Source organism: Lissotriton helveticus, chromosome 11 (assembly GCF_964261635.1).
Source record: "Lissotriton helveticus chromosome 11, aLisHel1.1, whole genome shotgun sequence".
Taxonomy (NCBI): domain Eukaryota; kingdom Metazoa; phylum Chordata; class Amphibia; order Caudata; family Salamandridae; genus Lissotriton; species Lissotriton helveticus.
In genome coordinates this window covers 1,009,634,956-1,010,788,388 of record NC_136072.1, presented here as the reverse complement: position 1 = coordinate 1,010,788,388, position 1,153,433 = coordinate 1,009,634,956, and the positions used below count along the sequence as shown (strand labels likewise).

The following is a 1,153,433-nucleotide window of genomic DNA, read 5'->3' as shown; positions in this document are numbered from 1 at the left end:
TATACAGGAAAGCAAGGGGTTTGCTTTCCCGTGTATTTCTGTATTTGTGGTGGGGGGGTCATAAGAAAGATGCACCTGGTTAAAGAAGAGCTCCTTCTATTGCCCCCAGCACTTGCCTTTGTCATGGGGGTTGTGAACGCTGCTGTTCAGAGGCAGAGGCCTCCCTGCTGGGCCCTTAGCCTAGGATTGGAGGAGACTCCCTGCATGCTGTGCCCTCTCAGCCGATCATTGTCGTTCTACATAGAATGACAATGGCCGGCAAAGAGTTTGTGCTAAGTGGGGAGCCTGGCCCTTCCCTGAAAAACAACATCCTACATCTGGCCTCAGGAATCTATCGTCTGGCACGAGCGAATAACTCACCTTCTAAATCCGACCCTGACTGAAGGCAGGTTAGCAGGTCAAAAGCAGGGCCGGCATATGTACTCAGACTGTTTTCTTTACATGATCTTGTCAGCTTCAGTTTCCCACATTGTGTCCGCGGCGCCCCTGGCTTCTCATGGCGGCACACCGGGGTGCCGCGGCGCACAGTTTGGGAACCACAGCCTTACATGATCAGTAGAACGTGGGTGGATGGCCTGGGCCTGTTCTCTGCAGCCACTAGTATATGGAAAGGGGGACCTTTAACCGTACTATCAGTATATGTTTACCCAGCAATACAACACACTACACTGCAGGACCTAAACAAGTTTATCCTAGACCTACTAGTGGGTACCTTGGTGATTGGGGGCGACTTTAATCTGGCTTTAAATAGACTATATGACCGGCAACCCCCACGCAGAGACCCAATCACTGGGTCTAAATTGGCAGATTTCCTCTCAGCTCTTGGCCTTGTCGACGTATGGCGACAACTTAACCTGGCGTCCACCAATTCACCTTCCACTCGGGAGCCCACAAAAGTCAATCTCGCATTGACTATATACTCACTCATGCGGCCGATATTCTTGACTTTACCGAAGCCCGGTGCTTGGCAAGGGGCATCTCCGATCACTCCCCTGTACTGACTAGAATGACAGTGGGTCTTCAGCCCAGAGGCACTACACTCACCATCACTTCATGGTCGCTACAAATTTTCCACATTAACACAGATATGTTACAAAACGTAGACTTATACTTCCAGGTAAACGTAGGCTCCGTTGCTTCATCCCAGACATTGTGGGGAGCATTTAGTGCTGTCATCAAAGGACGAGCACTGGCACTAATGGTGGGGCTAAAAGAGAACTAGTAAAACGCATTGGACAATTGGAGGAAGAGATTTTACTGGGTGAGAATAACCTGGCCCAAGCTACTGACTATATAGCCCAACAGGTGCCAGTGGCCAAGAGGCTAGATTGCAGGCAACTGCCCACGGAGTCAGCTAGAGCCAGACAAAATAATATATACCAGAGGATATACAAATATGGGAGAGAACAGGCAGGCTGTTGGCATGGCTTGAGAGGAGGGAGCAGACGTACAGGTAGGTTCACATGCTCTGGTGTTTGACAGGGGAGGACATAATCCATCCACAAGAGATTGCTTAGACATTTGCGACCCACTTCGAAACAATCTACACTTCTGCAGTGGGAGCAACATTCGTTGACAATCAAAACCTCCTAGCTACGATCCAGATCACAGACCTTTCCTTTGAGGAGCAAGCTTCCCTTGAGGGAGACCCCACAGTAGAAGAAATATAACTACCGATCTGAGACATCAACTCGGGCAAAGCAATGGGGCCCAATGGGCTCCTGATTGAATTTTTCAAGTTGGCAGCAACCAAGTTGACACTCCATCTTCACCAAATGTACCTAGAGAACTACAAAACAGGTCTCCTGCCAGCGGAGATCGGATTAGCCACGACAGTGGTAATACACAAACAGGGCAAACCAGCAAATGATTGTGGGGCATTTAGACCCATTTCCCCCCTCACGGCAGAGGCCAAAAGACTCGCAAAAGTATTAGCGAACAGACTCATTCCATTGATCACTAAATTGGTACACCCGGATCAATCGGGCTTCATGCCCAGCTGAAACACTGCTTTAAACCTATGTCGCCTGCACGGAGTCCTGGGTAGGAAAAACACATTAAGAGAGGATGTAGCCCTACTGTCCTTTGATACCATCGAATTAGCCATACCTCTTTGCTGTGGTGGAGCGAATGGGTTCTGGACCCAAATTTATAAAATGTATCGAGCTCTTATATACGAACCCAATAGCACACATCGTGGTAATCGATCACACATCATGGCAATTCTGGTTGGGCAGAGGAACCATACAGAGGTGCCCATTCTCGCTGTTGATTTTTGCACTAGTGTTGGAACCCCTGGCAATATGGGTCCGGCGTGACCCTTAGATACGGGGATTGAAATGGACTGAACAGCACGAAGACAGGATATACCTTTATGCCGATGACATTTTATTACACATGGAGTCCCCCCATCCTCAATCCACCATATCCTTCATATCTTCAGCATATTCTGTAACCTCTCGGGATATACAAAAAATTGGTCTAAGTCTCAATTATTTCTAGTGCATGGACCTAGGCCCAAATTACTGAAAGGCTATGACATACCCATTGCAACATACAGATTTCAATATTTGGGGATATTTATAACTATGGACCCGACAAAATTCTATGAAACCAACTTACTTGGCCCCTTGACACGCCTGCGAACCGACGTCAGACACTGGCGAGGCCTACCGCTGACTCTGCTGCGTAGGGCAGCTCTTTTTAAAATGTTAGCACTGCCCCGCTTCCTGTACGCACTGCAAAATACCCCTTATAGAGTCCCAGACTCCTATTCCTCAAACATCGATAGCGAAGTGCGTACTTTTCTATGGGACGGACGGGCACCGCTTATTAAAATGCAGAAGTTAACGGCAGGATGGTACGATGGCGGGATCGCACTGCCAGATCTTAAACTTTATTACTGGGCATAGCAATTAACAGTGATTAATCATTGGGTGTATGGCTCCCTTGACGAGCCGAGCCTCCGCACAGATAGGTGGCTGATAGGGCTGGGAGGATACCAAAGAGCACTATACACAAACCCCAGAAGACTAGGTCTAACGGGATCCACGGCCTGAATAGTAGAAATCTGGCATACAGTCAATAATAAAACTTGGCTGTGATAAAAAAAAATCACATTAGCAACCCCGCCTCTGGGAACCCGAGTGGCTGGGCCGATTGAGTATCTGCCCCGGGTTTGGTAAATGGAACCTAGTAGGCATTTCATTAATAGGAAATACGTGGAGTAAAAAAGGATTGGCTACATTTGCAGACCTCCAGAAGGAATATTAGGTTGCACAGTCCAAAACGTTCAGATACCTGCAGATTAGCCATGCCCTCAAAGCAACAATACGCAGGGGAGGCCCACTGCCCGAAGCATCCCCTCTCGAGGACAGGTTGATAGTAGATCCCATGACCAAGAAAGCCTTTTCCCTAACATATAAAAAACTGATTAATAATCGGCCGGATCAATTGACACAACTCAGGCAGGTATGGGAGGTAGATGTGGGCAAATTAGAGGATGATAATTGGCGCTTTGGCTTCCCCAGGGACATTGCCATCCCCATGAGACTGACGCTGATCCAGCTCAAGACCCTACACCGAGTCTATCTGGCCAAGAGTGTTCTGGTGAAGATGGGAAGGAGGGCAGATGCTTACTGTTTCAGACGATGTGCGCTGGAGGGTACCTTCTTCCACACAATATGGGAATGCCCAATCATCCAAACATACTGGGATACGGTCACAACACAAATGGAGAACGTAGGGGGGAAAAGGTAAACATCACTTACAACGAAACTTTTACAACACACTACCATTACAACGCAACCATTACAACGCAAATTATTACAACGCATTGCTCTGGGGGGCGCTATAGGATAGGGAATAGGTTAATTTACTATCCAATAACCTTCCCTAGTGTCCACGGGGACTGGAGTTGGAATAGTAAATTAAACTATTCACTATCCAGCACCTAAAAGCACTATGCGTTGTAATGGTATGGGTGAACAACCTTTACAACGCAACTTTTACCACGCAGTGCCTTTACGACGCAACTTTTACAACGCAAACCATTACAACGCATTGCGCTGGGGGGCGCTCTAGGATAGGGAATAGATTTAATTTACTATCCAACACCTTCCCTAGTGTCCACGGGGACTGGAGTTGGAATAGTAAATTAAATAATTCACTATCCAACACCCAAAAGCACTATGCGTTGTAATGGTATGCGATGTAAAAACCGCGTTGTAAAGGCATGCGTGGTAAAAGCATGCGTTGTAATGTCATACATCCAATGGTATGCGATGTAAAACCGCGTTGTAAAGGCAGGCGTTGTAATAGCCTGCGTTGTAACGTCATACATCCGGGGGAAAAGGCTGAACCCCACCTCGTAACTCTGCCTATTAAATATATGGGAGGCCACGGACTTAACCCAAACTGAACAATCATGGGCTTTGCTGGGGTGGGCACTAGCGAAACGCAATATAGCTAAAAAAATGGGGAATTGGGGAACCACTGCTCCCCCATGGATGGGTAAGTGATATGGATACAGCTATGATAGCAGAGAAGGATGTTTTCAAGAATAGATGGTGCCCCAAAAAATGGAATCGAAAGTGGGGGGCATGGAATAAACACAGAGGCGAGATATGCCTGTCCCCCACTGTCGAACTTCTCAGGAGAGGGGAGAGGCTGCAAAACCTGCTACACGAAGAGAGTTAGGTAAAAGATAGTAGATTATGGTCAAAATGGCTGTTCTGCAGAAAAAAAATTACTTACATTGTTGACACGTTTTCAAATGGCTAACTGTACTGCTGTGATTTTGTTACTTTGTTCAATAAAAAGAGTTTAAAAAAAAGATAACTGATGATTAATGTTACTGCTGGGGGGGACAGATCGGAATTTTGTCTTTGGCAACTGTGACTCATCATAAAGTAGTACAGAGTGATAATGTGCCTGTTGCAAAGAACATGTGCCCTGCAGATCACAAAACTGAATGTGAGTTTACTATGAGTGGGCTTTAAAAAAATCCATGTCAGAGAGGAGCTATGGAGAGAAGAGGGACACTGTTGGAGGATGGTAGTGAGGGAATTCGTAGAGGCGGAGGTCATGGGTGAAAAAGACTGTCACACTGGGCCCCACCGCTGCTAAAGTCGGCCGTGTTGCTAAGCATGCTTGACGCATTCTACAGATGGATTGGAACTCCATGAGTTGTAATCAGCAAGATTCTTCCAAGCTTGGTTGTGACATGCTTAAACCTGACATACTCCTGAAATGAAAGGAGTAAAACTCGCTTACTCTCAGATAAAGCCTTCTTGAAATGACTGCACTGTTTAGCTCCTGGTAAACAATGTAGAGCCCTGCGAATTTGGCAGAAATGTAGGCGTAGGGCATGTGCAATGGAACTTTGAACTATATACAGCCACTGTAGATGGCATCCTGGAAGGCCTGGGTAAATGCTATTGGAATTGCCTAAATAGTTAGGACTAATAACATAGTTGCTTGGACTCAATGGGTAAGTAAAAAAAGGAAAATAAATGTACGCATTTCCATATCAGCCAAGTTTTGGAAGATTTGGCCTTGGCAGTGGCACTAACAGATAAAAATTAATTTTTAGTGCACATCAAATCATAGATAGTTTGAAAGGCCCTCAAAACTATGACTGGGAGAGCAACTTGAATAACAAGACAAAAGTAAAAAGAAAAGAAGAGACCAAAGTCATCTTACAGTTACCTAAGATGCCCCAAGATCTACATATCTGTGGCTAGCTATAGCGGTACCAGCTCACATAATGGTAACATTGCAAACTGATCAGAATAAGTTGATGAATCTTTTCTAGGGGGCCCAGATCTATAAAGCCTTAAACCTTAAGCCAATGCATGACTATTGTGAATCTGTCACTAGAACAATTGCCCTCATATTTGTACTCTACTCTGAGAAAACGAGGATTGTTTTGATGTCTTTAAACATTGCGTCGCCAATACACCTACAATATTTGTCTTGAATTACTTTATTTTGCAATTAGTAATGGCTTCTGTGCCCGAGCAATATGAAGCTCAAAGTAGATACAAGCTTATGCTCCCATTGCCCAACAGATTTTATCTATAGTAAGTAACAGGTGCTTACAATTGGGTAAACCTTGTAATGACATGCGGTGGTACAATGAAAGCAACTCCTGTCATTACAGGGCATACTACCAAGGCCGGACTGGCCTATAGGGTAATCTGGCAGTGCCAGAAAGGTTGGCCTCACAGATCTGTGTATGGGCTGTTATTTTGAATGCTTTTGGGCATGTAGGGTCTTTTTGGATGGTTTGTACTGCTGATTTCTTTGATATTACCACTAAAATTCTTTGCAGCTTATTGCATGCATTCTCCCATACCTTGCAAAACACATGTACAGTTTGTCTTTACATGTTTAAAACATACCTAATTTGCAAATGTGGGCCACTTTTGTGGCAAATCGATCCACTAACTGGAGCCACTTTTAATTTGATGCCCAGGCTAATTTGTTGTCCCATTCGGACCCTGAATTCAGCGAAGTCCAGTGGAAAGCAGATTGCCCTCTGCAGCTTTGTTAAGGAACAATATTCTACATCTGATATTTCTAGTCAGCTGTCTTCTCTCTGTTGGGTAGGAAACACTGCATGGCCCAGAAGAACCTTGAATAATAATACGTTTATGGACTTTAGTACTTAATCATCTGAATGCTGGGATTTTTACCAAATAATCAATACCCTTGTCAACCTTTATAGGAATAAAGAATACGATCAAGCAACTACAGAGTTGTCAAATAACACCCCCAAATGGAATCCCAAATTCCCTTTGCAAGAGTTCGAAGGTTTTATGTTGATCATGTGTAAATAATAGACATACAGTGTTGCATATTTCCAAGTTCTGCATCAATTTACAAAGTAACCAGTAGTAGGGCTGGACTGGGAACCCAAGGCAGCCCTGGCAAATTTTATCAGCCCCCATACAGTACATAGAGAGTGCAGCGAGCAAGCTAGCCCACTACAAAGGGAGGTTTGGGGGGTTTCCCCTCATGAAAATGTGGGGACAAATGGTGCATTCTACAATACATTTGTTATTAGATATTCAATTGCATTTGCTTTTAAAGCATAGTAAATTATATCGTTACTGTGCACCAGGATACGACAATCTTTGTTGGGGTTCTTCAATGATTCCCTCACTATCACCCTCCAACAGTGCCTCTCACCTCTCCATAGCCCCTCTATCACATGTATTTAATTTGTTTTATAACACCTCTCATATCATTGTTGGTTGTTGGAACACTTTAAATCACACCAATTTAAACATACATGTGTTAATCAGTGTATAGAAAATGTTACATGTGGCAAAGGGGACTGCAAGGTGTATAATTCACGTCAGCCATACTGGTAGGCATTAGTGCTTGGTCTGGAGAAGCAAAAATTCAGGATTAAGAACATAACACTGTGGTTAGGGTGGACTTTAATTATAAGAATTTATTTCTACCCAAACGACCCTTTTTAAGCAACATCAGGACAATGAAAGACTGGGAATAACATGTATCATGCAGTTTGCGTGCAGCTCTTTGATGGCAGTTCATAGCTCACTGTGCTAGATTATGACTGTAGCTTATGAACTGCAGAGCAACAAAAGAATCTCTGTGACAAAAGCAGTAACGCACTGAGCTATGCACTTAAAATACTGTTCTTTAATATGCATGGTATACTTTTTTGCATTTTAATCCTCTGCACTACCTTAGAGGTGTCCAAACTGCCACTAGACAAAACTCCATCTCTCGCCAGCAGGTACATTACTCACCAGCCTTATCTTGACACGTTTATTGTTGTCCGAAACTTGCTGGATATACAAGGAACTTTGCAGTGCTTTAAAAACTGCTGCACTCCTACAAAACCAGCCCCTACTAACAAAACCGGACCCCACCTTTCCAGCCTCTCAGGGAAACGCCCGATTCCCTGTGCGGCCAGTCTGGCCTTGACTGGTGGAGTATCCCAAATAACAGACCTGAGATGCCTTAAAGGAATTTTATCAAGGCGTAAAAACCCTGCGTAAATTCAATAGGCACCTTGTCATTACTTGAATCATATTTTTTATATATTTCTGATGGTGAAACTTAAATAACAACCCTTTCAACTTGTGAGGTCCCATCATTTGAAGCAACACAATTTCATAGGCGTTGCAACCCTAGATTAATATTTGGAGATAGGGGGTTGCAGTGGCATAACAATATCCCTTGAAGTAAGGAAAAGATCATCCACCATCTTCTCTCCTTCTACATAGTTTCCTTGTAGAAGTATGCCTTTGCAAGTTACATTTCTTAAAACAGCCCTTGAAATAGAAAACATGGAATGGACTGATACAGAAACAAAAAATATGGTATGACATTATTAACCATCAGAGCACAGGAGCCTGATTTACAAACTACATTCTGTAGTACATAATTTAGTGCTACATTAGTCATTCTTACTTACTACAAAATGCAATTCCCAAACCCACGAGTGAAAATCTCTACCTCCAGCTCTCCTATATTTTCAATGGGAGGATCTCTGCACATGGGAGTTTACTACTTAGGCTGTGATTTTTAGTTTTACAGTACTGGGACTGTGATAACAATCCTATTCAATTTTACTATTTCTGCTGACAAACTTGCCCAGTAGCATGAAATTACAAGCATGATTCTATGGAATGGAGAATTACTGTATTGAATCAATAGTTATGGTCAGAGAATTATATGGAATCCCCTATTCCATGCAGTTTTACTGCAAACCTCTACCACCTGCTCTGAGCAAAGCTACCATAAATCCATAAAGTTTACAAAAGTGAAATTTACTAAGAAGCATATTTTGGGGTCTATAAAAATATAGCTTGTCCTGAGGTGCAAAGTTACATACGCAAACCGTCTCATGACCTTTGTGATAAGCTGTCTGAATTTTTCTGTAATAAAATTGTTGATTTAGTAAAAAAATGCCAATGACAAACACTCCTCATGTTAATGTGCCACCCGCGTAGTCTACATGGACTACATTTGCTTCCATGACAGAAATTCAGGCCTCAAAGATATTTGCAGCGATCACCTCCTCCTTTCCATCAGACACTTGCTCGGAGCAGCGATTAAAAAAATGCCAGTTCTGCTTTTTACCCTATTGTACCGGCTGGTGTAATTCATCAGGTCTCATGCTGAAGGAACTGAAGGAGGCACCCATTTCTCCTTTGCTGATAAAACCTATAGTCATGGTGAATGTCTGTCCTTTTTCCCTTTTTTTGCCAAGATGACCGAGACAGTAGTTTATAATTAGTACACACATCTAGAGTCACATTTGGTATTACACAAGGCTCAACCATGCTTTTTCAGTGGTCTCCCTATGGAAACTGTGTTAGCTAATGCCACGGAAGACAGTACAGGAATCATGGATGTAGGTTGAGTGGTGCCTTTGAAATTTTTAGATCTGTAAGCAGCATCTGTCAACATCTCCCACTCCAACTTGTTTCTTAGGCTGGAAATAGCTGGGTTATCCTAACAGACCTTTCATGGTTTTCCTTTTTTGTTCAGGACCGATTACAGATGGTAGCCTCATACAATTTTACATCTGTCTCTAAGCTCATCTAGTCAGTAGTTCCTCAGGGCTAGGTTTCGAGTCTTACTCTCTTTGATCTTTACATGGTTTCCCTGGCTTGTCTTATTTAGTCTTGCAGCATTTTATTTCGTACATATGCCGACGACACACAGCTGATTGTTAGAATGGATGATAACCCCAGGGAGGCTGCCCTGAATCTCAGGGTATTTCTGCGGGAGGTGTTGAATTAGATGAGTGTCAATTCAGTACTGCTCTCCTCCTCAACAGTAGTTGTAAGAAATGGGGTTTCTGGTTGGCTAGGGTATGCACCTAAGCCAGGCAGAACCCACCACTCTAGTCAGGGTAAGGGAGTAACACACCAAAGATAACCCCTGCTCACCCCCTTGGTAGCTTGGCAGAGCAGTTAGGCTTATCCCAGAGGCAATGTCTAACGCGTTTGTGCAAAACACTCACACAACAGTGACACACAAGCCACACCACAAAAGAAACTCCACACAAGGTTATATAAAAATGTCCTTTGTATTATCCATAAAACACATTAGATTACAATCACATATATTACACTGTGCCACCAGACACTTGTCAGGACTTAACAGGACATAAATCACTTGGCCAATTGTTCCGCGGTCACATACATCACAGTTAGGGAAACAAGTAACTACTGGAAGGATTGCACTCAGCATAAAACATTATGCCTGACCATCATCAGCAGTGCACTAGAGTAAACACTTGCAGCGTGAACATATTATAACCACATCATTAAGACAGTAAACATGTCTGCATATTCCACATATAGGCCATTGGAAAGATGCAGGCCTTATAATGCTGATTGTAGTGTGTAGAGCTAAACAACATCACTCTATTGACCTTGCTCAGGGAGGCCTGCATGCCTATTACCGTGAAACGTAAACAAATGATGGATGGAATGCTGAATACATCATACATTCACCCCAGTCAAGAGATCTGGCTTAAATCCATCATTCTTTTGCTCACCAAGCCACCCCAGTTTAGACCCAGCCATATGCAAATCAGTCTTGATCCTTTGCCTCATGGGAACAGTCCAGACCGAACTGCCAAGCCAGGTCCTCCCTGGACCGGAAACACGCATCCTGGGACCGGTTTCTAGGTATTACCCTTCATCAGCCAGGCTAGCTTGAAACCAGTGGCACAGTGAGCAAGGGACCCACATCTGGGCATACCCATCCCACTTAGGGTGAAAAGTGCTATGCACACAAATGATGGATGGAATGCTGACTAAATCATACATTCACCCCAGTCAAGAGATCTGGGTTAAATCCATCGTTCTTTTGCTCACCATGCCATCCCAGTTTAGACCCAGCCATGTGCAAATCAGGCTTGACCCTATGCCTCATGGGAACAGTCCAGTCCAAACTGCTAAGTCAGGTCCTCCCTGGACCGGAAACAAGCATCCTGGGACCAGATTCTGGGTATTACCCTTCATCAGCCAGGCTAGCTTGAAACCAGTGGCACAGTGAGCAAGGGACCCACGTCTGGGCATACCCATCCCACTTAGGGTGAAAAGTGCTACGCAAACAAATGATGGACGGAATGCTGAATAAATCATACATTCAGCCCCAGTCAAGAGATATGGGATAATCCATTGTTCTTTTGCTCACCATGCCACCCCAGTATAGACCCAGCCATATGCAAATCAGTCTTGACCCTGTGTCTCATGGGAACAGTCCAGACCAAAATGCTAAGTCAGGTCCTCCCTGGACTGGAAACAAGCACACTGGGACCAGTTTCTGGGTATTACCCTTCATCAGCCAGGCAAGCTTGAAACCAGTGGCACAGTGAGCAAGGGACCCACGTCTGGGCATACCCATCCCACTTAGGGTGAAAAGTGCAAAGCAAACAAATGATGGACGGAATGCTGAATAGATCATACATTCACCCCCAGTCAAGAGATCTGGGATAATCCATTGTTCTTTTGCTCACCATGCCACCCCAGTATAGACCCAGCCATATGCAAATCAGTCTTGACCCTGTGCCTCATGGGAGCAGTCCAGACCAAACTGCCAAGCCAGGTCCTCCCTGGATCAGAAACAAGCATCCTTGGACCTGTTTCTGGGTATTACCCTTCATCAGCCAGGCTAGCTTGAAACCAGTGGCACAGTGAGCAAGGGAACAATGGATTTAACTCAGATCTCTTGACTGGGGGAGAATGTTTGAATCATTCAGCATTCCGTCCATCATTTGTTGCAGTTACACTGCATGCCTATTACCAGCACTACCGTATGACTGAGCTGAGCGGTATCTCCGTGAGGATTCCCCTTCCACTCCAACTCAGCCCCGATGCCCCGAAGGCACATAATCAGGCAGCTGCCTGCATTCGCATGGAACAGCTGCGAGTGGCACTACCAAACACATTGGAGACCTCTCTCGGCCTCTGGCGGTTGACTGGGGATGGGGACGGTACCTCAACCTCACTCGGTGCAGAGCCACTGCGGTGTATGCCCATCTGGGAGACAAGTGGGGAGGGGGGACCTTACCCGGTCCTCCCCCCATGTTCCCGGAATTCAGGACTAAGGATGGGCGGAAAATCCGTTCCGCTCGCGGATTTTGCGAATTTTCGGTAAATTCGCGATCCGCGAACTCCCGCGAATTTGCAGAGAATTCGCAAATCAGCGAGCGGCGGATCCTGGCCCGGGGCAAAAATTGAAGCCTGGCCTGTTGTAACTATTTTACGATGGCGCCGGCAAGCTGCCGGCGCCATCCTAAAATAGTTACTAAGTTAGCTTCAACAGGAAGCTCTAATAGATAAATTAAAGCAGGTGCTCGATTTTATCTATTAGAGCTTCCTGTTGAAGCTAATTTAGTAACTATTTTAGGATGGCGCTGGCAGCTTGCCGGCGCCATCGTAAAATAGTTACAACAGGCCAGGCAGGTGTGCCTTCTTCCCAAATCTAGCGTCGAAAATCAGCTGTGATGCTGGACAGAGACCTTTGCATCCTTGACTTTCAGGAGCGCAATCCCTTTGCTGTTCCTGTGACCAGGAGGGTCTGTCTCTTCATCTACTGCTCTGATCGGTCTCAGACCTTTTACCCACACAAGAGGCATGTGCACTCGCATGGAAGCCCCGCCCACACACTCGCGGTGTGCACCGTCTTCCCGCCATTGACCCACTATGATGGACAGCTCACCTAAGGGACCCCTGCGCCCTTCGGGGCGATTGCATATTAACACACACATGGTCGCTGGAACTAGTTGAAGCTCAAATGCAGTGACTCATTCATCAGCCCAAAAAACAATCGTGCTCGTCATCGAGGCTGGGCAGGTGTGCCTTCTTCCCAAATCTACCGTCGAAAATCAGCTGTGATGCTGGACAGAGGCCATTGCATCCTTGACTTTCAGGAGCGCAATCCCTTTGCTGTTCCTGTGACCAGGAGGGTCTGTCTCTTCATCATGTGTACTTTTTAAACACACAAGAGGCATGTGCACTCGCATGGAAGCCCCGCCCCCAATCCGCGGATCCGCAAATACGCAAAATCCGCCGATTTTGCGGATCCACGATCCGCAAATCCGCAAATACGCGGATCGTGGATCCGCAAAATCCGCCCATGCTTATTCAGGACGTTGCCCCCGTTCGGACTCTACGCTGAACCTTCAGACCCCAGCTAAGGACAAAACAAGGAGGGGACCTCTCCTAGTGAGTTGGCAGAAGCATGCGACCACCTCAGTATCTCCTTTCCTCCACACTCTGGGGTTTCTCTTCCTGTGGCCTGGCACCCAGGCTCTCCCAGCCGGCTGATGGGGCTCCTCAAGGTGGGTTTGTACAGGTCGAAGGGCTTTCTCCTCTTGAACGCGTCTTAGCGCTTATATGCCACGGCGGTGAAAGGACGGGGAGAGCACTTTTTTCTCAGCCTGCTCTCCCCTCCCACGGCCCACACACAATGAGCCCAGCAGCGCTCAGCACGCGATAGAAGAAGGCCCATATAGTGCTCCTAGGTCAGAATGCTCCTTGCACCAGGAGCTTTCTCTCCACCTTGGTGCCTCTAATAGCACGCTTCACGGGCACTGGTCAGAGAGCAGAGCAAACACACTCTCCTCCCGTCTGGAAAAGTGAAAGCACCCAAAAGGTTTTGCTCCTAAGTAAAGGAAGATAACCGGTGCAGCGCTCAGTCTGCGCTATACTTTACCAATTACTCAGGGCCAGTCACATATCCCTGGTAAATCCCTGGGCCAGAGAACAGAGCACAAGCAGGCCAACACATAGGGTCCCTTTAGCAGAGTGGCAGTCCCTTTAGCTGCCCAGTAGGCAGCAGTTTCAGTCCAACCAGTAGTTAGTCCCAGATGGCAGTTCCTCCTGGCACACAGAAGTCCTCTGGTCTCATGCAGTATCTTCTTTTTCAAAATACATGCGGTCACAGACCAAGTACAGTAGTAGCACTTTGTAGAACTGCTGATTTCCAGGAGGGAGCCGAGTACCCTTCCAAAATAAATCCCACGTAATCAAATAGTAAAGTTTGTGACTCAGGGCAGACGTGCTTCCATTACACTACAATTGTCTTCATTGGTCTTCACTGAATGATCTTCATTTCAAGGTAGCACACAAAGCACAGGCTAACGCTCCAGATGTGTGAAATAAAATTAAATTAAAGATTGTAGTCTGATAAATTCTGAGTTTATTGGAATGTTCAAATTCAGCAAGTGAGGTACCAGGGAGTTCTTTAAGACCTTCAAAGAAACAGGTACCACGAAACCCCTTAATTTCCACAGCACCTCCCTTTATAGCGTCTCACCTGAATGCCTGTTAACTGGCCTCTGGATCGGGTCGCTGGGGGCATGGAGGCAGGGTGTGGAGATCAGTGTCAATGGATAGGCTGAAGCTGAAGCTTGTGGTAGACCAGACCGCAACCGTTGATTGACCGAGCACGGGGGAAGTAATCATCGGGAGGCTCGCCTGTAGGCAGTGATTACAGAGCAGATCGGATCACCAGATCACGATGTGCAGGCAGCAGCTCGAACAGTGGTAGTTCAAGGACATTGGCGATGTTAATATAGATGATCCGGTCTTCCCCATTCAGCTGTGAATACAGAGGGGGAAGGCAGGGGAACACCAGCCGATGCAGTGAGGAGATCCAGAGGATGGATCGGTCAGCCACTCGCCAAGCCGGAGTTGAAGGGGTCAGGTGTCGGCATTTTGAGGTGGAAGGACAAAATGTCGGCAATGTCGGAGCGGCAGGCCCAAGAAATGTAGCTGGTCGTGTCGAGATCGTAGGCGCAGACCCCCCGACCCCCTTCCCCCCTCCCCAAACCATGATCCGGCAGCAAACACCAAAACGGGGGGGGGGGCGAAACCCAGAGAGGAATAAGAAGTTGCCTAGTGCGCTAACTCCAATTAAACACGGACTTGCAGGGGAGGGTCTTGGATCAGAGGCATACACTTCATCCGGTTCTTCAAGTGGGGGGCCTCGAGCACCAGCAACTGCGGGAGCGCAATCAAGGAGGCTCGGTGTTATAATCTATTGCTGCACTTCCCTTCTCTATGGTTCCTCTATCTACTGCTCAGCCAGTGTGTGTATGGATGTGCCTGAAGATGACTGGAATGTTGGAGGTATGATGTGGTCATCATGGAGTGTTGGGTGCTTGGGGAGCTGAGGAGTGTCAGTTGGTGGCAGGCTGAGCAGAACAGAGGCTGCTCCTGGTGGGGCGTCATATGGACTTACCATCTTCCTGTGAATTGCTGATCTGATTATCTTGACAATAAATCTAATGAATATATCTACACTACATCTGGCTACAAGGACTATCTTATTTATAATACTGGCGACGAGGTCAAAGGAACTACCTACGTATTGGTGAAGGATTACCCTACTTTACCCTGGATTACCCTGCAACAAAGGTCTTGAGAAACTACAAGAATTTTAAAGGAAAAGAATAAGGAAACGTGAAACAAGTGCTCTGGTAAGCCCCACCAGTGTCCTTAGTTAACAGGACAGCCTGCAGCCAGAGCGTTTAAAGTTTGTTGGCTTTCCTATGAACACCAGACTTGGATTTATCAGCCTTGCTTGTCACCTGTATTTTTCTTCAATGTTGATCACATGCTGACTGTCCTATTACTACTTTTATTTGGTCTACTGTCCTGCTGCCCGTTAAATCTGACTTGGAACCTGAGGCAGCAGGCGGTGAGTTTTCACTTCGTGGTGCTCACGAGTGGAGCGGACTGACTACAAGCATGGAGATTTAACTTGGGACAAGAGGTGACACCTGGTGAGTTTACTCTTCCTGTTGTAAAATTGTGTTGTGAACTGACTGCGATTGTGAAAGCAAGGCTGGGGGCTGAGCGTCGTTTCACACAATTTTTATTTGCCGGTGGAGAGATTAGGGTCTGCGCGCGCAGCGTGTTCTGGCTGTGGAAGTGACATTACATTAAAAATCGGGCCAGCGCGCAGCGTGTTCTGGCTGTGGAAGTTACATTACATTTCAGAATCGAGTCAGCGCACCTTTCAATCAACTCACTGTTTGTCGAGTAGGTGACGGTTGGTCAGCGGAGCTCCTCTCGGTTCCCCTGCTGGAGTTCAATTGATGACGTCTTGGGAGTTCATCAGCGTGTTGGTAATGGGGATTCCTGGGAAAAAATGAGATCCATTTCCTTTGGAAAACGACGCTTAACGACGTTGTGGCGGCCATCTTAATACTTTGGGAAGGACTTCGTTGTTTTGCTGAAGTTCACGACGTTTTTTTTATTGAGAAAAAAGACGCTTTGCACTACTGTTCTTTGGACTTGCACTACTGTTCTTTGGTCTTTGAGTCTAGTATAATTCACGACGTCCATCCGACTTCTCATCATTTGTATTTGTCTTAGGATGCAGCGCTTGACTTTGCCAATGGATGGTGGGATTTTCGTGTCCTTGTCGGTACCGCTACTCGACAATGGATTTCTTGGACTTCTACCTTGTGGGCTAATAGGAGTCATTTTTATGAACTTTATGCTGGAAGATCTCGAGTTCATCCAAAGAAGGTTATTGGAAGTCAATCAAACGATGGGTGTTTATTGGAATGTTGCTGTCAAGACTTGGTCTGTGGTACTGGTGGCGCGATTGCGTGGAAACACTGGTTCAAACCTGTACCACATGGACTTTGAGTGAGAGGTTACAAGAATTTCGGGTGAGAAATCGCTCATCGTTCATAGACAACGGTGACTATGTTTTTTATTTTAATTTATTGTGTTACTAATGTTTTACCTATGTACAACGATATGTTTGCAGTATTGTTTGGAGGCATGTTTCACTGTCATGAGATCTTTCTGTTTGTCTTTTGTGAATTTGTATGGAATGAGAGGAGGTTGTGTGTGTGGTCTTAGCTGTAATTGCCTTCTACTTCACTTTTAGTTTAGGTGGATGATTGTCTTTTAGTTTAGGTGGATGATTGTCTTTCTGTTTTGGTCTGCGTGGAGTAAACACCTTCACATGAAGTTCTCTACGTTTACACTCACTGTTTGGTTGGTGAGTGAATTCTTTCTATTTGGTCTGCGTGGAGTAAACACCTTCACATGAAGTTCTCTACGTTTACACTCACTGTTTGGTTGGTGAGTGAATTCTTTCTATTTGGTCTACGTGGAGTAAACACCTTAACATGAAGTTCTCTACGTTTACACTCACTGTTTGGTTGGTGAGTGAATGGTTTTCCTGCACTTTCTTTAAGTGTTATCCTAGTTAGGATTGTGGTGTTATTGTGGTTTGGTCTGCATAGAGTAAGCACTTCCACGTGAAGTTCTATGCGTGTACACTCACTGTTTGGTTGATGAGTGATGGTTTTCCTAATAGGTTATTGTGGTTTGGTCTGCATAGAGTAAACACTTCCACGTGAAGTTCTATGTGTGTACACTCACTGTTTGGTTGGTGGGTGAATGGTTTTCCTGCACTTTCTTTAAGTGTTATCCTAGTTAGGATTGTGTTACTCATGACACTTTCTTGTGAATTTTTACTGCTTCTTACCTGTTGAATGTTTGAGTTGAAGCAATCTTGGGTTTTACCTGGTTATGAATCTTTTTGTGGTTTTCTTGTATTTAATGCTTTCCGGAAACCCTTTTTGTTGTGATTTAAGGTGTGTGATTTCGTTGACATTTGAATTGGCTTACATTCTCATTTTGTTTTATGTACTTGATTCATTTGTTCAGTGTATTTTCATGCATTTTTATTTATCCTTCATTGTGTTTGGTTTCCTTAGGGAGGGGGATGTGTTATAATCTGTTGCTGCACTTCCCTTCTCTATGGTTCCTCTATCTACTGCTCAGCCAGTGTGTGTATGGATGTGCCTGAAGATGACTGGAATGTTGGAGGTATGATGTGGTCATCATGGAGTGTTGGGTGCTTGGGGAGCTGAGGAGTGTCAGTTGGTGGCAGGCTGAGCAGAACAGAGGCTGCTCCTGGTGGGGCGTCATATGGACTTACCATCTTCCTGTGAATTGCTGATCTGATTATCTTGACAATAAATCTAATGAATATATCTACACTACATCTGGCTACAAGGACTATCTTATTTATAATACTCGGACCTGCAGGAGAGCAGCAGAGATCAGAGGTACCCAGGTGATTCAAGTGAGGTGCTACATGCATCAGTTGCTCTGGGAGGACACCCTTTCCGGCAATCATCGTGAGCGATGGCGGGAGGCACATCGGATTCAAGTAGGTTGTTTCCGCAGGGGAACCCCAGCACCTTGTCGTCAGAGGCACCGGGACACTGTACATCCCGCAGGACCTCGAGGAGCTAGGTTCAGGCAGTCGGCAATCGGGCACAAAAGATTGCAAAACGGCTGTGTGGGCTCCAGGAGACAGTCCAAGCAGGCACAAACACAGCACCGGATTATCTGAGGCGGAGGGAATGCTGCACGACCTGAGAAGACCCCGGAGAGTTCAATCCAGGTGTGTCTAGTGAAGATCTCGGAGAGATCGTCCCGGCAGGGGATGCGAAGGTGCGTCGGGAGTCAAGGAGATCTTTTTCGCAGGTGAGCCAAACTTGGGCCCAGACGATCTAGTAAGTTGCAGTTGGAGAGGTCGGAGTAAGAAGTAGGGGGATGGTGGGGTTAACGGGGATATAAACCGAAGAGGTAAATAATATATATATATATATATATATATATATATTTGGGCTTCACAACAACCCGGCAGGTTCCACCAAGACTTCCACAGCACAGAGAGAATCCACAGCACGGCAGTTTCCTCAAGGTATTTTTATTTTCATTTTTTTTCTACACCAAGTGCAAAACAAAAGGACCGTCAATGCGTTTTGGCTGATTCCTTCAACTGGAGCATAGAGTCCCACCGTCTAGACAGTCTATTTAACATAACATAACATGTGTATTTGTAAAGCGCACGTTCACCCAGAGGTCTCTTGGCGCTGAATAACAGATTTTCATTGTTACCCAACTCAATGGTACTCATTTTATCGACCTCAGATGGATGAAATGCTGAGTGGACCCGCAGGGATTTGAACCTGTGACCATGTATCGAACACAGGCCCCTGCAATGGATGCATTAGTCCATTGAGCCACGAGACCCGGCAGTGATTAGTGCAATTGATCCCTTGTTCGTTTCCCTTAAAAAATAGACTAGACCATTAACCAACTTGCATGTGTCTACAGCTTGTCTAAAATTAACTTCCATTTTCTAAAAACATTCATCAGCACATTTTCGCAATTTATGACAATGTTGGCGGTATTCTCTGTAAAGTAATTTTTCTATTTCTGAAGGTCTTGGGAGGGTAGCTAAGCAAGCCTGTGACTTTTAATGGTTAAAAATGGTTTTAAAGGAGGTTTTATTAGCGAGGGGCTGGATAAGAATTGGTAAAAAGTTGATAAAATGTAATAAAGAATGGTAAAGGGTGATACAAAATAATAAAACATACTGGGTTCACTGTGAATTTTTATATGACATGACATTCATCTGGTTGCCCCAAGATGAGTTTCAGGGTATGTGTCTGAAAGATACATATTTACAACTGGTGGAGGGAGTCATTCTTGTCTATGTAAAGTACTTTCTATATATGACCCAATCCCCAGTTCTTACGTTTACTCTAAGACTGAGATATGATATAGTAAGATTCCAGGACTTGTATTGGATAGAGTTCGCACCCATTAACTACCATTTTCAATATTTGTTGGGAAAGAGAAAAAGTGCCAAGTGCTAGTGCAAAATGCGCATCGAAAGGTCTTAAGGACATCCATCAGTAAAGTACTTGAAGTAATGTGGAGGGTCAGGCAGCGAGAGTATCATCATTCCTAATTCTCAATTACAGTTGTAAAGTACATTGTGCATATTTACATTTCAAATGACTATACTCCAAGAGTTAGTAACTATCGTTGGATATCTTTCAAGACCAAACACATAAAGTGACTAGTGCATTGTTTATCCAAAGCAAACCAAATAAACGCGCACTCAGCAACGTAGTCATACCAGAAAGATTTATTACTCTATAAATCTACCGTCATGTGTTTCGTCAGTCCTGCTGACTTGATCACACAAATTCCACCAACAAACTGTGCGATATTTAACAAGATGCAAAATGAAAAGAGGACTACACACGTAGATTCTCCGTGTAACTGATTTTGGTGCCATCTTTGAGCGTGCAAGATGCCATATTAAGTGCTGAGAAACGAATGTAGAGCCTCTCAACATTTGGCATCAGGGAGATGCAACTTAAAAGGTAAATATCCCAAGACAAAATCATAGACACAGTGTCAAATTCAGTTAAATAACAATGTGAAACTACTGTGTTATAAATTATCTACAAATTGTAACATAGATACAAGTCATGGATCGTAATCTCACTGATTATAAAATGCACTGTCTCCGTGGGCAATATGTATAGCAGTAAAGTGCCATATTTAAGCCAAGTTCAGATATGCATTGATGGTTACATAATTTCATCTGAATTTCAACATAATTACATCATGATTTCTTTAACTTTCATTCCCCAAGTGGGAGAGAAGCGCTCTGTTTGCACATTATACAAAAGAAAAATCAAAAGAAAGAGAGTAAATAAAAAAATAAGAAATTCTAATAAATTCTTAGCTGGGGTCAAGAAGGCCAGATGAAAGAAAAAGCCTGTATGAAGAAAAGGTAGAAAAGGTTAGGGAACACCAAGGGCGGGACAGTCCTGTTCCACATGCCCCTTCCTTTCCTCTTGGAGAGACAAAAAAGAAAAGAGAGAAACAGAGAGAAGATACAATGAAATGTAATATTAGAACAGTGAGGACAACATGGCAATGTGTGATATAGTCATATATATACAATTACCATATTTTCCTATTTTCCTGCATTGGTTTCTATAAATATGCCTACCGTATACACATGACAACCACCCATGTTACGGATCATAGGCAAATTTAATTGGTATGCAGATGTACTGTCATCTCCTCATCAATGTTGTGACCCCCCCGGGTGACGAGTACCAAGATCGTTAATGTGCCTTGATTCACATTTCCGCAATTGGAGTAATCTGTTGCCTCCTCTGATTCCCACATTCACTTGTTCTACAGCAAAATATTTCAATTTCGAGCTATCCGAAAAATGATGGCCTTCAAAGTGGTGGGCTATGCTGTAGTGAGGATCTCTGTTGACAATGGCCCTCATGTGTTCATGTTAGTATATCCCAGTTTCTAGCAAGAATTTTATGGACATCGTTCGAATCATTATTGAAAATAAGAATGATTCTTACAGTATTGGTCTCTTCTCTGGAGGTGGTAATCTACCCTGCAATGTTTCATTTCTGATCACAAGTTTGACCTTCTCCATAGCCTTACGTAAAACCCACATGGGATAACCTCTTTCAGTAAACTGACCCAACATGACCTTCTGTTCTTCAAAAAAGTACTCCTCTGAGCTACAGTTACGTTTAGCCCTGAGGAGTTCCCCATATGGGATACTCCACTTTAGGTTATTAGGATGGCTACTCATGGCGTGCAACAAACTGTTGCCAGCAGTGCTCTTTCTATACAGTCTGGTATGTATTTTGTTATTAACCCGTTTCATGCGTCGAACGTTCAGCGCCAGTGCTGAACGTTCTAAGAAATGGGTGGGGCCACGTCGGCCGTTGGACGCGCGCAGCACTACGGAGGTAGTGCTCGCAACGTCCAACAGCCGACGGCAGCACTAAAGAGGTTAAGTATCTCCACTTTGGTGTCAAGAAATTCCACGCAAGTTTCGCTAATATGACTGGTAAGCATAAGGTTAAGGTTGTTGCAATTGAGCTTGTCAATAAAGGATTTGACTTCCACTCTGGTACCTCGCCACACAATGAATAAGTCGTCAATGAAACGTAACCATGTGACAACAGTCAAGTCTAAGGGTAGGGTCCTCTCTGATATCAGCCTCCCATGCCCCCAGAAATAAGTTAGCAAAACTAGGGGCAAAACACGTGCCCATGGCAGTGCCAAGGGTTTGCCTCTAGATGTTGCCGTCAAATAAAAAGTAGTTGTTAGTAAGGCAATGCCTAATCATGGTTAGGAGCATATTAGTGTGTTCTAGAAGATGTATGGGGCGTTGCGATAAATACTTTTTGCAGGCCCTTATGCCACCATCATGATCAATAATCGTGTACAAGGAGATCACATTCGAGGTTAACAACAGATAATCTGGTTGCCATTGGATGTTTTCAATCTTTGTAAGAAAATCCTTGGTATCCCTGACATGTGAAGGGAGGGAAGTCATTTTATTCCTCAGAAAATGATCAACATATCTAGAGACATTCTCCAAGACACTATCCCTAGATGACACTATAGGTCTGCCCGGAGGATTAAGGGCATCTTTATGGTCATTAGGGAGAAGATATAGGAGCAGGAGTTTCAGAAAATCACATTTAATGAAATAGTATTACTCCCACTCAAGTAACCCCTGGTCCCTACAATCCACAAGTAATTTCCAGATGATAGTGTTATATTCTACTTTATAAGGTATTGTTATTATTAATATGTACATTATCTTGTTTCTTTAAGAGCATGCAACATGTTATGTTTCTGTATGGGTTCTATGTTCCAAACAGAGCTTTGCTCATGTTTCATTCTACATTGCCTGTCAGTTGCATCCTGCTGTCGTTATGCCAGGACTCTATGCTGTGCTGTCTAATAAACCTTCATGAAAGTACTTTGGATTGGATTATTACAGTTAGTTACACAGTTAGCATAATCGTCCCTGGTGGTTTTACTGTAAAATCTAAAATCATTTAACTGGTGCATGGCCTCAGTAACATATATGGTGCGACTAAGAAGAACCACATTTCCACCTTTGTCCGCAGGCTGGATTACAATAAATTCATCACTTGCTAGATACGTAATAATCTCTTTCTGTGCTACTGTAAGATTAAATTTCGGAGGTCCTGATTTTTTAAACCACCTATATTGACGAAATCTGAGCAGTTGGCTAGATACCATATCCTGAAAAGTATCTATGTTATCATGTGGCTTTGTGGGGATTAAGGTGGATTTAGGTTTAAACGTAGATGTTGCTGCTTTATCATATATTATCATATATGATGTGTAGAACATCTAACGCGGCATGAACATTTTGATTTTCACAGTCACCCCCTCCCTCTAAGTCATACATAGTGATAAGAGTATCAATATCACTGATGTTAAGATCGTCCATCTCTTCAGGTCTTTAAGATCTGTTGGAATTGTCTCTATTGCAGAGTTTAAGTTTGTGCCATATCTGTAGTTTTCATTTTCAGTAGAATTTAAAAAGGTCAATGCGTGTATGCACATAATCCATGGGAAGGGTGGGGCAAAATGATAGACCCAGGCATAAAGTTCTTTTCTCCAGGTCATTTAAAGGTCTATCAGTCAGGTTTAAAAGAGTCTGATTTACCGGTTTTATATCCATTGTAGAGCCTCTCTGGAGCGGGCTAGCGAATCTCCCATGCGCTCCTCATTGTTGCCACTTCATTCTCCTCTTCTTGTTGCGTTTCCTCCTCTTGTGTTGATGCCCCATCCTCTTCCCCTTCCTCTTCCTCGTAGATTCGGATACTTTGCTTTCTGTTTCGGTTTGGGGGCTATTCTCGTTGTTTGTCGGCTCCGACGTAGCAGCCGATATTCGTCAAAAAAGTCTTCTGGTGGGATTCAGTTTCACTTTCTGATGTCAAACTTCCTGATGCCTGAGAGGGACAGGGGTCTCAATTTCTACTTTACTTGAGGTATCCTTGTTTGTTTGTAGGGAGTGATCAGTGCCCCTTGCCTTGCTGTACTGTTGGACCGTACATGTGATCGTATTTTTTGCTGTAGGTCAGTATTCTCCCAGTCTCATAGTCAATACAGTCAAGGTGTAATTTGTGTTGTTTTCTTCGTTGTATGTCCTCTTCATAATTCGTTAGCCTAGTTTTCATTTCTGCCATGAATTTACTAATGGTGTCATGTTCATTACTCTTACATCATTAAGGCGTTGTTTTCATTGATGGCTATTTCTCTATCCAATTTGGCATACTTGACCAATATTTCCATCATCGTTTTTGAACTGTGGGCTGAGTTTGCTGCCCATTCTGCCAGCATGCCTGGATTAGGGGATTCGTAGGATGGGGTGATATAAATTCATAACCCTCTTGGGACCATATCTTTTGCGATGTAATCTTGGAGGGAGGTAGCCTCTCACCATTTGGAGATTTCATTTCTGTGGAGTTTTTAAAATTTTCTTAATAGTTCCAGTGTGGTCCTTTGGTTTTTCCTGATGCCCTAGCGAATATAATCTGTGCCACTGCATGCCTATCTGCATTGTCCTCCATATTGTGGCTTGTTCTTTATCTCAACTCAGCCCCATATGTAAAAATACTGCCCGGCGTTCCCCTTAGTTCAATACTAAGTTCCTACTGCCACCAAATTTCTGTGTCCCATGAAAAGCCAAAGTTATAAATCGCCGCTGCCTTGTGCGTATTATTGCATGTAGAAACTTCGGCCGTTCTCCGTGATCACAAAGCGTGCTGTTACACGGAAAATCTATGTGTGTAGTCTTCTTTTCTTTTTGCATCTTGTTAAATATCGCACTATTTGTTGATGGAATTTGTGTAAACAAGTCAGCAGGACTGACGAAACGCGTCACAGTAGATTTATGGAGTAATAAATCTTTCTGGTACAAATTTCTGCCTGGTCTACATTCCTGAGTGTGTGTTTATTTGGTTTGCTTTGGATTCATATGACGGGCACTCTGCCGGCTCAACGCGCCACTCCCCACGGGTCCTAGCCTCCTGGAAGGAGTTCTTGTTTCGGATGTACATAGGACAGTACAGGTGCAAGCAATGAGGAAAATTCCACAAACCATTTTTTAGCAGTTACCCATGAAGAAGAGGCTGCGGCTTCAAAACGCGTAGGCGAATGAAATAAAAGTTTCCTGACATGCCGAGCTTTGTTTCCGAGATTAATGCCGGAAGGTGACATGTGCTGGGAGTGCGAGTTCAAAGCTCTTGGGCATTTGGACAACAAAATGATTTACGCGGCGCCCTGCCGTGGAACTCACACCATCTTGTGAATTAAAGTGGCTGCGCAACACTGAACTGTGCCCCGTTGGGATCAGCGCAACAGATGTGGATTCAACTAACTTACCTGACATTGTGGAGCCCATTGAAGGTGTTTTAATTCAATTTAATGCTGCATGAATTAAAAACTTGCACGGAACCCACTGTGGGTGTCTCAATGTATTTCCAAGAACCACAAGTCCTTGCATGCACCAGACAAAGTCAGTGTGATGAACGTGGCCCACTGAGGGCAGTACAGGTGCAAACAATGGGGAAAATTCCACAAACCAGTGTTTAGCAGTAGCCCATGAAGAAGAGGCTGCTGCCTCAAAACGCGTAGGCGGAATAAAAGTTTCCTGACATGCCGAGTATGTATGTATGTATATATGTACATATATATATATATATATATATATATATTACCTACTGGCGGTCGCCAGTAGGTATATATAGTTAGGATCGATTTCCATAGGGAAATCGCAACATTCTATTTGGAATAACTTTGGCGCCGGTTGAGCAATCAGGCTGAATTTTTCAGCAACTTTGCCTCGCGGCTCTCCGCTCCTTCCCTGAAAGTTTGGGGGGGATTCGTCAAGCGGGGGCTGAGATAAAAGGGGGGTCCCAAAACGTGTTTTCCCCATGTTAATTTCCATAGGGCGGTCTGTCGCAGTTTTAGCTCGAACGGCTGAAAGGATTTGCACCAAACTTGGCAAAATTGTAGGGACTGGTAGCCTGATGTGCCTTTGCTATGTCTCAAGATATGTGCTCCAGTGGATTTTGAGTAATTTAGGTTTAAAAAAATGTATATATCTGTAAGCGCGCCCCGGTACGCGTACCGGGGAGCGCTCCGGGCGCGCCACGCGACTTGCGCACGGCAAGCTGATTGGTTCTCGGGTGTCTGTAAACATTCGAAACAGTCAGCAGCGGCCGCCATCTTGTGTCTTGGTAGGATTGAGATACAAGAGGTGGCAAAAATCAAAGGGGGAAATGAGCGGTGGCAAAAATCAAAGCGGGGGGAGCGCCCGGTACACGCACCGGGGAGCGTACCAGGGAGCGTACTTAGGTGAAAAATAGTGAAAAAAGTTAAAAAAAATAATCATTTGGAGTGATCAGAGATAGGGTAGCCCTGAAAAGGGCTTTTGGGTTCTGTGGCTGATTTAGGTACCTACAAGTAGGTACCAATGCACAGTCTTAAATTCAGGAGGAATATTCTATTCCCCTCATCAGAAAAGTGCACACCATCTTCTCTGTAAATATCTTGCATGTTGTAACGCAAGTTGTTGTTGTATATTGAACCCATTCCATAGTCTCTCATGTAAGCAGAAACAGATTTATTCACATGTTTCCGTGCTTTCTCAAATTGTGGACAAAATTGATTGGACCACTTCCATTTCTGTCTTTGGCATATATTGGAATATACCAAGGCAGTTTGTGGAAAAAGTGCCATCAAATGATCAAAGGTGTCCTTTAAAAGCATTTCCAGACCTACCCCAGTCAAAGTGCCCAAGTCATTTCCTCCACAGTGCACAATTAACAGGTCAGGGTGTGGCAAATGCAAAAAGGTTTTCACCAATGGAATCAATTGGTGACATTTTAATCCTCTGTGACCAATCCATTTTATGTTCACATTTGATAAATCAAGGTTTTGTAAATTTGTGGTAGCTGCATGCCTTTGAGCCCAGTGGATATAGCTATGTCCAATAATCCAGACAGAATACATGGTCAGAGGAGATTCTGGTGCAGTTAGATGAAGTGTGGAAAAGAAATGGCAGTTGGAACAATAGAAGTTTGCAAAAAAAAACCTGTGGAGTTTCAGTGCTTTTGAATTACAAGCAATGATTGTTAGAATGAGATAGGTGAAAACTGAAAGTTAGGGTGCATGGTTGTGTTCTGTGTAAGAAGTAATTTGAATGGTTAAAAAAAGTTATTTAAAGAAACCTTACACCAGATAGGCTGGTGTATTTGCAGGTCAAACATCCTTGCAGAGGTAATTTGCAACATTGTAGAATAAACTTTTGACCCTGGGAGCTCAGTGAGGAGGGAGTTGCTATGGTAACAGGTAGAAAGGGCTGAGGGGGGGAAGGGTGTTGGTTTGAAAATAGAGAGGGAAGAGTTTTAATTGTTTAACAAAAAGGGATATCTGTGTAGAATTAGAGGTTTTCTGTGCCTTTATGGTTTGCAGTGCCTGGAGAACATACCTTTTGCTCTGCTAAAGAAATATTGGTGTGTGTATCTGACACTGTTGTGAATCTCCTAAAGTATTTGTAAAGGTGAGTTATGATTCATTTAATATACATAGAGACTTGTATACTCTATGGAGAAGATTTGGAAGGAAATTGTGGTCTTTACATGTTGCTTTGTGTCATGCTTTTTGATAATCCTTGGTAAAAAGTTTTTACTGCATAGAGTAATTGTATTTTGTAAAATTGTGAATTTTTAGTCGTGACATGGAATGCTTCTACGTAGGACCTGTGCTGTGTTTTGTAAGTGTGATGTAAAAAAACGATTTTGGAGGGAAAAAATAGTTTTTCCATTTTTTAAAAGGAATAAAGAATGTGTGCATGTTTAATAGAAATACATTTGACTGTTTACAATGATGTTAGCTGTGTTAACTCAGTGTAGGAAGCATATTGAGTTTGTTTGCATAGAGGAATTGTATTTTGTAAAATTGTGAAGCTTAATGTGCAAGATTTTGCCTCAGTATTATCCCTGCTGTGAGGCAGATGGTTGTTAATATGAACTGTGCTGTGTTTCCTAAATGTGATGTCAAAAACGATTTTGGGGAAAATAAATGGACTCTACATAATTGAGTATAATGTGGTGCAAAGGTTTAAAAAATGACGCATACTTGGTCACTTTTTTAATATGGGGAAAAAAGGTACATGTTTGGCCTTTCCTGGGGAACCTAGGTGGTGAGGATTGTATCTAAGTGTGCACTGGACTAGGCTTCATGAAGCATAAAAATAGTTTTTACATTTTTTAAAAGGAATAAAGAATGTGTGCATGTTTAATAGAAATACATTTGACTGTTTACAATGATGTTAGCTGTGTTAACTCAGTGTAGGAAGCATATTGAGTTTGTTTGCATAGAGGAATTGTATTTTGTAAAATTGTGAAGCTTAATGTGCAAGATTTTGCCTCAGTACTATCCCTGCTGTGAGGCAGATGGTTGTAAATATGATCTGTGCTGTCTTTCCTAAATGTGATGTCAAAAATGATTTTGGGGAAAATAAATGGACTCTACATATTTGAGTATAATGTGGTGCAAAGGTTTAAAAAATGACGCATACTTGGTCACTTTTTTAATATGGGGAAAAAAGGTACATGTTTGGCCTTTCCTGGGGAGCCTAGGTGGTGAGGATTGTATCTAAGTGTGCAGTGGACTAGGCTTCATGAAGCATAAAAATAGTTTTTACATTTTTTAAAAGGAATAAAGAATGTGTGCATGTTTAATAGAAATACATTTGACTCTTTATAATGATGTTAGCTGTGTTAACTCAGTGTAGTAAGCATATTGAGTTTGTTTGCATAGAGGAATTGTATTTTGTAAAATTGTGAAGCTTAATGTGCAAGATTTTGCCTCAGTCTTATCCCTGCTGTGAGGCAGATGGTTGTAAATATGATTTGTGCTGTGTTTCCTAAATGTGATGTGAAAAACGATTTTGGGGAAAATAAATGGATTTTTCATTTTTGAGTATAATGTGGCGCAAAGGTTTAAAAAATAACGCATACATGCGTCACTTTTTAAATATGGGGAAAAAAGGTACATGTTTGGGCTTTCCTGGGGAGCGTAGTTGGTGAAGCTTGTGTCTAAGAGTGCAGTGGACTAGGCTTCATGAAGCATATACCTATCTGCATTCTTAGACGTAGGTGTCAATTTGATTCTTTACAGTGATGTTAGCTGTGTTTTAAATCAGTGTAGGAAGCATATTGAGTTTGTTTGCATAGAAGATTTGGTGAAACAACTAAACCTTGAGCAGAAACAGATATATGACGAAGTAACAGAACAGATTGAACATGGATTCAGTCATGAGAAAAAAGAGTGCTCATGTACATCATTTAAGCCTGTCCAACTGTACGTGAGTGGAGAAGCGGGAACTGGAAAAAGTATTCTGATTAAAGCCATTGCAACTTATCTGCAGAAAAGGACTGAATCACCGCTGTCTTGTGTTGTTACCGCTCCAACTGGGCTGGCAGCACATAACATTAAAGGGATTACTTTACATCGTTTATTGATGCTGCCAGTGGAGCATGATAACAAATTGGAGTATCACAAGCTATCTGGAGATGCGTGTTCCGAAGTTTCCAGAGTCCTGAAGAAAATGAAACTTCTTATCATTGATGAAGTAAGCATAGTGTCAAATATAATGCTTGCTTTTGTGCATTTGAGGATGCAAGAAATTCTTAGAACAGAGTATGTTCTTCTCTTTATTTTCATCATCAAATTATTTTCTCTCAGTAGCACTGTTTTAGTCGTGTTTTCCTCTCTTTCCTTTTTTTTGCTCACTTACTTTTTTTCTTTTCTCACTCATTGTACTCCACCTCACTCCGTTTTTCTCTTAGTGTGTCTACCTTATAACTTCCTCAGTCTATTTCCTTCAATTGTTGTATATTATTCTGTCTCCCTTCATCCTTTTACTCTATGACTGTTCTTCACTTACTCTCATTTATCTTCTATTCCTCATTCTTCTAAATGCATCCTTAATTAGACTGTTTTCTGTCTCAGTCATTATCTTTTTACTTACTTCTGTTTCCTGATTTAGTTTTGCTAACTCACATTGTTTTAATATCTTTCTTACCTTCAGTTCATTTCTCTCTTCGTCTCTCTCTTTTTCTTAGTGAATCTATATGCTTTACTCTTTGTAATTTGCTCTCCTTCTGTTTCTTTTTCCCTCTTTTTGTCCTTTTACCTTACTTTATTTCCCTTTCTGTGTTCTTCACTCTAACTTTATTTCTAAACTAGCAGCCCGTCCTGACCTTGTCCGGGAGCAATCAGGCTTCCCCGACTCCCGCCCGCCCCGACATTGTGCAGCAGCCCGGCCCCCCGCCCGCCGCGACATTGTCAAGCAGCCCGGGCCCCCGCCCGCCCCGTCCCCCACCTGCCCCGACCCCCACTTGTCCGAAGCCTTACCTCAGCCGCCGCTCCTCCCACGTGCTCCTCATTTCACCGCACATTGTGCAGCAGCCTGGCCCCCCGCCCGCCCCGACATTGTCAAGCAGCCCGGGCCCCCGCCCGCCCCTTTCCCCGCCTGCCCCGACCCCCACCTGCCCCGACCTCCGTCTGCCCGGAGCCTTACCTCAGCCGCCGCTCCTCCCCCGCGCTCATCATTTCACCACTCCGCCGCTCCTCGCCGCTTACCGCTCCTCCCGCCTGTCTGCCGGTCCTCACCGCCATTCCGCCGTTCATCACCACTCCTCCCCTGCGCCATGTCCGCCACTCCTCCTCGCGTTCCTGGATGCCGCTCCTCCCCGCGCTCCTGACTTCAGCACGCAGGTCGCGGTCGGCGCTACTTCGAAGGGACTACTTTTTTTTAATGTTAATTTTTTAAATAACGCATATTTTTATACTTTATATAGCCTATGTCCATCTGCACACCCTGACGATTACAATGATGTATCAGGTGTGTGGATTGGCGCTGTGGTTCCCGAGTTTACCCGCCTCAAAGGTGCAAAGTTCTTCCTTTGTAATAGTAGTATAGATAGAGTGTTATGATGTTTTTAGCTCTTCATTTGTATCTTTTAATTTAAAATACATATTTTACTAATTATAACTTATTTTTTCTTCTCTCTTTCACAGATACCAACTGTAGTAAAAAAAATTATAGTTACATTTATTATATGGTAAGTATGACTAAAAAAATAAAAATGTAGTTTGTTATCACCCTATGCTTTAAGGTCACTAACATTTTCTCAATCTACCTCACTCCTGTGTTTTTACTCTGCTTCTCTCACTTATACTTATTCTCCATGTTTACTCCCCTTTCCCATTTACCGTCTCATATTCAACTTCTTTTGATCCCTATTCTTTAATTCACTTACCCTCTGTTCCTTTGCTTCTTTACTAATTCTCTTTTTCTTCCACTGCCTTATTTCCTTAACCCTCAGTTTCCTTCCTTTGCTTTTTCCCTCATTCCTTTTCAATTACTTACTTACTCCACTCCTTCCACTCCTTTTGTCAGTCCCTCTGTTCTCACAGTTCCTCACTCCTTTTCACTCAGTCCGTCTTTCTAACACAAACTGTCACTGTCTCTTCACTCTTTTACTAGTTGTTCTTTATGCTTTCTCTCTGTAGTTCAAGCACACTATCTTATTTTCATTTTTTTGCTGCTTCAATTATTCTTTTTCTATCACTTCTTCTTTTCTTCTTTCTCTTTTTTCTCTCTGTCATTCCACATGTTTTAATCCTATTTACTTTCACTCAATGTTTTTTTAACACCTTCTCTCAGGGTTGTTGTTTTAGTCCGGTTCTATCCCTACCTCTTACTCCACATCTTTTATTCTCTTTCTTTTTAATTTGAAGATTCATTCACATTCTCCAAATAACTCTTGTTTATTATTCTTCTACACTCTTTTTTCTTTCACTTCCTTTTCTATTTTTTTTTCCAATTTTTCCTTCTTATAACTTTTCTTTGTATAATTATCTATTATACAGTATCTCTGTGTTACTCCCTCTAGCTGTCTTTCTTTTAACATTATTCTCTCTGTCTCCTTCCCTTATATTCACTCTTGATTTTTTTTCTCCATTTTTTTTTGGTTCGCTTCCGGTTCGCTTACCGGGGCCCGAACCAGGAAGCGAATCCAAAAAAAAGAAATTGCAAGAGTGCTAAACATTTTAGCAATTTTTTATAAATGGGAGGTAGTTCTGAAAAGAACTTTTTTTATTTTTTTTGTTGTTTTATATTTTTTTTATTATTTTTCTGAACATTTTTTTTTGTATTTTTGGAACAATTTTAAAAAAAAATTGTTTTTTTTGAGGGGGAACAACGAAAAACAGGCATGAGAAACGGCTCAACAGGAGCAAAAAAAAAATCACTTTCTGGGGCGTTTTGAGCACTTGTGATTTTCAAATGCTCTGTTCATTAAAATGACACTCATCTCCCCGTGGCAAAGTAGTCCCCCACAATAAATACACACCAGCTTGATGTGGTGAAAATTGCTCTGAATATTGAGGACCGTCTCCCTCGCCTCTGGTCCCGAAAAACTTTCCTGTGTTGAGGTGGTGGCCACAGGAGTTCGTGGGTTTTCACGCAAGTCACGCACCTCAGCCACGCTGTAATTTATTGGATGCCACCTTTGCATGTGGCGATGCATGGTATGGTTCCCAAAGCTATATTTTTTATTTGTGCCTCGGGACAGTACTTCTTTACAGATCAGGCATGTGACATGACGGGCATTGACTTTCTTTTGGCCTTCTGGAAATGAAAAAAATTGCCAAATAAAATGATTCTTATGGTGGGATTTCCGGGGCTGTTCAGGCAAGAATACTCTTTCCTATATCTCCTCTCCCTCTTCTTCCTCCTCTTCTTCAGGGTTGGGAAGGAACTGGGTAGGTGGTCCTTCCTTCCTAGGAGGTGGTGGTGGTGGTGGGGGTGCACCAGCTTCAGCTACTAATGAAGCCATCTCTTATTAATCAAAATAGGTCTTCCTCTCACAAAGTTGAAAGTCAGAGTGAGAAAAAAGGTGGGGGCTTTCATCATTTGGGAAAAAAAATGTTCTAAACCAATGAAAAGTGTTATTTTTAGGTCACATGACCTAGCCTTACATCATTAGGAAACCAAAAGTGATATGAACCAATGAAAAGTTTTATTAACAAGTCACATGACCTGTTACGCTTACGTTACGCGCTCCGCGCCCCGGATCGCTTCCGGGGCGCTGCGCTTCGCGCTCCGGAGCACTTCCGGGTGCGCTAACGCGGCGCGTCATAAGACGCATTACGCGAGAACGCGATACGTCGCACTTACGTGCCGCGTCACGATGTTGTTTTCTAACGCGGCAGTTGCGCTAACGGAACGTTTACCGGTTCGCGGACCGGGTCGCGGCACCAAATTGAGCTAACGGGAAGCTACCCGGTGCGCGGACCGGTAGCGAAACAAAAAAAAATTTTTTAAAAATATATACATAAAAAAATTATATTAAAAACATATAAAATATATTTTTTGATTTAAAGAAGAATACATTTTAAAGCTTTTGATATTTGCTATTAAAAAACCATTGAAATTCACTGAAAAAAACATAAGTTATAGACCATATATAGTTAGGAATTAGCATTTACAAAACCTTGAAAATTCACTGAAAAAACCATAGGTTATACACCATATATAGTTAGGAATTAGCATTTACAAAACTTTATTTTACTCACACAAAACCATTGAAATTCGCATATATAGTTAGTTGCACTAACTATATATCGCGCACTCGCAATCCACTGCTGATCATGTCACATATTACATCATTCATGACATGGTCAGTGACATCACTGATGACATCTCAAATGACATCACTGATGACATCACTGATGACATCTCAAATGACATCACTGATGACATCACTGATGACATCTCATTTGACATTACTGATCACATCACTGATGACATCATTCATGTGATAATACGATGAACCTCTTCAGACTCTAATATAACCTTAGATACACTCAGTGTAAACAGACACTCACAGACTGTCACTCATCCATGAAGTTACACACACACCTAGTCAGTCATGCAAAGAATCAATCACACCTCCATTTTCTCAACAATACAGTTATACACACCTTACTTATTCAAACATATACTAACACATATTTACTCTCTTATACAATCCTAGATACAAGTTCACAATGATCCATACAGCCACTCACACATTCACTGGCTCTTATGCACAGTTATTTATATATGTCAACTCTCACATGTACTGTTTTTTACATATGTACTTACTTTGACATGTAGCACTGAGATATCCATTCACTCACCAATACACTCATGCTCACACCGCCCATACAGCTGTTTCCACATGCACTTTTGAACCCATACGTCTAGAAAATCAACTGCTCACACATCTATGCATAGAGTCATATACCTCCCAGCCACCCACACACACACTCAGACTCCCATACAAATACTTGGGCAACCAATCGATAACCCATATAGTTAATCATATAGCTAATGATCAACACATGCAGCAGTTTACAGAACAACAGACATAATGATGCACAAATTAAGACAGTTTAGTCACTAACCCATGCATTCAGTGAGACACATTTAATCACTCACTCATACAGTCAGTCATGCACCTACTAAATCCTTCATCCAGACACTTATAAATCCACTCATTCTTCAATATGTAAGACATATTTTAACTTTACAGAAACATACAGTCACTGGATGTAGTCATCAGTGATGTCATCAGTGATGTCATTTGAGATGTCATCAGTGATGTCATCAGTGATGTCATTTGAGATGTCATCAGTGATGTCACTGACCATGTCATGAATGATGTAATATGTGACATGATCAGCAGTGGATTGCGGGTGCGCGATATATAGTTAGTGCAACTAACTATATATGCGAATTTCAATGGTTTTGTGTGAGTAAAATAAGGTTTTGTAAATGCTAAATGCTAATTCCTAACTATATATGGTGTATAACCTATGGTTTTTTCAGTGAATATATATATATATATATATATATATATTCCCAAAGTTGCCTCTGAGCTCAAAAACGCTACTCCACATGAGGACAGCTCGACAGAACTTTATTTCAAAAACCGGTTCACCTTCCCACAAGTTCAACAGTCCCTGACGCGTTTCGATGCGCATGCATCTTATTCATAGGGCGGGGCAAGCAGCAAAAACACGGAATCAAATTCCAGCTTACTCCCATATATAGCATCCACCTTTCAGTAAGCAGCATGCTGGGTGCTGTAGTCTTTAATATCTCCCCTCCAGTGGGGTCCGTGTCCGTGCCAATGTTAAAACACCCCCAATATTTTCCACAGTGTAAAGCCCTCCAGTGGGCCTCAGAAAATGCTCCGGTTTCACAATGAAGGTTCCTCATGTGCTGAAAGGCGGCTGCCGTTCATCAACAGCCACACAGACCTGTTTTCAGTAGCCAGGCGGTGCAATTTTCCACGGCCGAGGCCGCCGCGTCGAAACATTCCCAAAGTTGCCTCTGAGCTCAAAAACGCTACTCCACATGAGGACAGCTCGACAGAACTTTATTTCAAAAACCGGTTCACCTTCCCACAAGTTCAACAGTCCCTGACGCGTTTCGATGCGCATGCATCTTATTCATAGGGCGGGGCAAGCAGCAAAAACACGGAATCAAATTCCAGCTTACTCCCATATATAGCATCCACCTTTCAGTAAGCAGCATGCTGGGTGCTGTAGTCTTTAATATCTCCCCTCCAGTGGGGTCCGTGTCCGTGCCAATGTTAAAACACCCCCAATATTTTCCACAGTGTAAAGCCCTCCAGTGGGCCTCAGAAAATGCTCCGGTTTCACAATGAAGGTTCCTCATGTGCTGAAAGGCGGCTGCCGTTCATCAACAGCCACACAGACCTGTTTTCAGTAGCCAGGCGGTGCAATTTTCCACGGCCGAGGCCGCCGCGTCGAAACATTCCCAAAGTTGCCTCTGAGCTCAAAAACGCTACTCCACATGAGGACAGCTCGACAGAACTTTATTTCAAAAACCGGTTCACCTTCCCACAAGTTCAACAGTCCCTGACGCGTTTCGATGCGCATGCATCTTATTCATAGGGCGGGGCAAGCAGCAAAAACACGGAATCAAATTCCAGCTTACTCCCATATATAGCATCCACCTTTCAGTAAGCAGCATGCTGGGTGCTGTAGTCTTTAATATCTCCCCTCCAGTGGGGTCCGTGTCCGTGCCAATGTTAAAACACCCCCAATATTTTCCACAGTGTAAAGCCCTCCAGTGGGCCTCAGAAAATGCTCCGGTTTCACAATGAAGGTTCCTCATGTGCTGAAAGGCGGCTGCCGTTCATCAACAGCCACACAGACCTGTTTTCAGTAGCCAGGCGGTGCAATTTTCCACGGCCGAGGCCGCCGCGTCGAAACATTCCCAAAGTTGCCTCTGAGCTCAAAAACGCTACTCCACATGAGGACAGCTCGACAGAACTTTATTTCAAAAACCGGTTCACCTTCCCACAAGTTCAACAGTCCCTGACGCGTTTCGATGCGCATGCATCTTATTCATAGGGCGGGGCAAGCAGCAAAAACACGGAATCAAATTCCAGCTTACTCCCATATATAGCATCCACCTTTCAGTAAGCAGCATGCTGGGTGCTGTAGTCTTTAATATCTCCCCTCCAGTGGGGTCCGTGTCCGTGCCAATGTTAAAACACCCCCAATATTTTCCACAGTGTAAAGCCCTCCAGTGGGCCTCAGAAAATGCTCCGGTTTCACAATGAAGGTTCCTCATGTGCTGAAAGGCGGCTGCCGTTCATCAACAGCCACACAGACCTGTTTTCAGTAGCCAGGCGGTGCAATTTTCCACGGCCGAGGCCGCCGCGTCGAAACATTCCCAAAGTTGCCTCTGAGCTCAAAAACGCTACTCCACATGAGGACAGCTCGACAGAACTTTATTTCAAAAACCGGTTCACCTTCCCACAAGTTCAACAGTCCCTGACGCGTTTCGATGCGCATGCATCTTATTCATAGGGCGGGGCAAGCAGCAAAAACACGGAATCAAATTCCAGCTTACTCCCATATATAGCATCCACCTTTCAGTAAGCAGCATGCTGGGTGCTGTAGTCTTTAATATCTCCCCTCCAGTGGGGTCCGTGTCCGTGCCAATGTTAAAACACCCCCAATATTTTCCACAGTGTAAAGCCCTCCAGTGGGCCTCAGAAAATGCTCCGGTTTCACAATGAAGGTTCCTCATGTGCTGAAAGGCGGCTGCCGTTCATCAACAGCCACACAGACCTGTTTTCAGTAGCCAGGCGGTGCAATTTTCCACGGCCGAGGCCGCCGCGTCGAAACATTCCCAAAGTTGCCTCTGAGCTCAAAAACGCTACTCCACATGAGGACAGCTCGACAGAACTTTATTTCAAAAACCGGTTCACCTTCCCACAAGTTCAACAGTCCCTGACGCGTTTCGATGCGCATGCATCTTATTCATAGGGCGGGGCAAGCAGCAAAAACACGGAATCAAATTCCAGCTTACTCCCATATATAGCATCCACCTTTCAGTAAGCAGCATGCTGGGTGCTGTAGTCTTTAATATCTCCCCTCCAGTGGGGTCCGTGTCCGTGCCAATGTTAAAACACCCCCAATATTTTCCACAGTGTAAAGCCCTCCAGTGGGCCTCAGAAAATGCTCCGGTTTCACAATGAAGGTTCCTCATGTGCTGAAAGGCGGCTGCCGTTCATCAACAGCCACACAGACCTGTTTTCAGTAGCCAGGCGGTGCAATTTTCCACGGCCGAGGCCGCCGCGTCGAAACATTCCCAAAGTTGCCTCTGAGCTCAAAAACGCTACTCCACATGAGGACAGCTCGACAGAACTTTATTTCAAAAACCGGTTCACCTTCCCACAAGTTCAACAGTCCCTGACGCGTTTCGATGCGCATGCATCTTATTCATAGGGCGGGGCAAGCAGCAAAAACACGGAATCAAATTCCAGCTTACTCCCATATATAGCATCCACCTTTCAGTAAGCAGCATGCTGGGTGCTGTAGTCTTTAATATCTCCCCTCCAGTGGGGTCCGTGTCCGTGCCAATGTTAAAACACCCCCAATATTTTCCACAGTGTAAAGCCCTCCAGTGGGCCTCAGAAAATGCTCCGGTTTCACAATGAAGGTTCCTCATGTGCTGAAAGGCGGCTGCCGTTCATCAACAGCCACACAGACCTGTTTTCAGTAGCCAGGCGGTGCAATTTTCCACGGCCGAGGCCGCCGCGTCGAAACATTCCCAAAGTTGCCTCTGAGCTCAAAAACGCTACTCCACATGAGGACAGCTCGACAGAACTTTATTTCAAAAACCGGTTCACCTTCCCACAAGTTCAACAGTCCCTGACGCGTTTCGATGCGCATGCATCTTATTCATAGGGCGGGGCAAGCAGCAAAAACACGGAATCAAATTCCAGCTTACTCCCATATATAGCATCCACCTTTCAGTAAGCAGCATGCTGGGTGCTGTAGTCTTTAATATCTCCCCTCCAGTGGGGTCCGTGTCCGTGCCAATGTTAAAACACCCCCAATATTTTCCACAGTGTAAAGCCCTCCAGTGGGCCTCAGAAAATGCTCCGGTTTCACAATGAAGGTTCCTCATGTGCTGAAAGGCGGCTGCCGTTCATCAACAGCCACACAGACCTGTTTTCAGTAGCCAGGCGGTGCAATTTTCCACGGCCGAGGCCGCCGCGTCGAAACATTCCCAAAGTTGCCTCTGAGCTCAAAAACGCTACTCCACATGAGGACAGCTCGACAGAACTTTATTTCAAAAACCGGTTCACCTTCCCACAAGTTCAACAGTCCCTGACGCGTTTCGATGCGCATGCATCTTATTCATAGGGCGGGGCAAGCAGCAAAAACACGGAATCAAATTCCAGCTTACTCCCATATATAGCATCCACCTTTCAGTAAGCAGCATGCTGGGTGCTGTAGTCTTTAATATCTCCCCTCCAGTGGGGTCCGTGTCCGTGCCAATGTTAAAACACCCCCAATATTTTCCACAGTGTAAAGCCCTCCAGTGGGCCTCAGAAAATGCTCCGGTTTCACAATGAAGGTTCCTCATGTGCTGAAAGGCGGCTGCCGTTCATCAACAGCCACACAGACCTGTTTTCAGTAGCCAGGCGGTGCAATTTTCCACGGCCGAGGCCGCCGCGTCGAAACATTCCCAAAGTTGCCTCTGAGCTCAAAAACGCTACTCCACATGAGGACAGCTCGACAGAACTTTATTTCAAAAACCGGTTCACCTTCCCACAAGTTCAACAGTCCCTGACGCGTTTCGATGCGCATGCATCTTATTCATAGGGCGGGGCAAGCAGCAAAAACACGGAATCAAATTCCAGCTTACTCCCATATATAGCATCCACCTTTCAGTAAGCAGCATGCTGGGTGCTGTAGTCTTTAATATCTCCCCTCCAGTGGGGTCCGTGTCCGTGCCAATGTTAAAACACCCCCAATATTTTCCACAGTGTAAAGCCCTCCAGTGGGCCTCAGAAAATGCTCCGGTTTCACAATGAAGGTTCCTCATGTGCTGAAAGGCGGCTGCCGTTCATCAACAGCCACACAGACCTGTTTTCAGTAGCCAGGCGGTGCAATTTTCCACGGCCGAGGCCGCCGCGTCGAAACATTCCCAAAGTTGCCTCTGAGCTCAAAAACGCTACTCCACATGAGGACAGCTCGACAGAACTTTATTTCAAAAACCGGTTCACCTTCCCACAAGTTCAACAGTCCCTGACGCGTTTCGATGCGCATGCATCTTATTCATAGGGCGGGGCAAGCAGCAAAAACACGGAATCAAATTCCAGCTTACTCCCATATATAGCATCCACCTTTCAGTAAGCAGCATGCTGGGTGCTGTAGTCTTTAATATCTCCCCTCCAGTGGGGTCCGTGTCCGTGCCAATGTTAAAACACCCCCAATATTTTCCACAGTGTAAAGCCCTCCAGTGGGCCTCAGAAAATGCTCCGGTTTCACAATGAAGGTTCCTCATGTGCTGAAAGGCGGCTGCCGTTCATCAACAGCCACACAGACCTGTTTTCAGTAGCCAGGCGGTGCAATTTTCCACGGCCGAGGCCGCCGCGTCGAAACATTCCCAAAGTTGCCTCTGAGCTCAAAAACGCTACTCCACATGAGGACAGCTCGACAGAACTTTATTTCAAAAACCGGTTCACCTTCCCACAAGTTCAACAGTCCCTGACGCGTTTCGATGCGCATGCATCTTATTCATAGGGCGGGGCAAGCAGCAAAAACACGGAATCAAATTCCAGCTTACTCCCATATATAGCATCCACCTTTCAGTAAGCAGCATGCTGGGTGCTGTAGTCTTTAATATCTCCCCTCCAGTGGGGTCCGTGTCCGTGCCAATGTTAAAACACCCCCAATATTTTCCACAGTGTAAAGCCCTCCAGTGGGCCTCAGAAAATGCTCCGGTTTCACAATGAAGGTTCCTCATGTGCTGAAAGGCGGCTGCCGTTCATCAACAGCCACACAGACCTGTTTTCAGTAGCCAGGCGGTGCAATTTTCCACGGCCGAGGCCGCCGCGTCAAAACATTCCCATGCTGCTTACTGAAAGGTGGATGCTATATATGGGAGTAAGCTGGAATTTGATTCCGTGTTTTTGCTGCTTGCCCCGCCCTATGAATAAGATGCATGCGCATCGAAACGCGTCAGGGACTGTTGAACTTGTGGGAAGGTGAACCGGTTTTTGAAATAAAGTTCTGTCGAGCTGTCCTCATGTGGAGTAGCGTTTTTGAGCTCAGAGGCAACTTTGGGAATGTTTCGACGCGGCGGCCTCGGCCGTGGAAAATTGCACCGCCTGGCTACTGAAAACAGGTCTGTGTGGCTGTTGATGAACGGCAGCCGCCTTTCAGCACATGAGGAACCTTCATTGTGAAACCGGAGCATTTTCTGAGGCCCACTGGAGGGCTTTACACTGTGGAAAATATTGGGGGTGTTTTAACATTGGCACGGACACGGACCCCACTGGAGGGGAGATATTAAAGACTACAGCACCCAGCATGCTGCTTACTGAAAGGTGGATGCTATATATGGGAGTAAGCTGGAATTTGATTCCGTGTTTTTGCTGCTTGCCCCGCCCTATGAATAAGATGCATGCGCATCGAAACGCGTCAGGGACTGTTGAACTTGTGGGAAGGTGAACCGGTTTTTGAAATAAAGTTCTGTCGAGCTGTCCTCATGTGGAGTAGCGTTTTTGAGCTCAGAGGCAACTTTGGGAATGTTTCGACGCGGCGGCCTCGGCCGTGGAAAATTGCACCGCCTGGCTACTGAAAACAGGTCTGTGTGGCTGTTGATGAACGGCAGCCGCCTTTCAGCACATGAGGAACCTTCATTGTGAAACCGGAGCATTTTCTGAGGCCCACTGGAGGGCTTTACACTGTGGAAAATATTGGGGGTGTTTTAACATTGGCACGGACACGGACCCCACTGGAGGGGAGATATTAAAGACTACAGCACCCAGCATGCTGCTTACTGAAAGGTGGATGCTATATATGGGAGTAAGCTGGAATTTGATTCCGTGTTTTTGCTGCTTGCCCCGCCCTATGAATAAGATGCATGCGCATCGAAACGCGTCAGGGACTGTTGAACTTGTGGGAAGGTGAACCGGTTTTTGAAATAAAGTTCTGTCGAGCTGTCCTCATGTGGAGTAGCGTTTTTGAGCTCAGAGGCAACTTTGGGAATGTTTCGACGCGGCGGCCTCGGCCGTGGAAAATTGCACCGCCTGGCTACTGAAAACAGGTCTGTGTGGCTGTTGATGAACGGCAGCCGCCTTTCAGCACATGAGGAACCTTCATTGTGAAACCGGAGCATTTTCTGAGGCCCACTGGAGGGCTTTACACTGTGGAAAATATTGGGGGTGTTTTAACATTGGCACGGACACGGACCCCACTGGAGGGGAGATATTAAAGACTACAGCACCCAGCATGCTGCTTACTGAAAGGTGGATGCTATATATGGGAGTAAGCTGGAATTTGATTCCGTGTTTTTGCTGCTTGCCCCGCCCTATGAATAAGATGCATGCGCATCGAAACGCGTCAGGGACTGTTGAACTTGTGGGAAGGTGAACCGGTTTTTGAAATAAAGTTCTGTCGAGCTGTCCTCATGTGGAGTAGCGTTTTTGAGCTCAGAGGCAACTTTGGGAATGTTTCGACGCGGCGGCCTCGGCCGTGGAAAATTGCACCGCCTGGCTACTGAAAACAGGTCTGTGTGGCTGTTGATGAACGGCAGCCGCCTTTCAGCACATGAGGAACCTTCATTGTGAAACCGGAGCATTTTCTGAGGCCCACTGGAGGGCTTTACACTGTGGAAAATATTGGGGGTGTTTTAACATTGGCACGGACACGGACCCCACTGGAGGGGAGATATTAAAGACTACAGCACCCAGCATGCTGCTTACTGAAAGGTGGATGCTATATATGGGAGTAAGCTGGAATTTGATTCCGTGTTTTTGCTGCTTGCCCCGCCCTATGAATAAGATGCATGCGCATCGAAACGCGTCAGGGACTGTTGAACTTGTGGGAAGGTGAACCGGTTTTTGAAATAAAGTTCTGTCGAGCTGTCCTCATGTGGAGTAGCGTTTTTGAGCTCAGAGGCAACTTTGGGAATGTTTCGACGCGGCGGCCTCGGCCGTGGAAAATTGCACCGCCTGGCTACTGAAAACAGGTCTGTGTGGCTGTTGATGAACGGCAGCCGCCTTTCAGCACATGAGGAACCTTCATTGTGAAACCGGAGCATTTTCTGAGGCCCACTGGAGGGCTTTACACTGTGGAAAATATTGGGGGTGTTTTAACATTGGCACGGACACGGACCCCACTGGAGGGGAGATATTAAAGACTACAGCACCCAGCATGCTGCTTACTGAAAGGTGGATGCTATATATGGGAGTAAGCTGGAATTTGATTCCGTGTTTTTGCTGCTTGCCCCGCCCTATGAATAAGATGCATGCGCATCGAAACGCGTCAGGGACTGTTGAACTTGTGGGAAGGTGAACCGGTTTTTGAAATAAAGTTCTGTCGAGCTGTCCTCATGTGGAGTAGCGTTTTTGAGCTCAGAGGCAACTTTGGGAATGTTTCGACGCGGCGGCCTCGGCCGTGGAAAATTGCACCGCCTGGCTACTGAAAACAGGTCTGTGTGGCTGTTGATGAACGGCAGCCGCCTTTCAGCACATGAGGAACCTTCATTGTGAAACCGGAGCATTTTCTGAGGCCCACTGGAGGGCTTTACACTGTGGAAAATATTGGGGGTGTTTTAACATTGGCACGGACACGGACCCCACTGGAGGGGAGATATTAAAGACTACAGCACCCAGCATGCTGCTTACTGAAAGGTGGATGCTATATATGGGAGTAAGCTGGAATTTGATTCCGTGTTTTTGCTGCTTGCCCCGCCCTATGAATAAGATGCATGCGCATCGAAACGCGTCAGGGACTGTTGAACTTGTGGGAAGGTGAACCGGTTTTTGAAATAAAGTTCTGTCGAGCTGTCCTCATGTGGAGTAGCGTTTTTGAGCTCAGAGGCAACTTTGGGAATGTTTCGACGCGGCGGCCTCGGCCGTGGAAAATTGCACCGCCTGGCTACTGAAAACAGGTCTGTGTGGCTGTTGATGAACGGCAGCCGCCTTTCAGCACATGAGGAACCTTCATTGTGAAACCGGAGCATTTTCTGAGGCCCACTGGAGGGCTTTACACTGTGGAAAATATTGGGGGTGTTTTAACATTGGCACGGACACGGACCCCACTGGAGGGGAGATATTAAAGACTACAGCACCCAGCATGCTGCTTACTGAAAGGTGGATGCTATATATGGGAGTAAGCTGGAATTTGATTCCGTGTTTTTGCTGCTTGCCCCGCCCTATGAATAAGATGCATGCGCATCGAAACGCGTCAGGGACTGTTGAACTTGTGGGAAGGTGAACCGGTTTTTGAAATAAAGTTCTGTCGAGCTGTCCTCATGTGGAGTAGCGTTTTTGAGCTCAGAGGCAACTTTGGGAATATATATATATATATATATATATATATATATATATATATATATATATATATATAGTTTTATTTTTTTTGCACCTGTTTTTGTCTGCCAGCTCATTTGTCAATATATTGCACAACCAATAATGACCCACTTGGGAAAAAAGCTGTGAGCTTGGTGTGGCTCCTATAGAGCTGTCGTCAGACAGTCTTTGGATCCGTTCACTCTAAGTAAACATCCCATTTTGCAATGGGACTGACCTTAAAATGTGTGACCCATACTAAGCTAACACTGAAGGTGTCAAATATTATTGAATAGAGAATTGTTCATTGACTGGTGTCAGGTAAAGTGCCTGAAAAGCCGTGTTCTGAAGAGGGAGTTCTAGCATCTCTGATTTTTGGGCGATAGGGAAGATAAATTACCTTACATCTGCTTTCCGCCAAGAATTAATGACACAGCAGCACCTTCTGGGCTAGAGAGAAATGCAATTACCTCAAGCAATTGAACTAATCTAATTTAATTCTTCCCTAATCTTCAAGGGATTCTGGCACAAAGGTAGGCGATTAGTGGAAGGAGTCGGTCTGAAAAGACCTTCAATGGTGGGCTGTTCCAGTGCTATGCCCAAAGCTGTGCTGAGAAGCACACGGCCGGTGCAATTACATGCCGGTGTGCCGAATACCAAGGCTGCTAATCTGGAATCCACCTCCTGCCTCTTTAATCCACTACCAGACACTCCCTGCCCTTTATATCACTCTTGCAGGTTCCTGATTTCTTACTTAGTGACAGGTTTCCGTCTTTCTCTTCCTCCGTCTTTTCACTTTGTGTGCTTTTCACTCTCTTGCTCTCCGTAAATGTCAGATGCAGTAAAATAAGTGCTGGTGACTAAAAATGTGCTATAGACCCCACCGGGTAGGCAACCACCATCTCAAATTAAGCACTAGCCCTTTCACACTTACTGGTTCGCTTCTCTGTGGAATATCCTGCAGATAGTGCTGCTTTAAGGCGTTCGAATTAGTCAGAAAAGGTGGGGTTTGATGACAGTTCCGACCCGTTTTGTGGTTTGCCTGTAGAGGTCTCTGTCATATGTCCTCTTTTCCTAAAGTTCCCTAGCAGAACAAAGACTACATCATATTTCTGGGAATGTGGGCGTGGAAAAACGTTAGGGATTTCTAGGGTTGAGTTAGAGATACCTAAGAAGGACAAACTAGGACAACCCCTACAGAAACCTATACAAAATTGACTTGTCTTCTGAGGTCAGAGTAAACTCAGACCCTTCAGAACCCACTTCTTACTCATTTTGCAGTTTCCCCAATTTATGTCAACCATATAGTACTTGTGTGAAAGGAGAAGCACATGCTGCTGTAATAGGGACTTTGCTACAGTTCATTTTACGCACATTTCTGTGCCAGGGTAAACGTGAAAAAACAGCGGGTTGTGAAAAAAAAGGGAAAAATAAACTAAAATATATTTTGTGCATGGACCATATTGCACGTGCAACCGAGCGTTTGACGCAGAAACTAACCTGACCCATGAATAACCTTTGTTGAAAATATGGAGCAACTATATTTTGCACAGTGTGTTTGTAAAAGGAAGTGGTTTTATCTCAAACTTTGTTTTATTTGTCATTTTTTGAAAATTGAGGTAATGTATTTGTTTCATTTCTTGGCATGTAAACCTGGAAAAACCAAATTCGCGTTGCTTCTTTGTTTGTCCAGGTTAAGCTATATTTACATAATATGAACTTTAAACTATGACTATGCAGGCAACAAAAATGTGATAAACAATATTTGCTCGATGTTTGCGTAAGCGAATTCTATATGTAATCCGGCTCGTGGGATTTTATTAGGAACACTACAAATATACAGTACAGACAATTTCTCAAATGAAAGAAGCTATGTTTTTTCTTAACTGAGTAGAAAATGAATGATGCCTGCCATCTAGTGTCAAAAATGAAAAACATATTTTTGGGCGTAAAGCAAGCCTTTTGAAATTCCAACCCATTGAACTAGCATCGTCACAGACAATAGGTATGGCCTTGGCAAGCTAATTAACTATTTCATTAATATTTTGTATTGCAAGAATACGCCACAAAATTAAAAAAGAAGAAGTAAGATAAAGAAACAAAGCCACTGTATAAATGAGTCACCAATTTCCTGTAATAAAAAAGATGAACCATTGACTTTAATAGAATTGTACGGGAGACACATAGAAGGCAGGTGAGCTTTGACCAGGTACAGGAAACGCTTTTTATTGGGAAACATCCTTTACAACGCAACTTTTTCCACGCAGTTCCTTTACGACGCAACTTTTACAACGCAAACCATTACAACGCATTGCGCTGGGGGGCGCTCTAGAATAGGGAATAGATTTAATTTACTATCCAACACCTTCCCTACTATCCACAGGGACTGGAGTTGGAATAGTAAATTGAACTATTCACTATCCAGCGCCCCAAAGCACTATGCGTTGTAAAGGTATTCGTTGTAAATACCGCGTTGTAAAGGCATGTGTGGTAAAAGCATGCGTTGTAATGTCATACATCCCTTATTATTATATTTTATTGTACATCACAAGAAAATATGGTTCTTGTTTCAGTGAAAACATATATGGGCCTTGATATAGTATAATCTGAAAATCCCATTTAAAAACTCAAACATTACTTCAAATATTTAAAACATGTTTAAAAATAGAAAGAAAAGCAAAGTATTCGGCCCACCATTCCGGCACTGAAATGTAATTCTAATTCAGTAGATGTAGAAGAGATCAGGCAAATGTTTTCACTGGCGGTTCAACAGAGCCAATGGATGAAGAGTGTTGGCCCAATATGATATCCCATGCTGCATGCTGTGATGGGAAGAAGCAAAATGTGAATGACATTTAGGCCGACTAATGGTAAAAGAGAGCAAACCAAAAGCCCAATTATGCATGTGTATAGTGTGCAAGTTTGTTTTGAAGAATGATTTAGGTTCAAGGAAGTTGGCTAAAGTTGTCTTTAGTCTAGACAAGACTTAAAACCACCTGTGAGCGTTACTTCCAAATGCATTAGTAATATCTCCTGAATGCTAGGCACATGATTTTGTAAGACAATCTAATGAGGCACCGAGCCGTTTCTAAATTGGTCAACATGATGTTGCTTGCACCATGTAGATGAGGTCATTCCTTGGCAGGTTCTTGGTCTAGGTGGCTCTGATTACATTTGTAGTGCAGGGGGAGAGGTACTGGGTCCTTGTAGCCCCACTATAGTTTGCTATGCAACCTCTAGAATCAATGGTGACATGTGGTAGGTTCCAATGGTGGTTTGTCAGCAGAATCAACCATAGCTCCATGTCCCTCCTACCATACTTGACAAAGGTCTTAGAGAAACTAATCAACAGACGGCTCACTAACCACCTCAGCGACCACCAACTCCTCAGCCCCATGAGAGCCGGATTCAGGCCCAGCCACAGTATAGAAACAACGCTCATCACCGCCACAGATGACATCAGCAAGGTCCTTGACAGAGGAGATATGGCAGCCCTCATTCTCCTGGACTTCTCTGCAGCATTTGACATGGTCTCATGCCCGATCCTCATCGGGTGCCTGCACAAGTGGCATCCTAGGCCCAGCTCTCTGCTGGATCTACTCCTTCTTAATGAATGGTACACAAGCTGTCAGCCTGGCACCTTACTCCTCAGAAGCCCGCAAACTCATCTGCGGAGTGCATCGAGGCTCATCGCTCAGCCCCACCCACTTCAACGCATACATTGTTTAAAATTGGGTTTTCAGGTTGGCTATGGTATGCAACTAAGTCAGGCAGAACCCACCACTCTAGTCAGGGTAAGTCAGTTACACACTAAAGATAACTTGTGCTCACCCTCTGGTGCAGAGCATACAGGCTTATCATCAGAGGCAATTGGTAAAGTGTTTGTTGAACTCCCTCACACAGCAACAGCATGAATACACTACAAAAGAGATTACGCACAAGATTATATCAAATAAATATATATATATGTATATCTACAGCCCGGTCAATACGCATCATGCTGTGGAACTTTTGCACAGTAAAGCACTGAATTTTGAATTAAGCTACAAGTGGTCCGTACCTGATTTTTCGACCGAGGACTGAGGAATTTGGATTAGGAATTTAGGTGTATATATATATATTACCTACTGGCGGTCGCCAGTAGGTATATATAGTTAGGATTTTTTCTCTATGGGATTTTTGGAAATTCTATGTCTAATAACTTTGGCGTTTGTGGACGGAATTGGCTGAAATTTTCAGGAAAATGGCACATTTTGTTTCTGAGCAGCCCTTGAAAATTTGGGGGGGGTTCGTCAAGGGGGGGTCGAGAAAAAAGGGGGGTCCCAAAACGTGTTTTTAACATTGAGTTTTCCATAGGGCGGTTGGCCTCACTTTTAGCCCGAACGGCTGAATGGATTTGCACGAAACTTGGCAAAATTGTAGGGACTGGTAGCCCGATGTGCCTTTTGTAGGTCTCAATATATGTGCTTCAGTGGATTTTGAGAAATTAACGTTCAAAAAAAGATATATATCTGTAACAGCGGACCGGGAAGCGCTCCGGTTCGCGGACTTTTCGCGCAACGGAGCTTTGTGAAGCGAAGCTGATTGGTTCTCCGGCGTCTGTAAACATTCCAAACAGTCCGTAGCGGCCGCCATCTTGTCTCTCGGTAGGATCGAGAGACAAGAGGAGGCCAAAGCGAAGGGGCAAATGACCATAAGGGGGCATAGTAGATCCTCGCTGACCCCCTAGGTTTGATGTGGAGGTTTTAAAAGGGCCCCGCGGGGCAAAAAAAAAAAATAATAATAATAATCGAACGGCTGAATGGATTTGCACGAAACTTGGTAAAATATTAGGGACTGGTAGCCCGATGTGCCTTTGCTAGGTCTCAATATATGTGCTCCAGTGGATTTTGAGAAATTAACGTTCAAAAAAAGATATATATCTGTAACAGCGCTCCGCTTCGCGTAACGGAGGTTTGCGAAGCTGATTGGTCATTCTGTCACTGGGCTATAGTTGGGCTACATCTGGCTGATATTTGGGCTACATTTGTTTTTTTTGTCTCTGGCGGCCATCTTTGGGCTACATTGGGCTACATTGGGCTTCATTGGGCTTCATTGGGCTACATTGGGCTACATTTGGGCTCCAACATATATATAGGCCAATGTAGCCCAATATATATTTTTCAAAGTTAATTTTCGTAAAAACCACTGGAGCATATATCTTGAGACATAGCAAAGGCACATCGGGCTACCAGTCCCTACAATTTTGCCAAGTTTCGTGGAAATCCATTCAGCCGTTCGAGCTAAAAGTGAGTCCAACCGCCCTATGGAAATGAAGGAAATGAATGGGTAATTTGTAATTAGCAAATAGCTCATCGCAAACTAGGAATGGTAAAGAATCGCTATTTATTCCTTAAAGTTCGCTATTTAGGAAATGCAAAAAACTTTGATGATACATATGGCGGTTCATCTCGAACAAGATAAGAAGTATAGGGATAGATTTATGATGACTGGCGCATCACCAGGGATGTGTTAGTCATTCTGTGCCGCTGTTCCGTCACCTATGGTGTGCTGCATTTACAATGCGGCGCATCATGGGGCAAAAACAGCACAGATGCGTGATGTATCTGTGCCGTAAAGGTGGCGTATTGCTGGAGTTGTATCGCAAGTGTGATGAAGCTCCAGCAAGGGTCGGGGGTGCCCCTGTCGCAGGGTTTCTGTTCTCACACAGAACTGTGGACAGAGGATTGGAACCTCGGCGAATTAGGGTGCCCCAAAACTCACCTTAGTAATCAAAAACCCCTTAGCAAGCTAGGTACAGTGTCACATTGGATATAACAAACTCTCAATGTTTAGACAATCCAGAATATGAACTTATAGTACCTCAGGATACGTGGAACTCATGAACAGTCGGTCGTTATATATTTCTTAGAAACCAGAACATGGAGTTAAGAAGAACACATGTGTATTTGAAATGTTTATTTACTAATGCCGTCTTCTCAGGCGTAGTATCTTAGATAATACAAGTACACATATTATCAGTAGCAAAATTACCAGCATAGTTACCAGTACATAAAAAGCGAATGGTGACAGTATGTTAACATGCTGTAAATGAATAAGAGTTATCAACACTTATAAGCAGCCACGGGCCGTGGAGGGAGTTACGGTGGGGCAGGGAGGCGGGGAGGGGGAGGGGCAGGGTGGAGAGGGCTCCACCCTGCCCCTCCCCCTCCCCGCCTCCCTGCCCCACCGTAACTCCCTCCACGGCCCGCGGCTGCTTATATCTCACCCTCCCTAATACACATATTATATTATTTGCTAAGAAGGTCTGTTTGTGTTGGTTTAGGGCGTGCCCATACTTTAGTGTCTTAGATTTGAGGGAATCACATCAGCATACACCAGCTCTCTCTTCATGTGAACCGCATCAACTGTTGTGTATGTGTGTTCGGCAAAGCAATATAAAACCCGCCTCATGCCCAGAATTGGCAGAAGCTGCACTTATGTTATGAGTATGAAGTCGTGCAGATCAGATCTCATAACAATTCTGTATCGTGTTGTTCTTGAAACTTCAGCACTCGCTGTACAGATATAGTTTAACAAGCAAAGCAGATAGTAGAGCAATAACATATTATTCTCATGTAAACCACGATGAACTACTAGGTTGAAAGCTAAAGCAACAACTAAGTGTCGTGTGCAGAAGTTGCAAAAAAGGAAAAATGGCGTTTAAACCGGTAATGAGCCCATGCTAACTTAACACGGTGTAAAGATATCCAGGACCTAGATGACACCTCCCCATGATCCGGAAACGAACTGAATAAGATAATAGAAGTGCCATCTCATGAGAGCAGATTGCAAGTTTATATGTGGACGGTCCGCAAGGTAAAACATTAAAAACTAGGAAAATTTAATGCTAAAGAAAAATAAAACAGCCATGTACTTTATCGAGTCTTAAGCCAATAGGCAAGCTAAATAATAAAAACTTGACAAATAAGTCAATGAATTGTCAATGAAATGCTAGTACTCAGCATATCAAACATGAAAAAGGTCTATGACATAACTGTGTATGCAAAATAAGCTGCAACAGCCTCCAATAGGAAGTCACCGTCTTCATCCGAAAAGAGTTCAGCCATCCAATTTAAAAGCGGAAAAGAACATACGTGCTCTCCCAGCACCGGATCCTCTATCACCATCAGAGGACAGCTCGGTGGGTTTTCAAGAAAGCTCTGTTCCAAGAAAGACTGTGTTGCCGCCAGTAAATTCCAGGGACCAATTAGTCCATGCATCAATGCCACAGCCATAATCCTTTCGCCAGGACAAACCAACTCGTGAGTAATGATAGGAGTCATCAGCTGATTAAAGTCGACGTCAGGAGAAACCGGTCCGCAGAGACACAAATCAATGGCCCAATCGAAATCACAGGTCAGGCAGTGAAATACAGGCTGGACACAGGTGAAGTAGGAGAATCGAAAAGATAATCCATATGCCGTGCTTAATATCGCCAACGGCATTGTGCCATAATATTCTAGCATGCGATTGCGGAACAGTGTCAGCAGCTGCAGGGCGGGAGCTTGCACAGGAGGTACATCCATATTTAAAAATGTAAAAAAGCACAAGAGCGTCCGCTGGTAATGCAAGTAAAAATGGCAATCCACGAAGCACAGTGGAGAAAATAGAATGAAAGAAAGCAGGGATGACTCCAAAGATTTTCTCAAATGAAGTCACGAGACCACTGGTAACAACTTTAAAAAAGTGCGCCAGGGCCTTTGTGGAGGACGCGTTAAAGATAGTCCGAACCATCTTGCTGAAATGCAAAGGCGAATCAGTATTGAAAAGGGTCTGCACCTCTGTACCGGTGTTCGCTATGTGAAGCACGAAAGTTTCACGGGCCGAACTCAAGGCCACCTCTCTCTGAGACAAAAGAGCTCTTATTCTTGCCATGCCGTTGAAATCTGCTCCCAAGGTTGGTATTTGTGGCCAGATTGAAAACTCCCTATGTTCATGTGTGGGAGGAAATAGAACATTTTTGCAGCAAATAACCCGTTCACTTACTGTTACGATAAAAGGAATACTTTTAATTAACCCAGAACAATCTTCATTATTGAGCATCAAATAACTACCATTTTCCAACAACTTGAACGTGGGGATGATAGCAGGAACTGGCGTGCCTTGCAACACGCAAGCCATATTTGGTCGGTGTTTGTTGCATGAACCGTGTAACTGTATGTGCCTACACATTAGTGAATGATCTGGCGTCTCAGTGCATTCCTCTCCATTCAGATAAACTTCTTGATCATCTTTGAAACATCTGTATGTGTATGGAAGCGACCAGACCTCATGAAGAAAAGCACTACCTAAAGGTTCATAACGACCTATTGGTATATATTTTATACAATTTGAAAACTTATATAAAGCAAAAGGCAGCGTTATTAAACCGTGGATAAGGCACGTTGCCAAAAAACCCGCAATCCTCTGCTGATGATGTCACTGAGCATGTCATGAATGATGTAATATGTGACATCATCAGCAGTGGATTACGGGTAATAGTATCTCTAGTTTACTCCCCTATAGCTGTCTTTCTTTTAACATAAGTGTCTGTTTCCTTCCCTTATACTTACTGTTTTTGGTTCGCTTCCGGTTCGCGTACCGGCGAGCGAACTGGGAAGCGTACTACGAGAAATAGAGGTTGGCACAGTTCCAAATATTGTACCAATTTTTTAATAACGGGGAGGTAGTTCTGAAAAGAACTTTTTTTTTTATTGTTTTTGTTGTTTTATATTTTTTTTATTATTTTTCTGAATTTTTTTTTACTTTTTTTGAATTTTTCTGAGCAGGGGGCAATGAAAACGATTCATTGTAAAGGGCTCAACAGGAGCAACAAAACAAAAAAAAAGTATTTATTATTTGGGGCGTTTCGTACAAACTTGCATATGATAGTCAATAGCTCTGTTGATCAGAGTGATGCTTCTTTCTCCGTAGCAAATGAATCCACTGCAATGTACGCAGACGTGTTTTACTTCATGAAATCTCGTTTGAATATTTGGCACCATCTCCCTGCCCTCTGGTCCCGTTACTTCCGGTACAACAGATCTTCTGGCCATAATAGGGAGATTATCTAGGTCGTTCCGAAACTGTGCAGCACTGTAGTTGTTAGGATGCCACCTAGTCATATGGCGATGCATTGTGTAGTTTCCGAAGCTGTATTTTTTGTCGGTCCCTCTGGACAGTCTATCTTGACATATAAGGCAAGTTACGTATCTTGCATTTACTTTTTTCTGACCTTTGGGAATTTAAAAAAATTGCCAAATGAAGTTTTCTTTCCGGTGAGACGTCCTGGGCTCCTCAGGCAAAAACTGCCTCTCTTCGTGCTCGTCGTCCTGTTCCTCTTCTTCTTCTTCTTGTTGAATTATAACTTGAGCAGGTGGTCCACTCTTCCTTGGATGTGGTGGAGGTGGTGGGGAAGCACCAGCTGAAGCTACTAAAGAAGCCATTGCTCACTGGTAACAAAGGGTCTTTCTCTCACAATGATGAAAGTCAGAGTGAGGAAAGAAGGAGGGATTTTCACCATTTGGGAAAAACAAGAGTTCTCAACCAATGAAAAGTGTTCATTTTAGATTATATGACCTAGTCTTACATCATTAGGAAACCAAAAGTGAAATGAACCAATGAAAAGTGTTATTACCAAGTCACGTGACCTGCTGTGTTTACGTTAAGCGCTTTGCAGGGCCTCCCGGTTTGCTTCCAGAAACCTGCGCTTTGCAACTCGCTTCGCGTACCAGTTCGCTAACGTAGCACGTCATATGACGTATCACGCGACAACGTGAAACGTCATGCGGACGGGAGGCGTCACGATGTTGTTTTCTAACGCGGCAGTTGCGGTAAAGAAACGTTTACCGGCTCGCGGTCTATTTCGCGGCATCAAGGTCAGCTAACGGGAAGCTTCCCGATTCGCGAAGCGGGAACGAAGAAAAAAAAATATTAAAAAAAAAATTATTCATAAACATATAAAATATATTTTTGGATTTAAAGAAGAATACATTTTACAGCTACAGATATTAGCTGTTAAAAAACCAATGAAATTCACTGAAAAAACCATAGGTTATAGACCATATATAGTTAGGAATTAGCATTTACAAAACCTTGAAAATTCACTGAAAAAACCATAGGTTATAGACCATATATAGTTAGGAATTACCATTTACAAAACCTTATTTTACTCACACAAAACCATTGAAATTCCATATATAGTTAGTTGCACTAACTATATATCGCGCACCCGCAATCCACTGCTGATGATGTCACATATTACATCATTCATGACATGGTCAGTGACATCACTGATGACATCACTGATGACATCTCAAATGACATCACTGATGACATCACTGATGACATCTCATTTGACATCAATGACCACATCACTGATGATATCATTCATGTGACAATACAATGCATCTCCTAACATTTTAATATAACCTCTGTTTCACCCAGTGTTAAATACAGAGTATAATTTTTGAAACCATTGACACACCAATACTAGTTACTACATACGCACTCACTGATTCCTATGTCTACACACACATTCACTCATTCACCCATACAATCATTCATACATACAATCACTCATCTTTACAACACTATCATATGCACTCATACACCTATACAGACACTCACAGTCTGCCACTCATCCATGGATTTACTCACACACCTAGTCAGTCCTGTAAAGAATCAATGACACTTCCATTTTCTTGTGTATACAGTTAAACATAGAGCACCTTACATTTTCAAACATATACTAACACATACTTACCTTCTTATACAATCATTGATACAAGTACACATTGATCTGCACAGAGTCACACACCTCCCAGCCAGCTACACACACACTCAGTCTCCCATACAAATACTTGGACAATCAATCAGTAACCCATATAGTTAATCATATAGCTACTGATCAACACATGCAGCAGTTTACAGAACAACAGACATAATGATGCACAAATTAAGACAGTTTAGTCACTAACACATGCACTCAGTGAGACACATTTAATCACTCACTCATACATTCAGTCATGCACCTACTAAATCCTTTGTCCAGACACTTATACTTCCACTCATTCTTCAATATGTAAGACACATTTTAACTTTACAGAAACATACAGTCACTGGATGTTGTCATCAGTGATGTCATCAGTGATGTCATCAGTGATGTCATTTGAGATGTCATCAGTGATGTCATCAGTGATGTCACTGACCATGTCATGAATGATGTAATATGTGACATCATCAGCAGTGGATTGCGGGTGCGCGATATATAGTTAGTGCAACTAACTATATATGGAATTTCAATGGTTTTGTGTGAGTAAAATAAGGTTTTGTAAATGGTAATTCCTAACTATATGTGGTCTATAACCTATGGTTTTTTCAGTGAATTTTCAAGGTTTTGTAAATGGTAATTCCTAACTATATATGGTCTATAACCTATGGTTTTTTCAGTGAATATATATATATATATATATATATATATATATATATATATATATATATATATATATTACCTACTGGCGATAGCCAGTAGGTATATATAGTTAGGATTGTTTTCCATAGGGAAATCGCAACATTCTATTGGGAATAACTTTGGCGCCGGTTGAGGAATCTGCCTTTTCCTCAACTTTGTCTCGCGGCGCTCTGGTCCTTCCCTGAAAGTTTGAGGGGGATCCGTCAAGCGGGGGCCGAGATAAAAGGGGGGTCCCAAAACGTGTTTTCCCCATGTTAATTTCCATAGGGCGGTCGGACTCACTTTTAGCTCGAACGGCTGAATGGATTTTCACCAAACTTGGCAAAATTGTAGGGACTGGTAGCCCGATGTGCCTTTGCTATGTCTCAAGATATGCACTCCAGAGGATTTTGAGTAATTTAGGTTAAAAAAAAATTCTATATCTATGGCAGCTTACCCGTGCGCTTACCCGTGCGCTTACGGTATGCGCACGTACGCGTACCGTACGCGTACCTCGTGAGCACGAGCTGCATTCTGATTGGCTGCCAATGTCTTTCAACACTCCAAAACAGAAACTGTTGGCAGCCATCTTGTGCCTAGGTAGACTGAGGCACAGGAAAGCAGAAAAACAAACGTGTAGAACTCAAAAAGGGGGCAGGGTAGAAGCACCCTGACCCCCTAGACCTGCTCAGGGGGTCCCACAAGGACCCCCAAGGCAAAAAAAAAAAGTTTAAAAAAAAAAAATCGCAGAGTATGCGTACCTGACGCGCACGGTACGCGTACCCCGACATTTACAAAAAAAAAAATTTTTTTTTTTGCCTTTGGGGTCTTTGTGGGACCCCCTGAGCAGGCCTAGGGGGTCAGGGTGATTCCACTCTGGCCCCTTTGCGAGTTTCACACCTTTGTTTCACTGCTTTCTTGTGCCTTGGTTCTAACAAGGCACAAGATGGCTGCCAACACTTCCTGGTTTTGAGTGTTAACAGACAGTGGCAGCCAATCAGCATGCCTTCCCGAGAAAGCTGCATGGTCATTGGCTGTCAACACTTCTAACCAGGAGGTGTTGGCATCTATCTTGTGCTAGTGTTGACAGACAGTGACAGCCAATCAGCATGCCTTCCCGAGAAAGTTGCATGCTCATTGACTGTCAACACTTCTAACCAGGAAGTGTTGGCATCCATCTTGGGTCTTAGTAGACTGAGGCACAAGAAAGCAGAAAAACAAACGTGTAGAACACAAAAAGGGGGCAGGGTAGAAACACCCTGACCCCTTAGGGTGCTCAGGTGGTCCCACTAGGATATTATTATATTTAAACGTTATCCGCTAATAGAATTAGCATTTAAAAAAAACTTCGAAATTCACTGAAAAAAACATAGGTTTCAGGCCTTATGTAGTTAGGAATTAGCATTTAAAAAACCTTGAAAATTCACTGAAAAAAACATAGGTTTCAGGCCATATATAGTTAGGAATTAGGAACAAGAAAGCAGAAAAACAAACGTGTAGAACACAAAAAGGGGGCAGGGTAGAAACACCTTGACCCCTTAGGGCTGCTCAGGTGGTCCCACTAGGATATTAATATATTTAAACGTTATCCGCTAATAGAATTAGCATTTAAAAAACCTTTGAAATTCACTGAAAAAACCATAGGTTTCAGGCCTTATATAGTTAGGAATTAGCATTTAAAAAACCTTTGAAATTCACTGAAAAAAACATAGGTTTCAGGCCTTATATATTTAGGAATTAGCATTTAAAAAACCTTGCAAATTCACTGGAAAAAAACCATAGGTTTCAGGCCTTATATAGTTAGGAATTAGCATTTAAAAAACCTTTGAAATTCACTGGAAAAACCATAGGTTTCAGGCCTTATATAATTAGGAATTAGCATTAAAAAAAGTCTGAATATATAAAAACGTTATCCGCTAATAGAATTAGCATTTAAAACACCTTGCAAATTCACTGAAAAACACCATAGGTTTCAGGCCTTATATAGTTAGGAATTAGGCACAAGAAAGCAGAAAAACAAACGTGTAGAACACAAAAAGAGGGCAGGGTAGAAACACCCTGACCCCTTAGGGCTGCTCAGGTGGTCCCACTAGGATATTAATATATTTAAACGTTATCCGCTAATAGAATTAGCATTTAAAAAACCTTTGAAATTCACTGAAAAAACCATAGGTTTCAGGCCATATATAGTTAGGAATTAGCATTTAAAAAACCTTGCAAATTCACTGAAAAAACCCTAGGTTTCAGGTCATATATAGTTAGGTATTAGCATTTAAAAAACCTTGGAAATTCACTGAAGAAACCATAGGTTTCAGGTCATATATAGTTAGGTATTAGCATTTAAAAAAACATTGAAATTCACTCAAAAAACTATAAGTTTTAGTGGTGTTATAGTTAGCTGGACATTTTACTCATACAAAACCATTGAAATTGCTCCTATAAAGTTAGTTGGACTAACTATATTTCGCGCACCCGCAATCCACTGCTGATTATGTCACATATTACATCATTCATGACATGGTCAGTGACATCACTGATGACATCACTGATGACATCTCAAATGACATCACTGATGACATCACTGATGACATCTCATTTGACATCACTGATCATATCACTGATGATATCATTCATGTGATAATACGATGCACCTCCTCACACTCTAATATAACCTTAATATAACCTAGGTCTACACACACATCCACTCATTCACCCATACAATCACTCATACATACAGTCACTCATCAATACAATACTATCATATGCACTTATACACCTATAGAAACACTCACACACTTTCACTCATCCATGGAGTTTCTCACACACCTAGTCAGTCATGCAAAGAATCAATCACACTCCCATTTCCTCATCTATACAGTTATACACACAACACCTTACTTATTCGAACATATACTAACACATACTTACTCTCTTAAACAATCACTGATACAAGTACACATTGATCCATACAGCCACTTGCATAATCACTGGCTCTCATGTATAGGCATTTATATATACCAACTCTCACATGCACTGTGTTTTACATATGTACTTACTTGGACATGTAGCACTGAGATATACATTCACTCACCAACACACCAATGCACACAGTAAACCGCCCATACAGCTGTTTCCACACCTCCCAGTCACCCACACACAGACACAGTCTCATTTACAAATACTTGGGCAACCAATCAATGACCCATATAGCCACTCATATAGCTACTGATCAACACATACAGCATCTTACACAACAGCAGACATACTGATGCACACATTCAGACAGTTTAGTCACTAACCCATGCATTCAGTAAGACACATTTAATCACTCACTCATACAGTCAGTCACGCACCTACTAAATCCTTCATCCAGACACTTATACATCTACTCATTCTTCAATATGTAAAACTTATTTAAACTTTACAGAAACACACAGTCACTGGATGATGTCATCAGTGATGTCATCAGTGATGTCATTTGAGATGTCATCAGTGATGTCATCAGTGATGTCACTGACCATGTTATGAATGATGTAATATGTGACATCATCAGCAGTGAATTGCGGGTGTGCGAAATATAGTTAGTCCAACTAACTATATAGGAGCAATTTCAATGGTTTTGTGTGAGTAAAATGTCAAGCTAACTATAACACCACTAAAACTTATAGTTTTTTGAGTGAATTTCAATGGTTTTTTAAATGCTAATACCTAACTATATATGACCTGAAACCTATGGTTTTTTCAGTGAATTTCCAAGGTTTTTTAAATGCTAATACCTAACTATATATGACCTGAAACCTAGGGTTTTTTCAGTGAATTTGCAAAGTTTTTTAAATGCTAATTCCTAACTATATATGGCCTGAAACCTATGGTTTTTTCAGTAAATATATATATATATATATAATATCATACATGAAGCCAGACAAAAACAAAATTAATCATAAGTACTGTGCACAATATGCAGTTACTCAGATAGTACTTGTTATCCTGTAAAAAGTGAAAAAGACATACACCAGAAAATTCTTTGCAAAAAAAGTCACATTAGATGCAGAGAGTAAACATTACATAAATAGCACTTTATACGCAATGTCAGCAGAGTTTCTCCGTGCCTACTATGCCACTCCTTGAGGTTTCCCTCGCTGCTGCAACATAAGGGCTGTGCTGGGGGAAAAAAGGGTACGCTGGAGGCCCTCGCAGCTCCCCGGAGAGAGGGGGGCATGCGCTGGTAAATTCTTCTTGAAAGTGCCCTTACACTGGGCACTCTCTGCGAACTCGTAATGATTAGAGAACCAGGTGGACGCACAAACTCCCTCCAGGACACACAAGCTCTCGATGCGCACTTTTGTAGGCAGCGAGCAGCACTCACAAAGCACTGATTTGCAGGTTCTAAAGCGAGAAGCGCTCGACCACCTCCCTTCGAGTAGCCCACTTCCGCCGGATTCCCAAGAGGTACAGTCCCACAGCAGAGGGGCTTGCAGGCAATCTTTTCTGGCCCTGAGATTGCAAGAACAGGGGTGAAGCCATCTAACTCTTGGAGAACACTTGGGGCACACAGAGAGTAGCAGGTAGGTCAACACAAAAAACCAATTGCAGAGTGGCAGTCCTTTCAACAGGCATCAGGCCAGTACAACAAAGCGAGTAGTCCCAATGGTGGCTCCTTCTGGCAGCACAGCAGTCCTATGGCAACGTGCAGTTTGTAGAGCCAGCAGCATCTGGTTGCAAGTCCCACACAGTGTCTAAAAACATAGGGTGAGAGCCCCAGTACTTATACTCAAAAATGTCCTTGATGAAGGGGTGACTTCAAAGGAACTCTTAGAAGTGTGCAACAATCACTTTCAGCCCAGACCTTGCTCCATACAATCAGTAAGGGGTAAATTGGCCCTTTGTGTGATGGCAGGACACAACCTATAAAAATGTTAAGTGTGAACCACCCTCTCCCAGCCCAGTAAGACTATCAGTATGCAGATGAATGCAGATGTATCCCTGTCACGCCCAGACTTTCCTGTGTTGTGGCTGTCTCGAAAGTATGCACAAAGTGTAGCTCTCTCCCAGCCCAGATGTGTATTGGAGTCAGGCTGCAAAGTACAAAGAGTCATAAGCACAGAGAAATACCTACTTTCTAAAAGTGGCATTTCTAAAAGAGTATTGTAAAATTCAATTACACCAGTGAGCAGGATGTATCACCAGTATTTTAAAGATACCAGACATGGCAACACCACTCCTTTATGATCAGGAATTACCCCTTAAAAGTATATAAGGGAATTCCAAATGCGAGCCTATGCGAGAAGTAGGCCTCACAGCAGTGAAAAACGAAATAGGCTGTTTGTGACCACCAGGACAAACCACACATTAAGGGACATGTCCTACCATTTACTTATACAGCACTAAGGCTACGGGGCTACCTAGGGCCTACCTTAGGGGCGACCTATGTGTAATAAAAGTGGAGTTTAAGGCTTCACAAGCCGTTTTAAATGGCAAGTCAAAGTGGTAGTAAACTGCGCACACAGGCCCTGCGGTGGCAGGCCTGCGACAGGTTTAAAAGGTTACGTCCGTGGGTGGCACAAGCACTGATGCAGGCCCACTAGTAGCATTTAATTTACAGGCCTTTGGTATTTAGGATACCACTTTACAAGGAACTTACAAGTAAATCAAATATGCCAAGCAGGTGTAAACCAATCAAACCTTGTTTAGAGGAGAGAGCACATGCACTTTAGCACCAATTAGCAGTGGGAAAGTGTGCAGAGTCCTAAAGCCAACAAAAGGAGGTCAGAAAAGCAGGCGGAGGAAGGCAAAAGATTTAGGGATAACCCTGCACCAAGGAGCCATGTCCAACACACATGATCCCTCTGGCCAATGTCATTCGTGGACACATCAACATCCTCTCCTACGCAAACAACAAAGAAGTCTTACACTCCCTCTCGTACAATACCCCAACACAAAAAACTATTTCACTGCCTGCACGACTGAGGTCACTAACTAGATGAAAGCCAACTGTCACAAGACAGAAGTCAAATTCTCAATCTTTATTTCGGCCCATATGACCATCAAAGATATACAAAAGACATATATAAAACAATGTAAAAACCATCAGAGTAGGGCATCAGCAGATAATATACAATGTACAAGAAAAAGAAAACCATAGATTTAAAATTTTTAGTGTTAAAATTAAATGGGGGACTGCAGCTTTAAAATACGGGTGCGAGTATGCCAAACATTTGTAAGAAATTTAGCCAATGCGAAGACCGTTGGTCCCGAGACATCGGTTTTTAAGATTCTGTACATCGGGAGATACTCCCTACAACCCAAGTTTCTGATGAGTGGTAAAAGCCAATATTTCCTAGCGGTCTTGTATGTTGGACAAAACAAGACCACATGTAGATCAGTTTCCTCATCACAAATGCAAGCCGGGCATTGCTTGGTAGAGGGCGGTGTAGACCAGGAGCTAGTGTAAGACCGCAGAGGCAGTGTGCCATATCTCCATTGGAGAAATAGCTTCCTGGCCAGCACGGGAGTCATGCCATCCAGAACCCTCTCCAGCCTGTATGAGTCCTTGCTTTGCGTGAATACAGATGTTAATGATCTGTAAAGCTTTGGGGTGGGTTAAGAACTCCCTCAGTTCCGCCCTGTAAGTACAAAGTTCTTCACTACTCCATAGCCTTCTCCAGAAGGCTATGGGTCTGAGACCCAGTTCATCTGTTATTGGTCTCAGTCCCAGGTCCATCCTCAAAGGGAGGAGTGGTGTACTAGACGGGAGTGCAACTATCTGTCTAATGAAGTTGTTCTCAGTTATAGACAGACTCTGGGAAGATGTATGGCCCCACAATTCCGCCCCATACATGACAGCGCCCCTGGCCTGTGCCTTGTAGATCTGGATGACTGGCCCCAATGGTCGATATGTGGAGCTTTTCATCATCCGAGCGATGCCGCCAGTGGTCTGCACTAATTTGAGGTTAGCCCTAGTCTGGTGTGTTCCCCAAGACATGGTTTCATTCAACGTTACACCTAGGTATTCAAAGGTGGAGACTCTCTCTAGACGTGCTGATCCCAGTAAGGGGTTCGGGCGTGATCTTTGGGTTGGGTTCAAGACCATAAACTTAGTTTTTGTGGCATTGATCTCCAATCCCCTTTCTATGCAGAAAGCCACAAAAGAATCAAGGATCCTCTGTATCCCCATAGGGGTTTTGGACAGCAGCAGGGTGTCATCTGCAAACATGATTGCAGGCACCCTGCTGCCGTTCAACTTTGGAGCATCAGTGTGTTCAATGCCATTGAGATGGGCGATTACCCCGTTGACAAAGAGGCAAAACAGGGTCGGGGCCAATACGCAACCCTGCCTAACCCCCCTGTCAACGGGGAATCTGTCCGTCAATTCCCCAAACTTCCCGCACCTGACCCTGGCATAGTTGTTAAAATGCAGTCTCTGTAGAATTATCAGTATATCCGGAGGCACCCCCATCTCGGCCAGGACACTCCAAAGTTTCCCTCTGGGGACCAGGTCAAAGGCGGCCCTCAGATCCACAAATATAGTGTACAGGCTGCCGCCTTCGAATACCGCTGTCCTCCAATATATAATATTTAAATGAAAGACCTGGTCCACTGTCGAAACTCCCTTCCTAAAGCCCGCCTGGTATGGACTGAGGGCACCCGTCTCCTCCGCCCAGTCCTGAAGGCGATTCAACAGTATCCTACCAAACAGCTTCTGGGGCACGTCAATTAAGCTGATTGGCCTGTAATTGGCTGGGAGCAGGGGCGAGCCCTTCTTAAATATGGGGACCACCTCTGCCCCCAGCCAAGTACTCGGGATTTCCATACCATGCAGGACTGCATTGAACACAGTGGCCAGGTAGGGGGCCCATACATCGGACTCCTGCTTAAACAGGTCCCCAGGGAGACCGTCCAATCCTGGCGCCTTTCCAGAGGTCAATCCTGCAATTGCTGCCTTAACCTCTCCCACTGTTATCAATTCCCCTTCATACTTTGCCAAACCATTACCGATGGCAATCGCAGTTTCTCCTAGCTCAGAACTATAGAGAAACTGGAAGTGTGCCTTCCACACCCCTGCTGCAATATTTGGCTCTATTGCCGAATGGAGGCTCCTAGACCCGCCATTGACTACTCGCCAAAACATTCGGTAGTCTCTTGTTTCAAGAGAGCTGGTAAGCTCCTCCCATTGGTTCTCCTCCCATTCCATTTTAGCGTGGGCAACTAATTTTTTGTATAGAAGTAGTATTCTTCGGCAAGAACACTTCACCCCTGGACTCCAACTGGTGGCGGGCTGAGCTCGGACCCAAACTCAGAACCCACGCCAGGAACTTTGAAATAATCAATGACAGAAAACTGTGCATGAATGAACATTAAAGCCATCACTGAAACTTGCTTCCACAGCATGAAGATGCTGAGGGCAATTTTCAAATGGCTCCCAAGCAACACTAGAACAACTGTCACTCTCACCCTAGTTACAAGCAAGCTGGACTAAAGGAACATATTCTCTGCTGGGATTACCAAGCAACTCACCAGAAGACTACAAACCATCCAGAACTCTGCAGCCACATTCATCCTCAACCATCCACACAGAAGACCCATCAAATCACACCTCAGGGAACTACACTTGTGCCCAATACATAAATGTGCTCAGATAAAACTCCTTGCACACACATTAAAGGCACTACACAACTCAGGCCCACCTACCTGAACAGTCACATTTCCTTCCACTAACCACCCTTGAATGACCTACAACTCAATGTCAAAGCCTCCACCTCTCTTCTTGAATTCTGCTAGAAGCTGAAGACCTGGATTTTGAATGAACCAACCTACTATAGGTATGGCAAGGCACACGCACACCTGCTCAGTGCCTGGATACCCTACTTGTGATAGTGCGCTTCACAAAGACACATAACATAACATGAGAGCAAAATCATGCCACCTGAGGGGTGCCAAATAATGCCCCTTGCTCCTGCCCACAATGCGTTTTACTGTATTTAACAAAATACTTAAAAGCATAATTTTCATATTTTCTTGGAGAATGCCAGAGCCAGGTTAGCTTTTTTGGCCCCTTCAGTCTCTAAATGATAATCGGAGAAGAGTCTGTGGGGGTTGAGGTATCTGTTTAAAAAATGGTACTCTGTAGATGGATGGCTGGACTGCTGGGAATGTCTGTGAGGTGAAATTTAACAACAGTCCACTCACAGAGGCACAATCCATTTTTTTAGCCAATATACTGTGCATGCCTCAAGCAGCACAGTGAATCTGCTATAATGGGGTTCTAAGGGGACACATCAATGAGAATCTATAAATAGCAGCATTGGTTTTGATTGAACTTTGCTTCCAGTCCTTAAAGAAGCTGGTAGAGAGCTTGAGGTGGGACTTCCAGTGGTTAATCCTTGCCCTGCTATTCTGTATGGCTCCTCGCTTCCAGCACAAGAATCACACCTTGCTGGCTACTTTGTCATGGGTTAATTTTATGTCCTGTTGCTGCCTTAAAGGAGAAGAGAAAGCAAGGAAAGTTAAAAAAAACCAAACAAAGAGTTACTGCTCTGTTTTTGTGTGCGCGAGAGTGCGGGTGCGTATTGAGTTGTGTCTGTGAGCTAATTTAAGTGTGAATCAGCGAGGATATCTGTGAGTGACTGAGTTTATTTTGAGTGTGTGTCTATGAATGGTTGATAGTGACTAAGAATCGGTGAGAGTGAGTGTGAGAGAGTTAGTGGGAGTGAGTATGAGAAGGTGAGACAGCGTAAGTGAGTGAAGAAATGGGAAAGCGAGTAACAGTGAGGGAGGTGTGTACTGTGTACGTGAGTGGGAGGAATATTCAAAGAGTGAGAGTGATGGAGACAGATCTCACATGTAGTTACAAATTATTGAATGTGGAATGTTATGCTTGGCTACCAAAGTAAAACTTAACTAATCCTGTTGTTTTATATATTCTCTTATGCCCAGCTAAAGGGCAATCACAACACTCAGATAAAGCCTTTCCTTGGAAGAACTTTATTGGCAAATAGATCATCCCCTTGTAGTAGGGTAATTGGCCTAAGACTTTTCTTTCTGGTTCTTGTGTTAACCAAATTAACATTTCTTCCTGAGACATAGCTCTTTTAATCTCATCCTTCAGATCAATAAGAGGGACAGTAGAGATATATTTTGCTTTTAAAGTTATTGGTTGATTTTTAAATGGATGTTCCTGTTGTTCAGCCTGGTTCGGGGACAATGCATCAGCTCTCCCATGTTTGTCTTCAAGGAGATAGGTTATTACAAAATGAAAACCTGCAAAGTAGAGGGACCAACAATGTTATCATGGGGTCAAAGTGTTAGCAGATTTGAGGAACTGCAGATTTTTGTGGTCTGTCAGAATTATAACTAAATGCTTGCATCCCAAATGTTAGTGACTCCAATCCTGAAAGGCATCTTTCACAGCCAATAACTCTTTTTCTGTAATAGTATGGTTGATCTCAGTGGGTGCCAGTTTACTTGATCTATAAGTTATAAAATGAAATTGACAGGTAACCTTCTTTTGCACAGATAATACTTCCCCAATGATTTGATCTGAAGCATCAGCTTCTAAATAGAATGGTTCTGCTGGGTCCGCATGTAGCAATACTGGCACAATTGTGAAGGCTTCTTTTAAATTAGAGAAAACGGATTTGAAAGCAGCCGGGTCATAGAAGACTGCACCACCAGACCTAGTCACTAGTAGTATGCGATATTGCCCACCTCAAATGATCTGCTGCTTGTAGATCACAAATATAATCATGTAAAATGGTTTGGATAAGAGGCAATATATAAACATCTTTTAAAATGCTGAAGGCTTTTTCCGCTTCTTTTGACCACTTGAAGACTACTCCCATCTTTAGTAATCTCGTGATGGGAACTAATTTCTGAGCGAATCCTGGAATAAATTGGAGATGAAAATTAGCAAACCCAATGAAACTTTGAACCTCCTTGATGTTCGTAGGAGATGGCCATTCTACCACTGCCTTAACCTTTTGAGCATCCATTGTAAAAACTTCAGGGGATAAGATGAACCCTAGAAACGCTACTGTCCTCACACTGAAAAAAAAATTTCCACCTCAACATAGGGCTGAATATTTTCTAAATCTAAGACTGTTTTTACATGTTCAGTATGATACACTGTGTTTTTGACGAAAATGAAGATGTAATTCAAATATATCACTGCTATTTTATCAGTTAAATGTTTCATGATATTGTTGATGAAAAGTTGGAAGGTGGCTGGAGTGTTCCAGAGACCATAAGGCATTACCTGATATTCAAGCAAGCCATATTTTGTTCGGAAGGCTGTTTTCCACTCATCTTCTTTTTTTACCCTGATGAGATGGTATGCACCTCTCAAGTTCAAATTTGTGTATTTTTCTGCATACTTTACTTGATCCAGTAGGACAGAGATTAAGGGTAATGGGTATTGGTTTTCAATTGTTACGCATTAAGGGGTCTATAATCAATACAAGGCCTTAACTCGCCTTCTCATTTGGGCCCCAAAAAAAGTGGGGATTATGCTAGAGAGAGGGATGGTCTAATAAGCCTGTTCGGCAAATACTTGTCTGTACATTTTCTTACACAGTAACACAGCTCCTGGCTCCAAGTAAATTTTACAGTCATAAGGATGGTGTGGGGGCAATCCATCAGCTTCTAACTCACTGAAAACGTCTTGGAAAACTTCACATTAAGATGGTAATTTTCTGGCACTAATAACACAAATCAGGGGTCCTTGAGATAGTGGAGTAGCTTGAGTGATTTTTGTTTCTGATTCTAGCTTCTTTTAGCAATGTTCCAAACAATATCTTGAGGTCATGAAGACAGTTCGCTCTTACCATGTAAACCCCTCCTACTGATGGTGCTGCTCTTTAACTTGGGGTATGTTTTGGGTTTCTTTTGGGAATCTTTGGCAAAATCTTTTGTACCTCCACAATATAGACACAAGTTTCTATGCTGTCTTTTCTCTTTTTTTTTCCTTGGAGGTGGGACCCAGGACAGCTCAGATTTTTATTGGCTCTAACACTACAGTATTCTCCAGACTGTTATTAGATTCTTTACTATTGTTTTTCTCTGGGGACTTAGCTGCTGTGTTCTCACTGATTAATCTTCAGACCATGGCAGAGAGAAACAGACATGTTTTTTGAGTCAAATAACCATGAATAATCTTGCGCTCTTGAAATATTTCACCTAAATAGAAGATTTACTCTTCTCATGTGATATGCCAACTAAACAAATGAGAGGGAGACCTCTCCCAAAATGTTCTACCGTGCCCAGGAGTCACTCGAGTATCACCTACAAGGGGAAAAGGTGGTGGAAACAAATAATGAGGAATCCCGGCGAGACTGGGAATAACTGGTCGACACGCAATGCAATTCTGAGGTGGTGTTCTCTCAGAACACTACTGTCTCTGAAGAGTTCAGTTGAAGTGCACATTGATACACGTGTGCGTTTTTCTTAAAAAGAATCATATTGCGACTGGTCGTATAGAAAATCAAGGCTTCTCAGTGGGAAAATTGGCAACCATCTTGAAAGAGTTCCTAATTCCTCTTCTTCGTTTGTCAGGTTTGCTGAATTCCATTTTGTGTCTTAATTTGTGTCCTAAACCTTTATGCCTAACCAATGTTGCCACCATCATGTCTCTTTTCCTTACAGAGCGTTTTGCAGTACGGCATAAAGTTGGCCTCCGTGCCCTAGGAACCCCATCACTTGGGGCCAAACAATATATATTAAGGGGAGAAGGGGTGCAACCTTCCTGAGTGGAGGGGGCAGTTGGGTCCCACTCCCTGAAAATTCATAGGCCCTAGGGACCCCATCCCCGAAGTCAAATCTTATTAAAAAGGGACGGGCTGTTTTTTGTTTGCAGTAGGGGTGTGTGGAGCTCGCAGAGTTCTTTAAAAACTCAGCAAAATTCTACGAAGTTCCGCATGTGGTGAAGTATTTCTGAGCAACGTGTCTACAACATCTGTGCCTTCCTTCACCTTGTGAATCGAATGGTTTCCTGCTTGTAAAATGATACCTCTGTAACACTACACCCATCCGTGTGTGTTACCCTAGCTGTTGCTATAAGGCACATCACATGTACGGGACAGCGCCCCTCTTGTTCCCCTTTCATGTCCCTGAACACAAAGCACTTCACAAATCAGACAGCCATGTTACACAACGCAGTTGGAAGCAGGAAGCGTAGCACTTACCAGCATTTGCGGCTGCCCCACATCAGCAAGAGGTATGTCCAGCCCAGCTCCTGATTCCTGGAAGAGTTGCTGCTCTGCGGGAGGGTCCTCCTCCTCTCCTCTCTCTCCTGTCTGCACGGTGTGCAAGAACCACAGCACAAAGTATCTCTCAGTCTCAGCATGACCAGTGCTGGAGAGGGGAATACCATTCCTTCCAGCCTCTGATCTTCTCTGATCTTCTCTCTTCCCACTGCTGGGAAAACAATGTCAGGCAGCCCTACTTCCTGAAGTGGGGAGAGCAGGCCTGTCATCGACCAAACTCAGTCACGGCATTATAGTCTTTGAGGTCATGTGAACTGCTCAACCAAGGGTGTGACTGAGGGCCTGGGGCCCTGGCACACAGAGGGAGGGGCTGCACCCACTGTGTGTGCTGTGCCTCTCTGAAGATGCATGCAGCCCACACTGGCCGGTCAGCAGGCCTCGAGTGTGGCTGGTGCTCCACACATACACACTGCACTGCTGCAGGGCAACAATTACATCTTTGCCTCACAAACATGAGATCACATACATTCAGCTCGCATTTATTTGCAGCCCCAGGTAGCATTGCATGAGCAATCTCATACATGTGCTGGCTGTTTTTGTTCTAAAATCCTATTGATTTAAAGTTTCACTTTCAATGTCTGTGCTCGTTTATGGGTGGGACGTCATTGGGATTACTATTGTAGGGGCAATTGCACGTGGCCTCAGAGTACGCTCTGCTTGGAATATCCAGAAGAGGCTGTCCTGGTCTAATCAGGACTCCCACTCTCACAGAGACCTGCAGGGCAGATGGGGGCACTTCTCAAGAGTGCCTGGCTGCAGGTCGGTAGTGTGCCGCAAATGGGAGGTGGTCCCAAAGGGACAGCCACACTCCAGGATTCAGGCTTCCGTTTCAGCTCTGCAGTGACTGGTAGCCTGTGACCATCCATGTGATCTGCTGTGATCGTGGTCTTGCAGGTCGCATCTCTGCTCATCAGTAGCAACAAGGATATGTGTCAGCCTCAGGGGGCCTTTAGCTGCTCTGACACCGCTCTCGACTGCCTCATAACGTACTGGTCTCGCCCCAAACTATGGATTGAGCAGCTGTCAAACTTTGCTACGCCCTCATTGTGAAGTTTTTGCTGAATTTTGCACTCCAATAAGTATGCAGAGTCACACAAACTCTGTGGACTCCACCGGCGGAACGGAGTTTGTCACCCACCCTTAGTTTGCTGCAGCTAGGCCGGAGTTTGTTTCCCTGCCCGCAGGAGGACGAGCAGAGAAATAGAAGTCTGCTCCCACCCAGGGTGAGCCTTCCCTGTTAGTGCTCCTACATACAGGGAAGGCATGTCTGTGACCACCCGACAGGAGTTTTAAAAATGTTTCATCTGGGTGATCGCTCAATAAAACCGAAGTTGGAGCCATGGCGGAACTCCGGCAGTGAAACTGCATCGCTTATCAGTTGGGCGAACGAGGAGATTGAGCCTCACGCGGCCAGAATTCAAAGAGCGCCGGGCGGTGCACGAGCCTGGAACACCATAAGGAACCAGTGTCAGTTGGAGGGAACAGGTCATCAGTGCCAGTTGTTTTTCACGATCCTGCGACGACCGAAGTTGCACTAAAAAAAGTCCAGCCCTTATTGTAATCTTGACCTTCGGGCTATAACAGAATAGTGTGGTTCGGTCCTGATGAGAACCTCAGGAACAAGGGGGTTTGAAACGCGTAGACCTTGTTTTTGTTGTCTTTGCAAAACAATTGTTTGCTAAACTTGTTTTTGTATAGTGTGCATACTTATGAAATGATTCCATAAGATTGTGAACTTCCTAGGAGGGTTTAGTGTGCTCATAAACGTGGGGTCAACCATTTCTTTTGTTTGGTTTGTGCTTTGGGGCCTATCACTATCAGTGAGACTGGAATATATTGGCCCTTAGGATGTGTATAGTGTCTGTAGGTTGTATGAGTAGGGTGTGTGATGGGTTTGGTTTGAATGGTTTGAATGCAAGTAGTGTAAAAGAGTTAGTTTGAGTGAAATTAAGTATGTTGTGGTATTCAAGAAATGTGCATGTAGGTCGTTTTATACAAATTATAGGATGTGAAAACTATGAGTGTCTATGTATGTATCTGTGTGTTCCTTTGGAATATGAAAACAAAAAATAATATGTGCCATTTGAATAAAAGCTACTGAGGAGCTTATGGACGCATTGCTTCATTGGTCAGGCGCCATTATTCAAAACGGTTGAAATTGTTGCTCAGTATTGGCATTTAAATTGTTGTTCTGGTTTGAAGTGCACAGCCTTACTGATGTAGAGCCACACCCTATATTGTTAGATAATACCAGCTGGGTGAGAGCACACATATGTTTACTGTTTCTTGGGGGTGGGTTCCCTGGAGCAGTCCAGCCCTGAGGGATGGACTCTCCGGAGCCTTAAGAGGCTCTAGGAGGGGGGGCATACAACCCCACTCCTTTTCAAGTTCACTTCCGCCTCAGTCGCTTCCTCCCCTAGAGAAGTATTTCTTGGCTCATCCCAGGGTGGGGGTTAATAGCATGTGGGTGCCCGTGCTTTTTTTGACATTTTGCCAGGATTTGCGGCAAAAGTATTTTTTCCCTCTCGGTCTCCACCATGAGGCCTAGGGGTCAGGGCATCCAGTCTTTTTTTAATCTTTTTTTTTGGATTCAGGAGTCAGCCCTGAGTCCTAAAATGGCTGCTAACACATCCGGGTTGATGTGGTGGCAGTAAATCAGATCTCAGCTTGAGGTCTGTTGGGTCTGCAGATCCTCCTTGGCTTAATATATACAATGTTTTTGAGAATTGATCAAAAACTGCTGAAAGTATTTACACCAAATCACAAAAAGAAATACTTCTGGACCAAGATCTAGCTATCTGCCAAATTTGGTGTAAATCAGTTCAGCGGTTTGCGCTAAAGTTATGTCTAAAGTTCTTATGAAAATATGAATGAGGAAAAAGTATTTGGGGCATATATATCTATATATCGCCACTGGATAGTTATAGTTAGGTCAGCATTTATATAGTAAATGCCTTTTTTGTTTCGCTTATAACTTTGGCACCATTGGATGAATCTTCACAAAATGTTCCAAATAAAGTTGCTTTTTTTGCCTAGTTTGTGCATGGACATTTTTGGGGTGATCTGAGAAAAAAAAGGAGGGGGGGGTCCATAAATGCAAAATCTCCATGAATTTTCCATAGACTTTTGTCAGAAGTATTTTCTCAAACACTGCTCAACAAATTTACCTCAAATTTAGAAGAAACCTAGATCCCGGTCCACAGATTGTGCTTTTTGTCATTTGGTGTAAATTCTTTCAGTAGTTTTTGAGAAATTAAGGTTAAAAAATAATTGTATATCTGGATGGTTGAGTCCGAGCGAGTCTTGCAAAAGTCCCTCGAACCCAGTTTTAAACAATGGAGCGTTCTGATTGGCCCAGGGAACTATTTTCCCCTGGGCCAATTCGCTTCCATGGGAGAAAGCGAACTGCTGTACTTCCAAAACAGAGAAAAATGTTGCTGGCAGCCATTACAGGACTCAGGGACTTGGTTTCCTGTCCTGAAGTTATTTTTTAAAAAAAACATATAAGAAGGGAGGATAGGGATAAATTGCCCCATTTCCCCCTTGGAAGGACCCAGAGGGAACCTCCCTTGAGTAATTACTGAAAATAAATCAGCAATTTTTGGCAAAATATATGGGGCGGGGAATGTCGGTGGGGTCCTCTCTATCCGAGCCCATTTTGGTCCCCAGGGACCCGTTCCCCTGGTCAGCGTTCTTTATTTAAGGGGTGCATGCTGCCCCCGTTCCCAAGCCATTATAGCCCCCAGGGAGCCTATCCCCTGGGGAAGCATTCAACAAGGGGAAGGGGCACATGGCCCCTTCTCCACAAGCCATTAGAGGACATAGGGAGCCCATCCCCAGGGCCAAACTGTGTAATAAAGGTGAAGGGGCCACGCGGCCTCCCTCCCTGAGCATTCAAAGGCCCCGGGGATCCTCACGCACCGAGGCCGTATTCTTTAATTAAGGGGAGTGGGGCATGTTGGAAGCCCCCTGACCCATTATAGGCCCCAGGGAGCCCATCCCCAGGGGCGGGCTCAGTCACTGTGTTCCATGGAACCCACCCTCGGGACACAGTAGTTTCCCTGCCCCCACTACAGCGGACGGAGAAAGATGTGCTTGCTCCCATAAGGTGGGAGCATTTATAAATCTACTACCAAACGGGAGCAAAGATAGAAATCTGCTCCCAGTCGGCGGGAGCTTAAACATGTTACAGCCAGCTGGGAGCAGGCTTATGTTCTGTTTGCAACCTGCACTCCTGTGAGCAGGAAAACAGAACACATATTGCTCCTACCGAGCAGAAACAGCTGCTCCCTTCAGTCGGGAGCAATTCTGGCTCCTGCACCATGTGTGGAGCCGGCTGCGGCCCTCGAGGCTCCCTCGTGGCCCACAACGTGGTGGTTGGGGGTGCCTTGGGTGGGCACCAGGGTGACCCAACTATATTTTAGACCTGCCCCTGGGGGAGGGGGACCTGGGGCCAAAATAGGCCCAGAGAGGGAAGCCACAGGGTTAAGTAGCCCACAGCCCCTTTGTTATTATATTTGGCCCTGAAGGATGGGGTCCCCGGGACCCTAAACCTGCCCCCTTTTTTCTTGTATTTGGCCCTGGTGGGAGATGGGGTCCCGAGAGCCTATTAAGGATTGGGGAGGGGGCCTGCATGCCTCCCTCCTCTTAAGATTTGGCCCCTAGAGAATGGGGTTCCTTGGGCCCAAGAAGGATCAGGGAGGGAGGCTGCACATACCCTCCCCTGTTTCAATTTATTAGGCCTTCGGGGGATGGGATCCCTGGGGCCAAAAAAGCTTTTCTTTACAATAAAATGCAGCCCTAGGGATCCGATCCCCGGGGCCTAATAAGACTCCGGGTGGTGGGGGTGCATGCCCCCTTCCCTTAGAATTTGGGCCTGGGATGGAGTCCCCGCAGCCCAAGAAGACTCGGGGAGGAAGGCATGCTTAATTGTATTTAAAGGATGGGGTCCTTGGGGCTTTTTGAGGCTCTGGGGGAGGGGCCAAATGGCCCTCCTCTCTTTTTTATTGGACGTTGGCCACAGGGGATGGGGTCCCCGCAGTGTAAAGGCATACCCCACACCGTACACACCGAAAGCTGTGAACAGTGTGAGGTCGGCAGTCTGCTAGGGGATTGGCCACATGGCCTAGTGTCTGGCCAATCCCTATGGCTAACCACCCACTGCACATGGGGTTGGCTACCTGTGGGGAGTTGGACACAGGGCCAGGATGCAATGCCCTCAGCCAATCCGGCGCACGACCAAAGGCCATAAGCAGCATGGGGTTGGCTGCCTCCGGGTTGCTGCCTGCAGGGTGTTGAACACAGCACCTGGCTGCATGTCAATCCTGTGGCCAGCTACATGCCACGCATGACAAAAAGTTGTGTACAGCGTGGGGTTGGCTAAATCCAGACCCTGTGACCAACCCCCGCTGCACACAGCTGAAGGCCGTACACAGCATGGAGTTGGCTGCCTGCGGCCAACCTTACATGCAGGGGGTTGGCTGGCTGAAGGGGGTTTGCAGCAGGTAAGGGGGTTGACTTTAAGTATGGTAACAAAATCTTAATGTAAAAAAAACTAGAAATTTACTGAAAAAAACAAAGGTTAAAGTAACATAGTAGGTGAAATGTTGAGTAATAATGTAACATTTTAAACTGAAAACAACAGAAATTCACCAGTTGTAGTTATCTCAAGTTGTTCCCTGAGGTCATTATAACTCACACCCTCGCCATTCACTGAAATTATCCCATATATTACATCTTCTATGACATCACTGATAATATCACTGCACATTTCCAATGAAATTGATGAGAAAACTGTGCATGTTAATATCCATTGTCTTCTCTAGTAATTTCTTTCTCGTTCTATTTCTCTCTTTGCACAGTCTTTATGCCTCCCCTGACCCTTCTCTATTTCTCATCGCCCACGTCTTTCCTCATGACTCTCCCTTTCCATTGTCATTTTTCTCACTTCGTCTCTTTCTACTGCTCTTTCCTAGTTCTCATATTTGGAGCCTTATTACAACAGTGGGCCGTCCACTCAATTATGATACGACTATCAGGCTAGCGGTCACAAAAGTTCTCTTTAACACAGCAGCTTTTGCTGAGGTGGGGAAAGAGGTTGTGTTTGGCGGCAGGGACGATGCCAGCACAACCATGCAGATTACGGCTTGTCTTTCAGACGAGCTTTCTAATGGCAGGGACCCCGCCATTAAAAGGTTGGCAGAGAGGAAGAGAAAGGGGCCCCAAACAGGGTCCCAAGGCATTTAAACCTATGGGGCGGATGCATGGGGGCACATGTTGTACCCCCATCTGCTTGCACTGTCATGCGTGCACACGTGTGCCATTGCCAACATGGTACATGGTACACAGTGCACCGACGTGCAAACAGCACTGTCATGGCAGCAGCATATGCTACAAAGTCTCTATGAGCAGAAGCAGGCTGCTGCCTTGGCACCGCCGGCACAACACCGCCAGCCTGACGGAGTTCTCTTAATACTATGGTCAAGATGCAGGGGTAGCAAAGATTAGTATACGTTTGTCATACTGGGTCCCTGATGTCCCTTCTAACCAGGTTGTTAGTGCCAGATCTCTTTCACAAAAACTGTACAGAGATTTGAACAACTTCAGTTACCCCTGTAAGTCTCCAGTGAATGGTACCCCTGGTAGCTAGGGCATGCGTACTGAAGAGGGTCCTCTGGGGATGCAGCACTGGTTGAGCCACCCCAGAGACCCCTCAACAAGGCTATGCATACTGCCATTAAAGGCTGCATGTCTTGGTGCAGAGAAATCTGAGCCGTCGAAATGGCCCCCAGACCTGTGTGCCATGGTGACATGCCCTTCCTACACTGCATTAGATATAGGTAAGTTGCCCCTACTGCAGGCTTTTAGTCCTAAGGCAGGGTTCAATATATCATATATCTGGGCATGTCAGCATGAGCAGATATACCCCTACAATGTCAAGTCTTTCCTGACATGTTGTAAGTGCACAGGGAAGCCTTAAGGAGTATCTTAGAAATCAGTGAAGCCATCATGAAGCTAGGAAACTTATGCTTGTACCAAACATCTTATCTTAATAAATCCTCCACTGATGCCAGTGATGGGTGTATTAATAAATTCACACAGGAGACCCTCTAAAGGGTTCCCTGAAAACCTACCAAGCAAGCACTGGTGTGTCTTTTACTTTTTTTTGCCAGTCTACCACCACCACACATGTTTCTGACCTCATGGGGTGCGAGTCAGCGCTCTAAGGGGACAGAGACAAAGCCTGCTCTGGGAGGAGGGGCTTCACACCTCCTCCAGGATAGGATGGCCTTCCTGGGCAGGAAGCTTCAAAGGTAGCTTTGAAATTCAACCAGGAACTTTCAGATAGTGGGGGAGGCCAAGCCCCCTTTCCTGCTCCACTGTTGGTGGGAAGAAAGGTGGGAATATTAGTTAGATTAGGAGAAGGGTTCCCACTTAGCCTACACTACGCCTAGGGCGGGGCAGGCAATGTGAATCCTTCTCCTGAATGTCCTCCATCTTGGGCGGCTGGGAAAACATCCTATGAGGGCTAAGGTAGTGCCCATTGCCACAGGAAGTAGTCACTAGAGGGTGTATACACCTATCGGTAGGTAGCCCATAAGCTACCAACTGTCCCCCTTTGTAAGAACCCTAAATTCAGTATTTAGGTGGCACCCAGAGACCTGAACATCAGATTTGATGAACAAGAGAAGACCAGGAAAAAGAAGACCTACTGCACAAGACCTGAAGCCCTGCTGCAGAAGAAAAAGGTGCTAACCCCTGCCTGCTGTTCCCAGGACTTGACAATCACTGCCTGCTGTGTGGTCCTGAACCTGATATGACTCCAAGAATCCCCGAGCAGCTCCAGCCTTCAAACAATTGCAGAGAAGCTCCCTTGGAGTGAACGCATCACTCCCCTGCACCCTGCAGGTACCGGTCCCATGAAGTCTGGTTTGTCAATTTGCTGCTCCCCGATGAACCGATGCAGCACCAAAGTAAGAGAAGACAACATATCCAGAGGGTTAGATATGCCTCCTCACCAAGTTTGGAGACACCTGGACCTACCAGAGCCGCGAGGTACCAGGTTACCGGACCCCCAGTGTCAAGCAACAAGAAAAAAAAAGAGTCAACTCCGGACTCCAAAAGCACCAGAAGCAAGCACCTGTTGAACGACATCAAGACACCCGAGACCCACTTCCTAAGTGGCCCAGCTGTCCTGAGAGCGCCTCTCCAAGTTGCCTGCTCCTGACCTTGAGGACCTCAAGACGCACGACACCGACTGATCTAATCGCTCTGCACTCGGCCCCACCGGCCCCAGCACTGACCCACCAGCTTTGTTCTCATGGCCCGTGCAACCTTCTCCCTCTAAGGAGACACACTGGATTTACCTGTGCAGTGTACTTCCAAGTGGCCCCCTTCCTCTTTGCGCACTAGTTTCCAACACCTAAGTACTCTGCTCCCAGCCGATCCCGGACACTCCCAAACTTCTCGAGCTGGAACTTTGGACCTGGTCCCAACATCAACCTAAAATAAGAAGGTAAACTTCATGAAAGCATTGCCTAAATTCCTATGCATTTTTTCAGCTTTTTCCTATTGTTTCCTATGGTGCGAAATTGCGCATAGAAGTGATATATTTTTCGAACTTTGCAAAATCGTATCTCCGAAAGTATTTACCTTAGAACTGTGTTCTTGGTCTTAAAGTTTATATAAAAGTTGGTACTATTTTTACAAATTGGTCTCAGATTTATTCTTGAGTGTGTGTCTCATATATTGCCTCTGTGAGAACAACAAATGCTTGCACTACCCTCTGTTAAGCCTAACAGCTCACCAACACTACGGCAAAAATAGAGTTAGTATTATCTAGTATTATCTACTTATACCTGTGTTTACCATAGTATACTTCATTTTAGTACACTGTACAGTGAGCCAGTTTCCTACAGTTGTTCAGAGAAAGTTTGTGTTCTAGGAGCGTTTTCCTTCAGCAAGTTTCTTTGGGAAAAGGTGTTTTTCATTTGGAAGAGAAAAAGTAGTTTTATTTATTGCATATATTATATATTTGATGTTTCATCGACTTTTAGGTTATTCAGACTTTTAACTGGTGCGGTTACAGTACGTTTAAAGCAGTCTTTTTAGATGTACCTACTTTTTTGTGTGGTGTTTAATGCTTAGATGTCGATGGAGTTTAGTTGAAGGTAGGATAATCTGTGGAAAAGGACAAACATAAAAAATGATGGAGCTGAATACGATGCCAGTCGTACGCACATCCGACCGGCATCGTAGCGGAAGTAGGACCACCTGACAAGGAGTCGGAAGTCCCGCTTCCTAGATTACGATCTGACCGCCGTGTTGGCGGTCGGATCCTGTATTTTTTCCATTGTGGCTTGTGATACCGCTAACAGCACAAGCCGCAATGGAAAAAATGCAGAGTTTAAACATCCCTGCACCGTGTGGCCGGCACCATGGACTGCCTGCCAAATGGTGCATGGATGTTTACGGGAGCACCACAGGTGCCCCCCAGTCCCATAGCAGAAGGCCAGGGGGGAAGGGACCATGCTAGGGGTCCCCAAAGTCACTTTCCACCTGCCTTTTCATGGCAAGCGGAGCGCCATGAAGGGGCAGGTCAAAAGCAAAATTGTAATCCCAGCGTCAGAGCCAAGGCTGGCTCCGCTGCCATTTGTGGATAACTTTTCTGACCGCTGCCCCGACAGGCTCCGTGAGCCCGTCCGAAGTGGAGCTGTATTACCCTGGTGGTTTCTTTGGACCTCCAGTATCGCAATACAGCGGTCAGACGAAAACCTCTGATGTCGGGCAGAATGCCTCTGACGAGCTGTCGAATGGCTTTCCGCCCAACATCATAATAAGCCCCTTAGTTAGTAATTGCTTATTGATAATTGTTTTTACAAGTTAGGATTATTTAACTTCATATTTTAAATATAATGAGTACTTACTTGGACAAGTGGATGTACAGTTGTATATGCTGCAGGCTTGTCTTTTGCAAGAAAAACATTTGGCGTTTTGCGAGATATCTTTTGCTCTTATTACTCTGGCTTTTATGTTGTTTGTTTAATTGATTAAGCTTTTTATTGGTTATAGTTTTGTATAGTTTAATATTATGGCTCTTTTAGCTTAATTTAATTTTTGTTGATAGACTTAAATGTATTATTTTTGTTAAGTAAGTTATAATTTCTTTATATATTGTAGGTATTCCTGTAGCATACATTTTTTTTTTGTTTGTTGGTTTAAAAATTATGTTTCATAATTTGGACTGCTATTTATTACTTGTTTAACAATATTTATTTAGTTGATATTGTTGATTTCTATAATTTTTACATAGTCTATCGTTAGCTATAAGTCACGATATTTTTTCTTCCGATATTTTGGTGTTCAATATATGTTGGATATTTTTGTTGTTAATATTTATGTGCACAAAATTTGTGTTTTTTTAAATAAGTATAGGGACACAATATTTTTTTAAACAATATTACATTTTCGATAATTTGGTATATCAATATGTTGGGTCTTTATATTATGTCAGTGATCCTAATCTGGCGGGAAGCTTGACACGCAACCTCCTCCACCACCCAAGAATGCGCAAACCTATGATGTGCTCCTCAGCTTTCATTATCAAGAGTTGAACTCTATCAATGTCTGGGTATTACCCAGAAGCATCATTCCAAATGAATCAATGATAAGAACAACGCTTTGTGTAATCACAGGTTATTATAACTAGAGCTTTGATTTAGGCAAGTCTGTCCAATATCATCAAAGAGCTTTGAGTGATTCTGAGTATTAACAAAAGAAGCTCTCTGATGGACACTAAATATTAATAAGAAAGGATCTGGTAATATGTCTTTGTTTTAACACAAGCAGAAAGATAAATAGGTGTGGGTGCTTTAAAACATGCTGCCCTGTGTGAGGAAATCTGGGTGTTATCCCAAGGCGAGCCTTTTGTGAGCTTTGCTCATGACTGGGAGCGAACTCAGAGAAGGTTTGGATGTCATAAACCGCTCTAAGTGTTTATTTCACAAGAAAACGATGACACTGACTTTACATTAACTCCAATATTAATGGGCTTAATCGAGGGCATGACCTGGGCCCAAATGTTTGAGGGGTGTTGTTGGACTGCACATTACAGTACTGCAGGGAACTATTTCTGCTAAGCGCACAGATGGCTAATTAGACACATCCATGTTCTAAAATGGCTAATGGGTGCCTACTGGATGCACCAAATTAATTTGATGATTACATGCATATTAATCCCAAATCTCTGACCTGCTCATAAAGAACGCCAGCAGACTCTTTTCCAAATTCCTGTCACTTACAATTTGAATCCACAAATGTTGCTTAATGTTGACAGGACCCTCTCCTTTGCATATCTCGCTACCACCTGCTAAAACAACTGCCTGTGAGCCAGTTTTCCCACCCTTCCTTCACGAATATCACAAATTGAAGTAAGTTAAATGAAAAGCTTAATAGGACAACTAGACGCATCGATACACTACCTTTTCAATAGATGCTACTTTAAAAAAAGGTGCTCCTCAGTCTGGTCACAGACTGAACTCTGTTAGCAAGTTTGTTGGCAAAAGGAAGGCTTTTGCTACGTCGAGCAGATGTTAGTCTGGAAAGACGTGGCAGCCTCATCAATATTAAAAGTCCTATTAACAGCTTCGTTGAGGAGCAGCCAGCAGCCTGAAACACACTTGCTTCCAGACATCATCAATTCAGAGCAGCTAGACAGAGGCTGTCTGGGCCAACATGCCAAAATAACCGCACCTCCGGAGCTCAATCACCAAAATGTACACAGACCCATCCACAGAGCGGAGTCAGCTTTGCCTCTTTCTGGGGTTTGTGTACTGTGTGTGATTCGGCTGCAGTCTAGCAAACAATGAAAATCAATCTGCCTGGACAAGGTTTGAGCTAGTGTGGACTGGCCATTCCTGTAACTGGGCAAATACTACGTGCCTTCGAAATGTGCAACTTTTTTTCTTCAAAATATGTGCACAATTACAGTAAGCTACCAGACTATGGAGTACTGACTATTGTGCTAAAAAAATATTGCACCGAAATAGCACCAAAGTAAATATAGATATGTATAGGTTTACTATGTTTAACTCCACATATATATACTTTGGGGCAGATTTATGAAGCCCTTGCGCCACGTTTACGTCGCTGTTGCGTCACGCAAGGTGGCGCAAACGTGGCGCATCCCTACGAACGATTTACAACGTGACGCATCTAGGCAGATGCGTCATGTTGTAAAGCCCTGCGCCGCTTGTGGGCGTTCCGGCGCAGGGTGGGCGTTCCGGGGCAGGTGCGCCTCGCAAAAGTGGCTGAGTGAAATCTATAAGATTTCACTCAGTCACTTTCAGGCCAATGCTGCGTCAAAAGCCTGCGCCTGCTTGAAGCAGGCGTAGGTCTTAATGCAGCATTGGTCAGATAGGGCACCCCCGAGCCTTGCTGGAGCTGCGTCGCGCTTGCGACGCAACTCCAGCAATGCGCCGCCTTTACGGCACAGATGCGTCACGCATCTGTGCCGTTTTCGCCCCATGGTGCGCCGCATTGTAAATGCAGCGCACCATGGGTGGCGGACCTGTGGCGCACTGTGGCGCACATTAACTGGCGCATCCCTGGGGATGCGCCAGTTAACATAAATCTGCCCCTTTGACTATATGCTTCTTCATAGTACATATATGTAGTGTTGAGATTAGTTCAAATGTACTCATATCTAACTATTCACACAGCATCCAGGAGTTTCTATAGTTTGGCTATAAAACCTTTGTAGAACAATATTCTTCTGGTCAGTAGCCTGAAATACAAGCAAAATGGTGCCTGTTACACCAAATAAATCTTTGCATTATTTCAAGCTACTTTTCCCCATGGGGGCTTACCTCACGCACAAAAGTAAAGTAAAAGTAAAGTCCACATTTGTAAAGCGCACAATCACCCGTATGGGTCTCTAGGCGCTGGGGGCCGTCGGGAAGATTAAGCGAGCTATTGCCCAGAGTCACATGGTGCTGGGCTACCCTGCCGCCGGAGCTGGGGATCGAACCGTGGTCCCCAGATTCCAGCGTCAGTCGCCCTGGCCGCGGCGCCACACCTCCCCGTCAGAGATGTTTGAATGTCAGTGCCAATGTGTATTGCTGCATTTAAGATCACATGTATCAATCTCCATTACATGCCACATGTTAGAATATTGTCTGTAAGTTTATTACTATTAAAGCATCATTCCAGGGTCCATGATATATGTCGATATGTAAATAAATGGTCCAGCCCAACTGCATTTTGGCAACAGGTATGTTACACTAACAAATGTGCTAGGGTTGGCAGGTAGAGAATGAAATGACTACAACTACCATGAGGCCTATTTCTGTAACTGAAAACAAGATGCAATAGTGAAATTGCCCATTCTCACTTGTCTGCCATATAACAACTGATGTTCACTTCTCATGGAGTTACCCATTTGCCAAATGTTGGGAAGTAGAGATTGAAATTACTACAACCATCATGTTTCTGTATTCAGAACAAGATGCAATAGTGAATTTGACCATTCTCACTTGTCTGACATGTTACAACTGATGTTAATTTCTCATGGACTGAGCAATCTACATACAATGTTTTGTAAACGAAGTAAGGCCCTTGTAGGTAATCAGTCCAGAATCCAGTAGTGTAGATTATGTAGGTTTATTCACTTACAGGTAAGATGGTACAGCCCCACCGGGAACAGCATCCTGCTGCTCAGCCCCACTCATTCCAGCTGACCACTCATCCAAACCATGCCGTCATGAACATTCTATTACATCACACTCACACAGCAGGAACAGCTGAGCAGCATGGAACTAGGAGATTGCATAATACAACACAATTCTCTACTCAAAGACATGTCTGCCTACTTAACTTGATGTTGTCCTGATCTCCTCAACTGAAACTATTGAATGCATGAATAACACCATACCTAGTGCGCAGCTCAAATATCTGTAAGGCATTAAGCTAAGTCAGCTGATTAGAAGTGGCAGGTGACCCAATGACTCTGCACTGCTCACATGATGACTAATGCTAAATATACAACTATGCTGTGTGTTCACCTGTATGGTACACAACTTGCATCACAGGTTACTTCTCCATGGTGTTGCCTTCAATGTTTGGGAGATGCCAAGTTCATTCCTTAATCTAAAATGCACAATATCAGCACAACTAATGAGCCGCTCAATTTTAGTGCATGTATTGAATGTCTCCAAATGTCTTGTTAACAAGTTCAATATAACAGACATATATCACAATAGTAATAATTGCCTCTTTTGTTTTCCTAGGTCTCTACTTACTGTGACTCTAAACATTTGGATGTAGATACCACACTTCCACCATGACAATGTTCTCTTTTCACAACAGACCCATCTGGTACAGCACCTACCCAGAGGCCACAGAACAGATTCCCACTCCATCGCCGAATGAAGCCCTCAGTGATGACAACACACCTGGAGATGTGGATGTGGATGACTTTCCTGGCACATCTGTTAAGCCTGAACAGACAGCAACAGGGAGTCTCACTGTGCCCACACCAATACTTCCCACCCCACCTGCAACACCTCAGCCAACCCAATACCCGAACCTGTATACCTATCACAGTCTCTAACATCTTGTGCCCCCAGTCCTGGATCCTGAGGTGACAATCACCATCCCAGTCACAGGGGAACCAGGAACCAGTGGGAGAGGGCACCCTGGGCCAAGGGCACAGGCCTGTGGGGGTTAGGGGTAATGGGAGAGGTACTGTGGGGCAGCAGTGTGAGGCCACTGGGGCCACTCACACCCAGACCGCCATCAACCAAGCCTTGGGAGCTATCAGGACTCCGAAGACGTAAAGGGACAGGTATTGAGAGAAATACGGGAGATGAAGCAGCTGCAGAGGGACATACACCAAAAGCTGGCTACCCAAAACAACAAATGTGTCAGCTCATTGGGGAGCTGCAGGACATCAACACAACCCTCTGCAGGGCTTTTCCACCACCATCTACCTATTCCTGTGGTCCAACTACATCTGGCCTATCTACATCTGTGGCAGCTACAGGAAGGGAGGCCCTGTCAGAGGACGACACGCCTGCAGACACCCCTGTCTGTGCTTTCGTAAGTGGAATGTCCATGTAAAAATCCAAGCGGTGCGGATGGAAAGACACCCACTACACCAGCTGAACCACAACCTTAATTTCCTACAGTGTGTGTCACACATTCAATCTGTGGACTATTTCTGGACAACTCTTCACTTTTTGATGGAAGTAGTATTTTGGACTTTAGACTTCACACAATTTGGCATATACAACTATAGTTTCATTAACCATGACTGACTACTTCACTTTTTTTTGTTATGTTTGTTTTTGCACAATGTATCTCTTCACCTTTATTACCTAATAAATACAGAAGTCATAAAAACTCATTGTCTGCTGTGGTAAATCTCACATCTACCAATGTATATATGAACTCCCATATGAACGTCACAATGCCAAAACAATACAAGCTACTTCTGTAAGCATGGATATGTTGCATGTACACAATGTTTAACTCGGGATCACAACCATGTCACACCAACACATACATATAAGTGTATTGTCTTATAACATCTTCATTCCATTGTTCCAATCATAAGCTGGCATGATGTCAGAAATATAGCAAATCAAACATGACTCAAAGATTCTGTGTCAGTGATCAAATTTTCAGGTGCAGACCTTAACAACATACAAGGAGGGAATACATTGGACAATTTCAAATTGAATAATCAAAAATAAAATTGGACTGTATAATCAGCTGGAGTCATATCTCCTACCTCACAAAAGGAATCCCACATCATTTACAGCAATAAACTGACACATGGCAGTACAGCAGTTTCTGATCACAGGGTCATTGCAATCCAGTGTTGCTGTACCTGGTGGAATGTCACAAACAAATGTCAGTGATGGGCCACAAGCACTTAGGCCTACAATGAGGATACACATCAACAGCTACATACAGTTTATACACAATGAGGATTTAGCCAATGTGAAGGGAGACTAGCATAATTTGGACCCACAACAATATTTCGTTGGAGCACATGATGGCAAACATATTGCATTAGAACTACCAACCAGGGAACAAGTCCAATGGATTCCTCTTAACTTCCATCCTATCGCTGTGCAAGCTGTCTTGGTACAGGTTTTTTACACACAAAGTGTGAGACAGTCATTGCCAGGAACAATCCATGTTCACTTGGTATCTACAAACAGCGTCATATACCTGCTAATGTCACAACTCTGAAATGTCGAAATGAAGATGCCATGGTTAAGTTACCTTAAACAGACCAAAACGAAGACATTAGCTATCAAACCATACAGCTAACACAATTCACATAGTAAAATTCTGGAGAACACAGCCCATGTAAAAAATCTAAGATAAATAAAGTAACACTAACAAAATTACCATGTGTCAAAACCTTCCCCTGGCGTAGTTGGATTCCTCAGGGGTGCTAACAACCATGGATGGTTGGGATAGGCTGAGCCTCCTAGATGGAAAATGGACATAAATACAACAAAAAGTTATACACTTCCTGATCAAAATACCTGACATCACCCACACAAAGTTAGGACAGTTCAAACTTACCAACATGCCAGGCCCTCTCCGGTAGTAGTTGCGACATCAGCTGGGGTATGATGCTGTTTCACAGTATGAAGGAATCATGGGCTGATCCCTGGAATCGAGCACAGGCGTTTGAGATGTATAAATCCGGTAAGCAGATAACTTGCATGTTGATAGAATGGAAGTACTTCCTGTTACAGTAAACGATTTCCCTGGCTTGCGGTGGCACAAAGGCAATATGGGTGCCATCAATGGCTCTAAAAACATGTGGGATGCAACCAAAATCATAGAAGTCATCCTTCACATTGGCTACATCCTCACATCTGGGGAACTGGATGAAGCTGTCAATGTGTTTCATCATTGCTGAAAGCATGTCTTGTAGTACACCACTGGACATTGGTTGTGACATGCCACCAGATATAGCCACAGTGTATTGAAAGGAACTTGTGAACAGAAAATGCAATACTACCATTAGTCTCACAAAAGGTGGGATACATGTGGGATTAGTGTTTTGAGGCAGGAGATCAGGCTCCAACTGATGACATAAATCCTGTATTGTTTGCCTACTCAAATGAAACTTCTTGATGATATCCCACTCTTCCATGGTCTGAAGGTCTAGAAATAGGCGGTACACTGGAGGCTGTCTTCTACTACCTCTCCCAGGGTTGCCTGTGTGTGGAGTGAAAACAATTTTGAACATTGGTCACATTGTCCCTAGTAACTAAGCATGGGCGAATTTTGCGAATTTGCGATTCGCGAATTTGCGGATTTGCGAATTCGCGATCCGCAAAATTCGTGAATTTGTGGATTTTTATATTTTTGCGTGTTTGCGGGGCGCTTTGCGTGTTCGCGGGGCATTTTGGCATGTTCGCGGGGCGCTTTGCGTGTACGCAGGTTTTTTTTTGGGTGAGACCGTGATGCGCCCTCTGATTCATCACTGCCACCCTCTCGTTTTTTATGCCCTTCTGCCCTCTGTACCACTCGTTTTTGTGCCTTTCTGCCCTCTGCCCCACTCGTGTTTGTGCCATTTTGCCCTCTGCCCCACTCGTTTTTGTGGTCTTCTGCCCTCTGCCCAACTCGTTTTTGTGGTCTTCTGCCCTCTGCCCCTCTCGTTTCTGCCCTCTGCCCCACTCGTTTTTGTGCTCTTCTGCCCAACTCGTTTTTGTGGTCTTCTGCCCTCTGCCCCACTCGTTTCTGCCCTCTGTCCCACTCGTTTTTGTGCTCTTCTGCCCTCTGCCCAACTCGTTTTTGTGGTCTTCTGCCCTCTGCCCCACTCGTTTCTGCCCTCTGACCCACTCGTTTTTGTGCTCTTCTGCCCTCTGCCCAACTCGTTTTTGTGGTCTTCTGCCCTCTGCCCCACTCGTTTCTGCCCTCTGCCCTACTCGTTTTTGTGGTCTTCTGCCTTCTGCCCCACTCAGGGGGGGTCTTCTGTGCGAGTTCAAGTGCCTCTTGTGTGTATAAATGGTCAGAGACCGATCAGAGCAGCAGATGAAGAGAAAGAAGCTCCTGGTCACAGGAACAGCACGAGGATTGCGCTCGTGAAAGTCAAGGATACAAAGGCCTCTATCCAGCATCACAGCTGATTTTCGACGGTAGATTTGGGAAGAAGGCACACCTGCCCAGCCTCGACGACGCTCACGATTGTTTTTGGGCTGATAAATGAGTCACTGAATTTGAGCTTCAACTAGTTCCAGCGACCATGTGTGTGTTACTATGCAATCGCACCGATGTGCGCAGGGGTCCCTTGAGTGAGCTGTCAGCACGAGGATTGCGCTCGTGAAAGTCAAGGATACAAAGGCCTCTATCCAGCATCACAGCTGATTTTCGACGGTAGATTTGGGAAGAAGGCACACCTGCCCAGCCTCGACGACGCTCACGATTGTTTTTGGGCTGATGAATGAGTCACTGAATTTGAGCTTCAACTAGTTCCAGCGACCATGTGTGTGTTACTATGCAATCGCACCGATGTGCGCAGGGGTCCCTTGAGTGAGCTGTCAGCGCGAGGATTGCGCTCGTGAAAGTCAAGGATACAAAGGCTTCTATCCAGCATCACAGCTGATTTTCGACAGTAGATTTGGGAAGAAGGCACACCTGCCCAGCCTCGACGACGCTCACAATTGTTTTTGGGCTGATGAATGAGTCACTGAATTTGAGCTTCAACTAGTTCCAGCCACCATGTGTGTGTTACTATGCAATCGCACCGATGTGCGCAGGGGTCCCTTGAGTGAGCTGTCCATCATCCTGTAACTATTTTAGGATGGTGCCGGCAAGCTGCCAGCGCCATCCTAAAATAGTTACTAAATTAGCTTCATCAGGAAGCACTAATAGATAAAATAAAGCAGGTGCTCGAGCACCTGCTTTATTTTATCTATTAGTGCTTCCTGTTGAAGCTAACTTAGTAACTATTTTAGGATGGCGCTGGCAGCTTGCCGGCGCCATCCTAAAATAGTTACAACAACTTCAAGCTTGAAGGCTTGAACTTTTGCCCCCCGGATCCGCCGCTCGCGGATTTGCGGATTTTCAGTAAATTCGCGGGAGTTCGAGGATTGCGAATTTACCGAAAATCCGCAAAATCCGCAAGCGGAACGGATTTTGTGCTCATGCTTACTAGTAACATATATAAAGAGTAAGCCAAAAGTCATGTGATGAAACATAACTGCCCAGAAAGCATTACACATAATACCCATAATGTTTGTCTACTGTTTAACATTTATAATCCCCATTGTGGTCTTCACATGTCTGTAACAGAAATGTGCACATTATACATCCAACAATGTATCATGATCACCCTAATATTGTAAAGTTTGAATTGTTTTCACAAAATGCCATCACCGGTGGTGTACACTGCACTGCGGTGATATAGCGTTTATGCACAGTAATGCACTAAACCGATGTTTGTGTAAAGAAAAGTATAGGGCCCTGGAGTAATGCATATGTAAACATGTTACAACCCATTTGTATGGGTGGTAATGCACTTAAAGTCACCAATGCTGCTAAAATAGTGGATGCCTGACCACGCTTATAGGACATTCATAAACCTTCACCCGCTGGTCGGAAGTCGACCGTGCGATGGGCTGTTTCATCCAGAGTGGACACAGCCATAGGCTAACATTGGTGTTTGTGATGGTCACAGCCCAATGGTTGTGTCTGTCTCCACCGATGATCACATATGTGGCGAACATGTGTGCCATGGTTTGAAAAATAACTCACTTGCCTCCTGACACTGCTGCTATCAACACCTCCTCCACTTTAGTTGCTGTGTGCCACCTCTTAGACTAATCGTGCCAGGCCAAGCAGGTGTGAAAGCCCCTGGCTTTTCTCTAGAGGAGCTGGAGAAACTTGTTGAAGAGGTCCTTCCCCTGTATGTCCAGCCCTATGGCTCACCAGAGGAACAGATAACTATCTCATATACATATTTTACTCTGCTCACCTCCATCCTTTCCATTCCCACAGGCTACAATGTGCCTCTGAGCCTCAGAATGAATTCAGATAACTGTCATAAGATTGTGTGGTCCCTACAAAGGGCATTAATGTAATGGATAGTGGACCACTGTACTTTGTATACTTAACATCCCATTGTGATGTGTGAAAAGTCCTAGATCCTACTTGTGTTGTATGCACATATCTGTGCATAAATACATTTCATGGTATCTATGATATATTTGCTAATCAGATCATGATAAATGTGCAAATAAATATATAGGCTTTACAGCGTGAGCTAGGTATGTATACTGTAAGAAGCAGTTGAGGATGTTAGCTATGTGTACAGTCCCACATACCATTCAGCCCACATCAGTGCTCACCAAACTGTTATCTGAGTGCTAGCTTTACCTCACAGACCCCTTCCGAGTGCCACACAACCTTGAGATCACATATTGGATGGCCACAAGATGTACCTTTATGTACCTTTATGTGGTGGAAATGTGATATTCATGTGGGATCAGTATGCCAGCCTGCTGAGAGCACAGCCTGACAATGAGGTGTGCCCAGTCTGGGCCATGGCCTAGGATTGGGCAGAGTTACCATGGCAATACAACTTACCTAGACAGTGATCTCTCTGTAGACCTGTTGGTCCTTGGATGTTCCCAAAATGAGGTTTTTTTTAGCCCATATTAGCCCTGATTGCTTTAACATGGACTACATTTGGAATGAGGACTGAGGTAATACTTCTTTCCATTGACCCACATTGTCCATGTGTAACATTTACTTAAGACAGGCCTCTTACTGCCACAGGTCTGTTATCACTTTTCCATACGTCATTCTTGCATTGTACAGGCCAATTGCACATGTGACACATTAACAGTGCAGATAGGTGGTTACTTCTGAAGTGATTTTGATATGTGAATCACCTGTTTTGTTTCTAACAACCACTCAAACAACACATAGAATGATATGTTAAATGCCATCTGTGAAACTGTGCCACATATGGCAAAAGGTGTGCCCTGTGGTGGCAGTACATACCTCACAAACTCAATCAGACTCAGTTTGATATCCATTAAGTTGCCCACATGTCCACACATCTCCAGAGAGGAAGCTCTCAATGACTCACATGCCAGCCCTTTCCTTCAGACCTAAGTCTTAGGGTGTAGGCTATACTATGGCACCAGCCTGAATGAACAATATGCATCAGGTCAATGGGCCTGGCTATAAAGGTGACTGTACAGTTATGCTCAGGTACTTTACCCTTCAAGTCACAATGGTGTGTTGTGTTTCATAGAAGCTCACATCACAGTACATGTAGGATGGACCAATGCTACATGATGCTAATGGGCTAGCTTAGTCAGTATAGGTCATGACCAGGGTTGGTGATAGTCAGCAGATGACTACACAAGTGTGTGCTCATGTCTTTGTAGTGCTTAGCATGTGAGAATTACACATGTAGTATGTTAACTATTGATTAATGCTTGTGCTAGGTGTGTACAAAATGTGTGTCAAACAAACAGTTATATCCTAAAACTTCCAGTTATAATCTGTTTTTTCACCTATTGCATCCACACAGGTCAACGCTCATCAGAAGCAATCCATTTGAAAAGCCATTGATTGCAAGATGAAGACCCGGGGGGGTCGATCACTGGCACAGAGTCCATTGTAGGAAAGGTGGGAGGACTTGATGCGCTGGAAGGTCACAGAGGTCCAGCTGGGGATGTCCTCCCATCATGGACTGGGCACTCGACAGATCCTGACCCCTCTAATGGCCCACATACTGGTGGTGTCCTACCCGGAGCTTGATGGGCAATTGAGGGACCAACAGCAGCTACAAGTGGGTAAGTTCTGTTCAGAGTCATACATGTTACATTGCCATCTTTGTGTGTCATAGTCAGGCATTTTCCCATCAATACTGGGATGGCCCATGTGCGACGCACAAGAAGAGTTATTGTTTGTGTAGGTCTGGTAGTAGGTGCATGCTTATGTGCTTAGCCTATTGCCTTTCTGACCAGAAACAGAGCAGAGTTAAGTCCACTTCCAATTAATTGTCTTAAGCAGACACATGGCTGATTAAAGCGATTAATCAGCTCATTTTGTTTGATGTTGTGGGTGACAACTGTACCAAACAGGCCACTTGTCTTCAGTGTGTCAGGAGAGATGTTCTCTCACTACTGTGTCTCATGTTATAATGGCCCTCTTACATTTGACATAGCATACAATGCACTTTGGATACAGTCCCTGAGCAATACTTCTCCTTGGTAAGTGGGGAATGTATATGGTGTAATCCCGCAAGCCACATAACACGCTCCCTTATTACCGAATGCCTTGGCCTAGCACACTGGAACAAAATACCGTGGCTCAACTATATCCATAAATTTTTCCAAGATCTAGATCGTGAGCAATATTTCCTCGAACCACCCTCAATAGAAGACATCTCAAAGAAACAGCTTAAAGAACTCTGCATGGGCCATTTAAGAGAGCTTCGCAATCAAGCTGAGATTGCTAAAACACAAAATGAAAAAATCCGCATATTGCAGCCAGAGAAATTGATGCAGCCCTACTTGAGGTTTTTTCTTTCGAACTATGAAAAATTCCTATTGACAAGATTACGGTTCGATCTTTTCTTCCGCATAGTTTCATTCCCCGAACTGAACAACTGGTCTAGGAACATGACATGCTGTCCCTGTGACGGACTTTCTAAACAATCAACGGTCCATGTCATTTTGTTCTGCAAATACTATAGACCAGTAAGGAAAAAATGGATTTTGCCCCTCCTCCGACTAAGTGGACTCAGATATACATATCCAGCACTTGCTTATCTCCAGACACCGAAAAACCCTCACGAAGCAAAATTGATAGCGACCTTTTTAAAATCAGTAATAATAACTCGTCGCAAAATCGTTTCTTAATATATAAATGTCCTATGTAAATGACTTTTCCTTTTAATATACTGTATTAATCTATGTTCTTTATATAACTGTACTTTTTATGATTATATAACTTTATAATCGAATAAAAGTTTATGAAACTGAAACTGAAGTGGGGAATGTGCAGTACCATTAGAGAGCAAACATCACTGGTGCCATCAGTATTAGTACCTACATGTTGACATGTGTACCTTTTCCTGATACAGTATCATCTGCACTACTGTTTCATACATGCTCTACATGTCTTCATAGTTTGATGTCTGATTCCATCACAAATGTGTATGTAGGCCAATCTGTATTTGAAAAAAAGTTGTGATGGGTCTATGTGAGTCCATGTGTTACCACAGACAGGAGTGTGGAGACATTGGTGTGTGAGTCACTCATACCCTAAGCTATTACTCAATATAATTAGTCAGGTACAATTGATGAAGCAATGAAGGACATAACAGGTTGACTTACAGTCATTTCTCACAATGTGAATTTTCATGCCATTGATGTGGGAGTATTCAGTTATGTGATTTGCCAAGGCTGTGAGTGAGTGAGTGTCTACGCCCTGTAATACAATGGAATTTGTGTTTGGGAGACAAATCGGTACTCTGATGTGCCTTCCGATTAGAACACAAGTAAAACCACCACTTCATGTAATGGAGATTCCCTGAGCCTCAACAACCATCACTAGTCTTTTGGCGTCTAGGTATGCAATGTAAGAATGGTGTTCTCACTAATACCAAGATGGATAGGGGATGTCCCTAAGCTTACCTCTTTCATAATGCTGTGGGTATTTGTAGACAAATCTCCCAGATATTTGGGTCAAATTGTCCCCAAGCTACTTTTCTATGCTACATGTGATACACAGTGAAGCTACGTAAGTACAGCTTTTATTAGACTATTCTGACAGTGGACATATGAGGAAGTTTCTATTAGGAAGTGTCAATCTTGTGCATTTCCATATCACCTTCTTCCTGCTACTGTACATATTGGTGCAACATAGTTGTATTAGTTGACCATCATTTCATCATGATGTGGTATTAGGCATCTGCCCATTTGCTGATTATGTGTGGAATCTATAGGAATGAATTTGTCTTTGCCATCCTATTTGATGACATCAGTTTACTAAGGTGTACTACAAGAGCCAACCTATAAAAGCGGATGAAGTATCCTACTAGATACATGAGGATGGAGATCAGACAACTTCACTCATGCAATTGGAGCTGTCTGCGATTATGACTTCACTGTGAGTTACTGTTTACAGGTCATGCAGCATGCATGAATGTGCCAATGCTAATGTGGGAGCCATTATAGTGGGCCTTGTAGCTGGGGTCTTCTGTACACTTTATTAATGTTCTGTGATAAAAGCTGTTGGTCAAGTGTGTTCTGGCACATGCAATAAATATATTTTAAATGAAATTTCAGCATCATCCCAAGTAAGCGGAAGAGATAGGGCCAACATCGTTAAGAAATCAAGTGGCCACAGTGGCTCCCGTCGTGACACGACAGACACCGAGGGAGCTAATTGCCTAGAGGGTGAGGGGAGTGCCAAGGAGGACACAGACTCAAAATCATCATTTTCAGAGTTGACCTCCAGTGAACACTCCCTAGTGGTGGCGGAACACACAGGACCTGCACCCACACCATCCATGTCTGCCTCCCCTGTTCCATCTCCACCGTCCCTTTTGCTCCTCACCCAGATGGCCGGGTCCACTGTCTCCTTTTCACCAGGCACCTATGCCCCTGTTACCCCTTGCTGCCCTGAGTGAGGAGACTTTTGACAGCCTGAGAAATATCTCTGTTGGTCAGACGGCACATCTACATGCCATCAAGGGGAAAGGCAGCCAACTGTAACAGATGGTGGCCTACCTGGAAGGCATCCACAGTGCCATGTCTGTCCTACAGAGATGTTTTCATTCCCTGGCCTATTCCCTCACAGCAGCCTTGCACCCATCCCAAACTTCCACCCCACCTCCTGCCTCTTCCCCATCCAAATTCCCTATTCCCAGGCCTGTCCCAAACACACTCACACATATGCACATTCCAAGCAGCACATGCAAACAGAAACACCAGAAAACGTGCAAGCATGCAACCACTCACCTGACACTAACTGCACTTCCTACCACACCCCAACATAGCCCAGACACCACACTCACAGACCCATACCCAACACCTAGCATTCCCTCAGACACCACACCTGCAAAACCAGACCTATCAACCACTCCCAGCATTCCCCCAGATACCACACCCACATCATCAGACTCATCCACCACCCCCAGCAATCCCCCAGACACCACACCCCCACCACCAGACCCATCAACCACCCCCAGCATTCCCCCAGACACCACACCCACAGTAACAGACCCATCCATAAAACCATCATACCTAGCACGTCCACATCACACACACCCAAAAAACACAAACCCATACACTCGCCCACACAACAGACACCTACAAAACACGAACAAGATACATAAGACACACTGACACCTGCAACAACACGCCCTTCCACTCTCTCTACCTCCCAATTCTTAGTCCCTCCCAAACATCCTGCCCATTTCCCCCATGAAAGTGTGATTTTGCCCTTGCCTCTGCACTTACTCCTGTCACATCTGACCCCCTAAAGTAAAAAGAATGTCTTCCACATCCCAACCCATTACTTCCACATCCCAATCAACCCCTCAGAAACTTTATCCCCCAACCACTAAACCCAGCCATAACCCTAAAACCAAAACCCCTCCGAAAACCAAAGAGACCTCACCCAAAGTCAGGACCACCCTTCCCAAAACCAAATCCACCCCACCCAATACCAACCCCACCCCTCCCAAGTAACATCTTTGAGACGCCTTCCATGCCTATGGATGCCCCTTTCTGAGGAGATTTCCTGGCAGTGTCATGAAGGGCACGTTCAGTGGCACAGCAGTGTGGTGGAGCACACATTGTGTACAAGGACTGGCCATTGGCCTCTAGATTACTCCAGCTAGTTATTTTGGAGAAATAAAACTATTTGGTTGGTTTATAACACATTAGTACTGCCATTACTTTTCTAACTATTTGATGTTATTGGATACTTTCGGGTGTGTGACTACAGTTGTGTATGTTTCACCATGATTGCTGATACATCTGATGTGGTTAGTATGATCTGACCTTGGAACCAGTGCTGGAGTCACACAGGACAAGGGGGACTGTTCAATGGATGGACATGTTGGCTTGCCCAATATCAACATCATTTAGCTTGCACTTTTCCCTTTAAAGAAGTTGGATATGTGGATGATGTGTGCAAGTTAGATATTTGTTTATCCACACATGGAGGGTGTTACATTTTCATACCTTTGTAGACATTTTTATGTACATGTATCCATTTTTGTGTGTGTACCTTACACCTACTTTATGTAAATATGTGACAAATGCTGTTACTGCTGTGTTTGCTTTCATGACTTGTACTTACATATTGCCCACATATGCACAGCACTTGGTTATGCTATTGGTTGTCCTGATATACTTCACCACGCAGGTCCTATACATATAGAGATTCTGAGGCATGTGCAAAGTGGACTGTGGCCCAGGGCCCCAGCCTTTCGGGGGTGCCCTTTGAATGCTTCTCACACTGATTATTTAGAATCCCATTTACCTGACATTACATTTTAATGTGGGTAATGTGTGAGAGTCTATTACAGAGATTTAGCAGAGAAGGTGTGTTTCAGTTACATGACACATCCATACAGATTTTACTTTGATATCACAACAGGACCTAGCATGTGAGTAATGTGAGGGTATCAGAGAGATTAACTGTCGTCATATTGATGAGGAGGTGCTGTTGTGTGGCACAATTTAATGCACACATCACTATCCCTGATTATGAGATGTGAACACATGTCAACTTTAGTAGAGTGTGCCTATGCAGTGTCAGTGACCTGGCCAAAGAGGGCATCATAGAACTGTAATTGGATCATACATTGAGAACAATTCCGAACAGAGGCCCACAAAATATGTTTGGCCCAGGGGCCCCAAACCCCTTGATAGGTCCATGGCAGGGAATCTATTTGCTGAGGAGTCAATGGAAATGGGTATGAGTATAGCTTACCATCGTTTGCATCCTCGGCGGTTTCGGACGTAATCAAGCAGGAACAGAATCGGCACAAAATGTGTTAAGCTGAGTACAGGCGAGTTTCAGCTTATATCCCTCCCTTTCCGCCAGCTCAGTTGTGGTGGTTGGACCGCCACAGACAGGTCGGCGGGAAGGCACATCGTAATTGGGCCGGCGGTAACAAAGGCAGACTGCCCTCAGAGAGACGCATTGGCCTATCCAGCTGCGGTCGAGACTTCCTGGCGTCAGCGGCAGGACCACTGCAGTCTTCCATTTATGAAACCTGCATGCATCGTAATAGGGCAGTCAGGCTGCCAATGGTGCGGCAGGGATTCTGATGTTGTTCCTACGGTAGTCCCATGACTGTCAAAGTCATACTCAGGCCCTTAGTTTTAGATATAAATGGTATGGGCACCATTCGCAAAAGCTTTTTGGAGTACGTAACAGAGAACTTTTGTGGTACTCTTTTTAACATACTTTTACATGTTTTTGTGAATTAAACTCAAAACATCTAAAATGGGAATATTCAGGGAATATTCAAATGCAATAAATACAAAAAGGAAAGGACTGTTTAAGGCTGTGGTATAAAGGGCAGAGATGAGATGATGCTGTTTTCAGAGTGTGACTGAAAGTGTTAAAATTAGCATGTAAGTGATTTGTGATCTACAATGTATTGACAAAGACTTACATAGTGTTGTTGAAAAAAGGAGAATGAGTAGGACAAAAACTTAAAAATGAGGCAAAATGTTTTTGCTGATTTACTCTCAGGACGGCATATGGCACTAGAGAAACACCATGACTAATAGCTAAAAGTGAAGGTACGGCTCATCATGGAAACAATATTTCTTCTATAGAAATAAGAAAGTTTAAAGTTGTGAAGTTCAGTGTGGATCAAAGGATAACTGCTCAAGTGTTAGGGCCCAAAGCATTTCTTAGGATCTCATCACTGGTGCTGATTAATGGGCCAGGTTGCCAAATACAAAGGCTGTCTAGTTTTGATTCCATCTCATTCCTCCTTCTTCCACCACCACCAACCTGCACTTCCTGACTCCCTATTTCACACTTTGAGGTAATTTCCCATTTCTCCCTTAGTCACTGTGTTATCTTTCTTTCACTTCCTTCTCCTCTCTCCTTTTCTGGCATTCTCTCCCTTTCTCTGGATCTCAGTAGTAAAATGAAAAATAAGCTCCAGTCCCCAAATATGAGTGTGAGTGCCCACTAACTTCTACTGCCTCCAGTATTTAAATACTAAAATTAACTTAGATACACGTGATCAAATAGCATGTCCAGGTGAATCACATAACTCAGGTAATACAGATTGCACACTTTTAAAGTTTCCAAGACTATAATCTAATAAACAGTAAAAGGTGACTGGAAGTCTGACCTAGAGGCTAAAATGGTCACCTAGATACATCCTCATGTGAGGAAAATGTGTGGTGAACAGATTGCAACATTTTCAGGTTTATGCATAATTTTAGTTTGTCATAAATCCACAGACTGTGAAGGCAAAGCTCACCTCGATGGTGCAGTAAAGCTGCATTAGTTAATGTGGTAAAACAGCATCGCAGCATAATACGTCTGTGTCCCATTGTCATCAAAATACAAAGGGATCCAAAAAGGCGTACACTACCAAGGTTACTACTACTCGCTATTCTCATTGCACAACTGAAATGTTAACGTAGTTAGGTATATTCAGCTGTAATCTCTAGGTTTAGTACAAAGTACCAAACTAGCCTTTATCAGCAAATCTTAGCTAGGGAGCGTCCTTCAGAAATTAGCGAGTTGCGCAGTTAATAGTTTTTTTTTACCTTCGAGTCATGGGGAAAGTTGTAGGTTGGGTAACTGTTACCAAACTCTACCATTTGATAAGTACTCTTGCTGACCCTCCAATGTTTCTTTTAACCCCCTGCTTTGGAGAAAGATTGCAAGGGATGTTCTTCAGAATCCATAGTACCTTTGCCTTTAAGGTGAGGCTGGCAATGAAAATTTACCACTTAGTTCCCCATCACAAGTTGGCTGGACTAGTATCCGCTGGGGAGATAATGCTCCGAACAATTCTGAGAGTTCAGGTGTTCTGGCACCCTAAATTAATAGGAGCGAGGATGCTGGGCAGGTTTTTAGCAGCTGGTAAAACAGTAACATTTCCCAACAACATCTACCTGCTCCGAACAGATGCAAAAAGTCCAGGGAAATCAAGAAAATTTTGCAAGGAAAGGCCAGGTTATTCTGGGTTTTGCAGATTATTTTGGGCACTAAAACGTTTAAAGCTGCACTTAGTGGGGATGCCGGCAGAATCATACATTCTGTCGGATTCCTACACCTCTCCCCCCAAATTCTGCCATTACTCATCCTGAGGGCGTTAGTGTTGAAATGAGAAGACTCTGTATAAGCCCACTCGGGCTCTAAGATCTTCTGGCTCCGGTCTTCTGGTGGTTCCCAAAGTAAAAAGGGCGCGCATGGGGGGCAGGTCTTTCCGTTTTCTGGCAGCCAGAAGCTGGAACAAGCTCCCGATGGAACTGCGCCTCGAACCGCTAGAGTCAAAGTTTTGGGGTAAACTTAAAACCCATCTATTCGTGCAGTAGTCTGGCGTGTGTAGACTGCTGTGGCATTGCTGTTTCCATTTACTACAGCGCGGGGACACGCCGATGTGCGTAACCAGGCGCTCTACAAGCTTCCCTATTATTATTATTATTATTATTATTATATTTGTGTGCTTGTAGGCACGTGTCCAACTAAAACTGACTGACACCACCAAATGAATTTCAAACAGTCGAACAGCTGCTAAATTGTAACTATTGTCAAGCCTTCCAGAAAAAAACCATGGAATGTCTGAATTCGTTTGCTCCATCCAATACCAAAGATTGGATGCCATTTAAAAATGTAAATGCAGACACTTCCATTTTACTAGGAAATGTGTCTCCAGTGTTGGAGTGACGCATACGTGAGTAACATCTGTGCATTGTGCAACAATGGCCGAAAAGCCTATAAAACCTTGAAGAGGTCTCCTAATAGCACCTAGCTGTTGCCTTCACTGTGGGTGACTTTGTTAGATGTGAACTCGGGTTACAAAGGCTGTAAAATTTGACATAACAGAATAGGTAAGAACTGAATGAAAGCAGAAATGGTAAAACTAGATTCAGTCATAGTTTCTTACTAAAATCAAAATCCCCATTCACCGTCTCTAGATTATCTTTTAACACATAGGCGCCCTGAAAGGCCTGTCCTGGTCACGTCCCATTTTAGAAAGAAAGTACCATACCACAGCACTTGTATTGTGCTACACGTGGAGTGGCTGGTATTTTTCCAAAGTCTCCGTCATTGTCAAATGAATGCATATTTTTGCAAAAGTTCGTTTTTTCTAATCACATAGTAAATTAAGTGGAATGCTAGTGACACTTAAAGAAAAGAATTGGGTAAAACATTACGAAAACTTAATTCTGCAAGGAGACAAGGCCATAGGGTCCACTATCTACTAAACTAATCTTCCCTTGTGTGCAGCAACGCAAGTGAGATAATCGGTAACTACAAGGTGCGGCCCGAATTGAAGTATTCTGAGAAGTAGAGAGCAAAGCCATGTCATTTCAAAAGTATAAATAAATATATGTGCTACAAAAAAATCAGACATTATCAGTGCTACATTCGGATCAATGATTGCAGGTGGGGTTCACTGGCACTCATTATACGGGATGGGAACTTTTATTTCATCATCAGGCTTTGACCTAGAAATAGAGATAGAAAAGAAAAAATAGGAAAAGAAGGAGAAGAATGATGGACACATGGTGGTAAAGGAAAAAAGCATGGATGAAAAAGAACATGCAAGAGAGGAGCAAAGGGGCATAGGGCATGGAGAGTTTGGAGGAGGAAGCAAGCGGCATACAGTGAACTAGACCGTGTTCTTTGTAGATTGTCACTCGGCCTCTACTGTACAGTGTATCCATTTTAAACTCAGAGGGATGGGCGGCGCCCGAGGGGATACAAAAATGGGCAGATGGTCACTCAGGGCAGCTGCCAACAAATATATTGAACGTGTGTTAGTGCCAGTTATTCCTGTTTTTGCCTGCAGCCTGTTCCCGCCACTGCCAAGAGGCCGCACTTGCTACACTGGCGACGAGGTTGGCGCAACCCTGCTCAAACTGAATGTACTCTGCCTACATGCGCTGGAGAATGTCGCTTACCTTGGCATAAAGACATTACTATACTTTGCTCAAGAAAAGCAGCAAACAGTAAGGAAGCAATCCAATAGCCAGCTGCGTTTAATGGCAAGAATAAATCTGGCCACCTGTGCCTAGATGATATAGGTGTTATTTAAATCACTGGCAAGACGTCAGCCATGCACAGGTATAGTTCGTGGACCAGTATCTAAATATCAAGGGGCAGAATATCGACTTACCAAAATATTGACGCCAAAATATCAAGGGACAGAATATAGAACGCCTATCTACAAGCAGGTAAAAACTAAAATATCGATCCCAAAATATAGAAAGTTAAAATATAGTTAACTAAAATATCGATTTTTTTAAATGTATTAAAAATACTATAAAAGTAATTAAATAATAAACACAATTAAATAAAACATAGTTAAAATAAAGTAAAAAAGCTTAAAATGTAAAAATAATGAAGGATTTTTTAAATATACTTACTTAATAATATTATAAAATAATTATTAATCTTAATTATAAAATATTTAGAACATTATTAAAAATATATTTACATATATATAAATAAATGTATTATTTAAATATAAAAATAAATAATAGATAATAATTAAAATAATTAAAGTAATAATTTTTATGTTAATTAATAATGAGTGCGACAGTAGTGAAAGCGTTTGATAGCGTGGGGTAAAAATTACTATTCCCACTCCAGTGAGTGCAACAGTAGGGAAATCATTGGCTAGCTGGGGTTCAAAATTACTATTCCCACTCCAGTGAGTGCATCAGTAGGGAAAGCATTGCATAGCGGGAGGGTAAAAATTACTATTCCCACTCCATAGAGTGCAACAGTAGGGAAAGTGTTGGATAGCATAGGGGTAAAAATGACTATTCCCACTCCGAAGAGTGCAACAGTAAGGAAAGCGTTGGATAGTGGGAGGGTAAAAATTACTATTCCCACTCCAGAGAGTGCAACAGTAGGGAAAGCTTGGATAGCGGGAGAGTAAAAATTACTATTCCCACTCCAGAGAGTGCAACAGTAGGGAAAGCGTTGGATAGTGTAGGGGTAAAAATTACTATTCCCACTCCAGAAAGTGCAACAGTAGGGAGAGCGTTGGATAGCGGGAGGGTAAAAATTAATATTCCCACTCCAGAGAGTGCAACAGTAGGGTTAAATTAATTATCAATACCAATTTAAAATGAATTAAAATTATTACCAATTACAAAATATTTAATAATTAATTAATTATAAATACCAATGAATGTTATTCATTAAAAATTATTCATCTATTAATAATTAATTAACAACTAATTACTTTTCAATACCAAAAATGTGATAAGATAAAAAAAATACCAATTAATAAAAAATAATTACCAATTAATAATTAATTAACAACTAATTGTCAATACATATCAATATAAGTACATATTTACTTAATTACAATTAAATTACTTTTGAATTGATATTTAGGGTGTTCACCATAGTTCGCACCATCTCCGTCCATCGCCACCCATGAGGCACAGGGTCAGACTGATTTGCATATAGCCATGTCTGAACTGGGGTGGCAGAGTGGGCTAAAGAACGGTGATGGATTAAACCCAGATCTTTTGACTGGGTGTGAGTGTTTGATTGGTTCGGATGCTCCGTCCATTACCACCCCCTTTTGTACCGCTTTTGGCCGCCATAAGTGTGGCAGGGTGTGCTCAGACGTGAGTCCCTTGCTCACTTTGCCACTGGATTCAAGCAAGCCGGGCTGAAGACGGCTGTAATGCCAGAAACCGGTCCTCGGAAGCTTGTTTCCGGTCCAGGGAAGACATGGCTTGGCACTTCGGGCCGGACTGTTCCCATGAGGCACAGGGTCAGACTGATTTGCATATAGCCATGTCTGAACTGGGGTGGCAGAGTGGGCTAAAGAACGGTGATGGATTAAACCCAGATCTTTTGACTGGGTGTGAGTGTTTGATTGGTTCGGATGCTCCGTCCATTACCACCCCCTTTTGTACCGCTTTTGGCCGCCATAAGTGTGGCAGGGTGTGCTCAGACGTGAGTCCCTTGCTCACTTTGCCACTGGATTCAAGCAAGCCGGGCTGAAGACGGCTGTAATGCCAGAAACCGGTCCTCGGAAGCTTGTTTCCGGTCCAGGGAAGACATGGCTTGGCACTTCGGGCCGGACTGTTCCCATGAGGCACAGGGTCAGACTGATTTGCATATAGCCATGTCTGAACTGGGGTGGCAGAGTGGGCTAAAGAACGGTGATGGATTAAACCCAGATCTTTTGACTGGGTGTGAGTGTTTGATTTGTTCGGATGCTCTGTCCCTTACCACCCCCAATTGTACCGCTTTTGGCCGCCATAAGTGTGGCAGGGTGTGCTCAGACGTGAGTCCCTTGCTCACTTTGCCACTGGATTCAAGCAAGCCGGGCTGAAGACGGCTGTAATGCCAAAACCGGTCCTCGGAAGCTTGTTTCCGGTCCAGGGAAGACATGGCTTGGTAGTTCGGGCTGGACTGTTCCCATGAGGCACAGGGTCAGACTGATTTGCATATAGCCATGCCTGAACTGGGGTGGCAGAGTGGGATAAAGAACGGTGATGGATTAAACCCAGATCTTTTGACTGGGTGTGAGTGTTTGATTGGTTCGGATGCTCCGTCCATTACCACCCCCTTTTGTACCGCTTTTGGCCGCCATAAGTGTGGCAGCGTGTGCTCAGATGTGAGTCCCTTGCTCACTTTGCCACTGGATTCAAGCAAGCCAGGCTGAAAGCGGCTGTAATGCCAGAAACCGGTCCTCGGAAGCTTGTTTCCGGTCCAGGGAAGACATGGCTTGGCAGTTCGGGCTGGACTGTTCCCATGAGGCACAGGGTCAGACTGATTTGCATATAGCCATGTCTGAAATGGGGTGGCAGAGTGGGCTAAAGAACGGTGATGGATTAAACCCAGATCTTTTGACTGGGTGTGAGTGTTTGATTGGTTCGGATGCTCCGTCCATTACCACCCCCTTTTGTGCCGCTTTTGGCCGCCATAAGTGTGGCAGGGTGTGCTCAGACGTAAGTCCCTTGCTCACTTTGCCACTGGATTCAAGTAAGCCGGGCTGAAGACGGCTGTAATGCCAGAAACCGGTCCTCGGAAGCTTGTTTCCGGTCCAGGGAAGACATGGCTTGGCAGTTCGGGCTGGACTGTTCCCATGAGGCACAGGGTCAGACTGATTTGCATATAGCCATGTCTGAACTGGGGTGGCAGAGTGGGATAAAGAACTGTGATGGATTAAACCCAGATCTTTTGACTGGGTGTGAGTGTTTGATTGGTTGGGATACTCCATCCATTACCACCCCCTTTTGTGCCGCTTTTGGCCACCATAAGTGTGGCAGGGTGTGCTCAGACGTGAGTCCCTTGCTCACTTTGCCACTGGATTTAAGCAAGCCGGGCTGAAGACGGCTGTAATGCCAGAAACCGGTCCTCGGAAGCTTGTTTCCGGTCCAGGGAAGACATGGCTTGGCAGTTCGGGCTGGACTGTTCCCATGAGGCACAGGGTCAGACTGATTTGCATATAGCCATGTCTGAACTGGGGTGGCAGAGTGGGCTAAAGAACGGTGATGGATTAAACCCAGATCTTTTGACTGGGTGTGAGTGTTTGATTGGTTCGGATGCTCCGTCCATTACCACCCCCTTTTGTACCGCTTTTGGCCGCCATAAGTGTGGCAGGGTGTGCTCAGACGTGAGTCCCTTGCTCACTTTGCCACTGGATTCAAGCAAGCCGGGCTGAAGACGGTTGTAATGCCGGAAACCGGTCCTCAGAAGCTTGTTTCCGGTCAAGGGAAGACATGGCTTGGCAGTTCGGGCTGGACTGTTCCCATGAGGCACAGGGTCAGACTGATTTGCATATAGCCATGTCTGAACTGGGGTGGCAGAGTGGGCTAAAGAACGGTGATGGATTAAACCCAGATCTTTTGACTGGGTGTGAGTGTTTGATTGGTTCGGATGCTCCGTCCATTACCACCCCCTTTTGTATGAAAACTAGCCAGCACCTGTGTGAGCATTATTCAACAAGGAGAGATACGGGTGAAGATCATACAAGGTTGCAAATCTGCGACACTGCAATGGCTCATCCTAAGGCAGGCAGGTATAACTCTAGATGACAAACTCTTGAACAGTCGCACAGAAGATATAGAAGAGGCCCTGGACAAATAAGCAACCGCCACCCAACCCCAGAAAACTGTCAACATCAAAGAGCAAAGGATCAATGCAATCCACAAATGCCAGGGACCTGGCTGGCAAACTGGCAACTTCAAGCAACTAGGAGTTGGCTGTAGCAATTGCGGTATGAAACACAAATCCCAAGGAGTGTGCCCAGCGAGAGGGCAAACGTGCGGGAAGGCCAACCACTTCGCAAAAGTACATGGAACGGTAGTGATGGCTAGAGCAGTCGCACATCAGACTCTTTCAGTAATTTAGTGGATATCAGAAAAAGAGATTACGGTGCCATTCAAGGTAAAGCAGGCATCCCACTACCACGGATGCCTTACCCACAAGTATAAAATACCTGTGATCAAATATCTTGAAAATTTATCGTACCTCGGCACTCTAATATTTAAACTCAAGCAATTTGCAAAATTTGTCATAAAGTATCAAACATGAAAAAGTCAATATTCCAAATCTTACGCAGGCATAAATCTCATAAGTGGAGAAACAGTTAAGGTTGTTTTTCATAAGAAGAGAACATCCAAGAAATTCAGTATGTATCGTGTTTGATTTAATATGTACTAAAAGGTATTTAGATACCACGTAACATTGAGAACCAGGTGGCAAAAAAAAAGTGTTTACAGTAAGTACATGATACATCATTATTTTGAGCACATTGAGCACTATAGACAGGAGTTGACGGCCAAGTGGGGGGGTCCTAGTCCTAGGCCCTTCCCAGTCTTGATAGTTGGAGAACAGCCGATGACAGCCGACACGTGTTTCGTTACATTTATGTAACTTTCTCAAGGCTGATAAAAATGGTACTGTCTAGTAGTTGTTTGTCCCATCCAAATAGTTAAGGCGTTTATCTTTGATGCGGAAAAATTATTTCTGTCACTCTTTAAGAAAAGTGGTTCTCCTTCAAGTGTGGAGTCAAAAGTCCCAGAAATGTGAGTAGAAACTAAGCAAGATCCATCTAATAGAATCCATTAGTAGAAAAGTCCGTAAAAGGCGTAAAGAAATGTTTGTTGTGACAAACAAGGGCTTTGAGTGAGTCCTCGTAAAAGAAGTTGCAAAGTGGTCCCGCGTTCGTGGCAATCCTGTACAATATGTCCCCTATTTGACACTTGGAAAGCATGTAATCCTGATGATTCTGTATTTGCTTTTTTCTCTCCTGTACACCATACTAGATCACTTATTGACTACATTCTTATTTCCAAAGCATTACTACTTTGCCTCCACTCATCAGAAATTGGTTCTATTTTTATTTCTGACCATGCACCTGTTTTCACTTCTATTGACTTATCTATCACCACCTATAAACAAAGACGATGGCGTTTTAATAACAACCTTTTATCAGATTGTTCCTTTATTTCAGAAGCAACTACCTTTATTTATGAATTTTTTGTTATTAATGACTTTAGAGAAACCTCCTTACACAATAATTGGGATGCTTTTAAAGCATCCTTTAGGGCCTTTACTAGTGCTTATTCCTCTAAGAAAAAGAAACTAATGTTGACTAAATATAAAGAAACTTTTTCACAACTTAAAACATTAGAGCATACTTTTTCACATCCAAAACCTCTTCTTCATACAAGAATTAATTAAAGCCTAATCCACCCTGAATAAATTAGCTACTGTGGATGCTTGTAACATCCTTCTCAAGGTTAAATCGAAATATCATGGTGGTCAAAACAAAGCAGGGAAAATACATATTAATCATATTATAACCTGTTATACACAGAAACTACTAAACCTACTGAAGAGGATTTTACCTCCTTCTTTCGAGATATCCCCAAGCCTAAAACACTCCCAAACATTTTTACACCACTTGAAGAGGACATCTCTCTACAAGAATTAACTGACGCTTTGAAATCCTTGAAAAAATTGAAGGCTCCTGGTCCTGATGGTTTCTCAGCCGGGTTATTTTTAGCCTTCTCTTCAATTTTTGCTCCTAAATTACTTGAACTTTTTAACTCCTTTATTTCCAACTCCAAGGCCTGTGGCTCTTTTCTAGAAGCCATGATTCTAGTTATACCTAAGCCAGACAAATATCCTTCCTATTGCAAAACTTTTCGCCCTATCTCATTAATCAATTATGATTGTAAAATTGTTGCAAAGATTTTAGCTTTTTGTCTCGAGAAAGTTATCCCTTCTCTTGTTAACCCAGACCAATCTGGCTTTGTTAAGGGGCGTTTAGCTTCTGATAATGCCAGAATGTTTTCTAATATTATTTCTCTGAGTAAAAAATATCCCTCTCCCTTAGCGCATTATCTTTAGATGCAGAAAAAGCATTTGACCGAATTAATTGGGATTTCATGATACACACTCTACAATGGTTTGGGTTTGGTCCTAAGTATATTTCCTATGTTAAATTATTGTGTACAAACCCAAAAGCTTGTGTTTTTGTTAATGGTCTTTTATCCCCATATTTTTCCCTCCAAAGAGGTACTGGTCAGGGTTGTCCCCTTTCCCCACTTCTTTTTCCCCACCTACTTTGTTTAGAACCCTTTCTTGAACGCATTAGGTGTAACACTCTTATCACTGGCTTTAACATCAAGTCTCACCAAATCAAACTCTCTGCTTATGCAGATGATGTTCTTATCTATATGCCCAATCCTACTTCTTCTTTACCCCCTTTTTTACATGAGATCTCCTTATTCTCTAATGTCTCAGGTTATACATTACATTTTTCCAAGACTGAGATTTTCCCCTTAAACTCTTCATGTTATAAACACATGTTTGACTCTACCAATTTCACATGGTGTCCTCAAAAAATGTAATATCTTGGCACATGGTTCTCCTCTAACATACGTGATACACTATCTTATAATTGTATTGCTTTAAAACCTAAAATTGCCAATTTGTTGAATTCTTGGTCTCCTCTATTTCTCTCATGGTGGGGCAGACTTGATACAATTAAAATGATGATTGTGCCCCAAGTACTGTTCTTATTGTCAATGTTACCATTTAAAATCCCCAAATATTATTTTACTCAGGTTACTTCTTTATTTATAAAGTTTCTTTGGAACAAAAAGCATGCACGTATTGCCTTGTCCAAATTGCTTTGCCCCAAGACTGAAGGAGGTGTTAGATTCCCTGATTTTAAACTATATCACAATGCTTTTCTAATTCGTCAATTTTATGTTTGTTTAAAGACTACCTAGATGTACCTAAACCTTCTTGGGTCACTGTTGAATGTTCATTATTGAATGATTTTTCTGTGAAGGATATTGTTTATATGACTAATTGTACGTTTATCTCCAAATACCCAATTTTGACATACTCCCATTGTCTATTGCACCCACTATCGTCTTTTCCTTGCCTCCTCAATTTGGTATAACAAGCACATTACATTCCGTCATAAATCATTCTACTACACACACTGGAAAGAAAAGGGTATTTTTTATGTTCACCAATTGAATGTTAATAATGCGATTTTATCTTTTCATCAATTGCAAGTGACATTTTGGGGTCGATTCCGATCCTGGTAAAAATTCCGCCGTACGAATCGTATTCGTAGCCGATTCCGTACGAAAGGAAAAATTCCCTCCGAACTGCGAAGTACGATCCATTTCCGTCTTTCTCCGTACGATTATCAGGGATCCGTATGAACCGCAGTCGAAGACCCGTGCCAATAAGCGTCGGGAATCAAACCGTACGATTTGTAAACCTGCCGTACAAACTGATAAGTACGATGCACTGCGGCAACCCAGTACGCGATTTGTACGGACCAAAGTAGTCGCGCATGAAGAATGATTCGTACGGAAAATATCGCTTTACAGCAAGCCGCATCAACATATACAAACTGTTTACCCCCGATCAAGCGTACGCGAACCCCCCCACCCTCCAACGGCCCGTATAAGTCACCCGCACCAACAAATATGACCCGCACACACCCCGATCAAGCGTACACGAACCCCCCAACAGCCCGTATAAGTCACACGCACCAACAATTACGAACCGCACACCCCCCGATCAAGCGTACACAAACCCCCACCCCCAACGGCCCATATAAGTCACCCGCACCAATAAGTACGACCCGCACACCCCCTCGATCAAGCGTACACTAACCCCCCCTACCCCCCAACGGCCCGTATAAGTCACCCGCACCTACAAGTACGACCCGCACACCCCCCCGATCAAGCGTACACAAACCCCCTACACCCCATCAGCCTGTATAAGTCACCCGCACCAACAATTACAACCCGCACCCCCCCGATCAAGCGTACACGAACCCCCCTAACCCCCAACAGCCCGTATAAGTCACCTGCACCAACAAATATGACCCGCACACCCATCCGATCAAGCGTACATGAACCCCCCCTAGCCCCCAACAGCCCGTATAAGTCACCCGCACCAACAATTACGAACCGCACACCCCCGATCAAGCGTACACGAACCCCCCCACCCCCCAACGGTCCGTATAAGTCACCCGCACCTACAAGTACGACCCACACACCCCCCGATCAAGCGTACACGAACCCCCTACACCCCAACAGCCCGTATAAGTCACCCGCACCAACAATTACAAACCGCACACCCCCCGATCAAGTGTACACGAACCCCCCTACCCCCCAATGGCCCGTATAAGTCACCCGCACCAACAAATATGACCCGCACACCCATCCGATCAAGCGTACATGAACCCCCCTACCCCCCAACGGCCCGTATAAGTCACCCGCACCAACAATTACGAACCGCACACCCCCGATCAAGCGTACACGAACCCCACCACCCCCCAACGGCCCGTATAAGTCACCCGCACCAACAATTACGACCCGCACACCCCCATCAAGCGTACACAAACCCCCCCATCCCCCAACGGCCCGTATAAGTCACCCGCACCAACAAATACGAACCGCACACACCCCGATCAAGCCTACGCAAACCCCCCCTACCCCCCAACAGCCCGTATAAGTCACCCGCACCTACAAGTACGACCCGCACACATAACAATTATAAAGCACACGTGAACCCCGAAACCAGCACAAGGAGTTTGTAAACGAGTCGCACAACAACACAAAGCATGTCTCCTGTGTACACACCATTGGGAAACAATGTCCTGGCCACATACAAACAGGCAAACAGAGGGCCCAAGTAACACCCACCCCATATAACACACCCACCACTAATACTAAATAAGTCACACCCACAAATTGACCAATAAAAGGGCCCACACATACAACCCATCCTCCTTTGCAACATACCTATTTGCAAAAAGAAGACACAGGCCAGCACATCAACAACTGCACCCATTAACCCTCACACATACACCCTATCTCATCTACACCCACAACACCTCCTTCACAATCAGACCCACACACCCCCATCCATACACACCATCACCCCCTCAATCACATACACCCCACACCATGACTACACCAAAGAATCCAAAGTTCACCAACCCGGAGATGGAGGTCCTTTCAGATGAAGTCATCAGAGTGGAGCCACAGCTGTTTGGCGCATTGGTCAGACAGACCAGCATAGCTCAGAAAACACGCCTGTGGGAGAGGATCGCAGACCGGGTCAATGCTGTTGCACCCATCAGGCGCACCAGGCAGGAATGTCAGTCCAGGTGGTATGATCTGCGGAGGATGGTCAAGAAGAAGATGGACCAGGAATACGCCTCTGCACACCACACTGGAGGTGGTGGTCCCCGCAGACCTCCACAATACCAGCCCTGGGAGGAGAAAGTCATGGCCCTGCTACCACCGGTGGGAGTTCATGGAATACAAGGAGCCGTTGAGCCTGGTGAGTATACAAACAACTCATGTAATATGGGGGGACTCCCAGCAGTGCTCAACAGTATGGGGGTGGGGTGGATATGAGTCCCAGCAGTGCCCAGCTGTATGGGGGTGGGTGGCCATGAGTCCCAGCAGTGCCCAACAGTATGGGGGTGTGGTGGATATGAGTCCCAGCAGTGCCCAACGGTATGGGGGTGTGGTGGATATGAGTCCCAGCAGTGCCTAACAGTATGGGGGTGGGGTGGGGTGGATATGAGTCCCAGCAGTGCCCAACAGTATAGGGGTGGGGTGGATATGAGTCCCAGCAGTGCCCAACAGTATGGGGGTGGGTGGCCATGAGTCCCAGCAGTGCCCAACAGTATGGGGGTGTGGTGGATATGAGTCCCAGCAGTGCCCAATGGCATGGGGGTGAGGTGGATATGAGTCACAGCAGTGCCCAACAGCATGGGGGTGGGGTGGATATGAGTCCCAGCAGTGCCCAACGGTATGGGGGTGGTTGTAAGGGGGAGGGTGATAGTGTGGAAAGTGTAGGGTAGGAGGCTGCCCTCATCCCATATGTCCCAGGTACACACCCAAGCACCATGCCCAATGCACAGGGAGTGTGAAATTATGCACAAGATAGCAGACAATGGGCCCTGGTGTAGGCAGCACAAGGCCCTCCTGTGACCAGTGCAAACACAAACACCAGGACAAGGTCAGACATCCTGTGCAGGAACCCACAACCACGATCATGGCAGCATGCTTCATGGGGGCACAGCCAAACCACGAAGGATGGATGCTTGCAAATCACACTCAAACAACTAGCATGGCCTGTACACACACCCCTTTCAGAAACGTATCCCCTGGGGACAGGCAATGGAGTGCAACACTGTCACAATTGTAATGTAACAACAAAACAATCACTGATATGATTACGCATCCAAATTTAACATGCACAGTGCTGATTCTCAAGTCCATTGTGCCTCTCACACAATGCACTTGACCCATCTCAAAACGTTGTGGAAGCACTAAAGTTGCACCATGGACATGGGTATTGACAAGGTGATGCGTCCTGGAGAAGTGCCACGTTCTAAAGCCATGAGCTAGAAGTGGGTGTACAGGTCCAGGGGGGTTGGCATCGTTTGGCCATCATGGAACAGCAACACCTATCAAAAGTAGCTGAATTGAATCAGAACAATTCTGCTCTGTCTCTTACATTAACATGCTGCATCTAAACCCTGTGCATGCTTGACGCTGGTATAAGGATTGACACTGTATTGTGAATATTGCATCAAACAGAGCACTGCTGTATCTGTGTCGTGGCGGCAACACAAGCCACAGCAATGGCTGTGTCAGTCATTCTCAAGAAAATGTAACATGGCTAATACCCCTGAGCACATGTTAATTGGATCCCACTACATACACATACACAAGTGAACAATGACAACAATATAAAGCAGGTTGAACTGTGATGCTGACAATGGAGAACAAAAAAATATGTGTCATGATAGTGCATTAACAGTTTCTGTCTCTCACACCCACAGGGCAACATGTGGAAACCACCCCAACCAGGGGGGAGAAGGATCCCAGTCCCAGGCTCAGCAGGACCCTGAGCCCACCGACAGCGACGCCTCACAACACACCGTGGTTGACCCCAACCAACCTGGCCCCTCCGGATCCCAAACCCCTGCAGCAACTGAATCAGATACATCTGTGCCAACCACCAGACCCATTCCCACCACATCCCAGCAGACAGGTCAGAGCCCTGCCCATGATCCACCAGAGAGCCAGTCTGAAAATGAGGACATCCTTCGGCGGGCACCCTGGAGGTGGCAGACAACATCCACCCTGCCAACACTCGGGGGTCCCGTCGATCCGATGTGCCCACAAGCGCAGGCTGTGCTCATGTGGGTCAGGGTGGTGGGAGTGGAGCAAGGCGGAGGCGAGATTCTGGCCAGGAAGCTGCAGGCACCGGTATGGCTCAACTGAGTACCATCCTGGAGGCATACCGGCGGGACACCAGGGAGGTCAGCCAGGTAGTGGAGGCCCTCAACGAACTGAAACAACAGCAGGCCGAGCAACATGCCAGGCAAGTACGACATCATGGACGGGTGGAGGCAACACTGGCTGAGCTCTTGACGGTGCATTGGGATATGAGCCAATCTCTCCGTCAGATGTCTGCCAACATGCAGCACCCTCCCTGTGTCACCAGGCCACAAACGTCAAGGGAAAGTTCTACTCCAGCCACTGGGAGGGAGGAGGAGGAGGAACAGTCTGGCGGAGCGTCCCATGCATCGTCAAGGCCTGCATGTGAGGGTCCCCTAAGGAAGGTGGGTCGTCCACGGCGAAGACGTTGAGAGGCAATGGGCCATGCACAACTCCCAGGACACCTGCCTGGCATATTGCACTTGGGTACAACAGCATCACCTATTTGACTCTCCCACATGGACTTGCTGGTCACAGTCTGCCCAATGATGCTACGCACTGTGGCCTGGACTCTGTTGACTGAAACTGTAAGGCATCTCATCTCCAGCTGTGAACTTTGGATTCCCCCATTTTTGTACAGCACCTACTCATGTTTCCTGCACAAGATCACCAAATAAATCTAAGAAACATCACAGGCATTGGTGTAGTAATCTTGAACCCAGAGTCTAAAACATATGTGTGTGGAAATGTATGAAATGCTAGAGTATTTAACAAACTGCAGCCATCTACACACTTGAATATGAGTCCGGTTGAGGACACACATAGGTCACATTTTTCAAATAACAAGATACATGGAAGGCAATACACACCTGTGATGGTTACTAAATGTTGTAGGGGGGTTTGGCTTGAAATACTGCAATTACAGACAGGCACAGGAGAGTCACTTGTAGGTGTATAGATCAGGGTTAAAATGTAGGTGTCCACGTAGGGAGTACCAACATCTGTGTCCTGATGTATGAGAACTATCATCAGCATGCAGCTGTACTGTGGATGTGATGAATGGTGCACAGGCCAAGGGTGGCAGGACAAACTGTGGGCAATGGCCTGTTGCACTCTCTACAAGCTCACCTGATCACGTGACCGCTCCCTATGCAGCTACAACAACCAAACTCATGTGACGGGTGCAACGCATCTAGAACGCCTTGCCACGTCTGAGAAATCTCTTCACCAGACCGGCCACATCACACCACACCCAAGAGACGTGGTTTTGGTGTGTGTTCCCGGTGGCTATTTGACTGTCTGTGTTGGCCATGTTGAAGTGGTGTGCTGAGGTTGCGTACTGCCACGTTACTGTAAGGAAGGTGAGGTGTGCTGCTGTGGTGTTGACAAGGTAACACAGTACAATTTTGTGCAGCTGGAAGGTGTGTGTGTGCTGTACGAGGCACATGAGCTGGTTGTACGTAGACACACTGTCATGTGGGGCAGCATAGTCTTGCCAGTATGTGTTGCACACACAGGCAGAGAAGCTGTTATGGGTGAGTTTGAGGTATCGTGATACCAGGTGGATGAATTTTTTTTTCTTTATTTATTTTGAGAGTTTTATACAGCGCGAACAAGATCTTTGCAGATATCAGAGCGCTTTACAAGTAAAAATACAAAGTAAAAATACAAAGTAAAGAAGCGTATATACAAAGTAATATATGAGGTAGTTAGGTACAAGGTGCTAGTTACATAGGTGGGTCAAAGGACATGAGGTAGGTCACAGGTGTGGTAGTGTAGGTACATTGAGTATAGACAAACAATTGCGTCAGTAGCATAAAGTGCAATAACAAGGAGCATATACTTGCTTAAGCGTGTTTAGAGTATTTAGAGTTTAAAGGTGGGCCAAGTTGAGGTGGGTGTGTGCAGGATGTATAGTCCCACAGGTGCGACAGTAGAAGGGAAGTAAGGATCGTTGAGGTGGAGAGGGTAAAGTGTGCAAAGTCAACCAGGTGCGTCAACAATATAACAATATACATAATCAACCAGGTGCATCAAACATTATAACAAAATACAAAGAGTGAGCGTATACAATTACGTAATTCGATAATACGGGGTACAATAGGCCAAGGTCGGGCAGGACTTACAGAGCAGATTCATGAGTGATACGGAGTAATAGGTCATGTGTATTTTGCCATGAGGATCGCTTTAACTTCTTTCTTAAAGATTGTGTTGGAGGAGATGAGCCTTGTTTCAGGAGGGAGTGAGTTCCAGATCCTGGGTGCCATTCCTGAAAAGGAGCGTTTATACGTTTTTTCCTTCCGAAATCTTCGAGGTTTCAGCAAAAGATTGTTTGTGCTCCTAGTAGTTCGGGAGCCACCCGAAATTCTCAACTTTTGAGTGAGGTAGGCGGGTGAATTCAGATGCACAGCCTTGTGTGTCATACATGCGATTTTCAAAAGGTAGCCAGTTCAGTGATTTAAAGTCCGGGGAGATATGCGAGTGTTTTTTTGAGCCTGTGACGAGTCTCGCTGCGGCGTTAAGGGACGCTCTTAGGGGTGCCGTTGTAGTTAGGGGGAGCCCGCAGAGGGCGGTGCTACCGTATTCTATGTGCGGGATGACTATAGATTGTACTGCAGTTTGGAAGTCTTTGGCAGGAAGGAAGGGTTTAAGTTTTCTCAGGGTATTGATTTGGAAGTTCGCTCCTTTGGTTGCCTTGCTGATGTGCTGCTGCATGTTGAGATTGGTGTCAAGTGTTAGGCCTAAAGATTTTGCTGAGTCTACTACGATGGGCTGTACATTTAGAGCTGTTAATTGCTTAAGCCATGTTTGAGCCATGGATATTTTAGCGGGAGGTGAGATCAGGAGGAACTCGGTCTTCAGGGCATTGAGTTTGAGGTGATTCTCAGCAAGCCAGGATTGGGTGTTTCTGATCGTGGTGTTCAGCAGCATGATGTCCTTGGGAGATTGTATTTTGAGATAAAGTTGGGTGTCGTCGGCATACATGTGAAAGTGCACATTAGAAGCCTGTAGCAACGTAGTGAGAGGTTCCATAACTAGGTTGAACAGTGTTGGGGAGAGGGAGGATCCTTGAGGGACGCCTAGCGATACAGGTACCGGAGAGGACAGCAGGTTGTTGCTTTTGATTCTTTGTGTCCGGTTGTGTAGAAATGAGGTGAACCACTTTAGAACAGTCCCAGATACGCCCATTCTTGTGTTTAACAGTTCGAGTAAGTTCTCATGTTTAACTGTATCGAATGCTGAGGAGAGATCCAGAAGGATGAGGAGACAGGTATCGTTTTGGTCTAGGATTTCGAGGGTAACGTCCACTATGTGAGTCATGGCAGTTTCGGTACTGTGCCCTGCTCGGAAGCCTGACTGATGAGCGTTTAGGAGATCAAACTTATCTATGTGTTTAGTCAGTTGTAGTTGTACGCATTTTTCCAACAGTTTAGCGAGAGTGGGAATGTTTGTAATAGGGCGGTAATTGTTTAGATCAGTGGGGTCTGCTGTTGGTTTTTTTAGTAGCGGTGTGACTTGCCCTACTTTGAGGGCGTTGGGGATGGATCCTTGTTGAAGAGAGCTATTGATAATCTTAGACCAGAGTGGGAGAAGCCAAGGGGAAAAGTCTTTTACAGCGTTAGCAGGAAGGGGGTCAGAGAGGTGATTGGAAGGTTTCAAGGCGCTGAGCAGTCTGCCAATTTCTTCTACGGAGTAAGTGTCAAAGGATGACCAAGTAGCATTGTTCTTTGGTTGAGGCACTGCTGTGTGTCGGGGGTTGGAGTACAGGATAGCGTCATTGAGGAGATCGCTTCTTATTCTCTCAGTTTTTTGGATAAAGAAGGCAGAGAAGTCTTCGCAGGAAGGAGTAACGTCCATGGAGCTGATTGTCTGGGGATGCTCTTTGGATTGTGTTCTGACTAACTCAAACAGTTTTCTTGGACGGTTTTTAGCTTGGGCGAGCTGGAGGCTGAAGAAGTCTCTTTTTGAGCGTTTTATTTTCCTGAAGTAGGCGTTTCTCTGTTTCTTTAGACCTCTTAGGTGCACTGCAGAAGGAGCTGACTTCCAGGTGCGCTCTGCCATTCGCATCGCCCGTCTATCCTCATTGAGGCTTCCGTCATACCATGGGTTGGAAGTCTTCTTGGACGAGACTCTTTTCAGTTGCATGGGCGCCACCTCATCGATTATTGTGGACATAGTATTGAGATAGTAGTCAGTCAGAAGTTGAACGTCTGTATCGCCGGGAGGGGGAAGTAGCCGATTGCAGCTGTTAGGTGGTAGGGAGTTTGGGTTGAGTTTCTTCAAGTCTCTTTTCCACACTTTGTACTTAGGGGGTTGAACTGAGTTAAGTCTGTTTTTTTCCTTGATGAGGAAGGAGACAATATGGTGATCTGACCAGTCACAAGGTTGGATTGACTCCAGTTGAATAGCGCCCTCTTTGGAGATGATAAGGTCAAGGGTAGAACCTCTCTTATGGGTCGGGCTGTTGCATATTTGGTTGAGATCAAGTGCGTTGAGAAAGCTTTTGAGGCTGTTTACCACTGTGTCACTGCTGTCATTCCAGTGGAGATTGTAGTCGCCAAGGAAAATTTGGGTGTGCTGCCGTCCTGAGTTGGCTGTAATTGTATCCATAAGTTGTTGGACGAAGGAGAGATTGTCCCCAGGTGGGTGGTATATAATGTGTAGTGAGCATACCGGTTTGCTTTCGCTGATGATATCAAGGCAGAGGTATTCACAGGAAGTAAGAGAGGAGACGGCCACTTTGGAGACTGAGAGGTTGCTTCTGTAGATGCAGGCAATTCCACCGCCTATCTTTTTGTCCCTGTCAAGTCTAATGATACAGTAGTTGGGAGGGACTAGGATATCCAGTATAGGTGTAGAGGAATCAGACAGCCATGTTTCAGTCAGAATGGCTAGGTCCAGTTCCAGGGACATGATGAGGTCGGCGACCTCCGTGGAATGTCTTTGGGCCGATCTGCAGTTGAGAAGTATGCATTTAAGGCTAGGGGTGCAAAGGGTGGAGGATGATTCCAAAACGAGGGGTACATTAGTGAGGTTGTTGGGGACAGCGCCTCTGTTGTTATCCTTTTGGTGCCTGAGGTGGTTAGATATAATCGTTGGGATGGACATGTTGTTGGTAGCTAGTGGCTTTTGGGGTGCCGGGTCGTAAGAGTGGAGAAGGGTGTGTACGTCAAGGTCAGAGATCGTGTTGGTGGTGCGTCTGGGGCGATTGGTGGTATTGCAAGAGGGGGTAGAAGTCCAATGTGGGGAAAGATGTGTGATGAGGCGAGTAGGAGGTGTGGAGGAAGTGTTGTTAGGTGTAGAAGAAGGAGGAGTATTGCGCTTGGTAGTAATGAGATTGCAATTGTTATTGCGATTGTTGGTATTGCGAGGGGGGATAGAGGTCCGGTGTGTGGAGTGTTGTGTGGTAGGGCGAGTAGGAGGTGAGGGGGACGTGGTGTTAGGTGTGGTGATGGGGGGGTGTCTGATGGGGTGTGTGAAGAGCAACTCTTTAATGGAGTGAAATTCTTCTTTCAATTGGAGGAGGGTGGACATAATAATGTCCAAGGTGATGATGGGCGCGGTGTTGGGGGAGGGTACTGGCGCTGAACCGGCGAATACGTTGACAGGGGGCAGTCCGGGTGGAGAGGCGGAGCTGATGTGGGTGTTGGGGGCGTTAGCGAGAGGATAGGTGTTATTGGGAAGCGCATCCGTGCTAGGGGGGGAAGGGAATAAGGGGGCGATGTGAAGGCTGGCTGTTGTGGGGGAGGAGGTGGAATATTGAGGAGTGAGCGAGGGGGGTGGGAGGTTGAAGGAGGGATGCAGGCTAGGCGTGGCGGGAGTGCTAAGTGTGGGGGGGCGGAAGTCGGAGAGAGAGTCATGTTGTGTGGGGTGCCATTGGGGGAGGAGGGGTGCTCTGAGAAAAAATGTGCGGGGGAAGGTACGGGAGTGCAAAGTGTGGGGGGGAGACAGGAGGATGAGCGGAGGTACGAAGGTTAGTAGGGGGGCTGGGAAAGCGAGTGGTGTGTGGAGGGACCAGGTCTATGTCTGTGTATGAGGGGCGGGGAGGGGTAGCTGAGACGGGCAGGTGATTGATTGTGGAGCAGGGTGTGAAGGTGAGGTGCGTGTCTTCTTGCTGCTGAACTGGGTTAGGAGAGTTAAGGGTGGGAGCTGTGACGTTAGGAGAGGTAGGACAGGGGGTGATATGCGTGTAAGTCCGAGGATTGGAAAGGTGCTCTTTGAGAGAGGGGAACATGTTGTCAAGTAGTTCCAGGTTCCTGTCTGTCGCTTGAATTAAGACAATCCCGCTGTTGTATATAGTGATGGTGGTTCTGCCTGGGAGGAGTTGGGACGATGTGATGGAGAGTGTTAGGCCATGTGCGGATTTCCTGGAGGTGGAGACGGTGAATAGGGTGAGGAACACTTTTTTCCATTGCGCTCTGCGTGTGGTGTGGAAAATGATGTCGGTGTTCAAGGGTCCATTGACCGATGAGAAGTAGGTGTCGGCAAAGGGTGTTTCTGGGTGGGACCTAAGGAAGTCGTGTTTAAAGCGTTTAGTAGCTTTTTTGGTGAGCACGGGAGGGTAGTTTATTTTATATGTGTGTTTGCCGCTGAACTCCATGTTGGTATGGTGGCAGTATAGCGCAGGGGTTGGTGAACACTAGTGATATGCCGGAGCAAGATGCACATGCAAACACAACAGGTTATCAGGATCAGAGATGGCACTAGCGGGCAGAAAATACACTAGTGAGACGACAGGCATATGTGCAGTCGATGCATTACATGAAGGATAGGTAAAGTGAATACAGGTGAATACAGGTAATGCAGTGCGGTTGCAGAATTGTGTAAAGTGGTAGTGCAGAGTACAATTGGAGGAATAGTTCTGAGAAACTATAGACCACCAATGGGTGCAGGTTGCAGCATTGTGCAAAGTAGTGCAGAGTATACTTGGAGGAGCAGTTTTGATAAAATATAAACCTACACTATATGAGGTAGCAGTCGGTGAATTACCGGGGATAGAAGTGAGAAATGGGTGCAGGTTGCAGAATTGTGTAGAGTAGTGCAAAGTACAATTGGAGGAATAGTTCTGATAAAATATAAATCTATAGATAAAATATAAAAATATAGAAATAAACAGCAGAATACACATGCAAACAGTCGGTTACAAGACACAGATAGGTGTGTGTCAGAGTAAAGTAGTTGGGCTTAGTCTAAAGTGGTAAGTTCTTAGTGTCAGTTTATAAAGTGAATTAGTTAATAGCCCAGCGATACTGACTAGTCCAAGATGGCGGCCCGAGAGGAAGAGACTGGTCAAAATGGCCGCCACATAGAGGGGGAAGAAACATTAGTCCTCTGTTTATTGTGGTTGCTTTGTGAGCCGGGAGGGCAGTTTCACTTTCATGCTCGAGGGAGCCTTATCTTGAGGAGCCTCGTGGCCACAGGAGGTGATTTATTGCCTTAGCTTTTGAATTTTGGACCCCCGCCATTTTAAACAATGGGTTTTTGATAATGAATGTCGGCATAAGCACATAAACAAGTACCTTTTCTCTACTCCTCGTCTAAGCGGTGCTTAGCTCTCGCGGGTCCGCTGCGAGAAATTGTGTCACCCCTGAGTGGCGGGTGGGGCGTCCACAGCCTCCCGTGACCTCCGCTAGGTCTGTAGGGCTCCCGGTGCAACAACCAGCGGCCCCTCTCAGCCCAAGCCCCTCTCAGCCCTCCAGACCGCCAGGACTCCTCTGCTGCAGGGCGGGCGGGAGGGAGGGAGGGGGGGGGGGGGGGGAAGTAGCTCTACTTGCAGAAGAAACTCCGGGCAGAGAGTGACAATCCTCAGGCTTGGGGAGGGCTGACCAGAGCTGTTCTCCGCTAGTGCCCCGATCTGCAGAACAGCAAAAAGAGATGATGAAGTGCAGGGTCGATTCCGCCCGCCACCTGCACTGTCCGTCTCCTCCGGCGTCGCTGCGAGTCGCAGGGCTCAGCTCGCAGTGAGCAGTCAGGCGTAGGGTGGGGACGCCCGAACTCGGCTAGTCCGCCATGCCTCTCACCTCCTCTGTCTCCACTACCGCGGGGCGCCTACTCGGACCGTTCCAAAGTGGGGTCTCCGTTGTGCTTAAGGCGCCTGCAGCGAGATTATGACTTGCGATGTCCAGATCTCGATGCGATGTCCAGATCTCAGCTGGCATGGCGAGGTGCACAGCTCCCAGTGAGAGCGGGACACCGGGGGTCTCGGCAGCAATCACAGGCGGGCAGGACCGTTCCGCAGTGGGGTCTCCGTTATGCTTCAGGCACCTGCAGCGATCCTGATCCTGGTCCGCTCCCGCGATGTCCAGAAGGCAGACCACTGACACCGCTCGGTCCACCAGTCATCCACAGCGGGCTCTAGTTAGCAGTAAGCATGGGCGTAAAATCCGCTCCGCTCGCGGATTTTTCGGATTTTCGGCAAATTCGCAATCCGCGAACGCTCGCGAATTTGTCGAAAATCCGTGAATCCGCTCGAGTTGTTTTTCTTTGCGAGTGACGCGCCATTTTAGATCTTGCTGCGTGTTCCCGCGGGAGTTTGTCGCCCGCGAATACGTACTCGCGGCTTGCCACCTTGCACAGCACACCTCGCGAGAGTTCGCAATTGCGAACACGTAGTTGCGGCGGAAAGGAACAATCTCGCACTTGCGAAATAGAGATTTTGCAATTTCGCACAAGAAAATCACCAGCAAACAGGATAAACCTTCAGAAAATTATGATTTTTATCAGAATCACTCCTCAGGTTGACATTTGCATGGCCTTTTTTTTTGCAAGGAGTCCATTTTGGGGGGGGGGAGTAAGGAAGTGCCCCACAGTCTCCAACTTCCTGTTCCTGTCCAGCAGGCTCCTCCCAGTGCTTTGTCCATCTCCTGGTCACTTTCATTTGGATCTGGAGCTGGAAGGATTACTTTTTGTGGGTGCTGCTGGATATTTGGATTTGAGGCCTTTTTGACTGTCTTTGGATCACTTTTGGATTAGAAATCAACTTTCACAAGTAAGTTTGTTTGGGGCATTACAGTTGCTGCAAGTACAATTTTTGAACTTTTTCAGAAAATTAAATAAATTATATTGTGGGTAGCCACAGTATCCAGTAGGACCAGGGTTGGTTATGGGTGCATGATACAACTGTTTTGTTGAATTTAAACACCATTGAGGCCATGGATGGGCTGGGATTGTGCAGATTTTATTGTTTTTTGTCGTTTTTTTGGGCCTGCTGGTGTGGCCCTTTGCCCAGGGGTGGTGAGTGTTGCATGGGCCTAGTCTTTCTGTGGGGTGTCTTCTTGAATTTAAACATAATTGAGGCCATGGATGGGCTGGGATTGTGCTTATTTTATTGTTTTTTGTCGTTTTTGGGGGGCTGCTGGTGTGGCCTTTTGCTTGCCCAGGGGTGGTGGTGGTGCATGGACTGAGTGTGCCTGTGGTGTGGTCTCACTCTCTTTGATGTAAACATCATGGATGGCATTGGATTGTGGTGATTTCTGGCTGTTTTTCTGTTTTTTGGGGGTGTACTGTTGATGTTGACTGGCCATGTGGGTGGTGGTGGTGGCCATCTTGAGTGCTGGCTGGTACAGGCAACATGTGCTTGGGGTGTGAGGGGGCCATTTTGAGGAGAGGCAGTGTCTGAGGCCTGCACTTATTTTGCCTACTTTTCATCCCTTATGCCCAGGGGTAGTGAGTGTTGCATGGGCCTAGTGTTTCTGAGGGGTGTCTTCTTGAATTTAAACACCATTGAGGCCATGGATGGGCTGGGATTGTGCAGATTTTATTGTTTTTTGTCGTTTTTTTGGGCCTGCTGGTGTGGCCCTTTGCCCAGGGGTGGTGGTGAGTGTTGCATGGGCCTAGTCTTTCTGTGGGGTGTCTTCTTGAATTTAAACATAATTGAGGCCATGGATGGGCTGGGATTGTGCTTATTTTATTGTTTTTTGTCGTTTTTGGGGGGCTGCTGGTGTGGCCTTTTGCTTGCCCAGGGGTGGTGGTGGTGCATGGACTGAGTGTGCCTGTGGTGTGGTCTCACTCTCTTTGATGTAAACATCATGGATGGCATTGGATTGTGGTGATTTCTGGCTGTTTTTCTGTTTTTTGGGGGTGTACTGTTGATGTGGACTGGCCATGTGGGTGGTGGTGGTGGCCATCTTGAGTGCTGGCTGGTACAGGCAACATGTGCTTGGGGTGTAAGGGGGCCATTTTGAGGAGAGGCAGTGTCTGAGGCCTGCACTTATTTTGCCTACTTTTCATCCCTTATGCCCAGGGGTAGTGAGTGTTGCATGGGCCTGGTGTTTCTGAGGGGTGTCTTCTTGAATTTAAACACCATTGAGGCCATGGATGGGCTGGGATTGTGCAGATTTTATTGTTTTTTGTCGTTTTTTTGGGCCTGCTGGTGTGGCCCTTTGCCCAGGGGTGGTGGTGAGTGTTGCATGGGCCTAGTCTTTCTGTGGGGTGTCTTCTTGAATTTAAACATAATTGAGGCCATGGATGGGCTGGGATTGTGCTTATTTTATTGTTTTTTGTCGTTTTTGGGGGGCTGCTGGTGTGGCCTTTTGCTTGCCCAGGGGTGGTGGTGGTGCATGGACTGAGTGTGCCTGTGGTGTGGTCTCACTCTCTTTGATGTAAACATCATGGATGGCATTGGATTGTGGTGATTTCTGGCTGTTTTTCTGTTTTTTGGGGGTGTACTGTTGATGTGGACTGACCATGTGGGTGGTGGTGGTGGCCATCTTGAGTGCTGGCTGGTACAGGCAACATGTGCTTGGGGTGTAAGGGGGCCATTTTGAGGAGAGGCAGTGTCTGAGGCCTGCACTTATTTTGCCTACTTTTCATCCCTTATGCCCAGGGGTAGTGAGTGTTGCATGGGCCTAGTGTTTCTGAGGGGTGTCTTCTTGAATTTAAACACCATTGAGGCCATGGATGGGCTGGGATTGTGCAGATTTTATTGTTTTTTGTCGTTTTTTTGGGCCTGCTGGTGTGGCCCTTTTCCCAGGGGTGGTGGTGAGTGTTGCATGGGCCTAGTCTTTCTGTGGGGTGTCTTCTTGAATTTAAACATAATTGAGGCCATGGATGGGCTGGGATTGTGCTTATTTTATTGTTTTTTGTCGTTTTTGGGGGGCTGCTGGTGTGGCCTTTTGCTTGCCCAGGGGTGGTGGTGGTGCATGGACTGAGTGTGCCTGTGGTGTGGTCTCACTCTCTTTGATGTAAACATCATGGATGGCATTGGATTGTGGTGGTTTCTGGCTGTTTTTCTGTTTTTTGGGGGTGTACTGTTGATGTGGACTGGCCATGTGGGTGGTGGTGGTGGCCATCTTGAGTGCTGGCTGGTACAGGCAACATGTGCTTGGGGTGTAAGGGGGCCATTTTGAGGAGAGGCAGTGTCTGAGGCCTGCACTTATTTTGCCTACTTTTCATCCCTTATGCCCAGGGGTAGTGAGTGTTGCATGGGCCTAGTGTTTCTGAGGGGTGTCTTCTTGAATTTAAACACCATTGAGGCCATGGATGGGCTGGGATTGTGCAGATTTTATTGTTTTTTGTCGTTTTTTTGGGCCTGCTGGTGTGGCCCTTTGCCCAGGGGTGGTGGTGAGTGTTGCATGGGCCTAGTCTTTCTGTGGGGTGTCTTCTTGAATTTAAACATAATTGAGGCCATGGATGGGCTGGGATTGTGCTTATTTTATTGTTTTTTGTCGTTTTTGGGGGGCTGCTGGTGTGGCCTTTTGCTTGCCCAGGGGTGGTGGTGGTGCATGGACTGAGTGTGCCTGTGGTGTGGTCTCACTCTCTTTGATGTAAACATCATGGATGGCATTGGATTGTGGTGATTTCTGGCTGTTTTTCTGTTTTTTGGGGGTGTACTGTTGATGTGGACTGGCCATGTGGGTGGTGGTGGTGGCCATCTTGAGTGCTGGCTGGTACAGGCAACATGTGCTTGGGGTGTAAGGGGGCCATTTTGAGGAGAGGCAGTGTCTGAGGCCTGCACTTATTTTGCCTACTTTTCATCCCTTATGCCCAGGGGTAGTGAGTGTTGCATACTTGCATGTCCGTAGTCTTTCTGTGGGGTGTCTTCAATGTAAACATCAAGGATGGCATGGGATTGTGCTCATTTTTCTGTGTTTTGTCGATTTTTTGGGGTGTATAACTGAACTGATGTTCCTCTGTCTTCCATTGCTTTTAGGTGCACAAGAAGACTCAAGAGAACCACCAGTGCCAGGAAGAAGTCCTGCAGCGGTGTGTGCAGCATAACGTCACGCGACGTCACGTCTGGACACAGAACCCTCTGCAACTCGTGCAACTGCTGCCTGCTGACCTGCTCTGAAGAGGATGGCCCCAAAAAAAGTAACCCGTAGCACCTCTAGCAAGAAAGGTGCCAGTAAGGAGCAGAAGAAGCAAGTTACCAAGGAGACTGGTGTGCCGCCCGCCCCTTTTTTTGGGAGTAAAAAAAAAAGTATGCCTGCAGCAGCAGCAGCGGGATCTGCTGGGGACCAAGCTGGCAGCAGCACCCCCGCTCCATTGGGCTCAGTGCCACCACCACCACCACGCCAACTTAAGTCCAAGCCCTTGAGTGCTGCAGAGGCAGCCAGTATAGTTCTTCAATCACCATCGACCAGTGATGTTGGCTCATCGCAAGAAAGCAGCAGCAATGTCCCTCAATCAACACAGGTTGTTGTACCTCATCTGACGAGTGTTGAACAGCCACAGCCGCAACAACAATCACATGTGCAAGTACAAGCCCAAGTACATGTGGAAGGAGAGGCAGCGCAAGGAGATGCGCAAGCAGAGGTGCATGGAGGGTCACAAGTGCCCACAATAGTTGTTCCTCCCGAAGTAGGGGCACATCAGGAAATCGACAATCAAGGCGAGGTATCATTTGAGGAAGCCACTCCTCCTGATGATCCTTCATTGTCTTCCACACCCCTAGCAAGGAAGAGATCAAGGGTGGTGTCTACATCCTCTTCAAGCACACCTCCTTCTGATGATACGGATCAAACTTGGGAACCAGCACCACAGCCGTCTGAGAGTGAGGCACACCATGATCCAACAAAGGTAGTTAAGCGTAAAAGGAAGCTCGTCCAAAGTCTCAGAGTTATGGAGTGTGATGAGGCTCAACAAGAAGTGGCGGATACTGCTGTTGATGAAGACTCTGCCAACGACGACCCAGTCATCATAAAGGTCACTGCAGCCCCAGCGGGCATGCAGCAAACAGACATTTTGACCCTAGCCCGAAGAGCTGCTGCGCGTGATGATGATGATGATGATGTTGTCGATGAGGAGGCAGTGGAAACACCACAATCATTGGAGTTAAGTAGTACACCAACTCGTCCCGCTTCGATATTTCTTTCTGGCAAGAAGAGACTTCCGTCAACCTCGACCTTAATTAGTGGCGGTGAAAGTGCAAAACGTACAAATGTTGGGCAATCCAGATCCTCCACTTCATCTGGCATTAGCTTCATGACCACCACCACCAGTATCGCCGCCTCCTCCAGGTCCCACAGACACTTCAAGTCCCCAGTTTGGGACTTCTTTACTGTTTGTCCCAAAAATCCAAAGTTTGCCATTTGTACCCTTTGTAAGCTTGCAGTTAGTCGTGGTAAGTCAGGTACCAACTATGGTACCGGCGGCCAGAGTGGTCATCTTGAGAGAAAGCACGCTGTCAAATGGTTTGCGCACCTAGATGCGATCAAGAAAGGCCAAAATCAAGGAAACGTTGATGTTTCATCTGATGATGACGAGCAGGAAGAAGACGTGTCAAACACGTCCCTTACACCCAGTACCCCTGTCAGCAGCACACCCAATGTGAGGCACACTAAGAGTGTTGGAGCGAGTGAGACACCAACGCACAAAAGTTCACCAGCGAGCAAAATTGGGTCAACGAAGTCATTATCAGCCCGTAAATGCTTGGTCCAGGCCAACATTAGAACAATGCTTACTTCAGACGTGCCATATGAACGCAACCACCCACTGACGCGTCTGTATAACACTAAGCTGGCTAAAATGCTAGCTGTGGACCTTCTACCTTTTTCTTTTGTAGAAGCGGTAGGTTTTCTTGAATTAGTGGCAACGCTCTGCCCTAAATGGAAAGTTCCGAGCCGGTTCTATTTTGCCAGAGTTGCGGTTCCAGCACTACATGAAGATGTGCTGCAGGCGATTGGGGCAGCTTTGCAGAAGAGTGCTGTTCACACAATACATCTGACAACAGACATGTGGACCAGTGGCCCAGGCCATGATTACATGTGCATCACTGCACACTGGGTCTCTTTTTCAGGTGTTAAAGCAAAGCTAAACGCAGATGTTGACCCGGACAAAGTTTTCAAAGCTGCTCGGAAACATGCAACACTAGCCATGTTTGGCTTGGAGAAAAGTCACACAGCAGAAAACCTTTTGCAAGAGTTTAACAAAAAGGTCTTGACAATGCTATCCCCCCTAAAACGCAAGATTGGTTATGTTTCCACGGATAATGGCTCCAATGTAGTTAAGGCCATGTCGGAGGGTGGCTATTTCAGAGTGCCATGTTTGGCGCACTGTATCAACCTGGTAGTTCAAAAATTCTTGAGTGATAGAGACAGTGCAGCGTTCGCGGTAATGGCCACCTGCCGCAAAATGTGCAACCATTTCAGCCATTCTTTTAAGGCCCGGAAGCATCTGCGGAGACTGCTACTTCAACGTAGAATGCCAGTGAAAGCACTCATCCAGGAGGTGGCAACACGTTGGAACTCAACCTTCTACATGCTTGAGCGTCTGTATGAGCAGTATACGGTACTCGATCAATATTTCTTCACAGAGGGTACATCTCAGAAGGAGGACCTGCGGATGAGTGCGGCGCAATGGGACATAGTTAAAAGCCTGACAGACATGCTTCGTCCTTTTGAGTTCTTCACGCGTGCAGTCAGTCAGGAGGACTGTAATTTGGGAAAAGCTATCCCATTGTTGTGCATGCTGGAGCACCAACTGATGGCGGTGTCTTCTGAGTTTGAAAAAGAAGATGAAGAAAAAAAAAAACATTTCATTTTGTCAGAGAAATTATTAGAGCGCCTACGTGGTGATGAACGTCTTCAAAAGATCAAGTCAGATCAGCATTACATTTGTGCTACTATTCTGGATCCACGCTACAAAAAGGCGCTGGCAGGCGAAGCATTCTTTCCTTTTGATGATGCAGATGTTCAAAAGTACAAACATTGGTTAGCCTTGTCAGCCAAGAGGTTTGAAAAAGAACGGCAGGTTATTGAAGGAGAAGCCAGTACATCAGCATCAGCATCAGCAGGCCATCCCCAGTCACAAGAATCCACTTCTGCACCTGTGGCTGGGGCACAAGTGACCTCTCAGCCGTTAAAGACACCGGCAACTGGATCATCTGCACCACACACAACAAAAACAGTGGCTGTTGTAGAGGATTGGCTAAGTTTGCTTGGGTATGGTTCTCGAAAAAATGTCACAGCCACAGCAAAAAGTAAGCAAAGTGGAGGAACCGTTGATGACCTTGAGTCGATGGTGCAGGACTATATGAATGACTCAACAGTGGTCTTTCTTAATGAGGAGCCATTGCAGTATTGGCATGGCAAAAAACAATTGTGGCCACAGCTCTACAACCTGGCTATAAACTATTTGTCTTGCCCACTCGCAAGTGTGTCTTCTGAACGTGTTTTCAGTGCTGCTGGTGGCATTGTAACTCCCAAACGGAGCCGCCTCTCGCCCAAAAATGTGGAGCGGCTGACAATGATCAAGATGAATCAGCACCTCATACCACCAGATTACAAAGTACGAGAAAGCACGCCGCATGAAGACGAGGAGGACGGCAACGTGGATGAGGGGATTTTTTCTCTGTTCGGTGGCACTGACCTCATCCAGCCTGAATTCGCAGAGTATGATGACGAAATCTTGTTCTTATTCCCTGACACCGAGCCCTGAAAATGAGACAATCAATCAAGAACTTTCTTTTTCGTCCTTATTCACTTTTATTCCTGTGTGCTTTGTGTCTCTCTTTCTTTGTTTTGCACAGTTAATTAAATTCAAACTTTACTCACCTAATCCCAAAAACAAGACCATCATCAGAACTGTCTTCACTTGTTTGCTTATTGCTTTGAAGGTGCCGCAGTCTACATTCCTCAGGTTCACAAGTTCCGAAGAACATGCTCCTCTATCCTCCTCCTCCAGACTGCGATTTCCCTCCAAGCAGAGTGCTGGATTACGCCCAATGAAGAAAGACTCAGCACTTGTGGGGGTGTTGTACTTCTTTGCGGGTGAGTTGACGGATTTGGGCCCATTGCTGTGAAGCTCTAATAATGGACAAAAGTGTTTTGGACCAAATATGAGGTGGAAATTTCTTGCCGTTTTTGCTGACTTGCTTGCCTTTGAGGTGCTCTTTGGCGGGGTTCCGGGGGTTTGTGGGTAATTTTTGGTGTCTGTCGAAGCACTGCTGCGACAGTCTAATCTTGATTGCATTTGCTTTTCAGGAAATCCGTGGTGGAAAACAGGAGTTATGATGATTGATGATGATGACCTAGCTGAACAGCGCCGCATTTGGACAGAAGGCCGAGAGATATTGTAAGTATGAGATTTAGCTTTTTCGCTGTTTGGGGGTGTTGTCGGGTGGTTTTTTGCGGGTGGGTTGGCGCCGGCGGGTCTTGCCTGGGGCATTCCTGGGAAGGTCTAATACCGGATAGAAGTGTTTTGGACAAAATCCATAAGGAACAGCCTTTTTTTTGCTATTTCTTCTGACATCTTGCTCAATGTAGCGTTTTGGGGGGCTTCCTGCTGTTCGTGGGTGGGTTGCGGCCGGGGTCTCTGTCGAAGCACTGCTGCGACAGTCTAATCTTGATTGCATTTGCTTTTCAGGAAATCCGTGGTGGAAAACAGGAGTTATGATGATTGATGATGATGACCTAGCTGAACAGCGCCGCATTTGGACAGAAGGCCGAGAGATATTGTAAGTATGAGATTTAGCTTTTTCGCTGTTTGGGGGTGTTGTCGGGTGGTTTTTTGCGGGTGGGTTGGCGCCGGCGGGTCTTGCCTGGGGCATTCCTGGGAAGGTCTAATACCGGATAGAAGTGTTTTGGACAAAATCCATAAGGAACAGCCTTTTTTTTGCTATTTCTTCTGACATCTTGCTCAATGTAGCGTTTTGGGGGGCTTCCTGCTGTTCGTGGGTGGGTTGCGGCCGGGGTCTCTGTCGAAGCACTGCTGCGACAGTCTAATCTTGATTGCATTTGCTTTTCAGGAAATCCGTGGTGGAAAACAGGAGTTATGATGATTGATGATGATGATGACCTAGCTGCACAGCGCCGCGTTTGGACCGAAGGCCGAGAGACATTGTAAGTATGAGATTTAGCTTTTTCGCTGTTTGGGGGTGTTGTCGGGTGTTTTTTTGCGGGTGGGTTGGCGGGTCTTGCCTGGGGCATTCCTGGGAAGGTCTAATACCGGATAGAAGTGTTTTGGACAAAATCCATAAGGAACAGCCTTTTTTTTGCTATTTCTTCTGACATCTTGCTCAATGTAGCGTTTTGGGGGGCTTCCTGCTGTTCGTGGGTGGGTTGCGGCCGGGGTCTCTGTCGAAGCACTGCTGCGACAGTCTAATCTTGATTGCATTTGCTTTTCAGGAAATCCGTGGTGGAAAACAGGAGTTATGATGATTGATGATGATGATGACCTAGCTGCACAGCGCCGCGTTTAGACCGAAGGCCGAGAGACATTGTAAGTATGAGATTTAGCTTTTTCGCTGTTTGGGGGTGTTGTGTCGGGTGTTTTTTGCGGGTGGGTTGGCGGGTCTTGCCTGGGGCATTCCTGGGAAGGTCTAATACCGGCTAGAAGTTTGTTGGACAAAATCCATAAGGAAACACCAGTTTTGGCACGTTTTGTAAGTTAGGGTTCGTTAGGGTTAGCCCTAGCAGCAGGATTGCATGTGTTTCGGGGGGTTCTATTGCAACGCAGTTCTGTTGTTGTAGAGCACTGTTGGAGCGATGCTGGCTATGGATACTTTTGCTTGCTTGCAAGTGGTTTGAATACAATCCACGGTCTGTATTTGGGCCTACTGTTACTTTCAAAGTACGTTTTGTAACCATTTTTCTGCTAGGCATCGTTTTTGGAGATATGATTGGGGTTCTTCTATATTTTTGCGACTGGCTTTAGTAAGGGTCTTGGTGGGAGCATTGCTGGGAAGGTCAAATTTTGTTCTAAAACACAGTAGTACACCTACCTTGAGGGGAAAGATCCGCTATAATATTTTGGCCATACTTATTGATCCTTAAAAAGGTGACTCAGACAGAGCACGCAATTTCAAAAATATTGTACTGTCTATTAGGGAAATCAAAGTGTCACTTTTTGAACCACACAGCGTACATACCTTTTATTTATTTATCAGTGGTATTGTAATAGCACTTCCTGTTTTCCGTTCAATAATTACAGGCCGGGTTTCAGTCAACATCCGCCAGGCAGGCAGTGGACAGGGTGTCTTCTGTCAGTGGTCACCACATTGATGGACGAAGCGTCAGCTGGAATGGAGGAGTGCCGCCAATAAGAGGAATTGTTTGCTGCATGCTTATTACTTACCAAATTCAACAGGACAACTCCAACAACATACGCAATACAGATACAGTATCCATTGTTGTCTTTTATTCTATGAGTGTGACTGCATGTGCTTACCTTTAGTTTGTAACCAAAGATTGTCTGTATCTTCAATTATTGTTTGTCCATGCTCTGCTTTTTTTTTCTTCTCTCAACAAAACCTACCCAAAAAGAAACCCCCATTCCCATCCATTTTACAAACCCTAACCCTCTTCCCCCGGGCTGTGTTGTTTTGCTTGATGTCTGACTAAAATGACATCAATAATTCCACACACTTGCTGGGGAGGATAAGGTCATAGCAGCAACAGGCTGGTGAAGGAATACGAGGATATCTTCTAGACTTACTCAGCTTCAGTACTATATCTTCTAGTAGTAGTAGCCAATGTCAAATAAATTCAACGCAAGTACTAGTTATACTTGCAAGCAAATACTTTACCATTTGTTAGGCTACATTATGGCACTGTTCTAGTGTACTGTCACCTGCTATTTTCTCGATCGTACCGTAACCGTTGTAATGCTACAGTAAGGAGGACAAACAAGGTTTCGTTTTCTTTTTTTCCATAGGCATGCAACTGCCACTGTGTCACACCACTAGTACCACCGCAATGAGGAAATGTCACCCGCCCAGGATTGACAACGTTAATCCCCATTTCACCTGGAGCCAGCCCTGGGCCTAGCCCTAATTTCTAACACAAATTACAGGTAAGATAAGCGTTTGGTGGGAGGTAGTATAATGGAGTATTATTTCGGAGTAGACAAGAGATTGACGGTTGTACTACTAAAGTCCTACGACTGTTCAGGAAAACAAAGTTACTGTTACACCCCCGCCCCCCACCCACCAGACTGAAAAGCAGTAAAAAACAGGTATGGTCAGATAAAGTTGAAAAATATATTTATTTAGCCCTAACAAAATAATCTCCCTCACCCACCCTAACCCCAACGATTGTCTCTGAAACGTCCCAAAACGATCCCAACTCCCAAATCCCACCCCCCAAAAGTCTATAAAAAAAGGGCAAGGGACACTCCACTACTGGAGGGTGCTGGTGCTGGTGCATGATGCGGCATGGGCATCATACTCCTTGCGGAGGGTGGCAAGCTCGGAGCGGAGGCCCTTAACCAAGTTCTTATACCTCAGGACCTCCTGCTCCAGGTTGGACATGCGGACTCGTAGGCGGCGTTGGCGGTCCTTGCAGCTCCTGTGGGGGGCAGCTGGTATTTCGGTTGCTTGGCGGTGGCGGTCGTCTTTCTTAGCCCGGCTCGGTCCCGCTGGCTTAGTCACGGAGGAGGATGCAGTGGTCACAGTCGAGGATGTCGTTGTTGCACCCCCGCTCGACTGCGTTTCCTCCTCCTCCTCCAGGGCCACCAGCCGCCGATATTCGGCGACTGTGGCCTCCAGCCTCCGTTGCCGGGCCAATCTAGCCTGCTCCCTCCTTGTTGTTGATTTGGAAGGAGCAACTATATGAAGAAAGAAAGACATAGTCTGTAACCAATGCTCCTTATTAATAACACAAAGTGATTGAGCCGAAAGTTGGGTCACAGAGTACAAGTAGCAAATTGAAAGCACAGTACATAACTATTGAGGACAGTATCTATGTAACCTCCCACTTCTGCATCCTTGCACTAACATTAGTGGTAGTTTAATGAACAAATTCTACGACCACTATGGACTTCCATTACAGTCGACTATGACAGTACACCAGTCTTATTCTTCTTCTTCTCTCTTGTTTAGGGAAATTGGTACGTTATCTTATGCAAGCCGGCAGCATGACATGGACAGCACAGTGAACTTGCACCCGAGAAAAAAAGTTGCACACCATGATGAGTGAGACAGACTTGCGTTACTGTACCGGTCCAGTACATGCAGGTGGTGAAGCTATTACTTTTCTATTACGGGTGGCACTGAGAATACTCTGTTACAAGGGCTACTGCTTAATTAATTTACCTTTCACCCTACAGTGCAAATGAGTACTAGAAAAGGAAAATGAAGAAGCTAACTAATTTGATTATCTATCACTTCACATGGGACGTATTTAATGACAGATGAGATGACTTTAGGTGCTTTGCTTAATATTGAGTGAACAGTGATACACCCACACATGAATGACGTACTACAAGTAAACTAAAGTTATTAAGAGAGGTACGGAGTGTCCACCGTAAAACCAGATATATGCTGTGAATGCAAACGCAATACAAAGTACTGCTACTATTCATGGTAGTATTGGACACATTTACAATTTCTTTTCCTTGCCTTCCCTGCACTGGAACGGACGTGCGGGTGCGGTGGTACATGCTCTTCAAGGTAACACTTACTTCACCTGGCGACCATCTACTCTCTCTAGATACACATGTGCTATGTAAGAGTCAGAGAATACCATGCTCCAGGCATCCATTCAGTCAAAGTATACGCACACATACAGTTTCTGTTTCACCCACCCAGGCTGCTGTCCTTCCACCCATCCTTGCTTCATCATTGACCCAGCCATGCACCATACCATATTCTTTCCTTCCCAGCCACCTCGGGGGCCAAGCAAACACATATCGTTCTTCTTTGCCAGCCATCATACAAGTTCGCGTCCCACTTACTTACACCCTTCTTTCGCTTTTCGTTCATCCCATCCATCACGTTCGTCTAAGAACTTATTGGGATTCTTCTCACCAAAAACTTCACAGCTAAGTCGAAGTACATTTCGAGGAGGCTACTACATGGTTGATTTGTAATTGTAATACACCCGTGCAGAAAGCACACTATGCAGTCTTCAATCTCAATAAGTAAGGAATATATAGCTTACCTGTTTCCGCCACCACCGTTTGATCCCCCACAGGAACGTCCGCCGGCTCTTGTACCGCCTCCTCCCCAGAGGCCTCCGAGTCCTGGTCCAACACAGCCACCTCCGCGCTGGCCCCGTCACCAGATGTTACACCTACAAAGTACATTTAAGAATGTTAGAATACACCACTCACTACTATATAATATTTGGTCTAGGAGAAATGTTAAAAAAACAGAATACAATGTAATAATTTGTGACTGTCTACTCCATAGTAAAAATGTCCCATTTTCCAGGGAAGGCTGTTGTCTTGCTGCACTTTTATGCACAACTGATGAATGCTTGCTTTTGATTTTTAACACGCACCACTTTTTCTCCTAACAGACAGAAGCTTGACTCCTGAGTCCTAAGAACACGACCAGGATCAAGTTCAAACCAGGTGAGAGCTCGGCTCGACCACAAGAAATGTGTCCAATTAATCGTCAGCACTAACCACTTTTCCGTTTTCAGTTAAATAGTTTTATGACAAAGTAGATTTTAATAAATGTGTTTACTTTTAATAAAGCTTTTAAACTTAAATAGACTCTGTGGTTTTTGTTCCTCTAGACTAGAGTGGATGAGCTAAAGGTTTTGGAATTTTTGCAAGCATGAGTGCCTCTGACACTTCTTGACTGTGCTGTGACTCCGTACTACTCTCTTGTCCTGCGTACGATAATCTAGAGATCATTGGGGATCTATAATCGGTGACTTCGGGAGCTGAATGACTCTGCCACACTATCTAGTCAGTAAGGAGACAGTGCATAGAGGTATTGCTGAATATAATGGGAGTCCAATGGAATTGCCAAATGTCCAATCTTAGTTAGCTACACAGACAGACTAATAAGAATAGTCTAGTAATACCACAGGGAGTCATATTCGAGGCAGGATAAGAATTTATATCCAGTCTACAAGAAGATCAAAGACGATTTAGAAAAAATCGAATGAGGAACGCTAGGAAAAAATAGGTACTGTTTATTAAAATGTAAACTTACTGGGGCCAGCAAAGGAGCCCTCGCCTGCCCGATCCTGGCCTGCATCCTCAGCACCCTCCTCCTGTGTCCTCTTGCCCTTGGGGGGAGCTGATGTACAACATGAAAGAAAGAAAAACCAGAAAACATGGATGAGATTTTTCAACCAAATCAAACATTTCAAAAGAACAATAACAACATATTTTGGAAAAATAGGAAATAGATAGACAACTATTCCACGGGATCTATCTCATGTGGTATACTACGTTATTCGTATTGCCTGATTTGGGGAACGTTGACTTAGAAAGTTCCTATGTAACTCAATAAACAGACTACTAAAGAGGTTTGCCTAGGCCTGGCACTGCAGGCAGCAGTGCGCAACACGTGACAGACAAAGTCCATCCTGCTTGCAGATCAGTGAATACTCAAACTATCAATCCACCCGCCACCACCGCCACTATTTCTTCTTATAGCCATGTGTCTAAAGGAAGGACTGGACTTCAGTCTGTTGGGGCTGATAGAAGTCCCTTGCGGAAGTTGCGGCTCATTTTCCTCCATTGTTGCGTGCCTTTTCTGACGCAGCGGCAGAACAAAAGACTCGCCATGGTGTTGGTGCGGCGTATATATTAAAAAAAAACACATATGGCCATATGGGCGATGCATCACGTTGTAAAGCCCTGCGCCATCAGGGGGCGTTCCGGCGCAAGGGAGGGCGTACCTGCGCAGGAACGAATCCTAAAAGTGGCTGAGGGAAATCTACAAGATGTCAATCAGTCACTTTTAGGACAATGATGCATGACTCAAACCCTGCGCGCTTGAAGCCGACGTACGGCTTGATGCAGCATTGGGGAGATAGGGTACCCCAGAGCATTGCTGGAGCTGCGCCATTGTTGGCACGCAACTCCAGCAATGCGCTGCCTTTACGGCACAGATGCGTAAGGCTTCTGTGACGTTTTGGGCCAATGGGTGGTGGTGGCATGGCACACAATTACTGCCGCATCCCTGCTACTTTGCAGGGATGCGCCGGTAATTGAAAATATGACCCTTACTGTCTAGCAGTACGCAGTTCTTTTCTTTACACTACACTCATACATAATTTCTCAGGCCAATGAAATGCTTCTGAACACAACATACAAAACAAAGAAGCATAGTAGCAAGCAAGGCTACTGAGAAGGAGAGCAGTGCACCTGAAATGCATAGAAGATTTTGAAATATAATTTACCTCAATGTAATCGGCAGCATTATTGCTCTTGGTAAAGAACAAAGATTTGCAAATAACAGAGCAGGATAAAACAGAGTAGTAAATGTACTACTACTACTACTCACCAAGCCCGGGGACCTCTACGCCGAGCGCGTCCAGCAAGTCCCGCTCCCGGTCCATGACATCGGTCCAGCGGTGGGTGGCCTGGTTATATGTGCGCCGGACCCCAGAGATCTTGTACATGGCCCGGCACACCTTCTCCCACCGCTTGCGACGCTCCCGGATGCCATAGCCGGTCGCGATCTTGCCGCCTCCCAGGATCGTCTTGGGGAGGCGGCGCTGGACATGGAAGATCAGTGCCGCCACTTCCTCCGCGCTGAAGATCTCCCTCGGGACCACTTGCTCCCCCCTTAAACGCCCGCACGGGAGCCGGGCACGGGGTGCGGGACCCTTCCCCTTCTCAGGGTGCTTCCCGGCTCCCTTTACCATGGTCTGGGCAGAAATAGAGTTAAATGATAAACAAGAAATAGAATAGTGAAGAAGAAAAGAAAAGAGTTTAAAAAAGTAGTTTAAAAGTAACTAAAAGCTGCAGAAAACACAAAAATATAGAGCTAGAAAAATAGAGGGATAGATAATAAGTAAAATTAGATCAAAAAAACTTCAAACAAGCAAAGGATGGCAGAGATTGAGAGAGGATAGAGAAAGCATGCCCAGAACCATAGCAATGAATGAGAAACAAGATGGCCGCGCCCGTTCACGACCGCGTGGGTAAGTTCGCGCGAGATTTTCCTTGCGAGTACGCGCGAAATTGTACTAGCGAGCAGCACACTTTGCGAGATTACACATAGCGGGCGGAAATGGAATTACGTCACGCCAACAAGATGGCCGCGCCCGTGTACGACCGATAGGGTAACTTGGCAAACGTATAGCTAGAAGCGCCTCGCGAACACGCGCAAGATCACGCGAACATACACGTCGCAAAAAAAACAATTTTGTATTCGCACGTATTCGCGGCTTCCGAAATCGATCTCGCACGGATTCGCGCCCCAAAAAACGCGCGAAATTGCAGAAAAAAACAATTTTAGCTAAACTGAAAGCAATGAGCAGGTGCAAAAGTTCAAACTTAACATTAGTAACATTCAAGGTAGTGCTTCCTGATGGGCCCCTCCAAAGTTTGCAACTATTCTATGACCCTGCTATGACCCAAACAGCAGGCTCATAGAATAGCTACAAGTAGACCATAAAGGTCCTGTGAAAAAAAAAATTCACTGCAACAAAAAGCAAATTACAGATAAGGAAGGAAGCAGGTGCCAGCCAGACTGGAACTTTCTAAATAACTGACACATTAATGAAACACAAATTAATTGATGGCAGTTGAAGAAGGGCAGGTGTGCTTGCTTTTTTCAACCACCATAATCTACAGTGATAAATAAACCTAATGGGTGGCAGTGAGGATGTACCAGAGGGTGGCATGGGTGTCCCAGAGGGTGGCAGTGGTGAAACAGAGGGTGCTGTGAACCTGTGATGATAAACCAGATGTTGAAACAACATAGTCGCGGCCGTTGCGAGCCGAAAAGTAAGTTCGCAATTGCGAACTTGTCCCAAAATCGGCGCGAACGCGCGCCAACACAAAAAACGGGAAAATCCGCAAATCCGCTAGAGTTCGCGGATCTTCGCGGATTGCGAATCCGTAAATCCGCAAGTTCGCGTACGCGAGATCCGCTAGATCCGCCCATGCTTAGTTAGCAGGCATCCTCATCGTGTTCCGCAAGCTGGTCAGCGGGGAGCCCCTGGTCCGAAGAGGAAGGCGGGGACGGCTCTGTCCTCTCCTGTCGGTCTCAGCCTCCAGGCAGGTCGGGGATCTTCAGCAGTCTTCGTTCCTGCAGGTACAAAAATCCAGTTACTCGTTCCAGTTACTTTTGTGTGGCTTTGCGGGGTGCAGCTCGGCGCTAACGGGGATAAAAGCCAAAGAATGGGATCCCCAGCACCGGAGCTCTTACCGAGAGCTCCTACCCGGCGGCCATCTTTTTGGGTTACGAGTTATGAATGTCTGGTGTTCTCTGTGTGTAGGCTGGCAGGAGCATGCTCTACAAATGGATGGAAGGAGGAGTATCCTGTAGGCGTGTGGGGTCCAGGATCTGGCCACTCGGTGCTGCATTGTGGCTGTGAATGTGTCTGGGTGACTCAGGGTCACTGCAAGCAAAATGGCAGAGTAATCACCAAATATCACGGTCACAGGATCAGGCCCAGCGTCAGCAGGTGTAGCCTGCACGTAGTGGGTAGCAAGGTAAACAGCACTTACACAGCCATCTACCTCATGCACAATATTGAACTTTTGTCTTTACCAACACCATGCATGTTGTCACTGTACATGTATCCACATATGAACAGTTAATTTACATTAGGCCATATTGAATACATGCACATTAGAAAGACATGTGCATTGACAGCAAGGAGGCACAATGTTCTGTGGAAATCACACGTCATACACAACATGATGAAGTTCCTTGGGAGGCCATGCAGCATTATCCAATGTACATGGCCAGTGGCATTGCCCTGAACACAATAACAGTCATGCAATGATGTCACCTGTAATGCTGCAGAAAGATTCTCCACACGACTGCCAGGGACTGTCCGTGCCTTTGATCATCAGAGTGGTGCGATGCTGAAAGGGTTCCACCTCCAAATAGCCCCTTGGTCTGAGTACAAATGACAGACACAAACGGGTGATCAGGCGAGGGCAGGAGAGGATGGGAACTGCAGGGAGGGAGATCTGAAACAGAGGCAAACAAGCATTAGGATTGCATTTTTATGTCACTGATTCGACAAATACCTCATGAGATACACTGTACCAGTTACACCTGTGAGGTGTAACCACTGTACCCTATTTGAGATCACAGATAATGCTATGACATAAGATCAGATGCATGTACACAGACACATAAAATATAGTCCAGTCTGTCACCTATTAGAATCTTGTGTAACGCTCACAAGTCTGCTACTATGCAATGAGATCCATGTTGACAAAAACCAAGTCACAGTGTATGATGATGTGTCCCAAAACAAGACATCAAATTGTGTGGCAGTGCTACTTACGCAAAGTCAAATATCTGTATTTGGCCCTGTGTATCCGTAAGGGCCATGAAGGCAAACTTGACATCACCCACAACAGCTGTAAGCATCTCATATGATGAGGAAGATAATGACCTAAATCCAATGAAGCCCCTCTGGAGCCAGTCTGTTGCTCTTGCAAATGAGCCTCACCGTGCTAAATATGACAAGCAGGTGGAAATTAAGTCAATAGCAAGTAATGAGGACCTAGGCCACATAAAGAACCCTACCGTCACCATGAGATGCTGCACGGGACTAGAGAATCATGTGATTAACCTCACTCCACTGGTGCCACGGAATAATTTACATGTGATTCAGCCCACCATTCTAATGTCATCAGCCCAACATACCTGGCATCATGGGAATGGAAAGTGAACTTCAACTCACTGTGAAAGCAAGCGTAGCAGTATTCTCAACCTGCACTGAGGTAACGACATGACAGTGACATGACATACTGGCACAAGGGGCAATGCATCCATTCAAACAGACTCACACAACAGTTGTCTTAACATGAGGGACATACACCGGCCCACACCTACACAACATGGTTTTTGGTAAACCAAAGTGTACTGGCCCACAGGGTTGAGGGGATGATCCAGACACATACTGCTGCACACAGTGAGGCTGCAATCGCCCACATAGTCCGTGGTTGTGATCTCCCACATAATGTCCAACCATGGTATATGCAATGTTTCAGTGTCAATGTTTACACACATTGATGCATTCACCAGAGTCAAAACTCAACGACAGATGACTGTCAGATAGGGTGACTATCCTGTCATGGGAGTGGGGTTACATGGAATCGGAAACCTGATGTTGTTGCATGTACGCATGGTCCAACAACTTGCGCATGAACATGTACCACACAATTGAAACCATACCAACGCAAAAAAGCCTTATATGAGTCCTTACCCAAACTGACATTTCCACATGTCCGTGCATGGTCCGTTGATTTGGCTGACGTTGCTATCATCATGAGCAACAGCAGGCTGACCAAGATGACACCAACGGACAACAGGCAGCGCGACCTGGGAATGAGAGGCACACAAGGGGTCAAGTACATAATAATTTCATTCAGACATGGTCATGTTGAATAGACTAAGTTTGTACTACACTTGTACATTCCAAGTTCACATATAGCACGTCTGTGTGTGGCATTACATCTGCACCTGAGTGACACTGCACAACAAACATCAAAGTGACATTGCATACAGTCAGCTGGACATACAGCATGCTACCCATTCAACTCTATGGTACATGCGTGAACAAAATGCACCTAGGACTCACCATTATGAAAAGAAGTTGCGGACGAGGTGACTCCGGATATCATCTTCAACCTCCTCATCACTGGCATCCTGGCCAAGTCCTTCATCCTCCACAGGCGGATGTTCCAGCTCATCAGGATCTAGGATGAGTGGCACGGCCTCCTCCACTGCCATATTGTGTAGCATGCAGCACACGGTGAAGATATCACACACCTTGAGTGGGGTGTATTGGAGGGCTCCGCCTGTCTTGTCGAGGCACCTGAACCGGCTCTTCAGGAGTCCAAATGTTCGCTCTATCACCCGCCTGGTCTGCCCATGAGCATTGTTGTACCGCTGGTCTGCAGCTGTTCTGGGGTTGCGAAGCGGAGTCATGAGCCACGGCATGTTTGGATATCCTGCGTCTCCTGCAAATTGAAATGAGTGTGTAATATGATGCAGTTAAGGAAATAATGACATACAGACATACATGAGTAACAGAGTTTACCTACCAACAAGACATGCCCGATGGTTGCACAGCTGCAGCATCATCTGTGGTACCCTGATACGCCTCATGATGAATGCATCGTGGCACAATCCTGGAAAACGTGCACAAACATGGGAGATCAGCATGTTGGCAAGACACACCACCAGGGCATTTATCGAGTGGTAATGTTTCCTGTTGCGGTACGCTTGCTCCTGAGCCTGTGGTGGCACCAGAGAAACATGTGTTCAATCAATAGCACCAATTACATGTGGCAGGCGTCCCAGGCCATAGAATTTCCCCTTGGCATCTGTCAACTGTGCAGGAGTAGGGAATGTTATGAATTCATCTATGTGCACCAACATGGCTGCCAATACATCACGTAAAACCCTGCTGAACATTGTTTGGGACATCCCCCCCACATCAGCTATAGTAAAATGGAACGTACCTGTGGCAAAGAAATGTAGTGCTGCCATCACCTTTACCTTGGGTGTCAGCGCAGTTGGATACCTGTGTCGTGGTTGGAGATGTGGTTCCAGCCTGTCCGTCAGGTCCTGAATCAACTTTCGTGTGAAGCAGTAACGCCGTATTTGCCAGCTGGCTGCCACTCCTCCATGATAACTGATAGACCTGTTGTCTGTGGAATGGACATGACATGCATACAAATGATCTGCTGGGCTTGTCTGAGTGAGCAGGACCATGTATCATGTCAGTGACACACGTCACATGAACTGCATGAGGAGGTTGTCTGCACATCCAGACAGCTGACAGCAATGCACACACCCACATCACATGTGCCATCGTTTGCACATATCAGACATATTGTGCTTGAGGTGTGCATTTTCAACAACTACAACATGGACATTATCAGACTGCAGATATGTATGTTTGGGGACAAATGGTCTATAATGCCATCACACATATGAGCGGATGATTTGCACCAGTGGCATGGTGTGCGTACATGTGTAACCCTGTCATCACGGCAAAAGCCCATCATAGATGCTCCTACAGCAGATGAACTTGACAGTATACAAACAGCATGCACAATTTCGCACATGGCACACACATGACGTGGTCACACACGGTCATGCTGGGCGTCAATTTTACATCTGTGACAGTGGGCATGTTGCTGTCATCATGTGACAGATGCCTGTACTGAATGTTGTGCCATACCAGTGTTGATGTGCATCACAATATGTTCAAGATGTAACTTAGGTGAGAAGTGTTGAATGTATGTGGAACACATGTGCACCGTGATTAATGACATGTCTGAACAGCTCTTCCCACATCAACTGTGCCACAATATCACATTCCCTGTGCTATATCACTGTCTGCCACACATAGGGCCTGCTGATGTAAGGATGCTATGCAAATCTATAAATCCACATCCTCAACATGAGCCTACACCTACATCCCTGCCATGTGATTTCCTGGTATCACTCTCCCAATGTTGACATGAATGAACTTATGTACGCAGCCTACACATGCATTCACTTGAGCATGTCAAACGCACAGTACCCCGATTGAACGTGCGTGTGTACGGGTCGTTTCCCTATTGCATTGTATCTATACGCGAGCAGAGCGTACCTCGATTGAACGTGCGTGTGTACGGGTCGTTTCCCTACTGCATTGTAGCCATATGCGAGCAGAGCGTACCCCGATTGAACGTGCGTGTGTACGGGTCGTTTCCCTACTGCATTGTAGCCATACACGAGCAGAGCGTACCCCGATTGAACGTGCGTGTGTACGGCTCGTTTCCCTATTGCATTGTAGCTATACGCGAGCAATGCGTACCCCAAGTGAACGTGCGTGTGTACGGCTCCTTTCCCTATTGCATTGTAGCTATACGCGAGCAGAGCGTACCCCGATTGAACGTGCGTGTGTACGGGTCGTTTCCCTAATGCATTGTAGCTATACGCGAGCAACGTGTACCCCAAGTGAACGTGCGTGTGTACGGCTCGTTTCCCTATTGCATTGTAGCTATACGCGAGCAGAGCGCACCCCGATTGAACGTGCGTGTGTACGGGTCGTTTCCCTATTGAATTGTAGCTATACGCGAGCAATGCGTACCCCAAGTGAACGTGCGGGTGTACGGCTCATTTCCCTATTGCATTGTAGCTATACGCGAGCAGAGCGTACCCCGATTGAACGTGCGTGTGTACGGGTCATTTCCCTATTGCATTGTAGCTATACGCGAGCAATGCGTACCCCAAGTGAACGTGCATGTGTATGGCTCGTTTCACCATTGAATGAGTTGCATTTGCGATGGCAATCGCACCGTACTTGTGTGGGGATTCCAGAAAATACATAGGGAACATCTAGGGGAACAGTGGAATGGTTAGAATGCAGCCAGGTTGTCAAGGAAACAGAGATTTTTGAGTGTTCTACAGGTGTCCTTGAAAATAAAGTTTGGCAAAACTATACAATGTTGCAAAAGTTGTTGTTGAGCTCAGGCTCAGTTTTCAAACCATGCAAATGTGTGTCATGGCCTTATGTGTCATGGTATTGGATGAAACATAGGATGCAAACTATTCTGGCCTATCACACAGTACTCCTTGGACTCACATACTCTCAGCAGCACAGATATAAGGCAGCATGTGGCTGTGAGAGGGCACTTGCCTGCACTGTTGGAATGTACTGCTCTGTATACTCTGGACCCTGATTAGCTGAGCATGGAGAGGGCACCTGCATTCAGTGAAGGGGAGAACAAGGCCCTGCTGGATGCCCTCCTGCCTAACTACAGCAAGCTGTATGGGAGACCAGAGGAGCAGGTGAGTGATGTGTGCACTACCTTGGACTGTGCACCTGTTGTGTGTGTGTGACACTACAGCCATTGTGTATGTATTGTTAAGAGATGCTATGTTGTTTGAAGTGAGTGCCGGTGTGTACAGTGTGGTCTCTCACATGCAGTTAATGATGTGGTGTAATAGTGTTTACTGCTCCTCAGCATTGTGCTAACTGTGACATTAACTGCAATGGGAATCACACTTTCTGCTGTGCCACACCTTGCATGTTCTTTTTGGATGTTTTCCTAAGCTGTTGCAGTGTTCCCCCACTAATGACAGATGAATGTACTCACTGTAGATGGATTTGTTCATGACATGTGTGCCTGTTGGACAAAAGCATGCTTTGAAGTGATGTACATTGAAGAGTGTGATAGATATTTGTCACCTGGCAAATTGTGTTGGGGATGTTTTGCAAGACTGGTGTATGACGTATGCCACAGCTATACCCATGTGATGAGACAAGTATGCTGCGCCGTGTGTATGACTTGGACAGTTAGCTTAAGGCCTGTGTCACATCTTTCGCAGGTGTGACATGTGCTAAGTGATGTTGTATACACTGTTGACAATGACAAGCAGATGAGCTGTGCCAGGGAGTGCATGTATGGTCTGAAGATGGTTATTTGGTGTAGTGGGGTGTGTGACAGCATGTCACATGCTGCAGTGCACCCTGATGTAGCATATATTGCTCAGTGTGTGCCATGCTCAAAGGGTGGTTTGCACCCCTTATGGCATCTGTAGCCTTTCTATGGCATGTAGTGCATTGTTGTGTGCTCACAGGCCACATACACATGGACAATGATGCAAGTGTGGTCAGCATCCTATGCCCTGTTGTCATCGTCTATTTGGTGCAAGTGTGTGTCTTTGGGACATGGACCAGGTGTACTGATGTTGTCTAACTTTATATTTGTGACAGGTATCTGCCTATGAGAAGGGTGACATCTGGCTGGACATCGCCAGGGCTGTCAGGAGTGAGGGGGGCCTCGCAGGAGGCTCAGTAACATCAGGAAGAGGTGGCAGGACATCCGGTGCTGGACCCGCCGCATCGCCAGGGTACAGCTCAAGCTCGAAGCTCCACGCCAGCATGGCGGCACCCGCCACCTCACCCCCCACATGCTCCGGGTCCTGGAAGTGGTGTTCCCAGACCTCCATAGGCAGTTGCAGGAGGGACAGCAGCAAGAAGGGGGTAGGTACATGTCTGTTTGTTGTCATGTGTGTCACATGCTACCTGCAGTGCTCCAAGGCATGGTAACACTCCCACAGTTGGAGTGGTGTGATCAGACAGGCACTTTATGCATTGGCATAAGAATGGCCCAGTTTCAGCAGATGCTTCTTTACATGCCTTGCCCTACTCCACATTTGACCAGCGCTTTGGCTATTGATTGTTTTTCACATGTACTCCTAAGGTGCAATGTCGTAGTATGCATATTCCTTTGCACATCATCATGTTGGAGGGAGGTCTGTGACACCTGTTGGTACCTTACATGTAGCACCACATGTGCACTGTGTCTGCCCTTCTTCATATTTTGGCACTGATCAGGAATCTCAACATGTGTTTTCTGCACGAGTCAACCTCAGTGGCCTTTGTCCATGGTACACTTTCTAATTGTCATGTGTTAGCTACAGGTGCACACTGTACATGTAAACTAATTTTGGCTTGTGCATACCCACACTGGGTGATGCGTGTGTGCATATTCTCAAAATATGTTGCATGTTGTTTGTAAATAATATTAATGGTCAGCCACACAATGTGACTTTGGGTGTAGACAGCTGTGATGCCAGTGTGAGGTGATGGAAGACTTGGTTCAGGTCCCAGGATGGCATCACATGGCAGTTCGGGCAGGACTTTTCCCATGTGGCACAGGGTCAAAGCGATTCAAACATGACCAGGTCTGGATTTGGGTGGCAGGGTGGGCAAATGAACAGTGGTTCATCATCAGCTATCCTGTTGTCAAGCAGTGGCTCATCATTGTGTCTCTCATACAAGTTGTTGCCTTGCCTGTTACTTGTATCCTACTATACATTGAGCTTTGTGTCTCTTACAATTGCCCAAGACTAGGCTTAGCATTGTGCAGAGTTCAGTGGCATGTAACTCATGATGCATGCCATGTTTAGAAATGTGCCCAAATGATTTGTAGCTGATATGTCTGATGTGTACAGGTGACTGATATGTTTTTCTTATTCTCCTTGCCAACAGCATCATCACCACAATCTGGAGGAGACACAGGCACGGACCAGACAGAGGAACCCAGCGACAGTGCCACCTTCTTTGAGGAGTCAGAGGGAGGCAGTGGCACGGAGGGTGAGGAGAGTCAGACGGCCGGACCTCATGAGCACGACACCTCCTACCATGCGGACGGCTCGGAATCAGACTCTCCGGAGGAGGGGGAATATGCTGCTATGCCATCTTCTACATCTTTGGCTGTCCCCTCCTCCTCCAGTACCATCTCCACCCTCCCAGTTGTTAGGGTCCCTAGGGTCCGTGCTAGCCCCCTTGTCTCCTTTGTTCCTGGCACCGCAGCCCCTGCCCCTGTCTCCCCTGCTGCCCTCAGTGCTGAGTCTGTGGACCTACTCGGGCAGATTCTAGTAGGTCAGACATCCATGTTGACTGTCCTCCAAGGACATACACAAATAATGACACAGTTGTTGTCGTTCATGGAGGGCATGTCATCTGCCATGTCTGATCTACGTCGGAGTGTGGCTGCCATAGAGTCATCACTGACGGCAGCACTGTCCACCCAGCAGCATATGCCCCTCCCTCCTTCAGACCCATCCACCTCAGCCTCTCCCATACCTACCTGTTAGAAACGGGACCCTGGCCGGCCAAGACTCGCGTCGAGGTCAGTCAGGGATCACCATTTCCAAGGTCAGGGCTAGGGAGTCACACACCAAGACAACCCCCGCTCACCCTCTAGGTAACGTGGCGCGAGCAGCAAGGCTAATCTCAGAGGCGATGTGTAAAGCGTTTGCGCGCGCACCCCAGCGACAACAACCAAAGGCCCACCACAAAGGAAACTCCACACAAGGTTATATCAAAAATAGCCTTTGTATTATAATAATAAGAACACATTAGATAACACACACACTCTACAATGTGCCAACAGGCACGGGCAAGATTTACAAGGGATTATGTACAGGACAGGGCCACCTGGACCACTGTCAGGGGTATGCACTTTTTAGAAATAATACTTGTAGGTATAACACTTTAGCACATAAACATACAATGACTGTAACACAGAAATAGTAAATGTAGCATACAACCAGTAACTACTGGTAAAGAGAAAATACCTCCTACGCCACCCTAGTCTCTGTAGGGAAATCACGCAGGGAGCTAGGACCTATGGAAGGAAAACCTATCACCTACTACGCCACCCTAGTCTCTGTAGGGAAATCACACAGGGAGCTAGGACCTATGGAAGGAAAACCTATCACCTCCTACGCCACCCTAGTCTCTGTAGGGAAATCACGCAGGGAGCTAGGACCTATGGAAGGAAAACCTATCACCTCCTACGCCACCCTAGTCTCTGTAGGGAAATCACGCAGGGAGCCAGGACCTTATCATCAGGACCTATGGAAGGAAAACCTATCACCTCCTACGCCACCCTAGTCTCTGTAGGGAAATCACGCAGGGGGGAGGAAACCTAAAATAATCACCTAGGCAAGTAACATTTAGCAAAGGCAATTAAACATCAACATTCCTCTCAGCAGGTCACTTTTAGCAAAGGGAAATAAAAGAACAAGGCACTACCTAAGCAGGTCACTTTTAGCAAAGGTAATGACACAACCAATCCTCTAAGCAGGTCACTTTTAGCAAAGGGGATAAACACATAAAGAATTACCTAAGCAGGTCACTTTTAGCAAAGGTAATAATAAACAAGAATTGCACATGTAACATTAAAACACATTCAGAGGTGCAGGTTAGAACTTTTGCGCAAGAATCATATAGCAAAGAAATCACAATGCGCAGGGTGCATGTAGCACAACACTCAAAATGTCCCTCAGGCCAACTGGCCTCGAAAGGGGCGGAATGCCCTGAGTCTCAGTGTCAGGGAGGTCTGCGCAGGCAGCACAGACACAAAAGCCTAAACGTAGCAACTGTCCACTAAGTGCTGGACAGTTGTAAATATCAGGTAGGCAGACGTTGGAGCCAGGTGGGCTCAAGAACAATGGTGGGGAGACACAGCGTGGGAGCCTCGGGGCTGCAACCAACTCACTGCCTGTGTCCCCCTAGAGCCTCTGTGGCTCGCAAAGCAAATGGGCACTAGTGTAGAGCTTCAGCGCTCTCAAACAATTAAAATGGCCCCAGAGCCTCTCGGGGCTCAAAGATCAATAACATGCCCCCTCGAGCCTCGGGGCTCGTAACATAGGAGTAGGGCGGGAGCCTCTCGGGCTCTAAATAAACCAATTGCCCCCAGGAGCCTCGGGGCTCCAAGCACCAAAAATGCGGCCACGTGGGAGTCCCTCACGGGGGACTCAGGAATCAATAATGCCCCCGGAGCCTATCGAGGCTCCACACAACAGTGCGCGCGAGATCGCGCTACGGGGGAGGGGCGGACACCGGCAATGTGTCCCGCGGCCCCTCTCCCTCCTCGGCACTCACCGGGTGTCTTGTGGCGGGCGGAGCTCCTCTTCACACGGGGAGCCTCCTAGCAGCGCGGGGCTCCTCTCCACACGGGGAGCCTCGGCGAGACGCGCCAAGCTGCTTCCTGGTTCCGCTCTCCTCCCCCGATGACGCGGCGGGAGGCTCGACCGCCTGGGCCAATCCCAGCGCGGCCGGGCTATGATGCTGGCGGCTGCTTCTGCTCGGCCCGGGACTGCGGCGGTGATCACGGGGCAATGCGGCGTGGGCAGCCGCTCTTCAAAATAACTATAACGGGGCAATGCCGGGTGGCACCGGCTCTCCGAAAATAAAGGTAAAGCGAGGTAGGCACTCGCTCGGTCCTGGCAAAGCGCTCCAAAGCGCTAGAATCAAAATAAAGCGCACCCAGCGCTTAGGGGGGAAATAAAGCGCTCTTCAGCGCTAAAAGCAAAACGAAGCGCTCCCAGCGCTGGGGACAAGGGAGAGCGCTCCCCCAGCACAGCAAAGCTCCAGCAAGGTCTGGAGGCAGACAGGGGGGCAAGGCAGGGCCAGAGCCAGCACACTGGGTCTCCAGGCAGGGAGACAAGCCAAGTGGCGGTCCTCCTGGCCCCAGCAGCAGCAACAGCCCCCTCTGGCAAGGATCCACAAGTAGAACAACTTCTGTGGGGACACAGCCCCATATTTATACAGAGAAATCCTTTGTTAGGAGGTGCAGGGTGGGGGGAAACCAGTTGCAGCTGGCTTGGGAGTACCCTTGATGGCCCAACCACCCCTTTCATTCACTGGGGAGGCTAGGGTCATTAGACAAACCACAGGGGGGCGGAGCCAGCATTGTGTGGGGAAAACCCAGCCCATCCAGGACACAGATCTACTCCTCCCACACATCACTCATGCTGATCTCACACTCACCACCGGGCAGACCCATCCAGACTTCCTGGAGCCTGGCATGCCAGCCAGCTCCAGCCAATCACGCTCCACTATCCTCACTGCACACATACATCAATGTCCAGAAGTAGCACTTCCCTTCTAGACACATACAAGCCGCACATACCATTGCGCAGCATTCATTCTCACGAGTTCATACATACTAAACTCGAGCCTGCACTCCCCACACATCAGGAACTACCAGGGCACACACATTCCCCATGCATTCCTATGGGAGGGCAGGCCAGCCATACTACACGCACGCACTTTCACTCTGGGACACAGGGAAAAAGTGCGCCAAGACCCAAAAATCACTACACAGGGTCACAAATAAAGGCAAAAAGATTAGGGGTGAACCTGCCCTAAGGCCCAAGTCTAACACGACCCCCTTCCAGCCAAAACGCAGGGCAGACCGATCACCACCGTGATGGGCTTCCCTGCTTGGGGCGATAAAACAAGGACGCGGGCCCACAACTGCAGGGACACCCTCCTGTTTTACGCCACGGTGAACCCCTAGGGTTCCTTCTAAAACTACTGTAGGGACTAACTGGGGTACCCCACTGATACTCTCCAGCTGCCCTCGGCGAGGACCAGGCCCTAGGCCATCCAGGTACCACTGGATCCTGCCTACTCACAAAGTGGGGGGTAGTAACCCCTGGCACATAACAGCCATGCTCCACTCTTCCTGTCTGCAAGACAGGGCTAGACTTCCACTGGTTCTCCAGCCTAGGGTCTACAACCTCAGGCGGACCAGGAGTCTCAGGGAAGGCTCTCCTCCCCTTACCTCTTCTCCTAGGGTTCCTCCTCCTCCTGCGAGGGGTTCCCTCTAAACAACATTCTCCCAACCTAGGGTTTAACCCCTCAGGTGGTACCGGGGTCAGAGGTGGGCTCTCCCACCCTCTGCACCCCCTTCCAGAGTCCTGCTCCCTCCCAACCGGGGCGGTACCTCTGGAGAAAGAACTGGTTAGGACACTGATTACAGTAGTCCCACCCTTCAGGTCAGGCTGATCCTGAACCTGGCCATCCAACCTCTGGTCTAAAACCTTCGGTGGAACCAATGCCTGGCACTCCAGGACTTCTGGGGACTCACATCCTATCCCCCAATCACTCCTTTCACTGAACTTCTGTACTCTCCCTCCTGGAGCGGTACTGCCAGCTTCTAGGACCATAGAAGCTCCGCTTACAGATGCTCCAGGTTCTCTACACACTAGGAGATCTCCCTCAAGTGAACTAACAGGCAAGTCTAGGTTCCTTTCCTGGTGTTCCCTAAAGAAACCATCCAGGCTCTGTGACAGGGCTTCGGGCATCTGGGGACTCTCGGTCACACACTCACTCCCGCTCCACTGAGACAGGCAGTCAGCCCCTACACCCTTCTCACTAACCAAGGACCTAGCTGGGCTACTCTCACCCTCCTCCACCACACTGGGCTGGAAGACACCTGACCCACTATTGTTGGAATCACTCACTAGTGACTCAAAAGAACCTCTCGCACTTTCCCAACGGTCTGCTTCCTCTGCCAGTTCATATGGCTCAGACAATCCACACCCTAACAGGTGCTGGCGCAACCCTGGATAAACAACACTGAGCAACTGCTCTCTGAGAAACATATCGAACAATATGTCCCAATCACATTTCGTGGGCTCCCGTACCCAATCACACAGGGCTCCACAACAGTCATCCACAAAATCTTCCCAAGACTGATGAGACGGTTTCCTAAGGTTCCTAAACCTCAACCTATTCTCCTCCTCTGGGGAAACAGGAACCATACTCGGGGAACTGAGAGTGGGACTGTCTACACAAATATTTAAAAAGCTGCCACCACTGGACTCCACCCTCCCTGGGGAATCCAGACAATTACAATTATGCGCAGGGAAGAGTCTATCCTCTAGGGCTGCTCTCTCACGGATGATGGCCCTTCTCTCCACCTCTATCCTCTCCTGCGCTAAGAGTCTTTCGATCTCTAGCTGCGCCATAGCCTGGGCATGCTCCAACATGAGCTTTTCCATCGCTAACTGATGCTCCCTCTCTTCCTTCCTATCTAACCAATCCTCTGGGGACAGGACAAGGGATGTGGCGCTGGTACTGACACTGGACTCAGCAAGGGACTCCCTACCTATGGGGTCCTCACTATCTGCTGACATCCATCCACTGTCATCCTCATACAACTCACATTCTTCAGGGCTCTCCACAGACTCACCATCCTCATGACGTGCGGCCCGGGCCCTCTCTCTCTCACTGTACTCAAGATCCCACTGACCCTTTTGCCATTGGATCAGGCTGTCCCTAAGCTGGGACTGAGTATCCGACACACTCACCTCCATGCCTCCCTCTTCACAGAATCTGACCAGCTCTGACCTACTGTACCTAAAAAGACAACAGAGATCAAAAACAGGCTCCATTTTGGCGGACGTTCTCAAGAAGAGTTTGACACAGGGAACCTGGGGGTCTGAGCTAAACAGGAGTATACAATCAACAAAATTCAGCAAGATTCCTATCTCAGAACTTGCACTCCACTGTCCAGCGTAACACACACTCATTCACACACAACCCTCCCCTCGGACTGGTAAGGCAGTTTCTACCACCCCTGATTTTCTCAACCTGACCACTAGCGACACAGGTACCAAACTCTGGGAGCAGGGCGGGGAACAAGGTACTGGACAAAATACAAATGACACCTTTCAGGAGAAGCAATACTTATCTTCCCTAAAAAACAATAATCCCCAAAATGTGGTTATCTAAAATTGCAGAGTTTTGAAGTGTGGCCTGTCGCCACTGTGGTACAACGCAAACACAAGTCCAATCCGCACCGCTAGCCACCAATGTTAGAAACGGGACCCTGGCCGGCCAAGACTCGCGTCGAGGTCAGTCAGGGATCACCATTTCCAAGGTCAGGGCTAGGGAGTCACACACCAAGACAACCCCCGCTCACCCTCTAGGTAACGTGGCGCGAGCAGCAAGGCTAATCTCAGAGGCGATGTGTAAAGCGTTTGCGCGCGCACCCCAGCGACAACAACCAAAGGCCCACCACAAAGGAAACTCCACACAAGGTTATATCAAAAATAGCCTTTGTATTATAATAATAAGAACACATTAGATAACACACACACTCTACAATGTGCCAACAGGCACGGGCAAGATTTACAAGGGATTATGTACAGGACAGGGCCACCTGGACCACTGTCAGGGGTATGCACTTTTTAGAAATAATACTTGTAGGTATAACACTTTAGCACATAAACATACAATGACTGTAACACAGAAATAGTAAATGTAGCATACAACCAGTAACTACTGGTAAAGAGAAAATACCTCCTACGCCACCCTAGTCTCTGTAGGGAAATCACGCAGGGAGCTAGGACCTATGGAAGGAAAACCTATCACCTACTACGCCACCCTAGTCTCTGTAGGGAAATCACGCAGGGAGCTAGGACCTATGGAAGGAAAACCTATCACCTCCTACGCCACCCTAGTCTCTGTAGGGAAATCACGCAGGGGGGAGGAAACCTAAAATAATCACCTAGGCAAGTAACATTTAGCAAAGGCAATTAAACATCAACATTCCTCTCAGCAGGTCACTTTTAGCAAAGGGAAATAAAAGAACAAGGCACTACCTAAGCAGGTCACTTTTAGCAAAGGTAATGACACAACCAATCCTCTAAGCAGGTCACTTTTAGCAAAGGGGATAAACACATAAAGAATTACCTAAGCAGGTCACTTTTAGCAAAGGTAATAATAAACAAGAATTGCACATGTAACATTAAAACACATTCAGAGGTGCAGGTTAGAACTTTTGCGCAAGAATCATATAGCAAAGAAATCACAATGCGCAGGGTGCATGTAGCACAACACTCAAAATGTCCCTCAGGCCAACTGGCCTCGAAAGGGGCGGAATGCCCTGAGTCTCAGTGTCAGGGAGGTCTGCGCAGGCAGCACAGACACAAAAGCCTAAACGTAGCAACTGTCCACTAAGTGCTGGACAGTTGTAAATATCAGGTAGGCAGACGTTGGAGCCAGGTGGGCTCAAGAACAATGGTGGGGAGACACAGCGTGGGAGCCTCGGGGCTGCAACCAACTCACTGCCTGTGTCCCCCTAGAGCCTCTGTGGCTCGCAAAGCAAATGGGCACTAGTGTAGAGCTTCAGCGCTCTCAAACAATTAAAATGGCCCCAGAGCCTCTCGGGGCTCAAAGATCAATAACATGCCCCCTCGAGCCTCGGGGCTCGTAACATAGGAGTAGGGCGGGAGCCTCTCGGGCTCTAAATAAACCAATTGCCCCCAGGAGCCTCGGGGCTCCAAGCACCAAAAATGCGGCCACGTGGGAGTCCCTCACGGGGGACTCAGGAATCAATAATGCCCCCGGAGCCTATCGAGGCTCCACACAACAGTGCGCGCGAGATCGCGCTACGGGGGAGGGGCGGACACCGGCAATGTGTCCCGCGGCCCCTCTCCCTCCTCGGCACTCACCGGGTGTCTTGTGGCGGGCGGAGCTCCTCTTCACACGGGGAGCCTCCTAGCAGCGCGGGGCTCCTCTCCACACGGGGAGCCTCGGCGAGACGCGCCAAGCTGCTTCCTGGTTCCGCTCTCCTCCCCCGATGACGCGGCGGGAGGCTCGACCGCCTGGGCCAATCCCAGCGCGGCCGGGCTATGATGCTGGCGGCTGCTTCTGCTCGGCCCGGGACTGCGGCGGTGATCACGGGGCAATGCGGCGTGGGCAGCCGCTCTTCAAAATAACTATAACGGGGCAATGCCGGGTGGCACCGGCTCTCCGAAAATAAAGGTAAAGCGAGGTAGGCACTCGCTCGGTCCTGGCAAAGCGCTCCAAAGCGCTAGAATCAAAATAAAGCGCACCCAGCGCTTAGGGGGGAAATAAAGCGCTCTTCAGCGCTAAAAGCAAAACGAAGCGCTCCCAGCGCTGGGGACAAGGGAGAGCGCTCCCCCAGCACAGCAAAGCTCCAGCAAGGTCTGGAGGCAGACAGGGGGGCAAGGCAGGGCCAGAGCCAGCACACTGGGTCTCCAGGCAGGGAGACAAGCCAAGTGGCGGTCCTCCTGGCCCCAGCAGCAGCAACAGCCCCCTCTGGCAAGGATCCACAAGTAGAACAACTTCTGTGGGGACACAGCCCCATATTTATACAGAGAAATCCTTTGTTAGGAGGTGCAGGGTGGGGGGAAACCAGTTGCAGCTGGCTTGGGAGTACCCTTGATGGCCCAACCACCCCTTTCATTCACTGGGGAGGCTAGGGTCATTAGACAAACCACAGGGGGGCGGAGCCAGCATTGTGTGGGGAAAACCCAGCCCATCCAGGACACAGATCTACTCCTCCCACACATCACTCATGCTGATCTCACACTCACCACCGGGCAGACCCATCCAGACTTCCTGGAGCCTGGCATGCCAGCCAGCTCCAGCCAATCACGCTCCACTATCCTCACTGCACACATACATCAATGTCCAGAAGTAGCACTTCCCTTCTAGACACATACAAGCCGCACATACCATTGCGCAGCATTCATTCTCACGAGTTCATACATACTAAACTCGAGCCTGCACTCCCCACACATCAGGAACTACCAGGGCACACACATTCCCCATGCATTCCTATGGGAGGGCAGGCCAGCCATACTACACGCACGCACTTTCACTCTGGGACACAGGGAAAAAGTGCGCCAAGACCCAAAAATCACTACACAGGGTCACAAATAAAGGCAAAAAGATTAGGGGTGAACCTGCCCTAAGGCCCAAGTCTAACACTACCCAACGTACACGCAGACGCCACAGGTCAGACACCACAACAGACACACCCAGCACACCCAAACGGCAGACAAAGCGCAAATCTCCATGCACCCAATCTCAAGGGGATGTAGGCGCACCCACAGGGAGAGGGGACACACGTCACACACGCATCCACAGACCCACGACAACAGACTCACAGCCCTCTACCTCCACCCCCAATGTGTCCCCGGGTTCAGGTGGTAGTTTTTCTGAACTGGCTGAAGTGTGCAGCCAAGTATATCTAGCCACATTCTGAGAGGCACCGGCCAGTGTGGAGGGATCCACACCACCTACATCCACTACACTTGTCCTTCCCTCTCCTGTCCCTGCAGTGCCGGAGGATTCCCCAGATGATGCCCCCACTGTTTCCACAGACGATTGAACTCTATGTGCAGCCAAGTTTGGGTGTGACAACATCCAGGATGCCACAACCTTTTTTCAACGGTATTTGGACTGGCCATTGGCCTTCTGTGAGCATGGACTCATATTTACGTTTTAGCTTTTGATGCGGCTGAATAAAGCTTTTGATTTTTGGTTCAGTACTTTTGGTTTTGTGATAATGGCTTTGACTGCTGTGTGCCTGGGAGCTGGTATGATGTTCACATTTGGGTATTGTAACATGTGTCTATTTTCTGATGGTAATGAGGTTAGCCATGGTATGTTTCTGCTTTCACTGCTGGGCACTGCTGGGGGTCTTAGCAACACACCCTATGCTGCTGGGCACTGCTGGGGGTCTTAGCCACACACACCCTATGCTGCTGGGCACTGCTGGGGGTCTTAGCCACACACACCCTATGATGCTGGGCTCTGCTGGGGGTCTTAGCCACACCCACCCTATGCTGCTGGGCACTACTGGGCACTGCTGGGGGTCTTAGCCACACACACCCTATGCTGGTGGGCACTGCTGGGCACAGCTGGGGGTCTTAGCCACACACACCCTATGCTTGTGGGCACTGCTGGGGGTCTTAGCTACACACACCCTATGCTGCTGGGCACTGCTGGGTGTCTTAGTCACACACACCCTATGCTGGTGGGCACTGCTGGGGGTCTTAGCCACACACACCCTATGCTTCTGGGCACTGCTGGACACTGCTGGGGATCTTAGCCACACACACCCTATGCTGCTGGGCACTGCTGGGGGTCTTAGCCACACACACCCTATGATGCTGGGCACTGCTGGGGGTCTTAGCCATACCCACCCTATGCTGCTGGGCACTACTGGGCACTGCTGGGGGTCTTAGCCACACACACCCTATGCTGGTGGGCACTGCTGGGCACAGCTGGGGGTCTTAGCCACACACACCCTATGCTTGTGGGCACTGCTGGGGGTCTTAGCTACACACACCCTATGCTGCTGGGCACTGCTGGGTGTCTTAGTCACACACACCCTATGCTGCTGGGCACTGCTGGGTGTCTTAGTCACACACACCCTATGCTGGTGGGCACTGCTGGGCACTGCTGGGGGTCTTAGCCACACACACCCTATGCTTCTGGGCACTGCTGGACACTGCTGGGGATCTTAGCCACACACACCCTATGCTGCTGGGCACTGCTGGGGGTCTTAGCCACACACACCCTATGATGCTGGGCACTGCTGGGCACTGCTGGGGTCTTAGCCACACACACTCTAATGCTGGGCACTGCTGGGCACTGCTGGGCACTGCTGGGGGGTCTTAGCCACACACACCCTATGCTGCTGGGCACTTCTGGACACTGCTGGGGGTCTTAGCCACACACACCCTATGCTGCTGGGCACTGCTGGGCACTGCTGGGGGTCTTAGCCACACATATCCTATGCTGCTGGGCACTGCTGGGCACTGCTGGGGGTCTTAGCCACACACACAATCTAATGCTGGGCACTGCTGGGGGTCTTAGCCACACACACCCTATGCTGCTGGGCACTGCTGGGGGTCTTAGCCACACACACCCTATGCTGGTGGGCACTGCTGGGCACTGCTGGGGGTCTTAGCCACAAATACCCTATGATGCTGGGCACTGCTGGTGGTCTTAGCCACACACACCCTCTAATGCTGGGCACTGCTGGGTGTGTTTTACACACATCACTTAGATGTGATGCAACATACACATACATTACTGACTTATGTCCCACACGTCTCACCATTCCACTGATGATATGCGGTAGCGTACCGTACCCCGAGGTCGATGATGTAGGTGCGGCACATCTCACTATTACACTGGTGATATGCGGTAGCGTACCATACCCCGAGGTCGATGACGTAGGTGCGGCACGTCTCACTATTACACTGGTGATATGCGGTAGCGTACCGTACCCCGAGGTCGATGACGTAGGTGCGGCACGTCTCACTATTACACTGGTGATATGCGGTAGCTACCGTACCCCGAGGTCGATGACGTAGGTGAGACACGTCTCACTATTACACTGGTGATATGCGGTAGCGTACCGTACCCAGAGGTCGATGACGTAGGTGCGGCATGTCTCACTATTACAATGGTGATATGCGGTAGCGTGTGGCGCAACGTACCCAGACATTACAGGCGCGCAATGGTGATGTGCGCGTGTGGCGCCACATACAGGTATACTTCAGTTGTTGGGGTTCATGGTACTCAACGTCTGCGCCGCGTACCGGGGTGCGGTTCGTGGCGGACTCTGCTTTTACGGCAGTTTTGAGCTCTCGTAGCAAAAGAGCCGTACAGAGTGTCTTCAACACGGATCGTACTTCCTGGTACGGATGACGCGGTCTATTTATGTTCGGACGTAGCGTGGAGCGTCAGCCGACTGCAAATCATATGGACTTGCGATTTGTACGGAGTTTGTTACGAGTCGTACGGAGTGACGCTTTTGGTTGGGATCGTACTTGCTGAATTGTACGGGGACGTTTACGAGTACGAATCGTACGGGGAAAAACGCTCCGTACGTAGATTCGGAGCGATTTTTACCTGATCGTAATCGACCCCTTTATCTTCCTGATTCTTTAATTCAACAATATAACATTATAGCACCAATACTTCAGGATTATTTACAGAGCTTTAATTCTCCTCCAATTCATACTTCCCTCACCCCTGACACTCCCTTATACCAAATTCCGTCTGACTTTAGTCTCAGTGCCTCTTTTGTTTATAAATCATTATCTACTCCTATTCATTTACGAGTTAAATCAAATATTGAACTAGAATGGGAACAGGATCTCTCTCAAACGCTCTCTGTATATCAGTGGGACAAATTTTGGCAAAAACTCTTTAAAACATCCAAAACTGCAAATATTACCCAATCCTTATATTTTATTTATAATCGTGTTATTATTACTCCTCTTCTCTTACATAGGTTTAATCAATCAGTTTTTTCATCGTGTTGATCATGTCTTACTGCTGAAGGTTCTTTAATGCATTTAGGGCCAGATGTAGGTGGCTCATTACCGGTCGGTAACGGCCGAAAATCTGTATTTTCGGCCGTTTCCGACCGGTATTGTGCGTTCGGCATGTAGGGGACTGAAAATCGTCCGAATCGGTAAATTTACCGATTCGGTAAATTTACCGATTCGGTAAATTTACCAAATCGCAACAGTTTGCGAATCGGTAAATTACCGAATCGGTAAATATACCGAATTGGTAGCTTTACCGAATCGGTAAATAAGAAGTGGTAAAATTGAATATTGAGATTTAGGTAAGCTCTGAAATACCGAATTTGCTTGAAATTCGGTATTTAAGAGTCTGTATTTACCATGGATTGAAATCAGGTGGTAACCAGGTGCAGCCTATAAAAATGGACCCAAAATGCAATACTATTTTCACAATGGCGGCATTCTATGTCATTGCGAGGCGGCTACGGCTACAGGAGGAAGGAGAGAGGGAATGGCAGAGACAGGAGCAGGTCTACAGACAGAGGATCACCTTGTTCATGCTCACAGAGCCAGAGATTCTCCAGAGATACAGGTTGGACTCAGACACCATCTTGGACCTCATCAGGGACCTCCACCCACTGTTGGAGCACACTACCCCAAGGGCGCACGCCATTCCACCCCCCGCACAGGTGCTGTGCAGCCTACACCTGCTTGCGTCTGGGAGCTACCAGAGTGTGGTTGCTGCGGTAGGTGGGGTGACCCAGAGCAGCCTGTCACGCTTTTTCCACAAATTCCTTGACGCCATGTTACAGAGGATGGACCAATATATAACATTCCCTGCAACCCATGCTGAACTGCTCCAAACAAAAACTGACTTTTATCTGATGGCGCGTTTCCCCAATATCATTGGCTGCATTGATGGCACCCACATTCCCATTTGTCCCCCTGCAGCCACAGAATACATATATAGGAATAGAAAGTCCACCCACACCATCAATGTGCAGGTGATCTGCAATGCCAAGTGCGCCATCAATGACCTTGTGGCAAAATATCCTGGGTGTACCCACGACTCCTTCATATTTCAAAACAGCGGTATCTATGCACGGCTGACAGCAGGGGAATTTGGTGAAGGACACCTTCTAGGTAAGACACAGTGTGAGACCCCATTAACACCTATTGCAGAAAGAAGTACATGTATGCATGTGAGTAATGTATTCCCATTTCCTTTTAGGAGACAGTGCATATGCCCTCCGCTCCTTCATCCTCACCCCCTACCTCAACCCCTCAACACCCAGCCAAAGGAGATATAACAGGGCCCACAAGAGCACAAGAAATATAGTGGAGCGTACATTTGGTATATGGAAGAGCAGGTTCAGGTGCCTGCATAAGAGTGGAGGTGCCCGGCAGTATACCCCCATCACCTGCTGTAAAATCATTGCTGCCTGTGCCATGTTGCATAACCTTGCTGTGAAGAAGGGCACAGAGGTGGAGTTGTCAGACTTTGAGGATCATGACGACGAGGTAGCTGTGCCTGAACCACAACCTGCTGGAGTGTCAACACCAAGTGATGGCAGATACAGACGTGAGGAAATTACACGCAACTATTTCTGAGTAAGCAATGAGACACAGACATATGTAGAATGCTTGAACACTAGTTTTATTTTGTAATGACGTTGGTTATTTCTAAGCACAAAAGTGCACCTGGAAGCATTTAACTGCAATGCTCACAGTTCTGGACCAGTTCAACATGCACTGTGAAAGTTATTTCCTTGCTCGCTTCCCAGTAACACTAGTAGATTGTTCACCCTGCTCACTGTCTTGCTGGCCTGTGGCCTCAGCATGGCGCCTACTCCTCCTGGTTTCAGTTACAGGGGTGCTTCCAATGCTGCTCCTGCTGGTGCTCTCCTCACTTATAGGCACATCCAGAGCAGCTGTGTGTGCGGTTTGTGCATTCAACAGCGCCTCAAGGGCACTGGCCATCCTGCCCATGCCCCTGGTGACCTCATTAGTGTTTTGTGTCATGGCCTCCTGCATGTTGGAGCTCCTCCTGCATAACAGGGATGTGGCTGTGGCCAGGCGGTTGATGGCTGTACTTTGGACTTGTGCACGACGCCTGTCCCTGTGCCTTGCAGCTAAATCATTGTCTATTTTGGTACATAGTAGCTGCACCGAGTTGTTGATTCCCCGCATCCCTGCTGCCATCTCCTTGTTGACCTGTACCATCTCCTTGTTGACCTGTACCATCTCACTGATGCCCTTTCCTATCTCTCCCATATTACTATTCAGGGACCTCAGCTGTCGTTGGCATGCCTGGATGGCTTTTCCCTGCATCCTTTGTATCCGCACCATGCTCCCCTCCAGACCAAGGAACACACTTCCACCTTCAACTGGTGCATCTGCTGGCCTTTCTTGCACTCTGCGGCGTCTTGCTGTACTTTGGCCCATCCCTGCACTGGATTGTGTTGTGTCAAGCCTCACTGCTACGGGCAAGTTCTGTTGTCCGTCACCCTCCATGTCAGCTGCTACAGACTCAAAATCGGGGAGTGGAGCCACGACATGCCTCCTGCCTGGTTGTGATGGAGGTATCACATCATGCTGTGAAGCTGGCATTTCTGGTAATGACAGCAGGAGAGGGGACTGTGATCTGCTAGGGGACGCCTGCAACTCTTGGCCCATTTCTGTGTCTTGGGCAGGTGGATGGCTACTTGATGCAGCTTTCTCCTGTGGTACGTGGGGTGTACTTTGTCCTGCATCCTGACTCTCCTCCCTCTCAGGTGGTGTCCCTTCAGCCTCCTGCGAGCACCGGCGAGACGTTTCACCTGTGGACATATGAGCGTACATTAGCTAAGCACTACTGTCTCACAGTCACTACAATTAAATATTTATCACATTGGCCATGGTCTGCATGCAGTCATTCCATGTACTAATTGGTTGGTGTGCTGTATGACATGTCCTTACATTTCCTGTCTACATATCTCATCATGCATTTGCCCTGTATATTGCTAGCAGTACTGGACTTGGGTTCACTTGCCCACTAAGGGTACAGGTAAGGGTGTTGCTGTTGGCGCGACTGCAGTGCATTTGTCTTACCTTTATTGCTTGCAGCTCTGCCAAGCTGTCTACTTCTCCCAGTCCGCAGACGCTCTCTGGTTCCAGGGTTGAGGCCACCATCTCCTCCAGGTCAGTCAGGGGGGGTGCTGGGTTCTTGCCTCCGCCTATTTTTGATGCCTGCTTGTGTTGTTCTGCCATTTTCTTCTTGGTTTGGCTCCTCAGGTCATAAAAACGTTTTTTCAGGTCATCTATGTCCCTGGTGGTTACCCCCACGGCATTCACTTTCTCCATGATGCCCAGCCAGAGTTTTCTTTTGGCTTATTCAGCCACAGTGAGGGACTGCCTGCCAAACAGTTTGTGGTGCACCTTGACCACCTCCTCCACAATGGCCTGCAGCTCCATGCTGCTCAATTTCAGCTTCCTTCTCCTCTCAGGATGCTCTTTTTCTTGGCTGCTTGACATTTTTCACTTTTAAAAGTGCTCAAAACCCTTTCTGTTGCTCCTGCACTCTGCTCGGCTCCAACTGCCTTTCCAGAAGCTTCTAATTACTTGCAGCTGCTTGTGTAGCCACTTCCTGGTAGGGAGGGGGATGGTGGTGGCACCTGATTGGCTGCCTACTTGAGTGTCACTTTTGTTTGCTTTCCGATTCGGTATTTACCGATTCGGTATTTACCGAATCGGTAAATACCGATTCAGTATTCCCTATTCATCCCTATGGGCCTTTTGACCCATAGGAATGAATGGGGAATACCGATTCGGTATTTACCGATTCGGAAATTACCGATTCGGTAAATTCCGAATGTCCGATACCGAATTTTACAGAATCGGTATTTTTTACCGATTTTTTACCTACATTCCATTTACCGATTCTAAAATACCGATTCGGTAAAATTCGGTATTTTAGAATCGGTAAAAACGATTTATCTACATCTGGCCCTTATTGTTTTATTGTCCTAAGGTACATGATTTCTGGAAAGCTGCTTGGTCAAAATGTGTATTGATATTTTCTTATAATATTCCATTTACCATTCACAATGTATTTTTAGGAACTTTGTTCCCTGATTTTGATCTCATTTTCCCCAAATCAATTTTATTTGATCGGTTTATTGCTATAGCTTTTAATGTTATTTTAGCTTGTTGGAAAGACAACTCTAAGTTATCTTTTTTACTTTGGTGGAATTTAATATGTGATGAACATAGAATCGCTATGGTGCCTCATACTTCAATTCAGCTGCGTATTAAATCTGATTTATTATGGTTACCATTCACTACCTTTCTATAATCGGATTCTCCTTCTTTATAGTTTTTTCTTTTGTTCTATTTATATCCTCTTTTTCTTTTCTCTCCTCTTTCTCTCCTTTTTTCTCCCCTTCTTTTTTCTTTCTTTTATATAAAAACTTTTTTCTATTATTTTACCTGAATACGCTTATCTTTTCTTATTTCACGTAGGTTCTTTCTGTGCTAATTCAAATGTTTTCTCTTACAGTTCTATTCTTTTTGTATATTTATGCTTCATAGTAGTATATTTAGACTTTAACAGTTTAAGGTTTATATAATTTGATTCTTACCACCTAGTATGCTGTTGTTTTGCTTTACATGCATGTATACGTCTTAATTTATAGGAACCAAATGTTTGTTCTTTTTGTATTCTTGTGCTATTTATCCTCAATAAAAATTATTTAACTAAAAAAAAAAAAAAAGAAAATGGATACCCATAGCGTACACTAGCAGGGCACTCTCTGATACAGAGACCTGCAACGCCAAAATCGAGCTGGAAGCCTAGGCCATCCGGTGAGGGTGCCTCCATTTCCACCTGTATCTGTGTGGCCGACAATTCATAATGGTCACTGACCATAAGCCCTTCCTGCCATTCTTCACTGGAACCAATTCACTGGAACGACCCGTCTCACTCCTCCGAAGATCGAAAGATGGCCTGTACAACTGCAGCTGTACTCCTTTGAGGTCATCTATTGCCCAGGGGCCAATAACCCTGCCGACTAATTGTCAAGGTACTCCTCCCCGCTTGAAGGGAGGAGACAGATTGATGAGGAGGAGGGAACTGAAGAATTCATCCTGAAGATTGTACACAAGGTGTACCCCAAGCACTCCCCATTGAGATAATGCGTGAAGCAACCAAGAACGATGTCAGCCTATCTCAAGCCAAAGAGGCCCTGGTCCGGAGACAGTGGCAGCATTTCCTTGCTGGGTCCTGATCACTAACACAAGACGAGCCAGAGACTGAGAGACTTTGTGTGTCCTTTGCAAGATGTTTGAACATTTATCTACAAACTGTTAAAAGTTTAAAAGGATGTAGAGTGCCACTTGGTCTCTACTAAACAATGTATCCACTTTACACTCTGAGGGCCAGGCGCAGGCCACACCCACTACATCGCGTTTTCTAATTGTGGTGCAATTATTGCATATCAGAGCACAAAAGTTTAAATAAAGATTGTGAACGTCCTTCGTGTCTACTTTCAATTTATTGTAGACAGAAATGAGTGAGAGAATGAAAGGGGGTAACCTGCTGCTGTGATCCTTCAGACGGACGGGATTGGTGTGTTCTGGGGTGCCAAATCATTTGCCTCTGTGGAAAGGTTAGGAGGGCAGTTGAGGCACCAGAAGCTAGTTGCATCCAGACCCATAGATACTGATAGGGTATGGAGCCTCAGTCCCTACGTACTGATGTATGGTCTTAAGCATAGTTATGTTCCTGGGCAGAATCCCAGCAACAGTTGTGTGGATCTAACCAGCAGCTGAAGATACGTGTGATGGTCTTGGTGTGACCAGCACATTGCTCTTCTTGGGAGAGAACATTGCTATCAGTAATCCATGTTAAGATAAACGTACATAGGGCTCGTTGCATTAATAAATTAAAAGTGTTTTTCTCATACCCACTAGTATCGTGTTTTTGAATGTTATTCTTGACAGCTAAAGTAGACTAGAGATACCCAACTTCCAGTTTATGCATGAGGCCTTCAATATATGACTGGAGACAATTTGAGGAGCCACTCTTCAAGATTTGCTGTGTAAAATTTCACACACTGATTGCAAACCCCATGTCAACTAATGTAAGTGCCATTGAAGCTGCAATCAACTATTTAATTGCCCTATTCTTAACTTTAAACTCTATATTCATAAAATACTACATTTATACCTTCTTTTTGATAGAGCACAATAAAGCATTTATTTCATTTCATTTATTTTAAACACTGTTTATTGTATCTACTTGTACCCTGATATGATTTGACAAGCTATAATCTAGAGACTTAGCACAAGGGTTTAAACTATCATCATAAAATGTATTGTGTATCATCTGATTGTTTATACTGTCAAAATAAATCACATCATTGTAACTATACTTTTGGTCCCCATTATCAAGCAGATATGAGTTGATGTTTCATGTGTGTTAATTAGGTAATGTTAGACCTGGCACCATTAGCGTGAGTCTCCCTTGCATTTTTTTCCTTTGCCTCCTGTGTGTTTGGACTCAGTTTTGCTGGTCTAGATGCTTTGGGCACTTTGCCACTGCTGTTTAGTGCCAGAGTGCAAGTGCACCCTTTGTAAATTGTTGCTATGAATTAGTGTTTCCATGATTGGCGTATTTAATTTACTAGTCAGTCCCTAGTACATAGCAGTGTGTGTGCCCTGGGCCTGTAAATCAAATGCTGCTAGTGGGCTGCAGCACTGATTGTGCCACCCGCATAAGCAGCCTGTAAATGTAACTCTGGCCTGCCACTGCAGAGCCTGTGTGCAGTCTAGCACTGCCATGTTGACTTGGCAAGTGCAGCCACTTGCCAGGCCCTAACCTTCCCTTTTCGTACATGTTAGTCACCCCTGAGGTAGGCCCAAGGTACCCCTGTGGGCAGGGTGCAGGGTATGTGAAAGTTGGGACGTGCCCTGGTGTGTGTGTGGCATGTCCTGATAGTGAATTACTGCCAATTTTGTTTTTCACTATTGCAAGGCTACCTGTTCTCATAGGATAGAATGGGGAGTTGGTTTATAACATCTTATAAATGTAACCACCCCTGGGAACAAGGTAGGACTATAAAGTCTAGTATGCCTGAACTCAGAATGTGAAAATGCATCTTTTAGTGATGGTGATTTTTACATTCTATGTTTGAAAATACCACTTTTTGAAAATGGGTATTTTCTTGCTTAGCCATCGAGTGTGCCTCTGCTAGGTTTGGGTATTGCATGTCTGGCTTTTGGATGACAGGGGCTGGGGAGAAGCAGTGGCTCCAGAGAACCCAATGAGTAAGGGCTGGGCTGAATAGACCTGGGCTACATTTAAAGTAGGGGGAGGAGATTTAATTTCACCTGAATGGGCCTGGTCTGCCAAAGACAATGTTGTCTCCACCTCCTGCCATTAAGCTGCACCAGAGAGGACAGAGCCGGTTTTGGCTGGACACAGACACTCTCTGCCTTCAGAAAACAAAGGATTTTACTGTATAAAAAGAGGGGCCCAGACCCCAGACTTTTAGATCACTTCTGGGAAATCAAGAGGAACCTTTGCCAAGGAGAAGCTGAGGAGGAATACTGCCCCTCTGATGTTTGCTGTCTGGTGCAGCGCCTGCCGTGGCTAGAGAAATCGAGTGCAACGATCTCCGAAATCCGAGATCACAGCACCGATTCTGACACAAGCCCTGCTGTGCTGCTGCAAGAATCCACATATCGTCCCAAATCATTGCATCGAGGTGCCAAACCGATGCATCACTTCCTCTCCGTTAAGGAACCCACGTATCACCTCCCATGCGCAGCAGTAACATCTGTGTAGTGGCCCTGCCTGGGGCACTGAGCAACAGGACATGGTCACTTAACTGCAGGGTTTGTTGCAGAGGGAGTTCATCCCTGATGGACTGTCTACTTTCTTTTCCCTAGAGCGAATTCACTGGGTCCTGGCAAGGATGTCACTGCCAGGGCACACCACCAAGATCTGTGGTAGCTAAACTCCTCCACTTTTGTGACAGGGACACCACCCTTTGTACAGCCTCACAAGCAGGTGAATATGCAGTACAAAATAGAAAACTATTTATTTTCCCACACTACATCCTGGCTGTGCAGAAACATAGGGCATCATTCCTGGGACTGGAGAGAAAACTCAGAGACATGGGCTTAAAGTAAGCCCTGCTCTTCCTGGTGTGCCTTAGAATCACCCACAAGGGCAGGTCCACCTTCTTCACGGAACCGAAGATGGCTTGGGATTTGCCGTCATGGTCCTGTGGCCGGCGCAGAGTCTGGGGGCCTAACAATCGCAAACCCTGATAAATCCCAGGTGGACACTGACAGGGTTGTGGTGTTGAAGGCTGCAGCAGCGCTTTGGGACCCCCCCCCCCCTCACTGTTCACTTTGGAGGCTAGCAGCGAGAACAGCTCCAGAGACCTTCTGAACAGCTCACAAGATGAAGTCCAGAAGATCACCACACAGTCTGCAGAGAAGCTGATATAACTTTGACCCCAACTCTCAAGGCAGGCAGTACTTCACATTCAGACATAGGAAGGGGCTTTGGGAAATGGAAAGGATGGAGTTGAACAGAGTAAAATATGCATGTGAGTAAGTTACCTGCTCTTCTGGTGAGCCTTAGAGCTGGCCATACAGGGGAAGGACCTCTTCTACAGGTTTCTCCCGCTCGTCTGGAGAGAAGACAGGGGCCCTCTCACCTGCTTGGTCCGGCATGATTGCTCCCAGATGTGGCAAACAGCAGCTAAAATAGAGAAGTAATTGATAGCAGCAATGTCAGGAGGCAAGTGAGTAATTTTTCAAACTGAAGTGTACATGTAAGCTGTGGATGAAACTGCCCACGGCGCAGTCGACTTCTGCCGGCAGCGGTAGTTTACAATGTCCAATATGCGAGGTCAGGCATACTCCATTTTAGTGGTTGGAACTATAGTAGTAGTTATGAAAAGAGAGAGGAACCCCTTGAAGTAAACAAGGGAATTGGGGTGTTAAACCTAAATCAAACAAAATGATTCCCTTGGGTCTTCCATTTGAAAACGAAGACCTGATACGAACGGACGCTTTTGCTGCAGCAGGGGATACGATTATACCATTTTTTAAGAAACTACCCCAACGCTCACAAAAGTAAAGGCAGCTCACCGCGCCTTTATTATTCCTTCGACTGCGAGATCTCTTTTTGATCATTATAGAGAGACTCGTTTTGGTCATTGAAGCCAACCGCCATTGATCTTGATATTCATCCCCGCTACAAGTTAAGAACAACTAAAGAGTAGTGACATAGAAGTGTCTGAAGATTTACAGATTTTAAAAAAAAATTCTAATCCTTATTGGATAGGAGAATCATCAGTAACCTCCAGATAGTTACCGCCCAATAAGAATATCTCCTCACATCTTGAAAGAATTTTTATCTTCTACATAATAAGGAATCCCACCAAACAGGACAACCATAAGGATCCAGTAACACGACAGACAACAAACCAATAGTCTTGATAAAGGTGGCACATAATAATACGCAAACCACCGAAACGCGTCGACGCAATTTTCTGTACAATTCATCTTTTTTCCCCCCCGGTGTATATAAGATTGTAAGGTTATAAAACCAGGGGTTGTTGAAATTTTAATTGTGAATGTACGCTTTGTAATCTCTAATTTGTATGTTTTACAATTGAGTTCTGTCTGTCCTTCATTTTTGTGCTGGTCACAAAAGTATATAGTATTTTAATTGTTTCAATTGTTTTTTAACATTTTTTCCAGTGTAATTATAAATTGTCTTTTTATTGTCTCAATAAATTGTTATGTAACTTCATTTTTGATCAATTTCTTTAGTCAATGTGTTTATATTTGATTGTGGTTATAGCTAATTCCAAGCTTCTTCTGTACACGACCCAAGGGAATCATTTTGTTTGACTATAGTAGTAGTGACTGCTAAGTGTGTCACCACCACAGCAAATGAGGGCTCCCCTGTTTACATTTGGAATACTCCATTCCCATGTAATTTACAGTACAAAAATCATCTGTTTAGTGCATAACAGTACATAAAAGCATAATTTGCGTGTTGCACTGCACACAGCGGTTGACAGTTTTTCACCTTAAATTTCATGAAATCATCATTATTGTGCAAATTTAAAATTTCTGAATGGATGATGTGCACATTTATGTTACAGACACATGTGAAGTCCACTAGGGGGGTTATTGGTGTACGTTGAACAGTAGATGATGATCATGTGAAACATGTGTAATGCTTTCTGTAGCGGTTATGTTTTGTCACATGACTTTTAGCATATGTAATTGGACTATGCAAAAGAGCATAAAGGTTGTGTTAAGCCACGCAGTTAGTCAAATGCAGAGGTTTCCGCCCGTGATCAAGCCTCCGAACAGAGGAGAAACGTGTTGGGTGTTTTAACCAGTGTTGCTTCTTGCATGGATTTAAAGCATTTTTCACCACTTTCATCTGGCGTAGGTGTGCCTTTTTTCAAAAAAGGAGGAGGAGTTTTAGATGTTCATGGGGGGGCTCCGGTCCCGCAGCATCGACCCGCCCTGAAGGATCTGTGGATCAGTTCATCAGAGCAACTTTGTTGGTGCATGATTACAGTGAGCCGGGCCCGCCTAGCTACCTTCACGAACAAAAATAGAGAGACTCTAGATGAAAATCGGAAGGTGAGCAGGCAAGGGCTGCGAGAGGGATGTTTCCACTTGCTGGTGGATAGCGAGTTGAAAATGCTGTGCAAGAAGAATTACCTATTATATAGCAGATTTTAATGAACAGTTCATTTACAAACTATCTTCAGTTAAAGACCGTATTCGAGCCAGTGTACGAGAGTGAGAACAATAAAGTTTCGCCGTGCTAATGTCTTTGCCAAAGTAAAAACCAAACTCACCTGTTTATAACTGGACTCTACAAAAGGGCACAAAAGTCGTGTAAAGCCATGCAGTTAGACAAATGCAGAAGTTTCCACCTGTAATCAAACCTCGGAACAGAGGAGAAACGTGTTGGGTGTTTTAACCTGTCTTGCTTCGTGTATGGATTAAAAGCGTTTTTCACCACTTTCATCTGGCGTCGGTGTGCCTTTCTTCAAAAATGGAGATGGAGTTTTGGATATATATATATATATGAAATGAGGTAACTGCAACGGTCTTCTGCACATTCTAAGATGGCTCCAATATGTGTAAAGAGTTTGTCCTTTCTCTGTTTTTACCAATGTTGGTGTAATGCAAGTAATTGACATAAAATGTGTCGGTTTCCGGCGCGCCTGATTATCATCGAAAAAGGCGATTGCCGAAACGCGTCTGGTTGCTGTGAGTCCGTGAAATAAAAATGTTGGACTCGCCCCTGTGAGTGCTTTTCTTTTTTTTTTTTCTTTTTTTTTTTATAAGAACCTTTATTGTTTCAACATAGAAAAACACCCATAGGCCTACAACCAAGCCGGCCGGCCGCTATGCATATCAGGAGAAGTACGAAAAGAAGCAATATAGCGTACAAAAGACAGCGGTGCGGAGGTCAAGGGCTGACGAGCATCCAGGATATGACATACAGTTAAAATATCACACAGTGAGAAGGATCGGAGTCAATTCATTTTGCAATAACAGAAAATAAAATAGAATCAACGTCGCACAGTCATACAGTCCCCCAGCACAGCCAACGAAAAGCAAAAGTTACGCCAGCGACGCACATAGATTGAGAATGACGGGGGAGGGGCATCAGGGTAAGGAGAGACGCAATAAACACTAAGCAATCATGGCGAACTAGTCCCACCCCTCAAGGCAAAACACACTATGGGAGACATGAAGACGACGACATCGAAAAAGAAAAGGGCATAGGGCCATAGAGACAGAAGAGGAACAAAACAACAAACCCATCCCCCAACCCCCAACCCTGCACCCCTGCAGAAGGCTACGGCCTACCCCCCCAGCAGCGTGCCTGTCGCCCTAAATAAGAGACCCGAAATACAGAGAAGGAAAAAGAAAAAGAAAAAATACAGGAGAAGGGCCCTCGGTCTAGTGTTCCGGTCCCTCCCACCTCCACGTGCAAAAAACATCTAAACAGCCACGGTAGAAAAATACAGATAACAGCAGTCATGTGTAACGCAATCAATTACAGTGCAGCGAGCGCCCCAAAATCACCATAAACCAGCTATAAGTCCCTCCATGTCCCAAACAAAGTCACCCCTGGCCCCTTCTGTCGATAGTACCAACGTTAAACCAGGTCTCAGACAGGACACAAAGTAGCACAAAAGGTCCGAATACACCGGGAGGACCCAGCAGTACCATCATGCCATTGAACACAAGCCACCGGAGTCCCGCCAAAGATGCACGGCAGAAGACGGATTGAAACAGAATTAACAGCACCAACAGTCTCGAGTCCAAAGACAGTCCCGCCAGCCATGAAAAGGGAATCACACGGAGCGGGAAGCGCTGAAACCCCGCCGGCGCCGTCCAAACCATGGACCGATGCTGTTCACCAACTCGCAGTTCAGGGATAGGCCCCAAGGAGACAATCACATTTATAACAGGGTCATCCACAGCCAGTTCGTGAAGCAAAGCCATCCACGTCTCCAAGAGTGCAGATTCATCCGGGGAACACGTCAATGTAGCAAAGGCAGAAACAGCGGCGCCTCCTTGAGAGCGATCCGCGCCGTCACACAACGGCGGAGCAACAATGGAGGCCATCTTGTTCCCCAATTCTCGAGCCTCCCGGATCAGGGTAGTCTGCAGGCATGTTAAAGCAGCCAGGACATCACTGGGAGTGGGTGGTTTCTCATGGTGCCAAACCCGGGGATTCTCTTGTGCATCGGCTTCCCTACCCGGGTGAGGGGCACGCAAGAGGGCACCATCCGCCATAACAGCCGTTCCGGTTTCTCGTCCCACCATCTCACCATGGGATCGGGCCCAGCAACCGGACACTGCAGGATCCACAGCGGGATCTCAGTAGTCGGGGCAGGCGACAGAAAAGAGAGGCACCAAAAGGCTACACCTGCCCCCGTCGCTCCTCGAGAGCCCTCCACAGGTTCCCAGGGCGGGTCGTGATCGTGATCGGGCGTCTCTCCGAAGGGGAGCCGGGCACCACGAATTTCACTCTGGCCCGGCTATAGATCACCTTCCGCAAGGCAACCCACTATGGGGAGTGGGTGGATCGCGTCTCTTTCGGCTCTCGGATCCCAGGTTCTCTCCGAACGGCTTCCCAGCGTAACCCGAGGCCGTTGGCATATCACTTCCGGCCAGACACTCTCCTCACTCGAGATCCCGGTCTCAACACCTCGAAGGCCGCCAAACAATCGGGGACATTTCTTCGGGTCCACTGCACGGAGGAGCCTCAGAAGTAGACGGTAATTGAATGCTTCCCTTCACCTACTCAAATTAGCAAATGCTGCTATGGGTAATTGCCAGGATATACGTGCGGGGCGGGAGGGTGCACGGAGCCAAGCGTTTAAGCAGCCGTCCCGATCGCCATCTTGGCTCCTCCCCCGTGAGTGCTTTTCTTAATGTTCGGAAGGAGAATGTGAGATTGGAAGCTTGTATAGTTGCGGGTACACCGCTGGCGAGAAAGCACCCGTTTGCGAGTGCACGAAGGAGGTGAAAAACTGAGGAGCTACAATATATATATATATATATATATATATCTCCATCCACACTTTGCCACGCAGGGAGCTCACGACCTAGGCAGGGCGGCCAGTGCTGCTGGTGCGAGGCTTCCAGCAATTAATTAAACACACTCCCTCCTTCACACTGGAAAAAGGTACACCGACTCTGGCTGAATTGCTTTTCAAAAACCGTTTATTCATGGAAAATGAACAGGGGCAGCAGGCTCACAATCCCAACGTTTCTGCTCCGTAAAGCCTTGATCACGGGAGGAAGTCTTTGCATTTTGAAAGTTTGAAAATATATATATGACGCGAACTCCCTCCCTGTAGAAAAGAGCAGAGGCCACACGGGGGGTTCAGAACAGGACACAAATTTATTTGCAGAAGTTCCAGCGGCGGCGAATGCATTTCGGCGTAGATTGCCTTCCTCAGCGCCCAACGCTGTTGAGAGTACTTCCCTGTAACTCTTGACCCGTGTAAAGTACCCGCCCGCACCACAGTCTCCTCCCCCTGCAGCTGTCGACTGACCAATAGGAGTCCAAGCCAGGTATATTGGACTTCAGATCCCAGCAGGCACTGTGTCGGCGTTGCTGGGGTAGGTCAAATGAGGGAGTGAGAAAAACCATAGGGTCGGTGCTGGCTCCGGGTAAGTTGGGAAGCTCAAGGTTTCTGCAAACAAACAGCATTCGTCTTGGTCCCTGTGTAGGCTGCAGCTACCATTCGCCATGTTGGAGACAGGGAGTGGGGGCAGTCAAATACGAGACTGGGCGCCCATTAGAGCATCAATGTCTCTGTCCTCTCCAAATCCTTCCCATGGTTACCGGTGGTCTTCGGGAAATACTGATACCTCAGTTAGTAGTTGCTGCGAGCAGCAGGTTGCCTTCAAAATTCCCGAGTATATATATATACTGGCAGTCGCCAGTAGGTAGTTATAGTTAGGACCTAGTTACCACAGGAAAATGGCAACATTCTACTCCCAATAACTTTGGCGCAGATTGACGAATCTTCGCGAAATTTTCAAAACTAATTCTTTGTTGAGATCAGCTCCTATGTTGAAAGTTTGGGGGTGATTCATCAAGGGCGGGCCGAGAAAAAAGGAGGGTCCCAAAACATGTTTTCTCCATGTAAATTTCCATAGGAAACTTTAGACATGGCTACAGGTCGAATGGGTGAACGGAATTACCCTAAATTTGGCAGGGAGAAGGGTCTTGGTCTAGAAAGCACGCTTTTGTTTATTTGGTGTAAATTCGTTCAGTAGTTTTTGAGAAATATTCAAATTTACAGATATTGATATTTGGGAATTCTGCCATATGATTGGCTGTGGCGTTACGAGCACAAGCTTGTTGCTGATTGGCTGCGAGCGGTGCGAGCGGTTGCAACTAGGAAGTGTTGGCCGCCATTTTGTTATTCCGTTGAAGCAAGTAAGGTAAAAAAAGGAGGAAAAAAGGGGGTAAAGTGGGAAATAGGAGGGTAGGAGCACTGTGACCTGTGTGGGGTGTTTAGGGTGTGCTGTAGAGGGGGTGCGAAGTGAAGTATTTACCCACACCGGTGTGTAAAAGGTGGGCTACGGAAATTAAGTGAGGTATTGCATAGAGGATGATGCGGATAAGGTAAGCTGGTGCGGGACTCAGGGATTAAAGCGTGAGCCCAAATTGTGTGTCTTATGCTGTGAAGTCATGTGCCGTCGCCGCTGCACTACAGTTGCGGAGTAGTGTCCGGATATGTTTATAACTACGAGGACGAACTACTGACCCGTACTGGTATGGAAGTCCTGGGATACAGAATATATGTGAGGTATTGTCTAGAGTCTCATGCTGCTAAGTTGAGCTGCTGCAGGAGTCGGGGATTAAAGCGTGAGCTCAAACTGTGTGTCATATGCTGTGAAGTCATGTGCTCTGGCCGCTGTGCCACATCTGTGCAAGTAGTGTCAGTATGTAGTTATAGCTACTTGGATGAACTTTTGTTTAGAACATTGTAGCTTGTGTATGGTGCTTAGGTGGTGTTGTAAAGGGAGTGCGAAGGTAAATCAATATGGTATTTGTAAAGCGCAAACTATTCACCTCTATGGGTGAGTAGAGCTGGGCATCAAAGCGAGGGGTCTGTGCTGCAAAGTGAGATGGTTTGGCCACTGCACCACAGCTGTGTAGAGAATACATTTTGGCGATGGTGCGGGAGTTGGCGTTATATAGCCCTAAAATAGCGTGCCTAAGTTGTAAGTTATAGGGTGGCTCTAAAAAGAGCCCTTGTGTTCATTAGTTGGAGCTACATATAAGTGCGGATGCATAGCTTCAAGTTATTCAGGAACACTTGGTTTCCCTAATCTGTAAAGTGTACTCCATCACTTCTGTATATATCTGCCATATCAAAACATATGTTGTTGTTGTATATGGACCCTATGTTGTGGTCTCTGAGGTATGCAGAGACAGCTTTGTTGACTTTTTTCCGAGATTTTTCAATCTGAGGACAAAATTGTTTGGACCATTTCCACTTCTGTCTTTGGCATATATTGGAATATACAAAGACAGTCTGAGGCAAATGTAACATCAATTGTCCAAAGGTGTCCTTCATAAGCATTTCCAAACCTACCCCAGTCAATGTGTCTAGGTCGTTTCCACCACAGTGCACAATCATGAGGTCAGGGTGTTGGAGATGCAAACAGGTTTTAACCAAAGGCAACAATTGGTGCCACTTCAATTCTCTCTGTCCAAACCATTTAATGTCCACATTTTGTAAACCTAGGTCTAAGTCTGTTCTGCATACCTCTTGCACCAGAAAACATAGCTATGTCCTACGATCCACACTAGCATTTTGAAGGTATGGCTGGAAGGTATGGAAAGATGTGTGTAGCTCGTGCAGTTCCTTCGTAGAATAAGAGATATGTTTAAAGATGGGCAACTAGTTTCTTTTCGCATAAAAAACGGTACCTGATTGGGAGATGAAAAGCATTGTTTTTTAAAAGTAGGGTGCACAGTCGTTTTGTGGAAAAGTATCTTTGTGATTGGTTAAGAAAAAACAGTTTGCACATGGAGAACATATTATAGGATACAATTTGCTCAAGTCAACCACACCTGCTACTTGCATTTGGAAGGCACTGTTCTAACTTAAAACAATCGCAAACTTTTAACCTGCACGTGCCGTTAAATGTTCGAGAAAATGTTGCAAATAAATATCGTTAGGTTTAAAAAAAATGATGAACTTTTAACCTCCACGTGTTGTAAAATGTTCTAGAAAGTGTGTTGATAGAATACGTTGCATTTCTGACTTCGATATTGGGAGAGGGAAGCGAACTACTCATCCCTACTGGTGTGAAGACTCGGGGATTAAACCGTGAGCTTAAATTGTGAGCTCATTGCTGTAAAGTGATGTGCTCTGGGCACTGTAGCATACCTGTGGAAGAAGTGTTAGTTTACGTTTATACAATATAGGGAGAGGGAAGCAAAAGACTTACCCCTACCGGTCTCAAGACTTGTGGATGAAACCATGAGCTCATTGCTGTAAAGTCATGTGCTCTGTGTAGTATTGCATTGTAAGTCATAGTAGAATGTTAGTATGTAATTCTACTAGAATCTAAGGGGCATATTATCAAGGAACGGCGATAATGGGCTTGATAATATGCCATAGAGAATTCCAATGGAAGCTCATGTTAACACCAGAACATGGGCTTCTATCGGAATTCTCTACGGCATATTATCAAGCCCAATATTGCTGTTTTAGCGACAGTTTCCTGCCACTAAAGCTGCGATAATATTAATGCCGTTCCTTGATAATATGGCCCTCAGTATGTAATGTTAGAATGGTGGTGATAATGTTATCGCCGTTCTTTGATAATATAGTCCTACATTATTAGCTACGGGAAAATCGCTTGCATGCACCTGTGCAACCAGGGTGCTGCACCCCAACCCATTCCCCACGTACTGTGCTCAATTGGAGGTCTTGCACACCGAGGCTTCACTGCTCACCTGCCACCACTGGAGTGTCCCACGACGTGTTGGTGCAAGCTCCTAGTCCGGGGTACGTTTATACGGTAGACCAGGTCTCCGGTCGGGGACTGTGTCTTTATACCACGATGGAAGGTGTCAGAATGCCAGGGCATCATTGCGGGGTCAGCTCCCACTCCGCCCTTCTTGTGGCAATCAATGACATGTCTGAAAAGGGAGAAATAATTTAATGGTGGAAACGTCAAGAGGTAAATGAAGGTTTATTTCAAGGTTGATAGAAAATAGGAGTTGAGTGCATCCTTCGTTTTTGAAGTACGATCTACCAACTGTTAGTGGTAATCGTGGTTCAAAGAGGAGTTGGAGTGCACGAGAATACACAAGGTTAAATAATAATATGTTATGCCAACGTTCACATACAATTGAACAGAGCGCATGTTAGAAGCATAATGTGCGCGTGTACGGCAATGGCGGGAGCCAGTGGGCATGTACACTTAGTAAGGAGCTCACTACAGTGTCCTAAAAGCCAACGCCACGTGTCTGTAGGGCAGCGCTGCCCGCTCGCTCAGGCCTACAGTACGGTCCAGCAGTTCCTTAAAATTAGACTGATGTGACTGAATGAGGTCAGAGATCACATCATTACGCACAGCAACATCGCTTTTTGGCACGTGCGTACTCAGGGTGATGCACCCCACCCCTCCCACAGAACCGCCCTCAACGGGTGTCTGTAGGGCAGCGCTGCCAGTAGGCTCAGGCCTACCTTATGGTACAGCAGGTCTTTAAAATGAGACAGAGATGTGACTGAATGAGGTCAAAGATCACATCATAACACATAGCAATATCGCTTAATAGCACATGCGCAGTCTGGCTGATGCATCCCACCCCTCCCGCAGCACCGCGCTGAAGAGGTGTCTGTAGGGTAGCACTGCCCGCTGGCTCAGGCCTACAGTACGGTCCAGCAGGTCTTTAAAATGAGACAGAGATGAGAATGAATGAGGTCAGAGATCACATCATTACGCACAGCAATATCGTTTGTTCGCACCTGCACAGCCAGGCTGAAGCACCCCACCCCTCTCGCCGCACCGCGCTCAATTGGAGGCCCTGTGCACTACGGGCAGCAGTGCTCACAATTCAGATGGAGTGTTTATTGCAGGAGAGTGTACACCGCATGGATCCCTTTCGTAGACGACGGGCAATAGGGCTCACCATTTAGAGCCCGTGTTGATTGCCAGGATGGTGTACACCTCATGGATCCATTTCTTTTTTTTATTGCGCATTGTGATATGCGAGGTGGATGCGGCATATCATTTGAGGTAGTGTGTAAGAAGAGGGACGTGTGGCGTCATGGTTACCCTATTTATACGTACGCAAAGTGGGCTGGGCTTGCGAACGCCAGGCCAGCGTAGGGGTGTGAATAATTATTCCGGGGACTTGTCCGGTGTTCAGTTCCTGCCTGGCCAGGAAGTGTACTTATGTGTGTTTCTTTTGCAGTTTTGACCTGGCAGAGTGTGCAATTTAGGTAAGTGTAGCATGTGTCGGGAGGGCGGAACCTATCGTTAATGAGATGGCATGTGATCTAGAATGAGCAGTCTGCCCGTGGCTGATGATACTACTTAGAGCCACCAATACCCAGGCCGAAAGGCAGCACAATATTGTGCACACACACACCAGGGGCATCGTGTAACACATATTTGTATTTTGATGGAACGTTTGAGATTGAGATGCATGGCAATCACACGTGGAAGGCTAATGTAAAGAGCATGAATATTGATCAAGATGATCGTTGCGTGTTGTGTGTAGTATAAGATATGTGTATACAGGAAACCACTTTTCAAAAAAGCTTTTTAAGCAGAAGAGGTGTAGAGAGAATGAGTAAAATGGGTAGGGTCGTACAACTGTTACAAAGGGAAATGTTATGAACCAATCAAATGCTTTTTTTAAGGTCACATGGCAATTGCGCACCAAGCGCGCAAGGAGGCCGCACCCGACGTGAGTTTGACAAAATATATTTATCATAATATAAGTTTATTAGTTAGAAATATATAAATGTTTAAAATATTTTAGATTTTCACGTGCTCTTATATACTTTTTAAAGTTATTTAGATATACTTTTGATTAAAAAAAAACGAATGGCGTACCGGGCGTGATACTATACGTCTGTGACATAACACAGGGCCTGGCAGCATGTACTCGTCGAATACGCAACGTGCAGCATGCACGACCCCATCCGTACATGATGTAACGCGTGGCTTGGTACTGCGTACCTTTCGGATACCAAAGTAGTACCTGGGGTGACTGAACATGAAGGAATTGCATACAATAAAGAAATTTTGTTTAAACAGGCAAACAATCCGGGATGCATGCCATCAGTTGAAGCCTGATCTACTTCCTCAAATCACCTATCCTATACATGTGTTCCACCTATAGTGAGACGAATAGCAGTATTACATTTTCTGGCCACAGGTTCCTTCCAGGACACTGTGGCTATATCTGGTGGTATTCCACAACCAATTTTCAGTGGTGTACGCAAAGATGTACTTTCTGCAATGATGAAACGCATTGACAGATACATACAGTTCCCCATACATGAGGATTTAGCCCATGTGAAGGAGGATTTCTATGGATTTGGTTGCCTACCACATTTGGTTGGAACCATTGATGGCACCCATATTGCTTTTGTGCCACCGCAAGCCATGGAACAAGTGTACCATAATGGGAAGCACTTCCATCCTATCAACGTGCAAGTTGTCTATTTACTGGATTTGTACATCTCAACATCTGTGCCCAGTTCCCTGGATCAGCCCACAATTCCTTTGTACTTCAGAACAGCACTATACCCCAGCAGATGTCACAACTGCTACCGGAGAGGGCCTGGCTTTTTGGTAAGTTTGATCTGTCCTAATATTGTATGGGTAATGTCTGGTAGTATAATCAGAAAGCGTGTAATGTACTGTTGCACTTCTGTCTGTCCTCCATCTTGGAGACTCAGGGTATCCCAACTGTACATAGCAGTTGGCACCGCTGAGGAATCCAACAATGCCAGGGGAAGTTTGCTTCAATGAGGCCTATGAAGGCCAGAATCAGATGTCTGGACCAGACTGGAGGAACCCTCCTCTACTCTCCTGGGAAGGTGTGTCAAATCACTGTGGCCTCCTGCATGCTCCACAACATCGCCCTGCGGCGGAACATCCTTTATATCCCAGAGGATGGAGACAATTAGGAGACGCTGGCTGAGAAACCTGGAATGCCAAATGATGATGATAGTGGTGATGAGGAAGGAACTGACTTGCATCAACATCTCATTGACAACTTCTTCTCATGAGTGCGAGTATTTTGTAATATGTCATGACTCTGACTATTAAAGCAACTCTTGTTGAGATGTTGTGAGGAGTATGTTTATGGAAAATACTAGGAAGATAAAGCTATTACAAAATCTGGTGAAAGGTGTTTATTTTGTTAGTGTTGCTGTGTTTAGCTTAGATTTTGTCTTGGACTGTGTCCTCTACAAGTTGACTATGTGAATTGTAACATATGTATGGTTTCATAGCTAACCTCTTTGTTTTAGTCTGTTTTAGATACCTTCACCATGGTATCTTCATTTGGACATTTAAAAGTTGTGACATTAGTAGGTATATAATGCTGTTCTGATGTACGAAGTGGACCTGGATTGTTCCTGGGAATGTCTGTCACAGACTTTGGGTGTACAAAACTTGTACTAAGACAGCTTGCACAGCGATAGGATGAAAGTTAATAGGGTTCCATTGGACTTGTATCTTGAGGTGAGGTGGTTCTAATGCAATATGTGTGTCTTCATGTGCTACAATACAATGTTGTGTTGGGTCAAAATTATTAAGTATGGGCGAATTTTGCGAATCAGCTGTTTGCAAATTCGCACGAAATCGCCCAAAAATCCGCGAATTCGCGGATTTTCCCGCAAAATCGCTGTTTTGTTTGCGATTTGCACCATACTTAACTGGAGTACTTTCTACTGGTTAATCAGTAAGTGCTACCTCGTTGGGTAAATCTGTATGTTGCTTTTCCTACACTACAGCTGCGTAAAGGCCCAGAAGAGTTGTCTCCAGTGACCCCGTGTGTCGGTAACTTTGCCACCGCGCCCATAGGCGCCGAGGTCCCTCGAGTGAGCTGTCCATCACAGTGGGTGAAAGGGCGGGAAGAGGCTGCATAGCCTAGTGTGTGGGCTGGGGCCGGGCTTCTGTGCGAGTTCACATGCCTCAAGTTTATAAAGGGTCATAAGCCGATCAGCGCAGCAAATGAGCAGAAAGCAGTAAGTGCTACCTCGTTGGGTGAATGTATTGTGCTTTTCCTGCAATACAGCAGCGTAAAGGCCCGTAAGAGTTGTCTTCAGTGACCCCGTGTGTCTGTAACTTTGCCACCGCGCCCATAGGCGCCGAGGTCCCTCAAGTGAGCTGTCCATCGCAGTGGGGGAAAGGGCGGGAAGAGGTTGCATAGCCTAGTGTGTGTGGGCTGGGGCCGGGCTTCTGTGCGAGTTCACATGCCTCAAGTTTATGAAGGGTCAGAGGCCGATCAGCGCAGCAAATGAGGAGAAAGCAGTAAGTGCTACCTCGTTGGGTAAATGTATTGTGCTTTTCCTGCACTACAGCAGTGTAAAGGCCTGGATGAGTTGTCTTCAGTGACCCCGTGTGTCTGTAACTTTGCCACCGCGCCCATAGGCACCGAGGTCCCTCGAGTGAGCTGTCCATCACAGTGGGGGAAAGGGCGGGAAGAGGTTGCATAGCCTATTGTGTGTGGGTTAGGGCTGGGCTTCTGTGCAAGTTCACATGCCTCAAGTTTATAAAGGGTCAGAGTCCGATCAGCGCAGCAGATGAGGAGAAAGCAGCCTCCTGGTCACTGGAAGTACAGGGGGATTGTGCTCGAGAAACTCGTGGATGCCTAGACCTCCATCACGGATTAAAGCTAATTGTAGACGGTAGATCTGAGGAGAAAGCACACCTGCCTAGCATCGACCGTGCTCACTAGATTCTTGGGCTGATTATAATGCGTGACTGATTTTGAGCTTCAACTCGGGCACCTGCTTTTTTTATCTGTAAATGCTTCCTGCTGAGGTTTAATTGTTGGGACAGGCGCCTCATTGCCTAATTGTAACTATTCTCTGACCCTGCTTTGAGGGTCAGAGCAGGGTCAGAGAATAATTGCAAGTAGGCAACGAGGCGCCGCTCAGGAAGCACTTACAGGGTTACAGCAGGTGCCCAAGTTGAAGTTAATTTCTTTGTAACCATTTTACAAAGAAATTAGCTTCAATTTGGGCACCTGCTTTAACCCTGTAAGTGCTTCCTGAGCAAAGTTCGTCCCGCTCGCGGATTCGTGGATTTTGCCGCGATTTCGCGCGATTCACGGATCGCGAAATCGTGGAAAATCCGCAAATTCCACGAGCGGAACGAATTTTCCGCCCATACTTACAAATTATGGTATTCTGCCTTCACATTGGCTAAATCCTCATTGTGTATGAACTGTATGTAGCTTTTGATGTGTCTCCTCATTGCAGGCGACAGAGCTGGAAGCACATCACTGACATATCTTTGTGACAATTCACCAGATGCAGCAACGCTGGATTGGAATGAACCTGTGATCAGAAACTGTTGTACTGCCAAGTGTCTGTTTATTGGTTTATATGATGTGGGATTCCTTTTGTAAGGGGAACAGCCATCACAACGCGGATTTTACTCTGCGTACCATCCATTACATCGCATACGTTACAACGCATGCGATGTAACTACGCGTAGCCATTACTATGCTTACCATTACATTGCATGCGCTTTTACGCATGCGATGTAATTGTCACGCCTGCCAATCATCCGTGGAACTGAACGACGAACCGACGAGACCAATCCAAGATGGCCTCGCCGTAATGCGCATGCACGAAGGGTATGAGCCAGAATATAAGCTCGAGTTCCCCGGCTCTCAGCGCTTTGCGCTCTAGTTGCTATCTCTATCGGCTAGTTACTTCCGCTTGGCCTTTTCCTGTTTCTCGCCCATGTTTAGTTATGGGAATACCTTCCGTGATTTAAGATATGGCATTCTATAACCAAGTGCCGTTCGTTTTTGCTTGTTTGCTTCAGCCTGGGGTTTATGGTTTCGTGGACCTTACCTCTCGCCCGGAGACCTGAGCGGTCCGTCCTGTCTTTGAAGCCGCTTTTCTGATTTCTGTCCGAGGCTCTGTCTTACTGAATACCTCGCACCGAGTCTTTGTTTTCTTCGGTGTTTCAGTGGTATTTCGGAAGAGTACCGCCTCAGTCCGGTAGACCCACTCTTCCTAAATTAACGTGGGTGCTACTTTTCCCTTCCTCCCCTCGCTCAGGGCCGGCTGTCTTACCCCTGTGTCATTGGGACTTTCTGCACCCTGCTTCTAGCAGACCCGTCATTGGGCCGGACTACAGTTCCGTCTAACGGCCGGTATTTGCTGGATCAGTGGTGCGGGTGGTTTATGTGGCATTGTGGGATTTGTGGTCCGCCTGGCGAGATCCCTACTTCCCTTTATTTCCTTATTTTTGTGTTCGTTCACTGGACTTCCTGGAAGACTGGCATTCATCACAGTACAGGGACACGAAGAACCGGTAAAGCGCTTGTAGCGCACTACATTTACATCGCGTTCTTATTAAGTTTCTTTTGTGTTTATGTATGCATTTATTGCCCGCCAGGCAGCTACTTCTGTGATCCAGACTTTTTCTAGACAAGACACCTTAGCTGGGCTGTGGTTCTGGTTGGGTAAGAAGTATATATTATACCCTCACTTAAGTACTTACTTGTGATTACTCAGAGGTAACAATTCCTACCCCTCAAACTAGGTCATACTGGATATCTATAATTTCCGTGATCACACGTACATTCCCAGAGGATATCCTAGTTGCCTTCATTGTCACACCATTGTGCTAACAGGTAAAGGTGGTTTATGTATCAACATTGGGGGCTTGTGAGTTGACTGTTGTTGTATTAACCCATTATTCCTTTTAGCTTCATCTTCCACTTGAAGAAGAGAAGTGTCCGAAGAGTCCAGTGTTTTGTCTTCCCCTACTTTCCTTGTTTTGTTCCCTCCTTTCCCTCCATATCACCCTTGTGTCCTAGTGTTTGATAGGCACAGGCGGTGTAGGGGGTAAGGGTTGGGTTTCTCGTCGGCTCCTGGCACTCCTGCGGTAATGGCTATCCACGTCGTTGTGAGGAAACTGAGGCTGTTTCCTCACAACGACGTGCACCGCCCCTGGAAGCAGGAAGCAGGAAATGGGAGCAGAGACGGCGACGCTGGAACCACGAGAAAAGAGGTAAGGCTGATTGTGCTTGGGCTGGGGGTAGTGGTTTAGGGTAGTGTTGTAGTGTTTTAGGGTTGGGGGTAGTGTTGGGGTGGGGGTAGTGTTGTAGTGTCTTAGGTTTTAGGGTAGTGTAGGGGTGGGAGTAGGGTGGGTTGTGGTTTAGGGTAGGGTAGTGTCGTAGTGTTTTAGGGTTAGGGGTAGTGTAGGGTGGGAGTAGTGTGGGCAGTGGTTTAGGGTAGGGTAGTGTCATAGTGTTTTAGGGTTAGGGGTAGTGTAGGGGTGGGAGTAGTGTGGGTAGTGTTGTAGTGTCTTAGGTGTTAGGTAGTGTAGGGGTGGCAGTAGTGTGGGTAGTGGTTTAGGGTAGGGTAGTGTCGTAGTGTTTTAGGGTTAGGGTAGTGTAGGTGTGGGAGTAGTGTGGGTAGTGTTGTAGTGTTTTAGGGTTTAGGGTAGTGTATGGGTGGGAGTAGTGTGGGTAGTGGTTTAGGGTAGGGTAGTTTCGTAGTGTTTTAGGGTTTAGGGTAGTGTAAGGGTGGGAGTAGTATGGGTAGTGTTGTAGTGTTTGTGTAGTGTAGTGTTTTAGGCTTACGGGTAGTGCAGTAGTGCAGTGTTTTAGGGTAGTGTTGTAGTGTTTATGTAGTGTAGTGTTTTAGGCTTTAGGCTTTAGGGTAGTGTAGTAGTGTAGTGTAGTGTAATGTTTTAGGGTTTAGGGTAGTGTTGTACTGTTTGTGTAGTGCAAGGTTTTAGGCTTTAGGGTAGTGTACTAGTGTAGTGTTTTAGGGTTTAGGGTAGTGTTGCAGTGTTTGTGTAGTGTAGTGTTTTAGGGTTTAGGGTAGTGTTGTAGTGTTAGTGTGTTGTAGTGTTTTAGGGTAGTGTAGTAGTATAGTGTTTTAGGGTTTAGGGTAGTGTTGTAGTGTTTGTGTTGTGTAGTGTTTTAGGGTTTAGGGTAGTGTTGTAGTGTTTGTGTAGTGTTTTAGGGTTTAGGGTAGTGTAGTAGTGAAGTGTTTTAGGGTTTAGGGTAGTCTTGTAGTGTTTGTGTAGTGTTGTGTTTTAGGGTTTAGGGTAGTGTTGTAGTGTTTGTGTAGTGTAGTGTTTTAGGGTTTAGGGTAGTGTTGTAGTGTTTGTGTAGTGTAGTGTTTTAGGGTTTAGGGTAGTGTTGTAGTGTAGTGTTTTAGGGTAGTGACCGGGGGTCGTGCAGGGTAGTGTAGTGTTATTGTAGGGAGAGGACTGGGGGTCGGGGTCAGTTGAGGGTTGTGTGAGGGTAGGCTTGTCACTTACCTTGCAAAATTTAACCACGGGCATAGCTTTACCACGCATGGCTTTGCGTTGTAATGGCATGCGTGGTAAAGGCATATTCGTGGTAAAATATTGCGATGTAATGGCATGTCGTTGTCTTTGACATCGCGTAGTAATACCCACATTATAATGGCATGCGTGGTATTAGTATGCGATGTAATGACATACAATCTTTTGTGAGGTAGGCAATATGGCTCCAACTGATGATGTAGACCATGGGTACTCACAAACGTTCTCTCTGGGACCAAATTTACAGTGTGGTTTGTGGTCGAGGGCCGCCCCGGTGGAGGCGGGCTCAGTGGGGGAGGGGGCGGGGCTAGAGCAACAAAAAAGCTGTGACCATGAGGCTGAACACAGGCCCCTGCAGCTGAAGCCTTCGTCCACTGAGCCACCAGACCCGGCATACACACATCTATCTCTCTCTCTCTCTCTCTCTCTCTCTCTCTCTCTGTCTCTCTCTGTCTCTCTCCCTCTATCTCTCTCTCTGGCTCCCTCCCTCTCTCTCTCTCTCTCTCGCTCCCTCTGTCTCTCTCTCTCTCCCTCTCTCTCTCTCTGTGTCTCCCTCCCTCGCTCTCCGTCTCCCTCCCTCGCTCTCTGTCTCTCTCCCTCGCCCTCTCTCTCTGTTTCCCTCTCTGTCTCCCTCCCTCTCTCTACCTCTGTCTCTCTCCCTCTCTTTCTCTCTGTCTGTCTCCCTCCCTCGCTCTGTCTCCCTCCCTCGTGCTCTCTCCGTCTCCCTCCCTCTCTCTCCCTCCATCTCCCTCATCTGTCTCCCTCCGTCTGTTTCCCTCCGTCTGTCTCCCTCTGTCTTCCTCCCTCTGTCTCCCTCTGTCTGTCGCCCTCTGTCTGCCTCCCTCTGTCTCCCTCCCGCTGTCTTGCCAGGACTGCACATGCGCAGGCTCCCGCTCATGCGCAGTTTCCAAAGATGAAGCCGTGATGGGGAAGATTGAGGCGCAATAAGGTAAGTTTGATTTAAGTTGTGTATTTAGCCTTTACATTTAATTTAAGAAGGCGGGCGGGAAGCGAGAGACGGGCGGGCGTGCAACTTCCGTTCCGCCCACGAATGGGCAGAAATTTGCCCCGTTTATCGGCCTTCTTTGTGGAAGGCGGAAAGTGCAAATTTCCGCTCATTCCGTGGGCGGAACGGAACTGTCCACCCACCCCTAACTCTGACTATCACTGGAAGAAGTAGCACCCCCCTGAAATTTTTAGTAGCCCCACCCGAAATGTGGCTCTAGTTGCCCCTCTGAGGTGCTCCCAAGTGAAAATAAGTTGAGGGAGAACTATACCACTGAGCCACCAGACCCAGCATACACACATCTCTCTCTCTCTCTCTCTCTCTCTCTCTCTCTCTCTGTCTCTCTCCCTTTCTCTATCTCTCCCTCCCCCTCTCTCTCTCCCTCCCCCTCTCTCTCTCCCTCCCCCCTCTCTCTCTCTCTGTCTCCCTCCCTCTCTCTCTCTCTCGCTCCCTCTGTCTCTCTCTCTCTCTCTCTATCCCTCTCTCTCTCTGTCTCCCTCCCTCGCTCTCTGTCTCCCTCCCTCGCCCTCTCTGTCTGTCTCCCTCTCTGTCTCCCTCCATCTCTCTGCCTCTGTCTCTCTCTCTGTCTCCCTCCCTCGCTCTGTCTCCCTCCCTCGCGCTTTCTCTGTCTCCCTCCCTCTCTCTCCCTCTCTCTCCCTCCATCTGTCTCCCTCCGTATGTTTCCCTCCGTATGTTTCCCTCTGTCTCTCTCTGTCTGTCGCCCTCTGTCTGTCTCCTTCTGTCTGCCTCCCTCTGTCTGCCTCCCTCTGTCTCCCTCCCTCTGTCTCCCTCCCTCTGTCTCCTTCCCTCTCTGTGTCTCCCTCTCTCTGTGTCTCCTTCTCTCTCTCTGTATCTCCCCACTCTGTCTCCCTCTGTCTCTCTCCCTCTGTCTGTCGCCCTCCTCCCTCTGTCTGTCTCCCTCTGTCTGTCGCCCTCCTACCTCTGTCTGTCTCCCTCCTGCCTCTGTCTGTCTCCCTCTGACTGTCGCCCTCAGTCTCCCTCTCTCTGTCTCCCTCTGTCTCCGTCCCTCTGTCTCTGTCCCTCTATCTCCCTCTCTCTGTCTCTCTCTCTCTCCCTCTCTCTCCCTCTCTCTCTGTCTTCCTCTGTCTTTGTCTCCCTCTCTTTGTCTCCCTCTGTCTGTCTCCCTCTGTCTGTCTCCCTCCCTCTGTCTCCCTCTCTCCCTCTGTCTCCCTCTCTCTGTCTCTGTCTTCCTCTCTCTCTGCCCCATCTCTGCCTCTGTCTCCCTCCCTCTGTCTGTCTCACTCTCCCTTCCTCTGTCTCCCTCTGTCTCACTCTGTCTCTCTCTGTCTCCCTCTTTCTGTCTCCCTCTCTCTGTCTCCCTCTATCTGTCACCCTCTCTCTCTGTCTCACTCCCTCTCCCTCTGCCTCTCTCTGCCTCTCCATCTCCATCTCTGTCTGTCTGTCTCTGCCTTGATCTGTCTGTCCCTGTTTCTGCCTCTATCTGTGTTCTTCCCTGTCTCTGTCTGTCCCTGTCTCTGTCTCCCTCCCTCTGTATCCCTCTCCATCTCTGTCTGTCTCTGCCTCTGTCTGCCCCTGTCCCTGTCTATGCCTCTGTCTGTCTCTATCTCTGTCTGTCTGTCTCTGTCTCTATCTGTTTCTACCTCTATCTGTCCCTGTCTCTCTCTCTCTCTCTGTCTCTATCTGTCCCTGCCTCTATCTGTCCCTGTCTCTCTCTCTCTCTCTCTGTCTCTCCTTCTGTCTGTCTCTATTGCTATCTCTGTCCCTGCCTCTATCTGCCCCTGTGTCTCGCTCTCTGTCTCTCCTTCTGTCTCTGTCTCTATTGCTGTCTCTATCACTGTCTCTACCTCTCTGTCTCTACCTCTATCTGTCTCTGCCTCTCCCTGTCTCTGCCTCTATCTGTCTCTGCCTCGATTTGTCTCCGCCTCGATCTGTCTCTGCCTCGATCTGTCTCTGACTCGATCTGTCTCTGCCTCAGTCAGTCTGTCCCTGTCACTGCCTCTATCTAGCTCTATCTGCCCCTGTCTCTATTTGCCCCTGTCTCTAACTGTCTCTGCCTCTGCCTCTGCCTCTGCCTCTATCTGTCTCTGTCTCTATCTGTCAGTATGTCCATGTTTCTGTCTGTCTCTATCTCTGTCTCTGTCTCTATCTGTCTCTGTGCCTCAGGCAGTGCACACGTACTGTGTCTATATGTCCCCGTCACCCGCCCAGAGACAGCCCCCCCCCCCACTTACCCCTCTCCCTGTGTAATAAATTTGCTGCTTAGCAGGGTTTGTGTCCCACCAATGGGCCTGGGGTCACATATGCTGACTTTAATTCTGACTCTCAGTCACCTCACCCGGCTCTCACTCCTTGGTGCCCTCTTTCACCTCACCCGGCTCTCACTCCCTGCTGCCCTCTGTCACCCGCTGCCACCTCACCCGGCTCTCACACCCTAATGTCCTCTGTCACCCTCTGTCACCTCACCCCACGTGTTTGTCAGCCAGGCTGAGACAGCTTCCCGCCGCACCCTAGTACTTCACAGGTCTTTAAAAGACCAGTCACTTGTTAATGAGGCTTTGTTGTATTTCACCTCTTAGCGCCCCTGCATTTCCACTCTGACTATCACGGGAAGAAGTAGCACCCCCCCCCCTGAAATTTTTAGTAGCCCCACCCGAAATGTGGCTCTAGTTGCCCCTCTGAGGTGCTCCCGAGTGAAAATAAGTTGAGGGAGAACTATACCAATGGCCCGATTTATGTGCAGTTCCTGTGGTTCTTCTTGGACATTATTTCACAAGACTGAAGGACACGAATTTTACAATCCACTAGAAATGCCCGAAATTGGCTTGTTTCTCGTGTTCAACGCACCATTTGGTCAGATGATATTGTAACCCAATTTAGCACAGCTCGTAAAAACAAAAGGATTTCCCCTGTTTCGTGTTTGCAAATAGTTGGTTACAGGCGTACTTTAACCAGCATCACTCACCACATGGGAGCTCGACTGGAATCGCCCAGCCCCCATAGAGCAGAGTGCTGCGGCAATCAGCGGTGTTTGGGACGCTCATAAAAAAACCACAAAAAAACAGGTACGATGCCTGCATGGTCTGCGAGCCACCAAGGAAGGCTTGCCGGGCTGCTGGCAGCCCGCGGGCCGTACTATGAGTACCCGTGATGTAGACCTAATTTTATGTTGCCTATTGTTTAGGAAATTGGGTGCTGTGTTCCCTTATTTCATGTTGTAAGGTCTGCAACAGAAAATGTCATCACTTGCACAGCATATTTGAGGGATGTCTGATGTGCTAGGTTCCTGAAATCATGTCAGTCTATGATTTAAACAATGGAATAAAGAGGTTATAAGACCAGACACTTGTGTTGGAGTGAAATAGTTGTGATCCTGAGTTAAACACTGTTGACATTCAACATTTCCATGCTTACACAAGCAGCTTGTTTTGGCACTGTAACGTTCACATGAGAGATTATATACATTGCAAGATGTGAGAGATACTATAGTAGGCAATTTATTTATTTATTATTTATTTATTTGTGTATTTTATAAAGCGCGCAGCGGCCCCAACGGGGCATCCCGGCGCTAGCAAAAAGGCTCTGACATCAGGAGGAATCAGTAAGGTAACCAGACTAAGAAGAAAAGAGAAGGGTTTTCAGGGATTTACGAAATGCGGGTTCTGTTTGGGAAGAGCGAAGGGCTAGGGGGAGTTGGTTCCAGTGCTGAGAGGCGCAAACCGCAAAGGTTTTGCCACCTGCTCGGGAACGTTTAAAGCGGGGAGTTTCCAGCAGTGAAAGGGCATTGGAGCGTAGTAGCCTGGATTTAGCGTAAGGGCGCAGGGTGGTCTTCAGATGGGCTGACCCAGTGCCTTTAGATGCACGGAAGGCCAGCGTCATTGCCTTGAAGACACACCTTTTCGCAATGGGTAGCCAGTGAAGTTTACGAAGATGTGGAGAGATGTGGTGTCTGGCGGGGATTCTCTCCACCAGCCGAGCAGCGGCATTTTGGACCGTCTGTAGTTTGTGACACAGGTCGGCTGTGATACCAAGGTAAAGGGCATTGGCATAATCAAGATGGGAAATGATTAGTGCCTGGATCACAGTCTTACGGCAGTCCTCTGGCAGATAGTTAATAAGCCGTTTGATTATTCTAATTTTAGCAAAGCAAGAGGCAGCTACGGTCTGTACCTGGGTGTTAAAGCTGAGATTGTTATCCCAGCGTACTCCTAGATTTCTCACAGAGTCTTTAGGAGTGGGGGCTTGACACAGGTCTAAGGGCCACCACAGACTGGAGTCAAGGGGAGAAGGAGTGACTTGACTTTGTGACTTGTTTAGACTTACAGTAGCAGGGCCTCATGGTAGTTGTAGGCTTTTCAACCTCAACCTCCCAACAGTTGAAAATGGTTGGTGTAAAATACCCATTGGCAAAATGCATTTGGGATGAACCATACATTTGCAGATTAACACATCTCATGGATCTTGGGATTATATTTTTATATATATACACTTACAGACAGTATTCCAAAATGTGGCATGGAATAGAGATTGATACATGTGATCTTATATGCAGCAATAAATATTTACGCTGACAAACCAATATCTCTGATACTTGGAGGATTGAATGTTAGGAAAGCAGGTACACAATAGCAAAAGCAGAGTTTAGAGTCAACAGGACACTGAGGTATTGTGACAGTTAGTGAAGTGCAACTTACCAGACCCCACTACCCAAGATATTCCTGTGAAGCCCTCAGAAGACCTTCTCCTTCTAGGGAAAAAGTTGCAAGCGGGACCCGGGAGGATCACTGCCAGTCTGCTGGGCCTCCAGGAGGTGCTTGGTGGCCACGGAACGCACCTTGAACCTGAGGTCACCTCACCATTTCCCAATTTCCAGCTGTGTGCGCGGAGGGGTACCAACAGCCTTCACTTTGTCGACTATCCTGTCCCATATTTCCATTTTCCTACTGAGAGAAGTGTGTTGGACTTGGGCTCCAAACAACTGTGGCTCTACTATTAGGATCTCATCCACCAAGACTGACAACTCTGCCTTTGTAAAACATGGATTTTTGGGGCAAGGCATTACTACAAAATAAAGTAAGTGACAATGAAAAAAAATAATACCACAGCATATTACAGAAAAAACCTTAAACAAAAAGGTTGTGGAGAGTGCAAAATGGGATGAGGTAAAAATAAAAACTGCCTTATCTCAAAAAACACAAAGCGGTGGTGGCTATCATGTGGGCTGCAATTGAGAAGTAAAGGCTCATGGTACAGGATGGGGTATGTTTTATAGTGTGATATGTAGGTGTGTCCACTTGGCCAATGGACATCAGCTGTGTAGTTTTTTAATCCATCCAATACGCACTGTTGTGGTGCTTTACTGCGAGAGTACCACGGTGGTCGCCCACCTTTGGGGAATCGCCGCAAAGGTATCGCCAGTACAACTGCGTTGTCGTAATAGGCAACGGAGCGCACATCGTATACCACCACGGCCCAGGCTGGAACCACTCCATCGACGTGACCGGCGTTTCAGGCTGCATGCCATGTAATTTGGCGAAGTGGAAGACAGCCATCACAGCGGTCTTCTAGGGAACACCGCGGCAGCTGTATGACAATCAAACTGGCAAATTTGTAATCGGGCCCTTTCTAGCTCGGCATGGATGGCACTATGCTAATCCCATGCCTAAAAACGTTGCTAGAAAAACAGGCATTTGACATTTGAGGTGAGCTCCAGACTAACTGCAGAGAGTATGCAGTCCGTTGAATGAAGGCAGGACTCTGCCATCACATCCTGCTAGTGATGGCCCATCCAGGCACACCTAAGCTTTCTATTGTTTGGCTGTCTAAGAGACACAGTACTATAATTTGATTTTAGGCCCTGGGAACATGTAGTACCACTTTGCTAGGGCTTTAAAGGTGAATTAAATGTGTCAATTGAGTATATGGCAATTTTACCATGCGAGAGCACATGCACTTTAGCACTGCTTAGCAGTGGTAAAGTGCACAGAATACCAAGGCCATCAATAAGTTCATGTAAGTAAATCTTTATTGTTCGGTTAATTAAAACCATTACAATTTGTGACATTCTACAATATTTAAAAACAAACTTTTAGACTATGACTAGGAAATAAATAAGAAGAGGGGAAGGGAGAGGAAATAAAAGAAAAGTGTGAGGACTGTGTTGCGAAGAGTCTAACCAATTTTAGTGAACTTTTCTAAAGCACGGGTTTATCTTTCAACAATGTTCTAAGTCTCGGTGGGCATCCGACAAGTAGCAGCATGCCTTGTTTTTTCACGAAACTGGCCAGGAATTTTACTAATCTACAGATCAGTTGGGCGTCCGCTGAGCACAAGGTCTGGACTATCGCGGATCGGCAAGTGCGGACTCCTAGCTCATTGAGTTTGTCCTTGAGCCAGCGCCGCCGTCCGTGGTACATAGCTGGACAAGTACAGACTATATGTATAAAGTCTTGTTTGTCTGCACCACAAAGGTCGCATTCTGTTGTTGCTTGTGGTCTCCATCTAGGTTGGTCTAGTCTTGTAGGTAAAATACCCAGCCTTAAGTGGAGAAATTTGCGTTTAAGGTTCAACGAGAATGCCGTGTCTAAATAAAGGGCTGGTGCAGGCCTTCTGTATGATTTAATGGTCATCCAGGCATGAGTCCGATTGCTAAAAATTATTTTGTCATTGAGGAACGAATGTTTCTTGGCAATCCTTTTAACTGCCTGGTTAAACGAAGGAACTGGCAGTTTTATTTCCCACAATGCCCCGAGCTCAGTTGCCTCTAGTGAGGACTTTAAGTATTTTAAATACTCAGAGTTCGGGCTTGTCTGAATCGCTCCCCAGAGTGCACCATTCATCTTATTCTCCCTGTTCCTCCAAACATTGTACCAAAATTTAATGGCGTCATATTTTTTTCAGTAAGACATGCGATTGTAATCCAAATTCAAGTCTAACTTGCGCTGGGGAAGAGTTATTCGGTAACAAGAAGACCCGTTTATAGGCTTTAGTTTGTATTTTATCCAGGAGGGCAGCGCTTTTCCCGTGATGCAAAATACTCCCGTATGTTATTGTAGGCAATAATTTTGCTTTCATAGCAATTAGCAGAGGGGAGACAAGAGGGCCCTTTAACTCAGCTGCCAAGCTGGTGAAGGCATGCAGTAACGTGGCCCCCTTTCTTTCCATAGTTTTGAGGTGCACTAGGAAGTTTAGGTGCTTATCTAAGTATACCCCCAAGTATTTGTAGTTGTCGACGGATTCCAGCTGATCGTTGTCTCTTCGGAAGGTTGGCGGATTTTTGCGTCGTCGTGATATGAGCATTGTCTTTGTTTTCTTGATGTTTATTGTTAACAAGTTCCTTTTTGTGTAGCCGGACAGGTCGTCTAGCAGACGTTGAAGACCAATTCTTGTCTGGCTCAATAGTACCACATCGTCCGCGTACGATAAGTGTGTTAGGCAAAGAGTGCCTAACCTGGGAGGATGCGCGTTAACCTTATCAAGACTTTCTGCCAGGTCGCTCATAAATAAATTAAAAAGATGTGGAGCCAGAACGCATCCTTGCTTTAGACCGTCAACAGTGTAAATCCTCCTAGTCAGACGACGCCCATTGGCGACTTTAATATGCATCCAGGTTTCGGTGTAGAGGTTAATGATGGGCAGGAGAATTGAGTCCAGTAGGCCCAGATGTTTTAATTTTGCCCATAGCATTTGCCTGTTGACGCGGTCAAAGGCCGCTTTAAAGTCTACAAAACAGGTGTAAAGGTCATGGGAGTTCTGTAGACTTTTCTCGGCGATGAGACATAGGGCCATGGCATTCGTTGTTGTACCCATGCCGCGCCGAAAGCCCGTCTGATTCATTGGTATTTTGCTATTTGTTTCTGACCATTCAGCCAGGTCTGCTAGAATCAGTGACGCGTAGTATTTTGATTCAGCGTCGAGAAGGGCAATCAGGCGGTAGTTGTTCGGGTCCTTGCGCTCTCCGCCTTTGTAGATTGGGGATATAATAGCTCCCCTCCAGCTCTCGGGAATGCCACCTGTGTTAGTTACCGTTCGAAACAGTAAGTTGAATTTACTGGCCCAGTAGTGCGGATCCATCTTGTAGATCGCTTGTGGAATGCCATTTGGGCCTGGGGCGCTGTCTTGCCTGCTTTTCCCAATTATTTTTAGAATACTTTGCTCATCATCATGCCTGGGCCATTGTACTGTTGGTCCAATAGCCTTTGCGCTCTTCCCTTGAAGGACTAGGGCAGTGGCTTCCCGTACTGGGTTATCTGTTGCTTCGAGGGGCGTGCCCTGGTTGCTAATTGAGAATGTGTCCGTTAGGTGTTGGGACCATTCTGATTGCGTTATGCAGGCCATGTTTATTGGTTGGGCTGTCCGGTTTACAGAGTTAACTTGCAGCCAAAAAGCCCGCGAGTCCGCTGTCTTGATGTTGTGCAGTAATTTGGACCAGAACTCATTTTGGAGGTTTTGTTTTTCAGTCCATATTAATTTCTTGTTTTGAGACCTACTCTTACGTACTGCCAACCAGACACTGGCATTTTGGGTCTGTCCACGTGCCTGACGTATACGTTTTTTCAAGTGCCTCTTTAATGGTAGTACTGATCTGTTAAATGCGTTCCTAAATTTAAAAGAGGGTCTTGTTATTTTGCCTGAGTTGGCCCTTGGGAGTTGCTTCAAATAATTATTCCAAGTGGCTGGGCTCAAGACATTCTCAGTCAGGAGCTCTTCTAGTAGGTTTTTAGCATCATTAGCTATTCGCGGGAGGGATTCACTTGTCCACTTGAGCCGCTTCAGATTGATGGTCGTAAGATTGCCTGGTAACATAGGAGCTGGTTCGAGTTTGGGTGTTTCCCTCGCGATCTCAAGGTGTTGTTTAGAGTGATCGCTGTCCAAGGAGCAGATGATATGGAAGTCTTGTATTTGACTGAGCAGAGGTAATGTAACAAATGTGTAGTCCAGTACCGAACAGGAATTGTGGCCTATATAGGTCATTGAGGGAGGGTTATCTTGTTTGGTTCTTCCGTTTAGTGCTCTGAGGCCGAGGTTTTCGAGGTCCCACATTAGTTGTTTACCCTCCTTATCCTACTTCGCTGCCTGAGGGACTGCCTGCGGCAAGACGTTCCAGATTTCGTTTGCAGCATTGTTGTTGGTTTCATCCTCCGGTGCTTGTAGGAGATTTGAATTGAAGTCGCCCGTGAGGATTACCTCCCAATCTGGGTGTTCCAAACGTATGTTGGTGATCACCGAGGTAATACGTTGGAATAGTATTTTTTTGGGAGATTTTTTGGGATTTGCGTATATGTTCATTAAAATTAGGGTGCTGGTTATGGCCGTAGTTGTGCTCTCTAATTTTAAGATCTGCATGTCCGCAGTTGAGTCAGGAGATTGTGTTGTTCTGATCTTTAAAGATGTTGATATGTAAACAGAAAGGCCCCCACGGGCTCGCCCAAAGCGCTGGAGGCAAGTCGCACTTACGTGGTAGCCCAAATGGCCGGGTATGTCAATTGGGTCGGTTTGCCACGTTTCCTGTAAGGGTATAATTGCGTATAGATTCCAGCTAGCGGCTTTGCCGTTTTTACTCGTGATGTCTTTAGCTCCCGCAATGTTCCAGGAGAGGATTTTTATGGCGTGGCTTACAGTGTTGGTTGGCTTACCGGGCGTTCAATTTGAGAATAATGTTTGAGGCTGAAAATGCTCGTGGTCTGCTACTTCGGCTCCCCTTGCTCCTTGGAGGACCGAGTGTGTTGGTCGATTCCTCAGTGCTAGGCTTGCACTCTTGGTCTGCCTTCTTAGGAGTGGAGATGGATACGCTGCCTTGGCCAGCTCCTTCAAGAGGATTCCCCATTCCTTAAATTTGGCCGTTTCAGAGAGAATGTGGGTTACTGTTTCAGCCTCCCTCCATATCGTGACTGTGCTCTCTTTTTTTGGGTCATCCTCCGATGTTATAAACTCAACCGACAGGAGGTCTGCTGAAGTAAGGTGAGTGATACTAGGGATGGCTGATGTTAAGCGAAGTATATTCCCACGATTTAAATGATCTTGCGGACCTTGCTGTTCGAATTCAGGGACGAAAAGGAATTCAGCAAAAAATTGTAGGTGTTTGGGGGTGACCGTGGAGAGAGGGCAAGGCCCCACACACACAGCGGCCTAATGGGAGAGAATAAAATCTATGCTGTTGGTGAGTCTTGACAACAGCTATATAGTAGACCAATTAATGGTGGCATTTGAATGGTCATTAGATGGAATTGGCTCTTTTCTCCTAGAGTTCCCTGGTGTGGAGCTCTAGGATAGATATCATAATTGATCCGAGATCGCTTCCTCACAGTTAGTGCTAATGGAAGTCTTCCAAATTCAAGATGCCGGTCTGGTGTTTCCTGTTTGTAACCTATAAAAAGAAAACAATTCCATACTCTTTGCATCGCAATACTTCGCGTCATATATTTATTGTGTTTCCTCGCTCCTGACACCATTTGGTTTCCAGGGACTCATCAGTCTCCTTGCTTCCGGTTTCTCCTGGCCTCACAAGCTGCCTTAGCATTCCTGGAAGACCCTTGTCCACCCCAGTAATGCCAGCTTGGGGGTTTCTACCATTTGGGGTTCCTTCTGGAGTGCATCTTCTGCTTAGGCGCAACCTAGCAACGTGGCTGCCAGGTGAGGTTGCCCATACCTCTGGCAGACTAAGACAGCTAAGACCTGGACCTTCAGACCACTCCACAGCCTGAGAATCTTGATTAGGCGATAGTCCCACAATGGGTACATCATAATCAAAATTTACACCGATGCTCATGGCTTACAATTTTCTTCATGGCAGTAAGGGTGTTGTTTTTCAGGGATCTTTTCATGCAAAAGTTTAAAATATTTATTTTTGGGGGGATGGAGATACTACACCAATTCCAATACAGTCTTTGGGCCATCTCACCTGTCAACAAAGAGGCTACAGTGAGAAACCTATGATTTGAGAAACATCTTTAGACTTTTGTCTCTATAAGGTCTGATCTTGAGCATACATCTGATTCTAAATGGAGTGCTAAACACCCAAAAATTGCTATATATGGATACATGGAGAAAACATTAGGTAGGAACACCCCACAAGTACAGTGGCAATCTTTGCAAGGGAACTTTCAAAGTTTAACACGCAGTATAGAGAATCAAGAAACAATGTACAACATAATGTACAATATAATTGATACTTAATTTCAAACAAGCTAAAGCAAAAGTACCCTAACACAGAAAGCAAATGTTTATTTTTTTTACAAACTTTAGTGGTGTTTTTCAATCACATGCAGTGTTAGATATTATTAGATTAGATTAGATAGAGTTTAGGAAGCGCCTGGTTACACCAGCTGATGTGTCCCCGCGCTATATTCGTTCCAAACTGAGTAACTTCAGGAGCCATTTGTTTGCGATTAATGTATCCTTCAGTCTAACTATGTGAACAGCCAAGTTTTTAATTTCTTGCGAAAAACTGTATGTACTTGTTCTGCTCGCAACGAAGTGGGGAGCTCGTTCCAACTCTTTGCTGTCAGATATCTAAATGAGCGTGCACCCATGCGTGCTTTTCTTATCTTTGGGACAGCTACTTGGTGTGTCCCTGTTGATCTTAACTGTCGATCCGTTTTATAAGGTAGGAGTAGATCATGTAGATAAGCAGGGCCTTTCCCTTGCAGAATGCGATGCCCAAAACAAAGTGCTTTAAATGTAATCCGTTTTTGCACAGGCAACCAATGCAATGTTCTCAGTGCATTTTTAGAAGGTGCCTTTCTTGGTAGGTTCAGGGCTAAATGGGCGGCTGCATTCTGTATGGATTGCAACTTTTGAAGACCCTTTTTTGTTGCACCCAGAAGCAGCACGTTTCCATAGCCCATTCTTGATGTAACAAGTGCATGGATTAGGATTTTTCTGGCAGTAATAGGGAGGATGCCCAGGGTTTTCCTGATAATCTTCATAATGCCGAAGCATTTGCCTCTTGTTCTATTCATTTGGGCATCAAAGGACAGTTTTGAGTCTATCCATACTCCAAGGTTTTTCACTTCGGTCTTAGGGATGGGAGTAGGTCCTAGCATAGTTGGCCACCATAGCGGTGACCATATAGATGGAGAGCTTCCCACTACAAGCACCTCTGTCTTACTGCCATTTAGGCTCAGACAGTTATCTGCCTACCATCCTGCCAGATCCTTCAGACAGGCTGCAAAGTTATTTGCTGACTGGGGTGAGTTAGGTGCCAGAGTTACAATTAACTGAGTATCGTCTGCGTACGACACAATTGAAACTCCATGCTTTCCTGCTATGTCTGCTAGGGGTGCAAAGTATAAATTAAAAAGCGTTGGCCTCAATATAGAGCCCTGTGGCACCCCCTGTACCAGATTGATGGATTTAGATGTGTACGCAGATTGTATCACCTGAAAACTGAGGTTCTGCAGAAAGGATAACATCCAGTCCATCGCAGTCCCAGTCACACCCCCTCTCCTTAGGCGGTGGATGGGCAGCTTATGTGACACGGTATCAAATGCCGCACTCAAGTCTAATAAGACTAGCGCAGTTGTTAGCCCTTCATCTACTCTCTTCCGTATTGTTTCAGTCGCAAAAAGCAAGGCTGTCTCAGTTGAATAGGTTGGCCTAAAGCCAGATTGTGTAGGATGTAGAAGATGATTCTCCTTTATGTGCAGTTCAAGCTGTTTATTAACCACTTTCTCAGCTATTTTTGACAAGTATGGTAGCAGTGAGACTGGTCGTAGATTTGTTAATACATTCCCATCTGCTATGGGGTTTTTCTTTATTGGACGAACCATAGCACATTTCCATCTATCAGGTAGCTGGCCTTCTCGAAAGGAGGAGTCTAACAGTTGTCGGATATAGGGGAGTATGACCTCTAGCCCTGTGCCTTGGGCGTAGCTGGATCGGTGGAAGAACCTGATCTTATACTCTGTGCTATCTTTTTTAAGTCCTCCAGAGGGGGCATAGAAATTGTTGGATACTGTTCTTGGCCCATTCTTGAGTTGGCTCTTTGTGTTGTATATATCCATTACGAGCATCGTCAGTAAAGGAGTCATAGATCGTAGATACTTTTTCAGCAAAAAACTCCGCAATGTCATTGCATGTCTTTATTGAACCTACGATTGGGGTTATTGTTCTCTCTAATGAGGATATCTCTTTAAAGATTTTAAATAATTCCTTAGATGAATTGTCAGCTATCTTAATTCTTTCCGAATAGTAAGTTGCACGTGCTTTCTTTATGAGAGAGTGGTATTGTCTAAGCTTGATTTTATATATCACTTTCTCTGAATCTAAGAACCTCTCCCTAGATCTTGTCCCCACTTGTCTCTTGAGTTGAGGGATATTGCTAAGTGGGATCCCATTCCTCGATATAGCCAGCATGTTCAGTGTCTGAAATTGCCCATTAGGTGTACCGCATATATTAATTCATGTGTGGCAGGTTCAGTGCTTTCAGTGGCCCAGTGTAGTTTTACACCTCGCATAATGCTTGCATGTTTGAGAAATAGGGAGTCCGGGAGACCTTATGTATGTATGAAATACATATGGTTGAGTAACATGCCATCTCCGAACAGTGCTCCCACTGTTGACACTACTCCCTGCTCCCATGTGTATAATCGTTGTCGTGTCAATACGCCTGTTTAAGTGGGGAGACCCAGAAGTGGTACATTTGGGGCATATGGATTAGTCTTGGCAGTGTATTCAGGGGCCAATTTCCAATATGTGAGGAAAATCTTTAACAGTAATGGAACCCGAGCTGGAGTACGCTTCGGGGTGTATAACAGTGTGTGCAGTGTGCTTTGATTGAGCATGCAGGGTGTGTAGGCTATTTTGTGTAAATTATGGCCTGCTAGCCAATATGAAAGCCATTGCAATTGGCTTGCTAGGCAGTAGGATTTGAAGCCCAGAGCTCCCAGTCCCACTCTGTCCATCAACAACTGTAGTTTTGCTAGTTCTACCCACCTCTGTCCGTTTCCCCAGATCAATTCCGTTAGGAGCATGTTCAGTGCTTTGAAATAGGGCGCCAGAACAGGCAGGTTGGTGAAATAATATTAAAGTCTTGGTAGCATAACCATTTTAGATATTGCAAGGCATCCTGCCACAGAGAGGGCGAGGGATGTCCAGAATGCTACCTGTGGGTGCAAAGAGGAAATGGCTTTCTGAAGGATTCCCTGTATATCTGGGCCCCTAAGTATTTAAAAGTGCTGGGGGCACCAGAAGCAGTTGGTCTCCAAAAGTAATCGCTTGGGTCTGAGAGTCGTTCTTAAAGAAGAATTAATGTGATTTGTTCACATTTATGGCTTGTCCGGAAAGTTGCTCAAATAGTGTGAAAGTCTGGGCTACATGTTGCAGATTAACAAGTAAATCTCTGACATATAGTACTATACCGTTTGCATAAAGCGACAGTGCATGCATTGTCGGTCCAATGGGAATTCCCTAATCCTGAGCCTCTTGACACAGCTGTTTCGCTAATGGTTCTTGCGCAAGCATGAACAGTATTGGGGACATCCTTGTCTCGTTCATCGATGCCATGTGTACGAATCGGAGATTTGGGCTACTGTGCTCTCCCTTGCATTGGAAAAGGCCCACGTGTATGGCTTGGACGGACACCCAATTTATTAAGGGCAGCCAGCATGTGTTCCCTGCTTAGGGTATCAAACACCTGACGTAGATCAAGTGATATACAGCCTGCACTTGGAGATCCTTAAGGGTCGCGTGGTAAAGTCTCTGTATATTTAGTGACGTGCTCCAGGGGGTGTTTTCCCGAGATGGGTAGTCTGTGTGTTATCTGGGGTAGGAGTGCAGTGGTACATAGTATACGGCTGATTGATGTGTGTAATAGGTGCGGTGGGGAAAAAATGAGTATTCGCACATGTACTTATTTTTGCAATGCAATGCGTCTGCTGACGACCATCCCTGAACCCAGGTGCAAAGGGATTTGGCTTGTTGGACAGAGGCTGTACCTGGTAGAGGAGGATGGTGCGCCTGGAACCGGTTTTCTCATGGGGACCCTGTGAGCTCTCTCAACGCAGAACAGGTCCATGAGTCCCTCTGATGCCACTTCCACCTGCAGACACATTTCTTTGAACAGTGTTGCATTAGTTCCTTTGCAGTTCTTGGATAGACCAACAATCAGCACGTTATTGCGGCGTGAGCGGCCCTCTGCATCTTCCACGCGATCCTGTAACATGGTAATAAAACGATGCAGGCTAGTCAATGAATTAGATAAGCTTTATTAGCACCCACCAAAGGGGCTTGTGGCAACAGCAAGATGATAGCTTCAAATGGCAATCAGTTTGAGTGATAACATTCCAATTGATGTCATATAGCATTCCTGACAGAGAATGCTAGATTTAAAGATAAGGTTACAACACATCTCCCGTTTATAATAAAATAAATAAAAGAAACAGAGAAAAACAAATTACAACAATAACTAAAAATAACAATCTTGTAAATACAATAGTGACTTTTTACTTAAGATAATAATCTTGTAAATACAATGGTGACTTCTTAACTCTGGTACTGCGAGCGAAAGAATCGGGACAGACACTCCTGTCATTGCACTGAGCATGAACATTTTGTGACAATTTGTTAAAACATTGAGACTTTACACACCTATCCCCCTCCGTACATTTTGTCAAACGAGACATGCTCCAAACATCTCCACCAGCAAGCATGACAACATTATTCATAACTTTTACAATGCGCCTGGGTCCAATTTTTTAACATATTTCCAATGAAGTAACATCGACAATCCACATTGCTTAGTCTTTAAATTGAGGAGATTTCACACAAACGTCTGTATGTTCAAAGTCTTTTACTAACCTCATATCAAGACTATACAGTACATGCTTAGTGTCACGCTGGGTTCTTTCTTTTCCGGTGGGCACTACTTCCTTGTCGCCAGTAATAAAACGATGTAGGCTAGTCAATGAATTAGATAAGCTTTATTAGCACCCACCAAAGAGGCTTGTGGCAACAGCAAGATGATAACTTCAACTGGCAATCACCTTGACTGATAACATTCCAGTTGATGTCACATAGCATTCCTAACAGAGAATTCTAGATTTAAAGATAAAGTTACAACACATGGCCACTAGTCTCTGGAGTTGTGTAAGTTGTCCTGTTTGGACTTTGTGCTGTGGGGCAATTTCGGCCAACTCCCTTGTGTTATTTTTGACAGTGTACGCCACTTTCCTGTGGTCTGTTTTGAGGAGAGTGAGGTCCGTTGTCAGGGTCCCCAGCCATTGTTTGATCGCTTTGCGAGAGTCAAGGTCCTCCAGCAATATAATATCGAATTTGTCTCCAGTTAAATCCGCCACTGTTGGGGGCACGCAGTCTTCAGCAGATGTGGGGGGTGAGTCTTTAGTTTCTTCAGGCCCCCCAAGATCGGACTGATCCGCTGTCTTCCCTCTTGTGCGCCTCATATTTCCTACTTATTACCGCTTGACTTTTTGCGTGTTCACACCTAGGAAGTCAGCAAGTTATGCCAAAGAGCCAGGGTCTTGCTTCTGTGTGTTCTTCCAGAACTGTACTACATATACTACACTGCTGTGGATTCAGTGGGGTGTCAATGGGCCATACCTGATGTGATTTGAGCGCCGTATCCTCCACTAGTACGTATCGCCTGCACCATTAGCCGAGAGTGGGCCCTTTCTCAGATTGTGAGCAGGAACGGTAGCAGGCATCTCAGTGCTGGTTATTGTTCATGGTATGAGCACATGTTCACCCTTTGACTGTATTACTTTAATGTCTGTGGGGGGGTCTCTTTGCTGTTTTTAATCCACATTGCATTCGGGAGCACAGTGGGGATGGGCTCCTGCGTTACAACTTAATGTATATCAGGACTATCATGCCCCTAGGTGACACAGCTTTTATTCCTAAGTCATTCGCTCACTAGTGATTCTCACTGTGTTTCCGTCTGGTGTCTGACAGATTCAGAGGGATAAATCCTCCGCCCGACACAGCCGCTCAATTCTGGTGAGGCCCATCCTTTCAGCAACCTTGTACTCTGAAGACAGACATGTAGGTGCCTCTGCTCATCGGTCCCAGTGTTGCTGTATGCTAGTCTTTGCAGCCTTTGTCGCTCTTGTTGCTTTTCCCCAGCTTTCACTACAGCCTGACTGGGATATTATCAGATATATCCTTCCTAGTGTAGAGAAATTCTAATGAAAGTGGTTAATAGTTGGTGTTTGACCCAAAGAGTTGTCATGGGAAACACTATGTGTTTTTAAAATACCCCTCACACACTAAGAAACCCTTAGTGTCATGCTTCATCATGGGGGTTGAATATTGGTAGAATCTCTTTGTTTAATTGAAGGTATATAGGAGGATGATTCTACTCTTATACCTCTTCACTCCCTCCTTTTGATTTTTTTTGCTTGGGATCTTATCAGATCAGAACTAGGGTCTATGTGGTCCAGGAAGGGACCCCCCCTCCAGCACCTCTGCTCCCTGGAGTCGGCCGCTCAGGCACCTCCACTGGCTGGACCCCGGTCTACAGTGCCGCCTGCTCGCCTCCATGTCTGTCGTTCTTGTGGCCTCACTCCAGTTCTCGCCACGGCCCAGCCTGGTCCCCTGCTGGTCAGGCCCAGGATACATGTAATGTGGGAGAGTCCTCCCTAGCCAGCTCCTTTGCTCTCTGGGGTTGGCCGGGCTAGTACCCCCACCAGCTGAGCTCCAGTTCTTAGTTTCGCCAGTCGCTCTTTTTTGCGGCCGTCTTTTACATGGCCTTACCCCAGTTCTCACTGCGGCCCAGCCGGGTACATTTCAGGCCAGGCCCAGGATCTGTTTCATTACTTGGGCGTCAGATCCCACCATTGTCGTCCCAGTGCCCATCGGCTACTGGGCAGAGGTCTACATACCTCTGGGTATAGTAGTAGGTGAGGGGAGGCGAGATCCCACACACTCCTCCAGCAGCACTTGTCTTGTCCGGCTCCGGGAGGTATATCGGAGCTCCGTTGTTCAGATGGCAGAGTTCGTCGAGCCCTAGGTTGCTAAAAGCAGGGATTCTTCACCCCAGGGAGGTCGATATAAGGATAAATGAATCCTCTGAACTTTTTAGTAGATCAGATGACTACCACATATCAAAGAAATGACAGGAATGTGCGGCGAGGCCTGGGAGCTCTTCCATTTTGCATCCGCCATCTTCAGCAGCTTGGCCACACCTCACACAGAAGGCAAATGTTGCCATCACTGTGGAATTGTTGGTGGTGAACTACATGTATGGAGTATGGAGGAATTGCCCAGGCCTACAGACGTTTTGGAAAGAGGTTTTAAGTCATTTAATGTAAACTCAGTTACCCAATTCCAGATCATCCATCCGTCATCATTTTGGGACTATCCAAAATGGAGGCAGCATCCAAAAACTATTAGATGTTATTGTGCCATATGCTGCTGGCAGCCAAACAAACAATTACAAATCATTGGATGTAGGTATGTACTCCCTCGCTGAGTGATAAGCCAAGGTGGCTCTGGTTAATAATGGCTATGTAAATGCTAACTTCTACTTTGCAAGGTAAACAAGATGGAGTTAAAACTATTTGAAAGCCCTACTGATAAGGATCTTTCACTGCATGCAAGCAATGTGAGTGGAAGACTTATGCCTGTCTTATTGTTGTCAACTGCTACTCTTTTGGGAAGGTGGAAGCATCCGGAAATTGAGGAAACTGTGTACTATCTACAGCTGCCTTTATTGAGGAATCTCCTCTGTTAACAAAGAGGCAGCAGTGTGAGCCTTATCATCTGAGGAATATTTTCAGGCATTTGTCTCTATCAGGGATTTCACCATGAGCATACAACTGATTCAAAATGAAGTGCCAAATTTTCCTTACACTATAAAAGAACACCCCACACAACTACAGTGGCAAACTTTGGAGGGAGACATGGACTTAAAACTACAACAGAAACATGGATGAGTAATACCTCTCAACCTATCGTGGACTTATACAGTTTGTGAACAAAGGTAAAGTGGGTGGTGAAGTTACAAAAAAACAATTTCTTATAAATGGGTCACAGCAGAACCCCACCTTACATTTCTTTTTTTTTTTTTTTTTTTTTTAAAACCTTTATTGCCAGAAAAGTCATACAAATACAGACCTACAACCCCACAGGGCCGGTCAGTAATAATCTGCATCACATTCGAAAACAGTACAAGGCTCACCAACCCCTGGGTTCAGCCGCGATGTTACACGTTATTAAACAGGGCTAGCGGCTGTAGGTGGATAATAAAAAGGTTTCACATTTTATATTTTAAACAAAACAACACAGAAACAAAGTCCGAGGTAAGACTGCTATCGAGGTGACCATCTCCGTCAGCAGGGGGGGGAATCCAGCCAATGAGGCTGGTCTAAAGAAGGATAAATAATAAGGGGGTGGAAAGAAGGGCCAAGAGTGGACAATCAGATTATGTATTATGGGAGAAGGATGCATGGAATGCGAGGTCACGGGGACAGAGGGGTAGTAACGGAGTCCACGAAGGGGGGGGGTACAAATCTCTCCTCGATACGCATTCCACTGACCCCACACCTTTCCCCATTTCCTAGGCCTACCACGGGCGGTATACACCGTTTTCTCCCTAAACATACACCAATCCATGCATTCCATCCACGCCGACGCCGAAGGTGCCCTCTGGGACCCCCATAATTGGGCTATGTTCCTCTTGGCGATCATGTTGCCAAGGGCGGCCCACCGAGTCTGTGCCACGCTATAATCATTCGGCTCCCAGACGTTCAAGAGGCCCCTCCTAGCCTCCGGCAATAATGACACACCCGTCACCTCTTCCATAATGTCATGCACGCGTCTCCAATAAGACACCACATCCGGACAATCCCATATGATATGGAGAAAAGTAGCAAGCATACCACAGCCACGCCTGCACAACCCATCCAATGAATAACCCATCCTCATCAGGCGTGGACCCGTGACATAGACGCGGTGTAAAATCTTCAATTGCACTATCCGGAGACGCGCCGGAATCGCCACTTCCTTCGGAGACGACACCGCGGCCTGCCAGTCTTCGTCATCCAACTCAAGCCCATCCGTGGTCCAGGCATTACGAAGCTGTACAAGGAGGTCAGAGCGGTCGTTAATAAGCTTCTTATATATAAGAGAGATGGTACTGTCAGGGACATGTCCATCGAGCACCCGATCTTCCAGGGGGGAGGACTCCGGGACAACGGCACCAGCCGGGAATACCGACGCTAATGCATGGCGAATCTGAAGATAGCGGTAGTATTCCCTATCACTCAGGCTATATTCCCGCTGGAGTTCGGCAAAAGTCTTGATCCTGTCCTTGATCAGGAGGTCCCCTACTCGACTAATGCCTATAAGATCCCACTTGTCGAACCCCTTCGTTGCCCAGAGATTCCCTAGCCGTTCAGCCGCATAAAGCGGAGTTGCTCTGGTCAGCCTGTCCGTCCATCCCGTGGCAGCCGTCGCACTAGTCCATACTCGCACCGCGACCCCAGTAGGACCAGTAAGTTTCTTCCTGGCCGCTTTAGAGTAAAGTGCCCTATTGTAGTCGCCACCCGGTAGCTGCCATTTGTCCATCTCGAATGCAGGGTTAGGGGTTGGACCATACATGGCGTGGTTGATAGCACTCAACTGAGATGCCCAGTAATAGCGCTTGATGTCGGGCAGCGCTATACCGCCATCATACCAAGGCAGAGTCAGTTTCGACAACGCAATGCGAGGCTGCCCGCCCCATACCAGTTGCCGTTGGAGGCCCTCAACCTCACGGAAATAACAAGCGGGGACCAGTTCGAGCGTATTTTGAACGGGTATAAAGGAATCGGGGGAGAGACATCATCTTAAACAGGGCGGCCCTCCCCAACGGGGACAGCAGCAAGCCACACCAAACCGCGACGTCCGACCGCAGCCGACGAAGCGGCGGCAGTAAATTCCTCTCGTACCTTACCGCAGAGACCAAGGAGATATAAATCCCCAAATACTTAAAGCCGTCATGCACTACAGGTATCGGGCGGACACGGGGCAGTAAGGGCATTTCTCCAGTGAGCGGATAAATACAGGACTTGGTCCAATTGATGGTCAAGCCAGAGTTTCTCCCGAAGGAGCGCAACACGTCAAACAACACTCCCAGTGATTTACGAGGGGAAGTTAAGTACAACAAGATATCATCTGCATACAATGAAACACGATCTTCATATCCCGGGGACCAACTAATGCCCTTAAGCGACGGCTCCCATCTAAGCCACGCGGCAAGGGGTTCAAGAGCAAGTGCGAAGAGCAACGGTTACAACGGGCAGCCCTGTCGCGTGCCTCTGCCAAGAACAAAGGACTCCGAGGCCCTGCCATTCACCACCACTTGAGCCAATGGTTTTTCGTAGAGGAGCTGGACCCACCCGATGAAACGCGGGCCGAAACCGAACTTCGAGAGAACTGCCCACAAATACGGCCATTCTATTGTGTCAAAGGCCATCGAGGCGTCCAAAGAAACCAAGATGGCCGTCTCACGAAGTGCCCCCGCCCTCGCCAGAACGCCATTAAGACGGCGAAGGTTGAGCGCGGTATTACGGTGGGGAATAAATCCCGACTGGTCTGGATCTACTAAGTCGCCAATTACTGTAACTAGACGATTCGCCAATACTTTCGCCAGAACCTTAGGCTCAACATTCAGAAGCGAGATTGGCCTATACGACGAACACTGCTCACGGGGCTTCCCATCTTTATGAATGACCACAATGGACGCCAATCTCTGATCCCGGGGAAGGAGTCCGAGATCTCGCGATTCCAAGAACATTTGACGTAGATGCGGCGCCATCTTATCCGGGCACAGCTTATACAGCTCCACCAGAATACCATTCGGGCCAGTGGCCTTACCTGAACGAAGGGAACGGATAGCGAGCGCTATTTCATCAGCGGAAAAATCCGCTTCCATAAGCTCCTGGTCAGATTCCGAGAGGCTAGGCAGCGCGATGTCTCTCAATAGCAAATGTGAGTCCTCCTCCGGCCTGTCCGAGACCGGCGCGTAAACTTTCTGGAAGTGCTGAGCAAAAACCGCGACTATCTCAACAGGGTCCACAACCCGCGAACCGTCCACCTTTTCCACAACAGGCACAACCCTATTCAACCACTCTCTCTTGTCCAACCAAGCAATCAACTTCCCGGCCTTATCACCAACATCATACATTCGCCCCTGTTGTACACGATACGTCATCCTGGCTGCATCTGTCACCAGAGCCCTGTAGTCAGCCTGTTTAAGGGCCAAAACATGCAACTTCTCAGGTGTAACCCCAGATCCCAAATCTTCCTCCAAAGCTGTGATTTCATTTTCAAGGCAAACAACCTCCTCAGTCTTACTTTTCTTTACGTTAGCAATCAAGGATAGGGCCTGACCCCGAATCACAGTCTTATAGGCCTCCCAGAGGGAAATGGAAGAGGACACCGATCCCATGTTTTCATTAAAGTAGTGTTCCATGCATTTAACCACTGCAGCCCTAGTTCTGGGGTTGCGTAGGTGCCAGGGGTTGATCGGGGCAACACGGCCCTCCGCTCCCAAGGACAAATCAATCCCAAGCCAAAGCGGAGAGTGATCCGAGATCCCCCTAGCCAGGTGTCGTACTTCCGTTACGGAGACCATCTGCACCGCTGGCACTAGGATATAGTCAAGCCTCGAAAGACTACCATGCGCTCCCGAGTGAAAGGTGTACTGTGCCTGTCCGGGGTGCAGTTGCCTCCAGCTATCCACTAAACCCATCGCATCTAGGAAATCACCCAACCATGACTGCGATCTCAAGAGAGTTCTGGGGGGGTTACGATCATCATCGCCACTAACCACTGAATTGAAGTCGCCACCCATTATCAACATGCCTTCGGGGAAGCTCAAGACCACCCCACCCAAATCAGAGAACGTAGTGGACTGTAGACCTGGTGGGACATAGACAGAGAGTATGGAAATCGTCTTCCCCTCCCATCGCCCCGTAATGGCCGCGTATCGGCCACGATCGTCAAGCACGACGTCATCTATCTCCAAGGGGAGGGAGTTACGAACCAAGACGCCCGCCCCCCTCGAACCCGTGGTGAAACCCGAGTGCGCCACCAGACGATACCCCCTCCTATTCAGCGCATGGCAATTGTTCCCTATCAAATGAGTTTCTTGAAGCAACACAACATCGGGCGAAAGACGTTTCAAATACTGCAAAACTATCCCCCGCTTGATCCTATCACCCAGCCCGTTCACATTCCAACTCAACACCCTCAGCCCCCTACCCCCCATTATAGAAATGTAACCAGTGTCCCCCCCGCATAAAGACAGTCACGTCCAGCGAATTATGCATTGGAATGAAACCTCGGAATAAACAAAGAAACAGAAGCCACCCCCCGCCCCCAAGAGAGTACCCAACACACACCCCCCCACCCTGCACCCTTGCGTCGATCCAAAGAACCACCCCAACTTGCAGTGTGCCTGTTGCCCCATTAAACTAATCTACGAAAAGAGAGAAGAACCCCTTAGAGGAGGAAGAAACCCGATCCCTCCCACCCCTGGGTAGACAATATACATGTGCTCAGTAATAGTCAAACCGCTCCTGCAAGTCCATATAGTTGGCCCTCCGGTGGGGACTCACTCCACCCGTTCCTCCAGGCCACTTCAGCACCGCCGGACTGTTCAGATCGGTCGCGCTGCGTCGGCAGAGTATCAAGCCAGTCACTAGCAACCTCTGGGCGATCAAAAAATAAAGTGCGCTCCTCATATTCGACCCTCAAGCGGGCCGGGAACAGCATAGCGTACTTTAGGCCCATGTCTCTGAGGCATCATTTCACACCCGTGAAGCTCATGCGCTGTTTTTGCACTGCCTGCGTGAAGTCCGGGTAAAAACTAACGGATGCATTGTCACATTTCGTGGGCCCTCCGGTGCGTGATGCCTGGAGAATAGCGTCTCTGTCCCGAAAGTTGAAGATCCTGGCTATAATGGGCCGTGGCGCCGCTCCCAATTTAGGCCTACCACCTGGGACTCTGTGGGCACGCTCCACGGTGAAGAAGTTACTGAGGCCCTTAGGTGCAAGTGGTTCAGCACGAGGTCCTCAACCAGAAGATCCGTAGACACTTCTTCGGAACGCTCCGGAACGCCAATGATGCGGACGTTGTTTCGCCTGGCCCGGCTCTCGTAATCATCCAGCCGACGAGCAAACAAGTCATTAAACTTCCGGAGATTGTGGACCTCAGTCTGAAGGTCCGAAACATCAGTAGTGAGACTTGCTGTTTTAATGTCCAGCGATTTTACCCGCTCATTAGTCTTTGCAAGATCTGTTCTGATGAGGTTGACCTCGATCGCCACAGTGTCTATCTTCGAGGCCAGAGTCTCGTACTGCTGGCCCATGGAGGTCCTTACACCGGCAATGGCGCCCATGACGTCTCGCAGCGTCAAGTCGTCTGTCGCAGGAGAGTCCTCTCCGGATTCACCCGGGGTTTTACCCAGCCCCCCAGGGGTGCCTTTCGGGCGAGCGAAGCGATCAATGGTATTAGACTGAGTGGGGCCCCCTCGGTTCGTGATCCTGGTGGCCCGCTTCTCGCTCTCAGGTTTACCCGACATGGCGGCCAAGGAGTCCTGGCAGACCTCTGGGAGGGTACGGCGAAGGTAGCTCTCTATAATTCCGCCGTGTACAATCGAGAAATACGAGAGGCAGGAGATGCGCTGGGGGCGGGCTGCCAGGTGCGGGCCAGCAGTACTGGCAGGCAGGAAGCCACGGAGGACAGTGACCAAAACCGAAACCGAAAGTACCACGAGGGTTGCGATCAGACCTCAGTGACCGTTGTTGTTCGATTACCACTCGGGTACTTCGGCAAATCGAGACCATGGGCGTCCGCCGGTGTAGGCCATAAAGTTCGAGATGCAGCAAGTCCGGTTCCCGGCGGCCAAATCGAATTCCGAAAGACAATTTCGTGTCAGCAGGGCTTCCTCTTGTCGAACCCGTCGTCTAAATCAGGATATTGAACAGGATAGTCGTAGGAGGTGGAAGGGGTCTCGGGAGCCCTGTGCTCACGCGTCCATCTTGGATCCGCGCGAAGCTCCTCCCCACCTTACATTTCCATTCGTCACAGCAGACATCCAATACCCATCCGGGGATAACAAAATATTTGTTGAACACTGCATGGACTTTATCACATTGCAACGTATCCTGTCCAACCAGCCCCAGGCATTTGCAGGTTACTTTAAATTTCACTGGGGAGCTTCCAAAGACAATTCAGACCCTCTTTTCATTCATGACTGACAACAACTTTGCCCAATATTATCTGAAACCCATGCTTATCAAAGAGATTATTTTGTATCTGGTTGTTACTGGGTATGATCTCATATACATTGAAGACACAATTCCAGTGAGTGGTCAGACCCTCATCAAATTCCTTTTGAACTGTCCTTGTTCAAATCAGTAACCTGTGGTCAACCTGAAATATGCACAGCCTTGATTAGGAACCCTGAAAACACAAACAACAATATCCTGGATGCATGACTGATCGAGACGTTCCTGCTTTCTGATATATAAGCATATAAATATTGCAACTAGCCATTTTAACACCTTAGCGGCACACAGGATGATTTTGCCCCCCCTCTAAAGACAAGCATTGGTAAATGCAATAGGTTTTACCTCTGTGATTAATAATAAGCAATTTTTGTTGTAGCTTGGTGGGTAGTTATGCAATATAAGCTACTGAAACTCTGTTAAAGTATTATGACTTGTAAATTGAGAAAGGCGATATATAGTGTGCTGTTACTGGTGGTATTATAAAGCGGGAGATTAGGTAAGTGGGGGAGGACAACAAAAAAAACTTGTACCCGATAAGTACAGTGTGAATGCAGATGAGGGACCGACTGGCGACATCTTGCCTGACTGGAAAAACATCTTGCAGCAATAAATGCAGAGTTGTGCCAAGGGGGTCTGTTAGAAACGGGATCCCTGGCTGGCCAGGGCTCGCGCCAAAGTCAGTCAGAGACCACCATTCCCAAGGTCAGGGCAAGGGAGTTACACGCCAAGATAACCCCTGCTCACCCTCTAGGTAACGGGACGCGAGAAGCAAGGCTAATCTCGGAGGCTATGTAGGTTAAGTATTTGCGCGCGCACCCAGCAACAACACCCAAGGCCCACCACAAAGGAAACTCCACACAAGGTTATATGAAAAATAGCCCTTGTATTATAATAAAACACCTTAGATAAAACACACACTTTTACAATGTGCCAACAGGCACGGGCAAAATTTACAGGGGATTATGTACAGGACAGGGCCACATGGACCACTGTCAGGGGTATGCACTTTTAGAACTAGCACTTGTTGTAATTAGCACTTTGTAGGAATAATAATTCTTGTAGGTATAACACTTAGCACATAGAACATATAATGACTGTAGCACCAAAATAGTACATGTAGCACACAACCAGGAATTACTGGTAACGGGTAAATACCTCCTACGCAAGCCTAACCACCTTAGGAAAATCACGCAGGGAACTAGGGCCCTTAATAGCAGGACCTATAGAAGGAAAAACAATCACCTAAGCATCAAACACACAAAGCAAAGGGAAGGAAGCAAAACACATGATGTATAAACATACATTCAGTGGTGTAAGAACATGGCACATGACGCATTAAATTGCGCAAAATTCACATTAGTCACCACCTGTGACTGTCCCTAGGCCAACTGGCCTCGCAGGGGCTAGGACGCCCTGTGTCCCAAAGTCAGGGGCCTAAACATAGCAGCTGCCCACGAAGTGCTGGGCAGCTGTGAAGACAAGGGTGGGGCCAACGCTGGAGCCTCGTGGGCTCAAGAACAAATACAATGTCACCCAAGAGCCTCTCAGGGCTCGTAAACAATGTGGGCTGTGAGCCTCTCTGGGCTCTAAAACAACAATGGGGCCCTGGTGCCTTGGAGCTCCGAATTACAAATGCCCCCGGGGAGCCTTCGCGGCTCTAAATCAACAAATGGCCAGGAGGAGCCTCCGCGGCTCTAAATCAACAAATGGCGCCTGGAGTCTCTCTGGGCTCCTCAATCAAGTTTCCGGGTCTGAGCCTTGCAGGCTCTGCAGAACAAAATCCCCGGGCAACGTAGGAGCCCCGCTCGGGGGGCTCAAACACAAGATATGCCCCCTGAGCCTCTTGCTCTGGGCTCGCCATCACCAGTAGGCACCCCTGCCGCCCTGAATGGAGGAGCGACCCCGCGGACGCCCGCACTCACCCGCTGTCTGGGGCGGTGGCGGCTCCTCGCGGCGTCGGCTCCTCTCCGCTGGGCTTCTCTGGGAGGTGGCGGTGGGGCTCTCTCCCTGGGAGAGCCTCGCAGGGGGTACGGCTTCTCTTTTTCGGCAGTGCAAGAGCACGGGGTGGCCTCCCGTCCGCTTCCTGGTTCTTCGGCCTCCCCTCAGCCAATCCGAGTGCAGCGCTGGCGCTGGGCCAAATCCCAGCCCGGCGCTGCTCGTGACGCTGCGGGCTGGTTTCTCGGGGGCTGAGGAGACTCAGGCTTGCGGCGGTTATCTCCCGGGCAAACGAGGGATAGGCTCCCTCTCTAATTTAAAGATAAACCGAGGTCATGGGCACTCGCTCGGGCAACCGGCAATAAAAACGGGTCAAATGCCGGGTGGGCACCGGCGCAGAGCAAGTGAAGCGCTCTCAAGCGCTAGAGTGGAGAATCACAGCGCTCCCAAGCGCTATCAGCAAAATAAAGCACTCCCAGGTGCTAGGGGCAAGAATAAAGCACTCCCAGCGCTATGGGCAAAATAAAGCTCCAGCAAAGTTCTGGAGGCAGGCGGGGGGCAAGGCTGGGCCCAGAGCCAGCTCACTGTGCCTCCAGGCAGGGAGGCAATCCAAGTGGCGGTCCTCCTGGCGCCCAACAGCAGCAGCAGCCCCCCTCAGATAGGATCCTGGAAGAGAACAACATTCATGGGGATACAGCCCCTTCTTATACTGTAAAATCCTTTGTCTGTAGGTGCAGGGTGGGGGAGAAACCAGTCGCAGCTGGTTTTGGAGCACCCTTGATGTGCTCAACCACCCTTTCTATTCACTAGGGAGGCTAGGGTCGTTAGACGCACCACAGGGGGTGGAGCCAGCATTGTGTGGGGAAAGCCCAGCCCTATTCAGGACCCAGGTGCACCCCTCCCTCACATCACTCATGCTAATCTCTCCACTCACCACTGGGCAGACCCATCCAGACTCCTGGAGCCAGGCTTGCCAGCCAGCTCCAGCCAATCACACTCCAGCACCCTCACTGCACACACACACCAATGTCTAGAAGTGGCACTTCCCCACTAGACACATACACACCGCACATATCATTGCGCAGCATTCACTCTCACGAGTTCGCACATACCAAACTCGAGCCTGCACTCCCCACACATCAGGAATTAACATGGACACACACATTCCCCATGCATTCCTATGGGAGGGCAGGCCAGCCTCACTACACGCACGCACTTTATTCTGGGACACAGGGTAAAAGTGCGCAGAGACCCAAAAATCACTAACACAGATCACATACTACAAGCAAAAAGATTAGGGGTGAACCTGCCAGAAGGGCCAAGTCCAACAGGGTCCCTTGTGTGCCTCTGCACAGAGGGCATAATGTTCTTCCCTGTAGTCTGAAGGGACACGGTTTAAAAGACCAAGATATTAGTTTATGGGCCAAACGGGATAGGAAACCCACTGAAAACAGGTGATTGCCATATTTTACTACTAAGCAAGCAGTCACAAGTGCAATGACCTTGCATGCACTAGGGCCATTATCTGAATGGTGCAGCAGGTGCAGTTGTACAGGGGTCAAAAGGTCTAGGAAACCCACTGAACACCAAGTAGTGCTATATATTACTACTAAACAAGCAGTCACAAGTGAAAATACCTCGCAGGCACTAAGGTCATGATTTGAATGGTGCAGCAGGTGCAGTGGCACAGGGGCCAAAAGGTCTAGGAAACCCACTGAACACCGATTGTTGCATAATTTTACTACCAAACAAGCAGTCACAAGTGCAATTACCTTGTATTCACTAGGGCCATTGTCTGAATGGTGCAGCAGGTGCTGTGGCACAGGCGGTCAAAAGGTCTAGGAAATGCACTGAACACCGATTATTGCTATATGTTACTAATAAACAAGCAGTCACAACAGCAGGTACCTCGCAGGCACTAGGGTCAAATTTGAATGGTACTGCAGTTGCAATGGCACAGGAGCCAAAAGGTCTAGGAAACCCACTAAACACTGATTATTGCTATATTTTAATACTAAACAAGCAGTCACAAGTGCAGTTACCTGTCAGGCCCTAGCTCCATGGCTTGAATGGTGCAGTAGGTGCAGTGGCAGAGGGCCCAAAAGGTCCAGGCAACCCATTGATACCGATTATTGGTATATTTTACTACTAAACAAGAAGTCACAAGTGCAATTATACCGCAGGCACCAGGGCCATGATTTGAAAGGTGCAGCAGGTGCAGCAGGTGCAGTGGCACAGGTGCCAAAACGTCTAGGAAACCCACTGAATGCTATATTTTACTAATAAACAAGTAGTCACAAGTGCAATTTCTTAGCAGGGACTAGGGTAATGATTTGAATATTTCAGCAGGTGCAGTGGTACAGGGGCAAAGGATCTAGGAAACCCACTAAATACCAATTGTTGCTATATGTTACTACTAAACAAGCAATCACAAGTGCTATTACCTCGAAGGCACTAAATGCCATGGTTTCAATGGTAAACCAGGTGCAGTGGCACAGGGGCCAAAGGCTCTAGGAAACCCACTGAACATCGATTATTGGTGTATTTTTCGGTTCTTTTGTAATAAATGCACCCAAAGTCACACAGCCATAAGCAACATTGTTTAAAAGCTATAACGTATTTGATTTTTATGTCTACCTACAACTTATGTTACATTCGGTGCATTTATGTTGCATATTTTCAGTTTTTGTATGGTCCTAAAATGCTTCTGAATATGGACACACTAACACCTTGGCAAGGGCATTCTCCATTCTATAACATCAGCACTTCAGCCATTGTAAACACTACATAAATACTTATAATTTACCATGTGAAATTCCATACCTAGCATTGGCAGAGCCGGATCTATTGGCTTTGTCAACGTTTTTTAGCCTGATTATACAGCAGCACGTGCTTTAGTGCAGCATAAATGAAAACATTTTTAAAGTGCTATAATTCGGACAACGCTGGCTGTGTTATACATCTTTTTTACATTACTTTCAGCCATTCGCAACATAAATAAAAACATTAGTAAAGCCAATAAATTTCACATAGGCAATACATATTGGCCTTTCCAATGCTTGTGTATAGGTGAGGCCTCCTCCTGACTGTCAACGCTGCCTGGTGACCAGCATGCATCACGTGTTGTGTGTGTGCAGCTTCAGAGTAAAGCTGCCAAGAATAACACCACTTTACCAATAACGAGCCAGTCAACCCAACTAAGATCAAATGCGGCGCTGAAGCGTGTAGTATGAGGGTAGGTATGTTCTTATTATCTGTGTTGTGCCTTGGAGTACAAGATCATGTTAATAAAATGTATTAGGTCACTGGTTCTGTATTCTAGAACTTATTATCTCATTTGCTGTTATGCTGGCTCTGTGAGCAGTCGTGGGTCTGCTGTATGTAAATAAACTATTTTCTTCCATCAAAAAGTAATCTGTTCTTAATTATCAAAAGAACTTTGGGGCATATTAGCAAGTGCCATTTTGCCGGACTTCATCAGCCCACACGCCCTCCCCTCCGCCGACTACATCCTCCTAGGGGACCTCAACTTCCACCTGGAGAACAACAAGGACCGCAACACCGTCACCCTGCTGGACAACCTCGCCAACCTCGGACTCAAGCAACTGGTCAACACCCCCACCCACTACGCCGGCCACACGCTTGACCCCGTCTTCTCATCCAGCAAGCACATCGCCTTCAGCCACTCCACCGGACTTCACTGGACAGACCACAGCTGCGTCCACTTCAGCTTCAGAAAAACCACTACCCACCACCACCCGCAACAGGTTCCTCACAGAAGCTGGAGCAAGATCACCACCGACCAGCTCACCACCTCCCTCAGCCAGAACCCACCTACCAGCATTCCCGACCCCAACGAAGCAGCCCGCAACTTCACGCAGTGGCTGACAGCCTGCGCCGACGACCTCGCACCACTGGAGAACCCTCCCAGCAAACCCAGAAGCAAGAAGGCCCCCTGGTTTACCGACGAACTCAAGGACTCCAAGAAGACCTGCCGCACCCTCGAGAAAGCCTGGCTCCTTGACCGGACCACTGACAACATGACCGCCCTCAAACACGCGACCCGCAAGCACCACCAGCTCATCCGCACCACCAAGAAGAAATCACTAAAGGATCGACTGGACAACAACGCCCACGACAGCAAGGAACTCTTCAGCATCGTCAAGGAGTTCTCCAACCCCAGCACCGGCAACAACGACATCACCCCTTCACAAGATCTCTGCGACTCCCTCGCCTCGTTCTTTCACCGCAAGATTGCCGACATCCACAACAGCTTCGGCGCACCATCCACGCACCCAACCATCGAACCAATGCACCCCACCACGACCCTCCACACCTGGACCGCAGTGACCACCGAAGACACAGCCCGCACGATGAACACCATCCACTCCGGATCTCCGACTGACCTCTGCCCCCACCACGTCTTCAACAAGGCCGACTCCACCATCGCACCCCAACTCCGAGACGTCATCAACACCTCCTTCGACACCGCCACCTTCCCGGAGAGCTGGAAGCATGCCGAGCTCAGCGCCCTACTGAAGAAACCAACAGCGGACCCCACCGACCTCAAAAACTTCCGCCCCATCTCGCTCCTCCCTTTTCCTGCCAAAGTCATCGAGAAGATCGCCAACAGACAGCTTGCCGCCTTCCTCGAGACGAACGGATCCCTCGACCCCTCGCAGTCCGGTTTCAGAGCCAACCACAGCACCGAGACCGCCCTCATCGCAGCCACCGACGACATCCGAGCCCTCCTCGACAACGGGGAAAGAGCAGCACTCATCCTCCTGGACCTCTCCGCCGCGTTCGACACTGTCTGCCACCGCACCCTAGTCCAACGCCTCAGCAACACCGGCATCCAAGAGAAGGCATTGAAGTGGATCATCTCGTTCCTCGCTGGAAGAACACAGAGAGTCCGCCTCCCCCCGTTTCGTTCCGAGGCCACCGAAGTCATCTGCGGCGTCCCGCAAGGATCATCACTCAGCCCCACCCTCTTCAACGTCTACATGAGACCTCTCGCAGCCATCGCACGCCAACACAACCTCAACATCATCTCCTACGCCGACGACACCCAGCTGATCCTCTCCCTCACCAGAGACCCCGACATCGCCAGAACCAGCCTCCACGAAGGGATGAAAGACGTCACCGAGTGGATGAAGAACAGCCGCTTGAAACTGAACTCAGACAAGACGGAAGTCCTCATCCTTGGACCACCACCCTCAGCCTGGGACGACTCCTGGTGGCCCCCAGGCCTGGGCACCGCCCCCAAGCCGACAGACCACGCACGCAACCTGGGCTTCATCCTGGACTCCTCCCTCTCGATGACCAGACAAGTCAACGCCGTCTCCTCTTCATGCTTTCACACCCTCCGCATGCTCCGCAAGATCTTCCGATGGATCCCGATCGAAACCAGGAAGATGGTCACCCAGGCCCTCGTCACCAGCCGGCAGGACTACGGAAACACCCTCTACGCCGGAACCACAGCCAAGCTATAGAAAAGACTACAACGCATCCAGAACGCCTCCGCCCGACTCATCCTGGACATCCCTCGACGCAGCCACATCTCCGGCCACCTGAGGAACCTGCACTGGCTCCCCGTCAACAAGAGGATCACGTTCAGGCTCCATACCCACGCACACAAGTCTCTCCACAACCTGGGCCCCAAGTACCTCAACAACCGCCTGACCTTCCACACGCCCACCCGCCAGCTACGATCCGCTAGCCTCGCCCTCGCCACCGTACCACGCATCCGAAGAGCCACCGCCGGAGGCAGATCCTTCTCCTACCTGGCGGCCAAGACTTGGAACTCCCTCCCCATCCACCTTCGGCTGACCCAGGACCACCTCGCCTTCAGGAGATAACTCAAGACCTGGCTGTTCGAGCAGTAGCGGCCCCCTTCCCCCAAGCGCCTTGAGACCCTTCCGGGTGAGTAGCGCGCTATTAAAGTGTTATGATTGATTGATTGATTGCCGCTTTAGCTGCACTTTTTGCCGCTAAAGCGGCGATATATTTATCGTCCTATTAGCAAGCTGTCGCTAATAGCAGTTAGCAACAGCTTTTAGGCGATAGCGACCGGTTTGGGGCCCGCTTTGCATGTCAGCGATATTTATCGCGAATGACATGGAAAGTGGGCGTTCCCAAACTGTTAGCGACTGAAAGCAGTCGCTAACACAGCTATCGCCTATTAGCAAGGCAGGCATAGCGATAAAAAAAACGCCTGCTAAAAACATGACTTACCTGTTTATCCAATGGGAGGTGGATTCTCAGGTTAAGTCCCCATTGGCATTAATGCGTGAATATCGCTGGATTTCCAGAGATATTAACGCATTTCACCACTATCGCTGGATATTTTAGCACAATGGGGAAAAACGTTGCTAATAGCAGGTTTTCTCCGCTAACATATACAGCAATAGGCAGCAATAAAAAAAAATGCGCTTGTAACGTTGTATCTTGCTTCCCCACAAATACCAGGATGCCAGGGTTGGTAAGGTAGAGTCTTTATTATCTTTGACAAATACACTAACTCAAAGAGCGCCGAGCGTCTACTTGATTCAAGCTCCGGTCGCTTCTGCCCTTCTCTCGCCTTTGCGCGCTTTCCTTTTCCCCGCTGCTCGCATGCGCGAATGTTCCGCTCTTGCTCCGGCGCGCCGCGTCATCACGCCGGGCGTCGGAGACTAGAGCGCAACACTACATATCTCCCTTTTTCCAATAACCAAATAACACTTAAGCCCCAGCTTCAATAATCACTCATCACATAGTCCTTGAATCGAGGAGGCAGGGTGACTGCCCTCCCGGCTCGGGTTCATCTTACCGGTGTGAGCTCTTCCCTGTTATCTTCACCGGGAAGGCACCTCACTCCCTTCTGAGTGCCCGCTTCCTTCTCCCCAGCCGGGGTCGCGTTCACCACAGCTCCTTCATCTGCCTGTGCTTCCTCAGTCTCTTCCTTGTCCTCTGAGGCAGGTCTTTCATTCTGTCTCTCATTCCTTGTCACAGTCTCTTCATCTCCGTTGGTTTGCTTTTGGCTTTCAGTCTCTTCCTCCTTGTCTGCTGGCCATTGCAGTATCCTGTTAACCTTTGCCATGCGATCTTGGGACCACACTCTACCATCACTGAGCAAGGCCGCTCTTCCATACACTTCTTGAACCTGTAGGGATTTGCTGTATTTGCTTTCGCCTTTTCTTTGGAGAGTTGCTAGCTTTACTCTAACCCATTCCCCTTTTTCCAGATCAGTGTCTTTGGTGTTGTGCCGTTTGTTGTAATGTGTAGCATACACCTTTTGGGCCCTCTCCAGGTTGTGCTGTACCACCGCTGGTGACCATTTGCTCGTCACAGTTTTTTCTCTCCACACTACATTGTCTCTCGTGAAGGGGAGTCTACCTCTCAGGATTTGAAAGGGACTGTACCCAAGCACTGTTGGGGTGATCCTGTATGCCCACAGCATGCTCTGAACTTCCGTTTCCCAATCTTTTCCTTGCATTATGGCCGCCTGGATGGATCCCATCAGTACACGGTTAAACCGCTCCACTTGACCATTACAAGCGGGTTGATACACTGCCGTGTGTTTCGACCTTATCCCGTTCCTCTCCATGTACCTGTTCCATTTGTCGGATGTGAACTGTGGTCCATTGTCACTCAATATTGTTCTCGGTATTCCTTCTCTCAAGAAAAGTGAGGTGAGGAATCTCAGCACAGTGTCCGTGTCCATGGTTTCTTGCACCTCGACCTCTGGCCATTTAGAGTATTTGTCTATGACCACGCACATGTATTTGGCAATACCTTTGTTGTCGAGGACGGGGCCTAAAATGTCTACTGCTATGTCTTCCCACTGATTTTGGGGTCGATCGAACTCCCCCAACGCCGGTCTCAGTGGCCTCAGTATCTTATCAGCTCCTTGGCACTGGCCACACTCTCTTACTTGCCTTTCTATCTGACCGTCCATTCCGGGCCACCAGTACATTTGTTTCGCTCTCAACTTCGTCTTAACAATGCCCAAGTGCCCTTCATGCAGTTGATTCAGAAGCAGGGGAATTAGAGGCCTCGGCGGTATTACTTTGTCTCCCCGGTACATGAATATGCCTGAGTCACTCATCGAAAGCTCTTCCCGTATCTCATAGCACTTCCTCAGGTCTGCTTTGAGGTGTCTTTTTTCTGGCCATCCAGAGATCAAATGTTATTTAGCCTCCTCCATTTCTCCATCTTCCTCATAGGAGAGGGCCCATTCCTGCCTGCTGATGGTCTTCTCTGCGTCCTCCATCACTGCCACCATCTCGTCAGCGTCGGGTAAGGCCGCAGGTGCATCCTCCATGGCGGAGGCCCGGCTCAAATAATCCGCCACTTTATTACGTGTCCCAGGTAGGTACTCCACATCATAGGTGTAGTCGAGGAGCTTGAGTGTCATCTTCGCGATGCGTGGGGTTGCCGTGTCGTGGCCACTTGAGGTTAACACTTCGACCAATGGCTTATGGTCCGTTTGCAGCTTGAAGCGGGTGCCCCAGACGAATTGTCTAAATTTCCCCATGGCCCAGGTGACTGCTAGCATCTCTTTTTCGATGACACTATATTTTTGTTCCGTGGGAGAGAGTGCTCTGGATGCAAAACTGAGTGTTTCTACAGTGCCATCTGCCCTTTCCTGAGCCAGCACTGCTCCCAGTCCTCTTTCACTTGCATCTGTCGTCAGGACGGTGCCGCTGGTGGGGTCATAACCGTGCAGGGGTACTGCACTACTTATGTCGAGCTTCAGCCTTTCGAATTCACTCTGTGCCTCCTCATCCCATGTGAACTGTGACTTGTCTCTGATGAGCTGGCGGAGTTTATGAGTCTTGGTGGCAAAGTGTCTTACGAATTTGCTATAGTACTCCGCCATCCCGAGGAATGACCTCACTTCATCTTTGTTGACCGGGGCTCTGGCATCGCAAATAGCTTTCACATTTTGTCTTTTGGGGGAAATGCCTTGGTTCCCTATCTCATGCCCTAGATAGGTGACAGATGACATGCCTAGCTTGCACTTGCTCCACTCAGCCGTGAGACCCCTTTCTTGAAGCACGGTTAGTACTTTATTCAGCTTCTCGTCATGATCAGCTTGGCTGGTTCCCATGATCAGGATGTCGTCCTGAAAGTACTGGACACCTGGTAAGTCCTTGAATAGGCGGTGCATCAATTTCTGGAACACCGCAGCCGCTGAGGCCAGCCCAAACGGCATGCGGCGGAATCGATAACACCCAAAGGGCGTGATGAATGAGCTTAGTTTCCTGCTTGCCGGGTGTAAGTCGATCTGATGATACGCCGATGTAAGGTCTATTGTTGAAAACCATGATACTCCCTTAGTTCTGGCCAACATTTCCTCTATCCTTGGCAGGGGAAACTTCTCTACAATTAGGCATTTGTTGAGCTCGCGGAGGTCCACACATAAGCGCACTTTGCTGTTGGCCTTCCTGGCCACGACCAAGGGGGCCAGCCACTCTGAGCTGTCTATTGGTTCTATTATCCCTTGTCCTTCCAATCTTTGGAGCTCCTGCTGGACTGCCTCTTTAACCGCAATGGGGATGTTTCTGACTTTGTGGGACACCGGCTTGGCGTCCTCCTTGAGAAGTATTTTGTGCACGAACTTTTCCAGTTTACCCACTGTGCCTCCAAACACTTTGGGGAAGGCCTGCTTCAGTTTTTCATGCTGAGGCCATGAGTAGTCATCTGTCAGTAGGATCTACTCTTTGCCGCCCGGGTCCAGCTTGATACCTAAATCGCCTTGGTCTCTCCAGCCTAGCACTGAGGGTCCCCGCTCTGCTACGTACAACTTGCAATACGCAGATCTGCCTCTAAAGTCAAACTTCAAGGTGCGGAAACCCACCATGGGGATCGCATTTTCGGTGTACGAAATTGGACGAATGTCAGGCGGATCCAGCTGGGGACCCAGGATGGGCACAAAGTCTTCCTCCCATACCGATCGTTGGACAATGGAGTACAGGGACCCCGAGTCGATCGCAATGTGGACTTTCACTCCCCCTATCAGCATGTCCGTGCGCGGCTTGTCCGAACGCCTGCCCGTCACATCCAATACATGCTCCTCCACGCATAAAACCATGTCGTCGTCTTCCGGGTCGTCTTCAGCCGAGGCCTCCGACGAGGACTGCCCAATGTACTTCACCACGGTTCTTCTTCCTTTCTTGCGGCACACTTTCTCAAAATGGCCGACCAGGCCGCAGAAAGAGCACCTGGCGCGAAATGCAGGGCACCGTTTGTCCTGCGCAGAATGGTCCGCACTCCCGCACCAGTAGCATGAAAATTTGCTGTCCGTGGGTTGTCTCCCTGGAGCTGTTTGTTTCCCAGACCACTTGGAATCCTGCCTTCTTTCTCCTGTGGCTCCTTTGTACCTCGTGGTCGAGGGCGCATCTTCTATCTTGTTGACCATCTGCCTCTGTGCGCATTCCCTCTTTGCAGATTCCGCACAGCGCTTCGAAAGTTCTGCCTTCTTTACCATGGCGATAACGTCTTTGAGCGATGTCTCTTCCTGTGCCCACAGCTTGTCCTGAACAGACTTGTTCGTGGTGTGCATTACTATTTGGTCTTTGATATATTCATCCTGAAGTTGCCCATATTTGCACGCGATGGCTAGGCGCTTCAAGGCCGCCACATAATCATCTATCGATTCTCCTTGCTCCTGCTTCCTTTGCTGGAAGTTGTACCGGTCAACGGATACACATACTGCCGGGCGATAGTGATTGTCTAGGTCTTCTAATGCATTCTTGAAGACGTCGTCAGCCGTGGCTAGTCTCTCTGCTGGCACTAAGTTTGTGTACACACGTACCCGTTCTGGGCCCAGGTTATGCAGCAGCAGCCTTTTCTTTCTTGCGCTGGGAAATGGCTCACCGTTCTCATCTTCTAAGGCCTCCACATAGTTCTTGAAATACTCCCTCCAGTCCTCCCACTTCATCAGGGGTTCCCCCGGTCTGGGTAGGAAGGGGACGGGCGCTGTGAGAGATGTCATCTGGTTGCTCATTCTGGGCTCTGTTCCTGGCCCTCCGTCACGATTCCCTGGGCTGCCCGGTGCACTGGGGCTTCCTTCTCTACCTGCGTTGTCCCCTTGGTTTCTGGGACTGCCAGGCGCACTGGTAGTTCTATCTGGTGTGGTGCCGGGGAGGTGTTCTTTTTCTTCCTCCCTCTCACTCTCCCTTCTTTCTGCCAGTGTCTCAGCTGCGCGTCCCTCTGCGTTGTGTAGGCTTTGGCCAGCCTCAGTGTATTCAGGGCCACCTGTATTTTGGATGCTGGCGTCTAGCGCTGCTGCCACGCTCTTTTGTAATTAGCGCAGTATTTATGGGCGAGTCCGCGATGCGGCGCCTCTCCAACCGACTCTGACCTGTTTTTTCTTGTGCCCCTTGCTGCTGATTCTCCCGTTTTGCTGTGTGGGGGTTGATGGGATGATCCCAGTCCTCGTCGCCACTGTAATGTTGTATCTTGCTTCCCCACAAATAACAGGATGCCAGGGTTGGTAAGGTAGAGTCTTTATTATCTTTGACAAATACACTAACTCAAAGAGCGCCGAGCGTCTACTTGATTCAAGCTCCGGTCGCTTCTGCCCTTCTCTCGCCTTCGCGCGCTTTCCTTTTCCCCGCTACGCGCATGCGTGAATGTTCCGCTCTTGCTCCGGCACGCCGCGTCATCACACCGGGCGTCGGAGACTAGAGCGCAACACTACAGCGCTAAGCGCATTTAGCGATAAATATTTTTATTTCTTGCTAATATGCCCCAATGTTACAAAGCGATGCCCCAGGTTTAAAAAATTATGCGCACAAGAGCGGGCTACATAAGCCCAAAAAAAGAGGCACCTGCTAATTTATCACCCATTTGTGGGGGAAATTGCTCAGTCTGGCAACAAAAGACGTCTCTGCCTCCCCCCAACATTGAAAGACAAACTGCGCTTGCAATAGAAAATCTCCCGCCCTGTGCTACTGCTTTTAAAATTGCATCACCCTCAAAGGGGACGTTTTCTGACACCCAGAAGGAAACCTATTGGCACTTCAGTAAAGCAACTACCATGATTGATAGGCCAGTTTCCAATCGGAATCCACCACGGTCTCTAGTGTAGGCAACGTCACGGGAAAGAGTGCGTGTAACTACCGAGAAAGCCTGATACAGAGTAGCATGCACAAGAGGCAGACACGTTAGAGTAGGATTATTTTCATTGTACCAGTAAAAAGTAAGCCTCTCCAGTAAGTGTTCTACCAGCGATCGCAAACAAGTCGATGTCTGTAAATGTAAATTCGAGTAAGTGCTTTTAAGCATTGAAAAAAATCTGTATATGAAATATTGGATACATAAATATTGATGACGTATAAATATAAACATACATATTTAATAAACATAATTTATAAATAAATGGTTTCTGTACCTATCATAAGTTATGTAACTATGTCGTCGTTATACTGTGCTGCTCAGTGCCTTCTCCAATAAAATTAGCTAAGTACGGAGGGGGGGGGGGGTTTCCTTGTTCCTCTTTCAGCACAAAAATGTCCGTAGCATGAGTTACTGGTTCCACCAATCGATAGGAGCCAAGGCCGGAATCGAAGCACATGATAGGTAGAAACCGGGAAATTTCTGAGTTGGCAGGTATAAGTTAAGCGAATCAAATTAGAGATTGATTCTTTCAACCAATTGGCATAGGGTGGGCGGAGGAGTGGGCGGAAATAGAAACCTGCGAGTCTTATAGTCTTATGTGGCTTTAGACTGTGAGAGATTCCCGCGAAAGTGGGATCACTTTGTGCTCATTGGTAAGTACTGTTTCTAAATTCTCTTTTAAATGTTTATCTTGGACGGTAATAAGAAGCTTTCATTATGTTATGAATTAAAAAATATAATTCAAGTTTGGATTTCAAGGAAAAGCCACTTGACGGTTATTTTAGTGATGATTGCCAGAAGCTATCGGTGCTTGCCGCTTGAGAATAAGCAACTTGCTTGGAGAATTTACGAGATTTGTCATAATTAATTTATAGCCAGGTATGAGTATATCTGGGGTTGAACTGAACATCTTGGGCTAAAGCGGTCATAGTGGTGGATACGGGTAGCCTCCCCAACATTGGGACATATCTCCAGGACGTTTTCTCGACTCCTATCTGGCCACTGCTAAATTTCAGCTTCCCGGTGGAGGTACAGAAGAAGTTTGTACCCCGCCCGGCTGGCTCTGAACATCTGCTGACCCTCGGGCAGGGTCAAGGTGTGACACATCGAGGTCTGCATGAAGAGCCCTTTTCAGATGAGCATAAGAAGCAGACCCGAAGTCCACGGTTTATGGGGTAATATAAATGAAGTTATAATGGAATACAATTTAATTAATTTGAATTTCCAGCCCCGCTACTACAGCATCCTTTTAAATACACCAGTTGCTTGCGTAACAAACACCTGTGATCTGTGGTGCTAGCTATCCAGCTGCGGCAGTGTCTCTGTATATGGAGACTTATGTCTGTAGATGGTCACCATAGTGCCCGTACATGGTGTGATATGTGAATAGTGCGAGACACAACAGTGCACCCATATTGCACTAGGAGTTGGCGTCTGGACTGACCAGGTTGAACATACGTGGCTGATCACTTCATCTATCCTTGATATCCCAGAGTGCTTCTGCTTCTTTCATGGTATGATGCGGTGCAAACTAGTGTATAGTGCAGATTTTCCACAGTTTTAATGGGAAGAAAATCATGATTTTATTAAATGCACGAAGGCTAATATTATGCATAATCCTTTATTGCTCTCATACATAGCAGCAACAAGAATCTTGGAATTAGAATACAATAAAACTCTAGACCATACATGATGCAGTGCAAACTAGTGTATAATCAAAGACTATTGAGGACGCATCCTGAAGCGATACGCTAACAGTGCAAAGCAGAGATGGAGCCTGTTGTGTAATCTGTTCCCAATTTGTTGTTGCATACCAGGTGGACACCTTGGTGACTATATGCCAGAGTTCTTCACTTCTCTGTATCATTTTTCTGCCTTATGGCTTGCATGTACATTATACTCGCGGTCACTGCAGTTAAGACATTTTATGGCTGCTTCGTTTTTATAGAACTTGCCTCATAGTACGTACTATTTTACTTTTTAGCTCAACTGCTTCAAAAGATACTTAAATGAAGCTGCACACGTGGAGTTATGGAGTGGCCAGGCCCCTTGGAAGCTTTAACTAGTCATCTTTCAGTAGCCGATTGCTGCATTTAGGTGTCAACTGGCACTAATAAGGTGACACGTTTGCTTAGGCAGTGTTCATGCATAAAATGACCAAATAGTAAAATATTACCATATAATTTCCAACTAAATTGTCATATAACCCTAGTTGCCATGATCTCAACTAAATTTCTTAAAGGCGGGAGATACTTGATCCATGTTAGACTGTAGTGTCTAAGCATTGCTAGTTGTTTTTTTCTTTGTGTTATTATAAGCAATATTTTCAAAATGTTTTTAGACAACCTTCGTTATCAGTTCATGCCATAACATTGTGAAATTGCTCTGTTGATGTTTCGCCAATGTAATCCACACTCGCAGGTTTAATCCCAGAACTCTTTCTTTTTGTCCTCCTGAAGTCGATTAACAGGAGAACAATTAAGAGGGATTACTGTTATATGGGTATAGTAAATCATTAAGACACCAGGAAGCAACTTTCTTAAGCTCGAGCAACCATGACACCCACCCTCCCCCACCAAATTAGAGTTCCAGCCTAGGCGACATATAATGCTTTTGCAGGTTTCACAGGACTAACTCTCATTAGTAGCAAAGGGCAAAGTAAGACAAAAACAACCTCCTATTTGGTACTTGTATAACCTAGAAAGGGTGCACCTCACTTGCACAAACATGCCACGTATACCCAGCAAACAGACAACCAATGACAACAGTCTTATCCAAATGCTTCTCGCCATTTTGATACAAAAATAAACACTTTAGTGTTTATTCAGAGGGGCAGGATGATACACAGCTGATATCACGGACCTGGATGCACTCTTCATCATAGAAAAATGACTCAACACCACCTCCACACATTTTAGCACTCTGAATCCACTAGGGCACAACTGTCTGCACATTGACTGCCCATGCGAGAAAGGACGTGGCCTTGCAGTTATCCACAAGTACTGATGATTATGCCCTCTTCAGGAAACACTTGTTATAAAATGCCTCTTGTCGCCTTAAACTCTGTCATATTAATTTTATGTTAATAGTATAGGGCTTTTGGAGCGTCTCACCATCCGCTATGTCCTACAGAACAGTAGAGTACATTAGTTAATCATAAGGTAAGTGTAAAAAAAAAAAAAAACTTTATTGAAGTGATCCGACGTTGAGAATTGAGTCTTCTAGGTTGTGTGGCTTTGAGAATAATGTTGTGAAAACAAGAATTGGCAGAATCCTCTTTCCTTCATGTTTGAATTAGATAAAAAAAATATACTGTTGCCTACTTAACACAAATTGACCCACCAGCCCCATATAATACTAAAGCTTTCCTTTTCATGTTGAGAACGGCAATATAAGCAGATTCATTGCATGTTAATAGTAGCATATGTTCATGTTGAGAACGGCAATATAAGCAGATTCATTGCATGTTAATAGTAGCATATGTTCATGTTGAGAACGGCAATATAAGCAGATTCATTGCATATTAATAGTAGCATATGTTTCACTGACTAGTATTCACCTCAAGGCTCGGATTGTTCTGAGTTTATGTTGCTTTTATGTTTTATGGCAGGTGTGATTTTGTATTGTTAGTATTTGAAGTTGTGTCATCCCACGAAACTAAATGTTGATGGCTTTCATTTTTCTTTTTAATTTAGGTATCAACATGCTTTATAGGAATCCTCAAAAGTTTTTTCCGTCAGTTCTTGAAGTTGGATGATTTTTTTTTCTTTCAATGGCTTTCGAAGCTCTAAGATGGAGGAGCGTCCGGATTGGCTCTGGATGGGTTGCTGTTTTAGTGGCACTTGTGGGGCTCGTCCTGGTGGTCTTGTGCCCACTAGGGGGACTAGAACAGCAGTGCCATGCTCTTGTGAAAGGTCTGTCTCTGTTGAGGCTTACGTTCTGGGACAGTAATGAGCGAGCCACAAAGTACCCTGGGCAGACAACTGGACTTGCAGTGGCCTCGACTGCTATCGAGTTACTCGTCCTTAAACCTCGGCCCACAGCAGGTGAACTTTTTTTTTACTGGACTTGGCAAATGGGAGGGAAAAGTGTCCGCATTCAGAATAATATAAAACTTCTTTTCTTGGTTAGCTATATACTATGTGATATATTTTTGATTTGGATTGATTGCTTAACGTGATATTTTTTCTCCCATATTGTCTTGTCACTACTTCAAAATTCATGAACAATGAAGAACCATGAATAACCTACATGTTATGTAATTACCTACATGTTTTTCCAACGTGTGAAGGTCATCTATTGATCTACAATCTGCTGTTCCCTAAGAGTGGCAGCTTGCTTAGTCATAAGGAAACAGTAATATAATGCACTTGGTTCAGTCTTTACACAATGACCCAGAAAGACCAAGGGACTTGTTTGTAAGTTGTTGAGTTAGTGATAAAGCTGAGGCATAAAGCCAGGGCACCTTTTATGATTTTTAACTGGTACAATGCATGAGCTTCACATTACAAAAGTGTTCCTACCAGTGTTTTGCCATTCTAGTGGATTCTTCTTTTCATTAGCCATATTTATCCCAATTATCACAATTTCAGGAATATACACAACTATTAATTTAATAAACATGGACACAAAGGGTTTTTTGTTTTAAGGGACTGTGGAGCTGACTTGCACGTTGCCAGACACAAGGCTTCAGATAAGTTATGTTGGATATTGAAACCCACACACTCCAAAACCTGGTCAATACTAAATTCTAGCAAACTGTGAAAATAACCCAGGTCAGGCCGTCTGCTTATGCATGAGCAAGGTGAGCAACTGGATAGATTGCAACTGCCTGAAATGTAATGCCTCAAACACTGAGGTTATCATTTTCAGCAATAAACCCTCTCTTTGGACACTGGACTGGTGGCCTCCAGAGTTGGACACACTGCCTACACCTTCAACTAAAGTAAAGCACCTAGGATTCTTGGTAGACCGCGAACTGAAATTCAAGGACCAAGTTACATTTTTTTATCTCTGCTCCCTAAGGCTCATAAAATAAAATCGACAAATTTCTGCCTCCCAAATTTTTAAACACAGAAACCATGGCTATGGTCCTCACAAGGATTGACTACTGCAATAGTCTCTACCTTTCTCTTGCATCAGGTCTTTTGAAAGGACTAGAGATCTCGCGAAACGCTGCTGCTCATTTCATCTTCAAAACTCCCAAATAGGAAGTGACAAGAGATGCCATCAGGAAACTGCATTGGTTGCCAGTTAGACAAGTTCAAAGCCCTCTGTCTGGCATATAAATATCTGCATGGACTCGGGCCAGGCCATTTTAAGAGGAAATTTAAATGGCATGTACCAGCCAGAGCACTGCGATCAGGCTCTGCCAGGAACATGACGGTTCCCCCATTTAGGAAGGCCACTTGGGGGGCTGGAGGTAGAGGTTTTTCAGGAATACTGCGATACTCTGGAATAGTCTGCCACTGACTCTGAAAGCAGCCCCATCCCTACTTAGTTTTAGAAAAGCCCTAAAACCTGGCTCTTCACACAGGATTAGAAGGCACCTTGTGCACTCGCCTAACCCGCTGCAGACACAATCACTGTCTTAGTCTGACCTCTATAGCGCCAACCGCCCCCGGGCATGAGCTGCACTCTATAAATTACATTTACATTACTGACATCTATGTCCATGGTCTACCTGCCGCATTATGATGCAGCAGGCAGAGGGACCGTCGGAGTAACTTTCGACTGGCTCAAGGACCCACCAGTGCGTTGGAAAACACCATAATTCCCTAATGACGGTGGAGCCTGGCTCTGCTCCGCCGTCAGGATTATGATGGCTCTTTCTGACCACCTTTTCATGTCAGTCTTTCCGACATAGAATAGCTGACGGAAAGTGTCCTTGGGGGGCCTGTAGCAGGGCCCCCTGACCCTCTGCTAGTGTATATCTGAAATGTTTACATATTCACAGGCCTTTAAACAATTGCATCACACATTTATATATTGGAGCCTCATTTATGTGTGTTTATATGTATTTATGCCTTTAACAAGAAAGATGTGTATAGAAAGTCCTAAGAGTTCTGGTAGAGTTGGTGTTCCTGCTCTCAATTCTGAACATACTTCTGAGGTCATCATCATTGCATCGAGATGTTTTCAGTCAGATCAAGTATTGTTAACTGCTATAAGCAAAGGCAATGTTTTGGCAAAAAGACAAGTTGGTTTCGAGCAAATGAAAATGTTAGTGTGCATGTGTAAAACTGTCAAGCTGTGTTTCTTTCTTTAAAAACTTTACTTTCACTGTTAAGTTGAACATCTTGCAATCATATTTTGTTTTTCCCCAGATGTCAAGTTAGAGGCTAAAGCTGCCTTTAACCAGGCCATAGAAATGAAACGTCAAGGAAAACGAGAAAAAGCTCACAAGCTCCTCCTGCATGCCCTCAAGATGGACCCTGATCATGTTGATGCTCTGACAGAGATGGGAATATTTCTTGAGGAAGAGAAGGACATCATCCAAGCTGATTATTTGTATTCCAAAGCACTGACAATTGCCCCTCGTTATGAAAAGGCTCTAGTAAATCGTGATCGAACATTGCCTCTTGTTGAAGAAATTGATCAGCGATACTTCAGCATTATTGATCGGAAAGTAAAAAAAGTGATGTCAATTCCTAAAGGCAACTCTGCTTTACGCCGTATCATGGAGGAATCTTATTACCACCATATTTATCACACAGTCGCCATTGAAGGCAACACTTTATCTCTATCTGAAATCAGGCACATCATTGAGACCAGATATGCTGTTCCTGGGAAAAGCCTGGAAGAGCAAAATGAAGTTATTGGCATGCATGCTGCTATGAAATATGTGAACACCACTCTGGTATCCAGAATAGGTTCGGTCACAATTAATGATATTTTGGAAATACACAGGAGGGTGCTGGGCTATGTTGACCCAGTAGAAGCTGGAAGATTCAGGACAACTCAGGTGTTTGTTGGACATCATATCCCACCGCATCCTAGAGAGGTAGAGAAACAAATGCTCGAATTAGTGCAGTGGCTTAACTCCGAAGATGCCATGAGTTTGCATCCTGTAGAATTTGCAGCCTTGGCGCATTATAAATTGGTTTATGTTCATCCATTCATAGATGGTAATGGCAGGACGTCTCGATTGCTAATGAACCTAATATTAATGCAGGCAGGTTATCCACCCATCACCATTCGAAAAGAGCAGAGATCGGAGTATTATGATGCCCTAGAAATGGCCAATGATGGGGATGTGAGACCTTTTATACGATTCATTGCTAAATGTACTGAGAATACGTTGGATTTGCTCCTGCTTGCCACAACTGAACATTCTGTTGGCCTACCTGAGGCCAAACCCACGTTTGATGGTTGCAAGCAAACTATACCAGTTAAAACATAATTCTAGTGTAGGCCATTTTGTACATTAATGGCATTTCTTTGCACAGGTATTGTTGCTTGTCACAATGCCACCCCTCCCTTTTTATCCAGGTCACCTGTCCATGTTGTTAACTTGCTGCTTGTGTAAGAGGTAATAACGAATATCTATAAACTATCAGAGATTCATTTTTCAGTGTGCCCATAGCACAATGTAAAATATTTGTACGTTCTAAGCCAAGCAGCTGCATGTTTTAAATTGTTTGCATCCTTGGTACAACCCAACAAATCATAGTGGGTTAACAGTTGTGAAAGGGAAAACACATGTAATTATTTTATTTACTCTCTTCGTAATCATGTAAAATAATATTGTTTTAAATAGGGGAGATGGGGTGGGCCCCCCCCCCCTCCCAACAGTCAATGTAGCTTATTTAAAAACCTTGTGTTTAACTCTACGATATGACCAACTATCCATATATAATCCCAGGCTACAATTCCTGTCTCTACACCAAGATTCATTGTGTTTTTGTTGAAAGAACTGGAAACTCAAATACATCTTGTTTTTCGTGAGCCATTCAGCCACAGCAGTTCTTTATTACCATTTGTAAACAACAGCTACCTTGGTTATTTATTTTTTAAATAGTTTAACACATTTATTAATTTAGATTTAAGTTTTATTGCTTTGTTTAAAAATGCTATTTCTGTAATCAAACAGAATCAAACATGTACTGTATGATGTTATGTAGGTGGCATGTTTAGTTGTTTGTTAGCATGCACAAATATTTTTTGTGCCTGTCTGAAAACCTTTCAAAAAATATGGCACCCAAACGGCGAGAATGCAGGTTTGTTGCAATTTTGGTGCTGTTTACATGTTAATATTCATTATGCATTTACATATGTATAAAATCTGTTTGTAAAGCTGTTGTTGATCTGGTGGGATATTTTAGAAGTGGCGGACTTTACCTTCAATTGAAACAGATCGTGTCTGGTTCAAGAGGTCTAACTTTCTTGTTGGGTGACTGTATGTTTGTTCTGCTTTATTATCACACCACTGCCAGCCCCGAAGATAGTGGTGGAACAGTATAAACTTACTGTGAGCTGTGTGTACTTTTGAATTAGTGGGAAATAACACACTATCCTGCATGTTCTAATCAAAAAGCATGGTTACTGCACTGAGCCTGTAGTTGGTAATGGACATCTCCAGTACAACCATTTGCCAAGTATTATGATGTTGGTACAGTGCTAGTCACTTTCCTGTTGTTACTTTGGCTGCTTTTTCGAGGAGCCAATGGTTCTATCGGGCGGTGAGTTATAGAAGTGCGCTCACAGGTCATTTTGTGCACCAAAAAAACAGCTGTGCTTTTCAAGCATTACCTTCTAAGGCACTGGTTTGTTGATCTTTAGAACAGACAATCTCAATAAATGGTCCAATAAAAGCTTTTCCATAAGACAAAAGCTGCCAAATATAACGTGCTCCAGTCACCTTTTTGCCCCCCTGGCCCTTTTTTCGCTAGGCAATAAAAGATTACAGTTAGAAAAAAGCCCCATTAATATTGAATATGATGGAACCGTTAAGCAGTTCAAGGAACCTCCAGATGTGAAAAGGGTGTAGGGCATGTTCAAGTCTTTTACAAGTTTTTTTAGTCATTATAATAACTTTCTTCATATTTTGTTCTACGTATATTTCAATGTATAGTGAAAGTCGATTTGTAGTTGTAATGGCAATGATAGAAAAATGATAAGTTTAACATTTTCATATCTTGCAAAGTGTCTACCTTGTTGAAAGAAATATTATCGGGCTATTCACATTTCATAAACTGAAACCGATAGCACTTTAACTCCTGCTCCCATCCTTGTGTGATCGTTGTAAATCATATATGTTGATGTACCAATTCTACCATCTTACACATGCTTCTTTAAATCCATACCCATGAATCATCTGCTGGCAAGAAAAGCAAAACGTCAAAGGTTTTATAGCCACATCTTTGGGTAACACAACTACCCAAAGCATACTTCTATTTAAATATTTCTTACAGCCAGAAGAACATACTGAATCATTTTGTCTTGTTTGGGGGAGTTGATAGTAATGGTTTGCACTCCACCTTGGACATCTCTTGAGAAGAAAAGTGAATAAGTGGATCTTAAGTCTTATCTGTAATACTAGGCTTGAAGCTTACCTGGTAGACTATGACTTCTGCTTTCAATAGTGTATTACTGCATGTCTTTACAGGCAGGTTGTAGACAATGTATTGTTACATCAGCCATAAAGGCAGCATATTCCTAGTTGTCTTTTTCATCCTGGTGTGGACGAGACCTCAAAATGGGTATTAGGTCATTATGGAATGCTGATGAAGAGTACAGATTGCGTGTTGCCTATTGAAACAAACATCTGGTGAATACAATACACTATTTGCGGGAAAATCGTAATCTGTACCTACTAATCAATGTTATTTGCAGCCTGCACATATCACGTGAAATGAAAAATGCATTTTTAGCACATAGTACGATTACTTGCTGTATTGTAAAGCGAAGTATTGGGACCGTGATGACGGTACCAATCTGCCATTGTGCATTGTAGTTTGTCGTTGAGTGTTGGTTTAAAACACAATCATACCCACCACTTTGATTTTAAGATGCTTTTTGCGTCCATCTCAACAAAAAGTGGTATTCTAGAGTTCTAGTATGGAGACCTCATTCTTGGCTTTGGATGTGCCTTTTTCGTAAATGAAGCTTTTCCATCACTCCACATAAATGGAAGTATATACTCGTACTTGATCTCTAGTGGATTTAAACATTAACAGCTGTTTGTACTATCTATATACTATGTTTTCTACTTTCTAAATTCTTTCTGCACTTTATCTTGACAACAATGAAACTTCGCTGTTACTCCTCCTCTAATGCAATGAGTATTTTTTTGTAACAGATGGCGTGCACTAGCCATCGCTTCTCATTTCCTTTAGAGAAAGATGAAAGACCATATGTCCCTAGTGTTTCTATAAGGAGGATTGTTGGGGTGGGGGGGTTTATTGTTTTTTTAAAACCTCTCCATGTTTGGATTTTAATTGCTTTCACTTCCCTCGTAATCCATTTCCCATGTTGAGGTGTCAAACCAATTAATCTTCTTGCCAGCAGAGTTCTGGAAAGGGTCGTTGGATTAAAAAAATAATATTTAATGAATGAAAAGTTTAGAATTTTAGTTACTGTATGTTTTGCCTACAAGGACCTAACTCAAACCGTGCTATTTTTAACAATATCTTTTCACAATATCTTCGCAAGTATTTTGTGTATGGCAAAAAAAAAATGTCCAAACCTATAACTAAAATGGAGGTTAAATCAAATTCTGACCTCATTGAAAAGGATCTGGATGGGCTCGTTTAGATATTAGCCACAGTACATTTATTTGTAAGTCTGTGAGGCTATGTCTTTTGCGATGATAAGACATATAAACAAATTGCCATGTAGAATTTGACTTGAGACATATTGACCAACAATTAGATATTGCAAAAGGGCCATGCAAATCTTATTTGTCGGAAGTATTGCCATTCAAAAAGCAGGTTATGAAACTACCATAAAGGCCATATGAGCAGGGACACTTGTTATACAAGTACTGTCATGTAAAAGGAGTGTGTTTGCAGATAGCACTTTATTTGAGAAAATTGTATTTTATTAACAAATATAGTATATATTATTCTATTCCAAAATAAATTATTTTGTTATCAACTTTGTTTCTGCCTTTTCTGTACATTGGTGACTTCAAAGTTCTTTAAATGCACAGCACTAGATTGACAGCTGGAAGTACTGCTAGTTGCACATACAATGGAAACCCTTCTCCATAGAACTGACCGTATGGAAAGGTGGAAAAAGAACCAAAGATCAGTGTAAGCAATGGCATACTGTATGCAGTGGAGAAGTGTGGCTCACTGGTTAGAGGAGGCAGACCTGGAAGCAGAGGTCAGCCCGGGACCAGGGTTCAATTCCCGGCCCGGCGGGGTCTTGAGTCCTAAAATGTCCATGGACTTGACAATTCTCGCTCCGGTGCCTACTCGATTCACGGGTTCACACTCTGCGACTCTGGGCAATAACTTGCTTAATCTCCACAATGGCCCCTCGCGGCGGGATGCCTGGCTTTCACCTTGCGGATACCCTGCCGGGGTTATCTCACAGGGGAATACCAGGACGGGTTCCCTAAGCAAGCGCTTAGAAACCGCTCGGTGATTTGCGCTATATAAATTCCTGTACATTTACATTTACATATGGTGAAAGTGGTGCAGCACTGCATGGCGCATATAATATACAGGATACAAAGTAACATTGTAAATTGAGCCTCAAAGCTGATAGATATGTTATTAATTTAGGAGGTTTTCAGGACTTTAGATCTTAAAAACATATGTTACTCTTTTTCACCTGCGTCGATGAGAGCGATGGAAAATGATGGGACAAAAAAGTCTCAGACTCTGAAGACTTCATCCATAACGGATAATGTTTATTAAGGGACATTTCTGGGTAGAAATAAAATGCGTTTTATGTGGCAGATGAAGGGTTAACTGTGCGTAAGTAACCGAGAGAGGGTGATAAAAGAAGTGCCTTTGTGTTAAATAGATCTTTCTGTACAGTTACTAGGTAGGAGTAGAAGTTTCATGATGGCTCTCCGTCTTCTAAACTTCTTCATTGAATGGGAATTGGCTAAGTCAGTAGGTCTAGGCTTGGGGAGGGAGGGAGAGATGAAAGGAGGGGAGTGAGTAAGTAAATTTGTTTATTGAATAGTTAATAAAAACAGTTACAATTTGCGTAAAAGAGAAAGGAGGGGAGTGGTGAAAGAGGGAATTAGGGAACAAGGGGTAGCAGTGAAAGAGGGAAAGAAATAGTCCCTCCCATGTACTGCAAAACAAGATCTGATGTCTGTGGGGGATGGATACAACATCAGCCACATTTCTGAGATTTAAATGCTTTTGGGTGTGATAAACAGAAGAAGGCGGAGGAAATCCATTTAATCAGGAGCTGAGAAGTAAGATAATCAACAAAGTCATCCAGTCATGAGGAAGTGGCATTTCTACTTGAAAACAATTGGTCTCCAAAAGACAGCTGAAGCTGTCTGCAGCCAAAATAAACAAGGAATTTATATTGCTCCTGTGAGCTGATGATCTCCCAGATTATTGGTAGTTGCTCATAAAAGTTGTGTAATGTTAATTTCTTCTGTTCATTTCTTTGTGTTTTTTGTGCTGGCAGAGAGCAGGGTCTCTATTTTTGTCAATAGGACACATTTAGAGACCCTTCACCCAAGCAGAACTCGTGATCCAGGCCGCTGAAAGACAAAACCCTGCTGCCCAATAAGCCTGTGGACAATCGTGCTGGAGAAGAGTCACATGCGCTGCTAAAGAATGACGAAACACGACCACAAGCGTTTTTGTAAATGTAGTACACTTGTAACAGGTTAGCTGGCCAGCACACCTCGGTCGGGGGATTGGCCTCGTCCCCCTAGTTATTTTCGTTTACAAATGAAGGTGGTCAACAACAGACACTAGAGTTACAGAAGTATTGGGGGTGATTTCAACAGTTTACTTACTAGTTCTGCGGTTAAAACATGATACATGAGCAACACAGCATGACTTCCATGGTAGAAGCTGCACACTGCCCTGCAATGGCATATGAGCTTTCTGATATCACAAAGGAGATTCTCCACACAGGCATGCTAGTTTATTAATATCCCTGTGGTTATTCATATTAAATCTCTAACTACAATATCTCCCTCCACGTTTCTAGTCCAGCCATGGAATATCACTGGATTTAAGAGGGGTGAGTTACTGCAGTTCACCAGGGGCTGTATTATATAAGGTGCCCCAGGGGTGCAACAGGCGTTTGTGCCCGCTTTGTGCGCCTCCAGGGCACTTTGGTATTATAGAAAGGGGGTGCCAGCGCTATCAACATAGGGTGTTCCCGCCATATTACAGACACGGGCGCAGAGTCAAAGAAGTCCTCAGAAGGTGCACTGACAGTGCGCCATTTAAAAGGTGGCGCACTGTCAGTGCGCCCCCCTGAGAGCAGCCCTCTACAGGGGTATAAGGGGGTCCCATGGACCCCCCGTACATCCCCTTGCAGGTGGGTGCAGTCACTGACTGCACCCGCCTGAGTGCAGACGGGTGCTGCCTGGAATGTTAAAACACGGAGCAGCTGCTCCATGTTTTCACATGAATGCGCTGCCCCGAGGGCAGCTCATTCACCATAATGGGGAGCATTGGCTACGCCTGGTGCAACTTTTCAAAGGGGCGCTATCAATGTCAATATGTTTTACGACCCCAGGTGTCATTCACCAGTGGTACTGCTCATATAAGAGGCCCACCTCTTCGGCATAAGATGCACCCTCTTGGGGAGGTTTGGATGGAACTGGGTATACCATACCGTGCATACCTGTAGTGATTCATAGATTGCACCCCTTAATGATCTCAGATGACGATGGACTCCTTAGGCTGCTATATCTCAGTGACTGGTAGAATAAATGGAAAACAATGCAGTTTCATCAGTGTTTATGATCCCCCCCCCCCGAAATGACTCAATAGGTGTAGTGAGCTGACTATAGAACCTTCTCAGAGGCTGACAGTCATCGGTCGAGATTTCAATTCTGTCATGGACTGTGAGAAAGATACAGTGGACGCTGTTGCTGGCCCACATAGAACTGCTGCAATGGTGAAATGTGTTTGGCTCATGTGGCAGTTATGGAATCTCAATACAGGAATGTATATCCACGTTTCTATGGCCCATGCCTTCATGTCTCGAATCAACTACTTATTTATGCCGACAGTATTGCTGTACCTGGATGATACATATTTCTAGGTGGCCACCATGAGACAGAGCCCAGACTGATTAGGACACTATGGGGCATATGTACAAGCCCCTATCGCCACCACAACATCACTTTTTCCGACATTGTGGTGGCAATAGGGACTGAGCCTTATTTACAAGGCAGCGTTAAGCCCCTTAATGTGGCTTAACGCTGCCTTGTAAATAAGGCCCCCTTTCACACTATGGTTAGCGTGAAAGGGGTGGGCAGTGGGTCTTGCAGTGGTGGCAACACCTGTTGATTTTGACACTGCCCCCTTTGTACAAGGGCAGTCTACATAGGAGGCAGCACCAAAATTAAGACCAGGGAAAACCATGGTCCCCCTTCCCGTACATAAACATCAGTAAAAAAAAAAGAAAAAAAATGCCATTTTGTGACTTTCATGTGTGCTGCATGAAGCATTTTAAGATGGTTTATGTGCAGGAAGGGACACCTTCCTACACATAAACAATCCTCCCCTGCACGCAGACACCCTTCCACTATGGTGCAAGGGTGCCTGCATTGGTGCTACACTGCTAAGTGTAGCGCCAGCGCAGGAGGAAACGCAAGGCTGCACCCTATCCTTGTAAATATGATGCAGCCTTGCATTACAGAAGTGGCAGAGTGAGCCGTTAAGCCATGACGGCTAACGCCTCACTCTGCCACTTCTTGTACATATGCCCCTGGATTCTTATAGTGAGGCCTTCGATTTCAGACTGAACTGAGAAATGGCAACATTGGTGCTGGTTGGGGTAGACCCCAAGACTGCTTCTTGGCAAACTCGACTGCAAATCCAGGAACACCGTTTTAAATATCTAGAGACTCATATCACCATAGACCTGCAGCTGATCTGGGGTTTGAATTTTGCACCTTTGAAGAGTAGATTACGCAAAGTTCAGGATAAGATGGCTGAGCCTCCATATGAACATCCTAATAAGTGTGGATTTGTATAAGATGACGACTGTGCCTAAAATATTGTATAATTTGCAAAAATTCCCTTTGGAAATTCCTGAGATTGTTTGATGACCTACAAGGCACTGTTATATCATTTATTTGGGAAAAACGTGCTCCGACACATTGCTTTTCAAAATGCATACAATCAGCATACGATGGTAGTATGGCAGTGGCAGATTATAGTGACCTCTATAATTGGTTCTTGCAGATCCTTAAGTTGAATGATTGGCTTTATGGTGAGTGGGAAGGCCCTGGAGCCTTTAGTTTAACCTGGAGCTGATGGAGGAGGTTAATCTTGGGCTGATCCTATTTCCCAATCCCTGACACTAGTGCGTAAAATTTCCCTGAGGTGTTGGCACAAGACACTTTGAATCCTGCAAAATGTACCTTTTCCTTGCTAAATGATCTCAAATCTTCAGGGCAACCCAATAAATCCTCCTTCTCCTTCAACCAGCAATGTGAGGCACTGGCCTCATTCTTTGTTAAGAAGGTCGAGGAGATTTACAAAACCTTTCCCCCCACTGTGATTAAGGCCCTACTCCAATCAGTGCCACCCCTCCACTCCACTTTTCCTGCACTCTTCCAGGAAGTTATGCGCACCATCTGCAATAAAATTAAATCAGGATCCCTAGCGGATCCCCTCAAACCAGTTTCGAAATTTCTACCTCCGCTCCTTCCCACCTTCTGCGATCCCATAAACCTGTCTATGTCCTCTGCTGTAGTCCCCATCTCCTGGAAACACGCAAAGGTGATTCCACTACTCAAAAACCCGACTTTGAATGATTCCAAATCGGAGAATTTTCACCCTATCTCTCTTCTTCCTCTGGTATCTAAAGTCACCAAAACCAATATTAACTCCATTTTCACCACTTTCATAGAAGCCAACTATCTGCTAGACCGCTCCCAAAATGATAATGTACTGAAACCGCTTTTCTGGCTGTTATGGAACACCTGCGGAGCTCACTGAAAGAAGGACGTGCCTTGGCGCTGATCCTTTTGAATCTGAGCACTGCATTTGATACGGTGTCCCATCAGATCCTTCTTTAGTGCTCAGATGATATTGGCATTAGTGGCTCGTCCCGAGTTGGTTCTCCTCGATTGTAGCTGAGAGATCTAAGTGATTTCCCCCCCCCTCCCACCCTCCCCCTTTGCTCTCAGACGCACGCTGTGCGCCAAGGGGCTCCACAAGGTACTGCTTTGAGCCCAACTTTATTCAATATCTACATTAAACCCCTGGCAGCAGTGGCCAAGGACAGGGGCCTAACTGTGGTCTCCTACGCGGACAACACACAGTGGTCTCGCTATCTGATAACTCCGCACAGGACGCAACCAAATATAAAAACGATTTGACTGCTATCGCGGACTGGATGACATCCAACTGTCTTCAATTGAATGCCAGCAAATCTGAGCTCCGCTTGGTGGGCAAAAACATTCATTGGTGGCGCTTACACTGGTGGCATACCACTCTAGGCCCCCCGCCTGCTCCCAAACAGACGGTAAAAAACCAGGGCGTATGGGTCGATTCTGCGTTGACCTACCAGGCTCAAACAAAGGTGGTAGCTGGATTTTGCTTTGGGCTCCTACTGGGTCTCAAACCACTGCTTGGATTCTTCGATGCCAACACCCGACAGGTTATTATCCAGGCCACTATATTATCAAGGCTGGATTACGCAAGTTCTCTGTAACTAGTGGCCAATAAAGCAGAGATACATTACCTACAAAGTGCACAAAACGCTGCAGCCGGAAACTCTTTGTCCTGCAGAGAAGCTGCTCTATTTCAAGCTTTATATGCAGATTACACTGGCTCCCGGTGGCGAAACAAATTAATTTCAAAGCCCTGTGCATTTCCCATAGAATCCTGAATGCCCAGTCCCCCGATATTTTAGCGATCTTCTCACGCCCCACACACCCAACTGCCAGCTGCGCTCTACTGGTCAACACCTGGCGTTTATTCATTGTGTTAAGAGAGCCCGGGCCGGAGGGCACTCTTTCGGTGTCCTTGCTCCTAAACTCTGGGATTCCCTCCCTGTTAACATCAGAAGCATCCAAAATCGTGTGTCTTTCCGAAAGGCTATGAAAACATCTTTTTCCTGCTCCCCTCTTCAGCGGCTCCTTTGTCTCCTTGTTTGCACTGGGCTGGGACGCCCTTTTGCTTGGGGAAGCTATGCGCTTTACAAAATCAATAACGTAACATAAAATAACAACTAAACAAAATTAGTGAAATCTGTTGAGTATGATAGCCTAGGGGCCAAAGTGACACCTGGTCCAATCGGCAGGAGCGGTATTTTAAAGATCTTAAGGGCACTTGTCATAAACACACCAGACCTATACAAGGAAGAACTCATTTACTGTATTTTGATGCACAGCTGTGCAGTAAGACTTCCTGCTGTGCTGCCGTGCATGAAAATAAAAGGGCAGGAATGGGCGGTTTTCTACAAGATATGGTGCATTCCTGTCCTTCTTCCCTGTGTCCTTGCACAAACAGCAGCCGTGCGCCAACGAGACACCCTTGCTCCATGGTGCAAGGATGCCTGCGTAGCAGGGATTGTTGTGCAGGAAGGGACACCTTCCTGCAGAAAAACAATCATTAATGGTGTTTTGCTCCTTCTTTGTGTGCCGCAGAATGCAGCACACAAAGAAAGAGCAAACAATGAGGAGTTGCGCCACTCATACACCTCCCCTGTGGAAACGTAATATTCTGACATATTCCCAGGTTTATAACACTTTGTAAATCTGGGAATGTGTCAGGTTCCATTGATGTTGCATGGGAACACCCACAGCAACACCCATGAAACAGCCTTTTCACGCAGAGTAATGCGTGAAAGGGGTCCATAGTTACAAGGCAATGAAAAGGCAAGGAGGGTGACTTTATGTGGCCTTGTAAATATGGGAAGGCATACTGCTCCGCAGGTGCGTTACATCTTTTAACTCGTAAATAAGCCCCTGAGTTTAGACACAAATTAGTAGCATGGTTGGGACCTCTGAATGGCAGTGACTGGAGGGATACCTCGCTGGCCCAGTGTGCAATTGTTATGCCTGCCAGATTGTGACTCCTACAACTAAACTACTTTCGCACCTCAAACTTCACACCTGAGTGACCCTAGCAAGATCCCTTCACCCCATATCTTTAGGTGTGAGGAGCCAGTGGGGTTCTTCCATATTGTTTGGGAATGCCCAATGATCAATATTAGATTGTAATCCTATATACCTTATCTATATTTCTGGTGAGATCGGTGAACCGATCCCCTTGGTCTGCCCTACTAGGGACCTTTGAAGACTTTGGAGGCCGAGAGATGAACGTACCACAGTTGGCATTAGAACAATGATAGGCAAGATGGACAAAGCCAGACACTGGGCAACCCCATCAGCACCTCCTATTTTAAACAGAGCCCACTGGATGGACCAGTGCGCATTATTCAAAGAATCAATTTAGAAAGCCTGGGGCTTCCCCCATGAATATAGGAAAGTCTGGCGGCAGTCGTGGGACCTCTTCAGTAGTTTATCTGAAGAAGAAGAAGAAGAAAGCTTTATTCGATTTTTGTAAAATAAAAAATCATAAAAGCAACATCATGAGAAAATCGATACATAATATACATAAATATAACCTTACATTTAAGGAAAACTAGCTGTGGATACAAAATAATTTTAAGAACACATTAAACTGCATGAAGACCCCTTCCCAACAGATGGATGTAATCCGCCTTTGGCCTTAATGACCGGATGTATAGTGTACTTTGGATAAAAGTCATGTAAGTCCCAGACAGATATGGGGCCGTCTCCTTTTTGGGGCGGGTAGGATCGTAGAAGGGGGACAATGTTCCTATTGCTGAATTTCACTAGGACCAGATCCCCACTGATGTCTTTGGTTAGGGACCCTAACCAGCCCACCCTTCTAACACACAGAATTCCACCATCATGATTAGGTGCAAGTGGTCTGTTTTTGGAAAGCCAGAATATGACCTTGTTTAAAAGTTCCTGGCGGCTTTCAGGTTTCCCATGGGAGGGTACCGGTATTCCTGATAGGACAAGAACAAATGGGGCGGCTTCAGGGGGCAAGTGTATGGATGCTACTCTCTTTGGATCCACTCTGGCAGCAGTATACTTGTTAAACCCAGATTTAGGAGCGACTTTAGTTATAACAGGTTTTTTAGGAAGCTGTGGAAAAGTTTGGGCGTGTTTGCTTAAGTTAATAGGCAAAGGAACATTTGTGGTAGTAAATAGGTCAGAACCATTAGGTAATGCCTTCGCAGAGGTAAACGGAGTATTTGTCTCTTTGGTAATGGAAGTAGCCGGAACGGCTCTTCCCCCATTAGATGGATCTTTAATGAGTAGTGGGGAGTTGGTTAGAATCATTCTCTCGATACCCGTTAGTCTGTCACCCAGGGCATTGATTTTATCTACCAGTGGTGATACAATGGAATTAAGCAATAACTCTAACTGAGACAGAAAAGGAACTTGATCTACATGAGTTCCAGTCACCGCCGTAGTTAAGGTGGAGTTGGAGACTGGCGATGTGGGACCAGCGCACGGTTTTGGTGTTTTCAAAGGATTCCCGCTTTCAATGATCTCGTCATGCTTCCTTTTATCATTAGGGCCCTGTAACGAGGCAATACCTAAGGTATTGTCTATTAAAGATGGTGGGGAAGAGTTACATGGATTCCTAGTTGGGATAATAGTGCTGATGCTTTTTACAGGGGATGGGGATGCCACTGGGGCATACTTAGTGCCGCATAGAGCATTTATTTCCTCCCAAAAAGACAAGTTCTGCGAGCTAACAGGGATCAATGGGGGAGATTGCCTAGTTTCTAGCGATTGTCGCAACTCATTCACGTCTTCGCTGGGAGTGGGCGGTGGTCGATTGGTCACTGAAAAGTTCAGGATCCCCTGACCTGGATCGAGTATTAAAGAAGATTTCTTGTTGGTCCCCTTGCGTGACATGGTACAGTGTAGTGATATAATAGGGATAAAGATCGCTTTCAAAAGATAAATACACTGACCAAGAAGTGACAAGAGTATAGTTCAAACAATGTACTTCCTCTGATCGCGATGCCAAGGGGGGGTGGCCCGTCCCGTCCTCCTCGGGCCTATGAGGGCCTTAGAGGGCCCGCCCTTTGCCCGGGCTTCGCCCCAGGCTGTGTCCCGCGTCGCAGGAATAGGAGCGAGATGAAATCACTACTGGCGTGTGGGGCGGGAACGCCGAGGGAAGAGGCAGCAGCTGGGTAGCAGAGAGCCTGCTGGACCTCGCAGTCCCTCGGCGTCTATGGCAAACCAGGTCCTTTCCCTTTGGCACAACCCACACAGAGTGACAAGCGCTAGCAATGCGCAGGAATCCCTCGACGTCCTTCCCTCGCTGCCGAGAACAGCAGCACTCCGTGAGCGGCACCCGCGGAGCGGGTGCCGCGATAAGTATTTAAAGTGTCTAGGCGGGGGGGCGGGAACGCCGAGGGAAGAGGCAGCAGCTGGGTAGCAGAGAGCCTGCTGGACCTCGCAGTCCATCGGCGTCTATGGCAAACCAGGTCCTTTCCCTTTGGCACAACCCACACAGAGTGACAAGCGCTAGCAATGCGCAGGAATCCCTCGACGTCCTTCCCTCGCTGCCGAGAACAGCAGCACTCCGTGAGCGGCACCCGCGGAGCGGGGGCCGCGATAAGTATTTAAAGTGTCCAGGCGGGGGGGGCGGGAACGCCGAGGGAAGAGGCAGCACCTGGGTAGCAGAGAGCCTGCTGGACCTCGCAGTCCCTCGGCGTCTATGGCAAACCAGGTCCTTTCCCTTTGGCACAACCCACACAGAGTGACAAGCGCTAGCAATGCGCAGGAATCCCTCGACGTCCTTCCCTCGCTGCCGAGAACAGCAGCACTCCGTGAGCGGCACAAGTAACATATAAATCTACTCCTGTGTCTGCTACGTATTTTATCTGAAATTGTGTTGATACAGATGTAATCATGCTTTTTCTTTTACGAAAATACTGGTTGCAAAAAGAGTACTGCATGGAAAATTGGGGGCACGCGTCCATTTTTTGCACAGCACAGCAAACCACCTTACCGAGCTGCGTGAAAGGGCAGGAATGTGCTGTATTTAACATCACAGTGCGCAGACCTGTCCTTTCCCTGCGCTGGCGCACTCTTGGCTGCCTAGCGCCAACGCACGCACCCTTGTGCAAGGGTGCCTGCGTTGTAAGCAGGATTGTTTTTGTGCAGTAAGGGACACCTTCCTGCACAATAACAATCCTTTGAGACATTTTCCTCTTTAAATGCGTGCTACAGAATGCTGCACACACAGAAAGAGGAAACAGTGAGGAGAAACCAAGATATTTCTCCTCGGTACACCTCACCTGGGGAGGCATAGCCTTTAGATGCATTCCCAGGGCTACCAGTAATGGTAAATCTGGAAATGCGCCAAAATCCATGAATGGATACTGGGAACACCTAGCTCCACCCATGGAACACCTCCCTGGGAAGAGTAACACAGTGATTTGCGCTGCTTTGCATTACTGTAGATGTATCAAGCCATGCAAGGTGACGTTGCATGACTTCTTAAATCTTACTTTAGTCTTGCGCCCCGTTTGGTACATGGCACAAGGGCAATGCAGCACATTGGTAAATATTCCCCTTGGCGATATGGGTCAGTGTCAAAGTGGCAAGAGACACGTAACTAAAGGAAAGATGGTATATTCCCAGCTTTGAAAAATGGTAGCAGTTGAGGCATGTGGGCTCTGTCTTCCTTGAGCCATTTTTATTATATCAATAATTAATAATAGCGTTATGGGCTACAGGAACCCCAGCTACATGTCAGCCTGTCATCCCACCCATTCCCAAGGAGTTGGGTAGGGGTGAGGTGAAATCAACAGAGACAGACCTTGAACCTGCCAATGCACATTTTTAAGGCTTCGGTTTCATGCTCCAGTGTTGCTCGAGGGAAGAAGGTGGTTTGTAGCTATTAGATGATAAATGGGCTGCCAAGAACTCAAAAGGACCTGCACAGGCAGCAAGGTGAGTTAAAAAATGCTTTGATAAATGTGTGTGAACTTGTGAGCGAGGGTGTGTCTGTGAGGGACAGTGTATGTGTGCATATTAGCATGTGAATGAGTAAGTGATAAATAAGTCAGCAAGTAAGAATAAGAGCATGTGTGAGCTAGTACAATTACCTCGGAGTGAGTAATAGGGAATGCAAGTTTCAATGGGAATGACTGTGAATGAATGAGCGAGACTGAGAATACGAGTGCTAGTAAGTGACAGTGAATGTGTGATAGAAGAGTGAAAGTAAGAATGAGTGTTAGTGAGTGATTGGGAGACTGAGCAAGTGTGAACGAGTAAAATGCAAATGAGCCTGTGTGAGTGAGAGTATGATGTGCATGTGAGTCTGCTGTTCTGGGCGCACACACAAGGTTCATTCTTGGCTTACAGAGACACCCTTGACAAAAAGGTGGCATCAGCAGTAATTGGCATAACAGCACTTTTGACAAAATATGACAGGTAATACTTGGCATATAAGATGCCTATGTCAAAATTCTGTAACTGGGATACTGGATGTAGTATTTGAAATAACATGTCAAAATACTGACACTGGTATACAAGGGGTAATACGTGACAACTGTGAAAAATGCTGACATATTTGAGGCAATTATTAATGTATGGGCCCTTGTTGCAAAATGATGGTGCTGGCACATTGGAGGTAGTTCTTGGCACACTGGAGGGAGGAATCCCCGATATACCCGAGGTACTGTTTTGAAATAAGAATCACCCATGGTATATGGCTGGCATTAATGGCAAAATTCTGGCACTGGCATATTGTGTGTAATATTTGGCAAAAGGTGATACCCATGACAAAGTAATGGCCCTGCCACAATGGAGGTAGCTTTTGGCATATAGGACTGCCATTAGGATGTTTTGGAGAAAAAAAATGGGTCAACTCTTACAGAGCATTAGGCTTCAATGCTTTCGACACCCCATGAAAGGACTCGAATATTTAATGACTGCTCATTCAGAACCTACTGCTTTTGAGAAAATTTATGAGAAAATTGGGCTTTAAAATGAACGATTTGGCCTTATTTCAAAGTGTTTTAGTGGGTGAGGTAAATCTCACAAACCGTCCTAGAAGTCTTTCTAACTCGTTTACAGGAGTTCATGCAAATATTACGCCCCACCACTTTCAAAGATCACCAAGTGCCTCTGGATTGAGGCCAATACCATACTGGAGGTTAGAGAGATGATGAGTGCGGCTCTGGTGAATAAAATGGGTCAAGAAGACTTGGATGGTGCTTATTCTGCAATGGAGAGTGCTGCTGTGAACAATGGTAATCTTAGCAGGGGAAGAGGGGATCCAGAGAGTGCGACCAGGAGGTCAAAGTGAACATTTTAAAAAAATGAAAAGGACATGAGTGGTTGAAAGATTTAGTTAAATAACTATTCCTATCCCTGAATGTTCTACTAAATAACTATCTCTGATCCCTAAAGGACTCTCATCATTGTCGAAGTCCTTTCATTATTACTTTTATATTGATGTAATATTGGAATGTTCACCTTTGAAGCAACTGTTTTGCTAATGTTGCTGTTGACTTTCACTGCAGCAGAAGTTCATGACTGTCCATTGTTGTCAAGGCCCAACTGTAATCTAGGGCGAAGGAGGGGAGCAAAGGGCCAGATGCACTAAGACTACGTTTGTACTTTTGCAAACTGCCCACTGACTTTTTGCAAACGGACTCACATTTTGCAGAGTGACCTATATACTAGTAGGTCACATAGCAAAATAACCATTCAAAGAAGATCTCGGAATTACCCGCCTAATAAATATGAATTAGGCATGTCATAATTTACGATTATCAGTGATTGGCTACCAACAGGCAGAGATGGAGGTCTGAAAGGGACAATAGACCATCATCCCAGTGTTTGTATTGCCAACTAAAAAAGCATTTTTTTTGTTTAAAAGCCTAAAAGGAACCTATACTAGTTTAAATAGAAAAAAAAGCTTGCCCTTTGGAAATAATCAGGGGGAGAAGGCTACCAACACATCACTCAAAGGGCAAGGGGCCTGCCGTGGACCCCTTTCCCTTTGCAGCTCAGTTACCACCTCCTTTGAGTCATCTCTAATTGTTAAATGACTTGTGACCAGAATTGTAGTCACAAACCATGGATACATTGCTTTCTGAGCCGCAATTTGGAAGGAACAAATTACTTACATAGGTGCCAATCCTGTATGCTGGCATCAGTTGCTTTTGAGCCCCTAGACACAGACTTGATTAGTGTGCAGATTCCTAGACTTTCGATATTATTAATGGGTAGAGCCCAATTCACAGAACGGGGAGGTTGGGTGGGTCGCTGAGGAATCTGGGGTTAGATCAAAGGTAAGCAACTTGATCGTCTGGTAGAGACTTCTAACCACAGAGTCCTCACCTTTTGAATAGATTCCAGAGCCATACTTATTAGGAGGTGGGTATGTGAATTGGCACAAACCAAGAAGTCCTGTAGAACCAAGCTGGCGAAATGCCCCTCTGGGATCCTGGCTGTCCAGACAGTAGCGTTTCATGAATGTATCGAGCGACACCCACAAATGCAACTTGCAGATGTCCAGGATAGGAACTCCGCATGTCAAAGCATTGGTAGCAGGTTTGGCTATTGTGGAAGGGGCTTGTAGAGCTTCTGGATGTTGACTTTTTTCAAGTGCATGGTAGATCTTGATGCAAAGTACGATACAATGGGAGATGGTCCTCTTCTGTATGGCTTTGCCTTTTTTCACCCCAATTAAGCCCACAAAGAGCAAATTGTCCAACTTGCATTCTTTGATACGATCTATGTAAAAGCTCAGCACTCTTTTGAGGTCCAAGTGATTGGGTCTCTCCTCCTCCTAAGAGGGGTGAGGCGGAGCATAAAACTCCGGCATGGTGATAGTTTGACCAACTCGAATGACAACTTTGAGTAAAAATGAAGATCGCATCCATAGAACTAGCTTGTCTTTGAAGAAGTTGATTAACACAAAGAGCCTGAAGCTGACTCACTCGTTACGTCATGGTGATAGCGATGAGGAATACCTTCTTAAGAGTGAAGATTTGCAAGGCGAAGGTGTGAAGCAGCTCAAAGGGACTGCACATCAAATATATTTGGACCATGTTAAGGTCCCATTGAGGTATGATGAAGGGAGAGAGATGAACAAATCTTGACCTTTCAAAATACACTTCACAACCAGTGAACAGAACATTAGATACCTTGTGCTGGAGGGGGTCAATCTGGTGTGTGCCGCACCAAACTTCAAGTTTGTCCAAACAGGTGTATACAGTTTTTGTCGAGGGAGGCATGGCTGCCAAGATCACGTCAAGCACCTCTAGAGGAAGGCTGAAGGTGTTCAACTATCGATGCCCAATCTGCATGCATATTTGAGGAGAGTGCGAATGCTCGTGTGCAGAACTCTGCCCCGTTGCTACAACAGGTGGTCCTCCCTGAAGGGCAGCTTAATCAGAGAACAGATGCGCAACCCAAGAGTACTGTATACCATACTTTCTGTTGCCAATCCAGGAACATTAGAATTATTTGGGCTTGGTTGTTCCTGATCTACTTTAGAACTCAGCACAGGACTGGTATCAGCAGGAAGGGGTACAGGAGTCCTGAGTTCCAGTCCAGCTAGAATGCATACCCTTACTAGAAGCGCCTTGGAAACTGAAACACGCAGAACTGCTGACACTGCACATTCTCTGCAGTTGCGATTAGATCAATCCAAGGTTCTCCCCATTAGCGAAAGTGACTTTGCGGCACCTCCGGGTGTAACTGCCATCTGTGGTCCACTAGGCATCGACAGTTAAGCTTGTCATCCTGGCATTCAAAGATCCTGCCAGGTGGTTCACCACCAGGAAGGTCCCTAGTTGGTCCAGAGGCTTAGCGCCTCCTGCCACAAGTTCCAGGACCCACACTGCACCCTACCTGATGGAATACCACATGACCGTGATGTTGTCTGTAAGTGTCTGTACCAGCCTCTATTTGATGGGTGGAAGGAAGGCTTTCAATGCCAAACAGATGGCCCTTGGCTCCAGGAGGTTGACATGGAGCTGGGCTTCTGTTGGAGATAGGAGGTCTCTGATCTCCATCTCTCCCAGATGGCCACCTCAAACCTAGAAGACACACATTGGTCATCACTGTCAACTCTGGATGGGGTAGGGGGAGAGGTCTGCCGCTGACCCAATCATGGTCCAGTAACCACGACTGCAGATCTTTTGCAGTCTCCCCTGAGATCTTGATGTGGTCAGAGAGGCTCTCTTGTTGTTGGACCACTGAGACTGTAGGTCCCACTGCAGAACCTGCATATGCCTGCTTGTGTGCTTGACTCACAGGGTGCTGGAGTCCATCGGTCATAGCACCGTCAGAGTAGAACTCATTGAGATCCAGGACAGAAGTTGAAAGATTGGGATCATAGCTTGAATATCCTGGACTCTCCTTTACGGGGAAAAAGCATGAAAATGAAACTTGGCCAGGACGGCTCTGATGAAGAACAGCATCTGAGATGGAGTCAGGTGTGACTTTGGCACATTTATAGCGAACCCAAAAGATGACAGGAGGTTTGCTGTAGTCTGGAGGTGGCTTACTACTGCCTGGGGTGAGCTTGCCTTCAAAAGCCAGGCGTCGAGGTAAGGGGAACACTTGGACCCCTGACCTCCAAAGTTCATGAACACCCTAGGGGCACTGGTGAGACCAAAGATGAGCACAGCAAACTCAGAGACGTTTTAACACAGGGGCAAAGTGGGCTCTGGCCCAGGGCCCGAGCCTTTGAGGGGGCCCCCTGATAGAGTCAGCTCCATTATCCAGAGTTTTGCCCTAATGACCTTGAATATTGCTTTAACAGATACTGTTTACCTTTAATTCATTTTTTTATGTATCTGATGTGTGAAAGTCTAGTACAGCCATTTTGCAGAGAAATGTTGTGTTTGTTTCATGCAATATACATAAATAAAGTTTCTTTTAGATCAAAACAAGGCCTAACATAAGAAATGGGAGGGAGTCACAAAGATTATTTGCAGTAATATTGGTGAGCTGCTGCTGTGTTCTAAAATTGAAAACACACATAACTATCCATGAATATTAGATGTAAACACATTTAGGGCCTTATTTATGAGAAGGGATGCATCGCTGTGCGAAAACAGGAATGCGTCACTTCTTAGTGCATCCTCCTTGCGACATGTTGGATGCATCATATTTACTGTATGACACGTCATGTCTCAAGGAGCTACAGATACGTCAGTATTTCTGACATATCTGTCGGCGCAAAAGTAGTGCATTGCTGGTGTTTATCTGAAAATAGACGCAACTCCACCAATGTGTCATTTCACATGGGGCTTGCCTGCATCAGTCATGCACCTGCTCTGAGGCAGGTGTAAGATATTGATGCAATGGCATTCTAGAAGTGGCGCAAAGAGTTCTCCTAGATTTCAATGTGCCACTTCTACGAGGCTTTTTGCTGGGAACACCCACCCTGCATACATTATACCAGGTGCATGTATAATGTGGTGCAGGGGTTTACAAAGTGACGCATCTGCCTAGATGCGTCACTTTGTAAAATAGGGCGCAAAATGGCACATTTTGTACGCTGCCGATGCGTCACTAAAAGTGACGCACCAGCGACATAAAAGTGAAGCAAGGCCTCATAAATAAGGCCCTTAGAATTTGAACGAGTGTTCCTTCTGCACTGTCAGGGACCTAATGAAATGAAATAGTGTATTTAATAAAGCGCGCAGCTACTCAGACTAGAGTGTCCTGGTGCGCAACAGTGGGAGGAAAACGTGCGTAAAAGACCCATCAGTTATTAAAAAGACAGGTTTTTAAGTTCTTCCTGAAAAAGAGTAGGTCTGTGGTTAGTCTCAGAGACTCAGGGAGGCTGCCCCACAATTTTGCGTCTTAGAAACCCGAGGGATCTGCCTCCAGTGCGGGCACAGCATATTTTAGGCACGATGGCCAGGTTGGCATTGTAAGATCTTAGGGGTCTAGATGTTTTTTAGCGGTTAACCTGCTTATTTAGGTAGCCAGGTCCTAAGCCGGGTAAAGCTTTATAGATGATGGTCATTGCTTTGAAGTCGATCCGTTCTTTTATGTGGAGCCAGTTTAGAGACTTAAGAATAGGGGGCATACTAGATCTGGGTTTAGGTCTCGGGAGGGCCCTGGTGGCTGCGTTTTGTACCACTTGTAGGCGCTGGATAAGGGATTTGGGAAGACCGAGGTACAAGCTATTGACATAATCAAGCTTTGATTTCACCAGCGCCTGCACCACAGTCGTTCTGCTCTCAAGTGGAAACAGTGGCAGGAATTTTTTTAGCATCCGGAGTATGGCAAAGCAAGCGCCAGTTAGATTTTGGATTTGAAAGCCTATGAAGAGTGTCTTGTCTATGACTATTCCTAAGTTTTTTACTTTCTCCTTTCCCGCGGGCGGGGGAGGCAGAACTTTTGGCCACCAGAGCTCCAGTCAGGCGTTTCTGGATTACCAAAAAAAAACAACTTCAGTTTTGTCAGGATTGCACTTCAGCTGATTGATCTTAAGCCTGTTAAAAACCTTTGTGAGGCAAGACCTAATCATTGCCCCGTCAAAGTTGGTTCCTTTTTCACACGTAAAAATCAGTTGAGTGTCATCAGCATAGGAAACAATTTTGGCACCCTCTTTCTCTACCAGAAATTCAAGGGGGGATAGATATATATTAAAAAGGGAAGGACTGAGAATGGAGCCCTGAGGGACACCAACATTCATTGCCGGAACCGGGGATAAGAAAGGGGGGAGCCAGATGTCCTGAGATCTATTTGCCAAGAAGGATGACATTCATGTTAAGATGGTCTCCCCCAGGCCGATGTTAGCAAGTCTCTCCAGGAGCCTCTCATGTGGGACCATATCGAAGGCCGCTGACAGATCGAGCAGTATCAGAACAGACTTGCCTCCCTGGTTCAGCTTACCCCTGAGAAATTCAGTCACTTCCAGCAGAGCAGACTCCGTACTGTAGTTAGCCCTAAAACTGGATTGGGACTCATGAAGGAGCTTCCCATCTTCAATGTGTTTTTGGAGGGCCTTGTTTACATGCTTCTCTAATACTTTGGAGAGGGCCGGAAGAAGGGAGATTGCCCTGTAGTTGGCAGGGTCCGTCAGTTTGGCGTTAGACTTTTTATCAGTGGAAGAATCTTAGCATTCTTCCATAATTTCGGCATGTTACCTGAGGTGAGGGAAGCATTAAAGAGCTGGTTTACCATGGGGTTTATGGTGGGAGCTAATACGTTCAGGATATTTGCTGGACATGGGTCAGTAGGAGAGCCAGACTTAATGCTTTGGAGAAGGGTCAGTGACTCTTTAAGCTGAAACTCAGGGAAAGCTAGTAAAGATGCAGGATCCAAGTGGTGAAATATGTTATTAGAACCAAGTAGAAGGTCAGTTCTTCCTCTGAGATGTTAGTGAAGGCTTGTTGGATCACAGAGATCTTTTTGTGGAAGAATTGAGCTATTTGCTTAGACCATTCTTCCATGCATGGCCAGTCCTTTGTTCCTGGCTTTCGGGGCGGTAAAGGATTTAACTATACTAAAGATTTCCTTACTCTTATTTTGGGCATTTTCTATCTTGGTTTGAAAGAAGTTTTTCTTGGCTGCCCTCTCAAGAATGTAATGAGCTTTTAAGTTGTCTTTAGACACCTTCCTGTCCTCAGGTAGATAGGATTTACGCCCTTTCCGTTCCATTTTTCTACAATTTATTTTGCTAGATCTGAGGCAATCATTAAACAATGGAGCTGGTGGGGCCAAACTCTTTGAGGAGCGGGAAACAACCGGTAGCGCTGCATCAAAGTTGGTTCAGGGCCATGAATCTATTGAGAGGGCACTTGAGTTGGAGCAGCCAGACAACTCTGGTGAGGAACGACCGAGGGCGTCTACTAACATCAGGATGGATATTTTATCGAATGTCCTGTAATTAGGGATCCTCTGCCCTGAGTTAGCCAGAGGGGCTGTAGCAGAGTTGGAAATGATGAATTTTAAAAGGAGGTGATCAGATCAGATAATGGGAAGAGGTAGGCTTACTGATATTTCAAAGTTCTGAAAGATTTGGTCTAGGGTATGGCCCTTCTCATGGGTGGCCGAAGAAATAGATGGAAAAATGTTGCAGGTCTGCAGCGTCTCCAACTAGGAAATTGTTTGAGGGTCTTTTCCATTGTCCATATGTATATTGAAATCTCCCAGAATAAGGCAGTTGTTGTATTTTAAGGCGAGGGAGGTGGTGGATGTATTAAGCATAGTAATAAAATTTCCAATTGCATTGGGAGGTCTGTAAATCAGAAAAACAGCAATGCTATGTTGGGGGTTAAGGTACAGCGGAAGCCTAAGGACTCTGCACCCTCGATGTTTTCCATTGGGATGGGAGAGCAGTCAAGTTTTTTACTGTAAATTATGGAGACACCACCCTCCTTCCCACTCGCTCAGTCCCTCCTAAGGATTTTATACCTGTAGGGATGGCTGAGGTGATAGTAGGGTTGGAGGCTTCAGACAGCCAGGTCTCGGTGAGAAATTAAAAATCAGGTTGTTCGTCTAAAAGTAGGCCATAAATGTGTGGTTCATGCTTTTGCATAGAGCAACAATTTAAAGGGTGGCCTTTAAGTCCTCTGTTTTCTTATTGTTTTTACACTTATTGTTGCGTGGGAGGATCTTGGGTGCGAGATTCCTGGGTTGGGGGAGAGACCAGTTGTACTTATTGCATCGAAAGTCTACCTTCAAGCTCAGATCAGCCGCTGTACACTGACATAATGGAAGCCGCCTAAGGCTAGGCAGTTTTTCCCTATTGTAATATAGTGGATGAAACTCACCGGAGGGGCAGCATGGCTGACGCCGGACGCCTCCGGGCTTGCCTTTAGCGCGCCAGCAGTGCCCCGCTGCTCGCATCCGTTTGCATCGGTAATATATAGGCTAATGCCCATGATGCAAACTGGATCACTAAAGCAGCTGAGGAAGCGGAAACTGTGTGGGAAACAGGGACTCAAAGTAGATCATAAATTCAAAGATTGTTCTGAACAGGGGCCCCCAACATATGTTTGGCCCAGGGCCCCCAAAATCCTTAAGATGTCCCTGAGCAAACTGAAGACGATCATATTCCAACTTCAGGCAGCCCCGATGGGCCTGCTGGACCGGTATGTGGAAATAGGCATCCTGCAGGTCTTACTGCACCATCCAGTCTTCAGGGTCAAGGCAAACAAGACATGGGCTAGTGTGAGCATCTTGAGTATTTCCTTCTGGAGGAATTTATTGAGAGGGCACAGGTCTATAATAGGGCGAAGATCTACAGAAAGTAGCGGGAATAACAACAACAATTTACTTCTGGTAGAGGCACCCACTCAATAGCCCTTTTGGTCCAAAGAGCTTGCTCTTCCAGCCACAAGACACACAGACGGCCCTCCTTTACTCGCTCTGGGGATGGTGGAAGATGCAGTGGAGAGTCAATAAATGGCTAGGTGCATCCCTTCAGGATTCCCTGTAGGACCCACCTGCCTGAAATAATGGTCTACCAACCTAGCAAGAATCATCAGATGCTGCCTCCAACCGCGTGGCTGTGTGACTTTAAAAGCATGCTGAAGGGGTGTGGCAGTTGGAGCTGTGGATTGAAGGGCTTTCTGCCCCTGACTGTGTGGGCAGTGGGTGCTGTGACCTTGAAACTGCAGGGCACCTTGCTGAGGCCGAATTGGCTGGCATTATGGGGTACTTCTGCCGAAGCCACAAAAGGAATGGTAGGGATGTGGCTGGTGAGGCAAGACAGATAAGCCCAGGGAGCGTGCTGTGGCCCTGCTCTCCTTGAACTGCTCTGGAGCAGAATCTGCTTTGTCCCCACACTACCGAGTCCTGTCAAAGATCATGTCCATAAGAGACAGTTCGACATTGTCTGGAAAAACTGTTTGACCGCTGCCATGCATGGCGGCGAATGGTGATGCTGGTGTCAATGGCCTACTCGAGGGAATAGATGATGTCCAAGTCACAATGAATTGTGAACTTGGCCGCATCACAACCGTCCCTTATGGCTTAGGTTAGGACAGGTGGGAGGCTTTCCGGGCCACCTGGGAGGACTTGAGTCATCAAATAACAAATAGTGTGGGAATAGCATCCCCGGAGGCAGCTGCCTTTCACAGATCTGAGGGACAAGTTTGTTGAAGAGAATACCCTCTTCTTGAAGGTTTTCACATGTGGGGACTCCCTATCGGGGGGATAGTAGTCAGGAAGGCATTTGCACTAGCCCTACTTATTGACACCTGCACCACAGGCCCGGCTCCAGGAATTTTTAATTGGGTGGGCCAAGGACGCATTTGGGTGGGCCACTGCGGGCTCGATTTGTCGCATATATGACTAGGCAGGCCTGCTTCAGGGCCCTCCTTTACCTCTTCTTAGTCTTACAAGGCCCAGTAAAACTCACTCTTTTCCAAATCTCTTTTTAATGTTAACACTCACAAAAAGTGTTTTTTCTATGTAATGTTCCTTTGATGGGAAGAGGGGGTTTCTGAGGTGGGAGTATCAGGCAAGTGACACTTCTCGGGCTCCCTCTGTGCGAGCCTTCAGGGAGAATCCCTCTGCATTACTACCTCCACCTGACCACGGACTCTTCAACGCACTCCCTTACAAGCTTGATTAGCCACTATTCCTCTCCAGTGCACCTTATCTCACAGATGACCTTGAGCCCCGCCCCATGTCAGGCACCATCTACCGGTAAAAACATTCGTAAAATCACCTTCATACTTTTGAATAGAGCAATAAATATAATTAGCACGCACTTTAAAGTATGTTCCACAGTGGCCCTATGGCCCGACTGCTAATTAAATAAACAAAAACAGAAAGGCCATGACAGGGCCGGCTTCAGCGCTGATGCAAAAGTCTTTTTTGGCGCTGCACCAAAAACCTCTTTCTCCATAAATACCTTTACTACCACCTTCCAACAGTGTACCTCATCCATCCATGCCCCCCCTATTGACATCTTCCTCGGATTCCCTCACTGCCACACGCCACAAGTGCCCCTCATCTCCCCATAGCCCCTCCCCTTTATGACCTCCTCCTCGGATTCCCTCACTGCCACCCTCCCCCAGTGCCTCTCGTCTCTCTGTAGCCCCTCCCCCTCATGACCTCCTCATCAGACTCCCTCAATACCACCATCCACCGGTGCCCCTCATCTCTCCCTAGCTCCCCCTCCACCCCATGACCTCCTCTTCGGATTCCCTCACTGCCACCCTCCACCAGCGCCCTCATCTCTCTGTAGCCCATCCACATCATGGCCTCCTCCTTAGACTCCCTCACTACCACCCTCTACCAGTGCCCCTCATCTCTCCCTAGCTTCCCCCTCCACCCCATGACCTCTTCCTCGGATTCCCTCACTGTCATCCTCCAACAGTGCCCCTCATCGCTCCATAGCCCCTCCCACTACCTCCTCCTCGGATTCCCTCACTGGCACCCTCCACCAGCGCCCCTCATGTTTACGTATCCCCTCTCTCATATGCATTTAATTTGTTGTATAACGCTGCTCATATCAATGTAGTGTGTGTCAGTACTTTACACCACGCACACACTTACAGAGACAATGAATCGTGCAAGTATGTAAATCAGTCTACAGGGAATGTCACATAAGCCAATGAGGATTACAAGGTGTAGGAATCATAGGTCATTCATTCTGGTGGGTAGTATATTTTAAGAGGGTTTAGTCTGGGGAAACACAACCCTAGGATTTAAAGAGTATTCCATGGGGGCCAGCTTTACTGATAAAAATGTATATCTGCCAAAACATACTCATTTTAGCAACATTAGAATAATGAAAAGACTAGGGAAGTTCTAACTATATAACAAAACAAAAAAAGCGAAGTTCTAATTATACCATTCATGTTTGTTTGCAGCTCTTTGGTGGCAGTTCATTGTTCACTGCCTTTTGTTAGGATTGTAACTTCTGAAGTAACACAAGGATCTCAGTGACAAAGGCAGTAACCCACTGAGCTATCCACATAAAATACAGTGCGTCTGCATTTAAAAAATACTAACAGACAAACGATTGCTCTAAAGCAGGATCATTAATCACCAACTTTATCTGGGCATTGCCATTTTGTATTGTTTTATTGTTGACCAGCATCGGCTATGATGAAATGATAAAAACTGTTTAAATGAAGCACATACGAAGTATGTGTCCTGCTTGGCCTGTGCAGATTTTAAAAATAATTTTTTTTGTAACTCATTCTCTTACCTACTCCATTAGTCATACTTTGTGTCACAGCCTTATGTGATAAGCAGCTGCAGGGGTCAGGGGGTGACTAGGAATAAACAGACCACTTTTCCCCTGCGCTGCATAGATAAAGAAATATCAACGCAGCAAGACTGTAGGCAAAGGTTACCAAAGGTTACCGTTGTCAAAGAAAGGATTTGTCCCCTTTCACCATGCAGAGATGAAGGGGTGAAAAAAGTAAACAACGCCTAGTTAACACGTTAATGGTCTTTTAAAGACCTGTTAAGTACTTTGGTGCGGCTGCGATAATCTTAAACTGTCTGTGTGTGTGCGCCCGGGAAGCTGTCTCCCCGGGCTGACACACACGACCTGCGCGTTGCGCGCCTGCCTTCAAGCCCTCACTGCGAGGGCCAAGGCTCCTGTTTGGGTGGGCCAGGCTCATCTTTGGGTGGGCCGGGCCCACCCGGCCCACCCGCTAGAACCGGGCCTGCTGCACCATCAAGCTTTCAAGGGAGGAGTGCTGAGACAAAAATACAGGATCGCCTAGGGCAGGGATGTGGAGTCTCAAAACATGGTGATTGACCGAGGGGCCAGAGCAAGGTTGGGCCCAAAGATAAATATGGTCCTATGTTTACGAGAATCTCGAAAGTGCTACTTTCTTCTTTGAAAAATATCTTACAATGCGTCTCCCAATTATGCATTTAACCGCAGCAGCCCTTCGTACAATTTCACTGTATGTAGGCTTTGCATATACATGCTTACATGCCAATATGTACTGCTTCCATGCCTGTAGTACTAACAGTGGACACTTGGTGACAGCAGAATGCCATCCATTTTATATAATTCATTGGAAAATTACCGAGCCATATCAATGCAGACATACTTGTAATTGAACAGCATGTATATTTCCGCAATATATACCAGGCCCTGTACAATGGTCATTAACGTTTGAAAACAGACACCTAAGGCTGTCTCTAGACACGTGCTGAAAAAAGTAAAACTTTTCCTTTTCTATCTAAATTGATCCATATCCTGCAGCTATTTTGTTAGTTTTATTACATATTACTGTCATTCTAATGTACTTATTTTATTATGGTATTTTATTTTGTTAAGTGTTTCAAAGGCTTTGGCCTGGTCCATACTAAAAAAAAAGTGTTACCTAAAATATTAGTGGCCCTCCAGAGAGAATACTAGGGACACTGGATGGAATGCTCATAATTATCTTATTGTGCTTTCTTATAACTTGTGTAGTGAAAACATCTGCCTTTCTCTTTTATTCCAGATGTCAATTCTTAGACTGAGCCAAGAGCAGTGGACTAATTGGGGGAAAAAAGAGTAGGGGAACTGTGGGCGGAGAATCAGAGGGCGGGAATAACCAGTGGATTGGGCCAGTGGGCAGAGTCAGAGGTGAGGTAGAAAGAGCAAAATATCCCAATTTTTAGTATTTGTTCCCCATTTCACTCTACCGGTTACAACTTATTACGTTATTTAATTTAACCAATGGATACACATGTTTATTTAAGGTTTAATATGAGTAATTGACATTAAAATACATTCACAAAGTGGGTTACGTTTCCAATCACATAATGTCCCAAATATCCTTAAAAGTGGAGTCGCAAGCCATTTGTCTCCCAGACATGGAGTTTCTGTCATCAGCACTTCTCCTCCCTTTTTCCACAAAAGCAGTTCAAACGTGAATGGCAAAATATCCTACTTTGCAAACGTTTTCCACAAATTTCTGGCTCTGCCATATTTGCCACACAATACATCATCTGCTGCTTAATCTGATGATTTTAACTAGTAAATTGTTTATAGCTCAAATGGATCAAAAGTTCCTAAAAAATGTGACTTGTGCTGCTGTGAAGTGGAGAACCCTTTGCAAGGGTTGACTGGTCACCTTTCTCACTGCTGCAGTTGTATGTTCCACTGGAACTAATCTTTGCAGAGACTGTTAGCATGTGTAAAAATGCACTTTTTTGCAACATTAGGATAATCAAAGACTGGGGAAAAAGCATAACGCTCTAATTTATACCTTGCAATTTGCATGCAGCTCTTACATGACAGTTAAGAGCTCACTGTTCTATGTTAGGCTTTTAACTGCATGGTACATGTTGTTACCAGCAGGCACATTAACCCTCTGCGCTTTCTTTCTGTGAGTCAACACATCCACTGGACAAAACACCATCTCTCTCTACTAAGAACATTAATAAATGGAGTTATCATGACATTTTTCATTGTTGCCGAAAATTGTTGGAGGCCAGGAAGGAGGCAGCAAATGATTTTAAAAACATATTTTACTTGCAAACATGACAATATCAGCTGCAGTCAGCGCCAGCCGCGGTCCATGCAGGTAACAGTGGCGGGCGGTGGGGCCAGGTAAGGGGGGATTTTTAATTTCACCTCTGCATCGTTCCTCGAAACACCCCATTACCTGGCCCCTCTGCCCCACCGCTGTTAGCTGCACGGACCACGGCTGGTCAGTGCCTGCTGCGGTCGCACTGCCCTAGAGCCACCCTGCTCAACGGTCCTGTGACCTCAGTGACAGAGTCACTGTCACTCTATGGAGTGCTGCTTCATAGGTCTGCCTGCAAGACTGGAGGTGAACTTGAGAATGAATTGTGGCAGACAGGCCTTCAAGTTTAACCCACACTTGCCACTGCTAGGGTACACCTGCTGGTGCTAAGACACCAGACCTTTTAAGATCTTGCTGGGCCTTCTAAGGTCTAGCATGGGAATGTGCTCCCTCAGGGGGAGTGGTCTGGGGCACTGGTCATGAAAGCTGAACCTGGTTCCCCAGTTCCAAATTCAGCAGCTCTGACCATAGTACTACATCCCCTCCCCCACTGAACACCATACTGCCCCACTGTGAGAAACTTGCACTGCACTAACCCACTATAAACACCTGGATGTGACTCAATTCAAATTACGCACTAGACAAGAGCAATATGCTGACTAAAAAAAATGAACATCATCCTAGAATAGGCAAACACTCATAAGGAATTCAAGATTAAGTAAAGCATGTGAAATGAAAGGAGGGCCAACATGGATACCTTTTTCTTTTTACACATTATTAAAAAATTAGTGAATGCTTTTGCCTGAGAAGTTAAGGCCATGACTACAGGGCCCAGGACCGTCCCCATTGCTTATATCCTTAAGAAACATAAGCAGTATGGTTTAAAAAGACTACGTTTGTGGATACAGAGCCGCAGTATTCATTTTGTTTTCCAATTCACCCATCAAGCAGGTATTTCAGTATCTCCAGGCATAGTGCACTTTCCCACCCAGGGAAAACAATGTTGTTCAAACAGGGAGGAGAAAACAAAAGTAGCGCTTCACTGGCAAACACTGTAAAGTGGCGCTAATGTGTTTAGGTGTGAATTAATCGATCTGGCCACCTTGCACCACTTTGTCTTGCTTTAGTTAGTTAGTTCTTTTTCATATTTTGAATTTTGTATTTCTCTCCACCCCGAGGCTGTACTTAGAAATCAAAAAATGTCAGAAAAAGACGACGTTTCCAGCAAAAGGTTTTTTCTGTTTTGGATCCATTTCACAGGAGAGCAAAATGAACGAAAGGAGGAAAGAGAAGGTAACATATGTTTCTTGAAGTCAGTGTTTTACTAAATGAGGAGTGAGAGAGAAAAAAGGAAGCGGCGGTGCAAGGAGGGGGGGGGCAGCTGCCAGAGGTAGGAGAATTGGACACTGTCCTTGTCTTCTCTGGGCACGAAGGAAAATACAGAGTTGGTTTCCTTCTCTGCCCATTCCGCCCGTCCTCAAAAGCGGAGCCTCAAGTACCCTGGGGATTTCTGTCTTCCGGGAGGGCATGTTTCAAATAGAAAGTAGGGGAACGGACTATATGAAATGAAAGAAGTAGGCCTCCGATCCCGCCCACTTCGACCACTGGCCAAGAGGCCTGGCTAGCTGGCTTTCCTTTGAAGGTTCTCTCATGGACATTAACGTGCGAATGTGCAAGGGTGCTTACATCAGTTTTCACGAAACCCATTACGTTATAATCTCTAAGCTGTTTTGCAGGTGATTCAAAGTGGGTGTTCAGCAGGTTTTGTATCAATTTTGAAGGGCTGAGCGAAGAAGCGTTGTGATAGGTTACTGAAACATATCAATATTGGTGCAAGACATCAAGTGATGAATGATATTCAGGAGCATAGGAAGGCACCATTTCCCTACCGATGGGTGGTCTCAAGGGTGTAAGCAAGTAAATAAAAGTATTTGTTGTTTTAATCAGTAAAAAAAAAAGTACAATACACCACAAAACTCATCTTTAAATGGGGCTTTGAGCAAATTGTAGGGAAACATACACAATTAGGTTTCTTTAAACTATAACCCTCGACCTATTAAAGTTATATGCTAAAAAAAAAACCACAATACTGACCATCTATGAAAGACCTCGTCCTATTAAAATTGTACATTGAAAAGACATTAGCAGCTGTGAAAGTCAAGGAAGATAGTGCAAGACTATTCAAGCGCGCTCAAGTGCGGTTCGGCCTCAAAGTGCGACAAAATGGCAGAAGGATGACAAGTCTCAATGAAGGGACGCCAGTCATTAAGATCCTATTTCGGGCTGCCACTCCACACTGTTCTCCTCATGAGTTCAGTGAATGCCTATGTTTTGATAGCTGATTGCACTTGTCGATGGCCATGAAGACTTTGATGAATCGGCAGGTGAGTTGCATGTTAGAGGTTCCATGCTGTCGATCATAGCCTGGCGAGTGGCGACAGGAACTTGTAGAGAGCCACTCGGGCTCTCCCCGACATTGTAACAGTCTACACTCATCCACACACCCCTCGGGGCAGGCTCGCCCTGAGGGTATAAATAAAGGAGGTGGAAGTCCGCTCGAGGTCTTCCGGCCAGTACCTCAGTAGTGGTGTCCGTATCTTGTCATTGTATCCCCCGACCACGTGTTGGGCCTCACAGCGCAACCCCACATTGCCGACGAGGCCGGTGTTTGGCCCCGCGTGCTGATCTGGTCTCCCGCTCGGGGGTCTACTGCACGATGCCGGCGTTGAGGAAGAGGGGCTGCGGAGCCCACCCGCTTTGCTCCGGTGCCTGCTCGTGTGCCGATCCGCCCGCGCTCAGGCTGGAGACCCACCCACGCGACTCCCCGTCGGGAGCGCCTACAGCTGGCGGGCCTCGCCGAGCGCGGTACCTGGTGGATGAGTCCTCGCTCGTTTTACCCCACCCCCCCGGCGCAACGTCCTGCGGCCCCCGCGCTGAGTGCGTGCCTCGCAGGAGGCCTGCTGCCTGGGATCGCCGCTGGTGGAAGAACGCCTTCACGTGTGGAGCCTCGGGGGAGGGGCGAACATACGCTAGGGAACAGTGCGGCCTAGCTGGAGAAGAAAAGGACTGCACGCCCTCCACCATCAAGCACTGGGTGAAGCGACGGCCTATCAGCGCTCCAGGTTCTCTAGCAGAGAAAAAAGGAGGGGTGCACACCCTATTGCAGCGCAACAAGCATTGGCAACAGGCAGATCAGGGTACATCAGGGCATCCAGGCCCCAGCAAGCCGCTGACATCAAGCATTGGCGCACTCGAAGAGCCACAGAAAGGGAGGAGACAGCAAGGGCGTGAAGCGCAGGCGCAGACACCCACTTCCTGCCGCCCTGCAACAGAGTGTGCGCGATCAAAAAGGCGCCAGCAACTGCGTGCCAAGAGGAGAGCCGGACCAGGCCCAGCCCGTCTCCCGACGTTCCACGACATTACCCCCAACAAGGAAGGGGCTCACGCAAGGAGGAGACGATGTCGAATAACGCGCCGGCGGCACCAGTACAACCAGGGGGTAACCAAGCACAGCCTGTTGTTCCAGCGCCACAGGGTAATCAGGCTCAACCTGCGATTCCAGCGCCACAACCACGTAGCCACGCACATACAGGTGCATCGCCACTTCCCCCATTCTGCGAAACGGAAGATCCTGCGACGGCGGCGCCTCGATGGAAGGCATGGGTCGGGAGGCTCAACCAGTATTTTAGAGGTACTCGAGAAACCGACGGAGCAGTCAAACGGTCGCTCCTCATTCTCTACGGAGGCGCCGAGATATATGATCTATTCGAAACGCTCCCCAAAACAGGACCTGACGACGACTACGACGCGGCAGTCACCGCGCTCAACACTCATTTCGACCCCCAACTCAACCATGATTTTGAAAAATTCAAATTCAAAAGGGCGTGGTAGACAGAAACGGAATCGGTTGACATGTTCTACACAAGGTTGCGCCGGCTGTCCAACACCTGTCCGTTTACTGACCCGAAGGGAGAAATCAGAGATCAGATCATCGAGGGGTGTCGATTCAAGCAGCTGCGGAAGCTCATCCTCCGGCAACAGGGGATCTCGCTGGATGAAATCATGGTTCTGGCTCGGTCACACGAACTGTCCGACGTGAGGGCGGAGGAGATGGAAGCCGCCCTGCACACCCCAGTGGCTACGCCGGCACCGACGAGGGCACCAGAGATCAAAGTTGAGAAGGTCAAAGAAATCCAGAGGAGGCCCTGGACGAACCGCCAACAATCCAGAACCACACAAGGGAACGCATGCGGGTACTGTGGAGATGACCACCCGGCGGCGGCGACATGCGCTGCTAGAGGGAGAACATGCGCGAAGTGCGGCCGGTTAAACCACTTCGCGAAGGTGTGCCGAGAGGAAAGTAGAAAGCAACTGGCCCCAAGCCCAGGAGCCTACCGCAACGAGTTCATCAAATGTCGCTGGGCCAAGAATCACCACCTCCGGACAGTCAAGCCCAGGAAAGACGGCCACAATACGAAGATGGCAACGATGATGAGGTGTATGTCATCTCATACGTCAGCAGAGTGTCCGCGAAGAGACGGCCACCGCCCATGTGCTCCGTCACCGTAGAAGGCACGGAAGTAAGAGCTCTGATCGACACAGGGGCGTCGGTCAACGTGATGGACTCAGACCAATACGACCGGATGTCACCCAAGCCACCTCTGGCGCCCTCCAGTGCAAGGATATATACATACGGAGAGACTGATCCGCTGCGAGGTGTTATCCAGACTACTGTCACAAACGGAGACTACTCTACAGACACAAGGTTTCACGTAACGGAAGGAAAGAAGGGCACGCTCTTGAGCTGCCATACAGCGGAGGACCTAGGTCTGGTGTTCTTTGCCAACCAAGTACACCAGTCACATGCAGACACCCTGTTGAAAGAATTCCCAGCATTGTTCCAGGGCCTAGGGAAACTCAAAGGAAAGACATTTCGATTGCATATCGACACGTCGGTGCGACCTGTGGCTCTCCGACACAGACGAGTACCGTTTAACCTGCGGCCGCAGGTGGAGGAGGAGCTCAGAAAGCTAGAAGAGCTCGACGTGATAGAGAAGGTGTCCGGCCCAACACCCTGGGTGTCCCCGCTGGTCGTAGCCCCCAAGCCTAAACAACCAGGGGCGATCCGACTGTGCGTGGACATGAGGCCACCCAACGCAGCGGTGAAAAGGAAGAGGCACATCACTCCACCATGGACGATATCGTGGCCGACTTGAACGGCGCAAAGTGGTTCTCGAAATTAGATCTCAACTCAGGATACCATCAACTCGAATTGGAACCAGAGAGCCGATACATAACCACTTTTTCGACCCACGTGGGGCTGCGCAGGTATCGGCGGCTGAGCTTCGGCGTGTCATCAGCCGCAGAGGTATTCCAAAATGCCATACGCGAGGTGCTGTCGGGGCTAAGCCACCATGCGCACCTACGCTCCACGTTGCAGAGACTGGTCGACTGTGGGCTGACCCTGCACCGTTCGAAATGCTCCTTCTACCAGGAGTCCATCGACTTCTTCGGATACACCTTTACACGGGAAGGGCTGAAGGTGGACCCCAAGAAGGCCGAAGCGATTAGAGCTGCAAGCACCCCACGAAACCCCACCGAAGTGAGGAGCTTCCTGGGCATGGCCACCTACTGCGGGCGTTTTATCCCAAACTTGGCGGCCCTAGCAGAACCCCGAAGGGCACTCACGAGTCAAGACCAGAAATGGGAATGGACAGTAGCAGCGAACAAGGCGTTTCAAGACATTAAAGCAAGCCTACTGGACAAAACGGTCATGGCGTACTTCCAGCATCGACGCAAGACGGAGCTCGTAGTCGACGCCAACCCGATGGGCCTAGGAGCGGTACCCCTGCAGGAGTACGGACCAGAAGTTTGAGGCCGGTGGCGTATGCAAGCAAAGCCTTGACCGACACAGAAACCCGATACGCCCAGATTGAGCGTGAAGCACTGGCGATAAAGTGGGCGTGCCAACACTTCCACCTTTATCTGTGTGGCCAAGAGTTCAGCATGGTGACAGACCACAAGCCGCTGCTGCCTCTATTCGCAGGTTTGTCTAGACTGGCACCCCCACGGATCGAAAGGTGGGCAGTCCAACTTCAGGGATACAACTTCAACATCGTGTTCAGACCAGGGGCGCACAACCCAGCGGACTACCTGTCCCGACACCCGGACGCTACCAAGCCAGCGCGCCCCCTGGAGGACGGCCCCGGAGTGGGGGCATTTGTTCACATGATTTCACAAGCTGCGTGCCCCGAGACGATGACGTTGCAGGAGATTGGAGAAGCCACCGCAAGTGATGAGACGCTGTCCCGGGTGAAGCACGCCCTCGAAGGAAACCACTGGGCGCACTTTATGGACGGAGCCCAAGGCCTTCGACCGGAAGTCAGTCATGCACGCCAACAACTGTGGCAAGTCAGAAGCGAGCTAAGCGTGGGAGATGAAGGAGTGATCTTGAGAGGACACTTGATAGTGGTGCCCGAGAGCCTTCAGGTGAGAATACTGGCGTTAGCCCATGTAGGGCACAAGGGTATGGCAAAAACAAAGGCGCGACTGAGAAGTAAAGTCTGGTTCCCGGCCATGGACAGCAAGGTTGACGAAATGGTGAGGTCCTGCCACGCCTGCACCATTACTGGCGGAGATCCAATGCCGGCGCCAGTAAGAACGGAAGAACCGCCCCACGCACCGTGGATACATTTAAGCATCGATTTAGGGAGCTTCCCAGACGGCAGACACACGCTCGTTCTGGTTGAAACATTCTCGAAATTCCCTGTAGTAGAGGTTATACCGGCTATTGCATTTCCACAAGTCAAGAAAGCCCTGAACCGGATATTCGCCACGATGGGACTTCCAGAGGAGATAAGGTCGGACAATGGGCCACCATTCCAAGGAAGAGAATTCCAAAGCTACCTGGCGAATCTTCAAGTCAGACATAGAAAGATCACCCCGCAGTGGCCCCAAGCAAATGGGGAGGTGGAGAGACTAATGAGAACCATTAACCGAGCTCTACGAATCGCTGTAGACCGCGGAGAAGATCCAGAGACAGCCTTAGATCAATTCCTTGGAGCGTATAGACAGACGCCGCACAGCACCACGAGATGTGCTCCTGCGCACCTGTTGTTCAAAAGGGCACCCCGGGACAGCATCCCGACTGACAGTACATGGGTGCCAGCAGCAAGGGATGACAACGCTGTTCAGGCCAGGAGATGGGCCACCAATCAGAAAGCCAGTGAAGCACGACACGCCAAAGAGCCGACCCTGCATGCGGGGGACAATGTGGTGATAAGAGATCGACACCCGGGGTGGAAGTTTCGAACACCCTACGAGCCGGAGGTGTGGACTGTGGACAAAGTTCAAGGGACCATGGTCACCGTCCGGCGAGGGTGTCAAACCGTAACTCGCAACGTGTCCTGTTTGAAAAAGACCGAAGCGATAGCAACCGACCAGGAAGAGGGAGATGACAGTAGTCTGGACTTTGGAGCATCACCCCCAAGGTCGCTGCCGGCAGAGCGAGCGGAAGTGGAATCACCAGGCGTGGTGAGTCCGGGCGCTAGTGTCAGTCAGAGTGAGACAGGTGCAACCCCGGTTGGGGTTATGGCGTCCCCGTTTGTCCCGAGCCAGCGGTACAGCCCGAGACCGAATCCAGGTCCGAGCAGAAGGTTGAGAGACTTTGCTTTAACTTCTCCCTGATGCCCAGAAGAACAGAAAGAAAGAAACGGAGTAAATTGAAGGAGGGATGTAGAGAGCCACTCGGGCTCTTCCAGACATTGTAACAGTCTACACTCATCCACACACCCCTCGGGGTGGGCTCGCCCTGAGGGTATAAATAAAGGAGGCGGAAGTCCGCTCGAGGTCTTCCGGCCAGTACCTCAGTAGTGGTGTCCGTGTCTTGTCATTGTATCCCCCGACCACGTGTTGGGCCTCACAGGGCAACTCCACAGAACTCATCCGCAAGATGTTAGATAAGGATATTAGCAAGCGAACTCTCTCCTCTATGATAATGAGAACATTGATCCACTTTTGTAAAGGTTTCAAGGTGCTTGGAGCCCTCGGGGAAAATAAGTGAGCTACTGCCCAGAGTCACGTGAGGCTGAGCTGCAGCCGTCGGAGGGCTCCGGCATCAGCCGCTCTGGCCGCTGCGCCACACCCTCCCCATATTTTTAATACCCGAGCACGGACACAATATATGTAGTAAGTGCAAGGTTTCGCTGACGACGTCCACTCCCAAGGGGAGCACAGTGCATTGAAGGCAGGGAATCACATCTACGGAGCAGAAGCCTCCTTCAATTGAAATGGGTGGCTACAGTATTCTTAAGAGTATAGAAGTTTACAGGAGTTAATGGCAAGCCCAGAGTGTGATCCATAGCTGAAACTAGTCTTATACTCCAGGAGCAAAGCTTTTTCTGGCCATGGAGTTAAAAGATTATGATTTCTTTGGGACATGCCAAAGATCCTGTAACCCTAACTGGTCAGATGAATCTTTAAGTAGTGTAATTGACTGGCGCTTTTGTCGAGGTTGTTTGAGATTTCCTTCCAGATATAATAGCTTAACATGCTTTGATTTGAGGCCTTTATTTTGTGCATTAATTTAACACATGCCAAATCCCAGCCTTATCTGGTTCTGAGCAGAATATATGGGCAGGGAGAACATTTTCTGTAAATGTTTGCCATTTTATTCTGTTGAAGAATATTCTTATTCCGGCTGGGAGTACTGCAAGATAAACATTGACCGCTGGCTCTAGTTTACTTTGGATTACTTTGAGCATCAGGATCAAGCGACGGGCCTGAATGCAACTGTTAGTGCAATGGCTTTTGCCTGTAGGGAGGTCTTGTGGTCATTAAATATTCACCGATTATCAAACATAATGCCCAGATATTTGAAGGATGAGACAAGGTCGGTTTTCGGAGCGTTTATGAGCCAAGCACCTTGTTTCATAGATATTGGTGAACCCACTATCATTATTTTTGTTTTGTCTTGATTGATTTCCATGTAATTTGATTTACAAAATGATCTTGGGGTGTCCAGTAGGGGTTGCAAACCCATTCGGGTCTTACTCATCAGAAGCTTGCCATCTGCATACTATAGTATGTATGGGCAGATGTAATTGAGCCATTTATGGAGCATCAGAGAATACTGGGGCAAAAGCTTCTTTCAAACCTGCCATATACAGGTTGAAAAGAATGGGGGCTAAAACACAGCCCTGTTTGAGTTCATTGGATGTTGGAATTGTCTTTGAAATTGCCCCTTGATTCCTGATCTTAATTCTATCCTAGGTGTTTGAATATAAACGCTGGATTGCCTTAAGGATGTGATATGGAATTGAAAGTTTAGAAAGTCAGTTCCATAGCTGCTTCCATGAGATTTAATCAAATGCTGATTTTAAGTCAATAAACTTGTCAAAAGATTGGATTATGCTTTGAAAGTTTTTTATATCAGGCTTGATAAAACCAGCATGTTTAGCTCTGTTAGGATCCCTCGGTGAAGCCCTGTTTGACACAGTGGTATTAAATTTAGCTTGTTGCTCCAGGCCTCCAGATCTTGTGGGATCGCCTTTACAAAATTATTTTGCTTCTATATCTATTAGTGCTATTGAATAAGTTACTTACCGTCGGTAACACTTTTTCTGGTAGATACAGTATCTGCCTGTGGATTCCTTACCTTTTTTGAATTACCCCATGCGCAGCATTCGACAGAAACTATACTCCTTACCTCTCCCACGGTGACAAGGACGTCACAATGGAACGGCTCCTCACACGACTCCGTGTGATGCCTTCGGAACCATAAGACCTCGTCAGCGTGCTGACGTCAGTTCCACCCATTTTTTCCATACCTTCGAGGCAAACCAACATTTTCACAAGTATACATAACATAACTAAAACTTGAAATTCCAAATCATAGACAATTCCTAGTGTTAAGTTTCACATTAGTTCAACAATGAAATACATATAAATTATTTTTCGGTAAACCCAGGCAGGCAACTGGGAGGCAGGTGGGTCACTGAGGAATCCAGAGGCAGATACTGTATCCACTAGAAAAAGGGTTACCAAAGGTAAGTAACTGGTTCTTCTGATGGATACATCTGTTTGTGGATTCCTTACCTTTTGAATTGAATCCCCAAGCAGTCCCGCTCCTGGCGGAGGGTGCCTGCCTACAACAAAAAAGCCTGCAGTACAGAACATGCAAAATGGCCGTTGCTCCTCACCGCCGAGTCGAAGCAGTAGTGCTGCTCAAGTGTGGAGGCAGGCCCAAGCTGCTGCCTTGCAGATGTCTACAACAGGGACACTTCTAGCTAAAGCTGAAGAAGACGACTTAGCTCTGGTAGAATGATCTTGAATACCTTCAAGAAGATCCTTCTTGACCAAAGCGTAGCAGATCTTGATACAGAGGATGATCCACCTGGACAGTGTTCTTTTGTGGACAGCCTTGCCCTTCATCTTGCCCACATATCCGATGAAGAGCTGGTCGTCCGACCTGAAGTTCATAGTCCTGTCCAGGTAGAAGCTGACCGCCCTCTTAGGGTCCACGCGGCGAAGTCTCTCCTCCTACTTAGAAGGGTGAGGGGAGGATAGAAATTGAGTAAAGTGATGGATTACCCTAGGGGGAAAGCAGTGACCACCTTAGGCAGAAAAGCGGCTCTGGTCCTAAGAACCATCTTATCCGCATGAAATGAAGTAAATGGAGGCTTTGAGATAAGAGCTTGCAACTCACTCACCCTCCTAGCAGAAGTGCTTGCAACCAAAAATATTCTCTTAAACGCAAGGAACCTTATGGGACAACTATGTAAAGGTTCAAAGGGAAAACCCATTAAATATGTGAGAACTAAATTTAAATCCCACTGAGGCATGATAAAGGGATTGGGAGGAAACCCATTTGTGAGACCTTTAATGAATCTCATAACGATGGGAGATTTAAGAGGGTTGATCTGGTAGACAGAAGAAAGCCAATAAGGCAGACAAGTAGTATTTAACAGTCGCTACAACACAACCCTGCTGAGCCAAGGAAAGAGAGAAACTCAGAATATTAGACAAATGGGCTCGAAAAGGATCAATTGATCTCTCTCCACACCATTTAACAAACCTGTCCCACCTACCAGAATACACAGATTTGGTGGAGTCTCATGGTCGATAAAATAACATCCACCACATCTTTTGCAAGAGAGAAAGAGCTCAGGTTGCCCCAGATGTGCCGCTTGTGACTTCAGGACCGGCACTGAAGTGAGGTCCACTGAGATAGTAGACAACGTCAGACGTGGCTGTGCCGGTACCGGCGTTGGAGAAGATCCGTTCAACAGCACTCTTCCCTCCCGAGACTGCACCAGCATCAAGAATCTCGGCATCGTGAGAGGCAAACTCCCCGGAACCACTGGTGTAAAAGGCATGAGAGGAGCCTGAGGGAAGTGAGGTGGCAAGCCTCCCAGGGAATATGCCAGCGGACCCATGTGGCAAACCAGCGCACTAGCAGAGTTAGCTGCTTTGGCAAATAACCCATACATTGCATTGAGGAAATGCGAAGGACCCGTACCCGGAGTCGGGAAGTCAGGATACCCATGATCTGGTACTGCAGGTTCTGAGACCGCTTGAGGAGGCAGCACAATCAGCTCTGCTTGCAGCGCGAGGGACCCTTGAGCCAGGGAAGGAGTAGCCGGCGACAGAGGCATTGTTTCTCTCAGCACCGGTAAAGACACAGCTCTCATAGCCGAAGACCGGGCTGGAGTCAACTCCGGAGAAGTAGAGGGCGAGACTTCATCCTTTCTTGACGCCGGGGAGCATGCGACCCCGACTTAGGTGTTCCAATGACGCCGAGATCTATGGCACCGCTTCTTTTTATGCTTTGAGGTATGCGGAATCGGTGACTTGGACTGGGACCTCGACCTCCTCTGACGTCTTTTCTGTTTTAGACAAACAGTTTTGGCTCTCTCTCCTTTAGAGCCTTGGGGTTCATGCGCCTGCATGACGAACACTCCCCAACGTCGTGGTCGGACAAGAGACACCACAAACAATCTTCATGGGGTCAGTAATCAACATATGACCCCCCACATTCCCTGCATGGCTTGAATCCAGACTTCCTCTGGGTAGCCATGGTTGCTGCTACAAAAACCAAAAGACATGCAACAAAGAAACTCCCAGAAATGGAGAGCCGTGGAAAAAAAACACTACGCATCGATGGAGCGGAAAAAAGGGAACTGATGTCAGAGCATCTTCGAGGTCTTCTAATTGCTCCAGTGACGTCACGCGGAGTTGCATGCGGAGCCGTTCCATTGTGACGTCGACGTGGGAGAGCTAAGGAGAAAAGCTTCAGTGGAATGCTGTGCATGGGGTAATTCAAAAGGTGAGGAATCCACAGGCAGATGTATCCATCAGAAAACCTATATTTTGAAGGATCAGGAGGTTGCAAAACTGACCTCGCCAGGCATCCAGAAAGAGTTCAAGATGGATACATTTGCTAAATAACAGATTAAACTACCTTGGCCAAAATGGCAAGTTAGACAGAAAAAGAGCTGTAGGAAGCCCATTGGAACTTGGGGTTCCCTGGACTCTGCCTTTGCCAATGATATCTGTTTATCATTTGTCTAAACTGAGGGGGCTTGCTTTATTCGAATCACTTTGTCAGTTTCCGGAGCCACATGGATAAACTAGGATGGAGCTTGGTCTATACTTGGTCCTCAGGAAGACTGCAGAAACTGAATCCATTTGTTTTCCTCTACGTTTTGTTTCTCGATTTTTTTACTACTTGCTCCTACATGATTTATCAACCTCCAAAATTGATTACTATTCCCAGACCTGATGGCCTGAAATAAGAGGGCTCAATACTTATCATAGGCCACAGTTTTTGCTTCCTTCACTAGGGCTTTATATTGTTTTTTGAGGTGTTTAATAGCGGCACTTTTATCTTGGTCCCAGGGCTCTTTTTCACAACACATCTCAATTCTCTAATTTGTTGTTTTTTCTTATTTTTGAAGGTCTTTATTGAACCAGCCATTTGAGTAATCCTTCTTCGAAAGCAATATTGTCTTTACTGAGATTTACCCCGTTTTGCATACCCTCTGTATTTGGTTCAAATATTCATCCCAGATATGTGAATGGAAAGGGCACTGGAGCTCAGATGTTGAATTTGATGCAGCCAAAGTTATCAGGATTTGTCCTGATCTGCTTGCAAGATGTTGCATGGCCCCTATCCACTTGAGAATCTACAGGTTACCTGCGGGAGATGGAGCACCTTGGGTAGGTAAGCGTTCCAGTGGAACATTTTAGTTTAAAATGATCACTTTCTATTCATGGCTTGATTTTAAGGTTGGTAATTTGAATCATCATGTTTAAACGAACAAACGTGTAGTCTAGGAGAGACTGAAAAATGTGTCGGCTTTGCATGGGTGTCATCAATATATCTCACATTAAGTGCCCTTAGACCCAAGGACTCTCTCCCTTGCTGGTTTAGTTTATGGGAGTTATAGACTGCAAAGGGTCTACCCCAAGCATGTTTTGACAATTGACTGTGTCCTACTCTTTGTCTGTATGCGTTAAGTTTACGTTGAAATCTCCTATTATCAGAACGTTGTCTTCTATATATTCAAGAAGAAGAGTAATTAATGATGACTAATTCCGTTATGTACTCTTTTTTATCCTGTATCTTGGATTAATGTATAGATTAATTAATAGAAGGTCTGAGAGAGTACTCAGCCTGCACTTCAGCTTGAATTACTTGCAGTGTCTCAGATTGGGTGTTCACAATTATAAGTTTAAATCAACTTTGACAGACATAGCCAATCCTCCAGTAGGCCTGCCTGGGCCTGCATTCTTTTGGACTAATTTATGGTAAGTTTCAAATCCGTTGATTTGGGAATCTTCCAAGGACCAAGTTTCATGGAGACATAAAACATCAAAGAAGCCAATAAGGTTTACAGGCTTACTGTCCCACATTACGAAGGCCAGGCTTCCCAGATTCCAGGACCACAGATTTAAAGGTATGCCTTTTTGAGTTGACGTGATTCATGTTAAAATCCCCTTATCTAGCACAGGAGCTAACCAGCCCAGTCTTCCAATGCGTGGATTATACAAATTATGTTAACTTGTCTAACTGAGCTGTTCTCTGAGTCCATTGCCATGATTTCTACATTGTTTTGTGATTGATTGTCAGTAGCAATAGTTCCAACTGCATTTTTGAGGACAGATTTATTTTTGTGTGGGTAGGGCTTAGGATCCAGTGCCCAGGGAGGCATGTCCTTAGGTTTAGGAAGGAGGGGAGCAGGCTAGGGCTGCAAAGTAGGTCTACTGATTGAAACACCCAATTGTTTAAATGAACGAGTTGCTTACCTTCAGTGATGCCTTATCTGGCAGAGACTCTATCTAGACACATATCCTTACCTTAGAATAATCCTCTGGCATCAGACAGGATCCAGCATAATTTAGAGCAATACCCCTGCATGCCAATAGGGGGTGTTGTTCTACTCCGCATGGTGTAGGTGGCAGTGTCCATGCTGAAAGTGACATACGCGGTACCTTTATAGGCGTAACCTTGGTGCACTGACATCAGTTAATTCTGCGTCTTTCTAAGCCAGGAATGTGGAGCCACAATGAACACTGACCACTGGTGTGACAAACTAATGCTCTTTAAAGGGTGTAACCTACACCATAATTGTTTCTCAGAGCAGGAAGTCTGCAGTTAGATAGTCTCTACCAGAAAATGCGTTACCAAAGATAAGCAACGTGTTCATCTGATAGAAATACTTGCTGCAGATTCCTTACCTTAGAATAGATACCCAAGCAATACCTTCCTGGAGGTAGGACTTCAAAACCAACTAGATTGGAAAGTCCTGCAGGACCGAACATGCGGAGTTCCCATCACAACAGATCTGATTGTTCAGGCACTGGTGTTTTGTGAATGTGTGCAGTGAGGCCCACATTGCTAACTGACAGATGTCCAGGACTGGGACGCAACACGCTAATGAAGTGGTCGCAGCCTTGGCTGTGGTAGTGCGGACTGGCAAGCCATGGTGGGGGGGGGGACTGCTTCTTGGCCAGTGCGTAACAGATCTTAATGCACAGGACAATCCATCACAAGATAGTTCTTCTGCACTGCCTTCCCTTTTTTGCTCCCACATAGCCCACGAAAAGTTGATCGTCCACCTGGAATTTTCTCAAGTGATCAAGGTAGAATAGCAATGCTCTTTTTGGGTCCTGGCGGGGGAGTCTGTCCTCCTCTTTGGAAGGATGAGGTGGAGGAAAGAAAGTAGGCAGGGTGATGGTCTGGCCTTCATGGAATGGAGTCATAACCTTTGGAAGGAAGGAGGCACATGTCCAGAGAACCAGCTTGTCCCGACAAACAGTGATGTAAAGAGGGTGCACAGAAAGTGCCTGTATTTCACTGACACTCCTGGTCGATGTTTTGTCCGCCAAGAAGGCAGTTTTTAAAGTCAAGAGCCTAAGAGGTCAACTGTGGCGAGGCTCAAATGGTGTACACATAGGAAAAGTGAGGACCAAACTGAGGTCCCACTAAGGCATTATGAATGGCGTAGGGGGAAACATATGTTGTGGCCTTTAAGAAACCTAACCACTATGGGTGACTTTAAGAGAGAGGATAGGTCCAGCAACCGCAAAAATGTTCAGATGGCAGAAAGGTAACCCTTAACTGTGACCAAACCAGAGCCCTGCTGGGCCAAGGATATTGGAAACAATAGAACTTGAGCTAGGGATGCAGAAAGGGGTCAATGTTGTGGGAAGCACACAATGACACAAACTTGTCCCAGTGGCAGGTGTATACTGACTTGGTGGAGGGTCGCCTGGCTGCCAGAGAAACATTACAGGCTTTGGGAGGACGGTCGAAAGCTGAAAGATGTCAACTGCCACCACTCAATCTCCACGCAGGAAGGTGGAGAGTTCACAGGTTCAGGTGCAGAACCCTCCCCTGTTGCTGCAATAAGAAATCCTCTCGAAGAGACAGCCTGACTGGAGGACCGATGGTCATGCACAACAGCTCGGGATACCAGACTCTCGGTGCCCAGTCCAGAGCCACAAGAATGACTTAGGCTCATCCATTCCAGATCTTCTTGAGAACTCTGGGTGGGAATGGTACTGGCAAAAAAGCGAACAGGAAGCTAGAGCTCCATTTGAGAGGAAGATAATCTCTGAGCGAGACTCGCCTTGGAAACTCCAGTGTGTAAAGCTGCTAACATTTTATGCTCTCTGTGGTGGCGAACAGATCTAACCAAGGCTCTACCCACTGCTGAAAGAGACCTTGTGCCACATCCGGATGGAGATGCCATACGTGATCCACTAGGTATCTGAGGTTGAGTTTGTCTGCTCTGGCGTGGAGAAAACTCACTAGGTATTGAACCACCAGGGAAATGCCGTTATGTTCCCTCCATTTCCAGAGAAGCAGGGCATCTTGACAAAGGGTCCACGATTCCACACCACCCTGTTTGTTGCAATACCACATGGCGGTGTTGTTGTCCATGAACACCTGTTCCAGTCTTCCCTTCATTTAAGAAAGAAAAGCTTTCAGTGTCGAGATTCGCCCGGAGCGCCAACAGGTTGACGTAGAGCTTGGACTCTGCCAGATACTAGAAACCTCTGATCTCCATCTCTCCAGGGGTGGCCGCCCTAGCCCAGGAGTGATGCATCTGTCATGGCAGTTAGCTATGGTTGGGGAAGGGAGAGGGTTCTGCCACTGACCCAAACGCATTTCGCTAGCCACCACTGCAGATCTCGCACAATTCCCTCCAAGATCTGGACCATGTAAAAGAGATCTGATGCTGTGCCCACTGGGACTTCAGGTCCAAATACAGGGCCCGCATATGCCAACGGGCATGTGTTACTAGCAGCATGCAGAAGGCCCAACAGGAACCATGGGCAGAGTTCGCGGAGTTGAGCTAGGCGGAACTCCTCAAAGTGGCAAAAAAACTATGCCGCACTACGCGGAGCTTCGCAAGTGGCGGGGTTCCATAGAAAAATGCAGTTTGCGGTGATTGCACAGTGCGGATACTTGTCCGCACTGTGCAATCATCGTGAATGGCACCTTGCACAGTGCAAGTGGTCCCTTCTTTCCCTTTTCTTCCGCTAGAGTAGATTTTTACTCGAGCAGCAGCTTTCTCAATGCGACCAAGCAGTTTCTCATCACGAGCGGTTGCGAGCATACGCAACCACTCGCAATGAGAAACCGGACCATCCCACGTTGAGAAATCTCGCTGGGATGTTTATTTTCCACGCTCGCCAAATTGATTTTGATGATCGCGAATGAGGAAAAATCTCGCCGGGAGGTTGATTTTCCTCGCTTGCGGTCGCCAACTTAACGTTGCCGATCGTGAGCGAGGAAAAAAACTCTGCTCCGCGAGCGGAGCATAGTTCACCGCCCAGGGTTACCCAATAGCCTCACAATAAGTCCAGGATAGAGACTAAAACATCAGAATCACCGCCTTAATATCCTGGACTTGACACTCTGGAGGAAAAGCCCAAAAGAGCAGTGTGCCCAGAACAGCTCTGCCAAGAGAGTCTGCACTTCTTGAAGAGCGGGATGGAATAGCCCCTTAGGACGATCTGGAGAACCTGAGGCAGATGATGACATATCCAGCCTCCCATTGAATGCCATGATGGCTGCAGGGTAAACTAAAGAAGCTTTGCGGCGTAGGCTGCCAGGGGAGTGCTGGATTGACTCAACCGCTGGCTGCCTTGTCGCACCCTATCTGTGGGCCCTGCGCCCTCGGCCACAAAAAGCTTGAAATGCTGTTGTCTTTGGTGGCTGGGAGAGCAAGGGTGCAGATGGAGACTTCTTCTGTGGCCACAAAGGTGGCAGAAGTTGGTTTGGGGTTGGTGAGGGGGTCATGGATAAAGCCTCTTGCCAAGAATTTGGCTGTAGCTGTCCTGTCCTTATAGCGCTGCAGCACTGAATCCGCCTTCTCTCTAAAGAGGTGAAATACATCAAAGGGCATGTCCATGAGAGAAGAGTGGATATCCCCTGAGAAAACAGTTGTTCTCAGCCAGGTGTGGTATCACAAGGTCACTAATGAAGAAATCGTTCTGCCCAGCAAGCTGGACGTGTCAAGCCCACACCTTATAGTGAACTTTGCTGCATCTCACCCATCAGCAATAGCCTGGTTGAGTACAGCTCGGGCCTCCTCCAAAACCATTGGCAACACTTGTGCAGCTGAATGCCATATTGTATGGGAATAACGGCCCAAAAGGCAAACAGTGTTCACTGACCACCGTGCTAGGCTGGTGGAAGAGAACATTCTCTTACCAAAGTTGTACAGCTGTAAGACAGTGCCCATTTTTGACATGGTTACCCCCACTTGTCTGGTATCTGATGCAACTTTGTACTGGGTTCCTGCTAACCAGGTCCTCAGTACCAATGTTCTTTCCCTAAACTGTACCATTGTTCCACAATTTGCACTACTTTAGGCTCCATATAAGTCCCTAGTAAGTGGTACCCCTGATACCTAGGGCATTGGAACTAAAGAGGGCTCCAAAGGGCTGCAGCACAAATTCTGCCACCCTTAGGGACCCGTCACCAAGCTGTTGCAAACTGAAATTGCAGCCTTTGTGCCTTGGTGCAGAGAAAAACGAGTCGACATGGCACACATCCCTGTATGACATGCCTACCCAGCTCTGTATGTGGTTTAGGTAAGTCATCCCTACAGCAGGTCTTACAGCCCATGTGTGGGCATAGCTGCATGAGCAATGTGTCCCTGTGATATCTAAGTTCACCCTAACATACCACAAGTGCACAGGGAAACCATACAGAGTACATGGGCTGGACAACCATGATTACGAGTTCCCCAGCTATATGATGGCTTCATTTTAATAACCCACACTGATGTCAGTGTTGGATTAATTAAGAAATGCACCCAGAAGGTACCTTAGTAGTGCCCCCTGAAAACCTAACACCTACTCGTGTGTTAACTGAGTGGTCCCAGTCAGCCAACCACCCTAGACAAGTTTCTGACCCCACTGAGGTGAGAGCCTTTGCTCTCGGAGGTCAGAAACAAAGCTTGCTGTGGGCAGAGGTATTTACACCTACTTCCTGTAGGGTGAGCCTTTCCAGGGCGGGAAGCTTCAAAGGCCCTGCCACCTTTGTTATGACCCAGGTCTCTCCTGATAGTGGACATGCCAACCCCCATGTCCTGACCCCACCTTCTGGATGCAGGACAGGTTGGAAAATTAGTAAGATTAGGAGGTGGGCCCACCATCAGCCGGCACCACCCTAATGTGGACCAGCTGATGTGGACCCCACTATGTGTATTACCCCACCTCGATTTGGGCGGGATTAGCATGCTAGGGCAGGGTTATTCCCACTTTCCACAGGAAGTGGTCATATAGAGGGTGTAGACCCACAGGAAGTGGTCATATAGAGGGTGTAGACACCCTAAAAGTAGGTTGCCCATTGACTGCTACCTGTCATTCCCTGTAACGCCCCTAAATTGAGTATTTAGGTGGCAACCCTGAACCCAAGAACTTAGATTCGACAGATCAAGAGAAAAAGGACGAAGAAGAGTCCCAGCCCCAGCTGAACTGCAAAAGAGCTGTGAACCTCTGGCGCAAAAACCTTCCTGCGCACACACTCTCTTGACAATCGCGACAATGTGACTCGTCCTGCAAGCTGGAGAACTACCAAAGCCTTGGGTAGCCTGCCAGCACTTACAGTCTCCCTTGGAGTAGAGGAGCTACTCCCCAGCAGCCAGCAGGCACCGACAGGCAGAGTCCAGTCCATTACCTTGCAGCTCCCCGGCCCGACCAATGCCTCAGACGACCAGGAGAAGGTACTGATGCTCTGAAAAGTAAGATCTGTCTCCACACCGAGTGTGAAGATACCAGGACCAACTAGAGCCGTACAGCACCAATACCCGTGGTACCAGACGCCCTGCACCAAATACCAACAGTGAGAGTCCAGTCCGGATTCTCACTGCACCACAACCAAGCAGTCATCGAGAGACGTCAGCATCACTAAGACCCACTTCATGAGTGGCCGACCTGTCCTGATTTTGCCCCTGCCAGCTATTTGTCCCTAATCACGAGGAGCACCTTTGTGCACCAGCCCCGCCGCCCTAACCACTCAGCACCCGAGCCACCCGGCCTGGGTACCAAAGAACCCGCTGTGCTCCCTTGCTGCAAGACCCCTTGCGAACCAAGCCCCTGCTTGAAAACTCTCTGACTTGTCCCCAAGTCCTCCTGTGCGGCCTGTTTTTTTGCTGGCCCCACTTCTTTGTAGCACGCCCAGCTACCAACCTCACCAGCACCCTGCACCCAGCAGAATCCGGGCAGTTCCCGAAGAGCTGCTGGTAGTACTTAGGCTCTTGGCCTGCTACTACTCGGAAACCAGAATATGAACCCCTGAAACTGACTGTACTTACATTTATTGCATGTATGACTTTTCCTCCTATAGGATTGCATTGTGCGTAAAGGAGCACAACTCTAAAAGTGTTACTTGTAAAATTTGATGATGCAAAAAGTATTTACCTTTGAACGAAGTTCTTGGTTTTGCAACAAAGAAGTGCTATTTTTATAATTTGGCCTCAGATTTATTCTTTGAGTGTGTCTCATCTATTGCCTCTGTGAGTGCAAAAAACACTTAACACTACCCTCTGATAAGCCTAACTGCTCTCCCACACTACCACAAAAGAAAACATTAGTATGATCTACTTTAGTCTCTGTAAACCAATTGGGGACCCACTGGACCATTTGTACAGTGTACTTCTTTTTAGTATACTACATGAGAGCCAGCTTCCTACACCAGCCTCTTGGATTCCCTATACTGTGGTGTGGTAGGGAACGCTCTGGGGTTTATCCTCCATGCTCATTGTTGAATGAGATCACAGGTCACTGGTAGCCCGTCCACCTCTGGGGACTCCATCACACCCATTTATTGCCAATTACTAACATATTGTGACTGCAACACAGTACTCGACCTTTCGAGAGAAAAACAGACTATACAATATCAGGGACGTAGACGTCTTATCTGTTTTTATGGAGGCGGTTCAGGAGGCACAAAGGGAAGTCTTTCAAGTCACTACATTGGGATGCATAGCAGTCGTGGTCCCACTCCAAGCAACACAAACACTCCAGGGGGGGTCTGTCATCAACATCTGCCTGACAGAGGCCCCACGTGGTTAAAAACCACCCTGTTTCTTAGGTGTCAGACCTGCACAGGAGAGGTAATTCTCAAAAAGTCGACAAAACTTAGAAAAAGTCAATCAAAAAGGATTGAGGGGTAGCTTAGACTGGATCAGCGCCATCTAGTGCAGAAACGAAAGAAATAATGTCAGCGCACTGAGGTGGCGCTTATGTAAGTACCGTGCACGTCACTTCCAGCACGGGCAACTCCGCCACGTGGATTTGGATGACGACATCTACCAGCACGCAGAGGTACTGCTCGAAAATTTTCCAGATCCAGTCTGACACCTGGGGATTATTCTAAGGTATATATCGATTTTTTTCATAGTACAGTGCTGCCAATATCCATGGTGTTCAAAGAACCAAAGTTGCCTCCCTTTGAGCGTGGAACGTCAGCTTTCAATGAATTGATACAATAGCCTTAGATGAAAACGCTGTAATTCTGCGTGAGCGATCAAAAGCTTTACCATGTTTCCTTTGATTAGGGTGTTGAAAGGCCCTCGTGATTCATATTGCGGGTAGAGAATGAGTTTACTTTGGTTGTTATAGATGGTACTGGGGGGGGGGGGGTCCATCTAGAGTAACTGTATGCTAAAGCCAAGGGGGACCCAGGGGGCATTGATTTCCACTGCCCGTTTCTCAGACAACTGCAAGTAGAAGGAACACGGATTCCCAATTTTGCCCAGAAGGCCTGATTGTGTCAGGAGTGGCTTATTCTCAGTTTCACATAAGAGGCCTAATTGTATTGGAAGGGGCCTATTTTCTGAAAGATATGAGACGACTTGTAGAATAGTTTCAGGCCAAGTGTGGTCAAGCTTAGAAGCTACGTCCTGGTTCAGCTGTGGTCAAGTTTTACCCTTTAAAACAGACCCTGATATTTGTTTCCTCGTACAAAAGGGGCTTGATTTGAACTGAGTTCCAGAGTTTCAAAATACAATATTTTATACTTCATACATGTTTTCTGTGTTTGCCAAACCTTCCCTGCTGAAAACCTTCCACATGATTCTCAAACTCCACTTTACAGTTTCAAACTTGAGGTGCTGCTGCATAGTTGAGTATCACTCTGGAATCTCCACAGTCACTAAAGTGTGTTTTTTGGTCTGGTAAGTCATTTATTCACATGACTCACTCATGGTCCCAGACAGATCAATAGATTAAGATCTACTAGATGAAGCTATACTAGTACCAGTTTGAGTCTCTAGAACACTCTGGCAGTCCAGTGACTTGTCATGTTTTATTCACTTCCAACTACGTCATTCTCAATTAGTTGTCAGAGGGGAATACCAGATACATATATTTCACTATTGGGCATCTCCTAAACCCAATCACAGGACAGTTTCTTTAGGTTATATTTTACAAGATCACACTCACTTGGGCTCTATGGCAGACATCATGTCTGCAGGCACTTCATTTACAAAGTCAACACGAGCTCACTAAGCTTAGTAGCTAGTGATGAAACAATGTGTAGTCAGACAATGCTGTGGCCTGCCCTCCAGAGTAGAAAAGTACATCTGGAGAACATATTTTCACTTGCAAATCCAGAAAATACATATTGAGTGAATCATGTCTGGACGTCGTGTTAACAGCTTTTGTTGTCCTGATGTTTTATGGCAATCACATGGTGGCTTACAAGGGAGTAGCCAGAAAATTAAAGTACACCCCATTTAGAAAAAAAATCTCTGATGGTACAAAGCAAGAGTCGACCTCTCCCTAGAAGAGCTTCCCTGTCTCTTCTATCCTTTCAACCTTTCACCCTTCCATCCACCCACTGACATCCACTATGTCACCTTCACATGTGTACATAATTCATTTTTCACATGCACCATTCAATCCTTCTGTATTCCATCAAACCATTCACTCTGCCATTCATCGAGCCATCCATCTCCTTTTTTTCCATTCATCGACCCTGCCATCCATTCACCATCATTCCATTCACCCTGCCATCCCTCCATTCATTCAGTATGCTATCCTTTTACTCATCCATCTACTCTGCCATCCATCCACTCATCCTTTCACCCACTCATCCATCCATCCTTTTATTCTACCAATCCTTTCATACGTGTCCAGCCATCCATTCACCCTTCTTTCCATCCATCAATCTACTGGGCCAACTTTCCCCTGTCCATCACTCATTTTTTCACCTATCTACCCACACATTGATCCACCCACTCATTCATCCACCTACTCATTTATCCATCCTTCACCCTTCCTTCAATTCTTCAACCAACATTATTTCAGTTCACAAACCATAAAAGTGCACAGTGTAAAAGCATTATAAATACATACAAATATTATAGATACGAATCACAGGTCATAACAGTGTAAGTATATAAACAATTACAGTCATAATACATCGATTGTCAAAATGCTACCACAAGACGAAAACCGAAGGGATAAAAACCTCTTATAAAAGCCCTTGGAAGTGGGCTCATTAAGGGTCCGCCATGTCACCCGTGTTATCTATATTATTTTCTAGGATGGGCAGCTCAAAAATATTCACTGACATAGGTGGGGTAAAAATGTGCACTGGAATGATTGAAAGAATACAATTTTCAAGCAATAAAACATAAATGGATGTCATTATACTGATACATTTCTCCCAGCTGTTCTTATCCTAATATATTCATAAAAGACATATTCGATTTTGCAATAAAATCATACAAATACATAAAAGAATCCATGAACGTAAAAAAAGTACATGAATAGATTTATACGGCATACAGTATCCCTATCGTATAGCTTTATGAACCCCCATAAGAAACATTGATACGTTATAACATATTGACTGAATTTAAAAGTTGTAGAAGCAAAAAAGCTGGCCTGGCCAAAGGAACCAATTAAAAAAAGAGGTTTTAAATATTTGTGACGGAGCTGTGCAAACATAGGACATATTTGACATATGATCACGATGTGTAGTACATTAAAAAGACAAATTACAGGAACAATAGGGAGGATCGGTATACTTATACCATATTCACTCCGGATACAACAAAAAGACAGTGCTGGTGAATAGGCATCTCATAGAGGAAGTATGGCTCTATCCCTGGAACCATCTTAACCATGATACATTTTCGAAATAATGGTTTGGCCAGTGATAGAGCTTCTCTCTCAGCAGCCATTCTAACATTAAAAGCTTCCTTTAACCAGGCCATGTTTGGTAATATTAGATGGGTTAGAAAATAACTCTGGTCTTTCTAAGTTTATTAAATTATCAGTGATGTAAACCAGCCATGGTATACTGCATACTTTGTCTAATTTCATGCAATCAAATATGATTAATCTGTTTTGGCTTAGAACTTCTTTTAACCAAACACTACACCAGAGCAGTAGGGGCCATTAACTAACATAAATCTATAATGTAATTGATACCTAATTCCCCATGTAGAATTTCAGTGGCGATATATTGTCCAAATCCCAAAAGTCCTCGGATATTTATTCTCAGCTATCATCAGTTGGTCTATATTCGCATAACCTCATATTCCACTGCCGAAGGTTGCAACTGGTATGCATTTGCCTTTGTATAGAGCCAGCATAATTTTCAGAGGCTTCTGTCCCAAATGGGATGATAATTCATTAACGCCTGCACAAGCTCTCATCAAGGAACATGTGTTCTTTTTAATTAATGGTTGCCAGCTAAGTTTAGAGTCTAATACGATGCCCACGTATGTAAAGTTATCCACCTTACTTAAAATATGGCCCTGGGACAGAAAAGTGGCACTTTTTATGTTCTTTGGTCCCAGGATCATAACATGTGATTTACTAAAATTGGTGCGCAGATCGAAGCTATTCATAAAATCAACAAAAAGGGTTAAAAGCTGCTGTAAAGTTGTTGCTGTACTGGGAATTAAAACCGCTTCGACTGACATAAAAGAGCTGGGACCAATCTGTCACAGGCTCTAGGGACATCTACACGCCTAACCGTAAGGGCCTTCTCAAGCCAATATGCATACATAATAGAAAGAAAGGGGGCTAGTATGCAGACCTAACTCCCTTGCTGAGTGCAAAATTCTTTGTACAGTCACCATTATTGCCAAAACGTACTGAGGCTGTTAAACCGTGGTGAAGATCCCTAAAGAAACTGATCAAACCCTCATCCACCCCCATGGACTCCAGCTCACCCAACGTTCTTCCCGATTGACCAAATCAAATGCAGAGCTGAGATCCTTAAAGGTAAGATGGAGAAAGCCTTTCTTTACCTGAACATATTTATTTTTAATTATAAGGTGGAGGTTAAAATTCAGTTCGACAGTACACCTCCCAGCGCCAAACCCATACTGAATATGAGACAAGATATTCTGTTCTTCAGACCACTGGGTCAGTCTATTCAGGATGACCCTGCCTATGATTTTAACTTCAGCAGCTATTAAACTAATGGGTCTATAGCAAGAAGGGTCACTCCTGTTCCCTTCTTGAAAACCGGAACAATAACATACTGTCGCCAGGACTCAGGGAGTGTTTGACCGATAGCTGCATTAAAATACAGTATAAAGAGAGGAGCCAATAGATCTACACAAGCTTTAAACAAATCACCCGAGATCCCATTTGCCCCAGGAGTCTTGCCCCTTGGTAGAGATTCTATAGCGTCTCTAAGTTCTTCCCAGTGCAACGATTGTTTACCTGCCTGGTCCCTTGGGGAAGGGGCCTCAACCTGACACACTCCCTCATACAGTACCGAAAAGTGATCTTCCCATTTCCGAGATGGTACCAAGCTCGCTAAGTCTGTCCCACTCTCCTCTTTAAAGAAGGGATGATTAACCATTTTCCAGAAGAATGTACTGTACTTCCTGGTACTGACTGAGTAAATCCTCCAACATCTCTGCCTGTAATTCCTTCTTCCTACGAATGACTACTATATTATATATGGCCCTACAGTGTTTCATTTTGCTCTCGTCCCTTGGCCTTCATTTTAACTGTACTAAGAGTGCCCTAGTACATGTCTTATCAAACTAACGATGGGGCAATGGGGAGCCTGACTTGCTTTTTATTGAGAGAGCAGAATTAATATAAATGCCTATCTTCTTATATGCAGATAAAATGCTAATGGCAAAAGCCTCTATATCCAGGCAAGCCTTGATTTCAGAGGAACAGGAAATCGCCAGATTCTTTAAAAACGACCCCAGGATCATTTACCCCCATTTCAGTCAACGTCCCTGGGCAGTGGTCTTTACTTTATTTACCAAGTGGTTATAACATACAACTTTCTCAGTGAGCCATTGAAAACTGACAATCAGGAAGTTATGATCACTAAACATGTTCCAGCTCACTGAAAAGGCAGAATTATAGGCAAACTATAGATCCACAGACACATACATATAATCAATATAAAAGCCATCTCTGGATCCCTTTAAGGTGGGATCAATCCTACCTTCACACAAATTTTCTCACCTCAGAAGATTAACCAGGTTATATTCTGCAGACATGTCATTCCTCAAGTCCCCCTGTTGGGTATGTTATAAATGGATTAGTTCCTGAAGGCGAATCCCCATCTTCAGCTTCAGAATTTCCCTCCTCATATGTAAAACAGCTACTACACGGGTGGAGGTTGAAGTTACCCAGAATCATTATAGCAGTATGAACATTGGACCATCCAGAAAAGAAGGTATTCAAATAAATACTAAGTGTAGGCAAAACATTTCTGACTCCCTTCCATGGACTGCATTATATACGTTACTACACAATATCTTGGTAAAGTTCTTAAAATAAATTTTGTAACATAAAGCTAATTTAACGAAAGTGGAAGACCCCCACTAGGTCTTTCATTAATAGACGGTATGGCATTGTTTGTAAAAGAAACATATCCGTCCATGTGGAGTCCTCCCGAGAAGTTAAATTGTCATACAGGGCAAGTGATCTAATCCATTCAGCATGTTCCCTCTTTGCCCTCCACCCTGCTACGTTCCACGACATAACCCTAAGCAGCTTCTTTTTCTAATTAATATCCCTTCCTTCTTTCCCTTTTCTATTTACCTATGTTTTGGGTTTCCTCGCTCTCGCCTGCTCTTCTATTGATGCTGTATTCCTTCATAGTGTATTTATCAGATTGTGCCTGCCGAGTTGCAGACAGCAGAGGCCCCTACAGAGTCCCAACCCCGCTGAAGCTGCCAAAGCTGGAGATTCACGACGCCCCTGGACTGTGTTGACTGTTTTCGTTGAATCCAGCTCAGCCTTTCAACCACCTTGCTCACACACCATGCTGCTGAGCTTTTAGACCCAAAATCTCACATGGAGTATACCCGTAGTGCCTTTTGAAATCCTGTTAAGCCAAATCCAGAGATGATTGGGTCAGGCTGTTGGAAAGCTTTTCGCACCCTCTCTCCCCAAGAAAGGCCACTTTCACATTGTTATGCCTTTCCTTGTTCACCATGGGATTGAGGGTCTCCATTTTCTGGTGCTGTGTCACAGAATGCTGAGATGATTGCCCAACAGTATGTCAGCCTTAGAGAGGTGCAGCATGCCACACTTGGTGACAGGCCGCTGCATTCTCCTCCCTTCTAGACACACGGGCTACCTCTCTGCAGAGCCTTGCCTCTAGAACAGATTATCTCTTGGCTAGCCACACAACAGGCTATTGCTCCACTATTCCAGCATCAGCAAAGTGTTTCATCACTAGCATTTCCCAGTAATTGTATCCCCCACTCTTTCCCCTAATCTGTCAGCACTTAATGCCTCCCCTCTTCGTTCCACAGCAGGTTACTAGGCAGGCTACCCCATACAGGCCTTACCAGAGCCTGACATACCACCCAAGAAAAGACAACCATCCACACCAGCATGGTGTGGAGAGGGCCAGTTATGGTGCCCCCACAGACTTAGATGTATTTTATGAGGTATAAATATTGTAATCGCTATGCTAAACAACCCACTCTATACTACTAGGATAAAAAAAAAAAAAACATGTTCTTCTGATCAGCCATGCTTCACAACTAGAATCCACTGTGGGAAGCAGTATGTAGCTGGTGTATATTATCAACAGTTAAACTGAATTGATACCGCCAACCAGTTTTTCACACAGGTGCATTTCTGGTGAGCATACAGGCATGTACAGTGATAACTTCTCATATAAAAAGAAGTCATGATATGCCCAACTTCAAAACTCAGGGGTCGTGATTCTGTATGTTTAATTTGACTAATAATGCAAAAATATTTTTGCATAGCCACAGTACAACACTGTTGCGCCATTTCATGATGCTATATCCGCTCACGGGTACTCAATCATACCGGTCTTCTAATTTCACCACTGATTCCCAGTATATAATTTAACACCTTAACTGCTGAGCCCTTTTTTTTTTGTTTAGCTATTTGGGGCACTTCGCGCTTAGGCCTCCATAGCCTTCCCACCCACATACGGTATCCACACCAAACTTGCACCAATTTCTCCCAACATCATGGGGATTCTAAAGGTATCCAGGGTTTGTGGCGTCCCCTGGAGGTGACGTAGGAAATAGACAAAATATAGCTATATTTTCCGTTTTGGGCAAAAATACGAGACAGGTGTACCACAAAAGTGTCTGGTTTTTATCCCTAAAAATGGCATTAACGAAAGATATGGTGGGCTAAAGTCACCATCCCAACTTCGCAGCTGTCAGGAACATGCAAAGCTCAATCAAAAAACCTATTTTCCTAAGACCGTTTCTGATTTTTTTTACTTTCAACCTACTTCCAGTCTGTGGTGAAAACCAATGTGAAAACCACAGGTGATGCCAGAAAGCTATAGATTTCTGGAAAGTAGACATAATTCTGAATTCGGCAAGGAGTCATTTGTGTAGATCAAGGTTTAATCAGAGAAACGAACTGTTGAATTAAAAAAATGAGTAGGAAAAAAGAGGCATTTGTGACAGCGTTTTCATCTCTAACTTCTTGTAATGAAAGGCGATTTACAAAAGAAAATTACCGCTGCGGGGATATATAGGGTTTGTAGGTTGTCCAAGAACTCGAGTTACCTAGAGTCAACAACTGAGCTGCATCTTAGAATGGTTATTCATTGTGTAGAGAGAATAGATCAATTCATATGTAAATGTAGCCGTACTTGTAAAGCGCACTGATACTCCTGAGTGTCCTGGCGCTCTACTCATACCGCTAGGGAACCCTTCCTGGTTTTTCCCTGTGAAATGTCCACTCCTGGGCATCCCCAGGGTGCAACCAGGCATCCCTAGCGCTGTAGGGGGCCGTTGTGGAGACTAAGCAAGCTATTGCCCAGAGTTGCAGCGTGGGACCAATGCTTAGAGTAGGCACCGAGGCGAGAAATCAGGTCCGAGGAATTATGAGCCCAAGATCCGCCGAGACCAGCCAAGGCAGGAATTGAACCCTGGTCCCGGGCCAGACCTCTGCATCAGGGTCTGCCGCTCTAACCATTGAGCCACACTTCTCCATATGGCAAAATATATAAAGTGAAAATGGGTATCAATTATACTTATGTATTTCTGAAATGGATACCCGATATGGAGTTCAGTAGCAGTGGGTATTTGTACATCTTTGAGTTTGATTTACAGGGCATTTTTCAAAATGCCTTCTTTCTTACACGCTGGCTTACATTAGGAAGGCACGAATGCAGAAAAATCAATCGGTAAAAATACATGTTCTACTATTCCATGTTTCCACATGTCTCCCGATAAAAATGGTACCTCACTTGTAAGGGTAAGGCTTACAGATCGTGACAGAAAAGGCCTCAAAACACAACATGGACATATTAATTTTCCACTGAAAACGGACCCTTTGTTGCAATGTGGTTAGCTGTGGATTTTGGACCCTGGATCAGCCGGCAATAATGGCAGCCTAGCAAACCTGCACATTTTTGAAAACTAAACATACGGGGGAATCCAGGATGGGGTGACTTCTGTGGCTCTCACCAGGTTTTCTACACCGAACCCCTTTCAAACCTTAAACCTTGACTAAAAACAAACATTTTACTCATATATGTATGGGAAAGTTGCAGAATCTGTTGGGATCCACAAATGTCATACTACCTAGAGATCCACCATCTCCCGATAATAACAGTACCCCACTTGTGTGGGTGGACCAAGAGATAAGAGGAACAAAAGGTCTTAAAGCTCTACATGGAGATCAGCGATAGGGGTAGCTGCGGTATTTAGGACCGAGCTTGGCTTGCCACTCATGGAAACCTACCAATCGCAGACAGTTTTGAAAACTAGACACCCACGGGTTTTCAGGGTGGTGTGCCTTGCATGGATCCCACAAGGTTTTCTTACCGACAACGCCTTGCAAACCTTAAACGTATCCCAAAAGACACATTTTCCTTACATTTCTGTGATGGAAACTTCTGGAATCCGCAGGAATCCACAAAATCCCTACCACCCAGCTATACCCCATTTGTCCTGATAAAAATGCTGCCCCACTTGTATGGCTGAGCAGAGCGCCTGTGTCAGGAAGTTAACAAACCAAGGTCAAAAGAATTACAATGCGAGGATTACCATTGACTGGTTTGATCCATTCTTGTTTTGGGCTTTAGGACCAGCCACACAAGTGGGGTAGGGCTTTTATCGGGAGAAGTGGGGGAGCGCTGAGTGGTAGGAATTTCCTGGAACCCAGTGCATTTGGGAACTTTATGTCGCAGAAATGCATGATTTTAGGCAATGTTTGAGGTTTGCAGGACATTGTAAGAAAATGTTGTGGGACCCGCACATAGACCACCACTCTAGATTACTACGGGTGTCTAGTTTATATAAATGTCTAGTTATGGTAGGTTTCCCCAGGTGGTGGCCTACCCAAGCGCAAAAAGTACAGTCATTCACCATGGCAAGTAGGACAACAGAACACGTTACTTACCTTTGGTAAAGCATTATCTGGGAGAGACTATCTAGCTGCAGATTCCTTACCTTTGAATTTCCCAGGTAGCAGGCTGGATCCAGAAACTTTTGCTGAGCAATACCACTTGTGCGCTGTGTCAGGTGGCTCCATTTGTCACCACTTGATGTCGGCAGGGTCGGTTATGATGTCACAGTGCTTATATAGGCACCACCCAGGCGCACAAATGTCTGTACTTTTCGTACTTACCACGCCATAAGCACAGAGCCACGATTTAACTGACGTAGTCGTGTATACAACTAGGGCCCTGAAAAGGGGAACAACCCTAGCCCTACAATCAGTCCACAAAACGGGGAGGCATGGGTGAAGCTGTAAGGAATCTGCAGCTAGATAGAGTCTCTACCAGATAATGCATTACCGAAGGTAAGAAACTTGTTCATCTGATAGAGACTTCTAGCTGAAGATTCCTTACCTTTGAATCAGATACCCAAGCAATACCATCGTGGTGGTGGGTTGCGGACTCACATCCTAGACTAAGAAGTCTTGCAGGGCTGAACGGGCAAAATGTCCATCCCTGCGCACTTGACTATCAAGGCAGTAATGTTTTGAGAACATGTGCAAAGAAGCCAACATTGCTGCCTGACAGATGTCTAGGACTGGAACATCTGGCGCCAAGGCCGTAGTCACAGACTTTCCCCTGGTGGAATGGGCCCTTGATCCCTCAGGAGGCTGCTTCTTCGCCAAGGCATAACAGATTTTGATGCAGAGAACAACCCAGCGAGAAATGGTCCTTTTCTGCACTGCCCTTCCCTTCTTTGCTCCCACATACCCCAAAAAGAGTTGGTCATTCACCCGGAACTCTTTTGCACTGTCCAGGTAGAACGACAACACTCTTTTTGGGTCCAGAAGGTGAAGACGCTCTTCCTCCTTAGAGGGATGTGGGGGCGCAAAGAAGTTGGGCAAAGTGATGGACTGACCGAGATGGAAATGGGTCACAACCTTTGGCAAAAAAGATGCCCTGGTACAAAGCACCACCTTGTCAAGGAAAGGACATAAGATAAGGAGGCGAGCTGGATAACACCAGCAACTCACTCACCCTCCGGGGAGATGTAATCGCCACTAAGAAGGCTGTTTTGCTGGTCAACAGCCAGAGGGGACAATTGTGCACAAGCTCAAAGGGAGCACACATCATGTAGGTGAGGACCAAATTAAGATCCCATTGCGGCATAATAAAGGGCGTGGGTGGAAATAAGGGAGCCAACCCCGTTAAGAAATCTATTTACAATAGGAGACTTGAAGAGAGAGGGCTGGTCTGGCAGCCTCAAAAAAGCAGACAGAGCAGATAGGTAACCCTTGAGAGTTTCCAAGGCAGAGCCCTGCTGGGCAAGGGTTAGAATGAATACAGAACAGTAGAAAGAGGAGCAGAAAGAGGGTCAATGGACATTCCTGTACAGTATAATACAAATTTCTGTCAACAGCAGGCGTGTACCATTTTAGTGGAGGGCAGCCTGGCTGCCAGAATAAGATTACAGACTTTGGGAGGAAGGTGAAAAGCTATAAACTGTCGTCGTTCAATCTCAATGCATGGAGGAGCAGAGTTGACAGGTTCGGGTGGAGAACCCTTCCTTGTTGCTACACCAGAAGATCCTCCCGAAGGGGCATCCTGATTGGAGGATTGATACTCATACTCAGAAGCTGTGGGAACCAGACTCTCCTTGCCCAGTCCAGAGTCACAAGAATGACATGGGCCTGGTCACTCCTGATCTTCTTCAAAACCCTGAGCAGGAGTGGTAAGGGCGGAAAGGTGTACATCAGGCCTGAGCTCCACTACGATGAAAAGAGTCACCGAGTGATAGCCGCCTTGGAAACTCCAGCGTGCAGTACCGCTGACACTACGCGTTCTCTTTGGAAGCGAACAAATCTAACCAAGGTTCTCCCCACGGCTGAGAGAGACCATGCGCCACCTCTGACTGAGGACGCCATTCGTGTTCCGCTAGGCATCGACGGCAGAGTTTGTCCGTCCTGGCATTCAGAGAACCTGCCAGGTGTTGAACAACCAGTGTTATGCCCTGCTGTTCTAGCCATGTCCAGAGACGCAAAGCCTCTCGACAAAGGGTCCACAACCCCACCCCGCTTGTTGCAGTACCATATGGCGGTGTTGTTGTCCGTGAACGCTGCACTAGCTTCCCCATGACAGAGAGAAGAAATACTTTCAATGCCAACCGAATCGCTCAGCGCTCCAATAAAGTTATATGGAACAGGATCTGGGATCGGATGCCTTAGGCAGCACCGGCGTCGTGGCGGAGTCAAATCCAATGGGACCCCTTCTGACCCCGCAGGCTCGCCAGCGGGGTCGTTCCTCTCAAACATGCAGGTCATGGCCTCGTAAAACTCTTATTTGAGCAGGAGTCACTCCAGCTCCAAGAAAGGGTGAGGAGGCGTGAAGTCGACTCTGGCTCCGGCTCTGCAGAACAGTGCCTAAAGCATCAGTGCTCATTACCTCTCTTGATGACGGGCGACAGTTGAGGAGAAGCCGAAGTCTGCTTGGACTTCTTCTTATTCTCGTGCCTCTTCCCCAGAGTGTCCCAAGGACCTCGAATGAGAGGAAGAGGACTTAGGGTACCGGGAGCGGTCCCGCAACCTCCTCTTCTTCGAACAAGAGCGTGACCTCCTTGGAGTCTCGCTTGACGGTGTCACCAGCCGACCACGAGTAACTTCATCACTCGCTCCCTCAAGGTCTCTGGAGCCATCGCCCAACAGTCCGAACATGGCTTCATATCGTGGTTGCGATTGAGACACCAAACACATACGCGGGGTTTGGTAACGGACATCATGCGGGTACAAGTCCTGCATGGTTTGAAACCTGCCTTCCTCGAAGACATCTCTCGCACACGAAGTCAGATTCCGAAAATTTCAACAAAAGTCAAGAAAAAAGCTTGCTAAAAAGCAGCAGAAGGGTAGCTCTTCCCAGATCGGCGCTCAACTGGCGCGGGAAGAAAAGAACGGACGTCTGTGTGCCTGGGTGGTGCCTATATATGCACCGCGACGTCATAACTGACGCTACAGAAGCAGACGTCACGCAGAGCCGAATGGACCCATCTGATACCGCACGCAAGGGGTATTGCTCAGCAAACGTTTTCAGATCCAGCCTGATGCCTGGGAAATTCAAAGGTAAGGAATCTTCAGCTAGAAGTCTCTATCAGATTTAGGATTTAGCCCCACTCTTCTGGCCTATATGTAAAAACACCCAAAATAATCAAACGTCCTCTTGCTTGCCATTGGGATTATATGTTTTAGTCCACAGGGGAGCAGAAAACGGTTTAAGCAGTAGGGTTGAGGGTGGGAGCTGATGTCCGGATGGGCCAGACCCACCCCATTATTTAAAAAAACAAATATTCTAGCTATTCCCCCAGGGTCAAATTTAGGGCAATTCCCCCCTCCCCTGTCTGCTACTGAGGAGGGGCCGAAAGATGGGTTTTGTCCCTTTTGGGGTGGGGTGTGGCCAATGCCAGAGTGCAACGCCTGCATCCCTTACTTTTGCCCCAAATGCAAAATCCCTAGTGTCTTGAGGGCTTACTAACCACCTTGCGGGGCAGATTTGGGGTAAGCTTCCATATTGAGACAAACCTTTCTGCCCCCAGGGGGCAGTAAGGCCCTATTGCCACTTCCTGGGCGGTGGGTATGGCTCAATGCGTGGGTAGGCCACCATCTCCCATTTGTTTGTTTTGGCACTTCCTTGGTGTCTAGTGGGCTTTCTACCCCCCAGGGACAAATTGGAGGCAAACCCCTGTCTGTCCCTGAGAGGGAGGTAGAAAAACGATTTCAATACTTTTGGAGTGGGTGTAAGACCAATGTCAGAGTACAAAGACCACACCCCTTTCTTTTGTCCCAAATTCAAAATCCCTGGTGTCTAGTGGGCTTTCTAACCCCCAAACCCAGCAGATTTGGGGTAACTCCCCCAAAAGGACACAACATCCATCTGCCCATAATGAAGAGCCCCCACCTCTCCACTTTGTACATTATTTGTATCACTGTGTCTAGTGGGTTTTCTGCCCCTGGCTGGAGGGGAAGCAGAATAAAGGGTAGTTGTTTTATACACCCCCCCCCCCGGGGGAGGGGGGGCAGAAAGACTGTTCCCTTTTGGGGTGGAGGAATGGCTATTCTCATGGTGGGCAGCCCCCACCCATATGTCTTCTTTCTAATATCTTTCCCTGCTGTCTAGTGGGCTTTCTGCCCTCCCGAGTGGGCGGATTGGTGATATTTGCAACCATCCACTACCCAGGTGGGGCAAAAAGACTTTTGAACTTTTTTTTGGGAGGGGGCATTGACATGCCCATAGTTGGTGGCTACCACCGATATGTTTTTTTTTTACCTCTCTTCAGTGTCTAATGGACTTTTTGCCCCCCAGGCAGACTGTTGCTAATTGCCCGGGGGGGAGCAGAAAAATGGTTGAGCCCTTTGTTGTGGTGGTGACATGGGTTTGTCCATAATAGAAGCCCCCACCCCTATATTTTTTATTAGTTGTTACCATCCCTGGTGTCTAGTGGGCTTTATCCCCTCAGGAGGGGCCAGAATAGTACCCCTCATGAGGAAACACGGTTTGCAACATTTTAGGGGTGGTACCATGGCCATTTCCATTTCTTTTTATGTAGGCCATTCCGGCTCCCTGTTCCTGTGGCTTGTCACCAGACACACCCTCCTTTAGCAACCGCATTACCTTCCATAATGCAAGTTTGTTCTCATGTATATTGCCTATGCCTAGTACTGGCACACTTTTCTTTTTCCTAGCCTCACTCTAATCACTCTTTCTCTATTATTGCTTAAGCTCTCACTTGGGCTTGTTGTATCCCCAAGTCCTGATGATGATCCTGCCATTTTTATTGGGATTGAAACGCAGTTGACTTTAAAAACACAGCCCTTATACAACTGTTGAGAAATTGCTTTAAAGGGTCGTGCTGTTCTTGTTTGTTGATACACTTGTTGATTTTAATCACGATTTATCACTTGAGTGTATCACTTCTAAACAGAGCACGTTCATTTTGCACCAATATTCACTGCATCGCTGTGTCTTGAAATTGTTTTTCAGAAACTATTAAGAATAAATTGTATTCGCCATTTGATTCTTTGCATCCAAAGTAGTGCTACTAGGAACCAGCCTGGAGCCATCCTCAGCTATGGTGGTCATGTGCTGAGGATGGCCCCACTCCTTCCTGGTACCCAACTGCGTTGGGAGTGCTGGCGCTACCCCCATGGCCCCCCGAGACCGGTCTCTATTGGTGGTGGCAGTGGAAGTGCTTCTGCTGCCACAATCCGACCCCCCCTCTTCCCCCTTGGTGATCCGATGACATCAGCGTTTGCACGGAGCGCCAATGTCATTAGATGCTGTCGAGGATGCGCTGGAAGCCATTTGCTTCCAGCGTGTCCAGAAGAGAGAACACTAATCGGGTAAGTCCTTAGCCGAGAAGTGGGGGTCAGGGGGATTAGTAGGCAAACAGACACAAAGGGAAAGGAGAGTTTTTCCTTTCTGTGTCTGTTGTGGATTCCTGCTCCACGATCGTGGGTGGGGCTGTGATCGTGGCACAGGAATCCAATCCTGTAAATCACCAGAGCTTTGTTTTTTGTTAGGGAAGCCCCCTCCCCCTTGTCGGTGGGACCCACTAGACACCAAGGATGTTATGTTTGCAATTATATTTTTCAACAGAAAACTGACCCTTTCTTTGCAATATTAGGCAAATTGTGAGGTATGCAATGGCTTCTGGGTAGGAAAACCTGGTGGGAGACACACAAGTCACTACACCCTGTATTCTCCAAGGTGTCTATTTTTGAAAATGAACAGGTTTGCTAGGTTTCCCTAGGAGCGGACTGAACTAGGTCTCAAAATCCACAGCTAGGAACATTGCAAAAAAAGGATCGGTTTTCAGTTGAAAAATGTAATCTGTCCATGATGGCTTTTGAGGACACTCCTGTAGTGGGTACTAGCCCTACCCACACAAGTGAGGTACGATTTTTATCGGGAGACTTGGGAGAGTGGTAGCTGGTGGAAATTAGTTGCTCCCTGCAGATTCCTGAACTTTCCATCACATAAATGTCAGGAGTGTGTCTTTTGGTCAAAGTTTGACGTTTGCAAGGGCTTCTGGGTAAGAAAACCTGGTGAGAATCACATAAGTCACCCCACCCTAGATTCCCCCAGGTGTGTAGATGCAATGTGGCCACATCAACAAAAGGGGGAGCTGCAGTTTTTGGGCCTGGGTACAGCAGTCACCCATTAAAGCCTACCAAAGCCATGCATTTCTGAAAATACAGGGTTGTTTGCCTCAAGTGGATCCCACAAAGATGTCTTACCTACACTTCCCTGCAAAACTCAAAATTTGAATAAAATCGCACATTTTCCTTGCACTTCTGTGTTGTATTCTTCCAGAATCAGAAGCAATCCACAAAACTCTTACCACCCAGCATTTCCCCACTTGTCCCAATAGTAAGTCTGCGGTACTTGAGTAGCTGGGCCCAATTCCCCCGCGACAGGAACGGATCAAGTCAAAATAAGTTGTCCTTGCAAACGGTCACTCATTGACCTTTGTTTGATCTATTCCTGTCCGGGACACTAGGCCCAGCTAAACAAGTGGGGCAGCGCTTTTAATGGGATAGGTGGGAGAAAGCTGGGTGGAAGGAATGTTGTGGATTCCTGAAGTTTACGTCACAGAAATACAAGGAAAATGCGCAATAGAAGGCAACGTTTTAGGTGTACATTCAAGCAATCATGGTTTGTTAAGAAAAGCTACTCACCCGAGGGGGTCTCAAGGCGCCGGGGGGGCGCAGATCTCGAATGTTCATGGTGCTCCATCGAAGAGCCAGCTTATGAGGTCCTTCGAGAACTAGGAGTGTTGGCGTCTGACTGAGGCGGAGTGGGAGAGTGTTCAGTGCCTTGGACACGAGAAAGGAGAAGGAGAGTCCTCCTGTTCTGGTCTTCTTGATGCACGGCACCGCAGCAAGGGAGAGCTGGGCTGAGCGTAGGGATCTTGGTGGATGAGAAGCTTGAAGGTGATTCTCTTCTGGATGGGGAGCCAATGTAGTGTCCGCAGGTGTTGGGTGATGTGGCAGTGGCACGGTAGGTTGAGGACTAGTCTGGTGGAGGCGTTCTGGAGTTTGCGGGTGACGTTCTTGTTGATTCCGGCATAGAGAATGTTTCCGTAGTCCAGTCTGCTGCTGATGAGGGCGTGGGTGATGGTTTTTCTGTGTTCGAGGGTGAGCCAATTGAAGGTCTTTTGTAGGAGTCGGAGGTTGTGGAAACAGGAGGATGAGACAGTGTTGACGTGGCGGTCCATTTAAAGTTCGGAGTCCAGGATGATTCTGAGGTTGTATGCATGATTGTGGGGTAGGGCGGGTTCCCGAGGGCGGAGGGCCACCAGGTGTCGTTTCAGGCGTTGGAGTGTGAGCCCATGATGAGTACTTTAGTCTTGTCCGTGTTGAGTTGTAGGCAGCTGTTCTTCATCCACCTGGCGACTGTTTCCATACCTTCTTGAAAGTTGTGTTTGGAGAGGTTGTGTTTGTTGGATAGAGAGAGGATGAGTTGGGTGTCGTCTGCGTAGGTTACCATATTGTGTCCGTGGGATCGGACGATGGAGGCAAGCAGGGCCATGTAGACGTTGAACAGGGTGGGACTGATGGAGGATCCTTGGGCACTCTGCAGGTAGTCGGAATGGGATCCAAGAGGAAGGGTAGGTGTCAGACCCACAGCGTGCTGCTGGAGAGGAATGAGTGGATCCAGTCAAGAGCCTTGTTCCAGAACCCTGCGTTGTGAAGTCTGCGGGCTAGGGTGCGGTGAGAGACTGTGTCTAAGGCTGCGGAGAGGTCCAGGAGGATGAGCGCCACAGTCTCCCCTCTGTCGAGGAGGGAGCAATGTCATCTGTTGTGGCTAGGAGGGCGGTTTCGGTGCTGTGGTCCATGTTATGTTTTCAGCACTTTCTCATCAACATATGTGTGGTGCCATTTTTATCGAGAGACTTGGGGGAAAACAGATTAGTAGAACAGGTGTTATTACCAATTATATTTTTGGGCATTTGAGCCATCCAAATGTAGGCTAGTGTGTAAGAAAGAAGATATTTTGAGAAATGCCCTTTACTTCATATGCTATTATGGGTACCCACAAATTCAGAGATGAGCAAATGATCACTGATTCCAAACTCCATATCTTGTGCCCATTTCGAAAATGCATAGGTTTCATTGATACCTATTTTTCACTCTTTATAATTTACCATATGAATTGCTCTATATCCGGTACAGAATGAAAAACCTGTGCAAAGTGTAGCTTGGTTATTGGCTGTGGGTGTATGAGTTCTTGGAAAAACCACAAACTCTATATATCCCCTCAACCAGAAAGGTTTAGCAGATGGAATGGTATACTGCTTTTTTTTTTTATACATCGGCCATCATGATGAGAAGTTACAAATAAAAACGTTGTCGCAAATTTGTTCCCTCCTCATTTTCACTATTTCTTTTTATTTCAAAAGCTAGTTTCTTTGGGAAAACCTTGGAGTCTACACAAATGGCCCCTTGTTGAATTCAGAATTCTGTCTACTTTTCTGAAATCTATAGCTCTCCAGGATTTAAGATGGGGTTCACAGTGGTTTCCAGCACAAACTGGAAAAAGGTTGAAAACACAAAAACTAGGAAAAGTGGGGTACCTCTTCGAAAAATGCCAACAATGTGGTAAAAAGATAGGTTTTCTGATTCAGCTCTACATGTTCCTGAAAGCCGGGAAAATGGTGACTTCAACATAGAAAACCTTTTATTCATGCCATTTAGAATCCCCAGGATGTTGGAGAAAAAGGATGCAAATTTAGAGTGGATAGCTTATGTGTAAAAAAATGTTGTGAAGGCCAAAGCACAAATTATCCCAAATAGCCCAAAAAAAGGCTTAGCACTGTGGGGGAAAAGGCCTGGCAGCGAAAGGGTTAAAACATTCAACTGCTGAATCCGCCTTGTCACCAAGGTGGCGAGTGCAGTCAAAGGGCATGTCCATAAGGAATGACACTGTGAAAGCACTGTCTCTGCCCGTTGAGTCGGTCATATCCAATCCGCATCGGATAGTAAATTTTGCTGCATCTTTCCTGTCAACAATAGCCTGGGACATCAGTGAAGGCTACATTGAAGGGGAGTACGGTTCTGAAAGGGACACCCCCGGGTTGAAGCCGCTCTGTGAAGACAATGGTCTTGACCTCAACCATGAGCAGCTGAAAGTCCACGGCCTCCGCCGTCCTCTGGATAACCATTGCGATAGACGCCCCTTCCTTCAAAGCCACTATGGTAGGAGAGAAGGCCAGTTTCTGGTGAGGTGTCCAGACCACATGCATCAGCCAAGACATCATACCAGGTGCTGTTGACCATGTACTCTGCTAGGAGGTTGGACTAGCCATAATTATCCTCAGATCCCCACCTTTCGTGTTCCTCAGAGGGCCCTTCAGAGAAACAGGACTCCATCTCCAATTCAGGCAATGTGGGCCTGATCGAAGCCAGTCCAGGTCCGTATCGGGAGTCTGAAATCACTATTGGTTTGGGGCAACTGGAACGGGCTCCGGAGGAGGCCGCAAAGCTGTGTCTATACGGATCCAGAGCAAGGGGACTGCTCAAAAATGTGCAGATCCAGTCTGAGGCATGGTGAATATTCTAAGGTAAGGAATCTGCAGCTAGAAGTCTCAATCAGATGGAATAAAAGTAAAACAAGCTCATTGGCTCCTTTAACTTTCACTTTAGATGTAATGACGTCAGGGTGTACTTCTAGCTATTAGTCATTACAGAAAAGAAAACAAAACTCAGGAAGCTTCTCCCAAGCAGTCAGCGCTACACCAATTCATCTCACAAATGCATCTCTTGTCAGAAGACAAGAAAACTTAGGTCTGACAAAAAGTGCATTGGTTTACCCTACCATTCGGGTACAGTATGTCTGGTGGCCGATCTCTCCACATATAGGACTTCTCATTGTTCAATACCCTACCTCTTCAACAGATGCAAAAGGACTATTTCAAATTCAAAAGATTTAAAGCCTCAACTTTTCATGCAAGCCACCCTCAGTTATAAGAACGTTTGGCCTCGTTAGAAGTTTAGACTCTCCACCCAACTCTCTGAACTCTTACCCTCCAAAGTCTTTGTAAACTAGCTATTTTACTATGTGCATCTTCAGGCACTGTAGATCACTGCCAGAGAGTTGACTGCTTCCCCACCACCAGCTCCAGCAATCTGTACCATATTGTTAGTCACCACTTCCTTTTAAGTCTTAGTACACCCTTAAAGTTCTCGGAGGCCACCAAAGAGTGGTTAGCAATGCTTTACAAAAAAACTCAAATAAAATAAACAAAAATAAATGTATTCACCTCAGAAGGGTGATACAAATAATTGTTTTCCAATTCTCTGTATGCTGAGTTAAGTGCTCACTGGTATCCTTTTTGAATAATATTTAGGTACGTAAATCATAGGCTGTCGCTTTGTGCGAGTCGCTCCCTCCTAATCAAACCAAGCCATGTGCTTTGAAAGCGATATAGTTGTAACATTAAGAGCCGTTTAACAAAGCAAATGAGTATCTTGGGAATTCATCCTGTGATCTGCGCTGAAAGACTGTTTTCCTTTAATTTCTAATAAACATTTAAAAGTTACGGCAGAAAACTAATCAAGAAGGCAAATTCATGTCCTTTGCATAGCTGATCAGAGTCGGTCTAGATTAATACACAACAAAACGGTAAAGAGGAACTGTTTTAATAAAAAACAAAAACATTTTATCTGCATTTTACATTGTACATGGAACAAAAATAACAACATAAAATCACCCATTACCCCCGTGTAAGAAGGTATATAACCAGGTTAACAGAAAGAATGATCCACAACAAACAATCTGGGAATAAAGCATATCTATTACTTCCAGTTTTTGGCTGCAGGAAACCTTCAAATAATGTGCCAAAACGTATTTACCAATGCACAATATAAAAAAAAGAAAATAACATTTTCATTGAAACATCCATTTCATATACTGCACACAACTACTTCTTCCCCACCCAGTTATAAAGTAGGCCATTGTGGTGACAGTACAAACAAATGCTAAATTGAATTTAAAAGGAAAAAAAATATATCACGGTTACAGATAGGGTGGGTAGAAAGTACTGTGGAATACCTCAAAAGTGTATTGAGAAGTCATGTATGCCACCAGCTGATATGTTTAAATGGATGGAACTGTATAAACGTTTCAAGGGTTTAATGCCTCCGTTTTTTATAATCTTGAAATGTAAGGTGTCTAAGCAATAAAGGAAGTACATGCAGTCCATACCCTCAATATGAGAGATCAACCGCATCAATTTCAATCTTTCAATCACACAAGGCATTTTAAAAACCATATTTGCACAGTCCCCTTCCTCTACGATAAATACAGGTGATAATCACAATTTTCAACAGTATCTTTAAAAATGGTTTACAACTGTTTTTCCTTTATATTGCTGGAAAAAATCCAAAATGACTTCCACAGAGGTGAGTTCATGTTTTCCAGAAACAATACAACTTTACTTTTTGAGGAGCATTCTGGCAAAGTCTGCATTTGACATCTTTTTTGGCTCTTCTGCAGATGGAGAAGAGGTTGTTGAATCTTCCTGCATTGTTCCATTCTCTGCTTTTACAGCTGGCATGGTCTGTCGATGCAGTGCTCGAGGCATCATTGCGAGCTGGGTTCTTCCCCGTCCTCGCCTGAAATAAATTGATGGATAAGTGAGGTAAAATGTATTAAATCACTGACAAAATGTTCATGTATTGTTTATATCATTTAAACCATTACCTGCAAGTTTCTACAGCCTATGAAAATTTGGATTTTGTTTGCCCATTTCCCATAGAAAGTTACAATACAGGACAAAGGGAGTTTCACTGTGGTAAGATTAAAATGCATTGTTATTTCTTTAAAAAAGGAAAAAAGAGGCATGCAATATAGCAAGGATGATTTCTATATTGTGAGATAGGTTGCTAGCTTTCACCAGTACTTAGGTATTTGCTGGAGGAAGAATTTCGTGTCATCTTGAAACTTGCCAACAAAACATGTGAATGCTTCAAACTGAACACAGATGACAAAAAAGAGATTCTGTCTGTGGGTGGTGGGGACTGTACAGCCCTGCCTTCTAGTCTCCTGAAATGGAGCCATACCTTTCACCAGCGAAGGTAATAGAAGCTTGAGTGCTATATTTGAAGTACTCCTGGCTTTAAGATCTTGACAGCTGAATCAGTCCGCTTCTTTAAATTCCAGCTTTTCAGAATGAGCTTTCCTTACTAGCGCCAGACCATACTTCTCTGGTCACTGCTTTAGTAGGATCCAGGCTCGAGAGCTACAATGTTGGCATACCACCGTTTCTCTCATCTTTAAAGTAGTGGTTTGAAATCCATGGCAAGTAGGCAATATACACAATCTTAGTACATTTTTGAAAAAGTGCCTTTTTTATGTCATTAATTTCAATGATTGAGAAGGCCACATGCCATGTTCGAATGGTAAATTGAAATGTATTAAAACTACATGGTGGGCAACAAACAGTACAAAAAATTGAAGCGACAGTCTGGTAACATTTTGCAGTCATCAATCTTTCGCAAAAAAAATAAAATACTAAATATTTAAAAGGGAGTGTGAAGGAGAGGGAGCAGGGGAGGACAGAGGAGTCCTAGGCAATAAAGAAAACATAGAAGCCCTCTGAAATAGCAGTGGAAGGCTACAACTCATCCATTCCGAACACTGAAACCTAAATGGTAATTGGCAAGATAAACACAAGAATAGGAAGGACATCTATTGAATCAAGAGCAGACAACTAAGCTAGGAAACAAAGAAATCCTATTATGAGCAAGGGGCTACAAAAAGGCCACGTTATGCTTTGGAAACAATGGGTGAGACTACACAGAGTAAATGCGACCTCGAGCCAACATCTAAAAAGGGATTTGATATATATATTTTTTTAAAACCAGTTTTATTTGCATTTTTTCATAACTAAACATTACAATCATGTCAGTAGTATGTCAGTAGTATGGCTCACATTTTTCCCCCTTACTCCCACCTCCCCCCGTATCATTACCCAATTTGATGCAAATAGTTTCAAGATGAACAGGACTGCAAGGCCAACACTCCCTCGTGTCATCGACAGTCTAATCGTCATAGAATCCCCCTGTATCCCACTGTGTGCCTCCCGCCGGTGCCCCATTACAGCCCCACATCCAGGCCGTGATAAGTTCTCCATTTCCCCCATACTCTGCGGAACTTCCTAGGGCATCCCCGTGCTTTATATGTGACTCTCTCAGCCGCCATATATAGGTCTAATCCTCTCCTCCACTCTTCTAGCGACGGTATCTCCGGCGCCCCCCAGTGTTTCGCTATGTCCCTTTTGGCCACTACCAAGGCCAGCACCAGAAAGGCCAATAAAGGACGTGTCAGATCTACATCATTCGTCATGCCTAGTAGGGCTAGCTTAGGGTCGAGTTGAATTTGACTCTCCAGGACTGCATTCAGTTTCGTAAAAATGTTGGACCAGTATCCCTGTATTTTAGTGCATGACCACAGAACATGGAAAAAGTCTCCCCTGGGGCCCTGGCATCTTAAGCACCTATCATCATCTACCCTCCCCATTTTCCGGAGCCGCACCCTATCAAAATAAGTTCTATGTAGAACATTAAATTGGATTAGACGGAGTTGGGATTTAACGGCCACCTCTCTAGGATGTGTCAACACTAGTTCCCAGTCAATGTCCTCCATGCCACCCACGTCTGTCTCCCACTGCTGCCTAAGTTTGGCCAAATCACCTAACATGTTATTGGTGAGGGTTTTGTATGTTAGGGAGACCGCCTTCTGCTGAATGTGCTCCTGCAGGAGCCTGCCTTCGAGTGGGGCAAAGTCCACCAGCTCCGGGGCGCTGATATTTTGGGCCCCCCAGGCATGTTTGAGTCTGATGTATTTGTATCGCTGTGTGGGGTGCAGTCCGAATTCTGTGGTTAATGCCGCAAACAACTTCAGTTGCCCTTTGGCAATTATATCTCCTAATGTAGAAATTCCTATATCATCCCATCGTCTATATCCAGTTAGTTTGTGTAATTCCGTCAGCCACGTACAGTGCCAGATTGGCTTCTGTCTCGTAGGCTTCCCATCCCATCCCGTTCGTTTCATTGCGGCATGCCAAGCATTTATGGTGATTTCGGTTGCCGGTAGGAGATGCCTTCGGCCAGTCCCCCCATATAGATAAGATAGTATGTGTCTGGGTGCCAACTTGTGGCGCTCTAACGCATAGGAGGGATGGTCGGCCTGTGCATGCAACCAGTCATTGATCGGGGCCAAGTGTTCCGCCCAGTAATAAGCCTCTAAATTCGGGAGCGAGATCCCCCCGCTGTATTGGTGTCTTTGTAGCGTGGTCAGCGCCACTCTAGGCTGTTTGCCCAGCCATATGAAGGCCCGTAGGTCCGCATGTATTTTGGAAAAGACTTTTGGGGGGAGCGGATAGTACTCGTTTTGTAAGGCGTACAAGTACTTGGGGAGGATAATCATCTTGTACATTGCCGCGCGGCCCAAAAGAGTAAGCGGGAGCAGTCGCCAGCGGTCCATATCTACTATGGAGTTCACCATGATGCGTTCTATGTTCCGTTGGTACGCAATGGTTCTATCTAGGGTGAGATATACCCCGAGGTATTGAAAGCCCTCGGTTGTCGTCAATAACCTCCTTGGAAGATCCAGCCATGCTTCCCGCCCCGAGGGGTCGTATAGAACCGATTTGTGCCAGTTTATTCGGTATCCAGCAGCACCACCGTATTGCTCCAGCTCAAGGAACAACTCTGGGATCGACGTCTCCGGCGATGTGACTTACAGAAGTACGTCGTCCGTGTACAGCGAAATTTTTTCCTCGGTCATGTCTCCCTCACTCATTCTAAATCCCTTAATGCCTGTGTTTTGGCGAATCCTAGTCGCCAGGATCTCAATAGTTAGGGCAAACAAAAGTGGGGACAGCGGGCATCCTTGCCTTGTCCCTCTTTGCACCCGGAACTCCTGTGACAAGACACCATTCACCCTTACTCTGGCTCTTGGCTCGGTGTACAACAACCGCACCCACTGTTGGAACTTCGGTCCGAAACCGAATTTCTGTAGAACCCCTTCAAGAAACGGCCAATGAACTGCATCAAAGTCTTTTTCCGCATCGAGGGACAGGAACCAGTGTGGGTCCTCTCTGTCCCGGACCTCTTGCAACCAGTTGTGAGTGCGCCGGAGGTTCATTCTGGTGGCCCTGTCCGGTATGAACCCCGTCTGGTCGAGATGTATCAGCTGCGATATCACCGAGCGAAGCCGCAGCGCCAGGATAGTGGCCAGTAGTTTCGTTTCCGTATTTAATAACGAGATGGGGCGGTAGGACGCGCAGTCCTCCTGTGGTTTACCCTCCTTATGGATTGGGATAATGGTCGCCAGGACCAGGTCAGGGGGGAGCCTCCCTTCCTGCAGGGCACCCTCATACAGCCCCTTCAGGTGTTTCGTCAAAAGGTCCGCTGTACGTTTAAAGAATTCCGCTGGGAAGCCGTTGGGTCCCGGCGTTTTCCCCGGTCGTAGTCTGGCCAGGGCCTCAGAGATATCATCCAGAGCAATATCAGAGTCCATGGTTTTAGCGTCATCAGCAGACAGGGTCGGGAGTTCGGTTTGGTCCATATAGCTTACGGCCTCTTCACTAGTCCCTAAGTCCCTAGCTTCATAGAAACTTTCATAGTGGTCTGCAAACGCCTCTGCGATGCGTGCATCCGATCTGAAACCGCTCCCTGAGGATCCCTAATCTGGTCCACCCACCTCTCCGCCCGCTCCTTTTTGCTAAGCCATGCCAATAGCTTACCTGATTTGTCCCCTACATCATACAGGCGGTGTAGGGTGGCTAAGGCTTGAGTTTTCGCCTCTCCGGTCACTAGTTCCCGATAATGCGACTGCCTATCTGTGAGTCTCCTGAGTGCTATTGGATCTCTCGAGGTCTGGTATTCCCTTTCCAGGGTTAGTATGTCCTGTTCTATAAGTTCTGCATCAGAGTGGAGCTTTCTTCGTTCCTCCGCCAGTCTACTTATCGCCCTATCTCTCATAACTGCCTTTAATGCATCCCAAAATATCACTTTCGAGGCAACCGAGTCCTCGTTCTCAGCAATATAGACTTTTACATCCGCTCTCAGGCCCCGCAGGACATTTGGGTTCGGAAGGTCCCAGGCCGTCAGTCGCAACATTCGCGTCTCCCCTTGACGTTTCATACCCAGTCTGATCAGCAATGGTGAGTGGTCCGATATGCCTCTTGCTTTATATTCTGCTACGTCCTGTACTGTCAGGTATTGTCTGGACAGAAAAATATAGTCCAGTCTCGAGAAGACCTTATGGGCGACCGAGAAGTACGAATAAACCCGCGTATCTGGATGTATCCACCTCCAGACGTCAGTAAGGCCTAGGTTGACCGACCACTGGGACAAGGGGGTCTGGGTTACGTCTCCTTGTGGCGTGCCTGTTCTGTCTTGCGTGACATTCAAAACGTCATTAACGTCTCCCCCAACAATCTGTATAGTGTCAGCCGTTTCTAGCAGTATATCCGCTGCCTTTTTTAATGTGAGTGCTTGGAGTTTCGGGGGAGCATACACCGAAACTATGGTGTAGGCCTGTCTGTTCCACATCCCCTTGATACCCACGTATGTTCCCTGTGGGTCTGTCCACGTCTGGGCTATAGTAAATGGAGTGGTCTTTTTCAGAATGATGGCCACTCCTCTAGAGTCTGTCGTGTATCGCGCATGCGCTAAGAGCTTAAAGCGGCCTCTGGCTAGGAACCTTTAAGATGGGTTTCTTGTAATAGTGTGATGTCTGGTCCTACGCGTTTCAGGTATGAGTTGACCAGCCCTCTCTTGATCCTGCTACCCAGGCCATTGACATTCCAGGACAGGACGCTGAGCCCTCTTCCGCCTTCCCCATGTGTCTCGAGGTCACCTAACATGGTTTGGGTCTTGTGTAGTCAGGTAGGCAGTCACCAGGTAGGAGTCAGCCTGTGAAGTCGTATGCTGTGTACTACTGCATACTTGGGTAAATCTAGAGTTGTGAAGATGATTTCCAGTGCGAAAGTGTGGCATGGAGCACCGTGATACATGACTTCAACCAACTTTTCCCTCCCCCCCCCCAACCAAAGTCCCCCCAACAAAACTGTTTCAACATTCCCCTCTCCTCCCTCCCCCTCCCCACCTTCCCCCCGTCCATCCCAGCTGTGCAACCATTGACCAGTAGGACTTTCAGGTGGTAAAGGTCTGTCGCCCACCCATTGGATCCCAAATTAAACTACCTCCAGGGTTCGAACGTGAGCCCCTGTAGGGTTGACCCTTTTGTGAGTGCCCTGTATACTGTGTCCCGGAGTGCCGGCGTCGTGCAGAGCAGTAGGATCACCAACAAAACCCCACTAAGAGTGGTATGAGTCAATACAAAAAGAAAAGTGTTTGTAACTTGCGCGTCTCCAGCAGCGGTGTGCTGCTGTCACAGATGTCAGTTCCAATCTTCCTCAGGAGTGAGAGTCTTGTGTTTCGTTATCATGGTCGTCTGTTCCGCCAGTTGCCCCCTGTTCCATCTCTCGGATTGCTTCAACCAGGGGGTGTGGTGAGCGAACTGTAAAGTCTTCCACATCCGACATATGGTCATTTTCCAAGTTGTCCGCCTCGGTGTCATTAAGGTGAGCCAGACGGCTGAGTCCGGACCTCTGGTCTGACAGTTCATTTGTAGGTGCATCACGGCCTCCTCTCCCCCGGCCTGCCGCCTGTAGATCCGGATAGGGTGATGAGTGCGATCCTCGTCTCATTCTCGGGATTTGGGACCTTTGGGTCTTAGGTGAGTTCCTCCGGAAGTTGGCCGCTGCCATTTCTGTTCGGATTCTTCGGCCTTCCTCCTCGGCTTCTCGGAGCAGAGGGCGCTCCTCTAGCCACTGCCAGGCCTCCTCTGGTCGGTTAAAGAAGTGGGACTTGCCTTTGAACATTACTTTCAGTTTCGCCAGGAAGAGCAGCATGTACGACATATGTAGGTCTCGAAGTTTCGCTTTGACCGAGTCGTAGGACCGCCTCTGCTTCTGGACTTCCTGGCTGTAGTCCGGGAAAATCATGATGGTCGTGTTCTCCATTCTAAGTTCTCCTTTTCTTCTGGCTTCCCAGAGGATAAGGTCTCTGTCCGCATAGTTAAGGAAGCGCGCAATTATCGGCCGGGGTCGTGCTCCTTCCGGCGGTTTCACCAGCAGGGCCCTGTGCGCTCTTTCGATAATGAAACAGTTCGAAAACTGGGCCTGCGGGAACGTTGATCTTAGCCAGTCCTGCAGGAAGGCAGCCACATCAGTCTTTTCAATGCCCTCCCTAAAGCCTACGAAGCGGAGATTGTTGCGCCTCGCCCTGTTTTCGGCATCGTCCACCCTCCACAGCAATTGCCTGTGGGATGCCTGTAGCTCCACCATTTCCTTACGGAGGGTGGTAATAGAGTCCTCTGTTTCACCAATTCTGGTCTCCGCTGTCGTCACTCTCTCAGTCAGATTCCGGAAGTCTTGGCGCAATAAAAGGACTTCAGAGCCCACCTCACCTATTTTAGTCTCCAGTGCCGCTCTAGAGTCCTGTATATCTGTCCTGGAGGCCTGGATCGCCTCCAGGAGCACAGCCGTGTCCATGTGTGTTCCCGGCAGTCCCTGGGCCGTCTCCCTGTGCGCCCGCGTCGTGGTATAGCTCTCAATGGTTTCCTGCCTAGCCGGCCTCGCAGGCGGGTCCCTCTTCCCCATATTGTGTCTTGGTTGTGGCCAAAGTCTCTTGGGGCTGCCAGACACGCCGGGAGGGCCGGTGGGGGGTCGCCTCGTCCACTCCTATCCCAGCAGCCCTGTGGGCGAAAAGCAGGCCAAGCGGCGGGGACAGGCGCGGTTCCCGCCATCAACCACTGCCCTCCGTCGCACACATAGCACGTCTGCCTCACCAGTCTGTGGCTTCCGTGGGCAATGGGTTCCCTCTTCCTCGGTTATTGGTGACGGGAGGCCCCCAGAAGGATCAGCGGGGTGAGTTCGGGGCGCGTGGTCCCAATACAATATAGGTGGGTCTCCAAGAGGACCGGGAGGGGCACTGCACGAACAGTCATATATGCCCCGCCGCACGGGCCCCTCTAGCAATGGCGCAGTGTGGCCTCCTCCGGGACCCCCACACAGTGGGCAGCGCCGCAGGCCAGATCCCTCCGGGGCAACGGTCTGGAGCCCCTCAAGTGATGGGGACCCCCACCCCCCTCTGTGCAGCACGGCCCCCCCGGTCACTTGTATAGGGCCTGCAGGTCTTTTCCGGTGGGGCCCCCAGCCAGGTCTGCGCTCGTGGGGTGGGGGCGATGGAAGATCAGGCGCCCACTCACCGGTGGCAGTCTTTCAAGCGCGTCTCCCGTTGCAGCCGGTCTCCGTCCCTGGCAGATGCGCGCCTCTCCGGGACAGGGTGGAACAGCACAGATAGGCCAGGCACTCGATCCAGGGGTGGGATCCTATTCAGGGTTTCCCGGGCCACGCCGCCTCTTGTCTCCACTGGGGTGGGAGGGTTTCGCGCCCCGCTCCGCAGCGGCTCCTCCCGCAGTCCGTATGCTCCCACCGCAGGTCCCGCACCCAGCGTCAGTCCTGCCGGACGTCTCCTCCGGCCGTCGCAATCACCGGCCCTCGCCGCCCCCCAGACAGGTGCTCACCGGGGACAGGGGCGGGGCGCAGGGCACTCGATCCCTCCTCAGCCGGCCGGACCTCTTCTCCGGTCCCGATGCCATAGGAGCGCCGCAGGCAACAGTCCTCAAGGCCGGGGTGGAGTCAGAATCGGGCCGATGAAGTTCGCCCGGTCGCCATTTTGGGGGAGCGATCTTTAGTCGCTCAAGAATGTCCGGAATGTCGGGGGCAGAGGTGTCGGAGCTGGCCCAGACTACAGTTTTGATTTAGTTGGGAAGAATTGGCAGGATTAGATCGTCGGATTCATACAGCACACCAGGAGCCGAGCCGAGGCACGTCCTACTCCTCCATGCTGCTGGCCACGCCCTCGGGATTTGATATTTTTAAGACTTTTTGGAACTGGTTCAGCAGTCTAAATACCTGTTTGGTTTGAGGCACGGGAATGATACAGGACATACTTGACTTCCCTGGAAAGCAAGTCTAATTCCATATTTCTAAGAACAACAAAAGTGCATATTTAAACCCGATCTTATAGGTCATTAAATCTAAGTCGCTTTCAATGATATGCTGTGGGGCCAAAGCGTTTTCCTTTAAATATTCTTGGTTGGGTTTAGCCCAATGTAATGCACTTCATGCAATATTCAATCTGCAACGACACTCCTCACAAGTGCATTTGTGACTTGACTTGATCTGACAAACAGATCTCCTTTTTGAAAATGCATCAAGGTTTTAGAACACCCAATATTGGTAGCTTGACGTCCTTGGTTTGGGTAGAGGGCACTGTAAGATATATAACAGAGATTAATCCATTGGCCAAGTCCACAGAAAGAACCATGGTATCTCTAAAGGTCAAAGCGCTTTGAACAGCTTTTAATCAGTTTAAATAGAGAGTAAATCAAAAGGCCAAAGAGATGTCCTTAATAAGATAAGCTTTATTTTGCAAAGCATAGCCACTTCAATATGCAATCTATATATCAATATATATTAAATCAATGAAACCCTATCCCAAATTCTTTTCCATTTACATTACAAAATGAGATTCATTTGGCTAAAATGTTGGATGCTGGATTAAGGGGAGTTTGCACCTTCCTAGAAAATGAAGGTTAGCCTAGTGGGCAGGCTATGTCAATGTATAAAGTGAACGTTAACCCACATTGTCTGCATTTGTCGCCTTTAAGTCAGTCTACCTAGGATACAGCTATGTCCATGATTTTTCACAATGTTTTGTATTGCATTGAAATTACATGTATATAGTGCTTACTACCACTGATAAGGCGATGTCCACAATGGGTGCCTTCATCTGCAGCCATGCTATGGATTTAATCCTGAAAGGGTAGGTCCCTCAATTGTTGGCCAAGTTTATTAAATGTATACAATTGGTTGAAAAATAATTCTTATAAGATTGCCTAGTAAAGAGAGATTTATAATCCATGTTGATTAATGTGCTCCTTTGATGATTGTCATGTATTAATGCGTGCCAAAGTATAGTATGTTTTTTTACTGTGATTAGTATGTTTTTTAGCCAGTTTTCAGCAGCGGAGAATATATTGTTGACAAGCTGTCTCAGATGTTTCTCAATTTCTCTATTTTTGTGTGTTACTGTGTTGTTCGTCCTCCAACTGTAATGAACAAGTTGCTTACTTTCTGTAAACGATCTTTCCAGAGGGAACTCTAACAGTAGATTCGTCACCTCGTGAATATTCCCCAGGAGTCAGACTGGATCCGACCAGTTCGAAGTAGGGTACCTGCGCACAGGAAGGTTGCATCATGTGGCTCTACTTGGATGTTGTTCTGCTCCACAAGTGGAGCTGCTTATAAGACCCATCCATGTGCACAGCCATTAATTGCTTTCATAGGTTGTCCGCACCCTCAGGCGCAGAGACTATCAGCAGACTGGCAAGACACGTGTGCAGATCTCCAAATTGGGAACTTTTTTTTTTTAGATGGAACAGTCCAGATCACAGCACATAGTAGGTCAGTGAGGAATCTGTGGTTAGATTGAGCATCCACCAGAAAGATCTTTATCAAAGGTAAGTAACTTGTTCTTCTGATAGATACATCTAACCACAAATTCTTCACCTGGAGAATAGATACCACTGCAATACTTCCCAGGTGGTAGGTCTTTGAAGTGACAGATGCCAAATAGTCCGGCGGGACCAAGGGGGCAAAATGTCCCTCAACAGACCAGACTCTTGAGGCAGCTGAGCTTCGAGGACATATTTACCAGTCCCCCGTAGTTGCCTGACAAATATCCAGGACAGGCACTATGAGCACCAGCGTAGTGCTAGCAACTCTGGCAGACTGAGCCATAAGCCCTCTGAAGTTTGCTTCCTAGCCAGTGTGTAGCAGATCTTTATAGAGATGGTCCATTTTTGCACATCCTTGCCCTCCTTTGCCCTAGAGAGACCTACAAAGAGTGGATCGTCTACCTCATGTTCCTTGGTGCAATCTAAGTAAAAGCTTAGTGCTCTCCTAGGGTCCAAACAATTGAGTCTCTCTCCCTCCTTGGACGGGTGAGGTGAGGAAAGAATTCAGGAGCGCATGCCCAATATGAAATGGAGGAGCACTTTCAGCAGAAAGGCAGTTAGGGTCCTCAAAAACAACTTATCTGGAAAGACGTTTGCATATGGTGGGTTGACAGCAAGAGCCTGAAGCTCACTCACATGCCAGGCCAGTGTTATGGCAATGAGAAAAAACAAGGTACTTACCTGTACACTCTGGTTTTCCAGAATTATCTTTCATAGATTCACATGCTTGTATCTTCCCCGTCGTCATGGTAGGAGTCTCGCGGTAATTAGAAAAGAAGTTCCATAGAAGTACATAAGAAACATCCAGAAGGAGAGACAAACTTTGGAAATCGCCATCCTCCTTATGTAAGCCCAAACTTCAGCCAATCACAGACCAGTCTTAGACCTAAGCTCCCCAGTCAGAGCCAACAAACCTCAGATTACGCGCACAAGTGTGCTAAGGTAAAGATATAGCCTGAGATCAGAAGTGGCAAGCCTAGACGTGGAGGAGAGCAAGCCGCATGTGAATCTATGAAAGATAACAATACTAGAGAACCACAGTGTACAGGAAAGTAACTTGTTTTTTCTCCAGTATTGAATCTATCATAGATTCACATGCTTGTATCAGAGTAGTGAGCAGTGTAAAAACCATAGCGTGCGTCTAGTCGAAGCCCTTCCGTTGTCAGAAAAGACATATTGTACACATGATAAACATTATGAAGTATGCCTTAAAAAAACAGCCACCCATAAGCAATTAATTGTGACAATCACATACACGATACTAAATTTAAAAATGTTAATATGTGTGTGTGTATATATATATATAGTATATATATATATATATAAAACCCCGAAACATGTTGGAATGAGAAAGCAGTGCTGCATTACCTGAAATAAAGCGCTTGTCTCCAGAAATGGGCCTCTATCTGTGTTTCATGTGATGAAAGTGACGGGCTTCTCGTGCCCGCTTTAAAAAGAGGCCGCCCTACATGGTTGGTTGCTCCTGAATCGGAGGTCTTTGTGTGGATTTATAACGATGGAGCATGACCGACGCGCTGCTGTTCAACCTAAGATGGCAACGACGGAAGGGATTTGGTGAGGGGAATCTCCTGCACCGATCGTTCTGGGGACGTGAGCTTTGGATCAGGATAACAGTATATCAAGCATAATGCTGGCTACATATCATCCGTGATTGATCACCACAGTGATGGAATATGTAATGCACAGGAAAATGAATAACGAGAACTGTCTCCGAAAATTAGCACTTACTTGCATTTCCTGCTGCATCTTGGAAGTTGTAGGTCCATCAATCACGTGGGGCAGTACACCTATAAGAATGCATGCACGTATGCACTTTGAACTTTCGCTCAGTGATCAAGGCTAACCCCAAAAAAATGTTGGACTTAGAAAGCAGTGCTGCATTAACTGAAATAAAGCGCTTGTCTCCAGAAATGGGCCTCTATCTGTGTTTCATGTGGTAAAAGTGACGGGCTTCTCCGTGCTCGCTTTAAAAAGAGGCCGCCCTGCAGGTTTGGTGGCTCCTGAATCGGAGGTCTTTGTGGGGATATATATATATATATATATATATTACCTACTGGCGACCGCCAGTAGGTATATATAGTTAGGACCTAGTTACCATAGGAAATTCCGAACATTCTATTGGGAATAACTTTGGCGCCGATTGACGGATCGGCCTGTAATTTTCCTTAAATTTGCCTCGCTGCGCTCCGCTCCTTCCCTGAAAGTTTCGGGGGGATTCGTCAAGCGGGGGCCAAGAAATAAGGGAGGTCCCAAAACGTGTTTTCCCCATGTTAATTTCCATAGGGACATTCTGACAAGGCTACAGCTCGAACGGCTGAACGGAATTACACCAGATTTGGCAAAATGGTAGGGACTGCTATGCAGCAGTGTCTTTTGTATGTTTGGTGTAAATCCCTCTAGTAGTTTTTGAGAAAATTGAATGTGAAATTGAGTCCAATGCAATTTTCCATAGGACCTTTAGACACGGCTACAGCCCGAACGGCTGAATGGAATTACACCAAATTTGGCAAAATGGTAGAGCCTGGTATGCAGAAGTGCCTTTTGTATATTTGGTGAAAATCCCTCCAGTAGTTGTTGAGAAAATCGAATTTGTTCAAATTATATATCTATATGTGGCACACTGTAAGCTTACTGTACTCTGAACCTTCCAGAGTACGAGCTGCATGCAGATTGGCTGCTACTGTCTGTGAACATTCCAAAACAGAAATTGTTGGCAGCCATCTTGTTTCTCGGTAGACTGAGGCACAGGAAAGCAGAAAAATAAACTTGTAGAACTCAAAAAGGGGGCAGGGTAGAAGCACCCTGACCCCCTAGGCCTGCTCAGGGGGTCCCACAATGCTCCCCCAGGCCCCCCCCCAAAAATATTTTTTTTCGGAAAATCGCGGGGGTACAGAGTACAGTAAGCTTACAGTAAGCTTAACGTAAGCTTACTGTACTCTGTACGGTGCGCGTACCCTCACGATTTTTCGGGGAAAACATTTTTTTTTGGGGCCCCCTGAGCAGGCCTAGGGGGTCAGGGTGCTTCTCTCTCTCACAGCCAACACAGCTCTCACAGCCAACACAGCTCTCACAGCCCACACAGCTCACAGCCCACACAGCTCTCACAGCCCACACAGCCCTCACAGCCCACACAGCTCTCACAGCCCACACAGCCCTCACAGCCCACACAGCCCACACAGCTCTCACAGCCCACACAGCTCTCACAGCCCACACAGCCCACACAGCTCTCACAGCCCACACAGCCCACACAGCCCTCACAGCTCACACAGCCCTCACAGCCCACACAGCCCTCACAGCTCACACAGCCCTCACAGCCCACACAGCCCTCACAGCTCTCTCAGCCCACACAGCTCTCTCAGCCCTCTCAGCCCACATAGCCCACATAGCCCACACTCTCACAGCTCTCACAGCCCATACAGCTCTCACAGCCCATGCAGCTCTCACAGCCCACGCAGCTCTCACAGCCCACGCAGCTCTCACAGCCCACGCAGCTCTCACAGCCAACGCAGCTCACAGCCCACGCAGCCCGCACAGCTCTCAGAGCCCACACAGCCCACACAGCTCTCAGAGCCCACACAGCCCACACAGCTCTCAGAGCCCACACAGCCCACACAGCTCTCAGAGCCCACACAGCTCTCAGAGCCCACATAGCCCACACTCTCGCAGCTCTCTCAGCCCACACAGCTCTCTCAGCCCACATAGCCCACACTCTCGCAGCTCTCCCAGCCCGCGCAGCTCTCCCAGCCCGCGCAGCTCTCCCAGCCCGCGCAGCTCTCCCAGCCCGCGCAGCTCTCCCAGCCCGCGCAGCTCTCCCAGCCCGCGCAGCTCTCCCAGCCCGCGCAGCTCTCCCAGCCCGCGCGTTGGCATTCATCTTGTGCTAGGTAGACCGAGACACAAAAGAAGCAGAGCTCGCCCAGCCCACGCGCAGCCCTCGCCCAGCTCACGCGCAGCCCACGCGCAGCTCACGCGCAGCCCTCGCGCAGCTCACGCGCAGCCCTCGCGCAGCTCACGCGCAGCCCTCGCGCAGCTCTCGCGCAGCCCTCGCGCAGCTCTCGCGCAGCCCTCGCGCAGCTCACACGCAGCCCTCGCGCAGCTCACACGCAGCCCTCGCGCAGCCCTCGCGCAGCTCACACGCAGCCCTCGCGCAGCTCACACGCAGCCCTCGCGCAGCTCACACGCAGCCCTCGCGCAGCCCCCGCGCAGCCCCCGCGCAGCCCTCACGCAGCCCCGCGCAGCCCTCACGCAGCCCCCGCGCAGCCCTCACGCAGCCCCCGCGCAGCTCCCGCAGCCCCCGCGCAGCCCCCGCGCACCTCGCGCAGCCCCCGCGCACCTCGCGCAGCCCCCGCGCAGCTCACGCGCAGCCCTCGCGCAGCTCACGCGCAGCCCTCGCGCAGCTCACGCGCAGCCCTCGCGCAGCCCTCGCGCAGCTCACGCGCAGCCCTCGCGCAGCTCACGCGCAGCCCTCGCGCAGCCCCCGCGCAGCCCTCGCGCAGCCCCCGCGCAGCCCTCGCGCAGCTCACGCGCAGCCCTCGCGCAGCTCACGCGCAGCCCTCGCGCAGCCCTCGCGCAGCTCACGCGCAGCCCTCGCGCAGCTCACGCGCAGCCCTCGCGCAGCCCTCGCGCAGCCCCCGCGCAGCCCTCGCGCAGCCCCCGCGCAGCCCCCGCGCAGCTCGCGCAGCTCGCGCAGCCCCCGCGCAGCTCGCGCAGCCCCCGCGCAGCTCGCGCAGCCCCCGCGCAGCCCCCGCGCAGCTCGCGCAGCCCCCGCGCAGCTCGCGCAGCCCCCGCGCAGCTCGCGCAGCCCCCGCGCAGCTCGCGCAGCCCCCGCGCAGCTCACACAGCCCTCGCAGCTCACACAGCCCTCGCAGCTCACACAGCCCTCGCAGCTCACACAGCCCTCGCAGCTCACACAGCCCTCGCAGCTCACACAGCCCTCGCAGCTCACACAGCCCTCACACAGCTCACACAGCTCTCGCAGCTCTCGCAGCCCACACAGCTCTCACAGCCCTCACAGCCCTCACAGCTCTCACAGCTCTCGCAGCTCTCACAGCTCTCACAGCTCTCACAGCTCTCACAGCCCACACAGCCCACACAGCTCTCACAGCCCACACAGCTCTCACAGCCCACACAGCTCTCACAGCCCACACAGCTCTCACAGCCCACACAGCTCTCACAGCCCACACAGCTCTCACAGCCCACACAGCTCTCACAGCCCACACAGCTCTCACAGCCCACACAGCTCACACAGCTCACACAGCTCACACAGCTCACACAGCTCACACAGCCCACACAGCTCACACAGCCCACACAGCCCTCCCAGCCCACACAGCCCTCCCAGCCCACACAGCTCTCCCAGCCCACACAGCTCTCCCAGCCCACACAGCTCTCCCAGCCCACACAGCTCTCCCAGCCCACACAGCTCTCCCAGCCCACACAGCTCTCCCAGCCCACACAGCTCTCCCAGCCCACACAGCTCTCCCAGCCCACACAGCTCTCCCAGCCCACACAGCTCTCCCAGCCCACACAGCTCTCCCAGCCCACACAGCTCTCCCAGCCCACACAGCTCTCCCAGCCCACACAGCTCTCCCAGCCCACACAGCTCTCCCAGCCCACACAGCTCTCCCAGCCCACACAGCTCTCCCAGCCCACACAGCTCTCCCAGCCCACACAGCTCTCCCAGCCCACACAGCTCTCCCAGCCCACACAGCTCTCCCAGCCCACACAGCTCTCCCAGCCCACACAGCTCTCCCAGCCCACACAGCTCTCCCAGCCACACAGCTCTCCCAGCCCACACAGCTCTCCCAGCCCACACAGCTCTCCCAGCCCACACAGCTCTCCCAGCCCACACAGCTCCCACAGCCCACACAGCTCTCACAGCTCTCACAGCTCACACAGCTCACACAGCTCACACAGCCCTCACAGCCCTCACAGCTCACACAGCTCACACAGCTCACACAGCCCTCACAGCTCTCACAGCTCACACAGCCCACACAGCCCACACAGCCCACACAGCTCTCCCAGCCCACAAAGCTCTCACAGCTCCCACAGCCCACACAGCTCTCACAGCTCACACAGCTCTCACAGCTCTCACAGCCCTCACAGCTCACACAGCCCTCACAGCTCACACAGCCCTCACAGCTCACACAGCCCTCACAGCTCACACAGCCCACACAGCCCACACAGCCCACACAGCCCACACAGCCCTCACAGCCCACACAGCCCACACAGCCCACACAGCTCTCACAGCCCACACAGCTCTCACAGCTCTCACAGCTCTCACAGCTCTCACAGCCCACACAGCTCTCACAGCCCACACAGCTCTCACAGCCCACACAGCTCTCACAGCCCACACAGCTCTCACAGCCCACACAGCTCTCACAGCCCACACAGCTCTCACAGCCCACACAGCTCTCACAGCCCACACAGCTGTCACAGCCCACACAGCTGTCACAGCCCACACAGCTGTCACAGCCCACACAGCTGTCACAGCCCACACAGCTGTCACAGCCCACACAGCTGTCACAGCCCACACAGCTGTCACAGCCCACACAGCTGTCACAGCCCACACAGCTGTCACAGCCCACACAGCTGTCACAGCCCACACAGCTCTCACAGCCCACACAGCCCTCACAGCCCACACAGCCCACACAGCCCACACAGCTCTCACAGCCCACACAGCTCTCACAGCCCACACAGCTCTCACAGCCCACACAGCCCACACAGCTCTCACAGCTCTCACAGCCCACACAGCCCAAACTCTCACAGCCCGCACAGCTCTCACAGCCCACACAGCTCTCACAGCCCACACAGCCCTCACAGCCCGCACAGCTCTCACAGCCCGCACAGCTCTCACAGCCCGCACAGCTCTCACAGCCCGCACAGCTCTCACAGCCCGCACAGCTCTCACAGCCCGCACAGCTCTCACAGCCCGCACAGCTCTCACAGCCCGCACAGCTCTCACAGCCCGCACAGCTCTCACAGCCCGCACAGCTCTCACAGCCCGCACAGCTCTCACAGCCCGCACAGCTCTCACAACTCTCACAGCCCACACAGCTCTCACGGCCCACACAGCTCTCACAGCTCTCACGGCCCACACAGCTCTCACAGCCCACACAGCTCTCACAGCCCACACAGCTCTCACAGCCCACACAGCTCTCACAGCCCACACAGCTCTCACAGGCCTCACAGCTCACATCCCACACAGCTCTTACAGCCCACACAGCTCTTACAGCCCACACAGCTCTCACAGCCCACACAGCTCTCACAGCCCACACAGCTCTCACAGCCCACACAGCTCTCACAGCCCACACAGCTCACACAGCTCTCACAGCCCACACAGCTCTCACAGCCCACACAGCTCTCACAGCCCACACAGCTCTCACAGCCCTCACAGCTCTCACAGCCCTCACAGCCCTCACAGCTCACACAGCTATCACAGCCCTCACAGCTCACACAGCTATCACAGCCCACACAGCTCTCACAGCCCTCACAGCCCTCACACCCCACACAGCTCTCACAGCCCACACAGCTCTCACAGCCCACACAGCTCTCACAGCTCTCACAGCCCACACAGCTCTCACAGCTCTCACAGCCCGCACAGCTCTCACATCCCACACAGCTCTCACAGCTCACACAGGCCACACAGCTCACATCCCTCAAAGCTCTCACAGCTCTCACATCCCTCACAGCTCTCACAGCCCACACAGCTCTCACAGCCCACACAGCTCTCACAGCCCACACAGCTCTCACAGCCCACACAGCTCTCACAGCCCACACAGCTCTCACAGCCCACACAGCTCTCACAGCCCACACAGCTCTCACAGCCCACACAGCTCTCACAGCCCGCACAGCTCTCACAGCCCGCACAGCTCTCACAGCCCGCACAGCTCACAGCCCGCACAGCTCACAGCCCACACAGCTCTCACAGCCCACACAGCTCTCACAGCCCTCACAGCCCACACAGCTCTCACAGCTCACACATCCCACACAGCTCTCACAGCCCACACAGCTCTCACAGCCCACACAGCTCTCTCAGCCCACACAGCTCTCACATCCCTCACAGCCCTCACAGCCCACACAGCCCTCACAGCCCTCACAGCCCTCACAGCCCACACAGCTCTCACAGCCCACACAGCTCTCACAGCCCACACAGCTCTCACAGCCCACACAGCTCTCACAGCCCACACAGCTCTCACAGCCCACACAGCTCTCACAGCCCTCACAGCCCACACAGCTCTCACAGCCCACACAGCTCTCACAGCCCACACAGCTCTCACAGCCCACACAGCTCTCACAGCCCACACAGCTCTCACAGCCCACACAGCTCTCACAGCCCACACAGCTCTCACAGCCCACACAGCCCACACAGCTCTCCCAGCCCACACAGCTCTCCCAGCCCACACAGCTCTCCCAGCCCACACAGCTCTCCCAGCCCACACAGCTCTCCCAGCCCACACAGCTCTCCCAGCCCACACAGCTCTCCCAGCCCACACAGCTCTCCCAGCCCACACAGCTCTCCCAGCCCACACAGCTCTCCCAGCCCACACAGCTCTCCCAGCCCACACAGCTCTCCCAGCCCACACAGCTCTCCCAGCCCACACAGCTCTCCCAGCCCACACAGCTCTCCCAGCCCACACAGCTCTCCCAGCCCACACAGCTCTCCCAGCCCACACAGCTCTCCCAGCCCACACAGCTCTCCCAGCCCACACAGCTCACAGCCCACACAGCTCTCACAGCCCACACAGCTCTCACAGCCCACACAGCTCTCACAGCCCACACAGCTCTCACAGCCCACACAGCTCTCACAGCTCACACAGCCCTCACAGCTCACACAGCCCTCACAGCTCACACAGCCCTCACAGCCCACACAGCTCTCACAGCCCACACAGCTCTCACAGCCCACACAGCTCTCACAGCCCACACAGCTCTCACAGCCCACACAGCTCTCACAGCCCACACAGCTCTCACAGCCCACACAGCTCTCACAGCCCACACAGCTCTCACAGCCCACACAGCTCTCACAGCCCACACAGCCCTCACATCCCACACAGCCCTCACATCCCACACAGCCCTCACATCCCACACAGCCCTCACATCCCACACAGCTCTCACATCCCACACAGCTCTCACATCCCACACAGCTCACAGCCCACACAGCTCACAGCCCACACAGCTCTCACAGCCCACACAGCTCTCACAGCCCATACAGCTCTCACAGCCCATACAGCTCTCACAGCCCATACAGCTCTCACAGCCCATACAGCTCACAGCCCATACAGCTCTCACAGCCCATACAGCTCTCACAGCCCATACAGCTCTCACAGCCCACACTCAAAGCCCACACAGCTCTCACAGCCCACACAGCTCTCACAGCCCAACAGCTCTCACAGCCCACACAGCTCTCACAGCCCACACAGCTCTCACAGCTCACACAGCTCTCACATCCCACACAGCTCTCACAGCCCACACAGCTCTCACAGCTCACACAGCTCTCACAGCCCACACAGCTCTCACAGCCCACACAGCTCTTGCAAAGATAATACCAGCAGCGAACAAGCACTGGCAAAGACAATAACAGCAGCAAAGAAACACTGGCAAAGACAATAACGGCAGCAAAGAAACACTGGCAAAGACAATAACGGCAGCAAAGAAACACAGGCAAAGGCAATACCAGCAGCGAACCAACACTGGCAAAGATAATACAATCAGGGGGGCAGGGGCACGAAAAACGGCACAATCAGGGGACAGAAGGCCCGACAAACGGCACAATCAGGGGGCAGAAGGCAAGAAAAAACGGCACAATTAGTTGGCAGAAGGCAACAAATACGGCACAATCAGGGAGCAGAAGGCAAGAAATACGGCACAATCAGGGTGCAGAAGGCAAGAAATATGGCACAATCAGGGTGCAGAAGGCAAGAAATATGGCACAATCAGGGGGGCATAAGCCAAGAAATATGGCACAATCAGGAGGGCAGAAGCAAGAAATACGGCACAATCAGAGAGCATCTTGCTCCGGTCCAAAAATCGGATCCCTAGGGCTGCTCAGGTGGTCCCACAAGGATATTAACATATTTAAACGTTATTCGCGAATAGAATTAGCATTTTAAAAACTTTGCAAATTCACTGAAAAAAAACATAGGTTTCAGGCCTTATTTAGTTAGGAATTAGCATTTAAAAAACCTTGCAGGGAGGAGGAGCTTCGCGGGCATCCAAGATGGTCGCGTGAGCACAGAGCTCCCGAGACCCGCGCCGCCCTTCGCAAATATCCTGACTATATCCTGATTCTGAAGATGGGCTTTTGAAGGCGACCTTTGGCTGACCTTAATATTCTTTTCGAAATTGAAATCGGACGTCGGGAACCGCTTTTATATCGACTCGAACTTTTACGGCCTGCCCCGGGACGGGGCTGGGGGCTCTGCTGATCTTCAGGCCGAGGAGTAGTTGAACAACAACGGCAGAGGGGTCTTCCCCCAGGCGGCCTCACTTCAACTTTCAGTTTCACTTTCCTACTCCGGGTCCTGATTGACTGGCATTCTCTCAGATCTACCCCGGATCCGGCTTGCTTTCGCTCTACTGCTGAGTGCCTTCTTCCGTGAGCGTTTGGCCTCCAGCCCTGTTGGCATTTTCGTTAATTTGGCCCACTTTCGTGTACTTTTGGCTTCATTGAGATCGGCCATTTTCACCAGGTCTCGAGGGCCCCTCCGGGGCACCATTTCCAATATGGCCACCAGACCGGACACCGAGAAACGCAAGACAAAAACGCCTCTCCGAGGGGGACAAACTCAAACCAATGTGATGGATCGCTACACCCATCCTAAGGGATCCCCCTGTGGCACTGGCCGTACTCCTGAAGACCCCATGGTGGATCCTGCTGCGCCTACGGAGGGATCGTTGCAGGACGTCATGAGCGCCATCGCTAGTATGAAGGCCTCCATGGGACAACAGTATGAGGCCCTCACCTCCAAGATTGATACGGTGGCTGTCGATGTCACGCTGATTAGAGCGGACCTGGCGAAGACCAATGAGAGGGTCAAGGCGTTGGATTTGAAGACCTCCAGCCTGACTACTGATGTCACGGACATACAGACTTGCGTTCTTCACAGGACTTGATGGCCCGTCGTCTTGAGGATTCTGAAAATAGGGCCCGGCGCAATAATGTACGCATCATAGGTGTTCCGGAAAATCCCGAGGATGCTGCCACCGACCTCTTGGTGGAAGACCTGGTCCTGAATCACCTTGCAACCGCCGGACTCAGTAAATTCTTCGCGGTTGAACGGGCCCATCGATCTCCTGGCGGGAAGCTGAAGCCGGGTGCCCCCCCCGAGACCCATTATTGCCAAACTCTTCCACTTTCGGGATAGGGACGCTATCCTTCGAGCTTCTCGGGAGAACGGCCCTGTGACATTTGAAAACACCACTGTGAACTTCTACCCCGACCTTACTCCACTGGTTCAGCGGCAGAGAATGGGGTTTCAGGGAGTGAAGCGACGGCTGCGCGATTTGGACCTTAAGTATGCTATGTTGTTTCCAGCCAGACTTCGGATCGAATATGAGGAACGAACGTTTTTCTTTGACCGTCCGGACAATGACAGTGACTGGCTTGATTCCTTGCCAAAAAGAGATGATCGAATTGAGCACCCCGGTGGGGCCGACGGTGGCTCGCCAGAGCAAGAGTGACATTGTGGTTCCCGACGTCTGAACTTTCCACCTGTTTGTCAGCTGAGTTTGGATAATTGTTCTTTCTTCTATTTTAGGTTGGCCCGAGGGTGGCGGGGTTGTAAGGGGACTCTTCCTCCTCCTGGGTTCTTTGTGTAGATTAGTTTTCTGATTGGGCGACAGGCACACTGCAAGTTGGGGTGGCTTTTGAGTCGTACGCAGGGGTGCAGGGTGGGGGGCGTTGTAACGGGCTTAAGTTGGGGGGGGTGGGGGGGGGGGTGTTCGTGTGTTTGTTTTTGTTCACAAGGCATCGTATTGTTTTCTCGTCCATGTCGATCATTGGGTCCTATGAGGGGTGTGCTCTGTTTCCTTCCCGGGGATGGGGGGTGGTGAGTTGAGACTGCTGTCCTGGAATGTCAATGGTTTGGGAGACAGGATAAATCGAGGGGTTGTGCTGCTGTTCCTTAGACGTCATTCCCCCGATATTGTTCTTTTGCAAGAAACGCATTTAATTGGTAACGCGTGCCAGGCTATGAATAGACGTGGCTACCGACTGGTCGCTCACTCTGGATTCACTTCGGGCTCCAGAGGGGTGGGTATTCTAATCCGGTCCTCTCTCCCCCTTGAAATTGATGAGGTAATACTCGGCGACAGGGGGCGCTATGCTGCGCTCACTGGTAGATGGGAGGGTAAGACACTTTCTATACTCACAATGTACGTCCCTCCGGGCCTGCAGGCGTCGACCTTTGCTGACCTGGGGCGGCTCTTACTGGGGCTTCCTGAGGGTCTTCTGATCCTGGGTGGGGACTTTAACTCCGTGGTCTCTGGCACTTTGGATCGCTATCCTCCTAGGGATTTAGCTAGGTCTCAACTGTGGCTGGCTGACCTGCTGGAAACCTTTGGCCTTCTAGATAGTTGGAGGTTGATGCACCCTACGCAGCTACAATACACCTTCCATTCGGGGGCCCATGGTAGTCTCTCCAGGTTACATTATTTCCTAATGCCAGCTGCGCAATCATCCTCCATCAGAGAGATTCGTCATCTTCCCAGGGGCATTTCTGATCACTCCCCCCTGTGGCTTTGTGTTGAGGCTGGAGTGGGTGGCGAGGGTAGAGTGGCTCCTATAAATCCCTGGTATCTCCGCAATCCTAAAACCCGCTCTGAACTGCTGAAATCTATTGACCATTACTTCGATGAAAATGAGGGATCTGTTTCTTCTTCTATTTCACTGTGGGAGGCCTTCAAGACGGTCATCCGTGGACATTCTTTGTCTTTGATTGCAGCTTCTAAGAAGGCTAAATGTGAGGAACTTGTACGCCTCGAAACCGACATAACTGTGCTTGAGAGTGATCTTGAAGGTGATGTTACTCGTTCTAAATTGCATTCCCTCAATCTGAAGCAAGCTGATTATAGAGCCCTTGTGACCGACGCGGCAAAAGCGATGAATAGAGAGCAACAGGGCAGGATGTATGATTTGGGCGACAAGGCTGGTAAACTGATTGCGTGGCTGGACAAGAAAGAGAGAGTGAATCGTGTCGTTCCTGTGATTGTAAGGCCGGATGGTGAGTGTGTTATTGACCCAGCTGGTATTGTTGAGTGCTTTGTTGACCATTTCCAAACTGTGTACGCCTCGGTCAGTGATAGGGACGAGAAGGATTCCCAATTGTTGTTGCGAGATATTGCACTGCCTCGCCTTTCTGATGATGATAGAGACCTACTGGATGCGCCTTTTACGATAGATGAAGTCGCTGTTGCCATACGTTCCCTTCGTTCTGGCAAGGCAATGGGTCCCAATGGTTTGCCCATTGAACTATACAAGCTGGGACCCGACAAAATGGCGCCCTACTTCAGGAGTATGTTTCTTGAGGCTTTCGATTCTGGTTCCCTCCCCGTTGATCAGCGACTGGCTACCATCGTTGTAATCCACAAGGAGGGTAAGCCGCGCGATCGCTGCTCCTCGTATAGGCCCATTTCATTACTCAATGCCGAACCCAAAATACTGGCCAAATTGCTAGCTAATCGGTTGATTACGGTGATTAGCGACTTGATCCATCCGGATCAATCCGGCTTTATTCCACACCGGAATACAGCCCTTAATCTTCGGAGACTTCACAGAGTTCTCGTGAGAGCTGAGACTCGTACTGAGCCGGCCATTTTGGCCTCTTTGGACGCCACTATGGCTTTTGACACTATAGAATGGCCTTATCTGTGGGCGGCCCTTTCCAAATTCGGGTTTGGTCCGACATTCATCGCCTGGGTGAAGCTTCTTTATGAAAAGCCCCTCGCACAGGTGGTTGTTAACGGGAAGGTCTCCGGTATTTTTACACTCGGGCGAGGCACACGGCAAGGTTGTCCACCGTCCCCGTTGCTTTTTGCCCTTGCTTTGGAGCCATTGGCGGAGTGGCTCCGTTGGGAGCCTTCAATGAAAGGCATTCGGTGGACTCCCGACTGAGGATCGAATCTCGCTATATGCGGATGACATCCTCCTATACCTTACATCCCCTCAGAAATCCCTTAGTGTGCTTTTTGACGTTCGGACTTCCTTCGGGAATAACTCGGGTCTCATTATTAATTGGACTAAATCATGCGTCTACGTTTTGTCTGGTGATCTTCCTCCACTGCCTCGTAGATTCCCAATTCAAGTTGCTGACACTGGCTTTAAATACTTGGGGATTTATATTTCTCTGGACCCCGCAGTTCGCTATGAACGCAATTTGCTACCCCCTCTTCACCGACTCAAGCTTGATGTTGCACGATGGCGTCAGTTGCCTTTGTCGCCACTGGGTCGCGCGGCTCTTTTCAAAATGATGTCGCTGCCCAGATTTTTATATGCACTCCAAAAATTTTTTGACCCCATTCCGTCCGGTTATTTTCATGAAGTGGAGCACCTGCAGAGGTTGCTGATCTGGGACGGGCGTGCGCGAATTACTCTGTCTAAGCTCACGCTTCCGTGGTATGATGGGGGCATTGCCCTCCCAGATATCAAGCGCTACTATTGGGCTTCTCAATTAATTGCGGTCAACCACGCAACTTACGCTCCCGGTCCTACCCCGGCCTTTGAAATGGACAAACGCCTCTTGCCCGGTGGGAATTTTAATAGAGCTCTATACTCTAAGGGGCTCCATAGGACATTAACCGGGCCCACAAAAATCGCTGTAAGAGTGTGGCATGATGCGAATGCGGCCTTGGGATGGTGTGATAGGTTGACGCGCGCGACTCCATTGTATGCTTCCGAAGGTTTGGGCAATTTGTGGCGGATGAAAGGCTTTGATAAATGGGATATGATTGGTCTAAGCAAGGTGGGTGACCGCTGGTCTAAAGAAAATGTGAAGACCTTTGAGGTACTCAAGACGGAATATGAGCTTGGAGACAGGGAATTCTTTAGATACGCTCAGGTATGTCATGCCCTGCTGTCAGTCTTTGCTGTGGGGACTACTATTCCCGAATCCTCGCCTCTCGAGGACCGTATCCTGGACGGCTATGTACCTGATAGTACAATTTCATTGATCTATAAAAAACTGATCAACACTAGAATTGACCTGCTTGTGCACCTCAGGGCTTTGTGGATTGCCGACGGATTGGAATTGGACGATGAGGACTGGCAATCTGCATTGTCCTCGCCTAAAGAGGTTGCCATACTTGCCCGCCTTCGGGTCGTCCAACTTAAGATCCTTCATCGTGTGTATGTCACTGGTCCGAGTCTGGTTCGAATGGGCTATTCTTTGGATGGGCTGTGTAAGCGTGGCTGCGGCGTGATTGGCACCTTCCTTCACATTTTGTGGGAATGTCCCGAGGTGGCTGATTTCTGGTCCCGAGTGCATGCGATTATGGAGAGGGTCACGGGGGGTCCGCTTCTACCAGAGGCCCGGCGCTGTCTCTTGAATGTGTGGGAACCGAATGATTATAATGCTTCTCAGATTTGCTGGGCGACCCTCGGCAACATGATTGCTAAGAGGGATATTGCGCAGCTATGGGGCTCCCACAGGCCGCCCACTGTATTGGCGTGGAAGGAGAACATGGACTGGTGCATGTTTAGGGAAAAGACTGTGTACTTGTCTCGGGGCAGGCCCAGAAGATGGAACAGAATTTGGTCACAGTGGAATGCTTATCGTGGAAATATATGTACTCCCCCACATGATTTTACTCCTGATGTTCCCTTGTCCCGCTAATTGGCATTCCCAGTGTTTTGTATCGACTGTGTATATTGCATTGTTTCCTCGCTGTCCCCCCACCCCTCCTTGATACTGCTTTTAACCATACTACGCTTACTGTACTGTTCGGAGCTGCTCCCACGTGGACTCAGGATCACCATTACTGTCATTTTGCCTTGTGAACTATGTTTTGTTATTTGTTGTTAATTTCAATACAAATTTTATAAAAACACACAAAAAAAAAAAACCTTGCAAATTCACTGAAAAAACCATAGGTTTCAGGCCTTATATAGTTAGGTATTAGCATTTAAAAAACCTTGCAAATTCACTGAAAAAACCATAGGACGGCCGTCCTTTTGACAGGTTTTGTGTGTTCCACCACTGCAGAGAGCGAAGAGTACGGTCGCTTACCAACACTAGATCGGTTTACAGACCGTGTGACTGGTTCCACTGATTGGCTACGCATTCTTGAAGTGGACGCACGTGTAACCTGGCGTGGGAAACGATCATGATGCAAGATGCCATCATTCCCAGCAGTTGCATAAACACTCGAGACGGAAGTGACTGAGTGGTTTGAAATTTGAGGATGAGCCCCTGAATGTTACGAATTCTTGCTGAATTGGGACACGCTCGAGCCCTTTGAGTATCTAGAGTGGATCCTAGGAAATCCTGAATTTTGTTTGGCTGAAGATGTTATTTTAACACATTGACTGAAAACCCTAGCTTGTAAAGCAGCTGAATGGTACCTGAAGTGTGCTTGCGACATTGCAGATATGTGGTGGCTTTGATTAGCCAGTCGTCCAGATAGGGGAAGACATGTATGCTTTGTCTTCTGAGATGCGCAGCTACTACCGCCAGACATTTTGTGAAGACTCTGGGGGCAGTGGTAACTCCTAATGGAAGCACCTTGAATTGGTAGTGTTGACCTGCTACCACAAACCTAAGAAATTTGCGGTAAGCCAGATGGATTGGAATATGAAAGTAGGCGTCCTTTAAATCTAGAGTAGAAAGAAAGTCACCCTTTTGCAAAAGAGGCAGTACCTGTTGCAGTGTTACCATATGGAAGTGGTCTGACTGTATGTAAAGACTTAATTCTCTGAGAACCAATATGGGTCTGAGAGAGCCGTCCTTTTTTGGAAAGTAAAAGGAGTACACGGCCGACCCTTGATGTTGTGGTGGTATGAGCACTATGGCTTGTTTTAGTAGCAGGGATTGTACTTCTTGTTTGAGAAGGTCTAGGTGATCCGGTGAAAGTCTGTTTCGACTTTGGGGGAATGTTTGGAGGAGTGTTGATGAACTCCAGGCAGTAACCAGAATGGATAATTTGTCGAACCCATTTGTCTGTTGTTATTGACGGCCACCTTGTTAGAAATTGTGACAGTCATCCCCCCACAGGTGTTAAGTGGTCGGGGGGGGGGGGGTGGGGGTGGGGGGAGGGATTTTGATGGGGGGGGGGGGGGGGGAGGACTATGGACAAGTCACTGCTTTTTATTGAATGGTGAGGTACGTATATTGGAAACTCTACCTCTGCCCTTGCAGTTGTTTCCTCTGTAATTGCCTCAAAAGAAACTCTTGGAACCTGAGAGTTGGTTATTGCCCTTATAAGTGGACGCAGTGTCGGAGGAGGTATTCTTGGACCCTGCTCGATAAAAGGAGCGATGAAAGGAACCACAGCATTGTGGAGACTGAAGGGCTCCCATGGATTTAGCCACTTCGGTATCCGTCTTCATCTTATCAAGTGAAGTGTCTACCACTGACCCAAAAAGGTGTTCCTTGTCAAAGGGTGTGCTAAACCCGGATATGCCCAACCAGGTGTGTCTTCTTAAAAGAACACTAGTGTTGAAGGCTCTGGCGGATGTATCAGTAGTATCTAGGGAACATCTAATTTGGTTATTAGAAATTAACTGTCCCTCATGTACCAGGTATTGTGCTTTTGATTTGTGTTCTTGAGGTGTAAATTGGATGAGTTGTTCCATTTCATCCCAGTGTGCGCTGTCATACCATGCTAGCAACGCTTGCGTATTACAAATGCGCCAGAAGTTAGCTGCCTGGGATGCTATCCTTTTCCCTGAAGCATCAAGGATTTTAGACTCTTTATCTGGAGGTGGTGCGTCTCCAGTACTCTGGGAGTTTGCCCTTTTACGTACATTAGAAACTACGAATAAATCTAATGGTAGTTGACCCTTTATGTAGGCTGCATGCAATGGGGCAAGCTTGTATTTTTTTATCTACCCTAGGGGTAAGGATACGTGCTCTAACAGGATCCTTAAAAATGTCATCTACATTTCTGGTCATACCTTTCAACATGGGCAAAATGTGTAGACTTTTGTGTGTTGTGTAGTGTCTCGAAAAGGAAGCCCTCTTCAAGGGATTCTCTATCTAATGGAACCCCATGGTAAGTAGTAGCCCTACTTAATAAATCAACACATCCTACACTGTCTTCTGGTGGAGAGGACCTGGTAGGATATATGTCCGGATCGTTGTCAGTGGGCTAATCAGTATTATAGTCATCCCACATGTCTTCCGGCTGATGTCATCATTATCGTCCCCATCCCAATCACCCTGATTGTCAGGTGTGTGTGGTGGTGAGGTCTCAGGTGAAGTTGGCACATGTATAGGCTGGGGTAGAGAAGGTGGAGGAAGAGGAGGAGGGGAAGGATTTGTCCCAACAGTTCTCTTCTTCAAAGGGATGCTGTGTTTCTCTTCTGTAGTAGCACCCCTCTTTAAAGTCACTTTAGTAGTAATATGTCCAGTCTTTGGATGTATAACCAGAATTTTCTGTTTCAGATCCGGTTTGTCGAGCAGAACACCAAAATCATGTTTTGTAGGTGAATTCGGCGTTTCAGTGTGTTTCAGCGCATAATGTTTCGGTGTTGATGTTTCTTGGCCGGAGTTTTCGGATTCAAAGTTTGTTTCAGTGCCAATGGAGGATGTTCGTGAGGGATTTTTTTCACGACTCCGAAGTCTTTGGCCCGGTGCCTGATTTGGCATGGGGCTTTTCGGAGCCTGAAGGCTTCTTGCTAGGCTTTGGTACCGAGCCCGAAGGTGGGGCATCAGAAGCTTGATCTCGGTGCTGTCCGGGTCCCGAGGGCACAGGTTGGTCCGGAGCCTTTTTCATCGATGGAAGTGGAAGGTGAGGCGAGGTAGGGACTGTACTTACAGTACGTTGTCTGTGTGGGATGTCTTCATGCTCGTCGGAGCTGTGGTCGGAAATAGAGAGGTCTTCCTGTTCCTCATCGGCTCCAATGGGATCGCTGGCTACCACCTCCTCCTCCGATTCAGGTCCGAAGAGGTCTGGAATGGAGTCTGTTTGTTGCCTCTGCATGTCGCTTCTTCGGGCCCCACAGTAGTGAATAGTCTTCTTGGAGCGGAAAGCTCGGCACGCGTCGCAGTGGTCTTCCCTGTGGACGGGTGACAAACAGAAGTTGCACACTTCCTGTGAGTCGGTGCGCGGGTATTTCGCGTGGCACAGAGGACAGAACTTGAAAGGAGTTCATTCCATCGACTGCGAGTCGAACGAATATGCTACTTACCAGTATGCATCTGTTCTTGGCATGTAGGGCTGCTGACATTCATATCTATAGCATAGATCGCCGCCTAGTGTTGGGTCCGGATGATTGCACATTGTTGTCCTGGAAGAGTCTTCGAAGTATCACGAGATCGGTGGCTCCTCGCCTGGACTACAGTGCGCATGGGCATCGACTCCATCCCCAGATTGTTTTTAGCCATTGTGGCGAAGATGGAGTGTAACAGTGTGAGCGATGACCATGCGAAGAGTAAGTGTAAGTGCTGCAGCCGCTACAGGCGCCGGGGAGGAGGGCAGGCGATATGAATGTCAGCGGCCCTACATGCCAAGAACAGATGCATACTGGTAAGTAGCATATTCGGTTCGAGGCATGTGGGCTGCTGAATTCATATCACTGGGGCTATTGTTTCTTTCTTCCCTTGGTTGAATCACCCATTGATAGTGCTTTTCCTCATGCGGGGGAGACGGAGTGTTTGTATTCTAGCAGCTGTAAATTGTGTTTTTAAGTTGTTCATGTAGATAGAGGTAATATATGTATTTGTTGTTATTTTAGTACCCATGTCCTGATGAAGCCTATACCTTCTGGCTGAAACGCGACCGCGACTGCGTCGACACCTCATGTTCGGAATGGAGTCCCTTGTATAAATTTAAGGAAGATTTGATTGATTTTTTTCTAGGCACAACAATACAAATCTATGCTGGGGCGATAAGTCTTTCCCCCCCCCCCTGGTGCTTCTTCTTTGTTTGGGACTACCATTTTGTTGTATACTCCAGCCCAAAGTGAGAGGAGATACATATGTAAATTGGTGTATATAATTCTTTTTTTCTAGGGTACTTAGAAGGATGTCTGGTATTGTATAATGTCCTGTGTATTTGTACATATTGTAGATGTGATGTGTTGTATATAGATTGTATCAGTGGATGATATTGTGCCACTCTGGCTGTTTGCTTACATATGTGTTTATGAATTTTCATATAACTATACTGCGTATAAATCGCATATCACAAGATAATTCATTATTTCTTGTTTGAGAATTAAAGTAGATTTATCCCTTTAGTACCTTTTGTTGCTACTTTTTCATCCTTGGATGTCTCCTGCTCAGGTACGGGAGGGTGATGTGGGCAGAACCCCTAATAATTTTTTCGAATTCATATCTATAGCATAGAATATATAGCAGTCCCTCCATTAGCGGCGGCCGCCTGTGCCAGCTGCAGCAGTCTGAAAAAGTGTTTTGAGAACAGCCTGCCCTACAGCTGCCTGCTGCTTGGAGTGCACATCTACACAGTAGTGTTTCGTAAATGTGTGTGGGGTAGACCATGTAGCTGCTCTACAAATGTCCTCTAATGGGATATTTCCCAGGAAAGCCATGGAGGCCCCCAACTTGCGGGTGGAGTGGGCTCTGGGGGGGGCGGGGGGGGGGGGGGGGGGGTGATTAGTTAAAGTGCGCTTAGCTTTTTGGTAGCAAATCTGAATACACTTAACGATCCACCTGGCTATACCTGCTTTGGAAATGGGGTTGTCCTTGTGTTGTGCAGAAAAGGCAACAAAGAGTTGTTTTGTCTTCCTAAAATCTTTGGTCCTATCAATGTAATACATCAAAGCTCTTTTGACGTCAAGAGTGTGGAGCATTCTTTCTGCCACTGTCTCAGAATGTTGGAAGAACACAGGCAGTACAATAGTCTGATTGATATGGAACTGTGAAACCACCTTTGGAAGAAACTTAGGGTTAGTGCGCAGCACCAGCCGGTTGGAGTGAATTTGTATGAATGGCTCTTGTACAGATGGTGCCTGGAGCTCACTAACACGTCGCAGTGACGTAATGGCTATCAGGAAAGCCACTTTCCATGTTAAGAACCGAATCTCGCATGAATGTAGAGGCTCAAAAGGTGGACCCATTAGTCGGGTGAAGACCACATTAAGGTTCCATTCAGGAGCAGGTGGGGTCCTGGGAGGAATGACTTGTTTGAGTCCCTCTAGAAAGGCTTTAATGGCAGGCACTCTGAAAAGGGAGAGATGCAGCCTGTTTTGGAGATAAGCCGCTATGGCGGATAAATGAATCCGAATGGAAACATACGCTAGATTGCATTTGTAGAGATGTAACAGATAACAAATGATGTTGTGCGTGGACGCGTCAAGCGGGTCTATGTCGTGGTCTACGCAATAAATGACAAACCGCTTCCATTTTGCCGCATAGCATGCTCCGGTGGTGGGCCTTTTTGCCTCCCGTATGATATCCATGCAGTCGGGAGGCAAGTTGAGGTAGCCAAATTCTAAGACCTCAGGAGCCAGATCGCCAGGTTGAGCTGTTGCGGATCTGGGTGCTGAATGTCGCCATGGCTCTGCGTCAAAAGCTTGGGAGTGAGGCGCAGCCTTTGATGTGGTACCACGGAAAGTTCTAGAAACGTGGTGTACCATGGTTGGCGTGCCCATGTTGGAGCAACCAGGATGAGCGTTATCGAGTGTTGCTTCAGCTTGCGTGCCACCAGCGGTATTAGAGGCGCTGGGGGAAAAGCGTACGCAAATCTGCCTGACCAGTTCATCCATATTGCATTGCCTTGCGACTGTGGGTGCGGGAACCTGGCGGCAAAGCTTTGGCATTTGGCGTTTTCCTTTGTGGCAAACAGGTCTATCTCTGGATGACCCCACTGCTGGAAGTACGGGTGGAGTACTGATGGATGTATCTCCCACTCGTGCATTTGGTGGCTGTGCCTGCTGAGCAGGTCCGCCATCTGATTGTCCTTGCCTGGGAGGTGTTCCGCCATGAGGAAGATGTTCCTTTGAATGGCCCACTTCCACATGCTTTGAGCCAGATGAGACAACTGTGGAGAGTGTGTACCTCCCTGCTTCTGAATGTAGTACATGGCCGTCATGTTGTCCGTCCGGATCAACACGACCTTATTGCACAGATGTACCTTGAATGCCTTCATTGCCATGAAGATCGCCATCAGCTCTAGGAGGTTGATGTGCATCTTCTTTTGCTGCGTTGTCCATAGTCCCTGCACCGTGTAGTGAAGTACATGAGCTCCCCAACCCTGGAGAGATGCGTCCGTCGTTAGGATGATCTGTGGCACAGGCTCCTGGAACGGTCGTCCCTTACAAAGGTTGTGTGGATTCCACCAATGCAGAGAGTTGTATGCACGACCGGTTACCAACACTAGGTCTCTCAACTGTCCGTGAGCCTGAGTCCACTGATGTGCTAAGCACTCCTGAAGCGGACGCATATGTAGTCTTGCATGCGGGACTATGAAGATGCAGGAGGCCATCATGCCCATCAACTGAATGAACACTCGTGCCAGAAGCGAGTGTTGCGGTCTGAATTTCTGTATCAGCAATTGAATGCTGTTGATCCTCACTGAATTTGGCTGCGATTTGGCTGCCAGAGTGTTTATTGTCGCGCCCAGATACTGCCGTACGTGGGCGGCTGAAGGTGTGACTTTGGATAATTCGGTGAGAAACCCAGATCGTGAAGAAGGTGAATGGTGTGGGACATGTTGGCGGCACACTGCTGGGCCGACTTTGCTTGGACAAGCCAGTCGTCCAGATAAGGGTAGACATGAACGTGTTGTCTCCTGAGGTGTGCAGCCACTGTCGCCAGGCACTTTGTGAACACCCTGGGCGCTGTTGTCACTCCGAAAGGGAGGACTTTGAATTGGTAATGCTGATTCTGAATGGTGAATCTGAGGTATTTTCTGTGTGACGGATGTAGCGAAATGTGAAAATATGCATCCTTTAGATCTAATGTGGCGAGGAAATCTCCCTGATTGAGCAACGGAAGAACCTGCTGCAGTGTTAGTATATGAAAGTGTTCTGATAGAATGTACTGGTTTAGGGGTCTGAGGTCCAGTATGGGTCTGAGGGACCCGTCCTTTTTTGGGATTAAGAAGTACAGGGAGTACACTCCTGTGCCTCTTTTTTCCACCGGCACGAGCTCGATTGCCCCTTTTTGCAGCATGACGAGTACCTCCTGCTGCAATAAGTGCAAATGCTCTGTGGACATAGGACGGTGTTTTGGGGGTATGTTGGGTGGAGTGGATGTTAACTCCAGACAATAACCGTACTGGATAAGCTTTCTGACCCACCTGTCTGTGGTGATGGACTTCCAGACTAGCAGGAACTGCTGGAGTCTCCCCCCCGACTGGTGTTGCATGGTCGGGGGGCAGTGACAAGGCATCACTGCTTGTTGGTGGCGGAGGATCGGGAGCTGTTGTTTCCACGACCTCTGCCTTTTGCGCTGTTTCCACGATAGCCACCTCTACTCTGCTTGTTGTACGTGGTTTGCGCGCCACTCTTATTGTACTGTGTTTGCTGGGACAGCTGGCCTCCGAAACACCTCTATTGCCTGAGCGACGAAAAGAACCACCCCTGAACTGCTGGGACTGGAGAGCCCCCATAGACTTTGCAGTCTCAGTGTCCTTTTTTATTTTTTCCAGGGTGGTGTCCACCTCAGGTCCAAATAAGTGATCAGGGTTTACAGGCTGGTTGAGGATGGTGGTTTGTATCTCCGGCTTGAACCCGGAGATTCTGAGCCAGGCCTGTCGCCGTAACATTACACTGGTGTTAATGGCCCTGGCCGCGGTGTCTGCTGCGTCCAGTGCACACTTAATAGAAGCATTGGAGATGAGTTTCCCTTCTTGAATGAGCATCTCTGCTGCTTCTTTATATTTATCTGGCAAGTGTTGTAACAGGGTTTCCAGTGTATCGCAATGTGCCCTGTCATATCTGGCCAAGAGTGCCTGAGTGTTTGAAATGCGCCAGATATTGGCCGCTTGAGCCGCCACCCTCTTCCCTGATGCTTCTAGCACTTTAGATTCCTTGTCAGGGGGAGGAGCATCACCAGTAGTTTGTGAGTTTGCCCTCTTCCGGGCATTAGAAACAACTAGAGAGTCCAACGGCAACTGGCCCTTGATGTAAGTAGGGTCCCGAGGCGCCGGCTTGTACTTTTTTTCAATCCTGGGGTTTATAACCCTGGCACGTGTGGGTTCTTTAAAAATGTCTGCAGCATGTTTTAAAACACCCTTCAGCATTGGCAGAGTCTTAACGGTCTTCTCAGAGGTGGAAAAGGTGTCAAACAGAAAATCCACCTCAATAGGGTCAGCATGGAGTTGGACGTCATGATTCTTGGCTGCCCTTTCGATAAGCGCATTAAATGCCGCCGAGTCCTCAGTAGGTGACGTTTTGACATTATACACTTGAGTGTCTTGGATAGTATGTGGATCCCCTGGGTCCGCAGCATCTGCCCATGTGTCATGTTGATCTTCAGGATCAGTGTCAGCAGGGTAGTTGTACTCATCATAGTCACCCTCCCCAGCCTCCACATCAGAGTAAGTGGGCGAGATTGGAGCAGTGTCCTGGCCACGTGGAGTTATTAGTGCAACAAGAACGGGTAAATCTGTGGAATCCTTCTTCTTTAAAGGAATTGTGTAGGACTCCATAGGCTGTGCCGGTGTGATCTTTCGTTTATAAATGGAAAGTTTACCGGTGTCGGCGTCGATGAATTGTTCCGACTGCTCCTCCAGCAGGGGTCGTCGATGCGTTGTGCCCACAACTGCAGGGCTAGGCTTCGGCCCCGTGGACACCTTCATGGACGCCTCGACAACCTTCTTTGGCGCGAACGCTTTCGGCGCCACTTTCGGCGGCAGCGTAAACTGGATTGGCGCCGTCGACTTTTGCAGTTTGGCGGCAGGCTTCGGCGTGGAAGTATCCTTCGGATCGACAGCAGAAGCTCTGTCCTTGATGCGTTTCAATGATTCCGACACCTGCTTCGTGAAGGAGGCGGACGGCTGCGTTGACTCGACAGGTGCCTTCGAGCCACCACCATGTGCGGACTCGAGGGGTGTAGCAGTTTTGGCCTTGTCCGGCCGACGCGCAGGATCGACAACTTTTGCAGCTCCGAGTCCTTTGTTTGTGTCGACGGCCCTCGGCGCCGAAGTCTTCGGGTCGACGACCTTGACAAGTGCTTCGGTGTCCCAGTCTTCGGCTCGAGGCCCTTGAGCGACTTCACCGGTTCGACAACCTTTTTTGTCTTTGTCTGCACCAACAGGTCTGAAGACGTGGAGCCGACCAAGGCGACACGCGCTTTCGATGGCGCCTCTAGCACTTTCGCTTTTGTAGAAACCGAAGCTTTCTCTTTTGGTTTCGATTTGACCAATGGCGGCTCCTTAGAAATGTCCGTAGCCGGGCCCGGAGGCGAGACTGTGGAACCTGGTGCAAGATCTTGGGTAAGGCCATGTGGCGATCCCTCGACCTGAGCCGTAGATATTGTCTGAACGGGGCATAGCTCCTCGCTTGAGATATCTTCCATGGCCCCATAGGCCCCATCGTCGTCTCCTACCTCGTCGACGATGTCTTCTGCATCGAGCATTTCTACGTCTGCGTCGTAGTTGGAGTCGACCTCCGCCGCTGGATTGTAAATCGGCTCTCGGTATTCCTGCTCGTCTGCCTCTTCTCCCTCGGTATCGAAAATGTTCACCAGGTCAGGTGCCGTCTGCTGGGCCTCCTGGCGCGCCACGCGCCGAAGTCGAATCGTCTTCTTGGAGCGGAAACGAGAACAAGCCATACAGTTGGCTTCATCGTGATCCGGCGACAGGCACTTGTTGCACACCAGGTGGACGTCGATGTGGGGATACTTCGAGTTGCACACGGGGCACCTTTTGAACGGGCTCCGTTCCATGATGGTGTGTTGAAGAAGGTCCGTAGCGTCGACCGGGCCTCGAGCACTGAAGAGTCACGCGACTCCTCTGGATGTTCGACTCGGGAACTGAGCTGGAACAGAACTGGGTACCGATCGTCAGACAATACCGACGATATAGGGAAAGGCCTTCGGGCCAAAAAGAAAGTTTCTATTGATTCCGAACTAGAGTGATCAAATATGCATCCGAACCCAATGGCGGAAAAAAACAATCTGGGGATGGAGTCGATGCCCATGCGCACTGTACTCCAGGGGAGGAGCCACCTATCTCGTGATACTTCGAAGACTCTTCCAGGACAACAATGTGCAATCATCCGGACCCAAACTAGGCGGCGATCTATGCTATAGATATGAATTCAGCAGCCCACATGCCTCGAACCCAGGGGCTAGGCCCGACGGCCTACCACGAGCTCTCCAATCGAAATTGGTTTTAAGTTATCAAACGATCCGCAAAGAAAGGGAAACTTGATCGGAAACAATACTGTCGAGTGTGAATGTTATAGGCACCGTGAAGAACCTAAAGCTCACATGCCTCAAACACATGGTTTCACCAAGTGCTTAAGAGAGTATCCATAATGCCTTCTTTAAACAGCAATACAGGCTCTTCAGCTGCCTGGGCAGGCTGCAGAACCTCTTTCAAAACCCTGGTCTTTACCTCCATAGTGGCAAGCTGTAAGTCAAGTACTTCTATTGCACTTTGCAAAGGACGGCAAAGAGGGCATTTACCGCAGGGCCAGGAGGCAACACACGGCCACTATCTGGAGAAATATCCAGGCCACTGACATCTTGGAGTTCCTCATAATAGTTTTCTTCATCCTATTAGGGAACAAAATCATCCCCCTCATCAAAATGGTTATTGACTGAATCAATGCTGAAAAGATTGTGCAACATTTGGGCGGTACCGTTTGGAAAGGCAAAGAATAAGAAGGATTGGCAGCAGGTTGCACTCCTGGTATGCATGGAGAGCGGCCTTGTTAGAGGACATGGTGGATTCTACTGTGAGTCTGATAGGCAGAATGGGCTGTAAATCCTCCTTCAGCATCAACAGTGATGTTACCCGTGTTAAGGCAAAAACGGCTGGCGTAGCGGGTTGTGCAGAAACAAAAGTCAGCATCAGAGACAGTACGGAACCAGGTGTGTGTTTGAGGAGCATAGACGGCATCAAGGAGAAGACCCGCAAGCAGAAACTCTACTTTAGGCCCCAGTTGAACCTCTAAACTAGACTCTGAATGTGCTCCAATGGATTGTGAGGGCAAGACCGGGAGGCACCCTATTGCACTCACACATTCTCTGGCATTCGAAGGTGACAGGAAGAGGCAGATTCCTGCTTTGATTTCTTATGCTTCCTTTTGGACTTCCCTGTAAACTTCAACCACGATGATCAACTGCTGCCAGAACGACTTTGGGAGATGGAACAAGACGTTCCTTTTGATTTGGACCCGTCACAACAAGGACTCTTCTGAGGTTTGGTGACATACAAATTTCTCTCATGATTCTTTATGGCATTCGGATTCATCGGAGTGCAATCAATGCAGGCTCAGGAGTTATGCTGTGACCCTAAGGCACACTAAGCCTATTTTGCGAGGGTCTGTCACAAACATGTTTGTGACAGTCCTATACGTCTTGAACCCCTTTGTTTTAGGGGGTTACATTTCCCATGGAACACTGTGGCAAGAATTTAAAAAACAGGTAAAAAAGACCAAGAAGTAGATCAGGATCAGAGTCTAAAAGACGAGGAAAGAAAGGAACTGATGTTAGGGCACATGGATGGAGCTTATATGTGGCTCTGTAAGCAGAGCAATGTTGATGTGAAGCCGTACAATGCCCCCTTCCGGGCACACAGAAGTACTGCTTTGAATTTTCCAGATCCAGTTTGATGTATGGGGAATATTCACAAGGTGAGGAATCTATAGAAGTATCCATCAGAATAGCAAATTTTTAGCTTCTGTTTACGGGGCCAATGGAGAACAGGTAATTAACTGATTAGTTGTTTCTAGTCTTTCAGTTTTAAATTGTAATGGGTTTTATAACTGATCAAATAATTGAAAATTCGAACTTAAGGAGTTCATTGTTTGCTCTAACAAGGCTGAGATCAAAGACACCACTGCCTCGATTGAGGCTTAGAAGGTAGGTTTTGAAGATTACCCAGGTCTTGTACACCAAGGTTAAGGCTTTAATTTTAAGACTTTTTGCTGCTCAATTGATCACTTTGTGGAAGGTGACCACCTCATCTACTCCAGCTGTAGGTTAGTGTTCCTACTGGTGGCACAAGGTGTGACATAAGACAAACCTTCTCTAGGACAAAGGTGAAAGAAATTATTTCACTTTGAGTTCCTTGGTCTTTCTGAGACATGCTGTCCCTTTGGAGTTCCACTAGGGCACCAGCCCTTATGTTTTCTGTGTAATTTATGCTCCGATTATCAATGTTAATGTCTTTCCTCCGAGTATTCCCGTGGGCCCTTCAGGAATGCCAATTAATGTGTCAGATGCCTTCCTTCTGACCTGTCATCTATCTTGGTTGTGGAGATGAGAGGAGGGACAGGCAAAGGAAGATGACATGCATCATTTGGACGTTGCATTACTTTTGGGGTTGATGGCCCCTCTGGCTGAAGGTTGTTGTGCCCGGGAAACCTTCTCATTGACCTAGAAAGTTACTTACCTTTGGTAGCGTTCTTTCTGGCGGACGGACTCCTCACCCTTAAGACTATCCATAGGTTCCAGACTGTATCCAGATTATTTTTCAGCATAGCCCCTGCTTGCCGAAAGGTGACATCGACCTCATATCGCCCCGGAAGCGACTGTTGGAACCGCATGCAAGAGCCACCAAAGCATGCAGGCATTTGTTTCTTTTGTGACACTGTCCATGCCCCCAAAAAATTAAGTATGCGAGTGTGCAGATCTCTAATTTGGCAGCTTTTCGTTGTGTAAAGGTGGCCATTCCACAGAATGAGGAGGTGGGAGGGCTGTGAGGAATCCGCAAACAGATTACCTTTCTCTGCCCCAGAGAACACCACAAAGAGCGGATTGTCTACCTGGCAGTCTTTGGTTCAACTAATGTAACAAAAATGAATGCTCTTTTGGTGTCCAAACAATGGAGTCTCACCTTCACATTTGAGCAGTGAGGTCAAAAAAAGAACGTTAAAAGTGGGATGGACTGTCCAATATAAAAAGGGAGCCACAATGTTTGGTAAGAAAGCCACTCTGGTCCTCACCACCAGTTTGTCCTGAAAGGAGGTGGTGGAAGGCAGCTGTATTGAAACAGCCTGAAGTTTACTCAAGCAATGAGCTGAATTTGTCAAGAGCAGGACGGCCATCTTCAGAGTCAAGAGGCATAGAGAACTGCTGGGTATTGGCTCAAAAGGGGTGCACACAAGAAAAGTAAAGACCAAATTAAGATCCCTCAATGGCATCACAAAAGATTTAGGAGGAAATTAACAAATTACTTACCTTCTGTAACACATTATCTGGAAGAGACAATATCTAGCTGTAGATTCCTTACCTTTGAATTCCCCAGGTGTCAGGCTGGATCCGGAAATTTTTGCTCAAGCAATACCCTTTGCGCGCGCCGTCAGGTGGCTCCCATTTGGCCCCGCATTACGGCGTTGTTACCGTTCCTTATGATGTTGCGGTCACCTATAAGGGGCCACACAGACATGCGGACGTCAAAAGCGCAGAGCCACAAATGAATTGACATAATTGTGTGCAAAACTAAGGCCTTAATAAAGGGAGTGACCCTAGCCCTAACCAAATCAGTCCGCAAAGTGTGGTGATATGGGCGGGCCTGTAAGGAATCTGCAGCTAGATATTGTCTCTACCAGATAATGTGTTACCGAAGGGAAGTAACTTCTTCATCTGATAGAGACTTCTAGCTGCAGATTCCTTACCTTTGAATTACATACCCAAGCCAGCTAGCAAACCAACTCCTCACACTAGGATGTCCTGCAGGACTGAACAAGCAAAATCGCCATACCTGCGTATCGGACTGTCCAGGCAGTAGTGCTTGGCAAACATGTGCAAAAATGCCAATATTGCTGCCTGACATATGTCCAGGACTGGACACCCCGAGCCAATGCCCTAGTCACAGCCTGTCCCTTGTTAGAGTGGGCCCTTAATCGCTCAGGGGGCTGCTTCTCTGCAAGGGCATAGCAGACCTTAATGCAGAGAATGACCCAGCGAGAAATGGTCCTTTTCTGCACTACCTGACCATTCTTAGCTCCCACGTACCCCACAAAGAGTTAGTCGTCCACCAGGAACCCTTTTGTGCAGTCAAGGTAGAACGACAATGATATTTTTGGGTCAAGGCAGTGGAGAAACTCCTCTTACTTGGAGGGATGCAGGGGAGCAAAGAAAATGGTCAGTGTGATAGACAGACCCAGATGGAATGGGGTCACTACCTTTAGCAAGAATGAAGAAAGGGGACCAAGCACCACTTTGTCTGGAAAGGACATCATGTAGGGAGGCATACAAGATAGCGCCTGCAACTCACTCATCCTCCGGGCAGATGTTATCGCCACCAGAAAGGCTGTCTTGATGGTAAGCAGCCGAAGGGGACAATTGCGCAGAGGCTTAAAAGGAGCACAAATAAGAAAAGTGAGGACAAAATTAAGGTCAACGTCGCCATAACAAGTGGAGTGGATGGAAACAAGTGAGCAAGCCCTACACAAAAACCAATTTACAATCGGAGCCCTAAAGAGAGACGGTTGGCCTGGCAGCCGCAAAAATGCAGATAGAGCAGAAAGATAACCCTTAAGAGAACTCGAAGCAGAGCCCTGCTGGTCAAGGGTTAGAATGAATGAAAGAACAGTGGAAAGAGAAGCAGAAAGAGAGTCAATAGATCTTTCTGTACAGTATAATACAAACTTCTGCCAACAGCAGGCGTATATAGTCTTTGTGGAGGGCCGCCTGGCTGACAAAATAACGTTGCACAGTTCAGGAGGAAGGTCAAAAGCCAAGAACTGCTACTGCACAAGCTCCACGCAAGAGGACCTTCCCCCGCAGCTGAGACAGAAGATCTTCCCGAAGGGGCAGCCTGATCGGAGGATCGATGCTCATTTTCAGAAGCTCTGTATACCAGACTCTGCTCGCCCAGTTAGGAGCCACAAGAATTAATTGGGCCCGGTCGTTCCTGATGATCTTCAGAACCTTGGGCAGGAGTGGTATGGGTAGAAAAGCATACAACAGGCCGGAGCTCGCCTCGCGACGAAGGGCGTTGTCGAGTGATAGTCGCCTTGGAAACTACAACGCACAGTATTGCTGACACTGCACGTTCTCTTCGGAGGCAAACAGATCTAACCAAGGATCTCCCCAGTGTTGAAAGAGACCATGCGCCACCTCCAACTGGAGAAGCCATTTGTGATCCGCTAGGCATCGACAGCTGAGTTAGTCCGCCCTGGAGTTCAGAGAACCTGGCAGGTGTTGAACCACCAGGGGTATACCCTGCTATTCCAGCAAAGTCCAGAAACGATGGATCTCTCGACAAAATGTCCCTGACCCCACCCTGTCTTGCTTGTGGCAGTACCACATGGCGGTGTTGTCCATGAACACCGGCATAACTTCCCCTTGACAGAGGAAGGAAATGCCTTCAATGCCAACAGAGTTGCTCGAAGCTCCAACAAATTGATGCGGAGCCTCAAATCCACAGATCTCCACCTCTCCCAGATGGCTGCTCCATCCCAAAAGTGACGCATCTGTCACACCTGTGAGATTTGGTTGGGGCAGGGAGAGGGGTCTGCCGTTGACCCAATCGCGGTTCAGCAAAAACGACTGCAGATCTCTCACAGTTCCTACCGAGATCTGGACAACGTCAGTGAGATTTCCCCGATGCTGCACCCACTGGAACTTTAGGTCCCACTGCAGAGCCTGCAAACGCCCCCTGGCATGCTTTACCAACAGGATGCATGAGGCCATGAGGCCCAACAGCCTCAGAGTCAGTCTCACTGAAATCCAGGACAGAGGCTGAAACATTGGAATCATAACCTGAATATCCTGGACTCGCTGCTCGGAAGGATAGGCCTGAAACTGCACCTGGTCCAGAACACCCCTGATGAAAGGGAGCATCAGAGAAGGAGCCAGGTGTGACTTCGGCACGTTTATAGAGAACCCCAGCGAATGCAGGAGGAAACAACAGCCCGGGGCGAGGACGCCTCCAACAGCCAGTCGTCGAGGTAGGGGGAAGACTGACACACCTAACCTGAGAAGAAAAACTGCGACCACTGCTATTACCTTGGTGAACACCCGAGGGGCACTGGTAAGGCCGAAGGGAAGCACAGTAAACTGAAAACGCTCTTGGCCTACCTTGAACCACAGGTAACACCTGTGGCCCGGCAGGCTGGGGATGTGAAAATATACAACCTGCAGGTCCAATGCTACCATCCAGTCTTCTTGGTTTCGGGCAGACAAGACATAAGATAAAGTAAGCATCTTAAACTTCTCTTTCTTGAGGAAGAGATTGACGGTCCAAAGATCTAAAATGGGAGGCAACCCTTTGTCCTTTTTCGGAATCAGAAAGTAGCGGGAATAACAGCCACTGCCTACTTCTGAATCCGGGACCCTCTCTATAGCTCCATTGGCCAGGAGAGCTGTAACTTCCTCTTGGAGTGAAATTATCCACCGCCAGCTGTTCTTGATTTGGCAGAATGTGAGAAGAGAAAGAAAGGAAAGGCAGAGAATAGATCCCTTAAATGATCTGCAAGGCCCATTGGTCCGATATTATGGACCTCCAGTGGGGCAGATAATGATGTATTCTCCCACCAACTGGAGTAGTGTGGTCTTGCAGAGTCAGACTTCGAGTGCTTGGAGTCTGCGGCTGCCAAGGGCACAGTGCCCAACGGCTTCTGGCGTGCTTGGAGTCTGCGGCTGCCAAGGGCACAGTGCCCAACGGCTTCTGGCTTCCATCCCTTGGATGGAATGAACCGCGTCCATGTCTCGGCACAACTTGGGAAGTATGCGCAGGACGGTGGCTGGGATAAGGCTGACGAGGCTGGAATCCCTTTCCGTTGCCACAAAATGGGGGAAAGCTAGGCTGGCCGCAAGGTTGCGAAGAGAGGCCCAAGTATATGTCCATAACTCAATGAGTCCTTGAACCGCACTAGGGCAGAGTCTGCCTTCTCCCAAAAATACGCGAGTCATCAAATGGCATGTCCATCAACTTTGCCTGGACATCGAAAGAGAAGCCAGACATTCTAAGCCAGGAGTGGTGCTGTAAGGCCATTGTCAAAGAAATCGCTCTGCCCAACGAATAAGTCGTGTCAAGGCAACACCTTATGGGGAATTTTTCTGCATCTCTCCCGTCTTTAACCACCCGAGAGAGCACAGCCCGGGCCTCCTCCAGAACTTGGGGCAGCACTTGCACAACAGTCTCTTAAAGGAAGTGGGAGAAACGGACCAATGGCCATGAGGTATTTACTGACTGCAATGCCAGGACATCTTGTTCCCCAGTGATACAAGCCTCTTGGTTTCCCTATCCGGAGGAGCGGAAGGGAACATGCCCTTGGAGGTAGAAGCTTGCAACACCAAGCTTTCAGGGGTGAGGTGTTGGCTGAGGAACTTTGGGTCACCCGGAGCCGGGCGATAGCGACATGCAATTGTCCTGTTTACAGGAGCCCCCGTGCTAGGCTTGGACCACATGCCAAGAAGAACATCAACAATGCCTCACTGAAGGGCAAAAGGGGTTCAGATGGTTAAGCCCCATTCTGAAGCACTTCAGTCAGGAGTTTAGTTCTGACCTACCCAGAGGGCTACTCCAGTCTGAGGACCTCGGCTGCTCTCTTGACCACCATGGCATAAGATCCTCTGTAGCCACAGTTGGCGTAGAGAGCATGCTAGAATCTCGGGAAGTGTCCAGTCCACTGGCCTCCCCAAGTTCCCCATACCAGTCCATCTGCTCTGCAAAAATATCCTGGGTGTTCTAAAGGGTCCATAGACTCCTCCTAATCCGCTCACGTGCCTAAATGTTCAGGCGACAACATAGAACGCCTTTGTTCTATCGACGTAGGATTCGACATCTAGTGACGCCTTTCCGACTCCAGTAGTCGGGGATAAGGATGGGGTTGGAACTGCCGGTGGGCACCCGATGCCCCATAGGCAATCACTTCGGGTCCGATGCCTGGAAAGGTCGCAATGGCATGACCAGCGCCTCCCTGACTCGGATCTCTGAGCCCCCCTTCCAACCCCGTGAGGCCTGAGGGCTCACCAGAGGGGTCGGCACACTCAAACACGCTGCACATGGCCTCATAAAAATCTTTAATTTGAGCGGGGGTCGCTACGGCTCCAGGAAAGGGAGGGAGGCACAAAGCCGACCCTGGATCCGGCTCCGCAGAACCGTGCCTAGAGCGTCAGTGCTTCTTACCATGTTTGTCGACGGACGACAGTCGAGGCAAAGATGAAGTCCACTTGGACTTCTTCTTGTGCCTCTACCCAGAGTGTCCCGATAACCTTGAGTGGGACAAAGAGAACTTAGGGCTCCGGGAGCGGTCCCACGACCTCCTCTTCTTTGACCAGGGTGTCCGCGGAGACTCGCTGGATGGTGTCAACTGCTGGGCCGCAAGGAGCTTCATAGCCTGCTCCCGCAAGGCCTTCGGAGCCATAGCTCGACAGTCCGAGCACGACTTCCGAGTCGTGGTCGCGCTTGAGACACCACAGACAGACTAGATGGGGGTCGGTTACCGGCATCATGCGTTGATAGGCACCGCACAGTTTAAATCCTGTCTTACTCGAAGACATCCTTCGCACACGAAGAAAAACAATGACGAAGTCCACAAATGTCCAAAAAGGCCTGTCAAAAAGTGACAGAGGGGTAGCTCTCCTCCGGATCGGTGCTTAACTGGAGGAGAAAGAAAAGAACAGACATCCGCATGCCTGGGTGATGCCTATGTAGGTGACCGCAACATTATAACAACCGCCAGTGACGGCGTGACGGCAAAACAATTACGCGGTGCCACCCAACGGCGCATGCAAGTGGTACTGCTCGAGCAAAAGTTTCCGGATCCAGCCTGACACCTGGGGTATTTAAAGGTAAGGAATCTGCATCTAAAAGTCTCTATCAGATAAATGAATGAAGCCTTTGAGAATTTGCATCACAATAGGTGACTTAAACATGGACAGTTAGTCGAGTAAATGCAAAAAGGCTGAAAGGGCAGACAAATAAACTTTAACAGTGCCCACTTCAAGTCCATGCTGGGCAAAACAGTAATACATCAAAAAGTTTGGCCGGCACCGGGTCCGTTTTAGAGATGCCACACCAAGCCACAAACTTCTCCAGTGTCCGGCATCAACCGGCTTTGTAGAAGGATGTCTGGCCGCCATGGTGACATCCACTACTTAGAGAGGGAGACTGAACGTAGTCAGCTGGTCCTCCTCATTCTCTATGCAAGGAGGTGTAAATTACGCAGGCCCGGGTGCTAACTCCTGTTCTGCTGCTGCAACAAATAATCCAGAGGCTCATGTCCAGAAGGTCTGGATCCCACACTCTCCTGATTGAATCTGGAGCCTCTTGGATGACCCGGTCATTCTTGATCTTTTTCAGAACTCAGGGCAGGAGGGGCAGTGGTGGAAAGGCATACAGGAGTCCTGTGTTCCACACTAGGTGGAATGTGTTTCTGCGAAACGTTTCTTTGGAACTTCAGTGCACAAAAGTGCTGACATTGCATGTTCTGGGCATTGGTTAAGAGACTGAGTCCAGGTTCGCCCCCTTGCTGGAAAATGATCTGTGCCACCTCTGGCTGTAACTGTCATTTCTGATCCACTAGGAGTCATCAGACGAGTTTGCCCGCCCATGAGTTTAATGATTTCAATAGGTGGAGCACGATTATGAAGTTGCCTTGACAATTCTACAGACCTTCCTAGTCTAGGGCCCAGGACCATACCCAACCCTGCATGTTGCAATACCACATGGTTGTGGTGTTGCCTGTGATGAATTTAACTCGTATACAGAGGCTCAAAAGGAGTACACATAGGAAAACTGATGGGCAGAAGATGAGCTTTCAACACCAAGTGAATGGCCTTCAACCTTAACAGGTAGATGTGGAGATGGGTCTCTCAAGGACAACAGAATCCGCTGACCATCACAATGGTAACAGATGCTTTGCTGCTGAGTTAGGATGATCACCCTAACACTGCAGGGAAGCATCTGTTATCATGGTCAACATTGGGTGGGGTAAGGAAAGGGGTCTGCCACTGGTCCAATTGCGGTCAAGCTTCCACCACTGCTGATCCTTTTAAATCTCCTCCGTAACAGGGATGGAATCTGACAGGTTCCCTTGATGCTGGTCCCACTGCGACTTTAGCTACCACTGCAGGTCCCGTATGTGCATCTCGCATGATCAACGAGCAGTATGCAGGAGGCCAATACACAAAGAAGCCCCAGAGTTACCCTCGCCAAAACACAGGATCAATGCTGAAACATCCAGATGTTCGCTCAAATGTCTTGGACTTGCTGATCGGTAGGTAAGGAATGAAAATACACTGTATTCAGTATGGCTCTAATTAAAGTAAGCCTCACTGAAGGAGTCAAGAGTGACTTTGGCACATTGATAGTGAGCCCCAACGATGTCAGAAGGTTCACCATCGTCTGGAGGTTCAGGTGGTTCACCATCATCTGGAGATGGTGCACGATTGACTGTGGCACGCCCACCTTCCACAGCCAATCAGGTAGGGAATCACTTGTATGCCGACTTCCAAAAATATGCTGCAACCACCAGCATCACTTTTGTGAACAGCTGAGGGGAACTGGTGAGGTTGAAGGGACATGGCAAACCAAAAATGCTCGTGGCCCACCTTTAACCACAAGTGGTACCAGTGGGCCTGCAGGATGGGAACATGGAAATAAGCATCCTGCAGGTCCAAAGTTACCATCTTCACTTCTGGATTCAGGGCAGACAAAAGATGGACCAACATGAGCATCTTGAATGTGTCCTTCCACAGAACAAATTGAGAGCCCGGTCGAACAAGTTACTTACCTTCGGTAACGATATATCTCTAAGAAACAGTAGTTAGTATTAGATTCCTTACCTTAGAATATCCCCAGGCGTCAGTCTGGATCCGGAAACTTTTGCGTAGCAGTACCCCTGCGCGTCGGTAGGCGTCGTCTGCAGGCGTCCCCTGCGGCTCCGCGTCGTCGGCGTCGTGCGCCGTGATGACGTCGCTGGAGTATATAGACGCCGCCTCCGCGCGCTGACGTCAGTTCTTTGCACACAGCTTTTCCGCGCCAGAACACGCAGAGCCATGTGAGAACCAACACTGGTGCCATTTGAAAACTAGGGCCCTGAAAGGGATGTCCTTAACCCTAGGTATCAGTTCGCAGAACGGGGAGGATGGGAGGGGCGGTAAGGAATCTAATACTAACTACTGTTTCTTACAGATATATCGTTACCGAAGGTAAGTAACTTGTTCATCTGAAAGAAACAGGTTAGTATTAGATTCCTTACCTTAGAATAGATACCCCAGCAATACCAACCCCGGTGGTGGGTCTGCGAACCAATACAACCTACACCAGAAAGTCCTGGAGGACCGAACGGCCAAAGAAGCCATCCCTCCGGACTTGACTGTCCAGGCAGTAGTGCCTCGCAAAGGTGTGCAGCGAGGCCCACGTGGCCGCCTGGCAAATGTCCTGCAAGGGGACTCCCCGGCCCAGGGCAGTAGTAGCCGCCGTGGCCCGAGTGGAATGGGCCCTCAGCCCAACAGGAGGCTCCTTCCGAGCCAAAGAGTAGCATGCTTTGATGCACAGGACGACCCACCGAGAGATGGTTCGTTTCTGTACCGCCCTTCCCTTCTTCTCACCCACGTAGCCAACAAACAGTTGGTCATCCACCCGGAACTGGCGTGTGCGATCCATATAGAATGAAAGCGCACGTTTTGGGTCCAGACGATGGAGCCGCTCTTCATCCTTCGAAGGATGCGGAGGTGGGAAGAAGGAGGGCAAAGTGATGGACTGCCCAATGTGAAAAGCAGAGACTACCTTGGGCAGGAAAGAAGGTCTAGTTCGAAGAACCACCTTATCAGGATGAACAGACAAGAAAGGAGGTTGAATAGAAAGAGCCTGGAGCTCACTCACTCTCCTGGCAGAGGTGATGGCTACCAGGAAGGCCGTCTTTAAGGTGAGAAGACGGAGAGGACAGGAATGAAGGGGCTCAAAGGGAGCGCACATCAGGAAAGTCAAAACCAAGTTCAAGTCCCACTGAGGCATCACGAACGGAGTTGGAGGATACATGTGCGTGATGCCCTTCAAGAATCTCAACACAATAGGGGACTTGAACAAAGATGGCTGATCAGGTAGCCTCAAGAAGGCGGAAAGGGCAGAAAGATAGCCCTTGATAGTGCCCAGAGCAGAGCCCTGCTGGGCAAGGGAAAGGAGGAAGAGGAGAACCTCAGACAGAGGGGCAGAAAGGGGATCCACAGCCTTTGCTGTGCACCATGCCACAAATCTGTTCCACCGGCAGGCGTATACCGACTTTGTGGAGGGACGCCTGGCTGCCAGAATGACATCACAGACTTCAGGAGGCAAGTCAAATGGCCTCAACTGTCGCCGCTCAATCTCCACGCATGGAGGTGGAGACTGGACAGGTTCGGGTGGAGGACCGTCCCCTGCTGCTGCGACAGAAGGTCCTCCTGAAGGGGCAGGCGGATCGAGGGACCGACTGTCATGCTGAGTAGCTCGGGATACCAGTACCTTCGAGCCCAGTCCGGAGCCACAAGGATAACTTGGGCCCGGTCGCGCCTGATCTTCTTCAGCACTCTGGGCAGAAGTGGTATAGGCGGAAAGGCGTACAACAGACCGCAATTCCACTCGCGCCGAAAGGCGTCGCCGAGCGAGTGCCGTCTTGGAAACTCCAACGCGCAGAACTGATGACATTGCGCGTTCTCTTCTGTGGCGAATAGATCTAACCAAGGCTCTCCCCATTGCTGAAAGAGGCCTCTCGCCACATCCGAGTTCAGACGCCATTCGTGATCCACCGAGCACCGACGGCTGAGTTCGTCCGCCCTGGCGTTCAGAGAACCTGCCAGGTGTTGAACCGTCAGAGTCACGCCCTGACGTTCCAGCCATTGCCAGAGGCGCAGAGCCTCCTGGCAAAGGGTCCACGACCCAACACCGCCCTGTTTGTTGCAGTACCACATGGCGGTGGTGTTGTCCGTGAACACCTGCACCACACTCCCGTTGACAAAGGGGAGGAATGCCTTCAGTGCTAGGCGAATCGCCCGCAGCTCCAACATGTTGATATGGAGCCGGGATTCCGCCGGAGACCAGAGGCCTCTGATCTCCGCCTCTCCCAAGTGGCCACCCCAGCCTTGGAGGGACGCGTCCGTCACAACCACGTGCTCCGGTTGGGGAAGGGAGAGGGATCTGCCCCTGACCCAATCGCGGTCCGTAAGCCACCACTGCAACTGTCTCGCAGTGCCCTCCGAGATCAGGACATGGTCGGATAGGTTGCCCTGATGCTGGGCCCACTGAAACTTCAGGTCCCACTGCAGAGCCCGCATCCGCCACCTGGCGTGATGCACCAGAAGGATGCAGGAGGCCATCAGCCCCAGAAGCCGCAGCGTCAACCTGACCGAAACCCGGGATAACGGCTGAAAGATGGGAATCAGAGCCTGAATATCCCGGACCCGCCGTTCCGGAGGATAAACCCGAAACTGCGCCGAGTCGAGAACCGCTCCGATGAAAAGGAGCTTTTGAGAGGGACACAGGTGTGATTTCGGCACATTGATGGAAAACCCCAGCTCGTGCAGGAGGTCCGCCGTCATCTGAAGGTGGTGGACGACTGTCTGGGGCGAGCCCGCCTTCAACAGCCAGTCGTCGAGGTAGGGGAAGACTGAAACCCCTAACCGGTGCAGATGAGCTGCGACCACCGCCATCACTTTCGTGAACACCCGTGGGGCGCTGGTAAGGCCGAATGGGAGCACGATAAACTGAAAGTGCTCGTGGCCTACCGTGAACCGCAGGTAACGCCGGTGGGCCGGCAGGACGGGGATGTGAAAATACGCATCCTGCAAGTCCAACGCTACCATCCAGTCTTGTGGGTCGAGAGCAGCCAAGACCTGAGCCAAAGTCAACATCTTGAACTTCTCCTTCCGGAGGAAGCCGTTGACGTTCCGTAGATCCAAGATAGGACGCAGGCCTCCCTTGTCCTTCTTGGGTACCCGAAAGTAGTGGGAGTAGCAACCACACCCTACTTCTGGCCCAGGAACGCGCTCGATGGCCCCCTTGGCCAAGAGGGCCGTAACTTCCTCCTGCAGAAGTGTCAAGTGGTCCCCCGACACACGGTGGTTCTGCGGTGGCATGGCTGGAGGAGTGGACTCGAAGGGGAGGGCATAGCCCCTTCGGACAAGCTGCAGCACCCACCTGTCCGATGTTATCGCGCGCCAGCGGGAGAGGTGATGGCGAACCCTGCCACCCACTGGCGTCACGTGAGCCCGAAAGCTCGGACTAGGAAGGTTTGGATGCAGCAGCGGAGGGGGGCGTGGACTGACCACGACGCTGGCCTCTACCGCCACCACGGCGGAAACCACGGCCGCCACCGCGCTGGGGAGCGCTCTGCGTCGCGTGGCTGGCAGCACGTGTGGGACCTCCCCTCCCTTGGCCACGAAAGGGCCGAAACGAACCCGTCTGCTGGCGCTGGGTCGAGAGACCCAAGGACTTGGCCGTGACCCTGGAGTCCTTGAAGCGCTCCAGCGCGTGGTCCGCTTTGTCACCAAACAGGCGACTGCCATCAAATGGCATGTCCATGAGCGTATTTTGGACGTCTGGCGAGAAGTTGGCAGATCTCAGCCAGGCATGGCGACGAATCGCCACCGTAGTGGACATGGCCCGTCCCAGTGAGTCTGTTGTGTCCAGACCACAACGGATCGAGTACCGCGCCGCATCCCGGCCTTCAACCAAGGCCCGGGTGAGCTTGTCCCGCACTTCCTGGGGGCATTGCGGCAAACACTCTTCGACCGTATCCCACAGGGAGTGGGTGTAGCGACCCAAGAGGCACGCGGTGTTACAAGACCGCAGCCCAGCGCTCAAAGAGGAAAACACTTTTTTACCAAATTGGTCGTACCTCTTTGATTCCCGATCGGGCGGAGCCGACGGGAATGCGGACTGTGAAGTGGAGGCCTGGATCACCAGACTCTCCGGGGAGGGATGGGTGGATAGGAAGGCAGGGTCGTCCGAGCATGGACGGTGGCGCCTGGCAACGTTCCGGTCAACCGGCGCACCAGAAGCGGGCCTGGACCAGGTGCCCAGAAGGACATCCGTCAGGGCCTCATTAAACGGCAGCAGAGGCTCCTGGGGGCATGACTGCGGTTTAAACACTTCCGTCAGAATATTCGGCTTGACCTTCGCGACGGGGAGCTCAAGGTGTAAGGCCTTGGCAGCCCTCATCAGGACCACCGAATAGGCAGCACCTGCCTCAGACGCCACAGGGGACGGAGAGACAAACCCAGGGTTGGGCGACTCGTCCAGGCCACTGGCATCACCCAGATCACCTACCCAGTCCACATCGTACTGGCAGGCACGGGATAGAGGGTCCTCAGACCCCTCCCAACCCTCTCCATACTCCTCCTCGTCATACCCATATTCTGGGTCGACGATATAGACATCGGGGTCAACGGGCCCCATCGGCGTCGGATCCGGCGCCGATCGACGCCGGTCCGGCTCCGCGTCCGGAGTCGGGGAGGAAAGGGGGGTGGCGCCGCGCGGCGTCGGCGCAGGTGACCCGACGCCGGCCGGAGCCGACGGCGGAGTCGCTGCACCACGCGGGGGCGGTACCACGGGCTGTCCCACAGGAACCGACGCCGGAGAGGCCGGGAGACCAGCCGGCGACGAACCAGAGGGAACCAGCGGCGCCGGGGCCGGAGCCACCGGCGGCGCCGGGGCAGGAGCACCCGAACCGCTCGGGCCCCCAGACGGGACCGACGGGCCCGCAGGCGCCGAAGGCCCCACCGGAGAAGACCTCGCCCTCATAGCAATGAGGAAGGCCTCGATCTCCTCACGCGACGCGCCTTCCCCAGGGACCGACAGGTGTGGGGCAGACGGCGTCGGCGACCCATGCGGGACCGCGGGGGTGGGGTCACCCGAGCCCCCGGCCGCAGCACGCGGGCGTCGGGGGGAGTCGGGGGTGCGATGGCGACGCCCCGACTTCTTGTGCTTACCTGACGAGCCGGAGGAATGGTGGCGACTCCCGGAGCGCCCATGGCGGCTCCGCGATCGTTCCCTCGACCGCTCCCTCGACCTCCGACCGGACCGGGACCGCTCTCGACGCGGGGCCGACACCCGGAGCTCGAGAAGCTTGCGGGACCGCTCCCGCCTAGCTTTTCCAGTCAAGGCCCGACAGTCGACGCAGGACTCCACGTCGTGGTCCGCGCCCAGACACCGGAGGCAGAGTCGATGGTGGTCGGTGACCGACATCAGGCGGTCGCACTCGTCGCAACTCTTGAAACCGGGCATCCTACCGGCACCGTAAAGATTAATTAGTTAACAAAAAACTTGGTCAAAAGACCGGAGTACTGCTCTTCGGATCTGCGCTAACTGGCGCGGAAAAAAGAAGAACTGACGTCAGCGCGCGGAGGCGGCGTCTATATACTCCAGCGACGTCATCACGGCGCACGACGCCGACGACGCGGAGCCGCAGGGGACGCCTGCAGACGACGCCTACCGACGCGCAGGGGTACTGCTACGCAAAAGTTTCCGGATCCAGACTGACGCCTGGGGATATTCTAAGGTAAGGAATCTAATACTAACCTGTTTCTTTCAGATATATAAAATATGACATTATTTTTCAGCACTAGCAAATAGCGGGAGTAACATCCAGTTCCTTCTACAAGGTTTGGGATTCTCCATATGGCTCCTTTTGTCAAAAGAGCGTGAACGTTCTGTAGCACAATGCAAAACTGCTTGCCTGACAGTTGCCCTGATGTGGGTGGAAGATGTGTCAGTTCGGAAAGGACTGATTCTGTTGAAAGTGGTTTGAAGGCTGCTGCTAGAGGGGCATGTGGACTGAGATGCTTGCTTACCCTGAAGACCTGGATATTGTCTGCTGGATCCCCCACCCTGAAAGGATTGGGATGCCTGTTGCTAGGGTGGCGGGACTTGGTGTAGCCTGTTTGCAAAACACTGGTGAGTCCTCAAAAGGTGCAAATGTTTTGGAGGTACTAACGGGTGCAGAGAGATCGAGAGAGTTTGCTGTGGCTTGGCTTTCTTTGAAGCGTTCTAGTATGGAATCTTTCTTCTTGTCAAATAGGCGAGACCTGCCAAAAGGCATTACCATGAGTGGCACCTGAACATCACCCTACAACCCTGTGCATCCCACCTATGCATGACGCTGGCACTCTCCTTTAGTCCCAACTGTACTGCCTAAGCAATCAGTAGTGTTCAATCCAGCGATATAATGTATTTGGTTGCGTTCAGATCATCCTCAATGGTTTGCGCAAGGCTGGAGCAGAATTCAACCAGGACTGCTAGCAAGATACATACAACCATGTCCCATAATGCGGGGGAGTACCTACCCAGCAAACAGCTAGTGTTCACTGACTAAAGGGCAACTCCACCTGTATCCTGAGTGCCTTATCCACTTAGACTCTAAAAACCTCAATGACCAGGTTCGCAGAAGTCGAGTGCAGCATCAGGAACACAGATTTACCTTGAGTAGGTATGTGGCATTGTGCTACTTGTCTATTCAAGCGTGGGCATGAATAAGGCTAAGCCCATGTACCAATAAAGGTGTCAGTCAGGGCTTCACTGAATGGCAACAAAGACTTGGACGAGGTCTGTCCAGGCTGTAAAACCTCTGAGAAGACATCTGTTTTACCTCAATAGAAAGTGAATTGTAACCCCATGTAGGAAAGAACTCCTTTTGTGACTGGTCTCCCTCACTTTGTGCCTGGTACATAATGTGATTTCGACAAGAAGGGCTCTTGGTTCCTGCTAACCAGCTCCCCATTGCCAGTTCAAAGAAAACCAGCTGATCTTCACAATTTGGCGCCTAGGGCCAACCTACCATAACTAACCTTTAATGGTGAGGTCAAGACCGATATCATCAAAATCGTAAAGTTCCCGGAGGAGACTCTGGCACCACCAAAGTACGCTGAACTGGCTGCTAAGCATAGAGAATCCAAAACTGCAGGAATTGATATTTTCTCCAAATTCTCTGCTTACATCAAAAACATGAAGCAGCAAGACAGTGCAAGCTTGGAGAAAGGTTTGACAAAAGCATTGAAAAGCTTGCTAATTACCTAAACACACCTCTGCCTGAGGAGATTGATGATAACAGTGCAGGGGATGAAAAGCGTTTAAAGCGAAAGTTCCTTGATGGTTATGATCCGACACTTGCTGTCTGCAATCTTCTACCCAAAATTCATTTAGCAAAAATGGTAGCAAAAAAATACCACAATTACAAGATCCCAATGGAGATGCCGGGGATATGGCGGTACCTGAGGAATGCATATGCGTGGGACGAATTTACCAACACTTGTGCAGCGGACAAAGAAACAGAGATGGCGTACACAGATGTGGCCAAGAGTCTCTCCAAGCCCTAACCAGCATAGCCAGCACTCAGGTATTAGTAGGATAACAATAGATCAGTGGTCCACCCCACCTTTCTGCTTTGAGTCACCTAAACATCGCCAGGACACTCCTTCTGAGTAGCTGTGCGCTATAGAAATACTCATTGTTCATTCATTCAAATCTCTTTCCCAAAACTGTACAGTTCCCCCAATTGGCAATACCTTTGGCACCTGTAGGAAGCTGGCTCTTCATATGATATACCACTAAGTGGTTATATTGTGCAAAGAGTCTAGAGATACCCCAGAAGTGTACAAGGTCAAATATAAACCCAAAGTGCTCAATCTGTGGGAGTGTGGTCGAGCAGCCTTAGGCCTGGCACAGAGGAGTGTAAGATATTTGTTTTGCACACAGTGATTCATAAATGACACACGACTCAAAAAGGAGATCCACACCGATTTTAGAAAAATAAGCTTTCAAGATTTATTTTAAGACCAAGAAATACATAAAAAACAAGTTAAAAAAAAAATACTTTAAAAAGTGGACACTGCAATTTTCATTTCAGCAATGTTAACCTATGGGATGAAAACAAGAATGCAGTTTTGCAGGTAAGTATTCAACTTACAGTTTTGGTTTTCAGGATGAAGAATCAGCACCAGGCAAGGTACAAATAAGTAGCAAATCTGCACTACCAGCGGCACAGGGGCAGCCGGGTGCAAGGTTCAAATTAGGAATCTGGCACAGATGGTATCCAATGGTGATAGAGGGTAATCGAAAACTGCTCACAGGTGAGTAACACGGTTAGGTAACCCAATCTTCGGGGGTTAAGGTAAGCACATGAGGGGGCCCACAAGGCAGCACCAAACTTACACCCTCAGTGGCACAGGGGCAGCCGGGTGCAGAGGCCCAACACAGCATTGGGCGCCCCTTGCAAACTAATGAGGAAGAACAGCTTTGAAGAAGGGTTGCAGGCTCAGGCCAGGAGGCTGGACTAAGAAAACCCACAGCTGCCAAGGTAAGTGAAGATGCTAGGGGACGTAGGGACACTGTCAGTCATGCCCCCCAAAGCCCGGGGCTTTGGAAGCAGGGGTGTCCTTAGGCGTCAGAAACATCTTACCGAGCAAGTCGTGGGAGTCTTCGAGTTGAGGCTTCAGGTGTCGAGGTGGAAGCCGGCAGGGGTCAGCCCACGGCGGACTCTTGCTCAGAAGCACTGGGGAACTTTCACAGGACCTGTGGGCCACTTGGACTCAGGACGTGGGAGTCTGCTGCAGAGGTGTGCCCGGCGGTGGGTTCAGGGTTCCTCAGGGCAGAGGTTTTTGTTCTTTAAAGTTGGTTTCTTCTGGGCAGGTCCATTGTCCATGGGAGATCTTGGTCTTCCTCCCAAGGCTTTGGAGGTTGCTGGGCTGCAGGACAGGTCGTCTTTTGGGGCAGGATCGTCGAGGGCTGCAGAAAGGCCGGTAGTGCTGGGCCAAGTCAATTGGTGTGTGCAATCTTCTCTGCTGGTGCAAAATATAGTGTCTGGCGTTAGTCATTAGGAATCTCATTTCAGGGTCTGCGGGTACCACCTAAACAATAGATTTAGTGGTGTTACAGGGGAGTGACAGGTAGGGACTAATGGGTCTCTTATCTGAGGTGTCTACACCCACTATCATGCCACCTTGCTGTGGGAGGGGGGCATAGCCCTAGCCCTGATTAGATAAGTCACAAATCATCTTCAACATAGTGGACACTGAAAACTGTGCTTCACTTCGCCTCCAGCACCTGAGGGGTGGATTTGGTGAAGGGGAGCACTACCTCCGATTCTCACTAAGTTTTCCCAACGATTCTCCTGCCAAAAGTGGGGGTTGGAATCGGGGGTTGGCATCTGCTGCTAGCAGCAGAGGCTAGGGCCACATTACAAAGGTGGTAAGGCCTTGAAGCTTCCTTCTCAAGCACTGTGCTCATCCTAGTGGAGGAGGTGCGACACCTCTGCCCAGAATGTGCTTTCTTTCTGGCATCAGAGAGCAGGGGCTCTCGATGCAGGGATCCAGAAACATGTCTGGTGGTGGCAGACCACCTAAAGCCAGTCAGAGACCACACCAGGTTTGGTATGTTTTCAGGGGGCACCTCTGAGGTCCCCTCTGAGTACATGTTTTAATAAAACCAACACTAGCATCAGAGTGGGTTTATTAAGAGGAGTTGTGAGACAGAGCCAGGGTTTTTAGAAGGTGTCGCACAGCTTAAAAGTAACGCAGGTCATTAAATGTAAGGTTTCTAATTTTCTATAACCCCCCAGAAGAGTACTAACAGAAGTCAGTACCGGAAATTTGAACAAACATGATGCCCATGCACACTCAGATGATAAACAAACAATGCAGTCGTTGTTAACAGTCTTTGTAGAGACAAAGGTTAGTCCAAAACACAATTAAATAGTATGTAGCACGATCGATCCAGCGTTGATGTAGTGTCTTTTATTGTTCAGATACGAGAAAACCAGCCGACACTTGTTTCGTCGTATATGGCACAGTCTGCCTACGACTCTTCAGGGCTGGGTGGGGATACATAAGAAAGCACCTTTGTACTGTATGGCAAACAATAATTCTTAACAGATGGTTAACTAGTTAAATGAGTCCAAAAGGATGGTACACATACGAGTGCCGTGGGATCTAAATAAAGAATGAAAATGAAAAGTGCGGATAAAAAGAATTGAAACCTATAGTGTTCTGAGGTGTTCCTGGTAGAAAAATGCCACATAGAGTAATATGGATTGGGAGGGGCAGAAAAGGGGAAAAAAAGAAAGCAAAAGAGTGAGCAATTGTGAGTAGGGTATTACCGTGTAGGAATGGTCATAATCGCCATCTGGGTAACTGACAAAAGGTACACTACATGGCAAGAGGTGATAAAGTAATCGTGATAAGGTGGCAATTGGCAGGATAAAAGTTTTTTTTTTAGGAAACCCAGTGGGTCATTGTTTTAGACGCTTTTTAGTCACCGTAGCAGATCCATGATAACAATGTGCATGAGTTTACTCCACTCATACGACCTTTTATCTCACACTAGCCAAGGGCCATGGTGGTGCACCCCCTTTTTGTTTCACGTTGTCTGAAATATACAGCATAACAGAATCGCAGTGTATGGTTTCATCTTTCATTACTCGCCCTTTTCCTCCCGCATACTACTTTTGCCGTTTCAATTTATTCTTGATTACCACGTACCATTTACCTTGGTTTGATGCTTTGAGTCAGATTTTCACTCGATTTCCGCTTGAGGTAAGCGGTCTCTGACCTCTTGGGTCATGCACTGTCTAAACGATCACAGGATTTTTGTGTGTTCACACCTATTTCAAGACTTGACTAGTAGCTATACACCCTTGCTTTTGGTACCCTATTCAGAGTCTCCGCACACAGATGAGACATCTCTTTCACCGGTCCTGGGCCCTGTCGGGTCGGAATTAACACCGATAGAGCGGTAAGAACTCTTGATGTTACTAGCTGTGCACCCAACATGTCTGATTACCAATGAGTCACACAGCCTTTTCAGGTTTGGTGATTTATGGGGCTTTTTTGAAATTTTGGGTCTTACAGACCTTTCAATTTGTACCCGTCCGTTACAGGTATGACCCACTGGGTTTCCTAGAAACCCCACCTTTTATCCTGGCAATTGCCACCTTATCACGATTACTTTATCACCTCTTGCCATGTAGTATACCTTTTGTCAGTTACCCAGATGGCGATTATGACCATTCCTACACAGTAATACCCTACTCACAATTACTCACTCTTTTGCTTGCTGTTTTTCCCCTTTTCTTGCCCTCCCAATCCATCTTACTCTATGTAGCGTTTTTCTACCAGGAACACCTCAGAACACTATAGGTTTCAATTCTTTTTATCCGCACTTTTCATTTTCATTCTTTATTTAGATCCCACGGCACTCGTATGTGTACCATCCTTTTGGACTCATTTAACTAGTTAACCATCTGTTAAGAATTATTGTTTGCCATACAGTACAAAGGTGCTTTCTTATGTATCCCCACCCACCCCTGAAGAGTCGTAGGCAGACTGTGCCATATACGACGAAACACGTGTCGGCTGGTTTTCTCGTATCTGAACAATAAAAGACACTACATCAACGCTGGATCGATCGTGCTACATACTATTTAATTGTGTTTTGGACTAACCTTTGTCTCTACAAAGACTGTTAACAACGACTGCATTGTTTATGTTTATCATCTGAGTGTGCATGGGCATCATGTTTATTAAGAGGAGTTGTTTAGTACCAAACACTCCTGGGTTCAGTGAAGCCATCATGGTGCTGGGGAACTCGAGTTGTCGAGTTTCCAGTCCATGTACTCGCTATGGCTTCCCTGACACTTACAATATTAAAGACGGGCTTAAATATTGTAGGGGCATATGTGCTCATGCAGATGAGCCCACACCTGAGATATAGTGCACCCTGCCTTAGGGCTTGTAAGGCCTGCTAGAGGAGTGACTAACCTATACCTTAGGCAATGCTGATTGGCATGGCACATGGGCAGTGTGCCATGTACATGCAGACTACATTGGCAGTTAGCATGGCCCTAGTGAGGGGTACCATTTACAGGGGAGCCTGAAGCTAACAATTGTGGTACAACTTTAGAAAAAGAACACTGGTACTAGCAACCTGGATAGCAGGGTCAGTACACCTCCGTCAAAGTTGCATCAAAAGCCAGGCAAAAAGTCAGCCCCCACTATACGTCCTAGTAATTGGAACCCGTGGTACCTAGGGCCTGAAGTAATACAGAGGGGCCCCCAAGGGCTGCAGCATGAATTGTGCCACCCCAGGGGACCCCTCACCAAACTCATGCAGGGCTGCTATTGCAGGCTGGATGGTTTGGTGCAGACAAAAGTGAAAACACGACCTGACACACATCCCTATGTGCCAGTTCCGCTAACACTACAGGTAGTGTTTCTAAGTCACCCCTACAGCAGATGTTCCAGCCCTAAGGCAGGGTGCTTAATATCACATGTGAGGGCATACCTGCATGAGCCGATAAGCCCGTGTGCTGGTCAGTGCAAGTGAACAGGGAAGCCATTTTAGAACATGTGCATGACACTGGCGAAAATGAGTTCCCCAGCTACATGATGGCTTCACTGAAAATAGGGATGTTTATTATCAAATATCTCGTACTCACAAACCCAGCCGGATTCCAGTGGCAGCTCAATAAATACATGCACCAGAGGCCACCTTGGAGGTGCCCTTGAAAACCTACCAGCCTCAGGTGTGATGGCTGACTTGTCTCTGTCAGTCTTCCGCCCAATACAGATTGCTGACCTCCCAGGGTGAGGGCCTTTGCTCTCAGGAGGTCAGAAACAAAGCCTGCAAGGGAAGAGAGTGTTCACACTCCGCCCCTCATGATGACCTACTGATTAGCACTCCTAGGCAGACGAGCTTCAAAGAAGCTCCTGCCTTTGAAATGCAAATCAGGATACCCTCACAGGAGAGGAGGCAGACCCCTATCTTTGTCTAGAGACTTTGGCACCTGGACAGGTGGGAAATTAGCTAGTCGGGTAGGGGTGCTCACCCCAGGCAAGTACCATGCTAGGGTGGCCTAACTTGATGCAGGTACGACTTTTCAGAAGTGCCCTCCTTTGTGTTGGTACACTTAGGAACTCTAGAACAGGGTTATACCCACTTCCCACAGGAAGTGGTCACATAGCGGGCTTAGTGAACCTAAGGGTAAGTAGCCCCTGGAAGAGAACTAGGATTACAGGTAAGTAACTCATCCTTCTCTTCCAGGGGATCCTCATCAATAGTCATAAGCACTGAATAGAATAGCAAGCCCATCAACCACCTGCAGGTTTATCCAGCTCGCATTGGAAAGTTTTCCGGACGCACCCGTCCTCTTACCCGCTCTACATAACGATCACCAGGAGTCACGTGCCTTTACTCTGCAGTGCTCCTTACCCCACGGAGACATATTTACCACTTATTCCGATTACCACGTATTATTTGCCCCGTTTTGGATGTTTTTGACTCGGATTCTCACTCGGATTCCGCATGAGAGCCTCTACATACAGACGTGACTTCTATTTTCATCAGTCATAGGCCCCATCAGGTCGGAATTATCACCGATAGAGCAACCTTTTCCTTTTGTACCTGTTCGGTACAGCCCTGAAGAATCGTAGGCTGACTGTGCCATATACCACGACACACGTGTCGGTTGGTTCTCTTCATGTCTGAACAATAAAGACACCACATCTACGCTGGAGCACTCGTGTTATATACTGTTCACATGTGTTTTTTTCATTAACCTTTGTCTCTACAAAAATTGCTAACTAAGACTACAATTTTTATGTTTATCTTCGGAGTGTGCAAGGGCGCCCTGTTTGTTTAAATTTCTTGTACTAACTTTTGGTAGTACTCCTCTGGGGGTGTTATAGGGCTTTTCCCCTCGTGCCTTTTGCACCTCTCATAACTAGAATCCTTACTCATTTACTAGCGATACTTTTAAGGTGTGCGCCACCTTTGTAAAAACCCTTGCCCTGTCCCAAACCACCTGCAGGTAAATGAGAAACACATGACCCAACCAAAGATTGTAACAGCTGAAAATCAGCCGTTAAACAGATTCCGCAAGGAGGCCTGGCCTACCTGGGTATCAGCCTTAGTGTCTGAATCTAGACAGTAATGTCTGGTAAATGTATGGACGGACCTCCAGGTCGTCGCCTTACAAATCTCAGACATGGGCACATTATGGAGAAAAGCTGTAGTAGCCGCTTTCCTCTTGGTGGAATGTGCTTTGGGAGAAAACCCCAGGGTCTTCTGTGCCAATTGGTAGGCAAGTTTGATACATGAAACTATCCACCTTGAGATGGAACGTTTTAAGGCTGCATAACCGGTTCTGATCGATCCATAGTTGACAAACAGTTGATCAGACTTACGTATAGATTTGGACCTATCAAGATAGAATTTTAAAACCCTTTTCAGGTCCAAAGAGTGCAAGGCCCTCTCAGCTGGAGTGGAGGGATTGGGAAAAAAGGTGGGTAGAGAGATGGTCTGGTTTACATGGAAATCTGACACTACCTTTGGTAGAAAAGAGGGATGAGTCCTCAACACCACTCTATTCAGATGGAACACTGTATAAGGCTCTTTGGAACAGAGAGCTTGAATTTCCCTCACCCTGCGAGCCGACGCGATTGCTACCAAAAAAGCAGCCTTCCAAGAAATATGTTGCAAGGTTGCTTTATGAATGGGTTCAAAAGGAGGGCCAATCAATTTTGATAGCACCAGATTCAACTCCCGGGGAGGCGACGGAGGGCGTGCAGAAAATCTTTCACAGCCTGTAACTGGAAAAAAGAAGGTTGGGACGGTGACATCCTGTAAGCTGTTATAGCTGCTAAGTGCACCTTAATGGAATTAAATGTCAACCCTGCTTTATCCAGATATAATAGGTAAGGGAGAATGACATCTTCCTGACCCTTGATAGGATGACAATTGTTCTGCATACACCACATGTAGAAACGCTTCCACTTGCATGCATATGAATGCCTTGTGGAAGGTTGTCTCGCCGCTTTCAAAATAGACATGCAGTCCTGTGGTAGTCCTAGGTGGACGTATTGTATGACCTCAGCAGCCATGCTGCCAAGCTCAGTGACGGAAGGTTGGGATGATGAATCCTCGCGTTCATCTTGGATAGCAGGTCCAGTCTGCACGGCAGCCTCTTGTGAGGAAATTCTGACAGATGTAGAAGGTCTGTGTACCACCGCTGTCTTGGCCAATCGGGGGCAAAGAGAATCATCCTTGTGTACGAGTGATTCAGCTTGCTCACCACCTTCGGGATCAGCGGAAGGGGTGGAAAGACGTACACAAATTCCCCTGACCAGTCTATCAAAAGGGCATTCCCTTTCGATCCTGGTCGGTAGAATCTTGAGGCGAAGTCTCAGCATTTGGTGTTTTCGTCGTCCGCGAAGAGATATATTGCGGGACAACTACTGGAAGATGTTTTCGACTACCTCGTCGTTGAGAACCCAGTCCTCTCTGTCTTCGAAATGCCAGCTTAGAGCATCTGCTCTCACGTTCTGTTCTCCTGGGAGATGGACTGCTGTGACTGACAGATTCCGAGCCAGGAGCCAATGCCACAGATTTTGCAGGAGAGGGTGCGTGAGCGCGTTCCTCCCTGTTTGTTCAGGTAGTACATGATGGTGGTGTTGTCCGTTTGTACTAACACTGATGATGTTTGAATCGAAGGCAGGAAAGCTTTGAGGGCTAGATGGACTGCCCTCAGCTCCAACATGTTGATGTGGTAGGAGCGCTCTTTGGGAGACCACAGTCCTTGCGTCTGGAGATGACCCACTTGTGCCCCCAGCCTTGAAGAGAGGCATCCGTTATCAGGGTCTGGGCAGGAGGAGGTTGATGGAATGGAATGCCGACTTGCATATTTCGCCTTTTCATCCACCAAGGTATGGATGCTCGCGCCGTGCTTGACAAAGTTATGTTGTCGTCCCAGTGAACTGACTGCTGATCGACCCTAGCAGGGATGCATTCCTTCCCACCGTCAGATCTCTGCTTCGGAGAACTAGTTGGCATTTTTGAGTGATGGAAGATTGTCACTCCTCCGAAAGAAACACTTTTCCTGCCTCGGAGTCTAGCAGAGCTCCTAGGAAATGTATTTGCTGCGTCGGCTGTGAAGTTGACTTGTTGAAATTTACATGTAGACCCAACCGATGGCATAGATCGATGCAGCTCAGAAAATGGTTCTTTACACTGTCTGGGGAAGGACCTTTCAACAGCCAATCGTCCAGACATGGGTACACGAAGACACCCCTGCGGCGTAAAGCGGCTGCTACCACTGCGATGCACTTCGTGAACACTCTGGGAGCTGACTTCAACCCGAATGGGAGGACTTTGAACTGGTAATGAGAGGTCCCCACCCAGAAACGGAGATATTTCCTGTGACTGTGATCTATTGGTACATGAAAGTATGCATCTGGTAGGTCCAGCGAACAAATCCAATCCCCCTGCCTGAGATGTGGATATATTTGATGAAGCAGCAACATGCGAAACCTTGCTTTTCTGACATAAAGGTTGAGAGTCCGCAAGTCCAGAATGGGACTGTACTCCGCTTTCTGGCCTTTTTTCTGGACCAAAAATATCTTGAATAGACTCCTTTCCCTCTCTGAGATCTCGGTACCCTCTCGATAGCTGATTTTGTGAGAAGGGTGGCTACCTCTTTTTGTAGGAGTTTTAGCTGATGACTCGATGTTGTCAGTGGAGGGATAGAGGGAGGTTGATGTTGGAACCGAAGAAAGTAACTATTCTGAAGCGTAGCTAACACCCAACGATCTTTTGTAATGGCTCGCCACTCTTCCATATGATGCGCGATGCTTCCCTCCACTGGAGTGGTCAACGGCGCTGGGGGAAGAAAAGACTCATTGCTTGGATTGCACCTTGTTGGAGTTATTGCCTTGTCGCTGGTTACCTCCACCTCTTGAGGAGCGCCTTCCTCTATACTGGGATTTTTGCTGCCCCTGTTGGTCTTGACCCTTCTGCCACTGAGGGGTTTGAACCCTCTGTTGGGAGGATCGCTTGTTGTAGGGGCGGAACCTTTTTCGGAATTCTTTTTTCTTTTCAGGCCCCACGGCTTTTAGCGTGTCCAATTCCGCCTTCATACGCTGCATTTCCTCATCGGTGTGTGAACCGAATAGAGATGTTCCAGAGAAAGGCAGATTCATGATCCTTGTCTGAGCTTCTGGCTTTAGGGCGGTAAGACGCAACCACGAAGACCTCCTTGCGCATACCCCGTGAGCATATCCATGTGCTGACGGGGTAGCTCCATCTGCTGCAGCACTAATAATTTGGTTGGAGACTTGGCTGCCCTCCGTAAGGATCTCTTCGAAATCCCTGCGATCTTCCTGAGGGAGGTTTTCGACGAAGCGCTGCAAGGAATCACACAGGGATCTATCATAGCTGCCCAATAGCGCCTCCGCATTGGAAACCTTCAGCAAGAAGGCCGAGGTGCTGCATACTCTTCGTCCCCAGGAGTCTCGCGTCTTGCTCTCCTTGTCTGGAGGTGTAGTGGAGGAAGATGCCACGGCATGGGTCTTCCTTGCCGCTGCGATGATTACTGAGTCCGGGGGAGGGTCGGCTCTGAGGAATAGTGGATCCTCCTCTGGCGACCGATATTTTTTAAGAATCCTCGCCGGTACAGACTTTATGGTCGCAGGCATGAGGAACACGTCCATCACTAGTTCTATTATCCCTGGAACCAAGGGAAGCAGAGGTTTGGCCGCTGTCTTATGATGCAGCGTTTCAAAAAACACCGATGACTTGGTCTGGCGCGCTGTCATTGGAATTCCCAGCTTAAGCGCCCCTCTGCCCAAAATGTCCTGGAAAGTGAAGATGTCTTCCACTGGAGAGATTCTAGACGGTGGGCTGTCGGTTAATGTGGGAGAATAGTCTCTATGGGAGCGAGTAGATGATGAGGAAGTGGTAGGAGATCTGCGCTCCTTTCTCCTGCTCCTTGACCTGGACCTCACACTGCTTGAGCGCACTGGAGTGCGCGTTCTCTCTCTGGGTTTCGAAGGAGGTTGATCCTGATCCACCTGTTGTGTTAAGCGAGCGACTGTATCTTTGTCGGGGGCCCAGTGGTGTAATGATCTGTACCACCTAGGAGACAGTCAGATGGAAGGTAACTTTTGCCTTTCTCTTCTCTCAGGGGAACGTGCTGGGGGAGATGGATGCGCCTCTTCATGCGGCGACCCAGCTGAATGCTCTGATGCACCCTCAGACGAATAGATCACCACCTCCGAGGTCTTGGATGCTGATTCCCGCTGAGAGACATGAGAGCCTGAGGGAGATGCCGAAAGGCTCACAGGAGAAGAGACCTCTCCTGAAGGACATCTAGAGCGAGATCTGGAGCGACTCTGTGATGCCTGGTGTCTTGGCTGAGACTGCCCCGAAGAAACTCTCTTCTTCTTTGAAGGTGGGCTCGAGCGTATAGGAGAACGTCCCCTTGACCTGGAACGCCTCTCTGGCGCTCCTGCCGCTTCATGTCTCGGCGTCGACGTTGGAGTTCTCTCCATCGACGCTGGCCGGTGACCCGGCGACAGAGCTCGCAAACTCGACGTCGACCTGACAGGAGTCTTCTGTGTCGACGTTGATCCCAACGCCGGTGTCGACAATGGAGGTGGCGGCTGGTGTCTCGACGCCGGGGACTGATGACCCATCCTTGGCAAAGACCTGTGGCTCGACGTCGAGCGCCGCTGTGACGCCGACGGAGCAACCTGCTTCGACGTCGAACTCCTGTGATGCGGCATCGACGATGAGTGTCTTGACGTCGAACGCCGGTGATGAGGCGTCGATAAAGCGTGCCTCGACGGCAAACACCTTTGCCTCAACGACGAACGTCCGGTGCGTCGATGGAGCGATGTGCCTCGACGGCGATCGCTGGTGCGACGATGGAGCGCTGGGCCTCGACGTCGATCGCTGGTGTGGTGACGGAGTGCTGGGCCTCGATGTCGATCGCATCGGCGACGACGGAGTGATCTGCCTCGACGTCGTATGCCTACCCAGCGACAACGGAGGTCTGCCTCTCGACGTTGAACGCTGCCTGGTTGACGTCAATGGAGGTACCTGGGTCTTCGCTGTCGAAGTCTTCGCCGTCGAAGAATGCGTCTTTGGAGATGTTTTCGCCTTTGCAGGAAGCTTCAACGCCGATCCCGACGGAGGACAGGTCGGGACTTCTCTCAACGTCGACCGCGTTCTCTTCTTCTGCTACCTTTTGGGAGACCTATCTCTTTCAGAGAGGCCATAAATTCTTATTCTCTTTCTGTCCTTGAGGGTTCTCCTTGATAAGTTCTTACAATGCTGACAGCTGTCTGCATTATGAGTCTCAGGGAGACAAAGGATACACACAGGATGTGTGTCAGTCCTGGCCTCCTTTTTGCCACAGGAGGGGCAAGGATCGAAAAGTGAAGGCATTTTGACAAAAATAAACCTTTTCTGAAGAACAAAAAAGGCAGCACTAGCACTCTAAAGTCAAAAGACGTCGAGTGAAAGTGAAAAAGTTGTAGAATTTCAATAAATTTTTGACAGAAAGTCAAAAAAGGTAGGAGCTGTAAAACCAGGGTCCTGACTGAAGGAGCCGGAAAGAACAACTAACCTAACGGTCACCCCTGAGGCATGATGGGAAGCTAGGGGTCATGGCTGCCTTAAAGGCACGGTGCCAGTTTTTGTTGAAAATGCTTTCATTTTCTATGCTATTGCTTTACAATGCAGCCTGTGGGCTAACAATATCTATTTATTAGCAATTTTCTGGATTTATGAGTGTTTTGCTCATTAAAACACAAAGTTCAAGTACTATTTGACCTAATGTGTTTTTTATAGCCTTGCAAATACAGTATATGTATGGGTAATTACATTGTTTAGCCTCAGTTTGGGGCTGCATTGGTGTGAGAAAAAAATGATATATGTTCATATATATATGTGGAGCTAGATATATGTGATTTCCATATATAATTTTATATTATTTCCGGGGTCCCCGCACATGGGCGGGAATATTCATTGCTTATGACTATTGATGAGGATCCCCTGGAAGCCAAGGATGCACAAAATAGTTTATTTGAAAGTCTCAATCCTTTGCGGCACCGCCGACGGCCCCCACAATTCAGAGTACCTTGGGATCAGATGCGAAATTGGTTCATTGGCTGGGAGCGAGACTGAGGGACATTGATGCCCTCGCGACTTCTCAGAAGAGAGAGGTGAGCCTGGGACTCGTCCCGCTTGGCTTTCTTGTGTTTGTTTTTGGACTTTGATTTACCTGAAGATATAGACTGTGATTAAGATCTTCAGAGGGAGCGGCCCCGAAAATGGGATAGAGTCCATGGTCTCGCCTTTGAGCAGTACTTACACAACTTCCTGCAGTATTCATGGACGTACAGCTTGGCTTTGTGATCACTTTCAGATTCATAAGGGTACACTTCTTGCATGACTTGGAGGCATGGCCCAAAACGACACAACAAAGAAATCTCGTGGGGCACGGCCACAGACCTCTGTTTGTGACAATCCCTACAATATTTCCTCTAGTTTTAGGCGGGGACAGGTTCCCTTTCACACTGGAAGATAATTTTGTTAGGAAAAAGGCTTGTGAACCCACAATAAAATGTTGGGAACTAGCTTCGGATCTGCAGAAAGAAATTATGTGAGCTTGGGAAGCGCTTACATAGGCTCAGACTGTCATTTCAGGGTCAGCGCAAGGTCAACAGAGCCACAAGATCCAACCTACTGGTGCGCAAGGGCTATGCTGAGAAATCTTCTGGATCTAGTCTAGTGCCTGGAAATATTTTGAAGGAGAGAAATCTGCGGTCCGTAGTTATCCATCAGAAAACAATACTTGACCGATCCACAGGGAATGATGGGACAGCGCAGCTTCAGGAATTTTCTAAGCATTGATTTCAGGTTGTCGCGGTTTATCACTCTGTTTACAGCCTGCAAAAGACTCTTCAGTTTGTTTTAATAAAAAAAAAAAAGTTGTGTTTTCAGGCAAAGCTACTGAACACGCCTGCATTAAAAAAGAAAAAGCAAAAATATATATATATTATCCTTGTTTATGGAAATCAGAGGTTCCCATGATAATAGATCCTAGAGTGATGTTTATATGTTCAATGGATTAAAAAACAGGCAGAGCGGAGGAGGAGCTACGCGTCCGTACAAAATAGGCCGCGTAGGCCAGTAGCTCCGAGCGACCCGTTCCTCGCTCCGAATATCCTGTGGCGCTGCAGACGGATCTCTTCAGCGGAAGGGTGGCGGCGCGAGTTGGAGCAACTCCAGACCCGAAGCGTTGCGGAGAGCCGGAGTTGCGATCCAGAGAAGTTTGGGTCCCTTGCCTACTGTGGAGCCAGGAGCTCTGGTGATCGTGGCGGCCGGCGTGGAGTTTGACAACAGCGGGGGAACCAACCTGTTATTGCCACTTCTTCGAGCCAGCACCTTCGATTCCACTGGGGCCCCTAACTCTCTGCACTGCTGCTGCCTCCGGTCACCCCCTGCCGTCGCTGCTTCTTCCACCTCCAGCGCGACCGCAGAGGGGGGGGGGACCGTCGAAGGCAGGACTACAACTCCCGGCTGCCCTTGCCCCCGGAAGCTCCTATCTCGGCAATCTGTGCCTGGAGGCGCTTAAAAGCGAGCCATTACCCCGGCGGAGCGGGGAACCAACCTGTTTATTGCCACTTCATCGAGCCAGCACATTCGATTCCACGGGGGCCCCTAACTCTCTGCACTGCTGCTGCCTCCGGTCACCCCCTGACGTCGCTGCTTCTTCCACCTCCAGCGCGACGGCAGAGGGGGCGGGGGACCGTCGAAGGAAGGACTACAACTCCCGGCTGCCCTTGCGCCCGGAAGCTCCTATTTCGGCAATCTGCGCCTGGAGGTGCTTAAAAGCGAGCCATTACCCCGGCGGAGCGGGGAACCAACCTGTTATTGCCACTTCTTCGAGCCAGCTCCTTCGATTCCACTGGGGCCCCTAACTCTCTGCACTGCTGCTGCCTCTGGTCACCCCCTGCCGTCGCTGCTTCTTCCACCTCCAGCGTTACCGCAAAGGGGGGGGGGTGTGGGGGGGAGCGTAGAAGGCAGGACTACAACTCCCGGCTGCCCTTGCGCCCGGAAGCTCCTATTTCGGCAATCTGCGCCTGGAGGTGCTTAAAAGCGAGCCATTACCCCGGAGGAGTGGGGAACCAACCTGTTATTGCCACTTCTTCAAGCCAGCTCCTTCGATTCCACTGGGGCCCCTAACTCTCTGCACTGCTGCTGCCTCTGGTCACCCCCTGCCGTCGCTGCTTCTTCCACCTCCAGCGTGACCGCAAAGGGGGGGGTTTGGGGGGGGACCGTAGAAGGCAGGACTACAACTCCCGGCTGCCCTTGCGCCCGGAAGCTCCTATCTCGGCAAACTACGCCTGGAGGCGCTTAAAAGCGAGCCATTACCCCCGCGACGCGGGAGCGTCCCGGGAGAAGCCCGGGACAAGGGCGGGGTCATCTGTGGCCATCCGCGGCAGGACGAGGCTGGGCTGGGCCACCTTATTAATTCTTGAATTTTCGGAACATAATGCGCAAGTAAGATTGGTCCTTTGACTTTCTATCGTAATCATTAAGAGAGAGGGTCCTAAGGTATTATTGGTATCCCAGAGGCCGACTCGATTGTGACATAAGCGCTGTGAAGAATTTGAACTATGTCTACCGGCTTCAGTAAGGGGGGAAATCCTTGGTGGGTGGGTCTGTCTGAGGGACGCTAGATCACTCCATCACTAGGGCGGCCTCTGTATTAGAACGAGAAATTGCAATTACAGAGCGCCGCCTATCCTCAGAATTATTGTAGAAACGCTCCTCCCTGGGCACTATACAATTAGCTAGAACACCTCCACGTCAAGATCCAGTAACAGATTTAACCAGAGACATCGGCACCCCCTTACTGTTACAGGACCGCTCAGGCTGCACTGACTCAAGTAGGGAGTCAAATCATGGCACTAGTGATCTTATCGTACTACCCACACAAGTCCCTTCCCCAATACTCACGCCTCTCATTCCCGCTATCAAAATAACATCTAAAAATACATCCGGGCGAAGACCCGCTACCAAAAGGAAAAGGGGGGGGAAATACTCAAATAGGTAGACATGCTAAAACATCTAAAATATTCCGAAGCCCACATAAGGGATCGAGTTTAGCTGGTAGAATAATGAATATGCTACTTACCAGTATGCATCTGTTCTTGGCATGTAGGGCTGCTAACATTCATATCTTAGCATTAGATCGCCGCCTAGTGTTGGGTCCGGATGATCGCACATTGTTGTCCTGGAAGAGTCTTCGAAGTATCCTGAGATGGGTGGCTCCTCCCCTGGACTACAGTGCGCATGGGCATCGGCTCCATCCCCAGATTGTTTTTCGCCATTGTGGCAGAAGATGGAGTGAAAAGTGCAAAGGATGTCCATGCTAATGAATAAATACAATAGTATATCTGCAGCTGCGACAGGCACCGGGGAGGAGGGCGGGCGATATGAATGTTAGCAGCCCTACATGACAAGAACAGATGCATACTGGTAAGTAGCATATTCAGTTCGAGGCATGTGGGCTGCTAAATTCATATCTTAGCATAGAATACATAGCAGTCCCTCCATCAGCGGCGGTTGCCTGTGCCAGCTGCAGAAACCTGAAAAAGTGTTTTGAGAACAGCCTGTCCTACAGCAGCTTGCTGCTTGGAATGTACATCAACACAGTAGTGTTTTGTAAAGGTATGTGGTGTAACCCACGTGGCTGCTCTGCAAATATCCTCTAAAGGAATGTTCCCTAGGAAAGCCATGGATGCCCCCAATTTGCGTGTGGAGTGCGCCCTTGGGGGTATCGTTAAAGTGCGCTTGGCCTTTTGATAACAGATCTGGATGCACTTAACAATCCACCTGGCTATTCCTGCTTTGGAAATAGGGTTGCCTTTGTGTTGTGGTGCGAAGGCAACAAAGAGTTGTTTTGTCTTTCTAAAGGGTTGTGTCCTGTCTATGTAGTACATCAACGCCCTCCGTACATCTAAGGTATGGAGCATTCTTTCCGCCACCGTTTGTGGGTTTTGAAAGAATGCCGGTAAGTCAATAGTTTGGTTGAGATGAAACTGTGACACCACCTTCGGAAGGAATTTGGGGTTAGTGCGTAGCACTACCCTATTTGGATGAATCTGAATAAATGGCTCTTGGATTGTGAGCGCTTGTAGCTCACTAACACGCCTCAGTGACGTGATAGCTATTAGGAAAGCCACTTTCCACGTTAGGAACTGGAGTTCACACGAGTGCAGTGGCTCAAAAGGTGGTCCCATCAGTCTGGTGAGGACCACATTGAGGTTCCACACCGGAGCTGGTGGTGTTCTTGGGGGAATGACTCGTTTCAGGCCTTCAAGAAAGGCTTTAATGGCAGGCACTCTGAAGACAGAGAGGTGCTGCCTGTTTTGAAGGTAAGCCGCTATGGCGGATAGATGTATCCGAATGGAAGTGTACGCTAGATTGCACTTGTAAAGATGCAACAGGTAGCAAATGATGTCAGGGATAGATGCATCTAGCGGGTTGATGTCATTGGTAGTACAGTAAATGACAAAACGCTTCCATTTCGCAGCATAGCATGCTCTGGTAGTTGGCTTCCTTGCCTCCTTGATGATGTCCATGCATTCTGGAGGTAGGTTAAGGTATCCAAACTCTAGGACTTCAGGAGCCAGATCGCCAGGTTGAGCTGTTGCGGATCTGGATGCTGAATTTCTCCATGGTTCTGCGTTAAAAGACTGGGCGTGAGGCGCAGTCTTTGATGCGGCACCACTGAGAGTTCGAGGAACGTGGTGTACCATGCTTGGCGCGCCCACGTTGGAGCAACTAGGAAGAGAGTCATCGCGTGCTGCCTTAGCTTTCTTGCCACCAGCGGTATCAGAGGGGCTGGCGGAAAAGCGTACGCAAATTTGCCTGACCAGTTCATCCATATCGCATTCCCCTGCGACTGTGGGTGAGGGAACCTGGCGGCAAAGTGTTGGCATTTTGCGTTTTCTTTTGTGGCAAACAGGTCTATCTCCGGATGACCCCACTGCTGGAAGTACGGGTGGAGGACAGATGGGTGTATCTCCCACTCGTGCATTTGATGGCTGTACCTGCTAAGCAGATCCGCCATCTGGTTGTCCTTCCCTGGGAGGTGTTCTGCCATGAGGAAAATGTTCCTCTGAATGGCCCACTTCCACATGCTCTGAGCCAGATGAGACAGCTGTGGCGAGTGGGTGCCTCCCTGCTTTTGAATGTAGTACATCGCGGTCATGTTGTCCGTCCGGACTAACACTACCTTGTTGCACAGATGTACAATGAAGGACTTTATTGCCATGAAGATTGCCATCAGTTCCAGATAGTTGATGTGCATCTTCTGTTGCTGCGTCGTCCATAGTCCCTGCACTGTGTAATCGAGCAGATGAGCTCCCCATCCCTGGAGAGATGCGTCCGTTGTCAGGGTAATCTGCGGCACAGGCTCTTGGAACAGTCGGCCCTTGCAAAGGTTGTGTGGAGTCCACCAATGCAGAGAGTCGTATGCCCAACTGGTAACCAACACTAGGTCTGTCAATTGCCCTTGAGCCTGTGTCCACTGATTCGCTAAGCACTCCTGGAGCGGGCGCATATGTAACCGTGCGTGCGGGACTATGAAGATGCAGGAGGCCATCATGCCTATCAACTGCATGAACACTCTCGCTGGAAGCGAGTGTTGTGGTCTGAACTTTTGGATCAGAGACTGCATGCTGTCTATCCTGACTTGGTATGGCTGAGCCATGGCCGTCAGGGTGTTGATCGTCGCACCTAGGAACTGCCGGACATGTGCTGGTTGTAGATGCGACTTTGGGTAGTTCAGCGAGAAACCCAGATTGTGAAGAAGGTGAATTGTAGTCGACATGTCCGCGGCGCACTGTTGCTCCGACTTGGCTTGCACGAGCCAGTCGTCCAGGTAGGGGTAGACATGGATGTTCTGCCTCCTGAGGTGCGCTGCTACTGTCGCCAGACACTTAGTAAACACCCTTGGGGCTGTGGTGACTCCGAAGGGTAGTACCTTGAACTGGTAATGCTCGCCTTGAATAGTGAACCTGAGGTATTTCCTGTGGGACGGGTGTAGTGGAATGTGGAAATAAGCATCCTTGAGATCTAAGGTTGCTAAGAAGTCCCCTTGGTTTAGCAAGGGAAGAATCTGTTGGAGAGTGAGCATGTGGAAATGTTCTGATAGTATATACAGGTTGAGGGGACGTAGATCTAGAATGGGTCTGAGAGATCCGTCCTTCTTCGGAATAAGGAAGTACAGGGAATACACCCCTGTACCTTCCTCTCCCACCGGCACGAGCTCGATTGCGCCTTTTTGCAGCATCACCACTACCTCCTGCTGCAATAAGAGCAAGTGCTCTGCGGACATAGGTCTTTGCCTTGGCGGGATGTTGGGTGGAGTGGATTTCAACTCTAGGCAATAACCATACTGGATTAGTTGTCGCACCCACCTGTCTGTGGTGATGTTTCTCCAGACGGGCAGGAACTGCTGCAGTCTCCCCCCCGACAGGTGTTAAGTGGTCGGGGGGCAGTGACAGAGAGTCACTGTTTGCTTGGGGTAGAGGAGCGGGAGCTGTTGTTTCCTCTGCCGCGACCTCTGTTGCTGTTGTTTCTGTAACCTCCCTTGTTCTGTTTCGTGAACGAGGATTGTGCTCCTCCTTTTGAGAACTGAGATTGTTGACCCATTTGTCCTCTGGTGACTCCACGTGCACCTGAGCGACGAAAATTGCTGCCACGAAACTGTTGTGACTGTAAAAATGGACCCCATGGACTTAGCAGTCTCTGTGTCCTTTTTTATTTTCTCTAGGGTGGTGTCAACATCTGGACCGAACAGACTATCAGGATTGACTGGCTGATTAAGAATTGTTGTCTGAATATCCTGTTTAAACCCTGAGATGCGTAGCCACGCCTGTCGTCTCAGCATAACGCTAGTGTTGATAGCTCTAGCAGCTGTGTCAGCTGCGTCAAGGGCACACTTGATGGCTGCGTTTGAGATTAGCTTCCCCTCCTCAATAAGCAGTTTAGTGCCTTCTTGGAACTGTGGAGGCAGGTGTTGTATAATCTGTTCTAGGGTGTCGTAGTGCGCCCTATCGTAACGCGCTAAGAGTGCCTGTGTATTGGCAATGCGCCAAAAGTTTGATGCCTGCGCAGCTACTCTTTTGCCCCCTGCCTCTAGCACTTTAGACTCCTTATCCGGGGGAGGAGCTTCACCCGTGGTTTGGGAGTTGGCACGTTTCCTGGCATTGGCGACCACAAGAGAGTCCAGTGGCAACTGTCCCCGAATGTATGCGGGTCTGCAGGTGCAGGTCTGTACTTCTTTTCAATACGTGGATTGACCACTCTTGCTCTTGTAGGCTCCTTAAATATGTCCCCAGCATGCTTGAGGACTCCTTTAAGCATAGGCAGAGTCTTTACTGTCCTTTCAGAGACTGAAAATGTGTCGAAAAGGAAGTCTTCCTCAACCGGGTCGGCATGCATGTCCACATCATGATTGGCTGCTGCCCTTTCGAGTAGTGCATGAAAACCTGCTGAATCCTCAGTTGGGGATGCACGTGCATTAAAGAGCTGCGGGTCCTGCCCCACACTTTGGGTGCCTTGGTCACCAGTATCATCATATGAATCCTGTTGCGCATCAGGTTCATTGATAGGGAAATTGTATTGCTCGTCCTCATCATACCCCTCACCCGCAGAGTGTTCTGGTGAGGGAGTAGGGCTCCGTCTCGGAGGAGGCTGGATTGGTTCCATGAGGCCTGAAGCATCAAGGGGCACCCTCTTCTTTTTCAGTGGGATGACATATGAGTCCACTGACTCCGAAGTGATCTTCCTTTTATAGAGGGTCAGTTTCCCTGTGTCAGCGTCGATGAAATGCTCTGAATCATCCTCAGATTCGAGTACCCGACGTGGAAGAGGGCCAGCCGGTGAAGAAATCACCTGTTTCGGCGCCGATTTGGTGGAAAAGGCTTTCGGCGCCTCCTTCGGCGGCAAAATAAAGAGAAGCTTCCCAGAAGGTTTTGCTGGATTGTCCTTTTGCGGCTGCGGCGATGGTATCGGAGCCGACGGAGCAGAGGCCTTCTCCCTGATTCGCTGTAGTGATTCGGCGATGAGGGACGTCTCACTCACAGTTTGTTTTGGCGCCGTCGAGGATGGTCTGATCTTTCCCTCGGATCCGACGTCTTTGTGGGCCTTGTGCGCTTTGGGCGCGGATCCCGTCGTCACCGACCCCGATTCCTGGGACCGGGGCGTCGACGTGGCAGTCTTCGATCCGTGCGCTTGCGTAGCGTCTTTGGAGCTGGCTTTGGCGTGCTTGGACGGCGGCGCAGCCGTCGATCCGTGCCGACCATCGTTCTTAGAGGCCCCCTCCACTGGCGTCGATTTCGATTTTGCAGCGGCGGAATCGACGGCCTTTTTCGACTTCTGCGGACCGGAGGTCGACGGAGTCGATGGAGTAGCGGGCACAGTCGTTTTTGCCGGTACGGCAGCCATCTTAGGGACACTCGAGTCCTTAAGTTTCAGTTTCGTTTTCGGGTCGGCCATCTTAGGTGTTGTCGATCCCGATGGTTTCGGTTTCGGTTTTGAAACAGTCTGCTCGGCAAGTAAGTCCGTGGCCGGGCCAGAAGGCGGGGCCGTGGCTTGCGGCAACGGGTCTTGGGTAAGGCCAACAGGCGATCCCGTGACCCGGTCGGTATCTTCGTAACCTTCGGGGCAGAGCTCGTCCCCCGAGCTATCTGCCGCGGCCCCATAAATCTCATCGTCGTCCCCTACCTCGTCGACGTATTCAAGGCCTTGACCCACGACTCCGTCGTCGTCTCCTGGATCCGCCTCGACCTCCGTCTCGGGTGGGGAGATTTGAAGATGATGACCCTGGTCCTCTTCTTCCTGGTCACCGAAGATGTTCTCCGGATCCGGGGCCGCTTGTCTAGCTTCCATGCGCACCGCGCGCCGAAGCTTGAGAGTCTTCTTTGAGCGGAACTGTGCACATGCCTTGCACTTGCCGTCGTCGTGGTCAGGCGAAAGGCATTTGTTACAGACGGGGTGTAGATCGATGTGTGGGTACTTGGACCCACAAAGCTGACAGTACTTAAACGGGCTGCGCTCCATGTCCGAAAAGTTTTGCAGTCGTGTTGCGATGAGAAGGCCTCAAAGTCCAGAAAGCGAATGAAAACTCCGCCTATTCCGGCTCCAAGAGACGGAAGACTCGAGACCGTGCGCAAACAATACCGACGCAAAAAATCGAGGCCTTTTGGCCGCTAAAAGTAAGGTTTTCTCGGTTTCGACAGAAAGACGTCGAGACCACATCCGAACCCAATGGCGGAAAAAAACAATCTGGGGATGGAGCCGATGCCCATGCGCACTGTAGTCCAGGGGAGGAGCCACCCATCTCAGGATACTTCGAAGACTCTTCCAGGACAACAATGTGCGATCATCCGGACCCAACACTAGGCGGCGATCTAATGCTAAGATATGAATTTAGCAGCCCACATGCCTCGAACATGTGCAAAATAATCCTTCCACAACGGTACACTCCACTTTAGATCAAATGGGACACATAGAACACCTGGTCAAATCCCTACTACTTCCGTTAGTGGAGAGAGTGAAAAGACTGGGGGACAAACTGGTGACTATTGAGGAAGGAATTACCACCAATTCCAAACTGCTTAAAGAACTAGTATCCAATAGCAAGTCGCAGTCACCAAGCAAGTTGGTGACTGCGTCGGGATCAACAAAACCAATGAATAGACCGGTTCCACCTTCTGTTCCTCTGGCCCATCGGGAAAACACACAGGTCCCACCAAGGGGGGATAATTATAATAAAACCCCCCGGGGAGAAAAAAACGAGTAGGCAAGCCACCAAATCTGATAATAACCAAGGAAACACCACCAGGTCAAACCACCCAGCAAGGGGCCCAAGAGTTAGAGAAACTGTAGACCGAATTGATCTCCCCCCGGAGGCGACACCCTATGTGGTGATACTTACAGGGGTTCCGGTATTACCAGAGGCAAAAAGTGAAGGCTACTATGGCCTCAAAAATAAAGTGGTACATTGGCTGAAAGCAAACAGACCATTACCACCTAATATAGATGGCGAGATACTACATGTTAGAAGAGTGGGGTGGGTAGGACAAAGACCTAAGGATATACAAGGTGACGTAATCGTCATCAACTTCAGGGACCACAGGGTAACCACACATATTAAAGACTGGTATACGGAAAGAGAGGGGGGAGGCAGAACGGCGTGTGCCTTAAGTTACTTTTATCCCCAAGCCTTTTTAGACAACATTCCAAGATCTCGATACCCCGTTACACGCAACACTGCAGGTCCCACTTTCAACCTTACCACCTCAAACCGTTTCGCCTCACTCTCGGGGTTGGAATGTGTGGATTGACGCCACTCGGAGGCGCTTAGTACTGAATGTGTCCCCGGCCAAATGACTGAAGATTTGACCTGCAGGGAAACTGGGACATGTGAGACAGGAGTCAGGGCTGCGGTAGCGGTTGTCGTGGCTCCAGAGATGACACCATCCAGGAACCACCCTATTATATCTTGGAATATAGCAGGTTTAAGGGGAAAGGTAGCTCTTAATGAATGGCTGGATATAGTTAACAAACACAACATCCTGTGCTTCCAAGAAACCTGGGCGATTAAAGAAATTCACTTGCTAGGTTTCAAAACCTTTCATACGCCGGCTATTGTCAGCCAACATGGAAGAAATAAAAGGGGGATTGTGCATTTATATCTCCAATACAGCTAAGATTCCAGTAGTTAAATTTATAACAAGGGACCATTATCAAATATTATTAGTCAATTGGACAGGGATAACTAACCTGGCAATCATTAATTTTTATAATAACGCCCCAGTTGCCTTAGGGGAAGAATCTTTCACTAGCCTTCTTAGATCATTGCTCCAACTGGAGGAAACTGTAAATGGCGACTTACCACTGCTATGGGTGGGCGATTTTAATTGTACATTATGCAAACGTAGCTCCACAGGCATTTGCGGCCTGGGGGAAACAAAAGATGATGCTCCAACTCATTTCACCCATTCCCGGTTAGGGGACCTACCAAATAACTTGCTGTTTAGATTTGATTTAATTTTTGTCAATGAAGTATGTTCTCCTGCGGTTGACTTTTATCCCACCTTTAATGGGAGAGGGGTAAATTCAACTATAGACTTTACTCTCATGTCCTCTAGATACTCAGCTTTTGCTGTGTCGTGGGAAACATTGGATATCGCTATAAGCGATCATTATCCAATTTCCTTCAGATTGAAAGTAAAGGGGTCTGATCTAGATATAAAAGCTAGACATAACTCACACATTAACCTTGTAAGATCCAATGGTTACACCATCAAATGGGGCAAAATCGACCCTGCTGCTTGCATGCACAACTTGCTGAGTAATACTTCTGAACATGTGGCTATATGTCTTTCCCAGTCTGAAGACAAACACAAAATACTTGAGTCCTTTAGCATAATTACGGCTGAAATCAAAACAAACCTAACAAGGGAATATAAAAATATAACTCAAAAACCTAAAGGGTGGTTCGATAAAGACTGCACCAGGGCTCATCGTAACCTGAAGCATGCCCTTCATGAAAAACCAAAATCATATAAATTAATCAGGAAGACAAGAAGACTGTATCACGCTGCCCTAGTGAGAAGAAAGAACGAGGTAAAGGCAGAAATCTGGCAGAACCTCCAAGAGGCATGCCAGAGGAACGACAATGTTGCTTTCTGGAAAGCTGTAAACGAGCCTTTCCTGCAAGATAAGGAAACAAACATCATAGACATTGCCATTACAGGGGATATCTGGGTTGCCCACTTCTCCAATTTATACAAAAATCCAAACACAGAGGAGGGCGAGAATGACAGAGGCGATCACATCATAAGGTCAGAGGGAGCATGCCCAGTGGGTGTGTTCCCACTAGGAATCACATTCAACTGAAGAGGTGACCATGGCACTAAAGGAGAGTTCAGCGGGGAAAGCACCGGGCCCGGACGGCGTCCCGATAGACATCTCCAAATCAGAACCAGGCCTCTGGGCCCCCCTCCTGACAAATGTGTTAAATTGTATCAACGCCTCAGGATTTATTTCAACTTGGTCGGAGGCGGTCGTCATTCCCATATTCAAAAAAGGTGACAGGAATAACCCTACCTGCTACCGCCCTATATCTCTACTAGACGCTCTTATGAAGGTGCCAGGCAGGGTAATCCTTAACAGGTTACAGTCCTGGGCAGATGAAAATGACATTGTTACGAACCTACAATATGGATTTCGTAAAGGCAAGGGTACAATGGATCAGGGTCTCAATTTAGCCTTATTGGTAGCCAAATATACCCAAGCTAAACGCGAGAGTTTACTTATAACATTTGTGGACTTAAGCTCCGCGTTTGACTGTGTGGATCATTCCACACTATGGACAACCCTTAGCGAAATGGGTATTGATCAAAACATCCTGCTATTTATAAAAGAACTGTATAGGGACGTGGGGGCCCGGGTAAGGTTTGGGAGGGGGGGGGGGGGAATGCTCCGCTTAATTTGACATAAGAAGAGGCGTGAGACAGGGGTGCATCTTAGCGCCCCTTCTCTTTACCCTCTATATAAACAGCGTGGGAAAACATTTAAAAGATTACCAGTTTGATTACCCATCCGTGGGTGGTAACCCGATTCCCATTCTACTGTACGCGGATGACGCTGCAATTATGTCTAGGACTGCTATAGGTCTACAAAGGGCAGTAGCCAAATTTTCTGATTATATGGCAAGCAGAGGGTTAATAATCAACACCTCAAAAACGTACACAATGACCTGTGGGAAGGTAATAGGCTCTGGTAGGCCGATTTTCTTTGGAGGGCGGCCGGTACGCGAACTCCTTCAAGTATATAAAGCTAAATGCGTCCCAACCCGTACCTATGGGGCCGGGATTTGGGGGCTCGCGCCGGTTGAACAGCTCCAAATTTGTGAAAATTCATTCATTCGCTACCTATTAGCTGCCCCCAAATCTATTTCTACTTCTTTCAGCCACAGTGAAGTCGGGCTATCTTATATTTCTGACACTATCAAATCCTCTCCATTGTTACTCTGGAGAAAAATCTGGGTAACCCCTGAAGCAACTCTGAACAGAGAGATAGTGAATGACTGTTTGCTGCTAGATGGAGTCGCAAGTATAAAATGGCTTAAATACGTAAAATCCATGTTGTTTGACATCGGGTGTAGCGAATTTTTCGATTCACCTCAAAATTTGTAAAGGATACCCAGAAATGTTTTAAAAAAATTGATTTTGGACCATCTCAGGACTAAAAGGCAGACCTTAGAAAAGGGTAAACACACTGCCATGGCGAACCAGCAACTGATTACCCATGTAGGGGTTCAGCCCTACCTGGTATTAGAACCAAGCAGTTATTCTAGAATGCTGCTGACAAGGTTTCGCGCTGATTGTTACTTTCGATTGATTACATTTCCAGACTGTAATAATTGGTCTAAAGATCTGGCAAAGTGCCCTTGTGACATGGTTTCGAAACAAAGCAACATCCATTGTATTTTGTTTTGTAAATTTTATGAGAATCCGAGAAAACTGTTTTTAAGACCGATACTTAGAAAATGGGGCATAAGGGAATGCAGAGCGGCTTTTCTCAAATTAAAACAACTAGACTCTGTTGTTGTCATCAAAGCGGTTTCCTCTTACTTAAGGATTGTTATCAGACTAAGGAACTCTAACTGATTACTATGTAGCCTTCCTGCATCCTTGCTGCTATTTGATCGGGGGGGGGGGGGGGGATAGGATTATCCCTTTTTAATTAATTGCAAAATGCCGTAGGTTTAAGGCCCTTTGCTCTGATGAATAATCATGACTTGCAATTTTATAAATGAATGTATTTACTTGATGTCATATATTGTATTTATTGAACAGATTTTAGATGTTTTTAACCATAGGTTTTAATCATGTGCTTTTATGATTTTGTGAACAAAACCGAATAAAGTTTCTTTTGACTTTGACTTGACAACAGCGGGTGCGTGGACCGGAAGTCGCCGGCCGCATCCCAGAACAGGCTGAGAGACCCGGTGGGTTGCCGCGTCTGGTGAGAGACCTTTGATCACCACCAGCCGATGGAGCGGGTGAAGACGACCCGGCCGCCTCCTATTACGCAGGATCGGACGTCAGCATCTAGACGGAGGGACCCACGAAGGTTCGTCCATTGAGGCATGGGCGTCGGAGCCCTTGGTATCGCGGCTCGCGGGGCGCCCGTGCTGTGCTGTGCTGCTCTCGCCAGGGGCTGCCCGGACGGCGGTGGGGACGGCGGGGAGCTACCGTAACGTGCCCGGATTCCTGGAAGGTGAAACGCCGGCAAATGTAACTTTGGCTCCTGGCGGATGCGGGCGATCCCCGCATGATTGTATTATATGCCCACGAATTCGACACCTGTTTTGTCCCGCGACGCTAGACTAGGGGGGCCTTCCCCTCACCCCCTGTGTTATCTGTGGCACCCTTGGATTGTGTTGCGTGGTAGCCCTTTCTGAGCTCAGGGTACAGCCCGCTGATGTGTATCGAGCTTGTGGAGCTCCATACTTGTGAATCTGCCATCTCTGTGCACCGCGGGTCAGTTGACGGCCTACCAGCTGAGAAGTGTTTGCTGGGGTGCAATCCCCACAAGTGCCCGGTTTCTGTTCCATCGGTGCCGAATTCCTCGAGGCATCCTGTGAGTTGGCTACCAGTAGCCGCTAGTCAGTCGGTGCATGCTATTCTTACGGTGTGGCCCCTGCTGTGACAGTCCGAAGCAGGTGTACCGGACTGGTGGGTGTGGATCCTCGCGGGGGACACCTCCTGATGCCGCTGGTTTGTTAATGAGCCCCGTGTAGTCATCTGTCCGCATACCCTCTTGCCGGATAACGGTGCCCGTGGATGGCAGTGGGCCAGGCCGGCACCTAGCGAGTCGCCCGGTGGAACTTGCCTATTTGATCTGGTGAGCGCTGCGGGAGGCAGAGGCGGCCTCACGAGCTACAGGAGTGTCAGCTTTTGTTCTGGTGTGGTGCCAAACCCGCCGCCTCCCTATACCATTGCGGTTGCTGCCGTGGCTGTGGGTTCGCATTTCCCGACTATAGGCCCAGAATGGCGGCACGGTCTGAGGGCGAGAGACAGCCTCCTAGGTCGACTAAAGGTTCCCGGGCCGTACAATCTAATAAGCTGGATCGCTACACGCTACCCAGAAGTTCACCCACTGGATCGGGACGAACGTCGGAGGGAGGCAATGAGTCCACGGATTCTGCATCTGAACCTACCCTGCAAGATGTACTGGCTGCTATTGATGGCCTCAAGTCTTCCCTGGGGCAGCAGATGGAGTAGCTGGACCACAAATTAGATACTGTGACTATTGAGGTCAACCTGCTTCGTGCCGATCTCACTAAAACCAGTGAGAAGGTTAAATCGTTGGATATCAAAACTGCAAGTTTGACGGACGATGTCTCGCAGCTGCAGTGTGACGTCCGGGATCTTAAGGCTTCGGACGACCTGACTCGCCGCAAACTGGATGAATACGAAGGACGACTTCGAAGAAACAATATACGCATAATTGGAGTTCCGGAGAAGGCCGAAGGTCTGGCCCCTGACCTCTTTGTGGAGGATGTTATCCTCAACCATCTGAAACCGAAAGGGTTGGGAAATTTCTTCACTGTAGAACGTGCGCATAGAATTCTGGGAGGAAGACCAAAGTCGGGGGCTCCGCCGTGTCCGATGATCGCAAGGGTGCTCAACTTCAGAGACAGAGACGCTATCCTGCAGGCCTCCAGATCTGGAGGCCCCCTACGATACGATATGAGAACCAGACTTCACCCAGGCGGTCCAGAGGCAGCGACAGAGCTTTCTCGGAGTTAAGAGGCGGCTCAGAGACAAGGGTTTGAAATACGCTATGCTGTTCCCTGCCAAGTTGCGGGTGGAAGCCGAGGAGAAAGTTTGGTTCTTCGAAGACCCGGCAGTTGCATCTGACTGACTGGGGAGTCTCTTCCCTCGGGGGGTGGGGGGGGGGGGGGGGGGGGGGTGGAGCCCCGGAGGATGGCCGCGGTGTACAGGAATGAGAGTGATGAGTTTTGAACTTCTTGGTCGAGGCGGGCAGGTGGGCACTAAGCTAGTTGCGAGACATTTCTATGAGACTACCCTTTCCAATTGTATGACGCAGAAGGCGTGAGAAATGGCTACGGTGGGCGAGGGCGGGGATGCGGGGCTCTGACATCCTCCTCTAATCTATATTTAGATTATTGGTTAGTTAGCGTATGGGGTGACAGGCACACTGCGAGTTGGGGGTAGGCGGATGCCGAGAGCAGGGGTGCAGGTTGGGGGGCGGTGGGTTGGGATTGGTTTTGTGTGGTTGTGATTTCTTTCTTTTGTTTTTCTTTTCCTTTTCGTTGTTTGTGTCGGGTGATAGCGATGTTGTGAGATACCTGTTCTTTGGGTCGGATGGCGCAGGGTAGTCGAGGATCGGGGATGAGAGTGCTGAGCTGGAATGTGAATGGCTTGGGTGATAAGATCAAGAGAGGGAAGGTCAGCTAACTTATCAGGAGACATTCCCCAGACGTGGTATTGCTGCAGGAGACACATCTGGTCGGTAACAAGTGTATGGCCCTCCATAAAGGGGGGTATAAGTTGGTGGCGCACGCCGGGTTCACTTCTGGATCCAGGGGGGTAGGGATCTTGGTCAAGAACTCCTTTCCTCTGTCGGTGCAGGCTACATGGTTGGACCAGAGGGGCAGATATGCGGGAGTCTCTGGGTTTTTGGAAGGTAGGATTGTCACCTTTTTGTCGATATATGTACCTCCGGGCCTCCAGGCAGACACCTTTCGAGATCTGGGTACGGTCTTTCTCGCGTTACCCCTGGGTGGCCTAGTATTGGGGGGCGATTTTAATGCTGTGCTTGACGGAGAGAGGGATCGTAGCCCTGCTGCGTGTGCTTAGGCAATCGCAGAGATGGCTCGCAGACACCTTTCGAGATCTGGGTACGGTCTTTCTCGCGTTACCCCTGGGTGGCCTAGTATTGGGGGGCGATTTTAATGCTGTGCTTGACGGAGAGAGGGATCGTAGCCCGCTGCGTGTGCTTAGACAATCGCAAAGATGGCTCTCAGACTTTCTTGAAACGTTAGGTCTGGTCGATAGCTGGTGAGTACGTAACCCAACGCTGAAGCATTTCACGCATGTCTCGGCTGCACACGGTAGCTTATCGCGTTTGGAATATATCCTGTTGCCGGCGGCTATGGCGCCTACGATCCAGGAGGTGAAGCACCTCGGCAGAGGGATCTCTGACCACTCCCCATTGTGGATTCAGCTATCACTTGATAGACCAGGGGTGGGTAGGGTGGCTCCTATTAGTGCCTGGCAGTTAAAAGATCCGGCTATCAGAAAAGAGGTGCTTCTAATGTCTGACTGCTACTTCCTGGAAAATCTGGGGTCGGTCGACTCCGCACAGTCCCTCTGGGAAGCGTACAAAACGGTCGCACGGGGCGAAGTCCTGTCCTTAGTTGCTGGGAAGAAGAAAAAGAGTCATGCCGAGGTGGCTCGGAAGGAAGCGGAGGTCATACTCTTGGAGAAGAAAGTGGCTGTGTCCCACACAGCTGCGGAGCTCCAAAGATTGAGACTTCTGCAAGAGGAATATAAAGGCCTGGTGCGTGATAGAGCGATTGTGCACATCAGTGCTGTTCAGAGTCGCATATACGAGCATGGCGATAAAGCAGGTAAATTGATTGCATGGCTGGAACATGGTGAGAGGGCCTCGAGGCTAGTGCCGGAGTTAGAGGGACTGGAGCCGCGTAAATTACAGATCCACAGGCGGTGGCAGATGAGTTTTCAGCGTACTATAAAAAGGTGTATACTGCTGACAGTAGATATTCCGAGATGGAGAACAGCGATATGATAAGGGACATTGATATGCCAAGTTTGTCGGAGGAGGATAGGCAATATATGGACTCTCCTATCTCCAATGATGAAGTGGCACAGGCTATAAGGCAAATAAAATCAGGTAAAACGACGGGCCCTAACGGGATACCGATTTAGTTGTATAAATTTAACGCCAATCGACTTGCTCCACATGTTCTTGGAGAGTAGGGAAAAGGACATGCTCCAATACGACCAACGAGTGGACAATATTGTGGTCATACACAAAGTGGGCAAACCCAGGACGCAATGTTCTTCCTATAGACCTATCTCACTGCTTAGTGCTGAACCCAAAATATTAGCGAAATTGCTCGCCACTCAGCTGGTCAAGGTGATCACGTCTTTGATTCACCCGGATCAATCTGGCTTTATGCCGCGTCGTAATACGGTGCTGAATCAGCGGCGACTGCATGGTATCCTTAGGGGTTCTTCTCAGATACACGAACCGACAGTGTTGGTGTCAATTGACGCCACCATGGCATTTGACCGGGTAGAATGGCACTACCTGTTTGCGGTGTTGGCGAAGCTGGGTTTTGGGCAGGAGTTTATCGGTTGGGTGCGACTGTCGTAAGCGGAACCCCTGGCGAGGGTAGTAGTTAATAATTGCAGGTCCAGTGACTTTTCTCTGGGGTGGGGCACAAGACGGGCATGCCCCTTGTCTCCGCTACTTTTTGAGCTTGCAATGGAACCTTTGGCTGCCTGGGACGATTCGGGCCTAAGGTGGTCGCCTGGCTGGGAAGATAAGATCTCACTCTATGCAGACGACGTTTTGCTCTATCTCACTAATCCCAAAGACTCCTTACGTAATTTCTTGGACGTACTGGATATCTTTGGTAGGTATTAGGGACTGGCCATAAACTGGGCAAAGTCAGTGCTCTTTGTCCTAGTGGGTGACATGCCGGTGGTCCCGCGTTCATGTCCAATTCAGGTTGAAACCATAGGGTTCAAGTATTTAGGTATATTTGTCACGCTTGATCCGCAGCTGCGGTTCACCAACAATCTCGCTCTCCCATTAGACAGATGCAGGAAGGATGTGGAGCGCTGGAAGGCTCTTCCGCTGTCCTTGCTCGGACGAGCCGCTCTTTTTAAAATGATGACCTTGCCCCAGTTCTTATATGCCTTGCAAAATTCGATGGACTCTGTTCCGGCCTCCTACTTTAGGGGAATAGAAGCTCTCCAGAGGCAGCTCCTATGGGACGGCAAACCCCGAATCGCGTTCGTCAAGTTGACTCTCCCATGGTATGATGGAGGGATCGGTCTTCCTGACTTAAGGAAGTATTACTGGGCCTCCCAATTGGCCGCAGTGAATCACATTGTTTACGGAACCCCCGGAGACCTGGGATATGCTATGGACCGAGGTCAAGCACCGGGAGGGATGATAGATAGGGCTCTGTACGCCAAGCCGGGAAAGTTTGCATTAACGGGCCCGACCGCACATGGGGTGCAGGTATGGCATGTGGGTAACAGGTGTTTGGGGTGGGAAGGTAGGTTCATATTGTCGACTCGAATGTTGAACTCGGAGAAATTGGGTGGAAAACTAAGGGGTTCGTTAAGTGGGACACAATTGGCATTACTCATGGGAAAGATGTTTGGGGGGAGGGCGCGGTGCATACGTTCGATTCTTTACAAAAAATATATAGTTTGCACAAGAATGAATATTTCTGATATTTCCAGGTGCGACACGCCCTCGCCACGCATGTCCCTAAGGACTTGGTACTCCCTGATTCGTCGCCCCTTGAAGATCGGGTGCTCGACGGGCATATTCCAGAAAAGACTATCTCTCTGATATATAGGAAGCTGATCAATAACATGGAGGACCCTCTGGTGCGAATCAGAGACCAGTGGAATATGGATGGGTTGGAATTAGACGATGAAGACTGGGTGGCGGCAGTTTCCTCTCCTAAGGTTGTGGCGATTCAGATGAGGCTTCGACTAGTACAACTGAAGATACTGCATAGGTCATATATCACCGGGCCTCGACTGATACGAATGGGACAAGGAGGGAGTGGTGAGTGTAGGAGAGTGTGTGGAGAATCCGGCACCCTCATTCATATTCTGTGGCATTGTGTGGCGATACAGCCTTTCAGGACAAAGATTCACGATGTATTACGAGATGTCTGGGGCGGAGTTACTGCCGGAGTCCCGAAGGTGTCAGTTGAATGTGTGGGAGCCTACGGATCTGAATGTATATCAGAAGCAGTGGGTCACCCTGGCTTACATGGTGGCCAAGTGGAATATTGGCCAGCTTTGAGGTGCTGGACAGCCGCCCCGAGTAACTAGATGGCAGGAGGACCTTGACTGGTGCATGTTCAGGGAGAAGTCGGTGTTTGTAGCTAGAGGATGACCTAAGAAGTGGGGGAAAGAGTGGGGAGCATGGAATACTCACCGAGGAGAGATTTGTGAACCACCGCTGCCAAATCCGGGAACGGAAGCACAGGAATCCCCTTGAACCTAGTATGTATTGTTGCTTGGAATTCTGAACCCAGCCTCAATGACCCCTGTGTTGCAGACTGTGTGAGATCACCTGATTTTTATTATTTGTTTCCTTTTTGTATTGTTTATGTTTTATTCAATAAAAAGATTTATAAAAAAAAAACAGGCAGAGCAATACTGATAAGCCACTCAATCAATTTTCCAATAGAGTTTTTCATGCGACTGCATCGGATCCATTAGAGCCCTTAAATTAACTTGAGAATCATGGATAGTGAGTGAAAATAATTTCAAAATAACTTACGCTCCATAGATCTGTCGAGGAACCATTGATGCTGATTGTTTTGCGATCTCCTGCATGTCTGGCTGCTTTCTTCTTGGAGGATTACTTATTGCCACCTGAATGGTGTGTTCTTTAATCTGAGTACCATCCATTTTCAATACCGCCTGTGAAGCCTGAGCCTCATTTTCATATTCTACATAGGCAAGTCCCTAAAAAAACAAGGGTCACATCTGGTGAGTTGATTTTCACTCCTTTGTAATAAGGAAATCATTTTCTATTTTTTTTTATCTTTTGCAATTGCTTTTCCTTTTGTATGCTAGAAAGATGTTCACAGAAAATATACTTGGGTAGAAGTAGTCAATGCTTATTTCCCCATACAAAGAGGATTCCGCACTGCTGCTGTACTTTGCCCGTTTTGTGTGTAAAGAAGCATAAACTGATGCCACCTATCCTGTACTAGGTTTGTGTTAAGGGAGTGTAAGCTTGCACTGCTGCTACCCATTTGTATCTGTGCTGTATTTTATTTAAGGTTCTTTAATATTTTATAGCAATAGAAATGGCAAATGACTGGCATTATGATGGGGGCAAGGTGAAAAGGGGAGAGTAAAGTGTAAAGGGGAAGTGCAGAGTGCAGCTGGGAAGCGGAGGGTGTCAGAATTTTTGGTGAGCACACAATAAGGCAGAACAAGCCCCCAGAGAAGATGCATATCAGCTGGGCATGCTTCCCTCGTAAAATAGTATTTTTATTTTTTGTATTTATTTTAAAGGTTTTATATAGCGCTGGCTAGACCCAGAGTCATCAGAGCGCTTTACAGGAGCGTAAGGAGGTACAGTAATTGCTACATTTGGTCAAAAACATTGCCATACAAACCAATATAACAGGAAAAGCAGATAAAATCGAGTGCTATTTACAAGAGTACAATGATAAGCTCATGTGGGTAGAGGGTGATTAGATGAGGGTGGGTGTGAGGGAGTGAAAAAGAGAAGGTAAAGGACGGAGATACGGAGATTGGGAGATTAGAGGAATAGGGGAGTGGGAGATCAGAGGGAGGCCTTGCTAGAGTCTAGATGTCATACTTGAAGGTAGGGGCAGGGAGGGTGGTATGGGGGAGGGGAAGTAGTAGCATGAGGGAGGGGAGATAGAAGGGAGAAAGGAGAGGTGAGAGAGTTGGAGGGCAAGAGAGGGGAGCCTGATGAGGTGAAGAGCGGGAGATGGTGTCTGAGGTAGGTATTATTGACCCCAATATTTGTTGAGGAGGTACAAATTGAGGTCTCTTTTGAAGTTGATGTAGGAAGGGTTACAGCGTAGGTCTTTAGGCAGGGCGTTCCAGATGGACGGAGCATTTCCAGAGAAGGATCGAGCCTGTGTGCTTTTCTTTTTTAGCAGAGGGGGAATAAGTATGAGGGCGTTGGTACTCCTTGTCGGTCGGGTGCAGCCTGCTTTGTGTAGTTTGTCTGAGAGGTAACGTGGGGTGTTTTGGTGAAGTGCTTTATGTGTGATACATGCAATCTTCGATGGGAATTCATTTGAGTGTTTTAAGTGTGGGGGAGATGTGGTCGAACCATTTGTAGTCAAAAATAAGTCTAACAGCTAGGTTGAGCACAGATTTGAGAGGTGCAAAATGGATTTTAGGTGTTCCTGTGAGAATAGAGTTACCATAGTCTATTCTAGACAGGACCAGCTATTGGACAACAGTTTTAAAGTTGTCGGCCGGAATGAAGGGTTTAATTTGTTTGAGATGGCGGAGAGTGAGGAGCGCTCCTTTGGCTGTGGTTTTTATGTGGGAGGAAAGAGTGAGGTTATAATCAATGGTAATGCCTAGGGATTTAACTGAGTTGGTAGTGGTGAGAGAGCAGTTGAGAGCATTAAGGTCGGATATCCAGTTTAGTATGGGGAGAGGGTTATTTTTAGGGGCTAAGAGAATGATTTCAGGTTTTTTAGGGTTGAGTTTAAGATGATTGTGATGGAACCATGGTTGGATCTTGGATAGGGTGTCATTGAGATGTAGGACATCAGAGTGGGATGTAATCTTATAGTAAAGTTGAGTGTCGTCAGCATAGAGGTGGTAATTGATTCCTGCTCGTTTGAGAAAGAGGGTGAGTGGTTCCATGAAGAAGCTGATGAGCGCGGGAGAGAGCATGGATCCCAGGGTACACCGAGGGTGATTGGAGTGGGGTTAGAAAGACAGTTCTCGATTTTGATTTGTTGGGTTCTGTGTTGGAGAAGGGTGGTGAACCATTTGAGGACATGGCGATTGAGGCCAAAGCGGATTTTGAGAGTGTTAAGTAAGGCAGAATGGTTAACAGTATCGAAAGCTGCGGAGAGGTCGAGGAGAATAAGTAGGGAAGACTCACCATTGTCAAGTGAGTGACAAATGTCATCCACTATATTGAGCATGGCAGATTCTGTGCTGCATCCTTTTCTGAAGCCGGATTGCAGTGAGTCAAAGAGGTCAAACGTGTTGATGTGATTGTCCAGTGGAGCAGGGGGCACTTTTGAAGGGCTTTGGAGAGAAGAGGGGGGGGGGTAGAGATAGGTCGGAGGTTATTTAGGTCACTGGGATCTGCGTTGGGGATTTGGGAGATGGGTGTGATTTGACCCAGTTGGAGGGAGGCGGGAACACACCCGGTGGTCAGGGATGAGTTTATAATGGTTGTCCAGAGAGGGGCAATGATATGTTTAAGGTCTAGGACAAGGTTAGAGGGCATAGGGTCTTTGGTGTGAGAAGATGGTTTGATTTCGAGATTATGTAATAGACTTGAGTGGAGTGGAGTGGTGTGGCTCACTGGTTAGAGGCGGCAGACCCGGAAGCAGAGGACGGCCCGGGACCAGGGTTCAATTCCCGACGCGGCAGGGTCGTGGACCAGGGTCAGCGGACTCGATAATTCTCGCTTCGGTGCCTACTCTAACTAGGGATCACACTTGGCAACCCTGGGCATTAGCTTGCCTCATCTCCACAACGACCCCCCACATACACCGGTGATGCCTGGTTTCACCTTGGAGATACCCAGCAGGGATCATCTCACAGGGAAAGCCAGGACGGGATCCCCAGTGGTCTACAGCGCTGGGACGCCCCATTGCTGGGGTAGCCATGCGCTTTACAAGACAACATAACATAACATAACTTCTTGTTCTGTGACAGGGTGAAAAGGAACGGTCTTCTCAGATTCGACAGTTTCCACCCGAGACAACTAAGGGAGAATTTACCCTTTGGACAATTTTTACGTCTTAGACATAACTGTTCCCAAAAAAGAGACTCCAAGGTCCAGGCCAAAGACCTGAGTGAAAAACTCCTCCTAAGAAACTACCCCAGGAATATTGTGCAAAAACCAAAAAAAAAAGGGCTTCGAATAATAACCGTGAAGCACTTTTAGAACCCAAGATCACTGACGAAAAGACCAAAAAACGACCGATCTGCATAACGACTTACAAGGTGGCCTCTGACCAAGTAGCTAAAATAGTGAAGAAACATTGGAGAACACTTAATAGCAGGGACTTGGATTTTGAAAAACCAATGTTCAGCCACCGTAAGGGCAAAAATCTGAGGAATTTTGTGGTCCACACACGACCAAGAGAACCAAAGGGCTCTGTGGCCGCAGCACGCCTGCTACACCCTCTCCCTGCAGGCCATTACCCCTGTACAAACTGCAGCGCTTGCCACCTGACCACAGCAACAAAACAAATCCATTTCAATATTAGATTGATATGGGACCTTAGATCTTTTTCTAATTGCAACACAACAGGGGTGGTCTATATCATCACTTGTATTTGTAACTTACACTACGTGGGTATGACAACTAGGAAGGTCAGCACACGCATTACAGAGCACCGGAGTAACTTAAGGTGTAAACGTACCAATACCAAAATGACGACATTTCCTTGAAAAATTACACCCCCCGAATGATATGAGGTGGGTGGTCCTTGAAACTGTGCAGAACCAAACACACATGGATAAAAAAACGACTTGAGAAGGAACAACGCTGGGTTTTTAGGTTGCATTCCGACACCCAAGGCCTCAATGACGATATACCATGGGGGCAACTCATATGAAGGGATTTTGATGAGGTTTGACTCTATGCTTCAGTAATATTGTGTGCGTTTGGAATGTGTCTGATGTTAGACCGAGCAGCACCATGTTTCATGATGTTGGATACTAATGGCAATGTTGGTAGAGGAAGAGTACAGTTACCACCACTTATGTCTACAATAACAATTGGGCAACTAGAATTTCTAATATAGCACCCATGTTATTTAAGGCTATAAAGAGCATGCATGACTTTCAAAATATGGGCTTCACAATATGGGCTCCACTAGCAGTTCCCTTATGAATATATAAGGAGAGTGAACAGTGTCTATCCTTAAGATTCTTTGACTATTCCTTCTGAATCTCCTCAGTAGGCCATACGCCTCTCAAAAAGGGCCCCTCGCCTTTTTTATAACGATCTCAACACGCTATATACCCCGAAACGCTAGAAAATCTTCCCGTTCCTGAAAAAGGGTAAATTACTTTTTCGGGTCTTGAACATCCAGTAGATCACCGATAAATAACTTTTATGGTAAAACGAGCTTCCAACATACAATTGTTAAAGGTATGTTTTTCAATAATAATTCCCCCAAGATGGCCGACATAACGTCCCTTCCCGACCTGGAAGACGTTTTTCACGGTCCAGATGGAACCGCGATGACAACGCGGAAGTAGCAGCATTTAAACAACCGCCGGACGCACACTTCTCAAGATGCGGTCCGGAGGTTGCAGTGTAGGTTACTAAGCCTTGCTATCCTGAGCTCCAAGTAAGTGAATTTCACCCCCACTGGGCCCGACCGAGAGCGGACAACAGCGACCCTTACTTTAATCACCATGTACTTTTTTGGCAGTGCTACCAGTTACCAACATCGCGGCACGTCAACGCCATAGCATTGCCGAATACTAAACGGCAACTTTTCTCCCCTATTATTTCCCTAGATTGGAAGGGATACGAACAACACTCCACGACCAAGGGGGCCAAGTTAGGTCTCTTTACATGTATGTAATGGTCTGTCTCACTTAATTATGTTGTATGTGTATGCTTAATCACTGAGTGTGAATGAAAGTATGTTAAGAGACACGGTTTTTTAATCACACGGCATCTGGCCTTTTTTTTTATCACATTCAAGCATGGACTGAAAAGCACAGACAATTCATTGATCTGTGGATGGTGTATGTTGAAATATGTCATTATACTGAGGGGGCCTCCCCCCCTTAACCATACAGTGTTTTTCTTTTCTTTTACAGGTACTACGTGATCATTATTAGCGTTTGTACTAATGCATGCCTTATTACTGCAGCATTTAAAATAATATTCGTTTTTTTAGTATCTCACTTGAGCACATTTAGGAGTGGCGAACAAAGGGCTGGTCCCTGCGTAATCCTGAAGAAGAGCTTGGGGAAGCTCGAAACATGTTGACAGAAACTGCTAGGCACACCTAACTCATTGTCAGTAGGATCCCTAGAACCCCGTTTTTAAATGTACCCCCCAGGAGCAAGAATAAATCATTTGTAGCTCAGTAGGTAGGTAGTTTTAACCCACTTCATTAATACCACTCCACTTCACAACACACCTTGCACCACACATAGTCTATCACTAAAAGTGCTCCTACGTAGTTCACAAGTCGCAGCACGCTCCAGTCAGTAGAGGGCTGGGATGGCCCCAATGATGAAGCATATCACCGTGGGGAAACCCTGGTGAGTGAGGGGACACAAGAAAGAAAAAGTATTTTCTTTCTTCTGTAAATTGCAGCTATTTCAACTCCAATGCGTGTTGTGAATACTATTTACTTATAAGCCAGGCTCTTGATCCTTGGTCTCAAGGGTTTCTTGTTTAATGAAAATTATGCCAGGAGGCATGGTTTTTTTGTTGCTGGGGAAGAAAGGGGTTGGATTCAGGTGAGACGGTAACGGGTGGGAGGGGACCTGAGGAGGATTAGATGAGGATGGAGGATCAGGGGGAATGTCATAGGGAGGTAGTGGGTTGGTGGAGGAGGAGTTTAAGAGGAAGGATTGATCAATTCTGGTGACTTCACATTTCTTGTTAGTGGCTATCAGCTTAAGTGGGGCAGAGGAAGTTTGGTTTTTGACAATGCTGAATAGTTCTCTAGGTCTATTTTTGGCCCTATCAAGCTGTGTGCGGAAGAAGGAGGCCTTTTCATTGAGGATGTGTTTTTTGTAATTGGACCTAGCGGATCGGAGGAGGGCTAGATGGGAGGGGGACGGTTGTTGCCTCCAGGCTCTTTCGGCCTGCCTAAGGGAGCGTCTTTCGTTGTTAAAATCAGAGTTGAACCAGGATTTGGAAGGTACGTTTCTTTGGGTTTTTAGTTTGGGAGGTGCCACTTGGTCTAGGACCACAGTAACTGATTTATTATAGTGCTCAGTGAGGGTGTTAGCATTTTGGGAGAGGGGAGTTAGCAGGAATTGGGCTTTGAGCTTCGTTTCTAGCGTTTCTAGCTCGCCGGGGGGGGATACGATAGAGGTTTCTGGTCAATTTCTTGTGTTTGATGTTTTTGGCTTGGAGGGGAGGGGCTGTAGTGGTGATAGTGAAGAGGATGAGGGAATGGTCAGACCAGTCAATTGGGATGATGTTGGAAAGGGAAGTCAAATCATTATTAGTGATGATGGCATCAAGAGTAGACCCCTTGGTGTGTGTTGGGGAGTGACAAATTTGTTTAAGGTCACTGATCTCCATAAGATCCGTGAGGAGATTAACAGCAGGGTATTTGATATCATTCCAGTGGAGGTTGAAGTCTCCAAGGAAGAGATTTTTAGAGTTGGAAAGTGATGATTGGGTGAGGAGGTCAGAAAGTTCCTCAGCGAAGGGAAGGGATTTGCCGGGAGAATGGTAGATATTGTGTAGGAGGATGGGTGTGGCGCCCTGGATTTTAAGTTCGGCTCAGAGGTATTCAAACGTGGCAGGGTCAGAGTTCTTGACAAGCGAGAGTTGAAGTTCGTTTTTAAAGATGATAGCTAAACCACCTCCAATTTTATCTAGTCTATCTTTTCTAAGTATGGAGTAACCGGGGGGGATAGTAGGTCAACGATAGATGTAGAATGGGCCTTGAGACAAGTTTCCGTAAGGAAGGCAATATCAATGTCTTAGCAGAGAATGGTTTCAGCTATTTCAGTCGCATGCCTGACAGCTGAGCGGCAATTGACCAGCATGCATGTGAGGGGTTTTGGGTTGTTTATGGGGGAAGGGCATGTTTGAATTGTGATAAGTTGTGTTGGGGGCCTGGGTGAGACGGGGGAGGAAGGGGTTCTGCTTGTCCCCTAGATCACGGGAATGGCAGATTGGTGGGGGGGAGGGTGGAGTGCGGTTCAATTGGATATTTAGGGAGGGAGGAGTTACAAAGGTGGAGGAGGTCAGAGTGGGAGAGTAGGATCAGGGCACGGTGGGGTCGATGGGTGCAGTTGCAGCGGGGCAGGGTTCTCCACTGTAGAGGGTTGGAGTTGTTTTGTGAGTTCGGGTTTGGGGAAATCGTGCGGTTAAGGCGGATTTCAGAGGAGAGGGAGTTAAAATCTTTCCTGAGTTGAGAGAGTTCAGAAGACAAGGAGAGAACTTTCTTGAGCTGAGAGAGTTCAAATGCCAAGGTCAGAAGATAGTTGTTGATGTTATCTAGGGTCTGTGCTAAATTCGGATCAGAGTTATCCGGGGAGAGCGGTCTGTGGAGTGTTAGGTTTGGTTTGGGAGCTCAGGAGGGTGGTGGAGAGGCGTTCTAAAGTTGGTGGACGGAGGGATGGCCGTGTATTCGGAGAGGAAGTGCATGGAGTCATAAAGGGTGTCCTGAGATGGCAAGGGGGCTTGAGGGGGGAGAGGTGAAATAACATCCTGGATAATAACATCTTGGCTAAGGGGTGGAAGGTAGTTAGGAGTAGGTGAAATAGGAACAGGCTGTTGAATAATAGGAATATCGGGAGGAGGGTGCTGGAAGGCAGAAGTGGGGGAGGGGGGTGTCTAGAGGTGGGTGGGGAGAAGTCATAAGAGAGAGCTAGGGTTTGGGAAATTGGGCATGCTATTGAGGTGTTCGGATGAGGGAGGATTGCTAGCGAGGGGGGGTAATTGGGGTATTGGGTTTGAGAGTCATCACACATAGTAAAAGGGCCTGTAGGGTGAGGGGTTGGGGACAAGGAAGGATAAGGTGCTGAAGTGTTGTTCAAAGTTGGTGAGATGGTTTTCAGAAGCTTGGATTAGAATGTTACCGGATTTGAAGATGGAAATGTCTATTTCGCCAAGGAAAGCCGGGGAAGGGGAGGTGGACAATTTGAAGCCATATGCGATTTTGCATGATTTAGTAATGGGGAGGTGGCGGAGAAAGATGCTTTTCCGTTTGGAGGGACGTTTGGATAGTAGGGTGGGGGAACCAACGACAGAGTGCAGCAGTACTTTTTAGTAGCAAGTTTACATTCTCATTCGTCAACCACTCTCTCTCACAAACACACAACACAAATACATGCACAGAATATGCTCCACATGTGAATACGCAGTGCAAGCTTACCTTGTGCATGTATATACATGAGAGCATTCACACACACATCACACCCACAAACATTCCCTCACCTCTTCAAACAGAATTCAAGCAACACAAACAGATAATGGTCATTAGCAAAGCAAAGACTGTCTCCTGTGAACACCAGATTTGTTCATCTCCAACCTCTGGCCCCGGGTGGAAACCGCGAATCCACACCACTCTAGACCAGCCGTCCACTGCCAGAGTGGGCAAACACCACAAGGAGGTCTCCCCGGCGTTCCTGACCCAAAATCCAGCGATCCCTGACCTGCCTCAAGCCTCCAGCTGACGCCTGCATCATCAAATCGGAAGGTTCCCCCAACTACGACCAGCAGCTGGTAAGATCTGGCCCTAAAAGGAGCCCCCGCACCCGACGGGCCAACCAACGGTGCTTAGCCAACCCCCAACATCCCAACTTACCATGGTGGTGAAAGCAGCATGGAGGAATGAGCGGAGCAACTCACTTATGGATGTTGGAGTACTTATTGGTGTTTTTTATACAGAATTGTATTATTGCTTTAATTTTATATTAATTGGTTTTGTACTAAAAACTCTTATACTATTCTAATAAGAAAAAGATTAAATTGGAGAGTTGAAATATTTAAACTAATTAGGCTTTCCCCTGTGTGATAAAATCTCCACTTTTCTTATATAATAGGGTTAATGAATTTCAAAAACGGAAAGGAGAAGATTTAATCATATGTTTGTCCTGATGAAGGTGGTCATAGGGGTTTAATCCACCAAAACCAGTCGAAGCTGGAGTTTCAGTTAAATTTGTAAAAGACAAACATATGAGGACAGATAATTAATCCCTCTGTGGTGTGCTGTCTATAGTTGCAAATTAACAACTTAATGACAAATATGAGTGTCTTACTATATTCCTTTCCAGGGGGTTGTATGGATTTGAACGATTTATGAAAGTGTATACATCATGTTTTTATTTATGACATATCAAATGTACTTTAGGATATTTTATTGTATGTTTTTATTAAACAATTGTTTGACTTTTTTTATTACATAATTATATAAGTGCCATGACATCCTGAGTTTGTGTGTTCCCCTGATGTGTGCGTTGCTGACTGTATATGATAGCAGAGGACATCTGTAGATGAATGTTTGGTTGATGTAGTATCTCTAAAGGGATAATTGATTTTTTGACTATTCAGTCTTTTGGTGCCCTGTCCCTTTTGAGTAGGGGGCCCCTCTCCTTTTTTTCCAAAATAGTATATACAGGGCCAGCATCCTACAAGGGGTTCTATCCAAAAATCTCTGGATGCAGTCTGATACCTGGGGATTATTGTAAGGTAAGGAATCTGCAGCTAGGTGTCTCTATAAGATGAAGAGAATCTGACAAGTTATTTAAAATGTTTTTATCATCGCACATTTCCTTAACCTCCTTGTGTTATTATGGTCCCGCTTAGGGAGTAAACAGTGTAATATCAGCATTATTCACATAATTTTGAGGCACATGAAAAGTTGCCCAATGGACATTTATAGAGGCTGAATCAGCCTTGAGAGATTTTGACTGTTTCTAGATAAAACTAATACTTAAGGTTTCATGTCTTTTGTGGTGCCAAAACAATTATGTGAGAAAGTTTTTTTAATATTCTTTTGTCTCGACCTCATGCATTCAGCGTGGAGCAGTTTAAGCTTTCGATGCACAAATCTAAATCTTTTTGCGACAATGCTAGGTGCTTGTTTCAGAGTTTGAGCTTGCCTGATATCTCTCATTTCGTGTTCGCTCATTACTTTACTGCCACAATGTTCTCTTCTATAATGCAATTGAGTGCTGAAGTCAAGGAAACCACTGTTTGCCTTGAGACAGATAGTGTAGACCTGGCATCAAATACTTTTTTGAGTCACCCTATCTCGTGTTTCATCTTGCTATGGCCTATATTTGTAGTATATTGTAGGTCTTAGAGGATTAAAAGCCCTCAGGGGATGGCCCTTGGTGGATCCACAACTTGGGTCTCCCATTGAAGTTCATCATCTCTTTCTGAAATCTCTCAAGTCTGTTCAAATATTGCATTCAAAAGGCTTACCTTTCATTCTCATCTTCCGAACCCTGAGAGATAGTATGAAAACTCAGAAAATTCTATCCAGGCCCATATGACTGCATAAAACATCCAAAGATCCTCAAAGTTTTTTGTTTCTTTATCACTGCCAGACATATATGGCAGATGTGAGGTGGTACACTTTGGACTTCGTAACAATGCCATCCTAAGTCATTCGGAGCATGCTAACTTTGGACATCCAAAAACCTTCAGTCAAGACTAGATGCTTTCCAAGCCCAACTACTAATTGAGAAAATGATGTGCATCATGCAATCTACAATAGGTTCACACTGCAAACAGGTCTATGCAGTCTCATTTAAAATGTTGCAGTCCTCCTGAGAAGTGTAGCTACTGTTTTGTACCATATCTCTGCTGAGAGTTACTGGTACTGTCCCTTCTAAACGTGTAGCAGCAGTGTCCATAAGTACCCCAACTGAGAAAATAAACTACAAGTCCTGCAAAGGTGCATCAGAAATTTTCATGCACAAGCAGTGAGTAGCTGTTTGCCTCAGGCATAACATGCAGACCCGTGGACAGGCTGAGAACCACTACATTGGGGAACATCAGCCACACTTCCTGGTGTGCACACAATCTCAACACAACACTTCCTTCTTCATACAGAGAAAAGTAATGGTGTAGGTGCAACAGCAGAGTGCAGGCAATAGGAGAGGTGACGTGTGAATGAGAAAAAGAAGATTATACCACTGAGGACTATGGTCTTTAAAGAACAGGGACACCATAAGACATGGGAAAGGAAAATAATAACCAAGAACTGCAGCAGAAAAAACAGGGCCAAATGTCCTACAAGCCAGGGGAGGGGAGGAAAATGGACACTGTCCGGTAAAATAGAACCATTAATTTGAAAGCAAGGCATTGGACTGACATCCAGCCCCATCGTTCCCCAGGTGCCTACCCTATTTTTAAGAGCCAATTATAATACTGCTCATCATGCTGAGGTACCACTTCCAGTGGTGTTTAGCATGGGTTACCAAATGCACAAGCTGCTCTACCAACAGTCTCAAAGTTAAGAAAATGATAAAGGCTCCATCGCACATGTTACTTACCTTCAGTAACGATAGATCTGTAAGAAACAGTAGTTTGTGTTAGATTCCTTACCTTAGAATATCCCCAGGCGTCAGGCTGGATCCGGAACGTTTTTGTCAGCAGTACCCTTGCGCGTTGGTAGGCGGTGTCTGCGGCTCCGCATCCGTCGTCGTAGATAACCTCCAGTGCTGGGGCTGATCTCCTCATTTCGTGTCGACAAGCCCTCCGATCCCGCATAGTTTTCTTCGATCGGAAGGAGGCACATGCTGTGCAGGTCGACTCGTCGTGTTCCGGCGATAGACAGAGGTTGCAGACCTCGTGGTGATCGCTATGTGGAAACTTTGCTCAACATTTCGGACATCTTTTGAACGGAGTTCTGTCCATGAGTTGTAGGCCGCACCTATGTCTATAGGCCCAAGGGCCCGCGTCGATGACCGGAATGGAGCGGATGACATCGAAAGTTATAATACTCGATGTCGAAAGTTGTTTAGGATGTTTTGCGCTTCGAAGTTGCTGAAAAGTGTTTTTCGAGCAGATAAACTTTCATCCGAACCCAGTGGCGGAAAAAAACAATATACGGATGGAGCCAATGCCCATGCGCAGTATTGTCCAAGGGAGGAGTCACCTATCTCGTGACTACAAAGACTTCTCCAAGAAGACAACAACCTGCAATCATCCGAGCCCAACACCAGGTGGCGATCTAATGCAAAGTGTACGATCTGCAGCTCATATGCCTCGAACATACAGTTCTCCCTAGGGGCCTCACAAACCATATACTAAGTAAGTGGTATAAAAGCCACTTCAGGAATAGTGAATAGGCCTAGGGAATTGCTGGGGCTAAGCTAGACAACCAAAGGTTAGGAAGTAGGAGACCCACGGGAGACGCGAGCAGTGTCTAAACACAAGCGCGAGTTACCATTGACTTCTAATGGAGAACGAAGAAGTTACAAAGTTACTTATTAAGGACACTTCCGGATGGACTACGGTAAAACCTCTTTAAACTAGGACACTTCGAGAGTTAACACCCACGGGAGCACCAGAGTACTCGAGTTACCTCACTGAGGGAAGCTGAGTGCATAGGTGTCTTTTCGTGTCGGGTTTCGTCGATGTTTTCTAGGGAGATCTGCAAAGAAGTGCTGCAGGCGACCAGAGGAAAAGTGTCCGGGTGGATCCAAGGGTGGATCGGAGATGAGAAGAACCTGAAAGCAGAGGGGACAGAGTCTGGGTCACTAGGCAGTGATCAGGAAGGAACCAGGCGATGTCGAGTTGATTTCAGGTGAAGAGGTTAAGCTTGTCTCTGCAGCCACGAGGACCAGGAGGCGTTGACGACTCCCAGGAGCTGGATTCGAGCTGTCCCACGAAGGATCTAGTTGACTGCTGTGTCGGTATCCGGACTGGGCCCAATAAGCCTTGGTAACCGCAATCCACGCAGGAAGTGATGATGGGCTTGAAGTCAGACCAGCAAGGTCTGGGGAGCTTCTCCTTCGGAGGGAAGATGGAGCAAGCCTGGAGCAACCAGGCCAGCCGTGTAAATTCAAAGGTTCGTCTTCGGGGGGCTCACTAGCCAACGGGCTAGCAACCGGGAAGACGCGTCGAGCTGAAATGCAGGAGCAGGCCCCACGCGGCACTTGTGGAGTGTGAAGGGCTGAGCTTTGTTGCAAATGGAGCTCGGGTCTGGGGCTTCTCAAACCCCAATGCACAACTGCGAGGGTGCCTCGGTAGTTGCGCTCTTAGCAACGTGCAGGAAGTCCAGGGTGTCCAGGCCCACGTCTCTCGTGTCCGCCACGGGTCTCAGCTTTGCTGTGGATGTGGATTGGAGTAAGAGAAGTCTGGAAGTCCCGATCCTGAGTCGCAGAGTCTTCGGGTTCCGGCAGGAGCGTCGACAAAGCAAACCGGCAAGTTACTGGTGGTGCCTGTTTGCACAGGGTGGTCACTCCTTGACCACAAGGGAGATGTCTTCTAGTCGATATAGAACGTCGAAGGTCCAAGAGTTTAGTTTCGGAGTTTCAGTCCAGGATAATCTAAGGTCTCTAGACACAGCTCCTATCTTTATACTGATTTTAGGGGCTGGATTAACTGCTAGGTCCCTCCTATGGGTGGACCTGAGAAGGGGGTGGTTACACCCCTTTCCCTTTGTCCAGTTTTGCCACAGAGCGGGACAGGAGTGCCCCAGCAACTGGTTTAAACCGGGCTATGCATGGAGCACCTTGTGTGCCCCAGGCAATGTCTGGAAAAGCATCTTTCCATTCACCCCACCCTGCCCCAATACACTACAGGCTGTCTGGGGAGGTGCTAGCACCTCCCTCGACAGGAAACCTATTGTCCAGGCCTCCCTTGCTGGAGTTTCGTCCAGCTGCAGGAGGTCAGACTCGTCTCTGTGGCAGCAGCATCCATTTTGTGATGCTGAGGCTCTGTTTAACTTTAACCGGGTAAAGTAGGAACATACATGCCTTTTCCATCTAGAAGGGTGGAATGCTACCCCCGCCCCCAGAACTGGCGGGGGGGGGGGAGTATTCCAAAGTGTTTCACACCTTACACAACATGTTTTGATAAGGCCAAACCAAAGTTAGCATTAACCGTGAGGATTATAATGCACTTAAGAGTATATGGTATGGCTATATCATAGAACAGCTATAAGTAGATGGTTCCAAAAGCTGCAGAAGGGCTCAGCTCATGCTAGAGCACCCTCTCACATAAAACCAAGCACTGTGCCTTCAGGATTGTCAAGGCCTGCCATAGGAATGACTCATAGGTATATATGTGTCTATATATAAGGGTAGATATAGGTATACTATATCTAAGTAAGGGGTGATTACACCACCTTACCCAAGCTGAGTGATCAGCCAGTGGTGTCAGTTTGGATGGCCAGCCAGGGGTGGCATAATACATGCTGCAGCCCCTGGTAGGCCTTGGATGCACCTATGCCCTGGGTACCTATTGTACACTATACAGGGGCTCACAAAGGTGACCCAATACCCAATCAGTTATGTACCTAAGGTACATGGAGTCCATTTTATAGGGAGAGCAGATAGCCTGGGCCCTGAATAGCAGGATCCCAGGCCAACTAAGTAAACAAGCATTTGCAATGCAATAGGTCTCACATCAGGAAAGTTTGAGCTATTGGTATTGTAAATGACACATTTTTTACTTATGTGTTGGTTTTGAAAATAGCGAAATATTAGCTTTGTCATTTACAATGGCAATAGTTTTAACTTTCGCAAATGTGACACCTATAGCATTTGTAATGCAATATGTGTTGTATTTAAGTGACTTAGATGTATTGATATTACAAATAATGGCTTTTAATTTTTTTAAATAATTAATACTTAAATAAAAGGTATTGTAATTTACAATGGCAATAGCTTAAACTTTTGGAATTAACTTTTGTGAAGATTATGTTCAGTGTATTTTATTGTGACAAAATCCAAGAACAGAAGTGAAATATCAACATCTTTTTGTGACATTTGTAATAAAGCTTGAAACATTGAGAGAACATATTTGAACCAGTTGTTGTTGAATCGTTGCACAGATTGATGCTGTGGTGGCTCTGAATGATGTTGTGGCGGCGACGAGTGATGCTGTGGTAGCGCATAGTGATGCTGTGGTGATGCGATAGATAGATAGAGGGAGGGTGAAAGATAGATAGAGGGAGGGCGAGAGATAGATAGAGGGAGGGCGAGAGATAGCTATAGGGGGGGCGAGAGATAGATATAGGGGGGGCGAGAGATAGATATAGGGGGGCGAGAGATAGATATAGGGGGGGCGAGAGATAGATAGAGGGAGGGCGCGAGAGATAGAGGGAGGGCGAGAGAGATAGATGGAGGGCGAGAGAGATAGAGGGAGGGCGAGAGAGATAGAGGGAGGGCGAGAGAGATAGAGGGAGGGCGAGGGATGGAGGAAGAGTGGAGAGGCCAAGACAGGGAAGGGGCAGAAGAGAGTGAGACAGAAATACAGGGAGAGTGGAGAGGCCAAGACAGGGAAGGGGCAGGAGAGAGTGAGACAGAAATACAGGAAGAGTGGAGGGGCCAAGACAGGGAAGGGGCAGGAGAGAGTGTGACAGAAATAGAGGAAGAGTGGAGAGGCCAAGACAGTGAAGGGGCAGGAGAGAGTGAGACAGAAATAGAGGAAGAGTGGAGAGGCCAAGACAGTGAAGGGGCAGGAGAGAGTGAGACGGAAACTGAGGAAGAGTGGAGAGGCCAAGACAGTGACGGGGCAGGAGAGAGTGAGACAGAAATAGAGGAAGAGTGTGGAGAGGCCAAGACAGTGAAGGGGCAGGAGAGAGTGAGACGGAAACTGAGGAAGAGTCGAGAGGCCAAGACAGTGAAGGGGCAGGAGAGAGTGAGACAGAAATAGAGGAAGAGTGGAGAGGCCAAGACAGTGAAGGGGCAGGAGAGAGTGAGACAAACGAAAGGCACATGGCGAATTGTGAACAAATGTCCAAGTACCTGACTAATATCTACCACTGACATTACTTCATATTTCACCATATTAATTCACCAAGCGCTATATAAATACAAACCTTTGTCCTCTATCCTTCTGCTATCATTCAAAATCCAATTAACTGACTAACCTATCCACCACTTAAAATGTACTTGCATGTTTCACTATACTAATTCAACACTAATCCTCTATGGGTCCCGGAGTAGCGTGCTACTCGCCGAAAAAGCGCTTTGACGCCTCGTCAGGGGTAGTAAGCGCTATATAAATGCAATTACAATACAATATAATACAATACATGGAGCCTGGGTTGGACTGGCATACAGAAAGAACAACTGTAATTATGCGGAACGAGAGGGCCAAATTACGCGACAGGGTTGATTAAACTATGTGACAAGAAAAGGCATCTTATGCGGCATAATGTGGCACTGTTTGTGATAGTATTATTTTGTTATTTTTACACTTGGAAATGGTAACAGATATACAATAAGACATGGCATAGGCTCTGAGAAGTTCACCGTAGAGTTTTTTTTAAAAATGACAAATAGATTTAATATTACGATTGACAATTTACAATTGGTTAGGTTAAAAAGTAAATGTCTCTTGCAAACATGTTATCTCTAAAATGTGTGGGCGCAGATGCTCGACTGGTTAATTCATATTAAAGTAAATCCCGCGATGAGCGTTTTTATAGGGCGGTATCACTTCAAACTATGAGCGAAACTAAAATCCCCCTGACATGAATAGAAACTGCAGCTCTGTGCATCGCTCCCCAGTGCGATGTCTTTACGTTCATCCCTGCAATGGTCAACATTTCTATCGCTGGGTCACGTGTTTAGCTCTTTCACTGCACAGAGTAATATTTTTCTCTGTATCACTACACAGAGTAACATTTCTCCCCCCTTTGATAGCGCACAAGGCAATATTTCTGTCTCCGCGGAGACTAAAGTTTCTCGCTATCAGTGCACAGAACATCACTCATATCCTTCTGTCTATAGTGCATGTGGCGTCCTATGTATGGGGTCCTTACTGTACTTAACAGCACGTGTATCCCTGGAGTCCTGCGTATATAATTATCGCTGCCGCTGGTGTTTTTATTTTGCAGCTTTCCCTTTTTCAGGTTTCCCATAACCAAGGTATTATCATCCTCCTATTACCATGGTTCCTTCTACCCCGAGCCAGCGCCACAGGTGCAGCGTGGCCTCGTGGGGTCCCTCTAATATTAGCTACACGACCGCTACTGCTGCCTGCGCGCAAGCACGCCATTTTCTGCACACCTGCCCTCTTGTCCATTGATGCCTCGAGGGTTAGGGGTGAGACAACAACCTCGCCAGTGGAGAAACTAGAGTTCGCCCTGCGTGACTTCGGATGGGAACAACACTCTGGTCAGGTTCCTTTACACCAAACGGCACACCAGGATTTTCAATTTTAACACGATGCCGCAAGAACCCCACTTCATGTGTTGCACAAAGTCTTATTTATAAGCGACGAGATCATAAAAAAATCGCGGGGTTGACAGTGACTAAATGTTGGGGATATGTGCAGGTGGGCCTCAGCCTGAGAGAAGTGTATGGAGAGGAGGCCTATTTATATTCAGGAGGAGTGATCTTATGTACAGGCGATTACCGTGCAGAGTGCTGTAAAACATCTCTCTCCTTTCTTTGTACTTTAAAACGCACCATAGAAAAGTTTGTCCCCGATTTCGCGAACTATTTTCCTTACCTCTACCCCACTCTGCCATCCTGCTCTTCTCCGGATCCCGGGTACGTTGAACCGAACCGGCTGATACCTAAGCCCAGCCCCTTCTTGCTCTCGTCCAATCAAAGATCCGTTTCTTACTACGCAGTTAAAATTGTCACATCGAGGCTTGGAACTCACGCTCTTGCTTCACCGGGAAGAGAACGGACATCGACATAAAGGATGAACGGAGTGAGACATGACTATCTGCTGCCAAGCGACATAAACTGGAGGAAACTTGGAATGCGCTTCGAGGATGTGAATTGAAAAAGTAGGGTTGGGTTGCCACCTTTCCTAGAACGAGGTAATGTGGCGCGGAAGCCCCAGGCTCCTAGTGCTGTGTTCCGGCCTGCGGGGGGGGCGGCGTCCGACGGGGGACTCCGTGTGTGTGTGTGTGCCTGTGTGCCTGCCTGCCTGCGCGTGTGTGTGTGTGTGTGCCTGCCTGCGTGCATGTGTGTGCCTGCCTGTTCACCAACGCGAAAGCGTGCGCGTTCACGAGGTCAAACCTCCGGCAGGAGAAGCTCTTGATAGTCTGCTGTCCTCATTCCCCCAAAAGTGATTACATAAGTTGTCGAGCCCTAGACAGCAAAGCTTCGCTTTGCTTTCATCTAGGCTCGACCTAAAAACCAGCTAAACACTAGGCAAAAAATTAGGGTAAGCATATAGTCAGATATCCACCTTCCTACACTATTACTCGTTTTTGCGGCCGCAGACAGGAGGATCCCACCGAGAGAATTTTGAAAAAGAGTGGGGAAATGGTGCATTTTCAAGCAAATTTGAGAAAGCAAGAAGGTTAAAAAAAAAAAGCAATTGGGAATGTACAGTTATAACATTAATAAAGAGATGTCAACGTCATATAATAACATAGGTAGTTGCTTATTCAGTACAACCACATAACTTCATAACAGACTTCGAGATAACAATGTTGAGTACCATTCATACATAGCACATTTGCCATCAAAGTGCCTTTTTTGTTGAAGCATTTCCCTTATCTGTTTGAGCTCGTAAAATAAGTAAAGCAGTGGCAGCTGGTGATTTTTCAAAGTGTAGGGGCTTAAAAGTTAGCCCCAAGTGAGCCCAACCGATATAAGTCAATATCAGGGGGAGGTGGTTCTTTCTCTGAGAAATGTTTGAAAGAAAAAAAAGGCAAATAGTGCATTTTAAGCAAATTTAGACAAAAAAATTGAAAAAGGAATAAGAATCTAGACCACATATAGGGTGCACAACAACTGAGGTGCCTCTTTGTTTATTAATGATATTATTGTAAGGAAGGAGGCTGAACACTTCTAGTAAAGTACACCAGAACTCCAGTAAGCAGTCTAGGAACATAGTGTTGGACTAAACCGGACTTGTATTTTTGTCACAAATCGAACATAAAATAAAAACATAAGTGGGCAGTGTAAGGCCCAATACCCACCATGAAAGCTTTGATGTGAAAAAACACTTCCTTCTGTAATAACTAAGCCATACACAGCGACAGTCCTATCTAGCCTCGGCATTGTGGCTTTTGTTGAAAAAAGGGCACTAGCCGGAAAACATCATCTCCCAAATACATTCCCTAGCTATTTCTCACAATGAAACATCGACCACATGCATCAGTTCACAATGTTGTTGCTCTATAAAATATAAAAGCCAACAGTTGAAAAACTGCTGGAAAAAATACTTAAAAATCACAACAAAGCACAACAGTGCATCACTGCTGCATAATCGGTAAAATTGCCTGTAAATTGGACAGACACCGAGGTCAGCTCTGTACCTCAGAAACATCAAAGTCCAAGAACATATAGGTGTTTTGCAAGGTATGGGAGACTGCATGCACTCTACCTGTTGCAGACAATGTTTGTGGTAGTATCAGGTAAAAAAACAGTAAGAGCAGCCTTCCAGACCATTAAACAGGAGCACAAACATTAAAAAAAAGAAACTGGCTACTCTTTCCATTATTAAACGTTACCTCGCTATGTTAGTGTTGACTTCACTCGGCCTCAGGATTCTGCTGAGAGAAGGGTTCCCACTTCCCCTCTAATCCCGCCTTCTGTCAGCAGAATCTGTTGCGCAAATTGCACTGCATCTCACGCTACTAAGTTAAAGGCATCACATGGCGTGCCAGCCACCTAGCTTACGTGGCAAGGAGCCTTTGATGCGGTTTTTAACACTAGAAACAATGTGAAACTGTAAGTAGGTAGTCTGCATTTGCAGACCTCTTTACGGGACTAAAGTGAAATAACGTGCTCTCTGACGTACTTTGGGTGCTCTCGGACACCAATCTATAAATGGGAGCAGATCGGCTCAGTTTGGCACATATAATGTATGCATGTCAAAGTTGTGGCAGAACCTGCCCTTGAGCAGCACTGATACTTGGTTCAGTATCCGAAAGTGGACCCTGCTTTAATTATAAGAACCCCGAGTGAAAGTGGACCCTGCTTTAGTTTTAAGAACCTCGATACAAGAGCGAAACAAAAAGGCAGTGTATGGTGGTGAAATAAAGACATGAGGTGGAATCCAGAGTAGGCATCCTTGTGTACAACAACTCCCTCCCCCCCCCCTCAACTTTGGGCTCCAACACCTAGGTTTCTTTCACGAATCAAGCTGCGCATGTTCTTATGACAACAAAGTCAAGAAGTGCAGGTGTAGCTATGCCAAACGTTACTAGATATTATGCAGCTAATCTGTTTCCGCCACTCGCTGGCTCCTCCCTAGAATCCTCAGCTTAAAAACTTGCACCAACTGAAGCCCCCTTCCTTTAATGAAACAAGCATTTGCAATGCAATAGGTCTCGCATTAGGAAAGTTTGAGCTATTGGTATTGTAAATGACATTTTTTTTATGTGTTGGTTTTGACAATAAATTAATAGCTTTGTCATTTACAATGCCAATAGTTATAACTTTTGCAAATGTGACACCTATAGCATTTGTAATGCAATATGTGTTGTATTTACGTGACTTAGATATATTGATATTACAAATAAGAATGGCTTTTAATTTTTTTAAATTGATACTTAAATAAAAGTTATTGTAATTTATAATGCCAATAGCATAAATTATGTGAAGATTATGTACAGTGTATTTTATTGTGACGAGAATCCAAGAACAGAAGTGAAATATTAACATTTTTGTGACATTTGTAATAAAGCTTGAAACATTGATAGAACATATTTGAACCAGTTGTTGTTGAATGGTTGCATAGATCGATGCTGTGGTAGCGCACAGTGATGCTGTGGTGCCCCTGAGTGATGCTGTGGTGCCCCTGAGTGATGCTGTGGTGATGCGATAGATAGTGAGGGCGATAGAGTGAGGGCGATAGAGTGAGGGCGATAGATAGATAGAGTGAGGGCGATAGAGTGAGGGCGATAGATAGATAGAGTGAGGGCGATGGATAGAGTGAGGGCGATGGATAGAGTGAGGGCGATGGATAGAGTGAGGGCGATGGATAGAGTGAGGGCGATGGATAGAGTGAGGGCGATGGATAGAGTGAGGGCGATGGATAGAGTGAGGGCGATGGATAGAGTGAGGGCGATGGATAGAGTGAGGGCGATGGATAGAGTGAGGGCGATAGATAGAGTGAGGGCGATAGATAGAGTGAGGGCGATAGATAGAGTGAGGGCGATAGATAGAGTGAGGGCGATAGATAGAGTGAGGGCGATAGATAGAGTGAGGGCGATAGATAGAGTGATGGCGATAGATAGAGTGATGGCGATAGATAGAGTGAGTGCTTTAGATAGACAGATAGAGTGAGGGCAATAGATAGATAGATTGATAAAGTGAGGGTGATAGATAGATGGATAGAGTAATTATGTGGCGTGTAATTATGTGGCACTGAGTGGTATTTGGAGTGTATGTTGCGTTGAGCGCAGTGTAAATATGTAGCATATTATTATGTGGCACTGAGTGGTATTTGGAGTGTATGTTGCATTGAGTGCAGTGTAATTATGTGGCATGTAATTATGTGGTACTGAGTGGTATTTGGAGTGTATGTTGCGTTGAGCGCAGTGTAATTATTTAGCATATAATTATGTGGCACTGAGGGGTATTGTGTGTTGCATTCAGTAGAGTGTAATTACGTGGTGTGTTAGTTTGTGGCACAGAGTGGTATTTAGAGTGTATGTTGCGTTGAGCGCAGTGTAATTATGTAGCATATAATTATGTGGTACTGAGTGGGATTGTGTGGAGTGTATGTTGTATTCAAAAGAGTGTAATTGTGTGGTGTATAATTATGTGGCACTGAGTGGTATTTGTAGTGTATGTTGCATTGAGTGCAGTGTAATTATGTAGCATATACTTATGTGGCACTGAGTGGTATTGTGTGGAGTGTGTGTTGCATTCAGTAGAGTGTAATATGTGGCATGTAATTATGTGGCACTAAGTGGTATTAGGAGTGTATGTTGCATTGAGTGCAGTGTAACTATGTGGTGTGTAATTATGTGGCACTGAGTGGTATTTGGAGTGTATGTTGCATTGAGCGCAGTGTAATTATGTGGCGTGTAACTATGTGGCACTGAGTGGTATTTGGAGTGTATGTTGCATTGAGAGCAGTGTAATTATGTGACACTGAGTGGTATTTGGAGTGTATGTTGCATTGAGTGCAGTGTAATTATGTGGCATGCAATTATGTGGCACTGAGTGGTATTTGGAGTGTATGTTGCGTTGAGCGCAGTGTAATTATGCAGCATATAATTATGTGGCACTGAGGGGTATTGTGTGGAGAGTGTGTGTTGCATTCAGTAGAGTGTAATTATGTGGTGTGTAATTTTGTGGCACAGAGTGGTATTTGGAGTGTAAGTTGCGCTGAGCTCAGTGTAATTATGTAGCATATAATTATGTGGTACTGAGTGGGATTGAGTGGAGTGTATGTTGTATTCAATAGAGTGTAATTGTGTGGTGTATAATTATGTGACACTGAGTGGTATTGTCTGGAGGGAGTGTTTGTTGTATTTAGTAGAGTGTAATTATGTGGCGTGTAATTATGTAGAGTATTGACTGACTCTAAATTACATTTATATGTAGATGTGATACAGCTCCAAGAGCTATTGTTTCTTTACAGCATCAAATACACATCTAAACCGATCAGAAGCATTGTGTAGCCAATGAAGCAGCCAACATAATCAGAGGATGGAGGCAAAAAAGTGTTAGCTACGTGGACAGATGGTACGCCTATTTAGCATTATTCATTCATTGTATTAAATGCTTCACCTTATAGCCATAACATAGCAAAACCAACACACAGAAAAGTTTAAAATTCCACTTAGCACCATTAAGAACAAATGTATTAAAAATGCATTCCGTTTCCTTCATGAAAGTAAGCTCAGTTTACCATATTTGCAAAAAAAACTAAAAGACAATGACAGTAATGTAACAATGTTTGTCCTTTCATCCTGGAGACAACAGAAATCAGTTCCAGCGTTTAACAATTATTTGGTGCAAAGCAAGGAAAACCGTAGTGATAGTGTGCAAATATAGTAGGTTAAAGTTCATTCTGCTTTTTTCCTCGAAATGGGCCACACGGTTCGTATATAAAAGACAACAAATGAGACAGTAGCAATAAAAACTCTCGGCATTGCGTGGCGGGGGAGCGGATTCCTTTGAAGTCTGATGCCGAGGCTCAGACAAATGGTGTTGCTGAGGCTCAGACAAATTGTTGAAACATTTGTTTTTGTAGTAGAATTTTGTTTGGAATCCCGCTGTTAACTTGCCTAACGTAAGCTGTAAAACACGGCAAAAGCAAACATCAGCGGTACAAAAAGCACGATTAATGCAGACTAATAAATGAGAAAACAAAAAAATGGTTTGCGAAAGAACGGAGCAGAAACTGAATGAAAAACACGCAAAAAGCATATTAGTTGCTACAGCGGTGCAAATATCAATAAGAATGCGGGCTGATAAATGTGAAAACCGTAACAATGCGGATTGAGAACTACCATAGTGAAAACCGAAGCCAAAACACGCCAAAAGCAAAGCATTTGGTACATTCTAACAAAAAATACTAATAATGCGGGCTGATAAATGAGAAAACACTACTAATGCGGGTTTAGAAATGTTGTAGGGAAAACTGAAGGAAAAACACGTATAAAGCAAAGCAGTTTATACATTGTAACCAAAAGCACTAATAATGCGGGCTGGTAGATGCGATACTAGAAACGGAATCGAAAACTAAAACCGCACAAGACACCCGCAAGAGAGGCACTACTATGGCACAAGATGCGAGCTGATAAATGTGAAAACCATAATAATGCAGGTTGAGAAATTCCGTAGCGAAAGATGAACCCAAATCACGCGAATAGCATAGCGTTTGGTACATTGTAACACAAAAGACTCGAAAACCAAAAACGCCCAAGGTACCCGCAAAAGAGGCATGGAGCACTACTATGGCACAAGATGCGCGCTGATAAATGTAAAAACCTTAACAATGTGGTTTGAGAAATGGCGTACCGAAAACCGAAGCTAAAACACGCTAAAAGCAAATAATTTGGTATATTGTAACAAAAAATACCAATAATTCGGGCTGATAAATAACAAAGTACTACAAATGCGGATTGCGAAATGTTGTAGCGAAAGCCGAAGCAAAAGTACGCCCAAAGCAAAGCAGGTTGTACATTGTAACAAAAAAGCACTAATAATGCGGGCTGGTACATGTGATAGAAACGGAATCCAAAACCAAAACCGCAGAAGACACCCCTTGTTAACATATACATGGTGTTTTATAAATGTGTAAAGTAGTTACTTTCGGCTCCAAGAAGACGGACGGCAAGCTTTGCGCTGATAAATGTTAAAACCTTAATAATGATGGTTGAGAAATGGCGTAGTGAAACCCGAAGACAAAACCCGGCAAAACCAAAGCATTTGGTACATTGTAACAAAAAATACTAATAATGCGGCTGATAAATGAGAAAACACTACTAATGCAGGTTGAGAAATGTTGTAGCGAAAACCAAAGCCAACAAAAAAAACGGCATAAAGCAAAGCAGTTTGTACATTGTAACCAAAAGCACTAATAATTCGGGCTGGTACATGCGATAGTAGAAATGTAATAGAAAACCAAATCCGCACAAGACACACGCAAAAGAGGCACGGAGCACTACTATGGCACAAGATGTGGGCTGATAAATGTAAAAACCTTAACAATGTGGTTTGAGAAATGGCGTACCGAAAACCGAAGCTAAAACACGCTAAAAGCAAATAATTTGGTATATTGTAACAAAAAATACCAATAATTCGGGCTGATAAATAACAAAGTACTACAAATGCGGATTGCGAAATGTTGTAGCGAAAGCCGAAGCAAAAGTACGCCCAAAGCAAAGCAGGTTGTACATTGTAACAAAAAAGCACTAATAATGCGGGCTGGTACATGTGATAGAAACGGAATCGAAAACCAAAACCGCAGAAGACACCCCTTGTTAACATATACATGGTGTTTTATAAATGTGTAAAGTAGTTACTTTCGGCTCCAAGAAGACGGACGGCAAGCTTTGCAGCTACTTTGAAGGTATTTGTGTCTGCTATGGCGCTAAAGCAGACAATGTGAAGAAGACTGAAGAAGTACTTGGGTGCGGCTTTAACACCAAGCCAAACAGCTGGGGTGCAATGGTGTGTATGTATTGTAAAACAGAAACACAGCATGAAAATAAGACCTGTTAATTTGTAGGCTGGGGCTCCAACGAAACGGATGTTATGGCAGACACTAATGTAGTTTAAAACAAAAAACCGTTTGTGTCCCGAGGCGTCGCATGATAGCTGAACGCAAAAACGATTTTACATTTATAAACATTGTGCGCTAAGCAGCAAAACAAGATAACCCAGAAAAAGTGTCATTGAAACACTATTATTCTGTGCATAAACATATTTAACTTTAGCAATAGGACAGTATTAATGCAGTTTGAGAAATGGCTTAGTGAAATCCGACAAAAAAACACGCCAAAAAAAAGTAGTTGTTACATTGTGATCAATAGCACTAATAATGCGGCCCGAAAAATGAAAAAACATGAATAATGCGGGTTGCGAAATGGGGTAGCGAAAACCGAACGAAAAGCACTGCCAAAGCTAAACAGTTGCTACTTTTGAAATAACAATGTGGGCTGATAAATGCGACAGCAAAAAAAAACAAGCTCTGGCATTGCGCAGAGGGGGGTGGGGGACAGCATTCCTTTGAAGTCTGAAGCTCTCGGCATTGCTGTGGCGGGTCTGATGCGAATATGCGAGGCACAGACAAATGGTGGTTTGTGACGTGGCTGGTGTGACGGGGGAGGGCAAGGAATTCCTTTGAAGTCTGATGCCGAGGCTCGGGGAGCAAATGGCAAGCGCGCGCACGGAGCACATGCACTGTGCATAATCCGCCTGCCAAAGCCCTCTTGGTAAGCTTTCCTGGTGCACCTCCATATGTCTTGACAGCTGCAATGCGCAAGCGCATTGGCAGGTCGAGACCTAAAAACCTACATGTGAAGATATTTCTCCTCAGCGCACCTGAAATCGGGCGACTGTTATGCATTTCTCATTTGTACCACCTATGTCGACTCGCAACAACCATTGACTGATTATCTTGTACATTATTCATCAGCGGTGACTAAAGACAGAACAAATATAATGAATATAAGAGCCCTCTGCACTGCAGCACACGCACTCTTTAACCCTTACTGTTTTTCAAGAAGCACAACGAATTCCAGATGCGTGCCTCACTGCATGTGGCTGTATGCAATATAAATGGAAGGAATAACAGAGCACAGAAGTGACTGTTTGGCCACCATTTTCAGTGTGAAAGCCTGTTTTCCATTCCTCTGCATTTGGCTGCATTTTAACCTTGGGCAAGTCACTTCCTTTTCTTCCCTGGGCCTTAATTTACCCAGCTGAGCTCTGGTAATGCTAACAGCAGGCCTTGTGCTACGCCCAGGTAAGTTCAATGCTATCCGTTTCAGAAACCCCACGCGCAGCTCATGCTATCCGTTCCAGAGACTCCGCGCGCTCAGCGAGCAGCTCTCTAAAGTGACGTAATGGCAGATGATGCCGAGAAGTGACTTTGATGGAATAAAATGTACACAATGCATGCTTAATTATGTAAAGTAAATGATCTTTCAATCATAATAATACAGCTCTACATGATTTAAGCGTTAGTGGGAAGGGCTGAAAATAAATTATAATAATTTTTCTAAATCCCAGTGCTTTCATTAAAAGCAAAACTGGCATTGCAATTCGCGGCTCGCAATACTCGTGGAAGGGGGGGGGGTCCTGCGGGGATTACCGTGGGGGGCACCTTAAAATAATAATAATAAAATGAAAACTTACCTGATCGGGTCCCGTGCCGCCTCTGTTCCTGGGCCGGGTCTCACGCTGCCTCTGCTGTTCGAACAGGAACAGGCATGCTCCCTCCCCTCCTGTAAGCCAATCTCAACGCTTCAATGGAAGCGTTGTGATTGGTGCGGAGTCGGCAGCGACCAGCCAGGCACCTGTAGGGAGGCCATTTTCTCTATCATGCAGCCTACGTAGAGAAAACGTAGAGCGCGCACGACTGCTTTGGTCGGCCCCAGGGCCGACCGCCCTAATGGAGCAGACATCACTGATATAAAGGCAAGAAACTTCAACGGCCTCCACCGCCTTTGATATGCAACCGTGGCTTTCTCAGACAGGGGAAACGCTATCCCCTGCCTGGAACCCATTTGGAACCAGGACAGGCGGGAAAATTAGCTAGTCAGGGGGTGCGTTCACCCTCAGGCTAGTACCCCCCTAAGGTGGGCTAGCTGAATTGCACAAGACTTGGCAAATTCCAACAGCTTGGTTTTTAGTGGAATTAGGTCCTCTATGGTCAGAGTTATGCCCACTTCCCAGAGGTAGTAATCATATACAGGGTGTTGTCACACTAAAGGTAGACAGCCCATTGGCTACTACCTGGCACACCCTATTACGCCCCTTAAATACAGCATTTAGGTGGCAACCCTGATAACAGGACTGCAATTCTGACGGGCACAAAGAAGGAGTAGACAAAGAAGTTTGCTGACACAAGAACAGAGGTTCAACTCTCAACCTCGAGCCAACCCAGCCAGCCTGTCGGATGTATGACGTTACAACGCATACATTTACAACGCCTACCTTTACCACGCAATTTTTACAACGCAGGGTCCATTACAACGAACTACCATTACAACGCATTTTTTTACATCGCAGATGCCTTTACAACGCATACCATACGCATACAATTTTCTCCAACATGGAGTCAACCTAAGGACCAAATAAATGGCCCTTATCGAAGGCTATATTTATGAGATGTTGCTGCACCTCAGGACGGGACCCCGACAACCTAAGCCATGTATACCTGCACACGTTATGCTTATATTGACCTCTCAGGAAGCAGTGTCTGCTCCATCTAGGGCACACGTGGTATTGGTGATGGAGATCGTCTTGCCTTTGTACACCAACTACCTAGTGTAGTACTGGTAGGTACGTCAGAAGCTGTTCCATCTCTTTTCAATGTTACCTATTATACCTTGAGAGAAGATCCATGGAATTTGGATGCTCTAAGCCATGTATGCCTGCACAGTATTATGCTTGCATTAATCTCTCAGGAGGTAGGTACTGCTGCATCTAGGGCAGACCTGGTATTGGCGTTTGAGATTATCTTGCCTTCCTACCAGCTCCCTGTTGTGCTTCCAGAAGGCTTTCGGAAGATGCTTCAGCACGTATTCCACCTCCTCCCAACGTTGCCTATCGTACCTTGAGAGTTGACCCACAGAGTTGGCAATGCGCCACTGTGTAACATCAACTGCCACATATTTCCAAGCAGTGTCAATCTTCTAAGCTCTCTTTCCTGGAGACAGAGTGCCACCTTTGTCCTCTTTCAAGCCGTTTGCGAGAGTTAGGAGGCACATTATGTACATGGGGTTTGACTTGATGGTGTGCAGCTGCCCACTGAATGACATAGTTATATGTCATGGTGTTGTCAAGGGGCGATGGTTTAACTGTGAAAGACTCCCAGCTGGAGCTGTCCTGAGGGTTAAGCGCCATAGTGCTCCCACAGCTCATCCACTCATGTGGTGGCTTTGGCTGGTCAGAGGGCTCATGAATGTCATCCTGATTATCACAACCGGAGTCAGGGAAAGTGTAGGGTGATCCCTGTGGTGATTAGGATCAATGTGGTGAGTGTGATGGAGGTGGCATTTGGATAAGAAGAGATGGGTGAGGCTGAGGTGCTTGAAGCTCTGGTGTCTGAGACCATAGAATAGGCCCTGGTTGTTTGGGCTTCTTAGGAATTGTGCATCCCTCAAGCTCGTTGAAGATTGCTTCCATGAAGATAAGTGTGCCTTTCTTCACTTCAAGGGTGTAGGGTCATGCTCATGTGGTTAAGGAGGGCAGGAAACAATCTTTTTAGAGATGGTGTGAACATAAAGTCTCCTTTGCTTTACATTGTGGATCTCTAACACCTCTATGGGCACAAGGATATGCCTGGCTTTTAATTTTTTGTGTGCAGACTTTGCAGCTGGTTTCGACATCAAGGGTGGTGGCTCATTGCCCCAAGGCTTGACTGATGTATTTTCACCTCAAGCCTCTGGGACCTTAGCTGAAAGCCTTTCTGGAGCAAAGGATGGCTCTCAGCACCAAGGCATATTGGGGAGCACAGACAGAGCTGGGTGTTGAAGCCTGTGTGGCAGAGTCTTGGGGTTCAATGCCCAACTCCCTCAAGAATGCAGCTCAGCCTCAGAGTGAGTTTTTGAGACCTAGGAGGGCTGGTTCTCTGAAGTATGCAATAGCTTGGAAGTGCTTGGAAAGTCTGTTACCCTCAGTGTTGCTTGTGCTTCTGATTGTTCTTCTTCCCCACGTCGGAACTATCAGAGGAGAGTGAATTATAACTGTGTGGCACCTGCTCAGGTGGCAGTCTGGATGGTCTGTCCCCTTCTCAGACCTGCTCTCTTATACACCCAGTGAATCTCTGCTTTATCTAATAATTTTTTTGTTCTTTAATGCTTTGCAGGCAGATTTCCTCAAAGGCACACAACGCACACACACACACACCCGCACACGCACACACACGCACACACACACACACACACACACACACACACACACACACACACACGCGCGCACGCACGCACACCCCTCCACAGGAATTTAGCATCACATCTTCGGCATAACTGGAAGGGTGGGTGCTCCATCCCCACACTCTTATCATAATAATTCTCCTATGGCCTGGAGCACAGCATATCCCGCTGATCCTAGTCGAATCAGAAGTACATATGTTCAAGATAGGTTCTCCGATAACATTCTCCAAAGCTACCAATGCCTGACTGGTGTCTGGTTATGGCTAGTCGATGCAAGAGCTCAAGAAGTAAAGCCTGTCATTGAAGGCAGAAAAAAAACCTAATGTGTTTTACCCTGGTATACTGTGGACAAGGGAGGGCACAAGGGATCTTATGATCAAACATCTCTTCGCACAAAATCAATTTGCAAATGTCCAGTAGTGTGCAGAGCATGAATTCTATAGAACAACATTCTACAAACATGTAGTTCATACTCATATTGACTTTAATTCGCGTTTTCATGTTCTTTGTATGTGGAGGGCCCCTATCACCACTCTTCTTGCTTAACCATGAAAGGCATGCACATGAATGAGAGCACATGACAGCCATCTTGGAATTCATCCATTTAAGCACATTTGTTGAGAGCACAGGTAGAATTTTTTTTTAACCATTTCAACATGAGAGGCATTTATAACTGTAAGATAAAAAGCACAGGCAACGCCAATACAGCAGCACTCACCTCTTATAGGAGAGACCTATTGACTTAGCCAATGCTGGTTACCTAAATATGTTCAAGAACCACTAGACACTACCTGAAAGAGTAATAAGCCATGCTCTGCTATTACGGAGGAGAGGTTATAAACTTAGTAGGTCATGACAGAGACCGAGAAATGCCACCATACAAGGGATTCAAACATTTAGGTGTTCATACTACAGCAGACTAAGCAAAGCTTACATTATATAAATTTCCATAACAAAAAACATTCACAATTTCTTACTGAGCAATTTTAAAATGATTTTGTCAAAAGAGGTACAATATTTACTGTTTGCAAGATGCAACTGAGCATGCGCTGAAAGTAATTTTGTATAGCAAGATCTGCATGAATACGACTTTACACATATTGCAAGTATACTCACAAGATATACTTATAATACTGCATTGTGTTTTCTAGAACCCCTGTGCAAAAATTACAAGACCTACTTTTGACTTCGGTAAATGCATAGGTATATTAACAGCACCAGAAGGAAAGGGGCACGTTTTTAGTTTTATAAATTGTCACAACTAACATGAAGCATTCATTCACAAGAATTATATTATGCATACCTTAGGTTTTCCGGCGCGGTTAGTTACCAGCCTTATGTCCTTCACACATCCATGGGGTTTAAAAAGTTCTTCCACTTCTTCCTTTGTACAGGAGTATGGTAAACCAGAGACAAACAATTTATGTTTTTCAAGAGCAGTGCTATACTTAAAAACCTAAGAGGGAATAGAAAATAAGTGTGATTCTGCTGTAATACTTTATTCGAAAAAATATTTCATAAAAGTACAAAAATTCAACATATGAAATACATTACAACTTGGCATTTCAATGATGATAAAACAAAAGGACTATCCTACTATACAAAAGAAATATCAATCATCGGGTAAGAATTTTGACCTGATAAACCATGCATTTGCCACATATTTGGCCACCCCACAAACAATATACATAGAAGAGGCATTAGTTGAAATGACTCTCATAGCTATTCTATGGTCTCTCACCCCAAGGTCCCTACAAATGGGTTTTAGCCATTTTGCTCTTGATTGTTTATAAGCAGCACAGGCAAACAGGAAGTGGCCCAACGATTCTTTCGGGCAGGGACAACTAGGGCATTTTAAATCAGTTCCTCTACGTCCCTTCCATCCTTCCTTAAATGAATTGAGGGGTAATGTACCATATCTAAATTTCAAAAATAGCGATCTGTCGCGGGGTGCCTGGATAAAGTCCATGAATGGCTCTAATTTCCTGAGCGGCTTGTGGTCAAGGAAGGAATTAGTAAGAGGGCCCCAATTTGGACTCCTAAGTTCTTTAGCCACAATCCAATCCCAATAAAGTTTTTTAACAACTAGTTTTGGTGGTGGCGTTTGAGATATCCAGCTGTCCTCCAGACCTATAGATGTCACCAGTCTCTTTAGATTGTTGAGCCATTTAATTTTATTAGCTACATTCAAAGTAATCAGTTCATCCAGAACCCTAGCATAATAAAAAAGTTCAGGGGTCCTTCTAAGCCGGACCCAAAATAACAAGGGGCAAATTTGGATCAGGTCAGAAATTGATCTTTTACCCAAATCTAAAAATAATGGTTTCAGGGGGGTTGAGACAGGCAGTGAAACTATATTTCTAATGAATTTATTTTCAGCCACTACCAGTGCTTTAATGTTTTCCGCACCCCACAATTCTGAGCCATAAACTGCCGCTGCCGACGCTTTCCCTTCATAAACCGCCAAAGTAGGAGCTATGGGTCTACTAGTAGATAGCCGCTGGTTCTTAAGTATTACTCCTGATACCCTTTTGAGGTTTAAAACCATTTTAGCAATATGGGAAGACCATCTCAAATCATTACTAAGTCTTACTCCAAGGTAATCAAATTCATCCACCACCTCAAGTGGAGTGCCATTCAACAGTAGGTTAACCTTCCTGTATTTCTTTTTGCCGGTCAGCACCATCAACTTTGTTTTAGTGGTGTTTATTGTCAATCCCCTATCTTTACAAAAGGTGCAAAAACGATCAAGCAATTTTTGCAACCCCATAGGGGATTTTGACATGAGAAGAGTATCGTCGGCAAAGAGGAGGGTAGGTGTTTTCTCTCCTGCAAGGACAGGGGCATCTGCTGGGTCCTCCCTCAAATGGTCCACCACCCCATTTATAAAGAGGGAGAATAGAGTTGGAGCCATCACACATCCCTGTCTCACACCCCTATTAACCGGTATCTTCTCAGTCAATTGACCCTGGGTTCCCCAGCGAATCCTGGCATAATTTCCCTCATGGAGTTTAATAATGAGTTGCAATAGATAGCTGGGAAATCCCATATCAGATAGGACTAACCAGAGCTTGGCCCGTGGGATAACATCGAATGCTGTCTTTAAATCTATGAAAGCCAGATATAAACTGCCCTTGGCTATTAACACTGACTTCCAGCAGACAGCACAAAAACGAAAAACCTGATCTATTGCACCCACATTACATCTAAACCCGGCCTGAAAGTGGGTCAGGATACCTTTATCCACGAGCCATGCTTCTGTACGATTTATGATGACCCTGCCAACTACCTTTTGGATGGAATCTATCAGACTTATCGGTCTGTAGTTGGCAGGATCATCTCTTACGCCCTTTTTTATATGGTTATAACCTCAGCACCCTTCCAGGAATCTGGAACAGGGTAACCATATTGTATCAGGTTCAACAGACATGCTATGTACTCAGCCCAGGTTTCAGAGTCGTGTTTTAACAAATCCCCCGGGAGGCCATCCGGACCGGGGGCCTTCCCCGGCAGCAATTTGAGAATAGCGTCTTGAACTTCACGCTGGGAGAATAGATCTGCCCTAGCAATTGAATTTCCATAGGACGTACTTTGAGCGTCTTTAAGAGATGATAATGGAGAACATTCCAAGCTGTCCTGACAATATAATTTTAAAAAATGGGAATACCACTCCTGTTCCATTATATGGTTTAAAATGGGCCCTGCACCCCTTCTATCCAAAACATTTATTAGTTTCCAAAAAATAACAGTTTTTACCACAAGCTGCTACCTTTAGCTGCTGCCAGTGTTCTTCCTCCCAGTCTCTCTTTGCTGTTTTTATACTATTTGAATATTCCAACCTGGCCAGCCGTACGGTCACAGGATCCTTACTTTTAATTGCTATGGTAATTGCTTTCCTTTTAGATCTACAATGTGATGTATACCAAGGCTTGCTCTTAGAATGGATGCTGGTCCGACAAGATTTCGCCCTGGGGTTCTTGCGGAAATGAGCTCCTATTTTAAGAATTAGTTCATTATAGGAGTCCAACAGGCTAGGTTCTGCTAAATTAGCCAGTGCTGGGGCTAGAGCAGTCAAACCGCTTATTCCTTCTAAAACCAGCTCTTTAATATTTTAGAGCTTCTCCTCATCACATTTAACCATATTCCATTTTAGCTTCCGATTGTCATTTGAAGGGATAACCTCTTTAGTGATCAACTCTATTTTCCCACTAGTATCACACCTTCTTACCCAATGAAGTTCCATACATAGAGGGTTATGATCACTATCGGAAGACTGTCTGACCTCCATATCAATAACGTCAGGCCATGATTGTGTATCAAGAAGGATGTAATCGATACGGGAGGGGCAACCCAGCCTGTTGAAGGTCATAGCGCCCTCACGGTCTGACTTTGTCCGGCCATTAAGAGCCCATAAGTTGTGATCTAGTACCAGGGCATTCAATTGGATAGCTCTTGATGACCATTTCTTAAGGGGAGTAAGCATTAGAGGTGGTATAATCTGTCTACCATCCTCAATATTAGGCCCCAATGCCTCTTCGTCATATAGTGGTTCGAAAGTACAATTAAAATCCCCCCCAACCAGGATTTTCGATCGGGGTGGTTGGTTCGATAGCCTCACATCTAATAAATCTAATATCGGGGACGCAAGCCCACCCTGTAGGCCTCTAGCATAGATGCAGAAAATTTCATAACTATAGCCCCCTACTTGATTCTTGAGGGTAATATGCAAAATGTCATTTGAAACATAGTTGTGGGAAATAACCGTGCAATTTAAAGACACTTTTACCCAACTGTGTAAACCACCTGAGGGGCGCCCTTTCCCCATCGAAACTGCTGGTACATACAAAGATGAATAACCATTCTTATATTGCGGGGATATGCACCAGGTTTCTTGCAACATACATATGTCGAAGGTAATAATAAAATCATTCCACTCAGGATTATCCAAGTTCTTCTTTAATCCCGCTATGTTCCAAGATAATATATTAATAGAGGTGGAGGGTACCATAGTTTCCGTAGTTCTAACTGAGTCACCAGATGCCTGTACTCGTAATCCTTCGTGATGTGATCTGAAATTAACTACATCTAACAGAGAGTTTTCAACTATAACATTGGGTTCAGTACCATCACTACCTTTACTGGAAGAGCCTGTAGTGGCTACTCCCTCCACAATTGTATTTACTTGATCCCCAAATGGGGTTTTTACCTCCCAACACTGTGATCGCTCAAGGGGTTGGATAAGGAGTCAATCGACTCCCTCCAGACCATTGAAACGGTTATAACAGGGTATAGGGTAATCAAGCTGGGGTCCCAACCAACCTTCTTTTAACCAATTGCCACCATTTAAAGGTCTACCAGCTCCTCTTCGTACTTCCTGCCAGCCACCATTTGTGTCCTCTCCCCAGTTATAGGGACTTTGCCCTCCATAATTGTCAGGTCTCTTCCTACCACTGTAATGGGTGGGAGCCCTCAACCAGCTCCATCTATTATCAAATTTCCCTATGGGCGTGTAGAAATAAGACAGGGGTTTAACAGTAATTGCTGTGTCATTCCTACACCGAGACCCTGAGCAAATATACTCTACCAAGCGTGGGTCTTCAAATGTAATCACAACACAGTCTCCTTGCAGATGTTTCTTTTTATCACCTACCCAGGGCGCTCTTTCTACCATAAGCAATTTTTTGTTAATATTGGGAGGAGGGGGAAAATTCCTATCCAGCCAATAACAAACTTTATTTTTAAGAGCCCAAAAAGGTTCAGAGGTGGTTGGTGCAAGCTCAGGGACACCCGTTAATACTATCACAAAAGGGCTGGCATCCGGTGGTAAACTAATATTCCGCCGAGCCATTAATGGTTTCGACTGGGAGGGTGGTGGAACAGTGGTTGGGGCAGTGATAGGAGCCGTTGATCCCACTGTTTCCAACGGCTTAGCAACAGCAGTAGAAGCGGTCTTAGAGACTGCTTTACTAACCTTTGATACTAATGATACAATTGGGCAACTCTTGGAGGATGGGTTCGGTGCTAATGTATGGTTCTTGGGTGTTGGCAAGGAATTACTAATTGGACCTTGGTTGTTAGGTATCTCCTGAGTAGAGATTTTCCCCTTAGAATCCAGATCCCTGGATAAGGTTTTAAGGTGCTGCTCTATACCCTGGAGCCTAATCTCCAAGGGCAGGAGCAGGGACTTAATGCGAGACGCCAGAGAATCAAAAAAGGGTTCATTCTCATCCTCGACATCGTCCAGACAATCACTAGGACTACTATTATCAAGAATGCTAACCAAACTTGTGTCTGAGGCTGATACATCTGGTATACCTAAGGGTAGGGGATGTGAATCTCGCTGGGCCCTAACAGTCCCTTGCGGTACTCCCACACTGACCACCCCCTCCTCCGCACCATTGACCGCACAAGCTAAATCCCCCAGGCTAGGCAGCATGTTCTGGTTAGTTGGAATAATTAAAATAGTTGGGATAGCATCGAGCGTCCCAGGGGAAATTACATTAGGAGGAGAAGTTGTACCTTCCACAAGACACCCTTCAGATTGTAAGTTAGCTGTATGTATAATAGCAGAAGTAACAGCTATATTATTTGAAGGGGGTGGCGCAATTAAAGGTAACAACTGTGTAACTACAAGGGGTGTGTCTGTACATGTGGACTCGGGCATAGTAGGTGTCAGGGACACTACGGCCACACTTAACTGGGATGAATCAGAGTTACTCTGGTTTCTAATCGGGGTACATGCCATTGCTATATCACCCAGGGACGATCTTTTGGCACGTATTAAATCTTGCGACACCCTCCGTTCCATAAGAACGATACCCTCATCAATTAAGGTATTGGTACGTAAAATAAAATTATCCAGGGTGCTAATGAGTTTTTTAGATTTAATCTTTGCTCCAACCGTCGCCTGGCTACGGGTTTTACGAGATGACATGGTAATTGACCCGTAATCAACTTGGAGGGGAAGCTCTGAGTATGCACGTAAATAACAACCCAGTAATACTAAAAGCTAACAAGCAAAGTTAATACATTTCATAAAATCACCTTGAAAAATATTAACATCCTGGAAATAATTAGAGCACGAAAAAGGCAACAGCTAAAGTATAGGAGGTACACCTGTAAAAGGGTGCGAGCCAGTCCAGTCCTTTTCGGTCCTCGGAGGGCCTCAGAGGGCCCGCCCTTTGCCCGGGCTTAGCCCCGGGCTATGTCCCGCGCGCGTCCCGCGTGCGCGATCCCCAATGCGTTGAAATAGGAGAATTGGGGGCGGGAAGAGACACCAGGTGCGCTGAGGTGTTAAAGCGCTAGGCACCCTGGGTCTCGCAGTCCCGGCACCGGCAGCGTCCGCGTGTGTCCCAAGGTCCTCGTGGATCAGGATGCAGGAACCAACAGTCTAAAAAGTATTTAAAATCAAAGTTCCGCAAGGGTAATCCCAGAAAGGCAGCGAGCGGCTCCCGCGAAGCGGGGGCCGCGAGCCTTAAGTAGCCACTGGAGAGCGGAGAGCTGGGGGCGGGAAGAGACACCAGGTGCGCTGAGGTGTTAAAGCGCTAGGCACCCTGGGTCTCGCAGTCCCGGCCCCGGCAGCGTCCGCGTGTGTCCCAAGGTCCTCGTGGATCAGGATGCAGGAACCAACAGTCTAAAAAGTATTTAAAATCAAAGTTCGGCAAGGGTAATCCCAGAAAGGCAGCGAGCGGCGCCCGCGAAGCGGGGGCCGCGAGCCTTAAGTAGCCGCTGGAGAGCGGGGAGCTGGGGGCGGGAAGAGACACCAGGTGCGCTGAGGTGTTAAAGCGCTAGGCACCCTGGGTCTCGCAGTCCCGGCCCCGGCAGCGTCCGCCTGTGTCCCAAGGTCCTCGTGGATCAGGATGCAGGAACCAACAGTCTAAAAAGTATTTAAAATCAAAGTTCGGCAAGGGTAATCCCAGAAAGGCAGCGAGCGGCGCCCGCGAAGCGGGGCCGCGAGCCTTAAGTAGCCGCTGGAGAGCGGAGAGCTGGGGGCGGGAAGAGACACCAGGTGCGCTGAGGTGTTAAAGCGCTAGGCACCCTGGGTCTCGCAGTCCCGGCCCCGGCAGCGTCCGCGTGTGTCCCAAGGTCCTCGTGGATCAGGATGCAGGAACCAACAGTCTAAAAAGTATTTAAAATCAAAGTTCGGCAAGGGTAATCCCAGAAAGGCAGCGAGCGGCAAGTGTGATTCAATATTGCAGTCAAATCTCAACGTACTGGTGCAAATGGTGGGGAGGACACTTTTCAAGAACAAAACTCATGAAAGGAAATATTAAGTACATTGTTTCTGTTGAATACTGTGTTCTCTCCACAGATTTTAAAGTGTGATTGCGAGTGTGTTGCTATTTAGATTCTAAGACTTGCAGCTCTACAGGTGTCACAACATCCAAAAACAATGAGCAAACCTGAGCTGGTGATTAGGAATGTGGAGCGAGAATGGAGGATCCATCGTCACCAATCCTTCCAAACGGTACATACACTTTACTTTCAAAAGATACAATTCTTCGGTAGATTCTTCGTCTCCGAATACTTTCCCAGGTATACTGATCAATTTAGACAAACGATCTAGACAAAGGATCCTAAAATAGCGGAGATGAGGAAACGCTGCCCAAAATTAAGCTGGATCACAGATCTTAAAATAAAGCTTCTCCACCGACATCGGAGTCTAGGGTATAATGTTTTGAAAGTGTGCAATGAGAAGAACCAGTGTCGGCATAGCAATTTTCCTGTAAACTCTACTCTTAAGAACACAGCAGTGGTGGCTCTGCATAAGGCAGAGAAAGTTATTTATCTTTGGTAACGCTCTTTCTGAGGGATAATCCACCTAACCACAGTTCGAATACTTTCAAAGTTGCAGACTGGACCCAGAGGCTATCTGTAGCAGCTTTCCAGCAGACCGCTAGATGACATTATGTGGCTCTGCACTGCCGCCTTACAGCACCTCAAGTGATGAGGTGGAGCTGCATATAAGCGGGAGCTGACGTCAGGTTCTTGTTTTTCTCTTTCTGTACCATCAGACCTGGAGCCTGAAGAAATGCTGGTTCCAGTGTGCTGAATTCTAACTTGGGACCGTTGTAGATGTTAAAAACTGCAGAGAACGGAGAGGTGGGAGGGTGTAATCTGTGGTTAATTAGAGCATTCTCCAGAAAGAGCATTACCAAAGGTCAGTAAAATGTTCTCTGGACCTGGGGTGTCTCTTGTTCCGAATCTGAGCCAAAAAATAATGGAGCCTCTGCTGGCATGTACAACCTGTTAGAGGCACTAGGTCAGAGTCAGAAAGCACGACAACCAGTTGCACTTTTGTAAACTTGTCTTGGCATTATGGCAGTAGCTAGGTGAAAAAACAGAATGCGGATTATGGTTATCCAGTAGAGAAGAGCCAAGTCTTTAAGGCCTTTCTAAATGCCAAAAGATTGGGAAGAGACTTGATATATAAGGGAGATAATTCCATGCCTTGGCTGCTCCAAGAACAAAACCTCTACCTCCCCAGCAGGCATATCTGAACCTGGGGATCGATGCAGGAGAGTTTATTATTGACCAGAACCCCAAGGTTCTTAACACAGTTAACCAGAGTAGGAAGAGAGTCCAGCTTAAAAGGCCACCATTTGGAAGTCCAAAGGATGGCTGAGAGCTGAACAACAATAACTTGGTCTTAGATTAACTCAATTTGAGGCAATTACTTGCCATCCATTGTTCAACTGCTCTAATGCAGTTGTACAAATGCTGCGCCACTCCCGTATCCACTGCTGATAGGGACACAACAATTTGTGTGTCGTCTGCATATGTGGTCAATGCAAAGCCGAATGATCGAATGAGTGCAGCAAGAGGAGTGACAAATATTGACTAGGAGAGGACTAATAGAGGATCCTTTCGGAACGCCACACGGGAGTTAAAAAGATGTAGAAGAAAACGCACCGATTCTGACTGATTGAACTTGTCCTGAAAGGAACAAGTTCAATAGGTTCCACGCTGAGCAGGTCACACCGATCCCACTCAGCCTCTGCATCAGCAGTCCATGATTCACTGTATCAAAGGCTGCTGATAGGTCGAGCTGGATCAATGCAGCTCAGCCGCCCTGGTCAAGGGTGGCCCTGATCTCCTCAGTAGCCTTAATGAGCGCAGTCTCAGTGCTGTGATCAGCGTGAAAATCAAACTGAGTAGAGTCTAAAAGATTGTTTGCATTGATGTAGGTACCCAGCCAAGTATTCAACATCTTTTCCAGAATATTGGCTGGCAGTAGGAGGCAAGAAATAGGCCAATAGCTATTTGGATCATCTGGGTCTAAAGAGGGCTTTTTAATGAGAGGCAGCACAATTGCCTTCTTCCAGGCCGATGGAAAAGAGCATGTGACACGCAAGTTGAAAGATCTCAGACTGCATAGTGGCAATGGTTTCAGCAACTAAGCCAGCCACTAAAAGGTGACAAGGATCGTCTGGTGACCCTGAACTAGCAGCCTTAATCAGCTTGGTGACTTCACTTGGAGAAGGTGGATGAAAGGAGTTGAATTCAAGGCCTAATTAGGTGACCGTTGTACGAGATGTGTCCACCAGAGGAAATAGAAGAGAAGGTATTAAAAACATCCTCAATCTTAAGACAAAAGACAGAGGCTACAGAATTGCAAAAGGACTGATTGCATTCTTTTGGCAGGGGGGCAGCGATAGAAGTGAGTTTTCCGACAGTAGAGAATAGTTCCTCAGAGGAATTTGCTGCAAGCGCAATATTTTCAATATTTGTTATCAGTACTGTGCCATCTTCTGGCACAAACATTGAAGGGACCAGCGTAGGTCTTGAAGCCGCAATGCTAGCCTTTACTAGTATCCGAAGTGGGTCCCAAGGGGTCAGACAGAACTGAGGATTGCTCCGGTGATGGTAATGGACTGTGGTCCCCTATGGTTCAATGGGGCCTGAAAGTGTGCCAGAGAGAATCAGAAGCACACTACAGGTCACAGCACAGCTTCCTTAAAAGCTTCAATCAGCTGTGGGTGGTACTACAGATGACCTGGGAAATTAGGGGTGCATCAGGATAAGTTGAGGAATCGGCTTTGCAACCATAAAACTCCAAGTTGAGGGACTCACATCATTACGCCATCAAACCTTCTTTCTGTTCAGAGTGCCATGATGTGGGGACGAGTCCCATTTCGCATTTTTAGGTTTACGCCTGGACTTCGATTTTTACTTACCGGATGACTCAGAGCATGAAGTGGACCACTTCAAAAATAGACTCAGGAGTGGGACAAAGTCCGAGACTTGGAGCAGGACTTGGGAAAAGGCCATGATTATTACTTTTGGACGGCGACATACAGCTTCATCTCCCGGTCCCGGGTCTTTAGGTGCATTTTTGCATGGCTCTGATCATGGCCTGAGTCCAGACATCAGAGACACACCATCTGCAGGTCCATCACCAACGTTTGTTTAACTCAGTCAAGGTATGGCTTGAATAATGTCTTTTTTTGGTGGAGACATTTTCAGGCATCTTGGAATTCACACTCGAAGGCACAGAAAGAAAAGAACTGATATATGCGGGTAGGGGTTGCTGCTTATATTATGCTCTATTCCTTTACTTCCATGATGCTATGGAGCCAACACAGAGCCGCATGGAGCCACCTAGCCGCACACAGGAGCGCTGCTGAAGAAAGGTTTCCAGATTCAGTCTGGCGCCTGGGAAGGATTCCAAGATAAGGATGTGCATTTATTCCATACATTTAAATAATACTGGCTGCCATCAATCACTTCCTGGTCTATATCACTACCCAGCTGAAAACTGGAAACACTTTGTTAAGTGACAGAAAGCTGTTCATCCTGTACTTATCAGAAGAAAAATTCAAGTACTATGTCAAAGAAAAAGCTGCAATTGTATGCATTAAGTCAAATAAAATTATATTAGGGTAAATTCAGTGGCAAAGCTCACAACTCCTTACTGACATAATTATCATCAGAATAGACTTTTTTTGCTATTACATATTTTTATTGTGCTATACACACTTATTTTACAAAGATCCCATTGTACTTTCCCCCCAATATTTTTATTGGTAGTATGCATGGGATGATCAATATATGGCATTAATGCGGTAAATTGTTTCCCATCTGTAAACAGTAGCTTGACGCCGTTCCAAGCTCACAGAGCGCAAGCTTTAGGAGGCGCTACAAAGGAGTTACATTTACAAGGTAACCTAGGCCATATTGCTGGTACAGTTGTCTAGGGACCCTTAATACCCCACAATCTCAATAGTCTATTTGCAATTGTGCCCTGTAATCACATTACTACTTTTTTGATTCACATCAGAACAGACTTAAAGGTACGATACTTCACATCACACCTGCACAGAGGCTCAAATGGAGGTGGCATAAATTGGGCACAAACCAAGGTGAGGTCCCACAGAGTGATAATATACAATGAAGTAGGGAAGCTATTTACCAGCCAGTTCAACAATTCAGAAAACATTGAAAGAGGGTGCATCAGATTTCCTTATATGGAAAGCACTGGCATATAAGCTCGCATCTGCAGGCTCTTCTCTTGCCCCAAAAAAATCAGAAAACTCGTAAAGACTGATTCACAACTTCAGTAAAAGACATTTGAAGTGTCCCGTCTGAACCATCTGCTGAACCTCAAACATGTCACTTAATCAGATATCTCTTCCATTCAGCACAACAATGAAGACAATCACCCCATTAGACAATCACACCATCAGAAAATTTACAAAAGAGTCAGGACTTTTGGGTGCTAAATATGCAATAGTAGCTAACTAACATCCAAGTGCAACAGAGTGTTCTTCTACTCCAAAAGAAGAGATGGCAACATCAGTATCCTCCCTGATCTAACCTAAATGAGGAGAGCAGTGCCAAACTCTATTGGTCAATTTTAGATACCAAAATCATTGCACAAAACTTCCAACTTCTAAAGCCTGCTGTGAGAATCCACATGAACACTTATGCACTCTGTCAAACGAGAAGCATTAATACAGATGCTGGTTGAGAATGTCAAGTGGTTAAGCATGATTCTTCCCAAAACAACTTCTAGAAGCTCACTTCCCAATACCTTTTTACACAGTCCATGACAGTTGTGTTTTCCATCAACACCAAACCATAACTGCCTTATTAGGAAGGAAAGTTATCAGAGCCAATCAAATCACTCTGAGCTACTATATACTGATATGGAGAAGCCTCTTCATTACTAAATATGAATGACATTAAAATCCTCAAAAATTGCTCTCCATCCCACCACGGATGCCTCTATCATTACTTTAACCACTCTTGCTAATGAATCCTGGTGTCCCTCTCCACTAATTCTCCTTGTCTTCTCCATCTAATCATATCTTGGCAAAATTCCATGTCACCATCAAGAGACTTGTACGCTGACCAAGACATGAAGTGCACAGGGACTAGAGTGGCAAGTTAACTCACAATTTTTCCTGCAGTACCAACAGAAGACAGGACACCATGAGATAAAGCAACCTGTGAAAATTGGTTTGCCAGACGCAAACTATTGAAGAAACAAATAGAATGTTTTACTTTGTTCCTGAGCAGAGCTGTTTTTATGTGCCACTCACTGTTTCAATAAACTGAACTTCACTAAAAATCACAACTTGCGCAACAGAAAACATCCTCATTCAGGAGCCAGTCATCTAGGTAAGGAACTACCTGCACTCAACTGCGAAGACAAAGGAAGAGCTTGATCACCAATAACTTTGCAACTACTCACGGTGCTAATGTGAGGCCAAAATGCAAGAATTTTAACTGAAATCGCGGCTTTCAGACCATGAAATGCAGATAGACCCCATTTACTGGCAAAATCAATCAGGAAATATGAATCTTGAATATTCCTGGGTGCCATCTTCTTTTTCAGCGAACAACATTAAGATAGGTACCATGTACATGATCACCTGATTTTAATCCTTTTTCACATACATGTTAAGAGCTCAACGGTCAAATGTGGGTCTCAATTTCTTGTTTTCTCTTTTGAGGATTAGAAAGTACCTCAGATAAAACCCCACCTTGTACAGTTGGTTGATCTTTAGTGGCCTTTTTTGGTAGCATCCAGAAATCTCCAGTAGCTTTTCTCTGTGTACTCTTTCATTGTATTAGGGTGGGCAGAGTAGTATGAACAAAGGACCTTGAATGAAAGGCTGTACTGAGGTAGTTTTATTTAATTCCTACCCTACCCGATATCTGTGTGATATGCTTTTTAACCGCATGCGCGCTAGCGGTTTTCCCGCTGCGCGCTGAGATTTAAAAAATCCCGCGTTACGTGACAAGGTCAGCTCGTCATCCGCGTAGCGCAGGTTACGCCCATGACGAGCTGAGCTCGTCATGAGCTTAGAAGGGGTTAAAGGGCGATCAAAGGGTACATTGGGCTACAAATGCAATATCAGCTTTTGTAGTTTAAATTCTTTCGTCAAAGGCCGATGACGAGATTATAGAATCCTAACATTTTGAGTGCACGGTCAACTTATCCCTGAACAATTCTAAAAATCCCACAAGAGGCACCTTAGAAAATCGAGAATGCAATTCCATATTTATTAGTTCCAATGAACAAGTTACTTACCTTCTGTAACACTCTTTCTGGTAGAGACTATCTAGCCCAAATTCATCACCTTTTGAATATTCCCCAGGTGTCAGACAGGATCTGGAAGCTTTTCAGCAGTGCCTCTGCATACTGGAAGGTGGCGCCTTGAGGCTCACACTGACACTGTTCCACTCCAAAAGTTTGATGCTGGGCCTATATAGGCTCCATTCCTGTGTGAAGACATCAGTTACTTTCAAGACCGTCAGAGCCTCCAGACAATCTGGTAGATAAGTGTGCAACTTCATAAACTTGGGATCTTAATATTGTGTGATGGAGTCCAATCAAAAATTGAGGAGGATGGGAGGGTCGGAGTGGAATCTGCAGGCTAGATAGAGTTTCTACCAGAGAGAGCGTTACTGAAAGTACATAACTTCTTCTTCTGATAGAGACTTCCAGTTGCAGATTCCTCACCTTTTGAATAGATACCAAAGTAGTACCCATAGGAGGTGGATGTATGTATGAATAGATTCAAACCAGAAAGTCATGCAGGACTGAGCAGGCAAAGTGTCCCTCTCGGCAGACTTGGCTGTCCAAACAATAGTGCTTTGTGAACGTATGGAGGAACGCCCACATAGCTGCCTGGCCGATGTCTTGGACAGGAACTCCTGGTGCCAACGCAGTGGTAGAAGCTTTGGCCCGAGTGAAATGGTATTCTCCCATGCTCATTCTTTGAACTCGCTGCAGGAGATTAATTATTTCATGTCCGCGATCCCAAAAGGGACGAGCTGACAGATTTAATCTCTTTTTCCCATGAACTGGACTTTAGTGGCCGCCGCATTGATCTATTGAAATCGAAACCTCAAGTTTAATTTGGACCTGGTGGTGCTGAGTTATACTCTGGCCCATTGGAATTATGCGTCAGGAGAGGGCCAAATTATGCTGCAGGGTTGAGTAAATTATGGAGCAAGAAAAGGCAAATTATGTGGAGAAATGCAGAAGATTTCTGGATAGTATTACTTCATTATTTTGCACTTTTTATACTTCTTAACACTGTCTGGGCATTGCGTGCACTTCATTAGTTATGTTATGTTATGTTATGTTATTTTAGCTTATATAGCGCACAGATGCCGCAGCCAAGAGGCGTCCCGGCGCTTTCCAGAGATGGTAGAACACAACACAACAGAAATAAACCAGAACAAGTGATGCTAAACTGAGGAGAATAAGAAGGTTTTTAGTGCCTTCCTAAAAGGGAGCAGATCTGGGATGGAACGGAGAGTAGCAGGTAGAGAATTCCAGAGAGCTGCCACCATCACTGAAAAAAGAGCGTCCACCCATTCTAGCTCTTTTAAAGCGGGGCACAATGGCGAGATTTGAGCCTAAGGATCGAAGGGCTCTGGAAGGGACATAATGTTGGATTGTCTGCGATAGGATAGGAGGGGAGGCAGACTTAAGAATTTTAAAAGTTAAGCACAGAGCTTTAAACTTAATTCTTTGCCCAACAGGCAGCCAATGTAGGTCTCGAATAGTACGACGGGCAGAGACAAACTTCGGGAGGCCAACAAGCATCCTGGCCGCCGCGTTTTGCACCCTCTGAAGGCGGGCCAGTTCTGCCTGATTCACACCCAGAAGCAGAGAGCTGGCATAGTCCAATCTGGTAAGAGCCAGTGCTTGGACTATGATCTGTCTGGTGTCCGCATCAAAAAACTTGAAGATGGGTCGGAGGCATTGCAGGGCACCAAAACATGTACCAGCTGCACATTTAGTGTGGGAGGTGAAAGAGAGTTTGTCGTCAAGCCACACCCCGAGATTTCTAACTTCGGCAACGGGGGTGGGAACAGGGCCCAATTCAGATGGCCACCATTGATCTCCCCAGAGTCCATCTTCCCTACCAAAAATAATGACCTCGGTCTTAGAGGCATTAAGTTGTAGTCGGTTGTTCGCCATCCAGCCTGCCACAGCTTTAAGGGCTGACTGAAAGGTAGGGGCATCCATATTGGAATCACCATTAAGTGCCACCGCCAACTGCGTGTCATCGGCGTATGACACCATGGTGAGACCAAAACTATGGGCTACCTCTGCCAGTGGCTGAACATACAGATTAAAAAGGGTAGGGCTGAGGGCCGATCCCTGCGGGACACCCTGATGAATGGAGCGAGAGGCCGAGACAAAAGGAGGTGTGAATACTTTGAAGGTTCGATCCGAAAGAAAGGATCGGAACCACTCAAGTGCTAACTCTCCAACTCCGGCCTCCATGAGACGGTGCAGGAGGATCTGATGGGAAACCGTATCAAAGGCGGCACTTAGATCCAATAGGATCAGTGCCGCCATCTGACCCTGGTCCAACATCTTCCTAATATGTTCCACCACGACCAAGAGCGCAGTCTCGGTGCTGTGGCCCGCACGGAACCCATTCTGGGAATTATCCAGAATATTAGATTCCTGCAGATGAGAAGATAAAATCTGATTAGCATGAGATTCTGCTAATTTAGCTAGCCAGGGAAGAAGGGAAATAGGCCGGTAGTGTTCAGATTTGGTAGGGTCAAGGGCAGGCTTTTTAAGGATAGGGATGACAGTCGCCTGCTTCCATGCCCTGGGAACCGTACCGGTATTAAAGGACAAATCCATCAGACTGTGCATTGCAGGGTAGCAGCACTGGGCGAGTTCCCGGAATTGAGTGGGTCTCATAGGGTCGTCCGGGGAGCCAGATTTGACTTTTGTCGTTAAGGCTTTAAACTCCTCCAGAGTGGGGCTGGGAATAATAAGCAGTGGTTTAGAAACCGTAGAAGCAATGATATTCTCCCTAATAGGGGCCTGAGAGAAAGACCTGTAAATGGCTTCTACCTTTTCCACGAAGAACGAGGCCAAATCCTCACAATGGGCCAACGAGGCTTCGAGAATAGTAGTATTGGTCTTTTTACTAGTAAGATCATTGCATACCCTAAATATGACCTTGGTGGGATTGGTGCTGTTCTTAATCTCCTGAGAGTAGAAGGCAGCCCTAGCTGAGCAAATGGCCCGATGGTAGACTCTGGTGCAGGCCCTATAAGCCGACTTAAGGTCAGCATCATATTTTTTGCGCCATGCACGTTCCGCTTTTTTGCAGGAAGATTTGAGCTGTTTAAGGGATTCGTCATACCACGGACTAGAGGGACTTGATCTGGTCTTACTCCACATGGCTGGTATGAGAGTATCCAGTGATTGGTTTAACCACTCGCAGAAATTGTCATAGCCAAGGGAAACTTCTATAGGGGGTTGAGGATGATGTTTCATCAGGAGCTGATGAAAGTGCTCAAGATCTAGGTTTCGCCAAGGGCGTTTGAGGATGTCAGGAGAATTATTTCTATGGGGAGGAGTAGGAGTGGTGATGTGAGTTTCGATCAGATAATGATCGGTCCAGGCCATGGGTCTAGGTTGGAAGACTGAGATGTTGGTGGTCAGATTCGTCAAAAAAGGATCTAACAAGTGTCCACCTATGTGAGTCGGTGATTGTACCAGTTGGCTTAGTTGGAATGCTTCAAGATCCGCCAACAGGCAGTGGACCGAGTTGCTGAGTGGAGCTTCCATGTGCAAATTAAGGTCGCCAATAATCGCAAAATTCACAGTTTTCATAACTAAAGAGGCGACTGCTTCCGGAAGACTGAGCCGGAAGGCACCCTCAGGACCAGGAGGCCTGTAGATTAATAATCCCGAGAAAGAAAAGTGGGGATTCACAGTGATATTAAAGTGTGCGGTCTCACACCCTGCTATGGTAGTAGGTTTCCAGGCGCATGGGTAATAGGATTTTACCGCAACTGCGATGCCTCCGCCTCGCAGTTAGTACCAGTTTAACACCCAAATATGCAATATAAGCAACACAAATGTGGCCAGTAAATATTTGCAAAGGGCCTTCCACAGCGCAGCAACATGTGCTGCAGTGTTTTAGTGACTTTTGAACCGTTTGAGCTGGAAACAATTTTGTTGTTAAAATCTGCAGAATATGCAGCAGATGATGGATGATGTGGCAAATCTATAATGATGCGAAGAAAAGCGCTGTGGTTGCACAATCGTATAATTCCAGAGGCCCTGGTTATACCCACTCATACTCCAGTCTGAACTCAGGATCGTCACATTCCAGTTTTCCAGATCTCCTTCCATAAATGACCCGAGATCTACTTTTGCTCTGAAAATTGATTATTGCCCTAATCATGACCCTGTAGCTGCCTTTGGGGTTGATACGCCGTTGACAGTTGAGAGTATAAAGACTCTTACCTGCAAGACTAATTTAATAAGAGCAAGCAAGAAGTCGATGGACTTTTTTTGTCTAACCATTCCTTGTATTATCCCTTTAACAGATCACTCTATTGTCTACATTGCCTATTTATATGATCACCGCTTTATGTGTGATTTTTATTACTGGCCCCCCTTGCACTGTAAGATCCAGAGTTCCACTTTAGGGAAAACACGTCTCAGAGTGAGAGATGTCTTGGAAACTCCAACCTGTGAAAGTGTTGACATTGCGCATTCTCGCTGTGATAAACAGATTGAGCCAAAGCTCTCCTTATTCATGGAAGATATCTAGCACAAATATCTTGCACAACCACCAGGTGTTACTGCCATATGTGATCCACGAGACGCCTGGGTTGAGTTAGTCCGCACTGGAATTCAGAGAACCCGTTGGGTGGTTTACTACCAGGAAGATTCCTTGGCGGTCCAGCCTGATCCAGAAACGCAAGGCCTCCTGGCACAGGGCCCAACGTGTGAAAGTGCTGACATTGCGCATCCTCTGCAGTGATAAACAGATTGACCTATGGCTCTTCTTATTCATGAAAGATACCTTGCACAACAACCAGGTGTAACTGCCATTATCTGCACCGTCCTCCGTAATTATTGAGTTCCTGAATTCAAATCCAATACACACTTTATTTTCATACCCACATATGGGTAGTCACATTTTAAAGAGGTATTCCTTTATCCACGGAGCAAACATTCAATTCCTACCAAAGTAATCAATGACATAACAAAACGCAGTTTTTCGCAAGATATCCAGCCAGTAACTTTACCAACCTTATCAATGGTTTACAAATACATTGAAGCTGTAATTGGAATGTATATAAAGTCTTGTATAGCTTTCATTGTTTTAGACCGTATCATGGGTTTGCAAACATATTAAAGCTGTAATTAGTATGTGTACAAAGTCTAGTACAACTATCGTTGTTTTAGAACGTATTTTGGGTCACGTGATCACATTGGTAGAAGCTGAATGTTTGGTCTGTGGATGAAGGGATATCTGCTCTTTAAGAGCACTGTAATTAAACTGCTGTTTTCCGACCAGTTGCCTTGAGAAAGCCACGGGTGTCATGAAACACATGTTGGCTGTGTTTTTTGTTCGTTCATTTCATGATTTATGCAGGCTTTGAGAATTTTGTTCACCCACTCACTATGGCGAGTCAGATTTGATCAGAGCAAGCTATTTTTGGGCCCACTGGCCCGGTCTGGCAGGAGAGCTTTAGCTGGAAAGAACAGGTGTTCTGTTAATTCAGAAAGTGAATGAGAAATAAAGATGCCTTTAATTTTGTTTTTATCAGGCCACATTTTTTGAGTATTCAAAGACAGAGGTCAAATGTCAGCTTATGTTTTCTTACAAATAGCTGCCTATTTTATCCTGTGGATTGATGTTTACTTTTCTTCCTCTAGCTGCAAAGTTAAAGGATTTTGTAAAGCGACCTGTCTGACTGTCATGCCGCGCACACATAATTTAAATAGCTTGTAAATTAATGGTCCAAGTATTTCAAACTATATTTCAGCAGTTCGGAAATAACTTTTTTTGTAACTCTAAGTAAGATTTTAATAGGATAAGGGCACATAAGAATACTTTACTTGGTGATTTGCAAATTTTAAATATTTGCTGATACTCTATTGCTGCACATTATCATTTATACGCTACATAATTTTATCTGTAAAAAACGATGTCAGTGGGAACCTTTGTGGCCATTTCAAAGAAAAAATATCTGTAAATGACTGTGCGCTACCACATTATTATTTATTAATATATTTATTAAAAGTGAGTTTTTTAAATATGAACTGAGAAACATTCCTGCCCCCGCACTAGATTTTTATTATATTTGGAGCAAACATTTAGTCTATTAAATCAAACAAAAGTGTTTTGACATTAGACATGCTCTACTCACATTTTTTAATGTGCTCTTGTATGTGAAAATGCTGAAAAAGGCAACTTTGGGAAATAAAATATTTGCCTAGGATCAGACAATTTGAGACAGGTTTATGGGTTTCGCTCATTACAGTTAGGTTAGGTAGATTATTCAAGTCACTAGACAAACAAATCTGTTAACAATTTTCAGATTTTTCAAGGAAATGATTTTTTGTACAATAGTGTTTCTTTCTTAATCAAATTAATACATTTAATCATTGAGCGTACAACAAATTATTAACAGTTATTATTGGTCCAATTTTATGGAGGATTTGGGTCTAGAAATTAATTACACTAAGTCTTATATTATGATTTTAGGACCAAAAAATGCTAAAACTAAAACCTATAGAATTAAGGACCATTTTATTGGAAATGTAGACATGTTATTTAGGTATTTTACTGGAACACAAATTGAATTGGGACCCCTTGTTGAGATCACACGTTCAAACTTTTAAAAGGAAACCCATAGCATTGACGCTTTTTCTAGACGGATAGATTATAGCCACATAAAGTCCTTATTAAATCACTATAAAGGGAAATGTATCCCAACTGTAGCTTTGGGGCGGAGATTTGGAGATCGAAATCCTGCCTTCCTATACAAAAAGCAGAAAATAAATTCTTTAGAAGAATGTTGTGGTTTCCCCAGAGCGTTCCGGCAGAGATAGTGCATGCTGAGCTGGGTGCAGGCTTTATTACAGATTATTTATTACAGATTACATACAATTGCATCCCATACTTTTATGGTTTTCTATATGGCTAAAAAATGAGATCGAGTTTAACAGGAAGATCCTGAGGGATTGCCGGAGTATGGAATATGGTCAGCATATACCTTTGTTGAGCTATATAAAAAGTACCCGGAGTACTATGAGCAAACTCCAGCTCTATAATTCTCCAGAGTTGCTTTCTAAATCAGATATTGAGTGGGTTAAGGAAGCCTTTATGACACATACGCAAGACGTAAGCTTGCAGCATGAAAGCAGTTATGCCCACTATATCACGGTGAAGTGTACGTACAAAATTTAGTTCAAGTTGGATAACCCGATTTTGCACAGAAGGTTTTTAACGTATTTCGTCTGATTTTGTTCCATCAGCTATTACCGGGGTGACACAAGCCATCCAACCCACCCCTTTGCTCATGTGATATTATCTCCAAACTAGACACTTTACACATTGCTTTTATCCGCCCTAAATGGGCTGGTTGTGATAAGTCTGTTCGCCCTCTTTTCTTGCCTTTGAGTTTTTCGCTAGCCAGACCAGCTTTTCTGTTTCTGCAATTATTGGATACACCTAATGTATGCTGTTATTTATCTAGGTTCTTGTCAAGGGTGTTTCATGCTTGTTTCTGAAACTGTATTTTATGAACAGAACCCACTTGTCCTGAACAATTTTTCTCCACTCTGCCAAGTAATTCTGTATGCTTCCCTCCACCGGAGCGGGTAACGGACGAGGGGGAAGTAACTCCTCAGGGCGTAGACCCGGCGAGTCCCTTATTCGCCGAGGACTGCTGTCTGCCTCTGCCCCTCTGACGTTTCTGGAAGGGTTGTCGCTGGTATTGCTGCTGTTGCTGCTGCTGTTGGCCAGCTTGGCGACCTTGCCCTAGTTGATATCTCTGGGAAGAGTAACACCTCTGGAAGGGACGGTACGACTTCCGCTGGTCCTTTGGTTTCTCCAAACCTACAGCCTTCAGCGTTTCAACTTCCTCCTTCATGCGGGCCATCTCCTCGTCCGCATGAGCCCAAAAGAGGGTGGATCCTGAAAAGGGCAAATTAGCAATCCGCTGTTGCGCCTCAGGCTTAAGAGAGGTAAGGCGCAACCAAGAATGTCGCCTCAAATTTATGCCATGGCAGTACCCATGCGCGGCCAGGAGAGAGGTATCCGCCGCCAAACTGATAACCTGATTTGAGACCATCATGCCCTCATTCAAGAGTAACAGATATCCAGCGCCATGAAACCGTCCGGTATACGCGCGCTATACAAATACGTTTAAATTCAAATTAAATTCAAATTCAAATTCAGAATCTCCTGGAAGTCTTCCCTCCTTTCTCTTGGGAGGAGCTCAATGAACTGCTGCAGGGACTTCCACAAAGAGCGGTCATATCTGCCCAAAAGTGCTGATGCACTAGCTGCCTTCATCGAAGTGGCAGTCCTACTGCAGACTTTCCTTCCTGCCGAATCCATGTGCCGGATCTCCTTGTCTGGAGGGACCGTAGACGACGGAGCAGTGGAATGCTGCTACTTGGCCGCTGTCACAATGACAGAATCCGCCACAGGATCTGCTCTCAAGAATGTTGGATCAGAATCCAGGGGCCTGTACATCTTTTGAAGTCTAGATGGCGCCAACTTCACCGAGGCCGGCGTCAGAAACAGCTCCATGGCCGGTTCTTCCAGTCCTGACACCAAAGGTAGCAAAGGGCAAGAGAGGTGCCTGCGCTGCAACGTTTCAAAGTGGGAGAGTATCTCCTGTCACTGGACGAGTCCGTGTACCTCAAGTCCGTGTACCTGGTCCGTGACCTTTCCCTCCACCGACGATGGCGTGACCTCGTCGAAGATCTACGCTCATTGCGAGAACGATGCCTCCCTCTGGATCTTGAACTTGGCTTTCTGGGTCTTGCAGGAACCACCGGCACAGGGATGTGCGGAAACGGAAGAGGTTGTGCTGGAACCACAGGGTTCGGTTTTGGAGGCTGAGGCGGTGGTGGAGGAGGAAGAAGTGGTGGCGGCGGAGGGGGAGGATGAGGAGGAGGAGGAGGTGGAGGAAGCTGTGGAAGAGGAGGAGGCATAGGCGTCCTGGGCCTTGAGGGCGAGTAGGTACGGGAATAATCAGAGTCCGGTGACCTAATAACTCTCCTCTTCTTACGAGCAGGCATCGGGGAGGACGCTCTGGAGGCTGACCTCTCTGAGCGCGAGCGCCGGTGCCGCTGCGACCGGGGACTCGACGATGAGACGCTAACCACAGAGGCACTAGACACCGTTCTGGGCCTCTACTTCCTCTTCGACATCGACTTTTCTCTACTCGACGTCAATCTCTTTGACGTCTCTCTTCTCGACTTCGACGAACTCTCCGACGTCGAGTGTCTTCGCCTCGACAGTGATCTTTCTCTCCTCGACGTCGATCTTCGCGTTGACGTTGAAGGCGAACAGCGGTGTCGCCTCGACGGCGAATGCCTGCCTCTTCGGGACTCATCACGACGTCGATGGTGTGTCGACGCCGGTGAACTCCTCGACATCGACCTCGTCCGAGGTCTTGACGTCCTACCCCTCGACTCCGAACGGGGACGTCGCTTCGACCTAGAGCCCTGGGTCGACGGGGATCAGATGGTAGTCATACCCCTCAACGCCGACATCGAATCCATCGACGTCGACCGGGACCGGTGCCTTTTCTGGACTGGGGAGCCCCCCGGATGCCGATGCATGGGCAGAGGATGATGAAGTTCTACCTGGTTCATGATGTCTCCTCTGCTCCAGGCCTTGGAGACTAATCTTCTCCCTGTCACGCAGGGTCCTCCTGGAGAAAGAGTAACAGATATCACAGGAGTCAGATACATGGGTAGAAGGGAGACATGGTATGCATACTCTGTGGGGGGCAGATTTTGCCTTCTTCCTAGCACACTCAGAGCACTTGTCGAATAAAGCTGGCATTCGACAAGAAAGAGGTGGCAAAACGGGTAAAGAAAAGACAGCAACTGGAAGAGGAAGACCCCAGACGTCGAGTGAAACACTCAAGACACTGGAAAAGCTGAAAAATTGAGGATATACCCAAAAGCACAAGTTACTTACCTTCGGTAATGATATATCTGTAAGAAACAATAGTTAGATTCCTTACCTTAGAATATCCCCAGGCATCAGACTGGATCAGAAAAGTTTTGCGTAACAGTACCCCTGCGTGTCGGTAGGTGTCGTCTGCGGCTTCGCGTCCGTCGTCGGCGTCGTGGTAGCCGGGATGATGTCAGTTCTTGTACATAGCCAGGAACACAGAGCCAGGCCAGAGACCGACACTGGTGCCATAAAACTAGGGCCCTTAACCCTAGATATCGGTCCACAGAACGGGGAGATTGGGTGGGGCGGTAGGGAATCGAACACTAACTACTGTTTCTTACAGATATATCGTTACCGAAGGTAAGTAACTTGTGCATCTGAAAGTAAAAGGTTAGTGTTAGATTCCTTACCTTAGAATAGATACCCCAGCAATACCAACCCTGGTGGTGGGTCTGCGGACCAAGATCACACCAGAAAGTCCTGGAGAACGGAACGGCCGAAAAAGCCATCTCTCTGGACTTGGCTGTCCAGGCAGTAGTGTCTAGCAAAAGTGTGCAGCGAGGCCCACGTAGCTGCCTGACAGATGTCCTGCAAGGGGACTCCCCGGCCCAGTGCAGTAGTAGCCGCTGTGGCCCGAGTGGAATGGGCCCTCAGCCCAACAGGGGGCTCCTTTTTAGCCAAGGAGTAACAGACCTTGATGCACAACACGACCCCCAAAGAGATGGTCCGTTTGTGCACCCCCCGTCCCTTCTTCTCTCCCTCATAACCAACAAAGAGCTGGTCGTCCACCCGGAACTGGCATGTGCGATCAAGGTAGAAGGAGAGCGCACATTTTGGGTCCAGACGGTGGAGCCTCTCTTCCTCCTTGGGAGGATGCGGTAGCGGAAAGAAGGTGGGCAAGGTGATGGACTGCCCGATGAGAAAGGCTGTAACCACCTTGGGCAGGAAAGAAGGATGTGTTTTCAACACAACTTTGTCCGGATGGACGGAAAGGAAAGGAGGCTTAGAAGAAAGATCCTGGAGCTCACTCACTCTCCAGGCAGAGGTGATGGCTTCCAGGAATGCAGTTTTAAGAGTAAGACGATGAAGAGGGCAATTGTGAAGCGGCTCGAAGGGAGCGCACATCAGAAATGTAAGAACAAGGTTCAAGTCCCACTGAGGCATCAGGAAAGGAAAAGGGAGGGAACATGTGCGTGATGCCCTTCAAGAATCAATTAATAATAGGGGACTTGAAAAGAGAAGGCTGATGAGGAAGCCTCAAGAAGGCAGAAATGGCAGAGAGGTAGCCCTTAAGAGTGCCCAGAGCAGAGCCCTGCTGGGCCGGAGAAATAAGAAAGAGGAGAACCTCTGAAAGGGGGGCAGAGAGAGGATCCACAGCCTTTGCTGTGCACCATGCCACAAATTTGTTCCACCTGCAGGCGTATACCGATTTTGTGGAGGGACGCCTGGCTGCCAAAATCACATCACATTCTTCAGGAGGCAAGTCAAATGGCCTCAACTGCCGCCACTCAATCTCCACGCATGGAGGTGGAGGCTGGACAGGTTCAGGTGGAGGACCGTCCTCTGCTGCTGCGACAGAAGGTCCTCCTGAAGAGGCAGACGAATCGGAGGGTCGACTGATATGCTGAGTAGCTCGGGAAACCAGTATCTTGAGAGACTACTGTTTGGGGCGAGCCCGCCTTCAACAACCAATCGTCGCGAAAGGGAAAGACTGAAACCCCTAATCTGCGCAGATGAGCTGCGGCCACCGCCATCACTTTCGTGAACACCCGTGGGGCACTGGTAAGGCCGAAGGGCAGCACGGTAAATTGAAAGTGCTCGTGGCCTACCGTGAACCGCAGGTATCGCCAGTGGGCCGGCAGGACAGGGATGTGGAAATACGCGTCCTGCAAGTCCAACGCTACCATCCAGTAATCTGGGTCCAGGGCAGCTAGGACCTGAGCCAAAGTCAGCATCTCCTTAGATCCAAGATAGGGCGTAGGCCCCCTTTGCCCTTCTTGGGTACCAGAAAGTAGTAGGAATAGCAACCACGTCCTACTTCTGGTCCAGGAACGCGATTGACGGCCCCCTTGGCCAAGAGGGCCGTAACTTCCTCCTGCAGAAGTCGCAAGTGATCCCCCGACATGCGGTGGTACTGCGGTGGCATGGCTGGAGAGGTCGCCTCGAAGGGGAGGGAGTAGCCCCTTCGGACGATTTGCAGCACCCACCTGTCCGAAGTGATGGAGCGCCAGTGGAGGAGGTGATGGCGAACCCTGCCCCCCACTGGCGTCAAATGGGCCTGAAAACTCAAACTAGGAGGATTTTGAGGCAGATGCTGTGGACTGGCCTTGCCTGTGTCCCCCGGCATCGCCACAGCGGTTACCAGGTCCGCGACCGTGTTGAGGTTGGTTCTGCGGCCTGTGGCTAGCGGGACGCGAGTGGGCGCCCCTTCCTTAGCCACGAAAGGGACGAAATGCGGAAGTCTGCTGGCGTTGGCCGAGGCCCAAGGACTTGGCCGTAGCCCTGGAGTCCTTAAAACGTTCCAGCGCGCTGTCCGCCTTGTCGCCAAAAAGGCGACCGCCATCAAAGGGCATGTCCATAAGGGATGCTTGGACATCACCCGAAAAGTTGGCGGACCTCAGCCAGGTGTTCGCCCTGTCCGTGGTATACAGTCCACACCGAATGGAATATCGTGCTGCGTCCCTTCCCTCCGCGAGGGCCTGGGTTAGCTTTGCCTTGACCTCCGCTGGGCATTGCGGCAGCACTTCCGCAACCGTATCCCAAAAAGAGTGGAAGTAACGGCCCAAAAGGCAGGCAGTGTTGACAGACCGCAATCTCAAGCTCAGTCAGGAGAACAGCTTCTTCCCGAACTGGTCGTACCTTTTGGATTCCCAATCCGGAGGGGCGGTCGGGAATGCGGTCTGGGATGTTGAGGCCTGGATCACCAGGCTTTCAGGGGTGGGGCGAACGGACAGGAAATTGGGGTCGCCCGGAGTCGGGCGGTGGCGTCGGGCCATATTCCGATCCACAGGGAGGCCTGTGGAGGGCTTGGACCAGGTGCCCAACAGAACGTCAGTGAGGGCCTCGTTGAACGGCAGGAGAGGCTCCGAGGAGCTTGCCTGCAGTTTGAGTACCTCAGAGAGGAGGTTAGTCCTCACGGCCGCGACTGAGAGCTCAAGAGCCAAGGCCTTGGCTGCCCGAGTCAACACCACGCTGTACGCAGCCCCCTCCTCCGTAGCCAAGGTAGGAGGGGAGAAAAAACCAGTGTCGGGCGAAGTGTCCAGACCACTGGCTTCCCCAAGTTTGTCCGTCCAGTCCTGACTCAACTGGCTCTGTAGTGCCAGAGGGTCCTCAGACCCCTCCCAATCCCCCTCGTCCTCCAACTCCTAAAAGTCAGGAAGAAAGAATGGAGCCGGATCGTCAGTGAAAGGCTCACCTATCGGCGAAGACGGCGCCGGGTGGCGCCGGTCCGACGCCGGATCCGGACCGGAGGGTGGGGTAGGGGGAATCGGGCCGCCGCCGCCCGAGGACAGCGCCTGGGGCGACAACCTTGGTGACGCTGACGGCAGAGGGGTCGTAAGGTAGACCGGCGTCGACACGGATCCAGGCCGGGATCCTGAGGAGTCCTGCGGCGTCGGGACTGAAGCAGGGTCTTCTTCAGCACTCTGGACAGAAGTGGTATAGGCGGAAAGGCGTACAACAGACCACAAACAGACCACAACTCCACTCGCAACAAAAAGCGTCGCTGAGCGAGTGCCGGCTTGGAAATTCCAAGGCGCAGAACTGAAGACATTGCTCGTTCTCTTCGGTGGCAGATAGATCTAACCAAGGCTCTCCCCACTGCTGAAAGAGACCTTGCGCCACGTCCGAGTTCAGACGCCATTCGTGATCCATCATGCACCGGCAGCTGAGTTCGTCCTCCCTGGCGTTCAGAGAACCTGCCAGGTGATGAACCACCAAGGTAATGCCTTGATGTTCCAGCCATGTCCAGAGGCGGAGAGCCTCCTGACATAGGGTCCACGACCCCACCCCGCCCTGTTTGTTGTAGTACCACATGACAGTGGTGTTGTCCGTGAACACCTGCACTACACTTCCCCGAACAAAGGGAAGGAATGCCTTCAGTGCAAGTCGGATCGCCCGAAGTTCCAGAAGGTTGATGTGGAGCCGGGACTCCGCCGGAGACCAGAGGCCTCTGATCTCTGTATCTCCCAGGTGGACTCCCCATCCCAGGAGGGACGCATCAGTCACCACTGTGTGCTCCGGTTGGGGAAGGCAGAGGGATCTGCCAGTGACCCAATCACGATTCGTGAGCCACCAATGTCGTGCAGTACCCTCTACAAACTGGACAAGTTCGGACAGGCTGCCCTGATGCTGCACCAGCAGATGCCATTTGGCATGTTGCACCAGCAGGATGCAGGAAGTCATCAGGCCCAGGAGCCGTTGGGTCATCCTGACTGAAACCCGGGATAGAGGCTGAAAGATCGGAATCATAGCCTGAATATCCTGGACTCGCTGCTCAGGAGGATGGACCCGAAACTGCGTTGAATCCAGAACCGCTCTGATGAAGGGGAGCTTCTGAGAGGGACTCAGGTGTGACTTCGGCACGTTGATGGAGAACCCCGGCAAGTGCAGGTAGTCGGCCGTAGTCTGAAGGTGGGTGTCAAATGCTTGGGGCAAGCCCGCTCTCAACAACCAGTCGTCGAGGTAGGGTGAAGACTGATACCCCTGACCGGGGTAGATGAGCTGCGACCACCGTCATCACTTTCATGAACACCAGAGGGGCACTGGTAAGGCAGAAGGGGGAGCACAGTAAACTGAAAATGCTCCTGGCCTACCATGAACCGCGGGTAACGCAAGTCCAATGCTACCCTCCAGTCTCCAGGGTCGAGGGCAGCCAAGACCTGAGCCAGAGTTAGCATCTTGAACTTCTCCTTCCGGAGGAAGCGACTAACGTCCCGGATGGTCCAAGATAGGACGCAGACCCACTTTGTCCTTCTTGGGGACCAGAAAGTAGTGGGAATAGCAACCACACCCTACTTCTGGCCCTGGAACGTACTTGATGGCCCCCTTGGCCAGGAGGACCACGACTTCCTGTGGAGAAGAACCACATGATCTCCTGACATTAGGTGGCAAGGCCGGAGGGGAGGACTGAAAGGGAAGAGAGTAACCCCGACACATTATCTGCAGCACCCACTTGTCCGAAGTGATCTCGTGCCAGCAGCAGGGGGCGGAAGCAGCGTGGGTGGAGGTGGACGGCAAAGGCCTGATGGAGGGGTGTGCCTGGGTGCCCCTGCCCTGGCCACAAAAGGAATGAAAACCAGGAGTGGCTGGGTTCTTAGTAGAAAGACCCAAGGACTTGGCCGTAGCCCGCAAGTCCTTAAAGCGTTCCAGTGTTCGCGTCAGCCTTGTCGCCAAACAGGCGGGTGCCATCAAAAGGCATGTCCATGAGCGATCTCCGGACATCAGTCAAGATCCCAGTCGAATGCAACCAGGCGTGGTGCCGCAACACCACAGTCGTAGAAACCGCCCTGCCCAATGAGTCGGCAGTGTCCAACCCGCACCAAATGGGAAACTTAGTTGCATCCTTGCCCTCAGCATTTGCCTGAGAAAGGAGAGCTTGCACCTCCTCAGGACACTGGGGCAACACTTGAGCTACGGCATCCCACACCGCGTGGGAGTAGCGGCCTAGCAAGCAGGCGGTGTTTACCGACCGCAGCCCCAGGCTCACTGAAGAGAACAACCGCTTCCCAAACTGGTCCAGCCTCTTAGTGTCTTTATCTGGCGGGGGCGTGGGAAATGCACTCTGCGACGTCGAGGCCTAAATGACCAGGCTCTCTGGTGTAGGGTGAGTGGTCAAGAAAGCAGGGTCGCCGGGCGCCGGTCAGTGGCGTCTGGCGACGTTTTTGTCCACCAGGGCCCCGTGGCTGGCCTCAACCAAGTGCCCAAGAGGACCTCTGTAAGGACGTCATTAAAGGGGAGCGCGGCTTCAACGAAGTAGATGCTGTCTGGAGCACCTCGGTGAGGAGGTTGGTTTTGAGGGCCACTGTGGTGAGGTCAAGGTTGAGGGCCTCAGCAGCCCGACAGAGCACCTTAGTGTAGGAGGCACCCTCTTCCATCGTAGGCAGGGGAGAGGTGCACCCCGGGTCAGAGGAGACATCGAGGTCGCCCACATCCGCCAAGTCGTCCACCCAATCCAGCTCGGAGTCACATTGCCCAGCCGTCGTCCGCCTCTGGCGTAGAGGGGGCCGGTTGCGGCGGCAGATCCGGAGCCTAGAGTTGACGAGAGGCTCCCGATGCGGATCCCAGGCCGGAACATAATGGTCCGGGAACCGGGGCAAAGGTGGGATAAACGGCACCCAGTGTGCCGCCGGGGCTGGAGCCGAGGGTGGAACTGGGGCTAGAGCTGAGGGTGGCGCTGGAGCCGGCTACGCCGCACCTCGTGGCGCCGGGGCCGGAGCCAGGGGTGCAGGATCCTGTGGCACCGGGGCAGGAACTGGTGGCGGAGCTGCTGGGCCAGCAGAATTTGGACACGGGGCCTGTAGGCGCGCCAGCAGGAGCCCGAGACCTGTAAAGGCGGACAAAGGCAGCAAGGAACTCTTGCATCTGTTCGGGAGTCGCCGACGGACCCCGGTATGGCGGGTAGGCCACGGGACTCCCAGGCTCCAGAGGAGCTGCAGTGGCGAGGCCTCTGTCCCCCTCATTCGCATCCGAGGAGCGACGTCGGAGAGCGAACTCCCTTCTTCGACTTCTTTTTATGGCGAAGCTTACCGGAATCCGAAGGTGAAGACTTGGAGTCCGAGGAGCGAAGGTTCCGGTCCCGCGAGCAGTCCCGGGAACGACCCCTAGACCTGGAGCAGCGACGTGACGAATGCCGGCAACTACCGGCGCAGCTCCCGCAAGGCCTTGGGGTCCATGGCACGACAGTCACTGCAGTCCCAGGAGTCGTGATCGGTCTCCAGTCAGTAGAGCCAGACATCGTGGGGATCCGCCACCAACATATTTCGGCAACAGGACCCACAAGACTTAAAGTCGGACATCCCTACATGCACCAGGAGAAAAAAGTGGTCAAAAAAACGTCCAAGTTAAGTGCTCAATCCGGATCTGTGCTTTGTGGTGCGGAAGAAGAAAGAACTGACGTCAGAGCGCATGGGTGGCGCCTAAGTACTCTCTGTGACGTCATCTTGGCGCTGACGACGCCAGTGATGGACGCAGAGCCGCAGGAAGCCACCTACTGACGCGCTGGGGTACTGCTAAGCAAAACTTTCCAGATCCTGTCTGACGCCTGGAGATATTCTAAGGTAAGGAATCTCTTTCAGATAGAGGTTTGACATGCTGAAGGGTGACAATTTGGAAGCGTTCTGATAGGATATATTCGTTTAGGGGTCCGAGGTCCAGAATGGGCCTGAGGTACCTGTCCTTCTTGGGAATTAGGAATACTAGGGAATACACCCCTGAGCCATGTAGGTGTTGTGGGACAGCCTCTATAGGCCCCTTGAGGAGGAGCATTTGGACCTCTTCCTAAAGCAGACATTGGAGTTCCAGGGAAAGGACATATCAGCGAAGTGGTGTGCTGGATGATGTGGAGCTGAGCTCTGGGAAGTAACCTTGGTGAATGATATCCAAAGCCCACTGCTCTGAGGTGACATGTTGCCAACCAGTGAAGCCCAACTGTAGACGTCCCTTGATAGGTGTTGTGTGATGGGGGGAAGGAGTAACAAGTCACTGCATGGCAGGTATGGCTACCTTTGTTTCTATTTCCATGACAGGCACCTCTGAAGTAGCCCCTAGTGGAATTTGGCTGGTCAGGCTGGGGCTGAAAGGACAGCCTTTTGGGGAGGTGGTCTTGGAGCATCCACGATAAGCAGATCAGCAAAAGGAAGCCCGCGAGGAAGGCATTTGTCGGGCGCCATGGCTTTTGCTGTTCCGGTATTTTTTTATTTTCTCGAGCATTTCGTCAACCTAAGGCCCAAAGAGATGCTCCCCATTAAAGGGGAGGTTAAGGAGCTGCTGTTGAACGTTTGGCTTGAAGTCGGAGACAAGGAGCCAGGCATGCCAGCAGAGGAGGAGACTTAAGTTAATCACCTGAACATCAGTGTCAGTAGCATCTCGGATGCATATGATGGTTGTGTTAGAAATCAATTTGCCCTCTGTGACCAACTCCAGACTCTTTTACCGTGCTCCTTCGGGAGGTGTTGGAGGAGGTCCTTCATTTCAGCCCAGTGGACCTGGTCATATCTAGAGAGTAACCCAATGGAATTGGTGATACGCCAATGGTTGGCACACTGTGCTGCGTTTACCAGCTGCATCTATTTCTCTTTGTCTGGTGGAGGATCATCGCTGGTACCCTGAACAATCTCCCTCTTAAGAGCGGTATGAACTACAAGGAAATCTGGTGGGAGCTGGCTTCTAATATATAGAGGATCTGGAGGGGAAGCCTTGTACTTTTTAATCAACCCGTGGGGTAATTGCTCTGGCTTAAACAGATTCCTTGAAAATATCAGGAATTGGCTTGAGCATCTGCTTTAGCATAGGCAGATACTGCACGGAGCGATGTGCAGAGGACCGAGTCTCAAAGGGGGAGTGATCCTCAGCGGGCTCCATATTCATCTCTATGTTGTGAAAAGCAGCATCTCTACATAGAACCTCATGGTAAGAGAAGGTACCATCCGGTGGATAAGGTTAGGCAGGGTAGAGATTGGGATCAGTATCAGCAGGTGGATCTACATCATGTGAGTCCCAAGAGTATCCCTGTGGAGGTACACCGTAAGTGCCCCCGAGTGTCCCCTTATGTCAGAGTATGGTGACCCTCGTGGAATGTACTATAGTGGGTCAGGTATGGAAAGTGGAGGGGGAAAGTGATGATCTGGGTGGATTATAAAAGGGATGAGCCAGTCCAGTGTCGGGAATCGGATTGGTGGCTTTATCTTTCTTTTTCACAGCTTTAGAAGAGGAGGGGGCTGCAGAGCTTATTCAAAACTGAGCAATCTTTTGGAAGGTCGAGGATCCGGCATCGGAGGCTGTGTGAGAATGTGGCCCCTTTGAGGGTGGATGAAAATCTATTTTTGTTGGGCATCAAGCTGCTCTTGTAATTTCTGGAGGACCGATTCGACTGGTTTGTAGGTTGGACCCCCGATTGGGGCTGAGTGATTCGACAGCGACGTCGACTTGTGTTTCAAGAACGAAGGTTTTGGATCCAACGGTCGGGTCCGTGCAGAGCTGGAAGGGGGCAGCATCGAGGGCTTCAGTTTTAAGATGTTCTTCAGTGCGGAGCTGCCACTGGGCGTGATATCCGAAGTTGACTGTTGGTGTCGACCTTGGCCCGAAGGCAGTGGCGGTCCAGAAGCATGCTTCTGTGGGTCCAGAACAGCTGCATGCCCCATTGTGGGGTTGAAGCTCGGAGCAGTGTCAAGAGGGGGAGGCGGAATTGTACTAACGATCTGTTCAGCCGTGGGGAGCTTTTCAATCACGAAGTCGGAGCCAACACTCCTTTCGGGAGAGAATGTCTCCTACTCAGCAGCCAAAGGCCTCTGGGTGACGTTCCCCGTCAAGGTCCTGGGGTATCCTCTGCGCTCCAGTGCAAAATCTCAAGGTGAGAGGCCTGGCAGTCTCAAAGGGTGTTTTTTTACCAAAAGGATCGACGCGCTGCAAGAGGCCTCGTTGTGCTCAGATGAGAAGCAGAGATTGCACATCTGGTGGAGATCAGCCCTGGGGTATTTCGCACAGCACCACCGGTGGTATTGAAAGGGCATCAGTCCCATGACAGGGAAAACATGTTGAGAGCTGACCACACCAAAGAAAGAGGAGGCCCCTAGGGCGAGACCCCATCGGGAGCCGGAGTCGACTGGTGCACTGCTCTGAGTTGTAACTGGAAACGCCGACACAATACATGAGAAAGGGGGCAACTTGATTGTAAACAATACAGACAGAGCAATAGGGAACATGAAAACTCAATAACGATCACCACTGCAGACTCGAAGTCTTTGAAGCAAAAGTTTTGAGTTTTCAAGTTTCAAGTACCCATCAGAGCTCAAATTAACTTTCCCAATGATACACCTAAAAGCCCTTGAAGATAGTCAAAGTGCAAACACAGTCCAAAGTTACAGCAGAAAGATCTAAACCTGATATCAAATTTGAGTAATTTGCAAGTATGGATAATTCTAAAACCAAAATTATTGAAGGTTCTCTTCCTCCGATACCTAATTATCCTATCACAGAACCTGGTAGGAAACCATCCAATGACTTTCCGAGTTCAGAGATATCACAAACTCTGAACTGCAAATCATTATTTATTAATTTAACTTATTGAGTCACTTGTTAGACACTCTACCAGCTAATCGGCAAAGGTGATGCAGAATGCATTTGTGAGAAAGTGCCATCTTTCTTGCATGGTATGCCCCCACTTTTTGCTAAATGGCCGATGTACTTTGTCTGAGTGTGCCCTGGGCTCCTGCCAATCAGGTGCCCAGGGCCTGTGTTCCGTCCCTAAAACTGTGTTGAAACTTTAATCCAATTGGCATCTCTGGTCACCTGTCAGCCCCTGGTAAATGGTACCCAGGGCATTGTGACCAGAGAAGACCCCTAAGGGCTGCTGCACTTATTGTGCCACCCTTAGGGGCCCTGTACCCTGACACACACACACTGTCATTGCAGGCTGAGTGTCTTGGTGCAGAACTAAACAAAGAGTTGACATGGCACACATCCCTGTGTGCCATGCCCACAACCACATTGCCCTGGCATCCATCAGTCACCCCTCTAGCTGGGTGCACTATGCCAGTGGGGCGGGCACAGGTGCATGAGCCCTGTGCCCCTACAGTACCCAGGGCCATTCCTGGGCACTGTAAGTGCAGTGCTGCCATTAAGAGTATATGGTGCTGGGAGGTTGTCATTACGAACTCCACAGCACCATGATGGCTTCACTTAAGACTGAGAAGTTTGGTATCAAACTTCTCAGCACATTAAACCCATACTGATGCCAGTGTGGGATTTAATGTAAAATGCACAACAGAGGGCAAATTAGAGTTGGCCCCTGAACCTAACCTACAATCCAAGTCTGGTCTGAGAGGCTGCCACACAGCAGACATGTTGCTGGACCCCTGCGTGGAGAGCCATCCGCTCTCCTGGGCCTGCAACAATGGACGTCCTGGGCGAGGTGCTAGGTCTCCTCCCCCAGGATGGGCAGGGGAAGCTTCAAAGGCATGCCGCCTTTGTGAGCTTCTCCAAACCACTTGCTGTACCCAGCAGCTGGCCCCCACCAGTTCTAACCCCCACTCTGGCGGGAAGACTGGCGGGAAACCCTACAAGAGGAAAGGGGGTGTGCCAGCCTGTGCCAACTCCACCCCTCAGGTGGGAGAGGCGAGGTGAAGCACAACTTCGGGCTCCGGCCTTCTTGAGGATGGGGAGCCTGTTGATCCTTTAACCTGCTCCTGCTAAACCCCGGCGTCTCCTGCGGACAGCAACCTTTAAAACCCCGGAGGACCTGCCTGCCTTTAACCTCTTAAAGTCTGGGACCCCCATGAGCAGTGGTTCTGCTCAAACAGCAACACCCCTGGTGCCAGCCAGGAACCGTGAATCCAGCCCACTCTGCACCCGCCGAGCCCGGCCTGTGCCTGAGTGAACAAAGACCCTGAGGACGTCCCCCCAGCGATTGTGACCTGAATCCAGTGCCCAAGAACTCTCCTCGACGACCCAGACGACGATGCAGTCTCACAACAGGAGACCCCTCCAACTGCGACCAGCAGAGGGTAAGATTTCCCGACATCCTAAAACACCCCTGCACCCGGCGCCCCCGGCCTCCTGTGCCCAACTCCTGGGTGTCTACCTACCCTCCAAGATCCCAACTTACCCCTCGAAGTGTTGGTCGCTCCTGAAGAGTCTATGTCCCGAGCCTGCAGCCTTTGTTCACCATCCAAGAACTCTATTGAATAACATTGAGCGCCTGACTGCTCAAAAGCACCCTGCACCCAGCCGCCCGAGTGGCCCTGGCAGTGCAACCTTTGTCCTAATCCACTTGCCCATTTGCCCTGAACAAGTGACCAGGGGCCATATGTATCATCAACCTGATTTGCGATTCTCAAATAGCGATTTTTTAGAAATCTCTATTTGAGAATCGCAAATAGGGATGTATGTACAAAATCACAATTTTTTTGCGATTTTTTAGTATTCCTTAATTGCGATTAGCAAATTGCGAATCGCAATTAAGGAATACTTTCCCATTAATTTCTATGGGCCAGGAGGCCCATAGGAAAGAATGGGAAGTTATTCTCAATTTGCGATTCGCAATTTGAAAATCGCAAATTGAGAATAATTTCAAGGGTGCAGGGGTGTCCAAAGGACACCCTGTTGCACCCCTGAAATCAGCATGGGTGCACAAGTGGTGCACATACATGCCCTAAGGGCATGTATGTGCCTCACATTGCAGTTTGAAAAATGCAAAAAAGTGCATTTTTCAAGGAATTCGCAAATTACCACCAACTTGAAGTTGGTGGTAATTTGCGATTCCTTATGGCCAATTTGCATTTTTTTTATGCTTCATACATTGCATTTAAGGAATCGCAACATTTGTGATTCCTTAAATGCAATCGCAAAATAAGGAATCGCAAATTTTGCAATTCCTTATTTTGCACGCAGATTTCTTTGATACATACCATTTTGCACTAATGCGTTTGCAAACGCCGAAATTCTGTGAATTTCAGCTTTTGCAAACGCATTAGTGCTTGATACATATGGCCCAAAGAGCCCATCTCCCACAGCAGCTTGGCCTGCTAGCCAGCAGCCACCAACCGCGGGCCCCCTGCCTCTCATTGGATAACATTGGGCTAACTACCTCTGCACCCGGTGCCCCTGTGCCGCTGAGGGTGTACCAACGGTACCTACCTGATCCTGGGAGACCCCTGAGTCTATGTCCGGAACCTTAACTCTGCCAGACAAGAACTTACCCCAAAGCCGATAATTCACTTTCCTTCCACAGGGTAACATTCACTGATTTCACTTGGAAATTCTTTTAAGTGTAGAGTTTTGAAACTTTAAAATATTCACCTAAAATCAGCTAAACAACGAATTCCGATTTACTCACCTGTTATCAGGAGAGAATCCAGTCCTGCACCTTTTAGCCCAGCACTGAGCCTGAAAAGTAATTTTAACCGTACTTACCAGTAACTTGTATTTCCTTCCATAGGAACCCATTGTCTGGTTTTCACCAGAAAAGTTTGTAAGTGTCGATTTTCACAAACTACAAATATTCCTTAAAAATCGACTGTATGATTTATACACATTCTTTCAACTGTTTACAGGAGATGCACCAGTGCTGAATCCAGGATCCTCCTCTAAGAAAAAGTAACAATAACACTACTTACCTGCTAAGTGTAAATTTCCTCCCATAGGATTATATTGGTGATTCTATGTGAAAAAGTGTCAACTTTTAAAATACAATAACATTCCTTAAAAAATCACTGCTGTAACCAAAACGCTTTTACTCAACTGTTTACAGGAGATGTCCCAGGACTGAATCTAGGATCCAGTCCTGTGGTTAGAAAAGTAATTCATTAAGTAATCAATTGCAATTAACTAGAAATTCCCATTGAACTCAATGTTGCATTGTGTTTGAAATTGTGTTGCCCATTGCAACAACTGTAACTACTGTACTTAAAAGTCTATTGCCTATTTACCAAGTACTTAAATTAGAGTAATTCATTCAGAGAAAGTATATTCTGATACCTTGTTGATTCTAAAATAAAACAATATATTTTGATACAAAACAATTGGCCTAGAGTTCAGTTCTTGAGTGTGCGAGACCATTTGCCTACTGACTGTGTACAACAAATGCTTTACACTGTCCTCTGATACTGCCTTACTGCTCGACCAAGCTACCACTTTAGAGAATAAGGTTAATTTATCTAACTTTAGCCTCTGCCAAACCTCTGGGGACAGTGGACTCTGTACACACTGTACCTTACTTAGGTCCAGTATATATAGAGCCACTTTCTTACAGCACTACTACCACGTTGGCCGAGCCCCATTAATCTCTCCTTGCAACAAGAAATATCTCATGACTGCCTTAAAACTGGCCAAGTTTCACCCTTACTAAAGAAATCTAAAAACAATCTTGAGGATTTAGTGGCAAAATCTTAGCAAGTTGCTTTAACACTCAAATAAAACAGTTTGTTGCAAAAAATAACCTATGCAATGAATACCAATCTGGGTTCAGAGTTTGCCACACCACCAAGGCAGCTGCCCTCATATTGCTTACGGTGTCATCCAACTCAAGGACAATAGAGAGTCCTGCCTTCTTGTCCTAATAGACTTCTTGGCAGCTTTTGATACTGTTGATCATGAAATGCTACTTCAAACCATACAAAACACCTAGGGCTTGATTTAATGGGACAAGTCCTTAAGTGTTTTAAATCTTAACTTGAGAAAAATTTGCAACTGATTAAAGTGACCCTGTCATGCCTTGTTATGTTACTAGGTACTTATAAAGTGCACAGCTACTCCCTGGAGTGTCCCGTCGCTGGGAAAAAAGAAACCAGTAGCACAGCAGAGCAAAAGAAACCAGTAGCAGAGCAGAGCAGTCCTACCCAGGGTATTTGACTCATTGTGAGAAAAGCCAAGTTTTTAGTCCCCATCTAAAGCTGATAAGGTCCTGGGCTTGACGAAGGGCTGGCGGCAAGTTGTTCCAGAGCAGAGAGGCTACCACCTGGAAGGAGCACCCGCCCTGGCGAGAGCGTGTGAACCTAGGAATCCGCGAAAGCAACTGGTTCGAAGATCTCCGGTTTCTGGATGGAACATAGTGTTGACAACTGTTTCTCAAATATAAGGGCCCCATATTGTGGAAGGCCTCATAAGCCAGCACCAGGGCTTTGAAATGTGTCCTCTTCTGTACCGAAAGCCAGTGCAAGGACCTCAGAAGCGGGGTCATGTGAGTCCTGAGGTCCACCATAAGTATAGCTCTAGCCGCTGCATTTTGCACTTCTTGCAAACGGTTAAGAAGATAATCAGGAAGACCCACATAAAGAACATTCACATAATCAAGTCGTCATAGATTCAGAGCCTGAACCACTGTTTTCCTGTGGGAAACTGGGAGTAATGGGAGAAAATTTCTCAACATTTTCAATAGACCAAAACATGTGCCTGACACTGCCTGGACCTGGGACTTAATGGACAAGTCCATATCCATTTTCACCCCGAGATTCTTGACAGTTGAGGCTAAATTTACAGGGGGAGACATTATGTGGCCACCATTCGCGCCACTCTTCCCCTGGAGTATGACTGAAAAAGATGATTTCTGATTTTTCAGAATGGCACAGTAGCTGATTCTGTTTAAACCACTCAAATACTGCTGACAAGAAGAATTAATCTTATTTCCATTCAGGGCCTCGTTCTTGCCGCACATGAACAACAGTTGTGTATCATCGGCATATGATATCACAGTAGCGACACATTGCTCTGCTAAAGGGGCCATGAACACATTAAAAACATTAGGACTCAAGATAGAGCCCTGTGGTACACCTACATTAAGTGGAAGAATAGGGGCCGCAAAAGGAGGAGACCAAACTGTTTGCCTGCGATTATCCAGGTAGGAAGTGAACCACTGGAGAACCGTGCCCCCATACCACATACTTGGAGTCTGTCTAACAGAAGGGCATGGGGCACGGTATCGAAAGCAGCGGAGAGGTCCAACAGTATTAAAACAGCCCTGCCGCCGCTATCAAGTGTGGTTCTAATAGATTCCAAGATTTCTAGCAGGGCGGTTTCAGTACTGAAATTGGCACAGAACCCTGATTGGCTGGGATGTAATACACGATTAGTCTCGACAAAGTCCGAGACAACCTGGTTAACATATTTTTCCAAAACCTTGGTGAAGAAAGGCAATAGCAAAATTGGTCTATAATTGCTAGCTACCGAATGGTTGGCTGAAGGTTTTTTTTTTTGTTTTTTGAAACGCGAGGATTTTCCCATGCTTCCAACTGTCCGGCATCAATCCTTCTGACAAAGAGAGGTTCAAGATCTTGTTGACCGCCGGATTGTAGCTGCCTTTCAAGTGCTCCCACTAAGTTCAGTTCTAGCTCCCACCTTGTCTAGGGACTATGGCATCTCCAATCAGCAAAATGATGATTACACAAAACTACACCTAAAAGTGTCTTTCTCTAACGATATATTCAGACTTGACTTAATATTGGTTAAAATACAAATCTGGATGTGCCAAATTGACATAATTCCTCCTCTCCTCACCACAGGCTCCTCATGCACCTGTCAAACTGAGTGGACAAAATGAACAAAGCTAGGACTTGGATCCACTTCACCATCATTGATAATGCTAAATCCCTAGGTATTACCTTAAACATCAAACGTTATCTCCATAGCCAACTTCCAAATGAAACTCATCCAGGGGATAAAATCCTTTCTTCCTGTAAAGGACTTGAAACGAGTCACCAGACTTGACAAGGGGAAACGCCATCCTTGCTGGTATTCTCAAAACACATTTAGCCACAATTAAATCCTTCCCGCACGCCACAGATTGCCTCGGCTCAGGGGCCGACTTAGCCAACTACATTTTCTCCCATCTGGTTCTCAATGAGCTGGCTACACATTGAGCGAAGATCCTTGTTCCATGTGGCTATCTTAGTCTATTAACACATATACTTGATCAACTACACTATCTGCACAAAAAAGTGAAACTCTGTTGTGGATCATGCCAACTCCAAAGTACAGACTAACTTCTTCTTGCATTTCCTGGCTTCAAGAAAAAACAAACATTAAAACAGTCCTTTTCACATTGTGCATAAAGAATATGGAAATCCACTCCACCCAGAAATCCAGACTTTATCCTGCTTTCCAGCTTTCAACAAACAACTCAGCGAGATAGTCCTCAAGAAGTTATTTCCAGATTCCACACCTACGTAGGGATCAATACCTTTCACCTAGAAGTTTGACTAGATGGCTCTTCTCAGAAATAAAGCAGAATCACCTTTGCATGTTTATTGTATGGCTTGTTTCCCAGTCTAGCATAAGTACATTGTTATTTCTTCTCTTCTTCCCCAATTTGCGGACTTCAAAGATAGATTTTTCCTGCCCTATAACTTCTCCGATGTTATCTTCATGATCTTTCCTGCATTAGCTCATTCCTCTGATTACTGCCGATCATTGTATATTATGTGCAGTCCTACATGTAAAAATGTAAATGCCAGCATTTGTAAAGTGCACAGCTACCTCCGATGGAGGTGTCCCGGAGCTGGGGCCCGTCGGGAAGATTAAGCAAGCTATTGCCCAGTCTCCCATGGGGCTGGGCTAACCTGCCACCGGAGCCGGGGATCGAACCGTGAACCCTGTGGTCCGGAGTCAGACACCCTGGCCGCTGCGCCACACCTCTTTCACAAAGTACTTAGATGCTCTAGGGCCTAGTATACACTACGTAAAAGCCTTCAACTAACAAACAAATAAATAAACCATACAAACTATGATCATTTTTGGTTAACAATTCTAGGCCATAAAAACCTTTGGATCTCTGATTGTAATGGTGATGTAACAAGGACTTTATGCAAATGTTTGCACCTCTAATACTAGATACAAGAAGTCTTACTCGAGTATGAGACCTATTTGGTTATGAATCATTACAGGTTCAAATGGCACGCAAAGCTTTGGTTTTAGGAAATGCTCAATCAATACATTTTTGTATGGTGATTCTGTTTTTTTTCTTGATGTACCATAAGAGTCTGGTAGACCGATTCCTCTCTTAATTACTTTAAATGAACATCAGATAAACATTTGCAGTTGAATTGTTCAAAAACCTTATTGTTATGGTAAGACTTACAATATGCAACTAAAATGTATTTTCCACAACCCTCTTCTTCATCCTGACCTCATCTTACCAAGTGTGATAATTTTAGTGCTTTGCCCTTTCCACTCTGTACACTGGTAGAGGAGTTGGTTAGTAAAAACCCAGACTTCTACTAGACAGACAAAAGGGATTTGGAAGCCAACTGCTCCCTCTGTGCAACACCCAGGCCTGACAAAACCATATCTAAGAGTAAAAAAAATACTTTTTTCCACGTGGACTGAGCAAAGACAAAGAGGAATGGCTTAAAATGTAGACATATTTGAAGAAATCCTGTGGTATCAAAAACAAAAAAACACTGCTATATGTATATGAAAAGGAGACTTTGACCAGTGTTGAGGGCTAAAATACTATCTACTTGACAAGTATAGATCAGATAGCCTGCTAATAAAATAAGAAAACTCTCAAAACTCATTAGAAATTCATGGAAATCTATCCCCAAAGCATTCTTAAGCAGTTTTCAATTTTGAACAAAAATAGAGACAACTCAAGATACAAGCCAAGCAATTTTGAATACTCAATGACTTCTGACAGTCAAGCGCACACAAACACACATATTAAGGTCACAATTGCCATTTCTAAACCAATGAACCAAGAACTAGTTCTTCAAACAGCTAACTGAATCAAAACCTCAGACACTCGGACCACATCTTTACACTACTACCAGATTTAAGTGAAAACCTAAAGCTTCTCTCAAACAAGGCTCAGCTCTTAAAGCTCTCAAGCTGTTGACAACAACCCTCCTACTTAAGAAAAACAGATGATCGAAGAATTCCCTCCCAACGACAATTGTACAGCCAGTTTAGCCAATCTCCCATTGTAAACCAAAATCCTGGAAGATAACATTTTCTAAACAGCTACATTAATCTGTCAAATCACATGGCAGCTACAAGATCAACCAGGGTTTGAATCTAACCTTATAGAGGATCATCTGTCAGCCATTGACAACAATTCTCCAGTAATCTTGAGCCATAAAAAACTGGTGGTGGCTTACAACACAGTATATCATGAAACACTACGAAACTGAATTAAATCTTTGTTTAAAAATAACAGGGCTAGTTCGGATATGGAGACATTCTTTCCTCTTCAATACTAGCAAATCATATACAGAAAGGTACCACACTGGCTCATCTCAATCCATTGCATCCTGATGCAAATTCATCTTTGCATGACAATGAACAGTTTGCAAACCAGGATGTGCAAATCGACTGACTTGAGAATGAATATGCTACTTACCAGTATGCATCTGTTCTTGGCATGTAGGGCTGCTAACATTCATATCTTTAGCATAGATCGCCGCCTAGTGTGGGGTCCGGATGATTGCACATTGTTGTCCTGGAAGAGTCTTCGAAGTATCACGAGATAGGTGGCTCCTCCCCTGGACTACAGTGCGCATGGGCATCGGCTCCATCCCCAGATTGTTTTTAGCCATTGTGGCAGAGATGGAGTGAAATAGTGTAAAGGATGTCCATGCTAATGATGAATGCAAGATAGTATCTGCAGCCGCTACGGGCACCGGGGAGGAGGGAGGGCGATATGAATGTTAGCAGCCCTACATGCCAAGAACAGATGCATACTGGTAAGTAGCATATTCAGTTCGAGGCATGTGGGCTGCTAAATTCATATCTTTAGCATAGAATACATAGCAGTCCCTCCATTAAGGGCGGTTGCCCGTGCCAGCTGCAGAAGCTTGAAAAAGTGTCTTGAGAACAGCCTGTCCTACAGCTGCTTGCTGCTTGGAATGCACGTCCACACAGTAATGTTTTGTAAATGTGTGCGGTGTGGACCATGTGGCTGCTCTGCAAATGTCCTCTAAAGGAATGTTCCCCAGGAAAGCCATGGACGCCCCCAATTTGCGTGTGGAGTGCGCCCTTGGGGGTATTGTTAAAGTGCGCTTAGCTTTTTGATAACAGATTTGGATGCACTTAACAATCCATCTGGCTATTCCCGCTTTGGAAATGGGGTTGCCTTTGTGCTGTGCTGAGAAGGCAACAAAAAGTTGTTGAGTTTTCCTGAAGTGTTGTGTCCTGTCAATGTAGTACATCAACGCCCTCCTAACGTCCAGTGTATGGAGCATTCGTTCAGCTACTGTTTGAGGGTTTTGGAAGAATGCGGGTAGGTCAATAGTTTGGTTGATATGAAACTGTGACACTACCTTAGGAAGGAATTTGGGGTTAGTGCGTAGCACCACCCTGTTAGAATGTATTTGGATGAAAGGCTCTTGGATTGTGAGCGCCTGCAGCTCACTAACACGCCTGAGCGATGTAATAGCAATGAGGAAAGCCACTTTCCATGTTAGAAATTGAATTTCACAGGAGTGCAGTGGCTCGAAGGGTGGACCCATCAGCAAAGTGAGGACCACATTGAGGTTCCACACTGGAGCTGGTGGTGTTCTTGGAGGAATGACTCGCTTCAGTCCCTCCAGGAAGGCTTTAATGGCAGGCACCCTGAAAACAGAGAGGTGCGGTCTATTCTGGAGATAAGCCGCTATGGCGGATAAATGTATCCGAATGGAAGCATAAGCTAGATTGCATTTGTAAAGATGTAACAAATAGCAGATGATGTTAGGGATGGATGCATCTAGCGGGTTGATATTGTTGTCAGTACAGTAAATGGCAAACCGCTTCCACTTTGCTGCATAGCAAGCTCTGGTAGTGGGCTTCCTTGCCTCTCTGATGATGTCCATGCATTCAGGAGGCAGGTTGAGGTAGCCAAACTCTAGGACCTCAGGACCCAGATCGCCAGATTGAGCTGTTGCGGATCTGGATGCTGAATGTCGCCATGGTTCTGCGTCAAGAGGCTGGGGGTGAGATGCAGCCTTTGATGCGGTACCACGGAAAGTTCTAGAAACGTGGTGTACCATGGTTGGCGTGCCCATGTTGGAGCAACCAGGATGAGAGTCATCGAGTGTTGCTTTAGCTTTCTTGCCACCAGCGGAATGAGAGGCGCTGGGGGAAAAGCGTACGCAAATTTGCCTGACCAGTTCATCCATATCGCATTTCCCTGCGATTCCGGGTGAGGGAACCTGGCGGCAAAGCTTTGGCATTTTGCATTTTCCCTTGTGGCAAACAGGTCTATCTCTGGATGACCCCACTGCTGGAAGTACGGGTGGAGTACTGATGGATGTATCTCCCACTCGTGCATTTGATGGCTGTACCTGCTGAGCAGATCCGCCATCTGATTGTCCTTGCCCGGGAGGTGTTCTGCCATGAGGAAGATGTTCCTCTGAATGGCCCACTTCCACATGCTCTGAGCCAGATGAGACAGCTGTGGCGAGTGGGTACCTCCCTGCTTCTGGATGTAGTACATGGCTGTCATGTTGTCCGTCCGGATCAACACGACCTTGTTGCACAGATGTACTTTGAAGGACTTGAGCGCCGTGAAGATTGCCATCAATTCTAGGTAGTTGATATGCAATCGTTGTTGCTGGGTCGACCACAGTCCCTGCACCGTGTAGTGGAGCACATGCGCTCCCTACCCTTGGAGAGATGCGTCCGTCGTTAGGACAATCTGTGGCACAGGCTCTTGGAACGGTCGTCCCTTGCAAAGGTTGTGTGGATTCCACCAATGCAGAGAGTTGTATGCCCGACCGGTCACCAACACTAGGTCTGTCAGTTGTCCTTGAGCCTGTGTCCATTGATTTGCCAAGCATTCCTGGAGGGGGCGCATGTGCAACCTTGCGTGCGGGACTATGAAGATGCAGGAGGCCATCATGCCTATCAACTGCATGAACACTCTCGCTGGCAGGGAGTGTTGCGGTCTGAATCGTTGGATCAGCGACTGAATGCTATTGATTCTGACTGTGTTTGGCTGAGCCATAGCAGTCAGGGTGTTTATTGTCGCGCCCAGATACTGCCGCACATGGGCTGGTTGAAGGTGCGACTTTGGGTAGTTTAGCGAGAACCCCAGGCTGTGAAGGAGTTGAATAGTGTGGAACATGTGTGAGGCGCACTGTCTTTCCGACTTTGCTTGAACGAGCCAGTCGTTGAGGTACGGGTAAACATGTATGTTCTGTCTCCTGAGGTGCGCCGCTACTGCCGCCAGACATTTTGTAAACACTCTGGGGGCAGTAGTCACCCCGAAGGGTAGGACTTTGAACTGGTAGTGCTTGTTGAGAATGGTGAACCTGAGGTATTTTCTGTGGGACGGGTGGAGTGGGATGTGGAAGTAAGCATCCTTGAGGTCTAAGGTTGCTAGGAAGTCCCCTTGGTTTAGAAGGGGAAGGATCTGTTGCAGTGTCAGCATGTGAAAGTGTTCTGACAGTATATACACATGTTGAGAGGGCGTAGATCCAGAATGGGTCTGAGGGATCCGTCCTTTTTCGGGATGAGGAAGTACAGGGAATAGACTCCTGTTCCTTCCTCCTCTACCAGTACGAGCTCGATTGCGCCTTTTTGCAGCATCACCAGTACTTCCTGCTGCAATAAGTGCAAGTGCTCTGCCGACATAGGACGGTGTCTTGGGGGAATGTTGGGGGGAGTGGATATTAACTCTAAACAGTAACCGTACTGGATAAGTTTTCTCACCCACCTGTCCGTGGTGATGGACGTCCAGACCGGCAGGAACTGCTGGAGTCTCCCCCCGACAGGTGTTGGATGGTCGGGGGGGCAGTGACAGGGAGTCACTGTTTGTTTGAGGCAGAGGAACGGGAGTTGTTGTTTCCTCTGCCTCTGCCTTTGGCACTGTTACCTCGGTAACCCCCTCTACCTTGCTTGTGGTACGAGGATTGTGCACCACCTTTTGTGAATTGTGTTTGTTGACCCAATTGGCCTCTGGTAACACCACGCGCACCTGAGCGACGAAAAGTGTTTCCCCTGAATTGTTGAGACTGAAGTGCCCCCATTGATTTAGCCGTCTCATTGTCCTTTTTAATATTTTCCAGGGTGGTGTCAACATCTGGCCCAAACAGTCTGTCCGGATTGACAGGCTGATTGAGTATTGTTGTCTGAATATCGGGCTTAAATCCAGATATGCGAAGCCAAGCCTGTCTTCTTAGCATGACACTGGTGTTAATACCCCTAGCCGCTGTATCAGCCACATCAAGCGCACACTTTATTGCAGCGTTTGAGATGAGTTTTCCCTCTTTTATGAGCATCTCGGCCCCTTCCTTAAACTGATCAGGTAAGTGTTGAAGGAGCTGTTCTAGGGTGTCGTAATGTGCCCTATCATAACGTGCCAATAGTGTCTGTTTGTTTGCTATACACCAGACATTGGCAGCCTGCGCAGCCACCCTCTTGCCGGATGCCTCAAGCACTTTCGACTCCTTGTCGGGGGGAGGAGCTTCACCCGTTGTTTGGGAGTTGGCCCTCTTGCGGGCATTTGCGACCACCAAGGAGTCTAGAGGCAACTGTCCCCGAATATAGGCAGGGTCCCCAGGTGCTGGCCTGTATTTTTTCTCGATACGTGGGTTTACCACTCTCGCTCTTGTAGGTTCTTTAAAGATCTCCGCCGCATGTTTAAGGACACCTTTCAACATAGGAAGTGTTTTGACTGTTCTTTCGGAGACAGAGAAAGTGTCAAAAAGGAAATCCTCTTCCACAGGGTCAGCATGCATGTCTACATTATGATTTGCAGCTGCCCTCTCTATTAAGGCATTGAAAGCTGCTGAATCCTCTGTTGGTGATGTACGTGCCCCAAAACCCTGTGGGTCCTGTATCACCTGATGGCTTCCCTGGTCCCCAGCGTCGTCATATGAGTTCTGTTGTACATCAGGGTCATTGCCAGTAGGGAAGTTGTATTGTTCATCTTGGTCATCATCTGCACCCCCTGATTGGTTGGGGGAAGGTGTTGGACTCCTCCTAGGTGGAGGGATAAGAGGTTCAACAAGGGCAGGTATGTCCTGTGATTGCCTTTTCTTTTTTAGTGGAATAACAAAAGACTCCAGTGGCCGGGAAGTGATCTTTCTCTTGTAAAGTGTCAGTGTCCCTGTGTGTGCATCGATATAATGCTCTGATTCGTCCTCTGACGCTGTTTGTCGAGGCAAATTAGCACTGGGCGTCGAATATTCCGACGTTCCCGAGGTCTTCGGCACCGTTTTGGGTGCAAACGCCTTTGGTGCCACCTTCGGTGGCAGGGTGTAGAGAAGTTTCGTCGACGGTTTGGCAGTTGGCTCCACTTGTTTTGGATCCGACGGCGCAGCCTTCGTCGACGGCACGGCTTTCTTCCGAATCCGTTTGAGGGAGTCGGAGACCTTCTTTGTAAACGAAGCCGAGGGTTTGGTAACCGATGCTTCATGTTCGTCCGCTTGGGAGGATTCCGGCGTGGCAGAGGTAGGCACCGATGAATCCTCGATTCCAACGGTTCGCTGCCCTGTAGCAGTCTTAGGCGCCGACGCCGTTGATGCAGATCCGGCATCTTTGTGCCGAGGAGTAGTGGCTCCGGCTTTTGGATCTTGGCCTTTAGTGATCTTCGCTTCGACCGTATGTTTGGAGGTCGACGCTGCAGCCGTCGAGACGTGATGGACTACCTTCTTCGCGGATGTGTCCTTGGCCACCGTGTGTGGCGCAGGTGACTCGACAGCTTTCTTCGACTGTGGAGGGCCCGAGGGCGACGGAGTCGAAGACGGAGCAGGCTTCGTCATCTTGGACGGGACGTCGGCCATTTTAGACGTCGACGAAGCCGTTTGTTTCGGTTTCGTTTTCGATGGGTTTTCGTCCATTTTAGGTGCCGTCGAGGCTGTAGGTTTCGGTTTCGGTTTAGGCGTGACGCCGGCCATCTTAGATGTTGTCGACTGCAATGGTTTCGGTTTTGATACGCGCAACGACGGCTCCTCCGGTGTATCCGTGTCCGGGCCCGAAGGCGGGGCTGGGGATATCGGTGCAGGGTCGTGGGTAAGGCCGAGTGGCGATCCCGTGACCTGAGCCTGAGTCGAGTAACGTTCGGGGCATAGCTCTTCCTCTGAGCTATCTTCCGCGGCCCCATAGACTTCTTCGTCATCCCCTACCTCATCGACGTATTCAAGGTCTTGGTACTGTCCTTCGATGTATTCCTCTGGATCGGCCTCGACCTCCGTCGATGGTGGCGAAATGTGAAGATGATGGCTTAGGCCCTCTTCTGCGGGGTCGTCGAATATGTCGTCGGGTGCCGGGGCTGCGTGTAAAGCTTCCAGGCGCGCCGCGCGCCGATGCTTGAGTGTTTTCTTTGACCTGAATTTGGAGCAGGCCATGCAGTTGTCCTCGTTGTGATCAGGCGAGAGACATTTATTACAAACTGGATGCACGTCGATGTGTGGGTACTTGGACCCACACACGGGGCAGCGCTTGAACGGACTCCGTTCCATGATGAGTTCGTCGGGGTCTTGCTGCGAGCACAGGGCCTCGATGCGAAGAGTAAAACTCCTCAGAATTCCGACACGAAGAGTCGGACGATGCTCGGGACTGTTCGCAAACAATACCGACGCGAAGAACGAAGGCCTTTTGGCCTTAAGGTAGTAATATTTTTGATTCCGACAAGGAGGCTTCGAAATCACATCCGAACCCAATGGCGGAAAAAAACAATCTGGGGATGGAGCCGATGCCCATGCGCACTGTAGTCCAGGGGAGGAGCCACCTATCTCGTGATACTTCGAAGACTCTTCCAGGACAACAATGTGCAATCATCCGGACCCAACACTAGGCGGCGATCTATGCTAAAGATATGAATTTAGCAGCCCACATGCCTCGAACCTGCCCTTTATTTAGTGATATAACTGATATACAAGCCACATTATAAAATGTATACAAAACCCTGTCTCATGATTTTTAAAGAGGCACGTTGCATTTTAAATCCACCAGCCAAAGGCTGTGAATTGATGGATAGAGAACTGCCAGGGACAATGGACACTCATCCTTGTGTTCGTTTTCCCAGTTTGTCAACATGTTTATTAAAAACAGACCTTGTAGGTTAAAGAGACTTCTTTAAAAAATGCTGACATGGTAGAAGCATGCAGCAGTCCCCTGAGCCACTATCTGCTCTCCCAAAGGCCGTTCAACATGCTTTACAAGGGGGAAGCTGTCCAATGGGGACAGCTTCCTCTTTGCAAGTCAATTACAACCACAACTTAGGGATCAGTAAAGGTTAAACGGTTCGCAACCACAATTGTGGTCATACACTACTGATACATCCCTCTGCAACTCACAAATAGAAGGGTTACGGTCCTTTGATACCCACTGCCATTTGTGATTTGGAAAGAGTTGCAAAATCTCTTTTGAGAGTGGGAACAACATTTTGTTTTTAACTTGCAAAAGTAATTTTCCACATTTCATAAAAAGTAATATGTAGTTGCTAACCATACAAACGTTCGGACAAAAAATACCTCTGCACGTCGGGCCTCTAGTACCTTGTTAGGTAAAATACAGTCCATATGACAAAATCTGGGCTTAGATAGGTTTGCAATTAACTTAAACCTAGCTTTTGGGTGCTGTATTGAATTGATTTGTCTCTCAAAAACTTCGATTAGATGTATTCTGACTTAGGAAATGAGAGATTAAATAAATTAGCAAATGCAAGTCGACTTAGCATCAGCACATGAATCTGAAAAGAAATGTACCTTAAAATCTGGATTCTTCGTCTTGTCAACACAAGGAGAAACAAACATGGGTCTCCCTTCCACCATTTTGCGGTCCATCTGTAGTGCGTTCATTGCACACTTTTCCTCTTTGAATTCCACATATCCATAACCACGGAAGTTGCCACTACTGCTGTACACTGGGCGCACTTCAGAGACTTCCCCGCAACCCTCAAATAGTGCCTTCAGTTTGACCTCCGGGTCTGTCATGTTGTAGGACAGATTGCTGACAAACACAGTAATATTTTCCTTGTTTGAATCATGAACAACTTTTGGCGGCTCTTTTGCCTGTACTGCAAGTTTTGCTTTCTGTTTAATCGGTGCCTCAACTTTTCTAGTTTCGTTCCGTCCAAAAAGTCCCATTTCAGCTTCCATTTCTTCTGCATCATCTTCCCCCACAGCTGTGTCTCCTTCGCCTTTGTGCTTCTTTTTCGGCTTTTCCACTGTTTTTTATTTTTAAAGAAAGAGGTTGTGAGAGATGAACAACATGTGTAAGCCTATAAACCTTAATAATATTTGAAATGCTAAAAAAGTAATGAATCAGCAAGTTGGTGAACTTAAAAATGCTACATGAAAATGTATGCATTGAAGTAAACTATTTATAAATTAAACATTTTCCTTGAAGCAACATGTAGATTAGCATGGTGTTCAAAATGCTCCACTAAATGGAGGTTTGACAAGGAGCAAAGGAGCATTTCTACACAAATGTACACTGGTATAACCCACAAGCTGCTGGATTTCTATAAATATATAAAGTAACCCAGTTTCTACTGTCACCATTCTAGCTCCCTTTGTACGCAAATATAGAAGCATCTAAAATTATAGTAGTGAATCCTGTGGCTGCTGTCTACAGCTGAACTCCAAATGGTTCTCCAATGCAGTACGTTGGTAGACACTTGAAAGGACATTGTTCAAGTACTTTGACATTACTTAATTCAATGCTACATGTATTGTTCATAGCAGCGAGTGTTGGATTAGATATAGTTTCTTGAAAGGTGATTACAGTGTTTTTTTTTCTTTTTAAAAAAAAAAGTAAACATGCAAGGGCATCTAAAGTATTCAAAAGATTTTGTGAGATAGTTCTAACATAACAGAATTATTTATGGGTAGTGATTTGCTGTTCAGGGAAAGTGTGATATTTACAAAATACTACTGTTTCCTACTCTGCCATGAGCATTTTAAACAAACAACTCTATGGGTGTAACCAGATCAAAGCAACAGGCACAATAAGGAACAAGAAGAGAGATAAACTCCTCTTAGGACTCAACTAACCCTTGCCTAGAACAGCTCCTTTATATAGCCTTCTGTTGGAAGTCATTCTTAAACGAAATAATATAAACAAAACTATCTAATTAATAAACTGTCTGGTGGAATGCACACAGAAGAAAATTAAGTTCCAATAGAATGCCTTGCAAGATTAAACTCAGGAGGCAAAATTCATCTTTTGTCACGTTTGGCAATTAATTACAGCATGTATTCTAAACTCAAATAGAATATTTAATTACAACTAAAGTTACTAGGCTTATCAGTGCTGAACAAAGAACATATTTCTACCAGTTTTAACCTTGCTTTCTCCAAAATTTTGGTACCCTGTTGCTGCACCAGAATACCTTAATGAAAGTTAAATTGTTTTTATTTTCAACTGGTCTACTTTTATTACCCTCACATGAAAAGCAGTTGCCAGTATTACTCATGCAACTCTGTTCAAGTAACAAAAGGCTACTTACTTGTGATTTATGAGAATTTCAAATCAATTCATAAGAGTCAAAATACTTAAAGGATCCCAAAGCTCTCCAACCCGAAACAATGCTCATTTCTGTAGGAAATGACCTTTCTATGTAGGCCTGCCCCCTTCCCCGACCCCCAAAGTATGTGTACAACTGACTAATACTGGATTGGCTGTTTTAACTTACTTATAAGTCCTTGTATATGGTACACGAAGATGTACCCAGGACTGGTAAGTGAAATGTCACTAGTGGACTGGAGCACTTAATTGAGCCACGGCTGTAGGGACCAGGGGAAATGTGACTCTAGGCATGCCACTGCAGCCTACTTGGGCAGCCTTAAACCTGCCAACTTGACATGTCATAATAAATACTTTTGCCAGGTCAACTTCTTCCTTTTAAATATTAATACATCTCTCCTAGGAAGGCCTTGGTAGCGCACCAGGCAGGGTGCTTAACATTAAGAGAAAAAAAAGGTATGGCTTAATATGCCTTAAAAGTGAAAACACAAAACTGCAGTTTTCACAGTAGCACAGCCGATGGTCCCATGACTAACATGGAGTCCACTAGCCACCATTGCTAAATGCCAACTTCCACTTGGGTCCACAAAAGATATCACTCTAAGGTACCAAATGAATCCTTATATTAAACCGGACTCATTTCTGTGACCAGATTTAAGGTAAAACTTTTTAATTGCCCAAATCTTTGGTAGCCTTTCCTGTTTATCTACAGCAGTTGTCAAATGAGACAACATGCTGCCCCCTCCCCCCCGATAGGAATTGTGAAGCGCTTCTAGAAACAGGGAACAAGGAGACTAGCTAAAGAGAGGAGGTGTGACCTCCTCCAGCTGAATGACAGGTGGTGGCCGCAGATGGTCCAGCTTCAAAAGGTTTAACACCTCAGTTAAGCAAAAGGCGATCACAACTTTGCCTGCCTGCTTCTTTGTGGATAAAGCGATACCAAAGGGGATGATAGATGGAGAGCTTGAGCAAATCAAACACTCACCCCAGTCAACTGATCTGGGTTTAATCCATCACCATTCTTTAGCTCACTCCACCACCCCAGTTCAGACATGGCCATATGCAAATCAGTCTGACCCTGTGCCTCATGGGAACAGTCCAGCCCGAACTGCCAAGCCATGTCTTCCCTGGACCGGAAACAAGCATCCTGGGACCGGTTTCTGGCTAATAAGCCGTCATCAGCCAGGCTAGCTTGAATCCAGTGGCAAAGTGAGCAAGGGACCCAAAGTGTGCGTTTTGCTTCTTTGTGGAGGCATACAGGTTGCCAGAGAGGGAAAACCCAATGCAGAACCAGTTTTCCTGAAGGAGTGGAACATTATGATGAATACACCCCAGTGGTGTGCACCATCTTGGTTTAGAGTAGAGAGTGGTATCCTGGGATCGTTTGGTACCCAACCCAAGTGGTAAGGGTTGCCTCATGGGAATCATCGCCCCACTGACTAACGGGCCCTCCCCTTCCCCCAATGAGAAAATGGCATAAAAGTGGCACCTCAGATCCTCAATCCTCAGATCACTACTGGACTGGAAGAAGAAACGAAAAACTGACATGCTGCGCCCTTGACCCAGCAAAAAGAGGCTGCACCTGCTGCATCGAGGGACCCGCGAAGAGAACTGTGCCTGCTATGCCCACAAATGGAAAGGAGCTTCACTTGCGCCCGGACAGGTGAGGTGGCTAGCCTCCCTTTAAGCTTCATGGTCACCAAAAGCTGAGGAATCTGTGCCTGTCAAAAGCCAGCTGCCTGGACGCTAGCCCACCGCTGGACAAAGAGGTACCTGATGGACAACCAAGTACGGAACTTGCTGAGGAGTTCCCAAGGCTGTGGGACCCATAGTCAAAGTGGAACTCTGATGCCCCAAAGAAAAGGATGTGCATACCTGTAAGCAACCGCTGAACTTGCTGTAACTGGGAAACCAGCTGACCAGTGGCAACTGGGCCTGCAATGGACTCCCCTGCTGCAATGTGGACAGCGAGTCCTGAGACTGGAGATGAACCCATATGTTTGTGGATCCCAGCGTGACCCCACGAAAGCTCACTGCATCTCTTCAGCATCCCTCAGCATCTTGGGACTGTATCCTTCACCTTTAGCATCAGTTTGGACCTTAACCCAGGTCCCCAAAAGGCAATGTCTTCTAAATAATTTTTTTAAAAAGGCGCTGGGAACATCAGTGTCACTTTTTACACCTTTTTTTAAAATTGCCTTGTCGGGACCTGTATTTCGTCAGGTGTGTTCATATTTCTGATCAGCTCTGCCCCTGTAGACAGGAGGCGGTACTGCAGTCTTAAACACAAAACATTTAAACACACTTTCCTTACCAGGAGCACATACAAGCAGCAGAAAGGACAGATATTTAAAAAAAAGAAAAGATGCATTATCCTGTGTTTATCCACATATTTTTCATGCCAATTAACATTTTTCTACATATTAAAATACAACTTTATTTATATGAAGTAATAAGTCTAGACTTTTTAAGTCTGAATATTGTTAGTGATTTTATAAATATTGCTAAAAGCAATTTGGGTCAGTTTCTCATCCCAGAGTACTACGCAATTGCCATTTGATTCCTAACTTAAGCTTATCTCATGGAACGTTGCAGGGATTTCCTCAAAACTAACAGATGAGGCATGGGTACACTATGTAAAGATGTTTGATATTATGGGTGTACAAGAAACTTGGAGTAAGGAGAATGTGACTCTGGATGGGTATTGCTCTTTTAATGTTCAAGCACTACCATCACCAGCTGGGAGGGTAAAGGGAGGCCTAGTGACTTTCATTTCTGTTCAATATGAGTCACTAAAGATTGAACACATAATAGACTCTCCCTGGTACCAGCTCATCTTGATTTCTAACTGAGTTGATGCCACTGTGTTATTGATTCATTGGTATTAAAACATTTTCGATCCTAAAAAAATGTGGGGTTATCTACACCCTTAAAGAGGAAATTGACAAAGTGGCGGAGAGATGCTTCTCTCTGTGTATAATTTGGGTGGGCGACTTTAATTGCACAATATGTCAACGTAGTAAGTATGTAGGATTGTAGATACCGCAGATCAACCCTTGGCCCACTTTAAGCACACTCCACAGGGTGTAGCATTAAATACCATAATTGTAGTAAATGATTTAGGAACAATAGACACCCTGGCTAGCACGCCTTCAGTCCAGTTTCCAAACTATCAGGGCGGAGGGAGAGATAGAACAATTGATTTCATGCTGATATCTAACAAGCATGCATATCTTGTAGATAGCTTTTTGGTTGAATTAAATCTGTCCAGCGACCACAACCCTCTTACAGCTTACATTATCGTCAACGCACAGAAGGGCGGGGGTAATGCTTAGGGAGTTAGGATGAAGTGGGGTTCAATTGATCCCGTAAAATTTGAGGAAGAAGTTATCAAAACAAACCTAAGTAAAATCATGACATGTTTAAATTATGATTCACACCCAGATGCCATCATACGTTGCTTTGAATTAATCTGTGAGGATGTGGCCAAAATCTGACCAAATCGGTGAAGAGTTGGGAAATCTCGAAAACAAGATGGTTCAAATGCAGAATGCTCCAAGGCGCATAAAGATGTGAAGAAAGCCTTGCTTGCAGTTCCCCGTGAAAGGGCGTAAATTAAGACAGTCCTATAGAAATGCGATAAAACGTAGAAAGGAAGAGCTGAGAAAACTAGCCTGGGATGATCTTGAAAGAGCAAGTGCTCTAAAGGACTCCAAGAGCTTCTGGGAAGTAATAATTCGCCCTCTTTTCTCTAGCGACTCATGGAGCATGGACTCTACTATATCAGGGGAAGCCTGGGAGTCTCATTTCTCAAGTATATTTAATCCAAAGGGCATCACATCAAAAGTACATAGAGATGAGACAGTTACTAACATACAATCAGCACATCAACTTAGCTCATCCCTGTCCTTAAGTGAGGTTGAGGAGGCCCTGGTAAAGGGCACCTCGTCAAAAGCACCAGGACCAGGTGGGTTGCCACTGGACTTATTAAAAAGAGTCCACAATTTTGGGCCTCCCACTCGTTAATTGTTTTTAAATCATTAATAGCGGGCCGTATTCCATCTTCATGGAGAAATGGAGTGGCCGCTCCGATTTCTTTGAAAGGTGACAGGAACGACCCTACATGTTATAGGCCAATCTCCTTAATTGATGCTACGTGCAAAGTTCCTGGGAGAGTAATTTTGGCACGTCTGGAATCCTGGGCCATACTTCTGGAATTATTTTTAATATGCAATATGGTTTTAGAAAGGGGATGGGAACCAGCCAACAGTGCCTCAACCTAGCCATGATTATGGGCAAGTACATGAAGGCTAGGGAGGGATCGATCCACTTGGACTTCATGGACTTGTCCAGTGCATTTGATACTGTGAGCCGGGGAAGTTGTGGACGCTGATGGAAAACATGGGATTTGAAGAACCCCTTATTACTGCGTAGGCTACATGCATCCACCACCATAGCTATCAGCTTTGACCCAGGGGGAAGAGAAGACTAAACCTACAGGGCTGCATTCTGGCTCCATATTAATTTTTAATATATACAAATGGACTGGAACAATTCTTGTTAAAGCAGAAATTGGACTTCCCAAGGATAGAGGACAAATAGGTCCCATTACTGTCTTACGCTGATGACACAGTTTTGATGACCTTGACGGCCAATAGCCTCCAAAAATGTTTGAATGCTTTGACAGAATATATAAACATATTAAATACATTTTCGCAAAATCATACATTATGGTATGTGGCCCCAACCAAACCAAAAAAAAGGACATTTATGGTAAAAGAGAAAATTTAAAAAGTGTCAAATTTTACTTACTTGGGGAACGTTTTTAATAATAAACTAACCTGGGAAAATGTAATTGTGGCCAGGGTCCAACAAACCAGTCGTACTATAGAGGGGCGCTTTCATTTTTGCTTGTATGCTTGGTCACAAGCCAGTAACTGAAATGATAACTTTATATAAACTAAAATGCATTGGCAGCAACAACATATGGGTCAGAACTATGGGGTTTCGACAACATCACAGAGCTAACGAAAACTGAAAATAAGTTTTTGAGAGACTTGGTGGGTCTCCCAGTCTCTACCCCCTTGAAACCACTGCTTCAAGATATGGGCCGTCGTGCAATTAAAGATATTGTCACTCTTCGACCGCTTTTATATTGGATGCGATTGAGAAGGACACCGGAATTGGTACATTATGCTGCAGTCCTGGACGAACTTATCACCCTGAACAAGATGTCAAGAATCACCTGGCTGGGCAACCTAAGGGACCTGATCACCAACTTGGGGTTAAGTGAATCATGGTTGTCCCAGTCACCACCCCCGAAAGAAACAATTAAAAAAATATATTGGGAATGGGTTCAAGCCAAGGAGCTCGAGAAATCCAATTGGGGAGTTTTAACTGACCATTTCTTAGAGAATAAGCCGGTGAGGAAGTTTGAATCCTTTCTCGATGTTATTAAAACACCTAGAGACAGAACTTTGTTTTTAAAATTCAGACATGGAACACTTCCCCTGAACACTTTTACTAGGCGTTGGAAGTCATCTACGTCTAACCATTCAAGTTGCCCTGGCTGTTCAAACCCTAATGAGTCCTTAGCCCACTTCTTATTTGCCTGTAGAGCATATAGCGGACCCAGGAGAAGGTGGTTAAAGCCAGTATGCAGAGAACTGGGAGTCAGGCACCAAGTGACGGCACTCCGGATATTGACAACGGACACAACATCTATGATGGTTTTTTGCGGAGTAGCCACATTCTTGGGAAAGGCCTGGCAGATACGTTCAAGACTCACAAAATTGAGAACGGGGTAGGAAACTGTGTACTACATACCCACTAGAATATTTCTGATTCTCTGTTCTCTGTTCTAGGACCTTACTTAATCTACTTTTTTAAACTTTATATTGTCTCCATTTGCTCTTGAAAAGATCTCACCTTTTTAAAGTTTTTATACCTCTTTTTAATAATGAATTGTATGTACTTTTATGATAAAGTTTGTTTTTATCGAATAAAGTATTACAACATAAACTAAAATGTTTATCTGTAGCCACCTTTGGTGCAGGTGTATGGGGTTACCATAAAAGTTCCCAGATTCAGATTTTAGAGACTACATTTTTAAAGAGGTTACCCATGATCCCCTGCAGCTCTCCTACACTTTTTTGCCACTCTGAGGTAGGTCTGGATTTCGTGAAAGATAGGATAAACATTGCCCCACTGATTTTATGGGCCAAAATCTGGACTTCTGACGACCTATTGTTTTCAAGGAGTATCCTCAGAGATTGCATGAGCCTTGATGTACGAGTTACCTTCGGTAAGGATGTATCTGGTAGAGACAATTCTAGCCGCAGATTTCTTAACGTAGAATTATCCCCAGGTGTAAGATTGGAACCGGAAATTTTTCTTTGCCACAGCATCACTGCACCGGGGGGTGGTACCACAAGACTCTGCCATGACGTCGTCCGCGGGCGTGACGTCAGCAAGGTCACATAAGCCCCACCCCGGCGCGCCAACAGCAGTTTTCTTCGGAGAACTTTTCAGCGCCACAGCGCGAAGCCATCACAAACAAAAATTGTGAGATATGGGAACAGTGTGCGAAAAAAATCGGCAAAAAAGTAAGGGAAGAAACGAAAGGTGAGGAACAGAACAATCCGGAGGAGTGGCAGGCACTATGGTACCAAAAGTCATAGAAGGAAAGAGCAGAGCACAGCTAGAGCTAAGCAACCCTGCAAGCAAATACGACAGCCTCCCTGGAGGCAGAAAGCACGTGAAAAGCATCACAGCAGGCGAAGTGGTCCGCATCCACAGTCCAGAAGCAGTGAAGGACAACAAGGCCAGAACAGAAGAGTAACGACAATTTACCCCAAGACAACACGAGCAAGGAGAGGGCATCGCCTGTAAAAAGCTAAGGGCCGAGACACAGCCAGGGGACCCCAACTCAGAGGACTGCAGAGGAGACAGAAAGCGCAAGCAATGAAAAGGAAGAAGAGCAGGAGTAGACCCCATACTGGAAGACCAGGGTGCAGGGATGCAGAAGTACCCATGAAGTCACCAACCTATCACCAGAAAGGAAGGAGCGGATCAAACAACAAAACAAAGCATCCCACTAGGGATGAAGTGAGGGAGAGAACTCGCAGAAGACAAAACCACCCAGAGGAAGGCGAGTGCAGGAGACTGTTGCAGGGATTCTGCTCCTACACAGAACTGCGCATAGAGACCCAGGACCTCAGTGAATTGTGGTGGATCAAAAACGTCACCTCAGGACCTAGAAACCCTAACCGACTAGCATCAGTGTCACATTAGCTCTTCGTCCTATAGCAAAAGAACCAATGATTAGACAACCCAGAACATGCGACTTAGGTTATACTCAGGAATGGTGGGAAGCAAGAACACACTTTCGTTTGATATTCTCATACCAGTCCACAACAGGAGTAAAAAGAGACACAGGAAAGGTTAAAATATGTATTTTAACGACGTGCTCTAAGATGCAGTACCTTTGCTAACATAAGCAGACATATGATTAGAAATAATACGATCAGCATTGTTACAATTCCATTAAACACAAAAGGAGAAATCATATTACAATGATGGTGAAAACAGGTCTTATAGTGCCTAGTGTAACACCCTCCCTAGCTAGGAACTGTTTTATAAAAGATAGAAGGTCTCTTAGGCTTGTGTGGGGGACCCCATACCTCCAAGATCAGCAGGAGTAAATCACATCAGGATCTGCAAAAGCGCTCTGTCTCTCTGGAAAAATGGAATTCTTCCAAGTGCCTGAAATCATGCCTGCAGAGCAATATTAAAGGCGCCAGAATCGCCGTTGGCTGCAGCTGCCTGTATGTTATGTCTAAAACGTGAGCCGATCAGCCCGAACAACAGCTACCTTGTTATGATAACCTTGGAGGCTTTAGCACTCACTGTGCAGATTAGGGCTGCGATGTAAGTCTAGGGATGTCGAAAGCAAGCCATTCTCATGTGAAGCATTTCACGCAGCCTAACTTTCAACAACAGCTATATGCAGTGTTGTGTGCAATAAGCAGGAAAAGGTAAAATGCGTTTAAACTTCTAGTAAGCCTATGCTAACATAACGATGTGCGCAACAAGGCCCAGCTCTCACTACAAGACCAAGCTAAGGGTCCTCGCAGACGGGGGAGGAAGGGCGGGTGGTGAAGGAATCTGCGGCTAGAATCGTCTCTACCAGATACATCGTTACAGAAGGTAAGTAACTTGTACATCTGATAGAGACTACTAGCCGCAGATTCCTTAACGTAGAATAGATACTGTAGCCATACCCAGAAGGGAGGAGGGCCTCCGAGAGAGCCTCCCAGCAGGAAGAAACACAGGACCCCCGCAGGGGATGTGTAATGGGGACAAGCAGAAGGAAGCAATGACAAGGCGAAGGGAGGCCAGGATACCCCAAGCCCATCCCAGACACCAGGGACATCCGCCAGAAAGCCCTGGAGGGACACACAGCAGCAGAGGAGTACTGAGGAAGAAAAGAATCACCCCAAAATCCTAGGAGAAGAGTCAGAAATGGAGGCAAACCCCTCCACAGGAGAGCACACACAGTGAAGGGGACAGCTGGACCGGCCTCAGCCTCAAGTCAGCAGACAAGGCAGGAATGGCTCCACAGCCAAGAAAGGCGGGCGTGAGAAGACGTAGTCTTGCAAGGCTCCAGCAGAACAAGAGGCTGGAGCACAAGGACCTACGCCAAGGCCCCCGGCCATGGACCAGAAAGAGCAGGCGTCGGAAAATACAATGATGCCGAGCACCCAGAGCAAGCCGAGCGCAAGACGAAGGCAAAGGCCAGGGAAATCCAGAACAACCCCTAAGGGAGACCATTCCGGCCATAAACCGACCCACGAAAGAAGCGGGACCAGCCAGAAGAGAAGAGGAGAATAAATAGGACGGACTAAGCAGTCAACCAGAACACAGGAAAACAACAGGAAACCTATCCCCCCCTGGAACACCAGATAGAGGACCAGGCCGAAACGCCGGACAAAAAAGGGCGGAAACACCACAGCACAATGCCGTAGACGGCATGCCAAAGCTGGTCCAGCGATTCAGCGGATACTGAAATGACAGAACCTGGAGCAGCACAAGCTACGCCCGACAAGTGCAAAGAAACCGCACCAGCGGTATACAGCAATGCCAGGAAATGCGAGGAACCCGCAAAGGGGAGTCCACACCCTCCCAGTGTATGACAGAGCTATACAATAACTAACAGTACCCCACTAAGGGTAAGACACGTCCCAAAGAAAACATGGGAACCACTCTTAGGGAAAAAATCCTGCATCAGAGGACAAGAACATAAGGACCTGCGTTAAGAACCACAGACGGCTTAACAAACAGGCAAAAAATACACACTTGCCAAAAAGGCTGAACCAGCAGCCAACAGAAGAGAGGGGCCAACCAAGGGACCCCGAAGACACGTAAAGCCACACAGAACCTATAAACGGCCCACTCAAACACCAGATTCCAGGAAGCAGGTGGGATAACGTCTCCCAGCAAGCCCCGGAGGATCAACAAGGCAGCCTACGGAGGGGGAGGAGGGCGGAGCCTCGCAAGGAGATGCTGAATGGCGGAGTCCGCATGAGTGTTAAACAAAAGGACCCGATCAAAGAGCAGGTCAACTAGACGCTCCCTAATATTCTCAGGCAAAACAGCATCCCGCAGCCAAGCATGGCGACGGACTGTCACAGAAGTGGCCATAGCACAGCCAAGAGCATAGGCAACATCCAAGGCCGCACTGAGAATGAACGCTGCCAACTCCCGACCATCAAACGCATGGTGCCGTAGATCAGCGCGGGCACCCTCATGGGAGATATGACAAAGAAGGGACTCCACAGAAACCCACAGTCTGAAAGTAGCCCTAGCCAACACACACAGAGTGTTGAGCGCCCGCAAGGCAGCACTGGATAAAGTGAAGATGTTACACCCCCATGAATCCAAACGCCAGGCCCCCCCGAGACGGAGGAAACAACACCACAGGCAAGGACGGAAAGGCAGTCCGCAGAAGAGAGCCAAGAGTATAAGAGTGGAAGGAAAGGCAGACTGGGTCGTGCGGAGCAGTACGGTGGTGATGCAGGAGAGGCTGAGGCACCGGATCACCCTTGGCAGGACGCACCCAAACTCCCAGAAGAGAATTGTGGAACAACGCTTCAAAAGGAAGAAACAGCTCCCGTCCACCAGGGCCCTGGTGGAGAACTTCCAAAAGGTTGTCAGTAGGGAATGGGGTGAAAGGTTCACCCATCCGCAAAATGCCAGCGGACGTGGAAATAGCCCGAACAAAGGTAACACTGGCCTCCACAGGGCACAGTGGGGGAGAAAGCAATTCCTCCGTGGGCGACGGCTGCAAACTTAGCCGTCCGTTCCCAAGTCCAGCTAAAGGGGGAAGTGGCCAGCCCCTGAATGGTGGGGGATCCACGGACGAGTGGGTGACCTGAGGGGCCCCTGGGGAAGGTGGAGAAGCCAGTGGAAGAACCAACCACGAGCTGCGGAAAAGAGGGTCCGAGGATTTAGGCCGTGGGGATTGCGAGGAGCCCTCCCTGGAAGACGCCGGTGAAAAGGCAACAATGCGGCGTCCGGTCTCTGGAGAGGAAGAGACCAACAGATGACAAACCTCCAGAAAGGAAGGAGCCTCAGGAGACGAATCAAGGATCCGATGCCGGCACGGCGCCGTGGAGTCCGCCACAGGCACCGGTTCGACGCCGAACGGCGCCAGAGTGGGCATCGGCGGCGCCGAGTCGACCTCCTCCACCACTTGCTCCCTAGGAGAATGGGGCGGGGTCGGAGCCGGTTCGGCTAAGGAACAGCGCCGTAAAGGCGTCGGCTCGACCGAGGCAGCCGTCCGAGGACTAAGAGAGACTTCGGAAAGCACCCCAGGCCCCGGCCTCCACCCGCGGCTCTGCCAGGGCAGGGGAGTAAAGCCTTCGGGCTCTCGTGAGTCAGCAGCCTGCTCAGAGGGCCAAGGGGAATCTGGGGACAAGTCGTGAGTCCCGGCAATCTCCTGTGAGGCCACAGGGAGCCCCTTAGGGATTTGCGGCGAGGCAGAGATGCCACAGGTCGAAGAGTGGAGCCCCGAAAGACTACCCCTCGACGACACCACCCTCCTACAACCTGAAGCCGAAACCTTCGGCACCAGGGCCGAAGCCGCCGCCGACTCCGCGGAAAGCCCCACGCGAGGCAAGGGATCCGCAGACGTCTCAGGAGGAGGAGGAGGAGGAGGAGGAGCCAAAGAAGCCTGCAGAGCCGGAGCATAGGCTGTCATTTGGGCCCTAGTCGCCCCGACACCGGGAAACGGCGGGTATGGCAGGGGTGCACGTCCCGAGGGGAACCCGTGCCCTCTGCGGAACGAGGACAAGACCTCGGAGACAAGCTATAGGACCTACCAGTTGGCAAGCGACACCCTTGGGGCGATGGCGTAGGGCGATGCCGCAGGCTGAATCGGCGGTTCCTGGCCTCCGAGGTAGGGGACGGACACTGGGATGATACCGACCTGGACAAGCAGGCCGTCAGCAACTTCATCCTCCCGCCGGGACTTCGGTTTGAGGTGCTGACAAGCTTCGCAGTCCATAGAATCATGGTGCTCGTCCAAGCACCACATACATATAGGGTGAGGGTCCATCGCCGACATCTGACGTGCACAATCAGTACACATCTTGAAGCCCGAAGGCATTCGCACACTGATCCTCAAAGCAAAGCGTGAAAAAGAGGCCTGAAAACAGGCCAGGACACGATCCGGATGCGCGTTGCATGCGGAAAAGAGAAAATACTGCCGTCGGCGTGCCGGGGTGGGGCTTATGCGACCATGCGGACGTCACTCCTATGGACGACGTCAGGGCGGAGTCACGTGGAACCGCCCCCCGGCGCGCAGAGATGCTGTCGCAAAGAACATTTTCCAGATCCGGTCTTACGCCTGGGGATAATTCTACGTTGAGGAATCTGTGGCTAGTAGTCTCGATCAGATTTAAATATACTATATAGTTTTTACTAATGTTTTAGAGATTCTTTTAAAAACTGTACTTTTTGCACTGTCTGTAGAGCTGTGTTATTGCTCCGGGGGGGGTTATACAAATGATTGGCAAGTCAGAGCTCTAGTCCTTGATGCTGACGAGAACACATGGCTCCATAAAATTGCCGATGACGTGACCGCGCAGTTGCGTCTTTTCTGTCATTTTCGAGTGGTGACAGGGCAGAATCCACTTGCCCTAAGGAAACTTCTTGATTTAAATATATTATAGTTTCTACTAATGTTTTAGAGATTCTTTTAAAAACTGTACTTTTTACACTGTACGTAGAGCTGAGTTATAGCTCTGGGGGGATTATACAAACGCTTGGCAAGTCAGCGCTCTAGTCTTTGACGCTGACGCGAACACAAAATTGCAGATGATGCGACCGCGCAGCGGAAACGCCGCTGGCGCATCGAGGGTGCGCCTAAGGCAAGCCCGTCTGCGCCCGTCCGCGCCCAACAGGGGCCAGGGGCAGGAACCCCTGCCGGTTTTGTGAGGGAGAGACGCTCCTATAACACGGAGCAACTCCACCATCTTAGAAGAGAAGTGGGAAGTAAGTGTGCTCACACTATGTTACTAGACACAATCAGCACGCAATGAACACAACTGTAGGTTTAAACTTCATCCCACTCTTCAACCCCCTGCAGACACCCCCCAAAAAAACTGATCAAAATGTTTTTACTATTGCCGCTCACTTTCTAAACACTCTATTGAAATTTACCTTCTCCTAGAAGAAAAGAACCCAGATGTTTTATTTTTAACACAGACCTGGTTAAATAAAGAGACAGACTCTGCCATTGTTCCAGCCCTTCCTCCAAATTATGTAATTTAGAGGCTTGACCGAAATAAAGGCAGTGGAGGCGGCTTAGCTATAATTCATAAAGACGATTTTATATGCCAGATTACGATAAATCCCATTCCTGACCGTGAAAGTATGACCTTCGTAATTAGCCTATCACCCACTCACACTTTTTCAGGGATCTTAGTCTACCGCTCGCCAAGCCCCCTCGGTCATTTAAACAAAGACCTTCCCGATCTTGTAGCAAACTTTGCCAGTTCTTCCCCCAACTTCACAATTCTGGGAGATTTTAAAATGCACTTTGATGATGCCCAATCCTCATCCACGTTGGAACTTACTGACGTACTGTCAACGTTCCAACTCACTCAAAAAGTGGATGGTCCCACCCACACGAAACGCCACCTGCTAGACCCTATTTTTTCAAATATACATAACCTTTGGGTTGGTAATTCTGTTCCTTTACCCTGGTCAGAGCACTTTCTACTTCCTTTCACTTGGGTACTCCCTGACTCCATTTCACCAGCGGCCAGAACCACTTAACTGGCTCGCAAATGGTCTAAGCTCCCCTTAGATTCTTGGATAAATAATCTAAAAGACACCATTCCATTATCTCACTCGAACTCTATTGTTGCAAACAACAATTTTAATAACTGGCTTGAGTCATCTCTTAATCGCGTCCTCCCAAGGAAAGAGATCTCAGAAAAAGTGAAATGCAAAACAAATCCCTGGTATTCCCAGAAATTACGCGAACTGAAACAGCTATGTAAAAAATATGGAAGAAGCAGGAGGAAGGATTTTTCCGCTTCCAGGAAAGCCAAATATGGAGAAGCTATTAAAATGTATTAAACCGAAATAACAAATGCCCAAGCTCTTTACTACCAAGAAAAAATCACTTTAGCTGCAAACTCCCCAGGTGAAATATTTAAGATTGCCAAATCCCTTCTCACACTCCCCAGCCCCCCTACCACCTTTGACAATGTCCAACATGGGTGCAATAAAATAGCAGAATTTTTTCTGAAAAAATACAAATCATTTACAAGTCCTTTCCTCAAATCACAGATCAACAAACTCTTTCGGCCAACAGATACTGCGATCCCGAAAGCACAGGTCCCGTTGGAAGAATTCCCGCCTCTCAATCGTTCCACCCTGCTACGGTTCCGGAGAAAGTTAAAATCGGGTTCCCCCACAGACCCCGCTCCCCCATCATTCTTCATCAGATCACAAAGGTTGCGTCTCCAGTTATACTTGATGTTATAAACACATCATGTAAGGCAGGGATCGTGCCATTCCTATGGTAACACGCCAGGGTCCGAGCACTTCTAAAAAAAAAAAAAAAACCTTGACCCAGAAGAGTGGGCAAACTATCGACCCATGTCCCTGCTGCTTGGATTGAGCAAATTAGCTGAGAAGCATACTAACTCGATTCTCTCGGCCTTCATAGAAAACAAGGATTGCCTTCATCCCACTCAGACAGGATTCAGGTCCCAACTGGGCACGGAGACTGCTCTTCTTGCCGTTGTAGAGGAAACTAGGAAGATTCTTGATAACGGAGGCTGCGCGGGCCTGATTTTGCTGGACCTTGGCGCAGCCTTCGATACGGTTAATCACCATCTGATGATCCAAAGACTTAGGTAGGCTGGAGTGACTGGATTAGCATTAAAATGGCTACATTCCTTCCTTGAAAATCGGGTCTTTACAGTCTTTGAAGAAGAATCCTCCTCGAAACAAATACCCCTGACATGAGGCGTCCCACAGGGATCTTCCCTAAGCCCCACCATGTGTAATATATACATGAGCTCGCTGGCAGAAATTGTAAGATTTAAGATGCAGGAGGGCGGGGGCGGGAAGAGGCACCAGGTGCGTCGTGTCTCAAGATTAACAGGGTGCCTAATTAAGGAACAAAGAACCTCCTTAACCAAAAGGATAGCGCCAGCACTAAAAATATATGATGAAAAAATAAGTTCTGCAATCCTGTATGGTGCGGACTTATGGTGCTTTTGGGACCTATCCCCATTGGTTAGAATTCAAAACAAATTCCTACGCAATTTGGTTGGTCTCCCACAATCTACCCCTATGAAACCCTTACTGCTTGATATGGGTTGTCACTCTATTGATGATGTTGCGCGGTATAGGATGGTAGCTCTGTGGAGGAGAATATGGACAACTCCGGAATTGGCCCTCTTTGCTAATGAAATTTCTGATCTAAGATCAATTGTGGGATCAGGTAATCTTCCCTGGTTCAGAGATGTGAAGTCTATACTGGGAAATATGGGTCTTAGTCTGTTGTGGTCGGCCCCCGGAAACAATGCTTTTCCATCGAAAAAAGAATTTAAAGCACTTTACTGGGCGTCCATAAGACACCAATTTGTTGTCCAGACAGAGTCCACTTCATTGACTGGCAGGTTTTTGGTTCATAAGCTTGACCCCCTATTGGAGGACTATTGGTATGTCATTATTAGGAGTAACGATAGAAACCTTTATCACCAGCTTAGAGTTGGGACGCTACCTGTGAGGACCTTTACAAACAAACGGCGTGGACAGTTTTCAGAGTACTGCCCCTGGTGTAGGGATCAAAAGGAGTCAATAGGTCATATTTTCTTCGTTTGCCCCGCTTACCTAGCCCCCCGGAGAAAATGGTTAAAATCAATTTGTATTAAGATGAGAACAAGGGTGGGTGCGGAGGCACTATGGCTTTTAAGAACTAATACATCTGAGATTGTGACTATAGCTGTAGCAAAATTTCTGGGGTGGGCATGGATTATTAGAGCTAGGTACCCACTTGTGAGTTGATCAACTGACAGTTTTTAGTTCCAATATAGTTAGTACGTCTTTAATTACAAATTTAATTATGTCTTATGAGTTGTACGACTTGTTCAACACCCTATGTAGTGATTATCTGTGTGATGAAAATAACTTATGTACATTAGGTTTTATTAATCTAGTTTTTATATTCTATCTAGGGTAATTGTGTATACTAATATTGCTAAGTGTAGAGTGTTTTTATGAATAATTTTTATGATGTCTTTTATGATGGAATATTTCGAAATAAAGACGTATGAACTGAACTGGCTACATTCCTTCCTTGAAAATCGGGTCTTTACAGTCTTTGAAGAAGAATCCTCCTCGAAACAAATACCCCTGACATGAGGGGTCCCACAGGGATCTTCCCTAAGCCCCACCATGTGTAATATATACATGAGCTCGCTGGCAGAAATTGTACGCCCATTTGGTGTACAGATCGTCACATATGCCAACTATACCCAGCTAGTCGTCTCCCTGAAACAACACAACCACTATGGTCCCGATTTAGGTATTCAATTGGATGAACAACTCATTCTTAAAACTTAATGGAGAAAAGACCAAACTCATGCTCCTGGGGTACTCTGCCACCTCAAATATAGACCTCTTTTGGCCTGGCTGCTTAGGCTCATCCCCTGTTCCAAAAAACTGATTAAAAGCTTAGGGGTCTGGCTCGACTGCAACCTTCATTTCAAGGAACAAGCATGTAAAGTCGCAGCCAGTTGCTATGGCCTTCTAAGAATGATCGGAAGGATACTCCCCGTTACCATTTGCTGCTAGACATTTGCTAGTCCAGGCTCTCACTTTGTCACAACTGGACTATGCTAACGCGGTCTACCTGGAAGCCCCCCAGGCCACCATCAAAAGACTGCAAACAGTACAGAATTGTGCAGCCCGCATGCTTCTGAATAGCCCCAGACGTCTCTCAGCGAAATCCTCTCTCGCTACCTAGCATTGGCTCCCTATTCAGGAAAAAATTCAATTCAAGGCACTATGCATTACACACAAAGCACTCTCCGGAAAAAGGCTTGCTCTTGATCAATCAATCAATCATTTGTAAAGCGCACTACATACCCGCGAGGATTCAACTCTACAGACCCAACAGAGCCCTGAGATCTGACAATAAGGGTTTAATCTCAGCTCCTAATTTCAAGTGATCACGAAGTGGTGGCCGATTGTTCACATAAAACGCGGCCAGGCTCTGGAACAACCTTCCCTACCATATACGCTCCAAGCCAAACTATCTTAATTTAAGAAAACAAGTGAAAACCTTTCTCTGCCCCTGATCTGCTCAAAGCATAAATGGCGCCACAGCGCTGGGATGCCCCCCGGTAAACACGCGATTTAGAAATGTTCCTTCATTCATACTGGGTCACCCAATTACTCTTAATGGTTATCTTTTTACAGGTAAGTACTTGGTTTTGGGAGTTTGGTTTCTGGGGTTAGAACAAGGGTTCCTCCGTGGGCAAGGGTGCCCTTCCGGAGCACCCTCAGCTGCACTAGGGCGGCCGGGTGCAGAGTGCTGAGGCCCAATGCTATTCAATGGGGGATAGGCGGCCTCTGGTTGGTGGCAGCTCAAGAGCAGGCCACAAGGTTGAGGGATCAAAGCTCCTGGTGTTAAGCTCAGGGCAAAAGGGGGGGTTCAAGTTAGAACACAAGGTCCACCCACAAGGTGCAGACACAGCGGCACAGGGTGGCCGGGCGCAGGTTGCTGTTTTGGCATTGGGTGCCTTGTTGTTTTCAACGGGGATTCTCCGGTTTCAACAAACACTGTAGGTTCGGGGATGAAGATCTTCTGGGGGTGATCACTGGTTTGAGATGTAAGTTTGAGTGTTGTGGGATGCTGGGACACCATCAGTTGGGCCACCCAAGGCCATGGGGCACCGGATGCAGGGGTGTCATCGGGTTTTTCTTACCGGCTCCAGTTGAGGTCGGGGGGATCCTCCAGAAAGGGGCTGCAGGAGTCGTCTGGAGTCTTGAGTTAGGTCAGGGATCACCAGATCCCAGGCCTGGATAGCTGGGGAGACCTCCTTGTAGTGTTGGGCCACTCGAACTCGGGGCATGGGTGACGGGTGCAGAGTGGTGCAGACTCATGGATTTCGCCGGAGCCAAAGTCAGTTGGTTTGCTAATCCGGTTATCAAGGGAGACAGGGCAGGTCCTCTGGATTCTGGGAGGCTGCTGCCTGCAGGACACAGCAGGATTCCGCTGGAGCAGGTAGAATTCGGGACAGGCCTGTAGCATCTTACGCGGCGCCCGTGCACCCTGTTTACACTAATTAAGCAAAGAGTTCTTGCTAAAGGCTAATGCAGGCTATACAGTAAGGCACAGTAAAAGGTCCAGTCCGGATGGGAGGTTACAAGTGAAGACAAGCCGGTACTAAGGAGGGACTAACAAGCCCATGAATTAATCAGAAGCCAGCGTTTATGAAGGACTGACATAAGCCAATGAAAAATATGGGCGGAGAGTGGCCGGGGCTTCAGGCCCATACTCTAATATTGCATGCCTCGCAGAAGCGCATGTGCTGCCCAGGCTCGACCTACAAATAACATTTTTGAACAAATTTAAATGCCAGAGGCTCTCACCTTAGAAGGTCAGAACAGTGTCTCAGGTGGCAGGCTGGCAGACACCAGTCAGCAAGGACACCAAACGCTGGTAGGTTTTGAGGGGGCATCTCTAAGGTGCCCTCTGGGTACATGTATTGGTAAATCCAACACTAGCATCACTGTGGGTTTATCAATACGAGATGTTTAATACCAAACATCCCTATCTTCAGTGAAGCCATCATGTAGCTGGTGAACTTGTTTTCACCAGTGTCCAGTACATGTTTTAAAATTACTTCCCTGGTCACTTGTAAAATGTAAATTGATACTTGTATAGCGCACTACTCACCCGCAAGGTTCTTAAGGCGCTTGTATGAATACCGCTGTGGAACCCATCCTGGCTTTCCCTGTGAGGTGTCCACTCCTGGGCACCCCCAAGGTGGAGGCCAGGCATCCTTAGCGTTGTGGGTGCCGTTGTGGAGATTAAGCAAGCTATTGCCCAGAGTTGCAGAGTGGGACTCCATGATTGGAATAGGCACCGAGGCGAGAATTATCAGGTCCGTGGAATTTTTGAGCTCAAGACCCGCCGAGGCGGGGAATTGAACCCTGGTCCCGGGCTAGACCTCTGCATCAGGGTCTGCCGCTCTAACCATTGAGCCACACTTCTCCACTTGTACTGGCATTAATAGGACTGACCAGCACAGGGCCATATCTGCACATATGCCCACACATGTAATATTCAGCACTCTGCCTTACAACTCAGTCCGGAGGCGACGGGTGCAGTGGTGACTTTGGGTGTTGGGTTCTGACAGTTCCAGGGGCCTCAGAATCTTCTCTTTTTTAGTTTCTTCAGAACAGGTCCGCTGTTCAAGGGAGGTCTTGAGTATTTTTTGAAGGCAGGAAGTAGTCCCAGGTTTCTGGAGTCAAAAGCTGCAGGACGAGTCAATTTTGGTACAGTTTTTGACAAGGGATACTGACAGGCCAGCAGTGTAGGTACTTGGGCAGCTGCTTCTTCTCTCCTCTCTGCTTTTGCAGCTCTTCGGTGTCCTCTATCTTCTTAGATCATCAAGATCTGCTTCTCTAATACCAAGGACACCCCTAAATACTGAATTTAGGGGCGTTGGGGGAGTGTAGGGTAGTAGCCAATGGGCTACTGACCCTTGTGGTCACTACGTCCCCTATAGTCAGTTGGTGTCCTCCTCTTCTTCCTTCAGCACGGCTCTTTGGTCCTTCTTCTTGTCTAAGAAGGCAAGGTTCGGGGTTGCCCCTAAATACTAATTTAGGGGCATTTCATGTAAGTACCGGTTGGGACCAATGGGTCCCTTCCTTAGGGTGGGTACACCCTGTTATGCCACCCTCCAGTGGGTGGGGGGCACAAGCCTCACTCTGGTTGGCTGGGTCCCCCCATCTTCGAGATGGCGGGGACTGGGAGTTGTGCTTCACCTCATCTCCTCCACCTGAGGGGTGGGGTTGACAAAGGTGAGCACACCTCTCCTCCTATCTTGGTTTTCCCGCCGATTCTCCCGCCCAAAGTGGGGGTCAGAACTTGTAGGGGCCAGTTGCTGGGAGCAGCAAAGGGCTGGGTCAGCTTACAAAGGCAGCTAGCCTTTGAAGCTTCCACTTTTTGGACCCTGCCTATCCTGGGGTAGGAGGCTTGACACCTTTTGTTTTGTTTCAGGACCCGAGAGCAGCAGGCTCTCGACCAGGGGTCTAGAAACATGTCTGGTGGTGGCAGCCACTCAGCCAGGAAACTAGAGTCAGGTCATTTTTCAGGGGGCATCTCTTAGATGCCCTCTGAATGCATTTGGCATTAAATCCCACACTGGCATCAGTGTGGGTTTAATGCGCTGAGAAGTTTGATATCAAACTTCGCAGATTTCAGTAAAGCAATTATAGTGATGTAGAATTGGTAATGAAACTCCCAGACCATATGCTCTTTATGGCTTTACTGCACTTACAATGTCTAATTTAGCATTTATTTATTTATTTTATTTTTATTTTAGCAACTTATAAAGCGCCTGGTGACCCGAGGGCATCCCCGCGCTATAGAGATTAAATCCTGCTGAGGGGGATAAGGGAGAAGGGTTTATTTAGGAAACAGGAGGGTTTTAAGTTTTTTCCTGAACGTCAGGTAATTGGGCTCCAGTCTGAGGGAGCGTGGGAGGGAGTTCCAACCAGTGGACGCTTTTACAGAGAAACGTCGGCCTCCGGTACGTGTCCTCTTGAATTTGGGGATATTGGCCAGGTGCTCGTTCTCAGACCGTAGAGCTCTCGGTGCTATGTAAGGGGTGACCAAGCCGCTGAGAATCGCAGGTCCCGAGCCATTGATTAGTTTATGGGCCGTGCACATGGCTTTAAATTTCACCCTTTGGCGGACTGGGAGCCAGTGCAGAGCCTTAATAGCGGGTTTGGCGGATACTCTGGGAGGTACGCTCATGATTAGGCGAGCTGCTGCATTCTGGGCTCTTTGCAGTCTCTCTAAGGTAGCTTCCGGCGCACCCAGGTAGACCATATTGCTATAGTCTAACCGTGACATTATGAGGCCCTGAACTAGAAGTTTCCTGGACACGGGCGGTAGAAGGGGGAAGATTTTGCGGATAGTCCGCAGAAGCCCAAGACAGGTCCCGGCCGTTTTGGCCGCTTGGGTCTTCATTGAGAGATCGGGTTCTAGCCAGACTCCGAGGGTCTTGATTTCGTGTTTCGGGGTGGGGATTTCCCCAAACACGTCTGGCCAGATCGCCGGGGGGATGGTCGCCCATTGTTTGCCCATGAGCATCACTTCGGTTTTGGAACCGTTAAGTTTCAATGACGATTCGCACATCCACCCGTGAATTTCGGTGAGACAGTTTGGTAATTTGTCTGGGTGGTCGTCTAGTTGGGATAGGGAGACGACCAATTGTGTGTCGTCAGCGTAGCTCACGATTTTTATCCCGAATGGTGATACCACATCTTCCAAAGGGGCCATATACACGTTGAAAAGCGTGGGGCTCAGGGAGGAGCCCTGAGGAACCCCGCTGGTGAGTGGAAGTGTGGACGAGTGGTATTCACCGTCCCAGACCTGGAACGTGCGTCCGGTGAGAAAGGACTCTATCCAGCTGAGTGCCATCCCGGTGAGCCCTGCTGTCGCCAACCGATGGAGGAGGACACGGTGGTTGACCGTGTCGAAGGCGGCACTCAGATCCAGGAGGATCACTGCCACTGATCCTCCTGAGTCTAGAATGCGCCTTGCTTCCTCGATGACGGCAAGAAGGGCGGTGTCTGTACCGTGTCCCGGACGGAACCCGGTTTGGGATTGCCGTAGGATGTTATTTGTCTCGAGGAATCGGGAGAGTTGACTATTCACCAGTTTCTCGGTAATCTTGCTAATCCCCGGGAGGAGGGATATGGGTCGGTAGTTTGCCATATCAGTTGGATCAAGCTGAGGTTTTTTAAGGAGTGCCTTCACCACTGCACTTTTCCAGCTGTCGGGGACTGATCCTTGTGCAAGTGAGCAGTTGATAAGCTCCGTGAGTGTAGGGGTGATAGCGGGGGCCACGTTTTTGAGAAATCTCAAGGGTGCAGGGTCTAAAGGAGATCCACTTTTTATTTTATTCAGGGTTGCTTCCACCTCGTTAGGCGTTACTGGCCTGAATGTCTCAAGTTGGGGACGTATTCCCGTCTGACCGGGGGGCTGAGTAATATTTCTGCGGGTGGGGGAGCTAGGAAGAGGGAGGGATGTGAGGATACGGGCGATTTTATTGTTGAAATATGTGGCTAGGTCATTGCTTCTGTCTACCTGGGGGGTGGTGGACAAGGGAGAGATGGGAACTTTCAATAGCTCCTTCACGATGAAGTAGGATTCCCTAGAGGAATTTGAGGCTTCCTTTATCCGGGTGTCATAGTGGGAGGCTTTGGAGAGCTTAATAGCAGTTTTATAGATTTTGACTGAGGAGTGGTAGGCCTCTTTGCTGGCATTATGCCAGTCTTTTCTCCAAAGCCGTTCGGCTCTTTTACAGTTTTTGCGGAGCTGACGAAGTTCTGGGGTGAACCACGGTGCAGAACCCGTGTTGTTGGTTTTGTCTTCGCGCATTCTGAGTGGGAGCACGGAGTCAAGGGAGGTCGTGATCCAATTTCTGAAGTTACTATCGGCGTTGTCCGGGATATCTTCATGAATCTGGGCAGTAGATATCAGGGTATTAGCCCATTCTTCAATGGGAAGTTTGGACCAAGTCCTGCCTCTGGTGAAAGTGGGCAATTTCTGAGGTTTCCTAAGGGAACCTGGAAGTTGGAATAGGACCAAGAAGTGGTCCGTCCAGGGAAGGGGGATGGAGTCTATTGTTTGCATCGCGGGGGAGCTGGTGAAGACTGGGTCCAGCAGGTGGCCTTTAATGTGAGTGGCTCCTGAGTTAAGGAGACGGAGGTCCGAGGCCGCTAGTTCAGTGATCAGGTCGACTACTCCAGAATCTGAAGTGTCTTCGAAGTGGATGTTCAAGTCTCCCACTAAAATAAAATTCGTGACGGAGTGAGCCTGTGTAGCTACAGTGTCTAAGAGGGCATTGGGAAAGGAACCAGGGTGGCCGGGGGGACGGTAGACTAGAATCCCTGAAAGGGAATTCGTAGGGTCTAGTTTGATTGAGAATTGAAGGCTTTCAGAGTCTGAGATTTGTGCGTCGCTGGAATTGCAGATGAAAGAGTCTCGGTAGATGATGGCAATACCTCCACCTCTACCTAGTGGTCGAGGGAGAGACTGGATGAGGAATCCAGGTGGTGTGGCTAACACTATGTCCGAGTCAGAGTGTGGGGTGAGCCACGTTTCCATTAGGAAGAGAATGTCAATCTCGTAGTCTTCTATTAAGTGGTGGATTGGTGTCGCATGTTTAGGGAGGGAGCGACAGTTCAGCGAGGCAAGTTTGAGGGTTGCGGGCTTCAGCACTCGTGTGGGGAGTTTAAGCTGGGCTGGCTGGCAGTTCGTGCAGCTGACAAAGGGTCCATTCATATCATGGATATATCTGCATGAGGGGGCGATGGAAGGTCTGAGGCTTAAAAGGTCACGACGGGAGTATGTGGTTTTGGTGGAGGCTCTGGGTGCCAGGGGGTCTGGCCCTAGGCCCGGTCGTGCGCGGACGGGCTTGCCTTAGGCGCGCCTTCGGCGCGCAAACGGCGCTCCCGCTGCGCTCGTCCGCTGCGCTGGAATGGCCGACACATTTGTAGTAGGTATTATGGGCGTGGCCTCGCAGTGGGCGTGGCTTCGCCTTTGACCGCGCTGGCGGTGTGGGCGTTTTCCCCCTCTGACAGCGGGGACTCGCTGTGTTTTGGAGGGTCTGGGAGGGCAGGCTGAGCGCGTGAGTACGGCGCTTTTGCTCAGGTGAGCTTCGTGGTCAATTACAGTTTTTAAAATCAACAGTAAGTGAAGACAATAGTGACAGAGTTTAAAATACAATTCAGGTGCAGCGTGCTAACCTCCGGCTTTCCGCCTCAGAGGGAAATTAATCAGAAATGAGTGTTGCGCTGTTACGAGCGTTTAAGTAGTCCGGTGGGCGTGGCCTCGCAGTGGGCGTGGCTTCGCCTTTGACCGCGCTGGCGGTGTGGGCGTTTTCCCCCTCTGACAGCGGGGACTCGCTGTGTTTTGGAGGGTCTGGGAGGGCAGGCTGAGCGCGTGAGTACGGCGCTTTTGCTCAGGTGAGCTTCGTGGTCAATTACAGTTTTTAAAATCAACAGTAAGTGAAGACAATAGTGACAGAGTTTAAAATACAATTCAGGTGCAGCGTGCTAACCTCCGGCTTTCCGCCTCAGAGGGAAATTAATCAGAAATGAGTGTTGCGCTGTTACGAGCGTTTAAGTAGTCCGGTGGGCGTGGCCTCGCAGTGGGCGTGGCTTCGCCTTTGACCGCGCTGGCGGTGTGGGCGTTTTCCCCCTCTGACCGCGGGGACTCGCTGTGTTTTGGAGGGTCTGGGAGGGCAGGCTGAGCGCGTGAGTACGGCGCTTTTGCTCAGGTGAGCTTCGTGGTCAATTACAGTTTTTAAAATCAACAGTAAGTGAAGACAATAGTGACAGAGTTTAAAATACAACTCAGGTGCAGCGTGCTAACCTCCGGCTTTCCGCCCTCAGAGGGAAATTAATCAGAAATCAGTGTTGCGCTGTTACGAGCGTTTAAGTAGTCCGGTGGGCGTGGCCTCGCAGTGGGCGTGGCTTCGCCTTTGACCGCGCTGGCGGTGTGGGCGTTTTCCCCCTCTGACAGCGGGGACTCGCTGTGTTTTGGAGGGTCTGGGAGGGCAGGCTGAGCGCGTGAGTACGGCGCTTTTGCTCAGGTGAGCTTCGTGGTCAATTACAGTTTTTAAAATAAACAGTAAGTGAAGACAATAGTGACAGAGTTTAAAATACAATTCAGGTGCAGCGTGCTAACCTCCGGCTTTCCGCCTCAGAGGGAAATTAATCAGAATGGACTTAGACACTGTAGAGGTACAGGGTTCATGCACATGTACCCTCACCAGTGGTATAGTGCACCCAGCTAGAGAGGTTGCTTACCTATGCATGGCAGTGGATTGTAGGCATGGCATGTGTGCCATGTCGACTCTTCACTTTGCTCTGCACCAAAACACTCAGCCTACAATGGCAGTGTGTGTGTGTGTGTTTGTGTGTATAAAGGTACAGGGCCTCTAAGGGTGGCTCAATAAGTGCTGCAGTCCTTAGAGGCCTTCCCTGGTCACAGTGTCCTTAGTACATATGGTACCTTTTACAAATGACTTAAATGTGGCCAGAGAGTTGCCAATTGGGTTTGCAACAGTACAGTTTTAGGGAAAGAACATAGGCCCTGGGTACCTGGTTGGCAGAAACCCTGGGCACAGTCAGTGGAAGAGCATCAACATTAGGCAAAAAGTCAGGGACAACCATGCCAAAAGGGGAACTTTCCTACACCACTCACTAGGGACTTACAGGGGTGCTAAAGGGTGTGCCAATTGTTACAACTAGACCACTTTACCTTACGTTAGGAAAAGATCCCTGGCACGGTGGCCTGGTTAGCAGGGACCCAGTGTACATCAGTTGAAACAAATCAGTACCAGTGGCAAAACGTGGGTGACCATGACTAAAGAGGCACTATCCGACACTTTGTGGATGTTTTTTCTAGGTTGATTGTGAAACCTAACCTGTGGGAGGGTGTCCATGACCGTACTGATGTTCGTCTCGCATTGGTGGAAGTTTGCTAGGTTTTACCAGCCAGTCGTATAAATATGGGTATACATGGATCCCTTTCCTTCTTAGGCAGGGTGCTAACGTGTCCAGGCATTTAGTGATTACTCTTGGTGCTGACTTGATCCCGAAAGAAAGCATTTTGAATTAGTAATGGTTTTGGATGATGATGAACGGCAGGTATTTATTGTTCCGACAGTTCACAGGAATGTACAGGTAGTAGTCTTTTGAGGTCTATAGTGGCCATGTAGTTCTTTTCCCGCAGCGGCGGGAGCAGATCTTGTTGCATGCACATTTTGAATTATTGTGTTTTTATGAATTTGTTTAAAAAAATGACTTGTCTGGCTTTGAGATGAGGAATTATGCTAAGTAGCTCCGTTGGTTGATTTCTGCTGTTGTCTCTCACTCTATTGCCCCTTTTCTGAGAGGTCCTGCACCTAGCGTTCTAGGCAGTGCCTCTCTGCTTTAGTGTGTGCCCTCTTTCTTGGTTTGACTCGTGGAGGGGTCTTTATGAGTTCAAAGCAATATTGTGTTGGATGATGTTGAAGATCCACTTATCTGATGTAACCTTCCTCCCCTTCTGGAGAAAAAAGGCCTTCACCCTGCCCCTCCCCACCCCCACTGGTGTTGTGTGGCTGGGCATCTGGCCTGTGAAATCTCTTGTCTGTGGAGCTAGCTCCTCTGGGGATCAGTCCTCTTCCTCTTGCTCTGCTCCAAAAGGGCTGAGATTGTGCTGCCTGTGGCTGCTATTGTTGCGCTGCTGGATGCTGTTGGCCAGTTTGGTGATAAGATGTATGTGGTGCCTGCCCTTTATGTTTTTCTCTTCCAGCTGGTCTTCCTATGGGGATTTGTCCCTCTATGTGGTTAGTCTCGAAACAGTTACACCTCTATGGCCTTGGCAGTGTTGTTGACTTTCTTCAACTGCTGGAGTGTTTCATCCACTGCAATGCCGAACAGGTTTTACCCAGTAAATGGAGTGTTAATGATGCTTGCCTGTGCCTCTCATTTAAACACTAACACCTGTAGCCAGGTGTGTCTTCTCAGTGGTATGCCTATGGCTATCTGTCAACTGGCTGTCTGCGGCAACAAGAGCTGATTTGCATGTTGGCAATAGTCTTGCCTTCTTCCATTAAGGCAGATGCGGGCTTTTGAAACTTTCTGGGCGGTGCTTCATTAGCTTGCCCATTTTTTTTCATTGCTGATGGCTATACCAGTGTAGGAGGGGTTGGAGTGCGCAATTCCCCACTGTTTTGATGCTGTTGCTCCTCTCTCCATATTTCGTCCAACCATCTCCACCCTTTTGCTCTTTTTCTCGATGGAAGGCTCTTGGTAGTGGAGATGCTGCTCTAGATCAAGGGTACATAGACAGAAATGGCCTATTGACTAATTAAAAAAAAATGTTTTTACATTTCTTTGTTTCCAGTCTGATAGTGCACTGGCTACAGACGTGCGGAGAGCCACCAGAGATGGTAAGCTTGCAAGCCAGATAGGTCCCAACCCTCTGTCTCCAGCATCCTTCAATGAGAAAGAAAGTCAATATAGGTACTACATTAAGGCTTACACTCCCCAACAAAAGGAAAAGAGAAGATAGCAGTTTACAACACATGATCTCAGAGAAAGGCCTTATTGAAAATGGACCAAAGTAGGAGACTTAAAAAGAAACATAAGCAGTCTAACAAAATATACGTTCGCCAATCCATCCACTGGAGAGAAGCAAAAAAGGATTACAAGATATTATTTTAGAAATCTAAACAATGAATCACTCTAATACTGAAATAGTTTCCCCCAGTAAGCTACTTAAAGACAAATATAAGAACCTGAAAAGTCAACAGATATGGGTTTAACGTGCAAACACATGCAAGGTAAGCACAGACTAAGACAATCGATAAGGAGCCAGCAGGAAAGTCAGAGAACTAAAGTTATTCTTTTACTAAAAGGAGGTACAAGAGGACGAGCACATTTTGTTCATGAGCAAATGATGTCTCAAAACTATCCAAAAAACATCAAATTTTACAGGAATAAAAATAGCTAGCAGAAGTAATGCCAAAAAGGATGCCAATACATAAACACCAATCATGAAACAATAGTAGACATGCGGCCACCAATCAATTGATAGCTTAAGAAACAGCCAACAAGTTCACAAATTGTCTGTATAGGCAAAAGTAGGTTATTCAGAGTCCATTCTGCATTAAGTAATTATAACGGTGAGGATTCTGGAGAAGAATCTAATTGTTTGGTGCTCTAGCATTTGTGTCAACTTGTAACACTCTGCAAACTTTGTTGTGTTAGCTTTGAATACTGTACAGTGTGAGGATGCTTAAATAGAACAAAAGAGGTTTTCATCATTTTTTCGCCACTATGATGCCTCATACCTGCTTCTTCACCCCACTCCTCTTCATCGTCCTCATCTGCTTTGCGCTTTTCTCCACCTTTTGTTGGCTTTTTTGCCTTTTTTAAGGCCTTTTTTTCAGCACGAGATTTTTTCCGCTGTTCTGCTTTTTCTTCCTCTTGCCTAGTCAGAACCGCTTCTTTAGCTGCAGCCTACAAGGTGATGGGTTGTGCATAATTAGCTACAAACATGAGCGCAGAATTGTCTCATTACAATGTGCAATATTTACAGTTTTAAGCCAATAAGCGTATGTTCAGCTGAAATGTTTCCAAAAAGCTAATTACCTACATGGTTCTTTTATTACAATAAAAGATCTATATGTACTTTAAACCTGTCTCAATACAAATGGGAGGCATTATGGTAAGCTACTGTAAAAGCCCAGCTGAATCCTGCCAAATCCCTGAAAGAGCAGACATCAGACCCTCTAAATTTATGACAGCACTGACATCAGGGGATTCAGAACTCAGAGAGCCCTGGGACATGGCGATCTTGTAGGTCTGTCATGAAAAAGGTGGCTACTGAAAGAGTCCTCTCAAGACCAGTGGAAGAAAACAGTACTGGGCCCACGCTCTGCCTGAGAAAAACTGCAGCACTGTCACTGCTCTGCTGGTAGAAACTTGAGCTGCTTAACCAGACACCCCTGGCTGAATGCTGATTTAGCCCAGGGCAGGTGTACAAGAGACACCACCAAGACTCAAGCGTCCTGTGGGCCACAGGGTGCTGGCCTCGAAGACTGCATGATTAGGGCTAAAAGGCCACATGGTGGAAATTCCTGTGATGGTACATGTCAAGTCCTCTCACTGACAACATGGTTAATGTGAAGCCATATAGGATCACACAGAGTATGAAAATAGTGCAGTAGACAGCAGTGAAAAGAGTAGGTGTGGCTGACATGCCCCCTGTCATTGAGGAAGAATGAAGCAAGGTAAGGAAAGCCACCACAACTCACTTGCAACAGGATATGTGCAAAGACAATACTTTAATTGAATCTCACACTGTCTCAATCCAAATTAACCTAATCTGTGGCATAGAGCAGATAGGATGTGTGCAACAGAAGATGCAGCAGAAAGCCGGACTAAGAAAGCAGCCGAAATGAACAACATGATCATAACACGGTAGGAGACGAAACATGCATGACAATGAAGTTAAGGATACAGAGGCTATTTTACGATAAAATAAAATGCGATTTCGGGTTTTCACAAAAAGCAAGCTGATTGCCAAAAACAAATAGCTGATGTAAACTGCAAAACTCATTATATGGAGAGGGGGCCTGTGACTGGTTGAAAGAGACCAAGGGTTACTTTCTGCGCCTCCTAAATGTAAGCAAGTATAGATGTAGGAAGCTGCCTCTTTAGTGAACCAAAACGAGGTGCACTGTGTAAAGAGTCCAAGCAAACCCCAGTTGGTTTAAATACGTATAAATGATAACCCAAATGTTTGTGGTAATGTGGGCAAGCAGCTAGGCTTATCAGAGGGTAGTGCTACACATTTATTGTGCACACAAAGGCAATAAGTGAGACACACTCAAAGAAATCCCACACCAATTCCTAACAAGCATTTGCAATGCATTAGGTCTCACATTTGCAAGAGCTGAAGCTATTAGCATTGTAAATGACAATGCCTTTTACTTATGTTAAAAAAAACAACATGTAAATAAAGGACATTGTCATTTACAATGGCAATAGCTCAAATTCTCGTAAATGCAAGACCTATTGCAGGTATCAGATGGTCCCTGTGCAACAAAATCAATCACGGCACCCGTGCATATGATATTAAGCAGGCAATGTGATCATGTGTGGCGCCCATGCATATATATATTTCTTTTAAATTATAAAATGGGTGCCCAGCAACAGCATCTTACGCGGCGCCCGTGCACCATGTTTACACTAATTAAGCAAAGAGTTCTTGCTAAAGGCTAATACAGGCTATACAGTAAGGCACAGTAAAAGGTCCAGTCCGGATGGGAGGTTACAAGTGAAGACAAGCCGGTACTAAGGAGGGACTAACAAGCCCATGAATTAATCAGAAGCCAGCGTTTATGAAGGACTGACATAAGCCAATGAAAAATATGGGCGGAGAGTGGCCGGGGCTTCAGGCCCATACTCTAATATTGCATGCCTCGCAGAAGCGCATGTGCTGCCCAGGCTCGACCTACAAATAACATTTTTGAACAAATTTAAATGCCAGAGGCTCTCACCTTAGAAGGTCAGAACAGTGTCTCAGGTGGCAGGCTGGCAGACACCAGTATAAGAATTGGCTTGGTAGTTTGGTTTGCCCTGTTCCCATCATGCACTGGGACAGGAACAGACTAATTTGCATATAGCCAAGTTCTGAGCTGGGATGGTGCAGTGAGCTAAAAAACGGTGATGGATCAAGCCCTGATCTTTGGACTGGGTAAGAGTGGTCTGCTTAATTCAGGCACTCTGTTCATCACCACCCCCTTTTCTGAATCATTTTGTCCACCATATGCGTGGAAGGGTATACTCAGATGTGAGTCCCTTGCTCATTGCACCATCAGGATTCAAGCAAGCCGGGCCGACGACGCCTGAAATGGCAGAAACCGGTCCCCGGAAGCTTGTTTCCTTCCCAGTATAAGAATTGGCTTGGTAGTTTGGTTTGCCCTGTTCCCATCATGCACTGGGACAGGAACAGACTAATTTGCATATAGCCAAGTTCTGAGCTGGGATGGTGCAGTGAGCTAAAAAACGGTGATGGATCAAGCCCTGATCTTTGGACTGGGTAAGAGTGGTCTGCTTAATTCAGGCACTCTGTTCATCACCACCCCCTTTTCTGAATCATTTTGTCCACCATATGCGTGGAAGGGTATACTCAGATGTGAGTCCCTTGCTCATTGCACCATCAGGATTCAAGCAAGCCGGGCCGACGACGCCTGAAATGGCAGAAACCGGTCCCCGGAAGCTTGTTTCCTTCCCAGTATAAGAGTTGGCTTGGTAGTTTGGTTTGCCCTGTTCCCATCATGCACTGGGACAGGAACAGACTAATTTGCATATAGCCAAGTTCTGAGCTGGGATGGTGCAGTGAGCTAAAAAACGGTGATGGATCAAGCCCTGATCTTTGGACTGGGTAAGAGTGGTCTGCTTAATTCAGGCACTCTGTTCATCACCACCCCCTTTTCTGAATCATTTTGTCCACCATATGCGTGGAAGGGTATACTCAGATGTGAGTCCCTTGCTCATTGCACCATCAGGATTCAAGCAAGCCGGGCCGACGACGCCTGAAATGGCAGAAACCGGTCCCCGGAAGCTTGTTTCCTTCCCAGTATAAGAATTGGCTTGGTAGTTTGGTTTGCCCTGTTCCCATCATGCACTGGGACAGGAACAGACTAATTTGCATATAGCCAAGTTCTGAGCTGGGATGGTGCAGTGAGCTAAAAAACGGTGATGGATCAAGCCCTGATCTTTGGACTGGGTAAGAGTGGTCTGCTTAATTCAGGCACTCTGTTCATCACCACCCCCTTTTCTGAATCGGCAGACACCAGTCAGCAAGGACACCAAACGCTGGTAGGTTTTGAGGGGGCATCTCTATGGTGGCCTCTGGGTACATGTATTGGTAAATCCAACACTAGCATAACTGTGGGTTTATCAATACGAGATGTTTAATACCAAACATCCCTATCTTCAGTGAAGCCATCATGTAGCTGGTGAACTTGTTTTCACCAGTGTCCAGTACATGTTTTAAAATTACTTCCCTGGTCACTTGTAAAATGTAAATTGATACTTGTATAGCGCACTACTCACCCGCAAGGTTCTTAAGGCGCTTGTATGAATACCGCTGTGGAACCCATCCTGGCTTTCCCTGTGAGGTGTCCACTCCTGGGCACCCCCAAGGTGGAGGCCAGGCATCCTTAGCGTTGTGGGTGCCGTTGTGGAGATTAAGCAAGCTATTGCCCAGAGTTGCAGAGTGGGACTCCATGATTGGAATAGGCACCGAGGCGAGAATTATCAGGTCCGTGGAATTTTTGAGCTCAAGACCCGCCGAGGCGGGGAATTGAACCCTGGTCCCGGGCTAGACCTCTGCATCAGGGTCTGCCGCTCTAACCATTGAGCCACACTTCTCCACTTGTACTGGCATTAATAGGACTGACCAGCACAGGGCCATATCTGCACATATGCCCACACATGTAATATTCAGCACTCTGCCTTACAACTCAGTCCGGAGGCGACGGGTGCAGTGGTGACTTTGGGTGTTGGGTTCTGACAGTTCCAGGGGCCTCAGAATCTTCTCTTTTTTAGTTTCTTCAGAACAGGTCCGCTGTTCAAGGGAGGTCTTGAGTATTTTTTGAAGGCAGGAAGTAGTCCCAGGTTTCTGGAGTCAAAAGCTGCAGGACGAGTCAACTTTGGTACACTTTTTGACAAGGGATACTGACAGGCCAGCAGTGTAGGTACTTGGGCAGCTGCTTCTTCTCTCCTCTCTGCTTTTGCAGCTCTTCGGTGTCCTCTATCTTCTTAGATCATCAAGATCTGCTTCTCTAATACCAAGGACACCCCTAAATACTGAATTTAGGGGCGTTGGGGGAGTGTAGGGTAGTAGCCAATGGGCTACTGACCCTTGTGGTCACTACGTCCCCTATATGGCCACTGCTTGGCGGAAGTGGGCATAACTCTGTCCCAAACTTTTTAAGTATGCCATCACAAAGATCGCGACTTCTGAAAAATTGTGTCCACCTCACAGTAGCCCACCTTAAGGGTGGTACTAGCCTGGAGGTGGCAAGCCTACCTGACTAGCAAATGTTTCAGTCTGTCCAGGTGCCAAGGGGGCTCTGGAAGGGGGAGTGGTTTGCTCTCCTGTGAGGGGAGACAGATTTGAATACCAAAGGCGGCAGCTTCTTCGAAGCTCGCCCGCCCACGGAGGCTAATCAACAGATCATCCTGTGGGAGGGGGTGTTACAACCTCTTTCCAGACAGGCTTTTGTTCGGAGTCTCATGAGACCAGAGGCTCTCACCTTAGAAGGTCAGAACAGTGTCTTAGGTGGCAGGGTGGCAGAAACCAGTCAGCAAGGACACCAAACGATGGTAGGTTTTGAGGGGACATCTCTAAGGTGCCCTCTGGGTGCATGTATTGGTAAATCCAATACTTGCATCACTGTGGGTTTATCAATACGAGATGTTTAATACCAAACATCCCTATCTTCAGTGAAGCCATCATGTGTCCAGGACATGTTTTAAAATTGCTTCCCTGGTCACTTGTACTGGCATTAATAGGTCTGACCAGCAGAGGGGCATATCTGCACATATGCCCACACATGTAATATTTACCACTCTGCCTTAGGGCTGTCAGGCCTGCTGTATGGCAAATATTGCATGCCGTTATAGGGGACATGGTACACAGGGATGTGTGACATGTTTTTTCACTTTTGTCTGCACCAAGACACCCTGCCTGCGATAGCAGCCCTGCATGTGTTTGGTGAGGAGTCCCTTATGGTGGCACAATTCATGCTGGTGCCCTCTTTAGTACCTCAGGCCCTAGGTCCCAGGGGTACCATTTACTAGAGACTTACAGAGAGTGCTAAATATATTGCCGTTTGGGGAAAAACAATTGAACATTTTCAGGGATAGTACACTGGTACTGGGGCCCTGGTTAGCAGAAATCCATTACACTCCAGTCAAAGGTGCATCATATACTTAGCAAAAGGCAGGGGAATGCAACAAAAGCCCAGTTTCCTACAGTAGCAATATGGTGTCCCTTTTAGAGAGAATCCACAAAATAATTATGTGTTGGTTTATGGTTCAACAGATTGGAAATCTGCCTCCTGAATGTGCAGAATGTTACCTTTTTCAAATCCTGTTGTAAGTATTCACTATCAATAACAGAACTGAGAGCAACCCTTCTTTCTGGAAACTTTACGCATAATCTAATGTTACGAGGAGGCTAAGGAACATTGCATTGCAAATAACTGCCATGACAAGCCTGAAATCATTACATTTGTGATGTCTGTCTCTGTAGGATACATGAGATCAAGTTGCAAATGGAGAACATGATGCAACTTGAAGGTACGCTAGCCCAATTATAGAAATATACAGGGGCATATGTGGTACGAGATAATGGTGGAAAAATAAAAGTTGACTGAGATACACTATTCCTTCAACAGAATCAGTCATATCTCTTACAGACAGTGGTCACTCAGAGAAAGACAGGGGAAATGGAATGCATGGCTACTGAAAATTAAATTCCACTAGCAGGGCATATTACGCATGGATACTCAGGTGTCTTTCAGTCTTGTGAATACTTGGAGCGGCTGTGGGCCTACCCAGTCCTAAACCTTATGTGGATCAGATGCAAGTCTATCTGTTGTGGAGCAGATTCAAGCTTATCCTGAGGAGGTGTAACTGTCCAAGGCACTACTCTCTTTGGAGAAACTTCTGGTATCAATGCACAATATAAAAAGGGAGAAGACACTTGGCACCTTACTGACTTCACGTGGAGCTAAATGTATCAGTATACTGAGGTCAATCCTGTTGACAAACCACTTGAGGTATACTCGAGGAGACTACCATACACAATTAGGGAAGCTCTTATAGTGGGGATGCCAAAGACAAATAATTTCTCATTTCAATCCTTATAGGACACTGATCATGGTCAAGGGGGACATGAGTATATTGCAAAGAATTGCCATTTTTTTGGAAGGTGCTGTAAAATATGATGCTCCATAGCTGGGTTTTTCCCTCACATGAATACAATGCTTAATCTTGGTAGACTGGCATGTGACAACCAACACCTGCTTTTGAACTGGCAGGACCTTTCTGTGACCTCCCTAGATATATAGAAAACTTTCTACGATACTGTCAACCAGTTTGACTTTGGGTCTTATTTTATAGGGTGGTCAAGACTCCTATACAGATCTCTAAAGGCTAGGGAGAAGATTGGTGCTGAATTATTCGAGACACGGACTTTGAGATATGCTAAACGAAAGAGCTGCATGCTGTCACCACTGCCTTCAGCTTTCATTAAGTGACTGCTAACAAACATTTGGAATTCATGCTTCACCTGATGATGTCTTCAAGAGAAATCTGAGAGCTTATCTGGTTAGAACACAAATTGGCATAAGTCTGAAGTCTGGACAGGATAGTAGGACATATTGAGGAAGAGCTTCCAGAACTCAACCTCACATGACAAACTAAATAATTCAAATATCCTGGCATAAGATAGCACATACAGTTGAGGATATGATAGAAATGAATGTGGAAAGAGCACTTGAGGGTCCATGTAAATACATATCTTTCTCAGTATTATTGCCTCTACATGTAATCAAGTACACTGCATTGGTCAAAGTTGTGACGCTGCCAACGTTTTCAATGTTTTGCAGGGATCTATAGGTCTTTTCCTTAAACATAAATATAAACGGCTATATTGTCTTACATCCTTGATTGTGTGAATTCTGGGCTGAATTGTGCTTCGAGGTTAGATTAAAGAAACTTAAGCTTCCATATGAACACTGAGTGCTTGGCCTACCAGTAAGGAAATCCCTTTTCTTGGTATAGTCACCCACACGTTTTGACTGATGCTGCTGGCTTTTCAACTCAGAGTGCACTGAGGTGTGCTAACCAGAAACCAGTGCCCTGAACCGAAAGTGCATATTGAATTGGCAATACCCAACTGGAGAAGACTAACTTTCCTATAAATCCCTCGTAAACTGTAGCCTCGTATCCAGGGCATATAAGTTAGAGAGGTACTCCAGGACTTGCAGCACCAGTTGTGCCACCGTGAGCGTAAGGACACACGGGGGCTCCCGCGTGGCGGGAGCCCATCTTTCTTCTTTGCACAGACCACTTTCTGCGGCGGGAGCCAGCAGGGGACTCGAACCCCCATCGACCCTTGTGCCTGGAGGCGCCGTGAAACAGCCAACGTGCCCACAGCACTTAAAGGAACTCATGGGCTCCCGCAGCGTGGGACGCGGGTGGGTGTACCAGGGCCAAGGGTAGGCCCGTCAGCGGCAGGAAGAGGTGGGGCCACCCCCCTTGGTTCTTTGCTGCACGGTGGTTTACTCTTTCGTTACAGCGGGTTGTACTGTCCCCATTTGATATTTAACTCTGTTTATTCTATTCTGACAGAAATATTGGGTGTTTAGGGGCCCCATTATTTCCGCTTCCACCAGAATTTCAAACATTTAGAGGTTCAGCAATTAATACGGAGACTGGCTGCGAGCCTTCTGTCATAAATGCAAATTGTGGTGTGGCCCCTAGATGTGGAACTGAAGAAGGAGGGGCCCCAGTCCATCCTCTTTTAAAGGTCCTAGCCTGGAATGTGGCAGGGATTTCAAAATTGCTTTCTGACCCAGATTGGTGTTACCTTGTAGACTCTTATGATGTAATCCTATTTCAGGAAACTTGGAGCTTGTCTACTTTAGAAGTGGTTTTTAGGTCTCGCCTGTCAATGCGCATGCGCATTGAGCAGAGCGAGACTATGGGGGCTTAAACAGAGCTTACCTACACTGGCGATTCACTGGCGATTTGATGAAGTGCATGTGCACTTTTAACTCAATGTGCAAGCGCAATTAGTTAAAATGCGCGTGCACAGCATCAAATCGCCAGCTTAGTGCCGCCAGCAGCTCTTCCCGCTCCGCCCCCTGCTGCATCAAAGGCTTGGCGCTCTGCCTCAGCCCAGCCATTCTCCTCCCCTAATTACCCCCTGCTGCATCAAAGGCTTTTTTACGGCCGGCCGGCCGTGCTTTCAGTTTCACGGCTGGCCGGCCGTGTCTCCTTTTCTTTTTTTTTAATCCGCTGCATGTTCATAATAACGATATCTGCTTGCTTTGCTTTATAACACTTCTTATCATAGTTTTGCCGTTTCTAAGTTCTATCAATCACAGGTTCTACTGTTATCATTCTCCTCCCCCCTCCCCACATTAATGCCCTCCGTCTTGTTTGTTGCAGTCTGTCTTCCTTTTGTCTCTCCCTATCCCTCTTACTTCACCTTTTTCTCTCCCCTTCCCTCTGCTTCGCCATCTCTTCTTTCCCTCTCGATTCCCCGTGTTTCCTCCTTTCCCCCGCCTCACTCTCTTCACTATATGTCTCACTCCTTTCTTTCTCCCCTTTATATATTTTTTCCGTTCTCTACTTCTCTCTGTCCCTTACCTCTGCACACCCCTTCCCTCCCTCCACTCGTCTGTTCTCTCCCTGCCCCCTTGTTTTTTTTTCCTCGCACAAATGGGAAAAATGGCACCCATCTGTGAACCTGGCAACCCTGGGAGCTGCTTTCCTTCTTAGATGGCATTACGTCAGCAGCTATTCCGGGTCCCTGCCACTCCGGGTCCCAGTTCAGGCCTTTCTTTTGCACGTCATTGTTTTCGGGCAAATTGGTCCAATTTTCAAAAGGGTAGGGGGTGCGGGGGCACACTGCAGGTCAGCATTACATACCGCAAATCATTATGGCAGATGCAGTTCCTGTTAGATGTGTTTTAACATATGTGTTTGCACAGCCAATGCTTGATGCATTCCTGGACATGTGTTTCTGAGTTATTTCGCCCCTTCAACAGAAAGTTGCAGTCGTATTGAGATCAATTACAGTTCCTTCTTCCACGTGTATCTGCTGCTGTACATTTAAATGTATATCAGTTCTCCTGCAAGAAGTGTTGTCTTCCATACTATGCTCTCCAGATGACACCATATCATCAGCGATTCCAGAGCTTTGCCCTGGGCTTGCCTTTACCTTTTAGGGTGCATTAGTACATCTGTTATAGTTGAAATGAAACAGGACGACAACTCCCAGAATGCATTCGGCTGTTAAAAGGAAAGCTGAGCACTATTCTGTGTAGCTGGTATAGTGCTCTTACTTGTACATCCGTTCCTGTGCTATGAGCTGCTCCTGGGCTTTTAAAAATGCAGCAGTCCTACTGAGAATGTATATGGAGTCCCTGCTAATAATTGTTGCATCTGTGGCATTAAACAAGTCAGACCCCTCACCCTTACCCCCTCACCCTCAACCCCTCACCCTCAACCCCTCACCCTCACACCCCCTCACCCTCACACCCCCTCACCCTCACTCACCCTCACACACCCTCACTCACACACCCACCCTCATACACCCTCACATCCTCTCACCCTCACCCACCCACCCTCACACCCTCACCCACCCTCACCCTCACACCCTCACACACCCTCACACACCCTCACACACCCTCACCCCCTCACCCTCACCCCCTCACCCTCAAACCCCCTCACCCTCACACCCCCTCACTCACCCTCACAACCCCTCACTCACCCTCACACCCCCTCACACCCCCCCACACACCCACTCACCCTCATACACCCTCACACCCTCACCCACCCTCACCCACCCTCACCCTCACACCCTCACTCATCCTCACCCCCTCATCCTCACACACCCTCACTCACCCTCACTCACCCTCACTCACCCTCACACCCTTACTCAGCCTCACTCAGCCTCACCCCACACACACCCTCACCCTCTCACCATCACCCCCCCTCACCCTCACACACCCTTACGCTCATCCCCTCACCCTCACACACCCTCAGTCACCCTCACACCCTCACCCCCCCTAACCCTCACACCCTCACTCCCTCACACACCCTCACCTTCACACCCCCTCACTCACCCTCACTCACCCTCACACACCCACTCACCCTCACACCCCCTCACCCTCACACCCCCTCACCCTCACACCCCCTCACCCTCACACCCCCTCACCCTCACACCCCCTCACCCTCACACCCCTCACCCTCACACCACTCAGTGCTACAACACATATTGTGTTACAATAGGTGTCACATTTGCGAAAGATAAAACTATTGGCATTGTAAATAACAAAGCTATTAATTTCGCTATTTTCAAAACAAGCACATAAATAAAAAATGTGTCCTTTACAATACCAATAGCTCAAACTTTCCTAATGCGAGACCTATTGCATTGCTGTGCTTCTCTCCCCTGCTGCACTCTCCTGCTCTCTAGAGATGTGGCCTAACGACCAAAGCTGCCATCTAAGTCACGTAAATACAAAACATGTTGCATTCCAAATGCTATAGGTGTCACATTCGCGAAAGTTATAACTATTGGCATTGTAAATGACAAAGCTATCAATTTAGCTATTTTAAAAACCAACAAATAAATAAAATATTTGTCATTTACAAGACCAATAGCTCCAACTTTTCTAATGCGAGACCTATTGCATTTCCAATGCTTGTTCTATCTATGTCATTGATGCCACCAGGAAAGAGCAGGGTAGCCCCTCTGAATGTCTAGCCATTTGGGTGAAAAATGCTCCGGGGTCTAAAGTCAAACTCCTCTATGTTGATTCACAGGATATTTTAGCCTTTTTGTTGACTTTATGTAGTGGTTGGAAGATTAGAATTTCTAATGTCTATAATAGAGTGGTTCATGTCCTAGAGGAAAAAGATACAATTTACATACTAGACCACGCTTTGGCTGAGTACTCTGATGGTGTCCCTGTACTAGTGGCGGGTGCTTTTAATTGCACTTACCCCTCCAAATTTGAGTGAGGACTGGGATCGTGCCTGGTCAATCCCACATCTAGATCTACCGAAAGTGAGATGGACGAAGAGAGGAGGCCAGGTGTTAGCCCTTACCCTACAACATGACTTAAGAGCAACAAATGGGAGAACCAAGTCTCATCCCAAAGGGGAGTGAAATTTTAAGAGACATGGCCACACAAGTAGAATTGATTATTGTTTATAGTAACTCTCAATCTCTGGCCCCTATTGGATGATATGGTGGTGGTAAAAAGAGTAGAGAGTGATCATAATGCTCCTGCCCTTACTCTCATAAAATCGGGGACGCTATTAACTATTGTTCCGCACCACACTAATTTACTACAACTTAATCATCCCACCAGACCACGGTGTTTTCAAACCAGATTGATCTAATTGATACCTTCCTATGCCCCTTATCCACTTTGACGGTCTTTGATGTATGGACCTGATCTTATTGCAATCAAGGGTGTTGCTAAATAACGACGTTCTTCAGTCTTCAGTGGTTCTTTAGACCAGAGCTGGGCACTCTATGCCAGGCCGCACCAAGCCCTATAGGAGTATCCCTCCCCACCCTTGACAACAAGCATCTTTGGTTGTGCCCCTTCCCCTATCCCGTCCTGATGAAGACCCCATTGCAAGGAATCTATCTCTGCCTGCCTTTACAATACGGGTCGAAACGTCGACTGTCTTTTGTGTTTCTCAGCTTCATCTCAGCAATGATGATATTCAGTACACTTATGAAGCATGTTATGGTGTAATAACGAATTGTGAATTTATGATTATTTGACATTCTCAATCAGTCTAATAATCTTTGATTGTTTGTAGCCTTTGGCTCTGTTTTTTCTTATGTCACTTACCCTTCCTACACTCACTGCACCTTTTTCCCCTTCCCCCTGTCCAGGGCACTTTATACAATCTATAAATGTTATTTCAACTAACCTTGCTTGATTAAGAGGCTTAGCTACATTGAAAATAAAAACAATGTATGCAATTTATTGTTAATTGATATGTGGTAACTGGGACCCCTCTTTCTCAGCAATATACATACCCAGGTCCCAGTGACTGTATTGGGTGAACCCCCCTTTTTACAACGTCCCTGTACTAGTGGCGGGTGCTTTTAATTGCACTTACCCCTCCAAATTTGAGTGAGGACTGGGATCGTGCCTGGTCAATCCCACATCTAGATCTACTGAAAGTGAGATGGACGAAGAGAGGAGGCCAGGTGTTAGCCCTTACCCTACAACATGACTTAAGAGCAACAAATGGGAGAACCAAGTCTCATCCCAAAGGGGAGTGAACTTTTAAGAGACATGGCCACACAAGTAGAATTGATTATTGTTTATAGTAACTCTCAATCTCTGGCCCCTATTGGATGATATGGTGGTGGTAAAAAGAGTAGAGAGTGATCATAATGATCCTGCCCTTACTCTCATAAAATCGGACACTCCTCAACCTGATATCAGGGGGTGTCTAGATTTGGGTGCTATTTCTGTTACAAATAACCAAAGGGCAATCAAGTGGGATTGGGTGGAGGCACATCCGGAAGCCCCTGAAGTAGTTAAAAGTAAAGTATGCTGGGTGATCGAGGAGCTTAGTAAACTCCCTGTTAAAGATGCCACTGTGAGTCTGGGATCATGCCGTAAGTTGTTTTTTAGTGAGATGAGGGACATGATCAGCCAGCCTCCTAAAGGGCGGAAAGGGGCACTGTTTAGACCCACTGCAGGTCACCAAGAGTGACTGGTACAATCAGGACTGCAGGAATGTGAATGGGGCGCTTATTTGTGCAGTAAAACTAAAGCTACGTTTTGAGGTCGTGATCTGCAGAGCCAAGTACAGGCAGGCCATTGAGAAAGCTCGAATGGGAGGCTACGAGGCCTCAGGGTAGAAGTGCGCTATAGAAACCTAATTTCATTCATTCATACACACCGCACTGACAGACAAAGATCCCTAAACTTTCTGGAGAAAGGCAGCATACTGGCTAAAGGGAAATAGGGCAGCCTTAGAATATACCATCCAGCCAGAAGAGTGGGTTGCTCACTTTAGCTCTCTCTATGGTAAAGGTATCCTAGAAACCCATGAGGCTAGTAAAAGGTGGGCTGAGGCCCTAGGTGGGGATGGTGATCCCCTGTTTTTCTCCATTGAAGAAATCCAAATGGCGATCTCATCTTGTGTGCCCGCCCGAGCGTGCCCCGGCCCAGGCAGAAACAAATGTAACTATGTCTGTTGCTGCCATACCAGCATCGTGGCAGATTGCAGAGATAGTGCTCATCTACAAAAAAGGCACAGAGCCAAGCCGGGGAGTTATAGGCATTTAAGCCTCATTGACTCTCTTCAGAACATTTTCTGTGAACAGTTTTTAGGAAGGATCCAGGATTGGATGTCGGAGTTTCAAATATTTTGCGATTTTCAAGCAGACTTCCCTACAAAAGTTAGTACCCTGGACCAGGCCTTCTGTCTTCTACGTACCTACTGGAAGGAAATCATTGTAATGGGGATGAAATTATATGTGGCCTTTGTCGATCGACGCATTGCATTTGACCTTGACCCCGGGCCAGACTCTGGAAAGTATTTTAAGACATGGGCTTGCGGGGCAACCTTTTAGACATTTTAATTAGACTTCACTCATCAAATGCAGCACAGGTTAGGTGGAGGGAAAACAACCAAGTAACAGGTACCTTCCCAGTCCAATGAGGAGTGAAACAGGGATTTGTGTTAGCCCCCGAACTTTTTACTCTTTTTTATTAATGGGGTGGTAGATTTCATTGATAGAGATGGTTGTGATGCCCCTAAAATCGGCACAAGAAGAGTGCCCGCACTACTCTTCGCCGATGGCACTCTTTTAATTTCCAAATCTCTGCAGGGTCTACAACAACTTGTGAATGATTTTATAAGGTTCTGTGATGAAAGCGGTCTGGTTTTAAATGAGGCTAAAACCCAGTACGTGATTTTTATTAGTGGCACGGTTAAATTGTCCAAAAGACCTGTACTGGCTGGTAGCATTAAACTGGAGCAAGTTGAAGTCTTTGACTATTTTGGTATCCATTTGACTCCTTCAATCCACTGGGGTGCCCATATCGAGAAAATAAAGCGACAACTAATCCATCAGTGTGCCCACATTAGTAAAATCCATAGGAAGACTGTCTCTCACCAAATTACCCCAACACTTGAAATTACGACATCATGGTCCTATGAGGGGCACTCTATGCTGCAGAGTTGTGGGGTATGGGCAATTCATTCTACCTCACTGTCATTGAAAATCGCTTCCTAAGATCCTTGGTAGATCTTCCATCCAGCTACCCCCGGACACCCCTGTACATGGATCTCGCCCACAGACAGCTGGCAGATAAGTTGAACTACAAACTTTTAATGCTTTGGTATAGGCTATGGACAGTGGAAGAACTTGAAAACTATTGAGAGGCCTTGTCCGATCTTTTGGGCCACATCAATTAGGTGGTTTTTCTCTTTAAGGGAACTGCTAGGGAGGGTTGGGGATGGAGGCATTCTGGTCCAACCCAGAAAGTATGGCCTGAGTTCCGAGGGTAAAGCTCGAAGACATTTATTGGGGATTGATACTTGTAAAGGATTTGGTAAAACCTGTGACTAGTCGGACTAATGACTTTCTGAACTTTAAATCTGTCCCCTGTTTCGAGACTAGTATTGATGAAATCGTTCCCGCTCTGGCACGTAAACTGTTCTTACAGTTCCCACCAAACTGTTTTGCTCCAAGTGGTCCTGTAATGTTGCCATTGATGATCTGTGCCCTGTGTGTAAAGCCTGCCCGGAATCTATTGTCCATCTACTTTTCTTTTGCCCGCATTATTTATCCTTGAGGGAAAAAAGGATTCTCCTGTTGAGTAGATAGGCAGGCCCGGGCCATTATCTTGAGGTGCTGAGAATCTTGTGTACTGGCACATGAAGAGTAAAGGTTTATGGCCTCAAGATTTTGGTATGCACTGTGGATCAGGCTTAGGAAATCATTTGCATGAAGCATTTTATTCTCTTCTAATTTGTGGTACTCTGCATTTGTAAAACTATTTTATGGTAATGGTCATTTTTAGCATATTTATCTGACAATGCTTTTATACCTCTGTTTCACTTACTTGTGCTGCGTACCTTTATGATCTACGTGATCGAAATAAAGCTGATGATGGTGATGATGATAAACGTCTAGATTGTCTTAAACTTTGATTGTGTGGATTCTGGGCTGAATTCTGCTTCAAGGGGAGATTAAAGAAACTTAAGCTTCCATATGAACAGAGTGCTTAGCCTACCAGTAAGGAAATGCCTTTTTTTGTATAGTCACCCACACATTTCGACTGGTGCTGCTGGCTTTTCAACTCAGAGTGCACTGAGGTGTGCTAACCAGACCTCAGTTCCAGTGCCCTGAACCAAAAGGGCATATTGAATTGGCAATAACCAATTGGAAATTACAAACTTACCTATAAATCCCTCGTAAATGGTATCCTAGTGTCCAGGGCATGTAAGTTAGAGGGGTACCCCAGCGCTTGCAGCACTAGTTGTGCCACCGTGAAGGTTCCCCAGGTTAAACGAGTCCCCCTGTCTGCCACTGAAGACTGGAGAGCCATCCTGCACTGCTAGCAAAACTTTGCCATTAAAGCAATGGCACATGCGCCATTTCCCCTGTACATGTGTAAGTCATCCCTCTGGTAGTCCTAACAAGTCCTAAAGGCAAGGTGCAACACAGGCCGTTCTTGACCTTTACATGCCCTGGCAGTGTAACATGTTGTGCTACCAATTTTACTGTGAAAAGACTTGGTTTCCCAATTGGGGACCCTGCAGCTGTACTAACTTCTGCACAATGCGACCAAGTTGGGCATTCCAAGGTATCAAAACAACTTGTTACATTAAGCCGGACTTGTATCTCAAGTCGAAATTAATGTAACTTGTTGCACAGTGCAGCTTTAGCAAAGTTGCCACTTTGTGGCCTTTAAAACTCATGTGCCTTCCCAGCCACACATGAAGCCTGCTCCATTAGACAGCTTTCTGCCCTCTTGGAAAGGCGTGCTAACAACTTCCAGGAAGGAGAACAATGAGGTATTACAGGCCAGGGAGGTGTCAGCTCCCTCTTGAATCAAGGCATTTAGGTGCTAGCCACATAAGGCAGGCTTTAAATATGAAGCTGCCTTTGAAAGGCAGATGTGTAACAGAGAGGGAGGGCTGCCCCACTTTTGAGGTAGACAGGCTGGTAGGGAAAGCAGAGAGGAGAAATCAGTTGCTAAACCGGTTTCCCCATGGCGTGTAGTCCGATGGTAGCCGCAGCCAGGGGTAGAGGGGGAGGAATTATGAGGTCTGTACACCAAGAGAGGGATCTCGCCATCTTGGGCGAAGGCAGAAGGGTGCCTCCTGGGATAGCCAGATGCCACACTCCACAGGAAATGTTAACCAAGAGGGATGTAAACTGATAGTCCATTGGCTAACAACCGCATCCTGACTTGAGGGCACTTTCCAAGCATAGGAGAGGCACTCCCTGGCAACCAGGCCTCAGATCTGGACCAACTGGGAAGAAAGACCGAAGGAGGCCTGCCCTGCTGCAAGGAGGGTCCATCAAAGAGAGGCGGCACACCTGAGGACTGCACCTGGTGGCTAGTGAAAAGAGGGACTGTGCCTGTTCGCAGCACAGGGACACAACAGCTTAAGAACCCTGCTGGGGCACGTTGGAAGCCCAAAGTCTTCAAGCCGCTACCACCACCGCCGTGCAGCACCGATGATCAAACCCCGACGCATAGAGTTGCCTCTGAGTTGGCTGAAACTGGGTGTGCTGTCGGAGAGTAGCTGGGACACTCAGAAGGAGAGTTATCGACTCAAGAAGGATTGGCCTGTGATCATGACAACGGGTGACTGGTAGTCCAGTGGTGACTGGACTTTGACCAGAGAGGACTAAGTGGGAGGTCAACTCGGCAAACAGGATCCCTTCGCCATCTCCATGGACCAAGGAATCCCTGCAGGAAGACCCCAGTCGACCGCGACACATACACTGCATCCTTTGAGCTTCTTCCGCATCCTTAATCCCTTGCATCAGTACTACTCCATAGGAATCCATTGCAACACTGAATAAGTGCCTGGAACTGTTAAAGGACTGCTTCTTTTGTGACGGTAACTGTTCTTGAGGACCTTGCTGGTCCCCCTGGCTAGCTCCCTGCTGGAATAGGTTGCCCCAAGTACTTCTAACCGACTGCAGTGACACTTACCTAAGTTTTACTTGAAAAGTTTCTAAGTGTCTAATTTGTTGACTTTTCCAAGACTTAGTTTGCGGTTGAGTGTAATTTCATTGATTTATTATTGCTTGTAAAATCCACATTTTTTGTTCATGTACCTAAATTCCTAAAAAAGAAAGTCTATGTTTATAAATTGGTGTCAGATTATTTTTTTAGAGTTGTGCTGATTGCTTCTTCAAATATTCTGGTGCTATTTAAATGCTTTACACTTGTTCCTCTGTGTAAGCCTTGCTGGTCAGTGCCACAACCACCCAGGATTGAGCTGAGGGTTTGGCAGACGAAACCCAGGAGTCACAAGGTGTGTATGTAGGAAAGGGCCCCTTTTTGACAAGGTCACCCCCACTTTTTGCCTGGTATTTGATGCAATTTTGACTCAAGTGCACTGGGTTCCTGCTAACCAGGTCCCCAGTGCCAGTGCTCTTTCTCTAAATCAAGATACCTGTTCAATTGTAATCCAATTAACAAGATCTTTAGCACTTCTGTAAGTGGCAAGTACATGGTAGCCCTGGTTCCTAGGGCATGGGTACTTTAGAGGGTCCCTAAGGGCATAGCTTCAGGGGATACCAACTGCGCCTTCTTTGGGGGATTCGTCGCTTCTTCCCGGAGCATGACCTTAAAACCCTGGTCCAATCGCTGGTCCTCTTGAGACTGGACTACTGCAATTCTCTTCTTACTGGCCTCCCCAAATCCCACCTGTCCCCCCTTAAGCCTGTTCTCCATTCATCAGCTTGTTTCATTTATGGGGCCAAAAGAAGCGACCACATCACACCCATGTTATCCATCCTCCGCTGGCTTCCCATCGAGGCAAGATCTATCTACAAGACTGCCTGCATCACCCACAAAGCCTTGCACTCCTCCTCTCCTCGCTACCTGGCGAATAAACAAACTCTCTGGAGGCTCTAGACCATCACGAAATGCGGAAAATCTACCGCTTGAACCTCCCACTTTCAAGAAGGAAAGATCGATGGCCTAATCCTTTTCAGGCAACGCAGTGAGAATCTGGAACTCACTTCCGCCTCAGCTCCGGACCACCTCCTCCTCCCAGGCCTTCAAAACTAACCTCAAAGTTCTCCTCCTTTAAAAGACACTTCCAAATTTGATTTATGCCCTCTCTATTAACTGAAGGAAGACCTTTTATTATAGAAAATTTCTATTCTCCATGACTGTGGAAGTGCCTTCCCAGTGTGTTCTTGTGGTTTGAGAGTCTGACATTTATTGCAGTATTACCCTTTTACCTGTGTTTGGTACTCTTTTGTAACGTGCACAAGTCACTTTTCTCTTGTAACACACTGTTACATTTTGTTTGCTTTCGATACTTGCACAAGTGCCACCATTGCCTACGTAACTTTTTTTCTTGTGTTTAAGTGTCCTCCATTTATTGCAGTATTATACCTCTACATGTACTTTGTACGCTTTTGTAACCTGCACACATGTCACTTTTTCCTCCTGTAATGCACCGTTTGCTACCTCTTGTATTTTGTTTGCTCACGATTGTCAGTGCCCAGGTTAAAAATGGTTCCCAGATGTCTTGTGGTCTTGAGGCCGAAGGCATTAACTCCCAGAAAACGCTGAGTTGCGTTTGGCCGTACGAGACATCAGCCAGCCAGCCCGTCCCTCATACAAGGTGCTCTCTTTCTTCCCCACCTAAGTGCGATCTGCCTTCGAGAAAACAGCAGGAGGATGGCATGTAACTTAGGCTGCGCTGGCGGTATGTTTTTTACATATCCTAATAGACCCAATGCCGGGTAAGGAGTCTCCGCTCTACCCACAATTTGGTTGACTGCATTAAAAATCTCAAGCCAAAACGTGCTAAGGCGTGGGCAATCCCAGGCGATGTGCAAAAAGGAGGAAGGTCTGTATCCACAGCTCCAGCAGCTCTCATCTTCGCTAAGCTTCATGCGATACAAGCTTATCGGTGTCCTATAATATCTATGTAAAAATTTTAAATGTATTAAGCGAAGCTTATAGTTTGGAGAAAGCTCAGTTAGCTGTCTGCAGCAGAAGTCCCACAGTTCGTCCGTTAATGGAGTATCTAGTTTATAATTCCAATGTTGTAGGGACTTAGGTTGAACCAGCGGATTTGTTGCTTGCATATGTGTATATAGGCGTGTAATTAGTTTGCGAGGGAAGGGTGATTTTAGAATGTTTTCTAAAGCTGGCATTACTGGGGGAGCCTCAGGAAAACCCTTCCATAGCGCACGGCATGCCGCACGTAGTTTGTGATACAGGAATAGCTCCTCAGTCCCAGCAGGGGGGGTGGGTCTGAATTCGCCGTCTGGGTACAAGTCTGCGAACGTGTATAGGTTCATGTCACTCACCAAGGTCTTACTCAACCCATTCCTTATGCATGGGAGCATGGGAATCCGCGCCAACGGTATGGATGGAGCATAAAGTAGAGGGGCATTTGCCCGTCTGCGAAGCGCATTCCACGCCCAGCACAGGGTACCCGCAGTGTCCATGTCTCCTCTGGGACGACTGGACGCCTGTTACAGCGCTACCCAATCGGCACCGGGGCCAATGCATCATTCTCCACCGCTACATGAGGTTTGCCCGGCGTCGGGTGAACCCAGAAATAAAGGAACTGAGCTTGAGCGCATAAAGCGTAGAGTTTTAGATCCGGAGCGCCTAAACCACCCTGTCGCAACGGGAGAGTCAGCAAATCCCATGAGACCCTAGCTTGACCTCCAGCCCAGACCAGGGACAACAGCTGCGATCTCAAGGTAGTAAAAAAGTGTTGCGTGAGAGGGATGGGCACATTGACAACAAGCATTTACAATGCAATGGTTTTGCCTTTGTTAAAGTTAGAGCTATTGGCATTGCTCTTGACATTATTTTTATTTATGTTTTTTTAACATAAATAAATGGCATTGTCATTTACAATGCCACTAGCTTTATCTCTCGCAAATGACACACACAAACACACAGAGCCCCCCCCCACACACACAGCCACACAGAGCCCCCCACACACACAGCCACACAAAGCCCCCCCCCCCACACACAGCCACACAAAGCTTCCTACACACACAGCCACACAAAGCTTCCCTATGAGCCTGATTTAGATCTTGACGGTGGCGAATACTCGGTCACAAGCGGGATGGATATCCCTTCTCATTATATCCTATGGAGATCATAATACGGCAGAGGGGATATCCGTCACATTTGTGATGGATTATTCCATCAGCCAAGATCTAAATAAGGCTCTATGTCTTTATCAGCGAGGTTGTATAGATGGTGGAAGGGAAGGTGCTCTGTTTCGCAGAGGTCAAACTTCAGAAGGAGTGTAACAATTTAGAGGAGATTTTAGATAACTCAAAGAAGATCAAATAGGCCCAAGCTAATAAACTAAAATCCTTTTAAGTAAACCAATAAAAAGATTACTTTGTTTGCCCTGTTATTGTTATTGTTTTATTGACATTCCTGGTTTCGTTAATCCACTAAAATGATTAAACAAAACAAATCACATGAAGCTACATGACCTTCATATGAGGAGGGATTTGGAGGGCAAGAGGTGATGCAAGTTAAGGGAAGAGGGCCGTCAAAACACCCCTCACACACAAACAGGGGAGGAATCTTAGCGCTTTGTAAAACTCATCTCCCGCCACCAAGCAGATCTGTGACAAGGCAAAGAATACGAGCATTTACTTAAATATCAAAGTTCATCTGCCCACACAAGGTAGTGAATTAAACTAAAGATTTCCACTGAAGGAGGCAGGAAAGGTTAGAGACCTACTGCTGAATACAAGGCAATGTAAGAGGGTGAAAGTGGGTGTGGTAGAGCATTAGGAGGAGAGAAGCAAAGAGCACAAATTACTGAACAGTCTAGGTACTGAATTGTTCACTGGTCAGATAGAAAGATCACTGGAGGCGCAGTGTGGAGGTGTTCTTAGGTGAGAGCCCATTGCAAGGGTCGGTCTCCAAAAAGCGAGGAGACCCCACCATGTGCTTCTCGCCCCAATGGCTGAGCTGAGAAAACACACCGCCAGCGGCCCGGGACCCGTGAGCAGCATCGGAGCGGCCGCGCTAGGATTGGCTCGCTCAGGGAGGCTCGTCTGAGAAGGACGCGCTGCCATTGGTCCACCGCCAGGGTCTACACGAAGGAGCTGCGCTCCTATTGGCCGAGGACCGGAGAGGCGTGCGGCGTCATCAGGGGCTCGTCCCTAGAGCCGCGCACGGATTGGACGCGCGCCTGTGCCCCTCGAGAAGAGGCGCTGCTGCCGGGGGAAGTCCTCCTGCCAGCCCCTGGGACCTCGCGTGACTGCTGCCTACCCCGCGTGTGGCGAACTCGTCACCAGAGATCCCCGACTGTTGTGGGGGCATAACGAGGAGCAAGGGGAAGGTGACCGGAAGCGCTGAGAGCGCAGGAGAGACGTGGCGGAAAAGCACTCACGCAAGCAGGAAGGCGGGTGCCGGCAATGCCGGACCAGATTCGGGGGCGTTCCCGGCTTTCGGCTGACGTCGCGTGACGTCGGCAAAAGCCAAAGAATCTCGGGAACGCCCCCGAATCTGGTCCGGCATTGACGGACAGGCCCCTCGTCCAATGGCTAGGCTCCATTTATGGAGCCAGCCAATGAATGACGAGGGCCGACCCAAAGCCACACTACAGTTCTCATCAGGTTTTCGCCTGCGCGAAAAAGATGCGCAGAGCGCATCTTTTCGCCAGGCAAAACCTAAAAAGGAATAGAAATTTGGGCAATATTGTCCTTTTGGCCAGCGCTATCTTTCCAGCAATGGACAGAGGTAATTTATACCAGATTTCGACCTTGCCTTCCAGCCAAGTTGACGCCCTTCCGAAATTCAAATTCCAGATCTCCTGCACGTCTCGGCTCAGCCACACCCCCAGATATTTGACCGCCTCTGCCTCCCATCGCAAGGGGAATTCAGATGTTATCTTGGGTGTACCATCAGTCAGAGGGACAGTCACGGATTTCGTCCAATTAATGGAGACACCAGCAAGCCCTCCAAATTTAATAAATTTCCTCAGCACCGGATCTAAGTTTTCTTCTGGGTTGAGGATGTATAACGTCACATCGTCCGCATAAAGCAAAATAAGGAGGTTACGTGTACCAAAGCCGATACCTCTGGCTGTATGGTGTTGCCGGATTTGAGCAGCTGGAGGCTCCATAGCAGTGGCAAAGAGCAGAGGCGAAAGAGGACACCCCTGTCTGGTGCCACGCGTTATGTTAAATGGTTCAGAAAGTAGACCATTCACCCTTATCCGCGCCCTCGGCATGGTGTATAATAGCCTTATACGGTTGATAAATAAAGTGCTGAGCCCCATGCGTGCCAATATGGTGGATAGATACGGCCTATCGAGTGTATCAAATGACTTTATAGCATCTAAGAATATAGCGGCGGCATGCACTTCTGGGTGAAGATAGTGCAATACGGAGAACAGGGTGCGCAAGTTGTGAGATGTCGATCTCCCAGGGATAAATCCCGATTGGTCAGGGAGTGCAATCATGGGACGTAACGGCTGTAATCTGTTTGAGAGCAATTTTGCATAAATGTTGACGTCAGCATTGATCAAGGACAGCGGCCTGTAGGAAGCCACGTCTGTTTCCGCCTTTCCGGGTTTCAATAATGTGATCATTATTGCTTCCCTCATTGACTTAGGCAGAGCTCCCAACTCCAGCGCTTCCATAAAGACTGTGAGTAATGTAGGGGACAGTTCTTCTACATACGTCTTAAAAAATGAGGTAGTCAGGCCATCAGGCCCAGGTGCCTTATCGAGTGGCAGACTTTTAATAACATGGGCTACGTCCTCCACCGTAATGGGGAGATCACGGTGTCCCACAGCATCCTATTGCACCGGCTCGAGGAGATTGGTGTCGGGGGCCAGGCTCTGCAGTGGTTCCGCTCCTTTCTTGACGGTCGTTCCTTCTGTGTGGCCATCCCTCCCTTCAAGTCCAATTTTCAGCCGCTGGCCATGGGGGTTCCGCAGGGATCCTCGCTGAGCCCCACGTTATTCAACCTATACGTGAGACCGCTGGCTGAGGTCGTTAGGCAGTGGGGCCTAACCCTGGTCTCATATGCCAACGACACTCAGCTGGCGGTTACTCTCAGCGGGGACGCGGAACATGATGCCCCCAGGTTCCAGAATGGACTGAAGGCGGTGGCCACCTGGCTGACAGGGAACTGTCTCCAGCTTAACGCCACCAAGACTGAGGTGATGATCATCGGAAAGAGAGTGGAATTATGGGGCGATCAATGGTGGCCGGCAGAGTTGGGACCAACTCCAACTCCAGTATCGGAATTGAAAAATCTGGGAGTTTGGCTGGATGCCGGTCTTACCTTTGTGGGCCACACTAAGAAAACAGCAGCATGCTGTTTCGGACTTCTTAGGGGTTTAAGACCTGTCCTTAAGTTTTTTGATGCCCCAACCAGGCAGCTGGTGATCCAGGCTACTGTCATCTCGCGCCTGGATTATGCCAGCTCTCTCCTGGTAGGGGCTAACCTGGCAGAAATTACCCGCTTACAACGGGTACAAAATGCTGCGGCCAGAGCAATTGTTGGCCTGCCCAGGTTCTGCCCTGTGTCAAATGTCCTCCGCTCCCTGCACTGGCTTCCAGTGAGGAAGCGAATTCAAAGGTCCTTTGTTTGACCTTTAAAATTCTGAAAGGCATAGGCCCTCAAATCATGTCTAGCTTCCTGTCTTTTTATGTACCTACACGTACCCTCCGTTCTCAAGGTCAGGCCCTTGCTGTAGTCCCCAGATTCAGGCTCTGCCGGGCGGGCGGACGCTCTTTTAGTGTTAAAGCTGCAACCATCTGGAATTCCCTCCCGGTTGAAATTCGCCTGTTGGAGGACCTTATGCTTTTCCGGAAAGCTATCAAGACTCTTTTGTTTTAATCTGCTCTCCAGTGGTCTTAATGTTTAGCCTCTGTTATGTTGTGTCCTACCTTGTCACTGCGCCAGGACCCTCCTTCGCTGGAGCAGCTGTGCGCATAATAAAAACCAATAGCAATAGCATCCTTATATTATCTGTGGGTGTTTTTGAACCACACCAGCGCAATTGAATCTAAGAAGTCTTGCATACCCCTCTGGACTAGTTTTTTGGGTGACCGTGTAAAGATGAGAGTAGAATGTGGAAAATGCACTAAGGATCTCTGTTGGGCCTCTAACAGTGTCACCGCTAGCAGTGTTGAGCTCATGAATATACGTAGCAGACCTAGACGGGCGAATCATACCGGCCAACGTGCGGCCCAGTCTGTCACCTTCGCCGTATCTTCTTGCCTCAGCATATTTGCATAGGAATTTAACCTCTCGTTGCGATTCCTCAGCAAATGCCAATAGCTTGTCTTTTAGGAGAGCAGCTGTTTTCGGGTCTCCCGCAGAGTAGAACTGTCCTTCAAGTTCTTTTATCTGCCCTTATAGGGTATCAATGGTTCCCCTAATGGCCTTCAAGACCACAGCTTGCCTGGCAAAACACTGACCTCTGATAACTACTTTAAAGGCCTCCCAAAGTGAGGCCTCGGTATCTACCGAGCCAGCATTTAAGGTGAAATATTCCTTTATGTCAGAGCGGATTTCTTCCTTAAAGGCCTCGTCTAATAGCGCATGAGGGGGTAATGGCCAAGTGAAAGCACAGGGAAGTGCTTCCGCCAAGCATACCCTAAGCAGACACGGGCATGGTCTGATAGCGAACGCGCCAGGTGAACAGCATCCACTGTCCAGGTCGCAATGTCACGTGACGCTAGCCAGAAGTCCAAGCGGGACCAGGCGTTGTGATGGCTAGAGATACAAGTCCCCTCACGAAGGTCCAGGTGGTGAATTTGCCACACATCCAGGAGGTCACCATCCGACATAATATCATGTAGTGCAGTGCCAGATTGTGGGTGTAAGGTACGAGATGTCCCATGTCTGTCCATGTCATCCTCCAATACAGCACTAAAATCTCCATCCCAAAGGATCGTGTTACAGCCAGTTGCTCTAATTCTAGATCAAATGTTATGAAAGAACTCAGGAGAGTCAACGTTTGGGCCGTATACTGCTACCAATACTAAGGGAATACCGCCCAGCCTCCCATGCAAGATTATATACCTCCCTTCCGGATCAACATAGGCAGCATGCTCTCGCCAGTTCAACCCCTTCCTTAACAGCACCGCTACCCCTCGGGCATAATTCGAATAAATGGACGAGTGTATTGTTCCCCACCTGCTGTTTCTCAGCCGATGTGACGGCTTGACATTTAAATGAGTTTCTTGCAATATACATATGTCGATGTTGTGCCTAGACAAATAGGCGTGCACAAGCCTGTCCTTTCTACCATCGCTCAGCCCCCTGACATTCCACATAAGAACATTTAGTGTATTAGCGTGTATTCAAGCCGGGGATATGTGTATCTACCTTCTACATTTAAGCAGCACAGTCGCTCCGTATGCCTAATAAATACTCTAGCTATCTCTGTTGTAATATGCTGACTAAGAAACAAAATACAAATTCCCATCTTCCACCCCCCACCCACTCCAACCCCCCAATCAGGTTTCAGCATACCCATCCCAATACAAACATGTAAAAACCGCACAATGAAGAAAGGGAAACTTCCCATGAGGGCGTGGTAAGGCCGGCGATCTACCCTGCTCGCACAGGGTGGCCAGGAGTAATGCAGAAAGGTAAGCAGCGAGTCACAACAATAATGAAATAACCAATAATTCTGCGTCGCTGACCGCCACATGCAAAAATCTCTCCACAGGGAGCCAACAAATTAGGGTGTCAGAGTTTTAAGGAATAAAGACTAGTGATTATACATAAGGTTGGGCATCTCGATAACTTTGCACACTACCAACTGATACAAATAGAAACGAGTGTGAGAATAGGTCAGTCTTTGTAACTTAGCTGGCCTCCTGATGCTCCCTCCACAGTGCCAGTGTCCTTCGATCTCTTTCCGCCGACGTGTTTCGCAAATTTCAGGGCAAATTTGGCATCTGTGAAGTAGTGAGCAGTGCCGTCATGTGAGACCTTAAGCTTAGCTGGATACAACAGGGAGTATGGGATCTGTGCATGCATGAGAATCCGCTTAGCAGGGAGGAACTCTCGTCGTGCCGCCTGAACCGCTGGAGTAAAGACAGGGTAAAAGGAGATGGTATTCCTTTGTCGGTGATCTGACCCTTCTCTCTCGCCAGGCGCAGAATAAGATCTCTGTCCTGATACCTGTGGGACCTTTCAATTACAAAAACTGGGGATAAGTGAGGGTCAAAGAGCTTGTGTAGCAGATCCGTAACAAAGACCTCCACTTTAGAAATGGTGGTGGTCTCTGGAATGCCTGTAATTCGGAGGTTATTCCGTCGAGACCTAGCCTCCAAATCATCGTTCTTGGCCCTTATGATGCCCTACAGCTTATTCATATGCAGCAATTGTTCCTTTGTTTCCACCTGGAATTCATGGAATTCTGTGTGCCTATTTTCAAGCCCGTCCAATCTAGTTTCGTGATTAGATACCTGTGCCTTTATGGAATCCAACTGTGCAGTCAGTGTGTCTAATTTCAACGTCGATATTGCTCAAACTGGATCTTAATTCCAGCATCAGGGCCCGTAGGTCCTCCCCTTGATCCTCCACCGTGAGTCTCGATGTACTTCTCCCTGCGCATCTGCCTCAGGGTCTGTATACCTGGTTGACCGCTTATTTTCAAAGTTCAACTTGGGCTGTTTTGTATCTGGTTTGCCCCTTATGTCAGCAGCCATCCGGTCTCCCTGTATGTACAGCCCAGCACGCGTACAAGTCGTCTTCTCAGCCCCCAATAAGTAGGCTATGGCTATCAAATAAAGTCCAATCACTAGATACTGCAGCCCCACAAGCAATTTGCAATTTCCTCCACAGCCTGTCGAAACTCAAGATGGTCAGATCTCAGCTGGCCAACCGGTGTGTCCCTGCAAAACATATGTACCCTACAGGCCAGTACTAGGGCCCAGTGCAGCTCGCAGTCCAAGCCGTACGTGCAGCAGATCACTAAGGCGTTTTTAGTAGACGTATGCATCTAATCGGCCACAAAAAACAGCAATTAGGGGCCTAGAATGTTTCCCCTAGCCGCGTATCAAGCTTTCCTGCCAAAATGGGTGGCTACGGAGCACCCTACCTACAGGTGGGCTTGCAGGATCAGTCCACAGTTAAATATGGCGGGCCGACTGATCATTATAGCTGGTGTCAATTGTAAGGCCCGACCTCCTGCACTGGGACTGTATGCACCAGCGATCTTCCACAAACTACCGCTGGTGCAGTTCCAACAAGCGCTTGTTTGGGGATCCCAGCCCCACCAGCCGCCTCGGATCTCCTCACCGGACCACTGCCTCAAAATGGTGGCCTCGGCCTTCCGGTCCTCAGCTCTCCGACCGTCTCCAGCAGACCTCCTCATCCCCAATGCAGCTCCGCAGCACCTCCTCCTTTCAGGGACGGACTCCTGGCTCGGGCACAGCCTCTAATCACCAGACTCGCCCTCCGACGCCTCCCGGGCCCGCCTAAGGCCCAGCACAACCTCGCAGCCATGGGCTCGATTTTCGCAGTCGCCCAGTAGCAGCGGTAGGCGGAATCCAGCAGACCTGTTCTCCTGCTCGCAGTCTCGCCACACCGGGAACCTCGCCCCCCCCCCAAACTTGCAGCGATGTGGGCACGGGTGTCCTGGCAGTCCAAGAAATGGTTACTGCGCCGCTACAACCTTCTGAGTGCAGGATACATTTAGGATTATTTCCCAGGAGGCGGAGCTCACTTACAAAGGGTCCATTCTGTGGCTCGGCTAGCCACGCCCCCTTGCCCCCAGAGGCTACTCTAGTTAAGTTTGGGATTGGCCCCAAGTTCCGACAATGGATCGGCCTCCTCTATGCAGACCCCCGAGCTAGGGTTAAAATGAAAGGGTTATTTACTGTCTGATGACTTTCCCAGCAGGCGGGGAACACGTCAGGGATGCCTGTTGTCCCCCCTACTTTTCTCTCGCACAATAGAAATAGTGGCGTGTGAGATCAGACAGAAACAGGAGATACGAGGGTTCCAAATTACACCGACCGACACAGGGGAAGAAAAGATTTCACTCTAGGCAGATGATATCTTGATATATGTTACCCAACCGGATGACACAATCCCCGCCTTGCTTGAACTCATGGACAAGTATGAGTCCTTTTCGGGCTATGCCATAAATTGGCATAAATCGGTCGTATATAGCCCAAGAGCCCGGGAGGTCTGACCCTCTCTTCCTGGGGCCCTTCATGTAGCACAAACAGGATTTACGTATTTGGGGATTTATCTCACCACAGACAGAAAACTTTCATATCAAAACAATATTCAGCGGGTCATAACGTACTACGCAGAAGACGTGCTGAGGTAGAAAGCACTCCGCCTCACGATCCTGGGTCGGGCTGCGATGTTCAAAATGATCACCCTGCCCCGTTTCCTGTATGCCCTCCAAAATGAGTACTTCCCCCCCCCTCTCCAGGCAGACATTACGGGTGATAGACGCGGAATTGCGCTCCCTGCTGTGGCTTGGGAAGCAGGCGAGGATTGCCCTATGCACACTCCAGTGAAACCAATACAATGGAGGAATATCCCTGCCAGACATCGAGGCCTACTATTGGGCGGAACACTTGACACCGGCGAACGAGTGGATCCACACCTCGGCTGATCACCCCACCTATAGGCTAGAGTGGGACATGGCGCAGCGTTCATGCTTACATTTCCTTTATGGTAGGGGCCGCCTACTCCCGGCCACACAAGTAATATTGGAAGTATGGGACAGAGCGACTAAGGTAATAGACTGGGCTCACAAACTAACAAAGCAGACACCGCTCTGGCATTGCACCTGGTTAAAGGAGCTCTACAAACTTAGGGGTTTTGGGGGTTGGGATGCCATCGGCATCTCTAATATTGGCGATGTAGTGGCTAAGGCAGAACTCAAAACTGTTAAGACACTAGCAACAGAGTTTGGTTTACACACTACCCAAATGTTTAAATATGCGCAGCTGAGACATGCCTGGACAGCCAAAAGTTTGCTCTCCTCTGCCCTACCGGACTAGGCCCCGCTGGAGGGACGATACTGCAGGAACAGATATCCCATAAGGCAGTCTCCCTAACATACAGGACCCTGAACAATAACATGCCAGACAGACTGGGGAAGTTGAGGGAAATGTGGGAACAGAACCTGGGCACACTATAAATAGTTGACTGGGAGGCAGCCCTGATGCACCACAGAGAAGAGGCAATTAAATCTCACCTTCGACTCATCCAATACAAGATATTGCACAGAGTGTATTACGATAGGGCCCGACTCGATCGCATGGGCCGAGCTAGCGAACCACGTTGCCTGAGATGCAGACAGCCACAGGGGGACTTCTACCATACTATCTGGGACTGCCCAGTCATCCATACATACTGGGTACACGTCCTGGGAGAACTGAGTAAAGTATTGGGAGGAACATTACCCCTAGACCCAAAATTTATATTATTGGGCATACCCGGGGATGTTGATCTGGGGAGCCCCCAGCTTATCTTTGCACTACTGGCACTGGTGGTAGCGAAATGAGACGTGGCCCGCGCCTGGGGGGTGACGCTGCCTCCCCAGCTGGGGGAATGGAAGAGGGGGATGGACATGTATATGGCGGCAGAAAGAGTTACATACAAAGCGAGAGGTTGCCCACGGAAGATCCGTAAGGTGTGGGGAAAATGGAGAAAATATTAAGGAATGGATGGAGGGCTGGGAGTTGACTAGCCAATCACAGCTTTCGGGCCAGACTGTGTTTCTGACAGGGGGACCATTGAACGGTCTCTCAGACAGACGAGGGATATGGGAAGGACCTTGCTAGCAGTGATACTTGTTAGGAGACCGCAGCTCTGCCCGGCAGAAGGAAGGGAGAAGGTGATATGTCTTATGATGTGGATCATATATAACTGTCTTCGCATGACTGTGACCAAATGTGACATGCTTATTGTTTTGTATTGGCTGAAAATTCAATTAAAAAATATTTTTAAAAAATAAGTTTCTTCTTCAGTGTGTGTCCCATTTATTGACTGTGTGTGTGTGTGTGCACAAAAAATGCTTAACACTACCCTTTGATAAGCCTAAACTACTCACCCACACTACCACAAAAGAGAGCCTTTGGGATTATTAATTTAAGCCCTGTAAACCTATAATGGTGGTCTGGACCATTTATATAGTTGACCTCATTTTGGTACACTGCATAGCAAGCCAGCTTCCTACATTAGGCATGTGTATTACACAGTGAGGTTGCACTACCACGCTATATAATACACCCCATTCCCTTATACTACCCAATTTAGGAATGTATCATCTTGCATCATAATTGTAGCATCTGAGCTGATAAAAGGACCAAAATCAGAGGGAGGTGCTACTGGCTAGGTCCTACGATAATGTATACTTGAAATAGCTCTTTATGAAGTTTGAGAGGGCTAGATATTTTGTTTGCTTTATTACACCAATACTGGACTGGGTTGGGGTGTAGGGAGCCCAAGATATTGTTTGGAGTTAAGGACAACAAGAACTCCTGTTTATTGTGGCCAGTGGGGCCAAACCCCTGCAGCACAAATCCTTTGGCTGCCAGTTTGCTATACTGCGTTATGGATCTGTCAAAGAGCATTGTCTGCCGCCTCTGTTACACTTGTATCCATATATTTAAGATGTTCAAACATATATGTATGGTTCACTTATGCAAGGTCTTTCTTATAAGAGTCAGTGGTCTAAAGGAAATGCACTTCGCTGTGAGATCAGCTTACATTACTGGCATTGGTTCCGGTATAAAATAAAGTGTAAACCCAACTGCAAAGTTTGAATTATTTTAGGCAACTTATAACGCTCCAAGAATATATGCATATGCAGGAGCCTGAAAGCAAGATTGGTGGCTGCCTGCTTTTAAACTAAAATGAACAAAAAAAATATTTAACTTGCAAAAACAAAAAAGTTTTGATAAACAATACTGCAATTTTCGGAACCATTCCCATGAGGCATCTTTTTGCAAAACGTATTTGATGTATACCAACATTTCCAAAGAGATTAATAATGCAATACAATGTAAAAACCAATCTGGGCAACATCAAAATAAATTAAGGCCAACTTTCTAAATAAAGGCACAAAAGTGCATCCGCAGGTATATGTTCTTAAATTGGTGCACACAAATTCCGCAGGTATATGTCCTTAAATTGGTGCACACAAATTCCAGATTTACAGAAGTAGGCTTGGAAACTGTACTTCTAGAAAAATTACAATTGTCAATTTGCCAACGCGAAAATCTGCAGAGCATCTGCATATTTACTTTCCGTACATATTCTTTTTTTAGGTTTCCAAAATACAAAAGTAAATCTAGGTAATATTCAATAAACAGATCAGAATTATTTTGATGTTTACAAACCACTGAGCATGCATTTAGCAATGTTCCATTAAAACAAGCTTTGTTACTAACTGATCATTCAGTAGCTGCCCATTAGAAGGAGGACTTGCAATTATTTATCACGAGTCGCTCTCACTGAACTCGGTCCCCGTTTCTAATTTGAGTTGTGAGGCTTTAGCGTTTAATATTTATTCTGATAATCGTAGAACTTTTAGGGGCATACTAGTATATCGCCCACTAGGTTCTAAAGGTGGGTTTCTAGACTCTGTGGGGTCACTAATCGAAGAAGGAATGAGCTTAGAATCCTATTCAGTGTTGGGTGATTTTAACTTTCACCTTGAAGATTCCATTAATCCCGATACAATCCGGTTAGAACAAATTATGGAGGCTGGAGGCCTCACACAACTGGTGGAGCCTTCCACTCATGAGAAAGGCTATACGCTGGATGGCACTTACTCTAATAGTGATGACATAGGGAACATTTCAGTTTTCCCGGTTCTGTGGTCAGACCTCTGTGCCATTCAGTTCGAATTGAACAACTACTTGGTTCACCCAACTACTATAAAACCGATTCAAGAGACTGCCACCAGGGCCTGGGCAAAACTAGACATTGTGAATTTTGAAAACTTTCTCTTAAACTCATTGGTGAATCTTCCCCCCGATGTGGATGAGGCGACTGAGAAGTACAATAATTGGCTGGCCAGTGATGCATTAATTCCTACGAAAAAATGGATCCCCAAACGAGCCTTACCTACTGCCCCTTGGTATTCAGATGAACTTAAATCCAAGAAATTGGCTTGTAAACAATCTGAAAGGGTATGGCGCAAACATTATGATGAAGATACTAAGATAAAATATAAAATCTGCATCACAGACTACAAAGATCTATTGTTAGCAGTAAAAAAGGATTATTACTCAAGGCAAATTGAGTTGGCTAAATCTGATGCCGAAGAACTTTTTAAAACCAGTATTAAATTATCTAGTCCAACTATTGCTAAAAATCATGGCCACCCTGAACTCTGCAATAAAATAGCAGGTTTCTTTAAACAAAAAAATCGATAACATTTTTTCATCGTTTTCCAATACGACCATAAAAAGTCAAACTAGCCCTAAAGTAATGGACACGGGAGACTGCGGATCCTTACTGTCATTTAATATGTTCACTCCCTTGGAGAGGAAAGATACGCTTAGAACACTTAATATGATCAAATCAGGAGCACCCAGCGACCCCTGTCCGGTATGGATAATTAAACAAATCCCTGAAACCATAAGCACAGCATTAACCCAATTGCTGAATGCCATCATGACCGCATGTGTATTCCCAAATGTATGGAAAAAGCCTCTGTCCTTCCCCTATTAAAGAAGAATAATTTGGACCCTAAAGACCCCAATAATTACAGACCGATTTCCACGCTTCCTTTCCCGGCCAAGATATTGGAAAAGGTCATGAATACCCAACTCAGTGCTTTTATCCATCTTAATAATTCTCTGGACATATCACAATATGGTTTCAGAGCCTATAATAGCACGGAGTTGGCTCTGTTAAAATCTACAGAGGAAATTCGAGAAGCGGTGGAAAGAGTAGGAAATGCTGTACTTGTTCTACTGGACATATCAGCGGCTTTCGACGCGGTCCATCACGAAATATTGATGGACCGGTTGTCGGAAGTTGGTGTCAAAGGGTCGGCATGGAAACTCATACAATCCTTTCTATCCAACAGGTTGCAGACCGTTGTCTTTGATAGGATGGCCTCAGAACCTTTCACACTCCCATGCGGGGTGCCACAGGGTTCTTCACTTAGTCCCACCTTATTTAATATTTATGTGGCACCATTGGCGGAAGTAAATAGGTCCTTTGGCTTCCAGCTCACCTCTTACGCAGATGACACTCAAGATTGTGCTATCGCTGACAGAGGGAGCTGAGAAGGAGGCCGGGACTCATTTTTATGAATGCATGAGTGCAATTTCGACCTGGATGTCCTCCAACTTCCTAAAATTAAATTCTTCTAAGACCGAGGTCCTGAAATTTGGTAACAATCCACAGGTTTGGACTCCAGAGTGGTGGCCAGAGGACCTTGGCAAATGCCCAGAACCAGTTAGGAAAGTTAAGAATTTGGGGGTTCTGGTGGACACTAAGCTTACTGTGGAGACCAGGTAAGTATGGTGTCCTCAGCTTGCTACATGGTTCTAAGGATAATTAGGAAAATCAAGGCTTTCCTTACTCAGAACAATCTGAGGACAGTCGTAACAGCCCTTATATTCTCACGCCTGGACTATTGTAATTGCCTCTACCTCAATGCGCAAAAACAACACCTGAATAGGCTTCAACAGGTCCAGAATGCAGCGGCAAGAATGCTGACTGAAATTCCCAAGTTTGTTTCTGTTAGAAGCGAATTGAAAAAACTGCACTGGCTCCCAGTAAGACTAAGAACTCGCTTTAAAGCTCTCTGCATTGTCTTTAAGGCAGTTAACGGAATAGGTCCAGAGTTTCTCAGTTCTAAGCTACAATGGTATGTTCCCGGTAGGAACTTAAGATCTACAGGTGCTAAGCAAGTGCAAGTGGCCTCCTTTAAAAAATCCAACTGGGGACGCAGAGGCTTTATTGTCTGTGCTTCCAGAGCCTGGAACGAGCTGCCTTTCAGGCTTAGAAATACTCCGGTCTTCCTGTCTTTTCGTAAGGGTTTTCTCAATAATACAAATCCTGCTTCCCAGGCAAGAAAACAAGTTACTTACCTGTAACTTTGGTTCCCCAGTATTGGTAACTTTCATAGATTCCCATGCTTTTCTATCATTCCCCGTCGTCGGATTGGGAGTCTCGGTAACAAAAATACCATAGCAGTAGGTACAAAAAAGAAAGAAAAAGGCCTAGGCCTCATTCCCTTTTGTAGCATATCACCCTCTTTTTGTAAAAGAGACCAAACTTAGGCATCAGCCAATCAGAAGTGCCTCACCCCTTAGAACCCTCCTGAAGGAACCTCAGAGCCTCAGATTTTCGTAGCCGTTGTGTATCAGTCACCATATCTGTTGTAGGCTGAGCTTTCCTCGGGAAGGTGGGTGGGCGCATGGGAATCTATGCAAGTTACCAATAATGGGGAACCAAAGTTACAGGTAAGTAACTTGTTTTCCTGCCCCAGTATTGGAACTTTCATAGATTCCCATGCTTTTGTATCAGAGTAGCAAGCAGTTAGCAATAAAAAACCACATTTTGTGTCATAAATACATTGCAATAGCCAACATGACAAAGATACAAAATGTGTAACAACGGACGGTGGGATAGAAAGGAAAGCTCACCAATTATTGGAAGAGGTTCCTCAGGACAGCTTGGCCCACTGCCGCATCCTCTTGCTGTAAGGACTCCAAGCAGTAGTGCTTAGTAAAGGTGTGAACGCTGCTCCAGGTATCAGCTCTGCAAATGTCTTTAATCTGTACCCCCGCAAAGAGTGCCGTTGAAGACGCCACTGATCTTGTGGAATGTGCACGAATCCTGCCTGTCAGAGGTTTCCCTGCCGCAGTGTGGCAATGCAGAATGGCACTTGTGATCCATCTTGATCTCCCCTGTTTGGATAGCAGGAGACCTTTGCTTGGACCACCAAAGGCAACAAACAATTAAGAGGACTTCCGAAATTCCTTAGTGCGATCGAAGTAGAATTTTAACCACCTTTGTACATCCAAAGAATGAAGTGTATTTTCAGCTGGTGTAGCCGGTTGAGGAAAGAACGCTTTCAGAATAACCGGCTTGTTCAAGTGGAAGTCCGAGGGTAACTTGGGCATAACCCTAGGGTTAGTCCTCAAGATTACAGTGTTCCTTTTAAATTGTAGGAAAGGCTCCTGGATAGTAAGGGCCTGCAACTCTCCAACACGTCTAGCCGATGCGAGAGCGAGGAGGAGAGCCTATTTCCATGAAAGGAACTTCATGTCAGAACGATGAATTGGTTCGAATGGGCCTTTCATAAGCTGGGAAAGGACTAGATTTAGATGCCAAGTAGGAGGTGGAGGCCTCACTGGTGGATAGACTCTGAACAAGCCCTTAAGAAATTGTGTGACAATCCTGGAAGACCACAAGGAAGGTCCGGACCCAGACCTTCTGTATCTCGAAATGGCCGCCAAATGAACTTTAATTGACGAATGGGCTAGTCCCGACTTAGCCAGGGACAGCAGATAAGGTAGGAGCTGATGAGGCTTGGAAGTAAAGGGGTCAATTTTTTCTCTCCTACACCACATACAAAATCTTTTCCATTTAAGACGGTAAGTCCTGTTCGTTGAAGGAGCCCTTGCCTGAGAGAGGACCTCCTTAAGTTCGCTTGAGATGGGGAGATTCATAAACTCTGGCTACTCAGGAGCCATGCTGTCAGGTGTAATGACTGTGGATCTGGGTGCCAAACCGGTCCTTCGGACATTGTGAGGAGATCTGGTATAGTCCTCAAAGGAAGAGGAGGAACGAACGACAACAGATTGAGTTCCGTGTACCAGAATTGTCTCGGCTAAGCAGGGGCTATCAAGATCATCCTGCACGGCTCCACTTTGATCTTCCTGATGAGCTGCGGGATCAGAGGGATGGGGGGAAAGGCGTAGACAAATGTCCTTGACCAGGTTATCGAAAGCGCATTCCCCAATGACCCTCGGTGGTGAAATCTGCTTCCGTAAGACCGGCATTTCTTGTTGGTCGGTGTGGCAAAGAGATCCACCTCCGGTCTGCCCCACTGGTTGAAGACCTCTTCCAGAACTTGCTGGTTCAACTCCCACTCGTGGCTGACTGAGGATGACCTGCTCAGTCGGTCGGCGTTCTCGTTTAGAACTCCTGGCAAGTATTCCGCCTTTAGCGATATTCCGTGAAGTATCGCCCATTGCCAGATCTGTTGAGCTTCCTGCGACAACAGACGAGACCTGGTTCCTCCTTCCTTGTTCACGTAGTGCATGGCCGTGGTGTTGTCCGTCCTGATAAGCACTTGCGAACCTCCTAAGCGGGGAAGAAAAGCTTGCAGAGCCAGTCTTATTGCTCTGAGCTCCAAAAGGTTGATGTGGAGCCGTTGCTCCTGAGGAGACCAATGACCGCTGACATGTAGGTCTTGCGTCACTGCTCCTCAACCCTCCAATGACGCGTCCGTTGTTACTACTTGAGGAGACGGGTCGTTTACGAAGTATAGACCTTGGGACAAGTTGTCTTGATCTGCCCACCATAAGGCCGCTTCCCTCATTATTGGAGTGACGGTCACCTTGTCCTCGAACGATCCGTGAACCGGTTTCCATTGGTTGTCTAGTTGCTCCTGCAGAGGACGCATCCTCAGTCTGCAGTGAGGAATCAGGGGAATACATGATGAAGTTACCCCCAGCAGAGATTTGTAGCGGCGTACTGAAAGACACCTTCTTCCTTGTAAGTCCTGAGCCAAGGTTTGTAGTTTCTTCCTCCATTCCAGGGTCGGAAAGGCTTTCGAGAGCTTTGAATCCAGGATGGCTCCCAAGAAACGCGCTTTTCTGGACGGGACTAGGGATGACTTTTCCTCGTTTACAGTGAGTCCGAGATTTTGAAACAAGTTTGTACAGGCCCGAACAGCGTCCAGCGCTGCGTCCCTGGACGGGGCCTTCAGCAACCAATCGTCCAGGTAGGGGAAGACTTGAAAATGGTTCCTTCGTAGGAATGCCGCTACAGGCGCCAGCACCTTTGTGAAAATCCTCGGGGCTGAGCGCAGACCAAAGGGTAAAACCCTGAATTGAAAGTGGCTCTTGGCTACTGTGAATCGTAGAAACCTTCTGTGTGCTGGGTGAATCGGGACATGGAAGTACGCGTCCTCGAGATCGAGCGTGGCCATGAAATCCCCCGGACTGATGAGCCGTAAGATGTCTTGGAGAGAGACCATCCGGAAGGACAGGGAGATGAGATAGGTGTTGAGCTCCCTGAGATCTAAAATGGGGCGCCATTTCTCCAGCGTCTTCTTTACCAGGAAAAACCTGGAATAGAATCCCTGCCCTTTTGATTGGAGGGGACCGGCTCTATCGCTTCCTTCCGGAGCATCTGTTGGACTTCGAGCCGCAGGAGTTTCGATGGAATGGCTGCAGGGGGCCTGGGTGGAGGGACTTGCGAAAATTCCAAGGTATGTCCTTTCCGAATGATGTTGAGCACCCAACAGTCCGATGTTATTTTGGACTAGTTCTGAAGGTATTTGGTTACCCTGCCTCCAACTGATGACTTCTTGGAGGAGGGTCCAGTAGAAAGAGCCAGGAGGCCGCTATTGGCGCTTGGACGTATCCTGTCCTCGGCTAGCCTGTTTCCCCTTATTGTAAGGCCTAGAGTAGTTAGAAGATTGGCCTTGTCTCTGTTGATAAGGCTGGCGGTACTGCTGGGAACCTGAGCCAGTGGATGAATATCGCTGCTGTTGATAGGATCCCCTGTAGTTATTACCTCTGCCTCTGGAACCCCTAAAAGGAGACTTGCGTTATTGAAGGGTACCCAAGGATCTGGCAGTTTCCGTGTCCTTGATCTCCTGAAGACTGTCATCGATTAGCTTTCCAAATAGTGCTTCCCCATCAAAGGGAAGATCCAGAACTTTGTTTTGAATCTCTGGTCGAAACCAGGTAGACTTCAGCCACCCCTGGCGACGGAGGACTGCAGCCCCAGCCAAGGAACAAAACGCTGTTGTTGCAATGTCCATGGCACAGTCAATGATCCCCATTGACGTCGCCTCTCCCTCTTGCAAGATCTTCTTTGCCTCTGATGTTGATTCTGGAAGCAGCTGGTCCAGGAACGGAGCAACATCACACCAAAGTTGGCGGTCGTATCTGCCCAATATCACCAGGGCATTGGCAGCTCGCACCAGAAGACTCGCCATCGACGAGAATCTTTTCCCAGCATTATCCAATCTCCGCCCTTCCTTGTCCGGAGGAGTTGTTAAGGGAGCAGAGGGGTTGCGGGATTTCCTCTGCGCTGCCTGCGAAATAACTGAATCTGGTTTGGGATGGCCCGTTAAGGCCGCCGGCCCATCGTCAGGTGCTCTGTATTTTTTATCCAGACGCGGTAGCACAGGGACCACCGTCGCTGGGTTCTTCATAGCCTTCAGGCCTTCCTTCCACAGATGATCCACTATAGGTATGGATCTTGTTGTCTTCCTGTGGGGTTCCTTAAAGTCGTACAAGAAACAATCTGTGGCTACTGCAGGCATAGCCAATTTGAACCTGCCAGCTGCCCTTTCCATCAGCTGATGGAAACCTCCAATGTCCGCTGGCGGGGAATCTACTGGATCCGGGACTGGAGATGAAGGATCTGGAATGATGTATTCATCCCATTCAGTCGTATGTACAGAGTCATGATTCGAATTTTGATCCTCATCCGAGGAATCATCATGGGCATCTGCCGGCCTGGAAGGATCTTGCGGAAAGGATGTCTGAGGCTGAGGGGACACCTGAGCATGTAATCCAGGAGTAGCCGTTGAGGCAGAAGCCAAGACAGGCGTTGCAGGCGCTGCCGGAACCAGAATTGGCCTAGTAGCTTTAGACTTGTAGTCCTGCAGCATATTATGCAGGTCCTGTAGGAATGAAGATGGTACTGTAACCATATCCTGCCCAGAATAATGTTGTGACTGGGCCGCCTGATGATGTCCACCATCCTCCTGATCATATCCCCCTTCAGAGTCCGTCTCTTGACATTTGACCAGAAGTTGAGAGGGACTATTGGCATAGCCATAAGAGTCCTAGTCATCCTCATCCGACTCCCCTTCCTCCAAGAGCAAAGCTGGTGGCAATGGGGTCACTCTCCTAGGAGATGTCATCTCCGGCGTTATTCTCGTCACTGAAATTGTAATCCTTTTTTCAGATGAAAAAATATCGTCGACGGTTCCGTCAACGATGGTTGCACACTCGTCGACGAGATTGGTGTCGTCGATGATGAAACTGTCGACGATCCAGCTGTCGTCGTCGTTAAAGTCGTCGTCGTCGATGCTCTCGTCGACGACCCAGTCGTCGTCGACGCTGTCACTTATCGGCGATGCTGTGGTACTCGTCGGCGCCTTCGTAAATGACACCGTTGTCGGCAAACCTCCCGTCAACGCTGATGAACCTGCCGTCGACGCTTCCTTCTTCGACGACGATCCCTTCGTCGACGAATCTCCTGTCGACGAGCTCATCGACGAAACCAATTTCAATTTTGTCTTCAATTTCTTCGTCGACGGAAACTCCGCCGTCGACGCCTTCGACGTCGAGGAATTGGAACTCCTCTCAGAAGACTGGGAAGAGGGTTTCTTGAAGGCTGGGTCAGTCTTCGCACCCTTGGAAGGCGTAGATGGTCCTACCCTCTCCTTTTCACCGTGGTGAGGAGATTCGCTTGGACCCAGGCTCTCAGACTCTCTGGGGGTCTTTTTTGAGGCCTTAGATGAATGTTCCTTAGAAGGAGAAGGGGAACCCCTACCCCTCTTGACTGACCTTCTAGATGACACAGCTGATGAGGACTCCTCACTGTCACTGGAAACTCCATGTTTCCTCTCCTTCTGTTTCTGAAGCCAGGTCAAAAGTCTACCTGCACGATCCCGGAGGGTCTTAGTAGAGAAAGTGAGGCAAATCTTACAGTCCTCCGCTTTATGATCCGAATAAAGGCAATAGATACAATCCTTATGCCTATCTTCCACAAACAACCTTTTCTTGCCTCAGGTGGAGCAGGGCTTGAAAAGGGCCTTCTTCTTATCCTTGTCAGCCATCCTTAAACAATCCTGTTGAGAAACTCTGAAGAAAATTTGAAGAAAATCCTTTGAATAGAGTAGAAATGAGCAGAGCTCAAAGGAGATTCCCTAAGCACAACGTGCGGTAGAAAATCTGAGGCTCTGAGGTTCCTTCAGGAGGGTTCTAAGGGGTGAGGCACTTCTGATTGGCTGATGCCTAAGTTTGGTCTCTTTTACAAAAAAAGGGTGATATGCTACAAAAGGGAATGAGGCCTAGGCCTTTTTCTTTCTCTTTTGTACCTACTGCTATGGTATTTTTGTTATCGAGACTCCCATTCCGACGACGGGGAATGATACAAAAGCATGGGAATCTATGAAAGTTCCAATAGTGGGGCAATCAGCATTTAGCGCCAGGACACCCCAGGGTAACCGTGCGCTCTATAAGAATAAATAACATAGCATAACTAAGTAATTTTGGAAAAAGGGGGTGGTGATGGACAGAGTTTCTGAATGGTGCAGAATACTCTTACCAAGTCAAGAGATCATGGTTTTAATCCATCACCGTTTTTTAGCTCAATGCACCATCCCAGCTCAGAACCTGGCTATATGCAAATTAGTCTGTTCCTGTCCCAGTGCATGATGGGAACAGGGCAAACCAAACTACCAAGCCAATTCTTATACTGGGAAGGAAACTAGCTTCCGGGGACCGGTTTCTGGCATCACAGCCTTCGTCAGCCCGGCTTGTGTGTGGGTATACTCAGACGTGAGTCCCTTGCTCATTGCACCATCAGGATTCAAGCAAGCCGGGCCGACGAAGGCTGTGATGCCAGAAACCGGTCCCCGGAAGCTTGTCTCCTTCCCAGTATAAGAATTGGCTTGGTAGTTTGGTTTGCCCTGTTCCCATCATGCACTGGGACAGGAACAGACTAATTTGCATATAACCAGGTTCTGAGCTGGGATGGTGCAATGAGCTAAAAAATAGGTGATGGATTAAAACCATGATCTCTTGACTTGGTAAGAGTATTCTGCATCATTCAGAAGCTCTGTCCATCACCACCCCCTTTTTCCAAAATAGCATAACTAAGTAATCAAATCTTTTGTCTTTATTTAACTATTTCAAAGAAATAGATTTTGCTTTAGGCCAAACCATTATCGATGAAGTTGTAAAAACAAGTTATTTTATGAATCCCTGGAAAAAGGCCATTGCCCTAGACAGTTATAATTGTGCTTATATTTGAAGCACCGAAGGCTTAATGAATTTTTACTTGCCATTTGACTTCAAAAGAAGTTCAGTGCCAGTTAAAACCTGTGGTTTATAATAATTACAACTGTAGAGTAAAGAGTAACCATGATATTTGCAAACTAAATTACTTACTTTCAGCTTAGTCTGGCTTTTCACCATACCATATTCTGACTATAACTACCTCAAATTAGTGAACCAGAAGAAAAAGAAACCATAGCAGAATTGGGAAGCCATAGTAAAACAGAAACAAAGGCGGGTGATTATGTAATCGGGACTCGCAAGCCATATGAGCTGTTCAGTGTTCTTAAGATAAATATAAGCATTTCACACAAACCTTACCTTTGTTCTCTGTTCATTTATGCGGGATAATCTTGCTTCTGTTTTCTGGACAGCATTATCCCAGTCATCCAAGGAACCTTAAGAAAAAACAAGCATTGAAAATGCAATAGGTCTCGCAATAGAAGAGTTTAACTTTTTTCGTTTTGCAAATGGATGAGTGGCGTTGCGTGGATGAGTGGCGTTGCGTGGATGAGTGGCGTTGCGTGGATGAGTGGCGTGTGAGAGTGGCGTTGCGTGTGTGCCCCCTGTTCCTGCCTGTGTGAGATGCTCCCCCTGTTGTTCCTGTCTGTGAGATGCTCCCTCTGTTGCTCCTGTCTGTGTGAGAAGCATCCTCTGTTCCTGTCTGTGTGAGATGTGGCCCCTGTTCCTGTCTGTGTGAGATGCGCGCTCTGTTGTACCTGTATGTAAGAAGCGCCCACTGTTGGTCCTGTCAAGTGTGGGAATGAGTGAGAGAAAAGAGAGCAAGAGGAAAAAGAATAAAGGTGATAGAGAGTGAATGAAGGGGAGTCAAAGAGAGAGAGAAATAAGGGGAGATAGAGTAAATGAAGGGAAGGGAAGGGAAGGGAAGGGAAGGGAAGGAGAGAGAGAGAGAGAGAGAGAGAGAGAGAGTAAATGAAGGGAAGGGAAGGGAAGGGAAGGAGAGAGAGAGAGAGAGAGAGAGAGAGAGAGAGAAACAAAAAACACAAGTGATAAAAAAAGTAAGCCCACAGCACATGTTACTTTGCCTAATGGGAGAATATAAGAAATTGACAGAGTGCGCAAACCACAGAGTTAATGGCCAATAAAAATAAGTCGAAAATGAAAATGTGTCGTTGAAAAAAAATTCACTCGTCTTTGCAAAAATCGCTGTTGTGAAAATAAGAGCAGGACGTGTCTAGTGCGGAGCGAGGTGCTCGGAGGCGCTCTTCCCCCTGGAAAAGTTCCTGCAGAGACTGCTGGCTGCAGAGCCTGGGCTGTCTTTCTTAAATACACTGGCCCTGGCTGGCTGCCAGCCCTCCGAGCTCAGATGCAATCTGAGCTGTGAGTGACACCCCCCTTCTCTGGATGCCTGCAGTAACCAGGGCGATATCAGTGCACATTCAAACTAGTGGGGGCTGGGGCACCTCCCCGCCGCTCTTCCCCCACCACCTTCAGCATCAGCCAGCCTGCGTCCTAGGGCTCTGGCAGAGCAGGCGCTCGTCGCCGCCCCGAGTCCGTTTAAAGCACCATCCTCCCGAGTGGAGTATCGGGTGTTGCGACCAAGGGGTTGGGGTGGACAGTGGTGTGCAGGAGAGCCTGCGTGTGGATGGAAGCTTGCAGTAGTCTGGCACCACTGTGCAGCGAGATTAGGGACGTGAGTGGTAGAGCGCAGGAGTAATGAAGTTTTCAGTAGCTAAGCTTTCAACAAGAGTGCTTGCACCAGACACGCTTTCAATCGGAGAGTGCAAGCAAACCTGCCCCACATAAGCTTTCGACCAGAGGGTGCATGCAAGCTTGCAGCAGCCAGGCTTTTAATCAGCGATGGCAAGCAAAGTGAAACTTGCAACAGCCAACCAGAGTGTAAGGAATATGACGCTTGCAACAGGAAAGCTTTCAACCAGCGAGTGCCAGCAAAAGGAAGCTTGCAATAGCAACGTGTTTGCATATAGAGTGCAGGAGAAGGGGAGCTCGCAGGTGCGAATATTCACTAAGGAGCGTGCAAGGTAGGAGCGCCCTAGTTAATGCTAACACGCGAAAGGAAGCTTGTAGGAGACTGGTCCCGTAGGCAGCGTGACGCGGAAGGCAGGGTACAGATACAGAGACTCGCAAGAAAAAAACATGATTCTTGCAGCTAACATGTTTCTTTCTGGAATAGTAGAGTTGGGGGGCAGCTTCTCTGGGCCAGGTAGGCATGCTGCGAGAGGGTAAATGTGGCTCTGCAGGGCATTGGGGTTCAGCAGATCGGGAGATGGCAGTACCCCGAGCTTCAAAAGTGTGTTTGGGGGGAGGGGGGTAACAGGTTGTACTTAAAAGGGGTACTTGAGCCTGTCGGACTCCTCCGATAAAAAAAAGTTTGAGGCAACGGAGACTGAAAAAAAGAACTATGTACTCTGTAACCATTGGGGGGGGGGGTTGGGTTCAGGGGAAGTGGGGAAAGGAAAAAGCTGCAACAAAGTATCCGCAGCTGGGAGGGTGAGGGAGGCGGCACACACAATTAACTCAGACTTTCTGCCGGTGTGCACTGCGGGTTGGCTGGACGGCTGAACACACGGCGGGCAGGGGAGGGGGCGGAGCGGGGAGAGCGAGAGCGGCATGTGGGTGTGAAGAAGCCGGGCCTTTGAAGTGAAGCTAAGCTTCACTTCAAAGGTGTCGGAGGAATGCGGGCGGCTGTGCACGCGCTTTTAAGCTCAATGCACATGCGCATTGAGCTTAAAAGTCACGGGCACTGCAAGGAATCGCCACGATTCCTTGCTTCTTAGTTAAAGCTTGTATAAGCCGCAATAGGCTCGCAAGCTCGATGCGCATCGACAGGCGAGACCTAATAAAGGGCATGCCATTTTCAAGAATATTAGTACGTGACCATGATTACCTCAAAAAGTTTCAATATCTACACTCTTATTGGTTTCAATATGTATAGTTCTCTTTCAATTGGATAACCCTGAGGAGATATTCAATATAACGAAAACACATACACACACATCAATAATTCAAGTCTGCCCCATAAGGTTAATTTAACAATCATCAATCAGGACATTTAGAGAAAACGTCAATCCGACATTTCTAGCACAAAAGTCAGTACATGACAAAAGCAATAGGACAGAATTTAGGAAGTTGGCTCTTTATATGATATACCACTAAGTGGTAATATCAAGAATCCAGACATTCCCCCAGAAGTGTACAGGGGTCAATTTAAACCCAAAGAGCAGTGGTAGTGGTGTCGAACAGCCTTAGGCCTAACAAAGAGGAGGGTAAGACATTTGTTATACACACAAAGATTAATATATGGCACACAACTCAAAGTGGACTCTGCAATTTTCATTTCAGCAATGTTAACCTATGGGAAGAAAATAAGAATACAGTTTTGCAGATAAGTACAACCTACAGTCTTGGTTTTCAGGGTCAACAAATCAGCACCAAGCAAGGTTCAGGTAAGGAGCAAATCTGCACCTTCTGCGGCATAGATGTGGCTGGGTGTAGGGTTCAAATCCAGAACCTGGCGCCAATGTTATCCAATGCAGAAAGGGGGTAATTGAAGAGGTGCAGCTCCCATGTGAGTAACACGGTTTGGTAACCAAGTCTCCGGGAGTGAAGGTAAGCACAGAGGGGGCCACAAGGCAGCACCAAACTTACACCCTCAGCAGCACAGGGGCAGCCGGGTTCTGAGTGCCAACACAGTGTCGGGCGCCCAATGTAAACCAATGGGGGAGATCGGTTTTGAAGAAAGGCTGCAGACTTGGGTCAGGATGCCGGACAGAGCAAATCAACATCTGCCGAGGTAAGTAGAAATACTAGGTGACGTTGGGATATTGTTGGTCACGCTGTCAAAGGATCAGGGGTTTTGGGTGCAGGGATGTCCTTAGGCGTTCGAAAGTCATACTGGGCGGGTCGCGGTCAGAGGGAGTCTTTAAGTTGAGGCTGCATGCACCGAGGCGGAGTCCGGCAGGGGTCAGCCCACGGTGTACTCTTACTCAGAAGTGATGGGGAACTTTTACAGGACCGGTGGGCCATTTGGACTCAGGCAGTGATTAATAAATGACACACAACTCAAAAAGGAGATCCACACCAATTTAAGAACGTTTCTCATAAGAAATACTTTCCAGTTTAAAAAGTGGACTCAGTGCTATTTTCAGTTCAGCAATGTTAGCCTATAGGAGGAAAACAAGAATACGGTTTTGCAGGTAAGTATATAACTTACAGTCCTGGTTTTCAGGGTGAAGAATCAGCACCAGGCAGAGTTTTTTGACAGGCAGCCAACAAATAATCACGCTCGGTCACTATCAGTCAGCTGTCAAACCCTTGTGTACAGGTGTACTGCAGGTTTCTATATTAAGTGCAGTGTTGTTTAACGTCTATATGGAAAATCTCATAGAATTGATATCATCATTCAACATCTAAACCACCTCATATGCCAACAATACACAGCTGATTTTAGCCTTAGACAACATCCTGGCAATGCGGAAGAGAACTTCCAACATTGTCTAACGGAGGTTATACATTGGATGAAGCGGAACCACCTGAAGTGTAATACACAAAAGAGTGAAATTATGCTCCTAGGCAAAACTAATAATCTCGCCCTCAGTAGCTGGTAAACTGCCCAATACCTCTACCCAACACGGTGGAGATAGTTAACAATCTTGGGGTAAAATTGGACTCAACTCTATCTTTCCGCCCACAAGCATTTTCAGTGGCTGGGAAATGTTTTTAGCTGATTACATTTCTGAAGTTTTTTGATCTTCTTCCCGTAACAGCAAGAAAAACTGGTACAGCAGACCTAATCCCCTCCAGATTGGACTATTGCAATAGCCTTCAAGCAGGTGCAAACAAGATAATCTTCAAGAAGCTCCAGACTGATCAACATGCAGCAGCCTGCCTGGTGTTGAAACTGCCACTCCGCTCCTCAGCTGCTGCAGCTTTAAAACTACTGTATTGGCTACCTATCCATAAAAGAGTACTATACAAGATACTTTTCAACACTTTCAGAGCTTTCAGGGCTTCAGGACCCAAATACCTAACATCTAGATTCACACCTTATGTCACTACACCCCATCTTAGATCATTCTCAGCCAATCTTCTAAAACCCACAGTTCGGATACAAAACTAAAGGTGTGAGATCAGTAACCGTCCAGGATGTAAAAGCATATAATACACTCCCCTGGCATCTCCTTCATAGCCAATCAGAAACCAATTTCAAAAAATTATTGAAAACCCGGATTTTTGGAGCTTTGGACTCACTCTGCCTCTCTCTTATCTAACTCTTCAGCTACTGTGATAGCAGCACCTCTTCTGTGCCTCCCTTTTATCTCTGCACAGTCCCAAGATACTCCCATGGAGTAATAGCTGCCCTTTAGAAAGAACACCTACTACCACTACTACTATTGGGTCCTCTTCTGCACTCCACCGAAAACTGACCATTCACACAATGTTTCTTGGTAGATTAATGTAAAACCTTAAAATTAATTTGGGGTTCAGCCAATGAATCCTTGCCTCCTATCTCGAAGGGTGAGAAGAGGCGAAGAATGCTGGCAAGGTGCTCAATTGCCCAACGTGGAAGGGTGTCACCTCTTTAGGCAAGAAGTCCATTCAAGTCTACAGCACCATTTTGTCTGGAAAAATGGTAGGCTAGGGCAGTTGCATCAACAGTGCCTCAAGTTCACTCATGAGGTGAGCCAAAGTGATTGTAATTAGGTACACAATCTTTAGGGTCATGGGCTTGAATGGTGTACACATGAGAAATGTCAAGACCAAGTTAAGGTCCCCAATGTGGCATTAAAGATGGTTGGGGAAGAAATGTGTGATAAATGTTTAATAAATTGCATCACCAACCATCCTCGTTTAAATCTTTCATGATATACGTATGGGCTGTTGGTCTGCCAAACATAGAAAGGGCCAACTAATAACCTTTAATAGTGCCCTCTGTAAGGTCCTGTTTTATCGCACTATTGGAAGAGGGCCTGTGCCATCTAGGAATGTAGACTCACTTTGTGATCTGCCAGATGCCGTCGGCTGAGTTCTTCTACCCTGGCATTCAAAGATACTGAGACCAGGGAAATGCCCTGGCCCTACTGCCAACTCCAGAGGGGAAGAACTTCCTGGCACAGGACCAAGAACTCTATTCTGCCCTGCTTGTTGCAATACCACAAGGCAGTGGTTCTGCCTAAGAACCTGCAACAGCCTCCCACTGAGGGGCAGGAGGGCCTTATACCGCCTGAATAATGGCTCTCACCTCCAACAGATTGATATGAGACGGGCACCCAGCAGAGATCAGAGTCCTTTGATGACCTTCTACCCCAGATGAGCACCCCACCCCAGCAGTGACGCATCAGCCACCTCTGAATGGGACAGAGGCCTGTTGCTGGACCAACTGTGAGTGAGCAGCCACCACTGCAGATCATGAGCTCTCTTCTGAATTCTGGATGGCATCCATAATATTTCTTTAGAGCTGTGCAAATTGGAACTTTAATTTTTATTGCAGAGCCTGCACACACCATCAGGCATATTCCACCAAGTGGATGCAGGAGAGTAAGAAGGCAAGAAGACTCAGAACCTGAGAAGGAGTCGGGTACGTCTTCGACTTTTTGACTGTGAACACAAAGAGGTTAAACAACTTTGCCTTCATTTGGAAGTGGTTTACGACTGACTGTGGCAAGTCTGACTTCAATGGTCAGTCGTTTAGGTAGGGGAAATGAATATGCTACTTACCAGTATGCATCTGTTCTTGGCATGTAGGGCTGCTAACATTCATATCTTAGCATTAGATCGCCGCCTAGTGTTGGGTCCGGATGATCGCACATTGTTGTCCTGGAAGAGTCTTCGAAGTATCCTGAGATAGGTGGCTCCTCCCCTGGACTACAGTGCGCATGGGCATCGGCTCCATCCCCAGATTGTTTTTCGCCATTGTGGCAGAAGATGGAGTGAAAAGTGTAAAGGATGTCCATGCTAATGATTGAATACAATAGTATATCTGCAGCTGCGACAGGCACCGGGGAGGAGGGTGGGCGATATGAATGTTAGCAGCCCTACATGCCAAGAACAGATGCATACTGGTAAGTAGCATATTCAGTTCGAGGCATGTGGGCTGCTAAATTCATATCTTAGCATAGAATACATAGCAGTCCCTTCATCAGCGGCGGTTGCCCGTGCCAGCTGCAGAAACCTGAAAAAGTGTCTTGAGAACAGCCTGTCCTACAGCAGCTTGCTGCTTGGAATGCACATCAACACAGTAGTGTTTTGTAAAGGTATGTGGTGTAACCCACGTGGCTGCTCTGCAAATATTCTCTAAAGGAATGTTCCCTAGGAAAGCCATGGATGCCCCCAATTTGCGTGTGGAGTGCGCCCTTGGGGGTATCGTTAAAGTGCGCTTGGCCTTTTGATAACATATTTGGATGCACTTAACAATCCACCTGGCTATTCCTGCTTTGGAAATAGGGTTGCCTTTGTGTTGTGGTGAGAAGGCAACAAAAAGTTGTTTTGTTTTCCTAAAGTGTTGTGTTCTGTCTATGTAGTACATCAACGCCCTCCGTACGTCTAACGTATGGAGCATTCTCTCCGCCACCGTTTGTGGGTTTTGGAAGAATGCCGGTAAGTCAATAGTTTGGTTGAGATGAAACTGTGACACCACCTTCGGAAGGAATTTGGGGTTAGTACGTAGCACTACCCTATTTGGATGAATCTGAATGAATGGCTCTTGGATTGTGAGCGCTTGCAGCTCACTAACACGCCTCAGTGACGTAATAGCAATTAGGAAAGCCACTTTCCACGTTAGGAACTGGAGTTCACACAAGTGCAGTGGTTCAAATGGTGGTCCCATCAGCCTGGTGAGGACCACATTGAGGTTCCACACCGGAGCTGGCGGTGTTCTTGGGGAATGACTCGTTTCAGACCTTCAAGGAAAGCTTTAATGGCAGGCACCCTGAAGACAGAGAGATGCTGCCTATTCTGAAGATATGCTGCGATGGCGGATAGATGTATCCGAATAGAAGTGAACGCTAGATTGCACTTGTACAGATGTAGCAGATAACAAATGATGTTAGGGATAGATGCATCTAGCGGGTTGATGTCATTGGCTGTACAGTAAATGACAAAACGCTTCCATTTTGCAGCATAGCATGCTCTGGTAGTTGGCTTCCTTGCCTCCTTGATGATGTTCATGCATTCTGGAGGTAGGTTAAGGTATCCGAACTCTAGGACTTCAGGAGCCAGATCGCCAGGTTGAGCTGTTGCGGATCTGGATGCTGAATTTCTCCATGGTTCTGCGTCAAAAGTCTGGGCGTGAGGCGCAGTCTTTGATGCGGCACCACTGAGAGTTCGAGGAACGTGGTGTACCATGCTTGGCGCGCCCACGTTGGAGCAACCAGGATGAGAGTCATCGCGTGCTGCCTTAGCTTTCTTGCCACCAGCGGTATCAGAGGGGCTGGCGGAAAAGCGTACGCAAATTTGCCTGACCAGTTCATCCATATCGCATTCCCCTGCGACTGTGGGTGAGGGAACCTGACGGCAAAGTGTTGGCATTTTGCGTTTTCCTTTGTTGCAAACAGGTCTATCTCCGGATGACCCCACTGCTGGAAGTACGGGTGGAGTACAGATGGGTGTAACTCCCACTCGTGCATTTGATGGCTGTGTCTGCTGAGCGGATCCGCCATCTGATTGTCCTTGCCCGGGAGGTGTTCTGCCATGAGGAAGATGTTCCTCTGAATGGCCCACCGCCACATGCCCTGAGCCAGATGAGACAGCTGTGGCGAGTGGGTGCCCCCCTGCTTTTGAATGTAGTACATCGCGGTCATGTTGTCCGTCCGGACTAACACTACCTTGTTGCACAGATGTCCAATGAAGGACTTGAGTGCCATGAAGATTGCCATCAGTTCCAGATAGTTGATGTGCATCTTCTGTTGCTGCGTCGTCCATAGTCCCTGCACTGTGTAAGTGAGCAGATGAGCTCCCCATCCCTGGAGAGATGCGTCCGTTGTCAGGGTAATCTGTGGCACTGGCTCCTGGAACAGTCGGCCCTTGCAAAGGTTGTGTGGAGTCCACCAATGCAGAGAGTCGTATGCCCGACTGGTAACCAACACTAGGTCTGTTAATTGTCCTTGAGCCTGTGTCCACTGATTTGCTAAGCACTCCTGGAGCGGGCGCATATGTAGCCGTGCGTGAGGGACTATGAAGATGCAGGAGGCCATCATGCCTATCAACTGCATGAACACTCTTGCTGGAAGTGAGCGTTGTGGTCTGAATTTCTGGATTAGAGACTGCATGCTGTCTATCCTGACTTGGTTTGGTTGAGCCACGGCCGTCAGGGTATTGATCGTCGCGCCTAGAAATTGCCGGACATGTGCCGGCTGAAGGTGCGACTTTGGGTAGTTCAACGAGAAACCTAGATCGTGAAGGAGGTGAATGGTAGTCGACATGTCCGCGGCGCACTGTTGTTCCGACTTGGCTTGAACGAGCCAGTCGTCCAGGTAGGGGTAGACATGGATGCCCTGCCTCCTGAGGTGCGCCGCTACTGTCGCCAGACACTTGGTAAACACTCTTGGGGCTGTGGTGACTCCGAAGGGTAGGACCTTGAACTGATAATGTTTGCCTTGGATAGTGAACCTGAGGTATTTTCTGTGGGACGGGTGTAGTGGTATGTGGAAATAAGCATCCTTGAGGTCTAAGGTTGCTAAGAAGTCCCCCTGGTTTAACAAGGGAAGAATCTGTTGCAGTGTGAGCATATGGAAATGTTCTGACAGTATATACAGGTTGAGGGGACGTAGATCTAGAATGGGTCTGAGAGATCCGTCCTTCTTTGGAATAAGGAAGTACAGGGAATACACCCCTGTGCCTTCCTCCTCCACTGGCACGAGCTCGATTGCGCCTTTTTGCAGCATCACCACTACCTCCTGCTGCAATAAGTGCAAGTGCTCTGCGGACATAGGCCGTTGCCTTGGTGGAATGTTGGGTGGAGTGGATCTTAACTCTAGACAATAACCGTACTGTACAAGTTGTAGCACCCACCTGTCTGTGGTGATGTCTCTCCAGACGGGCAGGAACTGCTGCAGTCTCCCCCCGACAGGTGTTAAGTGGTCGGGGGGCAGTGACAGAGAGTCACTGTTTGCTTGGGGCAGAGGAGCGGGAGTTGTTGTTCCCTCTGCCGCGTCCTCTGGTGCTGTTTCCTCTGTAACCCCCCTTGTTCTGTTTGGGGTACGAGGATTGTGCTCCACCTCTAGAGAATTGTGACTGTTGACCCATCTGTCCTCTGGTGACTCCACGTGCACCTGAGCGACGAAAATTATTGCCCCGAAACTGTTGTGATTGTAGGGCCCCCATAGACTTAGCAGTTTCGGTGTCTTTTTTAATCTTTTCAAGGGTGGTGTCAACATCTGGACCAAACAGTCTATCAGGATTGACTGGCTGATTAAGTATGGTTGTTTGTATGTCAGGTTTAAACCCCGATATGCGGAGCCACGCCTGTCGTCTCAGCATGACGCTAGTGTTAATGGCCCTAGCTGCTGTGTCTGCGGCATCAAGTGCACACTTTATGGCCGCGTTGGAGATCAGTTTTCCCTCTTCTATAAGCAGTTTGGTGCCCTCTTGAAACTGCGAAGGCAGGTGTTCTAAAACTCGCTCTAGGGTGTCGTAATGCGCCCTATCATAACGTGCCAAGAGTGCCTGTGTATTTGCAATACGCCAAAAGTTGGCAGCCTGTGCAGCTACTCTTTTGCCCCCTGCCTCTAGCACTTTGGACTCCTTATCCGGGGGAGGAGCTTCACCCGTTGTTTGGGAGTTGGCCCTTTTGCGGGCATTTGCGACCACCAGGGAGTCCAGCGGCAACTGTCCCCGAATGTATGCAGGGTCTGCAGGTGCTGGTCTGTACTTTTTTTCAATACGTGGATTGACCACTCTCGCCCTGGTAGGTTCTTTAAAGATGTCCGCAGCATGTTTGAGGACCCCCTTGAGCATAGGCAGTGTCTTTACTGTCCTTTCAGAGACTGAAAAAGTGTCAAATAGAAAGTCTTCTTCTACTGGGTCAGCATGCATGTCCACATCATGATTAGCAGCTGCCCTTTCAAGGAGTGCATGAAAACCTGCTGAATCTGCAGTTGGGGATGCACGTGCACTGAAAGGCTGTGGGTCAGGCTGTGGGTCTTGCCCCACATCCTGGGTGCCTTGGTCACCAATGTCATCATATGAATCCGGCTGTGCATCAGGTTCATTGATGGGGAAAGTGTACTGGTCATCTTCATTATATCCCTCACCCTCAGATTGTTCTGGGGAAGGAGTTGGGCTCCTTCTTGGAGGAGGCTGGATGGGTTCCATGAGGCCTGAAGCGTCCTGAGGAAGCCTTTTCTTCTTGAGGGGGATGACATAGGAGTCCACTGGCTGTGAAGTGATCCTCCTCTTGTAAAGGGTCAATTTGCCCGTGTCTGCGTCGATAAAACGCTCCGAATCCTCTTCTGAGTCGAGTACCCGACTTGAAAGTGCCCCTGCCGTTGAAGAATCCGACTTCTTTGGCGTCGATTTCGTTGAAAAGGCCTTCGGCGCCTCTTTTGGCGGCAGAAGGTAGAGAAGTTTACCCGCAGGCTTCACCGGAATGTCCATCGGCTTCTGTGGCGATGGCATCGGAGCCGACGTAGCCGAGGCCTTCTCCCTGATTCTCTGCAGTGAAGAGGCGATGGGGGACGTGTCACTTGCAGTGGCCTTTGGCGCCGACGAGGAGGTCTTGACCTTGCCCTCGGATCCGACGTCCTGGTGTCCCTTCTGAGTCTTTGACGATGATGCCGCAGCCGCCGACCCAGAGTCCTTGGACCGATGCGCAGATGTACCAGCCTTCGATCCGTGTGACTTTGTCGGCTCCGTCTCCACCACGCGTCCGACTAACGGAGTCCCAGTCGGAACCGGAGCCGTTTCGCTGGCTTTTGCGGGCTTTGACGGCGCCGCAGCGGTTGACCCGTGCCGACCACCCTTCTTAGAGGATCCCTCCTCCGGCGTCGATTTTGACACTGTGGAATCGACAGATTTCTTCGACTTCTGTGGACCGGAGGTCGACGGAGTCGATGAAGCAGCGGGTTTGGTCGTCTTCTGTGGTACGGCCGCCATCTTAGGTGTGCTCGAATCCATAAGTTTCGGTTTCGATTTCGGGTCGGCCATTTTAGGTGTAGTTGATACCGTAGGTTTCGGTTTCGATACGGCCTGCCCAGCAAGTTTGTCCGTGGCCGGGCCGGAAGGCGGGGCCGTGGCTTGCGGTACGGGGTCTAGGGTAAGGCCGACAGGCGATCCCGTGACCCGATCTTGATCTTCGTAACCTTCGGGGCATAGCTCGTCCCCTGAGCTATCTTCCGCGGCCCCATAAACCTCTTCGACGTCCCCTACCTCTTCGACGTATTCAAGGCCTTGACCCGCGACTCCGTCGACGTCTTCCGGATCTGCCTCGACCTCCGTCTCGGGCGGGGAGATTTGAAGATGATGACTCTGGTCTTCGTCTTCTTGGTCGCCGAAGATGTTTTCTGGATCCGGGGCCGCTTGTCTGGCTTCAAGGCGCACCGCGCGCCGAATCTTGAGTGTTTTCTTGGACCTGAACTTCGCGCAGGCCCTGCAGTTGCCGTCGTCATGGTCTGGCGAAAGGCATTTATTACAGACCGGGTGCAGATCTATATGTGGGTATTTGGACCCACAGAGCGGACAGAGCTGAAACGGACTCCGCTCCATGCTGTAAAGTTGCAGTCGTGTCGCGATGAGAAGGCCTCGATGTCCGAAGAGCGTAAGCACTCCGCTGATTCCGACTCCAAGAGACGGAAGTACTCGAGACCGTGCGCAAACAATACCGACGCTATGAAAACAAGGCCTTTTGGCCTTAAAAAGTTAGTTTTTCTCGGCTCCGACAGAGAGACGTCGAGACCGCATCCGAACCCAATGGCGGAAAAAAACAATCTGGGGATGGAGCCGATGCCCATGCGCACTGTAGTCCAGGGGAGGAGCCACCTATCTCAGGATACTTCGAAGACTCTTCCAGGACAACAATGTGCGATCATCCGGACCCAACACTAGGCGGCGATCTAATGCTAAGATATGAATTTAGCAGCCCACATGCCTCGAACATTAGTATACCCTACTTCCGAAGGTGTGCCATGTCCACTACCATCACTTGAGAGCAGCAGAGGGGCACCGGTGAGTCCAAAGGGAGTACTGCAAAATGGAAATGCTCCTGGTCAATGTTGAACCGTAGGTAATGTCTATTAGACTGCAAAAAGGGTATATGAAAATACACATCTTGCATGTCCAAGGACACCATCCAGTCTCTCAGGTCTAGAGCAGCCAAGATCTCAGCCTAGGTAAGCAATTTGATTTTGTTCTTCTTCTGGAAGGCATTCAGAGGTCGAATGTCACATATATAGGCCAAAGAGCCCCATCCTTTTTCAGCACAGGCAATAGCAAGAGTAACAACCCTCTCCTCTTGCAGAGTCTGGAACCCTCTCTATACCACCTTTGGAGAGCAACACTTGCACCGCCAGAGGAAAAATTGAGAGATGCTCCTCAGAAAGTCGACCAAATGTGGGGTGAAGATGTGCATAGCAAACAGAAAAGGTAGAGCATACCTATGCTGAATGACATAAATAACCCATCTGTTGGACATGATAAATCTCCAACCTGGAACGAGATATTGGACCCTACACCCTGTAGGATAAGTGTGTGCTGTTAAGGACAGAGTAAATCAGCTTAGGGGTTGTTGCCACAGGAGAAGTGAACTGGGAGGGATGAAGCCCCTGCTGGCTTGCAGGATGCCTGCCAGATTTCGCGTCCTTGAAAGAACGGAGTTGACTGCTGCCAGTGGTTGTGGCGATTACCGCCGTCTCTACGCCAGCCCCCTGGAGTAGCCCCAGATTTTCCAAAACTAAAGCAGGAACTGCTTGGACGGAGTCAACAGTCCCAGGGTGTGTACCATGGTCCTCCTATCCTTAAAACGCTCCAGGACAGAATCAACATTTTTGCCAAAAGATCTATGAGAAAGCCCTACTGTCCTTAATTCGCTTAACAGCAGAATCAGCTTTTTAACCAAAAAGACATGAGCTATCAAAGGGCATATTCATGATCAAGAGGCTTCCACATCTCCAGAAAACCTTGTGGAAACATGCACCAGTGGCGGCAGAGCACAATATTGGTGTCAACCACCTTCCCTATGCAGTCCATATCATATAGGCCATCATGAATCACATATTTGGCCTCGTCCTGTCCATATTATGAATCTTTTGAGTCGGAGAGACCTACGGTCTTCCAGGACCACCCGAAAGATCTCGCTGGCCATATCCAAGATGACATGCACACTGCAGCCCAGCAAGCAGACTACATTGCCTGACTTCAGCGTGGGGCTGGCCACAGAGAACATCTTAGACTACCTATCTGGAGGAGTCGTGAAGAAAAAATGGGGGTTAACCTTACTAGTTGAAGCCTGAACTGCCAGGCTCTCTAGAGTAGGATTTTTGTTTAGCGAGACAATCATGGTCGCCAGCTACTGCTCAGTGACCCTGACTACCTGTGTGTTCACTGGCAGGCAGGAATAGGGATTTGACCATGAGCTCATCAGTGAGGACCTCGTGGATGGGGGCATTTCAGACTGAGGCTGCAGAATTTTCGTTACGACATTAGTCTTGGTTTTGACAGAGGCAGCTTCAAATCCAGGACCTCCGCTGTCAATCAATCCACAAAAGCCAATTGCGCACTCTCTTCAGTCGGTGATCCAGGTGATGAGTACAACCCCTGTATCATAGGAGATGTTAAGCCCACTCGCAACTTGTAAATTCATATAAAAACTGTCATCATAATTAGGGGGAAGATGGCCATCCTCTCAGACTCAGAGCCGAAAGAGAAGACATCAGAGGAGAGCAGAATCAGTCTGTATGATGATCAGGATCCGAATCAGATCCACTTTCGGCACCAGCCACTGGGTGGTCTGGAGCAGATCCAGGAGCTAGAGTAGGAGTTAGTACCTGAGTGGTTATTGGACCCAAAACAAGTCCCAAGGGGTCAGTATGTGCTGAAGAAGGGCTTGCCAGTGATAAACCAACTGGAGGTCCCTGTAAATTCCTGGGGTCCAAAGGCATGCCAGAGGTAGCCTCTTTGAAGGCCTCGAATTGTTACAGCTAGAAAATATTTGAAAAGTTTTATGTAGCGCTGGCTAAACCCAGAGGTATCAGAGCACTTTACATGAGGAGGTACAATTGCCTCAAAACATAGTTAACATCAGTTTCAGGTACGTAGTTACTGGAGATACATGAGTTACAAAGGCTTAGATCAGGTATAGGGAAGAAAAAGCAGGCAGGGGGAGAGAAATTCGGGGGAGAGAGGGAAGGAATAGAAGAAGAAGATAAAGAGCGAGGGAGGAAAGAGGTGAGGCAGGGGGTTAGGAAACACAACAGGGCGAAGAGAAAAGAAAGTGTCTGCCGATCGGATGGGTAGGTGACGGCCAAGGGGGGGGAACCAGAGCCAATCACCTCAATAGCTGCCTAGGTCAACTCCACCGGTCATCAGCCAAGGGTTGCTCGGTCGCCGAAGTACATCAGAGTGTTGGAGTATCAGCCTAGGGGAGATCATGAGAAGGTTTCAAAGAGAGCGCTTTTCATGGTGTAGAGTTCTCTGTGAAAATGGGAACATTCCCAAACCTCCACTATGTGTGAATCCCTTAACACTATGGGCTCTCTCAGAGGGCTATCTGAGACTCCAGGACATAAATGCTGGATCCCTCCCCAACAAGGGGAGAAGGAGTGCTTTGGCAAGGGGCACATTAAAGGAGGCCATTTAAGGCCATTTTCCGCTATGTGTGAATCCCTTAACACTGTTGACTCTCTCAGAGGGGAATCTGAGACTCTGGGGCAAAAATGCTGGATCCCTCCCCAACAAGGGGAGAGGGAGTGCTTTGGGGCAAGGGGCACATTCATGGAGGCCGTTTAGGGACAATTGAGCGAGCTCAGGGACATGCACCTATCACCTGAAGCGAAGTTGCATAAGAGGTCTTGACTACTTACATTCAGGGACATGGAGCTTCCTCTTTCCCCTTCCGGTCTCAGCATGGCTGATCATTTAGAGGGGTGGTGGGCAGGGGACGGGTATAGACTGTTCCCTAGCATAATGGTTTTAGAATGTTTTGGAAATCGTTGTAAGGCATGCGAATGTGAGAGCACAGCTACAGAGACGAGTCGGTAGGCACAGAAAGAAAGCACTAGACATCAGCTGCAGGGGTGGCTCTGATATGCTTCTCCGCGCTGTTGGTTCCGTGTGGTACAGAGCCAGCAAAGAGAAGCACAGTTCCAACTGCAGGAGCAATGATGAAAACGTTTATTGATCCAGCCTGGGGCCTTGGGAGTGTTCTGGGGGAAGGCAGAGGTTAGAAGTATCCATCAGAAAAAGCAGATAAAAATACTAATTCGTCTATTCCAGGTCTCGCAAAATCTACTTGCTCACTTGCTATGGCGGTTCAGATTTTATCAGGACACGCAATTTTTTGGGCTACTGGTCCATTCTGGCGAGCGAGCTGGAGATGAAAAAGAACAGGTGTCCTGTTCATTTAGAAAGTGAATGAGCAATAAAAATTTCTTTAATTCTTTTTATTTTGTAACATTTGCTGTGCGTTCCAAAACAGAGGTCAAATGTCAGCTTTTTTCTTATAAACTGTAGCTTACTTTACCGCAGAACTTGGTGTTTAGTTTTCTCTACCGGTCTGCAAAGTTAGAGGATTTTGTCAAGTTAACTGTAGGGCAATTGTGCTGGTAAACAAAAGGCTGTTGGATGTCATTTTTTCTAACATACAACGTTTAAATAGCTTGTAAATGAACAGCACACATATTTCAAAATATATCAGCAATTAGGAAAGCACATTTTTGTAATTCAGAAAGGTGTTGGAAACAAAGATTTTAATAGGATTAAAACAAATAAGAACACTTTACTTGGTGATGTGCAAAAGATAAATGTTTGCAGATAACCGATTTCCAAACATCATCATGTGTACACTATATAGTTTTAGCACGAAATGACAGTGGGCTACCTTATCATGCTTTAGCAATATATTTCTTAGAAGTGAGAATTTTTAACATGAACTAAGAAACAATCCTGCTTCTGCAACTGATGACATTGCTGTTAATGAACTATGAGACAAGTCAGGGGTCATGTGTTTCCTATACATGGGCCAGATTCGTATTATACATGAAGCAAAGGTTTAGTCTATTAAAGCAATCAAATTGGGTTTAATTCAACTGGCATGCCAAACTCACATATTTGAAGATGTTCTCATATGTGATAATATAGAAAAAGGTGGCTCGGTGAAATAAAATATTCGCCCGGTATCGCACAATTGGAGACCAGTTTACGGGTCAAGAGCATTACAGTTAGGTCGAGTAAATCATTCAAGTCACCTGACCTGCAGGTTTGGCAACCTTTTTATTATTTTTCGAGGCAGGTATTCCTAACAATATTTCTAAGCATAAAGACAATAATCACAGGCTATATTATGTCAAAACTAAGAACCGGAAGTTCAAAGGCATTTTGCAGTCACAAAGTCTACAATTTGCAGAATCACACTATTGTTTCGAGAAAGCACCAGTTCAATGTACAAAACACCATTTTCCGGCTTGTGAAAGGGCTTTTGATATCCCTTCCAAATCACAAATTGGAGGGGCATGAAATGGATCCCATCTTATTTGAGAGACTTAAGAGCATGTATCAATGCTTTAGGAGTTAAATTTCAGTCTCAAACCACTGATCAGTTACTAACACCAGAGATGGAGTGGTAACTGATTTGCAAAGGGGATGCTGTCCAATCAGACAGACTCATGGGCATAAGACAGCATTCTCCCTCAGATGTCCGTCCCTCAATGTGAACATTATTTTAAAGCATCTTGTGTTCCTTTAAGGACATGAATGGCTTTAAAAAAACTTAATTGTGAATAAATTCTAATGCATAGATGGAGGGTCTGCTATCCCTTACAGGCCTCACTTCTTAGGGGGTGTGCAATCTTCAAATACTAATTTGCAACCAGCCCAATGATCAGGTTAGACCATAGTTCACATACAGAAGAACAAATAATGTCCCTCTACAAAACTTACAAAGTACAGGGGAATTCATACACAAGGGCATGCAGAGCATTGTTAGGCACAGTTCAGATGGAAGAAAAAAAGAATTAGATTATGAGTACACTAACTCAGCCCATTTCAGGACTGCAATATAAACTGTAGCCCTAGGACAGTTCATTTGGCTTAATTTTCATTGTTAGATCATCATACCCTCAATCCTCTCCAACATGAGGAGCATATCACAGACATGTTCTGGGTAGTCTGTTGTGCACTGTACTGCTCGATGTAATGCTTTCCTGCCATGCTGAGCATCACCATGAGCCCTACAGGGGGATGAAGACAAGTAGTATGTTAGGGGGAACAAAGTTAATATTACTACACGTTTGATATTTTAAATGCATTATCTTTATTTAAGAAGCAAACCAAACCAACATCTATTCTGTTTGCAGCAGAAAAGTGAGTCACAGTACACCTAGAAACGGTGTGGCTTCTGTATAGAGGTTAGTGGAAAGAGGCAGGAAATAAAATACATTTTTTATCGAAACACAAATAAAGATCAAGATGTACCCTATTTATTTTTAAACTTTCATATCATAACCTTCAACTCAAATATGCAAAACTGGGTCAAGTGTGATAATCTGCCAAATGTAGAGAAATCAGAGGGAAGGTGTGAATCGAGGAACATAGAAAACTAGAGCTCATGCTTCCCTAGAAATGTGAGGCCGAGAGGTGCCATGCAAGTGATTAGAAGCGGAACACAGATGGAATAAAAAGAAAAGAAAAGAGGAACAGAAAGCAAGAACATAATTGGAGAAGCCATAAGCAATGCAGAAGATCATCAGTATGTGATATTAGAGATGGTAGTGAGAGAATCTACACGTGAAGGGCAGCATTGTCCTCAGGCAACAGCACAGTGGACAAGGTAGACACGACGGACCTAGACAGAGGATGTAGAGAAAAGTGGACACCCTAAAATATCACATTAATTAAGAAGGTTTATAATTTAATTTACTACATATACTCTGATTGCGTTCTTTGTGTTTGCAATGGAAGATTATATACCAATCTGCTAAGATTTGATTTGAAACTAGAGTAGTTGTAAAAGAAGACACAAACCAAACAAAACAAAACCTGCTTGGGTACATTTTTTCTAATCAATTTCTTGTCAAAGCATTCACAATAGGAGTAATATTTTACCAAAGATAACTTCACAAAAGTGGTATGAATGGAAATACTTCACTTCGATGAATGAACAAATAGGATAAGTAATTGTAAAAGAAGAAAATAACCAAACAAAACAAAACCTGCTTGGGTATATTTTTTCTAATCAATTTCTTGTCAAAGCATTCACAATAAGAGTAATATTTTACCAAAGATAACTTCACAAAAGTGGTATGAATGGAAATACTTCACTTTGATGAATGAACAAATAGGATAAGTTACTTACCTGTAATCCTAGTTCTCTTCCAGAGGTATACTCATCAAAGTCATAAGCACTGAATAATCCCGGCCCACGTGCGGGATCCCAGAGCATATACAACCAAGCATTGGCATAGCCAATAGGTCTCGCCTTTGGGACCTTATAAGTGTTTAGTCATGCAACAGTTATTGTTGTTGCAGTATGGCTATTTAGCTGCATAACTAAATACTTATACGGTCCCAAAGGTGAGACCTATTGGCTATGCCAATGCTTGTTTTTGTTATGCTTACCAAAAACTTTATCATTCAGCCTGGCACAAATCTCACATGTTTTCTAGGAATATTGCATTATTGTAGAGGTCTGCCTTAGGAGTGGATTATAGGTGTATATGTGTCTATATATATATATATATAGATATAGGTATACTATATCTAAGTAAGGGGTGATTACACCACCTTACCCAGGCTGTAAGAACAGACCTGTGGTGTCAGTTTGGAAGGCAAACCAGGGGTGGCACAATACATGCTGCAGCCCTGGTAGGCCTAGGGCACACCTATGCCCTGGGTACCTATGTTACACTATACAGGGGCTCACAAGGGTGACCCAGTAACCAATCTGGTATGTACCTAAAGTACATGGTATCAATTTAGAGAGAGAACAGCTGAGCTGTGGGCCTGATGAGCTGGTCCACAGCCACACTAAAGTCGAAAAACCAGAGAATCACAGCAAAAAGTGGGGGTAACCATAGGAAGCAGACCCTACTCTCCTACAAGTAGTGTGTCATCCTTAATTATAACCTCAGTTTAAACTACTAAAAGCAGAGTCAATGTGTCAAATTAAAGTAGGTGGAATCCATAGAGGTATAATCTTAAAACGGTAGACCAACTCCGGGAAAAGAACCATTTTTAAAAACATTGTAGTTCAGCGAGAAGCCTTTGCCATAGTGCAGCATAATATTGGGAGAGTGGTTTATATTTATTTTTTATTAATGTCAATGCTTTTTTAAAAGGTGCTTTTGCAATGCAATCGGTCTTGCTTTAAAGAAAGTTAGAACTATTGGTATTGTAAATGACACATTTTTTATTTATGTGTTGGTTTTGAAAATAGTGAAATTAATAGCTTTGTCATTTACAATGCCAATACTTTTAACTTTTGCAAATGTGACACCTATAGCATTTGTATTGCAACATTTTTGTATTTACGTGACTTAGATGTATTGATATTACAAATAACAATGGCTTTTAATTTTTTAAAATAATTAATACTTAAATAAAAATTTATGTACTGAATGTTGACGCTGATTGACCCTCTTCTGTACCATGCACCGCTGTGTTTATTGATGCCTTGTTTTAAATGAAAAGAAATATAAAAAAAAAATACTTAAATAAAAGTTATTGTAATTTATAATGGCAATAGCTTAAACTTTTGTAAGGAATATGCTACTTACCAGTATGCATCTGTTCTTGGCATGTAGGGCTGCTGACATTTATATCTATGCATAGATCGCCGCCTAGTGTTGGGTCCGGATGATTGCACATTGTTGTCCTGGAGGTGGCTCCTCCCCTGGACTACAGTGCGCATGTGCATCCTCTCCATGCTCAGATTGTTTTTCGCCATTGTGGCAGAGATGGAGTATGATACAGTAAGTGATGACCATGCTTGAGAATAATTCTGAGTGCTACAGCTGCGACAGGCACCGGGGAGGAGGGCGGGCGACATAAATGTCAGCAGCCCTACATGCCAAGAACAGATGCATACTGGTAAGTAGCATATTCCGTTCGAGGCTTGTGGGCTGCTGAATTTATATCTATGCATAGAATAAATAGTAGTACCCTCCTTAGCGGCGGTTGGCCGTGCCAGCTGCAGCAGTCTGAAAAAGAGTTCTGAGAACAGCCTGACCTACAGCAGCTTGATGTTTTGAGTGTACATCCACGCAGTAGTGTTTGGTGAATGTGTGTATGGTGGTCCATGTGGCTGCTCTACATATATCCTCTAGAGGAATGTTACCCAGGAAAGCCATGGATGCCCCTAACTTGCGTGTGGAATGCGCTCGTGGGGGAACTGTTGACGTGCGTTTAGCCTTTTGATAACAAATCTGGATGCACTTAACAATCCATCTGGCTATACCTGATTTTGAAATTGGGTTGCCCTTGTGCTGTGGAGAGAAGGCAACAAACAGTTGTTTCGTTTTCCTGAAATCTTTAGTTCTGTCTAAGTAATACAGGAGAGCCCTTTTAACATCCAGTGTGTGTAGTGCTCTGTCTGATACTGAATCAGGATTGGGGAAGAATACTAGTAGTTCAATAGTTTGGTTAATGTGGAACTGTGACACTACCTTGGGCATAAATTTAGGGTTGGTACGCAGCACTACCCTATTAGCATGAGTTTGAATGAAAGGCTCTTGAATAGTGAGTGCTTGCAGCTCACTAACCCGTCTTAGTGACGTGATTGCCACCAGAAAAGCCACTTTCCATGTGAGAAATTGTATCTCACAAGAGTGAAGAGGTTCAAATGGTGGACCCATGAGCCTGGTAAGGACTATGTTGAGGTTCTAGACAGGCGAAGGCGGGTGTCTTGGAGGAATGACTCTTTTGAGTCCCTCCATAAAAGCTTTAATGGCTGGCACTCTGAAAAGGGATAGGTGCTGTCTATTTTGAAGATAAGCTGCCATTGCAGCTAAATGTATTCTGATGGAACTATACGCTAGATTGCATCTGTATAGGTGCAGTAAATAACATATGATGTTTTGCGTGGAAGCATCCAGTGGATTTATATCATGATTGGAACAATAGATGACAAAACGCTTCCATTTTGCTGCATAGCATGCCCTGGTGGTAGGCCGTCTAGCCTCCTTGATGATGTCCATACAGTCAGCGGGCAGGTTCAGGTAGCCAAACTCTATAACCTCAGGAGCCATATTGCAAGGTTCAACTGTTGCGGATCTGGGTGCTGAATGTCTCCATGGCTCTGAGTGAGGAGACGGGGTGTGAGTTTTAGGCGCTGGTGGGGCACCACTGAAAGTTCTAGGAACGTGGTGTACCATGCTTGCCGTGCCCACGTTGGAGCAACCAGGATGAGTGTCATGGAGTGCTGCCTCAGTTTGCGTGCTACCAGCGGTATGAGTGGTGCCGGAGGAAAAGCGTACGCAAATCTGTTCGACCAGTTCATCCATATCGCAATGCCCAGAGACTGCGGGTGTGGGAACCTGGCGGCGAAGATGTGGCATTTTGCGTTTTCTGGAGTGGCGAATAGGTCTATCTCTGGATGACCCCACTGCTGGAAATATGGTTGCAGCACTGAGGGATGTATCTCCCACTCGTGCATCTGATGGCTGTGTTTGCTGAGCAGGTCCGCCATCTGGTTGTCCCTGCCTGGGAGGTGTTCCGCCATGAGGAACATGTTCCTTTGAATGGCCCACTTCCACATGCACTGTGCTAGGTGTGACAATTGTGGAGAGTGTGTCCCTCCCTGCTTTTGAATGTAATACATCGCAGTCATGTTGTCCGTCCGGATCAGCACGACTTTGTTGCAGAGATGCAACTTGAATGCCTTCATCGCCATGAAGATCGCCATGAAGATCGCCATCAGCTCTAGGAGGTTGATGTGCAACCTTTTCTGCTGCGCAGTCCACAGTCCCTGCACAGTATAATGGAGGACATGAGCTCCCCAGCCCTGGAGAGACGCGTCCGCTGTTAGCACTACCTGTGGTACAGGCTCCTGGAACGGTCGTCCCCTGCAAAGGTTTTGTGTGTTCCACCAATGCAGAGTTGTGTGCACGACCGGTCACCAACACTAGGTCTTTCAGCTGTCCATGAGCCTGGTTCCACTGGCGTGCCAAGCATTCCTGAAGCGGACGCATGTGTAGCCTCGCGTGAGGGACTATAAAGATGCAGGAGGCCATCATGCCTATTAGTTGCATGAACACTTGCGCTGGGAGTGAGTGTTGTGGCCTGAATCATTGAATCAGCACCTGCATGCTGTTGACTCTCGCTGAGTTGGGTCGCGCTGTGGCAGTGAGAGTGTTGATTTCCGCGCCTAAGTACTGTTGTACAGGGGCGGGTTGAAGATGAGACTTTTGGTAATTCAGCGAAAATCCTAGACTGTGTAGGAGGTGAATTGTGCGGGACATGTGGCTGGCACACTGCTGGGCCGATTTTGCCTGGACAAGCCAGTCGTCTAGATACGGATAGACATGGATGTGTTGTCTCCGAAGATGCGCGGCCACAGTCGCTAAGCACTTTGTAAACACCCTGGGGGCTGTAGTGACCCCCGAAAGGCAGGACCTTGAACTGGTAATGCTGGTTGTTGATGGTGAACCTGAGATATTTCTTGTGACTGGGGTGAATGGGAATGTGGAAGTAGGCATCCTTCAGATCTAGGGTCGCTAGGAAATCCCCCTGACTGATCAGTGGCAGAACTTGCTGTAAAGTGAGCATGTGAAAGTGTTCGGATAGGATGTATTGGTTTAGGGGTCTGAGGTCCAGAATGGGCCTGAGAGACCCGTCTTTCTTTGGGATTAAGAAGTACAGTGAATACACCCCTGTAGGTCTAAAGGCACGAGTTCTATGGCCCCTTTTTGCAGAATGGAGATGACTTCTTGCTGCAATAAGTGCATGTGCTCTGCGGACATAGGACGGTGCCTTGGGGGGATGTTGGGTGGAGTAGAGGTTAACTCTAGACAATAACCGTGATGTATAAGTTGTCTCACCCACCTGTCCGTGGTAATGCTTTCCCAGACTGGCAGGAACTGCTGAAGTCTTCCCCCGACTGGTGTTGTATGGTCGGGGGGCAGTGAAAAGACGTCACTGTTTGTTATTGGTGGTGGATCTGGCATTATTATTTCCACGTCCTCTGCCTTTGGTGCTGTTCCCACGGTATCCACCCCTTTTGTTCTTGTTATAGGTGGTTTGTGTGCCTCCTTTGGTGTATTGGGCTTGTTGCGACGCTTGTCCTCGAGAAGCTCCCCTGTTACCGGAGCGACGAAAGGAACCGCCCCATAACTGTTGAGACTGCAGAGCTCCCATGGATTTTGCAGTTTCAGTGTCTTTTTTTATTTTTTCCAGAGTGGTGTCTACCTCAGGACCAAACAGGAAGTCAGGGTTAACTGGCTGATTAAGTAGAGTAGTTTGTATCTCCGACTTGAAACCAGAGATGGGGAGCCAGGCATGCCTCCTGAGCATTAGGCTAGTGTTTATGGCCCTAGCCGCTGTGTCAGCTGCATCTAACGCGCATTTAATGGACGCGTTGGAGATCAACTTCCCTTCTTGTATAAGCATTTCTGCTCCCTTCTTATAAGCATCTGGCAGGTGTTGCATTAGCTGCTCTAACGTGTCATAGTGGGCCCTATCATATCGTGCTAACAGGGCTTGTGTATTGGAGATCCTCCAAATATTAGCTGCTTGAGCTGCTACACGTTTCCCCAGAGGCTTCAAAGATCTTGGATTCTTTGTCCGGAAGAGGAGCATCACCAGTTGTTTTAGAGTTCGCTCTTTTGCAAACATTAGCCACTACTAAGGAATCCAGTGGTAGTTGGCCCTTGACGTACGTAGGGTCCACAGGGGCAGGCCGGTACTTCCTCTCAATTCTGGGGTTCACCACCCTTGCTTTAGTGGGCTCTTTAAAAATGTCACTTGCATGTTTGAACACACCTTTGAGCATAGGCAGAGTTTTTATAGACCTTTCTGATGTTGAGAACGTATCAAAGAGAAAGTCTTCCTCCACGGGGTCGGCGTGCATATCGACATCATGGTTAAGTGCCGCCCTTTCAATTAGTGCGTTGAACGCAGCAGTATCTTCAGTAGGTGAAGATTTGATAGCATATGACGGAGTGTATGGGGTGGTGTGAGGTTCATCAGGGTCTACAGTGTCAACCCATGGCTGGGACTCATATTGATTTGCGTCAACGGGATAGTTAAACTGGTCCTCATTGTCCCCTTCCTCCACATCTTCAGTGACAGGTGTGGGAGAGTAGGTATAGTCTTGCCCATATGATTGAATGGGTTCAAAATGGATAGGAGAGGTGGTAGAGTCCCTCTTTTTCTTCAGTGGTATCCTGTAGGACTCCATAGGAGTTTCAGGCATGATCTTTCGTTTATAAACGGTGAGTCGACCTGATTCGGAGTCGATGTATAGTTTTGACTGGTTGTGGTAGGACGGTGGTTGGAACATAACTTCACCCGTCCTAGGCTGAGTGGGTGCGGCTACCGATGGTGACTTGGATAAGTCGGTAGCCTTTGGGAGTTGAACAGTTTTAGGCCGTGCTGTCGGGGGCAGTCCGTATTTTATCGGCGCCGGAAGCACTGGTGACGGACTGACTTGCTCCGACGTAGGCGTCGTCTTCGACCCGACCGACTTCGAGAGTTCCGTGTGCTTGAGGCCTTGCGTCGACTCGAGCCGTTGTTGCGCAGCGGGTACGCTCTTGTGCTTAGACGCGGTCTGTTCTTTCGGTCTGATTTTGGGTTTCGGCCCGGAGGCCTTGACTAGCAGCGGTTTCTGAATCTTCGGATCGATGGATTTGTGGACCTCGAGTCCTTTCGAAGAGTCGCCATCTTTGGCGTCGGACGTCGACGTGAGCGTAACGTGCTTAACAGTAGACACGGGCGTAGTCGAGCCGATCTTCGGTTCGACGCCCCCTTTCGACCACGAGGGGTCGAGCACTAGTTTCGACTTGATATGTTCCGAAGTCGTCGAGCCAATGGTTGTTTTCACCAGATTCAGTTTCGATTTAGTGTCTTTTGCTTTCGGTTTCGATTTCTCCACCGATTGTGGCCGATCGACCGATGGCTCTTTTGAAATGTTCATAGTCGGGCCTTGAAGCGGGACTAGCGAACTTTGTCTAAGATCTTGGCTAAGGCCTTCCGGCGATGCCTCGACCTGAGCCGTGGAAGAGTCTTTAAGGGGCCCCGCTAGCGCGGTTGGGCCTAGCTCTTCGCTTGAGTCGTCGTCGACGGCTCCGATAGGTTGTACGTCGTCTCCTACCTCGACGATGTCTTCATCATGGACGTAGAGTTGTTCCTCGTCCTCATTGTAGATGGAGTCTTGCTCCGACGCCGGATCCGAGTGCTGATCAGGATCCTCTTCTTGTGCACCCTCCTCGTCGTCACCCCCGAAGATGTTTTCTGGGTCGGGTGCCGACTCCCGCGCCGACTGACGTGCAGCGTGCCGAAGACGGAGAGTTTTCTTCGATCTGAACTTGGAACAGGCCATACAGCTGGCCTCGTCGTGGTCCGGTGAGAGACATTTATTGCACACCGGGTGCACATCGATATGAGGGTATTTCGAGTTGCAAACGGGGCAGCGCTTGAACGGACTCCGTTCCATCATCGATCGTCGATGGGGCCTTAGATGTCGAAAAGGCAATCGTCCTTCGACGTCCTGTTCAAAGAACTGGAAACAAGTATAAGGCACCGAACGAAGACAATACCGACGTTGTGGTGCCCGAGTGATGTTGTGGTGGTGCGATAGATGGGCGACAGAGTGAGGGCGACAGAGTGAGGGCGACAGAGTGAGGGCGACAGAGTGAGGGCGACAGAGTGAGGGCGACAGAGTGAGGGCGACAGAGTGAGGGCGACAGAGTGAGGGCGACAGAGTGAGGGCGACAGAGTGAGGGCGACAGAGTGAGGGCGACAGAGTGAGGGGAGTTAAGGAAGGAAGCGGGTGGAAGAGAACAGCAGATCAGCACAGGAGAAGAGAACAGGGAGTTAGAGAAGGAGGCGGGTGAAAAGGGAACAGCAGATCAGCACAGGAGAAGAGGGCAGGGAGTTAGAACAGCAGGCTGGGAGGGAGAGGGCTGCAGATTAGCAATTGTTGCCAATTTAGCTCTGTCACTTAAAAGATTGGTTTGCACCTCTGCCATGATGTGCAGCCAGTAGTTTGTTTTCATGCCGGGCTGTGTCTTCCATCCTTCCGAGATTGGTATTTGAAGTATGATTAAAAGCTGGTAATAGCTATTTACAGTGCTTACAATCTGCAACTAGTTGATGCCCTTTGCACGTGGTGGAAGCTTGGCATGGTGCACTCAATATAGCAGCTGCTGTTTGTGCATGTATGCTCTTGCTCTGCTGGTGACACTGCTAGAGGGACCCTTAAGCTCACGACATTTAAGAAAATCCTTTTCACAAGGTCAAAGGGGAAAAACATGGTCTTTGTCAATGACTGGGGAAGGAGGAGTGTGACTGCATAGATTGGCACTGGAGTGTGGTGGCTGTGAGAGTCGGGGGAAGGAGGAGTGTGACTGCATAGATTGGCACTGGAGTGTGGGGGCTGTGAGAGTCTGGGGAAGGAAGAGCATGACAGCATAGATTGGCACTGGAGTGTGGGAGCTGTGAGTGTCTGGGGAAGGAGAGGCGTTACTGCACAAAATGAGACTGTAGGGTGGGGGGGATAGAGCAGTATGATGTCACAATACCAGACTGGAGAATACAGGGCCAGGGAGTAAGAGGATGCAATGCAAGAGTTGAATGAGAATTTATAAGTGAAATGGCACAGCATGAGACTGGAGGATGAGGGGTCTGGGAGTGCCTGGGGACGGAGACGTGTGACTGCACTGGTATTAAGACTGGAGGGCGGGGGGGGGGGGGGTGTGAGTGCCTTGGGACGGAGACGTGTGACTGCACCGGTATTAGACTGGAGGGGTTGGGGCGTGTGAGTACCTGTGGATGGAGGGGTGTGATGGCACAGCATGAAACTGGAGGTTGGAGGACTGGGAGTGTCCATGGTTGGAGGGAATGATGACACTGTATTAGAATGGAGAGTTGGGCCCTGAAAGTATCTTGGGATAGAGGCGTGGGGTAGCACAGTGTGGGGAGCTTTAGCGCCTGCAAGGATGGCGAAGTGCGAACTCACAGTAAGAGTCTGGAGGGTCAGGGGCCAGGAAGTTTCTGAGGAAGGAGGGTGTGCCGTCGTGGTACGATCCTGGAGAATGAGAGGCTTGGGCACCTACAGAGACGGCAGAGCGTGATGCACAGCATGAGTCTTGAGGGTGAGGACCTGGGAGTGTCCTGGGATGGAGGAGTGCAATGGTACAGTGTGTTCATGGGGGGTGCGTGGGGGGAGGGGCTTGGGAGTGTCTTTGGGTGGAGGGGTGCAATGTTGCAGTACAAGCCTGGAGGGTGAGAGAATTGGGCGCCCATAGGGATGGAGGAGTGTGATGTCACAGCATGAGCCTGGAGGGTGAGGGGCTGCATAAATAATCACCTGGTCAATGCTGGTTTGTCTTGAAGCCTGCACGTTGAAAATAAGTGTATCCTTTTGATTGGCAGTTTCACTGCATTCCATAAAGAAACAAAGAATTTATCTAAATGCAAGTTAACGTGAAAACCAATTTGGGATGACTAAGTTCCCTCTCGCTTACTCCCAAACGTTGACACGTATGGCCGAGCTCTAACGACCACTGTTTGCGGCGTGAGCACAGCCCCGGAACTGAGGAGCAGGGAGAACAAAGATTAGCATTCGGAGCAGTGGCAGCAAAAGGATGTATGCAGCCTACCCCTGCAGAGCACCTTCTCATATAACTGTACGTGAACAAGGGGACAGTATAGTACATGGCAGTACGACACATAAAAAGATACCGAAAGGCGACGGCACACTCTCCGGTGCAATGCCCCATTCCCGAGGAAATATCAGTGAAGCCATTAAACTGCTGGAAACTCACAGGAGAAAGTTTTTTCACGAGGGCAGATATGCACTGCACAGGAAGTGTTGGATGCGGCCACAGGAAACTACGCATTGACACAGAGTAGTACAGGTCGGGTGGCTTTGGTCTGCGGAAGGTTAATCCCCAGCATCGGTCCCTGTTGCGTGTTTCTCACTGTTCTTCCTGCTGCTTCAGGACGCCAATCGCCAAAGTGGTCCGTGAGGAGAGAGGAGCCAGTTAATGCAGAAGGGACGCGCGCAGCAGCTCGGCATGATGTGAAAGCCAGCATCACACCGCAAGAAAAGACAGATGGCGGAGAAGTGCAATAGAAAAAGGAGCGGGGTAAAAAAAACTGAGAACTCAGTGTCAGGCAAACACCCGCACATTGAGTTTGTTGGGGTATGTCCTGAGGGTGAAATAGACGCAAAGCACAACAAAAACATCATCAGTAATGACCATGACAGAGAGGCAGTGGCCGCGAGACGCGCTCTGGGGAGGGGCTAGCAAGGCAGCGGCAGAGCACGCCAGCGAGGAGGAGACATGCGTGTCCGCCATTGTTTAGCATTAATGGCGTTCCTGCTCAGAAGAAAAGCAACGCCGGGCAGCCTGTGTTTCAGATTAGGAGTGCTGCGCATTTAAAAAAAAAAAAAAAACACTCCATCGAAGTTAAACAAGCTTTCACTTTGTAAATAATAAAATAAACTATGTTTTAGTAAGACGTATTGGAAACCATAGAAGGGAGGAAAGTCAGCGCTGGGAGGGGGGCTGGGCAACCATGCCAGCATTCCGATTCACGAGCAGATGGTCCCGTTTATGACCTGCGGAGCGCGTGAAGTGGCTGGTGGCAAATGGAATCAGAGCGGCCGCGGTCGCTTTGATGTTCTAGTCTTGTCTTGCTTTGTGGGAGGGGTAGGGGAGCGAATTCCTGTGCACGCGCCTGGCTCACATGAACTGTACGTGATGCGCAGTGGGTAGACTTTTTAGGTCTCCTTACTATAAATCTCGCTACAATTTCCAGCATGCATCAGGTGAAAGCATGGCATCTGGACCCACTTCTTTCGTTTTGAAGACCAGCACAACTGACGCACACCGCCAGAGTCCCCCCTACATTTTCTTTTGTCCACAAACTTCTGGTAGCTGTACAGAATCAAGTATAGGTGCATTGATACATAATTGTAAATGTTAATGTAATGTGCTGCCACTGTTTCGCACCAGTCATTTCTTCCTAAGTCATCTTCACCTCGGAGCCATTTAACAATGCCACTGCTTAAGGACTAATGTGCCACCCTGATGTAATGTAAACAACAATTCTGGCCAAGGATTCAGATTACAAATAGTTTAGGGTCTGCAGTAGCGTGGTGAGCATGTTGTAGTGCAGCTGACGAGGCAGTGCTATGATTAGCCTATCCCAATTCTCACTGCACGTCCGTAAGGATATGGACAGTTGTGGTGTGACTAACAGATCTGTCAGAACTGACGGACATTGATGCTGGAGTACAGACAGAGATATGCTGGACACACTACTCTAACTTTAACAACCCATGACAGACTCACACAGACATGTATGTAAACATATCGAAAAGTCGATGGGGTAATTTCGTCGCAGAAAGGGGCGACATAGTACTCAAATTACATACACAGGAAAAGTAGATGCCCTCTGGTATTTGCATACAAAAAGGGATTTGGGGGCCGCTTATCAACGTCTACATGCCATTGCTTTCTTAGCCATGCGGTTTAATTTGACAAGATAGCGTATTCTAGAATTGCTTTGCTACATCAAACAAATTGCACTAAAATATCTATGGTCACAATATTAACAGAAAAGCACGGGACAGGGAACACTGTGACTTGCCATCAATAATAGAAAGCAGAGACAAATATTTTGTGATTGAAAATTTTTAAGTCAGCCTCAAACAGAAGGGACTGGCATGCATTCTGTCATCTTTAGTGTGTAGTCTGTCAAGAGTACAGTGAGGGCAGTGTCACACCTCATCCATTCCTAGTAGTCTCCTCCGACAGATACCATCCGCAGCAACTACTAGGCAGAGCAATCCTCGCTGTCAAGCAAGGAGATGCAAGACCAGCTCTTTGAGTAGAGTACACGCAAGCTCACGTTTGGGTTTGCACTCACTCCATGGTGAAGCAGAACCTCCAGTCTGCACAGTTCGCACACAGGGGATAGACAGCTGCCGGTCTGGAGAGTGGCAAGAGCCGTAAAGAAAGTGATGAATCTCTCTCATGCAGCAATACCCGGCCTGAACAGTTAAGGCACACATCAGGAAGGCGGCCATGTTGGAGCAACGACGTGTGGCTTCCTTTTTTGAATTTAGTGAGTAAAAAAAGAATCTGCAGAAATATATGTTTTACCTGGTGTCCTTCCAAAAAGTTACTGACATGCACATAATTGCATACAGCAACAGAAACAAGCATTGGCCGCGCAGCCGTAAAAGTAACGCGGCCGTGAAAGTGAACGCGTGCTCTGTGGTGGGGGAGGGGCGGAGCGAGTCGTGCTGTGAGGGTGAGGCAAGCCAGATGGCTGCTGCGCGCATGCTCGCAAGCTTGAGGCCTCACAAAAAGCGTGTTGTCGCATTTTAAAATGCCCACTCACTAAAAGTCTCGCCAGAGCAGCGCATGCACTGGATCAGGCGAGACCTTACAAAATACATATATATGTGTATGTTTAGACAAACAAGTACAGAGTACTTCTAAAAACATACATATATACATGTATCATACATAAATATGCAGCCTAAGGCACCTCCAATAGGCTAATATGCCAAAATTACATGTTTTTTTTAGAAAAGAAAATAATCTCTAATATAAACACTACAACAGAATACATATACTGCACTAGTGTTCCAAACACAGCCCTTTATTTTCAGAAAAAAAGGCAAGTAATAGCAGGCAATTAGCCCATAGGCTGCATAACAGAGAAAAAAATCACAGTAATAGAAACCATTGGCACCTTGTCTTTAAGGATTCTAAGCACCTGGACACCTTGCTTTAAGACCTCTAGGAGCCCCCCTGCTCCCATGATGACCCACAGGTGACAGGTCAGTTCTTTTTTTTCTTTTTTCCGGCTCCTTCTAGGAGGATCCTGGAGCTTGAGCTCGTCTCTCTTTGACTATTTCTAGGCAGAATTAGCTTTTTTCTTCTTATATTCAACATTTTTGATTGCTGGTAGCTATTCCTAGTGATTTTCTGACTCATTTACATTTTGTTTCCTGTCAGAAATGCCAGCTTTATTCAACAAATGTCCTTTCTGTAGGAAGAAGATGGCAAAATCGGATCCACACTCGGTGTGCCTCGTGTGTCGACCAACTTCACACAAGCCTGAGATATGCTACTACGGCCAGCATTTCTCTAAAAGGACTCTCCATGATAGAGAGAGGATAAAGCTTCATGCCATGCTGGAGAGAGGAAAGAGTCACTCAAAAAGTGGCCTTGGAAGCACTCCTGCTCCCAAAGAGCCCTCCTCTCATGAAAACTCTCAACGAAGGATTGTGAATCTCCCTTTTAATGGTTCCTCGTTGTTTGTTTCTCACGCGGAAGACGAAATGTCCAAAATGAAAACAGAACTTGACATATTTAAGGCCGTGGCGTTGGAGAAGCGCAAGGAATTCCGAAGAAGGTTTTGTCCTTATGATCGACTGTCTTTTCAGCAGAGGGTTCAAACCCCTCAGTGGTCCTCTCAGCAACACCAGTCAATGTCCAACTACCATCAGTGAAGACCTGGTAAAGGAAGGGGATCCACAAGACAGCCTCCGCCCTCTTCGAAACAGCGAGCTGAACAATGAGTGATGGCTTCCTCCACGCCCGTTAGCCACTCCGGTGGGAGGAAGCATCTCTTTTCACCTGGCAGAGTGGAAAGCAATCACAAACGACAAGTGGGTTCTGAATATTGTGCAGAATGGATACCTCCACGAGGCATGTTCCTTCAAAATCGCTTGTTGTTGCAGGAGGAGGTCAACAGTCTTTTGTGAAAAAATGCAATAGAAACTGTTCCGGTTCAACAAAAGGGACAAGGTGTTTATTCCATTTATTTTCTGGTGCAAAAAAAAAAAAAAGAGGTCCCACCAGAGAATACAGACCAATACTCGAACTGAGACTCTTGAACAAATGTATCCGGATGTTAGCTCTGCGCCAGATCTTCCTGCATCTACATCATGGGGGCAAGATGTGTGCTATAGACTTGCCGGACGCCTACTTCCATGTTCCGGTGTCCAGAAAACAATGTGGAAAGACGTGACCACTTTGGGAAGAAAGGATGGTCTAGTTCTAAGGACGACATTGTCCGGATGGACAGCCAGAAAGGGAGGCTTCGAAAACAAAGCATACAGCTCACTCAACCTGCGCGCAGAGGAGATGGCCACCAGAAAAGCAGTTTTCAAAGTGAGAAGTCTGAGAGGACAGGTATGCAGTGGATCAAAGGGAGTGCACATAAAATATGTCAGAATTAAGTTCAAGTCCCACTGGGGAATTACGAAGGGAACAGGAGGAAAAAGAGGAGTAATGCCCTTAAGAAATCTATTTACAACAGGGGACTTAAAAAGATAAGGCTGATCACGGAGCAGAGGAAGGCTGAAATGGCCGAGAGGTAGTCCTTAAGAGTGCCCAGAGCAGAGCCCTGCTGGGCTAAGGAAAGGAGGAACAAGTGAAACTCAGAAAGAGGGGCAGAAAGGGGATCCGTAGCCTTTGCTGTGCACCATGCCACAAATGTATTTCATCTGCAGGCGTATACAGTCTTAGTGGAGGGACGCCTGGCTGCCAAGATTACATCACAGACTGCGGGAGGAAGGTCAAATGACGTCAACTGCTGCTGCTCAATCTCCACGCAAGGAGGTGGGGGCTGGACAGGTCCGGGTAGAGGACCGTCCCCTGCTGCTGCAACAGAAGATCCTTCCGAAGAGGCAGTTGTATCAGAGGATCGATGGCCATGTTGAGCAGCTTAGGATATCAGACTCTTCATGCCCAATCCGGAGTCACAAGAATGACTTGGGCTCGGTCGTGCTTGATCTTCTTCAGCAGAAGTGGTATAGGCGGAAAGGCATATAGAAGACCACAACTCCACTTGTGACGAAAAGCGTTGCCTAGCGAGTGCCGCCTTGGAAATTCCAAAGCGCAGAATTGCAGACATTGCGCGTGGCGAATAGATCTAACCAAGGCTCTACCCAGTGCTGAAAGAGACCTTGCACCACCTCCAGCCATGTCCAGAGGCGGGCCTCTCGACAAAGGGTCCATGACCCCAACCCGCCTTGTTTGTTGCAATACCACATGGCAGGGGTGTTGTCCGTGAACACCTGCACCACTCTTCCAAGGACAAAGGGAAGGAATGCTTTGAGTGCAAGACGGATCGCTCAAAGCTCCAGAAGGTTGAGTGGAGCCCGGACTCCGCCGGAGACCAGAGGCCTCTGATCTACGCCTCTCCCATGTGGCCGCCCCATCCCAGAAGGGATGCGTCTGTCACCACTGTGTGTTCTGTTTGGGTAAGTGAGAGGGATCTGCTGTTGACCCAATTCTGGTTTGTGAGCCGCCACTGCAATTGACGTACAGTGACCTCCGAGATCTGGACGCGATCAGTCAGATTGTCCTAATGCTGCACCCACTTGAAATTCAGCTCCCACTGCAGAGCCTGCATATGCCATCTGGCATGATCGACCAGCAGGATGCTAGAGGCCATGAGACTCTGCAGCCTCAGGGTCATCCTGACCGAAACCCGGGATAGGGGCTGAAAGATCGGAATCATAGCCCCAATATCCCAGACTCGCTGTTTGGGAGGATAAACACAAAACTGCGTCGTGTCCAGAACCGCTAAGATGAAGAGGAGCTTCTGAGAGGGTGTCAGGTGTGACTTCAGCAAGTTGATGGAAAACCCCAGCAAATGCTGGAGGTTGGCCCTAGTCTGGAGGTGGGAGACGACAGCCTGGGGCGAGCCGGCCTTCAACAGCCAGTCATCGAGATAGGGGGAAGACTGGAATCCCTGGTCTGCGCAGATGAGCTGTGACCACCGTCATCACTTTTGTGAACACCTGAGGGGCGCTGGTAAGGCCAAAGGGGAGCACAGTAAACTGAAAATGCTTGTGGCCTACCGTGAACCACAGGTAATGCTGGTGGGCCGGCAGGACGGGGATGTGAAAGTAAGCATCCTGCAAGTCCAACGCCTCCATCCAGTCTCCAGGGTCGAGGGCAGACAGGACCTGAGCGAGTGTCAACATCTTAAACTTCTCCTTCCGGAAGAAGCGATTGACGTTCCTGAGATACAAGATAGGATGCAGGCCTTTGTCCTTCTTGGGTACCAGAAAGTAGTGGGAATAGCAACCACAACCTACTTCTGGGACAGGAACATGCTCAATGGCACCTTTGGCAAAGAGTGCCGAAACTTCCTGTTGGAAGTGGGAGAGGTGATGGCGGATCCTGCCGCCCACTGGCGTTTGATGGCCCTGAAATGTCGTACTAGGACGGTTTGGAGGCTGCTGCAAAGGGGACTGTGGTGGACTGGCCCGCCCGCTGGCGCCCAGAAACACGCAGGTGGTTCCCACGTCCCTGGATACCCTAGGGCTGAACAGCCTATGCCGGCCTGTGGCTCTGGGCGGGACATAGCAGGGCACCCCTTCCGTCACCACGAAAGGGGCGAAAGGCAGACTGCGCAGGGCTAGTGGTGAAGAGGCACAAGGGTGCATTGTTTGCCTTATCGCTGAATAGGCGACAGCCATCAAAGGGCATGTCCATAAGGGTGGATTGGACATCCCCGGAAAAACCAGTCGAACACAACCAGGCGTAGCGCCGAAGGGCAACCGACGTGGAAATCGTCCTGCCAAGTGCATCGGCGGTATCCAGCCCACAGCGGATGGTAAACTTTGCTGCGTCTCTCCCCTTGGCAACTGCACGGGAGAGTATGGCCTTGGCCTCCTCCGGGCACTGAGGCAGCACCTGCTCCACCGTATCCCACAGTGGTGGGTGTAACGGTCCAACAGACATGCGGTGTTTACCGACCACAGTCCCAAGCTGGCGGAAGAAAACATTGTCTTCCCAAGGTGGCCCTTCTTTTTGGATTCCCTTTCCGGTGGTGCAGTAGGGAAGGTGCTTTTAGAAGTGGAGGCTTGAACCACCAAGCTTTCAGGGGTGGGGTGCTGGGAGAAGAAATTGGGGTCGGCCGGGCAGTGGCGTTAGGCAAACATCCTGTCCACTTGAGCTGCTGTGTTGGGCCTGGACCACATGCCCAAAAAGATGTCAGTGAGGGCTTAATTAAATGGCAGCAGGGGCTCAAAGGAGCTTGCTGCGGGTTGAAGGACCTCTATCAGTTTAGTCCTGACTGCCACTGTATGTAGCTCGCTGTGGAGAGCCTCGGCCGCCCTTCGCAACACCACTGCGTATGACGCTCCCTTCTCCGTAGCCACGGTAGGAGGAGACAACATGCCTAGCTCTGGGTAGGTATCCAGACCACTGGCATCCCCCAGTTCCTCTCTTCGGCTCATACTCCAACTGGTCTGTCAAAGGGTCACCAGGCCCCTTCCAGTCTTCCTCACACTCCTCTGGCTGCCAATCTGGCCGAAAATGGGCATGATGGAACACAGGGACAAAAGTACCCATCATCTTCGGATCCGGCGTTGGTTGACGCCGGTCCGGCTCCATGTCCACATCAGGGCGGAAGCCAGGGTCGACACTGGCAGGGTCCAGCCGGCATTGGCTGCAGATGTGGTGCCGGTGGAATTAGTGCAGGTGGAGGTGTAATGAGGTCAACCGGCGCTGATCCGGATCCAGGCCTGGCTCCAAGGGGGCCCTGCAGTGCCGAGGCCGAAGCCACCGCATGGAAGGCCTAGGGCACGTAACTGCACCGGCAGAGTCGAGCTGCCCAAAGATGGCGTGCACCTCTTTGTAAAATTGAAGAAGCTAGGCAGGGGTCGTTCCCGGTCAGGCCAGAGTCGACCCTGAAGGCTCGGTACGCAGAGCCACGGGAGGGGCACCACCTGCACCCTTCGTTGCATCGGACGAGGGGAAGTGATGCTTCTTCAGGTTCTTCTTGTGCTTCGACTTCGTGCAAAGACTTAGAAGAGGAGTGATCTTGACTCTGCGATCCATTTCTCGACCTACCACGGGACCGGGACTGTGAACGACGTGGAGCCAACTGCCGGCCTCAAGGAGCTTCCGGGACCGCTCTAGCAAAGCCTTCGGGCCATGGTTCGACAGTCGGAGCATGACTTGGGGTCATGGTCGCGCTCCAGGCAGTAGAAGCACACAGGGTGCGGATCCGTCACCGACATCAGTCGGTTACAGGAACCGCCTGCCTTGAAGCCAGGCATCCCTCGTGCACCATGAGTCGATTGAGACTCAAAAACAAAGTCGACAAAAGTCGCAAAAAAGTCAGTCAAAAAGTGATTGGGGGTACTGTCCGAATCTGCGATTGCTGGCGTGGAAAAATAAAGGACTGACGTCAGTGCGCGAGGACAGCGTCTATGTAGCAACATCATCCCGGCGACCACGACGCCAAACGTGGAGTCACCTGACTTTTGAGAACTAGTAATGGTACCTTTAAAATTGCATCCTTACATTATACAGTGAAACACACCCATGTTATGGAAGGCTCCCTGCAAAGAATGACTGACTTCTATACGTAAGTGAAACTTGATCTCAGTGACCCTCTATACATCTAAAATATCACTCCTTGGGATTGGGAGCACTTACAAAATCTCTAGCAGGGAGCAGATGGTCATTAACGCCTTCATCAATTCTTCCTATCCAATATCCGTCACCAGTTAATAAAAGGGCTCATTGAGACAGTGCAACCAGCACGTCTAGGGTTAACCATTAACCAGTGGAGATTCACTATTCCTCTGGCAGAACCGGTTCGGCCTAAAATCAGGGGCCTGAGCCTTATCCTACCTTTATGATAGGAGTGATCTCATGTAGCATCTTACATTACAAACTACCTTGGGCTTAATTCACGAGGACATTCCTCCCCTCCAACTCAATACACCTAACACACATCATGCAACTTCAGCTTATCGGGTGGAACTTTCCCAGGAGCTATATTCCTCCCACTCTGAAAGTAGGATATTCTGGACAATTGTTTATGAGTATGCATTTTGAAAAAGCAGCGTCCTATCTCATTTAATTCTTGCCCATAGAGACCTGTGTAAACACATAGGTGATCAAGTTAATTACCTTCAGTAACGCTTTTTAGGTCGAGCCTGTCAATGCGCGTGCGCATTGAGTTTGCGAGAGATATTGGGGCTTAACGAGAGCTTAACCATCGGCGATTTGATGCTGTGCCCGTGAAAAGCAAGCGCATTGACCTAAAAAGCGCGTGCACATGAAAGCCAGCCATCTGTTGCTTCCCCAGCGTGGTGCCGCCAGCAGCTTCACTTGAAAGGGATCCGCTCCGCCCCCTGCTGCATCAAAGGCTTTCATTTCGCACTTTTCTCGGCCGCCAGGCCGTGTCGCATTTCTCCTCCCCCCTCCCCACAGCAATGCCAAGAGCTTGTCTCCCTTCTAACGTACCGGCTTGTTTCTTTTATTCCCTTTTCGACTTTTAATTCCTTTCCCTTCTCTGTTTCTTTCTCGCTCGTTGTTTCTTTTGCCCTCTTTTTATTTCCTGAGAGACCTCACCCCTTTCCTTCAAAGCCTTTCTTCGTTTGCTTCCCATTTTCGCTGCATTCACTTCACTTTTCACGGCCGCGTCGCATTTCTCCTCCCCCCTCCCCACAGCAATGCCAAGAGCTTGTTACTTTTCCATACGTTTGTATGCTACGTGTATACATTTTTCCATGTTAAATCGGTTCCAATAAAATGAGTTATAGGATTTGGGTTTAAACAGTAAACTTTGGTCAGTCAGCATCAATAGCATTTTTCTTTGTGCACAGTAAGACACTCCCGGAGTTTTCGCATTTTACTTTGAAAGGCCTCATGAGAGCGCCCGGCTGGCAGCGGTAATTAGATTACCACGAGGCGAATTATGACCCATGATTTATGCTATTTCACCCACAAATGGGAAATTACCCGTGGCAATGATTCGAATTGCTAGGCTCTGGCCTGTATCCGGGGCGCAGCTCAGAGATGGGCTCCCATTTGACTGTCTTGACAGATTTGTGGGCTTTGCAAGAGGGCCTGTCAGGTGAGTGTTAACAACAAAAAAAAAGCACTCCAGGCACCCCAAATGTCTATAGGCCGGAACAAGAGGGAGGGGGAGGGGACGGGCTGTAAAAACCTTCTTGTTTCCTTAGCTTTTCTTTTTGGCCCCGTCTTGTTCTGTTGTGTTGTGTTGCTACCTTGGCGGGCGCCAGGATGCTCCTTCGCTGGAGCATCTGTGCGCCTAATAAATTAGTCTAACATAACATAACATGGTGATAAAAGCTTCACTGTTACCCTTGTGCAGTCTGCTTTACCTCCAACCCCTAATTAATAAAGACCGAAGAAGAATTCTGCGCCACTGTGGGTCTATTCTCTTAGGAGAACAAGGGTCTGAGTTTGGGTAATCCCCTTGTCCGATCACTGGGCCTGCCGGGCTGCTGTGTGGATGCTTAAAAGTCTCAGAATTCAAAATCTCTCAATTCAAGGAGAGGATGTGGCGTCAACCCCTCTCTACACCCCTCTCTCTACGCCCCCCACTCGCGGTACGCCCCCCACTCGCGGTACGCCCCCCACTCGCGGTACGCCCCCCACTCGCGGTACGCCCCCCACTCTCGCTACGCCCCCCACTCTCGCTACGCCCCCCACTCTCGCTACACCCCCCACTCTCGCTACACCCCCCCACTCTCGCTACAACCCCCACCTCTACACCCCCCACTCGCTACAACCCCCACCTCTACAACCCCCACCTCTACAACCCCCACCTCTACAACCCCCACCTCTACAACCCCCACTCGCTACAACCCCCACCTCTACAACCCCCACCTCTACACCCCCCCACCTCTACACCCCCCTCTCACTCTACAACCGCCACCTCTACACCCCTCTCTCACTCTACACCCCTCTCTCACTCTAAACCCCTCTCTCACTCTAAACCCCTCTCTCACTCTAAACCCCTCTCTCACTCTAAACCCCTCTCTCACTCTAAACCCCTCTCTCACTCTAAACCCCTCTCTCACTCTAAACCCCTCTCTCACTCTAAACCCCTCTCTCACTCTAAACCCCTCTCTCACTCTACACCCCTCTCTCACTCTACACCCCTCTCTCACTCTACACCCCTCTCTCACTCTACACCCCTCTCTCACTCTACACCCCTCTCTCACTCTACACCCCTCTCCCTCTCTACACCCCTCTCCCCCTCTACACCCCTCTCCCCCTCTACACCCCTCTCGCTCTACACCACTCGCTCTACACCACTCGCTCTACACCACTCGCTCTACACCACTCGCTCTACACCACTCGCTCTACACCACTCGCTCTACACCACTCGCTCTACACCACTCGCTCTACACCACTCGCTCTACACCACTCTCTCTACACCCCTCTCTCTACACCCCTCTACACAGCTCTCTCTACACCCCTCTCTCTCTACATCTCTCTCTCTCTCACCTCTCTCTCTCTACATACCCCTCTCTCTACCTCTCTCTCTACACCTCTATCACCCTCACTCCATCTGTCTATCACCCTCACTCTATCTATCTATTGCCCTCACTCTGTCTGTCTATCGATCTATCGCCCTCACTCCGTCTATCTATCACACTCACTCTATCGCCATCACTCTATCTATCAATCAATTGCCCTCACTCTATCGGTCTATCTATCGCTCTCTATCTATCTATTGCCCTCCCTCTATCTATTGCCCTTACTCTATCTATCTATTGCCCTCCCTCTATCTTTCGCCCTCCCTCTATCTATCGCTCTCCCTCTCTCTATCAATCACCCTCACTCTATCACACTCACTATCTATCTGTCTATCGCATGACCACAGCATCACTCAGCACCACCACAGCATCACTCAGCACAACCACAGCATCACTCAGGGGCACCACAACATCACTATGCACTACCACAGCATTACTGAACGCCAGAGCATCACTCGTCGCCACCACAACATCACTCAGCACCACCAGAGCATCAGTCTGTGCAACCATTCAACAACAACTGGTTCAAATATGTTCTCTCAATGTTTCAAGGTTTATTACAAATGTCACAAAAAGATGTTAATATTTCACTTCTGTTCTTGGATTTTCGTCACAATAAAATACACTGAACATAATCTTCACAAAAGTTATTTACAAAAGTTTAAGCTATTGCCATTATAAATTACAATAACTTTTATTTAAGTATTCATTATAAAAAAATAAAGGCCATTGTTATTTGTAATATGAATACATCTAAGTCACGTAAATAAAACATATTGCATTACAAATGCTATAGGTGTCACATTTGCTTGCAGCTCACTAACACGCCTCAGTGACGTAATAGCTATTAGGAAAGCTACTTTCCACATTAGGAACTGGAGTTCACACGAGTGTAGTGGCTCAAAAGGTGGACCCATCAGTCTGGTGAGGACCACATTGAGGTTCCACACCGGAGCTGGTGGTGTTCTTGGGGGAATGACTCGTTTTAGGCCTTCAAGAAAAGCTTTAATGGCAGGCACTCTGAAGACAGAGAGATGCTGCCTATTCTGAAGATAAGCTGCTATGGCGGATAGATGTATCCGAATGGAAGTGTACGCTAGGTTGCACTTGTAAAGATGTAACAGATAGCAAATGATGTTAGGGATAGATGCATCTAGCGGGTTGATGTTATTGGCTGTACAGTAAATGACGAAACGCTTCCATTTTGCAGCATAGCATGCTCTGGTAGTTGGCTTTCTTGCCTCCTTGATGATGTCCATGCATTCTGGAGGTAGGTGAAGGTATCCAAACTCTAGGACTTCAGGAGCCAGATCGCCAGGTTGAGCTGTTGCGGATCTGGATGCTGAATGTCTCCATGGTTCTGCGTCAAAAGTCTGGGCGTGAGGCGCAGCCTTTGATGCGGCACCACAGAGAGTTCGAGGAACGTGGTGTACCATGCTTGGCGCGCCCACGTTGGAGCAACCAGGATGAGAGTCATCGAGTGCTGCCTTAGCTTTCTTGCCACCAGCGGTATCAGAGGGGCTGGCGGAAAAGCGTACGCAAATCTGCCTGACCAGTTCATCCATATCGCATTCCCCTGCGACTGTGGGTGAGGGAACCTGGCGGCAAAGTGTTGGCATTTTCGTTTGTGGCAAACCGGTCTATCTCCGGATGACCCCACTGCTGGAAGTACGGGTGGAGTACAGATGGGTGTAGCTCCCACTCGTGCATTTGATGGCTGTACCTGCTGAGCAGATCCGCCATCTGATTGTCCTTGCCCGGGAGGTGTTCTGCCATTAGGAAAATGTTCCTCTGAATGGCCCATTTCCACATGCTCTGAGCCAGATGAGACAGCTGTGGCGAATGGGTGCCTCCCTGCTTTTGAATGTAGTACATCGCGGTCATGTTGTCCGTCCGGACTAACACTACCTTGTTGCACATTTGTACAATGAAGGACTTGAGCGCCATGAAGATTGCCATCAGTTCCAGATAGTTGATGTGCATCTTCTGTTGCTGCGTCGTCCATAGTCCCTGCACCGTGTAAGTGAGCAGATGAGCTCCCCATCCCTGGAGAGATGCGTCCGTTGTTAGGATAATCTGTGGCACTGGCTCCTGGAACAGTCGGCCCTTGCAAAGGTTGTGTGGAGTCCACCAATGCAGAGAGTCGTATGCCCGACTGGTAACCAACACTAGGTCTGTCAATTGTCCCTGAGCCTGTGTCCACTGATTTGCTAAGCACTCTTGGAGCGGACGCATATGTAGACGTGCGTGAGGGACTATGAAGATGCAGGAGGCCATCATGCCAATCAACTGCATGAACACTCTCGCTGGAAGCGAGTGTTGTGGTCTGAATTTTTGGATTAGCGACTGCATGCTGTCTATCCTGACTTGGTTTGGCTGAGCCATGGCCGTCAGGGTATTGATTGTCGCACCTAGAAACTGCCGGACATGCGCCGGCTGAAGATGCGACTTTGGGTAGTTCAACGAGAAGCCCAGATCGTGAAGGAGGTGAATGGTAGTCGACATGTCCGCGGCGCACTGTTGTTCCGACTTGGCTTGAACGAGCCAGTCGTCTAGGTAGGGGTAGACATGGATGTTCTGCCTCCTGAGGTGCGCCGCTACTGTCGCCAGACACTTGGTAAACACTCTTGGGGCTGTGGTCACTCCGAAGGGTAGGACCTTGAACTGATAATGTTTGCCTTGGATAGTAAACCTGAGGTATTTTCTGTGTGACGGGTGTAGTGGAATGTGGAAATAAGCATCCTTGAGGTCTAAGGTTGCTAAGAAGTCCCCTTGGTTTAACAAGGGAAGAATTTGTTGCAGTGTAAGCATATGGAAATGTTCTGATAGTATATACAGGTTGAGGGGACGCAGATCTAGAATGGGTCTGAGAGATCCGTCCTTCTTTGGAATAAGGAAGTACAGGGAATATACCCCTGTGCCCTCCTCCTCCACCGGCACGAGCTCGATTGCGCCCTTTTGCAGCATCACCACTACTTCCTGCTGCAATAAGTGCAAATGCTCTGCGGACATAGGCCGTTGCCTTGGTGGAATGTTGGGTGGAGTGGACTTTAACTCTAGACAATAACCGTACTGGACAAGTTGTCGCACCCACCTGTCTGTGGTGATGTTTCTCCAGACTGGCAGGAACTGCTGTAGTCTCCCCCCGACAGGTGTTAAATGGTCGGGGGGCAGTGACAGAGAGTCACTGTTTGTTTGGGGCAGAGGAGCGGGAGTTGTTGTTTCCTCTGCCACGTCCTCTGGTGCGGTTTCCTCGGTAACCCCCCTTGTTCTGCTTGGGGTATGAGGATTGTGCTCCACCTCTAGAGAACTGTGACTGTTGACCCATCTGTCCTCTGGTGACTCCACGTGCACCTGAGCGACGAAAATTGTTGCCACGGAACTGTTGTGATTGTAGGGCCCCCATAGACTTTGCAGTTTCGTTGTCTTTCTTAATCTTTTCCAGGGTGGTGTCAACATCAGGACCAAACAGTCTATCAGGATTGACGGGCTGATTGAGTATGGTTGTTTGAATGTCTGGTTTAAACCCCGATATGCGGAGCCACGCCTGTCGCCTCAGCATGACGCTAGTGTTAATAGCCCTAGCTGCTGTGTCTGCGGCATCAAGTGCACACTTTATGGCTGCGTTGGAGATTAGTTTGCCCTCCTCTATAAGCAGTTTGGTACCCTCTTGAAACTGCGGAGGCAGGTGTTGTAAAGCTTGCTCTAGGGTGTCGTAATGCGCCCTATCATAACGTGCCAAGAGTGCCTGTGTATTCGCAATACGCCAGAAATTGGCAGCTTGCGCAGCTACCCTTTTGCCCCCTACCTCTAGCACTTTTGATTCCTTATCCGGGGGAGGAGCTTCACCCGTTGTTTGGGAGTTCGCCCTTTTGCGGGCATTTGCGACCACAAGGGAGTCAAGCGGCAACTGTCCCCGAATGTATGCAGGGTCTGCAGGTGCTGGTCTGTACTTCTTTTCGATACGTGGATTGACCACTCTCGCCCTGGTAGGTTCTTTAAAGATGTCCGCAGCATGCTTAAGGACCCCTTTGAGCATAGGCAGTGTTTTTACTGTCCTTTCAGAGACTGAAAAAGTGTCAAATAGAAAGTCTTCTTCTACTGGGTCAGCATGCATGTCCACATCATGATTAGCAGCTGCCCTTTCAATGAGTGCATGAAAACCTGCAGAATCTTCTGTTGGGGATGCACGTGCACTGAAAGGCTGTGGGTCCTGCCCCACATTTTGGGTGCCTTGGTCACCTATGTCATCATAGGAATCTTGCTGTGCATCTGGTTCATTGATGGGGAAAGTGTATTGGTCATCTTCTCCATATCCCTCACCCTCAGAGTGTTCTGGGGAAGGTGTTGGGCTCCTTCTAGGAGGAGGCTGGATAGGTTCCATCAGGGCTGAAGCGTCCTGAGCAAGCTTTTCTTCTTCAGGGGGATTACATAGGAGTCCACTGGTTGTGAAGTGATCTTCCTCTTGTAAAGGGTCAATTTGCCCGTGTCTGCGTCGATAAAACGCTCAGAATCCTCTTCTGAGTCGAGTAGTCGACCTGAAAGTGCTCTAGACGTTGAAGAATCCGACGTCTTTGGCGTCGATTTTGGCGTAAAGGCCTTCGGTGCCTCCTTTGGCGGGAAGGAAAAGAAGTTTACCAGCAGGCTTTGCCGGAATGTCCATCGGCTTCTGGGGCGACGGCATCGGAGCCGACGTAGCAGAGGCCTTCTCCCTGATTCTCTGTAGTGAAGAGGCGATGGGGGACGCGTCACTTACAGCGGCACTTGGCGCCGACGAGGAGGTCTTGACCTTGCCCTCGGATCCGAAGTCCTGTTGGCCCTTCTGAGTCTTAGACGTTGATGCTGCAGCCGCAGACACAGAGTCCTTGGACCGATGCGTTGATGTTCCAGGTTTCGATCCGTGTGATTTTGCTGGCTCCGTCTCCACCACGCGTCCGATTAACGACGTCCCAGTCGGAACCGGAGTCTTGTCGCTGGCTTTGGCGGGCTTTGACGGCGTCGCAGCGGTCGACCCGTGCCGAACTCCCTTCTTAGAGGAACCCTCCTCTGTTGACGATTTCGACCCTGTCGAATCGACAGTTTTCTTCGACTTCTGTGGACCGGGGGCCGACGGAGTCGATGAGGCAGCGGGTTTAGGTGTTTTTGTTGGAACGGCCGCCATCTTAGGGACGCTCGAATCCGTAAGTTTCGGTTTCGATTTCGGGTCGGCCATTTTAGATGTAGTCGATACCGTTGGTTTCAGTTTCGGTTTCGATGCGGGCTGCGCAGCAAGTATGTCCGTGGCCGGGCCTGAAGGCGGGGCCGTGGCTTGCGGTACGGGGTCTTGGGTAAGGCCGACTGGCGATCCCGTGACCCGAGCCTGATCCGCGTAACCTTCGGGGCATAGCTCATCCCCTGAGCTATCTTCCGCGGCCCCATAAACTTCTTCGACGTCCCCTACCTCGTCGACGTATTCAAGGCCTTGACCCACGACTCCGTCGTCGTCTTCCGGATCCGCCTCGACCTCCGTCTCGTGCGGGGAGATTTGAAGATGATGGCTCTGGTCCTCCTCTTCTTGGTCGCCGAAGATGTTTTCTGGATCTGGGGCCGCTTGTCTGGCCTCAAGGCGCACCGCGCGCCGAAGCTTGAGTGTCTTTTTGGACCTGAATCTGGAGCAGGCCATGCAGTTGTCCTCGTTGTGGTCCGGCGAGAGGCACTTGTTACAGACCGGGTGCACATCGATATGTGGGTATTTCGACCCACAGACGGGACAGTATTTAAACGGGCTCCGCTCCATGCTGAAAAGTTGCGGTCGTGTTGCGATGAGAAGGCCTCGATGTCCGAAGAGTGATACGACTCCGCAGACTCCGACTCAAAGAGACGGAAGAACTCGAGACCGTGCGCAAACAATACCGACGCAAAGAATATAAGGCCTTTTGGCCGTAAAAAAGCTAGTTTTTCTCGGTTCCGACAGAGAGACGTCGAGACCGCATCCGAACCCAATGGCGGAAAAAAAACAATCTGGGGATGGAGCCGATGCCCATGCGCACTGTAGTCCAGGGGAGGAGCCACCTATCTCAGGATACTTCGAAGACTCTTCCAGGACAACAATGTGCGATCATCCGGACCCAACACTAGGCGGCGATCTAATGCAAAAGATATGAATTTAGCAGCCCACATGCCTCGAACCTAATCTTCTGGAGGTAATGGCAATTAGGAACAGAGTTTCGATGGGGAGGAGCCATAGGAGACAGCTGTGGAGAGGCTCGACAGGACAGGACTCAGAGTTGGCCAGAAGCTGTGTCTCCTGGTGCTTAACTACAAATGTTTACCTCGCATTCCGAGATGGCCTTCAAGGTTCATTGATGCAGTCTTTGCAGGTCATGGACTCCAGACAAACAGGTAAATCCAGTGGGGATCCGTCACTGAAATTTGCTGGCGATAATCCTTAAAGGGTTTAAAACCTGTTGTCTAAGGGGGTGGCATCCCTTGCACGCTGTAATAAATTGTGAAGAAAACTCTTGAAGAAAGGTCTCTGTGAGACAAGTGAATCTCCGGATTCACGTCTGGTGGGGTGGAAAGAAAGGAACTTATGTCCGCATGCAGAAGTGGCTCTTAAATAGGCCTCAAACGTCACTTTTGGAGCAAAACAAGTCCGTACGGAGCCGGACAGTGCCACCTTCTGGCACACATAAGTACTAGGGAAAAGTTTCCAGATCCACTCTGATGCCTGGGGAGTATTCAAAAGGTGAGGAATTAGCAGCTATCTATAAGGCTCTATCTAAAATTTAGAATTTTCTTGCATCAACAGAACATCCAGTCAGCTTTGCCCTAAAATACATTTTGACTGCCACTATCGATTGTTGTGTGAAAGCTTGTATACAGACAGTGAAGTACTTGTGCCTTCGTTACAAAAATAGGAGCTAGCTTCAGATAGGAGGTAGGGAAGACAATCACATAGTTATGTTATGTTAGGTTATAAAAGCTTGTAAAGTGCGCAGCTGCCCCAGCGAAGGGGCGTCCCGGCGCTAAATCCAGAAGAAGGAACCAAGAGTTGAAAAACGGAGTAGGCACACTCAAGAAGGAATTTTACGGAAATAAATGAGTTTTTATGACTTTTCTAAAGACGGACAGACTTTCCATTTCTCTAATGTGAGTTGGTAGAGCATTCCAAGCTTTTGCTGCAAGAACACGGAAAGAGCGTCCTCCCACTCTACTACGTTTGAACCGGGGAACTTCAACCAGGTTTTGACCAGCCGAACGTAGTGCCCGCGAGGGGACATACCAGTTCAGTAGCGTACCGAACATCTTAGGAGTGGCCAGTCTCAAGATTTTAAACGAGATACAGAAGTCTTAAACTGTATTCGTTGGGCTACTGGCAGCCAATGGAGCCTACGGATGGTAGCAGAAATAGGACTAAATCTGGGCAGACCTACTAGAGCTCTGGCAGCCGCATTTTGAATAAGTTGCATTCGGGTGATTTCTGCCTGGTTAGCACCTAGCAGCAGTGAACAGGCATAGTCAAGTCTAGATAGCACTGTGGCCTGGACAATCAGCTGCCTGGTGGCCGAATCAAAAAAATTCAGAACATGTTTGAGGCTGCGTAAGATACCGAAGCAAGTGGCGGCAACTTTTTTTGTATGGGTAGAGAGGCTTAGGGTTGAGACTAGCCAAACTCCCAGATTTTTCACTTCACTCTTTGGCCCCGGGGCTTTCCCCAAAGCAGATGGCCACCAGTGGTCTCCCCACAAATGGGTGTTCCTGCCAACCAATAACACCTCTGTCTTAGCAGCGTTTAACTGAAGACAGTTAGTTGTCATCCAGTCAGCCACCGCGGACAGCCCGGCTTTGAATCTGACATGGTCCCCAATCACACCTTCCTTAAGGGCGACCACCAGCTGCGTATCGTCAGCATATGAGACGATGTTGAGGTCCCATACTTTGGCTCTACCAGATAGTTTCCACCAGGCAACGCTAGTGACTGTCCAGATAAGCATGAGGGTGTGCCACATGCTAAATGGACCCTGCCATCTGTTTCAGCTGTCTTTAAATGCTGAATTTGCACGAAGAAGCTGATTCACACAAAGATTGAAGACTGCCTAAAAAAAACAGCATTTCTCTGGTCTGCTTGGGGGATGTAGTCATTGATGGAAGCAATAGATGTTCCTATAAGACATCCAAAGGATTCCTTTTACCTCAGCGCATCAGAAAAGCACCAAGAGAAATTGGGCTGACAGATGGGGATACAGGACACTCACATAAGGACTGAGGCATAATGTTCCATAGCACCTTTCCTTTTGCCACTATTTTTCCCAGAAAATTGATGTATTGCATGCCATTCACAGGTAATCCTATGTGGTGAAAGTCTTGTTGTTTCCTTCAACAGTAAACCTGAACCAATTGCTTTACAGCTAAACATCAGTATTCAGAAGCATCTTTCTAAATATGATTATTTTTGGCAAATCTTTAAGATTTTTCTTCCATTTGTGTTTTTTTAAACATTTTATTCATAAATGTTAATGTTTTAGTTAAATTTGGTTTGAAAATGTGTAGGTAAGTGCCCCTTTTTGACACGGTCACCCCCACTTTTTGCCTGGTATCTGATGCAGTTTTCACAGAAGTGCGCTGGATCCCTGCTATCCCGGTCCACTGTGGCAGATCTCTTTCCCTAAACATTTTAATTGTTCCCCCAAATGACAATACCTTTAGCACCCCATGTAAGTCCCTAGCAAATGGTACCCCTGGTACCTAGGGCAGGGAGGCTAAAGAGGGTCCCTAAGGGCTGCAGCATGCATGGTACCACCTTAAGGAACCCCTCAGGACCAACATGCAGACTGTCATTGAAGTCAGATGCGTGCCATGGTGCAGAGAAAAGTGAAGACACAACATGGCACAGCTCCTGCAGCAGACCTTACAGCTCTAAGGCACGGGTCACTGTACCACAAGTATGGACATATCTGCATGAGCAGATAGGCCCTGTGATATGAAAGTCAATTCTTAGATATTACAAGTGAACAGGGAAGCCATTTTGAGAACATGTGCTGGAAACTGGTGATTACGAGTTCCTCAGCTATAAGATGACTTCACTGAAACTAGAGATGTTTGGTATCACACATCTTGTATTAATAAGCCGGCAATTATTCCAGAGGTGGATTTATTAATACATGCACCCATAGGTTACCTCAGAGGTGCCCCCAGAAAACCTAGGGACTATGGGTGTACTGGCTGACTGATGCAGACCAGCCTGCTACCACAGACAGGTTTCTGACCCTCTGCAGGTGAGAGCTCGCGCTCTTTGGGGGCAGAAAGAATGCCCCCCAACAAAGTGAGAGGACACCAGGACCTACCAGAGTAGCAAAGGACCAATACACAGGGTACCAGATCCATTGCAGCAAAAAGAGCCTGTGAGAGTCCAGTCTGGACTCCCACTACTCCGAGACCAAGCACCCGTTGAGGGATATCAGCACCGCAGAGACCCACTTCCATAGTGGCCCAGCAGTCCTGATTTTTGCACCCTCAACCGGCAAGACTGACAACCACAGGCCCTAGGATACACACAGCCCATCCAACCTTCCCACTCTGCTCCCGAGTACCCCAGCCAAGGTACAGATGAACCGGCTGTGCCCCCTTGTTCCCAGGACCCATGTGACCTGAGCCCCCTAGTGGCTGCTCCCAGACTTGTTCCCAAGCTCCCCTCTGCATCTTGTTTCTAGGTGACCCCCCTTCTCTCCATCGGCGTAGCGCGCGCAAATACCAACCGGACCAGCAACTCTTCACACGGATGCCACAGGGCAGGTAACAAGAAACTGCAGGTGGTGCTTTGGACCCTGGCCCCCTACAGCCTTAAGTCCCAAAGGAGGCCCCCAAAAACGAACATAAATAACTGTATGCTACATATGCCTTTTCTCTCCTAAGGAAGCATTGCTGTGTAAAGACACAATGACTTGAACTACTTACTTACCTGTAAAAATTTATATTAAAAAAAAGTAATTATTTGAAAAAAAGTTCTTGGTAACACATTTTATATAAAAGAAGACTTATTTTTCTAAATTGGTCTAGGATTTATACTTGAATTTATGTTTCATTTATTGCCTCTGTGAGTACAACAAATGTTCAGCACTACTCTCTGATAAGCTTAAACTGCTCATCTACACTACCACAAAAGAAAGCCTTTATCATAATTTTTGCGTCTGTAGTACCACTAGGGTGTGTCTGGACTCTTGACACGGTGTACCTTGTTTTGGTCCACTGTATAAAGACCCAGCTTCCTACAATGTTGAAGGTCCTAATTGTCTTTAATATGAGTGATGTCTGGTAGGTTCATGATGCATACATTTCTTTTGGGACTGCTTTGCTTTTTAGCCCAAACTGCAAAAGGATAACGTGAGGTTAACTTTGGGAAAAACTGTTTTTCATTTTAGGTTCTTCTGCTTAAGCAGGGTGGGAGATTAGTCACTGCTCACATCAACACTGCTACCTTTTCTCCCAACACAGCTTAACAACCTACATTAAATAAGCCTTAGCCCAAGTCAATATAAGTTTGTAATTAGATTGCCAGAAGTTCCTTTTTTTAACTCTACTAAAATACCCCAACACCACAGGAAAATTAAGCCCACTACAAATAGCACCAAATACTTTTGTAGAAATATAAATCGAAAATCTATCTAACCAAGTTCATCATAGACATTTTGACTCTGGTAATTAGCTGGGGTTTTTTACAAATATTCTTTTATACTGCCAAAGCAATAAAGACCCTCAAACCGTATCTTGAGAAGAAATAATGTACCTGCTCCACCCAGCACGGTTGTAAGAGAAGGGATGTATAAAAACTACTGAATCTTTATCTTCTTATTTGCCAAAACATTTTATCTTTCAAATTTAAAACCTCAAACTCAAAGGGAATTAACATTTTTCCTATGCTGTTTTTTATGTTTAATTAACTTCTCCTAAAAGCAAACCCCAACAAAACCATACTCCTCCTCTTCCAGCCTAAAAAGTATCTCCACCCAATCCACTACTGGCTTGACAGTTCAATTGCACTAAACTGCAAACATTATACATCGAACTCGGTCAAATCACTTGGGATTACACTAGCCAGAAGCCTGAATATGAAAGAACATATTAACGCTACTGCAAAAAGTGCCTTCTACACCCTAAAACTCCTAAAAAAACAAGGTCATGGGCATTCCAAAAACACACCTTCTACCAATGAAGTCCACACTCAACGCAGAGGCCAGACTGATGTAGAGAGATGATTCAATCACATCACTCCCACCCTCAAGAAATTCAACTAGCTACCAATCGAAGCGAGAAGTGTATTCAAAACAGCCTGCTAATACATAAAACTCTCTAATAATACCACCTACCTCGCTAACAAACTCACTAAAGCTGGAAGAGCACTATGAAGCTCCAACACTCTTCTTCTTATTCCTCCCAAGTTCCCTCACTCGATCCTTCTCTGGTAATGCCCCGAGAGGTTTGAATACCCTTCCTAAAGAAGTGTGTGACAACCAATCCTACCTTCACTGTGAGAAAAACTTAAAACTGTCTCTCCTCAATAAATTCCTAAAGTAATCCACCTAAACTACCCAGCCTGAACTACCAAGTACCGCGTTTAACAAACTCACTGATCACTCTGAACTCGATGTCAACTCCTCCTCTGGATACCCCACCACCAATATATTATGTACTAAGATTCGCTCCCCTCCTTTATCCTTACCCTGTAAACAAGCCCTGTTTTTATGCTTCCTTCCCTATATTGTATGACTTTTCACTCCCTATATTGTATGACTCTTTGAGGTGCCTGCTGTAAACGATGCAGATGTAATTTTTGCAAAATCATATTCTATGGTATAACTATTGTAAACAATCTTTATGTAATCCGTTTAACAAGCTATAATGCCGTTGGGTTAGTTGCCCAGTAAAAATCTCAAATAATAATAATAATAATAATAATAATAACAAAGCAGAGGCTTTAAGCTAGGTTACATTTGGTCCACAAAACTTGAGAAACATTTGCAGTCTATCCTTTTTAAAGGGATGTGCATATAGTGTCTCCTGTAAAAAAGCTACCATATGCATATCAAGATGAATTAAATTCTCCAGAAACTCCTGCCAATCATGCACCATTCTCTTCCTATGAGAGATTTCATTGTTGAATACCACTAGGGTCTGGAGCAGTATGCTTTAACACCCTTTTAGGGTGTTAAGTGCTCTATAAATGCAATTAGAATGCAATATTCAGATCACTGAATCTCTTGTATCCACACTCTACAAAGCAAAGCTGGTGAACTGTCCCTCCTTGTAACAACTGATTTTAAAACTGTTATAAACTGAATGTTAACGGAGCAGCAGGAGGAATCTAGCGAAAAAAATAACACTTTTCAAGAACACAGCACTGTGTTAATTAGCCTGTTTCTTTTCTTTACAATAGAAATGTGCATATGAAGCGAAAAGGCTCTTTAAACAGACAGACGCTTTCTTGCAGAACACACCAGAGAGGAATGGATCTCGATAAATCCTATAAAAAATAAGACATTAACCACATTAAACACTCATTATTATTAGCACTTTAAGGTTGATACAAGAATGAAAGGCAGTCAACAAAATATTTAAATTTTTTGGAGTAATCTTAAAATAATTATAACAATCTCTAAATATGTGCTTGCTGGGAAACTGTAAACCATATTCTGAGATGCTTGAAGAGTTATTACAGCGCTCTAGAGCAAAACACAAATGAAGTTAGAAACAGCAATTCCAAATTAACTATATAATTTTCCTGAAAATTGTTCTCAACTATACTCATTTGTGGTAAGACATACCGCTCCAGGTTGTAGTACTCCAACCACATGTTGGCATATTTTGCATTTCCTTTAGTCATGATACTATCCCAGAGCTCTCTGGCCTTCTGAATGTTGTTGCAGTGACGAGCCTATTAAAAATTAATGAGATTACAATCCCATTTAATGAAATAAAGGCTTTTTATCATAATATATATAAATATAAGTATTTGTTTATTTTATAACATATATGTTATAACATTTATGATTGTGAATATGTACTTATTTATTTTATAACACAAAGTAGTGGTTCCACAGAGACATTGCCACCAAACAAATTCATTAATACAAATACACCATAGGAGTGCAAATAAAACAGTAAATATAGAAATACATTCACCAAAACTATGCAAAAAATAAAACGCTACTCCATCTATATATTGTTTATCTAAAAAATATATATGGCCATTCAATTCAGCACCCATGTAAAAAACACATTACCAATTCACAAATACCGAACACAGTTAAAACATTTAACAGTAACAAACTATAAAAGCTTCATGCCAACTCCCCCAGGCCGACCGGACAACAGAACTAGCCTCTTTGATATGATATGCCATACGTCATTTAGGGACAAGCACTGGAGTGCCTCTAACAACTTTGCTAAAACCCTTCCTAAATTAAAAAGTGACATTGTCTATAAATTAAAAGTGACTTTGTGCATTTTAATCAGTTATAAGGTACTGATGTATAGACCCGATAATATCATTAAAATTACCCCCAAGGACCATTTTTATAGATCTAAATATGAAATAGAAAAAATCTTTAACCTGTAACAAACATTAACTGGCGGCAGAATCATCATCATAGATCCTCCTCATAAGTAGCACAGGTATAAATTATCCATAATGGGGCAATATGTTTGTTTCTTGGTGATTCTATCCCAGGAAAAATAAAAACAGGACATGAACTAAATCCTGCATCAAGGCATTATGAAACAAATGACAGCTTTGGTGGCTTTCCATACAATTTGTTTTGTCCAGCAATTATTTTATATATTATATGAATAATTATATTGAGCACAAACTGCCTTTGAAAAGGCATCGGAGCACTGTAAAGTATGTAAAGAGATGTTTTGGGATTCAACTATTTTACAGACAGTACAGGTCTACAAGTCACAATCAGACATTTAAACATATAAACTACAGTCAACATCAAACTGTTGTCTATTTCAGCACACACTGCAAAAAAGAGACAACAGCATTTCTATCACGAATTGAATTCACACAGAAAACAACAATAATATGCTGCTGTGAGCAACATGCTGAGGAAAGAGTGAAATATACCTCACACTTTGAGCAAGAAGGAGAATGGCTGAGGGAATACTTGGGGCTCAAAGAGAGCAAGAGACCAGGGGCCGTATTACCTATTGGCATTGTTTGCGCCCAGCGCACCTTTGAAAAGCTGCGCCAGGCGCAAAAAATGCCATGCGCCCCATTATGATGACTGCGCTGCCCTGGGGGCAGGTGGCACCTTTTAAATAGCACACTTGAGAGCTTCTTTGACTCTGCGCCCGTGTCTGTAAAATGGCGCAGGCCCAGAGTAAAAGGAATGTTCTCATTTGCTTAGGGCACGCCCCTATGCAAATGAGGGAAAACCCTCTGTTGATAGCGCTGGCATTTTAAGTGTGCAAGCGCCATCGGTATTATAGAAGGGGGTGCACAATCGTCTGCGCCCCCTTCTAAAATACCAAAGTGCCCCGGGGGCGCTCAAACGCCCGTTGTGCCCCCAGGGCACCGTATGTAATACGGCCCCAGGTAGAATGAAAGGATTTTTTTTTATTATCAAAACCACAAACTCTAGATTGGGCAATTATGAAAAAAAGAACACAGAATTAAGGTAAATATATGCACTTAGTTAAAGAATACATGGTGCTGCATGGAAATGAATTCACGAGGTAACATTTTCATAGAACACATCTTTAAAAAAAATTGCAAATCCCATGGAAAAAACAACAGAGAGGAAGGAAATAGAGTACCAAATTCACATTCGATACCATAAAATCCGTCATTGGTCTGCAGGAAGATCTGTTCAGTGAAGTTTGCCTTCCGGAAACATTACCTCAATCCATGCCCAGTTCTGCATTATGGTACAAGATGGATCTCCACTTCCACTGAAACCTGATAACAGAAACATCAAATCAAATATTAAAAACAGTTGAAACCAAACACGTTTCAGCAAAGAAAGTATCACACAGACTATCAATCAATTTCTTGTATTAGAACTGCTGCCTCTTGGACTATCTGCATGTTTCTTTTCTACAACATGTGTCCAGCAGTAAATGTATAGACTTCTAAATAGAAAGGAGAGCGAGCCACGAAGCATTTGACGGGATCGCCAAGAAGATGGTCTCCCCACAAGTATAAGCTAAAGACAAAATCTATATTGAAAGGTTGGAGGCATGTGAGCTGTAGATCACATGCTTTCCATTCCGGATGTTTGCACTTTTCTTCGAAGATGTCTCTCCAGTCACGAGATCGGTGACTCCTCCCTTCGGTGATAGTGCGCATGGGCACAGACTCCATTATTAGATTGTTTTACCACAAAGGGTGATAATGGAGTTAGTAAGAGTAGTAAAATAGAGATGTCCATGTGTATGTATCTAAGTAAGATATCACTGCAACAGATGTAGGTACCCGGGAGGCAGCTGGGCGCATGTGAATCTAGAGCTCTACATGCCAAGAACAGATGAATACTGGGTAAGTAGCATTTTCCGTCTGAGGCATGCGAGCTGTAGATCACATGCTTTGCATAGACTATATACCAGTAATCTCCCAAAGCGGTGGCTAACCTGTAGCTGTTGCAGAGGTTTGAAAGTGTACACATAGAACTGCCAGGCCCACACTAGCTTGCTGTCTTGCTAACAAATCTACACAATAGTGCTTTGTGAAAGTGTGAGGTACAGACCATTGTCAAGGACGATGATTCTCAGGCTGACACCAATGGTTTTCCCGACTGGTGGTGCGTTCATCATGGTATGGATGCTTTTCTCTCTTTGCAGCCAATGGACTCGCCATGGTGGATTGTACTCTCGACTCCCGCCCGTGTTCCGGGTGGCTCCTTTAACTGGGAGCACTTCCCGGACGACTCCGCCCCTGAACTCCACGTCACATCCGGCGGGCCTATGACAGAAGAGAGGAACCTGGCGGAAGAGCACAGCAGAGAAGAATCCGGAAGCAGCAGAGGACGGGAGAAAGCTAGACCTGAAGAAGTTCCAGCCGGGACAGCGGTGGAGCAAGAGAGCAGTCCACTCCTGAGGCCGGAGCCGAGAGAAGCTGTGGGAAAGATCCTGGAAGAGCCAGGAGGCCAATAAACCCGCGCTACAGCCTGCCATTTTCCTGGAGGAACGTGGCTATCTCAGGTGCGTACGAGGTTTACGGGGTGGGCGGGGGGGAGTTTGCATTAGCGGGCGAACACCACCCATCCCGATGATCCCAATCACCATACCTTCATATGTGCACAACTCCTAGGTGCTGAACTAAGCACTTGGTGAACCTTCACTCCTTTATCCCTTGAGAAGAGAACCCCCTCTCCTCATCCGAAATTCTGTGTTTTGTGTTTTACCAAGGTCAAGAATAGCTCTGTGACCAGTGAGAAGATGATGGGAGGAAGACCCTGATCATAAAAGGCAAAGACCGAAGACAACTAAGACAAATTAACCGGATGGTCTTCTATATTTCTGTTTGCATTTAAAATAAAGAATAAAACGTTTTGTTTCATCACAAAGGTCTGGTTATCTCGCTCCTTTCCAGACTTTCACAACCATGTTGCAGTTTTGCAGATGTCATCTATGGGGATGTTTCCTAAAAAAAACATAGACGTCCCTATTTTATGAGTGGAATGCGATCTAGGGGGAATTGTCAATGATCGTTTTGCTTTTACATAGCATGTTTGAATGCATTTTACTATCCACCGTGCAATACCCGATTTTGAGATGGGATTGCCTTTATGAGGTGGAGCAAAAGCCAAAAACAGTTGTTTTGTATTACGGAAAGGTTTTGTCCTTTCTGATAGAGTAATGCTCTTTTTTTTTTTTAAACAGATTTTGTCAGATTGCACATATGTTGCAGGGCTCTGTACCCCAGAGACAACTGCAGTATCAGGTTATACATAAGCAAGAAAGCAACGGACCTTTTCAAAGGAATAACCCAAAAACATCTGACATAAGGTATCAATTAGAATGTAAAGGAACCCCCCCCAACTCCCCCCTCCCACCCCCCGAGTGGCGCAAAGTCCACTGAGTCACATCCATTTATTTATTTATTTATAGTCTTGTAACGCGCGAGAATCAGCCCCGAAGGGGTATCTCCGCGCGTGGCTTCTGGGTGAGTTAGGCAAAACCATAAATCGGAAAAATACACAAGTAATGTAGAACAAAGAAGAAAAAAAAAGCACGCAGATCAAAACCGCATGAGCAAACACACACACACCGCAAATCCCCCCCCCTCCCCTCTCCCCACCCCACCTGCATCAGATCCTTGCCACGGAACCCAGCCATCACTCCACCGGGATATTGTCCGCAACAGCAGGAGGCTCCAGCCACAGACCTTGATAGACCGCCCATCGCTTCCATTTTTGTAGTGCTTGTGAGGACACCCCCCAACAACACAGATTGGCTGTTCAAGCCCCATACAAAAGTCCAAGCCGTGTTTCCAGGCGGCCACCGAAGGGGCCCGTGGGTCCTTCCATACCCTGGCTATATCTTGTCTTTTATATATATTGCCCCCAATCCCCTCCATAACATGTAGCATGGCGAGCTGTGGTGTACACGGAAGTGTCCACCCCAATACCTCCGACAGACAGGAAAAGACCCCCCTCCAGAAACGATCCAGAGAGAGACACTGCCAGACAGTATGCAAGAATATGCCCTCCTCCCCACCACAACGAAAACATTCTGGGGAGGCAATCAATCCCGCCCGCCACAGGCGAACCAGAGTGAAGTAGACCTGGTGTAGCTACTTAAATTGGATGAGGCGAAGACGCATTGCTATGGCCGCTCCCCGGGGGGCGGCCAGGGCCTCCCTCCAGTCCTCCTCCTGCATTGTACCAACATCCTCTTCCCAAACCCCCCGGAGCTTCTGAAGTGCTGGGGAGCAGTGGGTGACCAGCGACTGGTAAATACGGGAGATCTTCTTTGTCTCCAAATCCCCCATGAAGACCTTTGCTTCCAAAGGGCTAAACTCTGGTAGAGATTCAAGGCACTCCAGACTGGGGAAGAGTGCACGGCGGAGTTGGAGGTATCGAAAAAATTGAGACCGTGGCATACAGAATTCTCCCTGCAAATCTTGGAAGGACTTGAGTGACACATCCCTCATGACATCCCCCAGAGTTGATATACCTAATGCATCCCAACCCCGAAAGCCTTGCATAGACGCCAGGGCAGGCAGCCGCCCATTATGCCATAGGGGCGTTTCTTGGGTCAGGATATTCCACCACCCCATGCGCTCCAGCGACTGCCGCCAGATTTGAAATACTACCTGCGTGACCAGTGGCAGCGTACCCCGCAACCGCGCCGTGTAAAGCATAGTGTAGTGTGTGGGGCCCCATAAGGCGTCTCTCCAATGTATAAGCCGGGTCCCCCTATTCCTGAAGCACATGCGCAGCGCTACACGCATCGCATCCCCCTCCCACAGGAACTGCCCCAGCACATAAATCACCAGACGGAACCATCAGGGTGCGATCGGGTACGGGTGGTTCTGCAGCTGGTCAAGCAGCCGGGTGAGTGCAACCATCTTAAAAATCGCTGATCTGCCATATATTGTCAAGGGCATACGCGACCAAATCTTTATGTCCGCCCGAAAGCACTCCCAGATCGGAGCCAGGTTTCGCTCCCAGGAGATGGCCGGCACATCCGTAGGAATACACCCAGATACTTAAGGCCCCCCACCGCCACCTGGATCGTGGACGCCCACATGCCCACTCTCCCCCGGTCTCCCAGAAACTGCGGTGTGGATTTGCGGATATTCATGTATAGCCCGACGATTTCCCGAATATTTGCATGATCTACAAGAGCTGCTGCCCGATCTATCCAAGGCCGTAAGGAAAAAAAGTACATCATCCGCGTACAATGCGATACTGTCCGACAGACCCAGCGTCTACTCAAAACTCTTCATCTGAGCGTCAGTACGCACCCAAGCCCCCAGCGGCTCCATGGCCAGGGCGAATAAGTAGGGTGACCCCTACCTGGTGCCTCGTCTAATGGGGAAGCTAGAGGAAATGGCGCCAGCGACCGGTACCGACGCCGTCTGGTCAGTATAGAGCAGCATCAAGTATGACAAAAACCGTGGGCCAAAGTTGAGTCTATTTAGGAGAGCGAACAGGTAAACCCAACTCAGGGAATCGAATTCCCTGTCCATGTCCGCCAGTAGGAGCACAACCGGCTCCCCGGTCTGTCTCAGAGCCGCCATCGCCTCGCGCGCAAGTGTTATGTCGTGTCGTGTCGCCCTCTGGGGCATGAACCCGGCCTGGTCCGGGTGCACCAGTGCCGCGATGTGAGGTAGGAGATGATTAGCCAATGCTTTGGCCAAAACTTGGGCCTCTACATTTAGGAGGGAGATGGGGCGGTAGGAAGCGTGCTGTTCCGGGGGCCGGCCGGGCTTCTGGAACACCACCACCTCTGCATGTCTCCAGTCTGAGGGGAGCCTGCCCGTCTCCCTAGCCTCCTCCAGTGCCGCCCGATAAATATGGGGAGAGCTGCAGGGTATACCGATGAAAGTACTCACTAGGGAACCCATTGGGTCCGGGCGCCTTCCCGGAATTGAGCTCTCCCAGGGCACTGCCCAGCTCCTCATCTGTCAAGGGAAGCCCCAGCTGCAGACGCGTCTCATCCGACAGCGCTTTGGGCGGGAGATCAGCTATGAATTTATCAACCGTGGCCTCCGGCAGGCACTGCAGAGGGGTGTAAAGGTCCGCATAGTACGAGGCAAAGCTCTCCGCTATGGCCATAGGGTCCGTCATCAGCGCCCCACCCCCTTCATCCAGCACCCCCGGAAGAGCCTGAGGATGAAAGGCACCCTGGCAGAGCCAATGAAGCATCTTACCCGACTTGTCACCCCACTGACATATCCTGCTATGCGTTGCCAGCCAAATCTGCCGGGCCTCGTTCATCAGGAGAGAGGCGTAGGGCTGCTGTGCCAGGAGCAGATGGCGCGCCACCCGCTCCTCGCTTGCCTCCCGGCTTTGATGCTCGAGCGCCTCCACCTCAGCCTCCGCCCGAATCAATTCATCTCTACGCTGCCTGCGGGTCGCCACACACCAGGCTATGTCCAAACCCCGTAGAGTAGGCTTCACAGGCTCCCTTAAGGTCACGGCACAGGAGACAGACCCCTCGTTAATGGCAAGATAATGAGCGACTGCCGCCCTCATGTGTTTCCCGTAGTCATCATCCTGCAAATTCCATACCGAGAGGCGCCAGCGAAAGGGCTGCCGCTCCCGGCCCATCTGCAGCTCAATGGACACAGGGGAGTGATCTGAAAGCCCCCAGGGGAGAATCTCAGCCAAAACCACTCTCGCCGTTGTTTACCGGGGAACAAATATGTAGTCAATATTAGAGAATGTCTTATGTACAGCCGAAAGATAGGTAAACTCCCGCCTGACCCATGCATGTGCCGCCATGTGTCCACCCAGTCGAGGCCTGTCATCAGAGAGTGCAATTCGTGCGCTGGCCGCCACCCAGGCCTCCACCTACCCTGCTCCTGTTTTTGCCTGCGTCCAACACATTGTTCCAGTCCCCACCCACCACCGAGGCAACATCCGGCATGTCAGCCCATAGGGAAAGAAAGCAACCGCTCCACCAAAGACCACAGTGGTGGGGGGGCATACATACAACCCAGCACTAAGGGGTCTTCCCAGCCGTGCCCCGGATAAACTGGTAGAGCCCCTGCGCATCCACCCACTGCTGTGCATGTACGTACGGGACCCTGCGATGTACCAGAATCGCAACTCCCCTGGAGCCACGGGTAAACCCGGCGTGGAAGACCTGCTGAAAGCCATATTGCTGTAGACAAAGGACATTGGAACCCATCAGGTGAGTTTCCTGCAAAAAAGGATATCGGCTCTGGCCCTCTTTGCCTGACGGAGTGTAGCCCCCCGTTTAATTTTGTCCAGGGCCACGTGCGCATTCCAGCTGTTAGCACGAAGGGTACCCGGGGACACCCAACCCCCTACAGACCCATCAGCCATACGACCAAGAGCGATGCTAAAATTTAAATCTAATCTTAGATCTAAAATTTCCTACCACATTTACGCGGATGATACCCAGATTTATATCAAGATCACATCCAGGGAAGACATCATGAGAATGAATGAGACCTTAAAATTGGCATTACAATGGCTAACTGACAACCATCTGAAACTAAATGCACAAAAAACTGAATTCTTACTAATATCTCCACCAAAGAAACACACAGAAGTGAAGGAATGGTCCAATATGATCACAGCATTAAATTGCACCCCTACCCTAGTTGGCTCAGCGAAATCACTAGGAATCACACTAGATGAGAAACTAAACATGAAAGCCCATATCAACTCAATGGCAAAGAGCGCCCGCTACCATCTGAACTACATCAGAAAAGTGAAACCATTCATATCCAAAGCAGACCTCAAACTGGCAGTTCAGTCTCTAGTTATCGCGAGGATTGAATATGGATGTACGACGCTAGCAGGGCTACCAAAAATTTCAACAGCACCTCTGAAGGCATGTCTCAATGCAGCCGCAAAACTGATCACCGGATCAAAGAAATTTGACCATATATCGCCACACTTGAAGGCATTAAACTGGCTACCGTACGAAGCCAGAATCCAGCTAAAAATGGCATGCATAACCCACAAGGCGCTCCACCACAATACACCCAGCTACCTTGCTCAGAAAATTAAACTATCTGGAGGGAACAGATCAGCCAGGAGCACAAAGGAGCTGATGCGGAGACCAGCCATCTTCCGGAAGAAGAAAACTTACGACAGAGCTTTCTCAGGAGCAGCCCCTAGAATCTGGAATTCTCTTCCTTCAAACATTAGAAAGATTGAAGACACAGCATCCTTTAAGAGGGAAACTAAGATCTTCCTAATGAGTAAATTCCTTCCATAGACGAGGCGCAGGAAGTCAGAATTCATGTTCAATGACAGGAACTGAAACATACACAGGAAATAGACCCTTAGGATCGATTGATTCTGTTACACATTATATTTTCCTATGTACTAAACCTGTGTCATAATATATGTTGATATTCTTTGTAGAAATTTTTATTGATATTTTCACTCTATGTGCCATATATGTACCTACCTCATAATATTGTGAAAGTTACTACAACAATGCAGGACTATAACTACCTCATGTAATGTGAAGCGCTCTGATACCCAAGGGTCTTGTTCGCGCTATACAAAACTCTTAATAAATAAATAAATAAATAGATGCCATGAGGGGTTTCGGCAGTGTGTGTGTATCATGGCGGACCCAGTGTGAAAGTGCAACTCATACCCCAAAACAACCTCCCCCCAACAAGCACTCCAACCCCACCCCATACCTCAAAAACGCTGAAGTACCTGTCGCGGCAGGGTTGGCATCTGGCCCCCAACAGGGGGGCGAGTGCCGCCCCCGCCAATGGATCCCCAGTTTACAGCCCATAGCTTCCGGGCCCACCCCCCCACAAGTACCAGACAGGAGGGGATTTAGCCCACATAACGACCCCCTCTATCCAGATCAAGCATTCACACAGTCCATATAGAGGAACACCCCAGCACCATCATGGCGACAGATTAAGGATCTAATGTCTGATGCCTAGGAGCAGGGCCCCCCGGGCGGAGGCCTCACATGACATGGAGCGCCTCTGGGATCGAGATCTTCTGTTCCCCCTCCGATGCTGTCCTCAGGGACCCTTCAATTGCGCCTCACTTAAAGATGAGTCCGACTCCAGCCCAGACGGCGTGTGCACTCGCACTCGTACAGTTTCATCCGTCCATTTGAACACCTCCTTCGGAGTATCAAAGTGGGTGCGGGACTGGTACACCACTCTGAGGCGAGCCGGGAATAAGAGGCCATACGGGAGCTTGAGATCTCTCAAACGGGCCTTCGCTGTCATGAATGATTGGCGTTGCTGCTGCACAAGACATGTATAGTCCGGCAAGATCAGGATACATTGATTATCATAAAGCAGAGGTTCTTTGGCCAAGGGGCCTGTTTCCGTATGGCGTTCCGGTCAAGATAGTTCAAGAGTTTTGCAATTACCGGCCTTGGACGGGCCCCCACCAGGGGTTTCTGGATGAGCGCTCTATGGGCCCGCTCCACGACGAAACACCGGGACATGGCATCAGGAGGGAGCCAGCTTTCCAGCCATTGCGTGAGGAAGCGCTCCATGTTACCATTCTCGCAGCCCTCCGGAAAACCAACGAAACGCAGGTTGTTCCACCAGGCCCGTCCCTCCGCATCCTTAACTTGGAGCGCCAGGCCCTTCTGGATATTTTCCATATTTGCCACTTTTTGCTTCAGGGCCGTAACATCTTCTTCTACCCCTGAAATGCGGGTCTCCGCCTCGGTGATGCGGGACACTGCATTCCGCAGATCCTATCATAGTAACATGACATCTGAGCCCACCGCTCCAATCTTGGCATCAAGCATGTCTCTGGATTGGGTGATTGCCGCCAACAAAGCCGCGTTGTCCGGTATGGCCTCTTGTTGGCCCCCAGCGGCGGCAGCCGCCGCACCCGGGCCGGTGAATTTATCATTGAGCCCATGTTTAGTGGCGCCACCACAGCCCTTATCTCTCATCATGGCCACCTTCTGCGGGCGCCCCTCAGACACGGGCCAGGTCGGGCCAGCCGCCGACGCCGGGGCCCCCACCGCTGACACCCACCACAGGCCGGTCAGGGACCCGATCTGTCCTCTGCAGAAAGGCACCCCCAATATGGGGCCTGCAATCCGCCAAAGTAGGCCTCGACAGGTGATGGACTCCCCCTCCCGCAGCACACGTGGGGCCAGCGACTGCTAGCGTGACCTCACTGCCGGGTATCGCGCCGGGTCCCCCCTCCTTCTCCACTCTAGGACTCCCAGGCCACGTGGCCCAACCTTTAGCGCTTTGCCCCGGGCGGCCAGAAGAATGAGTCAACCCTCTCACACCCCCCGTGGCCCGAATCGGCCGCCGATCCCACACCCCACCCAAGGATCGCGTGGAGGGAGGTGGGGGGGGGGGCGGTGGGGGGAGGCACACAGAAGGAGGGAGATCCCCTCCGATACAGGCCCGTGACCATTCCTCAGGGCGCTCGCTGCTGTACCGAGTCACCAGGAATCCACTGGGGGCCCGGGAGACCCCTCTCGCCTGGTCCCTCCTCTCGACTACCGCACCTCCACACAGGGGCGTCCGCAGATCACACAGGCCTCGTGTCAGGCCCAACGCTGTAATGGCGGGCGGGTCACCACTCCTCTAGCCGGCGCTATCCAACCCGGAGGAGAATCACAGGGATGAGTGGCAGCGTGAAGGCAGGGCGGCAGACCCCTCGGGATCCCCCCATGCGGCCCGATCCTGCAGCCAATCGCCGGGCGTAGGTGCAAGCCCAGTGGGGAGGGAGGGGGGTGGCGGAAATATAATCAGGGCGGAGGAAGAAGGAGAAGACCCCGCCGGGGGCCCACTCGGCCGCCGACACCACCAGTCACCTTGCGGCAGACGGTCCCACCAGCGACAGGCACTGCAGACCTCGGGGTACTCGGCAGCAGACCCCTGCCCCAGTGGCGACACTCTTCTCCTCACCAGCTCGACCGTGAAAGCTGCCCCGCCTCCTCCTCCTCACAGCTCTCGTCAGAAGCGTCACCGAGCCCCCAGGGCGGCCGTTCCGCCCCTTGATTGCACCACTATCACTGGTCACCGGGGGGGGGGGGCACACAGGACAGCGCACAGCGCCTGCAGACTCAGGCAAGCGGTTCCCATGGCACTCCTCACACTCCGGGCTCGCCAAACTCCATGCCCCGGCTCCACAGCCTGCCTCCAGGCCGCACCTCGCGGGGACACCGGCTCCCAACTGCACCAAGCAACGCAATTTCAACTCAGAACACTGCGAAACGTCAACAGTGCCGAGATGCCACCTCCAGGACTGTTGGGAGGGTCTTAGGGGAATAGGATAATTGTAGGATTAGTAACGGGCTGGACGGAGATGGCTAGCACACATCCGCCATGATGGCCTGCTAAGCCACGCCCCAGAGTAATGCTCTTTTAACGTCTACGGTGCGTAGAGCACGTTCTGCCACAGAATCTGGTTGAGGGAAGAACACAGGCAACTCAACAGATTGGTTGATATAGCAGGCAGAAATCCTTTTGGGTAGAAATTTAGCATTAGTCCGAAGAACCACTTTGTTTTGGTGTACTTGTAAAAATGGTTCCTCTATGGTTAGTGCCTGAAGCTCACCTACTCTCCTCAGTGATGTATTAGCTATGAGGAAAGCGACCTTTCCAAGTGAGAAATTGCAGCTCACATTTGTGCAATGGCTCAAAGGGTGGACCCATGAGTCTGGTGAGGACAATATTGAGATTCCATACTGGAACAGGTGGAAGTGTTGGGGAATGACTCTTGAGTCCCTCCATAAATGTCTTCATATCAGGCACTCTGAAGAGATACAGATCTTGTCTATTTTGAAGGTACGCAGCTATTGCAGCAAGATGTAAACATACGGATGAGTACGCTAAATTTGAACGCTGTAGATGCAGTAAATAGCAGATGATGTTCTGAAATGAAGCAAGGGTTGATTTGATTGTTATTACAATAAATCACAAACTGTTTCCACTGCTGTTTAGAAAGCTCTTGTAGTAGGACGTCTAGCCTCTTTGATAATGTTCATGCAGTATGGTGTAAGATTAAGGTAGCCAAACTCTACGACTTCAGGTGCCAGATCGCAGGGTTGAGAAGACCAGGATCTGGATGTCGTATCTCTCCATGGCCCTGCATGAAGAGATTGGGTGTAAGATGTAGTTTGCGGTGAGTGACTACTGAGAGCTCCAACAGGGTGGTGAACCACGGTTGACGGGCCCATGAGAGAGCAACGTCCAAAGCTTCCGAACCACTAGTGGAATAAGTGGGAGGGGCGGAATAAGTGGGAGGGGTGGAAAAGCATACGCAAATATCCCTGACCAATTTCAACCATAGTGCATTGCCTCTGGACAATGGGAATGGATACCTGGAGGCAAAGCTTGTGCATTTTGCGAGGTATAATGGGAGGGGGAGGAGGGTTAGTGCCCACATATTTGCGTTTTAAAGGAATGTGGTTGTCCTCTTCAATGCTCATTTTTCTTTTCTCTGGCATTTTTACATATATATGCCCAGTATCTGGATGGATAACCAGTTCTTTATGTTTTGGATCCGTGTTTGCAGGGTTAACATCGACACAAGGCTCTTTAGATGGAACAGTTGTCTTCTCTTTAGATACCACATTTTTCGGCGTTGAATGTTTCGGCTCCGAAGCTTCCAATTCTGAAGATTTCGGTTTTCGATAAAGTGGGAATAGCAACAACAACATGCTTTGATTTCTTTGCCTAAGATTTCGGTTTGACATCGGTATGCTTGGATTTCGATGCAGAAGATTTCAGTTTGACTTCAGTATGTGGCCGGAAGGCTTTGATTTATGTTTTGGTGCCGGGTCAAAGGGCGGGGCATCCAAAACTTTTTCTCGGTCCCAACCTTGGCCCAAGGGCAGAGGAAAGGCCGGAGCCTATTTCAGTAATAAGTGGTAGGGGAAGGGAGTTTCAGTACTCACGATACGTTGACTTGGTGTTACTTGGTCTTCATTGTCAGATTCGGCTTCGGACAAAGAAATGTGTTCTTCCTCTACTTCGGCTTCCTGCACGTGGGATTCTTCACGGTCGGAGTCTTCTCCGAAGATATACGATGCGGAGCCACTTTGATGATGCATTTTGGGACATCAAGCCCCACGGTCGCGGAGCATCTTCTTTTATCGAAATGATCGGCACGCATCGCAGACTCGTTCGTCGTGTTCCGGGGATAGACAGAGATTGCACACTTTGTGCAAGTCGGTGCGAAGAAATTTAGCACGATACCCCGGACAGAATTTAAATGGAGTCCGCTCTATTCGATTCGGGTAGGCCTAATAGACCTCCACGAAACTTCCAATCGAAGACTTTGACTTGAAACGATACTCGAAGATGGGAAACGCAATCGAGAAACAATGCCGTTGAGGGTAGTGGATTGCATGTCGAAGGGAATCCAAGAAAGGTGTCGAACCGGAGCACCGCAATTCACATCCGAACTTGATGGCAGAAAAAACAATCTAACAATGGAGTGGATTCCCATGCGCACTATCACCAAAAGGAGGAGTCACCGACCTTGTGACTGGAAAAACTTCTTTGAAGAAAAACAAAGTGCAAACATCTGGACCCAACACTAGATGGCAGGCTATGCAAAGCATGTGATCTACAGCTCGCATGGTGGAACCTTTCAATATAGATTTTGTCTTTAGCTTATACTTGTGGGGAATATAGATGTGCCCCATCGGAATTCGGAGGGCGTGGATCAATCTATACCGATTTGGTGTCGGTGTGCCGCTCTCCTATCCCTAAAGAAGTTTTTTTAACCTTATACTTGTCCCTGCATTTTATTAAAGTTTCCTCTTTAGGAACTAGAGAGAATTGTATGATTCACTTCCCACATCTTGACACTGTCACCACTCAGACAGTCTACCTCCTGGGGGAGGATGTTGTCACTTTGAGAACAGAACACTCAAGTGACTAAACCCGATGATGTTTCTATCCACCATATCACACCTAGTATGATGATATACGCCACTGATTGTGAAGACGTGGTTGAGGGTCTTTGAGACAAACTTCTAGGAGATCCTGTCAAATGCTTTGTGGCTCACACTCCTTTTGGTTAGGAACACTGCAATGGGAAACTGAGTGTACTTCTACTTCGCTCTCCCATTTCTTGATTAAGGGTGGACTTCTAAATAGTCAATACAAGGATGAAGACGGATTAACTTTTGTTCAAATGAAAAGTCTAGATGTTTAGTGTACATAAATTTAAGAGTCAAGTCTACCAGCTTCGTCTAGCTCTCAAAACAGTGTCTTGGACGGGATATTTTCCTGAACTGTTACTTAAAGAAGACCCACTAGGATGTGGGATCTAAGGAAAATACAACAAAGTTAAAACTGTTAACTGAGTAATCACTGCTGCTGATTACGTGGGCCATTTCAGGTTAATAATTTTATCCTTTCAGGGTGAGTTAAGGCATTATTGTTGTGCAGTTCCAATATTATATGTATGTTGTTATGAGTTTTTAGTTAAAAAGTAGATCTAACCCATTGAGCTTTATGAACTTACGCTCTTCCACTTCTTGTTTCAGATACTCCAAAGCCCGGGTGTATGCAGACCTCAATTCTTCAAGTTCTTTGCTGGAGTCTTCAAAAGAAGAAAAAAAGAAATTACTCTATAAATACTTTGTACACCTTGGAATATTGAGAGATCTGCAATGGAGCAGCAGCTGGCTTTACCTAGTGGTACAGGCCCAATCCCATCAAAATTTCAATCGACTGGCCTTTACCTCTCCCTCTCTCCTGCATCTTCTAAGGATATGTGGGGATTGCACAGATAATAAGAGACACAGGCTGTGGGAGAGCAAAAAATGTGCGGCATCTTTCCTAATAAGATAGGGAGCGACCTTTCACCCTTTTAGGCACGTCGCTCCCCACGCCGCACAACACCACCTGTGTGCCCGTGCCCTTAGCCCAGCTGCCGTTCGAGGCCCTCCTCCAACCGCAGGCTACCACCTGTGCCTCATCCCTGGTGGCCAGTGGTAGGCCTTAGGTTCCTCACTGTTAATATATTGCTTTTGTTGTCATAGTTTATTTTGCCTTCGTTTCAGTCCTCCTTTTTCCCCTCTTGTGCCATTCTGTGCCCTTTCTTGCATTCTGTACCCCTCGCCATTCCTCACTCTCATTCCCGCCGCTGCGTTCCCGCCCCCCGCTCTCCCATTCGTCCGCTCCCACCTCCCAGCTGCTCCTCCCTCCCACCTCCCCTTCTTATGGCGGCGGCTGCGCGCCGCTGGCTCGCCTAAGGCAAGCCCATATGCGCCCGTCCGCGCACAGCGCCAAAACCCCTGGCCCCCGGAAACGCCACCACACCCGACGCCGCTACGATGCCACCACCATCCACGCACTCAACATCGGACAATCACACACCTGCTTCCTAGCCGCCCCGAAGCGCACCCATGGACCCTTCTCCTGCTGGAACTGCAGCTTCACCAGCATCCACCCACCAGGAAAGAACCCAACTACCTCAGATGCCTTCTTCTCAAGTCAAGTCAAGTCAAGAAGATTTATATAGCGCGCTACATACCCATAGGGTCTCAAGGCGCTTGAGGAAGGGTGGGGAGTTACTTGTCAAATAACCACGTTTTGAGTTGCTTTCTGAATGCTAGGTGGTTCTGAGTAAGGCGAAGGTGATTGGGAAGTGAGTTCCAGGTTTTAGCTGCCAGGTAGGAGAAGGATCTACCTCCCATGGTGGTTTTGTTGATGCGAGGTACAGTGGCAAGGGCTTGGTTGGAGGATCGTAGCTGGCGGGAGGGGGTGTAGAAGGAAAGTCGTGTGTTGAGGCATTCGGGTCCGATTTCGTAGAGTGCTTTGTGTGCGTGGGTTAGGAGCCGGAAAGTAATCCTCTTATTGATGGGAAGCCAGTGGAGGTTTTTCAGGTGACCAGAGATGTGTTCTTTACGCGGGATGTCTAATATGAGCCTGGCTGAGGCGTTCTGGATGCGTTGTAGTTTATTCTGGAGTTTTGCGGTGGTACCGGCGTAGAGGGTATTTCCGTAGTCCAGTCGGCTCGTGACCAAAGCGTGGGTGACTGTTTTTCTAGTTTCGGTGGGGATCCAGCGAAATGTTTTTTTGAGCATGCAAAGGATGTTGAAGCAAGATGAGGAGACGGCGTTGACTTGTCTGTTCATCGAGAGTGAGGAATCCAGGATGACGCCCAGGTTCCGTGCGTGGTCCGTTGGAATGGGTGCTTTTCCGAGGGCCTCTGGCCACCAAGAGTCATCCCAGGCGGAGGGGGAGGTGCCTAGGATGAGGACTTCTGTTTTGTCTGAGTTCAGTTTCAGACGGCTGTGCTTCATCCATTCGGCTACTTCTTTCATTCCTTCATGCAGGTTGGTTTTGGCAGTGTTAGGGTCTCTGGTGAGTGATAGGATCAGTTGAGTGGCGTAGGAGATGATGTTGAGGTTGTGTTGACGTGCAATGACCGCGAGGGGGCTCATGTATACGTTGAAGAGGGTGGGGCTGAGTGAAGATCCTTGTGGTACGCCGCAGATGACTTCAGTGGCTTCTGACTTGAATGGTGGAAGGCGGACTCTCTGGGTTCTTCCGGTGAGGAACGAGGTGATCCATTCCAGTGCTTTTCCTTGGATTCCGACGTTTCTGAGGCGTTGAAAAAGGGTGCTATGACAGACCGTGTCGAAGGCTGCGGAGAGGTCGAGGAGGATAAGGGCAACTGTGTCTCCATTGTCCAGAAGAGTTCGAATGTCGTCTGTTGCTGCGATGAGGGCGGTTTCAGTGCTGTGCTTGGCTCGGAAGCCGGATTGTGAGGAGTCGAGGGATTTGTTGGTTTCGAGGAATGCGGCGAGCTGGTTATTGATCGCTTTCTCGATGACTTTGGCCGGGAATGGAAGGAGTGAGATAGGGCGGTAGTTTTTGAGTTCGGTGGGGTCAGCTGTGGGTTTCTTCAGGAGGGCGCTGAGTTCGGCATGTTTCCAGCTTTCCGGGAAGATTGCGGAGTTGAGGGAACCGTTGATGACGTCTCGGAGGTGCGGTGCAATAATGGAGTCTGCTTTGTTAAAGATGTGGTGAGGGCATGGGTCTGTGGGGGATCCTGAGTGGATAGAGTTCATCAGACGGATGGTGTCCTCAGTGGAGATTGGCTTCCAGTCATTGAGGATGTTCAGGGGGGGTGGGGGTCCTGCAGGGGGTTGGTAGGGTTGGTCTTCGGGTCGGTTGTCGAAGCTGTTGTGGATGTCTGCAATTTTGTTGTGGAAGAATGAGGCTAGGGAGTCGCAGAGGGCTTGAGAGGGGGTGATGTCGTTGGAGTTGGCTGAAGGGTTGGTAAATTCCTGGACGATGTTGAATAATTCCTTGCTGTTGTGGGCGTTGTTATCCAGTCTGTCCTTGAAAGCGGCTTTCTTGGCATTCCGAATTAGTTGGTGGTGTATGCGGGTGGCGTTTTTGAAGGCGTCCTTGGTGCTGGTTGTTGGGTCTTTTTTCCAGGCCTTCTCAAGGGAGCGACAGTGTTTCTTGGATTTCTTAAGGTCATCGTTGAACCAGGAGGCCTTCTTGCTGCTTACTTTGATTTGTCGTTTTTTCAGTGGTGCTAGGATGTCGGCGCTGTTGGATAGCCATTGGGTGAAGTTGGTGGCTGCTTGGTCTGGGTTTGAGGAGTGGGCTGGGGGGTTTTGAAGAAGCGAAGAGATCTGGTCGATGGTGATTTTGTTCCAGTTTCTTTGCAGAGTAGGTTGAGGATGGTTGTTGGATGTGGGCTTGTTGTAGGTAAAGTGAACACAGCTGTGGTCAGTCCAAAGGAGAGCTGTGGTGTGGCTGAAGGAGACATGTTTGCTGGAGGTGAAGATAGGGTCGAGTGTGTGACCTGCGATGTGGGTGGGGGTAGTGACAAGCTGTTTAAGTCCGAGGTTGGCGAGGTTGTCCGAAAGGGTGGTGGTGTTGCGGTCGTTGTTCTTTTCAAGGTGAAAGTTGAGGTCTCCCAAAAGGATGTAGTCCTTGGAGGGGAGCGCGTGTGGAGTGATGAAGTCCGTGATGTCTTCACTAAATTGTGTGCGGGGTCCTGGTGGCCTGTAGAGGAGGGTGCCTCTGAGTGTGGTCTTGGGGTCGATGTGGATTTGGAAGTGAAGGTGTTCAGAATTGGCGAGATTGATGTCTGAGGTGGTTGAGATACGGAGGGATTTCTTATGGACGATAGCGATGCCTCCACCTGTGTGGCCTGTGCGATCCTTGCGAATGATCTTATATCCTTCCGGGATGGCAATGGTGATGTCTGGGGCTGATGCGGCGTTCATCCATGTTTCTGTTAGGAAGGCGACGTCCGGAGAGATGGTGTCTAGTAGATTCCAGAGGTCAATGGCGTGCCTGTGGACCGAGCGGGTGTTGAGCAGGATGCATTGTAGGTTGTTGGTGTCGGCTATCTGTTGTGAGATCGTAGAAGAGGAGTTGTTCTTGGTGCTGTCGAACTTGCAGGAGTTACAGGAAAAGGGTCCATGGGTGTGTCTAGGGGCGGCTTGGACGCAGTTTGGGGAACGGCTGGGGTTGAGGGCTAGGAGGGTGGTGGCATCGTAAGTAAGTCAACACCCGCTCCACCCGCAAACACGCCGTTGAACTCTGGGATCTACTCGACTCAACCTCCCCAGAAGTCGTCTTTCTGACGGAGACCTGGCTGAACCCCTCCTCGGCACCCGGCATCGCCATAGCCATAGCCATAGCCATAGCCATCCCAGACGGCTACAAGATCACCCGCAGGTATCGCACCAACAGGGAAGCAGGAGGAGGAATCGCCATTGTCCACAGGAACACTCTCAGAGTCTCGACCAACACCGACAACACCCTCAGCACAGCCGAACACCTGCACTTCCAAATCCACACCAATCCCAACACTACCCTCAGAGGAACCCTCGTCTACAGACCCTCCGGACCCCTACCACAGTTCAGCGACTCCAACACCGACCTCATCGGTACACAAGCCCTCGCCTCCACAGATTACATCCTTCTCGGGGACCTGAACTTCCACCTCAAGAACAACAACGTCCGCAATTCCACTACCCTGATAGACAACCTCAGACTCCGACAACTCGTCACAACACCCACCCACCCACTCCGCCGGCCACACACTTGAACCCATCTTTTTATTTATTTATTTATTTAATGCATTTTTATAAAGCACGGACTTTACCCGAAGGTGTCAGAGCACTGTACAATAGAACCAGTTATGTTACATGAGAGAACGGTTGCAGAATTAAAATAAACAAAATAGCATGCCATAGAATCGGAGCGACGCAGGCAAAAGGCACACAATCTCAAGCACAGCATGAACAGACTGTACAAGCAAAAATAAGAATAAATATGACAAATTATACAATGACTACAGAACTTCCTGCCGAACAATAGCAGGCCATAGAATCAAAACAACGCAGGCAAAAGGAACACAATATCAAACGCAGCAGGCACAGGATGTACAAACGAAAATAAAAATATTTGTGACAAATTTACAATGACTAAAGAACTTCCTGGTGGGGTCTGAGAAGGAGGGAATTAGTTCTGAAAGTGTCTTTGGAATAAAAGAGATTTGAGGTCAGCTTTGAAGATCTGGATAGAGGTGATGGCACGGAGCGAAGGAGAAAGCGAGTTCTAGATTCTCACCGCATTACCTGAGAACAATTGTGCCAACAATTTTTCCCTTTTGAAGGAGGGGGGTTCAAGAAGAAACTTTTCCGCATTCCGAGAAGGTCTTGAGCCTCCAGAAAGTTTGAGTTTATTCGCCAGATAGCGAGGGGAGGAAGAGTGCAAAGCTTTGTGGGTGATGCACGCTGTTTTGTAGATAGCTCTAGCCTCGATGGGAAGCCATCGGAGAGAAGACAGGATAGGAGTGATGTGGTCACTACGTTTGGACCCTGTAAGGAAGCGAGCTGCTGAATGGAGGATGGATTTGAGGGGGGAGAGGTGAGATTTGGGGAGGCCAGTCAGAAGAGAATTACAACAATCCAGTCTAGAGAGAACTAGCGATTGGACCAAGGTTTTTAGGTCATTCTCCGGGAAGAACCGACGAATCCCCGATAAAAGGCGCAGTTGATAACGTGCGCTTTTGGCCATGGAGTTGATGTGTGAGATTAGGTTGAGTCTTTTGTCAAGTATGACACCTAAGGATTTAGCGCAGTCCACAATAATGGGTTTACTGTTGAGTACATTCGATTGATCCATCCAGGATTGAACAGGAGGCCGAGAGAGAGAGCTAGATAAGAGGAGGAATTCTGTTTTGGAGGGATTGAGAATGAGTTGGTGAACTAACATCCAGTTGTGAATAGTATTGAGAGTAGAGCTGAGTAGTGAGAGATCATGAGAGGAAGACACCTTGAGGTAGATTTGGGTGTCATCCGCATAGAAATGGTAGAGGATTCCAGATTTGCTTAAAAGGTTCCCTAATGGTTCCAGATAGAGATTGAACAGAATGGGAGCAAGGATAGAACCTTGAGTGACGCCTTGACCAACCACCAGTGGAGACGAGAGACTGTTTGCAATCTTGATCATTTGGGATTTGTCAGAGAGGAAAGAGGCAAACCATTTGAGTACTGTGCCTTCCACGCCCATTCTCTGTTGAAGAATGTTAAGGAGGGTGTTGTGATTAACAGTGTCAAAAGCTGCAGAGAGGTCAAGAATAATCAGAAGGCACGATTCCCCCGAGTCGAGAATATGCAGCGCATCATCGATCACTTGCAGCAGGGTTGTTTCAGTGCTGCAGTTTTGAATGAAGCCCGACTGGAACATGTCGAGGAGATTATTGTCCATAATGTGTTGGGAGAGTTGTTTTGCAACACATTTTGCTGTGATCTTTGAAAGAAAAGGGAGATTGGTGATGGGGCGGAAGTTATTGAGGTCATTTGCATCTGCAGAGGGTTTTTTTTTAGAAGGGGGGTAACCTCTCCTGTTTTGAGGACAATTAGGAGGGATCCTTGACTGAGGAAGAGATTGACTAGCCTGGTCCAGTAGGAGAGAGTGTTAGTATAGAAATCAATGGCGATGCACTGGGAATGGGGTCGAAGGAATGGTTGGAGGGTTTGGTTTTGCGGATGCATTTGAGGAGATCAACCTCTGAGATGGCGGCAAAGTTCTGCCAAGTGACTACGGATTTTCGCTCCTCGATGGGGGTGGGGTGGTTGACCTGTTCCACCAGAGATTTTACCTTTTGATCAAAGAATATAGCGAACTCAGTTGCTTTGTTAGAAGCATCTTCAGGCTTGATGGTTTGGGGAGAACAATTAGGGTTTTTGATGAGGTAGAAAAGTTTTTTGGGTCTATTTTTAGCTGAATTGAGGAGGGATCTAAAATGTGATGTTTTTTCCTGGAAGATGTGCTTGTGGTATATGGATCTTGCTGAAGGTAAAAGAGAAAGGTTGGGGGTGGATGGAGATTGTCTCCAGTGCTTCTCCAAGATTCTAAGGTTTTTCTTTCGTCATAGAGAACTTTGTTGAACCAAGGAGCTGATGGGGTGGGTCTTTTCCTTTTGCTTTGGAGTGGAGCAACCTTGTAGATTTCACTTGCAAGGATTGAGAGGCAAAGGGGAGTGAGATCGTTGACATCTGTATTGGGGTCTAGACTAGGAAGAGAGACTGCAAAGCAGAATCACATAGAGTCTCAAGATCAATGTTTTTTGTGTTGCGGAACCACGTAGAGGCTCTTTTGGGTTGGCCGAGAGTTAAAATGTGAGAGAGGTGAAAACAGAAGGGAATGAGGAAATGGTCAGACTCGTCAACACGGATGGGTGACGCAGTGGTAATCTGGTCTCATTTGGAAATCACAAGGTCCAGAATTGAGCACTTGGCATGTGTAATTTCCGAGCAGTGTTGTGCAAGATCGTTAGCTGAGAAAGGTTGCAAGCTTGTTGGCAGCCGAGTCTTCCACAGAGCCCCAGTGGAGATTGAAATCGCCTAGGAAGATCTGCTTGTCGCTCTGTGAAAATTGGTCACTAATGAAGTCGATGAATTCCTCGGTGAAGGAAGAGCAAATTACCAGGCGGGTGGTAGATGGTATGGAACCTGAAGGGTGTGCCATGATGAACTTGGAATTCTAGGGAGAGGCATTCAAAGGTGCGAAAGAGGGTGGTGGGCAAGGCTTTGAATTGGAGGGTGTTTCTGAAGAAGAACGCGACACCTCCTCCGATCTTGACTGGTCTGTCGTTTCTGAGAATAGAGTAGTCAGTAGGTAACAAAAGATCAAATGAAGTGTGAGAGGAGTCATTAAACCAGGTCTCAGTGAGAAAGAGCATGTCGAGATTGTGGTGAGTGATGGTTTGTGTTTGGTTGCAGATCTGCAGTTATGGAGCATACAGTGTAGCTCTGATGCAACTGTTTTGATGATGTGAGAGTCTGTACTGATGAGGGGGATAGGGATTAGATTCCTGAATGAAGGTGCCCCTTGAGGGGGAGGCTGGCCCACGTCTCCTTCAACCACACCACCGAACTCCAATGGACCGATCATCGCTGCATCCACTTCACCTTCCGGAAACCCACCACGCACCACCGCACCTAACAGATCAACCGCCGCTGCTGGAGCAAAGTCACAGAAGACCAGCTAACCACCACCCTCGCCCGGAGCCCACTAGCCGACCCTACCGACCCAGACACCGCCAACCGCAATCTCAGACAATGGATTGACGAGTGCGCCAAACACCCTCGCCCGATCAATAAACCCTCTAACAGACACGCCAACAAGAAAGCCAGCTGGTTCACTGAAGACCTCCAGGCCTCCAAGCAGACCTGCCGAAATTTAGAGAAGAAATGGCTCATTGAACAGACACCGGACAGCTACGCAGCCCACAAGAACACCACCCGCAGTCACCATCACCTCATCAGATCCGCCAAAAGGGCCTCCTTCAAAGACCGCCTAGACAACAACGCAAACAACAGCAAAGAGCTCTTCAACATCGTGAAGGAACTCTCCAACCCCAACGACTTCCCACCTTCGCAAGACCTATGCGACTCCCTTGTCACCTTCTTCCATCGCAAGATCGCTGACATCCATGACAGCTTGAACGTCACGACCGCCCCGACAACCACTGAGCCCTCCGACCCGACGTCCACCATCGTCACCGACCCCCTGCTCTCCTGGACCAACATAAACAACGACGACACCATCAAAATCATGAACACCATCCACTCCGGATCTCCATCAGACCCATGCCCACACCACATCTTCAACAAAGCCAGCACCACCATCGCACCCCAACTCTGGAAAGCCATCAACATCTCCTTCGAGACAGCAACCTTCCAGGAGAGCTGGAAGCACGCCGAGATCAACGCCTTACTCAAAAAAACCAAGGCTGACTCCAAAGACCTCAAGAACCTCTGGCCCATCTCACACCTCCCGTTCCCGGCGAAGGTCATCGAGAAGACCGTCAACAGACAACTGACCCGCTACCTCAAGGAGAACAGCATCCAGGACCCGTCCCAGTCCGGGTTCCCTAGCAACCACAGCACCAAAACTGCCCTCATCGCAGCCACCAATGACATCAGAGCCCTGCTAGACAACGGAGAAACCGCAGCCCTCATCCTCCTGGACCTGTCAGCCGCCTTCGACACTGTCTGCCTCTGCACTCTATGCACATGCCTCCACGACGCTGGGATCCAAGACAAGGCTCTGGACTGGACCACCTCCTTCCTCTCCGGCAGAACCCAGAGCGTCCGCCTCCCCCTTTCTGCTCCGCAGCCAAGATCATCTGCAGCGTAAGCCAGGGCTCATCCCTCCGCCCAATATTGTTCAACATCTACATGGCACCGCTCGCCCACGTCGCCCGACTGCACGACCTCAACATCATCTCCTACGCCGACGACACCCAGCTGATCCTCTCCCTCACCAAGGACCCCCTCACCGCCAAAACCAACCTCCACGAAGGAATGAAAGCCGTCGCCGAGTGGATGCAGAACAGCCGACTGAAGCTAAACTCGGACAAGACGGACGTCCTCGTCCTCGGCTCCACCCCCTCGGCCTGGGACGACTCCTGGTGGCCGACCGCACTGGGAACAGCTCCAACACCCACCGACCACGCACGCAACCTAGGGTTCATCCTCGACTCTACTCTCTCCATGACAAAACAGGTCAACGTCTTCTCGTCCTCCTGCTTCAACACCCTCCGCCTGCTCCGCAAGATCTACAGGTAGATCCCCACAGAAACAAGAACGGTCACCCAGGCCCTCGTCAGCAGCAGGTTGGACTATGGAAATGCCCTCTACGCAGGAGCCTCGGACAAACTCCTGAAATGACTCCAACGCATTCAAATCGCCTCCACACGCCTGATCCTTGACATCCCTTGCTGCAGCCACATCACACCCCACCTGAGTGACCTGCACTGGCTCCTCGTCAACAAGAGGATCACCTTCAAGCTCCTCACCCACGCACACAAAGCACTCCACAACACCGGACCAGCATACCTCAACAGACGACTCAGCTTCTACACCCCCAACCGCCAGCTCGGCTCCGCCGACCTTGCCCTCGCCACAGTCCCCCGCATCCAAAGAGCAACCTTCGGCGGCAGATCGTTCTCCCACCTCGCCCCCAAGACCTGGAACACCCTCCCCATCCCCCTACGGCAGACCCAGGACCTCCTAACCTTCAGAAGACTCCTCAAGACCTGGCTATTTGAGCAGTAGCAGCTTCCTCCCAGCGCCTTGAGACCCTCACGGGTAAGTAGTGCGCTTTACAAATGTTCTAGCTGTATCTACATACCAATCAATCAATCAATCAGAACTGCAGAAGAGGAAATAGTCTATAACCCCTCTCTTCTTCTGCCTTGTCAAACAAAGAAAAGCAATGTAGCAGATCCGTAGAAGATTCAGGGACTTCAGAGGCTTGTTGCTTCTTTCACAGCTTCTGCGGTCCATGGTTGTTGTTACTGCTGTGCCAGTGACAGCCAAACATGGACAGCTGGAGCATGGAGGAGCGGTGAAGGGAGAAAACAAGTTATCAGTGTTGTAGAGGTTTTTTTTTATGACGACACCCTGTCCTTATGAAGGCGAATTTTCTATTAGCCTTAAGCCTGCTACAGTGGGCTACACTGCCACTCAAGTCCCAATTCCTTGTTATTGGTCCTAACTATCGACTAGGGCAATAATGTTGAGACAGGCTTTAATGGACAGTATATCCAGCTTCGGAAAACAACAAGGCTACAGTTTTCACAGAGTCAAAGAACAACAACTTCATACATTTGTGATTAAAGAGTCTTTTACAGATAAGGAAGTTAGAGACTTAGAGGTCAGAAGAACTCACAACTGACTTAAAAAATATTACTTTTCCACACACTTAGCTACTTAAGGAACAAATGATGCCAGACAGAAATTATACAAAGTTCAAAACAACTGTCAGTGCAGCAATGGTTATGTGAAGTTAGCCAAGACTTAAACAATGGAACAGTAAACATTTGATCACAATAAAAATTCCTGCACATGCAACTACAAGTTCCATACAAGATAAGTATTTGTGATATAAACCAAATCTTAGAAATTTGTTTTGAACCACACAAATCTAGAACGCTACAGCACTGGCATGGAATTACCTTGTGAGAAGTTAACTCTTCTTCTCAGGTAGTCCAGGTAGGCTTGCCAAATTTCAACATAGTCAGTTGCCTGGATGAACCCAGCATTTAAAGCTTTTTCAAAGTTATCTAGAAAAAAAACAGAAGAATATGGTTTTGTGTTCAGTCAAAGAAACAGACTATTCACAAAATGATTGTAGGATAGTCTACCGCAGGACATACAATGGCGCACTCGATGTGTGGCTATCTGTCCCACAGTGATATCTCTGTTACGCTTCTTAGTTCTGTACCCATGCACAAATACTTCAAACACACCTTTGGTTTTTTGGATTGCTTGCCTGCGTTTTTGAAGAGCAGTGTCATTTGGAGGATTGTGTCCTCAATGTGATACTTCAATGGGCACTTCTTGGTGTCGTTTTTTTTTTTGCATGGGAGAAAGGGGCGCACATATCTCAGTGTTTTTCTCCAATAGGAGTGTAGGAGAGTAGGGTCTGCTTCCTATGGTCTCCCCCACTTTTTGCTTTGCTTTACTGGTTTTCGTCTTAGATGTGGCTGTGGGCCTGCTAATCAGACCCACAGCCCAGCTGCACTCTCTCTAAATTCACACCATGTACTCTAGGTGCATACACGATTGGGAATTGGTTCACCTTGTCAGCCCCTGTAGAAGTGTACCCTAGGTACTCAGGGCATAGGTGTAACCAAGGCCTACCAGGGGCTGCAGCATGTATTATGCCACCCCTGACTGGCCACTCAAATAGACACAACTGGCTGATCACTCAGCTGGGGCAAGGTCGTGTAATCACCCCTTGCTTAGGTATGGTATTCCTATACCTACTTATATATAGACACATAGTAACCTATAAGTCACTCCTATGGTAGACCTTAACAATCCTGGATGCAGAGTGCTTGGTTATGTGTGAGATGGTGCTCTAGCATGAGCTGAGCCTGGCTGCAGCTTTCGGAACCATGTCCTTATAGCTGTTCTATGATATTGCCATACCATATACTCTTAAGTGTATTATGAACCTCGCTGTTAAATGCTAACTCTGGTTTGGCTTTATCAAAACATGTCGTGTAAGGTGTCATACGCTTTGGAATACTACCCCCTCGCCAATTCTGGCGACGGGGGTAGCATTCCACCCTTCTAGAGGGAGAAGACATGTTGTTGCTGACTATCCCGGTTAAAACTAACCAGAGCCCCAGCATCACAAAATGGACGCTGCTGCCACCGACACAAGTCTGACCTCCTGCTGCTGGGAGTCCTTCCAGTCACGGAGGTTTGGACAATAGGTTTCCTGCCTGGGGAGGTGCGAGCACCACCCCAGACAGGACTTTGTGTATTGGGACAGGGAGGGCTGAATAGACTGAGACACTGCCTGGAGCACCCTAGGTGCTCCATGCATACCCCGGTTCAAACCGGTTGCTGGGGCACTCCAGCATCAGCTCTGGCGCGAAACTGGACAAAGGAAAGGGGGTGTAACCACCCCCTTCCTGGTCCCACCCATAGGAGGGACCTAGAAAGTAATCCAGCCCCTTTTAGTTGTATAAAGGTAGGAGCAGAGTGCTGAGACTTTAGATTAATCCTGAATTGAAACTTGAAACGAAACTCTGGACCTTCGACATTCTGCTGAAGCTGAAGACTGAAGAATCTCCCTTGTGGCCAAGGAATGGCCACCCTGGGCAACCAGGCACCATCCAGCAAATCAACGGCTTGCTTTGTCGATGTTCCTGCCGGAACCCGAGCACAGAGCATGACAAGACCCAGGCTTCCAGACCTCTCTGACCCTCTCTTCACGACTGCAGCATAGCTGGGATCCGTGAGGCGACGAGACACGTGGGACCGGACATCTTGGAAAGCCTGCAACTTGCTACCTGTGCAGCTCCTGAGGTACCCTCGAAGCTGTGCACTGGGGATTGAGAAACCCCGATCCCGAGCTCCATCTGCGACGAAGATCAGCCCCCCACACTCCACGGGTTCTGCGTGGGGCCCTTCTGCTTTTTTCCTGCTTGACGCGTTGTCCGGTTGCTGGCCCGTTGGCTAGTAGCCTCTGTGACGACAAACCTTCTGAACCACATCGCTGGTCTGGTTGCTCCAGACTGGCCCTTGCTTCCCTGCAAATGTGAAGCACCTCGGACCTTGCTGGTCTGCACCAGAAGCCTTTGTTGTATCCTGCTTGGGCTGCCTTTGCCAAGGCTTGTCGACCCCTCCATCTGCGGGATCCTTCGTGGGACAGTCCGTCTCCAGCACCTGGTCGTCGTCTACGCCAACTGGTCCACGTGGCTGCCAAGACAAGCTTCAAGACAGCACCTGATCGCTCCTCGACATCGTCTGGTTCGTTCCTGGTTCCACCCGGTCACTGGCTAGTGGCCAAGACTCTGTCCCCTCTGCTTTCAGGTCCCCTTCATCCTCGATCCACCCTTGGATCCACCCGGAAATCTTCCTCCTGGTCGCCTGCAGCCTCTTTTCTTCAGGTCTCCATAGGATCCAACGCCGAAACCCTACACATCTTCACACCTATGCACCCGCCGTCCGTGGGTGAGGTAACGCGAGTACTTCGGTGCTCCCAAGGGTATTGACTATCCAAGTGTCTTAAGTCTCTAGTTGTTTCGTCCTAGCTAAACCGGAAGTGTCCTAAATCCTTCTAAATCTAACTTCTAAATTCCTATTGACTTTGCATTGAATCTCGCGTGTGTGTAGAGACACTGCAAGCGCCGCCTGTGGGCCTCCTACCAATAAACTATTGTTAAGACAGTGTAGCCCCAGCGATTCCCTAGGCCCTAGGCCTTTCCTTTTCTCGTGACGTGGTACTTATACCACTTTCTTAATATATGGTTTGCTTCGCCCCTAGGCCTAACCGTAAATTGTGCAACTTAACGTATAATAACTATGTGTCTTTTTATGTGCTTTGGCCTCTGACCTCATAAAGAGTTCAGAGGAGTGTGTTAGAAATAAATACATATATATTTTATATATATCCTGTGTGGTGTCCTTTCATTTGATATTCAATGGGTTACATATGGTAAAACAGCTGGCTTTACATGCCCTCTAGAGTCTTTTAGCCTAAGACTGTTCTGTCCACGCTACCACTAGGATAGCTGGTCTATAAGGTTGACTTACAACCATCACCATAAGGGTTGCTTGGACTGGTGCAAGGTGATCACTAGAGTAGTGAACATCATGTACCAGGACAACTTCTCACATTGGTGTGCAGCGGTTGGGATTAGAGCTTGCTGTTGTTTTACCACTTGTAATCTTGAGATATCATTTGAAAGATCACATAGGTACCTATAGGTACATATAAAACAAGTCTTAGTATACTTAAGTTCTACTGAACTTAGCTGTTGTAGAGCAAAGGGCCTAGCAAACCCCGACTACAACTCCTAGAAAGGTTCTGTAGGAAAACAAATAGTGTAGGCAGGTGCAACACCACACCTCACTAGAAACCATGTCTCAGACAGTGAACCCCAGTGGTTCCCTGCCTGCAGAGGCAGATCCCTTGAGGACTGCTTCGAGATATGAAGCCTTAGCTTTCCAAGAATTGAGACAACTGTGTACTTCTAGAAGGCTAAAACAGGGTTTAAACCCTACCCTCAGATTCCTGGTTGAGCTCTTAGAAGAGTACCTAACTCAGGTGCTTCATGTAGTGCAGATGAAGTCCTTCCCTCCACAGATGATACTATTGAACCAGAGGAGGAAGAGGAGGTAATGGAGGAAGATTCTGAGGTAAACAGCCAGGTCCCAGTCAGAAGACTTAGCCAGGCTAACCTAAGCATACATGGGAGTCAGTATGGGCAGCCCCTATACAGACCCCTAAGTGGGCTTAACCAGAGGCAGAGAAGACGAAGATCCCACTCAAGGGAATCTCTTCAATCTCAAGCTTCAAATGGCTCTCATGGCCCTGCTCAGAGAGAGATGACCTCTCCTCAGAGAAGAGAACATGAGGCCAGAATGAGAGAGGCTGCTCTGAGGATTGAGAGGCACGAACTTGAAGTTGCCTTGGCCAAAGAGAAGCTTGCTTGTGCTAGAGAGCACAGAGAGAGTGGGTTAGAACCCACTGGTGGCAGCAACATCATATGATAATAGAAACCTAAGCAAGATTGTGCCCCCCTACAAAGAAGGGGATGACATCCACAAATGGATAACTGCTTTGAAGAGGGCCTGCAAAGTACAGCAGGTACCCCAAAGTCAGTGGGCAGCAATCTTATGGCTCTCCTTTTCAGAAAAAGGTAGAGATAAGCTCCTCACAGTTAGTGATGGGGATGCTAACAACTACTCTGTCCTGGAGAGTGCTCTGATTGATGGGTTTGGCCTAACCACTGAACAATATAGGTTGTTGTTCAGGGATACCCAGAAGACACAGACTCAGGACTGGACTGATTTTGTTGATTGTGCCACTAAGGCTCTGGAAGGCTGGTTATTGGGAAGTCAAGTTAAGGACTATACAGGATTGTATAATTTGATCATGAGAGAGCAAATCCTTAACAACTGTCAAAACCAGTTATTGCATCTATACCTGATTGACTCTGATCTGACCTCTCCCCAAGAATTGGGAAAGAAGGCAGACAAATGGGTCAGAACGAGGATTAAGCAGAAAAACCAGGGCAGTGATCAGAAAAAAGCTGACCCAGTGATCAGAAAAAAGCAGACCAGAAGGGTAATGAGCAGAAGCCAAAAGACCAGAAGTCTTCACCAGGCCCCCAAAAGGCACAGGGGGAGGGTGGCTCCAAAAAGAACAAACAGAAAGAAGAAGGGCCAAAGAAGCCCTGGTGTGGATACTGTAACTCAGTCTCTCACTGGTTTAGTGAGTGCACCAAGAAGGGCACAGCACCAACCGCCATTGCCCCTAAGGCAACTGGTCCCCCTAGTCCAGCTGTTAGTAGTAGTTCCCAGCAAAAGGGTGTAGTAGGGTTGACCCTGGGAACTGAGGTGGACTCTGGCCTAGTCAGAGTACCAACTCAGGCTGTCCTTGTCTGTGATGGGGACATAGTAATGTCCTCTACTGTAAGTCCCAGTAATCTGAGCAAGTACAGGCAGACGCCTTTGATTAATGATAAGATGGCTCAGGCCTACAGGGACACATGTGCCAGTATCACCATGGTGACACCTAACTTTGTGGACCCTGAACAGATCATACTAGGTGAGAATTACCTAGTGACCAACGCTAGCAATGCCACTACCTCCCATAGTGTGGCAGTTGTTAACTTCTCCTGGGGAGGGGTAACTGGCCTCAAAAGAGTTGTTGTGAGTTCAGACCTTCCTGTAGACTGTCTGTTAGGTAATGATCTTGAAACCTCAGTTTGGTCTGAGGTGGAGTATAGGACTCATGCAGAAATGCTGGGAATATCGGCACATGTCCTTGCTGTGACCAGGTCACAGGCCAAAAAGTGCTTACCTGAACAGGTGCTGGATCCTGGAACAATGGACTAGACACCGCCCAAGAGAAAGAGCAGTAGGGTTAAGGCAGTGCCTTCCCCCCTGCCTCAGGTTGAGGATCAGCCCTCCCAGGAGGATGATTCTGAGATCCAAGAAGGAACTGTCCTAGTAGAGCTTGAGCCTGACCAGGTTGAGTTTCTTGGGACAGGGGGACCTTCAAGGGCAGATCTGAGGCAGGCACAATTAGACTGTTCCTCTCTTGAACCCCTCAGACAGCAGGCTGCTGCTGAGGCTGCTAGGAATGCTCAAGGTACCCATAACGTGTATTGGGATGATGGGCTCCTTTATTCAGAGGCTAGAGAACCCAAACCTGGTGCTTCCAGGAGGTTGGTTATACCTCTGCAATTTAGGGGCTTCCTTCTTACCTTGGTCCATGATATTCCCTTAGCAGGACACCTGGGCCAGAACAAGACTTGGGACAGGCTTGTCCCTCACTTTCACTGGCCCCACTTGTCAGAAGATACCAAGGAGTTGTGTCACTCCTGTGTTACCTGCCAAGCCAGTGGCAAATCAGGTGGCACAACAAAGACCCCCCTCATACCACTACCTGTGGTGGGAGTACCCTTTGAGAGAGTGGGGATAGACATTGTTGGACCAATGGACCCCCAAACAGCATCTGGGCACATATTTATACTGGTGGTAGTGGATCATGCCACCAGGTATCCAGAAGCTATTCCCCTGAGGACCACAACAGCTCCTGTTGTGGCAAGAGCCCTACTTGGAGTTTTCTCCAGAGTGGGCTCTCCAAAGGAGGTTGTCTCTGATAGAGGTGCAAACTTCATGTCAGGATATCTAACTGCAATGTGGAAGGAATGTGGTGTCAACTATAAGTTCACCACCCCCTATCACCCACAGTGCAATGGACTTGTGGAGAGATTCAACAAGACCCTCAAAGGGAGGATAAAAGGTTTACCAGAAAAGCTGAGGCGAAGATGGGACATCCTTTTACCCTGCCTTCGGTTTGCTTACAGAGAGGTCCCACAAAAGGGGGTTGGCTACAGCCCTTTTGAGCTTTTGTTTGGGCATACTGTAAGGGGACCCCTATGTCGTGTGAAGGAAGGATGGGAGTTACCTCTCAAAAAGCCTAAGCATGGCCCCAGCAGCACTCCAGGACAAATGGTCTGGACCCCATACTATAGTTGAACAGAAGGGAGAAGTCACCTACTTGGTAGACCTTGGGGCTCCCAAGAGCCCCCACAGGGTGCTTCATGTCAACAGACTCAAAGCATTTGTTGACGGGGCAGACATGGGCTTGCTCATGGCTACAGATGAGGGGCAGGAGGAAGAGAGTGACCCTCTCCCAGACCTGCTGACTCAGAACCCTGATGGTGGTTCAGTAGATGGTGTAGTCTTTGCTGACAGCCTCTCTGAACATCAGCAACAGGACTGCTGACAAGTTCTTCAGTCCTTCAGGCATCTGTTTTCCCTGACCCCAAGTCAGACAAGCTGGTGCACCCATGAGGTGGACACTGGTGACAGTCTGCCTGTCAAGAGTAAAATCTACAGGAAACCTGACCATGTCAGGGACTGTATTAGGACAGAGGTCCAAAAGATGTTGGAGCTGGGAGTTATTGAGCCCTCAGAGAGCCCTTGGGCCAGTCCAGTAGTCCTGGTGCCAAAACCTAACACACATGATTGTAAGAGAGAGATTAGGTTTTGTGTGGACTACAGAGGTCTCAATGCTGTCACTAGGACAGATGCCCACCCCATCCCCAGGGCAGATGAGCTCATTGAAAGATTGGCTTCTGCCAAGTTCTTGAGGAAATTTGACCTGACAGCAGGCTACTGGCAAATCAGACGAGCTGAGGATGCAAAAGCCAAGACAGCATTTTCGACCCCAGGAGGACATTATCAATTTGTGGTAATGCCCTTTAGTTTGAAGAATGCACCTGCCACTTTCCAAAGGTTGGTGAATCAAGTTCTCACAGGACTGGATGACTATTGTGCAGCTTATCTAGATGATATTGCTGTCTTTAGCTCCACCTGGGAGGATCACCTGGTCCACCTGAGGAATGTTTTAGAGGCCCTGCAAAAGGCAGGCCTCACTATCAAGGCCACAAAGTGCCAGATAGGGCAGAGCAAGGTTGTGTACCTGGGCCACCTGGTAGGTGGGGGTCAGGTTCAACCACTGGAGAGCAAGATCCAGATCATCAAAGAATGGACTCCTCCAATCACCCAGACACAGGTCAGAGCTTTCTTGGGCCTGTCTGGGTACTACAGGAAGTTTGTTAAAAACGATGGGTCCATTGTGACACCACTGAAAGACCTCACTTCGAAAAAGATGCCAAAGAAAGTTCAGTGGACAGTTAGCTGTCAAAAGGCATTTGATGACCTGAAGCAGGCCATGTGTACTGCACCTATTCTGAAAAGTCCAGATTACTCCAAAGAGTTCATAGTCCAAACAGATGCTTCTGAGTTGGGTGTGGGAGCTGTACTTTCACAACTGAATATAGATGGTCAAGACCAGCCCATTGATTTCATAAGCAAAAGGCTGACCCCTAGAGAGAAACGTTGGTCAGCTATAGCGAGGGAGGCCTTTGCTGTGGTTTGGGCCCCCTTTTGTACCGTTTGCTGTGGTTTGGGCCCTGAAGAAGCTGAGGCCATACTTTTTTGGCACTCACTATGGCTAAATCAGATGAAGGGTGAAAACCCCAAACTTCTTAGGTGGTTCATTTCCCTACAGGGGATGGACTTTACAGTGGAACATAGACCTGGGACTGACCATGCCAATGCAGATGGACTCTCCAGTTATTTCCACTTAGAACATGAAGACTCAACTGGTCAAGGTTAGTTTAATGTCCCTAAGTTTGGGGGGGGGGTTGTGTAGGAGAGTAGGGTCTGCTTCCTATGGTCACCCCAACTTTTTGCTTTGCTTTACTGGTTTTCGACTTAGATGTGGCTGTGGGCCTGCTAATCAGATGCACAGCCCAGATGCAGTCTCTCTAAATTTACACCATGTACTCTAGGTGCATACACGATTGGGAATTGGTTCACCTTGTCAGCCCCTGTAGAAGTGTACCCTAGGTACTCAGGGCATAGGTGTAACCAAGGCCTACCAGGGGCTGCAGCATGTATTATGCCACCCCTGACTGGCCACTCAAATAGACACAACTGGCTGATCACTCAGCTGGGGCAAGGTCGTGTAATCACCCCTTGCTTAGGTATGGTATTCTTATACCTACTTATACTTATATATAGACACATAGTAACCTATAAGTCACTCCTATGGCAGGCCTCAACAATCCTGGAGGCAGAGTGCTTGGTTATGTGTGAGATGGTGCTCTAGCATGAGCTGAGCCTGTCTGCAGCTTTCGGATACCATATACTCTTAAGTGCATTATGAACCTCGCGGTTAAATGCTAACTCTGGTTTGGCTTTATCAAAACATGTCGTGTAAGGTGTCATACGCTTTGGAATACTACCCCCTCGCCAAAATTGGCGACGGGGGTAGCATTCCATCCTTCTAGAGGGAGAAGACATGTTGTTGCTGACTATTCCGGTTAAAAGAACCCAGAGCCCCAGCGTCACAAAATGGACGCTGCTGCCACCGACACATGTCTGACCTCCTGCTGCTGGGAGTCCTTCCAGTCCCGGAGGTTTGGACAATAGGTTTCCTGCGTGGGGAGGTGCGAGCACCACCCCAGACAGGACTTTGTGTATTGGGACAGGGAGGGCTGAATAGACAGACACTGCCTGGAGCACCCTAGGTGCTCCATGCATACCCCGGTTAAAACCGGTTGCTGGGGCAATCCAGCCCCAGCTCTGGTGCGAAACTGGACAAAGGAGAGGGGGTTTAACCACCCCCTTCCTGGTCCCACCCATAGGAGGGACCTAGAAAGTAATCCAGCCCCTTTTAGTTGTATAAAGGTAGGAGCCGAGTACTGAGACTTTAGATTAATCCTGAATTGAAACTTATACGAAACTCTGGACCTTCGACATCCTGGAAAGCCTGCAACTTGCTACCTGTGCAGCTCCTGAGGTACCCTCGAAGCTGTGCACTGGGGATTGAAAAACCCCGATCCCGAGCTCCATCTGCAACGAAGATCAGCTCCCCACACTCCACGGGTTCTGCGTGGGGCCCCTTCTGCTTTTGTTCTGCTCGACGCGTCGTCCCTTTGAACCACATCGCTGGTCTGGTTGCTCCAGACTGGCCCTTGCTTCCCTGCAAAGGTAAGGCACCTCAGACCTTGCTGGTCTGCACCAGAAGCCTTTGTTGTATCCTGCGTGGGCTGCCTTTGCCAAGGCTTGTTGACTCCAAGCCTCTTTTCTTCAGGTCTCCATAGGATCCAACGCCGAAACCCGACACATCTTCACACCTATGCACCCGTCGTCCGTGGGTGAGGTAACGCGAGTACTTCGGTGCTCCCAAGGGTATTGACTATCCAAGTGTCTAAGTCTCTAGTTGTTTCCTCCTAGCTAAACCGGAAGTGTCCTAAATCCTTCTAAATCTAACTTCTAAATTCCCATTGACTTTGCATTAAATCCCGCATGTGTGTAGAGACACTGCACGCGCCGCCTGTGGGCCTCCTACCTCTAAACTATTGTTAAGACAGTGCAGCCCCACCGATTCCCTAGGCCCTAGGCCTTTCCTTTTCTCGTGACGTGGTACTTATACCACTTTCTTAATATAGGGTTTGCTTCGCCCCTAGGGCCTAACCGTAAATTGTGCAACTTAACGTATAATAATTAAGTGTCTTGTTATGTGCTTTGGCCTCTGACCTCTTAAAGAGTTCAGAGGGGTGTGTTAGAAATAAATACATATATATTTTATATATATCCTGTGTGGTGTCCTTTCATTTGATATTCAAGGGGTTACATATGGTAAAACAGCTGGCTTCACATGCCCTCTAGAGTCTTTTAGCCTAAGACTGTTCTGTCCACGCTACCACTAGGATAGCTGGTCTATAAGGTTGACTTACAACCATCACCATAAGGGTTGTTTGGACTGGTGCAAGGTGATCACTAGAGTAGTGAACATCATATACCAGGCCAACTTCTCACAAGGAGTGCCAGGGGTTTTTCCTATTTTTATGGGTAGTCCCCCACATACCCCTGTTCTTTGCCTCCAGACCTATCCCTTCCTCAAGACGTTACTCCACCTACAACTTCCTGTTTTGTGTTACAATGGTGCAGTACAGATAACAAAACTTCCAGTGCAACAGTTTATTCAGTAGGAAGGGTGAATACAACAGAAATCAGCATTTTAACAAAAAGAATCTGCAAACATATTCCTGCAAACAATACCTTGCTCACAGACTATAATATCATCAGTATTTTCATTAAAATTAACCACAACGTGGCCCCATCTAGGGCTGTATTTTCATTCTCAACATGCATTATAATCAGCAGAATAACAGCGTTTATTACGTTGAACACATACAGCTGAAATCTGTATACAAAGTGCATCCCAAAGATTTGAAAGCAGCCCATCTAACATGTCTGTCGTACTTCGAGGTTGATAAATGTGTATGAGTGATACTGAGTAGAGGTAGCTATGTCTGTGCAGTGTTTCAATGGATTAAGTCTGTGGCAGTATGAGCTATCTATAACAGGTGTCTCCAACCAAGGGATCATGAGCTACTAGTAGCTCACAGAAACCTTCAGAGTAGCTCGCAGAAACCTTCAGGGTAGGTCGCAGAAACCTTCAGAGTAGCTCACAGCCTTCAGTTCACTATTAACTAAGAACTGCAAAAAATAAGTGTTGCATTTTATTTTTAAAGTTAATGAAAGGCTATGTTTACTTTACCATATAAACAGGCTGCAGACAACAGAGCCTGATAATGAGCAGTGCTCCACTCAGATGTATAACATGTCGCTCACAGAGGTTCAAAACTGAAGCACTGAGGTATTTAACTCTTAAATAAAAGTAATTCTCAACTCTATATTGGAGCATAAGAACAACATTATTTTTTGGGATGCTTTTAAATGAGTAAACTAAAATGAATTGTTAACTTATTCATTAAGTTTACTCTTCATTTTAATTTTCTCCTGTTTCAAAGTGTTGCATTTATAAACAGTAGGTATCTTGCTCCCAGTGGCTATTAGAAACAGTGCCATATTTATAAGCGAAAAATACAGTAATTTTCTTTTACAAGCAAGAAATTGAAACTGAAGAAAAATTTCTCTATGAAACATTATTGTCTTCTTGTTTTTCCCCACTTTAAATTAAGCCAATTAAGTCCTAAGGCTTATAAAGTATGTTTCTTCACTTTAAATTCCTCCTATTTAAATAAATGAATATTTTCCTGTTATAAATATGGCACCGCGCCTACAGGTCACTGGAAGTAATATACCTGCTGGTTGTAAAGATACTTTGACATGGGAGAGAATTATGAGTTTTATGTAATGCATATAAACATAAAGTTAACTCTTCAGGTGAATGTTCTCCCATTTTAAAGTGTCACATATACACATAGCAGGCGTCCTGCTCCCAGTGGCTGGTACACACGCTGCCATACTTATAACTGAAAATACAGCATTTTTATTTAAACGAGATAATTTTGAAGTGCAGATAAATGTTCCATCAAGTGCAGAAATGATAAAAAATAAAGATCACAAAACTGAAACAATGGACTGAAATGTGCAGTACCAAAAACCAGCGACAAAAAATATGTTAGTATTATACCAGGCCATGTGGTAGACACTTGATAGGAAAACGTGAGAGTTTTCACAATGGAATTAACAGTCAGATGTAGCTTTTGCGATTTCTCAATAAAGTACAAAAATATAATCTTGGAATGTACAATGGACTAGAAACAAATGATTTGCAAAAAAAGGATATGCACAGTTTGCACAGCACAGAAAAGGTGAAGTATTCACTATGCAAACAGCAGATGAAGGCATCTGGGGTACAACAATGCCACCAACTCAGGCCAGGTGGTTACCAGGCGCAATACCAATATGGCTAGCTTAATGGCTTTGAAAATAAAGATTGCGCTATCTAGTCAAATTAAAATGTTAGCATGCTCCATATGTTTTCAAATTGACTGTGTTTGTGCAAAATAAGTCCATAATGACAAAATAATCAGGCGCGCCCAAAGGACAATACTGCATTTATGTCACAGTGAAATATATAGTGACAGCAACAACTCTGTATAGACAGGTATAGATTGATGGTAAAAGATAACATATCTAGTAGCAATCGGTTTCCCTGTGCGTTTGGAATGGGTGCTGCAGTATTTCGCTTCAGTTATAGTTGGAAGTATTTTTTCATTTTAAACTATTTATAGAAGGCATAAGAAATACAAATGCCATAGTCTGTTGTATTGCTACACAACTGCTCACCTATGCTAGATTGTGCTTATACATTAACGCATTTTGTTTATTATTTTTGCAATAGTGATTTATAGATTTGCTCTGTAACTTGTGTGAATAAGCAAATGCTGACCTAAGGCCTGTTGGTGACTAGCAGGAATGGTCGGGCAGCTCATCAGAAAGAATGACAGTTCATTACAAATCACAGTAATTTGCTAAAAGGGGTCCCTAATCTCTACAATGAGTGTTGCTGCATTTAGGAATACTTTTGCACGTCAATTTGCAATTCTTTGCAATTCGCAAAAAAATTCAGGTTTTAGGAATGGCTATTTGAATTTTACTCATCTGACTCAAAGTATTTAAAGTTGGGAGTACAAGCATAACTCAAAACATATGAATCAAATTCATACATTTCTTTTGTGGATTTACCTAAACTGCAACTTAAGAGGAGTTTAAAGAGGTATCCCAGTAAGTCATCGTGGATCAGAACATTCAGGTAGGTTTTTCCAACAATACCACCTCCTACTGTACTGGTATTAAAAGAATCTACACAGATGTACTTCCAAACAACTAGCAAAAAATATTAAAGCTGCTAACGGGCATTTCTTACCACACACTCTCTGATGGTCCACACCATGCCTCTCCATCGCTAGAAGATACCGCTTCCACAGTCCAACCGTCCAAGGGCAGTTCCTGGCAGCCCGGTCATGAGCAGCCAGGACAAGATCTTTCACTTTTAGCTGCCTGTCCTGAGCAGATGAAAGAATGTGTTTCGTTATTATTCACAAAACACACTTAAAACATAGTAGGCGGCTAAAAAAATACTAAAAAAAATTTGTATCATTTCATTTTCTTCACATTCATCAACTATTTGTAAAAAGCAGCCATTTTTACAAATAATTATAAAAGGTTATTTTATGATTATATTTTAATTCAAATTCTCTTCCTTTCCTGATCAGACCAACACGTTCATTAAGTACCGGTCCTTCACAATCAATCTGGACCCAATAATGTGTACACAACTATATACATAGGTGAGTCCAAACAGAACTTAAAATTAGCATATTAAACAGAGTAACACTTTAAAACAAAGGCACATCTTTCTTACCAGATAGTGAGTGTACCGGGCCCAAAGGTCTGGTACAAGGCAGTTTTCAGCAAGAGCACGCTCAAATGTTAGCTGAATGCGATCTGGGTCGCCTTCCTTTAACACAAAGTCAATATATGCTTGGTATTCCGACATCTTTGGTGTTTCTGCGACCATCTAAAAAACAAAAATAATGCAGAAATGTAAAATACTTTTTGCAGTCTGTTAAAAACTAATAAAAGATATATCTTCTGACGTAACCATTAAATTCTAGCACAATTATATTAGTTCATATTTACATCTAGGTTTTGATAGTGCAGTTGTCAAACAGACCTACTGCTAACTGTATAGATAGAGTGGGCTTTGGATCGGTCTCAATCAACCATTGCCTTTCTTCAATGACCCTCTTCAGCCATTGGCTTTAGACACTCACTCATGTCAGCCTCTTCAGAATGTCACTCGTGTTAGCCTCTTCAGCCATTGGCTTCAGACTGTCACTCATGCCTAGAGCTCAGTCGCAATGGAGTACTTATCTGTAATCTAATGCTTTTGGCTGTTTGAGTGTATTTTTCTGCCTCTACTCTAGTGGTCGATTTGAACTGCACAAATCACTAATTGACAAGTGTAGTCCTCTCTGTCTGCTCCTGCTGGCCCTCTCCAGTGTGCCTTGGTCGAACATGCTACGATTGCATTTGTTAGCTTATTGAACTCAGACCCATTTGCTTTGCTGCTGCTTGTTCCATTTGCTCAATCCCTCGTTCCCCTCTATTTTTCCACTGTGCATGTTTATTAGAACACATGTTCTTCAACTGGACTTCAATGCACCAGACGTACAGCAATCCACGAACTGAAAAACAGTTTGAATGAAGTGACTTTGGTGGAGTCAGAGTACAATTCTCAGTATTAAGTATCCAGGTGAGCGGGAGGGATCAATCAAAATAATCGTACATATTCCATTTATTTGTTGGGACCATATCTTCTCCGAGCCATAGGAGGGGAGGTGAAAGATGCTTTAAACATTAAAAAGGAGAACCAGAACTCCCGCCCACTGGGGAAGAGACAAAAACTGGGCCATTAATATAGGATGACAAGTCCTGAGCCTAAGGTACTTAAGCTCCATGCTCTCAGTTATTCTACTGGCCATTATTAGGTCTCAGCTACAGATAACGTTAGCTGTCTGTGTCAAAGACTACTGTTTCCAACACAGATATTAATGATGGGGAGATCTCTGGGTCAGCCCCTTGCTCATGTTTTTGGTTGGGGCTGTGTCTATCCCAGGTGTCTGCTTTTGATGAGATTGCTTTCTTCATATTCTAGTGTTTGTCCCGCTCACATGCATTTTGGCCCTAGAGTGATCAGACTGGATAAGTTGTATCATTCCACTGAGTTCTTCATGAGGTTCTTAAGACTTCATGTCACCACAACATAAACAGAGAAGGAGACTTTGGGTCAGCACTTTTATTGATCTGGTTAAGGGATTTATCATTATCATCCCACTGCATACTTATTTGTTGGAGTTGCATCCTAAAGTACTGAAGGGATGATAGAGGTGCTTTTGTTGTTGTATGTTTTTGTGTGCTTCATGTTACTTTATATTTTGGGTAAAGCGTGTCAGTGGCTGGTGGTGTGGGCCTGCTCCACCGAGATCCCCTCTGGAGAGGCAATTTGTTTTGCACCCATTCCTTCAGCAGTGGCTGGTTTGTATTCCTCACTCTCACTGCCCGTAATGGTGACTGGTGCATGCTGGGATCTGCTTTCGCTCCGGCACGGGTCAATCATTGCTCAGCACATCCATGTTCCCTTCTGATGTCACGTTACTTGCCCTACACTTTGCTTTCCCTCGTGCAGCTCCTGCGCCTCCCCAATACTTCACTTGTTTTCATGTTCAGTGAGCGGCCACCACTCTAGTTTTCTCTTTTCTGAAACACACACAGAAGGCACATATGCCAGGAGCCATACAAACACACAAAACAGGCCCTATCCTTGTTATAGAACCACATAATCTGGGATGCTGCTTGCTGTGCTCCTTCTCATTAGCATACCCGTCCCACTGAGCAATGCTGGAGTTTGGTCAACAAGCATGAGGAATGAAATTAAAGGGCCCCCTTTTTCTATTCCTGCACAGAGAAGTTAATCCGAGCAACTGGAAGGTAACGAGATAAGTGGATATGAATTCCAAACCAGTAAGAAAAAGCGATTTTGAATTCATTTTGGCAGCTGTGCTCTGCACTTAAAATACTCTGGCAAAAGCAATTACAATTATCTTTATTCGCCGATTTGAAGACAAATACAGAAGACGGGGGGAAAAAAGGCAGCTGTAAAAAGTTTTGGATCTACTACCCATTAAATGTAGAAACTTACTGGTACATAGTCATTGTTAAAACGTGTGTTTAGGCTTGGACCTCACTAAAGCTTTGGTGCACTATGTAATGTAATGTAATGTGAGTAAGTTCTTACATAGCGCGGCTGTCACCCAACAGGTATCCTGGCACTGAGATTACCAAACAGCACTGTGTGTAACTGAGCAAGAGCACATAACTAGATTTAGTCTCTAGGAAAGAGTTTTGTTTTCAACTCCTTCCTAAAGCAGGACAGTGTATCAATTTGTCTAAGCTCTTTTGGCAGAGCGTTCCAAAGTCGGGAGGCTGCAAAACTAAATGATCTGCCCCCCCAATCGAACTTTCTTGACATGTGGAACACATAGCACCCTGGCTGTGGAGGAGCATGGGTTTCTTACAAGGGAATACTAAAGAAATTTCCTCTGTAGAGTCATAGGCCCCATTTTATGTGCTGCCCTATAGACGATACAGAGTGCCTTAAAATGGACACGCTGTGCTACAGGCAGCCAATGGAGATCTTTCAAGACAATCGAGGGCAATGCTCTACGTTGTCTATTCAGTGCAAGTTTGGCCGCAATAGTCTGTATCCTTTGCAGTTTTTTTTAACAAAGACGCTGGGGCTCATAGGAGAAGGGCATTGCAGTAATCTAATCTGCTCAGAATAATACTCCTTACCACATGTGGTCTGACTGAGACCGGTAGAAAAGGGAGTATCCTTCTAAGCGCTTGGAGCAGAGAAAAAAATGTACTGACAGTTTTATCTACTTGTGAGTCCAGTTGCAAATTACTGTCAAGCAGTACTCCTAAATTGCGAACTGTTTTAACAGGTAGTGGAGGGGTACTTTCGTATGATAAATGGCCTGAAGTCACAGAGGCGTTCAATCATGATTGAACATCTCATAGTGAAGAAGGTCAGCAGAATGCCATATTCACTCTCAAAGTATGGCATCATGCATTTTGTTTTTCCGTTATAAAAATGTCTTCTATGCTACATCAACACATGCGTAGAAGAGGGTCTGCACATGGAGTTGTACTACTGCATGTAAACGTGCAAGTGACTTCTATGATATATTCTACTTTTTTCATACGAGTGGAAAACTCTACTGGAGTTTTCCAGGTGGGACTAAGGGAGCAGTGTCTACCACTTTCTCTTGAAGATCAGTTACAAGTCACTGATGTGAGGAAGCGACCCCCGGGATGACCCCATACCTAGGACTACGGCTACCAGAATCCTGCCGAACTAGGAGGCGGAACCGTAAAGGGCAAAATGACCAAACCCCGACCCCGGAGAAAAATACACCTACCTTTACTGTTTCCCTGCAGTCGGGTCCGGAGACAAAGGAGGGGGAGCCGACCCCGGAAACACAACAACTGCTCCAGTAGAAAAGAGACCAATTGGGGAGGAAGGATTGTCGATGACCGGAAGGAGGAGGTTCCGAGAAGAGGCAAGTCCAGAAGTGCAGCAAGACGCGGAACGGGACGCCGAACAGGAGAACGCCAACCGGAACAACGAAGAAGAAGAGGAGACGGACTACCACTGGACGGACGAGTGGTGGTGTCCACCGGAGGAAGCTGAGGAGCGGCCGCAACTCAGTAGAGTTGCAGCGGAGCCGGTGAGTGATTCAGGGACAGGGGATACTGAAAAATTATTTCAGGAGGAGGGAGGAGGGTACTAAGGGTCTATGCCGGCACGACCATTGTAAAGGCAGTTTTCTTTGCACTGTGAAGGCACTCTTGGCATTTGGCTTCAAGCTTCAAGGCAGAGTTTTTTTTCTTTTCCTTTTCTGCACTATTATTGCACCTCAAGACAGAGTCCCCTTTGCACTATTGTTTTTCCCTCGAAGGCAGAACCTGCTATCGTCTTGCAGCTGCATAACACCGCCCTACTTTAAATCGCACTGGTTCCTACTGTTTCCCCTAGACACTACTGGGTGTAGGTGACAGGTCCTAACGATAAAACAGTAATACTGACAGCCTCCCCTTCTTTCATCTCGGCGAGCCTCCGGGTGAAGTCGTCACAATGGACAAGCCAACCAACCCCACACCACGTAGAGGTCCTGACCAGGAAGAAGCGGTTCAAGCCACGGAAACACCCCAGACTGGAAGCGAAAAGACCTATGCTAAAGAAGAACCTGTCGTAAAACCAAAAACCATTACTTCTGACAATAAAACACCTTCTTTCCGACAATACATCCAGCCTCCTCGTCTGTATATCCGCCCAGCACTCCCACAACCTCTCTATCGGAGGGGGCAGGCATCGCTGCATTTTGCATTACGCCACTTCAAGAAAGAGCTAGGACGGCGCCCAGGACACTGTTACACACAAACAGGAGTGAGAGGAAATGGTGAGCTCCCTGACACTTACTCCCTAAGATTATCACTCAAAAGGCACACATACATGCCAACAGACTCGATTTAGACAACAAGTCAACAGCAACCAGTTCTTTGGTTGTATAAGGTTGTATATCTAGATTCCTTTGGAAAGATAAACCTGTCCTCACCCACAGTTTGTGGCATGATTCATTCTGGTCCTGTCTTTATCCCAACAATTATGTTGGGATGGGCTAAACCACAATAATATGGAAGCTCTTGATATCATATGCAGGGATTGGAGTTAGATATATAAACAATTATAAAACTGCCTAAGATTAAAAATAAATGATTTATTTCCTATTGGTTCTAGGAGACTGTAAAAAAATTAAGCGTGAACGGTCTAGGGAAATTATTGTCCCGTCATCCTTAAAGTTTCAGTCGACATGTTTCAGCCTACTATAACAGCCACCATTGCACCAGCTGAACTGCTGATTCCTACTGCCCTGTGCATGCTGTGTTCTCATGAAACAAGTTGCTGCCTAAAGGTCAGTAAACCCATGGACTACAGATAGCAATGGTCTAATGGTACCAGTGAGCTGCAGACAATAATAGAATACAGTCCTGCCACCAGTGTGCTACAAACCCATTTAATATAGAAACATACTGGTGTAAGGTCAGTTAAAACATGTGTTTAGGCTAGGCCCTCACTAATGCTTTGTGGGTACTATCATGACATGCTAGTATTTGTGTCCTACAGACTGCAAAAGGAGAGTGGCACCAGTGGAACAGAGTGCCCTATGGGTAATAACGTATTACAAAACGAATAATAGAGACACCAGTAAAGTATAGAGACTAGGGGTTGCACGCAACTGTAGACCACAGGCAACACCAAGGTACAAATTCCACTTGAATACTTACATTAAAGTCTATAGACATTTTGGAATCATAACGCAGTGGCTACAGACACAGATGTATTGGGAAGCTCTGTACCTTGGAGTCCTAGAGATACAGAAGGATTTGTTTAGGAAGGACAAACTGTCATGGTGCCTCTTCCTTCCATAAAAACAACCACACTTTGTTTAACTTGATCATAGCCCTCTGTGGTAAGTGACATACTGTTTCTTTAATAGAATGTTTTACCTAGAATTCTCAAGTTGTTTCATCACGTTTCTTCATTTGATGGTGGAGCAACACGCAAACAGCGAGTTTGTAAGTTACCTGTGAAATTTCATGATTATATTTTGTATTTGTTTTTTGTGTTTATGGGGAGGGGATGTGTGGTAAGTGACATACTGTTTCTTTAATAGAATGTTTAACCTAGAATTCTCATTGTACAAATGCCATGTTCTATTCCAGCCCTGGCAGTTGCGGTTTGTTTCCCTATGGTGCAGCTGCTTCTGCTGTGGGCTCCCTATTTCCCTTGAACTTGTTCGAACCCCTGCAAATAAATACTTCTGGACTGGAACTAATATTGGCTCTGCTAGTTTCCTGGTTGTAACCACCCCACAACACCCTCATTCTAGCAAGGGTGCAAGCTGGACAAGAACGAGCAGCTCTTGAAGTCACATACCCCTGTTCGGGACTACTAATCTAGATTTCCGTCTTGCATTCACTAAATATGTCTTTTGGCGCAAGACAAGATTAATATGAGAAAGACTGCGAGTTGTGTTGACGTGCAATGGAGACCTTTTTTATTAGATAAAAGCTATGAGATAGTTAGCATGTTTACGTTTCTGATAATTTTTTAAGAATGTTGTGTTTGCATAAATAGTAGATGGGTACAAACCAGGCAATTCATAAGAAGAGCCAAAGCCAAGCCAGGAGTCTGTTTGGCTCCAAGAACCAAATAACCAACCATCAAAAGATTCAGGTGTAAATGATGCAGCAAACTTCATGGAGAAATATGATAGTCTGTCAGTTTAAAAATAGGTTCTTTCTTCAAGTCACATATTGTGCAGTAAAACCACTGGATACATATATCCTTCTCCCTCCCTTTAATCACAATATGACAATGTTTTGTGGTCAGTTATGTCATGACCTAACTTAGTACATTTGCATAACATTTCAAAGTATCTTTCGTGAAAGTTAAGTGTAAGGGAAGACGTGGGGCGTGGCCTGCTGTGCTGCGGAATGGCCGCTTTCTAAGCGTGCTCCGCCGGTCGGACTAAAATCCTGCAATTATCCTTAATTTCGGAGAGTCCTCGCACTGCCCAGGCCACATGAATTGATGGTGGCTTGCTAGAGGAATCGCTCAGAGAAAACCGGCGACCACTGCGCTCCGTAGGGCTGAAAGAGGAGGATCGGTAATTTGAACCGAGGAGTCGTGGGCGGATGTGGGAGCTGCAAGGCCTTTTATCTGCCGCAGGGCCCTGGATCATCTGTTCAAGAGCGGGGGAGGCGAGACCAATGCAGGGGGTGCTCGGTGAGGACCGAGCAAATTGAGAGAAGCCGAAGAAGACCCAAGAGGAACCCCGCAGAGGCGTCGGACCTGCCACCGTGCCGCCTAGATTGGAATAAAGGAACAAGTAGCTGCCGGTTGCACTTGCCGCTGGGGGCTCGGAGTGCTGCGCTGCGGGGTGGTGGGGGGGGTGGGGGGGCACGGATCATTCCCTCGCGCACCCGAGCTGAATGTGTAGGGCCGTGGCTGGGCCCAGCAGTTAACTATGCGGCGCGACGGACGCCATTTTGTAAGGCTGCACCTGTGGTCATCAAGGGGGTGCTGTGGTCGGCCTGGCACACCTGCTGGAGGCTGGATTGTGGATCGCGAGCAGCGGTGCCAGTAATCATTGACCCACGGACTGGCTGATCTTTGCTCCTGAAGCAGAGGTGAAAACTGAGAACTGAGCGTCTGTGGACCTCGTGAAGAGCTGTGGGTGGTGATTGTCATACGTTCAACAAGGCGCAGAGACATAGAAGCGCCGAAGGTGGCACCCGAAACTGGAATTACAGCGTGCTATTGCTTGAATTGTTTGCAGACTGAGCTGCCCTGCGCTGGTGAGGGGGGTGAGGAGGACGGGAGCAGGTCGCGAGTAGACGAAGGAGAGTATAGGGTGTGGAAACCCCTCTGGATCGCGTCACGATCATACCGGCTGAGAGTTCGTGGGTAATTCAAGCCTGCTAAGCTGTGGCGGATCACTTGAGGAGGCCGTGGTGCAGTATGTCATTTTCCCCTTGCTTCATGTGTGGTAGCGGGCACACTGGCCTGCGTTGTGTCACTTAGGGGGCTGGTGTGGTCCATCTTCATCCCAGGCTCCATTTGCAGACGGGCTACCTAATATCTAGCGTACCTTTCTGAGGCACCACCCTGAGCGAGGATCAATATGGGCCGGCAGGATGCTAAGCAGCCCAAACTTACCTTCGATAACAAACGCTCCAACAAGCAAGGGGAACCCGAGTCCGAAAATCAGGCGGAGTCTTCTCGGGACCAGGCTGCAGATGACCAGAGTCCGGACCTTAGAACCCTGATGTTGGACATGCGTTCTAGTCTCCGACGCCAAGCTGGACAACTTAACATCTCAACTAGACACAGTCAAATCGCAGGTAACGTCACATGAAACGCAATTGGATGTTCTCGAAAAACATCATACGGAATGCGACGAATTTCAAGTCGAGACCAAGGAGCAGCTACTCCAAATGGACAAGCTACTGGGGATAATAAGAGCTAAAAACGAGAATTTGGAGGTGCGATCGCGGCACAATAACCTACGCGTCACGGGCATTCCGGAGACAACCGCCATCACTAAGATGGAGACTTACATCACCGACCTGCTCCGTGAATTGTTTGACCCGCATCTCTCGGCGGTGTTTACAGTGGAACGGGCACACCGGTCGCTGGGGCGGAGACCTCCTGTGGGGACTGCACCTAGGCCAATTATTGCGAAATTATTGAACTACCAAGACCGGGATCTGGTCCTTCGTATGGCGAGGGAGAAGGGCAAAATCACGCATAAGGGCAATACTTTGGCATTTTACCCGGATTTCACACTCCGCTAAGCGTCTCCGGATACAAGCACAGATCCCGTACTCTCTCCTTTATCTGGCCAAGCTGAAGGTCTCAGTGGATGGAAGTCATCATTTCTTCACAGATGCCAAATCGGCACTTAAATTTGCAAAACATGTGGGAGGCAAGGCGTCCAAGAAGCTACAGAAAGAGGCGGAAGTGGCGGGAGGCCATCTGAGCGATAATGACTGACTTGGGTATTGTATGAACTATGTGTTCTCCCTGCTCTGACACTTGCTTGTGGGGCCATGTTTGGTTTGCAGTTCGGATTACAGTGAGGCCCTCTTGAACGTGCGAAAAAGTTCCTTCTATTTTTTTCTCCGCAGATCTTCCGACCACCTTGTATGATGCAAGGTAGTAAGCTGGCATCGCTGCACCTCCGAGGGAAGGTTCCCTATTTTTGATGTCTACTTATTTGTGGGTGGAATATGGGGAGGGTAATCTGCAACCTAATTGGGGGGTTGGAGTGGGTGGAGGGGGGGATGGTTGGGGAAGTTTGGTTTTTAAGTGCTGGTCAAACTACTTTTCGGTGCATAGCCGTTGTTTCCTTATGCAAACGTGACATGCCCTGGACTGCTGCTGACAGATGTTATGCTGTAGTTGTTTACACACCCTGATTTTATATTAAACTGCTTAACTTGAAATGTTCGAGGACTTAATGATGGCAGAAAAACTAGATTGGTACATGCATATTTAACTCGTCATAATATTGATATATGCCTATTACAAGAAACACACTTAAATAACGCACCATCCCCTAGACTCCGTCATAGCAGATGGGGACATGTTTACTCGGCCATATATTCTAACTATGCTCGGGGAGTTGCTGTATTGATAAGGAAAGGGTTGGATTGGAGAGAAGAGTTTGTACAAGGGGATCCAGAGGGGCGATGTGTTCTGGTACAGGGACTCTTATATGGCCGATCTATCCTCATTGTGGCAGTATATGGTCCGAACACCGATTCACCCGACTTCTTTCATACTGTATGGTCCAAAGTCAGGGCGCTCGGATGTGACAAGATTCTATGGAGGAGGCGACTTTAATGCGATCATTGAGGATGCGATTGACAGGCAGGGTACGGATAGGACTCCATCCGGCAGCAAGCGAGGCGCTGCGGGGGATAATATTTGAGGGCGACCTTGTCGACATTTGGAGGAGCAGAAACAAATTACTGAGGGAAGGAACTTGCATTTTCGACCACCATAATGCATGGTCCCGCTTAGACTTTTGGCTACTGTCCAGAGACATGGCTACTTATACAACTGAGGTCAGGCATCTGCCGCGCTCCTTGTTGGACCACGCCCCAAGCCTGCTGCAAATATCACTCCCAAACGTGCCTAGACGTGCATTCTCATGGCGTCTTCCTCCGCATGCTCTGCTGGACGAAGCCTTTAAGGCAGAGATCAGGCCGGATATCGAAGACTACTTCCAGATAAATACTGGGTCCGTAGATGCTGTAGGTACCCTTTGGGATGCATTTAAAGTAGTAATCCGCGGCAAGTGCATTGCCCGGCAAGCGGGGGTCCTTAAAGCTATTCGAGGGACACTGGCGTCCCTGGAGTTTGAAATCAAAGCCCTTGAGGCGCGGTATTTCAATGCGGGCGATAGTGAAACTGCTGGCCTGCTTAAAGCCAAGCTATTGGACTATGCTGATGAGGCACAACGGGAGGTTAAGTTCCTTGGCAAATATGCAGAGGCCAGGAGGTATGGAGAGGGGGACAGGCCAGGGCGCACGTTAGCTGCTATGACTAGGCCACCCAGGGCTGCAACGTATGTACATGTGTTACACAACAAATCTGGCACAGTTGTCAGGGGCCAGAATGAGATTCTTCAGGCATTCTCGGGCTTTTATTCTAATTTGTATACTGCCACTCAGATTGTCTGCCCGGAGGGGTTGGACTCTTCTCTTGACTCAATAAGCCTAGCCTGGTTCAATGACACATACAGAAAGTATATGGATCTCCCGATCTCCGCTGACGATGTTGCCCAAGTCATCAAAAGTCTACCGTTGGACAAAGCTCCTGGTCCCGATGGCCTCACTACAGCCTTTTACAAGGCATATGCTGAGGAGCTGTCTCCAAAGCTACTAGCGGTATACGAGGAAGCACTAGAGGTCGGGAAGTTGCCCGACACTATGAGAGAGGCCATGATAGTCACACTTTTAAAGCCTGGAAAACCAGAGGAGGACTTAGACTCCTACAGACCCCTTTCCTTGATTAATGTTGATGTCAAGATCTTCGCCAAGTTAATTGCTAACCGGCTTCAACCCCTCCTGCCCCTTATTGCTCCCCCTGACCAGTCGGGGTTCATTCCAGGGCGCTCAACATCGCACTACCTTCGCACTATTTTTTCAATGTTGCATTATTTACATCCCAGTGTCCACGCTGCGGTGGTGTTCTTAGATGCAACAAATGCATTCGACACCCTGCAGGGGCCATATCTATTCTCCATCTTAACTAGGATGGGTTTCAGTCCGCTCTTCATTAACAGGATGAAACTGTTGTATACGGCCCCCTGTGCCCGGATAAAAGTAAATGACCTGATTTCTGACCCCTTTCCTATCTCGCGAGGAACAAGGCAGCGATGCCCCCTATCTCTGCTACTTTTTGCCATATCTATGGAGCCACTTGCGGCTCGTATCCGCCAGCACCATACTGCGCGGGGGATAGGGTTCAGTTCCAGGAGTCTATTGATCTCCTTATATGCAGATGACTTGACCCTCTATCTCATTAACCCTAAACTGAATCTAGATCCAGTGCTGCGCGAATTTATTCGCTTTGGTGGTCTGGCCGGAGTTTGTATTAATTGGTCCAAATCTGTAGTGTTTCCCTTGACGGACGGTACCCCGCAGGTCACATCGGAGTTCCCCTTGAAATGGGAAGCTGAAGAGGTTAAATATTTGGGCATCTGGATTAGTAGGAACCTCCAGGAAATATGGAACTTGAACTATGGCCGTGCCATGACATGGTTGGAAGACAAAGTGAAAATGTGGGCAGGGCTGCCCTTGTCACTTACAGGTAGGATTGCATTAGCAAAAATGATCATATTACCCAAATTCCTGTACCTCTTTGTAAATGTCCCGATCCCACTCACGTCCCATTTCTTTGCTACTTTAAAATCACAACTTGTAACATGGCATGGGCGGGTGGACAGGCGAGGGTCTCTTGGGATATACTCACATTGCCCTTGAAAAGGGGAGGGTTGGGGGCCCCAGACATGAAACTATATGCCTTGTGCGCCCAGGCTCAATTCCTCCATTTCTGGATACACCCGACCCCGTTCCAGCCACACGTAGCTGTGGAGATGGATGTGGTTGCGCCGACCCCGATGTCAGTGGCCATATGTGTAAAGGCAAAACGTCCTAGAGGAGATGTAGACACGGTCGAAACACTGCGATGGGTGTGGGATGAATTGCGAAAAAAGGCAGGGATCCCTTTGATGTATGCTCCCTCCTTATCCCTAGCTCAGAACCCTCTACTACCATGCATCGAGGGGGGCATTAGCCGCTGCAGAGGAAGCTAGGAATTTACACATTTGCAGATTTTTTCCAAATGACGAATTCCTCCCCCCTCCGGAGGCTGTAGAAGGACAGGTACTACCCTTTGCGGAATTATTCTTATATCATATGATTGAAATCAGCGTGCCGAGAACTGTGTAGTGAATTCCCGCTGGCTCCCCAGACCTTTCCTGCATTAGAGATCTTGGTGAGATCATGGTCCCCTAAGAGATTGGTGACTAAATTATATAAACAGATGCAAAGTGGTCATCCGGGTGACCAGCCCTTAGCGCCACAACGATGGAATGCAGAGTTGTCGGTCCCGCTCACTGAGGAACAATGGGACTTCTCTTGTGGACAACTAACTGAACTTTCTCCCAATTATAGATTGCGATTAATTCACTTTAAATATTTGCACAGGATCTATAGGACGCCAATTAGTCTCCACAGAATGGGGCTCAGGGAGAATGATGGGTGCTGGAGATGTGTATACTCTCCAGCGACGTTTCTACATATGGCATGGTCTTGCCCCATTTTTGAGGCAATCAATCAGATAATAGGATGAACAGATGAGCCTTCCCCCAAGTTAGGTGTGCTGGGGTATGTCAAGGACACATTGCCCAAATTCAGAAAACTGCATGCACTGTTACCGCTATATGCTAAAAGACAAATTGCAATACACTGGGAGCGGTGGGGGGTGCCGTCGGTAAAGAATTGGCTAACAGATGTAACCTATGGGCACACACAGTTGGGGATTTTCTGGGAGTTAGTGCCACCCTCTTCCAGACCGCGTGATATCTGGGAACCATTTACGAAATGGGTGAATGAACGACAGAATGCAGAGGGAGAGGTGGAGGCAGACTAATGACGAGGATTGGTACTGGATATTGTGATAATTTGTGGGGTGTTATGTTAAGCTATTTGGCCTCTTTTTGCATTCACTGTATAAATGTGGTGGGTATGTAATGAATATAATAACGATGTGGGGGGTGCAATGTGTGATGCCTATAAAACTGTATTTCTGGCTTATTTGAATGCTGGGATTAAGTCCTCGTATAACTATAGCTGTTTTTTGATTCTTTTTTATTTGTTTATTTATTTTTTCTATTTAACAAGAACTGTCAATAGAAGGGCATGTAACTATGCATGAGTTCATTTCTGTTTCATGCACCACGAACCTGCATCAGATTTGATTATGCAATGTGTAGTGACTAGCGCAAGTTGTTTATGCCATGTTTTCTGCATGTTGTTTGAAAATGCCAATAAAAAGAAATAATAAAAAAAAATAAAGTGTAAGAGAAGACAGAGGAATGTCACTGCCTTTCCCTGGCTTACCAAATAGTAAACTGGGAGAGGGTCAGCAACTCAATGTCGGCAAATACACTGATTAACAAAACAAAGAGTCCTCTGAATCCCTCGCGGTCTTTTGTTCGACAAAGCAATTTGAGTGCAGCCAGACTGCGGACATGCACCTTTCAAGTCATCCATTTTGTGCTTTTAGCTGCCATTGCATCTAGTATTTTCTGTCTTTTAAAACTGCCATAAAGAGAGTAAAACGCAGTACCAAGATGCTTGGCTTGGCTGTATTTGGTCTCGCCAGCCAACACATGACTAGGGCTGAAGCAGAGCCAGACATCCAGCCCAAGTGAGGCTCGAGCCTCGCTTGGCGTGACACTTCCAAAACATAAATGGTACTGTTTCCCCACAGGGAGTAACACGGTCATCTACATTGCAAAATGTACATACATACCTGCAGTCCACAGGTGTGAACATACTATGGCGGCCTGAGCGTGACCAGCCACATTCAATGTGGTCTGTTCAATACCCTTGGCCCAGGCACTTGCACTATAGCGCCAAGGCTATCTTGAGTGCAGCGTCAAGCCTCCTTGATGCATTCTGCAGGACTCAGTTACCTTGTGCTAGGAATGCATATGTGTCCAGGTGGCAGACACTGGGGTTAAATAGAGCAGAAGGTTGCCCAAGAAAGGCAATGTTCGCCTGTTGGTCTGAGTTTCGAAGTAGTAGTTACCACTCACTTCCATACAGTATCTTCATCTTTCCCCTTAAATCTCCTACCCTTGCCCACCAATCTTCAGAATTCATACCTACCTCGATCCCTCTCGGTCTCTCTCTAGCCTTCTGGTACTTTGGAGTCCGATGGGGCAGCAGCTCATTTGCTTCTGATGCCAGTCCACCACAGAAATAACAATTCAGCACATCTGGCAGCTTCGGCAAAGCTAAATGGACTGGCTTACAACTGAAAATGCGAGCCAGGCCAACTGGATTTGGCAGTGTTTCTTTTGTATTGACGGCTCAACTGGAGTACACGCGTTTCCTCAACTGCTGGTTTCTGTGCCACCCTCTGGTGTTATCACTTTACTCTCTCCCTGTTGGACCTGGCCCTTTTGGCAGGTTCAGCCCAAGACTTTTTGCTTTTTCCTAGCCTGTTTCTGGAACCTGGTGTTGGTGACTTTAGGCCTCTGCGCACGTTTTCACTGTGGTACAGTGTAAAGTGCGTGAGCTCTCTGTGTATGTGTGTTGAGTGACCTGACCTCCCATAGGAATGAATGGGGAATATGTATGCCCATGGTAGTTCCTGATGTGTGGGGAGTGCAGGGTCAAGTTTGATATGTGTGAACTCGTGAGATTGAATGCTGCGTAATGGTGTATGCGGCATGGTTGTGTCTAGTCTAGAAGTGCCACTTTTAGAAGTTGGCATATTTGTGTAATTTGTGCCTGGCGTGTGATTGGCTGGTGAGCCTGGCCCAGGAGTGCCTGGGCCTGCTTGTGGATTGACTGTCTGGTTTGAGGGTGACAGGGGCTGCAGAGCCCCCAGGAGGTTGTCTGAGTCAGCCCGTGGATGAAAGGCAGCATCTGCTGCCAGGGAAGTGGGAGGAGATAGCACCTGATAGTGAAGGGCTGTGCCTGCCTGACCACAATGCTGGCTCCACCTCCGCGCTGGGCGACTGTCACCTCTGTCCCTGATACTGAAAGGACTTCCCTATAACCAGTTCTAGCTGGTTCTCACACTGCCTGCACAAAGACTTCAAAGACTTTTCTCTGTATAAGAAGGGGCTGTGTCCCCTTCCAAAATGTTCTTGTTTTTGGACTTGAATCTGCCAGGGGCGTGCTGCTGCTTGGGCCCAGGGGAATCCCTGGGCCCTGCCCAGCCCCTGGACACCTGATGGACTTTCCTGGATGCCTGGAGGACTCCTGGGGGACCCCTCTGCCTTGCTTGGGCTGATGGGGGGACTTGGCTTTGCCCCCTGGGAATCTCTGGGACCTTTGCAGCATGGAGAAGCTGCATTTTCCTGCAGAGAGCGCTTGATTTGTCTTTCTAGCCCCTGGAAGCGCTGGGCTTCCCCCTGAGCGCCTGGGAGCGCTCTGCCTGTTTTCTAGCGCTTTGGAGCGCTTTATTTCCCCCAAGCGCTTGAGAGCGCTTTATTTTTGGTCCTAGCGCTGGGGAGCGCTTTTGTGCACAGCCGGTGCACACCCGGCATTGGCCCACATTTTGCGTGGGGAGCGGCGCGGGAGCCCACTCCGCTATGTTGCCGACTTTCATGCCCCTCAATCGAGTGCCCACCTCGATTTATATTGATATTTGAAACCGGAGCCCACCCGGCATTGCCCCGTGTATCACCGCCGCAGCACCGGGCCGAGAGGAAGCAGCCGCCGACGTCACGGAAAGGCCGCGCTGGGATTGGCCCAGCCGGCGGAGATTCCCCTCGTGTCATCCTGGGACCGCGCAGGGATTGGCCAGACCTCGAGGGCTTCCCCACGCTCCTGCCCTGTGAGGAGAAAGACTGCGGCGCTCGCGGGGCTCCCATGAGGAGAGGAGAGCCCCGCACCGAAAGAAGGCCGGTCGCAGCAGAGACGGAACAGCCGAGGCTCCGGAGAAGGCGGAGAGCGTACTTCCTAGAAGCAGCCGGAGAGTGCCTTGCCTGGGAGAGGCTCCCGGGGCCCTTGCATCTGTGTTCCGAGTCCAAGGGAAGGACTCCACCGTTCCGGGGGTATTTTTGTTTGGTCCGAGTCCCCCAGAGAGGGACTCCAACGGCGGCCATTGTGATTACGAGCCTGAGCGGCTCTAGAGGGGCTCTTGAGTGTCAACATCGTGTTTAAAAGCGTGCGAGGCTCAGACCCGGCAGCAGTTATTCTTCGAGTCCCCAGAGGGAGGACTCCAACGTGCGGGGCCTATTTGTGCGAGCCCAGAGAGGCTCGTGGGGGCACATTCGTTGAGCCCTGCGAGGCGCCCAACCCATATTTGTTTTAGAGCCCAGTGAGGCTCTTGGGGACAGAAAATTCACAGAGCCAGATGGCTCCAACGCCCCTCAGCTGACTGAGAGCCTGTGTGGCTCCAATCCCTGCGGCGCAGTTTGTCTAGGGCCAGTGAGAGCCCTTGCCGCAGTTTGAAGTTCCCAGCTGCCCAGCAATTAGTGGGCAGCTGCACCGTTTAGGCGCTTGGGATTGTCCACAGGTGCCCAGCAAGTAGTGGGCACCTGCACCGTTTAGGCCCCTGACATTGAGACACAGGGCGTCCTAGCCCCAACAAGGCCAGTTGGCCTAGGGACTGCCACAGGTAGTGGCTTATGTGAGTTTTGCGCAATTGTGTGGTTTTTCCTTGCACCTCTGAATGTTTTAGGCATCATGTGTCTTTGCGCTATTTGAGTTGTATCTTTCTTTCCCTGCGCTGCACCTCTGAATGTTTTAGGCGTCATGTGTCTCCTAGCGATGCACCTCTGAATGTGTTTGGGATGCATTATGTGCTTTGTTCTTAACACCGCTGAATGTGTAGGTTTATGCATCATGTGTTTCCCTTTACTACTCCTCTGAATGGGTTTCATGCATCATGGGTAATGTGTTCTTGTTTATACCCCTAAATGTATTTTATTCTTAGGTGGTTGTTCTTTCTAATACAGGTGGTCCTAGTGAGGTCCTGGTCCCCTGCGTGACATTCTCCTAAGGTGGTTAGGGTTGCGTAGGTGGTACTTACCTGTTCCCAGTAGTTACTGGATGTGATTTATAACTGTTATTTTGTTTTATATCTTATCTTCTATGATCTACAAAGTACTATTTCTAAATGTGTTGATTCTGACAGTGACCCATGTGGCCCTGTCTTGTAAATAATCCCTTATGAATATTGCCCATGCCAGTTGGCACAATGTACATGTGTGATTTTTATCTGCTGTGTTTTGACAATACAAGAGTTATTTTTACATAACCTTGTGTGGAGTTCCTTTTGTGGTGTGCCTAGGATGTTGTTGCTGTTGTGTGCTGGCGCAAATGCTTTACACATTGCCTCCGAGTTTAGCCTTACTGCTCGTGCCAAGCTACCAAGGGGGTGAGCAGGGGTTATCTTGGCGTGTGACTTCCTTGCCCTGACTAGAATGGTGGTTTCTGCCTGGCTTTGGCGTCAGCCTTAGCCTACCAGAAATAGCCAGTTCTAACACTCCCCTGTTCCGCCGTGCTCTCAATTCACTTTTGTTTTCATTTTTTTAAAGGGCCCAACAGCTGCCGTTATCTGCACTTGCAAGCACTTTATTGTCCTTTGTTTTATTTTATAGTTGTAAAAAGACTGTCTAACGTTTTAGAACGGTAAATTATAAATTGCCAACATGCATCACAATGAACCCGTGTCACAATGCACATGCAGGAATGTGTCACAATGCATTCATCTGCATCAGCCAGTCATCCTGGATTGGGTTTTCTTTAATAAAAACCCAGTGCAAAATTGCAGGCCATGCAATCATGATGCATGTGGGTGCATGTTATCGCCAAATAACAAAATGATTGCCAAAGCCAATAACTATGCTTTACAAAGTCGCAACCTATTGGCTTAGGAATGTCCAGTGCACAAACCTGCCTTTCGGCTGAAAACGATTGCTTATGCTTGAGCTAGAACATACCGGTATGAAGAGGATCATAGTCTTAAAGTTTTAAAAACGAGAAAAATGGGACGGGTCCTTTTCTAAATTTTAATTCTCATTCTTTCTATTTGCTGCCAAACTATTCGTTAATGCAAACTAACTTTAGAAGTTTAGTAGGCCTGTACCAGTACCGATAGATGCGTTGTGTGATTAAGTTGAAGTTGTTTTTAAATTAGATTTTTTTTAAAGATCTATTTTGTTTTTCTCCTATCCCCATTGGGACTTTCCCAGGTTCTTTTTTTAGGTCGTGACTAAGGCAGTGAATGAGTGGTCACTTGCGAAATCTTTTGTATAAAAAAATAAATAATTAAACCTAAAAAGGGCTTAGGGCCCGCCCATTACTTTACTAGTGTCCTACTGCTCGTAGGATAGGGGTACTTTTTAGGTCGAGCCTGGAAGCGCGCATGTGCTGCTCTGTGACGCCTGTAGTATCTGATCAGGTTGCTGAGACCACGCCCACCGTTTTCCATTTGTTCTTCCTTATGCTTTTCTCAAATCCTTTGTTCCTATTGGCAAGACCTTGCTCTTTGGCCCACCGTTGGGTGTGTTTTTGTTTGTGGCAACCACCCATGTCACGTCATGTCCCCTTTCATTCCGATTGTATTTCCTGTGTTTTCTGCACTCTTTTTCAAGTAATTTGTCCCGTGCTGTGAACTCAGCAGCTCTTTGTGTCTTCTCTGCCAGCACGTTTCAAAAGTCCCTAGTTTCAATCTTAAATGTGTGGGGCAGGGGAGCGAAAACATAAATAAACAAGGGACTTCTGAAAGTTTCAGAAGATACCTTGTTTATTTAGTCTCAAACAACCACACAGCAGAGCAAACCCTCACACAACGGAGCGGACGAATATAGACATATTGGAGAAAATCTTTTCGGTTTATCACTTCGTCTCATACCCCATGTTTGATCTTACTAAGGGCCTATTGTACAGGAACAGAATCAGAGCGTGCCTCGAAGCCCCACCTTGGGATAGCTGCACAGCTCACAGCTTAGGAACATGCGGGTCTCTTCAGACCTTTCTACCATGCTGCAGCGCAGCTCCAGAGCAGAGTTATTTTCTGCACGAGCAGGAAAGACATACTTCCGAATAATATTTATTTATTTATTTTGAAAGTTTGATATAGCGCGGACAAGATCTTTGCAGATATCAGAGCGCTTTACAAAGAGTAGTACGTGAGGGAGTATAGTCAGACAGATAAATCAATAGGTCAAAACAGTACAACTAGGTGGCTACAAAGCCAATCATGTGAGTAATAAAACAGCTAATACAAATAATCAAAATAAACAAATCGATGCAGAGTATTAACAGTGTCTGAGATAAAAGCTAAGTGTATTTTGCCATGAGGATAGCTTTTACTTCATTTTTAAAGAGTGTAGTGGAAGAGATAAGCCTGATTTCGGGCGGGAGTGAGTTCCAGATCCTAGGCGCCATTCCTGAGAAGGAGCGCTTATATGTTTTTTCCTTCCGGAATCTTCGAGGTTTCAGCAGAAGATTGTTTGTGCCTCTAGTGTTTCTAACTCCGCCAGAGATTGTCAGTTTCTGAGCGAGGTATCCAGGTGAGTTTAGGTGTACCGCCTTGTGTGTCATGCAGGCGATTTTCAAGTGTATTCTGGCTTCAAAAGGCAGTCAGTTCAGGGATTTCAAGTCAGGGGTAATATGGGAGTGCTTTTTTGACCCAGTGATGAGTCTCGCTGCAGTGTTTAGAGAAGCTCTCAGGGGTGCGGTTGTAGTTAGTGGGAGTCCGCAGAGGGCGGTGCTGCCGTATTCTATTGAGGGATGACTAGTGCTTGTACTGCCGTTTGGAAGTCTTTGGCTGGGAGGAAGGGTTTAAGTTTCCTCAGAGTATTGATCTGGAAGTTCGCTCCCTTTGTTGCCTTGCTGATATGTTGCTGCATGTTGAGATTGGTGTCGAGTGTTATGCCTAAAGATTTTGCTGAATCCACGATGGTCGGTTGGACATTGAGTGCGGTTAGGTGTTTAAGCCAAGTTTGAGTGCTGGAGATCTTCGTTGGAGGTGAGATCAGCAGGAACTCTGTTTTCAGGGCATTGAGTTTGAGATGATTATCGGCAAGCCAGGATTGGGTGCATCTGATCGTTGAGTTCAGGAGCAGGATGTCTTTGGGGGACTGTAATTTGAGATAAAGTTGGGTGTCATCGGCGTACATGTGAAAGTGTACATTGGATGCTTGTAGCAAGGTGGTGAGCGGTTCCATGACTAGGTTGAACAGAGTTGGGGATAGAGAGGATCCTTGGGGGACGCCTAGCGTTACGGGTATTGGCGAGGACATCAGGTTGTTGCTCTTGAATTTCTGCGACCTGTTGTGAAGAAAGGAAGTGAACCACTTTAGAACAGTTCCAGATAAACCCATTCTAGCGTTTAGTAGTTCTAGTAAGTTCTCATGTTTAACGGTGTCGAATGCTGAAGAGAGATCAAGGAGGATGAGGAGGCAGGTCTCGTTTTGGTCTAGCATTTGAAGTGCGTCGTCAATTATGTGGGTCATAGCAGTTTCTGTACTGTGTCCTGCTCGGAAGCCTGATTGGTGAGGGTTAAGGAGATCAAATTGTTCAATGTGTTTAGTCAATTGTAGTTGCGCACATTTTTCCAGCAGTTTGGCGAGAGTGGGAATATTGGTAATGGGACGGTAATTGTTGAGATCAGAGGGGTCGGCTGTAGGTTTCTTTAGAAGAGGTGTGACCTGGCCAACTTTGAGGGAATCAGGTATGCTTCCTTGTTGGAGAGAACTGTTGATAATTTTAGTCCAGAGAGGGAGCAGCAAAGGGGTAAAGTCTTTTACTGCGTTAGCAGGAAGGGGGTCCGTAAGGTGATTGGATGGTTTCAGGGTGCTGAGCAGTTTGCCAATTTCTTCTTCCGAGTATGTGCCAAAGGTTGACCAAGTAGCATTGTTTTTTGGTTCAGTGGGTGCTAGGCACTGGGGTTTGGAGTAGAGGCTTGCATCAATGAGGAGATCGCTCTTTATGTTGTCAGTTTTTTGGATAAAGAAAGCAGCGAAGTCTTCACAGGAGGGTGCCTCACGCCCAGTGTTGAGCGGTTGGGGTTGATCCTTGGATTGTGTTCTAATTAGCTCAAACAGTTTTCTCGGGCGGTTTTTTGCTTGGTCGAGCTGGAGGCTGAAGAAGTCTGATTTTGAGCGTTTTATTTTCCTGAAGTAGGCGTTTCTCTTTTTCTTCAGATCTTTTAGGTGCAGTGCAGAGGGAGCTGATCTCCAGGTACGCTCTGCCAATCGCATGTCTCGTCTATCCTCATTGAGACTCCCGTCGTACCATGGATTGGAGATTTTAGTAGAAGCTCTGTTTAGCTGCAAAGGTGCAGCCTCATTAATTATTGAGGTCATAGCGTTGAGATAATGGTCAGTCAGGGTTTGAACGTCCGTAGCGCCTGTCGGTGGGAGTAGGAGTTTGCAACTGTTAGGGGGCAAACTTCCTGCTTTGAGTTTTTTCAAGTCTCTTTTCCAGACTTTGGGCTTGGAGAGTTGAGCCGGGTTGACTTTAACTTTTTCATTGATAAAGAATGTGACAATATGATGATCTGACCAGTCACAGGGTTGATAGTGAAGTTACCTAAACTGTTGGTGGAGTAGTGAACTCAAACACTGACAACTTAGCAGAAACCCACACGGGAACACGTCATGACAACGGTTCCCCCAAACTGAGATTCCAATATGGCCTTGACAATCAACAGCTTGTGAACCATCCGACATAGGTAGTCGCTGAGCAGGGCTTCCGGGGTGTGCATGCTGACAGGTGACACATGGTCTGCCGCCAGGACTAGTGGTAATGTGAGCAAATGCCAGACTTAATAGATAGGATATGTTTGCGTAAGGAATACAGAGGTAAATGAACATGAAATACTGAGAATGGAGCACAGAATAATATGATTGATAATAGCTAAGCAGTGATGTAGCTGGGAAAATATAATTATGAAATTTAAATACTTCATTTTTAACTTTTCTCAGGTGGAAAATATTCTTGTCACGGAGTAAGCCCACAAAATGTATTTACTAATAATAGGCAACAATCTCACGCTCGTGTGCTCTTCTATTGTTTAGAATCAGTACAGTGTTCTTATTCCGTGTTTGTGAGTAGCAGCTGGTGTTTCTCTTTTAGGTTGATATTTCTGTCCACACTAGGAGTCATTCCTAAATACAAAGCATACGTGCCTTTGTGTGTTTGAAAGATGCTGTGACTGAATCGCGTTGTAGGGTGCATGAAACGGCGCCAGTGGGTGCACACGTTTTTCAACTCCAGCTGGGCTGAAGTTAAGGGGCCATCAGGCCTCCTTTGTTTGAGTAACCTGACTGGTGGTGATCTGGAACCTCACACTTAAATGTAAATGCCACATAGGTAAAACAAAGACAGACAGCTTGTTATCTCTTCAACGGTACTTAAGAGAGGCATGCTTTTTGCCTTTGATCAGTCTTTGTATACAAGAGATGCAGGCACTGTAAGAATGTCAGGCGTGCTGTCCTGTCCCAGTATTTACACAAATAATTTCAATAGCACTATTTTATTTCTTTAACAGCTCTGCATCCAATGCAGGGTGTCAGAGCTCTTTAGGTAACATACACATGATACATTGACAGTAAATCATGTACATGTGCAATTCAATGTACAAGATGAGTTACATGAGACAGGGTTACAGGGTGTAGGCATCACGTCCTTTATAGCTCACTGTGATATAGTACAAGGATTACAATTTATGAGCAGCAGGTAACAAAAGGATCTCGGTGTTAAGAGCAGTAACCCACTTCACTATCTACATAAAATGAAAATCTGTCATCTGCAGGTTACCTGATGTGCTTTGCAGGAGACACATTAACTCTCCATGCTACTTTGATTCAAATCTGGGACTTCACATGACACAGATCTCTCCAACAAATGCGTTCACCTCCAGAGTTATCTTACCATTATTATTATTCCCTGAGATTTACTGTGCACCTTTACAGCAGATGCCTTAACCCAGAAAATATTTTAAAATGCAGAATTTGCAACCAATTAAGCAGAACTGATCTACTGCCATGCTTCACGCTGTCCTCATTATCGGCGGATGCATTTCGGTATAGTAGCCTTCTTCAGCACCTACAGTTATGAGCAGGGTGTGGGCGAGAGGTAGTTTTCAGAGTGTCCTGCCGCACACCAATAGGTTAGCACCTGACTCCACCCCGTAGTTCGTAGATCTGGCTCACCTGTTGGTGGGAAGCTGCTATGTGGACTGCAGGTCCCAGAATGCTGCTCTGTGGCAAGGTGAGTGATGCGGAAAAAGTCAGATGCTGGTGCGATCTGCAGGGCTTTTCGCAGTCCCTCACACAAATGTCCTGCATGTTGCTGTAATTAGGGTGCCCCCTCGAGTCCCCTGGACCGCACCAACCCCAGAAGTACAGGAACTAGGATGGCGGGGGCAAGTCCGGGAGTCCAGCTCGCCCAAGGTGGAGCAAAATTGTTCCAGCACCGCTGAATCTTCACTCCAAACTCCGGAGGTGGGCCTGGGGAATTTCAGTACCCTGAATTGAAAAAAGATCGCCGTAGCAAAAACCAGCAATTCCAAGGCCAGCTTATGATGCGGGGGCCCCTGTTGCGCGATTCTGGCATTCGCGCTCCAAATTCCGAAACACTACTCCAAAAAAGAGCAGAGACCACGTTGGGGAAATCGGGAAACACTATTTACGCTGTCCTCATTATCGGCGGATGCATTTTGGCATAGTAGCCTTCTTCAGCGCCTAGAGTTATGAGCAGGGTGTGGGCGAGAGGTAGTTTTCAGAGTGTCCTGCCGCACACCGATAGGTTAGCACCTGATATATATATATATATATATATATATATATATATTAGTTGAGACCCAGATTTTGCGTTCGGATTGCGCCACTTTTTTGGCACAACCCCGATGCCAAATCTCATAACGTGCTTAAATGTACTCATGATATACCTGATAAACATGTATGAGGTATTAATATCGGATGTCACTTCTTGTGATGTCACATCCAGTGAGGTCCCTTCCTGCTATCTTACGTGCAATGTTACACATCGTGACATCATGCGCTGTGATGGCACGTGTCATGACTTCACTTGCATACTGATTAACCTGGTAAGTCCCTTCACGTCTTCTTTTAGGACTTGTCGTTGTCCTTGGTAAATGTTTCTTCTGATTCGTTAATAGGTTGTTAGTCTTTTTATTATACAGTTAATCAAAACCGTAACATACAAACATCATATTGATACCTAATAAAATTAAAAAAATTAAAATTGTATACACATTTATAAAATCTGGCAATACAAAATAAATGTCAATTCTAAAAGCAGCATTTCAGGTTGATGGCAATATATCACAATTAACCGTTTAGTCCAAAAGGAAAGTGTATAGTATGAAAGACAATGACAAAAGTGTCACAACGCTTATTACTAATAGCTAACTTTCATCAACGTTCATTTGTGCAATGAGAATAGAACTTGGCTGTTTCTTAATGCTGGGCATTATGCAGTGCAGTTAAAATAATGTTAACAAACTTCCCAGCCCTTGCTAGAACTTGGGCTGAATTATTACTGAAGCACAAATCAGATGCTTCTCTGCAATGTTTCAGTGACTTTTCCCGATAGACTGGGACCAGTAGACGTCGGCGGTCGTTGGCAAGATGAGGACAACAACATAGCAGATGTAACCAGGACTCATGTGGATAATTGCAGAGCCTACATGTTAGCTGACCGTTCCTCCGAGCCCACAGCTGGTTAAAATCATGAATTGGGAGGGCTAACAGCCTCATATAAATAATTTTATTACGAGTCTGTGATTGGAGAGAGTAATTAAAATATGGTTGGGTTTCCCCTCGATATAGGAGGTATCCAGAGCTGTAATCTGCACATGGTTGAGGTTTCCCCTCGATATAGGAGGCATCCAGAGCTGTAAGGAGTCATTTTTTGGGAAGCCAAACAATGTCTCTCTCGAATGACACTAGAGTAATTTGGCTTTTTATCGTTTTTTTCCACCTTGACAGGGGAATAATTGGATTAGAGAAGTTTATGATTTCAATCTTCAATGTGGAAATGGCCAAGTGCAGCTGTCTGTACCAAGAAGAGAGTTCGTCCGTGAACACGGATTGCAATTGTTCTTTCATGGATTGAGCTGTTGCACGCAGAGTGTAGATGTAGAATTTAATTAAGTCTCCTAGATAGAAAAGATCTGCAGGGCCGTGGCTTGAGCGCCGATGGGAGAGGCGGCGTGAGCAGATAGCTCCGTGCCCGATCCCGAAAATATCCTGCTAAACATCCTGAAACCTAGTGAAATCGGAGAAGCAAGTGTCGGAACACCGGGGCACCTGAACCCGACCGACATCGCGACACCCGGAGGCCCCAGCGCGACCCAGGCGCGGGTTATGCTGCCGGCGCAGCCTGAGAAGAAGCGGCAAGACGGCGGCAGGGAGCAGCGAGTGAGGACGAGCCGGGCAAGTGATCTCGCGGACAAGCACGGCAAGTGAGCATATTGGGAGCTCCGAGTCCCGGAGGGTGCAACCTGCTGGCCCTGACGAGTGAGCGGCGACAATGGAGTGTGGAGCGCCCTGATCCCTAGACTGCCCAAAGAGCTCCGGGACAGCCCTGGGCCCTAGAATGGCGGCCGGAAGATTGTGAGATCCCTGAACACTACGCCTATGGACCAGAGGGCTGGAGGAGTAGAGTACGGCTACCGATGCGGCAGCACCTGTGCGGCAATGTTTGGTCTTTGAATGCCGGCAGGGACACGGAGACCTGAGATCCGAGGGAGCACTGAGGGTCCTGCTGGAGCAGCGCAGCAATCGTGGGCCTGCCGCCGAGACAACTGTGGCACCCAGGAGCCCTGAATGACGCCAGCAGGACGGACGAGCAATCAAGATCCCACCGACTGGCAGGAAGAGTGATTGACAAATGGTGGCGCCCAGTCACAGTGCCCGGTAAGTGTGGTGGAGCGGGCCTGCACCCGGTACTGCGGAGGTGGGAGCGGGGGAGCAGGTCTGTGACATCGCATAAGCAGGGGCAGAGGCGCGTACCCAGAGGCATCGGGCAAGACGTGTAAGCTCAAGCCGGGAAAGGCACAGGGCGCTGAGACGTTGCAGGCCGGGCCCGGAACACGCTGCGGACGAGGGGGGAGTGCGCACCCAGGACCTGCGGACACCAGAAGGGGGCAATTGAATGACTGAAGGAGGGCAACACTCTGGAATCGGAAACACTGGGCCCGAAGAGAAATGGCGAAGGGAGACCACACCACTGAGGGCTGCGCTGTACACGCTGCGACAGGGGCCGCAAGTCCACTAAGGGAGTGACTGGGCGCGCAGTGGGACATAAACGCCATAAGACCTGAGCGGACGGGACTATTGGGCCCAGATCGGTGGGCTGTATAGGGGGCTCCAGGCTTCCCCAGAATTGGCTGTGGTGCTACGGTACTGTTGCCAGGAGCTGATTGATGGTAGTTCCTTGGTGTTTAATCCTGAGATGGTGCGGGCTCTTGAAGATGGAGTAAACACGGGGAATGAGTCCTGCCAGTTTCTTCATAACTAAAGTCTTAGACCACGTGGAGGTTTATAAGGAGGCCTTACGCAGGAAGCGTACTCATACCGAACAGAGTGACAGCTAGCCACACAAGATGAAACCAAAGAACAAGAAAGAGGAGGCTGTGGGGCAGGATGACACTCATGGCGCAGGGGGTGGAAATAGGGCTGCGTCAACACCTTGATAAGATACTTGAAGCCATAGCGGCGACGAAGGACGCCCTACAGCAAGACATTGCGCAGGTTGCGACGGGGTTGGGGCTCCTGCGTGCAGACCACTCGAAGCTGGTGGACAGAGTGAGGGAGAACGAGTTGGCCATTCAGGATCTGAAGCCAGCGCAGGCTACCATAGAGGCCAAGCTGGGAGATGTGCTAGGACATTTAGCAATGTTAGAAAAGAGAGCTGAAGATTCCGAAAGTAGGAATCGGCGCAATAATATACGCGTAGTGGGCCTGCCGGAAAAAACAGAGGGGTCTGATATGATTGCCTACTTGGAAACCTGGCTCAAAACAGAGGTTGCTCCGGAGGAGCTATCTCCCTTCTTCACACTTGAGAGGGCACACAGGGTGCCAGCTCGGCGACCGCGGCCTGGCCGTCCTCCTTGACCAGTGGTGGCCAGGTTAATTCACTATAAAGACAGGGACATACTGATCCAAAGGGCGCGTGCGGCGGGTCCCTTCAAAGTGGGCAATGGTACACAATATTCCCGGATTACACCCAGGAAATACAAAGACGCAGGGCCTCCTATCTGGCAATTAACAAAGAACTCAGGGAAGAGGGGATCCAGTATTCATTGATCTTCCTGGCAAAATTGAGGGTGATTATGGACGGCACGACTCAGTTCTTCCTGACGCCCGAGGAAGCATGGACATGGCTCGAGACATACAGAGCGGGCACTGTTAGTCAGGCTCAAGGACACTCCGGACCACCTAAACCATCTCGGATGCGCAAATCCCAATGTCTCCGGAAAAGGAATAAAAACCTGCAGAAGCAGCAGTTGACTTAAATGGCGATGGATAGGCAAGGAGCATTAGCAGCGACAGCGGAGATAACGGGCTCGCAGAAAGCTGAGTCGGCAGCGGGAACAGAATCAGATGAAGATAAGAGGAGGTCGGATACGGAGCTCTCGGAAACGGACAGTAATAGGGGACCTGTGGTTACGCCAAGAACAGCAGAAGGAATGTTAGATGAATAGCCCATCTAGGTGCACTCTTGAGGTTGGATGGCCGCCACGAACTGCTCAATAGTGTTATAGCGCCTGGGAGCGATTGGGCACAAACGTTTATAGAATATTACCTAATGGGATCTAGGGCGGTGGGGCTTGGGCGAAAGCTGCTGCCTGTCGGGCCGAGTTACCCTTCCATTGCCCTTAAGGCACCCTGTGGCGACTACCACAGGATAGAACTGTGTGTATTTTTGAGAAGTTTGGATGGGGACTGATAGCTTGTTATTGGGCCCTGTTCTGGGGGGGGAGGGCTGAGGGTGTTACATGGGATGTTGGTATTTGGGGGTCTAGTGGTGGTGTGGGCGCATACAACGTGTACAGGTTGAGGCTGCGAAGCAAGCGCAATGGCAACATTACCTGATTTGAAATGCATCACATGGAACGTGAGGGGTTTGCACACAATGTCTAGGCGCCACAAGGTTCATGCATACTTGATGAGGAGAGGAATCCACATAGCTCTGCTACAAGAGACCCATCTTACTAGAGCGGAGGGTCAGCGCTGCAGCGCAGGTGGAGGGGACAGGTGTTCAGCACAGCGTATTCGGCGTTTGCTAGGGGAGTGCTCATATGGGTAAGGGCGGGTGTCCCTTTTCAGGCCACAAGACATGTGTTGGATCCAGAGGGCAGGTATGCTGCAGTGGAGGGAAGGCTGTATGGTAGGGATGTTGTGTTATGTAGTATATACGCCCCAAACCTAGACCAGGCTGGTTTCTTGGACAGCTTGTCAGGCATGCTGGCGCTTTACTTGGCTGGTCCTGCAGTGGTGGGGGGGGTTTTAATGCCATTGCAGACGTAGAGTTGGACAGATCGCATCCTCCTCTAGCTAACGCGCCGGTTCGGAAATTGGCTAAAAATAGATCTGACTGGCAGGAAAGATGGGGGCTAGTGGATGTATGGCGGATGTAACATCCTCAAGACAGAGATTATTCTTTCTTTACATCCATGCATGAGCTTCATGTCAGAATTGATGCAATTCTCTGCTCCCACTCGATCGCTCACGTGGCAGCACACACGGAGTACCTTACAAAGACTATCTCTGATCACAACCCGTTGTTGATGTCTATTAACTAGCAGCGAGTGCGGTCCGCGATTCCGACGTGGCGACTGCGCCCCGAAACTTTGGAAGATCAGATCTTTAGAACTGAGATAGGAGAGGGCATCGAACATTATTTTCAGGAAAATCGGGGAACAGCTTCTACGAGGGCAGTTGAGTGGGACGCATTTAAGGTCGTCGTCAGGGGGCTATGTATTAGTAAATACTCAGGAGCCAGGAAGACAGTGCTTGAGGACATAAGGAAAGCGGAGGAGAAACTGAGGGATTTAGAACAGCAGAAGCCGGGACAGCCGGCGCTACAGGCGCAACTATTGGAGGCGAAGGAAATGCTTGCGGTTGAAGTCGAGCGGTTGCGCATCTTTGATCATAAGGGCTACCTGACGAGAGTTCATGCAGAAGGGGATAAAGTCGGTACATTGTTGGCCAAGTTAGCAGACCCAGTACCGAAGAGTGGCCCGATTATGAGAATAGAATCTGATACCGGCATACTGGTTCACTCGCAGGCGCAGGTGCTCTCTCGGTTTCTCACTTATTATGAGTCTCTATATAACAGTAAACTGGAAGCCGCAGAAACGGACATAGAGGGGTATTTAGCGGAGATCCCGCTGCCCCAATTAGATGCAGACCAGGCTAAATTACTAGGGCAAGATATAACTCTAGCTGAGATCCGCAGTGCAATTAAACACATGGCCCGGAATAAGACGCCGGGGCCTGATGGGCTGCCCATTGAATTCTATGCACAGTATATTGATACTCTAGCACCCCGTTTAGTGGAGGTCTACAAGGAGGCGGGGGAGGAAGGCCGACTACCAAGGTCGATGCGTGAAGCATTGATTATTCCTCTACTGAAACCGGGGCGGACGGACATGGATGTAACCTCTTATAGACCGCTATCCATGCCGACGGTGGACTATAAGATTCTGAGCCGGATACTGGTGACCCGACTCCTACCGTACATGACCACGCCGGTGCACTCGGACCAAGAGGGATTTATCCCGACTAGGAACACTGCTTCGAATATACGACGCTTCCTAAGGGTTATCGCTGAGAGCCACGATGACTTGCGATCACCAGCGGTCCTCTCTATAGACATAGAGAAGGCGTTTGACAGTCTGGAGTGGGCTTTCCTACACAAAGTACTGGAACAATTCGGACTGGGTGACCAGTTCGGAAACTGGACGAGAGTGTTGTACTCCTCGGCCACTGCCCGAGTACGGCTAGGGGAGGTGATATCCGACCAGTATCCGGTTATGAGGGGGACGAGGCAGGGCTGTTCGTTATCGCCACTGCTATTTGTGCTGGCGATAGAGCCCCTTGCGGTTCAGGCGCGATCGGGAGTGGTCTACAGGGGGCTGCAGTTCATGCCACACTATATATCAGTGTATGCAGATGATTTGCTTCTCTTCCTGAGAGATACGGAGGAAGCTTTACGAGGGGCGACCTCTTTGCTGTCACAATATGGAGCAATGTCGGGACTCAAGGTAAACTGGAACAAGACGTGCCTCTTCCCGATCCGACAGGGTTTGAACCCGCCACTTTCACTTGGTGAGATCAGCTGGGAACCGACATGCCTCACCTATTTGGGGGTTCGGATCTATCATGACAACATGGATTTGTTGGAAGGAAATGTGGGGCGCTGTATCAGGGCCCTGAGGGCTGTATGGCGTTCTGGTCGACACTCCCTCTATCGGTGGTGGGCAGAATCGCTTTACTTAAGATGGTGGCACTCCCCAGGCTGCTTTACTACTTCCGCACTTTGCCGATTTGGATCCCACCACGACTATTTAAAGAATTACGGTCATTGACAGTCGGCTTCCTATGGGGCAATGGCAGACGGCGGGTAGCACTGACAATTTTGATGAGGCCTAAAACGGATGGAGGATTGGCGGTACCCGATTTTGAGCTCTACTACCTTGCAGCACAGCTGCAGGTCCTTACACAAGGTATAGCACAGGAATTCCGGGGTCCTGAACATAAGCGAGGACAAGGGATACAACGACACGTCCTCTCTTACATAGTCCTACAACAAAAGCTCGATTTGAGGGACCTGAGGCTTTGTTGGAATAGAAGCCAGCGTAAGGCGGGGGCTTCCCACCCATATGCACCGGAGAGTCCACTGGGGATGCTGACGGCGCTTCCACACGGAGGGGACTGGAATCCGCTAGCGGATTGGGAACAACTAGGTATCCACATGGTGGGGGATTTATACATGAATGAAGAACTGATGCCCTTTCAAGCACTACAAGACATGTATGGCCTCCCCGAGGGTGACTTTCTGATTCATGCAGCGGTTACAACCGCGATTCAAAAGCACTGGGTAGGTGGACGAACTGTACCTGTGACCACATAGGCCTGTCAGTATGTTGTAATGGCCGCAGGGACCATTAAGGCGATCACGTGCCTCCAGTCTCGGATGTTGCATGAGGGATTACGCCCATTGGCGGACCTCAAGGCAAGGTGGGAAGCGGGTATAGACCGCCCGATCCCGGACTCAACATGGGAACACATTCTTAAGAGGGCATGGAAAGGGAGCAGAAATACTTGGTTCCAACAGATTCAGTTTTTCATTCTACATCAGGCTTACCTGACTCCGGGCAAGATCCGGAAATACTTCCGGGTCCAAGATGCGGCGTGTCCCAGATGCTTGGAGGAGGATGTCGAACTGGAACACATGCTATGGCTTTGCCCGAATATTGGGAGTTATTGGGTAGACGTAGGAGACCTTTTGAATGCAGTCACGGATCGACAGCTAGATTACAACATGGCTGCCTGCTTGCTGCATTGGTTCCCGCACACGGCTAAAACTAAAATAACCAGCAAGTTTATTGATTTGGGTCTATTTTTGGCAAAACGAGAAATAACTTGGCATTGGAAATCAAGGGAGGGACCTTCGAGCAAGTGCTGGCGTACGGAATTCTGTAAGTGGGCAAAGTGTGAAAGCACTGTCAGGCTCCGACAAGCGACATGTGTTGGTAATAAGGCTTTGGAGATGGCAAGAGCGTGGGTGGCCCTGGCCCAGGCTTTGGAGGACTATCAGCCGGATGAGGGGGATGAATGAGCAATACTCGTGCATGTGATCATCACACAAAGAACAATGATGTGCAAGCTTTCTGTACAATTGGTACTATAATGGGTTATGAGACTCTGAACGTGCCCACACCACCGAATATGTAGGGGGGAGGGCGTTAAGGGGTGAGTTGGGTATTAAACTGGAGACATATTTGATCGATTTGAATGATGTAATACATGTTTTTTATTGTATGGTGACCTTATAAAAATATATATATATAGAAAAGATCTGCACTTGCCAGGCCCAGCTCAAGTCTTAGCCTTGCCCTTCTTGCATGCTGGGGAGGCGAAAATATTTTTTTATAGGGCATTATTTGATAGTTGACAAGAAATGAATCGATTTTACCAGAGAAAGTCAGATGTCCATAAGACACTGCCGGGAGCAGTTTGGCGCGAGGACCCTTGAGATTGGCTCGGCTGTAGGGCTGTGAAAATGCAGATTCAAGCACATCAGACTATGTATAACCCCTGCTCCCTTGGGCCGAAGATGTTTGAGATGGGCTACTTGATTAGCTCTTTTGTTAAACAAAACTCTTAGTTAATTATAGCTAGTGTAGGTTGCTATATGTAAATCACCTGCTCGATAAGACAGGATTTTCTTTTTTTGATAGCTCCTGCCTTTGAAATGCAAATCTGCCTGCCCTCACAGGCAAGGAGGCCGAATTACACCCACCCCCCCACACCCCCCCCAAATAATCCCCCACACTGTTGACGAGAGCTCTTTTGCACCTGGGCAGGCGGGATTAACTTGTGAGGTAGGCCTGCCCACCCCCGGGCTTGTACCACCCCCAAGGTGGCCTAACCTGATGTGGGTGCAACTTTTCATAAATGGCCATCTTTGTGTTGGCACACTTAGGAACTCTGGGATAGGGTTATGCCTTCTTCCCACAGGAAGTGGCCACACAGGGGGTCAGTGACCCCAAGGGTCAGTACACCATTAGCTACCACCTTACACTCGCCTAACGCCCCCCAAATTATTCAGTATTTAGGGGAACCCTTGGCTTCAGGAAATAAGATCCTGCCGTCCTGAAAGACGAGGAAGGACGTGAAGAGTCGCATCCTGCAAGAATTGAAGACACAGCAACTGAACTGGAGCCAACCCTGTCAGCCTGCCTTCTGATCTCCACATTTGCGCCATAAGTCAACTTGTGCTGCAGAGTCCCCAATGCCCGAGAGACCCGCCAGCACTTCACCCAGGAACCAAGACCTGCTGAGAAGTAGCGGACCTGCTTCCCTGAAACCTGCAGGCATCCAAGGGCTACTATAAGAACTTCATGACCTCAAGAACCAGACGGCTGAAGACACCACTGCACCCATCGCTTCAACCCAGAGTTGAAGTGGGACAACGGTGTAATTGTGGTTCCCCCAGCCCTCCAGAGACCAAGTCCACTGTGGTTTCACCCCCAGTGAACTCACCAATGTCGCCTGCTTCCTCTGCATGCATGCCCCCTCTACAGTGACTGCTCCCAGTAAGAAAAACCTGACACCTAAAGACACCTCTGCACCCGTTGCCACTGGGCCATATATAAGAGTATCAAAGGTGTTCCTACACCCCAAGCATCAGGAGGCCTAATCCCCTCTGTTGGTTCAGCCCTACTGGCCACTCAGTTCGAGCCAGCAGCCCCTTTACACAAAGACCAATCCCTCCATAGAGTAACATTGGTCACCAGATGGGGTTTTGAATCTCTGCACCCGGACGCCCTAGTGCCGCTGGTGGAGTTCTACTGGTTCTGCCTTGGACTTTGCCCACCACTCACCTTACTCCTGGAGATTGGTCCCGTAAGACGCTGTACTATACCCAAATGCTGCATTGACTTTTCCTCCCACAGGAGAACATTGCAGCTTCTAAAAATTGCACTGTCGACTTTGTTAACTGAAAAGACTTCCTATTTAAAAACTTACTCACCTGAACAAATTGCTTCTGGTGCCTAAACATATATAAAGATACGGGTTACTTTCATAAATTGGTAGGGGTCTCTTTATTGAGTCATGTGTCTCTTATAAGGACCAGTGTGTAATTTCAGATGTCTTGCACTCCTCTGTGTTAAACCTATGGCTGCTTGACCACACTACCCCCTAGAAGAGCACCTTGGGATTGCCATAGCAAGCCCTGGTCCACTTATTAGGGAACCCCCGGGCCTCTTTGCACAATACATCTCATTTTGATATTTTATATAAAGAGTCAGCTTCCTACACCTGACACTTTATCTCAGCCTCATCCAAGTATTTCACAGGTCTTTAAAAGACCATGTACTTGTTAGAAAGGCTTTGTATGCTTTTCCCCCATATTCTCTGCATCCCCCTCTGCGTATGCCTTTCAATTGTAAATTACTTTTGCTGCCACAAAGGATGTGGGATGGCACAGGGAGGGAGATTAAGGCTGATGCTTTGGGGGATGAGCTGGAGCAAGTGGTAATGTTGTACAGAAGTGGGAGAATTAATTTAGTGAAAAGTAATGTTAAGTATATCAGGAGACTGAAAGTTTGTTGCAGGGTCAACAAAACATTTATTTCCTCCACAACTGATTGATGCCATAATAGTAGTAATTTATTATATCTGAATCCCTACCTGCCAACCGTCAATAACATTCGAGACACCCAAAGTGTCAGGGAACATACCCTGCATTCAGACAACTCACCCATCATTTTCACCACTCACGTTTCAGTTTCACGCACACCCGTTCCTCAAAGCGATAGCAGTGCACTCATGCCCTTCACCGTGCACTTACTCTACATTCACATGAGCACACAGCTAATCCTGCACTCACATGACACTCTACTCGTTTGTCACTCTCACCACTTCCCCTGCACTCAACCACAAACCGGGCCCATCATTCATCATGGATTCACTCCTCCCATTCTGCACTGTCCCCCAAACTCAAATGGGCCCATATCTCATCCTGCACTCGCATCACTCATCCTGCACTCGCATCACTCATCCTGCACTCGCATCACTCATCCTGCACTCGCATCACTCATCCTGCACTCGCATCACTCATCCTGCACTCGCATCACTCATCCTGCACTCGCATCACTCATCCTGCACTCGCATCATTTACCCTGTACTCACTCCTCTCACTCTACTCTCACACAGGCACATCGCTCACCCTTTGCTCACAAAGGCATTCTTGTCACTCAAATGAGCACACCACTTACCTTGCACTCACACCTCTCACCCTGCACTCACATAGGCAGAGCTCAGCCTGCACTCACACAGGCACTCCTTTTACCCATCACTCACGCAGCTCACCATGTCTACACACAGGCACAATGGTCTGCTAGAACTCGCAGGGACACCACATCAATCCCCCTGCATTAACTAATCTCTCACCCTACCATCACCAGTTAGTCTTGATGGTCGCCCTCCACTGTAACTGGTCACCCTCCACTCTCACCCTGCACTCTCACTGGCACACTGGTCACCCAGCCCTCACCCTGCATTTAACATAACGTGTATTTGTAAAGCGCACGTTCACCAAAGAGTATCTTGGCACTAAATAACAGATGTTTATTGTTACCCAACTCAATGGTACTCATTTTATCGACCTCAGAAGAATGCAAGGCAGAATGGAATGCCGGAATTTGAACCTGTGACCATGAGGTCGAACACAGGCCCCTACAGTGGAAGAATTGGTCCACTAAGCCACCAGGCCCGGTACACATCTCACACCACTCACTACTTTCACCCAAGATTCCCATGGCCCTTATCTCACCTTGCACTGATTCTGCTTGCCCTGCACTCAGATCGGCACACCTTTCACCCTACACTCATGCCACATTCACTCAAACTATTCACCATCACGCAGCAATTACATAAGCCCACCTCTTGTGCTGCACACACAACAATTACCCACCTCTCATGAATATACACATTTCTACAAAGACACCCACAGAAAACCACAGAGTCCGTTTCCTCGACTTCCAAAGACGGGACACTCAGTCTTTGGAAGTCGAGGAAACTGACTCAATATTACGGATCCTGTTTTTCAAGTTTACTAATGTGATGAGAAGCTCTTTATAAATATACTGTAATAGGTGATCATTGGTGAAGACAAATAATTGCTTTGGAGTGGTGCTTCCAGATATCAAGGAGACGATTCCTGTTACTCTCACACTTCTTCATGTATATATGTGCAACTACATCGTCCTGATGATGGTCCTGTGGATCTTGTAGACCAACAGGGGACCGAAACGTCGACGCCCATCACTGTTTCGCTTATTTGTTTATTTCTGACTATGCATCTGATAAAATGCTGTTTGATTTTGATTTTCATCTAAATATGGTATTTCAATTGTCCATAAATTCAGCAAAAGGTGTTTTTACACTACTGTAAACAAGTTTATATTTTTCAGTATTGTGTCCGTTGCCAAATATCAAAAGATACATTTAAAAAGAATATATATGAAAATAATAAATATCATGTTTTGATATACTTGGGTATATGTATATGTTTATATACTTCTCTCATGAAGGTGTTGAATTATTGATCACGAATGTGGCATATATTTGAATAATAAGGAGATTGAAATGGTTCCTCGAGGGGCAACTATATCTTGCCATTGTAATCCGGACGCTAGTGCCTGCTAGATAACTGCACTCATGACGGTCTGTTGAGTTGTAAAAATTTGCAATAATCTGTGTTTAGTAGGGTCCCTGGACCTTTAGGCCCGGTGTCACTGAACCTGCTGCACCATTTAGATCAAGCCCCTTTTAACTGCAAGGTAAATGCAAATTGTGACTGCCTGTTTATAAGTAATATATAGCAATATTAGGAGTTTAGAATGAAAGCTAACAAAAGGTAAACAGTAAATGATATTCAGCGTTAACAAAAAGAAAAAAAGTTTGAACCACCAACGCGGATGGGAATGAGTAGTTAGGCCACAGGAAACTGATAAGAAAGACACAGAATGGAGAACAGGCTACAACCAATGTAAACAGAGGAAAGTAAACTGGCAAGCTTATGGAACAATCAAAAGTGAAGACAGGATGGAAGTCCCTTTTAAGATATATGAAGAACAGTATATTTCACAAGCACAGCTCAAGCGCTGTGCAGGCGAAATCTAAAAAAACATTACAGACAAGTTGGTAGTGGTGGTTAAGCATTGCACATCTCAGAACAATTTACGTGGAAAATATTTGATAACAGTTCATCAAAAAAAAATAACTAGGTTGAAGCGACCTTGATAACCAACACCCTACTATTAGGGGTGCCAACTCACACTGGTTACAGAAACCACCATGTAAACAATATAAACAAAGATATCAGAGCACTTGGTGGAAGTCCAAAAAAAGTAATTCTATACAGTAGGAATCCTTGTAGTTGTTACAAACCTGTAGTTTTTTCAGAAAGTAATTGGGTATCTTGATCATCTATACATGCGTATTGAAAAACAGCAGACGACAGTAGACACATGTTTTGTCACAAGGTGACTTCTACAAGGCTAACATGAGGTCAAGTAATGACGATAGAAGTTTTGTGAATAGCATCTGTTACCACGCATGGAAAACCACACGTGGCTTGACAACGCAGTCAATACCATAACTGTGTCATTACTACGAGTTCCATTACAATGCAAGTCATTACAACAACTTGCTTAAGGGAAAAATAAGTGCAGACTGGATAGGGCACGGAAGAACTTCTGTTCTCAGCTTCTCGGTATGCCTTGCTTACCCTCTAAATTATTTTGGTTACCTGTACAGCGTTTTCAACCCCACTAATGTCCTCTCAAAGGACTTGGGGGGGGAGAGGGGGGGGGGGGCGGAAAGCCGATCCAGCAGAGATGGGGGGGCACAAGTACACAATAAAGCAAAAGTAGATGCAGTGGTCTTCCAAGAAACGCTAGAGTCAAACAGGAAGCTTCAGGCGACTAGCAGCATCCGGTGGGAGAGGGGGGTTCAAGTATTTGCCCACTTTCTTTCCAGGCTAGGGAATCTCGGTATTACTAGCCTCCGTTAAACAACTGATGCTGTTCTTGGAAAGTAACCTTTTGAAGCTAGGGTGTAATTCCGAACTTAGCATTATGCTCTATTCCATTGTTTCTTCTTTTATCGTTTCTTTGATTTTCTCCCCCTTAATATTTCACACTATTTCAATGCGCCCCTAATATTGGAGTTTCAGCTGACAGTTTGGCATTTTTACAGAGATATTCAGAATGTTTTAAAAATCGGTCTCCATGTGATGCTTGCTTCTGCTGTTCTACCTGTTGCTTTTCCAAAGGACGTGGGGGCTGCTGTTGTTTTTTCGTCTGCTTTGCTCAACTCAAAATGAATGGGATGCAGTCAGAACCGGCCCCGACTAAGATGGCGCCCTGGGCAGAGAGAAATTTGGCACCTAAAGGAGTGTTTAAACATCACCCGCCATATGAAGGAATAAAACCACTTTAAACTGGCTCATTGGACAAAAACAAACCGGCAAGGACGTGACTGGAGCAAGATGAGAAGAGTGCTGCTGTTGGCATAACCTTAATTCTTACAGCTCCATTCACCCCTCAGAAAATTGGTGCCCTGGGTCTAGCTAGCACATACTTAAGACCAGCACTTAATGTAGCCTCGAGGCAGGGCACGACGAAGTGCAAGAGCGCCACACACTACACTGTGACGATAGAAACGCGAGTCAATTTCTGTTGGTTACGGGGTCAGCAGTATTTCAGCTGAGGGCTCGTCAGAGTGCCCAAAGCTCGTCTCCGCACCTGGACACAAGTGCCAGAAGGGAGGCCTTCAACTTCTAACTTCATTCGCATTCAGTTCACGCTGCTACACTGCGTGATTACAGGAGGGCTGTAGGGGTGTAGCAATCACTCAATACCTCTTTTGGTAACATCCATGTACTTTTATTGAATAACAACCCCCGCAATACATCAGATATGCCTCATCTTCAATCGTCCTCCAAGCAATCTCTTAGAACATGCTAAACACTACCAATATATAGCTAAGCATGGAATAACAACAATCTGAAAGCTTCAATTCATTCATTGCCACGTAGGCCCATTGTTTTCTGTGACACCCTAATACAGTCCTGATTTTTAGGCATCACATAGCTGTATTCTGAGACTTGAAGTTTATTAGGTCGAGCCTTGCCAGCGCATGCGCTGCTCTGCGAGGCATGTTGTAATGTATGTTGTGGCGTAAAGCCTCTCCTCTTTTTTTTTTAATTTGTTAGGTCTCGCCTAGGTAGCACTTGCACTGTCTCTTTGAGACATGCTGTATTCATGGTTTGGACTTGAAGGTTGGCCCATCATTTTAATTGGCTCCTGTGACTGTCCTTTTTAAACTGTGGCTTTTCAGTGGTCAATAGGCTTAGTGGACCCTCCTTAACACAGCCTTGTCTCATCTTGTAACCTCCCATGCGGACATCCCCTGTTACATGTGTTGTTACTCAGTAGCCTTTAATTACAGCCTCAGAGCACTACTTTCTTAAAGGGCTTTCTCCTGCCAGCTTAAAAGAAATTTTACCAGTGCAGGCGATCTTTTCTTTTACTTGTGATCGCCGAATGCGATCACATGCCCTTTTTTCCAATTTTTTAATTTATTTATAAATTATTTACATTGGCGGCACCCATGCTTTAACTTTAAACATGTTAATCTAAAGCACAAGTGATTTACACACCAGTTTACATTAAAAAACTTTTTTTGCACTATGGTTTCATTTTAGTTACAACTCGGATCAACAATTAAAAAGAAAAAAACTAGATGAGAGTAGATGGCAATTGCTCCCCCTGACACTTCTTGGGCGGGCAGCCATGTTCAAAATGGTCTCATTACCGAAATTCCTTTATGCATTTCAAAATGAGTATTTTCTATAACAGCCCAAGATTTTCTCAGAAGTGCATGCAGAACTGAGGTCCTACTTGTGGTTAGGAAAGCACCCCAGGGTTGCGTTGGCGACCCTACAGAGAAACCAGTGTGATGGGGGAATTTCACTTCCCGACCTGGAGGCTTACTACTGGGCAGAACACCTGGCGCCCATCAATGAATGGATCCATGCACCGGCCACACATCCTACTTACGCACTAGAAAGACACACTATGGGCACGCACACTTGCTTACACTACATATATGAGGGGAAAGGACGAGCCAGGCTGCTCCCGGCCACTAGACTCACATTAGGAGCGTGGCAGAAGGCCACGAAAGCTACGGGATGACACATAGACCCTCGAGGCAGACCCCGATTTGGGACTGCTCATGGCTGAAAGAACTCAGTAAGTTAAAAGGCTTCCGAGGATGGGATGATTTAGGCATTTCCTCCTTGGGGGACGTGGTAAAGAGCGGGACTCTGGAGTCATTTCAGTCCCTACAGGCGGAATTTGGGCTGCACCGCTCCCAGTTTTTCAAATATATACAATTCAGGCATGCTTGGCAGGCGGAAGGGACATTGCAGAAGGCACTCCCTGAATATGCCCCTCTGGAAGGCCGCCTGCTGCAGGAAATGATCCCCGAGAAGGTTGTATCCCTGATATATAAGTCAATCATGAATAATAAACCAGATAGGCTGACTGGACTTCGAGCCGTTTGGGAGAGAGAAGTGGGAGAGATGGATGATGTAGACTGGAGGGTGGTATTGATGCACCCTAGGGAGGTAGCGATTAAACCGCGACTCCGCTTAATACAATTTAAGATCCCACACAGGGTATACTTCGACAGGCAGCGGCTCTTTAGGATGGGGAGAGTGTCTGACCCTAGCTGTTTCAGATGTGGAATGGCGAATGGAGATTTCTTACATATAGTGTGGTCGTGCTCACATATACAAACCTATTGGGGGGAGGTCACCGCTGAACTGGGTGAGGTATTAGAGATGGATATCCCATTGGACCCGAAGCTCATTCTCCTGGGGATGACGAATGATGTGGACCTGGCCCGCCCACTGCTGATCTTCTTGGCCTTAGCGCTGGTAGTAGCCAAGAGGGACATAGCCAGGAAATCGGGGGCGCCAGATACACCCCAATTAGGAGAATGGAGGAGGGGAATGGACCTGTACATGGCGGCCGAAAGGGTCACGTATAGGGCGAGAGGGTGACAGAAGAAATTTCGCAGAGTATGGGGCAAGTGGAGGCGATACCATGGTTTGGATGGTGGACTATGAGACTTGCCGCTTCTGTGTAACTGGGATGCGTACACAAGAAAGAGCCGTCTGAGCTCGAGAGACTATGCATTACGAAAGTGTTGAGCGACAATTACTGCATATGTATTTGATGATTGGTGGGGAGAACCTAACTTTTGCTGGAATATGTGGGGGAGGGGTTTGGTGGGGGGGGTGGGGCCTTTTGCTTGACAGTGACGTGCTTGTTCTGTACTTGTTTCCAGGTGCTGAAAATAATAAAAAGGAAAAAAAAAACATTTAAAAAGAAAAAAAAATTGCGGCACCTGCGCTTTACCTTTAAACATGTGAAGCTAAAACGCCAAGTGCAGCGATTGCTTCAAAAGTAAAGAAATAGAAAATAACTTTCCAATTTCTTTACTTTTGCAGCAATTACAGGACCGCGCTTTAGCTTAACATGTTAAAGGTAATATTGAACAACTGCAACCTCATGTCGTATATATTATCAATGCACGGAAACCGCTGGACACTTGGTAATGTACCGCACTTTGTTCTCTTTTGCTTTGATCTTCCCTTTTTTTTTGGTTTATTCATTCAATAAAAAAAGATTTGTTAAAAAAAATAAAAGATAATTGTCGAGGATGTGGACAAGGGGGAATATTCTACCATATAATATAGTCATGCCCCAAAATTCAATCCTACTGGGACTCCATAATACAATGCTTGAGCAGGTTATATGGGGCGGTGTCTACTAATGTTTGAGACGCAACGGATTTGAGGGGAGGAGATCAGATTGGGATAACCCTAGGCCTGATGATTGCAAAACGTAACATAGCGTGTTTACGGGGGGCAGAAGCGGTAGCATCCCTAAATGACTGTGAGAGGGACATGAATTGGTGTGTGGTAGCTGAAAAAACAGTCTACGAAAACAGATGTTGTCCCCTAATATGGGGAAGGGTATGGAATAGATGGAATGAACACAGGCTTCCCATGTACCGCCCTTGGGGCCAAAATGCTGCATTCTGAGACTGATGAAGACTATGGACAAATGGGGATCCTGGAGGGGTGGCGGTAAATCTTCAATGAACTGGGAAAGGAGGAGAGGGATTATAATTTGCAGTGGTGCTGATTTGGTAAATAACTGTATGAAACAAAAAAAGTAGAGTAATGCAATGTTCCAACTGTTTTTGTTCATCAATAAAAAGAGGTTATAAAAAAAAAAATGATTGTCGTGAACTGGACGTCTAATAGGCTCCCACATTATGCATTAGGTCCATGACACATACTTAGATATGCCAGATGCAAGAAAGGGTTAAGCTAAACTGAATGTGGCCATGAACTTGTGGATTTCTCAGGCAATAAATAGTACATTTTCCAACAACAATAATGATGCTTCTGTGAAGACTAACCCCACCTCCGCCCAATCACAAACTGTCTGATTAAACAGAATATACAAAGGCAACAGTTCACGGGTTTGAAGATGGGATAATGGATGCATAAAGATGAGTCAAATACACTTAACAGTATGATGTTGCTTTGATGTGTCTTGAACTATAATGATATTAAGGCCAATAAGTGTGGTTGAAAATGACTCAAGTAGTTAGCATACATAGCAATTACCTGCTTATACTGCAGCCTGTTGCCGCTTTGAAGGACAGTACTTTTCGTTGTGAAAATGGCGTTTGGAGGTGGTATCATGCTGCTATCTTTGGAAAGATGGATGGCTCTAGCAATATTACAATAAGCATCAACCTTTCTGAGCCAAAGGCATTCGTTGGGTTCACCTTAATGTATCTGACTTCTAAAGACCTAAAATTCCTGCCTCACAATACATTGCTGTGCAAATGATGTTTTCTATGCATGTATAATTCTCTATATTCTATGCAAGTAAGACTATTCCTCTAGCACAAACCTAGCTACAGAGCACAGGAGCACTGAACAACAAAAGTAGCTAGCTCATTTTCTTGGTTCTAACTCTCAAAACCTAGAAGATGCAGATTATATTTGGTAAAATGTCGCTACTAAGTATTTTCTATAACGAATGGTTTACTGAAAAATCCTACTGAACCTTACCAGTGCCTCTTCATGAGCTTTACAATTCTCCATCTGCTTAACTGCTTGCTTGTATTGCTGGATTACAGAATCTGGTATGGGCTTATCAGACCATTCTTCATACTCAGCGTATGTGGTTTCCATGTCTAGAACAACAACATAAATCAATATTTGCAACCACCAATATGTTTATAGAACAGAAATATAAGAAGTCTTATAATTCATTAGTTATGTTCAACAAATAATTCATGCATATTTTTAGTAGAAATTTAACACAAACAATGCATGCTTTAAAGGTTTCGTAAAAGTAACATTTCGATAAACTTTCTTTCTGTATGTTCAAAACTGTATAAAAATCAACTGCAGAACCCAAGCGAGAAAAGGACATGACATCCAACCTGGCTCTGGGAACTCATTTTGGTGAGTACATTATTATTATTACAAGTGTGTATTTTTGATACAGTTATACTGCCCTTATTACTAATTAGTTACAAAGGCTTTAATTTTAGGTCCCATGACTAGGCATCAGAAAACCTGAAATAGAGAAAACCGTTTTGGGTAGGTTTACATAATCAGTCACATTTCTTGAAAATGGAGTAACTTGCTAAACTGAATAACAGTTGTCAATCCTATTACAGTTGTAGCAGTAATAGTGTAGCTATTCTTCATAAGTACGGTCTGTTTGAGCATACTTTTCACAGCACACCACTATTTCTTATATACATTATTGACTTGTTCCAAGGGCTGAGTTAGTTGATCCAACTGAATCAGAGGATCCCGTTTTAGAATAACAAACATGCAACTATTTAGGGTTGCAATTCATCTCATACATATTCTGCAGAACTAAGTAATAACAGTCCTTGGTTTTACTTCGTGGCAGGACAAGGCCCATCACACTAATTATATGGAAATGTAGGTTTCAAACTAACAGGCTTTATTCACATTTTGAGGCTTTCAGCTGGACAGTGCATTATGCCACAAATCATATAAACCTGCAACATAAGACAAGAAGTCAAAATATAATTGAAAGAAAAAATTATCTAGCATGGTGAGCACAAATTAGCCCCTACCTAGAAGTGGAATGCTCAGCTGTCGACGAAATAGTGCATGAATTCTTTCCAGCTGTTCATTCAGCATCTGTTGCTGCTCAGAGGTTGGAATGGTGCCAGGTGGAGGCTTCAAATTAAGGGAATGAAAGGAAAAACATTTATTCAGAATCTGCCATGTATAGTTTTACAGTTCAAAAATTAGTGAGAAGTTGAAGGAGCACACAATGAGGAGATCACATGTAGACCATTCAAAAACATTTCCTCAAGTGATGCCATTGTCTTAGAGCAGATGTTCAATTTGTGTGTCTTCTACGGAGAGGCCACAGCAAAAGTAACGTTGCTGGCTGCTTTTAGAAGCCAGTCTTGCTGCTCTTATTATTTGTTTTAAAATTCACCACATCAGTTTGTTCAGTGCACTGCGCTGTGTTTTTAATTATTTATAGCTCTGCGCTCTGTAAAGCCTGCCTGCATTCGAATTTGGTCACATTGAGGGAAGGGAGACATAGGGGGTAATTTGAGTTCTTACCTTTGTGCAAACTTTGTGTTCTCTGCATCTGCTCCCTGGTCCACCACAGCTTTGGCTGATTGAGTGGAGGAAGCCCTGACACTACATTTCCCCCTTACTTCCGTTTGGACAGTAACGGGCACCATCTTGCGAAGGAGACGGTCTAGTCTCCTCTCAGGATCGCCCGCACTACTCTATGAATGGAGGTGATGGCGCCGAAGCGCAGCAGACGCGCAAAAGCTGCGCCAAAGGCAAGCCCATCTGCACCAAATACGCGGCCAGCGCCAGCCATGCTGCCGATTTTCATGCAGGAAAAGTCATTTCATTAAATCTCCTGAGGGAACTGAACACTAAAAATCAGTGTGAACACTACTTGGAAGTCAATAAAATCAGAGGCCCTGTTACGTGTTGGAAATGTCAGGTACAGATACCTTTTATCAAACCTAATCAGGCAAGGCTGGAAGACAAAGGAGCCTGCCATAGGCGGTAATTAAGGGGGGGGGGGGGTTATTAATCTTCTGGGGAAAGTCAAAAGCCTGTCCACAAGGACCTGAGGCAATCATTGGGTGTCAGTGTGGAGACTACTGCTCACAACTAGTATTCTATTGTAACCAGTGCAGGTGCACTACAACTGGATAACAAAGTCGCTGTCTTAGGCAAGTGGCCCTTCAGATTTAGGGACGTCGAGGAGCTAAGGCTTGCTACAGAAAGTTGTAAATGCACAGGTCTATAAAAAGAATATGCCACTGCTTCAAATAAGAATAGGACTTCCAGGTAATAATAATAATAAGGTAATAGGTAATAATAATAATAATAATAATAATAATAATAATAATAATAATAAGGTAAGGTAATAGTATTTACAGGTAAAGAAAATGAGTGCGTATCAACTGCACTTTTGTGTGTGTATTTAAAATGTTGTATTTTACTAGATTTGTCATAATGTTCTGTCTCTTGGCGACGTGGTCTGATAAACACATCCTAAGGCATGTGCTTTAATATCTACAAGAATAAGAAATATTGAGAATCTCCAACTGACATACATGACCTTTAAATAATGTCATGGAAACATTGCACAGCAACTGAACAAGTGCTAAAAAAAGCCAGATATCACAGTTGGACTGCAGTGTAGAATTGCACAACCAGAGGAGCAATTTTAAAACTGTGGCATCACGCCTGCCACTGTAGCCCTAAACTGCTGTGAAACCAAATTGCAGCAGCTCTGTGTCCGAATACATTTTTTAACTCTTTTAAATGTCTATTTTAGACATTATTTTAGCTGCATGTGAAATGTACATTGGAGGCCAAAAGAGCTAGGTGAATATTTACTTAAGTGATACATGCTCAGGCGATATCTTATTATGTCTCTGCAATTACATATTTCTAAAATGCTACTCACCACACAAGCAACTATCCAGCCTTGCCATCTGCAAAGGCCTGTTTGGAGTGTAAAATACCCAATGTCAGTGAACCATTTCTTCAGAATTAAAATAAAGTTAATTAATTCGAAGTATAGGGAGGTTTCTACAAATTGCCCATTTCTGCCCGACCCGTAGTAGGTCGAAAACGAGGCCTATCAGGCTTCCCCTTTACGCAATGACTCATGCAGTGACAGCTGTTAAACTTTCACCAGGCAAGAACTGGCCTGGATTAGGAGCACAATAGTCAACATCACAGCCTTCGTCAATAACCAAAGGACTCTTGGGGTTGTGGGAGCGGCGGTGCTGGGCGATGCTCGCTGAAGGATTCCTAAGAGTAAGTCAGAGGTATGTTGATTACAGAAATATCCACCTACACTTACCGTAGGAATGTGAAGGAAGAGGAGGAAAAAAGCGGACATGAAATTGCCACTCAAAGTTCTGCAAACGCAAATATCTAGTGGAGAACAGCCGTTCATCTCAATCATGGGCCTGTAGAAGAACAGGACCGATTTGGGTATGTTTGCCAATGGTGGGGAGAGGGAGATGCCACATTACAAAACGCAAAAAGATGAGTGGTCTGGAAGAGCTCCAGCCGCTGAAAATCCTCTGCTGTCATGGAAAAGAACTACAATAGGGCTTTCTACGATTATTGGTAGCCATAACGAGAAGGATTTCTGACAAGTGGAAGGAGAACTTTAAAGTTTCACAGACAGGACACTTTGTTAAAAAAATAACAGCGGGTATCCCGTACACTGTATTAGAAGTACTATATACTCAATGGCACTTATAAGACAGCAGAAAGGACTATTGCCACATTTTGACCAAATATCATGTCTGCCAAACTCTAAATAAATACAGGTTCAGCCCTCTCCACCAATACAGCACAGGACTCTAAACATAACTGGTCTTAGAGACAAGGGGAGGGGGGGGCGGAAGGGGGGGAGAGGAAGGGAAGAAGGGAAGTCTGCTTACAGTCTGCCACGAAGAAGACATAGGCAATCAGTCCTGCTCTGCCTTTCACCTAAGCTCTGGAAGTGATCATCAAAAGGGTCAGAGAAGTTCATCTATAAAGGTCAAGAAGGAAATCATGGATAGAGGGAGACCATGAGAGATGGAATTAGCAAGACCAGAAAAACTGGACTTTTGGGTGTGGCCACTGGGGTGTCCCTGGCTCTTTACTGGATTTTTGTATCTGCGCCCAAATAAAATCACCTGAAAGTATGAGGGCACTAAGAGGGAATCAAGTGCAACTTCTGACAAAGTTGAAACTTAGAAATATTTTGATCTCTATCTAGATAAGGTGCTGAGGCTACCGATGAAAAGCACGCCTTTGACGGGCAAGACTTGCTCGTTCATCCTGCTCCAATCTCCCCCACCCTCCCCACCCAAAGGAAACAAAGCTAAAGTGACAATCTGGACAGAAGGTATCCAACCTTGAGAGGCCCTGCCTGGTCCTGAATTCCATAATTGAGCCCAGGAAAGATTTACAGCTCTAAACAAATGACTAAATCCAAACGTAAAACCTGAGAGTTGGAAAAGGACACAAAAGAACCCTAGAGGCAAGAATACTTTGGAAGCTATAGTTTTCAAGTCTGCCACAAGCCCAAAACTATGTGCCTATCTTTACTGCTAGAAACGTCGTAATTAAGTATATTTGTTATTATTAAGACCATGTAGTTGATTACTTACACCTTACATTTGTTTTCCTTTGTATTTATCTTTCATCTTTGTAAAATAACCAAAAGTTCACCTTTCTGTAGCAAACTGTCTCTTTACATGGTGGACCAAAAAAAGGTACACCATGTAGAGTGTCCAGGAAACCCCCAGAGGAATTACAGAGGCACGAATGACACCCCAACTTTTCTTTTTTGTGGTAGTGTGAGCGAGCAGTTAGGAATATCAGAGGATAGTGCTAAGCATTTATTATACACGCACACACATGCACACACACACACACACACACACACACACACACGCACACACACACGCACACGCACACACAAAGGCACACACACACGTAGGCACACACACGCACACACAAATCTGATACCAATTTATAAAAATAACATCATTTTATATAAATGTACATACCAAGATCCTCGCAATCAGGTAGGTACTTTTCAAGTTATGATGTATTTTACAGTTTTAAAAAAAATGGACAGCATATTTTCTTGATCAGTAACGTTATCCTATGGAGGAAAAACCTGTATTGATTTGGGTACTTGTCAGTGACTTACAGGACTGTTCTTTAGGACTGAAGGTGTCAATGGGGCAAGGTCCAAGGCCACACCAACAGGTCACCTCAGGAGTCTCAGGGGCGTCTGGGTGAGGTGGTGTGTCACGGAGTCAGGTGTCTGATTCCCTTCAAAGGAAGAAGGGTCCAGTGACAAAGAGGCTGGAAGCTGGGCCTGGGAGGCTAGTGCTGGGGAATCCATGGGGGGTGAGGCGGGGGAGGCTTGACCCATGAGAACCTCAGGCCTGCAGGGACACCAATGGTTCACTTCCCTTCGGGCTGTGGGTCTCGGGTGCAGTGGTGTCTTTTGGAGTTGGGAATCTGTGCTGGAGTTACTCGCGGTTGGAGGGGGCCTGGAAATCCAGTCTAGGCAAACCCAAACATGGGCTTAGCTCTTTTGGGTTTAGGGACCCCGTTGGCACAGTCACCTCACTTGGACTCGGGCTCTGGAGTGAAGGTGCATAGGTACTTTGAGGTGTCAGGTGGCGGCGGTCACAGACTCCAAGTTGGTCTTTGTTTTGCAGAGGAGGGGCAAACAGGACCCCTCAAGGTGCAGGTCTGTCTTCGTCCGTATTGGTGTCTGGACTCGGCACACCATGCCTTGGCTACTGCAAGGGGTCCAGTACCCGGGTATTGGTCCTGTGTGGCTCCAGATGATCCTGGTGTCGTCCCATTCAGTGGGGAGACAAATCTGACCTTCAGGAGCACAGGGTCCTCTTCCTGTGGAGCTGCTGCGTCGGGCTGGCTGGGAAGCGGCAACTCAGTGACCCACACCATTGGTCTTTGGTGCCTGCGACTGCAGGGGAGAAGCTCCTCTATTTCAAGGGAGTTTCTTCTGGCAATTGGCCAAGCACTGGCAGCCCTCTGGGTTTCATGGAGACTGCACAGCGGCATGACAAGTCTGCTTCTTCCATGATTGTTGGGGGCAGTAGCCAAGCAGGCAGGGCTGACGCAAAGCCAGTTGTTGCGCTTCGGTTCTCATAACAGGACTCTTCTTTGTCCACTCCTTCTCTTGATCTGTTGGAATCTGAAGTCTTGGTAACAGGGGGTCCCATAAATACACAATTTAGGGGCACTAATGGGAGTGAAGGGTAGTAGCCGATGGGCTACTTATCCAGGGGTCACTACACCCCCTATATGACCACTTTCTGTGGGGGGTGGGCATCACCCTGTCCCAGGATTCCTAATTCCATACACAATAATGTTGAATTTCTAAAGTTGTGTTCACATCAAACTTGGTCCCCCTAGAGGTGTTCTTAGCCTGGCAGTGCAACACGCCTCCTGCACAGCTAATTTGCCTCGGTTATGACACTAAATGGCCCCATGACAGGGTTGTGGGTTGAGTGGGGGAGGGGGCCGGGGATTGTGTTGCCTGCCTCTCACCTCTGAGGGAAGCCAGGTTCACATGCCAAAGGTGGCAGGCTCTTTTGAGGCTCCCTGCCTTGGAGTGCTAATTTACCATTATTTCTTAGGGAAGGAGGTGATAACACCTGCACTGTTTCTCTCTTCTTAGTGCGGGGCACTCACCTCCCAGGAGGTCAGCAACTCGTCTGTGGCAGCAGGTTGGTCTGAACCAGTCAGCAAGCAAACTAAAGGGGTGGTAAGTTTCAGAAGCTAACTCTAACGTACCCTCTCTGGGTGCATGTATTAATAAATCCATCACTGGAATCTGTGGGGGTTTATTAGTACGAGGTGCTTGATACCAAACGCCATATGTTTCAGTGAAGCCATTATGCAGCTGGGGAACTCGTTTTGACCAGTGCCCAGTACATATCTTAAGATGGCTTCCCCGCTCACTTGTAATATCTAGCAATGGAACTAGACATCACAGGGGCATATCTGCTCATGCATCTATGTCCTCACGTAAAATATAATGTACCCTGCCTTAGAACTCAAAGGCCTGGTAGGGGTAACTTGCATATATTATATACAGTGCCTTTCGCTTGACACACAGGAGTAAGTCATGTCGTATTTTCACCATGTCACACAGCCTGCACTGGCAGTCTGTGTGGAATATGTATGTATGTGGGTCTCATAAGATATGCTGCAACCCTATTAAGTGCCCCTGCCCTAGGTACCTGGAGTATCATTTACTAGGGACTTACAGGGGTGCTAAAGACCTTAGCCAATTGTACCACAATTAGACTTTACCTTGTTTTAGGGTAGGAGCACGGACAATGAGGTCTGGTTAGCAGTCCTTAGAGCATGGTCAGAGTCAAGGATCAGCATCTAGTAGCTGAAAGGGTGGCAAAAAGTGGGGTGTATATGCAACAAAAGCACAGTTCCTTACACCCTCGATTCAGCCTTCATACTATCTCTTAATTCAAAGTGTACTTTTTATCGATTGGAAATTTGCTTATGATCATCTTTTAATATCAATTTAACAATTTTTAAACTTTGAAGTCGTGATGAAGTGTAAGAATTAATTTTCAGGTCACGTTGGGTTATACCCAGTTTCTACTTTCCAATTTTGCAAGAATCCACACTAAAATTGGTAAACACAATAAAAAAAGACAAAATGTAACAACTGAACATTACCTCTCTTCGTTAAAAAGAGCCCCAATTTTGTCTACTTTATTAAAATTAAGTAGTACCAAGAAGGAGGCACCACACCTTTGAAGCTCCATAGCCTGTCAATGTAGGGTTATCCTGCCATAATTTCGTGATACTCCGAATGTATGAATTTTATTTTAGTCCCAAAGGCAAAGTACATGACCCCACTTAGACCTGTTTTAACTGACAAAAAGAATGATCTAGTAGGATTCATAATCAATGCAGAAAGTAATGCAGAAAGTAATATAGTTTTAAAAGTTCATTGCTTGCCAGCAAGGTCCCTGAGACCAGCAAGTCAGTACTTCAAATCTTGACAGGACTGACTTCGATTTTGATATCTCTAAGATTGGTAGACTGAGTAGTCTGCAAATGAGCAACTCCCTTTTTATGGTACCGTGAAAGGGCAACACCGCTAAGATAAATGGTGCGAAAGTTATGCCTCAAACTTTCTTAAAATGAATGTTTCTGGCATCTTGCTGTGGGTTCTAGATTATAGCACGCAAGAACATGAAAAACCCTGGCTCCACATGAACAGAGTTTTAGCGGACCTATCCTTATGGGACTTACCATGGCAGCCCAAAGAGGATAGACCACCTAATGTGTACATAAGCACTCTCATGAACGCAATCCTGGGATTAGATTAACAGAATACATTAGGCTTGACCACGTACCCTTCCATGCACACCCCCATCCATTTGAATCTCTTTCTCTCCATTGCTCACCCTGGCACACGGGGGACTGCCTTATGGTGAGAGATCTGTACACCAGTGGAACAATCATGTACATTCGACGATTTCAAAAGAGATTTTAAACTAAAAGAGAATGAGAGACTACATTATGCACAAATGAGGCATTGGGCATCATTTAAGTCCATCAAAGAGGCAGTTTTAAGAGACCCAAATCCATCTGAGCGATTTCATCAACAAATCATAGGATTGAAGGGGTGATATCAGAAATATATCAATAATTATAAAAGACACCCTACTTAACATCTAGATAAATGGAATGCCCTTATTAGAGGAAAACTCACAGAACAGCAATGAATGCACGACAGGAAAGACTTGAACAAAACTTCCCATAATATTTTAGGCAAAAAGACACTGTAAATTCCTATATGACTGGTTTATGCATCTGGCTAGAGTGCATAAATATTATCACACTGTAAGCCTGCCATGTTGAAGGCAATGTGGAAATCTGAGAGATATCCTCCTCACATGGTTGTCATGCCCCAATATAAAACTAATTTGGAACGAGGTTTTGAATGGAATAAGATCTGTTCTGTTTTGTCTCCCGGAGCAATTATTATTTTTAGGGAACAACTTTTCTTTATTACTTTAGCACTCCATGAGAGTGCATGTGTTTTCCAGCTTTCTCCCTCATGTACTTCTCCTGCCTGTCAAATACCCTGGCTCTCCAGCACTCTGCATAGCTTTCCCACGACCCACCTGTGTTGCTCTCACTCATGAGCGGCTTTTCACCTGCATCTGCAAACTTCCCATTGTTCTCCCCACCTGCTCGTCTGTTGCCCCCACTTCCACCATTTTTTGGGGCAAAGACCACGCAACAAACTACTGCCTTCCAGCCCATCACTTTAAAAAACAAATGTGACTGAGCTATTTTTTTCCATTTTTTTTATTTGTCCGTCTAAACAATTTTTTTTAATTAAAGCATGGTGCTTACATTGTTTTGCAGGTGTACAGAAGTCATGCATGTGCCTAGATAATTACTTTTGGCTATGCTAAAGAGCTTTGTTCAAAAGCAATCACAAAACTAATAGGCCCCAAAGGCAAGACCTATTGGGTGACTTTGCCATGCTTGTTTGTAATTTCAATTTAAGGCGAGTTATTATATTTACAAATCCATATTTTTTCAGCATTAAAACATTATTGGAATATAATCTTCAGTACAAACATGTAATTCTTAGGTCCTGTCTAAAATAAATCTTCAGTTGTCAAAGTAGGCTTTGGGTCAGCCCCTTACACACGATTGAATAAGGAGGAAGAAAGTGACAAACATGAAAACCATCCAAAGTCTTCCTTTCCTATTTTTGTGTTTATCCTGGCCAGGAACATTTTAGCCCATGTTTTGATTGGATGGCATGTATCCTTCAACTGCTGATGTCAGCCATTGCAATGAACTGCATAAGAAAGGAACATATTGTCTCCTTCTCCACCTCTTCCTCCATACTGTGGTAAATAAATAAATAATACCTCTATTTTTGACTGGATATACAATAACAGATAGCTCAATAAATAAGAGTCAAGATTCGAGGTAGTAGGAGTTTGCAGGTTTAATACAGCATAAAGGACAGGAACAGGACAACCTGCACGGGCAAGATCTGGGATGGCTAGCAACTTTTAATAACCGTGCACAAGCATATATAGTTAAACAAAATACATGATGTTCAATACAATAGGCGTAGCAGTGGGCAGGGCCTGTAGCAGTCGCGAAAGATAAGGCAGAAAGTAGGTGTAACAAGAGGCGTGAACATAGACATGTGATGTAAACGTAACGGAATATGTCATAAATGGGGCGGAAACATGGAGGGGGCTACCGAAGGAGCCGGGACCTCTAACCTAGTGGTGCGCGCAAACTGACAATGACGTGTTACCAGGGAGAAGCTGGGGGCTATGACTTCTGCGCTAGAAGAAGAGACGAAAGTCTGGAGAGTCAGAGCGACATGTACCTAAACACTATCTGGTATCTGATGTTTAGAGAACATGTTGATAGAATCCAAAAGTTATCAGGGCAAAGGCTAACAGACACTAAGACTGGTGCATGCATTATTCTACATGTAGTGCGTGTTGAGGAATATTAACTGACCATAAATACAGTATTTCTCTTACATGGAGACGTAAAGGCTAGACGATGACTGAAACTATTGATGCGATTCAGTAGCTTTAGGAATGCAGAGAAGGAGAGCTGGACTGATAACTAGAATCATAACATACTCTTGGCAGACTGACAGGCAGAGCCAGGCCGAGCCGGGCACTGTGAGGCAGGAAGTAAGTGAAGGGTCAGGGATACAGGTGGGGGCTGTATCGCTCCTCAGCGAGGGTTCAGGAGACAGGAGCTGAATCTGGTGTCCGGGCCCTTTTGAGGCCTAGAAACGGGGACTTTACAATGAAATAACGTGCACACTGAGAAACGTGGCAACGTAACTTTACATAGGCCTAATACTCGTAGCTTTCACGAGAACTAGAAACTGGCATACTAGAGGTGGACACAACTGTAATTGCGTCTTTAATCGATCATGGGGAATACATATGCATATTAATCATGCACATATAACATAAGATGGGGAACACGTAGGGACACAGAACATGGCAAAATTTACTTTTCCACATTCCCTCCTTGTCACTACGTTTCCATCAGGAAACATCAATATTCATGATACCATCTATCATTTCATACAGTATCATTTGCTCGTCTCGAATTGCCTTGGAACGGGATTTGGGACGGGACTTGGGACTAGGAATACAAGAGGTAGCACAAATGCCGCAAATCGCAGGGCCACATTGTATACAGAGGCAGCAACTGAATATGATCGCTACTGCAATACCTAGAAATAACAATACTTTCCATCCCCAGGCAGAAATTATACTCCAAAACCAACCGGACCATGTCCAGGTGCCTGGATTCTGGTGTAACTGATGGGCAATTTTATGAAGTCTGGTTATAGCTGAATAAACAGACGGCGCGTTATTAGGAATGAAAATGCAGCAACTAGATCCGATGACTCTACATGCTCCTCCTCTATCGGCCAGTATGACGTCAAGAACGAGACGATTTTGGAGCACGACAAATCTCATAGCAGATTGCTCTTCGGTTAAGTTACCTAGGGCAGAGGCAGTCTCATTCACTACTGCTTCAAGGGTTCTTGTTAACCTACGGATTAACTTACTATTCTGGATAGGTCCTATAAAGAAGAAGAATCCTTTATTGAAATCTGTATACTGTTCTAGAGCAGTTTCAGTTTGATCGACAATCGGGGACTCGATCTCCCTTCTATGTCTAATGTGTACTAGATGTGTGTTTCTATGATAATCAGATGGGGCTAGGAAAACTGGTGGCAGTAGGAAGGCAATGTAACAGGTTCCCTCCCAATCGAGGGGCAGACGAACATATGCGGTCTGACCACAAACAAAATAAGAATGACGTGAAGCTTTGAAAATAGATTTCCCACTGTCACTATACTTGACAATAGTAGTACAATCACTATGTCCTACATGTGCAGAACCATTATTTCTGACACATAATTCGCCTTTGACTGGTAGTACTGAAATAGCAGGTAAGTCTGGAGTAGGATCAGACTGAACATTCAGAACCATAAAATTCGAAGAATAATTACCCAAATTATAAACTTCATTTTCTAGATCTAACCCGGTTCTATGGGTGAGACCTTGCTTGTCTGGAAAACATGTACTATTCAGAAGGGACATATCAGTTGAGGATGACGTTAACGTGGACCATGCTCCACACGAACCATTATGTGAAAACGGATAAGGAAAGAGTGGCAGAACTCCCTTAGGTGTCTGGAAAGGGGGGAGTCGACCACACACCCAACAATTAGTGGCATTGCTGGTCTGGTGTGAATAATGTAACATACGGATAAACGTATTGTTGCGCATAGCAAGACGATAGGATAGTTCGTGAGGAGGCAGATCACTAAACGTGTGCTCTACTGTAGCATTAGAAAACTTATTTACATGAGAAATTGGAAAACATAAATGAAATGCATAACTGGTGCAGGTAACCATCAAACTCAAAAACAATATAAAACTTAGAAAAACGATACATCGGATTGAGTTTTGACTAACTCTCTCACTATGGGGGTCTATCTCATACATGTCAGAAACCTGTCTAACCGTTTCACCCAGGGGGACTTAGACAATTAAACTGGCTGACTTATTTTACTAGACCGGAGCTTACTTTTATACTCCTGCTGTGGAGTTTTCTCTAACAGGGAATCCTTTGAATCAGAGTCAATAGCGGGACAGTCCTTAAGAATAGTATCATGGCAGTCTTTAAAATCTTGACAATCCTTGGAAATGTTCTTGGAAACAGTTTTTAGTCGGAGTCCGTGAAATTTCTTGACATGCGACAGGTGCACCCACCCCTTCCTGCCTTCCAACTTGACGGCAGTGCGGGTGGTCAAAAGGACTAACTTCGGCTCCTTCCAGCGAGGCTCCAACAGACTTGAACGATCGAAATTCCGGACAAGCACTAGACTTCCTGGAACGATTTCATGTGGTTTCACCTCGGTATTGTCTGGAAATGCGGCGGCAACCTGTGAACGACAAGAGTGTAGGGCAGACATCAAGGAAGCTAGGTAATCTGTCAGCATATTACTGGAAACATCGGTAATACTTCGGGGTCTAGGTGTACCCCACATGTTCGGGGGGCGGCCGAATACGACCTCATAAGGGGACAGACCTGATCTGGAATGTGCGACCATGCGCATATAAAATAGGGCGACTGGCAGGGCTACTAGCCAGTCTACACCTTTCTCTTTACAAACTTTGGCGATGCGGATTTTTAGGGTCTGGTTATGTCTCTCTACGAGACCTGCTGCTTCAGGATGGCGTACACAATGGAACTTCCACTGGTACCCTAGTAAAAGGGAAACGTGCTTCATTAGTTCAGATGAGAATGGCTGGCCGTTATCAGAATATACGACCCTTGGGAGTCCATAACGGGGGAAGAATTCACGAACCAACTGCTTGGCAGTGGTCGCGGCTGTATAATCTGGGACTGGATATGCTTCTGTCCACCTGGATAAAGCGCATACAACTACAAGGACATACTTGAAACCTCGACATCGCTCCATCTGAATATAATCCATCTGGAGGACTTCAAAAGGGTGGTCAGGGGGTTGGAATCCACCTTGTTCCACCGGAACACTTTTACCTGGATTGAACTGGCAACATATCATACAAGTACGGACTTTCTGCTTGGCTGCAGCTCGTAAATGCTTGTTAAACCAAATGTTCTGGATACTGTCTATCATGGCTTTTTCTCCTAAGTGTGCTGGACTATGTGCGGTATTAATAATGACTTGAACCATTGAGTCGGGGAGAAACCATGTGGCTTTTCCCTTCGTCACCCATCCCTGATCTGTCTGGACCCCTCCTTGTTCGGACCATTTCTTAATTTCTTCAGGAGTAGCATGTGACTGGATATCTATGACATCTTGAGTAGGGTCCTTAACTGTCATACAAGTAGTCTGTTCTAGAGTGGATGTCGGTGTCTTGTTAACTGGTATGTCTGGTGTCTGTGCTGTAAGCTTGGCTGTTCGATCCGCTAGATCATTACCTTGGGAAATAATGTCAGTGACTTTCGTATGTGCCTTGCACTTCATGATAGCGATAGATGTCGGTAAATGTATTGCATCTAACAGAGCTTGAATAAGGAGACCATGCTGAATCTTGGTTCCATGAGAAGTCATGAAACCTCTCTCTTGCCAGAGCACTCCAAAGTCGTGTACGACTCCGAATGCGTAGCGTGAATCTGTGTAAATATTAACTTTCAGGTTCTTGGCATGTATGCAGGCTTGTGTCAGAGCAACTAGCTCTGCTGCTTGAGCAGACAGGGTGTCAATACGGTGTGTTTCTATAACTTCAGTATCAGTAGTCACTGCATACGCGGCTACTAGTTCTCCTGTACTTGTTCTCATACATGAACCATCCACATAAAGTGTCAGGTCGGGATCAGGTAATGGAATATCTGTCAGATCTTGTCTTGGCTTTGTCATAGTGTTAACAACTTCCACACAGTCATGTGTGGCAGGAATTGAAGTAACTGACGGTAACAGTGTAGCAGGATTTAGAACGTTGCAGCGTCTGATTTCTATGTGTGGCTGGAACAGTGTCAGTTCATAACCTGTCAAACGTGCAATTGTCAAGTGCTGAGTCTGTGTTCGGTTTAAAAGAACTTCCACGGAGTGTGGAACTTGTACTGTCAGGGAGTGTCCTAATACTATGGAATCACTTTGTCTGATAGCTAGTGCTGTGGCTGCAACTGACTTGAGGCACGCAGGCAGAGCCTGGGCTACTGGATCTAATGTGCTCGAAAAATAAGCACAGGGCTTGTATTGTCCTGCTTGATCTTGTGTGAGAGCAGATAATGCAGTACCATCACGTTCTGTGACAAAATGTGTAAAAGGCTTACTGTAGTTCGGTGTTGCTAGAACAGGAGCTTGGCATAAGGCTTTCTTTAATTCATTAAAACTAAGTGTATGTTCAGATGTCCAAGGGAGGACAGTCGATACGGCTGCCTCCTGTGTCGTTAACTGTATCAGTGGCTTGGCTAGAAATGCATACTGAGGAATCCATTGTCGGCAATAAGAAGTGAGGCCGATAAAAGCACGTACCTCCTTCTGGGTCTTGGGCTGAGGAAGACTCGCTATTAACTGGATGCGATCGGGTGTCAACTGCCTACCCCACTTGGACAGTAAGTGGCCTAAGTAGATCACTTGCTGGACACAGAATTGAAGCTTTGAAGGGGACACCTTGTGCCCCATCTCGGCTAGGAAGTACAAAACTGTAAGTGATGCTCGCTCGCAAGCACGTTCAGAACGGGCTGTGATCAGTAGATCATCGACATATTGGAGCAGGGCAGTGTCAGTTGGCATGTGAATATTGTCTAGTTGTCTCTTAAGTGCTTGACTGTAAATACTAGGACTTTCTGTGAAACCTTGAGGAGCTCGTGTGAATTTATAGCTCCTTCCATTTAAACAGAATCCGAAAAGGTACTGGCTGTCTGGATGAATGGGGACACTGAAAAATGCGTTTTTGAGGTCTATGACTGTGAAAAATGTAGCCTCAGAATCAATGGCTGTCAATAGAGATGAGATATCTGGAACAACTGGGTACTGGGGAATGATACATTTATTGAGTTCTCGAAGGTCAATCACTAATCGATATACTGGGGGTGCATTTGGATCAGTACGTTTCATGACTGGAATGATAGGAGAATTACATACATTGGAGTCAGTTTCTACAACTACTCCTTGAGCAATGAGCTCGTCAATAATTTTGGATAAGGCTGCTACAGCCTCAGGTGGCAATCTGTACTGTCTGATTCGTGGCAGGACTATACCTTGCTTGAGAGTCACACGATGGGGTGTGATTTGCATAAAACCAACATCAGTTGGACCTTGTGCCCATAGATGCTGCGGAACATTAGACAATCTCGGATCAAAATCTCGTAAAACATAGTGACCCTTGAAGTCACGTAAAAACAAACGTATTCCCTCTGGGGAACAACAAATAACTGCACCTAATTCTTTCAGTGTCTTAATGCCTAACAAATTTTCTGGACATGACTTCGTAAGTAATAGATCAGTAGTTCGGGACAATGGACCAACTTCTAGAGTAACTGGCTTTGATATCTCGTTTACAATAGGTTTTCCTGAAAATCCAAGGGAAACATTTCTAGAGCCTGAGAGCGGAGCCCCTGGAACCTCGTCGTGACTAATAGTCGTCCTACTTGCCCCTGTATCAATCAAAAACTTTCTGTCTTTCCCCAATACTTGACTATGTACATAGGGACCTTCTTGATCTACAGGAATCTCGATGAGAGGCAAGCCTACCTCCCTCTCTAGGCTGTTTCATGAATACGCTTGATACTCTGGATACTCGGACTGTGCATACTGGTACATCTGCTGTGTAACATGCTGTGTTGCAGCGATAGGCTGCGGTGCTGGAACTGTCTGTTGTGCATTCTGTGGCTGAGAAGTCTGTGCAACTTGTTCTTGTCGAGGCGGACGTGGTCTTTCTTTAGTTTTACCAGTGGCTATATTGTGTTTCAGAACTGCACACTCGTTTATAAAATGACCTGGCTGTTTACAATAATTGCATGTCCCTTTAACGGGAGCTGCAGGATGACTGGCTTGATTCGGACCCCTCTTCTGACTGTCTTGAGGAACAGATTGTGCAACTAGTACTTTCATTTTTGTGTCTTTCATACGTCTTCTCTCGTGTTCTTGCTCTTCTCTGATTCTATTCTGGTGGTACTGGAGCATCTGGAGCATTTGGGACGGAGTATTAGCTTGCCAGGTACTCTCGACTTTCAAAACTCGATTTTTAACTTGTGGACTTGAATTCTCGACTAGTTTAGTAACAAAAAGATGAGGGTATGACTCACTACTCGTCTTCAAACCACTGTTGATGCTAAAACATTTCTCGAATCTAGAATAGAAATCACTAGTGTCTTCGTCTTGTTTCTGTTTACAGGCTGAGATTGCATCCCAGTCTTCCTTTTTAGTGGCTAATAATCTAGGCAAAACTTGTATCAATAATTCTGGTAATTCTTTACATTTATCTCCAAGACCGGTACCTGGTACTCGTATCTTATCTTCAGCTTCTAGAGCTGTCCAATCGATCTTTTTCTCTCCCACCTCCCAATCCTTTTCCTTGAGTTTTTCGTATATGCCCGCAGGCAACAGGACTTTTAACATTTTAATAATATCTGGATACGTGTATTCTCCCATACGGAGCATGTCTTTTAATTCACGGTGGAACCCTGCTGGATCTTTATCGTGACAGGGAATTAACTTCTTCATCTCTAAGAGTTCCATCTTTGTAACTGGGGTGTAAACAAATACTCGTTGCATTTCACCACCCGCTGTCCTAACTGGGTGTACTTCTCGTAACGGATGCTGTCTGTCTATGTAAAACGGTTTACTTTCTGGAGGTGAGACATGAACAAAATGTGTGTTCAAAAACGTTCTATATTTGTGGCGCTGTTCTAGAATGACACTAATTAAATCGGTACCTAAACCTTTCCATCTATACTGGAGTAACTCGTTCAGGACATCATGTAACGGACCTGGATCAGAATGTTGACCCTCATACAATGTAATGAGGTGCTGAATCATATACATACCCACCAGTCGCTGCTCGGCTGGGGGCAGTTTCAGAAACATTTGTGCCACTATTTCGTCTGGAAAAGTGGTAGAATCAGTAATCCATCGGACTGCTGATCGGGCTAGTTCTTGTTCATGCATGGTACTAAGTTCACTATAACCGATTCGTGATTTCAGAATGTGATCGGTAGCTTGAAATACTTGTTCTAGAGAACCTTGTTCTGGTGCTGGAAGAGGAAAAACTTTCTTGTGTTCTAGGCGTGACTGTCGGTCTGGAAATCTAGGTTTACCTACATACGCTATTCTGGCGGTATTCTCGTCGTCTACCTCTTCAGTAGAAGAGTCATTTTCTTTCTCGCTTCCTAGAGCTTCTTTGCGTTGTTCGTGTAACCTTATTATTTCTTTACGTATTTTCTTGTACATACTCTCTATACTATTGAGTGTCTTGTGCTTACCCTCGGCTATATTATCACTCCACTTTGTCAGAATTTTCATTTCGTTCGGATCTTTAGTCGGGGAATCTTGTTCCCTAATTAAACAATTGATCAGAAACTTTAATAGCATGAACTGGATCTCAGATTTTCTGAGAGACATGACTTCACCGATACTTTCTGGATCGTCTCCAGTACGAATGAAACGATACATTCTGTCTAGATCTTCTTTCATATTCGGTAGGGTGACCAAATACTCGGACACCTGCCTTATACGTACGGAATATATAACCATACTATCCTCGCCTGGGACTGGATCATAACAGCATTCAGTAAGAAGTCGCCTGATTTCTGCAATGGACTTATATTTAGGCGTACGCTGTAACGCACGTTCATGTAACTCGACTGCCCCTAGACGTCTACTTGGCGGCGGGGTACCAGGAGGACCTCCTCCCGCGGCCCCTAAACTGGAATCGTCGACTGATACTCTTCGTGCTGGCAGAGTGACTGATGTGGCGGGAATTTGTACTGCGGGCTGGACCGGGGGTACCGTAACAGGTACTGCAACAGGTGCCCCGGTGACTGGAGGACCATGAATTACATTATTTACAGGAGCTGGTGGAACAGGATTTGCATATTCTGGGACTGTGTCGTCCAAATAGGACGAGAGAAAAATATCAGCTGCGGTCGGTTTGTGACGTAGCTTGGTCGGAACTAAAGGTGGCGGAAAATTACTGGATGCTTCCGGGGTTGCTTTTGGCAAGCCCTCGGCAAGAAGAGGGTACATACCCTTAATAAGGGCATTTCTCTGCCTGTCTGACTGTTCGGTTTTAACTCGTTCACCTATTTCGATTAGTTCCTTTTCTTGGGCTTTTTCTAAGGATTCTCTACTTAATTCTGACTTTCTGATTTCTTTTTCGGTTCTTTTATGAGATTCTTTGCGCCATAACTCGATGGCATCTTTCTGTGACTGTCTGGCTTTCTTTTTCCATAATGCTTCTTCTACTCGCATGATGCACTCGGCATCCCATGTACCCGATACGGGCCATCTATATTTCTCTTCTAACTGTTTGGTGTACTCCACCCACAAGTCTAGATATAATATGGCACTTATGCCATGCTTTTGATACATAATATGACCTGGACTGTCCCTAGGCGGGACAGGAACTGCTTCTTCTAACAGACCTTTTCTAGTTTTTAACTGACGTAACTTGGAAAACAATGGCATGACTGGGCTGGAGCCTAGACACAATACAATACGCAATGAACACGATAATTACTGAAGATACACCACTTTCATACCACGACATTGAAATACATGAATGACATTTAAAATAACAGTTCTGACAAAACACTACCTGGAATACTGAAAACAGAATACATGAATTTCTCGAGAACAGAACGGACTAGAACAGAAACTAGATGCACTGCTAAAACAGTACGAAACTTACCGGTCTCATAAAGAGACACGTCAGGACCCGCATCCACCTAAGTGGACACTTCGTGTTGGATCTGCGTACCCAAACCCACGGACCAGAGACAATACAATTGACCCTGTCTAGATACTACCCCAGCAACGGTACTCACCGGGCAGCAAGAACGGAAGGCCTCGGACTGGACTGGACTGCTACGACGACGGACGGACGGACGAACTTCGGACTTCTGTTACGGGTGGGCCTCCGGATACCTCGGACCTTGGACTCTCGGCTTGGGCTCTGGTCGGGACTCGCCGCGTTCCTCCACCGCCTCGTCTGGATGCTGGACCGCAACCTCCGTCTCCTCCGTGGGCCTGAGGGATACTTGAAGCAGAAATATCTGCACGTGCACGGTATGGTTCCGTCACGGCTGCAGAGTATCAGGGGGCTTGCGTGGCTTCTCCGGCGCGTGGGGAAAGGGCAAGTCCCTATTCGGGCGCCATTATGTGGTAAATAAATAAATAATACCTCTATTTTTGACTGGATATACAATAACAGATAGCTCAATAAATAAGAGTCAAGATTCGAGGTAGTAGGAGTTTGCAGGTTTAATACAGCATAAAGGACAGGAACAGGACAACCTGCACGGGCAAGATCTGGGATGGCTAGCAACTTTTAATAACCGTGCACAAGCATATATAGTTAAACAAAATACATGATGTTCAATACAATAGGCGTAGCAGTGGGCAGGGCCTGTAGCAGTCGCGAAAGATAAGGCAGAAAGTAGGTGTAACAAGAGGCGTGAACATAGACATGTGATGTAAACGTAACGGAATATGTCATAAATGGGGCGGAAACATGGAGGGGGCTACCGAAGGAGCCGGGACCTCTAACCTAGTGGTGCGCGCAAACTGACAATGACGTGTTACCAGGGAGAAGCTGGGGGCTATGACTTCTGCGCTAGAAGAAGAGACGAAAGTCTGGAGAGTCAGAGCGACATGTACCTAAACACTATCTGGTATCTGATGTTTAGAGAACATGTTGATAGAATCCAAAAGTTATCAGGGCAAAGGCTAACAGACACTAAGACTGGTGCATGCATTATTCTACATGTAGTGCGTGTTGAGGAATATTAACTGACCATAAATACAGTATTTCTCTTACATGGAGACGTAAAGGCTAGACGATGACTGAAACTATTGATGCGATTCAGTAGCTTTAGGAATGCAGAGAAGGAGAGCTGGACTGATAACTAGAATCATAACATACTCTTGGCAGACTGACAGGCAGAGCCAGGCCGAGCCGGGCACTGTGAGGCAGGAAGTAAGTGAAGGGTCAGGGATACAGGTGGGGGCTGTATCGCTCCTCAGCGAGGGTTCAGGAGACAGGAGCTGAATCTGGTGTCCGGGCCCTTTTGAGGCCTAGAAACGGGGACTTTACAATGAAATAACGTGCACACTGAGAAACGTGGCAACGTAACTTTACATAGGCCTAATACTCGTAGCTTTCACGAGAACTAGAAACTGGCATACTAGAGGTGGACACAACTGTAATTGCGTCTTTAATCGATCATGGGGAATACATATGCATATTAATCATGCACATATAACATAAGATGGGGAACACGTAGGGACACAGAACATGGCAAAATTTACTTTTCCACATTACATCTTTTTTTATTACCCCCTCCCCCTTAAATCGCTGCATGCCCCTGCCACCTTCTTGTGCTTTTATCACCACCTTCTGTGCTAAAATGTTTTAACTATTTCAAGCTGGCAATCCATGGCTGCATACACATCCGGAGGCCTTCTTTGAACAGGGTTTTTAAAATCTAACTATACACACTCAAAGATGTAAACCATGCATTTGCAGAGGCCATTGAAGAGAGAAAATCATTGGCAAAGCAAGTAGGTTTCATGGTCAAGACCTATTGGCTTTGCCAACGCTTGTTGCTTAGGTGTCAAGCTGATCATCACATTTTCTACATTTTACACACCTGCAACTTTACCTACTAAATTATGCACGAAATGCCATTTTGTAATGTTGCTTCAATGCTACTAAAATACTTAGCCACATTTCCTCAGAGAAGCTTGCTGCTTTAAGCAAAAGCTAGAAGTCCAGGATTCCCAATTTAAAGTTTCCCTTTACTTCTAAGTAACTAAGCTACTTACCTTGATTTCTCTCTCTCTAGTATCTCCAAAGTTCAGTTAAAGTAAAAATAGTTTAACACCCTTCATTATCTACAACATTAAGCCATTTGGCCAATGCTAACCAATAAGGACGCATTGTGCCGTTCGTGAAGCTTTGAGAGCTTGAAAGTTCGGATTCAAACAGTCAATAGGGATTCGAAGAAATGTATCTAATTAGATATGAAGATATGTATGACTCAATCTGTCTGATGCAAGGCTGTACAAATTAATGGAAACACAAGTTTGGTAATATAGTCTAACTGCTCCTTCAATGAAAGAACCGTAAAGGTTTGAGAATCAGGGGAACATCCACCGCCAACAGGGGAGGAAGCATTCATAAGACTGTGTTAATGAGGAAAATGTGCTTTATCGCTCTGGGGCAAATGAGGGCAGGGACATGTTCCTTGGGGTACTGGGGAAGGAAGCATTCATAAGACTGTGTTAATGTAGAAAATGTGCTTTATCGCTCTGGGGCAAATTAGGGCAGGTGCATGTTCCTTGGGGTACTGGGAAGGATAAGAATGGTGCACACTCACCAAGTTGTCATGTTGGAAAGTGCAAGAGCAAGACCTCTGACCTTCCTGTTCAGTGTCACTGTTCTCCCTGTGAAGCTCCACCGTTGAGGACTGCCCTTCAGCCCGAGCTCCTTGCTAGGTAGGTGTTTGAGGCCCTCCTCCACCCGCAGGCTCCTGCCTGCACCTCATACCTGGTGGTCTAGTGGAAGAGCACCCTGCTATTCCACTCCATTCTGTGTCCTCTGTTCTATTTTGCCTCTTTTCTCTTTTGCCTCTTTTGCCTTTTTTTCCCCCTTTCCTCTCTTTTGCTCCCTCTTTCCGTGCTCCCCGCTGCTGTGGCCCCCGCAGCCCCTCCCCCCCAGCGTGCCGCTCCCGCCTCCCAGCTGATCATTCTCCCCCTGACCCCTATTTACCGGTGACCCGACCAGCGCCAGGGACCCTGGTACCCCTACCCCCGCCTTTACAACCACAGTACCCTCCAGGCGCTCAACCCCGGACGCAAAAACAACTGCCAGCTCTTGACGCTGAGCAACACCCAAGGCTCCCCACCGCGGTTGGCCCCGCAGCCCCTCCCCCCAGCATGTCACTCCCACCTCCTAGCTGATCGCCCTCCCCCTGCCCCTACTTAACGGCGACCCGACCAGAGCCAGGGACCTTGGTCCACCTACCCCTCACCGTTACAAACAAAGCAGCCTTAACGCTCCCAACCCCAGTCTCAAAAACAATTGCCAGCTCTAGGCGCCGAGCACCACACAAGGCCTGTTCTACTGACCCTGCCACCGCACCTTCACCCACCTCCAGACCACAGCAGTAGCCCACAGACCACTGGATGCCAGCGCACACAAACCACTGAACTGTATCCTCCTCAACCTGCGCTCCCTGCACAGTCATGCCATAGAAATCTGGGACCTCCTCAACACTCACACGCCCGACGTCGCCTTCCTCACAGAGACCTGACCAACACTAGCTCCACACCTGACATCGCTACCACCATCCCCAATGGATACCAGATCCTGAGAAAAGACCATCCCATCCGCCAAGGGGGAGGCCTCGCAATCATCCTCAAAAGCTACCTCCGCACAACAACCACGACTCGACCAACGTCTCACCTCCCCCTCGCCCCCCCCATGGAACACATCCACTTTCAGATCCAGACCAACCCCAGAACAACGCTCCGCGAAACCCTCGTCTACAGACCGCCTGGCCCCCACCACCCATTCACCAAGGTCCTCACAAACCTCATCGCACTCCACGGCCTTGTCTCCACAGACTACATACTACTAGGAGACCTAAACTTCCACCTGGACAACCACGACAAAACCAACACCACCGCCCTCCTAGAGAACCTCACCAACATAGGACTGAAGCAACTTGTCTCCAACCCCACTTACACAGCAGGAAACACACTCAACTCCGTCTGCACAGCATCTTCTTCAGCCACACCATGGAACTGCTCTGGACTGACCACCACTGCTTCCATTTCTCGTTCAGAAAACCCACCGCTCACAAGCATGCAAGCTGCCTCCCACACAGAATCAGGAACATAGTTTCAGAAGAACACCTCACATCCGGCCACATCTGCACTCCACCCACAACTACGACACACGCCAACACTGCGGCAAGCAACCTCCACCAATGGATAACCAACTGCACCAACACACTCGGCCCCCCCTTCCAGAAGACTACAAATCGACACAACAAGAAAGCAAACTGGTTCACCACAACCCTCCAATAATCCAAGCACTCTTGCCGACAACTGGAAAAGACGTGGAGAAACATTAAAACTCTGGAAACATGCACCACCTCCAAAACAGCCACCACGGCACACCACCAACTCATCAAATTCACAGAGAAAAATGTCCTCCAAGGCAGAATCCTCTCCAACGCCCACTACTCCAATGAACTCTTCTCCATCATACAGAAATTTGCCAAACCCAACAGCAAAACAACAGATGTCCCTCCCTCCCAAAACCTCTACAACAGACTCAGCTCCTTCCTTCACCTCAAGATTAAGACGCGCTAAGACAACTTCGATGGCCAAGACCTCTGCACCATGTCAACCCCCAAACCCAGCGATGCCACCCAACAGACCCTACTTACTTAGACCCCACTAACGACAGAAAACAACCGAAAGACCATGAAGAGAATAGACTCCGGAGCACCTTCAGACCACTGCCCACCACAAATCTTCCATCAGGGTCACCACAGCCATCGCACCAGAGTTACGTCGAACCATTAACTGCTCCCTCGAGATCGACACATTCCCCGACAACTGGAAGCGTGCCGAAGTCAAACCCCTCCTAAAGAAACCCCCCCGTAGGTCAGAGGGACCCTAAGAACTTGAGGCCCATCTCGCTGCTTCCTTTCACAGCCAAGGTAATTAAAGGCTGGCAACCCTCAGCTAGCTTACTTCATCGAAGCCAACAACATCCTAGACACTTCTCAATCCGGATTATGCAGCAACCACAGCACCAAGACCGGCCTCCTCGCTACCACAGACTACATCCGCACCCTCCTTGACCAAGGCCAAACGGCAGCCCTCATCATCCTGGACTTATTAGCAGCATTCAACACAGTCATCAACCGCATACTAGCCACCAGACTCCACTACGCAGACATTCAAGGAATGACCCTAGACTGGATACGCTAATTTCTCACAGAAGAACACAGACAATAAGACTCCTGCTCTTCCTCTGAGAACCAATAGAGACCAGATGCGGAGTACCCCAAGGATCAGCCCCACCTTCTTTAATGTCTACATGGCCCCCATCGCAACCATCGTCGGAAACCATGGGCTCAACATAGTCTTCTATGCCGATGACACCCAACTCATCCTCTCCCTCACCAAGGAACCCTACATCACCAGACACAACTTCCAAGAATGGATGAAAGCCGTCGCAACCTGGATGAAGAACAGCTACCTGAAACTCAATTCAGAGAAAACAGAAGTCCTTATCCTCGGCTCCACCCCCTCCGCATGGGATGACACCTGGTGGCCCCCCACCCTTGGAAACTCACCCCGACAGACCATGCACATAACCTCGGCATCATACTGGACTCATCATGCAATCAACACCAGCAGACTGGACTCCGGCAACGCCCTCTATGCCGGAATCAACAAAAACTCCTCTGCAAACTCCAGACCACCCAGAACGCCGTAGCCAGACTAATCTTCGATATCCCATGGAACAACCACTTCACCAAACACCTCCGCGACCTCCACCGGCTCCCCGTCGAAAGAAGAATAACTTTCAAGCTGCTAACGCACGCCTAAGGCCCTCCACATCGGACCACAATACCTCAAGAACCGCCTCTCCTTCCATGCTCCCAAGAGAAACCTCAGCTCAGCCAGTGTTTCCGTAGTCACCATCCACGCTTCTACAGAATAGAGTGGCACGCTCAAGAACTTTTCATCTCAAAAAGTGACAAAGTCCTTTTCTGTGTTGGTTCTTAAAAACCTTTTTCAACCTTTTTGACTTTCAGACTTTCACCACTACCAATCCATTTGATGTATCCAACCTGGGGTCCATCGCGGTTGGCCTCAAATCACACCCAGGTGTCTATCTAGGACTCCCATAGACTATAAGTAGCACTTTGTTCTTGATGGTGCTATTGTCACTTAAATCTTAAACATTTTGTATTTCTGGTTTCCCTAATAAGGTTTTTGTCATTTTGGTATTAGTTTTGCTCACAAACCTTTCCTCTTTCTTTTAAGACTGGTTGTGGAATTTCTCTGTGTTTTGTGTGACTCTTTCTAATGTGAAGGCTTAAATAATTTAGACATTGCCTTTGATTTAAGCCCAACTACTTTTTGCCACATTACCAGGGATTGAGCATAGACTTACTTAGTTTCATTTGTGTGACATCTAGCAGCAGGTGGCCTTATCCTTTGAGATGGGTAAGCCTGTAGAAAGCCTTTGTTGAAAGCTGAGCATGTACACATTTACAGAATGATGAACAGGACTGGACTTCAGTAGACTCAGATGTATGCTCATATCAGATGAGTCCTGAAGTTCTGAGTTTACCAAATCGTAGATCCTTGTGAACAGCATTGCAGAAAATGTAGTTGGTTTGGTGCACCTAAAGGTGCTAGCACATTGTGGTTTTATCCGTGTATCTTACATTAACTGATCAATTACTTAAAATAAATTAATACAATTCTGAATCTTTTGGGAGTTATAACATTGGCTGAACACTGGGTGTTATTTACTATGTACTGTATTGCCACATTTATATAGTGCTTACTACCTCCATTTGGGGCACTGAAGAGTTTGCCCACATGGGTAGCATGCAAAACCTTGTTGGTTGTGTGGTTGTAAATGCATGATCTTTGTTTGATCCTATGTGGGAAGTGTTTCCATGTGTGAGAGAGTGGTGCGAAGTTTATAATTTTCATAAACTGGCAGGCCCCTTCATGGTATTTCTTAGGTTCATAGACCACTTGTTGCACTGTGTTGCACATTCAAGTCAAGTCATAGTTTATTGTAGCTAATTTCCCTGCCACGAGAGTTAACAACTCCAGACTTACTATGAATCTGGCCAATTCTCTTACATCCACCACTTGTCACCTCAATCAGTTTGAGACCATTTCGCTTGAGGATACAAACAATTTATTGTTGGCAGCGAAATCAGGTTCACCGGCCGACCTATGCTCCCTCAGCATTATGGCCCTCCTCTCCCCAACTTGTGCTTCTGCAATACAAACATTTTTTAACTCTTCTATTCGGACTGGTCTTATCCTGGCTACTTGGAAGGAAGCCTACGTTCGTCCCATCCTAAAGAAACCAACTGCAGACCCCCAGGTGCTCAGAAGTTACAGACCAATATCGATGCTGCCCTTGCTCTGTGAAACGCTGGAATCAGTAATAAACAAACAACTTAGCCAGTATTTAGAACTTAACGACATTCTCGACCCTTCAAAGTCGGGCTTTCGCCCGGGCTTCAGCACAGAGACGGCCATTTTGGCTGTCACCGATTCACTGAGACTAACTCTTGATGCCGGAGGATCCATGATACTGATCCTCTTGGATCTCTCTGCAGCATTCAATACTATCTCTCATCGACTGCTGGCAGAGAGATTACACAAGTGCGGTATCAGGGGCGTGGCCCTGCAGTGGCTGAGAAACTTCTTAACCGACAGATGGCAAACCACTATTCTGGGTCCGTTTACATCTCAAAAATCTTTGCTGGACAAGGGTGTGCCTCAGGGCTCGTGCCTAAGCCCCACGCTTTTTAACGTGTATATGGCTCCTCTAGCCAAGATCGTTCAACCATTCGGCTTCGAGATAGTCTTGTATGCCGACGATACACAGCTGCTATTTCCATTTGGTTCCAATTCCACAGAAAAGCTTATGCTCCTTGGTAGAGCCGTTCACTCCTGGTCAGCTGACTGGTGGCCCTCCCAGCTGGGTGAAGCCCCTACCCCCACCTCCTCAGTAAAAAGTTTAGGAATACAATTGGATCATAATCTCACTATGAAAGATAACATAAAAAATATTTTAGGGGCTTGCTACTATAGCCTCCGTCTTTTACATAGAATACTTCCCTACTTGCCATTAGAACACCACAGAACAGTAGTCCATGCAATGGTTATGAGTCGGCTCTACTATGGGAACGCGCTGTTGGTAGGTGAGACCACGCTGACTAAACTTCAAGTGATCCAAAACATTGCAGCAAGGATGGTATTAAATCACCCCCCAGGATCCCCATCTCTTCCCTTACTTAGAGAACTGAACTGGCTCCCAGTGAAAAAAAAGATCTTTTTTTAAGATCGGTTGTCTCTCTTTTAAAGCACTTAAGTTAACTGCAAAAAAAGCTTTCCAAGCAGGTGTCCGGATGTAATCTAAGATCTAACTCATTGGCTCTTTTGAAGTTCCCGTGTATTCGTTTAACTCGCACAGGTGGCAGAGCATTTTCATACATTGCTCCCAAATACTTGAAATCCCTACTAGAGGCCTTGCGTAAATCCAGGTCCTACATGGTTTTTAGAAAGCAACTTAAAACTTTCTTGTTTTAACTTTGTTCTTTCTCGAGAAATTTTCATCCTGACTTGCTTCATGTTATCTCATAGGTAAGCGTTGAGATGCCCCCGGGTGAGCCACACGCTATATAGGAGCCCATAAAACACACATAACATAACATTGTATGATTAATTAAAATCTTTACAAATTTCCCAAAAAATAAAAATATATCTTTACATTCACAATAAAAACCACACAACATTGATGGGATCGCGTTGGTTGTTTAGCTAAAGTGCAGGTGCTTGACTATCGGCATTAAAATGTTATGAAGTGCATTATAGAGATATTGACTGAATACATTGTTTTCATTGCTAGAACCATGATAGTGCTTTAGAGCTTACTGTTAAATAGTCACTCACACTCAAGTGAATGGTAACATGAAAAACATACTATCCGTGAGTCAACACAATGTAAAATTTCAACCAGCTGGCTAATTAAAAAAGCCCTGAAAAATCGCAGGGTCAGGGAAGAAAGTGCAGTTATACAGTAAAGTGTAAAATGTATTTTAAAACCAACTTCTATGGTCTGACTAACTAAATAATCTCTTAATAAGTGTTACATTCTGTCCATTTATTACACAGATGAGTCAGCTGGGCCCATGCCTGGTCAGTAATACTTCTTTGTTTTCCTCCGGGTTGGCTTGCCGTAAACGTTTTCTTACCTCTGCCAGGTATTTTACTCCCCAGCAGGCCATGATTATAGAGGAACCATCCAACCAGAGTATCACGGCTTGCCTGCACGTGCGAATATTCAGTTAGTTAAAAATGAATTTTAAATATTGTATCCTCAGGTCCATAACTACTGGGCATACACATAATAGATGAGTTAAAGATTCCTTATAAAAGCCACATAGTCGACTATGCACGGTTTGTTGGGTGTTTTTCCAAGAAGGCTGTAGGTCTTTTGAATCGTGCAAGCCCATCCGATAGTCTATGTAGCTCTTTTTGAACTGCCGGCTAAAATGAGCTATTAAATATGCTCACAGCTTTAAAGATTTATAAGAGTTGATGACAGTCCACCCATGCCGATGTTTGGAAGTTGCTTTTTATCTTCCAGAAAAAATTTCTTTTTTGCTGCATTATTGACAGCTTTACTGATGCATGCTCTATCTGCCATATTTTCCCATGCTGTTTCTATTTCCAGGTCGGCCAGTGATGTTCTCAAATAACTTCCCCATGCGTTCGTATTTCTTGATCCTTCTGGTACTTAATTTATTCCTATCATAACCTGTTCATTGTGTCTGGATCGGAGAAGCGGAATTTATGACAACTTAACAAAGCCTCTCATGCCACGGAATTTCTGATTCTGGAGGCCGAATTCCAGACTGAGCTGGGAAGGCTGACTTTGGCAGGTTGAAAACGGCCTTATAAACCTTCGTCTGAAGTTCGTTTAATACGTCAGCCTCCTTGCTGCACCAAGTGACTAGGCCATATGACAGAATGGGCAGAATTTGCCCCACCATCACTTTTAAGAGGTAGTTGTGGTTTGGGCAATCTAATTTTTTATATAGTAATCTGTATAAGAAGATTAGCGAATGCGCTTTGGCTTTCATGGCCAATTTATGTTCCTTGTGTGTTATGCCCTGCCCTATTGTTATGCCAAGATATTTGTAGGACCCTTGCTCTTCCACCGTTGCCCCTTTCACCGACCATTTAAACGTAATTTATTTAGTGTCCACTAGGCGAACGACTTTGGTTTTCTCTTTATTAAGTTCCAAGTTTTCCTGGCCCAAATAGGTTACTAGGTTATTTATTACTCTTTGTAATCCAATGGGGCTTTGGCTCAACACTACGATATCGTCAGCGTACTGTAAAAATGAAATTGGCTCGTTGGCCATATTCGGCGGATGACAATCTGCTGCTTCCATGTATTTCCTGATATCGGAGAGAAACAAATTAAATAGGATTGGCACTAAGACGCAGCCTTTTTTTAGACCTTGCTGCTAATGGATGCTTGAAGTTGTGCTGCACCCATCGCCTAATTTCACTCTTGCCCAGGTGTCAATATATAAGGCAATTATTGCATTCAGTAATGGACTCGGCAATCACCATGAGTTTAGTTTTTCCCAGAGACACTTTCTACTTTATATCAACAAAACATGCGTACTGCCGGGTTTTCTTTTTTACCGAAGATGGCCAAATTTGTTATTGTGCCCATCCCTTGCCTGAAACCCGTTTGGAACTTGGGAATTATGTTCTTTTCGTCCATCCAATCTCGAAGCTGGACTAGGAGACAAGAAGCGTAAAGCTTGGCCTCTATATCAATTAGAGATATCAATTAGAGATATCAATCTGTAGTTTCAAGGCTTTCAGTGATCTTCATGTTTAAATATTGGTTGGATTATGCTCCCTTCCAGGAATCGGGGACGTTGGCCTGCGTATAAATCTGATTGAAGAGCGGCGTAAGATGGTCCGACCAGAAATCTGGGTCATTTTTTAAAAAGCGCATTGGGAAGCCCGTTTGGACCTGCCGCTCCCTCCGTCTTAAGTTGTTGTATTATGCCTCTTAATTGTTTAGTATCGGTCAGGTTATTTTGTTCATTACTACATATCTCTAGTCCTGGGTCTTCACATTCAGCCATATCCTGAATGGGTGTAGTTTATGTTTCTTCCAGTTCGAGGAGCGGCCCTCGGCACCCTTCTACGGCCCCTGATACCGTGCTACTGTACATGTTTCGCACGATTTGAGTCCACATTCCAAGACATTTGTTTAAATTTGAAGACCTGCTTTGGGGGAGTTTCTTCCCATTAACACATCCTTGAATAAGCCTTAAAGTAATTACCTCAAGAGAGTTAAGTGCCTCAGAATACGCTTCTATTGAACTTGGTGGGCCTGGAATAATAGTGGTATAAAAAACAGAACATGGTCTAGTAACTCGCAGACACATTGTCTAGTAACTCTTAAGCACAGGCTATTGTCTAGTAACCCTAAGCTGGCCTCAGGAAAGTACGCACATTTTTTTCCACTTATGCTTATAAGTAAAAACACAGCAGAATCCCGCACATGTTGGAAAAGAACAAGGGTGAAGAAATGCTCATTGATTGGCCACAATGACCTTATAACCGTTCCACTGCACACACAATCCAGTGAAAGTTAATGCAATGGATGCATGATCATATGGATGCAAAGGTGATGAGGGTTAATTGACATTGTAGATCCATAACATTTAGCTGGAAAGTAAAATAAACTACTACATATACAAACAGATTTACATACAAATGCTCAAAAGCCTACCTGGATTGTTGATAGAATTGCATTCTCAAACTCGCGGTATGCATCCCACATGGTTGATCCTTTTGTCATGTGCAAACCGCATGCAGTTATTGCTCTTTCAAACACCGAACGAACCTTCTCTATGCCTCCTTCCTGGCCCATGCCACCAATGGAATACTGGGCAAACTCCAGCCAAATCTCTGGACCTAGAAATAAGGGTCAGTCCAATGAGAAAGTGTTTTAAGTGTGCTACTAATTAAATAAATGCAAGCATTATTGTCATTGCATTTTTCGTGAACAAAAGAGCATGCTTCAATAATGGACTACCGAAAGGCAACCAACAAAACAGAAGAAAAAGAAATTAGTGGATTGCCTACTTCATCACACAGAGTGTCTACTCTTATGTGTCATAGTCGTTATCTAGAAGGAATCTAGCCAAATGTTTAATCTGAAGTTCTTTTTGAGTCAGGGACGTGCTTTCTAATCCAGGTACCCCAATAGGCTAGAATATATGGACAAACCATTGTTCTTTGTCCGCTATAATGACGCAATTGTTTTTGTTTTTTTATGAAGTACTTCATTTCCAACTCCTGCGGCATAATGCTTTTGGCCAAGAGCAGCGGAGGTTGGCTTAAGGCCCCACATTCAACCTTCCGTGAGTGACCTACACCGCACCTCAGGCATTCGCTGTGTGCAGCGGGGTTGCTATAGGCAGGTTTGGATAGACAAGGCGGCCAATCGGTCGATGAGCCTGTGGTCAAGGGCATCTAGTGGGTATTGTAAAAAAAAAAAAAAAAATTCAGACTGATTATACAGCCCCCATATGCTTGGGACTGATCTGAGGCAAAAGCAACATATAAAGGACCACTGCAGCCTTAATGTGCTTGTTATAGCCTGGTAGTCGGCAAGAAGAAGAAAATAAACACATACTGACAGGCTGTTTATTGAAATCAAAACGACAATGGGCCATCTAAGAATGCACAGCCTGAGGAGCTCCTACCGCAGGGTCTTTCCAGGTGTGACAGAGACATCACAAGCTGATGCTTGGAGCCACTAGCACTGGCCTGATGTGGGAGAGTCTCTAGTGGGGGCTAATGAGAGGGGGGGCTGGCAAGTGAGTTTTCCGGTTTATTTTGTCCCCCCACAGTGCCGCAGAATGCTTAAATGGAGAGTCTAAGCAATATTACAGCATAATAGAACAGGGAACTAGTGAGGTGATTTTCTGTCTCTATCAGGTTTTCTCTGGATGCATGGGATCATAGCTGGTTCAGTGGGGAGCACTGCACTCCCAAAGCTGTTCCTCAGTGGCACAGTAGTCGGGTGTTATAGACTAAACCGCTTCCAGAGTCACTATGCTCTGATACTGTAGGTTGAAGCCACACTTTTTTATTTTTTATAAATCAACCTGGCATTCAATAATCTTTATTTGAAAAATATATATTTTTTATAGAACAGCTTGTCCACAGGAGCACATCTTAATGCTTCTAAGGCAAGGACCATGTAGTTGCTTTACAAAAATAATGAAACGTGAATGGACTGGCACCAGTGTATTCAGTTGATTTCGATAACAAGAATGTGAAAATGCTGCTGAATGCCTGCATAATTTTACACAGGCGCTTTAAAAAGAAACCAGGGCATGATGGGGATGCCCACATTCAAGCAGCACCACCAGAGAAAGTGGTTGCTTACGACTGTCTGAGAAATTAGCACACACAGGTTGAATTGTTTTTCCACAAAATCAGAGCTGTGATGGGGATAAGCAAGATACATGAATACACGAATGCTCATACTAAAACAAATTACCTAAAAGACATAAAAAGGATTCTTAAAAATATCACGCTGTCACTCACGTGGAATCTCAGGGGAGTGAGATTAAAAAAGCTACCTAATAAAGACAAGTGCTACATAAAATATTAGGGCACAAACTTCTGTGATCTACTTTTTGATGGTGTAATATATTGTACATGTGTGCATGTTTCCTCACTCTGTCTACTTGTAGATAATACATATTAAAGAACGCAAGAACCACAAAACGATTTCTTCGTTTTTCAAAACACAATCACAGAACAAGCATTGGCAAAATCAATTGGTCTAGTCTTGGCATGGTAGTGCAATGGTTAATTTGTGTGTATTTTTTAAGTGCAAGCATACGCCACAAAATTAAGAAAAAAAAACCACAATCGCTGAACAAGCATTGGCAAAATCAATTGGTCTAGTCTTGGCAAGGTAGTGCAATGGTTAATTTGTGTGAATTTTTTAAGTGCAAGCATACGCCACAAAATTAAGAAAAAAACCAAACACAATCACAGAACAGACATTGGCAAAATCAATTGGTCTAGTCTTGGCAAGGTAGTGCAATGGTTAATTTGTGTGTATTTTTTTAGTGCAAGCATACACCACAAAATTAAGAAAAAAACATGCATTTAAGTTTAAAAGAATAGTGCTGTGTTTTCTAGCATGCAGGTATAGGAAGGTGCAGAAAGCACTTTCCAAGTTTAATGGGTATCACAGGAAAATATAATTCTTACTGATGCAAAGGAAAGGTACTATTTAAATGACTGTAGCTAATAGATATAGTTTAATGACAGTAGGATGAAAAAAAACCATAACAAAATGATTATGAATGAAAAGAAAAACATATTTGGCAAAGTAAAGCACTGGCCACGAGCCTTGGTACTAGAGTGGACATCTTGTAGGCAGGTGTGCACATGAGTGGTCAAAATGGCGTCAACAACAGTGTAAGAGAACAAATAGCCGAAGTAGTTTGACCCACTGCCTGCTGATGTAGTGGTAGTAAGCAAAATCTGAAAGACAGTTGAACTGACCACTGGATGAGGAGGGAAGACCCACAGCCACCCTATGTTTATATGCATTTACTTATTTTAAAGTTTTTAGTTTTTTTACATATCCAGGCAAGACATTTAAAGCAGAAAGTCAAATTGGCCTGACATCTGCTGAAGATAAAGGGGTAGTGTTCCCTTACTTGAGGTCCAATGTACCTAAATGCCTGCCCGCCAAAATGGGAACTCCAAAAATGAGGAACCCACATACAAAGTTGAATGTTCCAATAGTGTGAGCACCTCAGTCTATAATGTAGGAGGTAGTAGAGGCAGTCTTTCAAAAAAGTGGGCTACATTTGTAGAAAGGTCTGAGGCAGAGGCAGAGGGGAAGAGAACCATGAAGAAAATCCTTTCGTGAACATGGAGCCAGGAAAGCTCTCAAAGTGGCAGTGATTTGGTCAACTTTTCTCATCAGGGTGGCCAGCAGCATGGCGGAGTAGAAGTGTCCGACCAGATCTTCATTGCCGACAAGAGATCCTGCCATTTTTTGGATGCACATCTGCGAACTGAGGGAAGAAACTTACAGGCACGGTGCTGGAACGTATGGTCCGATGCGCCGGCCGGGCCTTCAGAAATCCTTCGGAAGAGGCGTGGGGGCCCGACTTGAAGTGGAGCCCGGGCTGGAGACAAAATGGCGGCGGCCCGATCGGAGTGGGGAAGACAGAGGCTGCGAGGGCGATAGATCGACGCAAGACCCATGGCTGAACCAAGACTGTGGGGAGATAGAGAGAGAGCGAGAGAGCCGCTGTGAGGTACTGCGGGCGTCCCTGCTCTTCTCCCCGTGTCCCCCGTCCCCTCTGGAACCCAACCCGTCCGCCGAGTACGCCACAAAGCGGCGAGGAGTTAGGCAACGGAGGGTGAGCCCGAGGCGCAGAATCTCACTGAGGGGGAAAGCGTCAGGCCTGTAAGTGAGCGGCCAACGGCAGAGGCGGTGCAACAAGAGAAAATTGACCGCACCATTGGTGGGGCAGCTGCCCATGTGAGGCGGACAATCCTAACGGAGGAAGGTACCGCGATGCCGGAGACAGAAGCGGTGAGCTGGCGGGCCCGTAGACAGCAGAGAAGTTCGGCAATCTACCAGAGACTTGGCCACACCAGAGCGGTCGCAGCGGAGAAGAGAACCCCCCCACCTAGACGTATTTCGCGAGACGACGGAGGGGGTGCAAATCGGCGAATACATTTACTGAGGTGAGGGATATGGTGAGCGATTAGGGGAAGGGGGTGCGCAGCGACAAGACTTTACAAACAAAACACCCTTCACGCTTGTGTGTAACAGACAGGTGCTCCATACTGCAGGGGGCAGGTTCCTTCCTATTCACATATCCTGGAGGCCCGGGACGGACTAGTAGATCGGTGGTGTGCAGCAGGGCAGGTGAAGGGGCCCACGCCTCCACAGTGTCCACATCGGCACCCGATGCTTTATACATGGAGTCAACCCACCTGTGAGGAGAGTGACACCGGAGAAGGAGGGGCCTAAGCAAAGAAGGTGCCGGTATTGCCCTAAGGGAAAATGGCACGCCAGTTGGGCACTAGTCGTGAGAGGTCACCCGCCACCCTTCTCTCCCCCCTCTGCCCCTATAGTGGAAGTAGGTGGGGGCTGCGACTTTTAATTGGGGGTGAGCAGTCAGTGAGGGACACTGTCGTCAACTGGCCACAGAGAAGTGAAATCGTCAGGCAGTGACCAGAAGAGGGGTGCCCTGTGGTACAATAAAAGCTGCGCTAATTCATCCCACACGGGTGGCGGCTCCAGATGGCACGGGATAAAGACACCAAAACGCAGAAGCAGGGCAAGATGGATAAGTTCGCTAAGCCTCTGCCTGCTGGGGACCCCCCCCCCTTTCCGGGTCTTGTGGCCCACCCAAGAACAACGTCCTCCTTCAAGCGATCCAATCCACCAGAGAGGCACTGGAAGGCAAGATCAAACAACTTGTTGACACCCCCACCCACTATGCCGGGCACACGCTCGACCCAATCTTCACCTCCAGCAAGCACATCTCCTTCAATCACACCACAGCTCTCCATTGGACAGACCACAGCTGTGTTCACTTCAACTACAAAAAGACTTCAACCCACAACCACCCACACCCAATTCCCCGCAGAAACTGGAACAAAATTACCACCAACCAACTCTTCACATCGCTTCACCAAAACCCTCCTGCAAAATCATTGGACCCAAACCTTGCAGCCACCAACCTCACACAATGGATCACCCACAGCGCTGACGAATTAGCACCCTTGAAAAAACATCAAATCAAGCAAGGTAGCAAAAAAGCCCCCTGGTTCAACGACGACCTTAAGAAATCCAAGAAGTTCTGTCGCACCCTCGAGAAAGCCTGGAGAAAAAACCCAACCATTGACAACCTGGCCACCTTCAAGAACGCCACCCGCAAACACCACCAACTGATCCGATCCACCAAGAAATCAGCATTCAAGGATCGACTCGACAACAACGCCTACAACAGCAAGGAACTTTTCAACATCGTCAAAGAATTTACCAACCCCACCGCCGGCACCAACGACATCACTCCCTCCCAATACCTCTGCGACTCCCTAGCCTCATTCTTCCACAACAAAATCACTGACATACATAACAGCCTTGATAACCAGTCCGGAGACCAGTCCACCCCACCCACCTCCGAACTAAAAGCCCCCTCCAACAACCTTTGCGCCTGGAACCCAATCACCACTGAGGACACCATCCGCCTGATGAACTCCATCCACTCAGGATCGCCAACCGACCCATGTCCCCACCACATTTTCAACAAAGCAGACTCCATTATCGCACCCCATCTCCGAGACGTCATCAACTGCTCCCTCAACTCCGCTACCTTCCCTGAAAGCTGGAAACACGCCGAACTCAGCGCCCTTCTGAAGAAACCCACAGCAGACCCCACTGAACTTAAGATCTACCGCCCCATCTCGCTCCTCCCATTCCCTGCCAAAGTCATTGAGAAAGCCGTCAACAGTCAGCTCGCCGCCTTCCTCGAATCCAACAAATCCCTCGACCCTTCACAGTTCGGCTTCCGAACCAAACACAGCACCGAGACCGCCCTCATCGCAGCAACAGACGACATTCGAACACTACTGGACAACGGAGAAACAGCTGCCCTCATCCTACTTGACCTCTCCGCAGCCTTCGACACAGTCTGTCATAGCACCCTCATACAACGCCTCAGCAACGTCGGAATACAAGGAAAAGCATTGGACTGGATCATCTCGTTCCTCGCCCGAAGAACCCAGAGAGTCCACCTCCCCCCTTTTAGATCAGAGGCCACCGAAGTCATCTGCGGCGTACCACAAGGATCATCACTCAGTCCCACCCTCTTCAACGTATACATGAGTCCCCTCGCATCCATCGCGCGCCAACACAACCTCAACATCATCTCCTACGCAGACGACACCCAGCTGATCCTCTCCCTCACCAAAGACCCAAACACCGCCAAAACCAACCTACACGAAGGGATGAAAGAAGTAGCCGAGTGGATGAAGAACAGCCGTTTAAAACTGAACGCGGACAAAACAGAAGTCCTCATCTTAGGTTCACCCCCCTCCGCCTGGGACGACTCATGGTGGCCACCGGCCCTGGGAAACGCACCCATACCTACGGACCACGCACGCAACCTGGGCTTCATCCTGGACTCTTCCCTCTCGATGACCAGACAAGTCAACGCCGTCTCATCATCATGCTTCGCATCCTACGTATGCTCAAAAAAATCTTCCGTTGGATCCCCACCGAAACAAGAAAGACGGTCACTCACGCACTGGTCACAAGCCGACTGGACTACGGAAACACCCTTTACGCCGGAACCACAGCCAAACTACAGAAAAAACTCCAACGCATCCAAAACGCCTCAGCCAGACTCATACTAGACATCCCCCGCCAAGCTCACATTTCCGGTCACCTGAAAGACCTCCACTGGCTCCCCGTCAACAAGAGAATAACGTTCCGTCTCCTCACCCACGCACACAAAGCCCTCTACGACCTAGGACCCGAATGCCTCAACACGCGCCTGTCCTTTTACACCCCCACCCGCCAACTACGATCGTCCAATCAAGCCCTCGCCGCAATTCCACGCATCCATAGATCCACCATGGGGGGAAGATCCTTTTCCTACTTAGCGGCCAAAACCTGGAACTCTCTCCCCACCCACCTCCGCCTTACACAGAACCACTTCTCCTTCAGAAAACAACTAAAAACTTGGATATTCGATAAGTAAAGTACCCCCTCCCTCAAGCGCCTTGAGACCCTCTGGGTGAGTAGTGCGCTATACAAATGTTAAAAATTTTAAACTTGAACTAGATCAATGAGATCAAAATCGATGTTAACGGGCTCCATCAAGACCTGCGTAAAGTATCAGAGAAGGTAACGCAAGCGGAACATCGAATATCGGAGGTTGAAGACACTACCCATGTCCTCAGAGGTGAAGTCACAGCCCTGTCGGCAGCCATGAAAGACGTGCTCTGGAGGGTCAAAGACGCAGAAAATCAGGCCAGAAGAAATAATCTCCGCTTTCTTGGATTTCCGGAGGCCGTTGAAGGGACAGATGCGGGGAACTACCTGCGGAAGTGGTTGCTGGACACTTTCCCTAATGCCCGCTTTTCGACATGTTTCGTGATCGAAAGAGCACACAGAATACCCGGGGCACGGCCGCCACCGGGAGCCTCCCCACGACCGCTGATTGCGAAATTCCTGCACTATCAAGATAGAGACCTCATCCTTAGAGAGTTCAGGCAAAAAGGAGACACTCGTTTTGACAACACCTTTATACTCATCATCCTCTTGTGGTGCAGGTGAAAGAGGGAGCAGAGGAGAGTGTGCTGGGGAGGGTATAATGTTTGCTGGTTGTGGAGGTGGAGAGAAAGGCCTCATAGGTGAGGTTCATTTTTTTTTCAAAACATAGTTTATTAATTTTTGTACACAAAACATACTTGATTGGTACAAAACACACATTACTCTCATCCCATAGTGACATATCGCTAAATACAATAGTTCTGACAATCAGCATCCCATTTAAACAAAGTTTCGAATACTTTTTCTTCAACATGTTTCTATCTAAATCTTACCCTCCTCCCCTCTTCCCCAAACCCGTCACGGACGCCTGCAGATGTGTCCTGTCTCTTGTATAGGTGCTTGCAGGAAAATACGCGAGTTCTCACACTTGATGCCCTATCATGGTCTAGGGTCCTACCTCAGACAATGAGCTGTTCCACATTGCCATCTTGCGTCTCGTGGTCCCGTAAAGCCTGTACTAGCGCTTCCCATGCTGTCGCTGCTTATAGCATCTTGTCGTTCTTGTGCCTGTGTGCCTGTTGATACCTTCGTGTGCTTTCGCTGCCGGCCCACTTAAGCAATTTGTTCTTGCATCTATGTCTGCTGGGACCTGCTGTTGCTTTCCAATGCTTTGTAATCTCCCGCTTTGCCAGTATGAGTCCCATGTCCACATATTTGTTAGTGTCCTTATTCTTTGGTGTGCGAGGGAACCAGTGTAGAATACGGACGGCCATATCAAAATCGAGCCGTCTTCCTGTTATCGCGTTTAGTGTGTCCCCCACCTCCTTCCAGTATTGACTCATCTCTGGGCAAGACCATAGCATATGTGCCAGTTCTGCCCCTGCATTCGTGCATCTAGGGCATGCCCCCTCTTCCACTTTGAAGAATTTCTTCACCCTCCCTGGTGTCAAATACGCTCGGTGAAGAATATAGAAATTCACTAGTTGGAACCTAGCATTCCTCGAGCTTTTCCAGGCCCTTCGCACTATCTGCGCCCATGCCGCTTCAGGGATGGCTTTCCCTAGGTCCTCCTCCCATTTTCCCTTCAAAGTATCTAATGGCAATAACATTTCATTAAGCATTCTAGAGTACAAGCACGTAACCGCTTTAAAGGTACCTGCCGCCATCATGACATATTGGCAGGCACTCGTTGTCTTACGTTCCATTAATCCTTCTTGCCAATGTGCCTGCACCGCTCTCATCACTGCTGCGTGCAGTAGGAAGTCACCTCTCAATAAGTCAAATCTTTCTTGGAGTGTCTGGTAGGGCAACACTGTTCCGTCTTCGAACAAGTCTCCCAACATTTGGACTCCCGCCTCCTCCCAACCTTGTAGGTGTGACCAGTCGCCTCCATGTGGCAATGCCGTCACCATTCCCAGGGGGATTTCGGGAGCATATGGGTGTAGTACCCCCGCCTTGCGTTGAGATCGATTCCAGCACAGTCTAAGTGTGTTCTCTTCTAATGTCAAGTCCCTAAGATTCAGTTTCGGCTGGAGAGCTATAAATGATAGAACATGGCGTGGGGTTCCCCCCGTCCGCTTTTGTTCTGGTCCCCTAAACACTCTCGCTATCTCTTGTGTAAAAACCTGCAGTTGGGCCGGCAAGTAATGTGTTTCAAAATCTGGTACCGCCAGCCCTCCCTCGATTTTGGGTCTCATGAGCGTTGATTGTGCTACTCTACGACGTCCCGAGCCCCATAGGAAAGATACTATCATAGATTTCAACTGCCTAAAGATAGAGTTAGGTATCCACACTGGCAATGTTCTGAAATAATACAGAAACCTGGGAAGCGCTATCATTTTTAACAGCGCTATGCGACCCGTCACTGATAATGTGAGAGTGGACCAAAAGGACATACTGCTTTTCAGGGCCCGTACACCCCGTCCTATATTTCCGTCCAGCAGGTCTGCCGCCTTGTGGTATATGTGTACTCCCAAGTATTTCAGGCAAGTGGGTTCCCATCGTACCGTTCGTGTTGTATTGGGCTGTGTCTCCCCCTGTCATACTGGGAACAAACATGTTTTGGACCAGTTCACTCTCAGTCCCGAAAGTTCCCCGAAGTTCGAGAGCAATCGTTCAGCTCCCGACATCGCTTTGTCAGCATCTTCTAGGAAAAGTAGCAGATCATCTGCGTATAGAGAGATATACTGCTGGTCATTTTTACCCCTCAATCCCTTGTAGTGGTCCCCCTTTCTTATCGAGATCGCCAGCGGTTCTACTGCTAAGGCGAATAACAGCGGAGACAACTAGCACCCCTGCCTCGTCCATCTCTCTACAGGATATTGCGACGATACTAGTGTTCCTACTTTTACTCTGGCCATCGCAGAAGTGTACAGTACTTTCGTCCATTGCAAATACCCGTCTCCCAGGCCGAATCGGCTCAACACTTTGTATAGATATTCCCATTCCAAGCTGTAAAAGGCTTTTTCGATGTCTACCGATAATATCATCGGCTGTTCGGCCTCTGGGTGAACTTCACCCAGGAGGCGCACTAATCGCCGGACATTCGCAGTCGTATTCCGTGATGGTATGAAACCCGCCTGGTCTTCGTGGACTAGTGTGGTTATGTGTTGTAATAAGCGGGTCGCTAAAATGCTGCTCAAAATGTTATAATCTGTAGTCAGCATCGACAGCGGCCTGTAAGAGGCCGTGTTCCTGCCTTCTCTCCATGGTTTCAGCAGCGGTATTACTAACGCTTCTCGCATTGATTGCGGCAGCCGCCCTAATGTCTTCGCCTCCTTGTAGAATACGTGCGAGTAAGTCAACGTATTTGGCATAGAATTCTATGGGTAGGCAGTCTATTCCTGGGGTTTTATTGCGGGCCATACTTTTAATGGCGCTTCGTATCTCCCCTATTTCAATATCTTTCCCCAACACCTCTGCTTGTTCCTGCTCTAACACTGGTAGTTGTAGGTCTCTGAGGAATATATCTACGGTCGGGTCTCCAGTCTCTAACCTACTTTTATAAAGATCCCCATAATAGCGATCGAAGCATTGCAGTATTTCGTTTTGGGTATGCACTTCTTGTCCTTATGCCGTGTCTAAAGTTACGATAGGGGAGCTTCTTTTCATCGGGTTGGCCAGCCAAGCCAGCAGAGTTCCTGCTTTATCGCCCTCTGCATGGGCCCTCACTGTGTACGCTTTGTGGTCAAAGCAACGTAAGCGTTCCACTTCTGCTGCCACTGCTTCACTTGCCGCACTAACTTGTTCCTGAAGCTCTGGGCGACCTGGTCGTAAAAGCTCTACCTCTCGAAGTGCACTATCAGCTTTGTCCAAATCTTTTAGTAATGTTTTCCGCACTCCCGCATACTTCCCTATACAGAGCCCCCTGACAACCACCTTGAAGGCATCCCATTCTAACACCCTCGTCGCGGTCGTCCCAGCGTTCTCTACAAAATATTGAGTAATCCCTTCCTCTAACGCGGCCTGAAAGATTGGGTCTTCCAGTGTCTCGGGCGTAGCTTCCAGGTAGGGACGCATGAGACTCCGGGCATCCATTGCATCGTGATCAGTAAAGGGTTATGATCTGATAACGTTCTGGTGAGATATTCAGAGTGGGCTACAGTGGACATCACTCCTGGGGAGCATAAAACCGCATCCAGGCGCACGTGAAGTTCATGCATGCCTGAGAAGTAGGAGTAATCTCGCCCCTGTGGGTGATGTGCACGCCAGGCATCAATCAGTCCCCATCGTTTCTGCCAGTCTAGTCTCCCTTTTGTTAATCGTTGTATCGGGGAATCAGCCAGGGGTGGGTGTGATCTATCTAATGAGATGTCCGTTAAAGAATTAAAGTCGCCTCCCATCACCAATGGGCCTGCAAGATAGTGCGCTACTGATCCCGACATCCCCGACAAAAAACTCAGTTGATCAGTGTTAGGTGCATATACACTGCAGAAGGCAACCTCCCTACCCCTCAACCTTCCCTCGATGGCCACAAACCTGCCGTCTGGGTCTATTGTCTGCTTAAGTAACTGGAAAGGGACTCCTGCTCTTATCCATATTAGTGCGCCCCTAGCATACGCCGAATATGTGGTATTATAAATTTGAAGAAGAAATGGGGGGGGAGGGAGGATAAACAAACTAGGTCAGCCTCCAGTCTATATCAAAAAGTCAGGAAGTCCTTTCCATATGCTGGTTGATGGCGCCGATCGGCCCAACGGCCCACGTCGACGACCGGACTCGAAAAGTTCTTCGGAACTGGATACGAGTCGAGGGAGATCGCGATCGAAACAATACCGTAGAGCGGTGAGAGTTTGGCGCGTCGAAGGGGAATCAAAACGGCGCTGACCCGGAGCGCAGATAATTACATCTGAACCCGATGGCGAGAAAAAAACAACCCAAGGATGGAGTCGATGCCCATGCGCACTACTAACCGGAGGAGGAGTCTCCTATCTTGTGACTACAAAGACCTCTACAATAATAAAGTGCAAACATCCGAGCCCAACACCAGATGGTGATCTATGCAAAAGATCACCATCTTTTGCATATGCCCCGAACATATAATTTGAAGAAACGTTGTCTGCAAGGCTTTGTGAAGTTGCGCTTCCCATAACTTTTCTAGTTAGCGCATTTCCCTAGTGAGCTCAAAAATCATGCAACTCCACTGAAGGAGTTTCTCATGTTTTTTTAGATGTGGTATGTTAAGAGAAATCCGCAGTTCCCTCTGCGAGAGGACAGCTTTCGCCCACTAAACCCAGGCTATGCAGTCAATAACAATGCTGGCCTTGCAATTCTAGTCAGGGGCATGGGCCTTCATTATACCCCTGGTGAGGGACTACCAGCTGACTCTCTGCTGTAAAAAGCCTAACTGGAATCCTTGCCGGTTGTATGTTTGGGAAGCATGTGTTGTAAACTGACAGGTGAGAGATGGGGATCTACTGGACCTTACATGTGTTTGATGCAGAAAAGGGTGGTCCCCCTTGTGTAGGGCTGCTGATGTCAATTTCAGACATACCGACCTGTAGATCCACTGCACTCTATCTTCCTCCCTAAAAATTGTTTATCTGGTCATTGGGGGCAGAGGCTACCAACTCATTTCCCTTGTTTTAAGGTACATTTTTCCCTGTCGAAGTGAAACGCACCCATTTCCTGTAGAAATGTGGAAATGGACATCTACCACTGAAAACGGGAACTGAATGGCCTACAGACAGTGGGCAATGAACATGGCACCTAAGCAAGTCAGATTCGGTCTTGTGAATACTGCATAGAGAGACAGCAATAGGCTCCTCTTATAGCACTGGAGGGACCTTTGTACTTCTAAATAAAGCAGTCTCTCTGGTTGATTGTGGAAGACTATCCCGACCACAAAAGTGGTGCGAGTTCTGCCCCCTTCAGCTAATACTGGGTGCATCTTCTGCGACCAGACACCTAAGGAGGTGTACTGCATGTACAAGGAAAGAAATCAAAGGACCAGGAGTGGAGACCTGCCAGCCCAACATGTAGCTGTATTGCAACCAGCCATAAGAAGTGACCTGACCCACATAAAGAAAGCAGAAAATCAATCTGAAATGAACAACTTGTGTGAGAAAAGTTTAAAGGACAAAAACTCAGGTGCCACGAGTTCACCCCCGGACATCTGCCAAGGAGAATCAAGAAGGACATCAGATTTGAAGAGCTGCTCCATTACATTCTGGAATTGAGAAAGGCAGGAAAGCATCAATCCAAACCTGTCCATTACCCTACCTTCACTCAGACCAAGAGATACCATCCGTCTCCATAGCCCAGGCACAGGGGACAGTTGAGCTGGCTTGCAAACCTCATACTAAATCTGAAGCTGCATGCCACACGTAACCCCTTGGGCCCTGGAGACATTATTGGTTGAAAAGATGATTCCCTACTGCCCGGGATATGATCAAGACAGTGTCTACTGTGGTAGGCCTGTATTGCTGTGGGTGCCAAGGAAGGGACGCAGGAGAGAGGAAGTGATGGAGGATTTGTACAGCACAAACCTAGACAAGTGAAGTACTCTACAGGGTCAAATGAAAGCAAAGTCAACGAGTAATAGGGGAGAGGTAGCTGATTATTAGATTGCTACCACAATGTGATGGAGTGTGCTTTAAAGAGGTGCATCTTCAACTCTTTTCTAAACTGGAGAAAACGTAGAGCAGATATGTTGTTCCAGAACCTGGGCACATAAGACAGAAAAGCCCTGCTGCCTTATTCTTTTCTTTTTTTACATGTATTAGTCTCTTGTTGAATGGTAACCTGGCTATAGGTGCGTCAAAAGCGACCAGAGATGGTGAGCCTGTCTGCAAAATAAGCAGGGTTCTAGTCGTAAGGGCTTTGTAAATGAAGCGGCTAGCTTTGACGATGGTGTGGACTGTCAAGGGAAGCCAGTTGTGTTCCATCAGGTTGGTAGTGATTTCTTTTGGCCCTCGATGAGATGTGCTGTGGCATGTAGGATGTCCTTAAGGGGTGCCAGTGTGGAGTCTGGGAGGCCATGGAGCAGGGACTTATCACCATCGAAATGCTAGAGTATAAGGGTGTGAACAACAGACCTGAAGTCGCTTTCTGGAAGAAACAGTTTCACTCTTTAGAAAAGAGCCAATAGAAGGCCACTAGGTAACCATAATGTGTCCTGTACGAGAAAAATGCTACAGAGATCAGATAATTTTAAGATGGAAGCATCTGAAGGTTTAGGATATTCTTTTGAGATATATAGTGTGCAATAGCCCCAATTTCCTTTGTCCCCAACTACAAGTCAAAGGAATCATTCGCACCCTTAATGGTCCCTGGATGCAAGTAACAGGACTGTGACTTTATCTCTATTTTAACTCTTTTATTAGTATACACACAGCCGTTACTACACCTCTCTCTGTCCTGTTAAGCAGTAAACAACATGGCAAAATTGAGGTGATTTTGTAAATAACTTCAGTATATTTTACAGGAGATCACAAAGTTATTATGTTTGCTAGACCTGGTATTTTACTCTGCCTGTCAATAAAGGTAAGAATACTCATGCACATAGACTTTATTTTGCCTTGTTGTTAGGGGTACTACTTTTCGATCCCTAACAGACTACAATTACATATTATGACCTGCATTAAATTTTGAGGTGCCCCCTGAAACCCTACCAATCCTGGTGTGGTCTCTACTGACTTTAAGCAGCCTGCCACCACCAGACAGGTATCTGTACCCCTGGGTCAAAATCCCTTGCTCTCTGAGGCCAGAAACAAAGCCCATCCTGGTCAGAGATGTCACACTTCCTCCCCCCAAGATGGGCACAGTGCTCGAGAAGGAAGCTTCAAAAGACTGCCGCCTTTGTAATCTTACCCCAGCCTCCGGTGCTAGCAGCAGATGGCCGCCCACAGTTCAAACCCCCACTTTTGGCTGGAGAACCGGCAGGAACATTTCAGAAGAATAGGAGGTGTGCCCTCCTTAGCCAACTAAGGCACACTTTTCGGGGCCAACCATTTTTAAGATGGTGGGACTCCACCAATCAGGGCTGGGGCTATGCCCCCTCCTACAGGAGGATGGCACAATAGTGGGTGTAGACGCTCTAGGTAAGGAACCCATTGGTAACTACCTGTTACTCCCCTGTAATTCCCCTAAATCTAGTTCTGGCCCTGAAATCAGAATTTGATGACCTACGAAGAAAAGCCATGGAGCAGCAAAGACAGAAGACACCAACTGACTTGGCCCCAGCCCTACCGGCCTGGCTGCAGCCCTCAAAGACCCTGCTAAAGAAGAGCGACTTGACCCACAGACCCGTGACCTCCAGAACCCTGGGAGGACTGCCTGCCTTCAGGAAAAACTCCTAATCTTTCATGGACAGCAGACCTGTCCAGAAGAAACCATCTGCAAAGAAATAGAACTCTGCCCTGAGGACTGCAAACTCCCCTCCAGATCCACCTCTGCACCAAACGCTCATGGCCCACGCCCAAGTGGCCCACCAGTCCTGCGAAGGTTCCCCAGGGCTTCTGAAATAGTCCACTGTGGGCTGACCCCTGCCAGACTCCTTCTCGACGCCTGCAGCCTCAACTTGAAGACTCTTCCTGACCGTGACCTGGCTAGTAAGAGGTTTCAGACGCCCAAGAACACTTCAGTGTCCCTACATCCGCTAGCATCTCTTTAACCTGGGTAGCTGAGAGTAGCCTTTCTTCAAGACTGAACTCCCCATTAGCTAACATTGGGCACCCGACGCTATGCTGGCATTCTGCACCCAGACGCTCTTGTACCATTGAGGATGTAAGTTTGGTGCTGTCTTGTGCCCCCTCCTTGTACTTACTTTAACTCCAGGAGATCGATCAGACACTACTTTACTCACCACTCCTTCCAGCACCCCCAGTCTCTATTGGTCAACATTGTGTGTCCGACCTCGAATTTGACCTCTGCATTCAGCCATCCCTATGCCGCTGGTGGTGCCCTCTTGATTTGAACCCTGCCTGGTGGTGACCAAAGACCACGGAGACTAATCTGTACGTTAAGTACTTTTTGTTTTTTAAAGGATTTTATATAGCACAAACTAGACCCTGAGACGTCGGGCATCAAAGCACTTTATATGAGCACCAGTTTCGTTACAAATGGACACATTTTTTTTTTCTTATTTTTTTTTTTTCGTTAGGCATGGGGAGATTAAGTGACTTGCCCAGATTCACAGGATGTGAGCGTCGTTGCCGAGACTCACACCAGGTTTCCCAGGTTCCAGGTCGACCGCTCTAGCCGTAAGGCGACATCCTCTCCCCTCTTACCTGCAAAAAATGCATTCTTGTTTTCCTCCTATAGGTTAACACTGCAAAGCTTGAAAATTGCACGGTCTACTTTTTAAAGTACAAAGTATTTTTCCTGGAAAACGTTCTTTCCCTTTACCAAACACCTTGGTTTTAAAATAAATCTTGAAAGAAGCTTATTTTTCTAAAATTGGTGTGGATCTCCTTTTTGAGTCGTGTGTCATTAGTAACAGTATGCATAACAAATGTCTTACACTGCTCTCTGCTAGGCCTAAGGCTGCTCGCATACACCACCAGAAATAGAGCACTTTAGGTTTACACGGAGCCCTGTACACTTCTGGGGGAATCTCTGTACTCTGTGCACGATATAACCACCTAATGGCATACCAAATAAAGAGCCAGCTTCCTACACACATATTCTGGTATATAGAGCTTGCATCTTTTGAAGAATTATTCAACCACACAACTGCACTTTATGACATATCATTGGGTGAACTGTTATATTGGTATGCATTTTCATCAACATCATTGTTACCATTCTCTTATGAACGAAGCCACTACTCACAAAATTCTCATGTCTTCCAATTGTATGGCATATGGAAATAATTATATCTATTTTGAGAAAAGAACTGGGATTTTCAAAAAATCTTTCACCCAACTGTGGAAAAGTATTAAGTGAAAAAAGCCCTGCTAGATAGATGAAAAACAAAATCTCGACAAATAAAACACAAAGTATTTATAACTACTGGGAAAACACAGTAATTTGGACTTTGAAAGATGTGACATTTCTAATTCAAGCCTGGGAAGCGCATGCGCTCCGCGGCATGCTGTATTGGAGTATGGAACAGAAGCCCCACCCACCCTCCGCCCATATTTCTCATTGGCTTGTGTCATCGACCTTTGTAAATGCTGGCTTCTGATTCGCTAATCGGCTTGTTAGTCTCTACTTAGTACCGCCTTGTCTTCATTTGTAACCTACCACGAGGACTGGCCCTTTTACTTTAGTTCAGATTCAGATTCAAAATACTTTATTCGGTTAAAAAGCAAGAATAACCATAAAAGTAGCATGAAAAGGTACAGTTTACAGGGGAGTCATGGGTTCATTATTTTAAAATACATGTGTACAGCATAGAGATTAATTCAATTGAATCGATTTACGACATTTAAAAAATTCACCAAATGAGGCTACCATAAAAACAGTTTCCATTTTATGGCACTCTAAAAACGCTAAGCGACATCTGTATATATTTATGTCTTTAAGAATAGGAATGATAAGTTTCTTTCGAAAAAAGGTATAAAATTTACAAAAGAATAAAATATGTATATCAGACTGTGGGGACACGTCATCACATGGGCAAGAGGATAGTTCTTTCGACCAACAATTCATAACAGGAAAAGATAAAACCCTAAAAACAATGTTGAGTCTAAACCGGGTTAAAAGGAAACGTTCATGATTGGACATATACAATGATAAATATGGCTGTAGTTTCTCTCCACATAAAATGTCCTGATGAGCGGAAACAGTCTTTTTTCTTGCCTCCTCTAAGTGTCTTTTGTCCCTAAGATAGGTAATGCACAGATTTTTCAGGTCTCTTCTTGATATGTATGCCATTGATGAGGGATCCTCAAAGTATTGGGCACAATTTAGTTCCTTCAGGAAGTTTCTGACATAGCATATCCATTTAAAATCATTAATATTGTCCAGTGCTAAAATGTCCTTTAAGATGGCCCGGTTAACCACACATTCATCATTTGTCCAAACCCTGTGCCAAAGAAGGATTGGCTGGATCCTAATCGTATCAGTAACATAGATTACTCCCAATTCAACATGGCATATCATAGTTGCAGTACGTTCAGGCACGGACAAGATGTAACATAAAAATTTGTTTTCCATAGTTTGAATTGAACTAATATTTGAGTAACCCCACAAACCTGATCCATAGGTGGCTACAGCTAAACAAGTTTCCCTATAAATAGTTACAATTTCCTTTATGGGTTTTTTCCCTAACTTTTTCATAAAACATTGTAAAGCCATAATAGTTTTGGAAAACAACAGGGATCTAGCATAGATTGCACTAGTCCATGAGCCACTTTCATGAAACAGAATTCCCAAATATGGGAAGGTGGAGGTCTTTTCTAAGGGATTGGAATTTATAAAAATAGGTTTCATATGCTTGCTTGTTCTTAACCCACAGTACATAGAGAAAGTTTTTGAGCAGTTAATTTTTAAGTCTAAGCCAAGCATGAAACTATTAAAAGATGTGACCAAAGTTTGTAGCGCCATTGGGGTTTGTGCCATCAAAACAGCGTCGTCCGCGTACATCAGGGCTGGGACAGGCCTTCCACCCACCATAGGCATGTCCCTACCCTCCTGCACGAGACGTTTCTCCAAGCCATTTATATATAGCAAAAATAAAAAGGGGGCTAAAACGCACCCTTGGCGTACACCCCGACCAATCCCAAATTGTCTACTACATTCTCCATCTTTCCCATAACGGACACTTGCAGTGGCCCCGGAATATAGATCTCGCAAGAAGCATATAATGGCATTGTCTACCCCCAACTCGGCCATAATTGACCACAATTTATTATGTGAAACACAGTCAAAAGCTGACGATAAGTCAACAAAGGTGAGGTATAGACGTTGTTTTTTAACCCTTATATACTTCTGTTGCAAGATAAACAAATTCAATCCTTGCTCTATAGTCCCTAAACCCCTTTGGAACCCAAATTGAAAATCGCTTAACACCCCATTATCTTCTGCCCAGATTCGCAGCTTATCTAAAACCACTCTCCCCAAAATTTTTATAGAAGAGTCCAATAAAGAAATTGGCCTGTAGCACGTGCAGTTCTGCCTGTCACCTTTCTTGAAGATTGGGACTATAGTCGATGTAAACCAGGTAGGAACTAAACCTTTTGCCAGAGCAACGTTAAAAAGCTGGACAAGCAATGGCCCCCATAATTCGATGTTAGCCTTATAGAGGTCTGCTGGTATACCATCTGGTCCAGCCGCCTTACCCCCCTTAGTTGCCTTCAAGCTCGCAAGAACTTCAGGAAGGGTTACAACCAAAACTTTGGATGTGTCTAAGTTAAAAATCATAGGGTCCTGGCCTGTATCGAAGACTGGTTCCACAGCCCTGTAAAGGGAGGAAAAATGCGCCACCCACTCATCTTCTGGGATGGCGATTTCCATGCGTGCCTTTTTTTCATATAGGAGTGGGGTATTAATAACCCTCCAAAAAGCTGCCGGATCCTTAGATTGTGACGCCGCACATAAATCATCCCAAGCCTCCCTTCTTATGGAGACCTTCCTGTCCTTCAATACTATGTTATAGTCCCTCCTCAGAATTCTAATTTGGGTTACATCCCGTGGTCTTTTGTGGATCGCATGTCTAAGCTTTGATAAGGCTTTAGTACATTTCTTATCGAACCATTTTCTATTGGGCTTTAGGGAGTTTTTCCTTGCAGCCCACAACGCCTCCTTAATTGCGGTGGAAATAATGTTAAAATGATTTAAAATTTCATTACTCTCGGCATGCTCGTTCAACAGATCAAAAAGCTACTCATACACTTATTCAGTAATTTAGACAAAAAATCAACCGGGACCACTCTACTCCATTTAAGGCTATAACCATTTTGGGTACCTAACTTTACATCCTGCGCCATATAGTTGGGACCTACTATATGATCGGGTGCAGAAAATAGGTTCTCCATTTTTACTACCTGTGGGTAGTGGTCGCTTAATGGTAGGTCCATGATACTAGAGCTAATCAGTCTGCCCGCAGAGCTATTTGTACACAAACTAAAATCAATGATAGATGAAGCCCCCCGCCCCACAAATGTTGGAACAAATGGCATTGTGTGGTGGGCTAGTTCATTTGTAAACCCAAGATCAAAATTTAAAATCATCTCATTTAATGAATCACCTAAAAGGGTATGTTCAAAATGCGTCAAGTTAATATCCTGTTCCAACATCAGGCCGCAAATACCCTTCTGACCCTTTTTACACAGAGTACAATTAAAATCACCCCCCCATAGTACCATGACTTCACCCTTTTTTGTATCAAATTCATTCTGTATATCTGCGGTTATAGTAACAAATACATCCTTAATCATGCTACTTAAACAGTTATTGTAAAAATTAAAAAGAACAATCGTTGGACCCTTCCTTGTGTCTATCACTATTTTCTGATAGTAACTGGATCCTAGAGAAAAGGAGATCTTATCATAAACTAGCAGGTTCGATATATACACAGTCAATCCTCCCTTGGCTCTTCCGTGTGCGCCCCCCACCGCAGGTGTGAAATAAGTTCTATAACCATTAATATGTATCGGTGCGGTGGTCCAGGTTTCTTGTACGGCTAATATGCCAACGTCGGCAATTACATCACACCAAGACGGATTGGAAATTTTCTGCTTTAGACCTGCCACATTCCAAAAAACCACCTTGCAGTATTCTTCTATGGGTAACTCTTCTGCAATAACTCCAGTTTGACTAACCTGACTCCCTTGTGTAATCTCTTCCACCCCATGAATTTCGTGTGTCTCAACATGAATTTCATGTATCTCAACACACTCCAAGGGTTTGATAGGCCCCAAATCTGCAGGTTTAGTTGTCTTAAATACCTCATCTTTTATCATGGGGAGTCAATCCACCGCTTCCAAACAATCAAACCGGTTGGAGCACGGAAAGATCGGAGGAAATTGTAGATTGCCTAGCCATCCTGGGTCAAAACTTTGTGGATGGCGGTAAAGGGGCCTCGCTCTATGTTTCACTACGTTCCAACCATCTTCATCATCTCTCCCTCCCACTTGTATGTTATAATGGTTACTATCAGAAGCCAGGCCCTTATTACCTCCTTGGTGTCGGTTGTCCCTAGTCCAACTCCACCTGTTGTCCGGGTGGAAGAATAATGATGTATCATTCATACTTTAACGTACAAACTGTCGATATAATTCAATATTAGACATTGTTCACTAATGTAAATTATCCATTCCCAGATGTAAAATTCTAGTCCAGTTTGGTTTAATTTATACTGCATTCTGCGTGTTAATTTAACGTATTTTGCAGCCTTTATTATTGTTACCTATCGAGGTCTGTGAGTAGCGAACTCAGCCCGTAGATATACCAACGAGTCTGTCTTCCATGTATGTGAATAGAACAACATGTGACTGTATTTAAAGAGCACTTTGTGTTAGGTTTCTGTCTCGTGAAAAAGCAGGTTTCACCTGCGAAACGCGTAGAGAAAGCCATTAAATAAACACGCTTTGCATTTCCAAGTGGCCCGGATTTCTTTTCTTATATTGGAGAAGGTTTTTGGATATATATATATATATATATATATATATATATATATATATATATATATATATATATATATATATATATATATATATATATATATATATATATAGTCACAGAGTCACACCACTTGATCTGGAGAATATTGCAAAGAACATTAGCAGAGTGAAATCAGAGACGGTAGGATTTTTAGTATTTGAACAGTTATGTAGGCCACATATATACTGATGCAATAATAATGTTTTTTAAGCACAAGGAAAATGTTTGAAAGGTTGACTCAATCATTCTTTCCAGACAATTCCTTGGAGGCCACCAATTGATGATGATCAAAAGGGAAACCCATAATATTAATATGGAAACTTGCCCGCTACACCCAGTTTGAACCGAAATTAGAAAATCACTTAGCCAATCAATGCAATTTTGGAGGTGTCCCACAGGTGGCAGGGCTAGAGATGCATTCCTCTATGTAGGACTATCATTTCAGCTGTGGACCATCAGCTGCCTTCACACATTTAATAACTGCCTAATTCGGTGCTTCAAAGGATAAGCACATGTGTCGGCATGCTAGGAACATAAATAAAGACTTTCAGGGTACAATACATCACTTCAGATGATGTGCAATGAAATGGGCAACCTTGGTAGAAAAGTAATGAAGTAATGTGCTGCAACAGATGGAGAACAGGTAGACATCTTCAGAATTATGAGGAAAAGATATGCGTCATAAGCATCAAATACAAACGTGCAATATGCCACCATTGTAGAAAACTGGCTCTTTATTTAGTGCACCAAAAAGAGGTGTATTGTGTAAAGAGTCTAGGCAAATCTTATTGGTTTACAGAGGCAAAAATTATAACACTAAGTGCACTCTTTGTGGTTGTGTGGGCAAGCAGTTTAGGCTTGTCAGAGGGTATTACTAAGCAATTACTGCACACACAAAGTGTGCCCCGTTTAAGTCTATGGGGATCATTCCAGTCAAAAAAAGGTTGCAAACTGAGCCTGGAGGGCAGTCGGGGGAACCCAAAGAGGGGGTTCAGATCTTGAGGTTCTTGCCCAAGCAGGGACACCGTCGGTTCACTCAAATTTAGGCCAGGGGGTATGTGTGCAGTGGGGCTTTTTCTGGCGTGGGCGCTCTGCTGATGACACTCGCAGTAATTGGTCCCTGCAAAAACAGGCTACAGGCGGCGACTGGTGGTCTAGTCCGGCCAAGACCAAGGGTGAGCTCACCTTTTGAGGATCTCAGTAGCTCTCTGGCACGGTCACCGCCTTCTGACTCGGGCTATAAAGGTTTGGGTGCAGAGGTGCTGTGAGGAGTCAGGTTGCAGCGGTCAGAGGCTAACTCTTTGTCTTGGTTCGGCAGAAAAGGGGCAAAAGTGGCAAACGGGACAGCTGGGCCACTCTCGATGTCACTCTCCCAGTGCTATGTTCCCCAACCTAGGCCTAAGTAGCAAAGCGACCTTTTACCTACATTTGTTATACCTTGCTCTGCGTAACGGTTCTAGCACTGACCTTTTACCAAGTTACGTGCGGATTACATTTTGATTGCTTTCCTTGAAACTAGCCTCATTTATTATGCATGAGGATTCTTAGTAAAATTCCCTGCACATGACGTACATAACCGGATTAATATACTCTGTACATAAATCATCGCTATCTTCATCCAAGGGCGACAGGGCTACTTTACATAATTGCAATTATTGATTCAGGCTCATTTACATAATTGTACTCACAACATATCAATTGTGGTAGGAACCCCAAGGCTATCTTTGTGGTATAATTGGTCCCTGCATGCTGAAGCTTCAACACGCAGCAGTCTGACATCCCTTGCGGGGTGTCCAACTCGAAACCAAGACAGGGTCCTTCATTCTTTCCCATCAGTTAATGGGGTTGGCTCTTCCCTAGGGGATTCTTGGCTTTATACCAACATACATACTAGCTTCACTTAGGTAGGGTCCGCATCATAGGAGTACATTTGATTACTGTCATGTTTATATGCCCCCATATACTCACTGTTTTAGCACCATGGTAGAATTCTACCTTCCGTTTACTCTACTGGTGCTTGTAATCTCTTATATTAGATTCTGTCTATTGAATGTCACAGCAAACATGTTTTATACTAGAATGACGCTGGTTCAACAAATGTTTATTGAAAACATCCCCAACGTTTATTCTGTGCATCTCTCTGAGACTATGTGAGTACGATTGACTGAGCAAAAAGTACTGTGCTGTTTCCACAATCCCTGAAGGGTCAAGGGTTGTCATGTTGGATTGTTGCCAGAAACTATTCGCTCCTTGGTAAGGTTAGAGGGCTTATGGTGGAACGGTAAGCTAGCAGGCCTACAGGCTGACATATTCTTTGGGGTGTCCGGAATCAGTCTAGACACCAATCCCTTAGTTTATGTTGTCCAATAAAAGCGCAGATCCTATGTATTTTTAGGAACTACACAACACCACAAGCCCCTCGATGTGTAGGTCAGTCTTACTTGGCGTTGGTGCCCCGGCTGGACACAACAAGCCTTGGTTGCTGCAAGGGGTTGAGCACCCCAGATATTGGTGTTATGCGGCTCCAGTCGGTCCTGGCGTCCCCAGACTTGGAGGGAGGCCGGATCTGACCTGTGGGATTATGGTGACTTCTTGTTGTGCAGCTGCAGCGCCAGTAGTCCCCGTAAGCAGCAGGACGGTGAACCGGACTTTGCTTCTTCGGAGCCTGTGGCTGCAGAGGAGTATATCTTCTACTCCAAAGGAGTTCTTTGGTGATTTGTTTAGCACTGGCATCCCTCCGTGTTTCTTGGAATCTGCACAGCAGCAGGACAAGTTGGTTTTTCTATGATTTCTATGATTATCGGGGGCAGCTGGCAGGGTTTGTGGCAAGTCAGTAGTAACTTGTCTGTTAACATTGTCTGCACACATCTTTGACCACTCCTCCTTTGTGTCTGTCGAATCTGGGGTCCTGGCATCAGGGGTGCCACCTAAATACTGTACTTAGGAATATTACAGGGAGGGCCAGGTAGTAGTCTGTTGAAGTGGGCATCAGTCTGACCTGGAGGAACTAATTTCACCAAAAACCAAGCTTGTGAAATCTTCTTGGTTGTGTGCACTTCAGGTAGCCCACCTTAGGGGTGGTACTAGCCTCCTGACTATATAATATCCCTGCCTGTCCTGGTACCAAATGGACCCTGGGCAGGGAGTGGCATTTCTCCTGTCTGAAGGAAACCAGGGTCGCAAATTAAAGGCAGTGGAGGCCTTTGAAGCCTCCTGCGTATACATGCTGATTACAAGGCATTCTGCTTGGAGGAGGTGACAACACCTCCTGAACCGCAGGCATTGTTTCTGACCCCCTAAGGGTCAGAAACTAGTCTGTGGCGGTTGGCTAGTCAGGGCCAATCAGAAACCACTCTAGAGGACTAGTAAGGTTCGGGGGTACCTCTAAGGTACCCTCAGTGTGCATGTATTAATAAATCTATCACTGGAATCGGTGTGGGTTTATTAATACGAGGTGTTTGATACCTAATACCATCGGTTTCATTGAAGCCATTGTGTTGCAGGAAAACTCTTTGACCAGTGCCTAGCACATAACTTAAGATGGCTTCCCTGCTCACTTGTAATATCCAGCAATGGAACTAGACATTACAGGGGCACATCTGTTCGTGCAGATATGTCCTCACATGTGCTATAATGCAACGTGCCTTAGAGCTCCAAGGCCTGCTGTAGGGTCACTTATATAGCCTGTGCTGTGTCTTTGGCATGGCATACAGGAGTGTGCCCTGTCATGTTTTCATATTTTAAACAAACAAGGGAACCCGATGAGTAACTAAGGACCCCGGGTGTCTATTTTAGAGAACAATGATCCTTCGGTAGAGAGTACAAGGGACAAATAACATATAGACCTTAATGGGTACTATAAATATTCGGTGTCCAGCCGGACAAAGAATATTTAATGTGCAATTTATTCAAAAATAGTATACATGAGGAGCAACACAAAATGAAACGGGACGCAATCCTACACCCGATCTGGGAGAAAGAGTAACCAAACATAAAACATAAAGGGCTTCAGGCAACAGTAGAGCTATGGTCGCTTGAAATAATCATAGAATCAAGCAAGCTAACCAACACAGTAACCACATTTTTCATACAGATCGCAAAACAGTGGTACTGTTTTATTTGTCGATGACGTTTCGATCCCAAGCTCATAGAATACAGGGATCATCATCAGGACATGGTATAAACAATAAGAGAGAGTGAAGGGATTTTATCCACCGGAGTGGACGGAATAATACTCCTGGTCCCCTGGGTTAGGTATCTTAATTAACAAAATAAGGAGTACCACCAGAAAAGGTGCTCAAAGAGCGATTCCGGCGGGATGATTCGATATCAGAAAGAAGAAAAGTCCTTCTTTGGTTATTAATAACCCCTCACTCACCGACCTGGTCGGTGACATGCTTCATCATCGGGGCCACCTCGATGGCCGAGTGCCATCAAGGTGTGCTGCAACACCTGAACTACAGTGGAGCTGGTATGTGAGTGATGGGTGTGAAAAAGAAGAAAGTAGGTGAGTTAAAAATTGTCCTGGTATGACTTATTGGAAAAAACTTTATTCTTAAGACTACTGGACAATAATAAAATGTGGGTGTCGATACAATAACAGGTATATTTATGACCAAATGTATCTGGAGAATATGTGGTGGGTCTACATGTTTCAAACCGTAATGGGAATTACCGGTTTTTCTTCAGGACCAAATCAAAGAAATGGGTGGTATGGGTACACTAACACCCTGCCGTACCAACATTCCTTTGTGCCTAGGTAACAAAATTCGTGGTACCAGGCAGAAAAAACAAATAAAGGTATAACCCGGTGGTGGTTATCCTAAAAAGACCTGTGGAGAGAAAAGTAATAATCACAATAAAACTCGTTACAAGCCTGCAACGTAGTGAAGTGACGGAGTCTCCTGTCTTTGTGTTTCATAAATCATCCCATACTGAGTTTATACGAATTATTTTAGTGCATTGTTCCTTGGGTGCACAGTGCAGCTCAAACAATATCGTAATCAATTATTGGCGCAGAAAGCCTCAATGTCTACCTAACACACCTATCAATCGTAGTGTGCTTTGTGGTAGTGATCTAAGATTAATTAGTCATTCACACGCATCCGAAATCTATAGGTGCGTTTCAGACTTGGTCGGCTGCGTCACCGAGGTTCCGAGTCTCTCTCGATCGCACGCTTCGTGCCAATCACAATATGTCGTGTGTATGTTGACAACTACGCAAACAAGCGCTTGGCAAAATAATTAAACAAGCAATAATTTTTTTAAAGTGTGGCATCAGGAATGCTGTGCTTGAGCGCTTACTGCCAATCACAATATGTCACTTTCCAGTGTGTATGTGGACAACCACGCGAATAACAAGCGCTCGGCAAAATAATTAAACAAGCAATAATTCTTTTAAAGTGCAGCATCGGGAATGCAGTGCTTGAAGTGCTCCGTAAGTGCGTCTTGCCTGCAACAGCGTTCGGTAAAGTGAAAGTCTCCATGCGAGCCTGCCGTGGAGAGAGTTGTTTAACAATCGAAACTGCAGATTACAACGGCTTGGTGGGAAGACAGCCTCGCAAAGTGCGCGGAGCCTTAGGGCGACAGGGCGGACACCAACCCTGCTTCCAGAGAAGCCGCTTTGTACACAAAAGCAACAACAATAGATCTCGCCAAGGCGAAGCAGCACATGTGCTGGACAGCAGGCGAGACCTAAAAAGGGACAACAAAAAGTGTGGGGGTGGGGGAGGGACAACTGCAACAAAAATCCAGTTTCCTATAACCACATACAGCAAGAGACAACAGTAGGGGCTACAAAACACTATGCACTTCCTGAGGTCTTCGATCCCATAGCCCCACTCACAATGTGCCTCACACAAGGCAGCACTATGGGAGGTCACATGCGCAGATAATGCTACCATTTTCCAGAATTCACTTGCTCACCACTGCCATATTAAAGCCGGGTTACTACATACACTAGACTCAAGGAAACTGAAAAAAAAATAACCAGCAGGGCTTCAGGCCACTTGAAACACAGATCTGCAAAAGCAAGTAAATACCTGGGAACGCATGCACAATGTATAGTGAAGAAGGTATCCCCTTTGTGTTTTTTAGGTCTCGGGCCTAGCGTCACACTGCGTAAGCAGTGTGGGCGGAGCCCGAGATTTCATGACTTCAACAGTGTGGGGCTTTATTCCGCCTCTCTCTTCCATTGGCTAGCTTCGTAAATGGAGGCTAGCCATTGGAGGAGATGTGTGTCAATTACTCTTTTCCCCGGCTTGATGCGATCCGTGGGCATTTCTGTCTCTTTTTTTAAGTCCCGCCCCCCACACCCTCCCTCTCGCCGAGGTCCGAGTCTATTCCTCCTGTAATATACCTTTTGCTACCTCTTGTTTTATACTGGCTCTTAGGTAAAGCCCTCCGATGCCCTTGCGTCGAGGTCGCGCTATTTAAAACTGAAAAATATACATTGTTAAAAAATTAAACGTTATACATTACTTGAGATTAACTTTTATCTTTCAAGCGAAAAACAAAGTAACACTATTCCAAGAATGCGATAGCTTCGTTCTGATAAAGGTTTGAGTCTAGCGGGTCTTTCTTCTCTCTCTCCGACGTAGAATCTGAAGCAGGCTGTGCAGACAGTCGCGGGATAGTGACGTCACTTCCGGCGGCGACTGTTAGGTTGTGGAGAGAGCGCTGTGATCTGTGGAGCGAAACCCAGGATTTCGGGAGAACCGAAGCCATGCCCAAGTAAGAGATGGAAATCAGGAGAAGGGAGGGTAGGGCAGCCTGGCTGTGCTTAAGGGAAATCCTCGATCGTGGGCTTGTACACGTGAGTTACCTTCTGATATGGAGTGCCGGTGGAAGGCCTTGCACAGCACCGTGGGGATTAACACGGAACCCCTGTGTGGGCGAACAGCCTCAGTCTTTGTGTGGGCGATAGCGAGACGACAATAATAGCTTTAGTTATCCGAATGTTCTCTGAGTTTTCTTACAAATAGTCCTGTCTTAGTCGTTCGCTGGACAAAGGTGAACGTTCCATTGATAATATTTTAGCTTTCCTTGACGGACTTAATTTCCCCAAATAAAACAGACCACGGCCACCTGTCTAAAACATTTCTTGAGAAAATCACAAAGGTGGCGTCCCCATTCGGTCATAGCCTCACTCTGCAAAATTCATAGCGAAAACCCGAATTGACTGAATGAGGATTTGGCTGCCAGTGCTGTACCCTAATGGAAACCTCTGCTGTCTGTAGTTCCTGGGCAATCGGGTGTCTTTAGTTTCCCATCGGTTAGCGCACATTTAAAGGAACGTCCTTGAAGATGCGTCTCGTCTAACGACCATAGACATGGCGGTCGTTCCCATGAATTTCTACTACAGGGCGAAAACCCTAATTGCCTCTGCCACATTAACACAGTGATAACTACCGGACTACTATTCTAATGATATGTGCTTCCTTGCGCACTTTGCTTTGTTGTGTAGCGCAAGCAAACTTCTGTTCTTCCTCAAGGGCTGTAGTGTAGCTTTCACCCAAGAGACAGTGACTCAAGAGCCATAACGCTGTAAACTTCCCAAGTTCTTTTTCAAATAAGGCATTTTTTTTTTAACTACAAGGCTTATTGCAAACTCATTTTGTACAACGCAAAACAGCAGAAATCGGCCTGCACTCACTTTTATAGCGTTTATTTGCAGCCCGTTAAACTGAAAGTCAACTCTGTTCAACCGTGCTTTCTCTAGACATCCCCTTTCATCAATTACAAAATAATTAAATGTCACCACAAGCCTAAATCTTTAAACATATAGTATATGCGAATTACACGTAAAACATGCACGTCCACACCCAAAAGGGTTTCAGAAGAGCAATAACTTATTGCCCTTACTATCTTGTCATAATCTCTGGTACTATCCTCGTATGCTTTCATGCTTCACACTACACACAATTTATGATTAGTTGGAAACACTAGATAAGAAATACATTGCACATTTGGCTTCGTACGCCTGGAAATATGAAGTAAAATCATGGCGAAAACACTGCCTTTTTAATCCAGTGCTAGCATGTAAGAGGCTCTTTTGCGGGTAAACGGGTATAATGACAATCTATTTTCCACACAACTGATTCCTTGGTGAATCTCTTTTGTTTGGCCCTTGTTTGCATTTAGTTACAGATCGTTACACCACTGCCGCAGAAAGGTGGCCCCATGTCTTTACCGCCCTTTATGTGAAGCTTATAATTTAGCAACCGGATCCTACAACAATTACAACCCCATGACTTCCTGCCATTGGTGCAGCAGGTGCAGTAGCACCAGAACTCTGGTAATTGCAGGATAATACGATGAAAGCGTCATACCAATGCACCATTGTCCTTCCTCACACCAGGGCCCATGGAATCCGAGCTGTGCTACTGCGTATAGACACACTCCTCAGGGATACAGGTACCTTACATGACCGTATCTAATGCTGATGGGTTGAATGGTCTCATTGAATCTCGCATCTCCCTTTTCTGTCCCGGGACATCCCATCCGTTTTAACCCAGGCATGGCTGACCTCTGCTTCAAACAAAATCGGTAGTTTCAAGTCAAGTCAGAATTTATATAGCGCACTACATACCCAGAGGGTCTCAAGGCGCTTGAGGAAGGGGGGGAGGTTTACTTATCGAATATCCAGGTTTTAAGTTGTTTTCTGAAGGCTAGGTGGTTTTGAGTAATGCGGAGGTGGATGGGAAGGGAATTCCAGGTTTTGGCCGCTAAGTAGGAGAAGGATCTTCCCCCCATGGTGGCTTTGTGGATGCGCGGAACAGCGGCGAGGGCTTGGTTGGACGAACGCAGCTGGCGGGTGGGGGTGTAAAAGGAAAGGCGCGTGTTGAGACAATCAGGTCCAAGTTCGTATAGGGCTTTGTGTGCGTGGGTGAGGAGACGGAACGTTATTCTCTTGTTGACGGGGAGCCAGTGAAGGTCTTTCAGGTGAACGGAAATGTGGTCTGTGCGGGGGATGTCTAGTATGAGTCTGGCTGAAGCATTTTGGATGCGTTGGAGTTTTTTCTGCAGTCTTGCGGTAGAACCGGCGTAAAGGGTGTTTCCGTAGTCCAGACGGCTTGTAACCAGTGCGTGGGTGACCGTTTTTCTTGTTTCGGTGGGGATCCAGCGAAATTTTTTTTGAGCATGCGTAGGATGTTGAAGCATGATGATGAGACGGCGTTGACTTGTCTGGTCATCGAGAGTGAGGAGTCCAGGATGATGCCCAGGTTCCGTGCGTGGTCCGTCGGTGTGGGGCTTTTCCTAGGGCCGTTGGCCACCAAGAGTCGCCCCAGGCGGAAGGGGATGGACCTAAGATGAGGACTTCCGTTTTGTCCGAGTTCAGTTTCAGACAGCTGTGCTTCATCCACTCGGCTACTTCTTTCATCCCTTCATGTAGGTTGGTTTTGGCGGTGGTTGGGTCTTTGGTGAGTGAGAGGATCAGCTGAGTGTCATCAGCGTATGAGATGATGTTGAGGTTGTGTTGACGTGCGATGGTTGCGAGGGGGCTCATGAAGACGTTGAAGAGGGTGGGGCTGAGTGATGATCCTTGCGGGACGCCGCAGATGACTTCGGTGGCCTCGGACTTAAAAGGGGGGAGGCGGACTCTCTGAGTTCTTCCAGCGAGGAACGAAATAATCCAGTCCAATGCTTTTCCTTGAATTCCGATGTTTCTGAGGCGTTGTATCAGGGTGCTATGGCAGACTGTGTCGAAGGCTGCGGAGAGGTCAAGGAGGATGAGGGCGACTGTGTCTCCGTTGTCCAGTAGTGTTCGAATGTCGTCTGTTGCTGCGATGAGGGCGGTCTCGGTGCTGTGTTTGGCTCGGAAGCCAGACTGTGAGGAGTCGAGTGTTTTTTTGTTTTCAAGGAAGGCGGCGAGCTGATTGTTGATGGCTTTTTCAATGACTTTGGCAGGGAATGGGAGGAGCGAGATGGGGCGGTAGTTTTTGAGTTCGGTGGGGTCAGCTGTGGGTTTCTTCAGAAGGGCGCTGAGTTCGGCGTGTTTCCAGCTTTCTGGGAATGTGGCGGAGTTAAGGGAGCAGTTGATGACATCTCGGAGATGGGTGCGATAATGGAGTCTGCTTTGTTGAAGATGTGATGGGGGCATGGGTCTGTAGGGGATCCTGAGTGGATGGAGTTCATCAGGCGAATGGTGTCTTCTGTGGTGATTGGGTTCCAGTCGAAAAGGTTATTCGGAGGAGGTACAGGTTTGGAGGTGAGTGGGGTGGACTGGTTTACGGGTTGGTTGTCAAAGCGGTTAGGAATGTCAGCGATTTTGTCATGGAAGAATGAGGCGAGGGAGTCGCAGAGGACTTGAGAGGGGGTGATGTCGTTAGAGCTGGCGGTGGGGTTGGTGAATTCTTTGATGATGTTGAAAAGTTCCTTGCTGTTGTGGGCGTTGTTGTCTAGTCGGTCTTTGAGTGCAGATTTCTTGGCTGTCCGGATTAGTTGGTGGTGTTTGCGGGTGGCGTTTTTGAAGGCGGCTTGGGTGATAGTGTTTGGGTCTGTTTTCCAAGTTTTCTCATGGGAACGACAGAGCTTCTTGGATTTCTTAAGGTCATCGTTGAACCAGGGGGAGTTCTTGCTTCCTTGCTTTGATGTTTTTTCAAGGGTGCTAGTTAGTCGGCGGTTTGGGTTAACCATTGTGTGAGGTTGATGGCGGCTTGGTTAGGGTTCGTTGAATAGGCAGGGGGTTTTTGAAGAAGCGATGTTGAGATCTGGTCGATGGTGATTTTGTTCCAATTTCTTCGCAGAGTTGGTTGAGGGTGGTTGTGGATCGAGGTCTTATTGTAAATGAAGTGGATGCAACTGTGGTCCGTCCAGTGGAGGGGTGTGGTGTGAGTGAAGGAGATATGCTTGCTGGAAGTGAAGATAGGGTCGAGTCTGTGTCCTGCATAGTGCGTGGGGGTGTTAACAAGTTGTTTGAGTCCGAGATTGGAGAGATTGTCCAGAAGGGTGGTAGTGTTACTGTCGTTGCTCTTTTCCAGATGGAAATTGAGGTCTCCCAGTAGAATGTATTCTTCCGAGGGGAGGGCGTGTGGGGTGATGAAGTCAGTGATGTCTTCGCTTGAGCCCCAAGTTTGAGTTTGAGCCCCGCACGTGTGAAAGTGACACTCCTTTCCCAAAAGAATTGCATACCGCAGCCTAGACATTTAGTAGCACTTTTAAGATGTTACACTGGATTAAGGCACCTGCTGCACAGATCTGCTGACAGGGTAGTTTACATGTTTAGGGCACAAATGCAGAGATCAGACTGTAATGTGCTAGTCAAAGTGCCGATTCCCCCCCTCTCCACCTCTGCTCTCACCACCACCTCCACTCCCCCCTCCCTCCCTGCACCTTTACTCCTACCTCCACTGCCACACCCTCCTTCCTCCCTACACCTCCTCTCAGCCTCCCTCCACTTCCACTCCGACCTACACTCCCTCTACCCCCTCCACCCGTTTCCCTTCCCTCCACCTCCACTCCCACCACTAACTCCACTCCCCCTCCCTCCCTGCACCTTTACTCCCACCTCCACTCCCTCCCTGCACCTCATCTCCCCCTCCCTCTACTCCCACTTCCACCTCCACCTCCCTCCCTCCTCCCTCAACCTCCAATCTCCCACCTTCACTTCCTCCTCAATCCCTCCACCTCACTCACCCCTCCCCACTCCCTCCCTCCCTGCACCACCACTCCCCCTCCTCCCATCCCTCCCTCCCTGCACCTTCACTCCTACCCCACCACTCCCTATACCTCCACTCCCCCACTGCCCCCTTCCTTGCATAAACAATAAAACTAGAGCACATTTTTGGTATTAATTCTGGTTTTTATTAGGATACGTCAAAAGTATATAATGTTTTCTAGGTTATATATAAAGTGACAAATGGTTAGAACGCTTTCTTAATTATAACTTATAACTTTTAAACATGCTGCACAACATTCACAATGCTCTGCAACACATTACCACCACGTCCACCACATCCACCACCACCACATCCACCATCACCATCACCACCACATCCACCGCCACATCCACTACCACCACATTCACCACCACCACCACCACACCCACCGCAACCACCACATCCACCACCACACCCACCAGCACCACATCCACCACCACATCCACCACCACCATATCCACCACATCCAACACCACCGCATCCACCACATCCACCAGATCCACCACCACCACCACATCCACCACATCTACGTGTGTGTGTGTGGCTCTGTGTGTGTGTGTGTGGGTGCAAATGCAATAGGTCTCGCATTTGCGAGACATTAAGCACTTGGCACTGTTCCCTCGCTGTGCTTGCTTTCCTGCCCCCTGGTCCCACGTTGTGATTGGTTTTCTGTCCTCTGTTCCCTCGTTGGGATTGGGATTCTGTCCTCTGTTCCCTCGTTGGGATTGTGATTCTGCCCTCTGTTCCCTCGTTGTGATTGTGATTCTGCCCTCTGTTCCCTCGTTGTGATTGTGATTCTGCCCTCTGTTCCCTCGTTGTGATTCTTTTTCTGCCCTCTGTTCCCTCGTTGTGATTCTTTTTCTGCCCTCTGTTCCCTCGTTGTGATTCTGCCCTCTGTTTCCTCGTTGTGATTCTGCCCTCTGTTCCCTCGTTGTGATTGTTTTTCTGCCCTCTGTTCCCTCGTTGTCATTCTGCCCTCTGTTCCCTCGTTGTCATTCTGCCCTCTGTTCCCTCGTTGTCATTCTGCCCTCTTTTCCCTCGTTGTCATTCTGCCCTCTGTTCCCTCGTTGTCATTCTGCCCTCTGTTCCCTCGTTGTCATTCTGCCCTCTGTTCCCTCGTTGTCATTCTGCCCTCTGCTCCCTCGTTGTGATTGTTTTTCTGCCCTCTGTTCCCTGTGTGTGGCTCTGTGTGTGTGTGTGTGTGTTGGGCTCTGTGTGTGTGTTGGGCTCTGTGTGTGTGTCTGTTGGGCTCTGTGTGTGTGTGTGTTGGGCTCTGTGTGTGTGTGTGTGTGTTGGGCTCTGTGTGTGTGTGTGTGTGTGTTGGGCTCTGTGTGTGTGTGTGTGTGTGTTGGGCTCTGTGTGTGTGTGTGTGTTGGGCTCTGTGTGTGTGTGTGTTGGGCTCTGTGTGTGTGTGTTTTGGGCTCTGTGTGTGTGTGTGTGTGTGTGTTTTGGGCTCTGTGTGTTTTGGCCTCTGTGTGTGTTTTGGGCTCTGTGTGTTTTGGGCTATGTGTGTGTGTGTGTGTGTGTGTTTTGGGCTCTGTGTGTGTGTGTGTGGCTCTGTGTGTGTGTGGCTCTGTCTGTCTGTGTGTTTGGCTCTGTCTGTGTGTGTGTGTGTTTGGCTCTGTGTCTGTGTGTGTGTGTGTGGCTCTGTATGTATGTGTGGCTCTGTGTGGGTAGCTTTTTTTGTAGGTGGCTCTATGTGTGGGTGGCTCTGTCTGTGTGAGGTAGGCTGTGTGTGTGTAGGTGGCTCTGTGTGGGTGGCCGTGTGTGTGTGTGGGTGGCTCTATGTGAAGGGCTCTCTGTGGGTGGCTCTGTGTGGGTGGCTTTGTGTGTGTGGCTCTGTGTGTGGGTGCAAATGCAATAGGTCTCGCATTTGCGAGCAATTAAGCTATTGGCATTGTAAATGACAATGCCATTTATTTATATGTTTTAAAAACAAAAACATAAATAAAAATAATGTCATGAGCAATGCCAATAGCTCTAACTTTAACAATGCCGAGACCATTGCATTGTAAATGCTTGTTTTAGATGTTTCAGAGCTCAATGGAAAATATATAGATGCTATCACTCTTTCTATTTCAACAGTAAGTAGCTCTCTAAATATGGAACACGCTGAAGAGCCAGAACACATCAGGTGTTCAAAGTTTCTACATTCAAATGTTTGAAAAGAACATTTAATGCCAGACATTAGAAATCTCACATTTGATAGAGATCTCTCCGCCTGATTTGCAATGTACTTTGCATTATTCAGTCATCCATTCAGTTGCAATAGTAATCTCTCACGGATAGTTACAGTAATAAACAAAGTGTCATACTTTACTCATAAGAGTGTTTTCTCTTTACGTTACAAATCCACAAGTATTTTCATTTTTTGATACACATGCTAGAATTGAATGCTTTTCAAAGAGATATGTGTTACTACTAGGTAATTAGCTGAACATGATTTCATTGTGGTTGGGCAAATCAGTAAAAGTATTTTTAAAAAGCCATGAACCACCCCGCCTTGTTATATATAACAACGCCTCACATCTTCAGCAGACGGCCAGCTGGTTAGAAGACAACAACTGGGAAAAGAGTCTATTAACTGGCAGTAGAGACCTTTCCAAATTCACTCGCAAACTCAAAGTGACTTCCTTTTTCCATAATAAACCACCCGCTCTGAAAGAACAAGACCAACAATCACCTGTCCATTAACTGTCCAAGACTTGGAAAACATACATCTAATAACATTATCAGATGATTCGGATGACCAACTTCTATCTCCACTCATATTGGCCCAGGAACTGGGTATTGACACTACTTATACTGTTGAGAATAATGTAAATCCCAAATCGTTCTTTTTGCCCTCAGTTACCAACTGGAAACGCCAATAATTTATTTCACACAGCAGTCTCCAATGACCCGGCTCTGGAATACCAAAAATATCAACAAACAAAAAAAGTATTTCCTTCCACACATTCTTAAAAATCTTGAAGTAACTGCTCTTAAAGAACTCAAACGCAACCCCGAAATTGTGATTAAGGAAGCTGACAAAGGGGGTAACGTGGTACTACTACACGGCGATGACTATATTACGTAGGCAAATAGACAACTCAGCGACAAAGCATGCTATAAGCAAGTAGAAACAAATCTAACCAAAAGAATCCTTCCAGATTTGAAAACTAAACTAGACATGTGGTACAGAAATAATCTACTATCCCTGGAAGAACGGAATGATATATATATATATATATATATATATATATATATATCCAAATAACTGCTCGAGGAAACCGCTACCCACGTGGAACACTTGCAGGCAACGTACAAGCAGACTCGAACCCAGAATATGTGCAAATTATAGTGCGTTTATTCGTCGGCAATAATCTACTATCCCTGGAAGAACGGAATGATATATATATATATATCACAACCCCACAATGACAACTCTATATCTTTTGCTTAAAATACAAACAAGCATTTACAATGCAATGGTTTCGCCTTTGGAAAAGTTAGAGCTATTGGCATTGTAAATGACAAAATTTGTATTTATGTGTTGGTTTTGAAAACAGATAAATAAATGGCATTGTCATTTACATTGCCATTAGCCACTGCAGTCCCTAGCACTCCCTAGTCACTCTGCACTCCCTAGCACTCCCTAGCATTCTGCAGTCACTCTGCACTCCCTAGCACTCCCTAGTCACTCTGCACTCCCTAGCACACCCACGAGGGCGATATATGCCCAGCCCTGGTGTGTCACGCCTACGAGGACGATATATGCCCAGCCCTGGTGTGACACACCCCCGAGGACGATGTTTGCCCAGCCCTGGTGTGTCACACCCACGAGGACGATATTTGCCCAGCCCTAGTGTGTCACACACAGGAGGACGTTATATGCTAAACCCTGGTGCGTCACGCCTACGAGGACGATATATGCCCAGCCCTGGTGTGTCACGCCTACGAGGACGATATATGTCCAGCCCTGGTGTGTCACACCCATGAGGACATTATATATATAAGCCCTGGTGTGTCACGCCTACGAGAACGATATATGTCCAGCCCTGGTGTGTCACGCCTACGAGGACGATATATGTTCACCCCTGGTGTGTCACGCCCGCGAGGACGATATTTGCCCAGCCCTGGTGTGTCACACCCATGCGGATGATATATGTCCAGCCCTAGTCTCTCCCACTAGGACGATATATGCCCAGCCCTAGGGTGTCACACCCACAAGAGCGATATATGCCCAGCCCTGGTGTGTCACACCCACGAGGGCGATATATATGTCCAGCCCTGGTGCGTCACGCCCATTAGGACGATATTTGCCCAGCCCTAGTACGTCACCCCCAGGAGCACGTTATGTCCACCCCTCACAGTATTCACACCCTGCAGGGGACGGGTCGGCCCCTTTAGCAGATTTCCGATGGTGATGGATTGAAACTGAAACCGCCCCGAGGCAGGCGGGGGCGTCCCCGTCTTTATTCGCATTATCTCCAGGGATGCGGCGGATGTGCAGGCGGCCCGAGTCCTGCTTTCTGCAAGGAAATGGTTAGTAAACGAGTGCTCACTTCCATTTGCCTATTTTCGTTTGGAAGGATACTTTCCAAAAGCTCCAGCTACGGCAAATAATCTGCAACTCCAAAACATAACGATATTTGGAAATATATAGAAAAATGACGTGAGTAATATGTTGTTGGTAAAATTAAATTCATGTGTTAAACCCGCGGGTGCCTGGGTCCCTATGACAGCCAAGTCATTCGAGCTGCTATTAGCAGTGCACGTTTTTACGCTAGCTGGCTATGTGGAGTTATTTATTGTACTGTAATTGCATCAGTAGAGCGTGTTCTACCCTAACGAAGCGCTAAATAGTTTAGCTGCTCCGGAACACACGGTTAGTGGGTAATCCAGTGGTTTTAGTTAGGTTAGTTTTGTGCTTTCAAGGAAACCATTGTAATATCCACGTGTTACCAACACGTAAGCGATTTATCCCATCTGACTTCGCACACCGATTTCATTTGTTATTTCTAGTGTTTTGCGATTGCAATGCCTCCTCGGAGGTAGTACGCGCTATATCAGTGCTATATAAATGACTCCGTGTTCTGATGCGGTGGCGGAGAGGAGGGTCAAGGAGCGGGGAGGCGCGTCCCAAGCCTTTGAACACCACCTCCCGCCTGGAAGTGGTTCTGATGCAAATGTGTAGATAACTTCACCACCTAGTTTATTGAATTACCAATCAGCACCTCAGTCACAAGCACCTGCCCCAGACAGTCAACAGTGTGTACTGTGTATGCACAGATGCATTTGTGGATTGGTTCGGCATCGCCCCCTCCTTTTCTGAAGGGTGGACTTCCAGACCACAAGCGTCAACTAGACTCGCAGGCTTCTATTAGGGCGCCCTTTAACATGGCGGGGAACCCCTTTCACACAGTCGGTTGTGTCCCTCCGCTTGGAAATGCACGAAGACTACAAACCCCAGAACACACTCTGCTGCCAAGTAGAAGCACGTGCCCAGGCTTCCAACCAGAAGGCAGTGATGCGTGTGGGGCACTGAAGTGGCCCGTTCTGGGGGGAAAATGGAGCCCCTGTGTAGACAGTGAGAGTGATGCAAGGGGGAAGAAAGGAAGGGATTACACTTACATGGCTCCCAGTGCAAAACAAACTTCCTCTAGTTGCTAGACAGCAAACCCCAGTAAGGATTTTGACATGCGCAGTAATAAAATAATAATAATAATAAATCCACATTTGTAAATCGCACACTCACCCGTAAGGGTCTCTAGGCGCTGGGGGCCGTCGGGAAGATTAAGCAAGCTATTGCCCAGAGTCACATGGTGCTGGGCTAATCTGCTGCCGGTGCTGGGGATCGAACCTTGATCCCCAGATTCCGAAGTCAGTCGCCCTGGCCGCGGCGCCACACCTCTTACACAGTAAGGATGTTTTACCAGGTTAATGGCTTGGAAACTTCTGGAGTACGATAACAATCGGAGGATTCAACAAAATACAGAATGACGTAACCGAGATGGGGGATTAAAGCGCCTAAGGATTAGGAGCAGGACGAAGGTAGGTATGTTGTTGGCGTTGTTTAAAGGGCGCTATTCGATTAGTGGAAAGGACGGCGCATGGGCCTCAGGCTCTGTTTAACAAGAAGCACGGGCACACGGAAAGCGGGAGGGGGCGGGTTAACGAGCACACGGACAGCGGGAGGGGGGGCGGGTTAACAAGCACACGGACAGCGGGAGGGGGGGCGGGTTAACGGGCACACGGACAGCGGGAGGGGGGGGCGGGAACGGACACACGGACAGCGGGAGGGGGGGGGCGAAAACTGGATTAAAAAAAAATATTAAAAAATGCCGCTTACCTGCAAGGAAAGAAATCGCGCAGCCCACCGCATCCTGGCAACTTCAATCTCGCAGCCCACTCCTGCAAAGGACACTTTGAAACTGACCAAAACAAGACGAGAAAAAAAAAAAAAGATCCGCCCACCGCCGCATGACGTGAGCAGAAAGCCTAAAATTCTCGGGAACGCCCCCGAATCTGCTCCGCAATTGACGGACAGATCTCTGTTCTAATGGCTAGCCTCCATTTATGGAGCTAGCCAATGGAACAGAGGGCGGATTCCAAAGCCACATACTGTAGACATAAGATTTCGGCTGCGCAGAAAAGCTGCGCAGTGCGCAGCTTTCGGCCTGTCGAAACATAAAAAACGGCACCAAACCACCTGGGAGACCCATCATAGTGGGCCTTAACTCCATTTGCTCCAAGATAGGGGAATACATAGACTACCAACTCCAGCCTTTCATGAAAGATCTCCCCTCACATACAGGACACTAAGGATATATTGCTCAAACTGGACAACATCCTGTGGGACACTGACTGTATACTCACCACTATTGATGTGGTAAGCCTTTATACCTCAATCCAAAATGAAGATGGAATAGAAACTGTACGGAAAATATTAGCTGCCAAACCTGCATGCTTCTTAGAATCCAACCAGATGATTCTGGAGATGCTATTCTTCTGACTTACAAACAGCCTGTTCCCCCTTTAATACAAAGTACAATTTGCAACTACAACGGAGGGCAATGGGAGCAAAATGTGTGCCACCTTATGCATGTGTGTTCATGTGGGAAGTAGAAAAATGCTGCTGGCTTTGGGATGAAACCATCTCAGAATACGCCCCCCACATACTATACTGCGGACGCTATATCAATGACATCCTGTGCATCTGGCAGGGCCCACAGGATACCCTTAAAGAGTCCCTACAAAAAAATTAATGTGAACAGATGGGACATCCAGACCGCATCTAATATGTCTACATGAGAATTAGATTTTCTAGACATTACCATATAACTGATGCAACATAAGAAGTAGAGTGGGCTTTTCATATTTTGTTTTGCTCCCGCTCTTTCTATAGATTGCATGAGTACAAACGAGACCTTTTGGTAAGTGCTGCCCTCAGAAATGTGATCTCGTCGCTCTCTAATGCCCTTCTGTAAAAAACATCAACTTAAAAGGACAGTGACTCAAAGTGCATATTCATAACTTCTCACTACTCTGGGGCTCTTTGGGCTGTTCTCCTGCTGCAAAAACGAGGGGATTTAAAAGCACTGTAATGTATTTTTTATTTTATGATGTGTGTGTGTCTCTCTCAACGCAACTTTAATATGGTGAACTTTTGTGAGAAAGTGCCCTCTTTCTGCATGGTTGCCAAAACTTTTTGCTGAATTGCTGATATGCTTTGACCGAGTGTGCCCTGGGCTCCTGCTAATCGGGTACCCAGTGCCTATGTTCTTTCCCTAAAACTGCATTGAAGCCTAAACCCAATTGGCACCTCTGGCCACAGGTCAGCCCCTGGTAAATGGTACCACAGATACCCAGGGCACTGTGACCAGTGAAGGCCTCTAAGTGCTGCAGCACCTATTGTGCCACCCTTAGAGGTCCTGTACCATTACACTCATACACTGCCTTTGCAGGCTGCATGTTGTGGCGCATAACAAAGTGAAGAGTCGACATGGCACACATCTCGGTGGGCCATGCCTACAACCCACTGCCCTGGCATAGGTCAGTCACCCGTCTAGCTGGGTGCACTATACCAGTGGTGAGGGTACAGGTGCATGAGCCCTGTACCCCTACAGTGTCTCAGTCCATTCTTAGACATTGTGAGTGCAGTGCTGCCATTAAGAGTATATGGTGCAGGAATGTTGTCATTACTAACTCCACAGTACCATAATGGCAAACTTCTAAGCACATTAAACCCACACTTATGCCAGTGTGGGATTTAATGAAAATGCACACAGAGGGCATCTTAGAGATGCTCCCTGAAAACTAACCTACCACTAGTGTCCAGGCTGAGTGGCTGCCTTCAGCTGCCACCACCAGACATATTTCTGGACCCCTGGGGCGAGAGCCTGCTGCTCTCTGGGGCCTGAAACAATGCACATCCTGGGACGAGGTGCCAAGCCTTCACCCCCAAGCTGGGCAGGGTTCACGAAGGGGAAGCTTCAAAGGCTTGCCGCCTTTGTGTGCTTCCCTAGGCCATTTGCTGCTCTCAGCAACTGGTGCCCACTGGTTCTGACCCCCACTTTGAGTGGGAGAACCAGTGGGAAAAACAAGCGAGGAAGAGAGGTGTGCCCACCTCTGCCAACTCCACCCCTCAGGTGGGTGGAGGCATGGTGAAGCACAACTCTCAGCCCACGCCATCTTGAAGATAGCGGGACTCAGCCAACCAGGGACAGGCTCATGACCCCCCCCCAACTGGAGGGTGGCATAATAGTGGGTGTACCCACCCAGGGAAGGGACCCATTGGTCCTTACCTTTTGCCTACCTGTTACGCCCCTAAATCTAGTATTTAGGGGCATCCCTGAACCTTGCTTCCTCACACAAGAAGAAGGACCAAACAGCCACTGACTTGGCTCCAGCCCTACCGGCCTGTCTTACCCTCGAACTTATTCCTGCGAAATCCCGCTCTGTTCTGCAGCAAGCAACCTCAAAAACCCCAGAGGACCTGCCTGCCTTCAACCACAAAGACTTTGTCTCACGTGAACACCAGATTTGTTCATCTGCAACCTCTGGCCCAGGCCGGAAACCGCAAATCCGCACCACTCTGAACCTGCCGTCCACAGTCCGAGCTCGAGTGGGCAAAGAACACAAGGAAGTCACCCGGGCGATCTTGACCAGAGACCCGGCGACCCCTGACCTGCCTCAAGCCTCCAGCCGACGGTGCGTAACCAACTCCTAACTTCCCAACTTACCTCTCGAAGTGGTGATCTCACCAGGAAGACCTTCGTCCCCAAGCCTGCAGTGCCTTTGCAAACCGGAGGTTCCCCATTGGAAACAACAGGACGCCCGACATCGAAACAGCACCCTGCACCCGGCTGCCCTAGTGCCGCTGAGGGTCCCCCTTGGGTGCTAATTTGTTTCCCCATTTGCCCGGAGCTAAATTCCAGGAGCTTTGTTCCACAACCAAGTGGCCTGCAGCCACCAACCTGAGATCTCCTATCCCCCATTGGATAACACTGGGCCTCAGCACCAGATTGAAATTGAAATTGGTTAAGCAAGTTGAATTTATCAATGTGTTTATTCAGCTGTAGGTTAACACATTTTTCTAAGAGTTTGGCTAGCGTAGGTATGTTAGAAATCGGTCGATAGTTATTTAGGTCCAAGGGGTCAGCTGTTATCTTCTTTAGGATCAGTGAAACCGGACCAGTTTTCAGGATGTCTGGAATGATTCCTTGAAGGAGGGACGTATTTACTATCTTGGTCCAGAGAGGTAGCAGCAGGGGAATGAAATCTTTTAAGTAGTTAACCGGGAGGGGGTCTGTGAAGTGGTTGGAAGGGTTCAGAGAGGTTAGTGTCTTTAGTATAGAGTCTTCACTGTACGTGTTGAAGTGGGACCAATTTACGTTGTTTTTGAGTTTGAATTTAGGGAGGGTGTTAGTCTGAGCATCAGTCGGGTCGGCATATAGATTCTTATCCGTGTCTGAGATGGATAAGAGGTCCTTGCGTAAATCAGAATTTATGGATTCTGTTTTGGAGGCAAAAAAGGATGAAAATTCTTCACGATTTGGTAGTTTAGCAGGGATGGTGTTCTGGAGAATGGGTATGATCTTAGTTTGGGATTTAATAAGGTCGAAAAGCTTTTTGGGTCAATTCTTAGCTTGGTCAAATTGCGACCTGAAGAAGTGAGTTTTAGATTTTCTGATTTTCCTAAAATAGGAGTTTCTGGAGAGTCTAAGGAGCTTCAGGTGCTCGGCTGAGGGAGCAGCTCTCCATCGTCGTTCAATTAATCTGAGAGAGCGTCTATCTTTTTTTTAACCTCCCTTCGTACCAGGGTTTTGAGTCTTTCGTGGAGGCTCTTTTCAATTGGAGCGGAGCAATTTTGTCAAGAAGATTGGTCATGGAATGAAAGAAGTGATTGGTTAGATCTTGGACATCGTTCAGGTCATCCGGGGGGCAAAGAGGGTTAGAGTTAGTTAAAGCTATAGGGATAGAATCAAGGTTTTTCAAGTTTCTCAACCAGATCTTAGATCTCAGGGGTTGTGTATGGAGGCGTTTAACATCTTCTAAGACTTGGAAAGTGATAATGTGGTGGCCAGACCAATCGCAAGGGATGATCGAGTCAAGTAATGTGAAATCTGCATTTGAAATTACGAGGTCGAGAATTGCACCTTTGTTGTGAGTAGGGATATTACATATTTGTTCGAGATTGAGGTCAGCGAGAAAGGTTTTGAGACTGTTTACCCCAGTGTTGTTCTGATCATCCCAATGGAGGTTGAAGTCTCCCAGGAACATTTGCTTATGTTGATGGCTATTATTTGATGCCATAATATCCATGAGTTGCTCAATGAATGGGAGGTTATCTCCTGGAGGGTGATAGAAAGTGTGAAAGGAGCAGATTTGTTTGTTATTACTGGCGATGTTTAGGCAGAGGTATTCACAGGAGAACAAGGTTGGGGCATTGTAATTGGACACTGTAAGGCTGATCTGATGTATGCAGGCTAGCCCACCACCAGGTCTGTCGGTTCTGTCGAGTCTAGTGATATCATAATTAGGAGGTAACAAAATGTCCATGATGGGAGCGGAGGTATCATTTAACCAAGTTTAAGTTAGGATCAGAATGTCAGGTTCGTTAGTGAGCAATAAGTCTGCTATCTTGCCTGCATGTCTGGAAGCAGATCTGCAGTTAAGGAGAATACAGTTTAGTCGTGTCTTGATGGGTACTGTTACGGGATCGCAAGTGAGGGGGATTCTAGTGAGATTATTCTCAACTACGCCTCTAGGTACGAGTCTGGGGGCTTTGTGTGTGTTGATAGGGATAGGTTGAATTTGTGATTCTGTGAGAACGATGGCAGAGTGCCAGTTATCAGTGGAGGAGGAGGAAGCTCATATGAGTTAAGGAGGGCGTCTATCTCTATGGTAGAGAGAGGGTGTAGCATTCTGTTGCGGCGGGATGAGCCATTAGGGTGCAGTACTGCGCTCCAATGAGGAGAGCCCTGAGCCTGGGAACTTGCAGGTGGATGGTGACTGTGGCCATAATCCTTGGGTCGGGCAAGATCTGTATTCCTGTTTATTGCGAGAGAATTTGGGTTGCTGTAAGATCAGATCGTGTAGAGATTGGATGTCCGATTTGATTTGCTGTAGGGCTGATAATATCTGGTCGAGATTGGGGTCCGGAGCGAGAGTTACCACCTTGGAAAGATGGGCTGAGGAGATATGAGGAGTACTAATATAGTTGGGATCAATTGATGGGTTATCTTGGTCGGGGATAGAACAGGGTGCTCTATCGGGGATTATGTCAGTGGAGGGAGGGGCCGAGAACGTCAGGGGGGGGGGGGATATGAGCAACTGCTGTGTCATGATCAGGGGGGGTAACAGTGGTGTTGCTAGGCAGATGGTGGGAGCTAGGAGTAGTAATGGAGGGGGAAGGGAGGGGATCAGTAGGTGTAGGGAGAGATGGCATATGGACGATTAAGTCGGGGTCAATAGGGGTAGAGGTGGGGTTGACCGGGTGGAGAGGGGGTAAAGAGATGACTAAGATGGGAACATTAGGGGTGGTGGTGGGGGTAGCAGAGACAGTGGGGTGGAGGGAGGTGCTAGGAGAGACTGAGGTGGGAGATTCGGGGAGGACGGGTAGGGTGGGGAGGTATGAAGAGGACTGAGCTAGGATCTGTGGTGGTGAAGGTACGGTTAAGCGGCTGAAAGGCGGTGTTGGGTGTAATGGTGGGGGGGGGCGGGGGGCGGGGGGAGGCGGGAGTGTAGGGTTAGGTGCCTGAGAGAAGTTAGTGGGCTGAAGCGAGGTGTAAGGAGGGGTTGTGAGGAGGGAGGTGGGGGAGGACGAGTAGGGTGGAAGGGCTGGAAGATGTCAATGCTAGGATCTACGGTGGTGAGGTTGAGGGGTAGAAAGGAGGTGTTGGGAATAATGTGTGGCAGGGTTGAGGGTGGAAGATGTCCGTGGTATGGTTGAGGGGTTGAAAGGAGGTGTTGGGAGTAGTGGTGGGGGGGCGGGGTGGGAGTGTAGGATGAGGTGTCTGAGAGACGGTTAATCTGTACTTGGAGGGGGTGTAGGTGAAATAGATGTGCTGCAGGGGGGTGCATGGAGGGATGGAGAGGGGGAAAAAGGGGGAGGTGATGTAGGGAGGAGGAGGAGAGAGTGAATTGGTGGGGTTCTTCGGTTGGGAATCGATGAGGACTATGGTTTGTAGCCGAGCAGATGGGGATAGCTGGGAATCCAGAGTTGTGGTTGGAAGAGGACGGGGATTGAGAGTTTCAGAACGGTTTGAAGGAGAGGAGGGGTGAGATGACCAGACTTTCTCCAGAATGAGTGGAAATATGTGGTCTAGCATATTCAGGTTACCGTCAGAAGATTGTATGAGGAGGATTCCATTGTGATAGATATTAGCTGTGGCTGCAGCATTCAACAAGCATTGGAAATGCAATAGGTCTCGCATTAGGAAAGTTTGAGCTATTGGTCTTATAAATGACATTTTTTTTATTTATGTGTTGTTTTTTAAAATAGCTAAATTAATAGCGTTGTCATTTACAATGCCAATAGTTATAACTTTCGCAAATGTGACACCTATAGCAGACACACGTCAACATCCTATTTTATCAATTGAACATGTATTAATTGATTAAAAACGCGTTAACAATGCATTTCAACAGTGGCTGCATCCCGTGTCGTGATAGAGCAAAAGCTGTGGGTGACAGATGAGTAATTTAAGAAATGTAAAAAGGAAAAACCGTAGCAAAATTAGACAACTATAACGTCAGAGGCTATACATAACACAGGAAAAGGAACACTATATTCGGGTTAACACATGGCGTAAAGTGCGTCAGAAAATTGGAGGACTATGAGGCGTAAAAAGGGGGAGTAGAACATGAATTTAAAAGTACGGTGAGTATTCCATCTGGGAGGCAAAATGGATAGAATTCAAAATTTAAGGTTCAGAGGGCCAATGCGGTGATAAACAATTAATGAAACGATTCAATATGTTGAAAAACTGCACAGTCTAAGTATATGTTAAGCAGGGTCAGATGCGGAGCGTACCTCTAATGCAAAACAAAAGACAAACCGGCTGGGAAATCGGTTGTGAATGAAGTTACACAAATTGATTAACAGAAACAGAAAGAGGGTACATTGTAGATACCACAGCACAGAAGAGAAACCTAAGAGAAGACACAATAAAAGCATAGTCTGGAGGCATACTGGGTGTGTTCACGATGGTGACGTGTTGTCTCTAAGAGAAAACCAAACGGATTTTGCATGGCCATTTCCTACATAGATAATGAAGAAGGCTAGAGTTGTAGAGTTACCCAAATACAGGAAAAATGCCATGGTTCGATAAGTATTAGCGGACCATCTAGAAACTGATCTAGATCCAAATAGACTCTAAAAAGTGACAGGCAAGTATTCAAAACAAGTAAACTAAGATTGACGGAAAAGGGATTGCCAATAAAAAGCGGGAGCAAAAGAGAAATTAAGAGGTAAAGGACAGCATGTAAGGAGGAGAAAAGTGAGGAAGGGGGCAGTACCTGTGAGTAAAAAGCGGCCCCGTGTCAAATGGCGCTGTGGAAAAGGAGCGGGAAACGTTAAGCATGTGTGGGAAACGGGGTATAAGGCACGGGCGATCACGATGGTGTAAAGCACAAAGCAAAGGACTGCACGTCATCTTACCGCCAAGCGTGGTTGGAGTAGGGGTAATGATGGTATCGATGGAAGCTGTTTCCTCGGTGAGGAAAATGAAATAAATATAATAATACACGGGCACGTCTCAGGACGGGTCCATCCTAGTAAGCGTGCTGTGAAGGGAAGGTAAAATTAAGACGCAGGTTGAGTAAAGAGAACTAAGGGCGTAAGGTTCTTGAGCGAGGGCTGAAGGAGGGTCTCTTACCTGAAGTGCAGCGCTGGCACGGATAAGTGCAGTAGACAATCTCATCATCCGGGTAGTGGATGAAGTGCAGTAGGTGGAACCTGGAGTTAACAAGAGACGGCCTGGCGCCGTCAAAGTGAAAGTACGGCTGGCCGTCGGCAGTGACTAAATTAGGGAGGAGAAATGCCTGAGAGTGCGAAATGATCCCTTTGAAGTGAAGCTGCTGGCGGCAGATGGCTGTCTTTCCTGTGCACGCGCTTTTCTATGTCAATGCGCTTGCGCATTGAGCTCCTTTTCACGGGCACTGCATGGAATCGCCATGGAATCGCCCGATCTCGGTAAGCTTTGTTTAAGCGCCTATATATCGAGCTCCCGCTCAATGCGCATGCGCATTGAGATAGGTCGCTCGACCTAAAAATGTTTAAGGTAGGATAGATAGCGTGAATCTGTGAGCTGTTTTCTTCAGGGAAGAGACTTTAAATAGGGCAAGAAAGGCTTTGCTCCATTGAACTCTTCTTCTGGTGAAGAAGATGATGTCGTTCTTGATGGGCCCTTTGTTCATAGAGAAGTATGGGTCAGAGACGGGGGTTTCAGGATGGGATTAAATTATGTTTGTAGCATTTTGCTGCTTTTTTTGTGAGATCTGGAGGGTAGGTGATGGAGAAAGTGGCATTCCCGATGCGTTCCATAATGTGAGTAAATATCTACTACTACCTGAATATTAGGCACAGATCTCTCTCCAAGCCTATAATTATGATGTGCATTGGATGTATACGTCTTCTTACATTGCATCTTATTGTCCACTACTTTATTGTTTTGAACGTATATGGAACTGTCAAAATAAAGGTTATTTAAAAAAAAAAAACATGATCTCCTCTCCTATACAGAGTTTATTAATTTCATAAAGGCAGCATTTGCAATACCATGGTTATATGATGGTACATTCGGCTAACAAGAGAAATCTCGATCACATCCATCAACCTGGTAGAAAGATTCCATGGCAATCAGGAAAGATGGCATACATTTCAAAAGTTACTATTTGGAAAATAAGACTGCATAAAACCTTGGATGTAACGCCAATGCTTTAACTTTGCCTTTATTAACATGGTTTAACTAAATTTTTAATCTCACTGATGAAATTATCAATACTATGGTATTCTGAGGTTCAGGATCGGGGAACAAGATGTGGTTTCATGGCTAAGCCGGCACCTGGCTGACCTGGGGAACTAGGGTTCAAATTCAGCTTTGGATCCGGATTGAAAGTTATGTGAATGTGAGCAGATTACTTAATCTCACTGTACATAAACATGTTAACTGTAAAATGCAATTGTAAATATGTGAAATGATATGTTTAATTGAGACATTCAAAGCATAGTACATATTATATCGATCTACAAATTTGTGAACTATGTTATACTTACAAATGTAGTCCTTAACAGCTCTCTCGAACAGCTCATAAACCTTCTCTCTTGAAGACCCATCTTCTGACATTCTTATTTCATCCTTCAACCAGTCCAGCCAAATTTCTGAAAAATGATGCAGTTTCTTTTATACATAGATAGGCAGCTGGTATACTTTTAAGCGCTATTAGGTGAACTTAAAAGAATGAAGGAAACAAATACTTTAATAAGATTGATGTAACAATCCTTATCCAGAGGAAGTTAAAACAAGTGCTGGGATCTATTGGCTTCGCCATTGATTTTTGGCAACCGTGAAAAGGACTGATTAAAAGTACAATGCTTTTGCCAATACTATTTAGCATCATCAAATAAAAGCAGTAGCAAGGTGTTTGGGGAATAAACATTTTGGAGTTCAATCAAATAAACCAGTGATTCTTAACCTTTTGACTTCTGTGAAACCCAACTTAAATCATTACTAGAATCTGGGGGCCCTTACTGAATTATTGAAATCCAGAGGCCCCAACTGAAAGCTTGGGTCCCCGGCCTAAGAAATTGTGATGATATGAACGGCAAAGCGATATAAAACAAATCCGGGAACAAGCATTTATTAAACCAATAAATATAAAATATCACACTTTTAATGGGAAGGTTGGAGCTTTTTTTAAATTCGATTGAGACCACCCATCATAGAGTAGTTTGTTTGAAGCACTTGCACTGCTCCCATGAATCAATCTAAAGGACACCAACTTAATTGGCTTCAACGCATCCAGAACGCCTCTGCACGCCTGACCCTAGACATCCCACGCCGCAGCCACATCACACCCCACCTGAGAGACCTGCACTGGCTCCCCGTCAACAAGAGATAACCTTCAAGCTCCTCACCCACGCCCACAAGGCACTCCACAACACCGGACCAGCGTACCTCAACAGATGACTCAGCTTCTACACCCCCACCCGCCAGCTCCGCTCTGCCGACCCTGCCCTCGCCACAGTCCCCCACTTCCGAAGAGCAACCTCCAGCGGCAGATCGTTCTACCACAACGCCGCCAAGACCTGGAACACCCTCCCCATCCACCTACGGCAGACCCAAGACCTGCTGACCTTCAGAAGACTCCTCAAGACCTGGCTTTTCGAGCAGTAGCTGCTTCCCCACCCCCAAGCGCCTTGAGACCCTCACGGGTAAGTAGTGCGCTTTACAAATGTTATGATTGATTGATTGATTGTAGCCTCCAATTTTAAACTCCTTAACATTTACAGAACATTTTAAAAAAGTCAATTTTGCTTCTTTATTTATATATACACTTTATTAATATGTTTGTATCATTTAATTTTCCAAGCAGTCGCAGACCTCCAGAGTAGGCATTGTGGACCTGGAAAGGACACCGTTCCACAAGTTAAAATCCCTTAAGTGGGCTATTGCAGATCAAAGATAACCAAAAGACATAATTTGTAAAAACATACATTTTAATGGCTATTTTAACACAGAGTTGTTTTTAAATCTTATTAGCAGTTGCGCTGGCACTCGTAGAGCCATCACACTGCGTGTACTTTGATCTCCGCACCGTGGTGTTGGAAAACACTCATGAGTCCATGAATTGGTGAAAGATGTGCATGCTCTGTGCACACTAGTGGGTGAGGGTGCTCGCTCCGTATCCTCCTAACAGCGCTGCTGATTAATATTAGGTCCAGGAGGTGGTGAGCTCCAGGAGGCAATGAGCTCCAGGAGGCGGTGAGGCCTGTAGTGTTTTTCTTAGAAGCGGACGCTCTTTGCACTCTGTTGGTTTTAAACACAGAGCTCAGCTGCACTGAAGGTTATCCTTTCAAGTGCATTAAATGTGCCTTGGAAGAAGAGGAAAAACTGAAGAATACAGAACTAGTTAAAATGCCACTTTATCATGGGAGCAATCAAAATGAGTCTTGCTTGGAATGGGGCAAGTACAGCCTAGCATAGGCTTCAGCACTTCACCGGCAGCTGTTTAATGTATTTGTAAAATATGAGGAGCTGGATACTCAGAGATGTTGAGAATACCTACAGGGGAGAGAGTCACTAAAAGTTACCCACCTAGTGCCTCAAATGCACAGCGTCCTTGCAACTGAAATGCATAATAATAGGAACATACTTTTACCTAGACTCCTTTTTGTCCATTATCACATTTAAGAGCACTTTCAAATGCGCAAGTTGATGATGCTTGCTAAATAAAAAGCTTTCCTGAGTTTGATTTCATAAACTACAATGTTGCTTCGTCTATAATAAGAATCTAGACCACTTACTGGGTAATTATTTCAACAGACAGCCCCTTAATGCACTAATAGCAGTTTCATCATGGCAGGGGCAATGTTTCTCAATTTCTATGTAAAAACTGTGGCACAGTCTGATGTACTAATATGAAACACTTTTGCATGTAGAAGAGTTATGTTTTCTTAATGTCGCACATAAGCGTTCTAAAACATGGAAAGGTGACAAAAAATTAAAAGTTGTCAGCTACACTTACAATGCTACAACATGGCCAACCCTAGGCACATACACCCCAACAATTTCACTCTTTGTCACATATCACCTTAATGAGCATATGAGCCAGCACTAGAATCTTACCTCAATACAGAACTCCAACTTTCTGCGATTGTGCACATAAGTCAAACCTGGCTCTGCCACATCTGCTATATGTCATCATTGACATCATTGCGAACACTCACTTGCTGTGCATGCCGGGAAATGGGAGTTCTGCATGTCAAAATGAAAAATGTAATGTAATTTAACCAATGTCAGTTTTGACTGGGCATTTTGCTCCCTCAACAGTTAGCAAATCTACAAGAGCCAACTGTAGCAGCACATGCCCTGAAATGGTGGGTGTTTGCATGGAAGGGCCTGCATATATTGGAGAAACTGTGTGGACATACCATTACTGCATATATCAGAAATACGGTCCAGTAACAAAGATCTGTGGGGCTAGAAACCTGGAAGGGAGGCAATGCTGCGGGGAACATCTACAGTGCATCAGAAGGGCACTGTGTGAGTATCTAGATCCAGTAATAGCAGGAAGTGCTTTAGGCCATCATTGTGGAAAATCAGTAGCATTCTTAGGCTTCACTATTGAAATATCAAACATTGATGCAGGTCAGGATTAAAGTGCATCAGCAGCATGTCTGATGCAAAGAATTTGAAGCCATAGGAAACATGACATTTTGCCATTTGGACTCTCCCCCGCCTATATCAGCGCGGTCAATTTAACTCTATTTGTTGCAGTCTAGTGTCATCTTGTGTCCTCTTCTGGAGGGGCTTTAAGACAGATGTTTATAATTGCCTTAATCTTGCAACTAACCCTGACCAGGAAATCTGTAGAATGAGCCCCCTGATGCAGTAGTAGGCATTGCTGCATGTGAGGATTGTGATGCAAAGGCAGGGTTGTGTGTGGGGCCAGTACGGCAATAGAAAGATTTTCTACATGTCAGACGGGAGGTGTATCAACAGAGCAGTGCATACAGACCAAATACAAGGGTTGAGGGTATTGCTGTGTGACTGGATAATGATGCGGTAACAGAACCAAGGGACCATCTACTGGTGTAGAAGGCACTGCTGTTTGCCAGGATCAAGCAACATCAGAAGAGTTGTGTGGTGACATCAGAGACTGGAACATAGAGTACTGCTGTATGCTGGGATCAAGTGCATCAATAATGCTATTTAGAGGGTGAAGTACAGGAATAGCAGAGGCGGCTGCCACTCAATCCAGAGGTGAAATAGTAGAGCTCTGGTATATACAGAAATAACAGACACTATTGAGGTGCATGTACAGGGCTGTGTGTGTTGCATTACTGGATTAACATGCAGTTCAACTTCTCCGAATTAAGTAAATTGGTAGAGATGCGTGGAATATCACTCCAACACTGCTGCAGGGCTGCTGCAGAGCAGTACTGAGATACACTGGCAGAATTACAAGTGGACATGAAGTGTTGAAAAGAAAAATACAATTGCATTGCTGGATTAAGGTTAATAAGTAGTGGTGGGTGACAGGGCCACAAACTAGAATATTAGACATTGCAGCAATTAAGGACTGAGATACGTTGGTAGAGCTCCTTGTGTCCCACGATATTGGTAAGAGGTGCATGGTCGCAATCTAACATTTACAATACCAAGGTTTGTCTCAAAGTACCAGCCTAGGAGAGCTCTTGGAATCTGATTCCTAACAGGAATAAAAACAAATGTTTGTATGAGACGTTTCAAACCAGCGGGTTCTTGAACATACATGCAAGAAATCTATTAAAAACAACAAGAGAATAAGTACTTTAATCCAAGCGTGAGAAGTGGAAGGTCACTAATATACCAATTAATGAGTATCTGGTCCAAGCTCCATCAAAAGGAGAAACACAAAGAAAGTGAATCCGAACGTGCTGACCAATGAAAAGCAAAGAAATGAAAGTGACAATGAAGGCAAACAATGGTAAGTAATGGGTGGACTCCAAGGCCCTTTAAGTTATTTACAAGCGAGTGATGCTCTAGGCTCACCCGTCGATTTTAAGATGTGACAGTGCATCATAATCATCAAGTGTGGGCAACCTATTTTCCAACAGCAGTATTCAAAGTTATGGCACCCTGGCGGAGTGAGATAAAAGCCACATGGGTAGGGTGAGATAGAGCCTCAAAAGGATACCACACTGCACATTATCCTAACAAATGGGCCGTAGGCCGTACCATCACACACCTCCATGGGTCAATATCTGCCTCATTGCACAGAAACCTAGACTCACTGAAACAACAAGCATTGAAAATGCAACAGGTCTCGCCTTTGGTTAAGTTAAAGCCATTTGCTTTGCTAATGGTATTGTATAGCAAAGCAAATGACTTTAACTTAATAAAAGGCGAGACCTATTGAATTTTTAATGCTTGTTCCCCCCGAGATCGGCAAGGCTAGGTTGGAGGGCCAATTGCGGCTGGCGTGCTGGGAAGCTCCTCTGAGCTATGGGAGAGAGGCGAGGAGAGAGGGAGGCGGAGGGAGGCAGAGAGGGGGGGAGTGGGCAGCGGATCCTGAGATCGGCAAGGCAGCCCAAGGTGCGGGGCTGTGTAGAACTTGATGGCCAGCCAGTTAGCCCACCCTATGCTGGAGCATAGGCGCACAATTGTGATGGACAATGCATAGTGCTTATGCCACTAATCTATGCGGTGTCATTTTCCTGTGCTATGCACCTTTAGCCGCACCGGCTGACAACGTCTGGCGCGCCACTGCTCTAAATTCATTAGGAAATCCTCGACCCCCGCATATGCACACAAGTTGCCCATTTGTCCCCACCACAATGCATACAATTGCCAGCCCCGGAAAAGTTACAAATTGCCAGGGTTCGTAAAACAACCTTTACCAACGGGGTATGTAGAGACGTGGTTTCACATATAAAAGTGATACTTATAAAGTGTTGGACACGTGGAAACGCAAGCCTCCCATCAAGGTCCGTTCCGGCGGCGTCCAGCAGATAATGATAATCCAGCAAACGAGCGGAACCTGAGGCTCACGTTGCAATTGCATGACAAACCCCCTTAATACATCTGCTAATGCTCCAGTGATCCATCATATGACGTCACCGGTCATAGACGTACCACCTAGATCCGCGCTCCTCATTGGTCTCCAACCTGCTTGTGGGAGGCGCAGCCGCTGATAACACACCACAGACATGTGTGATTGGAAGTTTACTGTGTACACCGGCTATGTGTACAATATCGAAACTAATCTTCAAGTCCCAGAATACACTGCCGTTAAAAAGCCAGGCCTAGGTGGAGCTGTGGTCCATTCCGAAAGGCCTCTCGGAAACTGGCACGGAGTTTTACACTCTACGCTGACCTGAGAACTTAGTGCACACATCCTGTGTGGGTGTTTCACAAATGAGGGGGATAACGGACCAAAATACCGGAGATCGCGCACTCTTCTTTGCCACATGAGAAAGTACCTATGTCTGTTGGCAGGCATATATATGGCGAATAAAAACTGCATGATGCAGGGCGGACCATCCTGCCACTGAGGTACCACCATGCAAGCAATCAGACCACCCTACAACGTGGCTGCGGCCCAAAATACACGTATCAGCCGTCATAAAACCACATGGTACATCTTTAGCATTTGCCTGCCCATGCTGTGCATACAATGGACTTACTTTGTTTTCCAGTTGTTTTTTTTTTTTGGAAGAAGACTTTATTGCGTGATTTAAAAAAACCTTTGCAAATTACAAAATTTAAAAATATTTAAAAAGTATACATTTAAAAGAAAGTGTGAGTTCCAGTCCAGTGTAGATGAGAGTGGCAGATGGACCTTGCCGAGTTGTTATGCTAATGGAGGTTCACAGGTTTGGGTCCCATCACGAAATTTCTTTTGCTGCTTGATCCAAAAACCTTACTAGGGCACAGTTTAATTTGGTGTTCCGAGGTTCAAAGCATGCCAGAACTGCTGCTCTGCACGATCTAACCATGTTTATATTCCAGAGTTTCCTTAAGAGGGACCGTCTTTCATGAAGCAGGTTTGGGCAGAGGCATAGGATATGTATAATGTCTTCTTTATGATTCCCACAAAGTCGACAGTGTTCGTGGCCGGGAACTCTTTTCCATTTTGGCAAGTGACACGACAAGTTGATGACTCCCATTCTCAATTTTAAGAAGCTTAGTTTTGTTCGAGCAGTGAATGGTAAAGTTAGATACTGCTGTGGGATCAGCTGGACATAGGATTGCAACGTCATCCAACCGTGACTTCTTTTTGCTAGCCGAGCCTTGTCTTCCACTGAAGAAAGTTTTTTTGCACTTATTTTTGCAAGCCGTTTGAATTCGTTTTGGCTTACTTGCAGGTTCCAAAGGTCATTCAGGCCTAGAGTTCTTAACCCTTTTTCCCAATAGTCGTGACCTGCTCGCCATAGGTTAATATTAAGACAGACCCATAGGTGTTGAGCTAGGCTGCCTTCCTTTAAAGACCTCAATTTGTGACAGCACATTAGAAAGCTCATGGCTCTGGCCAGTAGTTGGTTGCAGATGCCCAGTCCCAGCCTAATTTGGGCCGGTGATGTTTGAGTTGGTAGCTTAAACACTGTTCTGTAAATTTTTGCGATGATTTTATCCAATTGGCCACTGTCTGATCCTTTTAGCACCTCGCTTCCGTAGGTTAATGTTGGAATAATTTTAGCCTGCGCGACCTGCATTGTTGGAGCAAATGTTGGGCCAAATAGCTTCTTATGTATGGTACTGATTGCAAAAGCAAGTTCTGCCCCCTTCTTTTTTTGTTCTTCTAGATGGGTTTTGTATCTGCCGTTGTTATTAAATAGGACGCCAAGGTACTTATGGCAGTTGGATTCAGCAATGCTTTCCCGGTGCAGGACCCAAACCAGCTACTTTGCCCTTCCTGGACGTACCGCCAAAATATTTGTCTTCGTGTTGTTAATCTGGAGCTCGTTCTTGTTTGAGTATTCGGAGGTTGCGTCCATTAGTCTTTGCATGCCAATCTTTGTTTTGCTAAGAAGGACCACATCGTCGGCATATAGACGGTTTGACAACACGAAACCAGCTACTTTGGGAGCATGGGAATTTACCTTGTTTAAGGCTTCGGGAAAGTCTGATAGAAACAAATTGAAGAGTGTGGGGGCCAGGACACATCCTTGTTTTAGGCCTTTTGTCGTCAGAATTGGGCGTGATAGTCTAGAGCCGTCCCCAATCTTGATCCTGACCCATGGGTCCTGATGCAGAAGCTGTATGACTCTTAAGAGGTCATTTGGGATGTTTAATCTGGAAAGCTTCTGCCAGAGCTTTCCCCTGTTCACGTTGTTGAAGGCGGCTTTGTAATTGATGAATTCCATGTAGAGTAGGGAAGAACTGACTTCCGCCTGGTCAATCAAGCAGGAAAGGGTCATAAGATTGACAGAGGTGCCAGTGTTGCTTGTTAAGCCGGTTTGGTTCGGAGGTATTACTGAGTGGTCATCAGCCCATGCCCTGAGTGAGTTAAGCAGCAATCCGGCAAAATACTTTGCTTCACTGTCAATAAGGGCTATGAGGCGGTAATTACCGGGGGATTTTTTGTCCCCACCTTTGAAAATTGGCGCAAGAATTGACCCCTGCCAAGAGGGCGGAATGATGTTGTTTTGTAGGATAGTGTTGAAGAGGGTGGTTAACTTCGAGGCCCAAAAAGTTGTGTCCTCCTTGAACAAGGCCTGAGGAATTCCTCCTGGGCCTGGAGCCCCATCCTTACGACCCTTTTTGATCATTTTTTCAATTTGGACCTTGTGGATTGTTCTTAGTTCTTTGCCACTTTGGTTTATGGGACACACTGTTGATCTTTCGATTTTTTGGCCTGCATTGAGAGATACCTCCATTGTGAACGCTTTAGTTTGATGTTCGATAGGCCAAGCTGCCGCTTTTTGAGCAGTATTGCCTTCAGCGGTGGAATTCTGATGAGAGATTTTTTCTTTTTGGTCGTTAAAATGAATGTACAAGAAGTCGACCCACTCAGACTCCAATATGCTTGACGACGCAACTTTAGGGGCACGCCCAGATAGGCTGTTGATAGTACACCAGAACCTTGCAGAATTATTTAATTTGATATCTTGCTGTAATCTGACCCAGAAGGAGTTCCAATGAGTTCTGCGTTGTTCTCTTTTTGCCTTCTTCAGATAGCTGCGGGCCTCTCTCCATTTTGTTATTATTAGCAGATCCATTGGGTTTGTTTTTAAAGCCCGCCATATCCAATTCATGGTTCTTGTTGCAGATTGTATCTCGGAATTCCTACCGGGCATCTGCTTTGCCCATTCAGGTTAGCGTGCCTTATCGGTTTGGCGTGTCTATTGATCAGTTAGATTGCGAATGTTGACCAGTTTGCAATATGGTCGTTAGAGGAGCTGCTAGTGCTCTCAATGATTTGTTTGGCCTCTATTGCTACTTGTTGAAAATTGCTGAAGGAATACTTGAATCGTTTTAGGTTGATCGTGTAGCTGTCAGATGGCAGTGCCCTTTCTTCATCATGTTGGATTAGACCGAAGATAAGCAATATTTCTTGGGGGCGATGATCACTTTCTGTTCTGCTGCCAAGACTGAACCCTGATATTTGATTAAGAAGTGAGAGGCTAACAAAGGTGTAATCAATTAGCGAAGCACCATTATTCGATGCGTAAGAGAAGCAAGGTGGCTTATCTGGAGGAAAACGCCCGTTTAGGGCTCTGAGACCCAGATTTTCAAGGTTGCTTTGCAGAGAGCGACCCCTCCAGTCGTCCTTGTTCCATCTTGGGGGGTCCTGCGGTGGTATTACCCAGATGCTTTCGTGTGCTTTGGTTACCTCGTTTTTTTGTAGGTCAGACATTAGCCACATGTTGAAGTCACCAGATAGTATTATTTCTGGATTAGGGGATCCAGTTTTCACTCTTAATACTGTCGCTATTACCTCTTCTGTGAAGGATTGCCTTGATACCGAGTTTGGACGGACATAGGCATTCATTAGGACGAAGGACCTGCGATGGCCTTTGTTGGTGGTGAAGGAAATACCCACAGACTGGAGGGAATGTGATTAACTCGCCAAGTCCCATGAGGCAATTGCGTTGTTTATTGATATATAAATCCCCCAACCGCTACTGCCTCTGCCCGAAGATTTCAGTTTTTGAGCTGGAGTGTGATGAGTTTTGAAACCTTCTATTTGCTGCGGTTCAAATCGCCATGTCTACTGTGGTAGTAATATATCGAATTTTCGAAAATAAGAGATTATCGCTTTATCCTCCATTTTGTTGTTCAGACCGTTGATGTTCCACAAGCAAATCTTTAGAGGACGCGTATTTGCGCTCTTTTCACTGTTGCACTATCAGCGTAGGAGCAGAGTTGTGTTGAGGGTGCCTGCCAGTCACGACCATGTTCCGGCCTCGTCCTGATCCCTATTTAGTGAGATCCCGTCATCTCTTGGTTTCCTGTCTTTATGGTCGCGGAGGTTTTTTTTATTGCAGGCACCCCTAAGAACTGAATATACTGTTCCCCTTTCCACTCGTGCGTGCTCTGAGCATCGACTTGCCTGCAGGACATGTGGGTAGGCCGCTTCCTTTCCAGGTTGTATAAGTATGCCCCACAGCTTAAAAGTTTCTCTGTGCCCTAAGATGTTATTCATTGCCTCTTCCGATCTCCAGGTGACCTTTGTGGTTTCGTTTATTTGGCCATGGCATGGTGCAATGAATTCTACCGATGTAATGTCTTGCGAGGTAATGACATTTGACAGGCCTATTGCTTGTATCAGCTTAATGATGTTCCCGCGATTCAGGATGTCGTGGCTTCCTTTGGACTTGTACTCCGGGTAAAAGAGTGTAAAAATAGGATCGCCGCTGGGAGGGGCCCTAGGCGGACTTGGATTTGATTTTGTCAAAGGACCCAAAGAATATACATTTATTGTTTTGTGTTTGGGTGTGAGGGGGGCCTCGATCTGTTCGCTGAGGCACTTTTGATTTTTTTCTCGGGCTATTTGAACTGCGGCTCCTTTGTCACTCGCCGGGATTGCGCCCGGATGATGTTTAGCAGAACTGTTGGTGTGCGCCTGGTTTAAAGTCGTGGTGCTATCGAGCGGGTTGATAAAATGGCTGGAATTTTGGCCCTGCACCTGTGCGTTCTGCGAGAGAGATATGTTTGAAGGTGCCTTGTGAATGGTTATGTTTTGCTCCATTGTCCCGCTAGGTGCATTTTTTTGAGAAGGTGCCCCTACTGCTTCTTTTTCTGATGGCGATGGAGAAATGCCACTCTTCCTTTTTTTGCTTTCCAGCAAGATTGGTTGTTCCTCTGATATATTGCTTGGCTCATCAGTTCTTTTTGAGTCATTGCACTCTGTGACTGCTGGTCGTCAGAGTGTTGAACAACGGATAGAGGCTCAGCTCTTCTTTGCGCCTTCCCATCTTATTACGGCCTTTTCGCTTCCTTTGTCTTTTCCCCTTTCCTGCAGGATCTTCCATATCTTGTTTAGTTGAGGATGGAGCAGTAGAATTTACTGTGCATGGGGTTGTGGATTTTTGTTGTTTACTCGTTTGACAAATGGACGCTGATGTGTCCTGGGGTAGAGAAGAGTCGATTCCCATGGCCCCTTGTGGCCCCGAGTTTGTTGCCATTTTTGCTTTGTAGTCCTCACCTGAGTCACCAGCACTGCCATTTCCAGGGGAGGGCTTTGTATTTGTGATTTCTTTTAGATCTGCCAGAAGTTTTTCCATCATCCCTGGAAGTGTGCTGAGTTTCTCGACTATTGGAGTACAACCACATCCTTGTTGCGGGCAGTCTGCAGCTGCTTGGGCCCGTCTAATCAAGCTATTTAGGTTTGTGATCTTGTCGTCTATTTTGACTACATACACAGCCAGTGTGTTCAGGAGGCTGCTTTTTATGTCCATTTTATTGGCTTGATAGGTCATTGCCTCGGCTGACCTTTGAAGAATGTCTAAGGCTGTGACCCATGCCTTCTCTTGCGTGAAGTCCTCCTTTTTCTCCTCCATTGGTGAGGATGATGGCGGAGAGTAGCCAGGATTGGTATTACCATATGAGAACAGCATTGTTTCCCATTCCTTTGACTCTAAGTAGGAGAGGTCTTTCTCAGCTGCTTCGGGTTCAATAGGAGGAGAGATGTCAGCTTCTTACTCCTTCCTTTTCATTACACTGTCCTTTTTAGGAGGGAGTGCAGATTGACCATTTTGACTGCTCAATATGCTGAAGCTAACTTCTTCTTCCTTCTTTGGCGTTACACTGACCTTTTTAGGAGGGATTACAAATTGGCCATTTTGACTACTCAATGTGCTGAAACTGACATCGTGAAGGACAGGGTTAGTTGCTACTGTGCTGCTCATTTTCCCACTGTTTGAATCAATTTGGAGATCCATTCTTTTGAGGACATAGTTTGGTTAGGCGGATGAAGTGGAAATAGAGTTGCGTCTGTGCTCTGGGTAGATTGAGGTGGACTTAGTTGGTAGGCTTCCCAAAGCCATGACTGCTATTTGTGTTGTCTCCTCGAGCTTACTGGAAGCTGACATGTGGGGATTGTCAGAAGCCTTATTTCCACCAGGGCTTTCATTGATGATGTTCACTATGGGGCTCAGTGGAATTGGTAAGCCCGCAATTTTCATGTTACTTGAAAAAACAGCCGACCCAGCATCTTTCAGAAGAGAACATTTTGATGTCATTTTTGGTTGATTATTAAAGGATTTTCGGACCGTCCGGTCAGATCCCCTCAGAGGAAGTTGGGACATACTGTCTTAGTGATTTCAGGGTTGCTCAACGACAGATTTAAGATCAGATCAGAGGCCAGAGATGACATCTCTAACTTCCCCCCTCCGTTTCTTTTTCTTTTGTGGTGCTGTAGACCTCAACTTGCCAGATCTCATTTCTGATCAACAAGATGGAACAAGATGGAAAAAAATGGTCAGGTGACTCCGTGGCAAGAATGGTTTGAGGGAAGGAAAAGAATTAAATAAATCTTCCAGATGCAGTGCTGTTGTCTCCTTTCCTCTTCCTTTTGCCTTCGTGCCCCCCTGTGGCCTCTTTGGGATTGAGGTGCGGGGGTTAGGGGTTTTAACTGACCACCAAGGATTTGACTGCACGTGTTGCCAGGAAGCTCCAGTCACACCCTTTATTGGATGCTTACAGTCCTGTGCCTCAGGTGGTTACCCGTGGGTCTAGTATGGTTGTGCCTCTGTTTACTGTCCGACGGGGCAGGTTACCCCCCTCATGCCACTTTACCCCCCACCTCTCCCGTGCCTTGTACCTTGCACCACTCCGGGGTCGAAGAACAGAGGGGGAGTAGGCGGGAGAGGGAGGGCGTGGAGGTAAGCTATCGTGCAGTAGACCCAGAAGTGCAAAAGTCCCAAAGTCCCAAAGGCTCACGGTCACCTTTCTCTAGCTACCGTTATCGGCCACCTTCTCTTCTGCTTCCACTGGCCGCTTTCCCTTGGCCCCTGTCTCTTCTCTGGATGCCATCCCGATGCGGCAAACAAAGCAACAGGACAACAAAGCTGAAAAAGGCTGAACTGACCCGATACTTGACCTCACTCGTCTCGCTCCCTGCACCCTGGTCGCCACTCTCTGTTTCTCGCTTCCCCGGCACACTCACCGGACTGCAGAACGGCGGGGCGGTGGAGACAGCGGACGGCAGACAGCAGCTTGGAAGACTCACTCCTTGCAGGTACGGCGGGGCGGCGGGTCAGCGGCAGGCCGTCGCGGACTGTGGACTTGAAGAGTTCGGTGAGTTTGATGAGCAGGGGGTTCAGGGGTCGGGGGTCCACGCCACGATAGTCTATTTTGGTAGGTACGAACGGTAAACGGCAGCCGGCAGACAAACACCGCTGCGGTCTCCTTGCTCCTCTCACTCCTCTGTTTTCCAGTTCATTACAGCGAATACCAATTCCACCAACTGCTATACACTATTTCAGCCGCTGAGCGTTCTAAGAGGGACACAGGACCGCCCCCGCAACCCGAGGCAGCGGCGCTCATAACCCCGCCCAGCGGCCTCGGTCAAACCTGTGACCGCTTCTGCCCTGCACCCGAAAGCATGAGAATTGCCTAGAGATACCGGAGGTTGAGGCCTGGGGCCTCCCACACTCCATGTGCCCCATACAGGCATACCCCCCAAAAGTCAGCCAATGCCCCGTAATCCGATGCGGAGGGGGTCTGGTATACTTAAACACATTTTACACACAATTTAAACAACTTAAACACAAATTTTGCGGCGCAAAATGCTCGAACACTGGGCACGCCCCAGTCGACCTGGACTCACCGTAAAATTACTGACACAGCTCCCTGACAAACGGCGTGACCAGGCACAGCGAGGGTATGGCAGCAAACGGCGTGCCAGGCAACAAAGAGGCGGAGGGAGGCAGAGAGTGGGCAGAGGATCCTGAGATCAGCAAGGCTAGGTTGAAGGGCCATGCAGGCTGGCAAGCTCTTCCAAGTTATGGGAGAGAGGCAAGGAGAGAGGACAAGGAGGGAGGGAGGCGGAGGGAGGGAGGCGGAGGGAGGCAGAGAGGGGAGCGGGCAGCGGATACGGAGATCGGCAAGGCTAGGTTGGAGGGCCATGGCGGCGGCGGGCAGGCTAGGAAGCTCCTCCGAGTTATGGGAGAGAGGCGAGGAGGGAGGGAGGCAGAGAGGGGGGATTGGGCAGCGAATCCGGAGATCGGCAAGGCTAGGTTGGAGGGCCATAGCGGCTGGCGGGCTTGGAAGCTCCTCCGAGTTATGGGAGAGAGGAGAGGAGGGAGGGAGGCGGGGCTGCGCTGGAAAGCAGTTACAGAGGGAAGAGGGAGGAAGAGGCATGGAGTAAGTTAGAGAGGTGAAGAGAAAAGAAACTGCAGATGACAAACTGGTAAAAGGAGGAACGTGCTGCAGCCGATTTCTTGTATTTATGGGGCCATGTCTTTTGAACACATGGCCCCATAAAGATAAGAAACCTTTCACGACACACGGAGAGCAGACGAGCCCGTCCAAGTGGGCCGTCTGAAAAAGAGAAAAGTCTACATCACAAACAGATCTTTCCCAATGGTTGGCCACCGTTTGACACCAGCCAATGGGAAAGACGAGTAGGGCTTGAAACCCTTTAGTAAAAGTCCTCCAAAACATTAAATCTCACCGAGCGAGCTGCGCATGTGTGCAGCAACGCTAGCAGAGACCTAAAAATGGAGAGATGCTCTTAATAGCGAGGTTACCAACAATGATTGGTACAAAATTCTTGGTTACACCAAAAGTAGGACAAGAAACCTGTGCTTTAAATACACTCAATTCAACTCCTTTCATTAAACGTATTTAAGCCACGACAGTTTGCCAAAAAGTATCCCAGGTCAATGAATACCTGCTCACGTTGCCAATCGCCTACTACGTACTTCAAACACATGGTGGGAACGCACGTTACTGGATACGCATCACAATAACATTGCGGGACCTCACGACTAGACAGATAGCTCAAGACATTAGGACGTGCCTAACAAACAAAACACAAACACACTGCCAGGAATAAAGTCCTGGGGTTTGGCCTTACTAAATGCACCATAGCTATTACTTGGAAGGTGCAGCAACACCTATACATTGAACAATGGCTGAGGGACGTGGACAAATGGACCAGGGCTGAGATAGAGACTCTTAAAAGCCCTGCCCCAAGGGACAAGGCAGCTAAACTATTGTTGCACTGGGAAGAGGTTAGAGACGCTATAGAATCTCTACCAAGGGGCAAGGCTCCTGGGATAAACGAATACGGAGTAATTTGTTTAAAGCGTGTGTAGATCTATGGGCTGCTCTCCTTACACTGTATTTTAATGCAGTTATCGGTTAAACACTCCCTGAGTCCTGTCGACACTCTATTATTGTTACGGTTTTCAAGAAGGGAAGCAGGAGTGACCCTTCCTGTTATAGACCCATTAGTTTAAGAGATACTGAAGTTAAAATCTTAGGAAGGGTCATTCTGAATAGACTGACCCAGTGGTCTGGAGAACAGAATATCTTGTAAGATATTCAGTATGGGTTTCGCGCAGGAAGGGGTACTGTCAAACAGAATCTTAACCTCCACCTTATGATTATTAAATATTTTCAGGAAAAGAAAGACTCTCTCCAACTTGCCTTCATGGATCTCAGCTGTGCATCTGATTTGGTCAATCGGGAAAAACTTTGGGCTGAGCTGGGGTCCATGGAAGTGGATGAGGGTTTGGTCAGTTTCCGTAGGGATCTTCACCACAGATTAATGGCCTCAGTACGTTTCAGAAATAATGGTGAATGTGCACTTAGTAAGGGGGTTAGGCAGGGCTGCATACTAGCCCCTTTCATTTTTATTATGTATGCGAATCAGCTTGAGAAGGCCCTTGCAGTTAAGGGTGTAGATGTCCCAAGAGCCAGTGACAGATTGGTTACGGAAAAACAGAAAAACAACAGCCGACCAAGTTTAAGCACTTAAATCCCAAGTATTTCGTAGTGAGGTTCGGTGCACCTACTCCCAGCACCCGCCGTTGATAGGTGCCACTGGTATAATGAAATTCATTGAAAATGAAGGTGCCCCAAAGAATTATTCAGAAGAATCCACAAGTCTTCTTTATTCAAAGTAATATTTAAAAACTGATGCACAGCCAACGCTTTTCGTTCCTGTGTGAAATCAGGACAGGTTCATTTTAATTACTGGAAGCCACTAATTCTCTTAACCCGTCACAAAATCGTTATCCTGAAAACGAGATAGTAAAGAAATTCAAACAACAAAAGGTAACTGTACTAAGAGTTGGGCAGTTTTTGATACCTTCAGTCAATGGGAAAAGCTCACTCATCTTCTGTCGAGCCCGCCTTAGTTTCCCCAGCTCTCCTGCCTGGCGGAGCAGTTTTATCAAGTCCACATGGCAGTTATAGTCGAAGGCATTAATGGAAAGCTGAAAGAAAGGCAAACAGAAAAGGTTATTACAGCTATGAAGAAATAAGGAAAATAACAGTCAAATTTGTCCACCACATAACATACATACAGAGAGAGCATTAAAAAAACTATAGCAGTTACTCATGAATATAAAGTATTTCCACTAGAAAACTGAGGAGCTCAATAATGTGGAGGGCTCAATCAGACAGGCAGTGCTACTTTTGTCAGCTCCATAGATTTTGAAATAGTCTTTTTGGCCATCTATTTTCCCACCTGGTCCAAGAGAACTGAAAAGAAAACCTTGCACTGTGTTTTTTGGGCTGTACTCTTCTTCACTGAGATTGTATCTCTTGTTTTTGGAGCTTTTCCTCACATTTATGCAGCACTTAAAATGCTTCCAAAGCAGACCATGAATGATTAAGAAACCATATCACGTAGCTTGACATAATTTCCAATCATGTTCTCATCCAATGGCAAGCTCCATATCTAGCATACCAAACAAATGACACCTACACTCCACCATCATAAATGTATGTGTTGTTAAAATATACCCAGTCGAGTAGAAAACAGTTGACATTTAAGCAGCACTTTAGGTTTGATTGCTTCAGGTTTTTATTTAAGATACAAAAGGGCAACTATAAACCAAACTGGCCTCTCAGCTTTGGCGGTTGATTCGGCATGCAAGTTGAAACTAGGTCTAATTCTATCCCACTATTCTCTCCCCAGCCCCACTCCCAGTGACCTGAGACAACAATTTGTTGTTTGAGCAATTACAGAAACTTTATATAATAAATGTATGGAGCATTAATAATAAAATAGTCACCCCTGGACCACATCCAGCAGAAACAAAGTCACGATTCAAAGAATGCATGTCTCAAGTTGACAGGTGGATGAGCACAAGTCACCTTCAATTAAACGGAGGAAAGTCCGAGATTGTGCTTTTTGGCAAGGCTCATGAGCACTGGTCACATGACTGGAGGCCCCGAACCTTGGCTCCTGTCCAATCCCAAAACAGACGGTAAGGAATTTAGGATTCCATATGGAAAATAAACTATCAAATCAGATCAACTATATAATTGGCTCCTGTTTTGGCATGATGCGTAGTTTATGCAAAGTTTTTAAATGAATTCCGATGGAGGCCAGAAAACCTCTAGTTCAGGGATTGATTATTAACCATATGAATTACGGTAATGCCCTGTTGTCCTCAATCAACGAAGAACTTCTTACAAGGCTTCAGATCCTGCAGAACACTGCGGCCATGCTGGTACTCAAACTCCCGCCCAGATCCCCTTCGGCCCCAGGCTGAAACTTCTACACTGGCTCCCTGTCAGAAAGCGAATCTGCTTCAAGATTCTTTGTCTAACACACAAAAATATGTACGGAAGAGGCCCAGGTTACTGGGCCAAAAAGCTAAGTTGGTACCAGCCTTGCAGGACCCTGAGATCCACTAACGAATCACTTCTTACAGCACTCAGAATCCGCACCACTAGAAATGTAGAAGATCCTTTTCTTTTCTTGCACCTGCTCTATGCAACAAACTGCCCTCCAACTTACGCACGATCGGGGGGCGCTAGAGGGCGCACAGCGGGATGGTTGACTCGTGAGTCAGCTCCGCCAGACGGGTGCCTGAAAAGCGGCCTAAACTCGTGAAAACTACCGCCGGAACTCCGAAAATGTCGACATGATACATCGGACAGTGCTACCTAACGACTGGTGTGGCTAAATCTGGGGAAACGGCAGAGGCGGCGGAAATATCACAGAGAAACTGCGCAGGAGAGCGATGTGAGCCAAGATGGCGGATCCCGATGCCTAGACCTACTGACTCCCGTGGTTGATGGAGGACCTGGCAAGAGTACGGACCCGAACCGCAAGCTGCCCCAAGGCGACACGACCAGCCTATGCCCTATCACAACTGCGACGAGGAGCCACGGGCTTCACAAACTCGAAATACCGGTTTGCGTTCCAGGAACCACAAGATGGCGGCTGCAGTGGAACGCAAGAGCTGACGGGCAGACGTGAGTACACATCTAGACCTCCCAGGGTCTTAACTGCGTAGCCGACTCAACAAGCAGGTACATGTGGCCACTACCGCTGGGAAAGACCGTGCATGCTGGTCGGTGCACCTCAAAACGCGCCCCTTGATGCGCCTTGATGTCCGCCAGGCGAACCGCGCCACTGCTGTGGCACCATCGGAGGAGGTGAGGCAAACTTTCCTGGGCAAGGACGCGGCAGACGGGGCTGCACTGATCGTCTAGCACGACGAGCTACTGCGTGTGCACTACAATAGACAGCGCGCGCCTACAAGTGCAGCGCCACGGGAACGGGAGACGCCATTGGTTGAATATGCATGCGAGAGCCTACAATCTGGCCCCTGCGCTGGCACGCATAGCAGTTCATGAGCTCATGTGTTGAAGAATTCACCCCCAGCATAACAAGCACAGAAGGAGGGCCTATAGTGCGCCACGACTCCACGGAGGTATATCTCGCGATTCTACTGGCAAACCGTCACATTGCCACAGCGCACTCGGGTGAGTGCCTGATGAATAACACAGGTCTTCAGCGGACAACAAATACGCCGAAAAACCGTCAGTCAAACGCATCACGAGATTCGAACAGTGTCACTGCAGAAAAAGCACAGCGAAACGCCCTCTCGCGCTCCTGCAACATGGGGAAACCAGAAAAGCAACAAACTAAACTGCAGTTTGAGGCGAAAAAGCAACCACAAAACGCCGCGAGGACATCGGACACGGAGGGAGACAGTGAGGCATGCAATGGGACAGGCATGGAGACGGTCCTGCGAGCTATCCAACAAAGCCTACAAGAAATGAACAATAAATTAGATAATGTGGTACTGCGTGTGGACAACATGGCCGCCAAACTGGATAAACATGGCGAACGGCTGGTGGAGGCAGAGCAACGGATATCTAAAGTGGAGGACGAGTCCGCGACCACAACACAGATATGTAGCGGTATGGAAAAAACTCTGGAGATATTGCGCGCCAAGGTGGAGGATCAAGAAGCTAGGTCCAGGCGCAACAACGTCAGAATAGCAGGCCTGCCGGAGTCCACAAACACGGGCAAAATGGAAGATTACATAGAGAAGTTGCTAAAGGAATTGTTCTGCGCAGAACAGTTATCATCAGTCTTCCTTGTGGAACGAGCGCATCGCTCCTTGGCACCCGCGCCAAAACCGGGAGCACAACCACGTGTGATAATCGCCCGCATGCTAAACTACAGAGACAGAGACACAGTTCTTAGGCTGGCCAGGGAAATGGGCGTCATCACTGTAAGGATGCGAGGCGGAGCGCTACCGAGGACTGGTGGTCTCCCATTACTGATCCTGTCATACCTCCTTCCTTACAGACTGACCCCTGGGATACAGGACTGGACGACGTGGAAGAAGAGCGCGGCGCCTTTAATTGGGCGTACTCTGAGGAGGTGGTGACCCCTCCTCCTGTATTCGTCTGCGAGGCCAGATTGGATAAAGAGCAGGAAGTACAGACAGAAACGTGTGACATCACCTCGGAGGAGGAGGAGGCGAGGAGCGGCGTCGGAGAGCGGTTGAAGAGAAGCGGAGAAGTCGGAAAAGAAGGACACCGAAGGAATTCCGAAGAGCAGGCCGAAAGAGACGAACCCCACGGAGAGCCAGGAGGCCAACGACCCTGTGAGCCGCCGTGCCACTCTCCCGGGGGAGGAGCGTGGCTATCCCAGGTACGGGACCGTATGGCGGTGTGGGTGGGAAGACGGCGTGCGTGTAAATAGTGTATAGCAAACCCCGTTTGTGTTTCCTCGTACCCCTCTCCTCTTGTGTTCATTACCCCGCGATTAACCCTCACTTTCTGTACCCTCCCCACGTCACCGACTACATAACTGTAAATCCGACACTGGTGACCTTTCTCCACTTCACATGGCCCCAAGGTGCAAGTCCCCCAAAGACTGTAGAACGAACGGTTCCCTCTCTGTTGGTCTTCCTTTCTATGGGCTCCGGAACAACGAGACGCTACCTTGACCAGACCCTGAGGACAAGAGCGGAAGACCAAAGACCCCGGAGAAGGAGAATACCACGATTCAAAGACGGATCCCAGTCACTTTGCTAGGGAGAGACTTACGTTTAGGACCAGGAGAACATTGCAACCAAACCCTAAACGTACTATACCAATAAAACCGTCCTTACTCCCAAGACCTGTTGTCCAGTCAGTTTCTGCTTCAACACCGGAGTTGCCTATTAGACCTGTCCCAGAGCCTATTCTCGGTCCTAAGGTTAACCCCTCACCCCTACACCCGGTCACAGTGGTGTCAGAAGTGGGATCTACTCCCTCCGAACAGGAACCGACCATGGAACAAATCATACAGACTCTAGTCGATGGTCAGCAGAAACTGGAATGGGCGGTCAGCCAACAAATCAGCACAGCAGACGCGGATCGAGCCCTGTTCCGTAGCACTATGACGCAACAGCTGGATAGTTTGCAGAAAGTGGTGCAGACTCCGGGAACTGCTGTCTCGGTGGATCATAGGCCGGCAGGACCTCATCCAGCCGGAGTCTCCTTACAGAAGTATGTAGTAGGAGAAGACCCGGATGCCTTCCTGGTCAACTTCGAGCGGGCCGCACGGGCGTGTGGGTGGCCAGAGGAAAAATGGCCCTTTTTCCTGGCGCCCTTGCTCACTGGTGAAGCACAGACGGCATACCAGGTCGCAAATCATGCCGGTACCTCCACATATGCTGCCATCAAGGAGGTGATACTGGATCATCTCGGGATGGACCCCGAAGCATACAGACTCAGGTTTCGGAAGGAGAAAGGGGTCACGGGGGAAAATCCCAAGACACTGTACTTACGCCTGAAAATGGCGGCAGAAAAGTGGCTGCGTCCCGAAAGCAGGAGCAAGGAGGATGTTATGACGAGTGTCATACTTGAACAATTCATGGAAGCTCTACCTTATGGAACACAGCGCTGGTTAAGACAGCACCCCGGACTGACCGCAGCTCAGGCCATTGAAATGGCGGCGAATTATACCAGAGCAACTCCTAGACCCGCTCCATGGGAGACCGAAAAACCCTCAAAGACTCTAGTACCGCCCCCTAAACCAGAAAAAAGGAAACCCCTCTACGAACCTCCCAAACCAAGGCCATACCGTCCGGATATTACACCGATGAGGGGACCCCAGTGTTTTGAGTGTGGGGAGTGGGGCCATATTGCAAGACTGTGCCCCAGGAAGAAACCAGCGGAGGAACCCATGGAAGTTGGGTACATACCCAAAGCCGTGATGTACTCCGCCGAAATGGGACCTTCTTATTATGTAAGGGTACTAGTGAACCAAGCACCCGTAAAGGCGCTGCTCGATTCGGGGTGCAGACAATCTGTCATACGAGAGAAACTGTTGGCCCCTTCCCAAATAGGGCGGGAGGGCGTAGTACACATCCGGTGTGTCCATGGGGACGTGAAGACGTATCCCCTTGCACGCATCACGATAAGCCCGATAGGAAGGGAACCATGCTCTGTGAGAGTAGGAGTGGTTGCGTCACTACCCGAGGAATTGATCCTCGGGGTGGATAACCCCCAATTCCTGGCCTTATTTAAACGGGAGTTAGCCTGTCGACCAGTGGAGGCCCTCTTATCGGTTGAACCCTGGGTCATAGACAAAGGGTTCAAATTCGCACAGGCCAACGATCCGACCCTTCTGAATGCCTGGGAAGCAGCCCACGTGGAGCAAACCACCAACCCTGTTCCGAGATACCCCAGGTTCAGGATCGTAAATGAGCTACTCTATCGAGAAGGGAAAGAGGGAGACCAAGGGCAACTAGTAGTACCAAAAGAGTTCCGTGAACAGATACTGTTCTATGCACATACACATTTGACCGCGGGACACAGTGGGGCTGAAAAGACCACGCAAAATATACTGAGATTGTTTTTTTGGCCCGGAATCTACAAAGAAACCGAAGCCTACTGCCAACAATGCGAGGTGTGTCAGAAGAGAAACCTGACTAAGCCATCAGCGGTGCCTCTGCAGCCCTTACCCGTGATAGGTAATCCCTGGGAACGTGTGGGGATGGACCTCATAGGACCCTTGCCCCGCACTACTCGGGGCCACACTTATGCTCTAGTGGTAGTGGACTATGCCACCCGCTTCCCTGAGGCGTTTCCTCTACACACCCCGACCACCAAGAATGTGGCAGAGAAGCTGGTGGAATTGTTTTCAAGAGTCGGATTTCCCCGGGAAATACTGTCAGACCAGGGGACTCCTTTTGTGTCACGGATGATGAAGGAGGTGTGCAAGACTCTGGACCTCCAACATATCCGCACTTCCGCTTACCACCCACAAACGGATGGTTTAGTGGAGCGGTACAATATGACCCTAAAGTCCACTCTTCGGAAACTCCTGAGTGCCGAACATAAAGACTGGGACAAAATGCTCCCATTGGCCTTGTATGTAGTAAGGGCCCAAGTTCAGAGCAGCATGGGATACTCCCCGTTTGAACTATTGTATGGCCGGCAACCAAGGTCACTCCTTGAAATAACCAGAGACGTCTGGGAAAGAGAGGAGGCTCAGGAACAACGATCACTACTGGACTACACGCAGCAGTTGAGGTCCAGACTAGGCAAATTGAGAGACCTTGCTTATTCAAACCTAAACACGGCCCAACGTAACCAAAAGCGATGTTATGATAAAGGGAAAAAATGGAGGTCACTTAACAAAGGAGACTGGGCACTGGTATTGCTCCCTTCTTCCACGCAAAAATTCAAGAGCGAGTGGAAGGGACCATACCTAGTCATAGAGAAATATGGCGATACGACGTATAAGTTACAGCTGTCACCCACACGTAATCAAACGTACCATATCAATCTCCTTAAGAAATGGCTAGGATCTGTTCCCCAATCATCCAACTTTGTGCTACCCGAAAACAACACTGAGACAACCTTGGACCACTTGCCTATCAATCCAGATCTCACGGATGTAGAGAAACAGGCATTGTTGGAAAGACTCCGTCCCTTTTCTCAGTTATTCTCGGACACACCTGGGTGCACCCACTTGGCAGAGCATGAGATACATACGGCTAAAGGGTGTTTAGTAAAACAGAGGCCCTATCGCATCCCTGCTGCTAAACGGGCAGACGTAAGAAAGGAGGTTGCGAGTATGTTAGAACTGGGGGTTATTAGGCCGTCAAAAAGCAACTGGTCGTCGCCCATAGTCATGGTGCCCAAGCCCGATGGGTCCACGCGTTTTTGCATGGACTTCAGGGCATTGAATGCAGTGTCCACCTTTGATGCGTTCCCTATTCCCCGGGTAGACGAACTCATTGAGCGGATAGGCGATGCCAAATACATAACCACGCTGGATCTGACAAAAGGTTACTGGCAGGTGCCCCTAAGGGAGGAAGACCGTCACAAAACTGCCTTTTCCACCGAGGACGGTCTGTATGAATTCAACGTCCTCCCTTTCGGACTCCACGGGGCCCCTGCCACGTTCCAGCGGCTTATGAACACAGTGTTGACACCTCATACCGCCTATAGTTCGGTATACCTTGATGACATTGTCATCTTCAGTCAAACTTGGAAAGACCACTTAGAACACCTGGTTAACTTACTGTCCTCTCTGAGAAAGGCCGGTCTCCATGTCAATGCCAAGAAGTCCCGTGCCGCCTTCCCAAAAGTGAAATATCTCGGCTTCATGTTGGGGGATGGGGTGATCGCTCCCCAAGAAGAGAAGATCAAAGCTATAACCGAGACCCCATTTCCATCCACAAAACGGGAACTAAGGGCATTCCTGGGCCTCATGGGCTATTATCGAAGGTTCATTCAGAACTTTGCTGACATCGCCTCCCCCCTGACTAATTTGTTGCAGAAAAATGTCAGAAATACTCTGCCGCAACCCCCTCCCCTGGATGCCAGGAACGCCTTTCTTCACTTGAAAAGAGCCATTACCACCAGCCCTGTGCTTGTTCCACCAGATTTCGGGCGTCCCTTTCTCCTTGCCACTGATGCTTCGGAGACGGGGATTGGGGCGGTCCTGTCTCAGATTGGGGAGGACAATGATGAACATCCGGTATTGTATGTCAGCCGCAAACTCCACCCTAGAGAAAAGAAGTATCCCACGGTCGAAAAGGAGTGTTTAGCAATTCGCTGGGCCGTGGACAAACTTCGTTATTATCTGGAGGGGAGGGCATTCACCTTGTATTCCGATCATGCACCTCTGCAGTGGATGCAGAGGAACAGGACTCAGAATGCCCGGGTTCTTCGATGGTTCCTCTTTCTTCAGCCCTTTGCCTTTACGGTGGTGCATCGGAAAGGGAAGGACAATGGTAACGCTGACTATCTGTCTCGCGTGCCGGTTCTCCCCGATCGGGAGAATCCAGGGGGGGTGGAATGTAAGGATGCGAGGCGGAGCGCTACCGAGGACTGGTGGTCTCCCATTACTGATCCTGTCATACCTCCTTCCTTACAGACTGACCCCTGGGATACAGGACTGGACGACGTGGAAGAAGAGCGCGGCGCCTTTAATTGGGCGTACTCTGAGGAGGTGGTGACCCCTCCTCCTGTATTCGTCTGCGAGGCCAGATTGGATAAAGAGCAGGAAGTACAGACAGAAACGTGTGACATCACCTCGGAGGAGGAGGAGGCGAGGAGCGGCGTCGGAGAGCGGTTGAAGAGAAGCGGAGAAGTCGGAAAAGAAGGACACCGAAGGAATTCCGAAGAGCAGGCCGAAAGAGACGAACCCCACGGAGAGCCAGGAGGCCAACGACCCTGTGAGCCGCCGTGCCACTCTCCCGGGGGAGGAGCGTGGCTATCCCAGGTACGGGACCGTATGGCGGTGTGGGTGGGAAGACGGCGTGCGTGTAAATAGTGTATAGCAAACCCCGTTTGTGTTTCCTCGTACCCCTCTCCTCTTGTGTTCATTACCCCGCGATTAACCCTCACTTTCTGTACCCTCCCCACGTCACCGACTACATAACTGTAAATCCGACACTGGTGACCTTTCTCCACTTCACACGGCCCCAAGGTGCAAGTCCCCCAAAGACTGTAGAACTAACGGTTCCCTCTCTGTTGGTCTTCCTTTCTATGGGCTCCGGAACAACGAGACGCTACCTTGACCAGACCCTGAGGACAAGAGCGGAAGACCAAAGACCCCGGAGAAGGAGAATACCACGATTCAAAGACGGATCCCAGTCACTTTGCTAGGGAGAGACTTACGTTTAGGACCAGGAGAACATTGCAACCAAACCCTAAACGTACTATACCAATAAAACCGTCCTTACTCCCAAGACCTGTTGTCCAGTCAGTTTCTGCTTCAACACCGGAGTTGCCTATTAGACCTGTCCCAGAGCCTATTCTCGGTCCTAAGGTTAACCCCTCACCCCTACACCCGGTCACAATCACATATCAGGGAAACACCCTACAGTTTTACCCTGACCACAACATGGCGGTACAACTAGCACACAAGGAATTCGCACCTGTAAAGAAGAAATTGCGAGAACTAGGCGTTGAATACGCAATGCTATATCCAGCAAAGCTCAAAATCACCAATGCGGGAAAACCCGTGATCCTCCTCACTGTCGAAGCAGCGCATGAATACGTAAAAAAAATGGGACGACGAAAAACACAAGACCGAGAGGACCAAGGCAGTGACAACGACTGAGTTGGCAGAGGGCTCAACGTTACGCCCATGTGAAGGACTACGCTCTGCTAGACATGCCACAATTCTGGTATCGGTTTCGACAAAGCCTACTTGAATCTACTGCGACACGTGGCACACGGCGAGCGAATTGAGGTGTTTGGCTTACATGAACTGTGTGTAGTGGTGCCCAATATGCGGACCCGGACTGCGCTCAAGCACCACCCCCGCGACTTGAACAGTGAGTAACCTCATGGTCCGCACCAGACAAAGGGTGATGGAGGGAGAAAGAGATTGGGGCGCGTTCCCCTGATAGATTCACTGATAGATAGTTCTGTGTTGTAACATTGGCTACCAAGAGCGGTTGGCGGTAGAAGTGCGGGTTAGTCAAGCACGATTTCAAAGACCTGCATATGCACCTGTCCACATCCACTATGTGGATGGAGAAGTGTGTACCTGGCGACACCCCCAAGCGGGTGCGCCCCTATTACAGTTCTATTGACTGTTCTTTTCTTTTAAGGGGATGGCTTTGGCAAAGTTTGGGTGCTAAAGTGGGTGGGGGGAGGAGAGGGGACTTGGGGGATGTTCGAACTAATTCACTGTGTCTGAGAAGCATTGCGACCTCTGTCATCGCCAAGAAAACTGCGAAACACTGTGCACTACAACCTAGACTTGGGCATTACCAAATAATTGCACCGCTGCATTTTATCACATACAATATCAGGATAACTTCCCACCATTCTGACATGGCACGATCCACTGCACTGAAATTCATCACATGGAATGTTCGGGGGCTAGGAAATCCAAAGAAGATACGTCAGATTTTTGCCTACTTCGATAGATTGCATGTAGACATAGCATTTCTTCAGGAGACACACTTGGCTGCTAACACCGACTCCACCTTGGGTGCTAGATGGGCAGAATCTGTTACCAGCTCACACTACTCCACATACTCTCGAGGCGTCAGCATTTTAATACGGAAGGGGGTACACTTTGAGATTTCGGCCGTGCACAGGGACGCCGAAGGGCGAAGCGTTCTTGTCATTGGCACGGTGAGACATCAACAAATTGCATTGGTAAACACGTATGGCCCCAACACAGATGACCCGGGGTTCTTTGTAAAATTATGGCAAAACATAGCCCATCTTTAGATCGAGCACATAATATGGGGTGGAGATTTTAACATCGCACTACGGGATGGGTTAGATAGATTGACGTGTATCTAACAAGGACCCCCTGATTATATGAATTTTGTAGTTCCTAGGTCAGGGAAATTAATACAATCGAAAGGCAACAACCTAGGCAACTAATTTCTCAAACACATTAATGGTGAATTAAATGAACAATTGGCTGAGACTGACTGTAAGACTTAAGTGTTTTTATTTAACAATTACACAATTAATAAATCATTATTAAAACGCAATCATAAAAGTTAAAATTTCATACAAGATTTCTAAAAACATAAGAAAACATAAGTAAATTCATCAATAATAAATCAGTGGCGAGAAATGAGTCTCTACGCGCGTTTCGGCGTCCAGCGCCTTCTTCATGGAGTAGCCACACAATTTCTAAAGGGTGAAAATATACATAGATTATATATACATAGTGACACAATATATGCAATTAATACAAGTTTAGTAATATCTTCAATTTTAATCTCTACAGCCATTTAGTCCAGTTTATGTTTAACAATTTTAAAAAACAACAGTAATTTCCATTGTTCAATTTTATTCTTGTCATTTCCTTACAGGTTCTCTCTGAGTCCAAAAAGACATCTGTCTTAACTTGGGACTTGGAAAAAGTGGGATACGAGATTACAAGATAGATTACCATATTTTTATAGAGGATTTCCTACTTCAGTAGTTTGGAAAGCATTTGATATGCTTCAGACAACGTATAGCCACTCAATTAGTATAGGAAGAGATAAAAGAATGATCTTTTGAGGGCTCATTTATGATGCTGTATTGATGAGAAAAGACGATCAAATGACATGAAAATTAATTTAACTAACTTTTATATAGTCCAAACGAAATCAAGTTGTTTGTTTCTCTTATTTTGTAAGTGTTTTTCTTAAATGATGGTTTGTTATTTACGTCTGTAATACTTACAATAGAGATCACTTATTTGACACTGGTCAAGACGGTTCTCTACTTTTTAGGTGTTTCGTTTTGGATCCAGTGTTACAGGAGCTTGGGTATAAAATTATCTCAGTTATTATTTTTATTTATATTTCAGATGAGAGCGTCAGTTTACAGGTATTGTTTAGAAATGTTTTTACCTGATTGACCAGGACCCAAGTGGTAAATTCCCGCTGGCCGGAGCCCTTTAAATGAAGAAATGCCGGATAAGATTCCCTAGGTCGGTATCAACCTCAATGACGTCTGGTATCTGTTTTTAAAAAAAGGTTTAAAGCCAGAATTGTATCTATTGGTTATGATCTTTGCAGTAATTTAATTGGATTCAGTTTCTTACACAGTGGTGGAGTTAGTTTATCCAGACTTAATTTTTAATCTTACCTATGATGTCTGTAATTCTTGATTTCTTTTTCATGAGCCCACTTGTTGATCTTTGGTGTGATCAAGGGCTACTTTTAAGTTAAAACGTGATATTCTGAGGGTCCAAAAAAGAGAAAAGGAGAGAATGCAAAAATTGTATCTATATCTTTGGGCCAATCAGGCTAGAGTATTTCTCTGATTCTTTTAATCTTACCAGTGGTTGCAAGGTCTTCTATTTCAGAGAGCGTGAATGGTGTTAACAAGATATTCCAAAATTGTAGCTGGATGGGGAGGTGATGTTAAAAGATCTCCCTGCCTGGGGACATGAAAAGGGAAGTATGTTAAGTTATCTTTTAATAAATGGTTGGAGAACTGGAGTACTGCGTTTTATTCCTAGCATTTTATTGCAGCGTCTTACCTCACGATGATCGGCAGGGCTCACTATGTCCGGCGGCAGCGGGATAGTCCGTCTAGCCATGTGGTGGGTCGGAAAAAGACTGATAAACTGCCCGACTGTGGAGCTGTTTAAATATCTTAGATAATTAATGCTAATTGTATACACCTCTGTTGTTTCTCCGTGAGGTGTTTCAAGCGCGGTCGTTTTGGGAGGGGTTTCCCTTGTAAACACCTGATGGTGGTTTGGCTCACTTCAGTGATTGGGAGTGAGGCGCTTTTCTGTTTAGGTACGTGGAAAGCGAAAATGGACTTCGATCTGTAGTTTTTAGTAAGGCGGGACGCGCTTGTTTATGTTGTTTGGCGTGTTTGTGAAACGACAGACTTAGATACTGTAACTGGAAGTAGATGTTATCAATGCCGCGATTTAAGCATTTATAGAGCAGCTGATTCTACGGGAAAGTAAATCCACGACAGGAATGCATATAGATAATTATACACTCGTATTGATATTATTTGCGCTTGCAAGTGAAGACAGACTTCGATTTCTGCAGTTTGGGAGGTAGATACATCCTTGGGCGATTTAGGTGCCTACAAAGTATTTGGTGGTAAATGTAGTGATTTACTTATTTACAAAACACATGATTCTAAGGAAAGGTAAATCCACGCAGGGAGTGCATATAAATGATTATACTTTCGCGTTAGTATTGTTTGCGTTTATGGGTGAAAACTGACTCCGATTACTACAGTTTGGAAATAGATGTATCATTTAAGCGATTTAGGTGCCTATAGGGTACTTGATGGTAAGGGAAGCGCTTAAACTGTACCTAATTCTGAGGTTTAGTAAACCCATGAGGGTGAAGTTTTTGAGTGATTCTACTTGCATGGTTGTATTATTTATGTTTACCGGACAAGAAAGACTTAGGTTTCTGTAGTTAGCAGGTAGATTTCTTCATTATGACAATTAAGCGCCTATAATGTGTTAGTTTATTGAGGAAGTGGAAATTACGGGATGGGAGGATTTCGTTGAATTTTGGTGAATCACATGGTTATGACAATAGCGAATTCACTTAAGGCAACCTATTTTTTTGGGTATAGAGAAGATAGCCTCTATTCTCTATATGTTATTTGTAGATTGCAGGCTGTGCAGTATATATTCTTTTTTGGAATCGTGTTGTGCTACAGGGATTGTTTACTACGTTTTTAACACTATTATTCATGTTCTTACCATGTTTTTACAGTAGCTTTATCAAAAAAAAATTAAATTCTCCATTCTGATTAGTAACAGCATTATTTATATTTACTGGGGTTTTTTTTGGGGGTTTTGCAGGCATCTAATTAATTTACAGGACATGATTTTTCAGGAAATGGCGTGTTCCCACGGAATTTCATTATTCATTCCCTGGCGGAAAGTATTAATAATAAAAATCCAAAAGACTTCCCTTTTCTTTCGGATGGCTGTACCGCCTTTGGAGTCTGGGGTGTGGATTTTTTCAAGAATCCTCCATTTAAATTCATCTGCACAGTGGCCCTTCTCTATGAAGTGTTTTACCATTGGGCATGCAATTTTTTTGGTTCTTATCGCCGAGCGATGTTCGTTCAGGCGTGTCTGGATCATACGCAAAGTTTCTCCCACGTATCCTAGAAGACAAGGACATTGTATAAAGTATACAACGTTGGTTGATTTGCAGTTCCACATTTCTTTTGCTTTTGTTTTGTGGCCATTGTGTTCGAATTCTTCGCCTCGTAGAATGTTGCCACATGAGTTACATGAGGAACAGGGGAAGGTCCCTATTATTGGATTATTTGTTAAAATTGATCTTTGACTAAAATTCTCTCTTTGAGTATTATTTTGAAAGCGGGAGTGAACAATGAACTCTTTTATATTTCTGTTTCTCTTGTGAGCGAAGAGAGGTTTCGCCAATTTCTGTTCACTGGTGCAATTACTGTTTAATATGTGCCAATTCGAATTTATGACTTGTTTAACCTTTTCATTTACAGTGGAGTGTTTTGTAATGCACACTAATTGGTCAGTGGATTTAGGAGGTTTGGTTCGCAGGAGACAGTCTCGGTCATAGTACCTTGCTCGTTTGTATGAGTCTCTCACTAAACGGTGAGGATAACCTCTATCTATAAATTTAGTTCTCATAGCTATGGCTTGCTTATCAAAGTCATTCAGGTTCGTACAATTACGTCTGACGCGTAAGAATTGAGAGAAGGGTATGCTATTTTTTTGCGATCTTGGGTGGAAGCTACGATAGTGTAGTAGTGTATTCCTAGCTGTAGGTTTTATGTGGAGATCTACTTTTAATGCACCTTCTTCGTTCATGATTTCAATATCCAAAAATTCTACTTTCTTGTTGCTGATATTGGAGGTGAGATGGAGGTTAGGGTTTACTGCATTTATCCATTGAAGGAATTCCTCTAGAGTTTCTCTCCCATCGGTCCAGACAAAAAAGATGTCATCAATGTATCTGGACCAATGGGAGATAGACTCATAAAAGGGGGCAATCTCATTCTGAATGAATTCCTTCTCGAAGGATGCCATGAAGATATTGGCTATCGATGGTGCTACTGAGGCACCCATGCTTACACCTTTGATTTGGCGATAGACATGGGATCCAAACTCAAATATATTCTCTGTTAATACAATTTCTAGGCAGGCGAGCAAAAATTCTTTTGGGCAGGGAATTTTGTGTAAATCAATGAACCAACTCGTGGTTTTCATGGCATCAGTAAGGGGAATATTACTATATAGGGACTCTACGTCCATGGTGACTAATAGTTCATTGTTGCAATTAAAAGAAATTCCTTCAATTTTCTGTATCATGTGGCCTGTATCGCGTATGTATGAATCAATTTTGGGAATGAATGGACGCAAATAATTGTCCACATATTTGGACAGTGGTTCAGTTGCCGTACCTATGGTGGAGACAATAGGACGGTACGGGGGATTGCTGGCGTGCTTATGTATTTTGGGGAGGCCATAAATACACGCAGTTTTTCCCTGATTGTGATTCAGGAAGTCGAATTCTTTGACATTAATGAATCCGTCTTCAAGGGCAGTTGTGGTTAGGGACATAATTTTCCGCGATAAGTTTATTAGAGAATGAGATCTCAAAGGGACATAAAACGTCGGGTCATCCAGCATTTTGAGCATATTGTTTTCATATTCGGATGTGTCAATGATTACTATGCCACCTCCCTTGTCACATCCCTTGAAGGTTAGGTTTTTGTTGTGGGAAAGGGATGTTAGGGCTTGGTGTTCTTCCTTTTCTAAGTTATAAATTGGTTTCGGGATGTACCTTAGTGCCTGATCTAATTTTTTCAAAACTACTAGCTCGAAGGTAGCAACTTCTGGCCCCACTTGTTCTAGACCAGGGCTAAAAGTGGATGGGAGACAGAGGGGTTTTATGAGGGGATGTTCTTCCTCTGATGTGTTGTTTAGAGCAAAAAACTTTTTTAACCGGATTTTCCATATAAGGAAATTATGTCACAGTACAACTCAAATAGATTGAGTGTGGAGTGTGGGACGTAGGATAGACCTTTAGATAATAGGTTAGTACTATGGCTATCTAACCCAGCGGGAATTTACCACTTGGGTCCTGGTCAATCAGGTAAAAACATTTCTAAACAATACCTGTAAACTGACGCTCTCATCTGAAATATAAATAAAAATAATAACTGAGATAATTTTATACCCAAGCTCCTGTAACACTGGATCCAAAACGAAACACCTAAAAAGTAGAGAACCGTCTTGACCAGTGTCAAATAAGTGATCTCTATTGTAAGTATTACAGACGTAAATAACAAACCATCATTTAAGAAAAACACTTACAAAATAAGAGGTAGTTGCATGGACCGTCTCTGTCAGCCATTTACCGAGAACGCTATCGGACCACAGTCCTGTGCTCTTGGCAATGCAAATACCACACTATGAACCTCCGCCCTTCACATGGTGGTTTAATGCTGGAGCTTTGCGAGACCCACTATACACTGACACTATCCACAAGGCAATAGTGGAATACTTTGATCTTAAAAGCTATACAAGCACTAGAACAGCGATATGCCCAGACGAGAGACATCACATTACTGGGAAATATTCAAGCGCTCCTGAAGGAACATCAGCAATTTGCAATAGATGAGCTCAATTACAAAACCAAGCGCAAGACTGCCAGAGTATATGGAGAGGGAGGTAGACCGGGCAGGGCACTAACCGAGAAAATATGCAAGGGTAGACCGCCACAACATATCGCCGCGATCAAAACTCGGGAGGGAGCAATCACACGTGACATTAAAGTCATTCTGGGTGAATTCATGACCTCTTATGGTCAACTGTATGAGGCGCGTCCCTCGCTGCTGCAGGAAGACATGCTGACATACATGGCGGATATAGAAATCGCGTGGCTATCGAATAATCACAGAGAATATCTGGCTCGCCCTATCACAGTGGAAGACGTTGTAGACACTATCAAACATTTGCCAAACGGCAAGGCTCCAGGGCCTGACGGATTCACAATAGAATTTTACAAGACGTTTGCGGATCTATTGGCACCACATCTGGTCCGGCTTTACGGTGCAGCACACGAGGCGCAAACTCTGCCGGCGTCTATGAGGGAAGCCATGCTGATTGCATTGCTAAAGCCAGGGAAAGATGGGGAACAATGCGACTCTTACCGCCCCTTATCCCTCATAAACGTGGACACGAAAATAATAGCGAGCCTCCTAGCTGTGAGACTTAAACCACTAATGCCATTACTGGTGAGACCGGACCAGTCCGGCTTCATACCGGACAGGTCAACCATGCATAACACGCGCACACTCTTTGCGCTAGCCCATTATCTGGCGCCGGAGGTCAAAGCGGTAGCGGTACTTTTAGACGCTGCTAAAGCGTTCGACACGATAGACTGGAAATTTTTACACACAGTAATGGTACGGATGGGATTTCCTCCTATATTTACACAGTGGATCTCCATGCTTTACACGAACTTATCAGCCCGTATCCGGGTTAACAAACATGTTTCAGGACCGATTGCAATATGTCGCGGGACGAGACAGGGATGCCCACTCTCCCCGATGCTTTTTGCTTTAGTATTGGAGCCGCTGGCTTGTAAAATTAGACAACATCACCACTATTCGGCCATACAACTCCCGACACGCCCAATCCACATATCATTGTATGCGGACGACATGGTAGTTTATGTCAAAAACCCAGAACAGCACCTCAACCCCTTAATACGTGAATACATAAAATATGGCCACCACTCTGGCCTACAGATAAACTGGTCGAAATCCCTCGTCCTGGCGTTGACTGACAGCACTGCCCCGTTCAAAATGGATTACCCACTAGAGTGGCAAGATGAACCTACCAAATACCTGGGAGTATGGTTTCACAGGGACCCAGAACTAGTCATTAGAACTAACTACGGTGGAGTGATATCGTCTCTAGAAGATAAAATCAAACGGTGGAATAGACTGCCACTGTCATTAGCGGACAGAGCTGCGGTTGTGAAGATGGTACTGCTGCCCAAGTTCCTATATCTCTTTGCCAACATCCCCATTAGACCCCCGACAGAGGTGTTCCGCAACATTAACAAAGCAGTACTGAGTTTACTCTGGGCGGGTAAGCACGCTAGAATAGAATTACAAACGATGACGCTACCGTATGAGAGGGGAGGTTTCAAGGTCCCAGACATGTATCTATATTATCTCTGCGCCCAGGCGCAATTCGCGCATTATTGGTTTCACGAGATACCATTTCTAACACATGTAGCGGTGGAAACAGGCGATACTGACCCAATCCCACTAGTCAACATATTGCCACATAAGCGACCTAGATTACATGACCGAGATATAAATCCAGTGAACACCACCATTGAGGCTTGGAGGCTGATGGGTAAGGCAGCTGGCAAATTACCACTTTATGCACCAAAGCTCCCACTGGCAAATCACCCAGCTCTATCGGTCACACAGGAACCGGTGGGGATGGACTTGCTGCGGCATGCTGGCATCGACACAATGGGGGATTTGTACAAAGACGGGGTTTTTCAAACACTGGACAAGCTGCACCACATTAGTCATCCAACATTGTTATTTAGCTTTAACTATTACAGACTACAGAGAGCAGTGAGGGACCATTTTACTACTTTCCCGGAGGAGCCCCAAGCTCTGGACACACTGCAGCTGATCCTGGCGGCTCCTACCGCCACACATCTGGTGTCCAGACTGTACATAAGCTTGCAGAGAGACATAGGGGGTAACACTGAAAAGATGAGAGGTAAATGGAGCACGCTATTGAACGACACGCTGTCTGAGGAGGACTGGGAGACGACATGTTCACTCACTAGTATGCGAACACCTAATGGAAACCTTAGGATAATTCATTATAAATACATACATCAGATGTACTACACACCTGAGCGACTCCATAGATATGGTTTACGTGCAGATTCGAGATGTGTGAGGTGCCAGCAAGAGCACGCAGACTTCATACATCTAGCCTGGCAGTGCTATTTGGTGGCAGAGTACTGGGTGAGGGTGGTGCAGGCGATAAGTACGATGCTTGGGGAGACGCTCGACTGCACGATCCTACTCTGTTTGTTAGGCCTTGTCCCGCAGCTCAGAGCGAAAAAGCGAACGTTTTGTGTGATAGCTCTTTTAATGGCTAAAAGGAGGGTTGCAATGCATTGGAACGGGAAAATGGGGCCGAGGGTGAAAGACTGGCTGGAAGACTTAACATATTGCCGGGATACACTAGCAACTTATGAGGAGGACTTGCCAGCTGGATCACGTCCTAAAGACTACTGGACATATCCGAGGGATTATCTGCAGGCGCAATCGATAGCCAGTGACGAATAATACCAACAGAATGGTTTGACATATAAATGCTTCAGGGGTGCACAGTTTTGACATCATTAGACTGAGGAGGGAGATTGCTGTGACGCAGTGATTGAAGTTAAAATGGTTCTTGTTTTGTTTTCTGTTCTTAAGGTTCCGGATAAGGATCAAAAGTAAAATGTAAGTGAAAGGATATGCACTGAGGAATGCAATGCACTGTATTAACATGTACATGTTGATTGCTATCACGCCGCCGGTCCTATGGATGTCGGCTAAATGGCTGTGTACATCTGACATCACCCTGCACATGCTATCTACGTATGCAGCCGGGTTGTAGGCGTGACCTTGTGAATTTACCTGCAAAATGTGCAATAAACGACTTACACCTAAAAAATTAAAAAATAAAAATTACGCACGATCACAGATCACAACTGCTTTTGCAGGAAGTTAAAGACATGGCTGTTTGACAACTAAATAAGCCGGCCATTCAGAGCTGTCCGCAAGCGCCATGAGACTTTCAAGTGATTTGTGCGCTGAATAAATGTCCCTGATTTGATTTGATTAATGTGGCATTGTAATATGAGCCTGATGAAGATTAAATGCGGAACTCTAAACCCAAATGCACAATTCATAGATTTTTTTGCATCACCATTCACAAGCCAGCTGGACACTTTACTAAGTCTGAGCAACCCCGTTTTAGACTTTGAAAAGGTCTACAAATTTAGAAAAATGTTAAAAGCTAATGAAACACATTGAGGAAAAAGGATGAATCTATAAAATTATTTACACTTATTTAATAAAACATGGGTGTAGGAAACTGGCTCTATATATACTACACCAAAATGAGGTGTAGTGTGTATAGAGTCCAGGGGACCCCAGAGGTAGAGGTTAAAATTAGATAGAACCTTACTCTCTATTTGTGGTAGAGTGGTAGAGCATTAAGGCAGTATCAGAGGACAGTGTTAAGCATTTGATTTACATATACAGTCAGAAAATGAATGCACACATTCAAGGACTGAACTCTAGACCCATTATTTTGTGTAAAAAATATACTGTTTTATTTAAGAACCAAGCAAGCCTGGCCCAGGTAAGCATTAAATACTTTACAGTAATAAGTTGCTGAGTGTAGTACAGTTTGAAAATGCAATAGGAATTGTACTTTGTTTGATTTACAGGGGATGTAGTAGGTTGCAATACTCAGCAAATACAGTACATTGAAATGAATAGGCTTTTTCAGTAAAATACAGGTAAGTTACTTTTCACATTACTTTTCTAACTCAGTGCTGGATACCTAGATTCAGCACTGGGACATTTCCTGCAAACAGGTAAGTAAATACGTTTTGGTTATTCGTGCGATTTTTAAAGAATATTTTTAAATTTCAAAACTCCACACTTTTTGGAAGAAAATTGTCAATGTTATCCTATGGAGGAAAAACAGGTTATCGGTTCACAGGTAAGTTATCGACTGTGGGAGTTAAGGTTCTGGGGTTAGACTCAGGAGTCCCCCAGGATTAATGATGCCCTCCTGATACACCCTCAGCAGCACTAGGGAGCAGGGTACAGAGTGTTGAGGCCAATGTTATCCAACAGGGGAGAGGGGGCGGCCGGTTGGTGGCTGCTGGCAAGCAGGCCACTGGATTGTGGGTGCAAAGCTCCTATGGTTTAGGTCAGGGCAAATGGGGAAACAAAGTAGCACAAAAGGTGCACCTTCAGCGGCACTCAGGCAGCCGGGTGCAGAGTGCTGTTTCGACGTTGGATGCCCTGTTGTTTTCTATGGAGAACCTCCGATTTGCAAAAGCACTGCAGGCAGGGAGACAAGGACTTCTGGGTGCGACCACCACTTCGAGAGGTAAGTTGGGAAGTTTAGGGTTGGTTAGGCACCGTTGGTTTGGGCACACAAGACCCAGGGGCATCGGGTGCAGGGGTGCCTTTTGGGGTCGGATCTTCTTACCAGCACCTGGTCGCAGTTAGGGGGCCTTCGGGATTTAGATTGCAGGCGTCGGCTGGAGGCTTGAGGCAGGTCAGGGGTCGCCGGATCTCGGGTCAGGATCGCCGGAGTGACCTCCTCATGGTGTTTTTCCACTCAAGCTCTGGCCGGGTTCGGCAGGAGCAGAGTGGGCTGGATTTGCGGTTACTGGCTGCTGCCAGAGGTTGCAGTTGAACAAATCCGGTGTTCACAGGAGAAGCAGTCTTTGGAAGTGAAGGAAGTCAGGTCCTCTGGGGTTTTTGAGTTTGCTAGCTGGAGGACAAACCAGGATTTTGCAGGAGCAGGCCTGTAGACCAAGGGACAAGTCAGTGGGTGTCTTCCTCTTGTTAGCTGGCTGCACGGCAGTTCGGTCCTCCTTCTTCTTGTCGTTTCTGGATTTGAGGAAGCAAGGTTCAGGGTGCCCCCTAAATATTAGATTTAGGGGCGTTCCAGGTAGGTAAAGGGCAGGGACCAACGGGTCCCTTCCCTGCGGTGGGTACACCCCATATTGTGCCACCCTCCAGTGAGAGGGGGCAGGAGCCTGTCCCTGGTTGGTTGAGTCCCCCCATTCTCAAGTTGTGCTTTGCCTCCCACACCTGAGGGGTGGAGTTGGTAGAGGTGGGCATGCCTCTTTCCCTCATTTGTTTTTACCGCTGGCTCTCCTGCCCAAAGTAGAGGGTAGAACCCGTGAGAGCCAGTTGCTGAAAGCAGCAAATGGTCTGGGGAGGCTCACAAAGGCAACATGCCTTTTAAGCTTCCCCTTTCATGAACCCTGCCCATCCTGGGGGAGGAGGCTTGGCACCTTGTCCCAGGATGTGGATTGTTTCAGGCCCCCGAGAGCAGCAAGCCCTTGACCCAGGGGTCCAGAAACATGTTGGTTGATGGCAGCCTAAGCAGCCACTCAGTCGGGTCACTAGAAGTTGGTCGAGTTTCAGGGGGCATCTCTAAGATGCCCTCTGTCGTGCATTTTACATTAAATCCCACATTGGCAGCAGTGTGGGTTTGATGTGCTGGGAAGTTTGATACCAAACTTCCCAGTTTTCAGTGTAGCCATTATGGTGCTGTGGAGTTCATAATGACAAACCCCCAGCACCATATACTCTTAAGAGCAGCACTGCACTTACAGTGCCTAGGAAAGGACTTGGGCACTGTAGGGGTACAGGGCTCATGCACCTGTACCCTCACCACTGGCATAGGGCACCCAGTTAGTGGGGTGACTGGTCTATGCCAGGGCAGTGGTTTGTGGGCATGGCACACAGGGATGTTTGCCATGTCAACTCTTCACTTTGTTCTGCACCAAGACACAGCGCCTACAAAGGCAGTGTGTGTGTGTCAGGGTACAGAACCTCTATGGGTGGCAAGATAAGTGCAGCAGCCCTTAGAGGCCTTCTCTGGCCACAGTGCCCTGGGTACCTGTGGTACCATTTACCAGGGGCTGACATGTGGCCAGAGATGCCAATATGGTTTAGGCTTCAATGCAATTTTAGGGAAGGAACATAGGCCCTGGGTACCTGATTAGCAGGAGCCCAGGGCACACTCAGTCAAAGAACATCAGCAAATGGGGGCATACCATGCAGAAAGAGGGCTTTTTCTCCCAATAGGGATATCTAAAAAAAGTTTTCTTAAAGAACAGTAGATTGGTTGGTCCAGGGTTTTCACATAAGAAAACAGAACTACAGCCACTGTCTTTGAACTATGCACCAGTGAATAAAGATGAGAGGCATCCATGCCCACAATGACTTATGAATGATTCAAGGTACTACTGTGAACTGCAAGAAATCCGAGGCTGAAAGAGGCCCCCTCTGCCCGGCACAGCACAGATTACAGTGGAGCAAGAAGCTGCTGACGACGCTGTTCTCTAGCTGGAAATAAAGCTGTGTGCCACTGAAGCATAGCACCTGCTTGAAAGTTAGACAATTGGAAAATGATAGCACAAAAACAGTGGGTGGGGTCTGTGTCAGCCACCGGTGAAGGCAGGGGCGGATTCTTCATTTGGGCTCTGGGGCTGTGGCCCACAGAAATTCCTTCACATTCCTGTACAAATATTAAATGGATCGATTATTTAGAGACACATACGTATCTCTAAACAAATAGATGTATTTAAGTCTGGACTGTCAGTCCCAGGCTGCCTGCCCGCCTCGCTCTGATGCAGGAGACGGAAGCCAGGTAGTAAATCAACTTTCTGAACTGTGACGCAGGGCTTACTGTTCAAAAGCCCTTCATTGCCATTGTAGTCTATGGCAGTATACACTATAGGCCAATGACCCTTTCAGCTTCGTGGTTTTCGGGCGCTGGAGTCTCCGTCCCCGAATGAGAGCCACCTTCCATCATTCACAGGCATAGATACCACCCTTTCCCATTCGTCACAAGTAAGAGTGGATGCAAGCATGTGTGTTTTGGTACCTTGTTCTCAGTGAAGTGTTAGAATGCTAATCTTCTGCTATGTATATCAGGCTGAGACCCTTCGCCACAATAAGCTACTGTGAAACCCCAGGTCACGGCTGCATGTCGCTGGCCCTTTCAGAAGTGGAGCAGCTGCTGCCAGTGGCAGCTGACATCTACGGGGAGGGGGAGGCGGGCGAGAAGGGTGGGCAAATACATTTTAAAAAATAAACTGCGCTCCAGACCTCTTCTTTCTCGAGTGCGGAGCTGCAGGCACGAGCAAACTCCCTTGCCTAATCCTGGTGCTGCTCACATGCAGCATGTGAGCAGCGCCCTGATTGGAGGAAGCGGCCTCACTCAGCGCTTTACAGTAGAATAGATGCCAGCACTTACTCTCTGGCTAAGAAGTTTAAATTTTATGTCAAGAACGGAGGCTCCTATTATGCCTTCTTTTCTTGCTTTATTTTAAATAGCAGCAAGATAAGCAATGAACTACAAATACCCAGAAGGCCCAGCAGAGAACTACTGGCCAATGGGGATAGAGTAAACAAACAATGGGCCAATCACAACCAGGTTAGTATATATGGCCAGCTCTGACCACACGAAGTCCTCTTTTCTTGCTGCTACGCAGAAAGATAAGTCGCATTTTCCTTTTCTCTTGCATATTTTCCTGTTTGGTGCGCGTTTATTGCATTATTGTATTTTATATGTGCTCCGTTTGCTGCCATAGTTGCTGTTGTGCCTTACGAGCGTTCGCGCTCGTTTTGCTTGTCGGTCTTGGTACCAAATTGCTCCGGCCCCGTTTTCGGCCCCCCCCCCTTCCTCGCGTGTGACAGCTCTTGGTTTCTCCCGCTGCGCACGCTTCCCGCCTTACCGGCTGTGCTCTCTCAGTGCTCCGTAGCTCCCTGCTGCTCGCTCGTCTACCGCTGCTTGCACAACGCGGTGTCCGCCCCCAGGGGAGTGTCTCCCTGCCATTCCGGCCCGTTTCCGCCCCCTTTACCTTCCTCACTGCATTAACCCTTTCCATTCCGTTTTGGCTGCCATGGAGAATACAAGCTCTCCAGAGCTAGATAATGAGGAAAGCGAAGCTTTCAAGTCAGACCTCAGTCACTTCATTAATAATTCAGTGGAGACTGCTGTCGAGGCTTCTATGACTCGTGTGTCCAGACACATGGAAAATTCCCTGTTAAGCCTCATGACCAAAGCTTTGGCCCATTCTGCGGGGGATAGCAGAAAGCGTAAACTGGTTCCTTCCACTTCTCTTCCTAAAAAAGTGTCACTGTTGGGTCGCGAGGCCTCCTCGCATTTGACTGAGGACGTGGTTCCTCCCAGGCCTCCTAGCAAGGAGGGGTTAAAGGTTGCTATGTCTAAGAGTAAAACTAAGACAAAAAATGTGGAGGTTCCTAAGAAGCTGGTCATTGATACAATTCCTGACACGGATGATGATGATGATGCTATGGGTGACACAGATGATTCGACTGGTTTACTTCACTTGCTTGATTCTCCTTCCCCCAAGAAAGCGAGATTGGATGCTTTTGCGTCTGAACCTGTTTTGGATTCGGAGGGCCAGCCTATGTTTGACCCCTCTTCTATCAGACATCCCAATTCTACTGAGTGGTTCCCCACTCCTCATGTGGGAGAATACATCTCCTCCAAGCTCCGTCTGCCTTTGGACAAGTCTGTTCGTGCTAAGCTCAAGTCTGAGTGTCCCAAACCTTCCCTTCCTTGTCATGTCACCGTTACTCCTTCAATTGATTAGCCCCTTCTTACTTTCTTCTCGAAGTTTGGCAAGGATCCCCGCAGGGGTGTGGATAAGGCCTGGTCCACTTGCCAGGACAAGCTTTTGGATGTTGTGGGCCATTTGGCCCGGGTTTTGGATATGGCGGAGTCGGCCCGCTTGGAAGGTTCGGACCTTGATCCGGAAGAAATCTCTTTGTGGCTTCAACGCTCCTTTTGCCTGTTAGGTAATGCCAATGCAGCGATCATTCATGAGCGCCGTAAAGGACTGTTGATCAAATTGGATCCGAAGTTGGCCAACCTAGCTACCCAGAATCCGGGTGTCAAGGCTGATGGCCTTTTGTTTGGCGGTTCCCTTGTCAAGGATCTCAGCCGTTACGTGTCCACTTTTGCTTCTTTGGACAAAGCGCAATTTTCTATCAAAAAAGTGTTTGCCTCCCGGGTTTTTGGCAGGGCCGGCAGAGGCAGGAACCGCTCTTCCGGCCGCGGTTATCCGAACCAAGGTTCCAGAGGCGCAGCCAACTCCGGCTATCAAGAATTCAAGCCACAGTTCTACCCCCAAAGAGGTCGTGGCTTCAGGGGTCGAGGACAGAAAGGTTTCCGCGCCCACAACAACAACGTCAACAAACAAGGTGAGCCCTCCCCCTCCTATCGGAGGACGTCTTGCTCTTTTTCTTCACAGGTGGCGCGCGCTCACGGCGGATCCCTGGGTCCTCAATTCTGTTCAAGGCTATCTCATCGAGTTTTACGCTCAGCCTTCCCAGACTATTTTTCCTCCTCCGTTGGTTTTTTCCGCAGACGTAGCTCTGCTCGTCTCACAGGAGATCCGAAGTCTTCTTCACAAACAAGCCATTCTTGTCGCTCCCTTCGATCCCTCAGGTTTTCTAAGCTCCCTCTTTTTGGTTTGAAAAAAGAACAAAAAAGTTCGTCCAGTCATCAATCTCAAGTGGTTCAACCAGTTCGTGGTTTATCGCCACTTCAAGATGGAGACCATTCTCCATCTCAGGGATACTTTACGCCAATCCGATTGGATGGTCAGACTCGATCTACAGGACGCATATCTTTCAATTCCTATACACGAGTCCCACACCAAATTTCTACAATTTCAGTGGTCCGGTGTCACTTACCGATTTTGTTCGCTTCCTTTCGGACTTTCTTCCGCTCCTTGGTGCTTCACCAAAGTGATGAAGCCAGTGGTGTCCTATCTGCGCTCCCTCGGTATTCGTCTCATCATTTATCTAGACGATATCTTGATCATGCACTCGGACATGCAGACTCTTCTCTCTCACCTCGAGATTGCTCAGTCTCTCCTTCTGGATCTGGGTTTCCTCATCAATTCCGAGAAATCTATGTTAGTCCCTTCTCAGAGTGTAGAATTTCTAGGCTTCCGCGTGGACTCTTCCACCGCATCTCTTTATCTCCCGAAATCCAAGGTTTCAGCCATTCGGTCAGAATTATGTCAAATTCTTCGCCTTTCCGAGGTGTCTCTTCGTTCGCTTGCAAGGGTCGTAGGCCTTTTGTCAGCCTCCATTCAAGCGATCTTTCCAGGGCCTCTGCACTATCGAGCTCTGCAGCGCTTAAAGATTCGTCATCTTCGCCAAGGCCTGGCGTATTCGGATCTTATCCAGCTGGACCAAGAATCCCGTCTCGAGTTACAATGGTGGATAGACCATTTAGATGCGTGGAACGGGAGGACAATTTTTGCAACGGCCCCCGATCTTGTATTAGAATCAGATGCCAGCCTGTCGGGTTGGGGCGCCCGATGTGGTTCAATCTCGACTGGAGGTACATGGTCTCCAGAGGAGTCGTCATTGCACATAAACTGTTTAGAGATGCTGGCAGGCTCCTTTGCAATTCGCAGTCTGGCAAAAAACAAAGCAAGTTGTTCCATTCTCCTTCGGATGGACAATGTTTCTGCGGTCCGCTACATAAACCATCTAGGTGGCACAAAGTCAAAACCGCTAGCGGAACTTGCAAAGAGCCTTTGGGACTTCTGTCTTCAACACAAGCTATCTCTTCGAGCGGAATATCTTCCGGGCAGTCTCAATGCCATCGCAGATTGGCACTCTCGATACCTTCGAGATTCAAGCGATTAGAAGCTGCTTCCCTCCGTCTTTCTTTCTCTCTCCCAGAAATGGGGTCCCTTTTCTATCGATCTTTTTGCTTCCCGGCTCAATTCCCAACTTCCCGCTTTCTTCAGCTGGAGACCGGACCCTCTTGCTCTCGCGACAGATGCATTCCTGCAGGATTGGTCTCTGCATCTCAATTATGCGTTCCCTCCGTTCCTAATGATCAACAGGGTTTTGGCCCAGGTTCGTCGTCAGTCGACATCCTTGGTTCTCCTGGCTCCTTTCTGGCAGGCCCAAATCTGGTTCCCCTCTCTCTTGGAGCTGGCGGTGGACTTTCCGGTGCTTCTTCCCTTCAGCGAAGATCTCCTGCTAGACCCTCAGGGTCTTCCCCACGCCTTGGTTCTGGACAGATCTCTAGTTCTGTCCGCTTGGAGGATTTCCGGTCTTCCGCGTCTGACGTCTTTATTTCACAGGAGGCTTCAATCTTTATCAGCAGAGCTTGGGCCCCTGGCACCTCCAGAGCCTACAAGTCCGCTTGGTCTTTATGGGCAAGCTGGTGTATGGAACGGTCTGTCGATCCCTTTTCAGCTCCTTTAAGCCTCGTGGTTAATTTTTTGGCTTCCGAAGCCAGTGCGGGTAAGTCCTATCGCACTGTTAATCTGTACAGATCTGCTATCTCTTTGAATCATTGTCCTATTGACAATAAACCTGTGGGTTCCCACCCTTTGGTGTGTCGCCTGCTTCGTGGAGTTCGATTTTCAAAACCTCCGTTGGCTAAGTATTCCTTTTTATGGGATGTTAATTTGGTGTTCAAATTGTTTATTTCATGGCCTGCAAATGATGCTCTTTCTCTCAAAATGTTGTCAGCCAAACTTACCATGTTGTTATGTTTAATTTCAATCAAACGTGTCTCTGATGTCAGAGCTTTGTATTTGTCTTCCAGACAGTTTTCACCTTCTGGTGTTTTGTTTCAGGTTCACAGGCGTACCAAAACCAATATACAATCTGTGTTTTATCCTTATTTTCCTTCACAGCCCCAACTTTGTGTTGGACAATGTTTAAAGAGTTACGAACAAAAAACTGCTGGTCTCAGGTCTTCCTCTCATTCGCAATTGCTCATTTCTTTTCGCAAACCCTATCACCCTGTGTCCTCTGCCACTTTAGCCCGTTGGGTGAGGTGGATCATGTCCCTTGCGGGCATTGATGTTACTGCTTTTGGTGCACACTCGGCCAGGGGTGCCATGGCCTCTAAAGCCTTTTGGGCAGGCTCTCGTTTGGAGGATATCCTGAAATCAGCAGATTGGTCTAATGATGCTATTTTCAAAACGTTTTATTGCAAACCTGTAGTTTCTGCTTCTTCTGTAGTTGTTGATATGCTTTGAACAAGCATAATAGGAGCCTCCGTTCTTGACATAAAATGTAGATTTTCCTAGTATTTATGACGGAAAGTCTTAATTTTATTAAAGACACGGAGGCGAGTATTATATCCCACCTCTATTCTACTAATTTTGTCTGTTTTTCCCACCCTTAGGAACTCCGGCTTTACCACCGACCTTCAACTAAATCTGCAACTGCTCCAGTGGATGGTCTTTCTTCATCGGGGAGTCTCCTCCAGCGCTATCCTGCAGTCCTGGGTTTCCTACAGGATTTTCTGGCTTGGATTATGACTGTTTGCATTTTAGTTTCTATATTTCCATTGTTTATGCATTCTCTTTGACTTCTCGCACAAGAAAAGAGGACTTTGTGTGGTCAGAGCTGGCCATATATACTAACCTGGTTGTGATTGGCCCATTGTTTGTTTACTCTATCCCCATTGGCCAGTAGTTCTCTGCTGGGCCTTCTGGGTATTTGTAGTTCATTGCTTATCTTGCTGCTATTTAAAATAAAGCAAGAAAAGAAGGCATAATACTCGCCTCCGTGTCTTTAATAAAATTAAGACTTTCCGTCATAAATACTAGGAAAATCTACATTGCGCATGTCTGGCTGGCTGTCCCAAGACGGCCCGCCAAAGGGACATGTGCACTTTAAACAGTGCAAAGACCCATCTGCCTACCACTCTTCCCTGCTGTCACTCAGGAGTCCCCGCCCCATCCTGACGCGCTGTTCATTGCAGGCAATGAAAAATAAAATTGTAATGAATTATCATGGGGGATTTGAGGCAGGGGGCATTTAAGTTGGGCGACACTCCTCCCCTACAATGGAGGAGCTGCCCCTGGCTGCTACATTTATTCCCTTGCGAAATTGATCCAAAAGACAAGCAGGCCAGTGTTCTTGTTCCCTTGTGAAGTTGATCCAAATATTCTTGTCAAGCATAAAGCGAGAGATGTGTGCTTACAGTAGACAGTTATCTGCTGTATGACATTAAAACTGGCCCTAACTTCATGCCCTTAACAACATTAATGCCAAAAACATGGATTTATTTACAAACAAGGAGTGTTAAAAATATTAAGGCAATGCATGTCAGCGATTTAGTTCCGATCTCATTTCAAGTTTTACTTAATCTTGCCTTCCTCAATGTATTTTTTTCCGTGCATACTTTAAGCTGTGCCAGGTGTTTATGAGGGACTTTGAATGAGCGCGCTGACGCTAAAGTCAAAGCAAAGGGCCTGTCAGTGGGTTGGCCACTCTGCAGAGCACACAGAACAATGGTCATGTATTCCAGTTGTAATTGCAACTCTGTGAAAACGTATGTGTGAAGGGGGTGCACAGATGGCAAAATATTTACAGGGCAAAAGCAAAAGGAAATAATTTTTTTACATGTGAGTGAGTATAGTGTATGTTTGGAAGAGGTGTAGTGAGGGATATGCAAGGAAGGGCATTCAGGGAAGAGTGAAAAGAGGTCGCTGAAGAGGAAAGAGAGGTGGCTGAAGATGTGCAGATGGACGAGATATGCAGAGAAAAAGGACGTTCATATCTAGCATAAAGGGCACATAACTGAAAGCCTAAACTCCTCCCACATACTTCAATATTATTGAAATATCAGAATTGAAACATTTTGAAGGTTAATTATTTTCAACAAATCCTTGTTGTTACTCATTTATCTTAAACAGCTAACAACCACTGACAAAGCTAATCGTACGGACAGGCTTTAGGAGTAGGTCAGCTGTTGCGTTATATATTTGGAAGCAATTATATCTCAGAGAGAAACCAAAATACTGGTCGGGTAGCACACTGTGGCAGTCACCGGAAGGTATTTTACATGTTCCCTTTTAGACAGCCCCCACATTTTTCATCCCACTTAAAAGACATGTCTTCATATATTTCTTTATGACTGATTGCAATCACCAGCTGTGGGTCCATCCTAAAGCCTTGTTAGAGCATTTTCTTCCAAAGCTGATGCGGCATGCAGAGCAAGACCATGGCAAGCGCACACTTTAAAAGGCTGAAGTTGTCCCGTTGTACAATTTGCACATTACAGTAACTGTTGAACATATTAATGAGGGGAAGGCAGAGCGGGGGTGCTGGGTACAGGGCCCACTCCAAAAGTGTCAAAGGTACGCTGTAGGCCAGGATACCGTGAACAGTTCGGCGCTACCACTGGATAAGGGAGTAGCAGCCTCGCTTACAAGGGCCAGGCTATGGGCTCGGCTAAGCCACACTTAAAGGGAGAGAGAGAGAGAGAAAGAGAGAAAAGGACAACTTGCAGATGCCATTAAGTGCAATGCTAGCTGTAGGACCAGAACACTGCACCTGCAAAGGAAAGAATCTAAAGCAAAAGTTGGAGATCTTTGTCTGTATGTACAAGCATGTGTCCTGGAAAAGAGAAGACCATAATAAAAGTTGGTGAAACAAAGCTACTGGGAGAGGTGCTTACCTAAGACATTGCTGCTCGCTGAGCGGGTGCAGTGCAGCCTGAACTTTGTCTTATTCAGGACCCTGACGGCCTCTCCCTGCCGGATGCACTGTGCTTGCTGCTAACCGTAGCAGACGGAGAGTCTGTTACATACTTTCATAATGGTGAAGAATAAAGTCATCAAGGCGCCCGCAATCCGGAACAACAAAGACAAGTACAAGGCTAGTAGTGAAGGGGGACTAAGAACAAGGCCAAAAGATGTAATAGTAATTAAGATGACTAATGCTTCTAAAGCGGATAAGAGCAATCCAGTATAAAGAGATTATTATCAGACCTAGAGAGTTTACAATTGGTTCAACTGGTAGAAACAGCTACAAATATTAAAGACCACATCTCGGATGTGGTAATCTCCAATGTCCCCGATCTCATGGTCGCCTCCCCTGTTCTAGTGCCTTGGTCAGACCACTATTTTGTAACTTTTAAGGTACAAAAGACAGGAAACGAGCATAGAAACATCACACTGAAGAACGAAGTATTGAAAAGACGCTGGGATAAGATTAATCCAGGCAATTGGGGGGATATCCTTACAGACACAGCAAATTCACAATTAGAGACACCAGGGTCAGTTGAAGAAGCCTACTCACGCTGGGAATCCTGGATCACGCACTCACCAGACATAGTAGCACCTAAGACCATTCACAAACAGAAACAGAACCAGAGCAGAAGGATGGTTTAACTCCCAGCTATTGGAACAAAAAAAAAAAAAAAGAGGGTAAAAAGATCGAAAGAGAGTGGAGAAAGTGTTATGATCCCAAACTCAAAACAAAGTATAAAGTGGCCATTAGGAAGTATCATGATAACATCAAACTGAGCCAAGCCACGTTTTTTGAGGAGAAAATTAGGGGGGCACAGAATTCCACAAGAGAACTGTTTTCAATAATCAAGACCCTAACCAATCCACCTACCGACAGTGGCCCAACCGAATCATCAGAGGACAGGTGTTATACCCTAGCTTCATACTTCCTCTCAAAGGTGACGGATATTTACAGTGGCTTTAGAACAGACGAAGACCACTTAACAGAGAAGGAGGAAGAACATGTAGGGGTACCCTTACAACAGGTCATTACTAACATTCCAAACATGGAACAAAAGGACCTAGAATCCCTACTAGACATAGTGAAGTCGGGTTCACCTCTAGATTCATTACCCCCTCATATCCTCAAAACAGTATCACCGATTGTGACACCCACTCTAATAAAGATTATGAATCAATCTCTAGACACAGGCATAGTTCCAACAGTTTGCAAACATGCTGTGATAAAACCACTACTAAAAAAAAAAAAAACAATGCAGACCAATGACTACCAGAAAAAAATTACCACCCTATCTCCTTACTGCCATATGCTGGTAAGTTACTGGAAAAACATGTTAATAAGAGCTTGACAGAATTCCTGGAAACCAACCACTGCCTCCTTCACTCACAGATGGGGTTTAGGACACAACATAGCACCGAAACTGCCCTGTTGGTAGTGGTGGAGGAGTTAAAACAGTCACTAGAGAAAGGAAAACTGCGGCATTGCTCTTACTAGATTTGAGCGCAGCCTTTGATACGGCGAATCACCGTATATGTGTAGAAGGCTTTCAGATAAGGGAATAAAAGGCTTCTCATTGAAGTGGCTAATCTCATTCCTGAACGCACGCTCATTTCAAGTACAGGTAAATAATATCTGCTCTAAAACTATGTTACTGAAGTGTGGCGTTCCTCAAGGCTCATCCCGGAGTCCAACACTTTTTAAGGTGTATGAGGAGCCACTTGCCAAAATTGGACTGGAATTCGATTTCTTCATGACCTCATATGCCGACGATACGCAGCTGATCATCTCCCTGGATCCAAAAAACTGCAGAGACTGTCTTCATGTGTGATTAAAGTGAAGGATTGGATAACTGCAAGCTGCTTAAAGTAAAATGGAGAGAAAACTGAGCTGCTATTTATCGGAAATAAGGCAATACCAAGACCGATAATAAACTGGCCAGCATGTTTGGGTAAACCACCAACCCCAGCAGATACAGTGAAAAATCTGGGGTTCCGGCTATAAACAAACCTCTCCATGACCTCACAAGCCAATAAAGTCACAGCAACTTGCTTTGGACTTCTTAGAAGTGTACGGAAAATTCTAGACAGGATGCCCACCCAGCTAAGGAAGACAGTGATCAACTCGCTTGTCACCTCGCAACTGGATTACGGAAATTCACTCTTCCTAGGGGCACCCAAATATGTCATCCAGAACCTGCAGATAGCCCAAAATGCAGCCGCAAGATTACTGTGCAACATCCTGGCACGGGAATCAGCGAAAAAGCATCTGAGGAAACTTCACTGGCTCCCAGTAGAGGCCAGAATAAAGTTCAAAACCTTGGTTACAACTCATAGAGCACGACATAATAAAGGCCCCAAACAAATAAGAAATCTAATCTCGCCCTAAATCCCAAAGAGACATCTGCGCTCAAGCGCAGAAGAGACGCTAATACAAACCAAGGTCAGGAGGGGAAAATGGGAAGGAAGATCCTGAAGATAGTCTGCTCGTGTTTTTAAACAATTTGTGTTAATATTGTTTTCTGATTTGCGGCGTTTTTGTGTTTTAATACTGCCTAAATTGTTGAACCACATACCGCATTGCCTGCGCCTGTCCCTCCGAGCTCACAGACGATTAGGAGCTGTGGCCGGAGACGCGGGATCAGCCCCCTCTGATTGCAGGTCAGAACTACAAGTCCCAGCGCTCTCGCGCCTTAGAAGGGACTACAAAGGAAGATGGCTAGCGCTTCACGCGAGCAGCGAGCGCGCCATAGTCGCGCCGGAGTCGAGCCAGAGTCCAGCCCGTCTGCGCTCGTCCGCGCCAAGGACGGGCAGAAGGCCACCCTCTATACCCAGGTAAACAGCCTACCTAGAGAAAAAATCCTAGCCTTGAACAAATGTGCCCATATCAACTGCAAATATGCGCTCAACATCGATAAGTGGTTTGGCCCCATTAGTTGCTATGCCTGCAGGCATACGTTAGAACCATACCTTCCTAATGTGAAGAAAGATAAACTCACGTTCCTTAAAAGTGGCCTGATCAATGCACGCTCCATGTGCAAGAACGCTTTTCACATATTTGATTTGGTCACGGAAAACAAGCTGGATTGCCTATTCATAACTGAAACGTGGCTTCGGGAGTGGTCTAATCCAGACATAGTACATGCCTTACCCCCCGGCTTTTCTTTGTGCAGACAAGATCGTATTAAGCAGCGGGGGGTGGTTTAGCTATCATCTCTAGGGACATATTTAAATGCTCTATTAGGGAGCTCCCTGATATTAAAGGTGCTGAGAGCCTGAACTTCTGCATACAAGTGCATGACACCTTCACTTTTTCAGGGGCACTTTTGTACCGTCCCCCTGGCCAACCCACACAGTTTCTTGCCAGTGTTGGGGAAGTGCTAGGTGATTTAATTCTCAGATATGCGAATTTTACTGTTATTGGAGATTTGAATCTCCATTTAGACGATCCCAAAGACCATTATGCCTCCAATTTTAAAGAAACTTTGCAGGTTCTGGGACTATCGCTCAGGACATCAGGAGCAACTCACAATGCGGGGCACTCCTTGGACTGTATTGGTTCCAATATGGAATTGATGAGGGTAAATGATCCTCTGCCACAGACGTAGACGGATCACTACTTTATTGATTTTAATATTGAAATCAATGGGAACAAGACGATGGCAAAGGAAGTAGTGAATAAAGGGAAAACCCTCCCCAGCTGGGGAAAAATTATGGAACATCCCGATCTTGGTAGTTGGGCCAAGGAGAGCTTACCTGCTCTCTCAGGGGATACCTCCTTAGACTATCTGAGGTTTGAAAGCTGGATGATAAGCATTGGAAACAAAATTAGAAATCCGATTAGATCTAGTGGTTGTGTTAAAAAAAGGAGAGTCTTCGCTCCATGGTTTCACGACAAATTAAAAGAACAACTGACGGAAGTCAAACTCCTAGAGCGTAAATGGCGACGGAGCTATGAGAATGATGCTAAGGAGACATTTAAGAATGCCCGGAGATTATACCATGCCTCCATTAAAGCGGCAAAGATTAAATATTTTACCTGTCGCATTGAAGCATCTAATAACAAACAAAAAGAAGTTTTCAAAATTGTTAATAGCTTCACCAAACCCAAAACTCTGAATCAAGAGATTCCCCCGTCTCAAAGCCTATGCAATGACATTGCTAACTACTTCACCCAGAAAATTGATACACTCACAAAATATTTTCCACAAGTTGAGGAAGAAGTGTCTATGAAGGAAACTGACAGTAATTCTCTCTATCCCAAATGGGAGAGCTTTGGATACATAAGTCTAGAAGATTCTTTACAGGGCATCTCGGCGCTCAAATCAGGATCCCCTTTTGACCCCTGTCCCCCCACATTGCTTAAATCTATTATACAGGAGGTCAATCCATGTATCAATTCCATCATCAATTCGTCCCTTCAATCAGGAGAGATTCCCTCAACCTGGAAGGTCGAGGCAGTCAGGCCATTACAGAAAAAGATGCTTCAGGACCCTACAACCTTGTCCAATCTGCGCCCCATCTCGCTACTTCCTGCTGTATGTAAGATCACAGAATCGTGTGTCAATAAACAACTAATGACATATCTTGAAGGAAATGAAATTCTTCACCCCTGTCAAGCGGGTTTCAGAACTCATCACTCCACCGAAACTGCACTTCTGTCATCTGCTGAAACCATCCGTGCTGCATTGGATCAGGGCAAGCTGGCCGTCCTGATCCTATTAGATCTTTCTGCAGCATTCGACACGGTATCCCATGCTATCCTTTTACATCGCCTGGCCAATGCTGGCATAGCAGGAACCGTGCTCAAATGGTTTAAAAACTATCTGGCTCACAGGCGCCAGATCGTTATGCTGGGCGATTTTTGATCGGAAGAAAAAATTATAACATCTGGGGTGCCGCAGGGCTCCAGTTTAAGCCCCACCTTATTCAACCTCTATATGGTTTCCCTACTAAAATTAATTTCTTCCTTTAACATCGATACTATCGCCTATGCTGATGACACTCAGCTAGTTCTGACCCTTAACAAGAATCAATCTGATGCGGAACTGATACTGAAAGATTGCCTATCAGCAACTTTTCAATGGATGACACAAAATCATCTGAAATGCAATTCGGCAAAAACAGAGATTGTCCCGTTTGGTCCAAACAACGACTTTTCTCCACAACATTGGTGGCCAGAAAAAGTAGAGGCTCCCCCTAAGACTATCAATGTAGCTCGTAATTTGGGCATTAAGTTCGACAACACTCTGTCTTTCAATCAGCAAGCCAAAGAAGTGGCTGGGACATGCTTTGGCATCATCAGGAGTCTCAGGAAGTTCTTTGATCTTCTCCCCCCGAGTGCCAGACGGACTGTTGCGGTAGCTCTAATAACATCCAGGTTGGACTATTGCAACAGTCTGTACGCAGGGCTAAATAGGGCAGCACTACACAAACTCCAAGTGGTCCAACATGCAGCCGCTAGGCTAGTCCTTAGACTGCCTAGAAAATCCTCGGCTTCCGCGGCTCTTGACACCCTGCATTGGCTCCCAGTACATAAACGCATCCTGTTTAAGGTTCTCACCATCACATACAGAGCCTTCCACCATCAAGGCCCACTGTATCTGCGTAAGTACTTCAGACAATACCAGCCGTCACGGACTCTGAGATCTGCCACAGCATATCTGCTCCACGTCCCTAGGTTTAAAAGGGCGACTAGAGGTGGCAAATCCATTGCCGTGATTGGCGCGAGAGCATGGAATACTTTACCTCCATCCCTGCGTCAATCGGTTTCAGAGCAAACTTTTAGAAAATTGTTGAAAACATGGATTTACTCCCAACCTGACTCTGGATGCTTGGCGCTTCTCTAATCTCTCCCAGTAAACAGGTAGTTTGGCTATAACACTCTTCTGCCTTTTTCTACCAGGAATCTAAGCGCCAAGATACTCCTTGGAGTGGTAGTGCGCTATATAAATGCCGTTTCACTTCACTTCACTTCACTTCACTTCTCCCACTTGGCCCCCAAACTATGGAACTCCCTACCACTGGAATTGAGGCGGATAGATGGGGAGCCACCATTCCGCAAAAAAATTAAAACATGGCTGTTCACGCAATATTTGTAAGGTTAACCTGCCCAACTTCAGTATCTAACTGCACAGCGTTGGGAAACCTAAGGGCAGCCATGCGCTTTACAAATCCTTCATTCATTCATTCAAAGCCATATACAAAAAACAAGAACCTCACCAAAAGCTAGACTGACACTTGCAACTTTACAGACAGCGCACTACAAGGACGCGCTCACCGGCTTGGGAGACAGGCATTACCTGGCATTACCGGACCTCGCCGCACCCGCTCCGCGGGTGCCGCTTCGGCGTTGGACTCTGCAAGGGGCGTCATCCCTGAATCTAGTGGGGAAAACCTTGTGTTAGTGGTTGAGGGCTGCAGGGCTGCGAGCGTCAGGGACTCCATTACCCAGGAGTCCCTGCCAGACCAGTAACAACTTCCGGTCCGCTCTCCCTGGCGGCCGCCCACCGAAGGACCTTTAAAAACATCAATTTCCCCCAGTACCAGCGGGACACTTGCAACTTTACAGACAGCGCACTACAAGGACGCGCTCACCGGCTTGGGAGACAGGCATTACCTGGCATTACCGGACCTCGCCGCACCCGCTCCGCGGGTGCCGCTTCGGCGTTGGACTCTGCAAGGGGCGTCATCCCTGAATCTAGTGGGGAAAACCTTGTGTTAGTGGTTGAGGGCTGCAGGGCTGCGAGCGTCAGGGACTCCATTACCCAGGAGTCCCTGCCAGACCAGTAACAACTTCCGGTCCGCTCTCCCTGGCGGCCGCCCACCGAAGGACCTTTAAAAACATCAATTTCCCCCAGTACCAGCGGGACACTTGCAACTTTACAGACAGCGCACTACAAGGACGCGCTCACCGGCTTGGGAGACAGGCATTACCTGGCATTACCGGACCTCGCCGCACCCGCTCCGCGGGTGCCGCTTCGGCGTTGGACTCTGCAAGGGGCGTCATCCCTGAATCTAGTGGGGAAAACCTTGTGTTAGTGGTTGAGGGCTGCAGGGCTGCGAGCGTCAGGGACTCCATTACCCAGGAGTCCCTGCCAGACCAGTAACAACTTCCGGTCCGCTCTCCCTGGCGGCCCGCCCACCTTCCTGAGCACAGGCATAACTGGGACCAGCCCTCCCGCAGCGCGGGACGCAGCCCGGAGCAAAGACCGGGCTAAGAGCGGGCCGTTTGAGGCCGTTCGAGGACGGCAGCGGACGGCCCCGGCCCACAATCCTTGGTCCGCTGTGTAACAATAGTAAGATTGGCTAAATTGTGCCCGGAGCGGGTTTGGGTTCTTGCATATTCGTACTGTCCATCAGGGCGGTCTATCTAGTTTTATCGCATTTGTATTAAGATTGTAATCAGGTACGACTACAGAAGCTGGGATTAATTCCGAAATCATGGTTCTGAGATCCGGTAAAACTCGCAACGTCCAAATCCAAACACCCACAGGAGTGGTATCAGGCCCACTAGACGCTTTTATCACGCGAGCCACGGGTATCCTGGAAAAGGAAATTGCAATGGTGTTAAAGCGTCTTTCCTTAGATTTAGTTAGCGGAAAACGCTCTTCACTAGGTGGGTTGGCCAAGATTCCCAGCCCCGTACCACCAGCACAAGCACACGCAGCTTTCAATTGTATACACCTAGACACCACGGAAGCTATTGTCCACATGGATAGCGAGGATATAAATCCTCTTGTCCACACTACACTTTTCCCTAAACATCCCCTGGACGACCTTGAAGTAACAGGAGAAATTGATACTCAGGATAGCCATATCACTAAACAAAGTTTTGATTCGGTCGATTTAATCCCTGACTCACCTAAAGTAGATTCTAATGCCCCAGCTTACACTGATCTCACAGGTACAGACAAGGGTTCTAGGAAAAGAAAACAAGACTCCAGTTATATGGGAGGGAGAGAATCCAAGATGCCGAAATTAAAAGATCCCGTTGGTAATCACACACTAGGTTCAGGCCATTTAAGCGGAAATCAATGCACAAATGCATTGCCTAACACCCTATGCCCCTCCCTTATTTCCTTAGGTTCCTCAAACCCTTGTCCAACATGTTTAAGCAGTGATGATTCCCTGCTGGCAAAGATGGAGGTTTTAATGAAAAACCTCCTATCACCTGTTTTGGAGAGGACTAGACTAATGTTACTGCAAATAAACTCTCTGGAGGCTGTAGTTAATGCGAACTCTGCAATACTATTGTCCTTATCGGACATAGATTCTGGGTTGGCTAAACACACCCATTCATCTTTGGCCCCAAAAACAACTATTATTCCACCTAGTTTAGTTGATAACAATCATAATCCACCAGGACCAGTAACGGACAACCCTAATTCCAACAAAGGGAGTGCTTATAAAAATTCTCCAAATAAGGTATTAAAGGCCGCACCCCAACGCTCTCATATGACAAAGCCTATGAATAAAACCCCCGCCAGACGTCAACCAACCAAACTACCCCCTCAGGTAAAACCCAATACCGCCACCCAGAGTTTCCCACCCCATAGGCCCCAAGCAAACCACCAAAATGCCCTTAATCCCCTGGCAAAGAAGCAACCCAGGCATCCCACGCCGCGGGTCGATATCCCCATAGAGGCAACACCTTATACCATGGTGCTGACCGGTGTTGCCCCACTGCCATCAGGTAAAAGGGAGACTCACGAAGACCTGCGAAATAAGGTTGTCTTTTGGCTGAACAAAAACAGACCCCTGCCCCCATCTTCGCCAACAGAAATCTTATTTGTAAGGAGGGTTGACTGGGTGGGCCAGAGTCTCAAGGATCTGGAGGGTGATTGTATTTTAATATCGTTCAGGGACTCCTGGGTGGTGGATACAATCTGTCGAGAAGCCAGGTTTGCCAGACAGGGGGACGTCCAAACTTTAGACCTTTCTTATTTCTATCCCCAAAGACAGGCTCACTCCCAAAAAGCCCCGAGACAGGGACGATCCATCGTTAAGAACAACCACATGACACCACACCTACCAATTTTTCCATCATTATTCAACCGCTTTGGTCCCCTGTCTGATCTGGAGGCAATTGATTGACTCCATAAACCACCCCAAACATCAGAACCCGTAGAAAATGTCGACCCTGGGGTAGGGGGTAAGTGGCAGGGCCAGGCGCCCATCCAACTCACAGTCATGGTAGAGGAGGGGAAAAGGGTCCCATCATCAACAGGGAAGGATACACCATCTTCAAGGGAAGGGGGAACCTCTTTGTTGTTGGTTGAACATAGCCTTACGGGGGGGTCAGAAAATGGGCTGGAAGCTGGGACAGGACAGGATACGCATGCAGTCTCCGAGGCGGTGGCCTCTTCTATGGTACCCACATCGGAAACTCTTGCCCTAGCGTCCTGGAATATTGCTGGGATTAAAAACCGCGTCCACTCTAGTGATTGGCTTGAGTTCATGGATAAATATGATGTCATACTACTCCAGGAAACCTGGGCTGCGGACCCAATTTATAAGCAGGGTTATGTAAATTTTTATAAAGCAGCCACTCATAGTGCTACTGGGAATGCCAAAGGGCGAGCCTCCGGGGGGTTACTGATCTGGGTGAGACAATCCCTGGGTTATTGTATCACGGAGATAAGTGTACCAAACCCGGACCTCCTCATTGTTAGGTTGGGAAGGACTGGCCACCAGGACCTGATATTGCTAAATATATATGCACGAGGCCTGCCAGGTGGCCGTACGCCACCATTGTTAGAGGTATTAGAATCTGCTCTGGCAGCCCTCGATTGTACCAATGTCATCTTGCTTGCTGGGGACCTAAATTGTTGCTTTGAACCCCTACTAGACCCTGGGGACTGTTGGGGCTCTGTGGAGGACACAGTATGGGGCATACCTGAGCTGACGTCTGTAAAACCAGTACCTGCCACAGAGGCAGCGGTAAATTGGACGGCCTTTTGTCTTAATAGTGGCTTTCGGGCCTGTAATGGCCGAACTAAATCAGACCTGGGAGCCAGCTGCACTTTTGACAACGGGCTAAGAAGAAGCCGCATCGATTACATCCTGTTAAAAGTAGCAGATTGGCCTCTGATGCTGGACATGGAGGTAATTCCCCGCCCTGAAAGCGACCACAATCCCCTGACTCTGCAATTAAAGGTGCCAGGTCTAGCAAGATTAGAGGAACCCGGTATTTCACAGACGGGGGACACCTACTTAACAAATGATAGGAAGAGGGTAAAATGGTCCAAAATTGAGGGGGACGAGCTATTGAGAAACAAGATTTCTAGTGTGGTTAACAATACTCTTAATAAAATGCGGACTCACGCTGAGTTGGGGGACAAAACCAGAGAAGCTGACCTCATCTTAAATCTCCATAATCGCTGCTTTGAAGATCTAAAAATCCTGCTTTCTCAACCTTGCCGACAGGGAAATAACCTGGTACCCACTCGTCCCCACAAATGGTACAACAAAAAATGCAGAGAAGCACATACTGCCCTAGTTAAAGCTGTTAAGTCTCGGAATGCAAGCTTGGTGAAAGCTGCCAGGTCATCCTATAGGAAAGCACAAGGGGAGGCTAAAAGGGAGTGGGAGGATAAATACTGGTCCGACCTCCTGGTAGCCTCCATGTCTAGCAACCCCATCAAATTTTGGGAAATAGTTAAGTGGGGGAAGGATCCGGACGGACGTATCCCCACAAACCATGTGCCCCCCAACGAATGGGTGATCTTCTATGCAACCCAGTTCCGTGCTGTTAACTCTACGCCATTTAGCACAATTGAAAAGACTCCCCACTCCACCACCCAAAGCGAGATCATCACTTTTACAGAAGGAGAGGTCGAGCTTGCATTAAATTGTACCATGCGAGGGAAAGCGCCAGGTATGGATCTTATACCCGCTGACCTGTTCAAAGCTAACCCTGCCCTGTGGATACCATACATTGTCATGGTGGCAAACTCCATTGCTGCAGGTGCAGGCATACCCAAATCTTGGAAGGGGGCGGAGATCCTGCCGATTTATAAAAAGGGCAATAGGTCTAGTCCGGGTAATTATCGCCCGATTAGTCTTATTGACTCTATACAAAAACTTATCGCTCGCATGGTCCTGGGCAGGGTCCAAGGATGGATTGAGATGGAGGACATCCTATCCCCAATGCAGGCGGGCTTCAGATCGGGAACCAGCACCATCGACCAGGTGTTCAGATTTTGTCTGATCTACTGGAAGGTGGTGCTGCTTGGCGGCGGTACCATCTTTGCAGCGTTCATCGATCTGAAGTCCGCATTCGATCTTGTACCGAGGGAGAAAATGTGGGGAGTCCTGAAGACTCTAGGGATGCCAACCGAATTGCTTGACTTGATAATTAAAATGCATAAGGACAACTTTGCAAGGGTAAGATGGGGTGACCAGGGCCAGGTGACAGAACTCTTCCCAGTCACCCGTGGTGTCCGCCAGGGTTGTGTTTTGGCACCCACTCTCTTCCTATTGTTTATTGACCAAGTCGTAAAATTCTTTGAATCGACCCCAACTGATGCTCCCATGCTGGCAGGACAGCGATTCCCAATGCTCATCTTTGCTGATGACACCTTACTCCTCTCCAGAACACGCAGCGGCCTACAGCGGGCTCTGGACCGCTTTGAGGAGTTCTGTGTCATCAGCGACCTTAAGGTGAATGTTGGGAAAACCAAATTTATGGTCTTAAGCAAGAACCGCACTGTCCGGAGTACAGTTAGTATGGGAGGGGTCAAGCTGGACCAAGTTGAGAACATGACATACTTGGGGGTTATGCTAGATAGTCGTTTGAAATGGAAAACACAAGTTGATGCCCAACATCTTAAACTTGCACGACTTACTGGCTGTTTACTGAGTGAGCAAAGGAAATCTATTACCAAGCGGGTCACACCAGCCCTCAAAATCTACGATGCCAAAATTAACCCTGCAATTCTATATGGTGCGGATCTGTGGGGTCATATGGATTTGCAGGGCCTGTTTAAAATACAGTGTAAGTTCCTCCGCAACTTGGTTGGTTTGCCACAGTCGTCCCCCTCAATCCCCCTTTGTTTGGATTTAGGATGTCCTCCAATTAACGAGTTGGCCAGATTCAGACTGGTTGCCTTCTGGAGGCGCCTATGGACCTCGCCCGACCTTACCCTATTTGCAAACGGGGTAGTAGAAGTAAGGGCAATCAGTGGATCGGACAAAATTCCCTGGTTCCGAACGGTTAAATTGATCTTGACGGACATGGGCTTAGAGTACCTCTGGACTTCCCCAGCTGTTAGTATTTTTCCAACTAAACAGGCATTTAAAGAATTGTACTGGTCCACGCTTCGCCTGAACAGAATAAATGCCTCCTGCTCTACTAGTCTTACTGGTAGGTTTCTTTGTTTTAAGTTGGACCCCATACGTGAACACTACTGGGACACGGTTTCCAAATCCCTAGACAGGAAACTTTTCCACCAGTTCCGGGTGGGCACTTTGCCGTTGAATACCTTCACGAAAAATTGGTCCTCTAGCACCACGGATCAATGCAAATGGTGCCCAGGCCAGAAAGAAACAGAGGGCCATTTTCTGTTTGCTTGTCCCAAATACCATGAACCAAGGATCAAATGGCTAAAACCACTCTTTCAGAGACTGCCCATAAGAAAATCAGAAGAGGCTATCCATGTATTAAAAACTAACACACTGGAAATTATCACAGTGTGTATTGCCAAATATCTGGGTTGGGCGTGGATACTCAGGGCAAAACAGTAGCTTAAATCTGGATAGCATGAATTTACTTGTAATCCCATTCTATTTGGGGAAATTTGTTTTAGGGAACTTGACTCAGGATTGTCTACAAACTGTTTAATTCCTTTTTAATGTATGTGTATTTAATGTCAATTAATTATTGCTTGTAAAATTGTCTTTTATGATTCTTTTAATAATCGAAATAAAGACTTTAAAACCTGATTTGCAAATTACTTGAACCTGGTGCGAGCACACCTACGCAGAGTCATGTAAAGTCTATCACAGGTCGAGGCCCTGGCAGGTGACACCAAGCATACAATAGCAACAATAACAAAAAAAACAGGACAATGCTGGAAACCTCTGCAGAAGACACATAAGGGAGCTCACACTAAATAACTAGAGACTGGTGGTGGGTATGCTGGAAAAAAGGGGAAAAGAATGCCTGGATCTACACCTGGGAGGTTACATAACAAAAATGTTTAAATCTAAACAGCCATTCATTCATTTTTAGGGCTCGGACTCCTCCCCACTGAAAGTGGGAGGAGTTTCGAGATCCTAATGTTAAAGAAGAGAAAAAAGAAGTATCTCCTAGGGCTTTGGCGAGACAAATTCCACACATTCCTTAGCGTGTTCTGTCATCTGGCCAGTGATTCGTCTTCGTTGTGTTGTCGTTTTAATAGGCTTGAAGTGATAGGGTAAATGTAGTTTTGTTCCGCCATCTTGGGCATTTTTCGTTCGTGCTCGCGCAAAGAAGTACATTAATTATAATTAGGAGCTGTCAGGGTGCCTCCGTAAGTGAATCCAGATGGCCGGGCGCGTTCACCATTCAGCAGCGCTCAGTGCGCATCTCCCTTGAGCTGCTGCGTCGGTGATGTTCCTCAGCTCACAATCTTCTGCCTGTGTTGTACCTGTTCTGGGTGTTGTTTCTATGTGAGGGGCGCTTGCTGAATAACAATCTTTTCACTATACAAAAGCCAAAATGACGGGCTTTGTCAATGTTTTCATTACCCTGCAGCCTATGGCTCTCGGCCTATTGTGCTTGTCACACCCGCTTGTTGTATCAATAAAAAGGCGCTGTCTGTGTGGTCCTCAGCCTGACAGTTGCAGAGAGCAGGGCAGGGGCCACCGTGTTTACACAGCTTGCACAAGTAGGCAGCGCGGAGTTTTTAGCGCAATCAGAAACTGTCTATTTATTCTCGCGTTTTCAAACAGTTGCTTAGCAGGCTGCGGGGAGGAATGCTGTCCTTGGGGTGCGGGAAACTGTGTGAGGCAGATGCTGGGACGCAGAACGCGGCACCGCACTCCCAGGCCAGGCTGCTGGCGATGGGCAGGCCATTGACGTCATTTCACTGTCATCAAACGAGCTGCAGGCAGTTCCTGGGTCAATGAGAGAACTTTAGGGAAGGATTTGGGAAAAATCAAGTGCGACGGACACTTACTTGCCTTATGCAGCATAATTAGGGCTGCGCACGTGTCCCTCTTAAATGGTCAGCCTCTTGTGTGTTGCAGTCGCGCCTTGCAAGTGCCTCGGAAACCTTAAGTAAACCGGGGTCATGGATTGCATTACATTGTTTTTTCATTGCCACCGTTTTTCAAAGTTCACTATTCGCTCTCTTAGGTTTGTTTTTAGGGCACCCTTATTTATCCTTGCCTTTGCCCATGAACACATGCCCTCCTACACTGATTGGCACGATAAACGTCACTTACTCGAACACAGGCAATGAGCCAAGCTGGAAAATGTATGCAGAATCTTTCATTGTATTGAACATTTTGCTGAGTTTTTCTGTGCGTTGTAGCAAAGGCATGCATATTTTTCAGCAATTTTAGGTTTTCTATGCACGCCTCGTGCACGAGATCATTAACTGTTTTCTGTGACGTATATCTTTTGTTAAACCACTTTGGTAGGGCTAAATACAAATATATGGCACAGTAATTGTCGCAAAAGTAATTCTCACAAGGAAATGGCAAATAGATAAAACAAGGAAACTACATGAAGTTCCTTCATGGTGTTTGCAAAACATGCGTGTGGCTTATTTTAAATGACACTTAAAACTAAACTGTGTTTTAGTTTCTGAGGTAAAAAAATAGTCTAATAGCTTGATTCCCCAGGTACCTTAGAAAGATTATCTCCATCAAGCAGAAACAACATGTCTGTGGCCTTATTTTATGCAAAGTTTTGGCTTATTTTAAATGATTTCAGGCTTTTTGTACATTACAATTCACTGAAAACTCACAATAACATCATATTAATTAGCACAAAGGCTCATTAAAATACGACAGAATAGATTTACAATAAAGTGGCGAAGCGTGGTGTTAAGCCAAGAAGGCTAACAACAAGCTTTGTCACTTTAGAAACGCAGGGCTGCCCCATATTTACAAGAATGTGGTGTAGCCCTGCGTTTCCCCCTGCGCTGGCGCTAAATTTAGCTTCCTAGCGCTATTGCAGGCACCCTTAACACAAAGTGCAAGGGTGCCTGTGTTGAGGGGAAAATTGTTTATGTGCAGGAAGATCCTGCTTCAGAGTGCAGATTGAGAGTTGAGAGTGCAGATTGAGAGTGCAGTTTGAGAGTGCAGTTTGAGAGTGCAGTTTGAGAGTGCAGTTTGAGAGTGCAGTTTGAGAGTGCAGTTTGAGAGTGCAGTTTGAGAGTGCAGTTTGAGAGTGCAGTTTGAGAGTGCAGTTTGAGAGTGCAGTTTGAGAGTGCAGTTTGAGAGTGCAGTATGAGAGTGCAGTATGAGAGTGCAGTTTGAGAGTGCAGAATCAGAGTGCAGAGTGCAGATTGCAGTTTGAGAGTGCAGTTTGAGAGTGCAGTTTGAGAGTGCAGTTTGAGAGTGCAGAGTGCAGATTGAGAGTGCAGATTGAGAGTGCAGTTTGAGAGTGCATTTTTAGAGTGCAGTTTGAGAGTGCAGAGTGGCAGTGAGTGCAGACTGAGTGCAGAGTGACAGCGATTGCAGACTGAGTGCAGAGTGACAGTGAGTGCAGACTGAGTGCAGAGTGACAGTGAGTGCAGACTGAGTGCAGAGTGACAGTGAGTGCAGAGTGACAGTGAGTGCAGAGTGACAGTGAGTGCAGAGTGAGTGCAGAGTGAGTGCAGAGTGAGTGCAGAGTGAGTGCAGAGTGAGTGCAGAGTGAGTGCAGAGTGAGTGCAGAGTGAGTGCAGAGTGAGTGCAGAGTGAGTGCAGAGTGGCAGTGAGTGCAGAGTGGCAGTGAGTGCAGAGGGGCAGTGAGTGCAGAGTGGCAGTGAGTGCAGAGTGGCAGTGAGTGCAGAGTGGCAGTGAGTGCAGAGTGGCAGTGAGTGCAGAGTGGCAGTGAGTGCAGAGTGGCAGTGAGTGCAGAGTGGCAGTGAGTGCAGACTGACAGTGAGTGCAGACTGACAGTGAGTGCAGAGTGAGTGCAGAGTGAGTGCAGACTGACAGTGAGTGCAGAGTGACTGTAGAGTGAGTGCAGAGTGAGTGCAGAGTGAGTGCAGAGTGAGTGCAGAGTGAGTGCAGAGTGACAGTGAGTGCAGAGTGAGTGCAGAGTGACAGTGAGTGCAGAGTGACAGTGAGTGCAGAGTGACAGTAGAGTGCAGATTGACAGTAGAGTGCAGAGTGACTGTAGAGTGCAGAGTGACTGTAGAGTGCAGAGTGACTGTAGAGTGCAGAGTGACTGTGGAGTGCAGAGTGACAGTGAGTGCAGAGTGACAGTGAGTGCAGAGTGACTGTAGAGTGGAGAGTGACAGTGAGTGCAGAGTGACAGTGAGTGCAGAGTGACAGTGAGTGCAGAGTGACAGTGAGTGCAGAGTGACAGTGAGTGCAGAGTGACTGTAGAGTGAGTGCAGAGTGAGTGCAGAGTGAGTGCAGAGTGAGTGCAGAGTGAGTGCAGAGTGACAGTGAGTGCAGAGTGACAGTGAGTGCAGAGTGACAGCAGAGTGACAGTGAGTGCAGAGTGACAGTGAGTGCAGAGTGACAGTGAGTGCAGAGTGACAGTGAGTGACAGTGAGTGCAGAGTGACAGTGAGTGCAGAGTGACAGTGAGTGCAGAGTGACAGTGAGTGCAGAGTGACAGTGAGTGCAGAGTGACAGTGAGTGCAGAGTGACAGTGAGTGCAGAGTGACAGTGAGTGCAGAGTGACAGTGAGTGCAGAGTGACTGCAGAGACAGTGTGTCAGGGTGCACATTGTGTGAGTGTGCAGAATGAGTGTGCAGGGTAAACAGTGTGTGACTATGCAGGGTGACATTGGGAGTGTGCGGGTGAGCAGTGTGTGAATGTGTAGGGGCAGTGTGTGAGTGTGCAGAAAACACCACACACACATACACCACACACACATAACGCACACACAAACCACACACCTCAGTCTCTCAACACCACACACTTGTCACCACTCAACACAACACACTCACCACCACACTCACTCCCCAGGCTCACCCCCACAGACTCACCACCACACACTCACCAGCACACAGAAAACAACACACACAACAACACACCCCCAGCCGTCAATGAATGCTTTCACCATGCACAAACACCAACAACCATCATCCATCTGTGCACGCTTTTACCAAGCACACACCCACCAGCCATCAGTGCACCCTTCCACCAGGCACACACACCTCCAGCCGGCAGTGCACTTTTCCACCAAGCAATCGCAGTATGGTACACTTTACTTTTAAACATATTCATATAAAGCACAGCATGCCACCATTGGTAAAATTACAATTCAACCAAGATACTTCCACTACACACCACATGCACACACTCCATAACACATGGCAAAAAGACATTGGCATTTACAATGCCATTAGCTCAAACTCAAATAAATCCGAGCCCGATTGTATTTCTAATGCTTGTTAATATTGACAGGGCACATAGAATGCCTGCGCTTCCCCACCACCTCGTAAAGCAATCATCTTTCAACTCCTTAAGTACAGATAGAGGGATGTACTGCCCCACACTGCGAGGAGGAAATTCGAAATAGAAGGAGCCCATGTATTGTTGTTTTCAGACTATACACAAGTACAAACAAGCATTGGCATAGCCAATAGGTCTCGCTTTTGGGACCTTATAAGTATTTAGTTATGCAGCACAATATCCTTGGTGCAACAACATCAACTGTTGCATGGCTAAACACTTATAAGGTCCAAAAGGCGAGACCTATTGGCTATGCCAATGCTGGTTTTAGAATGGTGGCACCCGCGATTTAGCTTTAAACATCTTAAACTAAAGTGCAGGTGCCGTGATTGCTTTAAAAGTAAAGATGTTTGCATTTCCACACACAAGAGGCTGAAATTAAACATTCCTTGTGGAGCTCAACAAAGCTTGTCGATGGGCCCTACAAGACGCCCTTAGGGAGGGTGCTCTTAGTCTGTGATATGGTTTCCAAATACATCCACTTACTGCCATCCGTCTCCTGTGAAGACACAAGAACGTGTGTAAAAGGTGAGCATACATCATCGTTCACTCACTCACTCACTCGGCAGAGCCCAATAAAGAAAAGGTGGCAACCACCTGTCATCGTGACATTATCCCTGGTTGGCAACTGTGGTTTATCCTGGTACAAACAATTTCACAATGTCGTCCCTCCCAATGTGCACAAGTCCCCAAGTGCTTATAGGCGAGTACACTCGGCGCTATATAAATTCAGCCATCTAGGTGCACTGCACGGGTTTAAGAGGGTCTTGAACACCAGCAGGGCTTGCACGGTGCAGTACAGCACTTCTCGTCTGTGAGTCTGGCTAGCACTGTTTACACTGTCTCCGTGCTGCCAGTGAAGGGATGAAGAGGCGCCTTATTCCGTCGAGGTCTTTGGTGAGCTACAGTGTGGAAAGGGCTGTCGGTGCCCAGAGCAGTGGCACCCAACTGAGAACAGATGTGAATGCTGGGAGCAGTGAACGGGTAGCTGTATGCCTGAGAGGGGAGGTGGAGGAGGGAGGAGGGGGGGGGGGGGAAATGTCTTCTCTCAGGAGTTCACCGATATTTAACCACAAGGGCAGGCGCCCACTTTGGGACAAGCACGTGCCTCCTACCTTAAAAATGCACGGCATGCAGGGGAACAGGTAGCACGAACGTTATTGTTATGTGTCAAAATTCACATGTAACAGTTTACAAAGACTAAAATAAATATTCTAAAAGAAAAAGAGCATAGCATTGTCACCAATAGACCGGGATTAAATGTGGGCGAAATTGCGTTTTTTTCCCCACTTGAGATATGCACCACTTTTGTAAAAGGTGAGTGTATTATGTGAAATACTCCTGGGCTCTTGTCTGCACGAAAGCTGAGCTTGAGCTGTGCCCTTGCATGCAAACCCCAGACCGGACACCAGCTCCACATATCTCCCATACAGAAGCTACAACGCACAGCCAGGTTCATAGTGTGTGTAAGACATTTTTAGCTGCAGGAAGAAGAACAAGGACCGCCTCCCTCTTCCTGCCACACTGAAGTGCAAAACTGCAACCACGCCCAACTCTCTCGCAAATACCCCGGGTACCCTGAGATACTGCGCCAGCGGTGTGGACAGACACTAGATCAAGTGAGGCCAGGACAGTGGTGCTGGTGGTGGATAGCAATGGATGTTAGAAGCACGTAGACCCTCAGCGACACAGTCACAGCTCACAAACACGCTGCACAAACATGCTGCACAAGCAGACACAAAGAGCTGACACAAAGTAGCATCTCTTGCAAAGTTTGATCGGGACAAGAATAGACTCGCTCACATTTTATTACTTATGGGGGCTTTGCATAAAATGTTTGCAGACTGATTAGCAGGAACGCAGGGCAGATGTTAAAGAATGGGTTCAAAAACCAAATAGTGACAATGTACTGCTGCCATCTAGTGGTCAGGAGGAAGTCTGATGACAACGTAATATCCACACGGCGACACTGCTAGGCCTCTGGAATCCCAAGAGACCCTATCCTCAACAGAAAACAGTGCCGGGAGGCGCGGCCACAACGTGAACATGAACCCTTTGAAATATGGAACCGAACAGATGGTAAACAGATGGCGCAGTGCTCGCTCCCGCAAGGTAAACGCCACACATGCACAACTGCTCACTGGAAACAGTGCAGTACATGCACGAGTTTCCCAAAAAGTCCTGAGTGACTCCAAGAGGTCACTCCTAAGCAACGCTTGCGCGCTTCAGAGGCGAGACCTAGAACAGTGGCGCTCCTTTGAGGCTGTGAAAAAAAAATACAAAGACAGAAATATGAACTATATGAAGTTCTTTCCTGCTAAAGTGAAATTCTCCATGAAGGCAGAGCACTCTTTTTTCTTTTTTAACCACCACAATTTGAAGGAAAGTGCTCCTATTTGACTGTCACCCCACGTTTTGTCTAGTATCTGATGCAATTTTGACAGGAAGGCACAGAGTTCCTGCTATCCAGGTCCTGAGTGCCAGATCTCTTTCCCTAAAACTATACAATTGTTCCTCCAATTGGCAACACCTTTTGCACCCCCTGTAAGGCCCTATTAAATTGTACCCTTGGTATCTAGGGTAAGGAGGCTAAAGAGGGTCCCTAAGGTCTGCAGCATGTATTGTGCCACCCTAAGGGACCCGTCAGCACCAACAGGCAAACTGTAATTGCACCCTGCATGCCATGGTGCTGAGAAAAATTAAGATAACATAGCATACCTCGTGTGCCATACCTACAGATACAGAATACAATATAGGTAAGTCAACCCTACAGCAGGCCTTACAGCCCTATGGCAGGGTGCACTATACTACATGTGTGGACACATCTGCATGAGCAGATAATCTCTATAATGCCTAAATTGATGCTTAGATATTAGGAGTGAACAAGGAAGCCATTTTGAGAACCTGTGCTGGACACTGTTGGTTACTAATTCCCCAACTACACCATAGCTTCTCTGAAACTAGAGACGTTTGGTATCAAACATCTTGTATTAATAAACCCACACTGATCTCAGTGTTGGATTTATTAATACATGCACCCAGAGGGCATCTTAGAGGTCCTTCTGAAAACCTACCGACTGCTAGTGTGCTGGGTGACTGGTGTAGACCTGCCTCCTACCACAGACCGGTTTCTAACCCCATGCAGGTGAGAGCCCGCGTGCTCTGAGGGCAGAAACAATGCATGCTCCAGAATGAGGTGTTGTCACCTCCTCCAAGCAGGATGGCAGAGTGATCATCATATCAAGGTAGGAGGCTTGAAATGCCTCCTACGCGTTTGATATGTGATCCAAAGGCTTCCCTAGGCAGGGGAAAATGCCACCGCCTGCCCATTTGGCACCAGGACAGGTGGGAAAATTAGCTAGACTGGGATACCTGACGTGAACACAAATTTTAGAATTGCAACATCCTAGTTCTGGTGGAACTGGGCTCTCTGGGTCAGGGTTAGGCCCACTTCCCACAGAAAATTGTCATATAGAGGACGTAGACACCCTAAAGGTAAGTAGCCCATTGACTCCTACTTGTCACTCCCCTTAGTGCCCCTAAATTGAGTATTTTGGTGGCACCATGACACCAGGAACTCAGATTCAATGGATGTGAAAGAAGACAAATAAGAGCCACAAGAAAAGCGAGAACTCAAGACTTTCTATAGACCTTTGGCACCAAAGCCTGCCTGCCTACACCAGTCTTATCAATCATGATCAGTAACTCGTCCTGCAGCCGAACAGCTTCCAAGGCCCATGGGAGACTGCCAGCCCTTTGCAAATTGCCAGCAACCTCCCATGGAGTAGAGGAACTACTTACCTACAGTCCACAGGCACAGAAATCGCAAAGTCCAGTTTACCGAGTTGCCACTCCCCAGCCAGCCCGACGCAGCAGCCTCCCAGGAAGAGGACCCTGTGCTCCTGAAGGTCAGATCTGTCCCCCACCAAGTAAGGGGACACCAGGACCCAACATGAGCCGCACAGGACCAATACCCGGGCCACAGGACCTCTTGCAGCCAACAAAGCCCAGGAGATTCCAGTCTGAACTCGCAAAACTCTGAGACCGAGCAGCCATTGAGAGACGTCAGCACCGCATAGACCCAGCTCCAGAGTGGCCCAGCTGTCCTGCTTTTGCACCCTCAACAGGAAAGACCGATAAAAACGCTAGGCTGTAGGACGCATAGAGGCCAGCCGACCTTTCGACTCTGTACCCAAACCCTCCAGCCTGGGTACCAACGAACCGGCTGGGCCCCCTTGTCCCCAGGACCCTTGTGAACTAAGCACCCCGTTGGGAGCTCCCCACTTGCACCCCAGTCCCCTACTGCTGCCTGTGTCTAGGTGCCAACCCTTCTTTCCACCGGAGCAGTGCACAGCTACCAATCCGACCAGCACCTCTGCACCCGGACGCCCCAGGGCAGGAACAAGTAACTGCTGGTGGTATTTTGGACCTTGGCCCCCTACAAACCTAAGTATAGAAGGATACCTCCAGAAACCAACCATAAATAATTGTATTCAACATATGCCTTTTCTCCCACAACGAAGCACTGCTGCGTAGACACATTTAAGTGAACTGTTTACTTACCTGTAAAAATTCTTATTTAACAAAAGTACTTACTTGATTGACAGAAGTTCTTGGTATCAATATTTATATTAAAATAAAAGTTATTTTTTCAAAGTGGTCTTGGATTTTTTCTTGTGTATATCTTATTTATTGCCTTTGTGAGTACAATAGACGCTTAATACTACCCTCTGATAAGCCTAAACCACTCATCCACATTACCACAAAAGAGAGCGTTTAGTGTTAGATTTTTTGCCTCTGGAAACCAATAAGGGCTGCCTAAACTCTTTGCACAGTGTACCTCGTTTTGGTCCACTATATAAGGAGGCAGATTCCTACACATGTCAAGCCTGGGTTTGGCTGGAATGATAAGATAACTCTAAAAACTGGCTCGTGCAGACTCAAAGATGGAGAACCACGTTGTGAACCAAAGAACAAAGAAAAACATTCTGACAGGTCGTAATATGAGGGAGCAGTGTCAACCAAAGATGCAGATGGAACTCACAAATAAGACAAGCAACTAGATGGGTCTGACATGGTAAAAGAAAGGAGACTATACCTAGGTTTGTGCAGTTAAACACTGAAGCAAGCCCCCCTCCCCCTAATTAACTATGGGCCTAATTAGCTGTAGGCTTTTGACAATATTGCGGAAAAAGCTGGGTCTGCAAGACTCAATTTACAGTTATGAATGTTTGTTTATTAGTTCTTTTAGTGATATTGTTTTCATAGAGCACCTTCTGCAAATGTTCGATTTTGGAAATGAGAACGCCACAATGACATGCCTGTGTATTAGAATATGGTCAATGACCCTGGTTATAGATTGAAACATGGGAACACCGATCACTGTCGAAATGTGATTTAAGTTTTGGTTACACAGAGGACTCCACATAAGTGCCTAAACTAGGCAGCACGAAGACAACACTCATGTACAGTCAACCACAGAAAAGGGCATAATCTCAATAAGGTTATGGAACACCAGGAGGTTAAATAACTATGTGAAAAGAGAGCACGGGTGGGGCATAGTTACAGATAGCTTGCATGCAGGAAACAAATTTGCTTTCGGATGAGGCCAATAATGGCAAATGCAAAAAGAACAACTAATGGACAGAATGCAGAACAATGTCATACATGCACCCCAGTACAGAGAGCTGGGCCTAAATCCATCGTTTTTTTGCTCACCATGCCATTCCACTTTGGACCCAGCCATATGCAAATCAGTCTTGACCCTGCACCCAATGGGAACAGTCCAGCCCGAACTGCCAGGCTAGGACCTCCTTGGACTGGAAACAAGCATCCAAGGACCGGTTTTGGGCTTTAAGCCCTCATCAGCCAGGATAGCTGGACTCCAGTGGCACGGAGAGCACGGGACTCACATCTGAGCATTTCCGTCCCACTCGGGTGACAAATGCAAAGACAAAAGAACAATTGATGGGCAGAATGCAGAACAATGTCATACATTCACCCCAGTACAGAGATCTGGGCCTAAATCCATAGTTTTTTTGCTCACCATGCCATTCCAGTTTGGGCCCAGCCATATGCAAATCAGTCTTGACCCTGCACCCAATGGGAACAGTCCCGCCCGAACTGCCAGGCCTGGTCCTCCCTGGACTGGAAACAAGCATCCTAGGACCGGTTTTGGGCGTTGAGCCCTAATCAGCCAGGATAAGGCAGACATAAATGGAGGAAGAAATTCTACCATGCCAGTTTGTGTACACATGCGAAGAGAGGGGGTCCTGGTTAGCCCCCCAATCTGCCTTTTACAGAAGATAAAATAAACACAGAAGATGACGGCAGATACTTGAACTTACCTGGGAAATTAAATGATTGAAAAATAACAGTGGGGTTTTATGCCACAAATATAGATGATGGTGCCTTCTATGTGAACTTTAGTGAGAAGATAACCCCATATTTGAGATCAGCTATGATTTGGATGGCGAAGCTTAATTTTTAATTTTGTTCTAAATGGCGTTATGGACAGGATGCCACAATTCTTAACATATAAACAGAGAATGTCTTGGATCATTGCATGAAGCTTTGGAGGAATTAAACTTAGTGGACATATAGACAGCGCACAACCCCCTGGTGAGAGAATACTCACACTATGCACAACCCCACAACAAAGTAGATTTGGTGCTGGTGGACAGGCCCCATGCACAGTTTATTGTAACAATCCTATACCTGGACAGGGTTTGTCTGATCACTCACCGATCTACTTTAAATATAACATGGATGTATACTGACAGAGCCAGGATACCAACAGAGAAACTGTTGATATGGTTTTGGAAGGACGCAGAATTCTGTTAAACCATGGGATTCGCAATAACAAAATATTTTATCTTTAATGAGAACAAGCTCAGTAATAGGGGTAGAGAGTAGCATGACCTGAAAGTGGTAATGAGAGGAATAACGATCTCCCAGTTTACCCCACTGATTAAACAAGTTGATCCATTGCTCCTTGCTAAGGAGAGAGAACTAACAAGACTACAAAAAAACACTGAACAAGCTACACAAAACGATGCTTGAGGGACTAAACATTGAAATATTAGAAAAGAGAGTGAAGAAGGGACAACTCCGAAACAGGTAATTTTGGCAGGTTTTACATAGGAAAGGAGACAAACTGGCTAAATTGTTGGCCTAGCCTTCGAAGAAAGAATTAGCACTCACAAATATTACTGCCGTAAGAGATGCCAAGGGGAGAAGCCATTACACACAAGAAGGAATAAACAGCGTTTCTTAAATATTATAAGCAGTTATATGCAAATCCAAAGGTGCCAGATGACAGAAATAGGCTCGATCCTCACCATTCAGGGATTGTGAAGGTTATCCCAGCAACAAAGAAAGCAATTAGTTGTTAGACGAACACCAATTAACTATGAATGTTTTTCTAGCAAATATTATACAACATAACACACATACAACAAATAATTGCCAACATAGACACTACCTTAGTGAGGAAAGTAGTAAAAAGTAACAAAACCTCTCGAACCATCATGTGAGAAAATGGGTGGGTGCAAAGGTGAGGAGGATTTGTTTGCACAGTAGTGATGCCATAACAAATGTCTCCACTTCGCTGCAATAGATGTATCACCTGGGCATGCTGATAAATGCTGACAAAGAAAAAAATAACTACCGCTGCTTCACCTGTGTATGCATTAGTTGGCCGACTGATAATCACTAACATTTACTATATGGGAGGATGAAGCAGAACAAGTCGTAGTGGTCAGATATCCAGACAAATGGATACCCAACAGCGCAAACTCACGTAGGTGTTCTCATAGTGAAGTGATTCAAGCATGTCTATTGAAGGATGACATCACCTGAATGTTGCCACCAGAAAGAGGGTGCATGACTCTGTTCAAGTACTACAGGAGAATTGGACTGGACGAATGAGTACATCTTCCTAGCAGCCAAAATCTCAAAAAGCGCATAGGCAGTGCGAACAACACATTATATATACATGTAACAGAAAGGCCAGCTCATAGGCAAAGGAAGGGCAAGAAAACATCACGCTGCAGCCAGAGTGGAATAGGATAGTGATTGGGGGCATAGCTTAACAAACGAAAAGTACCAATGCCTTCAGAGGGTACGGGAGATTAAGGAACTCCACGTTGAAAATAAAAATGACCAACCATTACTGAAGGAGTTCACTGAGAACTTGTTTGAGTCAATCCAAAAAAGCTGCATTATGGAAATGTTGTGTTGGATAAAAATAACATATTAGAATGTCAATGGCTATAATCTGAAACAATGAGCCCATATGGATGTAGGTTTAAAGCAGACTACAGCATATATGAAAGCAATGCATATATGTTGTCTACAAACAAGCCAGGTGGCATTCCCATGTTTATCATTTTTTATTTTTCACTGTAGTTAGTATTTCTATTCTGAGCATAAACTGCTGTAGCAGCAAATTCCCATGATGTGCCTCTCCCCAAGCAGTAGCTGATCAAATGTATTATTGGTTGTCTAGATACTACAAATGTTACCAAATCAATTGTGAGATGTGCCTGGTCAAAATCCAGTCAGTGCGTAAAGACACTCACTCACACCAACAGTTGTATGGAGTTTTAGATTCCGAATTAATTTTCCCGATTCATGCCCTTATGTAGGTACAATTTGCGTTGCCCTATTTAGGCATAGAAATCAAGCCCTTATTTAGGCATAGCCCATGCTACCGAAATACAGGCATGGCTACTTCCATCCCTTCATCAATGTCACAACGATTTCTTGGAAAACCAGACTCTTAAGCAGAAGGGACTTCCCCTAGCCTGGATATTGATCTCTCCAAGAAACTCATTTATTATGCATGAACAACTATTCCCTAGGGGTTCAGCCAGGACGTTCAAAGCAGGCATTCCTAAACACCTTCAAGGTATAAATATACCTTCACTTGCTATAGCAAAGCACGGTGTGGTTCGGTGCAGTTCGACGACCTACTTGCCCGACGCAGCTCGCTACAGCAAGTGCCGAAGGAAGAAGACTCGCCAGCCGACGCACTGATCAGGAAGCTGCCCTCCTCTGCTGAGATTCCAGCTCCAGTGTTTATGACTCCCCTTGCGGAGTGTTAAGAAATCGAGTCCCGAGACAGAGATACCAGACCTCCTTCATTCTAAGGTATGGAGTTGATTAGAACCTAGAGAAACCTTTGGCAATTCTTGGCAGAACTAAAACCTATGCAGTCAAGTCAAGTCAAAAAGCTTTATTTCGATAAAAATTCGTTATCATAAAAGCAAGACAATAATAATAATTTTTACAATTTACATAATTACATTTTCTTAAAAGAAGAAGAGTTCTATATTTCCTGGCCCGATTGGGAGGAAAGGGTTTGCTCAATAACACATAGCCAGTTAATAACAAGAATTTAAGACATTAGTAGAATAAATATTCTTTAAAAAAGAATTAAACGGAGTGTTTTAGCTTTCTGGCTCGAATAGCCCAAGCCCAGAATAAAAATTTGGCTAGGGCACACACATAGGGTACATAGCTATCCGAAACAAGTATCCTAATTGCCACATCATGACTCCTGGTTCCCAGCTGACGGCATAGGTTCTTCAACCACACCCTTCTTGGATTTGCGTATTCCCTACAGACAAATAAGAAATGGGGTAATGTCTCTGGATGAGCTAGGCATGATGGACATAAATCAGTTTTGCCTATACAAGATTTCCATGTTTTGGTAAAGGTATTCAGTGGCAAAGTACCCGTTCTAAATCTAAAATACAAAGACCGGGCAAAAGGTTTCCCGATTATGTCCAAGTAGGGTTCTCGCCTGGGACAATCTTTAAACATCAAAAAATCCTCTGTAAGCCTACCAAGGGACGTGCTGGAGTGTCTTTGGGAGCAAATCCAATCCCAATAGAGCTTTTTGAGTGTTTGTTTTGGGGGTGAGCTTCTGCTTAGCCAAGAATCAAGTAGGCCCAATTTGGACAATAGAATTTTCATATCTTTTAACCATTTGATTCTGGCCCAGTTTGGTGATGCCATTATTTCTTCAAGACCTCTGGCGTAGCCACTAAGTTCTTCTACCCGCCAAATACGGGCCCACAACAGGAGAGGGCGGAATTTCGCAATTTCGCCGATCTGGGTGCAGCCAAGGTCCATAAATAAAGGTAAAAGTGGGGTACTTTGGGGAAGGGACATTATTTGTCTACAGAAATTATTCTCAGATCTTTGCAGAGCTTCAATAGATGCAAAGCCCCAGAGTTCAGCTCCATAAAGGGCAGAGCTGACACCTTTGGCGGCATAGATCTCGAGGACTGTTCCTATTGGTTTGGATGAACTGGAACGTTGCTCCCTCAAGAGGGCACCTGTGATCCTTTTATGGCTCAGCAACATCTTGTCTAGATGGGGCGTCCAATCCATTTTGTCTGAAAGGCGTATCCCTAGGTAATCAAATACCTTTACCCTTTCCAAGGGCTCAGTATTTAGGATAGGGGGACGCACCTGTTTAGGGGGATTGAGGACCAGGTACTTTGTTTTATTGGTATTAATTACCAGGCCCCGATCAGTACAAAAGGATTGGAAATTGACCAGGAGTTTCTGTAGTCCCATAGGAGTTTTGGAGATTAAGAGCGTATCATCCGCGAAGAGGAGGGTCGGTATGCGTTCACCAGCCAGGGATGGTTCGTCAGATGGAAATTTAAGTAGATGCTCAACCACCCCATTAATATACAAAGAAAAAAGGGTGGGAGCCAGAACACATCCCTGGCGGACCCCTCTCTCGACCGGAATACAGCCCGTTTTCTCCCCTCCAGAACCCCACCTAATTTGGGCAAAGCTGTCCTGATGGAGCCTGACCAGTAAGGATAATAAATACTGTGGCAGCCCCATGTTAGCCAGGACCTTCCATAATGAGTCCCTAGGGACAAGGTCAAAGGCAGTCTTTAAATCGATAAATGCGAGATAAAGACTGCCCTTGCCTATCACTACCACCTTCCAATATATCATCATAAGCCTAAATGCTTGCTCTATCGTTCCAGTACCTACTCTAAAACCGGCCTGGAAATCGGTAAGAATTTTGTTTTCTTCTACCCAGTTGAGTATCCTGAGTAAAAGAACTTTACCGACAACTTTTTGGCTGACATCTAGCAAGCTAATCGGCCTATAGTTGGATGGATCATCCCTTGGGCCTTTCTTGTAAATGGGGACCACCTCCGCCCCCTTCCATGATGAAGGAATGGGGGCGCCCCTACAAATAGCAACAAGGAGGGAATGGATAAGTTTGCCCCATTTAACACTATCAGATTTTAGCAGGTCCCCGGGAATACCATCTGGTCCAGCAGCTTTTTGTGGAATAATAGAGTTTATAGCATATTCCACTTCCTTTAACGTAAAGTCAAGGTCGCTAGAGAGGGGCATATAGTTAATATGAGAAGAGGATTGAACAAACCCTCTCTCATTGGGACCATTGTGACAGGAATAAAGTTTGGAGAAGTGGGCCTCCCATACCTGTCCCGAAATGTTGCAAGTTATAAGGTCACTGTCTGGTCTATTTCGTGCCCTTATAGTGTCCCAGAAACATTTGGAATCTTTTTTCATACTTGCTTCCTTGAGGATTAGCCAGTAGGCATCATCCCACTCCCTTTTAGCTAGCTGCAGGGCCTTTTTATGTTCTCTTCTGGCAGTTTGGATTAATGTGGGGGACTTCCCTTTGACTGCCTCTATTAGGCGGGATTTGGCCTTTCTGCATGTAGCCGAATACCAATCGTGCTTGCCTTTGGGTTTAGATAGAAGTTTCTGTTTCCCTGGAGACAATTGTACCCAAAAGAGGTCCCCTATGGTTTTTATGGCAGCTTCAAAAATAGTAGTGGCCTTAACTGCAGATTTAATTAAATCAATAGAGGCAATTTCGGCTTGAGTACCTTTGACCACTTCATCTATGGTGGATAATTTGTCGGTATTACACATAATCTTGCTCCACTTTAGTCGCCTGCCACAAGAGGAAACAGTAATCCCCTGCGGGCAGCTTAGTGGGACTGGCAACGTTTTGGTGGGCCAAGGGTTTTTTAAGGATAAGGAAAGTGAATTATGGTCACTCTCTGTGGTAGTAATAACAACCATGTCGATAACAAAACTCCAGAGACCCCTGTCCAACAGGATGTAGTCAATCCGTGTAGAGTGACCAACTCTGTTGAATGTCGGAGCACCCAGCAGATCAGATCGAGTACGGCCATTGGCTGCTCTTAAACCAAACTCTAGTGTGAGTGCATTTAAATGGATTGCACTACGAGTCCAGCGCTTGATGGATGGGATAGAGAGGGTGGGGATACCCCATCTACCATCCTCTTCTCCCAAGTCAGGTATTCCTTCTAGGGGGAGTGGCTCGTATGTGCAGTTGAAATCCCCTGCTACTAAAATATGACCAAGTCCACTCTGCTCCCCTAGTTGGGCCTCAAGCTCCATTATTGTAGGTGAAATACGCCCATTTGTTGTTCCTCTGATGTAAACATTATAGAGGTCAACAGTTATTCCTCCCTGTAAGCCCAGTAGGGAAATACCAAGGATATCAGGTGTTCCTGCCTTCTTCATAGTTAACCTGCAATTGAGCAGGATGCTTATCCAAATAATAAGCCCCCCCCGATGGCCGCCCCTTCCCTGTCTTGGGTTTCACTGCAGGTGTAAAAAAAGTAACAAACCCAACCCGGTGCAGTGGTTCAGTAGCCCATGTCTCTTGGAATATACAAATTTTATGAGCATCAACCAGGGCATTCCACTCCGGGAGACCTAATTTCCTAGAGATCCCAGCAAGATTCCAACTAAGAATTTTTAGATCGCCATATGGTGGGTCACCTTCTGGGATCACAGCAATTTGGGGGTTAGATGAATCTGCAAAGCCCCTAATTGATGTAGGTGGTGACACCTCTAAGTATATGAGGGGAGATGTATCCAAAACTACATCCTTCGTAGTGTTATTACTGTGAGGGAAATTAGTATCTAGGCCTCCCTTGAGGGTAAGTCAATCAACCTCATCTAGTACACAGTACCTATTTGGATGGGCAAACTGTGAATAAGAGGGGTTAGAGGACGAAAACGGGTCCTGCCATGGCTGCTGCCATTGATTGTTGGCTGAGAGTGATGGCTGAGGGAGTTGTTGCCACTGCTGGGCAGGTTGAAAAAAGGATGGTAAGGAATGAAAAGGTTGTTGCCACTGGAGGCCAGCATGATGCGGAAACAAAGATGGAAAATTAGGCGGCTGCTGCCAGTGGTTAGGGGCATATTGTGGGGGATGTGCAGGCCCTTGATTACTTGGAATAATTGGCCGATGGAAGTTGGGTCTTGACGAGTTGGGGAGGAAGTAAGACAAGGGGAGTGGTTTGATTTGGGTGGCAGGGCCACTGTTAGGTGAATTACAGATGAAACTCGCTGCCCCTACATCCCTAAAATTAACAGTAATTACATCCCCTGATATTGTTTTCTTACTCCTACCCACCCAGTCCCCTCTACGCACAGCAAGGATTTTCCCGCTCATACTATTGGGTAGGGGTCTGTGTAGTTGGAGCCACTGAGCACATTTGTTTCTTAACTCTACATAAGTTTCTTTTGCTCCTTCCTTCAGTGGGGGAACAGCAGTCAACACAACCACAAAAGGAGAAACTTCTGGTGGCAGGCTAATGGATTTGTAGCGAGCCTGCTTAGGTTTAGGAGCTTCAGAGTTAATTGTAGAGTGAGAAACTGGGGTGTTCGTGGGTTTTCCTTTAGGGTCCTTCGCCTGGGAGGTGGTAGATTTAGTACCGGCGGCTGGTTGTTGCAAGGACGAGGCATCACTCACCGCTTTTGGGGTAGGGATGAGTGGGGGTTGAACAAAATTGTTTCCTGGATTGGGCAAGTGTGATGCAGGTGGTTCCTTGGTAGATGGTGGTATTTTCACCTTATCGGTTGTATTCTTAGTGGCCTTAGCTGGAGATTGAGGATTAGGGGGTGGTTCTCTGTGCCCTTGCTGCTGGACAGACCCAGGCTCGTTGATCTTGTAGGGCCATTTTGTATTAATAAGCGACGTTAGTCTGTCGAGTTTAGAAATCAAAGGTTTTATTTGGGCTGCTATTGTGGCCTCAAGATCCTGCTTGAGGTCTGTGACCATATTTTCGACCCAACAAGGAATACCAGACGCTAAGTGTGGAGTAGGTGAAAACAGATTGTGGTTCCTGGCTTTAGCTTTAGGCTTCTCCTTAGGTTTATACTTGGGCACTGCATTTATAGGCATAGTAATAACCTTACCCCCTGAGTCACTAGGCACGAAAGGGGTCGACTTAGCAGTTAGCCCATCCAGGCCCGGCTCCGTCTCTCTAGGTGTCTGGCAGGCTTCTAGATCTGGGGTCGCCTCCAGATCCACAAAGGACGGATCCGAGTCCGAACGAGTAACTGACAAGTCAACAGCGCTCGGTACTGTAGCAGTGCCTATGGTAGATGAGGGCAAGGGCAAGGAGCGATTGTTCAAGGCTCGCTGAGAAGGTGAGTTTGCATTTGCAATGGAGCCCAGAGAGGAGCGCTTGGCATTCATAAGGTCCAAGGAGACTCTTTTCTCCAGCAGTACAATGCTCTTGTCAATTGTCTCGTTTACCCGTGAGATAAAAAGGTCAATGGGACCAGTCACTTGTGCTACCTCTGTAGCTTTTTTAGTACAGCTTCTAGTTTTGTGTCGCATAATTGATGTTGGTAGGACAGTATCAGGTGTTAAATAGATATAGCCTCAAAAAAGGAGTAAGCGAGGAATCGGCCTACCAGAATGGTGGTTTCAGGGCGATGTAACAGGGGTTCAGGGCCTGGCCGTCCTCGGTCGTCCTTGAACGGCCTTAAACGGCCCGCTCTTAGCCCGGTCTTGTCCCGGTCTTGTCCCGGGCTGCGTCCCGCGCTGCGTCCCGCGCTGCGTCCCGCGCTGCGGGAGAAGTGCCTCCAGTTATAGGAAGTTTAGAGGGCGGTGGGCGGGCCGGCAGGGAGAGCGGACCGGATGTTACCAACGGTCTGTCAGGGACTCCTGGGAGTTGGAGTCCCTGTCACGCTCGCAGCCCTGCAGCCCTCCGCCGACGGTCTCCCAAACTGCTCCTCCTCGGTGACAAACTAAGCAGCACCCGCGGAGCGGGTGCGGCGAGGCGTGGGTGAAGCCCGTGAAGTCCGCGCTGTGTCCAGGTAAGCGCGTCCCAGCTATGCGCTTCAATGGAGTTTTGCCAGTACAAATGGTGTCCCAGTGAGGGCTTTGCAGCGAGGGGTTTTTAGATGCACTCCGGTGGGCGGGGGCGGGCCGGCAGGGAGAGCGGACCGGATGTTACCAACGGTCTGTCAGGGACTCCTGGGAGTTGGAGTCCCTGTCACGCTCGCAGCCCTGCAGCCCTCCGCCGACGGTCTCCCAAACTGCTCCTCCTCGGTGACAAACGAAGCAGCACCCGCGGAGCGGGTGCGGCGAGGCGTGGGTGAAGCCCGTGAAGTCCGCGCTGTGTCCAGGTAAGCGCGTCCCAGCTATGCGCTTCAATGGAGTTTTGCCAGTACAAATGGTGTCCCAGTGAGGGCTTTGCAGCGAGGGGTTTTTAGATGCACTCCGGTGGGCGGGGGCGGGCCGGCAGGGAGAGCGGACCGGATGTTACCAACGGTCTGTCAGGGACTCCTGGGAGTTGGAGTCCCTGTCACGCTCGCAGCCCTGCAGCCCTCAGCCGACGGTCTCCCAAACTGCTCCTCCTCGGTGACAAACGAAGCAGCACCCGCGGAGCGGGTGCGGCGAGGCGTGGGTGAAGCCCGTGAAGTCCGCGCTGTGTCCAGGTAAGCGCGTCCCAGCTATGCGCTTCAATGGAGTTTTGCCAGTACAAATGGTGTCCCAGTGAGGGCTTTGCAGCGAGGGGTTTTTAGATGCACTCCGGTGGGCGGGGGCGGGCCGGCAGGGAGAGCGGACCGGATGTTACCAACGGTCTGTCAGGGACTCCTGGGAGTTGGAGTCCCTGTCACGCTCGCAGCCCTGCAGCCCTCCGCCGACGGTCTCCCAAACTGCTCCTCCTCGGTGACAAACGAAGCAGCACCCGCGGAGCGGGTGCGGCGAGGCGTGGGTGAAGCCCGTGAAGTCCGCGCTATGTCCAGGTAAGCGCGTCCCAGCTATGCGCTTCAATGGAGTTTTGCCAGTACAAATGGTGTCCCAGTGAGGGCTTTGCAGCGAGGGGTTTTTAGATGCACTCCGGTGGGCGGGGGCGGGCCGGCAGGGAGAGCGGACCGGATGTTACCAACGGTCTGTCAGGGACTCCTGGGAGTTGGAGTCCCTGTCACGCTCGCAGCCCTGCAGCCCTCCGCCGACGGTCTCCCAAACTGCTCCTCCTCGGTGACAAACGAAGCAGCACCCGCGGAGCGGGTGCGGCGAGGCGTGGGTGAAGCCCGTGAAGTCCGCGCTGTGTCCAGGTAAGCGCGTCCCAGCTATGCGCTTCAATGGAGTTTTGCCAGTACAAATGGTGTCCCAGTGAGGGCTTTGCAGCGAGGGGTTTTTAGATGCACTCCGGTGGGCGGGGGCGGGCCGGCAGGGAGAGCGGACCGGATGTTACCAACGGTCTGTCAGGGACTCCTGGGAGTTGGAGTCCCTGTCACGCTCGCAGCCCTGCAGCCCTCCGCCGACGGTCTCCCAAACTGCTCCTCCTCGGTGACAAACGAAGCAGCACCCGCGGAGCGGGTGCGGCGAGGCGTGGGTGAAGCCCGTGAAGTCCGCGCTGTGTCCAGGTAAGCGCGTCCCAGCTATGCGCTTCAATGGAGTTTTGCCAGTACAAATGGTGTCCCAGTGAGGGCTTTGCAGCGAGGGGTTTTTAGATGCACTCCGGTGGGCGGGGGCGGCTATGCTAAACAGCTCTTACTTCTTACCTCGTACTAGACTTAGGTTAGGTACATTGGGGTAGGCGTATTTTAGAAGCACCAGTTGAGTATTTTAGCCTGTGTTATTTATGTATGTATTTTTATATGGCTTAGAATCCATATAATGCTATCACAGTATTATTTTATAATACTATTCTCGCTGTACGCATTATACTTTGCATTCTCTCTAACGATTGTAGCAGTTCACCTCTCTTGCATGAGAAAGAAGACTGTTCAATAAACCTTTTATTGAAAACGCCCGTCTCACTATTTCTCTGCAACTCTGTAGAAACGAAGCATGCACGATTGACTGAGTAAAATAGTTATCTATTGTTTCCACGACTCTGAGGATATTTTGTTCCAGTCCTAGGGAAACAAAGTTGTTATGCTTATGCGGTTGTCAGAAACGAATCCCTTCTTGTGTATTCGAGAAAGTTTCTAGTGACCTCTGAGCTAGCTGGCACTCACTATTAAGTTTAGTATATTTGATAAGAGACCTACTGACCTAAGTCCTACGTCATATCTATAGGCTATATTATTCCAATGCACAGAGCCTATTAGGAATATAGGAACTATACTACACAACCTGAAGTCATAAATCTGATAAAAACACAGCTGCTACACGCAATGCTACTTGCTGAATGGACAGCAACGTCTTTGGGACAAGACAAAACAGATATAACTATGGAACTCTTAGAATAAACTCCTGCAATGTTTGCAGATTTGCTGTGTGTCCAAATAGGGATGCATTTCCTGCACTACATAGCAATCTTAACCTATTTTGAAGGATAAGGTGTTGTCCTTTACATGCATAAAAGCGGTTGTGCGTGCACAGATAGGAGAGAGAGTTAGCACTTGATTTACTGGAGTGAAGTTCACATTAAACTGGATCTAGATAGTTTGAACCTCTGAGTGTCTTCCTTTGGGAAGCTGCGTCTACTGTGCTGCACAATATCATGAGGCACTGACTATTACTCCAGTGAGATCTTTGCAACAGCTGAACTCCCACCTAGCATTAACATGTTGGATTCAGAGTCTGGGCACATCCCATGAAGAGAATCCAGACAAAGTCTAACAACAGACCAGGATTCATACCAACGTAAACCAAATTGCTACTCGTAAACCACTTTGTACTGCATCACTTTTTCTAACCACTTGGCCCAAGCCAACCAGAACGGTCAACAGCTTCACATTGTCTCCTCCCTTTCCACCGTAAAAACTGTTTTGAAGATCCACATTCAAATCCTGGAAGCATCCACATTTAATTAATTCTCTCCTCATCCCTCTGTCCTACTTCCCTCCACAATCATCCATTAATATAAATAATATATGATGTTGTATTGATTTGTATAGCGCAGGATCCAGATATTGTTTGTGTCCGCATACAGTACCGAAAAATAACATGCACTATATATATTTACAAAAACAACCATTTATATTCATAACCGAAACTAGTTCTCATATTATGTACAGTATAATGATAATATTATACAGCATTTCTTCTCTAAATGCCTTCTTTTCTCTAATAACCATCTGGCTGCCTGCCACCCAATAATGGTATAAAGGAAATGGCAAACTAAGTCATTCTGAAGTGTATTCCAAACAAACATTGGCAAAGTCAGCAGGTCTAACAGGCTTTTGACTTTGACAGTGTTTTTGTTTTCGCAAAACTTTATTGTTGCGTAAGCTTCCTATCCGTCATGAATCTGATAAAATAAACAATGGTCAAAAGCAAAGTATTTTTGGTGTTTGGCACATTAGGGAACTACTTTGTAGTCAGATGTGCTCTTTACGAAAAGGTTAGTTGCTCATAATGAAGTTAGCCAGTGGCATAAGTGGGCAGACCCAAGTCCCATGCTTTATTTATACTGTATAATGTACAGGGTGGGAGGAATGAAACAATAACGAACCAATTGATGAAGAGCGCATGCTGATGAAGAGCGCACGCTGAAAGGCGAATAAGTAAGCATATTAGAATAGCAGCGCAATCAAAAGATCTTGACTTACGCCAGACCTAAAAACTAACCATCACACGCTGCCATTCCACTGTACTGCATCGCACAATTAATTACTGCACTCACAGTTTGTATTAACACAGATCACCTTTGGTCTTCTTTTGACAGTCTCGCCAGCTTATGCATTTCTGCTATGACGTCCCCATCACTTGCTGCTCAGTATTGGTATAGAAGCAAAAGCTATGTACTGTATTACTACCTGCTACAAAGGCAGCCCTTCACTTGAAGTGTATGAACAGCTGTACAAATGCAATTTTCCTTACCCTGATGCTACAGGGAATCCCAAGTGATGCACTATTACTAAACTGCTCTTCCGTCAGACAATCTGAATGCCAATCGTAACATGTCCTTTAAAAAGACACATAGTATGCCCTCTCTTCTATTAATGAACATTTTTTCCCACCGCTTACCACCTTTCATCCCCAATCCCACCTGCTCCTCCAACCGCTGGATCTCCGCCTCGTTTTCCTTGTCGTCGTCATCCTCGTCCTCCTCTTCGGAAGAGGAGCCATCCTCCGGTTCCTCGCAGGGTTCTCCCTCTGACTCCATCTCCCTGTTCTGAAGGTCCTCCTTCTCCCCTGGGTTCGGCTCCTCTCCAGCACCCGCGGTCGCCATGTTGGGTGCTCGCTCGCTAGTCTGTTGCTGGTCAGGGCTGTTCTCGTCGCGCCGGAGCAGAGCGGTCGGGAGAGACAGGGAGCAATAAACTGTCTGATGAAATATGAGATGATCATTATTTTGCCTCATATGTAGTCTGGGCTCACAAACTCGCTCTGACCGTAGGAACATCCTATTGTGATGTGTGTTTGTACAGGCATTTTGATAGACAGCAGTCATTGCGCAGCAAAGGGGCTTCGCAAGCGAGGTCCTGTCATTTAAAGAAGACGCGCTACAACCAGCTTACTTAAACGTGACCCACGAGGCTAAGGAATGTTACGCTGCTTCCGAGGTAGTGTCAATTGATTTAGTCCAGTTTCATTTTATTAACAATTACTTCATTCGGGACAGCTTTAAAAAAAAATGTAAGGAATTATTAGTACGTGGTAGAGACGTTAGATATGGTATGTTACTGACAGTGAAGTGGGTAATTATATTTCCAGTTAAAGACAATTTTTGGTTGTTGATAAAGAAAAATCATTTTTTTCTATGCATAAGTGTACAATTTGACATCAAGAGGGACTCAATGGCTTGACACTTTCCACTTAAATGGGATTCTAAAATGCGGAAACTACTCACCTTCTGTCTGGTTCTCCGATTTATATTAAGGGTCCATTCTATATAACCGCATTATATTTTGGGACCCCATTTTTGAGTCTACATGCCTAAAATAAACATTTTGTTCTCTTTCATGTTTCCTTTTGAGGTGCTCTTATTTTGCTCTGCACAGGGATTTATTATTCAGATACTCTCCACAGACCGAGCAAATATAACCCAGGCCCATCTTTCAGGACGTGTGGTGCACTGCTGGCCCATGAGGTGTCCAGGTGCAAGACACAGAAGCTAATGGATCACCTGATAGTCTATGTAGGTCTGTGCATTAGGTAACAAGCAATGCCAAAGCCAATAGGTCTCGCCTATGCCAGAGCTATTGTCTTTATCAATGTGTTTAAGCCACTTGTACAGCTGTAGAGCTTCTGTTTTTTTATTTAATGCGATTTTATATAGCGCAAACATTACCCGAAGGTGTCAGAGTGCTTTACAAAAGAACCATATGCGTTACATAAGGACTTTGGATGACATGAGTTACATAAGAGATACACACAGAAAAAAATGCAAATGTACAAGCTGTAAAGTCACTCAAGGAAGAGATACTAACGGAAAAACTCTAAAATCACATAGGAATGGTAGTGAGTACAAAGGTCAACTACATATACTAGTGGTTAGAGTCCTATATATATACAAATAGTAAATTCACTCAGGATTACATTTTAACAGCGATTAGGCTTGGACAATTCAACATTACTATATATATATATATGAGTTACAGGAGCATGGCTCAGGCATATGGAAAACAAGCATTGGCATAGCCAATAGGTCTCACCTTTGGGACCTTATAAGTGTTTAGCCATGCAACACTTGATGTTGTTGCACCAAAGATATTGTGCTGGATAACTAAACACTTATAAGGTCCCACAGACGAGACCTATTGGTTGTGCCAATGTTTGTTTGTTGTTAGGGTACCTGCGCAGAGGTCAATATAACACTTTTCAGCTTTGTGTACTTTGTTAAGCTGCTTTGCTTCAGGACAGCTGTGTACATAAATATTAGTTTTGCTATAATGTAGGTCCCATGCGTCCTTGTTGAACACGTAAAAGATTTACTTCACAGAAAACTGAAAGAATTTGCTAATTAAATGTCTTCCCTCTTTTTCCAACTTTCTCTGATCTTATTGAAAGAATTGATTGCGTTGTCTTCTTTTAATATTTTAATCCAAATACTGAAGCCTATCATCTGGGAGTGTCCGAAAATACAGGAATTTTGGAAGGAAATAGAAAAATATCTTTCCACTACGTTCAAAGCCATTATTTTATTTGATGAGTTAACCTCAGTTCTAGGATGCTCCTCGAGCCACACTCCATATGATGAGTCCCTATTTATAGCATCTCTAATAGCTAAATCGCTTATTCTGCAGTCATGGAAATCAGAGATAGTACCAACCCTACAAGCATGGAAGGCAAAACTATTACGGATTCAGGGTAGGGAAAGAAAATACGCACTGAGATCCGAGGCCCTCAGGAAATACGATAAATACTGGAGTGCGTTTGAATCCTAGTCTGATTTTCTTGGATATCTATTTTTAACCACTTCTTCAAAAATTAGTCTGCTAGATCGTTATTACATTAGCACTTTCCACACTGCACTTTATAAGTAAGTTTTAAACTGTTGAAATTTGAACACATTTCTGTATTTAAATGAAGTTAGTGTAAGTTGGGATTGGTTTTTGATTTTTCATTTTCTGTAATGTAATGCAATGTCTTTCTTTGTAATCATGCATACGCACTTTCCTCCGTACTGTATTAATTCTGATGCTAAATGTGTCATGTAATGTTTATTTTGTGTTTATGAACTCTCAATAAAAATATTTAAAAGAAAACAGAAAGAATGTATGTTATTTCCAGCCTATTAAATTATGATGCTAAAAAACATTAAGCGAGAATCACACTGCGTGTTTAGGTCGGGTGGGCGCTGGTAGCATGAAAATTACCCACTGTTGGGAGAAAAAACATTCATACGGTGAAGTGAACCAAGCATTAAGCATGAATCACACCGCGTGTTTGGGTCGGGTGGGTGCTGGTAGCATGAAAATGACCCACTGTTGGGAGAAAAAACATTCAGACGGTGAAGTGAACCAGGGGAAATCTTGAAGTACGTTAAGTGTGAAAACAGAGTTTTTCAAAAGTTTGTGGCCGAAATGATCCTTTGTACATCCATCATTGTAATTTTGCACCACCCTTCTGAAAAGCACCAAGTAGAAAGAGAGGCGGGGCCTGGCCGTCCTGTAGGTGTTAATTTTCGCTCACTGAGCTTTCTCAGTGCCCGCACTGCTGTCATCAGGGATCCGAAACTGTTCAGAGGAAGCGAAAGCGCTACACAAAACAAGAACAAGCAACAAAAAGACGCGCGGCCCCGAGATACGCTCTGTTGTGGGGGAGGGGGAGGAGTGTTAAAGCGCAAGACGGAGAGGCAGAGCGAGGCGCGTGTGCATGTGCGTGTAACTGTAAGCTCTAGGCCGCCAAAAGCAAAGGTGTGGTAGCATTTTCTAATGCCCACATACTAAATGTCTCGCCATGCAGCGCATGCGCTGGCTTAGGCGAGACCTAAAAAACAGGCACGGGGAGAGAAATTCAAGGGAGAGAGGAAAGGACTACGGGAGGTAGAAAGAGAGGGAGGGAGGGAAGAGGTAGGGGAGGGGGTGATGAGTGATGGGATTAGGGGCATCAGCATTATTCGCAAACGATGAATTGATCAGTGGAGAAGATAGACGATCGATCGAAAGGTCGCCCTGCTGGAGACCGACGGGACCGGTGGTAGGGACCAAGGTCGCTAAGATGGCAGAAAGGACAAGAGTGTCTTTAGGAGATGGTCCCAAAATGGCGGGGTACATATGAGTCTTAGTCCAAAAGTTTGCAGTGCGAACTGACCCAGAGCTCATGAAGGAGACAAGCTCAGGGACACAAGCTGGTAATTATTTAGCCCCAGGAGATCCCCGCACCCGACTCAGCTGAGTCTCCTCGGTCAGGAGCGCACGGGGGCCTAGCTCACCTCTTACGCTTATGCAGTGCAGCAAAGTCCTCCGATGCAAAGCGAAGCTTCATTGAGAACCCACTGGTCCTCATGGCTCAGCTGGACCGCTCGCCGTACAGCATGGCTGAAACTTAAGTAAAGAAAATAAAAAGCACTATGGTGTGGACGGTAGTGGCCGCATCGTAGCGCTTTTTTCCCTTTCCCTGTTGTACTGCAGTCGCACTGCAGTACAACATGGCTAAGCAAAACACTGTCAACCCTATAGTTTTCACAAAGGCGAGATTTACTGATTTTGCCAATGCTAGTTAGCAAAGGCCTTTCCCTCTCATCTAATATCTTCTCTCTCAAGCTGCCTCACTACTTGGTGTTCCCAACATACCATGCAATACATTCCTTTCCCCTCACACCACCCCTCCCCCTTCCGTAATCAGCATCAGAGCAGGCACACCCCAAATAACACCTTTGTAGTACAAATTTGAGCCTCCTTCCTGGCTCCTTCACACCACAGCCCCCCCCCCCCTCACCTTTTACAGTGAAAGATCCCGAGGCTGGAGAGGCAGGAGCGCGCAAGGCTGGTGCAGACCCCCTAGGCAGGGGTTGTGAAAGGAATGCAACGTTGGCCAGTCTCGGGGTCTCCGGGTCTCCGGGTTCACATACTAAACCGCTCTAAGAAGAATTTGGAGCATCGACCTCGGGAGGATGACGGTCTGAGCACGTTGTTTTCAGCAATAAAGTGGTTGTAGCGGTTTGCTGTAAGTTCTATGGTGTACTCACAGAAGGGCGGAGGTCTGCCTTTATTTTTTAAAGTACGTTTGGTGGAATTTTTTTTCTCCATTTACTATTATGCAGGCAGCAACAAATATGCAAAATCCATTTGCCCCCATTTTGCATCTATGCAAACTCTACTTAGAGCCCTGTAGTCTTAAAACTCTGTAATGGATTAACACAACATATTGCTGTGGTTGTAAAATGCAAACAGTTTCGACAGCCGGTAGATTTTTTTTGCTTCAGAGAATCTTTCATACAACTGTGTGCACGTGGTCACAAGCCATCCCAGGCCACGTTGCTGTTACCTGGGAAAAAAAGGGTCTGCAATAGCATAAGCATATATTTACTTTAGCACAGTGCATTATCAATCAGTGTGATGCAAAATTAAAAAAAGGTGAAAGTTTATGCCCAACAACCACTAAAGAACATCCTCTACTTCATATGTTCTCACAAAAATGCAAACTCATTCTTTCTGCAAGAAATCTTTTCACCGCTCTGCCTTTGGTCCTTTTCTTTGACGGACAAGGCCTCAGGCTTTGTTTTCACAATGCGTTTACTCAACCATTGAAGTGACTTAATAAAGCACTTAAGTAGGCACACTCCATAGTCATGGAGATGGCTTGGTTTTGTAAGAGTCTCGTTTTCAAGGTGCAAAAGCAGGCCTTGTGTTTGTGTTTAGCAAGTTAAAGGGGGGTGGCTCAAAAAGAAAAGGCTAACAGGGCAATCAAAAAGGTGTGATCTTCAGAATAAAATAAGGGCTTCATTTAAACATGGGTGGTTACCCTCCATGCACTAGGGATGGGCCTTTGCGGCCTTTTATTTGGCATACTGTCAAAGCCTGCCGATAAAGTGTATATGGCATGGCACTTAAACTTTTTTCTAGTCTTCTTTTGACTGACTTTTCCAATCACAGCCTTTTGAAAATGGGAGAAAAAAATCTTTAAACAAACACCAGAAATGGAAGATAAATAAACATTTTTCTAATTGCCTAGCTTGGCGCGGTTTGAACCGAAATCCCTCCAGGACCCGAGCTCTCTCTTGCACCCCTCTTCTTCCCCTCTTTTGTGTTAATGTTTCAAAGATTTTTCAATGGCTGAGTTTATTCCCACTGCAAACACTTCTATTTACAAGGACAAGTGTATCAGCCCTCGACGGAGCTTAAAGTGTAATTATTTACCTATGGCCGTTTGAGTGTAGATCAGCAGCCCTGGCAGAACACCAGACATCCACCCACAAGCACAACATCCATTGACAACAATACCACAAGCCTGTGCTGTTTTCTCGGGGGCTTCCTTGCAGCGCCATGCCTCTTCTGCAAACACATTACAGACGCGTTTGTTTTATTATATACATTATTTGTTGCCATCTGAAACCCAGCTAATATTTGAGCACCGCACCGCCAGAAAAGCACATCTACACAGTGCCTGCCACACACCTTCGTAAATATCTATTAAAACACACAACACAAAATCACATCAAAGGGTTTTCTGTGCATTTCTGCATCTGATTACAATCTACGGTAGTGACAGTAAATGGGCCTGTAACCTGATCCACGATGAGGAATTCAGCTGCAACCCTGCGCGCCCGCTTCTCGCTCCAGAGAGCAAAACGCTGTGGGAGTGAACATTAAAAAAAGAGGTGGAACATGCACCGCCTTTGGCCATTTGTGTGCTTTCATTACTGAAAGACACACGCAAAGGCCAATCCAATGTGTGGGAGGAGTTATACCCACACGGAGAAGTTTTGAGCCCTCACAACAACCTCCCATAGAGCAGAGCGTGCGCGCTGCGCTAGGCTCGACCTAAAAACACTGGCTGGTGGGTCAGTGTCAGATCCGCCCGGGGTTCTCCTGGACATATAATATAGAATGTAGTGAGCCCCATGTTTGAAAGACTAGCACCGTTCCCAAGCACTAATTATATAGGTGACTCGTAAAAGAGTACCTGGACATGGGCAACTGAGGACCTATGATGACTTTTGTATGTGTCGGTACAACTGGCAGACCCCCCCCCCCCCCCCCCCCCCAGAGCTATCCGTTGACTTTTATTCTTTAGGTAATAGCAGGTTGTTTTCCATCAAACACTCGCATCAGACCGATAAGTGAAGTGCTCAGTGATGCATTACGGCTGTATTCACACTGTAAAGGAAGGATTCTGTCTTGGTCGTCCACTTATGTTGGGTTAGCCAAAAGTATCAAGGCTAGAATTTTGAGCAGTGTGCTCATCAAAGTATTGATTGTGCTCTAGCCATGTATTAGTACCCTCACTCAAAAGAACAAGGCACTGATCTTAAAAACCAATCTGCGCGAATTCTACAGAGTAAGGAGCCAAAGGTACTATAAGGCAAAACCAAGTAAAGCTTTAAAGGCACACTTAATGTGACATTTATTTGCACTAAGGCGATGTTCTCGGGGCCAAAGCTCAGGCATTATGCAATGTAGGCCACAATCTCCAATTCTCTCAATACATGTTTCTGCTTTTCCTAAAACTCATGAAAGACAGCCCATTAACACACATATATGTATTTATATATATATATATATATATATATATATACACACACACACATATATACACACACTCTGTGAGAACCCTCGCCTTAAATGGTTCCAGACGCACCATGTATAATGTTCGTACCACTGAATCGTTCAAGCCCCGTAACCTATGTTCATCATTTACACTGAAGACTAACACTGAAACCTCCATTTACTGCCAAGTCATGACCTGAGACACTAGTAGCCTTTAGATTTTTTCCACATGAAGGTCTTACTTCTATGATAGAAATTTCTCTGATACTGTTGATAGAGCTGGATTTTGCAAAAAGAAATCTGCTTGAATGAATACCCCCATAATACCTACTAACAGTAAGTAGTAATAGAAAACTAACGTGCACCTTACATAAACATGAGGAAAAATACGTTGCGCATGCATGCACTAACATTGTATTGTATTGTATTAATATTTATACCGCGCAGCTGTCACCCTACGGGTATCCTGGCGCCAAAAGGAATATTCAGATGGAAAGAACAATACAGCGAAGTTTGTGTCAGATGGAATGACACAACGTTTGATGAGCCTGGGGTCGACCTTTAGATTTTGGCAAAGAGCCATGTCTTTAGACTCTTTCTAAATTCCAGCAGGTTGTCGATCAGTCTGATCTTTTGAGGCAGCTCGTTCCACAGCCTTGATGCTGAGGTGCAGAAAGCTCTACCACCTAGCCTTGACTTCCTAATCCTGGTGGTGGCTGCCAGCCCCAAGCTAGAGGAGCGCAGTGACCTAGCAGGTTTGTACCAGGTAATCCTTTCCTGTAATGGAATAGGTCCTGTGTTGTGTAGTGCTCTATGAACAATACAGAGAGACTTGAAAGCAACTCTGCTCCCAATTGGCAACCAGTGTAGTTCTCTGAGTGCCAATGTTGTAGAAGAGCTACGGGGTCTGTTTAAAGCTAGCTTGGCCGCCATAGATTGGACTCTCTGGAGCCCCTGTAAGATGTAAAAGGGGGCTCCCAGGTATAGAGAGTTACAGTAGTCCAATCTTGCCATGATCACACTTCTGACCACCAGTGATCTGGTCCCATCGGGTAAAAGAGGCAAGATCTGTCTGAGTGCTCTCAGTAGGCCGCAGCATACACTTATGGTTTTGTTTGTCTGTGAGGTCAATTGGAGATCGTCATCCAACATAACTCCCAGGTTCCGCACGGTCTTTACTGGGATACAGGGCTCTGATCCCGGTGCGAGCCTGATCTCACAGGATGGCTGCTGGCTCATTTTCGGTGTTTGGCAGTAGACTACCTCAGTCTTCCCCTCATTGAATTGAAGGGAATTTATTTTCAGCCACTTGGCGACCTTACTCATACAATTCTGGAAGGTCTCCATGGTCACTGCCTGCTTTCCCTCTAAGGAGAACACCAATTCGGTGTCATCGGCGTAGTTAACCAGATCAATCCCAAATGACTTTATCATAGGGATCAGAGGCTGTAGATATAAATTAAAAAGAATCAGGCTAATCGAGGAGCCCTGTGGTACTCCGTGACCAACCCGGGACTTAGGGGAGGTGAAAGGGGCCAGGGTCACTACCTGCTGTCTGCCCATCAGATAGGATTGGAGCCATTTTAGAGCTCTGCCCTTCACGCCCAGTCTCTCCAGTCTGTGCACCAGGACTGCATGGCTGACCGTGTCGAATGCGGCCGACATATCCAACAGTACTAGTACTGAGGAATTGCCACTGTCAGCTCGCATTCGAAGAGTGTCCAACACGGTCGCCAGTGCAGTTTCTGTTCCATGTCCTGGGCAGAAGCCAAACTGGTCCTTGTCCAGTAGGCAATTATCTTCCAAGTAGCCTGACAGGGACCAGCTGACAAATTTTTCTATGATCTTTATCAGATAGGGTAGAAGCGATATAGGTCTGAAGTGTGCTGGGACCGTGGGATCTAGTGACGGCTTTTTGAGCAGGGGGGTGACCACTGCCTGCTTCCATACCTCCGGCACTACACCTTCCTCAAGAGACTGATAACAGATCTGATACATCTGGGGGAACAACTCTGACCCGTATTCCTTCCAGATCTTATGTGGAAGAGGATCTAACGGGGACCCAGATGACACACTTTGTGCCAGGCTGAGGAAAAGCTCCATAGTCAGAGGGGTAAAACTTTCCAAGGACGATGAAATTGTGGCGGTTCCTCCTCCGCCAGCTGGTCTGCTATATCCTTATCGCCGTCTCTACCCTCCTCCAACCCCCCCACAATTTTGGCGATCTTTTGCTCAAAATAAGTGGCGATCTCATTGCACAGTTCTTGAGTTGCAACCACTTTGTTGCTTATGCATGCGGGTTGTGAGAGGTCCCTAATGATGTTAAAGAGTGTTTTAGTGCTATTGGGAGATTGAAGGATGGTGGTGGCATAGAAGAGTGCTTTGGCATTGGCTATAGCCCTTTTATACTCTGCCTGCTGCGCTTTCAGAAGTTTTTTGTCTAACTCTGAATAGGATTTTCGCCATTTTCTTTCTGCCTGTCGGCATTGATATCGCAGAATTTTCAGCTCCTCATTAAACCAAGGGGCAGATGGCTTTCTTTTATTCGTAACCTTTTTCATGGGGACGTGTCTGTCCAGGGTTTTTAGAATATGGTTGCAGTATTCCTGGTAGTTAAGATCAATTGACTTCTCTGGGTCATAGGGTGTTTCATTTATGAAAGTGGGTTTTGTTTTGTCCGTTGACAGTTTAGCCCAATTTCTCCCCCTCCTGTAAGTTACCGGGTCCTTACTTCCGTTCCCTTCAAGTGGTAGGGAGATCTGAAAAAGAACCAGGGAATGGTCGGTCCAGTACTGAGGTAAGATATCGATCATCTTAGTCTCAGTCCGGTTTGCAAAGATTAGGTCTAGGATATTTCCACCTAAATGCGTGGGTTTTTGTACTAGCTGTTCAAGGCCCCAGTTGCCGCAGATATCCTGCAGTCCCTTCAGATGATTTCCTAGAGACCCGTTATCCCAGAGGTTAAAATCTCCCAGAATCAATAGTCTAGCGTGAGTCAAAGCCAGGGCAGCAATGGAATCAAACAGCGCCTGGTATTGTGTATCCGCGCCGGGTGGCCTATAGCAGATTACTCCGGTCAGGATTCTTCCCTTGGGTTCTTGCAACGAGAACCCCAATAATTCTATCCCCGCTATCTCATCCACCTGAAGAGGGGAGAAGTCCCATTTATTCTTATGAATGACCCCAAGCCCTCCACCCCTTCCTTGCGGCCTCGGTTTGTGAAACAGGTTGTACCCTTCGGGGCATGCAAAGCCCAATTCTACTGAAGTATCGGCACGAGTCCAGGTTTCCGTGATAAAAAGGACATCTAGGTCCCTGTCTAATAGCAAATTTGCTACCTCCTGATGGTGTCTGACCAAAGATCTGCTATTTATCAGCCCGCAATTTAGATTTTTGGGGTTAGGTAAATGTGTAGAAGGATTTATTCCCCCTATCCCTTTTCCTATATTTAATAGTTCATCCCTGGAATACCTTATGCCAGCAGCGTTTCTAGCCCCTGGGTCGTCCGAGGCACGGACGGGCACAGACGGGCTTTCCTCTGGCGCTCCTCCGGCGCTCCGCTGCGCGCGTCCGCTGCACGCTTGCATGCTGGTCCCCTAAATAGTGTGTGGCGAGTGAGCGCGGCAACACTAGAACGCTACCCCTGACACGTCCAGGGAGCGTCTCTGGCCTTCCACACCTAAGATGGTGGTCGGAAGTGCTGGGGGTTCACCAAATGGTGAGTGATGCTTCACAAGCTGAATTATGGTGCAAGCAATGCGATCATAGGAAAGGGCAGTATTATAAAATGAGAATTAAATCAAAAGTGAGCGCACAACAATTTAAAACGAGTCGAAAATCACTCGGTATAATTCACGATAAATTTTTAAAATAAGGCAACAATCAACACAGCTTGTTCCTGTCTGTATTCAGCACGAGTCAGCCGGTCCCCTAAATAGAGTTTACATGGAATAATATATGAAGGAACTAAACTCGTATTTGCAGTGTGTTTTGAAAGAAACGAGAAATAACGCATGACTAGGCCGCATGTGCATTTCGTAGTTTGCATGTTGCATCTTACTTTGAAATAATAAATAATGCAGCTTTTGCTTATAGCTAGGTTAGGAAAAACACTAACAGGCAATAGTGCAAAGGCGGGTGCTACACAGTGAAAAGTACATTATCATATAATGAATGAATGTCTGTACTCCATTTGCTATAGTGAGCTGGATGAGACGCCATTTTCCCTTAACTTAGCCGCATAAAGGATGGGTTGGAATCAAAATAAAATTTTCATGACAGAGCAGCCAGAAGTGCTGAGTTCCTCAAAGAAAGAACATGGGTTGAGGGCCAATGTGATGATCGTCTGCCAAGGGATGTGACTGATTGTGAGACAAGAAGACTCCTTCCGCGCACATTGCTTACATTTGTGTGCAATTGAAACATGTATTAAATCCTGTGAATGGAACAATTATGAAGTCATGGGAATGGTTGTAGAACAATGAATATGCCCAAAGTTTGAATGAAGTTACTGTGGTGTGACAGAGCCACCTCCTAAACTCACCAATCATCTGTTGAGTTACGTGAAATGTTTCAACTGATGTGGGATGTACATGTAGGTTTTAGGGTATAACTGGGGTGCCTTTAGGGGCGTGGTTTAGACTTGCAGAGAGGAAGAGAAGACGGGTGAATGCGTTGCTGTTCGTCGGTGTGCAGACAGGCCTAGCTGTTCCTGCCCTTGTCCTGCTCCTGGGTTCTGAAATCTTTGTTCCCTGATTATATTTTAGGGGACCCCCACCATCGGCCAGGGGGTGGTTTTGTATTTTTCTGACTCGTTCTTGCATATTACTTGCAAATGTATTTTGTCTCTGAAACTTTTTATCCACTCTGTCATAGGTACATTGGCGCGTATTATTTTAGATGAAAATATTGTCTCTTCATCTATCCCCTCCATTAGATATATTTTGTTTCACATTTATTATTGCTGAAACCTTTGTCTCTTAATCTATCCACTCCTTCATGCGCAGTGTCATATTTGTGAGATAGTTTGTCTCTATTTGAAATTGTTGATGTTTGCTCTCCCTTTGTTAATTTCATTCTTTGCATTCGTGACCATATGCAATGAGCATTTTATCATTTCAATTTGAGATAAAGCTTTATTAACTTTACCGAGAGTCTGTGATTATTTAGCTGACTGACTAGATAGTTAGATAGTATTATCATTACCATCACCTATTCAACTAATTGGTTCTTTGACCAAGTAGAAGGATAGACTGCTAAATGCGTCTTTAATTGAATCTTATGTACCCCAGGACTGGAAACATGCGATGGTGGTGCCCCTTTTGAAGAAGGCAGGTGCGGATGCTTCCAACTTGTCTAATTTTAGACCTATCTCCTTGCTGCCCATTCTATCGAAGATTCTGGAAAGACACATTAACACTCAGTTAAATCATCTTGTGGAGAGCTCGGGATTTCTGCACCCATCCCAGTCCGGCTTTCGAGCTCATCACTCGACCGAGACTGCTCTCCTTGGAGTTACGGAGAGTCTGCGACACAGTATCGATCATGGGGAAACATCTGCACTCATCCTGTTGGATTTGAGCGCCGCGTTCGATACCGTGTCCCACTCCATTCTTTTGAATTCTCTCCCGTCCCTAGGAGTGGCAGGCTCGGCACTAGCCTGGATTGCCTCCTTTCTTAGTGGGCGTACTTTCCAGGTCTTTTCAGCGACCGCAGCATCTGCCATCTGTCCATCGGCGCACGGCGTCCCCCAGGGGTCTATACTCAGCCCTCTACTGTTTAACATCTATATCAAACCCCTGGCTACTATCGTGGAGGATGTGGGGTTGACGCTATTTTCCTACGCCGATGACACCCAAATCGTCTTCTCCCTATCAGGCAAAGACGGGAACAACCCCTCTGCTTTGAAGCTCGGTTTATCGCTTGTAGCCGAGTGGATGCAGAGGAATTGTCTTAAGCTAAACGGGGAGAAGACGGAAGCGGTGATATTGGGCAAGAATAAAGATCTCTGGGACCCCAGCATTGGCCTAGTGATATGGGGCCGCTCTCACAACCAGCGGCGGTAGTTCGTAATCTTGGATTCCTTGTGGATGAAAAACTATCCATGAGACAGCAGGCTACAAAGGTGGCTGCCATCTGTTTTGTTACTCTAAGATGGCTCCAGAAAATTTTATGGATGCTGCCCATATCTTCCCAGAGAACTGTTGTCCAGGCGTTGGTCGTTTCCCGCCTGGATTACGGTAATGTTCTCTATCTCGGAGCTGACGTAGCAACAACCAAAATTCTTCAAGTGGTGCAAAATGCGTCTACCCGTCTCCTCCGTAATGTCCCAAGAAGAACTTCTGCTGCCTACGCCTTGCGCGATCTCCACTGGCTCAGAGTTCCGAGTCGCATTAAATTTAAAGCCTTGTGTTATCTATTTAAGATCAGGCAAGGCTCGGCGCCTAAATATTTGCAGAATTTGGTGCAACCCTATAAACCTCACCGTATGCTGAGATCATCCGAGAATGGTGATTTCATCATTCCAAGGTTTAAGCTTGTAAAAATGGGTGGTCGGTCTTTTTCCCACCTGGCCCTAAGCTCTGGAATGCTTTACCGGTGACTTTAAAGTTGGAGACAAACATGCTTCGTTTCCGGAAGGGACTCAAAACTTTGCTTTTTGAGTGTTCTGTCTGATGTATCAGTTCCATCTTTATTACCTGCTTTTCTTTCTCGAGTCTATCCCTAGCGCCGGGAAACCCACTGTGGGTAGCTGTGCGCGTTATAAGTTTAAATAAATAAATAAATAAATAGTTGATATATAAGTTAGATAAGTATTTTTGTGCTGTCACACATGGATGTTAGAAGGAAGAAGTATTCAACGAATATAAATTGACCTCAGCGCATCAGGGATTTGAGTGAATGAGTATGGGCCATTGTTCTGTGATATTATCGAGTATTGTTCCCTGATCAGGTATTGGCCCTGCGCTGGATCAGTTCTTGGTAGCAGCGCATGGTTTAATTATTGATTAGTTTGGTAATGATTATTGGTTATTGAATATATGTTCTGAACACGAAAAATTAGTGTCCTGTTCTATGTTGTCCAGAAGTGCAGGTACGCAGATACCTGAGGAATCCCGGGAATGGAATTTAGCCTGGAGTAGGCAGAAGAAGAGTTTGGTAAAGAAATCACACTAGAGGAGTAACAGGTCCTCCCGGAGCTTGTTAGAGAAGTAAGATAACGCTGGTTGTTATTATTGCTTGCATTGTAAGAAAATCTCTTTGAAAAGTGAAGACTATCTCTTTATTTAGTGGAGCGGACAAGGTAGCATTGTTTTGTGTTGTTACTAACCGAAATCTGGATTAAGAAAACTCAGAAAAATATTGCCGTAATATTTTGTGAAGAGAGGGTCAGTAGAAGGAGTGATACTGACGTCAGAAAAAAAGCTGCGCTTTGGTCAGGCAACGGGCATGTACTGAGCTCTGATTGGTTTGTTGGTGTGAGCCACGCTAGTATTGGTCGAAATAGCAGATAGGTAAAGAGCCATGATTGGATGGTTGGTGTGAGTCGCGCTGGTATAGGACGGGAGTTGACAAATAGAATAAGTAGAATTAGGGAAAGGTTGTTTTGTTTGTTGTACTGAAATACATTAGCGTAAGGAGTTAGGAAAATTACGTTGCTTAAGAAAATAAAGAATTTCTTTAACAAAGATAAACCAATTGTGACTAGAGAGGGATTTCTGATTCCACCTCCAAAAACGCCTGCTTCTTATATGATGTTGGAGAGAGGATATCATACGTGTATGTGGTTAGAGAATTGGATGGAGTATACAAAGGATGATGGTGTTATAGCTTTTCCACAGCATGGTTCATTTAATGTAAGAATATTGCAGATGAAAGGTGAAAACCCAAAACATTTGAGGTGGTCCATCTCCCTAAAGGTAATGGACTTCACAGACCTGACACTGACCAGGCCAATGCAGATGGCCTTTCCAGGTTCCTCCACATAGACAATGAAGACTCTTTTGGGAAAGGATACTTCGTTTTGGGGTGGGGTGGAGTTATGTAGGAAAGTTCCCCTTTCTGACATGGTTACCCCCACTTTTTACCTGGTATCTGATGCAACTTTAATTGAACGTGTACTGGGTTCCAGCTAACCAGGCCCCAGTACCAGTGTTCTTTCCCTAAATTGTACCATTGTTCCTCAATTGACACTAATTTAGGTTCCATGTAAGTCCCTAATAAGTGGTACCTCTGGTACCTAGGGCATTGGAACTAAAGAGGGTTCCTAAGGGCTGCAGGACGAATTGTGCCACCCTAAGGTACCCCTCACCAAGCTCATGCAAACTGCCATTGCAGCCTGGTATGTCTTGGTGTAGAGCAAAATAAAGAGTCAACATGGCACATAGCCCTGTGTGCCATGCCTATTCAACACTGCATGTGGTATAGGGAAGTCACCAGTACATCAGGCCTAAGGCAGGGTGCACTATACCCATGTGTGAAATATTTTAATGAGTGGATGATTCCCTTTGATATCTAAGTTCCCCCTTAGATACCAGAATTTCCCAGGTAAGCCATACCAAGAACATGGGTTGGACATACGTGATTACAAGTTCCCCAGCTACATGATGGCTTCACTGTACCCCCAGATGTTTGGTACCGACTATCTTGTCTTCATAAACCCATACTGATGCCACTGTTGGATTTATTAAGAAATGCATCGAGAGGGCACCTTAGAGGTGCTCCCTGAAAACCTACTGACTACTAGTGTGTTCACTGACTAGTCCCGGCCGGCCAGCCACCCTAGACAGGTTTCTGGCTCCCTGAGGTGAGAGCCTTCGCTCTCAGAGGTCTGAAACAAAGCCTGCTCTGGGCAGAGGTGTTAACAATATCTCAGCATTCGTTTTCTGAATGAATCTGACAAGTATCTGTCAATAACGCTCAGATGCATAGCTTCTTCATCATTAAATTAATTGAACATACAATGTCTGATGAGTGTGTCGAGCCTCTCTACAAATTTATCAATGCTTTTGCCAACATTCTGGCGTTCTTAATTGGACATGTAGCATTCGTAATCAACATTTAGCATTGGATTAAACTTGAGATTCAACACTTCTTTAATCTGATGATATGTGATTTCTTTGTTGGTACGCAGCATTTTCTTTATGACTTCTTTAAACCATCACCAGAAAGATTTTTGAGATACTTGATCATCTTTTTGTTATCAGTCTCTTCAAGTGCCTCAATAAAATCATCAAATGTTTCTATCCTAGCAGTCCATCTATCACCAATATTCTTCTTCTTGGTGGTATCAAACGGTGGTGGTGGTTTCAAGAAAGCATCAGCAATGTAGCCATTTCTGGGAGAGGCTAACATGGAGGGTGGTGCTTTCTCCGACTCCCTCAGCTATTCATCTAGAAACTGTTCATGTGAGCCATCTCTGAGGCCGTGGGTTGTGCTAAACTCTGGATCATCTGTGATGACTCTTGAAAAGACGGCCTCTGTCTTTGCCTCCACTGGACAAGCACCATTTCACTATTTCAAAATATCTGCGACTGTTCTGATTGTCACCTACTGCCATGTTCCTGTTCTGGCCTCCTTCACGGCCCTTTGGTCGGCTTGATGAGACTCACCAGCATCATAAGCACAACACCTGTGCTCTACCTGGGTTGCGGCGCCCAGCGCTGAGGTCGTACCGGCTCACTTTACTCAAGTTCTACTGAGTAAATAACTGTTTTATTCTTTAGCTTCACCCCTTTCAAATCGTAATTTTATTGTGCAATTTGTGATTGTCACTAGCTGCTATTTGAAAATCTGTTTGTATCTGCCTTCCACATTAACACTTTGGATTATGTATGACTGTATATTGCGTACCAGCGCAGTACCTTTATGTAAGGTCTGACCAGCAGGTTGTAGGTCACCGATCTGTAGATATCTTTGCAATGGTTTCGTTGTTTTCAACTTCTTTATAAGGGCTGGAGTTGCACTTTGACTCCACATGCATTAAGCGTCAGTTCCGTACTTCTACTGCAACACGTGGCACGTCCAGTTTGCTTGGACCACGGCAAACTCTCTGGGAGACCACTGTCGATTTTCGGGTTACTTATCCCCTAACTTGTCGCAAGTTGAAGTGTCCTCCCCAGCCTGGGTACCCCCCAAGGACTACGCCACACACAGAGCTGAGTATTACATGTCTTTATTTGTCTGCTTGTAACTGCATACTCAGCATTCTAAACCCGCCTTCAATGCATTCTGCTCTAACACTTATGCCAAAGTTCTACAGAGTCCATCTGGAGCCAAAAAGGGTCTATCATTTCTAACTCGCACACACCACAAGGAGGATCCTTTTTGCTCCCCACTTAGAAAGAACAAGATGAACAATATACAAGTTCATAGTCCTCAAAGGTTGACTCTTGAGAGTGTGTTTGGAAATATAAGTAGTTTCCTAGAGTATTTTTCTAAATCCAGTTTGTCAACTTTTAAGAATAACAACATCAGTGAAGATTCAATTCTCTGGCATCAAAGGCCTGGTTGCAGCAACTATGAATGAATCTTGATTGGCTAGTATGGTGCTCAGAACCAGAAGGATCCATACTCTGTGAATTTAAAATGGCTGGTACTGATTGCAAATCTCACGAGAGTCCTGTGGCTTTATGGGACATGTAGTTTTCTTGAGTGAACTCATAATGCATCCAACGAACATGTGAAACCACTCTCCTCGCAACACCAACACACTGTGCAATTCACCAGCCATTCTTGCTTTCAAATGCATGCATCGTCCGGTATTTCAGAGTATCGTGCTTCTATGCATGAGGATAGGTGTGGCACAGCAGCCAGGGAGGCTGACTCTGAAGCATGAGGCTCACGGTTCAATCCTCGGTGCTGGCGGCAGCTCAGCCCAGCACCATGTGACTCTGGGCAATAGCTCGCTTATTCTTCCCGAAGGCCCCTGGCGCTTTGAGACCCTTAGGGGTGATTAGTTTGCACTCTTCAAATATCGGGTTATGAAAGTACAGCATGAGAGGGCAAGTGCAGGCCACGGATTGTAACACCTATCTACTGTTGGTGCTCTCTGTGATAATTCTGGTCAGGGGTCCTGTGAGAAACTTCTCAGGGCCTCTGTCATTTTCCAGCCACTCATGGTTCCTGATTGTTGCCCTTCCCTAAATAGAGTCATATATGCTTTTGTGATTGCTTATGAGTGCTCCTGCTGCATTCCAGAGTTTTTCTGCCTGACTACTACTCAACCAGCAAGGTATCAGAGTTGAATGTTTAGGCTTAGCCAGCAAAAAAGCAACCATGTGCTTGCAGATTAGAATAATATTTTGTTGGTGGAGATGCCCTTCTAAGGAATTCCACAACATAACTACGTGGGCTCCAAAAGTCTGATCACCAGTTGGGCTTCCCGAAAGACCTAAACCATTTAAGACCTAAATGTGATGAACAAGGATCATGGACATAAGCATAAAGCAAGCCAACTCCAGAGGTTGCACTATTCTCTGAGGGTGGGGTGGATATTGCAACCTTAGTTGTTTGGCCGACTAACGTAATTAATGGGATCAGAGTAGTAGCCCTGAGAATACAGGTGCAAGTGTCACAATGTTGACTAACAACTGGTATCTCCACAACAGTATCTGCCTGAATAGACTTATCCAGTCACCAATGCTGATAATGTTACTAAGGTTCATTCCATGGCTATGGTGTCCTTAGAATGGAGAGTAGTTACTGGCCTGAAACAGTTGGTGGTCTCTTCTGCAATTCTAGTTGAATGTCTGCTAGGGAATGATCTAGAGTCCTCAGCTTAGGCTGAGGTCGAGCTTGGTCCCATGCAGCCATGCTGGGAATTCCTGAATGGGTGTGCATAAAACCCCGAGCAGAGTGCAAGGGCCAGGGTGAAAAAGAGGTGTTGGAACCTGAAAAGATGGACCATCCCTTCAAGAGAAAAGGTAAGAAGTCTAGGAAGCCAGCTTCTGAACAGCCACAAGCTCAGGTCCCCTCTCCTCAGGGAGAAGACCTGTCAGGCCCAGAGGGAACTGAGCCCCAGGAACTTGGGCCTTACACGACAGAGCGCTCCTAGGCCCAAGAGAACCCTCTAGGGAAGAGCTGTGCCAAGGGCAGAGAACCTAGATACCAAAGGGGATGATGGACGGAGCGTTTGAGCAAATCAAACACTCACCCCCATTCAACTGATCTGGGTTTAATCCATCATCATTCTTTAGCTCACTCCACCACCCCAGTTCAGACATGGCCATATGCAAATCAGTCTGACCGTGTGCCTCATGGGAACAGTCCAGCCCGAACTGCCAAGCCATGTCTTCCCTGGACCGGAAACAAGCATCCTGGGACCGGTTTGGGGTTCATAACCCTCATCAGCCAGGCTATCTTGAATCCAGTGGTTGAGTGAGCAAGGGACCCACGTCTGGGCATACCCTGCCAACTTAGGGCGAACAAAGATACCAAAGGGGATGATGGACGGAACGTTTGAGCAAATCAAACACTCACCCCCATTCAACTGATCTGGGTTTAATCCATCATCATTCTTTAGCTCACTCCACCACCCCAGTTCAGATATGCAAATCAGTCTGACCCTGTGCCTCATGGGAACAGTCCAGCCCGAACTGCCAATCCATGTCTTCCCTGGACCGGAAACAAGCATCCTGGGACCGGTTTCGGGTTCATAACCCTCATCAGCCAGGCTATCTTGAATCCATTGGCAGAGAACCTGTCGTACTCTTGAAAGCCTAAGACAGCAAGCTGCTTCGAAGGAAAAGGTACATGTCAGTGTCTCCCACATGCCCTATTGGGAGATAGGGCTTCGGTACACTGAGACCAGAGACCCCAAACCTGGTGCTACCAGGAGAGTGGTAGTGCCTCAGTAGCACAGAGAGGTTTTCCTCACATTGGCACATAACATTTACCTACCTGAGCATCTTGGTCACAGCAAGAGTTGGATCACAAAACAAGATCAGACGTATTCAGTAGACTGGCATTTTGCCAGTGCTCATCAAAGCAACAGGGTTCTGTTGACATATTTTGGCTTAGACCATGTTCCCGCAAGTATCAGAGGAGGGAAAGGATACTAAAGTTACGCAGATTGGAATCTCGCTTTATTATTGATCCGCAAACCAAAACTCCCAAGGGTCTAAACAGTGGGGAGGAGTTAGCAGTTCATTTGGGTAACTGAATAGCCGATATACTGCATAAGGAAATATGTTCGTGATTATATAATTGTCCTTATTTAACCAATATCGAAAAAACATTTTCAGGACATGGGACCAGTGAAATGTATGCCACAGAATGTTTTTTGCCCTGAATGTCTGATATACGGCGACATAATTTATTGTAGGCCATACAAGCCGATGCACAGCATCATTTATAAAATAATTATTGTTGGTCCATTAGTAGGTATATCTTTATTTAAAATTATACTGAAAAGCAGGCAGTGATGGCCAATACACGGCAAAATTATTGTATTTGGGCAATAACAATGAAACATTCAAAGATGGCGCCCTTTGATGGTAGTTTCTTTGCTCATGTATAGGATACCATGAAAATGGTTTTAAAATGAGGCATAGAATGTTTCAATTTTTAGCCATGCTTAACCGTTGGATTATGTGAGACATTATCATGGGCCGTTTAAACCGATGCACGGTGTTATTGTTCCAATGAAATATGATTGATGTGTCCATGAGTTGCGATATTTCAGCAAACATTTTATTATATAAGGGGTGTAAACTGTTATATTGTAAGAGATATAGATATCTATTTTCAATAGAAATCAAGTAATCAAATGTTTTACATGTATAAGGTATCTAGTCTATAATGCGGAAAAAACACAAAGATGGCGCCCATGTGATACAACTAAGCTGGTCCGATGTTTGTGTTCATGACAATTAATTGAATGGGTTAAAAAGGTCCACCACTGGTGTGTCAGTAACACCGACAAAGGCCCAAAAGCCGAAACGCATTTGTTGTTACTTTGGGGACATTAAACAACTTTTTGCAACTACCCAGTGAGTGCTGGCTTAAGCTCCGGGATGGGGAGCATTGGAGCTTTGATATATTTCACGGTGCACCACCGTGATTTCCGGTACCCGTTTGTGAGTGCTTCCTATCCTTGGTGCAAATGGAGTAGTGATATTATATATATATATATATATATATATATATATATATATATGTGGGTGTGAATATATATATATATATATATATATATATATATATATATATTTATTCACGGAAAAAAACATAGGTTTCAGGAGTTATATAGTTAGGAATTAGCTTTTAAAAAAAACTTTGAAATTCACTCAAAAAACTATAAGTTTTAGTGGTGTTATAGTTAGCTGGACATTTTACTCATACAAAACCATTGAAATTGCTCCTATATAGTTAGTTGTACTAACTATATTTCGCGCACCCGCAATCCACTGCTGATGATGTCACATATTAGATCATTCATGACATGGTCAGTGACATCACTGATGACATCTCAAATGGCATCACTGATGACATCACTGATGACATCATCCAGTGAATGTGGTTTGCTTCGTTATTTAAATATTCATTATATATATAGCAATTTACATTGAAGAATGAGTGGATATATATAAATCAATATTTGGATGGAGGATTTAGTAGCAATGTAATTGACTGTTTACTTGACCAATTTATAATGTCTCACTAAATATAGTGGATAGTGACTAAACTGTGTGAATATCTGTATCACTTTGTCAGTTGTTGTGTAAACTGATTCTACAGTTGGTTACTAGCTATGTGAAAGGCTATATTAGTTATTGATTAGTTAACTGAGTATTTGTATGGGAGTGTGAAAGTGTGTGTGGTTCGGTGGGGGGGGTGTGACTGTCCAAAGATGTGTGAATAGTTGATTCAGTAGATATATGAAGTTAAAACTACATGTTCTAACAGTTTGGGTGAGAGAATCTCTTTATGGTTGTGGTGATGAGCAAATATATTTCTCAAAGGTACAGGTCCAACAAACTAGAAAAATAAAAGGCAGTGTATGTGTCAGTTGTTGTTTATAAATAAGTATACATAAGACACAATGATTGTGTGAGTGACTGTATGGATAACTGTATACTTGAAATAATGATTTTATAATTCACTAAGTATGACTTACTATCTAAATGAATAGAAGAAGTGGTGTTTGTATTAGTGTTTTGCTAAGTAAATATGTAAGTATGATCCATTGTTTGCATAAGTGAGTAGGATGCGTGCTGTTGTTTAATGTCGATATAGATGTATAAGTATTTTTGATAGTGTTCTATTGTTCATTGACAGCATGTATGAGTGAATCCATAGGTAAGTGATTAGATGTGTGTATACATCTATGAATCACTGAGTGGATTTTTAGATACTTGTATTGCTGTGACAATGGATTTAAATATGATACTCTGTATTTTACAAAGAGTGATGAAAAATTGTAATAGTGTATGAAAAGGTGTATGTGATTGTCACGTGGATGATGTCATCAGTGATGTCATTTGAGATGTCATCAGTGATGTCACTGACCATGTCATGAATGATCTAATATGTGACATCATCAGCAGTGGATTGCGGGTGCGCGAAATATAGTTAGTACAACTAACTATATAGGAGCAATTTCAATGGTTTTGTATGAGTAAAATGTCCAGCTAACTATAACACCACTAAAACTTATAGTTTTTTGAGTGAATTTCAAAGGTTTTTTTAAAAGCTAATTCCTAACTATATAACTCCTGAAACCTATGGTTTTTTTCAGTAAATTTCAAAGGTTTTTTTAAATGCTAATTCCTAACTATATAAGGCCTGAAACCTATGGTTTTTTCAGTGAATTTCAAAGGTTTTTTAAATGCTAATTCCTAACTATATAAGGCCTGAAACCTATGGTTTTTTCAGTGAATTCGCAAGGTTTTTTAAATGCTAATTCCTAACTATATAAGGCTTTCAGTGAATTCGCAAGGTTTTTTAAATGCTAATTCCTAACTATATAAGGCCTGAAACCTATGGTTTTTTCAGTGAATTTCAAAGGTTTTTTAAATGCTAATTCCTAACTATATAAGGCCTGAAACCTATGGTTTTTTCAGTGAATTTCAAAGGTTTTTTAAATGCTAATTCTATTAGCGGATAACGTTTAAATATATTAATATCCTAGTGGGACCACCTGAGCAGCCCTAAGGGGTCAGGGTGTTTCTACCCTGCCCCCTTTTTGTGTTGTACACGTTTGTTTTTCTGCTTTCTTGTGCCTAATTCCTAACTATATAAGGCCTGAAACCTATGTTTTTTTCAGTGAATTTGCAAGGTTTTTTAAATGCTAATTCCTAACTATATAAGGCCTGAAACCTATGGTTTTTTCAGTGAATTTCAAAGGTTTTTTAAATGCTAATTCCTAACTATATAAGGCCTGAAACCTATGTTTTTTTCAGTGAATTTCAAAGTTGGTGTAATTAAGCCACGGCCCTTTTTACACCTCTCTGCAACGCAGCTCCCGTGCATGTTTGAAGAGGGGGAACTAATTCCCCTTGCATACTGGGGGCCAACTAGCCCACCTGGAACCTCCAGTATGTGCCAGGGGCTGCATTGCAGAGGTGTAATAAGGCTATGCCCCTTGTTACACCTCTCTGCAACGCAGCCACCTGGCGCGTTTGCAGAGGGGGAACTAATTCCCCTTGCATAATGGGGGTCCCTGGGGGCCAACTAGCCCACCAGGAGCCTCCAGTATGCGCCAGATGGCTGCATTGCATAGAGGTGTAATGAGGCCACACCCTTTTTTATACCTCTCTGCAACGCAGCCCCCGTGCATGTTTGAAGAGGGGGAACTAATTCCCCTTGCATACTGGGGGTCCCTGGCAGCCATCTTGTGCCTTGTTAGAACCAAGGCACAAGAAAGCAGTGAAACAAAGGTGTGAAACTCGCAAAGGGGCCAGAGTAGAAGCACCCTGACCCCCTAGGCCTGCTCAGGGGGTCCCACAAGGACCCCCAAGGCAAAAAAAATACATGTTTTTTTTTTTTTAAAAAGTCGCGGGGTACAAAAAAAAATAAAAAAAATATAAAACAACAATAAGAATAAAAAAAAGTTCTTTTCAGAACTACCTCCAATTTATATAAAAATGCTACATTTTTAAAAAAACTCTGCCTTTCTTTTTTTCTCCAGGGTACGTGTACCGATACGTGTACCGGGGCGCGCACCCCCTCAAAAAAAAAAAAAAAAGAATGAGTGTGTGTGGTGTGTGTGTGTGGGGGGGGTGTGGGGTGTGTGTGTGGGGGGGGGGTATGTGTGTGGGGTGTGTGTGTGTGTGGGGGTGTGTGGGGGTGTGTGTGTGTGAGGAGTGTGTGTGTGGGTGTGTGGGTGTGTGTGGTGTGTGTGTGGGGGGGGGTGTCAGAGGTGTGTGTTTGTGTGGGGGGGTGAGGTGTGTGTGGGGGATGTGTGGGGTGTGTCTGAGGTGTGTGTGTGTGTGGGGGGGAGTGGGGTGTGTGTGGGGGGGGGTGTGGGGTGTGTGGGTGTAGGTGGGGGTGTAAGGTGTGTGTGTGGGTGTGGGGTGTTTGGGTGTGGGTGGAGGTGTGGGTGTGTGAGGTATGTGTGGGGGGTGTGTGGGGGGGTGGGTGTGGGGTGTGTGTGTGTGGGGGTATGTGTGTGGGGTGTGTGTGTATGAGTAAAATGTTCAGCTAACTATAACTGGTGTCAAACCTATGGTTTTCTCAGTGAATTTAATAGGTTTTTTAAATGCTAATTCCTAACTATAACTGGTGTGAAACCTATGATTTTTTCAGAGAATTTCATAGGTTTTTTAAATGCTAATTCTAACTATAACTGGTGTGAAACCTATGGTTTTTTCAGTGAATTTCAAAGGTTTTTTAAATGCTAATTCCTAACTATATAAGGCCTGAAACCTTTGGTTTTTTCAGTGAACTCGCAAGGTTTTTTAAATGCTAATTCTATTAGCGGATAACGTTTATATATGTTAATATCCGTATGGGACCACCTGAACAGCCCTAGGGGGGTCAGGGTGTTTCTACAAGGCCCCCAAATCTTTTTTTTTCCTTTAAAAAAATGAGGTACGCGCACCGTAAGCATACCCCGCGACTTTCCCAATTTTTTTTTTTTTTTTGGGGCCTTGGGGGTCCTTGTGGGACCCCCTGAGCAGGCCTAGGGGGTCAGGATGCTTCTACCCTGCCCCCTTTTTGAGTTCTACACGTTTGTTTTTCTGCTTTCCTGTGCCTCAGTCTACCGAGGCACAAGATGGCTGCCAACAGTTTCTGTTTTGGAGTGTTGACAGACATTGGCAGCCAATCAGAATGCAGCTCGCGCACTAGAGGTACGCGTACGGTATAGATATATATATATTTTTTAACCTAAATTACTAAAAATGCACTGGAGCACATATCTTGAGACATAGCAAAGGCACATCGGGCTACCAGTCCCTACAATATTGCCAAGTTTGGTGGAAAACCATTCAGCCGTTCGGGCTAAAAGTGAGTCCAACCGCCCTATGGAAATTAACATGGGGAAAACACGTTTTGGGACCCCCCTTTTATCTCGGCCCCCGCTTGACGAATCCCCCCCAAACTTTCAGGGAAGGACCGGAGCGCCGCGAGGCAAAGTTAAGGAAAATTTCAGGAAGATTCCTCAACCGGCGCCAAAGTTATTCCCAATAGAATGTTGTGATTTCCCTATGGAAAACAATCCTAACTATATATACCTACTGGCTATCGCCAGTGGGTAATATATATATATATATATATATATATAATGCGCTGCATCGCATTTTGCGATGCAGGGCGCGCTATGAAATTCGTTTAATTTATTACATTCTTTACTTACCTCCAACTATCCATATTCCGGTTTTTAGCAACCCCCACCCTGCCCCTCCCCCGCCCCGCCTTTCTGCCCCACCAGAACTCCCTCTACGGGCCGTGGCTGAGAGGCATGTACTCGAGGTAGGTAGGAATAAGGCTCATTTATTATAGTTCAGTTCTCCCTCGACCCCGCATTAGATGAGATAAGCGTTTCGGCTGCGCAGCAGCCTTTATCAATCTAATTAGCACCATCAAAGTTCCAGGTTAAATAACCCTTCTCCCCACTCAAGCATGGAGTGGCATAGAAGACCGACTGTATTGTTGTGATCAAATGCTGGTTGCAGCTATTTGATTGGTATATATTAAACAGAAAACGTCACTGGTAAACCATACTATTTGCATAATAAATGACAAGCGAAATGCAACAAAATTATAAGTTTAAATAACATCATTCGCATGGTTTCAACAACAATTCAAACATAAACCACCTACTGTTTTATGCCCTAAAAAGATATAACAATATCTCTCCTGCCTAGAATGAAAGCGTGTCATGATGTCTGGCTGGGGTATTTAGGTGTTTAACATTATGGCACCAACTCTCTATATAAAAACAAACAAAATTGCCCTTATAGCATTAAATCAAGAAATGATTTAAAATACGCCTATAATGAATAGGGTTGTGCTGCCTATGTTGTTTACAATTATGTACCAAGACATCATATCCTCAGATTTCAAAGGAAAAAAGTTTTGGTAAGCATAACAAAAACAGGCATTGGCATAGCCAATAGGTCTCACCTTTGAGACCTTATAAGTGTTTAGTTATCCAGCACAATATCCTTGGTGCACCAACATCAACTGTTGCATGGCTAAACAGTTATAAGGTCCCAAAGACGAGACCTATTGGCTATGCCATTGCTTGTTATTTTTGTTAATAGAAGCATTGTAAGAAAGCTTATTCTGTGGAGAGGGATCAATATAAGCAATAATATTATCCCATATTAGACCTCTACTTGCTTTAGATATCTCCTTTACCTTTAATTCCGGAATGTTCCTCTGACAATATTCCGGGAAGAAATTAAGCAAATATATCCTCTGTCCTCACAAAGGACATCATACCAGCAGCAAAAAAATATGACAAGGGTTTAATCAGTCATTTGTCTATCCATGCATTCTGTAAGGGTAACTTCGAAACCTTAAATTATGTAAATAAATATACCACACAACCCTGTAACAGGCAAGGCAAAATTCCTAATAGCTAGGTGGCTAAGCTCTGCTTCCTTGTTAAAAGGACATACTTATCCAGATAGTGGTAAACCTGAAATTTGAAGAGCACCCTCTCATTTGGGGGCGGCCAGGGGAGTTTGCGGCACTAGAGTATCTTTCATACATTAGTACTTAATTCTTCAGTTCGCATGTATTATATTTCTCTGTCTGCGGCTATCAATTAGTCCAAAGGATAGTAGGAACACTGAACGTGGATGATAAAAACCCCTTCTAAATAAGCGGTACCTGAGGAGCAAAGGTTTTTGCAGACACATTACTCAATAAACAGATACAGAGAAGAATAGATCCTGCTGATTGTGACCTGACCCGCATCATCTTTAAAACAAAGTGTGTGCACCCCTAACTCCAACATCTCAAAGCAGCAAGGTGGGCTTTCCCTGAAAACATTACATTCAGCACTTAAAGTTACCACAGTCTTAAGTAAATGCGCTTTGCTGAAAGTTGTGTTTCTGAAATTACAAAATCATGACAAATCAATATTGAACTCTACCTCCATAAGTGGGCCTTTAAGAGCCCGGATGCCCTAAAATATCGACAACATAAACATGACAGATGTCAAAGATCATTACAGAGGAGTGCCATTTTTCTTAAGAACAACGTGCCAATCATGCAACTAGTAGATGTTTCTCACCATAGAGACTCAGGCACAACTAGCGCTTAGTGTTTCTTCCTTTAGGCTCATGGATTAACTGTAGATGTATATTTGCAAACCCGAACATATTTTTTGCCATAGTTAATAAATCACTGACCACTTGCTTATATATACCGATCATGAAAGGTGGGGGTGTAGGGAATCAACATGCATTCACGCATTTATTACCACAGTACAAAGATCAAATTTGAGTTTATTGTTAGGTGTGAGCAAAATGTGACCCAGCAGAGTCAGCCATTGCCCGACTTTTTTCTAAGCCCAAGAAACAAATTAAAACTGCATCTTGCTGGGGTACACAAACTCCTGCTCTACCATTGATTCTCTTTTAAGAAGCACTGAGAGAAGAAAGATGTGTGCCCATAATGTAATAATAACAAACGCGCGCGCCTCGCAAAGTGTGCCCACAATGTAATGACAAGCGCGAGCGCCTCCTGCTAAAAGTAAAAAAAAGAAAAGGCATGCAGCGCACACGCTTGGGAGAGCAGTCTGCTCTTTTTTGGAAGCACACACTTGTACTTGTGGCGCACCCCTGCACACTCCTGCAAGGTGCATGCTGCCACAAGCACTAGTATGTGCTTCCAAAAAGAGCTAAACGATGACTAAAGGTCTGGTAAGTAGTGCATGCGCGCTGCGTAGGCGAGACCTAACAAGCTGGGACATAACGTGCGAGTGCATGTTAAATCAACCACACAGGAAAACACCTTCAAATTCATATGGTAAGAGACATCACCACTCTTCCCAACCGGACTGCAAGGCCCACAAACCCCTTGGATGGCCGTGCAAATTTCAAAAGTCAGTTAATTCATGACCTGTGCGAGAGTTGAAATTGTCAATGCTCATTGTGTGTATTAATGCCGGAAAGATAGATACATCTGTCTTAAACATGATTGTAATTATGAGAAATGTCTCAAAATCAATATAAATCAGCAATACGAAATGCACCTGTGTCATGGGCACATAACAGGATCGGAGGAGACCGATGCACACAAATCAGATATGCCACACCGAACCTCACCGCTTTTGCATCGGCATCAACGGTGCCCAGTCACCAAAGGACGCCATTATCCTGCGAAAGGCATTACTAGCTTCAGAAATGTAGAACCAAGTGCTGGCAGTCAGAAAAACCACCCGCTGCTTGATCCAGAATCCCCAAGGCTGTCACCCTTGTTCCTCTTCCCGGCACACTCTCTGGGGGCTCCACCGCATAGCACTCCCATGCTCATCCACCAACAGTCACGGTCAATGGTGGAGCCACAAAACGACTGGTGGTACGTCTGCAGCGCTGACCGTCAACACTGAAATTTGACAGATAAACAGGTTATTATGTAAACAAAAGTTTATCATCTCAAGTATCATCCTGCCATGTTTGTACGTTTCAATGGGAGCATTTTCTATAAAGAGAGCTGTAGCTTTGATCCCATCTGCATGGTTGATGCTAGTATATAGAGCACAGATGTCGAGTGTGACTAGATGGTACTGATATATATTTAATAGCATGGCGGTTTGAAATTCGCCATTTTCGATATATTGTGCACTTGTGGATATTTGCCTATTGAGGCACAATTTAATAATGTGGCTGTTGGAAAAGTCGGCACTTATTTACAATCTGTCGGAAGCAAAGTGTATTTAAACAGTGTTTATCAAATTCAGTTCTTGTTTTTATAATTACAAAGATGCTTCGATCAATTTACTTTTGAATATGAAACAATGCATGTTGCAATGCTGAGAAACACCATTACAAAATAGATGCCATACTGAACATAGGTATAGGTATTCCTACATTTATGTTCATCATTTGTGCACTATATGTATTTGTCCCGAAGTGGTGGGGACGTGTGGGGAATCGACCACTGGACTGGCTTGTGAGGATTGGGTAAAGAGAAACACAGGTGCCTTCAAGAGAGGTTTTAAAGACGGTTTAATAGGGATATATGTCTTTTTCATTGAAGACGGCAGTCTACTTGAATCTATAAGATAACAGTGTCCCAAATCATATATCGCTTTAAGTCAGCTGTGCAATCCGGAGGTCTTGACAGGCGTTGTTTCGTCTGTCCCTGGGAGGGGCTTCTCACTCGAGGCTCCACACCGGTACCAAAAATAAAGAGAAATGGGGGTCAGGTGCGTGCAACGCTCGTTTACTGTAAATAGGGCCGGGGGTGAAGACACGACTACCGTGCAACAGTGCTCACTTCACTCGTTCTGGGGTGAGGGGAAGTGCTCGTGCAGAGGGAGGGGATTCAAGGGCGGTGCTCCTTACTCTCGGGGCTGTCTCCTCCGCCCTACCCAGCCCGCTACCCGGCCCCGTACCTCTTGGAGCCACGCTCCTCCCGCGGGAACGTGGCTGGGCGATGCGTGATGATGTTGGCCTCCTGGCTTGCCGCTCTCACTACCCTCCGACTCTCTCCGTCCGTCTTCCTCGCTGATCGCCTGCTCCTCGGAAAACGCCGTCCGACGAGCACAGGACACTTCCGGTTTTTGTCGTCACGTCGTCATTGAAGGGCGGAGCCTCGGCCTCTATGTACAGTTCCTTAAAGGGACCGCGTTTGTTGATATCGTCGGTCCAGCCGGACTCGGGGTCAGCAGCCCAGGTACTTTGCGGTAGCTGTGGGGACAAGGGGCATGGTAAGAGGGGGGTGGCGGACCACCAGTCCTTGGGTCCTACTATGTCCGGTCCGCCCGCCCCGTCACAGTATTCTAATCAGACAAACAGTTCCTTGACCTTTGACCAAGGTGCGGCTGCACCAAAACGCGTCGGGTGTTGTGCTTGTTTCATGTTTTGAATAAACGACACGCTTTATGGACTTGGACTCGAATCGATTGTTTACCGGAGAGGTAAGAATCTTGTTTAATATTGTGAGGGTCGCGACCTCATTCGAGCCCGCTACCGCCGCGGCAGAGAGATACGCGACTTTTGTGGTTGATATATATATATATACAATAACATATATGAAAAACAGACTCATCCCAGTAGGCATCTCGTGCATAAATAACATATTTCAAGGGACAACAATAATTGTAAATAATTGTATTTAAAGGGTCAAAAACATTTGTTTGGGAAACTTGTGGTAATGGGAAGGCATATGTTTATTTTATTTTATGTATTGAATTGTATAATTTCTAAAGGATGTTTTTTCAAGTGTTACATAAAACTAGTGAAGAAAGACTAACATAGAACAATGGAATGTGCATAGTCATCAACTAGTTATGGTAATTCACTGGGTGGGTCCATGTTTGACAAAGTAATAGCCAGTCAAATGGCAGAGAATTGTATCACATGACTTTAGTAAAATGTATAAAGAGGCTAAGATTTAGCAATACAGATGTTAGTGAGCAAGGCGGGAGCAAGCCGCCGAAACGCGTCTGAGCAGCAACTGAACATGGAATAAACGTTTTGAACTGAGATTCACGGAGTCAGCGCCTTCTTTGAATGGGAAAGTTTGGTGTGGTAAAGAATATATATATATATATATATATATATATTTCTTTATTTCTTTATTTTATTTTTTTTTTCACCCGAAGAGCCTGGTACTTAACTTACCTTTTGTAGAACTACTCTGTCTTCAGCGTAACTGCTCGGACGGGGGGACTTCAGAAAAGCTAAGGATGAAGCCGCAACAAGGTTCCAGGAAAGAGGCTACTCAAAAGCAATATTGAAAGATGCAGCTGAAAGGGTAGGGAGAATAGACAGAAAAGATCTACTGGTAGACAAAGTAAAACAGAAGGTAGAGGGTCCAATACGGATGATCACTAATTTCAACATAAGATCAGGGGAATTAGTACAGGTGTTTAATAAAAACTGGCACATTCTACAAACTGATACCACCATAAGAAAAGTCTTGCCATCACATCCCTCTATAACATATAGACGCTGCCAGTCACTGGGTGATCAACTTGTTCATAGTCACTTTGAAAATCCTGCCAAGCCAATAGCCATGAAAAACATAAAAGACTTTTATCCGTGCCTTCGCTGTAAGGCCTGTAAACATAGCAAGAAAGCATTCAGCTATAAGGGAAGACCTAATGATCCACGTCCCACGAGAAAAATTTCAACATTTCTCAAGTGTGTCTCTGACTTCACAGTGTATTGCCTGTAGTGTCCATGCTCCAGGAGATACATCGGGAGTACCATCCACCCAACGAAAAACGCATATTAGAGCACATGCATGCCATAACAAATCGGGATAAAACATACCCCGTGGCACGCCATTTTGAGACACATCACAAAAGTGACAGCGACCTCCTTACATTCTCTTGTCTGGATCAAGTAGACAGAATTGAGAGAGGTGGTGATCGTGTGAGAGCTCTAAGGGTGTTGGAATCAAAATACATCATTGATCTTCAGACAAAAATGCCTATAGGGCTGAACAGTGATAAGGAGTTATGGATCCATCTGTAAAAGACTCCAATAGAAAAAGAATGCAGGTACAGGAAAGATGAAGGGATAGCTATAACATATGGGACAAACAAAAAAAAGAAAAAATAACATCAAGTGTCCATATACCTTCCCTATGCTTCAGAAAGGGCTGCGTCATCTGATTCACAGACGCTAATAACTTTTATCTCTCCCTTTCACAAAATAGACATATGAGAAGGCCCATACAGGGTGTGAGAACACTTGAGAAAGCCCATACAGGGCGAGATAATCGAAAGGGGAACAGTTTAATGAATAATATGTGACATGTATACATTTAATTTTTACTAGACACTGTGTACATATTTATTTTTTTGTGAAAAATATTTTTATTGCGGTAGGTACAGAGAATACAATCAAGCAAATCTACCGACAGGCACTCATAAAGGAAAATAACTAAAATGATCATACAGGAGAATACCCAGCCATGGAGCCCACAGCCCGGAGGCCAGGCAGCGGAAAGTCAGAGAGTGCCAAAAATATACTAGCATAAACATTTGCATGAAATAAATGAATATCTCCAGTATCCGCTGTTTTCAAGGTTTGAATTCCTTGTGCGTACAAAGATCACACTCCAACATATAACAACAAAACAATTCCCCCCCCCCCCACTTGGCATCGCTGAAAACAGTTTGGTTACCTACTTAGGGCTCATTTGGGTGCAGACATCACAGTTTAAAGCAAACCTCTGGGAATCAAAGCAAATCACATAAAAAGACAATAAGAAACCAACGTACACGTCTAATAGGGCTCTACCTCGAACCAAGTCCCCCCTCCCTGCCTCTCGCCACGTCCTCTTTGGAGCTAGACTCCTCAGGGGTAAACAGTTCAGCACTGGTGGCATCCGAGTCATCGTCAGGCAACCCTTCGGCACACATCATCCTCCAAGCTAATAAATCTTCTTGGAGCCTCTCATCACGGCGTGTACGCTGCATATGTGTTTCCTTGGCTAGGGACCACTCTCTAATATCCTTAAGCCACAGGAAGAACTCAGGGGCCCTCTGCCCCATCCAAGTAATAGCCACACGTCGCCTCGCCAGCACCAGGAGCAACTGCAGCAGCTTATAGGACAAATTTCTCTTTTTGGGCTTAGGAACTAGGGCCAATAGACAATGGAGTGGGCTCAAGGCAACCCGGCGTGTTCTACCACCTCCTTCCAGAAGCTCCCCACCAGTGGGCACTCCCAGGCCAGATGTAGGAATCCGGCTTTTCCCATCCCACATCTAGGGCAGTCATCCCGTCTATCCGCGGAAATCCGGTTCAGGGAGACTGGGGTCATGTAAGTGCGATGTACAAAATTAAAATGGATCAGTTTGAACCGCGCATTGCACGACACTTTCCGAGTCAGGAGTCCGATACGTTTGCGCTGTCCAGGCTCTAAAGCAATCCCCAAGTCCGCCGCCCAGGACGGCGAGACCGGCGGGGCAGAGTCCCCTCGCATGGCCGAGTACAGTAAAGTGATCAGCCGCTTCCCCCTGCCGCAGGAGAGGAGGATGTTGAGAGTGTGGGTCAACGGGGGTGCCTCTGGGAACTGGGGCCAGGTCACCTTCGCCAACTCCTGGAGCCCCCTGTAGTGTAGGTACTGCCCCCTGTGCAGACCAAAAGCTTCCATAGCTCACTCAAAGGACACAAAGGAGTCATCTGGATAAAGGTCTGCCAGAGTCTCGCAGCCGCCGTCCCGCCAGTCCCGGAAGGACATGTTCTCCCCCATAAGCATCACCGGGCCAAAATCCACACCGGCAGTTCCCTGTGAAAGGGGGCCCGCCGCAAGATTTTCTCAACAAACCGCTGCCAGACCCCTGCCGCATGGCGCACTACATATGGCAGGGTCTTGTCCAATCCCCGTCGCTTCATCAGAGCTACCTGCAGCATCGTCTCGTCCGCCCTACCCGCCAGGAGCCGCAGTTCCCAATTGTCCGTGGCTGCGAACCACCTCGCGGCAGGCAGGAGCTGTGCAGCATAATAATAGAGGTCAAACCTCGGAGCCTCCAGTCCTCCCTCCTCCCAGCTCCGGACCACGGTATGCAGGGCGACTCTGCTGCGCCTGCCCACCCAAAGCAAAGACGTGAGCAGCATGTTGAGCGTGTGAAACATTCTCGGGGGGAGTGGGCACAGGGTGTTTTGCAGGACGTACAACATTCTCGACAACATCACCATTTTAGCAACCGCTAACCGACCCACGAGGGAAAGAGGGAGCGTGTTCCAGAAGGCCACAGACTGATGCAAGAAGCGGAGCACCCGGTCAGCGTTGCGGGCCATCAATTGTTCGTCAGAGGAGGCCACCTGGATCCCCAGATAACGGAAGGCCGCCAGCTCCCACCTCAGTCCCAGGCACGGAGGGTTCACTCCCGACTCGAGATCATATCCCGCCAGGGGGAAGATCAGAGACTTCTCAGGGTCTATACGTAAGCCTGAGGCTGCACCCAAGCGATCCAGCAACCGCAACAAGACGGGTAGTGATTCACTCGGGGAGGTTAAATAGAACAGAGCGTTGTCTGCATAGAGGGAAATCACATGCACAGTATCCCCCACTCTGATACCCCACTGCTCCATTTCCGCACGAACAGAGACTGCAAATATCTCTATATATTGGCAGGGCAAAGAGGAGTGGCGACAGGGGGCACCCCTGTCGAGTGTGCCTCTTTCCAAGGACCATTCCTCAGAACGGGCCGACCCAAGCCGAACCCTAGCTCGTGGTGCTCCATACAGGATCCGGACCCAATTGCAGAACACGGGCCCCAGCCCCGCCAATTGGAGCACCTCCAAGAGATACCGCCAGCTGACAGTGTGGAAGGCCTTTGCCAGGTCAATGGACACCAGGACATGGGGACCCTCCCTACCACGCACCTCGTGGAGGATATGGTTCAGGCGCCGCAGGTTCATTGCGGTGTTGCGGCCAGGGATAAATCCACACTGATCCTGATGCACCAGGTGCGCCATGTGTGGCTCCAACCGGTTGGCCAGTAGTCTAGTAAGGATTTTCACGTCCGTATTAATCAGAGTGATAGGCCTGAACGCCGCAGGGTCGCAGCTATCAACTCCCGGTTTTAGAAGCATACAAACCTCCCCCTGATTCATAGTGGGTGGGAGGGTGCCACACTCCAGAGCCTCATTGTAGACCCGCAAAAGGAGGGGGCCAAGGAGATCCTCAATGGACTGGTAGAATTCAGGCGGGAAGCCGTCGACGCCTGGGGCCTTAGCCCTCGGGAGGGCAGCCAATGCAACTCTGACCTCCCGGAGGGTTAAAGCCACGTCTTGTTAATGAGGAAAATGATATTTTGCCTGACCAAAAATGTCCACTACATATACCCTATGTTACATATATGTGCATGTCACCCATGCATATTTCCCGTAGTGGCCTGAATCACTAGGCCTCTGCAAACATGTCCTGCAAGTCAAGTCATCAAGTCTCCCAAACGTTAAGGTAGCATAAGGCCCATGTATTTGCAGTTCATGACTCCTGACACACTGAAGCTGCAGTTACGTCCCTCTGACCTCGCATACTTCTAGCTCAGCCGAGAGAAGCCCAGCAAGAGGCCTGCCAAGACAGTTATATGAATAACAGTTATCTGAGGAAAAGTAAACAGAACCCGTCCGAGGGAGACAGGGCCTAGCCATTCTGTCTCCAATTAAGTAAATTACAGTGCTTGCACCCATAGAAAGCTCATGCAACGAATAAATATGCCCTCTCTGTCTTTTAGTGACGAACAACCTTTGCTTCTTTTGCTTACTGACTCTAGATATCAGTTGTACTAGATGTGCTGGTCGCCTTGACATAAGAGATCTCTCTGCTAGGTTGAAAGTCAGCCTCCTCCCAGTTACACGTCAATTGCACGTCATGCTCAAAGTTGCACAATTAGGGCACAGTTCGAGCTGGTCATGCCAACTCCTCCTCTAAGTACCCACCCACCTATGACACCTACCTATCACACACCTATGACTCATCAAAGTACACACCCTCATGCACGCCCACATGCTCTTATCTCATTTTCTGTCTTGCGCCTGCTCCTATGTACAAGGAGTAAAAAGTATATAATATAATGTTTTGTTATCAAATGTTAGAAGACTCTTCCTGAACCTCAGAGGTGATGGAACATATTCTCCCTTTGACTCGAGTTATTGGAATAAAGCCCATTTTAACTCAGATACCACGGACTCGGCTTCCCACTTGATGCATGATACTTTGTTAATGCCTAGAAATTCTGCCAGGGTAATATTTTATTTACCACATTCCTCCGCCGCCCCCTCCGAGATGGCCTGGAGAGTCAAATCCTGGAGATTAGGCCGATAGGAGGCCTCCGACACCGAGGGGTCGGCAGTATATACCGCCTGGAAGTGGGAACGGAGGACCTCGAGAATATCAGACTCCGAGTGCACCATGTCCCCAGCGGGGTCCTTCAAACCAACTATCCGCTCCGGAGTAGTTTCGCGTCTAAGAATCCAGGCCAGCAGGCGACTAGACTTGTCCCCCTCACGGTGGAAACGCTGCCGGTATTGACCCAGGGAGTACTTATCTAGACGCTTAAGAATGTCATGAACGGACACCTGGGCCTCCATCTCCCGATCCGAGTCAACGGGATCCGCCAGAGACTGGCTACGCCAGAGTCTATCCTCCGCCTCCTGCAAATCACGAAGCAATTGCCTCCGGACCCCACAGGTGAGACCCATGCACGCACCACGCACCACCGCTTTCAGGGCCTCCCATTTAGTGGAATAGGGCAACTCACGACCTCCCAGTTTAGATCTATATAATTAGTCAGGGCCGTCGCCACATGGTCTCTCCCCACCTGATCCTGCAAGAGGTCCATCGGCATCCTCCAGGTCCGAGGACGGGCAGACTGGTCAACCCACTTCGCCACGCACGTCACCGGAGCGTGGTCTGACAGAAAGCGGGCCTGGTGGGTAACCGTCAAGGAAAGGGACACAGCAATATTGGCAGCAAGGATACGATCCAGCCTACTATGAGTGTTATGCGTCTGGGTGTAACAGGTATATATTTTCTGCGCTGGGTGGCCCATGCGCCATACATCCACAACTCCCAAATTTTTCATCACTTCCCGGAGACGCGTCGTCATACGCGGCTTCGTACCCGAACGGGGAGGGTGCCGGTCCAGTTCCGGATCCAACACGCAGTTGAAATCCCCGAACCAGAGGAAGGGGGCGTCGAGGTCCTGCACAAGGATCTCCTGAAGATGGGAGAAGAAGTAAGGATCATCCTCATTAGGCGCATAGGAATTTAAGATCAGGAAATCCCTACCATCCAGCTTCACCCGCAGCAGCAAGTACCTGCCTTCTATGTCCGCTTCAACGTACTGGACGGCACAAGGAACCCCAGGCGCCACCCAAATCAAGACCCCCTTAGCATAGGTAGAAAAAGAGGAATGGAATAACTGGCCTCTCCATTTTCGTGACAGCTTCTGAGCACCCTCCTCATTCAAATGAGTCTCCTGCAAACACGCAACGGAGACCCCATGGCGCCGGATGAAGGAGAGGACCCTGTGTCTCTTAGTACAAGTGCCCAATCCGCGTACATTCCAGGTTAGGAATTTGTAACCCATAATTGGTAATTACGCCCATCCGGGCTACTAGGGACAATATCTGCGAACTGCCACCCTCGGGTCTGAACAACAACACACATGATGCCTGTAACAATGCCCCCCAAAAACATCTTCCCCTCAGCCAACCATCTCAGCAGTTCAAACCCCAACAAATACAACCCCCCACCCCCACCCACGAGCAAGATGACCGCAACAACGAAACATGCTACCCTGCCAGTGCCAGGACGTACACAGCCACCCCATCCACCTCACACAACACTCACACACAAACAATAAAACCAGACCCACCCCCCCCCACCCCCCAGCTCCCTACGGGACCCAAATCTACTGTGATAGTCTCCAGGCTCGACTAGGCGGAGCAGTTCCAAGGCAAACACTGCTCCAACAGACGTACCCCCCTCCCACCATATAGACCCCATCCAGGAAGATAGAAGTCCACCGCTCCCCCCTGCAGCAAGAGATCTGTCACCCCGGGCCCCAGGCATCAACAATAAGGCCAGGACAGCCCCAGACCCACTATTATAGAGCTAAAACAATGCTCAGGGCACATATCACCTCAAGACGGTACTGTCTCTGCCAGCAGCTCAGCCCCTCCGGTCTCCGGGACCACCGTGGCCGTGAAGATCGTGTCCTGCATCGTAGGTTGTAAGGTGTCTGGGACCAAGACATCCCCAGACCCGGATGGGCCCAGGGCCCCCGGCCCAGTCTCCGCCGGCAAAGGTTCCAAGAGCATAGCGCCATCCTCCCCCACCGTGATCCTGGGTTCCTCAGGAGCCTCCGACCCAGATCGGTGTCTTCGCCTGCCGCGGCGACGTCGTGAAGGGCGAGTACCCCAGGTCTCTCGGGCCCCCCACGTTCCCCCGGTGGAAGGTCGTCGCCCCTAATCTCCAGCAATTCCCACACTTCCGCCGGGGATTCAAAGAAATGTGCCTTCCCTTGCGAGAGCACCTTGAGTTTGGTCGGGTACAACAACATATATTGCAACTGCATCTCCCGGAGCTTTTGCTTCACCCCCAAGAAGGATTTCCTTTGCTCCTGAACTTGTTGGATGTAATCGGGGTAGATGGACACCCGGCTATTCTCAATAGTGAGGTCCGCCGATTCCCTCGCTGCGCGTAGGATACAATCACGATCCCTATAGTTCAGGATCTTGGCGATCAGCGCCCTAGGGGGAGCCCCAGGACGCGGCGGCGGGACCAGAGCGCGGTGGCCCGCTCGATGACAAAGGCCTCCGAAAGGCCCCTTGGACACAGCGCTCTTTCGGATTCAGGTCTCCAAGAACCTCTCCGCGTTACCAGCCTCCTGGCGCTCCGGCACTCCTAGGACCCTTATGTTGATGCGACGCGCCCTCCCCTCTGCGTCCTCAGCTCTGCGCTCTAGGGCATGCGTCGTGGCCGTGAGGTGCGTGACCCCCTTTTTCAGAGAGGCCACCTCACCCTGCAGTTGCGTGATATTACCCTCAGCGTCCGAGACCTTATCCGCAACTTTCCGAAGATCGGTCCATAGGAGGTTGACGTCAATTGAAACCGTCTCAATCTGGCGCTCCAGCGCAGTATGCGAGCCCTGAATGGCCTTCAGTAGTTCCGCTCGGGAAGGTTCGCCAGAGCCTCCCGCCTCTTCATCCTGATCCGACTGACAAGTGATTCGCTGAGAGGGCAGGCATTGGGTGGTATATTGTGTAATAGTGTTGGGCTGCGTGGAGCGTGATGTCCTGTCCTTGCGCATCGCGGGGACCCGAAGCGCCTCAACCAGTACTCCAATGGGGTATCCAAAGTACTCTCAGCCACTGTCGCAGCAAAACGTGGCGCAGGCCGGGTCCCCAGGGCCAGCTCACTGTACGCGGGGCAAACTTAGCCGCCGGAGTCCAAGCACCCCTGAGCCAACAGTCACCAGGGGGGGGTCGCCAACCTCATCAGCGCGCCGGTATCCGAAGTGCGCGGACTCAAGAGGCGGTGGAAGGCCACTCTCCTCCGAACCGTAGTACCACCGTCGAAGGGGGGAGAGGGCAGGGGGCGGCAGTATAGGAAGCCCACCGGGCAGTTTGAACGTCCCCAGATGCAGATCAAAGCAACGTCTCCCAGGCCAGCACTCAGGAAATATACCGCAGGGGGGTCTTCAGGAGGGGAGCCCAGGCCACCGGTGCCATCTAGGTCATGTGGGGCGCCGCACTTGCCGGTCTCTCCAAGGGCACCAAGGGAGCGGCCTCAGTGGCACCGCGGGTCCACAGTCAGTCCCCACAAGGGGGGGGGGGGCAAAGGAGGAATGGGACCTGGAGGGGGCAGTCAGCAGAGACGGCAATACACCTCCCAGTCCTCACTCGAGCAGCGGAGTCCGGGGCGAGCAGGCCGCCGCAGGGTGCAGGCTCCAATCACCATTCGGCCCCCGGGGGTCCCAAGTCCGCAAGCAGGAGCGGACAGGCCGATCCACAGCCACTCACCACCACGGGCACATGCAGGGCTTCCCGGGATCCAGGCCCCATGCCAGCAAGCTTCCAGTTGGGGCGGGACACCGCGGAGCGTCTTCAAGGGGCAGCAAGCCCTCCAGGAAGCAGGCCCCGTATTGCGGCTAGAAGCCGCACCTCTGCAAAAATGAGGCGCCGGCTCAGCAGGGTAGGAAGTCTCGAGCAAGGCCTCTCGCGCTCCCAGGGCCGGTCACACTCCATCCGTCTCACCCTCCACAGCAGCCCTCCAGGGCTCCGCGGGCAGCGTAGCTCCCCCGCAGGCCGCGCTCACCAGCACAAAGGATCTTCTGCGCCGTCCATGGAGCGGCAGCCACCGCGACACTCTTCGCAGCCTCCGGAGCAGAGAGGCCGTCAGCAAGTCCCCCAGGCAGCTCTCGGCCCCCTTTCAAGACGGAGCCCCAGATGGCAGCGGGCTCCGTCGTTGTCAGGCGGCACTTTGCCCTCCGGAGATCTCAGGAAGGCAGACCCGTCTCTCCGAGTCCTCTCCGCAGTAGGCCGCAGACCCCGGCCTTGCGTGGGCAGAGGCCCGGTCTCCACCTCGCCAGCCCCAACTGCGGCGATATCCAAGGGGACCGTCTCCGCTGCTCAGGTAAGGGGTCACTGGTGGGAGGGGAGCCCTAGACACTCGATTCGGGATGATTAGGAGCCCAAAGAGGATATAAAAGACAGGATTTCTGGGTCCACAGTCCGGGAGCTGGTAGAGCTCACGTCCTGTCGGCCATGCTGCTCGGCCACGCCCCCCACTGTGTACATGTTTATGTTAATACAGTTTTCTAATGCAGCATAAACTATAATTGACAACATCCATAGGATCAGCAGTTAGGCTGCATAAAAACATGAATTATAATGCTATATATAGGATAATTAATTCAATGCATTTTTGTCTGTTCCCCCAGCAAAATTGTTTTTAAAGATTGTATCTTTTATTCATTGCACCAGCACTTTTCACAATATCGACTGTTTTTGTGAATTACGACCCAGAGAAAACATACTGTAAGATGGCCACTAAAGTAGCACTGATTCAAGCAGTCCATTTGCATTGTTTACTGGGCTTCCGTGAGGCTTCACGGAATAAAATGGTTGATTTTCTTTGCACACGCCAACACTGACGAAGCCGTGAGGCGAATCGCGTCTGTTCGAGGGGTAGGGGGTCTGTAACAAACACTTTGAAATCGGTGACCTGCGTGCTTTCCTTTTTGACATCGGAATGGATGGAAACGTGTCTGGAATATATATATATATACATATATCCAACAACGAGTAGCCCTCAGTTTGACAGAAGCCACAAACCGGAATTCGTTCGTTATATTTAATGAAAGCACCATGCAGGCAAGCAGCTACAGGAAAAGCATCCATCTGTATAGCCAAACGCATTTCAGTAATTACATCCTTTCATCAGTGGCACAGCATGCTGGGTGAAAAAGGTTTTTTGCCTCGCACTCTTGATAACGGAGATCCTGCCCCAGTGGGCGTGGCTGCTTGCTAAGCCTCCTGGATCCTGTAGTGCAGGTATCTGCCTTGCACTCTTTAACACTAAAATCCTGCCCCAGTGGGCATGGCTACTAGCAAGCTTCATGGATCCTGTAGTGTGGGGACTGTATCCTCAAATGGGCCCCTTTACACCAGCAACAATGTCAAACTTTAAAATCCCAAGTGGGGCGATGCATACACCTGAGGGCTACTCGTTGTTGGATATATATATATATATATATATATATATATATATATATGTAACGGTTTTAGCAAAGAGGGTTCAGGTGCGGGGCTGCATGGCGCTTCATTCCGTTGTGCGTACTCTTCAGGTGAACCATCCTGATATTTATTTCAACAAGGTATCTCCCACTAGGGAAAGATGAATCGCTGCAACCTTGCCTTATGCTTTTTTCCGGTGTGCGTACCTCTTCAGGTGAACCACGCTGATATTTGTTACAACCGGATATCTCCCACGGGAGAAAGATGAGTCGCCACAAACCTTGCCTTTAACCATTTATTCGTGCAGGGTAACAGGACAATGCGTTTTTGTCGACATGTTTCGTTTCTGCTGGAAACTTTTTCAAGACGTTGCGCCTGCCACCAATTCAGTTCGCTGGTTTACCACAGGTAGAGATTTTCAATTTTAACATAGCTCCAACAAGCTCCACCCATTAGGAATCACTTCCGTTGGTTAGCAGGATTCTGGTACCTGTAGTGTAGTCAGCGTGATTTGCAACTGTTTTTTAAAAACCCTTCAGTGGGTGGTGGATAATTGTCCCGTTGTGGTCCAGCCACTTTTAAACCTCTGCGACGATGTTATGATGCCGGTTCCCCCGGTGTCAGTCCACCTTTCGGATTGACTGGGGGCCGGATACCGGAGTCCAGTCCCCGGGAGCACCGCAGACCCCTAATCCATGTAACGGTTTTAGCAAAGAGGGTTCAGGTGCGGGGCTGCATGGCGCTTCATTCCGTTGTGCGTACTCTTCAGGTGAACCATCCTGATATTTATTTCAACAAGGTATCTCCCACTAGGGAAAGATGAATCGCTGCAACCTTGCCTTATGCTTTTTTCCGGTGTGCGTACCTCTTCAGGTGAACCACGCTGATATTTGTTACAACCGGATATCTCCCACGGGAGAAAGATGAGTCGCCACAAACCTTGCCTTTAACCATTTATTCGTGCAGGGTAACAGGACAATGCGTTTTTGTCGACATGTTTCGTTTCTGCTGGAAACTTTTTCAAGACGTTGCGCCTGCCACCAATTCAGTTCGCTGGTTTACCACAGGTAGAGATTTTCAATTTTAACATAGCTCCAACAAGCTCCACCCATTAGGAATCACTTCCGTTGGTTAGCAGGATTCTGGTACCTGTAGTGTAGTCAGCGTGATTTGCAACTGTTTTTTAAAAACCCTTCAGTGGGTGGTGGATAATTGTCCCGTTGTGGTCCAGCCACTTTTAAACCTCTGCGACGATGTTATGATGCCGGTTCCCCCGGTGTCAGTCCACCTTTCGGATTGACTGGGGGCCGGATACCGGAGTCCAGTCCCCGGGAGCACCGCAGACCCCTAATCCATGTAACGGTTTTAGCAAAGAGGGTTCAGGTGCGGGGCTGCATGGCGCTTCATTCCGTTGTGCGTACTCTTCAGGTGAACCATCCTGATATTTATTTCAACAAGGTATCTCCCACTAGGGAAAGATGAATCGCTGCAACCTTGCCTTATGCTTTTTTCCGGTGTGCGTACCTCTTCAGGTGAACCACGCTGATATTTGTTACAACCGGATATCTCCCACGGGAGAAAGATGAGTCGCCACAAACCTTGCCTTTAACCATTTATTCGTGCAGGGTAACAGGACAATGCGTTTTTGTCGACATGTTTCGTTTCTGCTGGAAACTTTTTCAAGACGTTGCGCCTGCCACCAATTCAGTTCGCTGGTTTACCACAGGTAGAGATTTTCAATTTTAACATAGCTCCAACAAGCTCCACCCATTAGGAATCACTTCCGTTGGTTAGCAGGATTCTGGTACCTGTAGTGTAGTCAGCGTGATTTGCAACTGTTTTTTAAAAACCCTTCAGTGGGTGGTGGATAATTGTCCCGTTGTGGTCCAGCCACTTTTAAACCTCTGCGACGATGTTATGATGCCGGTTCCCCCGGTGTCAGTCCACCTTTCGGATTGACTGGGGGCCGGATACCGGAGTCCAGTCCCCGGGAGCACCGCAGACCCCTAATCCATGTAACGGTTTTAGCAAAGAGGGTTCAGGTGCGGGGCTGCATGGCGCTTCATTCCGTTGTGCGTACTCTTCAGGTGAACCATCCTGATATTTATTTCAACAAGGTATCTCCCACTAGGGAAAGATGAATCGCTGCAACCTTGCCTTATGCTTTTTTCCGGTGTGCGTACCTCTTCAGGTGAACCACGCTGATATTTGTTACAACCGGATATCTCCCACGGGAGAAAGATGAGTCGCCACAAACCTTGCCTTTAACCATTTATTCATGCAGGGTAACAGGACAATGCGTTTTTGTCGACATGTTTCGTTTCTGCTGGAAACTTTTTCAAGACGTTGCGCCTGCCACCAATTCAGTTCGCTGGTTTACCACAGGTAGAGATTTTCAATTTTAACATAGCTCCAACAAGCTCCACCCATTAGGAATCACTTCCGTTGGTTAGCAGGATTCTGGTACCTGTAGTGTAGTCAGCGTGATTTGCAACTGTTTTTTAAAAACCCTTCAGTGGGTGGTGGATAATTGTCCCGTTGTGGTCCAGCCACTTTTAAACCTCTGCGACGATGTTATGATGCCGGTTCCCCCGGTGTCAGTCCACCTTTCGGATTGACTGGGGGCCGGATACCGGAGTCCAGTCCCCGGGAGCACCGCAGACCCCTAATCCATGTAACGGTTTTAGCAAAGAGGGTTCAGGTGCGGGGCTGCATGGCGCTTCATTCCGTTGTGCGTACTCTTCAGGTGAACCATCCTGATATTTATTTCAACAAGGTATCTCCCACTAGGGAAAGATGAATCGCTGCAACCTTGCCTTATGCTTTTTTCCGGTGTGCGTACCTCTTCAGGTGAACCACGCTGATATTTGTTACAACCGGATATCTCCCACGGGAGAAAGATGAGTCGCCACAAACCTTGCCTTTAACCATTTATTCGTGCAGGGTAACAGGACAATGCGTTTTTGTCGACATGTTTCGTTTCTGCTGGAAACTTTTTCAAGACGTTGCGCCTGCCACCAATTCAGTTCGCTGGTTTACCACAGGTAGAGATTTTCAATTTTAACATAGCTCCAACAAGCTCCACCCATTAGGAATCACTTCCGTTGGTTAGCAGGATTCTGGTACCTGTAGTGTAGTCAGCGTGATTTGCAACTGTTTTTTAAAAACCCTTCAGTGGGTGGTGGATAATTGTCCCGTTGTGGTCCAGCCACTTTTAAACCTCTGCGACGATGTTATGATGCCGGTTCCCCCGGTGTCAGTCCACCTTTCGGATTGACTGGGGGCCGGATACCGGAGTCCAGTCCCCGGGAGCACCGCAGACCCCTAATCCATGTGACGGTTTTAGCAAAGAGGGTTCAGGTGCGGGGCTGCATGGCGCTTCATTCCGTTGTGCGTACTCTTCAGGTGAACCATCCTGATATTTATTTCAACAAGGTATCTCCCACTAGGGAAAGATGAATCGCTGCAACCTTGCCTTATGCTTTTTTCCGGTGTGCGTACCTCTTCAGGTGAACCACGCTGATATTTGTTACAACCGGATATCTCCCACGGGAGAAAGATGAGTCGCCACAAACCTTGCCTTTAACCATTTATTCGTGCAGGGTAACAGGACAATGCGTTTTTGTCGACATGTTTCGTTTCTGCTGGAAACTTTTTCAAGACGTTGCGCCTGCCACCAATTCAGTTCGCTGGTTTACCACAGGTAGAGATTTTCAATTTTAACATAGCTCCAACAAGCTCCACCCATTAGGAATCACTTCCGTTGGTTAGCAGGATTCTGGTACCTGTAGTGTAGTCAGCGTGATTTGCAACTGTTTTTTAAAAACCCTTCAGTGGGTGGTGGATAATTGTCCCGTTGTGGTCCAGCCACTTTTAAACCTCTGCGACGATGTTATGATGCCGGTTCCCCCGGTGTCAGTCCACCTTTCGGATTGACTGGGGGCCGGATACCGGAGTCCAGTCCCCGGGAGCACCGCAGACCCCTAATCCATGTAACGGTTTTAGCAAAGAGGGTTCAGGTGCGGGGCTGCATGGCGCTTCATTCCGTTGTGCGTACTCTTCAGGTGAACCATCCTGATATTTATTTCAACAAGGTATCTCCCACTAGGGAAAGATGAATCGCTGCAACCTTGCCTTATGCTTTTTTCCGGTGTGCGTACCTCTTCAGGTGAACCACGCTGATATTTGTTACAACCGGATATCTCCCACGGGAGAAAGATGAGTCGCCACAAACCTTGCCTTTAACCATTTATTCGTGCAGGGTAACAGGACAATGCGTTTTTGTCGACATGTTTCGTTTCTGCTGGAAACTTTTTCAAGACGTTGCGCCTGCCACCAATTCAGTTCGCTGGTTTACCACAGGTAGAGATTTTCAATTTTAACATAGCTCCAACAAGCTCCACCCATTAGGAATCACTTCCGTTGGTTAGCAGGATTCTGGTACCTGTAGTGTAGTCAGCGTGATTTGCAACTGTTTTTTAAAAACCCTTCAGTGGGTGGTGGATAATTGTCCCGTTGTGGTCCAGCCACTTTTAAACCTCTGCGACGATGTTATGATGCCGGTTCCCCCGGTGTCAGTCCACCTTTCGGATTGACTGGGGGCCGGATACCGGAGTCCAGTCCCCGGGAGCACCGCAGACCCCTAATCCATGTAACGGTTTTAGCAAAGAGGGTTCAGGTGCGGGGCTGCACAACGGAATGAAGCGCCATGCAGTCAATCCGAAAGGTGTTAAAATTGAAAATCTCTACCTGTGGTAAACCAGCGAACTGAATTGGTGGCAGGCGCAACGTCTTGAAAAAGTTTCCAGCAGAAACGAAACATGTCGACAAAAACGCATTGTCCTGTTACCCTGCACGAATAAATGGTTAAAGGCAAGGTTTGTGGCGACTCATCTTTCTCCCGTGGGAGATATCCGGTTGTAACAAATATCAGCGTGGTTCACCTGAAGAGGTACGCACACCGGAAAAAAGCATAAGGCAAGGTTGCAGCGATTCATCTTTCCCTAGTGGGAGATACCTTGTTGAAATAAATATCAGGATGGTTCACCTGAAGAGTACGCACAACGGAATGAAGCGCCATGCAGCCCCGCACCTGAACCCTCTTTGCTAAAACCGTTACATGGATTAGGGGTCTGCGGTGCTCCCGGGGACTGGACTCCGGTATCCGGCCCCCAGTCAATCCGAAAGGTGGACTGACACCGGGGGAACCGGCATCATAACATCGTCGCAGAGGTTTAAAAGTGGCTGGACCACAACGGGACAATTATCCACCACCCACTGAAGGGTTTTTAAAAAACAGTTGCAAATCACGCTGACTACACTACAGGTACCAGAATCCTGCTAACCAACGGAAGTGATTCCTAATGGGTGGAGCTTGTTGGAGCTATGTTAAAATTGAAAATCTCTACCTGTGGTAAACCAGCGAACTGAATTGGTGGCAGGCGCAACGTCTTGAAAAAGTTTCCAGCAGAAACGAAACATGTCGACAAAAACGCATTGTCCTGTTACCCTGCACGAATAAATGGTTAAAGGCAAGGTTTGTGGCGACTCATCTTTCTCCCGTGGGAGATATCCGGTTGTAACAAATATCAGCGTGGTTCACCTGAAGAGGTACGCACACCGGAAAAAAGCATAAGGCAAGGTTGCAGCGATTCATCTTTCCCTAGTGGGAGATACCTTGTTGAAATAAATATCAGGATGGTTCACCTGAAGAGTACGCACAACGGAATGAAGCGCCATGCAGCCCCGCACCTGAACCCTCTTTGCTAAAACCGTTACATGGATTAGGGGTCTGCGGTGCTCCCGGGGACTGGACTCCGGTATCCGGCCCCCAGTCAATCCGAAAGGTGGACTGACACCGGGGGAACCGGCATCATAACATCGTCGCAGAGGTTTAAAAGTGGCTGGACCACAACGGGACAATTATCCACCACCCACTGAAGGGTTTTTAAAAAACAGTTGCAAATCACGCTGACTACACTACAGGTACCAGAATCCTGCTAACCAACGGAAGTGATTCCTAATGGGTGGAGCTTGTTGGAGCTATGTTAAAATTGAAAATCTCTACCTGTGGTAAACCAGCGAACTGAATTGGTGGCAGGCGCAACGTCTTGAAAAAGTTTCCAGCAGAAACGAAACATGTCGACAAAAACGCATTGTCCTGTTACCCTGCACGAATAAATGGTTAAAGGCAAGGTTTGTGGCGACTCATCTTTCTCCCGTGGGAGATATCCGGTTGTAACAAATATCAGCGTGGTTCACCTGAAGAGGTACGCACACCGGAAAAAAGCATAAGGCAAGGTTGCAGCGATTCATCTTTCCCTAGTGGGAGATACCTTGTTGAAATAAATATCAGGATGGTTCACCTGAAGAGTACGCACAACGGAATGAAGCGCCATGCAGCCCCGCACCTGAACCCTCTTTGCTAAAACCGTTACATGGATTAGGGGTCTGCGGTGCTCCCGGGGACTGGACTCCGGTATCCGGCCCCCAGTCAATCCGAAAGGTGGACTGACACCGGGGGAACCGGCATCATAACATCGTCGCAGAGGTTTAAAAGTGGCTGGACCACAACGGGACAATTATCCACCACCCACTGAAGGGTTTTTAAAAAACAGTTGCAAATCACGCTGACTACACTACAGGTACCAGAATCCTGCTAACCAACGGAAGTGATTCCTAATGGGTGGAGCTTGTTGGAGCTATGTTAAAATTGAAAATCTCTACCTGTGGTAAACCAGCGAACTGAATTGGTGGCAGGCGCAACGTCTTGAAAAAGTTTCCAGCAGAAACGAAACATGTCGACAAAAACGCATTGTCCTGTTACCCTGCACGAATAAATGGTTAAAGGCAAGGTTTGTGGCGACTCATCTTTCTCCCGTGGGAGATATCCGGTTGTAACAAATATCAGCGTGGTTCACCTGAAGAGGTACGCACACCGGAAAAAAGCATAAGGCAAGGTTGCAGCGATTCATCTTTCCCTAGTGGGAGATACCTTGTTGAAATAAATATCAGGATGGTTCACCTGAAGAGTACGCACAACGGAATGAAGCGCCATGCAGCCCCGCACCTGAACCCTCTTTGCTAAAACCGTTACATGGATTAGGGGTCTGCGGTGCTCCCGGGGACTGGACTCCGGTATCCGGCCCCCAGTCAATCCGAAAGGTGGACTGACACCGGGGGAACCGGCATCATAACATCGTCGCAGAGGTTTAAAAGTGGCTGGACCACAACGGGACAATTATCCACCACCCACTGAAGGGTTTTTAAAAAACAGTTGCAAATCACGCTGACTACACTACAGGTACCAGAATCCTGCTAACCAACGGAAGTGATTCCTAATGGGTGGAGCTTGTTGGAGCTATGTTAAAATTGAAAATCTCTACCTGTGGTAAACCAGCGAACTGAATTGGTGGCAGGCGCAACGTCTTGAAAAAGTTTCCAGCAGAAACGAAACATGTCGACAAAAACGCATTGTCCTGTTACCCTGCACGAATAAATGGTTAAAGGCAAGGTTTGTGGCGACTCATCTTTCTCCCGTGGGAGATATCCGGTTGTAACAAATATCAGCGTGGTTCACCTGAAGAGGTACGCACACCGGAAAAAAGCATAAGGCAAGGTTGCAGCGATTCATCTTTCCCTAGTGGGAGATACCTTGTTGAAATAAATATCAGGATGGTTCACCTGAAGAGTACGCACAACGGAATGAAGCGCCATGCAGCCCCGCACCTGAACCCTCTTTGCTAAAACCGTTACATGGATTAGGGGTCTGCGGTGCTCCCGGGGACTGGACTCCGGTATCCGGCCCCCAGTCAATCCGAAAGGTGGACTGACACCGGGGGAACCGGCATCATAACATCGTCGCAGAGGTTTAAAAGTGGCTGGACCACAACGGGACAATTATCCACCACCCACTGAAGGGTTTTTAAAAAACAGTTGCAAATCACGCTGACTACACTACAGGTACCAGAATCCTGCTAACCAACGGAAGTGATTCCTAATGGGTGGAGCTTGTTGGAGCTATGTTAAAATTGAAAATCTCTACCTGTGGTAAACCAGCGAACTGAATTGGTGGCAGGCGCAACGTCTTGAAAAAGTTTCCAGCAGAAACGAAACATGTCGACAAAAACGCATTGTCCTGTTACCCTGCACGAATAAATGGTTAAAGGCAAGGTTTGTGGCGACTCATCTTTCTCCCGTGGGAGATATCCGGTTGTAACAAATATCAGCGTGGTTCACCTGAAGAGGTACGCACACCGGAAAAAAGCATAAGGCAAGGTTGCAGCGATTCATCTTTCCCTAGTGGGAGATACCTTGTTGAAATAAATATCAGGATGGTTCACCTGAAGAGTACGCACAACGGAATGAAGCGCCATGCAGCCCCGCACCTGAACCCTCTTTGCTAAAACCGTTACATGGATTAGGGGTCTGCGGTGCTCCCGGGGACTGGACTCCGGTATCCGGCCCCCAGTCAATCCGAAAGGTGGACTGACACCGGGGGAACCGGCATCATAACATCGTCGCAGAGGTTTAAAAGTGGCTGGACCACAACGGGACAATTATCCACCACCCACTGAAGGGTTTTTAAAAAACAGTTGCAAATCACGCTGACTACACTACAGGTACCAGAATCCTGCTAACCAACGGAAGTGATTCCTAATGGGTGGAGCTTGTTGGAGCTATGTTAAAATTGAAAATCTCTACCTGTGGTAAACCAGCGAACTGAATTGGTGGCAGGCGCAACGTCTTGAAAAAGTTTCCAGCAGAAACGAAACATGTCGACAAAAACGCATTGTCCTGTTACCCTGCACGAATAAATGGTTAAAGGCAAGGTTTGTGGCGACTCATCTTTCTCCCGTGGGAGATATCCGGTTGTAACAAATATCAGCGTGGTTCACCTGAAGAGGTACGCACACCGGAAAAAAGCATAAGGCAAGGTTGCAGCGATTCATCTTTCCCTAGTGGGAGATACCTTGTTGAAATAAATATCAGGATGGTTCACCTGAAGAGTACGCACAACGGAATGAAGCGCCATGCAGCCCCGCACCTGAACCCTCTTTGCTAAAACCGTTACATGGATTAGGGGTCTGCGGTGCTCCCGGGGACTGGACTCCGGTATCCGGCCCCCAGTCAATCCGAAAGGTGGACTGACACCGGGGGAACCGGCATCATAACATCGTCGCAGAGGTTTAAAAGTGGCTGGACCACAACGGGACAATTATCCACCACCCACTGAAGGGTTTTTAAAAAACAGTTGCAAATCACGCTGACTACACTACAGGTACCAGAATCCTGCTAACCAACGGAAGTGATTCCTAATGGGTGGAGCTTGTTGGAGCTATGTTAAAATTGAAAATCTCTACCTGTGGTAAACCAGCGAACTGAATTGGTGGCAGGCGCAACGTCTTGAAAAAGTTTCCAGCAGAAACGAAACATGTCGACAAAAACGCATTGTCCTGTTACCCTGCACGAATAAATGGTTAAAGGCAAGGTTTGTGGCGACTCATCTTTCTCCCGTGGGAGATATCCGGTTGTAACAAATATCAGCGTGGTTCACCTGAAGAGGTACGCACACCGGAAAAAAGCATAAGGCAAGGTTGCAGCGATTCATCTTTCCCTAGTGGGAGATACCTTGTTGAAATATATATATATATATATATACACATATATGTTAAAACAACAAAACAGTACCCTTTCAGGCATAGAGTGAGGCATAAATTATGCAAAAAAAAAGATCTCAACACCAGTGACACTCTAGATCTGATCACCTCAAATGTCTGCTTTTCAATCAAAGTCTTTAAGCATAGGATTAGCACAGTGCCATCCACGCTGTGATAGAAATGGACAAAGTCTTTTGCCATTTGTACAGCAAAGTCTTTAAGCATAGGACTAGCACAGTGCTGTCCATGCCGAGCTGTAAAATGACTAAAGCCATTTACCACTCCAGGCCCAATATTACAGCTCTGAATTGGTAAAATACCAACCAAGCCAACCTGAAATGAGTGAAAGAAAGTAACCCCTAACATAGTGTTTTGCTCGGGTCGGGCCAGCACGCTAAAGTAAAGGCCATTGAGCAAAGGAAGAAACAGAAGAACAACATAAACAAGGTGTGCATCCCATCGCCTATTTTGATTAGTATTAGTGTTCTCAGAAGTCATTATATAAAACAAAATTATTATTAGAAAACCCCAAAGCATTTACATCACACAGCTCTACTTCCCTTCATAGATTAGTCAAATCCCTTTTAGATACATCGTCAACATCATGGTAAAGTATATAGGCTGAGCTATAAATATCGTTCCTACCTATCTTATGCCAAGCTATATAACTATCCCATCATACCTCAGAAAGTTGTCAGGCCTGCAGTCGGTTGCCACTTCGGTATGTCCCCTCTGACAATGTCTGTCCTGCTCAAATTTCTAGTTCTTTTTATATAAAATTCTCCACTGATTCTCTATGAAAAGGGTAGAAGGAAGCTTCTGTCGGCCTCTTCTATATTCACTAACAATGCCTCTGTTAGAGACACGCTCAAAAGGCGACCAACTATAACCAGTTTTGCTTCCTTCTAAACTTGTTCAGTATGAGACCAGGTTGCTTTGCAGCGCTAATCACTAAAAGCAGTTCTCTGTTTATGGAAGAGCCTTCCTTCCATGTTTGTGTTATTTTTGTTAGCCCAACCACTGTCAACTTGTAACTAAAATAATGACGTTCTGGCACATGCCTTTAGATAACATCAACATTTAGAATATTAGTTTCCTTGGCCCTAAGGCTAGCAACTGTGTGCGATTCGTACAGAGATCAATATATAGCTTTAAGTGGGTCTTGTTGATATTTATAGATGTACTGTGTTAGTCATAGTATTGAAAGCAATCCGTATGTTCTGATGGTTTTAATCGCAATATATTATTTAAAATGTTCCTTCAATATTTTTTGCATCTATTTCTCTAAGGTTGTACTGGACCTTTAAGAGGAGCATAAATATTCACATTGTCATGTGATGTGTCTCTGTGGCCTCCCATAAGCTCTAATGAAAAAGTATTTACTCAGCCCTGATAACAGTTTGCCTATACCGTAAGTGTGGATATGCACTGTGTTAGCTAGGATCTCCTATTTGCCAATGCCCATGCTATTCTTTTAAAAATCGATTATAACATTCATTTGTTAGAGAACTCCAAACACAAGTTCTCCCAGATTTATGAGACATATCATTTAAATTACCATTAGCCACATTTAATTGCATTTCATCATTACTCAACACTTACTTGCATTTCTAATTAGAGTAATTCTATTTCAATTTTTTTTTAATTAAACAATTTTCATTGATGAAAAGAAAAGAAAAACATAAGGCAACAATAAAGCAATAGTTGGGTCCACAGTACTCATTGACACACTTCAGCGCAGATGGCATTCGAAAAGCACGGTACACGCCCTCCCGTTTAATCACATTAATAATGTTCGGTATGTCCACCAAGTAACCAACACATAAGAGATCAAATTTGCAAAACAGATACGTACACCAGTTGGTACTCGTTAAACGAGCAATCACCTTATCCAGTTCCGGGTGAGAGCACAGTATCGATACCAGAAATGTCCAATAGTGTATGTCGTTCACGTTGTGATTCAACTGTAAGAGATAAGCAGATATTGCCTCTGTATCTATTCCACCTCCCCCATTTGTGGTCTCATTTCTTAGGGCAACCCCTGTGTTTGAATACATCCTTCTCGGTGATCATTGCCCTGTCAATGTCAACCGCCCAGTTGCGTAGGGCCGAGCCGCCCCCACCCCCCATTTTTGAGCAATATTACGTTTTGCGATAGCTCACCTCAGTGAAGCCCACGTTTTCTCTGTTTGCGTTAAATCAGTAGCATCCCATATGTTTAGGAGACATAGCTGGGGAAAGCCTTCCGAGTCGTACCACCACTCTCCCCAGCTGCTTTGTAACCCTGCTCCAGTATTGTTGCACTATTGAGCAGTCCCATAAGATATGAAAAAAGGTTTCTGGTTGGTGACATTTTGACCAAGATCCCTGCAACTAAGTATACACGATGGAGGATCTTCAATTGGACCAGGCGCAATCTCATTGGGATAGCCACTTCTCTGGGAGAAGCCAAAGCATTGCACCAATCATCTTCATCTAAATCCCCCAGGTCTGCCTCCCAGTGTTGCCGCAGGTGCAGCACGGGGTCCGGGCGATTATGTAACAGCTTTTTATATGTAAGGGATATGGCTTTTTTAGGCATAGGGTCAAGTATCAATCTATCCTCCAGCGTAGAGGCCTCAGCTAGAGGGGCATCCTTGGGTAAGGCGGCTGTGACTGCATGGCTAATTTGTAAATATCTGAATGTCTCGGTTTGCGCTAATTGATATTTAGTCTGCAGGTCTGCAGAGGTGGCCAATTTTCCCCCCACCCACATGTCCACCACTGTCGAAATGCCTATCATGTCCCACCTATCAAGCCAAGGGCATTTGCTGAGTTGACCCAGCAGGTCTGGTTCCCAGTGTGGGGTGGCTTTTGTAAGTTTGTTATGCCAACCCCCTTTCCTATTCACTCCATGGCAGACCTCCACTGTGCGTGCAGTGGGTCCCGTGAGATTAAGCTTACGGGGGTTTGCGTAGAGTGCCCTATTATATCCCCCCATCCCAGGAGCCATCGGCCTGTACGGAAGTTTTGGTCATCGTATTCCCCGTGTACCCATTTGTTGATTGCTACCAGTTGGGATGCTTGATAATAAAGCTGCATGTCGGGTAGTGCAATACCCCCATCATACCATCCCATCGTAAATTCTTTCATGGCTATGCGTGGGGCACGACCATCCCACAGCAGCCGCCACACCACGCTATCAATACTGGCAAAATAAGTGTCAGGAATCGCATTAGGGGTGATCTGCAATACATAGAGGAAACGTGGCAGTGCTAACATCTTGAAAAGTGCCGTCCGTCCTAGGAGAGTAAGGGGAGGGATCGCCAATGTTTAGCGTCGGATCGAAGTCGGGTCAGGGGTACTAGCAAGTTTGACTCATAAAATAAAGTCGGATCTGGTGTAATATACATGTATTATTATTATACAAGATTTATAATGCGCATGGCTGCCCCAGCGACGAGGCGTCCGAGCGCAACCAGAAACCGTCAGAGCGATCAGGAAACTAACAAATGCGGAAGTTACAGAATGGGGAACAACCATGTTTTCAATAATTTCCGAAATGTCAAAAGATTGAGAATCGCTCGAATGCTAACTGGAAGAGAATTCCAGAGTTTAGCTGCCATAAAACCAAAAGAGCGACCCCCAGCCCTTGCTTTCCTTACTCGAGGGACACAGACCAAACCATGGTTTGCGGAGCGCAAAGCGTGCCTAGGAAGATAGGGCTTCAGCAGGCCAGATAGACCAGTAGGGGCCTGCTGTTTCAAGATTCTATGTACAGTGCATAGCACCTTAAACTGAATCCGGGCTGCAATCGGCAACCAGTGCAGTAATAATAATAATAATAATAATACATGCAGAGGTACTTGAAGCTCTATGATGTCACAGGTATGTCATAGCCCCTAGGGGTGTGTGGCGGTGTACACCACAGCATGTAGAGTTGGGACTTACTCCAATTAATAGCCTAGTGGGCTCCAAAGATATTAAAAATGTGGAGTTCCCGGCGGAGGGACTGTGAGGATGAGGCCAAATATAGGAGTATGTCGTCCGCATATAATGAGATACGATCTTCGTGGTCCTCTGTCCACCTCAGACCCCTGATCGCCGGGTCTCCCCTGACCCAGACAGCCAATGGCTCTAGTACTAGGGCAAAGAGCAGGGGCGACAGAGGACACCCTTGTCTAGTGCCCCTCCCCAATGGTAATTGCCTAGAGACGTGATGGTTAACTGTCACATGCGCTTGGGCATAGAGAAGTTGGATCCATTTTATAAAGTTAGGTCCAAATCCCATCCTTGTCAGCACTGCGAAAAGAAAGTCCCACTCGATGGTATCGAACGCCATAGATTGTCCAACAATAGCAGAGCTGCGTCCTCCCTGATCGTGTCACATCTGCTCAGTACCCCATGCAATCGCCTTAAGTTCAAGGCTGTGTTCCACGCTGGCATAAACCCTGATTGATCCGAGTGTACTAGCTCGGTAATACAGGAGATGAGTCTGTTGACCAACAGTTTTGCTAGTATTTTCGCCTCAACCGTGAGGAGTGATATGGGACAATAGGCTCTACAATCATCTGATGGCTTGCCCTATTTGTGGATGATCACAACGGATGCCGTCCTAACGTCTGCTGGTAGGACCCCCACGTCAAAGCTTTCGCTATACATTTGCAGTAAGCGGGGAGTGAGTTTGGACGCCATCAGCTTGAAGAATTCAATTGGGAGCCCATGGGGTCCCATGGCTTTACCTGAACGAACATCTTGTATTGCTTTCTGAATTTCAGCCTCCATAATGTCGCCCTCTAGGGAGTCTCTGTCTTGCAACTTTAATAGTCGAAAGGATGTCCGCAGCCATGGATGACTGGGTTGTCTCGGAGGATGTATATAACAGTGAGAAGTAGGAGGTGAACGTTTCAGCGATCTGCTAGGGATCAGTGATTATGCCTCCATCTGCCCCACGCACTGAGTGAACCCACCCGGACAATTGTTCTTTTTTCTCCAACCAGGCCAGAAGTTTATCCGTTTGTTCCCCATGCTTATCTATCTTATGACGAGTGGTGTTATACGTTGCTTTGGCCGCTTCCGTCAGAAGCTGTTCATAGTCAAGGCGCACCATCGCCAGCGAGTGCTGCGCCTCTGGAACAGGGGTACGTGGCAGGGCTTTTTCCCTGGTCAGGATATCCTCCTCAAGTTCCGTTATGCTTTTAGTGAGTTCCCTTTTATATCCAACCATCAGTGATAAGCCTCTGCCTTTTATTACGGCACCAAACACATGGGCTGAGGTGACCAACCCCACATTTTCCTTAAAATAACAGTCAGCTTATTTGAGTAGTGTTTCCTTAATGTGTGGTACCTTGAGCGCCCAGGGATTTAAAGTGAGGATAGTACGGCGCTTGGGTATTCCGAGTGTGAGCGTCATGATGAGGGCGAATGATCAGAGACTCTGCCCGCGAGGCACCTGGATTCAGTGAAAACATGTAGATCTTGAGCGAAAACGTGGTCAATGCGCGATTGACTATTGTGGGCCCGGGAGTGAAATGTAAATTGCACAGTGGTAGGGTTAAGCCGCCAACAGATATCCACGAGGCCCATTGCGGACAGGAACTCTTTCAATTGAGATCCCCCCAGGGGGTCCCTACGAGGCGGGAGGCGATCCTTGGCACCATCTACAGCCAGATTAAAGTCCCCCCACCGCACCAATAGCACTAAGAGCAAGTCAAGCAGCAGCCCTCCGAGGTCTCGCAGTGCGGGACGCTGCAGCCCAGGGGGGATATACACGTATAAGACATTGAGAGTATGTCCCTCCTAGGTGCCAGATAGCGCTACATATCTACCATGTTCATCCGACCAAATCCTATGTATCATATATGGACATCCTCTGCGTAGGAGCACGCTGGCCCCACAAGAACCCGAAGTAAACCCTGAGTGAGTGACCAAAGGATATCCCCATCTATTCAATGCCCCGCACGAGTTGCCAATTAAATGTGTCTCTTGGAGAAGGACAATGTCTGGCGCCAGCCGCTTCAGGTACTGGGGAACTAGCCCGCTTGATTTTATCTCCCAAGCCATTAACGTTCCATGTAAGGAGTTTAAGAGATAAATGTGGTCCCATGTGTGTATAGGTAGGTGAGCAATGTGGAGCCGTGGAACAGAGGACATGCTTATGGCTGGATAGTGAGAGTAGTGGATATAGATGGGCATGTAGTGCGTCAGTAAATCAAACCGGTGCTCCTCATGGTGATGTAATAGAAACCTGAATGTGGACAGACAGTGCCATAGAGAAGGAGAAGTGCTGCGCAATACGACTTGACCCATCAATGTAAGAGAAAATATACATTATATTGCACAAAAACAGAAAACAAAACAGTTGAAACAAACCACCCCCTCGCCCCAACACCCACCCCCACCCTGCCTCCCTGCATAACAGGTACAAAACCACCTGCCACCCCCAACTTGCAGAGTGCCTGTCGCCCACCCCCAACAGTATTGGGAACGTGATCCAACCCCACTCCCTGGGGCATTAATTTGTAAGAGCATTTGCATCCCCGGTATTCAACCCCATAATGTACGGATCAGATATATTAAGCGATATTCATCAGGAATCAAAAGTCTGCAATGCCATGGCAACAGGAAACCAATAACAGCATAGAGCTGGACTTGTATGATCTACAGTACGCTGGAGGTCATGCGGAAGGCAGTTAATACCAGAACAGAGTGCGTCTACCAGGTTTGTGCCCAAGAAGTCATTTGAACCAAAGAGCAGTCTCTCGCACTTTCAGACCACCGACCTTTATCCATTCTGACTTTGCGTTGCTGACTCACCACCTGGTGGGGACCCCTGCCGCTGCTTTGGCCTGCCCGCATTATCATTATCACCCACCAGGCCCGGACTGGCCGTTGCGGGCACCGGGCAATCCCCCGGTGCGCCGCAAGGGTGGGTGCCGGTTTTGGGCCCCTGGGGGCTGGTTTTGTTACAGGGCCGTTTATGCAGCATAGCTGCAAAATCGGCCCTGCAACAAAATCTGCCGAAAACCGGCCCCGGCAAAGAGCTCAGACCTCCCCCCGGGGGCCGGCCGAGCACTTTGCCGGGCCGGTTTTGGTTCCCAGTCCGGCCCTGTCACCCAGGGGTTTATGGGGACGCTTGACAACAGTTTGCCAGCCATCGAGCCAGTCCCATGCATCCTCGGGTCTCGTGAAGAACCATATTTTCCCTTCAGACTCAAGCCGTAGCTTAGCAGGGAACAGCATGGCGTATTTGATTTCTTGGTCCCGCATCTCACGCTTCACGTCCAGGAAGCTACGACACTGTTTCAGAACCCGCAAGGTGAAGTCTGGGAAGAAGGTAACTTTGTTATTGTCTATCGTCAGTGACTGGGCCGCTCTCGGCGTCTGGAGTATGGCATCCCTGTCACGAAAGTTAAACACTCTTGCCAGAAGAGGTCGGGGAGGCACACCAGGTTTGGGCCTACTGTCAAGGTTTGCTCCACAGAATCCGGTTGTAGTATATAATGGTCCACCTCCAAGCGTCACAAACACTCTAGTCGTAAATACACAGAGTATTTAAGCCATTAGGCGAGGGAAAAAAGGGAGGGGAAAGGGGGAGGAAGAGCAGGGAAAGGAAAACCTGAAACGACAAAACATACACTTAGAACCACAGCATACAAAAGCAGGCTACTCTCATATGATCTCACTAAATGTTTAGTATACCTAGGAAACGTAACTGCAGTTGAACTCCTCCTCAATCACCACAAGTAATGACTTTGTTTAGCCTAATGAAACATAAACAATGCTCAGACTTCACACATAAACACATTGGCCCTGCACCTGTGTAATCTTAAGACACCTCTCCAGCATACCATAACAATTGCAAGAGGGAGGCGTTGTACTAAGGACTCTTGAAATGGTTCCGAAACATTAGGAAATGAAAAGCAATAGATCCTTTCTTTGAGGGGATGAAAGAAAACAATAGCAGCCACCTGGCTTAGCAGAAACGGTAATGTGTAGGGAGCAAGAACCACAACACTCCGCTCTGATAACGTTTTGGAAATTAAGGACTTTTCCTTGAACCACAGTACGAAGTTTCAGTTGAAAGAAAATAGAAAGTCACAGCACTATCTCAGTGCGTATGAAATATATCATGCAAATAAGGAACACGGTAATGAGGAGGCCTACCCCCAGCACTCCGCTTCCTCCAACATCTGGGCTAAATCTAAACACACGGTAGCGCGTAGTTGTGACCTCTACAGCGCTCCGCTGTATTCCACTGAAATGTCAATGCCCAGAAGTAATTTCCAGAGAGCTCCTAAAAGTTTAACTTCACTTCCAAGAACAAAGCGAAACGGCAACGCGTAGCATACACTACCGCGCTCCGCTTCCAAATGTCAAACAAGCTGTGAAAGATTTCCACACGGCCGCACGGCGGAAGGCAGCGCGCTCCGTTTTAAAGGATACAACAAAAAGAGAGCCCCGATCCTACCTCAAGCATGAGAATCATGCGGTAGCTTCTCTTCATCAGAAGCCCAGAATCGAGGCGAAATGTTCAGGGAGCTTCCTACGAGCAGGCAATCACTGACGTCCAAAGGAATTACACGCAACAGGATGCGTGTCGTGCCTACCAATAATACCTCCCCTTCCGCCAAGGATTCTGGGAGATGTACTCATTTCTTGATTCCTCGCCTTTCTATAGTACGTGTCCCATGAACCAGCATTGTAGGCACAACCTGAACCCTGACACCTTCCCCCAGGTACTCGGTGTTCTTGTTCAATCGAAAAACATTTGGCGAGACCCCTTGGCTGGCGCTGTCAATTCGTCGACAAAGAGGTCAGCTGCCTGCCCTTCGGCCTGCACCGGCACCCCTAAAATGCTAATGTTATTATGCCTCATGCAGCCTTCATAATCGTCGAGCTGTGGAGCCATTCCTTCCTGTGTGGTTTGAAGTTCATTCACATGTCGCTTGAGATGGTCCGTATCGTTCATGTCCACTCTAATCAAAGAAACCTCCGTGGCAACTGTATCAATCCAGGCTTCCAGTGAGGTAGGCACCATCGTTATAGCAGTGAAGATGTTCTGCAACGTGGGGTCTGGCTGATCCCCTCTGGGTTTGGGGTTAGACTGTGTCCCATCCTGGCCCTTCTGCCAAGCGAATTTGTCCAATTTTGCTAGCAACGTACCTGGACCACAGCGGCCGCTCGCCATGATGTAACCGGTGGTGCGGTATATCAGAGAAGGGGCCGAGCCGTACCAGCTACTCTCCGCCACCCGCCATGAGCACGAGCCCACACCGGCCTGTCGGTTTCCACCAGCAGGACCCAGACCAGAAAGTACCACTACATCGAAGGAATTCCACACTGATGGAAGAGAGGGGGGAGAGAGAGAGAACAGTTTGAAGGGAACAACAGCAGTTGGTCGACGTGCAGCACAGCGGAGAGCCAAGTTGTGAGATACCAGACGACCTTGCGTGAAATGAATGCTGGATTTCGATTCCCCCCCTTTGCAGAGAGTTTATATGGCCGCTATTATCTTAGCAAGTGCACTGGTGACCGGCTGAGTACGGGCGGAGCCGCCTCTCCCGCTGCCTGAAATATTGAATGACCGGGGCCCCCCGGCTGTACCCCCATGCCGGGCCGTCGAATGGGCAAGGACTCCAGGCCACACTACGTTGCTGCAGCGCGTCCCCCAGGCACCCCAGTCATCCAAAACAGGCCTCATGGCCCACACTCCGGACCCGATTCACCGCTGTGGTGTTTGGTTTGTGTGTGGAGGCACCACCGAGTGGACCACAGCCACGGTGCAGGGTGCTGCGTTGTTGAGGCCCAAGGTGGGTGAAGAGCAGTGCGCAAGGCGCCAGCGTGGGGCCGATGGTTCTCCAGTGGCACCCAGGAACACACAGGGCGGGACGCTGCACAGCCGGCCCTGATCAAGTCCGTATCTTGCAGTAATGAAATGTGCAGGCCGCCAACATCCGGCGGGGCACACCAGTATGCGGGGCACACAGGCAGTCAATCTGCGGGGGCGGCATACTCTGATGTGAGAAACTCAGCACAGCATCTTCAGCCCAGGCGCTGCCCTGGACACAAGGGCACGACCGCGGTGTAGATTAGCACGCGCGGCCGGGGAGCGACGGGGCAAGCCCAGGTCCTCCGGAGCCGCTGCACCACTCAGGCCGCTTTTAGTCCCACGAACGCCTCCGATCGAGGCAGTACTCTGCTCAGTTGATGTGGCCGATACATGGGCCAGTTGGGCAAAACAAACTTTCACACTTTATTTGCTGAATAATTCTTAAATTCAAAATATTGTTACAAATAACAAGCTGTAAGTAAAGTATCTGACTTGAAGTTGACAATTTTCAGTTCCAATTTTACTCGTATGGTCTCAGACCATATTGCATAACCCTTTTAGCACAGTAGTCTAAATAAACCACACAAATAGATCACTATGCCTAGAAACAAACACACAAATGAGGTTTGTTGTATTTTCGATTATAAGAATATGCTTCTGCATCATGTTCACATCTCAATGTAGACTTGAAATAAAGGCATTTTGCTTCATCTACTGGCTTTCTTGCTATTACTGGAACTATAGACACTGTCTCCCTGTTGATGGCGATTTACTAGACAACGGAGACACAGTCGCCCTCATCCTCCTCGACCTCTCCGCAGCCTTTGACACAGTTTGTCATAGCACCTTAATACAACGCCTCAGAAACATCGGAATCCAAGGAAAAGCACTGGAATGGATCACCTCGTTCCTTGCCGGAAGAACTCAGAGAGTTCGCCTTCCACCATTCAAATCAGAAGCTACAGAAGTCATCTGCGGCGTGCCACAAGGATCTTCACTCAGTCCCACCCTCTTCAACGTATATATGAGCCCCCTCGCGGCCATCGCACGCCAACACAACCTCAACATCATCTCCTACGCTGATGACACCCAACTGATACTATCACTCACCAAAGACCCCAACACCGCCAAAACCAATCTACATGAAGGAATGAAAGAAGTAGCCGAGTGGATGAAGCACAGCCGTCTAAAACTGAACTCCGACAAAACTGAAGTCCTCATCCTTGGTACCTCCCCCTCCGCCTGGGATGACTCTTGGTGGCCAGAGGCCCTTGGAAAAGCACCCATCCCGACGGACCACGCACGGAACTTAGGTGTCATCCTGGACTCCTCACTTTCTATGAACAGACAAGTCAACGCCGTCTCATCTTCTTGCTTCAATATTCTCCGCATGCTCAAAAAAACATTCCGCTGGATCCCCACCGAAACTAGAAAAACGGTCACCCACGCATTGGTCACGAGTCGCCTGGACTACGGAAACACCCTATACGCTGGTACCACCGCAAAACTCCAGAAAAAACTCCAACGCATCCAGAACGCGTCAGCCAGACTCATACTAGACATCCCGCGTAAAGACCACATCTCCGGACACCTGAAAAACCTCCACTGGCTCCCCGTTAACAAGAGGATTACTTTCGGCCTCCTAACCCACGCACACAAAGCACTCTACGAACTTGGACCCGAATGCCTCAACTCACGACTTTCCTTCTACACCCCTTCCCGACACCTACGATCCTCCAACCAAGCCCTTGCAACTGTACCTCGCATCAACAAAACCACCATGGGAGGCAGATCCTTCTCCTACCTGGCAGCTAAAACCTGGAACTCACTTCCCACTCACCTTCGCCTCACTCAGAACCACCTTACATTCAGAAAGCAACTTAAAACCTGGATATTCGACATGTAACTCCTCACCCTCCTCAAGCGCCTTGAGACCCTCTGGGTATGTAGTGCGCTATATAAATCTCTTGACTTGACTTGACTGTTCGAGTTGCATCTGATATATGTAGATAACAGCCTACATACAGGCTGTAGCAAAATGCTTGCTTGTGGTTTCCTGGGGTGAAATAAGAGTCGGACTTGTACATTGAGGCATGCATTTACACTTTATGAGCAGATTCCTTACAGCATTACTGTCCCATTAGCCTGTATAGGGTCTCAAAGGCATGATATCATCTAAATCAAGAAAAAAAGTGTGTGGAACTTGTATTGTCTCTATTGCCCCTGGGGTTTGATTCACTAATTCTTCTCAGTAGAAACCATCTTGCTGTGGGGTGGCTACTATATTATCTCAACACACTACTCTAGTATTTCTATGCATTTCATTTTGTTTATTTAACTTTTTAAGTGTTGAAGCTGGATTTTCTATCTCTGGAACATATTCTCCATCCACAATTCTTACAAGGACTATGATTATTGTGAGGAAAACCATCAGTTAAATTAATGTTAATGTGAGCCAGACATACGTCCAAGGTGGTTTAATGTACTCTTTCATACTATCTATGAATTCCTTCGATTTCTTTTGGAAAGGAGGTTCTATAATGACTCTTTGTCTTTGACAAGGTAGACTCTCTCCAATCACAATAATTCTCCTTTTGAATTGTGGAAGGTATAGACACTGGATCATTTAGAATTTTCATTTGACTCACAAATTGGAGGGGTGGTGCAGTTTGTAATAATACATTATCAGAGTTTTTTTCAAAGCTATTGATCTGTGCTTTGGGTTGACTGTTCTTTATTGCTGTGAGGGAAATCAGAATGGGACACATTCTGCAACAGAGTTGTCAGTGACACTGTTGGTGGCAGGTTTTTGCACCGGTCTGCTGTACACTGTGTACACCAACACCAATCTCATCCTCTTCTTTTTGGGTAAGAGAAGCAGTATTACAGTTGAACCCCAGAACCAGTACATGATATTAATAGGGTGGATTAAACTCTTCCTTCAATCCTGATCCTTCTACTAAGAGCTTCCCCAATCTTTGGTCACCAACCAGTCACTGGATATGACATTGGAGTTGTAGTCTGGCTTGGACAATCTTGGGCATGCTGCAATTTCTGCAACAAAGTGAGATATGATTAATCAGGAAGATCCCTCCATCCTGTAAGGTCTGGTACAGACATTTTGACTCTTCAGGGCATCTTAAACAGGGGACGGTTAGATAGTAAATATCTTGGCATGTGGTTTAAACCTCTCTGTGCACTAAGCAGGACCGAAACCAGGCTCATCATTAGCTAAAGACCCTCCCAGTCAAGGCTTGCTTTAGCGTGGCGCCTGCTCTCTCAATGATCCTATTTAAACTGGGCCTAAAGAGGTATGAGAATTGGAGACATGCCCCCATTTTATCAAGTTTTATATAAAAAAGGTAGACCCAATGGTACTGGGACCTGAGTAAGAATTGGTACGTTATAGAGTGGCCCCAGTAACTAAGGACAAACTAAGATTTATAATTCGAAAAACATGTACATGAAAAGATGATTTTACAACAAATATGTCATGAAGGAAATGTTATTTAATCACATTACCACATAAAACTTATTTTTCATTTTCAGAGAAAATCAGTTATCATCATTTAAACATGAGGTGCCCAACAGGACAGAGAAATAGGGGAAGGGGAAGTGAATTTGGAGTGAGGATCGTGGTTATGTGCAAAGCATGGAGCGAGATGTGAAGTCATAAAACATTTTTACGAATACAATCAGGCTAATGGTTATAAGCCAGAGCTACAAGATTTCTTATTATACATTTGCACATCACTATGCCCTGTTGATGCAACACAACTACAATTTATACAAGGGCTAGTTGTAGAAGAAAGGAATGTCAACATTTCGACCCCGTAGACACAACGTAGGTTGGTTGGCACCTTACAGTGGGGTCTTCATCAGGACAAAGGTGAGTGTAGGAGGGCACCAAGAAGTCCTTCAATGAGGTCACAATTGTGGACAACGGGCCAGGTGGCTCCTAGGATGTAGGGAACGACATCAACCCTCAAGTACGCTGAACAAGCAACATGTCCCATTCAAAGTGTGAATCATAGAATAAAGTCAATTACGAATTTGTGCTGCTTCAACATGTGAATCAATCGCGAGAATCGCTCCTCGTTATTGAAGGTAACCAAATACGCAGGCGGTGCGCCGATCGCTACTCGCCGGGGAAGTTTGTCACCGAATAAATCAGGAGATTTTATCAAGGGCCACTGTTAATGCATTTGTGGAAAAGGCTAGCCCTTGGTCAGAAAGAAATGAATGAACTCCACCCACGGCCACACAAACACAAATAGAATGCACAAGTCTATAAATCCTTTAACATATTTATATTTACCTATTGGCTGGAACGGACCAACATGGTCCAAGTAGACTATGTGGAAGGGATGCACTCCTGGGGTTTACTGATGACTCTTCCAAATTAATATTAGGAGAAGTGGGTTTATTCATTAAGATACATCTGTACAAGAAGGGAGTCTGGAGCAACTGACAAAAGACAGAAAGAATACTCTTCTTTAGCTCCAATAACATCATTACATTCTAAGCCCAAGGCTTAGGCAATACACATTACCACACATCTCCCTTGTTATAAAAACATAAAATTAAGCAAAAGGAATTGATATACAAATAAAGATCTTAAATTCTAAAATATTCTAAAACACGAACATTTCTAGTATACTAAAACTTTCCATCAACGAGTTAAAGTAATTGAGTTACTACAAATTCAATTTAAAGCATACACCACCACCCCTTTCTTTAAAGCTTTAATAAAGAACAAAATCATTTAATATTTTCGGTCTCATGGAAACACGATCAGGTAGAGGCAGTTTGTCTTTAGTATAATTTTCAACTTTCTCTGAGACTGGAGAATTGCGAGGAACTAAAGTCACGTGAGTGATGCCCCACCAGTTCCCATCAGAAAGTTTCACAGAGTTCTTTCTTATTTAACAAACTTGAACAGGATCTTTAAATGTTGATAATCCTTTCCCAACTAGAAATGGATTTTTGACAGGTACCCAGTCTCCTATTTTCAATCTACAGGACTTCAATAGAACACAATTGTTTTTGACAGATCTTTTAAATTGAACACATTGGAGTTAGATTCAGCAGATTTGCACCAGCTGTTGACATCCCCAGGCTTTGGTGACATTTTCAAAACCCAACAAGCATTTACAATGCAATGGTCTTGGCATTATTAAAGGTAGAGCTATTGGCATTGCTCATGACATTTTTTTTTTAAATCATAAATAAATGGCATTGTCATTTACATTGCCAATAGCTTAATCGTTAAATAAATGGCATTGTCATTTACAATGCCAATAGCTTAATCGCTCGCAAATGCATGACCTATTGCATTTACACCCACACAGAGCCACACACACAAAGCCACCCACACACACATACAGAGCCACCTACACAGAGCTACCCTCACACAGACAGAGCCACCCACACATAGAGCCACCTACAAAAAAGCTATCCACACAGAGCCACACACACACACATACACACACACACAGAACCACACACACAGAGCCACACACACACACACAGAGCCACACACACATACACATAGAGCCACACACACACACACACACACAGAGCCACACACACACACAGAGACACACACACACACAGAGCCACACACACACACAGAGCCACACACACACACACAACCACACACACACACACAACCACACACACAACCACACACACAGAGCCACACACACACACATAGCCACACACTTACACAGAGCCACACACACACAGAGCCACACACACAGAGAGCCACACAGTTTTGCCATCCAAATTTCCATGTTATTTTAAAGTTTCGATTAACTGTAACAGACAATTCATTGTAACGTCTGAACCCGTGCCTTTAATGCCAGATAGCTCGAAACTGGAATTTGTGAAAGTAAAATGGTGTTCGTCAGTCACAGAAACTAATAGCATTAAGAGCTACAGTGGTCCCTGCATGATGACGTAAGCATCACCACACATCATGACAATGCTTGTGCATTTTTTGTACTCAACCCATCCAAGATAGTTAAACAAAAGTATGTGAAAGCAGATTATCAAGCTGACCAGTAGCAAATTGCAGCGTCGGTTGGGGGGACAGAGAGAGACCGAGAGAGACAGAGAGAGAGAGAGAGACCGAAAGACAGAGAGAGAGACAGAGAGACAGAGAGTGAGAAAGAGAGCGAGAGACCGACAGAGAGAGAGAGACAGAGAGAGAGAGAGAGAGAGACAGAGAGAGAGAGACCGAGAGAGAGAGAGACAGAGACAGTTAGTAGTTGGGGCAGGGAGCAAAAAATATGGGCATGGGGGGGATGAAATGGCTGCCAATGAGTAGTTACAAACGAGAACAGGCAGATGACTGGCATTTTATTTACACAAAAAAAACACTGAGAGGGAGTGTGAAGAAAGAAGCACACAGGAGAGCACGAGAGACGAACACAAAGAAAAAGAAGTTCTCTGAATGTAAGAAACGCAAGGACACAAGCCATCCAATCAGAACATAGTAAAGAAGAAATGCTCTAGAGTTAGAACAAAGAATATGGATGAAAGCCACTGAAGATGAAGTAGGGAAATTAGATGGGCAAGAAACCTATCCCTCAAGAGCAAGGGGCTTTTTCAGTGCCCAATATTATAGTTTAAAGTATTGGAGACAGAAGGTCTTTGACAACATACACTTTAGGCAAGATCTAAAAAAAGCATCTGCTGCTAAAATATCACTTTACAAAACTTGACATGTACCTAAAGCCAAACACTTGATCTGAGAAAATGTAAATTCTGGAGTTCCAATAACACATTCATGCAGCCTTCCGACTAAGTGGGAAGTGGCTGGCTGAATTCAGTAAAGCAACATTGTTAGGAGCCATTTATGTATACTCGATAGTTCGCAGCAGAACATGTTGGGTCCGATTCCTGCAGTTTGTCTAGGTTTGTACAGAAGCTGGCAATTTATAGGCACAAAACATTTCGGAAACTTCATCAAATATATATATATTTTAAGTCAAATTGTGCCTAATAAACACCAAGCTGCCACCCTGAACTTAGACCCGAATAATCAGATTCATAACCTTAAATCTATTCAGTTTCAGATTAATATCCTCTCACAAGCTAGACTAGTAACAAGCACAGACAGGGGAACAAGTACAGCCAGGGGGCAGGGGAGCAAGCACAGCCAGGGTGCAGGAGAGCAAGCTCAGCCAGGGGGCAGGAGAGCAAGCACAGCCAGAGGTCAGGAGAGCAAGCACAGCCAGGGGGCAGGAGAGCAAGCACGGCCAGGGGGCAGGGGAGCAAGCACAGCCAGGGAGCAGGAGAGCAAGCACAGCCAGGGGGCAGGAGAGCAAGCACAGCGAGGGGGCAGGGGAGCAAGCACAGCGAGGGGGCAGGGGAGAAAGCACAGCCAGGGGGCAGGGGAGCAAGCACAGCCAGGGGCCAGGAGAGCAAGCACAGCCAGGAGGACAGCCTCTCAGATATTGAGGCATACTACTGAGCATGCTAGAACGATAGCACAGACTTACTTTTCCATGCAACTTATGCACAACAGGAAGATGCATGCACAAGACAAACTTGATCACAATACGCAGGAGAATAGAGTGCACACTGCACGCATGCAAGATCAGGACAACTTAGCTTAAAAAGAAATAATCATACTCAGACCCAGGAAGTATAGGTTAGACATACACTGTGTCATGGCTCGCTCAGGTTACACTGGAGGGTGTATACACAAGACAGCGGCATGCTCAGGTTACAAAAGATGGAAGATGGCGCACAGGAAGGGCTGACGTGGGCACACGACCGCCTGTTAGAGGCACAGGTAGAAGAAGGGTTCAACAGACTGGCACACCCACAGAAGGAAAGGTTGCTGAAATTAGCAGCAACATAGCAGGTGCTGGCACCAACACTGGACTCTGTGGGCACAAGAGGTGACAACACAAGCGCCACCGACCTGAAGTGACACAGGATGGACTAGAGTCCTCTGCAAATGGCGCCACGAATGCACGAGAGAAACAAAAGAGAGGGTGGCAGGCGCGGGGGAGGGACACGAGTTCACGTGGGGTATTGCAGGGTGACGGGAGGGAACTGCTGCAGGTTGGCACTTTGATGATAAGGGATGGCAGGTGCCCAGGAGGAGTGCCGGCAAATGCGTAGGAGGCGAGTCCATGGCTACGGAAAGGTTGCCACTTGCCAGGGGATGGCGGGCCGCGAGGCGTTAGGAGCACAACCGAGACTGGCAGGGGAAAGGTGGATGGGGTTGTTGCGCCGATATTGTCACATTCATAAAGACAGGAGGGACTGGTACAACTACAGGAAAGGTTGGACGAGAAGCTGGAGGGCAGGCAAGGGGACACAAGGGGTAGGCGAGGGTTGGCACAGGCATGTGAGAGTGAGGCATAAGCGAAGCTGCCACGGGCACCGCAGGAGGCGCTTTCGTGGATACTAGAGTGGCTGGCACTGGCAGGGGCAGAGGATAAGCTGGCTGGCACGAGCAAGTTAAGCACAAACCCAGGGGACTGGCATGGCCAAGAGGTTGACTCGAGCCTGGGACTGGTACTGTCAGAAGTGCGCTGGTGCCAGGTCTCCAATGGGGAGGAAGGTGTTTACAATGTATGGGTTTAGGCTGCCAATGCGAGGGTTGGTGCCATGCCACTGCGTCCACGATAGCCGCGTGTCCTCTTCTGTGACTTTGCAGAAAGTGCTTCTAATGATGCGGACTGTACACAGATGAGCAGCCGCTAGAGCGCCCCTTGCGGCCGGACAGCGTTGGTGCAGGCTGTTGGTTCAAAGTAACCCTTAGCAGGTGCTGCCAGTAAGATCATCTCTGGAGTGTGGCCCCGCTCCGGCTCTCTTGTTAGAGAAACGCGCATCCCTGGTTCTGTAGCTGAGCTCATAACAGGATGACATTCAGTTTGTCATTCCCTGCTCTACATTCACACATTCACTGACTCACCAGCTCCCGGCGCCCTTCCCCGGCGGTCACAGCAGCAGCTCCAGCCACCAGCGGCCTCCGCGACCACGGGTGTCACACTCTCTGCCAGCACCAGCTCTGCCCCTCCGGACTCCCGGCGCTGCCAGGAGGACCCGGGAGCCTGCCCGTCGCCAGAGCTCTTCCTTCTGGCCGCCGCCCTTGGAGTGATCTCAGCCGCGGCTCGGTCCTCCCAAGTCTGATCCGTGCCCATGTTCCGTGCGGCGCTGTGTGCTGCTGCCTACCCGAAACATCTGAAGGCACCGAGCCACTGACATACAAAGTCCAGAAAAAAAAGGCTTACAAAAGATTTTAATATGAAAATACAGAATTAAGATGAAAAACGTCTTTGTGAGAAAACATTTGGAAGACGATGGTGAAACAATATGAGCGGGCGGGCAACCAAGCACAACGAGGGGGGCGGGCGGGAAACAAAGCACAACGAGGGGGGGGGGCGGGCGGGAAACAAAGCACAATGAGGGGGGGGCGGGTGGGAAACAGCACAACGAGGGAAGGGGAGCAGAAAAGGGCCTCTCACCTGCATTGTAGAAGCGGGTCCACACCAACACGTTTCTACAAGGCAAAGCAGAAATGACTCGGAGAAACCACCACCATTTTCGTGATTGGGGGGCGTGTTTTCGTTCTCTCCTCTTCCCATTGGCTGGAATGTAAAATTCCAGCCAATGGGAAGAGGAGAGAAAGTAAATAGAAAGAAAGTTAAAAAACACGCCCCGAATCGCAAAAAGACGGGGCTTGATCGGAGTGACGCCCCTCTCCAATGGCTGGCCAGCATTTACTAGGCCAGCCAATGGAGAAGAGGGGCGGGTTCCAAGCTCCCTCTAAGAAACAATAAATCTTCGGGCTCCGCCCACACTGCTTACAGCAGTGCGACGGAGTCCTCGACCTAAAAAGGACATAACTCAGTGACAGCTTCTCTACCCCTCATTAATTCAAATGGAGATTTCCCAGTGACCGAGTGCGGAGTGGTTGTGTATGGACTTTGCAACATTTAAATTGCTCTTAATTGAAGCTTGAATACATTCAACTAGTAAGTAAGAAAGTAAGTAATACATTCAACTAATACTTTGTTGAAGCGTTCGACTTTTCCATTACTCTGGGGATGGTAAAATGGTCTTCTTAAATGTTTAATGTTACAATTCTCCAGAAAAGAAGACATTTCTGAGGACACAAATTGAACCCCGTTATCAGTGAGTAACTCCTCTGGATGTCCCTCTCTAGAAAAAACTTTTTGAAAACATTCTAGCACTTTCTTGGTGGTAGGTTCAGAAACAGGTTCAACCTCAACCCACCTTGAGAGAAGATCCACCATAACAATGAAGTATCTTAAATTGTAAGGTAAGATTTTATATGGACCTAAAAAATCAACACCAATGCGTTGCCATGCTTTCTTTGGACAAAGACTTACAGATTCTACTCTGTCAAGATGGTGCCTAGATGACCACTATGTGCCAAGTTAATTAACTGTTGTTGACAAGAAAAAGGTACAACTAGTTTGCCACCACGGACTAGGATGTCGCTTTCCAAAAATAGCTCATCAGAAATCTTCCAAAATTGTTGCAACTCATTTTTCAATTGTGATTATTTTGGCCAACCAGATTTCACTAACATAACAACTTCATTTAAAATGCAATCAGTTTCAAGAGCTGTAATCCAGTCATTTTCAGAAAAAGTAGCATCCTCTATGTAAGCAATGAAACACTCTTCCATTTCTGCTTCCCATTTTTGATTTTCTGACTCTTCAATAGGAAGTCTGCAAAGTCTGCAAAGACAATCTGCAATTCTAAAAGTTTTGCTGAAGTCTAGAGATTCTGGCTGTGGTTTGTTTATTTTTTTTTCCAGATAAAATGTTCACTAAAGGACAATGATCAGTTTTCAGGATGAAATGCCTGCCCCATACATACGCTTTAAACTTTTCTACACTCCACACACAGACTAACAACTCTTTTTCGATTACCGAATACTTGTGTTTGGCAGGTCTTAGAGTTCGGGAAGCAAAGCCAATAGTAAATTCACGCCCTCTTTCAGTTTGAGTGAGAACAGCACCCACGCCATACTCACACGCATCAACTGGGGACAGTGGTTCTGTTCTCACAAAAAGATTGTAGGGCAGGACTTTAACAATCCTTTCTTAGATGACTTTGAAAAAATAACCACAAGAGTCCGACCAAATGAACTCTGCATTTTTCTTCAAGAGAGGTCTGAAACATTCAGTTAGGTTAGCAAATGTTTTTAGAAATTTGGCGTAAAATTCGCAAAGCCCTAAAAAGCAAAGTTACTGTTCTTTGTTTTTTAGAGCAGGTGCATCCAAAATACTTTCCACAAGGCAAGGTTTGGGCTTCACACCTTGAGCTGAAAAGACATGACCCAAATATTCTATCTAATTTGATTTAAAAATGCATTCGTCTTTTCTTAGTGTGGCTCCTCTGGATTCAAGTATACTTAACGCATTGTTCACAACAACTTTATGTTCTAGTTCACTTTCCGTAAATACCAAACTGTCATCTTGAAATACTGCTACTTGGGGAACATCTCTGTCTTCAATCTTTGAAAAACTGCTGCAGCAGAAGCTATGCCGAAAGGCAACAGGCAGAACTGAAAGGTTCCTTCTGGAGTGATGAAAGCAGTTAGATGACGAGAAGATTGGTCTAAAACAACTTGGTGGTATGCTGACCTAAGATCTAATTTTGTGAACCAACATGACTGACCAATCTTGGTGATGAGGTCCTCTATTCTGGGGAGAGGAAAGTTATCAACCCAAATTGCTTTGTTGATGCTTCTTAAATCAACACACATTCTGAGTTCACCTGTCTTTTTCTTTGCAAGAACTATGGGAGACAACCATAGGGTGCCCTCCACCTTCTCAATGATGCCTTGTTTACATAGGTCCATGAGCATGTCATATAGTTCTTTTTTAACACTCAAAGGTATGTTGCGTAACTTATGTTTTACTGGAGTAACCTGTTGTTTAACTTTTATCGAAAATACAAAATAGGAAGTTTTTCCTAATTTATCTTGAAAACTCAAATTTCTTCTCCCAATCAAATTCTGGAGTATGAATAATTTATCATCTTGGAAAGTATTAATGGAGACATTAACCTTTGTAATTTTGACTTTTTCAATAGTAACAGGATTACAAAAACCAGGTCTGATGACTAAATTGAATTCAGCTTGGTGAACTAAACCACAACATAGACTTTTCCATTAATGGAGGAATCAAGAAAATTAATACTAGTTAAAAAAATAACCAATAAGATCCACTCTGCTACCCTCGAAAGCCACAGTTGTAACATCCAGAGGAAGCAGAGAATGTTTACTCCATGAATGTACATATTTCTGATAGTCTATGATTGTGATGCGAGCTCTAGTATCCACTAGAAGCTTGATGGCGAATCCACCAATCCAAACTTCAATTTCAGGATCTGCAACTAAAAAGGAATTAAACTCTTTCACACATCTGACACCTAATAGCAATTCATTAGGAGAATCACAATAGTCAGTTTCAACTTCACCATTTTAACTGACCAGTGAACGAATAGGGTGGCTAAATTGACCACTTCTACAGAATTTTGAAAAATGACCCATTTTGTTGCATTTTTTACATTGTTGACCAAGTGCAGGACAATACCTAAAAGAAGAAACATGGTTATGTGAACCACACCTAAAACAGATTATTTTTCTTGGAGGAAAGGCTTGAACATTTGCATGAAGCTTATCATTTTAAAATATTGTATATTTTACAAGTTTCACATCGTAGTACATATTGTTTCGTTTTTATGGCATTAAGGGCCATCCGTAACATTTCTGTAGAAGGTGCAGCTTTGCAGCCATCTCAGCATGCACTAAGCATATTTCTTAATGAGCGGCATTCAGTAGATTTTATCCGTTAGATTCATTTGATATGTAAGTTTGCTCTATTTTAGGTATGCAAACTGTAGGGAGCTCATCTTATCCCACAAGGTGGTTGTACTCTGGAAAGCCAGGAGGTGGGGCTTTTTATTAGGCCTGGGTGGAGCTCACAGAGTTTCGCTCCGCAGAATTCTGCAGCGTTAACAAAAAATTCTGCCAAATTTTCTGTAGTTCCGCAAGCAGGTGGAGTAGTCACCTTAAACGTGCAGTTTGCCGCACTACAGTTCTATTGCAAAAGTGGCGGACATGCTCAAAAACAAATTAGCTGAGGCGGACGGAACTCAACAGTTACCAATCTGCTGTTCAAGTGGAGCCGGTGAAGTGGCTTATTGAAATATCTGTGTGCAGATCCACGTGTCATACCGCAGATCTGTGTGGATAATATAACAGCTACTGCTAAAGCCACAGTGTGCAAACTACATACCATCACGCTCCACCTTCTCTGTGCTTGAATCTGAAATTTCACACTGCCACCCCTACCACCAAGAAATGCTGGTCAAATATGAGCTATCTATGGCAGGTGCCCTCACTAGCAATCAACTTGTGCAAAACATGCTGCAACTCTCCTTCCTCACTCTCAAAATGTATTAACTACAGCTTCATTCATGATCAGACTCACCGGGTAAAGCCAACATCACTTCTTCGGCTTGCTGCCCCCATCTCCCCCTGTTACACAGCGCTCCTCAATGCCGGCTCCTAGTCCCTACTCCGAGTCCTACTCCTGACTAGTTCAACTTCATTGAAGGTAGGAGTTGCGACCAGTTGAGAATGGGCATCCATAGGCTATTGGTATGGACATAGAAGGCAGACAGGCCTGCCTATTTGACGAAAATAATGGCCATCTTAAAGGGTGTCACTCACTTTAAGGATGTCATAGGAAAACATTTTAGAGCACGTTGGCTTCAACACACAATCACCTTACTTAAATACTGTAACTGTATCCCCTTTTTATGGTTTAAATATTTTATTGATTTTCAAAAAAATGACAAAACAGAGAACACGACCCCCTGCTCTCAGAGTTATCTTAATACAGACAGCGAGTGTCGTAGGAAGTGATATTACTTTAGTAAATGCATGGAGCGGGTCTGTTGGAGTGGGTAATTAGCAAAGCAGAGAGAGACAATACAACAAAATAAACCCAACAATGCCACCAGCCACCCCCCCTCGTCCACCAAATAGAATACAATAAAAACAATAGAAAGGGGGGGGAAGAAAAGGGAGGGAAGTGTGAAGCCCATCGAGGCTCATCGCGGTCTGTGAGTCTTGCACGAGGAGCTCACCTGTGGTATTTGTGTATCCGCCAGGTGTAATAGTCAGAGGTATCTAGGGCAGGTCAGTTCCCTGAACTCTGTTATGAGCAAAGTTAGGAAAGGGCGCCATAGCTCAGGGAACTCGGAACCCCTACCCGCCAGAGTGAGAGTCAGTTTCTCCATCTCCAACACCAGCCAGAGTCTCTGCAGCCATCCGGAGTATGGCGGGGGCTGGAAGGGATCCCCAGTGTGCAAGTATATTCTGAGTAGCGTCCCCCAGCTTGATCGCAATCAGGGGCCCTCTTCGGGACTTTGCTGGGTACATGAGCGGGTTGGGTAAACCTAGGAGGATGTAGGCTGGAAAACGTGGAAGTTGTGTGTCAAGGTGAGAATCTACTTCGTCTAAGATGTGGGACCAGTGCGATTGGATTCGACTGCAGCTCCATAGGAGATGTTCCAGTGTACCCACCTCCCACAGCCCCTCCAGCACAGGGCACTCTGGCGGGGGTCGAAATGGTGGAGACGTTCCGGCGTGTAAAACCAATAGGTTACCACTTTGGTCAGTGTCTCTGTGAGGCCTCTGTGGTATGCAGAGTGCCTAGCCCTATAATAAATTCTATCCCAATCCTTGTGAGTGAGAGTGCGGCCTTAATCCCTCTCCCATCGCGCTCGCCCTGCGTTATACGTGTGTATAGTGGTGAGCAATAGGTGCTTGTGGAGGTCTGAAATAAGTTTCTTGTCGGTGGATCGGGTGACAAGCCACTTCTTGTACGCGGTCAGTAATCGCTGGGCGCCAGACTTAACTTGTGGTTGGAGAGCCCAGTGTCTGAGTTGCAAATAGGACATCCTCTCCGTCTCCGGAATACCGTAATCCGTCCGAAGTGTATCCCCCTTTTGAAGACATATGAGCTAGAGCTATCAGTGTAATGGTAGCTATTTTTTGAGTTGGTTGATATATGTATTTACTAAACAAACATTAATGGTGTTTGGCCTGCTCTGAAACTTTGATACTCACACAAATATTATTAACAGTCTCACAGCTACATTGAACATTTCTGACTTTCTTTTGCATGTATGTCGACCCGTGACTCCTAAAATTAAAGGGACAAAAGCGTATTCGATTGTCCCTAGTCAGTATCATACTCAGTGGTAAACACATATTCAATATTCAGTGTTTATCCTGTGGTGTAAAATGAGGAAACACCTCTTGTAGCTGATACAGTATTTCATTTTTGTTGGCTTTATATATATATATATATATATCTATACTACTATTATAAAGAGAGAACTCAACCCTTTTGGCAAGGTAAACTCGGGAACCACAGCGCCAATCCACACACCCGATACATCCTTGAAATTGTCAGGGTGTGTAGATGGACATAGGCTACATAAAATTAAAATAAAAGGTAAATTAAAAAAATGAACTTTAAAAACAAAGTAGTCCCCTGAAAGAAGGGCCGGCCGCGACGTCTGCGTCATGACATCGAGAGTGCGGGGAGGAGCGGCGTTCAGGAAAACAGGAAGAGCTGCGGAGGACATGATCGCGGGGAGGAGCTGCGGACAGGCGGGGAGGAGCGGCGGACAAGCGGTAATGACCAGCGAGAAGCAGTGCGAGAAGGAGCGGCGAGTAAGGTATGTGAACCTGGAGGAACGTGACCAGCGGAAGCGGAGGAGCAGTGGAGCAGGAGCGGCGAGTAAGGTAAGTGAACCTGGAGGGACGGGCGGAGGGATGGGCCGAGGGACGGGCGGAGAAACGACCACAAGTCCCACAAGCCATTTCAAAACGGAAGTGATTCCATAAAAGAATGCCATTGGAGGCAAACGAAATGATTTTAAACATCGGACGGTGGTTGTGGACAGAGCAAGGCTTACCTTTGAAGAAGTTCCATGTTGGAACGAAACATGTTGGGATTATGCCACAAGCTGCTGTTTTTCCATCAATAAAGAAGCAGAAGCAAAGTTTTCAGGTGTGACCAAGTTTTCCCCTTTTGGAGTTAAACATTGTTGTAATATATATCGGCGTGGTTCTGCCGAAGGTCAAACACCGCCACAAGAGCGCCTCAGCTCTCCCGCCTTGAACCATTTTGTTGAACTCGGAAAACCGAAAATAGGGGGAGTGGTGCTGCCGAGGACGGGACCTCGGTATTGGATCAGAAGCCAGTTTCAAATGTAGACTGGCCCGGGAAAACTTTCTGCCAATAATGATGGATAAATGTGCAAATCAGCGCTGAAACTACTGAATGAGCAAACAGCCTTTTGAATCATAGGTCCGAGCTGGTGTCTTAAAATCGAAAGTCAACATGGAAAAAGAACGCTATGGGCTGACACACGAGAGAGGGGAAAAAAATGAAAAGAAACTTGAAATAAAACGGACTGAGAAACAAAATGACTGGGATAAACACACAGTGCAAACAAGCGCCGAAAGGACAACAGCACAATGCTCTACCCACTGAAGGGTTGTAATTAGGAAACAGCCTTTTTGAATCACAGGTCCGAGCGGGTGTCTCCAAATTAAAAGGTAATTTGAAGAGAACGTTATGGGGAGACACGAAATAAAAGAAACCAAACTCGAAATAACTCGGACTGTGACACAAAATGACTGGGACAAATGCACGACCACAAGTCCCACAAGCCATTTCAAAACGGAAGGGATTCCATAAAAGAATGCCATTGGAGGCAAACGAAATGATTTTAAACATCGGACGGTGGTTGTGGACAGAGCAAGGCTTACCTTTGAAGAAGTTCCATGTTGGAACGAAACATGTTGGGATTATGCCACAAGCTGCTGTTTTTCCATTAATAAAGAAGCAGAAGCAAAGTTTTCAGGTGTGACCAAGTTTTTCCCTTTTGGAGTTAAACATTGTTGTAATATATATCGGCGTGGTTCTGCCGAAGGTCAAACACCGCCACAAGAGCGCCTCAGCTCTCCCGCCTTGAACCATTTTGTTGAACTCGGAAAACCGAAAATAGGGGGAGTGGTGCTGCCGAGGACGGGACCTCGGTATTGGATCAGAAGCCAGTTTCAAATGTAGACTGGCCCGGGAAAACTTTCTGCCAATAATGATGGATAAATGTGCAAATCAGCGCTGAAACTACTGAATGAGCAAACAGCCTTTTGAATCATAGGTCCGAGCTGGTGTCTTAAAATCGAAAGTCAACATGGAAAAAGAACGCTATGGGCTGACACACGAGAGAGGGGAAAAAAATGAAAAGAAACTTGAAATAAAACGGACTGAGAAACAAAATGACTGGGATAAACACACAGTGCAAACAAGCGCCGAAAGGACAACAGCACAATGCTCTACCCACTGAAGGGTTGTAATTAGGAAACAGCCTTTTTGAATCACAGGTCCGAGCGGGTGTCTCCAAATTAAAAGGTAATTTGAAGAGAACGTTATGGGGAGACACGAAATAAAAGAAACCAAACTCGAAATAACTCGGACTGTGACACAAAATGACTGGGACAAATGCACGACCACAAGTCCCACAAGCCATTTCAAAACGGAAGTGATTCCATAAAAGAATGCCATTGGAGGCAAACGAAATGATTTTAAACATCGGACGGTGGTTGTGGACAGAGCAAGGCTTACCTTTGAAGAAGTTCCATGTTGGAACGAAACATGTTGGGATTATGCCACAAGCTGCTGTTTTTCCATTAATAAAGAAGCAGAAGCAAAGTTTTCAGGTGTGACCAAGTTTTTCCCTTTTGGAGTTAAACATTGTTGTAATATATATCGGCGTGGTTCTGCCGAAGGTCAAACACCGCCACAAGAGCGCCTCAGCTCTCCCGCCTTGAACCATTTTGTTGAACTCGGAAAACCGAAAATAGGGGGAGTGGTGCCGCCGAGGACGGGACCTCGGTATTGGATCAGAAGCCAGTTTCAAATGTAGACTGGCCCGGGAAAACTTTCTGCCAATAATGATGGATAAATGTGCAAATCAGCGCTGAAACTACTGAATGGGCAAACAGCCTTTTGAATCATAGGTCCGAGCTGGTGTCTTAAAATCGAAAGTCAACATGGAAAAAGAATGCTATGGGCTGACACACGAGAGAGGGAAAAAAATGAAAAGAAACTTGAAATAAAATGGACTGAGAAACAAAATGACTGGGATAAACACACAGTGCAAACAAGCGCCGAAAGGACAACAGCACAATGCTCTACCCACTGAAGGGTTGTAATTAGGAAACAGCCTTTTTGAATCACAGGTCCGAGCGGGTGTCTCCAAATTAAAAGGTAATTTGAAGAGAACGTTATGGGGAGACACGAAATAAAAGAAACCAAACTCGAAATAACTCGGACTGTGACACAAAATGACTGGGACAAATGCACGACCACAAGTCCCACAAGCCATTTCAAAACGGAAGTGATTCCCTAAAAGAATGCCATTGGAGGCAAACAAAATGATTTTAAACATCGGACGGTGGTTGTGGACAGAGCAAGGCTTACCTTTGAAGAAGTTCCATGTTGGAACGAAACATGTTGGGATTATGCCACAAGCTGCTGTTTTTCCATCAATAAAGAAGCAGAAGCAAAGTTTTCAGGTGTGACCAGGTTTTTCCCTTTTGTAGTTAAACATTGTTGTAATATATATATATATATATATATATATATATATATATATATATATATATATATATATATATATATATATATACGGAAGTGCTTTATTGCGCCACAGAAAGGATTCCTTCCGCGCTGCCTAGTAATTTTTGGCCTTCGGTCTCACCCAATTTGGTTCAGCCTGCTAAGACAGTTCGCAACCTGGGTGTGACTTTGATTGTAACCTCACTCTGGAGACACATGTAACAAAAGTTGTAGGTTGCTGCCTGGCCATCATTCATTCCTTACGGAAGATTTTTCCTCTGCTTCCCCCTTTGGCGCGCTCATTGATAGCACGGAGTACCATACTTAGCAGAGTTGACTACTGCAATGCCCTGATTCTCGAGTCCCAAAAATTCCTTCTGGACAGGATGCAGAGGATACAGTCAACTGCAGCTAAATTAGTATTAGGTTGGTCTAGAAGGTCCTCTACCTCATTGGCCCTGTCGGAGCTGCACTGGCTCCCTTTGAAACAAAGAATCAAGTTCAAATCACTTTAAGTATTTAAGGCCCTGTATGGAATGGGTCCTACCTCCCTTCAAAGCAAGTTCGAGTGGTATGTTCCTACCCGAACTTTGCACTCATCTGGGGCAAAAATGATAAAAATCCCTAGATTCAAAAAAGTTCGAGCAGGTGGTAGATCCTTTGGGGTCGCGGCTGCAAAGCTCTGGAACACCTTACCTTTGGAGCTGAGACAAATCAGTGATCTCCTTCCGTTTAGAAGAAGGTTAAAAACATGGTTCTTTCCCAAGATCTAGGGGTGAGCTACAGTAGGGTCTAGAGGATGTACGTCATGCTGAGTTACTAGCGCCAGGATGCCTGTCAGGTGACAGTGCGCTTTATAAGTACAATAAATAAATAAAATTTAAAAAATATACTACACAAACGTTCCTCCATGTTAAAGAAGGCTCGCACTCAAGTCCTTAGGAAATATCAGTTTTATTAGCAACACTTGCCAATATTAATGATATGTCTTTCGGCTGATCACACATTCTTTATCAGCCTAATAAAATGTGCCATTTCTTCCTGCATTTAAATGTTCACAGCAGGTGATGTCACTTGCATAAACATAAACAAATCACTTTCATTTCAGTCTTTCTTTTTCATTTATCATGTTTCAATTTTGCCATCACTTTGTTGTGCTAAAATAAATAGAATTATTCTTGCTGCTATAAACAGTTCTTGCAATCCATATTTTAGTTAGTGAAGAGTTCCCTATTTTCAAATTTTCAATGCATTAGTAGCATGGACACTGCTCGGTAATGAATAAAATTATGTCTGTACAAAAAGTAGGAAGCGCTACGAGTCCCACCTTCAAGTCCCTAGCTCCACCTGAAGGGTAGTTGTTTCCAAATAGGATTACTCCTGCCACTTAGCGCAAGATCTTCATCTTCCTGGGTACAGAGGAGAGAGAGTCTGTGGACTCATCTCTCATGGCGGGACCCGCTCTCACCGGCGTCCCTGAAGCCTTTGCCCCTGGTTCGTCACGGTCTGGTGTGGAGTGGTCGGATCCTCTTCATCAGGAAGTCCGAGCAGTCTCACCGCACAGTCTTCTGTGCTACCTCGAAGGTGGATGTCACAAATGGTCCAGCCTGCTCGCCACTGCCGTCACCAGGTTTGCTTGGCGTTCCGAAGACTCATGGATAGCTAGGTTCTCTAAGGGACACCGATATCCTCCAGGTACTGTGCTCCATGCCAGATGTTCTTGCACTCTGTCACTTTTACCTTCTGGTGTGCGAGTTCTCAGATTGCACACTCCTTCTCTCTTCTTCTTGAGATTTCTTCATAGTGGCGTCATGCCACACAATTTCCTCCTTCTTGTTCTTTCACTTTGTGACAGAGTCTAGTCCCATCAGGTCTTGCACTTCTTCTCTGACCAGCCCTCTCAGTGTGACAAGCACTTCACACGGGTCTCCCTGGTCCTGTCCTACCCCTAGGACAATGCATAGTCTTCTGTCGGTGACCAGAACTGTCATCGCAACCGTCTTACTTTCACTACTTCTCGTACATTTCTATCTTGACTTCTGGTCAATCGTGTCCGACCTCTCAGTCATCTTCTCCGTGACCTTCTGGCAGATTATCTTCTCCGTGACCTTCTGGCAGGTTATCTTCTGCCAGGTCGTCTTCTCCGTGACATTCTGGTAGGTTGTCTTCTCTGTAACCTTCTGGCAGGTCGTCTTCTCCGTGACCTTCTGGCAGGTCGTCTTCTCCGTGACCCTCTGGTAGGACGTCTCGTCAGACCTTCTCAGACCTCTGGCAGGTCATCTTCTCAGACATCTGGCAGGTCGTCTTCTCAGACCTCTGGCAGGTCGTCTTCTCAGACCTCTGGCAGGTCGTCTTCTCAGACCTTTTGCAAGTCGTCCTCGCTGGCTTGTCGCTCTCTGGCTCCAGCCCGTACTGTCCGTGTCTAGGGTACATCTTCGGTGCAACTTCTTTCCTTGTGCTCTTTCTTCATCTAATGGTACTCCTATGTTTTTTTTTTTTGCAGAGTTTTATATAGCGCGAACTAGACCCGAACCGAATCAGGTATCAGAGCGCTTTACATATCACCAGTTACGTTACATGAGGACACACATTCATTTTAGGCACGGGGAGATTAAGTGATTTGCCCAGAATCACAGGAGGTTTTGGCGTCGTTACGGAGACTCGAACCCAGATCCCCAGGTCCGAAGTCGAGCGCCCTAGCTTACTTCTTCCACTTGCAGTGGCATCCTTTCGCCACTGGGCGTAGACGCCATGCACATTCCTCAGTCCTTCAGGGACTTGCTGCCTTCTCTCCTGGTGGCGAAACTTCCTTCGCCCTTGCTGCTGCAGTGACCACCTATGACCACTAGGCGTCACTGCACTCTCCTTCACAAGCCCTGGCAGCCTTATGCATAAAGTTCCTTTAGCATTTATTTACTGACTGAGTATGTAGATGTCTATGCACCCCTCGCACGACAGTCTTGAGGGTCTGCTAGTTCAGTTTAGGTAGGTACACTTTCCCCCAACCATGTTGAGCTGCAGCTGCTGTCCCTGTGCTGCTGTGCGTTTCCGTTTTCACTGTGCCCTGTGAGGGTTTCATTTGCAGAGGGGAAAACACCGCAGTTAGGGCTACCCATTTATATCCTGCTGGCACTCAGTCACAGTCACTTTGATCTCTCTCTTTGTTTTTTGTTGGTTTTTCTTTTTCTCTTGGAGGCACCCACTTCCCAGCAGGGTGGCCCTCCATCAGTCAGCCCTTCTGTGTAGGTCATAGCATCTTTCCTTCACGCTGTTGTGGCTGTGTCCATCTTCATTATTCCTTTTTAAGCTAAACGCGATGCCGCAAACTGGCCACTAGGGGTATTGCCACTTTAAATTTCAAGGCCCCACATCTTTCCAATGCTGAGGGCCTCCTTGCTCTCCCTGTCCCAGAGATTCCTTTGCCCCCCAACGAGACATCATCCTCCCGGCTGCCTGCAACCAGGAGGTTCAGGTGCAGCGGGGGACTCACCACTTTACAGAAGCGCCTCCTCTCATGCCAAGTAAGTCTTTCTGTTTTGCTTTCTTTTGTTATTCTGGAAGCCTGTTGCAGTTTTCACTGGCGAGGCCGTCGCCCTGTACCATCTCTGCAGCGGCCTCACCCGCTTCCTTCAGCCTCCATTGGCCGCCAGGTAAGGCCGCAACGCGGCGCTCCTTCTTGTAGTTTGCTTCCTTTGAAGGGCCTCACTACATGGGCACATTTATCAGCACCGCCCCTTAATCGCCAGCTACCTCATGATAACCGGCCGTGCACCAGTCAGTAATCACCCAATGCTGTCGGCTACACGCTCTTTACGCCTGCGGGCGGAGCACCATCTGTCGCGGCCACCTCCCCGACCCGGCACTCGACTTTCGGCTCAATTAGGCAGATGATCATGTGGCACCCCAGCTGCCTTCTACCATGCTGCACCAGTTTCTCTGCGGGAGGGGAGGCATGCCATGCTGTCGCTGCGGGCCAACTCTTCGCCTACCCTTTCTAGCTTTCATTGGGGTGAGTACGCCGCATGCCGGTTGCTAAGCGCCTCTGGCCTCCTGACGTGGCCACGGCACACATCTTTGCTCTGGGGGATGCTGATTGGGGCCTCCGCTGTCTGGCACCGCTACTCCCCACTCCTCGGACTTGCAGAGTGGTTGCGGTTGCCCATTTCAATGCGGGCCTTGGGGCAGTCTCCATTCTCCCCTCGTGGACCCTTCAGATGGCCCGGCCTCATTTACCTAGCTCCAGGGCCAGGCCCGGACTGGCCGTTGCAGGCACCGGGCAATCCCCCAGTCGGCCGCATGGGTGGGGGCCGGTTTTGGGCCCCAAGGGGCCGTTTTTTGCAGCATAGCTGCAAAAACGGCCCTGTAACAAAATCGGCCGAAAACCGGCCCTGGCAAAGAGTGCGGTCGCACCCCCAGGGTAGGGGGGGGCCGCCTGAGCACTTTGCCAGGGCCGATTTCGGGTCCCAGTCCGGCCCTGTCCAGGGCTCATCTCACGCCCCCAAACCTCCTCTGGCTCTTCTGATGTGGGATGGGCGGGAACTCGGGCTCTTTTGATGTGGGGTGGGCTCCCGCCCCATCTCTCTCACCCCTGGGGCCCTTCACATGCCCCGCGGACCATCAGGTGCATCCTCTGCCAGCTCGAGGGGGTGCCCTTGACAAGGGGAGGACTCTCCCCCTTCAACCACCAACCAAGGCAGCTGCACAAGCGGGCTCAGCCTGCTCATCGCTAATGTAATGGTGCGGGCCCTAGGCCCCCATGCACTATTAGGAATGATACATATTCTTCTGTACTTAGGGGTCGATTAGGATCGCGGACGGACTTGAGTCCGTCCGCGACCCCAGAGTAGGAAGGAACGTCCGCATGGGCTGCGGCGTTCCCTCCGTGCAGATTAGGATGTGACCGCGGTCACATCCTATATCTTTAACATTGCGGCGGGTGCAGCTTCAAGCTGCACCCGCCGCAATGTTAAAAATGCATGCACCGCATTTGCGTGCACAAAGCGGCAGGCACCGCGCGGTGCCTGCTGCTTTGGTCACGCAAATGCAGGGGGGTACCATAGGTACCCCCCCATGTGCACCCCCTTCACCCAGGGGGCCCGCAACGGGCCCCCAAAGTGAAGGTCCGTATGCTTTTCCACGGCGGAAAAGCCGCCGCGGAAAAGCATACATTTTACACCATCCTAATATGGCTGGCGGTGTCTGATAGACACCGCCAGCCATGTTAAAGCTTTTCCGCCGCGGTCGGAAGGCGACCGCGGCGGAAAAGGTGTAGACTGAATGCAAGACCCACCAGCCATCCTAATATGGCGGTGGGTCTTTCTAGGCTCCGCTGCAGTTTTCCGGCATCCTCCGGGCCGGCGGTGGCTTCTGCCGGCCCGGAGGATGCGGGAAAACCGCAATCATAATAGGCCCCTTAGTTGGTAGAACTGGCACAGGGCACGTACACGCAGACCCTTTTATTGTCAGGGTAACATGTCCTGTGACGCCTGTGCTAGATGGGTGTGGGGTGAAGTGTAAGCCAGCCCTCGGGGAGTGGCTGGTGACAGAACAACTAGAACATTGACCAGCAGGTCACTTCAGTGATGTAAGTTTTTAGGCCTCGCCTGGCGTTAGCAGCGCGCATGCGCTTCTCTCGCCATGCGAGGGCCTCTTGGAATCAATACTGATTTGTGTCTTGTGTCTCTGCTCCGCCTGTACTTTTGATTGGCGAGCGTCATTTGTCATCACTGTTTATGTAAAACCCTGTTTTTGGATTGCACCATAGCGTCTTTATCCCCTCCTTGTTGCCATCTTGTCCACTTTAGGCCACGCCCACCTGGACTTGATGTTTCACTGGCAGGATGAGACGGTGGGTTTTATATTAACCCCTTAATTGCTGCCGTCGGCCAACGGTCGTCACGGCCACTACCTCCCCAGTGCTGCGCACGACCGTTGGACGTCCATTCAGCACTAGTTCCAATGGACAGCGCAGCACTGGGGAGGTTTATTTACAAGCTCTAAAGGGGTTAAGCTTCGGCACTTTTTTCTTTTATTATTGCATGCGTTTTTCGCTTGTCATGTTAACTCTTTCTATTGCATGTGTTTTTGTAGTGTTCACGTTAACTTTTTTTGGGTTCGCATTGGAGGCGTGTAGCTTTTGCAGCGAATGTTTACATTGAGAAGGTTGCATGTGTAGGCTTGCGTTCTTATATTGTGTACGTTCACTTTCGTTTACATTTATTTCTTTCATTTGGAAGCCCATATGGTTTTTTTTCTAGTGCTTGCTTGTGGCGTGCACTAGTGGCGCGTGCGACTTCTGCTGTTTTATTTAAGTGGACTATGCCATATACTAACTGTATTATTATGCGGGTTGGCACAGGTTTTTGTAGTGGTTTTTTTTTTAAATATATTTTTATTGCAGATTGGTAAAAAAACCATTTATTCCGGTCAGCATCATTACAACCAAAACGTACTATATATATGCCACGTGATCTTACAGTACACGGCCATTCAGCCCACAACCCGGAGGGCGGGCGGCATTGTCCATAAAAGTAACGTGTGCATGCACGACATACAAATATATCCAAGACCGGTCAACAATGTAACCTTGCATCCGCTTTTCTTTTTCTCCCAGAACCCCAACAAACGAAGGTAATAGCTCATCGAAGCCAGTGTTGGCTGATCTGTACTGTTAGTCTTTAGCAGCATTACTCCCGCCACCCTTGTCCTCTGTGCATCACACGAAAAACATACCACAGCAGGATAGTGCCATCATCCTATGGTCAACAGTGAACATTCCTGTAGTTTGCTCTATTATCAGTGATTCCCCCATGTCAATACCCAATACTCCCCCCTCAACTCCCCCCCTCCCTACAACAACGGTGGTGTGGGCCATTGCAGGATCTCACAACCATCCCAACTATGTCATTTAGAGGCAAGCAAAGCTGTATACTAGTGTGGAAAAGTAAATTTTGCCATGTTCTGTGTCCCTACGCCTCCTCCATCATATGTTATGTGTGCATGATTAAATATGCATATGTATTCCCTATGTCCGATTAATGACGCAATTATAGTTGTGTCCACCTCTAAATATGCCAGTTTCCAGTTCCCGTGAATACTACGAATATCAGGCCTATGTAAAGCTACGTTACCACGTTTCTCAGTGTGCACGTTATTCTATTATAAAGTCCCCGTTTCTAGGCCTCAAAAGGGCCTGGACACCAGATTCAGCTCCTGTCTCCAGAAACCTCGCTGAGGAGCGATACAGCCCCCACCTGTATCCTCGACCCTTCACTTACTTCCTGCCTCGCAGTGCCCGGTCCAGCCTGGCTCAGTCTCTGAGTCTGCCAAAAGTATGTTATAGTTCCAGTTATCAGTTCAGTCCTCCTTCTCTGCATTCCTAAACTACTGAATCGCATCAATAGTTTCCGTCATGGTCTAGCCTTCACGTCTCCACGTTAGAGAAATACTGCATTTAATGGTCATTTAATATTCTTCATCACGCACTACATGTAGAATAATGCATGGTCCAGTCTTAGAATCAAGTTAGCCTTTCCCCTCCTAACTTCTAGTTTATATCAACATGTTCTCTAAACATCAGATACTAGATACTGTTTAGGTACATGTCGCCCTGACTCTCCAGACTTCAGTCTCTGCTCCTAGCACAGAGTTCATAGCCCCCAGCTTCTCCTAGTGATACGTCATTGCTAGTTTGCGCGCACCATCAGGTTAGAGGTCCCGGCTCCTTAGGTAGCCCCCTCCATGGTTTCCGCCCTATTCATGACATATTCTGTTACGTTTGCATCACATGTCTATGTATACGCCCTGTTACACCTACTTTTACCCTTATCTTTCGCGACTGCTACGCGTCACACCTTCTGCTCCACCCACTGCTACGCCTACTGTAATGTAATGCTATGTGTTTGCGTTATGTATATATGCTCATGTATTGTTATTAAAAGTCAGCGCGCTCATCCCAGACCCAGCCCCAGCAGCTGCTGGGCCCTGCTATCCTATTCCTATGCAGGTTGTCCTGTTCCTGTCCTTATGCTGTATTAAACCTGCAAAACTCCTACTACCTCGAATCTTGACTCTTATTTATTGAGCTATCTGTTATGATATATGTCTTGTCAAAAAGAGAGGTATTATTTATTTATTTACCACATAATGGCGCCCGAACAGGGACTTGCCCTTTCCCCACGCGTCGGTGAAGCCACGCCGACCCCCTGACCCTCTGCAGTCGTGACGGAACTCTTCTGTGCACCGGCAGATATTTCTGCTTCAAGTATCCCTCAGGCCCACGGAGGAGGCGGTCCAGCATCCAAACGAGACGGTGGAGGAACGCGGCGAGTCCCGACCAGAGCCCAAGCCGAGAGTCCAAGGTCCGAGGTATCCGGAGGTCCACCCGTAACTGAAGTCCGAAGTCCGTCGTCGTCGTAGCAGTCCAGTCCAGTCCGAGGCCTCCCGTTCTTGCTGCCCGGTGAGTACCATTACTGGGGTAGTATCTAGACAGGGTCAATCTAAATTGACTCTGGTCCGTGGGTTGGTGGTACACAGACTCACAAACGAAGTGTTCACCTAGGTGGATACGGGTCTTGATGCGTCCCTTTATGGGACCGGTATGTTCCGTACTGTTTCAGCAGTGCATCCAGTAACTCTAGTCTGTTCCGTTCTCGAGAAATTCTTGTGTTTCTGTTTTCAGTATTCCAGGTAATATTCTGTCCGAACTGTTATGTTATGATGTTGTTCAATGTATTTCCAATGTCGTGGTATGCCTGAATTGTTCTCCCAATTGTTATTGTTTCTCGTGTATTGTATTGTGTTGTGTTCCGATTCAAGTTTACAATGTCCCTCTTTTCGAGATTACGTCAGCTAAAAACTAGAAAGGGTTTGTTAGAAGAAGCAGTTCCTGTTCCGCCGAGGGACAGCCCAGGTCACTTTATGTATCAGAAGCATGGCATAAGCGCCATATTGTATCTAGATTTATGGGTAGAGTATACCAAACAGTTAGAAGAAAAGTATAGATGGCCCGTATCGGGTACATGGGATGCCGAGTGCATCATGCGAGTAGAAGAAGCATTATGGAAAAAGAAAGCCAGACAGTCACAGAAAGATGCCATCGAGTTATGGCGTAAAGAATCTCATAAAAGAACCGAAAAAGAAATCAGAAAGTCAGAATTAAGTAGAGAATCCTTAGAACGAGCACAAGAAAAAGAACTAATCGAGATTGGTGAACAAGTCAAAGCCGAACAGTCAGACAGACAGAGGCATGCCCTTATTAGGGGTATGTATCCTCTCCTTGCCGAGGGCTTGCCAAAAGCGACCCCAGAGGCATCCAGTAATTTCCCGCCACCATTAGTTCCGACCAAGCTACGTCACAAACAGACCGCAGCTGATATTTTTATTTCGTCCTATTTGGACGACACAGTCCCAGAATATGCAAATCCTGTTCGCGCTCCGCCAGTCCCTGTAAATCAGGCACTTCCCGCTCCTCCAGACACCGGAGTACCTGTTACGGTACCCCCGGTCCAGCCCGCCATACAAGTCCAGCCTACATTTCCATTTCCAACTCTGCCAGGACGAAGAGCCTCAGTAGACGACTCTAGTTTAGGGGCCGCAGGGGGAGGTCCTCCTCAAACCCCGCCGCCACGTAAGCGTTTAACGACAGCCGAATTACATGCACAAGCGTCACAGCGTACGCCTAGACATCAGACTGTAGCAGAAATAAGAAAATCCCTTGCCGAATGCGGCTATGATCCAGTCCCAGGCGAGGATAATATGGTTTTATATTCATTCCGCGTAAGAAAGGTGGCCGAGTATCTAGTCACCTTACCGAATATGAAAGAAGATCTAGACAGAATATATCGTTTCATCCGTACAGGGGATGATCCAGAAAGTATTAGCGAGGCCATGTCTCAAAGGAAAGCCGAGATCCAGCTCATGTTATTAAAGTTTCTGATCAATTGTCTAATAAGAGAACAAGATTATCCGTCTAAAGATCAAGCCGAAATGAGAACCCTGACAAGGTGGAGTGATAATATAGCCGAGGGTAAGCACAAGACCGTCGGTGCTATGGAGAGTATGTACAAGAAAATCCGTAGAGAAATAATAAAGATACACGAACAACGTAAAGCAGCACAAGTAAGCGAGAAAGAAAGTAACTCTGATACTGAAGAGGTAGAGGACGAGAATCCCGCCAGAATAGCGTATGTAGGAAAATCTAGATTTCCAGATCGCCATTTACGCCTAGAACACAAGTCTATTTCTCATTCTCCAGCACCAGAACAAGGTTCCCTAGAACAAGTGTTTCAAGCTACCGATCACATTCTGAAATCACGAATCGGTTACAGTGAGTTAAGTACCATGCATGAACAAGAACTAGCCCGATCAGCAGTCCGATGGATTACTGATTCTACCACTTTTCCAGACGAAATAGTGGCACAAATGTTTCTGAAACTGCCCCCAGCCGAGCAACGACTGGTGGGTATGTATATGATTCAGCACCTCATTACATTGTATGAGGGTCAACACTCTGATCCAGGCCCGTTACACGATATCCTGAACGAGTTACTCCAGTATAGATGGAGAGGTCTAGGTACCGATTTAATTAGTGTCATTCTAGAACAGCGTCACAAATATAGAACGTTTCTGAACCCGCATTTTGTTCATGTCTCACCCCCAGAAAGTAAACCATTTTACATAGACAGACAGAATCCGTTACGAGAAGTCCACCCAGTTAGAGGAACGGGTGGCGAACTAGAACGAGTGTTTGTTTACACCCCGATCACAAAGATGGAACTCTTAGAGATGAAGAAATTAATTCCCTGTCATGACAAAGATCCAGCAGGGTTCCATAGAGAATTAAAAGACATGCTCCGTATGGGAGAATACACATATCCAGATATAATTAAAATGTTAAAGGTTCTGCTGCCCGCAGGGGTGTATGAAAAGCTCAAGGAAAAAGAATGGGAGGTGGGAGAGAAAAAGATCGATTGGGCAGTTCTAGAAGCTGAAGATAAGGCACGAGTACCAGGTACCGGTCTTGGAGATAAATGTAAAGAATTACCGGAATTATTAATACAAGTTTTACCCAGATTATTGACAACTAGAAAAGAAGACTGGGATGCAATCTCAGCCTGTAAACCGAAGCAAGATGAGGATATTAGTGATTTTTATTCTAGATTTGAAAGATGTTTCAGTATCAACAGTGGCCTCAAGACAAGTAGTGAGTCATACCCTCACCTTTTTGTTACCAAATTAGTCGAGAATTCAAGCCCACAAATTAAAAATCGAGTTCTGAAAGTCGAAAGTACCTGGCAAGCTAATACCCCGTCCCAGATGTTGCAAATGCTCCAATACCACCAGAATAGAATCAGAGAAGAACAAGAACACGAAAGAAAACGTATGAAAGACACGAAAATGAAAGTACTAGTTGCAAAATCTGTTCCTCAAGACAGTCAGAAGAGGGGTCCGAATCAAGCCAGTCATCCTGCAGCTCCCGTTAAAGGGAACTGCAATTATTGTAAACAGCCAGGTCATTTTATAAATGAGTGTGCAGTTCTGAAACACAACATAGCTACCGGTAAGACTAAAGAAAGACCACGTCCGCCTAGACCAGAACAAGTTTCACAGATTCCTCAGTCACAGAATGCACCACAGACAGTTACAGCACCGCAGCCTATTGCTGCAACACAGCACGTTACACAGCAGATGTACCAGTATGCACAGTCTGAGTATCCAGAGTACCAGCAGTATTCATGAAACAGCCTAGAGAGGGAGGTAGGCTTGCCTCTCATCGAGATACCTGTAGATCAAGAAGGTCCCTATGTTCACAGTCAAGTATTAGGGAAAGACAGAAAGTTTTTGATTGATACAGGGGCAAGTAGGACCACAATTAGTCACGCCGAAGTTCCAGGGGCTCCGCTCTCAGGCTCAAGAAATGTTTCCCTTGGATTTTCAGGAAAACCTATCGTAAATGAGATTTCAAAGCCAGTTACTCTAGAAGTAGGTCCATTGTCCCGCACTACTGATCTGTTACTTACTAAGTCATGTCCAGAAAACCTATTAGGCATTAAGACACTGAAAGAGTTAGGTGCAGTTATATGCTGTTCCCCAGAGGGAATACGATTGTTCCTACGTGACTTTAAGGGTCACTATGTATTACGAGATTTTGATTCAAGACTGTCTAATGTTCCGCAGCACTTATGGGCGCAAGGTCCAACTGATGTAGGTTATATGCAAATCACACCCTATCGTGTGACTCTCAAGCCAGGTGTAGTGTTACCACGAATCAGACAGTACAGATTGCCACCTGAGGCTGTAGCAGCCTTATCCAAAATTATTGACGAGCTTATTGCTCAAGGAGTGGTTGTAGAAACTGACTCCAATGTATGTAATTCTCCGATCATTCCAGTCATGAAACGTACTGATCCAAATGCACCCCCAGTATATCGATTAGTGATCGACCTACGAGAGCTTAATAAATGTATTATTCCTCAGTACCCAGTTGTCCCAGATATCTCTTCCCTATTAACGGCCATTGATTCCGAAGCCACGTTCTTCACTGTCATAGACCTCAAGAACGCATTTTTCAGTGTTCCTATTCATCCAGACAGCCAGTTCCTTTTCGGATTTTGTTTAAATGGAAGGAGCTATATGTTCACACGCGCTCCTCAAGGTTTCACAGAAAGTCCTAGTATTTACAGTCAAGCACTCAAGAGACAACTAGACAACATTCACATGCCAACTGACACTGCCCTGCTCCAGTATGTCGATGATCTACTGATCACAGCCCGTTCTGAACGTGCTTGCGAGCGAGCATCCCTTACAGTTTTGTATTTCCTAGCCGAGATGGGGCACAAGGTGTCCCCTTCTAAGCTTCAATTCTGTGTCCAGCAAGTGGTCTACTTAGGACACTTACTGTCCAAGAGGGGTAGGCAGTTGACACCAGACCGTATCCAGTTAATAGCGAGTCTTCCTCAGCCCAAGACCCAGAAGGAGGTACATGCTTTTATCGGCCTCACTTCTTACTGCAGACAATGGATTCCCCAGTATGCATTTCTAGCCAAGCCACTGATACAGTTAACGACACAGGAGGCAGCCGTATCGACTGTTCTCCCTTGGACATCTGAACATACACTTAGTTTCAATGAGTTAAAGAAAGCCCTATGCCAAGCTCCAGTTCTAGCTACACCGAACTACAGTAAGCCTTTTACACTTTTCGTTACAGAACGCGAAGGTACAGCATTATCTGTTCTCACACAAGATCAAGCAGGACAATACAAGCCCTGTGCTTATTTTTCGAGCACATTAGATCCTGTAGCCCAGGCTCTGCCTGCGTGCCTCAAGTCAGTTGCAGCCACAGCACTAGCTATCAGACAAAGTGATTCCATAGTCTTAGGACACTCCTTGACAGTACAAGTTCCACATTCCGTGGAAGTTCTTTTAAACCGAACACAAACTCAGCACTTGACAATTGCACGTTTAACAGGTTATGAATTGACACTGTTCCAGCCACACATAGAAATCAGACGCTGCAACATTTTAAATCCTGCTACATTGTTACCATCAGTCAATTCAAATCCAGCCACACATGACTGTGTGGAAGTAGTTAACATTACGACAAAGCCAAGACAAGATCTGACAGATACTCCGTTATTAGATCCCGACCTGACACTTTATGTGGACGGTTCATGTATGAGAACAAGTACAGGAGAACTAGTCGCCGCGTATGCAGTGACTACTGACACTGAAGTTATTGAGACACACCGCATCGATACTCTGTCCGCTCAAGCAGCAGAGCTAGTTGCTCTGACACAAGCCTGTATACATGCCAAGAACTTGAAAGTTAATGTTTACACAGATTCACGTTACGCATTTGGAGTTGTACACGACTTCGGAGTGCTCTGGCAGGAGAGAGGTTTCATGACTTCTCATGGAACCAAGATTCAGCATGGTCTCCTTATTCAAGCTCTGTTAGATGCCATACACTTACCGACATCTATTGCCATCATGAAATGTAAAGCACATACGAAAGTTACTGACACTATTTCCCAAGGTAACGATCTAGCAGACCGCACAGCCAAGCTTACAGCACAGACTCCAGACATTCCAGTTAACATGACACACACTCCAGATCCGATTACATGTATGACAGTTAAGGACCCTACACAAGATGTCATAGATATCCAGTTACATGCTACTCCTGAAGAAATCAAGAAATGGTCCGAACAAGGAGGGGTCCAGACAGATCAAGGATGGTTAACGAAGGGTAGAGCCACATGGTTTCTCCCCGACTCTATGGTTCAAGTCATTATTAATACCGCACATAGTCCAGCACATCTAGGAGAAAAAGCTATGTTAGACAGTATCCAGAACATTTGGTTCAACAAGCATTTACGAGCTGCAGCCAAGCAGAAAGTCCGTACCTGTATGATATGTTGTCAGTTTAATCCAGGTAAAAGTGTCCCGGTGGAACAAGGTGGATTCCAACCTCCTGACCACCCTTTTGAAGTCCTCCAGATGGATTATATTCAGATGGAGCGATGTCGAGGTTTCAAGTATGTCCTTGTAGTTGTATGCGCTTTGTCCAGGTGGACAGAAGCATATCCAGTCCCAGATTACACAGCCGCGACCACTGCCAAGCAGTTGGTTCGTGAGTTCTTCCCCCGTTATGGACTCCCTAGAGTCGTATATTCTGACAACGGCCAGCCATTCTCATCTGAACTCATGAAGCATGTTTCCCTTTTGTTAGGGTACCAGTGGAAGTTTCATTGTGTACGCCATCCTGAAGCAGCCGGTCTCGTAGAGAGACATAACCAGACCCTGAAAATCCGTATTGCAAAAGTGTGTAAAGAAAAAGGTGTGGACTGGCTAGTAGCTCTGCCAGTCGCTTTATTTTATATGCGCATGGTCGCACATTCCAGATCAGGTCTGTCCCCGTATGAGGTCGTATTCGGCCGCCCCCCAAACATGTGGGGTACTCCTAGACCCCGAAGTATTACCGATGTTTCAAGTAATATGCTGACAGATTACCTAGCTTCCTTGATGTCTGCCCTCAACTCATGTCGTTCACAGGTTGCTGCCGCATTTCCAGACAATACCGAGGTGGCACCGCACGAAATCGTTCCAGGATCCATGGTGATGGTCCGCAACTTTGACAGATCAAGTCCGCTGGAGCCTCGTTGGAAAGAGCCCCGACAGGTCCTCCTCACCACCCGTACAGCCGTGAAGTTGGAAGGACGCAAAGGCTGGGTGCACCTTTCTCATATTAAACTTTTTAATGGACTGAAACCCGTCTTAAAGAACATTTCCCAGGATTTGAAGGATTGCCAAAGCATTGTTCTCAAGGACTGTCCCGCAAAAGACATTGCTACAACCCCTCCCCTGTTAGAGAAAACTCCGCAACAGGAGTATAAACTCAAACTCCGGTCTAGTAAAATAAGTCAGTCAGTTTGATTGTCTAAGTCCTCCCCTAGGTGAAACGGTTAGACTGTTTCTGACATGTATAAAATAGACCCCCATAGTGAGAGAGTTAGTCAAAACTCAATCCGATGTATCGTTTTTCTAAGTTTCATTTTATTTCTCAGCATTATGATTTCCTGCACCAGTTATGCATTTTTCCTGTATTTCCCAGTTCTTCATGTAAATAAGTCTGCTAATACTACAGTAGAGCACACGTTTAGTGATCTGCCTCCTCATGAACTCTCTTACCGCCTCGCCATGCGAAATAACTCATTTATCCGCATGTTACATTACTCACACCAGACCAGCAATGCCACTAATTGTTGGGTGTGTGGTCGACTCCCCCCTTTCCAGACGTCGAAGGGAGTTCTGCCACTTTTTCCTTATCCATTTTCACATAATGGTTCGTGTGGAGCATGGTCCACGTTAACGTCATCCTCAACAGATATGTCTTTTCTTAACAGTATATGTTTTCCAGACAAGCAAGGTCTCCCCCACAGAACCGGGTTAGATTTAGAAAATGAAGTGTATAATTTAGGTAATTATTCGTCGAATTTCATGGTCCTGAATGTTCAGTCTGATACTACTCCAGACTTACCTGCTATTTCAGTATTACCAGTCAAAGGCGAATTATGTGTCCGAAATTATGGTTCTGTACATGTAGGACACAGTGAATGTACTACTATTGTCAAGTATAGTGACAGTGGGAAATCTATTTTTAAAGCTTCACGTCATTCCTATTTTATTTGTGGTCAAACTGCATATGTTCGTCTGCCCCTCGATTGGGAGGGAACCTGTTACATTGCCTTCCTACTGCCACCAGTTTTCCTAGCCCCACCTGATTATCACAGAAACACACATCTAGTACACATTAGACATAGAAGGGAGTCCCCAATTGTCGATTATACTGAAACTGCTCTAGAACAGTATACAGATTTCAACAGAGGTTTCTTTTTCTTTATAGGACCTATCCAGAATAGTAAGCTAATCCGTAGGTTAACCAGAACCCTCGAAGCTGTAGTAAATGAGACTGCCTCTGCTCTAGGTAACTTAACCGAAGAGCAATCTGCTATGAGATTTGTCGTTTTACAGAATCGTCTCGTCCTTGACGTCATACTGGCCGATAGGGGCGGGGCCTGTAGAGTCATCGGATCTAGTTGCTGCATTTTCATTCCAAATAACGCGCCGTCTGTTTATTCAGCTATAACCAGACTCCATAAGATTGCCCATCTGATACACCAAGACCCAGGCACCTGGACATGGTCCGGTTGGTTCTGGAATATAATTTCCGCATGGGGATGGAAAGTCTTGTCCTTTCTAGGTATTGCAGTAGCGATCATATTCAGCTGCTGCCTCTGTATACAATGTGGCCCTGCGATTTGCGGCATTTGTGCTACCTCTTGTATTCCTAGTCCCAAGCCCCGTTCTAAATCCCGTTCCAAGATAATTCGAGACGAGCAAATGATACTGTATGAAATGATAGATGGTATCATGAAGATTGATGTTTCCTGATGGAAACGTAGTGACAAGGAGGGAATGTGGAAAAGTAAATTTTGCCATGTTCTGTGTCCCTACGCCTCCTCCATCATATGTTATGTGTGCATGATTAAATATGCATATGTATTCCCTATGTCCGATTAATGACGCAATTATAGTTGTGTCCACCTCTAAATATGCCAGTTTCCAGTTCCCGTGAATACTACGAATATCAGGCCTATGTAAAGCTACGTTACCACGTTTCTCAGTGTGCACGTTATTCTATTATAAAGTCCCCGTTTCTAGGCCTCAAAAGGGCCTGGACACCAGATTCAGCTCCTGTCTCCAGAAACCTCGCTGAGGAGCGATACAGCCCCCACCTGTATCCTCGACCCTTCACTTACTTCCTGCCTCGCAGTGCCCGGTCCAGCCTGGCTCAGTCTCTGAGTCTGCCAAAAGTATGTTATAGTTACAGTTATCAGTTCAGTCCTCCTTCTCTGCATTCCTAAACTACTGAATCGCATCAATAGTTTCCGTCATGGTCTAGCCTTCACGTCTCCACGTTAGAGAAATACTGCATTTAATGGTCATTTAATATTCTTCATCACGCACTACATGTAGAATAATGCATGGTCCAGTCTTAGAATCAAGTTAGCCTTTCCCCTCCTAACTTCTAGTTTATATCAACATGTTCTCTAAACATCAGATACTAGATACTGTTTAGGTACATGTCGCCCTGACTCTCCAGACTTCAGTCTCTGCTCCTAGCACAGAGTTCATAGCCCCCAGCTTCTCCTAGTGATACGTCATTGCTAGTTTGCGCGCACCATCAGGTTAGAGGTCCCGGCTCCTTAGGTAGCCCCCTCCATGGTTTCCGCCCTATTCATGACATATTCTGTTACGTTTGCATCACATGTCTATGTATACGCCCTGTTACACCTACTTTTACCCTTATCTTTCGCGACTGCTACGCGTCACACCTTCTGCTCCACCCACTGCTACGCCTACTGTAATGTAATGCTATGTGTTTGCGTTATGTATATATGCTCATGTATTGTTATTAAAAGTCAGCGCGCTCATCCCAGACCCAGCCCCAGCAGCTGCTGGGCCCTGCTATCCTATTCCTATGCAGGTTGTCCTGTTCCTGTCCTTATGCTGTATTAAACCTGCAAAACTCCTACTACCTCGAATCTTGACTCTTATTTATTGAGCTATCTGTTATGATATATGTCTTGTCAAAAAGAGAGGTATTATTTATTTATTTACCACACTAGATATAGTAATCACTTGAAAGTGGGGTTCTCAGTCCTCCCCCTCTGTCGTTTGATGATCCTTCAGCGTCTGGACTAGGGCCTCCCACGCTCTAGCTACTTCCATTGCCTTCTCATTACCTGAGCGGGTAGCCTGTCTGAGCCTTACCACACTTTCACAGCTCGCCCACTTGCAGAATTCTCGTTTCCAGCGCCCACTCGATGGTCCCTTGCTTGCCTTCCAATGCCAGGTAATTTCGCGCTTAGCCAGCAGAAGCCCTAGATCGATAAATTTACTAGTAACCTTGGTTTTAGCAGTGTGTGGGAACCAATGCAGCAGACAGGTGGCCATATCATATTCTATTTGTCTGTCTGTGATTTCGTTCAAAAGCTCCCCCACTTCCTCCCAGTAACCATCCATTCGTGGGCATAGCCATAGCATGTGTTCTAGTTCAACATCCTCCTCTCTACGTCTCGGGCATGCTGCGTTCTGAACCCGGAAATACTTCCGTATCTTCCCCGGCGTTAAGTAGGCCCTATGCAGTATGGAGTACTGGATTTGATGGAGACGAGCGTTCCTGGTGCCCTTCCACGCCCGTTTGAGGATTTGTTCCCATGTGGTGTCAGGAATTGGTCGACCTACGCTCTCCTCCCATTTTGCCTTAAGAACTTCCAAGGGACGCATGCCCTCCCGCAGCAGCCGGGACTGGAGGCATGTCACTGTCTTGACCGTTCCTGCCGCCATCACCGTATATTGACAAGCCAGGGTCAATACCGGTTCCGTTCTCCCCGTTCTCCAGTGTTTTTGTATCGCGGTCGTAACCGCAGCATGAATCAAAAAGTCTCCGTCCGGAAGCCCATACATGTCCTGCAGTACTGGGAAGGGCGCTAGTTCCCCGTCCACGTACAAGTCCCCCACCATCTGGACACCCAACTGTTCCCAATGCGCTAGTGGGGACCAGTCCCCGCCGTGCGGCAGTGCCGTCAGCATGCCCAGTGGGATCTCCGGAGCGTACGGGGGAGGGGTCCCCGCCCTGCGCTGCGTTCTATTCCAGCAAAGGCGCAAGGTCCGCTCCTCACTGGTCAGGTCCCGCAGAACGATATTCTGTTGCATCACGATATAGGCCGATACATGGCGTGGTATTCCCTTTCCCGAGCTATATTCTGTGTCAGAACCTGCAGTTGAGCCGCCATATAATAAAGCTCAAAGTCAGGCACTGCCAGTCCGCCCTCCAGTCTGGGTCTCATCAACGTCGTCAGTGCTACTCGTCGCCTACCGCTGCCCCAGATGAATCCCACCGTCAGCGACCTTAGATCTTTAAAAATTCTCGGCGGGAGCCAGACCGGCAAGGTACGAAAATAGTACAGTAGTCTGGGGAGCGCTACCATCTTAAGCAGCGCCACCCTGCCCATCACCGACACGGGGAGCGTCCTCCAAAACTCCATGCAGCTCCTCAATGCTCTAACACACCTGCCTATATTACCGTCCAACAAATCCTTCTCATCAGGATAAACCCGAACCCCCAGATAAGTGAGGCAGGTTGGTTCCCACATTAGCTCCCCCAAGGATGCCGGAGGGGGCATGCCCCGTCGGGTCGGGAAGAGGCACGTCTTAGTCCAGTTCACCTTAAGCCCGGAGACCGACCCAAAGCGGGACAACATGGTCGTAGCCCCCTGTAACTCCGCCTCGGCATCTTGCAGAAAGAGAAGCAGATCATCCGCATACAGGGAGATGTAATGTTGATCACCCCTGTGCATCAGCCCTGTGTATGACCGTCCCGACCTCGTCTGGACCGCAAGGGCCTCTATTGCCAATGCGAACAGCAACGGTGACAACGAGCACCCCTGTCTTGTACCTCTCATGATTGGGTATTGGTCAGAGATCACGTCGCCTATTTTCACCCTGGCCGTGGCCGAAGAGTACAACACCGTCGTCCATCTCACAAATTGTTCACCCAGTCCAAAACCATTCAGTACCCTGCGGAAGAAGGCCCATTCCAGGCTATCAAACGCCTTCTCTATATCAACAGAGAGGACCGCTGCAGAACCCTGATCATCCTGGTTCTCCGCCATAACCCTAAGGAAGCGACGGATGCTCAAAGCTGTACTTCTTGCGGGAATAAACCCTGCCTGATCAGTGTGGACCAGCGTTGTCATGTGCAGCAATAATCGGGTCGCCAGTACACTACTCAGGATTTTGTAGTCCACCGACAGCATAGATAAAGGTCGATATGAAGCCACATCCAGATCTGAGCGTCCCGGCTTCAGAAGGGGAACAATCAAAGCCTCACGCATTGAGCTTGGCAGGTGGCCTGCCTCCCTGTATATCTCCACCAGGGAGGGCGCCAGTGCGTCAATATACTGAGTGTAGAATTCGATTGGCAGACCATCAGGCCCCGGCGTCTTATTCCGAGCCATGCGCTTAATCGCCCCACGCACTTCTGCCAATGTGATATCTTGCCCCAACAACTCAGCCTGGTCTTTATCCAACTGTGGCAAAGGGGTCCCCTCTAGGTATTCCTCTATGTCTGACTCTGTGTTCCCCCTTCGACTGCTATATAGTGCTTCGTAATAAGCGGCGAAGTGGGACAATACCAGCTCCTGTGAGTGAGCCAGGACGCCATCATCCAGCGTTATCCGCATAATAGGTCCACTCCGCGGTACCGGGTCAGCCAATTTGGCCAGCAGGGTACCAACCCTGTCCCTTTCCGCATGGACCTTCGCCAAGTATCCCTTGTGGTCGAAACTTCGGAGCCTCTCAGTCTCAGTTGCTACCCTTTCCCTGGCCTCCACTAATTGCTCATGCAGGGATGGACATTCCGGCCGCCGCTGCTCTAGGTCCCTCAGACCCCTTTCCGCTTTGGCCACGTCCTCCAGCACTGTCTTCCTAGCCCCTGAATATTTAGTGATGCAGGTCCCTCGAATTACCACCTTAAAGGCGTCCCATTCAAGCACCCTCGAAGACGCCGTTCCTCGATTTTCCTGGAAGTAATGGTCAATACCTTCCCTCACCTCCGTTCGAAACACCTGGTCTTCCAGAGTGTCAGGGCGCAATCGCCACGTCGGGATCGCTGTTCTCGCCCTCTGCCAGTTAAGTGACATTAGTAGCGGGTTGAGGTCAGAGATAGTTCTGGCAAGGTACTCAGTGTAAGCCGCCATATGAGCTAACAAGGGGGAGCACAGGATGGCATCAATTCGAACATGGAGTTCATGCACGGAGGAGAAGAATGAATAATCCCTAACATAAGGATGCTGTGTGCGCCACACATCAATCAGTCCCCAGCTTTCCTGCCAGTCGGATCTAGCTTTAGCCAGTTTCCTAACCGGGGTCGCCGCCAGAGGAGGATGCGATCTATCCATGTCCACATCAGTGATTGCGTTAAAATCTCCCCCTATAATGGCCGGGCCTACCAGAAAAGGCGCTAGCGCACCTGACAAGTTAGCTAAGAAACGAGCCTGCTCAGCATTCGGGGCGTAAATACTGCACAGCACAACATCCCTGCCATATAATCTACCTTCCACTGCTACATACCTGCCCTCCTGTTCCAAGACCTGCCTGGTAACCTGAAATGGAACCCCCGCCCGTATCCAAATGAGCACCCCCCTCGCAAACGCTGAATAAGCTGTACTGAAGACCTGTCCCCTCCACCTGCACTGGAGCGCCTGGCCTTCCGCCCTAGTAAGATGTGTCTCCTGCAGTAAAGCTATATGCACTCCCCTCCTCAATAAATAATCATGTACTTTGTGGCGCCTAGTCATAGTGTGTAAGCCCCTCACATTCCAAGTGATACATTTCAAATCACGTAATGTCCCCATCAATGTAACCTTGCATTGCCGCCCCTTTCACGTTATTGCCGCCCACATCACCACCACCGTTAATCCCCAAACTCGTAACATCCCGCAAAACCCCCAGAACCCGCCCCCCCAGAACAGGACCCAATATCAAATTATCAGTCCCCATCCAAACTTCCAAATCAAATCACACCGTGCTATCCTGCAGTAGTCACTACAGGGTGCCTTAAGGGCAGTGGGAGCGTAGTTCAGCTCCGAGAGGTGGCAGCTCCCGCCCCTCAATCCCACACAGTAGCATGGCATAGGTATAATGGTCATAGATATTACCAGATTCTCCAGCCCTTCAAGCCCAGTCTATATGCGGGGACCCTCACCGGGGGTCATACAGTCTAGAGATCGTCCGCCGTTCTGGGCGTCACTTCCGGTCCTTTGATGCTGTCTGCATCCGAGAGCTCAGTGCCTGAGTGCCTCCTGTCGTCATCTGACTCTGAGCCCTTGACCGAGTCTTCTTTCTGTGAACCCGTTATCGCCGCCAGAGCTCCCTGTTTGTCCGCCGCCAACTGCAAGAGCTGCAGTGCCTGTTGGTTTCTTTTATTCTTACGGATACGTTGCGATTTGGCGCATCTGCGGCGGTTTAGGCTGTCCTCGATCTCCTTTGCCCCTACGATCTGTGCCTGCCCGGTAAGACTCGAGCCAGGACCAAGCGTCCTCGGGCGTCAGAAAGAACTGCGTCGAGCCGTCCATGATGACCCTTAACTTGGCTGGGAATAACAGCTAGTATTGGATCCCCTCGTTCCTGAGCTCTTTCTTGATAGACAAATACGAGGCCCTGCGCCTCTGTATCTCCTGTGTGTAGTCCGGGAAGATCGTGACAGTGCCGTTCTCCACTTTAAAAGGCCCAGTTGTACGTGCATTCTGGATCAGCAGATCCCTGTCTTTGTAGTGAAGGACTCTAGCCACTACAGGCCGGGGTGGACGGCCCAGCAAGGGCGGTTTGGCCGGGACCCTGTGCGCCCTCTCAAGCATGAAGAAGGCGGAAAGACCCTCTGGGGCAACCTGCGATCTGAACCAGCCCTCCAAATAGGCTATCATGTCCCTCCCCTCTATTTTTTCGGGCAGGCCAACCACCTGTACGTTGTTGCGCCGATTTCGACTTTCAGGATTTTCGGCCTTTTTCTCCAAAGTCGCTAGGCGTTGCAATGCCTCTTCCAGTTTGCGTTCCACTGTCACCACCGCTGGTTTTAGGTCTTGAACAACCAATTCAGTTTCTTTTACTCTGTCCGCCAATTTCGAGTGGTCGGCTCTCAGGAGTCCCAGCCCCGCCGCGACCTGCGTGATATCTTGGTGCAAGGATTCCTTCGTCGCAGTTATGGCCTCCAAAATGGCGTCCAGGCGTTTGTTCAGCCTCCTTTCCGATACCGTGCCCTCAGTATCCTCTCCGTCATCCCTGGCGCCGTCCTGCTCCGCGGCTTCCTCCTTCCTATTCTTCGGCTTCATCGTGACTTGCAGAATGGTCTGTATCCCGCAGATTAAGATCGTCCTGCGCAAAAGTACTGCCCACTACGTCTTCACAGGCTATCGTGCGTGCCGTGCACCACCGGCCTCAGCCAGAAACCACTTGCCCGGAAACCCCAGAGGCCCATCGTGCCACACAAGCCACTCTCACACCAGTAAGCACCAGTTGTGTCTTCACCACAGTCCATAACCAAGGGCAAGGGGCCCCCTGAGTGCACGCATTCACCTCCGTTCCTTGCGCCGTCCCTGTGGGCCAAATGAGTCGCCTCGTGCCTCCACTACGTTCCAGCTATTGGGCTGCGCACGTTGCACCCCCAGGCGTCCCCTCTCAGGCAGCCCGGCTCCTAGGCAAGATCCCACCAGAACTCACAAGTCTAAGCTTCAGTGGTTGCCCTCATAACACCAGCCTGTGACAATGTGTTCGGTAATCGCAGCACCCAGATGTGTTTCCTCCCAGCTGGCAAGGTCTAATATGTATGGCTGCTCGGTCAGCCGCAGCCCTCCGGAGCCCAGTGGCGGTCCCCGGCAGCAAGCTGCTGGTCAGTCTCAGAGGCAGTGGTGCTCCCGTGGGGATGCCGATTTAACTTGGTATAAACATCATTTTGGTGTCACCTGGATCTGTCTACCTTCATTTCTAGATCGCCTTTACATCTTTTCACCCAGCCCCCTCACAGGGGTCAGTCTCTGCTGTAACCGTGTTCCCCTCCGGTGTGCCTGCAATGGGCAGATCCCTCAGGCGCCTATCCTGCCCCGGCTCGTGTGGCTTCGCGGACCCGCACCCCGCCCCCACCTCCGCAGCGCTGGGTGCAGGCCTGTTCCACCCCACTTACCAGGATTGGGGTGTTGCCGCCGGTCTGCCGGCTCTCGGCTCTAGCAGCGATGCCGCAGTCACCCCTGCGGTCGATCAGAAGGGCGCTGTTCCTCTTCGTGCCCCCACTGGCCTGCCGAATCCTTCCTCCCCGCGGCGATATGCGGGGGGGGGTCACCCAGCGTATATGTGCGCTCAGTTCCAGAGCTATTGCCTCTGCACTGGAGCGGTGCGCTTCTGCAGGGTCGCCTTCATCTCCGTCGCCGGCCGCGATGGCTCCGACGCGCAGAGCCGGGTATCCCCGGTCAGACGACCTCGCAACCAGCATCCGCCTTCTTGGGGCTCTCGGCGTTACGGACCCTCCTCGTTCCGCCGGTGTTCTGTGAGCTCCAGTCGCCTGCTATTCCGCTGAGCCGTCCGGACCGCAGTTCCGTCCCTCCGGCAAGTCAGAGTCTTTTGGTGGGGTCACTTGCAGGCTTGAGTGCCGCGCCGTCTTTCCGCTTGCCATCACCAGCTTCGTGCCGCCGCCATCTTATCTTTGCCGGCCCCCAGGGACTGTTCAGCTCGCTCTTGGGCTCCACTGAGAGCTTCTATCGTCCGCGCGACAGCTGGGTATTGTGCCCCTCAGCTTCCGCCGCCTGTCAGGTAAATTCCGCCACTTTCCAGGATTATTGGCAGGATGAATTCCGAGATCGGGCACGGACCCTTTAGCTCACGCCGCCTCACTCATCGGAGCCTAAGCTACGCCCCACGGGTTTTTGTAGTGTTGACGTAAAAATGTTTTGGCCTTGCATTTGGAGGGTTTTCTTTGATGTCACGGCCAGGCGGGAGGCTCAACCCTGTTTCTGTCGTGCTCTGTGCGCTGCTATGTGACATTGGTCATGGTGAGTGCTCTAAGCCCCCCCCCCCACACCCTCCCGACCTCCCTGTCTCAGGGATAGTTCCCGGGCAGGCCATGGTGTGGGTTGCCATGGGGGGGGGGTGATCTCTCGGTTGCACCAGGCACGCCGTCTCTGCTCGACCCAGGGTCCGCGTCGGGTTCTCGTATCGGCAGTCGGTGGTTGCTGGGGTGAGTTTGGCCCGTTTGGGCAGGTTCTGTTGTCTCCTGGAGACGCTCTCTTGGGACTGGATGCCTCTGCCAAGAGGCGGGTAAACTCAAAGCTCACCAGTTGCCCCCCTCCTCCTCTTTCTGAAATGGGGATAGCAGAGGGAGCAACGTGCCTAGTCGAGTGTGTCCACGGTTCACTGCACGGTGCGACCAGCGGCGGTGGCATTAGAGCACAGCACAGGATGCCCGTGGCATGGGTTAAGGGCCTGCATCCTGGTCTTGTACGGCATACAGCAAACTTTTCTTTGCTGCTGATTTTGTTTTTATTCATGGCTAAGATAAGGCAGCTTTTACGTGCCTGTGCTTCCACATCTGCATTTTATTTTTAATGAGCAAGCTAGAAGAGTTTCAGGTTTACTTCAAATAATCCTTTCCTTCAGGGAAAACATGTGCGTGTTATAAGAAGCAGTCTTCCGGACGCGCAGCGGGCGCGCCGTCTGCGCGCCGAAGGCGCGCCTAAGGCAAGCCCGTCTGCGACCAGACCGCGGCCAGGGCCAGGCATGCTGTCGGTGAGAATGCATATAAGGGTAGAACTGTGTGGTCGCGGGAAAACCTGTGGTCTCTCAATAGCACGGCTGGTGCCTGCGCTCATAGGATCGACCTTGGGAAAGACACCCTCCCTCAGAACTGTGGGGTATGTGGGATATTATTAGGAGCGATGGACGGGATGAGGGTGGAGGGGTTTACTAAAACCAAGCCACCGATTAGCAGAGATTTCAGAGCAGGCCTTCTGAATTGTAGATCTCTTGTTAAGCATGCAGGCGACATCTGGCTGCTACTGGAAGGGCATCAGTGGGATGCGCTGTTCCTAACAGAAACTTGGCTCAACGAGGATAATATGACCTCCATCGCGCTGGCAGTACCCCCTGGATATAAAATATGCTTCTCCAACAGGTTAGGCGCAAAAAGGGGTGGGGGTGTGGCTGTCATATTCAAAGAGCAGCTTACACTAAGCTCTTCCGCCCCTACTCTTATTCAGGGATTAGAGGGACTTCACTTCTGCTTTCAGGTGGGACATCAGCTATCCCTAGCGGGACTAGTCATATACCGCCCTTCTGGTGGGGAGGATCCCAACCTGACTACTTTGATGGATATTATCATCCAGAGCTCCCTCCTACACCCTCAATTTCTCGTTGTCGGAGACTTTAATATTCATATGGATAGGGAGGAATGTGTCCCTGCAGAAATACTGAGGTCTACATTAAATACAGCCAATTTGAGACTCATAAACGAGGGCCCCACGCACAGAGCAGGCCATACGCTTGACCTAATATTCTCCAATATTAATAATGCGGTGGCAGATACACCGTTACCGCTGGTATGGTCAGACCACTCTCTGATTCCATTTCAACTAAAGTTAGCGGCTGACAGACCTGTGACAAGCAAGTGCTCTTTTATGAAGAGACAATGGAAGAAGCTAGTCCCTGCTACTATGGGACCAGCTTTGGCCCAGAATACTCCTATCCTTACCTCTAATGCCGACACTGACGCACAGCTACTCAATGACTGAGTTGGAAATATGGTGTCATCCATTGCACCGGCAATGCACGCAATATCCAAACGAGACTCCCCTTCCGCTCCCTGGTTCTCTCAGGACCTCAGAATACAGAAGACTGACTGTAAAAGGCTGGAGAGGCTTTGGAGGTTAAATTATGGACCCCTAGAAAAAGTCCGATATAAGGAAGCATCCAAAAAACTGCATAAAGCTATTAGAAAGCCAAAAAAACAGTTCTATGCTGATTCTATACAGCAAGCAGAACATTCGAGCAAAGAAACCTTTAAAATAGTACAGTCATTCTTCAAACCTAGGTGTGTTGAGAGGGAGGTTCCCCCGTCGACCACGCTGTGCAACAGCATTTCAGACTTTTTTGACTCAAAAATTAAACTAGTCTATGAGTCCTTTGGACCAGAAAAGAAAACTGTAAAAACGGATCTGGCTGGAAAAATGTCGGATTGTGCGACCTTGACACAATTCCAACCGATAGCCCTGAACGTGGTCATGCAAGAACTAAATCGATGTAAATCTGGGTCACCTGACGACCCCTGCCCTCCTAAACTATGGAACACCATAGCTGATTTTGTGGCCCCCACAATTCAGCAAATATGGAATACGTCCATCTCCTCCGGGGTGTTCCCGAATATTTGGAAACATGCCACTCTCCTCCCACTAAAGAAAAAACCAAATGGGGACCCCAAGGATCTCAGTAATCTTCGTCCGATTTCTTTGTTGGCAGCACCAGGCAAAATGCTTGAGAAAGTAATCCAGCGCCAACTGAATACATTTATTGAGGATAATAAAATATTACATGAGATGCAATCAGGCTTCAGACCCGGCTTCAGCACTGAGACAGCACTAATCGAGGTGGCAGAGTCAGTGAAGTGGTCGATGGATTCAGGAGACTCAGCGATGCTGGTGCTCCTGGATCTGTCGGCCGCTTTTGATACGGTCGACCACGTTAGACTGCTGTCGCGACTGGCTGAGATAGGCATCCAGGACCAGGCACTGGGGTGGATACAGTCGTATCTGACCCAGAGAACACAGAAGGTGGCACTAGGGACAGTTTCCTCAACACCTAAGGCCCTCAGCTGCGGCGTCCCTCAGGGATCGGCTCTTAGCCCATTATTATTCAATATTTACCTAGCTCCACTTTTTACGCTGATTGCCAACTGGGGAGTCAAGGCAATTTCATATGCCGACGACACCCAACTGGTGTTTCCGTATTCTGAGGTGTCGGAAGCGTCCTTTTTGCGCTTCAAGGGATGTCTTCAAGATGTGGCCTGCTGGATGAACACAAATAAATTAAAACTCAACGCTAACAAGACGGAAGTGATCTTTTTGGCAAAGGCCCCCCCCCCCCTCCTTCTGTTCTCTGGTGGCCGGCAGAGATGGGACAGGCTCCCTCGCCTAGCCACTCGGCAAAAAATCTGGGAGTGCGGTGGGATGACAGTCTGTCCTTTGCATCGCACATCCAGCAAATAGCTGGCTGCTGTCTGTGTAAATTGAGGAATCTAAGTAAGATTCTGCGACTCTTACCAGTAAGCTGCCGAAAAACAGTAATCCATGCCACAGTAACTTCTAGGCTGGATTACGCTAATGGCCTGTATCTGGGCTTACCTAAGTACCTTATACAGCGACTGCAATTGGTCCAAAATGCGGCTGTGAGACTATTAATGCGGATCCCTTTCAAGCACTCGGTCTCTCCGCAACTTCTCTCACTCCATTGGTTACCAGTAGCAAGCCGAATTAAATTCAAGGCACTTACACTGGCCTTCAGATCTCTGTTTGGCACCTGCCCAAACTATCTGAAAACTCGGCTACCTAGATACACCCAAGCTCGTTCCCTCCGCTCCAACAGCCGTGTTCAGATTACAGTTCCTCGAGCAAATAGAGCTCGGCTGGGAGGCGGGACTTTTTCGGCCAATGTGGCAACACTTTGGAACTCCCTGCCCCCAGCTCTTCAGCAGGCCCCCTCCGAGCTCTGCTTCAAGCGTATGCTGAAAACCTGGCTTTACGCCCAACCGCGCTAGACGCTAATACCCCCTAGTCCTCATCAAAACCTGTTCTTGTAGCACCGGGACACCTCCTTGCGAGGTAGCTGTTCGCGCTTTACAAAACTCCGTATTATTATTATTATTATAATACGAAATGGAGTTTTTATTGCAATATGTATTGAGCAGCAGTTCATCTCTACACATTCCTTTTCCCCTGCTTTCACAGATATAAATCACAAAAGAGATTAGTGATGTCCCTTTACAGAGCACCTTAGTTCCTCTCATTTTTTTCCACACTAAAAACAAAGCACTGTTGTCAGCATGATGCTGCTTTTGGCTTTCGTGCGATGAAATGAACTTCCTCCATGTGGCCACTGACCACAGCAGTTCAGTCGTAATACTGACGGCGTACCACAACCACGTGCCAAGTGCGCCTGTGTCACATGTCGCACCTTAAGCCAGTCCTGGAGTCTTGGGCAGCGACAGTGTGCATCCTGGGAATTGTAGTTTCACTTTTCCTTCACACTTGTTGGATTCCTCAAGGTCACACTGGGCGGAGAAGGCTGCAGGCTCCAGATGCGCTGTGGTGTTGGCTGAAGTGCAGACCTGTTTGCGCTGTCCCGGGCCCCTCTGCATCTGTGAAGGGCCCACTCTTCTCTGAGAGGCACCCTGGCTGCTGCACACCCTCCTTCCTGCCCACCCTCCCTCCTGCCTGTGATCTGTATTCGCTCATCTCGCCACTCCACCTTAGGAAGCATGTACACCCTTGGAGGAGGGCTCTCAAAGCCCCACCCGCGTGCCTCCTACTGTGATGTACAACTGCCATGCGGCCTGTTGTGCAGTCAGTGCACAGATATCTATGTCTGACAATGCCATAAGATCTTATAAGCCACTAGCTGTGCAGCCTCTGTGTATTTATGACAAATCGTTGTCATTTACAGCCACACAATGCGTAGTGCTGCCTCGCTGCATATTTCTCACAAAGCACTATGTTATTATAAGATACAGTGCTGTGAAGTCATCACAAAATATATATGAGGCCTTGAAAGTGCCACGGTTAAATTGCATGTATATAGCCAGTGCTTGAAATGGAAAAATAGAAGTGCAGGTACTCTGTACTTGTTTCTGAAAAGTGCCAATACTCTCCAATAAAAAGTATTACTTCGCTCTTGAGAAGTGCTGGTACTCCCCCACTCTCAAAATTAAAAAGTGCTGGTACTCAGTACCGGCTCATTTGAAGCACTGTATATAGCACTTACTACCCCAGCTGCCAAAGTCCTGTGGGCAGATGTCTGTCTAGTGGCTGCAAACTGTGGATCAACTTTTCTTGATCTTGTGATGCGACACTAGCTGCGAGGAGCTCCCTGCTGGTGGTCTTCAACTCATCGGTCATTGCTTAGGATTTGTGGCTCTTTCCATAAACAAGCATTACAAATGCAATAGATCTCGCCTTTGATTAAGTTAAGGCCATTTGCTTTGCTATACAATACCATTAGCAAAGCAAATGGCTTTAACTTAATCAAAGGCGAGACCTATTGCATTTTCAATGCTTGTTGTAATACTGCGCCACCGCTTCGTTTCCTCGTCTAATGTACGGACCCTTTAAAGATCCCCACTGGGTAGTAATAGTATTGCATTTGTGTGGGGTGTAATGCCATATCGAAGTGCATTATCATAGATTACACACTACACCTATAAGAATACTTAAGGGCTGTGGTCGTCAGTGTAGTCGTACTGCGTGTGAGTAAGAAGAGCGGCACGGCTATTGTGGAAACGTTAAAACAAAAAACAAAATCCAGGAATTCCGCGTTCATCTTTAAACGCCAGTAGCAAAGATCCTACTCATTCACCTCAAGTTCAGGGTCTCTCGCGCTAAACACTTCCCACCCCAGGTTATGGGCTGGGTTTAGCCAAAAGCGGAAGTGACGCAATACGTCGTTGCTTGTTATGTTTGTGCGTATGTGATCACGTGATTATCCTCGCTGCAGCAACCTCCAGAAAGAAGATGTCTGCGCCTCTAGCTGCTGGTGTTCCTGCCCTGTCTCGTGTGCTGCTACGGAGAGTCTCAGCTCCCGACATCTGGGCCCCTTCCGCGGCTTACCACAAGAAGGTATTGCTGTGTTGGGAATAAATTGCTCAAGGAAACTTCAATTAGGAGCGCTGGGTTCTTAGTCCCGTGTTGCCCTTGACAGGGAGGTTGTGGCGCATGAATAAATTGCTCAAGGAAACTTCAATTAGGAGCGTTGGTTTCATAGTCCCGTGTTGCCCTTGACAGGGAGGTTGTGGCGCATGTCCAGCTCTGGAAACTCCCGTGTTTGTCGCAGGATGTGTATAAAGTTACAACACAGCGGTGCTGACTCTGGAAAGACATCACACGGGCGACGGTCTGAGCCATCACACGGGCGACGGTCTGAGCCGCCTCCTTTCGGCTTGCCGTTTGGTGGGCGGGGTCCCGGCTTCCATTGCAGTCTGCAGGAGCCGTAGTTAAGTGTTTGCGCCGACCATTTAAAACTAACTTACTACGAGGCACAGAGCTGTTTGGTATATCGTAGACCTTCCCCCTCTTGCCCACTAACATCCTTGCTTGCTATGTAATATAGTTATAAAATCGTTCTGTGGCTCGTAACAAATCGCATGCTTTAAACACCGGTTATATAAATTACTATGGGCTCGTAAATTGCACCATTGTATTAGCCAGCGTAGTCCATGGGTACTCGCATACATTTCCCCAGGGGCCTCAAAGTACTGTCCGTGGCATGCCAAAGGGCTGCACTGATGCCAGCAATAATGCGATGGTTGAGTTGATTAAAGGAGGGCGTAGGGGGACGCCAAGCCTGTATGTATTCTCATGCACCAAGAATTAAAGTAAAAGCATTAACTACTAATATAAAACGTGAGGGAAAGAGAACTCGCCTGGTGGAGTAATTGCAAAAATGTGAAACCATAAAACCTGGTGTCTGTCCTGGCTTCCCCCCTGATGAAGTTGTGTGATACTAGGCCATCGGTTAATTTAACTTTGCCTCCTATTTTTGTCACCACATATGAGAGCCCCTTAAAATATACGAGTTCAGGATGTGTGCTGCACAACTCTTCTCTTGTGTTTTATTTAATAAACTGTAATGTTGTTCCAATTATATAACCACCAAGGCTAAACACAAGGTGCACCCTACAAGTGACTTGCCTCTTGGTTCACTGATGGCATTGTTTTCAGAATGGGGGCGGCATTAATGTTTCTAACATCATGTTTGAAAACTATCATTGCTAATAAATGCCTCTCAATGCAGTGATCTGATCTACTAAGGTAAAACGCTCGTGCATTTTAATAAAATATACTTTTTTTAAGTTTACAGAGATTTTATCGTGTTTTTAAATTTTTATTGCAAGAGGTCTTTGAAACTAAAAGTGTTCATAAAGATTAGTTGTCTAGGACATGTTCCTCTTTACCATTACTTTAGGTAACGTATAAATAAATTATGCACATTTGTTTCACATCTTGCTGAATGTTCCTGCTCTGTCAATTGAACTACAGCCCAGTGCTGCTGTTAAGTAGGGGGCTGCAATTAAAGGTCAGGAGAGCCGCATGCGGCTCCCGGGCAGTACTTTGGGTATCCCTGGCCTAGTCTCGATCCATTAACTTGAGGCTGAACTATCTCTGCAGCACACATTAGTGGTTCTAATCTGAATTTGAGATGTGATTCAGAATCTCAGTCCTTGTACTTTCTTGGCACTAAACTAATTGTTCTTTATCCACTTATGCCATTTCTTCTCCAATCTCCCGTGACAACAACTTCTCATTGTGTTCTGTAAGTTTGACAGACCGATAATGTGACGGTGCATTATATAAAAAAAAAAGTATTGCCATTGTCTCCCAGCTGAGATTGGTTCAGTTGTTTCTTTTTCCATCAGTAAGACTGATATAAAGCAGTACGTACCAAAGCCTATTTAAGCCTCAACCCTAGACCAAGCTGTGCTTTTCAAAATGATGCTGACCCCCATGGTCAACTATATGCTGAACATGCTCTCACTGAACAACACAGAAGACTTCCACAAACGCCTGGATAAACTAATAAACAAATTCCTATGGAAGGATAAGAGACCAAGAATCAGTCTACAAAAACTCAGGCTAAGCAGAGCTGTGGGCGGACTAAACGTAACAAACTTCAAGACTTTCCAAACGGCATGCATTGCCAAACAAGGTCTGCACTGGCTGATCCCCAAGCAAGATTACACACCTGCCTGGCTCTCTTTAGAGAAAAGAATCTTAAAGGGCTTCGACCCTGTGGCCCTGTTAACAGCGAGTAAACACCCAGAGATTGCCAACAATCCAGTACTAAAATTCACCAGGAACGCCCTCCTTAAGGTCGACAAGAAAATGGACGCAAGCATCAAGAACACTAGGTGGGAATCGATACGGCTCAACCCCAAAATAAAATACCGCGATAAAACGCTCAACATGGCCTCTTGGTACAAACATGGCATCTCCACCGCCAACCAGCTGGGTAACCAAGACACATACGTCACTTTTGACTCCATAAGGAACACACACAAACTGACAGACAACGAACTCTACAACTTCCTCAAGATAAAGGTGGCAATTACAAGAGTAGGACTCAACAATGCGACCCCCTCGATCCTACAATACGCAGCGAACCTAAATAAGGTCAGCCACCAAGCGTCACACCTCTACAAGCTATTATTATGCCCAGGAACAACTAAACTCCACAACAAAGCCCTAGAATACTGGGAGACTCTTCTCCACAGACGCCTTACGGAGATAGAAAAGTCCAACCTATGGACGTCAGCATCACACAAAAAAGTCACCACCACCTTAACACAAACAAAATTCACAAGACATATTGGACCCCGTCCAAACTAGCTAAAATAGGGATAAGAGAAAGCAATGCGTGCTGGAACTGCAACAAACAAAAAGGGGACCTAGCACACCTAATATTCCACTGCCCTAAGGTCAAGAAATTCTGGAACAGAATAAGCGACTTCATAAACAACGCTCTAGGCCTCTCAACACAGCTGGACTTCCACGGGCTGGTCACAGCTTCATGGTGCCATCAATTCAATCAAAAGGAGACTAAGAACTGATCGACCTTTTACTCACCGCTGCAGTCAAGACTATCCTAAACAACTGGAAAGACACAGGGAAAGCATCTTTTAAGGGTTGGTTTAACTGGATCACCTTCCTACGGGGGGCGGACACCATAACCTCAAACCATACAGCTACAACCCACACGAGCAGAAATGTGGCTCTCCCTGGACAACTACCTGTCCTCACACAAGCCCCCCCCTAGAATACCTCACCAACTGCACAATTCGCCCATGACCGGCAGGTGGGGAAGCCTGGCCAAAGTCAACAAAACGCTCACTAGTGTTCCCCCGTCCTCTCTCCGCATCTACTCTTTCCTTTCTCACTTTTCTTTCTGAGTCACCTAGGGGCACACCCCAGCCACTTAACGCCAAACACGGGGCACACGAATGTAATATGCACGCCGTCGTAAAAAGCCGTAAAAAGCTATTTCCTCCCCCCCCCCCCCCCCCCCCCCCAGGGGACCGAGACTTGCACCCCTGCATACTGTACCTTTTGTAAATACCTCAATAAAAGTATTTGGAAAAAAAAAAAAGAATACATTTTTTCTTCCTTTTTTATTTTTCTCATTTTTTTGTCAGGCATATTTTTATTGAGGATTTGGACATAATACAGCTTGTGGTATTACTAACAGATTACCCCACACAGGAGGCGATTCAAAAAATTGACATGACAAACTGTACAGAAGTACACAACCTTAAGTGTTGTCACCGACCCATTCTCATTGTAGTGCTTACTAAAGGGTACAGTTTCTAGCATTACTGGGGCTTAGGGTACATCCTTATGGTCCGTAAATAAAAGCAAACAAAGTAAGACCATGACCCTTCTTTCTTTTGTGATGGCTCGTCCTAAATCCCTTCTAATCAGAAGGCGTTACACAGAGAATACTACAAGTAATATAGTAACAACACCCAACCGTGGAGCAGCAAGCACAAAAGGAAAAGAAACAACCACTCCCCACCTCCCTCCCCTACAATGTGGCGGCCCAAAGAAAACAGGTTCTTCAATTTGTGTCGAAAGGTGGCGGTTCACACCTGGAAGAGATGCAGGGCTCAGATAGAAGAGGGGCAAACAGCTGAAGGCAGACCTCGGGAGAGAAAGGTGACCAAGGGGCCCCATTTAAATTCGAAATTCTTGAAGTTATCCCTGAAAATGTCCGATATTCGTTCTAAGCTGAGCAATTTCCATAACCTAGAATACCAGAGGGAGATTGCGGGGCTTTCCTTCTCTTCCAGGCTGCTGCCAGTGTAACCATCGCCGCCCCTATACAGAGCCACATGATAGTCTTATCAGCCCGGGTCTGGTGTTCTAAGGTCGCGAAATCCCAGAAGAACCCCTGCCATGGTGGTTGGGATGGGGTATCCTTACATATCGTTAATGTGTGCGAGTATTTCTTCCCAAAAGGTCCTTATGGTGGGACAATCCCACCCTATATGTTGAAAGTCCCCCAGGAGACCGCAAACCCTCCAGCATCTATCGGACGTGTTGGGAAAGATCTGTCTAAGCTTGGACGGATGGAGGTACCAGTCCATCATAGTCTTAAGGTGGGCTTCCCGGAGTTCTACTGAGTGGTTAAACCTATTTATGTCAGACCACAAGTGGGCCCATTCGCCGTCCGAGATGCCGCGTTGCAGTATTCCTTCCCACATGGACATGTAGTGTGGCCGTGGAGAGAGTGTAGTGGGTAGAATACATTTTTTGTATATAAACTAAGAACATCTCAAGTTCTGGATTTACTCACATTCTTGTTTTTAAAATGAACTACTGTAGTAGTCAAGACAATGCAGCCCATTTTTATTGCAAGTTTAAAATTCTTTATTGTTGGTTATTCAAAGCTTTTACGACGGGCACGGAAAACAATTACAATGTTAACTGCTAAAGTGAAAGGATAAGTTTGCAGAGTACAGCGTACATCAACATCTAAATAACTGGAATAATTCATAAGCGGCAATGAGAGAATTATATATGTAACATTATCTATTTACAGTCACCGGTTATCTTAACCGGTTCAATAACTACAGCATTAAGTATTTCACTGCTCTTGTGATCAATTGTGGAGCGGAACTATTCAGACAGATGTCTACTGCTGATGATATTGCGTGGACCACCAAAGCCACACAATGAGCTTTCAGCAATGTGCGTCTTTCCGTTAATAAAGATGGACACAAACCAATAACATATGTCCAGTTTTCTTAGTGGCCATTGCACATATAGGAGTTGGCCACAGGCTTTTGTAACCAAATTCAAATATAGGTATAAACAAAACGTTTTGAAAGAGGTGCTTATAAATAATTCTTAGGTTTCCCAACAGGTCAACTCACAATTTCGTAAGGTGAAAAAGATTGACTTTGAAAGAGAATGCCATGAGCATGCGTTTAAATTTTGCTTGACAGTACATTTTAACAATTCCTGTTTATCTTAATATTCTGTAAGCACAGAGATTTTAGCGAGTTTGCTAAATGGGACTCCCATACCTTTGGACAATTCTGACGTATCAAAACCGGGATGGTTTCCCATATTAGACGTGTGATAAACTAGGGACTGCCCTTGCTCTCAAGCAAAATTTGACGCCTTGGGTTGACAGAGCAGCCTAAATTCAAAACGGATTTGACAAGGTTCAGTAGAACTTGGAAGTAAAAATGCTGTTCTAAATAACAAGCACAGAAAAAAGAACAACTGAATTCGCGATGTACTAGGAAACACCTTTTTTCCATAACTCAGAGTTGGTAAAAATGTAGCTTTGATTACTTTTAAGCACTTGCTGTGGTGTTAACTAGGGAGCTGCCTATATATTCTACGTATACCAAAAAATAAGCCCAGGGCCACTGTGCCTTTATTTTGAAACATGATAATTTACGCAACCCACATTTTCTAACTATAATCCAAGATAGTTAAGCGGTTTCAAGCAAAATAAGGATCCTTTTAAGCTGCCAACATTTCCACTTTACAGTTTATCTACCAAATATAAGTTTCAGTTTTTGCTGGGATTGAGGACTGATTTGTTAGTCATTTTAAAATCATTCAATACATTAATCGCCCTTTGTATACCGGTGGCAGTTAAATCCTGAAAAGTAGTGTCGTAAGTATACTGGAGTACTGTATTTAAGTGTTATATAGATTTGGGGTAAAATAGCTGCCCATTTTAGATGCCCCTAAATCAACTGTATATAAACTAAATAAGTGTGGTTCAAGAATAAAGCAGCTTTTTTTTAGTTTATGATTTGTGTGCAACCTGGGTGAACCGATGTTGACTGGGCACAGTTTAACTTGGACCCAAGGGTCACTGCAAAGTAGCATGCTGGCTTTTAAGAAGGACGACGGGTTCCTCATTTATGTAATTTCAAAGGTGGTTTCTGCATGCCCCCTAAATGTTGTCTTGAAGTTCACAAAGGCAACAACGATATGTTTTTGATTAAGATATGGGATAAAGTTTCACTTGCTGTACATTATTAGGCAAGTCACAGAGGAGTTCCTTTTTAAGGCCATGGATCTCCGATGTGCCTTGAAATATCTTATTTTATTTTTTTTAATAACCACAATTGCATTCTTTTTGTTCATGTACCGCGACATTACAGAAACAACCATCAGACTGTAAAAAGCATTTGTAGAGCAAGCCATGTTACCCACATACATTCTTAAAAAGACTAGCTCAGCCCACAATATGCTAGCCGTTCCCCCATATCTTTTGGTGTTTTCTTGTACATCCCCAAGATATATAAATGTATTCCTCTGGTTTGGCATGTCAGTTCACCGCATTGCTCCAACTTGCCGTAGAGGGCTGGGATGGAGAGTTCCAGGATTTAGCAAAGTCTCTCTTAGCGAGTATTGCCCCAATCCCCACCAGGGAACAATTTTCTTTGGTATCTCCGCTGTTCTCAATGATGCCCAACAATGCCAATTGTGAAGTAAGGTCAATCAGTAGCCCCAAAACCTGTCACAAGGCCGCAAATACCGCCACCCCAATTTCATCTGATAAAAGGGCACTTCCATGTCTGCATGAAAGAAGTAAGTGTATGTCTTGGGATGCCTAAAGCAGGCGAGTGACTCTGCTTTTTTTGCTCATCACAGTCTTGGGTTTAAGAAACGTTTGGTGGAGGTATTTTAGTTGGATAAAGCTGTGTCTTGAGGAAATAACCAGAGTCCTAGAGCACATGCATGCATCTCTCCAATCAGGGTTTTCCAGCTGTCCCAGCCATTCCTCTCAGCGTGTTAGTATTGTCAAGAACATGTTCGTAATGTCAAAGTGTCGGAGTATTCACAAGAATTTTATGGATTCTAGATATGCCTCCCTTGCCTATTGGACCCATTACGATTGTGACTTCTAGCAGGCTATATTCAGGGACGTTGCTGAGAGCCTTTGTGTTGGTCAAGAGTCTTGCAAAGTTGCAGGTAAGTAAAGAACTGGGTTTTTTGTAAGGAGTACTCAAATTAGATGTCACAAAGATTTGAAGGGAGAGCCTTGCCACACTTCTCCCCCTGCGGAGATGCCAGTCTTGCCCCATTTACCAATTCCCGGAAGAGAGGATGTGGTCATCCTCGACTCATCCCTCTCCATGACGAAGCAAGTCCACGCCGTCTCCTCCTCCTGCTTCAACACCCTCCGCATGCTCTGCAGGATCTACAAGTGGATCCCCATCGAAACTAGGACAGTCACCCAGGACCTCGTTGGCAGCAGACTGGACTACGGAGGAGCCTAGGCCAAACTCCTGACACTGCTCCAACGCATTCAGAACGCCTCTGCGCGCCTGATCCTCAACATCCCTCGCCGCAGCCACATCACACCACACCTAAGAGACCTGCACTGGCTCCCTGTCAACAAGAGGATAACCTTCAAACTCCTCACCCACGCACACAAGGCGCTCCACAACACCTGACCAGCGTACCTCAACAGCCGACTCGGCTTCTACACCGCCAGCTCTGCTCCGCAGACCGCGCCCTTGCCACTGTCCCCCGCATCCGAAGAGTGACCGGCGGCAGATCATTCTCACACCTCGCCGCCAAGACATGGAACACCCTCCCGATCCTCCTACGGCAGACCCAAGACTTACTTGCCTTCAGAGGACTCCTCAAGACCTGGCTCTTCGAACAGTAGCAGCATCCCCTCCCCATGAGCCTTGAGACCCTCACTGGTATGTAGTGCGCATTACAAATGCTATGATTGATTGATGTGTGTTGTAGACATCGCCATTTCTAACAGCGGAGTTTCAAGTTTAACCTTGCATTCCCAGCCCATTCATTTCAGTGTGCACCGAAATGCGAGTAAGTCACTCTAGTGAACTTTGGGATGACAACTGGGACAAGGTCCCCGTTAAGTAATCCCAGATATTATTTCCAATATGCTTTTAACGTACTGCTTATGGTAAGTTAAAGACAACAGCGTGTGGAGATGGGGGACACGAGTTCCTCGCCTTTCTCCCTCCCCTTTCTCCCTCCCTGTGGTGTTCCCCAGGGGTCCTCCCTCAGCCTCACGCTTTTCAATATTTGTCAGCCCTCTTATCAACCTAATTCGTAGCTATGGCTTATCTGTATTTCCCTACGCTGATGACAGATAGTGGGGTCTATCTAATCGGCCGTAAAAAAATGAGGCAAGGAACTTCTGTAGCTGCATGTCTCGCGTTTCAAGCTGGATACAAGACAATTGTCTGACATTGAACTCCTAAAAAAAACGAGGTTCTGCTTTTTGGAAAGGAGACCACCTTCTGGAATGAGTCATTTTGGCTATCGGTTTTAGGCACTTTACCCGTTCCATTTCCGAAAGCAAGAAATCTGGCCGTCGTCTTTGACGCACAATTATGGTTTTCAGAACAAATAAACTCAATCACTTCTTCACGTTCTTTATGTTGAAGGTCTTGAACAAAATCTTCTTGTTTATTCCCTTTGATTTGCAAAAAAACAGTGATGATGGCCCTCTTGTTCTCGAAGTTGGATTACCGCAATGCCCTGTATTTGGGCACCCATAAATATGTAGTAAAGAAACTGCAGTCTTTACAGAATGCAGCGGCAAGACTGCTATGGAAAATTCCCAAGTTTGCACCTGTATCTCAATCACTGCAAGGTCTCCACTGGTTTACTAGGAAAAAGGACTTTTTTTCAAGGCAATGTACCTGGTCCATAAGGCCCTTCAGCGGGCATGTCCAATATACTTTCAGGAATGGTTCTCCTGATATACTCCAAGCAGGAATCTCAGATCCAGCTCTTCTCGAACGGTCACTATCCCTAGATTGAACAAAGCAAGATGGGAAGGAAGAGCGTTTTTCATTTGTGCAGGAAAACTATGGAAAACTCTGCCTCTTACTTCACACGCCAACCTACCCTGTTGCAATTTAGGAAGCAGTTGAAGACATGGCTTTTTACGGAAGCCATGGAATAAACTGCTGTCAGACTAGTGGAGCTTCAGCGACCGGTTGGTTTTGTTGTCCTACCTCTAGCGCCAAGACACACAAGGGGAATTGCACGCTTTATGTAACATTTTTCATTCTTTCATATTTTATTTGTGAAAATGCATTGTCCTCTCATCTCCATTCCAACAAGTTGCTTTAATCCCAGGTGTCTTACTTTTTCATATGAAAGAGCAAGTGTGCTTACATACATGAAGAATAAAAGTTGAATCTATAGAGTGACATGAAATGCACCAAAAAGGCAGAAGTAATATCCTGTTAGAAAAAAAAGCAGTATCAGTTTAAGTCAGATAAATACATTCTGATTCTGTCTTTCCTGTTTGGACCAATAAAATGGAAAAGTTAAACTTGTTGCCATAAGAATCTGGTTTCTGCTGATTAGGAGTATTTTAGGAAAACCGAATCAGAAAAATAAAGTCAGTTCTTTTTCCTTGTTTACATTTCAACTGTAATTATGCTCTGACCTTCTTTTCACTTTGGCTGTTGCTTCTGACGGGAGGCATTATAATGCCATAACTTAACTGTAATACATCCTTAGAGAGACCTGCTCTCTCCCCCGAGCAGCTCTGCTGTTGTGCTGCCTGCTGCTTCCCTGTGAAGGTAGGTGTTCAAAGCCCTCCTCCACCCACAGGCTCCTGCCTGCGCCTCATTCTTGGTGGTCCAGTGGGAGATCCTTGCTCTTCTGCTGGTCCACTGCTGGCTGTCTGTCCGCCCTTGTGTTTGTGCCCGCTTTCTGTCTGTCTGACTTTATTTTGTAATTTTGTGCCTTGTTTATTTTTCTCTGTTTTCAGTTTTCCTGTTTGTGCCCTTGTTCTGTGTCCTCCGTGCCCGTTTTTGCGTCTTTCTTTCCTGCTGCTGCTGCCCCTGCCTCCCCTCACCTCTGCTGGTTCCTGCTCCCAGCTGCCCTGCCCTCCCCTCCCCCTCCCCTATATAATAGCGGCCGCTGCCAGGCAACGCGAGCAAGACATCTAACCTCCTGGCTCGAAACATGCTCTCTCCCCCAGCAGCTCTGCTGTTGTGCTGCCTTGTGCTGCCTTTTGCTGCATTGTGAAGGTAGGTGTTTTGCGGCCCTCCTCCACCCGCTGGCTCCTGCCTGCGCCTCATCCCTGGTGGTTCAGTGGGAAAGCCTTGCTCTTCTACTGGTCCACTGCTGTCTGTTTGTGTTTGTGCCCTATTTCTGTTTTTGTCATTTATTTTGTGCCTTGTTTATTTTTCTCTGTTTTCATTTTTCCTGTTTGTGCCCTTGTTCTGTGTCCCCTGTGCCCGTTTTTGCATCTTTCATTCCTGCCGAGAAGGCCCCTGCGGCCCCTCCCCCCTGACGGTTCCAGCTCCTGGCTCCCAGTTGCACTTCCCTTACTCCATCCCTATTTAATGGCGGTAGCGGGTGTGCTGAAGGCCAGGCTGTCTGCGCCCATACGAGACCAGCGCCAGGGAACCTGGATCTATGACCACCCGCCTCTACCACACAGCTGCCCTCCTCGCACTCAACCCTGGGAGGAACACCAACTACCAGCTATCCACACTGAACACCAACCATGGCCAGTTCTCCTGCCGCCACTGCCGCCGAACCTTCATCACGCTCTGCACCACCATGGCCGCCGCTGGACGCCAACACCACCAATCCCCTGTAGTTCATCCTCCTCAACGTGCGCTCCCTTCACAGACATGCCGTGGAGATCTGGGACCTCCTCGACACCCTCTTGCCAGTCTTCTCCTGACATGCCGTGGAGATCTGGGACCTCCTCGACACCTTCTTGCCAGTCTTCTCCTTCTTCACGGAAACCTGGACCAATGCCTCCTCCATCCCGAAATTGCCACCACCATTCCCGACAGCTAATAGATTCGGGGGATGGACTGCCCTAACCTCCCAGGAGGAGAACTTGCCATCGCACAAGAGCTCCCTCCGACTCACCACTTCCACCACGAGCAACTCCTCCGCCACCACCGAACACCTTCACATCCATATCTAGACCAGCCCTAGAAACACACTTCGCGGCACACTCTCCTACATACATCCCCCCCCCCCCCCCCCCCCGGGACCTCGTGCTTCATTCGCCATTACCATTGCTGACCTTATCGCATCCCAAGCCATCACTTCCATGAACTACATACTCATCGGATACCTGTATTTCCACCTCGACAGCCACCCCCAATTCCACTGCCTTCCTGGACAACCATGCCAACATCAGACTGAAATAGCTGTCACCACCCTTACCCACAAGGCAGGACACACCATCAACCCCATCTTCTCAGGTGGGAACAACATCCACTTCAGCCACAAACATCCCCCCCCCCCGCGCCTCGACCAATGCCAACTCGGCAGCCAAGGAATTACACCGCTGGATCACAAATTGGGCAGAAAAGCTAGCACCCCTCTGCACCACAGACTGACAATGCCCCCTGGCTCACCACCGACCTTCAAGAAGTCAGACGCTCCTGCATACGTCTCGATAAAATGATGGAGAAACACCAAAACCACAGAAGACCTGACCACCTATGTGAATGCCATGACACCAATGCATAATACCCTACAAAGAAGACCTTCATCCGGAACAAAATCCACAACAACTCAAAGGAGCTCTTCAACCTCATCCAGCAATTCACCAAATGCCCCCAGCAAAGCCATGGACGTCACTCCCTCCTAGGACCTCTACAATAAGCTCTGCTTTTACTTCTACCTGAAAATCAAGGCCCTCTACAACAACTTCAGCGAGCAGACTCCAGAAACCACCCTTCCTTCCTGCGACAACCCTTCCCTCTGACCCACCATCACCGCCTGGACCCCGGTCACCACCAAAACCATGAAACGCTCTCACTCGGGAGCCCCCGCGGACCCCTGCCCTCCTCACATCTTCAACAAAGCTGCCACCCTGTAGCTACGATGCACCCTCAATGCCTTCTTTAAATCTGGCACTTTCCCCGACGACTGGAAATGCGCAGAAGTCAAGCCCCTCTTCAAGAAACCCCCCTGCACACCCAACGGACCTGAAGAACTACCAACCCATGTCTCTCCTTCCCTTCGCAGCCAAAGTCACAGAAAAGAACGTCTATGCACAACTAACAATTTATTGAAGGAAACTGCATCCTTGACCCCTCCCAATCCGGATACCACAGCACCAAGACCGCTCTACTCGCCTCCACAGACTACGTCCGCACCCTCCTCGACCAAGGAAACACTGCAGCCCTGATCCTACTCGACCTCTCGGCTGCATTAGACAGTCTTCCACCACGTACTCGCCGCCAGACTCGACAGTGCTGGCATACAAGGAACAGCCATCGACTGGGACCGCTCATTGCTCACCGGCAGAACCCAAAAACTACCTCCCTTTTTTTCCGAACCCACGGAAATCAACTGCGGGGTACCCCAAGGATCATCTCCCAGTCCCACGCTGTTCAACATCTTGATGGCTTCCCTCGCCGCCATTCAGACAGCACAGACTCAGCATAGTATCCTACACCGACAACACCCAGCTCATCCTCTCCCTCACCAAGGACCCTACCACCACCAGACTCCACTTCCAGGAAGGAATGAAGGATGTTGCATCCTGGATTGGCAGCAGCTGCCTGAACTCAACTCTGAGAAGACACAGATCCTCGCCCCCCCCCCCTCCCTCCACATGGTACAACACCTGGTGGCCCACCGCCCTCGGCAGCCCTCCCACCGACCATGCCCGGAACCGGGCCATCATACTCTACTCCTCCCTCTCTATGACCCGACGGGTCAACACCGTCGCCTCCAACTCTCTCAACACCCTCCGCATCCTCTGAAAGACATTCAAATGGATCGCCCCCGAAACAAGAAAGACCGTCACCCATGCATTCATAACCAGCAGATTCAACTACGGAAACACCCTCTACGCCGGGGATCAACAAGTCTCTACTCTGCAAGCTCCACACCATACGGAACACCGCACCCAGACTCGTACTCTGCATCCCTCGACACAAACGCATCACCCAACGCCTGCGGATCCTCCGCTAGCTCCCCATTGAGAAGAGTTACTTTCAAGATACTCACCCACGCCTACCTCCAATCCTCCGACCTCCCCGAAATCCCCCGCATCCACAGAGCCAGAACAGATGGAAGAGCCTTCTCCTACATTGCGGGCAAGACCTGAAACGAGTGCCCGATCGACATCAAATGCGCCCCCTTCCTGAACATCTTCAGCAAGACACTCAAGACCTGGCTTTTTGACTGTGCCGAGCTGCTTATCCCCCTCCAGCACCAAGAGATCCTTGTGGGTGAGTAGTGCGCTTACAATTCCCCTGATTGATTGAGAGGCTGACAAACTCCAATGCCGCTGACGAGGTCAGATGCACGCCACCACATACTCCGCATTTACTCGTGGGGTGCTAATTTGAGTGAGAGCAAGTGTCTCCTTCTAGGCGATAAGTTTAAACTGACAAAGAGAGTAGATATATCCTGGTGGTGGGTTGGCTGTGCGGCACAGTGGCGGTGCTGGGAAGTGTTTTTGCCCCGAACTAAGGCATGCCAATTTTCAGAGCTCCTTTACGACGCAACTTAGTTATTTGTCGGAAGGTACCCTATTACCTTGGGGGAGACTTTAATTGCATCCTAGGTACTATAAGGGATGGCTCAACGCAGTCACTACCCGTAGCACTGACCCATAAGACAGCTGAGGGCACTGATAACCCACTGGGACATGAAGGATGTTTGTCGCACACAGCATGCTCATGGCAGGGACTTCTCAAACACGTATAAGGTACATGCCAGAATAGACAAACGTCTTTTCTAGGGAGTTCTGATACTACGTAAGACACACAGAATAACTTGAGTAATATGTTGTGCGCTCCTGCTGTCATTTCAACTGGTGGACGAGCGCCCAGCGGTTCCAACCTGGTGCCTGCAAACAGCCCTTGAGGATGCAGTATTTTGTGATGTTACACCATCACATAGTCCAATACTTTGCGGATAACTCTGGCACAGCTTTGAGCGGCCTAGTAAAGTGGGAAGCCTTCAAGGTTGTTGTGAGGGGCTACTGAATAGGCCAAATAGTGGGGATACGTCTTGAGCTCAACTGTGAGCTTCCCCAAATGGACGTCATACTACATCAGCGGGACAACGCTTTGGGTATGGACCTAAACCATATGACAGTAGAACTTCTCTGCTGCCATAATTACAGGGGCAATATTGCCCCAGAGGTGGGGAGAAAATGGGACAGTTGCTGGCCTGCCCCAGGGGCAGGAGTTCACCCATTAGTCACATGGTATCCCGGGGCAGGGATACCCTCTACTCCCCAGTAACAATAACTACAGCAATTCAAGATTGTTTCCCTGAGTGGGCCGTAGCGGTCGGCCCAATTGGAGGAACCCAACATCTTCCAGGATCAGACAGAGCTCTGGAGACTCCCAGTGGGGGAGGCAGAGGGGCTTGTGGGACCGATAGCGGTCCCGGAAATTCGGGCCGTCATCAAGGGTATAGCCACTTGAATGAAATATTACACGACGTATGTCGCGATACTGGCCATTAATATTATTTAAATTTGTATGGCGCACAGCTCCCCGGAGGTTTCTCAGCGCCTGCGGACCCGCACTAGGAAAAAAAGAGAGCAAAACTCGTCGTTAAAAAGCCACGTTTTTAAGTCTTTACGAAATTTATGGTAGATAGTTTCCTGACGAAGTTTAAATGGAAGTGAGTTCCATAGAGAAGGAGCCAAGTAGGCAAAAGACCTTTCGCCCATACGTGCTTGTTTGATCCTGGGGATTTGAAATTTTAACTGGTTATTAGAGGATCGCAGGAGACGTGAGGGAAGGTAGGGATGAACCAAGGCACCAAGATAATGTGGTGCTGAACACATTTTAATCCTATGCACATAGCAGAGGGCTTTACATTTAGAGCGATTTTCCATCCTAAGCCAGTGGAGATCACCGAGAGGACCTGTAATAGAGGCCATTCTAGGTAGCTGGCATAAAATCTGGCCGCCCAATTCTGGACCACTTGCAGCTTCCGAATCACCTCTTTACTTGCTCCCAGATACAAGACATTGCTGTAGTCCTGTCTGGCCACAATCAAAGCCTGGATAACAGTTTTTTGAGTGGAAGGTGGGAGCATCCAGAGAATTTTCTTGAGCCATTTTAATATTATGAAACCGGTTGAAGTGACCTTAATCACTTGCTGTCTCATAGACAGCTGGTCATCAATGATTTATACCGATGTTACAAACGGATTGTGAGGGGGTGGGAGGTCGCCCATCTGAGGTGACCAATGCTTGGGACCCCAAAGAGTTTTATTTCCACTGAAGAGAAGTTCCGTTTTCACTCCATTTAGTTTCAGCCTGATTTTATGCATCCAGCCAGCTATCTTTTGCAGTCCAACCTGGAGAAGGACGCGCTTGAAGTCTCCTTGGTGGACAAGGAGAAAATGAGCTGGGTGTCATTAAACTAGCAGCCCTGTACAAGAATGCACGCGGGCTGTGGCGTCTCCCGGACTCAACAAGCTTATCCAAGTCCATCTTACCTAAGGCTGGCACGGCAGACTACTGGCCACTCCATGCTCAGTGCTGACTTCAAGGTACTGAGCATGGTCCTGTCCTCCAGGCTGGGGCTGCACATGCCTGCTCTTACACATGTTGATCAGAATGGGATTATCCTGGCCTGTTACACCACCCTCATTCTCAGACTGTTGTACAACCTAGTTTCTAACCCGGACTGGTCATTCCATCTGCGGGCCATGATCATATCGGTGGACCTGGATAAGGCCTTCCATACAGCCCAGAGTGAGTTTCTATAGGCTGCTATGACCAGCATGGGGCTGGGAGAGGGATGAGCCAACTAGGTGCGGATGTTGTACTCCAGGCCTACACCCGGGTGAAAACTGAATGCACCATCTTGGACGCATGATATCTTCTGAGGCCCAAGACAGAGATGTCTGCTATCAACATTGCTTTTCGCCCTGGCCTTTCAGCCGCTGACAGAGTATATTAGAATAGAGTGCTGGGGTAGAGAACTCACAGCGGAAAGGGAGGAATACATCATATCCCTTTTATGCGGACAACCTGCCTATTTACCTGCAGAATGGGGAGCAGGCTATAGGCTTAGTTTTGCAGTTCCTTGAAAAATATGGGTCTTTCTCTGGCCTTCAGATAAACCAAGCCAAAATGTGAGTCTTCCTGTGATGCGCAAGGCCCTGTGACCGTATGGTTGCCCACCGGACACACTGGGCACCCCACATGTTCAAATATCTCTCTATTCAAGTCTACCATGAAACAGACTATCTTCTAGAGGGCAACCTAGGCAAAGCGATGCACTCCCTGAAATCTTTTGTTTCCTTTTGACTCTCCTTAAAGCTTCCAGTCATGCCACGCATATAGCTCTCCAAGATGATAATTCTCTCACAGCTGCTTTATTATTTTGGGAACTTACTGGTGCAGATCCCAGTGTTGTGGTTTCAGCAGCTAGACTCACTCCTGAGGGAGCTAATATGGAATGAGGGCCATCAGCAGGTCTCTCTCTCTCGACCCTCCGCCGCCCGCTACTTGAGGGTGGACTCGGGGAACCCTACTTTGACCTTTATCATTTGGCGGCACTGTTTCAGTCACACGATGGTTGGATGGGGAAGGGCTTCTAGAGGTAGGCCAGATTGGAACTGAGCCTAATCTGGGGACATTACGCACAAAGCTGCTACAGCCTGCATTGCTGGGCTGTTGGTGCTGCTGCCGTAAGCAGAGCAGGGTTGGGGCGCTTTATTCCCCTGAGCTACCGCTGGTGGGGCTTCTGCTTGATGACCTGATTTACATATTTCGGAGCTAGTCAATTGAACCCGTGAACGGTGGTCAGGATCGTGATGACAAGTGATTGCTACCCTCATCCCACTGCCAGAACTAGTGGAACAGACTACTGTCCCGGCGGGCCAATTCATTGTATACGATACCCTTTTGCTGATGTTCAGGGACCTCTGGGGACCGGAAGACACTAAGCCGCCGACTCATCCAGTTCTGCAGCTATTACTGACGATGGGCATAGGGAGCCACCTGATCACATGGTTTTACAGGGTACTGAACACAGTGGCTGGGAGACCCTTGGGATCCCTTAGGCTGCGCTTGGCAACTGTCCTGGGCCGTGACTTCTCTGACGCAGAATGGGTTAGAATACTGGCATATCCCAAGGAATTGTAGTGCAACACCAGATTGAAATGGATTCAGTATAACTATACGCACAGGAAATACATGATGCCGCACAGGCTTGGGTCGATTTTACAGGGGCGAGCACTGGCCATGTTCTAGATGCGCATCACTAGATGCAGACTTACTCCACATGACTTGGGAGTGCACACATTTACAGGGGGTTCTGGGAGCAAGTACTCAAACTCAATGCGACCCTGAGTCGCTGGCTGGAGAACACTGTCCAAGCCTGCCTGTTGGTGGCCTTACCTATGCTGAAGCCTAAAAAAGTGGGTCTCAGTTTGTGGACATGGGCCTGATACTATCCAAATGGAGAATCACCATTGCCTGGAAATTGGCTGGGTGTCCTAGGGTAGGGATGTGGACAAGAGACGTGATGCTGTAGGCCTGAGCAGAGGAAAAGGAACTGGGAAGTGCACAGTCCTGAAGAGCGAGTAGATGTCCTAAAGTGGACCTGTGGCTTCTGGCACCACAACAAGCTAAGTCCTGAGAACTCCACATACATCTCGAACATAAGCTGGATAGATGCCACACTGCAGAGGTTTCAATCATCAGAAATTATTGCCTAGACAATAGCACTAATGCATGAAGACACAGACTACAGCTCATCCACACACAAGGGGCACTGGGAGAGAGAGGAGACCAGATTATGCAGAAGATCGAGCAGAACACACCTTTAGCCACTAGCTCGCTGAGGCCACACATGCGAAACGCAATGGGTTTTCTGATTCTACCATAAATATCGGTATGTGTGTTGGATGTATAACCACAATGTTTATGCACTGTTACCAAATGCCAATAAAAAAATTGCAAATAAGATAAAAAAGGAACCCGATGGGAGTTTGCACGTATCATTTGTTACCTAAGAATTCTATCAAACAGTTAGTCGTACACGCTCCATGCACCTTAATGTCTTAGCAAATGTTTGACACCTGTCTAGTTTCTGTTAGAAACTCCATTCTAATTGTACTTCTCTTTCAAGATGTTTTAATAACCTCTCTGTTTGGAAGCACTTCTGTCTCTTATGTCACATAATTATTACATTTCTTTTATACTCTAGCGGTTGTAAGCACACTTGGATCTCCCATAGACCTATTGCATATTTAAGTGATTTTCACTTTCTTGGTTCTATGTACACATCTTATGTCGCCATTGAATGACCGTCTCCTTTCCTCAGTAACAGTAAATGGGATCCTGGTGGCTCACTGAAGTACTGTTTGCCTCATGGTCCACTGTTAGCCCACAGCTTTACACTGAGGAAGGGATTTGGCACATCTGACTCACCCTCTCATCTCTCAAGATAAGCCTGATCCATGGAGAGAAGTTGAACAGTCTCCTTCAAAGATGGCAACCAGTCACTTACCCATATGTGGCTTGTGGTACCAAAGTTCAGTATTTCCATCTTATTGGTGCTGAGCGCCACATGGTTATCATGCATTAAAACGTAGATGTCCTTGGAGCAATTTGGAAATGCTTGGAGTAACCTCTTAGTGTTCAAAGCAAAAACAAGGAGATGATGGACAGAGCGCTGAAACTTTTCAGACACTCCCCTCCAGTCACAAATCGGGTTGAATCCATCGTCGTTTTTAAGCTCACTTTGCCACCCCAGTTCAGACCCAGCTGTATGCAAATCAGGTTTTACCCGGTCCCTCATGGGTACAGTCCAGCCCGAGCTGCCAAGCCAGGTCTACCCTGGACCAGAAACAAGCATCCTGGAACCGGTTTTGGGGTAACTCCCCATATCAGCCAGGCTACCTTGAATCCTGTTTCAAAGTGAGCAAGAGACCCAAATCTGGGCATACCCTGCCGAATTAGGGCAAACATTAGGACGTTGACAGCGCAGAACTTGTTGGATATTCTCAGTACACTATGAACATTTCAAACTGTAAAGTCTAATAAGATAGACGAATGGGCTCATGTAGATACTGAAGAGGGTAGAGATCTCAGATGAGCCCTTTGGGACCATACAGTTAACTGGATGGAAAGATAAGCAGTGGAAAGAGGCAGAGCTAGTTCTTGAGCAAGGATTCAGTCCAGTACAGCCTCGTAGCCCAATTCCATTCAAACAGGATAGAAGAATATGGTGGGAGATGGTGTCAAAACCTGCTGAGAGATCAAGGAGAACCAGCGCTGCCTTTCTTCCTGAATCCAGAGAAAGTTAAAGATTTCAGCAAATTTGTTACAGAATTTGTCCCATGACCTGAACTACACCTTTCTTCAAGTGGATTGAGGAGCAAATCCAAGTCTTAAAAAAAAAAAAAAAAAAAAAAAATTGATTGGGAGGCTAACAAAGCAAAAAGAGAGGTTAGTAGTTTTTAGGATGGGCATGCTCTTTGTTTTCCTCAGGGATTAGGGACCTTCATTGAGAGGACCAATGATATTGTCACTGCCCAGACGGGAGCATTTTGTTGGACAGTGAGCCAAAGGGGAGCCTGTCAAACTTGAATGAAGCTTAGTACGGGTAACCCACTCTGTATGTAAAGGGTGACAGTGTTTCTCTAATGAACATAATGGAAGTGATCCGTAAAGACAAAATGTAGCAAATTGGAGGGATTGAAAAAATCAGTTCAAATAAAATCTAAATTTGATAGAAAAATTGGCAGTTGTGTTTATCACGAGCTGTGGAGGTGTAGGTTTGGAAATAATGGGTTGGGGAGTTCCTTTAGTAGCCTCAGTACTTTTCTACTGGAGCTGAAGCAGAAAGAATGTGGTTTTAAGGAAACTCGGAGCAATCCTTAAAAATGTCAGTTTTATTGGTGTTATGCATTTTAATGTAAATGTGTCTCCAATTTGGGCTAGAGTCTTTCCTCCTTCAGCCTGTCTGTATTTTAATTTGGCTGTAAGTCTGAATTGAAGCATTCGGAGTGGGGGCACATTCTTAGTGAAGGAACTGCAGAGACGAATGATAGTGATATTATCTAATGCAGATGACATTCGATTTGAGCATGAGTCTGCGCCCTCGGGGTCTGTCATAGCAGAAAGAGGTTAATAAGTTAGTTTGGTGCAATTTAACAACCGAGCCATACAAGGTGGCTACTATGCGGACTACCATCGAGCTAAACTAAAAGCTAACACACCATTCCAATTAGCTGTGTGCCAGATACCCGCTGATACAGCTTGAGTTCAGCGAATGTTTTGGGCAAGTTAGAAGTTTCTGGAAAAGCCTTCCTGAGCATTAAATTCCAGAGCAGAATAAAATGGAAGTCTTTCAGAACAAAAAGCATAATAAACTCTAGATATGCAAAGCCTAAACTATTAGAAAACTAGGAACATGATAAACTGGACTAAAACTAATGCTTCCGAAGGATTGATCAGAGCCAGCACATTTGCAGCTTAAGGAGCTGAGAAGCAAACATGACTTTTGCTAATCAAAGCAACTCCTCTATTTCAGTAGGCTTGATCCGCCAGTGAGATATTGTATTCCTCAGGATTTGTACTAGCAACAGTGGCATCCTAGAGCTGGGTCTCAAAAGTAAATTGCACATCTGATGCTTGTCATAGAATAAGTTGCGTCCTCATCTTTGTGTTTACAGGTAGAGATGTTCATAAGACTGCATCTGAAAGTAGTTTTAGACCGAGTGGAGGAGTGTTTCTTTTGGATTTGTGGAGAAAGTGAGATAGTAGTATAAGCAGGAAAATAGAAATACCTACTGTGGGGTATGTCACCATAGTGATAAACCATGGGCTCAGAGTAGCAGATGCAGTGGTAAAATGGTGTTACTTGGGCAGCATGGTATGCTTGGGCGAGATCTAGGCAGAATTGCGTTGGGCATTTGTGGCCATGCTCTCAACTGTCTTTGTTAGACCGTTGCATTAGAGGGAAGACTGCAGAGGTGGTCATTGTCCGGCAGCTGCGCACGCAGGCAATACTGAACTACAGATACGCTTGGGAATGAGGAGGACAAAGAAAAGAAGTCTTCCCCATTGCTACACCCACTGTGAAAGAAAGGAGCTGAATAAAACTAAAACACCAATCAGAAGAAATAAAATTAATTTAGCAAGTGTGGGGTCGCCAGAACGACACAAGTTAAAATAAGGATTTAGGAAGACGAGTCAGGCCATCTATCTGTACATGGAAAATAATGATGGGGCGAACAAAAATATATATTACAAACTTATTGTGCTACATCAAATTAAGCCCCGAGCTGGTTTACTAGCTTGCCCCTTCTACTAGCCCAGCAAAAGACCGAAAACACTCTTTTTTTTTTTTTTTTTTTTTTTTTTTTTTTTTTTTTTTTTTTTGTTACCATGTTTGCAAAGTATTGTAAACCTGAATCATAGACAAGATTTTTTTTTTTTTTTTTTTGCTGACTGTTTCTTTAAAGCATTCAAAGCTCTTACAAGCTGCATTGGAAATTCACTTGTGGCCCTTTGGGGTTACTTTGTACTGCCAGTGACTGAATTCCTTATGTCTCACTGTGGCATCAATACTAATGAAGTGATCGCTAACTTTGTTAAAGTGGTATTTTGTAAGGCACAATGAAACAAAGGAAGGCAAATTAGAACGAAAGCTTCAGTGAAAAACGTATTCACAATGTGCTATTGCTAACGCATCAGAATTTGAAAAGACATGGTCTTTAGATAGTGATATCTAATGGCCTCATTAGATTACTTTATTGTAGTAAGGCTGTTGAAAAATCTGTTGCCTTGATATACCTGTCAACTCACCCCCATTTGGAGGCTGTCTCCTTTTTGTATTCACCCTCCTTAAAATCAACAAGCCATCATGGGTTCACCCTCTTTGCAAACCTGTATCCTCCTCCTAAATGGTTTATCATTCTGTCGCATTAATGGCATCACCCTTTTAAATATCATATTTCAATCTTATTCATGAGCCAACAGGTGGACAGGTATTCTTCCAGAGGAGAAGCAGCAAATGTAGTTGGGGACAATTCAAGTATATCTTGCGTCCTAGACCAGCGGTTCTTAACCTTTGACTATGGACACTCCCTGAAGCATTACTGGAACTAGGGAACCCCACAAAATTGTTTGTGGAAGCCGGTGACCCCCGTCTTAAGCAGTTGCTATGATTTTAAACCTCCAAACAATACGCAATTACGAAAAAGTATACACCAAAGAAATGCTGAAATATTGTCTTTAATTGCATTCAAAGATGGTTTTGAATTTTTACATTTTGCTTCTTTATTTCTATATATTTTATTAATTTTAGCATTTAATTTTGTAAAAGTAGGCTTCGCGACCCTTGGGGTCCTCGGACCACAAGTAAAGAACCACTGTCCAAGATCGGTTTACATTTATTTTTTATTGAGTATATGCCAATAGGTGTGTCATTATTGCCTGTAGACTTGAAAAGGAAAACTGTGCTGCCAGTGTGTTGAGGGAAGTGCCTTGCTAGGAGAAATTTAACACACACATAACTGAAAAGATAGACCTGTTTGGAAAAAAATAGGTTTTCATACTACTGTTCCTGCCACAAAGGCATACCCAAATCTTGTCTGATGCCACCCTTACTCCCTCCTCTGAAGCGTGGAAGCCCCTATAAGTTGTTAGAAGAGCAACATTGATTAAAGGAACCTATTGTGCCTTGCTAAAACTTAATTGTTACCCCACAAGCTTTACATTTGTAAACTGGGTAGAAAAATGTGGCATCCTAAACGGTTCTAAGCAAAAATGTGGCATAAAATCGGATTTGGCATGGGAATATTTACAGGCTTACCAAATCTACAATTATTTGCCATAAAATATATTCTGTGAACAGAAATGTGTTTCTTTATTCTGCTGATTGTGATAACAAAGCATAAAGCCCTGCAGATTTTAGGAAGTTGGTTTCTTATGTAGTTCACTCTATTTCCAGTGCCTGTTCTGTATTTCTGATGGTAGAATATTTTCTAGTTCTTGGAAACACTGACTTAACTTTTTCAAAGCACATGCCTACTTTTGGAATCCACCCATTCTACATTAATAGAGATTCAACATAAGGCACTGCTTGACTTACAACTACAGAGTTTTGTGTCCTTCGTAAGAATTCAAACTAATTAATGTTAACATTTTATCTAATGCGAGTTATGGATAGTATTGGGCACATTTTCATGAATATTTTCTTTTTGTTTAAGGGACCATTATATTTGAATATGTATTTAACCAGTAAATCACTTTTATGACGAGGCTATTGCCCGATTTGCATGGTTTAACATACCCTGTCCTATATAATGCTTATTTAAAGTAAATGGCAGGTACTAAGTAGTTACTTCACCATAAATCACACTTTCTCTTAAAATATTGTGCATGCATGTTGTATCCAGTGCAATGACATAAATATTTATTGAGTTATTTCATTTTTAGGTGGTGGATCATTATGAGAATCCCAGGAATGTTGGCTCTTTGGATAAGAATTCAAAGAACGTTGGGACAGGTTTAGTTGGGGCTCCAGCCTGTGGTGATGTCATGAAATTACAGGTGAGTGTTTACGATCAAACCATTCTGGTTTCTTAAAATTTTTCATTCATTCGTTCACTCTCGAGTTGGAGTTTTTTTTCTTGCAAGAAAACCTAGACTTTTTGGGGAGAAATACTTTTTAATTTTTTTTTTTTTTTTAACAGGAGCATACATGTAGGAAATGGTAGGTTTAGTAGGTGAGCCCACCTTTCCTTTAAGGCGTGGTAGTTGGAAGAATATCCTACTGCGAAACTGGTTAATTAATGGCACGAGGGCACAGATTTTCTAGAAAAGCCTCTTTTTGTACCTTTTTGTTTGACATTTGTCCAACTTATTGGTACAAAGCAGAAATATTATCAGATATTACAGTTGTTTGGGTATGTAACATGCCCACTTTCCACATGTAAAGCCCAACCTGAAATTTTACATGCACAGAGCTTTTACAGATGTGAAAGTTTAGTCACTGGTGACCTTTCTGTTTGTGCATACTTTAGGTTGGAGTGGTTTCTAGGCGTTTCTGAGCTGGTCGGCATTGAGTCTGCAAAACTAAATCCACAGATAGAATAACCTGGTAACTTGCTTTATTAGCATAGGAGTGAAATATCCATTCAAGGTACAGATCTGTCAACATTATTCCATGCATAATTTCCAACTTGCACTGCAGCAGTTCTCTGGCAGTCAGAAGTTTTAGGTTGTTTTGTAACTTGAATAATTCTGCTACAAACCCATCAAATTTCTGATTCGGCTCTAGCCTAACTAGTCTTCCAGAGATTATACTGATGTATGGTTGACTGTGCCGCCCTACTGTTTATCACTGGGCAGACATTTGAGTGAATCTGAACTAGTTGTACCAGATCTGTCACATGACTGTCTCTTCCTCTGGCCTACTTGCCCTTAACAGGCGATTCTGGTATATGATTGACTATTCCTCAATCTTACCAACCTTTCAGGTACAATGTTGACATTTGACTCTCATTCAACTCTGCCTGTCTTATAGAATTGAACCTAATTTGTCAGTGTAGTCTCCTACCCTTTTACTCATGACGATTCCTTCAGCCACGTAAATAACAAAAAGGGGAGAGAGAGAGTAGTCGTATGGATTCGTTCTCTCTGGTAGACTATGTATAAACAATAAGAATCCACCTTTCAATGGAAGGGTTTCCCTACAATGGTGGGGAACACCCAGTGTTGGTAAAATACCCCTCACACACCAAAAGGACCTTTGCTGTCATGCTTCATCATTGGGGTCTTCGCACCCCTCTACGGGATGCGGCGTGCTGCGACCTACGACTACGCGGGAGCACTTACTTGGATGGCTGTGTGGTGCGTGTGAGGGTTTAAAATTATGTGCGTGAGTGGTGAGGTTATAGGTGAGTGATGGTTAAAAAGGACCTGGCTAGTGGGGTAGACTAAAACCTTTTTAATGGGCCCCCGGGCTGGTACTATTAAAAAGGTGAGTGGAGGTGTTTTATGCAGAACAATGTGCATCACCTCCTGTGTGTGTGTGTGTCACAACATGTTTTGGAGTTGGAACTCCTTCTTCAGGACTGGGTACACAAATCCCCACCTTACTCGCGTATCTACTTCAAATCGGTTTATTTACAAAAAGTGCAAATATGGTGCAGGCTATAATGTACCTCACTCAGCGCTGAGGATTTCTGCTATTACCTAAGTTGTTTGTCATCTTCGGTGCCTCATGAGCCTTAAAAACGTAGGGGGTCTTTGTGCCGGTTCGCTACGATGCCTTGGAGAGATTAGTCTTATGTGCTTCTGGGAGCTTGAGGTTAAGAGACAGAGTCTAAGCATATTAGATTATCATTTGTAATAAGCCATGACTGACTACAGATACTGCTCTGAGTACTTAGGGCCACTGACGGTTCCCCAACCATACCAACCACTTGGTACCCAATTGAAGCGAGGCAATAATAAATGCAGTAAATATTAATTAGCATGTAAGTATTGCTTGGCTAATTTATTTTCTTACAACCTTTTAGAGTAAAGAAAGAACCAGGCCACCAGCAAAGAGCTTGCAAATCTGTGGATTTTATAGAACTTGTAAGGGACGTTGTCACTGGCAAATTAATTTTGTAACCCACACTAATGCCCTCTGCTTGTACCAGGTTCACAAAGATCTTGTTGGTCCCAACGCCATTAAACAACATAAAACTGTAGCAAAAAACATAGGGTGATCAGTATATCAAAATCTTACTTTTTTTGTACGTTTATGCACGTAAAATACAAAATGAACTTGCTATTATAGGAAATACATTACAATGATTCTTTCATTTAACTTTCTGGTATCATCTCAAAGGTTATATGCATTCAAGCTGTAATGTCAAAGCGCTTCTTCAAGATGGACCCAAAGTACCCCAAAAAATCTGAGTCTAAAGAAAAAATGAAAATGCGTACATCTGTTAGTATCTCGGAGCTTATTGTTGTACCATAAAGCTTAAGACACATGGCTGCATAATCAGTCTTTCCATTATAGTATTTTATTCTATGTGGCTTAAAGAAAACAAATACAGTCTACTCTTTCGGTGAGACCTCCGTGCACAATGGTGTCCATTTGCTTCACGATTTGGATTTCTATTTATAGCTTTTTTATTTGAACCTGCATTGCAAAATTTGAAAGCACAGTTTAGGCAGCTGAGCATTGTGATGTTTTCATAATGTTTATATTGGGACTGTCACCTTAGTCAAGGTGACTTCTAGCTGAGAGAAAATGTTTTCACACACATGCAATGTTCGTAAGGTTATTGACCTGAAATGGCAGGGAGCAACTGTAGAACCATCAATTTACCTGGGCATGTTTCCAGTTACTTTTTGGTTCGCTTAGTGTTATGTTGATTTTCTGCTCCGTTTTGACAACTCCGTAACCCACTCTGGCATTTGAGCAAGTAGTCACAAAAGGAACTATCACAAATTGCCCTGTCTCTTAAATCTTCTCGGCATGGTCTGCATGTATCACATTTATAAGTAACTACATAAGTGCATTGAGATCAATTCATGCACAGAAATATCTTTATTCAGTATGGCTGTTCTTGAAACATTTGTAATATTAAATAAGCTTTAATAAATTCCCATCTCTTTCTGGTCATATTGAAAATTGTAGCAATCTGTAGGCTAATACATCACAAACTGGTCTTCAGGTTTTTTATTAATGTTACTTTTTATTAACACCTCACTTCCCTTCATTTTGGAAAGTTTGCATTTTGATTTCTGTAATGCTCCATTGCATGCACTATTCCTATAGTTCTAATCGGTCATGGCTTTTAAAAAAATATAACTTTTCTGTTTGGGATTAAACATATTTTGATCTAGGAAATTGTGACAAAAGTAAATAGTGCTTCAAATATTATTATCTTCAGAATCTGTGGTAGTGGTACCTCTAAAGACCCTTTTCTATGTGGGTATAGTATAGTTTCGAAACTGACAATATTTTTGATTGGTGCGCTATAGGTATCACACACCCTACTACCCTGAGTGTAAAACCACACCGGATGTCAAGATCCACTGTGTACATTAACTAGTAAAAGATACTAGAGGTCTGTGAATGTCAAACAACCCATACAGTAAGGATTCTTATTGCGGATTCAATCATGAGATTTATTTGAAGAGAGAAGGTTCTGTAATCTTAAGTACATACCTATGCAACACTCTATCTTCATTCTGTTCAATACTGGATAACAGCCGACATGTTAAATCAAGCAGTGACTTTTTCAAAGCTAGCAAGTGTTAATGGTTGTAGACACAAAGGCTTCAATATAAGTAAACCTGTGGTAAGGTGACGTGCATCCGACGAAACAAGCAGGAATAATGATAGATAATGCCGGTGTGGGTGACAAAAATTGTCACCTACAAATAGTAAAGAAGCCACACTACCTAACATGCAGTACATTTTAATCGCTAATGTGAATGTAAGAGGACAATTTCTAATGCCTTTTCTAGAAATAAGTGATCATCCAAAAGCTAATAACCTTGTGAGTATTCTTGTGCCTCTTGAAGGTCGATCCCTACTCTGAAAACACTCCATTTTACTTTTGTCAAGGGCAAGAGCTAACTATATTTCAAGGGTAGGGAGAGCAGTTTGCATATTTTATGACTTTAAAATGATAAAGTATTACACTTTTTTTTTTTTTTTAATGGCAGTGTTGTAATGGGCGTCGCCTCAGATCAAATTTCTGCCCCAGGGAGAAATGCATCTTCCACATCCAATTTTTTTTCTCCAAGTCAAATTTGCATGTAAAAATGTCTTCATTTTTCCTTTTGTTCCCGTAGGATCATTTATGAAACAAATGAAATCAGAAATATGTTTCAAACTGCAACACCACCCTTTTTAATTTATTTTTAGATTTAAAAGCCATAGGTTTGTGATTTGGTTCATAGATTTGTCTTAGAACTACTTCCATTTACTGAGATACTATCCACGAAATGCCCATCTTGCATACAGTATTACTCACCTTTTTAGGTTTTGCCTGGCGAAAAGATGCGCTCTGCGCATCTTTTTCGCGCAGGCGAAAACCTGATGAGAACTGTAGTGGGGTTTGGGTCGGCCCTCGTCATTTATTGGCTGGCTCCATAAATGGAGCCTAGCCATTGGACGAGGGGCCTGTCCGTCAATGCCGACCAGATTCGGGGGCGTTCCCGCGATTCTTTGGCTTTTGCGGACGTCACGCGACGTCAGCCGAAAGCCGGGAACGCCCCCGAATCTGGTCCGGCATTGCTGTGCTCGGGGGTCTGCTTGCGGGTGTTGTGAGTCTGTGGGCCGCGAACAGAGAATGCGGGCGGGCGTCCGCTGAGTGAGGCGCCTTTGAAACCGGAGGTATGTGCGTTGCTTGAAGGGGCCGCATGACACGAGGGGACTCGCAGGGGACGACCCGGCATGCTGATACCAGACTGTGTGAGAGGGGCGATTCTATACGTAACTAAGAGCCCACAGCCGCCATTTTGGAGACCCATTACACAACGGTTGCGGGCGGAGTTGTGAGAACAGTTAGCGCCGGAAATCCCTTAACTGGTCTTCACTGCTGCAGACATCTAGTTGTTGCGAGCTGCCACAGTTCACGAGTGGGGGCTATAGAAGTACATAGCACCAGTAATTGTACATTGCAACGGGCGAAGTGCTGATTGTACTGGAGGGGCGCTCTCACTATGTGACGAGAATTGTGGAAGACTCGGCCAAGACCCAGGTAGCTGTGCACGAGACCCGTAGTAGTTAATGGGTCTGTGACTGGGTTTCGCAATAATTTGATATTCAGTCCGTTTGGCAGTAGGTCTCGCCTGTGCCAATTTATTTTAGCTGTGCAACTTTGATTTTAAACAAAGACAACATCCTTCTTCTACAATTTTTCAGTGTGAAAATAGTAATGCTGTGTTTTGGATTGTTATCAGTCATCCTGAAATGACCTACTGCCTTCGCCAATGCTTGTTCTTTCTGTGACCACCATTGCCTTGTGCAATTGTCTTGTATCTGGAGCCACATTACCAGAACCAGCGTAAACTAGTCTTAGTAGCAACCCTGTAGACTGCATGCTAACACCACAAGCAAATCACACTGAGAACACGCACTTCACGATTGGAAGGGGATCCTAAATTTCAAAGGCTGAACCTGCCTGGTAGGCGAGGCCTGCCCAGCATTGGAGGGTAAGTACTGGCTTCGTCGGCGAGTAGTTCATTCAGCTTTTTTTCTCTGCAGTGAAGGAGAACCTTCACCCCACAGTAGAAGAGAAGAATGTGGAAGAGCTAGGAGTAGTGCTGCGGCTGCGTCACTACTGCCTCTCCAGACCAGGCCTGAATTTCGGAAGCTTCTGTAGAGCTTCCTTGTTGGACCTACCAAGGAAGAAAGACCCAACTTCCAAAGAGCGAGAAGGTCCTTCTGAGGAGGAAGTGCTTGTCTCAAACGCCTTCAAAGCCCAGCCCTGGAATGGCTTGCATGTGGCAAGCCTCGATGGATACCGGCTGCCCCAGGCTTGAGCAGTCATCCTGAGCAGTTGCCTAGAAAAAGCAACACCTGGCTTGAAGACATCTGGCTCTGAGAGTCTCCGTCCCCTTGAAGCATAGACAGGGTGAGCCTGCGCCGTCCCGGTCCTCCTTATGTGCCGTGGTGCAGATACGTAACTCTCCTGTCACAAACGGGATCTCCTGCAGAATGTGACTTCAGTCCCTTTCCATCAGCTGCAGGAGGTCTCCCTTCGTCAGGAATCGTAGGATTTAAAAAAATATATATTTTTATTATATTTTCTCTTATACAACTGTAGCATGGCACACAAGTTTTCCAGAGGTTTTACTACATGATAGCAGCAATCGACACATTATTCGTGAGGACACGAGCAGTGTGGGAACGTCGGGCACAATTTGTGAGGCTGGTGTCTGTTTCGCTAATGGGTGTCATCTGAACTGCTTGGCGTTATCACAGTGGGACTGTGCCGCCCCACCCCTAACACGCCTACATTTGAAATCCTTAGTATGTCATCCATGGGCCCCATAACTTGTCAAATTCCCTCGGGCTTCCCCACGGCCTGTATGTCACTTTCTTGGCTGCTATATAGAGGTCCATCCTCCTTCTCAATTCATGCAATGTGGGGGGAGTTGGTGCCCCCAGGTGTTTTGCCAAATCCTGTCTCCCCGCCAATATTTCATATTTGCAAAAAGTGGTTTGGCCCTGAGGAGATCTATCTCTGTAGGTATTCCTAGCAGTAGGTATTTGGGGTCCATTGGTATCGGTGTGCCTAGTATGTTGCTGAGTTCCCTGATGATGGTGACCCAGTAAGCGGCTATTACCTGACAGTGCCATAGTGTGTGGAAGTTCGTTCCCCTTTCAGTGTGCCATCGAAGGTATTGAGGTGTTGCCGCCTTACCAAAACCATGTAACCGGGCCCTATCGTAATACGCCCTATGCAGCATTTTGAATTGTATCGAGTGGAGGCATGATTTTATCACCACTTCCCTGGGGTGCAGTAGGGCCGCATCCCAATCCAAATCATCAGAGGTCTCTAGTTCTCCCTCCCATTTAGCCCTGTGGCTTACTAATGTGTCTGGTTGGTTGTTGATCAAAGTCTTACCAGGTGATCGCCTTTTCTCCAGTTCCCCCCATAAGAAGCCTTCCCGGTCCATATTCAGGTATTGCTTTTGTCTCAATCTGCTCTGCCTTCCAATCGTGAGTGATTTGCAGGTAGTTATAGTACTGTATAAAGGTTAGTTCAAACTCTTTCTGAGGAAAGTTGAACAAAACAAGCCCCCCCCCTCCAGTATATCTCCTACCTTTGATATCCCCAGCATGTCCCAGTACTTGAAACCTTGCGGCTTTTCAAATTCTTTTAATCGCGTTCCAGCCCATGGTTGAGTCTCCTGCGTCACGCGATTATCCCAATGTATTCCCGTTTCCGCTTTTTTTTTCCATTCAGCAATCGTCACTTGCGTTGCTGGGAGTAACTTCTTTGTGCCTTTTTCCCCCGTACAGATTATGGGCCAAACTGAGTTTTCTCCAGTGCGTATGTGGGGTGCAGGAACCTTAGAATTGATTGATCTACCTCTTATTGTTCATGAGCTATTGTTGTTTCAGTCGCAGATAGGATTTCCTGGTGCTGTTCACTAGTGTGACGTCTACTTGACTTTGCAGTACTGGTGTTGGTGCCTCTGACATGTGGGTGATCTCACCCACAGGCATACTCTGCAATCACAGGTGATTTCTAACTCCCTGGTGCCAACCTCTCCAGCTGGAGGAACAGTGGCTATCTGGTGTTGGACACTCCTAATAAGCTGATACTACTTACCACTTTTGCCACTGGGTGGTGAAGCCTTGGGCATCACTTTTGGTATCGTGGCAGGTGTGTTTGGATGAATTCTAAGACCTGAAGCTGAAATGCGACTTGTGCATACTGAACCTAATAATACCATTATTGTCGATTGTTGGTCTTCATCTTAAAATCTCTTGGAAGTATTATGCACTCAATCTATCCAAGAAACCCAAGCACAGCCAAGCCGCCCCCCATGGGATAACATTGGCCACAGAGCGCAATGTTAACTAACGGCTCCTAATACTGAGGAGCTTTAAAACTGCTTGGAGTTGATTCTCTGACCCAGAAAATTCTTCAAACTTCATGTTTCCAGTACCCATCTCTGTTTTACTTTTTGAGCAATTCACCTATGTATAAACTAAGTAATTTTCTTTGGAAAGACGAACATTGTCTATATGATAACGCTATGATGTGTTATTGGCTGTGTCCGTTGTAAGCTAGGGCATTTTAAAGGATTCAAGCACAAGATTATCTTGGTAACTGATGCAAAGCTCATAGTTCACAAAGTACAGAGTATTCATTTTATGGTGAGTGAGGACGTTTCCAAGGAACTTGAGTAGTTGATAAATTGTGGGGTCATAGAACTGATTGATGTGTCAGATTGCATATCTCCTTTGGCCGTAGCCAGACAGGTGTGTGGCTCTGGGTGGGTGTGTGTGCCTCTGGGTGAGTGTGTGTGGCTCTGGGTGGGTGTGTGTGGCTCTGGGTGGGTGTGTGTGGCTCTGGGTGTGTGGGTGTGGCTCTGGGTGTGTGGGTGTGGCTCTGGGTGTGTGGGTGTGGCTCTGGGTGTGTGTGTGTGTGTGTGTGTGTGTGTGTGGCTCTGGGTGGCTCTGGGTGGGTGTGTGTGGCTGGCTCTGGGTGTGTGTATGTGTGGCTCTGGGTGGGTGTGTATGGCTCTGTGTGTGTGTGTGGCTCTGGGTGTGTGTGTGTGGCTCTGGGTGTGGGTGTGTGTGGGTGTGTGTGTGTGTGGCTCTGGGTGGGTGGGTGTGGCTCTGGGTGGGTGGGTGTGGCTCTGGGTGGGTGGGTGTGGCTGGCTCTGGGTGTGTGTATGTGTGGCTCTGGGTGTGTGTGTGTGGTAGTAATTGCTGTCTGCTGAGCTCGTCCATAGGGTACAATAGGTCTCACATTTGCGAGGGATTAAGCTATTGGCATTGTAAATGACAATGCCATTTATTTATGTTTAAAAAAACATAAATAAAAATAATGTCAAGAGCAATGCCAATAGCTCTAACTTTAACAAAGGCAAAACCATTGCATTGTAAATGCTTGTTAGCCCTGTGCTTTGAGTTCCAGTTTTATAAAGAAATGTATAATGGCGATTTTTATTCTTCAGGCAGACTGAAGTTTGTTTCTTAAAGAAGCTGTTTCATCAGTACTTTCTCTGGTTAGTCATTGTTGCTAAATAGTCGTGATGTTTACAAGAGGACACTGTCGTTTAGATAAGTGTTTCTTAAACCTTTTGATTTCTGTGACCCCCCCCTGCTGAATCGCTGCAGGAGGCTGGGGACACCCGCCTAAATAATTTTCCCTTTTATTTGGCCTTTTGTTGCCTTCTAATTAATATTCTTGTTATTTCCTGTAGAATAATTTACAGATGGTTTTATTGTTATAATTTCCCTTGTGCAGCAATTCTTCTTCCTTTGGGTGTTCCCTCAATCATTTTGTCCTGATGATGACCTGGTCGAAACGCTGTCTACCTTATACCCGCTGAAGAAGTGGGCTACTATAAAAACATGAGCAATGGAATTACCATAAACTATCTATCATTCCATGCACATAGATGACATTATTTCTTTTTGTCGCTTGGTTTTTGTTTAATATCTCGCGCCACCGGCACAATTCATAGAACATTGCACTTGGGACACTTTTCACGTATATTTGATGCTGCTTGAACCTTAACTTGATATATAAATATATTTTTGACATATCATGGCCATATCTTTTTTCTCTCATTTTCCTGGATTATATAATAGACTTTCTTAAATATGGTTTTAAATGTTTAATTGGATCCTTTAAATGAAACCTTTGCGACATTTGTTTTATATCAATTATATTCATTTATTTTTTAGGTTTACGGCTTACTCCTGTTGTGTATATCGCCCTCTCTTTTTGAGGAACACGCCAGTACTTCAGTTGACGCCTTCAGTCATCCATTCTTGATTCAGTTTGCTTTACTAGTGTTTCTCCCACAAATCAAGATAAACCAAATTAATTTGTAGCTTCCAGTTTCAAGCGTCTTTATATTTACGAACTCTTAACATTTTCAATTTTGCCTTAAAAAAAAAAAAGTATTTAAGTATATGTATTTGTTGAAAGTGCCCTTGTGCAGGGCACCCCAAATCTTTTAGGCCATTTTGCTGAACCCTGTTTTTGCTTGGCATAGCACTATGTGCACCTCACTCCTGCTAACTTAGTGGTAAAGTACTTGTGGTCCTCCTTTCAACATGGTAAATTAGTATACTCCTGATTATTATATTTAACTTACCTATAAGTCCAAAGCATATGGCACCACACTGTACCAAGAGCCTGTAAGTTCAATGTCACCAAAGGACAGCTGCACACCTTATGCCAACCTCAACAGTGATAGAATAAAGTATTCTCTACATCTACTACTGTAGCCTTGCTGTGCTGTTTGAAACGGAAAATTCGACCTATCAAAATAAACTCTTATGACTAGCCTAAACCTTCCTTTTAAATATGGTTTCCCCTAAGGTAGGTCTTTTTGCTGATAAGGTAGGGTGGATGTTAGTAATGGTAAGACATGTAGAAGTTTAATATTCCATGTGCCCTAACGGTGGGAAAACTGGTATTTTCACCTAGGCTGGCTGCTTCCATAGGGATATACGGAATTGCATTATAATACCTTATAATGCTAATATCAGATTGGTAACAGAGAATATTTCAAGGACTTATTTCAATAGTTTGAAATTGAATAGGATTTTGTTTAAGTTGAATTGTCTAACTATTACAGAAAATGGACTTTGGAAAGTTACCTTTGCTTGCCCAAAACATCTGGAAACTTTTCTGTAAGTATTCAACTGTCACCTGACAGCTTGATACCGCCCTTGTGATGAGGTGTTTAATGCTTCCAGGACAGGGACAATGGGCCTTTGGAGTGGGCGCTGTTGGCCTCCTCTTGGCAGTATGTCCTGGGGGGGCTGTGCCTAGACCATTGGTTTGTCGAGTGGCCTCTCCAGTCACAGGCAGATATAGCTCACACCTGGGCCTACCTCCCCTTTTGTCTTTCTTGACACCCAGGCACCAACCCCAGTAGGAGGGAGAGCTGCCCAAGAACTGGTTTAGAGTGACCAACGGGATGGGGCAGTGAGCATTAGCTTTGACGTTACAGTTCCAAATCCTGCTTGAGTGTCCCATCTTGCTGGGGTTTTACATATAACATTTGGGGCACATTTCAAAGGAGGTAGATCAAATGCTAAACACTTTGTGTTTATCCACTATCTGGTTGCTGAAAGCTCATCTTGATTTTGTTAGACTTCTTTGTCTGAGTTTGTTGGGGTGACAGGGTTACCCTGTTAAGGTTTGGGGTTATTACTTGAAATGGCTACTTACCACACTTCACTAATACCCCATTTTCAATACTTTATAAATATCCTCAAATTAGTTCATTTTCTAACCAGTCACAGACTCCTTGAGAAGGCTTCACTGACTATGTGGACCCTTTGTTAAGAACCACTTGTCTAGGTAGTACGCATCAGTCCTGTCCTTCCTTTTCACTTCCACTCAGTATGTACTCCCAAACAAATTTTAGAGCGATCCTTGCTGCAGAAGGCCCTTCTCATGCTCACGGATGTGCACTAAATAAGTCTAAGCTGAGATTTCTGGTTTGTTTTTGGAAGCCACTGCCTTACTGAGGCAATTCTGAAGGAAAGACTGTGGCTTACCCCTTTATCTGGGTTTGTGGGATGTGGCAGATTGAGCCTTTATTAGCATTTTCTGTTTCTTTTTAAAGTGCAATTTTGTTTCTGTAGCCACTGTTTTACAGTAGCATTCATTTTGGTGCAGTGGTTTTCCTTTACTCATTGTAATGTTTCGTTTTTTTGTCACATGCTCATTGTGCCACAGCCAAAGTTCTGTATCATCCGAGTCTTAGGATTTGGTTTGAATGCACCATTTCTCTGCTTGCTACGCAAGCCATATGTGTATTCCTTAAATATATGTATGTGGTATTTTCCTTAGTCCGATTAAAAACAAGTCTGAATTTGTATGTTTCTTGGATGTTAAATTGATAGTTAAAAAATTAGAAGCTGCCATTTTTAGCGAATAACCCCATGAATATTTTGCATAACCGTATCTCCGTGCTGAGGATACATTTAAAGAGATGACATTGATTATTTTGTTTTCTGGTAGAATTAGCAGATTATGCAGCAGATAATGTATTTGTCAAATGTGGCAAATTCATAACTACGTAAAAAAGCCAGGGCTGCAGAAGCGCATAATTCCAGTGTCCCCCAACGATTGCTTGTGCTCAACACATTCCAATACTTTGTAACTAATTAGCCATTCATTTATCTTTCAAAAGGTCCTCCTTGTGACGGGTTTGAAAATACTACTTGAACAGTCATACTGAACCATGTAAATATGTATGGTTGTAGGAGTAAGTTTGATATCATCTGCTTTTACCCAGCCTTGACAGATCAGGGTTAGATCTGCTAGCCACAGCGCTTGAGTGGCATGTAACGTGGTGATAGATGAGAACTACCCTAAGCTTAACACATGTAGGTTAGAGTAGTCTGTGGTCATAATGAGCAAACAGAAACATTGAACCTGCAGTGAGAACATGTTACATGAGCTGAAGTTGTAACTACATTTAATTTCAAACTGTGTTAACAAATCATATTGAAAGATTGATTTTCATTGTTTAACAGCCTATGAGATCCACGGAGGGGTCGAGGCCTGCCTCTAGAAGCAATCCAGTTAATTTAACTTATGTGTTTTTTTTTTTTAGAAAGAAAAAACAGCCACAGACTATCTGACCTACGTCTATCAGAGCACTTGGCTTGAAATAAAATATTGAAATGCAAATCCCAGTTTTAATCCATGAAGCCATGTGGCTCCTTAAAGAAACGCACCTTGAAAACCAACATGCGTTCTACTCTGTTTAGAGAGTTTGCAGCTATGTGCCTGCGCTAGCTATGTATAAAAGTGCCAGCTCTAGTGTCCGATAAACTGTCATGAGGCGTGTGATTTCTGAGCCATGTAGGTAAAAGAAAACTTGTGCGAACAGTGTAATAATAATAAGGAAAAACGTGACTGCCAGTGCTGTAATCTGAACCTGTGAAATATTGCTGCACTCTTACCCTAAACATTCACCCCTGCGCCACCTAGGCTTATGTAAGCTAATTATTCATGCCATTTTTGTTAATGAATCTGCCTATGATCAAATGAAAACAAAGCCCGATCGGCTGCGGTAGCAAAAACCTTATTGCCCATACAGCTATGGAAAACAATACATATAAAGCTACACTGGCTGTAGTAGCTGACTGGAAGAAAGGCATGCAACTGCTGTGTGCCCCCTACTGACTAAATGTATTTATCTGGAAGACCTACACATGATGGCATCTGTTAATGAAAAGAAACATCAAGGTCATCAATGAGGAGTGTGTAAAATGCCAGACGATAAAACGTACAGAAAGGAGAAGAGCGTTTGCTGAGCTAAAGTGTTAAAATGGCAAAATAGTGGCACAAATCGCAAAGAAAATGACTCTGTTGGATGAACGAAAGCATCAGTAATATTTAGGCTGTCCTGTTTTCAGTTTCTATTTTTGGTAAATTCTGGTGGGGTTTTTTCAGTGTTTTCAATATTTTAGAAAAGTTATCGGTGGTTACACATTTTCACGCCACTAAAAACAACAAAGTGTTTTTCCGGTGTTTATGGAACGTTTTGCTTTTATCATTGCTTGCTTTCTGCACTGAAAGAACATGGTATATAGACAGTGTACGTATAGTGTACATGAGGTCCAAAGAGATTTTTGCAACTTAATCTTATTGTAGTACACCATACAATACTTCTTCAGTGAGTCTTTGGTCATGTGTGCTCGCACTTTCCTTCCCATGTAAACTCTCTTGTGAAAAGGCCCTCTCAGCATTCATAGCCCCTTGGGCTGAGAACCGTCAGTCTGATGTATTAGGGGTTTTTACCCATTCTCTGTGGGTAAATGTGATGACACATATTAGGAAATATTTTTATGAAACTAGCCATTTTACCGATCAGTGAAAGAATCAAATGCAGCCAAAATATCAAATAAGTTTCATATGTCCTGATTCTCTACAGTTTATAAAATAATTAAACTAGACCTAAAACATTAAACTAAACCCTGCATTCTTAGACCAAAGGCCATAAAACTGAAAAAAGTAAAAGGAAGAAGAAACAATATTTCAGTGGCATCCCTAAAGAACAAAACTAAAGCAGAATAATGTTAGCCAGTCTTTCTTACTGCTAGCTTCTACAAAAAAGTTACATCTTATTGACCCCTTCAGTAAGAACAAAATTACTCTTTCACTTTCTTTTTCCTTTCTTTGAATGGCATTTAGTTTGTGGTGTTTTTTCAGTGTTTATATGTTTTCACTGGTGAGAGCTATTTTTCTTTCAGTGGGGTTTTATCAGTTATTATAGGTTTAAACCTAGAACCCCACAGCCTAGTAATATTTAAGCCAGTTTCATATGTCAAACGCAACAAAACGATGGACATAGTGTTCAAACTTTTCAACCACTCACAACCAGTCAAGAGATCAGGTTTAATCCATCATTCTTTTGCTCACTGTGCCAGCCCAGCTAGCCTGGCTGATTAGGGGTAATACCCCGAAACCGGTCCAAGGATGCTCGTTTCCGGTCCAGGGAAGACGTGGCTTAGCAGTTCGGGCTGGACTGTTCCCATGAGGCACAGGGTCAAGACGTATTTGCATATGGCTGTGTCTGAACTTGGGTGGCAAAGTGAGCTAAAGAATGATGATGGATTCAACCCAGATCTGTGACTGGGTGTGTGTTTGAAAAGTTTCAGCATTCCATCCATCCTTTTTTTGTGTTTGCTTTGTTCGTCCTAAGTTGGCCTTGATCAGACTGTCTCCACCACTAGTTCTAATATGTGCTTTGTTTGGGTGGGAAGTTCGATAGTTAATACCCTGCTGCTATACGTGACTCACGTGTGATGCATAGATTGTCTAATGATGCCTGTTCCACTATGGATTGGCTTACTGCACTGCTGTATCATGACTGACACTGTTGGCTTTTCTTGACCTGTGTTTTTTTTGGGAGGGAAATCAATAAATAAAAGCATAAATACTTTTTTTAGGACTATCTATGCACTTCAATTTTCTGTAGAGGTGTTTTAATTAATAACCGTCCTTGGGCAACTAGTTCCGAATGCTGGGCAAAAACATTAACTCATTAAGACTATTGAGTCATCCACTGGGAAATGTTCTTTATTTGTTTTCTACAAGCAAACCCTCTTCATAGAGGCTGTTGAAATCTGTAAATGCGGCGTAAGCCTCCTTTTCCTGTGCTCAAACAATCAACATGTGTTCAACATTACCCAGCTGTAAAGTGACGAAGGTACATGATAGCAAAATGGCTTTTATAGACTCACAGGGTGCATCAAAGTTCAAAGTACCAGTAATACCAGTCAGTCACACAGTTTGAGTTTTATCAGAGTTTCTTCCATTTGATAATTGAAAGTGGTTAAAATTTACGTCCGTCCTTGCACACAAATTTCAAAAAATTTGAAATTGGTTCCTCCGATAAAATATAGTTCGATTTGACTCTCTAAACCGTCATTATATACTTCAATTGTATCTTACATGGTACATCTATTATCATATTATAAAATAAATTTCAACTTTATTCCTCTCACAGTCCTGCTTATTATCTGGCTGTATTCAAAGATGGAACATCTAGTTTGGTAACGCCAGTTTACTGTAAGCAAGGTGGATTACCATGTTACGATTTCAAATATTGCAATACATTTTGTGGCAGGACAGATCTACTATTGACAATGACAGATGTACTATTGACAATGACAGATGTATTACCTCTCTTGAATTAGCAGACTTAACTTGCGCAAGAGACTGGTATTTTGACATTTACTACCGCCTGATGCATGTTAAAAAAAACTGCATTAGGGACACCACCTTCACTTTATTTATATTTAACATTCATGTTGATCGAGGCATCCACTTCTGAGACCCTGCGCTCGGTTTATATTTTTTTTAGTTTTTACTGTACTAACAAGCTCTGTGCCTGCTTTAACCCCTCCCATGCTCGTGACGGAACCGTTCCGTCACGAGCCTCGGGTGGGCTGTGCTGGTGACGGAACAGTTCCGTCACGGCCCGCTCGCCGCGCCTGCGCGGCGCGAATTCCGCGCCTGCGCTGGCGTTCTAATAGGCAGGCCGGTCCGTGACGGAACCGTTCCGTCACAAGCACAGCTCACCCGAGGGCCGTGACTGAGCGGTTCTGTCACAAGCACGGGACCGCCGCGCCTCCCCCTTAGCGCTGCGGCGGAATAGCCGCCGCAGCAAAGGGGTTAAGGACATAGCACTGTTTTTTTAAAGTTTTTTTACTTGAAACGGAGTGCAGCGCCTGCTTCAAAAACAACTCGCTCATTGTTAAAGTAAAAAAACGAAAGAAACCGAATGCGTTTCCTTGAAACAGCACTGCACTCACTTTTAAACTTAATCCAACCAACGTATAGGAGCACTTAGTAGGAGGAGGGGGTGAAAAGTGTAAACACTTTAATGTAGATTAGATGAAAACTTTTGAGAAGTTGCACCGTTTTTAGCTAAAAAGAGAACTTTTCTTAAGTACAGAAAGTCTTGACTTCCAAAGAGGCTTCTCCATTCTCAGTCTAGGTAGGACAGTGAAAATGGGGAATGTCTGATGCTTGCCTCCTCTGGCTGCTCCTTTCGCTGTCCAGAGGTGTGACCCTTCCACGTACGGCACTCTGACCCGAGCAACCAAGAAATCTGGGTCAGTCGGACGGAGCGATGCAAAAGGAAGCCATCGCCCCGGGCTCAGTCCCTGTTATTCCATTCTGAACTCTCGCGCGCTCTCTCTAGCGCTCTCTCGCTCCCCACCGCTCTCTCGCCCCCCCACCGCTCGCTCGCCCCCCCACCGCTCGCTCGCCCCCCCACCGCTCGCTCGCCCCCCCACCGCTCGCTCGCCCCCCACCGCTCGCTCGCCCCCCACCGCTCGCTCGCCCCCCACCGCTCGCTCGCCCCCCACCGCTCGCTCGCCCCCCACCGCTCGCTCGCCCCCCACCGCTCGCTCGCCCCCCACCGCTCGCTCGCCCCCCACCGCTCGCTCGCCCCCCACCGCTCGCTCGCCCCCCACCGCTCGCTCGCCCACCTCTCGCTCGCTCCCCACCTCTCGCTCGCTCCCCACCTCTCGCTCGCTCCCCACCTCTCGCTCGCTCCCCACCTCTCGCTCGCTCCCCACCTCTCGCTCGCTCCCCACCTCTCGCTCGCTCCCCACCTCTCGCTCGCTCCCCACCTCTCGCTCGCTCCCCACCTCTCGCTCGCTCCCCACCTCTCGCTCGCTCCCCACCGCTCGCTCGCTCCCCACCGCTCGCTCGCTCGCTCCCCACCGCTCGCTCGCTCGCTCCCTCCCCACCGCTCGCTCGCTCGCTCCCTCCCCACCGCTCGCTCGCTCGCTCCCTCCCCACCGCTCGCTCGCTCCCTCCCCACCGCTCGCTCGCTCGCTCCCTCCCCACCGCTCGCTCGCTCCCTCCCCACCGCTCGCTCGCTCGCTCCCTCCCCACCGCTCGCTCGCTCGCTCCCTCCCCACCGCTCGCTCGCTCGCTCCCCACCGCTCGCTCGCTCGCTCCCTCCCCACCGCTCGCTCGCTCCCTCCCCACCGCTCGCTCGCTCCCTCCCCACCGCTCGCTCGCTCCCTCCCCACCGCTCGCTCGCTCCCTCCCCACCGCTCGCTCGCTCCCTCCCCACCGCTCGCTCGCTCCCTCCCCACCGCTCGCTCGCTCCCTCCCCACCGCTCGCTCGCTCCCTCCCCACCGCTCGCTCGCTCCCTCCCCACCGCTCGCTCGCTCCCTCCCCACCGCTCGCTCGCTCCCTCCCCACCGCTCGCTCGCTCCCTCCCCACCGCTCGCTCGCTCCCTCCCCACCGCTCGCTCGCTCCCTCGCTCGCTCCCTCCCTCGCTCGCTCGCTCCCTCCCTCCCTCCCTCCCCACCGCTCGCTCGCTCCCTCCCCACCGCTCGCTCGCTCCCTCCCCACCGCTCGCTCGCTCCCTCCCCACCGCTCGCTCGCTCGCTCCCTCCCCACCGCTCGCTCGCTCGCTCCCTCCCCACCGCTCGCTCGCTCGCTCGCTCCCTCCCCACCGCTCGCTCGCTCGCTCGCTCCCTCCCCACCGCTCGCTCGCTCGCTCCCTCCCCACCGCTCGCTCGCTCGCTCCCTCCCCACCGCTCGCTCGCTCCCTCCCCACCGCTCGCTCGCTCCCCACCGCTCGCTCGCTCGCTCGCTCCCTCCCCACCGCTCGCTCGCTCCCTCCCCACCGCTCGCTCGCTCCCTCCCCACCGCTCGCTCGCTCGCTCCCTCCCCACCGCTCGCTCGCTCGCTCCCTCCCCACCGCTCGCTCGCTCGCTCGCTCCCTCCCCACCGCTCGCTCGCTCGCTCGCTCCCTCCCCACCGCTCGCTCGCTCGCTCCCTCCCCACCGCTCGCTCGCTCGCTCGCTCCCTCCCCACCGCTCGCTCGCTCCCTCCCCACCGCTCGCTCGCTCCCCACCGCTCGCTCGCTCGCTCGCTCCCTCCCCACCGCTCGCTCGCTCCCTCCCCACCGCTCGCTCGCTCCCTCCCCACCGCTCGCTCGCTCCCTCCCCACCGCTCGCTCGCTCCCTCCCCACTCTCTCGCTCCCTCCCTCCCCCCTCTCTCGCTCCCTCCCTCCCCCCTCTCGCTCCCTCCCCCCCTCTCGCTCGCTCCCTCCCCCCCTCTCGCTCGCTCCCTCCCCCCCCTCTCGCTCGCTCCCTCCCCCCCCTCTCGCTCGCTCCCTCCCCCCTCTCGCTCGCTCCCTCCCCCCCTCTCGCTCGCTCCCTCCCCCCCTCTCGCTCGCTCCCTCCCCCCCTCTCGCTCGCTCCCTCCCCCCCTCTCGCTCGCTCCCTCCCCCCCTCTCGCTCTCTAGGAATGTGTAAACAATGGCCTCAACCATAACTTGGAACTAACAGAAGTGTGTTTTTCCCAACTTTCGGAAGTACATTGCAGCTTCGAGCCCCCCTGCCCCCCCCCCCCCCCCCCCCCCCCCCACACACACCCCTCCTAGCACTGGCGTAACCATCCATGCGACGTAGAGATGCATGTTTTTTTTTTTTTTAATTAATTCGACACTTTAAATCCTCCTCACTTTCAGAAAGGACAATCGGTGTGCCGAGCCTTATTCTTGTGTTCTAAACCTTCTTTTTTTTTTTTTTTTTTTTTTTTTTCTCAATTTAAACTGCTCAAAAATACAGAAAACATCTCTTGGTACATGAATGAAATAACGTTCATCCTTTTAAGGTTGTTAAATCACTTGGTATAATATTTTCAGTGGCGAGTTGGGATGCTTTGTCTCTGACTGTAAATCTCTTGTGCTACATTTTGACACCCTTTCTCTTTGAAAAGATATTATCACAGCACAAGTGTCTTTAGCAAGTGGGGATTGGTGTAAGCACCACGGCTACTTAGCCCAGCTACTGTAGTACAGGAATATTTGCTAAATAGCACTGTTAGTGCCAGCTTGGTGATAAGAAGTGCCACCCTGATAGTAAGGCTTTGCCCATTATTTTTGAGTGACTTTATTGTTCTTGTACCCGTGCCCCCAAAGACTAACATTACTGTGAGGATACAGAGATTCAAATTGGCATTCTTTCATTTTTCACGCAAGCTTATGTTGCTGGGTCGCCACTGTGTAGAAAGCACGCATTTACCAGAAGGTTGCAGTTAGAAACAGAGCACCAGTTTTTCATTACATTATCTGATAGTAACAGCAACCTGGTTTGTCTCTGTTCTGCACACATCTTGTTTTTGGCATGGCACATTAATGGAACCAAATTCAAGTGTGTGCTCTTAAGATGCCATGGTTTTTGTAAATCATTTTTTTTACGCAAAACCAATTCCCACCTCTAAAGGTATTTCTGCGAAAATGACTCTCGCACCAAAAAGTGGACACCTTATTGACAAAGCGCGTTCCACAAGTATTTGAGTGTAATCAAGATACTACCAAATAATGAATGTACATGGCAACCTACTTACAGAAAACAGGCTGTTTGGTAGACATGAGTTTTAAGTAACTGGTCTAAGAGATCTTGTCAAGAAGCTGATGTTAACAACAAAGGCAAATTTTACTAAAGAGTTAGTGGTGAGACTAATCCATGTATTATAAAGGGAAACATAATCATACCAAAGTGTTGAAAGAAGAGGTGGAGCTGTAGAAGTGACAGCGAAGAGAAGCTTATGAAATTCGCTATTTTGTTAAAGATGGAAAACCTTTCATCCGTTTGGTAACAACAGTAGTTGCCTGTGCCCTATGATGCTCCTGTCATGGTTTGTGGATTCTACGTTGCTTTTTTTTGAAGTCACAAAAGGGGCAGAGCGTATTCACCGATGTTTGCCACGGTGTCTCTATTTACCAGGACTAGAGTGTGCATTTAATACCTTTATATATGAGCAATGTGTATGGCCTTACCCGCACCTTCTTTACCTTCCTCATGCAGAGACCTTGGAGCTGATTGAGAGTCGAGCGACCTGGGCAATGACGCTGCTTCCAGCATCAGCACATTAGGGCATTAAGTGCAGGAAGTAATGACACTGTTTCCAGAATCAGCGCATCAGGGCAGTGACTGCAGGAGGCAATCAAACGGATGATAGGAACTTCCTGTTAGCCATAACCTCTTGGCAGTTACTGGATAAAGGGTTGAAGATCTATGAACAGGGAACGGATTGACTGTTCATTCACAAGAAAATAGGTGAAGGAGGGCATAACCCCACAAAAAAGGGAGAATCGAACTGTGGAAAAAGGCTAAAGAGACACAAAGAAAAGCAATGAGAAAGTAGGGCCAGCTCAATCACTACGACCCCGCTTTAACCCCCTCCGTCCCCAGGGGTTCTTCTGGACAGGTAATGTAGGGGAGGGAGACATACACTGCTAAAAGGAAGAATAAGTATTTTAAGATGCAGACAAGGGGAGGTGAGCATTCTCCAGTAGTTAGCTATCTTATGCCTTGTATCTGTAATTTCTTGACGATTGGATTTGGTCTTTGCCACTGAATGCACACCCCAGCAGTCCAACTCTACCTTTGCTTAGGCTATCTGTGATAACAAACCCCTACTTTCTTCCAGCTGCCCTGGGCTAAAAAGCGCAGAATCAATTCATACAGATCTGAATGTTACTAGTGTCAGGCTGGCCCCATCAGTGATGTGGAAAATATTGTGATCCAAACTGGACTCGCTTGTATGTGCGATCTGCCCTTATCTGGCTCTCACCTTTAGAAAGTGGTCTCTGCCCATGTTGCCTGTATGTCCTTATGGGTGGCTTTCTACTTCTGGCCTTTAATATCACATTAGTGAATTCCCCAGCAGAGTTTGATAGGATTGGTACACTTTTTCGAATCATTTTTGTCAGGCTCCTTAGTGGTTCACTTTTGATGGTTCAGCATCCGGCCTGCGAGGAAACCTTGAGAAACATATATCCCCTACAACCCTCAGGGGTGGGAGGCCATACTAGCGACAGGCGTGTACTGCACAAATGATGATTATCTTACGTAGCATAAAGGTGGTATGAAAGATTATGCCTGTAACAACTCAGTCCCAGGATCATGTTCTGACTCCATTAATCTTGCTGGGGTTGCTTTCATCTGATCGAGGACCTTCTTCACATCTTTCAGTCTTTGTGTCGAGAAAAGGACCATCAGTTCTTTATGGGGCATTTCATCAACCTGACTAAATGTGGATTCATGGAATCCACGCCCTGTAACAATACATTAGGCACAAAACAAACTTTAGTTTGCCTTGAACAACGTTGGTAGAAAAATCAAATTGGTACTCGTAAGCATCCATTTAAAGTATACGAACTTGCTTTTACAAAGCTTGATACCCTGGTTTTTGGCAGTGATGTCATAAACTATGACCCAATCGAATGGTAGGTATTTTATTGATCTCTGAATGATAGAAGCCTCTGTCAGGCCTTCTGGGATTAGAGCCGGGACATTTAGGCTGCCCACAGATATCCGGAATAACAGCTTACCTTTATGATCAATCAATATCTCCAAGGCTAACAACCTACTGCCCAACACCAACGCTATCCTTTAAATGTGGAAAGGAGCTTGCAAGTCATTCCTACGGTACAGCAGTAACAGCGATTCAAATATCTCAACCGTTTACCATCAAAGATTCTCCATTGCGTTTATGACGGAACATTTTTACAAGCTCATTTGACTTTGATGAGAAGCTTTTGATCAATAAAATGTAGTTTAACCATTTGTACGGCAGCTGCAATTGTGTTCTGTATTGCCTATCGCCCCATAGGGTTGTCTTCAGGGCAGTTTCCTGCACTGTAGGTGCAGCTGAAGCATGTGGGTCCAATCTGAGGCTCAAATCATGCAAACACTCTTAGTGATTTCAAATCTAGGGTAATCAAAGAATTGTACCAAGCACTTAGCAATATTTTGTAATTTATTATGGGCATCGTGCAGTAATTGAACACCATTTTGTATAATATGCTTGTACATTCCATGCTGCATTGTTGTACATGTAATAAGTGGCAAGGTCCACTGAAATTCTGGGTTTCCCTGCATAGGCTCCTGTGAGCATTAATAGTTTGTATAGTTGATGCAAAGATACTATTAGTTTCAATCTTAATTATTGGGATGCCTTTTTAAAATTTAACTTTGAGTAAAAAAGAAATAGCAAACCACTTAGTTGGTTTACGGAAATCACTTTAAACGTTTGGCTCATTTTAATCACGCAGCTGGGAAAGATGCCCAAGTCATTTAGCACCCGAAGTATCTTATAGGGTAATGGTTATTAGTAAGAAAAGAGTTGACTTGTTTTGTGGCATCGTCTTCATACAGATTTTGAAGAGCAGGGTCGGAAAACTTTGCAATGCTATGGCAAGATTTGACTTACTGCAGCGGTACCATCACCTATGGGTTAACCAGTATGTGTATTACAGTATCGACTTATAGCCCTGCCCACTCTCCTCCCTTATTTGTCATTTTCTTGTGTCATTGTCCTTTGTAAATGCTGGCTTCTGATTAGTTAATAGGCTTTGGTAGTCCCTCCTTAGTACTGCCTTGTTTTCATTTGTAACCTCCCATGCGGGCTGGCCCTTCACTTCGTTTGTTACAGGGTACATCTTATTTAGTCTGTAGACACTACTTTCCTTAATGAGTTTCTCCTACTACAGCCACAACATGCTTTCCTGCAACTTTCAGCTCGCCATACCTGCTTTCACTTTCCAAACCGCCCGAGGCAATGGCGGCCGCTTCTTTGAAATGCAATAGATCTCACATTTACAAGAGTATGAGCTATTAGCATTGTAAATGGCAATGTATTTTATTTGTGTTAATTATCTAAACAGATAAGGCATTGTCGGGTACAATGCCAATAACTTACTCTTGCAAATGTGAGATCCATTGCATTGCAAATGCTTCTTTTAATTGTGAGTGGTGTAGGCCATTGCTCCACACTAATAAAAGAAAACCGTACAGGCCAGTGATTACACAGTTCTCGTGTGTCTTAAGCAAAATGATTACATTACAATTAATACTTGGGGGGGGGGGGGGGGGGAGTGTACATCGACATGCACAGTTATACAGAAATTGAGATCAGGTTATGTGCAAATCTAACTTTTTTTTCCTTTTGCTGTGCCTCTACAATTTTAGATTGAGGTGAACAACGATGGGAAAATTGTTAATGCCAAGTTTAAAACGTTTGGGTGTGGATCTGCAATTGCTTCAAGCTCGTTGGCTACAGAGTGGGTGAAAGGAAAAACGGTACGCTTGCTTTTACCTCTTTTCAAAGAAATCATTTGTCTATGAACCTTTATAAGTTTGTAAGTCTGTGAACCTTTGGAAACTAAGGCTGATTGTAAGATTTGATATCTTCAAACATTTGATTTGTATATAGTTGGCTGTGTTTTTAAAACTTGTAAACCAGATGCTGGGGTATAACCAAGCAGCAAACCTGTGTTTTCAGCAGAAGCGAGATCGGGTTTGAAATTTATGTTGTATAAAATTAATCCATACTGAACTGGTATATTGTTTTGTGCATTTCGTGAATGTGGGGAACTTGTTAAAAAATGCATCTTTTTTTTGTCCTGACTCTTGTCTCTACCAAGGAGTAGATTAACACAAAGGTGTAATACGTGTTTTCTGTTTTCCGGACCAACATGACGGTTTCAAACTTGCATTGCAGTTCCTGCAAAAGACCAACACAGGGCCATCCACTTAATGGTATCAGGTCATGACGCCTCTTGATATCAAAGTAAAGTTGCTAACGCGTGTGCTGCTCTCTCATATTCATGTGTTTATGTACTTTTCTTCCTATGCTGTTCTTTCACCCGTCTTCTCTCCCTTGTATTAGTTCACTCTCCGCTCGCCATGCTGCGTCACCCCCATATTATTCGGTGCTTTCATCGTTGATGTGCACGTCTACAGAATGACATGGTGGCAGTGTTATCGAGTGAATTTTAAACATTTTATTTACAGCCATCCAGCTGTGATGCTAAACAGCAGGGCTAAAAAGTAATGGCAAAACCAATAGGTCTAAAAGGTGCGACCTATTGGGTTTGCCAATGTCCCCTCTAAAGCTGCAGCAATGCACAGAAATTATTAAGAACCAAAGTCTAGAGCAGAGAGTAGGTTTGGTTGTCCTGTATAGGATTCCTCATATATCCAATCGGTATGAAACTCTAAAGGTGACGGAGTGTATAAGTAGGGCTTGGTAAAATCGCATAATTTCTCTTCTCACAAAATGTAGTGAAATTCCATGAAAATCGCACTTCATACATTTGTGGCAACATGTAATTAGATAGTATCTGAAGTCACTTTTTTGTTTTTTACTGTTTGCACACGCTTTGCGTAAAAAGTAGAGACAAATTGAGTAATTGTCTCTTGGTGAGAAATTTCCTGGGTGAACCAGTCTTCCACTTTTTTTTTTCTTAATAGTATGAGATGCACATTCACGTAAAATGTATGTGAAATTACAATGTATAATTTAAATAAATGTATCAAATTTTACGTCATTCAAAATGAAGAATTACCCAACTTCTCCCAGGTCCACTTAGAGGGTCCATCAACCTCTGTGTTAAATGTAGGCTGCAGCTTGATGTGTTGGGGAAGAAAGTGGAGGTTGTTTCTGCAGTGAAGTGACAAATTACACCACACGCCGAAAATGGAGGCAATCCGAAGTAGAAAGAAGCTGAGCTTTGAGTACAACTTTCAGAAAATTGAATCCAGCACCTTGATGGATACTACTGACTTTTCCCCCCACTCTTTTAGAACAAGATTTACCAAAAAATGATTACAGCAAGGAGCAGTGCCATTCTCGTTCAAACATATGACTGCACTGTTCCTACTTAAAATTCCTTCTAGTGCCCCTTGGCACCAAGCAGCTATCTAAAGGTCTTTGAATTTATAACTGTGGGTAAACTCACTGTGAAATAGGTTGCACCACCGCTGTAAAAATATGTTGGCTAGTACAATTTGTTGATTGCTTTATTGGACTTTACAAACAACATCATCCAGGAAATTCTAGACCTAGGACGTTCAGCCATTTAAAAAAAAAACTTTATTGAAGTTTTAATGTAATACAAACACGAGACTGAATCATGTAGCATGACCTTAACAGTGTTGCATATGAATTGTATAGCATTTTTTTTTTCCAGCATCACCAGAGTGTTGGGTACATGGCATTTGTTTGCAAGAGTCCTTCCGCCACCCACCCACCTTGAACTATACAACACTGCACTCTTTGTCGAACGTCAATAATATGTTAGACACGAGATCCCCTAGACAATTAGATCAATCTCATGTGGACCCTAATTTTCAACTTCCTTAAGTGTAACAACTTTCCCCATCGTTTCAATATATGTTTTATACAATGGCCAAAAGTTCTTAGGTCGATTACGTGGTGGTAGGAGATCACTGAAATTTCCTGTTTGCATACTGCAGAACTACATATCTCTCGACCACTGTGCAATCGTAGGGGTCGGACCTCGTAGCCAACACATTGCCACTTTATGCCTAACTAACAGGAGCCCAATATCCACCAGTCTACGAACTCCTTTAGGTATCAATTTGGAGTACCCCAGTAGCGCCAATGCCAGTTCCTTAAGAATTAAGTCCCAACATTTTTCTATCTCGGACATAGCCATGCAAGGTGTATAAATTTAGATCTCTGTTCATTACATCTGTCACATTCAGCCCCATCTCGGAGTTCATATCTACAGAGTTTCTCCGGGGTATAGTATACCCTATTTAAGTATTTGAAGTGAATGAGTCTGTGCCTACCATTCAATGATATGCGTTTTGTACTAGTGCAGCAGTAGGCCCACATAACGTCATCTATCTCCCTGCCCAAATCTCTCTGCCACGCTAATCGAGCTTTAGTGTAGTGGTTTTCCCTATAGTCCATGGACAGCTTATAAATCTTTGAGACTATTCGCTGCGGTGATGCAGCCTTGATAACAAAGGATAAGGAGAATAACTCCGGCGGTTCCGCTAAGTCACCACCCAGGATCTGCACTAATGCTTGCCTTGTTCTGTGGAACTGATATTTAGTAAGGTAAGTTGCGACCATTTCTCCCGTTACCTACTCCTCCCAGCTCTTCACTGTGCCCCCTCCAAATAAGTCTCCAACAGTCCGAACACCTATAGAATTGAGCACTCTTATAACTCCTTTCTCCCTGCAGAGGGAGCCAATGACACCATTCTAACAAAGCGTACGGGGAAAACAATATAGCTCCCGCCTGCAACTTCCGGAGATGGTGCCAAGCATGCGTCATTCATTCACCGAGTCTTGTATCCCAGTTCTGTGATCTGGGGATAAAAACATCAAAACTGGCATGGGCAGGGGTGAGGCCACCACTTTCTGAATACACAAGTGTAGGGTACGTTTAGCCATTTTTGCCTGTAGCCTTTGACATATTCGATAACCTTGTTGTGCTGGCTAGGCTTATGGAGCAGGAATAAGAAGCCAGTAAAATGGTTTAAATTCTTGACTATTTGATGCACAGTCATTAAAATAGGCTCTCTTTTGCTGCTATCAAGTACTTTAGGTGTCTACCCTCTTGATGTATCTTCACAGTAGCTACACACATGCCCTATTTCACCAACTGAATGTGTTACAATGTCACAACCTATACAAATAACGCCCAGATCCCTGTTGCTCAAGATAGGGCAGATGAACACTTTTAGTGCTGCCTCAAAGACTTCTTGGTTTCAGGAAGATCTACTGCAACATAAGTAAGAAACTTGAAATTCATATTCCATGGCCCTAACCCAACTTATAACTTCCTGAATGGATCAAGTAATCACACCTATTAATAAAAAGGTTAAAGGAAAAGAGACATAAATGATGGATGGAATGTAGAACAAGTCAAATATTCACCCCCAGTCAAGAGATCTGGGTTAAAAATATCGTTCTTTTGGTCACCATCCCACCCCAGTTTAAACCCTGCCATATGCAAATCAGTCTTGACCCTGCTCCTCATGGGAACAGTCTAGCCTGAACTGCCAAGTCCTCACTGGACCAGAAACGAGCATCTTTGGACCGGTTTCAGGGTATCACCCCTCATCAGCCAGGTTAACTTGAATCCATTGGCACTGTGAGTCCAGTACCAATGTCGGGACGCTTGTTTCCGGTCTAGGGAAGGCCTGGCCTGGCAGTTCGAGCTGGACTGTTCCCATGGGGAGCAGGGTCAAGACTGATTTGCATATGGCTGGGCTGCAACTGGAATTGCATGGGGAGCAGAGTTAGGACAAACTCTCTGTACTGGGGTGAATGTTTGACCTTGTTCCAGCATTCTGTCCATCAATTTTTCTTTTTGCGTTAAAAAGGTTAAAACCTTGTGTTCAGGATGGATAGGGAAATTGTCAATACTACAGTTCTCAATATATTCTTTTGTCGCTTACTTTGTAATTCACTGTTCGAGGCATATGGGCTGCAGATGGTACATTTATGAATAGATCGCCATCTGGTGTTGGGCTCAGATGATTGCACTTGTTTTTCTCTTGGAGAAGTCTTTGTCGTCACGGGATCGATGACTCCTCCTCTGGGTGTTAGTGCGCATGGGCATCGGCTCCATCCTTAGATTGTTTTTTTCCGCCATCGGGTTCGGATGAGGATCGAAGCGCTCCGGATCGACTTCGACAAAAAGTTATATTCGGCGTGTATTCCCTTTCCAATTCGATGGTATTGTTATCGAACGCGACTACACTTCCATTTCGACGCATTTCGACGTCAACAACAAGATTTCCAACTGCTACGTCGACGAGACCAGGAGGCCCATCTCGACGTAGTCCAGCCCGGAGTCCATGGAAAGGACTCCATTCAAAAAATGTCCAACGTGTGGTGCTAAGTTTCCACACAAGGACCTACACGAGGTGTGCAACCTCTGCTTGTCCCCTGAACACAAATCCAGGGACTGTGAAGCCTGTGCGGCATTCTCCTCCAAGTCGACGATTAGAAACAGTCGAGCCCGAAGACACGAGGTATCGAGAATGCAGTCACAGGCAATCCCGGAGCTGTTCGTGGACCAGCACCCCGAAGAGGAGGAGGAAGAAGAGGAGGACGAGGCGGGGTCAGAAGCGGACGAGTCCGACGTCGAGGAAATCGACGTTCAACAAACCGTGAGTGACGACGTCCCTTTACCAAAGAACCGACCCCGCACGGTGTCGACCCCGCCTTCGAGCCCGGTCAGACAACTGAAAAAAGTTTCAGACACCCCGCCTTCGGGCCCGGCAACGAAACTGAAACCGAAACACTCGGTCTCCCACCATGGTGGATCTGAAAAACGGCCCACCTCGACATCGATGCCGAAGCTCCATACAAAGGAAAGCTCGAAGTCGAAACAGTCCATACCGAAACACGCTTCGACGTCGAAGACATCCTCGACACCGAAGACATCCTCGATACCGAAAATATCGGATTCGAATAAACTTTCGGTGCCGAAAACACAAATGGACAGTCAGAAGAAAAAGCACCTTTCGGAACCAAAAACTTCGGTACCGACACAGGAGCATCAAACAGATCCCAAACAAAAGACTTTGTTTATTGATCCACAAACTGGCAACGTAGTGACAGAACTACCTAAAAAGAGGAAGAATGAACAGTTGGACGACAACTCCTCCTCCTAAGAAGAGAACAATGGGGACGAATAAAACTCCTCCCCTTTCTCCACAACCTACAGACACACCCTCTTCTCCTCTTCCTCACACTCGGCCAACTACTTTTTTCACACCACGCCCATCTACACCTATCACAGATGTAGAAAGTGACACAGGAGAGGAAGAACATCCTAGGGTTGATGAGGACACGGTCCCAGAGGATGCAGACCCATGGGAAGACTATAATGTAGTGTCAGATAATGATAACGACCCTGAACTGTATCCCTCAAAACCTTCACCACCTGATGATAATACAGGTTTTGCACAACTAATTATTAGGGCAGCAAAATACCACAAGGTAGAACTACATGCAGAACCTCACATAGAGGATTTCCTGTTAGAAACACTACCTGCTGCACAAAGAACATCAGGAACACTACCAATGCTTAAGGGTCTCCTCAATCACACATCAGAAATATTCAAAGACCCGGTGAGGGCTAGGGTACTAAACCCAAGAATTGATAAAAAATATAAGGCAGCTCCAAAAGACCCAATATTTAATCAAGGGACAAATTCCTCTGGACTCACTAGTGGTCACAAACGCTCGTAAGAGAGCAAACTCTTTAACTACAGGACAAGCTCCGCCTCCTGACAAAGATTCCAAGTTAAAAGATGCCTCCGGCAAGAGAGTAGCATCCCAAGCGGCAAACAGCTGGCGCATAGCTAATATGCAAGCGCTACTTGCACGGTATGACAGAGCCCATTATGATGAATTAGAAAAACTCATCATGCATCTCCCTAAAGAACATCAAAAGAAGGCAGATCAACTCATACAAGAGGGAAAGATAATAACTAATACTTCCATAAAGTGCGCCCTAGACGCAGCAGACACTGCAGCAAGATCCAAAAACAAGCATCATGCTAAGAAGACATGCATGGCTCAGAGTTTCAGGGTTCAAACAAGAGGTACAAACATCATTATTGAACCAACCTTTTGATGAGAAAACACTTTTCGGCTCAGGAACAGATGAGGCCTTAGAAAAGATAAAAAAAGATACGGAAACGGCTAAATCAATGGGAGCATTGCAACAGCCAACTCAAAGAGGTTCCTTTCGTAGGTCCACCTATAGAGGAGGATCCAAAAATACAGGCACAAGCCAGCAACCAACCTCTTTTACACCAACATCACCCAGAGGTAATTCTAGAGGCAATTAGAGGTAACAACAACGAGCGTAGAGGTCGCGGAAACAACAACAACCGCAACTCTCCAACCCCAAAGCAGTGACTTCATACAGCTCCCCCCAGACCATATAACACTGGTCGGGGGACTCCTATCACAGTTCCTACCTGTCTGGGAAAACATCACATCAGACAGGTGGGTGAGACAAATTATCCAACATGGTTATTGCCTGGAACTCACAGCTACCCCACCAAACATCCCCCCCCCCAAACAGCGTCCAATGAGACAAGATCACCTAACACTGTTAAAACAAGAAGTACTATCCCTGCTAGAAAAGCATGCCATAGAGAAGGTTCCACAACACCAACAAGGAACAGGAGTATACTCCCTATACTTCCTAATCCCCAAAAAAGACGGGTCTCTAAGGCCAATACTAGACCTCAGACCTCTCAATGCATACATAAATTCGGAACATTTCCACATGGTCACGCTCCAACAAGTACTTCCTTTACTGAAGAAAGGGGACTTTCTTTCTACACTGGATCTAAAAGACGCTTACTTTCATATCCCTATTCACAAAGCCCACAGGAAATACCTCAGGTTTGTGGTAGAAGGACAACATTATCAGCTCAAAGTCCTTCCGTTTGGGGTCACAACGGCACCAAGGGTGTTCACAAAATGCCTAGCAGTGGTTGCAGCTCACCTAAGAAGACCACAAATACATGTTTTCCCTTACTTGGACGACTGGCTAATAAAGGCCAAGTCACAACAAGAATGTCTTCAGAACACACAAAAGACAATTCAGCTGCTGCACCAGCTAGGGTTTACGGTGAACAACACAAAGTCCCACCTGCAACCAAGCAAGGTTCAACAATATCTAGGGGCTACTATAGACACAGAAAAAGCCAAAGTATACCCCAATCCAGTCCGGATCCAAACAATGCTTACAGTCATTCAAAAATTTCAACCACAACACTCGCTAACAGCGCGAGTGTTCATGCAGCTATTAGGGATGATGTCATCATGCATACTGCTAATACCATATGCCAAACTACAAATGCGTCCGCTGCAAGAATGCTTAGCGACACAGTGGAATCAGGCTCAAGGACAGATTACGGATCTGGTGTTGGTAGACTACCGCACACACCGCTCTCTGAAGTGGTGGAATACAACAAACATTGCCAAGGGGCGGTCGTTCCTAGAACAAATTCCACAGGTGATAATAACAGCGGATGCATCGCTCACCGGATGGGGAGCGCATATGGAGAAATATACAGTACAAGGAAGATGGAATGTGCAGGAAAAAAGACTGCACATCAATCATCTGGCACTACTAGCAGTGTTTCTAGCATTGAAAGCTTTTCAAATGCACGTTATCAATGAAGCAGTCCTGATCAGAACAGACAACATGACAGCAATGTATTGTATTCAAAAACAGGGGGGGATGCACTCTCTCCAACTATCCAGACTAGCGCAGGAAATCTGGAGATGGGCTGTTCCTCAAAACATCTATCTATTAGCCGAACACCTACCAGGAGTTCAAAATCAGATAGCAGACATCTTAAGCAGACAATCGGAACAAATACACGAATGGGAACTGCACCACCAAATACTGCAGCCATTCTTCTAAAGATGGGGCCAACCAGAGATAGATCTCTTTGCCACTCATCAGAATGCAAAATGCCAAAGCTTCGCATCCAGGTACCCACACCACCTGTCACAGGGCAATGCGTTATGGATAAATTGGTCCAACAAATTTGCATACGCTTTTCCCCCTCTCCCACTAATCCCATTAGTGGTCCGAAAGCTGCAACAACACTCCATGACCATGATACTAGTAGCACCCATGTGGGCACGACAGCCGTGGTTCACCACGCTCCTGCAACTCTCACAGGTGCCACACCAAAAGCTAAGAATTTCACCCATGCACCTTACACAGAACCATGGAGAAATAATGCACCCAGATCCCAAACAACTGAACCTAGCGATCTGGCTCCTGAAGTCTTAGAATTTGGATACTTAGATCTACCCCCAAACTGTATGGAGATCATTAAGCAGGCGAGACGTCCCACCACCAGAGCATGCTACGCAGCGAAGTGGAAAAGGTTTGCTGTATACTGCACCAGTAATAACATCAACCCTCTGGACGTATCAACAAAAGATATTATTTGCTATTTACTACACTTACAGCAATGTAATCTTGCGTACACATCTATCAGAGTACATCTAGCAGCTATAGCAGCGTACCTACAAAACAGGCAACACCTATCCCTGTTTAGAGTGCCAGCAATCAAAGCCTTCATGGAAGGCCTTAAAAGAGTCATTCCACCAAGATTACCACCTTCCCCGGTCTGGAACCTCAACATAGTACTCACCAGACTAATGGGACCACCTTTCGAACCTATGCATAGGTGTGAAATACAATTCCTTACATGGAAGGTGGCCTTCCTTGTAGCCATTACCTCCCTCAGGAGAGTAAGCGAATTACAGGCATTGCCAATACAAGAACCATTCCTACAGTTACACCAGAATAAAGTGGTTCTTAGAACAAACCCAAAGTTCTTGCCTAAAGTAATTTCAGCATTTCACATCAATCAACCAGTGGAACTACCAGTCTTTTTCCCAAAACCACAGACGGTAGCAGAAAGGGCCCTACATACATTAGATGTCAAAAGGGCAATATTGTACTACATAGAAAGGACACAAAATTTCAGGAAAACTAAACTATTTGTAGCGTTTTCCCCAACACATAAGGGCAATCCTATCTCTAAAGCGGGCATTGCCAGATGGATTGTAAGATGTATACAAATATGTTACATAAAAGCAAAGAGAACATTAGCTGTTCCTCCTAGAGCTCATTCTACACGCAAGCTAGGAGCATCTATGGCATTCTTAGGAAACATTCCCCTAGATGACATATGCAGAGCAGCAACTTGGTCTACACCACACACCTTCACAAAACACTACTTTGTTGATGTGCAGGCTACACAACAAGCCAGAGTGGGCCAAGCTGTATTAAAAACTTTATTTCAAACGGTTGCGACAGACACGGGTGACCACCGCTAGGGAGGTAACTGCTGTATAATCTATTCATAAATGTACCATCTGCAGCCCATATGCCTCGAACGGAATATGCTACTTACCAGTATGCATCTGTTCTTGGCATAGAGGGCTGCAGAGTGGTACATGCCCTCCCTGCCTCCCCGGAAACCTGTGTCTGTCCCAACATTATCTTATTTAGATACACTTACATGGGCATCTTTCTGTATTCTATTACACTACTCCATCTAACCCTACTATGGCAAAACAATCTAAGGATGGAGCCGATGCCCATGCGCACTAACACCCAGAGGAGGAGTCATCGATCCCGTGACGACAAAGACTTCTCCAAGAGAAAAACAAGTGCAATCATCCGAGCCCAACACCAGATGGCGATCTATTCATAAATGTACCACTCTGCAGCCCTCTATGCCAAGAACAGATGCATACTGGTAAGTAGCATATTCCTTATGCTATCAGCCGGTGCCTATTTGTAGGCTACATAGCCAACTCCAAACTACACTGTACCAGCTCCTCTCTAAATGGGAGCCTCAAATCAGCATGTACATTATTTTTAGTTGCCACAAAACCTTTGCATTTGGGTGGCCATTGACTTAAGTTAGATGAGGTCTCCAAAAGCCAGGTAAAAACTGTTATATGTATGTATGTGTGTATGTATATATTTGTATGTGTATATATATATATATATATGTGTGTATGTATATATGTGTGTCTGTCATTTAAATATATAGTACATCACTGCCTTCTCTGACTTTTACACCCCTGGTATCTTAAGGACAAAGTTGTGCACACCTACTGCTCTAGTATAAGGTAATGTGTTGCAGCCTGCTGCCTTGCTACAGGGTAGTACACTGGGGAGCAAGGCATCTCAAATCATCTCACCCAAATTATCTACAAGTGGAACCATACTTCCAGAATCTTAGTTCTACTAAATCCATTTGTTTAAAACTCACAGTACCTCCCTAACCAGCTCTGTTGTACAACTCCTACAGGCTTTGTAGCATACACTTAATGCACTATATAAATGTGTTCAACTCCATGTCTTGATTTAAAAGAATTCTTGATGTTAAAGGAAGGATGGGACCATCTCCCAGATGTCGCTGAGGTGGAAAGACACGTAAACGGGTAGTGTCCAGAGCCAACTCTATGAACTGAAGGTGCTGGGAGGGCTCCAGGTGACACTCTGGCCTGTGGATTGCAAAGCCCAGGTCAAACGGTAGCTAGACTGTTGACTACAGAAAATATCTGGTCTAGGTTTGGTTGGCAATTTGTCCACATACAGGATGATTGGGATACTTGACCTTCTGAGCTAGGCCACAACTACTACCATCACCTTGGTGAAGACTAGAGGTGCCAATGTTAAGCCAAAGGGTAATGCCGCAAATTGGTAGGGAGTGGAACCCACCTTGAAAATGCAAGTACTTCTGATGAGGCTATAGCTCTGAATGTGGAAATATGCTTCCTGCAGGTCCAGTGACACCACCCTGTCTCCAGCTTCCAGCACCCCATGAGTTTGGATCATCGCCTTGAATTTCTCCTTACTGAGGAAGAAATTCAAGTACCTGAGGTCCAGGATAGTCCGAAGACTGCTGTCCTTTTTAGGAACAAAGAAATATTGAAAGTGACATCCTTTCCTATTCTCCTGCTTTGGCACCAACTCCACGGCTCATTTCAAGAGGAACAATGGCTACTTCTTTAATGGGAGGGTGGTGTGGAGGAAGGGAAGAAGACGTGGGCAAACAGAGGAGGAGCCTGAAGGAAGGGTAGGTAATACCAGTATTGTATTGTTTGAAGGACCCACCGGTGCGAAGTAATGGAGGTAGACATCACTAATCCCCCCCCTCCATCATCCCCCCCCCCCCACCGTTTATCTTTCTTGCTGGTAGAAACGTGGACACCGCTCCACCCCAGCAAGCTCCATGTGGGCTTTGAAAAGCAAACCAGGCCTACTGTCCTGGTGGTGCGGGGGAGGAGGAAGCTTACTGAAGGGATTTATGGCCCATACCTCTGGTTCAACCCCTTTATTCCTTTACTAGCAGATGTGCATAAAAGAAGGAAGGGAAGATCTGATGGGTTGCAAATAGCGCTTTACCACCAGATTGTTGAGTGCTGGAGTTGAAGTGGGCTTCTCCCAAGCTGCCATGATTGGGTGCAGCAAGGCTTCGTTAAAGGGCAGTAGGGGTTCTGACGTAGGTGTGGCTGTGAGGAGTACTTGGGTGAGGACATTTGCCTTGACATCCATCGATGGCAGTTGAAGCTCCAGCACTGAATGGAAGGACATCACTTCAGGGGTGGGATACAGTGTTGGAAATTCCATCCCTGGGGAGGTGCCCAGTCCACTAGCTGATGAGTCCTGTCAGTTTATAAGATTGTGCTCCACTACCATAATCCCCGTAGGCATAAAGATTCAGAGGATCAGATCCCCAACCGAAAAAGTAATGCATTTTCTGTCTGTATTCTTCCTCTGAGTCTCTGGATGGGGGTACTGATTCTGGAAAACGAGGCAGCTGCAGCGCTGATGAATGAATGTCTGGCGCCAAAGAGTTGACAGTGGTTTCGTTTGGTGGCACTGGTAGTTTCTAGATTAGTGCCAGCCTAGATGTGCATGGTTACAGTGTCATACAGTGATTGAGGAATCGGCACTTTTCTAGAGAGAACATGGCTGAATAGCATTGGTGTTGGCAGCCAAAGGCATAATTCAGGGAAGACCATAAGGTACCCATGGGCCTGAGGGTGCGCCCAATGCTGCTTTGCTTGAGCTAAGATGTTCTATATGGCATTAGAATATGCTTCTGAATCTGAGCCTGGTGTAGGGAACTCCGGTTAGATGGTGCCAGGAGTTCTAGGAATGATGAAACCGGTGCAGTTCGTACCAGGAACACTGGAGGCGGCTTAGAGAGTGCTCTATGTGGCTGTGGGGAAGACTTCTTTCGAGTCACTGGCATGGGGCCGTTGAAAGGAGAGTTTACTGGCTCATGCTGGGCTGGGAACTACACGTCTTTGGTGATGTCATCCAATACAAAGCCAGCACCCCTACCGACGACTTGAGTGCTGTGAGGTTTCCATATCCTAGCTGAGGCCTGGGGTTATTCTACAGGTGAGGAATCTACTGTTAGAAATATCAGTCAGAAATATGTAATATGAATTGTCTAAATTCAGTGCAAAATTATCTTCTTGATATATATGCCACAGTTAACTACTGTTGCTTTTATATGACTCTTTGCTATATTAAAAAATCCTCGGACAACTCAATACCTGCAACAGTTGTCAAGGGGTTACACACAGTGGATGAGTTGATAAAGACCATTTTGTATACGCTCTCCAATCGGAGAACTTTTGAGTGACCTGGAAGTGTTCATGCGCATGATACTCAGACCAAACTGGTGGTCACTGTGAACCTCACACTTATAAACATCCCCCCTCAGTGGCTCATTCACTCTCTACGAAAAATGCGAGCCAAGAGCACAATCGGGTACTTCATTTGCACAGCATGGCCTAAGAAGTCTTAAGCTTTGTGTACTGTTAACTTTCTTAAAGTTGCATGAGATCGACAACAACATGACATAACGATTTGGTTGCCTAATATCTTCAAAGGCAGGTAATACATTCCACAGCCCATATCCACTATTTTTTTAAAAATCGTTACACCCAATCAATGCACACTTATTAAGGTACTCTGGTTCACTTAGAGTTATCAGCTAAAGGCCAAGGATTGTAGTCTCTTTCAAAGGATGCTAGTCCTACATCCTTTTCTGGAGGTTTTAATACCTCACCCTCCCAGGTGGAACTTGAATAGATTAAGTACTAGTTTGATTGCACCTCCATTTGAGTTTGAGTTAGTGCATTTTGAAATGAAATAAAATGGATCTTATTAAGCATACTGCTGCCTCTAAGGGCATCCTGGTTGTGGCCCAAAATAAATAGGCTGTACAAAGTTCTTACTCAAACATTAAAGCACCAGATGAAAAGGTGGAGACTACTAAAACAGACTGGTTACTAAAAGATACAAATCTTTTCCAGTTGTGGGAGCATGCAGCAAGTTGGCGTTAGTTGATCTAAGGGTTCTCAAAAGCGTCATAGTGGGTAACTCTTCCTGAGAGATACTTAGGGCCAGTATGACGCAAAGTTCTAAATGCTGTAACCAAGGATTTAAACAAAGTAGTTTTTGCACAGGCAACCAGTGTAGTTGTCTCGAGCAGTCAACATCCCTACGTGGTAAGTTTAGCACTATACTTACTCCTGCATTTTGCGTTACCTGCAGTTTAATTAGGTGTTTTGGTAACCCTAATTAGACTGTTACCGTAATCCAGCCTAGAAAGGGTTAGTACATGGACCACTGAGTTTCCAAAGGCACAAAAATCCAAAACCTTCAATGATTTCATAATGGAAAAACTAGTACCTCCTCCTGCCAAAATTTGAGGACGGAAGGAGAGTTCTGAGTCAAACTGACACCTAGTTCCTTAGCAGAGAGGTGAGGACGGAAGGAGATTGATCAAGTCCATCAGACCACCAGTTTGCAGCGGAAAAGATTTCTACTAAACAGAAGAAAATCCTTTTTATTGGTATTGGTATTGCATTTTAGATGTTTGTTTTTCATCTAGGCAATGATTCGGGCTAGACTTGTTTCAAAATTCAGTTCTGGCCTTAGAGAATTTGTATTTAATGATTACGACTGTGATCCCAAAAGATTCAATAAAGGAGATAAATGAGGGTCACATAAACCTTTAAGGAGGTTGGGCCCAATGAAGAGCCCTGATGGACCACATATTTAACATTCGGTCTCCTGAACTGTCCAAGTGTGACTGCCTGCTTCCAATTGGAGATGTAGTGGAAGCATCCTTTATTGCAGCCGCAAATTTCCAGCTCCGCGTTGAAGCAGCAGCACGTGCCACGGTGCCCAACGTCACTGTCTTGTCCAGCAAGATTAGTACGGAGTTGAAACCATTGCCTAATGTTACCTTAATAGATTCTGAAACTTCCAGATGGGCTGTCTCATTTGGGGGGCCTAGGTCTGAAGCCTGACTGGGAGGCGTAAGTTGCATTTTTGCCGATTTTCGTAAGATTTTATCGGTCCGGGAGTTGAGAAATAGGTCTAAAATTAGCCTGGTTCGTAGGATGAGCAGAAGATTTCTTCAACAATGGCCTTACCAGCATCGATTTTTCTGGGCCCTGAGCGGTAGTCGGCGAAGAGTTAAAAAAATGAGAAACAAAAATAGGATGATAATGCTAGCAACTTTATTGTTGGTGGCCACGGGTTCCAAGGGGACCCAGATTTACAGCTCTAAATGGCCAGTTCCAATTGCTGTTACGTAATTCATTTGAATTTGGCAAATGTGCTGTTGGCTCTTGAAAAGGTTAATACTGGTAGAACATTAGTCGTAGGCTCCTTCTCCGTCTAAGCTCGTGTCTTGGCTTTCAGTGCTGTTGCCATTGCTGAAGATGCACAGGGACAGAGTTTTTATCGTGCACTCACACAATCTGTACTCCAAAGGTGTTTAAAAAAATAAATAAATAAATATATATATATATATATATATATATATATATATATAATATACATTTTTTAGCTATTGCTTTTCTTTCTTACCTAGCCTTAAAACGGTTGGCTGAAAAAGTGTGGCATTCCCTTGATGTGCAAAGAGCTATTATCAAATACAGGACGCAAGAAATGGATTGAATAGCTTTTTGTCTTGCTCATGGTACAAAGCATAGGCATTCTGTTAGCAAATCTTCTATTGCACAAATCAGAAAATCTTCTATTGCACAAATCAGATTGTATGGTGCACCTATATCTATTGCACACTTACCAACACATCTCTCTAATCACTAGACCAGTAGTTCCCAACCTGTAGTCCGGGTAGCCCTTGGTGGTCCGCAAAGCCTCCTCAGGTGGTCCGTGACTACATTGCAAATTAAATAATATTAACAGATTAATAAAGTGTATATAAATAAAAATACTAAGTGTACAATTGAAAATGTTACAAGGTCTTGTAAATGTGAAGGAATTTGAAATTGGAAACTAAAAATTATATTAGTATCTTCAGATTGATTTGTGGGAGCAGTGCAAGTGCATCAAACAGAATATAGTATGGATGATGAGTGGTCTCAATTGAATTTAGAAAAGCTCCAACCTTCATATTAAATGTAATTTATTTTTTATTTGTTTGTAAATAAAATGTGTCCTCGTTTGTGTATTTGTTTGAATGCTTCTTTCTGTATTTTTAGTGCATTGTTTTGCAGTTCAAATAATCGACAATGCCTAGGCTGGGGCCCTCGGCTAGCTGTCATAACTCTGAGTGGGGTTGCTGAATTCCAGTAATGATTCGGGGGGAGGGGCAGGGGCCCCCGGCTTCCCGAAATGATTAATTAGGGGTCCACAATTCAAAACAAGCATTGAAAATGCAATAGGTCTCGCAGCATTAGAGTTAGTGCTTTTAGAATTGTTTATGGGTTTTTTTTGTAAATCTTTAGCATTTTTGTTTCCTGTAGCCAATGCTAAAGAATTTCAAAAAAAAAAGCCATAAACATTTTTAAAAGCTCTGAAATGCTGGATATATATTCAGTACAGATACACTATATTGTTAATGAAGACATAGGATATAATATGTTGTACTGTATACACACAATTAGATGGGAACGTGCTGTGTGTGTCAGCGATTGAATGTGGAGGTGATGGTGGATGTGGTGGTGGATTCGGTGGATGTGGTGGTGGATGTGGTGGTGGATGTGGTGGTGGATGTGGTGGTGGATGTGGATGCGGTGGGATGTGGTGGTGGATGTGGTGGATGTGTTGGTGGTGGATGTGGTGGTGGATGTGGTGGTGGATGCGGAGGTGGAGGATGTGGTGGATGTGGTGGTGGTGGATGCGGTGGATGTGGTGGTGGATGTGGTGGATATGGTGGTGGATGTGGTGGTGGTGGGTGTGGTTGATGTGGTGGTGGATGCGGTGGATGTGGTAGTGGTGGATGTGGTGGTGGATGCAGTGGTGGATGCGGTGGTGAATGTGGCGGTGGATGTCATGGTGGATGTGGAGGTGGTGGTGGATGTGGTGGTGGATGTGGTGGTGGATGTGGTGGTGATGGTGGATGTGGTGGTGGATGCGGTGGATGTGTTGATGGTGGATGTGGTGGTGGTGGTGGATGCGGTGGTGGTGGTGGATGGGGTGGTGGTGGTGGATGGGGTGGTGGATGTAGTGGTGGTGGATGTGGTGGATGTGGCGGTGGATGTGGTGGTGGCGGTGGATGTGCCGTCCCAGAGTGATGTGGCGCCGTCCCAGAGTGATATGGTGGTGTTGTGCGGCGTGCAGCAGTGTGCGGGGTGCAGCAGTGTGAGGCGTGCAGCAGTGTGAGGCATGCAGCAGTGTGAGGCGTGCAGCAGTGTGAGGCGTGCAGCAGTGTGAGGCGTGCAGGGGTGAGAGGCGTGCAGGGGTGAGAGGCGTGCAGGGGTGAGGGAGGGTGAGGGTGTGTGAGGGGGTGTGAGGGGGTGTGAGGGTGAGGGTGAGGGGGTCTGAGGGGGTGTGGGGGTGTGAGGGTGAGGGGGTGTGAGGGTGTGAGGGTGAGGGGGTGTGAGTGAGGGGGTGTGTGGGTGAGGGGGTGTGAGGGTGAGGGGGTGTGTGGGTGAGGGGGTGTGGGTGAGGAGGTGTGTGGGTGAGGGGGTGTGTGGGTGAGGGGGTGTGTGGGTGAGGGTGTGTGAGGGTGAGGGGGTGTGAGGGTGAGGGGGTGTGAGGGTGAGGGGTGTGAGGGTGAGGGGGTGTGTGGGTGAGGGGGGGTGAGGGTGAGGGGGAGTGAGGGTGAGGGGGAGTGAGAGTGAGGGGGAGTGAGAGTGAGAGTGAGGGGGGGTGAGAGTGAGGGGGAGTGAGAGCGAGGGGGTGTGAGAGCGAGGGGGTGTGAGTGAGGGGGTGTGAGGGGGTGTGGCGGTGTGAGGGAGAGGGTGAGGAGTGTGAGGGTGAGGGGGAGGGAGGGGGTGTGTGAGGGTGAGGGGGTGTGCATTCTGAGGGTGTGTGGCGGTGTGAGGGGGTGAGGGCGTGTGAGGGTGAGGGGGTGTGCATTCTGAGGGTGTGTGGCGGTGTGAGGGGGTGAGGGCGTGTGAGGGTGTGTGTAAGGGTGAGAGGGTGGGTGTGTGTGAGGGTGAGAGGGTGGGTGAGGGTGAGGGGGTGAGGGAGGGGGTGAGTGAGGGGGTGAGTGAGGGTGAGGGGGTGAGTGAGGGGGTGAGAGTGAGTCAGGTGAGTGAGGGTGTGAGAGTGAGTGAGGGTGAGAGGGTTGTGAGTGAGGGTGAGAGGGTTGTGAGGGTGAGTGAGGGTGAGTGAGGGTGAGTGAGTGAGGGTGAGGGGTGAGTGAGTGAGGGTGAGTGAGAGTGAGGGCTCTGAGGGGGTGTGGCGGTGTGAGGGAGAGGGTGAGGGGGGTGAGGGGGAGTGAGGCGGTGGGTGAGGGGGTGTGCATTCTAAGGGAGTGTGGCGGTGTGAGTGGGTGAGGGCGTGTGAGGGTGAGGGGGTGTGCATTCTGAGTGGGGGGGTGGCGGTGTGAGGGGGTGAGGGCGTGTGAGGGGGTGGGTGAGAGGGTGGGTGAGAGGGTGGGTGAGAGGGTGAGTGAGGGTGAGGGGGTGAGTGAGGGGGTGAGGGGGGTGAGTGAGGGGGTGAGGGGGTGAGTGAGGGGGTGAGTGAAGGTGAGGGGGTGAGTGAGGGGTGAGAGTGAGTGAGGTGAGTGAGGGGGTGAGAGTGAGTGAGGGTGAGAGGGTTGTGAGTGAGTGAGGGTGAGAGGGTTGTGATGGTGCCTGTAGATGGCAGACTCGTTCCCTACATTCTCTGGGTATGCAATAGGTCTGATAAAAACACATTTCCTGGGCTGCTGTTTCCTCCCAGTCCACCACTGCAACAGAGGTGCAACAGAAAAGAATACAGTGACATAGCCGAGTACCCAGTACCCTGGAAAAGAGTCAATCACTGCTAACTGACCTCTTTATATAGCAGGGATAACGAGTTCTCGTGGGTGCTTTTCCACACGAACACACCATCGTCACAAGATGTGTTGTTACTTCGAATTGGCTAGCGTTACATTCGCATCTGCTGCTCAGAGCCTGCTTGTTCAATAATGAATTCACAGTTCGGAACGTGTTAACATTAGGACATTTTGTCTGCTTGGAGAAATGCATTTTGTCAGATGCAAATGGGAGCGCCTCAAACCCCGAAGCACATTTTTAATTGTTTTACTCCTGCTAAAAATGACTGCATACCTGCAAGCATCTGTCGGATCGTTTATGAACTGAACAAAATGTCTGCACCCCCGCGTGCTCCTCCAAGGGTGTGCTCGGTCTATTGTTTATAGGCCCCTTCGAGCTATTCTGCAGCAGAACATAGCCTCGAATAGACTGTGGCACTGCAGCGACAAGGATGCATGTTTCACCCCAGCTGTAGAGCAATTCAGAGTAGGCTGAACCATGATACTAATTGATTGTGAAAGAACAAATAACAGTTTTGTCACTTTAAAGCACTGCTCGACTCATTTGAAAGAATATGCATTAACACCTCTTGATCTGTGTCAAAGTGAAAAAGAATGTTGAATATTAAAGGGATGAAGGCTTATTGCTGCATATATCAGCTTTGATCTTAATTGGCTCCTGCTATCGCTAGTTACACTTGGGTTGTTTGCCAGCTTTCCTATGAGAGCAGGCGCCCCTCCCCCACGCCAGAGCAGGCTGCCAGGGTGCTTGCAAGTGGCCAGGATGACTTCTAACGATGCAGATGCTAAGTAGATGATTGGCGGCACATCGAGGTCTGACGGCTCAAGGGACGGGAAATGTACCGCTCGTCAGGCTTTCAGCAGGAAATTAATTAAAAAATAAAAAACTAGGGGGAGGGGGCGGGAGGCGGAGAGTTGAGGCAGGAAGAATTAAGTGAGAGAAATGTGTGGAGAACAGATGAGCACGAAGAGAAGTGGGGGCGAGAGGGTAGAAAGAAAAGAGAAAGATGTGAGAGTAGGCGGGAGAAACGAGGAGCTAAGGAAACAGAGGTAAAGGGAGGCAAACGTGTGGGGAGACGAGGAAAGCAGACGTGGCAAATGTTGGAGAAAAGAAAGGAACAGGAGATGGGCATAGAAGGAGGTTCAGAGAGGGAATAGAAAGGAAGGGATAGAAGTAAGGGGCAAAGAGTGACAAGTGAGCAAGAAGAACAAGACGGAGGGAAGAGAGGGGAGGGGGGAGGAGAAATGCGACACGGCGGGAAGGGGCAGGCAGGATGACTCAGGGGAGGGGGCGGAGCGGGGCAGAGCGGCATGTGGGTGTGAACAAGCCGGGCCTTTGAAGTGAAGCTAAGCTTCACTTCAAAGGTGTCGGAGGAATGCGGGCGGCTGTGCACGTGCTTTTAAGCTCAATGCACATGCGCATTGAGCTTAAAAGTCACGGGCACTGCAAGGAATCGCCACGATTCCTTGCAAGTTAGATAAAGTCTGGATGAGCCCCTATAGTCTCGCTTGCTCGATGCGCATGCGCATCGACAGGCGAGACCTAAAAAGGCTGAGAACCACTGCACTAAACCAAGGACACATTCTGCTAAGCAGCATCCGTAGTTTTCATTGTGTCTTGACATCCGCAAGGCTGCAACTTGCTCCTTTGTTGGTACTGCTTGCTACAACTTGCACTTACCGACAACCATTACAATTGGGACACTGCATTCTGACTTAAACATATTACACACAGGCAAACTGCAATCTATTAGGATGTCCACATAGTGATAATTGGATCAACCTCTTCAAGGTGCTCTTCTGAGACCAGTGATGGTGGATTGATCAAAATGAATGTGATAATAGAAAATATCCTTCAAGCTCAAAACTGTTTCTCATAATTAACTTGTTCTCAGCCTAACGGGCTTTGAAGGTGTGTGCCAGTTGATCAATCAATCAGTGTTTATAAAGTACGGCCACTCACCCGTGAGGGTATCGAGGCTCTGGAGTAGATGGAGAAATTATGTATACTTTGAAAAGCTGTTTTCATTTTATTAAGGTTCTTCAGTAACATTGCATTGATCTCAGCATATTTCCACCTGATTGCTTAATGGCAGCAAATATGTCACAATTGTTTGCTTTTTTTGTTAGTAGAAAAAAAAATCCAGTTTTTAGCATGTATTTTTTCCTATTCGCATGAAAAGCTTGTTTTTATGAACGTTGACTCTCTGCTTTGTGTGTATTGTGTAGAAAACATAATTGATGATCTACTTGATAGAAATTTGTGCATTTTTTTACCAAGTTTGAGAAAATGCATATTTTCATAACATGTTTACTTTGTATACTCAAGCTGAGCCATCAAAAGATTTTTTATTAATATGACCCATTTTGAAACCTCTAGGTTGACGAGGCCATGACCATCAAGAACACAGATATTGCCAAAGAACTCAGTCTGCCTCCAGTTAAACTACACTGTTCTAGTAAGTTCTTGATCTTGAACTGATGCATAAATACGTCTATAAAGTTTTTATTTCTCCTGCAGTGGATTCACCCCATTTTATAATATATTTTTCTTCCACTTTAACAGTTTTTCTTAAAATGTGATCACCTAGAAAAATTGACACCAAATTATACCTGCTGAATAGGAAGCTGCTGCTTGAAATTTTTTTTTGTATAGTGGAGCCTACTTAGCAGCATGCATAAAACATTGCTTAGACAGTCCATTTATATGTAAGCCCAATAACCCTCCACCCCCCCCCCCCCCCCACCCCCCCATAACCACACTTCCCACTGTCTACTTTAAGGTTTTTAGATGTCTTGCACCAATTTCCCAGCCGTCTTTTGAGGATCAATGGCTTGTTCAAGCACTATAATAGTGTAATAACGACGAGTATGGTGGGGATCGTCCATTTTAAGTAATCGTACTATATGCATATCTACCATTGCATTTTGTCCTTTAGGCATTGCCTACAAATGAGGCCCAGGGCAATTGGGGAGAAGCAGTTGGAGCTTTACCTTGCCCTGCAGCATTTGTTTGCTAAGCCCAGACCTTCTAGGAAGGATTCTAGACCTAGGAGATATTCTTTCTCCTGAAGGTGCTGAGGGAGGACTATGCTTCATCCTCTGCCTTTTACTGTTCAGCCTCCTCGTATCTCAGCAGAGTGCTTTTTTTTCTCCTTTCACCCATCCAGGTTCTTTTTCCTTGTAGTGTCTTGGCGTAGTGGGCCGTTCTTTGTGCAGGTAGGTTCATCACATTGGAAAGCCTTCAGCGTTGTGACCCATCAGCTGTAAGAGGAGGTTGTGCCAGAAGCTTTGGTGACAACTAGTTCAATGCTGAGAAAAATGAGTCCCAGTATATTTTTATTCAGAAGGTATCCTCTACCTACTCTAGATGAGAACTAAATTCCAACATTGAGGATCTTCAGGGTGTGGAACCACTCCTTCTCAAGGAAGGGATCCTCCCCAGATGATCCTTTACATATACGCTGTTGGTAGGATTATGTAGGCACACCTCGGGGATAATTTTCGCCTTTTTGTTTGGCAGATAAATACAGCATCAGTTTATCCTTAGGCGGTACACTGGCTGACATCTTGGCGGTTTCATGGGTTTTGAAGCAATTCCTGGGAATAAGGACATTTGATAGTGCTGCTGACTAGATGTACTAGGTAAAATGATTTGTATTCACATGAACATTGCTTCCAGTACCAACTGCTTGTCTTTCTGCAGTTCATCTTTTAAAGTTAAAAGTGTAAATGGATTATTCTATCCCTGAGGATGAACGGTTCTGCTGTCTACATACCAGACACTGGTTGCTCCATCCATTGCAAGGGCTCTGAGCGCCCACTTATGAGGTATGAAAAATGGCACCTGGGCAGAAAATCAGACCAACGCTTCATTACTTAACCACTTCGGCGCTCATGACGAGCTCAGCTCGTCATGAGTTACACCGCTCGCACACTGATGACGAGCTGAGCTCGTCATGTAACGCGGCTTTTTTAAAACCGCAGCGGGAAAACCGCTAGCGCGCATGCGGTTAACTGTATGGCCTGCTTTGGCCCGTTCAGACCGAGGACTAATCCCCTGCTCCATGGCGCAGGGAAGCGAAACTAGGACCCAGCTCTCACAAGGAGTGGCACAACATCTTCTACAGAGCAAGACACTCTGCCTATAATACAGCTGGTACTGAAACAACAGTGAAAATCGCCAGCTATTGGTACTTGACCTCTGTCAGGTTACATAGGGGAACCCCGACCTGCAGTGACCTGTCCCGAGAATTCAGGGAGCTGACCCGCCCCTGCTACTTATGATTATTACGACTCACAGACCCGGCCCCCGCTGAGGAAGCGTAGGGCATTCATTGAATGATACTGTATTGAGACTCTTGGTTTTGTATATCCACATGGTTACTGGTACTCTGGTAGGGAGCGGGAGGGATGTTCGGCGAGGGGGGAATTATTTGTTTGAAAAGTTACCCTGTGTTAATGGGGCGGGGGTGAAGTGTGCCCCCCCCAATATGGGCATAGTTCCACTCTATTGAGCTGAAGTTGTGACAATAAAAATAGATGTAAACGTAAAGGTAAAAGTGTGTCGGCGTATGTCCATCCTTTTGGAGTAGAAGCTTTTTCAGACCATCCCGTTATAGAGCTGGCAGATGTTGTGCTCCTATTGTCAAAACTAGTAGGCCATAGAGTAAACTTCCAGATGTGCATGTGGCCGCAATGACAGTCTGGTCTCTGGTTGAACAGACAGCAGCAACATATTGGCACATTTAGGTTTTCCATTTCTACTTTTTACTACTATTACACATGAAGCGATCCAAATATTACGAACTGAAGTTCTGTGTTTCTTGTGCCTTAAACAAAAAAAGACCACTTTTCCTTCAGAAAGCCCTTTGAGGCTCCAGATAGACTGTATCAAAAAGGGCCAGGCTAGGCAGCAATTCTGAGTCAACTTTCATGTGAGACCTAAGAAGTAAGGAGCACAACAGTCCAATCAAAAGAATAGACGGTTTCCAGCCCCAGTATCCACCCCAGAACCTGTCTCAGGGTGGATTTCAAGGTTTTCTTCGTTAAAGGTCCTTGTACAGGAGTGGCGGCTTCCAGTTCTATCAGTTCCTTAGAGATACTGGCAACTGAGCAACTGGATGAATAGAGCAAAATCAAGGGTGGCATTGGTTTTGCTCAGTTTAACATCTTGGTGTTCTCCAACAGGAGACATTACTCCCTTTACCTAGGGTTACTGTTGAAGAAGCAAATACAAGCAAGCATTGGAAATGCTATAGGTCTTGCTTTTGCTGGAGGAGTTGGAGCTATTGGCGTTGTAAATGGCAATGTCTGTTATCCATATATTATGGAGTGTATGTATGCCGTGTGTAGTGGAATTATGTGGGTTAGATTGGAATTGTTAGTTGTGGAATTGTGTGGTGTTGAGTGGATTTGTGTTGTGGGATTGTGGCATGGTGTGCGTTGGAATTATGTTGTTAGTAATTAGACCGCATTGAGTGTCCTGGAATTATGTGAGTTGGGATTGTGTGTAATGGAGTGAAATTATGTGGAATTGTATTTTGTGGTGTGGAGTCTAATTATGTGGTGTGCTGTTGAATATTGTGGCATGTGGAATCCTGTGGTGCTGCTGAACCTAATGGTACTCCTTTATCAACATCAGAAAATGTAATTGAATCCTCAGATTCCAGCCTGTGAGCACCGTGTCAAACCGAGATCCCTGCAGTGTATGCATATGCATTAGCCCTTTAAGCCTGCCGCTGCTGATCATTTTGTCATGTGACATGTTGATTTCTTTTTTACATTAGCACTAGGATTCTTTAAGACACAATAGTGTGCGTGTGTAAGCTGCACTCAGCAGTGTGGACATCTACCCGTGAACTGAGTTCCGGTTTCTGATTTACTTATAGAGCTGTGCAGAGTTTGAAATAATGGTTCTTTTTTTGCAGAGTTTTGTTTCTCCAAACAACCTTGTGTTACTGTCTCGTTACCCCATACAGCCTACTGGTGTGCTGACTTCAGGCACCCTGCGATTCCTAGCTAGTTTGTTTAATATTTGCTTACACTGACAAGATGTGGCAGGATATTTTTGTTTCTTTAAGCCCCAACACGTTTCTTTTTATATGTAAAAAGTGGGTGTGTACATAAACTCAGTTATGCAATGCTTTCCTTAATTATTTACCTGTGCTTATAAAGCCCGTCATTCTATCACTTCATAAAGTGTTTTCTCATACTGTAGTAGCCTATGATAAGTCTTAAACACTCCTACTTCCAGTTCTTATCTGCAATTAACTACTGGGTTCCCCTACACTGGTTCGATATCTCCATCTTGTTAAAAAAAAAAAACGCATTTCATTCTTTGTGGTGCATCTCTAAAAATGTCAGAACGGTCCCCATCGCTCCATTAGGGTCAAAGCATAACAGTGACAAATGCAAATGGTCTAGGTAGGACATCCTTGGCTGTGTAATACCTTCACTACCCAAATACAATTTAAATGCTGCTTTCACAGCTAGCTGTCAGTATTCCTAGGGATCGCAGGATTTTTTCATATATTCTTTGTTTTCTATAAGCCAGAAAGGATGATTTTCTTAACACAGCAGTCTCGAGAGGTGTCTTCTAAAAGATGTTGGGGCTTGTTGCATGTTCATTTTTTTTCCTTTCTTCAAATGCGCATAGCATTTCTTTTGCCATGTGTTATGGCATAGAACTACTCACCCATTGGAAGCATGTTTACATCTTTAGTTTGATATCCCACCCTGTCTACTTCGGGAGGTGGTCACTTCGTGACTTGAAATTAGGCATTTTCCTAGAAATTGGATAACGTTATAGCGCTAGACTTTTTAGGTCGAGCCTAGTGCAGCGCACATGCGCTGCTCTTTGGGGAGGCCTCTTGGAATCACTCCAGACTTTCTCAAAACTTGTCCGTGGGGTTTTTCAACTTCCACACATTCTGTTGACCTTTGCGTGTGGCTTTCAAAAATAAAAGCCCGCTCTTGGCCAAAGGCAGGTGCATGTCCCGCCTTTTCTCTAAAGGTTCCCTCCCACGCCGTTTCTCGGGAGCGTGCTGCAGCGCGCAATGTGCCAGCTGCATTCCTCCTTATCGTGGCTCATGTTACAGCGCAGTCGCTTTCACTGCCGAGCTTGTTCCTGTTGTGATGTGAAGCAGTGTCCCCGATTCTGCCACATTAGCTGCATCCGTGGGAACGGAGACATCTTCTGTAGCGAGAAATTGCTGATGACTTTATCGCCACTGTTACCAACACCGCATTGTACCTCCCTTGATATTTTTGTTATTACAATACTGTACTTAGCCGTGTCAGAGAAGCGCTCTGTGCACCTATGTGTATATTGAAGGACGACTGTAACTATAGAATTATACTGCAATCTTTTTTATGCTCTGTTTGCTTCTGAAACCTCAGTGCCCTCAAGCACAAACCATGGCTGTCTATTTCTAGAGATGCGGGATGGTAGACTTCAATTAGCAGACATGAAATGCTCTGACTAAATGCAGCGATGCATGTAATGGCTTATCTGATTTCGCTAATATCCCTTGTTAAAGGAAGTCGTGTATTTTCTAGTGCTGGAGGTGCACGTTAATAAAGGGCCTGTGACTTGAGTCGTGCTTTGTTTTCAGCGATCCGAACAAAGTTCCCCCCCTGTCACAGCGTAATTGCCTGCAGTTAGAAAATAATGTTTTCTAAAAGTTACCAAATGGCCGACGTACTGTGCCCGGTAAATTTACACCTGAATGTTGGAGGGCGTTAATTCGTACTCCTGTTTTGCCTAATCACTACATTGGTATATGAATTTGTATATATTTGAGTGAAATTGGGTTTCATACAGTGATACTATTTTATAAGCCATCTTATGGCACGGAGCTAAACAGCACCACGCATTTATCATCGGGGTCCGGTTGTGCTTGGATGAGTAGAGAAAAAAAGCCACATTTGGCCTCCTCAAATCCCTTACAGAACTAAAATATTTGATAAACAGCAAACGTCTGAATTGTTTCAACAGGACCTGCTAGGACTAATTAAGCCCACCCTCGATTGCATCACAGCGACTTCCTTCTGTCAATCTGTGGACATGTTAACGTGGATGGAGCAAACACCAACACACGCTTGTGGCTGGTGTTTACCCCATTTGTTTTCTCATGTTTTTTTCCAGGGGGTGCCTCCAGTGTTTCGGCTTCCCTCCTCACCCTTATCAATGGGCATTTCTCCAACCCCAGCATCAGCGCTGTTTAATTCAGGCAGTACAGTGCAGGCCAAAAAGACTGTGGCCCAAAGTCCACAGGCCTCTTCTGTTGAGTGGACTTCCCTATCAAGAGTGAGGACCAAAGGTTCTAAGTGAGCAGTAAATGTGACAGTGCAGTGCTCGTGACAAAAGTAAGTACAAACTCAATGATTTGGCAGCAAAGATTTTATATAAAGGATAGAATGGTTTCAAACAAGTTAATTCCGGATAGAGTCAATACCCCAAGTGACAGTCCCCAATTCGTAGAGTAGTCTATCGATTTTGGAGTATGTCAGTTAGGATATTGACCCAATTGGACAGTAACTGTCCTTTACCTTCACAATTCACTGTAGCATCTTCAATCATCAAGCTTTGAAATTTTTATAACAATAGCTGGATTTTATGAGATTGTTGGTTTGCTGTATGGTGTGCTCTTCATAGTTCGCCTAATTTTACCATCCTACCTTGATCATTGAAAATGTTGGACACCCAAAGGGACCACTGTTTCTAATCCCTATGTATGACCCAGCCAATAGGTCTCCCCTTTGAGACCTTATAAGTGTTTAGCTATGCAACAGTTTGTTCGAGGCATGTGGGCTGCTAAATTCATATCTGATGCATAGATCGCCGCCTAGTGTTGGGTCCGGATGATTGCACATTGTTGTCCTGGAAGAGTCTTCGAAGTATCACGAGATAGGTGGCTCCTCCCCTGGACTACAGTGTGCATGGGCATCGACTCCATCCCCAGATTGTTTTTTTCCGCCATTGGGTTCGGATGTGGTTTCGACGTCTCCGTGTCGGAACCGATAAACTTTCATCTTAAGGCCAAAAGGCCTTCGTTACCTACGTCGGTATTGTTTGCGTACGGTCTCGAGCGTCGCCCGGCTCTCTAAGCCGGATATCTCCGGAGTCGACTAACTCCTCGGACATCGAGGCCTTCTCGTCGCAGCAAGATTCGACGAACTTAACATGGAGCGGAGCCCGTTCAAGTTCTGCCCCGTCTGTGGATCCAAATATCCACACATCGATGTGCATCCGGTCTGTAATAAGTGCCTTTCGCCGGACCACAACAAAGAAAACTGCATGGCCTGCTCCAAGTTCAGGTCCAAGAAGACGCTCAAGCTTCGGCGCGCGGTGCGCCTTGAGGCCCAGCGAGCGACCCCGGCACCCGACAACATCTTCGGCGACCCCGACGAGGAAGGCGATAGCCATCATCTCCAGATATCGCCACCGTCGACGGAGGTCCTGGCCGATCCAGAGGAATACGTCGGAGGACAGGCCCCAGACCTTGAATACTTCGAGGAGGTAGGGGACGACGAAGAAGTTTATGGGGCCGTGGAAGATAGCTCCGAGGAAGAGCTATGCCCCGAGGTCTACGTTGTTGAGGCTCAGGTCACGGGATCGCCACACGGCCTTACCCACGACCATGCACCGCTCTCCCCGGCCCCGCCTTCTGGCCCGGCCACGGACACTCAAGCGGACCCGCAATTGCCCGTTTCGAAACCGAAACTTTCGGATCCTACGGGACACAAGATGGCCGACGTTCAGTCGAAACCGAAACCTACGGACTCGACGACAACCTAAAATGGCCGACGTCCAACAAAAAATAACAAAGCCTGCTCCTTCATCGACTCCGTCGGCCTCCGGCACACAAAAGTCGAAGAAGGCTGTTGAGTCGACAATGCCGCAGAAGGTACACAAAGAAACCTCCTCCAAGAAGGCCGTCCACCAGCCGTCGACCTCGGTTGCTCCGGCACGGACACCTAAACCTCTTGAGACGCCTTCGGGCGCTGCTACGGCGCCGTCCGGTAAACGCACGGCCGACCCAAAGTCGACTAAAAGCCAAGAACCAAAGGCCGCTAGCTCAACGCATCGGCACAAGGATGCGGGATCTGCAGCATCGGTGCCAAAGCCTTCAACAGAGCCCCAAAGCATTGCGGCCGAAGATTCGTCGATGCCAATACCGTCGACAACACACAACACCGACGACTCAGAAGATCGGCCGTCGGTTCCAAAACCCTCTGCCTCCTTTACGAAGCAGGTTACTGACTCCCTTAAGCGTATTAAGGAAAAGGCATTATCGTCCACTGCTTCCACGCCATCGGCTCCAAAATCAGTGGACACACCTCAGAAGTCCTCAAGCAAGCTTCTTTACACTCTGCCACCAAAAGTGGCCCCAAAGGCCTTCGCAACCACGTCGGTGCCAAAACCGTCGGATCCATCAGCGCCAAAAGGCCTCTCGGATCCATATCTTGCTTCTGAGGAGCAATCTGCGCATTGTATCGATGCCCACACAGGAAAATTGACCCTTTATAAAAGGAAAATCACTTCCCAGCCACTGGAATCGTATGTTATTCCACTAAAGAAGAAGAGGCCGGCACAAGACGTCCCTTTACTTGTAGAGCCTATTCTGCCTCCACCGAGAAGGAGTCCATCGCCTTCCCCCAACCAATCAGGTGGGGATGATGACGAACAGCAGGACCAATACAATTTCCCAGTGGACAATGACCCTGATGTTCAGCAGGACTCATATGGCGACGCTGGGGACCAAAGTGGGCATCAGGTGGTGCATGATCCACAAGGTTTTGGGCCACGTACATCTCCAACAGAGGATTCTGCTGCATTTAATGCTTTACTCGAACGGGCAGCAGCAAATCATAATGTGGACATGCATGCTGACCCGGTAGAAGAAGACTTTTTATTTGACACTTTCTCCGTCTCTGAGAGAACAGTTAAAATACTTCCTATGCTTAAAGGTGTCCTTAAACATGCCCCAGAGATCTTTAAGGAACCTACCAGGGCAAGGGTGGTGAACCCACGCATCGAGAAAAAATACAGGCCAGCACCTGGAGACCCTGCATATATTCGAGGACAGTTGCCCCTGGACTCGTTGGTGGTCTCAAATGCCCGCAAGAGGGCAAACTCCCAAACAACGGGTGAAGCTCCTCCCCCAGACAAGGAGTCGAAAGTGCTTGAGGCATCAGGCAAGAGGGTGGCAGCGCAGGCTGCCAATGTATGGCGTATCGCAAACACGCAGGCACTATTGGCACGATACGATAGGGCGCATTACGACACCCTAGAACAGCTCCTTCAACACCTACCTGATGAGTTTAAAGAAGCAGCCGAGACACTCATACAAGAGGGAAAGCTTATCTCCAACGCTGCAATAAAGTGTGCACTTGATGTGGCAGATACAGCGGCTAGGGGGATTAACACTAGCGTCATGTTGAGGCGACAAGCTTGGCTTCGTATATCTGGGTTTAAGCCTGACATCCAAACTACAATCCTCAACCAGCCCGTCAATCCTGACACCCTGTTTGGTCCAGATGTAGACGCCACCCTTGAAAAAATTTAAAAGGACAACGAGACTGCTAAGTCCATGGGGGCGCTTCAGTCTCAACAATTCAGGGGGAACACTTTTCGTCGCTCAGGAGCACGCGGTGTTACCAGAGGACAATTGGGCCAACAAACACAATATGCGAGGGGTGGTGCGCAATCCTCGTACCCCAAGCAGGGTAGAGGGGGTTACAGAGGCAACAGTGCCAAGGGCAGAGGAAACAACAACTCCCGCTCCTCTGCTGCCAACAAACAGTGACTCTCTGTCACTGCCCCCCGACCATACCACTCCGGTCGGGGGGAGACTCCAGCGTTTCCTGCCAGTCTGGACGTCCATCACCACGGACAGGTGGGTGAGAGAACTTATCCAGTACGGTTACTGTTTAGAGTTAATATCCACTCCCCCAACATTCCCCCAAGACACCGTCCTACGTCGGCAGAGCACTTGCACTTATTGCAGCAGGAAGTACTGGTGATGCTGCAAAAAGGCGCAATCGAGCTCGTACCGGTAGAGGAGGAAGGAACAGGAGTCTATTCCCTGTACTTCCTCATCCCAAAGAAGGACGGATCCCTCAGACCTAGTCTGGATCTACGCCCCCTCAACATGTACATACTGTCAGAACACTTCCACATGCTAACACTGCAACAAATCCTTCCCCTGCTCAATCAAGGGGACTTCCTAGCAACCTTGGACCTCAAGGATGCTTATTTCCACATACCACACTCCACCCATCCCACAGAAAATACCTCAGGTTTACCATTCTAAACAGGCACTATCAGTTCAAAGTCCTGCCCTTCGGGGTAACTACTGCCCCCAGAGTGTTTACAAAGTGTCTGGCGACGGTGGCGGCGCACCTCAGGAGACAGAACATACATGTCTACCCGTACCTAGACGACTGGCTTGTTCAAGCAAAGTCGGAAAAACAGTGCGCCGCGGACATGTCCCACACTATTCAGCTCCTTCACAGCCTGGGGTTCTCGCTAAACTACCCGAAGTCGCACCTTCAACCAGCCCATGTGCGGCAGTATCTGGGCGCGACAATAAACACCCTGACTGCTATGGCTCAGCCAAACCCAGTCAGAATCAACAGCATTCAGTCGCTGTGCCAAAAATTCAGACCACAACACTCCCTCCCAGCGAGAGTGTTCATGCAGTTGATAGGCATGATGGCCTCCTGCATCTTCATAGTCCCGCACGCGAGGCTGCACATGCGCCCGCTCCAAGAATGCTTGGCAAATCAGTGGACACAGGCTCAGGGACAGCTAACAGACCTAGTGTTGGTGACCGGTCGGGCATACAACTCTCTGCATTGGTGGAATCCACACAACCTTTGCAAGGGCCGACCGTTCCAAGAGCCAGTGCCACAGATAATCCTAACAACGGACGCATCTCTCCAAGGGTGGGGAGCCCATGTGCTCCACTACACTGTGCAGGGACTGTGGTCCACCCAGCAGCAGAAGTTGCACATCAACTACCTAGAATTGATGGCGATCTTCATGGCGCTCAAGTCCTTCAAAGTACATCTGTGCAACAAAGTCGTGTTGATCCGGACGGACAACATGACAGCCATGTACTACATCCAGAAGCAGGGAGGTACTCACTCTCCACAGCTGTCTCATCTGGCTCAGAGCATGTGGAAGTGGGCCATTCAGAGGTACATCTTCCTCATGGCAGAACACCTCCCGGGCAAGGACAATCAGATGGCGGATCTGCTCAGCAGGTACAGCCATCAAATGCACGAGTGGGAGTTACACCCATCGGTACTCCACCCGTACTTCCAGCAATGGGGTCATCCAGAGATAGACCTGTTTGCCACAAGGGAAAACGCAAAATGCCAAAGCTTTGCCGCCAGGTTCCCTCCCCCAGAATCGCAAGGGAATGCGATATGGATGAACTGGTCCGGCAAATTTGCGTACGCTTTTCCCCCAGCGCCTCTCATTCCGCTGGTGGCAAGAAAGCTAAAGCAACACTCTGACTCTCATCCTGGTTGCTCCAACATGGGCACGCCAACCATGGTACACCACGTTTCTAGAACTTTCCGTGGTACCGCATCAAAGGCTGCATCTCACATCCCGGCTCTTGACGCAGAACCATGGCGACATTCAGCACCCAGATCCGCAACCGCTCAATCTGGCGATCTGGCTCCTGAAGTCTTAGAATTTGACTACCTCAACCTGCCTCCGGAATGCATGGACATCATCCGGGAGGCACGTAAGCCCACTACCCGAGCTTGCTATGCAGCTAAATGGAAGCGGTTTGTCATGTACTGTGCAGACAACAAGATCAACCCGCTAGATGCATCCATTCCTAACATCATCTGCTATTTGTTACATCTTTACAAATGCAATCTGGCGTACGCTTCCATTCGGATACACTTATCCGCCATAGCGGCTTATCTCCAGAATAGGCAGCATCTCTGTTTTCAGGGTGCCTGCCATTAAAGCCTTCCTAGAGGGACTGAAACGAGTCATTCCTCCAAGAACACCACCAGCTCCAGTGTGGAACCTCAATGTGGTCCTCACTAGGCTGATGGGTCCACCTTTTGAGCCACTGCACTCCTGCGAAATTCAATTTCTAACATGGAAAGTGGCTTTTCTCATTGCTATTACATCGCTCAGACGTGTCAGTGAGCTGCAAGCGCTCACAATCCAAGAACCATTCATCCAAATACATTCAAACAGGGTGGTGCTCCGCACTAACCCCAAATTCCTTCCTAAAGTGGTGTCACAGTTTCATCTCAACCAAACTATTGACCTGCCTGCATTCTTCCAAAACCCACAAACAGTAGCAGAAAGAATGCTTCATACATTAGACGTTAGGAGGGCGCTAATGTACTACATTGACAGAACACAACACTTTAGAAAGACACAACAACTTTTTGTTGCCTTCTCAGCACAGCACAAAGGCAACCCCATTTCCAAAACAGGAATAGCCAGATGGATTGTTAAATGCATTCAAATCTGTTATCAAAAAGCTAAGCGCACTTTAACAATACCCCCAAGGGCGCACTCCACACGCAAATTGGGGGCCTCCATGGCTTTCCTTGGGAACATTCCCTTAGAGGATATTTGTAGAGCAGCCACATGGTCTACACCACACACATTTACCAAACATTACTGTGTGGATGTGCATTCAAAACAGCAAGCAGCTGTAGGACAGGCTGTTCTCAAGACACTTTTTCAAGCTTCTGCAGCTGGCACGGGCAACCGCCGTTAATGGAGGGACTGCTATGTATTCTATGCATCAGATATGAATTTAGCAGCCCACATGCCTCGAACTGAATATGCTACTTACCAGTATGCATCTGTTCTTGGCATGTAGGGCTGCTAACATTCATATCGCCCGCCCTCCTCCCCGGTGCCCGTAGCGGCTGCAGATACTCTCTCTCTAGATTCATCATTAGCATGGACATCCTTCACTCCATCTCTGCCACAATGGCTAAAAACAATCTGGGGATGGAGTCGATGCCCATGCGCACTGTAGTCCAGGGGAGGAGCCACCTATCTCGTGATACTTAGACTCTTCCAGGACAACAATGTGCAATCATCCGGACCCAACACTAGGCGGCGATCTATGCATCAGATATCAATGTTAGCAGCCCTACATGCCAAGAACAGATGCATACTGGTAAGTAGCATATTCAATGTTGTTACACCAAGGATAGTTCGAGGCATGTGGGCTGCTAAATTCATATCTTAGCATTAGATCGCCGCCTAGTGTTGGGTCCGGATGATCGCACATTGTTGTCCTGGAAGAGTCTTCGAAGTATCCTGAGATAGGTGGCTCCTCCCCTGGACTACAGTGCGCATGGGCATCGGCTCCATCCCCAGATTGTTTTTTTCCGCCATTGGGTTCGGATGTGGTCTCGACGTCTCTCTGTCGAAACCGAGAAAAACTAACTTTTAGCGGCCAAAAGGCCTCGTTTTTGTTTGCGTCGGTATTGTCTGCGCACGGTCTCGAGTCTTCCGTCTCTTAGAGCCGGAATAAGCGGAGTTCTTTTTCGCTCTTCGGACTTTGAGGCCTTCTCATCGCGACACGACGGCAAAACTTTTTAACATGGAGCGGAGCCCGTTTAAGTACTGCCCGCTCTGTGGGTCCAAGTACCCACACATCGATCTACACCCGGTCTGTAACAAATGCCTTTCGCCTGACCACGACGACGGCAAGTGCAAGGCCTGTGCACAGTTCCGGTCTAAGAAGACTCTCAAGCTTCGGCGCGCGGTGCGCATGGAAGCCAGACAAGCGGCCCCGGATCCGGAAAACATCTTCGGCGACCAAGAAGAAGAGGACCAGGGTCATCATCTTCAGATCTCCCCGCCCGAGACGGAGGTCGAGGCGGATCCGGCAGACGACGACTGAGTCGTGGGTCAAGGCCTTGAATACGTAGACGAGGTAGGAGACGACGAAGAGGTTTATGGGGCCGCGGCAGATAGCTCAGGGGACGAGCTCTGCCCCGAAGGTTACGAAGATACCGACCAGGTCACGGGATCGCCTGTAGGCCTTACCCAAGACCCAGTGCCGCAAGCCATGGCCCCGCCTTCTGGCCCGGCCACGGACATACTTGCTGAGCAAACTGTATCGAAACCGAAACCATCAGGTTCGACTACATCTAAGATGGCCGACCCGAAAACGAAACCGAAACTTAAGGACTCGAGTGTCCCTAAGATGGCTGCCGTACCGACGAAACCGACTGTACCCGCTACTCCATCGACTCCGTCGACCTCCGGTCCGCAGAAGTCGAAGAAATCCGTCGATTCCGCTGCTTCAAAATCGACGCCGTCCAAGCACGCCAAAGCCGGCTCTGCAGAGGCCACACAGGCGCACGGATCGAAGACTGGCACGTCTGCGCACCGGTCCCAGGAGTCGGGGTCGGTGACAGCGGCATCCGCGTCCAAAGCGCACAAGGCCCACAAAGACGTCGGATCCGAGGGTAAGGTCAAGACATCCTCGTCGGCGCCAAAACCCACGGTGAGTGAGGTGTCCCCCATCGCCGAATCGCTACAGAGAATCCGGGAGAAGGCCTCTGCTACGTCGGCTCCGATATCATCGCCGCAGGCGCAGAAAGACACTCCAGCAAAGCCTTCTGGAAAACTTCTCTTTATTTTGCCGCCGAAGGAGGCGCCGAAAGCTTTTTCCACCAAATCGGCACCAAAGAAGACGGTTTCTTCAACGGCTGGCCCACTTCCACGTCGGGTACTCGAATCAGAAGATGATTCAGAGCATTTCATCGACGCTGACACAGGCAAATTGACCCTCTATAAGAGAAAAATCACTTCAGAGCCAGTGGACTCATATGTCATCCCTCTGAAGAAGAAGAGGGTGCCCCTAGACGCTTCAGGTCTCATGGAACCAATCCAGCCTCCTCCAAGACGGAGCCCTACTCCCTCACCAGAACACTCTGAGGGTGAGGGGTATAATGAAGACTAGCAATACACTTTCCCTATCAATGAACCAGATGCACAACCGGATTCATATGATGACACTGGTGACCAGGGCACCCAAAGTGTGGGGCTTGACCCGCAGCCTTTTAATGCACGTGCATCCCCAACAGAGGATTCGGCAGGTTTTCATGCACTAATTGAGAGGGCGGCAGCCAATCATGATGTGGACATGCATGCTGACCCGGTAGAGGAAGACTTCCTTTTCGACACATTTTCAGTCTCTGAAAGGACAGTGAAAACGCTGCCTATGCTTAAAGGAGTCCTCAAGCATGCTGCGGACATATTTAAGGAGCCTACCAGAGCACGAGTGGTCAATCCACGTATTGAAAAGAAGTACAGACCAGCACCTGCAGACCCCGTATACATTCGGGGACAGTTGCCACTGGACTCTCTTGTGGTCGCCAACGCCAGGAAACGTGCCAACTCACAGACGACGGGTGAAGCTCCTCCCCCGGATAAGGAGTCCAAAGTGCTAGAGGCAGGGGGCAAAAGAGTAGCTGCACAGGCCGCAAACTTTTGGCGCATTGCCAATACACAAGCACTCTTAGCACGTTACGATAGGGCGCATTACGACACCCTAGACCAGATTATACAACACCTGCCTCCACAGTTTCAAGAAGGCACCAAACTGCTTATTGAGGAAGGGAAGCTGATCTCAAACGCAGCCATCAAGTGTGCACTTGACGCCGCTGACACAGCTGCTAGAGCTATCAACACTAGCGTTATGCTGAGACGACAGGCGTGGCTCCGCATCTCGGGGTTTAAACCGGATATTCAGACTACCATCCTTAATCAGCCAGTCAATCCTGATAGTCTGTTTGGTCCAGATGTTGACACCACCCTAGACAAAATAAAAAAAAGACACCGAAACTGCTAAGTCCATGGGGGCCCTACAGTCACAACAGTTTCGTGGCAGCAATTTTCGTCGCTCAGGTGCACGTGGAGTCACCAGAGGACAAATGGGTCAACAATCTCAGTTCTCGAGAGGTGGAGCACAATCCTCGTTCACAAAACAGAACAAAGGAGGTTACAGAAATAACAGCAACAGAGGTCGCGGCAGAGGAAACAGCTCCCGCTCCTCTACCCCAAGCAAACAGTGACTCTGTCGCTGCCCCCGACCACTTAACACCTGTCGGGGGGAGACTGCAGCAGTTCCTGCCCGTCTGGAGAAACATCACCACAGACAGGTGGGTGCGACAACTAGTCCGGTATGGTTATTGCCTAGAGTTAAAATCCACTCCACCCAACATCCCGCCAAGGCAAAGGCCTATGTCCGCAGAGCACTTGCACTTATTGCAGCAGGAAGTAGTGGTGATGCTGCAACAAGGCGCAATCGAGCTCGTGCCGGTGGGAGAGGAAGGCACAGGGGTATATTCCCTGTACTTCCTCATTCCGAAGGACGGATCTCTCAGACCCATTCTAGATCTACGTCCCCTCAACCTGTACATACTATCGGAACACTTCCATATGCTTACGCTGCAACAGATTCTTCCCTTGTTAAACCAAGGAGACTTCTTAGCAACCTTAGACCTCAAGGATGCTTATTTCCACATACCACTACACACATCCCACAGAAAATACCTCAGATTCACTATCCAAGGCAGGCATTATCAGTTCAAAGTCCTACCCTTCGGAGTGACCACAGCCCCAAGAGTGTTTACCAAGTGCCTGGCGACAGTAGCGGCGCACCTCAGGAGGCAGAACATCCATGTCTACCCCTACCTAGACGACTGGCTAGTTCAAGCCAAGTCGGAACAGTGCGCCGCGGACATGTCGACTACCATTCAACTCCTTCACGATCTGGGCTTCTCGTTGAACTACCCAAAGTCGCACCTTCAGCCGGCACATGTCCGGCAGTTTCTTGGCGCAACGATCAATACCCTGACGGCCATGGCTCAGCCAAACCAGGTCAGGATAGACAGCATGTAGTCTCTGATCCAAAAGTTCAGACCGCAACACTCGCTTCCAGCGAGAGTGTTCATGCAGTTGATTGGCATGATGGCCTCCTGCATCTTCATAGTCCCTCACGCACGCTTGCATATGCGTCCGCTCCAGGAGTGCTTAGCAAATCAGTGGACACAGGCTCGGGGACAATTGACAGACCTAGTGTTGGTTACCAGTCGGGCGTACGACTCTCTGCATTGGTGGAATCCACACAACCTTTGCAAGGGCCGACTGTTCCAAGAGCCGGTGCCACAGATTATCCTGACAACGGACGCATCTCTCCAGGGATGGGGAGCTCACCTGCTCAATTACACAGTGCAGGGACTATGGACGACGCAGCAACAGAAGATGCACATCAACTATCTGGAACTGATGGCAATCTTCATGGCGATCAAGTCCTTCATTGTACATCTGTGCAACAAGGTAGTGTTAGTCCGGACGGACAACATGACCGCGATGTACTACATTCAAAAGCAGGGAGGCACCCACTCGCCACAGCTGTCTCATCTGGCTCAGAGCATGTGGAAGTGGGCCATTCAGAGGAACATTTTCCTCATGGCAGAACACCTCCCAGGAAAGGACAATCAGATGGCGGATCTGCTCAGCAGGTACAGCCATCAAATGCACGAGTGGGAGATACACCCATCTGTCCTCCACCCGTACTTCCAGCAGTGGGGTCATCCGGAGATAGACCTGTTTGCCACAAAAGAAAACGCAAAATGCCAACACTTTGCCGCCAGGTTCCCTCACCCACAGTCGCAGGGGAATGCGATATGGATGAACTGGTCAGGCAAATTTGCGTACGCTTTTCCGCCAGCCCCTCTGATACCGCTGGTCGCAAGAAAGCTAAGGCAGCACGCGATGACTCTCATCCTAGTTGCTCCAACGTGGGCGCGCCAAGCATCGTACACCACGTTCCTCGAACTCTCAGTGGTGCCGCATCAAAGACTGCGCCTCACGCCCAGTCTTTTGACGCAGAACCATGGAGAAATTCAGCATCCAGATCCACAACAGCTCAACCTGGCGATCTGGCTCCTGAAGTCCTAGAGTTTGGATACCTTAATCTACCTCCGGAATGCATGAACATCATCAAGGAGGCAAGGAAGCCAACTACCAGAGCATGCTATGCTGCAAAATGGAAGCGTTTCGTCATTTACTGTACAGCCAATGACATCAACCCGCTAGATGCATCTATCCCTAACATCATTTGCTATCTGTTGCATCTTTACAAGTGCAATCTAGCGTACACTTCCATTCGGATACATCTATCCGCCATAGCGGCTTATCTTCAGAACAGGCAGCATCTCTCTGTCTTCAGAGTGCCTGCCATTAAAGCTTTCCTTGAAGGTCTGAAACGAGTCATTCCCCCAAGAACACCGCCAGCTCCGGTGTGGAACCTCAATGTCGTTCTCACCAGACTGATGGGACCTCCATTTGAGCCACTGCACTCGTGTGAACTCCAGTTCCTAACGTGGAAAGTAGCTTTCCTAATAGCTATTACGTCTCTAAGGCGTGTTAGTGAGCTGCAAGCGCTCACAATCCAAGAACCATTCATTCAAATTCATCCACATAGGGTAGTGCTACGCACTAACCCCAAATTCCTTCCGAAGGTGGTGTCACAGTTTCATCTCAACCAAACTATTGACTTACCGGCATTCTTTCAAAACCCACAAACGGTGGCGGAAAGAATGCTCCATACCTTAGATGTACGGAGGGCGTTGATGTACTACATAGACAGGACACAACCCTTTAGAAAGACAAAACAACTTTTTGTTGCCTTCGCACCACAACACAAAGGCAACCCTATTTCCAAAGCAGGAATAGCCAGATGGATTGTTAAGTGCATCCAGATATGTTATCAAAAGGCCAAGCGCACTTTAACGATACCCCCAAGGGCGCACTCCACACGCAAACTGGGGGCATCCATGGCTTTCCTAGGGAACATTCCTTTAGAGGATATTTGCAGAGCAGCCACGTGGGTTACACCACATACCTTTACAAAACACTACTGTGTTGATGTGCATTCCAAGCAGCAAGCTGCTGTAGGACAGGCTGTTCTCAAAACACTTTTTCAGGTTTCTGCAGCTGGCACGGGCAACCGCCGCTGATGGAGGGACTGCTATGTATTCTATGCTAAGATATGAATTTAGCAGCCCACATGCCTCGAACTGAATATGCTACTTACCAGTATGCATCTGTTCTTGGCATGTAGGGCTGCTAACATTCATATCGCCCGCCCTCCTCCCCGGTGCCTGTCGCAGCTGCAGATATACTATTGTATTTATTCATTAGCATGGACATCCTTTACACTTTTCACTCCATCTTCTGCCACAATGGCGCAAAACAATCTGGGGATGGAGCCGATGCCCATGCGCACTGTAGTCCAGGGGAGGAGCCACCTATCTCAGGATACTTCGAAGACTCTTCCAGGACAACAATGTGCGATCATCCGGACCCAACACTAGGCGGCGATCTAATGCTAAGATATGAATGTTAGCAGCCCTACATGCCAAGAACAGATGCATACTGGTAAGTAGCATATTCATTGTGCTGCATAACTGAATACTTATAAGGTCCCAAAAGCTAGACCTATTGGCTATGCCAATGCTTGTTTTTAATCCTGTGTACTTGCAGCGGCACTGAACCTGCTTGTGAGGCGAACTGCCCTTCTTGACTAGCAAAATCATATACAGTTTATTTACGAAGCAGCTACACAAAAAGCAGGATAATGCTCTAGGGAATTTAAAGGGCAACAACTCTCCAAAAAAGCATGTTCAGTAAAAATATGAATTAAAAACTATTATTGGCGAAAGTCTACTCTGCGTTTTATAACATTCCGTGTGCGAGGCTGGAAAAGAAGAATAAAGACAACGGGGGCAGAAGCTAGGGTGCCTCATTAGAACACTTTGTGTGAGATTTCAGATGGCACAGTGAGAAATGGTGCAAACAAAAGGCATGCCCCCAGGCCTTATTCCATTCACAATTTAAAGTTTAGTGGAACATTTCCATGCTATTTTAAACCATTATTGTCTACCGATAGCAAACCTTAGCACAGGGCAATTTCATCCATATGCTACAAGGTCTGAGTAACAACACATGTAACGACACACATAACTGGAGCCGTCCTTGAAAATGGGCAGAGCTTTTCAAGCCCATATCCCGCTGTCCGGCTTTTCTAATCTTCTACCGAAAACTCCCAGTGTATTGTCACTGTTAATCCACAAAGGGATTCTACAACGCTACAGCTGTGGCGTAAAATTAATTGAGCCCCTCTGGCCTGCCTACATACCCCATTGGATTGACAGCCTGTCCTCACATTGAGTACCCGGACGGGTCCTCATGTGAGTAAACCCTTTTCCTCTCCTTCACGTGTGGCACAGCATTTTCACAAGGCTGCACAATCATAAATTCAGATGTCCCTTCATCAATAGTTCCTAAGAGACCCCACGTTGTTTTGAGCGTCGAAACTCCGTCGACTAACGGAAGAAGCGAACCGTTTTCCCAGCACACATCATAGTATATAGCTGCTGTTCACATGGAATTATTTTGATAATGGTAGACTTGTACAAACTGTGGAAACCTTGTATATTATATAATCACATTGTCACTTAGGTTTAGGTTCTCTTTGTCACGTGAGACACTATGCACAAATGTTGTTTTGAGATATGTTTACTCCTAACTTTATTGTTTAAAAAAGCCATAAAATATACTACACTGGAATCGGTGTGTTAGTGGTTCCTTCGCGCTCTGCCATTAGCTAACCCTTTATATTACGATTGTGCTTATGTATCATAACCTCCTAGTATATCATTCCACAGGAAACACTGTTTTTCCTATATAACTATTACCCTGGTTCTTTAGTGATTAGGGTTCCCATGTTTCTCTTGAACATATCCTGAATACAGCATGTCTCGTAGAGGCAGCGCAAACGCTGCGGAGGCAAGACATAAAAAAATGGGGCAACACGAACATGAAGTTTGCGAGTGTCCAAGCTATCCACCTCAGCATAAAAAGACTGTCCTTTATTTATTCAGGCAATTAGTTCGAATTCATGTAGAACACCATAATTGAAAAAGCTGCAGAAGGATGGAGTCATACTGTAACTATTAATTTCTTAAAACATATTCAAATTCTGTGCAAATAGAGAAGAGCTGCTTGTCACGAGTATGCTTCTCTGTTTGGCTAGTGCCAGTGTACAACCTAACGATAAATTAATGCTGTGTTCATCTGGGAAACAAAAGCTAATACATTACCCCTGAGCTGTGCCTACATAACCCTACCAACACCGTTGTGTCCAGGATCATCTGGGGAGGATCCCTTGCTACAGAAGGAGTGGGTTCCACACTCTGAATATCCTCAATGTTGTATGTAGAGGATACCTCCTGAATAAAAATAATATACTGGGACTCCTTTTCCATACCAGCTTGTTCTTTGACAGCCCGCTCCCCACTGCACAGCAGGCACATGCCCCCGCTGCACAGGGGTACCAAAATCAACCGCAAAAACATTCCTTTGCACTGTCACACAACCCCATTGCAAAACAACAGTTGATGGACAGAATGCAGAGCAATGTCATATATTCACCCCAGTACAGAGATCTGGGCCTAAATCCATCGGTTTTTTTTTTGCACTCCACACCACCCCAGTTCAGACATGGCCATATGCAAATCAGTCTTGACCCTGTGCCTCATGGGAACAGTCCAGCCCGAACTGCCAAGCCATGTCTTTCCTGGACCGGAATCAAGCATCCTAGTACCGGTTTCTGGCCATCTTCAGCCAGGATAGCTTGATTCCAGTGGTGTGGAGAGCATGGGACTCACGTCTGACCATACCCATCCCACTCTGGGTGACAAATGCAAAACAACAGTTTTGCAGCGTGAATCTTTCTGGATTCACTATGCTGTGCATTATTCCGTGGTCTTGTGGTTGGGTCCGGATTCGTAGTCTTTTCTTTGTTTTTTTTTTTTTTTTTTTTTCTTTTTCTTAGCCCAGGTGGGCGTCGGCGTCACACCCCCTTGGGTGTATTTCCGGTGACGTCGGCATGCTTCCTGCGGAAGCTCCCACTATTGGTCGCCATCTTCAGATTCTTTTTTTCCGCGGTCGGGTCTGGATCGTTCCCGTTTGGGCTCCAGACATTTTTGGAGAAAGAAGAAAGAAAATACAGAAAAGACGAGGAGAAGTCATCTGAAGACTCCAGGGGACTTCATCGACGAAAAGTCAGCAAGGATAAGGCGTTTTCCATCGAGATCCTCGACGACCGTCGACGAACACGCGACCAGAGAGGCCAAGGACGCTCGATGATGGACAACACGCCGTTCAAGTTCTGCCGTAACTGCCACCACAAGTACGCGCAGAAGGACCAGCACCCGATTGCCTACCGGTGAACCACGAAAGTGGAGACTGCAATGCCTGTTCCGCCTTCACCCCGAAGACCCTTCGTGTGAGAGAGAGGCAGAGGGTAGCACACGCCGCCCTGCAGGGGAAGGCCCCGACTCCGTCACTCTACGAGCTGGGGATGTCCTCCGAGGAAGAAGACAACGCTGCCGCCGAAGACGACAGCTACACGGTCGTAGAGACCGATTACACGAAGACTTCTGACAAGGTAAGAGACTCTTCGGCCCCCAAGAACCCGAGAGACTCTGAGTCTAGAAAAATCGAGGGCAAGACCCCGAAAGCGCCGACGCCAAAAAAGGCGGCGTCCGCGACTACTCCCAGGCCCAGCGGATCCTCCGAGAAGGAGTCCCCGGCGCCGAGAGCTGCTGATCAGCAGAAAACGTCGAAAATCGTCCCCGAGAAGGATCGATCGACGCCGAGGGAGAAAGACCCAAAACTGACGACGACGACCAGAGACCCAAGATTCGGTTCGACGTCTCAAACTTCGACACCGAAAGGCACGGCGACGAGCCATCCACCGAAAAGAGCGGCCGACCCATCCGACGCGGAACACGCGGCCGAGATGGAGAAGAAGAGAAGGCGCCTCGAGGCTGAAATGGAGAACATCATGCAGCGGAAGAAAGATTTCGACGCAAAGATGAAAGCCTTCACGATCCCTCACAAGACCAAGCCACCGGTGGTGGAGGCAGTCGAGGAGGAAGAGGAGATCGCCGAAGTCGCCGAGGAACAAGACCAGGACGTCGAGGTGATCGACGACCAGGAGGAGTACGAGAATCCCTACGATAGTTACAACTATGGGGAGAAAGAGGATGGCAGGACGGACACAGAGTCTGCACCCTCCGACCTTCAGGAGGTAGATTACATCGATGTCGACACCGACAGCCCGGAGGAGGTGGTCGACACTTACCCCTCGAGGCCCTCGCCGCCGGACGACATCGGGGCCTACAACTCGGTGATACAATCTGCCGCAGCAGCTTTCAAGCTCAAGCTCGATGAAGAGAAGCAGAAAGCAGACTTCCTTCTAGAAACATTGCTCCCAACACAAACGAGGAGCCAATTCCTTCCAATGCTCGAAAGCGTCTTGGCTCAGGGGAAGGAAGCATTCAGGGAGCCCGCAACATGCAAGGCAGTAACTCCCAGAACTGAGAAAAAGTACAAACATGCCACAAAGGACCCGGCCTACATTCAGGGCACGGTCTCCGCAGACTCCATTATCACGGCCACAGCAAGGAGGAGGGCTAACGTACCCACTACCTCGGGCCCGCCACCAGATAAGGAGAGCAAAAGGATGGATCTGGTGGGCAGAAGGATCGAACGGAATGCCGCGACCCACTGGCGCATGGCTAATTCCAACGCCCTGATAAACAGGCACATGTACCAGATCATGGAGGGGCTGGGGCAGTTGGTGAAGGACCTGCCCCAGGATGCCAGGCAGAAGGCCGAAAAGCTGGTTGAAGAGGGAACGAACGCAGCTAATTCTTGCCTTAAGACGGCCCTGGATGGGGCAGACACAGCCAGCAGGCTCATGATGATGGGTGTCACGGAAAGGAGGCACGCCTGGCTCAGGATCTCAGGTTTCAAACCGGAGGTGCAACACAGCTAGCCATACACCTACCAGGGAAGGACAACATACAAGCCGATTGGCTCAGCAGGCAGACATCGGCATCCCACGAGTGGGAGCTCAATGCTCAGGAGACAAGGTACCTGTTCGACAGGTGGGGGACACCATCGGTGGACCTGTTTGCCACACGCCAGAATGCAAAATGCCGAAACTTCGCATCCAGGCAGCCCGAGGAGGGGTCACTGGGGAATGCCCTATGGATAGATTGGTCAGGGACATTTGCTTACGCCTTTCCCCCGATACCCCTGATGCACAGAGTGCTGAGCAAGTGCAGAGCGAGCAACACGACACTGATACTGGTCGCACCACAGTGGGCGAGGCAGACATGGTACTCGCAGATCATGGAGATGAGACAGTGTGCACCCCACAGATTCAGCAGGAGGAAAGACCTACTCTCCATGCAGAACGGAGAGGTACTACATCCAGAGCCAGAGAGCATGAGCCTAGTGGCGTGGCTCCTGAGGACATAGAGTTCGCACATTTGAGACTACCAGAAAGCACCCTGAGGGTACTTCGGGAGGCACGAAGGCCCAGCACTCGAAAGTGCTACGTTGCGAAATGGAAAAGATTCACAATATGGTGCAGACAGGAAAGACTCCACAATAAAATGAAGAGGGACTCCACAGTGCTGAGGTACCTGACGCACTTGCTGGAGAAGAACCATAGCTCATCCTCCTTAAGAGTTCACTTGGCAGCGATAGTCGCCTACACAAGGGGAGAAACGTGCAGGAGCTTCTTCACATCACAAGTGGTGAAGAGATTCCTAGAAGGAGCGAAAAGGATCGCACCACCCAAGCGGGTGCCGCCACCTGCATGGAACTTGAACACAGTCCTAACGGAACTCATGAAAGAGCCCTTTGAACCACTTCACAAGGTCTCCCTAAAGATGCTAACTATGAAAACAGCCTTCCTGGTTGCAATAACGTCCTTACGCAGAGTAAGCGAGCTTCAAGCGCTGACGCTACAAGAACCCTACATACAAATACACAACAATAGAGTTGTGATGAGGACTGACCCACACTTCATGCCGAAGGTGGTATCCAAATTTCACATGAACCAGTCTATACAGATACCGAGTTTTTTCCAAAAACCAACAACTAGCGCAGAGCGAGCTCTGCACACCCTGGACGCCAGAAGGGCAGTCATGCACTACATTGAAAGGACAAAGGGACACAGGAAAACAAAACAGTTTTTTGTGTCATTCGCAAACAGCTTCATGGGGAAAGCAGTAACCAAAAAGACCATTGCACGATGGATCGCGCAGACAATTCAACTCTGCCACAAGCGTGCAGGACAAGAACTGGCAGAGGGGACGCGTACCCACTCCACCAGGAAGAAGGGCGCTACAATAGCCTTCCTGGCTAACACACCCATAGAGGACATATGCCTGGCGGCAACATGGGCTTCGGTGCACACGTTCACGAAGCACTACTGTGTGGACATACAAATGAACAAGGAAGCTCAAGTGGGACAGAAGGTGCTACAGCACATATTCAACACCCAACGCTCATCTTCCACCCAGCCGCCACAGAGATGAGAAACCGCTACAAAATCTATGCACCGCATAGTGAATCCAGAAAGATTCACGCTGCAAAACGAATAGTTTTCTTACCTGTCGGTGTAGTTTTGCAGCTTGAAGATCTTTCTGGATTCACTAGCGAACCCACCCACCTCCGCCAGAAAGATGAGGCTGGAGAGAGAAGAGGTGGTTAACTAAAGAAAGGATTTTGAAAAGTACAAAGCGGTAAATACCAACTAAATAGAACATTGCCATTACTTCGGAAACGAAAGAAACACGGAAAAAAAGAACCCGAAGATGGCGCCCAAGAGTGGGAGCTTCCGCAGGAAGCATGCCGACGTCACCGGAAATACACCCAAGGGGATGTGACGCCGACGCCCACCTGGGCTAAGAAAAGAAAAAAAAAAAAGAAAAGAAAAGACTACGAATCCGGACCCAACCACAAGACCGCGGAATAATGCACAGCAGAGTGAATCCAGAAAGATCTTCAAGCTGCAAAACTACACCGACAGGTAAGAAAACTATTCGTTTATGGACAGAATGCAGAACAATGTCATACATTCACCCCAGTACAGAGATCTGGGCCTAAATCCATCGTTTTTTTGCACTCCACACCAGCCCGAACTCCCCATTGTACAGACACGTAACCACTCTACACATATGCACATGCCCCAGCAAGCCCACAAGTTACCCCATAGACCCACACATGCCTCCCTACAGATACAAATTCGTTGCACACACCTTTACTAGATCTCTTATTGAAAGAAACGGGCAACCCCTGCTCAGACCAGCACCGCTCATGTAGATCGCCACATGGATGTACCCCTAGCAGAGCGAGAAATGCACACTCTACAAAGACACTAACGACACAGCCTCTGCAGGCACACTCTATGCACACTTTGAGCAGCCGAAACCTCCAGCAGCCGTCCTCAAGAAAACCAACCTCCTGGGTGCTGAATGTATCGATGGTTGTTATGAACTTCTGACACAATGGTGGCCTTGCCTGCCTGAATGTGGTTGAAAATATGATAGAAAGGGGCTATCAGAGAGAGAGTCCCTCTCTGCCAGTAATGGACGGACCATTAACTCAGTCCGGTAATACTGAATGGATCGGGCCTCACTAAAGGTCTTTATGCTGGTTTTCTGCTGACTGATAGGTGACCCCTTGCTTGTGAAGGGTAGGTATACTTATGGTGTTTGCTGCTCAATACCTTTAGAGATGTTATAAAGGAGGAAAGCAAAGCTTTTGTGCTTCAGCTCCTTCCTCCCTTATGCCGTATAAACATGCAACCCCTCACAGGCACCTTTGCACAGTACCTGCACAACATGTGCACCTCGGGAGAGGGGGGGGGGGAATAGCTCCCCATGTATGCTTGTGGTATTAGTCTGCTCTGGCGCTATTTGAATGCAAAGTAGCTGGAGATTACTCTGACATAGAAGCGATAACGCCACCTATGTATTTATGGTCAAATAGCAATATTGTATGGTGTGATTCTTGTTGCCGCTATAGTAAATTCAAACCATTCAGCAAACCCAGAGTAGTGTTACCTTGAAAGATATACCATACCCCTCCTAATGCGGCAGGTCAGCACTTCTTTCTGAACACTTTGCACTGGTTACCTTGGGTACACACAGGTTTATTTCAAAACCTCTGCATTTGATTTAAAACCCTTATTAACAAAGATATATTTTTTTCTATGCTTTTCCTGATTGACACTTTCGCTAACCCTTCACTCTTCCCCTGCCTTCCTCTTAAAGGTACCAAAAATAGGGAAGTTTCCTCAGGATGGTAGGTTCTTCGCCAATAGGGCAGTCACTGTATGAAATTCCCTTCTTTGCAAGTTGTTACACCAGACTATCTAGACATTTTAGAAAGAAATTTAAAACCTGACTTTATGCTCTGGACAGATGATCTCCGTGTATATTGCAATGCCAGGAGGCCTCTCGGTTATTGCTTTGAACAAACAAATACATATAACCGAGAGACAAATGTAATATGGCATATGAACGTGGAAATATTGTAGGTGAGCAAATGCCCTTTACTCACCCCAGTTTACTCAGGAAATTTCTTCGATTTCCCAACGCACGAGGTTGCTCTGAACAATAAGCTTTGGCAAGTGTAACAGATGTGACTTTAATTTGCTAACCAATGTTAATGTTTACATTAAAGTCCGATCTGTTGACTGGACCAGATATTTTTTCCCACCTCATCCTCTTCCTTCCTCTTGTGGCCCTGTGTCTACATAATTGCCATACAATTGTAATATCCATTTGAAAATAAACGTTTATCAGAAGGGTTGATTTTGCCCACTTTGATAGTTTGCCTTGGCTATTTTCAATTAATGTGATTTACAATGTGGTGGCTAGATGTCTTTTCTGATACATTTATAATGTTGTGCAGTGGTATTCAAATATAGCTCTATTTGATTGTTCACAAGCCTTATAATGAATGTCCTGTTTATTCCACAGTGTTGGCTGAAGACGCAATAAGAGCTGCATTGGCAGATTACAGAATAAAACAGGATGAGGAGAAGGCTACAGCAAGTGTCTGAACACGTTTAGATTAAGAATTCTGAAAATGCTTCTGTTCCACTCTGTGCATTTTTAGTGTGCAATTTCTGTTCGCATAAGGACAAATGTCCCTGTAGTACTAGACAATAAAAAGCTGTCATACGCACAATATAGCAGCATAGCTGTTCTACTCAACTAAAGCAAGCTTGGTGGTTTTGAACTTCACTGGATTGGCATAGTTCCTGTGATTTCTTAAGTCAAAACTTGATAATTTCTTTTAAATAATGCTTAAGAAGCACCCCTGTGACGCCAAGGGAATGCTACGTTTGGTAAGGAAATGGCTACAGTGAAGAAACAAGACGCTTGGACGTCTTCTTGTAAAGGAGATTGTGACAAATATATTTGTATCTGGCCTTTATTTTTGTGTTTATATTTTGTTAAGATAACTTTGGTTTTGATGAATAACATATTTACTCTATATTAAAAATAAAAGAAACATAGTGTCAGTAATGTTTCTTTTGGAATATGTAATGTTTGTTTTGGCAGTTAACATCTGTTAAGTAGATCAAGCCCTAAATGTTGCAGGTTCTGTATTTTGGTTTTCATCACCAGCATCTCAAAATACTTTACTTGGCAGTTTGGAGTGAAAGTTCTTTAATGACCAGAGCTTGCAGTTTTTGAATAGCAAAAATGACAATTACCACTACGTCACAGTTCAATTCAGTCACAAGGCTTGTATTTCATAGTTTTCCGATTCAACTTCAAATTGCTGTATTTAGGGCTAAAATTCCCTCGAAGCTTAAAAAAAAAAAAAAGCGCACGCATCTTTATTTTTTGTGTGTGCATGCTTCTGCGGAGTTGACCTGAAAGCACTAAGTAAAGTTTTTTTTAATTTTTTGAAACAAAGTAAAAAATCGGACAGCAGGAGAGATAGCTCAGGATTCAGTAGTTGAAATTTCCCACTCACAAACGTTATTCTTCAGAACAGTTACTTTTTTGGACCGCCCCCACCATTTAATTATTATTGGAACCTGAGGTCCCCCACAGATCATTATTGGAATCTTGGAACCTCACTAATCATTATTGGAATCCAGAGACCCCCTCACTGAATCATTATTGGAATTCATGGACTCCCACTGAGTCATTACGGGTAGCCGTGGACCCGGTCTTGCCCAGTTGTGATGATTTGAACCACAAAACAATACACAATCATACAGACCTAAGCATCCATCAAAAAATGCACAATTTATGAAATGTTTTATTTAATAAACATATGGGAAGGTTGGAGATTTTCTAAATTCAATTGAAGCCACCTATCCTCCGTATTGCATTCTGTTTCTTCCACGAATCAGCCTGAGGATACCAACTTACTTTGTTTACCATTTCATTTTCTAAACATTAGTGGACTCCGAGTAGGCATAGAGGACTCCCAGGGGTCCCCGGACCACAGGTTAAGAACCACAACCTCAACCGGTATCAGTACATGTTTTGCTTACACACATTGAATAAGTATGGGCTGGGCAGTCTGTTTCCCTCCCACACTTACTTAGCAAACATACATGCTGAATATGTGCTGTGAATACATCTGCAGTAAATGCTTCAATCGCACTCACTCGGGCTTATCAGGCACAGCACAAGCAGCTTTAGTCTTGTTCCCTATCACCCTGGCCCTGCCCCTTCCCTAGTATGGAATGCAGAAAACCGTAGTTAAGAAGCTGCTATTGCTTTTAAACCTAGGGAGTAGGAGCTATCTCCAACACAGAGATTTGCTGATTGTCTAAATAGTGCCACCACTTTGACGGGTCTCTTGCTAAGTAAAGTGTCCTTGATTCGTCACAGTTCTGTGAAATAATAATCACCTATGTGCATTCACCCTTTTACATTATGAATGCAAACACTCGGAAGAGAAAATAAGAAACAAAAATAAAATTGTGATTTTATTATGAGACATTAAAGGCAGGTACTCAGGAACCCCCTTTCCCTAGCTGGTGGGGTTGATGTAGAGACACCAGGACAGGGAGAAGGGTAGTCTTACCATCAGGAAAAGCATTGGCCACCCTGGACCAGTAGCAGGAGTACTGTCTCAATGGCCAAGGGTACTTCGGCTTACTATGTTTGACATGCCACCCAGTTGTATCCTTTTGGGAATGGACCTGGAAATAGCCAGAGTAAGCAGCTTCGGCAAACCAAAAGAAACCTGGTGCAACTACCTTTCTGTATATCCAACAAAATGAGGTAGTAGTGGAGACAAGAGGTCGCACCTCGTAAATCAAACCATTTTTATGGGTAAACTGTGGAAAAGGTTCCTATTAAAGTAAAGGTGCGATTCTGGGTAATACCACACCTTACTACCTTAGGTGTGAGTGCACATTGGACAAGGCCCTTGTGTTACAATATCTTTCAAGTACTATCCCCGGCACTCAAACAAGTTGTTTATATTTAGTCATGTATTTAGAAGTTACCAATCACAATTTGTCAAATCAATAAAGCTTTATTCAGTTGCTTCATAAAAACAATCATAAAAGCACATAAGAAAAAACATATCAATACATGATCTACAGTTTAAAAAAGTAAAATTATATATCATATCGAAGTAAAATACATCAATACATGGTCTGAAGTAATGAAAATGTAATCTTAATATGAACAAGATGCCTAATACATTGTAAACTTAAAACGTTATTAGATTCACATATAGTTTATCCAAAGTGAAGGTTTAGGTGGACAAGCGATTCCTATGACGAGACTTTCTTCAAATAAGTTACTATTTTAAAAGTGCTATGCACATCTTCAAGCTGTTGTAGTGCAAGTAAGGCAGGTCGGCATTGACGAAGCCCGATCATTTTTAAAACTGGTGCCTGGTAGAGTCTCCTAAAAGTATAACATTTGCAAAACAATATTACATGAATCGTTTATTGATTGGAATTATTATCACAAGGGCATAAATGGAGGTTTTGAGACCAGTCATTCATATTGGGCAAACTAACTAGTCTGTGACATTACCCCAACCTAAATCTGGTTAGTAAGAATCTATCATAAACTCCAGGTACAAAAGTTAAATAGGGTTGGATATTAAAAGTAGTTAAAATCAGCTGATTGGGGAGGGGATTACAGTGGGTTTTAATATCTGATGACATTCTAATAAAATCCAGCAACAAAAGACCCTCCTTTCACAATTCTTTCCTTGGTATTTGCCGAATAGAAAGAGGGTTAGTAAAATACTCAAGGTGACCAAGGTATTTTAAAAAGTTACGGACATTTTCTCCAAGGAATTTTCAAAACCCCTTCCATTTTTAAAGCATCTAGTAAAATGTCCCTGTTGAACTTGGCCTCTTCTTTGGTCCATAACCTATGCCAAAGAAGTACAGGTTCGAGCTTAATAAAGTCATAAATGAAGGGGAGTCCCAGCTCTGCGTGACTTATGCAGGATGAAGTGGTATTTGGGACTGATAAAATATATCTTAAGAAGGAATTTTCTGTGCGTTGGATTGGAAGCAGGTCAGCAAACCCCCAGACTCCTGCCCCTTATACTGCAGATGAAACACACTTATCCAGTATTATGGGTGTCTTTCATAGATTCACATGCCTGAATCATTCCCCGTCGTCGGGGTGGGAGTCCCCGGTAAAATAAATATAGTAATGTCACATGGACATATACTTAGTACTAGGCCAGAGGCCTCACATTTAAAGTAAAGTCCACGTTTGTAAAGCGCACAATCACCCGTAAGGGTCTCTAGGCGCTGGGGGCCGTCGGGAAGATTAAGCGAGCTATAGTAGCCTATCTAGGTCCTTATGTAAAAAGGACCAAACTTTGGCCAGTAGCCAATCAGCCCTTATCACCCTCCTCACCTTCCTGGAAGGAGCCCTTGTCCCTCAGATTTTCTACCGCACGTCGTGCTGACGGGGAGTCTCCACTGAGCTCTCCTCAGGTTTTTCTTTTATCTTGGGATTTTTTCCTATTTACTCTTCAAGTTTCAGTTTAGAAGGGAGTTTTGGGTAGTTAATGTCTACTACTCCTAAAAAAGGGCTCTTTAGACCCTGTGCCTCTTGTAGTAAGATGAGGTTACATATAGAGGACCAGCATGAAGATTGCCTGTATTGCCTCTATCCTCCGCATTCTGCCAAGGAATGTAAGATTTGCCGCACTTTCCCGGTCAAGACGTTGAACGACAGGGAAGGGCGACTGCTTCTGTGGCTCCAGAGACTGAAGGACAATGAGCAGGTAGTCTCCTCATGTGAGAGTGAGTGTTCCTATAGGAGCTTCCACTCCTCTCCTAAAAGGCCTCGACTGACATCTCCAGATCAGTCTGTTGTGCCTCTTCAAAAGAAGCCAAAGTCCATGGAAGGTCATACTAAGGTCAAGCCTCAGAAACCTCCTCTTCAGATGACAGACTTTAAGAAGCCTGCTATAGTATCGTCTGGCCTGCCTGTGACGATGTCAACAGTCTCCATTTCGACATCCATGGCATCTACTTTCTCCATGGCATCGGCTACTACATCATCATCCATCATGGGTAGGTCAATACCTTCTGTCATTCCTGTCACAACCGTCGACGTCGCTTCTTGCGGCGCTCCCGTCGACGTCTGCTTCATCGTCGGCGAAGACCAAGATCCCATCGTCGACGAAGATCCCATCGTCGACGAAGATCCCACCGTCGACGAAGATACAGCCGTTGATGAAGACTACCTCGTCGGCGAGGACACCGTCGACGAAGTAGTCGACGCCACCAACGACGACACCACCACCGTCGGCGAGACCGTCGACGACGAGAACATCGACGCCGTCGTCGACTGCTACAGTGTCGCCGCCGTCGACGAAGACATCTTCGTCGACGGGGACATCATTGACGACAATACAGTCGAGGAAAACACCTGATACCTCATCAAAAAGGGTAGACACACCACCGTCTACGGACACCGCGTCAACGGATCCACAATCTAAGGGTTCTCCCTCATTGAAGTGTATATATACACGTTTTAAAATGTCATCATGTTTGGTTACACCAGAGATGACCTCACCCAGCAAGGTTCAACAGCTGCTGCCAACGCAGTTTTTAGAAACAGAAGATCCTGAAGAACAGGACATGTTTCCCATAGCATCCAGTCCCTCTCATCTCAACATCAAAGTTCATGAGAGTTCAGACTGTGAAGATTTTGAAGAAATTACGATCCAAGAGACAGTTCAACAACATACCACTGTTCAGCTAATGGTGTGTCTTCCAGCTTCAATTGTTTCTGACCTCCAATTGCTAATTTCTGACTATAAACAAAGATTTCCATCATCCTCTTCTGCCTCAGCAGTACAGGTACCACAGGAAACACCAACTCCTAAACATAGACAGCGGCCTCCCCCGTGGGAGGTGCATCAGGAGCAAGGGGCATTTCCTCCACAACTCTCTACGGATGAGGATGAATATGAAGAAGTGAGAAATGATGACAACCAGGATGAAGAAGGTGAAATACATGATGATGATGATGTTGATGATTCTGATGATAATGGTAACGCAGATCCAGTATCCCCAGACCATGTACAGGACGATTCAACCCCTGAAGACTTAGGGGGATTCCATAATATTGTAGGGAGAGCGGCTGCAAGGTTCAATATCCAAATGGCATCGGAAACACAGGACTGTTTCCTTCATGATTTTAAAGAACCCTTCAAGAGATCAGCTCGCTCCATTCCAGTGATCGATTATATATGGGAGCAAGGACAAAAAATAAACTCCTCTCTCTCTCATTCCAGTGCCGGCTAGGCTTGAAAGGAAATACAAAGCCCCAGACACTGCACCCTCATGTTTAACTGGCCAAACTAAACCTGATTCAGTTATATCTCAAGCTGCTCAGCGGAAGTCCAGCAATCCGTCAGCGGCAATGACAGCGCCTCCTGATAAGGCAGGAAGAAAACTTGATGCCACTGGCAAAAGATTTTCCTCCATGTCCGCCCTATCAATCAGGATTGCAAATTCTCTGGCATTATTAGGTCGCTACAATCTACAGATATGGGCAGATATAGCCCCATATCTAGGGGCGATCCCAGAAGACCAGAAAGAAGAGGTTAAGAAGATTTTGCTGGAGGGTGAACGCTCTGCCTCAGAGATGATAGAGATGGCTTTGGATATTGCTTCCACAGGTTTCCGTCAATTGGCGGGAGCAGCAGTTTTAAGGCGCCAGGGCTGGCTTAAAGCCACCGCATACCGGCCTGAAGTACAAGCCAAAGTTCTCGACATGCCTTTTGATGGGGAGCGACTCTTCGGTGAACATATTGATGACATGCTACAAGGCATTAAGAAGGATACGGAAACGGCGAGAGCCCTAGGCACCCTACAATAAAAGCATAATTCCTTTCGAGGGTCTAGAGGTCGAGGACAACAGAATCGTGGCAACTATCAGGGTTACAAGTCCTCTTATAACTCTTCCTAACAGTACAAACCTCAATATCAGCAGAGGCAGCAACAGCAAGGACAATCCTCATACAATAAGTCTTCCTTTCGAGGATGAGGAGGAAAGAAAGACCATAACAGACGTCAATGACTGCTTTCTCCAGCGGGCCTCCACCTCTTCTCCACAATTCGTAGTTGGAGGAAAAATTACCAACTTCCTTCACAATTGGAAGCAAATTACGACAGATCGTTGGGTGTTGCAGTTAGTCCGCTTCAGACACACTTTGGAATTTGTAGAACATCCTCCTCCGAATCCACCATGTCCTGTGCAGCACAGAAATCTAAACATTCTTCAACAGGAACTCACTAATGCTCCAGAAAGGAGCAGTGGAAAGAGTTCCTCGAGGACAGAAAGGGAGAGGATTCTATTCCCGATTCTTCCTGATCAGAAAAAAGGAGAAGCAGTGGAGACCAATACTGGATTTGAGAAACCTAAACAAATACCTCAAGAAGCAGTCTTTCCGTATGGTTACTCTACAGGAGGTATTGCACCTACTCAATTCAAAAGACTATATGGTATCCTTGGATCTCCAGGATGCCTATTTTCATATCCTCATTCACAAGAGTCATCGACAATTTTTGAGGTTTGCAGTAGCGGCAGGCACTACCAGTTCAGAGTATTACCATTCGGCCTGAAGTCAGCTCCACGCATCTTTACAAAGTGTCTGTCTCCAGTAGCGGCATACCTTCGCCAACATCATCACCAAGTCTTTCACTACCTGGACGACTGGCTCATAAAAGCTCCTACTCGGACGGGTGTGGCCAAGTCCTCTACAGCCTGCCTTCATCTCTTTGAGAATCTAGGCCTAACGCTCAACCAGGAAAAGTCAAATCTACGACCGTCACAGCGTCTCAATTTCCTAGGAGCAACGTTGGATACGCAACAGGGGAAAGCCTTCCCTTCCATGGAACGTCAGGTCAAGCTGAAGGCCCTGGCAGTCCAAATTCAGACCAAAAAGAGGGTCACGGTCCGACTCTTCAAGTCGTTGCTAGGAATGATGTCTTCCAACATATTTCTCATTCCGCACTGTCGCCTCCACATGCGACCTCTACAGGAAGCTTTAACAAATCAGTGGATCCAAAGTACAGGATCCTTCGACGACTGGATCACGATCACTCAGGTCATGAAGAAGGCTCTGAGATGGTGGCTTCTGGGCGACAACTTGAACAACGGCTTACCATTTCTACTCCCAGTCTCTCCTTATGTGATAACCACAGACGCGTCACTGGAAGGATGGGGGGCGTTCCTTCAGGAATTGCAAGTACAAGGTCAGTGGTCAGTGGCAGAAAGACAACTCCACATCAATTTGCTAGAGTTGCGAGCAGTGCGCTTGGCACTTCGAGCATTTCTGCCCTGAATCAGGAACTTCCCAGTGCTTGTGAGGACGGACAACACCACCACAATGCACTACCTAAACAAACAGGGAGGTACTCGATCCAGGACGTTGTCTCGAATCTCAGCAAATTTGGATCTGGCTGCTTCAGCACAACATTACTCTGCGGGCAGAGTATGTCCCAGGAGCAGACAATACCCTGGCAGACTTGCTGAGCAGACAGCGCTCAATTTGCCACGAGTGGGAGCTCGACCAGAAGACGCTCGACTCAGTGTTCTCCCGTTGGGGCAAGCCTCACCTGGATCTCTTTGCGACAAACAAATGCGAAATGCCAATGTTACGCAAGCTGGCTTCCCCAGAAAAGGTCCCTAGGGAATGCCTTTTCGATGACATGGTGCAAAATCTTTGCTTACGCTTTTCCACCGTTTCCCCTGATCCCCAGGGTTCTCCGGAAATTGAAGGCAGAGAGTTGTACCATGATCCTGATAGCCGCAGCATGGCCGTGCCAACACTGGTATACAGAACTACACCTTCTATCGCTGGAACCCCCAATTCGATTCAGGACATGCCCACATCTCCTCACAATGAACCAGGGACAAGTCCAACATCCGGATCCAACATCTCTCAAATTATCGGCTTGGCTCCTGAGTTCAGAGAGTTCCAGAATTTAGATCTTCCGCAGGAATGCAGAGTCGTTCTAGCCCGGGCTTCAAGTACTAATAAGACGTATTCCCTTAAGTGGAAAAGGTTCTGTTTGTGGTGTAGGGCTCAGAAATTACATCCGTTCACTTCTACTCCAGCACAAATTCTGCCCTATTTGCTCCACCTAGCCAATTCAGGGCTGGCACACGCTTCAATAAAAGTGCACCTGGCGGCCATATCCAGGTTCAGAAGTTCTTCGAGTGGAGCTTCACTATGGACCAACAGGCTGGTCAAGCAGTTTCTGAAGGGATTATTCAGAACTTTCCCTCCAATACGAGCGTCACCACCTACATGGCAACTAAATGTGGTACTAGCTCAACTAATGAAACACCCGTTTGAGCCAATTCATAAAACAGATCTTAAATATTTGTCATGGAAAACGGCTCTATTACTGGCACTCACGTCAGCAAGGAGAGTGAGTGAACTACAGGCTTTTTCTGTGCAGGACCCTTTCATCCAGTTCAAAAACGATAGGGTCATTCTACGGACTAATCCTAAATTTATACCAAAGGTTCCGTCCTCTTTCCATCTCAATGAACCTATTGTCCTGAGATCTTTCTTCCCGAATCCATCATCCGCGGCTGAAAGATCCCTACACTCATTGGACCTCAAGCGATGTCTCAAATTTTACATACACAGGACGGAGCAATTTCGGAAGTCCAACCAATTGTTTGTTGCATTTAGCAGGCCCAGGAAAGGCCTAGCATTGACAAAACAGAGCATCACCAGATGGATTTCAGCGGCCATCGCATTCTGTCACCAACAGGCGGGATATCCTCTGCCTTCTAAGGTTCGAGCGCACTCCACTAGAGCGGTAGCCGCCTCCATGGCGCTCTTTGCTGGGGTACCCATTGTCGACATCTGCAGAGCGGCGACATGGAAGACGCCACATACGTTCACCAAGCACTACTGCTTGGATTCTGAACTCATGAAGGATGCAGCAGTAGGACAGGCGGTCCTACGTCATCTATTTCATTAGAGGTGAGCCTTCTTCCTATCATCCCACCTTCCAGGTAATTTATCGCACATTTCTCATCAGGTTGTGAGTATCATGTAAACTGTGTAACAACTTATGATAAGATTATTATGCCTTTCAAGATGTATTTGCGAAATGTGCTCATTATTGCTTGCTATTCTGATTCAGGCATGTGAATCTATGAAAGATACCCATAATACTGGATAAGAAATGCGTTACTTACCTGTAACAGCAGTCATCCAGTATTGGTATCTTTCCTAGATTCACATGCAACACACCCGCCTCCCCTGGAAGGGCTCACCTAAGTCTTCTCAGTAGGTACTACTTGGCACGGTGCTTACGAAAATCTGAGGGACAAGGGCACCTTCCAGGAAGGTGAGGAGGGTGATAAGGGCTGATTGGCTACTGGCCAAAGTTTGGTCCTTTTTACATAAGGACCTAGATAGGCTACTAATGTGAGGCCTCTGGCCTAGTACTAAGTATATGTCCATGTGACATTACTATATTTATTTTACCGGGGACTCCCATCCCGACGACAGGGAATGATTCAGGCATGTGAATCTATGAAAGATACCAATACTGGATAACTGCTGTTACAGGTAAGTAACGCATTTCTTTCCCTTTGTCGCTTTTCCCAGGTTTACAAATTTCAGGAAAAACTATTCAATTTTCAACTGTTTCAATGATTCCACTGAACAAATCTAATTACAGTTTTCATAATGTGGTGATGAAAATGTCTAAATCCAATTGAGGCAGAAATGTTCGTTGATAAACAGCCGACACGTATTTCGTCACAAAGGTGACTTTTTCAAGGCTGTGTAGTAATAAAAGACATATGTTGAACCAAGAAACCATGCCGTTTATACATTTGTTGAGTGATAAAATATAACGAGTAGTGCCCAACCTGCACCTAGTGTCAACAAAAATTAGTAATAGCATTCTTGAGAGAACCAAGAATAAAGATTAAGCTACTAAGTGAATAGTAGAGCAATAGTTTTTTTTTAACTGTATAACATTGCATTTACAAATGGTGGTCTATATGTAAGATGATTATGGGGATACATCATCAATTAGGAAAAACTCGCCGGTTCCACTCGGACGTTGACCACAATGATATTCTGTTCGTAATGCACATGTAAAACGAGCATTGGCATGTCTCCAAAATATCGCGCCTTTGGGACCGTATAAGTGTTTGGTTATACAGTACAATATCCTTGGTGCAACATCATCAACTGTTGCGTGGCTAAACAATTATAAGGTCCCAAAGGCGTGACCTATTGGCTATACCAATGCTTGCTTTTTTTAACGTGATCCAATTAAATATAGAAATATCTCTGTGTACTCGCTGTAATGTCAATGCTATTTATTAGTCAGTTGTCATACATCAGAGAAGTTTCAGGACATAGGCAAAGTGGGCTCTGGTTTGATGCCCCTGCCTTCCAGGGGGCCCCCTGATTGAGACAGCTCTGTTCTGCAGAGTCTTGCCCTGATGACCTCGAATAATTCTTTAACAGATTGTTTGAAATACAACATATTTTTTGAAATACTATTTTCCTTTTAACTAATGTTTAATGTGGGTGATGTGTGATGGTTTATTGTAGACATTTTGTAAAGAAATGTTGGGTTTGTGTTTCATGCAACGTCCATTTAAAAAAAGGTTTTTAGATCCAAACCGGATTTCACATATGAGAAATGGGAGGGTGTCAGAGATTACATTCAGTAATATTAGTGAGCTCTTGCTATTTACAATATTGAAAACACTCACCATTATCTATGAATATCAGACGTTAACACATTTAGAATTTGTACCAGTCCATCTGTGCAGTCAGTGACCTGGTCAAAGAGGTCAGGAAAGAGTTGAAATTGAATCATAAATTCAAAGTGTTCTGAGAAGGGTCCCCCAAAATAAGTTTGGCCCGCGGACCTAAATGTCCTTAAGATGTCCCTGCCGTATATGTGGCCTAGTTCTTAAGATACATGAAGCAACATTAACATGAATCAACGTTATTTTTACATCAAAAATAACGTCTTTTTACTGAGCATTTTCTCCTGAACTTGTGTATTTTAAGGTGCACTCGTATATAATAACGAAGAAAAGGGAGGCTTGGTGTAGTAAAATATTTGCCTAGGATCGCACATTTTGTTCAAGTGGGGAAGTTGTAATTGGTCCCTAGATTTCTGATTTTACATTGTGCAGTTCAGACCCGAGGTCCGTGTGGCTGCCTCGCTCATGCCATGAAAGTTGGAAAGAACTTTTGCGTCACAGCAAGCATTGGCATATCCAATAGGTCTTGCTTTTGGGACCTTATAAGTAGTTAGTTATGCAGCACAATGCCCTTGGTGCAACAACATCAACTGCATGGCTAAACACTTATAAGGTCTTATAAGGTGAGACCAATTGGCTATGCCAATGCTTGTTTGTACGTGGTATCGCAGCGATTGCATATCTGTATACTATAACACTAATAATTGCAGTGTTAAAGGGCGTTGTATATAGGTAGGTGAGGCAATTATCACCAGGCAGTACTCAACCATGAATTAATAATGGCTGACGTTAAAGTGAAAGCATCGTGAAGATGTAAAAAGTCAGATATTGGAGTATGAAGTGCTGTAGTTTGTTAAAGTGATAACGCTATGGAGATCTTAAAATGCACACACCGGAAAGTGGAGTGTTGTGGTTTGTTAGTGAAATCGCCAAGGAGGCGTAAGAAGTGATATACCAGAGAAAATGTACTGCATTTTGTAGAAGTGCAAGCCTAAGTAATTTGTGAAGTCATATACTAGAGAATAATGGGGCACGTTATGTTAATTATGAAAGCTCTATGTAAATTGAAGTAGTTACATAACTGTGAATGCAGCGTCGCGACGGGCTTCCTAAAGATTTCAACGCCAAGGAAGCATGTTTTATTTAAGTGTTACATTGGCATAGGCACAGGTCCTGATACAATGATGCGGAGCGATAGGCCAAGGCTTCTTTGGTCCCTTATTTTGCTGCTTGTTGTTGTTAAAGGGAAAGCCTGTGAAGATGCAACAAGTCACATTCCACTAACGGAATTGCTGCAATTTGCTAACGTGAAAGCAGCATGGAGATTCAAAAAGCCCCATACCAGAGAATAAAGTGCTGCGGTTTGTTAATGGGGAGCGCCATGAAGACTGAATAAGTCACATACCGGGAATGTAGCACAGCAATTGTTAAACTGATAATGCCAAGGATATTTAAGACGTTCTAGATATCAGACAATAAAAGGTGTGATTCGTTGAAGCGAAAGCGCTAAGTAAAATGGAAAAGTCATATAGTGGCATATGAAGCGCCGCAACCAGCTTGAGACGTTTTTCAATGATTAGAAAGCATGGTAATTATGTCAGCGCTGTATTAATGAGAAGCACAGCCATGATCTATCCATCTATCCCCAGCGTATTGGCTCGGAGGAAATAAAACCAACCCAAGACTCTAAACAGCAGTAAAGCTTCTGTGTACCTATTGCAATGTTTTATAGTTCTTTTTTTGTCGTGCACGCACACATTCCATAAGATATCACACGTACACAAATAAACACTTGCCGATTGCAGTGAAAGCGATCGCGTGCTCTGTGGTGGGGGAGGGGAGGAGTGAGTCGTGCTGTAAGTGTGCTGCGAGAAAAGCCAGATGGCTGCTGTGCACGTGCTCGCAAGCTAGAGGCCGCACAAACAGCGTGTAGTAGCACTTTTTGAAGGCCCTTACTAATTGTCTCGCCGAGCAGCGCATGCACTGGCTCAGGCGAGACCTAAAAATCACCAGTTGCTACTGAATATTACTTACTCCATTATTGGAACTTTCATAGATTCACATGCTTGTATCATTCCCCGTCGTCTGAATGGGAGTCCCCGGTATACATAAAATAGCAATAGAAACCATTACTAAAACAACTTAGGCCTAGGTCCATTCTTGTTTTGCAACCTATCCACCTATTTTTGTAAAAGACCAAAAAAAATGAACCACCAATCAGATTAGCCTCACCCCTTAGAACCCTCCTGAGAGAATCTCAGAACCTATGATTTTCTACCCCACGTTGTGCAAGGGAGTACTGGGCTCTGCTCAGTTTTTTCCTACAACTTTAATTCTACAGCCTTTTCACCAGTGTTTTTTCTTCAACTTCTTCAGGATGTCGGATAAAGAGAAGAAGGCCCTCTTTAAAGCCTGTGCTACTTGTGCTAACAAGAGTTTATATATTGATGACAAGCACAAAGATTTACTGTCTATACCCAGACCATAAGGCTACAGTAAAATATGCAGCACCTTCTCTACCATGACTCTGAGAGACCATGAAGGGCGTCTTTTGACCTGACTCCAGAAGCTAAAATCAAGGAAGGAGCCAGTATCCAGTGACAGCGAAGAAGCATCTTCTGCGACATCTTCCAGAAGGTCTGCAAAAAGGGGTAGAGCTTCTTCACCTGCTGAGCACCGCCCTGGTAAGGCCTTACAAAAAACCTCTAATAGGTCTAAAGGGCTTAGTCCTGTAATACTTGAGAGGAAATCCAGTTCTATTCCTCCAACTTCTCCTCCTGCGGTTCCAAAGACTTTCAAAAAGCCCTTATCTTTGACTTCTGAGGTGAACTCCTCAAAAGGCTCACTCGTCGACTACGCTGTCAACTACTCCATTGACGAAAGCATCGAAGGTACAGTCTTCTTCATCTCTAGTCCTGTTGACGGGCTCGTCGATGGTGAGTCCCTCGTCTCTGGTACTGACACAAGGTACTGTGTTAACGATTTTGACGCCCGTGGTGATTGTATCGTCGACGATGGTGTTGACGATGTGACAACGGCTACTAAGTTGACTACGACGGTGGGGGTGTCGACGACTGCTGCGTTGATGATGTCCATTTCATCGTCGACGGTTCTGTCGAGTACCTCGTCGACAGTTGAAAACATTTCTATTTCACTCAGGAGACGGCGAATTACACCGGAGATGACTTCTCCCAGCAGGGTGACTCCTTTACCTTCTGCACTCCTCCTCGAGGAAGAGTAATCGGAAGAGTAGAATGGGCCTTTTGGGTATGCTAATAGCCCTTCTCAACTGCATGTGAAGTGCCAGGACACAGATTCTGAGGGGAAATGAGGATTATGAGCAGTATGGTCCTTCCTCACAATATTAAGAGAACTACCAACAGGAGATGGTCCAAATGCCCTCCTCCTTGCTGACAGACTTGCAAGCTATGCTGTTGGACTACAGAAAAAGGTTTGCAACACAGCCTCCTGTTCCAGTTGTGGTGCCTGTTACTACCGTTTCTCCTGCTAGTCTTATTGCCCCTCAATTACCTCAGCAATGCTTGAAGCGCAGGATGTACCACCTGTTGTGCCCCCTGTCAAGGCGACACCTCTGATGACAACCAGGGCACCATCATGATTCCAGATGCGGAGTGGGATAACTGTCATTCTAGATCCAACTTCTCCTGCTCCGGCACCTGTTGATTTCCCCTCCCTGTAGACATAGGGGGTTTCCATAACTTGATGGAGAAAGCCGCCAAATGATTTGACCTGCCAATGACCAAGGTGGAATCTGAGTGCTTCCTTTGACTTTAAGGAACCTTATAAGAAATTGGTCCGATCAGAACCAATTGTGGGTCATGTCTGAGATGAATGATTAAAGGTAATGCAAAACCCAGCCACAGTCATTCCAGTTCTACCTCGCCTGGAATAAAAACATATAAGGCTCCAGATGAGAGCCCAGCCTGTTTGACCAGCCAACCTAAACCGGACTCGGTCTTCTCACAAGCTGCCCAGAGGAAGTCCAGAAATCCTTCGGCTCCCCTTACAACTCCTCCAGATAAAGAGGGCAGGTGTCTTGATAATGTAGGAAAACAGTTTTCATCTATGTCCAGCCTGTTAGAGCAGCTAACGCCTTGGCTATACTGGGTCGATAAGATCACCAAATGTGGTGCAACCTCTCCCTCCTATCTTGACCAGTTGCCAGAAGAAGGAAAGAAGGAAGCAAAAAGGATTCTCCAAGAGGGCCCGATAACATCTGCAGAAATCGTTGACTGCAATGGATATTGCAACAACTGCTTTCCGCTCCTTAGCTGTCCTTCGTCGACGGGGCTAGTTGCGGCTACTTCGTTCCCTCTAGAAGTCCAAAACAAAATCTTGGATCTGCCTCTTGATGGGGAAGCGGTCTTTGGAAAGCATATAGATGATGCACTCCAGGATATTAAAAAATATTTTGAAACCGCAAAATCCTTAGGGACTCTGCAAAACTGCAATGTCCCATTCCGAGGAGGAAGAGGTAATTCTACATACAGGGGAGGATATCGACAGCAACGTTACTCCTCGTACGGTTCCCACTCACAATCTTATAGGCCGCACTACAATCAGTGAATAATCCTAACAGTTCAGGAGACCATTAACAAATAACACACACTAAATAACTTATTATAAATGAATTAACATTAGTAGTAAAAGGAGAGGAGAAACGAGAAAAAAAGCAGACAAGAATAAAAAAAGAAAAACCAACAAGGGGAAGATACATAAATCAATTCAAATACCACTAATGTGTAAAAAAAATTATACATTTCACATTTATTATAAATATACACGCTCAAGAAAAGAATAGCTGGTTTACATAACAATATATCACATAATAGACCAGACAAGTGGCAAACAACAAGTAAATCTGTTGAAAAAATGGGGGTACAACATATACAAAGATTATGTGTCCTCCTAGAACTTTAAAAGCCACATATGCGTTGACGGCGTTTCAACTGCTAATCAATTGCGCAGTCATCATCAGGACCCAGTAAGTCATTGAGCGTCATAACAGTCTGAAAATACAAATCCATAAATCAAAATTTGGACTCCCTTGTGAAAAAGAAGAAAAGGAAAAAACAGAAAAAGAGCAAGGTAGAAAAGAATATTAAAAGAAATTTGCTCCCAGTGATGAGCAAGTCCTAAAAAGGATCCAAGGAACCAAAGAGTCAACATCCCCCAAGCCGTGATAAAGAAATTACCAACACCAAAAAGATAGTCATCTCAGAATCACCGTTCAGGGGCTCTATCCATGAAAAACGGAAATTCGAAGAATTCGTCAGGAAATATGAAGTTCAAACCATACTAATAAAGAAAGATATATACATTAGACAGAAGTCCTGAATGCATAAGGACATCCATAGGGTAATAACCCAAAGAAGCCAGTTACTTAGAAGCAGTGTCAATTCCGCTTACACAAAGCTGGCTGAAACTATTCAAATATGTGCCAGAGATATGTAAAATTGAAATCCAATCTTCAATAATGGATTGTCGTGGCTTAGCAAGGGAATATGGTGTACCCTGCAGTAGACTATTTGAAAAAAGGAGAAAAAGGGGAAATTATTAAGGAACTTATCTGGTCACAAAACCCGCCACAGGTTAAAAAGCCTCGTATTAAATTACATAAATTAAGATACTCCAGTGGCCTCAAGGAACCACAGTGTCTCAATAGCATCAGTGACCAAACAGTTAGAAAAGGGGGTCGAAAGCTGAAAAGCTAATACGGGGAAAACAGCATATTGCATACCTCATAGGAAGTATTCCCCGAATATATCAGCTTGCTCTGGGTATTAGGAGTAAAAGCTATCGACCTCGAGCGTTGTATTCGAACTACAAGAGCCAATTTAAGGTAGAGCAAAACAGTAAAATCGCTCTTGCCTGTTAATGTTCTGATATACTCCCGAGTTGAAGCGGAGCAGCCACACGCACCCGCTTACCAATTAAAGAATGCTCCGAGTGCCATATCAGTAAAAGACTAACTCAACCAACCACGCGTGAGCGCCATGTTGGAAGGATATCAAAAGCCGAGTTACGGAGACAGAACGCTTCCAATGAAAGCGTCTTGAATCCAAAGGGATTAGAGATCTAAAAAATCCCATTAGGTGTACTTGCATGGTTCAATGTAAAAAAAAGGAACCGTGTAATAAAAACTTTATTAGGCGCACTCAAACAGGGAAGCCTGAATGGACGCCATCTTGAAATGGTGAAACTAATCGAAATCAGAACTGTAACCAGAAGGTCAGAAAGGGAAGAAGGGACCAATACTGAGCAAAATTGCTAGAACCAAAAAGTAAGAATACAGGCCCCAGATTTAGAGGGAAAATTGCAGTTCAACCCAGAGTAGAGGGTCCCACAAGGCAGTCCAATTACAATGTTGGAATTCCCTCACTCAGCAATACAATCCTGCCCACAATCATTGTTTAAAAACAGTGCCTTACATTAGTTTACAGTGTTGTCATAGTGATCCTCATATGTTAAAGAGGTAGCCAAATAATTTGTGTATAAAACATTACCCGAATAACAGAGTCACATGATGTATTCAGTCTCAACTAGGAAATAATACATTCTTCTGTCAGTTTTATACACTCCCCCGTATCTTGTTTTTAAAACCTTTACTTAAACAGTTGGATTTTGTACAATTCAGACCTGCACTTTATCACCTCCAAATGCTAAACAGTGAATGTACTATGTTTGTATGTAGCTTTCTAAAACTTGCAGTTAAACATAGAAAAAGCATGGAAGGTTAATTAATTTTGCAGCTGAACGTACTTATATTTCTACTGTATTTTTATCTCTTAACCACAACTTTGTTTTTATGCTTGTGTTTATGTCCACTGTGACATCACCCTTCTTATTTTTCTTTTTTACTGTGTGGATAAATGTTTATGAAATGTACTTTTATGATTGTTATACGTAAACAATCGAATAAAGATATTTTACTACTTACTACAGTGTATTATGATTAAATTCAAAGTCATACCAATTACAAACAAAGAACATATAAAAAAATTGTCGTATAGCAGAAATAAATTTCATATGTGAGCAATTTACAAGCATGTCTGTACATTACATACAAAAACATGTGGAGAAATTAGAAGCATTATTATCATATAGCTGGAATGCATTTCATATATAAACAATACAATATAGCCACTCTGCATTTTACAAACATATCCTATGGTAATAATAAAATGGACAGTACAGAGATGTATTTAGCCGTTTATTAAAGACTGGCATTCCTCCATTGAATTCAAACCACAGTGGATGCTGTTACAGCGAAGCATCCACCTGCGTTCTGCTCTGTTCAAAATGCCCACAATGCTACCACCTCTAGCGGGAACATGTACCACCTCAATCACTTGCCATCTCATCTCTGAGGGGGCATGTTTGAATTCAGTGTAGTGGGCAACTAACTGTGCATTTTCTGTTTGGCAACGAATGCGGCTCTTATGCTGTGTCAAACGGGCCTTGATTTTTTGGGTGGTCTGCCCTACATAGATAAGGTTACAGGGGCACCAGATTGCATATACAACATTTTGTGTATTGCAATTGGAATGATGTTTTAAATCATGTACAAGGTTACCATGCAAAAAATTGTTTGGTGTTCAGGCTTGTGTCACACATTTGGCAGCCGCCACATTTATAATGCCCAAGTATTTTACCCAAACCCCAAAGAGTTGTAAGATTCGGCGTTTCGGATTTTGGAAGAGCAGCCCTCACAAGATCTCTTAGGTTTTTCCTTTTTTGTATGAAAACAGGGGAGGTTCCTGTGTAATTCCAGTGGCCATTATCAACGGCCAAAGTATCCGGCTATAGGTTAAACATAAATAAGACGCAAATTATAGCTAACTACGCACCGGCAGTAGCGACTCCCGAGATCTGTAAAGTCGCTACTTATCTAGGCGTAAAAATAACTTCTAAAATACGGGAAATTAACAATATTAATTATAGTGAATTGATTAAATCCACCACTGCAATTTTGAAAAAAATGGAATAGACTCCCCTTGAACTTAATCGGCAGAATTAATTTAATTAAAATGAAGGTACTTCCTAAATTTTTGTATTTATTTTGCTCTATTCCTTTGGCACTAAATCTTTTTTTCAAACAATTGGATGGAATATTCAGCAGTTTTATCTGGGGCTATAAAAAATCTAGAAGATCGTTGAAATTTCTCAAGAACGGAACTGACAAGGGCGGGCTTAATTTTCCTGATGTAAAGTTATATTTTTGGTCCTCGTTTATTAGGCGTAACAGAGAAGACACTTTTTTTTTCACTCATTTATGTTAAAAGCTGACTCAAATTTGTTTTTATTTCGAGTAAATGACCCCAACTACTACAAAAGAGTTAAATTTAAGACTGCAAGGGACATAGTGTGAATTTGGACAAATATATTCGCATTCTGTAAGACCACAATATTTCATCCGAAATTTCAATTATGGAGTAATCCGGGTCTTCCCGGAATCTTTAGTGACGGAGCAGCTTTAAGTTGGGCTACGCGCGGAGTTAAAGCTCTGGGGGACTTATACGGTGCACAAGGGTTACTAGATTTTCACATACTTAAAATTATGTATGGTCTACCGGAAAGTGTAGGTTTAAATATCTTCAAATTCGCGACTTTCTGGTTCGAAAAAAACAAATACACAACATATTAGACTGTGATATCTGGAATTGTCTTTATACAACTAAAAACAAATCCATAATAAGTGATACGTACAGAACTCTCTGCGCCTTTATATCTGATGACTGTCCAAAATTGGCAAGGAAATGGAGTATTAAAACTGCCTTAAATATCACTCCAAAACAGATAACTCAATCTTTATCTAACATTAACAACTCGGTCAGATCATCTAGCTTGAGGTTGCAACAGTTTAGAACAACATGTATGCTATATTACACCCCAGAGAAGATTTCGAAATGGTCTCCTAATAACGGCTATGGCGATCGTACTTAATGCCCTAAATGTTCAGAGTACGCAGCTGATCTGGAACACATGTTGTTTTCTTGTCCTACTCTGAGGGATTTTTGGGGGGGAAGTACATAAAGTTCTAGAAACTAAGAAGATCTATCTACCTCACATCACTGCGGTTACAGCTCTACTTGATGTACACTCTTCCCCTCCACTTTACCCAGCTCTGGTTACGATTCTCTTATCTTGTGCTAAACTGACATTGGCCAGAGCCTGGACTTGACCCAACCCTCCTAATATCTCGGAATGGTGGTCTTTAGTATTAGAAATACACTCTAGGGAGTCAGCTCTGGCAAAATTAAGAGGAGCACGTTCACAAAAAAAATTTGAGAAAACATGGAGAAACTTTATATGATGTATATACAACAATTGTAATGTTGCTTATCTGGTTAAAACTCTGATTGCTTTGTTTATCAATTTTTCATGTTTAATATGAATTATTCTACTTAATTTACTTTACGTGGAAGCTAGAAACTGAATATGAAAATGTAATAATGACAATATAATTTGGCATGTTTCCTTTCATCAGGTTTGTCAATAAGAAATAAAAAAAAAAAAAGGAATGATGTTTTAAATCATGTACAAGGTTACCATGCAAAAATTGTTTGGTGTTCAGGCTTGTGTCACACATTTGGCAGCCGCCACATTTATAATGCCCAAGTATTTTACCCAAACCCCAAAGAGTTGTAAGATTCGGCGTTTCGGATTTTGGAAGAGCAGCCCTCACTAGATCTCTTAGGTTTTTTTCCTTTTTTGTATGAAAACAGGGGAGGTTCCTGTGTAATTCCAGTGGCCATTATCAACGGCCAATGTTTCTTAACAATGGCAGAAACTTTGTTGCTGCGTGTGCCAAATGTTGTGACACATGGAATTCGATTGTTCTGTTTTCTACTTTTAGGGATTAAAAGAAATTCACGATGGTTATACCATGCTCTCTTCATGGATCTTATCACTAATTTCCGTGGATAACCACGAGTTCTTAACTTGTCAGACAAAATTTCAGCCTCTTTGGAATAGTCTTCCTGCGAATATGCAGAAATTGCCCAAAGGGCAAACCATCACGTAAACCACAGGGGTGGTTACTTGAGGATTCCAACAAGGTGTTACGGGCTGTGGATTTTGTGAACAATTTCGTAGATAATTTTCCATCATGGGGAAAAATAGTCAAATCTAAAAAGTTCACATGAGAGTGGCTGCAGGTAGATGTGAATTTCAAGTCCGGTGAACATTGATTTAGCCAGTCCAAAAACAAAGATAATTCAGTCTCAGTCCAACTAAAGAAAATATCATCAATATACCGTCGCCAGTGACGTATATGATCAAAATAAGGATTCAGAATGGAGTCCTACTACAATCAGTGGCAGAATCAATCCTCCTCTTTCTCTCGCTCGAACAATAAAGGAAGACAATGACGCCAGGGCAGTGACACTTCTAAGCACCAATAGCTGCTTGCTGGCTCTGACTACTGCCCCTTCTCCTCCTGTGACATCAGTGGGAGGCAGAATTTCATATTACCTCCGCAACTGGCAACAAATAACATTGGATCGTTGGGTGCTGAACATAATTCAATGCGGCCATACCCTGGAGTTTGTCCAACCACCTCCATCCAAGCCCCCTCGCGCCACTGTATCAAAACATCTCCGTCTTCTACAGTTGGAGGTCCATCAAATGCTCCTCATAGGAGCGATAGAACCGGTCCCTATCTCTCAGCGGGTAAAGGGTTTTTACTCCCGGTTCTTCCTGGTCTGGACGCCCTATTCTAGATCTGAGGGAGCTCAACACATATCCCATCAAACAATCCTTTCGGATGGGTTTCTGTACAAGACATCTTTCAACTTCTCAACTCAGGGGATTACATGGCCACACTGGATTTAGAGGACGCTTATTTTCACATACCAATACATCTAGCTCACAGGAGGTCGCTTCGCTTCACAGTAGCCAAGAGCCATTTTCAGTTCAAGGGTTTACCTTTTGGACTTCGATCTGCTCTATGGATCTTTACAAAGGTATTGGCTCCAGTAGCAGCCTTTCTTCGAAAACAAAAGCTTCCGGTCTTTCCTTACCTGGACGACTTGTTACTGAAAGCTCCTACCAGGCAGGCAGCAAAAGAATCAGTCGTAGTATGCACACGCCTGTTTGTCAATCTCAGGCTAACGCTCACCGAAGAGCAGTCTTCTCTCCGTCCATCCAAAACAGCCAGATTTCTGGGAGCCATTCCAAACGCGTCCATAAACAAAGCTTTCCCGACCTTGGAGAGGCAAGAAAAGCTGATGACCATGGCCTCCTGATTGTTAAAAAAACAGTCACTTTCAGTTCGCCTCTACACGTCCCTTCTGGGGTCCATTTCCTCCTGCATACCTCTGATTCCTCACTGCAGGTTATGGATTTGTCCACTCCAGGTGGGGTTGGACTTGCAGGGCGCCAGGTCATCGGATCCTTCAACGACAAGATCTCAGTTACCGAGGCCATGAGGGACGCCGCATCATGGTGGATGAACAAGGGAAACATTTCTCAGGGCCTTTCTTTCAGGATTGCCCCTCCTCCGCACAACTACGGACGCCTCTCGAGGGCTGGGGAGCAGTGTTACAAGACCTTCCTGTAAGTGGCTGGTGGCGGCCCTAGCATCGTCTGTTACATATCAATCTGCTGGAGCTCAGAGCGATTCACCTGGCCCTGCAGGCTTTTCTTCCACGAATACTATAGTCGGCTGTCCTAATACATACAGACAACATGACGGCCATGCATTATACAAACAAAGAAGGAGGCACCAGATCTCCACTGTTGTCACAAGAAGCCCTGGCAAAACTGGGAGTGGGCAATTAAGCAGGAGATATCACTTAAAGCGGAACACCTTCCAGGTGTTCTCAACAGAGCAGCGGGCACATTCAGCAGACTGAAGTCTGTCAGCCACAAGTGGGAGCTAGACAACTCCACTCTACAGAAGGTCTTTCGCAGATGGGGCAGACCTTCCATAGATCTCTTTGGCACTCGGGATAACAAGAAATGCCAGTTCTATGCAAGCAGGCTTCACCATCCGGGATCGTTGGGGAATGATCTTTTGATGGCCTGGTTAGGCGCATTGGTTTAACCTTTTCCCCCATTCCTCTGATCCCCAGACATCTCAGGAAGCTCAAAGCAGAACCATGCAGGATGATTCTGATGGCTCCTGCGTGGCCCAGACAGTTTTGGTTCACGGAACTGCACTTTCTCTACCTGGACCTTCCACTGCAGCTGATTCCTTCGCTGCTGACGATGTCCTAGGGCCAAGAACAGCATCCGGATTCCCAATCTTTACAGCTCTCGGCATGGCTCCTGATTAGCGAGAATTTCTTGGTCTGAATCTTTCAGCAGAATTTAAAGAAGTACTCTCTCAGGCAAGAGCCCCAAGTACCAACAAGACTTACAGGTTGAAGTGGAAGCGTTTCTGCATTTGGTGCCAGGAGAACGGTGTCCATCCTTTTAAGTCGGAACCGCATGAAGTTCTTCCATATATTCTATCATTGGCAAAATCAGGGCTGGCTCACTCTTCTATCAAGGTGCATCTGGAGGCAATCTCTCGCTTCAGACGCACATCTTCAGGCACTTCCCTCTGGTCCACAAGAATCATTAAGCAGTTTCTCAAGGGCTTTTTCAGGGTTTTCCCTCCAGTCAAGCCTCCTCCTTGGAATCTGAACTTGGTTCTTGCCCAGCCTATGAAACCTCCTTTCAAACCTATTCATAGGGCAGAGCTGAAATTCCTCCTGGAAGGTAGCTCTTCTACTAGCTTTGACTTCAGCTAGGAACCCTTTCCCCAGTTCAAAAAAGGAACAGTGATTCTACGTACTAACCCAAAATTCATACCTAAAGTACCTTCGGCTTTCATTTGAATGAGCCGGTAATTCTTAAAACTTTTTTCCCTCAACCGACTACTCCGGTAGAGAAAGTACTTCACTCTCTGGACATTCAGAGGTGCATAAAGTTTAATCTCCAACTAGCTAAAGACTTAGGGAAGTCTTCTCAACTGTTTGTGTCCTTTAGTGACCCTCACAAGGGTTTTCCCCTTTACAAGCAAGGGATCACTCGTTTGATTACAAGCGCTATCCGGTATTGTCATAAGGCAGCGGGCAAGCCCTAGAAGGTCCAGTCTGCGCTCATTCCACGAGAGCGATTTCTTCTTCTTCTTCTTCTTCTACGGCCCTCTTTGCTGGAGTTCCTATCCGAGAGATCTGCAGGGCAGCGACCTGGCGCAGTACCCATATGTTTACAAGGCATTACTGCCTGGATTCTGCAACGCAGAGTGACAGCAGTCGGCCAAGCAGTCCTGAGGAACCTCTTTCAGTAGTGGTGAGCTTTCCCTTTCATCTCTCCTTCTATGTTACTGTTTTATCAGCTCTTGCACCTTTTTTAACCTCTTGTGCTTGTTTTCTGAAGTTTCTAGCTATGTTATTGACCATTGAAAATGTAATTATGATGAATTTACTATGGCTTTGTTCTTGGTTTAATATTGTCCATGGTTCCAACAAATGTGCTGATAACTGCTAGCCACTCTGATACAAGCATGGGAATCTATGAAAGTTCCAATACTGGAGTAAGAAAACAAGTTACTTACTTGTAACTTTGGTTCTCATGTATAGGTAACTTTCATAGATTCCCATGCGACCCACCCACCTCCCCTGGGAAAGCTCAGCCTCTTCAATCTTCAGTGATTTATTTACACAACGGCTACGAAAATCTGAGTTTCTGAGCTTTTCTCAGGAGGGTTCTAAGGGGTGAGGCTAATCTGATTGGTTGTTCATTTTGTTTGGTCTCTTTTACAAAAAGAGGTGGATAGGTTGCAAAACAAGAATGGGCCTAGGCCTAGGTTCTGTTTTGGTAATGGTTTCTATTGCTATTTTATGTATACCGGGGACTCCCTTCCGATGACTGGTAATGATACAAGCATGGGAATCTATGAAAGTTTCCAATATTGGAGAACTAAAGTTACAGGTAAGTAACTTGTTTTCTTGTGTTTAGGCAGCCATTTTGTAATAGAAGCTCTGAATGAACAGTATTTTTTTTAATGCTTTTGAAGGTAACTGTTAAACCAAAATCTTCCTTTATAAAAGAAAAGTAAAAAATATTTCAGATTATTTGCATGTATTTAAAATCAATTGTTGTGGGTACAAAGCCTTAAGTGCCTTGCACGCCACTGAATATCTGTGCACATCTATATATCCCAGCTGCTCAATGTAAGCTATAAGATGATATCTGCTTTTCCTATCTATACCATGCTTAGAAAAAGTCAGCAGAATACTGTTTTGATAGCTGAGGCAGAGCTAGCAAAGCCTGTGCTCGCACACAGCCCCCTCCTTCCAGCCAAGAGCTTTCAGGTGGCTCTTGAAGTCTTTCATTGTCCCTCCCACCCGCTCTGTAGGCAGAGGCAGACCATGTTCTCACTCGAATAGGCTCTCAGCAAAATGCCCATCTGCCAGCAAGAGTCTTAGCAAGGGCCCGGGCAGCCACAGGACCCTCCCCACAACATGTCCAGCCACACTGTTAACACTTATAGCGGTGTTTGACAAAACTCTGCTCTGAGATAGAAGAGTGGTAGGCGCATGCGGTTGACAGACTCTTCATCATTCCAGTGCCCTGAGGGCTGTAGAGCCGAGATCTGAGCTACAAACTCTGAGCTGAGGCGGAGTTACAGCTGCAGAGTGAAAAGTCTGACTCTGATGATTTACTGCAATGTTTCCTGTTGCTGCGAAATACCCCTCCAAATAGGGTGGTGATGGTGGTGGTGGTACAGGTACAGGTACTCAGTGAAAGCTGCAGATGCGATACTCACACATTTTTTGTTAACAAAAACATCTTTGGGGCGGCTGGTCCACCAGAAGTGACTGAACACATCATTTACTGGGGGCGCTACATCGATCTCATTTTTTTCATTTGGGCAGGATCTGCAGTGCAATTAGATAAATTGGTGAGACACTTGAACAACAACACATACAATCTTCAGTTTACCTACAAGAGACAAAAACAAGAAATAGATTTTCTGGATGTGGTGGTTTATGTTAAAGAAAAGAATATCTTGTCAAAACTCTATAAAACGAACACAGCATGTAATTAAATTTTACATGCAGCCAGTGCTCGCCCAACGTCTCAGATAAATTCAATCCCGTTGGGTGAGATGGCGCGAATTTGGAGAAAATGCAGGGAGGACTCTGTCTTTCTTACAGAACTTCAGATTTTAGAAGAATGCATTATCCGTGTGGGCTATTCAAAAAGAGTTTTGAATCCCTCTAGAGATAAAATACTCACTACACCACAGCAGATATTACTGAAGAACAAGGATAACACTGGAAAGAAATCTAAGGACAGGGAGTTGACATTTATCACTAGGTACAGTGCACAGTCATGCCATCTATAAGATTTTAAATAAACATTGGCATCTACTGAAACTGGATAAGTCAGTGCCGAAATACATTCCAAACAAACCAAGGATTGTACATAGCAGGGGCACAACTCTGAGGAAAATACTTTGCCCTAGCAATCTACTGCTCAAGAAACTTGGCTCCTCGTGGCTACAAGACAGACTGCATGGCTTCTATAAATGCCACAGTGTACTGTTTGCCCTTTTGCTTTGAACAAACTGACACAATTTCAATATAACACACTTGCCAAACATCACATACGACAATGTATTAACTGTAACACCAGGTTTGTCGTATATTGTATGAGATGTCACTGTGGACTTATCTACATAGGCAGTTCTCTTAGCGCCTTAAAAGAGCAAATACAGGAACATAGGGTTATTCATAACCATAGTACAGAATAACCATTTGCTGAACATTTTCATACAGTTCATCCTTCCATGTCAAATATTCGGTTTCATTAAATAACAGAGGCACAAAACAATCCTAGAGAAGGAGATATGGTACTATCCCTAATGAGATTAGAAACTCAGTGCATTATAAAATTACAGGCAGTGGAAAGGAGCCTTAACACTGATGGGGAATTACATGTCTTCCTATCAGAATAATTATCAAATTACTGTCCGGAATTGTTAGACATATGATTATTCCCACACGTCTTTGTTGAAGTATGTAATTACAACAATGTACACGAGTCACATCTCAACATGAGCACAACACTGTGCTGCACATAGAACTGAAACGGGATTGGGTGCCGGTGCTGTTTTTCTTAATACTTTGGTTTGATCATATGTAATTTTAAATACAATACCATAACAAGGTCATGTTCCTTATATCTGTTTGTATAACCTTGTAACCACAGAATGTTGCTCTTTGTATGTCTGTGAAATGTAGTGTGATATACTGTCTATACAATAGAAATACACATTATGCAATAAGATTTGGAAACTTTGTCATTGTATAACATTATAATGATTGAATCTGGAAATGTGTTTGTTATAGAAGGACCAACTAATATCGGATCTCATTCTGCAAATGTATGCATAGCGCTCTTTATATTGGTGGCAGTGCCTCTTCCTAAACTTTTAAATCTAATTACCTATATGTGCATGATATTTTTCACTATTTTATATAGTTCTTGCTGCCCATTTTCTGACTCTCTCCTACTGTACATATCTTTCTGAAATCCACTTAAAATGGCTGTCAACTTAGGGCTCTAGACGCATTCATCTCCAAACCGGACTAACTCGTGTAGAATAGGTAGTCCATCTTTTATCTTGGCTCTATTTCCGGAAATGCTAACTTGTTTAAATATGCCACGTAGGGGCCACTCCAGCCGACTACTACTCGCAGCCGCAACTAAGATAACACAGGTCCACCCCTCGCCTTTTCATTCTGTTAAAATCTCCAGACTAGAAGACAATTTTTCCTCATTTTGTGGTTTTGAGACACAATTCTTTGTGGTTATGGTAATTACACAACGAGGGGACGGACATATGCTAAGACTGAGGTAAATGCTCCCAACAGGTATATTCTTGATGCGCGTTTTTGCAGGGACTTATCGTGGTTCATGAATGATGAACTCCTCAACATGCTACCTATTGGAGAACTTAACTTTTGGAAACGTTTTTGACAATCAATGTAAGTTAACTTTTAAATGGACATTGGACCCACAGCCTCTAATGATGAGGAATTTCTCTTCCAGAGGAGACTAGTGAAAAATATCATGCACATATAGGTAATTAGATTTCAGAAATATACATATATATGTGTATGTTGGGGACCACAAGTGCCCAGCACTTTAGCGACATACATATATACATGTATATGAATACATACATTTCCAGCCTAACCTAATTCCACTAGGGCAAAATGCCAAAATTACATAGGTTTTTCTTGTACAAAATATAATCTCCTACATACACTTTTAAATAGAGAACATACACTGTAATAGTGTCATACAAGAAAACCTTTATTTTCAGAAAGGAAAAACAGGTAATAGCAGGCAGTTGGACCATAGGCTGCATAGATGAATACACATCACAGTACAGTAAAAAACTGGCACCTTGCCTTAAATGCACAGTGTCCATGTTCTTGGAAGCTTTAAAGACCTCCAGGAGCCCCTCTGCTCCCATCATGCACCACAGGTGACAGTTAGGTCAATTCTTTTTTCCGGCTTCTTCTTGTGAGGATCTTGAAGCTTGAGCTCCACAGTTTCTGATTATCTTTACTCAGAAATTCGTTTTTCTCAAATTTTTCGACATTTTTGACTGCTGGTTGATATTTATTTATCTGTTCTGACCATTTATCATAACTTTTTCTGTCAGAATGCCAGCATTATTCCACAAATGTCCATTATGTGGGGAAAAAGGTGGCAAAATCTGATCCACACTCGGTGTGCATCGCGTGTCTGCCATCTTCACACAAGCCTGATAGTTGTAAATATTATCAGCAATTTTCAAAACTGACTCTTCTGGACCGAGAGAGGATTAGGCTCCATGCCTTGCTGGAGAGAGGTAAAAGTCATCTTAAAAGTGACCTTGGAAGCCTCCAAGGGCCCTCCTCATCAGGAACACCGAAAACGGCGAAGATCTACCTCTCCTGAGTCCTCCTGAGTCCAGAAAGAGACAGATCCCTGACTGCTCGCTGTCGAAGAAGCAGGCAAGACACTCTTCAGCGTCGAGGGACAGATCGCCGTTGAGACAACAACACTCTCCGTCGCACAAAAATAAGATGACGTCGAGACATACTTCGGCTCTAATTATGCTGGTCCCGAGAGACCCGACCAGCACCCGTCGACGTCGAAACATCCGTCGACGGCGAGGAACACTCCGACAACTTTCGCGAAGGTTGGCGTCGTAGGGGTTTGCCAGCGAAGACTCTGCTGAGAACTTACCGACTGACGACGTCGAGATCTCCGTCACAGTTGAGGCGCTCGCCGTTGAAGAAGTCGATGCTGAAGAAGCGCCAGAGATGATCGACTTCGAAATCTACTGTCCGCCTGCGTGGGCGTTCGACGTCGAGGACGACGCTGAGATCGCAGAGACGAGTATCTTCCAGCATCTCGCCGCCAAGAAGATCGACGTTGAAGACGGCACAGTAGGTATCGTCGTCCAGGCATCGCTCGACGTCTAGAGATAAAAATCCTGTAGTCGTCTCGGAGTAGGTGACACAGAGGGCAAGGTCGACATCGAGATCAAGACGTTCGACATCGAGAAGACCTTCATCATTGTCCAGATTTCGCCGGAGGGCTCTCCGGTTGCGGCCAAAAAATCACATCCTTTTAATCTTTCACCAAGATGGCTGGAAGGTGGCTGGAAGGTATTGGACATATGTCAACAGGGGGTGCTGGTCCTAGAAGCCCGGATTCGAATTACTCTTGCACCTACTTGCCATCAAGAGTTTCCAGGGGTCCTCCTCCAAATGCTTCATCGAGGGTCTCTCTGAAACAAACCCTGAGAAGGTCAAGGTCCCCATTCTCCCGCCATACGAGGACACAGGAGCGGTCTCACTCGCATCATGCTTCCTCCCCCAAGTGGAAGAGACAAAGGTCACCAACGTGGTCTACATCCACCAGATCTTCGATCAAGTACTATTCGACGACTCTGTCTGCAACACCACCATCCAGAGTGTCCCCGATTGACAACATTGGAACCTTCAATGACGTTCTCTGCAGAGGGACCAAAAAGCTCAATATCCGTATGTTGGCCCCAACTGTCACCACATCCGTTATCTTTGAGACCTTACACCATCGATCATCAACCAGGTCTCTACTGCCTCTAGTCCCAGGCCTCATAGACCCTGCCATGCAGACCTTCCTAACTCCCTCCACAGTGGGCGCAGTCCCATCTTGTATTGCCAAGAAATGTAGAGCACCGGATCAGGACCCGCTTTTCCTACGTTCTAGTCCCCCACCAGACTCGTTTATTGTGGCGGCCGCCAGGAAGGCACACTCTGCGACATCTTCCTCATCAGTCCCTCCAGAGAAAGACAGCAAAAATACGGACTCACTGGGCAAGAGAATGTGTAATACGTCTGGCTCAGTTATGAAAGTGGCCAGCGCCTCAGCTCTCTTAGGGAGGTACAAAAGGTCTCTCTGGGACTCCCTTGCCATATTCACGGACAAACTCCCGAAAGAAGACCAGCAGGACTTTCAGGAGATACTGCAAGAAGGGGGCTTGGTTGCGAACCAAGTAATAAGTGCAGCTGCAGACTCATCTGATCTGGCCGCACACGGCTATTCGCACAGCATCTGTTCCAGACGTCGGCCTGGCTGCGTCTCACAGGCCTGAAATCAGATACCCAACCAGAGGATTGTCATCCTTCCGTTTAAAGCGTCTTCGCTGTTTGGGTCTCACGCAGATGATGAGATGGCCAAAATGAAGACCGAATTGGACACTGTAATGGCTGTTGGTCTAGAGAAGCGGAAATAATTCCCCCCTATGACAGGCACTCCTCCCAACAGAGGGTTCAAACCCCTCCATGGTCATCCCAGAATCAGCAGCAGCAGAGGTCGCAGCTCAATCAAAGACAACCTGGTAGAGGGAGAGGAAACAACAGGCAGGAGGCTTCAGCTGCTAAGCAACCAGCCAAACAATGAGCAGAGGCTTCCTCCGTGCCCGTTAGCCACTCCGTTAGGAGGAAGTGTCAATTTCCATCTGGAAGAGTGGAGATCAATAACAAACGACAAATGGGTGCTGAATATTGTTCAAAATGGATACTTACTCTTGTTACTTCCTAGTCAAAAAAAGAGGACTGACCAGAGAATACAGGCCAATTCTCGATCTGCGGCTATTGAACAAATTCATCCACAAGGAAAAATTTCGGATGTTGGCCCTGCACCATATTTTTCCTCATTTACATCAGGGAGACTGGATGTGTGCTATAGACTTGCAGGATGCCTACTTCCATATCCCAGTGTCCAAAAGGCATCAAAAGTTTCTCTGCTTTCAAGTAGCCCAACAGCATTTCCAATTCTGAGTTCTAACGTTCGGGCTAAAGTCAGCCCCCAAACGTTCTCGAAGGGCATGGCGGTGGTAGCAGCATTTCTATTCATACACAAAATCTTCATTTACCCCTTTCTGGACAATTGGCTCCTGAAGAGTACCACACCTTCTCTGCTTCAGAGCCACCTCAACTACTGTCTCCAGCTGTTGGACACACTGGGGCTTCAGGTCAACTTCAAGAAGTCGGTCTTCAACCCGACGCAGAGAATCCATTACCTGAGCACTTCACTGGATACCGCAAAGGCAAGCGTGTGTCCTTCGGAAGAGAGGTTATCATCAATCAGAGACAAAGGTCGCGTTCTCAGTGCACGTCATCCCACAGTCAGACAGGTTTCGTCACTGTTGGGCTCCATTGCCTCTTGCGTGTTCATCGTCCCCAATGCCAGATTGAACACCACCAACTAATCCGATCCACCAAGAAATCAGCATTCAAGGACCCACTTGACAACAATACCCAAAACAGCAAAGAACTATTCAACATCGTCAAAGAATTTACTAACCCCACTGCCGGCACTAACGATATTTCTCCCTCCCAAGACCTCTGCGACTCCCTATCCTCATTCTTCCACAACAAAATCACCGAAATACATAACAGCTTTGACAACCAGTCCGAAGACATACCCATTCCCGATCCAACACCGCCCTCGAACATCCTTTACGTCTGGAACCCAATCACCACCGAAGACACCATCCGCCTGATGAACTCCATCCACTCAGGATCGCCAACCGACCCATGCCCCCACCACATTTTCAACAAAGCAGACTCCATCATCGCACCCCACCTCCGCGATGTCATCAACTGTTCCCTCAACTCCGCTACCTTCCCGGAAATCTGGAAACATGCCGAACTCAGCGCCCTTCTGAAGAAACCCACAGCAGACCCCACGGAACTTAAGAACTACCGCCCCATCTCGCTCCTCCCTTTCCCCGCCAAAGTCATTGCGAAAGCTGTCAATAGTCAGCTCGCCGCCTTCCTCGAATCCAACAAATCCCTCGACCCTTCACAATCCGGCTTCCGAGCCAAACACAGCACCGAAACCGCCCTCATCGCAGCAACAGACGACATCCGAACACTACTGGACAACGGAGAAACAGTTGCCCTCATCTTACTTGACCTCTCCGCAGCCTTCGACACAGTCTGTCATAACACCCTAATACAACGCCTCAGCAACATCGGAATACAAGGAAAAGCACTGGACTGGATCATCTCGTTCCTCGCCGGAAGAACCCAGAGAGTTCGCCTCCCCCCTTCAAATCAGAGGCCAACGAAGTCATCTGTGGTGTACCACAAGGATCATCACTCAGTCCCACCCTCTTCAATGTATACATGAGACCCCTCGCATCCATCGCGTGCCAACACAACCTCAACATCATCTCCTATGCAGACGACACCCAGCTGATCCTCTCCCTCACCAAAGACCCAAACACCGCCAAAACCAACCTACACGAGGGAATGAAAGAAGTAGCCGAGTGGATGAAGAACAGCCGTTTAAAACTGAACTCGGACAAAACGGAAGTCCTCATCTTCGGATCATCCCCCTCGGCCTGGGACGAATCTTGGTGGCCACCAGCCCTGGGAACCGCACCCATACCAACGGATCACGCACGTAACCTGGGCTTCATCCTGGACTCCTCCCTCTCGATGACCAGACAAGCCAATGCCGTCATCATCTTGCTTCAACATCCTACGCATGCTCAAAAAAGTCTTCCGCTGGATCCCCACTGAAACAAGAAAGACAGTCACCCACGCACTTGTCACCAGCCGACTGGATTACGGAAACACCCTCTACGCCGGTACCACAGCCAAACTACAGAAAAAACTCCAACGCATCCAAAACGCATCAGCCAGACTCATATTGGACATCCCTCGTCAAGCTCACATTTCCGGTCACCTGAAAGATCTCCACTGGCTCCCCGTCAATAAGAGAATAACGTTCCGTCTCCTCACCCACGCATACAAAGCCCTCCATGACCTAGGACCCGAATGCCTCAACACGAGACTGTCCTTCTACACCCCCACCCGCCAACTGCGATCATCCAACCAAGCCCTCGCCGCCATTCCACGCATCCACAGATCCACCATGGGGGGAAGATCCTTCTCCTACTTAGCGGCCAAGACCTGGAATTCTCTCCCCACCCACCTCCGCCTGACCCAGAACCACCTCTCCTTCAGAAAGCAATTAAAAACTTGGATATTCGATAAGTAAATACTCACGCGTCCTCAAGTGCCTTGAGACCCTCTGGGTGAGTAGTGCGCTATATAAATTTCTGAACTTGAACATGCGTCCTCTGCAGCAGTCTCTGGAGGACCAGTGGATGCAAGTCTCGGGTCCCTGGGAAGACCGTGTGACTCTACTTCAATCGGCCAAGGACTCCATTCGATGGTGGATGAAGCGGTCACACCTAAAGGGAGTCCCATTCCATCAAAACATTCCCATTCAGACTATAGTCACGGATGCTTCCCTGCAAGGTTGGGAAGCGCACATGGGGTCCCTTCAAGTACAAGGTCACCGGTCGGAGACAGAACAAGGGTATCACATCAACTTCCTGGAGTTAAGAGCTGTTCACCTGGCTCTCAAGTCGCTGTACCCTTCTCTCCAGTACAGCTCCCTCTTGGTTCAGACAGACAACACCACAACGATGTATTATCTGAACAAGCAGGAGGGCACCTGGTCATGAACTCTCTCTCTGGAGTCACACACCATCTGGAAGTGGCTTTTTGCAAGGGGTCTCAGCATTGTGGCCATTCATCTTCCTGGTTCCATGAACATCCAAGCAGACTCACTAAGCAGGGACTTCGTAGAAGCGCATGACTGGGTGCTAAACAGCGAAGTCACGCAACACATCTTCCAACAATGGGGAGTGCCAGACATCGACCTCCTCGCAGACGCGCCAACACCAAATGCCCCATCTTCGTGTCTTGGTTTCCCCAACCAGGATCACGAGGGAATGCCCTTTTAATAAACTGGTCTCAGACATCACTGTACGCCTTTCCACCGCTTCCACTGATTCCTGCAGTGATCAACACATTTTACAGGACCAACACCAGAATGATCCTGATAGCGCCGGAGTGGCCGCGTCAGTGGTGGTACCTGGACCTTCTACAATTATCTGAGGTACCACACCGGAGGTTGCCTTGCTGTCCAAACCTGTTGTCCAAGGCCGAGGGGAAAGTGTTTCACCCCAGTCTCTCATCCTTCAGATTGACAGCATGGCTCCTGAGGTCCTTCAATACGGACACTTAGACTTACCAGAGGATTGTATGACTATCCTGAATGAAACCAAGAGACCTTCCACCAGAAAATCCTATGATTTCAAGTGGAAGAGGTTCTACTTGTGGTGCAGGGATAATGCTCATGATCCGGTGAAGGGTCAAGAGTAGGTACTGTTGCCATACCTACTACATTTGGCCAAATCTGTTATGCAGTTCTCTTTGATTAAAGTACATCTAGCAGCTATCGCTGCATACAGGAAGTCCCCTACACAGGTTTCTTTTTTCCAAAGGCCAGTGGTTAAAGATTTCCTTGAAGGGATAAAAAAGGTTTACCCCTCAGTGAGATCGCCATCTCCTCCTTGGGAGCTCAACATAGCCCTTACAAAACTTATAGGTGCTCCTTTTGAACCGATTCACAAGGCTTCTCTGCATCATTTATCGTGGAAAGCTGCCTTTTTAGTTGCCATCACTTCTGCCCGCAGGGTTAGTGAGATCCAGCCCTTGTGTTGTAGAGAGCCTTCTACTGTTTTCCATGCCAACAGGGTGGTTTTGAGGACACATCCGAGTTTCCTGCCTAAGGTAGTCTCGGATTTCCACATCAATCAGTCTATTACTTTTCCCCAATCCCACTACTCCCCCGGAGAGGTCCCTCCATTCTTTAGACCTCAAGAGGGTTTTGAAATTGTACCTAGACAAAACTAAGTCCAGAGGTTGTTTGTTAACTATGGTGCCATAAATACTGGTTTGGCAGCTTCTAAAAGGTCCATCTTTAGATGGATAGTGGCGTGCATATCTTTGTCCTACCAACTAGCTAACAAGGTTCTTCAGGGCAAACCCAAACACATTCTACCAGAGGGAAAGCCTCTACAACGGCCCTCCTGAGAAATGTTCCTATGTCTGAAATTTTCAAAGCAGCAACTTGGCGCACGGTTCATACCTTCACCCGCCATTACTGCTTGAATTCTGATACACAGGCAGATGCCCAAGTTGGGCAAGCCTCACTGAGAAATATATTTGCTTGATGTCATGTTAAGATGCGCTGTTAGCTGTTTTTAAATACTGTTTGCTCGTCCACGAGGTAGTGGGTATGGGCTTGCTACTCTATTCAGTGCTTATGACTATTGATGAGTATTCCCTGGAAGAGAAGGATTAGTTACTTACCTGTAATCCTAGTTCTCTTCCAGGGGTATACTCATCAAAGTCATAAGCAACCCTCCCACGTCCCCGGAGGAGCATTTATAGTATATTAATGTAGTTTTTGCGTCTTATACTCAGGTTGCTACAAGTTAGTACACTGTAAAAAAGAACTGACCTATCTGTCACCTGTGGTGCGTGATGGGAGCAGAGGGGCTCCTGGAGGTCTTAAAGGCACGGTGGCCATGTTCTTGGAAGCCTTAAAGGCAAGGTGCCAGTTTTTTTTACTGTACTGTGATGTTTATTCATCTATGCAGCCTATGGGCCACCTGCCTGCTACTACCTGTTTTTCCTTTCGGAAAATAAAGGTTTTCTTGTATGACACTATTACAGTGTATGTTCTCTATTACAAAGAGTATGTAGGAGATTATTGGTTGTATAAGAAAAACCTATGTAATATTGGCATTTTGCCCTATTGGAATTAGGTTAGGCTGCATATTCATGTATCTATATACATGTATATATGTATGTCGCAAAGGTGCTGTGCACTTGTGGTCCCCAACAATCACATATATATGTATATTTCTATATGCGCCGGGATCCAGCACGTGGGTGGGGATTATTCAGTGTTTATGACTTCGATGCGTATTACCCTGGAAGAGAACTAGTATTACAGGTAAGTAAATAATCCATCTTGTATTTTAATCATTGTGCCTCACTATTCTAAACTCTGGCATTAAGCTATTGACATCATACTTGATGCCCCATACATCTTGGCTACAGTATTAGTCTTTGGGAGTGAAATATGTTTCTCTCCTGCTACGATCTCCGAGTCTTTAACACAAACCCACCTTTGCATTTTAATGTCTATGAAACATTGCTAACACCCACATCCCTTATGGCTTATGTGGGTCCGGTAATACTCTTCTAATCATAGAACATCTGGCTATACTTTTCTGGGATGCACGTTGTAGTCACACTTAATGTTTAGAACACACCGGTTATAGAGGGAGGGCAGTTGAATGGTTGAGGGGTTAATAACGGATTATTGTGTTATTGCAAGTATGAGGCTTGGGATTTATTACAGAATGCTAGAGGTGGGAACAGCCTCTTGCTGTCACCTTAGGGAAAGGAATTATTGTTATATAATGTCTATGATGCCAGGCCCAAAGGGGTCAGGGTTACAACGATAGATGGAAGAGATGTCATTAATTACGGCTCAGCAATCTGACCAATAAAATCTGTTTTAAAAAAAAAAATATGGCTATATACAGTCCGTTTCCTTTGACTCCACTGTATCGATCATGGAATTTTTATGCTTTACCTTTTCAGTCCCTCACTATTTTCTCCCCATTTTCTTATTCTTGACAGTGGAGCTTGAGAGCCTACCTACCCCATTGACCAACATATTTGTTATGTGAATAATCTTAGAAGTATCAGAGTTTGGAGACTACTTTTCTCCCATCTCTTTGTTGTGAATCTGTAAGTTCTGGCTTCTAATAGATCGCAATATACTGTAACTTTGTTCTTCGGGATTTCCTAAATTAATTCATTTTTCCCTTGTTTCATTTCATCAGTTCAGCTGTTAAGACTGGCATCGAGAGGCTCTTGAAATGAATGAATGATTGGTTTGTGAATCATATGCCTTGTATTACATTGCGATACAAAAGGGGATGTTGGACGGAGCGTCTGAGCAAATCAAACACTCACCCCCAGTCAACTGATCTGGGTTTAATCCATCACCATTCTTTAGCCCACTCAGCCACCCCATTTCAGACATGGCAATATGCAAATCATTCTGACCCTGTGCCTCATGGGAACAGTCCAGCCCGAACTGCCAAGCCATGTCTTCCATGGACCGGAAACCAGCATCCTGGGACCGGTTTCGGATTCATAATCCTCATCAGCCAGGCTATCTTGAATCCAGTGGCCAAGTGAGCAAGGGACTCACGTCTGAGCATACCCTGCCACACTTAGGGCGAACAAAGCGATACAAAAGGGGATGATGGACGGAGTGTCTGAGCAAATCAAACACTCACCTGATCTGGGTTTAATCCATCACCATTCTTTAGCCCACTCAGCCACCCCATTTCAGACATGGCTATATGCAAATCAGTCTGACCCTGTGCCTCATGGGAACAGTCCAGCACGAACTGCCAAGCCATGTCTTCCATGGACCGGAAACAAGCATCCAGGGACCGGTTTCGGATTCATAATCCTCATCAGCCAGGCTATCTTGAATCCAGTGGCCAAGTGAGCAAGGGACTCACGTCTGAGCATACCCTGCCACACTTAGGGCGAACAAAGCGATACAAAAGGGGATGATGGACGGAGCGTCTGAGCAAATCAAACACTCACCCCCAGTCAACTGATCTGGGTTTAACCCCCAGTCAACTGATCTGGGTTTAATCCATCACCATTCTTTAGCCCACTCAGCCACCCCATTTCAGACATGGCTATATGCAAATCAGTCTGACCCTATGCCTCATGGGAACAGTCCAGCCCGAACTGCCAAGCCATGTCTTCCATGGACCGGAAACAAGCATCCTGGGACCGGTTTCGGATTCATAATCCTCATCAGCCAGGCTATCTTGAATCCAGTGGCCAAGTGAGCAAGGGACTCACGTCTGAGCATACCCTGCCACACTTAGGGCGAACAAAGCGATACAAAAGGGGATGATGGACGGAGCGTCTGAGCAAATCAAACACTCACCCCCAGTCAACTGATCTGGGTTTAATCCATCACCATTCTTTAGCCCACTCAGCCACCCCATACTGGGTGTGAGTGTTTGATTGGTTCAGATGCTCCGTCCATCACCACCCCCTTTTGTACCGCTTTTGGCCGCCATAAGTGTGGCAGGGTATGCTCAGACGTGAGTCCCTTGCTCACTTTGCCACTGGATTCAAGCAAGCCGGGCTGAAGACGGCTGTAATGCCAGAAACCGGTCCTCGGAATCTTGTTTCCGGTCCAGGGAAGGCATGGCTTGGCAGTTCGGGCTGGACTGTTCCCATGAGGCACAGGGTCGGACTGATTTGCATATAGCCATGTCTGAACTGGGGTGGCAGAGTGGGCTAAAGAACGGTGATAGATTAAACCCAGATCTTTTGACTGGGTGTGAGTGTTTGATTGGTTCAGATGCTCCGTCCATCACCACCCCCTTTTGTACCGCTTTTGTATTACATTGCGCACAACTTTGAAGTTGCATTTTGAAGGTTAGGTTATGCTTTCAAAACTAAAAATTGACTCATTCACAGTTGGTGCATCGTTTTCTCTCTTCTATGAATTAAATCTGGTATATCAAAACTAGATGGATCTATAGGACTTACTCTCCAGCACCCTATTTGCATGTTCTTTCACTTCTATGTGGAATTTTAGCTAACTATTGCTCTACTATTCACTTAGTAACCTAGGGCCAGATGTAGGTAACTTCAATTTACTGACTCATAAATACCGAATTTTACCAATTCGGTATTTATGAATCGGTAAATATGAAGGAGGGAGATGTAGGGAAATTTTAAAATTGAATTACCGAATCGGTAACATTCGGTATTTACCGAATTGGTAAATACCGAATGTTGCAAGGGTGCAGGGGGTGTCACTTTGACACCCTCTAGCACCCCAAGTAAGGGCATGTGTGACATGTGGCACACATACATGCCCTAAGGGCATGTCTGTGTGTCACATTGCACAGTGTGCATGCACACCTGGATTCGGTATTTTACCACACAATAGGATTGTGTGGTAAAATACCGACTCTTAAGGGTCTGTGGCACTCTCAGGAGTGTCACCTACATTTGGATTTACCGAATCGGTAAAATTACCGATTCGGTATTTTACAGAATCGGTAAATTTACCGAATCGGTAAATTTACCGATTCTGTAAAATAATGGCCCCTACATCTGAAAATCCAAATACCGGTCGGTGTTACCGACCGGTATTACGGCTCCTACATCTGCCCCTAAATCTTTATTCTAGGTTCCCACAAGAATTTCTGTTGACACTCTGTGTAGGTTGGGCACTACTGGTTATATCTTATCACTCAACACATGTTTAAACTGTATGGTTTCTTTGTTCAACATATGTCTTTTATTACTACACAGCCTTGAAAAAGTCACCTTCGCGATGAAACACATGTTGGCTGTTTATCAACGAACATTTCTACATTAATTGGATTTTGAACTTTTCATCACCACATTGTGAAAACTGAAATTAATTAGATATATGTTAAGTGGAATCATTAAAACTGTTGACAAATGAATCATTTTTCCTAACATTTGTAAACCTGTGAAAAGTGAAGAATGGTGTTTGGTAGTCTCTAAATACATATGACTAAATATAAACAACTTGTTTGTGTGCCGAGGATACTATTTAAAAAACCTTTCTGTATATCCCTTCCAGATAAACCTTTCCATGTTTTCTAGCTTTCCCAGTACGCATGACTGGCATCCGAGCATAGCGAATCTCAATTCCAATTTTCTTCATGGGTGGTGGGGGCGGTGGTTGGGTGTAACACAATCCTGAATCAAGCAAGGGGCAAGTGGAAGCAACCTGTAAAGCAACCTGTAAAACTCGACAATGAAAGATGTGCATTGATGTCCCAGCAGAATTGCCTTTGCTTGTATTTCAGGGCGTAAGAGTGTCTCGGAACTACGAAGAACAAATGAGAATGACAGACCACTAAGAAGACTGAAGGTCTAATTTTACATAATCGAGTCAACAGTGCTGACATGTCTTCCACAGTGTGTAATAATGAAGAAATTAAGACTCTGTCTTAAGGTCAGTTTGTAGATTTATTTGTAGTAAGCTGGACCATCAGAGCAGGGCTACTGCAGTCACAGAGAAAAACTGACACTCATAGAACACATAGTACAGAACACATTAACAGGAGTGTTCTTAATGAATAACATTCTAAAACAACTCCAAGACACTACATGTGTCTTCCTTTATATAAAAATAAACCAATGTAAACTTATAAAAACAAAATACAGAAAGAGAGAAAAAAAGAAAGATAAAAGGAGAGAAAAAAAATAAATAAATAATGTTACATGTTATCTAAGAGGAATGAGATAGACATAAATAAACCATCTCAAGGTATAATAAAAAATATTTAACATCACTTCCTATATCTAGGAGGAATTTGTTTAACACGTATGCTACGTCTCAGGGTATCATTCCCCTTACAATCTAGGTTTACACTATTGTCCATACAGGACTTTGAACTTACAGCATCAGTATCGTTATCCAGGGTAGGCCTCCAAAGAGCCTTAAACAGTCTCGCCACGTATAACAAGGAGAACGAGCTACTCATTAATGTGAGCAAGACTAAGATAATAATCTTTGGCAAACATCCACACAAAACAAAAGCTTCATGGTCTCTGGGGGAACACCGTATCACCACGGCCCCATCCTACAACTACCTGGGCACATGGGTATCAGAGAGGGCCACTGCACTCAAACATCTGAAGACGCTTAAACCAAAAATTGATAAATAATTACATCTCTAAGACGTCTAAGCCACGGCCTGGCCAGTCCCTCTGCAGATCCGATGCTGACAGTACTTAGGGCTAAATTGATCCCCGCCATCACGTACGGCCATATAGCCTATCCAGGGGCTTTTGAGAAAGTGGTCCAAGCGGCACAGGTGAAAGCTTATAAGTTGGTGCTACGAGCCCCCAAACAGGCGCGGAATAACAGGGTGAGACTGGAAATAGGCCTGAAACGTCCTGAACTGGTACTATTGGGGGAACTGCTAAAATACTACATCAGAGTTCTGAAGTCGCCCGAAAACACCTTGAAGCACTCGCTAAAAACCATCTTTGGGGAAGAGGGCTCCCCATGGCAAGCCAAGGTGGAACTAGCCATTGATCTTCTGAAGATCGAGGGGCGGAACTGCACTTACACGAAATCCCATATTCCGCCTGGGCAAAAGCCGTCAAGCGCCAAGTCCAGTCTATTTCCTTTGAGCTAGACCTTTCCTCGCTCCGGCCCAACCCGCTAACGTTGGCCTTGGACAAGTCCTACATTCCTGGTAAACCTCAACCATACTTACAAGACTCACTAACAATCGAAGCAAGACAAAAAATTCTGTTTATGCGCCTCTTGGCCCTCAGGATAATGGACTTTAACTCACGTTGGGCACGCTCGGACGGAGCCACTGCCTGCCGACTTTGCAAATATCGCAGAGAATCCTGGCTACACTTGCTATGTTGCTGCCCTAAGCTGGCCAGTGACCGACAGCGATTGCTACGTCCGGCACTACGTATCTTGGGTCTCATAACTTGCAGAGAGGCCTCGGATTGGTGTTTCTCTGAAACCACAACATGTTTATTAGTATTAGCCAGGATAGGCAAGTTCATCCATCAAGTTAAAATGGCACTCGAAAATCAACTAAAGGACACCATCCCGAGGAGCCCTGTGACCCGCCGCCCTAAAGTTGGTAATCCACAGATAACATAGGGAGTCGCCGAAAAGCTGGGGCCGACTCAGGGGCCGATAAAGCCCACAGTGCAACTGAGGATGTCGAACTTTTACACGCCTTCCAGACTCTAGTAAGCGAGGTCTCGTGAAGACTCTAAAAACTTTAATTCTTTTTAATATTAATAATGTATAGTACCAGTAAACACAGTCAGTATCGAGACCACATAGCTGCACCAATGGTCCCTGACCACTGTAAGTCGAGCAGGGGGGGGGCGTATTTTACTGTATTTTATTTGAACCAAATTGCATTTTTTATACACTGTAATGATTTTAAGTAATCGCACAGTTTATCAATAAATAAATAAGTATCGTTATCGTTCATCAGAGTGGAATGTATAGATGTCTTTATCACCCGAGATTTATTCCTCCATTTACCATTGCTGAGTTTAACAGCATTTCTTCTCACGTCCAATACTTTTGATGGACGGCTAACTTTAGAAAAAACTTTTTGTATATGAACAGGTTTCTTAACACAAAATCACCTGGTTTTACACTAATATCTTTAACTCTCATTCTTTTATCAAAGTATGATTTCTGTTTGTTCTGAACTGACTCAACCTGTTTCCTAACACTCTCATCTGTCCAATGTTTTCCTTTTACCCATTTAGACATCCATGCAGGACAAGAGAAAATAGCGGCTTTGCGTCCGCGTAACAATTCAAAAGGTGACACACCTGTAGTCGAATGAGGTGTGGTGCGGTAAAACCACAACATACTCCTCACAGAATGAGCAACTAGACACTTATTTGACAAGGCCCATTGGATACATTCACCCAACACCCTATTCATACGTTCAACCAAGCCATTGGTTTGAGGGTGATATAATGAACTCTTCAAATGTTTGATACTACAACTTTGAAGCAAGTTTTCAAATTCTGAACTGATGAATTGCGTACCATTATCTGTAATTAAAAATTCAGGATATCCCTCTTTCAAGAAAACATCGTTAGGAAACTCAATAACTGTCCTAGAAATTACTTCCTTTACAAATTTAATTTCTGACCACTTCGAATACTAATCCATGAGGACTAAACCAAATTTTGAAGATGTATCAAGAGCATGAAAAGGACCTACAACATCCAACCCTAATTTAATCCATGGAGCTGAAGGCATTTCAATGGGAGTTAGTGGAGGAGTGCACAACTTAATAGCCTTGTCGCAACTTGAACAGATGACACAAGATTTTACATATTCATCTACAAAGCTGTCCATAGAAGGCCGCCAAAATGAGGAACGTACTCTTTTTTTCGTCAAAGTTGCTCCTCAATGACCTTCATGAGCATTTTTAACTAAATTTACTCTTAATGTAATAGGAGGAACTAGTTTATCCCCTCTAAACAACATTCCATCTTCAATTGTTAACTCATCTGCAACTTGCAATAAAGTTTTAAAATCAAAAGATAAATTCCTTTCTTTAGGCCAACCATTTTCTACAAAATTCCTCACTTTAACTAATGAAACATCATCTGTAAGAGCTTTACGCCACTTCTCTGAAACTGCACATAAGTGAGGAACATCCACAGCTGCCACAATGAAATCTTCTTTATCTTCCTCCCTTATATCTGTTTCAACTTCAACAATGTCTGAAGAACGAGATAAACAATCCGCACAACCATTTTTTGAACCAGGGCTGTACTCAGCTGAAAAATCAAACTGAAGCAATTTAGAGGATAATCTAGAAATTCTAGGTGTAGAGGCCCTGACATTCTTTCCACTAAGAATAAAAATTAAAGGTTTATGATCTGTTTGGAGACAGAACTTCCGTCCCCAAATGAAATTCCTAAATTTCATAACAGCCCACCAACATGCCAACAATTCTTTTTCAATAACAGAATATTTAATTTCTGATGTAGATAGAACCCTAGATGCATATCCTATTGTCCTAACTTCTCCATTTTTCTTTTGAGTAAGAACCGCTCCTAATCCTACATTGCTAGCATCTACTGTAAGAGTACAAGAGAGAGACGGGTCATAGTGTTTAAGGACTTTGGGAGATGTTAACTTTTGTTTAACCCAATCAAACACATCTTGACACTTTTTGTTCCATTCAAAGACAACACCTTTCATCAACATACGTGAAAGTGGTCTCAATTTGCTTGCAAAATCTGGTACAAAGCGTGAATAAAATTCACAAATGCCAAAGAAAAGACTTAAGAGTTGTTTTTCTCAGATGGAGCTTTAGATTTAACTATTGAGTCTACTGAACTCATTTTTGGGAAGATACCACTTTCATTCACCAAGTGCCCTAAATACTCAACCTCTTTTGCTCCGAAAACGCACTTATCTCTACGAAAATCAACTCCATTGTCTTGAAATCTGGACAATACTTCTTTTAAAATATTATCATGTGTGGTGTTGTCAGGAGCAAAAATAAGAACATCATCTTGAAACACTGATAGACCCTTAATCCCCTTCAGCATCTCTGACATCAGATGTTGAAAGACAGATGCCCCTGAAGAGAGTCCAAAGGGCATGCGTACATACTGAAACGTTCCAAACGGTGAAACAAAAGCAGTGAGGTTCCTTGATTGTGGGGCAAGTTCAACCTGATGATAGGCTGAAGCTAAATCTAATTTTGTAAAAATGTTGGCATCTTTAAGTGTGGCTAACATTTCATTAATGTTAGGGAGGGGTGGGAGTCTATCCATATTTCCTTATTCAGGCTACGAAGGTCAACACAGACTCTCAACTCACCATTTTGTTTTCGAGCCACCACTAAAGGAGATAACCATAAAGAAGACTCTACAGGTTCTATTATCCCTTTAGCACACAAAGAGTCTAATTCCTTCTCCAAGTCCTGTCTAATACTAAAAGGGACATTTCTTAATTTATGTTTGACTGGGGAAGCACCTTCCTTCACAATAATTTCATGTTGGAAACCTTTTATCTTACCAAGTTCACCAGAGAACACATGTGGATACTGGATCACACGATCTTCTAGATCGGGATGATCTCTTATAGCCAAAACTTGTTCTTTTGTTCCTGGCCTAAGTACCATCCCAAATAAGCCTTGGTGGACCCAGCCCAAAATATTAAAAGCCTTTGTGTGCTACATAAATTTTTCCAGCGATTCTCCTCCCCTTAAATTCAAGGATATCTTCAATGTAACCTGACAGATCAATTTCACGACCTTCATATGATATAGCTTTTCGATCAGGAGGTAATAAAGATCTGTCAGGCCAAATCGTTTTGTACAATTCCAACGTGATCATGGAAATACGAGCACCGGAATCAACAAGAAGATGTAAAGATCGATCTCCAACCAGATCCCAACATAAGGGTCAACGCACAACTCTGGATTTCCCACAATAACACCATCATCCCTTACTACAACTACCATATTGCTTAAATCTTTCTCAACACAGTCTTCTTCTTTACTTTGTACATTTTGTTCAGTGACACATTTTAAATGAACAGGTTTGGAACGCGTATTATTCTTAAATGTTTGGCAGACTTTTGCAAAGTGGCCCATCTTATTACAATATTTACACACCACAAACTTTGCTGGACACTTTGCACCTCCAAAATGTGGTTTAAAACCACACCTAAAACAAATATTGGTTCTTGAAAAAAATGGGTTAGAATTATTCCATGAATTTTGTCTATCATAACTCTTATTTTCAGGAGTTTTAGTATCTTTTGTTTTAATTGCAGACACTGGTTCTTTCTTCTCCTTTTCTAACTCTTTTGTTGATAACTGAGATGTCTCAATACTCTTAGCCACTTTAATAGATTCTTCTAATGTTGGATTTCCTAGTGACAAAAGTTTTTGTTTAATATTTTTATCAACACAATGACAAATAAATTGGTCACGAACCAACTGATCAGTAAAGTTTTCAAATTGACATTCAGCAACTAGCCTTCTAAGTGCTGTAATGTAAGTATCTACATTTTCTCCTGTTTGTTGTTTGCGTTTAAAAAATTTGTGACGGAGAATAACTATACTAAGTTGTACATCAAACCTTGTTTCTAGTTTTTATGTTTCTTGACATACATCCAAAGGATTTTCTTCATCAACTGTAATTGCAGGAAGATGTTTCAAGATCTCTCTACTTTCATATCCTGAAGAGTACAAGAGAAGGTATTTTCTTCTTTCAGGTCTAAACCTTGACGCACCAATTGCACCCAGATAAGTTTCAAATCCATCATACCACTGTTTCCATTTAATAGGTGGATCACCAGGTGTTTCCAAAACTGGTGAAGGGGGTGTTACACTCTGCATTTTTATCTGTGTAAAATAACTAACTAGTGAAATAGTATCTTGAAGAATTGTAACAGTCCTACCTAAAAGATCCACAAGATGTCAGTGTAAAACTGAGCAAAATTAGCAAAATAGAAAGAAAAATATATATATATTAAAATTCAATAAATAAAAGATGTGCTGTGTGTATCAGCGTTGTTATAATAACTTTCTTTTAAATAGATACACCGATGAACTTCACTTAGTGCTGTGTGTATCAGCGTTGACGTAATAACTTTCCTTTAAATAAATACACAGATGATCTTCACTTATATTGTTGGTGGTTATGTGCAATGCTGTGCACATCAGCGCATTGAAAAGATGTACTTGATACTCAGCGTATAATGAAATATTAAGATTGTGCACAATTTCAATGTTCACTCGAAGAATTAATGGAAACGCTGCAGTGCATGGCAAGTCTATGAAAGTATTATTTAAGTACTATCTGCCGCTCCCTTTGTCTCATTGTGATGCTTGCAGAATGCTTCAACACAAACGTTTCCAAAGCCAAGAAACACAGTCAATTATGACGTTATATTGATGGACGTGCGTTTCATTTATGGAACGCAACAGACGCTTCTAGCGTTATGACCTCATCACGCTTCCAATTTCAAGCGCGGAGTTCGTTACGCTGGAACGCATACAGCAAACTTGCGTTTCAGCAACAGTTTTCGATTAATTTTCTTTCCGCCCTGCTCCCATTTGGTAAAAAACAATAGCGCTAGTATAAAATAGTCTCTCCTTACTTGGATCGTCGTCGAGTGTGATCCACTTTATGGAAAGTTTTACCTCTCGCTGTTCCGTTGCTGATACTTCTTCTTGTGGGTTCTTGATGATGGCCCAGCACCCGTCACCAAAAAGGATGTAATAATGAAGAAATGAAGACTCTATCTTAAGGTCAGTTTGTAGATTTATTTGTAGTAAGCTGGACCATCAGAGCAGGGCGACTGCAGTCACAGAGAAAAACTGCCAACTGACACTCATAGAACACATAGTACAGAACACATTAACAGGAGTGTTCTTAATGAATAACATTCTTAAACAAACCCAAGACACTACACAGTAATATTAGATGCTTATTATAGCAGCATAAGAGAATATTGTTCAACTGATAGCCTTGCTAAAGCTCTACAGTGAAATAGCCAGAGCGAAACGTGCCAGCTGATTTAAAAGTGGAATTATCAATGAATGTTCTACGATAATGGTGTATAAAATACTTATTTATGAATTCATTTACAATAATTTATTATAAGCTCTTGGAAAAGTGTGCACAAATTAAATTTCCTTTGCCATGTGCTGAGCATGAGGTTGCCTGCAGGCAGTCAGTGTTGCAGGAAGAGTGTTGAGTGCGATCAGCTGACCTTTTTTCCAGCTGTGTTACTGTGGTGGGATTAACAAGAGGCTGGCTGGGGGCTATTGCTATGTCATTCTCGTGCCTTGGTCTGTACTTGCACACATGCTTGCTGTGGCTGGGAAAGCGCAGAGGGGACTCTCTCTGCTGTGCTTTCGGTTGACAGGAGTTTAGAAGGCATCAAGAGAGGAAAGGAATAAGTTACTGAGCTTTGTTCATGCTCAAGGATTCCACATGAAATGACTGAAACCATGCGAAGGATGTTGGTTACAATGCTGTTGCTGGGTGAAGGTGTCACACGTGAGATTGGGGGGAGGGGAGGGGGTGGCACTAAGTTGAAGTGCACAGTGCCAGTTCAGAGCTCTTTGCCCCTTACCTTCATTATCAGGACTGGGCCAGTATGTCCATACTGACCTTAGGGCCGTTCTCCCCTACCTTTATTATGACCAGGCCTGACCCATCTTCTCTGAGTGACCCGGCCGTCGGTGCTCCCTTTAGCCATGTTACCAGGACTGAAATACCAGTCAAGTACCAGTACTAAACTAACCTGCCTCTCTTAGTAACTGTTAAACAAATACACCAGTAACCCTGCCCTCTTGATCCTCCTCTTTCCTTTTCTATCCAAATATCAGACTAACATGTCCACCGCTCAAATTTCATATTTCAATGTACTGATTCACCACTAATCCTTTTTGGGTTCCGGAGTAGCGTGATGCTTGCCGAAAAAGTGCTTCAACGCCTCGTCAGGGGTAGTAATTGCTATATAAATGCAACTACAATTGCTCGAGTGGCTCGGAGCTAACTGGCAATGGACACTGGGGATACCCTTAGGCATTGCAGTCACACAACGGAAGATCGCCTTCATTTAATGTATAGAAGTGAAGTAGTGTGGCTCACTGGTTAGAGGCGGCAGGCCCGAGAGCAGAGGACGGCCCGGGACCAGGGTTCGAATCCCGGCGCGGCAGGTTTCTGGACCAGGGTCAGCGGACTCGATAATTCTCTCGCCTCGGTGCCCACTCTGATCAGCGATCACACTCGGCAACTCTGGGCATTAGCTTGCCTCATCTTCACTAACGGCCCCACCAGACCGCCGGGGATGCCTGGTCTCACCCTGGAGATACCCATTAAGGGACCATCTCTCAGGGAAGCCAGGAAGGGTTTCGCAGCGGTCGAAGCGCCTTGGGACCCTCCGGGTAAGTAGTGCGCTATATAAATGCCTATACATACATGTACTGAAATGTGTCCTTTTTCGAAAGATCTAAACAGACTGGAAGCAATAGTCTAAGTCCTTATTAAAATCCGAGGTGTTTGGGCCCGATGACACCAAGAACCTTACCCTTAAAATGTTGGCAAACCTACTTGACCCTCTCCTGTCAATTGCCTCCAAAAAATACTGTTACTGGAGAAACTGGCCCACCATTCATGCTGGGTGTGGATATGATGTACCAGGAGATCCACGTACTAAACACTTACTCTATTCTCAATAATAAGCAATTATGTGAAACTCTGAATTTATAGCTGCAAAGATCAAATCTACAGTCAAAACATCCTTGAATTTATAACCGCTTGAATCACGAGGCTTGCCTCTCGTTAACCCCACTCCTCGCTCTTTGAATCAAGCGTCCACATAATGTCACATTCTAATTCTATCACGAACAAAAATACTGTTGTACATCTAGTTATGCTTAGTTGATAAATGGAAAGATCAGAAAACACATTAAAGATTTCTGCAAAGTTGTGTATCCCATAATTGTATTCCCATTGTCTGCTCAAAATATCTGTGGACCTATTTTGGCTGGACAAAAACTTTTTTCAGAACATTTCTTGCAGACTCCTGAAAATTATCTGTGATTTAAAACGTATTTTCGGTGGTGTAGTGGTCTCAGCCTAAGTACACAGTTGTTTTTGTTTTGCTAATGTACATGCACTCATTTGCTGTTTCGGAGCTAAAGGTTTCCCAATAAATTAATTTTGTGTGATCCTGAAAGGTTTATCAGAGGGTGCTCAAGAGGGGAGTCTCTAAAAGCTAGAAGTTACCTATCCCACTTTAAATCCCAGAGGTGGCTTTTCTGACTAGCACCAAGGTGTCAGAAAGAATATGAGCATTGAACCAATCGTTTTTTCCAAATTGGTGTAGGTTCAGCAAGATGTTTTATAAAAGTAAATAATTAGAGGGTTCAAATCATTGTGAAACAATAAAGATATCTCAGTTGGGAATTTGATTGCCCAAAAGACTTACCAGAAGTGTGGCCTACTGGTTAGAGCGGCAGACTCTGAAGCAGAGATCAGGCCCGGGACCAGGGTTCAAGTCCCGACGCGGCAGGGTCTTGAGCTCAATGTCCGCGGACTCGATAATTCTCGCCTCGGCGCCTACTCTAATCATGGGTCCCACGCTGCAACTCTGGGCAATAGCTTGCTTAATCTCCACAATGGCCCCTACAACCTGGCTTCACCGTGGGGATGCCCAGGAGGAGTATCTCACAGGGAGAGCCAGGAAGGGTTCCACAGCGTTATACAGCGCCGGGACGCCCCGTTGGGGCAGCTGTGCGCTTTACAAAATACACTACATTTACTATTACTGGCTTTTGTCATCGTTTTGAGATTTGCAGTTTTGCCACGAACAACATATTTTTAAGGCCATGATGTGCATGCTGTTGGTACTCCAAGTCTAAGGGTGTGGTGCAAGGGTACACCCTAAAAGGATCAAGAATGCGTGTATTTAAAAATGTGTACTTTCTGACATTGGTACAATTGTGTGTGATCCTAATTTTATCACCCCTTAGGCGTCAGCATGCCAGCACTCCACCCCCACAGAGGTGTGGTTAAAATGAGAATTTGGCATGCTCTAACACCAGCCTGTCCCAGTTATCTGAAATGACGATGTGAGAGGCTTGTGCCAAAGGTTACGTGACCGGGGTAGTAGCTCCATCTGATGAGGCGCCCTTGCCTCCAGTATTATTCTGCGTGGTCAGACATGATGTCTGTGAGCTGCTGTATGCTGAGTCACAGTGTGAACCATATGGGAACAAGACCCTATTTACACCACGGCTTTAGTGAGCCCTTAGTTGGGTCTGTCCATCTGTACAATTCCAACATATACTGAAGTGGGCGCACAGACCACAGCTGTGCTGAGGTTTAAACAATGGATTGAAAGATTCAGCAATATATTTAAGGCATGAAGGAAAGCAGACCATGGATTTAAAAGTAAGCGGGAGATGAAATGCATAATCTACAAGACACTATTTGTAACGAAACTGTATGGTGTGGCAGCCCTAGAAATACATTTTCACCCACAAATAAATGCTTTGGAAAGTTCATCTTTAATGCAGTAACTACAAAAGCAAGGTGACTTGGATAATTTTCATGCATGATTAAAAGAACTAGCCAGTACCTGCAATAAAGATGATAAAAACCCGGAGGTACGTGTGCAAATTAGACAACTGTGTGAATCATCCATCCAAAAGGCTACTTATATCATGCCTGAGCTCAGAAGCCAAAATGATATTGGATCTATCCCAATCCCAACCTTCAAAATTCAAACTACAATGGCTCACATGATCATCAGGCAGGGATCAGCTGAGGCTGCTATTTAGATGGTAGAAAATATTGAATGGATGACTTGTAGACCCATGCAGATACAGGACAGGACAGACTGAGCTTGGAGGTGTCTGGAAAAGGCACGGTGGGAGTTGAGGTTATGGAATAAACGCCAGCAGGACATGCAGCATGTGCCAGCAGGACATGCAGCATGTGCTTGTGCCGCGTTGTTCATGGTGGTGGAAACAGCAGACCACACCTCACCACGGCTGACATGGACAGAGTATTTCTCATGTAATTTGTCAACATATCGTCAAAATCAACCCAGTATCAACTGAAATGTAAAATTCCAGTAAGTGGGTAGATGACATTGCCCTGATTGACACGTGCATCGGTGGTCAACATTTAGAATAATGACAGATCTCAAAGTTAAGCCATTTATGGACCCTCAATCAGGGCCAGAATACAGACGGATGGTGCTTGCAGAATCTTTAAAAACATTATGGTGAACAGATGATGGTGAAATTCTTCGTCACGAAGTGCAGCAAATGTGCTCTTATCATCTGCTGACCTCCAGCTATGATATGATTTATTTTATTTTGTATTTTCATAGATTACACAACTATTTTAGCAACAGGTGTCCTGATGCTAATGTTACTAGAGATGAGAGCTAGTGCAATTATGCAGAGAAGAAAAACAAGCATTTACAATGCAACGGTTTCGCCTTTGGAAAAGTTAAAGCTATTGACATTGTAAATGACAACATTTTTATTTAAGTGTTGGCTTTGAAAACCTAAATAAATGGCATTGTCATTTACAAAGCCAATAGCCTAATCTCTCACAAATGCGACACCTATTGCATTTGCACCCACACACAAAACTGGATCACAAGAAGGGAACAGAGGCACACACAAAACCGAGGGGGCAGGGAAGCAGCTCTACTTGATAAGAATAAATCAGAGATCTGGTAACGATGGGTGTGATCATGGAGGGAATACCCAATCCACAAACAAAGCAGCGATCAGCGCGGGAGATTTTGTGGTTGAACAAAGGAATATTTCTGTGAGTTACCTAAAACTTCTAACGCAAAGTTCTTCTATTCGTCCTCCACTCTCTCTGCACCCCAACACTACTGCACCCCGCTTTACTCATTTTAAATGAGATGGGGAGACACCTCGATAACCCCGCACATATTCAACGCTCCCGAGCTCAGGCCCGGCCCGAAGGATGCCCGGGCCTGCGTTCCCGTCTATCTAGGAGTTAACTCGAAACACGTGTGCGCTCACATTTCTGAGCAGGGGAACATGTCATGTGTCGAAATAACAAAAATGTCAGAGCTCAGGCTCGCCCCTCGCCAGGGACCAGGACACTGAGCTCCGCCTGACTGAAAGCAGACTTCAGGCTGGCGGGAAAGACCTGATCAGAGCCCCGTGTGGAGGCGAGGCCGGGCCACATCAGCAGTCACTTCATTCTGACAACGGCCATATGTGGTACAACATAACATTCATGTGTATGTTAATCTTGACAGAAGGGACAGATTGCATTGCTCTGGACACGCACGCGCACACACCCATGCACACAGGCACGTACACACATGAATGCTTTCCAATACACAGGCAAACACACACACATGGATGCGCACACACACACACCTACACATACACAAACACACAGGCAAACACACACAGGCGCACACACACAGATGCGCGCACACGCCCAGGCATACACAGGCGCACACACATACACAGATGTGCACACACCCAGGCACGCACACAGATGCACACACACACACAGATTCGCACACACACGCAGATGCACACACACACAACCACGCACGCACCCCCACACACACACAGATGTGCACATACGCCCAGGTACGCACACACATGCAGATGCAGATGCACACACACACGCCCAGTCATGCACATACACAGGCACACACATACACAGGCACACACATACACAGGCACACACACACACAGATGCACACACATACACAGGCACACACACATAGGCACGCACACATACACAGATGTGCACACACAGAGATGCATTCACATGCACAGACAACCACACACAGGCATGCACACATACACAGATGCGCACACAAGCCCAGGCACGAACACACAGAGACACATATGCACACACAGACACATACATGTTTTCGTCTGCGAGGCTGGGAGAAAGAGTTAATTTCAAACTCCCTGAGTGTTCACATTTAAGACAAGAGCATAATGTTCTACAACAAAGGCTCTGGCAGGAGGAGTGTCAGAGCTCCAAGGGGCTGAAAACAGCATTTCACAGCAGCAGCAAAGACTTAATGGAAAGAGAGGCCCAGTGTTTGTTGTAGTCTGACTACCGCAAAAGGGACACCAAAAATAACATTCCTTTTCAGTTACTAATGACAGCAGTCCCTACTATTTCAGATTCCTTCCAAACCCCCCTCATGCTCTTGCATGTGATACTACAGCGCTGCCTGATGAGGAGAGCAGTGTACTTCAGCGGAAATATCTGAATTAGAGGCACATCTGGAGGAGCCAGCCGAGCTTTACATGGAATGAAACAACTGGGACGGATGCAAATAGGGGTGTGCCTTAAAAATATACGCGCATACAGCCCCCTCCCCCCCCCCGCTGGTATTTTGCTGCTTCCGTCATTGCCTCCAGATATAGAATGCAATAAGTAACATTACACCTACAACAAGACAGGACTATTGGCTTTGTCATTGATTGTAAGTTGTGTAAGATAAATAAGAAATAACTTTGTCTTCGTTGTATAGAACATTGAACATGCTTCAGTTTTGAAATGATGAGACTGTGAGAGAACCACAACGAGTCTCTTTGACGGTACATCATACACAGTGAAGGGCGGCACTGCTGCAGAGTTAACATTTATTTTTTTCACCCCGAGGGTGAGGGCAAAAACGGAGAGCCCGATAGGAACTCGTCTCAGCAGCTGCTTTTTAGATCTGCCGGTGCTGAGTACCAGCAGGACCCGGCCCACTTAAAACACTGGGTTCATGGTAAAAGAAACAAAAGCTCGGACATGTTTACCCAAGTCTTACCGTCCATATTTGTCAACAGACCTCATTCAGGCGGGAAACTCCAGATTTCTAAAGCAGAAAAGTGACTAATTGTGACTGTCTCCTGCCAGAAATTGCCTCTTCTTTAACAGAAGTCAGTAGACTGATGCATTCTCACCATTCTGTTTTTTGTTTTTTATCTTCCCCTTACCTCCTCTGAAATGTTGGCATGTGTGCCCATTGGTTCCCTGTTTTCGACCATGCTCTTAAGTGAAAGCTGCTCCCTGGAACCTCTGACGTAGACTGGTGGATGGACTGCCGGACTCCGCATCTCACCAGGACGTAGGACTGGTGCAAGGACTGCCGGACTCCGCATCTCACCAGAGCGGGGGACGGGTGCAAGGACTGCCGAACTCTGCATCTCACCAGAGCGGGGGACGGGTGCAAGGACTGCCGGTCTCTGCATCTCACCACGGCGGGGGACGGGTGCAAGGACTGCCGGTCTCCGCATCTCACCACGGCGGAGGTCGGGTGCAAGGACTGCCGGACTCAGCTTCTCACCAGGGCGGTGGACGGGTGCAAGGACTGCAGATGGGGCAGACGGGCTTTCAGCAGATGTCCCGTTGCCTTCCCCCTCTCGGAGGCTGACCTGTGCTGGAGTGTTCCCGACTTTCAGTTGAAAATACAAACAGGCAGTACCTACATACGTAATTTGTAAAATGTTGCTACATGCGCCATAAATCTGTACTCACCACTGCCCTGAGGAAAGCGCTCCACGTTGTCTGTGCTAGTCGAGGGCGGCGTGTCTGCCCTCGCAGTTGCCCAGGTCACCAGCCCGTCTGGGAGCAGTTCCAAACTCCGAGGGGAGGAAGGGATAGCGAAAGCACGCTGCCATGCACGCTGGGTCTTATCCGAGCACACGGACAGCGGGAGGGGGGACGGGCACACGGACAGCGGGAGGGGGGCGGGTTAACGGGCACACAGACAGCAGGAGGGGAGGGGCTGGGGGGGGGCACACGGACAGCGGGAGGGAGGGTGGGAACGGGATACCTGCTAGCAACTCTAATCGCGCAGCACACCCCTGCAAGGCACACGTTGGAAATGAAACCAACATGCCGATACAAAAAAAAAAAACGCCCACCACCGGAATGACGTCACAAAGGGGCGGAGAGGGAAAAAATCACCAGAAACGCCCACGAATCACCTTGCAGAATGACGGACCCCTCTCTCTTACAATGGCTAGCCTCCATTTATGGAGCTAGCCAATGGAACAGAGAGGCGGGACTTTTGTCCATACTGGTAAACAAAAGTTTTTCGCCCTGCGCGAATGCTGCTGCGCAGCGGATCGCGAGGCGAAACCTAAAAAGGCAGGTTCTTTATCTGCACTTGTCCCTGCTGAGCCACCCTCTTTGAAGCACCTTCACTTATGGATATTCGCCCTCCTGAGCCACATCCAGCTAGTGTGACCACCTTATTCAAAATCATTACAGATATTGTCTCCAGTTCTGCCCTTTCGAGTCACAGATTTAGGGGCTCATTTATGAGCCCTAGCATCACATTTGCGCCACCGGTGCATCACTTTTTGTGACGCACCAGGGGCGTAAAAAATGCACCATGTTGTGTCATATTTACAAAGTGATGCATCTAGGTAGATGCGCCACTTTGTAAACCTCTGCGCCACATTATACCTGCGCCAGGTATAATGTATGCAGGGTGGGCATTCCGACACCAGTAAGCCTCGTAGAAGTGACACAGTGAAATCTATGATATTTCACTGCGCCACTTCCAGGATGCAGATGCGTCAATATCTTACTCCTGCCTCACCGCAGGCGTAAGCAGGCGTAAGACTGACGCAGGCACATTTGAAATGGGACTTGCCCATGTGAAATGACCCATTGATGAAGTTGTGTCACTTTTGTGACACTCTTCAGCAATGCATCATTTTTGCGCCTAAAGATACTTCAGAAATACTGACGCATCTGTAACTCCTTGCGACATGATGCGCCATACTGTAAATATGACGCATCTAGCATGTCGCAAGGAGGGCGCAATGAAAAGTGACGCATCGCTGTTTTCACGCAGCGATGCGTCACTTTTCATAAATGAGGCCCTTAATGTTCATATTCTCGGTTACCCTGCAGTAGAATCCAAAAGTGAGAAAGCAGAACGAAAGCGCAGTTCTCATCGATGACGCCCGATTTATAGCAGAATAATATATTACACAGATATGGCCACAGCCACTCAGTGGATCAAAGATGTGAACTTGGACTTGCACTCTATCAACATTGAGTAGAAGGCCTGACCACATGTCCTACTTACTTCTGTTATTTTGTTGTGAGTAAAGGTCTGTCACCACAGCAAATGCATCGAAGAATTTAAAACAATGATTAATAATAATGCTCTGAGCATGATTCTTCACTGCATGCATGCAGTCATTGCCAGGGCCACTAAAATGATGTGGCCAGAGAGGTCCACATTACTCGGCTATGTTGACTAAATTATGCGCCAAAAAAGGCACATAATGGGGCACAATGCAGCAAATTTTGTGAAAGTATTATTTTGACATTTTTATTACACTTGTCAGCAACCTCTGGGTAAACGTTGCACCTCGTTAATACCAGTTTAACACCCGAATACATCAATAAGTAACAGAAAGTTGACCAGTCAATCTTTACAGAGGGCCTTCCATAGCGCGGCAACACGTGTTGCTGTGTTTTTGTGACTTTCGAATCGTTTGAGCTAGAAAGTGTTTTTTTTTGTTGTTAACATCTGCAGATTATGCAGCAGATGATGGATTATGTGGCATATGCGGCAATTCCATAACTGTGCGATAAAACGCGGCGGTCGCACCATCACGATTCCAGTGACCCTGGTCATCGCCCATCGCCCATCCGTCAACAACTGGTGACACAGAGTCCACTTTGCATGCAGGTTGTGCCTGCGGCGGCTTCAGAATGTTGAACAATGTCACCTGCACAATTACAGAGAGCAGAAGTAGGGTTAAAAATCCCATCTCGGTAAGTGATACATAGTGTGCCGCCTCTCTGTGTGTGCCCTGAATACCTACTCAGACTTTTACTGCCTCACGCATGCAGGTCGCAGCGTTTATCCTCGGGGTCTTTTCTCATTAACATAGACAGCAAACCAACACTGCTCGTAAACAGGGTCATTCCTTCCTCCGGGAAGCGCCTGACGCCACGCGCAGAATGCTCAAGCTGTGCGCGCGGCGGGCTCCCTCCCTGCTGAGAGAATCCGGCTCTGTGTGACGCACGACGCATGGGATTTACTTCTGGTAAAGTTTGTGCAGGTGTTTTCATCAGATAAATCTCGACCCACGTGAGCGGGAGCAGCGCACTAAGAACTAGCGCTAGGGAGGGAGGGACTGACACCAACTAAGCATTGGCTAAACTGGAATGTAAATACCAATGTCCTAGCGCACAATACCGCTCATAGGCTGTGCCCCTGATTCCAGTGCTTTTCAAAGTGCCCAATGCAACGCTATTTCACATGCAAGAAAAGTTTTTTCTTTCTATGTGTTTTACATCCTCAATTGTATGCAATCTCAAACAAGTCAGGTCCCGGGCCGCGCTGTGATTGGCTGACGTCACGGGGGTGTCCCGGGCCGGCAGCCAATCACAGCGCGGCCCGGGAATGACGTCACGGGGGTGTCCCGGGCCGGCAGCCAATCGCAGCGCGGCCCGGGACAAAGGGGCGGGGCTTAAAAAAAGCACCAGAAACGCCCCCGAATCGCGTTTTCAAGAGAAAGCGCGATTGACAGCCTCTGTCTCCCAATGGCTAGTCTCCATTTATGGAGCTAGCCAATTGGAAACAGAGGCGGTCCGAACATCCCTACTGTAGACAATAGTTTTCGATCTGGGAGGGGCTTTGCCCCTCGCCAGGTCGAAACCTAAAAAGGTTTTATGGCTTTTCTGGATTGTAAACGATCAGAAATTGATATGAGGTAAATAGTAAGGATATTCCATAGCCTGGCAACAACATAAGAAAAAGAAAGAACGCACTGGTGCAATTTACAGAATTTGGGAAACCAAGAATTTAGAAAATGGGGATCAAAATGTCCTAGTAGGCTGGTACAAGATGAACTCTGACCAAAGATAACTGTATGACAGATACAGAGGCTTTAAAAAAGTGATGAGCATGAAAGATTTATGTAAACCCTTAAAAACATGATGCACTTGGGACTTGAGCAACAACATGATCTGGGGTGGTCAATTCACCATTTCTAAGGATGTGCAGAAATGCACCGTACTAAGCGATGTGCCTGACTCCTGCGTTACTGCTATTTGGTAAATAAACTGAATTTGTTTTTAAAAATACAGAGGAGAAAGGGAAATGAATGAAATTGAATTTTATGTGATCTAATCATTGCAAATTTTTTATAAAAATATTTTTGACTAAAGAATATATATGAAAATAAAATGGTGTATTTTTGTATCATGTTTTTGAATTTTCATTGAATGGTCCCTAATTGAAAGTGAGCTCAGTTGTGTTCATTGAAAATAATTTTGGACTCGATATGAGCCTTTAACGTAAATATATAGGGCAGTCCCTTGTTTCTTGATATTGTTTACTATTTGAAAGCCAGACCTGTTGGCTTTGCAACTGCTTTTTCTAAATTGGCTTGAGCATTTTTATGTTGTGTTCTTTGATGTTGTTTTTGTACTGCTTGCACTTGGGAATTTCCACCTTCTTGTGTCATAGCTAAGATTCTGTAGGCTTTGATTCCCTTAGAAGTGTGTAGTGACCTAACCAGATTATATTTATTACGTTGATAGAGATCCCTCCGTCCCAAATTAACAATTCATGTCCCGACAATATACCACTGCAAAATTCAAGAAGTAGCTGAAAAATATTTTTATGCTTGCCTACTGAGATTAAAAACTGTCATACGGGATTAACTCCATATCCTATCCCACAAATAAATTCGCCCTTACAACCAAAAGTTAAGGAGACATTATAATTGTGATCAAAAGTCTAAAGCAACACTGAAACTCAATAGTTATTTTAGGTATGCAAACAAGAAGCTGCCAATGCAGTACCATGCTCATGAGCATGCATAACATTATGCATGACATCACAAATGACATTATCATTCACATTATTGGTGGTGTGCCATTAAAATACAAGTATAAAGCAAGGATTACGTGGCTTTAGCTGTTCAGGTACATGTCAAAGGACCTAAATGAAAATAGGGGTATTAATTATGTCATTTGTGATGTCGCCAGTCATGTCTTTGATGATATAATTTGTTATGTTGTATGAAGTGCCATTTGTGCAACCATGAGTAGATCATGATAACCATAGCCGGGTAATTACATTGGCATTTTTAAAGGGAATAGGTATTGTGTATAATTTGCATTCGTTTTCATCCTAATATCCCTTTAACAAGGTTGTGTGCATGTGTATTTTTTTACATTTGGGAATAAGTGGGGGAGAATCATGTGATGGTAACTGTGAGACTAAGGCAATGTTATTTGCAGGTATTAATACTGTTTGATCTTAAATATGAAACAAATTACTAAGCCTGGGCAAAATGTTTGTTACGTCTGCATAAATTCATGTAATTTCCATCATTTCATGTTACGCTTGTCATAATGAATTCCCAAAACTATGCCACAACGCCAAATATGAAGTCCATTCGGGTAAAAATCATATCGCAGGAGCACTGGAACAACACAAACAAATTATTTTATGCTTAACATGTATATTGGTCTCTGCATAGTTTACATATCCGTTATTTGATTATATGCTTATGGGTCTCTGTTTTATTTTATCTATCACAATATGTGATAAGTTATACAAGTTATTTAAATATATGCTCATTGGTCTCTGTTTCGTTTTATTTTATATATCACAATATGTAAATAATGTTCATAACAATTGTATCAGTAACTGCTTCAATATTAAAATATTGCGGAAATATAAAAAATAAATAAATAAAAATAAATAAATACATTTCAGAAAAATAAATATATATATATATCCATATATAAATTAGCTTTATATACAGCAACACCTGAAAGTCAGAGTCTCTATTTATCCATACCGGTAGATATTTGACTTTATATTATACAATCATTATATCTCGCTATTATTTTCCATATACATGTGTACCTTTCTATGTAAATATGTGTGTATATATTTATTACTTTACTCCTATTGTAGAAATAAAACAAACCCTTCAACTCTCTCTGCTCAGTCTTATCCTATACCGCTTTCAATATATCCTCTATGTCACCTCACTTATCCAAAACCTCACTGTATTATTAAGACCTCCCTAATAACCCTTTCTAGACTCTTCCCTCCTCTATCCCTCCTTTTACTCCTCCCAAACCTCATTTTACTACTATGATCTCCCAAATAACTCTTTCTAAACTCTTCCTTCCTCTATCCCTCCTATATCTTAGTCAATCCAATTAACACATGTCACATGTCCAGCGCTCAAATTAATAACCCTATACCAACCCGCCACTAATCCACTTTGGGTTCCGGAGTGGCATGCTACTCGCCAAAAAGCGTTGTAATGCATTTTCAGGGATAGTAAACACTATATAAATACAATTACACATGAACAGGTGTTAGAAGCTGGCTCTGTATATACTATACCAAAGTAAGGTATAGTGTGCACAGAGTCCAGTGGATCCCCAGAGGTTTACAGGGGTATAAGTAGATAATACCAAAAGTTCTATTTGTGGTAGTGTGGTCGAGTAGTCAGGCTTATCAGAAGGCTGTGTTAAGCATTTATTGTACACACTCAGGCAACATTTTTTGCACACACTCAAAGACAGAATCCAGACCAATTGTTTTGTATAAAAAGTTATTATTTTATTTCTAGAACCAAGAAGTACTCAGTTGCAGGTAAATATCAGTTTTCAAAGTAGTTATACTTTTCAAAATGCAGTAGGAATAGTTTTGCAAGGCATTGGAAATGCTTTACAGTCTTGGAAATACTTCTGTATTGTTACTTAGAAACAGTAACAATTAGTACTTGAAAAAGATAGTTGTATGCAATAGATAGAATGCAATGCAAACCCAAGGAAGGAAAACAGTAATGCAACACAAACCTAAGGAAGGAAAACAGTGTTATGCATTAGTACACAACTTACTTTTCCAGTCTTCAAGGGTTTAGACCAACACTCGGCAAAGTTCAGTTTAAGGTAGGTACTGCACCACCAATGGCACTGGGATCCGCAGGGTCCAAGAGGTCCTTGAGCTCAATGTTAGTCAATGGAGACTGGGTGCACCGGAAGAGGTGCGGGATTCAGTTTCGATGCCGCGGCAGTCGATACCAGCAATGATATTTACCCTCGCGGTCAGCGGAGAGCAATGGATATGGATGAGATTCAGTAGACCGCCAACACCCGTACCATCGCGTTCGTCGCCAGCAAGTTACTGTAGATCGGATGGAGCCACCCTCAACTCAGAAGTTACAGCCGTTGGGATGGAGATGTGCAGAAGAGGGAGGAGGTCTGCCACCATCAGACCATCACAGAGAGTCAGCAGTCGTGTAGGCGGTGCAGGGGGAAGCCGACACGGCCACTTGCAGGAGGGTACAGGCTCTCGGGATGGAGCTTTTTGGGCCGAGATGATCCCTCTAGGTTGTGAAAGCTGTCCAGCTAAGGTGCTTTCTTCTGGCTGGGCAGAGTCACGTAGACACAAGTGCCGGTCCTCTACCACTGCGGTCATGTTTTTTTTTCATCAGCGAGTCGCGTCAACACGAGTGCTGGTCCTCTACTGCTGCGGTTCATGTACCGGTGGATGTCAGGGACTAGAGCCTCTAGCCCAAAGGGAGGTCCTTGGCTGAAATCTCTCAGGCGTTTCTTGGAGGCCTTGCAGGGTTTCTGGAAGGACAGTAGGGCCAGTTGTCGAACCGGTTACAGGTGGTGGGCTTCTTGCCTAATTCTGTCTGCAGTGGTTTAGTTCCTGGTCCTGCAGTAGTCTTCTTCCGTCTTCTTCTTTGGTCCGTTGAATCTTAGGATCAAGGTTCAGAGTTGCACCTAAATACTGAATTTAAGGGTGTTACAGGTACTGGCAGATGGTAGCCAAAAAGCTACTTGCCTTTAGGGTGACTACAACTTTAGAATGTCCCCTCCCTTTGGGAAGGGGCATCCCTCTAAACTGATTGTTTCAAATCCTTTCATTCAAAATGGAGAATTTCCAAATGAGGGGGTCCCCTCGGTCCAGGGCACCTTTGGGGTGGTCCTGGCAGAAAGGGGACACACCTCTCCGGGCTACTAATTTTCCTGACTACCTTGCCGTCAAAAGTGGGGCTTGGTCAATGGGACAGACATCTCCACTAGCTGGAGAGGCCCTGGCTAGCATATCAAAGGGCAGGAAGCCTTTGAGGCTCACTGTCCTAAATGCTGGTCCTGCGTGGGGGTAGGTGTGAAGCACCCCCACCCCAAGCAGCCTTTGTCCCTGACCCACAAGAGCACAACTGCTCCCACCTCAGGAAGTCACAACCATGTCTGTTTGTGGCAGGCTGGTGCAGACCAGTCAGCTGGACAGAAGGGAGTTGCTTGTTTTTCAGGGGGCATCTCTAAGCTGCGCTCTGAGTGCATTCTGTAATAATTCCAATGCAAGCATCAGTGTGGATTTATTATGCTGAGGAATTTGATATCAAACTCCTTAGCATTCAGTAAAACCAACATGAAGCTGTGGAGTTCCTAATGACAAACTCCCAGCCCATGTACTCAATATGGCTCCACTGCACTTACAATGTCTGTGACTGGCACAGACACTGTAGGGGCTCATTGCTCATGCAACTTTGCCCTCACCTGTGGTATAATGCTAGAGAGGTGATTTACCTGTGCCACAGGCAGTGGTTGCTGGGCATGACATACAGGGAAAAGTGCCACTTTGACTCTTAAGTTTTGTCTGCTCCAAAACACACAGTCTGCAATGGCAGTGTGTAGGTGTTTGATGAGGGGTCTCGGAGGGTGGCACAATACATGCTGCAGCCCTTAGAGGCCCTCTCAGGTCACAAGGCCATTGGCACTACTGGTACCTTTTACAAGGGAGTTGCATGGGAGCCAGAGGTGTGCCAGTTGTGGAAACAAAGGTACAGTTTTGGGAAAGAACATAGGCCTCGGGACCCTGATAGGCAGGGATCCAGTGCACATTCAGTCAAAGTGCATCAGAAATCTGGCAAAAAGTGGAGAGTTACTGCTACAGAAACCCACTTTCCTACAACAGAAAGTAAGTAGCTATATTTGACGACAATTGTGTATTTTGCACTTTTATTTGCACAAAATGCATCCTAGTGCCTAGAACAGACACAAGTATGCATTTCACACTAAAATATAGCGCTGAAGGCTTGATTTGCATTTTAAGGAATTTCACATTATCTTCCAGAATGTTGCATGAATACGCAAAATGAAATTACACTAGTTTTGCACGCAACTAGCAATTACTTTCAATGGATCTCAAGGATATAGTCGGATTGGTAAGGCGGTGCACTCAAGCAATCGGCCATGGATCGGTATCTGAGTTGCAGCAGTGAGCTGCGTTTTTGACCAGCGTGGTGACCGATTTGGACTGTGTCTCTGCTGTTCAGATGCCATTAACGGCCCAGTGGGGGCTTGGGTGGCCTTTCCGGAGGCAGATGGGCCACTATTACCTGAGGTGCAGGGCCGGACTGGGAACCTCAACCGGCCCTGGCAAAGTGCTCGGCCGGCCCCCCTCCGGCCGATTTTGTTACAGGGCCGATATTGCAGCTATGCTGCAAAAACAGCCCTGTAACAAAAACAGCCCGCAGGGGCCCAAAACCGGCCCCCACCCGTGCGGCGTACCGGGGGATTGCCCGGTGCCCGCTATGGCCAGTCCGGGCCTGCTGAGGTGTCATTCCCAGTCTCTCACTGGACCTTCCCATTAATGTATGGAAATTAAGTAGAGACAGGGGTCGGAGCACAAGTTGCCTCACTTATATTCAGGTGTGGTTCACCATTGCGAACTAATACGTGCACAAAAAGGCGTAGCAACATTTGTATTTTTTTTTATCTCAGTGAAGTTAAAAAAAAACACGCCTCTTTTAGAGAAGCACCCTTCCTTCTTTTTATAATACGTAAAACACTGAAGTAGCATTTTTCGAAAATGCGCAACCAGCAATGTGGATTTTTTTTTTTTTTTTTAGGGTGCCTGGGCCTATTTTATTTTTTATCCCAATCCAACTGTGCTCGTGGGCTACTTTCAAAATTTACAATACATTACCCTATTATTTCTGTGCTCTGTTTACTACAACTTGTATAGATAAAAATTATAATCCTGGATACTTATCGTTAATACGATTTGATAAGGTGATGTCTAAAGGGTTTGATAAATAGTCAACCGAAAGGGCAGTTTCACAGGTGTATGGAAACTACTTCTGGATGTATTCCACGAGAGAGCAGTAGAGGCTAATAGAAAGCTAACATCACGTACTTTGGGATCAGATCATAGGGCATCCTTAACCGAATCTAATCTCAGTACAGTTACATTTACAAAAAAAACATACGACTATGTCAACTAAGGGGAAATCTGAAATGGATGTCACAGGTGCAACGCATTAGTTCTGTGAACACACAAAAATCCTGGCTTTTTGCTGCTCGCAAAACACTTATGTAATAAACCGCGCGCGTGTGCATACACGCCCTATCGACGAGCACTCACGTGTGCAAGTAATTGCCATATACATGCCAATGCCTGAAAGTATGAACCCATACCTAAGATATACGGCTCTCTGCTGCGCATGCGTGTAGCGTTCTGCGTACTGATTGATGGAGTTGTGTGCAGTGGAAATATGCGTCGAACAATATTTTAAATGGAGGGGGATAGAAAGCTGCCCACACCTGACTGCGCTCAAACACTCCAGGCAGCAATCACAATAATGAAGCCCATAAACCGAGCAACCTCCCAGGGCCCTGCCTCTTCACACTGTGACACATAGCTGCCAAGGTTTCAGATTGCTATGTGTGACATTTTCATAATTTCATTGTGATTATGAGTGACATTTCAATGATTATGAGTGACACTTTCTTGCAATCAAAATTAAGCATGAAGACGAGGGAAACTTACACATATCATAAATTACACCCATTTTGGACCCCGACCGAGTCTGTAACAGGGTGTGAGAGACGTCAACACGGATCTCAGAAGTCAACTAACTATCGGATTTCGGCTGCCACAGAGTCACAGCATGGCATTGTTGGGTAGTACTGATAAGGCAGCTGCTAGTTCAGTACTGAAGCTTTTATTGAAGTGGTAGGACAGACGCTATTGTTATCTGGAGCAAAGGATCAGGATCTTTGTCTCTTTTAGCTAAAGAAGCCCATAAAGAACCATAGCTAATTCCGTTTTTTTGGGCTACAACACTTTCTATGATAGTATTTTAAGCACATACTTACACTGGTTTAAGTAAAACCGCAAGTGCCAGAATACAGTGTGTTGTATTCTAAAAAGGCAGAACTCGCAGGAGTCTCACATGGCATGGACATACTTAGCAGATATGTGCATGGCAGAAAATAGTTCCTGAAGGAGCATTGGTCTTAATTTCGGTAGTGCGTCATCCTAGGAGAGTATGGGCATTTTTAAATTGGTTTAACATTTTTTAATGAAGCACATTTTCAATGTGTAGCTTGGATTCCTAAGCAATTTTTCATCATTCCCAATCAAAGCACTTCACCCACCATTATGGAAAGAAACAACAGATTGCTACACAAAAGTCTTTCTTGAAGCAGAAATAAAGCAGGACTGCATTTGAAAAAAATTCTATTTACATATTATACCCTTTCCAGACAGTAGTACCTCATCTTGGAGATACCCAGGCAAAATTGTTAAAACAACCTGAAACACATTGTGTCAGAGTTTGAAACAAAGTGAAACACGTCGTGTAGGCAGTGTGCCTGCAATAGTTATAACTGCCCTAAAAGGATGTGATAAAAGACAGTAAAAATGTTCATAGAAATTATTTTGTGCAGAAGCCCACATTTCACTTTGATAATGATGAATGAAATGTATTGATTATGATGAGGTATTTTAGGGTTCATCTGCCACAGGGAAGCAGGCCAGCTTCAGTTTCACAAAGTGGAACACGTAAGGATTGAGAAACGACTTTTGGGCAACTGCCTTCAACGTGCATCTAATCTAAATACACGATGTACACAATAAAAATGTTACTAATAGTGGCACATTGCAGTTTTGACCCAGTGTGCTAAATTACCTGTGAAAATGCAGACCCTCACACTCGAGGTCAGTTTGTAGAATACATTGTTAGGAACAGGGCAAGCTGAGCGAAATTTAGCTTGAGCCCTATAGACGAATCTACAGCTACAATCAAGCGATTGATAAGGGAGCACTGGGGGCATATTTGGAGGGACTCTATCCCCACCCTTTCAGATGAAGACATGCAAAAATAGCCCACCCTTTCTTGACAGAAGAAAGGGTTGAGGTTGTTAGTAGTTTGCCGAATTGCAAGGTCTGTGGCCCTGATGGTTTATCGTCCGAATTTACAAGATTTTTTTGGATGTTTTATTGGAGTATTTGCTGTTGATTGCCAATTCTATGATGAAGGGCGGCCTCATACCATCTTCTTTTAATTTAGGGAAGTTGGTCAGCTTTTTAAAAAAAAAAGACGGGGAAGATCCAAACTCATATCGCCTGATCAAATTATTAAATTCAGATTACAAGATTATTATGAAATTTCTGGCAAACAGATTCCACAGGATAGCAGCGAAATTTATACATCAGGACCAGGACGGTTTAATTGTTGGGTGTCAGTGAGAGACAAATACGCATTATTTATCAGAAGTGTTGGATTATCTTTCAGTTAATAATATCCCAGTTGCAGTTTTTTTCTAGAAGATGCGGAGAAGCCCTTCAACCTCGTGGTCTGGGAGACTCTTTTTGGTATTTTGGAGAAGTTTGATATTATTATTAATTTAAATTTATATGGCGCAACAGCTACCCGGAGGTTTCCCGGCGCCTACAGACCCATGCTTGAAAAAGAGAACGGAAAGACAGAGCTCAGAGGTTGAATAATCACGTTTTGAGGTCTTTTCAGAATTTGACATATTTATGTTCAAAACGAAGTGGGAGTGGAAGAGAATTCCATAAGGATGGGGCCAAGTAAGTGAAGGACCGACCACCCATGAGTGTGAGTTTGATCCTGGGGACAAAAAACTTTGCCTGTTTGGATGATCTAAGAAGGCGAGTAAGATTGTACGGGTGTACTAAGGTACTAAGATAACGAGGAGCTGTACCGGCATTAATTCTGTGCATGGAGCAGAGGGATTTGAATTTGGACCGATTTTCTCTCTTAAGCCAGTGTAAGTCTCGGAGAGTCCCTGTGATAGAGGCCATTCGAGGTAGCTGTCAACGAAGTCTGGCCGCCGAGTTTTGGACTACTTGCAGCTTCCGGATCACCTCCTTATTGGCACCTAAGTACAAAACATTACCATAGTCCAATCTGGACACGATTAGGGCCTGAATCACAGTTTTTTTGTATCAGTGGTGGCAGCATCCATAGGATTTTCCTAAGCCATTTAAAAATTACAAAGCAAGTTGAGGTAACCATGACCGCTTGCGTATGAATATATGGTTAGCCCAGCCTCTTAAGCTAGGGTCGCCAGAGGGCTGATGTAAATGTTGAAGAGCAGAGGGCTTAAAATAGAGCCCTGGGGAACTATGTAAGGGGAGGAATGGTATTTGGAGCTAGCCGTTGGGGAGAAAACCTGAAACTTTCGGTTGGATAGAAAACTCCTTAGCCATTTTTGTGCTATGCCGCCAATGACTTTAGAATGTAAAACTTGAAGAACGGTCTCATGGGACACAGTGTCGAAAGCGGCACTCAAATCAAGTAATATGAGTGCCACCGTGTCTCCACTATCAAGCCGTTGGCGGATAGTTTCGGTAACTCCCAGAAGCGTCGATTCGGTGGAAAAACCCGTTCTGAAACCGGATTGGGATGGATGTAAAATGTTTTGGGAGTCCACAAATTGTGTCAGTTGGTGGTTGATATGTTTTTCCAAGATTTTAGAGAATGCGGGGAGCAATGAGATAGGGCGGAAGTTGGAGAGAACTTCTGGATCAGCATTTATTTTCCATCACAAGTGTAGAAGGCTGGCTTAGTATATGGTGCACACTTATTTAAGTGATGCACCTTGCACCAATCCAGGAAACCCTTATTGTGATTTTAGTGTTCTTTGATAACCATAGAAAGCTCTCAAAGTGGTAGCTGTGGAGAGCAGCATTCAGGCTTATCTTGAAGGAGTGTTAAGCAGCTTGTTTTACCAGTTTAATCATGTGGTGTAGGTTGAACGAAAAAGAACCACATAGTGTTTATATAAAATTACTTTTATTTATTACACCACACTTACTAACACATTGGTATATCCCCTAGCAGGAGATATTAACACAAAACACCAATAATGCTTCAATTGCAATAAGGTAAGTAGCACAAAATACAGTGGTCTCCAGGGATGACCGAATAATATATTAAGAAACTGGAATGCAAACTGCAAGAGAGGATGGGACTTGGAGCAGAAGACCCATAGGAGGTGGGGACACAAGCAACCACCAAAGGTAAGTACCCAGGAACCACAAGGAGGCTGTGTGCAGAGTGGGAACACAGCCGTGTGCCCAATGGAAGTCAATGGAGAAGTTATGGTTGCAGTTTTGTAGAAGAATGACCCTTCCCAGAGGACACAAAGAATTCTGGATGAAAGGTTGAAGAGCCACACCACCTATGGATTCCCCGGAGACCAGGTTACCTACACCCGGGAAGTCAGGTGCATAGGGGTGAAGAGATGTTGAAAACCTCCTTAGACGACAAAGAAAGACTTGGAGAAGAGTGCCTCCATAGAAGAAGGTGAAGAAGTCCGGTGGAATTCAAGGGTGTATTCTGGAAGTGAAGAACCTGCAAGCATAGCGGACACAGTCTATGCCACTCAGGAGTGACCAAGAGGCGTGGAAGAGTAATGCTCACCGATGCTGAGCGTTTCAGACGAGTTGATGGCGACCTTGCCGCTGCAGCTGTGAGAACCAAACAAGGCAGAGGAAGGCCAGGAGCCATGCACGAGCTGTTCCACATCAGATGTCGTGACTAGGTGATCGGTGTCTGGCAAGAGCACCAACAAGTCTTGGTAGCTGTAACTGGTGTGGAGAACGATGAAGGAGCAACTTTGGGACCAGCCAGGTCCAAGGGACTAAGCACAAGCAGGAGAGCCAGAGCAGGCCTGAGCAAGCAGAGGAGCCCACTGAAGCAGGAGAATACTCTTAGTAGGACCCACAGGCTGAAGGCACAGGAGTCGCAAGAGGACCCCGAGAGGCTCATCAAGAAGAACTGCCCATGGTGCAGAGGATGTGGTGAGGACACTGTACTTGGCAGGAAGAGATGCTGGAGGCTGGAGCTTCTTTTAACCCAAAGATATCTGGAGAGCAGAGCCAACAAGCCTTGACAACAGCAAGTCAAAGTGATACACAGAGGTTCTGTGGCCTCAAAAACGCACAAAGAGGACATATTAGGCTTTGAGGGAGTTGCAGAACCACCACCTGTGTTGCTGAGCTTCAGGAAGTCCGTAGGACGACAGGAGCAGCAGACCGGTCAGCTTTGTTGCGGTACCTGCAGATGCAGCGGAGTGATTCCTTCCCTCCCATGGAGATCACTTCTAGTGTCCTTGATGCCCACAGGCCAGTTGAAAGATCCTGGAAGCAGCACAGACACAGACAGTGACAATGAAGACTTACAGAACAGTGAAACCAGGATCAGCAGGAGTCTTCCTTGGTGCAGTATTAGTTTCAGGCAAAGTCCAGCGAAGTCTAAGTGTCCAGATGGTCGAAGAGTGACATGATTTCAGTCTTGAATCTTGTTCCACGACTAATCTAAGGAACCACCCACTGGTAACCCTAAGGAAAGGGTTGGACAGAGGGGCAGATACTCCGATGTCCTTTGTCCAGTATTGTGCCCGAGCAGAAGCCAAGGGCTCCCTGAACTATCTCAAATTGGAGTATGAAAGGAAGACACCAAGTATGCCCTTCAAAGTATTCTGGGTATGCTGTTAAGTGCTCCTATCCCAGCCCAATGCACTAAGTCCTGTCTGGGAAGTGGTCACACCTCCCTGTGACAAGACACCTAATATTCTACCTTCCCCTGCTCGAGCTTGGCTCAGCAGGAGGAGGGCAGAATCATGTCTGTGGTCGGCAGCAGTACTAGCTTGCTGACAGACCCTGAAAGGCTATTACCAGGAGTACAGTGGGTTACCCCAAGGGAGCCCCCCAGTACACGAGATCATACTTCCAACACTTGAATTTGTATTGAGGCTTGATTTCAATATGTTTAATATCAAACATGACCGGTTTCGGTGCAGGCACTATATAGTTAGACATCTCAAATGAGTTATGCCCACTATATGTATAAAAATGGCTTACTGCACTTACAAAGCCTGGAGAATTGACTCAGGGGTTTGTGGGGGTGTCCTGCCCATACTGGGGCACCCTGACATCTATAACCAAGCACCCTGCCCTCAGGACTGACCCTTAGGGGTGACTTATAGGTTTTAAGTGCACTGACCTCAGATATAAGGGAACTCATGTCTGTTGTGAGAGGTGCAAGTACCAACTCACACAGGTTGCTAGGGCAGGCCTGTAGTCCCATTATAAGTGGACTCTCATGGATGGCACAATACATGCTGCAGACCATCGGAGACCCCGTGTAGGTTTGCCTTGGTACCTCAGTACCATATAGTAGAGACTTATAAGGATACACTAGTAGCTAATTGTGGATGTACAAAAGTACTTACCATGTTCAATTTAGGGAGAAAGCACAGTGACTGGGGTCTTTATTAGCAGGATCCCAGTCAGACTAGGTCAAAAACATACTGACACCAAGCAAAAAGTGGGGGTAACCATTAAAGCAGATCCTACTTTCCTATAACGAGGTTGATTTATAAGATGTATGAGTGCGCCGAAGCAAAGTTTATTGTTAATGCAGCAGAGGGCGGTATAGTGCAAGTTCATTGTGGCACCCGACAGGACTGCCCATGTCTCCATAATATATGCTTTCTTTCTTGAGTCATTGGTGATCGTACTATGGAAAGATGATGAGATTCGCACTCCTCTACCACAGATGGGTAAAATGAAACTCTATTCAGATAACATAATGCTGCTGCTTGATGCTAGCCAGAGTGGGTAAGAAAACGTATTTGAGATTTTTTCTTTGTATAAAGGAGCTACAGAATTAATAATAAGAAAAACAAAGTTGTTCTTTGTAACAGTGAGGCTGATATTTTGCTTGCAGATATGTTCACTTGTATAAATAAGCCACTGAAGCAGTTTCTGGGTAATAGATACACATCGAAGATGTGTATGAACTTAATTATGCCTCATTACTTTTAAGACTGAAAGCATTGTTTCCACAATGGAACTTGCTTACTCTCCCCATTTTAGGGACAACGACACTGATAAAAATGGCGATCCTCTCACTGTTCTGGCCTGCAAGCTGAGGTTTTGGATTTGGCATTTTTGCAGGGTTATCCCTAAACTTTCTACTTCTTCCTCCTATTTGGTTTCCTGACCTGTTGTTGTTGGTTTTAGGACTCAGGGCATATTACCACTGCTAACCATTGCTAAAGTGCATATGCTCTCTGTGGAAATTGTTATTATGTTTGGTTATCCATGATTGGCATATTTGATTTACTGATAAGCCCCTAGTAAGATGCACTTGTGCGTCAGGGCCTGTAAATCAAATGCTACTAGTGGGCCTGTAGCACTGATTGTGACACCCACATGAGTAGCCCTGAAAAGCTAACTCTGTGCGCAGTTTGCAAACTGCTATGTCGACCAGGCAAGTGCATTCACTTGCCAGGCCCCGATCTTCCCTTTTCTTACATGCAGTATACTCCTATAGCAGGCCCAAGGTACCCCTGTGGGCAGGGTGCAGTGTATGTGAAAGATAGGACATGCCCTGATGTGTGTGGCATGTCCTGATAGCGAATTACTGCCAATTTCATTTTTCACTGGTGCAATGCTATCTGTTCCCATAGGACAGAATGGGGAGTTTGTTTACATCTTATTTTATTATTTATTTATTTTATAGTTTTATAGAGTGCGAACCAGACCCGTGAGGGTATCAGAGCACTTTACACGATTAAGGGTAGTATACAAAGAGTTAGGAAGGGAGGGACCAATTGAGTAAAATAGGTAGATACATTATACAAGAAAAAAGAGCACGCGGTCTAAGGTTCCGGATGGAAGTTGGTGTTGTGTAGGCTCAGCTGCTGTTGCACACATGTTTACAGAACTTTGGCTAGGAGTGGGATGTTGGATATGGGTCTATAATTGTCGGCGCAAGCAGGGTCCAAGATGAGGACGACTTGGCCAGCCTTAAATGAATCAGGTATTGAACCCTGAAGGAGGGAGGCGTGGATTATTGAGGTCCAGGAAGGTATGATAGCCTGAGAGGCGGCAGCTAGGCAGTTAGAGGGGAGAGTATCATTGAAATGATTGTTCGGGTTTAAGGAGGCTAGAATTCTTGAGATAGAGTGTTCGTCATAGATTTTAAAGTTGGACCAGTGCGCTTGGTTTTTGGGTGAGGTTTGGGAAGACAGCGTGGAGAGAACAGGTCTAGCCGACAGATTTTGGTGGTGAGTTGCCGATTTAAGTTCATTTCCTAGGGTAGAGATTATGTCGCAGAAGAAGGATGAAAATTCCACGTTTATATTAGGGATTAGGTGTTTCTTTGGAGGTTTTTGCTAGTTTGTTGGATTGGTGTTTGACCAAGTCAAATAGCTTGCGAGGTCGATTCTTGGCGTTCTCAAGTTCAGTTCTGAAGAATTCTTTTTTAGAGTTGAGGATTTTCTTATTGTAGGCATTCCTGGCCTTCCGGAGAAGTTTTAAATGGGCTGCTGACGGTTGCTGCTGACAGTTACAATTCGGCTGCTACAGCAGCAGCACTTTCTCTAGGGATAATCTATAACTCTCTGACCACTGCCACAGGTTGTTAAATCATTAATACAAGCATTTCAATTAAGGTTTGTGCTCTAAAGTGAATGTAGGTGCTGAGCCCTGTTAAACACCTGCCCAAATGAAGCAATGTAAAGAACAACATAATCACCCTCACCTTGCTAGATGCGTGCCAGGTGGCCTTTTCTGGACCATTTATTATGTGTCTACCTATGTGCACCTTCCAGCTTTTAAACCAGGGAATCTGAACCTCAGACATAACCTGGATAGCTCTCTGACCTCAGCGTCCTTGCTAAAACCACCATTTCAGATACTCAAATGTACTATTCCAGGCCTGAGACAGGATGCCTAACAAGCCCAAGAGGCCATATCCCTTTCCTCTGTGAGCCAATGCCATTTCTTAGTCCTGATCTTCTACTGTTGATCCGGAGGGCTTCATTACAGAGGAATGGATTTTATAACATCTGAACAGGTCAGTTTCTATCTGGCGATGCTAATAGCAGCAATGAATTATTCTACCAGCTTGCTTTGCAAAAGCAAATGATTCAGGGAGTGTTAGTCGGTCTTAGCCCAGAAAAATGCCACCGCTTGGCTGTCCTGTTTGAAGAGATATTTCCATGGCTTATGCCTCGTTAGTTTATTACTGCCATTCATACCACAAATCTACTGTTACGTAGTAACCTCTCAGGTTCCAAGTCCTACTATTACCCATTTTAATGGCATATATTTTAACTGATCTCAGAAGAAAGGAAGTCTGTGTTGGTGTTACTGAAATTAGAACTTGTGACTTTCACATCAGCACACCTCACAACAATGATGTTTAACTCACTGAGCCGCCCTTTGTGCTTAATCTGATGAGTGTTTGTTCCTGTCCGGTCCCAGCATGAAGATGCAGATTGATTACTTCATTCTGATTTTCCCTTGGGTTTAGTAACAACAGCCTCAACGGACTTGATTATTGTATTATGATTATCCGTGTTGATGAATCCTCCCTCTGACCCCATGACTTGGAATTCTTCATATAAAGAAATGACACGCTTAAGAGTCATTTAGGGCCTTATTTAGAGTTTGGCGGATGAGATAATCCGTCGCAAACATGGCGGATATCCGATCTGCTGTATCAAAGTACATTATCACCTACAGCACTTGTGAATCAGTGGGCAGAATATCAGTCTCTTTTTGAAGGAGTATCCCATCTGCCAAAATCTAAATAAGAAACTTAGTTACACCAGACAATTCAGTGATACCCAGGCTTCTACTTTGTCCAATCACTGTGCGCCCCTTGGCAGAGAATGGTGGTCTTTCATACTCACGTGTTCCTTAGAGTTAATTGTGTGTAAGATTTACACAGCATATTCTTCTGTTGTTTTTAGCACATGTCTTTGAAATGACTCCAGAACACACGTCTATGGTTATCGAGCCATGAGAATGGAAATATATACTGTACAAAATATTTGTACAGAGGACCTGAGCCAGACTACAGAACTAATGCTACTAGTGGATGCTATTTATTACACTGTGGAGCCCTGAAGAAGTCCCTTTGGGGACGAAACGCTTCGGCTATGGCTATTGAATTTTAATGGAAAGATTAATAAAGAACAGTTTGGAACAAAAAGAAATAATCGTGAATTGGAAGTCTTTCAATAAGCACACAAAGACTGTCTTGACCATTATGTTACGTTGTTGAGTGCGGAACCCTATTGTGTCAATGTTTGATTAGGAAATCTTTCCTGATGTAGGAGTATAGAGGGGTGTACTCCATGGTTCCTTGCACTGCTAGCTACTACCCATATATTGTATTGTCAGGTGCAGATTGCTATTGCCTCAACCCTCAATTTGTTGATTCCTACATCTTGCAAACCCTTAAGATCAGCAATCTGGTTCCATGAGTTGTGAATTTCAAGAAGCCGGATTGCAAAGTATCGCTTACCCAGGAAACTCTAGGTCTGAATGGTGCTAAGCTACTTCCCATGAGTCGTGTGGCCTTACATTTCCATGTTAGGTTACTTCTGTCAAGAACAATGTACTTTGTTGGAACAAAAGGCAAAGGCGTAAAATAAAATTATGCCCCCTCACTGCAGAATGTTAAGAGGGGCCCCTGAGTCTCTCATATTGCACAGACATGAATTGGGCTTGGACTGAATGGAATCCCTCTAAAGGTTTTTATGGGCCCTTGAATGGTCGGGCCCCCTGCCTCATAGGGGTCTGTTTACGCCCCTGTGTACAAGGTGGGCCTATTGTGGAGGGGTGGTCATGTACTCAAATATTTCAAAGTTATATGCACAATTTCTGGCTTAGCCTACACATATCAAGATCCGGTAATGTGATTGAGTCTGACCTGCAGACTAAGAGAACCAGAGATACCATAAAAGGTAACATTTCCTTAATTTGTGAAGGGCTGATAGACTAGAGACATATAAGGAGAATAACGTTATTATCCAGAAATAGTGCGAAACCTAAGATGAAATAAAGTGTGGTTAGCAATCGTTCAGCAACACACAGGTTTTCCGAGTTGGGCATGCTTCTTTCTGATGTGTTCCCTAATTTGTCCTCCAATCCTGACTTGCTGGATGGCTGCTCTGCAAACATTCATTCACCTTAGCACTTTATAATTTTGATGGAGTTGTGTTTTTTTCGTTTATTGTAAATGTTTATACAAAATCCTGACTTGTACTTTGCTGCAGTTTGGAATCTAAAATTTGAGAAAAACTTCACGCAGCGTTATGGCCCCTGCACTAATTTACCTAACCCCTGACGCTGTCTGTAGGGAATGAAAGATAAGCTGATGCAATCATAGCAAAATAGATGAAAAGATCAAAATAGCCACAGAGTAAAGCATACCAGGCACAAATCTTCAGATGGAAATCAAAGCGGAGCACCATGTGTGCTTCTTGGTAGGACTCCAGATGCCAGCGAGGCGCTTTTTTCTCTCTCTTTTGATCCTGCTTGCTACAAGAGATCATTGTACTTATTTTGCATATTTGTTGCACTAAAAAAGTTCATGCATCTATTTATATTTAAAACCATTAAAATATAAAAACAGTGCACCTGGAATGTACATATAAACCTTGTGAATACAATTTATTTTTGAAAATCCACAAACACTGACTGGTGTCAGTCCTTCAACAGCTTTAAAAGGTTTGCTGCGGGTAAGGGAAGAAGAGATTCAACACTTAGGGCTCGCTGGGTAAGGATACTTAAACAACTTCTATTTTGTAATTCATGCAACCCTAGTTCCTCTGAGCAGCAAAGCTCTTTTAGAGATCATTTTTCATGTCGCAGAAGCGTCTCAAAATAAGGTTCTGTGCATAGAAGAGGATGAAGTGCGGGCGTCCGTGAAAGTCCGTTTACAGAGGTAGCGGGGATCGCAGAAGTGACATCACACATCCACCGGCCCTTTGATGACATCTCAGGGTTTTCCTATTGGCCCATCATTGGCTCCTCAGTAGCATCTTGTCAGGTTGTATGACAGAGGCTCTGCATGGCTGAACCACGCGTGCCTCTACAACGCCGTCCTAACCAGGAATGTGTCTATACCACACAATTTCGTGGTAAAGGGAAATGCGTGGTAAAGATTACCACTGCCCTGATCCCCCTTCCGGCCCTAAGCCCTAAAATGTTATCCCCCTACCTCACACCCTGTCCTGAGGCATAAAAACGACCGCGCCCTGCCCTTAAAATGACCCCTTCCCTCGCCTGAGGCCTAAAACACTGCCCCCTACCAAAAACTACCCCGCCCCCCGCCCCCGAGACCTAAAACGTACCCAGGTCTCTCCTTAAAACTACCCCTACCCCTTCCACTACCCTAAGGACTAAAATCTTGCCCCCATTAAATAAATTACCCCAAACCCCCCTGATCCCTAATACTGCCCCACCCCTAAAACCTGCCCCCAAACCTAGCTACAACCCTTAAAACTACTCCAACCCCTTCCCTGCCCTGAATCCTAAAACCCTGCCCCTTCCCAAAACTACCCTGACCCCCTCCGCCCTGATCCCTAAAACCGCCCCCCGCCCCCCACCCCTAAAAACTACCCTCACCAATCCCGGCCCCAACCCCACTTACCTGTCCGCGTCTGAAGCTTCCTGTCTCCACGCTTCCTCTTCTTCCCCCGCCCATCTTAACACGAGACCGCTATCTTTCTTAACCCCTCATATGCGTGGTTAAGGCAGATGTGTGGTTCAGGTAAGCATGGTTACGCTTGCGTGGAAACAGCACGCATGACTCAGCCCACATTGTAAAAGCTACTTCCCTCTTGTTACTTTGAAGTGGCTAGAGAAATGGCGAGGAGTTGTAAATCCAGAAAGCAACAATGCTCTTGCAGCCTGATTGCTTGTTAAATTGCGAGGAGTTTGAGTAGGGATTGAGGATCACAATTACATGTGGTGTGATGTTTATCGCACACGAGCCCTCGTGCAAAGATTCAGTTTCAGGAATTGTAAATTGTGACAAGTAACGATCTGCAATTTGCGATTCCTCACATGGATTATACCAAAATGAATTTGTTAGAAATGTGTGCAGTTTGCACTCCAACTTCTAATGAATCCATTGGTATTTTGATAACCTACCTATGTATTAATAGGTTGGTTCTCAAAATCCAGATTTGTAGTGGGTTGCAATTCGACCTACCTCATCAATATGCATAAGGTAGGTCGTAAACTGAGACTCAACAGAGCACTATGTTTGTGATTACTTGTACATAAAGTAATCTTTTATCTTTTTAATAAAGCAATCTTTTATTTTTTCAAGATATGCAGGATGTGTTTAGAACGAAAAAAGAAAAATGACACAAAACCTTTTTATGAGCAGGCAGTGGTCTCATGGGCCACCGCCTGCTTATAAAAACTTTTTGTGAACATTCACAAAACAGAATGGGCACATGGGGACCCCGACCTATTTGCGAATGGCTTGCCAACACCTTTGAGGAGGTGGTTAAATAGAAATGTTTTACAGACAGATTTCAGCTGTAAGGCATTAAAACATAGCTTAAAGATTTGGTATCGGGAAGAGACGCCCTTCCAAATATCGAATTTCTATTTAATCCCAAACCCAATGAGCGATTCTGTAAGATTCAGTAACATGTTACCTAGTTGCTATTTGGGTTTTGTGAAGAAAAAAATGCCATTTTATGCTTGGAATAGCTCTGATTTTCCATTGGGAAGTCTCAGACCGTAAAATATTTTGGGACATGAGGCCCTTAGTATTTTCCGTCTGCTATAATGTTTGCAGACTGTGTTAATTTCAGCAGGTTAGACCTGGCAGACTTTCATGGGTGAACAAGGCCTGGAATTTGCCAGGATGTGGAGTCTGGTGCAGTAATCACTAAAATCTGCATGTTATGTCTATAATTACAGTCAAGGGCATCTTTGATGACAAAAGGGGACTGCATTTGGGAGCTCATTTTTTTCTTCAAAGGGACTGAGTCTGTTTCAAGATTTGAGTAATGGTCAGGCATGGTGGGGAAGGAGTGAAAGAAACAGAGGTGATACTCTGCTCCTCAGGGCCTCAGTTATCATTAGTGCATCAGGCACATTTGCATTGGGACCCAGGAGTGGGAGGGTTCTTCACAACACCCCAATTATGCGGAGCATTATTTCTGTGTCTTTTGTTGATTTTGCTTGATGCATTTTCTGTTTTGTTTTACATTTAGTGTGGAATATTAGCTACAGAAAAAGCACCCCTGAAATGATCCCATAAGCCCCACCCTCGGCATTCAGCCTTGTTTCTACAGCTCCCCTAATCCTTGCCATATAGTTATGGAGGTACGCCCGACTTTGAAGCATTTTGCTTAGGGGGTCTTAGACAGTGCTTAATTTGAGCTGGTGGTTTCTGGTACTCGGCATCAGCACTTACTTGTCAACACCAGCGCTTGTGACAGTCTGCCACAAGGTGGCGCTGTCTTAGATGACTACAACAACAATCAATTATTAATTGAATAGACATTAAAATGACTATTACCTGCCGCCCGAGCCATTCTAATTGGTTTGGGTGCCTGGAATAGTCTGAAGTGCCACACTTGTAGGAGTGTGATGGTTATTAGTTGTGTTTGTACTGTCATTGGCAGCACTGTCAGGGGCCCTACATGGTGCAAGCTGCAGTGGCCTCCTGACGAGAGACCTGGCGCATATATCTTTTTTATAAATTAAGTACTGGTCTCAGAGCAAAAACGTTTGAAGACCTATGATGTAACTCTACAAATGACCTGCGCCTGTTTTAACATCGAAGATGTTGTATAACACATTGTTAATTCAAGATTTTCATAGTTTGAGTTTTTTGCTCCTTAAAAAAATGACATCCTTCAAAAAGAAATGTCCATTTGGAAACTTCTTCCTAAGGTTTGTGTTCTCGGAATAGCTCCACCAACAAAAGACAAAAATTATTAGATGGACCATGTATTATTGCAAGAAAGTAAAGGAGTAGAATTCCCTAGATATGGTTATGAGTAGTGAGGAAAATTCTGATCCCTCTTCCAATAGGAGTTCGCACCAGGATCAGAAATATGAGTTGTGCGTTAATTACCGTATGGGGTATCATGGTTGTACACATACCACATGTTGTAATAACCACAGCCCTCACAATTTTCCCATTACAGACTTTGCCACGAATAACTTGGTGAAATCTATCAGGGAAAACAGATGAAAAAATGAAATTATTGTGGCAAGCAATAAATGTGGTGCCCCGCTCTGCCACAGTAAACTTGAATAAGAATATTTTTGACAAGAGGTAAATATCTCAGCCTGGGATAATGGTATTTACCGGGTGCAGTAAATAACCCCCTCCCCTCCTTGGCATTACCCAGGAGCACGGTCTTACATTTTGCGGTGGGTGCATTGGTAGCCAGCAGTGCAGGCTCTTTTACTTAGACGCCCCTCTCCCCCTCCTCAAGGTTGCCTTACCCCGACAGCTGCTCCAGAGTTCAGTATTTCCTAAAACCCGGTATTCAGAAAGTTGCAGAGGTCAGGCCTTCCTTTCCCACACTTCCTGCCTTTTAAACCTTTTATGAATATCAAGTGGAAACCATGGGATTAAGTACGGATCTGAATCGCGTCGCAAAATTTCAACAGAATGACTATTCCGGTAACCAAATATTCAGCTAACCTGGGTACACAGGAAGCTGTGGCGAAATGTCTAGCCCAGGTCTTCAGTTTCAGGCTTTCTTCTTAGTTTCAGAGCTTCCTGGTTTCTTTCATGAACATTACTCAGCCTCTCGTTCCATAAATCAATAAGGTGTGTTTATCCAGTCTCTGCATTGTCACAGTTTTAACCCACTTAAAAGTACAGTGTCTGCGATACTTCATCATGAGCTGAAATGCGACTTGAACCCTGGGTAAGAAGGAAACGTTTACACGGGTGCAAAAAATAAAAAGATGAAAAACTTGCTTGTATTGTTTTTTGCTGTTTGTGTGTAAGGGGCTGTAGCAAACAATCCTTTACACATAAAGAGTTCTGCAGCAAGCCAAAAGAGAGGAAAAGAAATTCGACATGCCCGAAACAAATGAACCATCCATTGCCTACCTCAGATTTACTTATTTTTTCTGTCATGTTTATGATTAAATTATGTTCTCATAAATTCGTCATCTGGTTCCTTATAAAGGCTTTTCTGGTTGTAACAAGTTATCACGTGTAAGTTTACCATACTTCATAGAACCTACTTACTCTTTAGGTTAGGGGCCAGATGTAGATCGCCCAATACCGGTCGGTAACGGGCGAAATTACCGAATTTTGGCCGTTACCGACCGGTATTAGGCTACTGAGATGTAGGTGGCCCAAATTGCAAATTCGGTAAATTACCGATTCCTTAAAATACCGAATTGGTAAATTACCGAATTTGCAATGTAGAGAGCACTCAAATGAGTGCTTTTCCCATTTTAGGATTTGTTATTTACCACCAACTATAAGTTGGTGGTAAATAAACAATACCTTAGAAAATGCAAATCTGTGCATTTTCAACTGTGCCATGTGGCAGACATACATGCCCTTAGGGCATGTATGTGTGCCACATCTGCACACAAGCACGATTCAGGGGAATGAATGGCAATTACCGAATCAGTAAATACCGATTCGGTAAATACCGAATCGTACCGAATCGGTAATACTTACCGAATATTTACCTACATTGCATTTACCGATTCTAAAATACCGAATCGGTAAAATTCGGTATTTTAGAATCGGTAAATTTCAATTACCTATATCTAGCCCTTAGTGTCTTTGGACTTTGTGGGAGCTCAGTCATAGCTCCTCCAAAGACTGAGGGTCTCTCTCTCCGAGAGTTTCCCAACTCGGTTTTCAGCGGCTGTGCTGATGTTGAGTGAGCAATAATGGCTGGAGACCAATCCTTATTCTTGAGTCTAATCTATCAGGAAGTTTGTCACCCAGAACTGACCACCTACAACATAACTTGGCTAGCAGCAGAGAGAAGAAGAATGAATAAGGGATAGCTCTTAAAAGAAGAACCTGCCCTCAAATAACAGAGAGCACAGTTGGAAGCAAGTGCTTACAGTACTCAAGTTTACTAGAGTTTGCAAAGAACCTCATTTTATCCAAAGATGGATGTATCCTCTGTGCAGCGTATTTGTAAAAGACAAGGCAAATTGAATTCGGAAGACTAAAGTCTCAACATTGAGCATGAATCAAGATATATAGAGCTAAGTGAAGATGAGATTAAATAAATGGGAAGATTTCCCAACATGTGCTGGAGTGGTATGACTGCATTTAAAATAGAACGGTAATACGTTAATATTTATTGCAGCACAGAGTTCACCTAGACATAATCAGGGGATTTGAGGGAGCACTGGGTGTGCACCACCTCTATGTGGTGCATAGTCACAGTGCCTCCGGACCATCTCTTTGCCACTGTACCAGCATCTGTAACGTATAGTGGGTGCAAAGGCAAAGGATTCCATCATTGACACTGGGACACACTTCCAAATGGGGACACACTCTATCAGGATCTCACTGGAACACATTTAGCATCAGTGCAGTTCACATTCCACAATGGGATGCGCAAGCATCTGCAGCCCCTTCTGTAATATCACAGTGCCCCAATGGCGCATGAAATAATGTTCAAATGCCCGTTGCACCTTAGGGTACGATATATAATATGTACCCTTTTTGTTTTATAATGTGAGAAATGAAACAATATGCACCAGAATAGAAATAGATAAGAAATACATGACTTGTCTCTTACATTTGTAATGGCTAAAACACAATAGCTACATTTACAGAAGGAGGGATCTGTTTTCCTACCTAGCTTTGGGTAAGTGTAACTTCAGAATGCTCCCATAACATTTGTGACATACACCATCAGGGTAAATTATGAGAACTTTTTCACCAACCACCCCATTGTCTCCTTTGTTAGTTTACCCCGCAAATACGTAATTAGAAGTTCTATCCTAATTACTCACCCTCACCTGTGGTTGATTAGAATTCTGGTGCTAATTTTGTTCCAATAAATAATACAATTCTGCTACAATCCTGTAGTACTACAATTTGATAAGAGATTATTAGTGATGGCCTTTGCGCTATCTTGACTAATGGGATGTATGATATTTCACCATGAGAGTCCACCTGTGGACTACCGCACCAATCCTGTAATTCTCCACAAATACACTGATAACAGGGCTGCAGGCCCATCCTGTGTGGCCTGACTGCTGCATTGTAAATCTACAGTCCGGCATTTCAAAATAAACATTTTTGACAGGTAAAGACCTCCCTTTTAAATATTAGTAAGTCACCTCTATGCAGGCGCTGTAGCCCTTAAGACAGGATGTCTATCTCACAATACCCCTCAGGGCAGGTCCACTCCCACCACCTCTAACCACCTGCCCTATATTTTAGCATGTTTAACCTGGCATTCCAGTGCCTCTTAGATTGGTATCCCTTGCTGGGCACACCAGTCCACCCCACGTCTCCACTGTGCCTACGTTGGGGGTCTACATGCTTTCCAGTGAGCTACAATATCTTGTTTGGCCACTAGTAACACGATCCCCAACAATGTCCGATCTGCGCGGGTCCCTCCTGCACCCTCAAGTACCTTGAGCATGAAGTCGGTGGTCATTTATTAAAGAAAGAGTTGAGCTATCTCGGTATTAGGTTGCAACAAGATTTCTATAAGATAGCAGACATGTGTAATAGAGCAACTGACAAGCTTTTGAGAAAATGGTTAAATCTACCTTTAACAATTCATGGCAGAGCCAATTTGATAACAATGACAATTCTGTCGAAATGTACCTTACTGTTTAATTACATCCCCTTGAGCTTCAATAAAGACTTCATTAGGAAACTACATGGGATAATTGACTCCTTCACATGGGTTTCAAAAGGTGCACGAATATCATGAAAGAAACTGTGGAGCATGGGCGAGAAAGGTGGTATAAGAGCTTTGGACTTTCACATCTACTGTTGGGCTTTTCAGTTGAAAAACTGTAAATAATTTTCAGACGATATGAGTCAGTCAGAGCATGGATAGGGAATGCAAGTAATGCTAAAAGAGGCCTAGCGGGGTGGCTCACAGATTTTACATAAATTAGGTTCACTGAAATACCTAAAGAAAATAACTCTGAAAGTAATTAGAATGACAGCTAAGCTGTGGTTTGATATGAGACCAGCATGTGGTATACCAGACGTTGGCGAATTAGCTCCAATATGGAGCTACCAGGCACCCCAAAGTGTGCAAAGGATGACCTCGCACTCCCTATGAGGGAAGCTGGGTTGAAGACTTAGGCGCAGTTTGTGCAAGGGGGCAAGCTGTGTGCATGGGAAGGGCTAGCAACTGAAACCTTGGGAAGGTTACTGGAGTATAAATGTCATCAACTTACTAAATGGTGTCACACTTTGACAGCTTGCTGCAGGGTGTGGCTGCTCACCCTTCACGTGTTAACAGTAGAGCAGTCTCGGTCCTCCTTTATGCGGATGATGCTGTCCTACTGCCCAAGTCCGCTAGTGGCCTGCAACGCTTAATGGACCGTTTCTCTGAATTTATAAAGGTGAGAGAACTGAAAATAAATTTAAAGAAACATATACTATGACATGTGGAGAAGACGCGTGGAAATCATGTAGCAACTATATTAACTATACACAGATCATGAGGGTTACATTATTTTCCTATCTCTTTACTACCAGCATTTCTTGGTCTAAGAACATCGAAAGAAACAGACTAAAAATGGTGCAGTCCTGTGAGAGTATCTTCAGTAAACCAATCAGGGAAATGATCAAAATCTTCAGAGGCAAATACAAATCAGCAGCCTCGTATGGTAGCAAGTTGTAAGACTTTACCAAAAACTCTAGCCTACAAACTCAAGAGAGCATCTTTTTACAGCAATTACTCGCTGTTCCACAGTCTATATCGGCTGAGACAGTCCATACAGGTTTGGGGTTTCCATATTTCGAAGACCTACTGCTCTCGAAACCCGCACAGCGGTGCTACTTTATCTGGCACAGAGAAGACTGAGTTCACACAAACAATCATATTAGATTGTTTGCGTTTAGACAAGGCAAGAAGAATTCCATGGCTGTCGTGTATTTCCAGTGAGTTGGCCCAGCTTGACGACACCCTGTCCTTAGATTGTCCAGACAGTATATCGTGCTTCAGCAAGACGAATTTGAAGCTTTTGCTTCTGTTCTCCGTTTTTGATAGTCTTAACAAAAAATCTGCTGTCAGATTTGCCAATTTCCTTCTGAGGCCCTCTGTGGCCACACATTTCTCTGTATCATCACACAAGGGGCCACAGCAGTATTTGCTGTCTATAACTAATATATATAACACTCTGTCTATGTCTGGACATAGCCCATGTCTTGGTGGCTTTTCCCAAATTGAATCAATGGCCGGTGGAGCCAGTCAAATGCCCATGTGATAGTAGATCGTTTCAATCCACTTTACATTTTATTTTATTTTGTAGTTTTTATACTGACAATAGGAAATTTCATGTAAAGCCTCTATTTTATAGCATATAATATCAGGAGCAATCAGTAGGCCTTCTTGTTTTTATGTTTGTTGGGTGACCCAAACGTGTGTTTACGAGCTGCCTCTTTTATATGAAGAGCAATCCACAGTAGGAAACTCACTATCCATATGTGGCAAAATCTTCAGTCGTCGGTGACCTATGGACTCTTACTGTTCACTTTTGGCTACTGTAACTGCAGGTTAATCCCCACATTTCACTACAACATAGGGGACCCTACCTAGAAGTTTTTGTCGTGGGAATTTGGAGGTTTTCCTGTAGCTACTTAGGAAAGCTATTTAGCATATCATCTGTGTTAGAAATGGGATTCTTGGTTGTCTGAGGTATGTACCCAGGCCAGGCAGGAACCACCACTATGGTCAGGAGATTTTAGATACACACTATACGATACCTGTGCTTACCCTCTGGTAGCCTGGCACAAAGTAGTCAGGCATATCTAAAGAGGCAACGTGTAAAGTATTTGTGCAACACACACACAGTAACACAATGAATACACTGCAATAAGGACCCTAAACAGGTTTATAAAACTGGATAATATTCTCAATACAACAAGACCAAAACAACAACAATCCAATGTATAGAAGTTGAGATATTGAATTTTAAAGGAATAAAAGCAATAATAGCTCTTAGAAGCAAGTTGCACTAAAAAGGTTACTTTAGGTTGCGTCAGACCTGGGAAAACCCAAAGTTTAGGACAACCTTTGGGAAGTGCAGGCCATCTATAGGACTTACGCAGGCCCCGGTGAACAAAGTAACTTTCCTGGTTGCAAGCAACGAGATGCGTTGATTTCTCCATGCAGTGAAGGCAATGCATCAATGCCGAAGATGGGTGCCAGAGCCAAGAGGTGTAGAGAGATGCATCGAAGTCTGGCACGTAGTCGAGACGATGTGTCTATCTCACCAAGCTGCAGTGGCGGCGATAAGCAGCCCAGTGCGTCAATCTCTGGAGGCAAAGTGCTGATTCAGACGCAATTCACTGATTTTACTCTGGAAACTGGGTCGATGCACCGGTTCCGCTACATGCAGACAGTAGATGCAACAAAATCCGTGTGGCAAGTATCTGGGCCACTTCCATTGAGCCAGACACAGGAGCTGTGGTAGAGGCTTTGATTTCCCTGCATCTCAAGCAGCAGGAGGCAAACCAACAAGCCCTTGGAGATCACTTGGACAGAAGGCAGAGTCCATCTTTCCTTCAGCAGGGTCAGAGAGAAGCAGGCAGCAAGGCAACATTAGAGGAAAGCAGGTTTTCTAAGTCTGCAGTCCAAAGATGAGTCCCTTAGGCAGCACAGAAGTCCTTCTGACAGAGATTCCATTCAAGATCCAGAATTGTCTGATTTTAGGGGGGGTCAGAGACCCAGTACTTATACCAAAAATAGCCTTTGATGTGGGGGCGGCTTCACAGCAGTTCTCTGAAGTGCAAAAGTATCCCTTTCAACCCAGACCTGTCTGCCAAGCTATCTGTGGGGGGTAATACATCCTTTGTATGCTGACATCCTGCCCAGGCAAGGCCATCAGAATGCAGATGTATGTAGATGGTTATTCAGACACACCTATCCTTCCATGTAGCTGTCACTCACCCCAGACATACATTAGAAGCAGGCTGTCAGACAGAGAAGTAAGTGCTGAGGAATATTCGACTAAGTCCTATTCTGTGTTCCATGGAACTGGCTACAGTTTCAGCTAAGACATGCTCAGGGAGGATTTTTCTTTTCCAAAAGTGACAAAGTATGTATTTGCATTAGAACTCAAAAACGTTTTCGAACTTTTGACTTCCAGACTTCCACTGGGCCTAATCCACTTGGTGTATTCAACTCCATCACAGTCGGCCTGAAATTGCACCTTGATCCTGGTCTACAGCGACCATTTACTTATATTGGACACTTTATTTTCTTGGCACTGTTTTCTCCTTTCATCTTTAAAAAAAATCATATCTCTAGTTCCCATTATTGCATTTTTGAAGCTTTGGTCTCATTTTACGCATAACATTTTTCCTCTTTATTTTAAAATTGGCTGTGGTGTTTTAGTGTGTATGCACTGCTTAAATACTTTACACATTGCATTCGATGTAAGCCTGACTACTTGGTGTCATATTACAAAGGACTGAGCACAGGTTTATTTTATTTCATTTGTGGGACATCTAACAGGTGGTGGCCTTATTCATTGAGGTGGACATTTGTCCACTCTAAATAATAATCTACTTACTTACACATACAATCTGAGAAACCTTAACATTATGCAGTGCCCTTCAACCTAATATGTTATCAGAACTTGGAATTTACCCTTCAACCTAAGAGTAAATCTGCTAACCAAACATCCTGCAGCTCAATCAGACCAGGGAGATAATGAAGTGAGTATATAACTATCCTTGCACTGCTAGTAAGCCGGCCTTAGACTCCCACAATCAGGTCACAGTCCTCTGTGTACATGGTCCTGCCATTTGCTTCCTGCTGCTCTGCTTAGACCCCAGCCCCTAATGTACTGCCTACCGTCCAACTCAAGCAGTACACACCATCACTGCACTTGTGTAGCCAAAATTCAGGTGACAGGAGCCAGAGAAGTGTCCCAGGCTGCTGCAGTACACAACAGTCCAAGGTCACAGTTCTATGTTGCAGCATCTGCCAGCCCACAGCCTGCCGTGCTGTGCAACTGAGAGGGACTGAGGCAGTCACAGAAGGTCCTGGTCAGGTTCAGTGGTACCGTCTAGTATGGAGCAATGAGGTAGCCGACTGCTGTCGCCATGAGTCTAGGAGGTGGGCAGCAAGCAGAGCCAGGTTACACGGGCACCAGTAAACTGGGCAGGGAAGGGGAAAGGCTGTCAAAGGGGTACGGCCAAGGCCCCTGCTGGCAGAGGCAATCATCAATATCAGTAGCACTACAGGCTATTGGCACATACGCGGGAACCACAGTGCATGGCTGTGGCACACTCCGCCACACTAGTCACTAAATTTATCCCATTACTGCGATCAATAGCTCAGCCACACAACTGTTTAGACTTTGAGAAATATTATGTATTATGAGATGTGATGACATCCGAGGAACAGTTCAACTGCACTCTCAACCGCGATTCCCCCACCACCTCGACCAATGCCAACCTCGCAGCCAAAGAACTCCACAGATGGATCACCAACTGCGCAGAGGAGCTCCCACCCCTATGTAAACCCGACACACAGCGCCCCAGAAAGGCCACCTAGTTCACCGCCGACCTACAGAAATCCAGACACACCTGCAGACGTCTCGAGAAGAACTGGAAAAACAGCAAATCCGCAGAAGAGCGCACCACCTACAAGAACGCCATGACAGAATACCACCAATGCATCAGATCCACCAAAAGGACATTCATCCAAAACAAAAGCCTTGCCAACTCCAGCATCTCCAAGGAACTCTTCAGCATCATCCAAGAATTCAGCAACCCCCCAGTGATGTCATGGACATCACCCCCTCCCAGGACCTCTGTAACAAGCTCGGCTCCTATTTCCATCTGAAAATCAAGGGCCTCTACGATAACTTCAACGACCAGACACCTGACTCCGAAACCACTCCCTCCTCCATGAAAAGTCAGCCAGCCCACCATCTCCTCCTGGACCCCAGTCACCACCGAAGACACCGCATCAACCATGAAAGGCATTCACTCAGGAGCTCCCACAGACCCCTGCCCTTTGCATCTTCCATGGAGCCGCGGCCATCCCTCCGGAAATATGATGCACCATCATGCCACCTTCGAAACCGGCATCTTTCCCGATGACTGGAAATGCACAAAAGTCAGACCCCTACTCAAGAAGCCCTCAGTAGATCCCACGTACCTCAAGAACTACCGAACCTTCTCCCTCCTCCCCTTCGCGGCCAAAGTCACTGAGAAGACCATCAACGTCCAACTAACTACATTCATCAAAGGAAACCCCATCCTCGACCCTCTCCCAATCTGGATTCCTCAGCAACCACAGCACTGAGGCCACTCTACTCACCACCACAGACAACATTCACACCCTCCCCAACCAAGGACACACCGCAGCCCTGATCCTTCTCGACCTCTCTGCAGCCTTTGACACCGTCTCCCAACCCACACTCACCACCTGACTCCACGATGCCAGCATACAGGGAACCGCCCTCGACTGGCTCCGCTCCTTCCTCACTGAAAGAACCCAAAGAATCAGACTGCCATTCTTCCTCTCCGAACCCACGGAAATCTACTGCGGAATACCCTAAGGATTGTCGCTTAGCCCCACGCTAGACTCCTCCCTCTCCATGACCCAACAGGTCAACGCCATTGTCTCCACCTGCTTCAACACCTTCCGCATCCTCCGAAAAACCTTCAAATGTATCCCCCCGAATCAAGGAAGACCCTCACCCACGCACTCCTAACCAGCAGACTGGACTACAAAAAACGCCCTCTACGCCGGGATCAACAAGTCTCTGCTCTGCAAACTCCAGACCATACAGAACACTGCAGCTAGACTCATTCTCGGCATACCTCACCACAAATACATCACCCAACACCTGCGTAGCCTTCACTGGCTCCCCGTTGAGAAGAGAGTAACTTTCAAAATATTCACCCATGCCTACAAATGCCTCCACAACACCGGACCCCAAAATCTCAATGATAGAATCTCCTTCCACGTACCCAAGAGGAACCTCCAATCTGCCGACCTTGCCCTCACCAAACCCCCACGCATCTGCAGAGCAAGAAAGTGTGGAAGACCCTTCTTCTACATCATGGCCAAGACCTGGAACGAGCTCCTGATTGACATCAGACGCGCTGCCACCCTGCACATTTTCAGGAAGACCCTCAAGACCTAACTCTTCGACTGACCGGAGCTGCTACTCCCCCACCCCCAGCACCTTGAGACCCTCACGGGTGAGTAGTGTGCTTAAAATTCACTGATTGATTGATTGATTTATTGATTGAACCTATGTCAAAATGTGCGACAATCAACATCAATTCCATGGCCTTGGCAGGAATGTATAGGAGAAATACAATTAGTATCAGATCTTAAGGGCTACCTACACAGTATGTTTACAAGAGCCTAGTGGTGAAATAGCAAGGCAATCCCCTAGAAGAATTAACTTGACAGGTCAGGGAGCAGGGGGAAAAAAACACCAAACAGAAACTACTGAGGTAGCGTTCGCTCAAGACCTCTATTTCTTTAAATGATGGCTTCTCAAAGCTCAAACATGGGGCATAAGAAACGTTCTTCTCCACACAAAGTAGTTATTTATTATTACATCATTTATTTCATTTTTTTCTTTTTTTTAAAATGTTTTGTCTTTCACATATTATATTTTTTTGGGGGTATCTGAATATATTTTCCAATTACAACACAGTGACTATCATCATTAGTCCAATAGTGCTGTACATAAAATACACAGTATTACAACATTTTAATAATCACATTGAGTGAGAGAAATAACAAGAAAATACTTCAACACATCCCCACACATCTGTCATCCCATACCGCTCATGGCTGATGGAAGAAGGCGAGCGGGACGAACGAGCGCTACCTGACAGGCAAGTAAGCGGTGGTGTTTCTGCTAATGGTATGCATGTAGGGACACGCCTCTAGGGGGGGCAGGGAATTGTATTGGTTGCCCACATCATTGCGGGGAGGTTTCCATCATGGGTGTTAGCAGCCGTGGGACGTCAGTACACATAGCCACAGGGGGGCTCTAACTTTCCCGGATAGGCTTTCAGTTGGAATATCTTTACCAGGGGAGAGACATCCATGCAGGTCAGGGGGAACACAGGCATAAAGCAGCGCTACCCTCACACGCACCTTTCACCATGAACCGGAGGTTAGTATATTCCTTTCTTCCCCGAGATACGTTCCTTGCTTAGAAATACTTAGAAGAAGGTATATCCTATCATCTTGCCGCATGCATGACACACTATCTATCCTTTTCAGGTCTCGCCTACGCAGCGCGCATGCGCTGCTTAGGCAAAATGACCTATTCCTATCGCTTCGGCTTTTCAGCCAAACACGTGCACGCGTTCCATTGCCTTCAATGGCAACGCGTGCACGTGTGGCGATTTCCTTGCGGGAGCGCGTGGCGCCATATGGTGGTGCCATATGGTCGCACGCTCGAGTAAGGGAATCACACAGGCCCCCTCTCCCTCCCCCTGCTGCCATGCAAGCCCTTTAGGCTTTGCCAAGGCTTGTTTGCGCTTGTTCGTTTAGCTTTCGCGCGGCCACGCTTATCTTATTACCATTCACGTTCGTGCATTTCGCTGCCTCGCTTGTTCTAACCTTCTGCTCCCTTTCTCTATGAGTCCCTTGGTGTTCACCTCTCCTTTCCTGTCCGTACTTCCATTATCTCCTCCCCCTTTCAGTGCGGTCCAAAAATACTTTGCCATGCATTGGAGGCATTACTGTGTTGTGTACATGGCCTCCTGGCTGTCTGCACCTGCCTGTCTTTCAGGCTCGTCGTGGAGGCATTACTGTGTTGTGTACATGGCCTCCTGGCTGTCTGCGCCTGTCTGTCTTTCGGTGTTCGTTGCTTCGCGCTGAGACGCCCACGCGAGTGCAGAGACGTGCCGCTTAGTTCCGCCAGCGAGGATTCATTCCGCTTGTCTAAGCTTCACTGCGGGATCCACGTGGAAGTAAACCCTGTGCAGTAATGGAAGCGGTCATCGCTCTTTGAAAGGCAGCAAATGTTTTTGAAAAGACCCTAAAAGAATCATCAGCGTGAATAGGTTTACGCTCTCTTGGTATCAGGAGCCCTCGGCCCAACATCGTTATCAGACGGAGCCACGTGAATCACCGTGCTTCTTGTGCCCTTCTACCCTACCCCTACACCCCACCACTGCCTGTCCTGAGGAAGACCCCGCTGTAGGGCAATAGCGTCGCCTACCTTACTGGGGTCGAAACGTCGACACACCCTTGTCTATTCCTACCTGGTAGCAACGGATTATTTGTGACTGTGCAAGCTGTAAATGGGATAGGATTTTTTAGGACATAAATAAGTATATGACAATGTACACATGTCCAATGTGGAACTCAATGTTGAATACGTATGAGACCGCATACTTTGTAATTCTTCTATGATTAATTTGATCTGTTACACTATTTTGCACAAATTTCCCCTTTTCACCCTTCTTTTCCTTTCACGTCTCCCTGTCCTGGGCATATTACTAAATGCTTTGAAATGTTTTGTTGTGAAGAAATGGTAATTAATTTTCAAATGAGGAGATGTGTATTAAATAGCATTCCTCCAAGTCAACTCTCATGAGGTTTTTATTAGTGTTCAGTTTATGAATTATGAATTTGTGTCTTTGATATTGCATCAACTGGGACCCTTTTCTATATACTGTCTGTCTTTCAGGCTCATCGTGGAGGCATTACTGTGTTGTGTACATGACCTCTTGGCTGTCTGCCCCTGCCTGTCTTCCAGGCTCGCTGTGTCACCTCTGTGGCAGGCAGGGCTGCACTTTGGTCCCTCTTCACATGCACGTGTTCCTCCAAGTAGGAAGCGTAGTCCTGCCCTTCTGGAAGTGGTTTTCCTCACACAGGAGGTGCCGGCCAGAGTCCCTTCCGGGGGTCTCTGCGCCGGGCAGCGAGGGAGCGGGCACTTCTCCTAGGTCTCTGCTGCTGGCAGAGCCGAGCCCTCACGGTCCAGCCCGTCTCCTCACTGGGAAGGTTCGGTTCTGTCCACCGGCGCCACCCCGGCCCCTACTGGCTCTCCGCCTTCCTCCTCTTCCTGTCTTCGTTCTCGCCGCCACCCCACCTCCACCTCCCAAACTCCTTAACGCCCCATTTAATTAATACTTCCTTGCAGGCAGCAATCTCCCTTAAGTTTATATCTAACTGGTGTTGTGAAGGCTGCCTTTTTTGTTTCACCTCAGCCACTTTTCTCGCTCGCCCTAAGGTTCCTTGCTCCAACCTCCTCCTCCTTGGCCCTCCCCTCCTCTGTCCCTCCCCTCCTCTGTTTCTTTGTGCCCTCTGTTCACTGCCCCTCCCTTCTCCCGTCCTTCCCTCCGTACAACTTTACGCCTATTCTCCCCTATCATGAGCCCACCCTGAAGGAACTATAAATCCCAGAATCCCCCCTCCCCCACTTGAAGCAGCAGTGCACCCTGGAGCAACTTCCCACTGTGGAGCATGAGCTACCTTGGAGCACCCCCAGCAGCGGGCGAAACTGGAGGAGCACCCTTGGCATCTGGTGCATTTAGCAGCCAGGAGCTCCCCCCACCTCGTAAGTACACGTTTATTAATATTTACTAGCTGTACTTTCAGTGAGCGACAGATCAGATTGTAGACACACAGATCAGAACCGAGTGCACTCATTTTGGGGCCAGGATTCAGGAGCAGAGTAGGCTACGTTCATCCTAGAGGGGAGGCCACGTCAGAACAGACTAATGCTTTAGTACTGGGGGCAGGCTGTGCCACTAGCAAATTATGGGGAAAAGTGATGGGTGAAGTATCTGAGTTAATCTCAGCGCGGTTCTCCTTTGGCGCATTCTAGTCCATCTTTTGTGTTTTGCCCACCATGCCACTGTAGTCTCTTTTGTGCTACATAGCTAAACACTTATAAGGTCCCAAAGGCGAGACCTATTGGCTATGCCAATGCTTGTTAGATTGTGCCGCGGACCGCACACGAGAAGCATTGCATTCCGAAAATTACCCGCTATCTTAATGCTTTGCAAGTACCCAGAACAATAAGGACGCCACCTGGTCAAGCACACTAAGCACGATAAAGAGTGATATACAAAGGTATGTGACCCCACATTATCAGCAACTAATTATGCTTGCTTGAGTGCTGAGTAAACTCCATTTACAGGGAGTATTAGCAGAGTTGGAGACCTCATACTTTGCACGCTTCTCTCACTGTAAGAGAGTAGGGTCTGCTTCCTATGGTTACCCCCACTTTTTGCTGTGATTCTCTGGTTTTTCGACTTTAGTGTGGCTGTAGACCTGCTAATCAGGCCCACAGCCCAGCTGTTCTCTCTCTAAATTGATACTGTGTACTTTAGGTACATACCAGATTGGTTACTGGGTCACCCTAGTGAGCCCCTGTATAATGTACCATAGGTACCCAGGGCATAGGTGCACCCCAGGCCTACCAGGGGCTGCAGCATGTATTGTGCCACCCCTGGTTTGCCTTCCAAACTGACACCACAGGTCTGTTCACACAGCCTGGGTAAGGCGGTGTAATCACCCCGTACTTAGTTATAGTATACCTATATCTATATATACATATAGACACATATACACCTATAAGTCACTCCTATGGCAGGCCTTAACAATCCTGGAGACAGAGTGCTTGGTTTTATGTGAGAGGGTGCCCTTGCATGAGCTGAGCCCCTCTGCAGCTTTCGGAACCATCTCCTTATAGCTGTTCTATGATATAGCCATACCATATACTCTTAAGTGCATTATAATCCTTGCGGTTAATGCTAACTTTGGTTTGGCTTTATCAAAACATGTCGTGTAAGGTGTCAAACACTTTGGAAATCTACCCCCCACCAGTTCTGGTGGCGGAGGTAGTATTCCACCCTTCTAGAGGGAGAAGACATGTAGTTACTGGTTTACCCGGTTAAAGTTAAACAGAGCCTCAGCATCACAAAATGGATGCTGCTGCCACAGACACGAGTTTGCCCTCCTGCTGTTGGATGAGACTCTGGCTGGGGAGGCCTGGACAATAGGTTTCCTGTCCAGGGAGGTGCTGGCACCTCCCCAGACAGGCTTTAGTGTATTGGGTCAGGGAGGGCTGCATTCAGTGAATGCTTTCCAGACACTGCCTGGGGCACACAAGGTGCTCCATGCATTTCCGAGTTCAAACTGGTTGCTGGGGCACTCAGCCCCAGCTCTGGTGCAAAACTGGACAAAGGGAAAGGGGTGTAACCACCCTTTCCCAGGTCCACCCATAGGAGGACCTTAAAGGTAGTCCAGCCCCTAAACTTAGTATAAGTATAGGAACCCAGTCCCTAGGACTTTAGATTACCCTGGACGAAACTCTGAAACATATATCCTGGACCTTCAACATTCCATTTCGACTGGAAGATGGAAGATATCTCCCTTGTGGTCAAGGAGTGACCACCATGTTCAATCAGGCACCAACAGCAACTTCCCCGGTCTGCATTTTTGAGGCTCCCGTCAGATCCCAAAGAATCTGCAACACAGGACATAAACTTCCAGACATCTCTGACCCCGACCTTCGCTCACAGCAAAGCTGAGATCCGTGGCGGACATGAGAGCCGTGGGACCGGAACTCCTGGACATCCTGCAATTTGCAAGCTGCACCTACTTCCCGAGATATCTCAAAATTGTGCATTGGGGTGCTTAAAACCCCAGACCCAAGCATCAATTGCACCAAAGCTCACAGGCCCCCACTCCACGAGTGTCCCATGGGCCCCACTTTTGCATTTCAGCTTGACATGTCTTTGCGGTTCCTTGTCTGTTGGCTAGTGAGCCCCCCGAAGACTTTTCTTTGAATCCAACTTGCTTTTCCGGTTTCTCCAGGTTTGTTACAACTTCTCTGCAAAGAAGAAGTTCCTCAGACCTTGCTGGTCTGCACCGAAGTCCATCTCAACTTCCTGTGTGGGTTGCGTTTGCCAAGGCTTGTTGGGTACAATTTGGATACCGATGCCACAGTCAACTAGAACCTTTGTAGGACAGTTAAAATCCAGCTCCTGGTTGTCGTTGACACCTCCTGGTCCTCATAGCTGAAGAGACAAGCTTCACCTTCTCATCTAAAATCACCCGACATCTGGTGACATCTTACTATCACCGCGCTGGTCACTGGCAAGTGACCCAGACTCAGTCCCTTCTGCTTTCAGGTTCTACAGATCTTCGATACACCCTTGGATCCACCCGGACACTTTTCCTCTGGTCGCCTGCAGCACTTCTTTGCAGATCTCCTTTGAAATCGATGACGAAACCCAACATAAAAAGAGACCTATGCACCCGGCTTCCGTGGGTGAGGTAACACGAGTACTCTGTTAGTCTTGAGGGCAGTGGCTCTCCTAGTGTCTAAGTCCATAAGGGTTTCATCGTAGTTTATTTAGAAGTGTCCTTAAATTGTAAATTTGTAACTTGTTCGCTTCCCATAGAAAGTCAATGGTAACCGGCGGCTGTGTTTAGTCACTGCACGCGGCTCCCGCGGGCCTCCTACATCCTAACCTTTGGTTGTTTAGAGTAGCCCCAGCGATTCCACAGGCCCGGGGCCTGCTTTCTTATTCTCACGTGGTTCTTATACCACTATTTTAGTATATGGTTTGTGAGGCCCCTTGGGCAAAACTTATACTGTGCAACTTATAGTATGCTAATTAAGTAACTTATATTGTACTTTTACCTCTGACCTCATAAAGAGTGCAGAGGGGTTGTGTTTAGAATAAATACATATATAGTTGATATATACCTTGTGTGGTGTGCTTTCATTTGGTACTCAAGGGATTATAATTGGTAAAACAACTCGCTTAATTTGCTCTCTGAAGTCTTAGCCTGAAGACTGCTCTTCACTGCTACCCCTAGGATAGCTTTTTATAAGGTTGACTTTACAACCACCATCAATAAGGGTCGATTAGACTGGTGCAAGGTGCCCACTAGAACTAGTGGACATCATATGCCAGGCTAACTTCCCAAACTCACCATATCCAGGTCATTGGGGAGAGGACTTTCAAATCATTTGTTGAGCAACACAGGCGCCACACAATAGACAGTGGTGTGGACTCACACCAGGACCCCCAACACATTGCAGGACACAACAATAAAAGGTAACTATATGCTAAGCCAGGTATATAGTTTTAACAAATAAGCCACCAATAGCAAGAGGATTAGTATTTTTGTGAAACGACTGACAACATGGTACCTTTATTGTATAGCCCCCTTCGGGAGAAAAGGGAAAGAAAAAATAAGATTTTTAAAAAATGTCCCTAATTTCCAAACTCTATATCTTGCATGTATGAGAAAGAGAAACACATGCATGGCAGAAATCTATGGATAACACAAACAATAGCAGACATTTCCACTTGTAAATTAAATCTCTTGGATTCTTAGTCAACAGCTCCTGGTCCTTCTTAGATCAGGTCAACAACCTCTCAAAAACTGCTGCATACCAATTACACCTGCTGTGAAAAATAGCAAAAGTCCATCCCCCAGAGGTCTTCTGATCTTCGGTGCAAGTGCTGCAGTAGAACTTTCAAAACTGTATGCATACCTCACAAATCTATACATTCAGGACTCCTAGGTTACCTAAAGGGAAATCTATGTTCCTCTGAGGGCCTAAGAAAATGGAATTTGCCAAACAGACATCCTCTTGTCTTGCACTCAAGCTCTGCAACCAAATACATAACGGCTTAAGAATAATGCCCAGCTGCTAGCCCGGTTCTTCAAAACTTATCTTGCGCAACCTACCTGTTAGAACAACACAGTATAAGATGAACAATTCATTTTTATGTCTGTTATATGATTTGTCTACCTTGTTTTATGTAAAGCACTCCATTGCGCATGTGGCAAGGGCTGCGGTCTATAACTGCGTCCTAAATAAATAAGTAAATAGGCACTTTAGCTAATAGGTCTGTGAATATTTTAAAGTATTGTGCATTTTAACAGATGTAAGATCCCCAGAACACACTATACACACCATCCTCAACTGAACAATTGGTCTGAATAACAAAAACGGTGTACAATCTACAAATGAGGTTTATGGCCTCATAGGGGGTAGACTGACACATGTATTTTTCTCTATTGGAAAAATATTTTTACCCTTGGAGAATTCCTTCCTCCTCCTCAAACCCCATCAATTTTCTGCAGTTCCTTTTCCTTGTCACCCTAGGATTTACTACTACCTTTAGCAGGAGTACATTTCTGGACTTTTCCGGGGTGGGATGTGATCAGAAAGTATTTGTGAACACCCAAAAACATGTAATTTTGTGCATGCACACAGACTGGCTGGGTATTCCAGCCAAGTACTGCCACTGACCACCCCTAGGAAGAGATTTACCCAAAACCTTTGTTTGAGTATTGTTTGAGTGATAAACCAACTTTTAGGAATTCAAAAAGCGGTTTTGCACTATCAAAAAGGCTATTGTGTGAGTTACGATGGCAGTCAGATGAGCGTCCGACTGCCATCGCAGCGGGATGGAGACCACCTGATAAGTAGTCGGCGTTTTCACCCACCATATTATGATGAGACCCCCGTCTGAAACATGTCTTATACTATTGGGGCTTGTGCTGCGGTCCTGAAAAGGGCTGCAGTAGTAAAAGTCATGTTTGTAAACATCCATGCAGTGTGTCCCAGGCAACATGTGGTGTGTGGCACACAGTGCATGACTGTTTGGGGGGTACCACATGTGGCCCCTGGCCACATAGCGGTGGCCCAAGGGGGATGAGGCCCTGCTAGGGGCTCCCAAAGTCCCTTTCTAACAGCCTTTCAATTGCGGTCAGACCGCCATGAAAAGGCGGTGGAAAATGGGCATCGTAATCCCTATGCCGGTGCCTGTACAGGCACCACCTTCATTGTAGGGATTGCTGTCCGACTGCCGCTCCGACAGGCTCCTTGAGCCCGTCGGAGGCGGTGGTCTTTCCGCTTGCCCTCATACCACCGGTATCATAATCCGGCTGTCTGACCATTGCCTTAGATGTCCAGAGGGCAGCCTGTCGTATGGCCTATCGGTGCAGGTGTGCCCGACATCATAACGAGGGCCAAAGTGTATTTGTAAATGTATTTATATTGCATTTACAACGCCTGGTGAGGATTTGAAGCGCTTTTTCAGCGAGTAGCATGCTATTACGAAACCCAACATTTGTTGTTAGAAAAAAAAATGGTTTCGTTTTTTCTCGTGCACTGGTTGTGTTAGGTTTGTGCTCTTGATTTCATGTGTGTTTAGTAGAGTTTGGAGTAGGGATAGAATGATAGGAATGGATTTGTAAAGGGGAAGTAGTCAGTTTTTTTTGTAAGTAGTGTGTGTGTTATATAGCAAATTGTGCTGGCTGGTCACACGTTTGTCAGATTGCTTGCAAATCACACTGGCATTGCATGGAGGTGCAGCTAGCCGGGAATGTTTAATTATAGTCCAGTACATCACAGAAGCCTACCAATGATTTAATGATTGTATCTAAAGAACACACAGAAAATATTTAAGACCGATTAGCCATGCTGTGTCAGTTTTTTCCCTACTGCTAAAAGTATGTTTGCAATTTCCTGTTTAACCCACAGCCCAGCGATGCAGCACAGGCTGTGGGGTTTCCAGACGGAAATGTGGCATGCGAGGTTTGTATGAAAGAGCTTGCTGTGCTCCAGGGAAAGGGGTGCCGTTAATGTCTGGGAATTCTAGGCTAGAAACGGCCTTTAAGCCAATCTTAAAGATGCTGGGCAGATGGGAGAAGTGGGACTAAGATTTTTCGGGGTACGTGTAGGTATGCTTTACTCCTGACTTTTTCTCTGAATTTGCAGATATAAGTTTGTGAATTGGGCAAATTATGTTTAATACTCTGATTGCACAGATGCACAGGGAATATAATAGAAAGCGTTGTCCCTTTTCACCTATTTGGACCGGAGGCTGGGACTCAATTTTTGTACATAAACAATCCTACCATGAACAAAGATGTCAGATCTGTGCTGTGTCCACAGTGCAATTTAAATTCACAGAAATATTTCATAAATATTTCGATCCCCCATTCCATTTATTTGGCTGCTAATAAGTCAAGCTGTGGTAAATTACGATTCAGTCGTAAAGCATAATGGGAGTTTCATCATTGCCCGTCTTCCATTCCTCAATCCTTGTCAAATGTATTTAATATATTTATTTTTTTGATTCCTATTTTGTTATTTAAAAATTACAAGATTAGCCTCAAGAGTCAATCCAGCAAATGTACAATTGTGGTTTTAGGACTAGGCATGCTCATGCTGATGATGCACATGAACTATTCATCTCTTGGGCTAGTGACTGCTTATTGGGTAAGTGGAAGTGCTGAGGATTTGAATGTGTAGACTCAGAAGGCTACCAGAGGGGCAGTTTGCAAAGAGGCACCAATATAGAACAGGATCTGAAGTAGTGCCATCCTTCAACTGAACCTTCCACTCTGTACCTTAATTTCTATAGTCACTCTAAAAACGTGGCTAGCGCTAATGCAGTTCAATAAGCCTTGCTACTTGTTTGACTGAACAGAAGGACCCAGATTTTCTAATTTTTTATGCATCACATGCGAATTTGTTGCACTGCGTTGCACAGGGGCAAAACACAGTACAGAGCTTGATCTACTAAAATTGCCCCACTACTTGCGGCACGGACAGCCTCACATCATGGTACAGAGGATTTGCACTGAATACAAACCCTTATAGTACAAACTGCTATGCATAGACATGATGAGATGACTCACACATATTGGATGTGTACTGCACCCTAAAGCCCACATGCAATGTGATGGATAGCTTGAGAAATTAACACACATATGTGCACGAGTGGTCTTTTTTAAATTTCCTTTATTATAAAGAAAAAGTATTCAATGAAAGGCACCCATGTGCACACATGTACAAATGTACCAGCAGCCATTTTGGATTTTTTTTGTGAAGCAAACAAGCATTGGCATAGGCAATAGATCTACAACTTGTTATAAAAGACCAGACCTATTAGCGTTTCCAGTGCTTTTTTGATGCTTGGTTTACTTACTTTACACCTGGCTGAGCTTGATATACAGATGTGGAGCTTTGTTTATGTTTAGTAACTCCCAGTCTCCAGATTTCCAAATAGACTGCGACATTTCTTAAACCGTTGTCTATTTCTTGATAAGATGTTTCATGCCGATATTGTAAAATGTTCACTGCTAAGCCAGGCTCTTGCACTACAAAGTAATCCCGTGGTTTCATTGTTGGACTTTGCCATACCATGGTCTTTCTATACCCCTGTAGTCAGAGTGGCAAGAGGATTGAGCTTACTAAATCTCTTAGATCTTTGCTTCAAGGAACCACTTCATAGCAACCAATTAAGGACAATTATAAGATTGAAATTGAATCACTTGCTTATTTGCTTTTAGGAAATATTATCAGCTTAATTATTAGGCACAAATTTAATTAAATCATGAGATGAAGAGTCATATGTCAAACACGTATTGCTCTGGTTGATTTAGTTTCTACAATGAACTGTGTCCAGAGAGATGGCAAATGATAATTCAGTCTCCAGTTGTGTAAGAAGCTTCACTGTCACAAATCGTTGTGCTGTGGCAGAGATGTTTCATCTTAAACATGCCAAACTGAAGCCTAAAGTGATATTAAACATTATGTTTAACCTACTGTTTTGCCTTCATGGAATATGACTAGTTAACGTGCTGAGAATATGTTTGGTCATGCTCCTGTTGACCAATTTAACCCTGATCCTAAAATGATTTTGCCAAATATAACTTGGATACTGTAATAGATATTAATGGAGTAAGGGGTGCTCCAATAAATATAGGTAGAACAAAATAGGACAATCCAATATTCCCTCAGGGGATGGTTGAATTATTTTAAATTAACTTGTGTTGTAACTTTTAGATTAGCCATTGAGGTTCCATTCAAGACCACTCAATTGATGAATATGATTTATATAGAAAGAATCTTTTGAAGGCCTAGGAAAAAGATAGGTATGTATTCTGGCAAGTATTCTCTGTTGGAAAGTGAAAGGGAATTGATTATGCACAGAGCACAGCTGGCTAAGGCCTGCACAGCAGACCTCAGACCACAACAGAGGTCTTAAAACAGATATCCAGAAAGCGAAACATCTGGGTGAATTTTTAAAGAGATGGAACTTCAAACACCTGA

The 1,153,433-nt window shown here is 46.7% G+C and overlaps 3 protein-coding genes and 2 pseudogenes across 3 annotated transcripts; 4 read left to right on the top strand and 1 right to left on the bottom strand.

Annotated features, from left to right (window-relative positions):
• The first annotated feature begins 224,040 nt into the window (after window positions 1–224,040).
• FICD (FIC domain protein adenylyltransferase) lies at window positions 224,041–234,590 on the top strand. Its single transcript, XM_078667412.1, has 3 exons — window positions 224,041–224,146; window positions 227,189–227,539; window positions 229,820–234,590. The coding sequence occupies exons 2-3, from the start codon at window positions 227,266–227,268 to the stop codon at window positions 230,893–230,895; spliced, it is 1,350 nt and encodes a 449-aa protein (XP_078523538.1). The 5' UTR covers window positions 224,041–224,146; window positions 227,189–227,265; the 3' UTR covers window positions 230,896–234,590.
• A 67,097-nt stretch (window positions 234,591–301,687) lies between these two features.
• On the bottom strand, window positions 301,688–844,180 carry SART3 (spliceosome associated factor 3, U4/U6 recycling protein). Its single transcript, XM_078667411.1, has 19 exons — window positions 843,897–844,180; window positions 775,513–775,639; window positions 759,320–759,424; window positions 710,294–710,478; window positions 679,931–680,036; window positions 678,882–679,006; window positions 635,848–636,003; window positions 635,350–635,488; window positions 622,073–622,180; window positions 611,084–611,161; window positions 597,833–597,891; window positions 595,754–595,863; window positions 560,564–560,676; window positions 542,642–542,718; window positions 500,379–500,547; window positions 470,937–471,397; window positions 421,461–421,613; window positions 390,358–390,545; window positions 301,688–302,678 (listed from the first exon to the last, which is right to left on the bottom strand). Exons 1-19 carry the CDS (start codon window positions 844,077–844,079, stop codon window positions 302,498–302,500), a joined length of 2,823 nt encoding a protein of 940 aa, XP_078523537.1. The 5' UTR covers window positions 844,080–844,180; the 3' UTR covers window positions 301,688–302,497.
• On the top strand, window positions 349,248–357,212 carry LOC144792056 (chloride intracellular channel protein 5 pseudogene; annotated as a pseudogene).
• Window positions 800,450–804,668, top strand: LOC144792053 (uncharacterized; annotated as a pseudogene).
• A 110,670-nt stretch (window positions 844,181–954,850) lies between the features above and the next one.
• ISCU (iron-sulfur cluster assembly enzyme) lies at window positions 954,851–1,051,732 on the top strand. The gene is made up of 5 exons (XM_078667410.1): window positions 954,851–955,008; window positions 978,836–978,949; window positions 1,002,603–1,002,713; window positions 1,023,622–1,023,700; window positions 1,051,185–1,051,732. Exons 1-5 carry the CDS (start codon window positions 954,904–954,906, stop codon window positions 1,051,265–1,051,267), a joined length of 492 nt encoding a protein of 163 aa, XP_078523536.1. The 5' UTR covers window positions 954,851–954,903; the 3' UTR covers window positions 1,051,268–1,051,732.
• Window positions 1,051,733–1,153,433: the final 101,701 nt, after the last annotated feature.

Excerpts from the sequence above, each read along its gene's own strand:
- FICD (XM_078667412.1), top strand. The coding sequence starts at position 227,266 with ATGGCTTTCGAAGCTCTAAGATGGAGGAGCGTCCGGATTGGCTCTGGA. Across the intron at positions 227,540-229,819 it reads TAAACCTCGGCCCACAGCAG|ATGTCAAGTTAGAGGCTAAA; the intron begins GTGAACTTTTTT and ends GTTTTTCCCCAG.
- ISCU (XM_078667410.1), top strand. The coding sequence starts at position 954,904 with ATGTCTGCGCCTCTAGCTGCTGGTGTTCCTGCCCTGTCTCGTGTGCTG. Across the intron at positions 1,002,714-1,023,621 it reads AGTGGGTGAAAGGAAAAACG|GTTGACGAGGCCATGACCAT; the intron begins GTACGCTTGCTT and ends TGAAACCTCTAG. Across the intron at positions 1,023,701-1,051,184 it reads AGTTAAACTACACTGTTCTA|TGTTGGCTGAAGACGCAATA; the intron begins GTAAGTTCTTGA and ends TTTATTCCACAG.
- SART3 (XM_078667411.1), bottom strand. The coding sequence starts at position 844,079 with ATGGCGACCGCGGGTGCTGGAGAGGAGCCGAACCCAGGGGAGAAGGAG. Across the intron at positions 679,007-679,930 it reads GCTGAGCATTCCACTTCTAG|ACATGGAAACCACATACGCT; the intron begins GTAGGGGCTAAT and ends TTGTTGTTCTAG. Across the intron at positions 635,489-635,847 it reads CCCGGTACACTCACTATCTG|GACAGGCAGCTAAAAGTGAA; the intron begins GTAAGAAAGATG and ends TCATCTGCTCAG.